The sequence below is a fragment of the Trichosurus vulpecula genome, chromosome 9, assembly GCF_011100635.1.
Source record: "Trichosurus vulpecula isolate mTriVul1 chromosome 9, mTriVul1.pri, whole genome shotgun sequence".
In the NCBI taxonomy this organism is placed as follows: domain Eukaryota; kingdom Metazoa; phylum Chordata; class Mammalia; order Diprotodontia; family Phalangeridae; genus Trichosurus; species Trichosurus vulpecula.
Genome location: NC_050581.1, coordinates 188,158,783 through 189,303,361, shown reverse-complemented (window position 1 = coordinate 189,303,361; position 1,144,579 = coordinate 188,158,783). Strand labels below are relative to the sequence as shown.

General features: G+C 43.7%; 8 protein-coding genes across 13 annotated transcripts in view; 5 read left to right on the top strand and 3 right to left on the bottom strand.

Moving 5' to 3' along the window:
* Positions 1-39,609: 39,609 nt before the first annotated feature.
* Positions 39,610-40,666, bottom strand: LOC118832319 (biogenesis of lysosome-related organelles complex 1 subunit 2-like). Its single transcript, XM_036739679.1, has 2 exons — positions 40,576-40,666; positions 39,610-39,983 (listed from the first exon to the last, which is right to left on the bottom strand). The coding sequence occupies exons 1-2, from the start codon at positions 40,664-40,666 to the stop codon at positions 39,610-39,612; spliced, it is 465 nt and encodes a 154-aa protein (XP_036595574.1).
* Positions 40,667-65,691: 25,025 nt separating this feature from the next.
* Positions 65,692-69,622, top strand: LOC118831993 (NF-kappa-B-repressing factor-like). The gene has a single exon (XM_036739473.1). The coding sequence runs from the start codon at positions 66,108-66,110 to the stop codon at positions 68,547-68,549; it is 2,442 nt and encodes an 813-aa protein (XP_036595368.1). The 5' UTR covers positions 65,692-66,107; the 3' UTR covers positions 68,550-69,622.
* Positions 69,623-127,327: 57,705 nt separating this feature from the next.
* On the top strand, positions 127,328-131,305 carry LOC118831671 (NF-kappa-B-repressing factor-like). Its single transcript, XM_036739086.1, has one exon. It carries the CDS (start codon positions 127,813-127,815, stop codon positions 130,222-130,224), a length of 2,412 nt encoding a protein of 803 aa, XP_036594981.1. The 5' UTR covers positions 127,328-127,812; the 3' UTR covers positions 130,225-131,305.
* A 44,124-nt stretch (positions 131,306-175,429) lies between these two features.
* Positions 175,430-215,710, bottom strand: RP9 (RP9 pre-mRNA splicing factor). Its single transcript, XM_036739389.1, has 6 exons — positions 215,550-215,710; positions 197,835-197,865; positions 194,710-194,839; positions 194,027-194,118; positions 183,414-183,475; positions 175,430-176,072 (listed from the first exon to the last, which is right to left on the bottom strand). Exons 1-6 carry the CDS (start codon positions 215,669-215,671, stop codon positions 175,871-175,873), a joined length of 639 nt encoding a protein of 212 aa, XP_036595284.1. The 5' UTR covers positions 215,672-215,710; the 3' UTR covers positions 175,430-175,870.
* Positions 215,711-230,202: 14,492 nt separating this feature from the next.
* FKBP9 (FKBP prolyl isomerase 9) lies at positions 230,203-267,974 on the top strand. The gene is made up of 10 exons (XM_036739388.1): positions 230,203-230,545; positions 244,540-244,685; positions 246,554-246,743; positions 250,623-250,768; positions 254,311-254,500; positions 260,993-261,138; positions 262,837-263,023; positions 265,134-265,279; positions 266,442-266,605; positions 266,810-267,974. The coding sequence occupies exons 1-10, from the start codon at positions 230,283-230,285 to the stop codon at positions 266,984-266,986; spliced, it is 1,755 nt and encodes a 584-aa protein (XP_036595283.1). The 5' UTR covers positions 230,203-230,282; the 3' UTR covers positions 266,987-267,974.
* Positions 267,975-274,876: 6,902 nt separating this feature from the next.
* NT5C3A (5'-nucleotidase, cytosolic IIIA) lies at positions 274,877-354,561 on the bottom strand. Of its 3 annotated transcripts, XM_036738783.1 has the most exons (10): positions 311,399-311,524; positions 304,990-305,044; positions 292,613-292,711; positions 291,648-291,717; positions 290,972-291,018; positions 290,004-290,089; positions 288,771-288,860; positions 281,114-281,276; positions 279,968-280,168; positions 276,953-278,515 (listed from the first exon to the last, which is right to left on the bottom strand). In XM_036738783.1, the coding sequence occupies exons 2-10, from the start codon at positions 305,023-305,025 to the stop codon at positions 278,414-278,416; spliced, it is 894 nt and encodes a 297-aa protein (XP_036594678.1). In that variant the 5' UTR covers positions 305,026-305,044; positions 311,399-311,524; the 3' UTR covers positions 276,953-278,413. The 3 variants fall into 3 exon arrangements, with proteins under 3 accessions (XP_036594677.1, XP_036594678.1, XP_036594679.1); XM_036738782.1 differs by lacking the exons at positions 304,990-305,044; positions 311,399-311,524 and adding an exon at positions 354,285-354,561 and having other exon boundaries at positions 274,877-278,515; XM_036738784.1 differs by lacking the exon at positions 304,990-305,044.
* A 458-nt stretch (positions 354,562-355,019) lies between these two features.
* BBS9 (Bardet-Biedl syndrome 9) lies at positions 355,020-712,963 on the top strand. Of its 2 annotated transcripts, XM_036738869.1 has the most exons (23): positions 355,095-355,235; positions 375,176-375,298; positions 378,625-378,775; positions 380,907-380,971; positions 392,904-393,017; positions 442,986-443,160; positions 450,725-450,809; positions 453,372-453,555; positions 454,792-454,921; positions 488,038-488,219; positions 495,265-495,341; positions 498,602-498,655; positions 504,845-504,947; positions 509,851-509,955; positions 511,383-511,397; positions 516,444-516,584; positions 519,404-519,499; positions 526,997-527,169; positions 534,386-534,538; positions 637,029-637,211; positions 654,616-654,838; positions 709,604-709,714; positions 710,160-711,464. In XM_036738869.1, exons 2-23 carry the CDS (start codon positions 375,187-375,189, stop codon positions 710,189-710,191), a joined length of 2,664 nt encoding a protein of 887 aa, XP_036594764.1. In that variant the 5' UTR covers positions 355,095-355,235; positions 375,176-375,186; the 3' UTR covers positions 710,192-711,464. The 2 variants fall into 2 exon arrangements, with proteins under 2 accessions (XP_036594765.1, XP_036594764.1); XM_036738870.1 differs by lacking the exon at positions 511,383-511,397 and having other exon boundaries at positions 355,020-355,235; positions 710,160-712,963.
* A 322,066-nt stretch (positions 712,964-1,035,029) lies between these two features.
* The window catches only part of BMPER (BMP binding endothelial regulator), a 350,399-nt gene continuing 240,849 nt past the window's right edge, over positions 1,035,030-1,144,579 (top strand). For all 3 annotated transcript variants that reach the window (XM_036739450.1, XM_036739448.1, XM_036739449.1), the window contains exons 1-6: positions 1,035,030-1,035,628; positions 1,037,127-1,037,212; positions 1,082,041-1,082,140; positions 1,122,407-1,122,489; positions 1,127,014-1,127,104; positions 1,132,337-1,132,419. In XM_036739450.1, the coding sequence (XP_036595345.1) occupies positions 1,035,493-1,035,628; positions 1,037,127-1,037,212; positions 1,082,041-1,082,140; positions 1,122,407-1,122,489; positions 1,127,014-1,127,104; positions 1,132,337-1,132,419 (579 nt within the window). In that variant the 5' untranslated portion in view covers positions 1,035,030-1,035,492. The remainder of the gene's footprint in view (positions 1,035,629-1,037,126; positions 1,037,213-1,082,040; positions 1,082,141-1,122,406; positions 1,122,490-1,127,013; positions 1,127,105-1,132,336; positions 1,132,420-1,144,579) is intronic.

Sequence of the window (1,144,579 nt, the reverse complement as noted above, 5' to 3'; positions counted from 1 at the left end):
GTTTGGACCTTTCTCTCTGAAGCAGAACAATGCTTGAGTTTAGAGTAACCACATTTTAATCAAAGTTGTAGAGCGGAGGGAACACGGCCGTGAGTGTGAATCCTGCCTTAGCCATTTTTTATCAGTGTGACCTTGGCCAAGTTGCTCACCTCCCTGAGGCTCAGTTTCTTCACCTCTGAGATGAGAGGGTTGGACTTGGTGACCTCTAAGGTCTCTTCCGGGTCTAAATCTCTGATCTTGGGCTTTCAAAGACTGGAGATGGGCAAATAGCCTAATTGTTAAATGGATTCTGGAAACCATAAACCAATGAGGTGGAGGTTTATTGATCCCTGGCAAGAATTTGAAATGCACTATTAAATTTTTTATTGATTTTGTTTCAACATATCATATAAATGTTCAGCGTGCTCCCATTTTATCCCCCCACCCCCAATACTTCATGGGGGAAAGAACTAAGTAATGTTATCAAAAATGATTGTTCTAGTAATCCACTGTTGGTGGTGGTGGGCTCATGGGCGGTAAACTGATTTAACTTCTGGAAAACAATTTGGAATTTAAAAAAGTCACTAAATTGTTTATACCTCTAGTTCCAGCATTACCACTACTGGGCATATATCCCAAAGAAGCTAAACACAGAAGGAAAGATCCCTTATATGCCAAAATATTCATATCAGCACTTTTTGTGCTTAAAAAAAATTAGGCACAAAATGGGAAACCATCAATTAGGGAATGACTGAACGAGTTATGGCTTATGAATTTAATGGGATATTATCGTACCAAGAAATGGACAGATTCAAGCCAAGCTGGGAAGACTCATACGAACTGGTACAGAGTGAATGGAGCAGAATTAGCAGAACAACTTACATGACTGTGAAAAGACAAGACTCTCATCCATGCTATGACCAGTCATGACTTCAAAAGGCTGATGAGAAACCTGCTTCCCAACTCATGGAAGAGATGTGACAGACTAGGGGTACAGAATGAGAGATATATTCCCAGACAGGGTCAGCACGTGAATTTGTTTTGCTTGATTCATTCTGCTTATTTTTACAGGTAAAGGGCTTTTATTTATTTAGTCAGGTAGTTATAGGGAAGAGTGAGGAGGCAGTGATAGTGGTAGCAAGAAAAAAAAACAGCATGAGTGAAACATTTTAAAATACATAGAAGATCCACAGGCGTGGAACATTGCCTATAATGTCATATTTCTTAGGTGTATTGGCCAAGTGCTTTTTCTTCTCTTCCTCTTTTTAAAAGCATTCTTTGTAATAAGGCATGGTTTTCTAGAAGAGAGAGGGAAAGAGATGGGGAGAAATCAAAGTGACAAAAACAAGAGATATCAATAAAAATCTACTTTAAAAAAAAAGAAGAGAGGAAAGTCATTCAGAAGGGCCCACAGGAAAGCAAGACAGAATCAGGATTGCCATATTAAACACAATATATACTCCAAATAAAGCAAGCTGTATACAATACCGATTTATGGTGTCATCTACAGTCTGTTCCTCATATATGAAAATGACCGTGTTTGATATTTATCAAGTTCATAAAAAAGGAAAGAAAATGTTATTGCATTATAAGAAACAATGAATATGAGGAATTCAAAGAAACAGGGAAAGACATGTATGAACCGACATGAAGTAAAGAAAAAAAAGAATTGAAAACAGTATGTCAATGGGAAGGAAAACAGTCCTAAGACATCAACATTCAGATTAGTATAATGAGGGACCAATCTTGATTCTAGGAGACTGATGTTGAAACATATTTTCCTTCTCTTGAAAGAGAAGCCATGGTCCGTAGCAGTGAAATTCCGCGTAGCTTGTTGGTTGCAACCTATCTGTGGGTTTGTCTTGCTTAACTGGTTTTTGAAAGTGTTTTGTTGATGCCTTTTGTCCCTTCTACATCTCTGTTCTTTTCTATAGTTCTCACCCCAATAGTGCCCACCACCCATAATAGGAACTCTAGTTAAACATACCGTATTGCACTGTTTCTTTTTCACAAGGCAGGATTCTGTATAGGAGGTAGAGATTGTTGGAAAGTGACAGTGATGATATATCAGAAGTATCAATAAAAACATTCAATTAAAAAAAGTGATAATGACTAATGGAACAGTCAACCTAATCTTTTAGTCATTTGGAATGGAATTAACCATATTGAACACAGGTGCATGTGAAGCTGCAGGTCCAATTCAGCTCTCAGATAACTCCCAGCATTTGCTTTTGTATCATACCGATTTGTGTGTGAGACAGGTCCATTTCCACTATTGGAGGCTCGGTAAAGTAGCCCTTATCATTCATCTTTGTGTCTCCTTTGGTGCCTCTAACAGTGCTTGGCATATAAAAGACGCTTAAATGTTTGTGGAAGTGACAGGAGCCACCACCTTATCCCGGTTTTGGACAAGGTCAACCAGATAGAAGAAAAGCCACAGACGCAGTGTTATCTGTATTTTATCTAGGCATTTGCCAGAGTCTCTAAAGATGTCAGCGTGTACGTATAGACCAATGTAGGTCAAACAAAAGGAAGATCCTGAATTCTTTCAAAGACCTTACCCGGATTGGGGAGGTTACTGTCAGCCTGGAGGGGAGACTCCGGTGGAGAGCTTATTCTGCATTTTTGTCAATGACTTGCATTCATTCATTCATATTCATTCATTCAACTAGTACTGATTCAACCTATCGTAGGCCCGGCAGTGGGAATAAGAAAATTCACACAAACTGATCTTTGCTCTGAAAGAGCTTACTTTCTACGGGAGCACAAACAGAAAGATGAACGCTTAGCAAATTTTTGGATTTCATGAAGCAAGCAGGGATAAATCAGAATCGGGATTCAAACAGGTTTGGACGTGTGCAAATAAAAGGCTGAGTTTAGCCAGAAAAGTATAATAATGGGGTGAAATATCCAATTCACTGAAGTTTAAAAATTTATTTGGACAAGTGGAAGATGGAAGAGACCTGACTTAACAAAAAGTCAAAAAATGACTTAAGAAATTTAATTGACTAACGCTAAAAATAAATCAACATTGTGACCTGTCTGGGGAAAAAAAGTTAATTCCTTCTTAAGCTGTTTTCAAAGAAATATTAGTGTCTAGAACAAGATAAAAATTGCAGAATGTAGGGCAAGGAGAAGGAAGGGGTAGAAGTGGCCAAGAGGCTGATTTAGGCTGGATCTCAGGAAAAACGCCTAACAATGAGAGCTGCCCAAAGTAGAAAAAGCTGCTCTGAGATGGGGGTGGGGCCTCCAAGTTTTCAAGCAAAGGATGACCATTGGTCTTATGTTCTAGAAAGGATTCTTACTCTGACGTGGGTTGAACTAGACGGCCTCTGAAATCCTCTCCAACTGTGACATTTCGTCGTTTCTGTGCTAGTCGGCCCCTTTATCTTGTGGCAAGAATGAGTAAACCCACAGGTGCGTTCACACTTACAAAACTAGCACCTGGGAAGCTTCCATCCCCCTCCCCATCTTCTCTTATTCTCCTCTCCTCCCCTTTCTCTCATTTTCTTCCTCTCCTCTCTTCCATCTCCCCTTCCTTCCGCTAGCTCTACATTCATTAAGTCACCACAGCAGTAGGCCCTCCCTGAGGAAGAAAGGGAAAGGGGAGAGGGACAGGAAAGGAAGAGGGAAGGGAGGAAGATTTTCAAAGCTAGAAAGCACTGCTAGCCCCTTCTTCCTTCTCGGGGGCGGGGGGAGTGCCTCTAATCGGGGTATGTGTGTATGTCGGCATTGCATAAAGAGTACGGCTCCCTCCATAGCACTTTTCTCATTAAATCTTGGGGAATTGAACCCATCTACCTTTTTCCTCAATTCAGCATAGTTCTTTTGAGCACACTGATCTGGGACTGGTAGGGCTCCATCTGTCTCTTTGGTGCCATCTAGAAATAAACTGGCTACTGACACCATCCCTTCACAAGTCCAAATCAGAGTAAGGAGGTAGCTTTCTGAAATTCCAACTAGTAAGCTTTGTGAAATCTTCATTGGGTCCTTTCCTGTCTACCACCCCCCACCCCCCATTTTAATTCTTCTTCCCAGGATTCTTGAGCCCAGCAGTGATGGAACTTTGAAATTTTCCCCTTTGGAAGAAATACAAGACTTGCTGATAAACTGAGCTGAAGTTGTAATTGACATAATGTACCTAGTGTTTACCCAAGAGCCCATTCATGTACCTTAGTATCTGAGTATTGATTGCATGCTTTGAGAGAGGTTTTCTGGTTCAAAGAGAAGTCAGAGGGTCAGAGTAAGGGCTGCATGGGAAAAAGAGGGGAGCCTTGATGGGAAGAAGTAGGATTACTCCCATGTTGTCTTCTGAACTGATTAGTACCTTGTATTTTGTAGTAGTAGCAGGAAGAAAACTGGACTGTTTGATATTCTTTGAGTGGGACAAAATGCCTTTCAGCCTAGACTATGAATGATCGTCCGGCTCCTGGAAATTAATCATATTTGGATGACAATAAATGTAATAAATATAAACATAAGACCCGCTCCCTTTTTAATGTCCAGTCCATCACATGCCCTGAATTCCTGCATACTGTCTATAATCTTTATTCAAGTCAGTTCAACAAGCACCTGCTATGTGCCAGACACGCTAAGCAGCGGGGATACGAAGAAAGGCCCCCCACAAAAAATAAAAGTCCTTGCTCTTGAGGATGGAGGAAACAACATGCCAACAATTTACAAACACTACACACACAAATAAAATCTCTGAGAGAAGGCACTAATATTAAGGACTGGGAAAGCCTCCCTGCAGAAGGTGGGACTTTAGCAGAGCTTGGATGTTATTGAATATAATTGAAGGAATAATAGTGATAGTAATGATAATAGCTAACACGTATGTGCCAGGCACTGTGCTAAGTGCTTCACAATTATTACTTCTATCACTTTTTAAGCACTTGTTATGGGAGGAGCACTCTATAAATATTGTTTCATTTAATCTTCATAATAACCCTGGGAAGTAGCTATTCTCCCCATTTTACGGTTGAGGACACTGAGGTTAAGTGACTTGTCCGGGGTCACACAGATAGTAGGTGTCTAAGGTTATATTTCAACTCAAGTCTTCCTGACTCCAGGCCTGGCCCTCTAGCTACAGTGCCATCTAGGTCCCTCTATGGTGTGTTTGCAGCAGGTAAAGTCAATGATCCAATGGAACTAAAAATCCTTTCTGAAATAAAAGTTTTTAGTAACCTCCAGCCATATAATATTTCTCTTTTCTCCCATTTCCTATTTCACTCCTAACACTTCAAGCATATGAATTATAATGGTGACAACTTTTGTTAAATCAGTGAGCATTTATTAAGCACCTACTATTCGCCAAGCACTATTCTTGATACAAAGAAAGGTAAAAAGCTTCTGCCCTCGAGGAATTCACAGTCTAATGGAGGAGACCACAGGGGGTAATGGGATAAACAAGTATGCATATGCAAGATAATTGGGATGGAATTTCAGAGGGAAGGTACTGGTTGTGGGGGAGGAGGTGGGACTAGAAAGGCTGGTAGGAGGTGGGTATGGATCTGAGTCTTGTGAGAGGCCAGGAGGCAAAGGTGAGGAGGAAAATTATTCCACAGAGGGGAGACAGCCAGTAAAAAAAAGAAAAAAAGTTTGGATTTGGGAGGTGAAGTAAACTGAGCAAGAAATGAGAAGGCCAGTGTCCCTGAATTGTTGAGTTATGTGTGGAAGGGAGTAAAATTTAAGAGGTCTGGGAAGGTAGGAAGGGGCCCCCTTGTGAGCTGGTTTTACTGATTCTAGAATTGTGTCCTATCGATAGGTGGACTTTGAAAGCTGGGCACCTGACTCCCTTCAACTCTGCCTGTAGGAACCTAGATTTTGAACTGGAATGGACGTTAGAGGTCATCTATTCCAAACCCCTCTCTGAGGAAGCTGAAACCCATGAAGGGGAAATGACCTATCCATTCCTAGTAATTAACAGACATTTGAACCCAGGTCTTCTGACTCCAAGTCCAAACTACCATTGCATGCACCGCCCAGCTCTTCAGCTCCCCTTCTGCCTCTCCGTCACAAAGTGTTTGGAGCGTATCCTGAAAAGGCAGGAAGGTGCCATTTCAAAGGACACTGAACGCACTAACGACGAAAGTGATTTGGAAGCATCGCCTGGGCTCTCACCAGAGGTCCCAAGGAACAAGATTCTGAGGCTCGAGACAGGCACCAGTGTCAGGTGTCTGCCAGAGAGGGGGCTGGGCTGGCTGTGCGCCATCCCCATCTCATAAGGTGGCTAGAATCTGAAGGCTAGAGAGAGGTCTGCAGTGGGGGTCGGTCGGCCATTTGGTTGCGCCCCTACTCCCCCCCACCTCTAGAGCAGCTGCGTCTTTGCTGAGCTGGGCGGAGCCGCCTTCCAACCACCAGTGGCTGCGCTGGATGTCGGAGCTCTTGCTGGAATTCATCTGCCGCTGGGTGCTGGGTTCCGCCACTGAGTTCATCAGCCGCTAGATTCATCTTTAGCCGGCTGCTGGATTCTGGATCCCGTACTGGAATTCATCTGCCGGCACCTGTAAATCTACACCAGCCCCGCCAGCCCCGGGCGTTCCGTCAGCTGTTCTATCCTGGTCTTCTCTGGCTGTAAGTACAGACCGCGAATGATGGAGAAACTCCTCCAGATGGTAGAAGGCATGCATATAGAGGAGATGCCTTCCCACCAGAGGCTCCAGCCGGAGCCCCCCAGAGCTCAGAAGCGTCCCCTCTCACCACAGGCTGGCTTGAGCGCTCCCAAAAGGAAAGTTGTCCCTAGGTTGGTGGAAAAGCAGCCTGAGACTGTGCAAGGTGTAGATGAGAATAAGAAAGAGGAGAAAAAGAAAGATGTTGCAGGCATTGGATTAGAGCGGGGAGCCTCACAAGCTCACTCTATCAGATGGCCGGTAGAAAGCAAAAATAAGTATGTGCACATCAGTCTGGGTGACCAAGATGAGAGGGCTGAGTTTTTGCAAACAGGATTAGCTTTAACGGAGACCAAGCTCGCGGCAACTGAAATGTTACCAAATACTGAGGACAGTGCTACAAGTACCTTGTCTACTCAGTGTTCTGAAACAGAATTTGCTTCCACTGAGAGCAAGCGTAAAGAAACTGGTGTATGTTCTGAGAGTGTGGATGCTGACACAGATCAGTTGTCGTCTCAGGGTTCTGACAAAAGGTCTGCCTCTGTAGAGGGTGAGCCTGTGGCATCTGAAGTATTAGGAGAGAATGTGGAGACTGATACAGGGGTTGTTTCCACAGAGAGGGAGCTTGCAGGAAAGGGAATGTTGTCAGAGAGCATGGCTCCTGTCACAGGTAGCTTGGATTCTAAGAGTCCTGACCCAAAATTGGATTCTGCAGAGGGAAAGGCTACTGTAACGAGCGTGGTCTCCGACCGTGGGTCTCCTGATGTAAATATCTTGTCCTCTGAGCCTTCGGAAACTACAAGTGTTTCCTCAGAGGATAAGGCTGAACCAACCAAAATGTTATTAGAAAGGGTATCCCCTACCACAAATGTTTTGTCTTCCCAGTGTTGTGAAACTAGACCTCGTACCCCTGAGGGAAAGGCTGTAGCAACTGAAGTGTTGTCGGAGAAAGTGTCTGCAGCCCAAGATGTCTTGTCTGATGTGTGTTTGGAAACTAGGAAGCCTCTGATAGCCGAAATGTTGTCAGAGCCAGTGGCTTCAGACCCCCCCCATGTGTTGTCAGTCCAGTGTTGTGAAACTAAATGTATTTCCCCCAAAAGTAAATCTGTGGTGACAGAAATGTCATCAGAGACAGTGTCTCTGGACCCAAATGTCTCATTGGCCGAGGGTTCGGAGAGTAGATGTCCTTCGCCTGAGAGCAAGCTTGTAGTAAGTGGCGAGCTCTCAGAGGCACCATCACCGACCTCAAGTATCTTGGCCTCAGACGATTCAGACACTAGATGTGTCTCCCCTGAGAGCAAGCCCTCAGTAAGTGGCACGCTCTCAGAGGTAGCATCTCCAACCTCAAGCATCTTGGCTTCTGAGGATTCAGAGACGAGATGTCCCTCCCCTGAGAGCAAACCTATAGTAGGTGAAACGCTCTCAGAGACAGTGGCTGCAGCCTCAGATGTTGTAACTGCTCTGTGTTCTGAGGCTAGAGGCAGTTCCCCTGAGAGCAACCCTATAGTAGGTGAGACGCTCTCAGAGACGGTGTCTCTAGACCCAGATGTCTCATCTGTTGAATGTTTAAAGACTAAATGTGAATCCCTAGATAACCAAACTGGTGTAAGTAGAACGTGCTCCAGGACAGGGTCACCAACTCCACATGTCTCATCAGCTGAATGTTTTGAGGGTAGATGCCTTTCCCCTGAGACCAATCCAGTAGTAACTGGAGTGCTCTCAGAGACAGGGTCTCTGGTTCCAAATGTGTCGTCTAGTGAATGTTTGGAGACCGAATGTGTTTCCTCCGACGTCAAGCCGGTGGTAACTAGAATCATTCCAGAAAGACTCTCACCTCCCATCAGCATCTCATCTACAGAGTACTCTGATACTGGATATGCTTCCCCAGAGAGGGAGCCCGCAGTAAGCGGGCACTTCTCTGGGAGACTATCTCCACCTATCAGTATCTCTTCAACCGAGTATTCTGAAGCCAGCTGTGCCTCTCCAGAGAGCAAGCCTGTAGTAACAGGCATGTTCTCTGAGACACCGTCACCAGCCAGAAGTGTTGCCTCCTCCGAATGTTCGGAGGCTAGCTATTTTAGCACAGACAGAAAGCCCATTGAAACTGACATGTTTTCTGAAAGATTGTCTCCGAACACAAGCATTTCATCTTCCGAGGGTTCGGAGACTACCTGCGCTTCCTTGGAGAGGAAGCCTATAGTAAGTAATATATTACCTGGAAGACTCTCACCAACCGTAATTGTCTTGTCCTCTGATAGTTCAGAGGCTAGCTGTGCTTCCTCAGAGAGGAAGCCTCTAGTAACTGAACTGTTCTCAGAGAGACTGTCACCAACCACCATTGTCTTGTCCTCTGAATGTTCTGAAAACAGCAGTTTTTTTCCAGAAACCAAACCAGTATTACCAGGAATGTTTGCAGAAGGGCTGTCTCCGGACACTAGTAGCTTTTCTTCAGAGAGTTCCGAGACTAGCTGTGCTTCCTCTGAGAGGAAGCCTGTAATGACTGGCCTATTCTCAGGCCAACTATCACCACCCATCAGTATATCATCGACTGAGTATCCTGATGATGAATGCGCTTCCCCTGAAAGGAAGCCTATCGTGAGAGGACTCTTCTCAAGGAGACTGTCTTCACCCATAAGCATTTCATCAACTGAATATTCTGATATGGGAGGTCCCCCTTCCCCAGAAAGGAAACCAGTAATAAGTGAATTGTTAGAAAGAGTGCGTACGACTTCGAATGTATTGTCTGTTGAATGTTCAGATGCTAGATCTGATTCTTCAGAAAGTAAACGTGTGAAAAATAGAGTGTTTTCTGAGACCCTGCTTTCAGCCACGAGCATCTTAGCCTCTGAGGGTTCAGAGTCTAGGTGCACCTCTCCAGAGAACAAGCCCACAGGAAGTGGGATGTTCTCAGAAACAGGGTCTCCACCCCAAGGTGTCTTGTCTACTGAATGTTTAGATAGTAGATGCGTGTCCCCCGAAAGCAGACCTGAAGGAGGAGAAATATTCTCCGAGACTCTGTTTCCATCCACAAGCATCTTGGCCTCTGAGAGTTCAGAGTCCAGATGCACCTCCCCAGAGAACAGGCCCACAGTCAGTGGGATGTTCTCAGAAACCCTGTTTCCAGCCCCAAGCATCTTGGCCTCTGAGGTTTCAGAGACTAGATGCATATCCCCTGAGAACAAGCCAGGAGTAACTGGCATGTTCTCAGAAACACTCTCCCTACCTACAAATATATTTTCCTCTGAAAGTTTGGACACGAGATGTGTTTCTCCAGAGAACAAGCCAGTAGCAACTGGCATGTTCTCTGAGACACTATCTCCACCTCCAAATATCTTTGCTTCTGAAAGTTGGGACACTACATGCATATCCCCAGAGAACAAGCCAGTAGCAACTGGCTTGTTCTCAGACAGACTATCACCACCCATCAGCATTTCATCCACTGAGTATTCCGAGACTGGATATGCTTCCCCTGAGAGGAAGCTGGTAGTAACCTCAGACAGACTCTCACCACCAATAAGCATTTCATCTACTGAATACTCTGACACCGAATGTGCTTCCCCTGAAAGGAAGCCTATAATATCTGAACTGTTGTCAGAGAGACTGGCTCCATCCACAAGTGTCCCTTCTTTGTGTTCTGAAACAAAACTTGCTTCAACAGAAAGCAAGTCTTCAGAAACTGGACTATTTCCAAAAAGCATGTCTCCATCTACACATCTGTCTACCTCTCAATGTTCTGACACAAGATGTACCTCTACCGAAAACAAACCTGTACTAGCCAGACTGTTGCCAGAGAGCATGTCACCTGGCACAAGCCTCTTGCCTTCTCAGTATTTTGAGACCACATGTGATCCTCCAGAAAGGAAGGCTGCAGAGACTGGAGGACTGTCTCCATCCACAAGTCTCTTTTCTTCTCAGAGTTCTGAGACAAGATTTGCTTCTACTGAGAGGCTGCCTTCTGTAACCAGACTATTATCAGAGCTTGTGGATCCTGCTACACTTATCCTGGCTTCTCAGTGTTCTGGCATCAGGTTTGCTTCCACAGAGGACAATCCTGAAGTATCAGGCCTGTCTCCAGAAAGACTATCACCTGTGACAGGTTTTGTGTACTCTCCATCTTCTGAGACAAGAGCTGCTTCCAGAGAGAACAATCATGAAGTATCGGGAGCATTGTCAGAAAGATTATCTCCTACAACAGGTATTGTGTCCTCTCTATGTTTTCAGACAATACTTGCTTCCACAGGGAGCAAGCCTGTAGTATCCAGAATGTTCTCAGAGAGTGTGTTTCCTGCCACAGGTTTCGTGTACCCTTCCTGTTCTGCTTCAGTAGAAAGTGATGCTGCAGTATCTGGCGATTTCTCAGAACGACTGTCTCCTACAACAGGTATTGTGTCCTCTCTATGTTTTGTGACAATATTTACTTCCACAGAGAGCAAGTCTGTAGTATCCAGAATGTTCTCAGGGAGCATCTCTCCTGCCACAGGTATTGTGTCCTGTCTATGTTTTGTGATAATATTTCCTTCCACAGAGAGGAAGCCTGTAGTATCCAGAATGTTCTCAGAGAGTTTGTCTCCTTCCACAGGTATCACATTACCTCCATGTTCAGAGACAGAAGCTGCTTTGACAGAAAGCGATACTGCAGTAACTGGAGTGGTCTCTGAAAGACTGTCTCCCACAACAGGTATTGTGTCTTCTCTATGTTTTGAAACAATACTTGGTTCTACAGAGAGTAAACTTGTATAGTATGCAGAATGTTCTCAGAGAGTGTGTCTCCTTCCCCAGGTATCACATTACCTCCATGTTCGGAGACAGAAGCTGCTTTGACACAGGGTGATCCTGCAGGAATGGGAGTATTCTCTGAAACACTATCTCCTACATCAGGTATTGTATATTCTCTATGTTTTGTGATAATGTTTGCTTCAACAGAGAGTAAGCTTATAGTATCCAGAATGTTCTCAGAGAGTGTGTCTCCTCTCACAGGTATCACATTCCCTCCATGTTCAGAGACAGAAGCTGCTTTGACAGAAGGTGATCCTGCAGTTCCTGCAGTGATCTCTGAAAGAGTACCTCCTACAGCAGGTATTGTATCTTCTCACTGTTTTGTGATAATATTTGCTTCCACAGAGAGTAAACCTGTAGTATCCAGAATGTTCTCAGAGAGTGTGTCTCCTTCCACAGGTATCTCATTCCCTTCATTTTCAGAGACAGAAGCTGCTTTGACAGAGGACGATCCTGCAGGAATGGGAGTGTTCTCTGAAAGACTATCTCCCATAGCAGGTATTGTGTCTTTTCTGTGTTTTGTGATAATATTTGCTTCCACAGAGATTAAGCTTATAGTATCCAGAATGTTCTCAGAGAGTGTGTCTCCTCTCACAGGTATCACATTCCCTCCATGTCCAGAGACAGAAGCTGCTTTGACAGAGGGTGATCCTGCAGTACCTGCAGTGATCTCTGAAAGAGTATCTCCTACAGCAGGTATTGTATCTTCTCTCTGTTTTGTGATAATATTTGCTTCCACAGAGAGTAAGCCTATAGTATCCAGAGTGTTCTCAGAGAGTGTATCTCCTTCCACAGGTATCGCATTCCCTTCATTTTCAGAGACAGAAGCTGCTTTGACAGAGGGTGATCCTGCAGTACCTGCAGTGATCTCTGAAAAAGTATCTCCTACAGCAGGTATTGTATCTTCTCACTGTTTTGTGATAATATTTGCTTCCACAGAGAGTAAACCTGTAGTATCCAGAATGTTCTCAGAGAGTGTGTCTCCTTCCACAGGTATCTCATTCCCTTCATTTTCAGAGACAGAAGCTGCTTTGACAGAGGACGATCCTGCAGGAATGGGAGTGTTCTCTGAAAGACTATCTCCCATAGCAGGTATTGTGTCTTTTCTGTGTTTCGTGATAATATTTGCTTCCACAGAGAGTAAGCTTATAGTATCCAGAATGTTCTCAGAGAGTGTGTCTCCTCTCACAGGTATCACATTCCCTCCATGTCCAGAGACAGAAGCTGCTTTGACAGAAGGTGATCCTGCAGTACCTGCAGTGATCTCTGAAAGAGTATCTCCTACAGCAGGTATTGTATCTTCTCACTGTTTTGTGATAATATTTGCTTCCACAGAGAGTAAACCTGTAGTATCCAGAATGTTCTCAGAGAGTGTGTCTCCTTCCACAGGTATCTCATTCCCTTCATTTTCAGAGACAGAAGCTGCTTTGACAGAGGACGATCCTGCAGGAATGGGAGTGTTCTCTGAAAGACTATCTCCCATAGCAGGTATTGTGTCTTTTCTGTGTTTTGTGATAATATTTGCTTCCACAGAGAGTAAGCTTATAGTATCCAGAATGTTCTCAGAGAGTGTGTCTCCTCTCACAGGTATCACATTCCCTCCATGTCCAGAGACAGAAGCTGCTTTGACAGAAGGTGATCCTGCAGTACCTGCAGTGATCTCTGAAAGAGTACCTCCTACAGCAGGTATTGTATCTTCTCACTGTTTTGTGATAATATTTGCTTCCACAGAGAGTAAACCTGTAGTATCCAGAATGTTCTCAGAGAGTGTGTCTCCTTCCACAGGTATCTCATTCCCTTCATTTTCAGAGACAGAAGCTGCTTTGACAGAGGACGATCCTGCAGGAATGGGAGTGTTCTCTGAAAGACTATCTCCCATAGCAGGTATTGTGTCTTTTCTGTGTTTTGTGATAATATTTGCTTCCACAGAGATTAAGCTTATAGTATCCAGAATGTTCTCAGAGAGTGTGTCTCCTCTCACAGGTATCACATTCCCTCCATGTCCAGAGACAGAAGCTGCTTTGACAGAAGGTGATCCTGCAGTACCTGCAGTGATCTCTGAAAGAGTATCTCCTACAGCAGGTATTGTATCTTCTCACTGTTTTGTGATAATATTTGCTTCCACAGAGAGTAAGCTTATAGTATCCAGAATGTTCTCAGAGAGTGTGTCTCCTCTCACAGGTATCACATTCCCTCCATGTCCAGAGACAGAAGCTGCTTTGACAGAAGGTGATCCTGCAGTACCTGCAGTGATCTCTGAAAGAGTTTCTCCTACAGCAGGTATTGTGTCTTCTCACTGTTTTGTGATAATATTTGCTTCCACAAAGAGTAAACTTATAGTATCCAGAGTGTTCTCAGAGAGTGTGTCTCCTTCCACAGGTATCGCATTCCCTTCATGTTCAGAGACAGAAGCTGTTTTGACAGGGAATGATCCTGCAGGAATGGGAGTGTTCTCTGAGACACTGTCTCCTACAGCAGGTATTGTATCTTCTCTCTGTTTTGTGATAATATTTGCTTCCACAGAGAGTACGCCTGTAGTATCCAGAATGTTCTCAGAGAGTGTGTCTCCTTCCACAGGTATTGCATTCCCTTCAAGTTCTGAGACAGAAGCTGTTTTGACAGGGAATGATCCTGCAGGAATGGGAGTGTTCTCTGAGACACTGTCTCCTACAGCAGGTATTGTATCTTCTCTCTGTTTTGTGATAATATTTGCTTCCACAGAGAGTACGCCTGTAGTATCCAGAATGTTCTCAGAGAGTGTGTCTCCTTCCACAGGTATTGCATTCCCTTCAAGTTCTGAGACAGAAGCTGTTTTGACAGGGAATGATCCTGCAGGAATGGGAGTGTTCTCTGAGACACTGTCCCCTACAGCAGGTATTGTATCTTCTCTCTGTTTTGTGATAATATTTGCTTCCACAGAGAATAAGCCTGTGGTATCCAGAATGTTCTCAGAGAGTGTGTCTCCTTCCCCAGGTATCACATTCCCTTCATGTTCAGAGACAGAAGCTGCTTTGACAGGGAATGATCCTGCAGGAATGGGAGTGTTCTCTGAAACACTATCTCCTTTAGCAGGTATTGTGTCTTCTCTCTGTTTTGTGATAATATTTGCTTCCACAAAGAGTAAACTTATAGTATCCAGAGTGTTCTCAGAGAGTGTGTCTCCTTCCACAGGTATCGCATTCCCTTCATGTTCAGAAACAGAAGCTGTTTTGACAGAGGGTGATCCTGCAGGAATGGGAGTGTTCTCTGAAACACTATCTCCTTTAGCAGGTATTGTGCCTTCTCTATGCTTTGTGATAATATTTGCTTCCACAGAGAGTAAGCCTGTAGTATCCAGAATGTTCTCAGACAGTGTGTCTCCTTCCACAGGTATCGCATTCCCTTCATGTTCTGAGACGGAAGCTGTTTTGACAGGGAATGATGCTGCAGGAATGGGAGTGTTCTCTGAGACACTGTCTCCTACAGCAGGTATTGTATCTTCTCTCTGTTTTGTGATAATATTTGCTTCCACAGAGAGTACGCCTGTAGTATCCAGAATGTTCTCAGAGAGTGTATCTCCTTCCACAGGTATTGCGTTCCCTTCATGTTCTGAGACAGAAGCTGTTTTGACAGGGAATGATCCTGCAGGAATGGGAGTGTTCTCTGAGACACTGTCTCCTACAGCAGGTATTGTATCTTCTCTCTGTTTTGCGATAATATTTGCTTCCACAGAGAGTACGCCTGTAGTATCCAGAATGTTCTCAGAGAGTGTGTCTCCTTCCACAGGTATCGCATTCCCTTCATGTTCTGAGACGGAAGCTGTTTTGACAGGGAATGATGCTGCAGGAATGGGAGTGTTCTCTGAGACACTGTCTCCTACAGCAGGTATTGTATCTTCTCTCTGTTTCGTGATAATATTTGCTTCCACAGAGAGTACACCTGTAGTATCCAGAATGTTCTCAGAGAGTGTGTCTCCTTCCACAGGTATCGCATTCCCTTCATGTTCTGAGACGGAAGCTGTTTTGACAGGGAATGATCCTGCAGGAATGGGAGTGTTCTCTGAGACACTGTCTCCTACAGCAGGTATTGTATCTTCTCTCTGTTTTGTGATAATATTTGCTTCCACAGAAAGTAAGCCTGTAGTATCCAGAATGTTCTCAGAGAGTGTGTCTCCTTCCACAGGTATCGCATTCCCTTCATGTTCTGAGACGGAAGCTGTTTTGACAGGGAATGATGCTGCAGGAATGGGAGTGTTCTCTGAGACGCTGTCTCCTACAGCAGGTATTGTATCTTCTCTCTGTTTCGTGATAGTATTTGCTTCCACAGAGAGTATGCCTGTAGTATCCAGAATGTTCTCAGAGAGTGTGTCTCCTTCCACAGGTATCGCATTCCCTTCATGTTCTGAGACGGAAGCTGTTTTGACAGGGAATGATCCTGCAGGAATGGGAGTGTTCTCTGAGACACTGTCTCCTACAGCAGGTATTGTATCTTCTCTCTGTTTTGTGATAATATTTGCTTCCACAGAGAATAAGCCTGTAGTATCCAGAATGTTCTCAGAGAGTGTGTCTCCTTCCACAGGTATCGCATTCCCTTCATGTTCTGAGAGAGAAGCTGTTTTGACAGGGAATGATCCTGCAGGAATGGGAGTGTTCTCTGAGACACTGTCTCCTACAGCAGGTATTGTATCTTCTCTCTGTTTTGTGATAATATTTGCTTCCACAGAGAGTACGCCTGTAGTATCCAGAGTGTTCTCAGAGAGTGTGTCTCCTTCCACAGGTATCGTGTTCCCTTCATGTTCTGAGACAGAAGCTGTTTTGACAGGGAATGATCCTGCAGGAATGGGAGTGTTCTCTGAGACACTGTCTCCTACAGCAGGTATTGTATCTTCTCTCTGTTTTGTGATAATATTTGCTTCCACAGAGAGTACGCCTGTAGTATCCAGAATGTTCTCAGAGAGTGTGTCTCCTTCCACAGGTATCGCGTTCCCTTCATGTTCTGAGACGGAAGCTGTTTTGACAGGGAATGATCCTGCAGGAATGGGAGTGTTCTCTGAGACACTGTCTCCTACAGCAGGTATTGTATCTTCTCTCTGTTTTGTGATAATATTTGCTTCCACAGAAAGTAAGCCTGTAGTATCCAGAATGTTCTCAGAGAGTGTGTCTCCTTCCACAGGTATCGCATTCCCTTCATGTTCTGAGACGGAAGCTGTTTTGACAGGGAATGATGCTGCAGGAATGGGAGTGTTCTCTGAGACGCTGTCTCCTACAGCAGGTATTGTATCTTCTCTCTGTTTCGTGATAGTATTTGCTTCCACAGAGAGTATGCCTGTAGTATCCAGAATGTTCTCAGAGAGTGTGTCTCCTTCCACAGGTATTGCATTCCCTTCATGTTCTGAGACGGAAGCTGTTTTGACAAGGAATGATCCTGCAGGAATGGGAGTGTTCTCTGATGGACTGTCTCCTATAGCAGGTATTGTGTCTTCTCTATGCTTTGTGATAATATTTGCTTCCACAGAGACTAAGCTTATGGTATCCAGAGTGTTCTCAGAGAGCGTGTCTCCTCCCATAGGTATCTCATTCCCTCCATGTTCAGAGACAGAAGCTGCTTTGACAGAGGGTGATCCTGCAGGAATGGGAGTGTTCTCTGAAACACTATCTCCTATAGCAGGTATTGTGTCCTGTCTATGTTTTGTGATAATATTTGCTTCCACAGAGAGTAAGCCTGTGGTATCCAGAATGTTCTCAGAGAGTGTGTCTCCTTCCACAGGTATCTCATTCCCTCCATGTTCAGAGACAGAAGCTGCTTTGACAGAGGACGATCCTGCAGGAATGGGAGTGTTCTTTGAAAGACTATCTCCTATAGCAGGTATTGTATTTTCTCTATGTTTTGTGATAATACTTGCTTCCACAGAGAGTAAGCCTGTAGTATCCAGAGTGTTCTCAGAGAGCATATCTCCTGCTATAGGTATTGCATCCCCTCCATGTTTGGAGACAAGAGCTGCTTTGACAGGGAATGATCCTGCAGGAATAGGACTGTTCTCAGAGAGTGTCTCTCCTACCTCAGGTATCATATCCTCTCAGTATTCTGAGACAATAGCTGCTTCCACAGGGAGCAAGCCTGCAGTAACTGAAATGTTCACAGAGAGCGCGTCTCCTGCCACAGGTTTCATGTTCCCTCTGTGTTCTGAGACAAGAGCTGCTTCCACAGGGAGCAAGCCTGCAGTAACCAGAGTGTTCTCAGAGAGCGCTTCTCCTGCCACAGGTTTCGTGTCCCCTCAGTGTTCTGAGACAAAAGCTGCTTCCACTGGGAGCAAGCCTGCAGTCACCAGGTTTTTCTCAGAGAGTGTGTCTCCTGCCACAGGTTTCATGTTTCCTCTGTGTTCTGACACAAGATTTGTTTCCACGTAGAGTAAGCATGCTATAACCAAAATGTTCCCACCTTCACTGCGCCGTGCCATTCATAGCACATTCTCTCCATATTCTGACATGCATTTTCCTTCTACAATGAGCAGGTCTGCAATAACTAAAATCTTATCAAATAACAAGCCTAGTGCCACACCTACTACATCATCTCAGTATTCTTATGGAAGATTTGCTTTCAGAAAGCTGAAACCTACAGTAACTGGAATGGCCTCCAAAAACATGGATCCTGCCATAAGTGCCTTCACTTCTTCCTCTCCTGACATGAGATTGGCTTCCACAGAAAGCATGCCTACCCTCTCCAGAATATTCTCAGGCAGTGTGGATCCTGTCACAACTGGAACATCTTCCCAGTGTTCTGATGCAAGATTCATCCCCACACAGAGTAAGCGTACTGTAACGAAAATGTTCCCACCTTCAGTGGGCCGTGCCCTTCATAGCACATCCTCTCCATATTCTGACACGAGTTTTGCTTCCACCATGAACAGGTCTTCAATAATGAAAATATTCAATAGTAGGGTTCATACCACACATCCTATATCCTTTCTGCCTTCTCATCGAAGATATGATTTCAGAGAGAGCAAGCCTGCAACAAGCCAGACATTACTCAGTAGTATGGCTCGTGCCACGCCCACCACATCCTCTCGTAGTTCCTACTGTAGGTTTCCTTTGACAGCACACCTCAGAAAAGGGGAAGATTATGGGGCAGCATGGATGCTGCCAGATATGAGGCGTAGCAGCTTCCTGCTTCTTATTCAAGGGCTGAGTGTTTCTCAGCATCATCAGGCAGGGTAGAGCTTGCCACAAAAAGTTTGTCCTCTCAGTTACTTGCTGAAACTTTCTCAGCACCAACATTTGAAGAGTTACTACTAACCGCAAAACAAAATGTCGTTCAAAGACTTTCTCAAGCAGTCCAGGAATACTTTAATAATCCCAAGATACCAGCTGGCTCTGGGATAATTAACTATACCTGTATCTTCACTCGTTGCTTTCAGGCATGTCACACAAATCCCGAATTTCAATATTCTGCTTTAGAAAAATCCCCCCTGCTGGTGCCTTCGAAAGGAAGGAAATTCCAGGTGACAGCTATGCTTGTGAAGTGAGGTGCCACAGTGTCTATCTGACGACAGCTTATGCTAGCAGTAAATACAGATCTAGGGATCGAGCTAGTGAACAGGCTGTTAAACTCTTACAAAAACCTGTTCATGTCCGAATTGTCAAAAGGAAATTTAGACCAACTTATCATGCTGATAGGGTTGGTGTTTCCAACTGGTTCACCATCATATCAGTATCCTCTGTCCCTAAAATTCTCAAAACATCTTAAAGCCCTCAGGAATAAATCTGGGCAAACTAATTCTACTGTTTGTAATTTCCAACCATAGTCTAATTTTGTCCTCAAAGAAAATGCAAGTGATTCTTCTATTGGTATCTTTAATAATTCTGCCTCCCTTAATGAAATCCCAACCGAATACAAGTATGCTATAACAAACAATTCATGGGTCTGTCAGGTTTTTTTGCCTCGTCACTGCTTAGCTAAATGTTACAGAACAACAAAATGTGACGGGCACCTAAGAGCACTAATGTAGTGTTTCAGCTACAAAGGTTGAGCCATAGGCTCTTGACCTAATTGATCTGGAAGCATGATTTGAATCTTGTTATGTGTGACAACGTCTTCCGTTCTGTACACACACTAAACAACACAGGTTAGGTCAACAAAGTGACTGCTGAGCATGTGTCTGAAAGCCTGAAAGGCCATCAATGGAAAGGAAAGCATTTCTGAAGAATGAGTAGCAAAAGCAGTTGGGGATGAAGGAGAATGTCAAACACAAGTCTCTAGAAGATCATCTTTTTAGCAGGCTGCTGATTCTTCCTTACAGAAGCATTGCTACCTGTGGAACAAAATGTTATCAGAAGAACTTTTCTAATCCAGGGAGAAATGCTGCGTTGGAGGAAATTTAACTATAGGTATACAGAAAGTTGTTGTGTTCAGAATTATGAGATGATATCTTCCTCTATGAGTACTCCCCACTGTTGACATCCCAGAAATTAAGAAATTTCAGACAGATAGCTTGTTTATGAATTAAGATGTCAAAACATAAAAGTATTGTAAAAAGGTAAACATGATGAAAAGATGTCAAAGGGTGTATCTAACTCAAGCTATGCTACTGCAAGAGATTTGTCCGAGGCTTGAACTACTGAACAGGCTATTAAGATTCTTCCAAAAACCTGCTGAAGCGAGGCACTGAGGACAGAAGTTTTAAAATTCTTATTATATTGAGCTAGTGGTATACCCGGCAAGCCTAACTTCTTATGATTTTCTTCTAAAAGCTCCAGAGAAGATCTTTTGTCCTTCGGGACTCCATATTGGCGGGCTTTATCCTTCAGGCAAAAGCAAGAGGTGTCACTGGTGTCCTTAACAGCTCGGGATGAAATGTTGATTGAATGTGATCATGAGTGTGATAAGTTGCCGGATGAAACTTGGAAATATCGAGGCCTGTTCTTTCATTGTTGTTGTTTTGTTGTTTTTTGCAAGACCGCTGCTTACCCGAAAGTTCTGGAAACAAAGAAAAAAATCAACATGCTACTGATGCTGAGGCTCTGAACAGTCTTCGCAAAATCACCATTAAACACTCCAGCTGTTCCTAAGAAGATTTTCTTTGTTAAACTGGTAGGCTCTTCGACTAATGATTTTGGAAAGAATTGTAGTTTTCAATGATCTTGTATTTCATAAGAATTCCTCAGATTCTGTATGTTTACTGAGCAGCGCAGCTGAACCAAACAGCAGTCTTTTTCAGTATGTCTTTGAAAAATTGGGAAACTGCCAGTAGAAACATAAGGTAATTCTGGAGAAAGAATTAACTGCAGAAACAGTTGATGACAAGTATAGACTATCAAGAGAAAGGCTACAGAAGAAGCTGTGAAAATCTTTAAAAACACATATACGCAGACACAAACAAAGCCAACTAATGTTCATGACCCAAATGATGGTGCCACTGAAGACGTGAGGACAAAAAATGGTACTTGAGGCCACAAAGAAGAGATGTATAAACAAGACAACAGAGGAAAATTTGGGCAATCAGCTCCTGAGAAAAATGAGTTTTGGGGCAAGCAGGCATTTCAGAAAATGTGAAAAGCGTATGAAAGAGCTCATCTCCGTCAGAGTAGAAATGAGAAGGGCTTTGGCACAAGGTAGACAGAATTAATAAAATCTTGAAAAAATACGTCAGATCAGCCATCGGGTGCTCCATATGCTCCAAGAGCCACACTGACTTGACTTTGTTTATAGTTTTCCAGTGATGGTTGGAAGCAAATATATGAATTTGCCCAGAAATATAGTCTTAGGAATTAATCTTCCAGAATAGATCTTGATAAATATTTGATGATAATTACAAAAAGAAGACATATGGAAGATTTACGAGATCAACTTCAACATGAAGGCAAAGTTGGACATTTTGAGTTGGTTTTGCCTCGGGGAAATTAAGACCAGAATTGTTTACATAGTGAACAAATGATGACATAAATTATTTGACATAGGAATTTTTAAAATATTGCATTTTCAGGTTGGAGGAACTACTCACTTCCAACTTGTTTAACTGTTTATTGTTTCCTTCCTTTTTTCAGCAAGTATTTATTAAGCAACTACTGTGGACTAAGCACTGAGGAAATAAAGACAAAAACAATCTTTTTCTTTAACTAGTTTATATTCTACTGGGGCAAAACAACATGTAAACAGATAAGTAACTACAATTATAACCAGGGGCTGGCCCATGAGGGCCCAGTCCTGGGAGCTTGTGAAATGAGATCTGCCTGCAGGTGACCCATGTGGCTATTCAGTGAGACTTCTCTTGGAAGTTGGTGTTGATATGGAATGGAGGGACCCTGCTTTCCATTTCAGAGCATGCACATGTAATCTATGGTTTTTTCTGGTCCACATACTGAGTGGTGGAAAAAAAATGGTTTAATTTGCTACTGAGCCAGAACTGTGTATACAATAGGCACTAATGAGACAAATCACCTTTTTCTTGGCAGTCTGAATGAAGAAATGCTGTAAGACTATGGGTGGGGAGGCTCCTTGCCTACCTTGATGCCATGTGGCTTTTAAGCTACATGTCATCTATATCTCTTCTGTCCCTGTTGTGTCTATTCTCTCCTGTTCGTAGATGAAGTAGTACTGGAGACAGAACGACCTGAGGAGATTTAAATGACTGGAGGAGACACCGGAGTTCAATGATGGAACTCTGTGGCAGAGACTGTTGAAGCCACTTACAGCCAAGCCAGGTGGGGTGCCACTACAGCTCTGAGAAGCAACCTGCTGTGTCCAACACAGCAGAGAATCAACCTGGCAGCAAGCGAGGAAGCAACACCACCAACTGCCAATTCCATGTTTGGAAGCAGACTCTTGGGAGAAATGTTTTGTAGCAATGGCTTTAGGGCTGAGCCTACCTTTCTGGGGACCAAGGTGCAGGACAGTAGAGTGTGCCCCCAGTTCAAAGGGGTGTTTCAACTTTATGGTAGATCTTTTCAGTAACCATCCCTTTGGAAAAGCTAATTGATATTAATTGGTTGATAGTAAACAAAAAACAAATGGTTAAAGTGATAGTGGGGCTCTAATGAAAGGTATCAATATATTGAGGAGACATGGGGGGCAGCTGGGTGGGGCAGCACATACAGCACTGGGCTTGGAAGCAGAAAAATCTCAGACACTCATTGGCTGTGTGACCCTGGGCAAGTCACTTAAGCATTATTTGCCTCAGTTCCTCATCTGTAAAATGAGAAGGAAATAGTACACTATTCCAGTATCTTTGCCAAAAAAAACCCCAATGAACATGGTCCATGGGGTCACAAAGAGTCAGCTATGACTGAACAACCAACAGCGACAACACCGAGGAGACATTAACTTCTACCTTTTAGAGGACATCAAATAAATAACTGGTCAGTTGATGGTGGAGGAAACACATCTGAGTTGGGGCTTAAGTAGATATGTTAAAAGAATTCTACTGCCCCTTAAGCGTACACCTGGAACCTCAGGGGAGATGAAGTCATTCTCTTGGAACCCAACCTTCTAGGGCTGATGTCAGTCGGGAGAGTAAGTCCAGAGTCTGACCACACAAAATATACTCAAACACCCCACATAAATATAAAGCAGTCTGGGGGGGTGGAGACAGTTAACAGACGAGGAGTGCGGACAATCCGCACGTTTAGAAGCGTCCTGAGCTGAGGACTTGAAAAGACGAATTGAAAAGGAGCGCATTCTAGACCCAGGTAATGATCTATGTGGAGGTTTGGAGAAGAAACATGGAATATCACGTACAGGAAACACAACTGGCAGAGTCGAAAGTGTCCGAAAGGGAATGATGGAAATCATAAAATGAAATAGCTCCATTGTACAGAAGACAAACCAGTTCCTTTGCTGTGTCTTTTCGTTTCTAATTGTTTAAAACAATAAATAATAGCAGCTGGTTTGTCATAAAAAAAATAAAGGCGCTGTAAATAATAACAAGATAGTGCTGGGCATGGTCTAGGGAAAACCTAGATGAAAATTCTCCTTTTGATACTTTGTAGCTGTGTGACCTCTCCATGTGTGAACTTGGTCTTTCTGCAATTCAAGCAACTCTCAAATCAGAGAGGTTATGATCTAGGTTGGGGGAAGGGGACCACGATTTCCCTGAATTCATAAAATCACATGCTCCTTTGTGCATTCATCTAACAAATGGAGAGCAATTTGGTGCCATTAAAAATACCAGCTCGTTTCTTTGCACCTGGGAAAGAAATTTGTATTTTTCCCAAGAGAGCAACACACTTTGGAGAAAATGTGTAAAGTTCATATTAACTTGTAAAAGTACAAAGTGACTTCTGAAGTGCTTCAAAATGCCACATCACTGTGTAATTTCTCATTCAATTTGTACAAATTTGTTCCAAAATGTTTTAGCAGAAGAAACTGTTTATATTGTGTGTTTTAAAATGTCCTTACAAGATGAATACAGTGATTTCTTAAAGTCATCTCTGGTGTTTTCTTATTTCTAGTCATTTCTTATTATTTCTACCATATGTTTTCCATAATGATGGGAATGAGTTATGGCCTTTTAACTAGGTCCGGGTTACAAATAAGGAAAGGTCTTTGAGTACTGATATTTTTGCCTGATGGCATTGCTTGAGGGAGACATTGAAGGAGTTTTAAAAAATCTTCAAGTCAAGGAAAAAGCAGCTTGATTTGTTTAGGTTTGTTACTTTTGTAGAGAAGAATTACAGACTCTGCATTGTGATTTTCAGAGATGCTAGATGTGTGGGACAATCCAAAGCAACCTCATTTGTGTCCAAGCTTATGCAGAGTAGAAGATAGCCTTGGGGCTTTGCTGATACAAAGGACAGTTGGCTTGTCTCCCTCAAAGACCTCACTAAATTAAAAGGTCAACTTTACCATGTGAAGAGATTTAATTTTTATGTACTTCTGAGGGCCTGTGTCTAATGAAATACAAAAATCACGTAAACTAAATGAGTTTCTTTCTAAATAAAAGCAGGAAAAAACTTAAAATGGAGTATTTGGGAAACAGTAGAACAGACAGTGTTCCTAAAAGAAGAGACTTATTCCAAGTCAAATGAACATGTGATCTCATCTATCTAGATTTTCACTCCAAAGATGCAGATGAAACCCATCCATGTCTGCTGTCATGAGTGGAATAAATCAATCAGGTTCCCCTGTTCATAATAGGCTCATTATTGGAATGAAATGAGACACTAGGTAATTCAGCAATTAAGAAATTGACTTAGCTCTACCATAGAAAAGACATTCAATAAGAAAACTTTAGCACTTATCTTTGGTAACAGACTAACCCCCTACTTAATTCTGTAGGAAAAAAAATGGTCCAGTCAGCAGACAAGGATGTCAGTCAGTCAACAAGCATTTATCAAGTGCCTACCAAGTGCCAGATGCTGTGCTTAGCACTAGAGATATGAATAAAGGCAAAAACAGCCCCTCTTCTCAAGGAGCTCCACAACTACATAGGTACAAGATATATCCAAGGTAAATAGTAGGTAATCCCTGAGGCATTAACGGGGAGAAGGGAGACAAGGAGAGGCTTCTTGCAAAAGGCAGTATTTGAGCTGACTCTTGAAGGAAGCCAGGAGGTCCCTGGCCTTTAAACATCTGATAGGTTTAAAGAGCTCTGATGACACAATATCCATGTTGCCTCTGTCTATAAAGGCGTAAAAGGCCCAGGACACCATGTTAATATAGACAGGCGACATGGAAATTGGATCATCAGAGACTTCACTTAATCAGTGCTGGGGACAGCTTCCCCATTGATACTAACCTGCATGTGGGTGAAGAACCTGGCAGATGGTGATGCCATCATATCCCAACTTGGTAGCAAGATCTGGAGGAGCTTTAAGAGGATTTTACACCATCTAAATGGTTTAGGGCTTTCACTGGACAATCCTAACCTTGCAGACATGAGAAACCTGGCATAGAAACAGTATGGCAGGGGATGAAATGAAAAGGATAGCAGAAACAAAACAGACCCAAAACAATTAACAACCCCATGAAGGAGTGACCAAAAACAGAGGAGAATGAGGAACTGAAATCCTGGGCTTTATCTCCCCACTTCAGAAGAACTGATCCATGTGGTAGGCAAGGTGGGCTACCTGATGGAAGGCAGTGATGAGCGGCAGATGATGATACCTTTGGCACAGTCTTCAATTCTTCATCCCAGATAAGGATCATCTGTAGTCAAATAGTAAAGAGGTGATGTCTCCTGCATACAGCCTGCTCTGAGATCTAAAAGGATACTGAGGCCCTCCCTGTACTACCACTCACTCAGTATTCTCTGGCTCACCCACCAAAACCTCCCTTTCCCCGGGGGACCCATTGGGAGATGAAACCAAATCTCTGCTCCTTTAAAGAACTCTGGAAAGGGACTGCTCCTTTCTTCTACAGGGGCCCAGAAAGGACTCTTCATCCAGTGTTTCATTAAGTCAGCTAGAGAATCGAATTTCTTCCAGATTCCTACACATTCATCATAGTTATACAGAAAAAGGGTCACTTCCCACTATCAGAAAGTAAGGCCCATCCCAACGATACCATCTGTTGGTCCTCCGAGTTCTTTCTGAGAAGAAGCTGTCTGAACCACCAGAGGAAAGGAAGCCTGTCAATGAAAGGGGACCTGAGGTGTTTCCCCAGGATATACAGAGCCTCTGAGGGAGCAGAGGCCTGGAGGCCCACGTGACCCGGCACAGGCAAAGGCTGGAGAGGGTCAGCCATAATTGTGTCCCAAAGCAGTCCATTTTAATCAGGTTTTTATTTTTTTAATTTAGGTTCACGTTATTTTTCATTTGGAATTTTCTCTTCCTCCTCCTCCTCCCCCACCCATTGAGAAGGCAAGAAGCGGGGGTGGAGCCAAGATGGTGGCTGGAAAGCAGGGACTTGCATGAGCTCCTCACCACATCCCTCCAAAAACCTATAAAAAATGGCTCTGAACAAATTCTAGAACTGCAGACCCACAAAATAGCAGAGGGTATCAGGGATCCAGCCCAGGACAGCCTGGATGGTTAGTGGATGAGGTCTATCATGCACAGAGTGGAGGGGAGCAGAGCTCAGCGTGGGAGGCAGCAGGACCAACCAGACCAGGAGCTGGGCAGAACAGGCCCTAGCACCCTGAATCAGTGAGCTGTGGCAGTTACCAGACTTCTCAACCCACAAACACCAAAGACAACATAGAAGGTTAGTGGGAAAAGCTGCGGGGGACAGAGTATGTGGTTCGGCCACCGCCCAGGGGCAGCAGGGGAGGTGCAGCTACAGAACCACAGCTGCAGTTACTTCTGGCCCCAGGCCCACGTGGTGGGAGGAATTAAGTGGCGGATCAGAGGAGGAGTGCAGAGCCTGCTGAAAATTTGTGTCAGGTCTGGGTTGGTGGTTCTTGAGGATGGAGGAGTGCTGGTGTGGCAGAGCTGGCTGTATAGAAATAGCTCTGAAATCAGCGACGCATCCCCTCAAGCTTGGAACAAAGTACTCTTTACTCTACAAGCAGTCATACCCCGACGAAAAACTCAAGGGTCAAGTAAGTTGGCTGGGAACATTGCCAGGCAGAGAAAATGGACTCAGAGTCAGCCTCAGACTTTGGAATCTTTCTTTGGTGACAAAGAAGACCAAAACATACAGCCAGAAGAAGTCAACAAAGTCAAACAGCCTACATCAAAAGCCTCCAAGAAAAACACGAACTGGTCTCAGGCCGTGGAAGAGCTCAAAAAGGATTTGGAAAAGCAAGTTAGAGAAGTAGAGGAAAAATTGGGAAGAGAAATGAAAAGGATGCGAGAAAACCATGAAAAACAAGTCAATGACTTGCTAAAGGAGACCCAAAAAAATACTGAAAAAAATACTGAAGAAAACAAAACCTTAAAAAATAGACTAACTCAAATGGCAAAAGAGCTCCAAAAAGCCAATGAGGAGAAGAATGCCTTGAAAGGCAGAATTAGCCAAATGGAAAAGGAGGTCCAAAAGACCACTGAAGAAAATACTACCTTAAAAATTAGATTGGAGCAAGTGGAAGCTAGTGACTTTATGAGAAATCAAGATATTATAAAACAGAACCAAAGGAATGAAAAAATGGAAGACAATGTGAGCTATCTCATTGGAAAAACCACTGACCTGAAAAATAGATCCAGGAGAGATAATTTAAAAATTATTGGACTACCTGAAAGCCATGATAAAAAAAAGAGAAGGCAAGAAGCACTAAACTCATTACAAATATGTATAAGTCATGCAAAATAAAGTGAGCTTCAGTCTGTACTCTGAGTCCATCAGTTCTCCATCCAGGGATGGACAGCATGTTTCTTCAAGGATCATTAGCTAAGTTTTCCTGGAAACTAGATCCAAGAAACTGCTAAGTGGCTGATCTTAGCCACCAAAGAGCCCTCCTCCTTCCTTAGGTGGCACTGATTTGACACAGTCTTGGGCAGTTAGGGGTGTGATAATGCAGCTGATTAGCAGAAGCAAACCTCTTGCTCTTGGATGGGGGAAGAGGGCCAATTCATCATTTGGGTCAGGTAGGTGCTCTGATTGGCACAAAGAGTTCAGTGGGACAGGGGTACCCATTTCATCCCTAGGGGGATCATATGGTCAAATGCCCAGAGTCACATGGTGTTACAGACTCTGTCATGATTGGCAGCTTCTGCTGTTCTTGTAAGGGCTCCAACCTGGGAGTCTAGTTAAGTGGAAAGCAGAGGATCTGGTGGGTACCAACATGCCCCACAAAGAACATTGTGCAGTGGGAATCATCAGCCAAAGTTCTCCAAAGCCCAAGACTACTTGGCTAGACCCAAGAATCAGTATAAACTTTTTTCCACACTATACTTCAAAGCCAAAGATTCTTAACCCGTTGGGAGTCTGGGGATAGATTTTAGGGGGTATGTGAACTTGAATTGAAGAAAAATGTTATCTTTGTGCTCACTCCTTCAGCCCTATCCAGACTCTGCTCTTGACCTGCTGGACTTCTTTTTCCACCATGTCATAACAGTCTTCTCCCCCTGGAAGATCACTCCCCACCTGCAGGCTCTTCCTCAGATTGATCAGTTCCTTCCAGAACCCCTATTTTAAAGTGCCTGGGCCAGCTCTGTTCACACTTTCACTGTTCTCTGGGCACTTCTTCAGTCCCTCCGGACTTCCTTCTCCACCCTGCTCCACTGAGATACCTTCCTCTTCACTCCCCTTTTTCAGCTTTCTTTTATGTGGTGGGAGAAGTCCCATTAGAATGGAAGCGCGCCAAGGACAGAGACTTCTCTTTTGGATCTCAGCACCTTGCCTGGTATACAGTAAGTGCTTAATGAATGCTTGTAGACTTGACTACACATAGTTGGTTTCCTTTGTAATCTTATGTATCTTATTCATTTAAAAACTCTGTTCTGAGTAGGGTTTCACCAGACTGCTGCCCTAGGGTCCAGGACACACACAAAAGGTCAAAAGCCCTTGCTCAAGGTTCCCTCCCACCGCAGCCAAGCAGCCTGCGGCTGGGCCCAGTGGGAACACTTGCCAGGATCTCCCTTGCTTAGGTCAGGGGTTAACTTTTTTTATATATCATGACTCCTTTTGCAGTCTGGATAAGCCTACTGACCTCTTCTCAGAATAATCTTTTTAAATTCAGAAAATAAAAAGATCACCAAAAAACCCCAACCTACTTTAGTGAAAACAAGAATATATTTTGTTTCTCACTCACATTCATAGTTTCAATGAAATCTCTTTTAGGGTCTGTGGACTCTAAGAACCCCGGCAGCTGTCCTCATCATCTCCACATCCTCATCGGCTGGTAATCAGGAAAGAAACGAAGCTAAAACCTGAAAGATTTGGGGAGAAGCTCTGCCCAGAAGGGGGGTGTCTGACTGCTCTCGGGAGGGCTGGTCATAGGGCTATTGTTGATAGGTGTGTCTGGCTCTTCGTGACCCCACTTCTCCATGGTGTCCCCATTTTACAGATGAGGAACCGAGGTAAATAGGGGTTCAGTGACTTGTCAGGGTTACACAGCTAGCAAATGTCTGAGGCTGTATCTGAACTTGGGTCTTCTTGACTTCAGGCCCAGCACTCTGTCCACAGGGATTTCCCAAGGGCGGGGTAGGCCAAATTCCACACTCCTCCCCCCCTTCCCCATCTAATCTATCAAAACCCATTTCCTTTACAAAATTCACTCTCTTTTGCATATTCTTATGGAGAACCAGGTGCAACACAGTCCCTTCATGGGACCAGGTATGGACAACTTCCCATCCTACCCATCCAAAAAGGGACAAAGGATAGTTTATGCGTAAAGCATCTCACTCCTCCAGCACATGGCACTAGACTGTGGAGAAAGGCTCCTCCATATTTACTCCAGGACAACTAGGTAGTACAGAACACTGAGCCTGGAATCAGAAAGACTCATCTTCTTGAGTTCCAACCCAGCCTCAGATACTTCCTAGCTGTGTGACTCTGTGAAAGTCCCTTAACCCTGTTTGCCTCAGTTTCCTCATCTGTAAAATGAGCCGGAGAAGGAAATGCCAAACCGTGCCAGTATCTTTGCCAAGAAAACCCCAAATGGGGTCACAGAGAGTGGGACACACCTGAACAATGACAACTGCTTGCTCCAAGAGACCCTGTCCTGTGTAGCCATTGGTCCAGTGATTCAGTAAATCCCAGATGTAACTTCTCTTGGAACCTCCCCCAGCTCCTTGGTGGCAAAAGGCTGCCTACCAGCTGCTTCCACAGTGGAAGCAGTCCTTTTGTGGGGGGGGGAGGGTAACAGGCTAACCCCCGGGATTTCTTACCCCCACCCAGGGCCCCTATGGCTCCTCCCTCCTGCTCATAATCTCTTGACTTACAGCTCTGATCTCAACAGCATGCAGGGATGGCTTCTGGGCTAGAAACTGGACTTGCTATGCCTATCAACTTTGAGTTGCATTAGTAGCATTCATGGCATTGTGGTCCCTCAGCTTTCACTGCAAAGTTCATAAAAAATTGAGGGTCAGGGATGTGCTGAAACCAGCTGCAACCTTGCAAGAGGACTGTTAAATTTTCAGAATGAGCATTTACACTTTAGAAATGGGCAGACGCTACATATCAGGGCTTGAGTTATTGTTTGGTTGATTGTTTTAGACTTAAGAAATTGATGCTAAGGTTATAGGTTAAACTGAAAAGTGTGTCCTCCCATACATTTTTTTCCCCTCAGAGAGCTGGTTGTTAAACATTTACCAGTACACCCCAGGCTATGCATCTCAGCCTCATTTTATTGCACTGTTGTAAATCTGATTTTTTTTTTTACCAGGATGGTCAACCAGTGAAGGCTAGATGTGCTGCTTTCTTTCATCCTCCATGGGCAGCATCCTCCAGCCCCCGCCACTGAACTACTCACTTTGCCAGTCCACAGAGAGGACTCTGAATACCAGTCAATCAATCAGTAAACATATATTAAGTTCCCACCAGGCATTGTGCTAAGCACCAGGGGTACAAAAAGAGGCAAAAAGACAGTCTCCACCCTCCAAGAGAAGGGCAGAAGGCTCCTTGCCATGGGTGCATGCTGAGCATCTTCTGCATTTCCCTGTGACCTGAGCCCCATGCCATCTTGTGCTAGTTAACAACTTTGACTTTGGGAAGCTTCCTAAGTAGGCCAACTCAGGTCTGTTTGCTGGCAGTCTAGTTAGTCCCAGTATTGAAATAAATTGAGACACTCAGAGGTCATTCCACCTTTAACAGAAGGAGGTTATCTTAGTTATAGCACCAAACTATCAATTGGGATGCTGCAACACCTAATTTGGGATAGACTCTGCCCCCCTCACATCTACATGGAAACACATCTATAGAGTGTGGTCACCCCCAAAGTGACCAGGAAACCACAGATACCATCAAAAAGCTGAAGCAATGGTCCATCAGTGGAATCAGAGTGTGAGGCCTAGGGAACAACCTCCTGGCCTTTTAGGGAAAGAACTAGCCCAACCTTTATGTTTCCTCCAGATTTCATCACAGGATGGATGTCTACCATGATGGAGGTCTTCCTTAAAAGATGGGGCAGCTAGGTGGCACAGTGGCTAGAATGTTGGTCCTGGAGTACACTAGCTATGTGACCCCAGGCAATTCATTTAACCCTTGATTGCCTCCAAAATGGGGGAGGGAGAGAGAGAGGAGAGAAAGAGAGAGAGAGATAGAGAGAGAGAGAGAGAGAGAGAGAGAGAGAGAGATGAAGAGAGAGAGAGAGAGAGAGGGAGAGAGAGAGAGAGGTCAGTTTAGCTGGATCTCGGAGGGCAGGAGGGAGAGTAATGTCCAATGAAGCTGAAAAGAATGGGGCCAGCTCGTATAATGGCTTCAAAGCTAAACAGAGGAGTTCATATTCAATTTTACAGCCTCTAGAAGCTGGAGTCAATTGAGTATGGAGGTCCCATCATCACGTATGTGCTTAAGGAAAATTTCTCTGTAAGGAATATGTAGAACAAAGGCAGGGAGATCATTTCAGAGGTTGTTGCAATAGTCCAGGTGAGAGGTGATGAGGAACTGACCTAAGGTGGCAATTATATGAGTGAAGAGAGGGGGTCTGAGGAAGATGCTGTGATGGGAGAAACCACAAGCTTTGGCAACTGCCTAGATCTGTGTGATAGGGAGAGACGTCCAGGATAACGTTGAGATTAGGAACCCAAGATATCCGAGTCTCCTCCACCCATCTTCTCTCTCTCCCTTGTTTTCTTTGGTGTGGTTTCCACCTCCTTTGTGAGAATGTCCGGGACTGGGATATCAGAATATAAATGTTAGTGGCTCTGCTGTCTTTGATGGTGAGAACAATTTGCTATGAAAATCTCTGCGGATCTCTTTAGTTTTTCTTCTGTTTGTTGTACGTCTCTCATTTTCATTAGATGACCTTGCTTGGTTGCATCACTTGCCAAACTTTCTTTAAACTGATTCTACCCCTCACTGCACACTCCTCATAAAACTTTACAAACTAATATTCTAAATTGGTGTTGACTGGGAACAAAATCACTCTCTGTTAGACAAGTAAATCAGATGTTTGCTAAGATTCCTTTTTAGGGTTTTTTTCTCCCTGTTATGACAACTTATATCAGTTAAACCTCTGCATTAGATTATAATTTATCTTCTCATTTCTTCTGTTCATCATCCATTTTTCAGGATCCATTACTTGTTCAAATACTTAAGAATTGAGTTTTCATTTGCATAGAATATTCTTTCTCATTATCGTCCAAAAACCTTTTTATGAATTGTGACTGTTCCTCAGAGAAGTTGGTGCGCTGACTATCCACAGACAACCGCTTCAGGGAGGACTTCCGTCTCAATAAAAATGCTTTTTCCCATCTGTTAAATATAATCAATTGAAGTGATCAAAAGATATGAACAAACAAAAATTACAAAGTATTTACAACCACACGAAAGAACGCTCCAAACCAAAACAACCCTGAGGTTTCATTCCACACCCTGAAAACTGGCCAAGGCAACAAAAAATGGCAATCGTCAATGCTGGAAGTGCTGCGGGATGATGGGAACGCCGTGGAGCTGTGAAATGGCACAACCATTGGAAGCAATTTGGAATTATCCAAATAAAGTGATTAAAATGTTCATACCCTTTGAACCAGAGACTCTGTCACTGGGCTTACACTCCATCAATAAGAAAAAAAGTCCCCAAACACTCCAAAGTATTTATAGTAGCACTTTTTGTGATAGTAAGGAATTGAAAACAAGTGGAGGCCTATCAGCTGGGGAATGGTTAAACACACTGTGGTACATAAATAGAATGGAATATTATTGTGTTGAAAGAAATGATGTGTGTGATGAATACAGAGAAGCATGGAAAGATCTCCACGAACTGATGCAGAGCAAAGTAAGAAAAGCCAAATAAATAATATACACAATGAATACAACAATGTAAATGGCAAGAACTCACACCAAAAAAAGTTTATGTAACAAAACTATAAAGATTAAGTGTGACCCCAAGGAGGAGATAGGAGAGGACAGCCATAACCCATCCCTTTGTGGAGGGAGGAGTGCCGCAGGGGTTACACCTTGCATGCGCTTTCAGACTTTTTCAATGTATTGATCAGTTGTGCTGAATTTTCCCTCTTTAAAAATATTATTTATTATGTGGATGACTTTCTGGAAGGAAGAAGGGGAGGGATATTGGGGATAACTATGATGATATAAAGCAGCGATATCAAACTCAAATAAAAATGGGGCCACTAAACCATGTAGAAGTATTCCAGGCCATAATAGGCTTAGAAGACCTCATATTAACATCTACATTCTGTTGTATTTTTATTTATTCTGTTAAATATTTCCCAGTTATATTTTAATCTTGTTTTAGTCTTATGCCCCAATTAAGTGGCCTTGGGCCACATGTTTGACTCCTCATGTAAAAAAAAAAGAGACATCAATAAAAAACGTATTTAAAATACAGTTAATTGATCTAAGATGTAAAAAGTCACATCATAAACAAAACAGAAGAGCAAAGAAGAAGACACATTTTTGCAACTATGCAGAAGAGCATATGACTAAACAGGGGATTGAGAAAGTCAAGTCCAAGATACATAGAGAACATATTCAAATTTATAAGAAATTGAACCTCTCTCTAACTGGTAGTCAAAGGATATAAATAGACAGTTTTCAAGGGAAGAAATCCAAGATTTTAACAGCTAATGAGTTTTCAAAAATGCTCCAAATCATTGATAATTAGAAATACAAATTAAAACAATTGAGATTCTACCTATCAGGTTTGCGAAGCTGACAAACATGGAATGTTTCAGTTGTTGGAGAAAAAGTACACTAATGCACTGTTGGTGAGCAGCAAATTGTTTCAGCCATTGTGTAAAGTAATTTGCCACTATTTCACATAAGTCACAAACAGCACTTACCCTTTGACCTAGTGGTAATGATGGCAACATATTAAAGAAAGTCCTTGGAGTTTAATAAGAGTCCTGGTCAAAGAGGGCCCAACAACGGGAGCATATGCAAGTGGTGAACTTGCGTTTGGAAATTTGTGATGATGTGGATGGAAGACCGAGCTCTCCATTTCAGGGCATGGGCATTTTCCTGTCTCCTTACTGCATGGGTAAGAAAAGCCTTTTGGTCGGCTACCAGCCAATGTTCTCTCTTCATTTTCTGGCTGGGTTTGTGTAAGGAGTACAAAATGTAGATTCCAGGTTAGGAAGGAAGCTCTAGACCCTTTCTCTTTCCCTAGGTTGCCGCCATGGGGCTGTGAATGCATGACCCGGCTTTGGTTTATGTCCTTATTGTGGCTATTCTTTCCTGCTCTTAAGTGAAGAGGTATTAAAGACAGTGTGTACTAGGCCATGAACCTGTGAGCACTGACAGATTGGAGGACAGTGACAGAAGTTCCTAACAGAGTTTGCTGACAGCTCAGCCTGGTGCAGCAGCCTTAATGAGAGGACTGTTTGACCCTGAATTCTAGTTCTAAAGGTAACAGACCCCTTTTGTCCAAACAAGACAAGACCCAGGCTATTGTGTACAGTTCTATATGTTACATTTTAAAAAGATACTGACAGACTAGGGGTTCACCAAACTATCTCTAAAATGACCTTCCCAGGTTGGCTGAAGGAACAACGGATCTCTACTACAAGGAAGAGAAAACTTAGAAGTGGACATAATGATGGCCTTTAAGACCTGCCCTGGAAGAGGATTTGATTTATTCTGCCTTTTGGAGCATAGAACTAGAATGGGTGAAATGTTTGGGAAAATACATTTTGATTCCACATTAAAAAATTCAAATAATTAGAGCCATCCTCCCCCAAAAAGTTAGGATTACCTGCCATGGGACATGGTGAGATCTCCTTTACTAGAAATGTTCCAAGGGAGGCCAGAATAAACAACTCTTGGATGCTGCAGAGAAGATTATCCTGTGGATTAGATTTTGGGACTAGATAACCTCTAACCTTCTGTAGTCTTAGAAATCTGATTATACTCAGGTTCAGAAGATTTTTGAGTTAGAAGAAACCTTTGGCATTCATTTCTGATACATTAAAATACCTACTTATATTCCAGATGCTGTGAATGACATTTTTTTAAATGGAGCTAAGAGTAGCAAAGGCTTTGAATTTATGCTCTCCCAGTCCTCACCTACACTGGCAGGTTGGGTCCCCAAAGGGCAGCTGCCACCCTCTAGGTTCTAGGGGTAATACTGAATATTTCTAATGCTAGTTCATGGGCCCCCACTTGTGTGCTGCCCCCCATGATTACTAGTTGGTGTTAGCCAGACTTAATTAGCTTTTAGAAACAGGTATTAATATGTCAAGAACAGTTAGTACGCCTCCCCCAAGTGCTGTGACACTCTCTCATAAGTACACGGGGAAAGTGGGATCAAGTTCGGAAAGTCCTTGTGGCCAAGGGGTAACTCACAGCTCCTGGAAATCCCTTTGCTAGAGTCCTCAAGATGGTCATCTTTGGTAATGGTGTAACTTGTCTTCTGGGGTCCTTGTGGAACCTTTCCTCATCACATCCAGGCTGTTCTCAGCTCCTGGGGGACAGGCAGTTGTCAGTCAAGCTAGCATTTGTGGGTCACATACTTTAATTGAAGCAGAGTAATCATTTAGGCTGATTCTCACCTTTACAGGAGTACTGTCCCTGACATGACTCACTCTTACTTTTTAAATAGTAAAGCCTTGGATGTCATCTTTCAATATCTCTCCAAGGATTAAGCTACTAAGGGAGAAGCTAGGGGCTCAAAATTCTTTCATAGTCCAGAGTCACTGGATACTGTGACTGTCCTATTCATCTTACCTTCACATGTACTCAAACTAAGAGAGATTTCCCTTTGAGTCTAGCAGAGGAATAAAGCTGGTGAAACCAGCCTGATACACTTCCAGACCAGAACTTCTTTTTGGAAACTTCATCTAAATAGTCTTGTGCCAGAAAAAAAAATGACAAAATGGTTACAAAGCAACTGCCCATCAACTTGGGAACAGCTGAACAAATTGGGACATATGAATGGAATGTCATACCATGGTGCTATAGGACATAATGACATGAAGAATTTAGGAACTGAGCCAAACTTGGATTAGCTGAAATAAGCAGCCTTGGTTTCAGCTTATCTCACCCTCCCAACTGTTCCACCTCCTCACCAGCAGCCTTGTCCATCTTGAGATGGACCTTTGCCCTGGGGCCTTCTCTCCCGATTGGTCAGTCTTTGGCCGCAACCACCATTTCCTGAAGAGCCTCGGCCATGATCACTTCAACCCCAGCTCCTCTCACTCTCCAGATTGCTCTTCCTTCTAATCAGCAGCTCTGACCCTTCACTAGTACCTTCACCCACCCCATCACTTCTCTGTTTCCAGCCTCCCTTTATATTTTGTCTTCCTTTAATTCGAATGTAAGCTGCTAGAGTGTAAGGATGGTTCTGGTTTTCTGTTTTTGACTCCATACTCAAACTCATCACGGTGTCCTGCACCTAACAAACACTTAATAAATGCTTTATCTTCAGCACAGATGATGAAGTAAAGTCCCTTCCCCTCTCCCCTCTTACTTCTCCCATTTATTGTTGTGGTTCGCTTAAATTTTTTTCTATGTAGCAAGGGAAAGTTTGGTGTGTGGTTAGGTATGTGGGAGTAGGGAGTTGATCAAGAAATGACTGGTGGAATAACAAAAGAAGTCAATAAAACTTTTTTTAAAAGGAAAATAGCGAACCCTTCTTTACAAATTTTGTACTGGTTTTGCCTACATATAAAATACTGATATCTTTCTTTTTGAATATGCCTCCCATTCTCTGCTGCATGCTGGGTCACAGTAAAAAACTCAGAGTGTCTGCTGGCTACGGTTCTAAGTACAATTGAGATGATATTGACACAGTCAGGAGAGCCTGAGCTTGCTAAAAACATCCTATTTCTGCCAGTTCCTTTTAGGCCCTGAGCACTTGCAGTAAAGAAATCACAAGTTTCTTAAAAATAGTGAAGTCCCTTTAATCGTCCCTTCTCACTACTTAATACATTATAACATACATTTGGTGGCATCTAGAACTCTCCTAGAGAAATGTGGGATCAAGGAGGTCTTCAAAGACACCTTGAATTTTTTATTAGAACCGTTTTGCTTAACTTTGTTGTTGTAGTTTTAATGTGGCACTATGCTTATTTGCACCTCTTGATGTTTGAATGGGTTAATGTTTTCAGCCTCTAACTGGTTAAAATTCTTCCCAGATCCTTCAATAAAGCGGGAAGAGGTTGTTTCATGCCCAAAGTGCAGAATCTCAAACCCTATTTGCCAACTTTTAGTCTTGGCAGGCTAGAGATCTTGGAAGAATGTATGTGGTAATGATCCAAAGGAAGCAGTTCAGGAGGAATGCATGTGCCTCCCATAAACTTTCAGACTTTTAATGATTACCACGATAGCCGGCTTCTCAGCATAGCATAGATTTTCAATAAAACTTTGGGAAAACCTAGAAAACTCAAATCACTTTAAAAAAAAATCTCCCTGCTGGTGTCTTATTCTAAGACCATCTGCTTACCAGTAATGCGTTCTTGTATTTTTGGTGAAATGTGGCCCTGGAAAAGAAAGTCCCAACACATAAATTCCCCATGGAAACAATAAGATGATATGAAGCGATGTCCAAAACCTGCTTTTTTATAAAATGACCAAAAACACTGTATTCTGTCAACTATACATTATGTTGTTTGATGTAAACATGTAACTATGCATATATTTTTGATGTAAATATGTTCAATATAAAACAATTAAACAAAGCAGCAACTAGTTATGTTAAAGCCTACATAATACTATATTAGCCTATCTTATAGTTCTTATCCTTCGTGATTCCTGCGTTAGTTTTATTCTAACATGTTAGGAGGTGAAGGAGGAATACCTTCATTAGGTGCTAAATAGACAGAAAGCAGTGAGATGAAATACCAGGTTGAAGGGGACAAAACAAGAAAAGGCGAGCATGTTTGTAGGTCAATTAGATGGTCCCTTGGGTCAGTCAGTCAACAAGCATGTTATTACACCCCTACTATGTGCAGTTTGGTAGCTTCTATTTTGGAGTAACAGGAGATAAGACTGGATAGGTAAAATGAGGCCACATTCTAGAGGTCCTTCAATATCATGCTATTGAACTGAGGATTCCCATGGGAAGTAGAGAGCTACCCAATAACTTTTAGTTTGAGGTCTGCTAGCTTCTCTTTGTTCTTTTTTAATAGGTAGATTGGTTGCTGGTATATACTTTATACTGCTTAACTCAGATAATTCTATAAGGTAGTAGTATAAATATTATCACTATGCTATAGATAAGAAAAACATGAGGCCCCAGAGAAGTAGAATAACATCCATAATCACACAGTATCATAGCTAGCATAGAACTCTGTCTGACTCCAAGTTCAAGCCTCTTTCTAGTAGGAGAAACACCCATCAAAGCAACTGACCAAGAGGACAGGTTACACAAAAAAACTTTATATTCTCACAGAAAAAAACATAACAAGCCCCAACACCTGAATAGCAAGAATACTGCAGGAAACAAAAAGTAACTTAGAAAGCTGCTGACAGACTGGGAATGCTGGCTTTATTGGGACATGAATCCAGATTGTCTGAGGTCTTGGGAACTGCATCTCTACAGGCTAAATTTTGCAGCATGTCCTAGAAATGAGTAATAAACTCTATGTGCTTAATATTTTGGGGGCATCTCCATACCTCTTTGGAATTTTTGTAAGTCCATTTTTTAAAAAGCCAGCTTTTCCCAGTGAAGAATGAATTGGGACCTTCCATTTGGGATCCCCCATGTGTTGCTGGGAGCCAGAAAAATTTATAACAGGACAGTCGAGTTCCTCACCTGAAAGGGGAAAGGGGTGATGTCCAGTAAATGGTTGAGATGCGGTTTACACGGTCTGAGGAAATGCCTTACATCCATGAAGTCACATATCTATTAAGTTTTCCTACGAAATTTATAGCATCCTAGGTTAAGATCTGAAAGAGACTTCGGAAGTCATCTATTTCTTTTTTTTCTTCAGGGTCATATGTTGGCATTTATTATTTAAGTTCAAGAACAGGTTGTGAAAGGGGTGGGTGTGGGAGGGCCTAGAGGAGAGGGAGGGAAGAGACAGGGAGACTAGAGTCTCTCGTCTGTGTCTGCTCTAGACGGGGTTGATCCTGATTTCTGAGCCTTGGTCCAGGGCACACAACGAAGCACGCGATTAAGATGAGGTTGGCGGGTACAGGTTTAGGAAAACACGGCGGGGGTGGGGGTGGCCAGAGTTACACATCCAACCAGAGGTGGGGGCTGGGATTCTCCTTGGATCAGCAGCACCACTTCTTTTTAGGAATTGAAGCATAGTGATAAGTTCCATCCCATTTATTTCAGCTCTTATAAAATATTCTTGTAGTTAAAAGTCTGTGCTAAAGAATTCTTTCATCGCTTCTCTAACTTCTTGTACTTTGCTTCTAGTTTCTTTGAATATGCATCCAATTTGTAAGCTGCCTGCTCAAGAGCTGCTACTTGCTCCTCAATTAGAGTGATCTGATCCAGATAAGGCTGAAGTGCTGCATATTTCTGGTTTAAGTCCTTTAGGTTTCTACTTATGTTTACTGCAGTATCTTTCATTTCTAGATACTTCATGCTAGTCAGTTTTTTCATATTTTCCAGAAGTTTATAGTCTTCACTGGTAGCTGTGAGCTCGCCCATCAGGTACGTGGCCATTTTGGAGAACATGTCCAGGCACAGCCCCGTGATGTCCACCTCCGCAGGCTCCGTGGTCTCCTCCACCGTCTCCACCACCGCATTGTCTAGGCCGGGGAAGGGAGGTAGGAGAAAGGATGGAGGGAAGGATGGGATGGCGAAGAAGGGGGGAAGGGAGGGGGAGGGAGGGGAAGGGAGACGGGCAAGAGTGGAAGGAAAGGGAGAGAAGGGGCGGAAGTCATCTATTTCAATCACCTAATTTTATAGATGAGGAAATAGGTCTGGAAAGGTTGACTGATTTGTACCAGGCCATACAGGTTGGTGGGAAGTGACAGAGCTGCAATCCCAAAGCACGTCCTCTGACCTGGCCCAGGGCTCATGTCACTGCAATGTCGCCTTTCAACTAGAAAGACTGCAAAAGAAAAACCTGATTCCGAACTAGAAATTGCACAGCTTTTGGGAGTAGCAAAGAAACACAGTAGATGCCCACTGCTTGGGAAAGGTAAAACATATTCTGGTAAATGAATGTAATAGAAAATTCTTAGGTTGCAAGAAACAATGAGCAGGACAAATACAGAAAAGCATGGAAAGACTCATGTGAAATGATGCAAATTGAAGCAAGTAGATACAGGAAAGCAAGAGATGCAATGACTTGTAAATAATAAAAAACTGAGTGTTGCAAAATTATAAAAAGCAAACTTGTCCCCAAAGCAGAGGTATGAGAAAACAGCTGCTCCTTTGTGAGGTGGCTGGGGGTGGGGCGGGGAGGGTACCAGTTCATTGCATTCATTGCGGAACATTGCACATGTCAGATTTTTTTTAGTATTTTGATACATCTGACTGAATTTGTTTCTCTCCTTCTTCCGCTCCCCCCCGCCCAATTTTTTCTTATAAGAGATGGCTGTTTGGACATGAGAGGGGAGAATAAAGGGGGAAATATAGGCTATAAAAAAGATTTTTAAAATCTACTTAAGAAATGCTGCTGATCTATGTATTGGAAATTTGCAGTTTTCTGTGCAATCCTCTGCTCTATTCTAGAATGTTTCTTTAATTTGGTGTTTGCTAAGTTTAGAAGTATTTAAATGGAGAGGGGAGGGAAGAAAAAAGTGGTTACAAAGTGCTAAGCTTAAACTTTCTGGTCAGAATCTGTTCCTGCCAGTCAAGAACAAGGAACAAAGTAGATGTGTTCAGCCCCTCCCTCTACAACCCATGCCTTCCACCGCCATTAGTAATTTCTAAGAATAACTTGGCACTTTCAGGCTGGAAATTCTATCCTGGCTTTAGTAACTATGACAACTGTTTCTCCTGATCCCTCTTCTCTCCAGTGTTGATGAACTGGTTGGAACAGGTCAGCGTTAGAGAATTGCTTTTATTCATCATCCTTCTCAGGCTAGATGTGGTGCTAGCTGACTACCAAAGAGCCACGGTAACAAACATCCTTGAGAAGGCTTTCCCTTGTTTCTCTGCCCTCCTCACTTCTCCCTAACCAGAGATCTTAAAAAGCTGTCATTTAAATAATCACTTAAGAGGAAGGAAATTGGGCTTCCCACCTCCTCTGATCATTTTCTAGCTTTTTCTACCTAAGAAATGCAATTAGAACTTCGTGGGCGTTTACACAGTCCATTGATTTAGGGTAACACTGAACTCTGGTCCTTCTGACTGCGGGTATTTCAGGATAAATAAGAGCAATTTGAGAATACATTTGAGACTAGGGCTGCATTTGGTAGGGGTCTTCACCCTGCAGCCTTCCTAATACCTTTCAAAAACAATCATCACAAGGCACATTTGTATGGTATATTAATTAAGGTTGGAAAGGCACTTTTCTCACAATACCCTTTGAAGGCAGCCATCACACGCACTATTATTCTCTGTTTTATAGATAAGGAAATGGGGGTTTCATAGAAGTACAGTGACTTTCTCAAGGTCACAGAGTTAGTCAAGCCAGCCAGGATTCAAACCCAGATGTCTGCTGCCTCAACTTTTTTTTGCATTTTTTCCACCATCCCACACTCTCAAGAAATTATATATTTAAAAAATTAAAATGCTCTGGGGAATTTGTTTCCTTGGTCTGCCTTGGCCCATTTGTACAAGGTAAAGTTGGTAACTGGTGGGAAGTAAAAAATAGGGAGGCATTAGTTTATTTTCAGTGGAATTTGTCCATGTTAGTCCTGTAAGCCTCAAGCCCACCCCAGGCAGGTTTGGCTGTCCCTGAAGGACCGGTTGCCCTATGATGTGTCTACAGAGGGAAAAGGGACTTGTGAGAAGTAGAGGGACTGCAGAGAGAATGAAGCAGAGAGAGAGGGTGAGGAGAAGAGACCTGGCCCCAGTGTGGGATGGCTCAGTGTGGAATGGCTAGTGAGAGCCCTTAGAGTTTCAGCAAGATGGGAAAGATCAGCATGCTGATACACCTCTGGATTCCCAGCACCTGTAACCCCAGAGACTTCTCTAGTGAAGAGCAATCTCTCCTTGGTCAAGCTAAGAATTCATCTCACATCCAAGCCACAGAGCCCATTTACTCTTGTGTATTCCATCACCTAAATCAATCAGACTAAGGCAAAGCTGGCCATGGCTATTACTCTCCCGGTCTGCAATGGGACTCCTTCCCCTTTGCCCACCCCTCCAAGTCACCAGAGAGAGCAGTGTTGGTTCTGAGACCCAAAAGAGCATCGTGTCCCTGGACTGAAACTCTCTTCTGTGTAATAGATTTCTAGGACATTCCCCCTCTTCCCCTCCCCTCCCCCCCGCTGAAGATAGATGAGAGCAGTAATCACCCAATCACAGCTGTCCTAATCTCCACAAAGGAGGAAACAGCAATCTCCCTTAGAGACATGGAGTGGGGCAGCCCGGATCATTTCTAAAAGTATCCATGCTCTACCCGTCTCAGGTCCTTTGGGCCTGATTCAAACTGTCTCACATGCAAAGGTGGTTGGCATTTAGACGGTCCCTCACGGATCTTCCGTTGACCATTCAAAGTTTCTACTGCAAATATTATCCCAATTTGGAATGTGAGGAAGGATACTGGATCCCCAGCTAATGAAGCATCCCCTCTACTACTCACAGTCTTACTCTGGTCCTCTAGGGTACAGCATCCTTAAGCTAGATGGTTACACTCCTAAAACCACAGCTCAAGAGTCAGCCTGCAGACACAGTGACCTCTAAGCAAAAGGATGGACTAAGATGGCAGAGAGCAAACAGTTACAACAGTACACCTCATAATCGTGGGGTACACGCTCTACAAAATGCAGGCAGTGTCAGTGAGACGAGTGGGCATCTGTAGCAAGTACACCAGCAGAGAAGCAAATGTGTAGGGAATTTACATGGCCAAAATGCCTCACCCCTCTGGCTCCATGGAGCCCCAATGGCCTTTCTCTTCTGCTGAGATCTTCATGTTGCTTCCCTAGAACACAGGATCTCTGCAGAGCAGCTCCCTCAGCTGGATTCCCTGGGCCTGCTTGTTTCTGCAGCCAGAATCCCAAGTGCCAGTGTTAATTCTCTCCTGGATCCACAGCTGCCAGAGGTCCCACTTTTCAGTGCTGTCACCTGCCCCTATGACTCCTTTCATTTGTTTGTGAGGAGCTCTCCTGGGAGACTTCTAACCCTCAACCTCCGGGAGGGAGGAGGAAGAGAGAGCATTCCTCTCCCTTCCCAAGGTCAGGAGAATAAACTCATTACATGTCAACAAAAATAATACTTTTAATGAAAAATGATTGCATTTTCCAAGACACAAACAGCTGTGAGAAGAGTGGCATTGTTTTACATATTTTTACAAATTTTTCAAATATTGGACTTAACAGAAGAATGTCTGGATTCTCCTATTTGCTTCTGCATTAAAGTCTGTTGTGATATATTATTTTGGTTAAAGTACTTGAAGAAAATCTGCCTTCATTTAAATAGGCAGTTGGAAAAGGAAGAAGCATCTTAAAAGACAAATAACCTTTTAGTATTAATTTAAAGGTAATTTTGACCTCATGGACCCCCTGAAAGGGTCTTGAAGATTCCCAGGAATGCACAGACCACACTTTGAAAATGACTACTTTATATATAATTAGACACAATAAGAAAATTCATTCAGAGGGGGAAAAGTTCAGTAATATTTAAAGAAATAATTTAGGTTGGCATTGCCATAACAAATTATAAAGCATTTCATTATCAAAAGTATATGGAGTTGGGTAAAAAACAGAAAAGTTGATTGGGGGTGGATAAAGGAGGGAAATAGGAAGACTTAGAATGAAATCCACCCAGTAAAATCTTGTCTGCAATTAACCAGAGAAAACAAAGCTAGAAAACTAGGGAAGAGCTTGCTCCTCAATGAGAATCTGGGAAAAACAATTTGAAATTATACAAGATAGAAAACTGGTCAGTTTTGACTTGGTCATCCCATACTGTTGGATTTCTATCCTCAGGAAGTTATACAACAAGAAAAACCACTACAGATATATAAGCATTCATAATGGTACTATTTGTAACATCAAATGATGGGGGGAAAAACCTACTTCCTGGGTGATGAAGGAATGGCTAAATAAACTCTGGTATATTTATGTAGAGAAAATAGAGGCTCTGGGCTCACTCTGCCAAACCATATTCTTATTCTCATTTTTACTGTACTTACCCATCAGTGTTCCAGGGGTAAATCCAAGGGAGTAAGGGATGTCTTTCTCTAAAATAGTTTACGGGCTTCCATTTGACAAATTTCAATCAATATCCTCACCTCAAGTTAGTATTTCCCCAATATCATTTAACCAGAAATTATTGCAACAATATAATTTTGATCACTTAGCCTGTTCTCAATAGTATCAATTAGCTTTAACAAAGAGATAATTACTGAAAAAGTATAGTAAGGACAGAATTACAAAAACCTCAGAAACCTGAAAGCATACTCTTCCCACTACTTCAGTCCCAGAAGAAGATGAACTAAAATGGTGGCTGTCAACATCCTCCCCATCAAGTTCACCAAGGCAAATGTTCTGCCCAAGGCTGGATCCAGTACACTCTGACATGCTCAGGGATGTCTCCTCACCTGGTAGGCTCTGCTACTACAATCTAACTGTTGAACTTCTCATGGTTCTTCAGATCTTCTGAATCTCACAAGGTTATGACTTGGATGAGCCACCTCCAGTACCACTTACCTAAGATCAGGAAAGAAGAAAAGCAAAACAGATGCACTGTGTTGAAGGCCATGTGGTAACCGATGGAGAAGCTCCTATACCCAGAGGCTTATAGCATCTTTCTCCTCCCTTGGAAACTGAGCTTTCATCTGCTCACACAGTTTGTATACACACTTAGTTCCAGCTTAGCTTTGGTCCCCATGCAGTAGGCCAACAAAAATTAGATCAGAGGATAGCTTCACACGTTCTGAGGGAGCATATAAAGGGCTTCCTCCCCTCCCATGGAGCATCTCAGAAGCAGGCTCCAAGAACCTTCCAGTAGTTTGATGCCAGGCAGAGCCTCAATTTTGTTTGCTTTAGACTGGGCTCCTACTGGCTATTTCCCATTACCCCATTTCATAACAGGTTAACAATATTATTGTGCCATAAAAATAACGAATATGGGAAATTCAAAGAACTAGATTGGTGTGGCATTACCTATACTGAACCAAGAAGAATCAAAAGAACCATTAGTAATAAATAGATATAAAACGCTGACCTAAAACATTGAACATTGGTATCTCTTTTCTTTTTAACAAATGTAAAACTACTAAAATGCAAGGTTGCTTGTCCTATCAGCTGAAGTCATCCATGCAACTTTCTTTTAAATAAAAAATCAGTGTTCTTATTAATTTTCTGGTATTGTACACTGGAAGGAATTTGATTGGAAGTATGCTATATTCTGTACAATTATATACAAAATATATCATTTAGTTTTTTAAAAATAAAATATTTAACAAGAATGTAGAGAAGAAGACCAAACAGAAATAGAACAATTTATAATTTAGAAAAATCTAAGAGGTATCTGACAATGGTATATCTCTACTACACAAACCTTTTCTCCATACGTAGTTCTCTATTCACACATCCGCACCTTATTTTACAATTTCCTAACTTCACACCTTCACAAACCCCTACTCAGAATGCCCTCCACTCTACATATCAGAATCCTACATCCTCTAGGAACTTTCCCACTGCCTAAATTGAATTGAGCTCTCAACTGATGCAGAGTAAAATAACTGGAGCCAATATTTACAGAAACAAGATTATAAAGAATGACAGCTAAGGAAGACTTACAAACTCAGATCCGTCAATGACAATCCATGATTCCAGAAGATGGTGATGAAATTTGCTATCCACCACCTGATAGAGAAGTGATAAGTTCAAGGTGAAGAAATGAAGTAACATTTTCAGACATGGTCAGTGGGAAAATTTGTGTTGTTTGACAACTGTTTTTATTGTTTCCTCATCCGTAAAATGAGCTGGAGGAGGAAATGACTTTTTCTCCCATATCTTTTTTATTAATCAACTAATAGAATGAAGAAAGCTATTAAGCACCTAATAATGCCTATGACTCAAAGTCAGTGCAACAGTTGTACACATGGTCACAGTGGAGCACTAGAGTAAGTAGGTGACAATGGTGGTCAATGTGAAAATCTGTTTTGACAATTTGTATTTGATACAACAGTTTTGTTTTTCTTCCAACTGGGGGAAGGAGAGGGATAGTATTACCAAAATGGAAAAAAAAAAAAAGTACGAAGATTACTGAAGCATTTTTTAAACGCACAGCAAAAAAACCAAAACAAAACCCAAAAACCAAAAAAAAAAAAAAAATCCAGAAAGAAAATTGGAAAGAAACACAAAGAAAATCAGTAAAATCAGTAGGAAACAGACAAGCAGGGCAGCCTTGGAAAAAATATGCTGAATGTATTACATATTTTAAAAGAAAAGCAAGCTGTATATTATACTAATATAAGGTTTCGTGTGCACTCCTCTTTTTCTGTTCTATTTTGTATTTGGAAATGTTTATCTTGCTTTTTGTTTAAGTGCAGAGCACATTCCCCCCCCCCCCCCGCCCCCCCCAGCACCCCCAAAAGTAAGCTCTCCTACCCTGATCTAAGTGATCTCATTGGGCACTTAATGTAAATTGTTTCCCACTGTTAGCTTGCATGTCAATATTCTCAACAAGCTAAAAACTTCTTTGGGACTAGGCCCGCATTTCATTCTTTTTGTATCCCCTCAAGTATAGAAACAGGTACCTTATCCCCTCCACCACCAGGTACACCTTTCCATCTTTCTCCCTCCCACCGGTCCTGGACTCTCTCAGAACCCATCAGGGTTTGAATGAGAAGAGAGTTACTAATTTAGTGATGTGGAAGCCACATCAGTCCTTACCACCTGCCTTGCCGTAGACTCCTAAGCTTGCCAGGCCTTGTCATCTGCCCTCTGCCCTCCTATCATCTAGCCTATTGATGTCACCTAAGGACCCTTAGCCCTCACATTGCTGGGTCTTTGCACATGCCTTGTAGCTGAACCCTCCCCCAATTAGAGAGTGAACTCTCTGAGACAGGGGATATCAACCCTTTTCTCTCTGTATCCTCAGGGCAAATACAGTGCTTGGCACTTGGTAAGTACTTAATCAATTCTTATTCATTCATTCCACATAGCACATACTCAGTAAATAAAAATTCCTTAAGCAGAATAATCACATTAGTATGTACAGAGTAGTTTCTGACCAAATATCTGTTAAATTAAATGAAAGAACTGAGCAGAGAACACTGTAAGGTCTGTGGAAAGACACCAAAGAAGTAAAATATTTATTGAGCATATACCATGTGGAACACAGTGACTGGCATCATACAGGCTGCACAATAAGAATAAGTAGGGGTTGCTGCCCACAGGAGCTGGCAGATTTTACTCTTGAAAAGCTCACAGAGTAGTGGGGAGGAAACAGAACAAGAAAATACAAACAAACCTAAAAAAGCACAGGTTGACAGTGAAAACCAGGTAGGAGAGAATCAGGAAGAATTAGGAGAATCAGGATCAGGATCAAAGAAGCAATCAGGATTTAGTGGTTATACCAGGGAAGACAAAAGGGAAAAGATGAGTTTTAATCAGGTGCATATAATAATGGCACAAATAAGTAAAGGATGGGAAAGCAAAAAGATGTAGACAAAATACTCCAAGCAGATCTGACCAAGAAGGAATCTCTTTGGGCTGAGGTGATTAGAAAAGGCTTCTGGGAAGAAGTGACATCATACCTGGGCTTTGAAGGAAGAGAAAGACTACTCAGGAGACGTGTGAGCCATGCTTTTGAGAACGTAGACAGGCCAGCCTGCATAAAAGCAGGGAATGGCATATTGAATTCAGAGAACAGCTAATAGTCCCCTTGGGTTGAGATGTGGGGCTTGTTACGGGTGGCAGGATGAGCTAAGGCTAGCTAGGATATTGAGACCCAGATCATGAAGGATTATCCTTCAAACTACCAGGAGACATTCAAGGCCAAGACCTGGTCAAGACCTGTGCATTAGAAAACTGTAATCTTGCTTCTGTGTGAAGCATGGAAAGGAGAGGCAGGGAGACAAGTCGGAAGGCCCAAAACTCACTCTGCTCATTGTGAGATTGGAGAGGAATGGCTGAACAATTAGAGGGACAATTAAGGGTCTGGGCCTGTAGGAAGAGTCTGGATCTTTTCCTCCAAACCCTTATTACCCTTCTACCAAGGTTTGCTTATTAATGACAAATATCTTAGTTACCTAAGTAGGAACTCCTTCAGCTCAACTACTGAACATTTGAAGGCAACAACAAGGAACAATGTAAAAAGTACTAGCTCTGGAACCAAAGGACTTGGGTTCAAATACCACTTCTGATGCTTACTAAAAGCATGCCCCTGGGCAAGTCTCTTTCCCTCCTTGGACCTCAGTTTCCCCTCTAATAATGAAGAAGGTGGTCTTGATGACCTCTGAGGTCCTAGATCCAGAGCTAGTGTGCTAGGGATTTCTTTGATCCCTAAGGGAGGCCACTTTGAGGCAGTTTTCTAATTTTTGACCAATTTGGATACACCACTAAAAAAGGAATGACTCACTTTAATTCCATTTCTTTCCTTGGAACAAAATGGTGGCTGATAAAACTTTTCAGATGGACACATCTTCAGCAGTTGCCCTGAGTGAGGTCTACTGTACAGAAAGCCCCTGGTTTTGCGATCTGAAAAATAGAAAAGAAAAAATACCAACTGACTTGTCTTGTTTTCATAAGATATGTGAAACAGGTGGCTCTGCAACTCGAGTTTTTGCAGGCAGTCAAGCCTCTCAGGCTGCTTTGGTCCTGTTCCAGCTCATAGGAGGGCATATAGTAAATATTTTAAAAATGTTTGTTCCCTTGACTTGAATACTTTTGCACCATAGTAAAGCATAGAATGTTTGTTTCAAAAACACTTGATTTTTCTATGTTGAAGACCCTGTGGGACTGAGAAGTAAAGATAACTGAGCTACCACCCCTGGCCTCAAGGCACTTCCAATCCAATAGGGAAGATAAGATATATAAATGTAAAAAGAATCATAGAATTTCTAGAAAGGATTTTCTATTCTTTTTCCAGGCTGAGGCTGTTTCTTTGTGTAACTTTTTAAAATGCCATGTTTTGCTTCTTGAGTTCATTCAATTCTCCACCAGCCCAATATTTGATCAGTGTCTACAGGGTACAAAGCACTATGCTGGGGGAGATGGCGGACTGAAATGAGACCCATCCATGCTTTAATGGTGCTTTCTGCCAATCAGGGCAATATAAGCCCCTATCTCCACTGCCGGGTGGTTTCCCGGAAGCGCACGGATAAGAAAACCGAGCTCCTGCCTTTGCGGATTTCGGGTGAATTATTCATTCATTTTCTGCAGACTGCTAGGAGGTTTCCAAAGGCGCGGCTGCCAGGGACAGGGGTGGACTTCTGCCTTGCCCGAGGGTCCATTCGGAGCCCAAGGTCCGCGGGGAGGCTGCCTCTGCCCTCCAAAGGTCATTAGGGTGAGCACCGAGCACAGGCCAGCACGAACTCAAAACGAACGGAGTCCGGGGGGCACGAAGACCGGACAGAGGATGCGCTGAGATGTGGTGTCCTTTCTTCTAGCTGTGAAGTTGACAGTTTATTGGCAGGCCTTTGTTGCTTGTTCTGTTGGTATTCTTAATTTAAAAAAAATTCCTCGGAAAGAACACTCGAGTCGGCATCTCTAGGTGTGAAGCCGGCCTCCGGCGCCGCCTCAAGCTGCCCACCTGGGTTCTGCGCACGCGCCCTCCGGCCTCCCCAGGGCAGCAAATGGCGCCTGGGCCCCGAGGCCTCGGAGGGCCGCGGCTCGAGCCCTCCTCTTAGGCGGTGCCTGCTCTGTCTGTGCCCGGCGCTGGGGATGAGAGAGGGGCCAAGGGCACGCGGAGAAGGACTGAGGCCCACCGAGGATACCCCGGGCACGTGAAGGGCCGGGAGCAGAGCTCGAGGTACTGGGACGACGCCCGTGCCTCCTCAGCCACCCCGCTCAGCCTTAGCCCCACCCACTTCCGGTCTTCAGTCGGGACCCGCCCCCTCCGGGTCCCGCCTCCTTCCGGCCCTCCTTACCAGGCTCCGCCCACAAAGGCTCCTTTCCCCCCCAGGTCCGCCCCTCTCCCTCGGGCGTCCCCTTAGGGCGGCCCGCTCAGTCAACCGGGCCTCGGGCTCTTCTCGGGAGACTCTTGAGTGAGGTGTCTTTTCCTCTCAGGACCCCATTCTCTTAGCTGAGAGACCCATTTCCCGCCCCCAGCCCTCTCCACCCTTGACCCCCCCCCTCAGAATCCTCCTCCCTTCACGGACCCCCCCAGGCCTCTCTCCCTCAGCCCTTCCCCTCCTTCCGTCAACCCCGCCTCAGGCCTCGCCCTCCCCCTCAGGGCCCCCCTCGGGCTCCCCTGGCCTCCCCCCTCAGCTTTCTCAGACCCCACTTCCTTACTTCCCTCTCCCCCCACAGACCCCTCGGGCCTTTCCCCTTTTCCCCCCTCAGGCCCCCAGGCCCTCCGCCACTCTGGGGCGCAGGCCCTGTCCCCCGCCCCGAGCCCGGGTGACAGTTGGGCCGCTGCTGGTCCCGACAGGCCCCCTGCCCCCCTCGGACCTGGAGCCTGGCCGCACCTGGCAGGTAACACCTGGGGGCAGGTGGGGGGAGCCTGGGGGCGGGGTAATTGGGAGCCGCCTGCTCCAGGTGGTCCGGGTGGAAGAGGAGCCATTGGGTCCAGCCCCCTCCTTTACACATGAGGAAACTGAGGGCCGGTCAAGCCCCTCCCCCCCACCGGCAGCTCAGTTTAGGAGGTGCGCCCGGAACTCGGGGCTCCCAACTCCAGAGCCAGTGCTGTTCCCCCGGTCCGATGGGGGGGATCCATCAGATTCCCCTGAACATATTGTTTTCTCTCTTTAGGGACACTGGCGACATGAAGGAGGTGTGTTTTCACCAGTTATCTGAATATCTCTAGTCATGGGGGGGGAGAGCCCATACGGCCCCAGGGATTCCAGCACCAAACCCTCGGTGTGGGCCCCCTCTGATGGGGCAGCTGCAGCCCAGAGGAGCCACCAGCATCTTTATGAGCGACCCGGGAGCTGCCCCCGCCCCATGATTGAATGCAAGTCGAGGCAATAAACTTTTTTTTTTTTATTTGAGGGGGAAGGCAGGGCAATTGGGGTTAAGTGATTTACCTAAGGTCACACAGCTAGTAAGTGTGTCAAGTGTCCAAGGCAACAAACTTATGCTATGGACCAGGCACTGTGCAAAGTGCCGAGGATGCCCAGAGCCTTTGAGAGCCCCTGCTCTCGAGGAGCTTATAGTCTAATGGGGAACCAACATGCAAACAAATATGTACAAACGAGCCATAGATGTGCTAATTTGGACATTATCAACAGAGAGAAGGAAGGTACTAGAATTTTTTAAAATTTACCTTTAGTTTTCAACATTCACTTTTATAAGATTTTGATTTCTAAATTTCCCCCCTTCCCTCCATTATCCCCTCCCCCTGATAGCATGCAATCTGATATAGGCTACACATGTACAATCATATTAAACATGTTTCCACATTAGTCATGTTGTAAAAGAAGGATCAGAACAAAAGGGAAAAACCTTGAGAAAGAAAAAAAAAAAGCACCACCCCCCCCCAAAAAAGAGAGAAAATAGTGTGCTTCAGACTCCATAGTTTTTCTCTGGATGTGGATAGCATTTTCCATTATGAGTCTTTTGGAATTGTCTTAGATCATTGCATTGCTCAGAGGAGCTAAGTCTATCAAAGCTGGTTAGCTCATGGTGTTGCTGTTACTGTATACGGCGTTCTCTTGGTTTTACTCCCTTCATTCAGCATCACTTCATTCAAGTCTTTCCGGGTTTTTCTGAAATCCTCCAGCTCATCATTTCTTATGGAACAATAGTATTCCATGACATTCATATACCACAATTTGTTCAGCCATTCCACAATTGATGGGCATCCCCTCAATTTACAATTCTTGGCCACCACCAAAAGAGTTGCTATAGATATTTTTGTACGTGTGGGTGGAAGATACTAGGATTAAGGGCAATTGGGAAAAGCTTTTGGAGCAGGTAGAATTTTAGCTGGGACCTTAAGGAAGCCAAGAGATGAGGTGGGAAGAGATTTCAGGGCACCTGAGACAGACTGCAGATAGAGTCTTGAGAGAGTAACAGCAAAGGGGGACCATTTGTTACTCAATTTCAGATTATATAGAGGGTATATAACTTAGTAGTCATAGGGAAGGGCACCAGGTTTTTAAGGACTTTACAAAAACCAGAGATTTTCATAGTTGGTCCTGGAATTAAAAGGGAGGCACTGCTGATAAAGGCCTCATTTCTAAAATATAGAGAGAAATGAGTCATTTATAAGAATACAAGTCATTCCCCAATTGATAAATGGCAGTTTTTAGATGAAGAAACTAAAGCTATCTATAGTCATATGAAAAAATGTTATAAATCACTATTGATTAGAGAAATGCAAATTAAAACAACTCTGAGGTACCACATCACACTATCAGATTGTCTAGCATGACAAAACAGGAAAATGATAAATGTTGGAGAAGATGTGGGAAAATTGGAACACTAATGCATTGTTGGTGGAGTTGTGAACTGATCCAATCACTCTGGAGAACAATTTGGAACTATGCCCAGAGGGTTATAAAACTGTGCATACCCTTTGACCCAGCAGTGCCTAGTTCTGTATCCCAAAGAGATCATAAAAAGGGGAAAAGGACCTATGTGTACAAAAATAGCTGTATAACCCTGGGGCAAGTTACTTAACCTCTGTTTGCTTCTGTTTCCAGATCTGTAAAATAGGGATAATAACAGCATCTACCTCACAGGGCTGTTGTGAGGATCAAATGAGATGATATTTGTAAAGCATTTAGCACAATACCTGGCTCATAATAAGTGCTACGTAAATGTTAATTTATTGTTGTTGTTAACAATTGAGGAGGATAAGTTTTTAAGGCGAAAACAGTTGTCCATGGTACGAGAGTGGGACCGACACTTTTAGATTCTGCTTTAATTGTCCCCTGTAGTTTAATTTTAAATTCAGAAAGAGCTTTTGTGCAACACCAAAATTCTAAATTGTCCCAGAATTTGTTGTTATAGGAAAGGGCAGGTCTGACTGGGGATTCAAATAAAAAAATTGAATCAGTTCCTGTTCTCAAGGAGCTCACACTCTAAGGGAGACTATGTATTTTTTAAAAAGTCAGCAGGGTGGCACAGTGGATAGAGCACTGAGCCTGGAGTCAAGGAAGACCTGAGTTCAAATCCAATCTCAGACACTAGCTGTGTGACTCTGGGCAGGTCATTTAACTTCTTTGCCTTAATCCACCAGAGAAAGAAATGGCAAACCACTATCTTTGCCAAGAAAACCCCATGGATGGTATGGTCTACAAGGGCATGATGAGTTGAACGTGACTGAACAATTCAACAACAACATATAAAAGAAAGGTCAGTTGAAGTTCAGATTGCAAGGCTCAGAAGTCCTATAGGTGCAGTGGTGGATAAATCTTAAGGACCAGGAGTACTAAGGCTGTATGTGCAGGTCATATGGCAGTGCTTTGGGACTTACAAGTTTAAAGGCCTTAGGATACAGTAGTGGGACAGATAGTAAGGTCTGTTGGTCCTTTTAATCAATAGAAGGAATCAAGTTGTTGCCTTCCATCTCATTCAAGCTGCCAGACCGAGAGAGGAGGCCCTTTTGGATGGCTAGTCTTCACACTCCCTTGCCATCTGAGATGGATTCTTAGTGGAAAGGAACAAGGAGGAAGGGTTTTCCGAAATTAGTTAATGCAATCCACAACTTAAGTGAAAAGAATGACCTGTTCTTCAACGTCACCTCAGCCACACACAAAGTCATTCAAACCCTTGATCTTGCATCACTTCTGTGCGCATCAACTCTGATATTCACTCATTTGATAACAATTTATTGTCATTATTCTTTGTCCATACCAGTACCCTCATTCCTTCCACCCTCTTTTTTTCCCTAGGCATCACCCATGCAAGAGATACACCGCTCCCCCTTCCCCATCTTGACCCCTTGGTAAACCAGCTCAACTCCACACTGGCCTCTTCTGGAGTACCTTGCCTCCTTCTATCACTGATATGGCCCTGCCAAGCCTCAGCCTTGGATCGCTCCTACTATCTGCTACCTTCCTTCTTGTACACAGGTTGCTGAAAGAAGCTGAAGAAAATTATGAAACCTTGCTGACTCTTACAAATTTATGTAGCAACCACAACTAGGCCCTCGCTGTTGCAAGGAAAGCTTTTCCTATCTCCCTAACTCACTATCCCAACTCACCACAGAGTCTCTTCCAAATCTTTTCATCTGTCCTCAAATCTCCCATGGTTTCCTCTGCCCCCATCTTCTCAACTAAGAACCTTGCCTCATATTTCCTGAAAAAAAATTGAGACTGTTCACTGAAAACACCCTATTCCATCCTGTTCCTTTTCTCACATCGCACAGATGCTTTTAGCCACTATCTCTTTATTTGCCTTATCTCAAATGAAGAGGTGGCCCTTCTCCTTGCCGAGGCTAACCTCTCTATGTGTAGGAGTGATTCCATTCTGTCTTCTCAAATAGATTACCCCTTCTGTCATCCCCACTCCCTCATATATCTTCACTCTCTCCCTGTCTGCTTACTACCTGCAAACGCGCCCGTGTTTCTCCCATCCTCAAAAGACCCTCACTTGATTCATCCATCCCCACAAACTATCATCCTATGTATCTCCTGCCTTTTGGGTGAAACTCCTTGAGAACACCATCTGTGATAGATTCCTTCACTTCCTTTACTCTTACTCTCTTTTGAACTTTTTGCTGTCTGGCTTTTGACTTCATCATTCACCTGAAAGTGCTCTTTCCAAAGTTACTAATGACAACCTCACTGCCAAATCTAATGGCATTTTCTAAATCTTCTTTCTTCTGGACTTCTCTGCAGCAACTGAAACTGTTAATCATCTTCTTGATGCTCTTGTGTCTCTAGGGTTTTGTGATAATGTTCTGGTTCTCCTGCTACTTTTTTTACCTCTCCTCAGCCTCCTTTGCTGGATGTTCCTCCAGGTTGTACATGCTAACCATGGGTCTCCCACAGGGTTCTGTCCTGGGCCCTCTTCTCTTCTTGCTCTTTCATGTTTCATTTGATGCTCTCATCAGCTCCCATGGATTCATTTACTTTTCTCTGTGCCGATGATTCTTCAATCTATTTATTTAGCCCTAACCTCTCTGTTGACCTCCTGTCTTGCATCTCCAACTGCCTATTGGATATCTCACTTTGAATGTCCAGTGGACTTCGTAAACCCAACATATCCCAAACTGACCTCATTATCTTTTCCCCCAAACCCTTACCACTTCCAAATTCCCCTATTACTGTTGAGGGCACCACCATCCTCCCAGTCCCCTAGGCTCTCAACTTGAGAGCCATCTTCAATTTCCCATGATCTTTTACTCCCATTCCAATCTATCATCAAGGCCTCTTGCTTCTGCCTTTATTATGTCTCTCATACCATCCCCCCTATTCTCCTCTGACATTGCCACCACCCTGGTACGGGCCCTCATCACCTCGTACCAAGACAAAATGATCTGGGCATTTTCACTGGCTTTCCCCCATACTTGGAATACTCTCCCTCCTCATCTCCACTTCCTGGCTTCCCTGGTTTTATTCAAGTCTCAGCTTCTACAGGAAGCCTTTCCCAGTCGTTCTTTATTCTAGTGCCTTCCCTCTGTTGATTATTTTCAGTTTATCCTCTAGACAGCTTGTAGTAGGCACTTAATATATATTTATTGACTGACTCACTGAATTGGATTCTGATGAGATTTGAGTTTATAACTACCTGTAATGACAAAGAGAGCTTGACATTACACTACCATCCCTATCATTCCTCACTTTCTATATTCCAAGACTTTTTCAACCTAGCTCAAGTTAGGGAAGAGTTAGCTCATGCCTGGGAAGTTAGAATTAAGTTCTCGGTTCCTCTGGCTGGTGAAGAGAGAAAGGAATGTTCCTGGCTTTTCTGATTGGGATATGCCTGTTGGGATAGCATCCCCGTAGGGCTGAATATCCTGGACTTGGTGTGGTGTATAATAATTGTCATAATTGGGTTGGCCTCGTTACTTTTCTTGAAACATTTTCCCTTCTAGGTAAAACACTGCTGTAAATGTACAGCACAGATAGCTTCCAGGACATTTGCACTTGTCTATCAACAATAATAAGGGTGGTTATTGAATGGAGAACAGTGAGAGGTGGACAGTATGCCAAGCATGACACTCCCAAGCTGTCTAGTTTGACAGCACGTGTAAATCTCCCCCACAGTGGTTTGAAATGACATGGCCTCTCTGTTCTTGAGGCTTGACCCTTCCTTGTCAGCTCTTCAATAAATTTTCAAGTCTCCTCTAATTAAATATATGCCTGCAAAAGTCTTGCCTGTGCTATTGAACTGAAATGTGAATTATAATGAATTTTGTGATGTCTTCCTCCTGTATCCCATCTTAAGCAGTGAATTTCTCTCTTCCTCCCAATTGTTTTCTGTGTGTGATACCACAATGCTATTATTTTATTACTTTGATATTTGTTTTAGAATGTGTTATAAAAAGGATGTGGGTATACAATAATATAAACAGGTAAGACTGGAGGATAAAGGGACAGAGCTGGAAGTTTTTAGAAAGATTTGGAACTTAGTTGGTACAAAAAGAGGAGTGTGTGTGTGTGCCAGTGCTAGAGCGAGTTTTCTAAACGGTTTTTATATAAACCAATTCCGGTACCTGATGATTGCTGATGTTAACCTGAAAATACCTGCACCTTGCCTTAACTGTAAATGATGAACTACTTACTTGAACCTGTAGCTGTGTATTGTTTCTTCCCCATAGCATCATTCTGATTCACAGTAAAGGTGTCTATGCTAAAACAGCAGCTTCACTCGTACAAGGGAAGAATCATAATCTACCTACTAGAGTGCTCTGATTAGAACATCCAAATATTAAATCAGTTTCAGGTAGATACTAGATTACTGGGAACATTAGAGACATCTGGGCAAAGGCAAAAATGGCCTTTTCCCCTCCTTATTGCTCAGTGTTAGGTTTATCCTCCTTTCAGCAGAAAAACCTGTTAGACCATAGGCCCAGCTATCATGTCTCTTGAATAATATGTGCCAGAAGCAGCACAACGTAGTGGATAGAGAGAGGGGGTCTTGAAGCTAGGCAGATTAATGCTTGTGACCCAGCTTGGCTGTGTGACCTGGGCAGATCACTTAACCTCTCAGTGCCTTGAGCAATTTGCTAAGACTGTAAATTGTCGAGAAGGGGCTAAACTAATCTGCCTTGGTAGGGGGAGTTTCATTATACCAATGAAATCACAGGGCCAGTCTCTTACCCCTTACAACATACAAAATTGCTGTTAAAGTTTTTTAAAATTTTACCTGGGATCAAACAGGGCTGAGGGGTTTTTTCTTCCACAACACTTATGAAAAGTTATTTTATAGTTTTCAGAAAAAAATTAGTTTTATTACAGCAACACTTCTCTTACTCCTTCGCAACAAATCCTTGCTATATGAGACGCACAGATGCCTTATGACGAATCTATATCGCTATGCATACTTGAATCCACAGTGATGAGGATACATGGGTGTAAAAAAAAACCTCTTTGTAAGAATCAGCCATTTTCCAAATTGTTGCATGAACAAATGCTTAATTGTATTGCCATATGATGCTGTGGAGTGTAAGCAAAGAAGACAGTAGTGAGCTTTGGTCTTTGAACCAAATTGGAGGACCCTTAAATCCCTGTGTTGATTCTGTTACACTCTACTCACCTGAGTTCAGCTCCTGCCTTTCCCATCTAGACTGGATGAGAAAAGGCATTATGGAAGCAGCAGACTCTCAGAGGAGAGGATGGGATAGAGGAGTTGGTATGGCAAAGTTTCCTTTGAAACTGGAGCAAGGAACAAAGACTGGGGAATGATGTTGGGTGTGCAGAGATGTGGTATTAGGAAGAAGGAACTTGTGATCAACGGCCTTATTTTCCCCTCCAGTAACTGAGGGAAGGAAAAGGAAAAGGAGTGGTGTGAGTTGTTACGTTTTCAAACAAATACTGTGGAGAATGTAATACAGCAACATGTGAATAGAAGAAAAACTGGATGGTAAGAATGGTCTAGGATTGGAGTTTGGAAAGGGATGAGCAATGACAGGAGAGGAAGAGATCCAGAAGTGAAGATTTTGAAGGGAGTCCAGAACAGGAATGATATCTTGGGAAAGCAAGGAAGGATAGAGTGATTAGAGGTGGCAACATGGGCTGAGGATACGTTTAGGAGAGTTGAGACACAAAGCTAAATGGAGGAATAAGAGGCTGTCCTCAGAGAAATGAGAGTTGTCTCTGTGTTAGTGGAACACATTTAAAGGTGATGATGAGATCAAGGATCGGACCATCCGTGCGTGCGTGCTTGCGTGCGTGCGTGTGTGTGTGTCTGTGTCTGTGTGTGTCTGTGTCTGTGTCTGTCTGAGATAGAGGTGCAGGTGATGGCTACAGTGGAGGCTGAAGAACTGTGAAGCAAGGGTATTTGGAGAGACATTAACATGTCAATCACAAGATAACAGCCACCGGGATCTGATTAGGGGAAGGGGGCAGGGCAGGAGAACAAGCACTTATTCTAAGCACTAAGGGAATTCAAATATAAGTTAAAAAAAAAAAGTCCTGCCCTCAGGAACTAACATTCCAGTGCGGGGGAGATCACTCTGAAAAGGAAGCTGAAAGGGGGAGGGGAGGAGAGGGGAAGCAAAGAAAAAGACTTAGCACCTGTGACTTCTCAGCAACACTTCCCTTTCTCTTCATTTACACAGCCTTCACCTTAATTACCTCTCACCTGGACTAAATTAATTAAAATTGCCTGCTAATTAGTCTCTTTGCCTCTTGTCTCTTTCCCACTCCAGTCCCTCCTCCACACACAAACCAAAGTGATTTTATTATTATTTTGAGACACATGTCCTTTATTTGACAATTTGCCCTAGATCTATTTCCATATTACAAAAACATAAATTCAAGATAAGACTTTTATTTTGTTATTCTGAACTTGACATGCATACAAACACCAAAAAATACAAGCATTTCCCTATACAGAGAACAGAAAAAGAGGATTATGAATGAAAACCCTGAATCTCCATTATGTACATCTTATGGGTTTGTTTTTAAAGTATGCTATATAATACATTTAGCAGATTAGTTCCAGCTGCCTTGTTTGTCTGTGTTTTTCTCTGAACCTTTTTCTGTTCTCTTCTGTACGTTAAAAAAATATCCTTTTTTGATAAGCTTATAATTTTTTTTTTGGCATAGCTATCACTATCTGCCCTCGCCCCATAAATTCTCCACCTTCCAAAAATGACAGCAACAAAAACCAGAATACACCAAACTTTCCAATAAGCACGGTCAAGCAAAACAAATCCACAGATCAACAGAGTGATTTTCTTAAATTGTATGTTGGGCCCTGTTATTCCATTCCCACTGGATTCTAGTGATTCTCTATTACCTCTGTTTCAGGACAAGTAAAAGCTCCTGTATGTCTGTTAAAACTTTTCACAACCTGGCCCCGACATACCTTTTTACGTATCGCTTTCCTTCACACACTCCATGGGCCAGTCAAATTAGCCTTCTGACTGTAGCTCATGTACAGAATTCCCCCTCCCCTGTCTCTGCCTTTGCCCCAGCTGTTCGCCCTGACTGGATTGCCCTCCCTCCTTACCTCCACTTCTTAGAATCCCCCAAATGATTTTGCATCTATCTTGTATATGCCAGTCAATAGGTATGTTGGTTCTCTTGGCTAGATTATAAACTTTTTTGAGGGGAGGAGATGTTTTACTTTTGTTTTTGTATCCCCCAACACCCTGTGCCTGGCACATAGTAGGAACTTAAATGCTTATTGGATGACTAGTTGGGGATGTATTTCTGCTGCTGGGTAAGCTTCTGTGATTTTATGAATATTGAAGATGTCTAATATGAATGACAGTTTAATAATAAGACTAGAGTCCCATAGGGCACATTGGAAAGGAAGGGCAGAAGAAGAGGACCTGGGGAGGTGACAGCCTGGGACAATAGGGAGGGAGAATTGGAGAGACAACAACTGAGAGACTAAGTAAGAGGCTGTGGTGAAAACTGAGAATGAGTTTGAGTGGTGAGGCACAGGGAGAAATGGAGAGATAGGAGTGGCAAGGGGCAGTAGTGTGAGGCCAGATGGCAAGAGACTTGTGTCTGGAGCCTGGTGGCAAGAAAGTCTGGGAGGTCAGCTGGCAAGAGGTCTTGCTCCTGGTCTAGACTGGGTTCATAATCTATTGAAAGAATTGGGAATTTTTTGGCTTGGCATGGCAGCTGATTTCAAGTATTCGGAAGGCTGTCATGAAAGAGGAATTAGATTTATTTTACTTGGCATAGAATGCTGAAGAAGGAGCAATTGGCAGAAATTGGACAAAGGTGGGAAATTTTGGCTTGATGTGAAGAAAAATTTCCTAATACTTGAAGCTATCCAAAAGTTGCATGAACTGCGGTGAGAGGCATTAGGCTCCTATTCAGTAGAGCAGGGGTGGAGAACCTGTAGCCTTGAGGCTGCATGTGGCCCTCTGGGTCCTTAAGTTCTGCCTTTTGACTGAATCCAAACTTCACAGAACAAATCCCCTTAATAAAGGATTGTTCTATAAAACTTGGACTCAGTCAAAAGGCTGCATCCGAGGTGTAGGTTGGGCTACAGTGAGCTCTGCAGTTCTTTCCAATTCTTTTACTCTGTGATCCCATGGTGGTGGTGGGGAATGGTTTAAGACAAACAGGTTAGTCTCAGAAACTGAAATACTGGGAATATATTGTCATATGAACTTGATGAAGAAACATTTAGAAAGACTGATGTGGATACATAAGGAGCTCTTCACTTAGCTCAATATTTAAAAAAACATATGCGGAAGGTGGTTGATAACAGCATATATTTGAGGAAGAAAACATTAGAGTAGCATAGACCCACTAAAAGTAGTTTTAGGAAGACTGAATCTCAGAATGGGGCATGTGAAAAATGATTCAGACTCAAAACAGCTTTTAGATAATGTTGTAGCAAGAAGGCCCTGAAAGGTACAGGCTAAGTAAGAAGCAGTTTAGTGAAAACAAAAGTACTAGATGCTTAATTGCTTTTGTTCTCTCTATGAAAAAGAATATTCTTCAAATTGAAGGAATTAGAATAAATATACTTTTAAAAATTTGTCCCTAAAATAGGGAGACAGAGCACCTAAGATCTATATATAATTTTAGGAAGCTTAGATCCTCTGTCCTATGGAAGTCACATCCTCAGATATTGAAAGAGATGCAGATGTAATTGGTGAATCATTGTTGGTAATTGAGGAAATTGTGGAGAAAAGAAGAGCTGACTGAAGTTTGGCAAGTATCTCAATTTGCTTTAAAAAGGTGAAAAAGGTGGACTCTGGAAACTATAAACCATGAGCCTAGCATGACTTAAACAGTTTGTGAGTGCTTAGAAAGGAAAGAAAGTTGGTGTTAGGGAGGAACACAGGTGCATTTGAGAAAAGTAACCTAGTTTGGTTCCCAGCCAATTCAGATTTTTTTTTTGTGTTACTTGTATTTATGTATGGATCTTATCTCCTGTACTGGACTGTCAGATTCATGAGGAACTGAGATGGTATCTTAATCATCTCTGTATCTCCTCTAAAGCCTAGCACAGTGTTCTGACTGTAGAAAGTACTTAATTGTTTGTGGAATTGGATGAAGTAGGCATTCACATAACTCTTCTAAAACTAGGTCATGAAAAGTTAACTTCATTTTCTGTTTTGCTAGGGTTACCAGATCAAGGAAATGCCTTGAACATAAATTATCTGAATTTTAGTAAGCTGTTTGCCATAATATCTCTCTATTTGTCTGTGGACAAATAGAGAAATGGATTTTTAGTTAGTTGAATGATGTCACGTAAAGAGTGCTGCTTAAAATTAACTTGGAGGGAGATTTCTGGTAAAGTTGTAAAGGGTCCTAAACTTGAACAACTGTCTTGTTTAACAATTTTGTCGATGTTTTTGATAAGCATATAGATGATATACTTATCAATTTTTTGATGACATAAAGCAGTGAGTGAAAAATCAGAATCAGAAACCAAAACACTTGACAGGCTGAAATCAGTCTAAAAAGATAAGCCTATAGTAATAGAGAGAAATGTCAGTTTTTGCACACAGGTTTAAAAAAAAAACCCAAAGCATAAGTATAGGATGGAGGAGACCTGGCTTGACAATAGTTCACAGGCAAGATAGGGGACTTATTTGACTACAACTTAATATGAGTCAGCGGTGCTAAGTGGATCTTAGGCTATTTTCAGAGAAATATGGTGTCCAGAACAACTGTAGTAATACAGTGAGCTTGTCAAACTCTGACTGCAGTACTGAACCAAGGTACGGACAAACTCCAGTAACCCACAAAGGCACATTGCCAGTACCTGCAGGGCTTCCCTTTCCTCTAATCTCTGACAGTGCTGAGCACTGAGCCCGTAGGCCCTCTGGGGAAGGTGTGGGTGAGGAAGTGAAGAAGTGTTTTAGAAGCTAGAACCTTCAGAGAAAGGTGGGGCTGGAGGCAGGTGAACAAGGGACTCAGGAGAGAATGGGAAGTTAACACGAACTGAGAGAGACAACTTAAGATTGTTGTAGTTTGAATAGCAGGATGCTGCGTGGTGGTGGGGGGGGGGGGGGGGCGGGGGGTGTATGAGAGAGAGAGATAGGAGAGGAGAGAGACTGGGGAGAGACAGAGAGAGAAGCAGAAATAGTGAGGGGGTCAGAGCAGGGAGAGGGGGGGAGTGAGGAAGAGAGAAGGGGGGGAGAAAAATAGAGAAGAAAGAGAGAGAAGGAATTTCCTGCTTTGGGCACCCTGGAGGGGGAAGGAATATCCCTCATTTTAGGAAGGGGCCACATTATTTATCATCTGTCTATGGGGACATGTTATCTTCTCTGGCTAGATTATAAATTCTTAAAGACAGAGCCTTTTCCCTCTTTGTATTCTTTGCACCTACAGAAAGTGCCTGGCACAGAGTGCTTAACAAGTGCATGTTGATTGATTGGGTTGCTGAAGTCTTGCAAAAGCAAGATTGCCATTTTTCCTTCCTTCCCCTCCTTCCAGGGGGCTTCTTTGAACCCAGTGGCTTTAGGCTAATAGGGCTTTATATGGCACCTTGGTGCTTTCTAGACCTAAAGTTACGCCCTTAATGATGCCTTTCATGTGTCAGCATAGAAGTTGGGATAGCAACTTCCTCAAATCTCATTAGATGAGATCTGGGGTGGTGTTTGACTTTTTCCTTTTTTCCCTGAGCCTGGATGCCAGATTGTAGAGTGTTCTAGTTTGGGGTTTTTAGAGACACCAACTCTTCCAAGGGCCTTTTAGGTCTTGTAGCCTAAGGATAGTGGGGTGCCATGTGCCCTAATTTAAGAATAATGACAATTTGTGGTGTCAGGCAATGGAAGTGAAAACCCCACTTGATTTTTCATGTACCTAGTACTTGCCAAGGAAATATTCTTTCAATTTCAGTATTTGGGTGTTGACGATAAAAGCTCAGCCCTTTTGTAAACTGAGGAACAGAATAAGGAAAAGATTGGAGAATGCCTTGGTTAAAATGGAGAAGGGGTGCCTTTGGTAGGAGGGAATAAGATCACTCTCATGCTGTCTTATGAATTTACAGTACACGGTGGATAGTAGCGACTAAATTATATTGTTTGATATTCCTGAAAGGGGGCAGAATGTTTTTCAGCATATTCAGAATATGAATGCTTCTCCAGCTCTAGGAAATTAATTATGTTTGCCCAACACCCCTACTCCCCCCACTTTTAAATGTCCAGACTACAGTACAACACCCTACATGCCTGTCTGTAGAATTTGTCTATAATCCGTATTGAGTGCTTGCCTGAGGCAGGTTATCCAGTGGGACTGCTAATAGCCTGCTTTCTTAAAAGAAAGGTTTTGATGTCTTCCAGGCACATTTTCCCCCGTATTTGAAAATGCGAGCTGGCTTTCCCTTGACTCAGGAATGGTGACTAGCTCAAGTTACAGAGACTTTCTCTCTAGTCAGGAATGAATTTGGGCAGTTAAACTCCAATTCTGCTGGAATAATTTTGTCCTCACAGAAAATGCAAGTGATTCTATTGGTGTCCTTAATAAATCTGCACCCTTCAACAGAATGTGAATTGAATACAAATATGGTATGCCAAATAACCCATGGCTCTGTCAAGGTGTTCTTTGGAAGGCTAAAGCTTAGCTGAAGGTTATGGAAACAAAAAAAAACATACCAAAAACAAGTAAATATGAAGCTGCTGATGAGGCACTGAATATTCTTTAAAAAATGAAATCCAACATTGCAGCCACACAAGTTCAACCAGTAAGCTCTTAAGGAACTGACCTCTGGTTCCCCTAATCTCTGTTTGTAAAATCATAGCTTTAGAAGTGGAATGGACTTGAGAGGTTATCCGGTCTTCTCCCGCCCCACCCCGATGAGGGCCAGATAGGTGGTGAAGTGTGCCTTGTCCCCAGCTGATAAATGACAGAGTGAGGATTTGAACCCAGGGCTTCGGGTTCCAAGCCCAGTGATTTCATCTGCACCGCCCTGCTCATCGGCGTCCCTTCTGAACTTAGAGCTCGTCCCCAAAAGGTTTCACCGTGCTTAGAGCTCGTCCCCAGAAGGCAAGAAGGGGCCATTTCAATGGAGCTTGTGTGCATGAGAAAGGCGAAAGTGATTTGGAAGTCTCAGAAAGGAGTTGCCTGGATTGTGGATTTCGTGAAGTGTAGGGCCCGAGGCTCCTGGGTGGGGAGAGCGCAAGGCAGCACCCACCTAGCGAATTGTTGCCTCTGGTCGTGGTACCTTTTCGTCCAGGCCCGGGGCCTGCCTGGGAACAGGGGTAGGCAGGGAGCCCCGTCTGCCCCCACAGAGGGACAGTGGGCCTAAGGGGAGGGGGATCCTCACTGCCTTTTCCCAGGAAGGCGAGTGCTGGCAGGGAAGGTTCTGTTTCCTGCCGTGGCTAGAGGCTGCGCCCCAAGGAAATGTACCCAAAGTGTTTGGGGGACCCGGGCACAGTGATGGAGGACTTGGAGGGTGCTTTGGAGCATGGCTCCCGTCTCTTCTAGGACTGATTTGGGAGGGTCCACGGGCCCTCAAGGTGCCTTTGAGACCCCGAGGAAGAGGGGAGCTGGTGACAGGCCACTCTGATCACGACCCCCACTGCCATCCTCTGCCCTCCTTTCTGCCCCCACCCCTCGCCCATCCCGGGAGGTGGCCGCTGGAGTCCGCAGCCTGGAGGGAGGTCCTCAGAGGGGGTGGGGCGGCCATTGGGTTGCGCGCCCCCTCCTCCTCAGGAGGTGGGCGGGGCAGGTTCTCTGGCTCTAGAGTGACCACGGCGGCGGCGGCCGCCGCAGCCGTAGCGGACCCCTTTTTGGACCCTGATTCTCCCGCCCGGATACGCCGCCGCCGCCGCTGCCACCACTGCCGCCGCCGTGGTGACGCGGTTCGCTCGCCGGCTCCAGCGTGGCGTGGCGTGGCAGCTGCAGCGGGGCTGGGCCATGCCCCTCAGGCGCGGCCCGCTCCCCCTCACCCTTGTGTGCCCAGCCGGGAGCAGTGGCGCAGCGCGGGCCGGCCGGGATGGAAGCAGGCCCAGGGTGACTTAACAGTTTGTTGGGGGAAGGCGGTGGGTCCGCGCAGGCCCCGCCCCCGGCCGGCAGCCCGCCCCACGCCACGTCTGACCATCTGACCAGCCGTGGGGGCGGCCCTGTGCAGCTCCTCCCTGGGGCGGAGAAGGAGGCGATGATGGCGGGCGAGCGCCTGTTACTGGGGGATGACTTCCTGTCTCCGCCAACGCCTCCGCCGCTGCCTCCGCCGCTACCGCTGCAGCCGCCGCCAATACCCTCCCCGCCGCCGCCTCTGCCACCGTCTCCTTCCCCGCCGTTGCCAGAGCTCGAACCCGAGCCCGAGCCGGAGCCCGAGCTCGACCCGGTGCAGAAGCTCGAGCAGTCTTTGGCTCAATGGCGCTACAGCCACGAGAGCGACCGGCAGTGGGGGCTGAGGCGCGAATTCATCTGCAGGCACCTGCACAGCTACACCGGCCCTGGGGCGATTGAAAAGCTGCTGTCCCTTTCCACCGCCTGGACGAACCACATCTTCCTGGGCTGTAAGTATGGCCCACAGTTGATGGAGAAAATCCTTCAGATGGCGGAAGGCATCCAGATTGGGGAGATGCCCTCCTTCAAATTGGTGGTGCCCCAGCCTCCGAAAGTGCAGAAGCGGCCCCTCTCTCCACATGCTGTCCCGAGCCCTCCCAAAAAGAAAGCACCCCCTAGATTCCTCGTGAGACCTCGCTTTGAGCCTGTACATTTTGTTGCTAGTAGTAAGGAAGAGGAGAGAAAGAAAGATTCCACAGACTCGGGAAATGAGTGGGGAGATCCACAAGTTGACTCGATCAAATGGCCAGTAGACAGTCTCAAAAGTTATGTGCGGGACAGATTCCGGGCCCGATTTGGAAAGACAATGTTTTCTCAAACTAGATTTTCTTTTGTAGAGAGGAAACCTACAACAAGCAGAACATTCTCAAACTGTGGGGACCCTGCCACACACAGCTCATGTTCTCAGTCAGTTGCTGAATCTTCCACTCCAGCAACATTTCCACACTTGATTTTAGCTACAAAGCAAAGTTTCATTGAAAGACTTTCTGGAGCTGTTCAGAGAAACCTTCCTAAGAAAGAGATGTCTCATAGATCTGAGAAAAGTAGCTACACGTTTATATTGTCTCGTTGCTTCCAGGCCTGTAAGACAAATCCTGAGTATATATACGCTTCTTTAAAAGAAATTGCTCCTTCTGATATCCCCAGAAGTAAGAAATTCCTGACTGATGGCTATGCCTGTGAAGTCAGATGCCAGAGTGTCTATTTGACTACAGGTTATGCTGGTAGCAAGAATGGATCTAGGGATCGAGCCACAGAGCAGGCTGTAAAACTTTTACAAAAACCTGTTGAAGTTAGAATTGTGAAAAGGAAATTCAAACACACGTATCATGATGACTTAGTGGTATTTCCAGCTGGCTTATCTTCATATGATTTTCCTCCAGCCTTGAGGGTCCCAGAAGACTTTCTCTCCATCAGGAATGAATTTGGGCAGTTAAACTCCAATTCTGCTTTTTCTCTTTCCAAATGCTGGAATAATTTTGTCCTCATAGAAAATGCAAGTGATTCTATTGGGGTCCTTAATAAGTCTGCTTCCTTCAACAGAATGTCAATTGAATACAAATATGATATCATGCCAAATAATTCATGGCGCTGTCAAGTGTTTTTGGAAGGCCAATGCTTAGCTGAAGGTTATGGAAGCAAAAAAACAAGTAAATACGCAGCTGCCGACGAGGCACTGAACATTCTGCAAAAAATGAAATCCAACATTGCAGCCACACAAGTTCAACCAGTAAGCTATTGTACTAAGGAATGTGGAAAGAGAAAAGACTTAAGGGACCGCGTAGTTTATGGGAATTCCTCGAGTCCGGTATGTACGCTAAATGATACAACTCAGTTCAACAGAATGACTGTTGAGTATGTTTTTGAAAAGCTGACAGTCCTTCAGTGGAGATGTAAGGTGATGCTGGAGAAAGAATTAATTACAGAAGCAGTTGGGATAAAGAGGGGCGTCAAGCATGAGACTGTAGAAGAAGTTGTCAAGATCCTTAAAAAGACTAGGCCAACGGCCTTTAACAGCCTGAAGAGAGGCACCATTGAAGACATGATTGCAAGAAATGAGATTCGGGGGCGCTCGGGAGATGACGGTTATCAACAGGAGATCAAAGAGGACAATATTGGAAATCAGCTTTTGAGAAAAATGGGCTGGATGGGTGGAGGTTTAGGGAAGTGTGGTGAGGGCATCTGTGAGCCAATCTCAGTCAAAGAGCAGCATAAACGAGAAGGTCTGGGACTTGATGTGGAGAAACCAAATAAACTTTACAAGAGATACATTGACCAGATCATCAAAAACTACGCCCAGTCAGAGAGCCACACAGACTTGGTTTTCTCAACAGAATTTACCAGTGATGAACGAAAGCAGATACATCAGATTGCTCAAAAGTATGGCCTTAAGAGTAAATCTCATGGAATGGGGCACGATAGATATTTGGTGGTTGGTAGAAAAAAGCGTAAAGAAGACTTACTAGATCAAACAAAACAAGAAGGCCAAGTTGGACATTATGACTTGCTTGTGCCTCAAGGAAATTGAGGCCAGAAATGTTTGCTGTGTGAATGCTTAATTAAAATTTTTTTTAATATTAAAGAAAGAAATGCTGCATTTTCCGGTTGCAGGAGATATTAATTTTGAAATGTTTTCCTTTGCTCATTTCATAATGCTTTCTTAGGAGAAATTGGAACCTAAAGAGCTTCATTTAATTGTACTAGCATAATGCTGAAGACAAAATAGTGCTGTTATTGTGTCTTGATATTACTAGTTCTTTCAGATGTTAATAATTTGTAATAAAAACACATGTCCAAAAGGAAAGAATTGCTGCCATATAAAATATGGTTCCCATCTTGTCATTGGAAAAGAAATTTGCATTTTTTCCAAAGGCAAAAGAATTTGGTGAAAATAAAGAAAGCTGGTATTAACTGCAATTAAAAAAGTAATTTTGATTTCTGGAATTTCCCAAAATGCCATATCATTTTGTATTTTATCTCTTTTAATTTGTGTGAAACTAGTTATCCTAGAATGTTAGAGTAAATTGTCTATAATGTGTGTATAAAACGTCCTTACCAGGTAAACAATATAATACTTTCTTAAAGTCATGTTAGTGTTTTGAGACTATAATTGCTACCATATGCTTTCCAGGATGATGGGAGTGAGTTATTGTATGTTAAGTCCATTTGGGTTCCAAATAAGTTAAGGTCTTTGGGCACTGACAATATTGCTTGATCAGACTGATTGATGGAGATATTAGAAGAACTTTTTAAATTCTTAAAATCAAACTAATAAAAGAAAGCTTAAATTACTTGTATTTGTCACCTTAGAGAATGTCATAGCATTTTTCCATTGTAACTTTCAGAGTGTTTGGATGTGTGGGACATCCAAGGTAACCACAATTGTGTCACAGCTTTGTGTCGTGCTGAAGACACTTATACTTGGTGCTTCGCTTCAAAGGACAGTTGACTCATCCCTCAAAAAGCTTACTAAATGTTAAAGAAAAATTTTGTACCATATTAACAGCTTTTATTTTTCATGTATTTCTGAAGTAATATGTTTTCTGGAATGTAAAACCAATATTAATGAAACAAGTGCTCTTTTGAATAAAAGGGGGCAAAGATGAAAATAAACTGGTTTGTAGTGCTTTACTGGGCAGAAGAATAGGAATTCACACTTTGTCTCTGAAGTAGTGAAATTGTTAAACACACAAATACTAGTTAAACTAACATCGTGTATGATAGTTAACTTTAAATTCCTGTCATGACATCTTGACCAATAGACTAGCACAGTTTGATCAGTGTTAATACAAATGTAGTGTCCAGGACAAAGGAAGTGATAACTCCACCGTCTACATCCTTAATGTTACTTTTTAATTTCCTATGGTACCATTTTAAAAGACTGACAAACCAGGGGCTCACTAGGGTAGTTTTGAAATAGTCTCTTGAGTTTCAGTTGAAAGAGCTAAAATACCTCATTTAGGGGTTGGGGGTGGTGGGAAGACTTTGGTTAATATTAATAGCCCTCAAAAGGCAATTGAAAGGGTATCTGGAGGGAAATATTTGATTAACTGTCTTTTCATGGGACAGAACTAGAGCTAATGGGTGGCAGTTTGAAGGAGGCACATTTTGATTCTGTATGAGGAAACTGATACTGGGAGCCATCCAGAAATGGGATATACTGCTCTGGGAAGTTGGGAGATTCTCATCATGGAAAATATTTAAACAGAAGCTGTAATAAATACTGCTCAGAAGTTGTAGACGGGAATCCTGCATGGGTAAGAGGTTTAGCCAAGTCTTTAACATTACTTTTGGTTTTAGAAATCTAACTGATCTGAGACTTAAAAAATTTTAGAGTTAGAAGGGACCTTAGCGCTTGTTTGTAGTGATTAAAATACCAGGGTTTTAGTTTTAAACATGAAGGGACTGACATTTCTGAGGCTTTTTATTTTACTGTTAAATGGTAAGGCCTGTATTGCTGCCCTTCAGTTTCATTCAAAGGGCTGAGCTCCTGCCATAGACTATGGCTCAAACTTTTCAAAGACCCCAGAGTCGCTCAGAGTGGCAATTGTATTTCATAAAGTCACTTTGCTTGTACTGAGACTAAGACAAATTTCTCCTTCAGTCCAAGTATAGGGATAATGGTAGTGATAATAACCTGGTGTCTAATAACCTTTAAGACCAAACTTTCTTTTTTTAACATCTACAGAGGTCCTAACCATACTCAGATTCCCCTAGTGCTCCATATGTCACACAAAAAGGTATCTGTCAGTTGAATTTGCAAACACAATTGACGCCTTAGTGATAAAGTCAAAAGGAGGGGCTCTCTTTGTTCAATATTTTTTGGGGGTGGGTCCTATAGATTGGGTAGGCTTGATTGCCAGGGTAAGGAGGTTGGACTTCCTTGGTGGGCAAGAGGAAGCCATTAAAGAGGGTTTTTTTTTCCTTCAAAACAGTCCCCTGACATGGTCATAGCCTTACATAGGGAATATCAATAATGTGAAGGACGGGGAAAGGGAAGAAAGTGGAGTTGGGGGCTTGGGTAGAGAGCATTAGCCATTGTCTGGGTGTGTCTTAATGGGGGCCCAATTTCTTCAAGGCCTTTATTTTTGAAAAGGAAAAGGTCCAAAGAAATTTGGAATTTGGCTTTTCTGTTTTTACTGGGCTAATGTTGGAGAAGAAATTCTAAGCAGATTTCTTTTTCTGAAAGCTGTACAAGAAGGGAGTGGTAGTTAGGAGTGGAAAGTCTTGACAGAAACCAGTACAGGGGAACAAGCATTTATATAGCACTACTAGGTGTCAGGCACTGTGCTAAGCATTTATTCCCATGAGGTAAGTGCCATGTTACAGCTGAGGAAACTGAGGCAGACAGGTTAGATGTCTTGCCCAGTGTCACACAGGCAGGTGACGCAGTGGATAGAGCGTTGGGCCTGAAGTCAGGAAGGCTGTGTGTTCAAATGTGGCGGTTACTAGCTGTTCTATCCTGGGCAAGCCACATAAACTCAAATGTAAAATGGGGATAATATTTCTAAAGCATTTAGCACAGTGCCTGGCTGGCACATAGTAGGTTCTGTATAAATACTTATTCCTTTCCTCCCTTCCCTTCATACAGCTAGTAGGTATCTGAGATCAGATCTGAACTCAGGGCTTCCTGATTCTAGGCCCAGCACTCTAGTCGCTGCACCACCAACTGCCTCAATATAGGTAAGATCAGTGTAAGCTTTGTAGGGCTAATGATTTCTAAGATCAAGAGCAATCCAATCCTTGGCTGTCTCTGAGGGTAAAATCTAATTCCTTTAACTTTTACTTCATCCCTCTTAATCCTTTGACTTTCCTTTGGATTTCTTCAAAAAGGATGCAGACATCCCTGTAGGTTATTAATTCCAGATCAGGGTATGGCATCCTGAGCATAAATACTAAAGGAAACCAGTATACTGCGCACTTCCTGATTCCTATGTAGATTCATAGAGTGTACCTTTTTAAATGCCTTTCTAGCCTCTTGGTGTATGTTAGATAGTAACATATTGCTTGTTTTTCTTCCTTATATTACTTACTTTCCTAAGCATAAGGTGTTGTATGCATCTTTTTTTTTTGTTTAAGTAAAATACTCTGTATTAATCCCACTAACTTCATTGTATTTCTTTCTGATCTTCCCAACAAAGTCATTGTTTAAACTGAACTTCCAAAAGAACTGCTTTCTCTCTTTCCATATAGTAATGAAGGGCTCATTGCATGTCCTGGATACCCAGCAAGTAGCCCATCTGATCCTGCTATCCAGCCCCCTGAAATTTTAAACAAACACTTTAAAAAAGTTAATTAGGTTACAGCACTACTAGACCATTTGAGCCTAACCAACTGCCTCATTCTCTCTAGTGCTCTGTAACTGCTACCATATAGTTATGTTAGTAGGCTCAGATCAATTAGCATTTGTAAATTCATTTGCTGTTTCCTACTGAGAATGTCGGATGTAAAAGTCTAAAAATGTGCATTATATAGGGCTAAGGTCAAGCCCAAGCCCTGACCAACAATGCCATTCTTCCCTCCCAAGGTTAACAGTGAACATATAATCAACTCTTTAAGCCATCTGTGTGCCTGCCTAATAGGTATAGGCCACATTTGCCAAGTTAATGAGCAGAGCATGTAGGGTAAAATTAAAAACCTAGAAAAGAGGACACATTGCTTTGCTTTCATCTAGGAGGTCCACTATTTGTATCTGAATAGATCAGTAGTTTTCCTTGATTACGCTCAGTTGGTTTGATCATCTATGGAAACTAATCAAGAACTCCATAAAGGTAGAAACTTACTTAATTCAACAAATAATTAATAAGAGTCTTCTATGTGTAAAGTACCTTGTTAGGTGTTTGAGTTACAAGGGCAAAAATGAAGCAGTCGTCGTTCTAAAAGAGCTTACGGTGGGAACTAAGAAAGCTTTTGAATAGAAGGTGAGCAGTGAAGGAAGTTAGGAATTTTCAAAGGTGGAAATGAGGAGGGAGGAGAGGTTGAGAGAGAGCCTCTACCTGTAAAGCTACTGAAATGGGAGATTGCATGTTGAATTTGTGGAACTGCTAGTAAGATTTTTAGGCTGGAATATAGAACATGCAAAGGGGAGTAATATAATGTTGCAGGGATTTGTGAAAGCTACACTGTGGAGGGATTTAAATACTAACACAAGAAGTTTGTATTTCAACTTAGAAGCAGTAAAGGATCAACTTAGGATTTCTGAGAAGGTAAGTATTGTGATCAGACTTTTGTTTTAGGAATATTAACTTGGCAGCTGTGTGGATGATGAATTGGGGAATGAGAGATTGAAAGCAGGTAGATGAAATAAGGATCTCATGCAATAGTCCAGGTAAGAACAGCAAGGAGACCGCAATCTGGAGAACACAGCATCTGTTCAGTGGTGGAATTGAAAGTCAGACTGAAAGGGTCAAGCAATAGGAGAGGAAGAATTGGAGACGAAGAATGTAGAAAACTTTGTAGAAGTTTGGCTAAAGATGGAGGATCATTAGCTTGAGACAACAGGAGTCAAGTGAAGAGCTTGTTCTTGTTTTTAAGTATGGAGGAGAGTATGTCCTATTTGTAGGTAGGGGGGAAGTATGGAGAGGTTGAAGGTGAGAGAAAGGGAGAGAAAAATTGAGGAGGCAGACTTCTGAAGTAAGAACTCTCAGCCTTTTTTGTGTTATGGACTCTTGGCAGTCTGCTAATGTCTAGGGATCCCTTCTCTGAAGAGTGTTTTTAAATGCATAAAATAAAATACATAGGATTACCAAGTAAACTAGTTATATTTAAATATAGTTATCAAAATATTTTTTTAAAAAGTTAATGGATGAGAACCCCTTTTAGAGCACTTAGGTACAAATGAAAGGATTAGCCTTGGCCAGCAAAAAGGCTACTTTTTCATTAGAGAATGAGACAAAGGAATTAATGGGAGACAAGTTAGAGGAGTTTTTAGTTGGAGATTAAAAGATGAAAGCTTAATTTTCTCTATAATGTAGGAGACAAAGTCCTCTTTTAAGAAAGAGGGACTAGTATAGGTGTCTCGAGAGAAGAATTGAAATAAATGTTTTAGGCAATAGGATACATAGTTAGGGGAGAATAAAAACAGCTAAATAACAGTGAGGACCTAGCTGAGGTTAGATAACAAATTTGTGATGAACCCGGTCAACAGTTGTGCGAACTTTTCTAGCAGGGATTCATCAGTATTTGAGTAAGATTGTAGAATGTAGATAGGGTTGGGGTTTGTAATGGCAATGTGATAAGAAGACAGATTCAAGTTAAGAGGATAATATGTAGTTGAACTGGTCAACCCTATGGTAAAGACTAGAGAAATGAAATTGAGGCCAGAGAGGATGAGTAATAGATTGGCAAAACAGGAAGAGGTGAAGGTACTGAAGGTTGCAATGAGTTAGAAAAAGAGAATAATAAGACTAGAACTAGTATTTATATAGTATTTTGATGGTGAAGAGAAATGGAATAATAGGAGATTGTGATCAGAGAGAACTTCAGAGTTCAAAAGCATTGAGATAACATAATTATTAAGATATAATCATTCGTGTGAGGTAGAGGGAAACTATAAATCCCAGGAATTTGGGGAAGTTGACAAACTGGGAGACTAGGGTATTTGAGAAGATTTCCTTAAGAATATTGAAGTCCCCAAGCATGAGAGTAGGGACTGAACTGGAAAGAAAGACTGAGCCAGTTTTTGAACTGCTTTAGAAAGGAGAAAATGATCTGGAGGCCAGAAAATGATTGCAACAAAAATCTGAATCTTTTGGTACAGATGGATGGCGTAATCCTTAAAGGAGGTAAGAGGATGAGTGATGGCTAGAAGTGATAGTGATGACAAGAGGATTTCTTTTCTGTTTCTGGCTTACAAAGGAGAAAATTCTGTGGTAGAAGGGATTAGAGAAGGAGTAGGACCTGAGCTGAATAAGAAAGAAGGAAATTATGAAGGTGATTTTAGAGGGCATTGGACTTGTGACGAAGGCCAGAAATTGAATTTGAGGAGGAGAAATTTAGGAAAATATGGGGGAAAGATGAAGGAGAACGTGTATTCTACAACATTCTCAAGTGGCACCCAAGCCAGATTAAAATTTAATAAATACTTAACAAATAATAATCCAATTAAACATTAAAAAAGGACTCAATCTGGAAAAGGAAAAGGATTAAAAAGAATAAAGGACCTGACAAAATGGACTTAAAAAGAATAAAGTAGCTTGGTAAGGTAAGTAAAACAAGTTGGTTAAAAAACTCATAAGAAATTAATAAGAGAAGGATGGGATGTTGCTCTCAAATGGTAAGAGGTTAAGGAGGTGATAAAGGGAGTGTAAAAGTATTAATGAGGTACTTAGGAGGAGAGGTGTAAATATGCATAAATAATTCAGAAGACAAAGCTGAAAGGAAGACCAGGTTCATTTAGGTAGAAAGATTAGGCCCCTAAAGAATACTTGACCACATAACTGGTTTTCAGGGTCAATGAAGTATTCTCAACAACCCCCTGAAAATTGTACTTTAATGTGGAGGGTCAAGGGGAGGCAGTTAGAGTGAGAATTTGAAATGGCCAAGAGTAAACTTGGAGAATTTTACACAGAGGAGGAAGGAAAGAAGGATTTTTATAATTGGAGCTTAAAAACAGACTTAAATCTCATCCTGAAGAGGAGGATATGGGATCCTCTTAAGGAGAAAGCAGCTGATTGACCTCTAAGGAAAGATTAAGTGCCTCTGCTAGTGCGACAGTTGAGGGATCATTCTGTAGGATTAGAATAATAGTGGTGGTTGGTGATTCCCTTTTTGGGCTATTGACCTGGTTACAATAGAGAGATATGTTACCTTTGCAGGGTATTTATCCAAGAAGGAACATAGCACTTCCCAAGACTTGTCAAAACACTGCTATCTACCTTGGAAATTCATTTGGACTCACATGGTCCTGCCTGATGAAACCTATAAAGCACTGCTCACAGATTATGAAGACTTAGAAATGAACACTATGGGGGCACAGGTGGTGTTTCATCATTGCTATCAATTGAAGGCAAGGGATATAGAATAGAACAGCTGATTTGGGAAGTGAATAGCTGGGTAGTGAATAGGATTTCTGGACCATGGCTTGAAATGGAGGCATGACAGACACCTTCCCCAGAGAAGATGTGTACTTAACAACAGTTGGCAAAATGTGCTACACACTTACCTATATGCATAAACACACATAATTATATAGTTGCTTGATGTTTTGCAAGTGTTTTCAAAAGGACTTTAAAAAGGAAGGAAGAGGAGAAAATTGCTTATTTATCTGTGCAAAACTGGGCAGCATAAAGAATGACTATAATTTAGGAAGAAGTATAGCAGTTAAGATGCTCAGAAGTTCACAAGAAACAAAATCCAAGAAGTAAACCAGTAGGAAAATTTGAGCTTTCTCTGTTAGCCAAAAACAGAATAAAGAAAAGCTATTTGACTTAGTGGTAAGTTTCCCCTTCAAAAGGTGGGGGAACCAACAAAGGATCTGAGTCTCACTAATATGGAGGACCTGTTTGCTGGGGAGGAAATGATGGAAACATTGAGGGGAAGTGCTTACTCTTCCCTAGAGTTTTTGTTTGAGAAGGAGAGGAACACCAAACATGGTCTGACTTTAATCCTAGATTTTGGGAGAATAGATGTCTAAGAGTTCAGAAGAAGGATAGATAGGATCCCATTGACTAAAATTCTGGGTAATTTAGTCCAAGAGGGATGGGAGATGTTCAGGAATGAAATTTTGAAGAATCAATAAGGAAAGAAAAATGGGAGACAGAAGTGAGCGATGTGTACACACAGAAAACTAACCAACTTAGATCTTAAAGAGATACAGAAAGAAGGAAGCAAAGGCAAACAATAGGGTGAATATGAAATTATAATAGTCTTGTAAGAATAGTGTTTTGAGTGCCAAAGCTCCACATGGGCTGAAGCTATCAAGGAAAGCTAAGGATAACAACAACAAATCTGTTGTTTGCTTTTTTTGGTTTTGACTTTAGCGACATTGAGGAAGAGTGGAGGATTAAATAAGGATTCCGACCACTACCTACTGGGAATAAGAAGATAAGTGACGAGGGAAGGGAGAAGTATTCAGTTTTTCTATTTTCTTTGCCAAGGAGAGTGACTTGGAAATGGAAAGGATAAAACAAAAACTAGAGTACTTGGGAGTGGACACCAATTTAAATAATAAGAGACAAAGAGCATCTAACTGTACTTGAGGAATTTAGCCCCTTCTCCTAGAAGAACTACATCTTCAGTTACTGAAAAAACTGACAGATTTTATTGCTGAGCCACTGTTAGTGATATTTGAAAGCATGTAGAAAAAGGACATTTTATGGATGACTGGAGAAGAGCACATTTTCTAGTAAAAGAATAGAATGCAGATTATAAAGTAGTGAGCTTGACTTTGATTCTAGGGAAATTATAGAATATATAAGAATGTATACACATACACACAGATATATATATATGTATATATGTATATATATATAAATGATGAACTTGATAAACACCAGATAAAATGAATATTTCTATATACACTGAAGAACAGAAGGAAGAGATTATACATGAAACACAGAATATCTGTTAAGGACTGAATCTCTGTTAAGGAGAGCTTGCTTTTAAAGTGTATGTGTATGTAGTAAGTTCCCTTTATTATTGTCATCATCTCACTAATCTTTAACATCTCTCTACTTGCTGCTTTCCTGCTGCCTACAAACATACCTATGTCTTCCTCCATTAAAAAAAAAACCTTGCTTTATCCAACCATCCCCAATAGCTGTTGGCCTTAACTCCTTGAGAAAGGCATCTGCATTTGATGCCTCCACTTCATTTCCTCTCATTCTATTCTTAACCCTCTGCAGTAGGGTTTCTGCCTTCAAAATAAAATATTTTCTCCAAAGTTATCAGTGATCTCTTAATTGCCAAATCTATTGTCCTTTTCTCATCCTTTATGACTGTTCTGCAGTCTTTGACACTTGATTACCTGCATCTTCTCTTTGATATTACCTTCTCTCTAGGTGTTCCTGACACCCCTTTTTCTTGGTTTTCCTGCCATTTTTTATGACCTTTCTTTCCTCTCCTTTGCTGAATCTTCAGTCGGGTCTCCTCTGCTAAGGCTCTGTCTTGACCCTTCTTCTTTTCTCCCGCAGTACTGTTTTACTTGGTGATGTCCCATGGATTCAACTGTCATCCCTATGCAGATGATTCTCAGATCTATTTATCTAGCCCTAACTTCTCTACTAATTTCCAATCTCCTATCTCCAACTGCTTATTGGGCATCCCAAATGGGATGTCCTATAAGCATCTTAAATTCAACATGTCCAAAACTGAACTTGTTATTTTCTCCTCAAACCCTTCCCCCTTTCTAATTTTTCTGTTACTGTAATGGACATCACCATTCCCCAGGGTCACAACGTAGGTTTCATCCTGCACTCTTCACTCTCACCTTCCATATCCTGTCTGTTGTTAATTCCTGTCAGTTCTACCTCAAGTCTCTCTCCGTTCCAGGATATTCCTCCACTCAACTGTTAAAGTGATCTTCCTAAAATTCAAACCTGACCATGTTATCGCCCTATTCAGTCAATTCCAGTACTTCCCTGTTTCCTCCAGGATCAAATATAAAATCCTCTGTTTAGCTTTTAAAGGCCTTCATAATCTGGCTCCTTCCTACTTTTAAAATATTTTTACAAATTACTCCCTTCCATGTATTCTGCCATCCTGTGACACTGGTGTCCTTGCTGTTCCCGGAACAAAACATTCTGTCTCCTGACTGTAGGCATTTTCATTGGCTGTTCCCCACACCTGGAACACTCTCTCTCCTCATCTCTGACTCCTGTCTTTCTTCAAGTTTCAGTTAAAATCTCACTTTCTCCAAGAAGTCTTTTCTAGATTCATTTGATGCTAGTGCCTTTCCTTTGAGATAATCTCCAAATTATCTCATATGTGTGTATGTATATATGTGCATGTATGTACATATGTATGTATGTGTGTATATCCTTATCTATTTCTTCTTTGTAGACAATTGCTTGTATGTTGTTTCCCTCATTAGAAAGTGAGCTCCTTCTGGACAGGGAAGGATTTGCTTTTCTTTTGTTTCCCTAGCTTACAAAAGTGCCTGACTTGGTAGTAAATTTGTTGATTGTGGAATAGGGATTGGATTTATTTTGTTTGACCCCAAAAGGCAGAAGTAGGGGCAGTGGGTGAAAGTTGAAAAGAGACAATTTAAGGTTTGAAGTCAGGAAGAACTTCCTAACAACTATAGTTGTTTGAAAATAAAACAGGTTTTCTCAGAAAGTAGTGAGTTTCTCTTTCTTGGAGATCTTCAGGCAAAGGCTAGCTGACTACCTGTCAGGTGCATTAAGGTAGGCCTACTTTTGGAGATAGGGACTGGACTAGATGATTGCTGAAGTCCATTCTACCTAGGAAATTCTTCGATTCTTCTGTATACTGTGTTGAAATAATGAGAAAAGTAGCACACAGTACTCCAGACATTGTTCAGGCATATAGTATTTTGTTGATCATAGAAACCTGGTTCTCTCTGGAAGCTATAAAGTATATGAATGAAGGATCCAACTCTAATATATGAGGTTCCGTGTGATCCTGGGGATATAGCAAATATAGCAAGAACATATACTATAAAGAGAAGTGTTTCCTGTGTATAAAGACCAGCCACAAAATTGGCTATCAAAACTTAAAAAGAAGAAGAAAAGAAAGTATTATCCCTTTTTACCCCTTCCTTTCCCTTCACATTGACAAAAAAGAAACAAAAAGAAATTGGGAATATAGGAGAAACTAACCCATATTGATAGCTTTTTTTTTCCTTTCAAGGTTTGGATCTCTGTCTCCTTATATTGAAAGGAAAAATATTTGAACTTTCAACAGCTGAACTGCCTAAATCAGTTTGGAAACATTTTTTTCTGGCTTCATACTAAAATTTCTGCCATCCTATCTAGCCAGATCAAAAAAGGAGAACCTTCTGCTCCTAGCTGATTTGATATGGAGTAGATATGGCACTAAGTGTAAATTTTCTATCTTAGTCTGTCCTCCCTTATCAAGACCAAGTAACAAAGTTCATGTGTTTAGATTCCCCCCAGCAACTGCCCTCCCTGCCCCTGCTTCCAGTGCCATTTGTATTTCTAAGAATAACTTGGCACTTTCAGACTGGAAATTCTATCCCGGTTTTAGTAGTTACGACAACTGCACCTACTGAGCCATCTTACTGTGCTGTAGGAAACTTCCGTCTTCTCTAGGGTTGATGAGATGGTTTGAAGGAGTCAGTGTTCTTGTTCCTTCTCTCTAATCAGCAATGCTATGTGTTATCGGGTTACCAGAAGCTTTTGTAACAAAAAGTTATCCTTCACAAACCTTGTGTTGTTTATCTGGTTTCCAAAACACCAGGAGTTTTTTAAATGATGTAATTTAATTGATCATTTTAAAGATGTGACAGAATGCTATTTTTTACCTTTTCTTTGACAATATACTATTATGAAGTGATTCATCCAAAGTAGTGTTGTCTCAGAGGGTATTTTATACATTGCATTGGCTTAAGATAACTCTGAACTCTTGTCCCCATTATAGGTGGTAAGAAGCATACCAATGAGAATGTGTTTGAGTTTGGCTCCAGGTTAATAGAATCATAGTTTTGGTAGGGACATTTATGCCTCTGTCTTCCTAGACTATTTCAATAGAGGTTACATTTCTTTAAAACGAAGAACTCAGGGCTAACCTATTACCATAAGTCTGCCTTTGCCTTTGTGTAAGAGGTTTTTTTGGGGGGGGGTGGGGAGGAAGGAGGGCCAAATAGGCTAACTTAAAACTATAAATTATTTTTAGCAGGACCTGTACATATCTGGCATGTAATTGTAACTCACACTTATTTAGTATTTTGTGATTACAAAGCACTTTTCTTGTTTACTTGCTCCTCTAATAATGTTTTGAATTACATCTTACAGCTAATATCCCCATCTGACAGATGAGGAAAGTAAGACTGAAAGAAATTAGATGAATTGCTTAGATTAACAAAGTAAATAATAGAGCCAGGGCCAAAAATGAAGTCATCGCAATTTAAATCTACATTCTTTCTACTGGGTATGTTAGCTAAAGGCGCAAGGAGAAAATGTCAAAATTTGCCTATTAGACTGACAATGATGACAAAAGAAGAAAATGACAAATGTTGGAGTGGCTGTGGGAAAAGTGGTACACTATTTACATCCATTATTGGTGGAGCTGTGAATCGATCCAGCCCTACTGGACAGCAGTTTGGAACTATTCAAGAAAGTTAACAACTCTTTGTACACTTTGTCATTTCTAGGCTTATATCCCTAAACAGATAAAAGAAGAAGGAAAAGGATCTCTATGTATAGAAATAGTTATAGCAATTCTTTTTGCGCTAGCCAAAAATTGGAAACTAAGGGGAAGTCCTCCTATTGGGGCATGGTTAAACAAATATATATATATGTATATATATATATATATATATATATATATATATATATATATATATGAATGTACCGAAACATTATTACTTCATAAGTAATTATGAAATGGGCAATTTCAGACAAAACTAGGATGACTTATGAACTGCTACAAAGTGAGAAGATATAGGAGACCAGTTTATACAGTAACATTATAGACAAAAACAACTTTGAAGGACTTCAGAAATCTGATTAATGGAATAATAAACCATGAGTCCAGAAGAATGAAGATGAAACACACCACTCACTTTCTAGCAGAGAGATGATGAACTTAAATTGCAGAAAGAAAAATATTTTGAATATGACTGATGTGGGCATTTGTTTTGCTGGATATGCAGCATCCATATTTGGGGGCTTCATTTTTTCTTTTAAAAAATTGCTCAATGGGGAGGTAATAGGAAGGACACATTAATTAAAATGTTACTTTAAAATAAAAAACAATAAACTACTTAAAATGTGAAAAAATTTTAGTGACATATTAATTTATTACATTATATGCAAGGGACCCTGAGGGAGAGACAGGAAGCAGTGTATTCTGGGCAAGTCAAACTACCACTACTTCTTGTCTACCATCTCCCCCCAAACCCTGATCAATGAAACCCAGGACCCTGAACCCAAGAGACTTAAGAAAGCAGTCTCTGCCAGAACACCAGACCTTCTCCCAGTCCCAACCCTGCAGCAATTTTTTAAAAGTAAATAGTATTTTGTTTTTTCCAATTACATGTAAAGATTGTTCTTGACTTTTTTTTAAATAAGATTTTGAGTTCCAAATTTTTCTCCTTCCTTCCCATTCCCATTCCCCAGGATGGCAAGTAACCTAATATAGATTATACATCTCAGTCATGTTAAAATGTATTTCCACATTAGTCATGTTGTGAAAGAAGAGACAGAATAAAAGGGAAAAGCCACGAAAAACAACAACAAAGTGAAAATAGCATGTTTTGATCTGTATTCAGACGCCATAGTTCTTTCTCTGGATGTGGACAACATTTTCTGTGATGAGCCTTTTGTCTTGGATCAAAATGAAAAATTGTAGATGATTTGATTCCATGTGATTATTTTTCCTCTCCTTGGAAATGGGGAAGACTCATGTTAAAAAGGGAAAGCTTCTCATTTGGTTCACCTAAGTGTAAAGGTTTTTTTTTAAAATATATCAGTCTTAATGCTCCTTTTTCTTTATGTTTTATCAGTGTGTTTTGTTTTTACATTACGTGTACAGATTATTCTTTCTTTGTGAGAAGTCTCTTGTAATAAGTAAAGCTAATATTACAAAGACTTGAACTAAAATTCATTCAACTTTTTACATTTTTTGCACCCTCACCTGTTGGGGGGTAAATTTTTATTCATTTTAAGCTTAAATACAAAACAAGAAAAGAAAAAAAAATAACACTTCTGTGTACACAGCAGAACATAGGAGAGGATTCAATATGAAACAATAAATTTGCATTTCAAGAAAACCTACATAATAAATGCCACACATTGTTTTTAAAGCTACCCAGCTTTTACTTTGCTTCCTTCCAGGTTTTCTTTTTTTTCCTCTGCTGTGCACTTTTTACTTTATTTTTCCCTCTCCTTTCCCCCCTAAAGAAGGCTACAACTTAATGCAGATTATATGTGTATATATACACACACACATATGCACATATACATACATAGCTATAAACATGCACTCAGAGACATATATGTAAAGCCATATTACACATATGTCATTTTGTCATCTCTTTCTCTAGAGGTGGAGAGCATCTTCCTTCATTGGTTCGAGTCTTTCAAGGTTTTTCTAAATCAACCAGCTTATCATTTCCTTTACCACAGCAGTATTGCAACACAATTTCATCCTGTATGAGAGATTGTCAATGAAAATGGCTTCCCAATTTTCTTCTTTCTATTCTTGGCTACATAGGTTTTATTTATACACTAATTTTTAATTTAAAACAATCAAAGTTGTCCATTTTACACTTCAACAGTGCTCTCACTTTATAGTTTAAAGGCTGATACTCCGTTATCTTTTTTCCCTAGTTTCTTTGAAATTCCTGACCTTTTGTTCTTCCAAACAAACTTTGTTATTATTTTTTTCTAACTCAGTGATTTTTTAGTAATTTAATTGGGATAGCATTGAATATTGAAATAGATTAGTTAGGTAAAACTGTCATTTTTTTTGTATTGGCTTCACCTACCCATGAATGAGTGTTTTATGTTTATGTAGTTCCTGTGTCTGTTTTGGCAGGTATACTTTCAGGTATTTTATATAGTCTGGTAATTTTAAATGGTCTAAGACAATATTGAATAATATTGGTGACACTTAATATAGTTTACCTATTTTTCTCTTTTAATTAAATCTGTTTTAGCTTTAACTTTGCCTAAGAACCTGACTACTACTCTTGCTTTTTTTACATAATAAATTCTCCTCCAGCCCTCTATTTTATCTTCATATGTTATCTCTCATTTTTACTGTGTTTCCTGAAAGCACCATATTGTTGAATTCAAATTTTTAATCTGTAGTCCATTTCTGTTTTATAGGTAAATACATCCCATTCACATTCTAAACTATAATTGCTTGTGTTTTTCCCTCCTTCCTATTTTTCCCCACTATCCTTCTCACCCTATTTACCCTTATACCTCCTTACTCCTCTAATTTACTTCTATTCACTACTTTGCCTTCTTATTCCTTAACCCACCCACCCCTGTAAGAGTCCCTCTCTTATCCCCTCCCCCACCCTATCCCCATCCCTCTTATTTCTTCCTGAATTTATAAGACCCTTATACACTTTTAGAAATATGTTGTTCCCACTTTAACTCATTCCTGACGAAAATTTTGGCATTTCCTGCCCTCCTCCCACTTGCTTCTTCTGTATCAGTTCTTCCTTTCACACCTCATTTGTATGAGATAATTACTCCTTTTTGTCCCTCTCTACAGTTTTTTACAATCACCCCATCATACACAGCTCAGCCCAAGCCTTTCTTTCAAACTACCTAAATAATGACAGTCATAAGAGTACTAATAATATTTTCACATCTAAGAAGTAAACATTTTGACCTCATTGAGTCCCTTGTAATTGGTCTTTAATGTTTACCTTATTTTTCTCCTGGATCTTATATGTTGAATTTTCCATTAAGGTCTTCTGTTTTTGTCACAAATACCTGAAAGTTTTTCAGTTTGTTTAATATCCACTTTTTTTTCATTCAGGATTATACTTAACTTTGCTAGGTAAGTTACCTTTGGTCATAGCCCCAGCTCTTTTGCTCTGTGAAATACAGTGTTTCAAGACAGTGTAATCCTTCTTCTAGCTCCATGATATTTAAATTTTTTTTTCTTGTTGCTTGCAATATTTTCTTCTTAACCTGGGAGCTTTGGAACTTGGCTATGATACTGCTGTAAGTTTTCCTTTTGGGATCTCTTTTTAGGTGGTGATTGGCAAACTATTTCTGTTTCTGCTTTGCCTTCTTGTTTTAGAACTTAAGGGCAATTTGCCTTGATGATTTCTTGTAATAGTGTATCAAGATTCTTTTTTTGGTTGTACCTTTTAGGTAGTCCGACTATTTTTATATTACCTCTCTTTGATTTGTTCTCCAGATCAGTTGTTTTTCTGATGAGATGTTTCGCATTCTCTTCTATTTTTTCATTCTTTTGAGTTTGTTTTATTATTTCTTGGTTTCTTATAATGTCATTAACTTCCCCTTGCCCAGTTCTTGTTTTCAAGGAATTATTTTCTTAAGTTTTTGATTCTCTTTTTCCTTCTTACCGTTATTTTCTGGGCTCCATCCCAGGGCCCAGCCTTGGACACTCCTCTCTACCCCTAGGCCACAGCTAGGGCCCCCAGCCATCCTGTCCCACAAGTGATCTTGCTCCCTGTGGTCCCTCTGGGGGCTGCAAACTATCTGTCTTCTCTGCCCTGGAACTGAAAGCAGGGACTCTGCTGTCCTGCAAGTACCCACAGCAGCACAGTTCCCTGTCCCTCTGCTACTACACTCACCAGGTGTATGCTAGCTCCTCCCCCTCAAGCTGCAACCTGACCATGTCAGGTCAGCACAGCTGTGCTTGGCATCCCTCAACAGTGGAAGGCTCTTCAATCTTCTGCTTACCTGTCCAACACCGCCCCCCCCCCCCAAATGAAAGTTGATGATGTTGCCTCCCAACCACAGCTGCCTCCAGGGCTTGTTGATTGTTGGTTCCTGGGAGTTGGCCTGGAGGTGTTTGCACTTTACTCAGGCCAAACTTCTGCCCTTGGAAATTACTTTACCCCAACTCCTATTTATTTCTGCTTCTCTATGTTCACTTTGAGGCGATGTTCTGCCTTTTTTTATGGAGAAAATTTAGAGAGCTCAAAGTTTTCTGACCTATTCTGCCATTTTCCCAGAATTCTCAACCCCTGTCTTCTTGAAAATAATTTTTATTGATGTTATTTATTTTTTCTATCATCATAGTTTTGCCCAATATCCTTCTCCTTCCCAGAGAGCTATCTCATATAACAAATAGCATTTTTAAAAGACCAAAAAAAAAAAAGGAAAAAATCAACACAACTGAAAAAGTCCAAAAACTTATGCAGTATCTTTGGACTGTCCATCTCCACAAAGGAGTGGGATTTGAGTGGCAGCTCATGTCTCTTCATTTCAGTCAGGCTTGATCTTTATAATTTTGCTACATTCCCTTTGGATTTTTTTGTGTGTGGTTATTTCCATTTCTATTGTTGTAGTCCTTGTCTATATAATTTTTTTGGCACTGCTTAATTCCTTCTGCATCATTTCATATAAATCTTTTCATGCTTCTCTGTATTCAGCAATTCATTATTTCTTTTAGCACAGTAGTATCCCATTACGTTTATGTACCACAATTTGTTTAGCTATTCCCCAATTGATGGGCATCTACTTTGTTTCCAGTTCGTTGTTACCACAAAGAGTGGTATTATAAGTATTTTGGTGTATATGGAAATGTTCAATGTATCATTGTCATTCTTGGGGTATTAGCTCAGTAATGGAATCTCTTGGTCCAAGGGTATGGACATCTTAGTCACTTTATTTGTATAATTCCAAATTGCTTTCCGTAATGGTTATACCATTTCATAGCTCAACCAACAATGTATAGTGTACCTATCATCTGTCTTCTTTTAATCAGATTAGTTAAAGGTATATCAATTTTATTAATCTTTTAAAAGAACCAGCATTTAGTTTTATTTTATAATTTTTTGGGTTTTTTTTTGTTTCCAGCTTATCTGTTTCTCCTCTAATTTTAAATGTTTAGTCTTTTGTGCTTATTTGATTTGTTGGCTTTCTAATTTAAAAAAAATGCTCATCCAGTTCATTAATCCTCTTTCTTTTTCTGTTTTGTTAATGTATGTTCATAGGGATATGGCTTTTTCCCTGAGGACTGCTTTAGTGGCCCCACAGAAATTTTGGTATGTTGTTTCATCATCCTATTTTCTTTCATGTAGTTATTGTTTCTGTGATTTGTTCTTTGAAGCAGTCATTTTTTAGATTTCATTGTTAAGTCTCCATTTGAATTCATGTCTCTGTGTTTTATGAACCTATTTTTACCATGTTACTGTCTATAAAGGATATATTTAACATTTCTGCCTTTTAAAATTTGTTTGCAATATCTTTATATCCTCACACATGGTTCATTTTTGTAAAAGTTTCATGTGTGTCTTAGAAATGTGTATATTCTTTTGCATTTCCATTTAGAAGATGCCTTTAAATGTTTTAGCTCCAGTTTCTCCTGGAATTTGTTCAGTTCTATATTTTCCTTTTTGTATATCTTTTTGTTAGACTTATCCAAAACTGAAAGAGGGACATTGAAATCTCCTGTAACTATTGTGTTATTCTTTCTGTCTTCTTGTAGCTCAGTTAATGTTTCCTTTATTCATTTGGATACTAAAGCATTTGTAGCATATAAGTTTTATACTGATGGTGGTGTGTTGTTTATGGTTCTTTTCAGCATAATGTAAGTTCCTTTTTATCCCCCTTTAAACTTTTTGATTGTTTTTGTTAGATAGTATGATTATATCTCCTTTTTTGGACTCACGTGATTCATAGTAAAAAAAACTATATTTCCTCTGTTTGATTCTGTGTACGTCTTTGTTTTTTAAATATGCTTTCTTGTAAGCAACAGATTGTAGGGTTCTGTTTTCTTATCCAGTCTCTTACCCTTTTTTGTTTAATTAGATTGTTTAATCTATTCATAATTAAACTTATGAGAGTTAACTTTATATTTTCCTCCATTTGTTTTAATATTTATTTCAAGTTATGATTTTTTTCTGTCTTCCACTACAAATATAGTGTGACTATGTCTCTTTAGTTTCTTTAGCTTAATCTTTTTTAAGGTGACCTTATTCCTACTGGCTGTCTTCTCACTTCTATTCCTTTCCTTCTCCCATTTGTTACCCCCTTTCCTTTGGAATTTTGCTGATTACTTTCTTTATCTTTCTTGCTTTTATCTGGTTATTTAATTCTTCCCTCTTTTCCCCTCTCAGTGAAATAAATTCCACCTTCCTCTCCTTTCCTTCAATAAATCCCATTCATTAGTTTTTAAAAATTTTATTTTTGCACCCCTTTCCAGAGAGTATTTCTCTCCGTCAGTCTTCACTATCCATCCCTCCTTTCTACCTACTCTAGATGCTCATTCTATGATTCACTTCCCTTATGTAGTCCATCTCTATTTTCTGCATTCTTCATGGTATTCCTTCCAAGGTGTCAATTCTGGCCTCTTCCCTCTAAGCTGTTTCTGCCACTGCCTCATTGAGCTTCTGCTATGGCTTCCCATTTTCCATTGTACCTCACTTTCTTCCCCCAAATGCCAATTCCTGCCAGTGACAGAGAGGGCATTGCCCCATGGCAAGATCCTCCTCCCTAATTCCCTGTTATACAGCTCATCACAGACCTATACCCTCCCCTGGTAACCTTCCTTCCCCATTTGCCTCAAAAATCCTTGAGGCCATACCCTCTCATTCCACTAGGTGCCAGTTACTTTCAAGAATACCAGTTCCCTCCCTTTCTCTCCTTTCCCCTCCCTTCCCCCACCTAGGCAATACAATTGCTCTTTTCAAACCCCAAGTCCCCATAGACAACACCTAGCACAAGGTCCCTGTGTCGCTTCACAGAACATTCATCAGTGGGACCTCCCTCCCACTAACAAAACAAGGCTTCCTCCTTTCTCTTCCCCTTTTCAGTCCTGTCCCTGCCTCCTCAACCCCTGCCCTACAGGCTCTTTTCTTCTGGAGAGATCACAGGAGCCACCTTACTGTCATTGCTAGTCCTTGACTTGACCAGGGTATATCACATACCCCTTTTTGTCCTCCTCCTCTCCTGTGAACTTTTCTGTTTTGTTATTTAGTGCCACAAAAACAAACAACATTGATTCAGCTGTAAGGGAGGGTTCCTAGGCAGGGTGCTGTGAGATTCTGTCCATACTGCCCCAAGCTTGCATCTCCGCTGTCACCTCCACTTAACTTCTGCTTTCTCCTATCTCCTTGTGTCCATTTAGAAAATAATCTCTTACTGGTCTCTCTCCTGTCATTTTGTTGCTGTTGCTGTTCTTGGCTGCTGGAATCACCTCTGCTGTACTTTTGTTGTCTGGGGGTATTTGAGAAACAAATAATCTCTTTAGGTCTGGTTTTCTTTCTGAGAATGTTTTGAATGCATCTTTATTATTGAATGTTATCTTTTTTCATTTATGGTTGAGCTCACTGTTTTCAGAGTGGGTCACCCTGGACTACATCCTGAGTTCTGTTACTCTTCAGAACACATTCTATTCTCTCCTGCATTTTCTGATGGTGAAGAATAGTCATATATTATTTGAATTTCCTTTCCTTTGTATTTGAAAATCTCTCTCCTCATAATAGTTTGCAGAAATTGTTTTTCTCAATGGAATTGTTAAATTTAATCACTGTGTATCTTAGAGTTTGCATTCTTGGGTTTTTTCTAGAGGCTATCTATGGATTCTTTCAATTGGTACTTTGTTTTCTATGTTCAGAAGTTCTGGGCAGTTTTCTTGCATTTTTATTTCTTTTTTAAAAAATATTTTATTTTTCCAATTACATGTAAAAACAATTTGTTACATTTGTTTTTTAAATTTTTGAGTTCCGTATTCTCTCCATCCCACCCTCTTCTCTCCCTCCTTGAGAAGGCGAGTAATTTGATTTAGGTTATGTATATGATCAGTCATGTAAAACATATTTCCATAATGTTGTAAAAGAAAATACAGACCAAAAAAAACCCCAAGAAAAATAAAATTAAAAAATATGCTTTGATCTGCATTGACTCCATCAATTCTTTCTCTGAAGATGGATAGCATTTTTCACTATAAATCCTTTGGAATTGTCTTGGATCATTGTATTGCTAAGAATAGCTGTCATCCACAATTCATCATTGTACAGTATTGCTGTTAATGTGTACACTGTTCTGGGTCTGCTTATATGATTTTCTATCAGTTCATGTAAGTCTTTCCAGGTTTTTCCGAATACATCCTGGTCACCATTTCTTATAGCAAATAGTATTCCTTCACAATCATATACCACAAATTGTCTAGCCATTCCCCAATTGATGGGCATCCATTTGATTTCCAATTCTTAGCACCACAGAAAGAGCTGCTATAAATACTTTTATAGGTCTTATATAAGTCTTTTTAAAAATCTCTTTGGGATATAGACCTAGTAGTGAAATTGCAAAGTCAGAGAGTATGTATGATTTTATAGACCTTTGGGTATAGTTCCAAATTGTTCTCCAAAATGGTTGGATCAGCTCACAACTCCACCAAGAATGCTTTAGTGTCCCAGTTTTCCCACATCCCCGTCAACATTTGTAATTTTCCTTTTCTGTCATATTAGCCAATCTGATCGGTGTGAGGTGGTACCTCAGAGCCACTTTAATTTTCATTTCTCTAATCAGTTGTGATTTAGAGCATTTTTTTCTTCAGTATTATTTTATTTTTTTAATTTAAATTTTGTTCTATTTTAAGTTTTGAACTGCCTCTCTCCCAAGAAGGCCACCATTTGACAGACAGACAAGTCCACATACATGCATGCTATGCATATTTCTATTTATCAGTTCTTTCTTTGGAGGTGAATAGCATCTTCCTTCATAGTTCCTTTGTAGTTGATTTGAATATTTGTAATACTCTGAATAGCTTAGTCATTCACATTTAGTCCTTGAACATTATTGCTGTTACTGCATATAACATTCTCTTGTTTCTGCTCATTTCACTTGTCATTATTTCATGCAAGTCTTTTCATGTTTTTCTAAAATCAACCTTTTCATCATTTCTTACAGAACAGTGGTATTCCATCACAACCATATACCATGCTTTGTTTAGCTCTTCCCCAATTGATGAGTATCCCCTCAATTTCCAGTTCTTAGCTACCACAGAAAGCTGCTATAAATATTTTAGAACACATAAGATACTTTCCTTTTTCTCTGATCACCTTGGGAAAGAGAACTAATTGTGGTATTTCTTGGTTACAGTTTTATAACTTTTTGGGCATAATTCCAGATTGTTCTCCAGAATGGTTGGATCAGATGACAGTTCCACCAACTATGTATTAGGGTCCCAATTTTTCCACATCCCCTCCAACATGTGTTGTTTTCCTCTTCTATCAATGTAACTGATCTGGTGAGACAGTATCTCAAGGTTGTTTAAATTTGCATTTTTTAATTAGTAATGACCAGAGCATTTTTTCATATGAATATGTATAGCTTTATTTATTCATTGAAAAGCTGCCTTTTCATATCCTTTGGCCATTTATTAACTGAGGAATGACTCATTCTTACAAATTTGACAAAGTTCTCTATGTATTTGACATATGAAACCTTTATTTGAGAAACTGTCTGTAAATTTTTTTCTACCAATTTTCTGCTTTCCTTCTAATCTTGGAAACATTGGTTTTATTTGTACAAAACCGTGTAAGCTTAATGTAATCAAAATTATCTGTTGTTCATCTCACAGCGCTATTTATAAATTCTTTTCCTATCCATATGTCTGATAGGTAATCTGTTCCATGTTTTTCTAATTCACTTATGATATCTGCCTTTATATCTAGGTCATGTATTCATTTTGACCTTATCTTGTAAATGGTGTTGGATATTGGTCTATACATAGTCTTTGCCAGATTGCTTTCCAGTTTTCCTAACAATTTTTATCAAATAGTGAATTCTTACTATTTACCAAATAGTGAATCCTCAAAACTTAAACCTTTACATTTATCAAACCAAAGGTTACTATAATCATTTACTGCTGTGTATTGTATGTATATTCTATTCCACCAATCTACCTTTCCATTTCCTAGCCAGTACCAAGTAGTTTTGATAATTATTGCCTTATAATACAGTTTAAGATCTAGTACTAATAAACCTCCCTCCTTTACATTTTTCATTAATTCCTTTGATATTTTGACTTTTTGTTCTGCTAAATGAATTTTGTTCTTATTTTTTCTAGCTCAATACATTTTTTTTGTAATTTAATTGGGATGGCATTAAATAAATAGATTAATTTGGGTAAAATTGTCATTTTTATTGTATTGGCTCTGCCCACCCACGAAAAATTAATATTTCTCCAGTTATTTAAATCTGACTTTATTTGTACAAAAATGTTTTATAATTATGTTCATATAATTTCTGGGTTCATCTTGGTAGGTATATTCCCAGGTTTTTATATTGTCTACAGTTATTTTAAATGGGGTATCTCTTACTATCCTTTCTTGCAGAGTTTTGTTGGTGATATATAGAAATGCTGGTGATTTATGTGATTTTTATATCCTACTATTTGCTAAAGTAATTATTTGTTCGACTAACATTTTAGTTGAATCTCTAGGATTTTCCAAGTATATCATCATATTGTCTACAAAAAGAGATAATTTTGTAACCTCATTTACCTTTTCAATGCCTTCAATTTCTTTTTCTTCTCTCATTGCTATTGCAAGCATTTCTAATATAATATTGCATAATGTTAGTGATAATGGGCATCCTTATTTCACTCCTGATCTGATTGGGAAGGCTTCTAGCTTATCCCCATTAAAAATAATGCTTGCTAATGTTTTTAGGTACGTGCTTCTTATCCTTTTAAGGAAAAATCTATTTATTACCTATACTTTCAAGTGTTTTAATATGAATGTTATATTTTGTCAAAGCTTTTTCTGCATCTGTTGTTATAATTACATGATTTTATTCCTTTTGTTATTGATATAATCAGTTATGTTAATAGTTTTCCTTATGTTAAACCATCCCTGCATTCCTGGTATAAATCCCACTTGGTCACAATGTATGATCTGTGTGATATATTGTTGTAATCTATTAGCTAGTATTTAATTTAGGATTTTTGCATCCACGTTTATTAGTGAAAATGATCTATAATTTCTTTCTCTGTTTTTGCTCTTCCTTGTTTAGGTATCAGCACCGTATTTGTTTCATAAAAGGAATTTGGTGGGACTCCTTCTTTGCCTATTATTCCAGATAAAAATTTATTAAACATTGGGATTAGTTGATCTTTAAATGTTTGGTAGAATTCATTTGTAATTCCATCTGGTTCTGATGCTTTTTTTCTTAGGAAGCTCATTTATGGCCTGTTCAATTTTTTTTCTAAAATAGGTTTATTTAGTTATTCTATTTGCTTCTGTTAATCTAGGCAGATTACATTAGAACTTTTTTTTATATGACTGTAGATAGCTTTGATTTCTTCATCTGAAAATTGCCCTGTTCATATCCTTTGACCATTTATCAATTGGGGAATGACTTGTCTTCTTATAAATTTGAATCAGTTCTTTATATAGTTGAGAAATGAGGCCTTTATTAGACAAACTTGCTGTAAAAATTTCTTTACAGTTATGATTACTAACTTTGTATTTCCCTCCATCTTATTTTCCCTGTTTATCCTCTCTCTCTCCTTTCACCCTGTCCCTCTGCAAAAGTGTTTTGCTTCTGACCGCTGCCTCCCCCAAATCACTCTCCCTTCTATCAGCACTCCCCATTCTCTCATCCCCTTCCCCTCCTACTTCCCTGAGGGTAAGATAGATTTTTGTACCCAACTGAATATGTATGTTATTCCCTCTTTGAGGTGATTTGGATGAGAATAAGGTTCCAACATTGTCCACCACCTCACCCCATCTTCTCCATTGTAAAGCATTTTCATGCAAGATAATTTATTCCTTCCCTTGTCCTAGTGCATTCTTCTTTCTCATTCCTTAATTTTATTTTTTTAGATATCATTCCATCATAGTCAACTCATACCTGTACCTGCTGTCTGTATATACTCCTTCTAACTGTCCTTATAATGATAAGGTTCTTAGGAGTTGCAAGAGGCATCTTCTCATGTAGGAATGTAAACAGTTTTAACATTAGTGAACCAATTTTAGTATCTCTTTCCTGTTTATCTTTTTATGATTCTCTTGAGTCTTATATTTGAGAGTCAGATTTCCTGTTCAGCTCTGGTCTTTTTATCAGGAATGCTTGAAAGTCTTCTATTTCATTATAGATTTTTCCCCCCTGAAGGATTACACTCAGTTTTGCTGGGTAGGTTATTCTTTGTAATCCTAGCTCCTTTGCCCTCCAGAATATCATTCCAAGCCTTCTGCTCCTCTATTCCTTTAATGGGGAAGCTGTTAAATCTTGTGTGATCCTGACTGGGGGTCCATGATATTTGAATTGTTTCTTTCTGGTTGCTTGCAGTATTTTCTCCTTGGACCTGGGAGCTCTGGAATTTGGTTATAATATTCCTAGGAGTTTTCATTTTGGGATCTCTTTCAGGAGGTGATTGGTAAATTGTTTCAATGACTATTTTATCTACTTGTTCTAGGATATCAGGGCAGTTTTCTTTGATAATTTCTTGAAAGATGATGTCTAGGCTCATGGTCATGGTTTTCAGGCTATCCATTAATTCTTACATTCTCTCTCCTTGATCTGTTTTCCTGGTCATTTGTTTTTTCCAATGAGATATTTCACATTTTCTTCTATTTTTTCATTCTTTTGATTTCGTTTGATTGTTTCTTGATATCTCATGGAGTCAGTAGCTTCCAATTGCCCATTTCTAATTTTTAAGGAATTATTTTCTTCAGTGAGCTTTTGTACCTCCTTTTCCATTCAGCCAATTCTGCTTTTTAAGGGTTTTTTTTTCTTTAGTGAGTTTTTGTACATCTTTTTCCAAGTAGCCAATTCTTCGTTGTAAGTTGTTCTCTTCATTGGATTTTTGTGCCTCTTTTACCTTGACTTATTCTGTTTTCTAAGGTGCTATTTTCTTCAGTATTTTCTTATGCCTCCTTTACTAAAGTGTTGACTCTTTTTTCATCATTTTCTTGTATTGCTGTCATTTCTTTTCCCTATTTTTCCCTCTATCTCATTTGATTTTTTTTAAAAAAATTCGAGTTTTTCCAGGAGTTCTTTTTGGGCCTGAGACTGATTCATATTCTTTGAGGCTTTGGATGTAGATGTTTTGATTTTGTTGCCTTCTTCTGAATTTGTATTTTGATCTTCCCTCTCACCACAGTAGCTTTCTGTGATTGGGTATTTTTTGTTTGTTTGCGTATTTTTTTCCATCCTGTTTCTTGACTTTTAGCTTTATGTTAAAGTTGGATTCTGCTTCCATGGTAGTGGAGGCACTGCCCTAAGCTTTAGGCTTTCACAGCTAGTTCTGAGGATATGTACATTTTCAGTTCTTCTGTAATGATACCATCTAAGGAAAGGTGTGGTCACTGCTCTTCTGACCTGTGTTGTGGTCTGTGAGAAACCCCGCCCGTTTTTCTGTCCTGAAACTGTCGCCATGCTCGTATTCCTCCTCACCCTGGGATAGTGACCAGAACTACGTATGGGCACTGCAGCAGTCCTGCATCCAGTGCCAACACAAAGTTTCTCCTAATCTCCTTCTGACCAGTTGTCCCGGCCTCTTTACCATCTGTGGGCTGAAAGCTCCAGAAGCCACTGCTGCCAACTGAGTCACTACCAAGGCTTGCTACTGACTTTTGAGGGTGTTGCCTGAGCTGGAATGTGCTCCATTCTCACCCCAGTGAGATAGACCTTTACTGCTGACCTTCTACATTGTCTCTGGTTGGAAAATTATTTTACCCCATTCTTTTGTTGGTTCTGCCGCTCCAGAATTTATTCTGAGGCATTATTTTAAAGTTTTAGGGAGGGGAATTTAGGAGAATTCAGGAAAGTCCCTGCCTTTACTCTGACATTATGGCTCCACTTCATCTTGCATTATTTCCTACATGATAGTATTCAGGGGTTTTCGCCTTGTTTTCTTCTGGGAGACCTGTAATCCTTAGGTTGTCTCTGTTCATCTTGTCTTTGAGGTCAGTATATTTTGCTTGAATAGGAACATTTCTTATTGTCACTGCTTTTTGAGTTTCTTCTTCTATATTGTCCTTTACTTTTGTGTATTTAAATTCCCAGTTAATTGTCCTTTTTTTGTTTCTTTGGTGAGACTTGCCATTGCAAGTTTTTCTATTTTGCCAATTATAGTTGCTGTGCAGGCTATAAATTCTATTCTCATAATTCTAATTTCTCTTTTAAAGCCATGTTGTAGTTCCATATTCTCTTCAGTGGCCCCAAGGTCCTCTGCCTCGTCAGGTGCTGAATCATTTTCCTTTACTTTCTAGTATTTATTCATAGATGCCTGAACTCATTTACCAGATTTGGAGGCCATATTTCCTTTTGCTGTTAATCCCTCTTGGTGTATCTTCTTATGTTTAATATCTTTGAGTTTTCTTCCTCCTGAGATCTTCAATAATTTCAGTCTTTTTTTCCTTTATTTTTCCAATTGTTCACTTTCTGATTCTTTCCTCTCTGGTGTTATTTTCTTGGGGGCTGAATTTCAAAATGCCTTGGCTTCCTCCTACTTTGGGCAATTCGTGGTTTACCGGTCTAGGTTTCTGCTCCAGGTTATTTTTTGGAGGACAGAACTAGCCCTAAAAGGAGACTGGGTTCTTTCCCTCACGCTTAGTGGAGAGCCACACATCCCCCTTTCCATCCTCCCCTCCCCCACCTCCACATACATACATGGTGTCCTGTCTCATTCCCTCTCTTCCTCAGTTCTCTGGCCTGACAGTATACATTGATGCTAATGCAGCCTCGGCAGATATCGGTCATTTGGAGTTTAGATCTCCAAGGCTTTGGGAGGAAGTGAGGTTGGGGTATGGGGTTAAATTCTTTTTCAAGCCCAGATACATTTCCTGCCCCCTTTTCTCCATTTCTCTGCTCTTCTGCAGAGATATTTTACAGTACAGAAGGTTGCTGAAGCTTTTACTGTCGAGGCCTCAGCAAACTTCTACATTCTGGACCTTTGGTCTTCTCAGTACTAGAAGGAGGGAGGGGGTAGGGATCAGTGTGTAAGGTTACATTTTCTTGCAAGTCTGGGGGTAGAATGGCTAGTACAGCCTTGTTACCCAAAGCATGGTGGATAGTGGAGGAGGGGCAGTTGTAATGAATGTGAGTTATGCATTAGTTGGTTCATGAAGTTTTTATCTTCTGTTGGGTTCCTAGTGTTCTAGACCATGGAGATAACAGAAGTTGTTCTATCTTCGACACATTTCCTGTTTTTGAGAGTTTGAGGGGTGATGGGGATTAGAGAAAATGTCTAATCCTCCACCTTGTGTTACATCATGTTGATGCTCTTTAAGTGTGTCAGTTATTTTTAATATGGGCCAATGTAGATGAGTTTGTGATGTGCAGTGTAAATCCTTGAGGTCATAGGTTATTTCACTTTTGTCTTTGTTTCCCTAATGTTCTCATGGTACATGGAACATAACAAGCATGTGATAAATATGTAGTGATTAATTAATTGATTGGAGGGAATACCTACACTGATGAGATCACGTATCCAGTAGTTTTATTGTTTTTAGAAACCCAAGAAATTGCCTGGGACTTGTCATTCTTTTGCTTGTTAAAACTAAAATAATTACTACTTTTTGACTTTTAGGCTTCTCAAACTTTTATTGACCCCTAGTGGTGGCAGCATTTTCCTAATTCATGGATTAGTATCCCTGTTTATTTACATAAGGGAATATCAGTATGCTTTCTAAAATTTAGTCTCTCTCTTCATCAATTCTAGCCTTACTAATTTCTTCCTTGGGTGCTTTTTAAAGGTGACTTTCTTGATTTAAAAGCTCCTAGAGAGCTGGATAGAGTGAGGTGTACAGTAAAAGACCTGAGTTAAAATTCTGCGTCTCATAGCTTACTAGTTATATGACCGTGGATGGTCAAATGATATTATCTCTCTGAGCCTCGTTGTCCTTATCTGTAAAATGGGACCAATAATAGTAGCTATAGTTCTTCCCTCAAGGGGTTGTTATAAAGAACGAGTGAGATAATGGGTGAAAAGGACTTTGCAAAATAAATGCTTGATTAATTGAACCTTAAAAGCACAATCTATGTGACATTGATTATTATTCAGTCACTATCACAATATTAATTTGTGCTGATTTGTAATATTTCTTTGGAATGGAGTAGATAGATTAAAATATCTTTAAAGTAAACAAATATTAGATTGTGGCTTGAGCCACTTTTTTAAAATTAAATTTTATTTTTTTTAGTCATTGAAAATCCACCTTCTCTCCTGCTTAACTCTCATTCTCCCTCCTCTTTTTCTACCCATTGAGAAAGAAAAATAAAACCCATTACAAAAATGTATAGTCAAACAAAACATAGTCCCTGGTTGGCCATGTCCATATACATACACAAATATGCATATATATACACATACGTACCCACATATATTTTATCTATCTATCTTTCTCAGTCTTCACTGTGAGTCCATCACTTTTCTGACAAGAGGTAGGTAGCAGGTTTCATGAGCCCCACCCCCCAAAATTATGCTTGGTTAATTATATTCATTGGAGTTCTTAGATCTTACAGAATTGTTTGTCTTACAAAACTGTTATTATTGTCTCCTGGTTCTGTTCCCTTCACTCTTCCTCAGTTCATACAAGTCTTCCCAGCTTTCTCTGAAACCATCCCCGTCATTATTTCTTACAGCACAACAATCTTCCATCATATCCATGTACCACAATTTGTTCAGTCACGCCCCACTTGAGGGACATCTCAGGCCTTCTCCACTTTGGGAGAAACTTAATAAAAGGCATTGTGGGACATTAAGAAGAGTCCTAGATTTGAGGTTAGGGAGCTTTTGAAAAATTATTTTTATTTATTTTGTTAAATATTTATAAATTACATGTAAAAAATTTAAGATCCGTTTTGAAAATTTTGAAATCCAAGTTCTCTGCTTCCCACCCCTCCCCTTCTTTGAGAAGGCAAATAATTTGTTATCAGTTCTACATATTTCCATAGTAGCTATGTTGTAAAAGAAAACACAGAATAAAACAATAAAAATAAAGTGAAAAAAGTATGCTTCACTCAGGGTTAAGAGTTCGTCATTTTTTCTCTCTTGGAGGTGGATAGAATTTTTCAAAGTGGGTCCTTTGGAATTGCTTCCTGACTCAGACATTTCCCAGAAAAGAAACCCCAGATAAGTCACCTGTCCCTAGAATATGTTTCCTTGACAGGACAACATTGGTAGGGCTAGAGGGATGGATTTGTGACACATGAGTCATCTTTCCACTACTGCATATTGAAACCTCTCTATTCTGCTTCATCTTTGATAAGCATACATTATTTCTTTCTTTTATGCCTTCATATTAATAACCGGAGGATATTTGAATAAAGTTATCTCAAGTAATAAATGAATAATGAATGAATGCTTCATCTTTCAAGGAATCTTAACATACTAATGAGAAGGAAATCTTTGAGGAGTTATTTTAATTTAATCCAATTTTCATAATCAACAAATAAGCACAGTGGGATCTGTGCACCTTTCAGGCAACTGTATGACTACAAAGATTTAGTTAGTTATAGTTTGCCTTTCTTATTCTTTCATTGAGGAGGTCCTTGATAGCTGTGTAATTATTCTTATAAAGAATTTGCAGAGATGGGTAAATGAGAACACAGTCATAGAGGTTTGATTATTATCAAAATATTCTGTGACCTGTTAACAATAAGGTCTGTGATTTTCCATGCATTTGGCTTCTTTGTCCTTTCACACATCTTGAGGGTTAATGCCACAGTGTATTCAATATTGTATCACCTCTGGCACAGATATCCTTCGTGTATACTTTTAGTACATATTTGTTCCTCCCATACAATTATCCCTTCCACATTGCGACTTACTCCATCATGGTTTCAATATATCATGGGTCAGCATAGGAAATTAAATAGGAATTTTTGCGAAGCTTTGTGGAAGCTTCAGATAACACACAAAGGCCAGCAGATGACACAAAAAGTTTAGAAACTCAGAAATGCATAACATAGACGTATAGTATGGTATAATATCAGCATATTTTTTCTTTTATTACCATAATTTTTTTGTGTGTTTTGACTGCAAGGTGAGATCCCCACCTGCTGCTGTAATCAAGCCAGGGTTGGGTAAGCAGATGATTTTCGGGGACCTTTTCTAGCCCCTTCCTCATACCAGGAGATGAGCAGTGAAATCCTTAAAAGGCTGCTCAGACACTCAGGGGTCTGCCTAATCTCACTGCTGCTTCCAAAGAGAAGACAATCGTATTCGCGTGGGCCCCCTGTGTGCAGGGTTGTGACCGCATTTCCCAGTGTATCTGCACTTGCTGCTTCATCACTTACATGTTGTGATAGGACTTTGAGATAGGTAAAAAAATGATAAAATGTTATGGGGGATATCTTTTGATTTGTGTGTAAATTGCATTTAAGATAGTTGCATGAAGTCATTGGCCTCACTATGTCTTCTGGAGTGATCACAGTCCAGTGTCAGGACAGAGTTAAGATGACTGGGGATGGCTCGAGATGCACTGGATGACCTTGGCATTTTCAATGTCTAACCAAGCTCTACGTACTCCACAGCTCCTGTTGCAGCCGCCTTTATTGTTGTTGGAACAAGTTGTTCTCATCTGCCCATTCTACCAAGGAAGTTTACATGTGCTTGGGGTAGACACTCCCCTAATTCACCAAAGGGTTTGAGACCCCTCAGTTACTTTCAACCTGGTTTAGCCTGTCTGCCTAAATGGTTTCCTGAGGTGTGGCCACTGTGCATGCTACAGCTTCTTGGAGCCACAGGTGAGTTAGGTGGATCAGGTGGACACCAAAGGTGGAAAGCATCCCTATAAAGGGCTCAGCAGCCCTCACACTAGAGATACTATTCTTCCTTGAACATGCCCTATTTGTGCCTGACCTGCAGTAGAGCATTCCGAGCTCGTGTTGGACTGATCAGGTACAGCTGGAGGCATTGTAACTTAATTTTAACATAGTGATGTCATTTTAGTCCTCTTCGAGAATGAAGGACAACAACCAGCCAACCATTAATATGTACAAATTTTACAGTAAGGTATTTGTAAACACCCCATAAAAGAAAAAGAAAAAAATTCAGACTTCTTTGGTATGTAGGGAGGGCCAAAAAATTTTACATGGATTTTCCAGATTGTACTCCCTTAACCCCCATGATGTGAAAGGGATAACTATACTTTGTTTTTAAACTAAATTAATTTTTAAATTAAAAATCTACCTCTACATCTTCCTCTCTACCTCTCCTCCATTGAAGAAGAAAGAAAAAAACTAAACCATGTAACAAATATAAATAATCAAGCAAAACAAATTCACTCATTGGCTATGTCCAAAATCTGCACTGAGTCTGTCACCTTTCTATCAGGAGGTGAGTAGTAGTATGCTTAATCAGTATGCCTCTGGAGTCATGGTTATTGTTATTGCATAAATTGGTCTTCTGGTTTTGCCCATTTCACACTCTATGAGGTCTTCCCAGTCTTCCCAGGTTTCTCTGAAACTATCGTTTTAAAAAAATTCTTAAGGAATAATAGTATTCCATTACATTCATATACCGTGATTTATTTAGCCATTGCTCAATTGAGAGACATCCCATTAGTTTCTAGTTTTTTTACCACCTCAAAAAGAGCTACTATAAGTGTTTGTGTGTGTGTATGTGTGTGTATATGTGTATATGTATATGTACATATATATATATATGTATATATATATATATATATATATATATCTCCTCTTCGTCTTTCTTTGCTCTTTTTTGAGGTATCAACTTAGTAGTGGTATGGGCAGCTAGGTGGTGCAGTTGATAGAGCACTGGGCATGGAATGAGGAAAACTCATCTTTGTGTGTTTGAATCTGGCAAGTTATTTAATCCTGTTGGCCTCAGTTTCCTCATCTGTAAAAGTGAGCTGGAGAAGGAAATGTCAAAACACTCAAGTATCTTACCCTCAAATAGGATCACGAAGAATGGGACACTGCTGAACCACTGAAAGGCAGGAGGCGTGCTTGATATAGTGGGCCTACCATTCTTCCCTAGCATGAGATTCCTGTTCCCCAAATGGCCATGTACACAAAATCAGCACAGCTGTTTACACACTTGGCTAAAGGACAGGGACTCTTGACCTGGAATATAGAATGATTTATATCACATAGTACTGTTTTAATCCAACAGTGCTTCCTTCATGAATTTATATTTCTACAAATGATGCCAGCATAGAAGAAGAAGGATAAGGTGAGGCACTAATGTAGAAGTGGTATGAAAGGGAGGTCCTTTGGTACTTCAGAAGTTCTACCCTCATATGGGAAACACACAAATGAAATAAAGAAGGAACAAACAAAACGTACCTATAAATCAGAAAAGAATTGAGAATAACCTGAAAGAGAAGAGAAATAATTCAAAAAACTGAAGCAAATTCAAATTAACTTGGCATAGGGCAGGTAGATTGGAATAGGTAGTGTCAAGGAGGAGGCATTTTAGAAATTGACTAGCATCAAAATGTAATGGGAAATGGGCAAATCTTAGGGACAAAATACTGACTTAAAACAGGAAAGGGATAAAAATCAATACAAAAGGTAAAGAAAGCACAAGCCTAACAATTATAACTTTAAATATGAATTTGATTAAACAATCCAATAAAATAGATGTATAAGAAAATGAAATCCAACAGTCTGCTGTATACGTATAATGAAAACAAGAGGCTGGAGCAATTTACTATTCATAAGGTCATTTAAAAACCATAATAATCATGCTTTCTTTCAAAGGAATGATATAAATTCACAATATTGAAAAGTATTGTTTCAAAAAAATAGACAATGAGATGATATCAGTACTAAGCATATATGTACCAAATGGCATACATCTAAATTCATAAAAGTTATCTGAATTTCAAAAGGGACATAGTAGCACAATAATTGTAGGAGACGTTTTTTAAACATGGGAAAGAACCTTGTTTTTTTCCTCAGTGGTTTTAGGAAATTCCTGTTCTAATGAACTAAATCATATGAAATAATATTTTAATAATCTTAAGTAGTCTTTATTCACTTATTCAAGTTGATCAATGTAGTTGTTTCCTCAAATAATACAAGTCTCAACCTGTCTGTGTCTGCCCATCATTTGTGACTCTTGCCCATGTTCTCCCATAATTCCAATAACTTTCCTCCCAGTGGCCCACCCATCCCACTGGCCTTCTTTGTGCTCTGTGTGTGTGTGTGTGTGTGTGTGGGCGCGTGTGTGCATAAGTTAACTTTGCACTTCTACCACATGACTAGTCTCTCTTCTTTCTTAATCATACATTTTTCTGATGATACTTTATATTTCATTCTTCATAATTCTTTATTTCTAATGAGTTTCAGCTTGCTCATCCCACCAAAACTTCCACATTGCCCTCTCAGTGGTACTTATTTTTAGTTCTTTAGAGACTATACCGTTTCATTACTAGTATCTCTACAACAAGACTGGTAGAATATGAGAAATAATAAGATGGCCCTTTGTTTGAGAGTAGAGGATAAATTAGGAGTCATTAAAGAAATTTCCTTCTTCTACTTGTAGATGTTAATGTTCCTCTCTCAGAATTGGACAATTCTAACAAAGATGAAAAGGAAGCAACAGAATTAAACAGAGGAGGTAGAACTGAATGTCATAAAATGACTTCTGAATAGGAACATAAGAGACAGTATACCTATTCCATAGCATCTTATGAAAATTTTACAAAAACAGATCCTGCGTGAGGGCAAAGAAAAAAGGGAGAAAAAAGCAAAAATACTAAACATCTTTTACAGGACATAGCACAAAGTACTAATTAATACAAGGAAAACAACAAAAAGGTAGACCTAAATAGAGTCTTACTGACATCTGAAAAAATGATCAGATCAAAGAACAAATCATAAAAATAACCATGAAAGAGGATATTAATAATGGAACATTTCTGGGATGCAGCTTCATCAATCTTGAGAGGGAAAAAAAATCTCCCTTAAACCAAACATTAACAAAATTAAAAAGAGGACTAATAAATGGAATGAGGACTAATAAATGGAATATGCAATTTAAAAAACTAGAAAATAAGCATCTAAAAGCCTCTCGAGAGGAAAATTTGCAAATTAGAAGAAAAATAGATAAAAATATATATATATATATAGGTATAGATATGATTAACAAAACTAAAAGCTAATTATAAAGATTGACAGAATTTACAGATTTTTTAGGAAACCTGATTAAATTGAATAGGACAGAAAACAAATTACCAAAATTAAAATGAAACAAGATGAAATCACAACACAGAAGAAACAAAAAGAATTATTAGAATTAACTATCATACATGTATGCTAGCAAAATTGAAAATTTTGAAGACATAGAGAATTACTCAAAAAAATATGAATTACCCAAATTAACATAATTGAAATAGAGATTTTAACCCAGTCTCAGAGAGTAAAACTGAACTACCATAAAGGAACTACTGAAGGAAAAAAGCCTTGGTCCACATGGATTTACAGATGAATTCTATTAAATGTTTAAGTGTAGTCGATAATCTAGGAAGACTTGTATGAACTGATAAAAAGTGAAGTTAGCAGAACCAGGAGAACAATTTATACAGTAACAACACTACCACATAGACAAACAACTTTGTAAGACGTAGGAACTCTGATTAACACAACAGAACCAACCACAGTTCCAGAGGACTCATGATGCATTATATTCTCCACTTCCAGATAGAGAGGTGATGGACTCAGAAGGCAGATTGAAAAAAACAAATTGGGGCATGGGATGGGGGAGAGATATGCACGGTTAATGCACAAATTTGTTTTATTTGACTCCTCAAATTCGCAACCCATTTTGTTTCTCTTGCTTTCTCAGTGAGTGGGGAAGGAGAAATGGGAGTGAGAAAACAATAAAATTTTATTTGGAAAAAAATGCAATTAATACCTTGCTACACAAATTATTCTCAAAATTGAGAAAGAAAATGTTCTAAAAACTAATTTTATAGTATACATATAATTTTAATATCTAAATCAGAGGATAGTAAAAGAACAAAAGTACTAAACATCAGTGTCACTAATGAATGCTAGAAGTTTAAATAAAAATAGAATAAAATAAAAATCCTAGACAAAAGATTATAGTAGTATATGCCAAAAATATTTACTACTGTGACAAAATAGAGGTCACACCAGAGTTGTAAAGATGGTTCAACACTAGGAAAGTAATTGTTCACAATATTACTAATCATGTTAAAAAACAAAAATATCCCAAACATGTTTATATCAATAGATATAGAAATATTCCTTTGACAAAGTATATAACATTTGTGGTAAAGATCCTAAGAAGTATAGGCAGAGTGGAGCCATTTTTAATGCGATACACACATACATGTAAATATATACATATATACTGTTAACCAAAAGTCATGACTCCACAAAATATGGATAGTAATTTGATTTATTACCCTTCCACAATACCTAGGACTAGCATTATCCTTAATAAAAAAACCCCAAAACTAAAAGTGTTTCCAGTAAATGCAGGAGTAAATTAAATATACCTCCTTTTCTGACTATTATTTCATATAGAAATGTTATCTATAGCATTAAGATAAGTGAAGTAATCAAAGGCATACAGATGAGGAAAGAGAAGACAAAATTATCCCTATTTGTGGACAACATGATGGTTTACTTAAAACTATGGATAACGTGGAAAGAAACTGAAGCAATTAATAATTCGGATGGAGAAACAGAATAGCAAATAAATCTATAAAAATCATCAGCATGTCTACAAGACCACTGCAAAATCCGGGAGAATATAATAAGTAAATCCTATTCAGGATAACTACAAAATGAAGAAACCACCTGGGAATCAATCTCAAGACATAGCATTTCAAATTCTTTATAATGTGGCCCCTTCTTTTCTAATCGTCTTACACTTTATTCCTCTCTATACATTGAGCTCAAACATGACATTACTTCTTTCATACCTTTGCATTGGCTGTCTTGCGTGCCTGGAATGCTCTTCTTTATTTCTGCCTTTTGGTTTCTCTGGCTTCCTTCAAGATTCACCTCAAATCTCCTCCTTAAGCCTCTATTTTGTGGAAGAGTCAAAGCCAACTTTTATTCTCTTCATATTCCTGTTCTTCTAGACTTCAAAACTGTGCCTCTGCACTGGAAATCTCTGCTTCCCATCTTTTTAATTCTCTTCTGAGTGTTTATCTTCCCCCGTTAAAGCTATTTGAGGTCAGAGACTTACTCTCTTTTTGCTTGTATTTGTACCTCCACCACTTAGCACAGTGCCAGGCACCGGCACTTAATAAATGTGTGTTTCTTTCCTTCCTTAACATAATATTACCTATATTCCATGCTTGTCTGGTCTCTTTTTGCTCCTGTGTATTTAATGTTTCATTGTTGTTTTTGATATCACAACTGTACCCATTCCCCTGACAACTCTCCTTTCCTCTGTCCTCAAATGAAAGCCTTCTTTTGTAACATATGGTTAAGCAAAACAGCTTCACACATCGCTCATATCTGATATGTCTCTTCTGCACTTCTAGTTCTTATTTCTTACCTAAGAGGTGACAAATAGCCTTCATCACTAATCTTCTGGAGTCTTTGTCTTTTGTTGCATTGATGATAGTTCTTAAAGCTTTCAGAGTTGTTTTCCAGTATTATAGTCAGTGTATAAATTTTTCTCCTGGTCCTGCTTGCTTCATACTGCATTATTTCTACTAACCTTGCATTGTTGTGCCTTTACAACTTCTGAAAATACTGTTTTCCTTTCTTGTCTTTTTTGACAATCTAATGGATGATATGTAAAACCTCAGAGTAGTTTAATTTTCATTTATTTTATCACTAGTGATAGGAGCGTTTGTTATATGGTTGTTGATAGCTTGCCTTTTTTTCAGACATGCCTTTGACCATTTATCTATAAGCTCTTGTTCTTATATATTTCTCTCCACTCCCTTCCCATCAATTTATTGTTAAGATCCATGAGATAATGAAAGTAAGGTGCTTTATGAGCCATAAAGTGCTTAAGTATTAGGTAGCTGGATCCTAGGGTGCATGGAGGGAAGTAGATGGGAAAATGGGCCCGGTGCAGAGAGCTTTCTGTTTGGTTCTGGAGGGAGAAGTTAGAAGGCTATTGTACTAGTCCAAATTAGAGGTGATAAGGGGCCTGAGCTAGAACTGTGGCTGTGAGTAGAGAAAAGATGAGCAGTTTTGAGAGATACAAACAAAATCTGGCAGTAGAATGGATATGTGGAGTGAGATTGAGGAATAGCACTTGTCAGTGTGGATGACTTGAGGGATGGTGGCTGTGTCCTCTGTCATAATGTGGAATTTCAGAATGGGGAGGTTTTTGAGGGGAATCCTGATAGTTTCCTTTGATCATAGTTCATAAGTCTTTAAAGTTGTTTTCTTTTACAATATTATAGCCCTTGTATAAATTGTTCTGATTCTGATTAGATTAGTCTTTCAGGTTGAAGAATTCTGTTTTGGTCATGTTGAGTTTGAGATAACTACGGTATTCCCACTTAGAATGTCCAATAGTCAGTTGATGATGTAGAGACTGGAAGGAGGAGAGAAACTATGACCAGATATATAGATAGGGTAATCATCTACATAGAGTTGATAAATGAACCTATGGGAGCTGATGAGATCACCAAATGAGAGTACAGAAAGAAAAGAGAAGAGGACCGAGGCTAGAGCCTAGGGGAAATCCATAATTAGTGGGCATGACATTGATGACGATATAGAAAAGAAGATTAAGAAGGAACCATCATGGAGGAGAACCAAGAGGGAACAGTATACTGAAAACCTAAGGTGGAAAGAGATGGGTGCATCCAGAAGGATAGGTGATCTTAAATGGAAAATATTTCAGAGAGGCCAAAAAAGCATGAGGATTGAGAAAAAGCCATTATTTTGGCAATGAAGAGATCATTATTAACTTTGGTGTTTTTTAAAATTGTTTAAAATGTTTAATATTTATTAATCTTTTTTGAGTTCTAAATTCTCTCCATCCAGCCCCCTTCCCCCACCACACACGGTGAGAAGGCAAGCAATATGATGTCCATTATACATGAGAAGTCATATAAGATACATTTTTATATCATCCATGTTGCAAAAAAAGAAAGAAGGAAAAGGAAAGTGAAAAAATAGTATACTTCAGTTGATATTAAGAATTTATAAGTTCTCTCTCCAGAGGTGAATAGCATTTTTAATCATGAATCCTTTGGAATTGTCTTGAATCATTGTACTGATCAGAGTAGCTAAGTCTTTCATAGTTGGGCTTCATTAAAATATTGCTATTATTGTATACAGTGTTCTGGTTCTGCTTACTTCACTTGCTATTAGTACATGGAAAATCCCAGGTTTTTCTGAAACCATCCCCCTTATCATTCTGCATATTCCAAACTGTTCTCCACAATAGTTGGATCAGTTCACAACTCTACCAACAGTGCATTAGAGTACTTGTTTTTCCACATCTCCTCTAGCATTTGTCATTTTCCTTTTCTGTCCTCTTAGCTAATCTGATAGGTGTGAAGTGATACTTCAGAATTATTTTAATTTGCATTTCTCTAATTATTAGTGATTTAGAGCATTTTCTCATGATTATAGATAGGTTTGACTGAAAACTACCTGTTTATATCCTTTGGACCATTTGCCAGTGGGGGAATGACTCTTATTTTTATAAAGTAGGCTCAATTCTGTATATATATTTGAGGAATGAGGCCTATATGAGAGAAACCTGCTGGAATACTCCTCCCCCCCATTTCCTGCTTTCCTTTTAACTTTAGCTACATTGATTTTGTTTGCTCAAAATCTTTTTAATTTTATTTAATCAGAATTATCCATTTTACCTCCTGTGATCCTCTCTGTCTTTTATCTAGTTATAAACTTTTCCCTTATCCATAGATCTGACAGGTAAAATTTTCCGTGCTTTCCTAATTTGCTTATGGCATCATGCTTTATGTCTAAATCATGTACCTACTTTGAACTCATCTTGGTATATGGTATCAGATGTTGATCTATAACTAGTTTCTGCTGGAATACTTTCCAATTTTCCCAGTAGTTTTTATCAAATAGTGAGTTCTTGCTCCCAAAGCTTGGATCTTTGGGTTTATCAAACACTAAATTACTATGGTCATTTTAATACTTTGTATTATATACCTCACCTATTCCACTGATCTACCACTTAGCCAGTACCAGATTGTTTTGACGATTACCTCTTTGTAATATAGTTTGAAACCTGAGCCTGCTAGGCTACCTTCCTTCACATTTTTTAAATCGATTCTCTTGATGTTCTTAGCCTTTTGTTCTTCCAGATAAATTTTATTATTTTTTTCTGGCTCTGTAAAATAATTTTTGATAGATTGATTGGTATGACATAGAATAAATTAATTTAGGTAGAACTGTCATTTTTAAATATTGGCTTGGCCTATCCGTGAGCAATTAATATTTCTTCAGTTGTTTAGGTCTGTATTTTTGGGAGAAGTGTTTTGTAATTGTGTTCATATAGTTACTGGGTATGTCTTAACAGGTAGACTCCCAAGTATTTTATACTGTCTGCAGTTGCTGTAAATGGAATTTCTCTTTCTGTCTTTTCTTTCTGGATTCTCTTGGTGATATAGAGAAATGCTCATGATTTATGTGAGTTTCTTTTATACCCTGAAGCTTTGCTAAAGCTATTGATTGTTTCAACTAGTTTTTCAGTTGATTCTCTAGGTTTCTCTAAGTAATATCATAATATCAACAAAGAGTGATGTTTTGTTTCCTCATTACCTATTCTTCTTTCAATTTTTTTCTTGTCTTATTGCCATAGCAAGCATTTCTAGTCCAATATTGAATAATAATGGTGATAATGGACACCCTTCTTTCAAACTGGATCTTTTTGGGAAGGCTTCTAGTTTGTCCCATTACAGATAATGCTTACTCTGGTTTTTAGATATGTACTACTTATTTTAAGAAAAGATCCATTTATTCCTATGCTTTCTAGTATTTTTAATAGTACTGGATATTGTATTTCATCAGCTTCTTCTGAATCTATTGATAAAATAATATGATTTTGGTTTTGTTATTGACATGGTTAGTTATGCTTATAGTGTCCCTAATATCAAACTAGACTTGCATTCCTGAGATAAATCCCATCTGGTCATAGAATATGAACTTTGTGATATTATTGTTATATTCTCTTTGATAGTATTTTATTTAGAATCTTGCATTAATATTCATTAGGGAGATTGGCCTGTGGTTTTCTTTCTCTGTTTTTGCTCTCCCTGGTTTAGGCATCAAAACTATATTTGCGTCATAAAAGGAATTTGGTGGAACTCATTCTTTACCTATTTTTTCAAATAGTTTATATAGTATTGGAATTAATTATCTTTAAATGTTTGGTAGAATTCATTTGTAAATCCATCTGGTCCTGGGAATTTTTTCTTAGGGAGTTCACATGGCTTGTTCAATTTCTTTTTTCTAAGATTATGGTTATTTAAGTATGCTGTTCCCTCAGCTGTTAATCTAGCGAATTACATTTTTGTACATATTCCTATGTTTCACTTAAATTTTCAGTTTTATTGGCATATAATTGGTCAAAATAGCTCCTAATAATTGCTTTAATTTCATCTTTATTGGTCATACATTCAACCTTTTCATTTTTGGTACTGGTAATTGGGTTTCCTTCCCCCTTTTTAATCAAATTGACCAATGGGTTATCTATTTTTTTTTTCGTAAAACTATTTTCTAGTTTTATTTTTTAGTTCATTTTTTTTCTTTGAGTTTGATTAATCTCTACTTTGATTTTCAGGATTTTTATTTTGGTTTTTAATTGGAGACTTTCAATTTGTTCTTTTTCTAGTTTTTTTTTAGTTGTATCCCCTAATTCATTAACCATCTCTTTTTCTCTTTTATTAATGTGTTTAGAGAGTAAAAAATATTCCCCTACTGCTTTAGGGGCATCCTGCAAATTTTGCTATATTGTCTCCTTATTGTCATCATATTTAAGGAAACTCTTGATCATTTCTATGATTTGTTCTTTGACCCATTCATTATTGAGGATTATATTATTTAGTTTCCAATTAATTTTTAATCTGTGCTTCCAGGGCCCTCTAATGAATGTAATTTTTATTGCATTGTGGTCCCCAAAATGTACATTTAATATTTCTGCTTTTCTGCATTTATGAGGTTTTTGTGCACTAATACATTGTCAGTTTTTTTGTGAAGGTGCCATGTACAGCTGAGAAAAGGTATTCTCTTTTCTATTTCCATTCAATTTTCTCCAAAGGTCCATCCCATATAATTTTCTAAAATTCTGTTGATCTCTTTAGCTTCTTTCTTATTTATTTTATTGTTAGATTTATGTGGTTCTGAGAGGAGATAAATTGAGATTTCCCAACTAGTATAATTTTTACTCTCTAATTCCTCCTGCAACTCATTTGACTTTTCCTTTAAGAATCTGGATGCTATGAGCAAAATGTAGTTTTCCTATCTCTTTTAACTAAGCCTATTTTTGCTTTTACTTAGTCTGAGATCATGATTGCTACCCCTGCCTTTTCTACTTTAACTGAAGTATGATAGATTCTGCTCTGGTCCCTTATTTTAACTCTTTATGTCTTTCTGTTTTCAAGTGTGTTTCTTATAAACAACATATTGTTGGATTCTGATTTCTAATCCATTCTGCTTTCCACTTCTTTTTTATGGATGAACTCATCCCATTCACATTCACAGTTACGATTACTATGTATTTCCCTCCATTTTTTTTTTCCAATTTAAACTTCTCTCTTTTTGCCCTTTTCATCCTGAAAAGTATGTTTTGCTTCTGAGCACTGTGTTGCTTAATCCACCTTCTCTCATGTTTTTCTTTTCCTCTTCTGTTAGCTTTTTTCTCTCCTATTTCCCTGTTGGTTAATATGGATTCTTATACCCGGCTGAGTATATGTATATATATTCCCCCTTGCTCACTTTGGAGAGAGCAGTTTCAGTTAAATGATAAGGTCAGAAGGCAGATTGCTGTTTAGAAGAGAGTTAAGAGGAGAGGATGATAAGAAACCAAGATTAGATAACTTTTTCAAGGAGTTTAACTGAAGAAAGAAGGAGAGATATTGATTAAATTGATAGCTAGCAAGGATGATTGGATCAAGTGAGGGATTAAGAATTGGGGAGACTTGGTTATGCTTATAAACATCAAGTAGGAAGCTAGTAGATAATGAAAAAAATGAGATGAGAGAGTGGGGATGTTAGTGGGGGCAATCTGCTAGAGAACATGGGAAGGGTTGGGTTCCAGGATTTGTATAGAAGGGTTGGTCTTATCAAGGAAAAAGAATCACTTCATTAGAAACTACAGTGAAGAAGATAGTGGGTGATGATGTCAAAGATGCCTTAAGTATATTACAAAATCCACTTAGGGAACAATGCGGTGATGGCTCATTTGAGACTGAAGTAAGTTTGAAAATAGATTTATTCAGCATGGTATCAAGACTTCCTATATCTCAAAAGAGCACATGAATAGGAATTTAGAATGTAGATGGAAGAAGAAATGTAGGACTGGTTTGGCAAGACGTGATGGCTGATACAAGAAGAGTTCAAATTGTCCCAGAAAAGAGGTTAGTATAGTGTTGAACTGGTTCACCATGGAGTGGAGATTGGAAAAGGAGCAGAATGTAGGGGTGCTAGCCTGGGAAAGTATTATGAGGTGGAGGGATTGGAAGTCCTAATAAGGACAAAGAACATGGTTAGAAGACATAAAGGTTGATGGAATAATTAAAGATTATGATCAGAGAAAATAATTTTAGAGTTCACAAACGTTGAAGCATAACATTTGTGGATGATGGGAACATCAAGGGTATGACCATTTTTGTGTTTACATCAGACGGAATGGAAGAATAAGTGATTGGAATTGAATAGATTGAGGAACAGGGAAGTTAGGGTATTTAAGGGATATGTGGGTTGAAGTCTATTTTCTGCCCCTTGTATGGTAAGTAGTTATTCCCCTATATGGAGTTATGGAAGGCATTTACTTCTTTGCTTCTCTAATTTATTATATGGCCTTTTGTATCAAGGTCATATACCCATTTGGATTTTATTGTGGCTTACGGTGTAAGGTATTCAGAATCTGATTCCTATCGGGATACTTTCCAAGTTTCCCAGCAGTCTTTTTTTTTTCTGAGTCCTTACTCTAGTAGCTGGAGTTCTTAAGTTTTATTGAAAGCTAAGCTGCTATGATTGATGGCTTCTGTTCCTGTGTAATCTCTTCTACACGCCAATTCTCCTGTTTTTTATTAGTACCGAATAATTGACTGATTATTGCTTCGGAATACAGTTTGAAATCTGCTACAGCGAAAACCTCTTTTTTCATTGTTTCCCGTAACATTCTTAACCTTTTGTTCTTATAGATGGATTTTGTTGTTATTTCCTCTAGTTCTGTTGCCCTTTGGTGGTCTGAGTGGTATTGTCCTAAACTTTTAGGTTAATATGGTCAGGGGACAAGCATTGTTAAGTGCCTGCTATGTTCTAGACACTGCAGATTCAAAGAAAGGCAGAAGACAGTTCTTGCCTTTAAGGAGATCATAATCTAATGAGAGAGACCACATGCAAACAACTAGGTACAAAACTGGCATAAACAAGATAATTTGGAGATAATCAACAGAGGGAAGGCACTGGCATTAAGGAGAATCAGGACAGACTTCTTGTAGAAGGGAATTTATCTGGGACTTAGAAAAAACCAAGAGACAAAAATGAGGAGGGAGAGTATTATAGGCACGGGTGACAGCCGGTGAAAATTCTTAGAGTCAAGAAATTGAGCGCCTTGTGTCAATGGATTGCAGAGTACTTGGAAATGAATAAGGAACAAGAAAGTGTATGTAATATTGTCATTTTGAATATAAAACAAGCTGGGTATATCCACTATAAAATACTACTACCCTTGCTATATATAGAATATCAACCCTTTTCTACAATTTTCCCCAGTTTGCTGACTCCGTTCTTTTTTTAAAAAAAATAAGTTTTCATCTGTCTTTTATATTTTATAGTAGCCTTTCTCCTTTCCCAAAAGCCACCGATATAACCAATTTTTTAAAAAAGAAAGAAAAAGAGGAAAAAATCAGCACAATTGATCAATATATTGAAAAAGACCCAGAATATTTGCAAGGTATAATAACTGTGTAGTTCGCAATTCCATGAAGGGGTGAGTTGGGGGTACCTTTTCATATCTCATTATTTGAGTCATACTAGATCTTTATTATTTTGCTACATTCACTTTGGATTTTTTGGGTAGTGGTTCTTTGCCTTTACATTGTTGTAGTTATTGCTATATTATTTTCTTGGCTCTGCTTAGTTCCCTCTGCATCATTTCATGTAAATCTTGCATCTAAGTATTTATCACATTCATCATTTCTTACAGTATTGTAAAATTCAATTATATCCATTTACCACTGTTTGTTTAGCTATTCACCAATCAATGGGCATCTACTTTGTTTCCAGTTCTTTATTATCACAAAAAAGCATTACTATAAATATTTTGGTATTTTGATACATGGAGACTCTTTTCTTCTTGATGGCTTCCTTGGAGTAAAAGCCCAGTAATGGAGTCTCTGGTTCAGAGGGTGTGGGACATTTTAATCACCTTATTTGCATAATTCCAAATTGCTTCCAAAATGGTTGTACCATTTCACAGCTCTTCCAAAAATATGTAGTGTGCCTATCATCCCACACCCCTCCAATACTGACTATTGTCATCTTCTGTTATCTTTGCCAATTTGCAGGATGTGAGATGAAACCTCAGGATTGTTTTGATTTGCATTTCTCTTATTATTAGTGATTTGGAGCATTTTTCATGTAGTTGTGAATACTTTGTAATTTTTTTCTTTTGAGAAGTATTTTGTTCATATCCTTTGACCATTTACTTATCATCCAGGACATGACAATTAGTCATACATACACCTCTGCTATATCTATCTATCTATCTAATATATATCTATATCTCTGTGTGTGGATATAGATATAGTTAATGTGTTTTAGATACCAAACCCTTATCTAAGAAATTTGATATGAAGATATTTTCCCATTTGACCATTTCCTTTCTTATCCTAGGTGCATTAATTTTTTCTGCACAGAAGCTTCTCAGTTTCATGTAATCAAAGTTAGCTATAAATTTATCTTTTGTAATTGCTTTTATCCCTTGTTTTTAGGTAAGAATATATCCCTTACCCATAGCTGTGAAAGGTATATGATCTTTAATATTAAGGTTGCTTATCTATTTAGAATGTATTGTAGAATGTGGTATAAGATATTGGCCTGTCTGTCAGACTGCTTTCCAGGTTTCCTAACAATTTTTATTGACTAGGGATTTCTTTCTTGGTAATTTATGTTTTTAACTTTATTAAAAACTAGGTTATTGAGTTCCATTATTTCTGATTCTCTCTTGTCTAATTTGTTGCATTGATCTATCTCTTCATTTATTTAACCGATACCAGATGGTTTTTGATGACTGCTGTTTTATAATATAGTTTTGAGGTTTCATTTCTCCCTACTTCTTTTCACCATTTCTCTTGACATTCTAGATTTTTTGTTTTTCCAAATGAATTTTATTATTTTATCAAGTTCTATAAAGTATGTCCTTGGTCATTTGATTGGTACAGCATTTAAAGCATAAATTAAATTTGGTAGTGTTATTTTTATTGTATTGGTATGAATATTCTTTCGGCTTTTTGAGCTGTTCTTTATTTCTTTAAGGAACACATTGTAATTAAGTGTTTGTATGTCTTTTTTGTGCTTAGGTAAATTGATCCCCAGATATTTTATGCATTTTGTAGTTATTTGGAGTAAGATTTTCTTTTCTATTATTGCTTCTTGGATCTTGTTATTATCATATAGAAATTCAGTTGATTTTTGAGGGTTTATTTTGTATCCAGCAACTTTGCTTGAAATTTTAAATGTCTTCAAGTGTTTACTGATTCTCTAGGATTTTCCAAGTATAGCATTATATCATCAGCAAATAGGGATAGTTTTATCTCCTCTGTCTCCTGCCTTTTTACCTATCTTTGTGTCTTAAATTTCTTCTTGTTGTCTTATTGCTGTTGCTAGCATTTCCAGGAGCATATCAAATAGTAATGGGGAGAGTGGGCATCCTGCCTTTAACTACTGATTTCTTTATAGTTTTAGGTGCATCTATTTTATTTGTGCAGAAGCTTTTCAGTTTTAAGTGATCAAAATTGTCTTTATATTCTGTGATCTTCCAGTCCTCAGTTTTGTCATGATCTCTCTCCTTCCTCTCCTCTGCCTCCTGGCTTCCCTAGCTTTCTTTAAACCTCACCTCAAGTCCTGCTTTCTCTAAAAACCCTCTCCAATCCACCTTTCCTTTGAGGCTACTTCCAGTTTAACCTGTGTGTATTTTACATGGAAGCAGTTATTTGCATTGTTGTCTCCTGTGTTAGAATGTGAGCTCCCTCAGGGCAGGGACTAGTTTTGCCTTTCTTTGTATCTGTAGCACTTAGCATAGTGCCTGGCACATAGTAGGTGCTTAGCAAATGAGTAGTGACATGCTGAGCTATCCACAGTTGCAAGAGCTGTCTTTTTCCTTGCTCTTCTAATTTTTGTTGTGATTTTTTTGTATTTAGGTCATAAATACATTTGGAATTTATTATGTTATATTGTGAGAAATACTGGTCTTCTAAACCTAATATCTGCCAGACTGATTTCCAGTTTTTCCAAGAGTTTTTCCTTCACCCAGTATTTGGAGTCCATGGGTTTATCAAATAGAGTGTTACTATGTTCATTTGTTTCCTTCAGTATATTGTGTACCTAATCTGTTCCACTGTTTTACTTTTCTATTTTTAAACCAGTACCAAATTGTTTTGATACTTACTGCTTTACAGTATAGTTTGAGATACAGTATTGCTAAGCTCTCTTCTTTCCCGTTTTTTTCATGATTGACTTTGAGGTCCTTGAGCTTTTCTGCCTCCAGATGAATTTGGTTATCATTTTTTTTCTTAGTCTACAAAGTGATTTTGTGGTGCTTTGATGGTATTGCACTGAATAAGTAAACTGATTTAACTAATATTGTCATTTTTATTATAGTGAGACTCTATAACTATGCATGAGCAATAAACCTTTCTCCATTTATTTAGATCTTTCTGTATATAGTATTTTGTAGTTGTATTCATATATATTCTGTGTTCTCATGGGTGGACTGCCAAATACTGTATTCTTGTCTAATTGCTCCAAGTAGCATTTCTAATACTACATAAAATAATAGTAGTAATGATAGATATCTCCTCAACTTACCGAACAGGTGTCCCTCCCTCCCTTTCCCCCTCTTCCCCCCTCCTTTTCCCTCTCTGTCTCTCTCTTTCTGTCTCTGTCTCTCTCTCTCAAGTATAATGCTGTTTTTCTAGTTACATAGATACTTTTCCCCATAAAATTGTTATACTATGTAAAGCTATACAATTTATAATGTATTTTTACATAGATGAGTGTTATATCTTGTCAAGTTTTTGTTGTATCTGTGATGCATGTTTTTTATTGTTTGGGAGTCACAGTGTTTAATCTTTTTAATATGTTGGTGAAGTTTATTTTCTGATTTTTGTTCAGTATTTTTGTGTTGCTACTCAAAAAGGATATTCAGGTATAGTTTTCTTTCTTAGAACAAAGTTGGTAGAATCTCTTAGTTGCCTGTTTCAGCAAACAGTTTATGTAATATTTGATTTAGTTGTTTATATATTTGATAGAATTCATTTGTAAATTTATCTGGTCTTGCCTCCTCCTCCCCCCTTTAGAAATAAAATTTCTGACTTATTCAAATTCTTATTCTGAGACTGGGTTAATTAAAAATCCTGCCTTCTGTTAATCTCAACATTTTTTCTATTTTACAAGATTTAGCCCTTTCATTTTTTCAACTTTGTATATAATTTGGCAAAATAATTTCTAGTAATTTTCTTTATTCTATTGTTATGAATTCTCCTTTATCATTTTTAATACTAAGTTAGTTTTCTACTTTCTTTTTTAAAAAAGAATCAACCACTTTTTATTTTCTTAATTTTTTCAAAAAGCTCTTGGTTTTGTTTGCCAGTTCATTTTTTGCTTTCATTTTTGTTAATCTCTTATTTATTTAAATTTTTTTTATTTCGAAGTATGTTTGATTTTTTTGATTTGTTGCTTTTCTTGTTAGTTGTATGCCCAGTGTATTGACTAGTTATTTCTTTCATTGATAAAATCCTATAGAGATAAAAATTTTCTCTTAAGGACTGCATTGACTTTATTTCATGTCTGTGCTGCACAATGATGCCTCTGGTAGGGTTGCTTGCTTTAGATGATCTATCTCATCATGGAAATCATAGTGGCTGGGGATAGGAATGCTTTATTCATAGAAGACCAGGAAGGAGCTGAAGGAGGGGAATCTTAATCTGGTGCTCTCCTTTACTTTCCTAAGTTTGGAGGGAAGAGAAGTCTGAAAGAATGTCATTCATTTGGATGCAGATACTAGGTGGTGCAGTGGATAGAGCACTGGACTTGGAATCAGGAAGACTCTTCCTTCTTAGTTCAAATCCAGCCTCAGATACTTACTAGCTGTGTGATCCTGGGCAAGTCACTTAACCCTGTTTACCTCAGTTCCTTATCTGTGAAATGAACTAGAAGAAGAAATGGCAAACCACCCCAGTATCATTGCCAAGAAAACCCCAAAATGGGGTCGTGAAGAATCAGACACAACTGAACAACAGTTTCGGAGGGACTTGGCAGGGAGCTCACGCTAGTCCCTGCTTTCCAGCCGCCATCTTGTCTCCGCCCCCTGAACAACAGTTTCTTGGAAAGAATTAGTCAATATATCCCATGCCTTACCTCTCTCAGCAAGGTATTCAGAAAAGAAGGCTGGGAAGGAGGCAATTGCTAGTCACAGGCATCTCAGTTCTAAGCCAGTGAGGCAGATCTGGGAAAATTTTAAAGAAAAAAAAGCATCAGTTACCAAGCATTTACAAGCCAGTGTGTTAAGTTTTGGATACTGCACAAAGAAGGGCAAAAACAAGGGCCTGCCCTTAAGAAAAACTCATAATTGGAGAAAACAACATGCAGATCACTAGGTCCATACAAGATGTATAGTATAAATGGAAAGTAATCTTAGAGATAATGTGTATAGGGAGGGAAAGGAGGGGGGAAAGGGAAGGCCTCTAGAAGAAGGTGGGAATTGAAGTGAGGGTGTTTTTTTTGGATTTTTTTATTTTTAGTTTACAACATTCACTTTCACAAGTTTCTGAGTTCCAAATTTTCTTCCCTTCCCTCCCCTCTCCCCTTCCCCTAAGATGCCATGGAATCTGATATATGTTCTACATATACCTTCTCATTAAACATATTTACACAATAGTCAGGTGGTAAAGAAGAACCATGATCAATGGAGTGGATCATGAGAAAGAAGAAACAAAACCAAAAAAGAAGAGACAGGAAGAAAAAGAGATAGCAGATAGTTTGCCTCAATCCACATTCAGACTCCATAGTTCTTTCTCTGGATGTAGATAGCTCTTTCCATCATGAGTCCTTTGGAGCTGTCTTTGGACCTCATGTTGCTGAGAAGAGCAAAGTCTATAAAAGTCAGTCATCACAGAAGCAGTATGTCTGTCTGTGGTTGTGTATAATGTTCTCCTGGTTCTTCTCCTCTCACTCAGCATCATATCATATAGGTCTTTCCAGGTTATTATGAAGTCCATATCTCTCCCATTTCTTATAGCACAATAGTATTCTATTACATTCGTATACCACAACTTGTTTAGCCATTCCCCAATTGATGGGCATCCCCTTGATTTCCAATTCTTTGCTACCACAAAAAGAGCTACTATGAATATTTTTGTACATATGGGTCCCTTTCCCCCTTGTGTGATCTCTTTGGGATATAGCCCTGGGAGTGGTATTGTTGGGTCAAAGGGTATGCACATTTTTATAGCCCTTCGGGCATAGTTCCAAATTACTCTCCAGAATGGCTGGATCAGTTCACAACTTCACCAGCAATGTAACACTATTCCAATTTTCCCACATCCTCTCCAGCATTTATCATTTTCCTGTTTTGGTCATGTTAGCCAATCTGACAGGAGAGATGTGGTACCTGAGAGTTGTTTTGATTTGCATTTCTCTAATCAATAATGATTTAGAGCATTTTTTCATATGCCTATGGATATCTTTAATTTCTTCCTCTGAAAACTGCCTGCTCATATCCTTTGACCATTTCTCAACTGGGGAATGACTTGTATTCCTATAAATTTGACTCAGTTCCCTGTATATTTTGGAGATGAGGCCTTTTTCAGAGATACTGGTTGGAAAAATTGTTTTCCCAATTTTCTGCTTGCCTCCTAATCTTAGTTGCATTGGCTTTGTTTGTACAAAAACTTTTCAATTTGATACAATCAAAATTATCCATTTTGCATTTTGTAATGCTCTCTATCTAATGTTTGGTCATAAATTCTTCCATTCTCCATAAATCTGACAGGTAAACTATTCCTTGCTCTCCCAAATTGCTTATAGTATCAGCCTTTATACCTAGATCGTGGACCCATTTTGACTTTATTTTGGTATGCGGTGTAAGATATCGATCTGTGCCCAGTTTTTCCCATACTATTTTCCAGTTTTCCCAGCAGTTTTTGTGAAATAGTGAATTCCTAGCCTAGGAGCTGGACTCTTTGGGTTTATCAAAGAGTCATTGACTACTGCGTCTTGTATACTTAACCTATTCCACTGATCCACCACTCTGTTTCTTAGCCAGCACCAAATAGTTTTGAGGACTGCTGCTTTATGGTATAGTTTATTATGTAGCATTTCTTTTCATCAATCCCCTTGATATTCTGGACCTTTTGTTCTTCCAGATGAATTTTGTTGTTATTTTATCCAGCTCTGTAAAATAATTTTTTGGTAGTTCTATTGGTATGGCACTTGAAGTGAGTTTTGAAGGAAGACAGGGAAGCTAAAAGGTAAACATGAGGAGGGAGAGCCTTCTAGGCATGGAGGACAACCAGGAAATAGAGTATCTCGTGTAAAGACTAATAAAGGATGGTGAGCAAAGGCAGCTGATAGTTATATAGTGGATAGGGCACTGGGCCTGCAGTCAAGAAGACCTGAATTCAAGTCCAGCCTCAGAAACTCACTAGTGACCCTGGGTAAGTCACTTAACTTTTGTTTGCCTCAGTCTCCTTAACTGTAAAGTGGAGATAGCAATAGCACCTACATGACAGGATTGTTGTTAGTGTCCAGGGAGATATTTGTCAAAGCCCTTAATACAGTGACTAGGAAATAATAAGCACTGTGTGAATACTTGTTCCTCTCCCTTCCCTCCCCCAAATCACTTCTCTCTCTCCCTTCCTTTCCTCATCTTCTTTCCAGAGTCATGAAGGTGAAGTGAGGTATTTGTGAAGCGCTGTATCAGTGCTAGCTATTGGTATGATTAAGAAGAGGAGTTTGCTGAGTAATTAAGTGATATGGTCAGACCAGGGCTTTGGGAAAATCATTTTAGCAGCTATGTCAAGGAAGGATCGGAGAGTCGGAGACTTGAAGGAAGAAGGCAAATTAGAAAGTTGAACCATTATTCCAAGGAATAGATGATGAGGGCTTGAAGCAGAGTGCTGTGTGAATAGTGAGGAAGAGCTAGATTTGAAAGATATTTTGGAGACACAAAGAGTAAGGTTTCGCCCTTGATCGGGTGTGTAAAGTGAGGAAGAGTGAGCAAACAGTAGTTAGATAACAAAGTCAAGGATAATGCTTAGTTTGGTTCCTCAGCCGAAATAAGTAAGTTTAGAAGACAGGTGGGCTTGGGAAGAAAGGCAGTGGAGTCAGACCCATCCGTGTGCTTCTTCCAGTGCCAGGCACTGGTTCCTACCTCTATATACTAGAGTATATAGAGAGCCCTCTGCTATGGTGATAGAATAGAGAGTAGAGTGCTGGGAGGAGGGTGAATTGGGAGGAGTGGGGAATTTCTCCTTTGGAGTTTATTTCTGTGCTGGAGTCAGGTTAAGTCATAACCTCTTTAAGGGATCCCCCATTACTGTAGCCACATGGCCGACCAGTGATTGATGAGAGAAGAGTAAAAGAGTTCCATAGTGGAAGGGGTAGTTGTATTGTTCTGTTTGTCGGCTGTGGGGGAGAGTGGTATGGAATCTGATTGGTTAATCAAAAGAGTTACATTTTGGACATGTTGAGTTTGAGGCGTCTCTCAGACATCCAGTTTGAAACTGCCGATAAGGGACTGAAGCTCAGAGGAGAGGCTGGAATTGGGTCTGGGACTCATCTGCAGAGAGATCCTAATTAAACTCATAGGAACAAGGAAGGACTCAGGACAGAACCTTGAGGAAAACTCACACTTAGGAGACATGATATGGATAATGAGGACAACTAGAAAAGAATATTGACGTGAAAATGAAAGAAGTGTCTTTAGGAGAAAACGGCCAGCAGTGTCAAATGCACAGATGGGGTGAGAAGGAAGAAGAAAAGCCCGTCTGATCTGGCAGTCAAGAGATGGTGAATTTAAAGAGAACAGTTTCAGTTAGGGAAAGGAAGAAAGGAAGAAAGCAAACATGGATTAAGCGCTTACAATGTGCTGGTTACTATGATAAGTGCTTTATAAATATTATCACGTCTGATCCTCACAACATTTTATAGCTGATGAAATTCAGGCAGACAGAAGTTAAGTGACTCACCTGTACGCAACCACTGTAATTTATACAACTAAATCCAGTCCCAACAATCTATCAGCAGCACCACCTAGCTATCTGATGAAATTGGTAGCCAGATTGCAAAGGGTTGACGAGTGATTGAAAGGATAGGAAATGGAGACAGTGAAGGGAAAAAAAAACTTTTTCAAGAATTTAAGAATGGGAAAAAAAGATAAAGGTTCATAACTTGAGACTTTAGCGATAGAAGAGACTTAGGCTTGTTTGAAGGCAGTAGAGAAGGAACATGTAGATAGGGAAAGGCTAAATAGGAGAGAGAGAATGGGAATGAGAATGAGATGAGGAGAAGGGATGACTGAGGTTGTAGTCTGAAGAGGGTAGGATGGGTTGTCATTAAAGGTACCCTTAGAAAGCTTGACCTTAGCTAGAAGGGCCGCCTTATTAAAAGAAACTAGGGAAAGGATGAGACACCCTCATAATGTATAGAGAAATCAAAGATCTCTAGCATTTCTGCTGGATCATTTGTGGGGTAATTATGGGAAGATGTACATTGTATGAAAAGATATGTGTAGTTTGCAATTAGCGTCATTAGTGGAACTGCCCACAATGAGGAGGTCACAGAAGTATTAGAAAGCACTTAAGGAGAACTTCCCCAAATTGAATGAATTGGTCTCTGGAACAATGAGTTTCCTTACTCTACCCTTATGTACCTCCTGAGGTGACCCATTCCACTTGTGGATAGTTATAGTTATTATATATTTCTTACTTCCGTTGAGTCTAAATTTACCTCTCTGCCCTCTTTTAGCCAAGAATAACAAATGAACCCGCCCCCCGCCTGTAACAGCCCTTCAGTACTTGAAGGTAACTATAGTTTTCCTTCTAAGTCTCTTCTGCAAGCTCAGCATTCCCAGTTTCATAAACTGGTCCTCATATAACATGGTCTCAGTGCCTGTCGCCATCCTACTCGCCTTTCTTTGGACATTCACCTCTTTGTGTTCTAAAAATGTGGCATCTAGATACAGCCTCAAATGGCAGTAGTACCTATGTTTTCACTGGTATAGGGAACCCCTAGGTGAAGAAACCCCCTCTATGATACTGGTTAGCACCTTCTTAGCAACTTAAGTTGCCTAGGGCACTGATTGATTTAGCTAAGGTTCACAGGCAGCATGTGTCAGAGCTGGGGCTTGAACACAAGTCTTTGTGGTCCCAAGGCCACTTCCACCATACTATCCATGCCTCCAGTTACCTTGAGTAGCACTCAGAGCTAAATACAACATAGCTGATGTCATCTGAACATAACCAGAGGCAGTGGGAAAATCTCTTAATGAAGTCTAAGATCCCGTTTTTTGGCTAGCAGACCATGGTTGACTCACTGAACTTGCAGTTTTCCAGAACCTTATCAAAATCATACCATTATAGCTACAGTGCCACAAAGGGCCTGAAAAGGAATTTAATACAACTCTCTTTCTTTCCAGATGAGGAAACTGAGGCCTATAAAAGTGAAATGATTTGCCCAAATAAGTAGCTGAACTAGGATTCCAACCCATGCTCATTCTATTGTTCCATACTGCCTGGACATCTTCGTTCAGCTAAAATAACTTCCTGTCAGCGACACTTTAGGGAGGATTCCTGTATAGAATGTGAAGGTAGATTAATTGATTTCTAAAGACCTGTTTTTTCCAAGATTTAATTTCCCTGTATTCTATACTTATTATTTCACTTATTATTATACTTATTATTTCACCCTTTGAGTCAAGAAAATTTGCACTTCACAGATGACTCTTATTTCCCAGGGCTGGGTATCTTAGGGTAGTCTTTCAGCCTTTCTTTATACAGCTACAATGATATATGATACAGTAGACACAAATTGACCCAAATTCACAAAATCCACACTTGAAGAGCCTTTCTCCCTGGGGCCTATGGGAAGACCGAGGGGAAGGAAGAAGGGAGGAAAGTCCTTGGCAAAGGGTGATGAAGAGGAGGGAGGAAGCTAAAAACTACCTAGTCTTTGTTTTCAGCACTGTGAAAGAATGAGCAGTCTCTCTCTTGGAGGGGAGTGGGGGGTGACTTGATAATAGAAAGGGGCTCTAAGAGCACCCCACCTCTGTTGGAGAACAAGGGGAGTACGTGAAGCACATCCCTGCTCCTAAGCTTGGAGCTGCCCCCAGCTCCCAAAGGAAAGGCATATGAGCCAGTGTTCTTGTACTGGAGTGTGGAGGAATCAAGAAGGAGTGGGAGGGGGTGATATCTCCATGTAGACTATGCTATTCTTCCTAGTCCTTTCTCTGTATGGTATATGTGTACAATGCGGTGCTGCTTCACTCTTCCCTCAAGGCTTTCCTGTCTCTGTCTCTCCATCTCCCTATAGCATGCTGCTGTCTCCCCAGTTTGTTTCTGGTAAATGTGGTATAAAATGCTCACCCTGTATGCCTTTCTACAGCTTATGCCTATGTGTCTGCTCATAGCAGCTTGGAACTCTCACCCCCAATCACTTAAGTGGTTTCTATCCCCAAGGATAGGGAAGAATGTCACCTACCTTCTGGGCAGGCTGCCCTTGCCTCTAAGAATTTCTCCTGTCCTGGGCTTACCTAAATCTAACAGAAATATTCCTTCGATTCTTTCCTTAGTTCTGGTAAGCTCATTCAGTCCCAGTTACTCCCAGGTTTGGATTAGCCCTTAGGCCAGGATGTACTGGAAGACTGGAGACTGGAGACTTCTCTTACCTGCTTGAAAGAACCACTTGTTAAATTGTCATCATGAGCATTTATACATTCGAAATCTGCAAATACTACGTCAGTCTTGATTTTATGTTTTGTTGATTGTCTAGAATTAAGGAAGTGCTGGAGAAAATGTTAATAGGGTAGATTAAATGCTCTCCCCCCCCCCATTGTTAAAAATTTACCAGCACATTCCTGACTATAGGGCTCTGTGTGGAGCTTTGGTGCCCTCTAGACCTCAAGTCGCCTTTGACACTTTCCTTTCCAGATATCAAAAATTAGGGTGGGGATCAGCTAGATCAACAAAAATGTGGGGATATTGTATTTTGCCATTCTCATGTTCAGGATTTGATTTCCTCTTTTCTCTTAGAATGATGAAGCCTCATTGAGGCACACTACATGCTCGCCTTTTTTCTTCTCTTTTGTTTTTGTTTTGGGGTTTTTGTTTTTTGGTTCTGTTTCTTCTTTCTCATGATTCATTACATTGGTCATAATTCTTCTCCACAACTTGACTAGTGTATAAATTAATTCAATGGGAAGTTATACATGGTAGTTATATGAGATTCCATGCCATCTTGGGGAGGGAAGGGGAAGGGAGGGGAGAAAATCTGGAACTCAAAATTATGTAGAACCGTGTGTTGTAAACTAAAAATAAAAAAGACATAATATAATGAAATTATATGACAAAACAGAAGCATTACCAATTGTCAAAATGTAAATAAAACTAGACCTTTTCAAGAAAAAAAAAAGAATGATGAAGCCTCTTGACAAATGATGGAAGTGAAGATCTGTTTGACTTTGGATACCTGGGGTTCCCTTGAAAGCACGCCGATTCAGCTTCAGTGTCTGTGTCTTTACTATTTTCTTTGAATTGTGTCCCCTAAATTAAGAATGAGGAAGTTTAGGGAGAGAGAGCCGCTTTGGTGAGAAAGAATATGATCAGACCTATATTCGCCCAACAGATTAGCCTTAGTAGTAGTAGTACTAGTAACTGAATAACACTGTTTGATGTTCCTGAAATGGGGCAGAATGTCTTTTAGTCTGAGATATGAATGCTTCTCCAGCTCCAGGAAATTAATGTTTGCCCGACGCCCCTCCCCCGCCTTTTTAGTGTCCAGATGACAGCACAACACCCTACATGCCTATCTGTAGATTCCTGTCTATAATCCTTACTGAGTGCCTGCCTGAGGCAGGTTATCCAGTGGGACTGCTAATAGCCTGCTTTGGGGGGAAAAAAACAAACAGTTTTGTTATCTTCCAGGCAGAGATTTCTTTCCATTTTGAAAATGTGAGTTGTTCTTTCCTAGACTCAAATTGTGACTTCCCCAAGTTACAGAGGCTACTAATAGACCTCTGGTTCCCCTAATCTCTGTTTGTAAAATCATAGCTTTAGAAGTGGAATAGACTTGAGAGGTTATCCAGTCTTCTCCCGCCTCACCCCGATGAGGGCCAGATAGGTGGTGAAGTGTGCCTTGTCCCCAGCTGATAAATGACAGAGTGAGGATTTGAACCCAGGGCTTCGGGTTCCAAGCCCAGTGATTTCATCTGCACCGCCCTGCTCATCGGCGTCCCTTCTGAACTTAGAGCTCGTCCCCAAAAGGTTTCACCGTGCTTAGAGCTCGTCCCCAGAAGGCAAGAAGGGGCCATTTCAATGGAGCTTGTGTGCATGAGAAAGGCGAAAGTGATTTGGAAGTCTCAGAAAGGAGTTGCCTGGATTGTGGATTTCGTGAAGTGTAGGGCCCGAGGCTCCTGGGTGGGGAGAGCACAAGGCAGCACCCACCTAGCGAATTGTTGCCTCTGGTCGTGGTACCTTTTCGTCCAGGCCCGGGGCCTGCCTGGGAACAGGGGTAGGCAGGGAGCCCCGTCTGCCCCCACAGAGGGACAGTGGGCCTAAGGGGAGGGGGATCCTCACTGCCTTTTCCCAGGAAGGCGAGTGCTGGCAGGGAAGGTTCTGTTTCCTGCCGTGGCTAGAGGCTGCGCCCCAAGGAAATGTACCCAAAGTGTTTGGGGGACCCGGGCACAGTGATGGAGGACTTGGAGGGTGCTTTGGAGCATGGCTCCCGTCTCTTCTAGGACTGATTTGGGAGGGTCCACGGGCCCTCAAGGTGCCTTTGAGACCCCGAGGAAGAGGGGAGCTGGTGACAGGCCACTCTGATCACGACCCCCCACTGCCATCCTCTGCCCTCCTTTCTGCCCCCACCCCTCGCCCATCCCGGGAGGTGGCCGCTGGAGTCCGCAGCCTGGAGGGAGGTCCTCAGAGGGGGTGGGGCGGCCATTGGGTTGCGCGCCCCCTCCTCCTCAGGAGGTGGGCGGGGCAGGCTCTCTGGCTCTAGAGTGACCACGGCGGCGGCGGCCGCCGCAGCCGTAGCGGACCCCTTTTTGGACCCTGATTCTCCCGCCCGGATACGCCGCCGCCGCCGCTGCCACCACTGCCGCCGCCGTGGTGACGCGGTTCGCTCGCCGGCTCCAGCGTGGCGTGGCGTGGCAGCTGCAGCGGGGCTGGGCCATGCCCCTCAGGCGCGGCCCGCTCCCCCTCACCCTTGTGTGCCCAGCCGGGAGCAGTGGCGCAGCGCGGGCCGGCCGGGATGGAAGCAGGCCCAGGGTGACTTAACAGTTTGTTGGGGGAAGGCGGTGGGTCCGCGCAGGCCCCGCCCCCGGCCGGCAGCCCGCCCCACGCCACGTCTGACCATCTGACCAGCCGTGGGGGCGGCCCTGTGCAGCTCCTCCCTGGGGCGGAGAAGGAGGCGATGATGGCGGGCGAGCGCCTGTTACTGGGGGATGACTTCCTGTCTCCGCCAACGCCTCCACCGCAGCAGCCTTCACTCCCTCGGCTTCTGCAGTCCCAGCCGCAGGAGGCAGACCTGGAGCAGAAGCCAGAGCCGGAGCCGCAGCCGCAGCCGCCGCCGCCGCCACCTCCGGAGCCGCAGCCACAGCCGCAGCCGGAGCCCGAGCCGGAGCGAAAGCAGGCGGTGTCAGTGTCTGAATGGCGCTACAGCCACGAAAGTGACCGGCAGTGGGGGCTGCGGCGAGAATTCATCTCCCGACACCTGCAGAACTACACAGGCCCCGGTGAGTCTGATCAGCTGCAGTCCCTCTCCACTGCCTGGACGAATCACGTCTTTTTGGGCTGTAAGTATAGCCCCCAGTTGATGGACAAAATCCTCCAGATGGCGGAAGGCATCCATATCGGTGACATACCTTCCTATGAACTGGTAGTGCCCGAGACCTCCAAAGGGCAGAAGCGATCCATCTCCCCATATGCGGGGCTGAGTGGTACTAAATGGAAAGCGGTTCCTAGATTCCCCCGCTTTGAGCCTGTACATTTTGTTGCTAGTAGTAAGGAAGAGGAGAGGAGGGATGATCCCATGGACACAGATGCACCATGGACAGATCCACAGACCGACACTTTCAGATGGCCAGTAGACAGCCACAAAAAGTATGGTTCCCGAGAGAGTCGGCCTCATCCTGCAGTACCCAGAATGATATCAAATACTGGAGAACCGGCCACAAGTAGTGCATTTCAACGTCCAGGCTATTACTCATCTGGGGAATCTTCCTTAGCAACAAAATTGCCAGAGTCAATGCTTGCCGCAAAACAAAATTTGATTGAAAGACTCTCTGCAACTATCCGGAGAAATCTTCCAGATTCAGAGTTGTATCTTGGCCCTGAGAAAATGAGTTATACATTTATATTAACTCGTTGCATCCAGGCATGTAAGACAAATCCTGAGTATATATATGCTTCTTTGAAAGAAATCGCCCCATCTGATATCCCCAGAAACAAGAAATTCCTGACTGATGGCTATGCTTGTGAAGTTAGGTGCCAAAGTGTCTATTTGACTACAGGTTATGCTGGCAGCAAGAATGGATCCAGAGATCGAGCTACGGAGCAGGCCATAAAACTTCTGCAAAAATCTGTTGAAGTTAGAGTTGTAAGAAGGAAATATAGACACACTTACCAAGAAGACCTAGTGGTGTTTCCAACTGGCTTATCTTCTTATGATTTTCCACCAGCCCTAAAACCCTCAGAAGACCTTCAGTCTTTTAAGAATGGACCTGGACAGTTAAGTTCTAGTTCTGCTATTGCCAATTTCAGACAGTGGGCTAATTTTGTCCTCATAGAAAATGCAAGTGATTCTATTGGGATCCTTAATAATTCTGCCTCCTTCAACAGAGTGGCAATTGAATACAAATATGATATGATGCCAAATCGTTTATGGCGCTGTCAGGTGTTTTTGGAAGGTCAATGCTTAGCTGAAGGATATGGGAGCAAAAAGACAAGTAAACATGCAGCTGCTGATGAGGCATTGACTATTCTGCAGAAAACACAATCTAACATTACAGCCACGCAAGTTCAAACAATAGATTACTCTCCTAAGGGATATTCAAGAAAGACTGATCTAAAGGACCTTGTCGTTTATGAGAATTCCTCAAATCCTGTATGCACTCTAAATGACACGGCTCAGTTCAACAAAATGACTGTTGAATATGTCTTTGAAAGGCTAACAGGCCTCCAGTGGAAATGTAAGGTAATTCTGGAGAAAGAATTAATTGCCGAGGCAATTGGATTAAAGAAGAGTGTCAAGCATGATGCTGCAGAAGAAGCTGTGAAAATCCTTAAAAGGACTCAGCCAACTGTGGTTAACAACCTGAGGAGAGGTACCATTGACACTGTGATCTCAAGAAATGAGATTCGGGGCCGTTCAGCAGAAGAAGCTTATCAACAACAGATCAAAGAGGACAATATTGGGAATCAGCTGTTGAGAAAAATGGGTTGGACTGGTGGAGGTTTGGGAAAATGTGGTGAGGGCATCCGTGAGCCCATCTCGGTCAAAGAGCAGCATAAACGCGAAGGTCTGGGGCTTGATGTGGAGAGGCCAAATAGAATTTCCAAGAGAGATATTGAACAAATCATCAGAAACTACGCCCGCTCATCAAGCCACACGAACTTGACTTTCTCAACAGAATTTACCAGTGATGAGCGAAAGCAGATTCATCAGATTGCTCAGAAATATGGTCTTAAGAGTAAATCTCATGGAATGGGGCATGATAGGTACCTGGTGGTTGGAAGAAAGAGGCGCAAGGAAGACTTACTGTATCAACTGAAGCAAGAAGGCCAAGTTGGACATTATGAGTTGCTTATGCCTCAAGGATTTTGAGGCCAAAATTGTTTGCTTTGTGAATGCTTATGAAGGCAAATTTTTTGGCGTACGAATTAAATAATTTTAGGGAAATGCTGTACTTTCAGCTTACAGGAGATATTCATCAAAAAATATTTCACTTTGCTTATTTCATCTGATGCTTTCTTGAGAAATTGAAACTTAAAGTGTTCTGTTTAATTGTGCTAGCTTAATATTGACAACAAAGTAGTGCCAGTAATGTGTCTCTGATATTACTAGTTCTTTGAGATTTTGGTAGTTTGTAGTAACAAAAACATAGGTCTACGTGAAAGGGAACTGGTGCCATTGAAAATATGGTTCCATGTTGTTTGCCCTTGGGGAAAAAAATCTGCATTTTTTTCCAAAAAAGCAAAGCATTTTGGAGAAAATGTATAGAGTTGGTATGAAGTACAATGAAAGTTTAACTTGATTTCTAGGATATCTGAAAATGTCGCGCCATTTCGTACTTTTATCTCTTAATTTGTGTGAAGCTAATTATTCTAGGATGTGTTAGTGAGTAAGTTGTCTATGCTGTGTGTATAATAATGTCCTTAATAGCTAAACAGTATGATGCTTTCTTAATGTCAACTTTAATGTTATAGGATATAATTTCTACTACTTGCAGGATGATGGGAGTGAATTACTGTACTTTAATTACATCTTTGTCCACATGAGTTAAGGTAGTTGCGTATTGACATTTTCCCTGTTATCCCTACTTGAGAGTCATTGCAAAGTCTTTTGAAACTCTTAAAAATCAAATTGAAGAAATGAAGCTTAACTTAATTGTATTTGTCACTTTAGTACAGAGTCACAGAATCTTTTCATTGTGATTTTCAGATTGTTTGGATGTGTAGAACACCTAAGGCAACCACAATGTCGTCACAGCTTTTGTATAGTGCTAAAGATAAATATACTTGGTGCTTTGCTTCAGTGGGTGGTTAACTCTTCCACTCTCAAAAAGCTAACTAAATCTAAAAGACCAAGTTTGTACATATTAACAGCTTTTATTTTTCGTGTATTTCTCAAGTAATATGTTCTGAATGTAAAAACTATATAAACAAAATGAGTGAGCTTAATAAATGGAGGCAAAAATGAACAAAATGGTGGTGTGTTTATTTGGGCAGCAGTATAGTAGTTGACACTGCCTTTGGGGGAATAAAGTAGTTAAATCACAGGGAAATATTTTTTATACTTGGGAAAACACATCCTACTTGTATCAAAGAAAAATAATCCCATTGCCCCTGTTGACCCATCTGCTGGTCCAATCACATCTAGAATATTGTGTTCATTTCTGTGTAATATAATTTAGGAGAGATACAGCTATAGTAATGTAGTAATTCTATATAGTCCTCTAGGTCAAGTAAAAGAACTCTGAGAATTGTATGCATGGGTTTAGGTCTAGATAAAAGTAATTGGTTTTCAAGCATAGATAGAGCATCCTGAAAAAAGACTTAACTGTTTCAAAGAGTACAACTAGGAGCAATGAGTTTTAGAGAGGCAGGTTTTGATTACATATAAGGAACTGTTATCCATTTGTGCTTCCCAAGTTGGAAGACTGCCATATGAGGCAGTGCAGTAGGTCTTAATCCTTTAAGTTTCCTGTGTGTCTCTTCCAAAGCATACAGACATCCTTTTATGTTATTGATTACAGACTAGGATGCCATATTCCCAGAATGTAGTCTTTTAGAGTAGAGAATTATTTTCTGATTCCTGTATAGATCCACACTAGTATGTCTCTGTCTCACATTAGGGTCATTATTTTCTTAAGCCTTTTAGTATATGTTAGATGATTCCATACTGCTTATTGTTGTAAATGTTTATTTTAAATCCACATAGAAAATACTCTGTATTCATCCTACTAGCTTCATTCTATTTGTTTCCTGCCTCCCTTAACAAAGTTACTTTATGGTGGAAGCCTATATTCTAAGATGTTGCTTTCTCTCTTTCCTTATAACAGGGAGAGCCAGCTGTGCCTTGGGCACTCAACTATTTTTTAAAAATGTTTTTGACTATGAACACAGTAGGGCCTAATCACCTTGTATGCTCTAAAATGACTGCTAGCAGGCTCACATCAATTAGTAATTGTTAATTGATTTCCCACCCCCAACTGAGAACATGAATTGTAAAAGTCTAAAAGTATCTATTGTCTAGGTCTTGTATCAAGCCCTGTATCTTGCTCTAGAGAATTTTTATATCCTCTGCCCACAGGTTAACACTCTGATTTATGTAGCTGCCCAATTGTTTCCTGCAGACCACATTTTCCTAGTTATTGAGATCCCAGGATCATAGAGCTAGAAGGGAGTTTAGAAGCCTTCTTGTCCACCGCGCCCCCCAAACACGCACATTTCACAGGTGAGGAACTAAGGCTCATGGGGTTGAGTGACATATCTAAGGTCAAATATATAAAATAGAATCAAGACTAAAGAAGATGAATTGTTTTCTCTTTATTTACCAGTCCCAGTTTAAGATAAATTGAATTCTTATAGATCAATAGTAGTTTTACATTACTAATTTTGATCATTGATATAGGTTTACTCCCACTAAAAAGTAGAAATCATCTTGCTTGTATTTTTTCTTCATGCCTTCACTAGGTATCTGAAATGAAAACTCATAAATTTTATAGTCACTTGTTGATACTTGAACATCCTGTCTTTCTCATGCCACTGCACGCACTTGACTATGTGCGGAGAGCATCCAAAGTGGTCACAGGCTTTCCAGGGTGCCTAGCCTTGAATCACAGCCAATCATAGTTAACTAAAGCTCCAAAGATAAAACCAGCTAGAGTCTGTATGAACAGCTATATAAGAATTCTTAGCTTAGAATGTCCCCTTGTACTCTTCCACTTTCCCCTCCCAGAGAGCTACTCAGTATAATAATTTTTAAAAGAAAAAGGAAAAGGAGGAAGAAAGGAAAAATCAGCAAAACTGATCACTTATCAAAAAAACCAATATAATGCACTGTTCCACACTCATTGATGGATCCCACTCCCCCCACACTTTACAAAGGAATGGAGGAAGGTGTTTTCTCATTTCTTTTTTGAGACCATAATGTATTTTTTGTAATTTTTTGTGGTGGTTGTTCATTCCATTTCCATTGTTTTAGTAAGCTCTCATTACTTCAGTTTGCATCAGTTCATGTAACTCTTCCCATGATTCTCTGTATTGATCCTATTTGTCATTTCTTACAGCATAGTTATATTACATTTCTGAACCACAATTTGTTTAGTCATCCCCCATTTGATGATTATCTACTTTTGTTTCCAGTTCTTACTACCAAAAAAAGTGCTGCTATAAATATTTTAGTGAATATGGGGACCTGTATTCTTTCAGTGACCTCCTTAGGGTATGGAGATTTTAGTCACTTTATTTGCATAATTCCAAATTCCTTTCTCAAATGATTGCTAATTCATAGTTCCACCACTAAGGTATTCCTTCAACATTTACTATTCTGTCTTTTGTTATCGTGGCCAATATGCTGGGTAGAAGGTGAAACCTTATGCTTGTTTTTGATTTTCATTTCTCTTATCATTAGTGATTTGGAATACACTTTCACTGGAGCAGCATACTTGTTAGTTTGCAAAGGTGGCTGAGTAGTAGCTATACCCTGGTAAAAGTGTTGCAGCAGACATGCTAAATCAGGTTGGGAGTAACTGACAGGCCTTAAACCTGTCAGTGAGTTGGGGGCTGTCAGCTTCCAGTACGTGAAGACTCCCTGGTGGGATTGGCATATGAGAACGATTTGTTACAAAAGTGGTGAAGGCGGCTGAAGCAGGCACTGTGAAGCACTTAGAGCTTGGTCAGGTGTCATTCACCAGTCATCTTGACTTTTGTCCTGCCACTGTACTTCAGTGATTTAGGAAGAGAGAGTGAGGCTGACCTCTTTGTGCAACTCTGCCTTCCTTTAATCCAGTTCATACACAAGTCAGGATGTCAGCTACGATGTCATTGGGCCTCTTAGAAAACGAAGGACAAACAACAACAGCATTAGTTTGCTGTTTTTCTTTTGAGTATAGTTTTTTCATATTCTTTGGCTCAGTCTTTTAATTTTTACATCAGAAATCTATGATGAAACAGTTAATAAACTAAGACTAATAATGCCATTGATAGCTGATGTTTATGTAGTGTTTTAAGGTACACAAAGCACTTGACATTGAAAATCTCACTAGACCTTCCCATCAACTCTTTTCACTGGTTCTGTTAGTCTGTTTTCTATGTAGTACATAGCAGTACTAAAGGAATCCAGATTGGTGGATTAATACAGATAATGTACTTATTAAGACCTTGAGATGTGTCAAGTACTATGTTAAGGACTAGGAATACAAATAAAAACAAAAAGAGAGACAGTTCCTGCCCTCAAGGGGTTTACATTCTATTGGAGGGAGATGATTCATAAAAAGGGAGTTGGAAATGGGGTGAGGGGAAAGGAGAAGGTATATGAAGGAAGAGGACAAGGCAATGAAGTAATCTGGGAAGAGCTGCAGCAGAGCTGGATTGGAAGGGACCACTTCAGTAAACGTTCATTAAGTGCCTACTATGTACCAGGCACAGTGCTAAGTGCTAGGAATACAATGAAAAGAAAGTCTCACTCTCCAGGCACTTAGAATCTAATGGAGGAAGTCAGCATATACAAAGCAGCTGAAAATGGAGAGGGAAGCCCATTGGGAGTGCTGAACCCGGGGACCGTGATGTCCCCTGGAGTCAACACCAAGCAGAACTGCTAATGGATAGTGGAGAGTTCCCTGGAAAGTTCAGATCCCAGTCTTCTGTAAAGGAAGACTTTGGTATAGGATGTGTACTTCCTCAATGGAGGTTTAAGAAGGAACTCAGCAAATGGAGGAGGACTCCATAGGGCTGAATGCATTGCCAGTGTGAAGAAGGTTTCTGGTGCACAGGGTGGAGAAGTAGACTGGGGGGTAGTCAGAAGCAAAGCCCAGGATTTTGGTGTACAGCTTTCTCCCCGCTCCAGTTCTTGTCACTTTAAAGCTCTTTTGATTTGCTAATATATGGGCTAACATATTCTTAAAAGTCCTTTCTGGATACACTTCCTGTACTAGGCCTTAAGCTGATTACAGACATACTAGGACATATTTCGGGTTCAATTCCAGACCACGGCAATAAAGTGAGTCACATGAAATTGTTGGTTTCCCAGTGTATATAAAAGTTATATTTACACTGTACTGTAGTCTATTAGGTTGTACAATAGTATTATGTCTAAATATACACACACACACACACACACACACACACACACATACCTTAATTAAAGATACTTTATTGTTAAAATGCTAACCATCACCTGAGCCTTTAGTGAGTTACAATCCTTTTGCTAGTGGTAGGTCTCGTCTCAGTGTTGATGGCTGCTGTCTGATCAGAGTGGTGTTGCTGAAGGCTGGGTTGGCTGACTATGTCAATTTCTGAAGATAAGACAGCAGTGAAGTTTGCTTCATCTATTGACTCTTACTTTCACTTGAACCCTTAGAGGCCATTGCAGGGTTATTCATTGGCCTCCTTTCCATATTGTTGGGTCTCAGGAAACCGGGAAGCTGGAGGGTGGAGCAGTCAGAACACACATAGCAATTATCAATTAAGTTCCTGGTCTTATATGGTCGAGGTTCATGGTGCCCCAAAACAATAATAATAGTAATATCAAAGATCACTAATTACAGATAACAGGTTAATGAAAAAGTTTTAAATATTTTAAGAATTACCATTCTGCAACACAGAGACACAATATGAGCACATGCTACTAGAAAAAATGGCACTGATAGATTTTCTCCGTGCAGGGTTGCCACAAACTTTCAATTTGTTAAAAAAAATGTAATGTCTGTGAAGCACAATAAAACAAGGTATGCCTGTAATTCAGTCAAGGTTGGAGAAAAGCCTGGGTGAAATTCCTTCACTGACCAAGTGAGGTTAAGCATTGTAGCAACAGGATGTATGTGACAATCAGTATAGTAAATTCATAGTTTTATTAATCCAGTATACTCTACCTCATGTTTATCTTATATCAATCATTATATTTAATCAAGAACATTATATATTTCATTACCAGTACATCAATCCAAGTAAATCAGATATAAAAATAAACTTTGCATTCTAAAAACAATTATTGTAGGCACAGATTTCCTTCATTTTTCTGATTATACATAGGCATTGTGGATATTTGCAGTGCTACCTGGGTAAACTTTCTCTTTTGTTCACAATGTATGTAGTAATATAGCTAATACATTATATTACATATACATATATATCAATTGATACTAACACCAATAATGCTTCTGACTTTTAGTAGATAATAGGGTACCTCCACAACTACCTAAAAACCCCATAGATGATAATGTTCTTCACAAGACCTACAGCAGCTCACCCATTATATTTTTGCATGATCATCAGGTTCCAATTTTGGATAGTCATGTTAACATTGGGGTGCCACTTTACCATAAATGTCTCCAAATTTGAGTTGGGCTGTTGTATTCGGAGACAGTTCTTTGGAAGGGCATTTCATAATGTATAGTGCCTCATGGGGGGAGGGGTCAACCTTTCATGTCTGACTAGGATAATTAAGAATGATGTACTGGTATACTCCATCCTAGTGTAATCTCAGTTGAATTCAGTAAGCATTTCAGTGCCTATTAGACAGTGCCACTATACTAAGTGCTAGCAATGTAAAGACTTAAAAGAATATACTTCCTTCACTAGAGGAGCTCAGATTCTGTGGGAGAGAAATGACACATACACAGAAAATTAAATGTAAAATCTGTGCAGAGTAATTTCCAAGGGGACAGCACATGTTTAATATAAGGGGCAGTTTATTAACAGTAGAACAAGGATTCCAGAAAGCTCAATGGGAGTACTGGAGGTAAAGTGGAATAAGGGCATGAGATAGATGAGGCTGATCTAGATGAGTATGAGGGAGAAGGGAGTGATGGTCAGGGAAGTTTCAGTTAGGCAGACAATACTTCAAAAGTCACTAGAGGGTCTTCTAAATTTTTTTTTAATTCCATACTTTCTTATTTAATACTTTTTAGTTTTCAGCATTGATTTCCACAAGATTTTGAGTTAAAATTTTCTCCCCATTTCTCCCCTCCCCCCACTCCAAGATGGCATATATTCTGATTGCCCTGTTCCCCAGTCGGTCCTCCCTTCTGTCACCCCACTCCCCTTCCCCCCATCCCTTTCCCTCTTACTTTTTTGTAGGGCAAGATAGATTTCTATGCCTCATTGCCTGTATATCTTATTTCCCAGTTGCATGCAAAAACAACTTTTTTTTGAGCAACTGCTTTTAAAACTTTGAGTTCCAAATTCTCTCCCCTCTTCCCTCCCCACTCAACCTCCCTAAGAAGGCGCACAATTCAACATAGGCCACACATGTATCATTATGCAAAACACTCCCATAAATAGTTATGTTGTGAAAGACTAACTATATTTCCCTCCCTCCTATCCGGTCCCCCTTTATTCAGTTTTCTCCCTTGACCCTGTCCCTTTTCAAAAGTGTTTGCTTTTGATTACTTCTTCCCCCATCTGCCCTCCCTTCTATCATCCCCCCTTTTTTATGCTTTCCCCCTGCTTTCATGTGAAGTAAAATACCCAGTTGAGTGTGTATGTTATTCCCTCCTCAAGTCAGATCTGATGAGAGCAAGATTCACTCATTCCCCCTCACTTGCCCCCTCTTCCCCTCCTATAGAACTGCTTTTTCTTGCCACTTTTATGTGAGATAACAGCCCATTCTATCTCTCCCTTTCTCCCTCTCTCAATATATTTCTCTCTCATCCCTTAATTTTATTTTATTTTTTTAGATATCATCCCTTCATATTCAATTCACCCTGTGCCCTCTGCCTATATATATGTATATTCCTTTCAACTATCCTAATACCAAGAAAGGTCTCATGAATTACACACATCATCTTTCTGTGTAGGAATGTAAGCAAAACAATTCAACTTTAGTAAGTCCCTTATGATTTCTCTTTCTTGTTTACCTTTTCATGCTTCTCTTGATTCTTGTGTTTGAAAGTCAAATTTTCTATTCAGCTCTGGTCTTTTCACTGAGAAAGCTTGAAAGTCCTCTATTTTATTGAAAATCCATATTTTGCCTTGGAGTATGATACTCAGTTTTGCTGGGTAGGTGATTCTTGGTTTTAATCCTAGCTCCACTGACTTCCAGAATATCATATTCCAAGCCCTTTGATCCCTTAATGTAGAACCTGCTAGATCTTGTGTTATCCTAATTGTGTTTCCACAATACTCAAATTGTTTCTTTCTTGCTGCTTGCAGTATTTTCTCCTTGATCTGGGAGCTCTGGAATTTGGCGACAATATTCCTAGGAGTTTTCTTTTTGGGATCTTTTTCAGGAGGCGATCAGTGGAGTCTTTCAAATTCTATTTTACCCTCTGGCTCTAGGATATCAGGGCAGTTCTCCTTGATAATTTCTTGAAAGATGATATCTAGGCTCTTTTTTTGATCATGGCTTTCAGGTAGTCCAATAATTTTTAAGTTATCTCTCCTGGATCTATTTTCCAGGTCAGTTGTTTTTCCAATGAGCATATTTCACATTGTCTTCCACTTTTTCATTCCTTTGGTTCTGTTTTATAATATCTTGATTTCTCATCAAGTCACTAGCTTCCACTTGCTCCAATCTAATTTTTAAGGTAGTATCTTCTTCAGTGATCTTTTGGACCTCCTTTTCCATTTGGCTAATTCTGCCTTTCAAGGCATTCTTCTCCTCATTGGATTTTTGGAGCTCTTTTGCCATTCGAGTTAGTCTATTTTTAAGGTGTTACTTTCTTCAGTATTTTTGGGTCTCCTTTAGCAAGTCATTGACTTGTTTTTCATGGTTTTCTTTCATCTCTCTCATTTCTCTTTCCAATTTTTCCTCTACTTCTCTAACTTGCTTTTCCAAATCCTTGAGTTCTTCCATGGCCTGAGACCAATTCATGTTTTACTTGGAGGCTTTTGATGTAGGTTCTTTAACCTTGTTGACTTCTTCTGGCTGTATGTTTTGGTCTTCTTTGTCACCAAAAAAAGATTCCAAAGTCTGAGTCTGAATCTGAGTCCATTTTCACTGCCTGTTCATGTTCCCAGCCAACTACTTGACCTTTGTGCATTTTGTCAGGGTATGACTGATTGTAGAGTAGAGTGCTTTGTCCCAAGCTTTAGGAGCTGTGCTGCTGTTTTCAGAGCTAGTTCTACATAGCAAGCTCTGCCACACAAGTGTTCTTCCTCCCCCAAGAACCGCCAGGCTGGACAGCGACCCAGATCCAAGCAGGCTCTGCACTCCCACTCTCATTTTTGGCTTAATTCCTCCCACCAGGTGGGCCTGGGGCCCCGAAGCAACCACAGGTGGAGCTCTGGGAGCAGCCCCAGAGCTGCACCACTTCCACATCTCTGGGGCTGAGGCTGAGGCTGAGGCTGACCATGCACTCCTTTCACTCTGATCCAGCACAGCCAGCACTTTTTCCCATTAACCTACTCTGCTGTCTTTGGCATTTGTGGGTTGAGAAGTCTGGTAACTGCCACAGCTCACTGACTCAGAGTACTACCGCCTGTTCTGCCTGGCTCCCGGTCTGGTTGGTCCTGGCGCGGCCCATGCTGGGCCGTGCTCCATTCCGCTCTCAGCTCTGTGAGCTAGACCCTTCCCAGTGACCATCCAGGCTTTCCTAGGCTGGAGCCCTGCTTCCCTCTGCCATTTTGTGGGTTCTGCAGCACTGGAATTTGTTCAGAGCCATTTTTTTACAGGTGTTTGGAGGGACCTGGGGGAGAGCTTAAGCAAATCCCTGCTTTCCAGCCACCATCTTGGCTCCACCCCTCTGGGTCTTCTAAAATTTAAAACAAAGATGTAGCATAGGGACAATTCATGGTCCTTTTTCCAGGCTATCCCTCCCAACAATAGACAGCAGTATGTCAGTGTCATTTTAGCCTCTGTTCAGAGAATCTCACAATTGAAGATTAGAGGCTAGGCAACAGGACTTCAGAGAGCTTTGTGTTGAGCAGGGACCAAAAACTGGCCTTCTACCCTTGTAATGGTCCCCAGTCTGAGACCAAGGATCCTTCTGAGATCCCCCTCTCTCATCCACCTCTACTCCAGAATAAGTTCTTCAATGTTAGAGAGAGCCCTAGGGTGGAGCAGCCCTAATTGATGATTGAAGAATAGATATCTCAAACCAGCTAGTTCTCAGCCCTCCACAGACCCCCTTCCTAGTCACCTTTCATAAACACCCAGACTGGTCATTTATCATGCTGTGGTACTCATGTGGTCTCTCCTTTGCTTCCCAGCTTTTGTTGATGGACTGCCAATCAAATCAACATCACCATAACTAATAAGATGTCAGAGAGACAATCTACTTCACTGGAATTCCATTCAGTATCCCTATGGTCCTGGTTCATAGCCTGCTTAGGTCAAAACTCCCCTTCCTGGCTACCATTCCCTGCTCCCTCATGCCCCCCCTTCTCAGCCCCTCTCTTCCCATGTCCTTATTCCACTCTGTCCAACTATTTGTGTCTTCTTGAAGTCATACTCTTATTATTAACTAACTGTCCTTCATATTAAACACATGTCCCTTCCTTGGAAATTATATATGTTTCAATCAGTCAACAAGTATTTATTAATTTATTTATTAAGTACCTACTATGTGCCAGAACTTTGCTACGTGCTGGGGATACAAAAAAAAGGCAAAAATCAGCCACTGCTTTCAGGGACCTTAGTCTAACAAGTGAGACAACATACAAACGACTATGTGTACATAATATATACAGGTTCCCCATGACTGAGGGACAGCTGATGAAAATTCTCAAGAGCTGGGAGATTATACAATGTCATGTGTGGGGAACATGTTCCTTTTGTTCCTCCCTGCCAGTCCCCAAATGTAAGCTCTTTGAGATATTTCTAGTTGTTTCATCCAGTTCCTCATATGGCAGGGTGCTATGGTGGATAGACTTGGAGTCAGGAACATTGAAAATTAGCTTTATGATCCTAGACAATTTATTTGGGCTTTCAGTCCCAGCTCCATAAAATGGAGATAGCCCTCATGGGGCTATTATGAAAAAAATTGAAATGATGCATATAAAATACTTTGTAAAATTTAAATAGCTGTATAAATTTTAATTATAATCTGACATGCCTTTGAGGCCATCCACAATTTCTGGATACTCTATGTGGGGCCCAAAACTGAACACAATACTCTATATGTCTTCAGGTAACAGGGTAGGTGGCCAGTAGTGAGTCCAATCAGCTGGATATAGCTCAAAGAGATCTAGAAAGGGTCAGGCATCCCAAACATGTCTAACTTCTCAGAGTCCTGCCAGATGTCTCCATTCCCTACATAAGGGTCAAGGCAAGGTCCATCTGAATTAAATCCAAGAAAGTGTTTAGACACAAGTACATAAAGTATGTTAATGAGTAAAATGAATGGGAGATCTTAATGCGAGTAGGCAAATTTGCTACCCTAAATATCACTGACATTTAGTGAGATAGACTTAAATGAACTTATTTAAAACTTAGTCAGTATAACTTATTCAAAAAATAACCAGATAGATGGATGGGGGAGGGAGGCTGTGAGTAGCATTGTACCTTAAAAAGCTTCTCAGAATTAAGTACAAGAACAGGGCATTTTAGTGAAGAGAATAGAGGCAGGAACAAGTAATTTAAGATGGCACACTTAATAGAGAAGTAATGTGTGTTCTGATTGTTCCATTCTCTCTGTCTCTGTCTCTGTCTCTGTCTCTGTCTCTGTCTCTCTCTCTCTGTCTCTGTCTCTCTCTGTCTCTCTCTCCCTCCCTCCCCCTCCCTCCCCTTCCTCCTTCTCCCCCCCCATCCTCTCCCCTCCATCCCCCTCCCTATTACCTGAGACACAACACTTAAGATGGTAATTTTATGAGTGGAGAAAAGGTCTCAGATGCCATGGATGTTCTGAAAGTAGAAATAGGAAGATTTGGAAATTGTTTTAATATAGGATGAAGAAAAGTGAAGAGTTAGGATAAAGTCAGGGTTACAAATATGGGAGATGCAAGGATGGTGGTTCCTTTGACAGAAGTAAAGTTGGGAAAAGAGTTTTTTTGCGGGGGAGATAAGTTCAATTTTAGACATGTTGAGTTTATAATATCAGCACATCTGGTTCGAAATGTTCCGTAGGAAACTGATGTGTAGGATTGGGAGAGTGGTATTTTTTAAAATTATGGAACTAGAGTTCTAGTTGGCACTTGGGAAGAGGTAGGACATGGGTGAAGTGAGATTAAAGGGGATGAGGATAAGAGAAAAGCAGGAATGGGGCTGTTATCAGTTTTCTCCCAAGTGGCTGGTGATTGATAAATAGGGGATAGAGAAAGAAATAGGAGAAACCCAGAGATAGTACCTGTGGCTGGTAGACACAAGGTGGGGTAGTGGTGGTAGTAGGGTTAGTGGTTAGTCACTCCTGCTGGTAGAGTCCTTTATTTGGGCCAAATTTTTCCTTTCTATTCTTTTTTCCTTTAAAAAAATGATTGTAATTTTAAATTAATAACATGACAAATATAAACAAACACGAACATTTCTCTATGTGCAGAGAACAGAAAAAGATTCTATATGAAAGCACATTGTTTTTTTAAGTATATGACAAATTCAACACGTTAGTTCCTAAGCTGTCCTTCTACCTCCCACTGCACTTCCTTTTGTACTCTTCTGGGCATTGAAAAGATATATTTTTTATTCTGAATCTAATGGATATCATTAAAAAATTTCCTTATACAAAATAGAAGACAATAAAGAACTAGATGTGAAACTGTGAATCTCTATTACGTTCTCTTTGTATGCATGCAATCTCTATTACACCCATTTTTAAAGCTAACTTGCTTGTCTGTTTCCTTCTGAACATCTTTCTCTTCTCTCTATTTTTAAAATGCTTCAGTGAACCTCTTTTCTGCTTTAAAAAAACAGTACCAGTGCCTATCATTTCCCTCCCAAATCCCCTAAGAAAGAAAAACATATTTCTTGAAATAGATAAGCATAGAAAGGCAAAACCAAATCTATACATTTGTCCTGGTCAAAAATATATCATTCTGTATCTTGAATCTGTCACCCCTTTGTTAGGAGGTAGGTAGCATGCTTCATCACCTATACTCTGTTAATTTCTATTATGTACAGGTTGCTTTTCTTTTTATATATTTATATATAAAATGAATTAAACATGTGACTTTCAAAGCTGTCCTATTTATCTGCAATTTAAGCAGCCTTCTGTTCTCTCCTCACTTTTCTTTTTTTAAGAACCCTTAACCTTTGTCTCTTCCACCCTCAATCCCCTTACTCCAGCTGAAAAGAAAAGCAAAACGCTTGTAACAAATACTCATCTTCAAGCAAAACAAATTCCCACATTGGTTCTGTCCAAAAATTTCTATTTCATTCTGCTTTTTGAGTCTGTCACCTCTCAGGAAGTGGGTAACATTCCTTATCATTTATACTCTGGAATTTTGCATGTTGATTGCACTGATCAGAGTTGTTAAACCTTTGAAAGTTGTTTTTCTTTACATTGTTGTTATTGCATAACTTATTCTCCTGGTTCTCACTTCATTTCATCAGTTTATATAAGTCTTCCCAGGTATCTCTGAAATCAACACTTTCCCCATTTCTTATGAAACAATAATATTCCATTACATTCATATAGCATAATTTTTCCAGCCATTCCCTAATTGATGGGAGCCCCTCTTTGGTGCATTGTAAAAATGTTTCACTGATGCTTTTTTCTTTCTTTTCTTTTTTCTTTCTTTAGCCACCCTGGTAAAAGAGCAGTCTCAGGCTTGGCCCTAGCTCTCTCTACAAGTCCTTGAAGACTGAGATTCTCTGCTTATCTATTTATCAGTTCCATCTACTACTATCTCAGTGGCCTCTTTTGGTTCTTTCTCTATTACCTTACATTTTCCAAAATTATTTTTTTCAGTTACTAAACATTTTTTTCTTCCTCTTATCTTCACTGCTCTCTCCCCCACTGGAAAAGAAAAAGAGAAAAAAAACCCTTGTGAAAAATAAGCATAGTCAGGTAAAAACAACAGAAAAAGCCTATACACTAGCCATAGTCCAGTCTTATTTCACATTACTCCCTTTCATACCCTGTGTGTTCCAGCCAAACTCTATTACTCAGTTGTTCCCAGTGTTGCGCTGCCATCTCCCATCTTCTTTCATTTGCATAAGCCAGTCCTCTATACCTAGAATACGCTTCATGCTCCTTCCTACCTCTTAAAAATCCTTGTTTTATTTCAGAGATCAGCTTAGTTTCTACTTCCTCCATGAAACTCCCCACATTGCTTTTAGTATTTCTAAGAATAATTTGGGATTTTCAGGTTAGAAATATTTTATTTTGGATTCAGTATCATTGATGACTGCTATCCATGTTACTATGATGTATGAAGTTCCCTGTTATCTCTAGTGTTTCTAAACTGGTTTTAAAGGATATGTGTTAGATAAGTGCTTTTCTCTCTCTTCCTCACTCAGACTATATTGTATTAGCTGATAATCCAAAATCTTGGTAATGCTTGTTTTTCAGAAAACAGTTTATCTCCAACAGGCAGATTTTTAAATGCAGTCATTTAATTGCCCACTTAGGGAGCCACCCAGTTTTCTCTCATTTCTTCTCTTTTCTCATTTCCTATTTCTGTAGTTCTACCAGAATTTGAACTCTGCCCCTTTGGCTCTGATAGGTCAGGAAGTCAACAAACATTTCTTAAGTGCTGAGGATACAAGAAAAGATACAGCATCTGTTTTCTGTTGCCTGCATCACTTTCTGCTCATTTCCATCATATGCTGTCTCACCATTACTGCATTCTTCCCCACCCCACTTTCATGCTTCTTTTTATGTATTTTCTTTCACCATTAAAATGTAAGTTTCTTGAAGGCTATAACTTGCTTGCTTGCTTGTATTTGTATCCCCATGATTATCACAGTGCCTGCCATACAGTAAATACTTAACAAATGCTCTATCCAATGACAGATTCGTTCATAAATTTCTTATGTTAATATTGTTATCTAAATGGAGTCAGTTTTACAGGCAGGGGGAAAACCTGACCTGTGTAAGAAGGTTGGGAGAATGTGCCACAGAGGAGAAATGGAAAAATGACCACCATTAAACTCTTGGAGTTAAGTAACAGATATGAAACTCTTCCTAAAGAGGATGAAGCTAGACCTGCCAAAAAAAACAAACTATTTGCTTTCCCAGGTGTGATAAGGCTACTGTAGCTTTCTCCCTCTCTAAACATGGTGTTGACCAAGGAAGAAGGAAATAAGTATATGTCAGGCATTGAGGATACAAATACAAAGAAAGATAGTTTCTGCTCTCAAGGAGCTTATATTCACACAAAAGATGAAGAGAGAAGTCCCCAGGCATTAAAAGGAATTCAATAAAGTTAAACTGTTCATATTCCTACATGCGAAGATGATAACTTGTAACTCCTAATATGTTCTCACTATTAGGGCAGTTAAAAGGAATATACGCAGATAAGAGGACATATATTGAGTTGAATATGATGGAATGATCTCTAAAATAATAAAATTAAGGGGTGAGAAAGACGAATGCATTGAGAGAAGAGGGAAGGGAACAGTAGAATAGAGCAAATTATCTCACATAGAAGAGGTACGAAAGAGCTTTTACAGTGAAGGGGAAGATGGGGGAGGTAGATGGAAGCCCTTGAACCTTACTCACATTGAAACTGGCTCAAAAGAGAATACCTTACATATTCAGTTTGGTATAGAAATCTGTCTTACCCTACAGGAAAGTGGGAGGGCAAGGAGATAAGGGGTGGGGGAGTTAATGGGTAGGCAGATTGGAGGAGGTAGTAAGATGCAAAACACTTGAGGATGAACAGAATGAAAGGAGAGGGTAGGATAAATGGTGGGGCAGGGGGGGGGAATAGGTTGGAGGGAAATACAATTAGCAGTCATAAGTGAAAAAAATTTTTACAGCAAGTATCTCTGATAAAGGCCTCAATTCTCAAATATATAGAAAAGTGAGTCAAATTTGTAAAAAATAAAAGCCATTCCCTAATTGATAGTCAAAGAACATGAACAGTTTGCAAAGTAATCAAAGCTATCTATAGTGCTATGAAAAAATGCTATAAATCATTATTGATTAGAGAAATGCAAATTAAAACAACTCTGACATACCATCTTTCACCCATCTGGTTGGTAATATGATGGAAAAGGAGAATGACAGATGTTGGAGGTGATGTGGGGAAATCAAGATATTAATGCACTATTGGTGGAGTTGTGAACTGATTCAACCATTCTGTAGAGCAATTTGGAACTATGCCCAAAGGGCTATAAAATCATACATACACTTTGACCCAGCAATACCACTCACTACTAGATCTGTATTCCAAAGGGATGAAAAACAAAAAAATGATGTATCTATACAAAAATATTTGTAGCAGGTCCTTTAGTGGTAGCAAAGAATTGAGGTGATGCCCATTAATTGGGGAATGGCTGAATGGCTGACCAAGTTATGGTATATGATTGTGATGGAATACTATTAATAAGAAATGATGAGCAGGATGCTCTCACAAAATCTTGGAAAGACTTACATGAATTGATGCAAAGTGAAGTGAGCAGAACCAGAAGAACACTGTACACAGTAATACTGTACAATGAAGAACTGTCAATGACTTAGCTATTCTCAGCAATGCAGTGATCCAAAACAGTTCTGAAGGACTTATGATGAAAAATGCTATCCATCTCCAGAAAAAAAACTGAGAAGATCAACACATACTTTTTAAACTCTTTTTTTTTTGATCTGTTGTCTTTCACACTATGACTAATATGAAAATATGTTTTACATGACTGCACATGTATAACCTATCAAATTACTTACCTTCTCAATGGTGGTGGGGGGGAGGAGAAAGGAAGGAGAGAATGTGGAACTCAAAATTTTTTAAAATTAATGTTAAAATTGTTTTCAAATGTAATTGGAAAAATAAAATATTAAATACTTTTTTTTAAATGACAGACTATTAGGAAAGAAACAGCTGGTGTTTTATCACTAATACTGATTCAAGAAAAGGGTTTCAGAAAAGAGGCAGATTTGGGTAATGAACTTGTAATTATGAAGCTTGTATTAGAAATGGGATTTACCTAGCATAAATTTTAGAAGTGATAGGATGCTGGTTAAAGATAGGATGGATGTACTTCCCTAAGCTCTGGCAAGAATACAGGTGCCCAGAGGCTGGCAAATCTAATCAAAAGGTCTTTAAATTAAAAAGGAACGGAGAGAGAGAAAAGCACCTACCTATAATCATCAGGTTTCATGTCACAGAATAGCTACAATGTAGGAAGAACAGAAGTAGAAGATCCAGAAATAAAACCCGTGGCCACAGATATCAGTACAAATGTGTGAAAAAAGAAAGTGAACTAGAGAACTCAAAGCAAATAAGCAAATTTGATCTCATTGGTCTTCTTGATTCTTGGTGTAGGAGAAGACCAATGGAATGGAATATGCCTGTGAATGGGTATGCCTTATCCAAAAAGAACATATTATACAAAAGGGGATAGTGGTCGTTGTGGGAGGAGTAGCATTACATTTTAAGATAAACTCACCGTGAGGAAATGTAGAAACCAGAGTAAGGGAATGTGGTAGAGGAACTTTTGGGTAAATATCAACAATGAAAGCAGAAACAGAAGAAGTGTCATCAGAATACAGGATAGGCCACCCAGACAGGAAGAGCAAATATGAGAAATCTGGAAAAGGAATCAGAAGCCTTGCCTGGAAGTAGAAATAAGACACTTTTCAGAGATGTATAGGTTCGCAATCTCTGCCACAAGAATAGCAACTAACATTTTGTCATCCTGCATTAATTGGCATTTCATTCTTTAAAAGGTAGAGGAGTAAATGAAGGGAACATCTCTTTTTTTGGTTCTGATTCTCTCATAAGAAGGAATGGGGGAATGGCAAGGGTAGAAATGATGGGAAGGAGGTTGGAAATGGGTAAAAATGACCATTCCGTCTTAGAAGTTGTGATGGATAAAAAGAAAGCCAACCAAAGCCGGACATGCACCCCAGATTGTAGGAAAACAAAGAATTTCGAAGGCTCCAGATAAAGGATATATTGGATCCCACATCCTAAAATTCTTCCGAGGGCCACAAAGACTGAGCAGCTGACAAGGGTAAAACCCCAAAGAAACAAAGTAAAACAATGCGAATGGGGAGAAAAAGAAGCTGAAACAAGACTGATGATGATATGTAGGGAACTTTTAACCAACTTAAAATTTAAAGATATGAACAAAAAATGGAATAGAACACATAAAATGAATACGAGAGCATGGCATGGCATGGCAGGGCCCTGTTCAGAGCAAGCATCAGGAGGATGAAAGCTCCAAATAAGTTGAGGCTGCTGAGGAAAGCTAAGAAAAAAGAAACAAAAAGGTGCTTTTAAAAAGTTATTTTGAATAAATTAATAAATTGGGGGGGAAAGCTATTTTGGTGAAAGGGGGAAGATCAAAGAAGACATTGTACCATTGTTCAGGGTGGAGGAAATGATGATAACTAAGGAGTCAAGACACAACATCTTGATCTCACTTTGCTTCTGCTTTCTCTGCTAAGGAGAATGAGTTTTGTATGGGAAAAGAGAGAACAAAACTGGCAAATGGGGAGTTGATATTCAAGATGATTAGGTAGCTAGAGAACACTTAGTTAAGTCACCAGCCCCAGAAAAACCCTGTACTAGAGTACTGAAAGAGCCATGAGGTGTGATTGCTGAACCACTCTCTGTGTGTGACCTTGAAATGATCATAGAGAACAACTCAAGTACTATAGGCCTAGGTATAGAAAAATGTTCTACTTTTCAAAAAAAAATGCAGACTAGAATAATCTGTAGACTCTAAGCCAGTGAATTTAATTTCAATTCCTGGCAGAATTCTAGAACATATTATTTAAAAAGATATCAAAGTGGAATTGGTGATAACAAAGAACCAGCGTGGCTATGTTGTGGGAGAAATATCTCTTTTCTGAGTTCATGTGATGAGTTGTTGTTTGTCTTTCATTCTCAAAGAGGACCATGACATCAGGGAGCTGATGCCATAACTTGCAAGTCAACTGGATTTAAGTGAGGGAGGGCTGCGCAAAGTCACCAGCCTCACTTTCTCCACTGGAGCCATCTGAGTCCAGTGGCATGATATAATAGATCAGAATGACTGGAGGTGGCCCAGATGAAGTGGGAGACCTTGGCTTTTTTAAGCTCTTTCCCAGATCTCAGTTTGACTGAAACAATACCCATACAGTAATTAGGCTAGGTAAGAAGGCAAAGAATGACCTCTTTGACTATTTTTTTTAAATTGATCTGGGAGGAGAAGACTCTCAGGGTTTCTGGCTAAAACAGAAACACTTGCTATTTACATTTACTCTGAGCCTTCAGGGCCCAAACAATGACCACTAAGTGGGGCTTGGGCTGGGACCTATTGTTGGCCAATTAATGAGAGCCAGAGTGAATTGGATTTAAGGCATAGTCCTTAAAAAAGAAATCTAGCAGGTAAACCTCAAGATATCTTTTGAGGTTTCAACAATCAAAATGTACATTCCTTTGGGCAGAGCACCCACAGGTAAGGGTATGATACCCTCTGTGGACAGAGGGAGAGGAAGGAAGAAAGGAAAGAAAAGGAGAGGAGGAAAGGAAAAAGAAGAAAGCAAGGAAGGAAGGAACTGCATTGCCCAACTGGAATTGACCAGTTGGGTCCCTTGTGCTACTTACTGTTTTTTGTCATTTGTTCTTGAAGAGGACCATAACATTAGGAAGCTGATGCCATGATTTTCAAATGAATTTGATTTAAGTGAGGGAGGGCTGATGGAATCCTAATAAAGCTGCCCCCAGCCCCAATATTCTAACTTCTTTATGGGCCCCACTGAACAGCAAGCATGTCCTGATTTAACTACACAATCTGACTTTAATTACATCATAGGCCTCCAGACTCAGCCACTGCCCCTAGATCCAGTTCACATATTTGAACAGGTGTGTTCTTGTACTCAACCACAATCACATCATCCATTTAGCCCAAGACAGGACCACAATACCTAAGTGTCCATCTTGACCAGACAGGACCACAATAGCTAGCCAATCAGAAAGCATCATGACCAGGATGTTTGACCACTGAACCATAGAAGAGACCCCCTACCCTATTACCTAATCCCTTAACAAACCCTTCTTGCCTTTTCAATATTCATAATTTCTGTTATGTAATCAGTATCAATACACTATAAATTTGCCTTTGCTGTCTTCCTAAATCCCCAATACATGCCTGTACTTGGATTAGAGGTGGTCTGACTCTAAATTCTTTGAGATGGTGCCACCATGACACACCACAAAACTGCAACAGGGCTGTGCAAAGTCCCTAGCTTCACTTTCTCCTCCAGAGCCATCTGGGTCCAATGGCGAAATATAAATAGGAGATGGCCCCTCATGTGGTGAGTAACTGCTGCTAAATATATATTTACTACCTCACAGAAATTATAGAGGTAAAAACCTAGGTTTTATTGATGCTCAAGCACAGCTTCAGGCCTCAGAAAAAAGCTGAATTCCAATTAGAACTCTTATACGTCCTCTTATAGGCAGAAACACATCAGAAGAGAGAAATAATTCTTTTACATATCGCAATCTTGTACATTCATCTTAAGCTGTAAAAGTTACAGAGAAGATAGATTCATAAACCTACTGCTTTGTCCAGTGTCATAAAAGTTGAACAAACTCAATTAAACAGCCAATCTCATATGTCCCCTAAGGAAACAAACTTCATCAGATAAACTCAGGTTACAGATTAAACTACATTAAGAGGAGTTACATGTCTCCTAGGAGTTAGGGATAGATGGGATTCTTCCTCTGGCTTCCTCTGGCTCCTCTGGCTAAGGAATGTTAAGACTCTAAGTAAAATTTGACATCCAGTTGGGACAGGTTTTGGTAAGGTAAGGTTAACATTAACCAAAAATTGTAGGAAGAATGGCCCTGAGTCCTGAATAATAAAAGACAATTTAAAATTTTTTTAAAATTCCCATAGCAACTACATTAAAAATAGGTTATATCAACAATATTCTTGTAGAGTAATAATGAAACCCAGGAGGAAATTACCATTCAAAATAATAAAATGCAAAAAATGTCTGAGAATCAATTTACTAAGACACATTCGACTTATATAAATACAATTACAAAACTTTTAAAAATAATGACAAACAATTGTAGGGATTGTTATTGCTTCTGGTTAGGGCGCTAGGCCATGTATATATAATCAAAATGATGATTCCGCTAAATAAATTTATAGGTTTAGAGCTACAGTAGTCAGATTACCAAGAGGGCTACTTTGTAGAGCTAGACAAAATAATAAAATTCACCTAGAGAAACTAAAGGTCTAGAATCTCAAGGGAGATAAGGAGAAGAAAAGGAGAAATGAAGGGAAAGTAAAACTTCCAGGACTCAAATTATTCTTTGAAGCAGTAATCGTCAGAAACTATTTGAATATTCTAGCCATTCTTGAAAGTAATATAGAACTACGCCTCCAAAATCATTCAACTGCGCATAGCCTAAAAACTAAACAGGGCCAAGAAAGCAGAAAAGGACTTAGATGTTCAAAGATATTTAGAGAAGCTCTTTGCGTAGTAGCAGACGAGACTGGAAGAAAAGCGTATCAACTGGGAAGTGTTCAAACAAATGCTAGTGTTTCAATGTAATGGAATTGCTCCGTAAGAAATGATCGATACATTTTCAGTGAAAGCTGGGAAGACCCGTATGACCTGATACAGAATTAAATATGCAAGACAAGGAGAACAAGGTATACAATTGAGAAGATTAAAACTGATCCTGTATCGTTTATTTTTATCCTATTTACAGGTAATTGATTTGGTCCTGTAATTGCTTGTCACAGTTCTTTGTCTCTGAACTAAGTTCAGAGTTCAGCTGGCCTGTAATGGGTTAAATTTAAAAATCCAGCTCTTTCGCTCAAGGAAATTAATTGACCTTGGAGAATGAGTGGGAACAGAAAGGGAGTTTGACCCTGATAGCTTTACTCCACCAAGCCATCCTTCAAGGATGTCTGGCTTGCTGTCCAAAAGTCTGAGCCACTATCTTGAACCAGCACTCAAACAATGAGCATTTCTTGGCCTCATGAGAGAAGGGGGGGGGCGGGGGAGAAGTGTCATTGCTAATCCCCATAACCAAACTTCCAGCCAATCATGTTGTTCCCTGTGCCTCAGCTCTATAATCAGTCATGTTGCTGTTAATCCCAATGATGTCATCTACCCCATTCTGTTCTTTGTTTTGTACTCCCCAAAACCTATAAAAGGGGAGCTTCTCTATTGCTTGGGGTCATTGGCATAAATGGAGGCAATCCACTGACACATTTATTATTTAGTAGCATGCCCCTGCTAATAAATATTATTTTGCTCAGAGATTTACCTCAGTTTACCTTTTTGTTAAATTCTAATCACAACAGTTGGTGGTAGCAGTGGGCTACTGAGATAAGAGCTTCCCTACCTGGATCCTTATCAGAATATCTCCCTTATACTATTGGGCCCAAATGGCACAAATTTTCCACCAAGGAAGAGTTTCTGTTAGGGACTTTGTGGCAGTGGATTGGCTCTCTCTATTCACAATAGTTATCTTCCCCAGGCAAAAATGGTGAGTGCTGTATGATTTATGTTTGTTTTGAGTGTTTCTATTTGTGTTAATGACTACAGCTTTTAAATTTGGGAATAATTGGCACAGAGAGACAGAGATAAAGATAAAAGCCTAGGTCCGTTCTCCACAATGGGCCTCTAATAAAATGCATTTTATTAGAGAAGATTTCTCAATGTAGGATAGAGAAATAGATGAACAAGTTGAGCCTGCAGCAGTTTTTGATGCCCCCTGGTTCTGGGAGATTTTGGTGTTTCCTATAGCACCAACTGCGTTACAGTGTCTTTCAGAATTTAGTGCAACTTGGGGCCTTAAATGGTCCAGAGTCAGTGATTCATTGGACAAATTTCAAATTGATTTCAAATTTTTGTGTTTGAGATAGTGTGGTCTCCAGCAACTAAATTGAGTAACTGAGTGAGGCAGTATGTAAGCCTGTTAATGGCATTTAGTTAAATTATACCAGTCATAGATTTCTTTGAGTAGAGGAGATAAATTATTGGGAGAATTAACTCTTTGGAAGGCTGGCAACTAATAGTCTCACCAATAAAGAAATATTGGAGCCACTATCTGTCACAGCTGTCTGTCAGTGTCTGTGTATCCACAACTATGTCTATGCCATTTTAATAAGATGGCTTTTAGAAAATAGTGCAGATGAAATTTAGAAAGAAAAACCTCTCTGTCTTGTGATCTATTTTTTTTTAGTTCTTTAAGCCTTCAAAACAACTCTCTCTCTCTCTCTCTCTCTCTCTCTCTCTCTCTCTCTCTCTCTCTCTCTCTCTCTCTCTCTCCCTCTCTCCCTCTCTCCCTCTCCGTCTCCCTCCCCCCTTCCCCCTTTCTCTCCCTCCCTCCCTCTTCCCTTCTTTCCCTCCTTCCCTCTCCCCACCCCTCTCCTTTTATATTCCTGAAATCTGAGAACTTCAGCAGTGAAAGGGAAAAGATGGATAAGAGGTAAGGAAATCTTTTCCCTCAAATTGTAGAAATTTATGACATCTTAAATGTACATTCTCTACTTTGACTCTCTAAACTGTGGTATTGAATATTTTTTTATAAATGCTGAAATAAACTTGTGAGTTAATATTCCTTAGATATAATGACAGATTTATTGTTTTGCAGCCAAGAAAGAAACGTCATTCCTCTGATTAGAGAAAAGCGTGTAAGGAGAAAAAAAGAGGCTGAAACTCACCTTTTACTCTTTCCTGGTTCATGGAAAAGAGAAGAGTTGTGTAAATTAGGTAAACAAGTTTTATTAGGAAATCTAATTGGATACTTGGAAGTTTTACAAATTAAAGTAGAAATAAATTCAAAAATAACTTTTGAATTAATGTATTTTGAACTTAGAAATTTTGCTGTAATTTATGAGATTTCTACCCATTTTTAATAGAGTATGTATTTGAATTTTTTGAGAACTGTTTTGCTTCTTGCCCACAAAAAGAGAAGCTTATTTAAGAAAGCAACTTGAAATGTAAGTGAAATTTATTTGGATATACTTCTGTGAGTAATATACCAGAACTTAATTGTTATTTGAATAGACCAAGTATTTGTAAGCTGGTAATGATTTTTATAATTGCTAAAAGCATCTTAAAGGATTTTTGGTCCATCTCTTAGCAAATAACAGAATTGGCAGTGATTCAGTAGAATTTATTATAGGTAAAGTACTGGCAAAGTCACAACTATAGAAGTAAAAGTTTTTTAGCAAGTCATTGATTTTGTTTAACAGCAATGTACGCTAAAATTATAAAGGAGGAATTGAATGAAGTAAAGATTAGAGTATAATAGTCTGAAATACTATCAGAATAAGGAGGATTAATTTAGGCAATGAACAAAGTAAAAGGAAGTTTAAGGGAAGACTATGAAGGTAATAAGAAAAATGTAGGTTTTTAGACCACAGGAGAGATGTATAAAATGGAAAAGAGAGTTTGATATGTTAAAAGAAAGGTTCGAGGGGAGTTTTGGCTTTAAGTGGGAAGGTGATGTGAAATTTCAGATATTTATTCTATCGTAATAAAAAATTGCACTTTGATTTGGAAGTATATAGGGAAAAGTTATAGAGAGCTAGGAGTAAACTCAAAGCAATGGGTTCTTTCTGAGATTTTAAATGTTGCCATTAATGACTGTAAAATCCAGATTCAAACTAAATTAAAATGTGCTTTCTTAAGTGGGATGATTACAGTAGATTAAAACCTAATATCAGATCAACACTTTAAAACTCTGGCAGTGGATTAGCTGGAAATAATAGGCCTTATAATATGACGTTTGAAATACATAGCTCTTATAAAAAATAATGCTAAGTAATTGAAATTATAAATTGAAATTCTGTGTGATACTATTTAGAAAATATATCTGGGTGCTGTTGAATTTATTCTGGTCTTATTCTGAGTGAAATGTGTCTCTCCTAATAAGATGTTTATATGCTTATAGTGTTGTGCTGAAAAAAAAAAAAAACGAGCGAGACCTGGATATAAATTTAGATGTGGATTTATTGAAGCCCGCAACTGTTCGGAGTAATTACTCAAATCGAACAGCCCTGAGCAAAGGGAGAAAAAGAGTATTTAAAGGGAAAGAACACAATTAAATTTCCGTGGAGATGGGGACACAAACAGTAGGACAAGCTGAGGCAGGATTATTACCGTGGAGAGGGGAATACAAACAGTGGAGTTCGTGGAGATGGGAGTAAAAACAGTGGGGTGAGCTGGGGCAGGATGGAGAAACTGGAGGTGGGGGCAGGGCATAACAATAGTAAGTGAGAATTTATTCTACTATTTGGCATTAAGACAAAGTATTGGGAAAATGAATGGATCTGAAAATTTGTTAGCTATGTGATCTTAAAACAGTTTATCTCAGTTTACCAATCTGTGACATGAACAACAAAGTACCTAACATAAATTTGATAATTAATTTTAATAGAATGGCTGTTCAAATGTTAAATGCTTTTTAATCTGGATATTTTTGGGTTATTGATTAAACTGTTATGGATTCAGTTGTTTAAAAAATGATGTAAATTGTTTGGAACTGTCCATTTGGAAATGCAGTAGATAATGATGCTTTTACTGTGATTTTAATATAGCACAAATCTGTTTCAGTGTTTAATAAAATTTTGTGCATTGGTTTATTTGGGGGACAGGATCCCCATCCTCCATTACAAATACTCTTTGAATGGGAAAAAATTTGCCAAAAAATTTTCCAAAGTTCGTTTATAATAGAGGCTAATTATGTGCTGATTTGTGATTGTGAAAACTATGAAGTTATACCTGGAATAGTGTGTCCTGAAGTTACAGTTACATCTTTGACCAATTTAGTCTTAGTAGACTCTAGTCTTGTTTTAAAGGGGTTTTTAGCTTTAAAGGGATTAGTAAGCTAATATATATTCATCAGGTTGAATTTTGAGCTATATTTGAGAAAGAGAAATGATAGAAGACAGCATTAAATAAAATCTCCTTTGTGATTTTTTTTTAGAAGGCCTGATAACCTAGCTATTGCAACAATTTGATAGTATGGATAACAATTGTGTCCAGCCCTACTAAGATTAGTGAGACTGTGCTGTTTGAAGTAAAATCCTTTTGAGACCCTGGATTTTCTTTTTGAGCTTCATTTTCAGGTTTGTTGTGTCCTTGCACCAGTGTTTCACTGCTTCAGGAAAAATGCCAACAGCTCAGTGGGAGTGATATCTCATATCTAAGGCTAGTGGATATCTGTCCCTGGGAATAAGATTGGGAGGGTGAACCCTCTTGACTCAGTTTCCCATACAAGACATTTTCGCAGTTAATTCTGAGCCTGGCTATGGTATCCCATCATGCACTTGGCTGCTTAAACTATTCTTAACTGAAGTTGAATGGAACTAAGGATGCTTTATCCTATTATACACATACAGTTGTTCTGTGCTTTTGGGCTTTGGCCTGGAAGACCAGTATTGATGCTGTTATAATCATGTCCCTACTTCTTCCTCTCATGGCAAATCTCTTTAATCAGGGCAAGTTAAGCTGTGATTTTTCTGATGACTGCAGTTGTTGCAATACCATATCCTAAACAATTAAGTAAATGAGTATTTTTTGGCCTTATCAGGTGCCTGTTTATAATTATCTATGTTTGTATATTGAAAAAACTCCTTATATTTTTTGGAATAATTTGACTATAATGTAAGAGTTTGTGGGAATACACACATGCATGAATACATACATATATACATAAAATGTATGTATATATGCATTGTGTATATATATAATGTATATATATATATCAATTACTTCAAGCTAAACTTTAAAAAAAATCTTCAGTTTTGTTTTAATGAAATGAATTTTTTGTGCAATCAGTACTCTTAGGGGAGAGTAACATGTGGTATGTCTTGTGTTGCCTCTAAGAGAAATCCAATTTTGCTTAAGTTTATTATTTAATTTCAGATTGACACATGTATATAGATAATTTAAGTATAAAAATGTGTCCTGTTGCCTTTGTTTTTATTTGAGGATTAGATCCTTATCAGTCTCTATTCATCCTAAGGAGGGCATTGAATTACATTGGAATTGAATTGGAATTAACTGAAATTAAGTGGTATTTAAAATTTGGAATTGTAAATAATTGCAAAATTGAGTAAAATTTTGAGTAAAAATTTTGAGGAAGCAACAAGATCACACAGTTATATATATAATTCAAAGAGGTTTAAGAATTCTACCTTCTGGTATTTTAAAATATTTAACTTTTGATGTCTCCATTTGTATTTTAATTTCTTAACTATATAAAAGTTTGCCCTGATAGTTTTACTCCACCAAGCTATCCTTCAAGGATCTCTGGTTTGCTGTACAAAAGTCTGGCCCACTATCTCATACCTGCATTCAGACAATGAGCACTTCTTAGTCTCATGAAAGAAGGGGGGCTGGGGCAGTGTCATTGCTAGCCTCTGTTACCAAACTTCCAACCAGTCATGTTGTTCCCTGTGCCTCAACTCTATAACCAATCATGTTGCTCTTAATCCCATGATGTTATATATCCTAATCTTTGTTCTGTACTTCCCAAAACCTATAAAAGAGGAACTGTTCTTTTGCTTGGGATCTTTGCCATAAATGGAGGCAATCCATTGACTTATTTATTGACAAGTAGCATGCCCCTGCAAATAAATATTATTTTGCTCAGAGATTTCCCTCAGTGTACCCTTTTTTTAAATTCAAATTGTGACATAATGTGGACAACATTTTGTAAAAACAAAAGAATTTTTAAAGACTTAACTCTGATCAACGATTTTACCAGTGATAATTCCAGGCTATATGGCTCCTTACAAAGGCGATGGAGTGAGGTTGCAGAATGAAACATATTTTTTAGACATGGTCAGTTAGACATGAAGGAATTGACAGGATTCTGGGAAGATGGTGGAGTAGGTCAGAAAATTCCAAGCTCTCAAGATTTTCCCCCACAAAAGAGTTAAAATAGTACCTTAGGGCAAACAAAGTGTGGGTGAAGACAAAGAAGAACAGGGGTATAAGCAGGATCTTACTGGGACAGTTTGAGGAGATCTGAAGAAAAATCACAGTCAGTTTTGGTCCCTTCGAGGAGTAAACAACTCCAGGCTTGGTTCCGTTCCAACAACAAGCCACAAGCTGCTTAAACAACTGGGGTTTCTGGGGTTAGTTGGGCTGAGAAGCTGCCTCAGCCCCAGCCACTGGAACTTTTCACCCCAGGATAGTGAGGGGAGTCATGCGTTTGAGCCCAGGAAGATTGAGGGAACCTCTGCTGACAAGGAACGCCAGACCCAGCTGTGCTGCGAAGAGTGGTGGGGATGAGAAGGAACCAGCACATGAACGGTGAGTGTAGAAGCAGTGGCACAGAAAGCCCCTGTGGGCACTTACAGGAGGTTGGAGGTTTGGCTTTGGTTCCAGGCTAGAAGGAAGAACTGAGGATCTGGGGCAAGAGGCACCATTTCCCATACTCCAGGGCTAGAGGTGATTACATAAATCAAGTTATTAACACACACACACACACACACACAAATGCACAGGCAAAGGAGAAAGAATCCAACCACAGAAACCTATTACGGGAATAGAGATGACCAGGGTTCATCTTCAGAGAAGGATATTGAAGTAAAGAAACTCCCAAAGAGCAATGTCAAATAGTTATTTGCCCAAAAAGAATTTATAGAAGATCTTAAAAAAGACTTTAAAAATCAAATGACAGAGATGAAGGAAAAACTAAAAAATTAATAAAAATAATCCAAGAAAAACAAGAAGGTTATGAAAGGAAAGTCAACCAATTAGAAAAGGAGACCCAGAATCTCAAGGAGGAAAATGACACCTTGAAAATTAGAATTGGGCAAAGTGAAACCAGTGAAATTATAAGAGGTCAAGAAATAATTAAACAAAACATGAATAATGAAAAAATAGAAGGGAAAGTGAAACATCTTATAAGAAAAACAACAGATTTGGAGAATAGATCAAGAAGAGAAAATATAAAAATAATCAGAGTAACTGAAAGTCATGATTAAAAAAACCAGAATCTTGATACAATAATACAAGAAATAATTAAAGAAAATTGTCCTGAAGCATTAGAATAAGACAGGGAAGTAGAAATAGAGAAAATCCGTCCAACACCACTTAAAAGAGATCCTATGAGGAAATCTCATAGGAATATCATAGTCAAATTCCGGAACCCTCAGCTCAAGGATAAAATATTAAAAGCATCAAGATTAAAACAATTTAAATATGATGGCGCCCCAATTAGAATTACACAAGACCTAGCAGCAGAGACATTAAAGGACTGCAGGTCTTGGAACACAATATATCGAAGAGCAAAAGACCTGAGGCGCCAGCTGTAAACATCATACCGTTCAAATTTAACTATAATCTTGAATGAAAAAAATGGACATTTGACAAACCCTCAGACTTTCAATACTTTGTTAAAAAAAATCCTCAGTAGAAGATTTGACATACAAGAACCATGAGAAACATAAGGTAGATACTAAAGACTGACTAATGGATTCATAAGGACAGACTGTTTACCTTTTATATAACATAAGATGTAAAATATATGTCTAACATTCTTATTAATAATTGTTGAACTCATAAGAAAGGGGGATAAACCTATGATATGAATTTAAAAAGTAAAACCATTTAGAAACAGCTAAAAAAAGAGTAATCATTTTATCCAAAAGAGGTGCAAGAGGAAGAAAAGATACAGAGGATTTAGATGGGGAAGAGGGTTGGTAGTTCTGGTAACCTACTTTCATTGCGAATGGGTTTAAGAGAGGACAATACATATATATTTGGAAGAGTATAAAAGTCTTCCAAATTTAGAAGAAATAAAATGGTAGGGATATAGTCAGGGGGGAGAGAACTAGGGAGGGATTAGGATAAGGGGGGGATTTTTAGAGGGAAGAATGAGGGAATAGGTAAAGGGTGTAGATTAATGGGAATGGGAGGATAGGAGAGGGATCCTTAGAGGGGGGGAAGGCAAGTAATAGGAGGGCAGGGTGGTTGGTGGAGGGGGGGGGTAGGCAAGTAATAGAAGGCTGATGTAGCAAGTAGAAGTAAAGTAGAGGAGGCAGGAGGGCTAGGAAACAAAAGATATGTACAAACATAAAAACAAGGATCAGGAGTAGAGTATGTTTGGGAAAGTATATGTCTATATCCGCATGTATATGTGTATAAGTGTATGTATACATCTGTATGTGTATGTGTATATTGTGAAACATCTAAATTATATCGTAGCCTTTTGGGGGGCTGGGAGGAGGGGAAAAACAAAGTTAAAAAGTGCACAGCAGAGAACAAAAGAAAACACAAGGAAGCAAAGAAAAGATGGACAATTCTCAACACAAGGTGTATTATTTGTCATACAGGCTTTATTGAAATGAAGATTTATTGTTACATATTTTGAATCCTCTTCTATGTTCTGCTATGCACATGACATGCTTTTTTTTCTTTCTTTAAGTTTCAATATTCAAGTTTATTATACATTTTTGTTTCTTTTCTCTTTTGTATTTGTGTTCTGGTGAAATAAAATAGGAAAAACTGTTAAAAAAGACATGAAGGAATTTATTTTGCTTGACTGCATATTTTTCTCAATTGGGGTGTGGGGTAGAAAGAAAATTGATTTCTATTAATTAAAAAACCCAAAAAACTATTTGGTACTGTGCAAAAATGTAAAAGGTGATGAAAACAATAGTAATAGCCAGCATTTATATAACACTGAGATTTACAGATCATTTTGCAAATATTATCTCATTTTATCCTCAATAATTCTGGGAGGTAAGTGCTATTATCTCCATTTTACAGATGAGAAAACTAAGACAGAGTTGAAGTGACTGGACCAGGGTCACACAGCCATTAAGTGTTTAAGGCTGGATTTGAAATCTTATCTTCTCAACTACAGGTCCAGTGCTATATCTACTGCACCACCTAGTTGCTTCTAGTCATAGGTTCCCAAAGTGGGCAATGCCGCCCCCTTTGGGGCTCTGGAACAATCCAGGGGGGCAATAGCAGCCTCAGGTGCAATTGGGTGGTGTGGAATAAAAATAAGGGGGCAGTGGAAGCATGAGAAAAGAAGAGAAACTAAGAAAATTTTGAAAAACCGTTCGTGCATGTGTCATCTATTGTATAACAGAATTAAAGTCTTGGTGATAACGTTATTTTCCAAATAAACTCACAAAATGAAAGTTGTGACCCATCAGTGGTCTAGTCTGCTGACAGCTCTTAACAAGCAAGTATTAGTAGGTGAGCATGTTGCACATTGTCGGAAAGTCCAGCATGCATGGGCAGGAATATGTGCATGTAATGACTTGTTTACAATATGATACTATATGGTTACATGACACAATATTGCATCATCAAAATTTCAATGCAGGAAGAAAAAACAAACTTAGAAATAAATAATTAAATTTAAGATGTGTCATATTTCTAAAAAAATTAGTATTTTTTTGAAATGCTGAAATTTTTTTTAAAGTCATTACAGGGTTAAAGAAAGTAGATTTCCAGAAGGGAACTGAATAATTTTTTTTTTAAAAGGAGGCAGCAGGCCAAATAATTTTGGGAATCTCTGTTGTAGATCAATGAAACAGATAAGGAATAATCAGGGAAAAAATTAACTCAGTAAACTCAGTCTTAGATAAATGTGAGAACATCAACTCCTAGGGAAAAGAATTACCTATTTGACTAGAATTTCGGGAAAAACTGGAAAGCAGTTTGGAAGAAATCAGCTGTAGACCACCATCTTATATGAGATGGCACAATAATCTCAAAACAGATATATGATCTGAACATTAAAGGTTATACCACAGCAAAATTAGGAGAGAGAAGGAGATCAAATACTTATTATGGCTATAGCTAGGGGGAGGTTTTTTTTTTTAAATTCAATTTTAAGTTCCAAATTCTCTCCATCCCATCTCCTACCCATGAAGAAAACAAGAAAAAAAAAACTTGTTATAAATATGTATAATTGAGCAAAACAAATTCTTGCATTAGCCAAGTCCAAAAAAAAAAGTTTCACTCTGCTCTCTGAGTCCATCACCTCTCTGTCTGGAGATGGAGGGTATGTTCCACCACAATTTCTCTGGAACTGCAGTGGGTCCTATTATGATCAGAGTTCCTAAGTTTTTCAAAGTTGTTTCCCTTACAGTATCATATAAATTATATTTTCCCAGTTCTGCTCACTTAACTTTGCATCAATTCATACAAGAGTTTCTAGGTTTTGCTAAAACCATCCCCCTTATCACTTCTCATAGCATACATATACATACTATAACTTGTTTAGCCATTCACCAATTGATGGGTGCCTCTTTGCTACCACAAACAGGTGTTACATGTTTGTACAAACAAGTCCTTTTCCTATTTCTTTAATTTCTTTGGGGTATGTACCTAATAGGGGTATTACTGAGTCAAAGGGTATGCATAGTTTAATAACTTTTGGGGCATAGTTCCATATTGTTCTCCAGAATTGCTCGGCCAATTCACTGCATTCACTACTCCACCAGTAGTTCATTAATGCATCTGTTTCCCCATAGCCACTCCAGCATTTGACATTTTCCTTTTTTACAACTTTGCCAATGTGATAGGTGTGAGGTGGTGGTACATGAGTTGTTTTAATCTGCATTTCTCTAATTGTAAGTAATTTAGAATATATTTTTTAATATGGCTATTGATAGCTTGGATTTCTTCCTCTGCAAACTACCTATTCATATCCTTTGACTGTCAATTGGGGAAGAGCTCTTTTATAAATTGAATCAATTCCCTATATATTTTAGAAATGAGACATGTAACAGAGAAACTTGCTGCAAGTTATTTTTTTCTAATTTTCCATTTCTAAATTTAGCTCCATTGTTTTTCTTTGTCTAATAACTTTTATTTTGCGTAATCAAAAATTTCTATTTTAACTTCTGTGAACCTTTTCATCTCTTGTTTGGTCATGGACTCTTCCCTTATTCATTGCTCTGACAGTTAATTTCTCCTGTATTCCTCTAATTTGTTTATGATGTCACTTTTTATGTGTAAATCACCTGTTTTTTCTTAGTATAAAGTATGAGATATTGGTCTATTCCTAGTTTCTGCCAGACTGTTTTCCAGTTTCACAAACAGGTTTTGTTGAATAGTGAATTCTTGATCCCATATCTGGGATCTTCGGGTTTGTTAAACACTTGACTACTATGCTCTTTTGCTTCTGTATATTGTATAACTAATCTGTTCCATTGATCAGCCTCTCTTTCTTTGGCTTTGTAGTGTAGTTTGAGATCGAGTTCTTCCAGGCTGCCTTCATTTCCTACTTTTGTCATTAATTCTCTTGATATTCTTCACTTTTTTGTTCCTCTAGATGAATTACTATTATTTTTCTAGTTTTGTAAAGTAATTCTTTGATAGTTTGATTGGTATAGCAGTTAATAAGTAAATTAATTTAGGTAGCATCATCATTTTTATTATATTGGCTCAGACTTCTCATAAGCAATTAATATTTCTCCATTTATTTATATGTTTTCATTTTTGTAAAAAATATTGTATAATTCACATAGTTCCTGTTTGTTTTGACAGTATTTTATACTACTTACATGTTTTGGCGAGTATTTTATACTACCTATAGGTTTTGTTTTTTAAAAAAACTCTTGATCTTATTGAAAGAGCCTCTGTCTAGGTAATCCCCATTACAGATAATGCTGGCTCTCCGTTTTAAATACATACTCTTTGTCATTTGAAGAAAAAGTTCATATATTCTTATGCTTTCTAGTGTTTTTAACAGGAATGGGTGTTATATCTTGTCAAAAGCTTTTTCCCCATCTATTGATATAATCGTATGATATTTGTTGGTTTTGATATTAATCTGGTCTATTATATTTATTGTTATCCTAATATTGAACCCTGCATTGCTGATGTAAATCCAGCTTGGTCTTAGTGTGTGCTCTTTGTGATATATTACTATAGTCTCTTTGGTAATATTTTATTTAAAATTTTGCATCAATTTTCATTGGGGTATTTCTTTCTCTAGTAGTTTTCTTTCTGTGTTTTGACTCTCCTTGGTTTAGATTTCAAGACCATATTTGTGGCAGAGAAAGCATTTGGTAATACCTCTTCCTATTTTTTTTCAAAGTTTATGTAGTATTGGAATTAATTACTCTTTAAATATTTTCTAGAATTTGCTTATAAATCCACCTGGGCCTAAGGAATTTTTCTTTGGGAGTCCACTTATGGCTTATTCAATTTCAATTTTATTAATACACAATTAGGAAAAATAGCTCCTAAGTTCTTCTTTATTGCTTGTGAATTTTCTTTTTTAATACTGGTAATTTTATTTTCTTTTTGAAAAAACAAGTTAGCTAATTGCTTATCTATTTTACTGTTTTTCTTTTAAAAAATCTTAGTTTCATTAACTCAGTGGATTTTTTGCTTTCAGTTTTGTTAATCTCTCCTTTGATTTTCAGGATTTCTATTCTGGTATTTATTGATGTTTTTTTTAATTTATTCCCCTAAGCACTGCTTTGGATGCATTATAATTGGTAAAGGATAGATTTAATAGTTCTAATTTTATGCATTTGTTTGTGATTTTTATGCCCTAGTAAATGGTCAAATTTTCTACAAGTGTCATGTAGATGAGAAACAGGTACATTCTTTTCTGTTCCCATTCAGTACCAATTATAATGAAATAAACATTACACTTAATAAAGGGCCTCTGAAGCAAAGATTAAAAGGTAATTGGAAACAAAATAACTTAACCCCAAATAGTGGTAGGTCAAAGAACACTAATCATAGCAATCATTAATAATTTCATTAAAGAAAATAACAAAAAACAAGACAATGTATAAAAATTTGGAGGATATGCATCCAAAGCAGTGCTTAGGGGAAATTTTGTATCTCTAAATGGTTTCATTGATAAAGAAAGAATAGATCAATAAATTGGGCTTGCATATAAAAACTAGTGAGATGCCAATCAGTGATTAAAGATCTTTCCCACCCATTCAGTAGGCCTCAGGTGGGGCCAGTTAAGGGAAGCTTGATTAGAGGTTTGTTTGTAGGCAGGCCTACACCCTTTCCTTACTAGGCAATAAGCCCCAGGCCTACAGTTCAGCCCAAGGAGGAGAAGCAAAAACTCTAAGTCGACAGAGCTGCAGAGAGAGTGCAGAGCAGGGAGTAGAAAGGGAGCTTCAGAGACCAGAGATGAGGGGGGAGAGAATGCAGGGAAGCAGACAGTTGGGATTAGTGAGTGTTTATGGGAAGGCACCAGCAAGGGGGAAGGTTACAGGATTACTTGGTTCCTTCCTGTAATACTGTGTCATAATTTCCTTGTTGTTACATTGAGGCAGACTTACTGGTTTTGGAATACAATTGCTGTTATGTTGAATTGGGGTTACTGGTTCTGGGATTTGAATCCTCTGGTGTCTAAATAAATGTTATGCTCCCCCTGCCTTCTACCTAGAGAATCTCTTATACTTCGTGATTCTGAACTATACAGGCATGTTCATGGGCGTCTTTGAGGTCATGAATCTTGCCTTACTGATACAACTAGAAAACCAATAAATTGGAAAACATCAAGTAAATACCAGAATACTTTATATTTCATCCTAGAGGGAGCCACAAAAGTCTGTGGAGTAAGGGGCCACTTTGGTGGCTGACTGGATTGATTGATTAGAAGGAGAGTCATAAAGTGATGAAGGCTAGCACCAAGGTGGTGGCAAGTGTTAGAGGAGAAAAGAGCTATATATGATATATGAAGCTCCTCAGCAAGCCTTGACAAAAGATTGCTATAGGGAGGTCAGAGATGGTGAGGGACAGAAGGTGACAGCTAAGTTGTGAGCTGGGGAGACTGGAAACACCATATAGTGGTACCTCCAAAAATAATAGGGAAGTTAGCAGGATTTGTGGGGAAAGATAATGAATGCTTGTTTGGAAATGCTGAGTATGGGAGGCCTATAGGACAAACAATTCTAGATATCCATGAGCACTTGGTATGATTCAAGATTCTAACTCAGGAGAGAGAACTGGACATATAGCTCTGGGAATCATTGGTATAATATATACTTGTTAATGTGTCAGAAGCAGAACTGAGAAAACAATACACATAACGGCTACAAAAATATAAATAAGGGTAAACGAAGAAGTTGAACACTAGTTGTGACTAGGCTTGGCCTACAAGAGATGAGAAAATGTCACTCCTTCCATTCTTTGTAGAAGTGGGGGACTATAGGTGTGGAACAATGCATATACCCTCAGACTCAGTTGATGTATTGGTTTATTTTCTGAACTGGTTTTTTCTTCTCTTTTTTTAATTCTTCAGGTTGGTCATTTGGGTTCCAAGGGAGTGGGGAAGGATATATTTGGTACTCAAGATGACATAGAACCAAAAGATCTCAATGTAAATTTTTTTTAAAAGAACAGGCTATGCAAAAGCAACTTTATTTCCTTATATGAAGGATTATTAAATGAACAGGTAAGGGAAAAGCTGTATCTAAACTCTAGTCTAGATTTTAGCAAAGCATTTTAAAAAGGTCTCTCATTCTATTCTTGTGGAAAAGATAGGGCGATCTAGGTAATAGTATAGTTAGGTAAATTTAGAACTAGTTAAATAGGCAGATCAAAAGAGTAGTCATTAGTTGATCAAGAAATTTAGGCTTGGTCCATATTTTGAATAATGACATGGATTATGGAATAGATAACATGCTTATCTGATTTGCTGGTGATACCTAATAGGGAGGGAAACTAAAATAAATTCTTTTATTAGATTTCATTGATATAAGTAATTCTTTTTTTTTCTTTTTTTTTGCTTTTTGGCAGGGCAATTGGGGTTAAGTGACTTGCCCAAGGTCACACAGCTAGTACATGTGTCAAGTGTCTGAGGCCGAATTTGAACTCAGGTCCTCCTGACTCCAGGGCTGGTGCTCTACTCACTGCGCCACCTAGCTGCCCCTATATATAAGCAATTCTTATTGAAAAAACTCACTTTACCAATACAGGTAACAAGAGTTCTCCACTTTGTATTTTTAGAGTTACCTCGTACACTAAAAGGGTCACTCAAGAATGTGTCTGAGGCAAGACTTAGACCCAGGTCATTTTGACTTTGAAGCCAGCTCTCTGTCCACCATACCCACACTGCTTCTCTTATTGAATGAGGGTGAGTATTAATAAAGATCTCAACAGGCTAGACCTTTAGGCCAAATTTAATAAAATGAAATTAAATGGATATAAAAGCAAACTTAGTTTTGAATGATCAACTTCACATTTACAAGATGGGGGTGTTATGGCCAGATGGCAATTCATCTAAAAACAATCTAGAAGTTTTAATGGACTGCGACATCAATATGTTACCAATGGTGAGATATAACAACCTCCCCCGCAATCCCACCAAAAAGCTTTAGATTCCACCAAGTGGCACAGTGTATCTACATCCTGCCCTTGTTGACCACATTTAGAATATTTTGTTTGGTTATAGGCATGAAGTTTTGGAAAGGACATCAGTAACCTTGAGGGCACCTTGAGAAGGGAGACTAGGAAAATAAATGACATTAAGCTCATGTCATTTGAGGTTAAGCTATGGAGACTAGGGATGTTCACCCCGAGGAAGAGAAAATTTGGAGGAGACAATAGCTATTTTAAGGCATTTGAAATGTTGTGCAGAAGAGGGATTACTCTCTTTGGGTCTAGAGAATTGGAAGTAAGAGCAAATTTCAGCTTTATTTGAAGAAAAGCCCCTAGCACTAAGAGCTATCCAGAAGCAGAATGAACCCCCTAAAGAGGTGGTGGTTTCCTCATTATTATAGGTCTTCAAAGCAAAGACTGGATGACTACTTTTTGTATTGACCTAGGTGGCCTCATAAGTCCCTCCCAATCTAAGATTCTATGTTTCTTATTATGTAACCCATAATTATAAGATTTAAAGTATTCTTGTGGGCTAACCTAAGAAGTCATAATTTTCCTTTGAGTGATACGATCAATTTTTATAACTCTTGGTTCTGAACTACTATAATTGAAGTAATAACTTTTTATCTGATATAAATTCCATAAAAGAAAGAAAACACTGAGAATTAAGAAACCATCATATTGTCCCTGGGCTAAAGTCTAATTGTTGTTATTTGGATTAAACTGATTAAATCTCAGGAGAGAGGAGTGGCTGGCAGAAGGTAATGGGCCAGAAAAGGTTATCACCCTAAATCACATCCCCAAGATATAGAAAAGGCCTGGGCAGAATCTAGCTCAAGCACTTGACAGAAGAGCTAGCCACAAGGCCTGGCCAACCTTGCCCTCCACAGTGACACTCACCAGGCTGTCCTCATCATGTTTTCCTTCTCCATAGATGACTCCCAAATCTGTATCTGCAGACTTGGCCTTTCTCTGAGTTCCATGTCTCAGTTTCCAACTTCCAGTTTGATGGCTTCATCCTGATGTCCAGACAGAACCTCAGTCCAAAATGTCCAAAACAGTGATAACACCATCATTTTTATAATTGCTTAGACTTGAGACCCTGGTGTCATCTTCGAGTCTTTGTTCTGCCTTAGCACCTCCTCTCCCTGATCAGTAACCACAACCTCTCATTTTAATTTTCCCCAAATCTCCTAGAGCCACCCTCTTTTCTAAACTGTCATGTTCACCATTTGATGTTATATCATTACTCTCAGTCTGTTGTGATAACTTTTGATTCATCTCTGCCTATCATGCCTCCTTCTCATCAGTTCTCAAAGCCTTCGTCAAAACAATCTCAGTGCACAGGTATGATCCATCTACTTCCCTCCTTAAAACCCTCCAGTGGTTCTCCATTGCCTTACAAAGAAAGTTAGCTTGGCATTCAAGGCTCTCACCATGTAGCTCCCACCTACCTTCTTAGCCCTATTTTTCATTATTCTCCTTCGCATGTTCTCCAGTCCAGTTGGCCTACTGGCTATTCTCCAATTTTGTTCTACCCTGTATTTTACATATGTTTACATTCTCCTTTCTGTTTTATATGTTTTCCTCCCCTCAACCTTATTGAAATCCTTTTCTTCCTTCAAGGCACAGCTCCCAGACATCTGTTGTAACAGTCCGGCTAGCAGCTGCTGCGGGGGTGTAAAACCAACAACAAACAGCTCACAGAACACTGTAAGCCCAGGTTCTTTTGATCTGCTTTACCAAAGAAAGCAACATTAAGGGGTTACAATCTTACTTTAATCCAACATATAAATATCATTCACTCAGTTCAGGGGAAAAAGCCAGCATCCTGAACTTCAGAGAAAATACAAACAAATTACAAACATCAGACAGACCTTGTCTGATTCAAATCCCAATACACAGTTACCAGATTTAACAAAGTCTCAACATCCGGATTTACAAGCCGGAGGGCTCTTAACTACAGCTGCCTGGTCTCCACATCAGCAAGCCACCAAGAGCAAATGCTGTCTTCTCTTTTTATGCACTCTAGCCATCATCAAACGTCATCTGAACAACCAGAACTTAAGCTCTTACTATGGGCTCTGGAGTTAGCACCTCACCCTAGGACCTTGAGGGCTTCATGCCTGCATCAACTTAGTACCTAATAGCTAGGGGTTTGGGGCCTACTTGGGCCCTTCATGGGCCTCACCTGGAGCCCCGCCTTAGTTACCTAATTTAATCAAGGAGATAAAGGCCAAACTCTTCAAGGGCACTTGAAGTGCTAAGAGCCCATCTTGATCACCAATACAACATCTCCTGGAGAGAAAGGACTTTCTTATTTCTTTTTGTATAAATTTAGCACGGCACAGCATCCGGTACAGGGGTGGAGAACCTTTTCCCTCAAGGCCATACGTGGCCCTCTAGGTCCTCAAGTGCAGCCCTTTGACTGAATCCAAACTTCACAGAACAAATCCCCTTAATAAAAGGATTTGTTCCGTTAAACTCAGTCAAAAGGCTTCACCTGAGGACCTGGACAGCCACGTGTGACCTCAAGGCTATAGGTTCCCCACTCTTGATCTGATTAATAAAAATGCTTTTTTCATTCATTCATTTACTCAGTTCCAACTTAGACATTGGGATTCCAGGAACACATTTTCTCTTCCTTTTGCCACAGCAACAAGATGGAAAACATGGAAGATTCTCCATAGATTAGAGGTCCCCATCCCCAATTAAGCCCCAGTTTTACATTTCCATAAATAGTGCAGTACATCAGGGATGGGAACACAGGATTCTAACCTTGATTTTGTCAGGCTAGTTGTACAAGGGAATATTTTGCCCAGTGGGCATGTTCGTTTGTAGCCTGCTTAGAATCATAAAGAACATAAAAAAGTAGGGGCTCTCATATATTTAAAATGATCACCTAGACTAAACTTGGGACCCAAAATATTAACATTAAAAATATTGATTAAAAGATTGGGTCAACTCAGTCTCACTCTCTTTTTGTTATAAAACACACACACACACACACACACACACACACACACACACACACACACACACACAAAAGTACTTGGAGGAGAATCACAAACTAAAAGCAACATGGGAAAGTTCCAAATCAGGATCCTGGATGGAATAATCCTTTGGGTAAAGACATCTCCCTTTCAATAGATGAATAAGGAAGGGAAATTATAATAATACCTGATTCATATAGCTCTTTAAGTTTTGCACACATCTCATTGGAGTCTCACAACAACCCAGTGAGGTAGGTACAAGTATTATTATGTTTATTTTACAGATAAGGAAATTGTGTCTCAGAGACATTAAGTGAAATTTATTTGTGGTTGCACAGTTGGTAAGTGTTGAAGTGAATAAGGATTTGGATCCAAGTGTTCCTGACCCCATTCTAGTACTCTATTCACTATGACACATTCATCAGAATTAAGAGCAGAAACTAGGATGGTACTGATAAAGGGCTAGTCAATTTGTAATGATCAATACCATCACAGCTTTGGCACAAAGTATCTTTTGGACTAACAACTATAAATCCAAAAGGAGCTACTGTGGTGTTACCAGAAAGGACACTGGGCCAGGTATCAAGAAATCTGTATTCTGATTTCAGGTCTGTTACTTGCTAGATGACCTTGGAGAAGTCACAGAATAGCTTTGGGCTCAGCTTAGTCATCTGTAAAATGGACTAAGTGATCTCTGTGTTCCATGTTTTCATAAGTTTCATGAATTCAAACATCCCCATGATTTTTGTTCATTTTAATTAAATTTCAAGCATTGGTATCTAGTACAATTTAACTTTTTAAAAAGTTCATCTCATTACCTGTTTCAGGTGGGATCAAATGCCACAGGTGCCTATTTTCACCAATTTTCTTAACACATCTCCCTCTAATAGATGATGTAGGAGCCACCAGACCATATTATTGGTCCTTCTGTCATGGCCTTCAGACTCATCTTACCATTCACATGACCTACTGATGTTCCTGAGGGAACCCTGTGCCTTTCCATCTGTCCTGTATCTGAGCCCTTCTATATCTGTAGATGCCCGATTAAAGTGTGAGCTCCTTGAGAGGGGGAACTTTTCTATTACTATCCAGCAGTATTTGGTACATAGTAAGCAAGTAATAAATGCTTTTGCATTCATTCCCACCACTCCTAACAAAATGCTTTCCCTCTGACAACTTATTTTCAATGATGACATAACCAACCCTGGTCATCTTTTACTCTTGCTTTTCTTTTAGACCCTAAAGCCAATCAGGAAAGACCTGTCACTTCTGTCCAGGCAATGTCCCTTCTATTGATCCCTTCCTCTTTACTCATATGTGGAGTAAACCATCCAAGTTTAGGCTCTCATTATTTGAATGAAAAATTTCAGTGCTTACCACATGCTACAGACTTTGCTAAGAGTTAGGGATACAAATCTCAAAAATGAGACTTCTGGCCCAGAGGAGCTTGTATTATGATAGGAGGATACAACAAACATAAGAGAGTTGTAACCAAGGAATGGTATTTTGGTTTGAGAAATCACAGTGATAGTGAGTGTAGCCACAGGGTAGTTGACTAACATGGTTTTTTGGGGGAAACGATGGTAAATTTATTTGACCACTGATCTTAGAGCAAGGGAGCGTGTGGGTGAGTGCCACACCAGATGGCAAAAAGCTGGAGTGGAACATGGTATAGAGCAGGTCCAATCATGTTATTCTATCTTGATTAACTCCAGTGGTTCCATTGTCTTTACAAAATGCTCTGTTTAAGGTTCAAAGTCCTTTGTAACCTAGCCCTGCAAAGCCTCAAAAATGTTTAATGAATTTTAACTGAATTGATTAATTTTAGTCAAAATGACAAGACTACTGTATATCTACCCAAGAATTTTAAAAGGACCTCAAGGGTGAAAATATGAAACTGTTGGCCAAAAACACCCTTAGCTCTCTGGTACAAATGGCTAGAACACATTACTATTAATAAACTGATTTCTATCCAACAGTTCCAGAGTGGATATGAGGAAAAATGAATCATGTGTCCATACCAGGCAAACTGGTGAATATACCATAAAACATATGATCATTGAATACTTAAATAAATAAAGCATGGGGGGCAAGGCTGCTGGGCTTTTGTAAGAACAAATTCTACTTATTTAGACTTTTCAAAAACCTTTTGACAAGATTCCTCAACATAGTAAAAATCAAATCACCATGGAACTGGTATTCATTATTTTGTTATAAAGAATGTCCAGAAAAACCAAATAATGCAAATGAGCTAAGAGAAGGGCTTATGATCATCGACAGAGAAGTGGCAGTTGCAATTCAGTGGAGACAAATTATAATTAATATGTTTAGAGGAAAAAAACCCAACTGTACTTAGTTATCAGTTACACTGTAGGAAACAGAACAGGCCACAATGCAGACTGTTCCCTTCAGACAGCTGGCTCCAGTCATTATAAAGACTGCAAAATGCATCAATGAAACATTAGGAAAAGATTGAACATATGTAAGAGGAACTTGGTTGTTGGCTTGAGTGGAGAATCAGTTATGTGACCAGACCAGCTTCCAAGAGGTCTAAAGCCCCCTTTTAGGCAGAGCCTCATCTAAGAGGAAAAAGGAAATCGGGAAATGGGGCCTGAGGGAAGATTCTGCACGTTACCATTGATACAGGGAAAGGAATAAATATTAAGTGCCTTGTATGTGCCAGGGACTTTGCTAAGTGCTTTGACAACTGTTATGTTATCTGATCCTCACTGTAACCCTCGGAGGGAGGTACTACTTGCCAACTTGGCCAGAGTCACACAGTTAAGAAGTGTCTGAGGCCAGATTTAAACTCAGGTCTCCCTGATTCCAGGCCCAGCACACTCTCCACCTGTACCACCTAGCTGCCTTCTTATACACCTACGGGAAGCAAAGACCTAGGACCCAGACACTTAGTAAATAACCTCCTTCCTGCCCCAGACCTAAGAAAGCAAAATGGAGATAAAAGTTAATAAGAGAGAGAAGGCTCGGCAGTAAGTTGAGGGGCTAATTTGAGGTCCCTCTGAAAGCTCCGATTGCCCCCTTAACTTAGGGTGGAGGGGAGAGAAATGATCACACGGCCAGAAATCCCACCAAATACCCCAATTTGGATAGAGTAGGATGGCTTCATTAAGCAAAACAATCTAATTGAACTAGATAATAATAGCAGTGACTAGACACAAAGGAGAATGGGAGCTATAACTGCGGTTGGGAAAGGTTGACAAACAAAAGAAAAACTAAGTCAATCTCAAGGAGAAATAGAAAGAATCCACCAGTCACCTTGTATAAGAGGTCCCCAAATGAAAACTCTCAGACAGTCAAAGTCCAGAGCTTACAAGTCAAAGAAAAAACACTGCAAGCAACCAGAAAGAGAAAATTCAGGTACTAAGGAGACGTAGTCAGGATCACACATGATTTAGCAGTCATCACTATAAAGCAACAGAGAGCACAGGACAGGATATCCTGGGAAGCAAAAGATAATAACTTACCCAACAAAACTAAGTAAAATCATAAAGGGGGAGAAATGGACCCTCGATGAAATAGAGGATTTCTGTGCATTCCTGATGAAAAGACCAGAACTGCATAGGAACTATGAAGTTCAAACTCAGGAGTTAAGAGAAACATAAATGGGTAAATCTGAACAAACAATCACAAGGGACTAAACCAAGGATAAACAGCTTACATTCTAATAGGAAGAGATGATACTTGTGTTCCCTTTGAAGCTTATCATCATTAGTGGTCATAGACGGAATCTAATTAGACAGAAAGCCTGGGAGGGATTCTCTTAGAACTTGATCTTAAAAGAAAAGTGGAAAGAACATACTGGGGGGAAAGGGAAAAGAATGTTAGGGGAAATTATCTCACATAATCAGGGGGCACAAATAAAAGTCTGTATAAATAAGGAGGAGAGGAGAGAGGGGAGGCAGCTGACACTTGAAACTCACTCTCATCTGAACTGGTCAAATGCAGGAAACACAGCTGGCTACAGAGAGATTTCATTCAATAGGGAAATAGGAGGGAAAGGAGAGAAGGAAGAATTAAAAGAAAGAAAGATTAAGTGAGGGATCAGTTCTAGGCCAAACTAACTCTAAGGATATGCAAATATTTTTATAAGCTTTTTTTGAGATGACAAAGAATGGGAATCTGAGGAAGTGCCCATCAATTGGGGAATGATTGAACAAATTATGGTACATGAATGGGATGGAATACTATTGTGCTGTAAGAAATAATGGAGGGAATGGTTTCAGAAAAATAAAGGAAGACATATGAATTGATGCAGAGTAGAGCAGAACCAGGAGAACAATTTATACAATGATAACAATATGGTAAAGACAGTTTTGAAAGACTGAGAACTGACTAGAATGGGATGGACTCTGAGAGTTAAACTCTCTTCAGCTTAATGATCAACCACTATTCCAGAGGACTAATGATGAAACAAGATATACAACACCTAACAGAGAGGTGAAAGACTCCAAGTGCAGAATGAGACAAAGTATGAGTATGGGTGTATGTTTTTCCTTTAGACGTGGCCAATGAGCAGATTAGTTTTGCTTAAGTATATGTTTTAATGGGTTTTGTTTTACTTTTGTTCAGTATTGGAGAGTAAGTTGGGGTGGCAGGGAGAGGAGAAGGATTTTTGCTTATTGAAAAATAATTTTTCCTGAATATCTTCTTTTAGTAGTTCTTTTAGTGCAGGGTCAAATTCCAAAACAAAATGATTACAATGAAGATATTTCATAGAGTTGCCTTTTTCCATGTACCACCATTATAATTCAAACAAGTTTTTTGTCTGCAGCAAGAACGTTCACTTTAATTAAAGTCTGAGACAACTAAGTTTTATTATTCAACACTTGATAGCATTCACTTGCAACTGCTGAAGATGTAGAATTTTCAAGTAAGTCGGCCTACAGCCCCACTAACCCTCTGCTTTCATGGGGGTATCTCTTTTGGAAATGCCTAGAATGTCTTCATATCTTATGCTTGATTTTCTTAAAAAATTTTATCACAAACTACAGTAATGAGGGAAGATGACAACAAGAATCTTGTAGTGTGGCATATAAGCAACTCAACATCATGTGGAATTCATCACTGTTGGCAGCAAGAGCAAAATGCCACAGAAGTGATGCTAATGACACACATTTCTTGGTTCCTTTTTCTGTCAACTGAGGCCCTTTTGTGGTTACTTCTCCTTTAGTAACTATGACATTCAGCTATGATTCTGCAGTAACAAGGTGGATTAAAAGAAAACTACTTTTTAGTCAGAATTTGAACTTTCATTTGACTTAGATTTGTGCTTTTTTTTCTTTTTCTTTTTCTTTTTCTTCTCCTTTTTCCTCTTCTTATGTTTCTCCTTCTTCTTCTTTCTCTTGTGCTTCTCCTTACATTCTGAGGAGCTAGAAGTACTGCCATCTTCATCGGAGGTAGAATCCTCTAGTAGCTTCTTTAACTGTTGTATCCTAAACACACAAAACTAAGGTTAAAAAACCAAGTCTTTTTAGAAGATGCGACTCATGCTACCTCAGAGCACCCTGAAATCACAGATCTTGATTCACACCTTTTATTTACCAAAGCTAAGTATTGAATCTTTGTCCTACCAAAAAACTTAGCATAATAATAACTCACAAAAACAGAAACTTAAAGAGAAAACCATTTATGGCTTATAGATGGACTTCTAAATACCAAATTTTCTGGATACCTGTGGGTCTGTGCAGAGTAACTAGCTAACCAAAGTAGTATATAGGGGGGCGGAGCCAAGATGGCAGCTGGTAAGCAGGGACTAGAATGAGCTCCATACCGAGTCCCTCCAAAAACCTATAAACAATGGCTCTGAACCAATTCTAGAACGGCAGAACCCACAGAACGGCAGAGGGAAGCAGGGCTCCAGCCCAGGACAGCCTGGATGGTCTCTGGGTGAGGTCTATTCCACACGGAGCTGGGAGCTGGGAACGGAGTGGAGCAGAGCCCAGCCTGAGCGGCGTGGACCATCCAGACCAGAAGCCGGTCGGAGGGGGCCCTAGCGCCCTGATTCAGTGAGCTGCGGCAGTTGCCAGACCCCTCGACCCACAAACACCAAAGACTGCAGAGAAGGTTAATGGGAAAAGGTGCGGGAGTGGAAGGAGTTCCGTGGTTCAGCTTCCAGCCCTGGGGGCAGCGGAGGTGGGGCAGCTACAGCTGTTGTTACTTCCGGCCCCAGGCCCACCTGGTGGGAGGAATTAAGTGGCGGATCAGAGCAGGGGTGCACAGCCTGCCGAAGATCTAAGCCTGGTTCGGGTTGGGGGTTCTTGGGGAAGGAGCAGTGTGGGTCTGACAGAGCTGGCACCACCCCCCAAACGTGGAACATAGAACTCTTTAGTCTACAAGCAGTCATACCCCACTGAAAAACTCAAGGGTCAAGTTAGTTGGTTGGGAATATGGCCAGGCAGCGAATACGCACCCAGATTCAGTCTCAGACTTTGCATTCTTTCTTTGGTGACAAAGAAGACCAAAACATACAGCCTAAAGAAGACAACAAAGTAATAGAGCCTACAACAAAAGCCTCCAAGAAAAACATGAACTGGCCCCAGGCCATAGAAGAACTCAAAAAGGATTTGGAAAAGCAAGTTAGAGAAGTAGAGGAAAAATTGGGAAGAGAAATGAGAAGGATGCGAGAAAACCATGAAAAACAAGTCAATGACTTGCTAAAGGAGACCCCAAAAAATACTGAAAAATACACTGAAGAAAACAACACCTTAAAAAACAGACTAACTCAAATGGCCAAAGAGCTCCAAAAAGCCAATGAGGAGAAGAATGCCTTGAAAGGCAGAATTAGCCAAATGGAAAAGGAGGTCCAAAAGACCACTGAAGAAAATACGACTTTAAAAATTAGATTGGAGCAAGTGGAAGCTAGTGACTTTATGAGAAATCAGGATATTATAAAACAGAACCAAAGGAATGAAAAAAACGGAAGACAATGTCAAATATCTCATTGGAAAAACCACTGACCTGGAAAATAGATCCAGGAGAGATAGTTTAAAAATTATTGGACTACCTGAAAGCCATGATCAAAAAAAGAGCCTAGATATCATCTTTCAAGAAATTATCAAGGAGAACTGCCCTGATATTCTAGAGCCACAGGGCAAAATAGAAATTGAAAGAATCCATCGATCGCCTCCTCAAATAGATCCCAAAAAGAAATCTCCTAGGAATATTGTCGCCAAATTCAAGAGCTCCCAGATCAAGGAGAAAATACTGCAAGCAGCCAGAAAGAAACAATTTGAGTATTGTGGAAACCCAATCAGAATAACCCAAGATCTGGCAGCTTCTACATTAAGAGATCGAAGGGCTTGGAATGCGATATTCCGGAGGTCAATGGAGCTAGGATTAAAACCTAGAATCACCTACCCAGCAAAACTGAATATCATGTTCCAAGGCAAAATATGGACTTTCAATAAAATAGAGGACTTTCAAGCTTTCTCAGTGAAAAGACCAGAACTGAATAGAAAATTTGACTTTCAAACACAAGAATCAAGAGAAGCTTGAAAAGGTAATCAAGAAACGGAAATTGCAAAGGACTTACTAAAGTTGAACAGTTTTGTTTACATTCCTACATGGAAAGATGATGTGTATGATTCATGAGACCTCAGTATTAGGGTAGTTGAAGGGAATATGCATATATATATGTTTATGTATATATATATATATAAGTGAATGTGTATGTATGTATATATCTATGTGTATATGTATGTATGCGTATGTATGTATATGTGTTTTTATATATATATATATATATATATGTAAAAGAGAGAGAGCAGACACAGGGTGATATCTAAAAGAAATAAAAGGAAATTAAGGGGTGAGAGAGCAACATACTGAGAGAGGGAGATAGGGAGAGATAGAATGGGGTGGATTATCTCGCATAAAGGTGGCAAGAAGAAGCAGTTCTGTGGGAGGAGGTGAGAGGGCAGGTGAGGGGGGAATGAGTGAACCTTGCTCTCATCAGATTTGGCCTGAGAGGGAATACCATACATACTCAGTTGGGTGTCTTACCCCACAGGAAAGAAGAGGGAGGAAGATAAAAAAAAAATAAAAGGGGGGGGATGATGGAGGGGAGGGCAGATGGGGGTGGAGGTAATCAAAACAAACACTTTGGAAAGGGGACAGGGTCAAGGGAGAAAATTCAATAAAGCGGGATGGGTTGGGAAGGAGCAAAATGTAGTTAGCCTTTCACAGCATGAGTATTGTGGAAGGGTTATACATAATGATACATGTGTGGCCTAGGTTGAATTGCTCGACTTCTTGGGGAGGGTGGGTGGGAAGGGAAGAGGGGAGAGAATTTGGAACTCAAAGTTTTAAAAACAGATGTTCAAAAACAAAAAAAAAAGTTTTTGCATGCAACTAAAAAATAAGATACACAGGCAATGGGGTGTAGAAATTTATTTTGCCCTACAAGAAAGGAAGGGAAAAGGGGATGAGAGGGGAGGGCTGACTGGGGAACAGGGCAACCAGAATATATGCCATCTTGGAGTGGGGGGGGAGGGTGGAAATGGGGAGAAAATTTGTAAATCAAAGTGTTGTGAAAATCAATGCTGAAAACCAAATATGTTAAATAAATAAATTTAAATAAAAAAAATAAAAATCCCAGGATATAATCAGAATGAATCATGGAGATGTTAAGGATTTTCTTCCAAATACACAGCAATGTGTGAATAAACCCTTGTTTTGAGGAAAAAAAAAAAGTAGTATATAGCCCTTAATTTTCAAATTAGCAATATCTTAATCTTTAGATTCTGGGTGAGGCCTTTCCTTTAACAGCTCTAATTTTGGACTTCTGGCCAATATGGTTGCCTGAAGAGGGGGCAGGCCATCCAGCTCCCAGAAATCTATTCTAGCCAAACCCTGAAGTTTGTATCAGACTGAATAATGACTAAGAAATCTAGTGAGAAACTACAGTAAGTACTTCCACCCTGGAACTATACAAAAATTCTGCCTCAAGCCCCTGTGTAATAAATGGCCCTCCTTACTAACCATTTCCCTCTTCCCAAAGCCAGTACTGGTGTCTCCGATGGAAACCAGGGATGAGATGGCGATAGAGCCTGCAAAGTTTTATGTATGGAGGCAGCAAGAGTCAAGACTTCCCCTGAGAAAGCTCCAGAGTAGGGACTTTGGAAGTTCCAGGGATCTGAAGCAGGTCATGACTAGTGCAACATTTCAGTGCCCTGATTAGATTGGGACATCCCAGGCACAGAGGTTCTAAGGTCCCTAACATCCTGTCCTGGGATGTCAGAGATGGCCTTGCAGATCCAGTACTCTGAATTTCAAAGACTTAGGTAGACATAAGGCTGGAAGGTGGTCTGAACACCCTACCCAACAAAGCAGCAGAGGGTAGACCTTAACTCTGACACTAAACCCTAATTTAGGAACTAAAGCTGGAAATAGGAGTATATCAAAGAAAGTACTTACAAGTATAAAAAAAACTATCCCCAATCTAGAGATTCCCAAAGAGAAAGCATGAGTAGAATGGCAAGCAAGGAGAAAATGATTTCCCAGAAATGATGTATATAGAAGAAATGAAATGTGATAAAAGAAAAGTTCTGTAGGAAAAAAGCAGGCAAATAAAAGGCTTAACACAGAAAGTGGTGTATCCTAGTCAAGAAAGGTAATCCTTAAAACAGAATAGCCCAAACAGAAATCAGTGGCTCTATAAGATAGAGTGTTGAACAAAATCAAAAGATTGGGGGAAAAAAATACAAGATACCTGATATCAAAAACAACTGATTTGGAAAACAGGTGAAGGAGATAATTTAAGAATCACTGTACTTCCTAAAAACAATGATTCTTTTAAAAAAAGATGTGAACACTGTATTTTAGGAAATCACAAATGGAAGCTGCTCAGATTTGTTAGAACCAGAAGGCAAAGTCAAGATAGAAAGAATATACTAGTCAACACTGGAAAGGAGCCCCAAAAGGCAGAGTTCCAGGCATGTCATTCAAAATCCAAACTCCCACACAAAGAAAAAATACTAAAAGCATCCAGAAAGGAGGAGTTATAGTACCAGGGAACCACTGTAAGGATCACACTACACCTGGAAGCTTCTCCTAGAAATGAGAGATCTTTTAGAACAATATTTCAGAAGGATAAAAAGATATAAGCTTATAAGCCAGAACAACTTAACTTGCCAAGTTAAGTATAAGTCTTCACAGGATAAAAATGGACCTTTTATGGAACAGGTGACTTTGAAGCATTTCTGCTAAGCCTAGGGCTTAGTGGGAACTCTGAAATACAGACACAAGAATCCAGGGATACCTAAAAAGGTAAATTTCTTTGAGTAACTAAAGGAGCTATATGATGATCTAGTGCTAACACTCTAATGGGGGAGAAGAAATAAGTTTTAAGTGTTCCTTCAGAACCTTAATATATACAATAGATATTGAGAGTTAAGTAAGAAAAACAGAGGTCTTGTGAGTGGACTGGATTTGTTCAAAGATCAGAAGGCTGGAAAGAGAAGGGAGGGTGAGAAGAGGGTAGACAGGAGAAAGAATGGGGGAGAAGCGATACTTCTCATAAATGGGATACCTGAGAGGAGTATACAAACACGAATGGACGAATGGGCATAATGAAAAGGACAAAGGAAGGTTGAATAAGCATGACACCACCACTGCCACATCAAAGCCAACAAGGAAACAAGATAAGGAGAGAGGATTTAAGAAAGAAGCTATACTGGGGAGGCAATAACCATAAGCAGAATAAACTTCCCAATCCTGAAGGAGGGATTAAAGTGGGGGAGTGGGGCACAAGGACAGAAAAGAACTAGGTTCTAAAGGAGTACTTCAGATAGCCTATTGGACAACTGGGAAATGGTTTAATGAATTGTGGCTCATTGAATGCAATGGAATATTACTGTGCTGGAGAAAATGATGAAAGAGCTGATTTCAAAGAATCTTAGGCAGTATGAATTTTTTAAAAAAAGTAATTTTTTATTAAAAGGAAATGCTTTTATTTTAGAATACAACTTAAATCCTAGGTCCCTCAACAGAGAAACAAATATATGTTAAATAAAAACCTCCTCATATAAAAGTAAACTAGCTACAATCAACTTTAAATCTCATCTAATCCCCTTTAAGAGGTGACTAAGTGGTTGAAGATAAACCAGTGGACCTGGAGTCAGTAAGATCTGAGTTCAAATTCAGCTTCAAACACTTGCCACCTGTGTGGACCCCCACCCCCAGCCCCGGTTTCCTCACCTGTATAATAGGGATAATAGCCCTTAAATCTTAAAGTCCTGTATGAATGCTAGTTATCATTATCATAATCATCTAGATAGTGTAGATTTCTTAGAACTTCGTAACCTCTAATGATAGGACCCACATATTCCCCAGCCAGACTTAGCATCAAAGGACTGGAAAGGACAAGACCTTGCTGACCAAATCAGCTCCTCAGTAATGATCCAAGGGCCTCTCGACTTAGGAGTTTCCTTCTTATTCTTGTCTTTCTTTCCCCCACCTTCTATATACATTTTTATTTATTTCATTAAATATTTCCCAGTTACATGTAAAATAATTTTCAACATTCATTTTTAAAAATTTTGAATTTCAAATTCCCCCCCTCCTTTTTCTCCCCATTGAGAAGACAAGCAATGTGATATCAATTATACGTGTGAAAAAATACAAAACATGTTTCCATATGTTGCAAAAAGAAAAGTGAAAAAATTATGCTTCAGTCTACATTCAGACTTCATCAATTCTCCCTCTCCAGGCAGACAGCATTTTTCATTGTGAGTCCTTTGTAATTATCTTGAATTATCGTACTATATTGATCAGAGTAGAAAAGCTTTCACAGTTGATCATCATTATGAAATTGCTGTTATTGTGTGTTCTCCTGGTTCTCTGTTCACCTCACTTTGTGTTAGCTCATATAAGTCGTCCCAGGTTTTTCTGAAACCACCCTGCTTGTCATTTCTTACAGTATGATAGCATTTCATCACAATCATATACCACAACTTGCTCAGCCATTCCCCAATTGATGGGTATCCCTTCAATTTCTAATTCTTTGCAACTACAAAAAGCTGCTTATAAATATTTTTTGTACATACAAGCACTTTTCCTTTTTTTAAAATCTCTTTGGGACACAGACCTAGTAGTGGTATTACGGGGTCAAAGGGTATTCACAGTTTGATTGCCCTTTGGGCATAGTTCCAAAATTGTTCTCCAGAATGGTCAGACCATTTCATAGTTCCACCAACAGTCCATTAGTGTATTGGGTAGTATGAATTGACATAGAGGGCAGTGAGGAGAACCAGGAGAGCAATTTATACAAGGATAGCAAAATTAAAATGACCAGCCACATTTCTAAAGGATGTATGATGAACCATGTTACCACTTCCTGAAGGGTGGGGACAGACACCAGGTATGGAGACATACTCTTTTGGACATGACAATGTATCTATACCTGTTTGTTACAAGAGTTTTTCTTTCTTTCTCTTGGTTAACTTGGTTGGGTGGGGGTGAAGGGTCAAGGGCAGGGGGCTAGCAACAGTGATGACAAAAAAGGAAGTGGGCATTATAACATTAAAGTACAAAAGTGAACAGAAGTAGTCCTGAAGGAAGCACAGACCAGCAGGGCAGTTTTGAAAGCAGCATGAAGCAAGCAGTATGAAATGGGTAGTTAGGGTTTTATGCAGCATCTTCTTTGGGTGTTCTGTTCATGTATGGAAATGCTCTTTTTCTGGGAATTTAAGTCAAGAATTAAGAAAAAATTTAAGGACCATATTTTTATTATTTGAAATTTCAAGCAAATGTCATTTCGTTCAGAAAAGCCTTACCTCACATCTTTTTCATGACGCTTATTCTCCCTTATAATGTCGTACATGGGATCTTCATGTGCCTTTAGGAACAGATAAGAATGAGATCTCATGAGATATGTTTGGCCATTAAAAAAGTAAATTCTTTCAATGAAAACCTGTATACTTCTGTATACTGGATACCTGTTTTTTTCATTTGAAACCTGTGGTTCTTTTCCTAGGAACTTTTCTTCAGTATTTAAAGGACCTGTGGGTTTTGCTAGTGTAAGGTACTCTCTGCCCTGATCCAGCTTATAATCCATCTAGGACTTGGAGTTATTGTGATGGAAAATCTGACCACCCTGGGATGAGCTTGACATTAAACTTCTCTCTGCTTAGCTTAAAAGAATCTAGCACTATGGATTACTACTATCTGACAGGACCTTTTAGAAGCAAGTAGCTTCTAATCTAATCTAATGAGAATCTGAGCTGAAAGCAGCTTGTTAAGAAATGAAATATATGCAAATTAGTTTTTTTAAAGTATCTGAGAACAAAACTAAAGAGGAGGCTATTTCACTCACGGTGAAAGTTCAGGTTTGGGGAGCTTGAGCCATTTATACTTCTCTCAGAGAAGATTCCAGCTGGTTCAGTGGACATGAAATCAGTAATCTTCATAGGATTTGGAAGAGACCTCAGAGACTGATTAGAGCAATTCACTCATATCAGTGAGAAAGCTGAAGCTCTAGAGGTGAAGTGAGGTGGCCAAAGTGTCTAACTGGGTTTAGCAAGAACCACAACTAACACATGGACCTTGGACACAAGGCAGAAGCCCTGACCTTCACTTCCAAGTGTGCAGAAATAAGGGATCTTGGGGTGTAGAAAGCTACATGTGTTATCAGTTTTTTCCCAATATATTGATTAGTTTTGCTAATTTTTCTTCTTTTTAGAATAAATTCATTATTATAACACACAGCTGTCTGGGAGGGGCAGGAGAGATGCAGGGGGGAGTGGAATGTGGAATTTAGAACATATATAAATGATAGAAATAAAATTTATTTTAAAAAAACTCAGATGGCATCCTGAGTTATACTTATCATTGAGATTCTGGAATAACACAGGACTCAATACAAAGCAACAGAACCAGCTAAGATACTCCTTTACAAAACTATGCAGAGCCTGGTCCTAACATCAAGTCTGAAATCAGGAAGTGGGCTGGAAGAATAAACAAACAAGGAAAGAATCTCAGCATAAAGAAGTTATTGTTGACAAGGACACTTAACACATAAACCCAGAAGAAGAGAATGACTCCAAAATATTTACTAGCAAAGCCTCGAAGAAAAACCAATTGGGCACAAATTCAACTAAAATTCCTCAAAGAGATGAATCAAGATGTTTTTTTAAGTTTAAAAATATTTTCAGAAAGGTCCAAGATGGCGGCTGGAAAGCAGGGACTGGCCTAAAACTCTCCCCCCAGGACCCTCCAAACACCTATAAAAAATGGCTCCGAACAAATTCTAGAACTGCAGAACCCATGAAATAGCATAGGGAAGCAGAGCATGGCCTGCGCCTGGACCAACCAGACTGGGAGCCAGGCAGAACAGGCCCTAGCACTCTGAATCAGTGAGCTGTGGCAGTTACCTCACTTCTCAACCCACAAACACCAAAGACAACAGAGAAGGTTAGTGGGAAAAAACTGCGGGGACAGAGTGAAAGGAGTTCTCAGTTTGGCCACCACCCTGAGGGCAGCAGAGGTGGTGCATCTACAGAACTACAGCTGCAGTTGCTTCTGGCCCCAGGCCCACCTGATGGGAGGAATTAAGTGGCTGCTCAGAGCAGGAGTGCAGAGCCTGCTCAGATCTGAGTCGTAGTGTGGGTTGGTGGTTCTTGGGAGAGAAGGCTGCTGGTATGGCAGAACTTGCTGTGTAGAAAAAGCTCTGAAAACAACAGCACAGCCCCTCAAGCTTGGGACAAAGTACTCTATACTCTACAAGCAGTCATACCCTGACAAAAAACTCAAGGGTCAAGCAGCTGGCTGGGAATATGGCCAGGCAGTGAAAATGGACTCAGATTCAGACTCAGACATTGGAATCTCTCTTTGGTGACAAAGAAGACCAAAACATACAGCCAGAAGAAGTCAACAAAGTCAAAAAGTCTACATCAAAAGCCTCCAAGAGGGGCAGCTAGGTGGCACAGTGAGTAGAGCACTGGCCCTGGAGTCAAATCCAGCCTCAGATACTTGACACATGTACTAGCTGTGTGACCTTGGGCAAATCACTTAACCCCAATTGCCCTGCCAAAAAAACCCAAAAGCCTCCAAGAAAAACATGAACTGGTCTCAGGTCATGGAAGAGCTCAAAAAGGATTTGGAAAAGCAAGTTAGAGAACTAGAGGAAAAATTGGGAAGAGAAATGAGAGTGATGCAGGAAAACCATGAAAAACAAGTCAATGACTTGCTAAAGGAGACCCAAAAAAATACTGAAGAAAACAACACCTTAAAAAATAGACTAACTCAAATGGCAAAAGAGCTCCAAAAAGCCAATGAGGAGAAGAATGCCTTGAAAGGCAGAATTAGCCAAATGGAAAAGGAGGTCCAAAACACCACTGAAGAAAATACGACTTTAAAAATTAGATTGGAGCAAGTGGAAGCTAGTGACTTTATGAGAAATCAAGATAGTATAAAACAGAACCAAAGGAATGAAAAAATGGAAGACAATGTGAAATATCTCATTGGAAAAACCACTGACCTGGAAAATAGATCCAGGAGAGATAATTTAAAAATTATTGGACTACCTGAAAGCCATGATCAAAAAAAGAGCCTAGGTATCATCTTTCAAGAAATTATCAAGGAGAACTGCCCTGATATTCTAGAGCCACAGAGCAAAATAGAAATTGAAAGAATCCACTGATCGCCTCCTGAAAAAGATCCCCAAAAGAAAACTCCTAGGAACATTGTTGCCAAATTCCAGAGCTCCCAGATCAAGGAGAAAATACTGCAAGCAGCCAGAAAGAAACAATTTCAGTATTGCGAAAACACAATCAGGATAACACAAGATCTAGCAGCTTCTACATTAAGGGCTTGGAATGATATTCTGGAGGTGAGTGGAGCTAGGATTAAAACCAAGAATCACCTACCCAGCAAAACTGAGTATCATGCTCCAAGGCAAAATATGGATTTTCAATAAAATAGAGGACTTTCAAGCTTTCTCAGTGAAAAGACGAAGGCTGAATAGAAAATCTGACTTTGAAACACAAGAATCAAGAGAAGCATGAAAAGGTAAACAAGAAAGAGAAATCACAAGGGACTTACTAAAGTTGAACTGTTTTGTTTACATTCCTATATGGAAAGATGATATGTGTAATTCATGAGACCTCAGTATTAGGGTAAGTGAAGGGAATATACATATATATATGTACATATGCATATATATATGTGTATATATGTATATATATGTATATATATGTATATATATATATATGACAGAGGGCACAGGGTGAGTTGAATATGAAGGGATGATATCTAAAAAAATAAAATCAAATTAAGGGATGAGAGAGGAATATACTGAGAGAGGGAGAAAGGGAGAGATAGAATGGGGTAAATTATCTCTCATAAAAGTGGCAAAAAAAAAAAAAGCAGTTCTGTAGGAAGGGAAGAGGGGGCAGGTGAGGGGGAATGAGTGAATCTTGCTCTCATCAGATTTGACCTGAGGAGGGAATAACATACACACTCAATTGGGTATCTTACCCCACAGGAAAGAAGGAGAAAGGAGATAAAAAAAGGGAGGATGATAGAAGGGAGGGCAGATGGGGGAGGAGGTAATCAAATACAAACACTTTCGAAAAGGAACAGTGTCAAGGGAGAAAACTGAACAAGGGGGATACGATAGAAAGGAGCAAAATATAGTCTTTCACAACATGAGTATTGTGGAAGGGTTTTACATAATGATACACGTGGCCTATGTTGAATTGCATGCCTTAGGGAAGGTGAACAGGGAGGGAAGAGGGGAGAGAATTTGGAACTTAAAGTTTTAAAAACAGATGTTCAAAAAAAAAAGTTTTGGCATGCAATTAGGAAATAAGATACACAGGCAATGGGGCATAGAAATATATCTTGCCCTACAAGAAAGAAAGGGAAAAGGGGATGGGGGGAGTGGGGTGACTGAAGGGAGGGCTGACTGGGGAACAGGGCAATCAGAGTATATGCCATCTTGGAGTGGGGGGAGGGTAGAAATAGGGAGAAAGTGTAATTCAAACTTTTGTGAAAATAAGTGCTGTAAACTAAAAATATTAAAAAGAAAAAAAGAATAAAGGTAAATTATATTCCTTGGGCAATACTCCATATTTTGAACACTGCTTCCTAATCAAAAGTTAACTGTTTTATGTCCCATTCCCTCTAAGACCTTGATTTCTTAAAGCTCAATAATCTGATTAATTTTGACAAATGAGCTAATGCTCCTGCCTTACAAGATAATACCTATGTTATTTTCCTTAGTGATCTTCTGGAGGCAATGCTTTATTCCAAAAGAATAACTCTTAAAACAAAGAATGTAATAAGGTGGTGGGAAGTGACAGGGCCTTGTCTTACTCTGCAAATTCTACCTCCTAGGTAGGTTTTATTCTCGTGATCTAAGCCCTCACCTGATAGTCATGTTTGACCCTGGGTTTACAAAGATTATGCCGATAGCCCAGGCTTATTTGGGGATCAACGTTAGTATGTGTCTACCCGCTATTTTGGATTTGTTTTGGGATTTTTTTGGAGGGTGGGGGGTCCAAGGATGGCAACTAAGGGATAGAGCACAGGACCTGGAGTCAGGGAAACTTGAGTGCAAATACAGCCTTGGGCACTTACTAGCTGTGTGACCCTGGGCCAGTCATTCAACCTCTTATCTACTTCATTTCCTCTTCTGTTAAACTGGAATAAGAATAACACCCACTCTGCAGATCTTTGTAAAACACTTAGACAATACCTGGCATTTAGAAAGTGCTTAATTAATGCATGTTATTGACAAATATGGAAATGTTTTGTACGACTTCACATATATTATCAATATCATATTGCTTGCCTTCTCTAGGGGGAGGAAAGGAGAGAATTTGGAATGCACAAAATTTTAAATGAATGTTTAAAAAAATTTTAATTGGGAAATACGTAACGAAATATAAATATATTTAAAAATAAAAATATTTTCAAAAATGAAATGAAAACATGAGGGAAAAATTGGAAAAGAAATTAAAGAGTTAATGAAAAAATTAGGAAGAGAATAACAGCTTGGCACAGTTCAAAACTCTGAAGAGCAAACACCTTAAAAATTAGAATGGATCAAATAGAAACTAATGATTTCATGAGACAACAAGAAACATTAAAACAAAACTAAAAGGCTGAAAAAATAGGAAAAAAAGAAGTGAGGTATCTCATAGCAAAAACAACTATCCTGGAAAACAAATCCAGGGGAAAAAAATTAAGGATTAATTGGACTACCTGAAAGTCATGACCAAAAAAGATTTGTTTCAAATAAATCTCAAAAGAAAACTGAGTCAGTGTCTTAGAACCAGAGGGCCAAGGCAAAATAGAAAGTATCCATCAGTCACCTTGTATAAGAAGCCCCAAAATGAAAACTCAGGAAAATGACAGTCAAAATCCAGAGCTTACAAGTCAAAGAAAAAACACTGCAAGCAACCAGAAAGAGAAAATTCAGGTACTAAGGAGACGTAGAAATCGCCTTTGCGATTTAGCAGTCATCACTATAAAGCAACAGAGAGCACAGGATAGGATATCCTGGGAAGCAAAAGATAATAATTTACTCAACAAAACTAAGTAAAATCATAAAGGGGGAGAAATGGACCCTCGATGAAATAGAGGATTTCTGTGCATTCCTGATGAAAAGACCGGAACTGCATAGGAACTATGAAGTTCAAACTCAGGAGTTAAGAGAAACATAAATGGGTAAATCTTAACAAACAATGACAAGGGACTAAACCAAGGATAAACAGCTTACATTCTAATAGGAAGAGATGATACTTGTGTTCCTTTTGAAGCCTATCATCATTAGTGGTCATAGACGGAATCTAATTAGACAGAAAGCCTGGGAGGGATTCTCTTAGAACTTGATCTTAAAAGAAAAGTGGGAAGAGAGGGGAAGAGGAACATACTGGAGGGAAAAGGGAAAAGAATGTTAGGGGAAATTATCTCACGTAATCAGGGGGCACAAGTAGAAGTCTGTATAAACGAGGAAGAAAGGAGAGAGGGGAGGCAGCTGACACTTGAAACTCACTCTCATCTGAATTGGTCAAATGCAGGAAGAATGCACATACAAAACACAGCTGGCTACAGAAAGATTTCATTCAATAGGCAAATAGGAGGGAAGGGAGAGAAGGAAGAATTAAAAGATTAAGTGAGGGATTAGTTCTAGGCCAAACTAACTCTAAGGATATGCAAACATTTTTATAAGCTTTTTTTGAGATGACAAAGAATGGGAATCTGAGGAGGTGCCCATCAATTGGGGGATGACTGAACAAATTATGGTATATAAATGGGATGGAATACTATTGTGCTGTGAGAAATGATGGAGGGAATGGTTTCAGAAAAACAAGGGAAGACTTCTATGAACTGATGCAGAGTGAAGTGAGCAGAACCAGAACAATTTATACAATGATAACAATATGGTAAAGACAATTGTGAAAGACTTAGAAACTCTCTTCAGCTTAATGATCAACCACTACTCCAGAAGACTAATGATGAAACAAGCTATACAACACCTACCAGAGAGGTGAAAGACTCCAAGTGCAGAATGAGACACTATATATACACATATATGTATACTTATTTTTTTTAGACATGGCTAATGTGAAAATTTGTTTTGCTTGATTATACATGATTATAAAAAGAGTTTTGATTTTTTTATTCTCAGTTGGGGAATGGGATGAGGTTGGAATTGACTATAGATTTTTGCTGATTGAAAAAAATAAAAAGTAACAAAAGCTATATTCAAAAATATAAAAGTACTAAAAATAATTAGGAAAGATATCTTTGTTAGAATTTATTTCTTTAAAAAGTTTGTTTTAAAGTATTTTCCTATTTAGTGCTTGATTACAGTTTAGCTTTTGTGATTTTAATAAAGAGACATATTTCATATAAAGTAAGACTGAAGTTTCTGGTTACAAGTCTCTGGAGGCTTTAGTTGAAAATCCTTTGCATCTCTGGTTAGGCAAAGACTTGAAGTTCAGATCACGGGACCAAGGTGCTGCCTTCACCCCCATGACCTCTGGTAGAAGGTGCCTCGTCTACAAGGGAAGCTATTTTCAAGAACCTTTAGGGAACTCCAGTCTCTAACATGACAGAAACAGGTGCTATCTTTACAATCCCTGTCATCTTGTTGAGCTCCTCCTGCTTAGTAATAGAAGTCAAAACAGTGACAGTCAAAAGGCTTCTCAGTGAGTCATACAAATAGACAAACACATGGTACTTCAACTGTAGGACTGGCTAACTCTGGTACAAAATGGAGACCTAGAGGTCCGACCAGAGGCATCCTTCCTGCCAAGGTCAGCCACTTTATATGCATCCTTGATGTCATCCTCTCCTGTCTGCTCTAGCACATTGATTACCCTCCCCCACCATCTGCAATCTCTCCTTCCCTGCCCTCTTACAAACATGGTGAAATCTCTTCCATCCTTAAAAACCCATCATTAGACCCTCCCACCACTCAAGCTACTGTCCTGTATTTCTCCATTCTTTCACAGCCACATTTGGACATAGGAGATGGAGAGGTTGGATACATTCGCTGCCTCTACTTCCTTTTCTCTCATTTCTCAATCCTTTGCATTCTACCTTGCACTCTCATCACTTAACTGAAACTGCTATTACTGAAGGAACCAGTGACTTGTTCATCGCCAAATCTGCGGTCTCTACTTAGTCCTTATCTTTCTCAACCTCTCTGCAGCATCTGTTGACCACCCTTTCCTTCTAGATACTCTCATTCACTCTTTGGTTTTCATGACACACTCCTCTTCTCTTCTTCTGACACACTGTGTGTTGGCAAACTCATGAGTTTCTATGGTTTTAATTATCATCTCAGTTGTTCATCTCCAGCCCAAGTATCATTCCTGGGTTCCAGTCCCCCATCACTAACTGCCTAGTGGACTTTTCCTACTGTAACTCCCATAGGCAGTTGAAATTCAACATGTTTAAAAGAGAAGTCATTCTTATTCTTCACAAATCCATTCTCCTTAAAATTCTACCTACTTCCATTGAGGGCACAACCATCTTTCTTATTACCCAAGTTTTACAAACTCTTTACTCTCTCTTATTCTACTTATCCAACCAGTTGTCAAATCTTGTTTTTACCTTTATGACATCTTTTGCTTTTATCTCCTCCTCTCTACCTACAAGGACACCATCCTAATTAATGCAGACTTTTATTACCTCTCTCCTACACTATTCCAACAGTATCCTAACTAGTTTTCCCAGCCTCATGTGTCTCTCTTCTATAATCCATCCTTTTCACTCCTCACTCAGTCAACTTTGTTGTCCTTCTGTTACCTCCAGGATCAAATACAAACTCTTCTCTTGAGCATTTAAAGGCTTTCAAATATAGCCTGGCTCCAGCCTACCTCTCCCCTTCTTTGGGCACTGGATGTACAGTCCAGGACAAATGGTCTTCTTGCTCTTCCCAGTCACAGCTCCAGCCACAGGACTGGCTCCTTCTCTTCACCTCCACCTCTTCTAAATTCAGCTCAAGTACCAACTTCTATGTGAAGCCTTTCCTGGTGGCACAGCAGATAGGAGTACTGAACCTAGAGTTCAAATCTGGTCCCAGATACTTCCTAGCTGTGTAAACCTAGGTACCTAACCTCTCTTAACCTCAGTTTCCTTAAGTGTGAAATGGGATAATAATAAAATTTCTCTGGCTTATGAGAATCAAATAAGATATTTGTAAAGTACTTAGTATAGTGTCTAACATATAGTAGGCACTTAATAAATGCTTGCTCCCTTCCCCTCTAATGTCTCCAGCTGCTACTGCCCTCTCTCCAAATGCCTGGTATTTATTTTGTATATCCTTATATGTGTACATATTGTTTCTCTTAATAGACTGTAAGCTTCTTTTTTTAATTAATTAATTTTAGTTTTCAACATTCAGTTTTTTAAGATTTTGAGTTTAAAATTTTTCCCTCTCTCTCCTCAAGATGGCATGTAATCTGATATAGGCTACACACGTACAGTCAGATTGAACATATATTTAAAGAAGAATCAGAACCAAAGGGAAAAACCATGAGAAAGAAAAAACCAAAAAAAAAAAAAAAAGAGAAAATAGTTTGCTTCAATCTGTATGCAGACTCCATAATTCTTTCTCTGAATGTGGATAGCATTTTCCATCATGAGTCTTTTGGAACTGTCTTAGATCACTGCATTGCTGAGAAGAGCTAAGTCTATCAAAGTTAGTCATCACACAATGTTGCTGTTAAACTATAAGCTTCTTGAGGACAGGATCTGTTTCATTTTTGTATTTTTATCCCTAGAGCTAAATATAGTAACTGACACAGAGTAATAAATGCTTTTTGATTGGTATTATAATGATTTAGTACTAAACCTCTGAGACAAGTAAAAATGGGATTTAACAGGTAAGATTTAGCCATTTTGAAAAATCACACTTTACAGCGTGTAATCAAAAATTATCTGTTAATGATAGGTAAAAACATTTATATATTTAATGATGTGTAATGATAAATGATAAATAAAAACAAAAAATAAAATAAAACATTTGAGGTCAAAGCATATGAATAAGCTTTAGTAAAAACTTTAGTCAATAACTACCTGAAAAAAAATTTGAAATCGCTAATAATCAGAGAAATGAAAATTAAAGCAATTCTGAGGTAATACTTCACATCTCATCAAATTGGTAACAGAATGGAAAAATTCACTGTTAAGACTGTGATAGGCAGGCAGGCATACACACTGTAGGGAGAATTGAGAATCTGTCTAGCCATTCTGTAAGGCAATTTGGATTATGCAAGAAGAGTTTACTACTCTATTTTTATACTTTGGCCCAGGAATCTTGCCACAAGGCTTATACCCTATGAAAGTCCATGACAGCAAGAAATGACTTAGATGTATAAAAATACCCAAAACGTCACTATTAGTAAAGCAAAAAGCAGAAAACAAAACATTTGTTTACACTGAACAAACTTGGATTATATGAATGCAGCAAAATCATTATACTATGAAGAATGAGGAATAAAGAGAAATCTGAGAAGACATATAAACTGAGGAAACAGAGTAAAAACCCAAAAGGGACGAAATGACAACATATACAGTGACTGCGATGACGTAAACGAAGACAACATTAATAGGCAATAAAACTCAGGTCAAATACAGCGCTTAGTGTAGGTGCTGTATTTAAAAAGTTAAAGCTACATGTTTCTTTTAAAAAATCAACTACCAAAGTCAAGTGACACACAGCCTAAGTTGCAATCACTCTATCGGAGGATTTGGCTTAACAGTTTTGGGGGAAACATTTTGCAACTCACAAGTTAGGATATGTGTGCTGGGCTGAACCAAATATAATGCCTGAAGAAAATTAACCTTCTCTTAGACAAGTTATCATGCAGATATCCACCAAAATTTACTGTCTGGAAAATAAATCTTGATATTATAATTTTGTACTTACTACTCTGAATTGTTCTAATTTCTGATTGCCTTTGATAAAGAACGGGCATTCTTTGTCACCTGTTCTGTGTCCATACCGTTTACAGCGCCAGCCTAGAAGCCAACAGAAAAGTCAGTGTTTGAGTAAAACTCCCCACACTATTACACAAGACAGAAGACTTTTAGTCACATCGAGTTAGTCTTTATAACATTCACATGTTGAAAAGTAAATGTGACTGACTGACTAATTATGTAACATATACATAAACAGTGAGCCTTTCCTCAAGATACCCTTTATGATAGGGGGCCATGTAATGAATAGCTCTGCCACCAAGTTCCCTTCCACTCGCAGATGGCTCTAATTATTCTCCAGTTTTTCCTTAATGTAAGTCTAAGCTTGCTTCACCGTGTCTTCCACATCTCTCTCCAGGCACCGTCTTCCGGGCCCACGCAGAACAAGTCTACGCGACAACACTTCGAATACTTGAAAACAGCTATCCTGTCGCAGTTCCCTTTCCTCCACCCCTGCCCCGAGTCTTTTCTTCTCAAAGCTACATATTTCCACTTGTCTTTTTGAGAAAGTCTTGAAGGAGTCTAGGGGTTCTAAGAAGCTTCTCCAGTGTTAAGTAAGTTACCCAATACAGATTCACAGACGGACGGCACTGTGGACTTTTCTGAATGATCAGAAAGGCAGAGATCACGTACACTGCATAACCTTGACTTCTTTCCCTAGGGGCATCCAGAGTCCTTTAGTTGGAGCGTGAGCCAGAAATTCTCTGGCATGTTCATTGCCTGGCACATCTGGTATACAGTCTTCCGGTTTGGTCTCATCTTCCTAAACAAAGGGAAAAAGCTGTAAACAACAAGCCAAAAGGACCAGTCTTCTCTTTAAGTTGTTTTAGAGCGCATCTCACCATCCCCTTGATGGAGATAAGAGGCAAGGAAAAAATCCCTTCCGCATTATCTTTTTTAGGCAACTCCAAGTACAGGCAAATTTTATGTACCAGCAAAGAGAGAAAACTACTAGTAAAAATTAAATCATATGAAAAGAAGTTTGTTTTTTAATTTATATACAACAAAGTCACAATTCGAGCAGAAAAGAAAATTCCCAGAAAAGAGACTAGAATAAATAACTCAGAGATCATTCTAAAATCTGAAATTTAAACAGTATTTCAAATGGAAATAGCTCCTTTCACCTGGCAAGATGCTGTCATTCTTTCCAAATTCTGGATACGGTGCTGGTTAGAAATGCAGTTATTTCAATAAATGAATTATTTTTCTAGCCTTTAACTGAGGATGAGTGTGATATCAAAAGAAAACTCCCTATACTATGACAGTGTTTAAGTTTCTGCTAAATTTATTCCTAAATACTAGAATAATATCATTTAGCACCCAAATAGAACCAATTTCTTGGTTAGAGAGGCTGTTTATGGATAAGCACTAAATGAATGAAGAATTATATAAGTAAGCAAAACTAATAATATTATTATCACTTGTGACAGTGCTTACTATGGGCCAGGGGTGCTACGGGCTTTAGAATCACCATCTTATTTGTTCTTCACGACCCTGAGAAGCAGGTGCTATTATCACCCCCAATTTACAGATGAGGAAACTGAAGCAAACAGAAGTTAAGTGACTTGCCCAGGGTCACACAGCTAGCAAGTTGTCTGAGGCTGGATTTGAACTCATATTTTTCTGATTTCAGGTCCAGTGCTCTAAGCATTGAACCACCTAGTGCCTCTTACATAGTTAGCATCCATCTGGAACCTTTATTCTTGATTTAATGATGGACTGAATTCAACATTTTAATAACCATTTGCTTTGTACAGGACACAGGGCTAGGCACTGGGGATACAAAGACAAAAGAGTGTTCACCATTCATTTGCCACTCACTTAATCTCTTATAGCATCAATTCCAATCCCATTATTTAACTGAAATGATCCTGTGGCTTCTTAATTGCCCAGTTTTATGGTCCTCATTCTTTTTGACATGGATAACCAACTCCTCCTAGACAAGCTCTCCTTGGCTTTCATACCACTGCCCTCTCTTGGTTCTCTTCCTTCCTGTCTAACTATTCTTTCTTAGGATTGTTGGGTCATCGTGCTACCGCCCACTAAGTGTTCGTGAATACCAACTGCCTCCTCTCCTTTGGTTACTTATTAGTTGCAGATGACTCCCAAATCATCTTTTCACTGAACTGCCGTCCTGCATTACTGACTGCCTGAAGGACATCTTTACCTAAAGATCCCTTAAGTATCTCATACCCAACATGCCCCAAACAAACCTCACTAACTATCCTTCCTCCAAACTTTTCACACTTCTGTTGATAACACTACCACCCTTCCAGTAACCCAGATGTGCAGCCTTAGTCATCCTTAACTCATAACTTTTCTTTATGCTCCTGATCCAAGTTCCCACATCTTGTCAATTCTACCTTCATAACATCTCTTGTATTCAGTGTTCTCCCTTCCATTCCCACAGACCCAAGCCCTAGTTCAGGTCCAACTCATCTCTACCCAGGAATATTGTGAGAGCTTCCACCCAGTTAATAATACTCCATACAGCTGCCAATTGGTATTCCTAAAACACAGGATTAACCATGTTGCTTTTCTATTCAAAATCTGCAGTGGTGCCCTAGTGCCTTGAAGGACTGAGGACAAAACCAAATGCCTCCCGTATCTTGCCTCTCACTTTTCCAGTTTCATTTTATACTATTCCCCTTGCACACTCCTACCCAATCAGATTTTTCAATTCAGTGTTCCCCTATGGTACAGGTAATCTATGTTTGATTTGCCTCCTTCAAAGCACAACCCAGTTACCTGCTATATGAGTCCTACCATGATCCTTCCCCAGTTGTTACTGCCCTCTCCCCTTTGAAACAAGTACTTTGTATTAGTGGGTAACCACTTTGTATTTTATTTGCTTATCTGTGTATATGCTATTTATATATGCTCCTCAGTGGAACAGAAATTCCTGGAAGTTTGAGATAATTTCATTTTTGTCATTGAATCTCCAGAATTTAGCACAATGTCTTACATATAGTCAATGACTACTAAAGTGTTTCTTGAAATGAACTGAATTTTCTAATAATTAGATTATTAACCATTGAAACAAACTTTTCAAGAGGTAATGATCTTCCTATCATTTTAAAAGAAAGGCTTTAAATGGTCATTTGTTTGAGACATCGTAGAAAGGATTATTTCATTGGAAAAGAATACTTCCTATGTGCCTTCTAACTCTTAAGGTACTAAAACCTAGACAGGGAGATGAGTCTGTATAGTAAAGTACTAAAAGGTGCAGCACAGTCAACATGAGAAGATAACAGCAGCACAGAAGAGAAGTGTAAATATCAGTAGTAACAAGGCAATACAAGGTGGTGGTAGTGAGCTGGCCTTCTACCAGAAGAGGAATACTGATTATAGGCTGTGTCAGGGATTAGAAATTCCGAAACCCCCCGTGGTCTGTGGGTAGATTTCAGAAAGTCCATGAACTTGGTGTGAAAAAAAACAAATCTTTAATCTAATTGGTTTCCTTTGAAATCCTACATATTTTATTTTATGCATTTAAAGAAGGGGTCCTAGGCTTCATCAAACTGCCAAAGGTGTCTGAGATATTAAAAGGGTTTTAAGCCCTACTGTAGATGCATTCACAAAATACTAAAAAAAAAAAAAAAAAAAAAAAAACATTGGTAACACAGAAGCAGTGTTAAAAAAATGCCTTAAGAATCATTATGCTATCTTATAATTATCTGATTTTACAAAAATTTACTCAAAATGCAAGTATTTTTAATGACTAGATTATAAACAGAAAAAGAATAAACTATACTCACCTTGATAAGTCCAGGAGGAGGTTTTTCATAACTGGGGAGAAGGGGAAGAAAGCGTCCATCAATCACATTAATATAGCAAATGGCGGTCTAATTTTAATTACTTTTAGCAGAAAGAAAAATAAGGCCAAAAACGTTTGTGTTCAGGCTCAAATTTAAAAAAAAAAAATTCCAATCAGATTATGCATCTTTTTCTAGCCATTAGTTGGAAGGTCAGATAAACATCTACAGGATCAGAGATTTAGAGCTGGAAGGGACCCCAGAGGTCATCTAGTACAACTGGGATAGAAGCAAACAGGAATGAAGAAACTTATTAGCTGAATGACCCTGAGCAAGTTTGAACCTTTCTGAGCCTGTTTCCTCATCTGAAAAATAATGAAAGCCCCAAAATAGGTTTATTGTGATAGATAAAATAAGACATAAAATATTTTGCAAAATTTTAATGCACTGTATAAATTGGCTATTACTATTTTAAACATGGCCTTTATTGTCAGGTTGTGTGGGAGATGTGACGGGATTATAGGGTCATTGTGAGAAGAAATGGTTCTGGACTGGGACCTGCCTTCAGACTTTGCTCTATCTATAACAAACACAGGCTAAAATTGCCTCCCCCTAAAAACACTGGCTACTTTGTGGGGAGAGTAAAGATAACGTAAAAATGAGGGCCAGCCTTAAGAGTCAGGAAGTCCTGGGTCTAAGCTCTTTCTCGGACATCTTCTAGCTGTGTGATCTGGGGCAGGTTATGGCATTCAAATTACAAGGATACTGTGAAACTCTGAGAGATGCTTGGTGGAAGCAAGCCAAATCATCCTGGGGCATGAGAGGGTCGGCTCCTTAGGAGGAGGACAAACCTTCAAGGCTAAAGAAGCTCTCACACAAAAGCGTGAGCACAGGAGGCAGAAACAGCACTACACACACATGCACATATGTATATATACATACGTACACATATATACACATAGATTATATGTATGTGTATGAGAAAAGCAAGTAGATTAAAAATAATAGAGGTAGAAAAGAGGATGGAGCTGGATTGCTTTCAGGAAACTGTTCAGTCATTTTTCAGTTGTATCCAACTCTTTGTGATCCCATTTGGGGTTTTCTTGGCAAAGATAATGGATTTGCCATTTCCTTCTCCAGCTCATTTTACAGATGAGGAAACTGAGGCAAACAGGGTTAAATGACTTGCCCAGGGTCACACAGCTAATACGTGTCTGAGGCCTGATTTGAACTCAGGAAGATGAGTCTTCCTGATTCCTGGCCCTGCACTCTATCTACTGTCCCACCTAGTAGCCCTTCAGGAAATTGCAAAACTTTAATGATCCCAAATGAACACTGTTATACTGTTCATCTTTTAAAATTTTTTTTCAAATTACAGAAATCCATCATTCTTTCTCTCCCACGTTCCACCACCCTCACTGAGAAAGGAAGAAAAACAAAACCCTTATGATCAATGTATAGTTGAGCTGAATAAATTCCTGCCCTGGTGATGTCCAGTATACCTCTCAGTATACTCTGGGTGCATCACCTTTCTGTCACAGGTAAGTAGCATGTTTCTTCACGCACCTTCTGGTCGATGAACCACTAAGAGTTCTCCAGTCTTTCCAATTTAGTTTCCAGTTCTTTGTCAGCACAAAAAGAGCCTGTATAAAGTCTGTGTACCTCTGACTCTTTTTCCTCCATCTCTGATCTCTTTGGGATGTAGACCTCATAGTGTTATCATTGGCTCATAGGATCCCAGTTTAATAACTTTGTCTATAATCCCAGGACCAGGTCCTAGCATCAGCAAGATATGCTGGGTCCCTCCAGCATTTCCGTTCAGCCTTGCCCAACTGATGGGCTTGAGGTGGAGCCTTAGAGTTACTCTGCTGTGGGTGGAAGAACGATTCAAGCAAGCACTGTAACTTTTTTTTTCAGAGGAGGGAAACAAAGTACAAAGAAAGAACTAGAGATCAGAGTTTCAGCTCTAGATTTAGAGCCAGAAGTATCCTCTGAGGCTCCAATACCTTCACAGGAGATAAAAAACAAAGGCCCAAAGAGGTCAACATTGTACCACATTGTGACAAGTCAGGATTCAAACCCATGAATCTACAGAGCTAGCATAGTATCAGTCACTCGCCTCGCCTCACTACTAAGCCTGTATGGGCTATATGTCAATTTGGCAAAAAAAACAAAACAAAAAACTGTGTGACTTTCCAAAGCAAGCAAAGACGATTCTGTTGCCTTCAGTGACAAATGTCGTTTTCAAATTCAGCTTCTTAGCATTAACACTGAAAAAGGCTGTGATATTAAATGTAAGTAGCCTCTCACCTGAAGAAGTTGCTAATCTAAGAAAAACAGATGTGACTGACTTGCAATGGACAGCTAGCTGATCCTTCTACCTCAGTCTTAGGTCTCCCCAACCTTGCTTGAGCTATGACACATTTGGCCTTCTCTATAACAAAGGTTTTAAAATTAATTTGTAAACTTTACTAAAAACCTATAAGGCTTGAAATAAATACTTATGTGTAGTCTGTTCTTCTGGGTTAGCCTTTTTTTTTTTGTATGTGATTATTCCATAAAGGTCTTTCCAGACTTCTTTGTATTCCTCATACTTGTCTGTCATAATGTCATTGTAGTATTCCATTTAATAATCCCTCACCTATTGGACATTTAAGTTGCCTCATTTTATTTAATATATGCTGCTGTGAAAATCTTTGGAACAGTTCATTTAAAACGGGATATTTATATACAGGTTATGGTAATGAAGTCTAAACTGCTTTATTTGCCACATATTTGGGAGGGATGTTACCAAGTGCTCTGATAACACACACTGTTCTAGAAAAAGGGCTGTTTTTCTTTTATGAGCATAAAAAAAGAATTCTAATTGTTTTCTCACAATGTTGTGCAGTGGAAAGTTCTTGGACCCGGGTTCGCAACCTAGTTCTGTCAATGACCATCAGTTACCTCAATCCAATTTAACAGGTATTTATTAAGTGTGTAACTACGTGTCATGCAGTATCGATGATAACAGCTGACAGTTATCTGGCGCGTCTTGTGTACCACACAATGCTGTAAGCACTTTACACAACAATCCTGGGTGCTATTTTTATCTCCATTTTACAGTTCAGGAAACTGAGGCAAACAGGTGAAGTAACTAGCCACGGGTCACATAGCTAGTAAGTGTCTCAGGTCAACCTGGAACTCAAGTCTTCCTGACCCCAAGCTTAATGCTAGCTTTTTGATACATAAAGACAAAAAACTGTCCTTTAAGAGGCTGGACTCCACTGGAGACTGTAAAATGAGTTTACTTCTAATGTCCCTTCCACCTATAAAACCTCTGATCTTATGATCCTTCTTTCAGATGTGGAAAGCAAAAGAAACTGGAGGGAAAGATCCCTGCATAGATAAAAATGTCAGCCTGACAAGGAGCACATGTTATTGTCAAGTGGACCAATAACATTTTCAGAAGGCTGCCTTCCCAAAACAAATTTTAAATGTTTTTTCTAATGAAAGCTAAAGAAAAGATACAGCAGAAATCTGTTTAAATATGGGAAGAACATGTAGACCAGCTGCTGGCTTTAAACAGAAATGTGAATGACACACATCCGAGGGGACCAAAAGCAGGCCTTTTTGTAACCAATAAATCAGTTAAGCCACAAGAGCCACAAAACCCAAATGAGGATAGCTATGGGCTAGATCTGTGGTTCACTGGAAGAAAACTCTCAACAGGGAAACATCCTCTACCACTTCAGAGCAGCATATTGTCTCCAACTTACTGTCTTAAGGACATGCCCAGAACACTAACAAAACTGCCCAGAGACACATAAACAGGTCAGTGGTGGAACCTGAGTCCACATTTCCTGATTCCCAGTCTAGCTAGCTATCTACACCACCACAATCTCTACACGACATCTAGCCCTTCCCACCCTGTCCCCATACGACACGATAATTAAACAGTAACTTCAACAACGTGGAAAAGGTATTGTTATAAACTGCTGTCCATTAAATGTAATTTTCATAATTCCTTCCACTATTTTAAAGAATGAAGGATGCCCCAAATTGCAAATGTATGTAGAATTATTTGTTCTTATTCTAAGTCTTCTCTGGTTTGCGTCGAAAAGTAAATACAGTTTCCTGTGCTAACACGGCCTGCTTTCCAAGACTAGCTGGTCACCAAACTATTAGCCATGAGTCAGTAAATTCTTTGGCCACAGAAACATAGGAAATAGAAAAACTTATAAAATGGTCTTTGGTCCAGTTTGGCCCCTTTCTGCTTTTGCCAATAGTGGTAAGATGGCAGAAACACGGGATATGGGGATCAGGATTCACAGATAGTCTCTAAATATTGATTTAACTCTTGAAGCTCTAAATGTATGCTCTTTGGCCAGTGACCGATAAAAGCATTTAGATTATTGGAAGAATTGAGTCACACCCATTTACACATTATCATTATGAATGAAACCTGAAGACACAGAATTTTGAGTTGAATGGAAGAAGAGCTCCTAGTTTCTCCTCAAGTAAAAAAACGAAGTCGCTGTCCAGGGCAACACTGTTTCATGGCATAGTTGGTCATCTAACCTTGTAGCACTCATAATAGACTGCCATGAAAGGCAGGGAACTTCTAAGACAATGTCTGTTGTTGAGATGAAGCTTTCTAAAAGAACTTCACAAAATCGCAGGATCACAGTCGAATCCAACCCCTTTACTTCTAAAGGTCAGGGAAACAAAGACTTGAAGAAGGAAAGTAGCCTTTCCACTGTCACAAAGATAAAAGAGAATGGTGGAGTTGGGAATGGAAGCCAGACCCTCCTTCCATGAAGCTATTTTATCTCCACATGAACCTTTCTGACCAGCAAGTCACAATCCACCTTAATGCTGGGTGACTTCCATTTGAAAGTGGGCATAGAAGCAGCACCATTAACTGTTGGAAAATATGGTTTAGAAACAAAAGATGAAAGAGGCCAAATGACTGTAGACTATTTAGAAGTCTCATACCTAGATATAACGAACACTTTGAGAAAAAGCTGGAAGGCGGTCTCTGTGACAAGCACCCAACAAATGATGGCACTTGTTATGGATCTGGGAGCTATTTCACAATCAGTGTCAGTTTACAGTCTGATCATCAACTGGTGAAAAGCAAAGGCTAAAATCGGTATAAAATCAGAGTAAGTCATTCAACAAGCATTTTATGAAGGACCTACATTGAGCCAGGCCCTGTGCTAAGTGCTGGGGATAAAAAGAAAAGCAAAAGATATAATTCCCAGTCTAATGGAAGAGACAACATACAAACAACTAAATACAAGCAGGATATACATAGGAACAATTTGGACACTGGAATTAAGGGGACAGGTAAAGGCTTCTTGTAGAAGGCGAGATTTTATTTGGACTGGAAAGAAGCCAGGGAAGTTAGGAGGAGAAGATGAGGAGGGAGAGTGTCCCAGGCTTGGGGGAATGCACTGAATTAGAAGAACAGCAAGAAGGTCAGTGGATCAAAGAATACTTGGGGGACCCTAGAAATAGGGAGAAAGGAAAAGGAGTACGGTGTAAGAAGACTTGCAAGGTAGGAGAGGGCCTGGGCCAGCATAAGAAGGGCTTTGAACACAAATGGAGGATTTTATATTTGACCCTGAAGGTGATAGGGAGCCGCCAGTTTACTGAGTACGTGGGTGACATGGTCATATCTGTACTTTGTCACCTGAGTGAAGATTATACTAGAATGGAGAGAGACCTGAGGCAGGGAGTCCAAACAGCAGGTTATGCAGTTGTCCAGGCATGAGGTGAGAAGGCCTGCACTAGGGTGGTGGCAGTGTCAGAGGAGAGAAGGGGAAGCATGCAAGAGGTGCGATGAAGGCAGAACTGACAGCATTTAGCAATGGATTGGATAGGAAAAGTGAGAGACTGAGGGGCTGAGGATAACGTCTAAGTTGTGCTGGGGTGACTAGATGAAGGTTGGTGCCCTTGAAAGTAATAGTGAAGAACAGGGAAGGGTTTAGGAGGAAAGAGGGGGAGTTCTGTTTTGGACATGTTGAGTTTAAGGTGTCTATTGGACATCCAGTTTGAGATGTCTGATAGGCATCTGGAAATTCAAATCTGGAGGTCAAATGAGAGGTTAGGGCTGGATAGGCAGATTTGAGAATGATTAGCATAGAGGTAATAATTTAAACCACAGGAACTGATGAGAAAACCAAGTGAAGTGGTACAGAGGTAGAAGAGAAGCGAACCTGGGGAATATGCATGGTTAGCAAGTGTAACCTGGATAAAGACATAGCAAAGGAGATTGAGAAGGATCAAGGTAGGCAGAAGGAGAACCAGGATTAAGGAGTATCATGAAACCCTAGAGAGAAGAAAGTACCACGAGGAGGGTGATGAACAGTGTTACAGGCTTCAGAGGGGTCAAGAAAGGGTAATGCTAAGATGACACTGCATGAAGTTACAGCTTCTGAAACCTAGCATGATTAGATATTAACTATGTAAACTGAGAATGCATAAATATGTTGATTATCAAGACCCTGGAGAAGTTTAATTAATACAAAAGTTACCACAAAGAGAAGGCCAAATGGTCGAAGAAACCACTTGATCCTGCCATTCAGAGAGACACAGCAGCCAAAGACAAGTCATTCAACAAGCATTTATTAAGTGTTTATTATGTGCCAAGTACTGTACAAAGCTCTGGGAATACAAGAAAGGCAAAAAAAGCTGAGTGTACCACTTTTAAAACATTAGAAGAAGGTCGCAGTACAAGGGGTGTAACCTTACAAAAGACTGAAAAGCACATAAAGGAAAAATGCCATTAAGCCAGGTTACTGGGGGTAGTCTACATTTATAAATGAAAATGGCAGCTCGACAAATAGATATGAAATGGAACAGCTCTCCTGGAATTTCTGTGGCCATCTATTTCCATGGGTAACGAAAGCAGAATAACTGTATTTCATTTCTGTCTTCTTAGTACCTACCCCAATGTACTGTGTCAAGGATCAAGTAGAGAAAAGCAGCTAGACCTGAGGGTATAGCGGAAAGAACCTTGGACTTGAGAGTTAGAAGGCGTGGGTTGAAATCCAGACTCTCATACTTACTGTGTTAGTCACTTAACCTTCCTAAACCTCAATTTCCATCTTTGTAAAATGGACTAAAAAGGTTTAAAACACCAAATGTTCTGATCTATATACTTAAACAGAATTTCTTGATGGAGGCAATACAATTCTAAAGGCATACAGGAACTGACTTTAAGACACCTTATGGAATCACAGGATTTAGTTAGAAACAACCTTCGAGATCACTGAGTTCAATCTCCTTATTTTTTGGGTAAGATAAACAAGATGCTTATATTTGTAGATGACATCATGTAGTCAATGAGTAAAGGCCTTGATATGGAGTCTAAGAGCTTTAATTCAAACCCAGAGTCTCCTACTTTATGTATGACCATGGCAAATTACTATCATGTTCTAAGGTCCCCTCCAACTCGAAACCCTATGTACCTGGGGTTTGCTGGTGACACAGAGTACCATGGAAAGAAGCACTGAGACAGGCCACTGAGACAGCTTTGGGTATGTCTCAGCCTGTGGTATATTCTTTCCTGAGCCCTAAGCTAGAGCCCCGGAGTCACATGGTACGGGAGCATGGAACTCATAACAGTAATGCCTTTCTCATGCTTGACCAAAGCAACATAAGTAGTCTGGGGAAGATGCTGCACCAGAGTATACTACAGGGAGTCTCAGAAATACAACAAGCCTGGCACAAACAGGGCCTTGTTCCAGATGTTGCTATTGGATAGGTACTGTCCTCCTACTGCATGACAGTTACCACCTGACCCTCAGCCCCTATGATGATGGAGGTCAGACTTTTGAAGGGCAAGCCAACTCCCTCATGAGATTACATTTACTGTGTCCTCTGAGAAGCTGCCCACTCATCTCCAACAAATTCGCACCAGGCACAGTAATGGCTAGTTACAACTGGATCCATTCTTTTTTTTTTAATTTTATCATTTCTGATTTCCACAGGATTTTGAGTTACAAATTTTCTCCCCATTTCTACCCTCCCCCCCAACTCCAAGGTGGCATATATTCTGGTTGCCCCGTTCCCCAGTCAGCCCTCCCTTCTGTCACCCCACTCCCCCCATCCCCTTTCCCCTTACTTTCTTGTAGGGCAGGATAGATTTCTATGCCCCATTCCCTATATATCTTGTTAACTGGATCCATTCTACGACAAAGGTACTGCCTGACTTGGAAAATCACTTTGTGACAGATTCCATGACTATGGAGAAGTCTACTGGTCTACACACCAGGCAAGATAAATGTGAAAAAGAAACTTGGTCCCCATCTGATCAAATATTAAAAATGCAAATATGCACACAGTAGAGGGAGATATTTTCACAGAACCTGAAAGTCAGAGGGACCCACCCCCCTGGTCTAACCCCCTCTACAACAGATCCAAACAAGCAGTAAAATGGTCTTTGAACACCTGCAGTGAGGTGGAGAGGCAGCTGAGACAGGGAGACAAGAGGTAATGAAGGTCTAAGTTAGGGTTGTGATTGTGTGAGCCAAGGGAATGGAAAATAGATGAGAGACACGATTTTGATAGAAACAACCAGATCTGGCAATGGATCAGATGTGTGAGAGGCATGGGCTGAGTGGAAACAAGGATCCAAGGATGACACCAAGGCTGCCAGCCTTCGTACCTAGGAGAATGGTGGGGCCCTTGACAGTGAAAGGCCAGTTCATGAGAGGGGAGAGATAGGGTTGGGGGGTGGGGCAGAGATAGCGAGTTCTATTTTGAATAGGCTAGTTTGAGAGGCTAAAGAGGCAACAAATTCAAAGTGTCCAAAAGATAGTAGCTAATGTAAGACTGAAAGTCAGGAGAGAGGTTAGGGCTGGATATACAGACCTGGTAGTCATCTGCACAGACATCAACCCATGGGAGCTAATGAAATCACCCAATGAATCAGTATAGAGCAAAAAGAGAAGAGGGCCCAAGACAGAAGCCTGGGGGGCACGCACAGACTGTGGGCATGGCACAGATGATGAGCCAGCGAAAGCAAGTGAGGGGTGGCTGGATGGATAGGAAGATAACCAGAAGAAAATACCATCATGGAAACCTAGAGAGGTAGGGGATGGCGTCTAAAAGGAGAAGGGGGCAATGTAAAAAGACTTCCAGATTTGGAAATGAAAGAGAACACTGTTCACTCTGGAGAGGATTGAGTGAGTAATGAAGTCAGAAGCCAGAATGTAGAGGATGTCAAAGAAAGGAGCAAGATGGTATGGTAGCCGTTGTGGAGGGCTGGGTAGAGCAATGATTTTCCTATTAAATCTCATTTTGTTAGATTCAACCCAATGTTGTCTAGCAAGATATTTTTGAATCCTGACTCCATCATGCCAGTGAGTTAGCTTATTCCTCCGGTCCATCCATGAACTTGAAAAACATACAATCTTTGCATTTATCCAAATCACTGAGAAAAATGTTCAGTACCACAGACATGAGGACAGCTGCCTAAAGGCAGGCCTTCTAAGCTGAAACTGAACTGTTAGTGACTCCTCTCTGAGTATTTTCAAGTTAGGACCTCTAAAGTGTTAATGCTTTCGGGTCTATAAATCACTTATTGGATAAAAGTATTTAAAAACGTTTCATTTTTATTATGAACTTGATCACCAACAAACATTTCCATATGTAAAAAAAAAAAGAGCTTTTGTTATATACACTTGTTTTTAAAAGGTCCCCTTCTGAAGGTTTTTGTTTTCTTCTCTGTATTTTTTTAATGCTGCATTGATCTACTTTCCTTAATTTGGGGGGAATATCTTTATCATTTCCTCCCATAAAAACTCTTCCTTGTAGCAAATAAAAATAATCAAGAAATGCAAACCAATATATTTGTTATGCCTGAAAATCAATGTCTCATCTTGCACCACTAATGCAACCCTCTGCTAAGACGTAGGAAGCAGGGTTCACCGTTAGTCTTCTGGAGTTCTGATTAGTCACTGCGCTGATCACAGTCGTGAAGTTTTTCAGAATTCTTTTCCTTTACATTATTTTGATGAATATGTAAATTCTTCTGGTTCTGCTCATCTCACTCAACATCGGTGCATTCAAGTCTTTGGTAAGAGTATCAAGAATCCCAGTGGAAAATCCCTATGAAGATTTTAGACTTAGAGGAATTTGATTTCTAACATCATTCATTATAACCTCACAGTTCCAGATTTTCACTGATCTTTTAAATTGCTATCCTTTATAAGGCAGTGAAGGGCTAGGATGGATGCTTTCTTCCTTCCACTCTGTATAAATCCTTTGGGCTGAAAACGGAAAATAGGATAAAGGTTCCATACTGAATATTTCACTCCACTACTACTTATTTTCCAAACTGCCACAAAAGTCATGAAGCTCATAGGGAAATGTGAATATTCTTCCTTGGAAATAATCACTTATCTTTTTAGCAGCTAGGTGGCGCAGTGAATAGAGCACTAAGCCTTAAGTCAGGAAGACCTGAGTTCAAATCCAGCCTCAGACACTAGCTGTGTGACCCTGGGCAAATCACTTAAGCTTCTTTGCCTGTTTCTTCATCTATACAATGAGCTAGAGAAGGAAAAGGCCAGCCATTCCAGTATCTTTGCCAAGAAAACCCCAAAAAGGGTCATGAAGACTCTTATACTCTTAAGAGAACAAATCAGAAATGAATTTAGGCTAAAAAAAAGCACAAGAGAAAAAATATTCTCAATGCAGAATTAAGCAATAGAAACAAAGTAGGAAAACTGTACAAATGATGGAGAGTTACTCCCCAAACTAGAAGGTCTTAGAGATAGAACAGATTTGGAGCACAGACTTTGAGGGAAGAAAAATTTGGTATAAAAAAAGCAAAAGGCTACCACAATAAAAAGGACACATGAATTCTATACAAACCAAAGCATCTGGCACTGAAGACACAATGTGTAGAGAAAACTTAGGGATCACATGTCAAAGAAGACTCAAAAGCATAATCAGGACAAAATATTAGAAAACGGGCCCCAACTCCAGAACACACACAAGTAAGGCCCTCAAGAGACTCTACAAATTGCCATTAAAAAAGGAAAGAAAGAAAAACATGCTTCCAGCTCCAAGTCATGTAGTGATCAATGTCACATTGCCAATAACAACGCTGTAGGCGCTGGGAAGAAGATCTTCAGCTATGAAGGAAAGGGCAATTAAGATAGTAGAGAATTAGCCACATTTACAGTAAGTCAAAGTGCATTCTCAAAAGAAATGGAGCTCAGACTACCATCCAAGTGATATATCCTGTAAATCTGGGACTAAACAGAAATGAAACAAAGACATTCAACAGAGAGGGGAAAGGTCAGCAAGTGACCTAGGAGAGCAAGAACTAGGCCAAGTCTTTCTCTTGGCCTATTTTGCCAGGGACTGTGAAGAAGATGTAGCCGGGACTTAAGGGGTGACTATAGATGCAGGATATCCTGAAGGGAGTCAGGATTCCATGAAGGCAAGAAGAGCTCAAAGGTCGATCACCAAACATTAAGTGCTTACTGAGTGCCAGGCACTGGTGAAACTATCCCTGTGCTCTAACAGGAGACAGCAAATACACCTGAGCATACGCAGGCTATGTGCAAAATGGTTACAAGGAAGATTTAGAAGAGCACCCTCCCTTTCGAAGGAAGTACCCCAGCAGTCTGTATCAGGGAAGAGTATCAGGAAAGGTTAAGCAACCCAGGAAGGAGGCAACTGAAAGACCTGGAGATAGGAGATGTGAGAAGTGGCCAGTGGGCCAATGTAGCTAGAATGCAGGATGCAAAGGGTGACTAAAGGGAAAAAGAGTTATCCACTAGAAAAGCAAGGAGGGCTGGGCCAGGCTGTGAAAAGCTGGAGATACCTACCAGAGACGTTTCTATCTGATATACTTAGAGGAGCCAGAACACTGCCTGCTGCCCATCGCCACTTACAGATCTTGCTCAACCATTCCCTCTCAGTAACCTCTCACCCAGTCAGGCTTCTTGTAGCTATCATCTAGTGACCCTCAGGACACTCTCTTTCCTTCTTCAAAGAGTTCAATGCTTGACTCACTGGCTTTCTCCCTACCCCAACTCCTACCCTGATAGCAGGGGGCTTGAACATACATATTGGTGTTCCCTCAAATACTCTTAACTTTGTGATTCCACAATCTATGCAGTTCTCATCATCTACTCTTACACTCTGCCTCTGCTACAAAGAGATGAATAGACCTGTGATTTTGCCTTCACCCAAGGTATTCCACTTCCAAGTTCATTAACTGAATTCCTTTATCTGATTATAATCTTTTTTCTGCCACCTTTCTCTCTACCCCATGTTGTCACTTCCACCATGACTTCCAATCCCTCCACTCCAGTTTTTTCCCCTAGGTCATCAGCCTTGGACTGTCTATATTCCCCCTTTTTATTGGCTGCTTCCCTACTATCTGCAAACATGCCTATGTCTCTCCCATTCTGAAAAAAAAATGGCAATTGATCCATTCCTCCCTGCTAGCTATTACCCCAAGACTCTCCTCCCATGTGTGGCTAAACTCCTTTAGAACGACATTTGTAAAATTGGCCTCCACTTCTTTACTCTCCTTTTTTAAACTCCTTACAATCTGGCTTTTGATCTCATCATTCAGCATAATCTGCTCAATGATCTCTAAATTGTCAAATTTAATGGGCTCTTCTTGCTCCTCATCCTCCTTGACTTATTTGTGGTGTTTCAGACTGTCCATCATCCTCTTCCCCTTAACACTCTTCTCTCTACATTTTGGGGACACGTGATTGTTCTGCTACTTTTCAGCCTCATTGGCTAAGTGTGGGTGACCCACAGAGCTATGTCCTGGACCCTCTTCTCCTCCCCCTCTATACTTTCACTTGATCTCATCAGCTCCCACAGATTCATTCTATGCTAATGATTCTCCTCTCTATCTAGCCCTAACCTTTCTGCTGACCTCTACTGACCTCTAGTCTCAAACTGGATGTGGAGGAGACACTTTAAACTCAACATGCCCAAAACTAAACTTAACATGTTTCCCCCAAAACTTTGCCTTTTTCCTAACTTCCTTATAATTCTTGAAGGTAACACCTCCCAGTCCCCCAGGCTCTTACACTACGTGTCATCTTGGACTCCTCCCTCTCTGATCTGTGGCCAAGACTTGTCGATGTCACCTTTGACACATCTCTCAGATATGCCCACACTCTGACACTATCACCCTGGTGCAGGCCCTTATCACTTCATGCCTGGACCCTTGTGATAGCTGCTGGTGGGTTGGCCTGCCACCAGGTTCTCCCCACTCCACTCAGCTGTCAAACTGCTCTGCTAAAGTGTAGAGGCCGCTAGGTGGCACCATAGTGCATGAAGCGCCTGGCCCAGAGTCGGGACAACTCATCTTCCTGAGTTCCAATCTGGCCTCAGACCCCCATTAGCTGTGTGAGCCTGGGCAAGTCACTTAATCCTATTTGCCTCATCTGTAAGATGAGTATCCAGCATCTCCACCAAGGCAACCCCAAATGGGGCCATGAAGAGCTGGACATGACTGAAAATTGACTGAACAACAAAAAGTACAGGTCTGACTATCTATGTCACTTTCCCCTGACTCCCCATTCAGTAAACTCTAGTGGCTCCCTATCACCTCCAAGATCAAATATATAATCCTGTTTGGCTTTTAAAGCCCTCCTTACTTGGCTCCCTCCTACCTTGTCAGTCTTCTTACATTTTTACTCCCCCTACCTGGGGAACGCTCTTGGATCCCCTTGCTGTTCCTCCACAGAGCTGCACAAATGGCTACTCCAAACCTCCCCTTACCCTCTCAGATGAGGGCTTTACCTCACAGTTAACTAAAAAAAAAAATGAGGCCATATCCTGAGGCCTCCCTCCTCTCAAATCAGGCAGATGTTTTCCCCCACTATTTCTTTATTCACCCCTGACTGACATGAAGAATCAGCTCCTCTCCTTGCCAAGGCAAACCCCTTTCCATAGATGTTTGACCCCATTCCATCCGATCTTCTACAAAAGATTATCTATCATCCCTACTCTTCTCACCAGTCTTCAATCACTCCCATGTCTCCCCCATCCTCAATGGATTTGACCATCCCTGCTAGCTCTGATCCTCTATTTCTCGTATTCATCCTGGTGAAGCTCCTTAAGGAAAAAAGCTATGTGCACTGGGAACTTCCACTTCCTCTCCTCTCATTGTCTTCTAAACTATTTGCTGTCTGGCTCCCAACTCTATCCTTCAGCTGAAACCTCCTTCTCCAAGTTTACTAATGATCACCAGATCCATGAATCTTTTTACAGCGCTAATCTTTCTAGACCTCTCCATTGACTTTGACACTGCTGTCCCCGCCTTCCAGAGAGTCTCTCTTCTCTAATTTCTCATGGCACTCTTTTCTCCTTGTTCTCCACTTTCTGCATGACCAGCTATTGCTTCTCCACATCTTTTGCTAGTTCTCCATCATGTCATGCCCACTAAATCTGGGTAGTCCTCAAAACTCTGGCACAGGCCCCCTTTTCACTTTACTCTAGTTTACTAGGTCATCTCTTCAACTTCCATGGGTTCAATGAACATGTCTATGCACATAATTCCATATCCAGTCCAAATCCCCCCTTCTGAACCCCAGTACTGGATAACCAACTGCCTCTTGGACATATCTCAAAAAGAACTTATCTCACCCCACAACTCCTCACTTCTTGCAAACTTTCCTCATCCTACTGAGGCTACTACCATTCTCCCAGTCGACCAAGTGTCATATTCTTGGTCACACCTCACAGCTGATCTCTTACCACAGCAAGTTCTTACCAAACATTGCTGTTCCTTCAAAATATCTCTCATATACACTCCTTTTTTCTTTACTCTGAGCTTCAGAACCATTCCTCTGTTGCTTTCCTATCCTGAAGTGTCCTGAGGCCTGGGACCTCACTGCAGAAGAACATCCTCAAACCCCTGCAGCCTGCTCACCCAAGAATATCCATCTGCCATATCGTCCATGGGGGCCTTCCTTGTGGAGGGGGGCCCAGGCCAGCCAGCTTTCCTCTCCTTCCAGCTCTGCTCCTCACTTGCAGTCTTCAAAGACCAATCCTCCCCTCCCTCTTGGGTGTGGGGATGTAAGCTCCCTAAGGGCAAGGAGTTTCTTCGAGTCAGTACCTGTATGCCCAGGACTTGGCACAGTGCCTGGCACAAAGGAAGTTCTTCATTCATGCCCCTGTCCTTCCCACTAATATAACTGAGGTCCTAGCTCAGCCTCTCATCCCCTCTCAATGGAAGTTCTGCAAGCCGTTCTAGCTGGTCTCCCTGTCTCAGGGCTCTCTGGCCCCTCCTCCACTCAGCCACCAAATCGATTCTCCCCAAGTCCTGCTTAGTAAACTCCAGCTCCAAACTAAGCTCCTACGAAAGTTCAGGTATAGCCAGGCTCCTTTGGACCTTTCTAGCCCTCTGACATTCTCCTCCTCTCTGTGTGGGGCTCCCTCATACAATACACAACATTTTCACTGGGTTTTCCCCATACCTAAGGCCCTCCCTCTTCACCTTTGCCTCCTGGTTTCCTTCAAGGCTCAGCTGAAACCTCACCATGTGCAGGAGGCCTCCCCTGGATACCCTTCAGTCTGAGATGTGAGAGAGAGAGAGAGAGAGAGACAGAGAGAGAGAGAGAGAGACAGAGAGAGAAAGAGAGAGAGAGTCTCTATCTATGGAATCTACATAGTTGTTTGCTGTTGTCTCCTTGGTTAGAATGTGAGCTCCTTGAAGGCAGGGGCTATGCTTTTGTCTTTCTTGGCTTCCCAGCACTTGGCAGTGCCTGGCGCATAGCCAAGTGCTTAATAAAGGTTGCTTGCTGACTAATGAAAGTGGGGAAGGGGAGGGGTGGAGGGGTAGGGGTGGTGGTGACCCGATCAGACCAGCCTATTTTTGTTTTAAAAAGAAAAAAGAAAAGAAATGAGAGCTGGGGGCAGCAGGCATAATGGAAAGGGAGGGCCGGGTAGAATTAGGAACTCGGGAGGAGTAGCACTGGAGTGGCTAGGTTTGAGATAACAGAAAATGAAAGCTCGAGAAGGGGATTTTCCCTTACGAAGCCTTTGACTGAATATCAGAGGGTTTATACAAGGGAAAGAGGAGGGAGTTTGCCAGAAAGTACAATGGAAAAGCAGAACCATTTGGCTCCTTAAATAGTCCCACTGTGGCAGGGGTCAGTATTGGTGAGTTCTATAACTCCAGGGAAGAAGAGATATTTGGTCACTTCTCTGTGCTCCCAAGGGCCTGATAAGCTAATGACAACTGCTAACTGCATGGCAAGAAGAGTCTCTGAATGGTGAAGCCAATTCTGAGCACCAAGGTCTGGTGTCTGAGGCAGGACCGAGGTCCTGGGCAGGGCCCTAGATAAGAGAGGCTTGGTGTTGGCCCAAGGTGGGAAAGGCACCAGTGACAGCTTCTGCTGCCAGATCCCCGGTGGCAGTAACAGAAATGCAGAGCCTTAGAACAGAGAGCCAGGGCTGGGGAGCCGGGGATGCCAAGCAGTGGGGCTTGGGAGGAAGTGGCGTCAGGCTGGCCAAGCCGCAGAGGGGTTACCCTAGCTCCCTATGGGAATTACCCATCCTCTTCCCTTTCCCTCACCTCCCAGATCTAATTAGTGACCAAGTCTTGTCCAGTCTGGCCACCAGCTTTGTTCAGGCCCTCAGGGCCTTTTAATCAGTAGGCATACATTAAGCGTTTACTATGTGCCAGGCACCGTGCCAAGGGCCTGGGATGCAAAGAGAGACTAAAGGTGTCTGCAAACAAATGTAAACAAAACAAGCAGGATAAATAGGATATAATTTAGAGAAGGTCAGCTCTGGAGTTAAGGGGGGGTTAGGGAAGGCAGGGATTTTAGGTGGGGCTCAGAGAAGCCCGGGAGGTCGGCGGTCAGAGCAGAAAAGGGAGAGGGTCCAAGGCCTGGGGGCTGCCAGAGAGAACTCGGGGGCTGTAGGGGGGGGAAGGAGGCCAGGGTCCCTGGGTGCTGGGGGGGAGGGGGCCGGGGGGGGGGGGAGAGGACTGGGAAGGCAGGAAGGGGCTGGCCACAAAGGGACAGAACTGGGGACCACTGGAGGTGGGCGGACCCCTCCCAGCAGAGACGGGGGTCTGCACCCGTGGGGTGTGGGTGGGGAGTGAGAAGGAAGCCCTGCCAGGGTACAGTGGGGGCAGGAAGGGGCCTTAGGGGAGTCTGGTCCAGCCCTTCTGGTTTCTGGATAGTTGAGGTCCTGGAAAGACGTGAATGTGACCCACCTACCCCAGCAAGTAGGGGCTGCACACAGGAGGTGATTAATAATTGCTCCCTGGCTTGGCCAAGCCAAACCTTTCACCTCGGGCCTCCCCTTAAAAAAAAAAATGACCTTTGGCCTCCAAGCTGGGGTGGGTGGGGGCTTTGTTCTTGGGGCGGGGGGGGGGGGGGGGGGGGAATAACCAAGGAAAGGAGTTTCCTAAAGTGTGAGCACGTTCCAGGGCTGGCTGGGGGATGGGCCAAAAGGCTTCTCTCCTTTGGGCCTCAGTTTCCCCCCGCGCCACAGTCCCAGTCACACAGACGTCCGCGTAGTGGGGCCAGGCCCCCCGCCTCCCTCCCTCCAAGCCGGGCCTGCCCCGTGGGGGAGGGGAGGCGGCCATCAGCGCGCCCTGTCCCCCTCCTGGCCCCCCTCCTTCCTAGCAGCGAGGCCTGCCGGGTGGGAGAGGGGAGACGGCCAGCAGCGCGCGCTCCGCCCCGCCCCTTTCCCCTCCCCCCCCCCCCCCGCCGGCCCGTCACTCACAAGGACTCGAGGTGCTGCAGCTGCTGCCTCTGCTGCGCGTCCCGCCGGCGCCGCTTCTGCTCCTGGCGCCGCTGCTGCTCCAGCTCGGCCGGCTCCCGGGCCCGCTTGGGGGGCGGAGGCATGGCCGGGCCGGGCCGGGCTGGGCCGGGGCTCCCCGCCGCGGCCGGGGGGAGGGGGCGGAGGAGGAGGAGGGAGAAGGGGGAGAAGGAGGAAGAAGGCGCCTTCACTTCCTCCGGCCGCCCCGCCCGGGCCCCGCCCCATCGGGCTCCCGGCCCCGCCCGGCTCCCGCCCCCCCCCTCCCTCCCGGCTGCGGGTCCTTGAGCTCGGGGCCTTTCCTGGCTGGGACGTGGGGCTGAAGGCCACTGAAGGCCCGTGTTCTGGGGGCCAGAGAAATGGCCTGGGGGAAAGAGCCCCCCGAGGAGTCTCCACTCGGGGGGACCCGGGGGCTTCCCTTCTCTCGGGCCGGGGGCCTTGTCTCAATACGGCGTTCTAATGCACAGGGAGGGCTGCTCAAAACGGTGAAGAGGGGCCGGGGCAGAGCCCCCAGTGCAGAGGAGGGAGAGCATGACCCTGACCAAGCCCGCAATGGCGTGGGAGGGGAAGGGAGCGTAAGTGTTGGGGGGCCGTCTGCAACACTTGGCAACTGATTGGATGTGGGGGACACCCAGGTGGTAATAGTGTGTCGGGGGAAATGAGGCTTCACAGATGAGCTCACGTGTTTGAAGATCAGTTGATTGACCAAAAGGTTCTTATTAAGTCCCTATTATGACCTGGCATTGGGAACAAATCAGATAAATGAACAGCCTGCTCTTCATTTATAGCTGACGTTCTATGAGGACCACAGCAAGGCCACAAGATTATATAGGGAATGAAAATAAAGTAAATAAATGCAAAGTACTTCACTACAAGGTGGTCCGGGTGCTGGTGTTTGGGGGATCAGAAAAGCCTTCACCTAGGAGGTGATGCTGAAGCTGTGCCTTGAAGAAGAGAGTGAATCTGCAAGGCAGGGGAGGGGGTGCCTCCCTGGGCTGGGGGACTGTGGATGGGAAAGCACAGGCTGCCCCACCTGAAGAGGTAACCTGCTCTTGACCACAAGAGTCCCACTCCATCCGATCTCCTCTACCCGACTGACTCTCCCACATCCGCACTTTGTCACTAATCTCCAAAGTCAGTCCACTGGCTGCTTTTCTGCTACCTCATCCTCAAAAAGCCCTCGTTTGGTCCTTCTATCCCTGCTGTGCTCCCATATCTCTTCTGCTCTTTGTGGCTAATGTCTTTGAGAAGGCCCTGCCCTTCCTTTCTTCTCACTCTCCATAATCTGACATCTGATCTCATCATTTAACCTAAACTGCTGTCTCCAAAGCTACCAAGGACCTCTCAACAGCCGAATGCAATGACCTTTTCTCAATTTCAACCTCTCAGACCTCTCTGAAGTCTCTGATGCTGTAGATGCTCATGTCTTCCTTGATACTCACTTTTCTCTAGGTTTTCAGGACATCCTTCTCTCCTGGTTTTCCTCCTACCTACCTGACTCCTCCATTTCAGACTCCTTTGCTGGGTTTCCATCCAGATCACATTAGGATAACCCTTTCTTCCTCTGTTGTTAAGTCATTCAGTTGTGTCCCACTCTTCATGACCCCATGGACCACAGCACACCAGGCCCTTCTATCCTCCGCTATCTTCCAAAGTCTGCTCGAGTTTCTGTTCACCAGGACACTATCTATCCATCTTATCCTCTGCCATCCCCTTTTCCTGTTGTATTCAATCTTTCCCAACCTAAGGGTCTTTTCCATTTAGTCCCATCTTCTCATTATGTGGCCAAAATATTTAAGCTTCAGCTTCAGTATTTGACCGTCCAGTGATAGTCTGAATTAATTTCTTTAAACATTGACTGATTTGAGCTCCTTGCTGTCCAAGGGGCTCTCAAAAGTCTTCTCTAGCATCACAATTCAAAAGCTTTGATTCTCCAGTGCTCAGCTTTCCTTGTAATCCAACTCTTACAGATACATATTGCTAATGGAAAAACCTTATCTCTTACTATATGGACCTTTGTTGGAAAGATGATGTCTCTGCTTTTTAGTATGACATCCAGATTTGCCATAACTTTCCTTCCAAAGAGCAACCATCTTTTAATTTCGTAGCTACTGTTACCATCTGCAGTGCTCTTTGAGCCCAATAAAATAAAATCTGACACTGCTTCCATTTCTCCTCCCTCTATTTGCCAGGAAGTGATAGGACTAGTTGCCAAGATGTTAGTTGTTTTGATGTTAAGCTTCAAGCCAGCTTTTACACTGTCGTCTATCACCCTCCTCAAGAGGCTTCTTAATTCTTTACTTGGTATCATCTGAATATGTGAGATTGTTGGTATTTCTCCTGGCAACTTTAATTCCAGCTTTTTATTCCTCCAACCTGGCATTTCACATGATGCACCCTGCACCTAAGTTAAATAAGTAATGACATATAGTATCATCACACTCTGCTTCCAATCTTAAACCAATCAGTTGTTCCATGTTCAGTTCTAACAGTTGCTTCTTGGCCCACATACAGGTTCCTCAGGAGACAAGTTAAGATGATTTGGTACTCCCATCTTTTTGAGGACTTGCTACATTTTGTGATCCACACAAAGTCAAAGGCTTTAGTATAGTCAGTGAAGCAGAAGTAGATTTTTTTTTCCTGGAACTCCCTTGCTTTCTCCATAATCCATCGAATGTTGGCGATTTGGTCTCCAGTTCTTCTGCCTCTTCAAAAACCAGTTTGCTCTTGTGATAATTCTCAGTTCACATATTGCTGAAACCTAGCTTGCAGAATCTGAAGCATAACCTTGCTGGTGTGTGAAATGAGCACAATTATTCAGTAATTTGAACATTCTTTGGCATTGCCCTTCTTTAGGATTAGGATGAAAACTGATCTTTTCCAATCTAGTGGTCACTGTTGAGTTTTCCAAATTTCATAGCATACTGACTGCAGCACTTTAATAGTCATTTTTTTAGGATTTTAAATAGTTCAGCTGGCATTTTAATACCTCCACCAGCCTTATTGTTAGCAATGCTTGCTAAGGCCCACATGACTTCATTCTCCAAGATGTCTGGCTCTAGATCAGTAATGGTCACTTGTGATATTATCTTTCTTATATGGTTCTTGTATGTTCTTGCCTCTTCTTAATCTCTTCTACTTCTATGTTGGTAAACAAAATGGGCCCTTAGCACTCAGTTCAACCAAGTGCCCTTGAAGAGTTTGGCCTTTGTTTCCTTGATTAGATTTGGGAGTCCTTGGTGACCTCCTTGCCTCAGGGGAGGGCCTAGTTTACACATGAGTTTGAGTGACATGTTTGGGACATCAGCGGCTTTTTAGACCATGTGGGTTTAAGTCTCCTCTTTGTGAGGATTCTAGGTCACGTGGGTGAGTCGAATGTGTGGCTCACCCTTGACCCTTAAAGAGATATAAAACCAGGGGTTGGCTTTCTCTTTTTTGGAGCTCTTACCCACAGCTATGGTGGCGCACATGACTCTGGGCCAGCCCTTGTTATGAGCTCCCGGGCTGAACCTAGATGTCGGTAACTATGAATTATATTTGGTCTGTCTGTCAATGTTTGTAATTTGTTTGTATTTTGCTCCCCTTAACATTGCTTTCCTTACTAAAGCAGATCAAAAGAACTTGGGCTTTGGCAGCGTTCTTGTTGTTGAGCTTGTGTTGGTCTTTCACCCCCACAACAGCTACTAGCCAGATTGTTGAAACAACTTCTCCTAAGTCTCTACCATTTTTGTCTATCATGCCCATTTTTGCATGAAACATCTCCTTGATATCTCTAATTTTCTTAAAGAGATCTTTTGTCTTTCCAATTTTACTGTTTTCTTCTTATTTCTCTGACTTGTTCATTAAGAAAACATTCTTCTCTCCCCTTGTTATTCTCTGGAATTCTGCATTCATTTGTATATATCTTTCCCTTTCTCCTTTCCCTCAGCTATTTGCAAAGCCTCATCAGATAGTCATTTTGCTTTCTTGCTCTTCTTTTTCTTTGGGATTTTTTTTGTTGCTGCCTCTGGTATGATATTGTGAACCCCTGTCCAAAGTTCTTCAGACACTCTACCAAATCGAGTCTCTTAAATCTATTCCTCACTTCCCTTCACATTCTTAAAGCATGTTATTTATGTCATATCTGTACAATCAGATGGTTTTCCCTACTTTCTTCAATTTAAGTCTGAATTTTACAATAAGCAGTTCATGATCTGAGCCACAGTCAGTTCCAGTCTTATTTTAATTGACTGTATAGAGCTTCTTTGCTTTTGGCTGAAAACTATATAATCAATCTGATTTTGATATTGACCATCTGATGATTTCAATGTGTCAAGTTGCCTTTTTGGGCTGTTGAAAAAGAGTGCTTGCTATAACCAGTGAGCTATCTTGACAAAACTGCTTCATTTTGTACTCCAAGAACACAAACTTGCCTGTTTTTCCAATTATCCTTTAATTTTCTACTTTAGCTTTCCAATCTCCTATGATGGATGTGACATCTTTTTTCGGTGTTATTTCTAGAAGTTGTTGTAGGTCTTTATAGAACTGATCGACTTTGGCCTCTTCGGCATCAGTGGTTGGAGCCTAGACTTGTGTGTTACTGTGATGCTGAATGATTTGCACAGATATCATTCTGTCATTTTTGAGATTATATCTCAGTGCTGCTTTTCTCACCCTTTTATTGCCTATGAGGACTTCTCCATTTCTTAATCTAAGGAATTCTTGCCCACGTTAGTCTATGTAGTGATCACCTGGATTAAACTCCCCCCTTCCCATCCATTTAAGTTCACTGACACCCAATATGTTGATGTTTAATCTTTCCATCTCCTGTTTGACCACATCCAGCTTCCCTTGGTTCATAGACCTTACATTCCAGGTTCCTATGCAATCATGATCTTTGCAGCATCAGACTTTCCTTTCATAACCAGACGCATCCACAACTGAGCTTCCTTTCAGCTTTGGCCCAGCTGCTTCATTAGTACTGGAGCTACTTGTCATTGTCCTCTGATTCCCCACTGGGGTGTTTTATACCTTCCAACTTGAGGGGCTCATGTTCTGCTGTCATCTCTTTTAGCATTTTAGTACTGTCCATGGGTTTTCTTGGCAAAGATACTGGAGTGATTCTCTATTTCCTTCTCCAGTGAATAACCTTTTGTCAGAACTCTCTGCTATGACCTGCCTTGGGTAACTCTGCACAGCGTAGGCCAGAGTTTCATGGAGCTACACGAAGCCCTCTGTTATGACAAGGTAGTGATGCTCTAGACTATTCACTCTGGGATCTCATCAGCTCCTGAGGATTTAAATATCATCTCTATGCTGCTAAATCTTGAATTTACTTACCCAGCTCTCTCTCTGCTGACCTTCAGATTGGTCTCTCCAACTTTCATTCAGAAGTCTCAAACCAGATATCCGGCAGACATCTTTAAAATGTCCCAAGATGAACTCACTATTTTTAACCCATACCAGCCACCCTTCCAAACATCCCCGTTAATCTTACAGACACCAACAACCCCCCAGTCACCCAGGCTCACAAACTCGGTATCATATCTCTCATCCTCCATATTCAATCTATTGCCAAGGCCTGTTGATTTCACCTTTCCACCTTCTCTCAAATATACCCCCCTTTCTTCTCTGACACTGCCTTCAACCTGGTATAGACAAGCCCTTATCTCCTCACAACTGGACAAATAGCCTGATGGTGGGTCTGTCTGTCCCTCCCTACTCCAGTCCATCCTCCATTCAGCAGCCAAAGGATTTTCCTGAAGTTCAGGTCTGACCGTATCAGTAAACTCCAGTGACTCCCTATCATGTTCAGGATCAAATATAGAATGCTTTGTCTGGCTTTTGAAACCCTTTATAGCCTAGCCCGTTCCCCTTTTCCAATCTTGTTACACCTAAAACATTCCTCCCCCGCCCCTACTTCAATCCAGTGACACTGAAGTCCTGGATGTTCCTTGTGCAAGACACTCCTCTATCTTCTGACTCAGAACCTTTTCTCTCACTGCCCCTCATGCTTAGAATGCTCTTCTTCCTCATCTCCACCTCCTGGCTTCAAGTTTTAGTGGAAAACCCCATTTGCTACAGGAAGCCTTTCCCAATCTCTCTTACTTCTAGTGCCTTTCCTTGACTGATTATCTCCAAGCTGTATACAGCTTGTTTGTACAGAGTTGTTTGCATGCTGTCTCTCCCATTAGCTTCTTGAGGGCTGGGACTGCCTTTTACCTTTCTTTGTATCATCGGTATGTAGTAGCACAATGCTTGGCACACAGTAGATGCTTAATAAATGCCTATTGACTGACAAGTAAGGAGATAGAGTGCTATGTATGTGGGATAGAGAGAAATCTTGTTTGGCTGCATCACAGAGCTCAGGAGGGTAGGTAATTTATCATGAGGCTTGAAAGCTGGCCAGGTCGTTAAGGGTTTTAAAAGTGGCACAGGGTTTAGCTTTTATTCTAGAGGCAATAGGAGACACTGAGCTTTGTTGAACAAGAGAGGGAAATGGTCAGAACAGCACTTCAAGGAAAGCCACTGGCAGCAGTGTGAAGCATAGACTTGAATGAGGAGAGCCCAAGGCAACACTGAGGGAAAAGTTGAGGACCTGAACTCAGGTCCTAGTTGAAGGAGTGCTGGGGAGTTTCTCAGCCTAGATTCCTGGGGAGCCCAGTGAGAATATAACCCACCAGACACTACAGGCAAAATAAACTAAAAGGAAAATCAATGTAGTGGGGCACCAAGGAAGACTGCTCCTTAGTAGCAGCTTCAGCCTTGGCTTATACAGCTTCAGAGGCCCTCCTAGAATACCCAGACAATCAGCAGCATTCTGAGCACTGGGCTGGACCAACGGCTAGAGCTCTATCACCAGGGAAAGCTGATTACTTAGATTCCTGCATGTTCTAGCTGGCTGTTAGTGCTTGAGTCCTGGTTTGTGGTCCTTACAGCTAACTAGCTAGACAGCCCCTCCCCAAGAAAGAACAAGGCTGATAGTTTCATTACCCTGTAGATTTCTAAAATGTCATTTCTTCCTGTGCAGTTCCATCCCGTTCTCTCCCCCATAGTCCTTTTGGATTGTAACCAATGGAGGCTGCACAATGTCGATGTTCATTCAGGTACTCACGGTAGACCAAGGTAGAGAAGACTAGAGTGGAGGCCTTTAGAAGCATAAGCTGGCTGGTTTGGATATTTCTTTAGATGGGGCGTTTCCCGATGGGGAGAGGAGCTCACCAAGTGGGGAGAGGGAAGTTGGGGGTGGGGAGATATCTTTTATGGTGAGAAGGCTACTGTTTACACAGAATCAGGGAGGTACTGGGTCAGGGTTAGCCTGGCTAGCTTAATGTACTGTTTATTGCCCCCTAGGACAAAGAGGGAAATCTCGACTTGGTTGTTACAAGGTGGAGCTGAGGTGCTAATCATATGGGATCCCTAATGAACTTTTTTGCTCAGCAGGCTTCTAGGGTGGTTTCTCCTCTTGGTGGCCTGAATTAGAAAGCCTAGTCTGGGGAATAAAGTCTTTTACACATAACACTGAAGTCTAACAGCGACTGACATACTCATTTTACTAAAAAAAAAATCTTAACAGATGCATACTAATTGAGTTACAATTTATTTAGTTTTTGGAGTGCCCATAATAGTCATTAATCAGACAATTCACCCTATAAATCATAAAATTGTTTCCAAATATTTCTAGTCCTTTTCATTTTCTTTTTAAAAATTTTTAAATTTATTTTTAGTTTTAAACATTCACTTCTATAAGATTTTGAGTTCTAAATTTTCTCCTTCTTCATCCCCTTCCCCCTCCCCAAGACAGTGTGCAATCTGATACAGGCTATATGTGTACATATTGTACATGTGTACATACATATAATATTAAACATATTTCCATATTAGTCATGTTGCAAAGAATTAGAACCAAAGGGAAAGAAGAAACGACAACCAAAAAAGAGCAAACGGTATTCTTTGATCTGCATTTAGACTCCATAGTTCTTTCTCTGGAGGTAGATAGTATTTGTCATCATTAAGTCTTTCAGAATTGTCTTAGATCATTGTATTGCTGAAAATAGCTAAGTCATTCACAGTTGATCATCATAAAACATTGCTGTTCCTGTGTACAATGTTCTCCTAGTTCTGCTCACTTCACTCAGCATCAGTTCATGTCAGTCTTTTCAGGTTTTTCTGAAGCCCACCTGCTCATCATTTCTTATGGAACAGTAGTATTACATTCATATACCGCAAGTTCTTCAGCCATTCCCCAATTGATGGACATCCCCTCAATTTTAATTCTTTGCCACCACAAAAAGAAGTGCTATAAATATTTTTGTACATGTGGGTCCTTTCCCCTTTTTTATGATCTCTTTGGGATACAGACTTAGGAGTACTATTGCTGAGTCAAAGGGTATGCACAGTTTTACAGCCCTTTGGACATAAGAACTTTTCATTTTCAATAACCAGTCTGCTGTGCTGCTTATCAAACCCATAAGAACTTCTTGACAATCCTCAGCATATACCTTTTAATACCTAACCCAGTCATTAACCAGAAGAGCACTATGTTTTCTAGACAAATAAGTAATAACTAAACATTTTAAAATCCCAACATTCAGATCAAAAGAGGAGTTAACCATCATTAGAATAGTAAAAATGCATCACACTGTTTGGTAGCATTCCAAAACTCAAAAGCAATACATACAATATTTTCCACAATCACAATGCCAGAAACTATAAAAATAACACTGAAATGTATGAAGTCATGGACATAAAACCTAAATCTTGACCTTTTGACTCCTGCTGGAGATTCTGATGCCTGGCAAAGATCATGGCCCTGTATTGTCTCTGAGTGAAAAATCACAAGTTTTGTGTTCTCTGCTGTTGGAGAGTCAAAATCGAATTTCATTTAAAAATTTAAGAGAGCTTTTACATACTTCTGATTGCCTTTTAATTGAGCTTCATTTCTACACTGTCACTATAGGCTGGCTTTAATTTCTTTTCAATCTCTTCTTTTTTCCTAATAAACTCTCATTAAGCTGTTTAAATCACACTTCACATTAATCCTTACAGGTCGATTCATTATTTCACTTTCTTTCTAATATTATTTTACCTTGTACTTCTCTGCTTTCTACCATTTTCAAATCTAGTTTCCTTTTACTCCACTGAAATAATTTTTGCCAATTAGTCCAATTTTCTCATACATCTCAAAATTCATTGCAAAGCTTTGCTTTTAAGTGATTAGGGCTGAGCCTTTCAGGTTTACTGGCAGTTTTTCGTTTTGCCCTATAAAAATCTGACACTTTGGGTTTTTATTTCCAAACCTGCATTCAAAATTGTAGCCTAATTCCTTTGGTGACTTTTGAAAAAAGTATACATATGTTTTTTCCAATTACGTGTAATAATAATTTTTAACATTTCTTGCCTCTCCTTCCCCTCCCTCCTCCTTGAGAAAGCAAGCAATTTGATATAGATTACACGTGTGAAATCACGTAAAACAAATTTCCATATTAGCCATGATAGGAAAGAAAACACAGACCAAAAAACAACAAGAACGAGAAAAATAAAGTTAAAAAAGTATTCTTCCATCTGCATTCAGAATTTACCAGTTCTTTCTCTGGAGGTGGATAGTATTTTTCATCATAATTCTTTCAGAATTATCTTCAATCATTGTATTGCTGAAAATAGCTAAGTCATTCACAGTTGATCTTCATAAAATATTGCTGTTCCGGTGTAGACTGTTCTCCTGGTTCTGCTCATTTCACTTTGTATCAGTTCATGTAAGTCTTCCGAGGTTTTTCTGAAACTATCCTGCTTGCTATTTCTTATAGCAGAATAGTATTCCATCACGATTATGTACCACAACTTATTCAGCCATTCTCCAGCTGATGGACATCCTTCAATTTCCAATTCTTTGCCACCAAAAAAGAGTTGCTATAAATATTTTTTATACATATAGGTCCTTTTCCTTTGATCTCTTTGGGATACAGACCTGGTGACTTTGTTTGTAATTTACTTAGACAACTAAATTCTGGTAAATGATTTAGAGAAGCTCATTGTATTGTGGTAAACCCAACTCTGAAAATTAAATCTTGCCCTTTTTTTCTTAAATGTACTTGATATTGCCTTCAAAGCCTTTGCTCAAGGTAATTTAAACAACAGAATATTTAAGAGAACAATATCATGGCCGCTAGGTGGTTCTTAGGTACTACAGAAGGTGCTTCTGGAAACTTAAAACTGCAAAACAGCTTTTTAAATTTCTCCATTTTTGGAGTCACCAGATACAAAACTTTTAAACTGGTTTCAGTTCTGTGTAGACTACACAAGGTTTTACTAAATGGATATCAACATAGACTCATAGAAAACACAGGAAACAAATATTTTCATTGCTAACCATATTCAGTCATACAGCCAAAAATCTAGAATAGATTCTTAATTTAGATTAAAGGTTAAAAATTAAAGAATCTTTTTTGGGGGGGCAGGGAACTTTTTAGCCATATCATTTTGTCCAAAAATTTGAAGGTTTCTTTTCTCTGCTGGGTAAAATCATTCCCTTTCCCTACCTAAAGAGCAGTAAAATCTTTTATTTTCCAGGGAAGGGAGAGAGTATGAGAAAGGGACCTGGTGTACTTGTTTGTGAACTTCAGAGTCCCTGCTTTTAATGGTCAGAGGGAAGTGCACTCCCTGAGGTGGGCTCCTTCCACTGGCTTCAGCAGCCCACCAAAAAGGTCCATGATACAAAAAATGTTAAGAACTCTGCTCTAACCAGTCTTTTCAGTTAGCTATGAGTGCTATTGACAATGTGGTGATTATTTTCTATTTTTTCCTATTTTCAAATTCTACTTGAATTTGTAGCTGGATATGGGACCTTTCCTTCTTCTTCTGCCAAACTGATTGATGTTCAGGAAGAACGTTAATTCAGTTCATCAGTTCAAGGTGGTAACTGGTGGATCCTGGAGAAGCAAAGTGGGGCAGAGGAGAAGAACAGTTTTTGAAGTGGAGGACTGGGGAAAGAAGAGGACATGCTCCAGTTTGCTTTGGTCTTGCTCCAGGGAGAGGTGTCTAAATCAGAATATTAGAGTTGGAAGGGAGCTGAGAGGCTACCTGTCATAAACCCATCCAAACAGAAATTCCTTTTACAACACACTTGTGGTCATTTAGACTTTGTAGGAGGAATTACAGAGGAAGGCACTACCTCCCCCTTCCAATTTCTATCCCTATCTGCAGAGGGCCTGCCCATAGGCCTAGCCCATTGAGACCTGTTGGGTCATAACCATATTGCACAGCATTCAGCCACCCCCTTTCAATCACCTCTCATAAGTTTGCTGTTTATTTACGTATTTATCCAAGTCTTTAACAAATATATTATATAACACCAGGGCTAAGAATAGGTCCTTCTATAATTGACATCAAACGCTTACTGACTAGTTTTTGAGTCTAGACATCCAACCAACCAAATACCAGCAGCACTTCTCCATCTTGTCCACAAGAACAGTATATAAAACCTCCTTACTGAGTTTAAAGACAAAACATTTATTAAGCACCTACTATGTGCCAGGCACTGTGCTAAGTGCTGGGTATACAAAGAAAGCCCACCCCCCCAAAAAAGGCTTTGCCCTCAATGAGCTCACAGTCTAATGGAGGAGGGGACAACTTGCAAACAGCTCTGTACAAACAAGTTACGGACAGGCTACATTTTAGAAAATCAATATAGGGATGGCACTTTCTTTGTGAATCTATTTGTTTAGAGGCAGCTAAGTGGCAATGAATAGGGTGGGACCTGTCTAGTCTCAGTTACTGTTTTGTTGTTTGTCCTTTGTTTTTGAAAAGGGCCAATGACCTCATGGGTGATGTCTTGACTTGGGCATGAGTTGGATTTCAGTGAGGCAGAGCTGCACAGTCATCAGCCTCACTCTTTCTTCCAGTCATTGAAGTCCACGAGCACAACAAAAGCCAAGATGACTTGGGATGGCCTGGGATGCAGAGGATGACCTTGACATCTTTAATGTCTGATCAAGCTCTAAGCTTCAGCCAGCTTTGTGGCTGTTGGAACAAACTGTTCTCATCCGCCCATTCTGCTGGGGGGAAGTCTTCACATTCTTGGGGATAGACATCCCTCTCACTCACCAACAGGTTTGAGGCCAGATGGTTACCTTCAATCTGGTTTAGCTAATCTGCCAAGATGGTTTTACCAGAGTGTGACTGAAGCACATGCTTCTCAAAGCCTTGGGTGAGAGCTGGGTGAAAGGTGGCTACCGAAGGCGGATGAGCAGCCCTGAAAAGGGCTGGACAAGCCCTCGCACCAGAGGTGCTAGTTGGTCCTGACCTCACCTGCCTATATTTCTGCAGAGTGGTCTATACAGTACTTGGGTATTGTCTCCCAAATATTTTAAAGCTTCTGTAGTTACTTGGCATAGGATTCCTCTTTCTAGCTATACCTACCAGCTATGATGCAGTTATTTAATTTGTCTGCCTCAGTTTCCTCATCTGTAAAATGGAAACAACCATAGCGCCTCCCTCCCCAGGCTGTTGTGAGGATCAGATGAGATGATATTTGTGCAGCGCTTTGTCAGCCTTAGAGCGCTCTGTGAGTGCTCGCCATCATCCTTGGCTTAGCCTGGTGCCGGGCTTCCGGCCAGGGTTTAATAGATGGTTTGTATTCCTCATCTCTTCTGGCACAGTCCTATTCCGTCACTCTCCTGGATCTAAATACTCACCTCCTTTGTTTCCAGTTCTTTGCTATTACACAAAGTGCTCACAGACGGCATTCTGCAGCAGCCTACACCTTCACAGTCACACTACTGATGGAAAAGGGTAGTGGATACAAGAGTCCACTGGGCCTGCCCATTATTTGTTGATTTGTTGATTATTTGTTGACTTTAGAAACCACTGGATTCTTAAAGCAAAATGCTTCCTTTATGGCTCTTTGGGAATGAGGGGCCTCCCTTGAGCAGCTCCAGAGGTCTGATCTTCTGATCATTAATATTTAGCCAAGGCATAAAACAGGGACACGTCCCCCAAGAATGTTCACGCTTTTCTTGGAGAAGGTTCCAAGCAGAGGGATCTCAACAATGAGGTTTTTCAAATGCCCTCTCCAAGACTTCCTGGGTGCATCTAGTCAGCAAGCAACAGAGTGTCTCATTTTCTATAGGAAGAAACCTAAGTGACATAGGGCTTCGGACAAGTCACTTAACTGTTTTCATTTTGTTTCCTCAACTTTGACAAGGGGTCAATAATACTTGCAATATGTAAGCTGTGAACCAAGGATCTTGACTTTGGGTGTCCCTTCCTTTCCCAGCTTCAGTTTTTTCATTTGTGAAACGGGTACGATAATACTTGCAACACCTACCGTACGGGGTTATGGCGATGGGAATCCTAAACGAATCAATCATGGTTCTTGATCCCTGGTACAACTGTGCCAGGGCCTCCTCTTTGATTCTCATAGCCACTCCGGGCCGTAGTCCTCATGGAAAATACCGAAAGGATAAAGAAGGTCCATTGTGCCCATTTCGATACAACCTGCATTGGTTTCTAAAGGTGTGTAGGGAGTAAGCAGAACATTCCCGACCTGCCTGGCCCATTGGGGTTGCCTGATAAACGCTTGTTGAATGGGGCTGGATAGTTACAAGGTTTGCTTCAGAATCGCAGAACTTGAGAATCGTAAAGGCTGTAGGGGCCAGCTAGCTTCACCTAGACAGGGAAAGGAACCCCCACTAGGACCTTCCATAGCCATGGTTGGCCAGCCTTAGACGGAAGACCTCCGAAAGGGAGCACCCAAAGCCACAGCGCCCATCCTTAGGAAACCTTGCATTTGGCACCCTGCTCCTCATTCTGTGTTCGGGGGCTAAATGCAGACAGAAGGAGCTTGGCTCTTCCGCAGGAAGCTCCGGTGGCCCTTCGGGTGGCCGGAGGAGATGCCACACTCATGTTTTTTACGTGGTAGAGCGCTGCACAGGGGCCAGTTACTATTATTTTCTCGCCCCAGTACGATCATTATTCATCAATGAAGTTAGGCGATATTAAATAACAGCTAATCAATACCCCTGCCCGGGGGGCCTGGCTGGAAGAGCCCGGATCTCGGGCAAGTCCAAGTCCCTCTCTGGGGCTGGGCTGGACTGGACTCCGGCTCCGGGGGACCCTTCCAGCTCTGGGTCTGGGATCCTTCGATTCTGAGAGGCAGGACGGTGCAAATCAAGAGTGCCAGTTCGGACGGCGGCCCTGCTCTCGCCTTCTCTCGTCACCTTGGCTCCGTTACCTTCTCTGGGCCGCCCAGGACTCTGGGGGCTGGACAGCCGGTCCCGCGAGCTCGGGGGTGCTTTGGGGGACGCAAGAACGTGTAGAGCTGGCCGTGCGCGGGTCTCCGCGAGCCAGGGCTGTCCTCCACAGCTCGTCCCCCGCCCCAGTCTCCCACCACGTGGCAGGGTCTCGAAGCGTCCGGGCCAGGGGCTGGTCCCCCTCCCCAACCCCCGCCCGCGTTTTCCCACGCCCCTTTTCGGCGGGCCCCAGCCGGCTGGGCGCAGGGGAGGGCCGGGCCGCGGAGATCCCCTCCCAGGCCCCGGCCGGGCCAAGACCCGCCCCGGGGAGGAGAGAGGGGGCCGGGCCGGGGGAGGCGGAGGCCCAGGCCCCGGGAAGTTCTTTCCACGTTTGCAAAGTCTGCGGCCTCAGCCTGCGCCGGGACCAGGCATTGCCCCCGCTCCCAGTCCCCCGCCGCGCTCCTCGCCCCGGCTGGGCACCGTCGGGGGCTGCATGGCGGCGCTGACCCGCGCGGCCCGGCCCCGGGGCCCCCCGGGCTGGCGGCCCCGGCCCCCGCTGTCGGCGCCCCCGCCCTCGCTGCTGCTGCCCCTGCTGCTGCTCGGCGTAGCGGGGAGGGCGGCGCCGGGCCTGGGGCCCGAGCTCCAGGTGGAGCGGCGCTCCGTGCCCGAGCAGTGCCCGCGGACCGTGCGCGCCGGGGACTTTGTGCGCTACCACTACGTGGGCACCTTCCCCGACGGCCGCAAGTTCGACTCCAGGTAGGGAGGGAGGGAGGGGGAGAGCCGCGGGCAGCCCCTGCCCCCCTCCGACGGCCCGGGCCCTAGCGCCCAGCGCACTTCTCCCGGGCCTCCTGGGCATCCTCCGGGACGCCCTGGGCCCGGAGAAGGCGCTGCGCCCCCCTCCCCCTCGGGGGAGAGGCTCCCAGTTGTTTGCGCTCCCCGCCCCGGCCTAGCCCTGTGCGTGTACGGGGCGGGGGCGGGGGCGGGGTGGGGTTAGGGAATGCTTTTTGTATCCTATTATTCCGGAGGGCCCTGGATTCGGGTGTTGCCCCGGACATCCGCTGTGTACAAAGCCCTGACCCTGGACTTGTAAACGGGTTCTCATTCTAACTTTATGTACTAAGCAAGTGGTCCCCCAGCTCCCTGGGAAGAGCCCGGCTGAAGAGCCGCCCAGCCCTAACTGTCTGGAGTTTGTCCCGAGTATGTGTCGGTCACTGTCTTCCTGTGATCCCGGCTCTGCCCTCAGGCCGGGGGATGGCCAGGTCCCCTGAGCCCCCTCACTCTTCTTTTTCCCAGGTAAACAGTCCACCTCCTTCAGCCATGCCCCCGCACCTTGGCCTTTGCGCCCTGTGGGTGTTACCGCTCCTGGACATTCTCTCCATCCTAGCGTCTCAGCCCTCCCCAGACGTGCCCCGACAGTCAGAGAAGAGAGTCGGCCGCGGTCACCCAGGTGTTACTATGACCGTAATAACTAGCCCTTGCCCAGGCCCCAAACTTGTCTTCGGCCCATTCCATGCTCACGACCAGCCTGCCTGGACAGCCAGCTACCCTGGCCTCGTGGGCTCAGGGGCCCCTTGCTGGGGGAGCCCCGGGCTCGCGCTCTGGTCATTGGGGCGCCTGATGTCCCAGGACCGAGTGGCCTAGGAGCCACGCTTGTGGAGACCTCTTCACGTTTCCGAATTTCAGCTCCTTAGATTCTGCCCAGTGTTGCGGCCTGTGGGGACACCTTGGGCAGCCCCGGGGCTGGCCGTCCCTCCTAGCTTGGAGTTATCTTGGGACTCGACAACCATGCCGATGTTTCTTATTAATCCAATTTGATGATCGTGCAGAACGTCTTAAGCACCCACTACATTCCAGAAACTGATCAAAAATGGGCCGGTAGAGATCCCAGTGATACTCCTCTGGAGACAGCCTCTCCTTTCACTCTCTCTTCTGAGCCTTGGTCTCCTCATCGCTAAGATGGGAATGGTCCTTGGAGTGCCCACTGTCTGTCAGGGGAGATGAGACAAAAAAACGAAAAACAAGCTTGTTCCTGTCCTTCAGGAGCTGCATTCTACAGGGGAGGTCAGGGTGGGTCCGGATGGCAGGGGACCTTTTGGGCTTCCTCCTTCCTACATCCTAACCATTAGTACTTGGAGAAAGTTTTAGAGTAGCGATATAGGGTTTCTCTTCTTTTTTGCCTTTTCTTTCTCTTTTTTCGGCTTTGGCCGCTAACATGGTCTTTGCCCTGGCAAGGAAGAAAGAAGCTAATTGTACGTTGAAATATAGCCATTGTGCAGAAACATAATCACTTCCCAGAAGATTTTTTTAAGTTATTGGTTGGCTGCATGTGGGCAGTTGATGCTTCTGCTCTGGGGTATTGTGGCTTTGAAATTTCAAAAAAGAAACTTGAATATACTTAAGCAGGCTCTCCATGCTGCCCCAAACAGGCTTCAGTAAGAGGCAGAAGGGATGGGCAGTTGTTTCCCTCCTGCCCACCCCCTTTTAGGCTTTCGATGGTGAATTGGAGGGGTATTGTCACCCAAGGGGGCAACAGTTTGGGTGATGGCTTTTATCTTCCTCTTCACCTTTAGTTGGGGTTCTGTTTAGAAGCCAGACCTCTCTACCTTTACTATTTTATTTTAGCCCTCATAGAATCACTGAATTTCAGAGGTAGAAGACTGAGATCAGTCCAGCCTACACTGGAATCCTTACTACCACATACCTGACAAGTGGTCATCCATGCCATCTGTATGTTTATTATTAATCTGATTAATAAATATACATTACTTAAGTGCCTACTATATGTTGGGAGCCTTGAATTTAAAAAGTATTAACAGTATAGGACCAAATGCCCCGCCTTGGAGGTCTTTAAGCAGAGAGAGAGATCCTCCGGGGTGGGGAACCTTTGGCCTCGAGGCCACATGTAGCCCCCTAGGTCCTCAAGTGTGGCCCTTTGACTGAATCCAGACTTCACAGAACAAATCCCCTAAATAAAAGGATTTGTTCTGTAAAAGTTGGACTCAATCCAAAGGCCACACCCAAGGACCTCTCTAGGTCACATGTGGCCTTGAGGCAGAAGGCTCCCCACCCTGGTGACTTAGCCCCTCTTGAGACAGCCCTTTCTATTTTTGGACAGTTCAGATTGTTAGGAACTAGCCAAGAACCTCCTGTGGTCACTCCTTGCATTAGGGGCTATATGTGGAAGCTTCGTTTTCAGAAAAGAAGAACACTCGTTAATTTAATATATTTATCATCTCTGCTCCCAGATTTCTGTGTTCAGCTGTAACTAACTTCTCCTAACTAGTGTCTACTGACTGGAAATCTGCACCTGGATGTCTCATAGGCATTTCAAACTTGACATGCCCTGAATGGAATTTATTGTCTTCTCCACCCTATCTAGGGAGCTAGATTCAGAATCTCTTGCCAAATTTTGATATTTCTGTTGAAGAAACTGCCAAATTCACAACTTCAGAGTCATACCTCTCTTTCCCTCCTCAAGTCCAGTCTGCTGCCAAGGCTTGGGCCATTGTGCTGCAAGGGCATGGCCTGCATCTGTTGTCCTCTTCACTCATACACTGAAACCCCACAGACCCTTAACGCCTCAATGCTCATGTATTTACCACTTGGGTTCCAGTTGTTATATCCTCCTAGGAGGATTCCATATCCTTGAAAGGAGAGACTCTTTTGCTGGAAAGAGAAAGAGAGAGAGAGATAGAGAGAGTGTGTAGCACCTGGCACTTTCTGGGAAGATGCTTAGGACGTGCTTGTTGCACGACTGAATGATCAGCCTCCTAATTGGCCTCCCTCCTTTTGGTTTCTTCTCGATGGAAGCCATCTTTCCTAACTGGCAGATTCAGATTCATCTTCCTAAAACACTTTTTACCATGTCATTAATTCCCTTGCTCAGAAATTTCATCGCCCTCTCATTGCCTCTCAAATAAAAAAAGCAAACCCTTCATTCTGGTATTTAAAACCCTTTACAATCTGGCTCTCACCTCTTCTTCCAGACTTATTTCCTATTATTCTCCTCTGAGTTTTTAGCCAAACTGGCCTTTGAGCTGTTTCCTGAACTTGGCATTCCATGGTCTGTTTGTCTCTTGCATTTGTGTGGACTGATGAAATCTGCTTCCTCCTCCCTTCCACAGCTGGGCCTTCACATCCTACCCAAGCCTTTCCTGACAACCCCCCTCCCCAATTGTGAGTCCTCTGCTCCCTACTCAGATTCTGTCCTTGTATCTGTTTCACTGCTGTACAGGCTCCTTGAGGGCAGGCACGGCGTCTGGCACGTAGTAGGTGTTAGATTGAATAAAGCTGACAATCCCTTATTTAAGTGTAGAATTCCCCCGAGATGAACCCCATGTCTCGGTGCCAAGCTGAAGGACCAGGCCTCAGGCCTGTGACACCTGAATGCCCCACAAGTGTAGGGGGAAGCTCCGTATTTGTTCCCCACAGCTTGTTCCTGCTCCTGACTCGACTCTCTTCTGTCTTTGGCTCTCTGTTCTCCCTGTCTTCCATGTTAGAAAGCTTTGATTGCATGTGGTCCCTGCAGCCACACCAAGGTGTGTCCTGGTTTTTCTTCTCCATGTTATTTGCCCATTTTTCCCCTCTCTCTTCTCGTGGTTTCTGCTCTAGGTCACATTCTTGGAATCTCTTCCTTACAGATCTATCTCTTCTCTCTCTTCCTCCTGCCCATTGGGAAACCTTCAGTGTCCTCCTAGCGTCTTCAGACTCCACGGTACCTCCCAAGAATGCGTTCGTTCGTTCATATGATTTAGCACCTGCTTGTCAAGGGTTTCTTTTAGAAACTGTGCCTAGGTGTGGGCAGGTATGAAACAACTTAAAATGAGGACCCTCACAGGCTGATGTAGCAACCTTGGCCCCTGCACGATGGGGAGCAGCTACAGGCTTGCAGCGACTGCCTCCGTGTCTGCAGTGTTCTCCTTCCTCCCCTGAAGCCCTGGTTTTCTTTAGGCCTCAGTGCCAGCATCACCTTGCGGACAAGACCTTTTCTGATCTGTCTCCCTGTATCTGCTGGAGGCCCCCCCCCCCCCATTAACTTGTTTTACACACACACACACACACACACACACACATATTTTAACTTATTTTATATATAATATGTATGTGTGCTACACGTGTATACAGACACGTGTGTATATGTCTACGGACATGTGTATATAGATATAGAATATATACTCATACGTAGACTGTGTGTGGATAGAGACAGAGAGAGGATTTCTTAAGTTTAGGAGGTACTTGGCATTCTCATTTAATTTGGTTCTGATAAAAAGGAGTGTATTTGATAAAATGGGTGGAAACCTTTAAAACTTGAAATGCGGAAGAAAGTGAAGGCAAGGCCGAATTGCTGACTTTTAAATGAGAGCCATCTTATGGACAGAGCTCTAGGCATCAAAGAACATGTTCTGTGAATTGCTGCTTTGTTTTTTAATCTCGGAGGTGGGTTATAGATTAGGACAGTTGTGGGGTAAATGGTAAGATCTTTGAGAAAATTACATTTTTTTCAAGTCCAAGGATTCGCTGAGCTCTTGCTATAAAATTGGCGCTGATCCGAGCCCCGATCATCTGTCTCTGCGGCATATGCAGGAGGGATACGATACTGAGCCTGTGGGAACTGCACATACTCATCTATTTGACCGATTTCAGTCTTGCTCAGTTCCATGAAATGTCGTTGTAATGGTGCTTTTCTGCCTTATAGGCAGTGGTAATTCCATGATACTTTGAAATTAAAAAAAAAGGAAAGGCGTTGAGTTCAGGGCAGGATAGGCCAGCCACTACCAGGAGCTGACCACCGTGAAAAGCATCATGTGCTTAATTCATTCACAGTCCACTAAAGAAGCCTTTTTCTTTTTTGCATGAGTTAATTTTAGGATAAGCCATGACGCTATTCCAGTAACCCCACTGGCCAACTATATGGTGCTGGGAGTTAGCCCAGTGGTCAGAGGTTAGATTCTGGTTGTACAAAGCCTCTGTTTGGTTTGGAGAGTCAGGGCAGCCTGGTGGATTGAGGGTCGTTCTCGGAGGTGGGAAGCCCTTCCTCCATAACTACCTTTGACCAGTGCTCTGTCTGCCTCTCTGTCTGGGTGTGGTCCCTCCTCTAATAGAATGTAAGGTCTTGGAGATCTGAGACTATGCCTTGTACAGTGCCCGCCACGTACAAGGAGCTTATTAAATGCTTATGGTTGATTAATTGGACTCCACTTAAATCTCGCCTCTGACATACCTGGTCTGCCACTGTGGAGCTTTGATTAAACTTTCTGGGCCCTAGGCAACTGTCTTAAGTGTTTAAGTTATCAAGGATTGGTGGTCTGCATTGGGAGGGAGGGTTTTCAGGACAGTCCCCCCCCCCCCAAATATGTGTTTCAAACCAATGTTTTCAGGACTCTGCTACAAATTACTTTTCTAAGAGGCCTTTTAGCTTGGGGTTTTTGGTGGGGGGTGGGGGTGGGGCGGGGGGGCGGGGTTGTTGTTGCTCATTAATCCTAATTAAATGTTTTTATTGATTTTTTTTCATTTTTTTCCAGTCAGTGTGATGCTCGGCTGAGCTGTCCTTTTGAAATTAGGTGTTGTTTAAAGGGCATTGACATTTAGCTCTGCAGCGGCTACTTAAAATAAAAATAACAGTGTAATTTCATTTGGATTACAAAGCCTTCTGACTGCCCAGACGCATTAACTGAGTCTCTCCCAGCCAAACGTCTCGTTTCTGGCTCTCAGATCTTTGGAGAGGTAAAATGGCATTTTATCTCTTTTATTCTTTCCCTTTTCATTCAGTACCATTTAAAGTCTTATTCCGCTGTGCTGGGCACTCAGGAATACCTGGACAAAACTGAAATAGGCCCTGCCTTCAAGGAGTTTCCATTTTGCTAGAAGTATATAATGTGTCAGTAGATAAATACAGTTTTCCTGGACCATTATGGAGAACATTAGCAAAGGTGGGGTGGCAGGGAGGAGTGGGAGCTGGGCTGAGGAGGAAAAGGTCCTGGGAGGTGGAGGTGAGGAGAGCCAACAGTGCCAGGCCTGCGGGGCGGCCTGTGTGGGCAATGGCATCTATCTAGTTGGGCTGGAATGTAGAGCTCAGAAGCGGCTTTGGAGAGAGGCTCCCTGTCTGGGGGACAAGGAGGCCCTGTTTGTCCTTGTAGTTATTCCAGCAGCTCTCGGCCTGCTCGGGCTGGGCCTGTGGCCTCAGCAGGGCATCTCCCTGAGCAGAGCTGAGAGTCGCTACAGGAGAGATGGCTGTGCCCACCATCTTTCTCATTTGTTCCTGGGGCTTCATCTTTGCCAAGGAAGAATACTAGCAGTCACTCAGTGTGTCCTCACCATGACCCTGTAAAGGGGCTTTGGGTTTTGTCCGCATTTTACAGATGAGAAAACAGGGTTCGAGGGTGAAGCTACTTGTCCAGAGTCACACAGCCACCAAGTGTCCAGGGCTGAATGTGAGCCTGGGGCTTCCTGAACTCCAAGACCAGAGTTCTACTGTGTCACCCTGCCTGGTCTGAGCATCTGCTCGCTCAGTGAATGCTGGGTCTGGAGAAGAGGACAGAGTTCAGATGCGGCCTTAGACACCCAATAGCTGGGTGACCCTGAGCAAGTTACTTCATGAGGAGGGTAACAGCATCCTGCCTCCAGGGTTATGGGGAGGATGGAATGAGAGAATTTTTGTGAAGTGTCTGGCACTTAGTCAGTGCTTAATAAATCCTCCCTCTCTTCCTTTCTTCCTTACTTTCTCCCTTCTTCCCTCTCTCCCTCCCTCTTTCCCTTCCTTCCTCCCTCTCTCCCGTCTTCCTTCCCTCCCTTTTTTTCTCCCTTTCCTTCTTCCTTTCTTCCTTCCTCCCTTCCTCCCTCCCTTCCTTCCTCCCTCCTTCCTCCTTTTCTTTCTCCCTCCCTTCTTTCCTCCCTTCCTTCCTCCCTTTCTTCCTCCCTTCTTCCCTCCCTCCATTCCTTTCTCCCTTTTCTTCCTTCCTCCCTCCTCCCTTCCTTCCTCCTTTCCTTTCTTCCTCTCTCCCTTCCTTCCTTATTTTCCAAGTGATCCTAAGAGACCTGGGTCACATTAGATCTGAGAGAGCCAAAGGAGTAACAAGAATTTTGGAGCCAAGCCAAGGGTTGGGTTCCCTTAAGGGTCAGGCTGCCATGCTTGAATTGGCTTTTGGCTCGATGTGGTCTTTCTGACTAGAGATGGAACTGCAGGGCTCACCCCAAGCACTGCCTTCTGATTACCCCTCCCAGCTGCTCCTGTCTTTTCTGTAGATCAACTTTTTGTCTCCTGTTCCTTGAGGACAAGAACATTTCTTTTAGTCTTTTGACTGCAGTGCTTAGCCCAGTGGCTGGCACACAGTAAGGTGCTTAGTAAAGGTTTATTGTTTGATTGAAGCTAGACCAAAGAGGGTTGGAGTTTTTGTCCCTGGGTACCCCGGAGTTCACCAGAGACACGCAAGGCCTGGTGCCAAGTGACAGAGGGCACCTCTCTTGGCTGCCACGTCCTTGTGGTTGCAGAGACAAGGCAAGTCATGGCTTCCTGGCTTCATTTGGGAAATTAAATGCAGCTTGAGCTCCAGGCTGGGCCGGGATTGATAACAGCTTTGACAGAGGATGGGTTTTTTTTTTCCTTCTTCCATAATCCCTCTCACTCTAACTTGCCCTTAATTAAGAAAGGCTTTTTAACTGGAGCTTGGGGACAGTTCCATTGTCTGCAGTGTTATGTGTGTCCTGCCCAAGGCACCAAGTGTTAGGAAGGAGGCTCCCAAGCTGGAGAGATTGGAGTGGCCAAGGGTCCTGAGACCAGAGCACATGAGCATTGTTAAAGAGATGGGGGTGGGGGAGGGTTTATCCTGGAGAAGAAAAGCATGAAAGGGACTGTGATGTCTGGCACTCCAGACCAGCTGGACTTCTGACCAACTAGAAGCCATTGCCCACACAGGCTGCCCCGCAGGCCTTGCACTGTTGGCCCTCCTCACCTCCACCTCCGAAGACCTTTTCCTCCTCAGCCCAGTTCCCACTCCTCCCTGCCACCCCACCTTTGCTAGTGTTCTCCATAATGGTCCAGGAAAAACTATATTTATCTACAAATGACTAGATTTGTTCTTTTGGGCCTCAGTTGGCCTGATGTCTGAGAGAACTTCCCAACAAATAGAGCTTTCTAGCAGTGTGGCGGAGGCCAGGGGGAGCAGCCCTCTTTGGAGGTCCTTGGTCAAGGCCTGATGGCCACGTGTTGTGGAGGCATGAATGGTTTGGACTCACTGGCCTCTGGGGCCCGCTGGAGGTGGGAAGACTTGGGGTTACTTCCCACCCCAGACACTAGCTAGCAGCGTGACCCTGGGCAAGTCCCCTAACTTCTTTCTGCCTCGGGTTTTGGTGTTTTTAGATAAAGCAGCTGGCACGCACAGCAGAGACTTAGACATGCTTGCTCCCTCCTCCCCTTCCCTTTGGCCTCTGATTTTCCAGGCCTCAGTTTCCCCCCTGTAAGTCCTCTTCCAGCACTCAATCTTAGGGCACTGGTAACTCGCACCCCAATGTCTTGGTTTGGGTGTGTCTGCATGCATTCATCACAGCTCTCGAATTGTTTTCACACAGGAGACCTTTTTTCTTTTGAGCCCTTTGCTCTTCAGCTCCGAGGAACCTTGGGAGGGAGCCAGGAAAGACATGAAGGCCGAGCTCCTGGCCTCTCTCCATGGCTTCCCATGTGGCAGTGATGTCATCCCTGATGCCAAAGGCGCTAGGCAGTGGGAACCGGGAGGAAAAGCATGTTTGTAAATGATTTCCTAGCGTGAGAATTGCAGCCATTTTCATACTGTTATATCTGGGGAAATACTGCGGCCTGGTCTCTATTAATAGAATTGGCCGGCTTGAACATGGGGATGGGGATACGCTTCCAGCCAATGTTGGAGAATCGCAGGTTGTGGGCCTTTCGGACCTCAGTGTGTGCATGGGGCTGACTTGGAATTGTCCTGAGCAGAGGCGCTCCCCATGCTTGGGTGCTTGCATCATCCTGGGGGCTGGGGGGCATCAGAATTCCACTTTGAGGGTATTTACGAAGGAACTGGAGGGCGGAGATTCAGATTCAGAGTAGGAAAGGCCCTGACATCTGGCCTGGTGCATGACTGTGCCGCACACCTCATGGACAAGTCACCGCTTGAAGATATTTGCTGTGTTTGGGGAGACCCACTACCTTCCCAGCTCTCATTTTTAGGAAGTTTTCCCTTACACAGCACCCAAACCTACCTCTGTACGATAGCCCTCCACCATCCTGAGTTCTGCCCCCTGGGCTATGCAGAACAGGACTAATTAATCTCTCTTCCACAGCATATCCCTTCACATATGTGGAGACCTCGACAATGTTGCCCAGGCCAGTAAACATTTATTAGGTACCTATCGTGTGCCAGGCACTGTGCTAAAGGCTGGGGATACAGTTAATAAAAAGGCAGCCTCTGCCCTCATGGAGCTCACACTCTGAAGGGGGAGACAGGAGGTGTGGGACACCCAGGACTATGTGGGGCAGTACCGTCTTGTTTCATGGAGTTTAAGCCAGTCAGGGCAGCGTATACAAAATAGAGTGAACTGCGGCAGCTTCTGCCCTCTAGAAAGGAGGGCCCTGGGAGGAGATTGTGGTCTGCGCTCCAATCAAAGGGCAGGTACCCCTAATTCTGAGCCTCCTCTAATTTGATAAGTGTGCTGTCTCTTCAATTCAGTAAGCCTGGCACTGTGCTGGGTCCTGAGAGAGAGAGAGAGAATGATTTTTACAGTCCTTGTTCACAAGGAGCCAAATTCTAGGGCAGGAGTTGGGGCAGAGTAAGGTATAAGAAGACTTGAAAGGTAAGAAGAGTCCCAGTTACAAAATGTTTTATGAGATGAACAGAATTTTATATTTGATCTTAGAGGCAATAGGGAGCTGTGTGGGACAAAAGACCACTGGCTCAAGTAAAAAAAACAGAGATGTCTCAGTTTCTCAAGGTAGAAAAAAAACAGAAGCTTTATTTGATCAAGTCTCGAGAATTGGGCATCTCTCACTACCAGGGCGGAGATAGCAGTGAAGAGAGGCAAGGGGGAGAAGGCAAGCAAGGGGATATATATCCTTGTACAAACAATTCTAAGAAATCCCACCCCAGAGGCTGGACCCCTGTCCCCTTTTGTGGGGACAGGTGGCCTCACAATCTAACCAGGAATAAGTTTTACCCAATACCAGCACAGAAACTACAGAATTACCTTATAGGGAAACTTTAATGTTAAGATGGCGGTTTGTAAGTAGGCTAGGGGAGGGGGAGAGGGGAATATCACCTGATTTCCCCGAAATCATATGATTTACAGGAAAATGAAACAGGCCTGGTGAGGTTCACATCCTAACTAAATTTGTACTATCTCTATTTGAACATTGCCTTGCATGAGTTATTCATAGGGAAGCTTTCACAATCTTGTATTGTATTCACAGCTGAGGTGACATCTATATCTAAAGAAGAAGGGGGAGAAAGACATTCCTAAAGGTTAAATAATCAGATTCCCACAGACTCAAATTTATCACATTTCCCTTTTTTCTAAATATTGATTCTCAAACATTTTAGATATAAATACATATATACATACATATATATATGTGTGTATATATATATATATATACACACACACACACACACACACATATACCCTGTGAAGTCTTCACACTTTATTCTCTCACTACCTCACACAGAGCCATTAGAATTTATTGAATAAGGGGGTGACCTGGTTAGACCTTGACTTAAGGCCGATCACCATGGTGGCTGAATGAAAGATGGACTGGAGAGGGAGGGAAGAGACTTAAGTCAGAGAGACCAATCAGGAGGTTATCTGATTAGTCTGGGTAAGAATGGAGATAGCAAAGAGATGGACTTTGGATCAGGAAGAGCTGAATTTGAATCCCAACAAAGATGCCTCTTGGTGGTATGATCTGTGGCGCTTTATCATTCTCAGCTTCAGTTTCTTCGTTTGTAAGATGAAGATCTAGATAACAGCCCCCTTACAGGGTTATTGATGAGGGAGCACAAAACACTCCTCAGGAAGAGAGGACAGTATAGGATTGAATTGGTTCACCAAGGGTTCACAATGGGGGAAAGAGGAGAGTGTGGCTAGTTAGGGGGTGATGACATGGGAAAAGACTGAAGGGTCATGGTGTGGATGAAGAACCGGCAGAGAGGGAGGTGGAATGGCCATCGATGATGATCAGATCAGGGGATTCAGAGGTCTTGAACATGGAGGGGGTATATTTGTACGGGATAGCAAGATCAAAGCTATGACCGTCTTTGCATGTGGTTGAGGTGGGGGGGGGGAGGACTAGGTCATGGGAAATGAGTAAACTGAGGAACTGTGAATTTAGGCAATAGGAAGGAGCATCAGGCCATATGTGGAAGTCCCTAACACTTGGGTAAGAGTAGAGGAAGAGAGAAATGCTGTGAGCCAAGCCCTGAACTCACTGAGAGAAGAAGGGATGTGTCCTGGAGGTTGGTAGACAACAGATGCCAAGATTTTGAGTGGGGGGTAGATATGTATTGAGTGAATGGAAAAGGAGAGGAGGTTACTGAATTATAATGGTAGAAGGAGAGCCTGGAAGTAGCAGTGTGAGCGAGGAGTGTTTCGATCCTCTGTCTGTGGCTAGTGAGTCAGGGGATGGGTGCAAATGCAGCCAGTGCTGGAAAGCTTGTCCTTTGGAGGGAGCCAGGTTTCAGAACCAGAAGATGGAAGTAGTGGAAAAGGAAGAGATTTAAGGTGAAAGCCAGCTGTTGCCTCTGCAGGCGGCATTTCAGAGGGCATAGTTAGTGGAAGGGGCAGGTGGCTTTAGTGTGGGACACTGTGGGGTTTGGCTTGAGGGGAATAGGGAACAGAGAGCAGAGTCTGAATGGTGCATCTGGGGGTTCAGAATGTCTGGGATGAAGAAGGTCTGACTAGGAGGAGTTCGTTAGTCATAGAAACATTAGTTCAGGTAGGTTCTGGTTGTTGTAGGGATTTGGACTAAGAGTGGTGGCCTCTCACTGCCTCAGGCAGCTCATGAAGGTGGCAGCCTGGGAGCTAAGGGAATCCTGTTAGTCTGTGCAGGCCAGACTGGACAAGGGCCTATCTTTTCTCCCCTGGATGGGAATACTTTGTTCCTCATGATCCCCTGGAAGGCGGCTGAGTCAAGGCAGGAGAATGGGCATGACCGAATGCTCCCAATCAGTCAATCAAGGAGCCTTTTTTGTGCCAGGTACTCTCTTATCTAGTCTGGGCCAGCTGATGAATTCTCTGCGCATCCACATTGGTCCCTTTAGAGATTCTCCCCTTTTTATCTACATCAGAGTAATTTGTGTTTTGTTTGTCAGAATTTCCTTCTTTAAAAAAAAAACAACTTTTTGTTGACGCCTTTTGTTTTCACATTACCTTCATTTGTGAATGTGTTCCTGCCCCCTCCCAGTAAGCCGTACCTGGTAAGGCAGAAGAAAAAAGGAGGTGAATGAAGTCAACAGGCCCAGCAGCGGGAGGTGCTGGGACACAGAAGTCCCTTCCTCAGAGGTTCCCCTCCCTCTTTGGCCGGATTTCCGGGGGCAGTTTGAGGTTATGAGAGCCCCTTCTGCATTCTCTAAACTGTTCAAAACCATCTCTCCCCCTTTTTGACGATGCTTTCCTAATTTTGCATCTACTATAAACCAGGATGGTTACTTACAACCCCTCTTCCTCCCCTCTGGCCCTTGTTTCTGCTTGGCCCACCAGCTTCTCTGCATTGGTAGACCAGATTCAGAAGAGCCCTCATTTCTTCAAACCTTCCATCTTTTGAAGAAAGACAGATTATTAAGGCAGACGTTAGGACGTGTCTTTCCTCTTTCAGCAGTGAGGTATGTGGCAGACGTGTAGATAGGACCCACTTCCCTAGGCCATGCTTCCATAGGTGGTCTCTATCAGGACCCCTTTGTCCAAACCACGTCTTCGCCGAGCGCACACAAAGCTGGTCTGGGCCGGCTGGATTTGTTTGCTGTATTTTCAGTTCGTCTGTGTCTGTACTGCAGCTTTTAGATTATAACGTCCCATATTTGACCATTTTCTTAGTGACAAAAACAGTTTGGCATCTGCAAAATACATTAAAGATATCAAAGTGCCTCACAGCCATGCTCGTGGGAGCTATAGGTGTCATCAGGTCACAGGCTGAGAAGTGGGACCACCTGGGATGGCACTGGGGATTGGGAATTGGAAGTGACCTGAGGTTGCTGGACCAGCTCTTGAGTTTTATAGAAGAGAAAGCTGAGGCCCACAGAACAGAAATGACCCCAGAGGTGAGATTTGAATTCAGCTTCTATGGTGCCACATCTGTGGTCTTTCTGCTGGGCCGTGCCATGGGGGAAACCAAGTCTCCGGGAGCGACTTGTCCAGGGATACCCAGAAGGCAAGTGGCAGCAGCAGAACATCTGCCCGGCCTTTCCTGACTAGAGTCCAGAGTCTTATCTCCTGTACAGGGTTTATGAGGTGCTTTTATACATGGGGCATCTCACCTGGTCCTCACCTCGGCCCTGAGGGATGATGACGAAATTGAGACTCCAAGAGGTTACAGCGACCTGGGTCAGGTCACACGGCTGGGTGGTGTCAGAGGCAGGATGTTCCAGCCGCTCTTCCACATCTCTCAATGGAGCACCAAGGACAGTCCATCCCCTGAATCCCCTGAGGGTTAAGGCTCTGCCGTTGGTTTGTCTGTCCGGAGGAACTTTCTTGTGTCCCTCTCATCTACTGAAGGGCTATTTGCTGACACTTCCCTTTCTATTCTTCTGCAGCTATGATCGGGGCTCTACGTTCAACGTATTTGTGGGGAAAGGTCAGCTGATTGCAGGGATGGACAAAGCCCTGGTTGGCATGTGTGTGAACGAGAGGAGATTTGTGAAAATTCCCCCTCAGCTTGCCTACGGGAGCGAAGGCGTCCGTGAGTATGGCTCAGAGATAATTTGCGGTAAAGCCCCTTTGCCAGGGGTGGGCCCTTAGGACTTCTGATCATACGTGTGCCTGGGCATTCAGCGACAATCATCAAACAGGCCCTTACTCAAATAAGTAGCAAGAATGCCTCCTTCCCTCAAGGAGCTTATATTCTAATGGGGGGACACCACAGACATAGAAGCATGTACAGAATAAATTTAAAAAGGATCTATTTGTCTTTATATCAATATGAAATAATTAAGGACAGTGTAAGTGAGGAGGGAGGATGCTGGCTGCTGGGAGAGGAGGCGGAATCAGGAAAAGCTGCATGTAGAAAGTAGTGCTTGGAGGCAGGAATGAGGCAGAGGTGAGGGGCAGGTGCGGGACGTGTGTGGGATGGCCAGTGCGAAGTTCCAGAGATGGGAGAGGGAGCGATGACTGGGAGGAGTGGAGAAGGCCATTTCGGCTGGGAGGAAGAGTGAAGGCTGGTCTGGCCAGGAGGATGGGCATCCGTGAAGTTGGGAAAGACAGGCTGCAGTCAAGGTGGGAGTAGCTTTAAAAGCCAAACGGGAGTTTATGGTGAATCCTAGAGCAGGACGTGGAGAAATGCCCCCATAACCCATCTTAGTCTTACTTACTTGGCTCTTTAAAAAACAGAGATTTGTTGAAATCCCTTTGCCTCTGGGGCTGCCTACTTGAAAGGCAGATATATGGGGGTCAGAAGGGGCTCCTGGTTTCTTGTCATCATTCCGCATTTCCTGGGCACCAAAGAGCATCAAGATATTCTGTGGGTATTGGGAATATTTGTGAGAGTGTTTCATGAGTGGAAGGCAGAGTATGCTTTGGCAAATGGAATGGCAATGGAGAGTTAGTATAGTAACCTCGTCTTCCCCTAGAATGGAAGCTCCTTGAGGGCAGGGACTATTTTCACATTTTCCTTGGGTCACCAGTGCTTAGCACAGTGTGTGGCACGTAACTGAGTGCTTACCAAATGCTTGTTGATTGTTGATTGAGTAGAGATCAGAGAGCAGGTGCTCTGATTCATGAGGGTAGAGATGCTTGGGCATGATGTGAATACGTTTGAATCATTGTGCCCTGTGTGCCAGGAGGCCTGGGTTTAGTCTTGAGGTGAGTGTTGTTCGGTGTGGATCAAATGGTTCCTGTGCAGAGGGGGAGGCAGGTTCACTCTGTCAGGGCTTTCAGTCTGGGTCCCAGCACTCTACTGACCCCCCAGAATAGTGTCCTTTGAAGAGCAGGGAGGACAGAGCCCCAACCAGTTGGGGGTCCCTGCTGCTAGCCATGGCCTTGGCCCAGACCCACTCATGTGCACACTCACTGTGCTCTGCCACTCTTTAAGCTGGAGGTGGGGTCCTGCAGACTTGTGTTCCCCTTCGTGTTCTCTTTCCCCTTATTCAGTCGTGTCTGACTGTTTGTGGCCTCATTTGGGGTTTTCTTGGCAGAGATATTGGAGGGGTTTGCCGTTTCCTTCTCCAGCTTATTTTACAGATGAAGAAACTGAGGCAAACAGGGTGAAGTGACTGGCCCAGGGTCACACAGCCAGTAAGTGTCTGAGGCTGGATTTGAATTCAGGAAGATGAGTCTTCGTGACTGCAGGTCCAGCGTTCTATCCACTGTGCCACGTCCTCACATGGAGACTGACAGGGCCTCCTAGCCAATTATTCTGTTCTGTCCAGTTGTTTCGAATCAGCTAGAAGGAGCCAGGCAATGCCACTAGCTTTTCCAACGTCCTTTTCTTTGGAATGAAGTGTGAATGATTTAAACAGACTTTTGCCTTTTAATTTTTTGGCTGATTCTTGGAGGTTTACGAGTGGGAGCGGCCCGGTAACAGTTTCAGTTTCGCCTTCTTTGCATTTCCAGCCAACGTCGTTCCCCCTGATTCAGTGCTGCACTTCGACGTCCTCTTGATGGACATCTGGAATTCCGAAGACCAAGTTCAAGTTCATACTTATTTTAAGCCTGCTGATTGTTCTCGGACGATCCAGGTGTCAGACTTTGTCAGGTATCACTACAACGGCACATTCTTGGATGGGACTCTGTTCGACTCCAGGTAAGGTCTGCTTTTGTCTGCCTTGCTCGCTACTCACCTTCTTTCAACACCAGAGCAGCCATTGTGAGGCTCCTAACTCCAGTCAGTATAAAGTGACCCCAGTTTCTTGAGTCTTTTGTGTCAGATGGGTATGAACCAAAGCAAGCTGCATCCTGAGAGAGATCCCACAGTGGCTAAAGGACACATGAGAGGATTTAGGAAAGGACTAGCTCTGAGGATGAGGTCAGGAGAGGAGATGAAGGAAGAATGTACAGTGGTTTAAAAATTCCCAGAAAGGCCTGAAGTTAGAAGTGGGGAAGGGAGAATTTTGAGGAAAAACTGCCCAATAGGGAAAGGCGATAGTAAATCTGAAAATGTCCATGGGAGCAGTCAACCACAGACAACAAAGCCAAGACACAAAACTATAAACATCAAGGAAGCTTGATAAGCCACAGCGTTGGAAACCATGAAGAGACAAGTGACGGGTGGGGGATAAGATGAGGTGCTTTGCCTAAGGATTAATAATATCTTGGGAAATTTAGAAAGAGAAAAGTATATGAGCAGTACATCTCAGGAAATTAGCTTTTCAGAGTTATTCAGAACAAACACTAGCTTGCACCTAGAGAGAATTCGTAGAACCTCGAGAAGTGGAAGCTTCAATTTCAACTCTCCTGGAGGCACATTATTGTAAAACTTCAAGAGTACAATGACCAGGAGAGAATCCTGTAAGCCGCCTGGGACAAACCAAGGGCTCTGAGTCAGGAACACAAAATCAGGGGGTTGGATTATATGAAGAAAGAGGATTTTGCGTTTAAAAAAAGCTGTATCTTTAAAAATTTAAGGACAAATGTCAAAGTGTTTGTTTTCTAGTCAAAGAACTTTGTCTGAGTCCTGGCTGTGACATTTACTTATTAGATGTGGGGCAAGCTACTTAACCCTGGTCCTTGGTTTCCTTATCTGTAAAGTGACTTGATTCTACTGGATTATTTCAAATGGTGGATCCAGCAGTCCAACCATATGATCTCTTATGGTCCAGAATTGCTAAGGAACTGATAGAGATGGATAAGAATAATGTGTGCTCCTAAGTGGAGGAATGAATGAATGGAAACACATTCATTAAGTGTTTGCTCATTTCCAGCCCTTCCTGTGCTGTGTGTGCACTATTCATGGAAGCTAGATTGCTCCTCAAGGAGCTTACGCTCTTATGGGGAAGCCAGCACAGGCAGGACCATTGGGGCTAGAGTGGCAGGTTCTGGTCTGTGAAGGCCCAGGGAAGAGGAGGGGTCAAAGGAAATTATATGATTTCTAAGGAGTAATAAAAACTGGATCATTACTGTTCAGATCTCTAATCAGAAAAATGCAAATCAAGAGAACCATAGGGTACTACTTTTTCTCCATCAAATTGGCAAAGGCTGCTGCTTCCCTCCCAGATACAGAATTCACTTTGGGAGCTGCTGCCTTGTTGTTGGTCCAGACTGGCACCAGCCTGCTCATCACCTCCAGCTCAGTGACCTCCTGGCAGCCACCTCCGAGAGTCCCCCCAGGAATCTTCACAGCCTCTTTGCAGAGTCCAGTGCCTAACAGCTGAGGAAGGGCTGAATAAATTGTGGTGTGTCAGTGGATTGGAATAAAAGAGCACCATAAAAATGACCAAATGAAGACCGTAAGGAAAGAGAGACCAATGTAAAGTGATATAGGCTGAGATGAACCTGTGGTTGCAACTGTATTTATTTTTATCCTGGGTCTGGGCTTTTTCAGTTCATCAAGGAGGGGAACTCCCTGAATAAAAAGTCCCTCCACTGGTGCAGAGTAGCAGCCAGCCTGTAAGCCAGAGTGCCCGCGGGAGCTGGGAGGGGAAGGCACTTCCCCAGGGTCACAAAGTCAGTATGTCAGAGCAGGACTTGAACCCTGCCCTTCTGGATGGCAGCCACACTTTCAGATTGCAATTATGTGTCTCTGCATATTTATTACTTCAAAATTATTTGGTCCAAGAAATGTAGAGTCAGAAAAGGAATTTGGCCAGGCCCAGGTGTGAGTAAGGAGCTCATAGCCCCTTGTTACCTTGTGACAGGTGGAGCATTCATGGTCTGTGATTTAGCAGCATTGTGACCTCCCAGTGTGGGAGCTCCCTCCTTGTGAGTTGCTTAGGGGCACTGGGAGGTAAAGAGAATTGCCTCAACCACACAGCTTTGAATCCAGATTTTTGTGACTAAAGCCCAGCACCCCATCAGTTCTACCTCCCTGCTAATGCTTTTTACAAAGAGTCTCTCCTTTGACCCTCGCAACACCCCTGTGAGGTTGTATGTGGACAAAAACAAAGGTACCAGATCCTGTTAGGTTTGCAGATCAGTTCAGAAGGGGACACTGAGCAGATGTCTCATCTTTATTCTAATTTCACCAAAATATATACTTCTCTATTTTATCAAAATGTAAAGTTTTTAAAGTTGTAGTGTTGAATTTGGAGTCAAAGGCCCCAGATTCACAATCCTGACTCTGTGACCTGGGACAAGTCAGGTCCCCTTTTGGGCCTGAGTCTCTTCTTCTGTACAGTGAGCCCCACAGCTCTGAGGCTGTGCGCCTAGGAACTGTCTGTGGCTTGGTGATGGTCTGTTGTTTGTTGTGAATGAGGAGATTGCAAAAAATCTGTGGGATGACTTTACCTGTGAAGCAGCTGCCCCTTGGTGGCATTGGCTTCAGTGGCTTTTACACTGAACAACTCTATGTGTGTTTTTGCAGCATCATTCCAGTGGAGTGATGAGCAAGGTGAACATGGTCGATTAGGGGTGGTGTTAATAGGTTCCCATAGTGTTGGCTGGGGGGTTAGACTAGAGAATGAAGCCCCATCGGTTAGCTCGGCAGGTTCTTCCTGCCCGTGTCGTCCTAGGCTAGTTGCTAGCAGGACTGTTAGAGCTGTTTCTTGGGAAAATCCAGGGCTCACTTCTTCTGGGGTCTTATATTTCAAATGACTACAGTGTCTTTATATTTGTTCATTAATCTATTCAAGTATTTATTTGTTTATTCATTTATTTTTAATTTTTGACATTCTTTTTAAAAAATGTCGAGTTCTAAATTCTCTCCAGTCTCTCACCCACCCCTTAAGAAGGCAAGCAATATATCAGTTTGACATGTGAAGTCATGCAAAACATACTCCCATATTAGCTATGCTGCAAAAAAAAAGCAAGAAACATAAAGAAAGTGAAAAAAAGTCCATTCCAGTCTGCGTTCAGAGTTCATCAGTTCTTTCTCTGGAGGCGAATAGCATTTTCCATCATGAGTCATTTGGAATTGTCTCAGATCCCTATATTGGTGAGAAGAGTTGATTGTCACACAGTACTGCTGTTACTTTGTACAGGGCTCTCCTGGTTCTGCTCATTTCTTTGCATCAGTTCACGTAAGTCTTCCCGGGTTCTTCTGAGAGCACCTGCTCGTCATTTCTTATAGTCCAATAGTACTCCGCTACACGCATACACTATAGCTTCTTCAGCCATTCCCCAATCGATGGACAGCTCCTCAATTTCCAGTTCTTTGCCACCAAAAAGAGCTGCCATAAATATCTTTGTACAGATAGATCTTTTTCTCTTTTATTTGATCTTTTTGGGATTCGACATATTTCTTTTGTACATACTTAAATAAGCAAGTTATCTCCCCTGATAGAGTGAATACCAGCTGTCAGCCGAGGCTCAGGACCTGGTGTTTTTTGTCTTGGTGACCCCAGGGCCTAGCAATGTGCATTCAATAGATCCTTGTTCTTTGATTGACCAGTTTCTTCATAAACTTCAGGAATGCTGACTGATGACCCGGGAGCAGATACTCATAAAAGCACTGGGTCATGTGACTAACGGATCAACGGACCAGCCCTGAAGCTTCAAGACTCACCTCCTTTCATGTTTTGTTTGATAGCCACAATCGGATGAAAACTTATGACACCTACGTGGGGATTGGCTGGCTGATCCCTGGGATGGACAAAGGCCTCCTGGGCATGTGTGTGGGGGAAAAACGAATCATCACCATACCACCTTTTCTGGCCTATGGGGAAGACGGCGATGGTGAGTCCTCTCCCGTCTTTATTTTTGTAGCAGTTCAGAAGTCAGCTGTGGCCATGTCGAACCTTGCCAGGTGTCATATTAAGGAGATGGTCTTTGGAATATTTGGATTTTGGAAGGCAAGTGGAAGTCTGACTAAGTCAAAAGAGCATATAGTAAAAAGCAGTCGGTTCCCTAGGACACTCCCCAGTTAGAAATCCCTGCTGAGTGAGTGGCCACCGTATGCTCTTCCCTCATTCCTCTCCCCCACTGCCTGCCACCATGTTGTTACTAGATACTATCATTGCAGCCAACTCATTTCCAGACTCTCTCCTGGGCCTGCTCCTTCCCTTTCCCTTCTTCCCATTCCTCGTGCTTCTTGGGGGTCAGGAAAGCCCAGGACACTAGAAGCATCAGCACACAGGTGTATTGCCGGAGCTACGAACATGCTCCTGTTTGCTAATGGCAGCCAGTAGCCATCACAGAGGCTGAGCATACGATGGGCCAAGATTACACGTGATCCGTTATTTTTCTGACCGCTGGCAAATCTGAGCTGAAGCCAAATAACAGAATCATTGAAAATGTGGGTCAAGATGTGATACATATCCTATTGGGAAAGATAACTCATTTATTATTAATTCATTATAAACAAATTTAATATTGATTTCATTAATCTGTTATTAATAATGTTAGCAGTCCTTACTTAGATGGTGCTTTAGTTTACAAGGCTGCAGCGGTGTCGTGAGGTGGGCCCGGCCTCCGCCATGTCCCAGCACAGATGTGCAGAGCGCCTTCTGGCATTCTGGTAGATTCCTGCCTTCACTGAGAGGCAGTTATGAAGGAAGATGTGGAAGAGACCTCAGGGGCTATTTGTCTAATCCATTAAAAACATTATTTTTTAAAAAGTTGGATATTTAATTTATTGTCCATTTTAAATAGTTCTTTCTTTTAAAATTTCGAGTTCCAAATTTTCTCCTTCTCTTCCCCTCATGGAGAAGGCGAACAATATGATGTCAATTATATATGTGACTCACTCAAAGCCTGTTTCTTTTGTCTCATCTATTCTTGAAAAGAATTCCCACTCTGCTCTTCTGAAGGCCCTCAAGTGCGGGGCCTCCCTGCACCACAGCCTGTCCCCTGTTCCCTTTGGGGCCGTTCGAGTTAGGAAGATTTTCCCTTCTGTAAAGTCCAGTTCTGCCACTCCAGCCTCCCCAGCCTTCGGTGCCAAACAGTAAATCTGACCACACGACAGCCCATCAGATACCTGGACATGGAGTGCCAGGCCTGGAGTCAGGAGGACCTGGGCTCCTATCTGGCCTCAGACACTTGCTAGCTGTGTGACCCTGGGCAGGTAACTCATTGGTGACATGGGGATGCTGAGTGCGGTGAGGCTCCAGTGAGGTCACATTTGTAAAATGCTGATGGTGCAGTGCCCAACACATAGTAGGTGCTCTAGAAATGCTTCTCCGCTTCTCCTCCTTCCTTTCCCTCCCCTCTTTCTCCAGTCTAAACATTCCTAGCTCCCGAAGGAAAACTGCATGAAAGTAGCGATGCCAGCTGAGGGGTGACCGACTGTGGGCATCCTGTGCCTTGGAGTCATTTTATGTTCTACAGATGTCCATAGAGACGTGAATTTGTCACCTCTCGCAGGAGAACAGAAGCGCCTTGAGGGCAGGGACTGTCACATTTCTGTCTGTGTGGGGCAGTGCCTGACACAGAGCAGGCACTCAGGACATGTGTGTGGATTCACTAGCAGACACACAGCAGAACTTTCAAAGAGCCAGGATTTCCCCAGCATGAGGGGCTTCCCTCTGCTTCCTAGCAGATGTTGTCCTCTTATGTTGTGGCCAGATTGTTCAGCTGGGGTTTCAGACCTCCAGGGATGAGCCTCTGCAAACTTAGCTAGACAGTCCCTGGGTTCACAGACTCCTCCTCCTCCATCACTGACCCCCTGCTTGAAGCCTTTCTCGTTGTGGAGGGCCTGCTGGGGCTGGCACCCAGCCGTCCTTCGCCTTGGGAATCCAGGAGCCTCCCCAGGCCGGACATACAGTACTCTTGAGGGGTGTGTGTGTGTGTAGATAAAGCCTCCCTCCCTGACTCCCCAGAACAGAGTTGGATGCCTGGCTCAGTACTTCAAGGACCAGAGGTTTTCCATCACACAAGGGGTCATCAGCCCCTGGCCACACATGCCCTGCTCATTGGCTGCTGGCTTTCCCTGTGTCTGGGAGAAGGTGAGGCATGAGGCATGGTGGTGGGGATGCCTCCGTCCAGCTGGTGCCCACTCCCTGGCCTCACATAGAGAGATGTCCAGGCGGCACCCACTCCCTGGCCTCACTTAGCGAGACAGTAAGGAAGATTGAGGAGTGAGGATGGCAGGTCAGTTAGTTTGACATGATTAAGGGCCTAAGAATGGCTTACTGATTGATTTTTACAGCTATCAGCAGCTCCCAGTTACCCACACAGGGGTATCCCTAAGAAGGTGGAAATTCCTGGAGGTCTTTTGTCTTGGCACGGTACTTGGCACATTTTGGACCAGATCTGCATTGTGATTTCATTGGTGTCAGAAACTCCCTGTAAGGAAACTCCCTCCGCCAGTGCTTAGTGGCTCCTGCTTGGAAGCTTCTGGCCTTAGGGACAGACATAGGATTCCATTTGGATTTCTTTAGTCAGTGAACATTGTTTAAAGAGTTAATTACCACTGCCTTTAGGGCTGGTCATTTTCCCTAGTCTGCCATAGATGAGAGAGAGAATTTTGCCTTTTTTTTTCTCTGAAAAATTGAAGGTTTTTATAAATAACAGTTCCCTGTAATTTTTCTTTTTTCAAGGCTTCTTAATCATCTGTTCTGTGCTCAGAAATTTGTCTTTTTAAAAAAAAAAACAAATTTTATTTTTCCCATTTGTAACATTCATTTAAAACATTTTTTGAGTTCCAAATTTGGAATGTACTGCTGCCTTTAATGTCTGACTTTTGTTGTTGAAAGGTCATCCACGTTGTGTCTGTGTGTGGCTACGTGCATGCATGTGCATGCTCCAGCACGCACACACACACTCACACTGGGGGGCTGGGGCCCTTCTCCTCTACCCTCCCCCACCAAAGGCTCTGGGCTTCCCTGGTCTAGGTTCGGTCCTGGGGCCCTAACCACCAAGCAGTGGTTGTCTCTGTTGACTCATTGGAAATCTGCATCAAGCTTAGGTGAGGCTCAGGCCTCCTTTCCCCACATGTAGGTGGGTAACAGCTCCCTCTTGCAGTGTGGGCATGGGCTGAGAGATCACTTCACTCACCACTGAAGAGGCAAAGTAGTCAATGCTCAAACAGCCCATTAGACTCCCCGTTGAAGGCCCTGTTTTTATGTCCTGTCCCGTAGGAGAAGGTAAGCCCTGCAGGGCAGGCAGGTCAGGACAGGGTCCGCTTTTGCATCCTGCCCAATGCCTGGCATGCAGCGGGCACACCAGACCTCGAGAGGAAAATGAATCCCAGATTTGGGGCCCTAGCACAAATAAGAGGATAGATCATGGAGGCTCAGTGGAGGTTCTGGTGTGACGCCTCCCTTCCAACTCCCCTCTAGGTAAGGACATTCCTGGGCAGGCCTCTCTGGTGTTCGATGTGGCCTTGTTGGATCTGCACAATCCCAAAGATGGCATTGCCGTCGAGAACACGTTTTTGCCAGAAGACTGTGAGCGCAGAAGCCGCCCTGGGGACTTCCTCCGCTACCACTACAACGCTTCGCTCCTGGACGGCACCTTGTTTGACTCCAGGTAATACAGTGGCCTTCCCCACCTCCTGTTAAGGACTGTGTCTTCTGCTGGTCCCTGCGCCATTATCTGTTTGTGGGAGCTTCTGGGAAAGGGAGGCCTTCTGCTCACGACCCAGCTTCTTTGCCATGCTCCTCAAAGGGCTCATTTGCTTTGCTCCCAGCTCAGCTGTTCATTTCCCACCTCTCTGCTTTGCTCTGGCTGTTTCCCCTGCCTAGAATCCAGCTGCTCATTGCCCTCCACCTCTCAGAATCCCTGTGTCTTTGTGCTTCCATACTGTCCGTAGCAAACCTTGGGCTTGAGTAACTGAATTTTTCTTGGGCCCCACTCTGGGGAACGGCCTTGATGTGAAAGCCCCAGGTTTATCACTGTGTGAGGCCGAGTCAGTCACCAATCTGAGTTCTCATTTTTCATAGCCATTATCGATCTGTTATGTCCTTATGGTGCAGTGGGAAGAGATTTGCAGTCAGAGGGCCTGGCTTCACATCCTGGTTATGTTCCTGACTAGCCATGTGACTCTTGGGCAAGTCAGTCACCTGGTGCCTGGCTCCTTGTCCACTGAGGGATTCAGATGAGGTGCCTTCCAGCTCTGAGCTCTAGGATGCTCACAGTCTCTGAATACAAAGGTGGTCCTGTTTCTGTTCAGATTTCCAAAAAACCATTATTTTGGAGCCACTCTTACATCCACCTTCCTTAGTGGCTAGATCTTGTATTTGTAGACCAATCAGAGGGATTTCTCTTTACTTGTGCTGAATTCCTTCAGGAAAGGGGTGAGCAGCCTCTGGGGAAGGCCTACTGACTGACAGCAGTGAGCAGAGGTCTTGGGTTTTGTGTCCAGCTTCTTGCCAGCTCAGAGGGAAGATGTTTCCCACTTGCCGTGAGAGTAACAGGACACCCAAACACCAGCTCGGCTGGCTGCCTGGCAGGGTGTTTTAACAACCCAGCTAGCAGCTCCTGTGGGGGCGTAAGATACCCCCACAGCCAGCATCCAGGAGGCTGCTGGCACGCCGGGAAAGCATAGGTTCTTTTTATCTGCTTAAACAAGGAGAGCACGGTGAAGGGGTTGATGAGCTTACTTTAATTCAGCATTCAGTTAGTATACAGACAACATTCATTTAGTTTAGGGGAAAAAACACCAGCATTCAGTTAGTTCAGGGGGGCATACAGGCAAGCATCAACAGACAGGCCAAATACAGATTCACTCACTTACTTCAGGGGAAAAGCCAGCACCCTGAGGTTCAGAACATTCATTTAGTTCGGGGGAAAACAAAACCACCATCCCTAACTTCAAAACAAAATACAAACAAATTACAAATATCAACAGACAGACCCAATACAATTCATAGTTACCAACATCTGGGCTCGGCCCGAGAGCAAGGGCTGGCCCAGAGTCACGCTCCCCACTGCTCCCGCACCAACCAGAAAAGGAAAGAGGGCTCTTCAAGCTGTCCTCTCCCCTCTTATAGAGTTTTTGACATCTTGAGTTGGCCCCTCCCCCTAGCGTAGACCAGGTTAACACCCAATAGGGCATGGCTCTGGAGTCAACACCTCCCCTCAGCCAGCCCCATGACTCATCACACAGGAAGGTCTCTGCTTCCTGGCATGGTCGCTGGGCTTCCTGCCCCGGAAGAGGAGCAGCAAGCCCAGCAAGGCCCAATGAGGTAAACTGAGCCACCCAAAGAAAACAAAGGCCATTCCGGTCACACAGGGAGAACGAGGAGGAGCCAGGCCAGCTCGGGGAGGTGGGTCGGTGATTGGATGTAGGGCAGAGATGGGCCCGGGGTCAGCTGTCCAGGCTTTCATTTTGTAGAGAAGACACTTCCTTGAGATGACTTGGCCAAGGCTGCCCCTTCTGGACCTCAGGCCCAGCGATGAGAGCATTTTCAGAGTGGTTATTTCTGGTTGTGATGTTGACCGCTAGCATACTTCTGAATAGTCTTGTCAGTGATGGTTGTTTAAGTGTGCTAGAGAACCATCTTCTTGACCTTGAGGGCCTCTTTTCTTAGTCAAGAGGGAAACTCCAGTTATCAGACCATATACCTGGGGCTGGAAGGGCCCCCAGGCCACCTGGTCCAATCTCCTGTTAAGGCCCAGAGAGGGAATGTGTTTTGCCAAAGTGTGGGGACAAGAATCACCTCGAATGACTAAAAGAGAAACTGAGGCAGAGCTCTAAGCCAAAGCACTTTATTAAAGGCACCTAGCCCCCTCTAATGAAGTGGACCCCAGACCTGAGATACTCCCTCCTTCCAGTGCCTTATTTTTATAAGGCTAATACCAGATTCATTACCTGAACATTCTAAAGCGGCTAGCTATGCAAAGTGCAGAATCCCATTGGTTGACATATGATGCATAAGCTAAAATAAGCAAAAATGATGTGTCAGCCGGGTCACTAGGTGGGCGAAGCAGGGAATATCTCCGCTGACTAGGTGGTCACCAGATGGATGGGCTCCTCCTTAGGCTGGGCAGGAGGAGATGGTACAAACTATACACATGCTCCAAGAACGTATTGGGGGGACTTTCTGTACTAGGCCACCCGTGCTTGGTTTGGTCATGGAATTGGAGCCGAAAGGGATGGAGATGTCCATGTCAGCATTCTTGTGGTCACGCAAGGGAGCTCCATAGCTATTAAACAAGTAATGAACACTGCATCAAAGTCTGAGGCCCATCATGGGGCCCTTCATTAGAATCTATATTCCTGTGTGACTTACACAAAGTATGGATTAATACCTTTTAATAGGTCATTGTCTGGATATGTATTACTAGATGAATATACTGATACTCATTGGAGTTTGAGGGGAGGTCCTCACACCGCCATTGGGCGGGGGATTCAAACCCCAGTCTCCCAGCTCCGCAGTCAGCGGTCTTTCCCCAGGCCGTTAGTCCCAGCCTCCTCATTTCCTCATCTCGTTGTCCCCTTCCTCCGGCAGGGCCATAGTCGAGGAGGAAGGGGCAAGAGCCCCTGTGAGATGAGGCTGCTGGATCTTGACTCTGTAGACCCTTGGCATCTGGTCCACTTGGATGTTTTTCCCATGGGGTGAGGTGCAGTCCTATTCAGTGAACATTTATTAAGCCCCTGCTGTGTGTCAGGGGGCTTAGGCTAGGCCCGGGGCCTGTGGTACTTGCCCCAAGGAGCTTTCTTTCTACTGTGGCAACACAGAGGGTGAGATGGGGAAGATCATGAGCCAAGGCCACCTTCCCATATCTTGTAGGAAGGCAGAGGCTTGTGGGAAGTGGTCATGAAGGAGGGCTGCCAGGCTTAGGGAATAGCATGTGGGTACCTGGGAATTTGGAGAGCACAGGAGCCAGTTCGGCAGCAGCCCTGCCCTCCCAGTATGGAGGGCGAGAACAGGATGTGTACGGGGCCCTGAGTGTGCTAAGTGTCCTGGGGGCGCCCTGACTCTCTGTGCAGACGAGGGAAGAGAGAGGCTCGTTTGGGGGCTCTGGAGGGTTCGGGATGGAGGTGAGGTGGTGCTGGATGTGGGCCTTGAAGGGTCTGTGAGACTGTTTGACAGGCAGAGATGAAGGGGAGGCCTATAAGTGAAGGGGTCAGAGGTCTGAAAGTATTGGTGAAGTCCAGGGGAGAATCAGGTTGGGAACCAGTTGGGCCAGATTGGGGGTATGCGCTAAGAGATGGGGGTGAATGATAATGCTGTTAGCCAACATTTATCTGGCGCTTCACATCTTACCTAATCCGATCCTCACCAAGAGCCTTGGGAGGGAAGGGCTGTTTATTAGGATTCTTATTTTGCATCCGAGGTTGAGAGATATTGAGTGAGATATTGAGATCCCCCAGCCCGTGATTTTCTGAGATGATAGGGTTCAAATTCAAGTCTTCCTGCCTTGGGTGGACTGGGCAGGTGGGGGAGGGCGTGGCTAGGCTATGGAGTCAAACCACAGAAGGTCAGTGGGACTAGAGGCTGTAGTTGATCCAGGGGGCAGGTCCTCCATCTGGTCTGCTCCTCTGCGGTTTGATTTTCATGACCACCTTTCCCCCCATTTGGAGAGTGGAGGAAATTATAGACCAGTCCATAGGAAGCCTGTCTGGTGCTATTTCTGTGACGGAGAAGAGCTCCCCAGGTAAACCAGAACCCACAGCTTTAGAGATGATCACATGCATTGTTTGATCTGAGGCATCTGTTGGCATGATGACAGTAGGTTCCCTGGATGCCAGTTTGTTCCTTGCCAGGACTTGAGATGTGCAGATGTGACAGAAGTGAGAATGATTCATCCCTGGAATCTGGATGGTCTCCTCTGACTCCTGGCTGAGCAGACGAGTCGGGACACTCTCTGTCCTCTCTCTGATGTCGGGATGGCCACCTCCCCTGGCCATTCCAAGCAGTCAGAAGGAGCTTTATCTGCTGGCTTTGTTGGAGGTGCATTCTTTCTTCGGGGCCATTCTCTCAAGAAAAACCTGGGACTGGTTGGGCTTGGATTCGATCTTCCTTCCCTGATAGGGGATCCTCCCTTGGGATTTCATTGATGGCCAGAGCCTGACCAGCAGCTGCCCCACAGCTGATTGCCCAGGCTCACCTGGACACGCTGCCGCGTTGTTGCCCTCAAACTAGCCCCCCCCCTTTTTTTTTCCAATTTCTTTATTTCTGTAAATTGTGCTTTTAGGCATTTATTAAGTGCCTACTGTCTGCCAGGCACTATGCTGAGTGCTGGGTCTACAAATAAAGGCCAAACCATGGTCCCTGCCCTCCAGGAGCCTACATTCTAGCATGCAAACAGCTAGGTCTCTACAAGCTGTTCCCTGTGTAAGTGGATGATCATCTCGGAGGGCACCAGAACGGGCCTTGTGAGTGAGGTGGGAGATGAGCCAGGAGGCAGAGGACTGTGGACGTGGTGGATCATGGGAGAAGGTGTGTTTCTCGGTCACGATGCAGCCTGGAGAGGAAGGAGGGGCCTCAGTTGAGCATTTTGTATTTGAGCCTGGAGCCCTTGAAGTAGGGGTGACACAGTCAGCCAGGGGCTTTGGGAAGGTCACATTGGTAGAGGCTAGTGGAGGCTGGGCTGGAGGCGGCAGAGCGCCAGAAAAGCTAGAGTGGAGGGGTATGCAGAAAAGGGGGGACTCTGGCAGGACTGGGAGCCTGGGAGTGCTTTTCCCTCTTCCTCCCGTTGGGCTCTGGAGGCTGAGGGCTGGGCCCATGCCTCCCTTTCTTTGGCCTTGTTTCTGTCTGTAAAGGAGGGGGCTGAGCCTCTCTGTGGCTGTTCTGTGCTCCCAGCCCCAGCCTCCCTCTTCGTTGGCCTTGCACACTCGTGTCCCTCTCTGCTCCTGGTCGACGCTGTGTTAAGCTTCTTGAGTCGTTGCTTTTCTGATTCACTCCCCTTGCTCCAGCCCTCCAGTGGCTCTCCAATGCCCTGAGGATAAGGTCCAGCTCTGTTGAGGGAGAAAAGAAACCCAGGGATGTAGGAATCCCAAACCAAAGTTCCCAGGGCAAGGTCGTCTGGAATGAATTCACGGTCTCAGGCATTCTTTAGGTCAAGTTGGCAAAAGTTTATTACGCTTTACAGCAGGCAAGAGTTCTTAGGGAACCTGTAACCTTAGCGGGGTGCAGGGAGAGCTTTTGTAAGAGATTTAGGGGTGAAACATGTCAATTAGGTATTTTGGGGTGGGATTAGGGAGTGGCTAAGGGGTGGTCAGTTCTTAAAGGAACATGTACTTTTTGTATCTACTGCACAGGCATATTAGCCCAAGGTGGGGCTACTAGGGGGTGTGGTTTTGACTCTGAAATGTCACTAAGTTTACTATTGGTCACGGCTAAAGGGGAATCTCTATGTAGTTTCTCATCTAATGTCTTGTTAAACAAAATACTATGTCTAGGATACATATTAGAAAGGTCAGTAAATAGTAAATATGGTTATGACTCAGTGTACAGTCAATTATCAGCATCCAGGAATCAATCTATAGATAGGCATAGCTGCTTACTAGGAAGGAGCAGAGATAACCTGGGGCACGCTGCCCTTTAGTTAGAGAAAGACTGCCTGGGACAGAATATGTTTTGAGAACTGAATGTGTTTTGGAAGTGAGATGCAGGCACAGGTACCCAAGCAGAGGCTGTTAGAATTAGGGTCCAAGCACAAGCACCCAAGTACCCCATCGGCTCCAGCTTTGGAAGAGGGTAGAACTCGCAGCGCTTTCAAATTGGCAGGGACCTCCAGGACCATCTGGCTCCCTCATCCCAAGATAGGTGCAGCAGCCTTCCAGGCCAGTGGTTGCCCAGCCTGGGCCTGCAGACCCTGGGGCAGCACATCCTCCTGGCTTGGCATGCCTTCTATTGGGGCCCAGGCCCTCCATCCAGTCAGTGCAGCAGAGTCAGCCCTTGGATTGTAGAATGAGGAGAATCAGGACCTGGGTTTGAGGCCTAGGTCCGACCCTGGACAAGGCACGCCCTTCACAGGAAAGTGGGGGTGGGCCCCTCCCAGCTGAGTCCTGTGACCCTGGTTGGGGGAGGGGAGAGCTTCCTGACCAGGCCAGTTTGTATGTTTGTCCAGCTATTCACGGAACCGCACGTTTGACACCTACATCGGGCAGGGCTACGTGATTGCCGGGATGGACGAAGGTTTGCTTGGCGTGTGCATCGGAGAGCGACGCCGCATCACCATCCCACCTCACCTGGGGTATGGAGAAGAAGGGCGAGGTGAGCACTGCTTTTATCCAAAGACCTTCCCCAGGTCAGCTCGTGTCCTTGGGCCAACTGGTTGTGTTTCAGGAGCCACATTCCAGGTCAAAACACAGACACAAAGGGCTCTCTGCTAGGTTCTTCCCTCTGCCCTTCCTGTGATCCAGTCACAGTGTGCTCCGGCGTCCATCTCCAGTCTCTGTGCTTTTGCCCTGACAGTGGCTCCTACCTGTAATGCTCTCCCTCCTCACCTCTCCTTCTCATCTCAGCTCAGATATCACCTTTTTCAGGAAGCTTTTCCTGGCCTCCTGCTCCTTCCCCTCTAAGGTCAACTGTATTTCCTGTGTGTGTGCTTTGGCGGTACCTACTGACCTGCAGTGCGTCTCTCCCATTCAGATTAAGTCAGGATTTATTTATTGTTTCCTTTGCATCTCTGGTGCATGGGCTAGAGGAAGCACTTGGAAAATGCTGGCTGATTGATTGTTCACAGTCACAGGTTCGAAGGAGGAGGCACTTCTAGGCCACTTCCCTTCCCCTCCTCTTTAAAAGAAGCAGCTGGGCAATAGCGTTTATATATTAAATTCCTACTGTGTGCCAGCTGCTGTCGTGGGTGCTGGAGACACAAGATGGAATGAGATGGGCAAAGGGGAAGCTGTTGTCTGGGGACTTTTTCTCCCTTCAGACAATGTCAGGTGCTGGGCAGAACTCAACGAGCAATTGCGTTTGGGCCCAGGTAGGCCCCTGTGGGCTCCTCCAGCTTCTTCATAGCTGGCAACCTGTCCCGCTCTGTGTTGCTGGGCGATGAGACCAGGGATGCCTGCAGGTGTCCTTGGAGCCCCTCCCACTACCCTCCCTTGCTCAGGTGTTTAGCAGCCCTTTGGAGAATACACAGCACCTATAGCCTGCTGAGCCAGTGGGGGAAGGGTCCCTCCCCCTCCCTGAGGTTGGGGTGCTCTAGCATGGTTCAGGGGTGGGGAGCCAGCACCAGATCCAGGGTTCTGGGGTTCCTGGCTGGGCCAGGGGGCAGAGGGAGGGGCTGCCTTTTGGGGTGGGGTCAGCTGGGAAGGGAGGTGGGGTGTGGCTTGCAGAACAACTTCCATTCCTCCTCTGACTCCTGTGCTATAATGAAGTCAGGAAGACCCCATCAGCTTTTCCCACCCCTAAAACCCACCCTCCGCCAGACTTACCTGTTTCTGTGGAAACTCAGCATCCTTGCAGTGCCGCCATCTGGGAGCTCTGTGTCATCCTTTTCCCTTTCTGTTTTAGCTCCCCCGTAGTCTAATCATTTCCCTCATCTTGTTGATTCTGCCTTCATAATCTCTCTGCTCCAAGCTTTTGCCCTCATGGACTTTGGCCTTACAGTGGCCTCCTCCTGGGACTCCCTGCCCCCAGCCTCTCATTCCTCCTCTTCCTCCCCTTCATAGCCGCCCAAGTGCCCTTCCCTCAGCCTGCGTCTGACCGTGAACCACAGAGCCCTCCATGACGTGGCTCAGGCCTCCCTTTTGAGGCCGATCGCCCCAAACTCACTTCCATCCAAACTGGCTGCTCTGGGACCCTGAGCTTCCCCTCCTGCTCCTGTCCCTTTGTACAGACCAGGGGTCCCAGGAGGCCTCCTGACATGCACATTAAGTATCCCAGGCTTCCTTACCTGCCGACCCCCTGAGGGTGAGGCTCGGCCTGGCTCTGCTCCCACCACGTGTCCTCCTCTGTCTGCAGGGAACATCCCTGGCTCTGCTGTCCTGGTCTTTGACATCCACATCATTGACTTCCACAACCCTTCGGACTCTGTCAACATCACCTCACGTTACAAGCCCCACAACTGCTCGATCCTGAGCAAGAAAGGGGATTACCTCAAGTATCATTACAATGCTTCGCTCATGGATGGCACGAAGCTGGACTCCACGTGAGTGGGCTCTGGGGGCTGTGGAGAGGGATAACAGAGGCAGATTTGTTGTGTGGGGGCAGCAGGGCTCTTGGATGTGGTCAGGTCCCTGCGGTAGGTTCAGAGAACGAAGGCCCGTGACCTTGGAGGGGGAGCCCTTCCCACATCTCTGGGACAGCGTAATGATGAAGCTGATGTTGGATGGATATGGAGGATTTCTGTCTTCTTCCTCTGGGAACAGAGACAGCAGGGTCTAAAAAGAGAGGGACTGCCCAGGGACCAGCAAGAGCAGGGTTTGGGTCCGCCCCTGGTCCTCAAGGGCTGGGGGGGGGCCCTGAACTTCCCGGGGCTAACCTGCATTGGGAGAGCTTATGGGAGAGGAGGCAGGGAAATCATTGCTATCTCCCCAAGAAGGCCACGTGGCCCCTTGCCACTGTTTGGGAGGATGCAGGCCAGGATTGGACCAAGCAGCCGATGACGTCCTTGCCCACTCTGCGGTCCTGTGACGTGGAAGGAGTGAGCCCTTGGCCCTGGGGAGCGGGGCCTTTTATGGGTCTTCCTGACCCCAGGCCTGGCCCTCTCTGCAGGAGACTTGGCCTGTATCTGGGAACATACCTGAAATTGTTCAGCAGGTTAGATGATGCCAGAGCTTGTGCTCCAATGGCCTAGTGTGCGAGAACCCAAGGTCACCTCCATGTCACAAGGAGGGGTCAGAGGGGACTCCTTGAAGCTACCAGAATGCTATGGGTTGTGCTCGCTCCTCCAAGTCCGTAACCCATTAAACGGGCTTGGCCTGACCATCCCCCAGGAAAGGCCAGAGGCCTGTTGTCCTGTTTTGGACGTCCCGTGGAGCTTGTCCTTGGCATCTCTCTACATCTTGGACAGGCACTGCCGATGGACAAGTTAGGCCTTTGGGGAACTGCCTGGCGATGTTTACCTCCAGGTTTCTGCCCCTCTTGTGTGACTGTGAATCCGTTCACTAGAAATTTTGGAGGTAACAGAAGAACAGTTGTGGGGTGCATGGGGAGAGGCAGCAGAGGGCAACACACACTGCCCAGATGGCCTGTCATCAGAGAAATGTTCAGTGGACAAAGATGGCGGACTGGCCCCCCATCATGGGAGGTAGTGACGGGCTCCTCTGGTGTTCTTGCCACGGCGGGAGAGGAGGAGGAGGAAGGCTTCGCCATGTTGGGGGGGATGCTGGGCTGCAGCCTGTGCCCACCTCCTCTGCAGTGCTAGGCCTTGGTGCTGGCTATCCCCCACATCTGGGCTGCTCGCCTCCTCTCTCTCTTCCCCTTCCTTTGTCGCTTGGCTTTCCTGGCCACCTTCTAGACTCAGTTCTGACCCCACCTTCTGCAGGTACGATGCCCTCCCTGGCACACGACCACTCTGTATACCTCTGGTTATTTACATTCATTCAGTAACTAATCTATTAAGCCTCTGCCATGTGGCAGGCACAGTGCCGAGCCCTGGGGATGCAAAAAGAGCCAAATTAGCCCCTGCCCTCGGGGAGCTTATGATCTGATTTGCACGTTGTCACTTCCATTAGAACCTCCAGCATCTAATAAATGTTTGTTGACTGATGGGAGGGGCCTGGGGATCAGGGACAGGACAGCTGGCCAGAAGGCAGCACCACGAGGTCGGCAGCACTTTGCTTATTTGCTCACACTTGAACCTCACAGTGGCCTTGGCAGATCGGTGCTACTATTATCATCCCCATTTTACTGATCGGGAAACTGAGGCTGAGAGAGGTTATGTGACTGAGAGAGGTTATGTGACTGAGAGGAAGCCCCCTGAGCTGTGGGACTGGGGGGCCTAGGAGCCTGTGGCACTGAGGCAGGCAGGGTATGCCCTGTGGCCAGGAAGCCCGAGTACATCCTTTGGGGTGCTGGAGGGACGTCTGTCTATCCAAATAGGAATATCCCCCCGAAAAACCCTGAAAAGTGGTCACACGGCTCCTGTGTGATGACCCCCTGAGGCCCAGCCCTCTGTCTGGGTCTGAGGACAGCTTCATGAGGACAGCAACAAATACCATACAAGAGTCCTCAGGGGAGCACTCCCACAGATTTTGTTTTTTTTTGTTAACAGATTTGCAAGTTGCCAACATAGAATATTCCATTTCATTTTTCAGACTTAATTTGGGCAAAACCTATAATATCGTTCTGGGATCGGGACAGGTCGTGCTGGGGATGGACATGGGGCTCCGAGACATGTGCGTTGGAGAGAAACGGACGGTCGTCATCCCCCCCCACCTTGGCTATGGGGAGGCTGGAGTGGGTAAGGCAAAGAAACCAACCTTGACCTCTTTGGGTCATTCCAGGGTATCACTTTTTTCATTCCTTTCTGAAGGGGAAGGAGTATGGTGTTTAGAATGTTAATTTATTTTCCATTTAAAATTGAAAGTTGTTAAAAAATCTAGCATTTGGTTAAAATAAGCTTCCTGAAGCTTTGCCCTGTAAATATTGTAGCCACCCCTTTAAAAAAAGAGTGTTTAGCTGAGATGAATTTCACCTCCTGAAGCCACAATCCTGACCAACTGCTGGGGGGCAGGCAGTCCTGGGGATCCCTGTGGGATGGGACATGGCTGAGCCCCTCTCTTTCCTGGAGCTGTGGGCCGATGACGGGGAAGGTCTTTAGTGCTCCCAGACATTCTCTGTTCAAATAAGAAGTCCTGGAAGATTAAGGACTGGATCAGAGGTCTGAGTGGTGGAGTCCAGGAAGGCCCGCAACGTCCCCCTTCCCCAGTCCTCTTGCTGGTTGGGATTTGTTTGTCTGACTTTGGGGAGGTTGAGGTGCCCAGTGAAGGTATTCCCTATGTCTTCCTGTGATCCCGTTTCGTCAAGTGGTGCGTCAGCATGTAAGCACCTGGGGGACCAGGCCTGGTCTGTTAGTCTATCTCTCGGGTACTTAGCAGGGGCCTGCTAATTGGGAGAGAGCAGGGCTGAGCAGGTGGAGTTCTGTGCTTGGAGTCCGGAGGTTGTGGGTTCAGACTTGGCGTTTATTAGCTCTGGGCCCCGAGTAATCCACTCCATCTCTGCGTGCATTCGGCAGCTCTTTAGGACAGATTGGTTGTGATTTGTGTTGAGGGAAGGGAAGAAACGTTTATATATAAGTGTCTGTACACCTACTGTGTGCTAAGCACTTTTATAAATACCATCCAGGTTAATCCTAACAACAGCCTCATGAGGTGGATGCCATTTTACTGTTGAGGACTCTGGAGCAGACAGAAGCTGAGTGACTTGCCCAGGGTCAAACAGCTAATAAGTGTCTGAGGTCGCATTTGAACTCAGGTCTTCCTGACTTAGGGTTCAGTCTTCAGTCTCCTGTGCTAAAAGCTCCCTCAGCTGTGGAAGGAGTTCCCGTACCAGAACTTCCCTGTAGCTGACTGCATCTGGCCCCTGGGTGGGGGCAGTCCTGACGAGGCCCTTTGCCCCCACAGTGGGAGAAGTGCCGGGGAGCGCCGTGCTGGTCTTTGACATCGAGCTTCTCGACCTGGTGTCCGGCCTGCCCGAAGGCTACATGTTCATTTGGAATGAGGAGGTGTCCCCCAACCTCTTTGAAGAAATTGACAAAAATGGGGATGGAGAGGTTCTTCTGGAGGAGGTGAGCGGGCAGAGGTGGCCCCTGCCTGCTGGATAGGGCCCTTGGGGGCGGCCTCGGGGTGGGCCGGGATGGCCACCTGGCCCTTTGGAGGGTGAGAGCCAGCCTTTACAGAGGAGGGAGTGGAGGCAGTGACTTGTCCCGGCCTGAGGGGTGGGCTCGGTGTGGACTGTGGAACGAAGGCCCCCCGCCTCCTTTTCTCCACAGTTCTCAGAATACATCCACGCACAGGTGGCATCGGGCAAGGGGAAGCTGGCACCGGGCTTCGATGCGGAGATGATCGTGAAGAACATGTTCACCAACCAGGACCGAAACGGAGACGGCAAAGTCACCGCCGAAGAGTTCAAGCTGAAAGACCAGGAAGCGAGACACGACGAGCTGTGACCGAGGGCAAGGGCGGGGCGGCTGGGGGGGGCGGCACGTGCCCAGCCCGGCGGGGCCGCCTTGGCACCTTCATCATGTGGCTCCAAGGAGAGAGCCGTGAAGAGGGGCATAAAGCCCAGAGTTCTGCTGTGTAAAGACTGTTTGGCTTTTAATTTCTAACTTCCAGTTTCCATTTGTTTAGAAGGTTTCTCTAGATGTATGAAGTCAGCAGAGGAGAGCCCCTCCGGGGCATCAGTCAGCCCCGATAAGACGCCTGCAATCCTGAGAGTCTGCCTGCTGCCCTCCCACTTAAGCAGCTGCACGGCCTCTTTGGTCCTGAAGTCCTGCGGGTCAGAAGGAGCTCCATGGGCAGGCCTGTCAGGGTCATCCACTGATGGGAGGGGGGCTGGAATCCTGGGGCTGGAGCTCTCTGCGCCTGTTAAAGCAGGGGCACTTCCCCATTGCTGTGCCCCAGCCCCGAGGAAGCCCATGGACCTCTCCACAATCCGGTGGTTAAATGCACAAAATAAAATACAGGGATGGCGGAGGGGGCTGAGTGTAGGGAGACACAGGTACCAGAGTGTCCCGCAAGGCTTAGTGCACGCTTCCAATTGCACCAAGACTTGGGGGACCCTTGGTACAAGCTTAGAGACCCCAGGTGGGTGGCTGCCTTCTGTCCCAGACCAGCTGTGTGTTGGTGCCTGTCTGTCCAAGCAGAAAGCCCTCAGCCCTCACACCCACCTGTCCTTAGCCTCTTCTCTTTAACAAGTGTGAATGATTCCTGACCCTTCTGCTGCGCCTGTCCTCATCTCGAAAAGCGGTGAGAGCGCTGGCCACTCCTGGAGGCCCAAGGCCATGGCCTCCAAGGCCGCCTGCAAGCGCTTTATCTGACTATAGGACGGTATTTTGTCCCAGGGTAACTCAAGAGCGCACCACGAGAATGCTGGGCACTCGCTGATGCCCCGAGGGCTGAGATCAGATTTTTTGTTACATAAAACAGTGAACAATGTTCTCTGGTGGCTGTGTGTCTTATTGGGAGTCTGCCTTCGATGGGGCTGGCCGAATCTGTCGGGGGCTGAGGAGGGCGTTTTTCTGGTGAGCACAAGGGTAGAAGTCCCAGATATTACTGGTGACAGCCTCCCGGTGACCTGGGCATTCCAAAGGGCACAGCTTGAGCAAAGGCAGAACAAGGCAGGGCACCTTCTGCAGCTTGGGGGGAGGCTAGAAAGGGGGACCTCAGACCTTGGGCTTCCCACTGAGGCACCAACAGCCTTTATTGAGTGTTCATTTTCCCCCGGCACTTTCGGCTCTCTCAGTTACGATTGGCTCAAGATAGTAAACGGAACCAATCAGAATGTTTGTTTAGGATCAATGAACAACTAATTACATGCCAAGAGCCTCCCTCGAAGCTGCTAGAGTTGCTGAGCCCCAGAAGTTGGTTGTTTTGGAACACTCATTTTCTTTTTTTTTGGGGGGGGGTTGCTCCCTCAGAAAGGAATGAAAAACGTGATAAAAAGGAACAACAGAGAGGTCCCTTGTTCATCTGTGAGGTTTCCTTCTCCCCAGAACACTTCCTGTGCCCAAGGTGGGAGGGAATCCATTCCTCACCCCTTTCTGATGATGCTGGAGAGCGCCAGGTGCCCGTCCTCGAGGCCCAGCTCGTGATCCACATTGTCCTTCATTCTCAAAGAGGACCAGTGACATCAGTGACTCATGCCATGCCGTGCAAGTGAATTGGATTTAAGTGAGGCCAGGCTGTGCCAAATCACCAGCCTCTCTCCTCCGCAGCTGAGTCCAGTGGTGGGATATAGATCAGGACTGGAGATAGCCCAGTATGCGGCCGGAGGCCTTGGCCTTTTTAAGCTAAGGTCTTTAACTGGTCTCAGTTTGAATGAGGCAATCCCCATTCAGTAATTAAGGCTAGGTAAGAAATGAGGCAGAGAATGGCCTCTTTTACTTAGTTAAAAAAAAAAAAGTCTGGGAAGGGAAGACCCTCAGGGTTTCTGGCCAAGCAGAAACAATTACTATTTACATTCCCTCTGAGCCAGCGGAGCCCAAAAAATGACCCAGCAGCGCTTGGGCTGGGACCTGTTATTGGCCAATCAGTGAAAGAGTAATTTAGGTTTAAGGCATTGTCAATAAAAAAGAAGTCCAGCCCATAAACCCCAAGATATCTTGCTAGGTTTTAGTGATCACAGTTTATATTCCTTTGAGCAGTATTCTGCAGATAAAGAGTATGATTCCCTATGTGGACAGAGGGAGAGGAAGGAAGGAGGGAGGAAAGGAAGGAAGGAGCTGCATTGCCCAACTGGAACTGGCCATTTGGGTCTGCAGTGGGGCAGCTCATGCTACTCCCAGTTGTTCGTCCTTCATTCTTGAAGAGGACCAATAACATCCAGGGGGTGATGCTATGATGTGCAAGTGGATTGGATTTTAAGTGAGGCAGGGCTGTGCAAAGTGACCAGCTATCTGGGTCCAGTGGTCAGATATGGATCAGGAGGACTGGAGATGGCCCCAATGCAGTAGGAGGCCTTGGCCTTTTAAAAGCTAAGGCCTTTCCCAGGTCTCAGTTTGACTGAGGCAACACTCATTCATGGCTCATTTGTGGACCATGTCAGGCCTTCCTGGGCCTTTGCTGCCTCCCCCTTCCCCTCTGGGGCTCAGCCCTCCCCACTCCCCACCAGGCTCCACCACACTGTGTGTCACCGAGGGCTGTTTGGGTGCCTTCTCCCCCTTCTCAACAGTGAGCTCTGGCCTCACTGACACCTTCTCCACCACTTTGCTCACCAAAGGTATCATGATGTCAAAGACTTAGTGCCCCTGGGGGTCATCTTGTAGGATCTCTCATTTTACAAATGAGGAAGCAGGCCCAGAGCAGAAGTGGGGTTTGGACCTGTCTTCATGCCCCTGTGTGCTGTGTGGCCTTGCTTAGCTCTCCATCACAGCACCTCCCACCCAGGGAGCTCCCACCGGTGCCCAACATAAAGCTCCCTACAGATGCCAGCTGTTGCCTAGCAGGGTGAATGAGGACATTGCATGCTCATCACCAACACAGGCTCTCCACTGGATGTTGGGTTTCCCAAGGTATCACTCCTGAAAACAGACCCTGGAAGTGGCCTGGCTCTGCCCCTTCCTGGCAGGGTGGCTTCCTTCCTCTGGGACTCAGTTTCCTCATCGACTTCTAAAGTCCTATGATTTCCAGGCCCAGAGTGAAGTTTGGAATAATTCATAGAATATATAGGAAACCAGGTGGAGCAGTACAGTGGGGAATGTGCCACGGCTGGGGGTCCAAGGACTGGGGGTCCAATCCTGCCTCGCCTTTCCTACTTTTCATGACCCTGGATATGTTTGTAAATGCCAGTGGATTTTGGTGCAGCAGTGAAGAGAAATCAGCCCCACACTGACTCACCGTGCTGCTCTGAGAAAACTGAGCTTTTATGTTTCACTTCAGCCAGAGAAGACTTGGATCTCTGGCTGAGCTGCTGGAAAACCGGAGGTGGGGGCAGGGGAAAGAGCCTGGTCCTCTTTTCCTTTGAGATCCGTTTGTTTTTCAGAAGGCTTACCAGGCCTGAAGCAGGGGGCTGCTTTTCCTGGGGCCCCTCGGCAGATGTGGAGGCTCCTTCCCTGGAAATTCAGAGGGTTCTAATTAAGAAAATACAATGCCTGATACCACTGCTGGAAACTTCAGGGGGAAGAGACAGCCCAGCTCCCTCTCGAACTTGGTTTCAGATAGAAAGCACACATGTAATGCTGGTGGCCGGCTCTTTCTCCCAAGGGCGCAGATCTCACCTCGACTTCTTTGCTTTATGAAGGCAGAATTACAATTTCCTAGTTCATCCAGGAAATGCTTTGCTTTAGATGAAGGCCATTAAAATGAGGCCTTAGGGCTTCCCCCAGTAGGGTAGGAATCCATCCCAAATCGGGAGAGGCCTTTAAAGAGGAAGCAGCCTGGGAGCATGGCAGCGAAGGGGAAGACTGATGTTTATCGAGCTCGCTTTCATGGGTACCAAGAACTGGAGGATTTCGTAAAAAAAATGCATGATGGGAAAAGATGGCAAGGGTATACGGTGAAGGGACTGGATAACTCATGGATGGCCTGTGTGGAGCAGAGTGCTGGAGCTGGATGGGGCCTTACACCCGCAACCTCCTCCCTTTGCAGATAAGGCCCAGATGGGGCTTCAACAAGCGTTTATTAAGCACCTACTGTGTGCCAGGCACTTTGCCAAGTGTTGGGGATACCTGGAAAGGCAAAACCCGTTGCCAAGGGGCTCACAAGCTGATGGGGAGACACTGTATGAATTAAATCTGAGAATTGGATGGGGAGGTTTGTGCATGGATCCCTTGGGCAGTCTGGTGGAACCCAGCGGATCCCTGCCCAGAATAAGGTTTTTAAATGATTGAAGGAAATGACCTATTTCAGTTAGAGCTTAGTGTATATAATGATGGCACCTTTGCCCCCGTCCCCGCACATGGCTCCCTCAGCCATCCGGAGACCCCAGGTTAGGAATCCCTTATGTTTATAGAGCAGATGAAGGACAGTTTAGAGGAAAGCACCAGCATCAGGAGGGGCCAGGAAAGGCCTCCCGTAGAAGATGAAATTTGGGCTGAGTCTTGGAGGAAGCTGGGTAATTGAGGCTCAGTGAGGAGAGAAGATATTCTGGGCACTAGAGATAGAAGCCAGTGCGAGGAACAGTGTGCAGATGGATTGTGGGGCCAGGAAATTTATGTTTGCTCCTGGGGTGATGAGTGGTTTATGGTGTGGGAGGGTGGCGTGGTCAGATCTTCACCTTCAGAAAATACCTTTGTCAGGTGAATGGAGGATGAACTGGCATTGAGAGTTCTGAGGGGGAGATGCCATTAAGGAGGTTATCTTAAGAGTTCCGATGAACTCACGCTGGTAATATGTCACAGAACTAGGATTCGAACTCGGGTCCTCTGATTCCAGTGCACCAAGTGTGTGCCACTGGAATCCTCCCTAATATCAGAGAAAGCTAGAAAGGGCCCCAGCAGCCTGAGTGACTGCTCTGGACGGCACTGCAGGGAGTGGACAGGCAGTGTGGAGAGGTGGGTGTCTGCCATCCAAGATCAATGGGATCCCAAGTTCCCTGGCACATTCTCTGCAGCCTCCATCTCTGGCCAGGGAGCTGGCATCATCTTCTATACTGCAGACCAGAAAGGCAATCACTGTGGGTCACTTCCCAAATTAATTTCTCTCTTTAGCATTCCTGGCCTTCTGTAGGTGGCTGTGAGAAGGTATGGAGATTGGGCCTCCTCATCATTGGCACAGCTTCCTTCCAGAGGGGTACTTGGGTCCACCAGGAGCCTTGGTTCTCATGCCCCAGGAACAGGACGGGTCAATGAACAGTGGCCTCTCCTCTGAGAGCTGTGAGTTCTGCTCCCTGGTTCTCTGGAGGACCAGCAGCTGCTTCCTCCTCCTCCCTCTTCTCTCCCCCTCCTCACCTTCCTCCTCCATCCTCTTCCTCCCCGTCCTTATCCTTCCCTTCCCCCCTTCCTCCTCTTCTTTTTCCTCCCCTCCCCCTTCCCCTCCTCCTCTTCTTCCGCTTTCTCCTCTTCCCCTTCCTTGGCAGCAGCCTCCCCTCCATCTTAGGTTCCAGCAGGATCATGGTCCTCTCCTTTCTCATTCTCCTCTGCTTCTTCCCCTCACTGCAGGCCCTGCCCGCCTCCTCGGACGCCCTGCTTCTGTCTGCATTGAGAGCTCTTCCGAGCCCAACAAGAACAGCTGGAGCTCTTTGGCTTGTACAACTTTGAGTAATATCCCCCCACTTGATCCTCACAACACCCCTGGGGCTACTTTCATCCCTATTTCACAGTTGAGGAAACTGAGGCACAGGTTAAGTGAATGAATCAGGGTCACATGGTTTGAGTCTGAGGGTGGATTTGAATTCAGGCCTTCTGGGTTCTAGGCACCACTGAGCTGCCTCTGAGTTGGGACTGACATTCTCCAATTTCGTGGGAGCTTGGGAGCCATGCACAGCTGCCCTCCTTCCCCTTTACTCTGCCTCCATCCTCGCCTTGCTTCTCCCCCCTCCCCCCTCCCAGCATCCTTCATGTGCGATGATGTCACTCATGTGACAGCCCCCAGAACCTCCCCCTGTGGGGGCACCAGCAGCAGGAGCCTGCTGGGCTTGCCTCAGTGTGCAGAGGTCCTGGAGTGGGGGCCCCCTCAGCACAGGACACTTTGGAGCTGCCTGGGGCATGGAAGGGTGTAAGTGACTCACCCAGGGTCACACAATCAGCGCCTCACGAGTGAGACTGGAACCCGGGTCTTCCTCTCTCTGCTCCCCATTGCACCATCCTGGGCTACAAAGATAAAAGAAAACCCGGCCCTCCCCTCCAGGGCCTCACATTCTATGCTTGAGCCACATTGGAAAAGGTGCTGTGGTCAGGCTAGGATAAGCACCCTGTGGGAGCGCAGTGTCACTAACCGTGGCCAGCCGCAGCCTCTTCATCTGCAAAGTGACAGGGTTGGCCTCGATGGGGTCTCAGGCCTCCTCATTCTTCCTCTTCATCGTAAGCTCCTCGAGGGCAGGGACTGTCTTTTGCCTTCTTCTGTACCCCAAGTGCTCAGCACAGAGCTTGGCACATAGTAGGTGCTTACTAAATGTTTATTGAACCAATGAATGTGACTGAAGATAGGATAGGGTCTGGGCCATGACCTGAAGGGCATGTGAGGCAGAAGTGGAGAGGGAGGTCAGCCGGGGGCACCACCAATAGGCAGCAGCCTCTAGCTGTGCTTGCTGCCTGACTCCAGGCTCCTTGCGAAGGGGTGCCGTGGTGCTGGTACTGGTGGGCTTCAGGAGAAGGGGAGGGAAGGAGAAGAGGAGGCCTGGAGGAGGTGGTACATGCATGGGAGAACCGGGTCTGGGGCTCCCTGGGTGGGATGATGCTGTGCATCCTGGAGCCGAGCTGCTTCCCTGGGAGAGCACGGCAGGAAGTGACCGAGGCAGTTTCCTGCCTGTGTTTCTCCTTCCTGCTCAGCTGTCTCCTACTCTGGACCATCCCTCCTCCCACTGGTGACTACCTCTGGGAACATCCATGAGGAAGGGTCCAGGACTGCAACCTCCTCTCCTCCTCCGGCCCTGCTTTGGACTCTGAACTTTGCCCCTGGGAGGGCACACTCTCCCTCCCCCTACTTCCTGTTTTCTTCCATTAGAATGTACCAGCCCTGGAGTCAGGACGACCTGAGTTCAAATCCGACCTCAGACCCTTGACACAATAGCTGTGTAACCTTGGGCAAGTCACTTAACCCCAATTGCCCTGCCTTCCCCCCTCCAAAGGAAAAAAAAACCAGGAAAAAAAAAGGAGGGCAGGGGCTACCATTCTTTTTGCTGCACATAGTAGGTGCTCGATAAAGGTTTGCCGACTGCACCTTTGGACAAGTTTAGCTTGTCTGGCCCAGGTTTTGTGAAACGCCACAATCTGGAACGTCTCTTCTCTTTGTACTATCGGTGTGGAATGGGACAGCTACTAATCTCTCGGAATGGTGGAAGTCTTGGCCCCCAGCTCCTTCCTCCTCTGTGGTCTGGCCCGCTTCAGCTGGGAATGTTGAGAGCAGCTCATGTGACTCAAGGCCAAGGCCCCAGGTGAGTGTCCAGCCTTTGAGAAAAAAGCTTTCTCTCCGAGTAAATTGAGGATAGAAAACTTGGAACCCTGCTGAAGGACCAGCTCCAGGATAGCAGCACGGAAGATCGGAGTTCAAATCTTACTTCTGCTACTTACCAGGTGACCTTGGGCCAGTCCTCCATCTTCTCATCTATAAAACGGGAGGTTGGACCACTTGCTTTCTTTCAGCTCTGACTCCTCAAGCCATTGTCCTCATCTTAGGGCAAAATCGCCCAGATTCAGAATAAAAGGCAGGAGGGAAGAAGCGAATGCCAGTCAGGAATGAGACATATTGAAACACATGCCGTTTTTATTTTTTTCAATTAGGCTTCCAGTTTGAACAAACACATAAACGTGATCTGTAATTAGAATGCCAGTGTGCAACCACACAGGGTGGGACAGGTTAAAGAGCTCTCGTTTGGAGTCAGTAGGAACTGGGTTCAAATTCTGTCACTCTGTGCCCCTGGGAAAGCCCCTTTACCTTTTTTGTGAATCAGTAACAATGGGGATAAAAACCCACCAAATATCTTCCTAGTGGGGCAGTGAGGTGGCACAGTGGATGGAGTGCTGGCCCTGGAGTCAGGAAGACCTGAGTTCAAATCCAGCCTCAGACACTGTGTGACCCTGGCCAAGTTACTTAACCCTGTCTGCCTCAGTTCCCTCATCTGTAAAATGAGCTGGAGAAGGAAATGGCCAAACCCCTCCAGTATCTCTGCCAAGAAAACCCCAAACAGGGTCTTGAAGAGTCCAACAAAACTAACAACCCACACCACCTCCCCGGTGCTCCCTGGAGCTATGAGGGTGGAATGAGATAAGATGCATAAAGTGCTTTGCAAATTCCAGTGCAAGAGGGCTGTCTTTGAGTAAACTTGGGGCAGAGTTAGAGACTGACAGTGGGAGGGACCTTGGGGTTCCAGATGCTGAGAGCCACAGAATGAGTAGGTGTCTGAAGTGGGATTCAAACCCAGGCCTTCCTGACACTAACACTGTGCACTAACTCCTGCACAAGGTAGTCGTGCAGACCAGGCTTCCCCTTCCACCCGCCCCTACCTAGCTCCCATCTTCCTTAGCACTCGGGGTTTGTTTACCTGGCATCATCCTCCACAAGCCCGTCCCTATGGTCACCAGGCCCACTTGACAGATGAGGCAGCTGAGGTTCAGAGAGGTCTGGTGGCCTAGGGGCCCTGACCTTGACCCTGGGCCCGAGGCCTTGGCCACTCTAGAGATGCTCAGCTGACCACTGTGAGGGAGCAGGGGGAGATTCCGGAGATGCGGCTCCTGAGGGCTGGGCTGATTCTTGTCTTCCCAGCTTTGGGGCTAGTGAGCAGTAGGTACCTGATCATATCAGATCTGGGGGGACCTTAGGAGGCAGTGTGGTACGGTGGGAAGACCGGTGGCTCTGGCGTCCAGGATGTGAGTTCAAATAACACCTCTGATGTTTACTACCTGAGTGACCTGGGGCGGATAACCCCTGTCTCATCCAGAAGACAAAGAGGGTGGATTAGATGGAGGACCACTAGGGGGCACCAGAGTGCAGGGAGCGCTGGGCCTGGAGTCAAATCCAGCCTCAAACATGTACTAGCAGTGTGACCCTGGGCAAGTCACATAACCTCATCTGTAAAATGAGCTGGAGAAGGAAATGTCAAATAACTCCAGTATCCTTGCCAAGAAAACCCCAAATGGGATCACAAAGAGTCGGACATGCCTGACACATCTGACCTAGCACAGATCAGGTGGTTGCTGAGGTCCCCTCCGGCTCTAGAGCTGGGATCCTATTGGCGTCCCCTCCTCTGTAAGACAAAGGGGGAGGATCCTATGAAGACCAGTCAAAAGGATTTCCCCCTCCTCTGCTGGTCCTAGGGGGCCACTGACTTCTGAGCAGGGCAGTGACATGACCTAAATGATTCTGGCCCCAGGCTGGATGAAGGAGGAGAGTGTGGAGCCTCGAAGGCCACTCCCATCTGGCTCTCTCTAGGACTCCCTTCAATCACTGCCCCAACAAGCTTCTGTCTGAAGTCCTCCACTTGCCCTCCAGGGCTGCGGGGGTGTGTGTGGGGGAGCACTCAGTCCCTGTCCAGCCCATGCACCAAAGATGGAGCCCCGAGTGGCCACGTTCAATGCTTCTTCACACACATGCATAGTTCGTGTACATCTCTCATCATGAGATCTTGTCTGATGCACCAACACTCAAGCATATTTTAAATTTATCTTCTGCCCTATTCTGAGTCATTCTGATCAGCACCTTTTCTGCCTCTTTCCAGGGCACATTACAGCTCAAACACAATTATCTGCATTGACTTGGTAACCTAACCACCATTTCGGGGAAAAGCTATTGTTGAATTTCAAAGGACTTAGAAACTTCTCGAATCAAACCAGTTCTTAAAGTGGGGCTGTCTCTCTATTTTTTTTTTTTTTTTGCCAATTAGGCTAGACACTCCACTCATCTGTATCGGCTGTCCGAATTCATGGAGTCTCCAAAGACTTTTGAGGCTGGAAGTTTGTTCCCACTTTGGCCTCCTGCCCACTGCACCTGGATGGAACCCTCAGGACAATTCTGCTCAAAATCCCCAGTTTGGCCAGTCCGATTCAGGTTGTGAAGGGGTCTCTTCAAGTCAGGCCAATTAAAAACGGGACAATGATGACCATCCGCTGGAAAGGAGAATATTTTAATTTCCATAGGGAGGTATGGAGGGCCGGCCAGGGCATACCAGATACACGAGGACATGCCTTGAATATGGCAAGCCCTGACACAGACTGATGCTTCTTGGGGCTAAGCCAACAGAAAACAGACTGTCCCCATTTTACATTTTCTGTATAGGAAAAGACAGACAATTCACTTACTCCCTGCACCCCTCTTCCCCACCCTCCCTAGGAGGGTTACTTTTCAGGAACTGGTGACCACACCTTGCTCACAGAACCTTGGTCTGAATTCTGAAATGGTTCAGTCCAAAAAGCCAGCTGCCATTCCAGTAGAGATGGAAGCACTTCCTTTGGATCTGGGGAACCTGATAACAGATCCTGGCTCTGGGCTTGAGATTCCACCTCAGTCAAATGGGAGGGTCTCTAAGGTTCCTTTCCAGTCCTAGACCCATGATCCTATGATTACCTGACCCCAGAGAAACTGGTCATTTTCTGTTCCATCAAGAGTTGAATTTGAACACTTTTCTTGCCACCTTGAACTGCTGGTTGTTGGTGTTCTCATATAGACCGGGCCCCAGGCCCAGCCCCAGGGTTTTCTCCAGAGGTACCACGGCTGGCCTTTAAAGAGCCTGCCCAAACACACAGAATCGGGCTAGGAAGCTCAGCCGTATGACTTTAAGTCAATCCTGCCCCAGGCTGCAATCTGGATACCTGGCTAAGGCTGCCCTGATCAGTAAGAGAAGAGGCAAAATGTACAAAAAGGAGACACTCACGCCCCCGCGCATCATCTCGTGTAACAACATGTGCGACTCAGGCCCTGGTGATCACAACGCATGGTAAAAACATTCCTTAAAACATCCACGATTGAATGAAGATACAGTCCACTTCTGAAGAGGGAGGGAAGGAGGGGAAGGAGGCAACTGTGTCCACAACGTGGCTTTCAAGTGTGTGTGTGTAAATTATTACAATTTGTGGTGGGGAGTGTGATGGAAGGTGAAAATACTTTTGTTTCAAAGCATCCTCTTGATGGAGTCACTGTATTATTTGGAATACGATTAGAGGAGAGTCCAGCGATGGGAAGAAGCGCCTCCCGGGTCGGAGGAGGGGATGGGCCCCGGGAGGCCAGAACCGCTCCTCCGCCCCCTCCTCGGGGTCCTGGGGAGGAAGGCCTCCTGCCTGTGCTCCTCAGAGGATCTTCTGGAGGATGGAATTGACCAATTCCAGGGATTCTTCTTTTACCAGAACGATGTCATAAGAGTTCATGTATTTTTCTAAGAGTTCATCCACCTGGGGACCAAGAAAGGAGAAATAAGGCAGTCAGTGGCTGGCAGGCCGGGCTGGGCCTCAGAGCTCTGGCTCAGGCCGGGACTGGTCGGCCCGAGGCAGCCCATTCACTTAGTCAGCATCGTGGAAATGGGGGAAAATTGGAGTTAAGAGGCATGGAACAACTCCCCCAGGGGGACTTAGAACACAGCTCCCCCCTCCTCTCATACCCACGGGAACCACCTTGGCATTCACTGGATGAGAGGCCTTGACTCTGCTGCCATTAGTAAAAAAAATACCTGGGAAAGGCCAGGGGATCCAGTAGCAACTCCTCCGCTGGGCAGTCAGTCAACAAGCATTTTGTCAGTCCTACTATGTGCCAGGCACTTCACTAAGCACCTTACAAAGAAGGGCAAAAACAGGCGCTGCCCTCAGGGAGGTCACAGTCTAATGCAGAGAGACAATGTGCCAACAAGCAGGCACAGACAAGATCCAGGTGGATCCCCTTGGCAGCCCAGTCTCACGGGGAAGGCAGTGCACGAGGGCCCTGGAAAGGACTCCTGCCAAAGGATGTGGGATGAAGGAAGCCGGAGGAGCCAGGAGGCAGAGCATTCCAGCTATGGGAGCCAGCCAGGGGCCAGTGCAGCTGGAGCTGGGCCATCAAAGGCTTCCAATATCTCGAAGGGGATTTTCTAGTTGGTCTTTGAGGTGAAAGGGAATAAGGCTTACACCTGCTCTGTAGCTTAGCAGAGGATGGCCAGGTGAGAGGAGTCCAGGACCCAGCTTGAGGGCTGTAAGGGTTGTAGGAGTGGAGAATGGGGAAGATATGAGTCCCCTGCCCCTACTAACCTTTCCAGGCTTCTTATATTTGGCTGTCCTTGCACCACATGTACCAGCCATAGGGATGCCTTTTCACTCTCCTACAAGCAGGACACTTCATCTGCCACCTCCACATCTTTGCACCGGCTGACCCCGATGCCTGGAATGCCCTTTCTTCTCACCTGGGCTTCTCGGAAATGCCAGTTTCCTTTGAGATTCAATCCAAGAGCTGCATTCTTCATGAAGCCTTTCCAGGTCTCCTCCAGCTGCTAGTGTGCTGCGCATCTCCCTCCCCAGACGTGGTATTGATTTTGTATCTATATTCTGTAATCACTAATAGGTATTTGTGCTGTCTTCCCAACAGGACGTAAGGTCCTTGAGGGCAGGGCTTTGTATCCTCAGGACCTGGCTCCTTGTAGGTGCTCACAAATGCTTGCTGGTTGACTGATGCCATAACATCCTGTATTTATTCTGTTCTCTGGAAATGAACCTTGGGCAGTGATGGTGACAGGCTGAATATAGGCTTCCCCAGAGCCCGGGACAGCCCCTTCCATGGCACGAGCACTGGAGCCCTCCCTGTACCCCATGAATCACACCCTGGCCTTCAGTTTTAAGAGAGAGATGAGCAAAAGGAACATTGTGGTTCTGGATACTCACACGATCATTGAGATAACCGATTTTCAGAATGTTGTCCACATTGGCCACGCCATCCGCCATCCTCAAGTCTCCCTGAGAATCTCCCAGGAGGATGATGTTACTGTTGTCTTTCAGCTGCTTAAAGTACTGTGTGTTCCTCAGGGCGCCATCATGCTTGTTGAATACATGAATTAATTCTCCCTTAAATCCTTTAATCACCCCCTAAGAAAAGGCAGATGTTATCTGTCAGAGGGACACCTTCCTCTCTTGGGGATCCCCCATGAGCAGCCTGCTTTGCTGTTCTGAAGGACAGCCCAGCCCTTTCGGGGATGCAGTATATAGTGGGTGGATATTGGGAGAGGCGGCCAGGAAGGTTCATACAGAAGAGCTCTGTGATACAACAGGACCAGACTAGCTAACCTAGGAGAGAGTTGGGCCCAGGAATCTTGGCCTCCACCAAGGCATGGTGGGAACTGCCACACCACAGGAACCACTAGCCTTCCCTCACACAGGGAATCTCTCCTTCATCTGTATCACTGTCATTTGTAAAGCACTTAGAGAGGTGAGCCCAAATTCACAGGAGGTGGAGTTATGGGGAGAATCCCAGTGACCTGCCCTACCCTGGGACTCCAGATCAGCCTGGGAGTGGTGGTGGGTCTTTCCCAGGAGAATGTGAGCTCCTTGAGGGCATGCCTGTGGGTTTAGTCTTTGCACTCCCAGCCTTAGCACATGCTAAGTGCTTAATACATCTCTCTCTACCTTGGTTTATCCAGCTGTACTAAAAAGCCCACAGTCTGACAGCAGGATTCTTACTCTTCCTTTCCTCCCCAAACTACAGCAAGTTTCTTGAGTTCGAGAAAGTCAGTTCCTCTGGAAGAAGCTTTCCTATCTCACCCTTGACATGTTTCATCTCTAGTTTAGAGACAAAGAGCGAGTCTTTTCAAATTAAGTAAAAAGCTTTGGTACAATTTTCCAAAGCTGACACAGCATCAAGAAATGACCAGTCTTTATTTGGCAAAACAACCCGAGTGGCCTGCTGTGGTTTTTCTGCCCTTTCAGTAGAGAACAGGCTGATGCATTTACTTTATTAAAAACCTTATCTGACCCCAGCTCTCCCAGACTCAATTTTCCCTATAACACGCAGCTAGGGTAATGGAGTGTACTTACGTTTTCATCAAAATCCATAAAGTTGGACACGACTTTGACATTATTATGGTAGACCCCGGCCTGGCGGATCACTTCTTCCAGGACATCTCCAATACCAGCGGAGAAGATGAACACAGGGACGTTATGGTCTTTGAGTTTGTCAAAGAAATGTTCATATCCTTCCCTGCAAAGTTTGGAGACAGGATAGATTTTATGTAATTAAATCTTTTTTTTTTAATGTGGGCTGAACGATGTTTGAGAGTTTACCAAGCAGTTTTCACACACACACACACACACGCTCTCTCTCTCTCTCTATCTGTGTCAGATTCTCCCACCAGTCCTAAGGGGCTCTCATTAGACAGAAGCTCACAGAGGATGAGCGGATCCTTCTTGGTCCCTCAGCTAGACTTGAACCCAGGCCTCTCGGGTTTTCGAGTCCAGTGCTGCCCTGCAGCTCACTGCCTCTACAGAGTGAAAAAGGGAAGGGACAAGCCATAATTCCTTCCCACCTCAGGAGGTTGAGAGCCTGTTTTTTTTGGAATCTCCTGTGATTTACAATCCATATTCATCTACAAAATACCGCATCCATAAAGGCCGTTGGTTGTTCTGCAGAAGGGCAGGAGCCTGCTCTGGCCACAAGCAATGGCTATGCTAATGGTGCAGGTGATAAAAAAGGACTCATTGACAGCTGCCCTTGGCAACACCTTTTGGAACATCCATTGACTATAGGGGAGGGGAGACCGACGTCTCAGAGTTCCCAACAGCTCCTGCTGAACCTCTGGCCACCACAGCCACAGCTGGGCCTCACCTGGAGCTTAGCTCTGCCCCCTCCTTTCTTTCCTGACTCTTCTCCTCCTCTCTCTCCTCCCTTTGTTCCCATCTCTCTTGCCCCATTCCTCTCCCCTCTTTCTCCTCTCTCTTTCCCCTTTCGTCCTCTCTCACTGTCTCCATCTTCTCCTCCCTCCTTCCTTCTCTCTCTTTTCTCTTTCCTTTCTCCCTCTCCCCTCCCCCTCTCTCATCTCTCCCTCTCTTCTCTCCCTTCTGCCCCTGAAGTTGGGCCCTGTTTAAATGATCTGGTACAAAAGCTATGATCCTATAAACCCTTTAACATATGATAGTTTTTCCAAGAACACTGAAAAATATTAGGAGTGCAGAAGAGAAAATATTTTCTTTTGACAAAGGATTTTGTCATTGGAGATGTTTCACCCTCATCTGGTTTTTATAGAGATCCCTGATTTCACAGGTGTGGGGCCTCCCTTCATCAGTGCTGATTGCCATGCCTGTGCCCCTCAGCACGTAGTTGTAGGGGTCAGGGATCAAGCAGCTCCACTTCTGGCATCCATGCTCCCCACCCCCCCCCAAGAGCCTGGGCCTTCCTGCACTCGGCCAGGCTGGTCCTTGGCCATCAGATGAGTCCCTGGGCCTGGCACAGCTGCCCTACGTGATCCTCTTGGGATCATCTCCATGCTGCAGGGAGGCACGTGAGGACCCTGAGTCCGGGTCCTGCCAGACGTGATGAAACTTTCATAAAAATAATGCTGTAAAGATTTTAATTTGTAAGAAAGCTGCAAATGGATGCCTGGACAAAATAAATGGATACCAACTCAAGAATTTCTCTTCTAAAATTGAGACCCAGGATCCAATATTCAAGTCAGGTGGCCTGGAGTTAGGAAGACTCATCTTTGTGAGCTCAAATCTGGCCTCAGGCACTTCCTAGCTGTGCGACCTTGGGCCAGTCACTTCACCCTACTTGCCTTAGTTTCCTCATCTGTAAGATGAGCTGGAGAAGGAAATGGCAAACCTCTCCAGCATCTTTGCCAAGAAAACCCCAAATGAGGTCACAGAAAGTCAGACGGGACTGAAAGGACTGAACAAATCAATATTCAAATCAGAGCTGGAAAGGACCTCAATGTCATTCTAGCCTGTACTCGAAAAGCCTCTCCCTCAAAGCTGACCAGCAGCATGAAGATGCCCCAGGAAGGGGCGGGGCACCCACTGCTGGCCCACCTGGCTCTCAGCGGTGGCTGAGTTTACTCACAATCTACCTGCTCCTACTTTTGCTTGTGGGACCAAGCAGAGAAAGGCTCATCTGCTAATTAATGTGATCTGCAGTTCAAAATGTAGCATGTGGGGAAAAGTTAAATGAGATACAGGAAGAAAGAGACTATAAAATTTTACTAGAGGAGAAGCCTGACTCCCCACTCCCCTCAATTAGATAAATCTGATTGCAACGTAAGAAAGAAGTTAAGGAGAAAACTGAATGGGAACAGAATGGAGTACGCCTTTTTCTAAGCTGTAGATTACACTTTCACAAAAACTGACTACGTTTTAAGGCATAAAAACCTCACAATCAAATGCAGAAATGTTAAATGCACCCTTCTGGGACTTTAATGCAATAAAAATTACGTTCAAAAAAGGGCTTTGGAAGCACAGATTAAAAATTAATTGGAAACTAATCTAACCCTAAAGAATGAGTAGGTCAAAGAACAGATCATAAAAACAATCAATAATTTCATTAAAGATAATGTGAACAATAAGACAACATACTCAAATTTGTGGAATGTAACCAAAGCAGTGCTTAGGGGAAGATTTGTATCTCTAAATGCTTATATAAATAAAAAAGAGGAAGAGAAGATCAATAAATTGGGCATGTAACAAAAAAACAGAAAAGGAACAAATTAAAAATCCCCAAACGCCAAAAAAGAAATCTTAAAAGTGAAAAGAGATTAATAAAATTCATAGTAAAAAACCCATTGAATTAATAAAACTAGGAGCAGTTTTTATTAAAAAAACAATGAAACAGATAAATTATTATTTTGATTTGATTTTTAAAAAAGAAAAAACCCAAATTACCGATATAAAAAAAGAAAAGGGTGAATACACCACTGACAAAGATGAAATCAAAGCAATTGTTAGGAGGTATTTTGCCCAATTATATGCAAGTAAAATTGATAATGTAAGTGAAAGGGATAAATATTTATAAAAATATAAATTGCTCAGATTAACAGAAGAGGAAATAGAACAGTTAGTAACCGTATCTTAGAAAAAGAAATTGAACAAGCCATAAATGAGCTCCCTAAGAAAAAATCTCCAGGACCAGATGGATTTACAAGTAAATTCTATCAAACATTTAAAGAACAACTAATTCCAAAACTGTATAAACTATTTAGAAAAACAGGTAAAAATTGAAGGGACAGAGCCAAGATAGTGGATTATAGGCAACAACCTAGCTGAACTCTCAACATTCCCCTCCAAATAACTTTAAAATAACACCTCAAATCTAATTTTGGAGAAGCAGAGCCAACAAAAGGTCACAGTTAGACATTTTCCAGTCTTAGACAAATTAGAAAATTGGCTGGAGAGCGACATAGGGTGGAGGCTATCCCAAAGTGTAGCAGCAGCACCAGTTTTGGACTGCGGAGACGGCAGCAGCTGCAGCTTTGGGAGCTCTCAGTCCGGAGATGGTAACGGAGTCAGACAACTAGTTACAAAGACATTTTACCGGCACTGGGCGCAGCTAATGCTGATTGGTGACTCTCTTGCCTATATGCAGTTCTGGGTCACAGTTCCTGGGTGGAAAGGACCTCTTGTGTTCAGTCACAAGGGAGCAGGGCTCCTGGTCACAGTTTCAGGGCCAAGGGAAGCACTGTAGCTGCAGTGGAGCAGGGCCCTTCCTTGGTAAAAACCAGACTGCAGGTCGGGAGAACAGTGACCACACTTTTCCCAGGATCACACCACCTTGGAAGCACCAAAACTTGCAGACCCCCAGAACTAGCTCTGAAAAGAGTAGCACAAAAAACAGCCTAAATGCAGTGCCTCCCCCCATCCCAGGTGAGCAGAGCCCAACTTTAACATAAAGTGCAAAGTCAAGAAACAGGCTGGGAAAATGAACAAACCTGACCATAAAAAAACTACTGTGGTGGCAGGGGAGACCAAGACCCAAACTCAGAAGAAGACAACAATGTGAAGATAGCTACAACCAAAGCCTAAAAAAAATGCTAACTGGACATAAGGCCAAAAAGAATTCTTAGAAGAGTAAAAGAAAGAGATAAGAGTACTAGAGGAAATATTGGGAAAAGAAATGATAGTGATGTGAGAAAATTATTAAAACAAATAAACAACTTGGTAAAGAAGCACAATAAATAATGAAGAAAATAATACCTTAAAACCCCAAATTGGCCAAATGGTAAAAGAAGCACAAAATTTCACTGAAGAAAAGAATTGACAAAGTAGAAACTAATGAGTCCTTGGGATATAAAGAAACAATAAAACAAAGTCAAAAGAATCAGAAAGAAAAAATAAAATGTAAAATATCTCATCAGAAACACAACTGACCTGGAAAATAGATTGGGGGTGGGAGGAATAATTTAAGATTTATTGGACTACCAGAAAGCCACGATCAAAAAAAAGAGCCTAGACATCACATTTCAAGAAATTATAAGGAAAACTGCCCCGGTATCTTAGCGATTGGGGCAGCTAGGTGGCACAGTGAGTACAGCACCGGCCCTGGAGTCAGGAGGACCAGAGTTCAAATCTGGCCTTAGACATCTGACATACTTACTGGCTGTGTGACCTTGGGCAAGTCACTTAACCCCAATTGCCCGGCCTTCCCCCCTCCACAAAAAACAACAACAAAAAAAAATTTAAAAAAAAAAGAAAGAAACTGAACAATTCCACTGATCACTTCCTGAAAGATCCCAAAATGAAAACTCCCAGGAATACTGTAGCCAAATTCCAGAGCCCCCAGGTCAAGGAGAAAATATTGCAAGCAGCCAGAAAGGAATAACTGAAATATCGTGGAGCCACAGTTAGTATCACACAAGATTTAGCAGCTTCTACATTTAAAGATATTCCAGAAGCAAGGGAGCTAGGATTACAACCAAGAATAACCGACCCAGCAAAACCGAGTATAATACTTTAGGGTGAAAATAGACATTTAATGAAATAGAGGACTTTGAAGCACTCCTGAGGAAAAGACCATAGCGGAATGGAAAATTTGACTTTTAAACACAAAACTCAAGCATAAAAAGGGTTAGGGTTGAATTTTATTAAGAGAAATTTTATGTCTCTTAGGAGGCTCAATAAAGTTAAACTGTTTACATTTGTACATGGGAAGATGATACATATAACTCCTAAGAACTTCATCATTATTGGGGCAGTTAAACGGAGTTTACATAGGCAAAAGGCATGGCTGCGAGCTGATTATATTGGAATGATCTCCAAAGAAATAAAGCGGTGAGAAAGAAGGATGTACTGGGAGAAGGAGAATGGGGGAAATGACCTCATATAAAACAGGCACCCAAGGAAGAGCTTTCAGAGTGGAGGGGAAAATGGGTGGGGTGGTAGGCAGTGCTTGAACCTCACTCTCACTGGGATTGGTTCTGAGTGGGAAGCCTCTATATACATACTCAGTTGTATATTGAAATGTAACTTACCCAACAGGGAACAGGAAGAGAAGGGGATAAAAGAAAGGGGGAAGGGATGATAAAATGGAGGGCCGAATAAGTGAGGCAGTGGTCAGAAGCAAAATGGACTTTTCAGGAGGGAAAGGATAAAAATAGAGACAGAAGGAACAGAAGAACTGTGATTGTGAATGGGATGAGCTCACCCATAAAATGGAAGTGGATGGCAGAATGGATTAGGAACCAGAATGCAACAATACTGTTTGCAAGAGACACATTTGAAATAGAAAGAAACACACACAGAGTAAAAATAAAGGGCTGGAGCAGAATCTAACATGCTTCAGATGAAGTAAAAAAGTTGGGGGAGGAATCATGATCTCAGACGAAGCAAAAATAAAAATAGACTTAAGAGAGATAATCAGGAAAATTATGTTTTGCTAAAAGGTACAATAGATAATGAAGTAATACTGATAAAGACATTATTAATATACAGGGAACTGAGTCAAATTTATAAAAATATGAGCCATTCCTCAGCTGATAAGTAATCAGACGATATGAACAGGCAGCTTTCAGAAGAAGAAATCAAGTCATATGAAAAAATGCTCTAAATCACTACTGATAGAGAAATGCAAATTAAAACAATTCTAGGATACCACTTTATACCTATCAGAAATGACAAATGCCAGAGGGGATGAGGGAAAATAGGTATGATACTGAACTGTTGGTAGAGTAGTGAACTGGTCCAAGCATTTGAGAAAATTTGGAACTATGGCCACAGGGTTACAAAACTGCATACTCTGATCCAGCAATACCAATACTAGGTCTTTATCCCAAGGAGATCAAAGAAAAGGGAAAAGGACCCACATGTACAGAAAACTCTCATAGCAGCTCTTTCTTTGGTGGCACAGAACTGGAAATCGAGGGAATGTCCATCAACTGGGGAATGGCTGAACAAACTGTGGCATGTGATTGTGATGGATGGGACTGGATGTGACATAAGAAATGACAAGGGGGGGTGATGTCAGAAAAGCATGGTGAGATCTATAAGAACTGATGCAAAGAGAAGTGAGAAGAACTGGGAGATCCTTGTGCACAGAAACAGCAACGTTGTAATGATGATCGTCTGTGAAAGACTTGGTTACTTTGATCAATACAATAAGCTAAGACAATTCCAAATGACTTATGATGAAAAATGCAATCCACCTCCAGAGAGAGAACTGACGAACTCTGAGTTTGAATTGGAGTACAATTTTCTCACTTTTTTCTTTTTCTTTTTTTTTTTGCAATATGGCTAATATGGAAATATGTTTTGCATGATTTTACATGTGTAACTGATATAGTATTAGTTGCCTTCTCAGTGTGTGGGGAAGGAAGTGGGAGGGAAGAAATTTGGAATTCGAAATTTAAAAAGAAAACAATGCTAAGGATAAATTTTTTTTTTTACAAAAAAAGAAAAAATAGGTAAGGAAAGTGCCCCACCAAATGAGGTTGTGATACCCAAACCAGGGAGAGCAAAAACAGAGAAAGAGAATTACAAACCAATTTCCCTAATGAATGTTGATGCAAAAATGTTAAATAAAACACAAGCAAAGGAGATTATAGCAATATATCACAATGATCACACACTATGACCAGGTGGGGTTTATACCACGAATGCAAGGCTAGCTTAATATTAGGAAAACTATAATCATAATTGACCATATCAATAATAAAAACAAAAATCATGCTTATATTAATAGCTGCAGAAAAAGATTTCAATGAGATGCCATACCCAGTCCTATTAAAAATACTAGAAAGCATAGGAATAAATGGAGCTTTTCTTAAAATACGTGATATTTATCTAAAACCAAGTGCAAGCATTAGTTGTAATGCGGATCAACTTGGAGTCTTCCTAATAAGATCCAGGGTGAAACAAAGATGTCCATTATCACCACTATTATTCAAAGCCATCCTAGAAAGGTTAGCTCTAGCAGTAAGAGAAGAAAAAGGAATTGAAGGAATGACAGCAGACAATGAAAAAGCAAAGCCATCCCTCTTTGCAGATGAAATGATGGTGCACTTAGAGGATCCTGGAGAACCAACTTTAGCTGAAGACAATGCAGACAAATCCTTGGGGGTCTACCTCATCGAGGGCTGAAGGGACCTGCTGGGCTCCCACAGCCAGGATGCGTCCGAGGGCACACCTGAACTCGGGTCTCCTGCCTTGGAGGCTGGCTTGTTTACTCCTCTGCTGTCCTGCCCTCCCAATAACCACTCTCCCAGACGGCTGTACTTACTTGAGCATCACATCGGATTCTTCCACGATTTCTTGAAGCTTGCTCTTCTGCAGCGCCTGCTCCACCAACAAAGTGTGTGATTTTGTGTACCTGGGGTTCAAGGTAAAAGGGGAAAATGTCAAGCTTGCTCTTCCTCTAGCTCCAAGCCTCTTGCATTTAAGAATCTCTGAGTGGATTCTGCGAGTCTCACTCCTACCTCTGAGAACAAGAAAACCCTGGCTTCGACTCTGATGATCTTTGGAAGGCCTTCCCTGACCTGCTCAGGCTCGCACAGGGGAGGTCACTGCTCCCCAGTAATGAGCTCCAGCATCAGGAGAACCAGCCTCCTTCCTCACGGTGGCTTCCACTTGGACTTTTTTGAGACCTGCCGTCCAGGAGGCCAAGGCTTACAACTTATCTCTGAGTTTTATAAATCTAGCCTGTGCCATTCATTGGCTATGTGACTTTCACTCCTGTCTGCCTCAGTTTCCTCATTGGTAAAGTGAGCAGAATAATGGTCCCTACCTCCCAGGGTGGTTACAACTACCATTGGTAAAGCACTGCATACAAGCCAGCCACTGTAATATACGGTCATGTTAATAATCATTATTGCTATCACTGGAGTCTTATATAATACAGTGACTATTGTTTAAGGTGCCAATTAAAAAAAAAGACCTTTTACACATCCCATTAAACCGTAGGTAGGTTTTTTTTGCTGACAAAAGGCTAGTGCCTTCTTGGCAAGATGAACCCCAATTTCTCCTGTATCTATATCTTGTTTAAACATAGCTGTTTGCACGTTATCTCCCTATTACTCTGTGAGAACCTTGAGGACAGGAACTAAATTTGGCCTCTTTTTGTATCCCCAGTGCTTTGCACGGTGCCTGGCACATAGCAGGGGCTTAATTAAGAAATACTTTTGACATGACAAAGCAATTTATTCTGTCCCATCTACATGTGACACTAGGAGATATTGGAATTTAGCATGGGGAATGGGCTGAACGTGGGATTTCACTGGTGGAAGGGAACCCCCGCCCATTTAGGTGGGTGGCACCTTCTCTATAGCTGGAAATTAAAGCACAAGAAGTTCTAGACCAAGAGTCTTTGCCCCTTCGGGAACTTAGCCTTTAGGATTATTATTTTTTTAAATAGAGGGAAAAATTCTTGGTTGTGGCTGGAATTTCTTTTCCTTTTGAACTTTGGCTCCTCCCCACGCCCCACCTTGTACCCATCATCCCCAATACATCCACTCACCATTCTACCATGTAAGGGTATTTCTCTTCTATGGTAAGGTCTGGATCGATTTCAATGGCATAGTATTTTTCCTTTAGTTGTAATAACTGGAAATGAATCAATAAATGAATTGTGAAAGGGGAACCTAGAGTTTTATTTGCTTTGTCATGAGTTTATACTAAAGAAAGCCACGTATATGAGGCAATCATACAAAGGTACTCTAAAACACGTATGGAAAATCGGATTATCCCATAAGCACAGAGAAGAACGCCACTTCCCAGCAAGTCCACCAGCTGAAGTGATCTGCCTGCAGGTTAAAAAGTGCCTACTATGTGCCAGGCACTCTGCTAAGTGGAGACCTGAGCTGATCGATACTTCAACGTGCTCTACTCCAAAGCGGCTTTCTTCCTTCATGTGAAGATTTTTACTTCAGCAGGTCATTTAAAAATCAAGTTATATAATTAAAAGACTTAGAATTTCATATAAAAACTTGGCTCAGATTTAGGTCTTGGGACTAGGTCTAAACTCACATGCCAACATGAGAGTGGAGACTTGAGGAGTTTTCTGGATACTTGAAGACAAGGGTTCTTACCTGGGGGTCTATTAACTTATTCTTTTTTTAAATTGATAACTTAGTTTTCTTGGTAATCCTCTGTAAGGTATTTTACACCTTCAAAAGCTGGTTTTGGAGAAGGTGCTGATGGGCTTCACCAAGTGCCAAAGGGGCTCATGAAGAGCCTCAAAGTCACCCAAATTCCAAATAGTGGCTTTTTTTTTTTGCAGGATATGTAGGCACAGATATACAATGGGTCTTTTCCATTTTTCCTGAAATTTGCCCTCATGGTTAACAAGCTCCTGGTAATGGTTTGTTATGGCAAAATGTGCTAAGAACTCAAAACAGGCTAAATGTATTAGAAATACAAATTACAGAAAAGCATCTACAGAAAGAAAACTACTTTGGTCTGACAATTGTCATGGACACCATTTACCTTCTTTCGACATTCATCTGTAACCAGTTTACAGTTGTCAATGACATCTAGAAAGAGAAAACCAAATGATTACCCAGCAGATTGCTAATCCTCCTGGCTTTGGGTCCAACGATATCTTTGACAAAGCTGAAATGCTCAAAGAAATCTTCTGCTTTGGCCCCATACCCAGTTGGGTACCATTACAACAGAAGCTTCCATTCAGCATTTCAGCTATGTACAACGGGAACTAATTATTTCCATTACGGAGCTCAATGGCCTTCAGCAGTCTTACAATCCATCATTATTAGTCCCATCACATCCTTCCTATTCCCTAACCTCCCACCCCCACCCCCGCCCCTACCCCCAACACTTTCAGTGAAAAAGGATAAATCAACATTGTATTTTAAACTTTGGATTTCCATCAATGTGCTTGTGTGTTTTGTTTCTGGAAAATGCAGGGGCAAAGGTCACCTATAGATGCCCCTTTTGGCCTAATTATACATGCAAATGGCCACTAAAATAATGAAGGAACAGTAATTGTCTCCTGTTATTATCAAAATATCCCAAAAGAAAGGAAAAAAAATCACCTTTCACACACACACACACACACGCCATGGTTTACTAATTTTGTACTGAAGTAAATTTTTACCTAGCCCGAGTATCTAAAGTTCTTTGAACATATGTACCCCAAACTTACTATGACATGTCGGGCATCTTTTTCCACCATAGGAAAATCTGCTTAATGTCATATCAAAGTCTGTAATTATCTGTAAGAGAAGGAGAATAAGAAAAAGCATTACCTACAATAAAAATCACGTCCTTTGCTCCCTCTCTCCAGACATTCCTAGAGCCCGTTCCCTGTGGAACAGAGAAGATGGCCATCCAAATCTTTGTGGAGGGCTTGGAAACGTGCTAATCTTGGTCTAAAGAGAATATAGGTGGGGATGTGAGGGGGAGACAGGACACAGAATGTTATTTGGGGTCCATGGCAGGCTCAGTCCCTAGTCTTATCAACAAGAATAGATAGAGATCAAGGTGGGGCACCCTGTTGCTAAACTGACCCCCTCCAAGAACTCAGTCTGGTAATGAAAACTTATCTGAAATGGGTTTTTTTTGTGGTGAGAGCTTTGCCTTTGAACAGTAAGAATCTAAATATATTAGTGGGAAAAGGCAGAATCATGACCCTGATGACAACAGGTCTAATGATACTTCAGACATTTGGTTGAAATAACTTAGTTATAAGTTTGAAGAAAAACGAGCACGTCCAGGCAGGTCAGGACTGTGTTTGTCTTCTACTTGTCCCTATTACAAAGGGCTGTCTCTGTTATGAAAACCACCAAGATGTGTTTTCATTCAAAGATGGAAAAAATGACTCAAAAACTTTGGAATGTGTCTTTTTATGAGCCCAGGAAAGAAAGAGCTTAATGACTGTCTTGGCAACTAGTTAATTTTACACCTTTGAGAGCAAAGACAAATTGAATTTCACATCTATTAATATTTTACTTTTGTTTCCCACTGAGTTCCCAATGAACTTTGGACCAACAGCAGATCTGTCTTTGGGATTCTCTGGGTGAAGAGCTGGTGGTTTAAATTTGTTTCTTATTCAACATTCAAATCACAAGGGTGATTAAACTCAAGATGATCATACCCTCCATGCCTCACCTGGAGTTTGGTGGCTCCTCCTTTAATAAGGCCGCAAAGGATCTCTTCCACTTTGGCTGGGTTCTTGATGTGAACAGTGCTTTTCTGGAATTCCGGCATCTGCATGGATAGGAAAGTGGACAATTAACAGATATGATTGTGCCTTGGAGTCTGGTTCTTTAATGTGGAGCAGAAGCTTGTGCTCTTCAGAGACAGAGCCAAGGGCTCATTTATTCACTTTCTTTCTCACTTAGTAAAATGACAACTTCATACGAGCGGCCATCCACCCAGGAAAAACCAAGCGGATGAAGAATGACTATTGGCCCAATTATGACATGCAGTCAGATGACCTAGAGAGCTTGTCCACCAGCATGCATATGTATGTGTACAGATACACATACACATGTATATTTGGGGGGTTCTTTCTTTCTTATCATTGAGCACACGTTATTTTAACGAGGCTATGAGCATTTTTTTCTTACACATGGGCCTTTTCTTCCTGTCATTAACCTCCCTGGGTTTAATCTCTCTGGGTCAAAGCTTCCTGTGAACCCATACTGGTGCTTAGTGATTACTTTACAAATTCTCGCACTTGATTCCTTTAATGACGAACGCTAGCGTTTTGCTGGGAATTGAAGTCAAGCTTGCTGGCCTCTACTTTGTAGACTCTCTTTTCTTTCCCTTTTGGAAAGCCAGGACATGCGCTTGTCTATAATTCTGTGGCATGCTTGTGCTGCAGAACTTTCCTGGGTTCTCCAGTGGGATGAAAGAGTTGGAGGGTGTTAACCGACTTTGTGGGTCCACACCAGGACCAAATGAGCCCATGTCTGTGTAAGCGCTTTGTAGCTACAGAAACGTCAGGTCCTCCATCTCTCCATTGGCCTCCTGCTCTGTCATGGCTGCCATTTTGTTTTCCTTATGCATCGACACCTTCACTCGGATTTGTGTTCCAGAGTCCTTACATGCCTGAGAGATGCATGTGATCTTCATTCACCCCAGATTTTCTGTCCTTGCTTCCCTTTTATACACAAACACTCCAATGAACTGGTGAGGCCTGCTGGCCCTCCCCAATGCAGATTTCAACCTACCCAGGCCAGCTCATGCCATGCGGCCCCTGCCCACACCCTCCCACAAGTTCATCACAGAGGGGGCACCCAGCACACTAGAGGCCTTTCTTCCTGAGACACCAGGACCTCAAACCCAAGGTTGTCACTCAGCTTGCTTCCTGGGCTGCCATCCCCTGCCTCTTCTTTCATTCTGGAGTGCTTCCCCCTCCCAGGGCTGATTTCCCTGCAGCATTTTAGGCTAGTTTTCTAAACTCTGAAAACTGTTCTTTCAAAACTCAGGACACGTCTCCCACCTTGCAGGTTCTTCCTCAGCCTGCCCATCACTGGCACCTTAGCACAATGGCCCTGCCTGCCGAGGTTCCCTCCATTTCAGCTTCCACAACATGGTCCACTTTGTTAGTAGAGGCAGGTCCAGAAGACCAGGCCCCTTTGACCTCTTTCTACCTCCTTGGGATGAAGTGATCACTAAAGCAAGTCAACAATCTATCCTTGGCTCTGCCTTTATCTGATAGCGGCTCTAGCTGATGTGCAGCTAGGCAATGACCCCATCATTACCACAGCAGGTTTGTGATGCTCCCCCAGCGCATCAGCCATGTCCCATCTTAAGCCTGAGAGGTCTGTGGCTGACTCCCACAGTATCACTCTCTGTCACACTCTCTATCTCAGGGAGATGGCTATAGAGCCAGTCTGCCAGGAACTCTGTCAGCAAGCACTCATTAAGTGCTTACTGTGTGCTAGGCACCATGCTGGGTCCTGAAAACATGCAGGAGGTACAGGCATATGTGTTCTTCACTGCTGACTCCTGAGTGAGGTGGACTCTTCCTTGGTCTTATTTCAGGTCTGAGTCATGCCCTACTGTGTCTCTGGGGCACCTATGAGGTCCCATTTTCAAACCGAGGAGCTCTTGCTTTCCCTCACCTTGTAGACCGTTCAGACTCGATTCCTTTGTGTAAGGAGGAAGGTTTTATTTCAGACTTCTCCCTGGAATTCTGAACCTGGGGGGACCCTGGCCCTCTGCTCTTGGTGGTAATTGGCTTAACCCATCCATGCAGGCTGCTTTCTGCTGTGCACCCAGAAAACCTATTTTTACCAGACCTTGGCAATTTTACCCTATTCCTCACAAGAGCCCATAACTTCCTATCCTAGATAGTATCTACCTGTTGGTAGATACCATGTTCTTAATGTTCTGGTCCCTTCCTGGAGCCTTCCTGTCTTTACCCCTCTGCCTTAGAGGGACATGAGATAAGACCACATCTCCTTGGCCCTCGAGGGTGGATTTTCTTAAGCAGCTTCCTAAGTGAAGCCACACCTTCCTGGTTTTTTTCTGGCTGTATCATTTTCCCCACACGAATCCTGAGAAGTGGGCAGGCTGTTGGGTTTGATAAGTCTCTGGAGGCTCTTACTTTACGAATCTGTCTGTTCCCAGAAATCAGCCCGCTTCCCCCACTCCCTGTGGCTCCTATCTGCCTGTTACCACTCAGCAAGGGACTGCCACTGCCCCTACTCCTTCACTTCTGACTAGTCCTGGATGCTCCGAGAGAGACACTCGCTTCTCCTCATTATTTCCTGAAGCAGTGAAACCACTTCCTCCACTCCCCTTTCCCCTCCCCCTGGGTTCCATCCCTGTTCCATGGCTCCAAAGGCTCCATTTCCTACACTCCTGTTCTTGGCCCATCTTTGTGGCTTCCCACCCCTGACAGAAGCTAACATTTTTCTCTGCCTCTCTACTATTTTGTGTCCTTTTTTTTCCCCTTTGAAGCAGTCCTTGTATTCTTTCAAGCAGAAATGTCGATGGGGGAGCCAAGGCAGACCCAACTTGCAAACCTGGCGACCCCCTGGAAACCTGTGCCTAGAACAGGCCTGGAAAGGAAACAGGCTGGCTCCTTACCCCTTGTGCTGCTCAGTGGGACATGCCTCCTTCCTTCTAGAGCTTGGCTCTTTGCCCATTCTGTGCCCCGAAGCCCTTGGGCAGACTGGCGGCCCCTACCTGCGAGCCCCTTCTCTGAATGAGGCCCTGACAAAGCAAGCCCATCATACTGAAATAGGCATTAAGACGTATAAAAAAAAGAATCCATGGACCCCTGGTTGAGAACCCCTGCCCTAGAGGAATAATGCACAGGCTGTCCCCCAAGGCTTAGCAGGCTGGCTAAAACTCTGGGGACGGCCAGTATGGTGCTTTGAAGGCTGCAGAATGCTGTAGGACATCCTTTCCTTCCAGCCTTTTGATGCCCTGCACCTGTAAGCAGCCAGGTGGAGAGAGTAGTGAGTACGTATTTGGAGTCAGTAAGAGCCGAGTTTGAATCTGCCCCTGACACTTACTAGCTGTAGGGCCCTGGGCAAGTCACTGAATACCTCTAGGGCTTGATTTCCTCCTAGGTAAATTGGGGACAATAATGCATCTCTCCCCAAAGGTTTGTTGTGGGGATTGAGATAAAATCTGCAAAGCAGCGAGGTAGTGCACAGGATAGGGACACTCCAGATCTGAAATTGGGAAGACCAGAGTTCAAATCCACTAGCTGGACCTCCCTGGGTCTTGGTTTTCTCATGGGCAAAATAATAATAATAATGATGATGATACCTCTCTCCCAGGGTTATTATGAGGATCCAATGGGATCACCTTGGTGGAGTATTTCGCAAACATCTCTAAATGGGAGCTGCCATTACCAAGACTATCAACTCCATTTTTCAGACGAGGAAACTTAAGCTCAGAGAGTCAGGGCCTGGCCCAGGGTCCCAGAGCCAGTGAGTATTGGAGGGGTTTTGGACCCAGCGCCCCCCTCCGCCTGACATCCTCAGGTCTGTCCTGTTGTTCCATCACCTGCTGCCACATACAGAAGGGGGTGGATGGACTCTGGGGATGAGGGGACTGACAAAGGTCTGGAAGAGCAGCATCAGGAGGAATGTTCCCGAACACTATTCAAAGCTTATGAAAGCCGCTACTGAATTCTGCTCTCCAGGCAAGACTCTGTTAACCAAGGCTCTGCACGCCCCTCGAATTGCTGAGAGACAGAAGTGAAAAAACAAAAGGAATAGGAATCTATCCTGTCTTTCAGGAGCAGCAGGGAAGGTGCCACTCTCTTGACTGCTACAAGAAAAGTCACGCTCGCCCTCTGCTGAGAGCAAGCTGGGACTGGGAGCATTGGCTGGCTTTGGAGGGGAGTGCCAGATGGCCCCCTGACCCCTGGTGCTGGGGGCCGGCCCGCCGACGGCTCCCTCAAACAGCTTCCTGGGCCTCAGCTGGATGCGGGCTGATTAGAACCACAGCAGGGCCGTGGGGGAGCTCAGAGATGGAGGAGGCAGAGAGGGGGCTCCAGCCTCTTCTGCTGTCAACAGCCGACAGCCATTTTTGGGAGCAGTCCTCGAATTTGGCTCATTTTAAAGCAACCAGACCAATTTATCTCTTCCTCCAGTCAAGCTTGGCAGGTGCTTAATAACCGGCCGGTGCCTTGGGCAATATCTATCTGGTGGTATAGACAGCAACAGCACCAGGAAGGATGGACTTCACTTACAGTCTAATCAAGAAGCCTTCTATTCTGTATCATCTACGCTGAATCAATCCTGGGGCAGGCTTCTTGACATTTTAAAGCTGAGGCTCAGGCTGCAGAAGGGGGAAAAACAAATGAAAGCTTGCCTTGGATCCTCCGAGGAGGCTGGCTTCGGCTGGCCTAGTGGGCTAAGATAATCAGTTTTTTTATCATCGCTGTTATAAATCACAGGGGCAAAGGGCATGAGCCAGGCCTGGGGGGTGCTGAATCACAGGCTATGACTTCCAAACTTTTATAACCCTGCATTAACTCACAGAAGGGCCGCAAGGAAATGGACCAGCCAGCTGTCAAGAGGAAAGAAACAATGGTGAGGTGAACAGGGCTAGAGGAAAGAAACACTCTTCCCCCCTTTCATGGAGGGTGGGAGGAAAGGGAAAAAGCCCTGGCCTTGGCTTCGTATCCCAAGGCTCGTCCCTTAGAACCTGGGCTATACTGGGCTGTAAAGTATGGGCTATAATTTCCCTGACCCTCAGCTTCCCCATCTGTAAAATGAGAGGCTTGGACGAGATGGCCTCTGGAGCCTGTGATAAGGAGGCCATTCTTCCGGAAACAGCGAGGTGGTGCAGCGGGAAGGAAGATCGAGGTTCAAATACCACCTCATCCACTTACTGGAGGGGTTACCCTTGGCAAATCACTTAACCTCTGCCTCAGACTCCTCAACTATAAGATAGGGATTACAAAAGCACCTATCTCCCAGCGTTGTTATGAGGTTAAAACGAGATTATCTATGTAAAGTGCTTTGCAAGCTTTAAAAACATTACAGAAATGCTGATTATTAGTATTCACTTATTATTATAACACTTTTGGAGGATGCAGGATGCAGGTTATCAGGCACTGAACTGCACATTATCCTACTGTCTCCCTTTTACTGTACAAAGCATCATATCCCAGGCCTCTGCAGCAGAGCAAGAAGGATTCTGGGAAGCTTATTTGGGGGCAAGATTATGGGGCTCAAGGTTTGGAGTGGGGCCAAGCTGAAAGGTGTAATCCAAGGGTATAAGCTGGGTTGTGCCAAAGGGCACTGGAACTTGCCCAAAGCAGACACAGGGTGTGTCCACACCGCCAGAGTTCACTCCCTAAATTCCTTCTTTCTGATTACTTCCTCTCCCCATTCTCACACACACCAATACACGTGCTCATTGAGCCCGTAAAATTGCACAAGGAAGAAAGTCATTCTCCACATTTGCCTGGGACTTCAAGGGAAATTTTCAAAAAGTTTTCCATTTTACATATAAGAGAAAGCAGTTAAATTTTTTTCCATCACTTTTGGAATAAACGAATAAATGTGGATAAACTCAGAGTCACAGGACCTGAGTTCCAATCTCATCTTTGTCGATGGTTCTCCGTGGGGCCTCAGCTGAGTCCCTTGGCCTAGGTGACCTCTGAGACTGTCCCTTCTGGCTTTATCCTCAGAGACCTATAACCTGGATGGAGGCCACTTACTGGCCAATGTACATTGGGCATACTGGCCACTGGCCATAGTTACTGGGACACAAAGAAAAAAGCCCAACACACTTTTACACTCACTCATACACACACATACATTGATTAGTCCATATTAATATGGACTAAATGACTAATATAAATATGATATCAACATATTATCAACAATATCAATATAGAAATCAACATAATAATAACCAATGTCAACAATATAAAAATGTTGTAGAGAAATTATTGTCAGTTATTTTCCCATAATTGTAATTCTATAACTGGGCACCATTAAGGTCATTTTGAAGATACCAGAGTATTTACAGCTGATTCGGTTTCCTCATCTATAAAATGGAATAACAGCACCGGCCTCAGAGGATTATTGTATCAGACAAGACAAGCGATGTAAAGTGCTTCGCAGGCTTTAAGATGCCAGATAAACTGTTATCGGTAGGATTCTTTTTCTGTCAACTTTCTGTGTTTAGTCAGTTAACGGTGATCCACAGTGATGCTTCTCCTTATTCCTTATGGGAAAAGAGACCCCAAAGTAATCCAGTATCTTGAATGCTCAAAGAAAATGCCCACGATATAGAAATATATGTGTATGGATTTACATACTATAAGTAACAGAAACATACACACGTACATACACACAGGTTCAAGGGTTCTGGTTAACATGCAGACCTTTAGCTTCTTTCCTTCATTCATCACAAATCCCATTTCCCAATGCCCTGTTCCCAGTCTTGCCTTGTGGTCACCTTCATGTTTCGATGTTTGCTGACGTGACTGGAGAATCTTGCTGAGTTCTTTGTTCAATTTCTCTACGTCTTTCCCTTTTGTACCAGATGTGGACAGACATGCTTTCTGCTGTAATTTTCATGGAGGTCCCCTGGTCTACCCTCCTCATGAGCTCTGAAAAAGTGTCTATTTGCCCTCAAGGAGCTTATATTCTGTTCAGGGAGACAACATGTACATAAGTAAACAAAAGTCAATCTTTTTTTGGGCAGGGGGAGGCACTAGCAGCTGGGGTGAGATAACAGGTGACATTTAATTTTGAAGGAAAGAGGGATCTTAAGAGGCTTTAGCATCTCCTACAAAGCAGTTTGTCTGGTCTGTAGACTGTATGAAGAGTCATGTATGAGAAATGGCAAAAGAGTCTGAAGTCAAGCTGCCAAGGACTTTAAATGCCCCAAAGAAAGACTCCTACTTGATTCTAGAGGTCACAGGGAGCCCCTGGAGTTGACTGAGCAGAGGGATGCTATGGTTCAACCAGTGCTTTAGGTAGATCCCTTTGACAAGTAAGTAGAGATTGGAGGGGTAGGGACACCATTTAGGGGACTTTTGAAATATTCCAGGAAAGAGGTGACAACTGTCTGAATTAGTGCAGAGCAGAAGACAAATTCAAGAGGTGTTATGGAAGCAGGACTGGTTGTCTATGTGGGATGAGGGACCCAGGGGACTGGGAGGATGCTGCTGCCCCCCAAAGAAAAAGTCTGGCCCTTAGGAAGAGGAGGGCTTTGGAGACGCAGAGTGAGGGATGCCTGGGGGAAATCCGATTCTTAATGTCCCAAGGGAAGCTGGTGATGTGTGACTGGTACACAGGAAAGAAACAAAGGCAAACAAAATATGGATCGAAGAGGTATCTGGAGAGATGGTGATGAGCCTCACGGAAGCACTGACATCATTCAGGAGTATCAGGAGAGAAAAGTGTCCAGATCAAGTGTGGGAAGATAGCCCAAGGTAGGTGTGGGGTCAGACAGGGGAAGAGAGGGCTGAGTTAGGAAAACCCAGAGAGGAGAGAATGTCCAGGAGGAGAGGAAGGTCAATAGAGCCTGGTGTTACAGAGAGGTCAAGAAGGATGAAAATGAGGATTCAGAGCCAGAAAGGGATGCTACCGAGTCCACCCCTGCCATTTTACAGATGCGGAAACTGAGGCTGGAAGAGCTAAATAACTTATCCAGGATCACACAACTAGTATCTGAGGCAAGACTGGAAGTCAGGTGTTCCTGACTCCCACCCTATGGTGAGCTTGAGAGAAGGGCATTAGATCTGGTTGTTAATGAGAGACTACAAAACATTGTGTCTATCTATTTGGATTTACAGGATGTGCTCATCTCTATGAGCTCTCTAACGAAGAGAAAACAATCCTTCCATAGGATTTTAAAGGATAAAATCCCAAAAAAGAATCATTGGGATAATTCTCCACCAAAGATTGAAATGGGTACAAGGTAAACCTGAACCATGGATTTCCTGTAAACAGTTCAGCTGGAGCCCTGTGGGAAAACTCATTCCCTTGTTCCAGGAAACAAGACACGTCTCAGCTAATTTCACTAATGTATCGGTACAAAGCAGAGGCCGGGTGCCCAGCATCTGGCTAAAGCTACATGAGAAATCTCAAGCATATTCCCCTAAAGGAAGACACACAGGCTGCCTCACATGCACAGGGAGATAACCACCTAGAAAATGATCCATCTTCACAAGGTTATTCCAGCCATTTTGCATAGATCTCTTCCTCAGGTCTCTCCTCAGAGCTATCAAAAGCCAGTTTTTGATCTCAGCTCAGTTTTTCCCCTGTTGCCCACCGTGCATAATTGGGCTGTCTCTTTATGACTATGATTCAGTTCCTCTGTCAATTGATATGTGCTCAGTGAACGAGAATATTTAATGCCATCTTAAGAAAAACATAATTGGGAAAACCAATCTGCTAAAAATTATACACAGCCATGCATTAAAAAACAGATTTCATTTTTAATCATCTCTGGCTAAATGAGTGGGGCAGGCATGGAAATTTTCAAGTGCTTCTGTCTGGGGAATCTCACCCTCCCTTTTCAAATGTTCTTGAAGGAGAGGTAGAAATGTCTTCCCATCCCTACTTACAGATTTCTGTTTTGTTTTAGGAGATTCACGTTATTTTGTTCTATAAACTAATGAACCCTATAGACATAACTTCGGGAGCCTCTCTTGAGGATGTCACTGACAATGATTTCTCACGCCAGACAGTCCTTGTTTAAAGGGAGCCTGCTGGGACTTCCCTGTTCCCTTCTGTGGTTAGGCCTCCCACCTTCCTTCTCCCTCCAGGCGCACTAGGGAGGGCTGACAACTAACTGGAACAGAGTGAAAATCAGGGAAAAGACACCAGAGAAGTTCTGGCAGGGGGCAGACAGGTGGGAACACAGGGAGACCTGGGCACAGAAGGAAGATTCTCAAAGTTCTGTCTTGATTTGGGATGAGACCAAAAGACCGCAGAGTCTTAGAGGCTTATCCTTGCCTCCTCAAAGACACTGCGTGGGCTGGTGTCTGTCTCACTGTAAGGCCGGGAAGATTTGTGAGTAGTCATGGGGAGTTGGGGGGAGAGAAGGGCTCACTGGGCAAGCACAGGACTTGGGGCTGGGCTGGGGGCTTACGTTCAGGGCCTTAAGTAGTTTGGTTTTCCTGTTGGTCTCTGGGGCTAATGCCTACCCAATGAGAGGTCTTAAGTTTGGCCTTCTTCCGACCAATACAACTTTATTTCTCCTACAATTAAATATTATGATCTATCTTGTGATGGCAAGTCTTAGGATATGGGGGTGTGTGTGCCTACATTTCTATAGACTTCCTGGGCAGGGCCCATGAGCCAAGGGAGCCAAAGGGCTACATTGTGGGGGCTGGTCCAGATTATCTATCACTAAGGCACATATTGAGAGGCAGTGTGGGTGTAGTGGGAAGTGTACTACGTTTAGAGTCAAGATCAGGGTTCATTGACTGCCTGGGTAACCTTGGACAAAGCAGTACTTCTCTCTGGCTTCAGTTTCCTCATTTGTAAAATGAGGTGATGGGGTTGGAGGGCCTCAAATGTCCCCCCCCCCCACCTCTCTATCTGGCATTACTGTCCTGCCAGGCACTGGGGCCCAAGGGGGAGCGGCTTGTCAGGATGGGGCCTGGGCCACCTCAGGCAGGTTACCTCCCTTCCCTGGGTCACAGGGAGGAAGGGAGGCAATGAGCCTGGATGGTGTCTGAGGTCCTTCCAGATCCAGGGATGCTGATGCTGAGAAGAGTCCTCAGACTGGAATCTGGGGGCATCGGAGGCCCAGGGATGTCGGGATCTACCCAGGGGGACACCAGAGAAATGCCTGTGATGAAGCTGGCCTGGGGAGTCTCCTGAAGTCTCACTGCCCCCCAACCTCTGGAACCTGGAGAAGGTGGCATGAGGAAGGTGGTCCTCAAATAGCCTGCCACAGCTAGGTCTTTTCCTAGGGTAGGAAGGGAGCTCTAGAACTCCCATGGCAAAATGACTGCAGTGGGGGAACAGCCCTTTTCTTCCCTGACATGTTTGTGTCACCAGAGTACAGGCACAGACCTTGTGCTCCCAGCCCCACTGGCCCAGCAAAGTGCTCCCTCTGGGGCCACCATGGTCCTGGAGGCGCTGCCTTCAGGCAGATTATAAGCTGCCAGGGGGCAGGGCCTTCTTGGCTTTTGTATCCATCTCCCTACTTTCTTCATTCACTCATAGATTCTCAGGCTATGTCTGAGACAGACTGATGGACAGAACTGTCTCTTGGGGGATTCTCCATAGGAATTCCCATTATCCTCAGTTAATTAAGTGGGGATGCTCAGAGCAGAGCAGGAGTGGGCTGCTGGCACTCCCAGCTGGGCCTGTCCTAAAGCACTAATTTCCTTTGTGCTTTTGGAGGTTTGGGTAAAAGCCTTGGCTCCCCACGGACTTAGTGCTTGGAGGCTCAGGCTGCAGAGACCTAGAGACTTGGGCCCCAGATGTCACCATATTGAGAACAGGTGGGACACAGGCCTAGACCCAGTGACAGCTTCAGCACACTCCCAAACAACTGCAAAAAACAAAAACCACACTGCCGGTTGTCAGGGGCCTTGAGACAGGGTAGAGAATCCCTGCACAATCTGACCCTGGAAGAACCAAATCTTGCTTCTTCTCCCTCCACGGCATTTCTCCCAGCCCTCCCCTCTCTCTCCTCATACAACTGACCCCCAGCTCGGGCCTTTGTGTCCTCCTTACTGGTCTCCCTGCCTCAAGACTCTCCCCCTGCCACCCAGCTTCCACAAGACCACAAAGGATGACCAGGTCACTCTCCTACTCAAGAAACTCTGTGGCTACCTAGTACTGACTCCAGGATGAAATACAGACTCCTCAGTTTAGTTTTAAAGCCCTTTGCAATCTGGCTGAGGCTACCCTGACAGCCTCATTGTACACCCCGCCCCCTTCCTGCCCTCCTTGGTTCATTCATTCCTGCCCTCCATGGTCCAGCCACACTGACTGTCTTGCTCCTCATATGTGGCACAAAGCTCAGCAGGAGCATCGTCCGGAGCAGCTGTCCCAGACTTCCCCAGTGGCCAGTGCCCTCTGCCTCCTCACTTACCCCATGCTAGATATGGGCCTCCCTACCCTATGGGTCAGCCAGTTGAACTCCCTCATTTTCCAGGTGAGGAACTGAGGCTTGATGGATGAAGAGCCTTGTCACACCAGTGGCAAGAGCCTAATTCTGACTCCGAAACTGGGGTACAAAGCAGCTGTGTGGCACCATGGTTACAGCACCGGGCCTGGAGTCAGGAAGACTTAAGTTCAAATACAGCCCCAGATACTTACTAGCTTTGTGACCTCAGGCCAGTCACTTAATTTCCACCTGCCTCAGTTTCCTCAACTGTAAAATGGGGATCACAACAGCACCTACCTCCCAGGGCTGTTGTGAGGATCAGAGAGACAAAGGTTGTAAAGCTTAGCACCAAGCAGGTGCTTAATAAATGCTTGTTCCCTCTCCCCTGCCCAAGCACATTCTCTACTCAACCACCTACAGACTGAAATATCAAAAAAGGAAAAACAAAGAGAAACCTGCCAAGGCCAGAAATGGAGTAGAGATTGAGGGGAGACAGGGGTTAAGGGGAGACTCTGAAGCCCAGGCCACTGTTGCTGTCAACATCTGGTTTTAGCACTTTTTTGGGTTGGTGGGAGTGGGAAGCTTTATATTATATTTAAATAGTTAAGAGACCCTCTAAAACATTGTAGGAAACTGTGATACTTAGAAGACAGGAAGTGGTTTCATTCTAAGACAGTATTTTAAATCAAAGGCACAAGAGAGAACTTTACATTTGCATTAGAACTGAGAAGGTTTGCACACAGCTGTCGAACAAAGGCCAGAAGCCAAGTCTTACCCAGCCACCAATGATGGCATCTGGCTGCCGGCTGCTGGCCGGGCATCTCGGTTTCTATAGGAAAGGATGGAAAGTAGAAGGGAAGTAGTCTGGATAAATGTGTATAAAGTTTAACTCTCATGATCAATTTTCCTTTGAAGTTAAAAGCGAGAAGGCTCCAGAACAGACAAATGGAACTGGAAATGTTTCAGATACCCACCATTTTCACAAGTATGTCGTACTCTTGGTTATTCATGTCTCAGCTATCCGACCTTCTGGATTATTTCAGGTGATAAATCATGGCAAAAGAGAAAAAAAGAAAAAAGTATGTGTGATACACTTAGGCTTCAGGCTCCTCCTTCACACTTGATATGCATCTTAAGATTGGCTTCTTTGGTCCTACCAGCATGCACCTTGTTCCTACCTAAGATGTGTCGAGGTTTTACTATAGACAGCCCAAACTGGAGGTCAGATATTTTTGGCTGGCTTTAGTAGAGACATAAGGAGGCCTGCTCGAGAGGAGTCAGCATGTAAATACATGGAAGAGAAAAAGTAGGGTAAACCACACACTGATTATAATTAGTCTTTGGAAATGAAAACTTCCTATACTCTAGAAATTACCGTACTAGAAATACAGATATGATGTTCTGTGCCTTCATCTGTTTCATTTTGGAAAAGAAGATTTTTGTATTGTTTGTTGTCTATGAAAGGAAACTTTTTTCCCTCCAGTACAGCTCATAGGGAAATAGGTGAATTTGCTTCAGTTCTGGATTGATTTCAGCCTACTTCGTTTTTAGATTTAGCCTACTTTGTAAAAACAGTCATATCAGAGAGGTGAAAAGGAAGAACCATGTCATATCTCGGTTAAAAGTCACCCTTGGGTAATCACTATCTTATTTGTGATTTAAATGAATTTCAGCAGACTTGACCTTTTCAAGGCTGTGATATGACATGACTCCTTGGGTGAAGAGATGGAAACAATCCCTACGGAAATAGGGCGGAGGAAAGAAATCCAGGAGAACTCACCATCCCTAACAATAAACAAGTCAGGAAGCTACCCAGGTTAGGCACCTATTCTAGGGCATTACCAAGTAAACTTGGCTTGGTCTGATTTCCCTGGGATGAATTCTCTCTTAGACTGGAAGCTTCTTGGGGGCAGGGCTGCTGACGTATAAGTTTTTACATTTCTAGGCATGATATCTTGAACACAGTAATTCAAACCTTTATGTTTGTAAAGGTTGAATCGAATATTTCCTTCCTGGTTTCTCTGAATAATGTCAACATTCCTTGTATTCTAGACTTCAGTCTTTGTGGCCTGGATTGGGAAGCTGCCACCAAGCGTTGGGAAGGATTCTGGGACTGTGGGGAAGAGCTGGGCCAAGGATATTCTGTTCATAACCATAGGAACACGGTCAGAATCCAGCTCCATAAAAATTCATTGATTATTTACTATGGGCAGGGCAGGATGCGGGGGCGCCCCTGGGGTACAAAGGCAGATGTGACAAGGACCAATCTCAAGGAACTTAGGATCTCCTGGTGGGTGTGGCAGGCACAGAACTAATGAAAAGGGTGAACAGGGCAGAAGTGGGCAGAGCATCATGGGCAGAAAGGAAGCCAGGGGGAGGTGCCTGTGCCTCACCCTGGGAGTCGGGCCTGGGGAGGGAGGAGAGAGAGGCCAGAACAGCCCTTCTTATGTTGGTGTGACGTCTGACATTTTGGGCATCTGGGGCTCTGTGGGATGAGTGGTCCTTTCGCAGGTTGGTCAGCTTTTCTTGCTGTAGGACTCTTGTCCATGGCTTTCTCTGTTGCCTAACTGGTGGTACTCACACATCCCTTCCTACATTCCTCTTCCTTGTTTTCCTTCAAACTCCCCTCGAATCCTACCTTCTGCAGGGAGGCCAGGGAATGTGTCTTTGCCTTTCTTCGTATCCCCAGCACTGAGCACAGTGCTTGGCACATTGACTGTGTGACTATAGATCACATATTGGAGTCCTTTTTAAAAAAACTATATTCAGGGTACTCTTGTACATTTGGCCTGTCTATCTCCTCTACCACTTTCCCAGGGTCCTTGTGGGCTTGTGCTGCTTAGACCAAGCCCTGAAACTCTACAGTGTCCTCTCTGACATCCATAACTACCATCAAGTGTTTGTCCTAACTAAATACACGAAGAAAGGAAACTGGATAAATTAACAATAACGATGTTAGCTAACATTTATAGAGGGCCTCCTTTGTGCCTGGTATTGGGCTATGTGCTTAGAGAACGTCTGCTGTCTAGACTATGACACGCAGCTGAAGGGACTGCTAACAGAGGTCATCGATCTACCGTCCACAGACCTTGGACAGAAACCACAAATGGACAGTGCGCTGGGCCGAGAACTGAAACCAAAAAAGGAGAGAGGTCTAGATCATTTTGGGGGAACTGGAAGTCCTCTGGGGTCTCTCCCGTGGAACAAAGGCTTATCTATGAATAATCTCAGCATTCTGCCAGTGATGACGTCTTGGGGTGAGTCACTGAATACAGTGGCTTCTAAAAACCAGCACTGAGGACAGTCCAAAGGCCAAGAGAGATGGCCCGGTGGGCCTAAACAGTTCTAGCTGGCATATCGCAAATCAGGAATTAAGGAGTAGTATAACTGTCAGAGAACTGGATGACTTGGAAAAAAGGTGGGCTGGTCGTGAGGTAAGAGAAAGGGACAATTGGTGGATGGGCCAGTGGGTGGCCCATGAGTATTGACAAAATGTCAAACGAACAGGAGGAAAGCTCCCAGAAAGTGAGGTGGACCTTCTGTGGCAAACTCACAGGAGGACTAAAGTGAGAGGCTGCCAACAATAAGGAGCAAGATGCATCGTGGGAAGGAATGTCCAAGCTGACAGCATTACCAGTCTACTGGGTCACCTGAGTTACCCTTTTGGGTGCCCTAGAAACGTGAGTCATTCCTCAGGCTCAGAAGGTTGAACCCATTTCCTTTTCTGATATCTTTGGTGATAGTCAGATGTAGCCCCCAACTTTACATCTGTGTGTGGCCTGGCCCTCATGAGCCTGCCTTCTGGTGCCCTCCAAACCTAGGCTGCCCCACCTGGCTCAGGGCAAGGTCTCCCTTCTTAGGCTTACATTTTCTCTTTCTGACTCTGGGTTCTTCCCAGATCTCATGATCCTGTGACCTCCTCTCTTACGGCTCCAGCCCAGCTCCCATTTAGAAAACACGCAATAGCTACGCCTTCTAAAGTCTTTGCCTCAGGGTCCAATCCCCTTCCTATGTCCTTGTGACAAGTCATGGCCCAAGCTCAGACCCTTTCCACCTAAACCATTAAAAAGCCTAACCCAACAGTAACTAGATCTGATGCACGGGTGTGGGGGACAGTCACTGTGGCCTTGTCTCCTGGACCCTTCCCTCCATAGTCCAAAAGGTCACCTCTCCTTAGAGCAGTTCTGGGGTGGCCTTCTAGACACTTCTTGGGGAACCTGTGACACAGGCAATAACTTGTACATCTGCAAAACTGATGCTTACTACCTGACGCTTTCCTCTGAGGACTGATGTTTGCAATGGGGTTCAGGCTTTTCAGAAGGCATTAATTATATACCATTTTTATTAAAATCAACGGAGATAATATATGCAAGGTGCTTTGAAAATCTGAAGCTATTATCAGTTGTCTGAAAAGGGAAGAACAATATAGAAATGTCTGGGCAGGGGAACCTAGAAAGACAATTTTCCTGTCCTGTCAAATAAATGTTGAAATGTGTGGCTCCAAGATTCCAATGCCTAACATGGTTAGGACTCCTGATCCCTCAGGGGTACTCACTATTAAAGATCGAGGGAGAACTAGGTTTTTGTTTGTTTGTTTGTTTTTTACCAGACCTGCCTGACAAAGAAAATCCCTTTACCAATACAGATAGCTGGACATTTGTCTGCAACTTAAGAGTGTTATCTGGGGCATTGAAAATGATTTGCCCAGGGTCACACAGCTAGGGCAGATCAGAGGTGGGGCTTCTTTTCTCCTAAGCCAGTTCAATCCCCTGTGCCACACTGCCTCTCCTGGATTTTTTTTTTTAAATTAGAGTTCTCAGTAGCTTGCTTAAGGCTCACTTTTAAACTCTGCCTAATAAAAATAACTTCACACCTTAATACAAATTTCAACTAATTCAGTGATCCCTCATGATTTCACAGGACGATAACGATTTCTCCTGATTCGAAGGTAACACCCCATGTTGACCAAACCTGATTCCATCATTCTCATGGGTCAGTATTATTATGTAAGCATAGAAGTGTCAGAGATAGTGGCATAAATGTCAAGCCTTTTGGCATGAACCTGAAAGAGGCCACAGAAAATCAGGGCAGTGTATTTTTAAACTGATGGCCTTGTAAATCTACATGGCTTGACATATACAATCCTGGCTTTCTATGCCAATTGTCGTTCTGTCACCTGTTACAGATGCTCCAGTGATGTTGGAAAGCCAGCCCAGGCCGAGAAGCTGAAGGCCAGGCTAGAAATGAGAGTTCTTGGAACTTTCTGAAATCTCTTTCAAATACAACTTTGTGATTGTTGTTATCTGTAACACAAGGTTTTGAAGACCCTAGAATGTTGACATGTGGAAAACTGATCTTTTGAAATGGATGTAAATTACCTTGTGAGCTTGTGGTCTGTGCCAACATCACTGGAGAGAACCAGACTATCAGACTGAAGTAAGAGGTAAGAACCCCCATATAGAAATTGGGTCAAAATGGTCAATCGTTGAGGTTTTTACTGAAAGCTTTTTGCTTTAGGATAACTAGGACTTGATAACATACCATTTATAAAACCCTTGATGAAAATTTACTTTATACACAAACTTTTTAGTGGCTTCTTATAATGAAAAATATACTTGAATGTTTGAAATTCAAAGGAATCAAATGACTTCTGAAATGATGTTTGCTCTTTCTGCCTTAAAAAAATACCTATGTTTAAAACAGAATCTCTCTCTTGGCATCCAAGTTAATTAATTGCTTAATTACACAGGTCTCCTTTCATAAATAATTCTAGAAATTTCTACTAGAATCAACATCCAGTTTGAAACCTAAAAAACATGCAAATGATATCTCATATTACAATAAACCTTTAGGAATACTACTAAAACTTAAGCAGACCCAAGAGTTTTAATATTTTCATTGATTCAAAACCTTATAAAACCAGCCCCTAGAATAGCTTTTAAAAGTTTCATCTTGTTTTAAGGAACATATTTCCAGGTCTTTTCTTGGTAGGTCAGAGCACTGGATTGTGGGCTACAATGGTTTCTCTGGGGTAATGAAAGTAAATACTCTTTACTTGAGCATGAATTTCAACAGCAGGAACATGACATCAAACTAAGAACATGAAACCCCAAACTGAAAGTACCCTGTAGTATGCTGTGTCCCAGGCACCACCACCAGACTCAGACATGTAAAAGAAAATTCAAATGCTAGTAGAACAAAACAGCAATTGAGAGCCAATTTCTTCAATATTCCAAGTCAGCCTTTCCACTAGAACTTCACAGATCTCAATAGAAACTTGGCATTCATAGTGCTGGATAAGGCTTTGGTGACCATCCAGCCTAAGCCTGTCACTTTACAGCCAGGCAAGACGAGGCACAGGGCTGTTGTAACTTGCACAGGCAACCTTATGGAGAGTTGGGTCACTTTTGCTTATTTTTTTTTCAAGGAATACATAAGGCTACCACACTAGGCTGTTGTAATCTTGATGAGTTAACTTCCTGGAAGCAGTAACTTTGACTGAACTTGGGTGCTGAACGTAAGAGCTCCCGGAGCTCCGTCCTTGATCTTGTCCTGGGCTAGCAATTTGGATCCACAGATAGAAGAGCTTAAGCTACAGCTTATACATACAGATGGTCAACAACATCCAAGCCAGCCACCAGAGACAAATGGCTTCATCCTCTGACCCTTTCCTGCCTTTCGAACTCTACAGGTAAATGTATACAAAAGGAAACCAAGGCGTACACTTTGCAGCAGACCAGAGCTTCTCCACTGTTGCTAAATAACACAGTGAAGCCCCAAAGCAACATAGTGTTTCAGGCTGTTGCTTTCATGTATATCTTAAGCTGCTAATTTACTAAGAAAGACTTATAGAAGTTTTACTGTTAAGAACAAATCACTTATAACAGCACACCAGAATATCTTTACCAGTTTAATTCCATTCTAGGCTACTTCATTTTTGATAATAAGCTAAACATGGCTCACTTGTCTATACTGGCCATCCAAAATGGTTTCTAAACCCGGGCACACACCTGAATCTACAAACTGATTTACAGAGTAAGTGAACATACATGACATTGATTCACGTGAGATGTATGTCTTCTTCTTGGATACCATATATAACACTTTGCTTTTGGCTAATAAGTAGGACAGCAAAGAGAAAGCTTTTGAGATCAGCCTCTAGTACTTGAACTGTCTCTTTTTACATATGTCCCCTTTTTTAAGTCACAGGGATCACAAGTGCTGTACTGGATCCTGCCGGTTCTAGCTGCTTTGGATTCTGAAAGTTCTGCCAGGCTGTCTAACTCTCCAGGGGAGCACCCCCAAATCCAGCAGGGAGCCGTGCTCCCAACACAAAGTTAGGCTAAAGAAGCACATCTGTTTACATGAATCAGACACACTTACCAGTGAAGTTTGCCGGAGGAGCTAGGGCAGTAAAAGAAAATTCTTCCTGCCTGCGAATGACTAATATAGACAGCCCAAGGTGCAACTGAAGGCGGTCCCAAAGGGCCTGACTAATCCCTGTGCAAAACAAACAGTCCTGGGCCACACGTAGTCAGCAACGTTTGCACTTTGCTGTGCTCAGAGAGGGAGCTGCCTCCTCTGGCTGGGAGGGAGCATTTGCTCCACCAGCAAGGAGTCTGGGCAGAAAGATGCAAACTTGGACTCGTAGGCCATGGGAAATGGACTCTACATAGCAAAAAAGTTTCCTTGGTTTACTGATCAGACAAAAACATGACGGGAATTATTGCATTACCAACGTTATACTGTTTGGAAAGAAAAGATGTTGAAAGTATTTGCATCACTTAAAGAACGCCAGCCGTGTTTTGCTATAAATAGTAATGTTGCAATAAACTGATACTTATGTGTCAGGAGATAAGGGTGGATATGTGCTCTCTCTCCCTCCCCCAGTTTTATCACCAGGGGCACTGCCAAGCTAAATTTCTGTAAACGGTATTTTCTATTAGCCTTTCGTCCGGGGTGGGGGGGGAATCTAGCCCAACCACTTTTTCAGCCGTCAAAGGCCACAAGCATACTCGTTTACGTTGAATGTCTGAATGAACCACACATCGCTGAATTATGCTATAGTTTTCATTTATAGAATGTTTATAACAATGCTACAGTGTAACATCTGGCTGTTGGCATGCATTTTCCCAAGTGAGAACAGATACAGCTGAATCTCCGATGCTCCTGGTTGGCTGGGACCTTTTGGGGTCGAGTCCAGCCCATACCTCAAGCATGAGTCCCCTGGACAACACTGAGTCAATGACACGATGCAGACTCCACTGGGCCACTGGGCCATCACTGGTGGGAGGGAGTGCCCTGCCGTTCCTGGAGTGCTCTAATTGCTCATTAGGCCTTCTAAATATCAAACCCACTTCTTCCTGGAGGTAGCCTCCACACCCAATTCTTCCCAAAGTGGTCCAACCAGGGCAGACCTGATCGCGCCTCTACTTTGATCTGTTGTAATTTGTATGAGACCCAGAGTGAGAAGGAAGAGCTATCACACTGCAATACGAATATTATCTTGTTTGATCCTAACACCCTGGGAGGTGAGTGCTATCGTGGCGCCCGTATTAGAGCCACAGAAACTGAGGCAGACAGAAATTAAGTATCTGAAGAAGGATTTGGGCGCCCCCCCCACCGACTCCAAGTCCAGCACTTCTAGATAGGCTCAGGCACAGGGACAGAGATAGAGACTGGACTCCTTGGGACAGGGAATTGCCAGAGGAGGAAAGTCCTTCCATCAACCGCAGGTCAGCACCTTCACTGACCCCAAAGTACTGGAAGGTTAAGACTTGTCTGGAGTCACACGGCCACTGTCAGAAGCTGCACTTGACGCGGAGGCTACCTTTTACTACCATGTGTGTCTCTCCCCGCAACCCACAGAAAGTTAAAAGAAAAGGCCTTCCATATGCAAAATTATTCACTGTGGCATTTTTTTTGTGGCCATAAAGAACTGGAAACAAAGTGGGGGCCAACCAGCAGGGAACTGCTTCATGAATATAACGTAGGATTACTGTGCTGTAAGAAATGACAAAGACGAGAGATCTGGAGAAACTTGGGAAGACTCATGCCCAATGAACTGATGAAGGTTGGAGGACATTCGGTCAGGAGAAGGAGGAACACAATGTCCAAGAGGATGCAGAGGCAGACAACCATACAAAGCCCGAGCCCTGCTGCACCGGCTGATCCTGGCTCTGGGAGGCCAAGAATGAGTCACACTCCCCACCTGTTGGCAAAGTGTGACCCTGTGGGGGCAGAAAGGCATGGCCAGGGTATGCTCTGACAAGCCAGGGCTTGTACTGGGGGTCCTGCACGAGCATCTGGGTGGCAAAGGGGATGTCTAAAGACCAAACCAAAAGGAAAATACAGAGATGAGCAGACGGAAGTTCAGGAGGGATGGGCAAACAAGGCAGTTTTGTTACTATCGTGCTATGGTTTGTGAAGCCTTGAAAAAAGCAAACTATGTAATACAAATTGACAGTTCCATTGACAATCCTTTTTCTATCCTTTGTGTGCTGAAATCATGTTTGTGAAGTTCATAATTAAAAAATAGTTTAAATATGTAAAAATGAAGAAGGTGCCTAGAGTTTGGCCTAAGAAGGTTATAGGCCTACTCACTGTATTGGATCCTGGACAGACCCTGGATAAGAATGAGGGCAGTCAGAGGAAGACAACATACATGAGGAAGGCCTTGAGATTGTGCCAAATGAAGATCAGCTGAAGAGCTGGGGGATATTTAGCCTGAGGTGGTAAATGCTCACTGTTTTCAGGTAAATGGCGGCCTATCACACACAAGATAGACTAGGCTTGTTCATTTGCGCGCCAAAGGAAAGAACTGGAAGTTGCTGAGGACATTTCAGGAAATGAGAGCCATCCAAAAGTGGGGCAGATCACCTTGATTTCCCATTTACTCAGGCCAAGACTGGCAGAGTGCTCTGGGGTCTGGGTGGAGCTGTATTGTGGGTTCGATGACCCTGAGGCCCCTCCCACTCTTGGGGTCTGTGCTTCTGGTTTCCAGTCCCTTCCCTGATGGCTCCTCCTTGTCTAGACATGCTCTGGTTTCCAACTAGGTAGGAAGTATTCGTTGCACCCAGGGATGTGAGCACCAAGATGAAGTTGTCCTTGTCCATAAGGAGTCTGTATTCTTATGGGGGGTGTTGCTGGTGGAATACAGCCTAGCCACATGCCCGTCTCACGTGAAGAGGTGCCCTTTCTCCTTTCCAAGGTCAACAACCCCTCAACACGTACCTTTGATCCCATCCGATGCCGTCTTCTCCAGCAGATGGATCACCCCCACTGTCCTGCACAATTTAACTTTCAGTCTCTCCCTGGCCACAACTGTTTCCCTGTCACCTGCAGACATGCCCACACCCCACAACCTTACACTTGATGCCTACCATCCCTGCCTGCTCTCCTTCCCTTCTCAGACACACTCCTTGAAAAAGCCTCTATGTTCAGTGTCTCGATTTCCTCTGCTGTGAAGTGTCAGCAGCCAGCCTTCTGACTTGCTTATTTTGCCAACTCTCTTCTCCAAAGTAATCTCTGAATTCTTCTTCTCGATCTCTCTGCAGGCTGTGACACTACTGGCTGCCCTCTTGTCCTGAATATTCTCCCCTTTCTAGGCTTTCTGGATGCTGCTCTCTCCTGGTTCTCTTCTTGCCCATCTGATGGCTTCTTCTCAATCTTCATCTTGGTCATACCCCTAACTCTGGGGCTCCCCCAAGCTCTTCTGTCTTCATACTATCATCTGGTGATCTCCTCAGCTTCCATGGACTCTATCCTCCATCATCTCCTGGCAGATGATGCCAAGACCTGTATATCCAGCCCTCACCTCTCTCCTGACCTCCAGTCTGACTTTGGGGCATCTCACAGACATCTGAAGCAAAATGTGTTCAAGTATGACCTCGTTATCTTTCTCCTCAAAGCCTCTCCCTCCCTAACTTCAAGGGTACCACCTTATTCCCAGTCATCCAGGCTTACACCTTGGGTCACAACCCCATATCCCACCTGGTGCCACGTCCTGTAGACTCTACCTCCCTGGCCTCTCTTTCATCTCCCTTCTGCAGGCCCTCATCCGCTCACACCTGACCCACAGCCGCAGCCTCCCTGTTGGTCTTCTGGCCTCGTCTCTAATTGCTCCTATCCATCCGCTGCTCAGCTGCCAAACTGACATTCCTAAGGCACAGATCTGGCCAGGGCATCACCCTAGTCAATAAACTCCAAAGGCAGCCATTTCCTCCAGCCCTTTGTAAGCCAGACCCTCCAGAGGCCTCTCTGAGGTTTCTCACACACAACCATCTCCCCACTGCCTCCAGACCTTTTCACTGTTTGCCCCCATGCCCGCAATGCTCTCCCTCCTCTCTTCCACCTCTTGGCTTCCTCTAAGACTTAGCTCAAGTTCCACCTTGTGCAGGAGCTCATTTCCCAGGCGCCCCCGCCCCCAAACTGCCTTCCATGTTATTTCGTTGCTACCTAGTTATTTACACGCTATTCCCCCACCTCGGATTGGGAGCTCTTTTCTTTTCTTTATTTTTTTTTGTTTAATATTTTTGGTTTTCAACATTAATTTGCACAAGATTTTGAGTTCCAAATTTTCTCCCCATTTCTCCCCTCCCCCACCCTGAGATGGCATGTATTTCGATCACCCCTTTCCCCAGCGTGCCCTCCCTTCTATCACCTCACCCCACCTCCCATCCTCTTTCCCCTTACTTTCTGGTAGGGCCAGACAGATTTTTACATGGGAATGGGAGCTGTCTTAAGGAAGGTACTGGGTTTTTGCCTTCCTTGGTTTCCTAAGCAATTTGCATAGTGCCTTTTCCATAGTAAGCATTTAATAGATGCTTGTTGACTGACTGCCTGACAGTCACCAAAGCCAAACCAAGGTTAACTGGAAGAAGGAAGGAGCCCAGAAAACAGGGGTGGGGTTAGTCAGGGAGGCATCAGAGAATAACAGGTGGCCGAGAGCTGAGTGAAGGAAGGAAGGAGGCCCAGGATCTGAAAGGTTCTGAAATCAGGAAATGAAGAGGGAACACATTCCAGGTATTCGGGCTGGCTTGTGCAACCAGAGGCGGAATGCGAAGTATGGGGAACAACCAGGAGTCATCTCTGAAAGGAGGGGCGGTAGCTAGGTGTCACTGGCTCCCAGAAGTCCAGGGTGGGGGGATCCTGTCAGGGCACTGAAGGTCTGTACGGGCTTCTCCCGAGCCAGGCTCTGGGCTGACTGCTGGGATGGCCTTGACCTTTGGCAGGAGAGGGGCCATGGAAGGGGGAGGGGGCTGGCCTGTCTATGGAGGCAGGAAGGGCAGAAGCTGGAATCGTAGGGTTAAGATTCTGGACAAATGCCATGGCTGCCCTAGGGCAAAAGGAGGCTGGGACTGGAATGAATTTCACTCTTTGCTTAGGGCTTCAGCCAAAAAGCGGTAAGCTTGTGGTAATGGGATTTCAATGCTCCCCTGGGTCTAACACAGCCCAGGGCCTCTCCCTCGACACTGCCCCCCCCCCACCTCTTCTAGGAAGACTAACAGTCTTGGAATGGTCCAAGTAGTAGTTAATTTATATAGTGCCTTTTATGTTTGCCAAGTGTTTCACATATATTGTCTCCTACGATCCTCAAAGTAAGCCTGGGAGGTAGATACTATCACCCCATTTTACAGAAGAGGAAGTTAAGGGGCAGAGTGGTTAATTGGCTCACTCAGGGCCACCCAGCTACATGTGAGGCAGAATTCAAACTTAGTTCTTCCTAACTACAAATTCAATGCTTTAGTTCACAACACTATTGACATTTATGCACTTGACCCAAGTTCAAATCCAGTCTCAGACCCTTACTAGTGGTGGGACCCTGGACAAGCCACTTCCCTTCTGCCAGCTTCAGTTTCCCCATCTATAAATGGGGATGATAATTCATGTCTCCTTCACAGGGCTGCTGTGCGGACCGCCTCAGGGGGCTCCGTAAATGCCAGCTGCTACTGTTGTGATGATGATATGGATGTATTTATTCAATCATTTTCTTACTCATGAATTCCTCTTGCAACTATTAAAAAAGTATTGTTCTCTTGAAGGGAAGCTGAACAAAATCCCTGAGAACAGCAAAAGTGACTTGAATAACTGCGTGTGCCAGTGTACGGTTCTGCTCTTCATTGACGGGGAAAGAAAGGAGGCTGCATGCTTCTCTGGGAACACAGCAGATCCAGCCTCCCCTGTTCCACAGCACCCCAGGATCAGCAGCAAGTTCCTGGGTTTGACATGCAAAGCCTTTCACAACCATGTATTCCAGACTTCTCTATCGCTCAACTTTCATGCCCTCTCCAGTCCGGCCACACCGGCCTTCCTGCCGTCTTCTCCCATGTCAGTTTATCTCTGGCCTTCCTGCCTTTGCACAGGCTGTCCCTCCTGCCTAGAATGCCCTCCCTCCTTAGAAATCTGCATTTTCTTCTAGTCTCAGTATAAATACCACCTTGTGAACAGATCTTTCCTGACCTCTCCAGCTGCTAGTGCCTCTCCCCACAAACTACCTTGCATTTGCTTATTTATTTTTCACCCAATCACCATCTGTATATTTTGTATATGTTAGGTATAGACGTTTTTAGGGCAGCTACCTGGCGCTGTGCAGAGCGCTGGGCCTGGATTCAGGAAGACTCATCTTCCTGAGTTCAAATCTGGCCTCAGATACTTACTAGCTGTGTGACTCTGGTCAAGTCACTTCCCTCTGCCTCCTCTGTAAATGAGCAGGGGAAGGAAATGGCAAATCTCTCCAGTATCTTTGCCAAGAAAACCCCAAGGGATCACAAAGAGTTGCACACAACTCCACAACAATAACAATGCGTTGCTTTGATGATAAAATCTGAACTCCTTGAGGGCAGGCACTATTTAATTTTTTGCATCCCTAGCATAATGCCTGGCACACAGCAGGTATTTAATAAATGCTTCTTGATTGACTGAATATCATACACCATATTTAACTTGGATCTTGTTTCTATTTTATGCTGCCTTCATTTACATTCAGAATGTATATTTCACCCCTACTTCCAAAGGAAAATAAAAATATTTTTCCAATGTATTTTTTACCCCCTTCCTCCCTTCTACTTCTTTTTTACTTTTAAAGCAATGAGCAGGCCACAGACTGTTCAGCAGGACGTTAGGAAAATGGATGATTTCACATGTGCAGTATGGTGCTCTAGGTAAGTATATCAGACTTCAGCAGAGGGAAGGAAGGCTCTGAGTATGGCTGAATTCCAGTAGGATTAGAATTACAGAATCTGACAACTGAAAGCAACTTTAAAAACTGTCTGATCCAACACCCTCATCTTACCACTGATGGAAATTGGACCAGAGCAGCTGAAGGATCTGTCCAAGGGCCCAGAGCTTCCTCTGATACTGACCGCTGGGGCTGCAGCCTTGGAGGACCCTCCCTCCCCGTCCTCTTGAGTCATTCTGGGCAGTCGGATCAGGGCAGAGCACCACAGAACCATCCCTGCCTCCTTTGTTCTGGCCAGCACACTACTTAACATGCAGCCAAGACTGTGAACTTTTGGGGAGGCTCCATCACATGGGTTGGAGATCTGGTTCAAGGTCACCTCCCTCTGGGAAGCCTTTTCTGTGCCCAGTCCACTTGTCTCCAGGCAGCGTCTGTTGTTGACTTGTTTTTTAGTCACGTCCAACTCTTGGTGACCCCATTTGGGGTTTTCTTGGCAGAGATACTGGAGCGGTTGGCCATTTCCTTCTCCAGCTCATTTTACAGATGAGGAAGCTGAGGCAAACAAGGTGAAGTGACTTGCCCAGGGACACACAGCTAGGAAGTGTCTGAGGCGGGATTTCCTTATTCAACCGTGCCACCTAGGTGTGTGCATGTGTGTGTGTGCGTGTGCGTGTGTGTCCAGAGACTGGCTTTGAACCCCAGCTCCAAAATGTAATAGTGGTGGGTTTTTTAAACAGGATCCCAGATCTAGGTCTGGAAGGCACCTCAGAGGCCACCTGCTCCGGCCCCCTCATTTTACACATTAGGAAACGGAGTTGGAGAGAAATCAGAGATTCTAGGCTCCTAGATCTCGAGGTGGAAGGCGTCTTGGAGGTCATTCAGTCCACCACCCTCCCTCCATTTTACAGAGGAGTAAATTGAGGCCAAAAGAAGTGTAAATGAAGTGACTCACGCAAAGTCACACCGCTGTGTCGGAGCTGGGATTTGAGGCCAGCTGGTCTGAGCTTAGAGCCAGATAGGACAAGATCAAGAGAAGTCTTGGATTTCCATTTTAAAAACAATTCCACGTTATATTTGCATGCTAGTGACTAACAGGCATGTAGGCCCTACCTATATTTTCAAGATGAGTCAAGAGATGTTAATTTCCTCCACATCAAAAGCATGTTGAGACTTCATGGTATGAAGAAGTGAGTCAGGAAGGTGCGCCAACTTCTCTGGAGCCTTGATCCCATCATTATGGCCCACTCTGTACTAGGACCCATCACAACCCTTCTGTTTTCATTATTCTCTGTGACTCTCATCTAAAAAGCCTTCATAGTCATAAATGACACGTTTACAGTGATTTTTAAAGTGTGCAAAGTCCTTTGCATATGTTCTATCATTTCATCCTCATAACAGCCCTATGATTCTTCTGGGACAGTGCCATGTCATGGCTTGGAGACATACAGCATCATTGGGAGAGTACAGGTGTGAGAAAGATGGGTGTTGTGGCAGGAAGAAATCTGGAAGCACAATTTGTATAGCACAAAGTGAGGCACAATTTGATAAAACAATTCAGCTGCTACTTCCACCCTCCTATTCGACTGGGGTACAACTCAAGGGCCCTCCTAACTGGGTGTAATAATCTGGGCAACACACAGTTTTGGTGACAGTTTAGTTTGGCCTGTTAGGTCGATCGGTTTTATGTAGAGGTTGTCTCTTTTATGTATGGATTGTTAGGTCAATCTCATCTGAGGGCCTGCAGATCCCACTGTAGATGTCTTGTGGTGGTCAGTGGGCTTAAGAAGTCATCGTGTCACGGGCCCACGTAGACTATCTTTTCCATTTTCCCAGCAGTTCCTGATGAATGGTGCTCCATTATTTCATAGCTGGGACACAACTCACCATCAGCACATACACTGGTGTTGCTCATAGCTGCTGTATTTCTCCACTTGGCAAGCAAATCAAGCGTTTGCTGTTTGAGGTGGTTTCAGGGATCTTCCTATGATCTTGTTGTGATGACTTCTCTCTATCTGCTAAATTTGTCTAAGCCATGATGCTCAGTGTTGTTACTTGCAACTATTTCCTGTTTTCTCAGAGAACTGAGGTCATTGAAATAGGTAAATGACTTCAGCTGTTGTAATTCTGATCTTTGTTTGACTTAGTCCATGGTCTGGTTGGGTGGGGTGGGAAGGAGAGGAGAGGCTGGGGGGAGAGAGACAGAGAGAGAGACAGAGTGAGAGAGAGAGAGAGAGAGAGAGACAGAGTGTGAGAGAGAGAGAGAGACAGAGAGAGAGAGAGCCAGAGATAGAGAGAGAGACAGAGAGACAGAGAGAGAGTGTTGACTCTGAAATGACTTCTATGTATATCTAAAAAATTATTTTCTATCTCCTATGATTTCTTCGTATTGGGGGAAGATTTTTGATGCCTGCCAAACTTAGCACCTTCCGATGCTGGTTTAAAACTTTTTTTTTTTAAAGATATACTGGCCTTTGGGAAATTGCAAAACTCCTTTAATGACCCCAGACTTCTCCAGACACAAAAGCCCATCTTTTAAAACACCTACATGCCAGTGATGTTGTTACATCAGGACACAACAATCTTTGGGTATGATTCAGAGCAGCACAGATCAAATAAGGAAGTACAGAGAAGACCACCGTAAAGGATGTCAGCAGAGAGATGTAAGCTGATGATGATGACGATGACAGCTAACATTTCTATCACGTTTACCATGTGCCGGGAACCGTGCTAAGTGCTTTACAGATGTTCTCATTTGATTCTCACAACCCTGGGAGGTAGGTACCATTATTAACCCTATTTTACAGATGAGAAAACTGAGGTAGACAGCAGCTAAGTGAGCTTCTGAGGCTGGATTTGAACTCTGGTCTGCCTGGCTCCAAGGCCTGACACTCTAACCACTGCACCCTCTGCGTATCCCTGTGATGTTAGGAGGAAGGGTGCAAAGTCCCTGCCGCACCAGCTTGGGCCTCTGGGGCCAGCCTCTGGGAGGACACGGTCAGGAGTCCCATCAGCTGGGCTGGCTTGCCGATTTCCACATCCAACAGCCATCTGCTGGATGACAGGTGGCCTCCTGGTCGGGCTTCCTTTTACATTCTATTGTTCTGGTTCTGTTTATTTTGTCCTGCCTTGTTCATCTTGTGTTTTTCTGGATGCTTCTCACTGGTCATTTCTTAGGGCACAATGACACTCCATTCCATTCCTGTACCTGTTTGTTCAGTCGCCCCCAGATTCTCTTCCTGAAGAGAATATTCACAATATAGCTATGAAGCTTGTGAAGACTTCGTCAGCCTTGGGCCTCTTTCATTTCTATCCCAGACCTTCCCACCGTGTTCCCCCAGCCCACCTTCTCATCAGCATCCCTGAATATCAAGGCTAGTGGCCTTCCTGCTCTCCTCCTGCTCTGCACTTCAAGATGGGATGAGCACAACACCCAGGAAATGATGGCTTTGGGTGTGGGGCCCTTAGGTGACCCATGAAGCCAAGCGCTCTGGATCCTCTATGTCAACAGAGGCTGTGAGACATCTTTCCACTTAACTACGATCTTTTTCCCTCACTTGGTTTCATTTAGAGTGAGACCATCAAGCACAAGGGGGCTCAGCTCCTCCACGGACAGATAATTCACTGGCCAACTGAAGAGAGATTTTACATCAGTGAAGATGAGGAAGGGCTTCGCAGCGTTCTGGCTCTAGAGCTGGAAGGGACCTGGGAGGCTGGCTGGTCCAATTCCCCTCATTTTACAGACAAGAAAAAGAGGCCCCAACACTGTAAGGGACTTGCTTGAGGTCCCACAGCTACTAAGTGTCAGAAGCAGGATTTGAACCCAGTCCCTCTGACTTTAAAGTTGACATTCTTTCTATCGTCCTACGTGCTTCTTAGCACACTCTTTTCCTTACTGGACAAGTGGAAGGAAGTCATTGAAGGTCGTAACATTCACCCCGACTGGCTAACCTTCTGGTTATTGGTGCTGCCCCCTACTTTACGGCTTGGTTGGTCCTCAGAACAGTGGATACAGTCTGTTCTAGGTCTTCAATTCATATACAGGAAGCGTGAGGCTAGTGGCTAGAAAGCTAGATTGCAATCCCACCTCCGATTCATAGGGGCTTAAGCTCTAGGTGCTCCTGGACAGCAGTTCTAGGGAAGGTGCTGACCTGTACTCATTGCAGCAGTTTGCTCAACTGAGAGTTCTGGGGCTATGCTGATAAATGTTTAACAACCAGCTCTCCAGGAAAAAAAAAGTATGAACTTTTAGGTTTAATCTGCATTAACATTTTCTACATCATGTTCTTATATCTAGCTAATCAAGAAAACAATAAAGCAAGTTCTGATTGCTAGCTTTTGCTGAGAATTCACCAGCTAGCTCTTCAGCAGGCTCCCCTGGAGAGTCCCTTCTCTTGCTGAGATTGCAGGGCCAGGCCCTAAGCCCATGCTCTTCGGCTTTCTGCTTCAGTTAGAACCTGCCTGGATTTGAGCTCTGCTGCCGCAGCCCTTGAAACCCATGGTCACCATTATACCATGAGGAGACACAAGATTAGGGCTGCTGTGCAGGATTTAAAGCATTTTATCTTTATACGTTCACTTTAAGTCGAATCTAACCACCACAAAATAGCCGATGCTCATGCCATGATGCTAGTAACAGTCTTACATGATTCAGTTGGGAGATAGGGCCTGTTTTCCGTGGAAGGGGGCAGCCTGCTGGTTTGTGAGACTCCAGCAGCTCTCTGGCTCTGCCTAGGGAGGGCGTGATGCTGGGTGAGTTCTCCCCACCTCCACCCCCACCCCATCTCCCCAAAAAAGGAGAGATTTCTCTCCTTTCTCTCTTCTTAGCCATGGTATCTCTGCCTCTCAGAGGCCACCCCTCACAGTCCAGGATGGAGGTGTCAGCCATGGTGTCAGGGATGTTTGAGGAATACAGCAATGGAGGGAAGACATTGAAAATGGCTTTGAAAAAGAACAGGGCCACACAAAAGGCCCAGAGGGAAAGGATTTAATCCAACGTAAAGCAACTTCTGGCTGCATTTTTTATAAGGGGGGAAGGTGGAGATGAAGGCCAGGCAGCTCCCAGCAATACCAGGGCCTCAGATTTATGCAGACAGTGTCTGCTCTTTGTTGCTTCAGCAGCTCGGACTTGTTGTCATGGCAACAGAATCCCATCTCATCCCTCCTGCTGGCAAACTCTGGTTTTAGAATTGAGAAGCCTGGAGGGTAGGAGGGGGGTGCCGTGGGGGTGGGGGCTCTCCACCAGAGTAGCTAGGGCTTTGTAATGTGCTTCCTTTCTCAAGCAAACAAAGCCTGAGCTTGTTGGTTTTACTGACTAGAAAGTGATGCCCACCACCAATCTGAATAAAGTTTTATAACTTACTTTCCTTTGTCAAATTGGGGGAGCCAACTTAAAAAGTTAAACACTGTCATTAGACATTGTTCCCACTTGGAAATGTGCCTAAAAGCCTTGATGTACTGTAAACACCCTCCAAACCTTGAAACCTCTGAAAAACCTAATCCAATAAGCATCTTTAAAATGCATTAATTAATATGGATCTCCTCTGCTCCTCTCCCTCGCCCCCCAATCTCTTTTGGAGGCTGGCAGAAGTAGTAAACAGACAAAGCAAAGAAGTCAAATCAGATACTTTAAAGGGCTTTTATTCCTTTAATATTTAGATAGGAAAAAATAAATCCTTTCCCAGACCTGTGCAAACAAGCCCTTCCCCCTCTGCCTTTCAATAACTACAGAATCGTAAAAGTGTTTTTACTAAAAGGAACCTGAGAGATGGTCAAGCTTGGCCTCTGTATAGAGAAGTCTATGAGGAGAAGCCACCTACCTGTCCAAAGGCAAGCAACAAGTTAGTGACAAAGGCAAGCTGGATCCACTTCAACAAAGCCTCCCCTAGAATCCTATTCGCTCAGGGATGCCATCGTATGCTTCTATTTGCTATTCCAGGAAGCTGCTGGGCAAAAGACTCAAGCTATATGGGAAGCCAAGACTCAGTTTCTCTATCCTGACCTTTGCCCAACTTTTTGTCACTCAGGGTATTCCATGAGAAGGGGAAGAGAAAGAACTTCCTTCTCTTAATTAAACTTTGGCTGAAGAAGGGGTGGAGGTTTCAAGGGCTCCCTGTTGGGACGTGGGGTTATTGCCCAGGTCTCAAACGCAACACTTCAGCAGACCAGGTGTGATCTTCCTAAAAGGTGTCTCTGAGTTCTCCTACATACCGCCTCCAATACAAAATTCCTGAAATACTCCCGGTATGATGTCAACTACCCAGGAACGTGGAAGAATTGTGGCAGGAAGGTCAGTTCAAAGACTTGGGTAAGGGAGAGCAAACAAGGTTAGTTACTGTACTACTGACCACCTAGGATTCAATTCATTAAACCTTTCTTAAGCCCCTACTATGTGTAAGGTACTGTGTGAAGTTCTGAGGGTACAAAAACAAAAGCAAGACTGCTCCTGCCCTTGACAAGCTGACATGTGATGTGGCCCATAAAAACAGCTGCCCAGAGTGCTCTCATCCTCATCCTCAGCTTCTTCATTCGCTCACTCACCCGAATTCACTCAAATGAGAGGCAGTATGGTAGATAAAGCACGGGGTTTGGAGTCAAGAAGATCTGAATTCTAATTCTGTTCCAGACACTTACTAGCTGTGACCCTGGGCAAGCTCCGTAACCTCTCTGGCCCTCGGTTTCGATGACCTTGAAGGCTCCTTCCAGTCCTAAGTCTATGTGAGCTGGAGAAGGAAATGGCCGACCATGCCAGTGTCTTTGCCAGGAAAACCCTCAGTGGAGTCACAGTTAGATGGGACTGAACAAAAAGACAAGGAATCTTGTGCTGGGGGGTGGGGGTGGGGGTGGGGGTTTGTGGTGAGGAGGGAAAGCTTCCCTGAGGGGCAGATGGGAGGCTAATGCTTTGTAAATCTTAAAGCGCTAAATGAAGTGTGTGAGGGGCGGTACTATTATTATTACTAATTACATTACTAATTACCATAATACATTACATGACAAATTACTAATTATTACTATTATTACTAATTACAAATCACTAGGTAACTAAGTAACAGGAAAATAAACTTCTGAGAGGTTATCTTCCATGAAAAATCTTTTCATTTTCTTGTATAAAATATTTCTCAAAATGATTAAGTCAACAAAAATTTACGAAAAACATTGTGCACTTAAAACACTGGAGCATTAAAAAAACTAATTACCAGCTCCTTGAGCTGCGGTACAGACTTACAGCCACAAATACAAGCAGGAGGGACCAATTCCTAATCTGAGCCGATTCATTCATTCCTTTGTTGGAATATCTCTGGGCAAAGTAATTTCCTGGCCGTTTTTGTCCTGTGAATTTCTCGAGGCTGCTTGTTTTGCTGACTTTCTCACAGTTTAATTTCCTCTATGAAATGAATGGCCGCTTGGACAACAGGAAGGAGAGATTTGTGATAACCGAGGATAGGATGTGTGATTTCTCAGAAGTCCGAAATTTGGGGCCAAATTCGTTTTGACTTTGGTTTTTGGGGACTCGTGGTCCTGGAGTCTGTGATTTTCATGTTCTTTACAGCTGGATCCCTGGGCTTGGATTGGAACAAGATGAAAACAATGTATTTTGCTTTTATATCATTTCTGTATCAGCCAGTTGGCATTCTGTCCATTGTAAATGACCTGCACTGTTTGGGGTTGGTATTTTGTTTTGCGTATTAGAAGCAGCTAAAGAGTTCTATAATTCAAGCTCGTGCAGTGGTTACTTGGTGTCCTTAATGCTTTCTGTCCAACACAGGCCACGGCTTACGGGAGAATGCACCGTCGGCAGTACCGAAGACCTCTCCCCTGACTTTCCCTTGAATCAATAAATAGTTACTTTTGTAAGGGGTTTTATATACTAGTAATTGACTTTTTTGGGGGGGGGGGTTCAGGTGAATCTGAGAAAATCTTAGCATATTAGAAAGGAATAAAAATAATTTGGAAGGAAACCTATCTGCACAAATGCGTAAGCCAGTGGCACAGGATGGCTTGAAATCCTGCCCAAGAGAATGCAGAATACGAACATCAGTTTTAACAGCAAATCCATAGAAAGCCCTGACTGGTGACTTCCTTAATCCTGGCCAGGTCCAGGTCATCTGAACCGGTACCTCTCCTCTCCCTCTCCCCAATCTCCTTTCTCCACACTCTTCTATCTTTATCTCTAAGCACCAGTAATCAAACTCCCATTGCCATTCCTGGGAGGTCTGCATTGATCAATGACCACAAGACCCCTCCCTCCCCCAATCCCAAATAATAGCTGACAGGAATATAGCATTTTAAAGTTTCCAAAGGCTTTTACATATAGCATTTCTTCTGGGTCTCGCAACCACCCTGTGACCCTGTTTTAGAGCAGAAAAAGTATTTGAACCTAGATCTTCTCCCAAGTCCTGGGCGCTACCCAATCTACCATCATGGCTCTCAACGTGTACAGAGCCTTGGTATGACATCCAGGAAGATTTAATAAATTAGATTGAAAAAGCCACTTATAGGGATGAAGAAGATGGCATGATGTTCAAAACCTAAATTAAGAAAAAAGGAGCCGCGCCAACAGCAAAGATCTATTCCTGTTTACAGATGAATAATTTCAAACCCAAGAGCAAGCGTGCTCCCTTTCTACACTGCAAACGCTTCCTGACCCCCTCCATTCTGATCCCTCCAACTGATCAGTGGTCGCCTTGATTTAGAAATGTCCCCCCATGAGAGAGATTGCCACCCATTCACGCCTGCCTGCTGAGCTTGTGGGGCTCTGTTCACATCCTCTCATTTAATCTGCTGGAGGGAGGCCTTTCTTAATTCCTCCTGACACCGTGAGGAGCACCATTATTTTAAATCTTAAGTAAAGTCACTTTAGTTCTCTGATCCATGCTTGGCTGAATTTGAATTTGTGCAAAAACTGGAAAGTTCAAATGAAAGACTATTTAATGTGACAAAGCCCACACTGCCTGCCGATCACTCGGAGAGGCAGTGGATGTGGGCTTTTTTTCCCTTAAACAATCACTTGACTTGCATGCAGGAGAAGTCTTGATTCCAATTTCGCCTGTGAAATTTACTGTGTGACTCAATTTCTCTGAACCTGTTTCCTCATCTGAAAAATGAAGATAAAAACATTGGTTAGGAGCCAACAGACAGGGCTACTGTGAGGCTCCAATTGTCTAACATACTTAAGTGTCAACCAGGATTGTAATTACTTAGCTGAATGCCACAATGCCTTCAGTAAGGGGGCTAAGGATCTCTGAGGCCAGGCTATGGCCAGAAAGAAAGGGAAGAACGGAACCTCACTCATTAGAGGCGATGTTTTCAGGGTTAAGTGGTGCTAATTTTATTATGGAAAATAGATGGTATATGCTCTTTAATTCTCCATTAGTACCTTCAAGATTTATTTTAAAAGGGACCAAGATTTATACTACAATTTTGAGTAATCAAGCTCTGACCTAGAAAATCTTTTTGGTGGTACTAATAATTTCTATATTGCTTCTGAAAAAAAAAAACAAAACAGTGCTTTAATTTAGCTATAATTAAAAATAATTAATTTAAAAAAAACCCATGGGGGAGCTCCTGAGTACACGTGTTGCAACACAGTATACCTTTAAAATGTCTCGATAAACTCTTCATCACAACCTGCCTTTCCAGCTGTCTAGTCAATTTATCCTTATTTGGCCTAAACAAGGATGTTATTAGAGATGGAGCAATTCTCATCTGTCCCTTGTTTAGAGGAAGGCAGGGGGCTTCTGCATCAAGAAAGCCAAGTCAAAAAGAGTATCCACGCCAGAAAAGGTCTGGATTTTTTTGCAACTCTCAGAAAGGACGGGTTTTTTTCACTAAGAGAAATTTGTATTGATGCAGTAGTAGACAGTCCTAAATAACCACACAAACTAGGTGCCAACTAAAGGGATTTCCCTGAAACAGAGACAGAAAACAGCACGAAGGCAAGACTGAGACTAGCAGCAGATGACCACGTAGAATTTTGTCATTTACGGTCTTAAGAAAAAGAGGAGGCTGGGCTTTCTGTCCAAAGACCCGGAGAACACGGATCATCAGCCTTGGAGGAGGGTTTTGTGGCTTCGGAGTGTCGTCTTCCTTTATGGAGTGGTCACAGCCGACGTGGGCATTGTTCTCTCGGCTCTCCTTCCTTCACTTTGGAGAATTCCACTCAAGGCTGGTTAGAGGAACTTTTAATTTCTAGAGGTTTCCGGAGTTTTCTAAGTTTATGTTATGCTACTGGGAACATGTCTGTCCACAACTCTCTGTGTCTGATTTCTTCGATCTTCCCCCATGTAGCCGCTTCAGAGCTATGCATGCGACACTGCCCAAAAGATGGTGCAGTGGATAGAGCACAGGGCCTGATGTCAAGAAGATCTGAGTTCAAATCCAGCTTCAGACACTCACTAGCTGTGTGACCCTGGGCAAAGTCACTTAACCTCTGTCTGCCTCAGTTTCCTCGTCTGTAAAATGGGGATAATAACAGCCCCTGCCTCCCAGGGTAATTGTGAAGCTCAGATGAGATGTTTGTAAAAGTGCTCAGTCCCCTGCCTTACATGGGTGCTATATAAAGGCCAGCTATTATTGTTAACAGAAGAACGTTTATGTTGATTGTTGCTATCCCCTATGGAAGTTGATTTCTTCCATTTCCGTTACTTTTTGAAGCTGTCAGGCTGATATTTATTTAGCTAAAAATAAAGGGTTTTCCCACCTTCATTACTTTGAATTTGAGGCCCCTCCTCCCTTTCTTGGGAAAAGTAAATGAGTGATAAACAGAGATTTTGAAGTATTTTGATTTTATCACTACTAACACAAGTCCGTCAATGTGCAAGTAGATAAACCCCTATCAGAGCGCCAAGCTAAGAATGGAAGGGAACAAGGGATATTAGAGCAAAGTCAATCCATCCATCTTATTTTATATTTGAGGGACTGAGGCTCAAAGGTGAAAGACTTGGCCAGGGTCACATGGCTAATTAGGTTCTAGCCACAGCTTTGCCACCGAGTGTCCCCCAAGTCCAGATGGGACCACAATGCTGTTTCCTGTGATGGTCCAGGGGTCAAGAAGCATTTATTAAGCACCTTCTATGTGTGAGGCACTGTGCTAAGTGCTAGGCATGGGATATAAAGACAGACAGAGCTCCCAGTCTCATGGAGGAGACAACATGAAAGCAGCCATGGACAGACAAGATACAGACATGCTAAACTGGAGCTAATTGACAAAGGGAAGCCACTTAAGCTTTCCTTAGGCATTATGGGAGATTAGGAAAGGATTCTTGTAGAAGGCCAGGCTTTAGCTTAATCTTGAAGGAAGCCAGGGAAACCAGGAAATAGAGATGAGGAGGGAAAGTCCCAAGCATGAGCAGGAAATGGTGGTTTTCCAATTTACTGGTTACTTTGGCAAAGGAAAAAAACAAAGAATGGCAAATTCTGAACTTATTTGTGTAAAATCTTTATGGATAAAATAGGCGAATATGGCATCCCCTTTCTTAGGCCATGTTGGCTATGGACAGGAGATTACAATCTCTAAGGACCCAATGGGGTTGAAATAGAGCTGTTTTTATATCAGTTATATACAAGGAAAGAATGTACAAGTGAACAATGGATCATGAATGGCTAGAAAACACAGGCTTGGGCTGGCAAGACAGTTAGTAACTAAAGTAAAGCTTCATGGATTTTCTTTCCCTCTTCTTCCCGGGACACACTTCCTATCAGCAGGCCTTGGCACAGCCATTCCTTCTGCCTGGAAGGCATTCATCTCTTCATCTCCCTCTCAACTGCATGGCTTCCTTATAGATCTTCCTCACTGCTCCCCTTCCTTATTGATCATCTTCCTCTCTTAAATCTTTCCTCACTCTGATTATCTCTTACCCAGGGGACCAAATGACATTCCTTAATGCTTCTCTCTTCCTCAAATTCCAGAATCTTTCCCTATTCCTTCTAGAATGACAGGATAACACAGGTTTTTCAAGTCCTTTACAACCTGACCTCGGCCTATCTTTCCAGCTTCATTAAAGAATTATTCCCTTTGCACACTCCACTTTCCGGCCAAAGCAGCCATCTCTCTGCCTGGGTTTTGATCGTTCCCTGTGCCTAGGCTGCACTCCCCACTTTACAACGTAGGAGCACTTCCTTCCAGGTGTAGCTTTAGCATTGCCTACTAGAAGACTTCCCTGATTCCCCCAACTGCTTGTGTCCTCCCTCCCCCCAGGTACCTTATAGTTTGTTTATCTTTATTCCTTATATACTCATTATGTACGTGCATGCTGGCTCCCCTAATAGGATGCAGGCTCCCATGCAGCAGGGATCAGTGGTTTGTTTTTTTAATTTCTGTCTCTATATGCTCAGCACCTACCACATGGCAGGCACTTAATAAATGCACATTGTTTTTAACAAAGATTTAAAAAAAAAACCCAAACCAAAGGTGGACTAATAGCCAAAGAGTCAAATTGGCAAAGTGTGTGCGTGTGTGCGTGTGTGTGTGTGTGTGTGTGTGTGTTTGTATGTGTGTAGTCCTGGGCTAGAACTGCCTCAGGTCTAAAGATCTGAGTTTGATCATGCATATCATGGCTTAAGGAAAGCTAAGTTATAGACATCAATCTAAGGATGGATGTTAGGATTTGTTACCTGGGAGGAAAGCAGGCTATAGCTGACAAAATGCAGAGCTGTTTCAGGGGTATCTCCAGAAGGAAGAAATAACTGGTGAATGGGTAAGGACCCAGGGTGAATGAGTACTGAATGTTAGGAAGTGGGGACATGGGGTCTTTGGGGCTAGATCGGATGATGACCGCACGTACCACGGGCAGAAGGAAGGCAACAATCTGTCTTTCCGTCCTCTATTCCAGAGACACCTGCTACCCTCCTGCTGCTGGCGGCTCCCTACCGCTTCTTACCATCAGCCCCTGCTTTGGGTGCCATGTGCTTGGCGTCCCAGCCTCCAAGGTAACAACCAGCTAAGCTGACAAATAAACTGATCCTAATGCACTTATTCAAGAAGGCCACTCCAATTTGACTCCGAGGGAAAGTAGGTTCCCTTTAACAGTGGTCCTTTAGAGGCAATGCCTTACCTGGAGGCAAAGGAAGGACTCCAGCGCCTGAATTTCAGACCAGACTGGAGGCGCAGGGGCCGATGTTTTACTCTGGTGGGAGATGAGATCTGCTTTGGCAGGGGCCCTTCCAATCACACTGCTTAAGGGGCTACTTCTGCCTACGTGCAAACGGGAGCTTTCCAAATGAACTAGAATTAAACAAAGCTCTCATCACCCGCACGCGCCCGGAAGGGAAGGAGGCAGCCTACCCGCAGCGTGGGTGTTTATGATCGACCCTAAAGCCAGAAGGCCCCAGGACGGTGTGCAAAGGAGCGCAGAAAAGGAATCGTCCGCGGGCGCCCTGCTTTTTGGACCCTGGCAGGGAATGAACGGGAAATGTCAGCGCCGAGGCCCTGGACAGCTCCCCATCCGAGAGAATGGCGCTCCCCCTGCCGACCGAGACGCGCACGGCCGCAGAGCTCCTGTCGGGTTTGGAGGCAAGCTGCCTGGCGACGGTGCGAAATGCCAAGGCTAGCAGAGCACACACGTCACCCTGTCACCGAATGTAGGATATTGATCATCGCTTGTTAAAACGGAGAATCACAATGCGATTGTTTACCTTTAAAATGTTCCCCCGGTATATTTCTATTTATTTTCATCAAACATTTCTCAATATAAATTTTTAAAAATCAGTTTACTCCTTATAAACATGCAAGTCCTACTAAGAATGTCGACAGCAAAATAATAAAAAAAGGGAGAAAAGGACAAAGTCAAAGACAAAGGCGAAGGACAGGAAGTGGAAGCTACAGCTGTCTAAGTGGCCAAGATAATTTAATTATGCAAGGGTAACCCGGGGAGACGTTTTTGCAAGCATTGTGAAAAAATGAAGAAAATGCCACAGCCGAGGGAGGAAGCCGCTCTTTCAGTGCACAGACAACGTTTTCTTATTTTTTCTCTAAAATACATAGTTTATTGATCTCTTTTGTCTTTGTGGCAGTCATTTTTCTGAAATAAAAAAAAGGCCCTTCTCCTCATCCCCCGCTCCCCCTTCCCCTCTCCAGGTTGAATAATCCCCAGCAACAAAGAAAGCCCATTAGGGAGAACACTGGTACAATAAATGCCTGTTGGGGAGGACTGGGTTCTCAGCGTCTGACAAAGTGTATAATATTCTGAGATGCCTCTTTACTTGAAGAGGGAGCTGGCTTTCATTAAATGTATTCTCCAAGGGATCCTATTCAATGCTTTTCTTTCCTTTACACGGTGGTGGCCATTCTGTAAACGTCGGACATTTCATTCTGTCTATTTCACTCAGTCCATACAAATCCTCCTTTGTTCTTTGCAGTTTCTCACCTTCCTCACTTCTGAATGTACAGGAATATTCCATTATATTCAGACTATAGTGTTTTTTTTCTTCTGTCCTTCCCCAATTAATGGGGACCGTCTTTATTTCCAGTTCTTTCCCACCACAAATATTTCCTACTAGGAATATTCTGATATTTGTAGCATATACACTAGCCCGGGGTTTTGGGCTTTGCCTTCCTTGGGGTACAGAGCCAGTGTGGGACTTCTGGGTCAAAGAATACACTTTGCTTGCTTATGCCTCATTTCAGAGCCCCCTAACACCTGGCCTGCAGCACCAGCATTTTCCAAACTCTCCACCCTGGACTCTTGCCATTTTTTTGTGCTCTTTGCTAATTTACAGGGCATAAGGTGAACCCTCAATTGTTTAAATTCCTGCTTCTCTCACTCTGGGTGATTTGCAGCAAGTTTTTCAAAGGGTCATTTATAGATTGCAATTCTCTTGAAAACTGTTCACATCCTTTGAGCTCTTGTCTGCGTGAACCCTTTTAAGTTTCATATAATCAAAAGCACATTTTGTCTTTTGTCCTCTCTTCTCTCTTTTGTTTGGTTAAGAATTCTTCCCTCACTCTGGTTGTGAATGGCACACCCTCCTCCCTTAACCTCCTATTATTATTTTTTCTAATGATGTGACCTTTTATATTCAGACTGTCTATGCTGTGCTTATACAGTCTATGGCAGAAGATGCCAGTAAAGCTAATTTCTGTCAAACCCTCTCATTTTCTTTTGAGCAGTTCTTCACAATGAGGGGCTGGGGATTAGGGAGGCCTTTCCCCAGTAATTACAAACAGCCTTTAAATGAATTTTGTCCAAAAGAAATTCATCAAAAAAGGGAACCATTATGTGTCACTTTTGTATCATTTTTATGGGAAAAATAACACCCAGGGAGCAAAACAACCACCGCCATCACCACAAAAACAAGAAACCCCCAAATACACAAAATCCTCATATTATGTTGTAAAAATCATGTAGAAAAAAATCAATTAAAGCAATTAGCAAGCATTTATTAAGTGCCTAACATGTACCAGGCATCAAGCTAAATGCTGGGGATAAAAAGACAAAGGTGACAGAATTCCTACCCGTGAGGAATTTCTGCTTTACCTGTGAGGCCAAGCACCTCCATAAATCTAAGCAAACTGAACATGGGGTAGTGTGAAGAGGGAGGGGACCCAGTAGGAGCAGCTGGGGGAAATCAGGGTGAGCTTCTCAAAAGTGGGAATGAGCCGAGTGGTAAAAGAAACCTGGGATTCTGAAAGGTAAGAAGGGAGTACAATCCAGGGGTGTGTGTGTGAGAAACCAGCGCAAAAGCAAAGAGATGGGAGATGGAACACTGTGTCTATGAGACAGCAAGCAGACCAGTTTGGCCAGACTGCAGAGTGCTGGGAGTGAGGGAATGTGTAAGAAGATGAGAAAGATAAGAAGTCTGTGCACAGTTAAGAAGAAAAGAAAAAGCTGGGAAGAGCTTTAAATGCCAAATAGAGGACTTTATATTTGATCCTAGAGGGAAGAGGAAAGCATTGCAGATTACTGAGTAGGGGAGGTGCCATGGCCAGATCTGCCCTTTAACAAAGTGGCTCTGTAGCTGAGTGGAGGATGACTTGGAAGAGGAGGACATGAAGCACTGAGACTGACTGTTAGTGCAACGGTACAAGTGAGAAGCTGATATCATGCTTATTGATGATGGCGAAATCATCTGCAAAAAGAAGCATCCTCAAGTCTATCTGTCCATCCATCCATCCACCCATCCATCCATCCATCCATCCACCCATCCATCCACCCATCCACCCATCCATTTTCTGCATCTTCCTTTGGATCCTGCCTAGGCCATACCAAGGGAAATATTGAGTCCCCTGAAGTACATTAGCAGCTACTCTGGCCACATATTGCCCTGAGCCCTACCCAAAGGCAACTGACCTCCAGACTCCTGGAGGAACCGAGGGCTGAGCCTGTGCCCTTTGTAGCTATAGGAAGAGGACCTAAAGTTAGGTTGAACTGGGATGTGCTCAGTGATTGTCCTCCAGTACTGACAGTCTGCTCTAGGGAAGAAGAAGCCCATCCTGATGAAGCCCTGGGCTCATGTTCCATGACTTCCCAGGGCCCAAAAGGCTCTAAACTGACCCATGCCAAGCTGCGCTGGGAAAGGGATAGCCCTACCCCAGTGCGATTCCAGATCCAGGCCTTATCTTCACTCCTTACCAAAAACACAAGACCTTCTGTCCATCCAGAATGCATCTGGGCCGTCAAATAGGCCTCACTTGCAAAAGCAAGTCGTGTCATTGGCATCCTTAGCAATTCTGCCTCTCTCAACAAGATGTCAAAGGAACACGGGTGTAACGTGACGCGAGGCCATATGTGACCCTGTCAAAAGATTCTGTAAGGCTGCTGCTTAGCTGAAGGTATGGAACAAAGAAAGAAACAAGCATGCAGATAGATGCAGCATTGATTATCCTTCAAAAAAGACAATTCTACATTCCAATCGTTTGGAAGAAAACTCTGTGTGTTTGACTAGCAGGCTCTTGACTAGGGGATTTATAAGGAAGGGAAATTTACAGGATCTCTGGTTTGTAAGAATTCCTCAGATCCTGTATGTTTCAGGGCCAGCTTCAACAGAATGATTATTCCAGTTGCCTCCAAGAGGCTGGAAGAGTGCCATCAGAGGTGCAGAGTGTTTATATTGTATTTATATCTGGAGAAACAACACCCTGTGGAAGCAGCTGGGGCTCCGAGGAACCCCTACCAAGCAGGAGGTTGAGGGAGGAGCTGTGAAAATCCTGAAAAAAGCTAAAGGCAAAGCTTCCAACACGCTACCACAAAAAAGTGATTTCCAGAAACAACATGTGGGAGTGCTGAGCAGAAGAGGCCGACAAATGAGAGCAAAGAAAAGATGTGGATACGTAAGGGACCTCAGCCCCTGTGACAAGCAACTGCCTCCTTTTACAGGGGAGGAAACAGACCCCTCAGAGAGCAAGTAACTTTCTAATGGTCCCACTGGTTGTAGGTGGTGACGCCAGAATTTGTACCCTAGGCCAGTGCTCAACTGTGCCTGCTTGTCTTAGAACTCTGATCTCCTGAGTCACTACTCAAGGCTTGGTATACTGCAGACTCAGAAACACTGCTATCACTTCAACAGTACTCAAATACTTCTGCGTTTAATTTCCTTCTAAGGATTCCCCTTAAAAGCATCAGAACAACTTCATGTTTTTAAACACATTTCCTGGGTTTTTTGGAGAATGTGTGGAGGACAAGTGAACCACAGATCATGGCCACAGGCTGTCCCCCTTGGCGGGCATGCTCTTGCTCCCTTTTAGACTCACCAGCTACTTCCAAGGCTTGGCTCGCATTTCCCTGCAATAGGAAGCCTTTCCTAATCTTCCCAATAACCAGTGCTTTCTGTCTCAAGTTACCATGTATATGTGCATGTACTGTATTTACTCATTCACACAAGGTCTGTTTCATCTGTAGCCCCAGAACCTAGCGCAGTGCCTGGCACACAGCAGATGCTCACTAACTGCTTGTGGGATTGGAATGGCTTCTCAGAAGTATAGTTCTACAACTCATGTCTCGAATATTAGGCCTCCCTTTGCTCGCCTCCAATTCATACCCTTTCCTCATGTCATTATCATCGTGCCATGCTGGCCCATGGCACTGGACCCTCCTTCCCTAGACGGAATAAATACTAAGCTCAATTCAGAGAGACTATTTACTCCCCCATTCCAGTCTACAGATGAGAACACTGAGGCTTACTCAAAGAAACACAGGTAGGAAGGAGAGGAGACAGGCTTTAAACCTGACTTGAAATCCAAAGCTCCACTGCCTGTGTCAAAGAGGACAACGCTGAGAACAAGCTTTTAGAAAATAGGTGGGGGTTAGTGAAAAGGGGTGCGGCCGCAGTGTGAGGCTCTGTGCTCAGTACAGAGTCAATGAAATCAGCAAAGCAAGTCAAGAAAAACCTGTAGAAATAAGCAGATATGTAAAAATGGCCAGGTCAGCCCAAGACTAAAGGCTGTACTCATTCTGAATGTGCAGTGGGTCTCTGGGCTAGGATAAAGGTACATAAACACTACATCCACTTGCTCTCAGAGTTAATCGATATAAAACTATTTTCAACCTAATGACCTTCGCTACTCCCATATTTACAGAATTGCATTAAAAAAGATGGCCTGGGGGTAGGCAGACCAGTCAGAATCATCTCTTTCGGTGTCTGAACCACAATTTGTCTGCTCTAAATTGGATTTCCAATGATAATCCTTTAGGTTAAATTATTTCAGTTTCTTCACCTTGTTTTAAAAGCACTTTTAAACAAAGACACTGCCACTTTTTGACCGCTGGCCTATTGCCAGACAATCTGTAAAAAATCAAATTGGTCAGTGAAGTAGCCTGGGCTGAAGCCCTGTGTGTCCTGATGGGGAGAGATGGACAGACTGCCTGGTGGGCACCACCGCAGTAATGCTCACTAACCAGATATCTGGAGGTCAGCTTAGCTAAAGGTGCCAATTACTGCTGTCAATCGCTGGCCTTGGTCTAGAAACCCCCAAAGGAAATGATTATGTTGCAAAACAAATGACACCCCAGCAGCTCTGGTGAAATATGGCCTTATTTTACCTTCTCCTAGATGAATTTTCCCTGTTCAATGTTCTGTATTGTTGACCTTTTCAAGGCATTCCTGGGGGAGAACTAGACAGGCAGAGAATGTATCCTGCATATATTTCACAATTAGTTTGGGCTAACAAGGCTCTGAGAGTCAAACACAGAAATCTAATATGTATCACTCGACAGGCTGAACATCCCTCAGTTTCAAACCAAGCTCATTAATGTCGATTACTTGGGATCCCAGGGGGTCCTGTTTTAGCTGGAAAAATACTGGCCATGAGCAGTTATAAAACAAAGAAAGCCCCCCCCCTTCATGCCCAAAAGTTTGTAATTTTCCTCTGGCAGTTTAGTTTCTTGAGTTCCAACTACAATTGATTTCATCTGTTGACTAATATGGAATAAACACCAAAGATGAATGTCCCAAGTGAAGGGAGTTTGTGTGGCAGTGGTAAGGAAGGAGACATGGGTAGGTACCTAGGAGAGGAGATGGCCTGCACTGTGCTTTTGGGGGCAGATTTTCCCTGGAGAGTTAGAGGCTGAGAATACCCAGGTGAATTGGGATCTGTACCTTTGGAGAGAGCACCCGTATTGATGAGCTCGCATCTCCCTGGAAACAAAGGCACATTCAGAAATGGGGGAAGCTCTTGCTTCCTAAAAACCTCCTAGTCCGTTACAGTTTTAGGAGCATTCCACCAAGTAATGGGGCATAATGATGGGAGGCAGCAGGCAGGAAAAAATTTCAGCTGGTATGACTGTCATCCTTTGAATGTTGGAGAACCCATACTGATGAGATCACCTTAAGTAAGGTACATTAAAATGTACATACAAACACCAAATAAGAAACCTTATGTGGTACTGTGTGATAGAGGACTGGTAGAGGATGCCATATTTTAAATTTTTAGGAAATGTGCTCTTTGACAGAATCCTATGATGAATCCTTTGGCAAGGCCAAGCACAGCCTCCCCCCCCCACCCCGCTTTGCCTGGGATGTGAGTTCAAAGTCTGCCTCTGATTCTTACTCCCTGCTTGACTTTGGGCAAGCTTTCTCTCCTCCTTGGACCTCCCTTTCTCATCTGTAAAACAAGAGGGTTCAATTAATGGTTTCTGAAGTTGTTTCCAGCCCTAGATCTGTGACACGCACAGCTTTCCCATATTTGCCTTTCAGGAGCAACCTTCTCAAAACAGTGGGTCATCTAGACTCATCTGCTTCTGACCCTAGGCTCCCAAAGCAGCGCTGAGTGACCAAAGCCAAGGACCCTCTGGGCCTTGGTTCAATATTCATCCTAGACCTACCTTTCATGTGCCCGGACAACATCAACCATGTGTTCTTCCTGGAAACTGTCTCCTCCCTTGGTTTCTAAGAAACAGGATTCTTGTTTCCCCTCCTAAGTCTCTGAATGCTCCCTCCTCCCCCCAAACATGGGCCAGCACCAAACCTGGGTCCTTGGCCTCTGCTTTTCTCTCAACTGTCCTTATGGCTTCAGTGATCATTTCTACATCCAGGGAGGGAATAAGCATTTATTAAGCACCTACTATGTGCCGGGCACTATGCTAGGGGCTTTACAATAATTATCTCGTTTAATTCCCCCAATAACCCTGGGAGGTTGGGGCTCTCATTACTCTCATTTGACAGATGAAGCCAGAAGGCAGCAAGAGGTTAAGTGCAGAGGCTAGATTTGAACTCAAGTCTTTCTGCCTCCAGGCCCAGGGCTCTCTTCTCTGCCTCAGGCTTGATTGCTTTCTGGAACAAGGGCTGCTTGCTGGATGATCCCACTGTTTCTGCATAAAACAGAAGTCGTCCTCCTCCTCACACAACCAGGTCACTGTCCTCCCAGTGCCCCTGGCATTACCCGGAGTCTCCTTTGCCTTTTCCTCCCTATCCAATCAGACACTGAGTCCTGTCCCCTCTGGCTCGGGTCACCTCCCTCAGAGAATCAGAACTGACTCTTGCCAATCTCTCCCGAAAGCTCCCAAGATCATTGTTCTAAAACTCTGCATTCAGTCATCACTGCTCAGTCTCTCAGCTCCAAGGTCCTAAACTGCCCACAGGATAAAATGAAAACAAAGCTTCCCATCATCTGGTTCTAACCTTATTCCCCATTTCTCCTCCACAACCTCCTAGCCCCCCATTCAGCTGGGCTGCTCCACATTCACTTGGGAATGTCTTCCTCGTGGAGTCAGGGATGTTTTCAAAAGTCCGGTGGTCCTTTGGGTGAGATTCCATTCCAGCCTCCATGCTCTTGCTCATGCAGTTCTTCCTACCAGGAAAGCCCTCCCTTCCTCCTTTTTGCTGATTAGAATCCTACCTATTCTTCAAAGCTCAGATCAGTTCTCCTGCATGAAAGCTCCTCACTGAGGGCTGCCTCAGCCCACACTTCTCTCTCCTCCTTGTGCCTTTCCTAAATACAACTGACCTGTGCCAGTCATTGGACACAATCATAATCAGAAAATGCTCTTTACTATTTGGTTAACGTTTATGTTCAGGTCCAATCTCTCCAAAAAGAATGCGAGCTCACCGGAAGGTCCGGGCAAACAACATAATCAGGGTGTTTTCAGTGTCAAAGCGAACAAGAACATGGCTAATGAATGTCGACATACTTTAAGACTTCTATGTAAGAGGTTTGAATCCAGTCAATCTACAAGCATTTATTAGGTGCCTACTATGTGCCAGGCATTGGGGATACAAAGAAAGTAAAATGCAGAGCTTGCTCTAAGGAACTTACATCTTAATGGGTGAACCTACATGGAAATCACAGGCACAGGCACAGAATCTACAAGAGTGGAGGAAAGGCACTGGCCATTGGGTGGGCAGCAAAGGTTGCTTTTCTGCACAGGGAAGGTCCGAGTTAAGTCTTGCAGGAATCCAGGGAAACGAAGAGGCAGATGTGAACAGGTAGGACAATCTAGGCAGCCAGAGATAGGGAACTTCCAGTAGGCCCATGTAGCTGGACCACAGGGGCCACCGAGGCTCAGAAGGCTTTCATCCAGTGGGACCCAAGGAATGAAATATACTTGGGAAGGATGGTCTCTGGGTGTCCCCATGCAATTTGGGAGAGAGCTTTTGTAAGGGATCCTGGACCCCAGTCAGGATTGGGCATGCAGTGAACGCAAGGCTGGGGAGCAGGCAGTGGTCAGGGACTGGGGCACAGTCAGAGGTGAATGAGATCCAGTTCCCAAGGGAGTATGATCCTTCTTTGGCTGACATGGTTAAAAGCCTTCAACAAGTGTTAGGGAGTCTGCTGTGTATTGTGCTGGACACTAGGGAAGGATGGGAATGAGTCAGAGAATTGACAATGTCACAGCCAGAAGGGTGGGAGGGGACGAAGAAATGAAGGCCAGCAGAGAGGAAGACCTGAGAAGTGCCGCAGAAAGGCCTCAAGAGCATCTCCTGGTTTCAGAGCTCCTGACTTTATTTCTCATTGAAGCACCTGCCTGTATTTGACTTGTCATTTGGCACAGCTGGGTGGCACATAGATAGAGTGCTGGGCCTGGAGTCAGGAAGAACTGAGTTCAAACACAGCCTCAAACACTTACTAGCTGTGGGACCCTGGACAAGTCACATTACCCTGTGTGCCTCAGTTTCATCACATGAAAAATGGCCTGGAGAAAGAAATGGCAAACCGCTCCAGTATCTCTGCCAACAAAACCTCAAATGGGGTCATAGAGAGTCAGACATGGCTGAACAAGAAGCTTATTTCTCATTTAAACACCTGCCTGAATTTGACTTGTACCAGACCAATAATGTCCCTAAATTTCTTCCCCTCTTTGCTTTTTTTTTTTAATAGCTTTGATTCAATTTACTAAGCAAAACTCATTCAAAACTCCTAAACGTGCTTTCTAGTTAAGACTGAATTGCAGAAGCACAGTGCATGATGGGATAGTTAAGCAGGGCCTGAGAAATCTGTATGTGTGCACAAGTCAATTAATTAGGCCCTTATAGAAATTGGTTTCTAACATCCAGATGTGATGGTTAAGTTCTCTGAAGGGGAATAAAAGATATAAAGGATGAAAGTGGATTTTTTTTTTCTAAACTAGGTCTAAAGCTTTTTCTTAGAGTCCATTAACTGGATCATCAGTACAAACAATAGAGTAACATATGACATTGTGAAGCACGCTAGTGACTCCAAGCTCCTCCCATGAACTAAGGGTCATCTTTCTGACACCAACATTCCACCAGGCTGGTCCAGTGCCAGTAAAACCCAGGCTGTCAGGTCTCCAAAGAATTGAGAACAGAGAGGTGCATGGGGGTGTAAGCAGCAGGAGCCAAGAAAAGATATCATGGGGAAACAAGAGATGGGAGCTAAGTGAAGCTGGTCAGGTGTCCAGGGCTAGGAGAGGGATTGACGGGTGTTCAGGTTGAGTCCTCCCTGGGGCTCTGGCAGTGGCAGCAGAACCCAAGGACAGCCTCCAGTCCCTTGGGTGAACCCTGATGACAAGCATGGTGGTCAGGCAGGCACGAGGGGTCTGCATCAGGGGAGGGCACAGCCCGAGGCATAGGATCCCAGGCCCACTTGAGACAGATAACAAATCACGAGAGTGCACATATTATTGGGGTTGCTCTCCCTCTGCCCTTCAAGAGGATAAGTGCCTTGCCTACAGCCCCAAGCTGGTGATGACAATAATACTAAACAAATGAATGATAATTACTGACATAGGCTTTAAGCTTTGCAAAGTGCTTCCCACCATCACTTCCTCTACTGCTCAGAGCATCGCTGTGGGATAGGTGCCTCATGGCCCATTTTACAGATGAGGGGTCTCAGAGAGGTCTTTGGTCTGACTGTATGTCCAGTGGCCCGTGCCCTTAACCAGACTGATGGCCAGAACCCCAACCCCAGCTGAGGTTTTCTGAGGCCCAACCACCACCGTCTGTCATGCTACAAAGAAGTTTACTGTGTTAGGGAAACACACCATACTCTGATGGTTCTTGTCCTCCTGAATTATAGGATATTGGTGGGAGAGACCAGAAAAACACAGAAGAAAAAAGACAGTAATTAACATAGGAGCAAACAAATTATAGCTCCATAGTAAGACACAGGGGGCCACTAAGTGGCTCCACAGTGCACAGAGCGCCAGGCCTGGAGTCAGGACGACTCATCATCCTGAGTTCAAATTCAGCCTCAGACACTTGCTAGCTGTGTGACCCTGGGCAAGTCACTTTACCTTGTTGGCCTCAGTTTTCTCATCTGTGGAATGAGCTGGAGAAGGAAATGTCAAATCACTCCAGTGTCACTGCCAAGAATACTCCAAATGGGGTCGTGAAGAGTCAGACATGACTGAAAAAAAAAAAAACCACTACCACCACCACCACAATAAGTAAGCCACATAGCAATGGAGGCACGGGGGAATGTGGTTGATTAAAGTCAGATAAGGTTAACCTTTCAGAGCTTGATGGAGAGTCAGGTTTGGAGGAGGACACGTGGTTTTGACAAAAGGAAGTAATTCTTGGTAAGAAGCAAATATGTGAAAGGTAACGGCTGTGTGGTAGCAAAGAATGGGAAATTCAGGGGATGCCCATCATTTGGGGAATGGCTTAACAAGTTGTGGAATATGATTGTGACAGAGCACCAGTGCACAGCTGTGATCTTAGAAAGCCCTGCGTGAAATCACGAAGAGTGAAATGGGCAGAACCATATAGCATACAGTGACAGCCACACCGTGTGAAGAACAACTACGAAGGATGCAGTCATCCTGAGTATTACAAACGCTCAAATCAGCTACAAAGGACCCATCCCATGAAGGAAGATGCTCCCCACCTCGGAGAAAGAACTGACAAAAAGAAGGATCCATGGTATAGTTTTACATACATTTATAAATCTGTGTCAACGGCCTTCTCATAGTGTGGGGTGGGGAAGGAGGGGGGAGACAGTTCAGAACTTAAATATAACAGAAAAAAGTTAAATGAATAAAAAGAAACAAAATGCCTTCTTCCATTGCAATTGAAAGGCCAAACTGAGAAGCGATTGGAAACAAGAGACATTAGTTTGGGGGGAGGGGAGAGGGTTGTAGGAACTGAAGGCAGGGCCTGGGTCTGCCGTCCTTTCTCTATAAAGCGATACAACTGTCCGGTAAAAGGCACAGCAATATTCAACGGGTTTTCCAGTAGTGATGGAAGGTCTTGGGTCATCTACCTTCTTTCTCTAAGTCCCTCCCTTCTTGGTGCTAAGAGCCTGCACTCTACGGCTGCCACTTTGGAAACAAAAAACTGGGAAGCCTTAGTAACTCAGAGCTGACTACCTGGAAATCTGTGCTAGGAGAGGCAGGAAGAAAAGCGAGCGAGGCCAGTTTTTATTTTCATGATGAAGCAAAAAGAGGGTTTTCTCAGGAAATGAAACAGCTGAATGTTAAGCTGCTTGAGGAAAAAAGTTGTTTCAAAGCCAGATGGACCTCGTCATACACACTCAATTTGCCCTCAAAGTATTCAAAGTCTTGCCCAAATCTCAGTTTTCTTAGTTGAATTGTATCTTGATTGCATTAGGAAAGGCAGCGATTAAAAAATGCACCAGTCAGTATTGTGAGGGCAACTTCTCTGGGCATCCACTGCCCCATCTGGAAAATGAGGGGGAAAGTCTAGACCAGAGGCCTCAAACCTGCTGTTGCTGAACCAGATGGTTAACAAGGTACATAAAAATACAAAAGAACCGGTGCGATACTGCTCTGGAGTTTTCTAGGTCAGTACCGCTCCCCCCCCCCCCGCCCCCACCCAGGGATCCTTGTGCACATGTCATCTAGTGGCCCCTGACAAGTTTGGCCACCTGGCTCTCAGCAAACTGTGTAATTTCCCCCAGAGCCCTAGTGGCAACCACACAAATTCTGGCCTCTGGAAATCCCCTTCTGAATGGTGCAGGCGAGCACCGGATGTACTAGAGAAGGATAAAGCTGTTCTTTATAAACAGGCATTAACAATGATAACAAGAACAGTATGGCCCCCATATTATTAGGCCTATTACTTATTAAGTAATACTTAACATTACTTAGCCCTAGAATTTCTCCATCGGTAAAGTAAGGACAGTGTTTATACTATCTATGTCATGGGGCAGCGAATAGAGCTCTGGGCCTGGAGTCAGGAGGACCTGAGTTCAAATCTGGCCTCAGACACTTAACTAGCTGTGTGACCCTAGGCAAGTCACTTCACTCTGCTTGCCTTAGTATCCTCATCTGTAAAATGAGCTGGAGAAGGAAATGACAAACCACTCCAGTGTCTCTGCCAAGAAAACCCCAAATGGGGTCACAGAGAGTCAGACACAACTGAATATGACTGAACAACAACTTGCTTCAAAGAGTTGTAAGGAAAGTGCCTCTAGAACCCCAAAGCACTGTATGATGTGTGTGACTGCGATGATCATTCTGTGTTGGGGGGAGGCTGATACACAGATGGATGAAAACTGCACATGTGAGAGTGTGCACGTGGAAGAAGGCTGAGAACCAAGCAAGTTATGCCAATAGGGCATCAAGCATTTATTAAGTGCCTACTGTGAGCCAGGAAAGGACATCGAAAACAGAGGGAAGGCTCTGCAGAGGGGCGAGAATCTCACAGAAATACTTAGGAATAAGATAATAAGGACTGTCTTAATGTCTGCTAAAGTGGGGCCCGAGAGCTTAGTGTACAGATGAGTAGGAAGGGACTGGAGAGATGAGCAAGGGAGTGAAGGAAGGCCAGTAGGTTTCCCTATATTCCCATGTGCAGCCTCACGATGGACAGAAGGTTGACTGGAGCTGGAGACTTATTTCAGCCTAGTGGGGCAGGCCAGGAAAACATCTTCTGTGATCTGCCAGAGGGGGTTGTGCCAGGGCTCTGCCAGGGCCCTGGAGCTACACCAGCGTAGGAGTCACACAGGCAAGTCCATCTCTGGCCTGGAGCTTCAGGAAACCCATTGCTCCGGTTGAGGTTATGGGCCAGAGCCTGGCCTGGAGCGTGGGAAATGAGAAAGAGACCAGATTGAAGAGAAGGGGAGAAAGATGTAAAGAGACTTAAGTCCCTGGTGTGCAAAGGTTGGAGAAACATGACAAACTTGGAGCCGTCTACTCCAACCTGTCCAAACTGACACCTACCACCTTCTGGTGATGCATGTGCCAGAAGGACCCCAGGAGTCCAAGGGACTGAGCAGCCAGGGTAAAAGGCTGCAGGCCTGGGCAGAGACCCTGAGCTTGGGGACTGGGAACTCTTCTCTTAAACGTTTTGGTGGTTGCATTTCAGCAGGATTGTTTTCTTTTGTAATCCCCTGCACTTTTTGCATTTAACAACATTATTCTGAGGGCAGGCTTGACCAGTCTGCCAAAGGGGTCACCGCACAGGAAGGTGAGAAAACCCAGACTTTGGGAAACACGTGATGTTTTCTGTTGACTGCCCGCTGAATTAAGAAGGTCAAGTGGCCAGCTGGCCAGGAGGACACCTGAGAAGGGGGCTTGGGTTTCCAGACTAGGGTTTAATACACAGGAATAATGTGCTCCAAGTAAGGGATAAAGTGTATACAATAAGGCCCAGGAAATACCTATTTGCCTGGAATCTGGGGGCGCCAATACAAGGGCTTTAGATTGAAAAGGGAGGCTTTGCAGGCGGTGGGATTCCCAGAGGAGTGAGGAAATTAAAACTGTCTTAAGCCTCATTCATTGTATTCATGTCACCAGGGCCAAGGGACCCATAACCAAGGCAGACGGAAATGACAACCTTAGAAATGGCATTGCTATGCACCTGCTGGTGAAGTCCCAAAGATCCAGGAGAATGGCAGAGAGAGGAGCTGTGGGCCTGGACAAGGACCAACGCCAGCCTCAATTTTCAAAAAAGGGACCAGGGTGGCATCTGCGAGCTATAGATCAGTGAGCTTAACATTGGTTACTGGCAAAATCCGAAAGCCCATTATGAATGAATGAAGCTGTTATGAAACATTTACTCTGTGCCAAGCGCTGGGGATGCAAATAGAGCAATAAGCCGGGGTGCTCCCCCCACCACCGCTGTAACAGGGTGGGGGCAGTCTCGAGGATGGCACAGCTGCAAGTCCAATGATAAGGCCCTGTAGTCCTCAGGACGGGGCGGCAAGGCAGACAGCAGAGCCTCCTCCTCAGGGAAATTTCCAGCCATAAAGCCCTCGCTCCTGAGGGGGACTTGGGGAACACTCAGAAAGGGAAGCAGCAATCCCTAAAACAATAATTTCAGCAAGAACAGGGCCTGGCAGAATCGCTCCCTTTCCTCTGTGGCAGGGTGGCTGGGCCGGGAGAAGAGGGAAAAGAATCAGCCACAGCACACCTGGATTTCTCTGCAAAACAATGAACAGAATCCTTCATGCTCTGCCAGAGAGATATCTGGTCTGGAATTTGGAGGTCTTTAGTCTGGGGGTCTGTGAACTTGGGTTAAAAAATACATATTTTTATAACTATTTTTCAGTCAAGTTGGTTTTGCTTTTCTGGGTAATCTTATGTACTTTATTTTACGCATGTAAAGACATGACTCTGGGAAGGGGTCTGTAGACTTCACCAGCCTGTCTGCCATAACACACAAAAGGAGAAGAACCCCAGGCTGGATCCTGGTGGTGTTGGGTGGGTTTGGCAGAGGCTGGACGGCTGGGCCCAGAGACGAATCTCTAGTGGGACTGCGTCAGCTTGGGACAAGGTCTCCAGTGGGTGCCTTGTGCTGGGCAACATTTTCGCCGGTGACTTGGACAAAGGCCTGCATTACAGGCCGATCATGGGTGAGTCTGAGGATCCAGTGAGACAACGTGTGTTAATCACTTTGTGAACCTAAAGGTGCCATAGAAATACTAGCTCTTAGGACACAAAACCAGGAGAGACAGAGAGTGCAGACCCCGAGAGAATGGGAGAGGTTGAATGATGCGCCAAAATAGACGAAATCTGGTGTGTAGGAAGTTCTACATTGGATTAAAGAAAAAAAACCGACTTCACAAATACAGGCTGGGGAAATGTGGATGAACACTGGGTCTTATACAAAAGAGCTGGGGGTTCTGGTGGACCGCAAGCCCCAGGAGTCAGTGGTGTGATAGGGCAGCCAAGAAGTGTTGCCCACTCCAAGACTCAGGTGCCAGTGATTTCCCTCCAGTGCAGGTCTGACCATGTCACACCCCTCCCCCCACACCCAGTAACCTCCAGTAGCTTCCTATTACCTCCCAGATGATCTCATTGTAAGACTGAAAATTGATTTTAATTCTGTTGTTAAGATTTAGACTGGCACACCTGGTAAGTCCAAACTCCTCACCCTTATAACCTCACCTTTCACCTACATGGGCCAAGTTTTTGACTTGTAATTAACTCAATTCCATTGTGAATGGAATCTCCACCCCTGTATTGTCCACCTGGGCAGAGTCCCCTGATTAGAATCTGCACAGTCTATTTTCATTGGGCTAGAACCAATGCCCATATTTTATATAATTATGACTTCAAACGGTAGGAATTGGAATCCATGTGACCTTCCCTATCTGTACTACTCAGGACCTAGCTGCCACCTTCTCACATTCTGGTCTGGCCATTCTGGCCATGTCTTGGTCTCACTCTTGGCATCCCTGGTCTGCTTTGAGCCTCAGCTCACATGCCTCCTTCCAGGAAGCCCTCCTGGCTCCCCCCAACACTGCCTCCTCCCTGGGGTTGGTGGCTTCCCTTCCAAGGTCGCCCTCCTGTCTCTTCTGCATTTCTCTGGTCCATCCTGATGTCTATACATTGTCTCCCCTTGTAGAATGGGAGCTCCTTGCCAGCCTGGGCTATCTGACCTCGTTCTGTATCCTCAGCCTGGCAAGGTTCCTGGTGCCCACTAAGAGATGGACAATGCTTGAAGACTCACTGGCTGCCTGAGGAAAGGCTCCAGGAAAGCTCATGACCTTGCTGGACTTTCAGAGAAGTGGAAGCAGGCCCAGAAAGGGGTGGGGAACAGGACATCAAACAGATGGGAGGACAAGCCACACAGGTATCCCCGAAAGAAGGTGGGACACTCAGTGTGGAGAACAAAGTCCTGAAAAGGCCGGCCCAGAAGAAAACAGACTAGCCTCATTCTGCTTGGCTCCAGAGGCCAGAACTCTCCTCAAGGATGGGCTGAAACAGCAAAGGAAGACTGTCGGCTTGGTCCAATAAAGACTGCCTGCTCATCTGTGGAAGGGGCTGCCTGGGAGGGAAGGGGTTCCTTCACATTGGAGTGATTTTGGCAGATGTCATCAGTGATATTTTGGATTGGGTTCCATCCCCTCAATTCTGGGTCTATGGATGAGATTACGGACCTACTTGTAGCCCAAAGAATTGTTGTTTTTTTTCAGGTCAGACCTAGGATTCATCAATGTGGGGAGTCCCAGTGTGGACACTCCCTCTACCACACAGACAGACACCCCCCTACCCAAATGCCTTGCTCAGGGTTGTGAAAGGTGGGATTTGGACTCAAGTCTTCCCTGACTTCAAGGCCAGCGCCAGCTCCCTATTCACTGGGCTTTGCTGCTTCCCACTGAGGCATTATTACTCTATAATTAACTTTTTGCTATTGCAGGCTGGCCCTCCTTTTAGCTAGTCCATGTAATTAAGGTTTTATTGTGTAATGGGACAAATAAGGAGAAAGCAGCAGGATCCGCCAAAGCAGATTGAGTTTCTGGAGGCAAAGCCCTCAGCTCCTGCCGTTTCCTGTCGGTTTCTCTGGTGCGTGACGAGGTGGGGGCTCAATGCTACCTAGGCTCTCCTCACCTTTGGTGGGCTCATTAACCCAGAACACTGGGCTAGTGATCTCAGCGGGAAAAGGGACAGAAACCTGAAAGGAGCTTGTGAATGACTCTTCTGCCTCCCTCTCTGCCCATCGGTTTGGGCACCTGGAAGAGGAAGGGTTTGCCCTTGGTGCCTCCAAGGGCCATCCCAGCTCCTGAGCCATCATCTTAAATATAACCTTCCTTCAGGAATTAGTGAGGAGCACAGAGGGCAGCTAAGTGGTGCCACAGTGCACAAAGCACTGGCCCTGGAGTCTAGAAGACTCATCTTCCTGAGTTCAAATCCTGGCTCAGACACTCACTAGCTATGTGACCCTGGGCAATTCACTTCACCCTGTCTGCCTCAGTTTCCTTATCTGTAGAATGAGCTGGAGAAGGAAATGGCCAACTACTCAAGTATCTCTGCCAAGAAAACCCCAAACAGAGTCATGGAGAGTCAGACACGACTGAAAAAAGACTGAACACCAACAAAAAGCATGGAGAGCTGTACTCAAAGGCAGGAAGACCTGGGTTCAAATCCCACTTTGGACACGTGCTGGCTGGGTGAATCTGGCCAAGTACCTGCATCGCTCAGTGCTCCAATCAATCAATCAAGGTTTATTAAGCACCTACTATGTGCCAGGCTCCAGGCCAGAGGCTTCAGAACACTCCTGAGTGAGGCCCAACCAGATTCAACTATAACTTATGATAAATAATAAATAAATAAAAATAGAATAAAACATAGAGAACATCACATTTTTGAGGTCTCTGGGGACCCTCATGTACAGATTAGTGGCCCAGATTCACTGCTCTAAGAAGTTCCCTAAGACTATAAATTACAGAGAGGGTGGCTACTTGAATTGGTGGAGGGTCTTTCCTCGCCTAGGAGTTCCCTATAGCCATGAAATCACAGGTCCAGGCCCTCTCCCTAAATGAATGAGGGGCCATTGCTTTGGTGTCTCCCAGGAGCCTGCTGTAGAGTTCTTAGTGCCACAGACCCAGTCCCTAAAGGCCAAGCTGTCCCTGTGGTGAGAAGTGCCCCTAGCTGAACAAAGATTACAGCTGGTGGCTGGGGGCTCATTGGGTGGTCAATGGCAAGGTCCTTGGAAAAAGGCCGCTGGCTTCCTAGCTGGCTCTCCTGGCCTCTCCTTCTGTTACTTGGGTGCTTAACTTCCTCTAAAAACACACACACTGAAGAGTCTCCACCTGCCAACACTGAAGGTTTCTAAGTAGGAAAGCCGCAGGGCTCTCTGAGTGGGAAGAGGGCGTGGAGGGGAAGGGTGGGGTCAGGAAGGAGTCATCCCAGGTGAGTAACAGTACAAGGTGGCCCAGGCATTTGGGGCAGGCGGAAGATGTACTGACCCTGGTACCAAGGACAAAGTGCAGGATGGCCATCCTCTTCCTGTAGCCAGATGGACGGTGCTTAAGGGAAACCAAGTCCTGAATCTAACACAATCTAGGCCGCTTGGGGCTCTGTGGGTCAAGCTGGGACTTGCAGCTGGAATCCTGCCTCAGACATTGCTGGCTGTGTGTCCTTGGGCAAGGCCCTTGTGCCTCAGTTTACTCATCTGTCAAATGGAGATAACAGCACCTACCTCCCAGGGCTGTTGGAAGACTCAGATCAGTTAATAGATGCCAATGTTATGCGAACCTTGGAGCACTTGAAAAGTGCCACTTAGCTATTTCATTAGTACAAAGAAACAACGGCGGTTTTATGTTGAAATGAAGACAAGGGCCACTATTTCCTTAGGACATGTGTGTACAAACGGCTTATCCCAACTGGCCAGTCAAGTTTAGCTCGGCCAGCCTGCAGCTTGGCCAGATGCACACTTTGGGATGTGACCTGTAAGGCTTTCGTCTGAACCGTGCGGATGACCCAAGCACCGAACAGGGACTTTCTCTTGCCAAGCAAAGGACACTGCCATCTCAGCCACTGAGGCCAAACTGCCAAGATCAGGCCGGCTGGGGTCGGCATCCCCAGCTCCTTTCCAGGCATGAAATGTGGACACACACCTGGGACCTGGGGCTCCCTTGTTGGCTGTAAGACTCTATTGTGAGCAGGCAAAGGTGGCCCTGAGCAGCTGAAGACAAACAGCTGTAGACTCTGCCCTCCTTCCTCAGGAAGCCCTCCCTGATTGCTCACCTTGTCGGATACATTCTGTATACACTTCTATACCTACATAGCTACAGCTTGCCTCCCCTTGTAAAATGTCCTTGGGGCCGAGGGCTGTTTCTTGTTTGTCTTTGTACCCCTGATGCCCAGCACATAGTAGGCACTTAATAAAGGCTATTGATTAGCAAGCAAAATAACGGCCATGTATAGAGCAGAGGTGGTGCAGTAGATAGAGTGCCAGACCGGGTCAAGAGGACCTGAGTTCAAATCTAGCCTCAGACACTTACTGTGTGACCCTGGGCAAGTCACTTCACCCTGTCTGCCTCAGTTTCCTCATATGTAAAATGAGCTGCAGAGGGAAATGACCAACCACTCTGGTATCTTTGCCAAGAAAAGCCTAAATGTGGTCACAGACAGGGCTGAAATGACTCAACAACACGTAGCAAAGAATGACTAATGCCTAACCGCTCCCCCCCCCCGCCTGTGGCCCCCCGCCACTGTTTGACTGAGGATCACAGAAGTCCACAAGGGGTTTAATAACAGATTTTGCATAAAACCAGATCAAACTGCCCCAGTGCATGGACCAAGAAGCGCCATCATCGAACCCAAAAGACCAGTCTAACAGGGGAAGGGCGGGGGAGCAGCATCAAAACAGAAACTCAAACATCAGCTGCGGCTCCTCTTCGGGGAGCCTTCATTTGACTTGGGACACAATGAATTCAACTCATGACACACTGAACACAATCATCATTCCCATCATTCCCTGGGCATTGAAGCTGTTACTCTGGCCAGAGCGATGGGCCAGGCCACTGCAGAAGGGGACAGCACCAGAGCAGACCCGTTCCGTTCCCAAGTCCCACTGACACTGGCAAGTGTTATCATACCCCCTGTACAGACGAGGAAATGGAGGCTCGGGGACTTGTCCAGGATCACCGAGCTGCCAGTGTGGGGTCACAGCTTTTGGTCTGGAAAGGACCCCGGAGGGTTATAGAGAGGGAGACTGAGGCCCAAAAGGATGAATGATTTTTCCTAGGTCATGCTGGTAGTAAGAGGCAGGATTCAAATCCAGGGCCTCATACCCTCCCATGTGGAGAGAGCTATGTTGTCTACATGGAATGAGAATAAGGACATCTGGCCTGGGAATGGGCTTCCCCTCTGCACTTCTACTATTCCAGGTAGGCCACAAAACAAGGCCGCTGGACTGGACGGGTCTGGAAGGCCATGAACTCAGGCCACATTACAGCCCCGGGGATACTAGGAAATCCACTCAGCTATTACAGAACGCGGCATTTAAGAAGTCACAACACAATGAGGTAAGTAATGCCAGGGTTTTTGTGTGGTGGTTCAGCCATTTTTCTGTCAGTCCAACTCTTCGTGACCCCATTTGGGGTTTCCTTGTCGAAGATACCAGAGGGGTCTGCCAAATCCTTCTCTAACTCACTTTACAGATAAGGAAACTGAGGCAGACAGGGTGAAGTGACTCTCCCAGGGTCCCACAGTTAGTCAGTGTCTGAGGCCGGATTTGAATTCGTGAAGATGAGTCTTCCTGACTCCAGGCCTGGCGCTCTACACAGTGTGCCACCTAGTTGCTCCCAACACTAAGATCATTAGCTCCATTTTATAGATGAGTTAACTGAGTCTTGGGGAGTTCAGTCAGCTTGTGCCTGGAACACAGCTAGGGGCTGGGGTGGGATTCAAGATCCCATCTCTCCCTATGCCCAGGCAGTGCCTGGCACACAGTAGGGGTGCCTCCTGAGTCCGGCCCGCCGTCTCCTGCCCTGTGCCATAAGCAGACGGTGCTTGGCCTGTTTTGTGCAGGGCGAACATCGTGAGAGGCGCCCAGGTGGTTAAATATAGCTTGCTTGTTTTAAGAAGCACTTATCTGAGCATTCCTAACCCTGGCTCGGCCAACTTTAGTGCAGAGAAAGAGAAATTAAAACCTGCCAAGAGCAAATGCCCAGACTCAGCTTCCCCCAGGCCCCACCCGGGGAGCCCTGAAGGCTGCCTTAGCAGACCGCAAGAATTCTGAGCAGTCTGAGGCCTGAACGAAGCCTGGAGGCCCCTTCCAGGAACCAGAGGCTGCTCTGGCCCGGGGAAAGGGTTTCTCTCTCTGGTCTGTGGAGGGTTCTGTTGGCCCCTCTGCAGAGATGGCCCTGCATGGGGCAAGCCTGCTCAGGAAGGAAGGGATCTGGCATCACTGAGGTTAGCCTGCACATCCGGCCAAGGCACAAAGTACAGGGGCGCTTGGACTCTAGGATGCCCCGCCCCCCTCCCCACTGGAGGAAAGAGAGCAAAGTAAGGCTGCTGGCCCTCAAGGTCACCAGGAAGGAAAGCCCATCTTCTCTGAGATCCAGGGTTTGGTTCTGCCCTGCCCTGAAGGGCAGGGGCTGTGCAGGGGTGAGGGTGGGGGTGCAGCCCCAAGGGGTCCCCAGAAGGGAAGATCAAGGGGTGGGGGTGGGACTGAGTGACAATGTCTTCTGACTCTCATCCTTCCCCAGCCAAGCTATAAGGTCCCGGAGCCAGGGCTGAGAGGGCACAAGTGGCCAAAGGCAGAATGGAAGCTCCTGGGAGGACCATGGCCCTAGAGCTGGAAGGGCCACAGAGGCCCCTTGGACTGACCATTCGTTTTACAGACTGATAAACTAAGGCACAGGGAGGATAAATGACCTGGGATCATGGACCTAAAGCTGGATGGATCTTGGAGGGTCTGACCCCCTCATTTTACAGACCCGTAAACTGAGGCAGGGGTGGCCAAGTGACCTGGGCTGGAAGGACCTTGGAGGGCCTGACACCTCCTTTTTACAGACTGGTAAACTGAGGCATGGGAGAATGAGTGGCCTGGGCCATGGCCCTGGAACTGGACCTCAGAGGTCCTGACCCCTTGTTTTACAGACTGGTAAACTGAGGCAGAGGAGGATGAGTGACCTGGGTCATGGGCCTGACCCCTCATTTTACAGACAGGTAAACTGAGGCAGGGGAGGATGAGTGACCTAGGCCATGGCCCTGCAGCTGGAAGTACCTCGGAGGACCTGACCCCTCGTTTTACAGACCGGTAAACTGAGGCAGGGGAGGATGAGTGACCTGGGCCATGGCCCTGAAGCTGGAAGGACCTCGGAGGGCCTGACCCCTCGTTTTACAGACCAGTAAACTGAGGGTGGGGAGGATGAGTGGCCTGGGCCATGGCCCTGGAGCTGGACCTCTGAGGGCCTAACCCCCTCATTTTACAGACCGGCAAACTGAGGCAGGAGCGGCTAAGTGGCCGGGGCTGTAAGGGCCTGGGGGCTGGGCGCCCCGGGGTGCTGGGCCCCACGCTGTGCGCCCCGGGCCGGTGTTTCGCCCTCTCTGGTCGCGCACTCACCATCTCGATGATCTTGGTCTTCTTGCCCGTCCTTTTCTTGGCAGTGAGCAGGTACTGCGCCAGCACCAACCCAGCCACCAGGGCGCACACGCTGGCACTCGCCACGGCGCCCACTCGAGCCACAGCTGCCCGGTCCATTGCTGGCCACCCGGCCACGGCCTGGAGACACCTCCGGGAGGAAGCGCGGACACCGCGCCCCGCCCCCGCCCGCGAGCGCGGGGAGCTCCGCGGCCCCGCCTCCAGGAACCTAGGCCCCGCCTCCCTGAGCCTTGGCCCCACTTCCTATTGCCCCAGGCCCCACCTCCTACAGCCCAGACCACGCCTCCTGCAAGCTAGGCCCCTGCTTCTTACAGCCCAGGCCCACCTCCCGGGGTCCAGGCCCCGCCTCCCACAGCTCAAGGCCCTCCCCCTCCCCTGGCCCGGCTGAGAGCATGAGGAGAGAGCGCGCTGTTCGGCGACACGTGCCCGCTGCCTCAGCTACTGAGTTGGGACGCTAGGGGGGGATCAGGGAAAGGCGTCGCTTTCCTCGGCCTCCTCGACACCGCCGGACTCCCCCCTTCCCTTGGAGAAGTGGTATAGTCCAGAACATCCTGCATCCCCTTTGAGAATGACAGCTCTCCGCTCTCCCACGGACCAATCGAAACGCCACTTTCCCTCCGTCCCGCCCTCCCTTCTCGGGACTACGATTCCCACGAGCCTCCGCGTCTCCGGCTCTCATCCGGAGCCGTGGGGTTCGTTGTAAAGTGCTATGACAACCGGGGCGAAGATGGCAGTGGGTCCTGGACGAGGGGTTCCGCTGCCGACCCCACATTGGCGCCTCCTGAGCCGGCCCGCCTCTGCTCTGTGAGCCGGCCCCCGCTGCGCTCCTGGCCACTGCCCGTCGCCTCGTCGCTCCGCCGCTCGGCGCCGCCGCAACTGGCTTTTTGGCGGCCCGTGGCCGCTGCAGCCCCGGTGAGTACGGGGGCCCGCCCCAGGCACGTAGGTGTGCTGGGCCGGGGTCCTCGGGAGGGGAGTGCGCGCCGCAGGTGAGCCTCACGGGGGCCGTGCGCGTGCGCAACCCGCGGCGCCCGCTCCAGGTGCATCTGGTACCGTCACCTGTTGCGTGAGCATCCACCCCGTGCCCCGCCTCCCCCGTGGCCCCAAGGGGCTCCCGGGCTCTGAACTTGACCCAGGAAACTGAGAGTGTTAAAAAGCCTGGCTGTGACTCTGAAGACGGTTTGTGCCGAATCAGTCCGAGCGAGAGCTGCGTGGCTTTGCGCCCGCCGACTTTGCAGGTTAGAGGTACTCGCAGCGCTTCTTCACGTCCACACGTGCCAGGTCCTGCCACTGACGCCCGGAAAGCATCCCCAGAAAGGGGGCTCTTTCCCGCAGGCCCTGGTCACTCTTTTTACAAACACATGTGTATCTTGTGAATCTGGGCAGAGGTGAGGGCTCAGAGCTAGTCTGCAGGCATCCTAAAAGGAAGACTTCACAAGTGTGTGGCCCAGTGAGAGGGAGGGTCTCATTCCTAGAAGAAATGCCTCCTTCCCTCTCAAATGCACTGATCAAATGTTAGAAGGTGCTCTTAAGAGGATGATACTTTAAAAATAATGTTCAGGAGGCCCATGGCAGAGCTACAGGACGATTCTTGAAACAAATCTCCTTTGCTTAAGCTGATAAGATTATCGCTTGCTTAAAGTGTGTGCAGCACCAGTGGATTGGGAAATAAGAAAGCGAATGAAGGAGGAAAACTGGTAATTTTGAAACCGACACTGTGACATCATAGGATCATAGATTTAGAGCTCAGACTTTAGAGACCATCATGACCAACCCCCTGATTTCTCAGATGAGGGACAGAAGGTGAAATGACTTTTCCTGGGTCACCCAGCTGAGCAGGGATTTTAACCTATGTCTATCACTGGCCACTGCACCTGAGTGTCTCTCTGTGGATACAAAACTTCTTATGGATCCCCTACCCTTTTTTGAGCTCTTTGGGGTATACACTCAGTAATGGTATCACTGGGTCAAAAGGTATGCCCAGTATAGTGACATTTTGGGCATAGTACCAAATTGCTTTTCAGAATGGCTGGACATTCACAGCTCCACCAACAATGCACTAGTATGCCTATTTTCCCACTGTCCTCTCCAGCATTTGTCACTTTCCTTTCTGTCCAGTTTGCTAATCAGATCCATGTGAGGTGGAACCTTAGAGATCCTTTAATTTGCATTTCTGTAATTATTGAGGAATTTGGAACCTATTTTCACATACGTATTGATGGCTTGGATTTCTTAGAAAATTACTTGTTCAAGGGGCAGCTAGGTGGTGCAGTGGATAGAGCACCAGCCCTGGAGTCAGGAGGACCCAGTTCAAATCAGTCCTCAGAGGCTTACTAACTGTGTGACCTTAGGCAAGACACTTAACCCCATTGCCTCCAAACTAGCTGTGTGACCCTAGGCAAGTCACTTAATCCCATTGCCTCCAAAAAAACCAAAACAAACAGAAAAAGAAAATTCCTTGTTCAGATTCTTTGATGACTTTATTCATTGGAGAACATAGATGCCTTTTCTAATAATTTCTCAAAAGAGCAATTATATATTGATAGATATGTGCATGTATATATACAATATATACATATGCTATATCTGTGTACATATATACACATATAATATATACATATTATATATATACATATAAGCGCTTTACTGAACTTTGTCACTGAAATGAGTAGAGTTGGGGAAAATTTGAGTACATCAGGAAGGAGAAAGACTTGGTCTGAAGAAGGAGAGGCCCATGCTCTGGGTTGGAAGGGCCTCAGTGGTCATTTGGACCAACCTGCACCTGCCTAGGCTCTCCTCTTCTGCATGTACCAAGGGAACAGATGGCGTGTTGGGCATCCAGCAGCCTTTCCATGGGTCTGAAGGGGGCCCTGCTGGCAGGCCTGAGCCTCCCTCGGCGTCCTGGCCATCTTACCCCTGGGCCAGACTGCATGTACGGAGTCATCGGGGCTTCCTTTCCCATGAGCCCTCAGAAAATACAGAAGCATTACAGGGGTCTACTGAGGAACTGTTTTATTTTTTTCTTTTAAGACCATTTACTTATTTTTAAAAGCAATTTTAAATGGATATTTTTTGTTTTGATGTCACTGTCATTTCCAAATTGAATCCTCTCCCCTTCCCTGTGAGAGAACCGTGTCTTTTAACAGAATTAAAAAGACAGAGAAAAAAAGATGTCCAGCAAAACTAATCGATACATCAGTGGAATCTGATGGAGTATGCCCTGTTCTGTCCCCATAGTGTACCACCTCTTCGAAGAACAGAGGAATGCATAAAGATCTTTTCTGTGGGACTGACATTGGTTTTCATAATTGCTAACATTTTGGGTTTTTATTTGTTCTTTTGTAAACACAACACCACCTCCCTGGGCTGAAATCTCTTTTCTTTGCCACAAATAGAATAACTCATTAATTCTTGAATGTATTTTATTTCATTGCAGAAACTGGGCTAGTGGGATTTCCCAGCAGTCAGTGATATCACGACCTTAGTATATAAACCCCCAAAACTTTTCTCTGGTTCTCATGACTCTACTACAATTCCGTCAGTGGAAGAGGAGGAAGAGTTATGAAGCAGGAAATCCAGAGGTTTTGGGAGCTACCCAGGATGGCAGAGGCTGAAGTTAGAGGAGGGGAAATTGTTGGAAAAGGAAGCTGGGTGTGCCTCTGGAGAGGTGAGATTTGAAGGGGAAAATGCCAGCTGGGGGCTTCAGAGACACCCCTGCCCCAGGGGGCCATCACACTTCTCCAGGAGAATTGGCCCTAAGAACCACGTGCAAGAGCAGCAGGGTCCTAAGGGCTTTATTTCCAGAAGCTTTGGGGACACGACGGGGTCACATATAGTGTAATGGCTGTCTTCCAGCTGGGCCTGATCATTGCTGTCTTTGCTCAGTGATACCTCCAGGAAGGGCATCCTTCTTGGACATCAGAGGGCCTTGGGGGATGCCTCTCCATGCTCCTGGTTATCAGGGAGGAAGAAGTATTCCTTTGAAAAACAGGAGAGGGGCTTGAATATAAAAGCACAGAAGAAAAAGGAGCTGCAGAGGTGGAGGGTGACTTGAGTCTGAGGTGAGAGAAGGCCCCCTGACCCTTGAGGCTAAGGACAGAGATGAGGCTCCTGTCTAGAGGAGGGGTCTGGGCTCTCCAAGGAGGAAGGACATGGGGCTTCTGGGAGGTGAGAGATTATGTGGCAAGACTCTGAGCAAGAAGGGGCAGGTTGTGGTTGGTTGGTGCCTCTGCTGGGGGTACTGAGGCAGCTCTTGGTCAGCCATCATCTCCCCAGGGCCTCCTTCTGTGATAAGAACCTTGTAGGATGTGTCTGCCAGTAGGGATTCCTATGACCCCCATCCATGTATGCCAGGCACCATGTGAAGCAATGCTCAGGGGGCTGCTGCTGATCAAAGGCGGACTTGTCTGGATTCCTCGGTCCTGCCTTGAAATGCAGGAACAACAGATTCCTGAGCAGAGATGGAGCTTGTCTAGCAAGAGATGCTGGAAGGAGGGAGGGAGGGAGGGAAGGAAGGAATTGTGTGTGTCCATCTGGGACCAGCTAGAGATAGGGAGATACAGTATCTGAAGGAGAATGGCACTGGAGACACCTGGAAGTTCCCAGCGGACAAAAATGGGGAAAGTAACCGGCAAGAAGCACCCTGGTTTGAGATGTCTGTACACAGATACCCAAGGTGTGGGTAACAGGAAAGGCAAACTATGCAAGGAGGCATGTTGCCCTCCTCAAGACTCGGTGGGGTGGACTATGGCTTGGGAAGAGAGTGGGCTGGGCCTGGGTCTTGTTTTGGCCTGTATCGATATTTCCAGTGCAGGGAACAGTTTCTGCCGTTTGATCAGCCCGTAATAAATGCTTATTAGTCAGTTGACTGACTCCCAAGGGACAGGAAAGGTCAGGGGTTGGGTGGAGTGCTAGTGTAGATCAAGATTTGCTCACGTCAGGAATCCCAGGAGGCTGCAGGGAGACTCTCAGTGGAGGCCGAGCAGAAAAGATGGTCAGTAAGCATCACATACCCCTGATGTGCCAGGAACTGTGCTGAGCATTAGGGACACAAAGACAGGGAAAAGTCCCTGCTTGCAAGGTGCTCATAGTCCAGTGTGGAAGATGACATTCAGACAACTGTAAGCAAGCTTTAGACGGGATAAACACGAACTGACTGACGGAGGGAGGGCCCTAGAGTTCAAGGGAGTGAGGAAAGGCAGGATGTTAGCTGGGCCTTGAAGGAAGCTGGGAGGCAGAGAGGAGGAGTGAGAGCTTCCCAGGCATGGGCACAGCCAGGGAACAGTCCCCAGTTTGGGGGATAGAGGAGGCCAGGCACCGGATCGCAGAGTATATAAGGTGTAAGAGGATTCAGAAGGGGAGCGGCCGAGGGGGACCAGATGATGAAAAGCCTTGAATGCCAAACAGGGTTTCATAGTGGATTCTGGAGGTAATAGGGAGCCAGTGGAGTTTATTGAGTCCCCTGCCCTTTAGGACTCTCACTGACAGCTGAATGGAAGCTGGGCTGGAGGCAGGTAACACACACAGACACGCATCTACATACTCTCTCTCTCTCTCTCTCTCTCTCTCTCTGTCTCTATCTGTCTCTCTCACTCCCCCTCTCTCTGTCCCTCTCCCTCCCTCTCTGTCTCTCTCTCCCTCTCCCTCCCTCTCCCCCCCTCTCCCCCTCCCTCTCACTCCCTCTCACTCTCTCTCTCTCTCTCCCTCTCTCTCCCTCTCACTCCCTCTCTCCCTCTCTCCCTCTCCCTCCCTCTCCCACCCTCTCCCCCCCTCTCTCACCCTCTCTCCCCCTCTCTCCCCCTCTCTCCCCCTCTCTCCCCCCTCTCCCCCTCTCTCCTGCAGTAGTCCAGGCAGGAGGTGGTGAAGGCCTGCTCCAGGGTGGGGGCAGTGTCAGAGGAGGGGAGGGACAGTGTCAAGGTGAAAGCACGGTTGTAGGCACCAGGGAGGGCCCCGTGAACTGAGATTCAGGGGAGGAAGTTAGGAAGAGAGACAGGGATTGGATGAGGCGGTGGGTAGAGCGTGGGCCTGGAGTCACATCTGACCTCAGACACTTCCTAGCTCTGTGACCCTGGGAAGCACTTCACCTCTGCTTGCCTCAGTTTCCTCATCTGTGAAACGAGCATAATAACCACACCTTCCTCTCAAGGTAGTTGTAAAGACCAGATGAGATGATGGTCGTAAAGCCCTTAGCACAGTGTCTGCACACAGTAGGTGTGATATAACTGGTAGCATTATTGTGATTAGGGCGCCCCCCCTGCGCCCCCCCCCCCCTGCCATGAATGGGAAGCACTTCTTCTTACCTCTGCCTTAGAAAATCCCAACTCAACCTCTACTTCCGCCATGAAGCTTGGCCCGCTCTCCCCAGCACCTGAGACCTCCATCCAAAGGGCGGATTGAACAGCTGTCCTCATCCTTTTCTCCTGATTCTCTGTCTTCTTATCTAGGTGCTCGTTGGGTGACCCAAGTAGCTGGCATGAGATTCTCCTAATGGCGGCTGTGTGAGAGAGGGCTTGGAAGGAGGAGACCTAGACTTCCAGCGGATGGCTCTGTCTCAGTTGGCCTCTGCTGTCTCCGGTCTGTCTGACTTCTCCAGTTTCTGCTCCCTGTTTGCTTGGATAAGTGGGCTTACTTGCTTGTCATTTTGTTATGGCCTTTTGTTTACTAGCGTTTGGTGGGAAGAAGTTAAAACCGTGGGTACAAATTTGGGGTGACCCTCCCTCCTTAGAGCCACGAGGGAAGTGACTTTTTGATTCGAACCACAGTTGCCCCTAGATCAGGGGAGGGTAAACTACAACATGGAGTGGGGTGAGCTAAGAATGGTTTTTACATTTTAAAATGAAGGTTTTTTTTTCTGTTTTAAAAATGTAAAAATCATTCTTCTCTGGAGGGCCGTATGACAACAAAGGGAGGGCTGGCCTCTGCCCTAGACTACCAGTGCTTAGCTGGCAGATCTAGAACTCTGGAATTTGCCGATCCCCACCAGGCTGGTTTACATTGGTATCAATACATTGAGTAAAGAAAGAGATCATGTGCTCACTAAATTTGCAGCTGACGCAAAGCTGGGGGTGGGATGCCAGATTCAGGCTCCGGAAAGATAGTGACCATGTAGAATGTTGGTCCCAAGATGAGAGTGAATAACAAAATGGGGAACTTCTTTTGTTCAGGCCACCAGGGCTTCATTTTCAGGAGACAGCAGTAGTGCTATGGCCCTGGCACTTCCTCGCCTTTTCCCAGAGGGCCCTGACATCATCAGGCCGCCTGACCTTCAGTGCCCAGGGCAGGCCCCTGAGCCTCCTTGAGTGACCCTATACCTTCTGGCGGGGAGGGAGGGGTGGAGAGATGCTTAGTAACCCTGCTTGCCCTCAGGTCTCAAGGTTAAACCTGGACTAGGAAGATTAGCTAGGATTTCCATTGAAGTCTAAATATTGTTTATATTGCCTCTGGTCTGGAATATCCTAGGAGAAGCCTTCTTTGGTCAGCTCAAAATGCAGTCATGGTCTGCTTTAGCAAAGTTTGGGAGAACATCAGAAGTCTCAATAGGGCTGAGCATTGGACTAGAAGCAGGTTTCTCTTGGCTTTCTGAGCATAGTGAAATAGCATGGGGCAGAGGTGTCAGACTCCTGGCTGGACCAGATGAAAATATAATTGGGAAGTGTTTAACAAAAGAAATTAAAATACAACTTGTCCAGTTGTGTCCAAGTCTGGGACCCTGTGGACTGTAGCACACCAATACTGTCCATGAGGTTTTCTTGGCAAAGGCAGTGAAGTGGTTTGCCATTTCCTTCTTCAGTAGGTTATGGCAAGCAGAGGTTTAGTGACTTGCCCAGGGTTACACAGCTAGGAGGTATCTGAGACTGGATTTGAACCCTTATCTTGCTGAGCCCTCTATCCACGGAGCCACCCAGCTGTGTTCTTCTGTGACTATTGGCAGCTGCAGGGATGGTTTTCTTTTTGACTTTGACACCTTGGCCTGCCCTCTTTACTCCCTCCAAGGGGCAGCTTGGTCCTGGAGTTAGGAGGACCCTCCTAATACTGCTTGCCTCAGTTTCCTCAGCTATAAAGCAGGGATAATAACAGCGCCTCTTTTCCCAGCTGGTTGTGAAGATCAAATGAGATTATCTTTGTAAAGCACTTAGCATAGTACCTGGCACATGGTAGGCGCTTTATCAGTGCTTGTTCTCTTCCCCACTTTCTCCTTCCTCCTGGAGTCATACTGGGCAGCATTTTAAGCTGTGTGTGGCCTCAGGCTAGCTCCTAGCTAGCAGCTCCCATCTCATCTTCAACACCCCAGAGGTCCCAAGCCCTTTGTGGCTGGGGATGCAGGGGCTGGGAGCAGGCCACATGTGGGCTGTCTCCTGGGTGTGCCTGGCCCTCTTTGGTCCTGGCTTGAAGCTCTGAAACAGTCCTAGGGGATGAGTTTAGCCCAGCCTCTGGATACTCAGCGCTCTAAGAGGTCTTGGTGACTTAGCCCAGTGAGGGTTTGCTGCTTCTGCTTTCAGTTACATGGCATAGGTCCCCTCACTCCCCCCACCCCCCACCTGGTCATTCTCCACAGGGGTAGGGGACACATTCCTACTCACCTTATCACCATGTCCAGAGCCGAGAATCCTGACCAAAAAGCTGAGGCAAAAGTTCTCTTCCTCCTTCTCCTTTTCCCCTTCCTCTCCTCACTGTCTACCTCACCTCTCCTCCCCAGAGCACATTCTCGTAGGAACCTGGGTTGCGAGCGGGGGAGGCCACCCCCTCATTTTACTGATGGGGAAACTGAGACCCAAGAGGTGATGGGCCTTGTCCAAGGGCCACAGGCAGTAGGGATGAAGGCAGGATTTGGACCCAAGTCCTTTGGTTGGAAGGCCAGGCCTTTAAAAAAAACCTGAATATAAACATTATTAAAAAGGGGCATTTCCTTATACACAGGAGGACACAGAAAGGGGATTGTATGTGAAGCCATCAGTCTTCATTTTGTATCACTTTTATTTTTATATTGCATTTCTTTTTTAACTTTTATTTTAATTTTTCCATTAAGAAGTTTTCATTTTGTTTCTTCTTCTCACCTCCCCCTTAATTGGAAAAAAAAAAAACTCCACCAAAATCCTTGGATAAGTTTGCATATGTAAGTAAGCAAAACAAATTCCAGAAATGCCCACTCTGCCTGGAGATGGGTACCCTGCCTCCTCATCTGGCCTCTGACTGGCTGAGAAGTCACTGCGTCCGTCCGGCAGAGTTTGTAAGTCTTTCAGAATTGTTTTTCTTTACAATATTGTTGGACTCTCAGTTCCCCTTTTCATTCTGCACCAGTTCCTACCTTCTAGGATTCTCTGAAATTGTGTCTTTGGATCTTTCTTCCAGTCCCTTCTCCTCCCCCGACCCCTCTTGTCTTCTCCTTCTGCCCCTTCCCCTCTCCCCATCTCCTTCTCCCCTCTCCTTCTCCTCCTCCTCCTCCTCCTCCTCCCCTTTCCCCCCTTCTTCTACCCTCTCCCTCTCCCCTCTCCTGCTCCCTCCTCCTTTTCCCCTCTCCTTCTCCCTCCTTCTCCCCTCTCTCTTTCCCCTCTCCTAGCTTGTTTTCTTGTGATTGTCCCCTCCTTGGTGTTATTCTAACTCTTCAGCTGCCCCCCTCTCCCCTTTCAATCACCTCTTATTTCCCTGTTCAGTTTGATGTTTGTCTACACCAACCCCTGTGTAGGTATGTGTATGCAGCCTTCCATTGCTTGGTTCAGATAAGAATGAAGATCAGCTGGCACCTGGCCTGCCACCTCTTCCTCTCTGTGCCTTCTTTAACCTCTGTCCCCTTATTTAACTTTTGGTACCCTTCAAAGACACTGAGGTTCAGAAGGAAGCCTTTTTCTCCTCCCTTTGTTAGAATGCTATCATTCTGTCATCATGTGATTCCTTTCAGTTGGTCAAGTAAATTAGCCTTTCCAGGTTTCTCTGGACTCTTGTGTTTGCTTGCACAGCACCTGCTCAGCTCTGATATTTTTGTCAGAAATGGTCAAAAGTTCTCTCGTGCACTGAAGGTCAATTTCTGCGCCCTGCCCCTCCCTCCCAGATTAGACTGAACTTTGCCAGGTAAATTATTCTTTTAAAGACATTTAATTAATATTTTTCAATTAACAAAAATTTATTTTCTTCTCTTCCTGCCTTACCCTGACCCCATCCGTTGGTTAAAAAAAAAAAAAGGAAAACACAATCTTTTCAACAAACATTCCTAGTCAAGGGTAGTGAGTACTCTCTGGCCTCACTGTTCCAGGTGAGATTGGCTATGTTTTCCCTTTAGGGTTCTTGGGGTATCTCTGGGTACCTTTATCTAGTACTATCAGCTTTAGCCCCAGTTCTGGTGTGTTCCCCTAGTGTGACCACCCATGACTAGTGCCCTGATTCCATTTAACACATTAACATCTATTACCTTTTGCAAAGGGATATTTACTTAGACACTATTGTGAAAACAGATGTACAACCATTTCTCCCCAGCACGCTAAAAGTACGCACTTTTCTATCTCTTTGGTCTCTGGGGAAGGTGGGCTCAGAGTGAATGCAAATTTGTATATAGATTGGTCCCATCACGTTCGTGTCTAAATGGGCATTGCTGCCAGGCTGTAAATCCCCACAAAGCTGCAACTCTTGCACTCTTGGATCTCTGGATTTTGTAGAAGTTGGGACTTGACATTTGATATCATAAACTACTAATGGAGTACCAAGGAGAAATAATTTAAGACCAAATCCATGGCCTCCCTGAAAACCGTGATCAGGAAGAAAACAAAAGTCCAGATACTATGTTTCAAGAAATCATAAATGAAAATTACCTGGCTCTATCAGAACCAGAGGACAAAGGGAGGATACAGAGCATCCAGTGATCTCCTCTTGGAAGAAACCCTAAAAGGAAAAATCCCGAAGTGGTATAAAAGTTCTGGAGAGAAATGTTTGTACATCTGTTTTTGTAATAGCTTCTGAGTCAAATGACTTACAGTTTCTTCTGATTTTTTTGTCAGTCTTTTGATTTTGTCCGGTGTTATTTCTCACTGGCTCATGGAGTCGGCGATTTCTGGTTTGTCCGTTGTCATAGACCAAGGATTCCATTTCTTGGGCAAGTCTGATCACTTTCTGCTTGAGGTCACTCACCTTCACTCCGGGTCTTTCCTCCTGAGCTTTTATTTCATCTTTATTTCTTTGAGGTATTTATGTAGTCCTTATTCCTCCTTGGAGCTTCCGTTTGATGTTCTTTCCTTCTAGGCTGGATTTTGGGTCCTCTTGAGATCTGTAATGATTTTTTATTATTAATATGATTTTTGTTGATTTATTCATCTCCTCAGCTGAACTGGTGCTCCGTGCCAGGGCCAGCCTCTGCTTGGCCTTGCCTTGGGCACTGTGGCTTCTTACACTGACTTCTACTTCTTGGATCTTTGAGGTTCGGGAGCTGAGGAGCCTGGGATCTTAAGGGCTCTCTGTGTCATTTCAGGACTGAGTGTTAGGCACCTCGTAGTCTTGGAATGCCCTGTGCTGAGCGATGTCACTGCTACTCCCCAAGGCTTCCAAGATCCCTACTTTGGCTTTTCAGCCACCCTGCTTTGCCTTTTTCAGGGAAGGCCTCTGCTCCTGATGCCTCTAGATGGAGAACCTTGCAGACTCCATGTGCTTCTGGTGGATTGTTTGCCTGAGCAGGTGCCGGCTTGGCTGGTGGCTCCATCTACCTTTTCTTGCCTTTGGCTTTTGCACAGTTTGGGGCTAGAAGAAATCATGTACTCTCATTTCATATTGGATTTCCTGATCATTATTTGGCTCGATGTGATTTTTAGGTTTTTGAGGCCGCTGATCTGTTGTATATGAGGCAGCCAGCCCTCCCTCCACCTCCTTGGCTTCTCTGCAGTTTGGGTTGCTGTCTGCTTCCCTCACTTCCCCTGGCTTCTGTAGAATGGCTTTTTCAGCTCTCTGCCTGCCTCATCATTACTCAGTTTTCTTTGTGGTTCTTCATTTTTCTCTTGCCCACCACCCTGTCCTGGACCCTCTTCTCTTGTCCCTCTCAATTCTCTCTCCTTTGGTGATCTCATGGGTTTAGTTATCTTCTCTGAGCAGATGACTCCCAGGGCTATGAATCCAGACCTAGTATCTCCTTAACTCCATTCTCGTATCATTAAATACCTGGTAATGGGGCAGCTAGGTGGCTCAGTGAGTAGAGCACCGGCCCTGGAGTCAGGAGGACCTGAGTTCAAATCCGTTGCCTTTCAAACTTCTTTCTCAAAATGTTCCTCTTTCTTACTGATATCCCCTGCACCCTTCTGGTCTCAAGGTCTGCAGCCTGGGCACCATCTTTGCCCCTTCTCTTTTCCTCACTCCCTCCATCCAATCAGGAGTCAAGTTTTGTTTGACTTTCAGCCTCATCCCTTCCCACGTACAGCAGCTGCCTTCATTCGGATCCTTCTCTGCCTGGCCTTCTCCAACAGCCTCCTAATCAGCCTCCCTGCCTCCTGTGGCCTTCACACAGACACCAAATTGATGTTCCTTAAACCTAGATCTGAGCACATCAGTGCCTCACTGACAACCTTCAGTAGCTGTCTCTTGACTTGAGAAGAATATCTACAAACCTCTCGATCTACCCTTTGGGCCCTCCTCAGTCTCACTCCTACCTGCCGGCCTGATCGCTCTCCCCGCAGATGACAGTATGTCTCCTGCCTCTGTGGCTGGTCCCCCATGTCTGTAGTAAACTGTCTTCTCACCACTGCTCTGTAAACTCATTGCTTTTCCTGATGCCTCCTCCTCCATCGATCCTCCCCTGTCCCTCCTTCAGGTGATTTTGTATTGGCTTCTGTGGGCAAATTTGGAATAGATTTTGTCTTTGTTAACCTGCGAACATGCTTAATTCTCCCTTTCCTCCTTCTACTAGGATGTAAAGTACCTTGAAGGGAGGCCCGGCTTTATTGTTATTTTTAGATTCTCAGCACCAAACAGAATTCCTTAGAGGTAGTAGGTGCTTGGTAAATGTGTATTTATATTAATTGAAAATGGTTTGATTATGCAGCCATTGGATAAAGTGCGACCTCCTTGTAATGTGTTTATGCCCTGTTTTGGCTGAAGGATGATCTGTCATATCTGGCCTTTTGAGGTAAAGCTTTGACATTCACAAATATCAGAATTGATTTTGCATCTTGCCAGATAGACATGACATTCACAGATATCAAAACTGATCATGTATCTTACATGAAAGCCAGAGAAGACTCTTGACTTTGAAGCTGTCAGTTTCTAGTCTGGCCTTCTTTAGAAAGGGATTTGTGGAGGACAGCGTTACTGTATTCCACACACCAGAGATCTGGGCTTTTTGGTTTTCTGGAGATCAGTGTGAAGGGTACTGTGCCAACATTTTCTTTTGTTACTTCCTGTCAAACTTGGGAGAGGGATTGGGAAATTGCTTTTAGCGACCAGTGGCCACTCTTCTGAAATTGTTTTATTTGCAGAATATTGGAGTTGGGAGGAGCTTCAAATAACACCCACTTCAACCCAAAGAACAGTCCCTTGTGCCCCATGCCTGACTGGCAGCCACGCAGCCTTGGGAGAGGGAGCCCATTGCACTTTGGGGCCATTGCTGGGACGGATTTTGTAGAGCAGCCTGAAAGTGGCCTTGTGCAGTCACTTCGTATGGCCCTCAGCTTTGCTCTCCCAGACGTTGTGCTACCAGCCCAGTCCTTCCACATGACAGGCCTGACAGTCTTACAGATGCTTGTTGAACTTTTCCCTTCTTCAGGACAATCAATCCCAATTCTTTATCGGATGCTCTGTCACTCCGGCTGCCTCCTCAGGGTACTTTGTAGTGTGTAACTGGTCTTCCTAACGTGTTGCTGCCCACAGCTGTAGCCAGAGTTGACCTGACTAGGGTGGATGTCAGCAGGGTCCTGGACACAATGCCTGTTTAACAGATGGCTGCTGGCGTCTATTGGGATTCCACCGCTTTCATTCCAAATTTATTGCTCCCCTTACCTCTAACCAGCACCCTTGGAACAGATTGAAACAGAGAGAAGAAAAAAGTGCTTCAGTCAGCCCAGCTGTCCCATCAGTGGCAGCATCTGCAGGGCAGCTCTTCAGAGAGAGGAGGGAGGGCCACGTGCCGTCTTCACTTTCCTCTGGGGCCGAGCTTGGCAGCTGGCTCGTCAGTTTTTATTGTTCTTTCCAGTCATGGTGTCATCATCGTGTCTCTCATCTTCTTGGTTCTCCTCAAGTTGCTCCGCATCAGTTCATCTCAGTCTTCCCAGGCTTCTCCTAAAGCCTTGTGTTCCCCATTTCTTATGGAGCGGTAATGTTCCATTTCCTTCATGTTCGATGGTCTGTCTCATCATTTCCTAACTAATGGGTATTCCCTTTGGTTGCATTTCTTTTTTTACCCACAGAAAATGCTCCTGTGGGTGTTCTGGCATCGTGTGACCTGCCTCCTTGGGCTGTGTGTCCAGCAGTGGCATCTTAAATAAAAGGGCGTGGGAGTTTGGGCAGTTCCTTCGCCTTTTTTTTTTTTGAACATGATTCCATTTTTTTTTTTTTGCCAAAATGGTTGGCCAGTTCACAGCTTCCCCAACAGATGAATGTCCCTGTCTTCCTGCAGCCTCTGCAGCACCGCCTGGCCCCATCTTTTGTCATTTTTGCCAGTTTGCTGATAGCTAGAGTTGCTTTGATGTATATTTCTCTTATTTTTGGTGATTTTGAGTAATCCTTCCTGCAGTTGTTAATAGTTTTGTGGCTCATCGGCTCATTTCATTCACCACTTGACTACTGGTGAGTGGCTCTGAGCCTGACAGATTTGTGTGGTTCCCTATAGATCCTGGATCAGCCACTTAGCAGGGGGATTTGAAACCAACATCGGGCTTCTCCACTTGTTGCTTTCCTTTCTTATCCTACACTAATGAGGTCCCTCTTAACACAGCCTTTGGTGGCGTTGGGGCCGCCATATAACCCAGCTGTCTCATTGAGCTTGCTACCCACTACAGCTCCCAGGTCCCCATCTAGCCATTCTTTACCCATTGTGGCCCTGTGGAATTTCCTGGAGCCCAGGGTGGGGTCTCCCCTTTGCTTCACTCCCTAGCATTTCTCTCTCAAGTGTGCTGCCATATCATGCTGCCACTTACATTTTAGTAAGATCTTTGAGGGTCTAGCACTAGGCCAATCAAGGTTTTGGTAGCCTGGCTGCTCAGCACAGGGCCTTCCACACTGGAAGTCCATAGCACGTAGTCATTAAAAGAATGGATGGATGGATAAATGTATGTATAGGTGGATGGATGAATGGATGAATGGATAGATGAATGGATGGATGGATGGATGAATGCATGAATGAATGAATAGTGGGGACTGACTGTGAGTGGAGAGCTGCTTCTAGGAATGGCATGGGGAGCTGTGAGAAGATGCAAGAAAGAGAATGAGGGGCATGGAAAGTAGCCCGCTTTGGAGAGAATATGTAATACGTGAAGGAAAGAAGGATGAGTTTAGTCTGAGCAGATGGGTTAGAGCCTGAGATGAAACACGTACCTGAGGTAAGACACAGACAAATAATTATGCTATAGGGTGTGATGTGAAAGTTCAGTGTGAGAGCTGCAGGGTCATCAGTGAAGTACTGGCTCTGTGCCAGGCGCCATGCTGGGTACTGGGGATGCAAAGGCACAAGAGAAGCAGTGCTTGCCCTCGGGGGCTTACATGCTCTTGGGGAGACAAGAAGTGTATATCCGAGTGTGCATACAGCATGAACCAAGTAAATACAGGGTGTTCTTGGGTGAAGGACGCCCATGCATCTGGGGGATGTGCGTTTGGGAAGGCCTTGGATGTCATCATTTAGGGTGGACCTTGGGAGGTGGGATTGAGCTGGGGGATGACTTGGGGAAGGAAACAGGGGAGGGCATTCCATTGGAAGGGAACACCATGAAAAAGGCAAAGAAACAGGAAACAACGGACTTTTAGGAATAACCAGTTTAGTCTGGTCAGAGCGTTAATATATGTGAAGGAGAGTATTGGGGGAGATCATAATTAGGTGGCTTGGGGCTAAGTTTGGATATCCTGAGTGGGAGGCAGATATTGGGGATCGAGGTAAAGCTTTGAAAAAGAGTCTCTTTTTTCTCCCTCTGTTCTCTCATGCTTCTCTGTACCTGTGTGATATAAATACTTACTGAATTGATTTGATTAAACAGTTTCCCCTTCTGACTTCATGGGGGAGAAGAAAACAACCTTTGGGGAAGAGAAAAACCTCATTCCTTTCCTTTATTGTCCTCCTGAGTTGGACTGGGCCGTTACCTTGTTGATTCTTCTGTGGCTGTGCCCCAGTTGGGATTACACAGCTGACCTGGCTGAGCTGTGCTGATATGAAATATTAACATAGTTCCAGGATCTGGGGAGAAAGGTTGTGGGTCAGGAAATGGGAACAAGCCTATTTTCATCCATTCCCTAAAGTTTGTTCTTGTCTCTGTCAGGTCAGAGAATCAGGCTCATTAGGTGTTTGTGAAGCCAGAAACAATAACACAAAACCCAGGAGAAATCTAGCCCTCTGAACAGATCCTGACTGTTTAGTGTGTAGGTCCACCAGCAGGGTTTTGGGTTTTTTTATCTTTTGCCAGCTGTATTCTTCACCAGGTCCTCTCCAACCCTTCCTTGTTGGGACGTAGCTACTTCCTTCAGTGGGGATAGTAACTATGATCTCGGGGCCTTCTACTCTTTCTAGCCCTTTCCTCATGATCTCATCCCTTCTCTTGGCTTCCTTTGATTAGCACAACAACATGGACTCCATCTTCTCTCCCCCACCTCTCAACACCTTATCCTATAGCTTCCCCGCCTTGTTGCTCACATGAAGCTGCTCTCAGGCTGGGTCCCTTCACTGTCTGTCCCAATTCTCAGCCTCTTCTATAAGAATCTCCGGCCTGTATATTCAGCTGCAATGGCTCTGCTTTGTCCCCCATTGTAACTGCCCATTAGACATGTCCAAGTGAATGTTCTGGAGGCGTAGGAGCTCCTTAGCTCCTCCCTTCCCTGCCCATTATCGCCTTCACTTCCTTGTTTCTGTCAAAGGTAACACCATCCTTCTAGTAAGAATTGTTCTGGACTCTCCACCAATCAACAAACCTTATTAAGCACTTGCTACCAACAGGCACTCTCCTAGGTCCTGGTCTTGCCCTCCAGCAGCTTCCATTCCATGGGGAGGAAATCACATGCCCACAAATAAGTATACACAACATCAGTTAAAGGTGAATTTAGAGGAGGCTAATGCTAACAGCTAACAGGTGGGGGATCCAGGAGTCCTCAGCAGAAGAGCAGGGGTGAGGTAGGAGTGCACCCCAGATATGAGGAAGGCAAAGGCCCCATGGTGGGAGATGGAGGGTCAGGCCTGAGGAGCAGCACAGAGGCCTATGAGGCTGACCATCACTGCACCCCGAACATGAGGATGGGGAGGAATAACCAGTTTGGAACTGGGTCACGGAGGGCTTTAGAAGCCAAAGAGCAGAGTTTCTGTTTGGCCCTTGAGGCAGGTGGGAATCATTGGTGGTTACTGAATAGGGCAGTGACATAGCCAGATACGCACTCGAGGTATGTGTGCTTGTTGGAGAATGGATTGGAAAAGTGAGATGTGAGTCCCAGGGACCAGGTGGATGATGATTTCTATAGTCCAGAAGAGAGTGGTAAGGCCTGAGCCAGGGGTGGCTATCAGAGTAGAGAGAAGGGGTTGAGATGTTGTGGATGGAGAAATGTCAACATTTAGCCTTGATTGTCTCTCTGGGGTGAAGAGCAGGGACGAGTTAAAAGAGTCACTCTGAAATTATCAACCTGGGAAACTGCAAGGCCAGTGGCGCCCTCACAGAAATAGGGGCGTTAGGAAGGGGTGGGTTTGGGGGAACGAGAGTGAGTTCTGTTCGGACATTTTGAGTGTAAGATTGATACCTATGGGATGCTTGTTTGAACTGTGTAAGAGTTACCTGGAGATGTGGGATGAGTCAGTTGTGTTCGTGGAGATGATAATTAAGCACCTGGGAGCTCCGGATGCTGCCAGGTGAGAGAGTATGGCCAGAGCAGGGCAGGTAGGCTTGGCTATGGATGATGGGGGCGGGGGAGCCAAGGGAGAGTGGGGGCTGGGAGGAGGGGCTGCTCGGCAGAGGTTCAGAGAGGTGAAGAGTGGAGACGGATGATGAGGAGACCCCATCCTGAGAGCAGTGACAGCTGAGTGATGAGGGCAGAAGCCAAAGCAGAAAGTGTTGATGGGAAGGTGAGAGGAGGGAGTCATGCTGATTCCTCCCCCCTCTTCCCTCACCCAGCCAGCCCAGGCCTGCCCTGCTCCACTCCTCCTAATTGGTCTCTCCGCAGCAAATTTCTCTTCTCACCAATTGATCGGCTGCCTGGCTGTGAAAATGATTTTCCTCCAGCTCTGGGCCCACTGAGCCAGGCCCTGCTCTAATTGCCTCCCCGTGGCCTGTAGTATTGAAATACCCCCTCCCTTGGCATTTAAAAACCCACCACAGTCTGTTGCAGGCTTCTCTCGCCAACTTTGTTATGCATCTCTGCCTTTCCCATCATGCTCCATGCCTGGAAGGCAGCCCCTGCCCACCTCTACCTCCAAGAATCCCAGGTGTCCTGCAGTGCTCAGCCCACCTATGACTGGCTCCCTGAGGCCCTTAGCTCTGCCTCTGGGAAGAGTCTTGCCTTTGTTTGTGTGTCCATGGTGTTTTGTCCTGGTAAAGACTGCACTCTTTGGGGGTGAGGGACTGTTTTGATTTGGTCTTTGTGTTTCTGGGGCCAGGTACAGGACCAGGGATAGAGCTGGTAATAATAAACGCCTCTTGGTTGCCTTCTCAGCCCATGTTTAGGGAGTGCTTGGCAGTTGGCAGAATTGTTTTCTTATAACAACCCTGTGCGTGAGTATGTATCTTTTCCTTTGAACAGAGGGGCTCTACAGCCCCCAGGGTAGTCGTGACTCACAGGACTATTGCCACATGGCCAGTTGAGAGCTGAGACCTGTGCCAGGGCTTCTGACTGCCAAGCCAGTGCCCAGAGCATCCTCCAAGTCCCTTGGGGTCGCCTCGTCCAGCCCAGATGTGTCCCTGTGGATGGATGGAGAGGCAGGTTGAAACCAGGCTGTGAAAACTTTAAGCACCAAGGGGAGGAGTTTGGCCACGATCCTTAGCCTCTCCCAGACTTGGTTTCCTAACTTGTAAAAGGAGCAGGATAGAGGCGTGTCTGTCCAGGCAGGGCTGCTGCCGATTCAGAAGTGGGGGGCAGTTACTGGGAAGTGACCACACTGCCTTGGTACAGTAGTTATTTCAAAAATTAAAAACAATGAGGTGATTTCCCTTGTAGGACCTGATTTGGGGTCAGGAGCAGGCTGGAAGGCTGTGATGTTTAAGGGGGGGGGGACTGTCGTTATATTAATGAAAAAATGCTGTGGGAAAGGTCTGCTGCCAAGGACCGAGCTAGTTCCAGAGGTTAGGGCCTCCTACCTGCCTGACCTTAGGTCTGGGCTTGGGCAAACTGTGTGGCTGCATAATGTTACCAGTAATAATAACTGTTGGAAAGACTCAGGGGTTCAGAATTCATGGCAGATCCATCCCCCGTTCTGGCCTGCTGGCTTCTCTTCGTCCTCTGGGACCTGCCGCCCTCTGCGCTCTCCCCCTTTCGCCTCACGCCTGTTCCCGAGCAGCGGGGGCTTGGGGCAGCTGTGACCTCTTTCTGTGTTGCAGCTGCTCTCCGCTGTTGTTTTCTGGGATAGAGCAGCACCATGCCCAGAGATGGATCCTTGGGGATGGGCCTGTTGTCCAGTCCCTTGGCCATGCAGCCTGGTAGTTGTGTGATTTCTTGGATAATCTTTTTAGATAACAGTATTGGAGGACATGGTAAGTGGCTATGTGATGCTGCACTTGAGGTCAGGTCCTGCCTTAGACCCTTATTTGCTGTTTGACCCTAGACTTTATTCACCCTCTTTGAGACTCAGATAAGAGTGGGAACACTGGGCCTGCAGAGTTCGGGCCAGGGTCAAATGAGTTTGTGTAAAGCACTTTGTACACCTGAGAGAGCCAGCTGTCTGTGAGCAGGTGTGATCCTTGGCTGTGGTACCTCGGACAGATCATTTCTCCTTTTTAGACGAAGTCATTTGGGGGATGATCATGCTCACCTCAAGGAAGATGCTTCATGTACACGCTCACCTTGATTTCTGAAGCTGATTTCCCTGAAGGGGAAAATCAGCTTTTGAAAAACAGTTGGCTCTAACCCTTTTGAACAGGCTGAGGGAAATTCTCTCCCCATTTTTGGTGAGATAAATGAACTCCTTCAGGATGCCAAGTTCCATTTGCCACCGACTTCTTTGGAACCTTGGAAGAGAGAATCTCTCTGATGATTTCTAGGGGGCTTTTCTCAGCCTGGTGGACCCAGACAGTGATCCAACTCTTTGAAGACGTCTGACTTGGTGGGTCAGATTGAAGGAGCTACTGAACTGTGACCTCGGAAGGGAGGCCTGAGGGGGGGGCCTTATCACTAGGAGAAGGGCTTGAACTTGGAGCAGTGGGGGAGGGAGAGCTGCCTGGGGTGGCCAGGCAGCCTCCCTAAGGGGCTGGGTGCCGTGCCTTGGAGGCCTGCAAGCAGAAGCCTGGTGATCGCAGAGAGGCTTTGCTATGGGGGAGATTCCTCTCCTCTCTGGGTGGGACTAGATTGCCTCTGAGCTCCCTCCCAACGCCCCAAATCTGACGTTGTGTGGAGATTTCAAACATTTTTGCTTGCAGTCTCACAAGTTACTCACAAAATGGAGGATTCTGAGTTAATTTGGCAGCTTTTTTTCAAGGCCCTTAGGTCTTATTGATTCTCCTAAAGAGATTCAGGACTATGAAGTGTAGATTTTTACCTTGAAGATAATGCTTTGTTTTTAGGGTGAAAGAAAATGTCCTTGTTTAAAGCTCGAGACTGGTGGTCTACTGTCCTGGGAGAGAAAGAAGAATTTGACCAGGGGTGTCTGTGTGTGGCCGACGTGGACAACAGTTGCAATGGAGAGGGTAAGCAGCGTTGATAATGTGGGGTGGGAAAGAAGCCCGTCTGTTCCAGCAGCGTGTTCTGTCCTGCAGCTTTGCAGCACCAAGCCTGTCAGGTTAACACAGACTTCTAGGCAGGAGTGGGCTGGTCCACGAACCTGGGAGGTACCTGAGAGATCCAATAGCCCAGGCAAGGGAACCGAAGACCAGAGATGGATGGAAACTTGTCCTTTGTCAAACAGCTTGTGAGGCTTAGTTCTGGAAACAAAGGATCTGGATTCAGATTCTGTCTCAGCCCCTTGCTGTTTCTGGATGAGTCATTTCCTTGCTTTGGGTCTCAAGTTTGTCATTTGAGAAATGAGAGTGTTGAGGTTCCTTCCTTCGGTCTTCAATGTTTGTGGTTCATGAGAACATGCTTGTGTTAGTTTAGTAGTAAAGTCCTCAAATGGCAGCTAGCTGGGGCAGTGGATAGGAAGCCCGGAGTTCAAATCTGGCCTCAGGCACTTACTAGCTTTGTGACCCTGGGCAAGTCACTTGTCCTTGTTTGCCTCAGTTTCCTCATTTATAAAACGAGCTGGAGAAGGAAGTGGTGAAGCATGCCAGTATCTCTGCCAAGGAAAGCCCAAATGGGGTCATGAAGCATTGGACATGGCTGAACAGCAACAGTAACAAAATCACCCAAAGAGGAGGGTTGAGCGAATGCTTAACTAGGTGCTGCTGGGCTTTTACAAATTTATTTATTTATGACCTTTTCCAGTGGTCTCTTCTTGTGCTTGAGGAACAGCGTTGTGTTCTTTTAAACTGGTCTTCAGAAACAAAGCCCATCTGTGATTAAACTAAAGGCCTCAAGCTGTTAAATCTCGTTCACGGAAAATGCAGCCAGTGCCGCCGGCGCACCTTCCCAGGCAGTATGGCTGGACAAACCAATCCATCCCATTTCTGCTGCCAGTAGTGAGATCAGCAGAATAGGCCCACAGGAAGCTTAGAGAGGTTAGCTCGGGCAAGTGGATGGGTGAAGATCGTTCAGCGGCTAATCCTTAACCCTTAGATCACCAGTGAAAAGAAGAGGCTGACCGGGCTTCTGCTGCAGTGCCCAGACTTTAGGGTTACGTCTGGTTGCCTGGGAGAGGCAGTAAAGAGGTGCCCGAGGAGAAGGGGGTGCCTGGGGGTCCTGGGAGTGCTGGACAGACTACGTTGGAGGGCTCTTTGGAAGCTTTTCCTTTGGCTGTCTTTCCCAGATTCTCTGAGGCTCTCCAAAAATCAACAAAGAACAGATTTAGCTATCTTTGACAGTTGAGTGTATCTGAAAAAGGCTTTTTGTCAAGTGTGACCAAACTGGTTCTTTAAACCCTGATTAGTTTGCTTATTAATAAAGGCCATGAACTTTCGTCTGCCAGGAACATGCCATAGGAGGTCACTGTGTAGGCTGGTGGTCATTGGCACACCAGGAAGTCTCTGGATTTTGGGTAGTTCATCCCAGTCTGTGGGACCAGGAAGGCAAATCATTCTGTTTTGAAATATTTAATGCAAAAGGACACTTTTTTGGTATCCTAATGTGATCAGAATATGCTGTTCAGTTGTTTTCAGTTGTGTCTGAATCTTCATGATCACATTTGGGGTTTTCTTGGCAAAGATGTTGGAGTGCTTTGCCATTTCCTTCTCCAGCTCATTTTACAGATGGGAAAACTGAGGCAAACAGGGTTAAGTGACTTGCCCAGGGTCACACAACTGGGAAGGGTCTGGGGCTGAGTTTGAACTTGTGCTGAAGACTCTTCCCAACTCTAGGCTCTATTCACTGTGCTACCTAGCTGCTCCTATCAGAATATGGGGAAATCTTATTTTAAAAGATATATTTGGAAATTAGAATACTGATTATTTCCCTTCCCTGTAGTACAGTTAATATTGTGCGTTTGAGTTACTTGGTCACCAAGTTCAGCTGTGAAACCCACAAAATATGAATCCTCCCTTCCGTGACTGCGTTGGTTAATTCTTCTCTGTTCCCTGGTGAATGTCTGATGGGAACAGGGAGATGAACTCTTTGATCCTAAAGCCAACAAGTTCAAGAGCTCAAAGCAAGAGAAGACTTTAGGTCAGCCCCCGGAGATTTCCAGGGAGAGCCTGCGTCCAGCATGCCGTAAGTCTCAGCTGAATGATGGAGAGCCGGAATTCAGGACTGGGGCGCAGGGGAAAGACAGCGACGCTCAGAGCCAAGGTTCCTGGGCTGGAATCCCTCCTTTGATGCCTACTGGCTGTAGGACCGTGCTCTGAGCCTCAGTTTCTTCCTCTGTTAAGTGGGCATAGCGATGCTTGTTCATTCTGTCTCCTGGGGCTTTGAGGAAGGCGCTTTGCAAACCTTGATGCTAATGTTACCTTTCCGTAGGTTTGGATCATGAACACCTGCTTTTGCATAGCCACCGCCCAGAATGCCATCACTGCTAGATTGGTCTGCAAGCTGAAATTATTTACGTTCATGGATGGCAAGAAATCCCCACAACATCGCATCACATCTTTTGGTTTCTTTTAGATGTTTCCTCAGGCTGCCAACTTCTCTGGGACCTCCTTGCTTTGGGTTTTATTTTGTGGTAGTTGTTGTTTAGGAAAGTGGGGAGGCTTCCTTGTTTTCAGGCCTTTGAAGGACCTTTTATCCCCTTTCCAAGTGTCTTTATTAATGGAAAAATGCACAATGCCACCCACATTTCGAATTCCATGGGAGTTTCCTTCTGAGTAGTTTAGATTTTGTCCTTTTGTGGTGGGGAGTGAGCATTGAATAAAGAAGCAAACAGATGTTGGATTCACTGCCCCTGGGCTGAGAGATCACCTGTGGTTACCCCGAAATTAATGGAGGCAAGGATAACATAATTGGTGATTTACAGCTATTTTTGGGAAACAATCTGTTACAAAGAAGGGCAGCTGGGGTGGTGCAGTAGATAGAGCACCAACCTAGGAGTCAGGAGGACCTGAGTTCAAATCCAGCCTCAGGCCCTTAACAGCTGTATGACCCTGGGCAAATCACTTAGCCCTGTTAACCTCAGTTTCCTCATCTGTAAAATGAGCTGGAGAAGGAAATGGCAAAGCACTCCAGTACCTCTGCCAAGAAAACCCCAAATGGGGTCACAAAGTCAGATAAGACTAACTGACTTAATACATGCTAATGTCTTGTTATAATATTAATATACACATTAATGACTCATGATTAATGACACATTAATATACATATTAATGGCCACGAATGTCATTTCCATGTGTTTGTCTTATTTACAAAGGTTGGCACGTACACCCATGTAGGAAGTTAGCTTTCTGAGGTGGTTTTGTTGACGGTGCTTTCTCCAAATTTCTCTCTCTTTCCCCAGATAAAATAGTTGTGGGCAGTTACACAGGTTACCTGAGAATCTTCTCTCCCCACCCTGTCAAAGCAGGAGATGGAGCACAGGCCGAAGATTTACTCCTCGAGGTTCATTTACGAGATCCCATCCTCCAAGTGGAAGTGGGGAAATTCGTTTCGTAAGTAGAGTTGACAAAAATTACAGTGATTAGTGTCTTAATTATGGTGATTCAAGCTTTTGCTTCCCTCAGGACGGACTCTGTCACTTTTATAAAGTGTCTGTGCCTGAGAGTTAAATGCCATTTATGAATCCAAACATTTTCCTGTCTTACCCTGTGTAAGGAGCCTCAGTCTATGGAAATTATCTAAGGCTCCATGGGCTTCATAAGGTAAACCTTAAAGGCAGCGAACGCCCAGCTTGCCAAGAACTCCATAGGAAGCACCCAGAGCTCTAGGAAAAGACAGTTAAAGAAATAATTAGGTGCCAGCAGCCGGTGGTCATCACCTTTTAGCTTCTAAGTGTGGGATTTTAACATCAACTCCCTTCTGTCCCTGTGTCTGTAAGCGTCCTTCCAGGCTGGGCCGTGGCAGCAGCCCCCATGCTCGGTGTTAGGGTTTTGTGGCTTCTCTTGCATGGTATAGTGGTTGTTTTGGAGAATGGTCATTTTCCCTGTAAATATTTAAAGATTTAAAAAATTGTTATTTCCTTGGGTGTGATTATTCTTCGGTCTCTGGAGCACATGGGTTTTGTTAAGCATGCATTCTCTGTGGGTATTTGTCATGCATATGTATTTGGGGTGAGAAAACCCATTAAAAAGGAAGAAAAATGAAGCTATATATCCTCTCTTACCAGAACCATTTTGTTTCTGAGCTGAAGCAGAAGTCGCACCAATCCTGGGTGCTGTCTTTCCAGGTGACAAGGTGACAAATGTGTATTGTCTTCCAAGAGCTGCTTAGTTCAGAGGAATTGGTTGGGTTTCAGGCACAGTGATAAGCTGCTGGGGAATTAATATACTGTTTCTTCTGATGGCCAAGTTCCTTCCCCCCCTACCCACCCCCCCACAAAAATCTGGCTTGTACAAAGTATGGGTGCAGTCTAATTACACTCTGTGAGAGAATGAAAACGAGAGAGAGTGAAAAGGAAAGATAAGACCTGTAGTGAAAAATATGGAAGCCATATGTTTGTCCTGGGCACAATGGAGGTGATGGGGTCCGAGGAGCCTCCTGAGTGGGCTTATGTTATTATTCAGCTTTGTCAGCATTTGTGAAAGTGCCTTCTGTGTCCACTGCACCACCTAGGGAGGTGGAGATAACCCCCTTATTTCAGAGGGTTTCCAGGCTCTGACATAGGCACAGACTGTTGAAATGCTGGGTGGGATGTGCCGGGGCACAGGAGAGGCCTAGAGAGCTCCAGGAGGCCCTGAGGAGAGGGTGGCTTTACTTTGGCTGGCAGGGCATCAGGGCACAATTCACAAAGGAGGAGGTGTGAAGCCGAGCTTGAGAAAGGGCATAGGGTTTCAGCAGGGGGAAGTGAGGAGGACCTGGCCACAGGTGGGATGTGGAAGGTGGGAGAGAGGCCTGAAGGTGGGATGGGGTGCCAGTAAGAAACAGCAGAGTTGGTGGGGCAGATTCAGTGGGGGCTCATAAGGAATTCTGTCTTTCGCACACTGAGCTTCAGCTGCTGGCCAGATGTCCATCTGGAGATGGCTGTCCTGGAATCAGAGAGGGGGGAAGGGTGCTCAGGGGAGAGGCTGGCCTAGATCTGAACATGGGGGATCTTTCACAGAGGGGCCAGTCGAGTCCACGGAAGCCACTGTGATCTCCAGAGCAGAGCCAAGAGATTGCCAGGAGTCCAAAGTGAAGGGAGAGTCAGGGCACGAAGACGAGGGTTGCCTACTCTTTCAGAAGCAGAGAGGAGAGATCTGGGATGGCAGTTTGTGGGGATAACAGGGCCAAGGAGGAGGGTGGTGCATGCGTGTGTGTGCATGTGTGTGTGTGTGTGTGTGTGTGTGTGTGTGTGTGTGTGTGTGTGTGTACATCCGTGTGTCTGGGATGACATGAGGAGGTTTATGGGTAGAATGTTTACCTTTACATTTGTTTTTCAGGTCAAACCCTTTTGTGAGTGCACAGTTCACCTAGTCTGAGCTGTAATCCTGTCCCCCATTGGCCTGTGAGCCCTTGGGGGGCCGGGGCTGTTCTGGCCCATCTTTGTCCTGTCAGCGATGCCGTATGCTCTTCACAAATGCTTGTTGATTGACAGTCCTGGCCCCCTCTGATGCTCCCTTGTAAACTCCCCCTTCTCTTTGGCAGGGGCACGGAGCTGCTGCACTTGGCTGTGCTTCACCCAAGAAAACTTTGTGTCTACTCTGTCTCAGGTAAGAAACAGCCTCTTTCCCAAATTGCTGCTGCCCTTTGGAACCTCTCACGTCTCCATTTCTTGATGAGGAGCTTTCTGGAGGCTGGAAAATGGGCCTCATTACGAGCACTCAGGCGTTCTCAGAAAGGGGCTTTGATGAGAGCCTGGCCAGGAGTGCTGCTTTGATGAAAGCTTTCAGGTCGCTTTTGTTCCCCACACGTCTCCCCCTCTTTTCCATTAGCCTTGAGGCGTTCTGTCTGCTTTTCCCTGGGCCCTGTGACTCAGAGGAGGATGACATCTACTGGCTTTGAGATGTTTTGGGGCTTTGCTTGCAGCCTCTCATCTGCTCAGAACAACTTTGTGAAGTAGGCCCCCATTGTTCAGGTGAGGAAACTGAGGCTCAGAGATATTTGGCTTTCCAGTCCTTGTGAGTGAACATTATTTCCAGCTTCCTTTGTCCTGGGACTTGGAAAATTTCAAGCCCAGTTGAGGCTTGGATTCCTGGTGCTTAGGATGCAGGGGATGCTGGTAGTCTTCTGAATGGGGGTGGGCATAAGGTGAAGGACCAGAGGGCACTTACACCTGGCTTACAGGATGGCCCAGTGGTGATGAGCGTGTCACCTGCTACACACGATGCTGAAACATCCCCTCAATTCTCTGCCGGGGCCTCTCCCTGACCGGTGGCAGCCTGAGCCGCCCAGGCGATGCCAGCAGGGAATCTGACGGATCGAGAAGCAAGAGGGGCTTCTCGCCTCTGCAGTTTTTAGTAATTGCTACAAGACCTTTTATGGAGAGGTGAAAAATAGGCTCCGGCTCAGCAAGTGCCCCAGAGATTGCTAGACGATCTCATTCTTTCAGAACTCCCTGGGACACGATGTTTTTAGTTTGCAGAGAACCTTGCTTTTTTTCTTTTTAAATAGTATTTTTCCCCACTACACGTAAAGACAATTTTTAGCATTTATTTAAAAAAAATTTTGAGTTAAAAATTTCCCCTCTCCCTCTCCCCCCTCCTCTCTCCCCCCTCCCCCCTCCTCTCTCCCCCCTCCCCCCTCCTCTCTCCCCCCTCCCCCCTCCTCTCTCCCCCTCCCCTCTCCCCCCCTCTCTCTCTCCCTCCCTCTCCCCTCTCTCCCCCCTCCCTCTCTCCCTCTCTCCCTCTCTCCCCCCTCCCTCTCTCCCCCCTCCCTCTTTACCTTCCCTCTCTCTCTCCCCTCCCTCCCTCTCTCCCCTCCCCACTCCCTAAGACAGTGAGCAGTTTGATATAGGTTCTATATGTTGCATATGTCTTTAAAGAAAGGCTGTTTGTTGTTGAATTTGGACATTAATCCAACTTTTCCTTAATATCTCATTGAAAGGACTGTGTCAGTCAGATCTACGAGTCTGGCATATCTCTGTTTCTGTCCTTTGAGTCAGGAAGCCCTTGATTTGGATTCTGGCCCAGAGGCATCCTAGCCCTGGGACCCTGGACTTCCTCATCTGCACAGTACCTCCTCCCCAGGGTTGCCGGAGGATCGGCCGGATTTTGGCTGTAAAGCTCTTTGCCAGCCTCAGAGGGCTCTAGAGACTCCAGCCACCAGCATCCATATTAAAGTCTCCGAGGTGTTGCTTTGTCTCTGCTAACCCAATAACGTGGCACGTGCTCAGGCTGACGTTCAGAGCTCAGCACAGTCTGTCTCTGCTGACCTTTGCAGGCTGATTTCCCATAGCTCTCCTGCCCAGTGCCTGGGTCCAGCCCCATTGGCTGAGCTGCACTCTCTGCTCTCCCCAGGCCCCACAATCCTTGGCTTCTTCCCCTGTGGAAGCTTGGTCCAATGTGCCCCCCCCCCCCCACCCCAATCACTTGACTTTGGGAAGAGTTTATCTTAATTTTCTGTGATCGAATGTTTTCCCCACTGCAAGGACAGGACAGGGATGTCCGTTTATTGTTTTTGTGGCCTTCAACATCGAGTGTTAGTCTTGGCTTATAGGAAGCACCGAGCCAGTGCTGGTGAATGAAGGACTCAATTTGAAAATGATTTCCTGTCAGTGCGGTGTAGTGGACAAGCACTGACCGTGGGCCAGGATGGCCTGGGCTCAGATCCTGCTGCTGGCACCAGCTCGTGACACTTCTCTGGGCGTCACCTTCCTCAGTGACATGTTTAAAGGTCGAGGGAGGTTTGGGCATGTCTAAAGGTAGTGAACAGACCAATAGAGAGGGAAAGGCTGGAGAGAGAGACAGAGACGGGGAGAGAGAGAGAGGGAGAGGAGAAACAGAGAGACGGAAGGGGAAGGGAGGGAGAGACAGAGATGGGGAGTGAGACAGAAAGATGGAGATGGAGAGAGGAGAAGAGAGGGAGGGAGAGAGAGAGAGAGGGAGAGAGATAGAGACAGAGATGGGGAGAGAGAGGGAGAGGAGAAAGAGACGGAAGGGAGGGAGAGACAGAGAGAGAGAGTGAGACAGAAAGATGGAGACAGAGAGACACAGAGAGAGGAGAAGAGAGGGAGGGAGAGAGAGAGAGGGAGAGAGAGAGAGAGACAGAGACAGAAAGGCAAAAAAAGGAAGGGGGGAGGGAGAAATAGAGAGAGAGACCGAGAGACCGAGACCGAGGAGGGGAGAGCTGGGTGAGAGCGGGAGCCAGGCCATGCGTGGAGCTGACCTGGGCAAGGAGAAGGGGAAAGGGAAGGGAAGAAGCTCTCCTAGAGCAGCTATGGTGGGAGGCAGGTGCTTTTCTCTTCCATTTTATGGATGAGGAAACTGAGTCAAACAGAAGTTAAGGATCACGCAACCCAAAGTATCTGAGCCTGGATTTGAGCTCAGGTCTTTGTGACTCCAGGCCCAGCTCTCTAACCATTGGGCCCCCTGGAGTCAGCCAGAAGGCGTCAGTTGGAGCTCTGCATTCTAGCCCCACCGTGGATGAGCCTTACTCAAGCTCAGTCTCTGAGCCCTGGGGTTGCATGTGTAGAGCACATGTGTGCAAACATATGTATACATATGTGTATGTATGAAATACACACATATACACACATGTATCACAGACAAAAGGACTGTTCCTCTCCCCACCCCAAACCAAAGCATTTGCTGAAATCACTTGGAAGAGCATCCAAGACCCCAGCTCTGTGTGGCCTCATGGCCTGGGCAGGGACAGCACTGGTCGGGACCGTTTGGGTACCGTTTGGGCTTGTGGTGCTCCCCCGCCCTGGTCTGTAGACGCGGCATCCACGTTTCTGGGCCGGCCCCTGGGAACCGATGTGCAGAATGACCCAGCCACCTGCAGGATCCTGAAGTGTTTTTCTCTGAATTCTCCTTTGTCTTCCTCTCTCCATCTGCAGAACCCCCCTCCCCACAGTGAGGTCTGCCCCAGTCCTGTCTTTGTATACTTCGTGTCCTGCGCTGCACCTGCGACGTGGTGGGCACTTGATTGTGCGTTCGTCGCAGCCAGACGTCGGCCTGGGCAGGACGCCGTGATTACAACATTAACCACCATAATGACTAGCATTTACAGAGTGCTTTAAGAGCGAGGAAGCTCTTTACAAAGAGGTGGGCCTTTATTTCTGGCAGAGGCACGGGGTCATTAAAAGCACCACACAGCTTGCCCCAGAGAACTGTGCGCCCCCCTCCCATTCAGCTAGGGAACCGCTCCCTGTCCATTTGTCCCATCTGCCCCAGATAGAAGCCCTGGGCAATGAGCCCCCCCCCCGTCTATTCATGGGCTGGCCTCTTGTGGCCATGGCCTTTCCCTGTGTGTGTGTGGGCTCTGGCTGCGCCCCCTGGACTGGCCGTGCATCTCATTTGGGGCTGGAGGGTGATGCACCCTGGGGCCGTCATCTGGGGCCTTGGGCCTAGGTCATTGGACGTGTTTGTTCTTAGCAGTGAGTTCTAGAGAGGCACATTCTTGGGTGACTAATGCGGCTCGCGCGCTGCTCATCGAGCTCACGCACACGCATGTCATCAGGCCATCAGTGTCCCTCGGCGTTAGGATGCTTCGGAGTCAACGTCGTCTTACTTTGCGGATGAGCCAAGGGCACCCTCTAGCGACCGTTGTGTGTAGTCTGCGTTTTCCTCTTTGGAAACCACCCATTGGTCGGGGGCTAGCTGAGCAGGGAGCCCTGGCCAAAGCTCCTGAGGACCGTCAGGGGGGTCCGGCCGGTCCCTTTGCTTGCCGAGGCCTTCCCCTGGAGCTTTGGACAGTGTTTGGGCTCCAGGGGATCATGGGAGCTGCCTCTGAATGACCAGGACATTTCCGATGCTCATATAGTACCATTATAGTCACCAATAACACCCGACCTTGACGGAGCAAGGTCAGGCTTGCCAGCCCCTGTAGTGTATCAGCTCCTCGGCACCTCGCCACGCTCTCCTCCCCACCCGCACCTCTTATGTCCCAGCCCTTCTCTGTCCACGCACGGCCACCATGCTGGTTTAGCCCAGGCTATAGCCGGAGCCTTAAAGGCTCTCAGGGCTCCAGGCCCTTCGCCAAGCTGACCGAGCAGCCTTCCCACAAAGCACAGGCTTGACCGCATCACCCCCCGCCCCAGTCCCCTCTAAGATCAGTGTGAAGTTCTTGGTTTGGCATTGAAAGCCTCTCACAACCTGGCTCAGTCAGTAATAAGCAGCAGTGGTGACCAGTAGCATTTCTGTGATGCTTTGAGCATTGCAGAGTGCTGTACTCGTGCTCTCTTGTCTCAGCTGCACAACAACACTTTGAGGTCGGTGTTTGTGTCGTCCGCATCTTACAGATGGGGAAATGGAGGCCGGGAGGGCTGAAGTGACTTGCCCAGTGTCCCAGAACAGGATTTGAACTCCGGAGATCATCCTGACTCCTTCCCCTGCACCCCCTGGCCCTCTGGTCAAGCCCATCTCCGTTAATTCTCTGTCTGTCTCTTTGCGTTGTCTCCTTCCCTTTTCACATCTGCCTCTTTCTTTAATCCCTGACTTGAGCCCACCTAGCTCAAAGACATCCCCTCTCCCCCAGGTGACTTTATATTGGTTGGGCAGGAATTCTGGGCATTGCTCTTTATGGATTTGCTGTGCCCTCTGTAGAACAGAAGCGCCTTGAGTACCAGGATAGACAGCTTCATTTTTGTGGTGTCTCCAGAACCTTTCAAGGTATGTGGGAAGGGATTTCCTCCCACAGCAGTTCCTTACTTGTGTTGTGTCCTGGACCCTTCTGGCGTTCTAGTGAAGCCTGTGGATTCTGTGGCAGAACTCTCTGGGCCTTCCCAGGGAGCATTGGGCTCACTTGCCAGCCTATGGCTTCTGCTTCTGCTGCTGCAGGAGTGCCAGTGGGTGCCTGTGGCCTACTGGCTTCTGAGTCTTCCCAGGAAGCCCCAAGTCAGACCCCTGGGCTCTCTCTTCTCTCCCATGCTCAGGAGGCCATGCACAGACCCAACTCCCCTGTTTTCTAGCTCCTGTCTCCTATGTACTGTTCCCTGGTCCTGTCTCTTGGGCCCCACTTGGGGAATGCAGTCATCATCTCCCTCCCCCACTCAGTGGACTTTCCAATCAGTGACAATCTGGCCAAACTTATTCTTATGGTTAGCTTCCTCCAAGCCTGCTATGCTCTCCCTCTCCAGCATTTCTGAGACTTTGGCTGTCAGTAGACACACCCATCTCCACCTGCCAGCCCCGTGACTCCCAGCCCCCTCCACCTGACCCTGCCACCTCCAGGCCTTTTCCCACTTCCACTGTAGCCTTTCCTCTGGAATGCCAGCTTCAAAGTTTAGAAGCTGGGTTTCACCTTCAGCCTCTTCCTTTCCCACTCCCTCCATCTTCTGGCTCCCTCCTGATGGCACAGATGGGCTAGACCCCCTTCCCAGCCCTGGCCAACTCCCTGGCCAAAGGTGGGGAGCTGGCCTCTCCGTGTGCCGCCATCCATCAGGAGCCTCTCCCCCTTCAGGCCCATTCAGTACGGCTGCTGTCTGTCCAGCCCAGGGCAGTCCCTGTCCTTCCTCATCCTCAGCCAGCGTGGCCTGGGGCATTTTCTTCTCAGCCCTGCCCTTGTACAGGAAGTCAGCATAGACAGAGATGCTCCTCCAGATGCCCCGACCTTAGGGGTCCTCAGCGTCTGCCCTGCCTAGCTATGCCAGGGCTTTCATCCCTGATGCTTTCATCACTCACATGTGTTCCACTTCCATGTTCATGACTCTGATCTTTCCTCAGTACATCTTGGCCCTTAAACTCCTGTCCCTTCTCATCCCCTCCACCTGCCTGGGCCACCCCCTCCACTTTTTGTCATCTTGGTCTCTTGGTGACCTTGTTCAGTTTTCCACCTCCATCTTCTTAAGTTCCTTGAACCCAGAGCCTGTTGCATGATCATGTCATGCCCTGCAAAGCTCCAGCCTTGGATTCTTTCTACAGCCCACCTCCTTTGAGCCCGTTCTTGGGCGTCTGAGCTGTGTTGTCTTTCTTAATAGGGCCAAGGATAGCCTTCCTTTGTATCGCTGGTGCTCTGCACAGTTCCTGGCACATAACTCGCTCTTTTAATAAGGGCTTTTTGACTTAATGACAAAGGAAACCAATTATGTTGAATTAAAATAGTCCTGGGCCCTCTGTGTAGAACCCCTGGGCTTTGGGCACGGCTAGTAGGTGGCACATGCGGTCTGTGAGCCCCCAGCCCACACTGGGTCTGTTATTGTGGCCTGAATGTCTTCTAAGTTGTGAGTTGTTTTGTCATCTTATGTGAAATTGAGGAGATTGTCCCTGTAATGACTGCCAGTTCTTTTTCTTTTCCCTTTCTTTGGGTAGAGAGAGTTTTTATGTTAAAAAGGTGTTTTTCCTGTGATTAATAAAATCTCTGAGAAGTTTCCCCAAGGCTACCTCCCCTGTTCTCATCGTCTGGGTCAGATCTGGGCCCAGCTCATGTCCATTGCAGGGCCTGGCCTCAAGCAATTGGCTCCCCTTGGGTTTCTTATATTCCATCAGATTGTGGGCTTCCTGAGGGCAGGGGTTCTTTTTTGCTTCTTTGGTCCCCAGTACCAGGCACATAGTAGTCACTTAATAGATGTTTATGGATTATTGTTGGTTGAAATGTTTATTACTGTGAGGGTTAGCCTGATAGATTGTTGTCATGGTTGTTCACAAGTCTTTAATCCAGTGGGAGACAAGGGAGGGTGAGTCAGTGTAGCCTCAGCTAGCGTGGCAGCCCTGGTACGCTCAGGTTCCAGGCATCCTCCTTGCTTTGGGACGCCTTGGATCTTCACCTGTTCATTCCCGTTCCCAGGCCTCCGTGGCTGTCTCTTTTTCCCTGTGCCCTTTCCCTTCCTTTGGTGACCTCCTACTTCTTCTGGGCTTGGCCTTGTCTGAGCCAGTCACCCTGTGGGCCTCCTGGACCCATCCTCTCTGCCAGCCAGGCCTAACTCCCTAGTCCTCAAACTTCCCACTCAGTGACTGGACTCGTTAGACCCGCCATCTTCCAGGAGCAGGGTATCCTGCTGAGTCCGTGCCTCAGTCTGCCACGTTTGTCTGAGATGAGCTAGCTCTCTGGATGGTCTTGTCCCCCATCCTGAACATACAGTTATGTCCACTGTTAGCTGGTCCTTCGTGCCGTATGTGCCAAGCACTAGGCATACAAATTCGGTAACCCAGGGAAGGCCCTCCCAGCGTGGAGCTTACATTCTCATAGGTGAGGGGAAGACAAACATGGAGGGGGAAGGGAGACAGAAGGGAAAGGTTGCAGGGGAGGCGATGGTGCAGTCCAGAGAGCAAGCTGAGCCAGGAATGGAGTGAGCATGACCCAGCCCCCAGGTGATGGCATCCCAGCCAGAGACTGGAGAGTTTGGAGGGCATGCCACAGGGCCTGCAGGAATCTCTGGGTGGGCAGTAAGGTGGCCGGGTCTGGGCAGTTTCTGATGCCAGGGGCAGAAGTCTTTTGAGAAACGAGGCAGTAGCATGGAATCCTCAGGTCTCATCTGGCCTAGAGGATCTTAACCATCTGGGAATCCTCCATCTGGACTCCCCCTAGGGTGGAGATCCCTCCAGCTAGCCAACAGATACCTCCCAGTTCTTAATTAAGTGCTTACTAGGTATAAGCACTGAGGCAAATGGAAAAGTGAGACAGCCCTGCCCTCCAGGGAGCCCTATCTCTAAGGGGGAAGGTCCAGATCAAAGGCACCTCAGGGGCAGTGGAAAAGCTTCTCTTAAAAGTCATTCTCCTGATAAACTCATCTCCTTTAATGATATTGGACCATCGGCCAGGCCCAAGGCCTTTGGTGGCCAGAACTTTGCTTTCTGGGTCTCCATAGCTGTGGCTTCAGCCCTGGGGGTGTGGGTCCAGGCTGCATCTCCCCAGGATGGCTGAGGACACTAGGCTGGAGGCCCGGCTTCTCTCAAGGTTCCTGGGGTCAGGGTCTGAAGGTAGATGGTGGCCTAGGTGATGGTGGTGGTTTGCCTGGCCTGGCCCTGCCGCCTCAGCCAGGCTGGTGTGCCTGCCGTATGGGTGGCAGCTGGTTGCCAGTTGGGTGAACAGTTACCTCCTCTTGCTCCTTTCAAGGAATCTTGAATGATTGCAACATGTTCCTAGAGGGACTTCTTCTTGGATGAGATCCTTCAAGGCAGGTATCAACTGCCTAGACTGAGTCAACCTTGTTGGCAGTCAGCAGACACTATGCCTGGGGCCCTTGAACCCGGGCCTCTCATTCAGCTGTGGCTTGTTGGAGTGGGTCATTTTCCTGGCTCTGGAGCGGGGCTTCCAACAAGGTTCTTCTCTTTGGCAGAGAAGTGATTGGTGGGTGAGGCCCCCCAGAATGCAGGCAGCGGGACGTGAGTATTGCCTGGCAAGGTCATGTTGACTCTCTGTGCCAATAGAGGAAGACCCTGTCAGGGAATTTACCACTGATTGACTGAAATGGGGAAACTGGATGTTGGGTGCAAGGGGCTGTCTAGTCGACTCCCTCCTGCAGTTGAGCTAATTGAGTCCCAGAAGGGTTGGGTAACAAGGATTTGAACCCAGGTTCTCTGACTCCCAATCATGCATGCTTTCCACTGCATCACCCTGAGGTGGATTGCAGCTGTTAGGAAAATCACATGTGGAAAATGAAACTTGGTTTTAAAAATTTTAAGTTTCATATAATTTTTCAATTAACAGTAACTTATTCCTCACCTCCCCCCCCCCCATTGAAGGGAAAAAGAAAATAAAAGAAAAACAAAACCCTTGTCATGAACATTCCTAGTTAAGTGAAACAGATTTTTACATTGTCCATGCCCTTGACCAGACTCCCCGTTCCCTGAGCTCATCACTCATCGGGCGGTGGGGCGTGTGCTTCCCTTTGGGGAATGGGGGTGCTGCCCAAGTTCTTCCTCTATGTCTTTGCCAGCTGTTCCTTCAGAGTGGCCGTTAGGACAGTCACGCTTGGTTGATGGTCAGTCCTGTGCACTTCTGGAGTTAAGGATGGGGAAAGGGAACGACACCAAGAGACCAGAGCGCCCCTGGGTCAGGCTGGGCAGGGGCCTGGCTCCACAATGCCTGACAGGCCTTGTCAGATGGTCCTTGTCCATCTGTCTTTATGCAGGGCTGGACAGGCGCCTACCTCTACAAGGCTTGACAGGCCCTCGTCTGTCAGTCTGTATGCAGGCCTGGACAGGAGCCTGCCTCCACAAGGCCTGACAGGCCCTAGTCGGTCTGTCTCTCCATCTGTCTGTATGCAGGCCTCATCCTCTAGATGTCCCAGGCTTCCAGAGGTACCCCTCTTTATGCCCCTTTTCATTTCTGTGAGCCTTGACACAATCATCTCTGGCTTTGGCCTTGGGCTTTTCTGAGCCAAACTTTTCTTCCTCGGGTGTGTAGCTGTGCATATATTGGTGAGTTTTGTCTTGGTTCTTGGATGTGCTCCAGCTGGTTCCTAGGTTTTTATTAGACATCTCGGCAATGCCAGAATTTGCAGACAATTGCCACAGAAGTGAGGCTGTCCGGTAGCATGGTGGGTAGAACGCTGCACTTGGGGTCAGGAAGTCCTGAATTTCAATCCTGCCTCAGATAGTTACTAGCAGTGTGACTGTGGGTAAGCCCCTTAACCTTGCCAGTCTCCATTTGCTCATCTGTAAAATGGGGAGAAGAAATAATAAGCATGGCTGGCATTTATGTAGCGCCCTCCATCCCCATCACCAACGGTGACTGACGCTAGAAGCCTGCGAGCTCAGCCTTCCCTGTATTAATTAGGGTTATTTTAGAATATGGCAGGTTTCCCCCCCTCACCTTCCCCCCCGCCCCCCAGCAAAAAGCTGTTTTTCTAGAATCTGTTTTTCATTTTAATTGTCGATACCAAAATGTGTGTTTTTTTTTTCTTCCCCCCCACCCCCTTTCTATCCCCTTATTGCTTCCAACAGGGGTGGCAAATGGGTGGACAGACTTCCTTGGGTCTGGATGTGGCTGCCTTAGCCTTAACTGTCTTCTGATGCACCTGGAAGCCTCCAGGTGGCTTGCAAGGCAAGCCCAGAACGTCTTGGCAGTGGCTGAGTTCTAGCCGCTTTGTCCCATCACTTGTTCCTTGGCCGCTCTGCATTTTGTATTTTTTAAAGGTTGGGGTAGTATTTGGCTGAGTCACGCATTTATAGTAATTAACCCATCATTTGTGCTGTTTGGGGGCTTTTTAGTCCATGTGTTTCGGGCACAGCAAAGCTGATTTTGTATTCAGCATCTGATGATGGCTCATCGCTGAGCCCGGTAGGACCAAGGGAGCTTTGGGCGCAAGAGAGCACTCAGTTACCTCATTGGTGGTGTTGGAATGTCAGCGCGTCTAACCACGAACATCTTATTCCTTTAGGTTTGATTGCTAAGGGCTTTGTTGATCCGTCTGTTTGGGGGATGTGTTATATTTTGCCCGGAAATACACATCCCAACCACTGTGTATGAATGTGCCCTGCAACATGCTCACTGTGAGAGGAGTTAAAACCACCCCCATGGCCTCCTCCCAGGTGTGCGCAGGTGGACCCCAAGGCTCCATCCGTGGACTGGGCTTCTGGAGCCTACCTCCAGCTGCCCCCAGGGCCTCTCCTTGGGCTCTGTGGCACCTCTGGGGCAGAGTGCTCCACCCTGAGCTCATGTTCTTTCTCCAGGTCTCTTGCCCCTTCTGACCTCATTCTGTCTGTATGTCGGAGGCCCTCTCTTGTCTGCCAACTCTGTGGCCTGCAAGAAGCCATTCCAGAGTCCTCCCCATTGTTGGTTCTCAGTCATCCTGTCCCTCCTGTGCCCTTCATCTGTCTTTCGGGTAGTGTTTGTGTTTACTGAAGTCTGTGTGTGTTGTTTACCCCAGTAGGTTGGAAGCTTCTAGAGGGTGGGCAGTGATTCCTGTTGGACTGTATCCTTAGCACCTGACACAGCCCTTGATACATAGTAGGCCCTTAATAAATGGTAGTTGAAGCCAATAAGCCAGGCATCGTTTCAGAAGGGTTTCCTCAGTGGATGAGCTCTCAGAGATGACTTTTGTGCTTTAAATATTCTTGTTTATGGCGAGCTTGAGAGTGATTTCATCATGTGTCTCTCCTTTTGTTTTGAAGGAGATTCTCTTTGGCAGAAAGGTTTGGCCTTCATTGGTTCATTTGGTTCACTGGGGGAAGTTGGCACATTTTATCCATTAACTAGAAGAGGCTTCATCAGGGCCTGAAGTGTTTTCATGGTGGGATGGAAAAATAGCATCATTGGAAAGGAAGTGGGGGATTTTGGCCTCAGATCTTTTGTGTGTCTGTGTACTCATGTTTTCCTAATTATTCCAGTTACTCCAAGGAAAATTAACTTGGTCTCTTTTATAGCCGGAGCTAGAAGGATTTTGGCACTCTGCTTCCCCCTTGTTCCCACAGACCTGGCCTGTCCCAAGGAGGTGCCCAAGGTGGACCTTCTACCCAGCAGTCATGCCGACCAGGCCTGTGTCGAGAAGAGACTGATTTTAGTTGACTGGGGTCCAGAATTCAGGAAGTGAGAAGGATCATTCATCTTAAATCTGTTTTCATGACAGACATACAAAATCATAATTTTCTGTTTTTGTAGGAACTCTAGGTAATGTGGAACACGGGAACCAGCACCAGATCAAGCTTATGTACGAACACAATCTGCAGCGGGTCGCCTGCAACATGACGTATGGATCCTTTGGCGGCGTCAAAGGTACTGTAGATTTGTCTCCTGTTTTAAATGCTGGCCACAGAGCAAGGCCGAGTGAAAGCGACTGGCCACCCAGGCCACGGAAACGAGGGAGGGCGAGTCCGGCACACGCAGATGCCTTTCCTTTAGACTTATCTTCAAATACTCAGTATTCACCAAATCACTCCTAATAACATAAAAAATCTGTCCCAAGTTGTGAGTTTTTAAAATGATTGTTACTTTATTTTCCCTTTCTCGTCTTTGGAAGTGGCTGTTGGGATGAAACAAAGCCCAGCTATCGGAGTGAACATTTCACAACTTTGTTTCCTATCCAGATTGCTAGGTTAAACATATTTCAGGATTTCTGTTCAGCTTCATTGCAGATGTCTAGAACTTTAAAACACTTTTAAGGGTCCCACAGATTGGTCTCAACTTCTCCCTGGATGCCCTCCCTGCATAGCCAGGTCATACTGATGTAGGGAGCATTGGAGCCAGGGTTGGCATCATGGTCGCGCCTCAGGCTCTCAGAGGCAGCTGTGAGTGTGTGTGTTTATGTGTGCCCTTGGCCCCACTCTGGCCACTTGCTGCTTCTGAGATGGACAAGCCTCTTACTTAGTAACTAGATATTTCTGGAACGCCTGCTCTATGCCTGCCCAGTTCACATTGCCCTGCTCTTTTCACTAGCTGGTCTTTCCCTGGGGGCTAGTCTAGTTAGCACTGGCACCAGGAGCTGTGGTTGGGTTCGTATCCTTATTATGCCTCCTTCCCTCAGCCGGCTTGCTTGTACGCCCCGGTCCTTTTTTGGGGGATAGGCCTGGGCCTGGCCTCAGAGCTTCCAGGTGAGCTGGGGGCAACCATTGCCTCTTAGGAGCCGATCTCTTCTTCATCTGGAAGAGGGGGTGGTTGTCCTTGGACCACTTCCCCGTGGGGCTGGAGTGGGGAGGCCTTGTGGTGCCCTAGTGGGTGGGCACTTTAAGCCGTGGTCCTGTTGTTTGCCCGGGCATAAGCACTGTCTTCTATGGAATCCTGCTTGCTGGTGTGGCATGAGTGCCCTTTTGAATAGTCTCTGCACCAGAAGGGGCTGGAGGCCCTTTGAGGTGGAGGAGCTGGCTGAGGTTGGCACCTGGATGCATCCTGGGCATCTCCTGGGGCTGCCTGAGTTGGAGGAAGGAGCCCTGGCCATGAAGTGAGGAACCCCCGGGGCTTGGCCCCTGCCTCGATCGCTCAATTCCAGGAGGACCCAAGGGAGAGAAGGCTGTGTCTTAAAGCACCCTCTCTCTGTCAGCTCATGTGCTTGTGTGGAATCCAGCAGTGTAAATGAAACCGAGTACAAGACAAATGAGAACTACTTGAAAAACAGCTTTTGATTGGTAGCCTTTTTCTCGGCGTCCCCCAGACTGAGAGCCATCCCTGGTCACAAAGAATACTAAAAAAGAAATTCAGTGCAGCCGGTCTGTCGGAGGGTCTGTCGGAGTGTACCATCACTCCAAGTGCCTTGACCCTGGTAGGGATCGGCTCCATGTCTGCCCTCTCCTCTCCAGGATGAATCTGTCCTGCACAATCGAACAGCACTTAGTTTCAATTTTGGGTTGTGGGTTTTTTCCATTTCTATTTTGTAATGATCCCTGGGTGCCCCTTACCCCTGACCCCACTCTAGCTTGGGCCCTGCAGCCGTCATTGAGGGGAGCAATCCCTAGGGGAGAAGTGTGCCACCTTCCTTGACACTGCCAGCTTTAACCACTGACCATCTACTGCTGATGGGCAGCTGAGAGCCCTGAGCATGGCAGTGCCCACTAGACTGAGGGCCTAGCTTCTAGCCGGGCCATGGGAGAAGGGGCCAACCACCCCAGCCGTCCCTCCCAGGGCAGGCAGCCAGGCTAGTTGGAGCATCGGGGCGTCTGAAGGGCAGGAGGGCCCGGGCCTGGGCTGTTGAAGCATCCCTCAGCTGTTTGCTAGCCACCTCCCTTTAGATTCCAGTGGAGATGGCCCAGGACCCTGAGCCCAGTAGCCTCTCTAGAGGTTCTGGTCCTGGACCCTGTGTCTAGCGTGAGCCTTCTCCCATCATTCCAGGTGTCCACCCCTAGGGAGTTTCTGCCCCCGTGGCAGCCTCTACTTCTTTGAGCAGCCCAGTGAGTAAAGTTCTCTCTGGTCCTTGGCGCTGTTGGAGGGGCAGCATCAGACACAGGCTGACTTTTATCAGTGGGAGCAGCTTTGAAGGAGCTCTGACCATCTACTTTGCTGCTGCTCCTAAGGACCATGGGGCTGTCAGTTCTGTCCTTGCTTCTTTGCTTCCCCAAGCCCAGGGCTTGGAGCCAAGTGCCTAGTAAGTGTTTGTGCATCGTTGGTGGGTCAGAGCTCCAGCCTGGCCCCAGCTTTGGGGAGGTGGGGTATGGGGGGGATTGGATGCTTTGGTGTCAGAGCCCTGGCCTTGTGGCCAGCCCTAGTGCAAGGAAAGTCCTGTGGCTCTGCCTCCCTCTGACCGTCTGGCTGTGAGGTGGCAGAGCCTCTGGATAAGGAGGCCCTGCCACTGGAGAGCCAGGGATGCTGCCAGCAACTTTAGGGCACTGCCATGTCCTACTGCCCGGCTGCCACTAGAGGGTAGTGTCGTGTAGTCTAGGAGGCCCCAGCCCAAAAAAGGCAGAGAAAGGGCTGAGATCAGAGGGGTGGTCTTGGAAGGGTTGTTCCCTTTTCTTCTTTCTGGAGGTCTCTGATTGGAAAATGGAAATGACCACTGAAGGCTTGTGGCAGGGAGGGGACTTTGTGCTCTGGAGGACTCTGCCAGGGGCACTCCAGATGGGTTCCCCGGGACCCTGGCGGCCAGTGGACAGTCTTTAAGTACCTCACTGTGTTAAGTAAGCCCCTGGGATGCCGACCCCAAAGAGCGCACATTGTAGTGCAGGGGACGGCACGAAGCAATCATAGACAAGTAACATGCACACGCACACGTACATGTAGATACGTGTGAGTGTATAGAAAGGTATATATAATAACACACATACGTATGTGTCTGTATGTGCAGGAATAAACAGACATGTATACGTGTGTGTATGTATATGTATATGTACGTACGGATGGTCATCCCAAAGAGAAGGCTCGGGTCCTGGGGGACGCTGTGAAGGGCTGTGGCAAAGGTAGCATTTGAACAGGTCCGGAAGGAAGCCAGCAGGTGGTGAGGAGGGAGAGCTGTCCAGGTGTGGGCAGCCAGTGCCCAGCCACGGAGTCAGTAGACAGAGTGTCCTGAATGTGGAACAGCAGCCAGGCCAGTGTTGTGCACCTTTTGCAGGAGGTTCAGCCTCTTGAAGATCCCAGGGATGTCTCACCAGGTTTGCCACAAGGTGATGAATTTTTCAGCCACGAAAACTCTCAAAGATTGTGGGAAGGGCCCATATGAATGAAATTCCTGTGTTCACTTAGCATATGCTAAGCATCCACTATGTGCTGGGCACTGAACTTTGTGCTACGGGTAATGCGGAGATCAAAAGAACAAAAAGTGGTGTGTACCCTCAGGGATCTTCCATTTGCTTGGGAGTGACGAGGGGTCCTGAAGTGACTCCCTGAGCATGGGGTCAGAAATCATGGAAGCAGTACATGTCATCACCTGTGGCTTACTGACCTCACCGTGTTGGTTATTGCGACCATCAAATGAGATGATCTATAGAAACTACTTTGGGGCAGTAAAGCCCCCTCTGACCGGAGCTGGTGTTAGGGGTTTGTCCACCACCCACTCTGGCCTTTAGCTCGCAGATGCCCACCTAAGCCGTGCCTGGGTGTTTTGGTGGGGTTCTTCCAGTGGTGAAGTGACCTATGGAACATCATTGAGGAAACATGGGATAGGCAAAGGAGGTGGCACATGGACAGCTGCCAGTGTTTCCGCAGGACCCACAGAATGTGAGCCACGGGTCCTTTTTTGGAGGATCAGTGGGAGAATGCAGGTGAGAGGGCGAAAACCTTTAGCTTGGTTGCAGTTTGTAATGATGGAGAAACTAGCCATGGTGGTTGAGTTCACTGCTCCATTGATTCCAACGGCCTGTTAGTTTTTATTCTGTTTTTTTGTACTCATTTTGATGCACGTGGGCTTTTCTTTTTGGTTGTGGATGCTGAGCCTTTATCACAGAAGCTGAACAGATCACAAGCTAAAAGGTCTCACTGGATGTTGGTAGATTCGGTGGTGAGGACATTCTGAGCGGGATTTTGTGTGTGTTGTCGCTTGGAAGAATAGTTTCTGTTATAAAGCTTAGAAGATTTTATTTTTTATCATATCATAATTCAGAATGAGAAAATAACTATTTGAGATTCCTGAGGGTACTGAATTTAGAAAGCACTGAAGAACAGCCAAAATTAATATCCTCTACTTAATAAAAAATTGACCTTCTGGTATTGCCAAGTTTGAGTTCATCTCTTTTTTTTGTAAATAGTATTTTATTTGTTCCAATCACATGTAAAGGTAGTTTTCACCATTCATTTTTTTAAATAAGATTTTGAGTTTCCAGTTTTTTCTCTCTTTTTCTCTCCCATTCCCCCTCCCCAAGATGGAAAGCAATCTGATGTAGGCTATATATGTGCAATCATGGAAACATCTTTCCACATTAGTCATGTTGTGAAAGAAGAAACAGAACGAAAGGGAAAAGCCACAAAAAACAAAAAAAAGAGAAAATAGTGTGCTTCAATCTGCATTCAGAAGTCATCTTTTTATGATGTGATTCAAACTTTTTCAGTCATATGTTATTCGAGTCAAACTTTAAAAACAAAACAACTGAGGAGCCTCTCTCTATGCAGCAGGAAGGCTAGAGGGCAGTGGCCCCCCAGAGACCAGAGGTGGCCTTATCTTTGAAAATCAAAGGTCTCATTCCTATCTGCTAAAATCCCTCTCTCTCCCTCTCTCTCCCTCCCTCTCTCTCTCTCTCTCTCTCTCTCTCTCTCTCTCTCTCTCTTTCTCTCCCTCCCCCTCTCCCCCTCCCCCTCTCCCCCCTCCCTTTCCCTCTCTCTCGCCCTCAATTTCTCTCTCTCCCTCTCCACCCCTCCTTCTCTCTGTCTCTCTCTTCCTCCCTCCCTCTCCTTTCCCCCTCCCTCCTTTCCTCCTTCATTTCCTTCCTTCCCCCCTCCCTCTCTTGCTCTCTTTCTTCTCACCCCAGAAGAGTCCATGTGGCCGTCAGGTGCTGCCATCATCTGGACAACAAATGTCAGAGCACAATCCTGGCTGCATGTTGGTCTTTTGTTTTCAGCCAGGAATAGGATGGCCAGTGGTCTGGGCCAGGGGGATCCTTGTCCCCTTTTCCATTGCTCTTCAAATTCTTTTGTTCCCCACCATTTCTCATGTGCTCTGTCTTCCTGCTGAATTAATTTCGTGATCCAGTGATGCCCGATGGGAAATTGGGCTTGTGTGTGGCCATATTACACACTCTTCACTGTTATATGATTTCCTCCCTTTCATTTGTCTTCCTTCCTTTAGACATTTTCGTTTTATTTTTCTGAGTTTTATTAGTTTCCTTCTTCATATTTTTAATGGCTTGAGTCATTTTTTCCCTGCCTTTTCTGACATTTGTTTCAACTTTCAGTTCAGTGGGAGGCGGCCATCACATTCTGCTCCAGCCCCCTCATTGTGAGAAATACCATGGAGTTGGAGATGGCCCAGCCCTGGGCAAGGGGGCAGCAGCTTCCTCCTTGATTTCACCAACTGCCCCAATTCAGGATTATCCTTCACTTCACTTCTTAAATCAGAACTCTTGGGTGCAAGGTTTGGGTTAATTGTTGACAGTTTTAAACTTTTTAAAATTTACATTTTAATGTGGTTCAGACAATCACTCGGGAGTTTTGCTGGCCTTCTCTGAGAGTTTAACACTTCAGTTGTAGATATTAGCTGTCTTTTTATGGTTAAAGCTACGTATTCATACATATATAATATATATGTGTATATGTGAGCATAGGTACCCACATCTGTGTTTGTGTGTGTGCTTATGTGTAGATATCTACCTATCTAGTCAGTCATCTGACTGTTATTAAATGCAGTAGGCATTTAATAAACATTAATGAATATTTATTAAATGTCTGCTATGTGCCAGGCACTGTGCTAAGTGCTGGGGATTCAAATACAAGTAAAGATAAGGATTGGCCCTGCCCTCAGGGAGCAGACAGTCTAATGAGGGGTAGACGGTGTGATCCTGTAAAGGGTTGGGAGAGGAGGGGAAGGGGCATGTTGGAAAGGTTCAGAGATGTCCCCAAACAGTATAGCTTGTGGTTAATGGGGAGAAGCTGTGCTGAGCCCCCAGAGCCCATGGCCCTGCCTACCAGTCAGAGGGGATGTGAGGACCAGGACCAGTCAGTCTTGCAGCATAATGAGATTTCCCAATAGTGAGTTTCCTGGGTGTGATGGAGAGGTCCAGAGGAGTCCCTGATCTTCCTATCTGCCTCTCCCTGTCCTGGGGAAGCCCCACGTAAACCTTCCAGGGCTGTGTGAATGTTGGCTCTTCCATCCAGGACCAGCCTGGGAGTTTCCTGGGTCCGGGAGCTCACAGTTCGGCTTTCCCTTCTGCTGACCAGCCCCCATTCTGCCTTTCTTGGTTGATATTTTCAGCTGAGGCCTTTTGCTTTGATTTCATCAATGTAAGGAGCTCCTGGCTGGAAGGCTCCTCTCACTGATGTGGATGGAAAACTTGTTTGAAATGAACAGTCTTAGGGTGTAGCCCAGGGCACTGAAAGTGACTGGACCAGGGTCTCTCAGCCCTCATGTGTCAGTGGGGCACTTCCTGACTTCAGGCCAACCCTCAATCCACGATACTAGGCTGCCGCCTTGATAAAAATGATCCCCATGTGTACTAAGCCTTTCCCTCCAAAGCCAGTCAGTTCTCTGGGCCAGCATTTGCCCTGTTAGGGTCCGCGCATCATCTTACTGAATTTTGTCAGTTGCCATTGTCAGGAGCAGGGTGTCTTAACCTGGGGCTGTGATCTTACTTTAAAAATATACTTTGGGAGCTGTGTTTCAGATGGTCTGTTCCCTTTACAATCCTATGTTTTGTTTTTTTTTATTTTATATGTCTAAACCCATTCTTCTGAGAAAGGTCCCAGATGCTTCAGCACATTGCCCAGGGGATCCAGGACATCACGAAGGTTGAGCCACTCCCTTCCTCCTCCTCTCCTTCCCTCCACCTTCACCAGGTGGGAAGTATATTGGCATCTCTCTGGCCCCCAACACGAAAGGGGCAGCGCATGAGAGGCCAAGGGCCAAGTAGTTTTTCTATTATGGGGACTTTATTTATACTTTTATCAAGCAGTCTAATATAAGACAAGTCAGCATTTTTTAGCATTGATAATTACATTTACATATTTTAAAAACCTTGGCACTTCCCCAGCTCTCCATGACTCCATAAGCGCTGATAGCTGACATTTCTGTAGTCGCATCACTAAGCACTAACAGTTTTATCTTGTTTGCTCCTCCAACAGCCCCGGAAAGTAAGTGCTATTATTAATCCTGATTTTATAGTTAAGGAAACTCAGGTGGGCACAAGTGATGTGACCGGCCCGGGTCACACAAATAGGAAGTGCTGGATTTGAATTTGGGTCTTCCTGCCTCCAGGCCTGTGCTCCAGCCACTGTACCACCAGCTGCCAGTATGAATACGACTTTTTACATGTTCATAGTTAATACACTAGTTTGGAATGGTTTTCCCATCTCTCCTCCCCTTTGGTGGGAGGTGGTCCTGGCACTCGATGCCTCTGTGGCTCTGACAGGTCATACGGCCTGCCTGGGTCCTGTTATCTATGTGAAATGAAGGGGGCGGATGAAAGGAATTCTGCACCTCCTTCCAGATTGAGAACTCTGTGACTCTGCAGGTGTTGGGGCAAAGGTTTCTAGTTCTAGGATCTTTGAGGCTTACAAAGAAGCTGACCATTGAGCAGTAGGACAGTGACGTGATGCAGAGAGAGGCAGGTTTCCCAAAATAAATGTCTCCCTCTTTCCATCGTTCTGCATGTCCCTGTCTGTTCTGCTCTCTGTTCGTTGATTGCCCCCATTGTCACGACTCTTGAGCTGGGCTTTAGACCCCAGCGCGCCACGTTCTGTCTCCAGTCCACCTCCCCAGGCTTCTTTGTTACCATCCCAGCTGTGCTCCAGCCAAAACACACTGGTCATGCTCTAAAATTCAGCCCCTCCGTCGATGCCCAATTCAGAAGCCACCTCTTTTCGTCATGCCTCTAGCTAGATACGGTCCTTCAGAGCTTGAATTGTCCAACTTCAGCATTGGCAAAGGCCCTAGGAGTTTGTGGCTCAGCTCCTGGTTTGATGGATTTTACAGATGAGCAAACCGGGGGCCAGGTAAGCAAGTTACCCAAGGGCCCAGGGCTCCCCAGGACGCCTGCAAAGCTCCAGACTCAGGGCTTTGGATTCTCTGCCCATTGCCTGTCCACACAAGCTCGTTCCGTCTCTTCATAAGAAAGGTCGGTGTTCCTCTTACCCTCTGTTTTATCTCACGTTAGAGTCCTTTGTGTGCTCTTGACCTCCTTATCAGACTTGGACAAGAGTTTGTCCCAGTAGCCCAGGGCCTTGTATATGGTAGATGCCTAATGGATGTTTGGGTTAATATTAGGTGATTATTGCTTTTCAGTTGTGTCTGACTCTTCGTGACCCCATGGACCATAGCGTGCCGGGCCCTTCCATGGGGTTTTCTTGGCCAAGATGCTGGAGGGGTTGGCCATTCCCTTCTCCAGTCAGAACTTTCCACTTGGGGGGGCAGAGCTCTTAGCTTCATTGAGATGCTCCGCCACGACAGGGCCGTGATGGGGTGAGGGGAGAAACGTTAGATGATACTGACACTCGTATTCAGAAACTATTTTTCAGGGCGATCAAATGCTTTTGTCGAAACTGTTTAAGAAAATAGCTAGGCCTCCGTGACACGGGTGCTAGAATCTTCTGGTCATGTCCGTGCCTGGGTAACGTCTGTTGGCACATGGCCCCATCTCGTTCTTTGCCTTGGGGGACGATTTCCCAAGTTGTCTTGGCCAGAAGAATCCATCCTGTGGTGGCCAGAATCTGGTGTTTCCATGTAAAAATGGAAGAAATGCTCTTGTTATCCAGTATATGAGGGAGGCTGCCTTCTCTCGATTTTTTCTTGTTTTGTAGATTTGAGAAAAGCCAGTTTTTTCACTTTCATCCTTGTAATGCTCTCATCTCACTAAATCGTAATGTGATTTTTTTGTCAGAAACTTGAATTTTTTCCCATAGGAAAAACTTCAAGCAAAAATACTGGCCTAGTGGGGGTACAGATCATGGAATGGAAATGCAGTGTAGGAGTGGGTCAGTGTGTTTGCCGTTCAGTTATCCAGAAAGGACTTGGGGTCCTTCTGTGTCATTTTGCAGTTGTCCTTATAGGACTGATAGAAAACTGGGCCCTGGAGAAGTTGCGAGACTGGCCCCGGAGCCGGAGCTCAGCCCCACAGCAGCCGCCAACTCACAGTCCGATTTTATTTTCACCTTAATACGCCGCCGCAAATAATAAATACCAGGCTTGAGAAATATTTTTAAGAATAATGAACCGACCACCATAAGCTTGTATGGGATTATATTGTCACATAAATAAAAATTCACGAATTCCTGGGGTTCTGAGGTCTGCCAAAGAAAATAGGCGAGTGAAGTCTCAGTGAGCCGCCATCCACTGAATCATGTGGCGGCGCTAGATAATCCAATCCTTCACAGTCCAGGCTAACGTCTAATTGTCTGAAATGTTGGGCTTTCGTCTTAACTGCCGGAGAAACCTATCGGTGGGCACATACCATCACTGAAAGTCTAGATTCCCCCCGGGCCAGCTCGAGCCTTTGATCGCCATCCAGAGATTGAGTTGATAGGCTGTGTTTGGGTGGATGTACAGGCAGAACACAGCCGGCCTTCTTGTGGGAGCCTTAGTGCTGATAACAGATTAATGCTCTTTTTTTGGGAAGGGGAATAGGTTGATAGGGTGTCGTTAGCTCTTGGTGCACCCTTGAACCGTCCTCCGTCGGGCCCCTGGCTCACTAACAGATGGGGCCGATGCCTCCGAGAAGAAGCTAAGCTGATCGTCGGCTTCTGTTTCTAAGTCAGTATCAATTGTAAGTGCTTTGTTGTGTTGGCAACTTTCCCACCTTGTTTCTAAAATAAATTTCTGGAGCTCTAGAGAACTTTGACCATCAAGGATATAAAGTGCCTGGTTCTTGCCCGGTGCCGGATTTTCTCAAGTGCACACCATTCCTGCTGCCAGGCCTACTAAACAGTGTGATTCTCGCGTATTGTCTTCTCAAATGTTGAGTTGTATAAAAGTTCAGTTTCTGGGGAAAGGTTGTTAAGAGGGGTCCGTATGACTTTTTGAACTTAGTTGGATTACGCAGTCTCCCTGGAGCCTTTGCTGCAGAAATTCGGGGGTGAAATGCTTCCTTGGCTACTGCCAGTAGTGGCCATATGTCTGTGGAGGGAAGGGCGGGAAGGATGTTGGTGATGTCTCAGGGATGTTAAAAACATGCAACAGAAAACCTCCAAACACTTGCACAAGGTTGGCTGTGGAACCTGGAACAATGGGAGTGAATTTTCTAGGGAAAACTCTTGCTGTCAGGGGATAGTGATGTGTGGTGGGCTTGATTTGTTCTGATAAGCATTTTCTAAATGTATATAAAACATGATATGTTAAGAATCAATACACAACCTCCAGGGCAGGATTTGAACTCAAGTCCTGTGACTCCAGAGCCAGAACTTTCTGCCCTGTACTATCTCTTGTATAGGCTAATTAAATGTTTTGCTTGTTAGAAAAGAATAAATCACCTTGTTCTACTACTAACATTTAAATAGCACCATGATTTAAAGAACAATTGTTTTTTCAGAGTAATTCCTGAGGCATATTAGCATAGGACACCCCTGCCCTCACCCCCGCTGCCCTACCTCTCTGGACATGGGTTGATTCAGTCTCTTTTCCTATTTCCAAGATCAAGTCACAGATTTTTAGAAATTGAAAGGATCCAAGTGGTGATTTGAAAGACTACTTCCTAAGCTAAAAGAAGCTCCCTCCAGGAAGACACCCCACAGCACAGTGCTCAGCACACCCTCGGCCCTTTACAAATGTATGCTGACTTCTCCCCTGGCTCCCCCTGCCCACTTAATAGTATTTTATTTTTTCCAATTACATGTAAAAATGGTTTTTAGCATTCAGTTTTGTAAGATTTTGCGTTCCAAATTTTTCTTCTTCTTTCCCTTCCCTCCCTGCTCCCCCCAAACAGCAAGCAATCTGATACAGGTTGTACATGTACAATCACGTTAAACATATTCCCACATTAGTCCTTTTGTGAAAGAAGAATCAGAACAAAAGGGGAAAACCACGAGAAAGAAAAAACCCAAAACCACAAAAAGGTGAAAAGAGTCTGCTTCGATCTGCGTTCTGACTCCACGGTTCTTTCTCTGGATGTCGTTAGCATTTTTAATCAAAAATCATTTGGAGTTGTCGTAGATCCTGCATTGCTGAGAAGAGCTAAGTCTGTCATGGTTGCTCATCACACATTGTGGCTGTTCCTGTGTACAAAGTTCTCCTGGTTCTGCTCACTTCACTCAGCATCAGTTCATGTAAGTCTTTGCAGGTTTTTCTGAAGTCTGCCTGCTCATCATTTCTTATGGAACAATAATACTCCGTTCCATTTATATACACCACAACTTCTTTAGCCATTCCCCACCTGATGAACATCCCCTCAATTTCCAGTTCTTGGCCACCACAAAAAGAGCTTCTATAAATAGTTTTGTACAGGTGGGTCCTTTTCCCATTTTTATGATCTCTTTGGGATACAAACCTAGAAGTGGTATTGCTGGATCAAAGGATATGATTAGTTTTATAGTCCTTTGGGCTTATTTCCAAATTGGTCTCCAGAAGGTTGGATCAGTTCACAACTCCACCAACAATGCATTAGTGTTCCAGTTTTTCCACATGTTCTCCATGTATGCTGACTTCTTTGATCTAGTCTCCTCATTTTTAAGATGAAGATGCCAAGGCCTAGAGAAGATGTCATGTCAGCAAGAATTTATTCAGTGCTTAGATAAAAAATGGCAAATATATTGTTCTTGCACCCCCAGAGTTCATATTCCAATGGGGGAGGCCGGAGGTCATCCAGCTAGTGGCCAAGTCCCTGAGCTTCAGTGTCGGTGTCTCGGGGGGAGGCCTTCTCCAACCTGTGTGGTCACCATCTAGCAGCCAGCCAGCCAGCCCCGAGGGTCTCCCAGGGATGAAGAGCATCCTGCCCCCCCCCCCCCCCCCATTGAGGCTCTATCATCCACCTTTCTGTGACTAAGCTTGTGGTATCATCAGGTGGAGGACATTCTGGTTTGAACAAACTCCCTTGGCTGGCACAGATAGCAATTTAGCGTTCTGTAATTTGGGATCTTAGAGTGTGGCCTGGGGCACTGAGGAGCTAAGTCCCAGCCTTGGTGAGTGTAGTGTTGTCAAAGGCTGGACTTGAACCGAGACCATCTCTATCCACCCTTCTACACTGCCCTCGTTCTTCCCCTTTCTGGATAGCTGGGAGTTTTAGGAAGTTTTTCCTTTTGTTAAAATGAAAGCTATTTCTCTATTTCCACTTAAAGTTCATAGTTCTGCCCTTTAGTTGGTCAGTCATTTTTCAGTTGTTTTTGACTCTTCGTGACCCCATTTGGGATTTTCTTGGCAAAGATACTGGAGTGTTTTGCTTTTCCTTCTCCAGCTCATTTTACAGATGAGGAAACTGAGGCAAACAGGGTTAAGTGACTTGCTCAGGGTCACACGGCTATGAAGTGTCTGAGGCCAGATTTGAACCCAGGAAGATAAGTCTTCTTGACTCCAGGCTTGGCACTCTACCCACTGTGCCACCTAGTTGCCTCTGCCCATTAAAGTGAAGTCTGAATTTGATCCTTCCATATGGTGGCCCTTTAAGACAGTTATCATTGGCCTGGCTGCTCCTTAATTAAAAATACAAACAAACAACTTTTCCAGGCTTGTCATCCATAATTCCTTTGATCCCTTCTTGTAGAGAGTGGTTTCCAGCTAGTTTGGCTGTGCTTCAGTTGGGCAATGACCTTCCTAAAAATAGGGTGCCTGGGCCTGACTGTAGTTCATAAGTGTTATTGCCGGGCGGTGTTCAGCCGGACAGAGTGTCTCAATTCAGGCTGAGTTGACATTGCATTTTGGGTGACTGTGGCACCCTCTTAGCTCACCCTTCATTCCCGAAAATGCCCAGATCTTTTTCAAAGAAATGATTATCTAGGTGTCAACGTGCGTTGGTTAGACCAAGTTTCCTCTCTCAGGAATGAAGGCTCAGGTCCCATTCCATCCCTGCCCCTGGCTGCATCTCTGTTGCTTTGGAATTGGGCTTTTGATATTTTGAAGCCAGTATGTTGAAAACACTCATCCCCATTAAAGTTCCTCTCATTAGATCTAGACCATTGGTCCAGACTCTGAGGATCTTTCTGATTTCTGACCATCACCTGCCATATTGGTTCTCCCTGTGCCCCTTGTGTCCTTTGTGAGTATGACAGGCATCCCTTCAGTACCTTCCTCCAAGGCATTAATAAAACTGTCCAGCAGCATAGGGCCAAGGACTAGACCCTAGGGAGTTCCAAGACCTTCCTCCTAGTGGGCCTCAGCCTCTGACGACATCTTTTTGAGCCTCTCCTTTCGTCAGTTCAGAATCCCCCCGTTAGACCATTGTCTGGTCCATATCCTGATATCTGATTCCCAAGATCAGAATACGAGGCTTTGTCTATTTGTTTTGGGCAGAAGACGAGGTTTGCCATATTCCTAGAATTCTCTGGTTCTTCCAGCAGAGAGATCCTGTTTAAAGAGGGCAGGAAGTCAGTGTGATTCTCTGCTGGCTCATGGCAGTCCTAGCTTTCTGGTGTCAGCCATCCCTTTAATAAGGTGATGTGGTGGTGTGAGTGGAAATCAGTGCTCCCATACTTGGGCTCAGGAACCTCTTCTTTCCCCCTTTTTGACACAGTCTTTTCCATAGTCCTATCTCACCTCTCCTGTTTGCCTCAATTTTCAGAAATCCCTAACTCAGTAATCATGACCTTCACTTCCTGCAGGGTCCTGGGGTATGGAGAGCCTCTAAACTGCAGTGTGAGGAAGAAGGACTTCTGGCCATGAGAGGAAAGTGGAAACACCCAGCATGGTAGGGACGGGAGCGAGGGTGAGGCCTTTTACATCGTCTTGGAGGGTGGCATTGTAAAAGCCAGGCCCTTGGCTGCTTGTGCTGTGCTGCCGGATGACACGGACCACGGGCTGACTGGAAGACATTTTTTAAGAGCCTGAGACTAGAAATATTTGGATCTTTATAGGTATGAAAGCACTTTGCAAAGCCCTGTACAAATATAAGGTGGTTCTATATTTTGGGGTATTTTTGTTCTCCAACGTTCTAACCATTGTAAAAGGAAATTAAAATATAAAAGTGCATGAGAGCAGAGCATTTCAGTATTATTGGAAAGAGGTTTCAAATGAAAGAACAATATGGCCTGTGTTTCTTTTAAACTTTTAAGATGCTGAATTGCTTCCTTCAAGATTGAATGTAAAAGGTAATTTAATTGACCTCCAGAGTGTAAGTCTCAGAAATAATGGGACTTGGCAAGGTTGTGTGTCAGTTGAACTTTGTTAAGAAATGGTGATACTCATCTATTTTTGTGCCTTTCTCAATTTTTAGAATTGTTAGTATGGGTAAGTACTTTGGACTAGTGCTGCTGTGGATTTTCTTAAAGGAAATGGGGTCAAAGTCACCTAGTCTGTACAGAAGGATCCCCACAGGCCAAATATCAACTGTGTCTTAAAATGTAATATGATTTCTGTTTGATTGTCTTTTTACTTATTTTGTTAGGTATTCCCCAGCTACATTTTGATCTGGTTTGGTTGCACTTGGGAGTATTGAGGGCCGTGCGTTTGACACCCGTGGTGTAGAGTGAGGGATGGAGAGCAGACCCAGGGAATGTTGAGAGTGAGGCCTGGGAAGGGAACCGTATGGGATGAAAAGGCATGGGCGGGCTCACACTCAACCTAAGATCAGGGATATGTTGAAACAACCTCGTGGTCTGCTTTCACTGTGGAAGATGGGTCTGAGAGGATTTGATTTGATTTGGAATGTTTAATCTGACATATTTATTGTGAATGATAAAATAATAATGAGATTTAGCTAGAATATTCTGTAAATTTTTTGGCTCACATCCTTCTTCACTCCACCATTTTACCAGATTCCCTGAATGGGTGATTCTCCAGCTTGTCTCTTGCAGCACCCATCCATGCATCTGAGATCTCTTCCATATGGGCACTGCTCTCACCTGGGCACATTGTGCTCCATCCATGCTTTCTCTTTCTGGGCAATTTTTATCCATGTTTTCAGTCTCTGTAGAGGATCCTCTTCACCTCCTGGAAGTCTTACTCTTGAGCACTACCCACAAGTCTGCGATACCTTCCCCCAGATGGCTTTGCCTTCCTCTTTGGTCCGTCTGTCATTGGAGTTCTTCTGAGATCACGCAGCTCCACAGGTCATCAGGGAGCAGCAAGTGTTGGTATTGCGAAGAAGAGCTTTTGCCTGGGGACCATGGGGAAGTCCTTGGGAGAACACCAGGTGTAATCCTTCCCTTCCGATTGTCCTGGTCGTCAGCTGTCTGCAGTAATTAGACAGCCCATGTAGACTGACTTCACGTCCTGAGTGTCCATCCATCCAAGGGGCACTCTCTGGTTTTCTTTTGTGGCTTGCCAGCATGAACAAGGGCATGTAAATACATACCTGTATACACATACAGACATATACATACATATTTATGTATGTAGCATACAGAATAAATATAAAGTGAATATATAAATATATACATATACATACATACACATGTACATGTATACACATACACATGTATATATATATAGATATGTGACTAGTATACAGAATAAATATAAAGTGGATCTATAGAAAGATTTACACACACACATGCACACACAAATAAAGTGCAAGGTAGTTTGGGAGAGCAGTAGCCATTCAAGGTGGGGGATCAGGAAAGGCTTCAAGATGATGCTTGGTCTGTGTCTTAAAGGCAGAAAGGCTCTCTATAAGCCACAAGGAGGAGGGGAAGTGTCCTGGGTGTGGGGGACGGCCAAAGCAAAGCCTAGAATGTAGTCTGAAGAACAGTGAGAGGACAAGGATGGCTGAGACTAGGAACGTGAGTAATGGCTGGCGAGGTTCTGAAGGGCTTCTGAGGCCAAACAGGAGGCGGTGTCTTACCATGCAGACAATGGAAGCCACTGGAATTGAGTCCCATGGTCAGAGGTGGGGTTGGCAGCAGCATGGAGGCTGGACTGCAGTGGGGAGTCCTGGTTAGGCTGATGTGATGATCCAGGTGAGGGGTGCTGGACAGGGGCCTGAACAAAGGGAGTAACTTTCAGAGTAGAAGGAAGGGGTGATCCTATGAAAGATGTGGTAGAGGTGGCAATGGCGAGATTTGTGAGCGTCGGCTATGTGGGATGAGGGAGGGGAGGGCCTGGCAGTAATGCCAAGGTCAGGAACCTTCATCAGAAATCAGGGGGGCCTTAGGGGTGAAGAGGATGAGCGGGAGTGCATACATGGTATTGCTAAGCAGAAAAACACGGCAATCTACAACACGTTGAAAAGCAGTGGAGGAAGGTGAGCCCGTAGGAAACCTGAACCAATATCCAGCTGAGCCAGATTGTTCTGAGATCAGGTCTAGGCGCATCTGGAGATGGACAAGGAGACGTGGGATGGGATGGATCTGGCATGGCTTCTAAAGGGAGCTGTTCTCTTGCTGATAGTAATAGAATTGCCCCTTTTGGCCCCACCACCTCAGGGGCCAGGGTGGTCACTAATGAAGGGGAGAGGTCACCCAAGAAGCCAAGGTTGAGGATTGGACTTGATTTCCATCTAGTGAGCCACTGGATTCGGCTCAAGGTGTGAATCAGATAACAAAGCCTTTAATTAGGGCAGAAGAGCCAAGTAAATAGTGTATAGCAGCATCATTCTTGGGCCCTTGTGCCCAGGGGCTAGGGTCTCTGCTTGTTACTCACCCTGCTGGGGATGGGAAGCTGCTGCCTCTCCCTGGGAGGGAAGACCCCTCCCAGCCCCATCTCCCACCTCTCCTGGCTGGGTCTCCCACCGACTGTTTTCCACCCTAGGCTTCTCCCCTGCTAGAGCTGGTATCAGCCAGGCCGCTGCTGCTCTCTGGGGGAAGTGGCAATGAAGCAAAGTTAGTTTGGTTTCAGCATAATTTAAAAATAAATATAAAGGAACATTGCAAAGAACTGTTTCCATTAGGGCCCAGGAGAAGGGATTGCTCTTTCTGAGTGAGGGCTTAGACCACTCCTCTGAACTTTCAGCAGGGACTTCGTGATGGATAGCAAGACTCTTTCCTAATAATAGGCAGCTCTCCATCAATTCTGAAAACACGTCTTACCCAGTTAGGATTGGAAAGTCAGAAAAAAAAACCAGGAAGAAGTGCACAGGAGGTCGGTTTCAGGCGTTATTAAGACTCAAATTTAACGTCCGCCTTAACCGAGTGATCGGCAGTTTTGGCTGGAAGCAAACTTCGTGTAGAACCTTTGCATTGTCCAGGTTCCATTTATCCTGCCTTAATTAATCCTCCTGATACACAGGCACAGACGTTGCTCTTTGTAAGAGTTACAGAGTGATACGGTTTTCAGGAGGTTGGACAAGGGAGCAAAGAAGGAGTGAGGAATGAATGCTGGAGTTGATTTTTCCGTGTTCCAAAAATATTTATCACCATCATTCACAAAGGAGCTACTGATTGGATCTCCCAATTATATTATGTGTTGATCAGTTCAAGAATGGCCTTCCGCTGCCGAGAAAACCACAAAGGAACAGAATTTAAAAATAATTTTTTGTTGGAAGGCCAAAGTTAACCATCTTCTTTAAGAGCATGCTGTAGTTGGCTTATTAATAGGTTTAGGCCCTGTTCCTAATATATCAGGACCCACGTTTAAGCGAATGCTAAATTTAAAAATATGGTCATACAAAAGCTTTTAACTTGGTAGCATAAAACTTGCTTGATAATTTCTTTGTCTAACACCTCATAAAATTCATTCTCCCAGAATTGTGGAAAAGTTAAGCACAGTCGACCCTTATTATAAAGTTTCCTGTTACAAGGGTGCATGGCTTACACATATGTTATACTTTATTATTAAAAAAAATTCCTCCCTATAACACCCTCTTTGTTGTAACCCTCAACATACTTTGCCTTCAGGCTAGATCTGTAAATGAAAGTAAAATGAATTCAGACAGATTGTTGAGAAAGAAAATACTTGTTTTTTTTTTTCTCTCTTCTGAGCTCTTTCTTTGCTCCCCAGTAGTTTTTCAACATCCAAAGTTTGCTTTTTCCTTTACATTTTCCTATTCTTTTGATGTATTTCCTTTTAAAATACGAGATGATAAATCCAGGTTTGGTTATCCTGGAAACCAGCATAGTATGCAACTCCCTTTTCCCCTAATCCCGCCGAGGTTTAGCTTTAAGACAGTGAACAGTAGAAAGCTTCACCTCTCCGCTGGGAGAGGCCAGATGAAAGTTTCCACTCACACTTGTCAGTGCCCAGTTTTTCCCTAAATGCATGAATATTATTTTCCGAATTAGATCTGTGAGGGTTGGTCACTTATTGTTTTCATATTGTATTATTCTGCCTTGTTTTAGCAAAGACTTGGTCAAGAGGCCTGAAGGATCTGACTCAGACAATGTGAGGAGATTAGGGTTTAAAATGAGCTCAAGTGAAAACATGGGTCAGAACTCAGTCTGAGCCCCAGCTTGTGCCAGTCATTCCTGAGTTGATAAGGGCATCTCCAGAGTTTACTTAAATTACCTTTCACATTAGTTCTGGAAGGAAGAAGTCTTCCATTTGTACGTTTGAAAGATAAACATAAGCAATGTTGTTCTTTTATTTGGAAAGAAAAAGGAAATAATAGGAAAACTTTTTCTGTGCAATTGTCTTTTAATTGCCTTTTACAGTGTTTAAAGTGTTAGAAAATTAAATGAGCAAAATGTGTGATAATTCCTTTCTTTAAACAGATAAAGCATTTGTTTAACGCTTACTTACTGTGGGCTAAGTGCAGGGGATACAGATACAAATAACCAAGGCAGGCCTTGCCCTCAGGGAGCTTATACTCTAATGAGAGGAGACAGCTCCTGAACGGGAGGAAGGAAGAGAAGAAAGGGTAGGAGAGAAGGAAGAAAGGAAGGGTGGAAGGAAAGAGAATTCATGAAGTGCTTACTACAGTCAGGCACTGTACTAAGCACAGGAGGATAGAAATACAAGTAAAAAGAAAGACAGGGTGGCTAGGGGCCACCATAGTACGTAGAGTGCTGGGCTCATCTTCCTGAGTTCAAATGTGACCTCAGACACTTAATAGCTGTGTGACCCTGGGCAAGTCACTTCACCCTGTTTGCCTCAGTTTCCTCATCTGTAAAATGAACTGGAGAAGGAAATGGCAAAGCACTCCAATATCTCTACCAAGAAAACCCCCAAAAGGGTCACGAAGAGTAGAAGAGTCAGTACTGAACAGTAACAGCGACAAAAAGGAGGAGTGCCTGCCTTCAAGGAGCCTCCATTCTAATGGGAAGAAGACAATACATGGAAGGGTACTGAAAAGGGAGACTGGAATGAAGCTATCCCCAGGACCAAGTCTAAGAGGGGAAAATGAAGGCTGACTGGCCTGGACTTCTCTGCAAAACAAAACGCGAAGAAGATGTCCCTGGTGTGAGAAGAGGATGACCCTTGTGGGGGGTTATTCCTGGGTGACAGGGCAGCAGGGTTAGTTTGGATATTCCAGGGTGAGGAGGCCCCGGGCACTGAGGGGAATTCCAGGATGAGATAGCAGCAGGACCAGGGTTATGAGGTCTGGAAAGTCAAAGTGTTTGGGATTTGTGCCTGGTGGCTGGGCAGTGGATGAGGTGAAAGCCCCCATTACAAGCCAGTGTCCAGGGGTGGAGACCAGGATTCTGGGGGAAAGGAGGTGAGGATGAGAATGAGAGCCAGAGATGACTTGATAAAGTGCTAAAATATCTATTAAATCTGTGCATAAATAGGATTGTATTAAAAAAAAGCAAAAACAACTTTACCCTGTCAGTGGGCATTATCTGGCAACACTGGCACAAGAAATCAGTTCTATTAAAAGCGTATAAACATTCAACAGACCAAACGCTTCCTAGGAGATGATGCTCAGAACCCCTCTTCTTCACCATGAAGGTTCAGAAGAGCTGCCCAAACCACTGATTTCTGGTCCATGGTGACATAGAAGTCATGGGCATTACTTACTTACAATACAAGCTTATTTGCAAAACATGCCGGTAAGTTAGGAGAAGGCTCTTTAATAGGCTTCAAAGGACAGGGGAGGCCCATGCTCCACTCCCTTGCACCTGGCACAGTGCCTCATCCTCAGGAAGGGACTCTATATGTGTCTATCGGTTGGTCTCTTGACTCTCTCACCATCCACAGCTGTAGTGGCACTGCTCCTTTGGGATGTTTGCCATCATAGAAGCAGCAGGAGGAGGAGACAGGAGGCAGCAAGGTCTAGGCCAGACAAACCACCACCACTGTCACCTGGACCACCATATCCCCTTAGACCCTGATGGAGGTAACCCAGAAGCATTGGAGGAGCCAGGCTCCCACCCAGTGCCCTTGACCACCATCTTGGGAGGATGTAGCCTGGATCTGCTCTCACAGGGGCTGTGGCCACAGCTACGGAGACCCAGAGAGGAAAGTTCTGGTCACCAGAGTTCTTGGCCCTGTCCACTGGTTCAGTGCCAGAGATCAATGGGATTTCATCAGTGGAGATGACATTTAGGAAGAGGTGTGATTGTCTGCTTTGCTGTTACATCCTAAGGACCAGAGGACTTTGCCCTCTGACTTCCAGCTAAAATGTCCCCTATGTATTGTGTCCCCTTTAGAATGAGGCCTCTTTGAAAGCATGGGCTGGCTGATGTTTCTGTCTGGATCTCCCAGCACAGTGCCTTATATATTTAATACATGCTTTCTGCCTTCCTCGCTTTCAGTGCTCAATCCTGCAGGCTTATTCATGGGCTTTTCTTCCTTGATGCCTTCCTCCACTGCTGAGCACCTTTGTATCCAGCCTTTGTCTCCCCCATTCTTTCCCTTCTCTCTTGCTGGTGAGAATCTGTGGGGGTGGAGGGCATTTCTTTACTAAGAGTTCCCTATACCAGTGAAATCATGGAAGCAGGCCCTCTGAGGTTTTTGGGTTGCTAAAATCAGTCCTCCTGCCATATTACTGGTTATGTAACTAGTCATGTAGCTTTTAATAATCCAGGGTCACCTTTTGACATATATATGTATGTGTATATTTGTATGTACATATGTGTGTATCTGTGTGTGTATTTAAGGCATTGGCTCCTTGCCTCTAGCCAAGGCCCAAATGAGGATTGCTGTTAGGAAAAGCTGCATGTTGGTGTGATGGATAGCCTGGTTCAAGGATCAGCCCCTAATGCAGCCCCAGCCATGACATGAGTCACTTCCCAGCATTTGAGGGGTGACTCCAGGAGCCGCTGGCTTGGTCCTCTGCTTCGGGTTTCTGGAAGCATGAAATGAGAAGTACAGAAGGGGAAATGTTTTTGAGGCTGCCTCATGTGTATGCATATATACATATTTTTTTCTGAGGCTGAATTTGAACTTGGATCTTCCTGACTCCAAGCCTGGTGCTTTATCCTCTGCGCTGGACTTGGCCCATACTTGGTGTTTAATCAGTTGGGGTCTTAAAAGACCCGTTCTGTGCCGTGATCATCACTGATTTACTTGAAGGGCAGGATTTCTGAGAAAGAGTGGCCCCTGTTTCAGTCGCCGGCTAGCTGTTTGCATGGCAGAATGTGGCCTCTGGTTGGTCATCTTCAGATTGTGATGAGAATAGTTTGGGATCTGTTTCCTAGGTGGCTTCTGTGAGCCGGTGTGATGTGGCTTTGTCTTCTGGGTCAATCTCCATTCAATATCCTTTTATAATAATAAATGATGCACATCGGAATGAATGCCAACTGAGCCATCAATGTGAATATTAACTTTTATTCCATAAGAAAGTAACAAGAAATAAAATAACCCAAAGTATGATTTAAATTAAAACACAATCAACCAAACCTTGGATCCAGTCAGGTGAGTTTTTGGTTCCATCAAATGTTTTCAGTTCAGTTCAATTCAAAAGCATTTATAAAGTGCCAAGAGACACAGAGGCAGTGAAGAGAAGGCCCTTCTGAACTTCCATCCTATCCCTGTGGGCACTTTGTGGGGCTTGGCCCACTCCACAGGTAAGTCACCACGAGGTAATTTCAGGGCCGAAGTGGGTCTTGCTCACCCTTGGGGGATCAAGAGAGGCCTCTTGAGAAGGGGTTCCTCGCATGGAGCTTTGAAGGGAGCTCCAGGGTTCAGGAGGCAGAGATGAGGAGGGACGGTGTTTCAGGCTTCCCTTCCGGCATTCCTGCTGACAGATTCACGCAGATGCTTCTCTTGGTCTTCAGTCTTGGCAGGGTTGGGCCCTGCTGGTGCCCTTTCTTGAATGGTAGCTTTGGCTACCTCTGCTGACATCACAGACTTTAGGTAGAGGGTGGGGTGACGGGGCCTCATTTGGAGGCTCTTTGTACCGCTTCCTCTGGGTTTTGTCAGATAGGAAGCCAGCATCATTGCCTTCTGTACTTAGGCCCTTCCCCCCTCCCCCTCCCTTCAGTGTGATCATGTGGGATCAGAAACACCTGTCATTCTTCACTTCCTTCATCTTCCTCCACAGTGCAATGAAAACCCTGGAAAAAAATAGCTATTTCAAAGCAAGTATTCCCCAACACAATGCCTGGCACATAGTAGGTGCTTAGTAAATAATTGGTGTTTGATTGGCACCTCTGAGCCCTGGAAAAGGCACCCAGCTCTGCCTGTGATGTGTTCTCTTTGTGACTGCTAGGTTAGGGAGGGGGCTTGTCACTGGGCTTCCAGGTAGCTTTTATCAACCCTGGCCTTTACTGAACTCAAGAACTTGGCATTGTGTACTTAACATTCAGATCTGTGGTTTCCCTGTGGGCCCAAGTAATGACTGGGAACCAAGCAAAGCTGAATTTTTAAATATAGCAGGCTTCTGCTGACTGCACAAAGCCCCAAAGTATACAGGTGTTGCCCCGACAGGTACGAGCAATGGAAGGGGCCCTGCACAGCTGGTGCGATCTGCCACTTTATCTCCTTTGCTTCTCTTAGGTTCCAGCACAGCTTCTCTTCCTTGTAACCCCAGAGAAAATCTTTGAAGTCAGCTGGTTGTCTGGCCAGGAGGGTGGTGATCTTCCTCCAAACCTAGGGGTGGAAAAGACCAGACTTTATCTTAGCTTGGGTGCACAGCTTCTGGCTTTTGTTAAGTGCTTCTCTTGTCTGTGAGAGAGAAGCCAGTTGGCTGGCATGCAGGGAGGGAGCACTGTCCACTGGGAACGGAGGTCAGCAGAGAGGACTTCCCCAGGAGCCATCAAGAAACCATCTGAGACTATGGGAACTTTCCTAGCAGAGATGTTGCAGTCATTGAGGAACAGGCCCAGTAAAAACAATGTCATCACCAGAAGATGTCCCAGAAGACGGTGGTCCTTAAGTACTGGGGGTGTAAGGAGCCTTTCCATATGGACTCCTTAACCACCATGAGGCAGTGCAGTGCATAGAGTGCCAGGCCTGGATTCAGGAAGATCTGACCCTGGGCAAGTTATTTAAACATTACCTGCCTCAGTTTCCTTATCTCTCACATGGGGATTATAATAGCACATAACTGTAAAGTGCCTGACACATGGTAGGTGCTTCTTGCACCTTCTGAGCATTTCTTCAAACATGAAGGAAGACCTTCCTTTTCTGGGCGTCTTGTTAATAGCAGTGAAAGTATAAAACTTTAGGATGTTTATAGACTGTGTTGGTAAACAAAATGGGCCCTTAGCACTCAGTTCAACCAAGTGCCCTTGAAGAGTTTGGCCTTTGTTTCCTTGATTAGATTTGGGTGTCCTTGGTGACCTCCTTGCCTCAGGAGAGGACCTAGTTTACACCTGAGTTTGAGTGTCGTGTTTGGGACATCAGAGGCTTTTAGACCATGTGGGTTTAAGTCGCCTCTTTGTGATGATTCTAGGTCACGTGGGTGAGTCACATGTGTGACTCACCCTTGACCCTTAAAAAGATATAAACCCAGGGGTTGGCTTTCTATTTTTCGGAGCTCTTACCCACAGCCATGGTGGAGCGCGTGACTCTGGGCCAGCCCTTGTTATGAGTTCCCGGGCTGAACTTAGATGTTGGTAACTATGAATTGTATTTGGTCTGTCTGTCGATGTTTGTAATTTGTTTGTATTTGCTCTGAAGTTCAGGGTGCTGGCTTTTCCCCCTGAACTAAGTGAATGATGTCTGTATGCTGGATTAAAGTAAACTTGTCAATCCCTTAACGTTGCTTTCCTTAGTAAAGCAGATCAAAAGAACTTGGGCTTTTGCAGCATGCTGGTAGCGTGCTTGTTGTTGGGCTTGTGTTGGTCTTTCACCCCCACAACAGCTGCTAGCCGGACTGTTGAAACATAGACAGATCACATAATCACATAGGCAGTGACCAGCAGCCTTGAATTTGTACTCCAGATGGCAGGGGATGGACAGGAGAATGAGACTGCTGTGAATTCTATCTCCTTGGATTCTCCACTGAGTTTGGTGGTGCATCTTTTGATTGGCATTGTCACCTCCTTGATGGAGCCATGATGGGACCAGAAACTAGACTCAGTCTTCTCTGTCCTTAGAAACACCCCATAAATGGCTGCATAGCAACATTTGACTCTCTAGAAAAGGTCACATTTGAACTAAGGCAACAAGCATTTATTAAGCACCTACTATGTGCCAGGCCCTGCACTAAGTGCTGGGGATACAAAGAAAAACAAGAGATAGCCCCTGCCCTTAGGGAGCACACAGTCTAGTAGGGGAGACAACCTGCAAACAAATATGTACAAACAACTGTAGACAGAATATGTTAGTTAATTAACTGGAGTTAAAGGCTTCTTGTAGAAGGTGGAATTTTAGCTGGGATGTGAAGGAAGCCAGGGAAGCCAGGAGGCTGAGTGGAAGAGGGAGAGAATTTTAGGCATTGGAGAACAGCCAGGGAGAATGTCCAGTTGGGAGAGGGATTGTCTCGTGCGACGCATTGGGCTACGTTGGCTTTTGGAAGTCGGGCTGCCCTTGGGCTGATGCTTTTGTCTCTGAGTATATGCCCTAGTGGGCATTAGGCAGGCGCTCTGCAAAGGATTTGAGGAGATGTCAGGCATCCTTTTGGAGGCAGAATGGGTAATCAGCAGATTCATCCATCCCAGCAGGGCCAGGCTGGGGCACAGAGTGAGAGTGTGGCCGAGCCTTCCATGCTCGGCATCAGGACTTGGCGTGCATTGGGCTGCTTGGGCGTATCAGTCTTTAGAGAACTCACTGGTGCCCATCTCTGAAGTGTGCCTTTTGTGATAAATAATATCGTTGCCAATGTGATCACTTAGTGGTGGAAATATTAGTTTATCTCTGATGATAAATATCCCTGTCATCAAATTCAGGAAAATGTGGGAATCCTGTGATTTGTGGCCACCGTGCCAATGTGTTTTCATATTTGATAAAATAACGCGGTTCATCATACTGATCCAAAACGAGTAGGAAGTTCAGCTCTTCCCCCCCTTCGCGGTCAGGTGTTTAGCTTTTCTGATGGGCTCAGTGTCTAAATTTGTGCTTCTCCAGGCAGCAGGAAAGTGGTGAGGGGGTATCATTAATTGTTAGAAAATATGGTAACCGCGCAATATTAGTAGTTAAATTAGGTGTTCGGTAATGACTTTTTTTCCCTCTGTCCGCATGGTTTTTTCCTGTTTCTGTCTCTCTATCTCCCTCGAAGCCTCTTCTGTTTCCTTTGATATTCCGGTTTCCTCCCCATCGTCCTCTGCTTTTTGGGGAGGTAAGTCAGGACATCATCGTGGGGTCGCTGGCCGTCTGAGAGGACGAAACAGATTGATTGGGCCACGCCGCAGCCTCTCTTTTCCAGGCGCATTTCACGAGAATAACTCACTTTGTCATAAAGTAATTTCAGCTTGTGAGATGTCCTCACAACAAAGCTGGCATACGTAAGTTGTGCGGTGTCAGATTCCCATTTAACAGAGGGGAAAAACTGATACTTCAGTGAAATAACTTGCTCTTGTTCACTGCTTAGTAGGGGGATGAACTTGAACGCAGGTCTTTTGACTCCCTGTCTAGGGCTCCAGTGCGTCCTAACATCCCCCCTTCCCTGGGAGGAGGTGGTGGTGGCGGTATTTAATCAGACTGCTGGCTCTTTAAAAGCTGAATCTGCCTCACTATTCTTATTTTTTGTCATTAAATCCCCAGCATTTCGTGCTCTGCACATTATAATTAGGAAGTGCTTAATATCTGTTGAACGAATTTCTCTCTATAACTAAAAACACGAGGATCGTAGCTTCACCTCGTTTGCAGAGTTAACATCACCAAGAGGAGGAAGAGGCTGTTTTATAACCAGATCCCAAACTCCCATTCCCGGGCCAGCTTTCTCTAAATGCCTGCCTGGGGCTTGTAAGGGGGCCGGAGGAGAAGCGTGGCAGACACCTTCCAGCCCCCTCATCTCCGGGACTCGGAAAGCCATTCCAGGCAGAGCCTGCCTTTGCCAGGAGTATCTGGGCCTACTAGGAGGGGAACCAGGGCCCCTCTTCCCAAATACATGACAAAGAACCCAAGATTTTAAAGCGTTGGTTCTTGCCCAGCTCTTTCCCCCAATTTGGACAAAAATCTCGACTTCTTTTCTTTCCTAGACAACTGATGACTAAGGGGCCCGGAAGACGAGGGTCAAGCGAAGTCAACAAGTCTTCATTTATTAAGTTCCTGCTGTATGCCAGGCGCTTGCTGAGACTTGAGCGGAGGCCATCGCTGTCGGCTCGGCCTATGATCCCCCTTTTCTACTCGAACCTTCCTTGTTCCCTGCCGCCGGGGCACTGTCTGTACATTGGGGCTTCGCTGCCTCTGTGCATTTTGGCCAGGCAGCGAGGTTTGTATTGTGTTCTCTGGACAAGAGGCTGGCGTTTCTGTTCCCTTTCACTCCGGAGCCTATGCATCCAAGAGGTGGGCCTGGAGATCCCTGGCTGGTCAGGCAACATCGAGTCTCTTATGCTGGCCTTTGTGTGGGTCCTCGCCTGGCGTGGGCGTCGGCTCCTGGCCTTACTGCGCGCTGAACTGGACTAATGATAGTGGTTTACACTGCTCCGTGACAAGGGGAGTGTTTTGAACAGAACCCTTCAGCCAGGTGCCACAATGGTTAGAGCACCGGCTTGAAATCAGGACGTTGTTCAGGGATTTCAGTCGTGTCTGGCTCTTCGTGACCCCATTCGGGGTTTTCTTAGTAGATCCTGGAGCGGTTTGCCATTTCTTTCTCCAGGTCATTTTACAGATGAGGAAACGGAGGCAAACAGAGTTAAGTGACTTGGCCAGGGTCATGCAGCTGGTAAAGTGTCTGAGGCTGGACATGAGTCTTCCTGACCCCAGGCCGGGGCGCTCTGCGCACCATGGCACCACCTCGCGGCCCCAACAATAACTAGCATTTATATCGTGCTTTGAGGTTTGCAGAATGATTTATGAATATTGTCTCATTCGATCCTCACAATCTTGGGACATGGGTGCTGATGATTATTCCCATTTTAGAGATGAGGAAATGAGGCAGGGAGTGATTGATTACATGCCTTGCCCAGGATCACGCAACTAGGACGTGTACAAGGCTGGATTTGAACTCGGGTCTTCCTGATTCCAGGCCTGGCCCTCCATCCGCTGCACCCAATGTGGTCTCAGACGCATACTAACTGTGTCACCCTGGACATGTCACTGCGTCGATGTTTGCTTCAGTTTCCTCGTCTGTAAACTGGTGATAATGATAGCACCTGCCTCCCTACGGACAGTCTCTGCCCCCGTCTCTTTGTCAGTGACTCCTTGGTGAAGCCCCAGGACTCCTCCTCAGAATCGTGTTTTAAATGCGTGAAATAAACTACGCAGTAATCTCACAAGTCACAGGATTATGAACCCACTAGAGTGGAGCACGGTTGTCAAAATATGAAGAAAAAAGTTCACAGACCTCGAGTGAAGACACCCTAATAGATTAACACTTGTTTACGTGTAGTCAGGTCCTCTCTTTGGTGGCAGAAGTGTATGTGACTTGGTGACTCATTAAAGTTTACTGTTACGTGGCCGTAAATGAAGTAGATTTTTTTTCTGGATGTCTGGATGTCATGTGGCATTCAGCATATTTTGGTTTCATCACATGATTAGTTGTATGAAAAATGTTTTGGGATCTGGTAGACTGAGCACAGAGGAAGTCATGGATGGTGCTGAGGCCTAGATTTAAGATGACTAAGATAATGGGTATATTTTTAAAGTCTTGCCTACTTCTCATTTTAATTGTGCATTTATCCTAAGCATAAAGAATAGAAGAAAGTGTTCTTCTTGTAACGTCTTTGTGTTTTGCGTGAGTGACACCCAGGCCCAAACAACGGTAGCCAACCTGCCGCTGGCCGGGGACTGTCCCCTGGAGGCCGAGACGATTGAAACCATGTAGTATACGCTAAGTGATTCCATCTGATCTGCCGAAAATTACTGTGGGTTCCATTTTCACTTTATAAATATGTCACTGGCAAAGCCAACTGGCTGCCGTCAGCTCTTCAAGATGGACGTTTCTGGCGGAGCCCTTGGAAGACTGCACTTCTAAAGTGAAACATAAAAAACCTATTCACCAGTTACACATTAAAGCAGAATGGCCAGAGGAAATGGGATGAACTATAAAAAGCTTTGGGACGAAAAGTCAAATTTTCTAGGCAGTTTTAATTTATTCTTTTAGTAGGTTTTTAAAAATAATTGGATGTAACAGAACCAGCCTACTTATAAAATGCAAAAAGATTTAAAGTCATTTTCTGATGATGCAGAGAAAAAAACTAGAGTTAATGTAACAACCCGGTATAAGCTGAGCATCTAGAATGTGAGGACTTTTTAAAAAAATGGATGCAAACAATGCTTTTCTGGGTTGTGTAGATGCTGACGTGTAGACAGAAGGATGTACCTGGGAGTCCGAGTTCCATTCCAGGCCTCTTCTTGCCACTGCCTAACTCTGGCGTCTTAAAGGACCTCATAGCTTAGATTGCTGGTTGACTCTCTGTCTCCAAAGTGGGTCTGGATCTGGCAGCGGTTGGTCTGATGCTTCACAGTAACTTGAGATCTTCAGGACTTGGGGGCTTTCATACAAGAAATCATGCACTGTTGTGTACTATGTTGACCCCTGGCTCCTGAGCCCTATGTGGTGTGGAAAAATCCACGAACACTGAAGAGCAGGCAAGCCTGTTTCCAGACTAGTTAAATGTTTATCGAGGCCCGGGTGATGTCTTCGGTGGGAAGTTCAGACTGATAGATGTTCAATGAGGGCCTTGCTGAGAAGCTGACATTCTAACTAGGGGACAGAGCCTCTGTCTGTATGCTGGAGGTCCTCATGAGAATGATTGCAAGGGGTGACTCCTCTGACAGGGGAAACCCAGTATGGGCAAAATAGAGCCTCTCATTGCAGAGAAGTGATGGTGATGTCAGCCTCAAGTAGAAATGCTCCCCGAAGCTGCATGTGAATTTAGAAAACCGCAAAATCGGTGTTCTATTTTTATTTTATTTTGTTAAACATTTCCCAATTTCATTTTGGTTTTTAATTTATCTTAAAATTAAAATTTTAATTTAATGACATTTTAATTTATTTAAAATTTTTTTTTTCATTTCAAAAGGTCTGAAACAACAGATGACATTTTAATTTAATTAAAATTACATTTTAATCTGGCTTGGGCAGCATTCGGGATTTTACCTGTAGCCCATGGGTGAGTTTGATGACTCTGATGTAAATGAATAAATTCTCTAGGAGGACCTGTTCTCAGATGACCTTTTACCCATCCTTATTGCAGTCCCCACAAAGTGTTTTCTACCAAACTTGGATTTGTTTTAGAAAGAGAGGGTGTATCTCCCTTTTCCAGGGGGAGTTAATCTACCTGAGCTTTGCAGCTTCCATCCTGGGCCTGAGACACCTTGATTGGTGAGCCAATGGGTGTATAGTGCTCTAATGCACTTTATCTAGTCAGTCTCAGCCATCTGCCTTGCTTCTGTCCTGCATTTCCAGACTGGGCTGCCAGAAACCTTGCGTCTAGTCCCTGAGGAAATTAATTCACTCAATTTTTGAATTTGTGCTCTGGGACTAAAAACTGTACTGACTGATGAATCATTGAATGAGTGTCAGCTCACCTAACCCCATATATTTAGCCTGCAGACCAGGCCGTGGCTCATGTCCCTTCCAGCCGTCCACCTGGGCCTTCTTGCCAGCCCCTTCCTCTCTCTCCCCTCTAACCTTCCACCTCTTGCTCTGGGTGCCTTAATCAAACCAATAAGTCTATGGCTTCCTAAAAGGGTTTGCCACCCAGTTGTCTTATGGATCAGCTTGCCATCTTTGGGAATTGCCAGAGGAAAACACTTGTTTACTATTCCCCTTAAATATCTTTTTGTTACCAACATTCTACCAGCGTTGTATTATAGCAAGACGTGGAACATGTCTGTCCTTCGAAGAATTAAAAACGACTTTCACAGAGGGCAGAGAAAGAAATGTGGCGCAACGTGGAGCCTATGAAGAACCTTGCAAAGATCAAGAGTCAAAGATGTCAACACAGAATCGTGTGATAGGAAGAGAAGATGGGCTGGTTGCTTGCCAAGGTGAAGGACGACAGATGGATGGGTCGGAAGAATGCTCTACCTTCCTGAGGGGAGAGGGAGAAGGAGGCCTTCAAGGCAAGGGGTGGACATGCTGCGGGAACTTAGGAGTGGTACAGGAGACAGTCTTTGTCATTAGAATGTTTGACTGTTAGAAGTAAAGACTGAATAAAGTGCCAGCTGTTGTCATTTATGGAACTGCATCGTTTTAAGAAGTCAGGCAGTTCTGTTCCATTTCATTTTTATTTGTGGTCGTTATTCTAACCGTGTTCTTGGATGGTTTGATTTAGTTGGGTCTCACACTAAGCTTGTTGCAGGCCTGCTTTCTCCTTTTTTTACTCTTTTGCTTGCCTGCACTGATCCTAAATCAAATGAACAAATGCTTATTAAGTTCTGACTATATTTTGGGCTAGATAGTGCTCCAGGCACTGGGGATACATAGATGAGCATGAACTGGGCCTTGCCCTTAAGGAGCTTAGAATCCAATGGTTTCTATGCAGTATTGATCCTTTGCCACCAGGCGCATCCCCAGCTGAGCTTCCTTTCAGCTTTGGCCCCACCCCTTCATTAGTACTGGAGTTTCTTGTAGTTGTCCTCTGTGGGGCTCTTTCTCCCATGTCATCTCTTTTGATCATCTTGGTACTGTCCATGGGGTTTTCTTGGCACAGATGCTGGACTTGTTTACCATTTCCTCCTCCAGTGTATCCCTCTCTGCTATGGCCTCTTGGTCTTGGGTAGCCCTGCATGGCAGAGCTCTTAGCTTCATTGAGCTAGGCAAGCCCCTCCACCATGACAAGGCAGTGATCTGGGGTGGGGGCCTTCTTTTACGTAGTAGGCGCTTAAGAAATGCTTGTTCGTTTATTGGTTATTTATTTATTGGTCATTGGAAGAGGTACCCACATGAATGTGATTACAGACACGTTGGATTATCATAATATTACTATTATTTTCGATCAGTTAACAGGCATATGTTAACTGCTTGTTATATCTAGGTACTATGCTAGGCATTATGCGTCCTTTGTTCTTGAAGAAGACCAGTTACATCGTGAGGGTGACATCCTGACTTGCGTGTGAATTGGATTTGAGTGAGGCAGAGCTGGCAAAGTTGTCGGCCTCACTCTCTGCTCCAGTCATAGAGGGGTAAAAGTGGGACTGTCCCTTCTCTCAAAGAACTACATTCTGTTGGTGGAAAAAATGCACACACACAAAAGATGATACCCAAAACTATAGAATTATTACTATTCAGCGTGGTGTTTTACTCTTACCATCTCATACGTAAGCAGTTTACCTTCATTTTTATAAACATGTAGCAAAGTGACTATGTAACACGTTTTGATTGTATGCTACATGAGAGCTTGGTCTATATGTTTATATCCATGTTTCTAATTTTTTAAACAAAATCTAGGTTAGAACAGATGCTTTTGATTTTCTGTATAATTGCAAAAAAGTGTTAGATCACTCAAAAAATATCTTAACTCAAACAATTTGGGATATTTAGAAAATGCTTTTAGAGTACGTCAGTGTAATACGGACTCATCGGCGAGATACCAGGATGATAACGACAATAGTGGGCATTCACCCCCTCGGTGTATCTGGAACTGGGCGAAGAGCTTTTACCAACATGATCTCATTTGATCGATGCAGCAGCCCTGAGAGATGAGAGATAATAGCAACTATTATTACCCTTGCTTTACCACTGAGGAAACTGAGGCAAAGTGATCTGATCAGGGGGTCACACATTTACTAATTATCTGGGATAGATAGGATTTGAACTCACGTCTTCTGATTCCAGGCCTGGTAGTCTGTCCGCTGCACTACCTAACTAACTGCCTGATGTTTATGAGACCTTATGTATTGAAATTACTTTAGATATAGTTACCAAGAAAACTGTTACATAGTTGTATTAAAATTCACTATTATTTAATGTGTTCAGGTAAAAAGAAAATAAATATAGGCTCTTCTTTGTTAAATCCATATGTCTTTTGACATAATTTTTTTGATGAGAATCCATTGACTTCAACGTTTAACAGGAGTTAGCAATTCTTGTTTCCTTGAAAGAGTATTATATGTTTTTCAGGCCTATAGGAGAGATTAAATAATTAGATGCTGCCTGGAAATGTGAAAAAAAAACCCTTCAAAAATCTTTATAAGTTAAATACCATCTGAAGAAATCATCAGATGCCAGTTATCAGTGAGCCTTTGGTGTCCCGGATTGGAAAGGTTGTAGATGATGATGATGGTGATGAAGGATATGTTGATGCATTGGTGTTATCCCTTGCAGTAGACTTCAAAAGCAGTTCTGCTTCTTTGAGTTTCCTTGGCTTATCTTACTTTGTTCATTAATAAAGGCTGTAAGATTTCCTTAAGGGAAAAGAAAATTTATTTTTATGTACAAATTTATCATTTTGTTAAAGGAAAGTGCTGTATTTGCTTTAGTAAATAATTATTGTAAAATAAATTAAATGTTTCTCTTGGTTTAGTTAAAGCATTTGAAAATATTTCCTAGGCAAAAAAGCAAGTTTGAAAGAGGAAAAAAAGCAGTGTGATTGGTCAGGCCATCCTAAGCATCTTCACATTTTGCCCTGGAATTTTGATTGCACCCTCCCCAGGAGGAGGCTGGATTGCTGTAACTTTTCCATGTTAATTCACAAACATTTGGTGACAGAATCTAAGTGATATTTTTGTTTTCACTGTGTTTTGACTCTGCAGATGAGGGGAGAATGTTTTTGTACCTTTAAAGAAGACAGTTGCTTTTATATATCTAGGGGATAGTTGACAACAGCCCATATCCATTTCTCCTTGATTTTTTTCAAACAATGCCATTCTTTATTTTTTTTTTCAGAGTAGAATGGGACGTGTATGGTACCTAGATAAATTTTAGCATCTCATCAAGGATACATTTCATGGGTTGTCATAAAAAGAGAGGGTCTGATCAGTGAGGGATAATTGATGAGTGGTCTGCACATTCCTTTGACCTCCTCACCACATGAAGAGAAAACAAGGAGGGTTAGGTGAGCCCTCTCTGGGGATCTGAGAGCTTGCTGGGGATGACAGTCATATGGATGGGAGCACCTATGTTGATGAGATCGTTGGTCCCTTTGGGGTCAGTAAGGAATGCCAGTTCAAATGTTAACTAAGGGGATTTTACCGGTGGTCTTCTAGCTTGGACATACTATGAAGGTTTTGCTTTGTGAGATGCCACTTTTCAAGATAGTAAAATATTTATTTAAATGGCCCCTTTTTATTTGTTTGTTTTTAAAATGGCCCTTTTCCCAGTTGTATTTATTTAATTTATTTAGTATTTTTAGTTTTCAGCATTGATTTTCATAAGAGTTTGAATTACAAATTTTCTCCCCATTTCTACCCTCCCCCCACTCCAAGATGGCATATATTCTGGTTGCCCCATTCCCCAGTCAGCCCTCCCTTCTGTCACCCCACTCCCCCCCATCCCCTTTTCCCTTACTTTCTTTTGGGCAAGATAAATTTCTATGCCCCATTGCCTGTATATCTTATTTCCTAGTCGCATGCAAAAACTTTTTTTTTTGAACATCTGTTTTAAAAACTTTGAGTTCCAAATTCTCTCCCCTCTTCCCTCCCCACCCACCCTCCCTAAGAAGGCAAGCAATTCAACATAGGCCACATGTGTATCATTATGTAAAACCCTTCCACAATACTCATGTTGTGAGTATTTGCTCCTTCCTATCCTATCCCCTTTTATTCAGTTTTCCCCCTTGACCCTGTCCCTTTTCAAAAGTGTTTGCTTTTGATTACCTCCTCCCCCTATCTGCCCTCCCTTCTATCATCCCCCCTTTTTTATCTCCTTCCTCCTTCTTTCCTGTGGGGTAAGATACCCAAATGAGTGTGTATGTTAGTCCCTCCTCAAGTCAAATCGATGAGAGTAAGATTCACTCATTCCCCCTCACCTGCCCCTTCTTACCTCCCAACAGAACTGCTATTTCTTGCCACTTTTATGCGAGATAGTTTACTGCATTCTATCTCTCTCTTTCTCCCTCTCTCAATATATTCCTCTCTCTTCCCTTAATTTGATTTTATTTTTTTAGATATCATCCCTTCATATTCAATTTACCCTGTACCCTCTGTCTCTCTATATATGTATATTCCCTTCAGCTACCCTAATCCTGAGGTCTCATGAATTATACACATCATCTTTCCATGTAGGAATGTAAACAAAACAATTCAACTTTAATAAATCCCTTATGATTTCTTGTTTATCTTTTCATGCTTCTCTTGATTCTTGTGTTTGAAATTCAAATTTTCTATTCAGCTCTGGTTTTTTCACTGAGAAAACTTGAAAGTCCTCTATTTTATTGAAAATCCATATTTTCCTTGGAGCATGATACTCAGTTTTGCTGCGTAGGTGATTCTTGGTTTTAATCCTAGCTCCATTGACCTCCAGAATATCATATTCCAAGCCCTTAATGTAGAAGCTGCTAGATCTTGTGTTATCCTGATTGTGTTTTTGCAATACTCAAATTGTTTCTTTCTGGCTGCTTGCAGTATTTTCTTCTTGATCTGGGAGCTCTGGAATTTGGCAACAATGTTCCTAGGAGTTTTCTTTTTGGGATCTTTTTGAGGAGGCGATCAGTGGATTCTTTCAATTTCTATTTTACCCTCTGGCTCTAGAATATCAGGGCAGTTCTCCTTCATAATTTCTTGAAAGATGATATCTAGGCTCTTTTTTTGACCATGGCTTTCAGGTAGTCCAATAATTTTTAAATTATCTCTTCCAATGAGATATTTCACATTGTCTTCCACTTTTTCATTCCTTTGGTTCTGTTTTATAATATCTTGATTCCTCATAAAGTCACTAGCTTCTACTTGCTTCAATCTAATTTTTAAGGTAGTATTTTCTTCAGTAGTCTTTTGGACCTCCTTTTCCATTTGGTTAATTCTGCCTTTCAAGGCATTCTTCTCCTCGTTGGCTTTTTGGAGCTCTTTTGCCATTTGAGTTAGTCTATTTTTTAAGGTGTTATTTTTTCTGTATTTTTTTGGGTCTCCTTTAGCAAGTCATTGACTTGTTTTTTATGGTTTTCTCACACCATTCTCATTTCTCTTCCCAATTTTTCCTCTACTTCTCTAACTTGCTTTTCCAGATCCTTTTGAGCTCTTCCATGGCCTGAGACCACTTCATGTTTTTCTTGGAGGCTTTTAATGTAGGCTCTTTGACTTGTTGACTTCTTCTGACTGTATGTTTTGGTCTTCTTTGTCACCAAAGAAAGATTCCAAAGTCTGAGTCTGAATCTGAGTGCGTTTTTGCTGCCTGGCCATGTTCCCAGCCAACTTCCTTGACTCTTGAGTTTTTTGTCAGGGTATGACTGCTTGTAGAGTATAGAGTACTTTGTCCCAAGCTTGAGGGGCTGCACCATTGATTTCAGAGCTATTTCTACACAGCAAGCTCTGCCACACCAGTGCTACTCCTTCCCCAAGAACCACCAACCCGGACCATGACTCAGATCTGAGCTGGCTCTGCACTTCTGCTTAGATCTGCCACTTAATTCCTTGCACCAGGTGGGCCTGGGGCTGGAAGCAACTGCAGCTGTAGTCCTCAGAGCTGCACCACCTCTGCTGTCCCTGGGGCAGTGGCTGAACCACGAACTCCTTTAACTCTGTCCCCCGCAGTTTTTCCCACTAACCTTCTCTGTTGTCTTTGGTGTTTGGGGGTTGAGAAGTCCGATAACTGCCACAGCTCACTGATTCAGGGTGCTGGGGCCTGTTCCGCCCAGCTCCTGGTCTGGTGGGTCCAGGCGCAGCTCATGCTGGGCTCTGCTCTGCTGCCAGTTCCGTGCCATAGATCTTACCCTGTGACCATCCGGGCTCTCCTGGGCTGGAGCCCTGCTTCCCTCTGCTATTTTGTGGGTTCTGCAGTTCTAGAATTTGTTCAGAGCCATTTTTTATAGGTGTTTAGAGGGACCTGCGGGGGAGCTCACGCAAGTCTCTGCTTTCCAGCTGCCATCTTGGCTTCACCCAGCAAAATGGTCCCTTTTTAATTTGGGATCTGAAAATACACATTTTCTGGCACTTCTGTGGTCCGAGGCTCCATGATGTGTTTGAAAGAGTTCTGCCACTCACTTTGTGGGTGGCTTTGGACGAGTTGTTGACATGCCCCAAACCTCTGTTTTCTCAGCTCTGAGCTAGACTTAAGTAATCTCTGTAGCACAAAACTCACCGGGTCATGGTGGGAATCCATCCTGTAAAGTGCTCATTGTCCTCATCCCTGAGATCTTGGGAGAGCATGTTCACCCAATTCAAGTCTGGAAGGACCTTGTCTTGAGCAGACCCAGCATGTTTGGCCCATCTACCAAGGATCTTAAAGTGGCTCCAAGGAGCAAATTGTTCTCTGAGCCAATGGCAAGCTTGAGCTGAGATTACATTATGAACCTCAGAGAATACTGGGGTCTCCACAGATTTTCTTTGAAAGCCGTGTTGGGTTACCTTTTGTGAGTTTTAAAAAGTTATCATTTTAACAGTCAGTTTTATGGTGGCCTTTCCATGATAATGCCTATTTTAGGGGCTTCATAAGTGGTACATTAAAAAGCAGTAGGTTCTGTTACGATTGAGTCAGATTTAAGGTCTTGGCTTAAGTGGTCATTTGCTTTCCTTTGACAAAATGGATTGGCCTCTTGAAACTAAAGAGATGATTGAAGAGATTCTTGTGTGCATATTGAAAAATCCTTGGGTTATGTATGTGTGTATCCAGAGTGAAATGGAAAGTTGGCTATCTGAATTATTTAGGCTCCAGACCACTTTCACTTGAAAATTTTGGTTCTGTGCAAGGAAGTTCCCTCTCCTCCCTTTTCCGTCTGAGCCCCCTCCCCACATCCTTGTTGCAGATGATCTGAGCCTTGTCTGTCCCAGAGATGCTTTAGGACATCTGCAGTGGACTCCAGCTCCCTTCATCCATCCCTCAGCCCTTCTCACATCACCCATCCCTTCATTTCCTTCTGATCACAGATGAAGGAGTATCTATTATTCACTAAAATCACAGATGCCGTTTCCCCTGTCTCTTCCCGGTCTTTGTTCTAGGAGTTGTCTTCTCTCTTTCTCTGATTCATCTTTAATCCATTCCTTACTGTTGCTTTCTCTGTGTGATCCTACAAAAATGCTCATGCCTCTATCCCAAAGCCTGAAAACACCAGCCTGTGACCCTTATGCCCGTCACTCTTGATGGGCCCAGTTCTCTTGTTGTTGAGTCATTTCAGTTGTGTTTGACTCTTCGTGATCCCATTTGGGGTTTTCATGGCAAAGATACTGGAGGGGTTTGCCATTTTCTTTTCCAGCTCATTTTACAGATGAGGAAACTGAGGCAGACAGGGCTAAATGAATTGCCCAGAGTCACACAATCAGTGTTCTAAGGACAGATTTGAACCCAGGGCTTCCTAGTTCCAGGCTGGGTAGAGATCCACTGTGCCCTCTCGCTGCCCTTCCTCTCCTGACCTTCATTGTTTAACTTTTTGAAAACGTTGCCCACCACCAATTCTTCCCCTTCCTCCCTCCTCCTGATTTTCATCCATAGTCAGTGCCTTCCATTTGTTCTTCAGCATCCACCATCCAACCAAACTGCTTTCTCCAAAGTCCCTGTTGGGAAACAAAACCTTTACCTGGTTGGCCAATCAGTTTTCGTCAGACAGCTGGCCATTGGCTTCTGCAGTCACAAGAGGTGTCCTGATTCCGAGAGTCGATGGCCTTTTCCAGCCCTTACCTTCCTGGGGCAGCTTTGACACTGTGGGCTGTCCCCACCTACTTCCTCTTTTCTTTCTCTGATTTCCATGCTGCTCCTCCATTTTCTTAGAGAGATGGTCCCAGCCCTGCCTTGGTTGGTCTTCTTTGTTGGCTCCTCACCCTCTCCTGGACTCCTCGATGTGGATGATCCCCGGCAGACTCACCTTTCTGTGCATCCCTCAGATGTGTCCTATCTCCTGTCCCGAACTCTCTCTCCTGAGAATCATGCCGCTGTCTAGAGGTGTCCACAAGATAGCTCCGCCTGGATGGACTAGTATCTCCAATTCTCCATGTCCCAAACCGACCTCGGTCTCTTTCCCCTAAATCTGCTTTTCCTTCCGATTTCATGGTTCTCTCAAGGTACCGCATTCAGGTGGCTCTGACTCTCCTGGCCCCTCGCCTCTCCCTTCCAGCCGCCTGCCGGGTCCTGCCCATAGCACTTGTATAACGTGGCTTGCACCTGCCTCCTCCCCATCCACCCCGTTCCTGGCAGCACCTGCCAGGATCCATGGCATTGCCCTGACTCTCAACCAAGCATCATCCTGACGTCAGCCGACATTCACAGCGTTTCGAGGTTTGCAAAGCCTTTCAAGGAAATGACCTCATTTTCCTTGTTTTACAGATGGGGAGACTGAGGCTGAGGGGAGTCAATCGGCTTGGCCAGGGTTCCACAGCTGGGCAGTGCCAGACCCAGGATTTGAACTCAGGTCTTCCTGAGCCCAGTTACAGCACTCTATCTGCCGTGCCCTTGAGCCGCCACTATATAACAGAATCCAGCTTGGGGACTGCCCCAGAAAATCTGGGGTGTGTGGCCAGCGTTGGCCAGTGACTAAAAGGTCTTCATTTTAGAAAGTCTCCATGAGGCAGATACAATGAAAGAGCTGACTAGAGGCTTCCCAGGCCTGGCTCATCACACTGATCCTCCGGTGAATTCCTTATTGACAATTAGGTCAAACTGCTCAGTGAGAGCCCAAGTGTTCTGCAGCCTTGTGATGGTGTTACAAAGGAAAATAATAAAATTAGGAAAAGCCCCCACGTTTGTTAAACATACAGTTTCTTAAACACGTTCTGCGTGCAGAGCATGGGGCTGGGTGCTAGGGGAGGTGAAAGATTAGATAAGGCCTGGTCCCTTCTGTCCTTGAAGTTGGGGTCTAGTACAGGCACATGTCATGTACTTAAACAATGAGAGTACAACACAATGCAGGAGGTAGAAGTAAGGTGCTTTGTGGAATGGAGTCAGGACTGCTGAGGGGGCTGACCCTGCAAGTTTCCTGGGGAAGGTACTTCTAAAGCATGTGTAGAAATTCAAGAGGTAGAGAGGCTGAGCTGAGGGGATGTCATCTCAGGCAAATGAAGCTGTGTGAGAAGAGTCAGGGAGGTGGGAGAGTGTGGAGCATGTATGGAAGCCATGAGTAGCCTAGTTCTGTTGGAGCAGAGACTGTCTGGAGAGATAATACAGGCAGTATTTCTGGACAGGGAGGATGGCACCACGCTTTGGCTAGCTTTGAAGGCCCAGCAAGGAAATTTAACTTCATGTAGTAAGTATCCACTGGAGATTTTGAGCTAAGGAGTGACCTGATCAGGCAGATACTGACCACCTATTTTGGGGCGATAGAAGACTTCATTCTTCCCTTATGAAGCTCATAATCTAGTTGGAGAGAAATATGACCTTTGAACCAAGAGCAGCTGTCCCAAGAAAGTTAGTAACACAAGTGCATCAAGTCTTTTATATTAAGCAGTGTCTGCTAAAGTGGATTCTTTCAAGTTACTTAATTCTTCTATTCTTTACTTAATTCTGCAAGACCATTCTAAGAACTAGAAACAAAAGCATCTTCTCTCCTCATCCCTCACTAGAGGAAATCATGTCATTACATAATTTGTGACAGGACACATGTTGGGTCAAACTTTGATCAGGATTGAAAGATTGGGCTCCATTTAATTTCTATGCAGTTCAAGGCACTTAATAAGTCCCTACTTTGTGTAAGGCATTGTAATAGAAACACAAAAAGGATAAAAGCAGTTCCTGCCTTTAAGGAGCTTATAAAAGGACACACACACACATATATCATCCAAAATATACACAAAGTAAATACAATGTGTGTGTGTGCGCATGTGTGTAGGACTGAATTAAGCGGTTATCAAGAAAGGCTTTGTGTAATGGGTGCATTGGAGCTGAACTTTGAAGAGAAGTGGAGATGAGACAGGGAGGGGGAGATCTTAGGCACTGAGTATACCTGAGCTAAGCCATCGAGATGGAGATGTGTGGGAGAGAACATGAAGTGTATGCAGGAGTAATGTGAGATGAGCCTGGTAAGACAGGTTGGAAGGGCTTCTGATGCCACGCAGAAGAAGAGTCTGCAGCTGTCTTAAGGGCAAGAAATAGATGGACCTGTGGTTTAGAACAGTGTTTGGGAAACTTTGGGTAGCATAGTTTGGATAGGGGAGAGATATCCTTGGGGGTGGCAGATATGGAGTGAAAGTACAGCCTATGGGAGTGGAGGAGATACATAAACTGGGCAGCCTGGGTGATTGGAGGGAATTCCACATGTATATGGAGGCCAAGGGTAAGGTGGAGAGGGAAACTGTGGGTGGTAGGGAGATAATGAAGGAGAGAATATTTCTAAAGTGCTTTGCACCATGCCTAGCATGGTGCACTATGTTATCATCATCATCATCCCCATCATCATCATCATCACCATTATCATCATCATCACCACCACCACCACCATCACCATCATCATCATCATCATCCCCATCCCCACCATCATCATCATCATCATCACCACCACCATCAATACTGTCACCGTCACCATCCCCATCCCCATCCACATCCACATCACCACCACCACCATCATCAACACTGTCACCGTCGCCATCACCACCACCATTATCCCCATCCCCATCATCATCCCCATCTCCATCACCATCACCCCTGGGAGGTATTGAATTCCAAACAAGGAGGGCAGTGAATGTTCATAAATTGAAGGCCTGGAACCCAGCCCTGAGTCCTTAGGCTTTCCCAAAGGAATGTTACTATCACATGTGTCCTGTTGTTTGGCTAAAAATATAGTCATGTTACATGTGTAAGCCTAAAATATGGAAAAATCAGTAACAGGACTCTATCTCCTAATGCAATGTGTGCTTTCCTCATTTCCAGCCAGCAGAGGGAGCCTTTTCTCTACTTTCTGATTCCATCAGCCTGGACTGAAAAGATCCTCTTTTACTAGTTCCATGTAGGCATTTTTAATAAGTTGCTTGTCTTCCTCCCTAGACTAATGAGGATTTGGATTCTTTTTTTCCTGTTTTTAGAAAGGAATACACAAATACATACATAAATGCATACATATACACATATCACACATGCATATGCATATATACAATTTTTTTCTTGCTTTATGGACTCATCTGAAGCCTGTGAGGTGTGGCACATGTAGAGTCCAGGGATGCTTCCACTCCCTGGCCACCTATAACTCTTCTTTGGGCATAGGCTTGGCTGTGTTAAAAATGAATATTTAATGGATGGTCACAACTGACCTTTCTGTGGTGTGTTTGCTGAACCATTTTATGTATGTTGTGTGATCTGATCAACAGCACAGCTAAGGTACCGTCATCATTTTTTCACTGGGCTAGGTGGTTCGTCTGGGAGCGCACCACTGGGAAGTGTCAGAGGTTCTCGGCAAATTCAGGTCCTTGTGACTCTCGTCCAGCTCCACTGGGCTGCCTTACAGAACTGATAGGTTCTAGTACCCATGAATCCTGGAGGATAGGAGAGCATCAGGGTCTGGTGTTCCTCCCCAGGCCTATTCCAGAGTACAGTGATTCTTCCCCTAAAGATCGAAGACCTTCAATGGGTTGGGTTCTGCCACTGGGGCAGATCTTGCCCAGATCTTTGCCCAGATCTTTGTGCTGACTGTGCTTCTTCAGCCCCTCCCTTAGCACTTATGGAGCTGCTGGTGGAGAGGTAAGTATTCGTTTCTCTTTATTTCTGGCTTTTTGCTGTTTTTCATGTGTTTACCCTGTTGCCTCCATTAGATTAGATTCTTCTTGAGGCCAGGGATCTTGTCTCCCCGTCTAGGATGCTCAGTGACTAATGGGTGTCCTTGTCTTTTTGACTGACCCATTCTGGGGTAATAAGCACTCGGATAACTTTGAGACCTCTTTTTGGGTGCTTCTTATGGAACCAAATTGTTCTGAGAACTTCCATGATATCATTTGTCTTTTAAAGTTCTGGACGTGGCAGCATCTTTAAAACATTTTGACGTTCATGGAACTGTGCAGGATCATGGAGTTGGAGAGTTGAAAGAGTCGTGAGAAGCTGTTTCTTCTAAGGCATGCGTGCAAAGAACCTCCTCTTCAACACACCTGACGAGGGGACTCCTCTAGTCACCACATGGTAGCAACCTAGGAGGAGGTCCCACCCTCTCTTGGGACAGCCCATTCCACTTTGTGACATGGAGCCTAAAGGCAACATCTGCCCTCTGGGGTGGAAAATTGCTCCTTCATGGGGCAGCCTCTCATGTCCTCCTGGTCTTCTCCTCTGTAGCCTACACATGTCCAGGGATCAAACTTGAACTCTACCAAGACACGTCTTCACAAAGCTTGTTATGGGGGTCTTATTTTCAAGGCGATTGATGTCTTTAATGCATCTCAGTATTTACTGTTATCCAGCCCCAAGCAGGATTTTAGAGGGCTTTAATTTTCATTTATAGGTCACTACATTTGTAAGACTCCTTTGCAATTTTTTCCAGGAGAGGCCTAACCAGCCCATTAGTTAAACAACAATACTCCTTTGTTTTTACGATTTAAAAAAAAGAATTAAAGCTGTGATACTTTTGCTTTTTCCTTTAAGAGAATCCAAGGAAGTTCAATGGGCGGCAAATTCCATTAAAGGGGGCCATGCGAACTGGAAGTTTAGGAAATCCAAAGTTAAGAGTTGCCCTTAATTCACTTGGGTTTTTCTTTTAAAAACCGTACGGGCTGTGGATGGAGTGAGAGCCACTCTCTCTCTCTCTCCCATGGATGGCCTGGCCTGAGCGAGGTTTGTCACAACCTGAATTTGATGTTCATTTCTTTGGTTACCTGAGGATCACTATTTCTTGCCATTTATCTCTCCCATATTCTGTGGATTTCAGGTCTGTTAAAGAGGTTGCTAACATATGAGATAAAGCTGTATTTCTTGGAACCTGAATATATAGCCCAGGGGTCCATTCGGCCTTTATCTGTATGTAGAATTCTCATAAATGCAAATGAGGAACAGATGCACAAAACCAAGAGGGAGTACAAGTGGGCTCCTCATTTGCAGCCTTCTCATGTCTTTCTTTAGGCTCTTTGACCATTGATTGCATATTGCCTTTTATCATAATTGGGCTTATGTAAGGCTCTTGGTTTTCATAACAGACTCATCACTTCAGAACTTTTGCCTTTGAGGGGAGAAGAGAGAAATTCAAAGCAAATACTCTCCCTGCTGGGTGACACAGATTTGTCTTTCTATGTCTGGATCATCCACTAAGGAAGACTAATGGAATCCATTTAGTTTTTTTCTGGTTTGACAGAAGTTTGGCTTAACACCATCCAGCATCTTTTCCTGTGCTTCTTTAGGGCCCGGCATGCTTGTCATGCTAGGAGCATTGCTCTTCTTGGAATGTCCTTCTGAACAGCAGTAGTCCTGACGCTGCCACCGACTTGCTGTCTGCTTTGGGGAAGCCATTTAATCTTCCTGCGTACCCATTTCTCATTTGTTAAAGGAGAGGGGTTGGGCCGATCAGCTCTGTGGGCAGCTTAAGTGCTGTTCGGGACAACATCAGCATGCTCTATCCATGGCCTCAGAACCCAAGCCCTCGCTGGTCCTGACAAGCCCGCGGGTCTGAGCGGAGCTGAATTTGGAGGGGCCTCTCTCCTCCAGCTGGGAATGGCATGCAGCTCCCAGCAAACTCTCAAAGACCCTCTCCTAAGGTAGAGAGGGTGCTATTTGTGTCAGTGGAGGGGACACCGACCGAATCATGAATCCTTGTGGTGGTGAAGAAGTGCGTGATATGTGGTAAGTTCACCAGGAATTTAGGGGTAATGTTTGAGACAAATCCTTTGATAGTATATTTTGCTTCATAAGTATAATAAAATGTGAATAAACATTGCTTTCAGACAAAATGGTTAGACAGATCGGAACATTCCTAGTTCACTGCTCTTCCCGAGAATCTCCCACAGGTCCAAAGGAGTCTTGAAGCTAGTGGCTGGGAGAGGGCTTCAGGCTTCTATTGCGTTGAGCTGCCCTGCCTCCTTCTAAGACACATTCATTTGACAAGCTCAAAATGGAAGCCACTTTGTGAGCACGGGCATCACAGAGGTGGCATGAAGCTCAAGGGCAGTGGGAGAAAAGGCAGTATGGGTTCCTGTCACTAGGATGTACTAGCCTGCACATAGTAGGTACTTAATACGTGTTTGTTGAACTCAATCACATCTACCTCATGGAGTTGTTTGGAGATTACTAGTTGTTAAAAACCTTGCTCAGACAAACATACTAGCTAATAATGAAAAGAGACAGTGTGTCATTTTTCTGCCAGATCCTGTAAGGGTCAGAGGTTCTTCTGACATTATGTGTCAGATTTCCATCACATCGATTCTTACACTCTTAATCATAGCAAACATGATGCATTTTCAGGTTAAGATCACAGCCAAGCTAAATGATAGAATATTGTGAATTTTCTGAGAGAAAATTGAACAGAATGCTTCTGGAGCCTTACAAAGTTCCTCTCTTCCCTATAGACAGCATCCAGCTGTTGCCCGTGTGTTTTTTCAAAGCTGGAGAAGGACCAAGTTTGCAATTTGACAATTACATGTTGAACCGTAATGAATCACGTTTGAATTTTTCACTTGTAATTTTTACTAAATGCGTAATAGAGTTCCTGACGCCTCCTCCTCCCCACAAGCAGAACAGAACAAAACATGGCACAGCAACCCTGTGCATCATTGCTGTGCCAAGATCGAAGCAAACATTTATGGTGGGAACTTGTTCATACAACATTATCAGAAACTTGGTTTCTATGGAGCACATACGTTAAGTTTAAGTTTTCTTTTTATATGGACCAGGAAACGGGACTTAGCAGTTTATTTTCCCTTCTGGGACTCTTTCCGGTTTATCCTGTATTTGTCTCTTTTCTGCATAGTTGTTTACATGTCATCTCCCACGTTAGATTATAAGTTGTCTGAGAGTAAGAGATCTGTTTTTGCCTTTCTTTGTATTTCCAGCTTTTAGTACAATGGCAGGCACATAGTAGGTGTTTTATCAAGCAGATTGATCTGAACTCTTTTCCCCCTTATTTTCCCCTGCTTTTCAAAATGAAAGCTCTTGATTCCCAGTTTCCTGCAGTCTTGTGGGGCTCAATCCTTACCCATGCCTTCTAGCCATTATTTAGAGACACAGAGGTAGTTTCCTCCTCTGTAAAATGGGGATAATCACCACACCCACCTCTCACAGCTGTCGTGAGGATCAGATGCGACATTAGCACAGGGCCTGGCACAGCTTAAGTGCTACGTAAATGTTAGAGGAAGATGCCCACCCTTTGAATAGGGACCCAGGTTCTTCGCTTCTCTCTTCACTCCTCCCTTTGCTGACATCACTTAGGTGCCATTTTGAGGTGCAGTCGGGTATGCGTCCTCCCTCCTGCCAGAGTTGCGTCTTCCCCGTGCTTTCTCATGCCCGTTTCCCTTCTTGAACCTCCTGTCCCCACCGCAGCATCCTGCTCCGTGTTCTCCATCCAGCAGCTTTGGTGGCCTTATTCCTTCTCCTCAAAGGCCTTGGCTTAGCTTGGCCTTCTGTTAAGAGCACCTACGGCGGCGGGAGTGCGGTCTGGGGTGTCCAAGACCCAGGCTTGAGCCCCTGCCCTACCTTGTGCAACCTCCGATGAATCAGTTACTCAGAACTGTTGTTCTCTCATCCATCCCCTGGCGGTCGTGATACTTACCGGGTTATTGTGAAGAAACCACCTAAAGTGCTGTTGTTACAAAACATCGTGGGCTGCGTATGCGGGACCACGTCCTAGGTGGGTTCTGTGAAGCCTTCCCCTCCTGCTTCTCTCTTTTCTCCCGACTTCCATGACATGGAGACTTTCTGTTGAGCCTCTCTGTGCTCTCGTCTCTTAATCACTAAGTGTTCTAGGTGGGTTTCCTTAGGGACGCAGACCTGTACACCCACACCCCCCATTCTAGTTGGGAATCCATTTGTTCTGTCCCAGGCCATCATTTTTCTGGCTTATTAAACACCGTCCTTCGCATGCCACAAAACTTGCCCCTAGAATCTGCCTCTGCTCGTCTCCAAGAATCCCTAGATCACGGCAAAGCTCAGCTTGGGCCTGGCCTCAAGTCTTTCCCAAGTCCACCAGCCGCTGAATTGTCTTGTAGTTTCTTTGTGTCTAATTTGTCTTTAGTAGTACATAAGCTCCTTGAGGGTCGGCACTGTTGACTGTTTGTCTGGGATTCCTGGCACAAGGCTGGGCACAAAAGAGGAGCTTAACAAATGCTGGTTGATTGATTGTTGCATTAAGATTAGTACTTGGTTCCTGAGACCTCTGTGTCTGCTCGAGCTTCATCACCCATGCTCTAAGATGACAGAATTGCTCTAGGGGATTGGATTGGTACCCAGCGTAGTCACTGCTGGACCCAAGCCAAAGGCATTCAGGCCTTCTCTGTGCTATTTTTGCTTCTTAATCACTGATGGGGCAACCTGAACCCTCTGAGCACCTGTACCCACAGGCTTTTAATAGACCTAAAGATTGCCCAGGAATCTGCCATAGGTAAGAACACCAGGTGATTCACAGCAAATGCCTACTCCTCCCCACTAAAAGTGCATTGTTTCTCCCCATAATTAAATTAGGTTGTTTGATGGTTCTTCCCATTTATGCTGGTAGATTGTTTTCTTGGTTCTGCAGTCTTCACTCTGCATCAGATCACGCAGGTCTTCCTCTCCTTGCCTGTATTCCTCACACTCATCCTTTCTTACAGCACAATGAGGTCCCCTCACATTCAGACACCAGAGTGCCTTTTGCCATTCCCAGACCAATGGGCATTCCAGCTCCTCGCTGCCACGAAGAGTGTTGCCGTCGATGCTGTGGCTCTTTGCTGTTGTTTGGAGCCTTCCCTTTTGTTAGTTATCTCCCAAAGAGGGGGAGGAATTTGACACAGTCATCTGGTGAAATGAGCTGATTGTGGGAGTGAGAACACTTAAACCAGCACCTGCAAAATCCACATGTTCAGGGGCCTGTCCTGGGAGAGCAGGAGGCCAGTGCGAGCTCCAGCCACCTGCTTCTTCTCTGTTGGGGAAGTGACACCATGCCATAAAGTCCTTTCATCTGTTCATTTTTGAAGACACGTTTAAACAGAACCATTTCCAAAGCCTTTCAAGACTGATTAACCTGTTGGCTGGGAGAATGTTTTCTGTTTCTTCTCTTTTCCATCCTAGAAGTCAACTTAACAGATGCAGCAAGGAGAGACTCAGGTAGTTTGCCATGGTTTAAAAAAAGTCCCAGCTGTGTATACAAGAAAAGATAAGAACAGGGTCTGTATTAAGGTGGGCACCGTGTCCTTGTTTTATTTCTCTCTGATAGGCTGATGGGCAGACTTTTGGGCATGACCCTCACAGGCTGGGCCACATCTCTGTGGTTCAGGGGACTGTCTCCAAGGCAGCTCCCGAGTCACAGGCCATGAGATCCTAGGGGGCAGGCCTCATGTCCCCACGGCCCAGCCCAGTGTCTCGTACCTGCTAGTGGCTTAATAAATGCTTGTTGATTGTTTGATTACATTGCTGGAGAGAGGCTTCCGTGGGCCATCAGAATCTCTGATCTTTCGCCTCAGAATGAACAGGACCGTAAAATGGAAGTGAGGCCAAGTCTGTGTAGTATTTCTGGCCTCAGTTTCTCTGTCCTAGAAGAGGGTGCAAGGACCAGTTTGAAAAAACAAAGGAATAACTGAAGTTCACACAGCACGTTATGCTTTGAATAATAATAAAAAGCATCTATTAGGCACTTACTGTGTGCCAGGTTTGTGTCATGCCTTCCTCAGAGCACCAGGATTGCAGTCCTCATTTCACTGACCTGTCCAAGGCCTCACAGTGTCAGAAATGGAAGTCAATCCCACATTGACCCATCTTCCCCCTCAAGTCTTTCCTCCTGCCAATAACAACTTAGCCAGGTGGCCATGCTCATGTTTGTGCTGTGCGCGGCCATTTGGACTTCTCAGCCCCTCCCCTCCCCTCCCCATCTGCCCCCAGATGCCTTCGGCCTTATTCCTGTTGTTTTTCGGGGGGAGAATCACTCTTTACATGAGGCGCTAAGCCCAGCGCCTCACACGCAGTAGGCTCTTTGTGGGCTTTTTTTATTGGGTATGTTTCAATTAATAACCGAGCTGTTTTAGTTACCAGGTGGAAGCCCTGGACAAACTTGGGAGAATTTGCCTTGTTTATTTAGGGGAGAAAAGGCATCTTATAGGAAGAATTTTGCTTTGACCACAGGAGCAGCTTTTAACCAAGGGATTTTGGCTAAGACTGAATTATAATAAATGCCACTTTTTATAGATGAAAACCACTCTCTGACTAATAGAAAAATTGAAAAAATAGGTATGTTCTGACAGGATTCTGATCACCTTGTAAATGTGGAATCCCTAGAATCGAAAACTTAAACTTGAGTTTTTCTTTTGCCCTTGGAGTATAAATATTCTGTTATGGATTTGGCACCTTCATTTCCTCAGTTACTTAGGTTTAGAAATTCTCAGTCACCTTTGTCTCTTTCCTCTTCCCTGTTCTCTCTGTCTGATTGGTTATCATTCCTGTCAGTTCTCACTTCCTCACATCTCCCCCTTCTCTCTAGTCCCGTGGCTTCCACCTGCCCAGAGGGCTCATCACCTTCTGTCTGGACTAGTGCCCCGCCTTCTAACTGAGATATGTTTCCTGTCTTCCACACGGCTGCCAGAATCAAACGTGGCTCCCACCTCTTCCTTCTTCTGCTCTGAGACCCTCAATGGCTCTGTCTTGCCTTTAGGATAAAATGCCTCTGCCCTGGGGGGCATTTAGGGCCCCCCACAGCCTGCCTCTGTAGCCTTATTTCATACTCCCCCCTTCACGACATCTGTGTTTCAGCCAAACTGGGTGTTCCTCTCTGGCCTAAAGGTGACATATGCTGTCCCCTGCCTCTGTGCATCCATGCCTTCCCACACCTGGCCTGCACTCCCTCCTGACTGCTGCCGCTTGGAATAAGTGCGTCTGATAGATGTCCCTGATGCCCTGGCTGATCCTCTTCTCTGTCCCGTCAAGTATTTCTAGAGTTTTTGCTCCTGCTTCTTAACAGACTGGTTGGCATGACATATCTCCCTGGTGGACTGGGAGGAGTTGGAGGGCAGGGGTCTTTGTCATTTTCATCTTTCTTTTCTCCTTCCCAGGACCCTGCACACAACAGGTGCCTAATAAATGTGCAGAATTGAATGACTCGGCAATAACTTGTTTTGTTTATCTCCTGTTCCTTCAGGTCGAGATTTGATTTGTATCCAGTCCATGGATGGGATGCTCATGCTGTTTGAGCAGGAGAGCTATGCTTTTGGGCGGTTTCTCCCTGGTTTCCTTCTGCCTGGCCCTCTCACTTACAGCTCCCGTACAGATTCCTTCATTACCGTCTCTTCCTGCCGCCAGGTTGAGAGTTACAAGTAAGTGCCCTTTGGAAGTCTCTGGAAGTGCTTCCAGGTTTATGCACTTAGGTGTTAATTAGGAGCTCAGATGGGTGATTATGAGAAATGTCACATGTTTTGAAGACTCAGCATCGCCTGTGTTTATAGGCAGAGGAAGAAAGAATTGGAGGAGTTGGGTCTGGTGTAGACGCTGCTGCTCGAGTGAAGGCAAACCAAGGCCTCATGTTGCTGGTAAAGGGTTCCATGCCCCAAGGGGGCAGGACTTCTTTTAGTGCATTTTGTCTGAGAAAACTTTTTTCCTAGCTAGAGGTACTGAATACTTCAGCAAACAAGAGGGTCAGTGGTTCTCCATGAAAAAAGACGAGGAAGGGAAGACAAAAATTCATGGAGGTAAATAAAAAGCCATGCCCCTCCCCCATCTCTGCTAAAAACGTAGTGTTTTTGAATGTGGAGGGTGGGAGGTGCAGTCACTGCCTCAGCGTTCCCCATGGACACCCATTTGGGACTCTTCTGAGAAGTGCATCAGGTTCCTGGTCTTGGCGTTGGCTCAGGAGGAGCAGCGGCTGGGCCAGCTTAGTTCAGCTGCCTCTAGCCCCTACAAATGACAACCCAAGTCTAATGTACAAATTCCTGAAGTTTCAGAACATTTAGGGGCAAAAAGTGGCACGTCTATACCTTCCCTCCCCAGGTCACACAGATCTGACAATGTGTGTGGCAAGGTCACACGATACTCTGACCTTGGCTGTGGGTTGGTGATGGCTGGTTATCAGCATAAAGATGGTCACTTTGAGGGAAATAGCCATCCACCTGGCCCATGCCTGCTGGAGAGCCAAGCATGGCCGGCCGGCCAGCCCTGCTTTTCACTCCTCGCACAGGGTTGGAATTTCTCCGTGCCAAGTGCCTGTCTTGGCAGGGCTGCCCCCCCACCCCCAGTAACAATAGAAAGGCCCGAAGACTCCATTACTTCTGCTTTGAAATATGTGTGTTGGAATTAACTGGTGGTAGTTCCAGAAGTGATTGGATGAAGAAGTAATGTGTTAGTTTCCTTAACGTGTGGGTTTAATCTCGCCGAAGCCCCCACTGTTCTTGGGGCCTGGCCTCGCCAACATTCCATTCCACTCAATTCATCTCCTTCTAGGATGAGAAAAAGGTACATTTTCTCCATTGGGTGGACTTGGCAAAAATGCATGGGAGATAGATTATTAGGAAATGATAAAAAACCTGAGGGCTTCAGGGCTGGGTGCAGATTGTAATTTCATGCGCTTTTGTGTACGGGCTTTAATGTTTAAAACACTAAGCTTACTTCATGGTCACTATTGACGCAGTTCCTTAGTGAGTAAAAAAGCACAAAAAATGCAGTGTTGGTCCTCTAGGCTCCCTCTGGTTTGCTGATTATTCAGAACACGGGGCAGTCCAGGTCATTGGGATTATAATTTCCCGATATTCATTTAAAAAAAATTTCCTATTCCATTGCTGCTATAAGATGCCAAATGCAAAATTTCTGTGGGAATTGTGGGGTTGTTTGGGGAGCTGGGCATGTTGGGGGTGATATCTGATCGCTGTGGGCTTTTTTTTAGAATGGGAAGGCAGCTTGGTCACCTTATGCAGCCCCTTCGCTGGATGGGTGAAGAAAATGAGTGTCAGGAGCATGTAATGCTGAGCTTTGGAGGGTTTGGGGACTCCCTCCTTTTGGGCTTCCTGTGATGCACAGTCACACCAAGCAGAAGGTTACAGCCTTGACTGCCTACCATTGAGGCTATTTCTGGTGAATTTACTTCCTATAATTTTATAGTTGAGATGCTGATGTGCCTCAGAAGGGACTTGGTTCTTGGTACCACGGAGCTGGCCTGGGAACAGAGATCCAAGAACTCAGCTCATCTGCTTTGCTGCATCATTTCTGTGCAATGCATTGCTGCTCTTGTCAGCCTTCATACCTGGAGGTCACTTTGGCTCCTCTGTCTTTGCTGCTTGGCTCTGATAAGTCCTGCTTTGGAATTGGCTTCTGCATCCATCTTTTGCTTTCCATTCCTACTGCTGCCAGCTGGGTTAATGCTCCCATCCCCTCATGCCTCCTAACTGGCATCCCTGCCTCTCAACCTTGTGCCCTCCAATCTCTCTGCCATCTGGTCAGCCCCTTGGACAAACACCACTTTTAGCCTACTAAGCTCCTGCCCAAAGATTCCACTTAGTTCCCATTTCCTTTGAGGTAACAGCTATATTCCTCAGCTGGTTGCTATATAGTTCATCATCCAGACCTGTCCAATCCATTCAGCATTTATTAAGCACCTTTTATGTATAAATATTGTGGAGAGACAGCAGTAAAAGCATTCCTTGTCCTCAGGGGGCTTCCGTGTAATTAGAGACATATAATATTCACACAGGTAAGAAAATAAACACAAGATAAATGGAAGGATCAGGAAGAACTTTGTATAGGAGAGGGCCCCTGAGCTGAACTTGGCACAATGGTGGGAGAAGGGGAAATGGAGAGTTGGACTCAGGGCAGTAAGTGGGTTGGGCTGTGCCATGTTGTGTGTGAAGGGGAGCGAGATGAAATCAGCCTAGAAGGGTAGGTGGGAGTAACATTGGGAGTGGAGGCTATAAAGCCAAGACTCATCTATCCTAGAGACCTTAGGAAGATTCTTGAGCAGAGGAATTACAGTTGTGTGCGTCAGAGAGTAGAGAAACGGCACTCAGAGAGATCAAGTAGGATTAACCTATGATAACCAAGTTATTATATTGGTCCAGGTGAGAGGTGATGTAGGGTGAGTGAGGATAGGAGCTTTGTGGGTGGAGATGAAGGGACAGATGTGGGTCACGCAGAGGCAGAATCACTAAGAGTTATCTCAACAGAAATGGGGAGATTTGGTTGAATAGCAGGGGCCCGTAGATAATAAGCTGGGTTTTTAAAAAGTTGTTTGAGATGCTGGTGGGGCATTTAGGGGGACATGTCTGGCAGACAACTGGTGGTATGGGATTGGAATTCAGAGCCGAGATTAGGAGGGGTACGTATATTTGTGTATTGGGAGGTATACATATATACACATAAGTATGTCTATATGGTATAGATATATACACATATGTCCAAACTGTATGTATGCACACACACACACGCGCGTGTGCACACACACACACACACACACACACACACAGAAATAAATGGCAAACCACTCCAGTATCTTTGCCAGAAAACTCCACATGGGTCATGAAGAGTCAGACATGGCTGAAAATGACTGAACAGCAACGTGAACAGATCTGTGTGTGTATGCATGAACTTCTGGTATGTGGTACAGAATGCTCATTCTGAACTCTGTAGGACTTTATAAGGAATGGCCTGCCTTCCCCACAGGACTTTAAGCCCCCTGAGGGCAGGGACCATCTTCTACACTCCTCTGAGACCCTCTGCTGCATCTAACACGGTGTCCAAACCAGAAGGGGCCCTTCAGTCGGTATTCGTTATGTTGCTTTGGCAAGCCTATTTAGCAGTGTGATGCTTGGCTTGGTCAAAGTCAGCTCTGGGTTTTATAAAGCAGTGACTTGATTTAAGCAGTCTGTTTTTTTCCATATGAGCTCCGGGATCTGTGCCTCTGCAGGGAGCACCCTTGTAGATGAGGACACAGATGTAGTAAAGTCATAGGATCGTAGGTTCAGAGTGGGGAGGGAGCTCCGACGTTCCCTCCTGGCTGTTCCTCTTATTTTAAAAGTGACAAAATTAAGGCCCAGGTTGCTTCAATGAGTAAGTAGTAAAGGTGGGATATGAACCCAGGTCCTCTGATGACAAATCCAGACACTTCTTCCCACATCACGTTTGCCTCTCTGCTGAAGTAAGGCTATCCAGAAGCAGTGTGGAAATGGTGCCTGCAGGAAATTGAGGCAGTGGTGAGTGGAAGCCGCCATCTTGGTTGTGACCTATGGGCATGTAAACCAAAAAGAACTTTTTGTTACAGAAATCTCTGTGAAAGACTGTCTGTAAGTTTCAGCTAGGAAGTTACGTGCTCATAATTATGTTATTAGTATTAGTTGAACTGAAAATACCAATTCCGTGCGTACAGATTGCCTGCTTATCTCATGACACTTTCCATTTTTGGAATCGAGGCCCAAAGTCTTCTCCATATCTTTGTACAATGGAGCGACAGGGAACTTACATTGGAGAAGAAATGCTTTGGGCTTTCATTCTTTCGAATTCTGTGGCACCTCAGTCCTGACATGTGGTTTTTATGCTGTGACATTGGGGAGCTCTAAATTACAGGGCCACTTTTGGCGTCGGATTCCCACAACTCCCCTGGTCCCAGGCATTTGTGGTTGGCTTGTCAGAAAGCGCTGCCGTTCGTCCTCGCCATGACTGTGTTTGTGGTTGGTGGGACCCTTCCCCACAAAGCATGTGCAGAGCTCCTTCATGAGCAATCCCCCACTGGGCCTCGTTATTCCTTCAGCTGTCTCCATGAGGGAATTAGGGTCTTCAGCTCTCATCCCTGAATACTTTTGAGTGGTAAGGGGAAAAGAAAAGATTTAGTTACTTTTCCTAGCATCTGAATTCCCAAGCTCTCTTGGAGTTGTTTTTAAATATAAAATTAGACATAGATTTTTATGTGTGTTATTAGTCATAGTCAAAAAGAGGTCAGACAGCAAGAATTGCAAAAGAGATGCTATTGTCAATTTGTCATCATCTAAATTTACTGTTTGTTATAGTTAAGCTATAAAATCCTCTTCTGATTTATCTTCCAGGAAGAGAAATCGATCTGGGTTTGGAAAGCAGGACTGTCTTTTGGCTCTGGCTCCGACTGGAGTTTGGATTTGATGAGGCCACTTTAGGGGCTTAACTCAATTGAAATAATAACTCTTGGTGTTTACACAGAGAGTTTCTAAAAGCCCAAAGAACTTTTAATTTTCAGAAAACTGTTTGTTAGTCCTAGCACCCCCCATGATAGGTTTAGAGTTAAACTGACAGAATTTCTAAGTTGGAAGGCACCTCGGAGGCTGTCAGGTCCAATGTGTCCCTTTGTAACATACCCAGTGCCCATCAAGTGGTCATCCTGAAGACGTCCCCAACTTCTTGAAGCAGCCCAGAGTATTAGAGAGGATCGTTATACATGAAGCCTAAACCTGCCTCTTTCAGCTCTACCTGGTTGTGCCCTCTGGGCCCAGTAGAGCAAGTGTGACTTGGGAGGTGTGGCAGCCCCTCACATCCCTGAAAGCAGCTGTCTGGTCCCTGCTAAGTCTTTTTTCCTCCAGGTCAGATATCTGCCGTTTCTTCAGTTCGTTCTCCTGCAGCATAGACATCCCTTCCTGCTCTCCTCATGTGCTGTTCAGCTTTTTCATACACGTCTGAACTTGTGGTGCCCAGAGCTGAAATAATATTTGAGATACTGTCCATCTAGGCCAGAGCCCGCGGGGATTGTCACATACTCATTTGTTCTAGACCATGGGCCCCGTCAGCGCAGCCCAAGACTGTCATGAAGAAAAGTGCCTTCGCTTTAGGCTGGCTGGCGATGAAACATTGGGAGAAGTGGGTGAGGCTAGAGAAGTTAGGAGCAGTCTGGCCTGCCCCTCTCTTCCAGTCCTACAGCCCACACTGTTTCTCTTTTCTTTTTTGGAGTGGGGAAGGCAAGGCAATTGGGGTTAAATGACTTGCCCAAAGTCACACAGCTAGTAAGTGTGTTAACTGTCTGAGGCTGGATTTGAACTCAGGTCCTCCTGACTCCAGGGATGGTATTCTACTTGCTGTGCCATGTAGCTGCCCCTGTACTGTTTCTCTTAAGAGAGATGAAGAAGGCATTTACTAAATGCTTACCTGTGTGCTGGGTCCGGTGCTGCTAAGTGCTGGGGATCCAGAGACAATCAAGCCAGGTGGTTTCTGCAGGCATCCTATCAAGGGAAGGTGGAGGGATGGGCAGGGGCCAGCATTAGGCAGAAGCTCATGCACAGTACCTGGGCACCCGGAGGCAGGTGGAGGCAAGGATGATGGCCTGAAAGAAGGGTGTCGATGTGATGTGGCAGGTGCAGGCTGGGAAATGTGGCCTGCACAGTCAGCAGTTGTGGGGCCTTTGCCGTTTTTGAGGCCCATGTAAGATTGTGGGGAGCGAGGATGTGCTTTCAAGTAAAGAATGGATTTTCACAAGGGGCTTGTGGACTCTGTCTCATCTCCTGGGCCTGAAATTAAGGCTTTCCTGGAAGATGGAGGGAGGCGTTAGCCCACGGCACCGGAAGGATAGTGGTGGTGGCGGCTTGGGCAGCCCGCTGTACGCTCATTCAGGCCCCTTATGGGGGCATCGTTGAACCTTTCCTGAGCATTCTGGGATGCCTCCAAGGCTTCCTTCCTGGTCTTATGGATGCCCTCCGTGTGGAATGGCCCGTTAGCCCGGGGAGCTGTGGATAGGCCACAGGTAAACCAGGCTGGCGTGCGGATGTGGACGGGGAGCTCTAGGTGTGATGCTGACTCTTGCCATGTAGATCTTGTTATGTCACGCAGCATTTGTCGTGGGACTTAAAGACACCAGCGTGGGCCTGCTGGAAATTGGCCAGCAGGGCTCACAAACGGTATGCCACTTCTCTTTCCTCCTTGTGTTTGAAAAAATGGGAATCGGAGCGTTGGAGAACACTGACTGATCCATAATCAGGCCCGATTTGATTGTTCTCTTAGCCTAATGTTTTGGGGAAGTGATGGGAGAGAAAGTAGCTCCAAAAGCTGTACTTTTGCTCCTTAATTCTGGTGGAACAAGGTGGGCATTATGCCAACCCAGTAGGTAATGATGCCCATACAACCAAAATGTGCAGCTCAAATGAATAGTTATCAAATTAAACAATCCCTCCCCATCTCCCATAAATGAAATTATTCCAAGATTGGTATGAGCCCAACATACTTGGTGAAGGAGAAGGATCAGCTCATTGGATCCCAGTTCTAGGTCTGGAAGCGCTTAGCGAGGTCATCCAGTCCAATCCCCTCCTCTTATAAACGAGGAAACAGCCTCAGAGGAGCTGTGACTTGGTCAGGATCACATAGGCAGTTGTGAGAGCCACCTCTGTGGATTGGTCCATTCCTCCTAGAACCTCTGCATTAAGGAAAGTGCCCAGGCTGCCATATCCATCCTGCTCCAGGCTCTTCCCTGACCCTCAAGATGTCATCCACCCTGCTCCCCGTTAGTCTGTAAGCTTCTTGAGGATGGGGTGGGGAGTATCCTCAGCATGAGTGCCCAGCACACAGAAAGCGCCTAATAAATGCTTGTCGACTCACTGATGACTGACTAAGCCTTGCTCCAGCTACTTGATTTAGTCTCGGGATGCATGTTAGCACCTAGAATATGAAATGTTACAACTTCTAGCATAAAATTTTACCACTTCCCAGTGAAAACCCTGACCATGATTCACAGGCAGTTCAGGGTCAAACTCTTTCCCCTGTTTTCATAGTTTTGATGTAGGATTTTAGTTTCTTAATATGGTTTTTGGCATTTTAGTCTCATGGCCTAATAAAATTCAGTGCAAATTCCATTTTGACTGTCCTTTCAGAAGCACCCTGCATGCGGTGCCTGGCTCCCATCCGTCTGCAGCCGGGAGCTCAGATGCATTTTTGTCTCTCTCTTTCCATCAGGTACCAAGTACTTGCCTTTGCAACCGATGCAGATAAAAGACAAGACACGGAACAGCAAAAGCTTGGCTCTGGAAAAAGGCTGGTGGTAAGCACAACCCTCTGTTTGATGGGGAACCTTTATCAGTGAGGTACTGGAATGGCGTTCTGCTTATTGTTGACTGATGCACAATACATGCAGTAAATAGTTAATCATCAGGCATCCATTAGGCACCTGTTGTGTACCAGGCACTGTGCCAGACCCTGAGACAGAAAGGAGGCACAAACTGCTTACGTTCCACGGGGCAACAACAGCATGTACACAACATGCACGAAGGTGCATGAAGCATTGGTGCTGCTGGCTACGCATCATGGGCTTTGTGTAGGTTGAGGAGGTGGCATTTATGCTCAGCTTTTATGGACACGTGAGGTCTGAACAAAGGCAGGGAGGCAAAGATGTGGGTTGTATGTAAACGATGATAGGAAAGCCAGGTTGGTGGGCTGTAGCATGAGTGAGGGAGGGTGACGTCAAGAAGGGGTTTTAGATGCCCCAGAGAAGAATTTCTATTTGACCCCAGTTATTCTGATGACACATACTGGCTTTCCTACCCAGGGTGAGACCCTTGGCCTCTTGGGGCTCCAAACCACCCTTTCAGATGTGAGATGCTGAGGAGGGGCAGACCTGCCTTAGCAGAAGGAGTTTCCTCTCTTGGGATTTCCCTCCATCATGGAGATGGCATTTCCATCCCTCTCTGTATCCTACTTAGTGCAGGCAGGTCTCATTGGAGTAGGATGTCATGGTCCAACCTGAGCTTTAAGAAAATCTTGGTATTTGTGGGGAGTATGGATTAGAGAGGGGCAGAGTCTACAGGGGAGTAATTATGCCTGGTGTTCCCTGGTTCTGCTTACTTTAGTCTGCATCAGTTCATATTGGTCTTCTTGGGTTTCTCTGAATTCCTCAGGGTTGCGGTTTCTTAATGTACAACAGTGTTCCATTAGGCTTGTGGGCAGCCTGTTAGGTTACTCCCCAGTTGTTGGTTAATCAGTTGGGTAACTGTTGGGCCCAGTCCTTTGCACCAAGTGCTGCTGCTGGAGTGATTTTGGCGGTTGGGAGGGCAGTGTTCTTTCCCACGCACCACATGACTGCCATCCTAAAGAAAGCTTGGAGGGCTCCAAATAAGGCCGTGGAAGCAATTACAGGATTAGAAAATATGACCTATGAGGAAAAAAATCAGAAGAATTGGAATTACTTATCCTGGAGAACCTTCAGTGGGGACCAGGAAATTGGATTAAATCTTATCCTGAGGAATTCAGGTTAGACTTGAGGATCTCCATCACTGAGCAGTAAAGCATTTTACCAAAGAAAGTGCTGGGCGCCTTTTATCTGGACCAATTAAGACATGTCAGTGTGAATGAAGAAATGGTAAAGAAATGCTCTTCTTCCTTCGATGATGTCCTAAGCTACAGGATTTGTTCCCTGGCCTAGAGCTTGGAGCCAACGACTGCACAGTCATCGATGTCTGGGCCCATTGGCTGGGCTCCATTCTGTGACTCCTGGGAGGACCCTCTGGCCCCAGGCCCTTTCTCAGAATGGAGGAGGACCACTTCCACTGGTCTGTGGTGCCAAGAGCATCGTGCTCATATTGGAAGGGCCTGGTCACATCAGAGTCACCAAGAAAATGAAGGACTTACTCCTCCATGGCGGGCCAGACAACTAGAAATGGCATGATGCTTCCATAATTAATAATTGACACAATAAGCGTTTCTGTGGCACTGTGAAGTTTAGGGAGTGCTTTCTTCACTCTGTGACGTGTCTTTATGCTCATTTACCATTGAGGAGATGAGGCTCTGAGGGGTGGGGCTTGCTCAGGTGGGATTTGAACCCAGATCTCCTGACTCCAAGCCCAGCACTTTATCTGCTCTGTCACCCTGTCTCTCTTGTGATAGAAAGGTTTTAGAGGAAGCTTCCAGACAATCAGATCAAAGGGGAATCACTGGGTCAGTTTTTATTAGCACTCTGAGGATTGGCCAGTTAGTTTTCGTGAAGGTGAAGGAGACAATGCCTTGACTCTTCAAACCTGGGGTGCAGCTCCACAGAGAAGCCCCTCCACCGAGGCCCTTACAACCGCCTTGGCCCTCAGGGATGCTTGGGGAGGCCTAGACAGTGGAGGGGTGGTGGGGTGTGTGGCTGTCAGAGCCCTGGCCATGGCAGTTCCGTCTGGCTGCCCCCAGGTTGGCTCTTGGCATGTCACTGGGGCTTTCCTGAGCTTGGCATTTAGTCTGGAAGGCCCCCCTGCCCTCCAGCTTGATCTCCAAGAGTCACAGGGGCAGCTTCAGTTCACTGTCCCGGGCCTGGCATGGGAGGCTTGGGGGCTGTGGCCGTGGGCCTCTGCCCCTCAGCGCTCAGAGTGGGCACTTTTGGACTTCACACAGCTGTTCTGTGTGGATTTTAGTCCTGCCCACTTTCACCTAGGAAGCAGCGCCGTGGCAGGCTCCGAAAGCACGACATCATGACAAGGCCAGGTCTGAAAATGGTCTGTGATCGCAGAGAATGATGTGCAGAGGCCCGTGGGCCATGGGCCAGCCTTGAGTTTGCTCTGCCCAAATGTACTTTCTGGTGTGGACAGCGCTGCCTCTGTTGTACTAACTCATGTTCATTGTTTCTTCGAAGGTGGATTGGACTTTAAACATCGGTGAGCAAGCGCTGGACATCTGCATTGTCTCCTTTAATCAGTTGGCCTCCTCTGTGTTTGTGCTCGGGGAGAGAAACTTCTTTTGCCTTAAGGACAATGGACAGATTCGATTCATGAAGAAACTGGACTGCAACCCCAGCTGTTTCCTCCCATATTCCTCAGGTGGGTTTCAGAAAAGATGTGTGTGTGTGTATGTGTGCACATGTGCGTGTGTGTGCGTGCGTGTGTGAAGGTGTCAATGTGCTGAGACTATTTTCTTTAAATAGAGTAATAAACTTTTCTCCTTCAAGACTCTATCAGAACACAAATGGAAATTTTAGCCTTTTAAATTTAAGAAGAAATTTGATTTAGAGCGCAGCTCAGATGCTGCCTCCTGCCATTTTCCTTTGTATAAAATGATTTAAAAATTAGCCTTTGGTGGGCATGCAGCTTTCCATAGGAGAAGCCATTACGAGAGCATCGTCTAGGAGCAGGTGCCCTCAGGCAGAGTGGATCCCTGTGCTGCTCGGCTCTGGGTCCTGCCCCCAGCCAGGACTGGGAAGTCATTGCTCCTGGAGCATTGCCAGATGACCAGGAAGGCCAGCAGTCCCCACAGGCGGGCAGGGGGGGTCCCTGTGGCCCACCTGACTGTGGATGCTGGGCTAGGAGCAACGGCAAGTGCTGTGCCAGTTCTTGGGGCCTTGAGATGGAAAAAATAGGCCGATCTATGTCACAAATAACAACTCACATTTGCATAGCATTTTTAAGGTTCACAAAATACTTTCCTCACAGTAACATTGGGAAAGTAGGAATCACTGTCCTCATTTTGCAGGTGGGAAAAGTGAGGCCTGGAGAGGCCAAGGAACTAGATGGTAGCTGGGTGGCACCATAGCGCACAGAGCACTGGGGCTGGAGTCAGGAGGACCTGAGTTCCAATCCAGCCTCAGACACCTGCTAGCTGTGTGACCCTGGGCAAGTCATTTAACCCTGTTTACCTCAGTTTCCTCATGTGTACAATGAGGATAATAATAGCACCCCTGCCCTGTCCCCCGGGCTGTTTTGAGGATCAAATGAGATCATCTTGGTAAAATGCTCTGCAGACGTTAAAATGCTGTGTAAATGCTCCCGGGGGGCGGAGACTTGTGAGAAATGTGATCGCATTCATCGTGAGGGCTGTGATCGATAGAGGGCCTTGGCGCACACGCTCTCTCCTTTGACCCTCAGGACGGCTCGGAGACGTGAGCTGGGTTCCCCTCGGTTACAGGTGTTGGCTCTCAGCCTCGGAGGGCAGTGCTGGACGTGGGCCTACAGCCTCCTGTCCTCCGCACCTCCCTACCTTGCCCTCTGACCTGCAGGACTGGCGGGTGGCCTGTCTTTCTTTTTTCCTCAGAACTCTGCTTTTCTGTCTTCTACCAACAGTGTCAGAAGGAGCGGTCAACACCCTGATTGGGAACCACAATAACATGCTGCACATTTACCAAGACGTGACCCTGAAGTGGGCCACGCAGCTTCCTCGCGTCCCTGTTGCGGTGAAGGTGGGCTGTCTGCAGTAAGTGCTTCCACTCATCAGGGGTGTGTGGGGACGGTCCGGGGCTTGGATCCTGCAGGAATTCTGCTAACTCGTGTGCGCGCTTCTTATTAGTCACAGCAGTTATTAGGAAGACAAATCAGTGTCCTTCATTGGAGACCGCGGTCATTGTGGATTTCATAACTTCTGATAAAAGACGTTTGCTGCAAAAGCTGGGATGAAAGTGGGTTAGGTTTCAAGAGAGTTGTTTTCCTCATGGAGTATTTCCCTTAGATCTCCAAGCCTTCTGTGTGAGTTTGTTTTAAGTCAATAGTATTATTTGGTCTTATTCAGAGGTTGATGGAATCTCAGATAATTCCGCTCCAAATCTTGTTTTAAAGCTGTTTTATGAATTTTCAATGGAATTTTTATATTGCATGGTCCATTTCCAAGCAGAACTACAAAAGACCTTGTGTTTCAGATAAGTCAGATTTAAGCAGAGCCATCTTGGGTATAAAAGCAGAGAGATGCTCCATCCAAACATAGACTTCCTGAAGGAAGGAACGAAAGGGCTTGGGGACAGCCAACTTGGTCATTTTTCTAGAGGATCATGAAAGGTAGGGATTAGGTTTTGACCATGAGCTATTTGGTGCCTTAGGTTTAGATTAGAAATATGTGGCTCGGTCAGTGTATATACATAATTAGCTCTTTGTTATGGGCGCTGTTAAAATGAATGAAATCACCAAAAGTGAAGTTCTTGAAATCTGTACATACAGACCATTCTATGATCATGATGAACTCTAATTTTTATGTTAGACAGGTAATACCTGTCCAGTATCAGTTAATGAAATCCTTCCTCTTGCCTTCCCTCATGTCAGACACAGGTGATCTTGGGGCCCATCTGATTCAAAAATGAAGTTGCAAAAAATAAATGTGTTAAGAAAAATCTACTTTTCCCAGTGGCAAAATTTTAATGCTTAAGCTGCAATATTCATTATTGTTAAGAATCACAATGTAATTTGCCGAGTAAGGTTAATGTAAATTTTTAATTTTTTAATTCAAAGAAAAGTCAGGCTGTTCTAAAAATCACTTGCATAAATTTCACCATGGACAAGAACTTGGGTATTCTCACCAGTTCTGGTTTAAGTCATGAATCACAGTTTGTGAACTGGTAGGTATTTGGCGATCCCTGTAGACCTGCTTTTGGCAGATCAAATTTGAGAAAAATTTTGTTTAACAAACTCTTCCAAATGTACCTTAGTCTGTGAAGAGTAAACATTCTGTTGCTGTATACTTTACATCATCATTCATGTTTTTTACTTTTAATCAGTAGCAGCTGTGGGCTGTCATACGCTCTCGTGTGGTCTTAGGAAATGGATCAGTGAATGGTGAGTCTCTTGTGACTCATGGCATCAAAAGTAGATTCAAATACGAATAAAACAAGATGTATCTCTAACAAGATTCCCCGATGCCCCTTATTTTGACCCACCTGAACATAAAAGAAGGAGTTCGAGGCTTTAAAATTCAGAGACCCCAATAGATGCACCGTGCAGCCTCTGGACTGGCTAGGCCCTGCCCTCTAGGAGGGTGCCGGCTGAGCTGAGCTCAGAGCTCTGGGCCAGTGTCCGAGTCTAGGCCCATGGGGGAGGCCTTTTGTCACTCTCACGTATCAGTCCTTGGGGGCTGAGTGCATTGGCACCCGTGGGGGTGGCAGCTGACGTCAGTAGAGGGAGTGCCAAGGCACAGAACCGTGGAGTGCCGAAGGAAGCCGGAGGAGTTTTGTTGTGATTCATTAGACCCAAACAAGGATCGATAACATAGGTCTGTCTTGTGTCCTGTAGCTTATGGTTTCTTGGAATTTAAACAGTTTTGATAAATATGTTTAGACAGCAGAGTTTACATATCAAGGAAATGGTTACCATTTTCTAATGTTTCCTTTGGATAAATAAGAAAATGGTGAGTTTGGGCCCCATTGATACAATTAGACTTTCTGATCCTGAAATCCCCATTTTTGTGGTGCTCTGGGCTTTTTGTTTCTCTTCCGTCTCCTTTTGGCCTGTCTTGTTTGGCACACTTTGGGGTGTTCTTAACTCAATTGGATATTGTCTTTTTACTTTAAACATGATTTTAAATATTGACAGGTAAGGTAAAGGGAACTGGGACCAAGCATGCTCGTTAATAGAATCAATCGACTCTGAATGTGACTGTGATCTTTCGGTTTCCTGCTTATTAACATGTGTTCTTAGGCTGAAGAGGTACTGTCTACTATCACACGTAACAAATATGATAAGATTAGGACATAGTCAGAACACACATTGGCCCAGTGTTCCATGGAAAATGCCTTCTTGGCACGGGATGAGAACCAGGTGCTTCTGGAGTCTTTGTGACTGGAACGAGTTAAGTGACCTTGGACGAGTCACTTAACTTTTGCGAGTGTGTTTTCCTGGTCTGTAAAATGAGGGGGATAATAGTTGGGGTAATCATAGTTGTCCTGCCTGCCTGCTGCCTCATACAGTTTATAGGCTCATAGATTTAAAACTGAAAGGGAATGCAAAGGTCATCTTATCCAAGCCCTCCATTTTATAGATGAGGACGCTGAGGTAAATGACTTACCCAAGGTCATGTCAGTAGTACCAAGCAGAGCTATGGTTACAAGCCCACTCCTCTACCTTCAAATCCAGGGGTTTTTTTCAGTGTACCACACTGTCTCACTTACAAATGTGAGCTTCTATTGGTATAGCAGATGTTGTTAACAGCAAAAGTTCCATTATCATAAAAATATTATTAAGCTCTGGCTGGGGCCCAGGGCCCCCCTTCCCTTTTTTTTTTTGGCAGGGCAGTTGGGGTTAAGTGACTTGCCCAAGGTCACACTGCTAGTACATGTGCTCCTTCCCTTTTGTTACAGAGAATTCTCTAGTTTGTATAAGTATGAGTAAAATGAATATATTTCTCCCGAGCTTGTATGTATGAAAAGCATTTAATATTTTATTTTCAGTCTTTTGTTTCTCTGCTGTTCTTTGTCTGGGACGCCTCTCTCTTTCTCTTCTCTCTATTTCCTCATGAAGCCCTCCTTCCCTAGCTCAGATGCTCACTGATCTTCTTTTCTGAACAATATTGTGTGGTCTGGACCCTCTTCCATTCTAGACTATCTCCTATTGTTTGCCTCCCTCCTTATCTTGATAGAGAGTCACTTAAAGGCAGGGATCCTATCTTGCACCTTTTGTATTTGTATCCCTTGTATCTTCTTAGCACATAGTGGAGTTGGAGGTAGAATTAGGATGTGAAGCTCATCAGCATTACAGATCCTTGATGAACCTGTGCTGGCTTTTAGTGATCACTCTTTTCCTTTATAAGTTCTCACAAACCATCTCTTTAACAATGCATTCTAGAATTTTCCCAGGAAAATTCAGCCAACCTCACTGGCCCATAGATTGAAGAATCCATTTTCTTCCTCTTTAGAACCAAGAGGACTCAGTTTGCCCATCTCCAGTCTTCCAGCCCCTCTCTTGTTCTCCATGATTTTCCAAAGATCTCTGACAGCAGTATGTCGTAGCCTTAGCTGATGTCTTGGGCTAGAAATCCACATCTCATTTTCTGATGCCGTCTTCTTAGCCAGCTGTTCACTTCTTATATCTGCCTTTCTTTCCTGAAGCCTCTGCCTCCCATCAGTTGTCCCTAAGTACAGCCGCCTTGTCCCTAAGTTCTTTAATTGTCTAGGACTTTGGGTTCCCTCTGTTCCTTTTGGCGGTTCTCTTTGGCCCCAAATGAGTCACCACGAGCAAGGATTGGTCGTCAGGTTTAATGGGTCTTGGGAAGCTCTCACTGCATTCTAGACCCCTTTCCTGGGAAAACCCCACATCTCCTGATTCTTCATGTCAGATTGACATATGGTGCCTTGGTATCTTTCCCTTAGCAGGGAATTGTTTGCTGCCACAACTTTGTGTTTTTTTCTGGGAGTTCTGCTGGTTTTCCTCTCTCCTGCTGGCGCCTCTCAGTATCTTAGCAGTGGAGCTTTACAAGCTCTCTCTTCCTCAGTGGGTCTGTCCCAGCCCGTTGTGCCCTTGGGACAGTGGGAGGTCTCCATGGTTCTGAGGGAGGCCCTTTTTGTCCCCTTCCTTCTCCGTGGGGCAGGTTTGATGTGGGTCTGGATTCTTCTTTGCCTCGGGCTTGTTTCCTTTTCTTGTTTCTTCTCTGTTCTTTGAGAGAACACATTGTTCACTCAGGAGCACGTGAGAAGAAGATTCTTTTCTCCATCCCCTTTACCTCCCTGCATTTCCGTATGTGCAGCTATAACTGGCCAAGTGATGTGGCAGTTTGATGTTGACCGGCTCCTGGGAGAGGTTGTCCCCTCACAGGCCCTGCCCTGTAGCCTGGTGTTTCTGAGGACTCACGTCCTGGAAGCAGAGTTGGTTTTTTTACTCCATCAACGACACGTTTGTTAAGCACCGTTTTATTTCTTATGTGGAAGACACGGTACTAGGCACTGGGAAACAAGTACAAAGGATAAAAAAAATTACTGCTCTCAGGAGGCTTACACTCTAAAAGTCAATAACTGATTTGAGTCTTGTGGAAACACTTTTTGGAAGAAAATATGTTGCCTTTAGAAAAAATAGTGTTTTTAAAGGTCATCCTTATTCATTTCTTCCCCCTGCCCATCTATCTGTAGCTCTCTCTGTCTCTGTCTGTCTCTGTGTCTCTTTCTCTCTGTCTCTCTTCTCTATACACACTCATATACATATATACACATGTGTTTATTTACACACTTATTTGATGTCTTCTTGTAAGACCTGTATTTGGGGTTTAGGTGCTTATTACTTGGCTTCTCTGTGACTTCCCATTTGGCTTTGCCATTTGAGGTCATGCAGTGCAGTGAGTGTGATCACTGGCATTTTCAGAGACTTCTTTTCTAGAGTCATCCTGTGGAGCTTTGCTAATTGGGAGCACTTGGTAACTTAAAATTTGGAAATAGTCTGTAATCATTTAAATTGCTTTTTTACCCTAATGAAATAGACAAAGGGGAAACCTTTTAAAATATTGGTGGCTGCTGCTTCTTTTTTCCCTTTTTCTGTTGAGGTTCCTCCAATCGGACGAAATGTCCAGTTGCGAAAGTTAGTCTGTAGCCTCCTGCCTGGCCGCCCCTCGTGGTCCTTGTGCTGTTTTCATTTTTCATGTAGTGATGGGAAATGCAGCGTCCTCTTGTCTCACCAGGAGTGCAGCGCTAAGTACAGTTCCATATTGTTCAACCTTGAGTAAAATTCCAGGGTAAAATTGATGAATTTGCAGCCAGAAATTTTGGAGACACACTAGAAAGAAATACCACTAAAGATAAGTAGGCGCTCTCAGAATGTTGGTCAGATTTGCCCGTTTCTGTTTTATAAATTAAACCTTTTAATAGTGGAATTCTCCTTATTACCACATATTTCCACTGTAAAGCTTCTGTAGGCTTGTTGGCAGTGGAGCTATGAACATCTCCCGAATCTGAAATTTTCAAGCAAGTATAAGCTTCTCTTCTAGTAGGAATCAGAACTCGGTGACTTGGATTTCCAGTGACTTATCCTAGACTCAATTTGGTGGTAGAGATGTATACCATTAGGACTAGGGTTTGACATTGTAATAATAAGTCCCGTCACGGGGGACTTCTTAGCCAGCTGTTCACTTCTTATATCTGCCTTTTTTTCCTGAGGTCTCTGCCTCCCATCAGTTGTCCCTAAGAACAGCCGCCTTGTCCCTAATTTCTTTAGTTGTCCAGGACTGCCCATCGGAATCTCTTTGGCTGTTACTGGGAATCGGACTCATGCACGTTGACCCAGAAGGAACCTCCGAGGCCAGCTAGCCTAACCTCTTCATTTTACACACAAGGGGAAGGGGAATGACTTGGGTATGTGTGAAGGAAGTAAGGGCAGAGTGGTCCCTTTCCGGCTGATGACTAGATTTCTGCTCAAGTCTGTGGCCTTCTGGATGAGTTGTGCTGGAGGATTCATCCTCCCCCTCCTCTGCATGGGCCAGCCTGCAGGAACAGTGATGGTAGCCTGAGGCCTGGCAGTCAGCTTGATCACAATGTGCAGTGGGATGGTGAGCTGACGCTCTGAATGAACTCGGCTGTGTTTTGAATCTCGTAAGAACAAGAGAGGTGCTCTTCGGGAACTGCAAACTTCTCTTAATGACCCCAATTTCTCCCTGAAACAAGGGCCCCTCTTTAATACCAATATGCTTCCAATGATGAGAATCATTAATAATGGTGAGACAGAGAGGTGCATGGTGGGAGTGAGCTGGCTGTAATATCACACACCAGGAATGATAATGGAAAAGCTTCATAGAAGAGGGGAGTTGTGAAAGACACATATGGGCTCGGTACAGTGGCCAGCTGGGAGGCTCTCTTGGGGCCTTTGTAATGGCAGCAGACAGAGAGGAGGGCTCCCAGCATGTTGGGTGGACCCCTACTGGTAACTAGTGGGAGTTCCCATGCAGGAGATGCTGCCCTCTGCACTCATGAGATCACAGGATCATTGATGTTCTGTGTTGGTACACATGGAGTGTTTTCCTTTCTAGATAGGCTGCTAGGCCCTCAGTGCCTTGGGTGGGCATTCTCCCATAGGGCATGGGCATGATTCACACAGTAGGGGTAGGTAAGATGGACTGTGACCTGGACTACTAATGAGAGTGTGAGAAATGGGGAGATCACAGGGGCCTTGAAGAATAGGCTTATGAAGTGGACTAAAACACTTTCTCTTTTGAAGGGGGAAAAAAGGTGTTTCTTTACATAATGTGTGGTGCTTTCTCCCATACTGGGAAGGTAATACTTGGAGAATCATTTAAAAATCATTATGGAACGGCTAGTCAAGTTCCTTTTTTAAAAAACAATTTATTCTGGGAAGCGTTAGTGGGAAAAGGCTCCGTGCTTGTTTGTCTGTGGGATTGGGTTCCCATGGCTAAGCCCGCTCCCTGGTCAAGGCCCCGCCCAGTTCTACGGGCCCAGACTCCTACTTTGGCTGGGCACCCTTGGATTTCTCTTTCATTGTTCGCTTGGAGAAAAGAGGCTTGTTTTCCTAATGACTTAAATAGGAAATATGAAAGGCAAACTCAGGGTTCGCTCCTTAGGAATGGGCTTCAACGGGAGCATGGTGGCCTTGGGGCCGGCGTAAGGCCCTTGGGGGACTGGCACAGTATAAGGTACCCCTTGGGCGCCCCAGTCATTGGGTAAGGGTGCTAGGCTGGCATCAGAAACCCATAGGTTCAAACCCCACAGCCTATACTTAGTAGCTGTCTGGGGTTTTATAACACTGCTCCCTCCACCACCCCTCTGTCTCTCTGTCTCTCTCTCTCCTCTCTCTCTCTCCCTCTCTCTCTCTCTCTCTCTCTCTCTGTCTCTGTCTCTCTCTCTCTCTTCCTCTCGCTCTCTCTCTCTCTCTCTCTGTCTCTCTCTGTCTCTCTCTGTCTCTCTGTCTCTCCCCTCTTTCTCTGTCTCTGTCTCTCTCTTCCTCTCGCTCTCTCTTGCTCCCTCTCTCTCCTCTCTCTCTGTCTCTGCTCCTGTGTGTCTAATCGTGCCATCTTAGCCCCCTTCTTGCCATGGCTTCATTGCCAGTCCCTGGCCTGGCCTTCTTCCCATCTCTTTGCTGCCTTCTCTCACTTGGGGATGTGAACATCACCCATGAGTTTAATTATCTCCCCTAGGTGCGTGACCCCCAGGCGCTTTCTTCTGCCTTCCTCCTCTGTGCTGAACTGCCCAGTGAATGTTTCAGGTGGAAGGCCCCTATGGACATGCCCCCCAAGCCCAGTCGTGTTCTGAGGTCCACTATTTTTGATGTGTCTGCTCTTCAGATACTCATGTGCGTGGTGTGCTTGGTGCGCTTAGTCCGTCACGAAACGTTTATGAAGCGCCTCCCGTGAGCCAGGCCCAACCTCCTCACTCCCTCATCCTGCACAGCCGCCAGTTGCTGAGTCTTGTCTCTGTCTCCACAACATCTCTTTGTCTCAGGTGAGCCCCTCACCACTTCTTTGCTGTGCTCTTCCAGTGGCCTCCTGGCTGGCCCACCTGTCCCCAGGCTTTGCCCCTTCCAGTCCATCCTCTAGACAGTTGTTACAGTGATTTTCCTAAAGTCTGTGTGTCACCTGTTCATTAACCTTCCATAGGAACCCTTCCGTTTGGCATGGGAGCCCCTCATGGCCTGACCCAAGCCTCCTCCAGGCCTAACACTTCTGGGACACCACCCAGCTCCCCTTCATGTTCTCTCTGGCCTCACCAGACTGACCTGGGTCATTATCAACCATGACACTCACTCTTCGGGCCTGTGCTTTTGGTCATGTCCTCCAGGCTCTCTCCTGCCTCTCTCTGCTTCTTAGAGTCTTTTGTTTCCTTCAAGCTCAGCTTGAGGGCCAGCCTGCCCTGACTCCCCTGGGTGCTGGTCCCCACCTCTTCCCCCTGTAAGTAAACTTTTATTAAGCACTTACTGTATGCTCGGTACGGTGCTAAGGGCTGAAATACAACTATGAAAAAGACAGACATGCCCTCAAGGAGCTTACAGTCTACTGAGGAACAGAACACAGCAAAGGAACGGGAAAAGTGTGGGTGGGGGGTGAGGAGAAGGGAAGGTGCTCAGCTTGGGGCCATGACAAGGACGTCCTAGAGTGCATCTGGTGGGAAATAAATACATCTCCGTCCTGGACACTGTCTTGGACCGGAGGACTTGGGAGGAGCTCTCTGCTCTGCCCTGAGTGCAGGGCTCCCAGGGCAGAAGGTGCGAATGAGGTGAGTGGCCAGGCTGGTGGGAGCAGTAGGAGGAGGAGGCCCACCTGGAAGCCCACGGAGAAATCCGAAGGAGTGCAGCCCAGCAGGAAGCGATATTTCCCACAAGACTGCCTTGCATATTTTATGTACATCCACACACAGAGATGTTATGTAGTTTTGTGTATGTATTTTTGTGTGTATACATATTAATACAAATACGATTTCTGTAAGAGATGCAGTTTGGTATGGTTGATAGGAGAGTGGCCTCCCAGTCCAGAAGGCCTGGATTAAAATCCTGCCTCCTCTACCTCCTGGCTGTGTGACCCTGGGCAGGTACCCCAGGCCGTCTCTGCCCCCATCCTTGGTGTACCCTCTTTGGGCCCAGCCGTCCCACTGCAGTCAGCACAGCACTGGCACCAGCTGCCAATTCTTGGGTTCTCTAGACCTGGAGGGTCTTGGTGAATTAGCGGCTCTTCCTGTGTCATCTTGGAAAAATCACTTGAACTGTCCCTGTGTGACCTCATTGTTTCTGCAAAACTGAGAAATGATATTTGTGACCCTCCAATGCAGGTGTCAGGAATGTTCTGGGTGCCTGGAGATGGGGGTAATGGGGATTTGGGACATGCGGAGTTGGCTTGAAAAGTTTTCAAGTCCTACCCATGAAGTGTGAGCTTTTTTCCTTTTAAATTAGTTATTGGGAGTTTCTTAAAACTCCCCCTATATTAAGGAGGTGGCATAATTCTGGCAAGATTGCAATGCCTAATTATTTTGTTGTGGTTGATTCATTTCAGTTGTTTGGAATGATTTGGCATGTCCTTCATGTCCTTCTTCAGCTCATTTTACAGATGTGGAAACTGAGGCAAATAGGGTTAAGTGACTTGCTCAGGGTCACACAGCTAGTAAGTGAGGCTGGATTTGAGCTCAGGTTCTTCTGATTCCAGGACCACCGCTCTATTCACTGTCCCACCTCACTGTGCCATACCTAATTATCGTGCTAAGCTGTGAGAGCGAGGTAGAGAATAGTTTAATGCAGGGTGGAGAGTGTTCATCTTTAGCTGGTGACTTCAGTGTCTTTTGCCTGGACCATTTCTTTATTGCTACTTCCTTCAAGGCCTCACTTGATCGTGGTCTCATTTTTGGTGGTGTAGACCTCAGCCCATCCAGAGGTCCTCCTCCTGCATCCCTCTTGTCTGTGTTCTCCCATAAATCTTCCACAAAGGTCCGCCTAGCGTGCTGGCGGCCTTCTTTCAGGCGTGGGAGCCCCTGGTATCCCGGACTCCTGCGGCCTCTGGTCTCCTCTCTCATCCCCTTCACTGCCTGTTTACTTTGGGATCCTCCATGTTCCATCTGATCTTGCCTTGCTTCCTGCCTGCTGGTCACTTGTTGGGCATGTGCCGTAACCACTGCTTAGATCACCTCTCCCCACCCCCCCTGACCCTCCGGGGTCTTCTGCTGCCCCTTGGGTCACTGGCAACTTTGCTTTTCATTTTTTCTCTCTGGGAAACACAAACCGAACCGGATGGAGCTGTCAGGGCCGAAGACGCTGTCTTGTTTTTGTGGTGCTCACCGGCTTTTCCTTAGAACATGCCAGTGAAACCAAAGGGTGGGGTGCTTTTGTCAGCACAAAGGCAACCTAGATATTAATCATGTGGAAGAATTATGTTGCCTCAAAGGTTTGTGGGTAAGTTTTGTATCCAGATATCTAAAATCCTCTGCATTTGAAGTGCCTTTGAATGAGATGACGACGTCAGATCCAGCAGATGTGGTCAGCTTGTGGAGAACGTTTGGAGGGCTAGCCTTCCAGAAAATGGCTGCTTATTTTTCATCGCAAAGGAGAGCAATCTCTCGGGAGTGGTTGCATTCGCTTTGTGTCAGCATTCTAACAAACGGAAGCCACGCAGGGTGGGTCACTTCCAGCACCTCCCGGGGCGGGTTTATTTCATGCTTCCTTTCCAAAGAGTTTCTGTCCACCCTCAAAATTAGGTGAGTGCCTGTTATTTCCTGTTAATTGTGGGACTTTTGCGGGACATGTGTGTTTTGGGTGACTAGGATTTGAAGCGAAAATGTCTCACCATCAGGACTGAATATTGCAAAGCTTTCGCTTGCTACAATTTGATGGGGGAAGCCCTTTCTTCAAAATAGAAGACAAAGGACAGTTTGTCAGTAGTGGCACAAACACGTGTAAAGTTGGTGGAGGTCTCCTGTTGGCAGGAACATTTCCCTATTGCTAGTGAACGGGGATAGGCTTGGGGCAGGAGACTCAAAACATGTGCGGTTTGGTCACAGGGGCACGTTTTTGATGAAAATGATATCAAAATAATTTAAGTTTAATGAAAATGTGTGTGTTTACATATGTACATACACACACACAAATAAAAACCAAGTCACATTGGGGTAGTGGCAAGGTGTGGAGTAAGGAAAGTCCAGTCCCTTACAGCTTGTTCAGTTTTGGGGTCTTCTAGATGCTAAGAAAAGCTTTGTTCCCCATCCCAGGCCACCCCTGTCTCTTTGGTGTAATTGACTGACATCACCTCAACCACTCCATTAAAATCACTCCATAGGAAAATGGCAAAATGGAACCCTTCTATACTTTTATGGAGAGAATATTGTAGGTTTCACAGTTGTAGCTGGGTTGGAAGATTTGACCATGTGTGTGTATGTGTTTTGTGTAGCATTATAAGGTCCAGTATGGTGCCGTTATGGTGTCCCCATGACCAGGCCAGGTTTCTGGTTATTTAGTTGCTGTAGAAAACTTGGATCTCTTAGTGTTAACTGAAATGAGCCCCCTTTAAAGTGGATTCTGCTTGAGTTTCTTCACAGCCCTGCCTAGGGACCTCCTCCTCCAGTGGCATCTCCTGATGCCAGACTTGTTGGTGGGCCCTCCCTCTTCATGTGATTTTGTAAATCTAGATACTTTGCATCCATATCTCCATACACCCATTATAGCTTCCCTGTAGAACGGCAGCTCCTTGAAGGCAGGGACATTTTGTCATTGTAGCCTTTGTAGTCCTGGTGCCTCCTGGCACATAGTAGGTACTTTGTAAATGCTTGTTGAATGCAAATGAAGGATGTAAGGGGGACAACATCTTAAGACTAGCAATTTCTTTTAGCCTTAAATTAGAAGCAGCATGACGTATTGGATGTTATGTCGGAGCCAAGAAGAGGCATCTTGATGCTCACCGGACAAGTCAGCTGTGTCTTCTGGGAACCTCAGGCCAATGGCTTGGTAGGTGGTGGCTTGAGATGCGTGGGACCCAAGCCGCCGGTGAAGTCAATGACGTAAAAACCAGCCTTTTGCTGCCAGGCAGGGATGGTGGTATATAAGGTCCTCTCTTTTCCTTCCAATTTTTTGAATGACATTTATTTATTTAAAAAACGTTTTTGGAGAAGTACATATTCTTATTCAGCAACTGCCCTTTCACTTGTTGTTCTTTGTGGAAATCGAGTGTTAAGCAAAATCAGTTGTTGTGGAATTTGCCTTTAAGTGATTAGGATTCTCTAAAATTAATTTTTCTCTATTGCCAAAGTAAACTGAACTTGTTCTGAATTGAATGATTGAATGATGAATGCTGTGGATGGCTTCTTGGAAACGTTACCTTTTGCGCCAGTTGCCAGGACAAAGTTCATTACTTATTTCTAGGTCTGCCTTTTGGCGAAAGAAAGCTCAGTGAAAGAATCCCAGAATTTTGGTCATTCGAGTTCAGTGTTCTTGCGCTTTGGGCATGGCCCAGTTAGTCCTCTGCCCTGTTTTGTTTTACTTCTCCTTTTGACCTGGCTTAGGATTTAAGATCTAGTCGTAGGCAAACTTCATTAACTTCTTAAAAGGAAGACACTTTTCAAGGTCAAGGTGTTTTAATTCATTCTCTGTTGCCTTGTCCTTGTGAATTGCTGAGATCGAAGGTGCTTTGGGAAATCTGGCACTAGAAGCCACCTTCCCCTTCCCATTGCCACCGACTCTTCTGGGCTTTGAAAGCATTTTCCTCCAGTACCTGCTTTTCACCTGTCGGGGCACCCCCTTTTCCAAAGGTATTTAAAGCATGCAGTGTCCCCATGGTTTCTATCTTTGTTATGGAGAGAAACCACTGATCATCAATTTATTGGTTATTAGCTAGTCTAATTAATAAATGATTATTAATTACCCAGAAGCTCTGTCTCTTGGGTTTTTCATTCATCACAATATAAAACATTTTCAGTTTCCTGAATGTCTCTCTAGAGTGAAGGTTCTTAATCTGGGCTTCTGTGGAGAGATTTCATAGGGTCTGCAAATTTGGATGGGAAAAATGACATCTTTATTTCAGTGTAATTGGTTTCTATTGTAACTCTCTGTAGTTTATTTTATGCATTTAAAAACATAATTCTGAGAAGGGGCCTGTGATACAAAAAGGTGAAGCGCCTCTGATTGAGAAGACTCCTGGGTTTCAGACTTAGTATATCTATCACCCTTATGAGGGCTTCCTTCATCAATATTTTAGAATCTGCTAAAATATTTTTTTGTCATTTCAAAAATTGATGTTGGTCTTGACTTTACTCTTCCCCTAATCCCTTTGCTGTGTGCTCCAGTGTTTGGGGTCACAGATTCTTAGATGTTGCTTTCATCATCATAGGTTTCACCAGGAATTAATGACTTGTGATAGGAGCACAACTTCAGTTGTGCCTTATGTTATATGGAACTCTTTTTATATTCTTGTAAAAATATATACCATAGGTCTACACTGGTTGTGATAGAAAAAGGGCATATAGTAAAAAATATCCTAGAAAACAGTAGAGTGTCCTGGGGAACTGGCAGACTCTGGCTCCAGGCTTCTTAATGAACAAAGCTGCCAACCTCAGGGATCATCAGAATAGAGAGAGAGTCCAGAGATGGGTGTAGTGAGGGGAGTGAGAGAAGACCTGAGTTAGAATGGAAGGTAATTCTTGCATTCTACCTCAACACTGGCCAGCCTGAGAGGCCCTCAGCCCTGGCCTAGACCTTGAGAAAGTCCCAAGTGTTTTAGTCTTAGAGCTGAGAGTCTCACGTGGTTTCCTTTGAATGATAGTGACCATCAGTTCATGTCACTTTATCTCAGAAATATGGCACTTTCAGCTGTTCTTATATTCGGTGCTCTCCCTCTGCAGGTTTGTGATTCAGCAGTTAAGCCCTTAGGGCAGCCAGGTGATGCAGTGGTTAGAGCTCTGGATTTAGACTCAGGAAGACCTGAGTTCAAATCCAGCCTCAGACACTAGCTGTGTGACCCTGAGCAAATCACTTAACCCTGTTGGCCTCAGTTTCCTCATCTGTAAAATGATCTGGAGAAGGAAATGGCAAACTGCTCCATTAACTTTGCCAAGAAAACCCCAAATGGGGTCACAGATAATTGGACACGACTGAAATGACTGAACAAAGTTAAGCCCTAGGGAGGTGCTGGAGGTCCACAGAGGTTAAGCCTGATTCAACACCAGGCAAGAATATGAGGCAGAACTTGAACCCACACCTTGCCAAACACATTCTCTGTGGTCTGGCCCATCCCATGGAGTTTGTTGTTTGCAGTTTCTCTACTTTCCTCCCTATGGTTTATGCCAAACCAGTCCAGGGCTCCATTAATCCACAGCATCATGTAGAGGGAGCGGCTCACCACCTCCTCCTTCTCCTCTCTTAATCTGTTTTTCCCCTTTGTTTTGTCTTGTCAGCCAAGCCTTTTGGTGTTGCTTGTCTGTTCTCTGGGTTCTTTTTAGTTTGGTGGAGTTTAAGAAACACTTGACTTTTCTTGTCCCAAGAGTAAATGGAGTTTTCCACTTAACAGCATTTTGGTTTTGAAGAAAAAGTTGAGAGCCCTGACACAGGGAGGGAGAAAACGAGGGTAGTTTTAGTTCCCTCTTACAAATGAAGAAACTGAGGCCCAGACAAGTTAGTTAACTTGCCAAGGGTCACGCAGGCATCCAGGGGGTGCAGTGGATAGAGCAGGGTCCTGGAATCAGGTGCCTCCCATTTGGGGTGGCTAAAGGAAGCATCCCTAGCATCTGCACCCCTCGTCCAGCACCTTGAAGGATCCGGCCTCATTTCCTTCCTCCATTGACTCACCTCTGACTGTTTGTTTCCCACCAGGGACATATAAACAGGCTTGCCATGGGAAGATTAAAGGCAGAGGGCCCTTGCAGGTGCCCTCCAGCCAGCTTGTTTAGACCTTCGTTTGTGGTTTGTTTATGATAGGAAATGAGATAGAATTCAATAGTGTATCTTGAATCTGAGGCCTTACTACTTTTGTTACAAACAATGGGGAATAAAAAGCAAGGCCCAGTAAAATCCATCTTTCCGATGGAAAATTATCTGTGTTTGGATGCCTGGTTATCCTCACCAGTTCCAGGATGAAAAATAAGAGTTTCATTGGAAATCTCTGAGTGTGTTTGATGGAAAGGGGCCCTTTCTGAAGGGTCATTGCTGACTTGAGAGCAAAAGCTCTTGGACTTTCTGGGATGTACGCCTCAGAAAACAAGCCAACAGAAAGAACATTGGAAATAAAAAGCCCTGGCTCCAGGAGACATCTTGCAGGGCGTTATTTCTGATGGACGTTGGCACCACCGTGGGCACATTGTCTCCCCTCCAGCCAGGCAGCCCCTCAACCCTCTTCTCGCGCCAGAGTTTTAGGCCCTGAGCCTGGTCCAGAATCCATACACAGCAGGGGCCGGGAGTCTGTCTGCTGCCATAGGACAGGAGTGGGGTAGGTGTGGCCTACAGGTAGGAAGTGGACACTTCATTCTTTTGGGTTCTGTTAAAGGCCTTGTGTAAAGTGCTTTGCATGTTTCCATCAGTATAAATAAGGCTAGGGATGGAGTGGACTGGATTTTTTCCGATAAATTTTATCAATTACTTTCAACAATACCAACATCACTTAGCTGTGGTTGTAGATGACAAAAGCAACAAAAATGATGTATATGTGTGTATACACACATGCATGTACTCAAATACACACACGTGTTTCAGTACATGTGAAATCTCAGATTCTCCTGCCATTTAGCCTGACTCTGTCCTTAGGCCTTCAGAGGGCATGACAGTGGCCTGGAATTGACAAAGGATTCTCCTCGAAGGTCTTTACTGTTTTTCAGCCTCAGACCCATTGATCAGAATATTGGCTTTTGTTAGGGCTAAGCTCCTGGCCCTGACTCTGCCAGGTCAAGACTGTTCCGATAAATCACATTTGAGTTTTTAAAATTGCCAACTTGTTCACTTGGAATATTCCTTCTGCTCTGGGTGGTGTTCTTGGAGGCTAGTAAGTCATCGCATCACAAGACTGAGACCTGGAAGGGATCTGAGAGGTCACACAGCCCAACTTGCTCATCTTACATGTGAGGAAACTGAGGGGAGCTGATAGGCAGAACTCAGATGCCAATGTCAGCATTCTTTTCAAGACCCCAGGATGCTTCACTTGAAGCTTGTGCCCATAGTAGGCAGAAATCATGGATCTTCAGCCATATAATGCCCATGGGTGGACAAAGTTAGGTTATCCATTTCTGGGCAGTCTGGGGAGCCCTGCTGTGGCGGGCATGGTTTCCTAGTGCTGGGCAGGTGAAGGTGACTTACATCAGAAATTGTTGGGTTGGGGATCAAAGACTCAGAATCCACAGAGAAAGCCGGTTCGAATGGCTACTTTGACCAGAAAGGAACAAGGGAGAAGATCAACCTATTTCATGGTCACACTGAAAACCGATGTCTTGGTTAGTACCTTAAACCACTGTTCAGCTTAGCTTTTTCCTTTTTTTTTTTTTCCAAATTAGAAGGGACAGTTTGTAAGATCTTGGACCATCCAGGGCCAAAGCATATATATATCTATATATATATATCTATATATATATCTATCTATATATATATATATCTATATATATATATACACATATATGTATATTTTCATACAACAAAGGCAGAGGCTGGGGTACTTTGCAGAGGCGTTGGGGAGATTTCCTGCTATCCAGGAAGCTGGTGCTGAAGATACAGCTGGGCTCTGTTAGTCTTTGGAGCCCCTGTCTTGCGTAGGAAATCACATGATGGGCTGCAGAATCTTTAGAGCTGAACTCTGTGTGCTGTTTTCTCATGTTTTTTGTATTTCTTTTGTTCAGTGTACTTCCATCAAGTAGACCTCTGGGCTTGGTTTATTGTATTTTTTTCCTAAGATCTCAACATAGCGTTGCTTTCAGTTTTTGTGTATTTATGATCTTAGGTGCACATAAAAACAAGGGTAAATAATGTTATCTGAGAGAGATTATCGCCTTTTGGTGCCGTGCCTTATAGTGCTGAAATGGTTTGTTTTGCGCCTGAGCTGGTTCAAATCCGTGGAGCTGATTTATGCCATCTTTTGTTCTAACACTTTGAACTGGGACAGAACCAATCATTGGGTTGATGCCACTTCTGTACACACATGGCAAAAGCCTATGTATCTGTTGTCTTTCAAGCACTGTGTATGGCACACAACTAGGCCCACTACATACTAAGTATAATCCATTCAAAACCAAAACTCAAGGATTGTATCGAACCCTCTAGTCTAGCATAGACTGGGGACGGTCTCATCACCCCTTAGTCTCATAAGGGGAGTAATCAAGGAAAGGGAACAGCATTAATTAAGTGCCTACAAATATTATCTCATGCGTTGATAAAATACCCATGCAGTAAAAAGTCATCAGCCCCTGTGTAGGACAAATGGACGTGCTGACCCCATCACAGGGTAAATGGTTTCCCACTCTCAGGCAGCAGCTGTGCCGAGATCAGAGCCCAGGATTTCTGACTCCTACCTTGATTCACTCGATGGGTTTCTTTTCAATGTGAAATTTCGTTTTTTTTCATCCTCTTCTTTAACCACAGGACTGACTAGCAGCATAAGACAGATTCTGCAGGCTAGAATTCTCAGAAGTCACCCCTAGAACCTAGAACAAATCACTTAACCGGGACACAACTCATTTGCTCCTTCCATAAACCACGAATAACAAAAGCGTAGTAGCTTCCCCCAATCACCTGGATGTTGTAAAGGCTGATGGACTTTGTTTACAGCTGGGGACTGTGTTTCAGGACTCTGGTGTTGAGTAATGGAGAGGAGGAGGTGGTGGGAACATCCCAGGATGTGAATTAGATAGGCTTTCAAGCAAAACAATAAAAAAAGTCTCACGATGGTAAAGGTTGGTGGAAGTTACCTTCACACCTCCCTCCTTTAGATACTTCCGCAGATTCTGTCTCATCCCCAAAGAACTGCCAGAGGAAGGGGAATGAATGGTAGAGTAAGGAATTAACGGAGAAGGAGGCGGAGGTGGAGGAGGGGGGCATGTCAACTAACCCATTTCACCTTACCTGGGGTCAGGGGAAAGGGCAGGTGGGTGGGACAAAGGGAAGCTTTGTTATCCAGTCCTTGTGATGCCGTGGGAAAGGAGCTTCTCAGCCTTGGGCCTGCACCAAGTTTTAAGTTGACAAATTCTAGAAGGCTCGTCTTCAGGGATTGTTTTAAAATCTTGAATTCTCATCCTCATTTTGGCTTCTGGTGCCTAGTTTCTCATGCCTTTTTATCCCACCAGGCCTTGGTTTTCTCTTTGGTTAATTGAAGGTGTTGGACAAAATATTCTTTAAAATCCAGTCTGGTGTGAAATCTGTGAGCCAAAGAAATGGAAATGAAGAATGAAGTCTTGAAATTCTCTATATGTTAACAGATGGAGTGAATTTGGTTATCTTTCAAAATATCGGTCATTAATAATGAAGAAAGCAATGCTAGGAAAGTATTTTTCCTTCTCTCTTTTCAACTCCATAACCGTACCTGCTGAAGTAATCTGCATCTGCTTCTGTTTCACAGGACAAGAAAGGGCAGGAAAAGAAAGAGAATAAATCTTTTGTTTAATTATTGTAGCCTAAAAGCCTTTTACAGTCACTCAGCTTGCCTGAAGCTAGGACCGTAAAGTCATTTTCTTTTAAAATAAATCAAAAGTTGGTGCAAGCAGACAAATCTGGTAAGTCAGAGGGTTGACTTATTGGATTGATATTGTATGATGGAAAATATCTGAAGCATTTTGATTTCTGAAAAGGTTATGTTGTGAAAATGTTGTTTTGTAAGACTAGCCATACAAAAAGCATATGCCGCTGTTGTTACCAGAATCCAATAAAAGATAGCTTTTCAAATTATTACCATGTGTGTGTGGGAGTTGCTTTGCACAGTCAAGTTATTTTCGATACCAGAGTAATTTGTTTCATATTTTGAGTGCTTTTCTATTGAAAATGGCCCTTCAGATGCAGCTTTCTTTGACTGGAGTAGGATGTATAATCAAATTCTGTTGTTCGGTCGTTTTCAGTCGTGTCTGACTCTGTGACTGGAGTGGTTTGCCATTGCCTTCTCCAGCTCACTGTACAGATGAGGAAACTGAGGCAAGCAGGGTGAAGTGACTTGTGTAGGTAGTATCTGAAGCCAGATTTGAACTCAGAAAGAGGAGTCTTCCTGATCCCAGGCCCAGAGTTCTATCCACTGGACTATCCAGTTGTCTATCCAGTTGTTCTATCCAGCTGTCCCTGTGTTAATCAAATAGTATATAATAAACATTTTAAAAAATAATATTTTATTTTTTTCCCAATTGCATGTAAGCACAATTTTTAACATTCATTTAAAAAAAATTTTTGAGTTTCAAATCCTCCCCCCCCCCCCGCAACTGCCCGCTCCCTGAGATGGTAAGCAATTTGATATAGGTTATAATATGCACAATCATGCAAAACATATGTGCATATATATAATAAAAATCTCAGTTTGCCAAATGGAGGGGGAGTATATGCAGGGATGGTGCGTGGTGATAGTGGCCATGAGGAAGGGGCTATATACCATGTGTTAGGTGTACAGTGCCCACCTTTAAATGGACCTCAAAGGGCTGGAGCCTCCCCAATTTCCCCCAGGCATGGCCACTTCACTTCTGGCTCCATGCACTTTCTAGACTTTTCTGCCCCCATCCAGATGCCCTCCCCAGTGCAGGTGGCACCCCTGATCTTTTTAGCTCTTCTCTATGTCTTCCCTCATTAGTGTGTAAGCTCAGCAAGAGCGGGCACTGCCTTCTTGTAGCTCTGTTCCCAGCCAGCTGTGGGTAGCGCAGAGCCTAACTCATAGTAAGCACTGAATAACCCTGTTGTGGCCTAGAGGTGCTGGGAACCCCGAAATTCAAGGGCAAATGACACATGTCCTGCCTCAAATGAATTCAACCCAAGCCTTCTTTCAGTCACAGACAAGGTTTATTAAAACACCGGTTGGGGTGGGTGAGATTTTAAGAATTTGTGCTATTGGCCAGATTTTAAGAATCTGAGCCATTGAATGGGGAGGGGGGCAAGATGGCTACTTAGACAATGGGAAGATCTGCATGTGACCTAGGAGTGGTCCAGTAGTCTGGGGTGACCATGAGAAGGGGTGGAGATGGAATTAAGGGTGGGAAGTGGGGGGTGTGATCTGGAGGTAACAGACAAGGAAGACCTGGGCTAGGTTAGAGGTAACAGGGCATTGGAGATTGGGGCAGGACCAAAGCCACCATGCAAGGATAGTTGAAAGGATTATACTGAAATGAGCCTCAAGTGAAGGCCAGGGCCATGTGGGAGAGAGAAGTTAGGGGGGGTTCCAAGGCCTATAGCCTGTCAAACCCAGTATCTCTCTGTCTCTGCCTCTGTCTCTCTGTCTTTCATCTATTTTTTTTTATCTGTCTACCTGGGAAGAGTGTCTCTGTGCCTTTAGGTAGGAGCACAGACTCCCAGGGTGTCAAGGCTGGGGAGAATGGTATTCAGAGCATGTTCTAGCCCAAGGCCATTGTCACTTCTGACACACATCAGTTCCTCAGTGTGCCAAGGGAGAACCAGAGGGTCGATGAAGTGATGACTCTTAGCAGCATATAGATGGTGGGATTCTGTACAGAAGCCGGGGGCATCCTTCTTTGGACCCTCAGGCTAAGGCCTGTACCAGAGGCACCAAGCTCTGCAAATGCAGATTAAGCTTCCCAGAGGGGGAGGCCTGGAACCAAATTGTGATCTGAGGCCAATTATAGTAAAATAATAGTGTGAGTTGGTATAGGGAAAAATCAGAATTAGGAACGAGTTAGTTCTTTGCTATAGGAGGCTTCTCTAAAGAAAGGGGATCTTTAAATTTAATTGAAATGTGAAGAAATCATTTAGTTGTTTAGGAATGTGACCCCTACCATGACTTCCTGTTTGTTTGACTGGGAGGGTTTCAGCTTTAGAGCTGGAAGGGATGGGTTGTCCAAACATCCTCATCTTACTGGTGGGGACACTGAGGCCCCAGAGGTGAAAAGACTTACCCATAGTCATATAGGTGGTAAGAGTCAGAGGAGGATTTTGCATCCAGGCCCTCTGGGGTCTTTCCACTGTGACATCCCAGGACCTTCCTTTTTGTACTTGTCACACTCGATTATCTTCCTTCCGGCTAGAGAGGCCTTTCCCTTCTGGTAAGACGGCAAGAAGTCTTCTTGTATGGTTGGGTGTTTGAATACCCAGAGACGGCTGGAAGATGTAGCTCTCAAGAGGGGAGTGGACCCAGAACTACTAGTTACAAACACAGCCGCATTTCCAGCACCACATAATTATACATTTAAATACCTAGGACTAAGGGGAAGCTGGGTAGCGCAGTGGACAGAGCTCTGGAGTTAGGAAGACCTGAGTTCAAATGTGGCCTCAGACACTTACTAGCTGTGTGACCCTGGGCAACTCAACCCTGTTGGCCTCAGTTTCGTCATCTGTAAAATGAGCTGGGGAAGGAGATGGCAAACATTCCGGTATCTCTGCCAGGAAAACCCCAAATGGGGTCAGGAAGTTGGATGTGATTGAAATGACTGAACACCATCACCACTGAGGGGAGGGCAGTTTGGGTGGGATGAAAAGGGCAGGAAGAAGTCTGGAAATCTGGATCATTGAAGGGGGTAGGACAGGTCTGGGGGGTGGTAGTGGTATTCAGCCAGTAGATAGCATAGGAGCATTGGGCTCCTGGCATGTTGGAGGAGAGATGTCCCCAAGAGGAGACAAGGTCCCAGGAGGGGAAGAACCAGACAGACCCACCCAGTGATGTGGTTTTTGGCAAGCTCGTCCCATTCCCTTTCTCTTCTTAGAAGTGAGTGACCATTTCACACTTGCCATTTTGGGTGTACAGTAAGTGCTTAATAAATGCTTGTTGAGTTAAATTGAGTTGAGTGCACCCTCACTCGGTCGTATGGCAAGGAGATGGAGAAGAGACTAACAACCTATTGTTAAAAACAGAAAAAACAGGAGTGTGTGTGTGTGTGTGTGTGTGTGTATTTGTGTATGATATTCTACCTTGAACTAAGACATTCAAGAAGCCAGTCCCTTTCTTCCACCTGTCCCTGTGAAGAGTGCACCGTTTAAGGTCAGATCAGCATTGGCACCAGATTCTTTTGTTTTTCCCATTTTCTGTGGGTCATGTTGGGTTTCAGGGAGTGGGAAACACAAGGGCCTGTAGCTACAGCTATTCTATGGCTTACTTTCTTGACTTTGAGAGCTCCTTCAGAACCATCACGGTCTGTCCGAGAGCTGCGCGTTCACCAGCTTATTGATTAGTCCTGGGTAGCGGCGCTGTTTCTGGGTGTGATCCTAATGAGGTATTGGGAAACAGATGAACTCAGAGGACATTTTCCCTTACTGACAGCATTCTTAAAAATTAGACTTCAAGGCAAATGTCGGACAAGCACAGACATTGCATTCTGAGATAACAGCTCTTTGACATTGGATAGAACACTGGAGGCCACAGAGAGATAGGCGAGAGCACAGGACCTGGGCTGGCCATTTAGGAACTTCTGGCTGAGGAAACGCCCTTTACAGGTATCTCGAAGCAGTTTCTCTGCAATTTATCATCTGACTGTGTGGCCCATGCTCTCAGAGGTTACGTGAGCTGGGCTCCCACACCACGTGTGGGTCAGAAGTGGAATGTGAGCTGCTGGTGTTCTGGGCTTTGTCGTTACCTGCCTCTCCACCGAACAGTACGGCCTCCCTTAGAGATGATAGACATTAACTAAAAATACAGCCAGCACAATCCTGAAGAAGCTAGAGAGATTCCTATTACTTACCTTCCTACCCACGTGGAGAAGAGAGTGATGGGGGAAGGGAAGAAGCACTGCTAGAGCCTCTCCATGCTTCAGCCACCTGGCTGCTTCACAGAGGCCCAAGGCTATGAGGGGATGTGGGTCTTTGTGTGTCTATGTGTATATATGTGTAGGAATCTATGTGTGGGTGTATGCATGTATGTATATATACACGTATATGTGTGTGTAGTCTTTTTTGTTTTGTTTTGTAAGCAATTGGGGTTAAGTGACTTGCCCAGGGTCACACAGCCAGTAAGTGTCTGAGGCTGGATTTGAGCTCAGGTTTTCCTGACTTCCATCCCAGAGCTCTATCTACTGAGCCATCTAGGGGGGTATGTGTGTGTGTGTGTGTGTGTGTGTGTGTAACACGCCTTGCTTCATGTTCTGACAAGCAAGTCTACATGCTTCACTGGGACAGGGGCTGTGTCTTCCAGAGAGTGAAACTGGTGCCCTGGGTTATGTAGATGCCGTTCTGGAGCACTCTTCCTCATCTCCACGTCCCGGACTCCCTGGCTTCTTTTGAGTCCCAGCTAAGATGGCACCTTGTGCAGGAAGCCTTTCCTGCTCCTTCCTACTTCTGGGCCTTCTCTGTGCCCTTAGCTCCCATTTGTCCTGTATAGAGCCAGCTCGTCCATTGTTATCTCCCCCAGTAGAACAAGCTCGGTGAGAGCGGGGCTGTCTTCTGCCCCTTTTTGTACCCCCTGTACTTAGCACTGTTCCAGGCACACAGTAGGCACTTAATAAATGTTTATTGACCAATCGAAGTGCTAGGGAGTGAGCAGTAGCCCATCGTGTTTGCACAACCTTCCCAAAGGCTGGTGCTGGGTCTGCAGAGCAAACACGGGGCGCCTTCTGCCCTGCTGGGAGGGCCCCCCAAGGGTGGAAGGAAAATCTCATTGCCAGTGGGCTGGCCCCTAAGTGGTGAGACCTTGGGCTGCGGCAACCCATCAAACCAAGAGAAATTGAAAGTGCTCCTTGGCCTGAAGCTAGAGTGGTGGAGAGGTGGGAAGGGGGGGGGCGAGGAAACGAAGAATCTCACAACGTTTAGAGAACATTCGTGTAGATAATCACTTAGTAATAATAGCTAATATTTATGTTGCGCTTCAAGGTTGAAAGAGCATTACAGTATCTCGTCTCATCTTCACGGCTGCCCTGTGCGGTAAGTGCTATGACTATCCCCATTTTATGCATGAAGAAACTGAGGCAGCAGAGCTTAACGACTCGCTCAGGGTCACACAGCTGCTGTCTGAGTCAAGACTTTACCTCAGGTAATCCTGACTGCAAGGTCCCCACTCTATCCACCACACCGTAGGGCCTTGTTCACCATAGGTAATCTCAAGGGGAAATCTTTGTCAAAAGCCCCATGAATTGTCCTCTGGTTTGAAGAAATCCCCTCACAGTTTCAAGGAGGAATCTGATCCTCTGAAATGCGTTGGTTAGAGTAACCACTTAGGATGTCTTTATGTCATGAGGCAAAGGGCCAGAGGCATCGACTCCTGTTATCAAAATCAGTATTTGATGTCTGGAAGCTCTTCTGGGGTCGGTGCTAGTCTAGACTCATTGGAAAGGAAGGGATTTTGTAGATGAGAAATCAGATTTGTTGGAGGCTAGTGGATGTAGGCAGGAGGCAGATTTCAGCCCAATACAAGAAGGAATTCCTAATACTCTCAGGTATTGAAGATAGGTTGTCTTGTGGCCGAATGAGATAATATTTGTCAAGTGGTTAGCATGGTGTGGGTGCTAGCTTTGATGATGATGAAGGAGGAGGAGGGGGAGCAGGAGGTAGTGAATTCTCTTGTACTGGAAGTCATTCAAGAATGGCTCGATAAGCACATGTTGGGGACACTGTTGGACTTTGGATAGATTTCCCTTCATGTCCTTGTTTCAACAATTTGGCAGCAGCTGCTGTGGGGGTGAAAAACTGACACAAGCCCTACAACAAGAATGCTGCAAGCCCAGGTTCTTTTGATCTGCTTTACTAAGGAAAGCAATGTTAAGGGGTTAACAGTCTTACTTTAATGCAACATACAAATATCATTCACTCAGCTCAGGGGAAAAGCCAGCCCCCTGAGCTTCAGAACAAATACAAACGGAGCAAATAAACAGGAATCAACAGACAGATTTCTGTCTGACAAAATCACAACATACGGTTACCAGAGAAGCATCAACATCAAAGGCCGGGAGCTAATAACAATGGCAGGCCTAGACTCACGCACCGCTCCTGTTGTGGCTCAGAGCTCCGAAAGAGAAAACCAACCTCTGGGTTTATATGCGACTCACCCGCGTGACCTAAAATCGTCGCAAAAATGTGACTTAAACCCACGTGGTCTAAAAGCCTCTGATGTCACAGACACGTCACTCAAACCCGTGTAAACTAGGCTTTCCCTTGAGGACAAGGAGGTCATCAAGGGAATCGAGGAAACAAAGGCCAAACTCTTCAAGGGCGCTTGATTGAATAAGTGCTAAGAGTCCATCTTGATTCCCAATACAGTCCTTACTAGGCTAAGATTTTATGAAGAGTCAGTATCAAAGCCAGAACTTCAACTCCAGCCTTCCAGTTGTGAGACTGGTGCCCTTTTCACTGTGACAGAAACAGTTTGAGAAGTTTTAAGAAATGTTTCATTGGTACATTTTGTTTTGACATGGCTGCTGACACTTCACAAGGTACATCCCCTAAAAAAAGTTGAGCCAAGTTTTTGGCCAGAGGAATTGTGACTGATGCTATAGGTCACTCTCAACTTCTGGGATTTACTGGTTGGCAAAAAGGAAAAGTCCTTTAATAATTTGGTACCAACATTGCCTTGGGATTTGACTTGAGTTTTGTTGGCTTTTATCAATATCTTTATTCACATTGTCTTTGGATAGATAGATGATATGCATTATAAATTACATGGATTATATATTATATAAGTACATATATTATAGATTATAATAGACTTATAGAAGTATAGTATAAAAGTGTTTCTATACATATTTGAATATATCTCTGGCTCTGCTTTCTTCACTCTTTGAAGAAGTCTTCCTATCTTCACATTTTTCTTTTATAATGCCAACTGAGAGTTAAGATGAGATGTGATAAATGTGTCAGGGATCCAGAGACAACCCTTTTAAAGGACCTGTCCCAGTGCCATTCATCATCGCATTAATTCAGAAAAAAGACCCATGGGAGGTAACTCAAGACGCAGGTTCCTTCAAGGGAAAACATAAGGAGTCAAGGGCTTTGGGAGGTGTGGGCAGTCCTGTGCCAAGCCTGTTAATCACAGGATCAATCTTAGGAAAGGAGGGAAGAGGTGAAAGCAGGGAGACAGACTGGAAAAGGAGGGATATAAAGAATGGAGACCCCAGGGTGATGAAGCATAGGGTAAGGCGTTCTGAGGTAGAGGGAGAAGGGGAGGAGAGGAGACGTGATGAGACGAGACAGTTTTGTTTGATTTCAGAATTTCAGGATTGTGCTCTAAGGATGGGGAATGCTTGGGGTGATGGTGAGATCAAGGTGCTGACCATTTTTCTGATGACATCCCTTCTGCCCCCTTTGTTTGAAATACTTGTTTTATTAGGTGGGCCACGTGTTGCAGGCTCCTCACATCCATGGTCTGTCCTTTGGCTTTTGCATCATCTACAGCTCCAGTTCTTTAGAGAGTGGAGCATTCCATGACTCGCAACTATTCACCTTTATGAAAAAACAAACCGATGTGAAGAAGTCCTCCCTTGATTTAGGGAGAAGCCTGGCATGGTTTCCCAGAGGCTATCCAGAGTGCATTGTAGTTGCTGATGGACCACTTCTGGGGCTTATTCAACTGCTTTATGCATACCTGTTATCTCATCAGTCTTTCCTGGGGATAGGATGGAGGTGGGAAACTTTCTCCCTGTCTCTCTTCTTCTCTCCCTCCCTGTTTCTCTCTGTCTCTCCTTCCCTCTTTTTTTCTCTCTCTCTTTTCTGTCTCTTTTTTCCTTCTTTCCTTCCTTTTTCTCTTCTCTCCCTCCTGCCCTCCCTCTCTCTTTCTCTCCCTTCCCTCTCTTTCTCTGCCCTCTCCCTTCCTCTCTGTCTCTCCCTCCCTTCCCCTGTCCTTCCCCACAGTGGAGAGAGAGGAGAGGTCATATGCCATGGTGAGTAGAGAGTGCTCTCCCCTCTCTCAACCCTGAACAAGTTGCTTAACATCCCAGCACTCCAGGTAAGACTCTGCGCTGTCAGAGAGGTGCTGTCCTGTGCCAGTAGAAGGAATTCCTTCACTGGGAGTTGTTTACAGCTATGAATTCATACCTCCAGACTAAAAATAGGCCTCATTTAGGGAGTTCTTACATGCTCTGGGGTTGGATGCATATATTATAATGTCATATGCAATAGGAAATTCTGAAGAACTCCCCATCCCCCATTGGCAGGGAAGGATTCCTTGTATTTGGACAATGAATGACCTTTGGTGAGCACATTTTTTGTTATTTAACAATTGATAGTAAAATTACATCCATTGTAAACGCTAAAGAAATCTTATATGATCTTGACATGGTTGGGAGGTGCTTTCTTAGAGGATAGTCTTTACGGTTAGGGTTCTTAAAATGGTGCCCCTGAGTTCCCAAGAGGTCCGTGGATAGATTCGAGGTGGGTCCCCGAACTTGAATGAGAAAAAATTGCCTCTTTATTTTTACTAACTTCTAACTGCAGCTTAGCATTTCCTTAAATTATTTAAAAACATTAGTTTGAAGAGGGGCCTGTAGGGTCCATGACACAGGCACCCTGCTTGAAGGTAGGATTTGGCTCAACTGAATTGACACTTTTTTCTACTTAACTCTCAGTCGGCACAGAGAGACCTTGTATTCCCTGCACCTTTCGATCAGTTGTGACCATAAAGATGTAGTCTGCTGCAGAATGTTACTTGTGAAGCCTTCCGACCTTCTCATCCTTTCATCAGGGCTGCATTCAGTGTGGTTTCCAATAAAGGTTTTGTGGAGATAGGAAAGTAGTCGTGAGGATGGGGGTTTTTGTTTTTGTCTGGTCTAGGTAGTCCCTGGTGAGTAAGTAAGCTCCATCTACTATTACACACTGGCAAATCTTTCAAACTTGCTGTCTTAGAGTGTTACCTTGCACACTGAGAGATAAAGTAATTTGACCTGGCTAGAATGTATTAGAGGCAAGACTGGAACCCAGGACTTCCTCACTCTGAGGCAGCCTCACCATCTTCTAGGACACAGTGCCTCTTATGAGGGTCAGTAGTTAAGATATTTTCAAATCACTTTTGGGGGTAATAATAAATATCCTTGATGTTTTCCCTGTATTTGGTATCCATCCTTCACTTTTTGAAATATCTTGAGAGTCAGCCCTTCAGCATCCTCCAAATTGTTTGTTCCTTAGCACAGACTTTCTCCTTCTGGACTTGACGTAGTCTGGCTGCTCCTCCAAGATTTGTTCTTGACGTTTTTTTAGAGCCATTTCTACTTCACCCCTCATGAGGTTCATGGAGAAAAGCATTAGGTACAGAAATGTTTCAGCTTTTTCTTCCATTTTCCATCAGTTCATTGACCTTTCTCCGGTTCTATCTCTAAATGCCCCAGGGATGATCTAGGTTAGTCGGATCCTTTGCCAGAATTCTCTAAAGTATTTTTTTCCCACTGCTGCTTGTCACTCATTTGTGAGGTGATGTTGTTTATAATCTTCCATCATCCTCTGTATGACTTTACGGATGGGCTTGTACTTTAAACCTGTGTTGCCCTTGGCTGCCATATTGCTCTTTGGCAGGGAGTTCAACTTTTCTGGCTAAAATTCTCTGTTCACTGTTTTCTATCATCCTTTGGCTTTTCTGTGATGCTTGATTTACATTGTTTGAATTTAGCTAGAAAATGATGATGTTCTGTGTCTGGGTCTGTTCTTTTATTCACTTCCCATTTTCATTACCAATAGTTTGTTTAAGTAGGTCAGTTTTGAGTTGCCTCAGCTGTCTGTATGCCACATCTCATTTTTGTCCTTGTTTGATATTGATTTTTATCTTTGCTCTAACACTTTGTTTTCTGACTCTAAATAGTCAACTGATTTGAAAATGACTCACGTTTTCCTGTTGCTTCCTGTTCAAATACACTTAGTTACTTCTTTTTGTACATGTGATATTACTTGGCTTCTTGATGTACAATATCTTCTAACTCTCTTTTCATATAACTTACTTTTGTATATTCTTGTATTATCAAGCCTTTGGCTGCTGTCATTTATTACTCCTGAACCGCATTTCCCAACATACTTTTATTTCTTTTCCCTAATGCTTACTTTTGCGCAGAAGCCACTGAATATTAAAACATATGTTAATTGAATTTGGAAGGCCCTTATAGAGTTCCTTTACTTCTTCCCCCTTTGCAGCAGCTGTTGGCACATAAGTTGTAAGTATTTCCATGGTGTACTTTTTCTAAATGCTTTTTATGAGCTCTGCAAAGCCAGATGACCATGTGATCCCCAATAGCTCTGAATGTACAATAGAACCAAATGCGGCTGGATGGACAAATCATAGAGCTGGTGCATTAATACCTAAGCTGTACTATCATACATGCTGGTCCATCAGTATATATCTTGAACAAACATTGCATGTAGATAATGGACCCAGAATGGAATAGAAAAGAGAGAGCATTGGTGAAATAATTATTTCAATGACCTCAACTGTCTCTCTAAAACAAAATCCTTCTTGTTAACGCCAGGGTTCTTCTTGTGATGTTATATGGCTATAGATCACAGAAAACCACAAGGTCTGAGGAATAAAAATTAGAGGTCGTCCAGAGGGTGGTAGACTCATGGTGGGTTTAACTAGGCTGCTGCATGTTAGGAATGATCATATACATACAGATGTTAAAGATATCATCAAAGAGCTGTATGCCTAGAAAAGGGGGTACCCTGGGTTTGCTGGAAAAGGACTGACTTTTAATGTATGGGTTGGACTAGATGAACACCGAGGTCCCTTCTAGTTCTGAGATTCTGTAATTCCTTCTCCTGTGCTGCCTTGGTGCCCTATTAATGTAAAGGGATCTTCCAGTTGGGTGGGTCCTTGGGAGGAAGATCTACAAAAGTGGCCCTGGATGGGGAGACTTGGATGGGTGAGTTGCACACGTGTGCAGTTGGTGGAAATAGCCCTAGTGATGACATCACTGATCTGTTGAAGTACTGTTTAGTTCAGGGGTGGGGAACCTGTGGCCTTGAGGCCACATGTGGCCCTTTAGGTCCTCAAGTGCAGCCCTTTGATGGAATCTGAACTTCACAAAGTCAAAGGGTCACACTTGAGGACCTAGAGGGCCTCGAGGTCGCAGGTTCCCCACCCCTGGTTAGTTCTTACCATATTCGTACTTTCTGACTTCGTCTTTGAAGAAGGAATTCATGACGGGAAGGCATGAGGCTTCTGAGCAGCGCACAGACAAAGTACATATTGATTGGATTTGAGGGTCATAGCCAATTCTTTGTCAAATTTCTCTACTTCATCCTTTTAAATCAAAGGATCATAGAGATGTAGCTGGAGGGGATCTCAAAGGCCATCCCCCCCTCCCCCCCATTTTGTAGAGGAGGAGTCTATGGCCCAGGGAAGTTGCTCCAGGTCGTGCAGGTTGTGCTGGAAATGGCATTTGTTGACATCCTTTGATGCCAGAACAGGTGCCCTTGCCACCGTATTGGACATTATAATAGAAGCAACCAGCCATGCTTGGCTTGGAGGTGTCATTGTTCTGTTTATGTCCATCCTGAGCACCAGGAAGGGAGATAACCATGGGTCACGTGGTACCTTTGGGCATATGATGAAATCAGTGGGAGACAGCATGGCATTTCAGATAGAAATGGCTTCAGAAGTGAGAAAACCTGGGTTCAAGTCCTGTCCCTGACACGTCTAGATTGTTTGACCCTGGGCAAATCAATTAACCTCAGTGCTCAGGGCAGCTCTTTAAAATTGTATAAGTTAATATATAATAATATATAACATGGTAAGTTAATATGTAAGTTGTAGAGAAAGTGGAGGCCTATGCTGGCAGAGGAGGTTTCTTCATTGGGGGTTCCCTGTGCCAGTGAATTACAGGTACTGCCCCTATCTCTTTCCATTTTTAGATGTCATTCAAAACAGGCATGTCAGGGCCTCAAGGTGGTACAGAATTGCCTCCAGGATCAGAAGACTCTGCCAGGAGGGCAAAAGTTCTTCCCTTAATCTGGAGAAGCATCAAGGAAGAGGCCAGTGACACATTCCCAACGTTGGGATTATCAAGTGACCCATTCTTTTGTCATAGGCACTTATGGAAAATAAAGACGCAGAATGGTGTTTCTCCTTGTGCACCACCTTGTGCCCTTTGCCAGGGCCGTCTGCCTCTCTGCTCGGAGATGCCCTGGGCAGATGTTGGTGGTGAGCTCCTCCATCTGCCCCTCTGTCCTCCTGTTTGGGGATGAGGTCGTGTTGTTTGGCTCAGATGTTGTTGGAAGGGCAGCTTATGGAGATGATTGATGACGGTGATAATGAACATTACTGTGGCATCTACTATGTGCCAGACACTGCGCTAAGCACTCTATAATATTATCTTATTTGGTCCTCACAATGACCCTGGGAGCTGGAAGCTATTATGATCCCCATTTTACAGTTGAGGAAGCATGCCAAGTGCGGTTAAATGACTCGTCCAAGGTCACACATATAAAAAGGGTCAAAGGCCAGATTTGAACTCAGTTCTTCCTGACTCCAGGCCCAGTGTTCTGCCAGCTGTACCACTAGCACACATACCTATGTATGCCTTGGCCCAGAATCAGTTAGGACCAACACCAGAAGCTAGAATGACTTTGGAAAGCTGTCTAGAATGCCCAACAACCCCCCAGAGTATCCATCTCTCAACACTTATGGTTGTCCAGTCATATCTATGGCTATAGATCACCACAACCCCTGAGCAATGGTGGGCATGGTTACGTACAAGAAGAGGTACCAGAGATACCACTAAAAATGTATGCGATGCAGAAAGGAGATGGCTCAGCCACGGAGCAAGAGGGAAGGCAGCTAGGTGGCTCAGTGGATAGAGCTCCAGACTGAGTTCAAATCCTGCCTCAGATGCTTATTGCCTATGGAACCCTGGGCAAGCTGCTTCACGGTTTTCTGCCTCAAGCTTCCTCATCTCTAAAATGGAGCTGATAATAGTCCCCACCTCCCAGGGCTGCTGAGGGTCGAAGGAGCTGGAAAGTGCTTGGCAAACCTTGAAGTCTTTTTTAAAAAAATTAATTAATTTTTTTAAGTTTACAACACTCAGGTTTTGAGTTCCAAATTCCCACCCCCCCTTCCACCGATGGCATGGAATCCGATATAGGTTCTACATATACCTTCACATTAAAGTTCTTTTCCCAGTAATCAAATTGTGAAGAAGAATTTTAACCAATGAAATGAACCATGAGAAAGATGTAACAAAACCAAAAATAAAATCAAATTAAAAAAAAGAGAGAGCAAATAGTTTGCTTCAGTCTGCATTCAGACTTCGTAATTCTTTCTCTGGATGTGCATAGCCTTTTCCATCTTGAGTCTCTTGGAGCTGTCTTAGAACCTTGCGTTGTTGAGAAGAGCCGAGTCTATCAGAGTTAGTCCTCACAGCAGCGATGTGTCTGTGGTTGTGTGCAATGTTCTCCTGGTTCTGCTCCCTTCACTCATCATCAGATCATGTAATACTCACCAGGTTCTTATGAAGTCCGTCTGCTCCTCATTTCTTACAGCACAATAGTATTCCATTACATTCATATACCACAACTTGTTCAGCCATTCCCCAGTTGATGGGCATCACCTTGATTTCCAATTCTTTGCCACCACAAAAAGGGCTGCTATAAATATTTTTGTACATATGGGTTCTTTTCTCCCTTGTATGATCTCTTTTGGGATAAAGCCCTAGAAGTACACCTTGAGGTTTTATATGAATGCTAGCTACCTAGTTGTGGTATCAAGAAATATCAAATGACTCCAGGGAAGGTCTCTAGTACAAAGGACAGCCAAGACAGTACTATTACTTATGAAATATTCAAACACCAAAAGCTTCGTCCAGGTTTGTTGGGTAGATGTATTAGTTTGAATTTGTGGCAAGTCACGGATAGTGATCGCTGGGAGAAGTTGGTGTGAATGGGCTGTGATCTGACCCACTGGAGTGAGTATGAGACAGACCACAGATCCATTGAAGTATCATTGGTTTCCCCGTCAAAGTTGCTATAAATATAAATGTCTTAAAACAATTTAAATTGAGGCCCCAAAGTTGTCATCTTTAGGTGGAAATAACTCCTCAGCGTATTCCCTTTTTCGAATGATCAGATTCTGTGGTTGCTTTTTCTTCTTTAAGGCATTCATTCAAGTCTAGGGAAGCTCCTCCTGAATTTTGATTGAGCCGATGTTTGTCTTCCTTCCTGCAGAGGCCTGAAGGGCGTGATTGTCTCTCTGAGTGATAATGGCCATCTGCAGTGCTCCTACTTGGGCACAGACCCGTCTCTGTTCCAAGCCCCCAAAGTGGACTCCAGAGAAATAAACTACGAAGAGCTCGATGTCGAAATGAAAGAGCTACAGAAAATCATCAGAGATGTCAACACATCCTCAGGTAGGCAAAGGGCTGCTTGGTGGGCTGGGCCCCCCATCATGATGTGGTGCAGGGAGAAGAGTCTTACTGCTTTTCCTTCCTGACACTTCAGAATAAGCCCTACAAAAGCAACATCGCCGTCGGCCCACGTGGGGTCCGTGTGAGGCCGATGGAAAACCAGTGTCCTCCTTGTGGAAGGACTAACTTACTGCTAACATGATTCAAAAATTGTCCAGCATTGTGTTTTTATTTGTGATCTAAAGTAAGCAGAAAATGCCGGTGGTGAGGGACGGGACTGGGGGCTGTAGATAGAACATTAACATTCTCACACGTTACTTCTTCATGTTCTAAACTTTTCTGAAGTCTTTGAAGGGGAAAACAAACACTTTGAAACACGATGGGGTCAGCACAGTTTACCAGAATTGCAGGTATTTGTAACTCGCAAGTGCCATTTACGCGGTAACTGCAGTCCTCTGGAAGGAGTGTAACTCACTAATTACGGGGAAGTCGATTGCTAGCGATAGTTTCACTTCCTGAGTTTTCAATACCACAAAATTTTTTTACTATTTGATTCCCAAGGATGTCACTTTATGATGAAACTTTTTTCTCAAATAGCAAAAGCCTGGTGCTTTTCATTAGGCATATGAAAAACATTACTTTTCAGCATCAGGTCAATGCATTTTTTAAAAAAAATTGGAGAAAATATGAACTTTTTAAATGAAAAGTGATGTTGGAACAAGTAGGAATAATAAGAGAAGTATAGCATCAGAGGCCAAGGAAAACAAATGAAGCCCCGTTCATTCCCTGATTCCTTCACCACACCCGCTTCTATATGTTGGGTTCTTTATGTTATAAAGACTTTGCTCTGGTTCTGTTAGAACTTTAGGTAAAACACAGGTCATTTTTAAGTCGATAACACGGATTCAAGTAGGATTATGTTGCTTTGGTCCTGGTTACATTCTTTTATTAAACTTTTAAAGGAAAACAAGGAACTGAAAATATTAAAAAATCAAAGGCCCAGAGTGGATGTATTTTTGCCCCAATACCACACCCACTTAGAGCATGTCAAGAAAGGCTGGGAGAATTTTTTGGTGTCGCTTCTCCTAGAAGGTAGCTGAACTTTGATCTGCCCTATGGAGGAAGGCAGGATTTTCCATGGCTGACAATGCTTATTTTAGTCAATGGAATACCCATAACAGCCTCAGGTTCCTTCAGTTTTAATTTAAGGAGAAGGGAATATGCATTTTTGTAGTGCCTACTGTGTGCCAGGCACTATCCTAAGGGCTTTACAAATATTATTTCATTTGACCCTCACAACAACCCTGGGAAGGTAAGTGCTATTATTATCCCTGTTTTTACAGTTGGAGAAACTGAGCCTGAGAATTTAAGTAGCTTGCCCAGGATCACACAGCTAGTGTCTGAGGTAGGATTTGAATTCAGGTCTTCCCGACTCTAGGCCCAGGGGCTCTGTCTACTGCACCACCTAGCCACCTCAATTTAATTGGTAAAAAAGGTGGCACTCATCAAATATGAAATTCCCAGAGCTCATTAAAACAAAAAAGTTTATGATTATAAATAATTATAATTTCATTGCAAAGCTTGATGTTTGATGATGGCAATCCCACTTATTCCATAGGCTTGGCCTCCTTCTTCACTCTCCATAAGCTATATGTTAATGAGATTTTGGCTGACCTTTCTTTGTAGAGAGTCCCTGTCCTGCTCCAGGTGATTGCTAGGGGTCCCTTTGACACCCCCGGGCTCAAGGCTGCAGGGCTGGATCCCTGGGGCTGTGTAGGTACCAAGAGACTTTGGCACAAAGGTCAAGGTTTATGTCATCTACAAATGGAAGTCAGAGTACTTTAGGGCTTTGCTTTCATTTCTGAAGGGAGGATTTTTTTCCCCTTAGGTATTTGTGAAAGATTCCTCTTTGAAAACAAAATTATTGGAGGTGGAGCCAAGATGGTGGAGTAAAGGCAGGGACTTGCTTGAGCTCTCCCCCAAGCCCCTCCAAATACCTTTAAATAATGACTCTAAACAAATTCTGGAGCAGCAGAACCCACAAAAAGACAAAGTGAAACAAATTTCCAGCCCAAGATAAGTTGGAAAGTTGGCTGGAAAGGTCTGTTGCACCAGGGAGAGAGAGGAGCTCAGTCCAGGGCAGGTCATGCCAGCACAGACCAGGCCCCAGCAAACCAAGGTGGGCCTTGGGGCGATTGAATCAGTGGCAGCAGTGGCGGTTTCCAGACCTCTCAACCCACAGATGGTAAGGGGATTGGACAGCTGATCAGAAGGAGATTTACAGGGGTCCCCTTGCTGGCACCAGGGACAGGACTCAGTTTCATTGCCTATCCCTGGATCTGGGTCACAGACCTGGGTCTTAGTCCTAGTGTGAGGAGGAGCACTAGCACAGTAGAGCTTGCAGGCACAGGGGATTAGGACCCTGGTCAAAGTTCCACAGTTGAAAAGAGTGCTTGTGGTCACTTATAAACCAGTGCACGGTACAGGAGAGTGGTAAACACACCTCTTCCTAGATCACACCATCTTAGAAGAGTAAAAAATCTGCAGGTCCCCAGAATTACTTCTGAAAACAGCTGCAAAAACAACCTGAAGCTTGGGGCAGTGCCCCCTCCACTTGGGAAGCAAGCTCCACTTTAGCCTGGAGTTAAAGGTCAAGAAATAGCCTGGAAAATGAGCAAACAACAAAAAAATTCTGAGTTAGAAAGTTACTGTGGTGACAAGGAAGATCAAAACACACACTCAGGAGAAGACAACAAAATCAAAATTCCTGCATCCAAAGCCTCAAAGAAAAATATGAATTAGTCTTAGGCCAGGGAAGAGCTCAAAAAGGATTTTAAAAATCAAGTAAGAGAGGTAGAGGGAAAATTGGGAAGAGAAATGAGAGAGATGCAGGAAAATCATGAAAAATGCCAGCTTGGTAAAGGAGGCACAAAAAAATACTGAAGAAAATAAGACCTTAAACAGAATAGGCCAAATGGTAGAAGATGCACAAAATTCACTGAAGAGAAGAACTCCTTAAAAAGTAGAATTGGCTAAATGGAAAAGCTCACTGAAGAAAATAATTCCTTAAAATTTAGAATTGGGCAAGTGTAAGCTGATGACTCTATGAGGCATCAAGAAACAAACAAAATCAAAAGAATGAAAAAATCGAAGAAAATGTGAAACATCTCATTGGCAAAACAACTCACCTGGAAAATAGATCTAGGAGAGATAATTTAAGAATTATTAGGCCATGATCATGATCAAAAAAGAGCGTAGGCATCATCTTTCAAGAAATTGTCAAGGAAAACTGTCCTGATATTCTAGAACCAGAGAGTAAAATAGGAATTGAAAGAATCCACCAATTACCTCCTGAAAGAGATCCTAAATGAAAACTCCCAGGAATATTATGGCCAAATTCCAGACCTCCAAGACCAAGGAGAAAATACTACAAGCAGCCAAAAAGAAACAGTTCAAATATCGTGGAGCCACAGTCAGGATAACACAAGATTTAGCAGTTTCTATATTAAAGGATGGAGGGCTTAGAATATGATATTCCAGAGGGCAGAAGAGCTAGGATTACAGCCAAGAATCACCTCCCTGGCAAAACTGAGTATGATTCTTCAAGGGAAAAAATGGATATTCACTGAAAGAGAGGACTTTCAAGCATTGCTGATGAAAACAGCAGAGCTGAATGGAAAATTTGACTTTCAAATAACAAGATGCACAAGATACATAACAAGGTGAACAGTAGAGAGAAATCATAAGGGATTCAATAAAGTTAAGTTGTTAATGTTCCTACATGGGATACTTATAACTCTTAAAATCTTTCTCATTATTAGGGCAGTTAGAGCAGTATTCATAGAAAGCAAAGGTGTGAATTGAATGTGATGGTATATTAAAAAAATAAAACTAAGGCATGAGAAAGAAGAATGTACTGGGAGAAGGGGAAAGGGAGAGGTAGAATGGGATAAATTATCTGACATAAAAGAGGCCTGAAAGAAATTTTACAGTGGAGGAGAAAATGGGGGAAGCACATGGACCTTATTCTCACGGGAATTGGCTCAAAGAGGGAATAACATACACATTCAGGTGTAGAAATCTGTCTTATCCTACAGGGAAGTAGGAAGGGAAGGGGATAAGAGAAGGGGTGGGGGGGATCTTATAGAAGGGAGGGCAGTTTGAGGGAGGTAAAAGTTAAAAGCAAAGCACTTTTGAGAATGGACAGGGTAAAAGGAGAGAGAGAGAGTAGGATAAATGGGGAATTAATACGATGGAGGGAAATACATAGTTGGTAACCATTACTGTGAAAAAAAATTTACAGTGAGTTTCTCTGATAAGGACTTAATTTCTCAAATATATAGAAAATGGAATCAAATTTATAGAAATAAGAGACATTCCTCAATTGATCAAAGGATACGAACAGGCAATCTTCAGACAAAGTAATGAAAGCTGTCTATAGTCATATGAAAAAATGCTCTAAATCACTATTAATGAGAGAAATGCAAATTAAAACAACTCTGAGCTGCTACCTTACACCTGTCAGATTGACTCATATGACAGAAAAGGAAAATGACAAATGTAGGAGGGGAGGAGGGAAAATTAAAACACGAATGTACTGTTGGTGAAGTTGTATACTGATTCAGCCATCCTGGAGAGCAATTTGAAGCTATGACCATGTATCCTTTGACCAAGCAATACTACTACTAGGTCTGTATCTCAAAAAGAGAAAAAACACAAAAAGGAAAAGGACCTATGGTTACAAAAATATTTCTAGTAGCTCTTTTTGTGGTGGCCGTGATGCCCATCAATTGGGGAATGGCTGAACAAGCTGTTGTATATGAATGTAATGGAATAGTATTGTGTTATAAGAAATGATGAACAAGCAGACTTCAGAAAAACCTGGAAAGACTTATGTGGACTGATGCTGAGTGAAATGAGCAGAACCAGGAGAACACTGTACACAGTAACAGCAATATTGTATGATGGTCTACTATGAATAACTTAACTATTCTCAGCAATACAATGATCCAGGACAATCCTGTAGGACTTCTGATGAAAGATTCTGTCCATCTCCAGAGAAAGAACTGGGAGAGCCTGAATGTAGATCAAAGATACTTTTATTTACTTTATTTTTCTTGTCTGTGTTTTCTTTCAAAGAATGGCTTACATGGAATTTTTGCATGTATAATCTATGTCAAATTGCTTACCTTCTCAATGAAGGGGGGAATGGAAGGGAAGGAGAGAATTTAGAACCAAAAATTTGAAAAAAAAAGAATGTTAAAATTTTTACATGTAATTGGGAAAAATAAAATATTAAATAAGATTTAAAAACTATTGGCCAAGAAATGAATAATAAATCAATTTATTTTTAAAAAGTGAAAAAATTATTTTTTCTATATGCAAAAATAGGAGATGATGATATAGATTATAAAAATCCTTTTTTATGAAAATGGTTGTCGTTTTATAAAAGCATTAATGTTACTTGTTATCAAATATACGTTTAAGATAAAAATGTTAAACATTTTGATGACCCCATTATTCACTTAAGTATCTAATATTCTGATTTATTGACTTAAATTTGCCAAAAATATTGCTGACATCTGGAGATTTCTATTTAGTTGGAAAGGACTTCAGAGGCTGTGTAAACTCCTCCACCATCCCTGCTGGTGGTTGTCCAGCTGCTGCTTCAGAGGGAGCCCTCATTCCACTTTGGATCAAATGAGGTCATGCACACATACACCCATATGTACATGTGTACATATATACACCCACACATGCCCTCAACATTTGTTGTTGTTGAGTTTTTCAGTCATGTCTGACTCTGTGATCCCATTTGGGATTTTCTTGGCAAAAATACTGGAAGTAGCTTGCCATATTCTTCTCCAACTCATTTTACAGATGAAGAAACTGAGGCAAACAGAGTTAAAGGGACTTGCCCAGGGTCACACAGCTAGTAAGTGTCTAAGGCCTTCCACAATATATATGTGCCTAAAAACACACATACCAACTTACACATGTACATACATCAATATATTCATACACACACATGCTCTATGTATGCACATGCATGCATTACATATGTATACATGTATATTGCCAATCAGTCAACAGGTATTTATTACATGATTAATTGCGCTAGGCACTGTCCTCAAGGAACTCACATTCTAATTGGGGAGACGACATGCCAGTAACCAGGTACATAGAAGATACAATGTCCATGGTAAGACATTAGCAATGAGCTAGTGTAATACCAGGCAGAATCATATGATTATAGGGCAGGACCCATTTGTGTGTGTTCTAGAATAAGGTATTAAAAGGGATTTTCCATTATTCCTTAAAGAAACCTAGAAGAGTGTGAGGCTGGTCTGATGATGGTCAGGTTGTAGGAGTGGCCCTGGGAGAGTGTTTCATCACCGCAGGGTCCGCAGAGGCCCCTGACGTTGGTCTGTTGTCTCATGCCCATTGGGCTGCAAGCACAGGTTGGGTGGTCTGGCTGCCCAGGCCAGAGATGTTGGTTTCTCCAGCTTGATGCTACTTCTACTTAGAAGGGGGTGGAAATGAGTGAGTGAGAAACAGTAGAGTTGCAAACAAACAGAGAAATGTGTAAATAGGTGTCAGTAAAACAGCACATGAGCAAATGAAAGATTCGCAAGAGGACAGAAATGACAACTTTGTTGCTACTTTGCTGTCAAGTTTAATATGCACCTAAAAGCCAAACCACATCCAAAGTTTGTGGTTACCGAAAAGAATCCTCTTCTTTGCACATTGGAATGTTTGTGTTTGTTGATGGTTATTCAATTCATAATAAAAATACATTTAAAAAAAAGATTTCTCTGTGGTCTACTTGATAGTTTAGGATTAGAAATTAGGTGCTTTTTTATTGACTGGGTGTGTCTTTCATTTAACCGATGTTTTTCCATTTGTAACCCATTAGTTTGATAAAATCAGTGAGATTGGCTGTTTCCAGAGTGGAAAATAAACATGGGGAAGCCATCTCTAATGTTGGTTTTTAGGGGGCAAGACCAGCATTCCTGTGGAAATACTTAACTCGGACCTTTCTTTGCAGGTCCTCTACCGCTACCTGAGAAAGAAGATTTTCTGTCGATTTTTGCTACTGTGTCTTCCACCCTGGACAGTGTGTCTGTATGTGAATTCATTTCCTGGGGGATTATGAAGAATCAGTGATGGTTGTGGGGGTGAGGAGGTGAAGTAGGATTTAGGACCAGGCAGAAATTTCAGAAGATGTCATTTAAACTTGGTTAGCTCTAAAATAGCACACTTCCTTTCCCCTACCAGGGAGAGGATTGGAAAAGGCAGCCCCTGGGAGTGGCTTTTACCTATCTTTGGGTTCATTCTTCTCCTTGTTTCCTTTGGCACCTCTCTGTGCACACTAGAGTCCTAAGAAGGCCAGATGTATCTACCCTCAACAAACAGAGCCTAGGACCTTTGGCCCACAGATCTGATGGACAAGGAGACAGGGTTAAGTTGGAGTGCATTTGATGGGCAGGGTCCCCTGGTGTGAGGGTGAGCCCAGCTAAATTTAGAGAGGCTGTCTGGAGGCTGATGAATGTTATGGCTGAAGCAGCTCAGAAAGACAATCTTCAAAGGCAGAGAAGGGTTGCCATCTGTATTGGTGGAGGGCGTAGTCCTACTGGTGAAATCGCAGATCCTTAAAGTCTCATAAAAGGCTCCAATAATCTTCTTTAAGGTCCGTGGTTGAATGACTAGAATCAAGAGAGTTCCATCTTCAGCAGATGTGACTTTTTGGGCACCCTCTTAGAATCCTAAGCCTTCTTTGTGTTGCTTGGGTTGGTATCTATCTTACAAAGAAGCTCTAATTCCCCCCTGTTTTTGGAGGGGCCAGGTGTCTCCACCAGTATTTAGCTTCCTTTTATTTTCCCACTCTCTTTCTTCCATTCCCTGGTCTTTCTTTTCTGCTTGGGCTGATTCTAGGGTATGATGTTGGGGCAGAGGCTTTAGGTTGGTTTAAGGGCAGAGGGGTGGCTACACAAAGGGACAGCTGTCGTCCGGCCAGCCTGATTCCTCTGTCCCTTTGCTCCATACACGAGATTAGTTATACCCTGGCAAGCTGTATTTCATAGCCTGCACTCTGGGTCTGGTGAGGTCTGTGAAGCTTGACATCCAAGACTCTTGTTGATCAACTCAGCCATGGGACCCAGCTTGTAGAATTTGCTGTATTTAGCCCTCTTAACCCATCATTCAGCCTGGGATATCACTTCAATGATCAGGCATCAGAAATCTAACATAATAAGTGGTTTTCATGAGGTTTTCCAAGACCCACCTTAGTACAAACAATGAGACCCAAGTTGTAATAAAAATCATGTTCACGTGCCATAGCCCAGTGAAAGGAGCAAGCTTTGAAAAACATGCTGCCACGTAGGTCCCGTGTTCATCCCCCTGAAACAAATAGGGGAGGTACTGTTCCAGACCTTCCAGCTTAGATCATGGTTTTTCACCTGGCCCAATGTGGTGGCAGTGAGATCTCTGGCTCTCCATTGGCCAGCCGGCACTCACACCTCGTCCTGCCTCACGAGGGATGCCTTTTGACTTTGGGCCACACATCTTTTTCTAGGTATTTTTTTTCTAGGTGACCTTCAGCACAAGTTACTTAGAGTGAATGATTGTCTTTTGGTATTTTCAGGAAAGGGCCTTGACAAAGTAACATGACGTTGTGGTGACCTGCCTCACTCCTTCCTCCCTATTCGGTGTTTTTTTTTCTAGCGCCATACTTCCCCTCTTGATGTGACTGTTGTCAGGACCCATAATTCATTCGTAAAAGAGCAGCCAGTGATATTTAAGGGAATACTGTTGGGAAACAGGAGACGCTGAGCCTGGCTCAAATAGCGTTCTTCCTTCTCCATTTTTGGGGGACAGTGCTTTGTTGCTTTTGATGCACAGCTCCTCAAGAACCTAGATGCTCAGAGATGCTCAGGTGTTAAGAAAACAGAAAGGGGTGGGGGGGGGGTCCTTTCATTTTTAACTCCACCTCTGGAAATGGGAGAAACTGAATTCTGCTCCTAGAGCGAAAAGCCTGCTTTGATATCTGGCTTGAGATTCATAATTAAAATGACAGGATCTTAGATCTTGAGCCGGAAGATTCCTTGGAAATCACCTAGTCCTACCCCCTTGGATAAGTGAGGAAATTGAGACGACAGGGAAGTGATTTGCTGAAGGTCACACACATGCCAAGTGGCAGGTCTGGAACTTGAACTCATGTCTTTTGCCTCAGCATTCCCTTTAAATTCACCTCTCCATTTCGCCCAGAATTAAGGAAGATCACATCATGCTGAGGTGAACAATATGGTTTGTGTTAATTTAATACATTTTAAGGATCTGTGATTTGCAGGGACGTGGGGCCTTCCTCTACTAACACTAATTGTGCCTCTTCTCTTACTTAGCTGCGTTGCCCGAGGCCTAGAGAAATTAGGAGCCTTACATCATGGCCACACCACTTGTGTCATAGGCCTTGAGCCTAGTCTTCCTGTCTCAGTCCAGCCCTTGCTTCTCCTTCCTCTACTGCATGATTTATTGAGAATTTCTGAACTTTTTATATAATTCTAGAAGCAAGCATTTCTATTGGATTTTCCTCAAAAAGAAACAAAATCACCAATTATTTCCTATTGCTTGGTTAGGAATTTTATTTTATCTATCTACCCTCACCTTCCACGACATAAATTTGTGTTGTGATTTTTAGGGTAGATTTCACTTGTCAAATTTTCTTTTTATTTTTTTTAATATAGAGTGAACACAGAGTTGCTTCTAGAGACAAAACCTTTTTTAAACGTGAAAACCTAATCCAAAGACAGGAAGATGACATAGTTAATGGAGTTCTCTTTTTTGAAATAGTTACCATCAGTGAAAAGAAGCCAACTTGTCACTTGCCTTTTAGTCTTAAGAACCTTTCTTAATCTCTTTTGGTTTTAAGGAGCAGGCCCCAGGAATGTGATTCCTCTTTAGGAGCAAAGATGCCTTTTCCAAATTGAATGCGCAAGGAAGGCTTTGCAGAATGGAGAACAAGATGAGATTTGTAGACAATATAAATATCAAGTTTGTAGAGACAGATAGTTTCAACATTCAAAGAGATTGGAAATTAATGTCTGGGACGATATAGAGTGTGACCTTTCCTCTCCCCCCTTTTTTGTGGGATCTTTTAAATTTGAGTTTATGCCTCCCGAAAAGAGGAGGTATAAAAATCTCCATTGTGTATTTTAGTCTGTCGTCAGAGTGATAAATCCTCACAGTCAGTTCCCTGTTTAGCTGTTTGATGGTGGGGAGTTTATATTGCGTCCGTTGTATTCACTCATTCATGCGTCATATTGGGATCGCTCTCCCCCTTCCCCCCTGCTACCCTGTTTCCTGATTCTCTCTTTCTGTCTCCACAGCAAGCCACCATCAGTGAAGCGGGAACCGAAGCCGTCCCCTCTGTCACAGTGAAGGTATTGAGCGAACCCTAGGTGGCCACGTGCCAGACGGTAGCACACATTTCATCCTGGCATTTTCCCTGCAAGTCGTTCATGCAACGGGTGGGAAAGCCTCCGGAGTGGTTCGTGTTTCAGGGGCCTGTTCGTTCAGGCTGGGGGAGCGGATGGCCTTTATCGTTAGGTGACAGATTTCCTGACAAGGTATATTGTAGCGTGAATCTCATTTGTCGCTACCCGTTTTAGGTGGTTATGATTCTGGTTGAATTGAATGCCAAGTGTTGACCCGGTGGCAAGAGCGGGTCATCTTCACTTGACCAGGGCCAGATCTGTAAGGCGCTGAAGGCTGTTCACAGCTTGTGGGGAGTCTTGGGTGTAGTTAGGGATCTGAGGAGATTGTAGCCCATTGGGGCTCCCTCCCAGAGAATCTGACATTGTAATGAGGCGCAGAATCCCGGTTGGGTCGGTCCCAGAACCTTTCTGGTGACTCAGATGTTCTGTGGTTGTTTGAAATGCCTTCCTGAGCTGCTTCTGTAACATCTGAGACTGATTCTTCTTGCTTGTCCTCCCATGAAGTTGACTGTAAAGGGCAGTACAAGAGGAAGGTGGAAGTGGGCATTCTGTGGGAATTGGGCCATGTGCAGTTATTCATTCCCACCCTGAAAACCTCTGCCCTTGGTCCCCTCCCCCACTTCCTCCCTCTGAGTTGGGTTAGCGCATCGTCCATGGAGATGCCTCCCAACTCTGCACGTCGCCCTCTTGTCTCCTGACCTCCATTCTGTACCCGTAGCTGCCAGGGCGCTTCCCGTTGGGATTTCTCACAGACATCTCAAACTCATGCTTTCCAGTGTGCGTTTTTCTATATAAACTTCATTGAGAGGCATCTTTGTATGATGGACAGATCAGCAGATCGAGAACCACGGGATTTGGACTCTGATCCTCCCTCTGCTGCTTCCTGCCTGTGCAACTGTGGGCAGATCACTTCCCTTTTTCTACCTGTTTCCTCATCTAGAAAATGAGGTGGTTGGACTGAGTGGCCTCTGCCATCCTGGCCAGCTCCGTGTATGCTCCAGTTCTGCTCCTTTCTGTTGAGGGGACCACCGTGCCTCTAGTCACATGGTTTCCAGTCCATGGAGTCTCCCTTGATTCTCCCCTACCCATTACTCGGCTGCCAGACCTCCTTGCTCTCCCCTTCCGGTGTCCCTGTCTGTCACCATCCTCCTCATTTTGATGGCTGTGGCCTTGGGGGAGGCTCTTCATTCCTCATCCTGTCCCCATGCTGTGGCCCATGGCACTCCACTGCTCCAAAACCATCCCTGCCTCCCTATTGTCTCAAGTCCTGCCCTTCAGGGCCCTTCCCCATCTCACTGTAGGCTGGCCTTCTGCACCCCCTGTACTCTTTTCTCTGGCTCCCTACCCTGGCCCTTGCTGTCCCCCATGCCTGAGATGCTCACCTCGGGCTCCACCCTTCTACACAAAACCTTTCTTGGTTCCCCTCTCTATGCCCCTCCCCTGCTCCCCATTGCTAGTGCCTGGCTTCCCAAATTACCTTGGTCTAACTACCTTGGATTCTGTGTGTGTTCTGGAAATATTTATCTATGCCAGAGGCAGCGTTGGGTCATGGGTTCAAGTCCCGCCTCTGATACACATTGTGTGACCCTCTCCAGGCAACTCTAAGACTACAAAGTTGTAGAGAAGGCACCAATCAGGATGTGCAGAGGGGGTTTCCTCACCTGGGAACTCCCTGTATCAGTGAAGTCACAAGTCCGTACCTATCTGTGCCTTTGTTGTTTCCACTGGATTCATTCTTTGTGTGTGTGTCCCCAGCACTTAGCGCCGTGCCTGGCACTGAGGGGAACGCCATAAATGCAGCTGATTGATTAGTTGTTTCCAGACCCGGAGGCTGTCTGTCTGTCTGCTGCACCTTTTGGTGTGCTGGAAATCCAACTCAGATGGTTTGCAGGCATTTGCTTAGTGGACAGTGTGGTAAGCTTGATTGTTCTGTTTAGTGGAAAACACTTATCATTTCCTTAACGTTGGAACCCAGAAAACTGGGGACTTTGGCAGTTCAGACAAAACTGGTTTGGAGTCCTCTCCCTCTTTCCCCGCTCCCTTCTTCCTTCTCACCTTTTCTGTTTCTTTCTCTCTTCCTTCTTCTTCTCTGTCTCCCTCTCCCCTTGTCTGTTCGTCTCCCTTTCCCCTTGTCTTTCCCTCTCCTCTTCTCTCTCTGTCTCTGTCTTGCCCTCCTTCCCTTCTTCTCTCCCTCCCTCCATACATACATATGCACACACACATATGCATACATAAGACTACTTGGGTTATTGGTTGCTGCCCTTGGAGAGGGACGTCAGAGAGTGGAGCGTTGCCAGTTGGGTTCGTTTGCCCTGGATCCAGCTGGTAGCTGCAGTTGGGCTCTTTGGCCCTAGGTTGAAGGCAGCCCACATGCGTAACTACTCCCCAAGCTCCTTTTTTGGGATTCTGCCGTGGGAAACAAGGGTGGTCTTCCGCAGTTTTCTCTCCCCAAACTCCCAAATCCAGTCAAAAGCTCCATCCCCTTTATGTTACTTAGTCTAGAAAAGCATTAGTGGCAAGAAGTCAAGTCCTCACACAGTGAAAATAGAGAGTTTCTGCAGCTGGGCTTGGGAAGGCAGGCCTCTTCATCCCGAGTGTCGCCTCAGAGGTGTTTTGTGTCTAAATCAGTGAACGTCACTAATGTGGTAGAATCCGAGGACGCGGGTCCAAGCTCTGGGTGCCTTCTTTCCTGAATGACGTTGGCCGCATCATTCCCTGTCTGCGTCCTTCTTTGTAGGATGAGGGGATTCAAGGTGGCTGCCTCGAAGGTCCATTTCACTCCTGAGTGGGAGTTACTAAGTCAATACCCTTTGCTTCCTGTTCCCTCCTTAGGTTTTAGAACAGTTGGAATCATCTCCTTTATGAAAAGATCCTTCCATAGTCTAGAATTGCTAAGTTGTGCACTTTGGGTCTTCTTGTCAGAGTGGCATCACTACGCAGTGGGTCTCAGTTTCCTCACCTGTAAGAGGATGGCTTTGGGCTCGTTGACCTTTGAAGATCCTTCTAAATTGATGGTTCTGTGTCCTCAGGAGGCTTGAGCAAAACCTATAGGATCCTGGCATGGGAGCCTGAGGGACTTCCTCATTCGGCCTGACGGCTTCTCTGCAGAGTCCAGCCATAAATCTCTCCTTGTTTTCATGTGTAATGACAGCAGCCAAAGTGTGTAGCCATGTCCGTTTCCAGCATGGTCAGTAAATCCTCTTCATTGAGGCTGTTTTTCCATCCGTTCCAAGGGAGTAAAGATGAGGCTACCTTCAGCTTGGGGTCATGATGCGGGACCATCTATCCAGGCAACCAGGAAGGACTTTTGGCATGATGCTTGTATAACGAAGATGAAAATGCAGGATCGTGTTTCCTAAGAATTGTATTTCAGTTTGTAAGGGAAGCTAGAAATACCATGGAAAATCCTTAAATTATCCTCCCCCACCCACCCCTGTAACTTCTCCTTCTCCCCAGTTAAAATAGAGGATTTACTCTTAAGTTGGCCGAATGTCGCTTAACTTTTGGGAGTTTCTGACCCTCTTCTTTGATGCTGTGGTTATGTCTTCGATTGCCCCGACTTAGGCCTAACACATTATTGGCACTCAGTAAATCGGAGTATTGTAGATATCCTGTCACATGACACATGTCAACCAAATGCCCAAATGCAAACCCTTCTTGGATGTAATTCAGTATAAATTTGGGTGGGTAACGGCAGTAGTAAGTACCATAACTAAAGGTTCTCCTGTTTGTTTCTTGTGTTCAGCTGTTTGGTTTTATTTTTTAAAGCAGAGAAAGTGTGGATGGTTTAATTTAGTTCCAGTGGCTGAGTGCTTGGCACACACTTGGTTCACTTTGGTGTTGCAGTTGTTTGAAAGAAGGCAGTGACCTGCCCATGCGGCTGGAAGGGCTCCCTCTGCCCATAGACCATCCAGGTTTGACATCTGGGGTGAAGTGTTGTCTGGCATAATTAGGCTGCCTTGAAGAAGTCCCTTTCATGGCACACCAATGCCCATGGAACTTGGGGAACTCCATCCACTTTGATTGATCATCCTGCCAGTTTCCACGAGTGGTTTGTGTTGGTTTTGCTCTGATGGTTAGTGCAGATATAATGTGAACACTTCCCAGAGCTGCTGAGGTTTATGGAAGGAAACATATCACTTAAAATAAATACAGGATATTTCCAGAATCTAATGGTGTACATCACAGGGCTCAACTCAAATAGAAATGGATGCCTCTAATCCATACATAAGGCTTCCCGCAGTCTGCCTATTGCCTTAGCTTTAAAATGTAACATTATCTCTCTTTTCTTGTATTTTTAATTATTTTGTTAAATATTTCCCAATTACATTTTAATCTGGTTTGGGTCTCACTTGGGAGTGTTGCGGATCACATGCGACCTGTGTGTTTGACACCTCTGTTACATGTCGCTCCAAATTATCCATTTATTCATAATTCCATGGACTTATGTGCTTCCTCCTTCCCCCTTCCCTATCCACCCCCTCCAAAGAAGGCATAGCAGTTTGAGTTCTGTGGTTTTTGTTGTGGTTCAGTTGTTTCAGTTGTGTCCAACCCTCTGTGACCCCATTTGGGGTTTTCTTGGTAGAGACACTGGAGTGGTTTGTCATTTCCTTCTCCAGGTCATTTTACTGATGAGAAAACTGAGGCAAATGGGGTTAAGTGACTTGCCCAAGGTCATGCAGCTAGTAAGTGCCTTAAGGCTGAATTTGAACTCAGGAAGATGAGTCTTCTGGACTTCAGACCTGGCACTGTGTCCACTGAAGCGCTACCTAGCATCCCCTGAGTTTCATGATAGAATCAGGCAAAGGGAAGTAGGATCAGGAGGAGAGCCATTCCATCTTTTGTGGAGGAGCCGTGGTTCAGCTCCTTGGCTTTTGATTTTGAGCTCAGTTTGTAATGATTGATAGAGGAGGTAAACAGGGAAAATGGGAATTAATTCAGGAGAGGAGTATGGTGGGTTTGGGCACACTGAAACCCATTACAAAAGAAGGATCTCACAGGGGTGGTAGAATGGATACCTTCAAAGAAAGAAATGGCCAGGACAGACCCTGGGTGCCCACCTGTGTGCTCTGCTGGTGTCTTTGCAAGGTCAGGAGATGAGAGGAAGGCCGCAGTACATTTGTGGGCCACTGATGGAGACACAGGTGATACTGCATGGGCAGGTATAGTTGAGTTTCAGTCTTCAACAGTGGAGGGACTGTACTCATTGATGAGGTCTCAGATCCATCCAAATTTGAAGTAATATGTGCAAGGCACTGTTTGAATGGCTGGGGTAGGGGCGTTGCAGAGATGAAGAAGCCACAATCCTGGCTTCAGGAGGCTTCTAACTGATCAGGAAAGTGAGACAGGCACAGAAGTAAGTGTCATTCTCGGCAGACTTTTGGAGTGCCAGTGAACTAGGGTGTGGTAGCAGGGCTGGAAGAGGAGGGAGAGGTGGGGGAGACATTGTGAAAGTCGAGTGGAGAGGTGGATGACGAAGAAGAAAGGAGATGATGTAATGATGGCGATACCATTAGTGGAAATCAGGCAATCAGGGGGAGCATTTGTTCTTGAGTTAAAAATGACGAGGAGTTTACTGTTCCTGAGTGGTGGGTGATACTTAGCAATGCTCACCTGTCAGTAGGGGCAGCAGACAGCAATAACTTATGACACTTTTGTGTCAGAGAAGCTTGGAAGCATCTTCATAATGTCAACAGTATGGCTGGTGCTTGTTCCCTGCTCTTCTAGATGTTTCTAGCCATAGGAGGTAGGCCACACTTTTCCCACTGATGTTTCTCTGTTATGTCCTAGTGATTGGTTGGTGCTACTTTCTCCTCCCAGTGGCTACACAGATGCTTAGAGATAAGGTAGAGGTGGCCATGCCAGATGTTGCCTGCTCTGACTTTGAGTCCAGACCCTGAGGGAAGATCTGAGAAGCCTATCACTAGAAGGTTCACCACGAAGTGGCAATTCCTTTTGCAGATCCATAGACTTGCAAAGGCCATCTACTAAGATTTGGAAAAGTTATGATTTGTGTCTGTGGAGAGAGAGCCACCATGGCCAACCTGGGACCCTGGGGTCTTTGAAGTTTTTGTCTGAACTAGTCCAGAAACAATATCATTTTTGGTAAATACTTTGTCTTCAACTTGCTTTTAGGTCATGATACAGAGCCGGCTAGCATTGCAGAAAACCAAGTTATCTATTTATGTTGAGTCACCATTGGCCACCACCTGTGATCACTTCATCTTTGAGTCCTTAGGTAAGTTGCCACATCTGTGTCTTGTCTTCCCAGGAAGTATGTGAGCTTGACATCAGGCTTAGGTTTTGTTCTTTGCTGCCCTGAATGCAGTGCTCAGAACTCAGAGAATGATGGGCTGTGGGGCCAGCATTGAGCTGAGCAGGGATCCTTGGCATCACATCTGACCAGTGGTAATCTGGGATCCTTTGAACACTGTCAGTGAGTAGGAATGTTTCCCAAAGCAGTCCCCCACTCTGATTGTTAGGAAGCATTTGGTCCCATCAAGTTTAAACATTCCTCATTGAGACTTCTATGAATTGTTCTTTTTTCTGTGCCAAAGCCAAGCTAAACAAATGTGATCCTTCTTCCATACAATGACCCTTCACACACACAAGAGGAGGGCTGTTATTTTCCTGTCCATCCTATCCCTAGGGGCACCTAGGTGGCAGAGAGGATGGAATGCTGGGCCTGGTGTCAGGAAAACCCAAATTCAAATCTGGCCTAGACAAGTCCCTTAATTTCTGGCTGGCTCACTTTCCCCACCTATAAATTGGAGATAATGATAGCACCCACCTTCCAGGGCTGTCACGAGGACCAGATGAGATGATCGATGTAAAATCACTTAGCGTAGTGCTAATGCACGTAGTAGGCATTATCTAAATACTCCTTCCATTCCCTTCCCCCATGTCTTCTTGTCATCAGGTTAAACATTCCCGGTTCTTTTAGCTGAGTCCCGCAGGGCACAGTTTCATACCCTTCCCTGATTCCCAGGTCATCATTCTTGGGGGTCCTTGCTTCAGTTTCCAGTGTCCTCCTTTGGATGTGGTTCCCAGAGTGGAACGAAAAGCTCCACCGAGGAGAACACAGAGATGGTTCCTCCTTTATCCTGAACATTAAACCTTTATTGATGCAGCCCAATTCTTTTAACATATACATCCGTCTGTTTTTGTACCCGGTCACCCTCACCGATCTGTGTGGCGCTCGCGACTCAGCCGGCTCTCATGCCTTTGTACTTGGCCTCACATCTCAGGACATTTTTCCTCATCCGCTATTTGTAGTTGATTTTAAAAATCCAAACATAGGGTTTGATGTCTCTCTTATTGACAGATACATCTCTCTGTGTCATTAGACTTGATCCATCATTTTAATCCCTCAATATCTTTTAAGATGCCACCTTTGTCATTTAAAGTGTAGGCTGTCTGCCCCAGTTTCATTTAGTTGCAGGTTGGTCAAGCCTTCCTCCAGGACATTGACCATAGCACTGACCTGATGCTCTTTGGCCGATGGCAGAGCCTTGTGGTATTCTGACAGAGGCCTCCTTCTATGAGGACAGGGACTCAGGAGTTCCTTTTAAGTTGTCTGCAGCAACGCCCGGTCCCTGGTCTGCCAGGACCCCATTAGTTGTGTGCCCAGAGGTCAGTCACTTAATCTCGGTATCCTCCTTTAAAATGGGAGCAGTTATGTATCAGGCACGGTGTCTTGTGGGTCCTTGGCCTGAAGATGTGCTAACTCGTCTTCCCTGATAGCTTGATATTAAGTAGCATCCCAGAGTACCTGTTACCCATGGCAGTCCTTGGAGGACACTGCAAGAATCCTGTCTGGGGTCCGTCCAGTAGAGCTCGGACCTGAAGAGAATCCCCCGACTGAACTTCTCTTGACCCCCTCCAGGGGTCAAGGAGCTTCCCTGGCTGTGCTTCCTTAAGTAAAGTCTCCACAACTCCTCTCTGTGCTTCTCATTCAGGGTCAGAATGAAGCAGTCGGTCTTTCCCGTGAAGGTCCTTGAAACATTTGAAAGTAGCTCTCACATGCTTTCTTCTTTCTCTTCTCCAGACTAATTGTCCCCACTTCCTTTACGCCATCTTTGTGGGCATAAACTTGAGGCCCTTCACCATGTCGTGTTGTCATTCTCTGTGCCTCCTTGAGATTAATAATTGTCCAATCCACAAGCATTTATTAAGCGCTGGCTGTATGTCAGGCGCTGGAGACACAAATGCAAACAAAGACGCCATCCCTACCCTTCAAGAACTTCTGCTCTTGTCACTCATACTCTTGGAATGTAATGGCTGGAACTGAAGACGATTCTTCTGATGGATGTGACCAGGACAGAGTTCAGGGGGCTAGTTCAGGGCTGCCTCCACTCACCACCTCCACTTCCTTTCCTCTTACTCCCGAGCCCTGGAGTTCTGGCTTCATTTGTCCTTTCCAACGGGATTTATGAATTCTCTATGGCTGAATTAGATGGCCTTTTTTTTTCTCCAATCTTTATCCTTCTTGACCCCATGACAGCATCGGACACTGTTGACCGCACTCTCCTCTGGGAGGCTCTCTTGGTTCTCTGCCTCTCCTTTGCTACATCTTCAGCCATTTTCTTCTCTCTGAGCATGAGGGGCTTTCAAAGACCCTCCTCTCTCCTGTCACCACATTCTTTCTTGGTGGCCTCGTCAGCTTGCTTTTCATCTCCTTTAGCTGTCTCCCACTCTCTTCATCTAGTCCTGCTCCGTCTTTGGAGCTCCAGCTTAGCGTCACCAGCTGTCCATTGGACTTTCTGGCCTGGATGTCCCATAGGCATCTCATACTCATCAGGGCCGCATCAGATCTCATGTTCCCCCCAAGGCTCACCCCTCTCCCTTTTCTGTGATGGCACCGCTGGCGTGCAGCCTGGGGATCATCGTCGAACCCTCATCTTCTCTCATGCCACACGTCCAGTCAGTTGCCATTTATTCTGATGTCTGCCTCTACAACAAACCTCCCATCCATCCCCATCCCTACGCTCGCGTGTCTTCTGCCCTAGTTTAGACTCTCATTACTCCTGCACTGTCACAGCAGCACCTGGTCGGGCTCCTTGCCTCAAGCTGTACCTTCTCTGTTCTGTCAAATGGCTCTTCCTTTATTATTATCATTACAATTGCTGTCTCCCGCTTTGCAGCACCTTTATTTTGTACAATCTTTCTCGTCTCCCTGATGAGTTACCTATCCCTTATAAAAGGAGTTATTAAAGAAAAAGAGAAAGGACCAGTTCAACCAAAATCACCGACACGCCAGCCCAGGCCCGCAGAATGTGCCCTGCCCCACCCCGTTCTGCACTTGTCTGTGTGTACAGGGCGAGATGGAGGTGCGCGCTCTGTCCCTTCGCAGATCTTAACTGCTGCACAAACGTGGTTTGCTGTTGTTTGGTGCCAAGCTGCTTGCTACAGCTTCGACTGTTTCTGTTCCATCCTTTGTATCGTTGTAAGTGTTGCTCCTATGTTTCTCTTGGTTCTGCTTCTTTGCTCTTGTTTCTTTTCAGCTAAGTCTTTTCATGCTTCTGGTTTTTTTTTTTCTTCATATTCATTGTTTCTTGAAGCCTGATTTTATTTCACTATATTCAAGTATCATAATTTGTTTACTTCTCCCAATCAATAGGTCCAAAACGACCTCCCTAAGATGTTAGTCTGAGCCCATTGCTGCCCTGCTCAGAAAGCTCCCACGGGCCCATGATACCTCCAGGATCAAATGCGAATCCTGATCTTTTCTGCCTTCATGCCCTGGCTTCGACTGGCTGTTCTAGCCTCACTGTTAATTAGTCCATTTTACACACTCTTTGGTTTGCCCAGACTCACTTGCTTCTTTCTCCTTCCTCGATGCCTTTTCACTGGCCAGAAATGCCCTTTCTCCCCCGGCCAGAAATGCCCTTTCTCCCCTGATCCACTGCTAGACGTCTGTTGTTCCCTCAGAGCTTGGCTCAGATACCCCCGTGCGCATGAATCCTTTTCTGATCTCAGCCTCTCTCTCCCTGTCCTCCCCTCATGGCTGCCTCTGAGTCTCCCATACATCAATTTCCTTGTACTTATTTTGTAAATACTTATTTTATCTATATCTGTATGTGCACATGTTGTCTTCCCCTAGAGAATCTAAATTTCTTCAGGGCAGTGCCGTTTTAGGAGAGGGAGGAAACACCAGGAAGCTCTAAGGCCAGGCCACCGGCCACTCTGCTACCCCACCTCTCCTAGAGTGTAGTTGTGGATTACAAGGGTAGTGTTGATGTGAATGGCATGTGCCCTTCTCCGGTTAACCCCAATAACCCACTTCTTTTTGTAAATTTTCCTCTGAGGATAATTGGCCTGGAGAAGGGGTCTTGAACTGTCATTTTACAGATAAGACAGCTGAGGCACAAGGTTTAAGGGACTTGTCCAGGGTGACCAATCCGATACTTGGCTTTTTAATTCAGGGCACAGTTGAAGCATACAAAAACCACAAAGGACTTTAAGGTAGAACTTTAGTAGTAATGAATGAATCTGGTTTCATGGTACCAGGAGATGATGGGCATTTCTGAGCATTAACCATAATCTAAGTGGGAATACCTTTGTACCCTATGAAGAGAGACAAAGATAGTTCCAGAACTGGCCCTGGGTTTTGCTAGAGACCCAGGGCTTGGCCTGCTACCCACACAGGGGACATTGCCTCACAGAGCCTGCTTGGGTGTTTTACCTGAGGCAGACCTATTTCACCAGAGTCCTGCCTTGTAGTGAGGCATGGATAGTGAGGCCTTGAGTGCAGCTGGCAGGGTTCTGGGTCAGGAGCTAAATTCTTCACTGTGGATGTTCTTCGGGTTTTCCTGAAGGTCAAATGACCGATTTCTGCTCTTGACAAGGAATTAACGTCATGAGTGTGCTTTTCAATCGTCTCCCTGTCTCCATGGACATTTGACCTTTTGATGTGTCTGCTAGTTTTCCTACTGGTTTTTGGTTTCTCTGGGACAGACATATTTAAGAGGAACGTTTAACTTTGTGACTCCCTTGCACCTTTCAGACAATAGTGTGTATCATAATCTGTCTGAGGAGAAAAAAGGCTGCTAGAATCCTCTTCATTTTAAATACTGGAAAATGTGTCGACTCCACCCAAAGGCCTCACTTCTTTTTTTTTCTTTTTCTTTCTATTGCTGCAGAGCCAGAGAGTCTGAAAACCATCAGCTTGTCTGTGTTTCTGAAAGGAAATTACCTGCCTTCAGAACTGGAAGGCAGCGCCATGGCCTCATACAGCATGCCCACAGGTAAGCCTGGACTCCCCAAAGAGATTCCAAAGTCTCATTTAGCTTTGGAATGAGTCATGGGGCGATTAAAATGCTGCGCAGGAACACATTAGGAACCCCTTTATATATGTCCTTTCTATGCGTGTAAATGGAGTTGGGCACGAAGGCTGCCCGTTGTCGTGACTTCTGAGCACGAGAGAGAAAAATGGTCGACATTTTGACTTCTTTCTCTACACTCCGTTATCCGATCTTCACAACAGCTCCATGATGTGGCTAAAACCAATGTTAATACCTCCATCTGAATGATGAGGAGTCTCCACAGCAACCAGTGATGTGATCTGCCTGAGTCTTTGAGCTAGTGTTTTAGGTGGGGTTTGAACCCAGGTGTCTTCAGCTCTCTCTATTTCCTCCGACTTCTTTGCAGCACACTGGCCCCCCCAATTCTAGGTCCCATGTGTACAGATGTGCAGACACGCACACACGCACACACACGCACACGCGCACACACACACTCTCTCTCTCTTATATGTGAGGGAAGGTAATAATGCATCTGTTAACATGAATTTGCCAGAGTTAATGTTTACATTTAGAGAAAAACCAATCCCCTCTCCTTTTCCTCATAGGAAAAAAAAAAGATTGCTTCAGGGGAGAAAAGACTCCTCTGAAATTGTAAACATCTCAATTATGACTTTAAAATGAATGTCATGCTGATAAGTAGCCACAAGGGGGCACTGGAAGACACAAGCCCATGGTGAGGTGCTGAGGCTGGCACTGGATTTCCCATTGCCCTCCTCAAAGTTGAATCCTTCCTATGCACCCCATACCTGTTTCTGGAGTCTCATTACTACTACTGCCGGAGCTCCAGCATGCTGGCTTGTGAGACCCTGGGACTGGGAATCAGTCATTGTCCTTTGTCTCTCACCGCTGGGGAGGCCTCTTCCAACTTCATGCTCAGAATTTGATTGTGTTTCTGTAAACTTGAGACCCTTCCAGAATAAGCTTTCACCGACGTCGCATTAGCAGAGTTTGATTTAATGAGATTTTACGGATGTAGTCCCCTCTGTTACTGAAGGAGGAATTCTTTTCTCTATGTAATATAGCAAATATTCTTCTCCATCTTGCCGCTTCACTCACTTTTTCACTTATAATCAGCAAAGGAGAGAGAGTGGAACTCTGTTACTTGGGATTATTCATTAACTAAATAAAATGGTAGGGTGCGGCTGAATCTGACTGCTGATGTGAGAGACCTGGCTTATTTGTCCATCTCTTCTGCATTAGTATTTGAGAACCAAAGTGGGGCCTTGGAAATGTTGTGTCTGTGGGATAGTCTGAGCTTAGCTTGTTTGTCTAAACTGATAAATAGTAGATTTGTTTTGTACTTTTTACACAAGATAATTTAATTTACTGTCTTGTGTTTCCTTTTCCCCACCTTCTGCCTCTGATTATAGACCTCAATCCAGATGGTAAGTGAAAAGAAACTTTAAAAAGTGAATGTCACAGTTGGTACTTGGTTGGGCAGCAGACATGACGCTGTGCTATCGGTACACGTGGAAGGACTGTAGCTTGTAACTTTCTGCTTCTTGAGGATGATGCTTTGCCTCGATTCTTCTGGGAACAGGATTACAGACTGTGGGAATGAAGAGGCCAGAAATTTGAGCAGAGTCATCTTAGGAAAAAAAAAGAAATAACCCAATTACTCCTTCCTGAAAAAAAGTAAAACAAAAATTTTGAAAATTGTAAAAATTTCTGCACGCGGATTGTTTGCCTGGATCCTTATTGACTTTGCTGTATTTAGGAAAATAGTCCCTGGAAATGGAATCCTGAGGCATTTCCTGTGCACATCTCTGCCTTCCACAGACATAGGCTCACTGTACTCCTGTGTTCTCTGGGCCTCATCGCTCCCCTACCATCCCCCGAATTGGCTGCAGAAGCTTCTTCTGGAGGTCAGGCCATCCCAGATCCTCGAGAGCAGGGCTGGGGAACCTGTGGCCTCCCCACGCTTGCTCTAGAGCTTGGGAGGTCTTTCTGAAATTTAGCCTCACTGACTTTTAAAATTCTTATCGAAAAGACACATTTCTTGGTGTCAGGTAGCACTTATAAACAGAAGCATTCTGAACGTCATTGTCACAAAATGGGCACTGAATGTTGCTTATATGTTTTTCCTTTTAAAGTTTTTTTTTAATGAAGGATTTTTTTTAGTCACTATAGATTCAGCTCTGCTAGTATTGGGATTACAATGCTGAGCAGTCACGAATTAGAAAATCCTAGTGCCTGGGAAATGCCCTTTTGTTCGTATCAGTGGAATTGTACACTGAGGCTGCTTGCCTTTCTGCACTCTGGTCATAGGATTAGATAAAAAGCAGTCTATGTTAATGTGAGAAACAGCATGGTTTGGCTGTTTTAACACCCCAGATGCCAAGCTAAATGTGACCATCTTCTTCTGTCCTTATCACCACGTAGTTTAGAAACATAATTACATTTGGGGGAGTAAAGTAGAAATGCTCAAACCAACCTAGACCACAGGCAATAAGATGTCGCTTATTCATGTATTGCATACACACAGGGTTTTGTATTTCAAAGGCTGAATCCTTTTAGAGGCCTGATCTGTTCAGCCTGTGATAGAGCCACATAATCCTGCTTTGACAGGAGGAGGAAGAGAATGTAACTGAGGCTTTAAGTTGTCCCATAAGACTTATGGGCCATTTTGGGGGCATTATAGTTACATGACACGGACAGTGTAAAACATGACTCTGGAAGAAGTACAGCGAGCCATGAGAAAACACAGAGGTGGCGGAGGTTCTGGCTTCCAGACGGTGCCGTTGAGGCTTTGGTATCTTTTGTTTTCAACTCAGAATTCCTCCATGTGGCCTTTGAAGGTAGGGAGATCATGGATGTATGAACCTATGTCAAGATCTACATATGCGTGTTCAGATCCCTGCATATAATACACAGTGCACGTGTAAAATATTGTGATGTATCTGTCAATAGATATGTTATATACATTTATATACATATCCACATATATATGGAGATAGGGAACAACTGAGAGATACATTTATTTCTCAGTTAAGATATATGGCTATTATCACCCATGCACATCCCTACCTTCAAACATATATATGTAGGTGTATATATAAATGAATACATATAAATGCATAGAATTGATATGTAGTATATAAATGTATACAAGTTCATGTTTTAATATTCAATATTAATTAATAAATACTTGATTATAGTATCTTATAAGACTCCAAAGTATTTCAAATGCTAGGTCCAAATCCCTTATGTATACTGCCTATGTTGTATAGTGTGTGTGTGTATGTACACACACACACGCGCGCGCGCACACACACACACACACACACACACATATATACGCATATATATATGTGTGTGTATGTGTCTTTCTCTTTCCGTATTCTCACAGTTATATATACGTATTTTTCAGCAGTTTTTGGATCGGCTTCCTATTTGACAATGATGTTTGACTTAAAAGCGTGTGACAGATGTAATTAATATTTTGCTTCAGGAAAAGACATTCTGTCTGAAAATTGTTTTGATGTTCATTTCCCCACTAAGTATTAAATAAGTGAGTGATGATTACAAGCCGTGCTTCTCCATTCAGGCTTGGAAGGAAACTGTTGGGGTGCCCAGTTGTGATGATGTGAGGGGAGAGGTTGAATGCTGAGCACAGTGAAGTTTTCTGGGAAAAGTCTGTGGCTGAGAAAATGAATTGACTCCATTTTTTCTCAGAGCTGCTTTAAGGAACTTGGCCATACCAGTTTAAAAAAAATCCTTTTTTTAAATCATGTGTGGAATAGGGAGAAGAAACACTTAATTCAGGAACAACAGATACCGCCTGGCCATTTTCACTGAGATGAAAGCCTCCATTACAACTGCTTTCAGAAGGTTCCATTACATTAGATTTGGGCCTTTCTATTGAGTAAAACCAAAGTTTCCAGGTTCTAGGTTCTGTTAGAAGACAGAAAAAAATCAGAATTTTGACAGTAAGCTGTAACGTTAACATTTCAGTTTTCTCAAGAAAATGGATTTTTGTGAGGTATAGGAGCCAACTGAGATTGTACTCAAAGGGATTTAGATATAGCATTAAAATGCTTTAGAGTCATGTAAGGTGCCATAATAATTCATTCAGTGATCCTCCAGTATTAATTAAGCACCTATTATGTACGTGCCAGGCCCTTTGCTCACCACTTTGGCTACAAAGACAAAATGAACCTTCCCTCCTGGGGCTTCTACTGCATTGGACCATGCTGCTTCCTGAAATGTTGCCTGGAAGCTTGAATTTCTACGTGAGCTTCATGCGGCCAAAATTGGCTGATTTTTATGCTGGCATAATTAAAAACCCAAACCAATTGGTACACACAACCATTTAATTAACTATTAGCCTTGTGATTTAAAAGGGTAATATTTTGAAACTGTTTTTCACATAGGCCCTGAGAGTTGGAAGAAATTTGGGGGGAATCCTGAACTTCCTGAATAATTGAAAACCTTTGATGCAATGAAATTTGCTCCTTGAGAACAGAGATTGTGTCTCTTTTGTTTGTTGCCCTCAGAGCTTAGAAGTGAGGTTTCATAAATTCTTAATGATTGATTAATCAGTTACCCTTACGTGTGATCATAGACTTAGAGCTAAAAGAGCCCTCAAAGGCTAGCTCCTTCACTTTTACTGAGGAGGAGATGAAGGCTGAGGGGGGGCAGTGACTTGCCCAGGGTCACACAGCTGATATTCAAGGCAGGCTGGGAGCCTCAAACTCGCTCCTAGATCACATAGGACATCACTGTGTTGTCATGTTAATCAGCTCAAATGGCCACTTGACTTGTCGCCATCTCCTCTAGTTGGTTGGTAGGTTCCTTAAAACCCATTTCTGTGTATTTCTCTACTTGCGTGCTTCCAGAACCTGTGACTTTATCAGGGTAAATGCCAGCACTCTGACCATGACCCCTCTCTCATGTAGTAGCTTGTTAGAGGGTTCCCATGGCTAGAATGTTGTATCTTCCCTGCTTTGGGATCTTCCTCTTTCCCCGCTGCCCCCAGCAGCCTTGACAGGAGCCTGTCTGAACTCAGCAAAGCTGATGTTTGGACAGCAACCTCCACCTGGGGCCATCCTCCAAGCTCATCCCGGCTTGGTGTGATTGTAGAGCTGGTGATCCAACTGTGTTTCCACATCGTGCAGCATCAGAGAAGTTCCTCTCTATATCTAGATCTTCTTTCTCTAAAGATTTGGACCCTAGAGATTTAGAATCCTAGCTGTTGCTAGCTGTTGAGAGGAGTACAAAGCCCAGCCTCTTGAGTGTGTCATCCCTCATCTCTGAACCAAGGGTCAAGATGGGTTAGATTCGACCAATCTTACCCCAAGGTGGCACAGTAGATACAGCGCTGGGCCTGGAGTCAGGAAGACTCATCTTCCTGAGTCCAAATCTGGCCTCAGACACTAGCTGAACAACCCTGAGCAATTCATTTAACTCTGTTTACCTCAGTTTCCTCATCTGTAAAATGAGCTGGAGAAGGAAATGGCAAAGCACTCCAGCATCTTTGCCAAGAAAACCTTCAATGGAGTCTCAAAGAGTCAGATACAACTGAAAAACAAATGAACAACGAACATCCCTAGCCAATTGGATTCTTGCTGATACTTTCATCTTTTCTAGCTTTTGGTCTGAATAACACTAACCTTTGTCTATGTTTAAATAAGTCTTTAGCAAGCTTTACTCAAATACACACAGGAACAGGAATATACACGCACTCTAGAGAAATAGAGGAATAGCTGAATATATAAAATAGGCAGTAGATTATTATGCAACTATTTTCATTACTGAGTGCCTTATAAATGCTTATCGAACTGAATAGAACATGACTTAGAAGAGCTGCCTAGCGAAGCTGCATTCTCCATTTTGAAGAAGCGAATAGACGTAAAGTAAATGTGGAGGGCCCAGTCTTGGTTTCTGGGTTTTGTTGTGTATTCTGGGATCTCTCTAAGCAAAATTTTACTCTTCATTTAGAAAATTAGGATACAATTTAAAAATATTTCTTAATAGTTGGGAGATAAGTTTTTAATATTTCTGAATAGAAGATTTAGGTATGGTGATATTCAGTCCTTTGTTGGGGTGGAGAATAGGGGATAACTCCATGTCCTTGGCCTTTTGGTTCTGATTTATGGTGCTAATAGATTTTCATATTGAGGGCTTCCTTTTGGAAATTTTGTCCCATCAGTGATGGGAAAACAGGAAAGCCTGGGCTTTGGTGGCCTTTGATGGAACTGACATGGCTGTCTTTTGTTGATGGTTATTTTCCTCTGGAGTTTGATGACCCTGGTACTGGACAGTGCTAAGACATCGGCAGGCTGAAAATTCTCAGTCAAACATTTTGGTATCAAGTCCACAGAGTGAATGGGCCAAAAAAGTTCCATTTCCAAATTCTGGGGCCTTGGAAAAGCATTGCTTTATATTCAAGAATTTGCCACCCTGGTTTTATTTTCTTTCTGATATTTCAGGTATCCCTCGAGTTGTCCAGTGTAAATTCAGACTGCCCTTGAAATTAATATGCTTGCCCTATCAGCCTTCCAAAACAGCGGGTCACAAACTCACGATTGATACAAATAAACCTCCTATCAGCCTTCTCAGCCTCTTCCCAGGTAGGCCTTTGGAAGCTGTGTGTGTGTGTGTGTGTAACATCAGAAATGTTCGGCATTTAAAATGGACTCCCCCCATCAGTGAGTAATGATGGGGTAATTATAAGATAATCACCAAGTCAGCATAGAAGAATTTCTCAAGGGTCCCCCCCCCGCTCCCCTTCATTTTGCCTGGTCAGAGGTGCAGCTTATATCAACAAAGTAATAACATAGGGCTTTTAAGTTTGATTCCAAATATTTTAATCATTATTTTGCTTCAGTGCTCAAAAATGAAAGCATCAGATGTGTCTTTGGAGATGGCAGGACTGCTTTGCCCGGAATGTCAATATTTATTATTCATCTTTACTGTAGGTACATAAAATAAAGCCCCTTTCTAAGTATACCCTTATGCCCCAGGTGAGTAATCCTATAAATAGGTGCTCCTGGGCACGCTGATGCTTCTAGCATCTGGAACAGGAACATGTTCATTCTTTGGCCCCTGTTGTCTGCTGGTGCTTCCCCTGAGGACTGGGACAACTCTGTGATGCTTAGCGTTGGTTTGTGAGTACAGGGAAGTCTGGTAGAGCCCACGAGGTGCCAAGTCTTCTTTCCCAGCAACTCAGCACAGCCCGTCCTGGGGCACTTTGACTGAGTGACAAAGATCTGTAACAGCCCCGATTCCCAAGCCACTGCACGTATCTACTCTTTGGGGGATGGTGTGGAATTAAAAAAAAGTCTGCTGATTTCATCAAGCTTCACATGCCCCATTAATAAAATCAGCATTGCTGCCTCTGAGATGCAGCCTCACCTTGGCATCTGTGGGTAGGATTCCAAGTGCCAAGTATACTTCAGTACAAGGTTTTAGAGATATTGTGGTAAGTCGAGATTTGTGTAATTAACTACTTAAGAGTACTTAAACTTTAGTTTTGATTGTTTTGCACGGGGTTTTCATAGCTCGTATTTTTTTAAATATGTTAACTTTCAAATATCTCCAAACTTAGCACCATCCATTAAGAAGGTTTTATTTTTGGACTTTGGTTTCTTTTGGGGGAAAGAGGAGGTGTTCTTGTTTGCATGATTTGCTTTTCAAAGCTTTGTTTACTTTCTTTTTGGATAACTTGAGCCAAGTTGGGACTCTTCACCAAAGGTAAATCTGTGGAGTTAATCTAAAGAGTGATGGCTGTCCTCTGTATTCATCATTTATCATTAACGAGTCCCTTGTACAGCCAGTCGTTGTGTTCCCCTGAAAGTAGAGTTGGGAATTGAGTTGAATATGATGTTGGAATTTATCAGATGCTCACATGATTTGCTTTGGCCAAGTGTCTTGTTCCTGGAGGCTTGATGATTATATTTTAAAGCTGAGATCCAGTGGATGGCTGACTTGAAATACCTGTCCTTGAAGAGGGAGGTAATGTTGTAAGAGAGGCTCCATCCCTCAAGGTGAGCCCACCTGATATGTTAAGGATGACTCATTGTTTTCTGAGGGATAGAATTATAAAGCATTCTACGTCAAACTGAGGTCTCCTGGCTGCCTAGTCAGTGCGGAGCCTGGATAGATCTGACCCATTCTCCCCAGATTTGTACATATGCAGCCCAGCCAACCCCAGCATCATTGGGGATGATGCTTGGCTTGATTTCTGTAGCAAACACATGTGCACGTGCATCTCCTGAGCTGAATGTCAGTCAAGACCCCTGAAATCTCAGTATTTGTGGGGCTGTAACTGCTTAGAGTATGTGACTATGAGAAAAATCCAGACTTTTCATAGGAACAGGCTACCCCAGGGACAGAGGTCCGGAGCAGAAAAATCCTTACGATCAGCAGCCGGAGAGGTCTTGGCTTAATCAATGGCCTAATTAGGGCAACAGTGACTGATGAACTTCTTGGTGTAGTCTAACTTGAAATGTGTTTAGAAAGTTAAATTAAACCAATTAAGCAATAGTAAGGAGTTTGGGGCTCTCCGATTTTGTAGAGAAAGACAAAATGATTTAACTCTATTTGTTTAACGTCTCGAAGCTCTTTTTTGAGAGTTCTTGGCATATCAGTTATGAAGGGGTTCATTTTCATATTTAAAGTTGATGAACAAAGAATTAGAAATACTACCCCAGATATTTGCCTGGTCCCTGTAAAAGCTGAGGCTCACCATGGGCTTTCTTTCAGTTTTTACATGAAATGGATGTTGAAGTTGGTTGATTTGAAAAAATGTGTTGGCCCAATGCAGTAATACCCAATAAAAATCACCCAGTTAAAAATTCTAAAAATTCTGGTTGGCCAAAAGACGTATTTAACTTGATGTCTCCTTCATTCCCTGCTGATGTGGAGAGACTTTTGTCTTCACACTCTTAAGGCCAGCATTTCTGGTTTCTGCCTGGGGTCAGATCCATTCCAGGGATGCCTGTTCCTAAGGGTAGTCCTTCTCAGCCATGAGGATAAAGACAACTTTAGTCAACCTGATTTAACCAGAAAATGTTTGAGTCATGAGATGAGTAGAAAAGGACCTTCTCTAAGAAATTCAGCTCAATTCAACATGCACTTATTATGTACCACCATTTATTCATGTATTACACCTGTGTTCTGGGGATTATGACTCTACTAGGGGATGGGGATAAAGGGAGAAAATGGCCACAATCCCTGCCCTCAAGGAGCTTGCGTTCTATTGGAAACTAGAAATTAGAATGGTCAGCCACTGATACATGAGCAGGGATTTCATAGACTATGCAGAAGACGACCTGCTCTGGTAACTGCACTTTCTTGGGAAAGTAGCAGAAGACCAGACAGTTTTTCCATTTTTGACTCGGATTTAGCCAGCATTAAAATGTCTCTCCATGCCCTCTTTTCCTTCTAGGCTTTGCTAATCAGTGTGATGATGATCAGGTGAACGTCCTCGGTTTTCGCTTCATAACCGGCTCCCGAGTTACCCTCCTTGCATCTAAGACCTCCCGTAAGTGAAGCTGAATTGTTGCTATTTGAGTCTGACAGATGAAGGGTCTTGAGTCTTGACATGTTTTTTGGATAACTGGTGGCAAAGGGTGGTCTAGAGGAGGGAGGCTGTGACTCTGGAACCAGACGCCATGGGGTCACATTCTGGATCTGTTGTTGACTTGGTGTGCGACTTTGGCAAGACAACCACCCTCAGTTTTCTCATCTTTAAGAGGAAAGTAGGGATAGGCAGAATGCTCCCTGCCCAATCGATGTCTCCTCCAAACGGAATGATATTGGAAACTCCTTGAGGACAGGGGTTCTCGTTGCTTTCGCATCTGTATCCTTAGTACTCGGTACCTAGTTAGTGCTTAATAATTGCTCGTTTATTCATACATCTCTAGCATCTCTTCCAGCTCTGAATCTACCAGAGAGTGAGTGGGAGAATCTTTGCTAGAGCCAGGTCCTTGCAGATCTCAAAGGTGGGGAAAGTGTGTCATAGTATTCAGCAATTTTCAAGTGTTCCAGTCCCTTAAAGAGGGCACATTCTATCGTGTCTCATCTAACTGCTGAGGCTACATATGGTTTCCAGAAAAAGACTCACTGGGATCCAAAGGAGTTTGGTGAATGCTGCGTTGGCTCAGTTCCTTTTATGGCTCTTCCTTCACTTAGTGCTGAACTTGTTTTCTGCCATTTTCTTGTTCTTTGAGATGATGGGATCATTTGTGCCCACTAAGTGTTCTGTTAAAAGTTTTTTAAAAAATGGGGCAAGGTTGGTTTCTGGCCCTATCTGCATGCTTTATTTCACTTGGTAATGCTTTATACAAAATCTTTACCCAAGAGTGAAGAAAGCAAAGAGAAAAATAGATTGTACCTTTTATGGATGGAAATTATTTTGCTGACTTCCCTGTATTATTTTATTTTAGTGGGATAAAGGCAAATTAAAATGATTTGTAGGACGTTTGTATTTCTGTGGGCATTGTCTACATAGGATCAGCCATCTAGATGTTTGGAACATTCAGATAATTGACTAGACTTTTAATTTTTTCCCCCTATATGTTTAGAATACCCCAATAGAGCTTTAATGTAGGTGATCCAGCTGAAGGATAAGAAAGCATCTCTCTTTAAAAAAGCAACTTTGCCTCCACATACTCACCTCATCCGAGGGATCCGTCCTAATCTTCTTATATGTCTCAAGCCTGGCATTATTTCTTTAATGCAAATTAAAAAAAATGTAATGTACTATATGTGGGGCCATTGGAAGTGAGCAGCTAGGTGGTGCAGTGGTTAGAGTGCTAGGCCTGGAGTCAGGAAGACTCATCTTCCTGAGTTCAAATCCAACCTCAGACACTAACTTTGTGACCCTGGTCAAGTCACTTAATCATCTTTGCCTCAGTGTCCTCATCTGTAAAATAAGCTGGAGAAGGAAATGGCAAACTAGTCTAGTATCTTTGCCAGGAAAACTCCAGATGGGGTCATGAAGAGTTGGACATGATTGAAAAATGACCCAACAGCAGCAAGGGGCCAGAGGCAGTGAGGTTGACTTGGATTTTCTATTCATCAATTTCCGTCTGTTCCTCCAAGAATAAAATTGAGTTTTACAGAAAATTTCCAATAGACCCATTTCTGCCTCATGAAAAGTCCTTCCTCTAAACTCTAGAATATCTATCCAGAGGGACTCAGGATATGCAAAGAAAGCAGGATCTTTTACATAAGAAACGCTCAGGTCCTTTGTAAGTCATAGGAAGTTGACTCTGGAGCTTGGTGGATCCTCAAAAGTCATCTGCTTCTAAAATCATGCTTGATGTTTAGGCCAAGCTATGAGGGAGACATATGGCAATTTTGGTTCAGTTTCCCAATTCGCTGTGGACTAGACCAAGCCGCCAACTGGTAACACTGTGCAGTTTATTGTCTGAGGTATCATGTCATTAAGGGAGCCAAATAGCTTTTTATTGCCAGCAAGTGATAGACTTTCTAATTTAATTGGAGCTTCTTACATGAATGTGAAAAAAAGGATAGAGACAGAAGCGTTGAGATCATGTCTTTTAGCCAGCAGACCGCATTAGCCAAATTCCTCAGACCCTGTGTGTTATTCCCAAGTTGAAGAAGCAAAGTCTGGCCTCAGCATCCTCCAGCTCAACAAACTTGGTGACTCCCTGTTGTTTCTAAAATAAAAAACAACCTCGTGAGCCTGGCATTGAAGGGTGTGAACTACATCTCCATTTTTATTTCTCTTTGCTCCCCTCTCCATCTTCTGCAGTTCAGCCAAACGGGGCCTGTAGTTATTCCCCAGACTCTTCCCACTGGGCCATCTCCCATCCTTGGGGTAGATGCCTCCTGAATCCCAACTGTGTCCTTCATGTAATGCTATCTCTGAGCAGAGAAGGCTGGAGGTTGTACTTGTAGAGACAGCTTCTGGTGGTGGAGAATGCTGGGCCTGGAGTGAAGAGACCTTGGTTCGAGTCTGGCCTGGTGAATCATGGTCTCGGTGAGTCCTGGTCTCTGAGAGACGTGGTTTCTGTATTGCTAAAATGGGGGTAATGATAGCTGGCGTGCCTCCCTTAAAAAGGGTTGTTGTAAGGCTTAAGCTACATTTGTAGAGTGCTTGGTAAATAATAAACCAGTAGATAAATGTCAAATGTCATTGTCATCATTATTACTCATAATTTTAACGTCAAGAAATAACCATGAAACAAAAAAAATTATTTGTCAGACAATAAAAAGGAAAGGTTAAATTACAGGTGTCGTCTGTTTCTGCCTGGGAAGGAAGGAAGGCATCGAGCGCTGATTTACAGGTGTTTATAGGTTTGGTGCCAGGCTCTGGCATGGATTCTTACCACAGAACAGAGAGGTGGGTGCTTTCATCTCCATTTTACATGGAGTGGTCTGAAGCCAAGTTAAGTGACATGTCCAGGTTGGGGGAGAGAGGGTCCTGTGGAAGAACAGAGAGATGGCCACTTAACTTGGGCCAGGTCGTGGAGAGCCTTGAATGCCAGAGGAGTCCATATTTAGGCCTCAAGGGATAAGAATTCACTGGAGCTGATTGAATCTAGGGTGACAGGGTCAGACCCACCTCTGTCCTGGGAAGATTGAATGGAGTGGGGAAGAGACCAGAGGCAGGGAGACCGGTGTGGGGGTTGTGCAGGCACTGGGGCAAAAGGGCCTGAACTCAGGGATAGCTGCATGAGTGAAGGGAAGGGGACAAGACAGATAGAAGGGGTGCTGTGGAGCAGAAGTGGCCAGATTGGGCAGGTGGCCAGGTAACGGGATGAGGTGTGTGGTAGATGTATGTATAGTGTGTGTGTGGGGCATGTGTCTATGTATGTGTGTGTGCAATATGTGTATATATGTGTACGTGGGGTATAGTCTGTATGGTATGTGTGTGTGTATGTGTGTGTGTTTAAAGCTCTGTTGGGCAAAGGAGGAGAGTGTGAGGAAGGGGAGGTAGTCTGATGATGACAGGTGGGCAGGGTGAAGGATGACAGAGGATAGGTGGCACCACTTGGTTCTAATTTTGCTTCCATTTTCTCTGCCAACGAGGATGATTGTGGGAGTAGAGAGAAGAAGAATGGTCAGGAAGTTGTTGATCGCCCAGATCAATGAGCTCCTCTCCACTCTAGGTAGGTCAGCCCTTCAGGCCCTGATCAGCATCCTCCTAGGTGATAGAACAGCTGGCCGATGGGACCACTGGGGCCCCAGGAGTGATCTTTGGAAGTACATGAATGATGGGAGCAGGGCTGCTGGGCCACAGGAAGGCTTCCTCAAAAGGGAAGGCTTGTGAAATTGAAGAACATTTTAGGGAAGGCATGGGTAGTGGGCGTCTAGAAGAGGAGAGCTGTGATGATCCCAAAGAACCACACTCAGTCCTTGAAGAATGGCCCTGACACACCAGAAGACCCCCCCCCCCCACCCACCATCTTCTTGTGCTGTGCATGGTGACTCGTCTGGTAGAGTGGGGGATGCTCTATGGAGAGCTGGCCCTAGAAGAGAGAGTGACAACGTGCAGTTGGGTTGGAAAAGTGAGATGGCGGCCAGTTGTGGAAGGAAGGCCACGAGTGACAAGAGCAGGAAGGATTTCCTTCGTCAGGCACTAGTGAGATGTGGAAGGTTTGGGGGAAGGGGAGGGCTGCTGTTTAGAGTGCTTTGGAGCAAAGTGGATTGGCTGTCCAGTGATGAGTACAGTGACCTGATGGTGACACAATGAGGTTTTTAAAGATATAACATTAATACTTATTGCTTTATCTGAATAGTGTATGAGGGTTTTATGTTAAGATTGTGGTTGTAAGAATGGAAAGTAGATTTTGTTGGGACACAGTTGTCAGGAAGCATTGAATGATTCAAGGAGGAGCACAGGAAATGGGACCATTAGAGCTTATTCTGAATGTTCATTTTTAAGTCAGGGGGACAGATGGAGGTGCCACTGGCACAGAAAAGGAAGGCTGGAGGAGGGCTTGTTCGTTCTTGGTTTTTTGGATGACGAGTTCAGTTTTGGGCCTTTGGGCTTGAGCTGCCACTAGGACATCTGGGCAGAGGTATACAGTAGGTGTATGCAGTCGGGGCCTCACTTCATCAGAAGCAGGTCATCCCAAGGGTGCTAGACTGGAAGATCAAGGGATGTGTTTGACCTGGTTAACAAAGTACTTGATGGGATCTTTCATGTCCTCACTCCCTGCCCCTCAGTAATGCCTAGGGGCTTCCTACTGCCCACAGGATCAAGTGTGAAATCCTCTGTTTGGCATTTAAAGTCCTTGCCCTCCTTTTCCTGTCTTCATCCATTTGACTCTTCTACACACTGTGCAGTATGGTGACCATGGCCTGCTTGCTGCTCCTGACACATGACAGCCTGTCTCCTGGCTCTGTGCATTCATTCATGCTGGCTGGTGCCCATTCCTGAAAGCATTTCCAACCTCCCTCTCCTCCTCTTAGTTTTCCTAGCCTTCTTCAAGACTCAGCTCGAGCCAGGTTCCACCTTTTGCAAGAGGCCTTCCCAGTCCTTCTGGCTGCTCATGCCTTCCCACGAGCTTGTTCTCCATCTACATTATGTGTGCCATGCACCTCATTGCATGTTGTCTCTCCCGGGAGAATGTAGACTCCTGGAGGAAAGGAGATGTGTGTTTGCCTCTGTGACCCAGGCCTTAGGACAGCGCCTGTCATGTAGTAAACTCTTATTCAGTTCTGGTTGACTGACTGATGAGAGATACAGGCTAACTAGAGGTTGTTATATTTAGCTGGGTTGGGAATTGGTTAAATTAATTAAAGAAGAAATGTCACCTTGGAGGGGCAGGTGAAATACATTGTGGGAGTGGAGGTGCAGAAAAAACGAATTGGGTGAGGCACAAGTGGAGTGCTGATCAGATATGCTGAGGACCTGAACCTTAGGGATGTTGGGTGACAAAGCTAATGGGTCTCAAGGTGCCACAAAGCTGACCTGAAGGTTGCAAAATGAAGCTTAATGGAGAACTATCTGAAATCTTCTTGGATTCAATAGAGTTAAACAGGGACACACACCCTACCATTTGCATGGAAAGGATCTAGGGATTGTAGTGGATTTCCAGCCCAACCTGAGTATGGCTTAGGCAAAGCCTAAAACCAACACGGAGAGGCGTAGGATCTAGATTGAGGGCGATGCCAGCCCTCCTGCACTTAGCCTCATTGTACCACGTCTGGTGTGTCATGTTCAGTTTGGGTGCCGCATTTAGGAATGACCTTGGCAGACTGGATAGTCTCCTGAGGTAGGCAAGGCTGTGCCAGAGAAGGGCCATTTGTGATGTTAATTTAAGACTGCAGAAGAGAAGACTTACCCACAGGCTTCATTTGCTGTCTCTGAGCTGAGGAATAACGAACATAGATAAATAATAGATAAATTAATTAAATAGATAAATTAATTAAAAATAGATAAATTTAAATTTGATCTCATACCAGTGAAGAGAGAGGATGAAGACCAGTTAGGGGACTGGATGGGATGAGAAGGCCAGAACAAGATGGTGGCTGTGGGAATGGACAGGAACAGCCATGAACAAGAGTCAAAGGAAAAGTCACTAGGCCCTGGTGAATATTTTAACAATTTGCTAAAAACTGCCACAGGTGGCCCTGAACAGTCTGTGAAGGCCCTGCCCCTTCAGATGAGCATTTTACTCCATTTTTACAAGTACTGTGAGACTCTGGGTTTGGGAAGTCATTGAATGGCACATTTTACAGAAATGCAGACATACTTAGAGGTTACAGTGTACTTGCCAAGAGGACCCATTTCCTCCCATTTCTCAGATTTAATTCATTCATTCGACAGATATTCACTGAGTGCCTAGAACATGGGAGGTGCTGTGCTAGGCCCCTGGGGGATACAGACATTACTAGGAAGAGATGATCTCATGCAGAGTGACCCTGCCCTTCAGATCTGTGCCCCGTAAGGACTCCACAATTACTTCTCTTGGACCTACGCATTCAGAGCACTGAGTCTCCCATCCACTTGTTCTCATCCTCCTAATGGCTGACATTCATACAGCACTTTGTTGGTAGTTGAAGTCCAGTCCTTTCAGTCCTGTCGGACTCTTTGTGACCCCATTTGGGGTTTTCCTGGCAGAGATACTAGAGTGGTTTGCCATTCTCTTCTCCAGCTCGTTTTACAGATGAGGAAACTGAGGCAAGCAGGGTGAAGGGACTGGCTCACACAGCTGGTAAGTATCTGAGGTCAGATTTGAGTTCAGGAAGTCGAGTCTTGCTGACTGCAGGCCCCTTCCCCTGCCCCCAGCAGCTCATGCAGCACTCCAATGCTTCACCCGTGTTCTCTCATTTGACTCTCACAGTAGCCCTGGGAGGTAAGCGCTATCATCATCCCCATTTTACAGTTGGGGAAACTGAGGCAAACAGATTTTTTTTTTTAAAGTGACTTGCCCAGGGTCACACGGCTAGTGAGTGTCTGAAGCTGGAATTTGAGGTCCTCCTGAGTCCCCACCTACCCCCTGTGCCACCTGACTGCTCCGTGCTGGTGTGATGAGGCAGACAGGACTGCTCCCCTTACCTTTCGGGCCCTCTCTCTAATGGACGAACATGAGTTGGACGCTCTCTGCCGTGACTCTTGAGCTCCATCTTCTACATTCACGCCGTGCGGCCCCATTCAGGCGGCAGTTGAGTTAAAGGGAGTGTGTCGCCTGTGATCGTTTGATGCCGGGGGGATTTTATCGATCCAGATTGTCCCTAGAGAAGGTTTCATTTTTTAGAATATTTCTACGGGTCGACATCATGGTTGCTGTGACTCGGTGTGATTCTGTCACAGGATGCTCCTCTGTAGCTTCCGGTGACTGCCCACCTTTGGGAGCCAGGTTGTATGGTGGAGGCAGAAAACAATCAAGCAACAGAAATTTTTATGTAAAATCAATGGAAATGGGAGAGGTTTTGGAAAAACCTTTTACGTGTACAGGCTGGGAGGCTTTTGCTGGTTTAATTCCGTCCCCCAAAGTCTAGACAAGCGGCTGATGGCTAACGGCACGTCTCTCTCCTCTTCGGGCGGCTGTTTTGACAGAACGCTATCGGATCCAGAGCGAGCAGTTTGAGGACCTTTGGCTCATTACCAAGGAGCTCACTCTTCGTCTTCAGGAGCATTTTGAAAAGCAGGGAGTCAAGGATTTCACTTGTTCTTTCTCGGGGTGTATTCCTCTACAAGAATACTTTGACCTCATTGACCAGCATTTTGAGGTATGTCTGATGTAAATCATGGTTTACGCTACTGTTCCTTGTATGGTACATGAATATGCATCTCTCTCACCTCATTTTCAGCAGAGCTATACCTTGATTTGTCTTTCCAGTAGGAGTGGTGGGTTTATGATGATCCTTCCATGGTATCTTGTCTGATTTCCCTATGACTAGTGACCCATATTTGTAAGAAGACTAGAAGAATAGGTTGGAACTGGAGGGGAAGCTAGGGGGTGCCATAGTGCACGGAGCACTGGGCCTGGAGTAAGGGAGACTCATCTCCTCGAGTTCAAATCTGGCCTCAGACACTTTCTAGCAGTGTGACCATGGGTAAGTCACTTAATCCTGTTTGCCTCAGTTTCCTCATCTGTAAAATCAGCCGGAGAAGGAAATGACAAACCACTCTAGTATCTCTGCCAAGAAAACCCCAAATGGGGTCACGAAGGCTCAGACATGACTGAAAATTGACTCAACAAAGTTGGAACTGGATTGGGTATGGAAACAAGTAAGTTAATTGGTCCATAGGGAGATTGCTTCAAGTCCTGGCCTTTTTGGCATAGGGCTCTAAGCTAATGACTTGAAATCTGGCCACAATGTGTGGACTCCAGGTTAAGGACCCCCGGACTAGAGGAAATGTGCCTGGTATTTTTGGATAAACAGACCAAAAGTTATATATATGGCCATTAATTCCTCAAAGTAGTCACCACGGTGGCCTATACTCCTATTCCAAACAGGCTTCCAGCATTTGAACTTCTTTTGGCTTTGCCTTCAGAGCATACAATACTTTCAGAGGAAGTTGTAATGTCCTGAGGAAGATGGATTTCATTTTGGGGACTGCCTCAGACTCCTTTGGAACCATAGCTCCACCTCTGGCATCATAAAAAAAATCCTCTGCTCAGCATTCAAAGCCCTTCATACTCCAGCCCCCTCCTTTCTTTCCAGTCTTCCCATACCTTACTTCCCAACATATGCTCATCAGTCCAGTGACCTTGGCCTCCTGGCTATTCCATCAACAAGATTTTCCATTTCCCCACGTTCTCTGGCTTTTCCCCTCACCTGGAATGCTCTCTCCTCATCTCGGCCTCCTCCCAAACAAAAGCCCATCTTTCACAGGAAGTCTTTCTCCAGCCCTCTGTGATTTCTCTGGTATAGGGTACAAACTGCCTCTAGCCATGTCTTCCCTCTGTTCATTATCACCTGTTGTATATAGAGATAGAGATACAGCCACACATCTGTATCTGTTTGTCTTGTTTGTGTCTCTTTGTTTGTTGTCTCCCCCACTGAATTGTAAACTCCTTGAGGGCAGGGTCTGTCTTTTTCCTCTTTTTGTATCCCTGGTGCATACTACACGGCCTGATCCATCGTAGACACTTCATAAATGTTTATGACTAACTGATCGACATCTGGTGAGTGATGTAGGAATCAAACCAGCTAGTGCTGTTTGGAGGAAAGTGAGATAGAATGAAAAAAGGAAAGAGATGAATTTTCTGCTTGGTTTGTGGGTGGTTTTAAGGACAGTTCCCAGACAGGGTTTGTTGAATGTCGGCCTTGTTGCACGGAATGGCTAGGCTGCTGAGGCAGCTACTTGTAGATTTAAATCTGTGTGTGTGTGTGTGTGTGTGTGTGTGTGTGTGTGTGTGTGTGTAAAATCAGTCATATTGCTTCATGTTGCTTCGTGTTTTATGTATTCAGAAATAAATAACTTTATTAACCTAAGTTTTTAAGCCTTATAAATATATTCTGAGTCTAAGGGCAATGTTTATGGTATGTGAATTAGAATCAGTTCCAAATCACAACAAACATATTAATATTAAAACATTTGAGATAAAACGACTTTGGGTGGAGCGCCCTCTCGCGTGTCTTCAGTGTAAGCTCTTTGAGGGCAGATACTGTCCCCCTTTTGGCTTTTTCTCTCCGGAGCCTAGGATAGGGCTTGGCTTGTTAGCAGGTGGTTACTTGATGCTCTTTGGATGACTGGCTAAATATGCATAGCTTTGGTTCCAAGGAGTTGGCTAAAGATGGCACCAAGTTAACACCCCCCAGAATCCAGTAGCTAGTATGTTTTTTAAAAGACATTACTGTTCAGTTGTACAAAATAATATCCATGTGGGCCGTAAAAGTGAAGTTTCAGTTGAATTTCTCTTATTTGGTCCTCAAGCATTCAGAATTAGTATAAATATAAGAATTTCTGTACAGAGTAAATACATATTCTGTACAGCATCAGATCCTTAAAGAATAAAGGGCTTGAAATGTTTTCTTTGACTTTTTGAGGTCTTATGAGGAAAGGAAATTCTGCAAAGATCGGTGTGTTTTTATGCCAAATGCTTTCAGTTTGGGGGTATCTGAATTTTTTTCATGTTAAAGCAGTCCAATCTGTATGATACATGATATACAAATAATGGCCTGTTGTAAATTAGATTTTTTCATTCATTTCCCTCTTTCAACCTACTTTTGGTAAGATGAACCTGTGATTTCTCTGGTATAGGGCACAAACTCCCTCTGCCCATGCAAATCTGTGATTTATAGTCTGGCCTGTGTCTGGGGAATGAGAGATCTGGGGACTCGTCCATGATCAGACAGCACCTGGATGTCTGCTACGGCACGGCATGTTCTGTTTCATGGTATTGTAGTCAGATCGCTCTATTGCTCCAAATAGTTCTGTCAGTCAGATTTTTTATGAACAATAAAAATTGCTCATTAATCGCCTCCTTCAAACGGCTGTGGAGGAGAGAACTTCTACCCCTAGCACCCACCCTTAGGGAGTTTTCAGATTAGCAAGTCCAACTTCCTCATAGGGAAAAACTCACGGATTTCGTTTGACCAGAGACTTCATCCGCAGGGCACCCCTCTTATTTGCCTGAATGCGCTTCCCCTTATGTTCTGTGTGTACGCGGTAAGAAAATATTTATGTGCAGTTAAACTCATAAAGAACACTGTTGTCCTTTTCTCCCTATTAATGCCAGCTCCCATCTCCCCAACACACACACGCGCACGCGCACGTGCACACACGCGCACACACGCACATGCACGCACACGCAGACACACACACGCACAGACACACACACAGACACACACACGCACACACACACACACAGACACACACAGACACACACACGCACACACAGACACACAAGACCCATTTCTTTACTTGCTGTTGGGTAACCTCACACTGTCTCCACCTTCTGCTAATACCATTTAGTCATCTCCGGGAGTTATTGAAATGGAAAGATTTCTTTCTTTATTGCTTTTTATAAGAAGCGAGTGCCCCTTTCTGCCGTTCAGTTTTTCCGCCTCTTGGCTATGTTTTGGAGTTGTTGCATTCCCATAAAGTTGCTAGGTTGATGAATTATTAAGGCGCATCGTCTCGGTCCATAAACGATTTCCTTAGAGTTGTTTTGCTGCCCTTGGAAGCTCTTTCAGACCGAAGGCCATCTGGGGCATTGGGCATGACAGCCTCAGGAGCAGCGCAGAGTCTTCCTCTCTATGACTTTGTACCAAGAGAGATGGAGATATTTCTGTACAATAACATACTGTTGTGCATTTCCACGCCTTGCTCTTAGTTCTGCCATTGGGGGCCAGACAGAACAAGTTGAGTCCTTCATCCACTTGGTACCGCTGCGGGAACTTGAAGATGGCCGTCACATCCCCCACCCTATGTCGTTGCTTCTTTTCTAAGCTAAACATTCACTGTTGTTCAGTCATTTCAGTCGTGTTCTAATCCTCCTAATGGCTGACATTCATATAGCACTTTGTTGGTAGTGTTCAGTCCTTTCAGTCATGTCGGACTCTTTGTGACCCCATTTGGGGTTTTCTTGGCAGAGATACTGGCGTGGTTTGCCATTTCCTTCTCCAGCTCATTTTACAGATGAAGAAACTGAGGCAAACAGGTGAAGTAATTTGCCAACAGTCACACAGCTACTTAGTGTCTGACGCTGGATTTGAAGTCAGGAAGAGGAAATTTCCTGACTCCAGGCCTGGCTCTCTCCACTGTGCCACCTAGCTATGCTCAACTCTGGGCCCAGATGCTTGCCATTCTCTGTTGCCAGTCAAAGATATGTATTTGAAATGACTGCCTGTCCAGCTGTATGTTGTGCTCTGGCCAGTAGGCCTTCTTTGTCCACTTGTCCTTACTCTATGGATCTGTTGCTTGGCAGATCTATTTTGAATGACTCGATGGCAGATGCCTTTTCTCTTTGGGTTTTGGGTAGGGTGCCCTCCCAACACTGTCAGATGCTTCAGTGGTAGAATACATGCACCTACTTTATGTCTCATTCAATACTGATGCTCAGTAGATGATTAAACAGTATTATCTCCTAGGTAGTATCTGTCATGGAATGGGAGAGACCTTCTTTGAAGAGAACCTTTAAGGCCAGGATTTACTTTGTTGAGAAAGATACTTAGTTGTCCTCAACACACCATAGACTTGGTATGATTTATATTCCTTATACCTCAGTCAGCTGTGGTCTGCTGTAGAAAGCCATGTACAGAAGCCTTCTTATAGCGTCATCACAGATACCATCAGGACACTGCTCATAGGCCATTCTCTTGAAAAGTAGGGATAGGAATCATTGTTTGACATTTAAAGCCCATCACAGCCTGCCTCTAATCTACTGTACCAGACTTCTTATCTATATTGTTACCCTTCATGCATTCCACAGTCCAGGCACATAGTAGGCACTTAATATATGCATACTGACTTGACTTCATATTAAGGGCCATTGCTTTTCCCTTGTGCAGTATATTGGACACTGAGATAATGACATCCAGATGCCTCAGGTTCCCTGTTGGGCCTGATGAAGCCAGATTTTGATAGAAACACTGGTGGATCTTGTTAATTCCAAGGATGATGGTGCCCTCTTCTAAGTTTCATCTATAAAATGCTTTCTGGATCAGGTTCTCTTTCTTCGAGTATTTTGCTTTTTCATTAGAGATTCCTCCCCCCTCCCTTCCCGCCCCTGTGTGTGTGTGTGTGTGTGTACTGAACCATGATTTTATCAGTGTACAGAGAAGTTTGAAATTGGTGTAGTGGGTAATACTTTAATTGTAAGTAGGTACTTCCTTTAGAAGTAGGTAATGCTTAGGAACCTCTTGGGGGTTCTTGAGGACAAGAGACTTGATGATGACAGTAGTGTTTTAGGAAGGCTGTTGTAGCAGATCAATTAATCAACAGGTATTAAGGTGTTACATGTAAGATGGACTAGAGACCAGGAGAAGGGCTTGGGAGGAGGGTGTGGTGCTGGGTGCTTAATCGGCAGTGGTCACCATGTGACTGAGGAGGGAAAGGTGACTTGGAAAGGGAGAGAAGGGAGTTTTGAGGTAAGAATTGATTGTGTTTAGTAATTAATTAGAAAGAGTAAACGTAATAAAGGTGATGTCACAGTTTCTGGACTGGGACACAGTAGAGAGAGCCCTTACTCAGAACATGGAAGTTTGTAGATCCAGGCATTTTGTAGGGAATATTATAAATTTACTTTGAACATGTTAAATTCAAGATAACATGAGGCAATGTGGTATAGTGGAAACCCTGGATTTGGAGTCAGAGGGCCTGGGTCTGAATGTCGACTGCCACTTACCGTCTGAGTGACCTTTTGGGCTCCGCTTTTCTCATTTGTAAAATGAAGATATTGGGCTAGGTGGTCTTTAAGGTCCTTCCCAGCTTTAAATAATAGATCTTGTAATATTTTCTTGCCAAATGGATCTATCTTTTGTTGTTAGGCAGTTGTTTTAGTCATGTCCAACTCTTCGTCACCACATTTGGGGTTTTCTTGGCAAATATACTGGAGATGTTTCTCATTTCTTTCTCCAGCTTATTTTACAGATGAGGGTTATGGGACTTGCCCAGGGTCTAGTACTGTGTAAATCACATTGGTGGAGGGAGCTTCCATCCTGAAAGTTCCTTACACATATGAAATCCCAGGACAAAAAAGATCATTCATTTCTAACTGTCCATAGCCTCTTTGGAAGATAAAATAAGTGGTTGGGTTCTGGGCCAAAAAGAATAATTTCCTAACTCTTTTTTGCAGAATTAAATTTTTTTTTTCAAATTTTTAGTTTGAAAGTTTAAATTAGACTTTAGAGTCACAGCTCCATGGTAGTCAGTTCAGCCTGGTTTCCTACAGCCGTGCTCTCTCTTGTTAATTCCTGGCTAATGGGGTGGTTGTGAGGTGATGCCTCAAGGTTGTTTTAAAGGGCATTTCTCTGGTTATGGTTAAAGGGTTATTCTCTGGTTAAAAAGAGCGTGGGCTCTTTTTCAGATGTGTTCAGAGTTGACGTTCCTTCCTTTGAAAGCTGTTTCTTCATCTCCTTTGACCACCCCTCTGTTGAGACTGTATCAGTTTGTGTCTGATTCCCTATAGGTTTTGATATCTGACTTTTTTGGAAGGTTTCCCTCCAGGCTCTGTCTTTAACTTCATGAATAAGTGTTGTTGATTTCCTCTTGGTTTTTACCTCATAGTCTTTCCCATATGCCCACTTCCCCTTCACTCCCCCTGATCCTTCCCTTGTCATTTGTCTTTTCTTCTCGCTTTAGCTAGGTTGATTTTATTTGTCAGAAATCTTTTTATTTTTATGTAACACCATTATCTTTTATAATACTGCCTATAATGCTGGTAGTTACAAATTCATTCACTTTCTTGCTGTGAAGAATAGTCCTTTACTCTCTTCTAGTTTATTATGATATGACAAGTCATTTTCATTTTGCTGATAGGATAATTTGTAGAGCAAGGTTATGTGCATTTTCCCCCATGCTGTCACAATCCATTAGTTAAAGCATGAAATAGATTTTTCAATTTTCAATTGCATTCATAAATATTCTGTAGACATGTTGTTTTTCCTATACATACAGCATGTTAATTCTTAAAAACATGGACATTTTCAACAATTGTCTAGTCATATCATATATCCATATGTGTTTATGGTATGCTTCAAATTTGGGGGATTTCATGCTATTGTATTTGTGAAAGCTATTAACTTCTATATATTGTCTTGATTATTTTAGTTTTCAATAGTACCTTATTACTACTAAGATAAATGCTTTAAAAGAAGAATAATGGATCTCAGAGTCAATCAGAAGCATTTATGCAGTACCTACTTTGTGCTAGACATGCACTTCATTAGTGGGCTGCTAGGTCATTTCCATTTTTTGATCCTAAACATGTCTGGCATCACAAAGGGTCTTTATTGGCCAGCTAATTGGACTTTTGGAAATTTTTAATTACAGCTCCGATTGAATGGAGAGAAAGTGGAAGAGCTGTTATGTGAAAGAGCCGTCCAGTTCCGAGCTATTGAACGACGCCTACTGACCAGGTTCAAAGACAAGACACCTGCCCCTCTCCAGCATCTGGACACCTTGTTAGATGGCACGTACAAACAGGTCAGTGAAGTAGGCATCATCTTTTTCCAGGATGCTGGAGGTGCTTGTGCGATTCAGCATGAGAGTTTGCTGCTGGGTATCTTCTAGGGTCAGAAACGTCTTTCCCTGGCTGGAGTTCAGGAGCATTTTTGTAGCTTCCCATCACCGCAACCACCATCTTGCTCTTAGAATCATCAGTATGACACTTTTTATCTTTACCCAGTGTTTGACTTTGTGGAGACAGAAACTTGGGTGCTGCGTCTTCCTTAGTTCACTCCTTTCTTGAGATCTCCAGGTGAGTGTCATAGAGCTCTATTTGGGTCAGCATTTTCAGGAATGATGTGATTGAAGTAAGTGACGGCCTGGTTATCAGACTTGTTGATGACGCGCAGTAGGGATGGGGGCCTCAAGGATAGGGCGATAGATCAGAAAGCCCGAACCATGCTTCTTGTGACGCTTCTCATCTGGGGAGCTAGTTGGTGCTGCTACTATGCACGTCCATGTCCCAGGCAAGCAACACGTCACCGTCTCTGTTAAAGGTAAGTATTTTGTTATAGCCTTAAAATATGACTTTTATTTGCTTCCCCAGAATGTACATTTAAACCAAATGATACCAGCCAGACAGACAAAATTTCTAATTGCCAAAAAGTGGCAGTCTGTCTCCTTTCACATTTATTATCATAACCAGGCCTTATTGATTCCAGGCTTTTTCTTGGCTAGTGTAACAGTTGCAATCATGTTGTCTAAGTAAGTTCCTAAAAAGTGCAGCGGCACGAGTGCAGAATCCTGTGGCCCAGCGAGGGATGTGGGTCTCTTGAGGGTGGAAGGAAAGGAGAAATCAGAGGCCTTCTCTGCCTTCTCAGCTTGACCCTCTACCCTTTCATTGTCCTTCCCCTCCGGAGCTGGCTCCGTGAAGAAGCCTCATAATCCCCCTGCGTAGAGGAGCTCAGGATAGCCATCTGTCCCAAGGCCAGCGGCTGTGTGCGGAGGGTTTTAGGTTCTGTCTGGTCACTCCTGTCAATTCAGTGGTAACTGAGGGTACTTAAAGGCTTTCATGGCAGCCATCGGGAATGGTCCTTTCCCAAGGAACTGACGGATCTTGACCTTAATATTACATGTCTTTGGATTAATACACACTATCAGTTACATATTTAATAGAATTTGGTGAGAATTTGACTCCAGGATATCTAGATTATTCACATCAGTAGATCACAGATCCACTGAAGTATGAGTTTCTCTTTGACTTTTAAGATTCAGTTCTTTATTTGGTGAGGTTTCTTTTCATACCATTCATGAATTGAAGTTCATTTTTTGTGTCTTATAACTTTTTCAATTAACATGCATTTATTTTCTCTCTCTCCTACCTTGGGAAATGACAGAGATTGGGATAGGCTGTGGGGAAGTGGGGCCATTAATGACCCATTAGTGGTGCTGTGAATCGGTGCAGCCATTCTGGAAAGTGCTTTGGAACTGTGCCCACAAGGTTTCTAAGCTGAGCATACCCTTTGATTCAGCAGTGTCGCTACTCGGCCTGTGCCCCAAAGAAATCGGAGAAAGAGGAACAGGGTACCCAACCATACTTTACTTGTATGTGAAAACAAAGATTTGTAGTAGAGGGTGCCTGTCATTTGGGAAATGGCTGAGGGAAGGTCATTAATTTTATGTTTGTCTTTAGTATAAGTAGTTTCAAAATCACAAATGAAAAAAGGTAAAAACCTTGTCTTTTTAGTCATCTACTTGGGATATTAAAACAATATACAAAATGAGTTTAGAAAAAACCCTGAATTTGCAGACTGTTTGAAGTATGAATTCATAATGTGCTTCAGGTTCCTTATGAGAATATCTGTTAAATTATAGAGCCAATTTAGCCTGCTGGAGGTGATTTTGCTCCCCAATGCAATTGTGTAGCCTGGAGAAGAGGAGCGAGGGGGGAGCATGAGAACTCCTTTGCGGTTCGGCGGCAGAAGGAGGAGGTGTAGTGGGCAGAATTCACAGGGACACCTTCCCACTGGGTGGACAGAACATTTCCTGAGATGGAGAGTTGTCTCCAAGCAGAGAGGGTTTCCTCAGGTTGTGGTGGTCTCCCCTTCCCCGGAGGGCTTCAAGAAAAGGCTGGATGACCACATATATGGAGGCTGTAGAGGCTATGCTTTCATAGCCCTGCGTTGTTTGAGATGAGGGCTTCTTAAACTCTTTCCACTTGTGATCCCCTCAGCACTATGGGGGTCACAAAGGAGGGTCCTTCCAACTCCCAAATGCCCCAGTTTTCCATTTTTTGGGTAACATAATAATGTGTAAGAGTAGAAAATTATGAAACTCTTCCTCTGCCCTCCTTTTTTTTTTTAAGGAAACAAAGACTTTTGGAGTCATGAGGCTTTTAAAATTTTTATCATGTAGCTATATTTGGGGAAAGTGATTGAACTTGTGGAATATTCATTTCTCTGTAATATTAACCATGTTATATAACACGAGATTGAAAGGCAGCATGGTGCCTTGGAGAGAGAGCAGGCCATCCTGCTTCTGGAATATACAGTCTGGGTGACCTGGGGCCAGTCACCTGATGGAGGGTCATCACCCCCACTGCTGGTCATTCTCGAAAGCCCTGACAGTAGAAGGTGCTGATTTCTGCTTGTACAGAAAATTCCTCATCACAATCTCCTGACACTGATGAAACCCCAGATCTTTTTAAAAAACAAGAACACCGCCCCAGCCCCGCCAGCCCAAGAAAAAGATTGCCTTCTGTTTTCAAGGTGTTGCTGGGCCTGAGTTGCTTCTCTGGCCCTGGCTGCTATTCTTCTCATCCCTCTTGATAGATAGTCTTGAGGGGCAGTGGGGACTCTCCTTTCTCCTCCTGAGCATTGCCCCCACCCCATAACCTCCTTGTAACTGTCACTCAATAAACCCTCCTCCTTTGGCAGATCTCTCCATTCCACTGTATCAGCGAGTTTTCTGGAATCTTAAAGGAGAGCCAGAATCAAAGTGTGCAGAATTATTGATCACATTCATTATTCTAATTTGTGCTGATGATGCTAAATTTAATTCAGTTAATTAAACAAACATGGGTTGAGTGTTCATTATGTATCACTAGAGCCCATCCTGGATGCTGTGGAGGAAACAGGTGATTAAGACTCAGCCCCTTCTCTCTTGGCTCTTGGAATCTGTCTAACATTGGCCCCAACTAGTGAGGGAGTAACCAGGACACCCATAACAACGCTATGAGGGAGAACACGTTGAGTGACGTAGGAAAGGCAATGTTGAAGAAAAAGTACTAGTGCCATTATCATGCTCTTCAGTTTGGGCTCGTATCTGGCAGAAACAATTTCAGTTCTCGCTTGGAGAGATGCCCCCACTGCCGTTGTGCCCCATGCCAGGGCGTGGAGGTGACTGCCCCAAGAGGGTGGGAGGTAACATCTATAGGAATATCTAACAAGGTAAAGATGCTGAAACACAGCCTGGATTAGCATTCCATCCCATTCCTCCTGGAGATCTGTGCAGAGAATCTGGACTGTGGAAGAGGCAGAGAGGGTGCTTCCCTTTCCAGGAAGAGAGCATTTCCCTAGGGTGGGTCCTGATGCCAAGACTAAATTTGGTTATCACCAGTAGACCATTGGCATTTCTTCCCTCTACTTTCCTAAAGGCAATAGTAGACAGGGATTTAGGTTGGAGAAGTTGTAATCCTTAATATTTCTAGGCAAACCAGCAAGAGTTTGTTTTGCTGTGCTTCCATCGTACAAAATATTCAGAGAAGAGAAGAAGGAGAGAATGAATGGAAAGTATTTATTAAGCATTTACCATATGCTGGGCACCGGGTTAAACTTTGCAGGTAAAAATTCAAGCAAACAAGACAGTCCCTGCCCTCCAAGAGTTTACGTTTGAATAGGGAAAGGCAGCTAATACAGGGGAGCGATGGCCAGAGAGGAGTGTTGTGGACCACGAAGCCAGGCTGGTGGTGCTTAGTCACAGTAGGGTGGTTGATGAACATGCTGTTTCTTGGTATGGTAGTGTTGGCTAAATTACTGTGTTGTATTCCCAGCTGGTGCTGCCATTGGCTGCCAAGTCTCTCCACATGGCAAGGAGACCTCCAATGTTTGTTGAACGAAGTGGTTTCTGTGTTCTCTTTTTTTTTCCTACCCATTGTAACAACTATTTTCCATTGGTTGAATTTCTCTAGGAAATGGTGATAATCAGAAGCATTGTGCTTACTTTCATTAGTGTCCTTTAAAAAAAATGCCAGCTTGTTTAAATAGCCAGAGCTGTTGTAGTGAATGGCATCCAGTGTCTCCTTCTCCTCTTCACCTTTACAATCTCATGCTCTTTCTGACTTTTGCCCTACCCGGCCAGTGCTATGACTTCAAGCAGACAGCTAATTCTGAGATAAATCCCAGCCACTCGACTGGTCATTTTTTATATTGTGCTTGTGTTCTTGCCAAGCTCAGTGTCTTCTCAGTCACTTCTTGAAGAAAGTATTCTGGAGAGTCATATGCAGGACATCTGAGCCCTCTCTAGAACTTGGGCCTCTTTAGTTTCCTCATTAATTCTGAACCATCTTTTCTGACCTAAGAGCTTAGTGTCGAGGGACCTTAGAGGTCGGCCACTGTAGCTATGAAGAAATGGAGGTCTAGTGAGGTTTAAAAAGGGTTTGCCCAAGGTCACATAGAGCCAGGATTTGAATCCTGGTCCTTTGACCCCCCCTGTCCAGTACCTTTTCTGCCGGACTGACCTTCATATGGAAGCCATGTAGTATTAATGTATTTACTGATGCAGTTTGGAGGAATTTAGCTTGGGTTCTTTATAGAACGTCTTTTCTTGGTCTTCTGTGGCAGATTAGTGTTAATGGATTGATTGGAAGCAAGCAAAGTTTACTCATGTGCTTGTGATGACAATCAGAGATTAAAGATCTTTTCTCTCCCCCCCCCCCCCCCCATTCAATAGGCCTCAGGTGGATCCAGTTAAAGGAAGCTTGATTAGAGGTTTGTTTGTAGGCAGGCCTATACCCTTTACTTACTAGGTGCTAAGCCCCAGGCCTATACTCTTTACTTACTGCCAAGCCCCAGGCCTACACCCTTTCACTGATTGGACATGAAGCCCTTGGGCCCTAATTAGAGTATCTATACCCAGAAGGTAGCCGTTGTAAAGTCAGAATTCAGTGCAAGGAGAAGGAGTAAGAACTCTGAGTGGACAGAGCTGCAGAGAGAGTGCAGAGCGGAGAGTGGAAGCCAGGGAGCTGTGGAGACCAGAGAACTGAGGGGGAGAGGATGAAGGCAAGCAGACAGTTGGGATTTGTGAATGTTTACAGGAAGGCCCCCGGGGCAGGGGAAGGTTACAGGATGACTCGGGTCCTTGCTGTGATATTATGTTATAATTTTTTTGTTGTTACATTGAGGTGGACTTACTGGCTTTGGAATACAATTACTGCTATATTGAATTAGGGTTATTGGTTCTGGGATTTGATCCTCTGGTGTCTAAATCAATGTTATACTTCCTCTGCCTTCTACCTAGAGAATCTCTTATACTTTGTGATTAAGAACTATACAGGCATGTTCATGGTCATCTTCGAGGTCATGAATCTTGCCTTGCTGATACGGTGCTGGTCTGTTTACATTTGTGTATCATTAACGCAGCAAAGTAACATGGTCTTGTGAAATTCAGCTCAACTCAGCCGACATTTATTTGTGCCTATTGTAGTCCTGGAGATGAGATTCTGTGTTTCAAGGGCTTCTGGTCCACTGAGGGAGAGGGATATACGCAGTTAAGTATTAATGCTGAGAAAAAGGGGTGTCAGCAATTGCTGAATCCAGGAAGGCTTCCTGGAATCAGTGGCACCTGAGCTGAAGACCTGTGGGTAGATACTGAAGCCCCACTGCTAATTACTTCATCGGTTTCTTCTCCCACATAGATATAGCTTCTTCTCATCCTCTGGTTTCATTTAGCACTAGAATGTCATTAAGATGGGGTAGAATTCCTTTAATAAGGTATAGACTTTCTGATGTTTGGCCAAAGAAATAAAATTAAGGATACCAGCAATTAAGTTAATATTTGCAGACAGTCTGTGTTTCTTTTGGGTGTTTTCAAAATTTGTTATTTATTTTAACATTTGTTTCTTTTCACATTTTGAGTTCCAAGTTCCCTTCCTCCGACCCAATAAGAAAGCAAACAAATTGATATAAATTTAATTATATATGTGAAATCATATAAAACATATTTCCATATTAACCATATTGCAAAAAAAAAAACCAAAAATAAAGAATGCAAGAAAATTATACTTTAATTTGCACTCAGAGTTCTGGAGGTGGATAGCAGTTTTCCATCATGAGTCATTTGGAATCGTCTTGGATTATTGTCTTGATCAGAATTGATCACAGTTGATCATCATTACAACCTTGCTGTTACTGTACACAGTGATCTCCTGGTTCTTCTTACTTTATTTTGCATCAGTTGATGTTGGTCTTGCCATGTTTTTTCCCCCAAACCACCCCCTCGCCATTTTCCACAGCACAAGTTTATTCCATCACAATCATATACTGCAATTTGTTGGGCCATTGCCTACTTAATGAACGTCTCCTCAATTTCCAATTGCTTATCACCACAAAAAGAGTTGCTAGAAATACTTTCATACATATTAGTTCTTTCCCTTTTTCTTTGATCTCTTGGGGATACAGACCTAGTAGTGGTATTGTTGGGCCAAAGGGTGTGCATAGTTTTATTGCCCTTTGGGCATAGCTCCAAATGGTTGGACCCCCTCACAACTCCATTAACCATATGTTAGTGTACCTTTTTTTCCAGATCCCCTCCAGAATTTATCATTTCTCATTGGTGTGAGATGGTACCTCAGAGTTGTTTTAGTTTTTACTTCTCTAAACAATAGTGACTTAGAACATTTTTATATGGCTAGAAATAGCTTTTATAACTTTTGCTGAAAACTGTCTTTTCATATCCTTTGACCATTTATCATTTGTGAATGGCTCTTATTTTTATAAGTTTGACTCAGTTCCCTGTCTATTTGAGCAATGAGGCCCTTTTCAGAAAGACTTGCTCTAAGTTTTTCTGATATTACTTCACTGTCTGTGGTACCTTTTTAGCAAAAGGTAGTTTCCCTGATTATTCCTTTTAATTGGGACTGCTTTTGCTTTGCCTGTGGTCATGATTGTTACCCTTGCCTTTTTGACTTCAGTTGAAGCATAGGTTCTGTTCCAACCTTTTATTTCAACTCTCTGTGGGTCTTTCTGTTTCAAGTGAGTCTCTTGTAAGCAGCATATTGTTAGATTCTGGTTTCTAATCCATTCTGCTATCTGCTTCCCTTTTATGGGTGGGCTCATCCCATTCACATTCATTTATGATTATTAACTATGTATTTATCTCTATCCCATCTTCTTCTATTTATCCTTCTCTCTCTCTTTTTATCCTGTCCCTCCTTAAAAGTATATATTGCTTTGGAGCGCTGCTTCCCTTAATCTACCCTCTTTTTAAATCATCTCTCTCCTACCACCTTGCTTTCTCATATCTCTTTCTTCTCTTATTTCCCTATTGGATAAGATAGATTTCTGTACTCAGCTGAGTGTGTCTATGTATTCTCTCATTATAATCACTCCTAATTCTGATGACAGCGAGGTTCAAGCATTGCCATCCCCCCACCATTTTCCTTTCCTCTGTAAAAGCTCTTCCTTGTGTTTATGTGAGAAAAATCTCCCTATTCTACCTCTATCTTCCCCCCTTCTAATACATCCCTCTTTTTTACCCTTCATTTTTCTTTTTTTGGAGATCATCCCAACAGAATTGACTCACACCCATGTTCTCTATCTATGTAAATACCTTTTAATTGCTCTAATGATGATAAAGTTCTTAGGAGGCACATGTATCATCTTCCATATAGGAATGTAAACAGTTTAATTTTGTTGAACCCCTTATGATTACTCTTTCATGTTTACCTTTTCATGCTTCTTTTGAGTCTTGTGCTTGAATGTCAGATTTTCTATTCAGCTCTGGTCTGTGTTTTCGTTAGAATTGCTTGAAGGTCCTCTATTTCATTACGTGTCCATACCTCTCTCCTTGCCCCGCCCCCCAACTAAGGATTATACTCAGTTTTTCTGGGTAGGTTATTCTTGGTTTTAATCCTAGCTCCTTTGCCTTTCAGAATATCGTATTCCAAGCTCTAATTCTTTGTATGGAAACTGCTAAATCTTGTGTGATCCTGACTGTGGCTCCATGATATTCAAATGGTTTCTTTCTGGCTGCTTGCAATATTTACTCCTTTTGGCTGTAGTATTCCTGGGAGCTTTTGTTTTGTGATCTCTTTCAGGAAGTGATTGGTAGATTCTTTCCATTTTCATTTTATCCTCTGGATCTAAGATATGAGGGCACTTTTCCTTTATAATTTCTTGAAATACTATGTCTAAGCTATTTTTCTGATCATGACTTTCAGATAGTCCAGTAATTCTTAAGTATCTGTCCTTGATCTGTTTTCCAGGTTGGTTGTTTTTTCTGATGAGATATTTCACATTTTCTTCCATTTTTTCATTCTTTTGACTTCGTTTTATTGTTTTTTGATGTCTTAGGGATTTATTAGCTTTTACTTGCCCAATTCTAATTTTTAAGGAATTATTTTCTTTAGTAAGCTTTTGTACCTCTTTTTCCATTTGGCTAATTCTACTTTTTAAGGAGTTCTTTTGTTCAGTGAATTTTTATGCTGCTTTTATAATTAGACCCTTTCTGTTTTTTAAAGTGTTATTTTCTTCAGTATTTTTTGGTGCCTTTTACTAAGCTGTTAACTCTGTTTCCTTGAGTCACTCTCATTTCTTTCTCCATTTTTCCTCTATCACTTTTATCTCTTTCTTTAACTATCCCAGAAATTCTTGTTGGTTTTGGGTCTAATTAGCATTTTCCTTTGAGGCTTTGTTGTAGCTGTTTTCACATTGTTGTCTTCTAAGTTTATGTTTTGGTCTTTCTTGCTACTGTAGTAGGTTTTTCATGGTCATTCGCTTTTTTTTTTTTTGTTGTTGTTTGCTAATTTTTTTCCAGCCTCATTTTTCTTGACTTTGAACTTTATGTTAAAGTTAGGCTCTGCTCATCTTGGGCTGGGGAGCACTGTGCCAAGCTTCAGGCTTTTTTGTGCTGCTGTTTTCAGAGCTAATTCTAGGGATCTGCACGTTTTCAGCGCTTCCAAGGTGGTGTGATCCTAGGAGAGGTGTAGTCGCTGTTCTGTACCCTGGTCTGTGCACTGGTCTTTACCCAAGAAGGGCCCTCGGTCCCCTGCAGCCACAAACAGTAGTGCTCCTTTCAGCCCTGGAACTGTGACCAGGGTCCCTGCTCCCTTGTGACCAACCATCCGCTTTCCTCTCTAACCTGGAACTGTGACCCAGAACCGCATATTAAGCATTGGAGTTTCTGATCAGTGCCAGCTGCTCCCAGTGCCAGGAATGGGTTTCTTGTAATCTCTCTAACCATTTGTTCAACCCCTTTATCATCTCTGAGCTGAGAGCTCCTGAAGCTGCTGCCACCACACGTGCTATGGGTGGGCCCCAGTGTCACTGACCCCTCTTGCTGATCTCCTGACTTGTCTTAGGCTGGAAAAGTGTCTCATTCTGACCTTTTGTTGGCTCTGCCGCTTGAGGTGTTACTTTAAAGTTGTTTGAAGGGGAATGTTGGAAGAGTTCAGCTGGGTTGTTGCCTATTCCTGCCTTTCTTGGTCTCCCCAGTGCTTACCATAGTGCCTGACATATCATCAGTGCTCAATAAATGTCTTAAAAAATTGATTCATTACTTTGGTCTCTTGGGCCAAACGATTTCTGGGCTGATAACCATTCTCTTTGATTCCAAGCTTAGGTCTCCTATCACAGACCCAGGCCATCACTTGGACCAGTCTGAAAGCCTTTCCAGCCTGGCAGAACCTGCCAGGAGTTTGCCACATACCCTTCAGTTGCTTGGGATTGCTGCCATGACGTGAGGTGTCCTTGGCATAGGATTTTATGGATTCTAGCTGTGCCAAAAACCCCGATGTGATATTGGGCTCCACTTCCAAGGAGCAGGAGGAGATAGAACTTTGTACTCTCCCCTGCTTAGACTACATCTGGGGTCATGTGTTCAGTTTGGTGGGGGGGGTATGTTAAAAACAAAACAATATTTTATTAATGTCTATTTTATATGAATCTTTACATTATAACCACTCCTAGAAAAACAAAGAAACAAACTCGCCTGGGCTTCCTATTTCTTACTGATTGACCCCTCCTAAGTGACAAAAATGAGTATCCCAAAACCAGCATTCAGTATAGTGACCTCAGCTGACCCATAGGTAGTGGTATATTTTAGTAATGTCCTTTTTTTTCCGTAAGGAAGGAGTAAATTTCATTCCCGGCTTCATTCCCAGTTCACTCAATGGATTTTTCATTCTCTCAAACGAGCAATTTACATTGCTGTGGTCATTCCATGCCTTGATCTTTTAGTTCTGCTCATTTATTGCAGGGTCACTTCATATAACTCTTACCAGGTTTCTCTGAATTCCTCATATTTTTTTTAATTTCACAATAATAATCCATATATTGTTGATTTTTTTAGCCATTCTTTAATCATTGGGCGCACACTTTTCTTTGCTACCATACAGAATGCCCCTACAAACATTTTGGTATACATTGAAACTTCGTTTTGATCCTTTGACTTCCTTGGGGCATATTCTCATAGTGGGAACTCTAGGTCAAAAGGCCCAGACAGTTTAAAAATTGAAAAATTCTAAAATGAAATCCATAATGGTTGAATCAGCTCACAGGCCATTCCCCTCACCCCCATCCCCAATAGCATATTAACATCCTTATCTTTCCATAGTCTATCAGACAATGGCTTTTTCCTCTTTTGTTATCTTTGACAGTCTGCTTCTAGATGTCCAGTCCTTGCCGTCTCTTGGTTACCCTAAAAATATCTCATTCATAGAGTAACTGGAAGTTAAAGACCTGCCTTGACCTGTCCCCTCCCCTCTTGGCCAGAATTTCTCTATTTGGTTTGTGTGAGAACACGTTGACCTTTGAACTCCTTTAAATTCCCCATCTGTTATGATGAATGAATGTTACGTTGGGTTATGTCATTGAGCTGTCTCTAACACCACCTACAAAGGCGGCAACAAAACTATGGCGGGCTGGCTGGCTGTTAAGTGGGCCATCGGGCTGCCGTCATCTTTCTCCAGGACAGATTATTAAAACCCTGGAGTCGTTTGCTCATTTTTCTTTCACAGACTTAAACCCCCTTAAATGAAAAGTTGAAATTCCATAGGTTCTCAGTCCTGTGATTTATATTTCATCAGGTTAAATAGTTTTCCCGATTCAGAATTGAAAGTATAACTGCTGCCATAGGAAATGCATGAATGAGACTGAAGCTACAGCAGCAGGATTATGTTTCTTTATAACGGACGCTATGGAAAAATGCCATTGAGAAACACTGGAGAAATTTGAGAGGAAGTAGGATGTGGAAGCCTCCTGAAACTTGTTTCCTATTTCTCACTGAACATACTTGCTGTTGGACAGACACCTAGAACGTAAAAGGAGCGCAAGATTGATGCAGGCCGGGATTAATTCGGCAAGATCAGTCACTTGCAGAAGCAAGTGACATCCAGAATATTTCACTTTTACTTTCTATGAACAAAGTATTTTGAAATAAAAATAGTAACGGTGCTTTGTTGATGGAATAGAAAGTGATGACATAAAAGGAAGCCTTGCTGTGACACAGAATTGACAATTAGAAGAGAACTCAACCATTGGGCATTGTAGATAGGGAGCTGGCCTCAGTACCAGGGAGAGGCAGGTTCAAATACTGATTCTGACCTGTTCAGACTGGGCCTCTAGGAGACTTTCTAAGACTCCTAAGCTGTGGATCAGGCCCCAGGCATCATTGGTAGAACTGGGAGTACCTTCCACTAGTGAGATCACAGGTCTAGTCCAAAGAAAGAAAAAGGAATGGGCCAGTCCCATGTGAGGCAGCGGGTTGGCAAAGGCAAAAGTAAAAGGTCTTTCCCTCCCTTTACGTTCTACTTGAGGAGACAACTCGTACAGAAAAACTAATATCTAACCTAAGTGCAGGGGGATTAGTTAGCAGTTGGGGAGGCACTGAATAAAGGACCTGCTGGGACCTGGGCTTATGGTAATTTTGACAGTATGTTTTGTGATGTTTTAAGAATAGTTCCTTTTTTGTATAGTGGAATTTACTTGCTGTTTTAGACAAAGGTTCATTTTTGTTAATACATTTAGGTTTTTATGCTGTAATAGAAAAGCAGCCAAATTCAACATCAAATCATGTTTCTTTATTCAGTGGATCTGTGCTCTTGCACATGTGGGTGTCTTCTTCATTGGCCCAGATGGTGGTCCATTTCTGCCTTTTTATCATTTGTCAGTTAATCAATGAGATTTTAAGTGCCAGGTACTGTGCCAGACTTTGGGCATACAGAGACAAGCGAAACGTGACCGTTCTCATCCATCTTATCTCTGTCTTCATCCCTGGATCCTCCATGGACTGTTCAATGAGCAAAAGCGATATGACTTGTTAGGTCTGCTTCCTCATCTGTAAAATTAGCACGTTAATGACTGCCTTAGCTTCAGCCTCCCCCTGGAGCCTCCCTTAAGCTCTGAGGCCTCTTCCCCTGGAATATCCATCCTCTATGCCCTCTCCTATTGGTGAATTGCTCTTGGAACCTCCACTTTGGTGAGGGGTCAGGCAGGCCAGGCTTCGTTCCCCTCTCATCTGTGCTTCTGACTTTCTGGACTGCAGTACCAGGGCCCTGTGTGGGCACTTTTCATCTCCAACCCCTCTGCCCCTTTTGTGAAATCTTTCATTAGAATATAACTCCATGAGGGCAGAGTCTCTTCTTCTTTTGGCTTGTGTTTGTATCCTTGGCACTTCATAAGCAATTAATAAATGCTTGTGGCCTGCTTGCCTGCCTTAAAGCGTCATGCCACTTGAAGGTAAAGTCAGAAGCGCCCAGAGCAGGCTGTTTCCAAAGGACATGCAAACATCCTGTGGCTCCTGTTAGGGCTGTAAGCAGCTTGTCTAGACATTGACATTCCTGTGCTCCCTGGCCCGTTTGAATCAGACCCACAGAAGCCAAGCTGCCACGTCTGGGAAGGTCCTCAAGGTCTGCCATCACTCCCCAGACGAGGTCCACTTAACTAATTGGCCACTTGGTTTCCAGTGAAGATTATTGTCATTACCTTTACATGGCTAATGGTGAATGCTTATTGAATTTGGCAGAAAAGCTGTGGAAGGCAGGTTCCTTTTCATGTTATGAACTCTTTGTGTACGTTAGCTTGGCACATTGGGGCTCTGTAAGCCGAGATAGGGCAAGGGGGACATACCCTCGCAGTGTGGCCCGCACGTTGGTGGGGGTTCAGTTACCTGACCTTTCCCTCCTTGCAGTTAAACACTAGCTCTCTGTTGCAGATCCCGGGAAAATGCTCCGTGAAGTAAAACTTTAATTGCATTGGGTGACGTGTGTGATGTAATGGCCAGTAGTCCATGCTGTAGAAGGGTACTTGGCTGGCTTTTCTCTTCTGCCCAACCAAGGATGCATTAGGCATCCTTTTCCCAAAGGCTCCGTGGTTTGGAATTTGCTATTTGCTACTTTTTCTATACCTAAAATTTCCTTCTAGCCTGTTTATTTGTGCAGGACTCATATGAAAGATCTTCCAGAATCCACAGGCTCTGGGTTTGGGAAGTATTTTGGACTTCTGGTTTCAGTTGGCCTGTTTCTGCATTTTAGCGATTAGGAAGCATGACTACATTCGAGGGTCGAGGAAGGACGGTTGCCTGGGAAGCTGAGAAGGTGTCGTCTGGCTAGCATGGCTGCTGCTCATTTATTTCTTCTTGTGGTCATTAGAGAAGGGCCTCTTCCATCAGAGGGAGCAGAACGGAGGGATAAGAAAGGGCAGGGTATCTGTAGGTATATGCAGGGTGGGAAGGACTCAGGGGATGGGCAGGGCTGGCGACTGAATCATCCTGCTTGGTCTGATCCCCAGATGGGCACTGTGTATCTGCATTCAATGTTTATTTGCCAGGACCTCATCTGTTTGAAGATAATAATGACAATGGCCATATTAGTAGCTAGTATTTGTGTGGTACCTACTATGTGCCAGGCACTGTGCAAATATTACCTCATTGATCCTGGACTTCTCATTTCTCTGTAATATTTTGCTATGCAGGTTAACCTGTGGAGAATGATGGTGGGTGGGGGTGGGGAAGAGTCCATTTCTTCTCACCAAACAGAACTTGTCATCTTGGGATGATACATATGTGTGTATGTCCATGTGAGTATGAATACACTAGAAAGGCCCCGGTGTGGTAGTTCAGAATTAGGGATATTTTCTCAGAATATCCAAATTCTCTGGTCCAATGTCCAGGTAGGAAAAGGATCAAAGATGTCCCACCTGATTGACTGAATATCCCTTTATTCAGATAGTACGTAGACCTAATCAGTCCATATCTGGTACTTTGTACTGACCCAAGAGGGCTATGGATACATGGCATGGATTCATATGAATGCCCATGGGCAGTCCAGCAGCCTGGATGGACCCTGCGACACCCTGGGCTGTGTGAGGGGTGAAGATCAGGGGAAAGTGTTCCCTCCTCCACCATAGGGCTATGCTGGCCGACTTCTGGAATGGTCCGCGGTGGGAGGGCTGATCTTGTCTACGCCTCTGTAGGCCGTGTCACATCACTGGCAGTTGTCAAATGGAAATGCTCGCTGAAAACTTTGATTCTCTGTTTCTTGCTCCTTTGGTCCTCTTCACTTCTCTTTCCCCCAGTTTTGCTACCTCTAAAGGTGACCAGTGGGGAGGGATGCAGGTGAGGACCATAGGAACATTCACTGTGGTTTGGTCCCAGAATCACAGTTTAAGAGCTGGAGATGACCTCTGAGGACACGTAGACTGATCCTCCCCTTTGCATTGAAGGAACTGGGGACCAGAGAGGTTGGTTACATGGTGGGCTGAAAGTGACCAGGTAGAATGGGACAGAGCTGAGATTTGAACCCAAGTCCTGACTGCAAATTCAGTGCTCTTTGCTCTGTACCATATGACTGGCAAAATGTTTCAGTGTATAAGCCTGAGAATGTACATTCTGACTACGGTCGTTCCTGGCCAGTTAACAGAGTGTGTCTTGTCTTTGTCTGTACCAAATGCTAAAATCAGACCGACCCAACTTCAGTGGGTCTAGTGAGACTGAATTAGCTTTTAGAAGACACAGGGGAAGTACAAGTGTTACTGCTTAGTAATTGGAGTTATGTCTTCTTAGATTGAGGCATCTAACCCTAATTGCAGTTTAATGAGTGTTACATACACATCAAGCAAAGAATAAGCCTATTAGTGTCTGAAACATTCCCAGTTTAATCTCCATCTGGCATAATTCCTCTCTCCAGGGTATTTGCATTTTTTATAAACTGGATGTGTTCTTCTCTGTTAACGGTATATTTTCTCTTTCTGATTTGCTGTATCAAGCTGAGTGTCAGCCTAGACCGTATGAAGCTGCTGACAGAGATCCCAAGGTGGACCTTTCCTCCTGGACGCTTCAGGAGGTGCGGACGTTTCCTCACAGGGCTTGGCGTCCAATCTACTGAATCCAATGGGGGCACCTGAGCCTGTGGTTAAATTTCGCTTTTGTCCTTGATGTGCTCTTTTTGCCTTTTTTTGGGAGAGTCCTCGGAGGTGTGCTCTCAGAGACAGGATGTAGCCAGTATGACAATCAAACCATTACTGGGTCCATTACAAGGAAATGGACATCTTATCTTTTTGTGTCAGTGATGATAGGAAAACACAGAGGCAGCCTCCCATGTTGGCCATGTTATCTGTCTTCCTGTTGAATCATGTCTCACGCAGTGGTTCCTTTTGTATCAGTTTTCTGTCTTTGGGGCTCTGAAAAGAGCGGATTCAGAACTACCAGTTGTATCAACCCGTAGGGACCTCCCCTTTTTAAGGGAGAAAAGCCCAAACCAGTTACATGATGTATACTGGGGGTTATATTATTGTCTTTGTTGACAGAAAAAATATAGGAGTTGCTCATGAAATTTCATTGACAAGATTGGGCAAATGATTTCAGTTGAAAATTATCTCTGAATACCAGGGTCCTGGGAGGCATTCAGAGGAAGCTGGTGGAGCAGAGGCAGTTGGAGTGAAGGTGTCTAAATTCTTTAGACATAATTCAGCAAAATAGAGTACTCTGTGAGGTTGAGGATGTTCTGTGTAATTAAAAGTAATGAACTCTGAATAATGCACTTTAAGGCCCGTGTAATGATAATGTAACAGATGTGGGGATCATTAATAACGTACTATGACCCATTACACTGGATCACACCTGGGGGCTATTAACAAGCGGAGACCGGGAGGACATCTGTCCCTTAAAAGGACAATCGCCTTTGTTCTCATTGTTGTAAAAATGCTAGACAGCATCCCTTGGTCAGGGTCCAGTGGGATGTCCAAAGGAAGGCTCAGCACACCAAGGGATCAAATCACCTTCATCAATGAAGTCCAGAACCAGTGCAGAGGTGACGAGAGTAGACATATGTCGCCCTTGGCTTAGAGCCTGGAATCTGGCCTCCTGCTCACCTGGCTCTCCTGCTCTGGGCGTCCTGCCTCTGAGGAGTGCAGTTCCCTTCCTTACTCTGGTTCACCGAACATGCCCATAAACATGTTCTCTCTTTTCTGGTCAGTCTGGCGACTTGTCCTCTGTTCCTCCAGACGACCTCCACTGCCTCCTGGGGTCTGAGAAGCACAATTTTCACAGAGTCTCTTCTAGTGAGGGTTTCTTGGCTTTGATGGATTCCCTTCATTTCTCATGGTCTAGGTTGATTTCACAGGTTGGCATGCAGCCATAGTAACGTGAAATAGCCTTTGTGGAAGAAGGTGACCCAGTCTCCCTTCCCCCCATCCCATGGGCCTTGTTCTTCCAGTAGAGGTGATGGGCATGCACTGGCTGACACACTTCTTTGTGTGTGTCCTCCCTATGATTTGGAACCAGGGATCTGTGCGATGTTCTAACCTGGGCTGAGGACTAGAAATGCGTATACAATAATAATCATAGTTGGCATTTATACAGCATTTTAAAGTTTGCGAAGTGCTTTACAGGTACCTCATTTTATCCTCACCGCGATCCTGGGGCAGGTGCTTTGTTCTCCCCATTTTAGAGATGAGGGAACTGAGTCTGTGAGAAAGCAGCTCGCCCAAGGTCACCCAGCGAGCACGTGTCTGAGTCTGGATGTGAACACGGGTTCTCCTGACTCTTGGGGTCTCCTGAGCTTAGCTCTGGTTCTGTGCCTTATCTCTGCATGCTCACCTACATGGGAGAGTGGAAGGGATTCGGACTTGGAATCTAGGGAACCCTGAACCCCGAAGTCACATGGGAGTCATTAAGTAAAGGACCTTTACATAGTGGTCAAGGCTATGCTAGGTTTCAGAAATTAAATTCAGGGGAAGTAGCTCGGCTGCAGCTCAGGTGAGGTCTCTAGCCAAGACACCCAAGCCTCAGGACCATGAAAGGATGTGAACTACTGCTCAGGAGGAGTGGCCCTACTCTTGGCTCTGTGGGATGTGGTGGTACAGCTAGAAGTCTCTGGAGGGAAGAGTCCTGGAAACTCAGGGGAATGAGATACACATAGCCCTACTACAGGGGGAGACTGCAGAGAAAGGCTCCCCCTCTGCCCTGAGCCAGGCTGCATTTGGTCCAGTGAGAGAGAGAGAGACAGAGAGGGAAAGGGGGAGAGGGAGAGATTTAGAATTTCACTAATCTTAAATATCAATCCTAAACCTTTGAAGTCATTGCATTTTAATGGTGGAAAGATTTGCTCTGAGATGCTAGCTGTTTTATGCACACAAGCAAAGGGATCATCAAAACTGCACAGTGGCCTTCTTCGGGAGGCCTGGGCGACCTCACAATAAAAGATGACTTGGCCGCTGCCTGTAGTATCTGGGCCTCTACATGGCTCCCAGAATTCTACTCCAGGAATGCGAATGACAACCCATTTCTCAAAGTCAATGAGACAAATGTGCTGTACTTGAGATGAAGCTATAAAAATGCATGTATGAATCCAAGGGAGCTCCCTCCCTGGGAGGCCCCTGAAGCTCCTTGGAGAGGCACTACCTTGGCTTCTGGTCCTGGATCTGCCCTAGAGACCTGCTAGCCAGCACCAGTGACCCACCCACCCCTTGGTGCTTTCATGTGGCTGTCTCACCACAAAGAAAATAAAAGTTTGTAATGTCTATTAATTTTTAACATCATATAAACTTGTTATAGCAAAATGGTTCCCTTTGGCTCTAATACCTTATAACAATTCATTCTGGAAACAGATCCCCTACTTTTGCCTTGTTTATCATATTACTCTTGTATATCATATTACTCTTGTATCAAGTACTCTTGAGAGAATCCATGCTTAGTGTCAAGAGGACCTGGATTCAAATCCTGCCTCTGGCACACATTCATTAGCTCTGTGGCCGTGGATAAAGTGCTGAACCTTTCTGATAACTCAGTTTTCTCATCTGTAAAATAGACACGATACAGACCTTGTAGGATGGCTCTGAGGCTTAAGTGAGATAACGAATGGAAAACATTTCACAAAATTTTAAGCACCATGATTCATTTGCATTAAAAATACATTTTGATTGATAACTGTTAAAGATTTTCTTTAAAATCAAGTAATGTTATGATGAATTTAGAGATACCGAAAAGTGAAAGGCCACCAGCACTATGTAAGGAATACTGGGAGCTCAGATCTCACCCTCGGGGGTTCACTTGAGAGTTGGGGGAGGGGTGAACTCAGCTCTTGAGGAGGAATGGGGGGGAGACTTGAGAGCAGAGACTGGAGGAAGAAGGGACAAGATCTCTGATGTGGGCCCTGATGTTGGGGCACAGAGCCATCTGTCGTCTCCTGGCTCCCAGCTGCCGGGCCCTCCCTCCAACTTTCACTGGTTTATTTGGTCTCACAGACTCAGGCTCACGTTGTCTTCCCAGTGCAGTGAGCGCCTGGCGATAGTTCAGCCAGCACCGCCTGCTCCTTATTCACCACTTGGTTCTGGACCAAGTCCCTTCTCTGAGTCTCAGTTTCCCCATCTGTAAAATGAGAAGACTGGACTTGGTCGCTGAGGTCTCTTTTGGGTCAATGCTTCTGGGGTTCCATGATATTAATAAAAGTTAATATGTGCCCAGTATTTCCAGCGCATGTTCAGGATGCGCTGACATGAAGGAATCCACGTCTAAACCAATGGGATTATGTATGTGTCTCCACTATTTGAGTTATGGTTTTTGTGTTTGTTTTAACTCTTTTAAAAATGTCTTTTGTCACATTTGAATTATGAACTCCCTGAGAGAGAGAGATGTTTGTGTGTTCTACTTGAAGGCCACACAAAACCTTATTAAATTAGAGCAGGGATTCTTAGCCTGGGATCCAGGAACATTATTTTTATTTTGATAACTATAACCGTATATAAACAATGTAATTGCTTTCCTTTGTCATCTTCTCTATTTTATGCATTTAAGAACATTTTTCGAGAAGGGGTCTGGAGGCTCCCCTCCAAAAAGTTGACAAACCCTTGAATTAGAGGCAGGGTAGTATTCCATTAGCAGTTTTTATTTTTGGTTTTAGCCCTAACTTGGGGCCTTGTGTTGTTATCAGTTTATACTACTGGTTCTGGCATTAGTTCAAGAGTCTTTGTGTTTTATGTGGTCATCTTTGATGCTGAATGTTTAAAAATTATCTCGAGTCTTCCCCTTTTAGGGTGTTCTCTGGGATGCTGAATATTTTTTTAAAAAGAGTAGCTGCGTATGATCCATTTTGCACACAGAAGCCATTCAGTGAGTATCGTTTGGGCTCCCAGGTAGGACCACAAGTGCCTCTTGAGTCTGCATTGTAGCTAAAATCCAGTCTGCAACAGCTTCAAATTTCCCTTTGTGGTTCTTGCACACGTAGAGAAGTGAGGGTCCTTTTTAAGTTCGTTAAGCTGTTGTTAAGCCAACCCAAAGTACCTGGTGCCTGTGGGGGAAAACGCCACAACAAAATTAGTATTGGAGTTTTGGAACACAACCCGTTTGCTAAATGGAAATTGCCTGTCCTTCTCTAATGTGGTTTCAGAGTAGCCACGGCATACTTTCCCCCAGCTTGCCGCGATGTACTGTTGCGATTTTTCAATAGACAGATAGGAGGCAGCATGAGCCAGGCAAGTCAAACCAACGCAGCCTTGACCACCATCTCTGGCCAGACCCAGAGGGAGATAGTTCAAGATGCTGGGCCCTGGAGCCTTGGGAAGGGGCAGGCTTCCAGCCCAGTGCCATCAGCCTGGGAAGCCACTGTTGGCAGATGCAGCCTGGCCTCTGCATCTGCGGGGTCTGAAGCCCCAGCTACTGAAGACACAGAAAAGAACATTCTGGGCACTGAAGTCCTCGGTGCTGTCAAATCTCTCACCATCAGAACCTGAGGTGATCTTGTCAGTGCAAATGGCCTAAAAGAAGAGGCAAGACTAGCCACTTTTCTCTTGCACCCTCAGGTCCTTTCCATCTGACATATAGCCGAAACAACCTGTCAACCTGTGTTGTCTCCCTTGTTAGCATGTGACCTTGAAGGCAGGGACTGGGTTTTTCTTCTGTTGGTATCACCAAGGCTTATCATAGTGCTTTATACATAGCAAGTACTTAAGAAATTCTTCCTTCCTTCAAGTGGAAGTGTGGACTAATGTTATTTGTGGTTGGCATTCTTTCCTTAATAGCTGCCCCTCATTCAGTGGGATCCTTGGGGACGCTTGCCCAAAGACCAAGGCTAGGGAAGCAGAGCTTGCATTCAAAAGAGGTCATTGGGACACCCTCATGACAAAGTCAGTGACCTGCTACAAACATTTTGGAGGTGTCAGCCGTACCCCCTTTCCAAAGGTGACATTCAGGGGCCCGAAAATCCTTTGAAAGAAAGTCTAACATGGATATCAATTATCAGTGGCTCTTCAGAGTGGGAAGTACTTGGCCTGTTTGTCTCTATTAATGTTCAGTTGGCTTAATGATAATTTTTGTACGACCTAGTAGCCTATGCCAATACCTGACGAACTTGAGTTTGTAGGATTCTCCTATGTATGTGTGCAGTGGGTAGTTTGACATTTGGATCGTGTGATGAGGACATTTGTGAGTCTTTTTTTGATGATATGAAGTTTGATGGATCTGTTTTCACCCCCGTCCAAGTAGAAGAATTGTTCCTTGGGAGCCCAAGCGTGTGGCCGGTGTGTCTTTTCTGGCCTCACACCCCCAGCAGTGAAAAGCCAGCACTTCTGTCTGGGTGCCGTAGCTCTTCTGCCACGCATTCGTTGGAGATTGGTCATAAAAGATCATTTTTGAAAAATGGTGGAAACAATTTTTTATCAATTGAATGGATGAAAACAAGGACTGGCGCAGTGCCCTGTGGTTATTACTTTACAGGCAAAAGGGTCAGATTCCACTGCTGCCTGTTCGGGTCATTGGGAGCTGAGAATGCTATGATGCCTTTGCCCTGTGAAGAAAGTAAGGCCGCCTGGGATCTTGGAACACAGGCCAAGTCTGGGGTTGACTTGGTAGAAGCCAAGGGGCCCTGATGGATTGACCTCCCACACTAGACTGACCCATCTAGGCAGTTGACCTTGAGAAAGATTGGAAAGAAACTCACGAAAAATGATGAAGCTGGATTTCTGGGCTGTATCTTAACAGCTCTTATTCCCTTCTATGGCCAGACAACATCACAGACTTACCAAATAACTCCTAAAATGCAGATTCTTTCGCTTCCCATTTTGGCTGTTTGTTGCTGCCAGTTGACCAAGGTTTGTTGTTTTTAGTTTTTGTTCCGTGACACAGAAAAATCCTGTGGTATGATTGGTTATTATTATAATGTTCAAAAGTCAGTTTGTTCTGCACGCCATTAAAACGGCACTTTCTTATGCGCTGGCCCTACCAGAATTAGGCCTTAAGGATATAAATAACTTCTGTATGGCCCCTGCTACCACCTTCATTACTCTGCATCCGGCTTTGTATTCGCAAATTATGGCAATGGGTTAAGGTGTATTTTTTTCTTTCAATTGACAGGTATTGTCCTTTTCTGTGTTCAGATTAAAGTCGTGCATCAGAAATGGAGATCATTCCACCCATTTTGAGGACAGGTGTTAGATTTTAAGTATAATACTTTTGTTTCTTTTTCTGTTTTCATCATTATCAGTTTGCCGCTGGCTTCCGAAATAATTACTCGTGTGAGATTATATACCTTGAGCATTGTTTATAAATATCTAAATGTATGTAAATTATTTGTTTTCTTTGCTCCTGAAATGAATATATTTTCTAATTAAATTCACGGTCAATTTATAGCAGTTTGCTTTTTAGCGCTAGCTAGCATTTCTATTGCACTTTAAGGTTTGCAAAATGCTTTCTATGTGTTAACCTCATTTGATTCTAACAATGCTGTGAAGTGGGTGCTGTTATCTCCACTTTACAGATGATGTGCCCACGGTCATACAGCTCATAAATGTCAGAGGCAGGATTTGAACTCCGGTCTTCCTAACTCCAAGCTATTCAGGTGCCTCCTAGTATGGATCAATAGTATTTAAGCTCCCAAAGAGAGTCTTGTGACAGAGGTCCTTATCTATCATGGGTTAAGATTGTTAAAATTCCAGATGTTAGTAACAACCCTTTAGGTGGTGTCCTTTACAGATTGCTCACTGCCTCTTTTGGGAATAGCACCTATTAGGGATCCTTAGGCCAGGCTCCTTGTACAAATTCTGCACTTGATTCAGGTCCTTTTGTTTGATTCTGTTTTTGGTTAAAGCGCTGTGAGTGGCCTGTGTCCCGTGGATGTTCTTTGTGCCTAACATCCCCCACAGGCCTCGGCTCAGTTTACATCCCTAAAGCGCATCTTGGAAAGTCAAGGCTTATGTACATTTCAAAGCCTGGGCATCCTGTGCTGCACCTCAAAGTTTGGGGTGTTTCCGAGTCTTTCTCAGCCAGGCACACACCTCTGTGGATTCCTCCAGAGGACAGCTGGGCTTAGAATCACACATTTTAGAGCTGAAGAGGGGAGGGACTTTAGAATTCATCTCACCTCTGAAGATGCTGAGTGAGATTTATATTCCAGCACCAGTCACTGGTAGAGCTAGGCCTAGGACCAAGGTCACCTGGGTGCCAGGCCTGTGTTCTCCCCACTATACTGCAGCACACTTGCATCAGGTCACTTATTTTACATAGAGGATATAAAACTAACTCTGAATCAAATCACCCTCCACAAACATTAAGTACCTACTGTGTGCCAGGTGCCTGAAATACAAAGATCAAATGGTCCTTGCTCTTAATAATTACAAAGTACCTACTGTGTGTCTGGCACTGTGCTAAGCCCTGAGGGTATAAGGAAAGGCAGAAGACATCCCCTACTCTGAGGGAGCTCATAGTCTGATGGGAGAGACAACATGCAAACGATTACTTATAAATAAGGTGTATACAGGAAACCTTAGAGATCAGTAAGCGAGGGAAGGTGCTGGAAGTAAGGGGAAATCGTAAAAGGCTTCCTGAAGAAACGGGGATTTTAGCTGGGACTGAGGAAGCCAAGGGGGGGGGGCGGAGATGAGGAGGAAGAGCATTACCGGGAGGGGGCACCCTGAGGAAGTGACCAGAATCAGGAGCTGGAGCGTTTTGTGTAAGGAGCAGCAAGGAGGCAGTGCTAGTGGAAGGACAGGAGTCTCTGAAGGACAAATGGGAGTTTATATGAGATTCTGGGGGTGATAGGGAGCCATTGGAGTGTGTTGAGTAGGGGAGTGCCAGACCTGGGCTTTAGGAAGTTCACTTTGACAGCTGAGTAGAAGATGGCCTGGAGTGGGGAGAGACTTGGGGCAGGCAGACACCGCGCCCCCCCCCCCCAGGTGATGACAGCCTGCCCGGGGTGGGGGCCACTGTCAGAGGAGAGTAGGGAAAGAATGGGGAAATGCTCTGAAGGGCAAACAGGCTGGCCTGGACAGCAGATTGGAAATGAGGAGGAGGCAGAGAGGGTGGAAGTTAAGTAAGCATATCTCTGTCTATGGGATATGTGCAAAGCAAACTCTTGGAGATGGGGAGGCTCATGAGCACTAAGGTGGGGGGATAGATCCAGGAAGCCTTCAGGAAGGAAGCTGGGCTTGAGCAGAGCTTTGGACGGGAGGAGGGAGAGGCTCCAGGCACAGAGAACAGCCTTTGTAGTCGTGGAAATGAGAGATGAAATGCCCTGTGTGAGGAGCAGGGAGAAGGCCAGTTTGGCTGGACCTCAGTGGGTGTGTGCGGGGGAGGACAGCGTCAGAAAGGGAGCTTGTGGCCGGGCTGTGAAGGGCTTTAAATGCCAAGCAGAGGAGTTTGTAAGGCAGCGAGGGGACTCTGGGCAGACCCCTGGCCTCCGTTTGAATTCTGCCCGAGACACTTACTCATGGTGTCCCTCTTGGCTCTCAACTCTTGGCTTCCTCCTATGAGAAATGAAGGGTTGGATTCCATGGCTTCTAATGAGGGTCCTTTCCAGCTTCGAAATCTCTGATCCTCAGATAGGATTCGACCTTTGAGGCAGTGGGAAGCCATGGAAGCTTATTGGGAGGGTGATGGGGTCCCGCTTGTGACTTTGGCAGCTGACTGGAGGATGGGTGGAGCAGGGAGGGATCAGAGGCTGGGCTGTCATTGAGGAAGCCATTACAGTAGTCTTCGTGAATCCTGGGGAGTGTAGAATGAAGGCTGTGTCTATGCGAGTGGAGAGAAGATGGCGGGTGTGACAAATGGTGTGTGGGTAAAACCAACAGAACAGCACAGTTTGTCTCTGATCGGCCTCCTTTCCTATTCCCTGTCTTCTAACTATGCCCGCTTCTGGCCTGCACCAAACACAGAGGGCAGTGCTCAAAATCATGGCTGAGATTTGTTGGTAGAGTGGGGCAGTCCTGCTCCCAGGAGACAAGTGCCTGCCTATGTTTTTTCACTGGTCTCTGGAATCTCTTTGCTTCCATTGGGTTGGGCAACAGTGAAAGATCTAAAGAAGACAGAGCCACCTCCAAGGCCTCTGTTGTTCTTTGCACAAGAAATATTCCATGGAAAGCTCTCCCTGGGAACACTCTTGAGAAGATTTATGTGCATTATAAAGTCAGAGAAGGGGTCACTCTGGCCTTTTCTTTCCAAGCAAAGAGGCCAAGACATAATTTTAGCAGGTATTAGTAAAAATCGAGAAGTATTTTGTGTATGCTGGGACAGGTGCCAACATCTGTGTTTGTAATTCCCAAGGCAGGGAGAAGGGTGAAAGTTTTTCCTCATTGCCCTCAGAAGATTGCTGAAACAAGCTTGCCAGTTTCTTTCCATTGCATCTGTGTTACTGAGTCCTCTCCAGACCCTGTTTTGTGGAATACTGGGCCAAGATAAATAGATTTACTTTTCACCAAAAGAACTCCAGTTTGAACAGTGACCGCAGGTGCATTTTTTGAGGTGAGGAGAGCAACGTGAAAACTCACGGATCTGTCGTGAAGATGCTGAGAAGTAAGTTCTTTGGCCTCCTCTCAGGCAACCAGAAACCTGTCTATTTTATTTTGGAAGCATTATTTTGTCATGTGATAAATGACCCTTGAACCTTTGCGGTTGTACATCTAGGGAAACACCAGCAACTTTGACAAGGATGAAGGTGTAAGTTTGTACCTGCTAACAGAAAAGAAAAGCCTCATGACCAAAGGCCAAGGACTTGGTCGAGTGGTAATAAACATTCGGCAGCAATGGTGATTGTGATGGGGACGTTTATTAGCCTGTATCATCATTTATTAACGTGCGGGCTGGGCAAAGGAGAAGGAATGTGGGTTTTCAGGCAGGGTGACATTTAAGGAGATAAAGGATCTGCACAATTACCCATCCAGATGTGCGGTATTGAAAATGAAGATCCTCTAACCATATGCAGAGATTTCTGTTTTTCCTTATTGAAGGACTCTTTCTTTCCTGATCATCTGGGATGTCTGTAAGAATAAGGCGCTGTTCCAGCAGAGTGCAGCAAAAGACAGGGCTTGGAAAAGGGACCTTTGTCCTTCCTTCTTTGGGCTATCGAGCCAAGCCAGGGAGAAATGCTGATTTGTCAAACCCCTGGAAACAAACAAGGGTCTTAGAAAAATGCTGTCTTCCACGACTTTCAACTTGGATAGTTTTTATTTTTAAAATGTGCTTGGGAGCGCTGATTCTCCTAGGGATGACTGAAAAAAAAATCAACTTTTTTAACCAAGTGAGAAGAACATTGCTGTGATTACAACACAGAGTTGTAGCTTTGTGGTAGAAGGCAAATACTTAATTTTACTTTGGAGAATAATATTCAGATTAGAACTCTGGGTAGTTGCTTATACCGCAACAGATAAATATTTCCTTCAGTCAAAGAGCTGAATTCCCCTCTTTGCTGAGATTTACTTTTAGAGGCTTCTATTTCTCATTCACAGCCTGTGTGGGGGTGAGGAAGAGCAGCTGGCTGGCAGATAGAGGGCTAGGCATGGAATCAGGAAGACTCAGGTTCGAACAACAGCCAGGAAGTCCTTTGGACTCTTTGAACCTCAGTTTCTCCATTTACCTGTGCGCATGTTGTTTCCCTGATAGGATGTGAGAGCCTAGAGGGAAAAACCTTTCATTTTTGTCTTTCATCCATGACTAGCACCGTGCTCAACACACAGGAGGTACTTAATTCCAGGTGCTCAACTGCTCTGTAGAATGGGAATAATGGCACCTCCAGTGCTGTTCTGAGGCCCCAGTGACAATGTACATGCAAAGTGCTTTGCAGACTTTAAAGCACCCTCTAAATACCAGCTTTAATAATAATAATGATGATCACACATTTACAAAAGTAAGTGAAAGTATTGTGAACTTTCAGTGTTCTGCTCATCTTGACTTTTCTGGGCTAGGTTGCCTTTTCAAGGCAGTGGAAGGGATTGGGAAGAAGATAAACCCGAGGCTGAATCTGGCTTTGGGATGCCTTGGGCAAGTCATGGAGCTTCTCTGATTCCAGGCTTCCTCATCTGTAAAATTAGGGTTCAGACCCAGTCACTTCTAGGGTCCCTCCTCCCAACTCTAAATCTGTGATCCTATGAGCATTCTTATGTTTTCTCCTTGATTTTTTTTGTCTTGGTGAAGTATCAGACTCTTCCTGGGTGGTATTCCTTTGAAAAAGACATCCACTCCTTGCCCTGTGACGGAAAAGATGGCAGGCTTCCTCAGACTGGCACCTGGCAATGGTCTGAATAGCTAAGTGTGTGCATTCCAGGCCCACTGAGGCCAGCTTCATTAATTTGACTTCAAATGAATTCCCAGATTAGGTGTACCTGTATTTAAATGTCAGTACAAGAACACAGTTCTGAACTTGAAGAGGCATGTTTTTTGATTATCTCTCATTCTAAATTATCCAGCACTCTGTTCTCCTCCACTGGTGTGGATAAGCCCCTTGTGAGTCAACAGAACAACACGGCCTCCATGATCGCCAACTTGGTCTTAGATAGTAGTAAGAGCCACCTGGTAGGGCTGGGGAAGGAGAAGGCCATGGTGTGCCTGGCCCAGAGTAGCAGCTACAGCCAGCAGTCCTGGGCACCATGTTTAGGAAGGACCTTGGCACACCAGAGAGCAATCTGAATGGGGAAGGGCCTGGAGATCCTGCCACATGAGGATGGGCTAAAGGAACTGGTGTTGATTAATCTAGAGAAGAGATGTACGTGATGGCTGTCTTAAGTCATCAAGTCTGCTAGGGGGTGCAGCAGATAGAATGTAGGGCTTGGAGTCAGGAAGACATGAATTTGAATCCTGCCCCCCGCCATATTAGTGTATAGATGTAGGTCTATCTATAAATTGATAGGTATATATCTATTGATCTGTAGATAGATAGGTACAGAGAGAGCTCTTTAAGTTTGCTCTATACTTCTATCTCTGTTTTTCTCTCTATTCACACATGCACAAACACACACACAATTCTTGGTATCCTTAGCTCTCGGCACGATACCTGGTACATAATAGGTATGTAACAAATATGGTTAGTGACTTTGACTTGACCATCCTAAAATGAAATGACCTTCCTCAGAAGGGAGCTGGGTCTTCCTCACTTTAAGTATTTAAGTAAAGGCTGGATGACCATTAGTTTGCTAGAGCACTGGGTTCTGAGAGGTGAGCTATTACCTCATCATTCTCAGAATCAGTCTGCCACAGCACTCCCTGGCCATTGTCAGACCACAGTGCTCAAACTCTGGCCATCCCTCTCATCCCCCTCTTGCTAGAACTTGGGCTTGGACCCTGGGGTCCTGTGCTCTGGTAGGTGCTGCCTTGGATGGCCCATAACCAGACCACCTCCATGCCCTTTCAGAACCATGCCACCATATGTATATGGCCCCCACCCTCCCCTTCATGTGTTTATGTGTTCTCTTCCCTCCTTAGAATGTAAGCAAGGGCTGCTTTGCTTTCTGGTATTTGTATGCCTATTGCAAAGTGCAACTTCTGGCATGTAGTACTTAAGAAATACTTTTCCATTCCTTTATTCCATCGTGCATTCCTCCATTTGTCCGTATGTTAGAAGTTCTTTCTCAGTGGCTTCTGAGGTCCTTACAACTCTTAATATTTTATGATTCTGTGTTAGAGTGGTGTGGTGTGTAAGACAATCTAATAAAATAACTGAAATCCTGAAGACCCAAGGAACTTCCTCTTCCAGTACTGCCTCTCAGAGAGTTTGTGTCTTGCTGTCTGCCATTTTGTGTGTGACTTGTGGCACCTGTGGAGTTAGCATCTCTGCCATGTACATCAAAGCCACTTTGGAAGCTGTTTGAGCCCAACCAAGAAGTCTTTGAGAGCTATTGTTTTAGGCCCGAGGACTTGGGTAAGGAGTTCTGAGTGGCACTTCTGCACCCCTTAAGTCTTTCTTCTGGACCTTAGCCTTGTCATCCCCTTCCTTGTTGTGGGTAGACATTGCTCCTCTGGGCTGATCCTCCTGGCTTCTTTGAAGTTTTATCTTTTATATCTCTGATGATCATGGAGACAGAGAATCTCCCACTGGGAAGGAACCTTGGATATCCTCATACAACAACTTGTACCTGGTCAGAAATTTCCTCCACTGGAATTCTAACAAGTGACTGCCTGGACCCAGCTGATGCAAGACCTCCCTGGATGAAGCCTTTCTCAATCTCTCTTCCCTCCCCCAGTGTTAGTGTCCTCGCTCCTCGGCTCCCTTGGGTTCATTTGTGAACTTGTATGTGGACTTGTTATCTTGATTATAATGTCAGCACCTCAAGGGTGGAGATGATCACTTCCATTGAATCCTGAGGGCCTTGTGTGGTCCCCGTGTTTAATAAATCCTTGATTGGTTGATCACCTGAAAACTCATTTATTGATAGTTCATGACCCCTTCAGTTGGGCCAGTCCCACTTTGTGTCCTGTACAGCGTGTTCCCAGTCTCCATTCACGCTGAATCTTGGATAGTCCAGAGACTCTGGGAATAACCTGTGTTTTGTTCAGCCTGTGTTTCTCCAGCTCCTGTGCATTGCTTCTGCCCTGTAGCATCCTAGATTTAGAGATGGATGTGGCCGTAGAGTATCTGGCTTGTTAATTGTTTGGAAGCTATCTGGTCTGTCTCATCCTGTTGGGGAGCCTCAGACCTGACTTTGTGAGTCACCCAGGAAGGACTGGCACAGGTGGGCTTTGAACCCAGGTCTGGGCTTTTTCCACTGCCTTGGATTCTCCTCCCTGGAGCCAAGGAAGGCAAGCTGACTCAACCTCTCCCTGAGTTCTTCTTTTGGCTGGGGCAGCTTTAGTGCCCTCTTCACCCAAGGGTTTCCTGTCTGAGCTCACCATCTCTAGTTTCCTTTTGCCATCCTGGTCACCCTTCACTGGACCTGCTGCCATTGGGCCATCACATGCCTCCGGTGTGGCACCACAACAGAGTATGGTCCTTGCGATGGGGCCTGGCCAGGGCATGGGATGACATTGTGACTCTTCCTTCCCACATCCTGGACACATGACCCAGCGTGGCCTGAGCTTTTGGGGCTGATCTTGGGACACTCTAAAGAGCTATGACAGCCTTCAGAAATCGCTTGCTCCATTTCCCATTTTTTACATATAAGGAAACAGGCCTTGAGTGGCAGAATGGACTTCTCTGGGTCACACAGGTGATACGGGCCAGCGCCGCCCTCCGATGCCAGGTCAGACACTTTTCTCCCTGAGGCTTTGTGGTGTCTGGCTTCTGAGCCTCCTTTTAGAGAGCTGTCCTCCATCCTGCCTGCCACCTGATTTATTTACTTTTAATTCCAGCGTCAGACTTTACTGCCATTAGTACTGAATTCCATCCTGCTCTCTTGGTCTCATCACTTTAGCCTGCTGAAATCTTTCTGGACCCTGGTGTGTTCTCGCCCGGTTTTCCATCATCTGCAGATTTCATAGGCACTTATGCCTTTGTCCAAAACTTTGATGAAAATGTTGAATAGCATGGGCCTCTGAGCCTTCCCTGGCGCTAAAGCCATCCCTCTGAGCTGATGTCAGTCCATTCATCATCATCATCGTCATCATGGCTGGGCTCAGGTATTCACAGGAATAGTCTCTTTCCAATGTCTCTACATCTTGCACACAAAGACACTGTGACTTTGTATTGGACTTCTTGAAATTAAAGTTTAATTATCCCACCAGCAAATGAAAGAAGGGTTGGGTTGCTTGGCATGACTTGGGGCTCTCAGTGGGCATTTTATCCCTTTCTCACAAACCACCCCCTGAATGAGCCTTTCTGGACTTGGACCCAAACTCACTGACCTCTAGATTGAAGAATCCACCTTCATTTTAGGGATGCTGAAGCATCGTTTGCCTAACTTCTTTTGATAAAATTTACAGTGGGGAAGGAGGGGAGGGTATCATGAACCCAAGTAGAAAAAAAAGGCAGCAATTAAAAAGTTAGACTGAGCTAGCAGAGAGGGGACTGGACTTGGAGCCAGGCCAGGCCGAGGTCATTTCTTGTCTCTGATGCAGCCAGCAGGGCTGGATGGCCCAGGCAAGGATGCCACTCTCTCTCTCTCTCTCTGCACTTCAGGCGGCTTGTCCAAACTATACATTTCAGAGCAGGTGCTAACCTGCATTGGCAGAGAGGGTTTCTTCCCTAGGAATTCTCTGTGTCCATGAAATCACTGGTCTGGACCAAAAAGAGGACAAAAATGGCTTAGGAAAGATTTTTGGTTTTTCTTGTCACTGACCAATGGCGTTCAGGGGAATAAACAAGCACTCTGTATTGGTGGGGGGGGGTGGTGACACATATCTGCTCTTCTCAGCTCTACCTTGAGAAGTAGTGCGGCCTCATTGCTGGAGTGTGGGGTCATTGGGTGGGTCCAGATCTTGCCTCTAACATTTACTAGTGACGATCACATATCAGCCTCGATTTTTCCGTCTGTGAAACGGAAATGACAATTCCTGCAGCTTCCCCTCGTGAGACTGTGGTCTGGAAGGTTCTCTGCAGTCTGTAAAGCCTTGTACGAATGTCCTTATCATCTTGAGTGTGCTTTTTGTCTTCCTGGAGGAGTTCAGAGAGAAACAGTCCAAAGACAGGCGTTATCTCATTCTTTCACATTTGATGGTCTGTGGACGGCTCTGCAGCTTGATAAAAGAGCTGCTTCGTGCTGTTGAATGAGGCAAGTGAGTTGTACGCTCGTCTCCTGCAGGCTTGCTGAGAGCAGCCTCTGTCCTGCTTGAGACGCAGACAGGACAACACGGAGGCTGTGTACCTCTTCTTCCCACGTGGTTTTGATTTCCTTTGCTGGGTCTTTATATTTTTTTCAAATGGGGTCTCTATATTTTGAAAGCATTTCGTTACAACTGGTTTGGAGATGATGAGTATTTCACACTTTATTATTAGTAACAATATATGTAAATATTCATATGTTAATATCCATAGAAATAGGTAGGGCATCTAGGTGTCACAATGGATGGGGAGATGGGCCTGGAATCAGGAAGACTTATCTATGTGAGTTCAAATCCAGCCTCAGACACTTACAAGCTGTGTGACCCTGGAGAAGTCACTTCACCCTGTTTGCCTCAGTTTCCTCATCTGTAAAATGGGCTGGAGAAGGAAATGGCAAACCGTTCCACTCCAGTATCTTTGCCAAGAAAACCTCAAATGGGGTCACTGATAGTCAGACATGCCTGAAAAATGACTCAACAACTCTAGGAATAGTTGGACTTTTCCCCAATCTCCCTATATAGTGTCAAATAACATTTTTTTAAATACCCCTTTCATAAATGTGTCACCTAAGGTGATTTCTCAAGGCCGCTCTGGACCCCGAGATTCTGTCTTAATTTGGCATAATTATTTGACATTTTGAACAGTCAATTCTGTAACACTGTTTAGTGCTGTCAGTCTCAAGCCCATTTACTGAGGATGTGAAGAAACCTTGAAAAAGCATCCCTGCCTTTACGTGAAAGCCTGATTTAGACAAACCTAGAAAAACAACAACCTCTCTCTTTCTCTTTAATTCTTGAGAAGACAATAGTTAAACGTATCTCGGTTTTCCCATTCTGGTTTGTTCCTGACATCTTTGATTACGGATGTTTTCCCATACCTGTTAGGTTACAATGTTAACAGCTCTAGTAAGATGGGGTTTTGAACGATTCTACCTCCCTCCCTTCTGCCTTTGCTTCCCCGCTCTCCTTTTCCCTGTCCTCTCTCTCTTCCTCTCACTTTCTCACCCTCCTCCATCTTTCCTTTTCTGTCTCTATCTGTCTCCGTCTCACTCCCCTATTCCTCCGTATATACAATAATCCACACAAAGGAAGCTTTAAAAAGCACGTGGATGATGAGATGGTGAATGTAACCTGCCCCCTCTGCCATTTGGCCAAAATGAATAAACAGCCAGACTGGGTTCTTTTGCTTTCTTGACTGTTGGGGAAGAATGAGCAGAAACGAGATGTTCCACAGCAAAGCCAGCTTCTTTATTTTGGGTTGCAGATTGAAGAAAACTTAGCAAGTTGCAGCTGTGACCAGGGAGACGTGCTCATATCTCTTGTGCCAGAGTTTATAGCAGTTCTGATTCTGTTTTTTTCCTTTCTGAACATTTTTCTGCATCTGTATTTAGGTTGTGTCAACTATTGTGTCTAGAAAATTACTCTTCAACAATTTTGGTTTTAAGGAACTTGAAGGAAATTTTTAAAATTACAAATAATATGGTTCCACACTCATCCATTCTTCCCAGGGAATAGCTGTATTCTGTAATTGAGGCCCTCCCTTGGAAAGGAGCTGACAGGTCCATGAATGAGTGAGGCCTCGTCAGTCCCTTGGGGCATGTTAGATCAGTTGTCGACCCACTTTACCTAGGGGCAGAAAGCTGTGAATCATTTCCTCTATTGCTGTGTGCTGGAAGAGACCTGAGGAGAGTGTGGATACATTTAGGATACGGAATACAGTTTTTGGAAAGCAGATGTCGATAGTTAGCTCTTTTCTTCCAAGTTCTTTGCGTCAAACCTAGCTAACAATTTCACGATGATTGTCGAGATGGATGATAGAGTACCATCGCTGACTAGCGGCGGGGAATCTTCGTTTGACACCCAGCCAAGGTGCATTAAAACGTACAAACTAATTCATACCTTACCTTCAGTCATAGTCATGGGGGGAATGACTTCTTACTGACAGATGATTTGGGGAACGTAACCTGGCAAAGGAAAAGCAACAGTTGATATGGATTCTTCGTGTTTTGGCTGAGTTGCAACAATTCTTTCTTCCTTTCACTCTGGAGAGATAAGAAATGGATTGTTACGCATCGTTTGTATGTAGGATGCCTTCCTCCGTTTGCACTTAGCGTATTTATCTTCCATCAGCCTGTAACATCCTAGCATTGATTGGTGCGCGTTATGTATTATTCATACCATGATAGTTTCATCCCATTAGCTTCATGAGCATTTGAGTCTATTCTAAAGAGATATTTTATGTGAAAAGCCTTGTAGACCAACTTGCCCTGTGGTTTGGACTTTATCCCACTTCCACCAAGAAGACATCTTTGGCATGGCGGCACATTTTTGGTCACAAACCAGCAAGAAACGAGACTTACTGACTACAGGGCTGAGGCAAATGCCAGTGTCATTATATTTTTTTTTAATACAGTGGTCCGTGGCTCTGTCTTCTCCATAATATTTTCATCAAAACAGACCAGTCCTCCAGAATACCATCAGATTGCCAGAATAACTCAGTCAGAATGGATATCAGCAGCAGGCCACAAAACACTGCTCTGGCACTTGGGGCCAGCCACCCATCTTGTCTTAAGGGGATGGTTTTTGACGGCTTAAATTGTCCAGTTCCTGGAACTGAATGTGTGACTTATGAATGTGGAGGTAATTCGAGTACGTAGATGTGCTGCAGCAGTCGGCATCATATACTAGGCCTGCTGGGAAAAAGGAAAGCTGAAGCCACATCTCCAACTTTGAGCGTTTCTTTCTTTTTTATCGGGAATTCACAGGCTCAGCTGTAACATGACCCACTTCTGTACATGGTGATCTTTTTTTAAAGGATAAAAGATTCTAGCTATAAAAATAAGATAAGCTTGAAATAATCTTGCTCATAATTTGTTAGCAGTAATAATAGCAGAGACTTGTAGAGTGCCTGAAGGTTTTAGAATGTGCTTTACATAATTCTCTCATTTTATCATTAGGTGTTGAATAATAGGACTTTAAGGTTGCAGCCAAAGGGATGACATGGTGGAAATCTTGGGGCAAAATAAATCACTAAATGTCTGAATGCTGATCAAAGTAAAGGCAACAGCAAGAGGGAAGCTTCTTGAGAAGAGAGCCAGGAGTCAGTCACTTGATTTCATCTCCAGCCTCAAGGCTTCTTCGGCAGGACTTGGAAATCCCATCCCTTGCATTGGAGAAATTAAGCCAAATAATGACTTGTGGCCTGCTGTTCTCAGCAGTGGAAATAGACTTTTCACAGCATGCAATCAGCCCCCCTCAGATGGGAGTAAATTGAGGCTATGTCTGTGGGCGGGTGGGGAGAAAGGAGGCCTTTGTGTCTGTGCTCTGGGTCCTCTCTCCCCATGTGTGTTCTGCTGGGATCTGTTTGGACGAGGCCTTCAATCTAGATTGTGGGGGTAGAACAGAGGACCAGATGAAAGGCTGGCTCCAAGCCTGGTGACGTCCTGGATGGAGCACTCCAGAAAGCCTTGTGGATGTTTGAGAGATGTTTGGTTGTCATATTGAGCCTTTGACGAGTTATGCTGCTTTATAACAAATATCTACATTGCAGTTTACCTTGAAGTGGATATTGCATCAGATAATGAAGTTTGTGTGTGGGTTGGCAAATCTGAATGTTCAGAGCTGGTTTGAACCAGTTTGTCCTAGTTGCCAAGAACCTGGTTATATGGATGTTGTTCATGGAAAGAGAGCCTCTATTCATGATGGAGAGGTGTTTTACTTTACCTTACATCTTTTAAATGCTGCCAAGGGAATGGGTGCTTGGTGTGTGCTCTTGTGGCCAGGGGCCAACAGGTCCTTAGTTTTGGACAAACTCTAAGTCCTCAGAATGAGCAATCCACCATTTGGGAATTTACGGTCATGTTGTAACATGACAAGGGTGATTCATGGCTTCAGGAGGCATGAGCATGTTCCTATGGACATGCAGGAAGAGGGGAGTCGCTGCCGAGATTTTCTTTGATGTCATTCCTAGATGGGATGGGCTTCTTCTGGTCAGTGCAGCATCTGTTTGAAAGCCTTCTGGATGCCGTACTCCCTTCTTCCCCCCACCTCCTTTGTCTTCTTTTTGCTTCTTTCTCCTCTTCCCTTTCTGTTGTTGTCCAGCTTCTATAAAGTTTCCCCCAAAAGACATTCACAAAGACCATAGAAATCGTACTTGCAACTATGTTGCTGGGTCAAGGACCTGTGATTTCATCCCTAGAGCGATAGTTTTCACTGCAACAGGTGAGTAACATATCAATCAACGACTATTTATTACGCTCCAGGCATTGTGTTGGGCACCAGCGATACAAACGATCAATGAATGAAACATTCCTACTTGCAGTGAGCTTAGATTTGAATGGGGGAGGTAATTAGTGTGTGTAAAAATAAGTGCGGCAGAAATACAAAGTGAACAAATCCAAGTATAACAAAGTCTTTAAATAAAAGGTAACTTGGGAGAGTGACTGGACACTCGCAGTTGGGGGGAATCAGGAAAGACCATGCAGAAGATGGTGCCTTAAAGAAAGAGAGGGAAGGGAAGAAGGGTTGGCTGCAAGAGCAGATGCTCTTTTCAAGGTGTTTGGTTGAGGAAGGAAGGAGAGATATGCAGTGATGGCTTGGGTGAATGGTGGGCTCTTAGTGAGGATTATTTTAGGATGCAGCATGTTTGAAGACAGCAGGGAAGGGACTAGTTGATAGGAGAAGTTGAAGGTGTAGCTGAGGGAGGGTAAGAGCTGCTGGAGCTGATGGGAGGGGGTGGACTCCAGTGTTCACGCCTTGGCAAGGGCAAGGACCATTTCTCTGTCACATCCTGAGGGAGGAGGAGACAGTGGGACATAAGATTCTGCTGGAGGCTCCTAGGGCTTAAATGAGTTAAGCTTGGCCGCACAATTAGTGTGCTTCCCTCCCAATACTGACGCACAGGGAGGTGTCAGGAGAACCAGAAGAACCCCTGAGCATGCTGGGTGAACCCCTCATGGGGAACGTGAGAAGACATGTCCAGAGTTGCCCAGGGTGGGCAGATGTGAAGGGGCTGTTATCCAAATTATTGGAAGAAATGCCCACAATGATTAAGCTGCATGTATCCTGAGTGTTGAAGTGAATGAAAGTAGCAAACTCACTGAACCCTGAAAAACAGGACATAGGCAATGAATCAATACTGCACTATTACAGAGCATAGTGTATTGGACCTAGAGTCCAGCCCAGGAAGACCTAGGCTCAAAATCTGCCTCTGATACATTTCCTGAATGACCATGAGAAAGTCAGGGAATCTCTCTGAACCTCAAGCAATTTCCTAAAACATATCCATGAATTTATAAATGGGTTGCAATCTGTGTTGGTGCAGAGAGTTACAAGATTACACAAAAAAGCTTTAATGCATTATATTTTACAAGTGAAAACTGAAAGCACTAAATATTGCTTAGGTCATTAAAGACCTAAGTATGACATTGGGCAAAAATACTTTGGTGGACTTGTGATTTCATTGATGTGTGCCCTCACTTAGCTTGTGGAGATTGCAATCCATCTGCCCTTCCTCATCCTCTGTGATTCTTGTCCCCAAGGATCTACCCAGTGCCTTGCTCAGATTCTTTTAATTCAGCCATTTCTCAGTTGCGTCTGACTCATTGTGACCCCATTGGAGTTTTCTTGCCAAAAATACTGGAGTGGTTTGTCATTTCCTTCTCCAGCTCATTTTACAGATGAGGAAACTGAGGCTGTTAAGCAGGGTGAAGTGATTTTCCCATGGTCACACAGCTTGTAAGTGTCCGAGGCTGGATTTGAATTCAGGAAGATGAGTCTTCCTTGACTCCAGGCCTAGAGCTCTATCTAATGCACCACCCAGCTGCCTAATTCTTTTAATACTTAATGGGTGTTATGTAGCCCTTGGGTTGTCCGTCTGTTATCTTGCAGTCTCGTTCCATGACTGGCCCATCTCCTTTTCCAGTCATACATGTCCTTGGTGAAGTCTTTGAGGTCACTTCTTTTATCTATGTCCTCGTCATAAATGTATTACAGCTGACTCCCAACACATGTGGCTTTCTGTGGCTTCTCAACTTACCACTACATTGGGTCTTCCAAGATTTTAGTATTTTGTGATTCACAGTCAGCATTATATCATCTTTGAGAGAATGTTGGGGTTAAGCAGATTGGTTTATGGCAGGTGATCATTGAAAGTGACAGCCAGTTTCCAAATACAAGGAAGGCTACTTTCTTTGTCCCCGTGTAGTGTGTGTGTGTGTGTGTGTGTGTGTGTGTGTGTGTGTGTGTATCATCCGTATCTCCCTCCATCTCTCTATCCATCTGATGGACCAACTTAGTGGACTGCTTATCCAACTGCATGCCATCCTCGAGGAGCTGTCCTGGGGATACCTAGAGAGGACCCAGGGCTCTTGTGGGGCCCAAAGGCCATCGTGGCTGGAGAGAGCTTTGCCAGCCCCAGAGCTGTGTTAGCTCTTGTTTTTCTTGGCACGAACTCCTTTGGTTCTCTGTGGCTCTACCCCTAATTCCAAGGCCCTGGACGTCACTGCCTAACTCTCTTCAAGGAGCTTGGAGCAGGAATGCGTGGAACTGTTTTGGCTCAGCACAGTGATGATGGTCCCAGGGATTTATATGGCGGCATGATCCACAATTACATTGTGAGTTTTAATCAGGAGGAATTAAGTAAAAGAAAAAGATAATGTGTGTATATCCCTTCACTGGCTGCAGGTGATGGGAGCCAAGAGAAAATATGCATTATGTGATACTTTATCATGCTTGAGCATTGATGATTCAGAGGTGCTTTCTGTATTGAACAGTATTTCAGGGCTATTGGTATAGTTCATTATGATCACCAGTTATCCTCCTGTACTGTGACTCTAGTATGTAGATACCAGCTACCCTCCTACACTGTGACTCTAGAACACAGACACAGTTATTCAGATTGTGAATCTAGAATGCAGACACCGATTGTCCTCCTGTACTGTGACTTTGCTTCTTTGTTCCTCTTCTTCCCTGAAGCTGCCTTTGACGCCTTCTCTCTCTAGGCCCCTCATCCCTCCAGTGCCCCAAAGCTTCCTTGCGCTGAGAACATTATGGGCCACTGTTATGTGCACTCAGAGTGTTATGGGCCACCGTTATGTGCACTGGAAATGTTGTGGGCCACCCCTGTCCTCTCGGCTGTCTCACTTTCAGTAAGTTTGTTGCTTGGGTGTGAAGCGGCTGCATCCGGCCTCATTTCAAGAAGTGGTGCTAATGTGCTTTATTGTAAACCTTGAAAGTCTTTCATTGAAATAAGTAACTTCTGCGGCCTCATGGCTGCCCACAGTTTCCCCCAAACCCTCTTTGGTGTTTCATTTTCAGGAGAATTCCAGGCACAGGCAGCACTTAACAATCACCTCTGATGTGTTAGAAAGAGATTGAGCGTCCTAGATGAGGCCTGTGTTATTGATCGGAGACCTCAAGCTATCACTTCTGGAATAGCTCTTGCCACACCGAATAAAGCCCGGGCTCATAAATCGTGTCAGAGAGTTAACCACGGCAGGCAGGAAGACGGCCCGAAGGGGGCTAGAGCTTAATGACGGACTCCCAGAATGGAGTTGCCTTGTCAGCACTGGAACCGTTCGGGATGAGCCACGTCTAGCGATTTCCAGTGAATGTGGCAGGATGGCAGCTCAGCCTTTTGTATCCTGCGCAACCTTAGAAAAGTGGCTTCTCCCTGGGCCTCTGTAAAATGAAGGAGTAGAGGGTCTCAGAAGTCCCTCCCAGCTCTGAAACCATTCTTTTTGAAGTCCTGGAACCTGTTTGGGCCTCAGTTTCTTCATTTGTAAAATGAGAAGGTTGGACTGGGTAGCCTTCGAGGCCCCTTCCAGCTTTAGGCCTGTGATCCCGTCAGATATTCTTGCCTGTCTTTACCTCTTTTACACAATTATGCCAGTTTTCAACACTGGGGAGCCTCTCCTGAGCCTTGGCATGGATCATTGCTTTTGAGATTCAAAAGAAATCTACTTTTGCATTGTTTTCAGAGACCTGGTACGACATAAAAAGTGAGGAAGGAACTTTGTGGAAAATGATTGGCTCATGTCAGCTCTTTTTATAATGGTAAAACTGTGAACAAGTTATGGGAGATGAATATGGTGGGATACTACTATGCCATCAAGAATGTGGAATGCCTTTCCTCTTTCCAGAAGATTCCCTTTTAAGACTGCCCTGAGGGGAGGGTGACCATGTTGGGAGGTGTTCATGTGCTCTCAGCCTTCCCCAATGTCGCTGTCTTCAAAGAGTGCCTCTGGGTGGGCGCTGCCCACTGCGTGTGCCCGGGACTCTCTGACATCACTCAGGTGGCTTCCTCCTCATCCCTTAAAACAACCAGTGTGAGTGTCCTGTGTTTGCTTCCCTGTCCTCACACCACCTACAAATCCATCCCTCCTGCCTCCAATGGTTTGGTCAGTAGAGGGCCACTTTAATCGAACTGAAGTGACCCCTTGCCCCTGGCTGTTTTCAAAGCTCACCTTTGGCACTTGCATTTCTTTGGAGGCCTTGGGATGCCAATGACAGAAGGTCTGAAGACTTCCATTTGTTTTCCAAATCAATTGTAAACTAGGCCCCATGGCCTTTTGTACCAGTTTATTTGCAAAGTAACGGTTTTAGGTACGTTTTTATCCAAAAAATTCTGCCTCTCACTCCTTGTTTGTTTCAAATAATGTTTATGAATCACTCAAGGGTGACTTTTTCTGGGAGTTTACCTTATCTCAGGCCAAACACCTGACCAGCACATTACATTAAAATTTTCAAACATTACATTATGTTTGAATTCTGAAATTGTTTAGGTTAGTTTGACAGTTAAGTCCATGAACTCTGAACCTCAAAACATTCAATACTAATTGTTATATTGTGTTTGGCAAGGCTCTGGGTATTGATTTAGATTTTTAAAAAGTTTGCATGTTTCAGCTCTAAATACACAGCGTATGAAGATGAGGGGTGTGGGTGGTGGTGTCCAGGCTCTTTGTAGAACCCAAAAAGGAACATTCAATAATTGACCTTTTCTCGAGAGAATATTGTTGGTGTACATTTCAAGTACATTGGGGATATTTTCCAAAATTATTACGTTTGCAGCAGAATAGGATGGAATAGAAATAAACTAGTGTGGGACATTGTTTGGATTAGAACTCCAAAGTCTTGTAATACAATAGATTATTATAGAAAGAAATCCACTTTGACACGAGGAGCGGTCATTTTCATGGGAATGAAAGGTACAGCAGCAGTCAGTCGTGTCAAACAGTGATACAAACCCCTTCTTGTGAATGGATGGACCATCAGGGAGGATTAGCCCAGTCTCTCCTTCCCCTCAGCTGCCTAAGTGATTTTTTTTAAGCATTGATATAGCCCTCAGTAAACCTCAGCTCTCTATTGCCTCTAAGACCAAATAGAAACTCCTCTGTGCCTTTCAAAACCCTTCACTCCCTGTTGCCATCTTTCCAGCCTGATTGGACATTGCTCCCCCTCCCCCACCTTATATCCAGACAGACTGGCCTTCTGGTCTCACACAAGGGGTGTGCTGGAGCCAGCTCCACGATCAAATGGGCGTCGTGAGCATGTGCACCTTGGAAAATGGTCAGTGCAACAAATCAGGGCTTGGTTTTTTTTTCCTCTTGATTGTCCAGATTTCAGAAAGTGTCGGAGAAAATGTTGATTGTGCAGGTTAAGCTTGAAAGTGTGCAGTGCACTTTTTATCGAATGTTTACATGCTAGCTCAGGACACCCTATCCCTGTCTATGCACACCCCAGCCCCAAATCTTCTTGGTTCTGTAACAAGATGCTCTGTGACCTCGTGTCTTCATCAGTGAGCTCACACCTCTTTGGTGAGTTACAAAATGAATCATTCCAATATGTAAATGAAACAGCTGCTAGATGAATCTACTGAATCATTCAATCATCAGTTTAAACCTCCTTAGTCAAGTACGGAAGGAGAGAAGGACTTAGAGCCATTGGATGAAGTCAGGTGAAATGCTCTGGGATGCATTCCAAGAATCCAACCCAGCTCCTGGCCTAGGGATGTCAGAGAAGGTGGTTCCAGCAGCTGCTTTGAGGTGCAGCTTCTGCTTCTGTCTGTCCTGGGGTGGGAGTGTGCCCTGGAGGTTGGGGAGGGGGTTGTTTCTGTAACAACTGCCCTTCCCATGTGTAAGACAGGTAAATATACAAGAGAGCTGCTAGCACAGATTTACTCTTGATCCGGTCAGACAGGAAGAACAGGAAGACAGCTTTGGAGGGGTTAATAATCTGTATTTTAGTCTAGTTTTCTCATAAGAGGGTTGCTGATAATGGGAGCACCAACTCCCACAGCATTCCCTAATCACCCTTCTTGCAAGGGCCGACAAGAAGTGGGGGGCAACTACCCCTACATCTTGATGGAGTCAATGGAAACTCTCTAAATCCCCTCAGGCCTCAATGGGGACTGTCGAGGCAAACCCAGGTTTCCCCCAAGCTGTGTTGGGGACTGAGCAAGGCATGTGCAGCATTCCAGCTTGTGCATTCAACCCTAAGGGTTCCCCCTTGCTGACCAGTGCCCGTCTCCTTTATAAGGCAACAGACAAAGAAGGCATCTTGTCAGCAATAGCCTCACAAGTTTACATCATCTCACTGCGCAGTCGCAGTGGATATTTACAATTTAAGCACAAATGTTTATATTATTTCTCATCATATAATGCTGCACAAACGGGATGGAGATGTTTATAAGCCATGAGCAGGGAAAAAGAGATTGTTATGGCCATGGATCCTGGGAAACTAAACTCTGAGAAAGAATAACAAAAATCCTGCTCACATACACTAACCTCCACCTTACTTACACCATGCCATACTGAGGAGTGACTGGCACTAACCCAACCTTAATCAGCTCTCGCTGGCTAATGACAGTAATGAGATAATTAAAGGGGCAGGTGAGGAGAGTGACTGAGTGACCACACTTCAAGGATCCAGCCTGCCTGGGGAGGTGGCATTGGGTGAATGAATGCAGGGAATGTTACACCTGGAACACCCTTCTCCCTCAGCTCAGGGCCATAGAAACTCTCGCTTCCTTCAAGACACAGCTCAAGTGCTCCCTTCTCCATGAAGCCTTCTTGATTCCCCCCACTGCTAACTGCCTCCCCCTTGTGATTTTGTATTAATTTTGTGTGTGTGTGCGTGCGTGTGTGTGGTCTCTCCCAATAGAATATAAATGTCTCCAAAAGGTAGATTATTTCATTCTTTTGTCTTTGAATCCCCAGCACTGAGGCAGGCACGTAGTAGGTGCTTAATAAATGTGTATTGATTGATTGGACCCCTGACTGAGGGATTGTGCTTGGTGTATCTGACTGTTTAATGTCCATTTTCGTCATCACCTGATTTACATCCTTAGTCCTGAGACCCATCAGGATTACAGATTGTCTTCACCTGCGTTTGGCCAAATTGCCTTCTTTTCAGTGGCCTTTTTCACACTATAAAACAGAGTCAGAAGTCAATTCAAATTCATATTGCATAGCTCTAAATAGCAAGGAAATCTGTTGAAAATTGAAAAGAAAGTTGGACAAAGACTGTGCCTCATAAATAAGCCATTTGCTCAGCATCAGTGTAGAGCAGATAGGTCAAACTCAGGGCCCAAGCAAGGCCTGAGAGACTCCAAGTGGATGAAAGCAGATCACATAGTAATTGGGAAATATTTAACGAAATAAATAAAAATACGGTACAATACATAGAGAATGTTAATTTGTGGTTTTTTAGGTCAATGTGTGAGCCCTGGGTTCATTTCTATTTGAGCCTGACACCCCTGGTGAACAGGACAGCGTGGGGTGAAGTGGCAAGTAGCAAGATTGATTTTAGCCTGGGCAGTACTTTGGAGATGCTCTCCTCAGTAAGCACTGAAACACTTCTGCTTTTCTCCTTTCTTCAGGCTCTCCTGGACCTTGGGCCCCACAATGACCCTGCTCCAGTTGGAGTTGGGGGAGCTGGGCCCAGATCTCATTGCTGCTCCTTGCTGCCTTTTTGACGGTGGCCTCGGTTTCCTTGTCCCTACAGTGGCCAGATGGCTCTGAGGTCCTCTTCAACTTGGAGCCTGTCCTCATTCTCACTGTTATCCCAGATCAGCTGAGGCTTAGAAAGAGTCTAATTTTTTCTGACAGGACAGAGCTGAGATGTGTCTGACTGTCTACTTTGTCCTCTCTGGCCCAGGTGGCCTGTCCCAGTGGGGTTCCCCCTCCCCCGCCCTGGGAGAATGGAAGCACTTTGCATTTACTTTGTATGAGTTTTCTATTGACATATTTTGGGGTGTTTTGTCTGTCCCCTCCATGCCCTTGCCACAGTTTTTGAGAAATTGAATTGAAGCCTGTAAAGTAAGCCCTTTAGAGAGAAGGCTACCCTCGGCACAGGTGAGGTGTTTGCCCTGACCTCCAGGATGGTCTTCACACTTGTCACCTGATATTTGGTAAAGAATCACCCCCCTATGCTTCCCCCCAGGCCATCTTGACAAGACTTTCTGCTTTTTGTGGTGGGACCTGTTCTATGAGGCTGGGGCAGCTCAGGCCCTGACTTGGACATTCTACATTTGAATAGATTTACAGGATTCAAATGGCCCTTGGGCAGATTGGCATAGGTGGTAGTCCTGGGGTCAGACCCAGCCTGCTGTCCTGATAGCCGGCACTGGCCTCAGGCCTCAGGCTAGAAGTGTGGCACCCCACCCACCCACCCAAGGGAAACTCTGGCTTCTTTCATGCTTTAGATTTGGGGAGAAAATGGGTCTTCCATGTCGCTGTCAGAAAGCTCAGAAATAATGAGAAAAATTGTTCCAAAGTAGTCAGATGTTATTACTTACTTGGGCTGTGGTAATATTTTCCCATAGGCCTCCTGATGAGCCCCTATTCCAGCTTGAGAGCACCCATGAGACTGTTAGAATTGGGATAAGAGGCAGCTTCATCACCTTGCAAAAACTGTGGGCTTACGTCTTTGCTTGGGAATACACTTAGGGCTTTACCAGAGGGTGGTGGTGACTTTATCAGTCAAACTGGCATCAGCTAAATGCTTACATTTTACTGGAAGTGTTTGCCTGCATATACATACACATACATAGGCATTTCCATGGGCATTCACCCCCTGTCCTTACACTATGTAGCTGCCGTGGCTCCCAGCCAAAAGTCATGAGAGGGGAGTCCAGGGATGAAGCCTAGCAGCTTTAGGTACAGACTGCAGTGAGGGGCCAGACTCAAAGCCAGTGGCCTTTTTAAACTTCAGATCCCAATTCTGAGCGGACCATACATAGCATGATTTGGAGAAGATTGTGTTTTGCGCACACAGTGTTGAAGTTTGCATCTGCTCAGTTTAAGTGGGATGTCACATTTTTGGAGTTCTCCTTTTCCTGTTCAGTTCTACGTTGTTTGGTTAAATCTCCAAGTCGAACTGAACTATTGAAGACAAGGAGATGATGCTTAGCTTTCTTATTTACTTTTAAAACTTTTAACTTTCAATATAAACATTCAACTGTGGGAAAAAAATCTTTGCCAATTTAATGGGCATAAGCTAATATCTCCCAGAATGATATGATGCTATGAAATTTGTGTCAGTTCCTTAGAGGCTTTTCCTGTCAGACTCCATCAGAAATATTTGTGGTAAGAGGTTTTTCCCTCTTCCTCTAGCTCAGGCCATCACCAGTTTTCCCAGGGACTGCCATCATGTTCTCCCTGCATGTGGTCCCTCCCCTCTCTTGTCCATTCCCCACCTTAGTGACAGATCTCTTCACGTGAGGCTCTCTGCTGTGAGACCATGTGGTCAGTGTCCTGGGCAGCCTCTAAAGCATCCTGTAAATATCAGCATCAGCGTTATTTACCATTATCATGGTTACTGCTGACCACGTAAAGTTCAAAGTCCTGCACCTGACCTTCAAGGTCTTCTCTCCGTCTACCTAAAACCAAGCTACCTTTCCTTTGCCTACAGCTCTGTTGGATGGCTGCTCCTAAAATGTTTGCCATGCCTTCAAGATCTGTTTCTTTGTTTGGCTCAGCTGCTGCCTCTGCCTGTATGCCGTCCTTTATTCTCTTAGCCTACTGTAATCTGAGCTGGCTTTTCACCTTTCAAGCCCAGCTCAGTTATCATCTCCTCTGTAAACCGCCCCCCCCCATCTCCCTCCTTGTTAATGCCCTCTCCCCTCAGACCTCACGGGGCAGTTTGTTTTGTAATGTACAGATGCACTTATCACATATGTTTATATACTGTAGCTATCTGTGCTGGTGTCATCCTACGGGAGATCTTAAGCTCCTTCAAGTTGAGAAGGGTTCCTTATCTAATCTCTGTTGCCCTTCCCCACAGGTGCCTGTTACAGTGTTCTGTACAAATACCTGTTGTGTTTTGTTTGCATCTCAGTCATCACAGAATAATGCATGTGTGTAAAATATAGTTTTTTATGAAGGTAGGAGAATGTCTAATGCATTTTAGAAATATTGCTAGCTAAAAGACTTACTGCACTATGTCATGAAGTTAATATTCTGCCATTTCATCTGGGAGGTTGCTGCTGAGCTCCCTGCTGATTACAGTCTCTATGTCCCTACATTAGGTCACACACGTCTCAGGAGATCTTTTTAAAGCCCGTGTTCTTAGCTGGAGATAAGACTGACTGAATGAAGAGACAGTTTTGCTTAGGAAAGAAATAGAAATAGACTGTTAAGGAGAGATTAGCAACCCCAGAGACATTTTGGGAAATTTCTAAATCAGTAACAAATACAGATCTATCAAAAGTGACTTCCATAGATTGAAAGGATATAATACTTAATAGCATCTATAGAGATGTAAGATGCACATTCTTATAAGAGGGGGTGCCATTAGATTGTTTCTTGGGCCCATGTGAAACTACTTATCCCCAGGCCTTAGAGGCTGTGCTTCCTAAAGTAAGCCTCGAGGGGAAGGAATACTTGGGTTGTCCACCTTGGATTTATTGGGCACCATTGGCAAAAAGCTTTTCCCATGGCCATGGCTAGGATAAAGTTCAGTTTTGTTGTCTTTCAGTTGTGTCTGACTTCATGACCATATTTGGTGTTTTCTTGGCAAAGATACTAGAGTGGTTTGCCATTTCCTCCTCCAGCTTATTTTACAGATGAGGAAACCAAGGCAAACAGAGTGAAGTGACTTGGCCAGGATCACACAGCTAGTAAGTGTCTGAGGCTGGATTGGAACCCAGGAAGGTGAGTTTCTCCTGACTCCAGGCCTGGCACTCTATCCACTGAGCTACAGAGCCTGCCCCACCCTAGACCATTCAGGCTCCCTAATTGAAGCCACGTAGCTAGTTGACTGATGGAACTATTGGATTAAAATTTATTAAACCTTGGTGGAAAGAACAGGAGGCGGCAGGACTTGACTTTGCCGGGGTCACCCGACAATCTGTGTGGGCTTCTTTGAGTTGCCTTCTTCCCAGATAGCCGACTGTCAGGTGCCAGATGAGGCCCTCCATGAAGTTGTAGCTCATCTCTGAGGATGACCCCTAACAAATCCACGTGCCGTGTCTCTCCGCTGTGTTCAGTTGTATGTTGAGTACAGTCAAGGGGATGAGCCTCTTAAATATGACACAGCAAACACTGGAAAAGAAACAGGTATTCCTGTAACCTTTCACTTCTCACTTTAGGGCTGCTGCCTGTGTCCCTAGAGACTGGATGTGTATGCCGGTGTTTCTTCTAGGGCAGGGTTTCTGGATATCCATCGTCCCATAGTGAGCACAAATGTGTGACCTTGTTTTCATGTGCACGGCAAGCAGAATCACTTCTGTGCTTAACAGTTTATTAGACCAGAAAGACATCCATGGCCAAATTCCATTTTTCTTAGTTTTCTTTTTCTTTCTCATATTTGTTGAATGCTCTCTATTTAACTAAATCTTATTTTTTTTCTCAATGATTATGTCAAAAAGTATGTTCCTATTTGCAATAACTGTTTTGGTATCTTTCTGGATGAGAAAATATGCTTTGTGATTAAAAGCAAATACCACAAAAATACACCACCAGGGTGGGGTCTGGTGCTAGAGTGTTGATCAGGGAGAAATGCAGTTTCAGTACGAGGGCCATCCAGTGCTCAAAAAGGAGAAAAAAGATTGCAGCTACTTTTGGCCTCCCGTGTGCTCTATTTTCACATTATTGTTAGGGCTTAATATTTGATTGGTTGTTTTATTATGATAGTGGAAAAAAAGAGGAAGCCTTCTACTGTAAATGTGTAAGTGTATGCCTTTTTTTGCATACTTAATAACAAACAATTCCAGAAATATTTGGAATAAGTCAAGATAATGAAGTAATTAGGCTTGGGGAAGAATTTACAGCAATAGCAGAGGTATGTAATCAACCTCAGATCCACAAACCAAACACCGAAATACCCCGTTAACCTCCCACGATGTGACTGCATAATTCCATGGCTCTTTTGCTAAAGACTTCCCATTTTATAATAATGATAAATCCATTTTTCCTACTAGAAAGAGTAGACGTGGGGCTGGAGCCCAAGAGTGTGGAACTGTGGAGCAGGAGCTTTCGTTGTCATTTAAACGTGTGGACCCCGCATAAACGGAGGTAACTTGTAGTGGGGATTCTCTCATCCTTTATTAGAAATTAATTCATGTGAAAAGAAAAAAAATATGTCTTGAAAGTTTCTGTCTTAAAGTGTCAGTTGAATCGCTGTGATAATGAATTTTCTTTGATTATTTCTTGTGAAAGGAGGCAGACCATTCTGGGGAGAGAAGAAAATATGGCAGTGTCCTTTGCTAGGGCCACTCAAAATAGCACAAGCCGATCTGGGGGATAAAAATTCTTTTGCTGTAAAAACTTGCCTAGACTCATTTCTGTTAGGCCAACACAAATAGTCACCGTTGAGTTGTGATTGGTGTTCTTCTCTTGCTTTGTTTTTAATATGACTTTTGTGGTTCTTCATTTTTCTTGTTAAAAAAGGGAAAATCTGACCCAGAACCATCTCACTCATTTCCTCTCCTCCCGTAGAAGCATTGGGTTTTCGTGCCTTATTTTGGTCTTTGTTTTTACAATCAAAACTAGGCATTTGGGGATTTCCAGTTGCTCTCCCGCACAAGCCACTGAAGAGCCATTACAGGACCCAAGCATCCAGTGGCAGAGAAATGTTATGCCTCAGTTAACCCGATGGCAAAACGTACACTGCATTAAGCATTGTTCAGCTGAAAATGAAAAAGCAGCAAAAACACATGTGTGGTATTGTTTACACCCTTTGTGTTTGCTCATGGTGAGTAGATAGCAATTCCTATTAAGTACACGTGACTCAGAAAAAAATCAGTCCTGTCCTTAAGTTGCATCAAGGGTTAAGCACAGCCATAACCGAGCGAGCTAGGCAGTTATGGCACTCTGGCCTAGGATGCTTAGCCATAGGTGGGCCTCAAGCCTCTCTAAGACTGAACCTTTGGGGGAGAGTAGGATTTATCCTTTTGCCCTTTCCATTGGCTTGGGGGGCCTCTGGGGATATTGTTTACACAGTAGATCTGCTCTCTTGAAAATCCCCTGTCTGACACGCTGGTTAATGATCAACAGAACCAATTATGTTTGTAAACCTGGCACTATTGCTGGTATCTTAAATATTTTCAAGAGACACAGCAGGAAGTAGGAGTCAAGGAGAATTAAATTATTCACTTAGTTTGTTCTTGTTAAGAAAAGTCAGTGTCTCTACAAAGCTAGTGGTTTAATTAGTGTTGACTGACAGACCTTCTGGGATGAGACAAATAGCCTCCCTTTTCTGGTCCTTTCCATGGGGGTGCAGATGTTTGAGACTTTCCCTGGGTCGAAATACTTAGAGACTCAGACTAAATTTTCTGTAATGAGGTAGCCAACTTCACTGGCCTACTTTAAAGGGAGAAAATGCTCATATAGTTAATTTTTTGGATGAGAATGATACTGCTGTGCTATGTTTCATTGGGAAAAGACCTTTCCAAGAATACTGCCTTCCGTTGCCTTCATATTCCCAGTGCTTCTGTATAGCCAGAGTTTATCGTTACTTCTTGGATTCTAAGATTATTCAAAAGGCGTCTATTTCTTAGCATAAATAGAAGCATTTACATTTTCCTTAGCCAGCTGGTAAAATTGTAGTGTAGGTCAATTAGTCTGGGAATGTGAAAGATTCATGTGTGGGAAAAATTGGGACATTTGTGTCTGAAAGGAATGTTATGTTATATTACCCTAAACCAGATCAACCATACTAGAAATTTTTTTGTGAAAGATTGGTTTCCTACTTAGTTATTTTTATCCATGTTTAAAGACTGGTATAAATTTCTCTCCCATTTATTAAACATTTATAGATCAATACGATGCCAGAGATTAAGTTTCTTATCAGAGTAATCCAGCAAATGGCAGAGTTAGGAAGAGACTGGGAGGCTTTTGACTTCTTAGTTGTCTGCTCTGAGAAAATAAGATACTTCTCTCCTGGGGTGAACACATGGAATGATTTGAGAAGGTGGGTGTTCTGTTGGCTGATTTGATGGAAACATACTTATTTTACCTTGTAATATTCCTTGCAAAGACTTCTGGATTTGGTTAATCTTTTTGGTAACTGTTTACTTAAGAGCGAATAGTAAAAATAGCTGATGAATGCATTAAAAACGCTGGTGAAATTGCTTTGGAGGTGGGATATGTCTGTCTCTTTTATCTCTGCATAATTCTTAGGGAAGAAAGTGTGCTTTGTTGTGTTATAGTTTAATTACTTATTTATATGGTTTTTTCTCCCCTTCCGTACTTGCTTATGACATTATTAACACATAAATTAATCTTTTACATATTTTTCTAGCCTACTTTAACAACTGGTGCCATTGGAGCCCAGGGTTTGAAATTGTGTTTGTGTAAAGCAGCTGGGTGTCTGTTTTTCTTTGTGCAAAATGTGAATGCTCCCTCTCTTTCGTCTTTGTTTTTTAGGGCTTATTTGAAATACCTAAGATAAGTAGCAAGAACCTGAGAATTGTAGCTAATTGTCTAGAACACGGGATTGGAATGCCAGTCCTGGCAGAAGCAAAATGAATTACAGTGAATTTGGCATGGGACATAAAAGGAAGTGGTCAGTTTGAGTGACCCTTCCCTGGCCTGCTGACAGGTGTTTGCCCAAGGGGAGACCACTTGTTGCCCTCCTTTGCAAGTGTTATGGAAGAGTGGTTGATTGGAACATGAGGGCATTTCTAAAGCTCCCAGCCCCAAGACATGAATGATGTCAAGCCTGCCCCAAGTGCTTTGTGTTCAGGGAGCTATTGCTTGTCACAGTGGAAGAAAGTCCCGCTCCCTGCTTCTTTCCTTGCTGATAGGGCCTCATGAATGGCCTTTCCACTTTTGATTGGCAGCCCATTGTCCCCGTCATTAATGAAACAGTGCCTTTGAAGGACGAAGCTTTTGTGAAGTCGGGCAGGCTACTCAGCTGTTGCCTTTTCTTTCATGAGCTGTAGTATGCTCATTAAAACAGCGGGAATGAAGTTGTGGGATCAAGAACATGGCTGTTAAAATAGTCATTAAAATGGCTTTTAATGCCAAGAAGAGAAACAGGAGAAGAGATCTCCAAGAAGACAGCACCAGTGGCCCCCTCCCTTCTCCCAGGCTCACCCCCCATCCCCCAGCTTTTTCTTCACACCAAAGTACATAGGCACTTGTAAGCTGTCTTTGGTTCTAATCTGTTGGTCGACATTGTTTTCTCAGTTTGGGAGTTTTCTCCAGTTTATTATGATTGTTTTAACATCTCTGGCTGACACCATTGTCAGATAGGAACAAAGAATTTAGAAGATATTTGAAAGAACCAAGTTGCCCAAGTGGGAATGGATAGTTTATTAAGAATAGGATTGAAAGCCTGCTTCCAGCGGTTTCTGAGGTTAGAGTTTTCTGAATGCCATTTCTAAATTTCCCTTGCTGTTTAGGTTGGTTTTAAAAGCTTAACCTTATGTGGTGTGTGCAATAAATGAAATAATCTGATCAGAACTTAAAGGAGGTATTTTTAACACCAAACATGCCGGGCTTAGACTGGAGACTAAGTTCACTTTTGTCCCTTAGCCATCAGATGACTTTGGGAAAGCCACTTAACTTCATCTATCATACTTATACTTCCCACTTAAACAAGATTCCTGTAAGGAAAGTACTTTGTTGGTCATATGAAAGGGAGTTAACTATTAGCAATACATGCATGAAGTGCTTTCGAGTTCATAGGTTGGGTTATTTTATTGCGCTTTGTACATTTGTTTATATTTTATAGATGTGTATTGGTATTGCCATTACTGAGAGCTAGCCTGGTTTAATGTCTAGAGAGTGAACCTTGGAGCGTGGTGGTCCTGGTTTAGACCCCATCTCTGACCCACACTATCTGTGTGACCCTGGTAACCTGGCATGAATGTCTCAGGGCCTTAGGCAGCTCTCTGTGATCAAGGAAACTCCTCCCCAAGAGCTCTCCATACTGGTCAAAAAATAGCATTAGGATCTGTGTTACGGCTACTTCTAACCCACTTCTGGCAGTTGTGATGTCAGACTTGTTTCTCACTGCTGGTATAGCCTGATGACTTCACTGGTGGCTTCTAGTCATTGGCGGTCCTTCCCCGTCCTAGCCAAAATGAATTGTATTTACTTTGTATAGTGTTAACTGTGTTCATGCTGTTTCCCTCCAAAGAATAGAAGTTCTTTGGGGCCGGGGATGGCTTATTTTTGGTTTGAGTATTCCCAGTACCGAGCATAGTGACATATATAGTAGGTGCTTAATAAAGACTTCTGAATGAGTGAATGAGTGGTTGAGAATTAATTCTAATTAATACATTTTATTGATATCTTTTTTTTGCCTAACCATTTCCTTGTTTCCTTCCACCACCCCCTCCCTACTCCAAGTAAGCCATTCCAGATCACAAAGAGCATTTTTTAGTGATAAAAGGAAAAGAGGAAGAAAAAGACCAGCAAAACTGCTCGATACATTGAAAAAATTCTGGAAGTGTATGTGGTGTTTCCTTCCCCTTTAATGTTACTTTTAGGTAATTTGAATGGCTTTCCTAATAAAATGTGAAATGTTTTCCTTTACCAATATGGCATAATACTTGACTAACACTAGCGATGAATGATGGAGATGGTAATTGCTTATGAGTTATCAGACATGTGCCATATTCTCTTTGTAGAGGAGAGAAAATCAAGGAATCAGAATCTAGAAGAAGAAGGCATTGGAAATCATTTCACATAACATTAAATGAAAAGGTATATGAAAATCTGTGTAGTGATGACCCATCTATCATATACATTGCATATACATAATACACGTATACAAATAGAAATCCATGAGAAAGTCTTGCATATTTAAGTTTCACGACCAACATTTTTTTTTCTCACGACATGAAGGATGTTGTTTGCCCAAGATCATTTCTAAAAGGTCCTTCCTGTGCCTGTAGTTCTTGGCTTACTGTGAAAACTTTTCTTTGGCTTCCCGATCCAGCCACCTGACTTGTCAGTTAAAAACCACCCTCCACCCCAAATTAGGGACTGCTGAACATTCAGCAATAATCATCCCCCTAAGACACCCACATTCCAGGTTTCTTCCTGCCAGCGACACCAGAGTGTTCCATGTGGAAATATCACATCCATTGCTTAGGTTACAGTGACAGATAAGCATTTTATTCTTGAAAATATCCTTAATACATGCCCCAAAGCTGTCTCTTTATTTTAAAAACAAAACAACAACGGCATTTCCCTCCTGAGAGTTTGTAACATTGCTGTCCTACAAAATACTGGCTTTTCCAGGTGATTCAGTTAAAAATCCCATCTTTGATTTCAGTAGCCCCAAAGTGCGTGCTGGAGCCTTTCATTTCCATCTGCCATTTAAACAAGGAACATACCAGTTTAATCTGAAGACAAAACACCTTGACCAGCATTTTATAAATCTCTCTGTTAGAGAGAAAGCATGGTGGTTTCCTTTATATCCGTTGTTATTGGCCTTAAGAGAAAAAAGTTTGTCTTAAAAAATGTGAGACAGAATTTATCCCAGTGGATCCCAGAATTGGTCCCAAGTTCTGCCCTTCTCTGCGTTCAAGAGTCATCTCCTTCAAGTTCTGTGTAGGTGGCAGAGGGAGAGGTTGTAAAGAAACCTAAGACCTTCAAAGGCACATAGAAATAACATGGAAACAGCAAAGGACACAGCATTTCTAGACATTCTTGAAAGAAAATTAGAATTCACCCTGAAGACAATAAGGAACCTATAGAGGTCTAATGAAATCTTTAAAAAGTTTGCATTTGGATAATTAGTTGCTCATGTCTTTTGTTACAAATAAAAGTAGACAAGATATTTTTCTATGGGATGTCTTTTTTTTCCAACTCTCTTGAATAACATCCTTAGGATATAGTTTCAGTAGCAGGAATCCTTCTATTAAAAAGTATGATTAATTTTGTAACTCTTGGCTTCTATTTCAGAAAGGGTGCCCTAATTTATTGTTTCACCAGCCGTGTAAACCTACCTGTTTCTACACAACTCAGCCAACATGGGATTGAATTGTTAGTTTTTTTAACAAACTAGATCTATATATTCTATATATATATATATGTATATATACATATATATATATTTTCTACATTGTTTGAATAACTTTTCAAGTAGTTACTAAGAATGGTACCAGGACATATGTGCATAATAAATGGTTTTTAACCAGTTTATTGAGATAAAAATTATCTGTTCATCTGTGCATTGTGCAGTGGATATTATTATTGTAGGTAAATTCCTCTAAATGTCAGAGTTTTTATCAGCCATGTTTAGAACTAAGATTTATTATTTGATCTCTTTATTTTCGATACTTTTTTGGTTTTTTGTAAACTAATTTTTTGTAAAGCAACTGAGTGCTTCCCAAATGATTTCTTCTGATGTCTTGATAAAATATTTTTCCTTTCCACATTTGAAATAAATAGAAATTTAGAAAAAATGATCGACCTGAAATTTACTGTAGTATATGGTATAAGGTCTCAGCAACAGACATGTATGCGATCCAAAGACCAGCCTATGTACCTAGAAGCTGGACCCATAGGCTGGCCATTAAGTGATCAATTCTTTGACCATAAGAAAGGCAAAATTAGAAAATATTTCTAAGTTCTATGTTACTTCCTTCTGCTTCCGATGTCCAGTTCATGGAGTGGGAAAAAAGCGAGAGAGAGAGAGAGAGAACTAAGATAGTTTAATGGTTAGAATGGTTGAATTGAATTGTACTTTCTGGCCATCAGGCAGTGAGTTGATGACTATTCCCATCTCAACATGCTCAGTGGCAATCTGACTGGTAGGAAGCAGCAGATTGGAAGAACAGCTCTCAGTCTCACCAAAGAGAGGTCAAGGACCTGCAAACCTGAGGGAGAGAAACACAACACTTCATGAGACCCTCAGTCATTATGTATGCACTAAAGACTAGCTTAAGCACGGGCTTCAGTGTCAAGAGAGATAGGGTGTATACATCCATGTTTGGGGCAGGGGATGAAGAAATATAGCCATTCTATGAAAAACTTTGCAAAATCCTCTAGGTCATGTTAACATCTACGTTTCATACTCAGTGTGTTCAATGTGAAGGAAGACAAGGATGGCAAAAAAAATTGAAATATGTTAGAACACTGGGTTTAGGATTAAGGGATGAAAGGGGCCATGAAGACTGCTAGATTTCCCAGGAACTTTATGCCCACATATCGTGAATTTTGCCAGAACTGTAATTTAGACTAATTATCCAGTAGCTGGCAGACTCCCTTCTCTCTCCCTCCTCCAGCCCTCCAGTTTTCCATGGTTTTCGGGGATCACGGCCAGTGACTTTGATCCCCACCATTATCTTTTTGGAAGCTGGTGATTTGAATGTGCCGAGGGGAGCTGGGCATTTTCTTACCCTCCTTTTTCTGTGTTTCAGCTTCCTATCAGCCGCTTTAATTGTGCCCTTTCCAATTCGAAGATCATTTTTCTTGACAGAGAAATCAAAGCACATAGTTGAACAGTTCCACCTTTCCTATCTCTTTGGTGATCACCGACCTCTCCGTTACACACAGTGACGTCATCTCTTCTTCCATCCTGTTTCCCCCAATGTAGCTTTTAAAAACCCACATGATGTTTGTTCTCATCATTCCTTGCCACTTTCAGCTATTCTGAACTTGGACTGTCCTGCTATTAATCTTCTAGATTTACACCCCATGTTTTTGAGGCTCAGTGGCTAGAACAGTGGACCTGGAGTGAAGAATAGAACCTCAAGCACTTCCTTGCTGCGTGACTCTGGGCAAGTCGCTTAACCTCTGTCTGCTTCCGTTTCCTCATCTGTATAACCGGGATACTAATAGTACCTGTCTCCCGGGGTTATTGGGAGCACCAAATGACATTTGTAAGGTGCTTGGCAAACCTTTACACTTAAGTGCTAGCTAGTAGTATTCTTAGCTATTATGATTTCATGGATTTTGATTGATTAAAAGTTGTGCATATTTTACATGACAGTAAATGTGCAGTTCGTTTAATTTAAAATAGTTTTAATTCTGTATCAGAAATGAAAATCGCTCAATATTTTAATATTAATCTTTGTAACATAATTCACTTTTAGCTGTGACCTAAAAATGATGGTGATCTTTACCTTATTTCCATTAAACTTTCAGCAAAGTATACCTAAAATAAAGTTATTAGCTCACAATTATGGAAATGGGTTTTAATATGTCTGTGTTTTGTACTTCAAATTAAAACATTTCCATAATGAGAACTAATAAGTGATTCACAAATTATTCGTTCATTTCCTTTGACCATTTACCCGGTGTGCTTATGTTAAAATATTCATTGGAGGCCCCCAGGAAGTCAAGGGTAAGAGGAGATACAAAGGACACTTCTCACCACCTGTACCTCCCCAAGAAATGAACCGATTCTCCTGAGCTTAGTTAAAGAAGGATATTGTATTATCCTTACTTTAAGAAACTTCAAATCAGTCACTTGCAAGTGGTAGATATTCTAGAATTCAGCTCTGCAGAGGCCCAGAGAGTCAAGGCAGCCAGGGAATGTGGAGGCTCAAGGGATAGTTTTTTATGCTCAAGATGACAGGAACTAAAAAAAACCAAGGTCAGTCCAAACCCGGTGATCATGGGGAGGCTGCACAAAGGGTAGGTGGCTTGTCATTGAGTCTACCGGTGTTTCTTAAACGAGGCTGGTGAGATGGTGTTCTTATGGTTGTCTGTGGCCCGAAGACTGAGGTGCTGTCTGTATGGTGGCCATTTGTTTGGGCCAATGATTAAAAAATTGAAGAAAATGGGACATTTGGCATCATGTTGACCTAGGAAGGAAGGAAGGGAGGGAGGAAGGGAAGGAGGAAAGAAGGGAGGAAGGGAAGGAGGGAGGAAGGAAAGAAGAAAGGAAGGAAGGGAAGGAAGGAAATAAGGGGGGGGGGAGGAAGGAAGGAAAAGAGGCAATGTTTGAATTTTTCTGTTGATCTAAGTTGTATTGCTGTGGTAGAAATCTAGGTGAAGAGCCAGTGAGAATAACTGCATCAGCTTTCTGCTCTTCTATTCCCAGCTTCCGTTGACTTTAGCAAGCCACGTAGTACTTTGTTCTGTAATGCTCTGAGGGGCTTAGAATGGGCAAGACTTAGGTTTAAATCCTGCCTTTGACTCTTCAGATAATTGTGCTGGTCAGGGCAAGCCCCCTGACCTCTGTACCTCAGGCTCCCTAGGACTCCTCTGAAGTCTCCCAGTGTGGTGTGCACAGGACTGGACTTTGAATTGATTGGCTGTGATCAGGAAAGTCGAGCTGAGGTAGAAGAAGGGATGAGGTTCGCACAAGGCAGTGTGAGGTGCTGTGCTGCGGTGGAAGGAGCCCTTTTCTAGAAAGCAGAAGGTCGGGCTCGGAGGGCCCATCTTGCCATATGCCAGCCTCTAAGCCTCATTTTCCTCATCTCTAAAATGAAGGTACTGACTTCCCCAGGTACCATACGAGCTGGTTGTGAGGCTCACATGTGACTGAAGGTGTGAAAGTGGTTTGGAAGCTGGTGAGGACCGCACAAGTGCACGGCCCAAAAGTTTGATCTTGGGTCCATCTCACGAGCCGCACTCCTTTTGGCTTCTGCTCCCCCTGAATCCATTAGCATTTGGCTCATTTTGCCTCCACCTTGGACATACATTGGAACATAAGAATATAAAGTGTGTGGATTCTGAGGTCTCAAGGAAATGCTCAGTGAACACTGTGCCAAATAAAGAACAGACTCAATTTAACCTGATCAAAAAAAAAATGCCAGACAAGACTCTGACTGTGATTAGTCCAATTAGGCCTTTTCCACTCTGTCCAGGAGCCTGAAGAGGACTTGAGGCATCTAGCTCCGGCTTGCGGTCAGGACCCTTCAGAAAAGGGGAAAACATTTGGGGTCACTCCTTTGTCTCACTGAGCCCCGGGATTTGTACAGACCCACGGTTCTGCCTTGGGCTTGGGACTCCCCAGCAAGGGGAAAGTTGTCAGGAGCTAGCCGGGTGATGCAGTAGACAAAAGATCGAGAGTCAAGAAGACTCGAGTTCAAATCCAGCCTTAGACATTTACTAGCTGTGTGACCTTGGGCAAGTTACAACATGTGCCTGCCTCATTTCCCTTAGCTGTAAAACAGGGAATCATAATAGCGCTGACTTGCCAGAGTTGTGGTGGGGGGCAAATGAGATAGTAAAGTGCCTAGCAGAGTGCCTGGCACATAGTAGGTGTTTAATAAAGGCTTATTTTCTTCCTTTCTTCCTTCTGCAACTCTCTTCCCCAGGCTAACCTTCCATAACTGGTCATTATAAGGATGTGGCTTAAAGACTATTTTAAATATTTTACCTTTTGATGGGAATGTCCCTGAGGTTAAATAGCTTTGAATAATTCAGTAAACACAATAAATACGAGTACAGGTGATACATTTAATTTTATCTAACCAAGTTAACTTCAATAAGATGAGTCACAAACTTTGATGGGTCATTGTGGGTGTATACACAGTGCGTGTCAGGTTCTGGCTTTCTTCTCAGATAAGAGAATGCAAATTGTGGACCAGAGATCTCTGTAAGGAACTCTTTTTTTTTTTTTTTTGTTCTGAAAGATTACCAATGATAACACACAACAATTACTGTAAGTAGACAGACTGGCTGCTTGTAATGGGCAGATATAGAGAGATTCTGTCTTTGGAGTGATTAAAAAAAACAGTAAGTGGAGTGGATGAAATACAAATATGTAACGACTTCAGTTAGCTGGCTGAGCTGCTTGCCACTACCATTGTGAAAAGGATTTTGTCTGTCATTGTGCTGACAATTGCTCCTGATAAAGGGTGATCAAGCTCAGCCATGGCGTCCTGTGATCTAAATGTCATTGAAAATGCTCATTCATTTCAAGGGACAAACGTTGGGAGAGGCAGATGTTTGTGTTGTCTTAATTGATCATTATGGGAATGTTGTAAGAACTAGGATCTCATTGATCGAGGGAAGCGTGTCCGATGCAGGGTTTTGGTTTTTAAGTTTTGTTGATGTGTTTTGTTTTTTAACATTGCAAACATTTATAGATTATCCCTATTCCTTGAGAGGTTTCTTGTAATTAGTAAAACACTAAACCTCATCTTCAAAGTACACATGACATTCCGCATGTATAGAACCTCCCCCTGTTTTTAAAAATTGTTTTTAATGAGCAGAAATCCCTTTTCTTTCCCTTTCATCTCCCACCCCATTGAAAAGAAGAGAAAAGAAAAGCAATCTCTTGTAACAAATGCGCATCATCAAACAAAACAAATCCCCCTTTTGGCCCCTTAAATCCATCGTCACTTTGTCCAGAGGTTGGTGGCGGCTTCATCGTCAATCTGCTGGAACCAGGGGCTCTCAGTGTGTTGATCTGAGTTCTTGCAGCCTTCATAGCTGTTTGTCTTTACAATGTTGTTCTTATTATATAATTTATTCTCCTTTTCTGCTCATTTCTTTTATCAGTTTATAAAAGTATTCAAAAGTGTTCATTTTTATAATATTGGTGGCATAGTATAAATTGTTCATCTAGTTCTGCTCCCCTCGTCCTGTATCAGTTCATATAAGGCTTTCTATGTCTCTTTGAAATATTCCATAACATTCATGTACTACAGCTTTTTCAACGTTTCCTTAATTCATGGGCATCCCATTAGTTTCCATTTTTTTTAACCACCCCAAAAAGACTTGTTATAAAATAAGACCTTTTCCTGTTTCTTTGATCTTTTTGGAGTGTAGGCCTAGCAGGTGTAAAGGGCATGCTGTGTATAGAATTCCAGATTTCTTTCTAGAATGGTTCTACGTTTTCACCACTCCATCAATTGTGCATCTATATGCCAGTTTTCCTACAGCCCCTCTCCCAACATTGTCATCTTCTTTTTGGTTATCTTTGCCAATCTGATTGATAAGAAGTAGAATCTGAGTTGACTTAATTATCCATCTAATTAGCAGAGATTGGGAGCACTGGCTTTTTCATGTGGCTGTAGATAGCCTGGGTTTCTTCCCTTGAGAATTAACTGCTTCTTAATATCCTTAAATCCTTTATCAACTGGGGAATGACTCTTATAAATTTGAATCAGTTCTTTATTAATCTTGGAAATAAAACTTTTTTGTCAGAGAAACTTGCTACAAAAATTTTTCCTGGTTATTTTCCCCTTTAAATCTTAACTTTATTGTATTTGTACAAAAACTTTTAAATTTTATGTGATCAAAATTTTTCATTTTGTCTTCTGTGATGTCCTCTCTCCCTTGCTTGGTCATGAACTTTCTGTTGTCTGTGCATCTGATAATTTTTTCCATGTTTCTCTCATTTGTTTTTGGTGTGACCTTTCACAGGTCCTAAATCCATTTGGAGCTTATCTTTATATAAGATGGGACATATGGTTTGAATTGAATTCCCTCCATACGGCTCTGCAAATTCCCTAGCAGTTTTGTCACATTGAGAGTCCTTATCTCAGTAACGAGGGTGTCTGTGTGTGTTAATTTGTTGGGTACTGGGTACATTTGCTCCTGTATATTCTGTGCCTAATCTGTTCACTAGTCAATCTCTATTTTTTTAAACCAAAACCAAATTGTTTTTAGAGTTACTGCTTTGTGGTGTAATTTGAGCTTTGGCACTGCCAGGCCTGCTAAATGCCTACTTTTTTCATCATTTAATTGAGTAGGCTGAATAATGGTTTGCAAAGCCTTTTTCAAAAAAGATCCAAAGAACTGGTTTCTGGACTAAGATGATGATTAACCCAGAGGCATTATAGCAAAGGGGATAGAAGCCTGCCCTTGGAGTCAGCAAGACCTAGGATCAGATCCTACTTCCAAGACTAACTACGTGAACCGTGTGGCTGTGGGCAAGGTGTGTGACCTCGCCAGCCCTCAGCTTCATCACTTATGTAATTGGCACGATCATAACTTCAGTCCCTACCTCCCCAGGATGTTGTGGGGCCCAAATGAGAAAAGGCACATCAAGAAATTTGGAAACTTCAAATGAGTGTCAGGTGTCATCAAAACTAGTAATGACATAAATCTTTTCCTCTAAACTTGAGTGACGTCTTCAGAAACAAGCCTTACCTTACAAGATTCATCCAGTCGACTGCTTAATGTGAGTTTGCGAGAGTTGGGGTTGTTTCTCTCTTTGGTTCTGTATCCCCAGAACCTAGCACAGTGCTTGCTATACGAAGGAGCTTAGTAAATGCTTATTGGTTGATTGATTGACTTAATTTAGTTCAACATTAAGCATCTATTGAGGTAGATACAGATGATATATTCGAAGTTTAGATGAGTCGCTGTCCTTGATTTTATGGAGTTTGTGCCTCGAGAGGGATATCTGTCACACACCAACAATTCTACTCCACAGTGTAATCCGTGTCTGGGCATTCTGGGCCCTCTGGGCGCCAGCCAGTCTCGAGGACTCCCTTCCTCCCTGAACATGTTTTACTCCTCCTGACTTGTGGGCTGCATTCAGTAGTCAGGAAATAGCTGCTGAAAATCTTGGAGCACCAAAGTGATGCCTTCTCATCTCTGCATTGGGAAGATTAATTTGAAACTTGTATATGACAGACAGATAAAGTTGTTGCAGGGGTAGAGGAGAGGTAAAAATGCTCTTTTTGGTTGTTGCATCATTGGTGGGGGGGAATGGGGAGAGAGGATTTATCATAGAATGAATCAGACTGACCATGCATTGATCTGGCCCATTTTTTAAGTGGTGGAATTAAAAAGACTGACCTTTACTTAACCTAAATTAACCATTTATACAGATATAGAAAAGAACTATTTGGAAGTAGTTTTTTTCCAAATAAACTTTTCAGTAAATTAAGTGTATTGCTTATCAAGTTCTGGGAATCCTCACCCCCAAATCACAGATCCTTGAGATGATCAACAGAGGGCAAAATATGGGGTGGGTGGGCCAAGTGAAAACTAAGTGGAAGTATCTAGTCAAATTTTTTTTCAAAGTGTAGTCAAAGGAATGACATTTTTTTGGACAAGACTTCTCACTCTCACTGCCATCCCAGCCATCTAAAAATGGCCTATTGGGTCCTTTGTGGCTCCAACAACCTGGATTAGACATTGGAGGGTCTTGAGTCATATGTCCTGCTCTGCCTTCAATTCATTGTGTAATCTCAAACCACTTGAGCTCACTCTGTTAGTTTCCTTAGAATGTGGTTTTTTTTTTTCCCTCTCAAAAAATAAACAAGTCTAAGAATACATGAATGTAATAGGATGAATCATTGACAGGACTTTGGCTAATCCTTAGAGTTTATCTAGGGTATTCAGGCAGCCAGGTGGCGCCATAGTGCCTAGAGCACCAGGCTTGGCATCAGGAAGATTCATGTCTCTGAGTTCAAATCTGGCCTCAGACACTTCCTAGCTGGGTGACCCTGGGCAAGACACTTAATCCTGTTTGCCTCAGTTTCCTCATCTCTAAAATGAGCTGGAGAAGGAAATGGCACATCACTCCAGCGTCTTCCCCAAGCAAACTCCCAGTGGGGTCAGGAAGAGTCAGCTGAAGTGACTGAACAAAAGCAACATCAGAGTGTTTGGAGGTGTGTTGTAATTTGGCTCGAAAGCAATATTGAACTATGGTATATTTATGTAGGTTTCCATCCAGTTGTTAAAATGCTCCAAGTAGTGCCACTGTGACTTTTTCACTTCTTCTAATAGCAGCATCATTAAATGGTGAGTTCTACTATTCCCCAATTTTCTGGTGAGCATGGAGGTGATGATTTGACTGGGGTCATTCACTTAGTTTTTAATGTATTGGAGAATTAGGAACTGAAGTCTCACTGTCAGGCCTTTGAACGGAGTCAGATATTGCTGTTAATGAATTTCAACAAACATTTATTAATTGCCTACTATGTCTAAAGGCATTATGATGGAAATAAGACAAAAATCAAAGAGTCCCTAAGTCATAGACTTCTCGTCCAGCTCCCAGCTTCGGAGGAATCCTCACCATGGCACATGTAACAAGTGGTCATCCGGCTTTTACTCAAAGGCTTCCATCGAGGGAGGGACCCTCTGCTTCTCAAGGCTGCCCATTCCCTCTAGAATAGCCCTGATCATTCTGAATTGTTTTCCTGACATCAAGCCAAAATTTGCCACTTTGGATGATCCACCTCCCCCACTTCCTTCTTTGGGCCTCTAGGGTTCAACAGAACAAGTTTCTTCTTCCATTCACATAATAGCCCTTCAGATACTTGAACAACCCCTATCATGCCATGTGCCTTCCGGGTCTCTAAGTCAAACCTCCCCAGTTCCTTTGACCAGCTTTCATATGACATCATCCCCAGGCTCTTCACCTTCCTGCTTGCCCTCTCCTGGATTTTGGCCAGCTTGTTCATGTCCTTTCTAAAGCATGGTATCACCTGCTATGCTCTGGTTTTAGTCTGATCAGAGCCTGTTGAGTAGAATAACTGCCTCTCTCAGTCTTAGTGTTCTCTCTCATAATGTGGCCAAGAAAGCATTTAGCTTTCTGGCTGCAATGTCGTTGGTGAGTCCTGTTGTGAGACTCATTCTGGTTCACCGGGGACCCCTCTCCGAATGAATAAACTACATCAGGAGTAGAAATTGATTGCTCGAAGATGGCTACTCCGTCCTCTACCAGAGTCCCACTCTGATGCATCCCCATAACTTCACGATGACTTGGAAAGTTGTTGAAAACGCCGACAATGGAGAGAGGGCTGACCAAGCAGCAGCGTCATATCTCTGGGCCCTCCCGCCGAGGACCTGCCTACGTTAGCACCTCACCAGATACCAGATACCTGGCTGCCAGTACGGTGACTTGTACATCCTAAGATGCAGAGGCGCTTCGAGTTACAGTAACCCTGCTCGTGAAATCACTGATTCTTGAAGTATTGAAGTAATCGACCTGGTTAAAGAGAAATTCCACGTTTGTTCCTTTAGCGGCAGTTGGCGCATCCAGAGCACAGTGGAAATGTTCAGGTGAACTTATTTTGTCTAAAGGGATAAAAGGAAAGCGAATGAGAAGCAGATGTGAGTCTTGTCTGAAGACCAGAACCTTGAGCATCAAAGATGTTACTCATTTTTTGATATTTGGAGAGGACAATGGCTATGTAAAAAATACAAGCTGGGTCGTTTTCCAGGAGTAATGTAGGGCTGACTTCTTATGCAATCCTTTGGGGAAAATATGCACACTCCGAGGAGATGCTGGATCTGGTCCTGGTAAAGAAGGCCAGCGGTAATAAATAAGCGAGAAGCTGTAGCGCTTCTTCTGCTCTGGACACAAGGGGATGGTATTGACTAACGCGGGGGGATGGTGCAGCGCTGGGTGTTCCGGTATGTCTGGTATGAGTCAACTGCTTGGGAGATTCTTTTGGAAAGAAATAATTGTGGGACACATTGAGAGCAGAGTTTAGAGCTGATGCTAATGGTACACTTAGCTCCGAGAACTCGATGGGCCAACTGGCCTTCTGTTGCCCTTTGAGTCCTTCTGACCTAATCTGTGGCAGCATTAGCAATGTCATTAAAACCAGTGCTGCTTCTCCCTGCTGGCAAATTGAGAAACGTCAGCATTTGGGGAACACACCACGTCAGGCACCGTAACCGTACCACACAGCACAATGCTTTTCCATTTGGACACGATTGGGAAGAAACGATTGATTCCAGATCTTGTCTAAGCTGTGACTTGGACAGCCACTGATTTTTTTAATTAACTTTCTACCAGATGGTGGAAAACAGGTTCATATCAGGTCCCAAATTGGGTGTGATTGGTAGATATGACATGGGAGCTGATTGTTGCCAAAATTCATCACTGCATAAAAAAAAACCAAAACTATAAACTAGTGCTATGTTTGGGACAGTAATCTTGAAAGGTAATTTTTTTTCTCTGTATCTAGTTCAAAGATATGTTTGCAAGCTTAATTAAGTATTTTCTATTAGCCCTTGGAGATTTTGAGGATAATGGTACTTCGTAAACCAAAGTGACAGTGCGTCATAGAATTCAGAGACTAATTAATTGTTCATCTTGGTAGCTTCTACTCTTCGCTCCTAGTTTTGTCTGCTGGGGCCAAACAGAATTTCTTTACTCCCTTTTTTGTGGGGCAGTCCTTCAGATACTCGAAGACCTCTCTCCTGGAATAGCAGGCCTCAGAGCAGAAAGAAACACTCTGGATATGGATTCAGAGACCCCAGGTTTGAATTCCACCTCTGCCGCTGATCCGTGAGATCATAGGCAGGTTACCTTACCTCTTGGGGTCTCCGTTTGCTCATATGTATAACGAAGTGGTTGGATTCATTAATTTCTGAGGGCCTTCTTAGCTTTAAGCTGATGATTTAATTCTGTGACCTCCCCAAATCTTCTCATCTCCAGGCAAACCATCCCCACAGCCTTCAACTAATCCTTTTTTGACTTGAGCCCAAGGCCCTTCACCATTACCTACAGAGTGGTTTGCCGGTAAGAATTCTTTCCTTTCCATCATGTCATTCGCTTCCAGGATTCATCTGGCTACAAGAATTTCAGAAAGAAAAAGAGAGTACATTTTTCTTCTTAAACATGATGGAACTATTTATACTTTGTCTCTGAATGCTGAATATCCTTTTGAACTGGTGTAACTTGGTGTATCCCAAACATGGGTTGATTAAGCTCCAAGTTGTGGTCTTTGTGTTGTTGATCTTTGGGGAGAAAATTATTAAAAATATAGTGAGTCCCTGCCACGTGTTCCCTGTGGGTAACCTGTGATTACGTTACAGTAAATGTGGCCTGTGGCTTTAATCTGATCTGGTTGCAGTGGAAAAGGAATCATTCATACTTAGCAATTGTTGGGGGAAATTTTTAATTTGCTTCAAACCAGAATTGTTTAACTTTAGAGCTTGTATGGATTATGGATCCAAACCCAGATAGACTAAAAATTACTTCTTAAGGGAATGAAAAACTCATGTGGTTGTTTGGGGTTGGACATTTTTCTTGGCTGCTTTTTTTTTTTTTTTTTTTTTTAGCTTTAAAACAAACTTTGCCATTCCTAGCATAAGGAATGTGATGTGGATGTGAATATTTACCATAAATCTGCTGTGCAGGGCCTATGACTAATTGAATGGTTAATATGCTTACCTCTCACCCCCATCTTTTGAGTCCATTGATTGACACAGCCATATAGGTGAAGTCTTTTTGGTATTACAGTAAATAAGCCCCTTTGGATTGGATCCAGACCGACCCACTTGGGCAGAATTCCGAGCTGTCCTTAATGGTGTTTTAAGTACCGATCTTTCTAAAAATAGCAATTTTGGGCCACATTCTAGCCCCGCTGCAGAGTAGAGATAGCTAGCATTTATACAATGTTGTAAGCCTACGGTGCAAAAGCACTGTACGTTTCTTATTTCTTTTGAGCGTCACCACAAATCATGTGGTTTTTCAGTATTATTCCCATTTTGCATATCGTTGCATATATTTGCATATTCCCAATTTGCATATTATTTCCCATTTTGCATATGAGGAAACGGAGGCTAAGAGGCTCACTAGCTTGCCCAGGATTATGTAGTGAAGTCTCCCTGACTCTGCATTAAGCACGCTGCTCCCCAGTGCTCCAAATGCTGTGGCAGGAAAGATTCATGTTCTAGCACATTGCCTATCTTGGTCTTAGCAGTGGCATAAAAATAGAGTTGGTGGGAAAACTTGAGCCTTATTTTTTTTCCTATCAGCCTAATTTAAAACACTATTTTATTTCAGCCAACATTTTGTAATCATCTGCTAGGTGCAGGGCTCTGGGGATACAGAGTTATGATGGATGCTCAGGGGCTTCTAGTCTATTTCAAGATGATGCAACCTCATCTTCATTGGCCCCATGAGTGTGCTAGGAGCTCAACAATTCTTTCAGCATTCATGTGTTGCTCTTGAGGGGTTGTGGTCAAGGGTGGAAAGGGTTAGACAGACAGAGCTTCCCGGAAGAAGGAAGTATTGGGTATACCGCTCTCTGGCCTGGTCAGATCACATCTGAAGTCTTTGGTTTGGTTCTGTATTTAGGAAGGACATTGATAAAAATGAGTGTGCTCAGAAAAGGCGACCAGGAGGGTGAAGAGCCTTGAGTCCCTGTGGTACAAACATCAGCTGAAGGAGCTGGATGTGGCTGCTTGGACAAGGAAAGGCCTGGTTGGGTACATATCTGTCTGCAAGCTTTTCAAAGAATTGTGGATGAAACTGGAGTGCTTAAACTTGTTCTTTTTGACCCTGGTGGACAAAAAGAAGAGCAAAGGGTCAGTGTTGGGAGAAAACACATTTAGGCTTGTTATAAGCCTTTCCCTAACCTCCTCATAGTAATAATGAGCTATCCCAAAGTGAAATGGGCCAGCCCAGGAGGTAGGCCAGATGACCCCTCGTCAGGTGTACTTCAGTGGGGATTCCTTTTTGGGAATGGGTTGAACTAGATGGCCTCTGATGTCCCTCCCAGCTGCAAAATTCTGTGAGTCCCTGTAAGTGGACATATATGGAAATCCATTTCAAACATGCATAAAATGCAGATGAGGAAGATTATTTATGGACTAATTTATGTTGACTCTTTTAAGTACCACCTTCAAGGAAGTGTCTTTTGATCTCTTATGTAGGATGGACCATTGTAAAAGCAGTGTGTGGTTTTGTGTGTGTGTGTGTGTGTGTATGTATGTTTGTGGAGAGAGAGACAGAGAGAGAAGAGAGTAGAGAAGGCCTTCCTCTAACTTTGTTTCAGGCAGCTGTGTCTTGGAAGCTATTTGGATTAAACCTCAGCCATCATGCAACCAAATTAGATTCAGAATTCCTCTTCTGCCACCCTCTTCCCCTCTTTCTCTCTTCCTCCTCCTCCCTCCTCTGCCTTCTGTGGTCAAGGCACTTAGTGGGGAGGGATCCTGTTAACCTCCAAAGGAACATGTAATTTCACTCTATGAGTCTTATCTTGTAACTATAGAAAAAAGTACAGAAGGGAAGGGGGTGGGGGAAGAGGATGGCCCCGGGTACTTGTGCTGCCAGATCTTAGGCAGGGTCAGAGTGGCACCGGGGACCTTGGGTGGGGGAGGGGGTTAGAAACAGGGTTTGCACCTAGGATACAATGGGCTTGTTGTGTACAAATGAAAATGTTTTCTGAGCTTTATTTTCTCCAAACATTTAATCTGGTCTTTTAATGTGTTCAGTTTGTGCCTTACTGCTTTAAGGATACACACACACACACAAACACACATACTTTCTAAACTTAGTGCTTGATAATGTAGCCTTAAATTATGATTTTTTTTTTCCAAAAAGCTATTTTAAATATCATTGGAAGTCCAGTGGGTCCATCTGTTTCTGCCACCTGAAATAGGGCCTGTCACTAATGCAGCGTCATCGCTACGGAGCTGGAAAGGATCTCCAAGGACATACTGGGGTCAGCACATACAGGATCAGAAAAAGAGGGGGACTGGTCATGGAGCCCAAGTGAGGAGCAGCGATGAATGCTGCCCTGCTCCCACTGAAATGTTGAAGTCATAAGAATGACAGCTAGCATTGGTATAGTACTTACTATGGGCCAGGCACCGCACTAAGTCCTTTACAATTATTATCTCACAATAACCTGTGAGGTAAATGCTTTCATTAGCCCTATCTGACAAGTGAGGAATCTGAGGTGAGCAGGTTAGGTGACTTGCCCAGGGTCACACAGCTTATAGGTGTCATAGGCCAGATTTGAACTCGGGTCTTCAGGTGTGGCACACTATCCTCTGTGCCATCTGAATCACCTGAAGAGGCTGCCTCCTCACCCTGGATGAAGAGTGTGGCCAGTCCTCCCTCATCAAGAGATCATGGACCCTACCAAGTCCTGAAGAATGAAGGATTTTCTAGGATGCTTATCTAGCCCATTGTTTTGTGTTTGGGAGATTTTGCTTTGATCTGGGAGTACTTGATTAGGAGACAGAATCCTCCCTTTTCTTAAGCAAGCGGGCTTGTGTCATCCATGGTAAGAGAACACCCAGTAAATCCTGTGCAGCGTAAATAACATTAAGTCTGGGGTGACTTGCTCAAGGTTATGTAGCAAATAAGCTCTAAGTCTTAAGTTACTGATGGAAAAATTGAGTCTATGGAAAAATATCTTCCCCTCTTTTGGATGAAGGTATGTTTTTGATAATTTCCTCCAGAAGTAAACTGAGGCAGCAGTGATGTTAGAAAGCACAGCATTGCTGATTCTTTGAATATTGTTCCATATTTCCATCTCAGACACCCAACCGCTGTGTGTCCTTGGAGAAGTCACTTTAACTCCCTCGGCCTCAGTTTCTTCATCTGTCAGATTAGAGTGTTGGACTTACTGATGTCTGAGATTTCTTTCAGCTCTGAAACCTATGATTCTATGATTTCTCCATAAGAGAGTAGAAAGAGGAGGCACTGGGTTTGAGTCCTGGTTTGGCCATCACCTTACTGGGTGACCTTTGGTCTTTGGGCCTCACTTCCTTCAGCTATAAAGTGAGAAGGGTTTGACCTCTAAGGTCACTGCTAGAGCCAGTGGTCTGTAATCTGAGATCTTATCTAGAGTCCAGGGATATTCCTTGACATGGACTCCACCATCTCTTAGAGAGGAGGTAGAAATGTCACTAAGGAGAAGTAAGATTGCGAAGGACATCAGTGGTACCAAGAAAGAAGGAAAGAGGAGATTCACGTTCAATGCAGTACAGTTGGGTGGGTAATTACTTACCTGAAGGAGAAAAAGATACCAAATCTGAGGACTTATTAAAACTAATGAAATGGAAAGTGTGGCAATGAAAAAGAGATGGCCAGTGGAATAGCAACAACTCTTAACCCATGTAACTACTTTTCTTTGTATGCAAAACTTTATTAAGGTTGTATAGACTTGAATTGAGGACATCCTTGAGGAAATTAGTAAATGGTGTGCTACTATGGACCATATCTTTACAATTGCAAATGTACCAAAATGTTTCATTCTGCAGTTGACTGAAGGGTGTAGGTAATACAGAGTCCTATGCGCTTACTGTTTGTTGATTGTGAAAAAGCATTGCAAGTTGTTAGAGTGAAGCTCTAGGCCTTCAATGCTCTCTTCTAATGAGATGTCTTCCATCTCTGTATCAAAACTCTTCAAGGTCCCTTCCAAGATTATAGTGGACGAGATATTCCTGTTCAACATCCCTCTGATCGCAAAGATGAGGCGTAAACTGGGGAGATGTCTATTCCCTGAAGGTACCTCCCTCCCTCTGTGTTTGAACTCAGAATGCAGGTTGGAGGCAGATTCTGGATGGGTGGGTCTCGTGGTTCTCTGGATGGTTTTGTTGTTTTTGTTGCAGATGGCATTACGGTGATTATATCAAGCCATAGAACACTGCAGTGCCTCCTAGAAGAGATTTGGAACCATTCGAAAGCCCTCAGACCATCCAGACAGGAAGGATGAAGGGGCTGCAAATGGCTATTGCCCTGGTACTTTTTTGCCTTTGGGAGAAAATACAAAGTCCTGAGCCTGGCTGGTATTTTAAGGCCCTCTTCAAACCTACTTTTCCTTTCTTATCTCACATAATCTCTCTTCTTGCCTTTTTTTTGTTATGGCCAACCAGGAGTGCCCACTATTCCCTAAACTCACCACTCCATTTTCCATCTCAGTTCATTTGCACAAGGTTACCCACCTTCTCAGCTTCGGTTTTCTCATCTCTGAAATGGGGATAATGCAACCACAGAGATAACCTTGTATGATAACCTTCTGATTAACAAAGGCATAAAATGAAGAGATATGTGCTCGCCAAAGGTCCCCAGGATGGCCTCTGAGGCCTCATTTTGCATTACCACATCAAATGCCTTTTTTTGTAGCCAACACATGGTAAGCACAGCAGGATCTAGTATTCTGTCTACTTTTCAGCCTGTCATATAATGATGGAGAGGTCATTGGCCATGGGTGGGACAGTCTTTTTGGAAACTTGTCTGTTGCCTTCTCATATTTTTTTATCAAGAATGCCATCAGTGCACAGGCGTAGAACTGGGTAGTAGTTAATGGCTGTTTGGTCTCCCTTTTGTGTCTGTGAATGTCGCATGTAATTTTCTCCCTATTCTTTTTGGATCTTCCCATCCCTGAGGGAGATTATAAAATGGTCTCAAGATGTATTCTCTGTGGTCTCTAGTACAGATTTTATTTCCAAGTTCATCTTCCCATGTGTCTTTTCTACTTTTTTTTTTTTTAATACACCAGACTCAGCTGTTATTGTCCAAATGCAGTGGTTTTCTGTCAAGGATGATGAAAATAGATTGTTAAAGAAATGTTGACAAGCGCCTTCCATTTTATGTCTGTTTTTTCTCCCCATGACAGTTTCAGCTGTGAATGCTCTTGGGTCGACGTGGTTCATTTCAGTCTTGCACCAAATTTTCTTGTCTCCACTAACTTTGCTCTTTGATGTTGTCAAATGATAATGCTTGTAATCTTTCACTACACTCCGTTTTTTTTTTGGTGGTTCATTTTAATGTTTTATTATTAATTTACTATTTTAGTTTTCATCATTGATTTCCACAAGATTTTGAGTTACAAATTTTCTCCCCATTTCTCCTCATTTCAAGTTGAATACGATAAGAGCAAGATTCATTCATTCCCCCTCTTCCCTCCAACAGAACTGCTTTTTTCTTGCCACTTTTATGTGAGATAATTTACCCCATTCTATCTCTCCCTTTCTCCCTCTCTCACTATATTCGTCTCTCATCCCTTAATTTAATTTAATTTTTTTAGATATCATCCCTTCCTATTCAACTCATTCTGTGCTCTCACTCTCTCTCACTCATATATGTGTGTGTGTGTGTGTGTGTGTGTGTGTGTGTATGTATGTATGTATGTATCTGTATATTCCCTTCAACTACCCTAATACTGAGAAAAGTCACATGAATTATACACATCATCTTTCCATGTAGGAATGTAAACAAAACAGTTCCACTTTAGTAAGTCCCTTATGATTTCTCTTTCTTGTTTACCTTTTCATGCTTTTCTTGATTCTTGTGTTTGAAAGTCAGATTTTCTATTCAGCTCTGGTCTTTTCACTGAGAAAGCTCGAAAGTCTTCTATTTTATTGAAAATCCATATTTTGCCTTGGAGCGTTATACTCAATTTTGCTGGGTAGGTGATTCTTGGGTTTAATCCTAGCTTCTTTGACTTCTGGAATATCATATTCCAAGCCCTTTGATCCCTTAATGTAGAAACTTCTAGATCTTGTATTATCCTGATTGTGTTTCTACAATACTCAAATTGTTTCTTTCTGTCTGCTTGCATTATTTTCTCCTTGATCTGGGAGCTCTGGAATTTGGCGACAATATTCCTAGGAGTTTTCTTTTGGGGATCTTTTTCAAGAGGCGATCGGTGGATTCTTTCAATTTCTATTTTACCCTCTGGCTCTAGAATACCAGGGCGTTTTCCTTGATAATTTCTTGAAAGATGATGTCTAGGCTCTTTTTTTTTTATCATGGCTTTCAAGTAGCCCAATAATTTTTAAATTATCTCTCCTGGATCTGTTCTCCAGGTCAGTGATTTTTCCAATGAGATTTCACATTGTCTTCCACTTTTTCATTCCTTTGGTTCTGTTTTATAATATCTTGATTTCTCATAAAGTCACTGGCTTCCACTTGCTCCAGTCTAATTTTTAAGGTAGTATTTTCTTCAGTGGTCTTTTGGACCTCCTTTTCCATTTGGCTAATTCTGCCTTTCAAGGCATTCTTCTCCTCATTGGCTTTTTGGAGCTCTTTTGCCATTTGGGTTAGTCTATTTTTTAAGGTGTTATTTTCTTCAATATTTTTTTGGTTCTCCTTTCACAAGTCATTGACTTGTTTTTCATGGTTTTCTCACATCACTCTCATTTCTCTTCCCAATTTTTCCTCTACTTCTCTAACTTGCTTTTCCAAATCCTTTTTGAGCTCTTCCATGGCCTGAGACCAGTTCATGATTTTCTTGGAGGCTTTTGATGTAGGGCCTTTGCCTTTGTTGACTTCTTCCGGCTGTATGTTTTGGTCTTCTTTGTCACCAAAAAAAGATTGTCCTTTTTCACTGCCTGGCCATGTTTCCAGCCAACTACTTGACTTTTGAGCTTTTTGTCAGGATATGACTGCTTGTAGAGTAGAGAGTGCTTTGTCCCAAGCTTTAGGGGCTGCGCTGCTGTTTTCAGAGCTACTTCTACTCTGCTGTCATCGCAGGCTCTGCCAGTGCTCCTCCTTCCCCAAGAACCACCAACCAGGACTGTGATATAGATCCAAGCAGGGCAAAGCAAGTCCTGCACTCCAGCTCTGGTGTGCCACTTGATTCCTCCCACTGTATGGCCCAGAGACTTGAGAAGCAGCTGACTCTGGGTCTCTGGAAGCTGCCACAGGAGCTTCCTGCTGCTGCTGTCGCCCCTGCCACACCACTTCCACCACCCCCAGGGCTGACGCCGGATTGCTTTCTAACCCGATGTAGCAGTTTTCCCACTAACCTGCTCTGTGGTCTCTGGTGTTGGTGGGTTGAGAAGTCTGGTAACTGGCACAGCTCAATGATTCATGGCCCCAAGGCCTGCTCTGGGCCGACTTCCAGTCTAGTCTGTTCTGGCGCTGCCCATGCTGGGCTGTGCTTCACTTCTAGCACTGCGTGATAGACCCTTCCCAGTGACCATCCAGGCCATCCTGGGCTGGAGACCTGCTTCCCTCTGCTGTTTCATGGATTCTGCAGCTCTATAATTTGTTCAGAGCCATTTTTTTACAGGTGTTCAGAGGGTTTTGGGGGAGAGCTTAAGCGAGTCCCTGTTTCCAGCTGCCGTCTTGGCTCCAAACCCCCCTACCCCACTACCCTCCTTGTTGATGTTTTAAAATTGCTTTTGTATTCTAAACTGTTGCTGCTTTCTTCCTTTGGGTGACAAGTCAATCAAGTTTTTGGGGCCAGTGTGGTTTGGGGGCTCTCTTCATTCTGGAAACTATTTTATAATCTTGAATTGTAATCCTTTTCATCATCTTCTCTTTTCGCCTTTTTTGTTATGTTAGGTAAGCGGGTAAACAACTGCAGGCAACAGTGATCATCTTTGCCTTTATCTTGGTTTGGGGTGTTGATGCCTCATTTCCATCTTTCTGGTTGGAACTGTTGTGGTTGTTTACAATTTTCCCATGTTTTTATTTGACGTTGATTTTGAGCTTTACTCTTGGCTAATTGATGTTCTGTGTCTCTTTTTCTGCTATTTCATGCTTTCTAACATTTCTCCTCATCTTCCCCTGTTCCCGTCTTCCCACTGAAATCACCAAATGTGAAACTGTGCTTGGTTTGGAGAAATTTGTTGCATCCTCTAACTTCTTCATCCCCTATAACAGATTTTGGTGCATCAGCTGCAGCTGCCTTCCAGACACCTTCCATCCCCTTCTTATCATCATGAGCTCTGCAAGGACAAAATGACCAAATGACCCATGAATTGATGCCTTTTATTTTGCCTTTGACTGCTTCATGAAGCTTACTTCCCCAGTGCCATTGTTTGTATCTTGAAGGAGAACATATCTTTTCAATGAAAGTATGTTTTCATTGAGCTACAAATTCCTTTGTCTTCTGGTCGGGTTTCTGGTGAGAATTATCAATGTAGATCATTTCTTGCAACATCATGTCAATTTGTTTGTCATTGGATGTTTGTGTTCAAATACGCCCACAGATCTGTGATCTCCTTACCATGCATACCATGCATGGGTGTTCCCTCTGGCCATTGTAGATTATAGCCCATCCATGTCTGCCCATCCGATGTGACTTTTGTCCATGCCTTCCTATAAGTTCACCAGTCAGCCTGGCAGAAGCTTGCTCACTGCTGACATAGCCCTGGACGACCCAGGCTTATGGCGTCAACACAGTGGGCCAGGAGAGAAGACCTTGGTGGATGATCTTTCTCTTGATTCTCATTCAGATGCTTTCCACCATGCTTTCCCCCTCTCTTCCCAAACTTCCTCATATGTCCTATTAGACAGTACTAGTCCATTTTCCCTTTCCTCAATTCTGCTCCCTTCCAGGGCCATATACTGTAGTCATGTGTCTCTTCCAACCACATCTGAGTCATACTTCCAAGGCTGGATGTGCTTCCTTGCATTAAGGCTTCTGGCTCACCCAGTGATGTCTTTTTATCCTTGGTGCCTTTCTACAAACCTTCCTTACAGCGTGGGCTTCTTGCTGCCTCTCTTTTTGCATATCACGCCCTATAAATTGCTTGGCTTTTTTGCCATTGTTCTTCCCATATCGTCCTTGCTACTCTCTGGGGCATCCGGCCTGGCAGAGAGACGGTGGCTCTTCCCTTCAGTTTTCTTTTTGATCTAAAGCCATCTTGAGCGCATCAGCCAATTTATTAGCCAGGAGCTCTGAGAACAAGGCTTCTGCGTTTCTCAACAGTGAACCGAGAAGCTCCGTATACATTTCTTATGAAGTACCTCTATTAGTGGCTGACACTGGGTGAGTCAGAGTTAAAACTCTTTGACTGAACTCAAGCGTGAACTTCAAGTATATTGCATCAAGGGCAACATCATAAAAGTGGTTAAGATGTATTTTTATTTTATTTTAGGATGAAAGTTCTCCTTATCAGAAGACGTGGCCTAGCCAAGGAGCATTTGTTACCAATTTAGTAGTAATTGTTTGCCTTGAGAAATGGTTCCAGCTTCTTTTCATTCTCCATGAGACAGAGAATGATTCATTAGAGCCCAACATGATGCTGTAAGACTGTTCCTTAAGCTTCATTTGGGCAATCATGAGACGGCCGAAACAGTCGGTACAGATGTTCCTGCCAAGGAGGGGAAAGAAGCAAAGTTGATATTCGTACTTTTAAAGCCCTTTACAGATGCTGGTCTAATTTCCACCCAAACCTAATTTAGATTTGATAGCTAATGTTATTTATCATCCACTTTCCCTAATATATGGTTATAATGAAATCCATATTAGAAAGCCAGAGAATCATGAAAAGTGTATGGAGGAAAACTCAGAAAATGGCTATTGTGGGTTGGTTGGTTGGTTTCTTTTCTAAACTTTGCAAGGAATTCAGACCTTTTGGGGTGCCAGATTTGTTGACTTTCAGCCAAACACAGCTTCCTGTTTTTAAGACCAAATTTCACCAAGAGAAATCCCAACATTCCTTGGTTAGAACAATACTCATGAAAGTATTTTGAAAAACTTTATTGGTTAAATAAAATATCCTGAAGTCTCTGTATCTCTGTATAACTATATGTCTATACACACATGTATATATAGCTTTCTTTCTTTTATTTTTTGGGGGGCAATCAGGGTTAAGTGATTTACCCAGGGTTTTAGAGCTGGTTAGTGTCTGAGGGCAGATTTGAACTCAGGTCCTTCCCCCTCCAGGGCTCGTGCTCTATCTACTGCACCCCCCAGCTGCCCCCACTTTCTTCCTCCCTCCCCACCCCCTTTTTAAAGAACATTCATTCTTCCAAATCCTCACTGAGGCTCTGGGTTCTTGGCCCTTCCCAGAATGCTGTCCTGGCTAGGTGGCAGTGCACTTTGACACAGGATTTTTAACTTTGCAGAATGATTTACCTAGCTCCATTTTCTAGATGAGGAAGCTAATGCTCAAGAAAGGTAAGGGCTATGTTCAGTGTCAGAAAGCTGGCTAAGTGTCAGGATTTGAACTCAGGCCTTCCTGCCTCCAGTCCAGCGCTTTGTCGGCTCTTGTGCTGGAGGGGATGTCAGCATCCCCCTGTGCCTGACACAACACACCCCTCAGTGCCCAGCCAGCCTCCGCCCCAAGAACTCTGGTGAGAGCAAGCCCCTTCAGCCTCTGGTGGCTCAGTAGCAAGCTCTCCTGACTTCAAATCTTGGTTTATCTCTTTGCGGCTTCTCCTTTCTTCTCAACAAGCTTTTATAAGAGCTCACTGTGTGCTGTGCACTGTGCAAAGGGCTGTGGGCGCTAAGAAAGGGGAAAAGCAAAGACCTGTCCTCAAGGAGCAAACGTTCTAGCGGCTTTTGATTCCAGGCCCTGGAACCAGACCGAAGCTTGGAGGAACTCGTCTATTCTAAGGGACCCAGAGGAGCATGAGATGTGATCCCCGCCCCTGGACAGCATCAGTGGCTGTACATATAAAGAGGCGTAAACATATAAAATAGTGTCTGTCAGCTACAGATATGAAGTAATTGTAGGTAACAGGGCAAGGTTTAGCCCTCAAGGAAAGACTTGAAAGGAGACTTGAAGAAAGGGTTGGACTTTTCATGAACTGAGAGGAAGCTTCCCAAGGAATGGCATCAACAGAGGCCGTATGTGTGTTTGTGTGTATGTGTGAAAAACAAGGGATTGACTGGACTAGGGTCCTTGCAGAAGGCAGCGGGTCAAGGCCTTTGCATGACGACAGTTTATTATAGCCTGGTTTGGGGGCCAGAAGTCCACTGCAGTCATCCATGTGCAGGGAGGAGAGACGTGCAGGAGAGTTACTTTGGAGGAAGAATCAGGAAAGCTTGGTGACTGAGGATGAAGAGTTGGCTGGCAAGATTGTGGTAACCTCATTAATAGAGGCAAGGGCATTGGGAAGGGGCTCATAGAATTCCAGCGCTGGAAGTATCTTTAGTGATCATTCATTCAACAGGCATTTATTCCAATGCCTACCTGCACACCCCACCCACTCCAGTCACACTGAGAAGGGATCATCCAGCTCCGGTTTGCAGACCCCCACTGAAGGGGAGCATCTGCCTCCTGGGATAGTGCATTGTGCTTTGGAGTCACACTGACTGTCAGGAAACTGTTCCTTCCACAGACCTTGAAGGTCCTTCCCTTTGGGACCACACAGAACGATTCCCTCTTCCAGACGATCATTTTCTTCTCTTTCCTAGGCTGAGTGTCCTCAGATCCTTCATTCTCATATACTTTGGACTCAGGTCAGGCCCTTTATCTCTCTCAGTGTTTCCTCTCTGAGTTTCTCCAGTTCACCTCAAATATGCAGCACAGTATCCTGAGATGGACTGGCTGGGATCACCTGGAGTGGGGCTCTTGGTCTCCTTCTTGGGAGCTCCACCTCTCAATGCCATTTAAGAGCATGGTAGCTTTCCTGGCTGGCATTTGACTTATGTAGAACTTACACTCCACTAAGCACCCCAGATCCTTTTAAGACAAACTGCTATTTAATTGCAACTCTCTTTTGTACGTGTGGAGTCATTTTTGAACATACTTGTTATATATCTACGTGAAATTGCAAATTAATCGGTTCAGCTCCATTCTCTGGCCTGCCATGACCTTTTAGGGTCCTTTTTCTGTCTTCTGGTTTGTTATCTATCCCTCTGAGCTGTGAAACCATCTGCATATTTGATAAATATTCCATTCGTGCCTTTATCTGAATCACTGATGAAAATATCATAGCACCAGGCCAAGCACAAATCCTTGGGGCACTCCACTGGAGACTTCCTTCCCAAGTCCAGTCATTTCATTCAACTAGTTCTGAAGTCCTGTAATTGTACTGTTGACCAGCCCACATCTCTCTTTCTTTTCCAAAAGAATAGAATGAGATATTCTACCCAACACTTGGTTAAATTTTTGTTAAAGCTCTGTGTGGAATCCCTCTGATCTGCCAGGTTAGTAACCCCATCAGAAAAGAAAATGAAGTCCCTCTGGCCTGAACTGGCTGGACTGATTCTTTGTGATTATGTGGAGGAAGCACCCCCCGCCATGTCAGATTAAATTATATTTTATTTAAATATACAGAGAAAGAACTGGGGGGCTCCCACTGCGCATAGCCTCACGATTGGACTAATGGATGTTGGCATAAAGCATCTGCTCATAGGAAGTACTAAATGTGAGGCAAGGTTGAAAGGCTGAAGGGCTTTTAGTCTGAACAAGATGGTATATGGGGCACGATAACTGTCTTCAAGCATCCAAAGCGCTGTGATATGAAGCAGGGATCAGACCTGTTCTTTTTGGTCTAGAGTGTAGAACCAAGAACAATGGATGGAGCTCTTCATGTCAGCAAACACTGCCTAGCAGTTTGAGCTGGCCAGAGCAGAATTGGCTCCCTCAGAGGTGCTGGGTGGGCCCTTGCTTCCCTGAGGTCTTAGAGGAAAGGCTGAGAGATCTCATGAGGTATTTGGCAGAGTTGTGTTCTTAGTCAGTGGCTGTGGGGTCCCTTGGGATTCTGGTCTTGTTGTACATTGTTGTGGACTGTTTTGGGGATCAGCATCTTTGAGAGGAATTGACTGTCTCACTACATCTGATAGCTTTGTAGAGGCTGAGGAGTTGGTATGCTCCCTGCATAGAAAGTGACCTATAGAGGTGTAGCTGTGTCCATGGAGCCGTTTGGTGGTGGACATGGAACTTTTCTCCCTTTCTTCATGGCCTTTTTGAAAGGTGAGCATTTTCCTAGAGTGATTAGTTCTTCTCTGGAAATCTCTTCTCACTTAGAAGAGAGAATGGTTTTATTTTCAAATGACATAGCCTGTTTTTTTTAGATTTAACTAAGAACATGTTTAGTTCAGATACCATGAAGGATGTATCCAAATAGGAAGCAAATTTGTATGATTGGGGGAAAGGGGATATCCTAGAAATAGTTATGCTTTTATAGTAAGGTTTTTGAGCTTCTAATTATCCTGGTCTTTTTCTGAATTTGCTTATTTTAGAAGCTTTCATTCCATTTAAGAGTAAGCCAGTCTTTAGACTGCCTGCTAATATTCTGTTAGAAACCACATTCGCTGCAGGTGTTTTGAAATTATTTAGTGTGAACTGTGTAGCTTTGGGGCTGTTTAGGCTGTGTTGGCTAAGATGGCCCTGACAGGGATAGGAGCTCCATAGGGTTACTGCAGCAGGACATTTCTGTGGGTCAGACCCAAGCAGATGTGGCCACTTTGGCCTCTTGGTTGGTCCTGGGCATGGCTGAGGTTCATCTGTTCCTCCAGGTGAGAAGAATTGTTCCCTTTTGCTGGTCCAGTGGCAGCATTGACATCTGAATGAATCCATGAACTGCATCATGGATTTTGCTTTTATAACATCAGGGAAAGCTCCTCCTTAAAGCCAGTGTAGCCCAACGACGTTTGTTCAGGGTCTCTGATGAGCCAGGCCCAGTGCTCTGTACTGGAGATGTGGTGACACAAACAAAGCATCTTCTGCCCTCTGAGGAGGTGATACTCTACTTTCTCAACTCCTTCCCTGCCCTGGTCCCCAAGACAAACTAAAACAAGCATGGTCATACATCACCTTTGAGAGCTTCTGTGAATTTAGACGCTATCTCCTTGCAACCCACCTTGTGCTGAGACACCCCTGACAGGGAGGCTGGTCCTTGGAGGCTGCAGGCCAGTCCCTGTTCGGAGTCTTTCTAGCATCGTAGGACTGGCCAGGGCCCACCCTCTATGAACAGAGCCTGGGAGAATAGAGGTGTTGTTCACCCCATAGGGTGTCACGGGCACAGGGAGCAAAGAGATCACTGGCTTAGGATGTGGAAAAGATGGAGAAATTGAATAAAACGGAAAGCAACAAAATAGAATTTTTCAGAGAAATAAGACTTGTTTTCATTAGCTACATCATCAGCTAAGACAGAGCAAAGTGTATTTATTCTAAGCTAATTAAAGCATCTATGATGAGCAGCCCTTCTCTGAACATCTGGGTCTAGTCTGTGAGGAGGGCTCTCTCTGGGGATCCTCCTTTTTACCTAACTGGCAGCAAGGCCGCTGTGGCTTGTGCTTGAAGAAGGAAATGATTGTCAGGAACTCCAGAACCATCCATGTTTCAAAAGTTAAAACTTGCCAACTGACTTGAGATGAGAGCACACATCCCTTTATCCTGTCTTCTGAAGTGGGGCGATGGAGCTGCCATGTATGTTAGTGACCGGAGCAGAGATGGCGTGTTGGGGCAGAGTAGAGGACACTTCTGAATGATAAGTTTGCAAGTGAGATATAGAGGGTAAGCAACCAGCCTCTGATTTTTCCAGTGCCTCCTCTGGCACATGTAGCCTGGCCTGTGGGACCCTGGGGCCTCACTTCATGCTCAGGGCTCTGGACAAATTTTTAAGACTACGAGTTGCAGATAAGGTGCCAACCTGTGTTGGTGGAGGGACTGTCCTCACCCAGGTGTTGTGCATACCAGTGAAATAAGATGTCCAGTTCCTATACTGTTTGTTAAGCAGTTTGCTGGTCTCCTTTCTCAAATTTGTCTTATGCCCTCCTGGCGCTTCACCTTGGATCATGATTATCTTTGTTGTAGCCCGTCTACTTAGGCTAAGCCGCTTGAGGGCAGGGCTTATGTAGCTCTTAAGCTCTGGGTCCCCATTGCTTGGCATGATGCCTTCTACATACATAACAGGGACATAGTATCCATTTTCTGGATTAAGTTGAATTGTTCAGGGTGAGGAATAACATTACTGTTAAAGCTTCTGCCCATACATACACACAAGTGTTAGGAAAACACGCCTCTCCCCTTTTCCTAATTCCAAATCCTTCTAAACCTCCTGTGTGGAATGGGCTGGTTCCACAACCTTCCTTGCTCCTGCCTATTAGCCTTTCTGATGTTTTTTTTCTATTGTTGCCTTCACACACCCTCCATTCCAGTCCAGTTGGCCAGTGAGGACATGACTTTTTACTCCTGCCTTCATGCCTTTGACAAGCGGCCTCCTGTGTCTAGAAAGCACGCTCTCCTTTCCCCAGAATCCCAGGCTTCTGTCAGAGCTCAGCCCACGTGCCTCCCATTCCACCAAACCTTCCCTCGTCCATCCTCCTGGTCATTAGCACTTTCTTCCTCTTGAAATTGCTTGTACGAATTTGCATCTACATACATGTGGACATGTTGCACCCCCAACAATAAGTTTAAAAAAAGCTCCAGTGCTCAGGACAGTGCTTGACACCAAGTAAACCCTCCATAAATACTTGTTGTCTTGCAGAGGTTTAATGAGGCTTGTAAAATCTTTTCTCTTTCCTGGGGGTTGCATCATGAGTCGCCCCTGACAAATGCCTCCTTTTTAATTTTAATGAGCTTTTTCACCATCATTTTATGTGAGCCAAATCCATCTCTAGGCGTCCTTTTAGCTCCAACAGTCTATGATTCTCTGGTTCCCGGGCACTAACAAATACTACTCCTTCCCCCCACTCTCCTCCCTGGGTTCTCAGAAGAGTTTTGTTTTTTAAAAAGGGAGATTTCTGGTTTTAATGTACACACCAGAAATAAAGACCTTGTTCCTGAGAGCGGAGGAGATAACGAGGAACCTGAATATTGGTTACTATCTGAGTGGCATCCAAGTGCCAAAGTCTTTTACTACTCTGGGAGACTTTTTTTAGCTGGTTTCCTTGACTGGTCGGTGCAACATCGGTTATTTTATCCCAACTCCATGCCTTATCACATTTTCTGATACTAATACCAGGAATGAAAACAAAAGGTGGGTGTGTGGATCATTTACTGGGCGATGGGAATCTTTCCCTACTTGGTTAGGCTCTGGAAACAGGTTCAGATTTCTTGAGAATAGGGTCTACTAGAGTCTTCAGATTTAAACAGGGACCCTTGTCCAATTTGGGCGTGAATTAAATAGAAGGCGAATTGTTTGTGGGCCGCTCGGGACTAGGGCCTGTGCGGGCAGATAGGGTGCCCTCCTGCAGAGGACCCATTTCAGCTCTTTAGGAGGAGAAAAATGATCTATGTTATCCATTGTGTGGCTGTCTGCACCAGCCAGGGAGAGCACAATCAGAATAGGAGAGAGTCCCCCCAACCCAGGCACAGCTGGTTTGTTTCTGCAGGGATGTAGAAGAGGGAAAGTGAGAGCCGATATCAGGCCCCCAGTTCCCCCAGCAGCCTTATAATAGTTATTTTTTCATGCAAAGGTTTGGGGTAAGCAGGACTAGCAAGGGAGGACAGAGATGGAGTGTCCTGGGCAAAGCCCATACCTGGCGTTAGAGGCCCTGGGCCTGAGTCCTGGCTCACGTAATTAGTAGCTGTAAGACTGTGGGCAAGGCACTTCCTCTCTCTAAGGCAGAGTTTTCTTACCTGTCAAGTGGAGATAATGATTCTGTCAAATTCACCAGGCCTTTGTTCAACTTCTGTGGATAAGGCTGGCTGCTGGGGGTCCCAAGACAGAAATAAAACAGTTTCTGCTTTCAAGGATCTTCTGTTTTTCTGCCTACCTCATGGCGTTTGAGTTCGGATGTCCATCCCTTGGCACCCAGGCAGAACTGCCCTGGACAGCAGTGTAGCAGGCAGGGGGCCAGGCTTGGCTCTGCTTTGTTACTTTGGACAAGTCACTCACCCTGAGTTTCTGGGCCTCAAGTTTTTTCCTCTGTAAAACTGGATGGTTTATGAGGTTCCTCCTAGATCTAAAGTTCTAGGAGCTATATATATTGGCATTGAGACGGAGCATCTGTGATCTCATTGCCATATGGGCCTCTCAGTGAGGCACCTTCTCCACCCGTGTGGATTGTCACCTGCTCTGCCGTTTAGACTCTGAGAGACTTGCCTGGGACCCCAGCAGGGTGGGAGGGAAGATCGGGGGAAGGGTAAGTGACTTGCCTGGGTACACATGGCTAGGCTGTGTCTGACTCCTAGACTGGCTCACCACCCTCTAGGCCACACTACCTCTTCAGCCAAACAGCTCCTGAGGACATTCTCCAAAAGTCCGTGGAATTCAAGGATCCAAGTCACAGCCTCTGTAGCCCCCAAGCAAACATTAACTCTGACAGACAGATATGTGAATATTAGTTCATTCATTCATCCAACATTCGTTAAGCACTTGTGTGGTGATCACAGTAATTATAGCACCCAGACATTTACATTAGGCTTTCTGGTTTACAAAGTATACTGTGTGCCTGATCTCCCTGGGTGCCCACAACAGCTGTGTGAGATCAGTGCTCCAGGCATCATTGCCCCCAAGTTACAGATTAGAAGAAGGTTAAATGCCTGAGGTCAGCAGATGACCAAGAGATGGAGCTAAGACCCGGTCCCTGGTCTTGTGATGACCTGAAGGCCAGTGTTCCTGCCACTGTCCAAGGTCCTGTTGCCAGCTATAAGACACATACACATGAGCCTCTCCACCCTCAGGCCCGCTGGTCCTTGGACAGTAGCACAGTCTGTTGCCAGCTTTTCCAGCGGGACAGAACTTGCCCAAGCTTGGGGATCTGCTGACGGTGTCTTGGGGAGCATACTGTGATGAGCATTGCTGTAGGAATTGTTGGGGGACAGATAATGGGCAGGAGCGTGTAGGTGGCTCAGTGGGTAGCACTCAGGAATCCTGCTCAGACTAGAAATCTAAATTCGAATCCTACCCTAGATGCTTACTAGCTGTATGACCTTCCATAAGTCAGGTAACCTCTGTCTGCCTCAGTGTTCTCATCTGTAAAGTGTGGACAATGATAGCTCCTACCTCCCTGACCAAATGAGATGTGAGTAAAGAGCTACAGAAACGCCAGCTTGTGCATAAGAAATGGTGTCCGAGATAACATCCATTCATGTGGTTAACATCATCCAAGGGTTTATATGTGCAAAAAAGGAAGTGGGCAGGTCCCGGAGGAAGGCCCTGGTGCTTCACATTGGTCCCCTGTGGTCCTTTTCAGAGAGCACTAATGACAGCAGGGAGGTGATGCCTTAACTTGCAAGTGCATTGGATTTAAGTGAGGCAGGGCTATGCAAAGTCACCAGCCTCACTCTCTCCTCCTGAGCCATCTGGGCCCAGTGGCCAAATATAAATCAGGACAACTGGAGATGGCCCCTGATTCCCTGTAGAGGGTTTATGAAGACCACACTGGGAGAAAAGGCGTGGATGTGATTGGTTTTTGAAGTTCCCACTATCTAGCCCTTGGATGAATGAAAAGGAACATGATAGTCAAGGTGTGAGAATATAGGTCTTATGTGCAAAGGTTGAAAATAATTGGAGTCGGTGAATCTGCAGGAGGACAGGTTAAAAGATAATTTGGTGGTTCTTTTCAAACATGTAAACTTCTTATAAGTCAACATGCCTGGCAGTTGTTCTTTGCCCATGGAAGACTAAACCAGACGATGTGGATTTTATGGGCAGGATAGCCTAATAAAGGATGTCTTCAGTATTGAGATGAGGAAATTGCCCCCCTGATGGGGCGAGGCTATGCCATCTCCATTCCTAAAAGGTCTTTGCAGTGAGTGTGGACAGAGCCCTGTCCTGAATGGCATAGATCAACAGTTTTCAGAACGTGGACCAGGGATCCCTGGGGGGGATTTCCAAGACCCTTTCAGGGGGTCCATGAACTAGAACCATTTTTATAATACTAAGGCATGTTCATTCCTAACACTTTAAATATTGATAAACATAATCCATGTAAATAGAAGTTCTTTGGGAGGTCCTCAGTAATGTTAGAGACGTTTTTGAGAGCCCAAAGTGTGAGAACCGATGATGTAGATGTTTACTTGTCTTTTGGGCTGAGGAGTGGTTGGAGAGCCTCTTCTGAGCTGGGCCTGGCTCAGGGCACTTCCTCGGTAGTTTGAGTTGTATGTTGGAACCAAATGAGAAACTCCAAGTCATTCCTCAGTTAACAAAGTGAGATTTGCTTCTGGAGCAATAGAGGCTATTGTATAGGATACCTCGAGTGGATTCAGCCAAGGGACACTGCTTGGCCTGAGCACCAGGGCACGTCTGGAGCCCAATGCCCAGGAAGTGAAGGGAAGCAATGCCCCCAGTCAGAGCCTTTGGTCCCCTGAGAGAATCAGATCGCAAGGAAGATCTCAAAACCTTGTAAAGAAAGATGAACCTAACTTGCCAGGTTTGGGGGCAGGGTGGAGTCTGTGCAGGAGGCGGTGGGGGGAGGTAGGCTGCTGCTCCTGCCGCAGGGCCCTTCCAGTACTCCTGTTTTCTAATTGTATGCTTTCCTCAGCAGTGTATGTTCTCCCATGTAGAATCCATAATTGCCATGTTCATCAGTGGCTTTACAAAGATGGCTTTTATTTTTGTAGCGGTTTGACCACTGATGATGTATCTCAGTGCCGGAGATGAATATAGCTACCAGCTGGGAGGTGGCCCAGGGCTACAAAGAACTTTGGCTGATACTCAGCACTTAGATTGTCAGATATCCAGGAGGGGACTTTGTGATTGGAGTCTAGTAGCAAGACTCATAGATGCTGTAGTCCAGAGCAGCTTGCAGAAAGAGTAGTCATTAATCCTTTTCTTTCTTTCTTTTCTTCCTTCCTTCCTCCCTTCCTTCCTTTCTTCTTTCCTTCCTTCCTCTTTCTCTCTGTCTTTCTGTTTTTCCTCCCCTTGTAAGCTACATTCAGTGGACTGCATTCCCATGGCCTGAGTTCTTACAGATCACTGTCCTAATGGGCAGTTGTATTCTCAGGCTATCGTCTTACCATGTTATCCTATAATACTCTGCTAAATCTCCTGGAGCTTGGGGTAAGAAAACTGCAGGTCTTTGTAAAATAAACATTCCTCTGTACCAAGAGGATGAGGAGGAATCCAGCTGTGTAGCAGAGGCCTGACACTGTGCTCCCCAAAGTTGGACGGCACAGCCAAGTCCCATCACTGACAGCCTAGTCCTCAGTGGGGCTTCTCTAACAAAGACCTTGTGATCTGAGCAGAGTCGTCTTGTTTTGGCAAAGTTTCTAATCCTTTAGCGTATACTTGAATTCTGGGGTCACAGCCCCGTTTCTCGTTCCTCACGTCATTTCACACTGTTGCCCCACGTGTGGATCATTCTACTGCAGGCCTACAGTTTTCACACATTTTGATGTATCTGTCACAGATGACTCTTGATGGATTGCCTTGTAAATGACACGGTGACTTGTGGTGGAGAAGGGGGGGACCCTTGGTAAATGTCACTCCAAGTGAAATATTATCCAATTTTGCTTTGATATTCTTGGTAGTTCAGGGCACCGTTCAGCTCCTAGAAGCCGCTGCAGTTTGCACTATCTCTTCCTGTTTGCTGAGGGTCTTCCGCTTTATGGCAGACTAGTTGTTCTCAAGCCTTTTGGTTTCAGGACCCCTTCACAGTCTTAAAAATTGTTGAGCATCTCCAAGAGATAGTATTTTTGCGGGTTATAGCTGTCGATTATTTGTCATACTCAAAACTAAAATATTTTAGTATTATTGTGAAAACAGTTTTGACCTTACAGGCCCCGTGAAAGCATCTTGGGGACCCCCAGGGATCCCTGGACCACACTTTGAGAAGTGCTCTGGTAGACCATGTGAGTGCCAGGCAACCTGCTTCCATTGTTCATACCATCTAATACATGGAATCTTCAAGCTAGGAGAGATGATGCAAGCCGTCTAATCCAGCCTGTACCTTAGCCCTGATCTACACCATTCCTGACAATGAGCCTTCCAGCTTTTGCTGGAAGACATCTAGTTATAAGAAGGGAAGAATCAGAATCTGCCTTTTTTCTCTTTGAAAACCAAAGCCGTGTTTTTAGGTCTCTGGTCTTGTGGCACCTTTTCCATATCGTTCTCACAGGCCGTGGAAGGGAATTCATGGAGAGAAACTCTGACCATTCCCTCTCTTCTCTCGGGTCTCCCTGGTCTGTCAGCTCCCTTCGTTCCTGGCTCACAGTCATTGTCTTTGAGCACAAACCAGAGTCAAAGTCAAAGCTGAGTCATTCTGCCTTCTCTGTGCCATTGGTTACCTCTGGTGTCCCTGCCCTGCGGTCACAATTTGGGCTCTTCTTTCTCAAGTGCCCTTAAGGTTGAGTGCCAGGTACAGGACGCTCTGGGCTTGAACACTCCTGTCCTCAAAGGACTCGGAACTTGCTGTATTTGTCTTCCCTGGTTTTTATCTTTTATAGATGGCTTTTTATGTGTGTATATATATGCATTTAGGGTTAGATTATATACAATATATGTATGTGTGTGTACGTATATATATATATATATATATCTATCTATCTATATATATATATATACACACACACATACACACACACACACACATATACCTAAACGTGTGTATGTCTGTATATGCATATGTATATATAATTTACCTATCTGTACAGATCTGTACAGTATATGCATTGTGTATATATGCACCTAAATGTGGGCATTGTGCGTGTGCATATGGTGTACACACAGACGTATGTAAATATACATGATCGATATGTACATACAGATATACGTGTGTGCGCACGTCTACATGCACGCACATGCATACACACGTATATGTATATATACACACAAATATATGCGTGTGCACATGTGTGTGTGTGTGTTCCTTGTGTGTCCATCTTTGCGTCTTTGGACAGCTCCCTCTTTTGGTCCTGTTTATAATTATTCGTGCCCGTGTTATCATGAGTGTCCCGTTACTTTAAAGCTGATGTCATCTCTTTTTCCATCCCTCTTGTATTCCTTTTCCCCCTCCCTTTTAGAGGAAGCATAAATGGATAAAATGCCGGGCCTGGTGTCTAGAAGTTCTGTGTTCAAATTCAGCTTTAGGCATGTACTAGCTGTGTGACCCTGGCAAGCCACTTACCTTCTGTCTGCCTCAGTTTCCTCAAATGTAAAATGATGATAATAATAGCACCTACCTTGCAGGGTTATGGTGAGGATTGAATGAGATATTTGTAAAGAGCTTAGCACAGCACCCGGCACATAGTAGGTGCGTATTCTCTTCCTGTCCCTTTTCTTTGATCGTTTAAAGCCAAAAGAATGGAACATAACTATACCTATGCCTGGCATCTGTCGTTTTTTAAAAATAAGTTTTTTCTTAATGTCCTGTTTCTTACATCATCATAGTTTCCCCCAGTTTCCAAGACCAAAAATAAATGGAAAAATCAGCATAATTGATTAACAGTGAAAAAATCCACCAAGGCGAGTGGGGAGGGGGTGTCCTCTCATCTCTCTCTTCATTTGTGTCCTGATAGATCCCAATCACTTTGTTGCATTTCCTTTGGATTTCTCAGTGTGCCATTCTTTCTGTTTACGTTCTCGTGGTCACTGTGCATGCTCTTTTCTTGGCTCTGCTCACTTCCCTTTGCATCAGTTCATGTAAACCTTTCCAGGCTTCTCTGTCTTCATCACATTCACCATTTCTTATGGCCCGGTAATCCTCCTTACCTTCATGTACCACAGCGTTTTTAGCCATTCCCCAGTTGATGGGTATTTATTTTGTTTCCAATTCTTTGCTGTCACAAAAAGTGTTGCTATAAATATTTTGATGCATATGGATACTTTCTTCTTCTCTATAGCTTCCATGGGGTGTAAAATCAATAATGGGCCATTCTAGTTCAAAGGGTATGGACATTTTAGTTGCTTTGCGTAATTCTAAATTGTTTTTCTAAACAGTTGTACCATTTCATAGCTCCACCAACAATGTATTAGTGTGCCTATCTTCCCACAATCCCTCTAATGTTGGTTGTTGTTTAGTCTTTTCTGTCATGTCCCACTCTTCATGACCCTATTTGGGGTTTTCTTGGCAAAGATACTGGAGTGTTTCTTGTTTTTTCCAGCTTATTTTACAGATGAGGAAACTGAGACAAACATGGTTAAATGACTCGTCCAGGGTCACATAGCTAGTAAGTGTCTGAGGCTGGGCTTGAACTGACTCTATCCACTTCACCACTTAGCTGCCCCCTGACACTGGCTACTGCCATGTTTTTGTGGGATGGGGGAAGGGAGGAGGGGATCCTGGCCAATTTTCAGGGTATGGGTGAAACCTCAGGGTTGCTCTGATTTGCATTTCTTTTGTGATTTGGCACATTGTTTCATGTAGTTGTGAACTCTTTGCAGTTCTCTTGAGCACTGTTTGTTCATATCCTTTGATGACTTATCTGTTGGGGAGTGGCATCTGTGGTTCTTTATTCTTACTGGAAGACAGCAGGATTCTGAAGGAACGCTTGTTTCTTCTCTTCCTGTGTTAGGAGGTAAGCGCTTGATCATCATTTAGACTCTTTTTGCTCCAATGTGTTTTCCTTCCTAGAATTTGTTTGTCCTCTTTATTTACGTTTCAAAGATTCTACTCATTTTTGGTTATTTTCATCAGGAATGTTTGAAACTCCTGTTAAAGGTCTATTTTTTCCTTGTAGACTTATTCCCTCAGTTTTTCTGAACAAGATATTCTTAGAGGCAAACCTTTTCCTTTTACCTTTGGTCCTTTTCCCTTTTTTATATCATATTCCAAGATTTCCTCTCCTTTATTGTAATTGGCAGCATACTGTGATTCCGACTCTTATGGTTCCTTGGTACTTGAACTTTTTCTTTTTAACTGTGTTTAGCATTTTTCTTTGACCAGGAAGCTCTGGCTTTTGGCTATGACATTCCCGAGTGTTTTCAATTTGGTGTTTCTTTCAGGAGGTGGTCAATGGCCTCTTTGTATTTTCACTCTGCCCTCTGGTTCTATTGAATCCGAGGAGTAGTCTTTTAGGAAATGTTGTATCCACGTGTTTTGTTTGGTCCTGGTTTTCTGGGATTCCCTCTCCTTGATGTATGTCCCCAACAAGTTGTTTTTGATCATAGATACCCCACACATTCTTTCTCATTGCTCAGTCTTTTGACCTGGGTCCTAATATTTCAATTGCTAATTGAACCATTGGTCTCTGTTTTGCTCCATTCTGTTTTTTGGGGAGTATGCTGCTACTTGGGTCATGCTTCTCCCTTTGGTTTTGAACTGTTTGCTTTCCTCCTGGTTCTTCATTTTTTAGTTCTTGCTCCATGTCTTCCAGCCACTCCACAGAGTCCTTGTGGCCATGCCATTTTTAAAAGCCTCAACTTGTGCTTGTTGCCAGTTTACTCTTATCTTCTGTGCTACACCTTGAATTTCTCTTAACTCTTTTAACACTTCTTTATTGTATTCAAAATTTTGTTTTGTTTTTCTTCCTGTCTCTGTGTATAGCTTTAGTGTCTGCATTGGGCCTTTGTGCCTGAGTCAGGCTTATCTGCATTCCACATTCTTGGATGGGTTGGACTGTCCCAAACCGGTCCTGATCCCTTTAATGTCTGCATCTTTTTGATTTGCCACAGTCTGAATGTGGTATCTGGTTCTTGGTTTTCCTTCTGGTTCTCTTCCACAAACCTGGCCTGAGACAGAGAGCTAAGCCTGGAGCTAGGACCATCTCTGGCTTCTGCCCCATCACTGTCTGTGTGTGCATTTGCTAACTCGAGCCTGGCTTTGATCCCCTGAAACTGGGACAGACTCTGGAAGATGTCAGAACTTGGGATGCTGGCTTCAAGCCTCCTAAACTAGAAAACGAGGGTACCAGTTTTATTGATCTTCTTCATACGGCATAATTTAAAATCTTTGCTAGGCTTGGCTATAAGTTTTTATACCACTGTCTTTATTGGAAGTGCTTCTCCTTATCTATCTTTTTGTTGTTGAGTCATTTTTCATTAATGTCTGACTCTTCATGACCTCATTTGGGGTTTTCTTGGCAAAGATACTGGAGTGGTTTGCCATTTCCTTTTCCAGTTCATTTTACAGGTGAGGAAACTGAGGCAAACAGGGTGAAGTGACTTGCCCAGGGTCACCCAGCTAGTAAGTGATTTAAACTCAGGAAGATGAGTCTTCCTGATTTCCAGGCCTGGCACTCTATTCACTGTGCCACCTAGCTACCCTGTCTATCTTTTGTGACCTTCAAAGTGAAGTGGTCACTTCCTCCCAAGGTTTCTATCTTTTCTTCTCTGGCTACAGGTCCTTCTTCATTAGAATTAGGTCCAGGATAACAGTTCCCCTTGACTTTTCTTCCATTTAGAGAATATAATGATCTTTAAAGCTAGTCAAGAATTTATCAACTACTGTGTCCAAAATAGAAAGCTAGCCCAGATGGCCAAGTAGTTGAATTTATGTAGACATGTAATTGTGCGCTGTATAAGCCACCCACTAAGCTAATTAAATGCTTTGGTGGACACCCACCCATCCATCTATCATTTTTGAACATGGGAGATGGCATTCAGAGCCGTGTGGTCAGCTCTGTAATTATTAAAATATCTTCATGTAGGAATGCCATGCGCAACATTAATAAAAGGGCTTCTAAACTTAGAAACCATTCAGATCAGATCTCACTGCTGTTGATTTTGGAAAGGCAAGTCCCCAGAATGCTCTATGGCTTGGAAAATGAGCTATGACATTGCCAACCATGCAGCTGAAATTTAAGAGCGATCTGTTGAATAAGTAACCTTATTCCAGAGAATATTCATTCTTCTTTTTACAATTTGATTCCATTAATTATTATTTTAAGACTAGGATTTCATTTTACTATAGGTGGCTTTATGGAAAGGGGTAAAAATTTGGTCAGCCAGAAAGAAGGGGGGGAAGGTAAAAATAGAAGTCAGTTTGGGGAATGAGTTTATTCTTAGCATAAAGCTAACCCAAAAAATGGTGTTAGTTTCCATTCAGCTGATTGAGGCACTTATCCATTTGGTGAATAAATTTTACGAAAAGGGTAAAATTTGCCTCATGTCAACTTAGCTGCGGATACTTATGTCTTCCTCATTTCACGTGGCCATGTTGTAAGTGAATTTAGAAGTACCAGCCAAAGCCTGAAATTGTCATTTCGCGACTTGCTTGTGCCTGCTAGTTCTGCTTTATGGGGTCAGTCAGAACATGTCTGATCTGCCTTTCACGTGACTTCCCTTCAGATCCTTTCAGACATTATCATGTCCCCCTGAAACCTTGTTTGCAAGCTAAACCTTCCCAGTTCCTTCAGCAGATCCTCAAGTCACATGCTCTCCTGTCCTCACAGCCTTTGGGTGCAGAGGTAAATATGTATAGTGGCAGATGCCCTCATAGCTAGGATCTGAATTGTACAAAACGCATCCACATCTCATCATGGAGTAACTGGAAAAGGTGGCCAAGTTCCTAAGAAGAGGTCAATGACCAGCAGAGGTTCTAAGGGCTAGAAGATGAACCACACCTCTCCTCATGGTAGATCACCCCCGGATACAGGTAGCTCTCCTCTCGCCGCACGCCCAGCTCTGAAAGTGACCACCAGAGTGCTAGGTCCTCCGACCCCTGAGACTGTCACCAGGCCAGATCTCACGGATGCCAGAGATCTGCAGGTGTCCAGGAAGGTTTAGTGTTCTTACAGCTGCCTTGGTGATCTAGGCTTGGGCTCCAGCTCCATCTCTAACTCAATGCCTAACTGCTGCCACTGCATCTTTGGCTTTGAAAGGCTGCTCTCAGGAGAGGAGCTGGAGAAGAAACCCAAGGAGTTGCCCCCCACTGAGCCCTGGGGGCCGGACTCCACCCTCCCTAGCATCACCATGACCAAGGAGAAGCGCTGGAACAGGAAGGTGCCCAAGATCTTGAAATCAGAGCTAGATGAGTGGGCTGCTGCCCTACATGCCCAGCTTGAGGCTGCCAAGAAGTTTGATCTCCTGGTAGAGTGAGGTAAAGAGCAGATCTGTGCCCTGGACTGCTCCCTCCCTGTACACAATGTTCCTCCTTTCTTTCTCCCCTTCTAGGAGCCTAGGCCGCCATTGTTGGCTGCCCCCTTTGCCCTGGTGTAGATGAGTCTCTTCTCCTGGAGGCGTGCTGCCACTTGCCCTTTGAGGTGCCTTGGCACTCTCTGCCCCATGAACTTTGGTTGTCAGTGGGGGACCTGGCAGGCTGCTGGGGGTTGGGGACATCATTGAGGACTGCCTGGTTACCGCACGCTTTTCTTAGCTTACCCATCCAGTAGCTGCCAAGTAGGCAGTGCTTGGGTTCATCCCGACGCGCCCCGAGGTGCCTCGTTTCCCCTTTCCCACATTTTAACCAGGAAGAATAAAGGTGGCAGTTGGAAAACAAAGGAAAACATGCGGCTGGCAACGGCTCATGCAGGGTTGGTTCTGCAGCTGGGGCTTGCCAGTCACAGCCCCGACAGCTGTGGTGCGCTCTGGGCTGCTGTACCCAAAGGGGGAGGCATCCAGAAAGGAGCAGATGGTGCGTGTGCGCACACGCCCCTGTTGTTTCCGTGGGCCCTCATGTGGGCTCTGTAGGAAGTGAGCCCTTTGTTAGTGGTTTATTAATTGTAAGGCAGAGTGAAAGTATGACTTTTCCTTGTGCTGGCTGTTAGGGCTTGTAATGGAGAAACCCTGATTGATCACTCACTGTGTGCAAGTTCTAGCATCAAGGCTGAGTTATGGATCATTAGGCGGGAAACAGCTGAGCTTTTTGGTCCTGAATTTGTGATCTCTAATATGCTTCTTCCTCCTATTTTTAGAGTAACTTCTAGCTTTTGAAATAATGCAAATAGAAACACCAGCAATGTCCATGTCAAGGAGTAATATGTCACAGGAGGTTTCTAGAGAACAATTCATCCCAAAGTTATGTCTTTTAAAGAGAAAATAAAATGACTATAAATAGATGGATAAGGAGAATCTAGTAAATACAGTTTATATAGCTTTTAGTAAAACATTGGACACGGTGTCTCTTGAAATCCCCCCTCCCAAAATTAATGAAGCTTGGCTAGAAAGCAAGCCTTGTCATGTGAGTGACTGCTGGCCCAGGGCCAACAATCAAAGATGAATGAGAAGCTACAGTTCGTCAGTTTGGGGGCAGGAGGCTGTACCCCGCTACAAGGACTGGACAGAAGGACCATTCTACTTTTGTGTTACTGTCTAGTCCTGCTCAAGATAGGACTTGGCCGATGCCAGTGATTTAAAAAAAAAAAAAGGCAGGCCCCCAGGTGAGGAGATTGCGGAAGAGGAGGCGAGGGAAGAAATGGGCAAGAAGGCAGATAGAAATTGAAAAGCCAGGCTAAGTTGGTATCAGGACAGAAGACTCAGTGGGTGATTTCTCAGGTAGAGGGAAGCCACACTTGACCAGGAAGCCAAGAAGCAGAAAGTGTCAGGGAGGTTCAGCGTGTGTCTGACTCAGCCTGATTCCCCAAAGCCTTGGTCTGTTTTTATGTTGGCTCCTGGGGTTCCCTGCCCCCGCCTGTTGATGATGTGTTGGGCTGGTCATGGGGGGAGCTCGCCAAGCCTCCTCCTGACTCAGCTTCCCCATCTGGTGGTGCATTCATGCAGTCCTTATTAATGTATTAGAAAAAGCAGGACAGAAGTGTCCAAGTGATACTTTTGCACAGAAGCAGGATAAGAAATAATATGTGGAAAAATCTAAAATCTGAGTAGGGAAAAAAATGCACAGTTTGAAGATAATCTACAGTATAATATGCACGTTCCTAAGTTGTTACAGTTATTATCTGTGCTTTGTTCTTGAAGAGGACCGTGTCATCAGGGAGGTGACACCATGGCATGCAAGTGAATTGGATTTAAGTGAGGCAGGGCTGTGCCAAGTCACCAGCCTCACTCAATCCTCCAGAGCCATGTGGGTCCAGTGACAAGATATAGATCAGGATGACTGGAGATGGCCCAGGATGCAGTGGGAGACCTTGGCCTTTTTTAAGCTAAGGTCTTTAACAGGTCTCAGTTTGACTGAGGCAAAGCCCATTCAGTGATTAAGGCTAGGTAAGACATGAGGCAGAGAATGGTCTCTTTGCCTAGTCAAAAAATTATATCTATATCTATATAAACACATACACATATATCCATAAATACACATTTCTATCTGTCTATCTATCTATCTGTTTATCTGTCTGTCTCTCTCATCAATCTGGGAGAGGAAGACCCTCAGGGTTTCTGGCAAAACCAGAAACAATTGCTATTTACATTCATTCTGAGCCAATCAGGCCCCACACTATGACCAAATGGGGCTCAGCCTGGGACCTAACAATGGACAGTTACCTGGATCAACAAATTTTTTTCATTGACGCTAATTCACCATATATACTTAAATATAGAATATAACATTAATATAACATAACGGAACATATGAATTCTGAAAGTACCAACTCTAGGTTACAGTGATAATCCCTTGCATTTCTTTAGTGTTTTATGCCTTCCAAATGCCCCACTTCTCTTTGTTCCCCCTCAAGAATCTTAGGGAGTCAGTGATTCTTGTCTGATTTCAGAGACGAAAGCTCCCAGGTGGCATCTCAGGAGTACAGTGTTGGTTGAGACTCTCAACGCCTTCTTCCCACCTGGTCCTGACTAAGAATCCTGTCCAAGGCATACTCAACATACCCAGGTGGTTGCCTCGCTCCAGTGAGGGGAGCCAGTTCTTTTCTAGAGAACCTATTCCACTTTGAGAAAGTCTTCTGTATTTCAAGTCTAAAGTTGCTGCTTTCAGCCATTGCTTTCAGTCTACCGAGTAGGACCAAGCAGGACAAGTCAGATGCCTCTTTGGATGACATCCATTCGGTTACACAAAGACAGCTGTCGTGTCTCCCCTGAATCTTTTCTTTTCTGGGCTAAGCCTCCCCAGTTCTTTCAGCAAATCCTTATGTGCCATCAACTCCAGATCCTTCATTATCCTGATTGCCTTTTTCTGGATGTTCTCCAGCTTTTCAATGCCATTTTTCAACTCCACCGCCCAGAACTCGACATAGTACTCCAGATGTGGTTCGATCCATCCGTAAACACTTATTAAATGCTTGCTGTGTGCCAGGTACTTTGCCAAGTTCTGGGGATCCAAAAAAGAGACAGTGCCTGTCCTCAAGGAGCTTACTGTGGAATGGGGGAAAGAACATGCAAGCAAATATATACAGAGCAAGCTATATACAAGAGGGATTGGGCAAGGCTTCCTGTAGGACATGAGGTTTTAGGTGAGACTTAAGGCCAGGGAGATCAGTAGTCAGAGTGGAGGAGAGAGTGTTCACGCACGGGACACATCCAGAGAAAATGCCCAGAAATGGGAAATGGAGTGTCTTTTTCATGGAACAACCAGGAGGCCAACTGGATGGAAGAGGATATGTTGGGGAGGAAGGTGTAAGAAGAGTGTAAAGGAAGGAGGGGGTTAGGTTATGAAGGGCTGTGAATGCCAAACAGAGCATTTTGTAATTGATCCTGGACATGATTGGGAACCCCTGGAGTTGATTGAGTATAGGACGAAATGATCAGAGCGAGGCTTTACGAAAATCACTGAATAGAGGATAAATTGGAATAGGGAGAACCTTGAGGCAGGCAGACACGCCTCCCCCCAGCAGGTATTGTAATGGCCCAGGATGAGGTGAGGAGGGGCTGAACTGGGGTGCACATTTAAGAGATGTTCCAAAGGGTAAATTGACAGGCCGTGGCACCATATTGGATATAGGGAGGGAGAGAGGAGGAGTCTAGGATGACTTTTAGGTTGTGTACCTCAGAGACCAGGAGGATGGTGGTGATAATAGGGGAAGGTAGGAGAGGGGATGGCTGAGTCTAGGACACTGAGCTTCTCTTAATGTAGCCTAAGGTTGGATTAACCTTCTCAGCTCATCATTGTTGACTCTCACTTTCAGCTTTCAGCTCACAGAAGCAGCAGATCTTCCCCAGGTGAATTGCTCTCAGGCCATGCCTCCCATATCTCCCAGTCTCCATAATTAGAAGAGTCTTCAAGACCTGGAGAATGCAAAATGGTAGCAAGATCCAAAATCATGTCTGTAAGAATCCAGAGCCTTCGAATGCTAGCGCTGAAGGGATCTTAGCAGACATCTAGTCCAATACTCTTGTCTTATAGATGAATGAACCTCAGTCTTTAGACCATGGGGGAGAAACCAGCGTGGCCAAAAGATATGGAGCCCGGGGCAGTTGCTTCCCTGCCTCAGGTCTCCTTCTATGCTACACTCTAGTTTGTATTTCTGGAATTATCTTTCTTTTCCATGTGAAAGGATTCAACTTTTGAGATATGGGTACTCAGGAAGGATTTGCATTAAAGTGACTTTAGCTCAGCTTTCTAGAGGTTTGAAACCTAGGAAAGCTCTGACTTCTCATTGTGACGTTTAATTTTTATTGGTGATGAAATTGGCTTCCAAGCCCAGCTTACCTGGGCTCATCCTGATAAAAGGATGTAGGTTTTTGAGGAGTGGTGTTCCCTTCCAGACTAGTAAAGAGACTCTAGCTTGAGGTTAAGAGAAAATTTCTCAATAGTCCCTTTTTAATGCATCTCCAAGAAGGGAAAGAATACCCATATTGATATTGTCTTGTTGGTGCGAAAGAGGAAATCTGTGATGCTGACAGCAGTTCTTCTGTTAATTTTGAGTTTTTTAGAATCAACAGCAAAAAAACCTAGTGTTTTTATGAAAGGAAAATTCTTTAAAATTTCTATCCTTTTAAAATGCTTTAATTTCTCTTAGACTCAAATAAATCAGTTGAATAGGCAGTAGTCTAGGCACTTTGCCTCTAAGGAGATTATACTCTCCTGGATAATACAACACATATACTCAAAAGTACATAAAAAAACATAAAAAGTGAATGCAAAGCAACTCAGAGGTGGGCTCCATTCGCCACTTAGGGGATCAGGAAAAGCCTAAGGTGGGAATTATTACTCCAGGTAAGTCTTAAAGAGAGGTGGGGATTCCAGGAGGCAGAAGGGTAAGGAGAAAGAACATTTCAGGCATGGGAGGCAGTTTGGACAAGGGCAGGGGGATGGAATGTCAGGTACAAGAAACAGACAGTAGTATGGCTCTGCTGAAACACAGAATGTGTGGGGGGTGAGAGTCGCTAGGGAGGGTGGGAAGCCTGAGGTCTGAGGCAGCTGCTGAATGACTTTCAGTTCTAGACTTGCATTTTATCTAGAGATGATCAGGGGTCATGGAAGCTTTTGGGAGCAGGAGAAGACCGTGGCTAAGCCCTGTCTTTTGTGTGTGGAGGAAGAATTGGAGACGGAAGAGCTTGGATTCTGAGAGGTCACTTAGGAGGCTATAATTCAGGCGAGAGATGATGAGGGCCTTCAAGACAAAAAACCAAACTAAAGCCCTAGAGATTCTGTCTTCACAGTTTTAAGCGACTGACACCAGCAGGTAGAATGCTTTTGCTGTCTGTAGCTTTCTTTATGCAGGCCCATTTAAGTCCCAGCCCTGCGAGTTGCCTTTGTGGAAGCCGTTGAGGCTTGGAGTTCATATCCTAGCTTTGCCACCTTGGGCAAGTCACTCAGCCTTTAGGGTCCTCAGTTTCATTTATTGTAAAGTGAGATGGTTGGACCACGTGGACCCTAGCATCTCTCCCAGCTCTAAACTTTGGTGACAGAATGGGCAGTGAAGTTTGGGTGAAGACATTGGCCCTGGCCAGGTTCACAGTTGTGTGACTCATGTCTGTTCTGCCGCTGCTTCTCTGTAACCAATTTTAGAGCCTGTCTTGGCAGCTGGAAGTATTTGGGATTAATTTCACACCAATTTTTATGAGTCAGTCCAGCTTTTTCCCCCTGAGCAGCTCCCTGGGTGGGGGCGGGCGCCGCTTCATCCTTTGGCATCCGCCAATATGGCACTTGGACATAGACATGTCCTCTGGGCTTTCCATTCACTTTGGAAGCGGGAACTGAAGACGGCTCTGTGCATTGTGTTTGAAATCGTTAACATTTATTGTTTCCTAAAGTGCTTGATAGCTATAGTCCTTTGGTCCTCAGGGAATGTGCACAAACGCACACATGCACAAGCACACACGCGCGCGCACACACACACTCCACAGCCAAGCCCTGAGAGCTGGTCGGCCTCGTTTCTGGGTTCAGGGTGAAATACGTGGTCCATCAGTGCTTTCTCAGAAGGAGCTATGGCAGTGAGTCCCATGATCCCAGTCCTTTGGGATGTGCCCATTCTCTTCCTCTTCACTTGGCTGTCATGGATAACCAAGTCAATGTGGATGTTATCAGCACCTTTCAATGGGAATGTGATGGGCAGCTTGTGAATTTGCGTAGGGCGGGGGGTGGATTTTACGCCAGATGATGCACACACAGAGTTCTTTGATTCTTTCCTCACCTGATTCTGGGACTTTGGGGTAACAAAAAGCTTTTTCTGTGCTTGACCCTGTACCTCCCCTGCTTAATTTTAGATGGTGTGAGGCATCCCAAGATTCCTTCTCGATCATTACTTTGGCAGGCCTGCTCAGGACTGATGGTGTGTCCCAGGGTATTGCTTCACCAAATAGCCTCCCCAGTACAGGTGCGTTGGATGAAGATGCCTTGGTCTTCATGCAGAGACATTCCCCTATTTTAGCTGTCATTTGCCTTGGATCATGGTGGGCGGCAGAAGAGCTGCCGGATGTGGGGTCAGAGAACCTCGGTTTGATCCAGGCTCGGCCCTTATTATCTGAGTGACCTCAAGGAAAGCATTCTCTTATTGCCTCAGCCATGAAAGAAAGGGTGAGGGGAGGCACCAAAAGTCCCTTCTGCATCCATATCTGTAGTTCCCATCCTGTATTTCACATCATTCCAGATAAGCAGGAGCCCAAAAGGTAACTGCCCCTTCAGGCCTCCAGGTCTTTTCAATGAGAAGCAGCCATCCCAAAGTGATGAGGAGAATTCAGCAATGGCCTCTTCTTGACGTCATCATCTATTCATTTGACGTTCCCCCCACAGACAGAGGAAGGCTCATCCTTCAGTCTCGTTTGGCAGAGGGTGATCTTAGGACAGTAGCTTCCCAGTCACACGCTGAGTCCCCCAAGTCCATGTGTAGGGATTGGCTTTTCCACACACAAACATCTATGCGTCTAAGCAGGGGTGTGCTGGAGTCGGCTCATGAGAGCAGATTGTTAAAACGTGAACTTTCACGCCTCGGAAATTGGCAAATGCTATAAATCAGGGCTTGATTTTTGTTTTGTTGATTTCTAGACTTAAGAAAGTGATGGGAAAAATGTTAATAGTGTAGCTTAAACTTTAGCATGTGTGGTGCCTACATGGGGATAATATAGGACTTGGAGCATCTTCCTCCTTGGGCTGTGGTGGGGTCCAATGAGATAATGTCTCCAGAGTGACCTAGGAGGGCTAGCTTGTTCTCATCCTCCATGTGGCTTCTGGAGGCTCTGGGAGTAGAGCCCCCTGTATCTCCCCCTCCCTGAAGGAAGTTGGGCCCACCCAGCCAGGGACCTGCCTGATGACTTTTCAACACACTCCTTGTTCCAGTGCCCATCGGCCTCAGAGCTGTCCCATGCTCTGGCAGGACAGACAGAGTTGAGGAACGGGCAATGCTTCTTGGAGAAGTAAGCATATTCCTTTTAATGAGTGCCGGATTCATTGAGGCGTTAAAATAAAACACCCAGCGTAGCTTGGGATGCTCCATCTAATTGTTGTTTTAAGTTCTTTTTTCCATGTGAGCATTCAAAAAAACCCGCAATCCAAGTCGGCCCTGCCAATTTTGTCCTGAGGAGATTTGGCAACAGAAAGCTAACACACCCAACCAAGTCTTCTCCCTCGTGGGTCTCGGTGGGCCAGTGCCTGACATTTGGGTAAAGATGACCTCACTCAGACAGCTTTTTGTTAGAATCTCCATCCATCTTTCAGGTGGAATCTTGAAATGTGGGGTTGCAAATGGTGGATGTCAAGGGAACAGTTCTTGCCATGATGTGTACTCCCCACTTCTCTCACTTACAACCTTGGCTCAGTTCAGGTGCCCCCTCCTGTGTGAGACCTACCCAGATTCCCTCTTCAGTCAGGATGGCCCTCAGCCCTTGAAATGAGTTAGCTTTGAGTGTATTTTTGTTTACTGATCTTTTTTGTTTACTAATCTTCTCTCTTTCCTGACTAACATGAAGTTAGAACAAATGAAGTTTATTGGAGCAGGGCACTAGGGATGGAGACCAGGATAACGTTATTTCTTAGGCATAGTTGTATTGTGGTGGATCCTTGAGATTAATCTGATAGTCTAAAGTCATTGACGCCCTGCTTTCTGTCACAAGGGCACAGAATCCTTCCAGCCATCCATGTTTTCAATCTCTGCCTCTTCTGTGATGCTTCACTCCGCCATGGCTTAATTCTGTCTCCACGGCCTCTCTTTCATCTGTCCCATTCTCTCCACTCACAAAACCACCACCCTAGCTCAACCCCTCAACGCCTCTCACCTAGATGATTACAGTAGCAGCCGTTGGCCTCTGGTCTCTCCAGTCTCTAGTCCGTCCTTCTCCCAGCTGCCATGTTAATGTTCCAAAAGCTCTGGCCTGACCGTATCATTGGCCTCTTCATGAAGCCCCCTTGGTTCTCTATTGCCTCTTGTGTAAAATACAAACGCCATCTGCCCCAGCCTATCTTTCCAGGCTTATTGCCCGTGGCTCCCTGTGTTTCACTCTATGGCCCAGCCAGACTGGATTAGCCATGCTGTGTTCTGTCTGTGGCCTTTCTGCCTTGGCCCTGGTTGTTTGTTTGTTCCCCGTTCCTGGAATGTGCTTCCTTCCTAGCTCTGCTTCTTACAGCCCTGGCTCAGTTTAGGTGCCGCCTCTTGTGTGAGGCCTACCCGGATTCCCTCTTCCTCAGACAGGACGGCCCTCTGCCCTCGAAATTACCTTTGCATGTATTTTCGTCTGCTTGTCTTTTTGCATGTCGTCTTCCCAGATCGAATGTGACCTCCCTATGTTAGGGATTGTTTTGCTCTCACCTGTCTTCCTGGTGCCTGCGTTGCTGTTGCTTGTCCTTCGTTCTCAAAGATGTCTTGACTTGCATGCATGGTGCTTAACAAATGCCTGTTGACCGACTCCGCACACAAATGAATGGCAGTAGCCCTGTGAATATGGAAGTGTTACTTCTGTCCCACTGCCACATGGATTGGGGACTATTTTTAACACGTTCGCTGTAGCACGAACAGAGTGAATAGACAGTCCTATTTATTACTACCTCTGACTCGTCTTTATGGAAGCCCAGGTTTATTGACCTGTCCCAAATAAAAACAGGCGTGTGCCCAGTTATGCTTTTGTGTCCGGGCTCAGCGATGACGATGATATTCTGCCTTTGCTGTTTCTGCAGGTAATCGCCTTGGCAGATGCCGCGGAGGAGAACCATAGTAACCTGCTGCAGTCTTTCACCCGGCTGAAGAGTGCCACCCACCTGGTGATCATGCTGATTGGTCTGTGGCAGAAGCTCAGCGCTGACCAGACTGCCATTTTGGAGGCTGCATTTTTGCCACTGCAGCAGGACTCTCAGGAGTTGGTAAGAGCCAGTCCACTTGGCACTGGGAAGGGCTACAAAAGAATTGCATGTTAACGGAAGGAACAGCATGTGTCTGAAGTGGTCCATAAGCTTTGTTTGCTTTTGAGGCATATCTTCCCCACTTTTCTGAAACCATGATAAAAGTTGGGAATTTAGGTGGATTTTTGTAGACACTTTTTAGTGTGTATTTTCATGTGCTCTTCTGTCACTAGAAGCCTGGGGATGGTTACTTGAAGGGCTGAGGGCTGCCATTAAGCCATCTGTTTGGCTGATCCTCACTCTTCTGGCCAATGATTTTCGTTTGTCATTCTTCAGTTTGAACATCTGTAATATGGGTAAGACAGGGCTCACTAAGGAACCCTGAGCTAGAAATGGGAACAGGTCTCCCAGGAGAACAGGAAATCAAGAACCATGCTAGAGTTTGGGGAGAGCTGGTAAAGGATTATTTACATTAGAGGTTTTGGTGTCTCCTATCCTGGAGTTCCTAAGAGAATGGATGAAATGATTTTTTTGGTCAATTTTTCCCAGTGCCTGTGTTTAAAAAGATGACCCTGGATATTCTAGGCCATAAGCTTAAACGAGCTCAGTACAACACTGGAAAGGTGCTAGGAAAATGAATACAAAGTCTGTTGGAAAAGTCGAAACAGGGACAGGAGGTAGGTAAGGTAGCAAGGAGCATGCCTTTGGAAAGAGCAGGGCTCATCAAACTGCCTTACGGTATTACCCTTTGGGCTAATACAGCAGGTGCATGTCCTGTGTTTGATTTCTCATCCTGCCCTGGACATCACAGGGATCATCAGTTGAAAACATGGATCTAAAACACACATATTTGTTAGCCCTTTCAATGACTACAGCTAACTGGAGTCAGAATAATGGTAGCCAAAAGTCCTCTTAGGAAAGTATTCAGGAGCAGATAGAATGAAATCAAGTGGGCACTAGAGGGCTTTGAAGTGATTGTCATGGCTCAAGGTCATGTGTTCCTGGCTGGCTTTTAATGGGTCTCAGTGGATAGCAGAAGGAGTGGGAATCAGCACATGTCACATCTTTGAAGTCAGGAAACCATGGACTGAAATGTTTAGCCTTTGGGGCCATAATTGGTCATTCTCATGGTCTAGCACTGGACACAGTATTGGGTAAAAATCATTTTCTTTGGGGCTCTTCAGAGAGAAGCATGTGAAGTATGGGAAGGAGTTGAAGCCGACAGGAGCAACGTGAGGGATTGGAAGATGAGGCCTCGTTCTTTGGTTTGGTGATGTCTGGGTGGGAGATGGTAACTGATTAACCCCCTCTCTGTAGGGCATACCTCTACAAAAGTCTTGTCTCCTTGCCCCGCTGAAGTGTGGAGGTACATGTAAAGAATACAGGGGCTGGACTGGATAGGATCTAGTTTATGGTGTCTGTGATCCTATGATGCTGAGTTCTCAAAGGCTCCATGAGCACAATATAGATTCTGACAGATCCTGCAAAGCTGGAAGAGCTTTGGGTATGGGCTCCATGACAGCCTGTATGGCCATGTCCTCAAATGGCCAGGTCAGAAGAGGCTCAGCACTCAACTGTTGGTGGCCCGGTGATGACTCGGCCACAGCAAATCATTATCATTGACTATCAAGGCATAGGACAGGGTCATGGGAACACATAGGTGGCAGGTGAAATGTTGCTGTTAAAGTCATGATTTAGTAAGAAGTTTAGAACAGAACAAGCCAAAATGGACTTTGGCTATGGTATAAAGAAGAATTTCCCGAGAGGGAGGGTCTTTAGTTTCCCCAGTAATTGAGGGCCTTTCTCCTATCTAAAAACAGTATCAGTTCTCACACTGAAAGTCACTTAGATGCAGCCACTCCTCTGGGCTAGGGAATGAATGGTCTTGGTCACCCTTTAAAGGCCCTGGTAGTCTTCTGGACTGGGACTCTCTTGTTCCTCTGGGAAGGCATCTTCTGCTTTTCATGGTGGCAGGGAAGAGTATGCGCTTTCTAGGTTTGTTGGAGTCTCTCAGTCTCTTGTTATGAGTGAGGTAAGATGTGCTAAAAATGCCACATAGGGCAGGATAGTATCTGAAGACATCTTTATGCCACTTTTCACGTTCTTCATGTTCAGTCCCGATTTCAAGTTCAGTCTGGGTCTCAGGCTGTTGAGATAGCTTTTAGAAGAACAAAAGGAAAGCTCATGTACATCTTTAAAACTAGGAATCCTCCTTCATTCTTTGAGACAGAGTCATTCTGTATGTGATTTAGATAGGGTTGTTCATAATCCCTCACATTATGTGTTTAGACCTCACAAATCAGTATTACTGGATGGGCACCCTACTGAGAGGCTAACATGAAGGATGGAAAGCTAAAATTGCTTGGAAGGAAGGGGAGCGTGTGGGTGGAGAGAAGCCACTTACCCAAATGTTGAAAATGCATCCCATATTGAAGTTATTAAGATACCACAGAAATCTGAAAGTAATTTAGACATAAGTTTAGTTGTGAGGGGGTGGGGGAGCAAGTGGGGTGTAGGTGGGGGTGGGGACACCATAGACATGTGGCTGGTATTTACAGACAGAAGCTCTCGGCTAGTGTGCAGATTTCCCCACAAGCATTTGAGAAGAACAGTGGTGAAAGAAAGTGCTTGGAAGAATGTTCACTTCCTTTTCAAACAACTGCATGCTGTGGATTGTTTTATTTTTGTTTAGACGGAACGTGCCGGGAGGCAGGCCAGACCCAGGAGGTCCCTACGCAGTGGTCTTGTGCTCCCTTGTGTTCCCGAAAGGAAAAGGTTGAGAAGCTGTTGTTATCAGCTCAGAGTAATGGAGGCTTGGGGTGATGGAAATCCAAGCTGTCATATGTGCCAAAATCAGTGTGCTTGCATGTATGTATATATGTATGTTACTCCATTTGGGACAGAATTCTTCCTCGTGTTCCAGAGCCAACTGTCTCTCCGGAAACACTACCCAGCTCTGACAGTTTCCCAGGATCATCACAAAACAATTAAATCCTGCTGTTGCAGACTCCTGGGTGTTATTCCTCTTTCGTGCTGGGAGCGTCTGTGCCAAATGTCCCTTCTTATTTTGTCTTGAGGGAAATGTGAATTGGGATTCCAATGGAGCCTTCCTAGAAGGACTCCAAATAGTGCGTCTGTCAGTGGGGTTAGAAAATGCCTTGGCCCTCCTGCTTCCATGAAGGGCATGCTTTTCTGAAGAACGCTGTGTGTGACAGTCTTACTGAGCACGATGACTCTTCTGTGATTGCCTTTGCTTATTGGGGTCTAGTTTGAAAAAATGGTGACACTGACTTGTGTGGTGACCATTTGAAGGTGCCTCTTTTTCACGTGCAAAGGACTGTACCTGTTAATGTCCCGGGTTAACGTGGTTGATTTTCGGAGGTGGTGCCACACACTTCCTCTAGTTACACTTCCTGCTCTTTCACTTTTTTCTGTGGAGGGCCCACCAAACAAAATGGCAGGAAGGCACGCGTGGCCTTATCTGCTAGTGGATCTTTTCAGAGCTTTTTCTTCCACCTTCAGAACCTGGTGTGGAGGGTGGAGGGGGGGGAAATGTCCATGCTACACCATCATCATCCCGCAAGTCCAGCAATCTATAATCACAAACCCCTGTTCAGTAAGGGAGCGTCGCCACGTGCCTTGTGCCTTGTTGTGCCCAGCTAGAAAATGGGACCTCTTCAATCCCACACGTTAAGAGAGCAAGTTTGGATGTAAAGCTTGTGATTTTTGTGCACGTGCACTTTGTTATATATTGCAAGCAAGCTCATACCTGGCATTTCAAAGACACTTTCTTAATCCAAGAGTCTTCTTTAAGGACAGCTGTAGAATCAGAGAACCTCAGAGGTCGTCTCATCCAAATTGGCCCCTCTATGTCATCCACCCTTCCTGTAAAGACATCCAGGGACTAACTTAATCCATCTCAGAGACAGCTTGTCAGCATCCCCCCCCATCCGAGATCTGCCCTTTGGGGCCAAGGAAAGCCTAATTCCTTTCTTTTTATTTTAAATTTTAAAAACTGGTAGTGAACAGAAATGGATTTTCTCTCCTTCCCATCTCTCCCTTCCCCTAAAGGTGCCTCGGGCAGGCCGGAGCCCCTGGACCCTGACAGATGGCTCCCGTGTCAGTTGGAGTGCTTACACCTTGGAATTGGCAAATGCTGTGCATCAGGGCTCAGATGATTGTTGTGTTGGTGTCTAGACTTATCAAAGTGATGGAGAAAATGGCAATGATGCAGATTAAACTTGAAAGTGTCATATGTGAACATATATATATAATTATGTTATTAATTATTATTTTTCTCAGTGTTTTGGAGAGCCAGTCGTTAAACATTTACTATCACAACCCTGCCTTGGTGGCGCCTCTTCCAACTGGTAAATTCCTGCCCAGAACTTCCTTTTGAGGATGTGCCTAGGCCCACCACAGCTCACTTCGTTCCCAGCTCAGCTCCTGTCCCTCTAGAATCTAGAGGTGTGCTCTTCCCCCGTTAAAGTGTAACATCTTTGAAGGTAGGGACTATATTTCTTTTGGTTTGTGTTTATATTCCTAGCATCCATCACTGTGCCTAGGCATAATAAGCGTTTAATTGATGCTCTGTCTTCTCTAACTATCTGTCTATCTAATATGCATAGTCAAGCCAAACAAATCCCCACATTGTTCGTATCTGAAACATGCATACCTCGTTTTGCACCCTGAGCCCAAACATCCCTGTTGGGAGGTGGGTAGCATGCTTGACCATCGGGCCTCTCGATCGCGGACTCTCATTGCCTTGATCATAGTTCTTACGGTTTTCAAAGTCATTTGTTTTTACAGTGGTGGTTCTGTTCACTCTGCATTAGTTTGTACAAGTCTTCCTAGGTTTGTCTGAAGCCGTCTCATTCATCGCTTCTTAAGGCATGATAGGATTCCATTACATTCACGTACTATAATGGGTTCAACCATTTTCCTGGTTGATGGGCACACCCTTAGTTTCCAGTTTTTTGCTCCTGCTAGAATTCCCTTCGAATTCCCTTTTCATATTACTGCCTTTTAAGTATCTACAAACATACCATATCCCGTCTAAGTTGTCTCTTCTCCAGATGGAACAGTGCCTATTTCATAGAATTTAAGGTGGAAGATACTTCCATGGGCCATTCAGTCCAGCTCATACCCTTTCAGCACACCCAGCAAGTGGGAATTCATCTTTTCACTTGAAGAGCCCCAGTGGGGTAGAAGCTAAACCCATAGATCCCTTTGCCATCTGGGTGACTTTTCCCCCTAGTCATCGCCTTCCCCGAGGGCTGGTGGCAGCTAGGTGGGGCAGTAGATGGAGCCCCAGGCCTGGAGTCAGGAAGACTCCTCTTCCTGAGTTCAAATCAAGCCTCAAACAGTGACTAGCTCTGGGACCCTAGACAAGTCACTTAACCCTGCTTGCCTCAGTTTTCTCATCTGTAAGATGAGCTGGAGAAGGAATGGCCAAACTGCTCCAGTATCTTTGCTGAGAAAACCCCAAATGGGGTTGTGAAGAGTTGGGCATGACTGAAAAATGACTGAATGGCAACATGCTGACAGCCAAGTCACCCCATCCGTGTGAGCCTCAGTGTATTCACTAATCTTGTTCATCCCCTCAGCTCCAGGGGCCCTCTTTGTCAAGCTGCCTGCTGTCTCACTACTTGTATTTATCATCTTCGGTCTCTCCACATTTATTCTGGGTGTGCTTCTCCATGTCCTTGTTGTCTCCCTTTTTAGGGTACCAGCACCTGGTGAGTAAGTAGAGGTTGTTCTGTTCTTCATATTTGTGTCCCTAAACACCTCACCCACTGCCTGTTATCGGCACTTGGGTGTTTGGTGATAGGATTTGAGAACTTTCCTTTCAGAGTTCTTATTCTCTTCTTTTCCAAACTCTTTTTGAGAGAAAGATTTTTCCCAACATGTTAATGTGGTTTCTGGTATAGAGTGTGTGTTTATTGTAGGAAATCCTTTTGTTTGAGAAGAAGCTTGTCAAGACTCATTTGAAAGGCTTAAAGTGTTCAGGCGTCATGGGATCATTTTGATGTAATGACCACGGCATGGTGTCTGGGCCCAAGGATGACTCAGATGCTTCATCATTACCATTATTAATGGCTCTTTTCAAAAGACTCACAAAAGAAGGAAGTACTTATAATCAACTGTACAAGTGGAATCTAATTTCTGTTGCAATGCCATAATAACTTTAACTGTCTATGGGAAATTAGTGGGAAAGTAAATATTTTGCTACTATCTCTGATAGTAGCAAGAAGGATACAGACACACATGTGCACACATGCACACACACACAGTTTGTTTCTGTGATTTCCCGAGATAGCTAAGAGTCAGGAGCTGGATGCTCTGAAGTTGACTTCTATTTGGCACCTTGATGGTGTGAATGATGTTGTGGCTGAATGGAATCTCCAGAATCCTCTTGGAATATTCTTTTCCTGTTTTTTCTTAGAACAGCAGAAATGCATTAAATAAAACGTAGATAGGAGAAAATGCACAAGTTAACATATACAACTTATCCCTGCGTTAACGGTCTTCTAGGTATACTTCCCTGGGTGGATTTGTATGGGAGGTAGAGCACATATTCCAAAGGGGGAGCCAAGGGAGTGAGGACTGAGTCATGGCAGTGGTCTAATGCCTACTTTTCAAGGTGAGGGAAGCAGATCAGCCACTTGCCTGTACTTGCGACTTGGTCTCAGAGAGTGCCCTGGCCCAGGGCCTTACGTCTGCATCAAGCATTTATTCTGACTCTGTCTAGGCTCAATGGAGAACTCTTCCTTGGAACGAGGCTCAGAGGAGAGAAGAGGGGTGAGGTACTAGATCCAAAAGCACGATATATCCTCAGCTACTGCTGAGGATGAAGAAGGAGAAGGAGGAGGGAAAGAAAGAGAAGGAGCAAAGGAAGTAAGAAGAAGAGGAAGAAGAACAAAGAGGAGAGAGAAAAGGAGGAGGGAAAAGGAGAGAAGGAGGAAGGGAAAGAGGAAGAAGGAGAAGGAGGAGGGAAAGGGAGAGGAGGAGGAAGGGAAAGGAAGAGGAGATGAACACAATAACAAAGTTGCAGGAAAACAAGACTCACATATTTGATGACGGGCTTATAATTTCATCAGCTTTGAGAGTTGGTTGATTTTCTTGCTTTCTTGACCACACAGGCTCATGGCAGGTTTTTATTTATTATTTTTTCAACACCTTTTGTGCCTCATGGGCTTGCACCAATGTCTGTGCCACTGGAGGCATTCCATTCCATGCATTATCCAGCATCTCGTTTTGGCCCAATAGACTTTGAGGAAATAGCCCTTTCCTCTCATTCACTCAACAGAAGCCACCTTTGGGTTGAACTGTCAGCCATGCTGCTTTATCACCAATCTAGAGGAACTTAAAAGCAAGTATATTTCTTTTCTCAGACCCATTTGGCTTCATCTTACTTTTTGACCAGTTTTCTATTACAAGACTTTGTTGTAACTTCCAACCTAAGTAATATTTTCTCACAGAATGGGAAGGATGAGTTTTTGCCTTATTTTCTCCTTTTATTTGTTTAAAAAAGGTGTTTAGGGCCCTTTGAGTCTTTTTGGTACATCACATTGAAAAACTGTAATTCTGGTTTGAGGCACCTGGATTTCCTGTTGTTACATATCTTTCTAACCTCTTCTGACATAAGTCCAATGAAGTAAAGCATAAGAAGTTTCTACTGAATTGAGACAAATTTTTGGTCGTCTTTTTGTATCTATGTGGAGAAAATGAAATGCTGTAACAGGTGGCCCCATTTGGGTCTACATAACTAGGATTTATATTCTTTCAAAGCACATCAGCATCAGCTTAACAAAATGGAAATCAGTCTAGCTGAGGTTTAGTTTGGGATAGCCATGTGGGGAGGCCTGCGCTGTCCCCAGCAGTACATAAAAATTTGCTGATGAAATTGTTGGTGCTTTGCTTTCTTTGTTTAGAGTAGCCAAATTTTCCAGACTCCGAGCAAATAAAATCCAGTTTCTTGTTTTGGCCACGGGTCTCCCTCTGTAGGCCTTTATGGCTTTATAGCCATTGAGTCTCATTCTGGAGCCAACAGGTTTTCCACGCAGGTTCCAGGGATGTCAGGATCCAAACCATGTCCATCCTCTCTGCATGTATCAGCTTCTTTCAAGTCTTGCTGACTTGCCTGGGAATGTGGTCTTACTGTTTTGCTGGAAAATTATTGTTTTCTTTAAAAAAAGAAATAAGGGGCTCATTTTGCTCTTTTTCACCCAGTGAGGAAGAAGGCTCCCCTATGGAATATGAAGTCTTTGGCCCATTTCTCATTTGGCTGTTTTAATATAATGTGACAAAGTATAGATGATACATTTCACACACACATGTGTATGTGTATAAATTGTATGTGTGTGTAACTAAATATATATGTATATGAAGTGTATGTGTCTATCATATATGAAATGTATATACACACATGCACATGTATACACAGGTACATATATGCATATATCTCCGGGGTAGAAAAGGGTGCTTTCACTTTCTGCTTCTCCTCATCCCTTTCTCTTTCCCTTCTTCTCTCTCCCCACCCCCTACCTCTGTCTCCCTCTCTTTTCCTCCCTCCCCTCTCTCCTCTCTTCTCTCCCTCCTACTATCTCTTTCATTGCCACCAAAACAACCTGTTGAAGATTGAAACATTTAGCCACTGAGCTGTTTGTTGAGCGATATGAAAATGAGAATGTCCTGTGTTTGTATTTTTCACTTTTAAAAGCCAGGGTGTTTGGGTGCCAAGCTTCGTTGGCTGAAAGGTACGTTGGAGGGCTTCCAGTCCAAGACCTCAGCTCAGAACATTATTCCCTCCATGAGATTCCTCCAGTGAATAACTCATTCCCTTGGGACAATGTCACTTCTCTCTACCATCCTTGGAGAAGAAGATCTGGTTTCAGAAGTGGTGGTGGAAGGCTTGTGGAGTCCTGATCAAATCACATCATGATGTTAACACTTTGCTCAGTGACGTTGAGATGTGGGCTTTGGTTGTGCTTTCATGATGGAGGCTTTGGTCAAAGATCTTTAGAACTGGAGGGGCCTTTAGAGGTCTTCTGGATCAGCTCTCATGTGTTTCAGATGAAGAAGCTTTGCCATATTGAAAAAGCCTTCAAGACCATTGTGTGATTGGTGGCTTAGCCCATTTAACCGCAAGCCTACAGGTGTTTGCTTCCCCCACCCCAACGCTCATTGGAATCCTAGAGGAAAGTGACCAGAAAGGCAGCACCTGGATCTTCATGTAGATATCATATGGCCATTGATGGCCTTGACCAATGAAGAGACGGGCAGCCACATCCAAAGTAGCTGAAGTTTCTGGGTGGTCCTCAAAGCTCAAGCTAATTAAAGGGAGAAGGGAAAAATAAAGAAAAGAAGCCTGTGCCACTTTGTACTTAAGTAAGTGGTTTAACATATTTGGGCGATTTTTCCCAGAGTTCGTCTCTCATTCCTCATTGTGGTTGTTTAGGATACACCCTAGTGTTTGAGGGGAGTTGATCCTTAGATGCTTTGTCTGGAGGCTCTGAGGGCTGAGCCCTCACAAGTACATATTTAGTCAATGCACCATCTCGGGAGCCTGAGGCTAGGCCCCTGAGAGTCCCTATTTGTGTGCAGTATACATACATGGAGAGTAGGAGTGGAGATGAATTCAAGGTGACTGCCTCAATTCAGACCCAGTCAAATCAGACCTGGTTGTCGTTGCTCCCCTTTTCATGAGGGTGGGTAGGCACACCAATGGCAAGTACCCAAGGATGGGGGTGAGAGGGCCAGAAATGAGTATCCGGTCATGTTGCTAGTCTGCACTCGTTCTGGACTGTGTAGCAAATCTGTATTGGTCCAAGGACAGAGGATATACCTCGTAGCTTATTGATAATTTTTTTGTTTATAGTTGGTTTTTCCAGTCTCCAAACATACATCGATATTTTGTAGTAAAATTCAGCATTGAGTCGTGGAAAAAGCCCCGGCTAGGAGCTGGCCCACCTGGGTTCTGGGCTGGCTTTTGCTATTAACTTGTTGCACAACTTTGAGCAAGTCATTTAAATTGGAGGTTGGTGACCTTTTAAAAGAAAAGAACCCTTCTGGGGACGATGTTTTTTGTGGGAGAGAACTGCTTTTTAATATACTTTTTCAATTGAAGGTAGAGAGATTTTGTACAAACCTCTGTTGTACTGGTCTGTCCATTTTGGTTATTTTATTTGATTTACCAGTCAGTCACCAAGCATTTGGTAAGCACTTTATGGGATGATCCTGACCCAGCCCTCCACTCTGGCCACATCGTGACATGCGTCATCCCTGCATGGCAAGGGCAAGGTTTTGGGTCTGCTTATCACCAGTCAGTAGCTAGCTAGGTTAGGCAAGGCTATCTTGCATTTAGGCCTATTAAAAGAATAGAAAGCCTTCTTCCTCAGTCCAGTCCATGTGACAGTCCTGGACTCTCTCTCTGTAGGTCAGGAGTTCTTAACTTCAGGTCCATAGAAGGGGTCCATGGATAGATTTCAGAGGGTTAATGAACTTGGATGAAGAAAAAAATGCATGTATTTTCACTAACCTCTAACTGAAATTTAACATTTCTTCTTATTACTTAAAACATTATTCTAAGAAGGGTGTACTTTCCCACTCAGTAATGGAAAGTTGTCCCATTAATCTTTGACCCATTGGGACACTAACTCTTCTGACTAGAGTTAGGTGGTGAATGGGAAGGGCTTATTAGATCGCCCTCCTCCCCATTTAAGCAATCTAGCTAGAAACCCTTGGTTGCCAACCACCGAGTGCCTCATATAAGGTATTTAATAAATGTTTGGTGACTGAGAACACAAGTATAAGGGATTGGCCCTTAACTGTGGCCTTGTCAAGGACTTGGAGAATGGTGGAATGGTGGACCTAGCTATAAAGCATCAGTTATGAGCAATGGTATTACCAAGGAAAGCGGGGAGGGTGGCGGGGAAACTGATACCAGCCTCGCCCAAGATGACCGTGGTCATCAGATGGCATCTGACTATCCAGTAAGGAGAATTTTAGGTCCTGATAACTCACCTAACAGACGAAGCGCACAGTGGCCCCACCTTGGTGCCAGAGAGTGACTCCCACACTGCATATCACCATGTCTGGTTGGGCCCACCTTTCTTATAAAGGTATGTTTGTTCTTTAGCACTTGGTCGATGCCAGTGCTCTCCTTTTAGTGAATGAATGAACACTGCCCATAGAAAGGGATCATGGGAAAGTTAAGTCACTTGAGCTGACATTTAATTTTTTTTAAGCGATTTCCCCAAGGTCATTCCCCTTGGCCCAGGGCTACCAGCCATTAAGCTAACAAAGTATCACCCATTGTTCCATCCCTGCTGATTCTGCTCACCTGGGCACTTTCTCACCATCTTCCTCATTTGCCATAGGCCCCTGAAATGTTGGGAGCCATCTCTCACTGTTGCTACTAGTTTGCTCTTACCTCTGGCCTGTTTCTTTCTTCCCTTGATGTGGTAGGTTTGGGGAAAGTGAGTAAGCCAATTTGACTGGAACTCAGAATGCTTGATGAGAAGTCTTGGGGACTATCCCTGGGAGCCAGAGTAATATCAGGTCACCAACTCTGGTCCTAGGGGCAGTAGTCCTAGAAGAGGATCAGTGTAGAGAGGGGGCTGATCTACATTGGTGTCCAAGTGATGTTGCCTTCCAAACACTGGGTGCTGGAACTGAGTGTAACCAAGTAACCTGAGTGTGGGGAAAGCTGGTCGGTGAGGGGAGAAGCCAACAAAATGAATTAGGCCAGGTAGAACTCAAGGGAATCCATTGCCCCTCTCACTAGGAAAAGCTGCTTGGTGGCAGAGGGTGAGATCATGTGACTGTTGCCTTACAGTCCTCCCCCGTGGCCCCCAAAGCTCCTCCCCAACCTTGGCGTTGGGTGATGTCCACATGTGTCCAAAGCCAGGCCCTTCAATTTCTTCTACTCTCTGGAGCATTTCGTCAAGTAACAAGAGTTCTGTGGGTCCCCTGTCATCTTCGTCTTCCATTTCTTCAGTCCCAGGGCCTGAAACCACCTCTAAACCTTCAATCAGAGCCTCTGTAGGAGGCCATCAGGCCTCCTGAATTTGGGGTATGGCTGATACAGGACTGCATTGTCTTCCCATGGCCGAAACAGTCAGGTCTAGGTCACAGGCCATGTCAAAAAAAGAAACCTTTGGATGTACGATAAGGTGTGGATTCTGTGTGTGTGTAGGATGGAGAAGACAACTGGAAAGGTATTTTCCTCTGTTTTGTAAGTGTCCTTTAAGCTCCACGAAGGCCAGTTAGCCTGAATTCGACAAAGAACATTGAGATTTTGATCCACTCAGAATAAATGGGCCTCTGTTTTCCCAGGGAGATTGGCAAGCTGGGTGGCTCAGATTCTATTCACTGCAGCCTTTTCCCTACTGAGTCTTCACTTAGGCTTGGCTTTGTCCAAAATGGCTGAGAGTTTACATGAACCATTTTTAGCTCCATTGGAAGAGATGAGAGTGATATGAGAAAGCTTGACTTGCTGCTGACGCCATACTAATCATAATTCTTGGGTCAGTGTAAGCCAATGGGGCTAAAAGGAGCCATCGTTTTCAGGAGTTTAATTAGGGCCTCTTTAGAAGAGTTAAGCTTAAATCTTTATTACTGCACATGTGAGCTTTTGTAATGCTCACAGTGAAAACAACAACCTTTGCTTCTTATCTGGATAGCCCAGACAGTATAAGGCCAGTTGATAAAATAAAAGAATGAGACTTGAACATTGTTTTGCCTTAAAACACCTAAGGAAAGGCCATTTTTATGAGGCTTCTCTCTTAACCCCCAAACCAGGCCAGGGGCATAATCTCTGTTTATTCAATCAGATTCTTTTCCTCTCTCTTGCTTGGAGGGCATAGCACTGATATTGGGTGATAAATGTTCTCCTGGTGTTTTCTCCTGTGCCTTGGGAATGAAGGATGTGATGATGTTTGGATTACAAACTTGTTTGAAGGCGCTTATCTCTTGTTTGAAGAGGGGAGGGATTGTACTCATACTTTGCATGGAGATTTCAGTTCTGAAGTGGTGTTTTTCTAGAATCAGGTTTTGAAAAAAGGAGAAAAATATTTGACACGTGACCTTTTATTGAGGATTTCAAAGCACATCATAGATGATTAAGCTTCATATCTCCTGGGTAAACTAGTGATTATAAATATTATTATTCCTCTTTTATGAAGAAGCCAGCTAAAGTTGGGGACATGCACTGCTATTCCATAATAAGGCTTCAGATGAGACCTAGAGTTTATAGCTGTAAATTGAAATGAAGGATTCCCACCTGAAGAGATAGTGAAGCTCTGCAGAAGTGATTAGTGGAGGAGTTTTTATAGGATTAAAATGGGGATGGGGTGGAGAAAGAAACAGAGACAGAAAGAGACAGACAAAAAGATGGGGAGAGAGAAAGGAAGGATGGAAGGGAGGGGAGAGAGAGAGAGAGAAGGAGAATATTTGGGGATAATAATAGTACCTACTTCACAGGACAGGGAGATGGGGTTGGTGTAGTTATGTTTACAATAGTCTGGAAGTCATCAGGAAAATCACAGCAGATAATTGTGAGCCTCCTCTTTTCCTCTTCTCAACATCTCAAAACCTGTTGACATCGTCTCAGTTCATTTCTTCACTTAAACATTTATTAAGCACCAAACATGTGCTAGGCACTTTGCTAAACCCTGGGAATACATATAAGAAAGATAAAGATAGTTCCTGCCCTCAAGGAGCTCACCATTTAATGGGGGAAGACAGCATGCCAAAGGAAGCTGGAAAGGGGCAGGAGACCCCAGAGGCCTGAGGACATCTTGTTTTGTGGAGTTGAAACCAAGCAAGCCTCAGATGGAAAGTGGATCTCCCCTGATCTCCTCCTTTACTCCATGCCCTGAAGGAGAGGTTTTTCTTGCCAAGGTCAGCTGCTTGGGTCAGGGGTCAAGGATCTCTTGGTTTCTTCCTGCCTTCTCCAGCAGACAGTCCCTTCTGTAATCCCAACTTCCTCCCTGGCCCTCTGCTTCTTTTCTTGATACCTACAAACATGCCCAGATTTCTTCTCACTAGACCCTGCAACCCCAGCAAGGCATTGTACCAGATCTTTCTTCCCTTTCTCTAAAAGCTTATTTTGGAGTCTTCACTTCTCCTGTCTAAACCCTTTGCCCCCAGTCTCATCACTTGACAGAAACTTCTTTCTCCAGAGTTGTAAATGCTATCTTCGTCACCAGGTTAGATGACTTTTTCTCCTTTCTCGTGCTTCTTGAACCCCCTGCGGCATTAGATAGCACTGACTCTCGTTTCCCTCTGCAAACTGTCTCCTCTTGGTTTCCTTCCTGTCTATCTGACTACTCCTCATGTCCTTTGCAAGAACATCATTTCTGTGTCTTCTCTGCTACCCCAAGGTTCTGTCCTGGGTCTTCTTGTCTTCTCTCTCTACACTTTCTCAGTGACTTCATCAGTTTCCATGGCTCTGGTTGTTATGATTATGTGGATGACTTGTAGATCAGTAGGTCTAGCCTTAACCTTACCGCTAAACTCTAGTCCCTCATCACCAACTGCTGATTGGGTATTTTCAGTTGGATGTCTGTGGGCATCTCAAACTCACCATTTCCAAACCATAGCCATTTTTTCCCTTCAACATTACTCTCTTCCAAACATCCCTGTTCCTTTTGAGGGCATCCATCCCTCAGGTTCATAACCTTGATTGTTGTCCTTGACCCTTTCCCCGCACCTACCATTCTATGGCCATATCCTGTTCCTTCTTCCGCCTCATCTCTCCTGTGTGTCCTTTTCTTTCTCTTTGACCCCCAGGGCTCTTTTGTCATTTTATAAATTCTCGGGTCTTACCAGCCTGGACTAGGTAGCATGAGGCCATACTCAGCTTTATCCCTCAGGACACATATTCCTCAAACTTGCAGATTACATAGGAGCAGTCATAAGTAAGATTTGTATGCTAATCTGCCGGAAAATCTTTTTAGGGCAATCTGGGTGTCACCTGAATAGAAGGGATGGCCCAAGTCCTATGATAGCCATAGGAAGGAAAAAAGAAGAGTATTAGGGAAGTAAGTACCTGTATACAGGAGATGGAAGAGCCTGGAGCAGTCAGAAAGAACCAGGGAAGTGCAACACCGTGGAAACCAGCAAGTGGGAGGGCCTTGTTAACTGCCCTGTATTGATAGGTTGACTCCCAATGGGTATAATGCCCACTGACAGACTTTTTACTGAGCCTTGTGCAAGGGCAGACCCGTTCTAATTAGACGAGTATTCTAGAACTTGCTTCTAGCCGTGGGGGTGGCCGAAGTATAGAAATGACTAAAGATATCCAAGGTCTCAGAGAGTTCCCCTCTCTAAAGTTTTATACATTATCAGCCAAATTCTCTTTCCTTCCAGAAATGCCCTGGCAGGACCAGAGGAACAAATAACAGACATCTCGCACTTTCAAAGGTGCAGAGCACTTTGCCACCTCGTTTGAGTCTCAGAGCAGCCCCGTGGAGTAGGGGTCGTTATTGCCATTTAGAGATGGAGAAACTGAGGCAAAGACCGTTGGGTTGGGAGTCAGAAGACTTGGGTTTGAATCTTGCCTCTCCATTTTATTATTTTTCATGGCCTTGGGCGCCTCTCTGGGCCTTCCCTTCTTCCTTAGTGTAATGGAGGCTTTGTCCTATGTGATCTTTAAAGTCGTCCAGCTCTGAATACTGTGTATAATGTTAATAGAGAATTGAGTAGCCAGGTTGTGGTTTTTGAGGATCAAAAACGCTTAAAAAGCCTATGAAGAGCTTATTGGGTATCCTCCACTTCCCCTCTCCCCACCATGCACCCATTGTCTTGGTCAGTCAAAGAAAGTAAAAGAATATACACATTTAAGCAGTGAATCTAAGCCAACTATTTAGCAACATAACGGCCAAAAATAAATATTTTTTTGTGGGAGATTTTTAGGGGGAGGGTGTTTGATAGACCCAAACAAGCCCTTGTGTGCTTCCTTCCCCATGGAATGGCGACTTGTTTCCCAAAGGTTTACTCTCAGGATTGTCGCTACTTCGTGATGACTTTCATTTGTTTGATCATACGCATCTTTATATCTTGATTTGGGTCCTGTTAGTGATCACCCTGTGTACCACAAGTGTTGGACCTGAGGCTCATTATGTTAAAGAAGTATTCAGCCAAATCTTGAGATAGGATAGATGGAGGACTTGATTAGATCCGCACATTGATTGTAAAAAAGGGAAAGTCTCCTTTGTAGTAACCCAAATTATGACATACACGCTTCCCTCATCTAGCTGCCCGTATTACATGATGCCAAGGTTTAGAGAACATGAACATTTACATCTCCAAGGTTATCTCGTTTGATGCTCACAACAACTCTAGGAGGTTGGGGAAACTGAGGCAAACAGAGGGTGACTTGCCCAGGATCACACAAGTTGCGAGCGTCCGGGGCCTGATTTGAACTCAGGTCTTTCTGACTCCAGCCCAGCAGTCTGTCCACTGTCCCACCTTGCTGCCTCTAAATTAGAGTGAAAGAATTCTTTCTTCCTACCCCAAACTTACTGGTTTTTGGCAATGGCTCCAAAAGCAAAATGGGAGTACCTCCTTTCCACAAATATTTTGTACCAAAATACATTTGTTCTTTAAAAAAATGGCTTCTCAGTATATTTGAAATACCAAGTATGTTGTGGGAGGCCCTCTAGTTTTGGAGTTGGTTAAGATGGGTTCCCCCCAGTCACGAACATTCGTTGGTAGTGTTTTATTACGCATGGACAGGTAAGTGGCACAGTGGATAGAGCGCAGCCTGGAGTCAGGAAGACCTGAGTCCAAATCTGGCTCCAGATACTTACTGGCTATGTGACCCTGGGCAAGTCACGTAAGCCCATTTGCCTCAGTTTCTGCCTCTGTAAAATGAGCTGGAGAAGGAAATGGGAAAGCCCTCCAGGATCTTTGTTAAGAACACCCCCAGTGGGGTCACGAAGAGTTGGCCATGGCTGACATGATTGAACAGCAACAATAAACAATCAACGTGGCTTGTTATGTTTCTGGTTTTTGATCCCTTGTGGGAGGCTCTTAAGTATTATGGGAGGACCAAGTGATATACTTTTATTTTAATATCCCATACTAGTTTACAGTAGATAATTAGTGTCCTGCTGCCCCCAGTGGTGAATGAATATGATAGAAGGTTTGATATTTTCCCTTGGGATTGGGGCTTTGTATTCTTCTGAGAATTTCCATTGGGTGGCTACTTCTTCTGCCATGACCCAGCCAGGCCTTCTCATCTTACATAATCCCTGTCCTTGCCATCCCATGCATCCCAACCACCCAGAGGACCTTCCTAACACAGTGGGAGCCTTTGTTCTGTTCTTTTTGTTAAAATTCTTGTGGAAATTCCCCCAATTCCCGTATGTGATAATGCTCCCACTGATCTCTGTTGCAAACTGACTCCTCCCCTCAGGGCTGGGAGGAAACGGTGGATGCTGCTGTGGCTCACCTGTTGAAGACCTGTCTCTCCAAGAGCTCTAAGGAGCAGGCCCTGAACCTCACCAGCCAGCTGAACATCCCCAAGGACACCAGTCGTCTGAAGAAGCACATCACCCTTCTCTGTGACCGCCTCGCCAAAGGGGGCCGCCTCTGTTTAAGCACCGACACCGCGGCTCAGCAGACCATTGTCATGCCAGGTGAGACAGACGTGACCGTCCCCGAAGGAAAGGAATCTATCTTGGGTTAGAGCTGGAGCTTCAATTTCATGTGGGAGTGATGATAGCCAAGAAAATTGCTCCCACATTTCCCTCCAGCTATCCTAGCTTAACCACTTGAATAAATATTCTGAGGGTATTTGCTTGCTAGACATTTTAGGATGGTATGTCTTTTTTCCCCCTGCTTTTGAATACATGATACGTTTTGTTTTTCTTCTAACCAATAAAAAGTGGATTAGAGAATCAAACTATTTTTAAGGTAAAGTTTTACTAAATGTGATCACAAGATACCATATTTCATGAACATAAATAGAATAATAGACCAGCTAATGGGGCCCAGATGAGGCTCCTCTGCAGCTCTCCATGATCCCAGGCATCAAAGTCAGTGAATGCAGAGATGCTGAGCTCAGTACCATAGGCTCAAAGGCAGGCCCTGGGGTCCTGGGGGGCTGGGGGGTCCCAGAGCCTTTAGGCTTGGCCTGGTCCTTCTTAGCACTTCCTGGCTGTGGTCACTCGTAGCCATAGCAGCATCCAGGGATGTCCAAGAGTGAGACTGGCTAAGTTTGCGTGGCATAAATGCAGACTCTGGTGGAGGCTGTGTCTCTTTACCTTGGCAGTTAGGGCCACCTGCCTCCTCCCATGAAGCAGGGCTCTGGTTAGGGACAGCATGGCCTTCCTCTTCCCACCCATGCCCCTGACTGTACGTCCCCTGGCCTGGCTCCAACACATACAGCCTTGGACGAGTGACTTTGCTTTGCTGGGCTTCCATGTCCATGAAATGAGGGATGACTCAAGGGGTCTCCTCTCTCTTAGTCTCCTCCATTTTGCTTTCTTTTGGAACATAAATGAAAATGTAAAAGCATTAAGAAATGAGTTGGACTCACTGCCTGTGAGTGTAACCTAGACATCAGCATCTGTCCCCCCACCCCCATCCAGTTTGTTTTTAAATACACGTAGGCAGCCCCTTGGTTGCAGGTGGTAAAGGAGTGGTTTCTTTGCAAGATCAATGTGCTTAACTGAGAGCTCACTTTCCTCTGCAAATGTGCTCTCCTTGGTGGCTGGCCCAGGATAGCCCACAAGCTAAGTTCATTCATTTCTTCCTTAGGTTAAGTACTCCACACTTACGAAGAAAAACAGTAGACAACAAGCTTTGAGTCGGGGGGACTAAATATAAGATTTCTTTGGTACAGGGAACTCCAGATGAGGAAGCTCCTTTTACCAATGAGGATCATCACTTAGAGCACTGTAACTTGTCCACTGTGTGACTAGTGACTTGTCCAGGGTCACGCAGCCAGGCTGGGTCAGAGGCAGGACCTGACCCTTGGCCTTTCCAGCTCCAAGGCAGGCTTCCCCTCCACTTTGGCAATTAGAGCAATTAAATAAATAGAAAAGCAGCAACGTTGAATGAATAAGCAGTTCATTATTGTGAATGCTTGGCTCCAAGTTGTCGAGGGCTTGTTGGCCCTGGTCATTTTATATATAGGACCTCTGTCCCCCAAAGCTTTTTGAAATATGTAGTCAGCCTGGGAAAAGGCCCACCCCAAAGTCTTCTGATGAACACTGGTCTCTTAGGTCATCTAAAGATACATATCTTAGTTTACATTGAAGGCCATCCTAGGAAAAGAGCATCTTAATCCATGGGGCCTGTCATGGGGTCATGGAGTCATGGAGGACGGGAACAAGGTTTAGCTGAAGCCCCACGCTCTCAGGGCTTCAGAATCTGGTATTGGAAAGATGTTTGTGGGGACAGCTTTTGGGGGGGATGAGAACAGCGGTCATGGAACAGAGGCAAGAAAGGAAGAGAATGGGGACAGCCTCCTCCTAGTCAGCCCAGCCAAGGGGCAGCTGGTAGCCCTGCCAGCACAGTATGTGGCCCTGTTCGTAAAGTACTTCCCCTGGAACTCGAGCCCTAGCCTGGAAGCTGGTGAGCAACAGTTAAGTGGAGCTCAGTGTCATTGTGGGCAGATAGAGTCCGGGTGGAGGAGACTCCCATTGCCCTTATGCCCCTGAGTCCCATCTTAGATTGTAGGCCTTTGTTCTTATGCCTGGGTGTTCCTCAGAGGGAGAGTTTGTGAAGCAGAGGAGAGAATTCACTTAATTAGGAAGATGAAAGAGGCTTCTAATAGAGTAGTGGCTCCTTTTTTCACTTGGTCTGGTATTTACATTTGATTTATCCCTTTTGTGACTATCTATACCCCATGAAGGCTCTCCCATTTGCTTAAAACTAGGCAGCTGGCTTCAACACAGATTCCTTCATTGTGTCACTTCCTTTATAGTTCCCTGTGATAGGAAGAGGCAAGTAGTGTATCCCTGACATATATGTATAATGTAGATTTTACGTGGGTAGTGCCTGGGGGCATTTTCCTTAACTCAGAGGCCAAGTTCTCCAGTAGCAGCTATCCCGGGTTCAAAGTACTCTGTAGATCCATATCCCTTAAAACCATAGCCCATGAGCCCCAACCAGTGTGCTTACCTTTAATAATCACCTAGAGGACAAAAACTCAAAGAAAAGGCATATAATGAAATAGCATGGTAGGAAAAGGAGCAACAAAAATATCCCTAAATCTGGGCTGCCCTTTCCCACAAACACACATGGCATCTTTGTGAGGAATGGATTTACATTCAGAACATATGTGTGATGAATAGGAAGGTAAAGACAGATCACAAATGCCTAGGACATGGGCATTGCGGGGGCAGCTCACACTTCTCCTGGGTGGCTGCTGCTATCTTCTATTAATGTCATCATGCCGTTCCTCACTTGTCACTGCAGTGCACACTGTTCGGCCTGATGTGTCACACGTGTAGTTTCTGCTGAAGGCTGCCCCAGCTGTGTCCTCCAGCTTCTAACTCAGCCGAAACCTGTGGCTTTCTGTTTCTCCTCTGAGGACATGGGGGAGATAGGGTACTATTGGTGTAAAATTTTTACATGGGCCTTTTAGAAAAAGTAGGAAATCTTTGCCCTAAGATCTCAAGAAACCTCCTCTGCTCCTGGAGTCTTGCTTGGCTCCATGTTCTCCCGTCTCTGCTGCAGGACATTCTCAGCCCCCCAGGTGCCAAGTGCCTTAGAGAAGATTGGTCTACCTCTTCCAGGGGCTAAATTCCTCTGAGTCCTTACTGTAACATACACTTCTCAAATTTCAGTCTTTGAGTGCTAATACTATATGTCAGGTAACGGTTATTTGTCTAATAACTACCAAACAACCCAGGAGTTTTGGTTTCTCCAGTTTTAAAACTAAGTTTCTTCTGTTCTGGAAGTTCATTCATGTTCCTGTTTGCCCTTCCCCTAATTGGCCAGTTTGTCCAAGAATCTCCATTTTAAGGAAAGCTCCCAGACTAGCCATGGCTTGTTTCCTTCCTCTCTAGACTGCACTCCTGACTCTCTGGACTTTCTCTACTCTGCAAGTTCACTCCAGTCCTGAACTTCTCACACTGGAAGTATACTTTGCCCCCCAAGGTCCCTTCCCCAATTGGCTGCTTCCTTCCAGAACCTCCATTGTAAGGAAAACACCCAGGCCAGCCATGGCTCCATTCCTCTCCTGACTACACTTTGGACATGCTCTACCATGCTCTGGCATGGCGGTTCCCTCCTTTCCATTCATTCTATCTATTGTCTTATCCCATTAGAATGTTAGCTCCATGAGGGCAAGGACCGTTTATCTTTCTGCCTGTTGTATTGGGCTTAGCACAGTGCATGGTATGTGGTAAGCTGTAATGGATGTTTCTGGACTTGTTGGCTGTTCTCCCAAGCAGATGCCAAGGGAGGAAGCTTACAGAAAGAGACAAAACCATTGGTGTAATTGTGCTCAGCTCCCTTCCTGGCCCTTTCATATACAGACGAACTTAAAGTGTGAAAAGGGCTTTACTGTGCTCCTCAGATGGACAGTCGGGGGCAAGGAGAGTTGAATGGTTTCCCCAAATCCTCCCCTTGAACTTGAGGAAGTAGGATGATCTGACATCTGGGCCATGGATTGCACTTCCCACTAGACTCAGTTAACCTGAGTAGTACCAGTCTGTGGCTTGGTGGAAAGCACCCAGGGTTTGGAGTTAGAAAACCTGGCTCAGGCTGCTTCGTCTTCCAGCCCTGGCTGGCCAAACCCTCTCCTTACTCAGGGGCTCAGTCTCCTCACGTGTAGCATGAGCGAGGTGGGCTAGACTGAGTTCCCTTGAATTTCCAAATCAGGGATCCTCAATATATTTAGAGGCAGATTGGTTTCATGTGTAAACTATTACCATTCTTTCATTTTCGACTTAAATTGGGCCAGCTGGGGGAAAAGAACAATTTCTTGGAGTGTCCCTTCTTTTTTATGGGGAACGTCTTGACTGTAACCATGTGAAACTGATTTGATCCTGGGGTTATGTTGGTGCTGCCTGTGATGGGCCATGGCCAGGACATCAGCTCTTCCAAATGCCATGAGTTCTTTTTCTCAGTCACACAGGCAATCTGTCATGCGCTGAACCATGTTATTTAAACAACATTTTACTCATAAAACATCAAGTGAAAATTGTATGTGAGAAAAGATACACTAGAATTCATGAAATTATAGAATGTCTTAGAGCAGGAAGGGGCCTCAGAGGCCATTGAGACCAATCCATTGACTTTGCACATGAGGAAGCTAGAGGCCAACCAGAGGAAGAGACTTTAGAGTTCGTACCCTAAGCTATGAGAATGTTTGATTTTACCAGGTGGCCCATTAAATTTAGGTAGACAGAGCACAGTGGCCCTAGGTCTATTATTTCAGCCTTTGGGATTTTTGTCCTCAGTTTTACTTTAGTGAAGATCATACCCTCAGCCTCCTCTCTGGTTGTTTGAAAGCAGGGCCCTGGTGTTCCGCCACCCTCCCCAGCCCTTCCCTTGTTGAAGTTTATGGAGGCTGTCAAGGTCTTTAGAATGGATTGCTGCAATCTCTTTCAGCTGAATTCCTCAGATTCCTGAGCTATCCAAGGAGCTTTCCCCTTATCTCTGGCCTGAGCTACAGTTTTTGTATACATGGCTTCCTGCTAGGGAATATGGTTTCCAACAGGCTGGTTTATAGTGGTTGTCTCAACACTTTCCTTTTCCCCTTTTTTCAATTCTGTGTTCTCCTCTCTAGATTTATGAACCCCCAGAACCTTCTAACATCCATGGTTGATACAATAATGGCCCTAATTACCTACCTAATATCTCCGACACACATACTCAAAATGTACTGTGTCAGTGGGCTTAGCCCATGAAATATGGAGACATATTAATATTGTGCTCATGAAAAATGCATGGCTTTTATTCCTGTCTTAAGGTCTTTCTTTCTAGTTACCGTACCCCTCATTTTGCTGATGTTTTTTTCCACCGAAGAGTGATAGGGGGCTAGTGATGTCACAGTCAATGTCGTCTTGGTGATCAAGTGGTCTGGATCGAGAAGAGAGAAAGCTATTCTATACAAAGTGTAGTGGCCAAGATCTTAAATGTCACTTAGTCTGACTAAGTGCCTCAATTATATAGGAAGCTAATGCAAGCCAAGTTAGATGACTTATGACTGTGGTCAGATGAATTATAAGCCGTATCAGGCTATATCCTCAGCTGGGTTGCCTTTGACACTGGCCAAACAGGGAGCTCAAAAGGGTTGGTAAATGGGTCCTTCCGAGTTATGCATCTGAACCAGAAAAGTGTTTCGCTGGTAGTGAGATCCATCTACCCAACTCCTCTTCCCACACTGTGCCGTGGATTGGAATGTCTCTTTTAATGAAGTACCTAGCTGACCCTTTTTTTGTTGGGGCATTTTTAAACTTCCCTTTTAATATTTAAAACTATGTCATTTAGTTAATGGTCCACTTAGTGGTTTGATCTCTGTTTGAGGAACCTCCTGAGTCAGTCATTTCATCAGGATGCCTGAAGTCTTTCCCTTATCTGCCACATAAGACACCTTAAGATTTGTTCCATGCAGTACGGGGAGCTTTCTTTCCTATTTGTTTAATGGCGACACTCTCAGTGCTTTTATGTGACTGACTGGTCTGCGGTTCTTTATTAAATTACAAGGCAAATTGGATTTCTTTCCAACTTAGGAAAATACCCACGAACAGCAGCTAAAAAGCTTTTGAGCATATTTATTTTTCTTTTGGAAACAATAATACTTAATTTATAAATTAAAGAGGAGTGGGACTAGAAGCTAGCCGGTAATTCTGTCCAGAGTCATGTGGAGGGCAGGGAGGAAGGAAAACAGTGTTTGCAAATAATATCTTGATACTTTTATCATTAGATGGATCTGTAACATCATGAATGAATGAATGAAGAAGCGGGTAATCCTCAGTCTCTTTGAATCCCCTGACCTTCTCCTTGCCACACATGGGGTAGTCAGGTTGTATCAGGGTCTCCCCATTATCCATTTAATTAAAATGTCCACCTTCCTTTGTCTGCCCAAAACCTCCTGTCGCCCTGTGACTCGCCCAGCTAACCTCTCCTTTGCCTTCACCTCTCCCTCCAGAGCCTCCATCCCTCAGTAGCCTTCTAGCCCCTCAGCTTCCCTGTCCTCTCCTTCCCATCCTTTCCCCACAGGTGTGGTGCAGCGTCTTGTTGGTAGGAGATTTCTTATGGAATGCGTCATACTTTTATTAGTGATGAGAATAAAGGTACAGGCAGCGTGTTTATCAGATGGACGTTTGCAGGTGACACAAGGCAAGGAGAGTCATCTCATACACAAGGTGGCACCATCAGGATCCAAGAGAAGATCTTGGCGGATCAGAACACAGCACTGAGCTGATTTCTGTGAACGTTCGAAGTCGGCTGGGCTTTTTCTTCACAGTTGCCCATGAGGTTGGTAGTTTTTTATCCCTCGAGGAACCTGAGGCTTAGAGAGATTAAGCGTTTGGCTCAGGATCACCTCTTCTGGGCAGTGTGAACTGAGACCCAGGCCTCATGCCTCTGAGACTGGCATTCTTTCCATCGCCCCAGAGCCTCTTGTGAGGGTTCTTTGTCCACAAAGGAACCAGAGCAGGGAGAGGGGTCTCTGGAGGACCTGGGAGCTGTCCAGCTTCTCTTTCCCACAAGCCTGCTCTGAACAAGTCCTTCCCCTCTTCTCAGTGTTGGAACCTGCTTCAGTCTGGGAAAGGAAGCTCTGAACCAGTCCAAAACATATACAGTGGCTGTGAGCTTGCTGAATGTAATTCTTGTGTATCAGGACTGGTCGGCTATTCAAGCTAGCTTCTTCTTTGCTGTCTTCAGTGGTTAGCTCATACAAGGCTGTCTCTCTCCAGCCATTTTCCCATATATTTACATACCTATCAATGCATGTTTATTGGAGGTTGGGGTAGAAGGGAATCTCTGCTCTTTTATACATGGACATTGCTTATTTCTAAATATGTGGTTTATACCAGGGCACTCATTGCCTTACATCCTAATCCTATTCCATCCTAACACAAATTTATGTATTTTTGCCTACCTCCTTTGTTAAAGAAGATAATTGAATGTTTAAAGTCCTTTTTTTCAAAAAAAAAAATTGATGCCTTTAAAACAATTACATTCCTTTCAAATATGTCCCCTGCCTATCACTCAGTGAGTTTTCACTTGCTTTAAAAAATGTATTTATTTATTTTGAGTCTTCATTTGTAGCAAAAATGGACAAATAAAAAGTAATTTTGCCAAACTAGCCAACACATTGATTGGGTCTGACGGTATATGCAGCAATCTCTAACCATAATCCTCCCTGCCCTCTTATCATTGAATACAGGCGGATGCATTTTTTCATTTCTTCTCTAAGTCCAATCATAGTCCTGTAATTACACAGGATTCAGCTTTATTTTCGTGGTTTTTTCCATTTACATTTCTGTAGTCGTGTATATTTCTTTTGAGGTTCTGCTGACTTTACTTTGTGTCAGTTCATATCAGTTTTCCCATGTTCCTCTGAATTCTCCACATTGATTTTTTTTATGGCACAATAATAATATTCTGTGACATTCATGTGTCACGATTTACTGACCCATTCATTCAGTCCCCAATCACTGGGCACCTAGTTTAAAGATAGCTTGCTTTATGTAAATAATTCAGCCTTCATAATGTCAGAAAATGACTTTATAACCTACTTTTGCTGAATTTTCTTGGTAGAAGCTGAAATCCTCATTAGAGCTAACATTTAGAGGACGTCTAACACTTTGCAGAACATTTTACCTAATTTATCTTTGTTGAGTCTCACAATGACAATGGTGATCTCGGGCCCCCAGATATCATATTACACAGGTGTGGTTATTTTGTTATTTATTTTAGGAAGAAACAGAAGGGCAGAGAAATGAAGCGCTAGCTAATAATAATCAGAATCAGGATTGGAACCCAGGTCTTGAAGACCATTTGCTATGTCCTAGCTAGACAAATGGTGGTCTCTTTTGTGGGCGGTAGTACTGAAAGAATTAGATTCTTGACATGTTGGTGTATTTCTTAATAGCATTTTAGCTAATTCATTGATTAGACGCGTTTCTAAAATGCAGCGGACCAATTAATAAAGCTTTTCAAGTATATCTTTAGTGCTCTAGATGGCACACTTTGATGTCCCGATATCCCTGACCAAGCCAGTGGTTTCATCTGGAGTGGGCGATGAGGCAGGCTTCTTGTTCTTTCCTCACTTCATCGAGTGAAGAAGAGAGAGGCTTTTCTTGTAAGTGAAAAGGAACACCCTCAATTTTATAACCTCCCGTAACAGATTTCAGCACCAAAGTTCAGCTCCCCCCACTTGGGTATGACACATGCTTTTTCACTGGAAGTGACATAAAGTGTACCTTTCACAGCTAAATGTCAGAGGATAATTTTCCATGAATTCACATCGGAACCTTCAAGAGCTGTCACTTAGAGCCTGTAGTTTCACCTCATTTTAAAATTAGTTGGTGTTCCACCCGCACTTCGCACCCCTGCCCCTAAAAAAAGGTGTTCTGTTTTCACTGAGGTGTTTACCTGACCTTTGTGTGGAGCCAGAAGTCTCCACCTGGGTCCTTCCTGTCTGTCTGTCACTATGGCAGACTTGGCTGGTGGCTCGTGGGCAGTGGACTTCAAGCACCCCAAGCTTGGCCACATCGCCTCATATTTCTGAAGGTTCCCCATCTACCTGCATGATAGATTTTCAGCCTATACCTCTGTGAAATGAGTGCACCTGAGCCCCAAAACATGGGACTTTTTAAAAATACATGCCGTGAATGATAAAGGGTGACTGATGTCAGAACCCCCATCGTTATTTGTCTGAGTCAGGAACCACTGAAGGTCCACTAATTGTCACTGCTTTATTTGTTCCACACCCTGCCCCATTCCCCACCCCTCACCCCTGGTGTTTCAAGGAAGACTTTGGGATTATTAAAAAATACTGCAGTTTCTCAAGGATAGTCCATCCCACTTTCCTTCTCCTCTTGTCCAATTCTCAGCCCAGGTCATTGTCCATTTACAATGTCTAGCTATGAGGCATGCCCATGTACACATGCGAGTGTGTATATAGGTAATATATGCATAATATGTATTATAGATATAATAGTAATACCCTGATGGATGAGCTCTAAAGATTAGTCTTACAGCTGCAGGCCTTAGTCTGGACGATAGCCATTTTTCATCCACTTGTTTCTTCCTGTGTGGATAGTTAGACCAACTTGTTTAAAGAGATAATGATTTCTTTAAGAAGCTCTTCAGTGTTCTGGGTTTTAATGCATTCTGCACAATGTCATCAACAAACAGTCATCTATGGGAAATCCCCCTTAGAGAGCAAACAGTTGTTAATGTTAAGAAATAAACCCTTTTCTACTTAAAGAGATTCTGATTTGTTTATTGTGCTGATTTCATTAAGACTTGGGAAACACAAGTGATTACACAACTTGCTATTTAGTAAATATTGATTTATGGTGATTAGTAAAAGAGAAGAGGAACACTCAAATAAACACTCCCTGCCATTGTAATGAGCAATCTTATGATGAGCAGAATAGTTAATAATGGCTTATGTATAGCGCGTATTTCCTCCCTCAAATGAGTCTCCAAGAATGGCTGTATCTTCCATATTACATCAGAGAACCCAGATCTCAATCGAAGTATGTCTTTCTTGAAGTAATGTCTATATAATGATGGCAGAGACCGTGTGTTATAGTGGATGGCACTCCTGCCCTGGCTTCAAGAAGACCAGACCAGGCACCAACCAGTTCAACTTCAAATGCCTCCCATGTTGCCAGTGAGAACTTGCATGTGAGAAGAATCTCTAAAGACATTTATCAAGGAGGTGTAGAATTGGCAAAGGAGGCTGGTCAGTCACATGCCAAGAACGAGGTGTAAAAATGATGAGAGAAAGTCCTCCAGCATGTTAGGTGGCTCCTCTGTGAAGGAGTGGAGGAGAACTAAGTAGGATGAGAAGGTTAAAAACATTTTTGCCTAGAATCTTGAATCTTAGCAAGAGATCTTTAGAATAAAAGTAGAGGAGGGAATGGGTGGCAGAATGGGAGGAAAAAGTGGACTGCTCACTCATATCCAGCCTGCTGGGCCAGGTGCCACAAAAAGTTAAAGGAAAGAGATAGGAAGAATGCCAGAGATCAGCAAAGTCCAGGGAGAGAGCCAATAATAAGATACCTGTATCTGCTCCCAGATACAGGATTAAACGTGGACAAAGTATAGGTAATAAGCAGGGTGAAATAGGTGTCTTAATTCAGAATGGTTCATTCGACCTCATAGGAATCACTGAGATTTGGTGGAGATGGGGGGCTTCTAGCTGGAAGGTGACTGCAGAAGGCTGTATCTTTTTTAGGTGTAATTGGTTGGATGAAGGGCCTGGCGGAGAAGCATAAGAGGAAACACTTGTGTGAGGAAATCTAAGAAGTCGAAGGGGAGAGGAGAAGGAAGAGGCATAGGTGAGAAACAGTGCAGGGAGTGATGGAAGCTAGCCATGGGACTGCTAGCCAGAAGGATTCCCTGCCTTTACTGATTATTGGTTACTAGCAAGAGGGAAAAAGGAAAAGAAAAGAGAAACCTTGTTAATAGACAAATGGCAGTTGTAAAGAATCTTTGTTTCGCCATGTTGAAATGATGGCTTGATTGGTGCAAGCCAGAGAGAGCTTTGTTAAACAGTCCTCTCATTATCAGTATCAAGGCTGGCACAGAGGCAGGGAGACTTGTGCTTGCTGAAGGTGTTTCCCTCTGTCGTGGAGGATGTCTTGCGCAGTGTTTTATTGAAAAAGGAATCCCCTTTTTTTGATAATGAGGTTGTCCAGGTGCTCATGTTTGTAGATCACGTTGTACAGATTGCTCCAAGTCCCAGAATCCCAGCTGATCTGCTTGGTGAGATCTATTAGTCTTCCAAAGAGACTGTTCCTTACAGAAGAAAACAATACATTGATGAATAACTCTGGTTATTGAGAGGATAATGTGCAATTGAATTGACAGCCCATTGAGATGACCCTGTGGATGGATAATGAGATGGGCCCAGAATGGAGTAGGAGGAAGAGAGAGGGCTGATTTGCATTTGAGAATTAGCTAAGCATTTCTAACCATTCTAAAATGTTCCCTGAAACACAAAGCTCAGCATGACGCCATGTGGCTGTGAATCATGGGCCTCCTCAGTGGATGAAGAGTCAGAATGATGGGTGAGAGACCCATGAGGAGAAGAAGTAGGAGGAAACATGTTTGTAGGTGTGTTCAGAAGAGGAGGTGGGCCAGGCAGATAGTGAGAATGAGGAATTCCTCATGAATACCCAAAGGGCTGAATTGTTGCTCACGGGATTTTAAAGAACCTCGAGGAAAACCCACACACTTGTTAGGTCATGACAAGAACTGAACCAGGGGAGAGGTCACTGGTGGATCAGCACCATTGATGAGAACACACATCCATGAGCTCACAGATCCATTGACATACAAGACTTTTAACCTTCTCCTCTAACTAGGGGACCAACCTGCATTAAATAAGCACATCTAGATGGTAATGAATCCTGGCAGGAAGTCAAGCATCGAATACTCCATGAAGATTACAGGAATTTCTCTTTGGTTTCCATAACTTTGCTATGGAAGGGTTCAGGCTGGGGTCAAGGTTTTCAAGGAGGACCACAGGCCCCTCTGTCTTCCCTAAACACTCCTTTAACTGACTCTTGAACCAACTCCTTGTCTTCCTTTGGGTTTAGGGCTATAAGATGCCAGCTGCTGAGAGATTCCTGGACAGGACTCTTAGCCAAGACTAAAGCATCTAGGTGGCCCTGTGAGCAAAGTGCTAGGCCTGGAGTAAGGAAGACCTGAGTTCAAATCTGTCCTCAGACATTAGCTGTGTGACCGTGGGCAAGTCACTTAACCTCTCTTTCCTCAACTGTAAAATGTATGTAATAGCAGCATCTATTTCTCAGGATCCTTGTGAGATTCAAATGAGATAATACTCATAAAAAATGCTTAGCACAGGGCCCAGCACATAGAGATGCTGATTCCCTTCCATGTCGTGTCCTCCACCCCTACCCCCGTCTGTCTTCTTTCTAAATGAGCTTCTTTGACTCTGGGCTAATTGCTTCAGCTCCAAGCAGCTATTAATTAGTAAGAGCCACGGCTGTTTATCGTCAGCAGACCTACAGGTGATGTCCTAAAATATTCAGAAACATCTTTTCATCCACCGTCTCTTCTGCTGTTGCCAGTCAGAAGCACTTCTTCACCTGCCTTACCACCGCCACTGGGTTCCAGTTGGGCCTAACTTACCAGGGACAAAGGATGCATTGGCTCTACAGACCACCCTTTTCCTGGCACATCGGATGTGTGTAAGATCCAAGGGAAGCCTTAATCGCACTCTGAGTAAGAAAACGACAACAACGGACAAAGACCGAGAGAGTTGTGGGATTGATTAAACAGCGAGTGAAACGCTTAGTAATTCGACTATTGGGAACAGATCCTGAAGGTGTTAGCAAAAACCATAAAAAGGTTACCTGTTCAGTATTTTATGGCAGCATTGTTTTGTAATTGCACAAAAATTGGCAGCAACCTCATTGCCCAACGATAGGATGGTTAAGGAAACTGGTGCACTAATGTAATGCCGTAATGCAATTAAGATAAATAAGGATGAGGAATGTAAGGGCATATGGAGGGGCCTTCATTAAATAATATGAAGTGGAAAAGTGTACGAAAATGAATAGGGGAACACAGAACCCAGAGGGCAATGTGTAGGGAGGGACTGCAAAGGTGTTGGGCTGCTTTCTACATTGAAATTAGCTAACTGAAATGCAAGTAGTTATGGTGCCAGCTTAGTCGGCTTATTGATGGACAGAATTAAGTTTTTGATAAATCATTTAAGAAAAAGTGGGAAAATTCATATTTATGTGAATTGAAAGCTTTTAAAATATAGACAATTAGGAGAGTGCAGCTAATAGATAATTAGGAGAGAGCTTCCCACAATGAAAAGGCATGGTCTGCAATCTGCGTCTTTGGAGGGAATACCCATGTTGAGGAACTAGGCAAGTGAAAACATCAAAGTAAATATGTTTAATGGAGTCATTCTGTAACTTTGTATCTCCTTTCAAAGATAGATTATATACATATATATATGTATATAATCCGTGTAGCTAATAGACACACACATAGATATCTAAATCTATAATCTACGTAGATACCTCTATACATACACATATATATCCTTTTGAAGAGATCTCCTTTTAGAGGCATGAGCACTGGATGGTTAAGCCCCCTGCTGTTACAGTCAGAGAACCTGGGTTTAAATCCATCTTTGGCAACTTATACCTGTGTTAGCTTGGGAACATCATGAATGCTCTAAGCTTCAGGGCCCTCGTCTGTAAAATGATGGAGTTAGATTAGATGTCCTCTGTCTCATCCAGATCTAATTCTCTGTTGGAGTCACCACAGTATACGTGTATAGCAAATGTATTCAAAATTTCCTGTGAAGACAAATTCTCTTAGATATAAATTTTTTCTAATCTCCACCTCTCTTGTAATTAAATAGAATTTCACTTAGAACACAAAGTCCAGTGGAAAGTCAACAATGGGGTTCATTATTTTTATTGCCTGATTGTATTGAAACCTAGATTAATTTTTTATGGGTTAAATTATAAGTCGAAGTTAGCTCTAAATGTGTTGTTGATTACAGACCAATAAAATGCCCTCATGTACTTTTATTTAGCAGATGATAGGGACTGGACCCATGACAGCGCATGGGGAACTCCCAGGTGAGGAAGCTCCCTTGACCAATGCAGGTCAGCACTTTTTCTGTAACTTCACATCTTAGTGAGTTTCCTGGAGCACCAAGAGTTAAGGGCTTGCCCTGGGTCACATGGATGGTCAGAATCAGAACTTGGACCCCCCAGATCTGACTGGCTCCAAAGCTGTACTCTTTCCGCTGGGCCATGCTGCCTTTCCTAATTTTGTTTAACAGTAATTAATGTACCTCTTGAAGCCCTGTGGCCTTTTACTTACAGCTTTGCTAGTGGAAGCAAATACTGAATAGAGCCATCAGTAGTTTCTGCTTTTGTTCCTTGTCTCTGCATGATGGCAGATATAGGTAGGCCAACAGAAAGAACATTTCATTGTGGGTTCCCAGGCCGGGACTGCGTAGTTGAAACACTTCTCTCAGGCATCTGAAGAGGAGTGGAAAGTGTAAAAAGGCTAAAGCAATCACATTTACCAAAATGAATATTTAAAGAGAAGAAAATCATGAATAATATATGCCCCAAAAGAGGCCCCGTGTGCAGTGAGAGCTTCATCACTTTCATTCCTTGACATGGAAGCTGGGCACTTCCAACTCGCCTCATCTCCATCAATTAGGAGCGCCTGGGCATTCAGACTCTGACTGGGTCCTTCTTGTGTTGGAACCATTAGATGTTAATGGGTCCAGCTTAAGTGTAAGTGGTCAGGGTTGATTCCTAATGCTGCTTTGTGATAATTCTTAGCAAAAGAAATCCTCCCCTATGGCCATACTCATCTTGGCAGTTTCTTTCCTAAACAAATTGGTGTTTGTGGGAGGCCACTGGCCACCTGTGTGGCAAGTCCTTGGTGACACATTGGAGGAGTTGAGGGTCTTCAGGCCTTGGGGAACCTTGATGATGAGAAGCAAGAAGGGTGGAGCTGGGGACATTTTATGTTTAAATTTTACTTGTAGAAATAACAAAAGATACCGCATTCCAAGAGTTCTTCCTTTATGATAGCCAAGGAGAAGGTAATTTTGTTTTTAAGACATAAGCTGGAAGCTGTTTGCAGCGACAGCATCATAATTTCATTAACAGGGTCTGCCATTCCTTTGCCCTCTTGGGTTTACACAACCCTTTCTTCATGGCGGCAGTAGGGAGAAGAGTCAGGGAATGTGTTCTACTGACAGTGAAGGCAGGTAGAAGGGGGAAAGGACAGTAACTTCATGCTAAATGGGTCAAAGGTAATGGTTTTGTAATGACAAGTGACACTTGAGTATCTGGGGAAGAAGGAATTAGCAGAAAGGGACAGATTTAAGACATAGTTGAAGGAGCAAGGACCTGGTGGAGGAAACAGGAAAGGATGCCCACAAATCTTGGGTGTTTGATCGCCAAGCCTCTCACTTTGGTTTTGATGGTGGGACAAAATGAGGCACTCACAAGTCATGGAGTAGTTGACAAAAGGAGATTTACTTTGCCCTAATATAGCAAGAATATGTAACTAGGATGCAGTCACCTCCCCCTAACTGCCCACCCTTCTGTAGGCTGAGTCTGGTCATGGGACCATGGTGACTCCAGTGGTCTTCAGAAACCTACTAAGCCTAGACTGCCTCTGGCTAGGATGTTTTATACCTTTAGGTCACCAAGAAGTTAGCTTAGTTCAGCCTCATACCCAGACTGGGTGGGAAGAGTGCCAGTCACACCAATTCTTATGATCAAGGCCAGGAAATTGGTCCAATGAAAGGAAAGAGAAAAGACCACATGTGGCTCATGGTTTTAGAGGAGGAAGAGCCAATTCATATGTTAATGAGTCCCATTGAACCCCTCCAAACCAAGGTAACTGGGTGACCAGACAATCACTAGGTCATTACTTGTCTGTTAAGCTCCATAGGTGCGAGCCACCATCTCATTTGAGCTACATCTTTTTTCTCCAGGCAAGTGTGTGCTGACTCATCCTAATAGCACAGCCCTAGCTAAATGTTGCTCAGACCACTGTCTCCCAGAGTTGGTCTCCTTGTCTTTGTTCTGTCCCCTCTGCAATCTTTCATATGATTCCCAATGTAATCTTCGTAATGCACAAAACCGACCTTGTGACTTAACTGCTCCAGAATCTTTAGCGGTCTCCCACTAAGGACAAGTTTCTTAGTATATCCTTTCAAGGGTTGCTCTCAACCCCCCTTTTATCTACCTGAAATAAAGAGGGTTATCAGAGTAGCAGCAAGGAGGGTCTTTAATGGAGGCAAGGGAATTGCTGTCTGGGACACCACACCACACTATGGTATTGGAGTGCCTTTGAAAGGCAGAAGGGGTGGACTTTAAATGAATTTCAGTGGGAAGGGAGTCTCCTGGAATCTTGTGAAACCTTTACAAAAGTTGTTTTGCAGAACAACCATAGGGAAGGCTGTGGAGGTTCAGGGAGTGGTGATATCTGGTCAGAACTGTGGGCTCCAGGAGCAACAACAGGGAATTTCACAAGACCGGCTCCAACCAGGGGGTCAGTGGGGTCCGGGTCAGGTAGCCTCTTCCTGTGGCTACCTTCAGCACTTTCTAGCTTTATCTGCCATGCCTCCTTTTGATAACACTCTACATTTCAGCCAGATCAGATAAGCTCACCATGTTCTAACTTCATCCTGCCTCTCCAGGTTTTTGCTAATGTGGTTCCCCATACGTGAAATTATTCCCCTTCCTCTACCTTTGTTTCTTCAATTCCTTCCCTTGCTTCTAAGCTTGGGTGCTTCTTCCATGAAGCCTTCCTTCATCACCCAACTTAAGAGATCATCCCTCTTCTCAAGTCTCTCCTAAGGCTCTATTTAAAACTCTCTTACTTACTTTTTATGTTCTTTCTGTTTCTGGGTGTTTGTCTTACCCTCTATTAAACAGCTCTTTGAGGGCAGGAACTACATATCTATCTTGTCTGTATGACCAGCCCCCACGCCTTTGTACATTTGTCAAATTGAGAGAGATGAGAACAGGAGGTTTTTTTTTTTTTATTCTGTGCTCCTGGGAGGACTGCTACTTGAAATCATTTCCCAAAGAAGGAGTTTCTACAACCTTCCCCATAATGGGGCCCAGTGTCTCCCCAAGCTTCTGACCAGAAAGTTTCCGTAAATATCTTACCCACATCCCTCCTGTTGGAATGAAAGCGCATTTCCTCTGGGCCTAAGGCCTTCATGTTCTTCCATGCAGTATCTCCTGATGATTCCCCTGGGGAGACCCCTTCAGTTTCTTCTTCTCTAGGTTCCATGACTATAATTACTGTTGCCTTGGTTCTTCAGTGGATCAGCATTCTTATCATCTACATGGAAGTTTCCTCCATCCCCTAGACCCCCAGACCCACCCAGAAGCATGGATCATGACCCAGCCAGGCCATCTCCTGCTGTGCATCTCTTGCCCATTTCCTTCCTTAAATCCTCTGAAAAGGAACCACACTCAACAGAGACCTCCAACAAGGTCTTTTAATTTCTCCTCATGCCCCACTGTTACCAGTCACTCATTGTGTGACTGGCCAGCCTTTTCCAAACATGAGCGTCCTTGACACTCTGTGATATCACTACACCCTTTTCAGTCCTCCATGGGGACATCTATCGGCCCATGCTAGGATTTTTTGCATTGCCCTTTGGGTCATCTGCTTCTGAGACCGTGGTGTTCCATAAATGAATCTACTGTATCAAGCCAGCCCCAGCTCTTGATGCCCCTCCTCTTCAGCCATCTACCAGGACAGCAGGCCCTGCTGAGCATGGGCCTCCTGACTTCTGCTTGGCCTCTATGCAGACTCCTCCACCCCAACTTTACCCCCTTTACTCATAGTCTGCAGTCATACCGGTTAGGGTCCCATCACTTGCATACTGCTCTGCACATATGTTTAATAAATGCTTTTTCACTTTTTTTTTCAGTGCTAGTGCTCTTGGAAGGGGCAGAATGGTTCACTGCCTTATGTCTCCGCTCCCAATCCCTGTAGCTGCCTAGACCAAAACTCCTTTCTCTGGCCACCATTCCCCTTGTCTGTGTATTATACTCCTCCAACAGAGCATAAGCTCACTGAGGGCAGCAGTCGTCTCGCTTTTGTTTTTGTGTCTCTGGCCCTTAGTGCAGGTAATCAATGATTGATCGATCATCTGATTATTAAAGTCACTATCCTATAGGTGATCATGTTTCTTCTCTTTCTTTGGCCATCCTTCATTAGCAGGACTTTTCAGAAAGCCTTAATCACTTTCCTTGTTTTAGAATAGGGTGGGGAACCTGCAGTCTTTGAGGCTACATGTGGTCTCTAGGTTCTCAAGTGTGGCCAAATTTGGATTCAGTCAAAGGGCTGCACTTGAGGGTCTAGAAGGCCCCATGTGGCCTCAAAGCCATTGGTTTGCCACCATGGTCTAGAAATTCAAGAAATAGGAATTTTCAGTTTTGTCCCCGTAACCTCTTAACCTTTCATTCTGTTTTCCAAATCAGTCTGACTTTCCTGGTCTGTCTCAGGGTATTGCTACAAGAAATGAGCAAAGGCACCTGAGAAATGTGTTTCTCTTCTCCAAGTACAGAAAAGGTACAGCTTAAATATCACTTTTTAACCCTGTTTTCAGATTGATTGTGAAATCTTTAGAGTTCTCTTCATGGCACCTCTCTTTAAACAGTGGAGGCCTCTTGAACTCTGTTATCCCCAGCCCCTGGCTAATTGCTGCCATAATGAGAGTGAGGAGAGAAGAGGAGGGAACAATCTTTTCCATCTCGAGGTGGGAAGACAACAGTAAAACTGGGAGATGAGAAAAGAAAGTCGAAAGATGTAAAAATAGGAAGGAGACTTGGGGGAGTGGTGGAGTGGAGAGAAGATAGTCATTTTTAGGATTCCTGGATTGTGAATCATGGCGAAAATTTCCTAAGAAAGTTAAAAAAAAAGACATTGGGATCCCTAAGAAGAACAATGGGCTTGTATTAGTTAAGATCAACGTGCTAGCCTGCCTCTCTGTTATGCGTTTAACTCCTCCTGACAACGCTCTTACTAGTAGGCATCCCTAATTTGATGAAAGCTGAACTTTATTAATTTTGACCCCCTTCCAAAGGCTGAACCTTCTGGCACTTAAGTCTTTGATTGTAAATTAGAGTTATCCCTGAAATTAGCGCAGCTTTCAAATGGGCATATGATTAGCAGGACGATGGACTCGACTTTCCATTTTAATGACACGCAGTCTTCTTAGGGACAAAGAGCAGCTGAGCTGTGCACTTCTGAGAATATTTACTCAGCCCTTCAGCTTGACACTGGAGCCCAGGGAGGAGATGGGTGATGAATAGTGGATGGTGGGGAATGATGAAAGTTGATGAAAGCTTGTGCCTGATGTCAGCCCCCACCACATGGATTTTTCAGGTAGATCAGGGCCCCTTCATCCACCATTTACTGTGGGATGTCCAAGAAATGTTGGTCCCCTGCGATCTCTTTGTGAATTTGTTTTTTTTTTTTTTTAAAGGCGTGATTCATATCTCATGGGTAAATTTCTGTTGCCTGGCACTGTTTGGGATTCACAGTGGCTGCTCAGGAGGAAAACTAGGCAGATCATGTTGGCAGTCTCTCGATTCCCTCCCTCCACCCTTCTTTAGAATGTTTCAGAAGGCAATGAGATGCTGCTTGTTCTCTCTGTCTTGACTCAAGATTCCATCAGCATTCATATCATACAATGGGGACAGTTAGATTTTTGCCTAAGATTATTCTGATTCACTCTAATCAAACACACACTCTATCGTTCAGGGGGGCAAGTGCCTATGGCAGGCAGTGCTGAAGTCCTGGTGGGCATCCAGCACCAGAATACCTTGGAAACCTCTTGGAAGTTGGTGAAGCTATAAGGGGAGAGGAAGATTTAGTGCTTAGGGAGCAGAAATGCCTGTGTCCAATGCACTGGAGTGCCCTTCCTCAGTGTTAAGTATGGAGGCTGACACCGGGGAGTGATGAAGTCCAGCTCCAAGGGGGCCTCCAGTATCCTTCCTCCTTCCACAGGGCATGTGCTAGAGGCATGGCCCGGTGCCTTCCTCTCCCTCTCTGCTGAGACCATTCATACTAGGCAGTGATTCAGATCATCTTGATGGCAGTAATAAAGGAAACACTTTTTAAGAAGAGAGTATAGACACTTCCCTAAAGTTAGGATTTTGTGCACGTTGTCCACTGAGCAAGAAATTGTCTTTTGTCTGTTGCTTTAATAGATGTGGTAGGAGCTGACATCAGGCACAGACTCACAGGTGTTGTTCCTCCTGTGTCTGAAAAGACCTTTAAAGCTTCATAAGTGCAGGAGACGCTGGCAAACATTGAAGTCGCTTCTCATTTGGAAATGAGAACTGGCTTCGTTCTAAGCTGAGATCCAGATGATTGATCAAAAGGGAGAGTCCGATAATTTTTTTTATGATCCCTTGGACAACCACCCTCCCAGTATTTTAGAACAGAAACACAGGTAGTGCTGCCAAAGAAACAACTTGTATTTTGACCCCTTATCCAACACTTCAAAAGCTACTTTATTCTAGGCTGGTATAAAATGGATTCTCATGCAGATAACTTGATCCTCTAGACATCATAAGGAGAGGTCTCCCCGCTCCTTGGTCCTTTTCACTGTACTCTGAGTGATGGCAGCACCCAGGAATGTCTGAGGAGGAATGTGGGGCAGCCCTGCCCCGGCCCGTATGGACTGCTCAGACAGATTCCTGATATGGGCAGCCAGAGCTCCCTTCAGCTATGTTTACAGTGGACCGCCACATCTGAGAGAGCAGTTGACTTAAAGCTTAACATCTCTGGGCACTGCTGCCAATGGGACAAAATATTTACTGGAACTTATGTTTTATTCATTCTGTCTTTGACATGCATTTCTTGTCTTGACCGGAATGCACTGTATTTTTTTTTAAGTGTTTTTGCTTAATTATGTTACTCTGACTTGTTTTAGAGATGAAGCCACGGTCTTTTATACTGTCTCTTCTCTCCCCCTTGATTTTGCGGGAAATGAGGGAGCCTTTTGCTCTCAGTCTCATTTACATAGTTTATAAATAGCTTTATCGTGTCTGCTGATTCCCTTAATGTCCTCCTCTGAAGTTTGACTGTGGGGTGGGGGTCTCTGTGGCAGAGCTCTGGCAAGTGCCCCCATGGCTACCAAAGGCTTGGCGGATGAGCCCAGTGGCACACTGGGTATGGGTTTTGAGGACCTGCTTAGTGAGGCTGAGAGAGGCCCAGCTTCAGAATGTTTTTTGGCCATAACAACTTGTGAAGACTGTTTGCTGAGGTGCAGAGAGGTTATGTTTAGTGTCTGAGTCCTTGAGGACTGACCCTGATATAATTGGATGGCCTCGAAATAAGAAGCCCATGTGTTGGCTCCACTTATAACAGCCTCCTTTCTCTTCCCTTGCAGAATCTCCCCATGCCCCGTCTCCACATGGCTCACATGTAAGGCATTTCAATATGGCGGAGAGGAGTTCTGTCCTCTTCTGCCAGATGTTCTAATACTTCTGTGGAAAGTTATATAAAGAGGAGTTCTTGGCATCTGATCAGTCTGTTTGGAAGAGTGCATAAGGTGAAAAACAGAATGTGGCTCATCCTCTGACCAGAGCAATAATCTCTCAAGTATTTCTGACTCTTTTCTCTGAAATTTGAGATTGGAAACAGATCTGGTCTTTTCCTCCAAAGACTGAATTCATTCCTCAGGGATTGTCTGTTTGAGGCAAGGAAGAGCTCATCTTCTTTCTTTAGAATCAGCCCTTCTGAGCCAGAGACCCCAGGAGCCCTCACTGCAAGGGGGCTTTGAGCAAGTCACTGTGGTCCAGTGAGGGCTGCAGATAAGGTGATCTCTAAAATCTCTTCCAGTCCTAAATTTCCATGAGTCTTCCTTCATGGATCAGAAAGGCAGATGTCCCCAGTCTGCCCATCACCTCCTCTCTCTGTCTCCCCTTGCCTTTGCCTGGGTGCTCGTTAGCTTCTCACCTGCCCTCTTTTCACTGGCTTCCCCACCTGTTTTTTCAGAGCTTCTGATGAGAAGTTCACCATCCTACTAGTAGCTGTTCTGGGTTCAGTGGCAGGAAATAAGGACTTGAATGGCAGTGAGGACAATGAAAGCATCACGTGACACAGATTAGAAGGGAAAGGGACCTTCTTTGAACTCATGATGCTGATAAACTCAGAGAGTGAGTATGTATATATAGAGAGAGAGACAAGAAGAGGGTCTAGGACAGAGTCCTGGGTAGCAAAAGGACAAAAAATGAATGGTGAACCAGCAGAAGACCCATTTTACCAATGCGGAGACCCAGGCCCAGAAATTAAGTGACTTGCCCAGGGTTACCCAGCTGATCAGTATCTGAGGCAGGATTTGAACCCAAACTCCAGGTGTAGCAATGTCCCCCACCTAGGAACACATGGGAGTTAATTAGCTAATTAAGATTGGCTACAGAACCTCCTTTCCATTCAGCTCACAGCATGTAATGGTGTGGCATTATTCCAAGGTCCAATGTTTTCCAGGCAGAGTTTACTGGTGTTCTGTGCAACGTGAACGACTGTCAGGAAAATCTCCAGGCCGGTGACAGTTTCCAGGACCAGGTGGAAGAGGGAATGGCTGTTCTTCTTGCTGTCTAAAGAAGGGGGCTGGGCTGAAAGGCCAAACAGGCTGCCACGTAGGGATGAGCAGTGACATGTATGTGGGTAGAGCAGCCTGTTGCAAGTGAGACATGCATCGGCAGTAGATGAGGTTGAGGGCTTAGCCCAAGTCAGAGCACCTTTTCAGAAGGCAGGCCTCGCAGGGAGGCTGGATGCCCTCCTCAGAGTCACCAGAAAGTGGAATGGTCCCCTGGCCTATGGATTGCCTGGGTCCTACCTATGGGCTGGGCTGGGTTTCTATTGCAGGCTCACAAGTACAGTCTGCCAGAGGGACCCATTGCCCTAAGGTGCATGTAGCAACACAGTTATAATCTACTTTATGCCAAAAGTACTCTTATGTGCATCATTTTTTTCTGTAGGAAAACATTTTTTTCTCTTTTTCTCTAAAAGTTTCCTGACTTCTTTTTTTATATTTATTCCAACTGACATTACTATGTGTGCAGTACAGACTGGCTGTATGATCAACCCTGGGCACAGTGCCCAGGTTACTCTTTAGGACTGTAATCTAGAGAGCAGATGGTTATCAACATTGTTGAAGGGAGTACTTCCACCGGTAGGCACAGAGTTAGGCTCTGGGTATTCTTACCTATTGTGCTTACCGTCTACTGGGAGACTGTAGCATATGCCCTGAAATGTACTTACTGTACAGGGAAAATTGAGGAAGGAAGATCAGGGAAGACTTCATGGAAGAGGTGGTACCTGAGCTGAGAAAGAAGAATTCTGAGAGCTGGAGATGAGGAAGGAGTCAGTCAGTAAGCATTTATTTAGCTCCTACTATGTGCCAGGCACTGTAGGCATGAGCAACATATGTGATTAGTGTGAAATGTTCAGGGAACCACTTCTAGTTCAGGAGGCAGCCCAGAATGGAGGAAAGAGAACTAACTTTTGATTCAGAGGACCTGGGTTCAAACTTGGCTTGAATGCTTAGTACTTTTAAGACTTTGAACAAGTCATGCTACCTCTGTGGGCCTCAGTTTCTTCATCTGTAAAATGAAGATAATGGCACCTCTCTTCTGTGTGGACCAAATGAGATAGTAATTGTGAAGCATTTAGCGTAGGGCCCGGCACACAGTACGTGCCATATAAGTGTTAGTTGTATCCTTGCACTAGAAGCCCTTTGAGGACCCTTCTCTCTAGGGTTGAGTCTACGAGGCTGGAGAGGTGGGTGAGAGCCGATGGAAAAGGCTTCTGAGCAGGGGGTGACCTGGCCAGACCCACGTCTTAGCAAGATGCCTTTGGCAGCTGTGTGGATGGTGGACTGGAGAGGATAGAGTTGGAATGAGGGGAGGGATGCAGGAGATGTTATTAGGTAGGATAAAACAAGACAACCCGTTGGCCACGGAGGGTGAGGGAGTGAGTTGTGTCTGGGCCAACCCTGTGGTTATTAACTTGGGTGACTACATGGAGAAGGGAGAAGGGAGTAAGCATTTATTTAGCACCTTCTGTGTACCAGGCACCATGCTTTATAAATATTGGCTGCCTTCAACAGAAATAGAAAAATGTGGGCAGCTCTAGGGGGAGGGAGAATGAGTTCCATTTTGGACATGTTGAGCTTGACATCCAGGAGCTAGGTGAAGATGGATGACTGAAGTTCAGGAAAGAGATTAGGGTTGGGTATATAGCTTTGGGAGGCTTGGACTGACCACTTGAACTGATGGAGATGATGAGATCTCAGAGCAAGAGAATGAAGGACCTAGGACAGAGTCCTAGAGAGCAAATGATGACAGCAAGATGATTGATGATCTATGAAGGAGACTGAAGAGGGACCAGACAGGCAGGAAGGTGACCGCGAGAGCAGTACCATACACCAGCCAGGCCAGCATTTAGAGAGTCCATCTCTTCCAAGGTCCAGAGTATTTCATCACCAAATTAGTTTGGAACCTTTTCTCTTCCATTAAAATAAATGATCCCTTGACCGTCCATATTTTGGAGTAATTTTGCGTTAGTGGAGATTGCTTCAATTTACTTAATCCAGACTTGCTAGATTGGGGAGATTCTGTTGTTTAAGGGGAAAAAATATGTCTTTTCTTTGTTATGTTGTGATATTTCCATGTTCAATGATCAATCCCCAAGACTGTATGACAGTCAACATTCGTGTGGGAATCAAAGTAGCGTCTGGATCAGTATGGAGCATTAAGGCCTCCTGAAGATGAAGTATCTGTTGTAAATATGACGGCCGAATATGGCTGTGAATGTATCAGCTCTGTGATGCCTTTGAGGTCGTTGGCACGTGCATCGGCAGGAGGGGGGCCTGGCAGCACCATGGACCGAATCGAGGACTAATTGCCTCGTGGTCTGAGCTGACTCAGCGGGACTGATGCTCCCATCTTGGGCAGACCCATGATTCCATCTCTGCGGATGCCGATGCATGCCTTCTTTTCTCAGGCAGTTGTCCCTCCCCGCTCTGACATGCTGTGATGAGGTTTTATAAGTGTGCTGAAAGCACTTTATACAATGCACTAGTACTACAGAGTCCTCTAGTGGGAAGGGGACTGTAGAGATCCACTCCCTCCATTTAACAGGTGAGGAAACTAAGGCCCAAGAGATGCATGCCATTGTCTTGTGTCAACGGTTTGTTGGCCGAGGCAGCTGGGTGGTTCAGTGGATGGAGCGCTGCACTTGGAGTCCCAAAGACTTAGGTTCAAATCCTGGCCCATTCACTTACTAGCACTGTGGCCCCAGCTGAGTAATGGAAACTCTCTCAGACTAAGTTTCTTTACCTGTAAAATGGGGATAAGCCCATGTTACTTCCCAGAGTGGTTGTGAAGACCAAATGAGATAGAGAGCATGAGTAAAATGTTTTGCAAACCTTGAAGCATTCTAGAAACGCTGGTGGTGATAGCAGCGAAGCCACCTCTTCTAGCTCCTATCTCTGTCCTTCTGTCACTGCCATGGTGCCACCCATTTATAATCCTCATAGCCCTAGAGTAAAAGCAGCAAACACAATAAGAAAATACAAGGAAAAATACATTTAATTCCTGAACTTCCAGAAATTGTTTATGCCATCCTGCTCCTCACCCTTGGAGGAAGGAATGGACAAAGGACAGATTTATTCAGAGGTCAGCCTGCTGTTTGCCTTGGGTTGATGGAACAGATGAGAGGCTGGGTTTCTTTTCTTTTCTTTTTCCTGTGATCTTAGGGTCAACGAAGCCTGATGACTTGTGTCCTTAGAACTGCAGAGATCAGCTTAGTACGTATGAGTCCTTCTCCTTGGTAGCCACCGGCCTAGGTGGTTAGGTACACATTTTCCCAAATGCACATTCCATCTGTTCTTTCCTCCTAATCAGTAATGGGCCTAGCTCATTGTCTGTCTGCAGTGCTTGTCCAGTATATATGTAGAGATAGACTAAGGCAATTGGCTGTCCATCCAGTTGAATGCCATTTGATTTTCCTGTGTGGATTGTGGGCCTTTTCTCTTTTTCGTGCTTGTGGCTCTCACTGAAGAGTCCCTCTTAGCCTAGGGTTTTATGCATGCAGTATGACAATCTCTGCAGACAGAATTTTCCAGTGGATATCACCAAGTATAGAGCATCCATCCCTCTTCCACTGGAACCCTGAGTAGGCTTCTATAGGACAGTGGCAAGCACTCTGGGTGAACTCCCTGATTTAAAGCTCATTGATGGCAACAATTTGAAGATTTTTGGTAAGTGATTAACCTTTATTCTTGCATCTGTTGAGGAATCATGCATGATCACATCATATTATGAGGGGCACCATGTTGGAGGAGACCCTTTGGGGTGAATTTTGGTGCCTGGAGGCAGATGGTTTTAAAAAAAAGTCATTGTAAACAATAACACAGCAAGACCTTGTTTTCCCTGAAACTTTTCAGTCAGTTGTATGACGAGGAAAGCTGTGCTTGGCTGTAGAGAAGCCGTTGTGGAAGTCTGTTCTTTTCACCCGTTTTCGTCAAGGACACCCTGGATTCATGTTTAGAACATCTTCCTTACGATCATGGAGATGAAAACACAGCCACGTAGATAGATCTCCTTACAGTTCTCCTTGCTCAGTCCTAATTATACCACTTGTGATTTCCTCCATTGTGCCGCCCCCCCCCCCCAACCATTCAGTATTTTTCTTTTAGACAGCTTGAAAATCAGCTCCTGTCTGTCTTCAAAATTGTGTCTCTTCTAGCACCAATCTCTTAGGTGTCTGGTTGGGTCCAGTTGCTCTTCCCAGTCTGGCTTCCTAAGAGGTATTTATCTTTCCTTTAAAAGCACCCAGAGGACAGAGGTATGAATATCCAAATGTAACGCTGATAGAGTCAGAGGCGGTTCCAATGTTTTATCTGTGTCTTGTCCTCCAAGTTTCAGCTATAAATACTTAATAGGATGTTCTAGCTTAGGCTGGATCTTTCATCAGGTTTTCTATTAGAAGCATTCCCTCTCCACCAGTAGAAGATTCAAAAACATGGTAAATTTAATGCTAGGATTTGATTAGATTTTGCACGACCATTTAATTCTCACCTTGTCTGGCACCCTCGGACTTTCTTCATGGGAGGCATCCTCAACCCTGTCGAATGGTTCAGCCTCAGAAGTGGTTGTGGCTTTATCAGTGGAGGTGAGAAGGCATTGCTGTCTGCCTTTCTACTCCCCCTGAAAGGACCACCAGGCCTTCCCATCCGCCCTATATCTCTGCCTTCCTATACTCATTGTCTCCCCCATTTGAATGAGAGCAGGAATTTTAATGCTTTTCCATTTGTAATCCCAAACTGTGTTTGGCACGTAGTAAGTGCTTAATAAATGTGGCCTCCTTCATTCATATAGAAAACCTTTGCAGTGTGTAAGACTTCTAAGTTATCTACGAGCCTTTTGGCTTCTCAGGTCTGGGTGCTGAACCATTTTTTCCAGCCTATTTCCTCTCAGCCCCCTCTGCCCTGAAATCACTGAGCCTCTGCTTATGTTGATTATGTTGATTTCGGGGATCTGTGTCTTTGGCCTCTTGAGCAGATGTTGGCCCCGTGAGCTGTGGCTACTGGTGTGCTATTTCTGCCCTTCCTGGGCACCGCAAGGAAAGATGACAGAGTGTCCCAGGAAATGGTGTTTGTTATTTCTTTGGGGCCCAAGACGATGCCAATTCTTGAGGGGAATGTGTGAGCCAGCGTTCATTCACATCTTCTGTTTTCATTTATAGTCAGAGTGACTAATCACAACACAGAGAAACAAACTCTCCAATCAGAACCAGGCCACTTATCCGGCTCCTTCATGTCATTTAACCGCATTGAACTTGAACAGGCTTTGTGTAGGATGATTTAATACTTTGAAGATGAGAACTTTTCTGAACAGTAAACATTTGTCTTTTCCAAATGAAGATGACAAAACAGAGTCTAGAGAGGAGTATAGAACAGAATTGATCGCTCTTACTTTCCTACCTCAGAAGATGCTGTAAAGGATGGAGAAGGATGGTAAAGCTCTGGATTAGCCATGGGTTCCATCTTTCTTGCTTTCTGTTGGCTCCCTGATGTGTGTGATGGCCACAGGGCACTACTGTTGAGTAACCTTACAGGCTTCAGACTTGATCCTAATTACCCAGAGACTTCCAGGAGCTTCACTGGCTCCTGTTTTCTCAAGGATAAAGTATAGACTCTTTTCTGTTTGATATGTATTACCTTTCACAGACTGATTTCAGCCTCTTTCTAGACTTTTTGTTCTCATTGTTTGCCTATATTCTGGCCAAATTGACCTGTTTGCTCTTCCCCATACACATATTTCCTTGCTTGTGCACAGCCTGACCCCCAAGCCTAGCATGTATTCCCTCTTCACATCTGCCTCTTGGAACCCTGGTTCTATTTGAGACTTTGCTCAAGTGCCACCCATTACATAAGCCCTTTCCTGATTCCCCCAATTGCTGGAGCTTCTCCCCCAAATCAGTTTCTGTGTATCTTTCAATTTGTGCTCATGGTGCTTTCCCCAGTAAAGAACGGAAGCCCCTGGAGGGCAGGGACTTCTCTGTTGTTGTATCCCCAGAGTCTAGCTCAGTGCCTTCCATAAAGCAGGTACTTGTTGAATTGGGTTAAATTCCAAGATGCTTCATCCCTAGCGGGTTGGATTGTGCCCATGGCAGCCCTCTGGCAGCGCCATGGGCTGTTCCTCTCTTGGTTCCCAGCGTTGCTGAATTGCCCGACCTTTACGCTGCCACTTTCAGGCAGACAAGCAGGAATCACAGAGAAAGCAGCAGAGCCTGTGTCCTTCCTTAATTTCTTAATTGCTTCTGCTTTATTTCTTGGGTTGTGGGGACCAGAGCAGTGTCAACGAGTGCTTCTGCAGCCTCTCTGATGCTTTGCCCAGCTGAGTTATTAACCTGCCTTTGCTCTTGAGGCAGGATTCATCAGGATCCAGTTTGAAGATTTGTGAGCTGCTGTTACCTGTTAGAAATCAGCCCTCTGCTAGTGAGGGTGTCTGTGCCTCCTTTCCCTCTGGGCCAGATTCCAAATCTGTCAATGGAAAAAGAGCATAGACCCAGGAATGAGACTCCAAGGAAAGACATGGGGAAGTGTTAAATCATGAACCAAGCTTCCAAAGGGGGTGGCTTTCTCAGATCCTTTTCACTGCAGTTTGAGTCTGGCCTTGCCCTGCCCAACTCAGCTGCTTCACCATCATCACTCAGGACCCAGCATTTGCTTTCCCAGCCTTCAAAGACCCCAGAAAGCCCAAACTGAGTTTTTCGTGTTAACTGAGTTCTGACAGCTTGGAAATCTTAGCATTGGGGTCACCATATTTTTGAATCCTTGTTAATCTGGGTCATTTTTGAGGGACTCTGTCTTTTAGTATTTAGTTTGGAACTTGTCCTGTTCTTTGGGGGCCTTGCAGACCAAAGACTAATAACACTTCATTATGAATTAAAGAGGCCAGCACAGCAAAGGGGCTGCCTTGCCCAAACAGAATTGGACAATGTGCTGTCTGATTTCTTACTATTGCAAGGCCCTGGAGGGGGTCTCCAAGCCATTCAGCATCTAGGTTGGCATTAATTGTTTCTGTTGTGAAAAGGGAAATTTCTTTTTTAAATTACTAAGCATTAGATTTTTTTTTTACTATTTTTGGTGAGCTTGGCTTGTATATGTTGTGCAGCCCTGTCCAGAGGCTTCCCTGGAAGTTTGTTTTCCATTAACTGAATCTCAAAGATAAAAACAGTATTGACAGTGTCTGGGCTCTTACCTGTCACACTCATGTTCAGATGCAATCAGAGTTAGATTATGACATGAGGTAGACAGCAACCAGACTTCCAAATTGACCATGAGAGAGGCATTGTGCCACTGCCCAGCCAGAGGATTGAAATAGCTTGTTAGCCTTCTGCTGAGCTGAAAGAGCCGGTGAGCTTTTCAGGGTCAAGATTAGAGAATTTCTCAGTTCTCCAGATCTCCGTCCTCAAAACCAAACATTTATTTCTTAAGGCTAAAAAAGAAAAGAAAAAAATCAGTGTCAATTTGCAGCGAGGTGAATTGTATGCGATTGAGTGAATTTCATATAAAATGGAGCAGATAAAAAATCTGAAACAGCAGGGTTAACCATTTCCATTGTTAGTACTTTCTTAAAAGTGAATACCCCTGAATGAGTAATGGTGCTGTAACAACAGGTTTGAAAAACCACTATTTAGTTCAAATGCAGACTAATTCTAAAATATGATGGTGTTCAGTACTGACTGTTGGCCGAGCTTTTGCTTTGTTATTCCTGATCACAGTCACAGAATATGAATTGGTAGGAACTTCAAAGACCATCCAGTCCAGCATGGCCCTATCTGAGCATCTACCTTACCATATCCCTGGCATGTAGTCATCCAGTGTTCACCTGAAGATCTTCGGAGATAGGAAACCCCCCTCCTGAGATGGCCAGTCCCTACATGAGGAAAGCTCAAATAGTTAGGAAATTTCTGATCAGCTTCTTTTCAACTTACTGTTTGTCATAGTTCTGTTCTCTGAGGCCAAAGAGGAATCAAATCCATCTTTTAAATGATAGCTATTTTTAAACTTTTCTTTGAATTTAATTAGCAAGCATTAATTTTCTTTCCCATCACACCAAATCCCTCAACTGGAAAAAAGAGAGAAAACAAATCTTACAAATATGCCTAGTCAAACAAAACAAATTCCTACGTTGTGACTATGTCTGTACATTTGTGTTTCATTTTGTACCTTGAGTCCATCACATTTCTCCCAGGAGGTGGAAAATAGACTTTCCTGTTAGACCTCTGGAAGCATGGTTGGCTGTTGGATTGATCCGATTTCTTAAGTCTTTTGGAGTTGTCTTTATCTTTGCTCTCTTCCGTCTTCATCAGTTCTTATAAATTTTCCCAGATTTCTCTGATACTTTCACTTTGATTATTTCTTATAGCACAGTAATATCACACCTCATTCACCTGCCATACTTTGTTTCGCCATTCCCAAATTGATGAGCACCCTGTTGGTTTTCATTTCTTTACCACCACAAAGAGCCACCATAAATATTTTGGTATATGTGGATTATTTCCCTTTTTCTTTGATCCCTTTGGAGCCTTGTATTGGTATAGCTGGGTCAAAAGATACCCGCAATTGGATAACTTTTGGAGCATGGTTTCAAATTGCTTTCCACAATTGGCCCGACCATTTCCAAATTCCTCCAACAATATACTGATGTATCTATGCTCCCATGGCCTGTCCAACGTTTGTCCTCTTCCCTTTTGTCATTCTTGCCAATCTTAAAGCTGTATGACAGCTTCTTAAGTATTTAGAGGTAGCTATTATATTCTCAAAGTCCTCTCTGTCCAAGTTCTTTCAACCCATTGTTACTGTGGCATGGTCTTTGAGGTTTCTTACCATTCTCATCATCTTTCTCTGGACTTTCTCTTTGTGATTGTCCTTCCCAAGACCTGACTCTCACGTTTTGTAAAAGGCATAAGGGGGAAGGAGGGAAATCTCCATTTTCTGTCCTGTGTCTTCATGAGATACGCATGTAATGTAGTGGAAGGCACTGTAAGTATACAGTTTAACAATCTCAGGCTTATTTGAAGTTTATCTGTTTGTGTCCCAATCTAGTATTCATCAGATCATGACTCCTGCCCCCCATTAAGGGAGAGTCACTGGTAGGAAATCAAGCATCGGCATCAGGTCGCACAGAAGTCAAAATAGGGACCTGTCAGACTGAGTGTCAGATATCTGCAGATCATAGCTGTTGAATCCTCTTTAAGAAATAACACAAAAGAGCCAAACTCCCACGCAGGAAAAGCTCTTCCCCGGGATGGAAGGATCTGGGGAGCATTGGGCTAGCCACGATCCTCCTCCAGAGTTGTTGGCTATTGCTGTAAGCCCTGAGGGCAGCAGCCAGATGGTGATGAAGTGACTCGGCAACTTTGAATCTCCCCTCCCTCTCCTTGGTAGGCCACACAAAGCCCCAAGTTTATGTTTTGGTCATTGTTTTAGTAGTGTGGCTTTTTAAATTGTTGGTCAGTCACCACGCCAAATTCTGTTACCCAGCTGAATGGTCCAGACTGTCCGAGGAGGAAAAACATTTCTCCAGCCTTTTCAGATAATGACCCTTTTACACATCCTGTCTCCAGGTTCTGAAGCGCTTGTCCTAGAGGAATACATTGGATATATTTGTACTTGTATTTTTAAAGTCCTTATTTCCAAAAAAGAAGTATTTTTTGGTGAAAGAAAATGACCGTGTGAGCACAACCACCAGGCCTCAAAATCACTGGTGAGTTAGGGGGGCATCTGCCCCAAACATGTGAAGGCTTCCCTGGTGGAATAGATGCATGTGAACATTGTGTTCCAGTGGCCACGAAGGTGGCACAAGCAGGTGCCATGGCGTGTTTAGAGCTTGGTCACACACAGAAGATGCCAAGCCCATCCACTGCCTCCCATCCTCAGTCACCGTGACTTTTGTCTCATTACTGGACTCCAGTGACAAGAGGGTGAGGCTGATGACTGTGCAACTCTGCCTCACTTCAATCCAGTTTATGTGCGCGTCAAAAGATGGCTGTGTAGCAGGGAAGCTCCTCCTTGTTATTATTAATAAAAATTAATAATGGTAAGAGATCTTCCCAGTACATGATCTCCTTTGCTTCCACACAAGAGCCCAGTGAGGTGGGTGCTACCGAGAACATTATCCCCACTTTGCAGATGGAGAAGCTGAGGCTGAGAGAGGTGAAACTACTAGTTGGGAGTTGCACGGTTAGCCAATGACAGCTGCAGGATTCAGACCAGGTTTTCCTGGCTCCACGTCCAGCCTCCAGCCTTCTTTCCTCTGGGCCATGCTGACTCTCTAAAGCAGTGATAGAATGGAGGATTGTCCCTTGGGTCATTGGTGTGTGATGGCAGCCCAGGAGGCCACTTGGGCTCAGTCTTGACTTTCTGTTCCAAAGGTTCATAGTATGACACGAACTGATTGACTAGCTGCCTGTCTACTCAGCCGATGCTTGGTAGCTAGGTCCAGGGCAAAGGAGCCGATGTAATTCTGCAGGGGATTTGTACCAGTTCTGCCCTATCCCAGCCTAGTAATTGCATCTAGAGTCAAGCTGGTGAGTGGCTGATCCTATCTTCATGAAACTGAGACTGGGGAGTGGGGGAGGGGTGGAAGAGAAAGCAACCACCTGCTTTTGATAACAAATACACGAACAAGTAGCTGGGACTTGAGTTTCCTGGTTCCAAGGCCAGCTCTCAAGCCCACCCTGCCATGTTTCCTTTGAAAAAGACCTTATAAATTCCTTCTGCTCAATTGTCAGTTGCTTACTCTTTTCTCCTTCCCTCCCTCTCCAAAAATCTTAATTTCAAAAGGATTTTGCCCCAGTACAGTCAAAGACCACATATATTTTTTTCCCTCTTATTGCCAAATCTTAGCTTAGGGACTCTTAACCCAGATCTGTGAATTTGTATTGGAAAATATTTTGATAACATAATTTCCTTTGTAATCTTCTATATTTTATTTTATGAATTTAAAGCCGTTACTCTTAGAAGGGGTCCTGGGGGTTCACCAGACTGCCAAGGGGCGGGCATAGTGGGTCTGTGACCTAGAAAAGGGTAAGACCTCCTGCCCTGGACGAGGCCACGTGTCTGACCCAGAACTCTGTACTGCATTCTCTGCTCACGGATCATGCAAAGCATCCCGTGTGACTCCGCTGCTTTGTCCTCATTCTCCTATTTCCTGTGGCTTCTGAAAGATTGTTTTAATTTTCTCCTGCTTAAAACCATCCATTTCCATTTCCTAATGTAGCGTTCCTCTGATATTTTCTCCTAGCGTGTGATCCTGGAATTCCTTTCTAAGTCTTCAGCAGCCAGCAGCCCCCTCTTCCTCTCTCTACTTCTTTATTATTTTGCTTTTTCCATGGTTGGGCATCTTTTCTCACTGTGGACGTTCTTCCCTTCAGTACTTCAATACGGGCAGGTAGAATTTGGTTCCTTCCTCCAAAACAAATGGAAATTTTATCATCCTTGGCCTCCTGAATATTAAACTGTAAAAACCAAATATAAACACATCTGCATGAATCATCAGGAGCAGTGAGATGATGCTTTGAGTAGAATGCTTGGCCTAGTTGGGAAGCCCTGAGTTCAAATCCAGCTTCAGGCCCTTCCTGTGTGATGCCTGGGTAAGTCACTTTAACCTCTGTTTGCCTCAGTTTCCTCATCTGTAAGATGGGGGTGATAAAAGCACCAACATCCCAGGTGCTTGTGAGGATCAGATGAGATTATAATCATTATAAAGGGCTTACTATGTGCTTGGCTTTGTGCCAGCTATGATGATGATAATGGTACCTGTCTTCCCTGCTTCCTATGGCAGTTATGTGAACCTCCCACTTGGTGGGACCATACAGAGCCATAAGTGGTGATTATGGTCCCTGAGACAGGGGCCATGGAGTATTCCAGGAGCAAAGTCAAGAGAGAAGCCTGGGACCCGGGGCCCATGGAAGGCCATGCAGACACTCTTAGGGCCCTTTGGGCAGGGCCTGTGGGACCTCGAGAGACGGAGAGAGGAAAGGGGCAGAGCTGATCTGGGGCCGGGAAAAGTGACTCAGAGTGTAATTGCTGATCAGGAGAAAGTATACTTGCCATCTGCCACATTTTAACTAATATTCATGGTAGCTGAGTGTACAAGAGCCATCGGCCCTGAGAACCAGGTGACTAGCCTCACCTGCTTGTGGTTTAACACCTCCACGTCTCCCACTTTTTTTAATTTCCATTTTCCCATTTTATTTTACATCTTCTTCCTAACCAGAGTAGATTCCAGGAAGTCATAAACATCTGTGATAGTGACAGAATATCCCAGCTGGAAGGAATCCCATCTAGCATAACCCTTTTCTCTCTAGAGAGGGAAACCGAGGCCCAAAGAGCTAGTGTACAACATGATGAGTTAATGGTGGGCCTTGATCTAGAACCCAGGTCTCCTGATTCATAGTCCACATAGTCTTCCCTGTCTTAAGTCTGCAGCTGACTAGGTCATCTACACGTTGGCTTCTGCCCTTGACTGCCTTGTCCCTTTATGCTTGACGCTGGACCATCTGCCTTTTCCACTGGGATTATCTAGGTGCTGAGGCTGCTGGACAAAGTCACACCCCTGAGCTTATGTGGAACAACTAAGTGTTCATGTTGCTTACCAGGCTCAACATGGAAAAACTTTTATTTTTTCTTGGTTATCTCACTCTTCTACTCCCTTCAGGGGTTGTTCCAAACTTCCCTTTCTCTCCGTAAGACCCTGATGTGTCCACCCTGCCCCCTTCTCCCTGTCTCTAGCAGGAAATCCCTTTGCCTCCTGCTTTATGGCCATCAGGTGTGAACTGTCTTCTTATCTAACCCACACTTCCAAGCCCATCTACATCTTCACACATTCTTTCCTCGTTGGTCCCTGACTCTCATAGAGAGTTGGCTTTTCTTCCCAAGGCTGACATCCATGCATGCTCTCTACCCCATCCCCTCTCCTTATCTACTGACTCATGTTCCACTACTACAAACATGCCCAGATCTCTCCTGCCCTTAAAACATCCTTGCCTTGTCTCTGCTAGCCCCTACGCTGTTGGTCTGCGTCTTTCCTCCATATCGCATTCAGCCACCTGGAAGATTCATGTGTAATGGTTGTCTCTGCTTCCTCACCACTTACAGGGTTCTCAAGCCCATGCAGTCTGGCTGTTAGCCTCACTACCTAGCTGAAACAACTCTGTCCAGTATCCCCCACTAGCTGTGGTATGCTAAATCCGGTGGCCTTTTCTACATCCTCATCCATCTTGACCTCATGGCAGCTTTTGATGCTGTACCCTCCCCCCTCCCCATCTTCATCATGGATCTCTCTCCTTCCTTCCGTGATGCTACTTTCTCTGGGCTGTCTCCCTGTCTTCTCATTATTCTTGGCCAAAATATCCTCCATCTCCGGGGTTCCCCAAGGCTCTGTCCCAAATCCATTTCTCTTTTCTCTTTATACTTTCCCTTTTCAATATATGAAGCTTCGTGTATCCAAGTATCATCTCTACACAAATGACTCCCAAAGCTCTCCATCTGTCTCTCTATTTGTCCGTCTGTCCCTCATATCTCTCGTGAACTCTCGTCATGTCTCATTACCTGCCTGCTAGCTATGTCGTCCTGGGTGTCCCATTGACATCTCAACTTCAGCATGTCTAAAACTGGGCTTCTTCTTTCCTCCCCTAGCCCTCTCCCTCCGGTATGCTTCTCTGTGTCTATTGAGAGCATCACCATGACCTCAGAGACACCTCTGGCTCTTCCCTCAGTCCCCCACATCTGTCTTCCCTGCACTACACCTCATCTGTCACCTCCTCCTCTCCATTACACAGGCACCACCCTCATTCTGCCTTTATTACCTTGTATCTGAATTAATCGTGTGGCCTCCTCATTGGTCTCCCTGTTTCTAGTCATTCCTCTTTCTAATCCATCCTCCATCCAAGTGCCCGAACAATGCCAAGACATAGATCTGATCCTGGTACTCCCCTGCTCCAAAGCCCTCAAGAGTCCCTTGTTGACCATAAAATAAATTGCAAACTCCTTAGCCCCACCTTTAAGGTCCTCCACAATCCAACTCCCACCTAACTCACTTCTCTGACATTATTTCTCATGCTGTCATGCTCTCTATGTTCTGGCTGAAGGCAATCGAAAGCTGGAGTCTACGTGCCCTGTCCCATTGAGCCGCCGCCCATGTCAGGGATGGCACTTCTTCCTCCTTGTTGCCTTCAGACTTATTCTGAGCCCCCAGTCCCGGCCAGGAGGGTGGCCTTTCTCCTGAGATTGGCTCCCACCAACCTCTTCTTTGGGGTGGGCCTCTCTGTGTGCTCTCAGTCCCAGAGCAGAAGGTTTAAGTCTGAGGAAGATTTGGAATCTGGTCCTTGATATCTTGATATCACCTTGATTAGCTTCTGTTAAATTACTTGTTCCCCACCCCTTCCTTTCCTCCTCTGTGGCTTCTTCCTGACTATGGTATCTCTCCTCTATTCACCTCCTCCACAAACATCTGAAATCTCTGATCTTCACCTCCCCCACCCATCTCTTGCTGACCCTAGCCCTCCCTCCCCACCCCTTCTGTCCTAGGACTTCACCTTCTCTCCAGCCATCAGGGACCTCCTTCCATCCCCTTGGGTTCAGGGTAGCAGCTCTAGGCTATTTTGGGTCCCATTTTCCTTTTTTCCCTTCTGGGCCCTTAAAGCCACTGCAGATGTGTCCACCCCTCTTTAATCCCCCAGGCTTTATGGGAGCTTGCATAGAGGTGCCCTTGATTTAGCAACATACTCAGTTATGTAAGTATTTCCTGCCCATGAGGACAAAAAAGTAGGTTGGAGCTTGGTGATAAAGGGCTTTAAATGCCAGACAGAGGTCTCTATAGGCAGGCATTGGAGGACTGTCAGGTGGTCAGACCCGTGCTTTTAGAATATCACTGGGACAGCTGAGTTCAGGATGAGCTGGAGAGAGGATGTTCAGGAGGTAGGAAGACTAGGAGGCTGGGTGATATCAAGGTGTGTTTGACACAGGCTTCTATATGTGCAATGGAAGGGAAGGGAAGAGTCAAGGATAACACCAAGGTCGATTCTGGAAGCAGTGATTGGAAGGATGGTGGCTCTCTCTCCAGAATATTAGGAAAATTCTCAAGGGGGTGGATAGGGATGGGCAAAAGATAAGAATGCTGCCACCAGGCATTGCCCTTGATTTGAGAGCTAGATCTCTGAAGGCTGCCTGCCATAGCCAGGAGAGGGGTGTGTGTGTGTGTGTGTGTGTGTGTGTGTGTGTGTGTGTGTGTGTGTCTGTCTGTCTGTCTGTCGGGGGTGGCAGGAGGGAAATATGAAATGATAAATGTCACAAGGGGCCAACACCACCAAGGCAGGAGGATGGGAGGTTGAGAGTTTGCGCTAACTTAGGAGAAGACAGAGTAGTGGAATTAGTTCTAGGAGAAGACTGAGTGGACTTGATGAAGACAGCTTTACTTCCCATCCTCTGATTGGGTGGTCACTCACCCCTTGGGGGTCACACTGAGCGAGACCCAACTCTGGAGGACTGCTGATCTCGTTTGTGGGAAGAAAGTTCACTGGGCCTTTTTCTTCCAGAGAAATTGAAGTGTGGTTGAATGTGGAAAACTCCAAGTAATTCTAAACTTGGAGAGATGGCTAAGTTTTTCCTCTGTTTGCTTTGGGGAAGGAGAGGTGTTCATGGATGTACACAAGTTGGGGGAAATATAAAAAGCCTTATGCCGCCAGAGTAAAATATTTTACAGTTGTTTGCTTTAATTTTTCATTGGGTATCATTTAATTTTGAAGAAACATGGGATAGTGAACTACTGAGGGTCACAATTTGATGTCTTAATGACATCAGGATGGGTTTTTTTTTTATTCTTCATAGGAAACTCAAGTAGAAGGAGGCTTGTCGATGGTCATTCCAGTTTCCTGTTACTTCTTTTCAGCTCCTACTTTTAAGTTCACATTAGCTCTAGGTGCATTTGTGTGTGTGTGTGTCTGTGTGTGAAAGGAATATTTGGGGCTGAATGTTTCCTTGGAGCAAGATGAGACCTAGACAGAAAGCCAGAAGGTCTATATTGAAATCCTGGCTCCTTCACTTCCTTGCTATGTTACCTTAGGAAGATTACTTAACCTCTCCCAGACTCAATGTCTCCCTGTGTAAAAATGGAGAAAACACGACTTGTGTCACTGATCTCAGAGGAACTAGTTGAAAAGCAGTGATTAATGCCATTCTGATGAGAAAAGCTGCCATGGGGTGTCCCAAGTCAGCAAGAAGTCAGGTCATTTGTTTAGCACCTACTGTATGCCAGGCACTGAGCTCAGCCCTGGAAATAGAAAGAAAGTAAGAAACAGATGAGAACCGGGAATCTTCTGGTGGCTTTCCACTGAAGTTGGGTTAGCATAGTCAGCAATGGCTGTTCTTCCCAGGCCTGGACCTTGGGTCCTTGTATATTAAGTATATTACTTACGTTATAATGTATATATTGTAATATATTATACGTATGATACGTAGGTATTATCATATTTCATTTATATAGTAAATATATTACTTATATTTTAATGTGTATTAAGTATATTACTAATCCTAAGTCTATTACTTATAATGTATCCATTGTATTATATACCTTATACTATGTAACATATCATTTATATCAAGTATGTTACTTATCCTAAGTCTATCACTTCTTGCCTCAGTTGTCCATATTTGCAGAGGTTGGGTTCGAGTGAAAGCAACCAGAGGTTATCAAAGTAACAATATTACTCAGACCCTCACATTGGGCTAAGAAATCCTTGAGGTTTAAGAATTCATCCAGGCACTTGGGCTCAGATCTGTAGTTCTGGTCATCCACAAGGACACCCACAGGAGTGGATCTTTCCCCCGAGTACTGTGTCTGGTTCAGCTGCTCTGGGCGCTGTTCCGGGCACTCCTCCGGGCACTCCAGTTTTAGTTTTTCAAAGTCCGGGTTGTGGCAGAACTGAACCAGCAGCATACAGACCCCATGAGCTGGTTCTCAAACATGTCCACTCAGAAACACTCTTCCTCAGTCTCCCAACACATGTGCTGTTGGGCAAGGTAGCAAATGAGGGCCCAAGACAGAGCCTGCCAATCAGGCAGGGCAGGTTAGGGAAGTCCATGCCAGCCACTGGCACAGTCATAGTCAGGAGCATCCCCCGATGGTCTGACTCCTCCTCATGGTTTGAGCCAATATACTCCAGGAGCTGGCTGACCTTCTGGCCGAGAAGAGAGATGAAAAGATTTAGAATCGCTGCTATGGTGGGAACTGAGAAAGGATTGCCTTGCTGCAGCGAATGCCCAGGTGAGATTATGTAACATAAAGTTGTAGTGAACCTGGGCAGCACAGCCTTGTCATTGTCTCCAGTGTATTTTAGCAATATTGAATAAAAACAAAGGATGCCAATGGTGGGTGTTGAGGTTTGTTGCCCAGTGTTGAGGTTTGGCAAGAGATCATTGAGGATAAGGCGAGGGGTGGGGCAAAGGACAGAGCAGAGCATAGAGCTAAACTGACTCCCCCAGTGGAACATTCAATGGAAGAGGAACAGGATGAGGAAGGAGCTGTTGAACAGTGACAACAAAAGTTACCTTTAGTACACAGCATTCTCCCAAGAGCCTGTGATGCATTCTTCCACCAAGGGAGCACATGTAGTGAGATGGCAGCCCTAGCTCCTGTTGCCAGAAACCCCTTTCTCCCTTTTGGGCAGTTCTCATGATGGTCGGTCCTCGTAGACATGAAATCGCTTTCTTCCGGGGTCCTTGTCAGGTCCTAAAGCTTCCTTACCTCGCAGGGCCTAGCATCTCCACAGCTCTGGATGCAGACACTACTGTTGGCTGCTGGCTGTTTTGGGGACACTGTTAGGATGCTGATGAAACACCCATGTTCTCAGATCCTCCGAAGATTACCAGTTCTAGAAGACTGAGGCCTTTCTCCCCTCACCCCTAAGGGATTCTGTCTCAGGAGCCCTTATGGAAAATGCTCAGCTGAAATAGCCCAGGACGGGGCTCCCTTAATAATTGATAAAAAACCCACAGGGTGTAACAAAGCATCCATTAGCTTAATGCTACCGACCGAAGGATCAATCTATTAGTGGTAGTCTATCAGAGATAGCAAATATTGGGGTGGGGTAATTAATCAATTGACTCAATCTTCCCCAGTTCTTACATATATAAGATAAATACAGGGCAGATGGAAAAGGCTGGACCTGATGCATTCTTCTCGGCCCCAGAATTTGGAGCAGATGGTGGAGGCCGAGGGCAAGTGGAGGGAGTCCTGGTTCGGGTTCCAAGGTTCCACGGTTCTGTGTTTCTTTAATAGAGGGTCCCCTTGCTGGTATCTGTTGCCACAGTCCGCTATTTCCTTGGCCTCGATCTTCAACCTTTGATGTGTGTTTTAAGCAGGAATTTCCTTCTGGTCACAGGACTCTCACCCGGCCGGGCAGCCTTTTAGCCCTTCACATCACCAGCTGTCCCTAAGGAGAGGCACCACCCCCATTTACCCCTGCATGGGCTTCTCTCCATTTCAGTCCTAGGGCAGCTAGGTGGCACAGTGGTTAGAGCCCTGGGGCTGGAGTCAGAAAGACCTGAGTTCAAATCTGGCCTCAGAAACAGAAGAGCTGTGTTATCTTGACCAAGTCATTTAACCTGTTTACCTCAGTTTCCTCTGGGGGAGATAACAGCATCAACTTTCCAGAACTGTTGTGAGGGTTAAATGAGATCATGCTTGTAAAGCTCTTAGCAAGGTGCTTGGCACATAGTAGGTGCTGTATAATTTCTGTCTTATTCTGTGACTAAATTCACCGACTCCTCCTCTCTTTGATGTCAGGGTCAGGGGCATGGGAGCTTTAGAACAGGAAAGAGACCTCAGAGGCCAACCAGTTCAACCTCACTCATTTTACAGAAAAGGAAACCAAGGTCTAAGGAAGGGCAGTCACTTGCCTGGGGTCGCGCCAGTTGTGAGCATCAAGCGGGATTTGGACCCAGGTTTTCTGACTCCAGAGTCGGGGCTTTTTCCCCTGCGATACACTTAATTAGAAGGGCTGTATAAACATGCGGCCAGGGGAATTGGTGCAAAGAATAACAGGAAACGCTGGGGAGTTTTGAGGAAAGTCAAAATAATGGTGAGAGGGATTTTACCCCCACAGAAAAAAAATGTGAAAAAATAAATGACTGAGTCTCATTGGGAAACAAAGCAAAACAGAGGCTTCGATTGGGTCATTATCCCAGAATATTTACTAAAACATTTTGGTAGGATGTGGCCAACCCGTGGTCATGAGATGTTGAAGCAGAGTGGGCTTCCGGCACTTTAGGGGATGACTGATGACTTCCATGACTTTGTCTCCTTCCACCCAGTCCCATGAAATCCTTCTCAAGTCAACAAGTGGCTACCATTTGTAAAAGGAAGACATCACTTTTTCTTCATTCTTTCACTCTGTGTGTGTTTGTCTTCCTTTGGGAAGCATGTTTGCTTATCAGCGGATCGTATCACCAGCTGGAAAGTGAAGCTGGAAGTTGGGATCTTTGGGAACATAGCTTTTTGACGTCTGTAGCCGCTTTCCTTCCGTCTGAGAGCGCAGGTATTTGACCCGTCCCACATCCCCAAGCTTTCATTCCCAGAGTTATCAGGAGAAGAAGCTGCCGTGTCTTTCATTAGAGTACTGTTTGCTGAGAAGCCCTCCAGCCCCCATAGGGTAGACAGTGGGAGATTTGTAACTGCCATGGACAAATGATGCTTAATGCAAGGTGTGCTCCAAAATACATTGTTTCTGTTCACAGACTTCCTCTCTGAGAAGTCCCTGTGAGGTCCAACCAATGACCATGGTGACTTCTCCCGAGAAAGCAGATCTACCCTCTTTTTAGCCTCTTACCTTGATTTTTCATCTATGTGTGTTCCATTATCTTGTAAACTTGCATTTCTCAGTGGTGGAAATGCCTGGCTATCATTAACCCTACTGACCATTAGTGAGTGAACCCTTGAAAGATTCACATTCAGAATTCTGCATCCCTCTAAGGGGAGATGGGCTCAAAACTACAACCTGCAGGATCCTTAAATGAATGTGTCTTACTACTAGACCCTGGGTTGTGCGGAATAGTACAAAGCTGCTAACCTTGGGCTTCCGGCTTAGGAAAATCAGTCCGATGTTTCTGTCCTGCGACTCTGCTTCTCCACCAGCTCCACTCTCCTTGTCCCTCAACCTCTTTTTTAGAAGTGAGGATTTTGTTTTAAGGAGCTGTATTTAATAGCTTTGGGGCCTCGTGGTTCCTAGCTATGCTTGTGACTTATGGAGGCCTCTCCATTTCATCTGTTCCGTTAGTCTGTGTTTCTGACCCCTCATGGTGGCCGTGCCAGGTTTCTGCTGGTCAGCTCCTTGGGTCCGGCTGCACAGACTTGCCCTCCTTCCTCTGTGTTCATTTCCCTTGCCTGGAAAATGACTAAATGACACTGTTTCTTGGGCAGCCCCTGGAACAGCAGATCTTTATATCTACAGAACCACTTTGGCATGGTGCCCAAGATTTTATTCTGCTTCTTTATCATATTAAAAAAAAAGATGACAAAGACTCCCTGTCAGTGTCCTTTTTCTCTGTCTTGTGACCTGTTTGTCCCCAGAGCGACTTGGCCGAGCTGGTGCTTTGGCAGCCGGCACCCATTCCATATAATTTCTGAAAACGGCCCAACCTGGTCTGGACTGTGACTTCAGCTCGGGCTGTGGACCAATCTCAAGTGGAAGAAACATTGCCAACATCTTTTGGGAAGCCGTCATCATTGATGCAATGGTTTTGCTCCAGAGACTCCTACATCTCTCATTGTTCCATAGCCAGGCCAAATAAAAGTCTGTGCTTTGGGCTGCAGTTGTTATTCGTATTTTCTCCTCCTCCTCTTGATGTTCAGGAGAGTTCAGATTGAAGCCTTCCCGGGACAAGCCGCTCTTCCGGCACCATTCTCTTAGGTCTGGTGTTCTGGGAAATATTGCTCAAATGGTTAAAAACCATTGATTGTGGTAGCTGAGCAAAAACGTTGGACCGAAAGCTCATTGTCTGATAATTACCATTATTACTTTGTTATTATTAACATGCTCATATTAGCTTTTTTCTGACTCTGAGAACGGGGACCTTGTTTTTGTTTTCTTTCCCATGGCCAGCACACAGCGAGTGTTGAATGTATACTTGCTGAATGTATGAATGTATACTTGACATCTCCAAAATCTTCTCTCTTCCAGTGTGTGTGTGTGTGTGTGTGTGTGTGTGTGTGTTTGTACTTTTGTAAGAGGAGCACAGATTAGAAAGCATTTGAAAATGGAGTGGAAATCTTGGAAAGGAGTTTTTCTTTACCTCTGATTTCTCTATCCCTAGGGCTTAGTGACAAAGTGGAAGCTTAAACCCAAAGGAGAGAGTGTTTTTGTCCCGGTTAAATACTGTTCTTATCATTCTGTTGAAGACTAAGCCCAAAGAAAGATCTTCCATCCCATTGCCAAGGGCCTTCGCTTTTGATCAACAGGCCAGGAAAAGTAAATATTAACTTTCCCTCCTTCCTCATTTCCAGACACTAATTGAAGGCTTCTTTTGTATTCCTGTTTGGGACTTTTAATGGTCTTGTTAACATGTGTAAAAACATTGTGTTTGGAGACTCCAACAAAGCAGTTGGTACCTTCTCCCCGCCCCCCCCCCCCTTTAAATACTGTTTATATTCTTTCTGGGTGTGTATCTTTCCAAATTCTTCAGATTAGGAACCCGATGTGTTACAAAAACAGATGTAATGAAATGAGTTCGTTCTCCTTTCCTTCTGGGAGCAGCCTTGAGAGGACTCCTCTGTCACCTGAAGGTGTCTCCACCCTGTGGGACACTTGCACTGCCCCCAGCTAGGCCCTCTCCCAACTGATAAAAGATCTCCAGTGTCACACAAGAATCCAGGCACTCAGGGTGGGGGGCAACGGGCAGCAGCATATTCTCGCTCTCACTCCTGCCAACAGCTAATGGGGGAATTCACTTTATGAAGCCCTGTTTACAGACTGACATCTGGAGAAATTCTTAACCTGGACCCATTCCAATCTGTCGGATTTAGGCGCTGCCCTTACTTTTTGTAAGTAGGACTATTTTTCCCCTGCTTGGTTCAGCTTCCTGTAATTACCAGCAGACAAAGATAGTTGTGCTACCAGTTTCTTAATCCTTTGTGGCAAGTCCAGTGCCAGTTTTAAAGGATGGGCATGCTAATTTGCAGAGGGGACCTCAGAGGCCATGGACCCTCGCCCCGCCCCTCCCTTCCCCTCTCCCCCCCACCCCACCCCAGTTTTGTAGGTGAAAGCACAGACTCAGGGAAGGGGAAATTCCTCACCTAGAATCATACAGCAAATGTGTCTCTGAGGTGGGATTCGAACCCAGGTCTTCCTAATTCCAAGTACCATGCTTCCTTTCACTGTGTAGAAGACTGAACTATCTTGTAGCAGTCTTCAAAACAGATCTGCTTGCCTGGGATCCCAACACCCTGTGAGACTCTGGGCTTGGCTCTTAAACTAGATAGAATGTGACTCATTCAGGTGCTCTGAAAACGTAGGAGACGCAGTCACATTCACACATTTGGCTTCTGCTGAGAGGCATGATATGGAAACAGGCAAAGACTTGAACATATTTTAGCTTCTGACACTGTGTGTGTGTGTGTGTGTGTGTGTGTGTGTGTGTGTGTGTTTGTGTGTTTGTGTTGAGGTCAAAGGATACTTAATAAGTACATTAACTGACCTCTGGGGTTTTCTGCAATAAGACCATCTGATAATAATGGTCACCTCCAATGCTTCTCTGTGGTTATTATAAGTAATAATTAATATAAGTAATAACTAACATAAGTAATAACTGACGATATAAATAATTAACATAATTACTGACACAATAACCAATGCAAGTAATAACTCACGTAAGTAATAACTAATATAAATAACATAACTACCATAAGTAAGAACTAACATAATTAACAAATAATATAAGTAATAACTAAGATAATTAACTGATACTGTAACAACTAATATAACACATGTAATATAAATAATAGCTAATATAAGTAATAAATAACTAATATGAATAACTAAAATATAGCATATGTAATGTAAACAATAGCTAACATAACACAGGTACTATAAATAACCAATGTAAGTAACAATATAATAGCCAATATAAGTAATAATTAACATAACAGATACTATAAATAACCAATGTAAGTAATAACTGACATAAGTAGCAATGAATATGTTACATAGCCATATAATTAATAAATAATCATAAGCAATAACTAACATAGGTCCTATAGGTAATAATTAACATAATTAATAGCTGGCATAGGTAACAACTAACATAACATAGGTAATATAAATAGCTATAACATAATTACTGACACAACTAATATATGTAATAACTAACATAATAACTGATGTAAGTAGTAACTAGCATATTACATAAATAAGTAATAAGTAACCTAAGTAATAATGGACTGACATAATTAATAACTGACAACAAACAACATATATGATATAATTAATATAAGTAATAGTTACATAACATAGATACTATAAATAACATGAGTAATAACTGACATAACTAATAACTAATATAAGTAATAATTAACATATAACATATAAGTAATAAACATAAGTAAATAGCATAACATGTAAATAATAAGTAACTGACATAATAGCTAATATATATCATATAAGTAATAACTAACAAATAAATTGTATAAATAGTAACTAACATATTACATAGATCATATGAGTAATAACTAAATTAATAACTAATATGACTTATGTAAGTAATAAACATAGATAATATAAGTAATAACTGATATTGGAGGGCATCATGGTATACGGAAGCAAGCTTTTAACTTGGAGTTCAGAAATTTGAGTATGGAGAGCAACCATCAATGCTCTCTTGGTTATGGCGGAGAGATAGTATGGTGGGTGTTGGAGAGAGAGCCCTATCTGGAGTCCATGGACCTGGGTTTGAATGTCCAATATGCCACTTTGTCCCCCTGTGACCATAGGTAGGTCATTCCTCTTCGCGCCTTGGTTTCATCATCTGCGTGAGGTGACAACATTCTGAGTTGCGGGTTTCCCAAGATCTTAGACTTGGACCTGGACGTGATCCTGGAAGTCATTTAGTCCGTCTCTTCCAAGGGCCAAGTGACTTGCCCAAGCGGTAGAATGGAGGTTCAAACCTCGATTGACTGACTCTGAATCTAGCGTTTTGTCCAGTGAACCACGCTGTCTCTTGTGGTTCTGACCTTAGAATGGGAGTAGTTGTTGCACTTTGGAGAGATTGCTGTTGTTCCCTGCACCCTTTCCTAGTGTGGCTGCCACAGGGCAGTCTAGTGCCACCCAAGGGAAAGGGGGGATGGGGAACAGGAGGAGAACTATAGAGAGGATTTCTGCTAGCTAACATTTTTTAAAGGAACATTGTAAGCCAACTCATTTCTCTTGGGACTTACGGGTTGGATCCATGTACACATAGAGGCCTGAGGTGCTCTCTGGTACAATGTACTCTTTGTGAGGGAGGGAGGGAGGGGTGATACACTGATAGCTCAAATGGTGGCTCTGGTTAATCGGAGGTGTCTAAAGGTGTTACTACTCTGAGCCTGGTGAAAGACAGAAGACACTGTCCTTGACGGGCTCTTTTAAGTTCGACTCCTATCACTAAACTGGACTGCTGAAATTGTCTCTCCATTCCCATAATTGTAATCTTGTCAGAATTTGGCATTCTTTTTTACCCCCACAGATTTCCTAATGGGACTAAATAAAATGTCTGTTCCCTTTGACCCAGAACTGCTAGGCATGTTCCTCAAGGAGATCAATGGCACAAAAATGGTCCTATAGACACCAAAATATTTATAGTAACACTTTTTTTTGGTAGTGGCAAAGCACCAGACACAAATAGGTGCCCATGTATTGGGTGTGGTACACAAATATAATGTAATAGTATTGTTCCATAAGAAATAGTGAATTTAATGAATAAAGAGAAGTGTGGGAAGACTCACGTGAACTGATGCAAAATGGAGTGAGCAAAGCCAGGAAGACAGTATCATTCATTCATTTGATAAGCATTTATTAAGCATTATGTGCCAGGCATTGTGCTAAGTACTAGGATACAAAAAGAGGCAAAAGATAGTCCCTGCCCTCAGGGAGCTTCTACTTTAATGGGTGAGAAAGCATTCAAATAAACATATACAGAGCAAGCTATATACAGGATAAATGGGAAATAGTTAACAGAGGGAAGGCACTGAGATTAAGAGGGTCGGGGGAGGCATCTTGTAGAAGGCAGGATTTTAGATGGGCTTAAAGGAAGGCGGGGGGTTATTATTTGGAGAGGAGGAAGGAGATCCTTCCAGGCATGGGGGACAGCTAGAGAAAAAGTCTGGAGTCAGGAGATGGAGGGTCTTGTATGTGGAACAGTCGGAAGGCCAGTGTCACAGGATTGGAAAGTACAAAGAAGACTGGAAACGTAGGAGGGGCCTGGGTCATGAAAACGCCCAAGAGAGCATTTTTTTATTTGATCCTGGAGGTTATTGAGTGGGAGGCTATGTGTGATATGATTTTACCTGAGCTTTAGGAAAGTCACTTTAGTGACTGAGTGAAGAATGGGTTTGAGAGGGAAGAGATTTGAGCCTGGCAGACCCAGCTTCCAGGTGTGAGGGGAAAGAAAGGGGCGTGTGCAGGAGCTGTTAATGAAGATAATGGGTGCGGTAGGAGGCTGGGAAGGGTCGTTGATGTCTCTGAGGTTGGGGGTCTGGGGTCTGGGAGGATGGTGTCCTCTTCTGTAATGGGGAATAGGAAGGGCTGAGGGTTTAGGGGGAAGGATAATGACTTTGGTTTTGGACTTACTGAGTTTAAGATGTCTTCTGGGCACCCATGGAGTATGTCTGAAAGGCAGTTATATGCACAAGGATTGGAACAATGTAATTAGAAAGAACAACCACCCCAGCACTGAATGCTACAGAATTGGAAGGATTGTTCTTGGCCCCAAAGTAGCCTGTGAAAAGGCGCTGCCTTGAAGAAGAGATAGCCTACGGGTGTGGAACACTGCGTGCAGTGTCAGACTTAGAAGGTCATTTGGCAAGTCAAGATTTTGTTTCCTTTCTTTTTTCTTTATTATAAGGAATAGCTTATTATAATGGTGAAGTACAGGGGAGGGATACATCAGGAAATATAGGTGCTGTAAAAACAAAAATATTTTTTAAAATTTGCTTGTTAAAAAAGAGAGAGATGCCCTAAGGAGTGTTGAAGTCATTTAAGAATCACGTTCCTCTGCAAACTTCTCCTTACAACTGGTAATAAAAATCAAAAGACTTCCCCTTGCCTACAGAATAAAGCCCCCAACCATGGCCCTCCACAGTCTGGCTCCAACCTGCTTGTCTGGCTTTATCTTATAGTTTTCCCCTTTATGTGTTCTGTGTTCCAGAACAAAAAATGGGGCCACTCTCCGTTCTGTTTTCTCACCTTCGGGCTCTCAGGCCTCTGCCTCTTTTCATGAGGACAGGAATGGACTCCTCTTCCTTCCCTCCCCTCCTCCATTGGCCAACTCATTCCTTTCCTTCAGAGCCCCGCTTCATGATGCCTTCCAGGTCCCTCCAGACAAAGGAAGTACCCATTCTCAATTTCCCAAGCTCAGTGCCTGGTCATCTCTTTGCCATTTATTTTACTGTCCCTTTTATCATGACTGTTCATGCGCTTTTCCTCCCCACCCCCATTATGTTGTAAACATCTTGAGATGAGGGACAGTTCCCAGCACATAGTAGGAACTTTATGTTCAGCAACATTTAGTTCATTGAGTTGAATTCCCAGACTTCGACTTATCTCCTCTGTCTTTCCCGGATAGTATTTCTTCTCATCTCTTTTGTACCAGACCCCATTGAAGGAGACGACATTCCATTTTTTTCCTGCTGCCCATAGTAATCAGTAAATGTTAAATAATTTTTCTAAGCAGCTATATTTTCCCGTCATACTGTCTGGGAGAGGAATAAATCGGCCTTTAATGTTTTACACTGACTGCTGAGGAAATCCCTTTTCAATAAACAGGCACCTAATATTTTGGAATCTCGCCTCTATTGGGCTTATTTGTCAGGAGAGATGGTTGATGACTACAATTATAGCCTGGGCTCACTTATTTCCTCAATATAGTGTCTGTTTATGATGTTTTCACTGTAGTAACAAGACATGTACCTGGATTTTTGGCAGCATTCAGCGGAAATCCTCCCTGCCAGGTGGACTTTTAACAGCGCGCCTCCATAATTATCCTTCGCAGACATGCGCTGAAGATGGAAGCAAGGGCAGAGACCTGGGGATGAGTGGCCCAGTTAGAATAATGTCACCAGTACCGTGGCTCTTAGTGGGCTCAGAAGGCAAAGGACAGCACCAGGGACTTCACAGGGGCCAGGATAAGAGGAATAACAACCGCCGCTCAGAACTGATGTTGGGACAGACACCGAAAGGCCCATGAACTAAAGGAAAAATGCTTTCCCATTAGATAGAAGGGCAGCAGGAAGCAGCCTGGGCTGGGACCATGGGCAGAGAGTAGAGGCAAGGTCAGGAGGGCTTCCTGGAGCATGTTGTAGAGGGCCAGGGCCCTAACTGGAAAGTCCAGAGAGACAGGCATGGAAGAAACCAAGGCCAAGGTCTAGCCTGGGACAGGTGGCCTCATTCTCACAGGGGCTTGTTTGAATGGAGGTCCACTGTCAAGTTCAGCTTTCTAAAGAGGCAGCTCAAGACTTCCTTCCTAGTCTACTTAAGGACAGCCAGTCTATGCCTTAAAGTGCTCAGTCCATCCTAGTGACTTCCATGCATTGCTTTTGACGCTGCCTCTTCTACCCATGAGTCTCCGTGTCAGTCTTTGAAGACTATGCTTTGTCCTTACCAGTGGAAGGCAGTAATACTCTCCTTTGAAACCACTCTCCTGGGCTTGTGCTATACTTACCAGGAGATCAGTCATGTTAGCAGTGCCAGCATACGTGGCCCACAAGGTCTAGCTGGCCCCGAGCCTCAGACCATTCTTTACCCCCATCTCCCTTTCCACCTAGGCCATATCCTGGCCGTCCACCCTGATGCTGTTCCCTCCAGAGCACAGGGCCTTCTGGGGTCATACTCAGGGTGACTTAATGCAGCCGGCTTTAGAGACACTGCCCTGATTGAAAAGGCAACCACAGACCAGGCACATCCTAACAAATGCCACAGTATTTAGTGAAATCAATACTCAATACCATACCTCATACCAGGTCACCTCCTGTATGGAAGCTCATCCGTCTCATCACTGCTACATGCCACATCCCTCCCCGTCTTTCTGTCTCTTGTTCTGGGAGCAGAAATTACATCAGTACTATTGGTGCTTCTGCAGTGACTTCCTCAGGCTCCATTCACCACGAGGTCGTGGGGTTAGACGTTGAGAGATGGCTGCAACCTTTGAAGTTATTTGTCCAACTCCCTCATGTTACACATGAGCAAACTAAGCCTTAGAAGGGTTAAGTAGCTCGGCTCTGGTCGGTCACACAGACAGACGAGAGAATGGACCTCAAGTTTTCCTGACTCCAGAGTCTGGATCTCTCTGACACACTTTCCCCCAAATCTCTGCCTTCCTATTCCTGTGACTCCCCAGATCAAAACACCACTCCCCAGCCACTGCTCCCCTTAATGTGTTGTTTCTGTTGGATTGTAAGCTGCTTGACAGCAAAGATGGTTTTGCCCTTGCTGGATCTCTGGCCCTCAGCACGGTGCCCGGCACGTACCAAACACTTAATGACTATTATTCATGGATAAAGATAAGAAGATGACATTTAGACAGCACCTACAAGTGCATTATGAGTATTACGTTATATGATTCTCACAGCAACCTTATGGGGTAGGTGCTCTCCTCATTTCTACTTTACAGATGAGGAAACAGGGTTGAGTGACTTGCCCAGGGTCACACAGCTAGTAAGTGTCTGAGACTGATTTAAACCAGTCTTCCTCCAGGCCAAAAAAGGGAGACTTAGATTCCAAATAGGAACAAATTTCCCAATAACTAGAGCTACCAGTGGGCTGCCTCAGTAGGTTTATTGGGTCCTCTTCCCTGGAAATCTTTAAGCAAAGTCTGGATGGCCGCTTATTTACTATGTTGTGGTTGGGATTTTTGTCCAAATTCATACTGGACTGGATGGCCATGGAAGTCCCTTTCTATCTGATAGTCTGTGATTCTGTAGGGCAGGGACATATCACTGCTTTGTCATTAGATTCTGAGCCCCTTGGAGCCAGGGACTGTCTGGCCTCTTTTTGTATCCTTAGTGCTTAGCACATAGTAGGCGCTTAGTTGATTGATCATCACATGCCAATTTCATACAGATAATGTTAAGATCAGATGGCCTGGAGAGCTCTGTCTCCCAATTTGTTATTTGTAACATTTTATTTTCTTAATTTGTCCAGTTTTATGTAGCCAACTTACCTGTTGGTTTTCTGTTACATGAAGAGATTTTATGGTGCATTGTTAGAACTTGAGAATCATTCTTTAGAAGTTTTATTGGGGAAAGAAATACCATGATGTTTGGATTAATATTGTGAAACGCTGCTTGAGAGTGGGCCAGGAGAGCTTTGGATTTGGAAAGTACTGAGTGTTTGACCTCTAACTCAGAAGGTGCCAGTTCTTTTCCTATAGAGGCCCATTGGCTTGGATGCGTCATTGAAAACACCATTGGCGTTGACCTGCAGCTGTGATTGCTCAAGACCTCAATTAGGACAATAAGTGCCTTCCCTATTCTCTGGTCCTAGCCTGGGATCAACATTCTCAGTTGGGAGGCTGGAAGTCTGGATTCAGGGACTAAATAAAAAGCACTTTTGCCTCTTTGTTTTTTATTCATTATATATCTCCTTAAAACTCATCGGGTCACTGGGGTATTGATGCTAATTATTTGGCCATGGAGCTCCTTGGAGAATATTCATCTTGTCTGTGGCGCTGGTGGCAAAACTGACAGTGTAATAATTGTATTAGGATTCCAAGATCTTTCTTTCATCAGTAATGGGTTCAACAAGCTCGCTTCCAAGACTGACATCTCTATTCATCTTTGCCAAGCAGATTTCAGGATGGATCAGTTATACTCACTTTAGGGCCAGGGCATTTTTTCTTTAATTGATCCAACTTATTCTTATGCAATAATCGTTTGCCATTCAATACCCTCCCACCCCTTGCAAGCTTCTTTCCTCTTAAAAATGTTTTTTTTAAAAAGCTAGACAGAATCAGTCAACATAGTGATCGGGACGGACAGTGCTGGTAGTTTACCATTTCCTAACAGAATAAGGAAGTATGTTGATGATATCAGTCACTTGGAACCAACCCTGGCCATTGTCTTTGGCCTGAGTTCCTCTGTCTCGTGGTGTTGTCTTTAAGTCACTGTGTCCGCTGGTGCTTCAGTTCTGTTTTCCTCCCTGGGCCAGCATGTACAAGTCTTGCCATCCATCTCCCGCATGCCTCACGTTCATTGTTCCTTTGGGCGTAGGGATATTCCATTACAATCTGGAGCCACAGATCATTCGCGTATTCCCCAAATGATGGGGCCCAGACATTCTCACCAGCTCATTTTACAAGGAAATGGCAGAAGCCCCTGACAACAAAGCTGAGAAAAGGAAGACCACCTTCCTTCTAGTAAATGCCCTCTTTCTATTATGCCATATTATCATCAAAATTTAAAACTGCCAAGAATACGTATCATTATTCAAGCATTAAGAAAGGATAAATTGTCAATGAGTACTTTAGAATCTCCTCTGGTTTATAACCAACAAGAAAGAAAGAAAACTTGGTCAGAAATCTTTCTATTGTATTGGAACATGCATCTAGCAAATTCGAACATTCTCATTAAAGGGAGACTATCATTCAGGTGAACAAGATGTAGTTACTAGACTTTTTTCTGAGATGAAGCTGGGGGATGATGTATACAGAGCCAGCCTCGACATCAAGAAGACCCGGTCTTCAGTACAGTACCATTTCTGACATGTGTGACCCTGGACAAGTCATTTAAGTACCCTGGGCAACTCTCAGAGACGATAGAGAACAAAGCAGATCCACAGCTCAATTGGCGAAGGGTATTTCCTCGCTTGGAGTTCCTTAACTCTATTTTAAAAATTTAATAGTTTTTAAAAGTCTTTAACTGAAATAAGAAATTAATTTCTTTAAGAAATTAAGGAGAAACTCCAATTGTGAGTAGAGTCTCAAGTAGTCAAAACCAGGAAGGAGGCGTTAGCTTTGTTCTACCAGGGCCCATTGAGCAGAACCAGGAGCAGTGAGGAGAAGTCCATTTAGGCTTGACTCCAGAACAATCTTCCTAAGACTGAGAGTTGCCCCAGGGAGGAATGAGCTGTCCTGGAGGTCTGCATCTTGGAAATCTTCCAGGAGGAGCTTGGGAGCCACTGGGTTGGACATGGGGTTGTTGGAGTTCCTTTTCAAATCCTGGTCAGACAGGACAGTCACTGAGGTCCCTGCTTCCTCTAGAATCTTGCCTCATGTCTACCAAATAGAAGAGGTGGTGGTAAATTGATCCGGTCAGGTTATAGATGAAATTCAAAAATTCTCTTGAGGTTTGGGCTTTTATTTCTTCTAATAGGTAAACCCCCAGGACCTTTTGGGGGGGCAGTTAGGGAAGCACTCTTGTACCCCATTTTCCTGGACTTATCTCTGAATTGAAATCTTGCGCTTTGGGGTGCCCTGGCTTTCCGTTCTGTCCCTAGGGCACATGCTGGACAAAGTATGGAGTTTAGACAAAATCTAGTGACAGGAAGGGGCTGCCATGGAGCCCATTGGAGAATTCTGGCATGCTACTGCTGCCACCTTGTTCTCTGCTTACACTCATTTGTTCTTGTTGTGGGTTCCCGTAATCTGACATGGAGAGAATCCATCCTGAGGACCCATGTGATGGGGACTGCGGTCTGTGTGTCAGATTGTCTCTGTTCTGATTTAGAATTTGATCTATTAGAATATGAAGGTGTCGCCATTTTGTCTTGAGCATCCCACAGAGGGTGCAGGGACAGGGAGAGAGCTGGATCCTTGTTCATCATTTTATTTGGTGCATTTTGCTACGTTGCTTCTCTCCTGGCTTGTTACATGCCAGGTGGGAAGGCAGACTCTCTTCTGGCCTGTGCTTCAGGCTCTCTTCTTGTTCACCCAGGTGGTTGTGCTACCATCCCAGAGCTAGACCCAGAGGAGAGAACGGGTGAGCAGGACTCCAGTGGCATGTTCCCCAATCACGGGCACCTGGCCGTCCAGACCCTCAAGCCAGGTAAGAGGAGGGAAGCCCTTCGCCAGCCCCAGCCCTGCTTCCCATCCCCCAGCAGACCGGACATTGAGCATTTTTCTCAGTGTAGAAGACTTCACCAACCTGAGTGACCTCAACTCCCTGATATGTCTCCTTTCCATTTAGATTAGGGGTTCTTACCACTTTTTTGTACCATGATCTCTTGGGCAGCCAGTCTGGGGAAGCCCTTCTCAGGATAATATTTTGAATGCCTTAAGTAAAATACACAGACTTATCAAGGAGACCAATTGTATTGAAATATAGAAATCAAAATAGAAATTGAATAAAAACGTTCACAGACCCCACGTCAAGAGCCCCTGATGTAGCCCCAAGTCATTGAGTCTTAGTACTCTTGCTTCTGTAGCTGAGGTTGACCAACCTGTTTAATTTCTTAATTATTTAGTGCTTCTTCCCCTCTTTTCTTTTCCAGAATCTTCTCCCCCTGCCGCATTTCTGGAGTAATCAGAATGGAACCATCCAGTTGGGCAGGAGCTAAACTTCCTCAAATTGTCCAGACAGGGACAGGGACCTTGTACTATGTGCAGAAGGAGCTTAGGGGCTGTCTCAGGCTTGGAGCCTGCTCACCTCTGTGAGGGCGGCTTTGGGTGGAAGCAGGAAGGAAAACATCTACCCTAGGGAAGGTCTTGTTATTGCATGTTGATCCATTGGAGCTCAGACTTCACTTCTCTTTGGAGGAAGCAGTGTTCTCATCCCGTTTTGCCAGCTTTGTGGGGACAGAACCTGATGGCCGCATTAGAGACGGTTGGTTCACGCTGAATTCTACAACCTGAAGGTTCCAGTTGTTGGGAGCAATCCCATCCAGAAAAGGTGCCCCTTCAGTAAAGCTACAGTAGCCTGGATTTGATTTCCCATCCAAGGCTTCTGTTAGCTGATGCTTGTCCAACTTCCTCTGTCAAAGGGAAAGAACTCTGGGATCCTTCTGATCCATCATAAGATGTTAAAATAATTCTTTAAAAACACGCAAACACAGTCTCAGAATGTCTTCATGGTTAAGTGCATGTATCTCTCCTTGAAAGAGGTAAATTTTGTGCTGTGCTAAAAAATGGACTTTAATGTTTTCAGGTATGAAAAGTCGGTCTGCCGCCATTCCTTTTCCAGGGCCCCCGTTTATAATAGGGACACACACTTTATAATTAAACTTTAATGGATTCGGGAACCAGAGAAGTTTCCTGCCAAGTCTTTGGGGTTGAAGCGACATGTTCAAAGCCATTTGACTCCTAAGTAGACATGTTTACACTCGTCTCGAACCCCCAGAAACCCCACACTGTGGGGAGAGGAGTATATAAAAAGGTCTACTAAGAAGTTCATTGTTGATCTCTTTTTTAAGGAATTGAAAACCAGCCCCAGCTATTTTAACTATTTCTTATTACTAGTGTGCTTCTTTGAAAGAAGCAAAAGTTATTTAAAAAAATAAGCATTTACAATTACATAGTACCTAGGCCCGAAGAGGGACAGCTCCAGCCATCAGCTTTAATCGCATCCAGCCCATGGCGCATGTACCAAAAGGCCATGGCCCCTTTGACCTACTGTCGCAAAAACGCAGCCTAGCTTGGGAAGCTTATCATGACAACACCCTGCAAAGCCACGGGGGGGACGGACTGTCACAAAGCCTGTCCTCGGTCTCTATCTTTTTCTCAGGTGTATCTCTCTCTATGCAAACCTCTCCACCTGCCCTCCCCCTGTTGCTCTTTCTTGTGGCTCTCTCCAGATTTACTCTCTCTCTCTCTCTCTCTCTCTCTCTCTCTCTCTCTCTCTCTCTCTCTCTCTCTCTCTCTCTCTCTCGTGTGTGTGTGTGTGTGTGTGTGTGTGTGTGTGTGTGTATGTGTGTCTCTGTGTTCGACATGATGCATCTCCTCCTGCACGTTTCTATCATGCATCCCTTCCCTTCTTCTCTCTTTCCCCTACCCCGCTTCTACTCTGTGCCCTCACATTCACCTGCCTGCAGGTCCCAGAAGCCCCCACTTCTGTCCACTCCTCCTCCTCCTGCCAGATTCATTTTCTTTATAGGTCTCTCTCTATTCGTGTTTTCCTTCTACTCCAAACATGTTAATGGATTGCTAAGCTACCCAATAGAATTCAAACTCCTTAGCATGGCATTCAAGGACTTCTACCGTGTAGTACCACCCTGTCTTTCCAGCCTTGGTGTCCAAACTCACATGTATGTTTCCTCAAACTGAAAGTGTGTATGATGATCCTGCCCCCCACTCATCCTTGGGGCAAAGCAAATGGCAGCATCAAAACATCAAGCGCTTTCCTCCGAGTTGTTTGCTTGGTTTCTTCCCTACCCCCATCTCCTTCTCCCAAGTCTGTCTTTGCTTCACTGCTTGGTCCACCCAGCCTGGAGCTTTGGATTTGGCCTGGCTGACTACTGAATGCTTGACTGTGAACCAGGCCTGCACTCATTTCAGCAGTGCATGTCGACCTCGCTCCTTGAGCAGCCAGTCAGACCAACAGTCACAAACATTTCCTGAGTGCCCACTACGGGCATGCAAAAACATACACCAAAATAATGTCTGCCCCCAGGGAGCTCTTTTGTCGGACAAGTCTGTGGTCTCATGACGTTCAGATGAGAGCCCGCCCGAGTCGGGGAGCTGTCAATATCCACTCTGGTCCGGGGCCCCATCAGCATCCAGACGAATATCGTGGTCATTGCGTACCACATCTCGCTTTGGGTCCAGCCAAACAGAGCCACTTGTCACCCCCATGTTTTCCCATCTCCAAACCTTGGCTTATGCTACTCTCTAGACCTGGGCTGTCCTCTGCCCTTCATCTGCCCATTCCCCTTGGTCATGATCCCCTCACCCATTTCTTGCACAGAACTTTTGCACCTCTCATGTCTTCATCAGGCATTCTTTCTACTATAGTCTTTTGTGTGTATGACATACCTCTTACTAGACAGTAAGCTCCAGGAGGGCAAGGACCAAGGCATAGAGTCTTTGCATCTCCCTTCAGTGGAGAAAGCAGAGTAGATTCTTCATAAATACTTGTTGAAAGAATGAATGAATGACTGTCCCCTGCACATGGGCTGTGTGACTGTCTAGTCCTAAACTTTCCTTCCCTTTCGTCTCTTTTCCCAGGCTATGATATAGAACTGAAATATATGGGCTTATTACTTGTTAAATTTATTTTTAAGTTCATTGTTCTTAATTTTGAAAGTGCATGAATGAAACCTTTTGTACTTATTTTTATCTCAAAATAAATATAATATGCATCAAAATAAGAAAATTCAGTTTCTTATTATGTGGGGCAGTGGGAGAGAGCAGAAAGATCAGTGGCTCGGGAGGCCAGCACCTGGCTCGGAATCCCAGCTTCACCATGTGGGCCCCGTGTGGCCTTGGACAAGGCTCGGCACTTTCCTGGACCTCAGTTTCCATTACCGGACCGGATCCCAGAGGTCACTGCTAGCTCAAAATCTCTGATCCAATGCCTTTTCCTGTGGGTCAGTGACCTTCAGCATAATAAAGGCTCACTGCCCCAGGGAGATGGTGTTGGAGACATTCTCTCTCAAATACCGTTTCCTTGACTTCCTTGCATCCCTGGGATTGTACACCCCGCTCTTCTGACATTGGGGAGTTTGCTTGTCGGAAGTCTGGCCTGAAGCTCGTTCTAATTAACCAACAGATACTAAAGTCCCGACAAGATGACCACAGGATTCCCAGCTCATATTTGAATCACTTTGGAGTCAGCATTTCCACTTACTGGCAGTATGAGTCTGATCTTTTTTCATTTTCCACTGTGTGGCCTCTCTGAAGGAAATGTTAATGCACATTTTTGAACGATGTCAGATGTGGCATTTCGGTGTTCTAAAATAATTGGATTGACCGGACAGAATTGCTTTTCTAAGTGGCCAGATGCCAAAGGGCATCCTAGATGTGTACCTCATCAGCTTTCACCTGTCACTGATGGTGCCCTGCTGCAACATTTACCAAGCTCTCTGCCAAGCAGAGGGGAAAGAGAGGTCAAGAATCATATTATAACTCAGCCCACTTTTCATCAAAACTCACCTAAGTGACAATGTTCCTTCCCGTGTGACTTTCCCTTTACTTAGAAGTTCTGGAGGGCGGCACCCTGTGTTTGGCTTATCGCGTTTCGGATGGGAAGGAGGCTTTCAAAGGTCACCCAACCCAGCACGTGCTGAGACCAGAGCCCAAGCACCAATGTCATCCCCACCCAGCAAATGACCAGCCTCCTCTTGGAGGCATTCATTCATAAGGGACTCACCCACCATGCAGTCTGATCACTTTCATCTCTGGACAAGTTCTTGTTGGGCACTTTTTCCTATCGAACCAAATGCTGTACCTATGACTTCCATCCACTGCTTCCAGTCATGCTCTAGGGGCCCAGATAGGCAAGCCTAAGTAGCACAACAACCCTGCAGGTACCTGAATTTATCCTTTTCTCACACACCATCTCTCCTCCAGCCTATCCTTCCCCGTTTCCACAAGACGATGCAAACGTGGGAAGGTTGTGAATTCTTTCGACATCTTCATCATCTCTCTTCTGGGAGGCTCCAGTTTATCACCCCCTTCTTAAAATGAGGTGCCCAGAGCTGAATACAGTGCCCCCCGATTAGGTGCCAAGCTCCCCATAATAGAAACCAAGATGCCGTTCTTTCACAAAAGTGATGCAAAGTGTCACTGAACTGTGAACGGGACCATCACTGAGCAGAGGCTCTTACCCTGAAGCCAGAGAGGGAATCCTTCTCTCGTGCTCATTCCCCCGTGTGGCAAGCCCATAGTCTCACCAGGAGATGTGAATGAACAATACATACCACTCACATGTTCTGATGAGCTTTATTTAAGAGTATGTCACAACTGACTGGATCCCAAGAGGTACCAAAGGCATAGGAACGTTACTGTTCAAGGCACCCTTACACATGCCAGTTCTATCTTCTCCGAGAAGAACGTTCTGTCCCTACCTATGAATGCTGACGGCTCAGGCCAACAACCAAGGCCAGTGACTGCCAGGGGTACTTAGGGCAGCAAGTGACATGGGTACTGTGGCATTTTTCTTTAGTCTCTTATGCCCTTCTGTGGGCCTGGCTCTGATGATTATTTCTTAATCTACTTCAGAGCTCCTAGCATTTTGATTGGTGAGGAGCTGGTATCTCCTCCTTCATCTCTGAACCTGTAGCTTGAAATGATAGACAGTGGAGACTCGTGGTCTCTCAAGTTTATCAAGCATACCCTAGAGTTAGGAGCCTACTGGCTTGTCTTAGAATGGGAGGCCAGCAAGGTGAGGTATCTTAGCTGCTCAGGAATACCACAGGCAGGCCAGCAAAAAAAAAAAAGGCAGTATGTGGTCATGCCCATATCTACGTATATGATGACTATAAGAAGAAGCAGCAGCAACTAACCAGCATGAGGAAGTGTCAAAGAATTCTGTGCATGCTAAGACAAACATCTCTTTTTGCTGTCCTACATGAGAATTACTCCTGCATTTCCATTGTAACTTATGCATATGTAATTAGGGAGACCAGACTGAGAGACAACGTTGGAGGGAGGAAGACCTCAGTGCAAGCCCCTTCTCCACATATCCTAGCTGTACAACAAAGACATGCAGTGTCTCCGTGCTCAAGCCTCTCTGGGAGACTCAGTTACTGACAAGTTGCCAATCTGTACTGGCGGAGGGAGTTTCCATATGGAGAATGAATGAAATATGAATGAAATCACAGGTTCAGACCCTGCATCCATGATTTTCTGTACCTCCCCACGCACACATACATAAGGATGAAAATGTGATGTCACAAATGCCTCGTCTAATATAGGTCAGCTCCTTCTGTACAACTTAAAGTCTTTAGAGAGTTACCATCCAGAGGGAGGGTGAGTGACTTGCCCAGGGTCATAGTTCCTGCCTCCATGGCCAGCTCTCTGTTCTATGTATGCATACATGCACATGCATGGTATCCCAAAAGTCTTAGTTTTTTGTCCTAGTTTTAGGGACGCTTTGTGTACATACATATGTGTCTATATACACAGACATACATGTATATCTTTAATACATGATATAGCTTTATAATATATAACAATCATAGCCTTATATGTATTACAATATATAATATAGCTTCATATATATAATAGAGATAATATAGCTTTATAATATGCATTACAAAATATGGTATAGCTTTCTAATATACCTTTAATATCTAATACAGCATGTATATTTATGTTACTTTCACTAGCTTCAATTACCCTTAGACTTTTTGGAGTGCCCCGTGTGTACGTACGTGTATATATCTACGTCTGTGTACACACACATGGAACCTCATGACGTTCTAGCAGCCGCCGATTCCAGCTACAGTTTTATTTCCCCCTCCTCCAAAACCAAATAATCCCCCTGGATTCTTCAAGGCGGCTCCCGAGGCGGGCTAGGTCTAGCAGGGTTTTACAAGCTGAAGGATAGACTATTTCTGCTGTCTGAGTAAATAGTTCGAGTAAACTCCCATGCTCTTGCTTTTGTGGCAGCATGTGTGCATGAAGTCACGCCTTCCGCCATGGGTAAAACTTGGGTGGGTGCTCCCAGCTAGAGGCTGGTTTTAGGATGAGGAATGACTTATGCAGCCCAGGAGTCCTATGTCCAACCCATACCTGCAACCCAGGCATTGAGATCTCTTGAAGCAAGGAACCAACCACCTGTGGTCTGGTTGACCTTTCACTTATGAGTGAATACAATATAGATGGTGACATTCCTTCCCCATTTGTTCCATCCCTTGGATCACCAGCTAGTAGCACAGTGGGTAGAGGGCTGGGTCTAGAGTCAAGAAGACCTGAGTGCCAATCCAGCTCCAGACATTTAGTAGTTGTGTGACCCTGGGTGAGTCACTTAACCTCTCTGTGCCTCAGTTTCTCCAAATGCAAAATGGGGTTGGATAAAATGAGATAATATGTGTAAGGAACTTAGCAGAGTGTCTGGCACACAGGAGGTCCTTAATAAATGTGTATTCTCCTCCCTTCCCTCGCTACCACTCCTTATGTCCCATCCCACGGCCTGCCAAATCTGACCCTCAAGATTTAAATTTGTACCGGCAGGGATTATGGAATCCAGTTATGGTGGACTTGGGGACCTCTCCTAATCTTACGGATTCATTTTTGGGTAAGAAAGGTTGAGTAGATTCAGGGATCCTGCATTGTACCAGTGGCAACCAAAACATTCAGTAGATGCCTGCTGATTTGTATCAGTAAAGAAGCTAAGGTATCTTGGATCCAAATGGGGAAACACTGATTTCAGCTGAAACATAAACTGTTCCCCTTTCTCAACCATGGTGTTGGCCGTTGGTTTGTTGGGGCAGCGTGATCTTCCCATTGCATGGTTTACCTCATACTGCCACGGGCAGGTGGAGGCCCCCTAAAGTCATGATCACCAGCTAGATCCCAAGCTGCCTTGGGCTTCTTCTCCAGGCCAGGACCATTGGGGTGTGCTTAGCACAGAGGCTGTTCAACAACCCAGTGATTAACTAGGTCTTACAGTCCTAATCCCGACCAACAAGGTCTCCTCATCGACCACATTTTAACCTCAGCTATCACATCTGCCTTGTTAGACAAAAGCACCAGCTGCCACAGAGCCAGGCAGGCCTCCTTTATTCTCCTTCTCCGGTGCCTGCATGCTCCCTCCCCATGTGTCTACAACCATGGGCTGCCCTGGGCAGCAGCATCTGTGGTGGCCCCATGTCTTGACTTCTTTGCCTCCTACAGCTTCTTTCTCTCTCTTTTTCTCAAATGACACGCCCAGTCTTCTCCTAATCTTATGCCATGATTCACACCTCCTCATGATTGCCTCTCAGTCCTTCACAGGATGGAAAGAAGTAGGTGCCCTTCAGGACTACATTTCCAAGGAGTTCATGTAACTAGGCTCTGAGAGCCTTCCTCCTCTACCAGCAGATGAATTGGTCTTACTGAAACCTCACTGTGTATATAAAGTCCTTTGCAAACTCTAAAACATTCTATAAATGTGAATTGTTAAAATTAATTATCTTGTTCAGTCATATCTGACTCTTTGTGACCCCGTGGACCATAGCACACCAATAATGCCCATGGGGTTTTCTTGGCAAAAGTACTGGAATGGTTTGCCATTTCCCTCTCCAGTGGATTAAGACAAACAGAGTTAAGTGACTTGGCCAGGATCACACAGCTAGAAAGTGTTGGAGCTCGGATTTGAACTCAGGTCTTTCTGACTCCAGGCCCAAGCTCTAACCACTGAGCAACCTAGCTGCCTCCTAAAATTAATAATAGCCATAGTGATAATAACAATAAGATTCCCATGTATAAGGCATGGGTCTTGCCCTCATGGAGTTAGAGCCGTTATAGTGGGGGATATGACATGTATACGGTATAGCAATAGTAACAAATGACTGCCTGGAAATTGTAAACTCTTGCTTCACTTGGATGCTAGTCACAATGGCGGGAGACAATGGGAAGTCAGCTTTAATGGTGTACATCTACGTACCCCTTTCCCTTCTCAGGCCCACAGCATCTCTGGCTCCTGTCCCCTCACCCCTTCAAGCCCCTTCTCTTCTCAGGGAATGGGGTCATAGGGGTTACAACTAAAAATGACCTTCTGGGGCACCTATTGCAATACTTTCATTTTCCACTTGGGGAAACTGAGGCCCAGAGTGACTTGGCCATGGCCTCAAACAGTAAGCAGCAGGCCTGGGGTCTAAACCCAGAGGGTCTTCCCCTAGAAGTAGCATTCTTTCTGCTGAGTCCCACAGGAAATGCCCCCACCTTGCCAAGAGGAACCTTCTGTATTCCTGCTGCTCTGTTGGTCTTGCAGGGAAGAAGGCCCCAGTGGCTTGTCCAGCCTGCTTCCATCCAGCGTGAACCTTTTAAGAGTCACCCCACCAGTGGTGAGAGACAGGGGGACATTTTCCATTCTAAAGCACGTCTGTGTTTGTCTTTGCTTCCTCAGCCCAGCAGCCCTTAAAAAGGCCCTAGCCCATCCTTCCCTGCCAATTCCCCAGTGAGATTTATTTTAAAAATAAATAAAAGTGGGGAATTAAGTAGATCTGAACCATATCATCATTCAGATTCTTTCTATGATGGACTAGCTGGCAGGGCTGGTGATAACCAGGGGCTGGACCTCTGGAGGGCATCCAAGGGCCTAAATATTGTCTTTTTAAAATGTTAAATATTTATGTTTAGAACTGAGATGATTGCATCTGTTGAACAAAATAAGGAAAGACATGGCAGCATATCTATAATAAGGAGTCTGTGGTCTAAACTGTGTCTCAGTCAAAGTGACTTATGGCTAAGGAAGGGAGGCTTCCACAGCCCTGAATCTGCTCACTGTTCTGCACAGTGGCCACATGGGATCAGTGGTTCAAGCCTACCTGGGCCGCTGAGTTATCTTGATGCAAACCCCAGGGTGAGAATGATCCTGGACTCCAGTGCTGCAGAACTTTCCAGGAGCCTTTAAAAAGGCCCCTATTGAATTGTCCCACAGTTTCAATTTTGGGAGGTTTTCTAGTTCCAGTATCATAAAACGACAACTGTCCTCAAGCCATGCTCAGGTGCTGGACCAGGACTGACTCAGAAAGCCTTTCCTTCTGAATGTTGGATGCCATGAGCTGTTTTTGATTACAACTGGTAGTCATCCCATGCATGCCTTGGGTCAGTGAATTAGAGAATAAAAGCCCCAAATGAGTCTGTCCTCAGAGAATTCCATTCCTGGGGCTAATATAATAAGCCATAGGTCAGCAGGTAAGAGGTACGGGATCTTAGGCTTCCGGTACTATGGCACCTGAGCCAAAATGAATATTCTGGAACATTTCTGAGACAAAATTCAAGGCTAGTACAGGGGAAAGTACATTTTCTCATCCACAAAATAAGTGGGCAGGGGGCTGGACATGATGACCTCTGATGTGTCTTCCTGCTCTAAATCTATGATCCTGTGAGATGAGGGGCTGAATTTGATGGTCACTGAGGTCCTTGCCAGCTCTAGATTTCTGATCCTATAAGCATTGATTAAGCTCCTACTATATTCCTGGCACTGTGACAAAATGAGACAAAAGTGGGGATAGTCCCCGCTCTCAAGGATCTTTCTGTGTATCACAGAGAATGGAGGCATATGGTGCAGTGGGAGGTATTGGATTTGGGACTCAGAAGATGGGGCTTGGAACCCCAGCTCTCCCACTCACTAGCTGCGTGACCTTGGGCAAGTCACTGGGCACCATTCTCCTCATCTCTAAAGTAAAGAGATTAGGTTAGAGGATCTCTGAGTTCCCCACTCTCCCTAAGTCTGTGATCTTATGAATACATAGGAGCTTTCCTTCATGATAAAAGGCATTTAACGGTTGCTCCAATCAAGTGAAGCAAGATTTCCAAAATGCAGTAAAAATGCTTCTTCCTTCATTATCAACTCAGGGTTCTTACTCTTCCTCTCATTGTCTCAGCTTCCTTAATTTTATTGAAGGCACCACCATCCTGCCAGTCTCCCATCATTCTCGACTCTTCTATCTCCCTTACCTCAGTTACCAAATCCTGCCATTTCTCCTTTCACATCTCTCCAATCTGCCCCCTCCTCTCTGTTCCCATAGCAACCACCTTCGTTCAGGTCCTCCCGTCACCGTAGATGATTGCCACAGCCTCCAGTCCTTCCCATGCACTGCTTATCAAAGGGATTTCCTCATGCCCAGATTTGACCATGACACTCCCCTACTTCGCCAACTCCAGTGTCTTCCTCTTGCCTCTGGGGTAAACTCTAAACTCCTCTATTTAGCTTTTAAAGCCCTACACAACCTGGCCGCAACCAATCTTTTCATCCTGATTGGCTATTCTTCCTGCTTCTACAACAAACATGCCTTCTCTCTGAGCCTCACACACACCTCCCATCTCTGTATCTTTGCTCATCTCTGGGTCTTTGCCTTGGCTGCCCTCTTTTCTGGGAATGTGTTCACTTCTAACTTCTGGATCAAAGAGGGGGCATCTTTTCCTCTAAGATTCAGCTCAAGTACCATCTTCTGTATGAAGTCTTTCTTCATCCCCTCAGCTTCTAGGGTCTTTCCTCCTAAACTACCATATATTTAACTACTTTCTATAAATTCTTTTTATGTGTAATTGGTGCATCTTTATATACACATGTGTGTATAATCACATATATGAACATGTATGTAAATATACTTGGGTGTATGCACATGTATCCACATGTGTCTATATATATACACACATGTATATGTGCATATGTCCTGTTCGAATGTAAACTCTTTGTGAGTAGGAATTGATTCACTTTTTTAAAAATCCCCAAAGCCCCTTCTAAGTGCCTACCCCACAATAGGTGCTGAAATAGTTACTTGATTGATTCAATCCCTATGCCTCACCGATTGATCTTGACATCTAAAAATCCTTAAGCACAGAAAACACACCTCTGTTATTTCAGGATTACTTTGCAAATTTAAAGCAATATAAAAAATGTAGTGTTATTCATTCACTCAACAAATCTTTATTTTAAAATGTTATGGGTGGCAATTGTTTTGACAGGACTTACCTTTTCCAGTATCTGTCCTCCTCCTCCCAGACAGCCAGCCCTTATAACAAAGAATTTGAAAGAAGAAAAAAAAAGTTCAGCAAAACTTACCAAGACATCAAAAAGGTCGCTTCAAAAGTTGGAGAGGCACTTTGTCTTATCTTTTCCCTGGATTCAAGCTCAGTTGGTGTAATTTCGCAGCATCTATTTTGATTGTTTTTCAATAAACCTTTATTAAGCACCTACTGCATACAAAGTATTGTACTGTCTCTTGATGATCACCAATGATACGCACAATGACAGGATTGGATTCCATGGCCTCTGCTGCCCTTTCCAGCGCTAAATCTGCAATCCCACGACCCCATGGAAGGAAATCATCTACTTTCTCACCGTCTGCTAATGGCGCTTTCCATGGGAGTAGATGGGGGTGGAAATGGTGATGCCAGCAGTTTCTCCTGTCTCACCCGTGTGAGGAAACAGCCCTGCCCGAAATGTGTTAGGTTTATGTCTGGCTAGAATTAATATGGTTCTTTAAGTTTTATAAACCTCTTGATGTTGTCTCATTTGGTCTTCACAAAAACCCTATGATATAGGAACTACTCCCATTTCCCATTGTATAGATGAAGAAACTGATATTCAGAAAAGGTAATAGGCCTTTACCCATAGATCCGCAGCTTGAAAGTTCCAGAGGCAGGATTCCAGCCTGTTCTTTCCTGATGCCAGGTTCAGTGCTCTCTTCACTAATTGTGATGCTTCTGCTCATGGCCCTGTCTCTTCCTCGCTACCCGTGGGGTTCCTTTCCTCAGTGGTGCGGGCAGAGCATCATTGCAACCCAATTCCAGCATGGTGGCATTTCAGATGGTGTAAAAATTAAAAATTAATATTAGGTAAGCTATGGAAATGTGTGACCCAAAGGAAAAGGCTTGACATATGGAACCCGAGCATCCCTGAGGGCACAGATCTACCCTCACCATACTAATTCTCATCAAATCTTCCAAATGTGGTGTTGAAAGATCTTGATGAAGATTATATTCCCCTGGAGCTTCCAGTGAGGTCTCTCATAGGCAGGGGTGTTTTAAGATGAGAAACCACAAGAGCTAATAGGACAGATTAGAAAGTTGGTAGAAAAGGATAAGATCTGATCTCATCACAGACTCGAGTTGGATTTCATGTTGAGTAAGAAGGGAGGACTGACTTGTGAGTTGGGCTGGAAATGGTTAGGAAACAATTGGTTTCTGGCCAGACTGGTCTGCCATGACCAGCTGAAGGAATTCCTTTAACAAAAGCAATGTTTCCCTTTTGCAGTTATGAGACAGGCGATAGGTAGAATATGGGACCTGGAATCAGAAAGACCTGGGTTTGAACTTTGTCTCCAGTACTTATTGCCTGTGTGACTGCTCCAATCATGTGACCTCTCTGTGCCTCATTTCAATCATCTCTAAATTGAGAAGATTGGACTCAGTGGCCTCTACAGTCTCTAATGGTCTTCTAGCCTTAAATCTGTGATTCTTGGATGGTCCTTAGAATTCCAAAAAGCAGAGTTATGACAGAGAGCATTCTTAGCATGGGGAATATTTCTGTACAAAAGTACAGAGATGGGGTGGGGGGGTTGGAATATCATGCAAAGGGAAGAGTAAGTAGGTTGGTGTATCTGGAGTATACACAGTATGGGAGGGGAAAGCATGTTCACATTTCTATTTCTGGAAAGATATATGCAAGTAATATTGGGAAGAGCTTTTCATGCCAAACAGAGTCATTTGTATTTTGTCCTAGAGGCAGTGGGGACACTGAAAGTTTTTGAGGAGAGTACACAGTCAGATTTGTGTTCTAAGAGTCTCATCTTGGGAGACTGAAAAGGTCTTGGGAAATGATTTTCCCTTTGGGACAAGTACTGTGAATGAGGAAATAACTGGCATTGGCATGGCAGAGGGCTGGGAAGCATAGTAAGCCCCCAAAGCATAGCCATTGATTAGATTATATTCAATTGGATTTATGAGCTCTCGGAAGTGGCATTCTTGAAGCAAAGATGTGTAAAGAAAAGCCATTCCAAGGAAGAAAAGGGAGAGTTGTCCAGACACCACTGTACCTAAGGAAATCATTGGCTAACCTAGAGATTTAAAGGGGGACAGAAGATGAAGAAAAGGAAAGGATATGGTCATTTCTTCTCCAGATGAAACACCCCCAATTCTTTCCACTGGCATAGACTCAAGAGACTCTCCTGGCCACACTCCCTTGGATGTTCTTCAGCTTTTCAATGTCTTGCCTGAAAGGTGGAGCTCAGAACTGGCCACAGAACTCCCAGTGTGTCTTGATGAGGGTAGGGTACAGAGAGGCTATTGTCAGCTTCTTCTTCCTGGGCCTGAGATTGTATCATGCCATCTTTGACACCCATATCACGCAGTTGACTTATGTTGGGTTTGCTGTCCACCAAAGCCCCCTCGGATGATTTCCATATGAAAAGTTGTCTGACCATTCTTGAACTTGTAGGCTCTTTGCCTGTGATCTCACCTTATCACCTTCTGGAGAATGGAATCCTAGAGCCCCAAGGATTGCTCTTGGAATTTGCATTTCCAAGGCTTCATTCAAGCCATTTCCAAGTGACCTCCCCACTTTCCTTTTCATTTATCACTTGCCTTTAGAAAGAACCAGATGACTCAGGTCATTCATATGGCAAGAGTGTACGTACTTACAGTTGAGTGAGAAGGGTCCCTAGGACACTTAGATCTCCAGTCCCACTAGATGTTTAGTAGAATACATAGAGACAGACCCACCTACCATGAGAGAGGCTTACATTTATTGACCCCTGCATGCTTTTCCCACTTCCTCCATGGGCTTACACCTAGTGACTCTTCACCATTTCCACTACCCGGTATTACTGATCTCACAACACTGGAATGTCTGCATGAGGAAAGACTGCCAAGGTCTTAAATTGCATTCATTAGAAAATCAATTATTCTCTTAATCATTTTCAGTTTCATTCCTCAAAAGATGGAACTGGCTTTAATTTAATAAAAAATGTTAAAATGTAAGTATATATCTTGACATATATGAGGCCAGAGAAGTTGGAAGACTCCCCTGGGGAATGATCCTTCCCTAGGATGAGGATGACCTCAGTAGGCCTCTCCCATCTCTTATTTCCCGGACACCAGGTCAAGGTTCATTTCTGTGCATCTAATCTGTTTTGGGAGAAGTTATATCTTCTTCAGGTCAATTCCAGTGTTTTTTTCAGCAAATCAGATTATGTCTCGGTACATAGTTCCACTTTTCATGAAGCGTATTTCTTTCCTAGCAAAGAATGGATTCTTTGATTTTTGTAGCCAAACGGGGAGTGATTGGTTAGGGAGGGAAAATAGCTGTTCTTATGAAAATCGTGTTCCTTGCTTCATTCTCTAAGTTACAAATGTCATGTAGATTGTCCCTAAAAAGCACAGTATGGTGTCATCAGATCTATGCCGGTATGATAGCGGCTAGGTGCCTCAGTGGATAGAGCACTGAAATTGTAGTCAGGAAGACCAGAGTTCAAATTTAGCTCAGACACTTACTGGCTATGTGACCCTCGGCAAGTCACTTAACTCTGCCTCAGTTTCCTCATCTGTAAAATGAGCTGGAGAAAGAAATGACAAACCACTCCAGTATCTTTGCCAAGAAAACCCCAAATGGAGTCACAAAGAGTCAGACACGACTGAAAATACTGAACAACGGGACAATAGTTGTGTAAGCTTTGTTTGCCTTAATCCACCAGAGAAGGAAATGGCAAAGCACTCCAGTGTCCTTGCCAAGAAAACCCCATGGACAATATGGTCTACAGGGTCAGGAAGAGTCAGAAATGACCGAAAGCCTGAACAACAACGTGGTTAGTGGTAAGTCTCCTGATTTTACCATGTGAATTCTAGCGTATTGTTGATATCAAGGCAAGTCAACAAACATTTATAAGGTGCAAGGCACTGTGCTAAGTTCTGGGGATATGAATACAAGCAAAAAGACAGTCCCTGCCCTCAAGGAAATTACATTCTTGCACAGGAAGGCAAAAAATAAAAGCTATCCAAAAAGTAGAGGGTTAGGGAAGGCCATGCAAGCAATACCTTTTATGCCACTTCTTAGATACGGTCCTTTATTAGCAATATGATGTAGCCTATTCATGATCCCTGTGCTTCTAATACCTTTTGGTTCGCTCACAACTTTGGAGACTGTGGCAGCCCATGATTCGCCGCCATGTGGCATCACTAAAAGAATATCAGTGTTTAAAAGATATGTATTTGTTTTAGGGAGAAGTCTGTAGTCATTGAAAGCTGCATAACTTATGAATGCAATCAGCCCTCTTTTTTTCTCTTATTCAAGGGTAGGTCAAGTTGTTATTGAGTCATAATGTTAGTCCAAGATACACGTACTGATTACCAGCTCTATGGGCCATCCATTCCACTGAATATCCTAGTCCAGATAATTGGCATTTTTCATCCACTTGATTTTTCTTGTTTGAATGGTTAGGCTGAGCTCTAGTAGATGATTTTGGATGTGAGTTAGGAGACTGTAATGTTCCAGAGCTTGGGTGTTATCTAGAAACAGGAGCCTCTAGAAGATCTTGTCATTAATGGGGGTTCCCACTTCAATTTAAATTATGTTCTGGACATTCTCCATCATGATTAAAAAATACATTTAGTGAGCATATATCATTCTGTTTTATACCTTGTTTGATATTAATAATCAGAATCATCAAACAAAGTTAGATCTGTTACATCTTTGAAGGAATCTTTTGTGATTTTAATACATCCATGAGAGTACTTTGATGGACATTTCAGAGTAGCATTTTGCTCTACTCAGTTGAATGCATTTTTTCGGGTAATTAACAAACAATAAACACAAAGGACCTTCAATTCTCTGCATCATTCAATCGATTTTGTGATTAACTGTGATAAACTGTGTGATTAACATTTGCAAAATCCTGCCTGTTCCCTTCTGGCAGCTTCAACGTGGATACCATTAAATAGACATAGATTATGCTCAGAAAAATTTCAGATCAGGCACACATGAGTTAATATTCTAACTTTGTGGCCTTTGTCTGCGACCTGCTTTTGCTGACTAAGGCAGATTCTAGCCCTCTTGGTCCCCTTATAATGATTTTTCTAGTTCAGATAAACTTTGTTAGCAAATGGTGATGGTTTGTGTCAGTGTCTATTACCTATTTCCCATTTTGAGGTTGTTAACAATAAATAAGTCATTTTGGGACTATTTTAATGCATGTGTGTATCATCTCATATTTTATTCTTCTCATTTAGCATTTATTCCAATCTTTGTTCTAAAGAGATAATGGTCTGACTATATATAGTCTGACTTGGTTATGACTTCCATATCAGTAAGGAGTCATTTCTTATTAGCTAAGTTTCATTTTTGGGGTTATTATTTGCTGCTTACCATGTACAGGGTCTGAGCCAGAAAGCAGATATACATAGTAACTATACTAATTTACATTTAAGAACTCAATCAAATGAAGCTGAATTATGTATGGTCTGAAAGCATTTCTCCTTTTTCCTTTTGCAGTTCTGATCCACGTTTTCTAACCCATGTTTGCACATTTTCCCCTACGTCCATCTTGGTACTGAAATCACAAACTCTTAAAATGTATGCTGGTTTACCTTAGGGAGTAGTAGTATTGGCTTCCTTGCAGGACTTTTCCACCTCTTCGTCTGCTACAATGGATGTTGGTGGTCTTTCCACAAACAAGCCTGCATTACGAGATGACCAAGCCTCCCACGAAATGATGTTTTTTGTTACCTTTGGATGCACAATAAAAGCAACTCTGGCCACTCCTTTATTTGCTCCTCGACAGAGGACCGGCAAGCCTTTCTTCCATTTGTCTGCCATTGACTTTCTTTTGTTGTCTGCTTGCGTTTATGACGAGAGGACAATATAGATATGATTCGGCTCCTCCAGTCATCTGTTTAGTCATTGGTCACTAGACAAGGATCTCCTTTAGAATGCCAACTACTGTTTGACTATCCTCACTAGGGTGTTCCCCCGCAAAGTATAGAGAGAAGCAATTTAAATTGTGTGACCGCAGTCAGGTCAAGCAGCTGTTACCAATTATTAACCCATATATTCTAGGTGTCAGGGAAAACTCATAAGACTGTCACTAAAGAGGATTTTCAAGTGACCTCCTATGCAGATGAAAACCTCCTGCTTTGTTTTCTCCCAAGAGACGGATCACCTTTTGAACAAGTTAGAAACATGTGTTGAGAAAGAATCAGCTCGTTAGACTGGAGGAAAAGCCGAATGATTCCATGGGCTTCTCAAAGAATGTGAAGTCATTTCCCAGGGAAGGCTTTGCCAACACCCCATGCTACAAAACTAATAAAAAGAGGAAAAGACAGTTCAAATCTTAGGGGACAGGAAGACTCAGATGAGCTAGCTTTGGCTGACTAGGGGAGCTAGTGGCATTTTTATACCAACCTGCACTCTGTTAAAATGGAGCCCCCAGCTCCCTTCTCTCCCTTACTTGAAGGATCCCTTGCCAGTCACCCTTTGGGGAGCAGGATTTATATTCCTTCCCTGACTCATGCTAAGGGACTTGAAGCTCATAGTATCTTAGATTTAGAGCTTGAAGGGGTCTCATAGAGTCATCTTGTCCAGTCTTGGGGAGCTTAAAAAACAGAGATCCCAACATCCTAGAAAGTGACCACCTGCCATTGTTTGGGAGCAGCTTGGCCTCTGCTGAGCACCGGTCAATACGCACGTGATGGTTACTGCCTAAGAAGACTCGACATGGTTAAGGCAGTCAAGGTCGCTTCTCCACCCCACCCCCACCCCCGACTAACCTAAGAAGCCACAATACAGAGATTCTACTGAATTCTGGGTTCTGGGAATTCAGAGGACGAGGGTTGAAATCCCACCTCCAACATTGTTTTCTATATTCTTCTTTATATGTTTGCAATCAGCGCCAAATGTGCCTAGCCTAAGGAGAGTAGATTGCAATGGATAGAGCACTGGCTTTAGGGCCAGAAAACCTGGATTCAAATCCCACCTTTGGTGCTTAACTCCTTGGTCATCTTGGGTGACTCAGCCTTCAGAGGCTTTAGTTTCTTCATCTACAAAACAAGAGGGTTGGATTAGATAACTTGGATGATTCCGGATCAATCAACTGTGATCAGATAGATTTCATCTGGTGTTCTTTCCACTTGCACTCTCCAAACTTTCAGGAGAACTCCTGTCCTGGAGACTAGCTCCAGGCTACCACAGGCTCATTCACCTCGCAGATCTGAGACAAGCACACAATACTTCCTATTCCTTCTTCCATCCACAACCCAAAGGGTTAGGGAATCTATTTTTCTATAGGCCAAGGGCAAGTGAGCCCTTGTGATCAGGGGACCCACATTTCTATGTAAGTTATTGGCTGTCTCAGAACATTACTGCCCCAGCAGGGCTTCACCAACACTTAGAATTGTCAGTGAACTTGCTGGAGTCATCCATCTCACATGGGAAGCAACCTGAGAGTCCATCACTTCTGCCTCCCTCTTGTTTTACATATGAGGAAACTGAGACCCAAGGAGGTAAAGGTGATGTTGGCCAAAGTCACAAGCCATTAGCATCAGTGTTGCGATTTGGATCTAAGTTCCCTGATATATGTTTCCCATCCACCATACCATTCAACCTCCTTAGACTGACTCCATTTTTGAAGACAAGGAGTTTGGGGTGGTGGTGATTGCAAACATATAAAATGGCATCTGGGAATACACATAACTATACAGACAGCAACTAGATCCAATAATAAAATATTGACATAATAGGTAAGAAAAAAGACCCTGTTAATTGACTATTTCTTTGTTCAGTTGTTTCAGTTGTGTCCAACTCTTTGTGGCCACATTTTTGGGTTTTCTTGGCAAAGACATTAGAGTACTTTGCCATTTCCTTCTCCAGCTCATTTTACAGATGAGAAAACTGAGGCAAACAGGGTTAAGTGACTTGTTTGGGGCCACACAGCTAGTAAGTGTCTGAGGCTGGATTTGAACTCAGGAAGATGAGTCTTCCTGACTCCTGACTTGACACTTTATCCTTTGTTACAAAGTTACCTATTCTTTATGACTAGGTTAGCACATATATATGTATATAGTCACATAGACACACATACATACATATGTATATATACATATACATATACACATGCACACATACATAAATGAAGATATATTTTACATATATGTATATACATATACATATATATGTGTATATATATATATGTATATAATACATCTTAGTTTTTCTACTTTTCAATAGTTAAGACCCTAAATGATTTTAGAAAAATTTTCCTTTATGGTGCCTGATAGTCTAAAGCATTAACCTGATTGCCAAGACTTTCTTCCAGCCTTTGCATCCATAGAGATCACGACATGGACTCCAAACACTTGGGCCTTTGGTCTCATACAGACTAATTTTTCATCTCTGGTGCTAATGATCTTTTTAACATATAATCTGTATGGTTTATTTTAGGTCCCTAAGGGTCCCAGACTCCACGTCACTTGGTTTTCTTTCTGTTTCTTTCTATTCTCAGAACTGAGTACATATGATGGTCTCTATTTGATGTTCTCTCTTTTATTACGCAGAAGGCCTTTGATCTCTGGGACGGAGGAAGAGGCAGGCACCAGTTAGTGGTTGCAGAGCCTCATTATAATCATACACGGGGCTCCTTGCTGTTCCTTATATTTTCTCAGGCTGTTCCCCATTCCTGGAAGGCTCTCCTTCCTCATCGCTCACCTCCAGGCTTCCCGGGCTTCCTTCAAACCTCAGTTTACCTTCTCCAGGAAACTTCTCCCCATCCCTCTGACTCCCAGCACCTTCCCTCAGCTGAGCATTCCCTATTTATCTTGTATAAGGATTATTTGCTTGTTGTCTCCCCCCATTAGACTGTGAGATCCTCAGGAGTCTGTCTTTTGCCTTTCTTTGTACCTCTAACACTTAGCACAGTGCCTGGCACACACATAGTAAGTTATGAATGAAAGCTTGTTGATTGACCGACACATATTGGCTTTAGGAGGGAGCCTTGGCCTGGCAGTGTTGTTGGATGATCCAATATGCAGAGCTGTAGATTGCCAGTCAATGGTAATATAAGAAGTAAGAAGTAGCACCGTAGTATAGTGGACAGAGGGCCAGCTTCAAAGAGGGAAGGGAAGGTAACTAGCATTTCTGAAGTAACTTCTATGTACTAGACTTTTCAAATATTATCTTGTTTAATCCTTATGACATTCGTATGAGGGAGTGCTATTATGATTCCCACTTTACAGTTGAGGAAACTGAGGCAGACAGAGGTTAAGTGACTTTCCCAGGGTCACACAGTAAGTGCCTGAGGTTGGTTTTGAACTAAGATTTTCCTGACTCCAGGACCAGCACTTTATACACTGAGCCACCTAACTACCTAATAAAGGAAGACAGTGTACAAAATAATAATACATATAAGATATAAAGAAAGTACATGAAAAGTAATCTCAGGGAGGAGGTGCTAGCAATGGTAGAGACCAGGAAAAACCTCTAACAGAAGGTAGGACTTGAACTGTCTTGATGGAAGCCAGGAGGTGGGATGAGGAGGAAGAGCATTCTAGGTATGGGGCCAGAAAGGCACCAAATTGAGAGATGTATTCAAGGAACAGTGAGAAATTAGGTATTCCTTGAGGAGGGGAGTAAAGTGGAAGAAGACTGGAAGAGGTCAAGTTAGAAAGTGCTTTAAAAGCCAAATAGGATTTTCTATTTCATCCTGGTGGTAATAAGGAACCATAGGAGTTTATACTTTCTCTGGTTTTTTTCTGTCTTTATCTCTCCTTTATTCTCCTTCGCTCCCTCCCTCTCTCCTCTCTCTACTCTCTCTATCCCCACTCTTCCTACTCCTTTCTTTTTCTTCCTCCTTCTCTTCTTGTTCTTCTTCTCATTCTCATTCTTCTCCTCTCCTCCTTCTCCTTCTCTTTCTCCTCCTTCTCCTCCTTCTCCTTCTTTCTCCTCCTTCTCCTTTTCCTTCTTCTTCTTCTCCTTCTCCTCCTTTTCCTTCTTCTCCTTTTCCTTCTCCTTTTCCTCCTCCTTTTCCTTCTCCTTCTCCTCCTTCTCCTTCTTTCTCCTCCTTCTCCTTTTCCTTCTTCTTCTTCTCCTTCTCCTCCTTCTTTTCCTTCTCCTTCTCCTTTTCCTTCTCCTCTTCTTCCTCCTCCTCCTCTTCTTCTTCCTCCTCCTCCTCCTTTCTCCCCCTGCCCAACTTATAGTTTTAGAGGGAGGTCAGTGCTTGGAAGTTCATTGTACTTCTTAGGGTGATGTTTCTTCAAGTTCCCATGTTTCCTTGGAGCTCAAGTGCTGCCTTTTTTATGAGACCTTTCCTGGTTCCTTTCATTACTTCAAAGACACAGATACTTTAGGTAGTAGAATTTAAAGGCCATTTCCAAATTGTGAAACAATTCTATTTACTCAAAACGACCATTTGATGAGGATTTGAGATGGGTTCAACACAAGTACAGAAAGCATCTGTGATTTCATCAGATTTGGGAACTCCCAGGGTAGAAACTGCATCTCCTCGCCCCTCCACCCCATCTTGTAAATCACAAATCACAACTTTGTAGATGTGTCCTTGGAAGTTGCCAAAGCACATAGAGGTCAGGTGACTCATCCAGGGTTTCACAGTTGCTAAGCAGCCGAAGCAGGATTTGAACACAGGTCTTTCTGATTTCAAGCTCAGCGCTCTCTTCCTACACCATGCTGCCTCTAAGCCGGAGTCTAATCTAGCCCATGTGAACTATAAAGTACATCTCCCTCAAGGGATCACATGTGTATGTATCGATAAGACATACAATCAAGTGTGCTGGCCGAGAGAGGGCGCTGTCCAGTGCTGCTAAGACCGCTATCCACCATCACCAAGCAATGCTTCAAGGCACAGTGTGCACGCAAAACAGAATGCTTCCCTTACCAGCTGTGGTTGATTGTCAGCATGCTGTTGGATGTCCCTTGTTATGTACCTCTTCATGTAAATCCTATGGCCAGGCATTGGGTGTCGAGGTTTTCTTCACTCTCCCTGCAAAACCCCATGGAAGGTCATCACTGCTTCTTCACATACCCAAAAGGAAGAAGAAAAAAAAACTCCCCAAACCTTCTCAATAAGAATAATCTGTTGTAATAAATATCCGATGCTGAAATCAAATCCCAGGAAAGTGAGTGTTAAAAATGGAGGTAATTAATTCCTCATGCAACGTGCTGAAATTCAACACAGCTGGGTCTTTTTTGTTTTTCCTTCAGACAGTTTATAATCCAATGGAAAGTAAAACCACTTTGTCTTTTAGGGTGGTGCAATTTCACTATGTATCGCTTTCTATTATTTTGCATATTTTAAGCATTTATTAACATGAGCATGAATATGATGGTTGAGCTCCGGTCTTCCATGAGATGCCAATTATTCAGAGGAGCTCCTTCCAGCATCAGTCCAGACGTGATTGCTTGGCATTATCATCGATAGCAGAGCCTCAGCTCAGGTCAAGGTCACATTCTCGTTCACGGGTGCAGCAGACTTTGCTCAGAGGAGAACTCGAAAACTAGGTTTGAGATTGCCTAGAGAAGAAAGTGAACCAATCAATAAGCATTTGTTAAAGCACCTACTATGTTTCAGGCAAAAAGCTAGGTGCTGGAGATACAAAGACAAAAGTTATATATTTTCTCCTTTCAAAGTTACAGTTTTTGAAAAAATAACATTTATTGATATATTTTGTTTGTTTTTGAAATCACCAAAATTTCCCTCAGTATCCCTCCCACTCCCTGAAGAACCATCTCATATGACAAGTGATATTTTTAAAGAAAAAAAAGAAAAAGGAGAAGCAAAAATCAGCAAAATTGATTAAGACATTGCAAAGTAGCTGAAAATATGTGTGCAATGTGCCACACTTGTGGACCTCCCCCCCCCCCCCCCCCCGCTGTGTGGGAGTGGGATGAGGGCATCTTCTCCTATCTCTTCCTTGGAGCCATGCCTGAATAGCTTACCTTCCACACTGAAGACAATTTCCCTGCCTTGGCATTTCAAGCCCTCCCTGATTTCTCCCCAACTTATCTTTCTACTCATCTCTAGCCAAACTAGAATGCCTACTGCCCTCCAAGTACTTTCAGGTAAATGTCTGGAAGGGGTCAAAGACATCATCTAATCTAAGCTTCGCATATTTTAAATGAGGAAACTGAGGCCCAGAAAGGAGAAATGATTTGCCCAATACCACACAGGTTGTCTGACATAATAATAATTTTATCACGTTATGTAAATCAATTTCTAACACTTTTTGTGGAGAGCAGTAAGTGGTATGTTTCATCTTGTAACTTAGACTGCTTTATGATAGAGTGACTCACTCTGTCAAGGGCTCGTTCCACCATTTTGGTAAAGTATGAAGGGACCCAATGCTCACATTCCACTTCCTTGGATGGGGATATGACAGTGGGTCAAATCCTATAGGAGAAGGTCTATGCAGTTCTCTCTTAAAATGTTTAAATTCCTGATATGTACCAATGACATCCGATAGCGTTCTTTGTCTTTCCTACAACTAAAATGTCTTTTTGGTTCTAATTACCTTAAGGGTATTCTATCTTTCCCCTCTGGCATAATATCCTTTCTAGGTTTTGTAGCATGTTAAGGCATTCTCACTATGAACACCTTTGCTTTTTTTTTAACAGCATTGTTGCTATCCTATTGATGGTGGGCTGGTGCTTTTTTGGTTCCAATTTCCCTGTAAGCCTGAGTTTTTCATAACCATGTTGAAACAGAAAGACATGAACCCTTGTGTTCGATCGTGTGTCTTCATTGCCTTGTAGGGAGAAATCCCCAATATCATTTCCATTCTTTTGGAGACAATAACTTTGATTTAAGGCCTTTTTTTCACTCAAAATGATGAGGTCAAGACTAGGGAGCAAACAGCCCATTGAAGATTGTGATGGTTTACATTTCTTTTGGTCTTTATAACTTACAAAGCATTTTACCCATGTGATTTCATTTGATTGGTTCAGTAATGCTGCTAGTATAATGATTCTTATCTCAGTGTGGTGAAGTGATAGGGTAGATGATGGGCCTAGAGACCTGGGTTCGAATCCAGTCTTCAAAACTTACTATCCATCTAATTTCTTAATTTATCTGATTAATTTCTTAATTTCACCTCTATTTCCTCACCTAAAAAGTAGAAAGAAAATATTTATAATTTTAACCTTTCAAGTTTGTTGTGAGGACTAATGAAGCAGTATATGGATGTTCCTGTTACCATTCCTTCTAGAGATAAGGAAATGGAGTCAGAGAAAGATAAAAGCATTTGCCAAAAGTCACCCGGAGCTAATAGGCAGGCGATCTTCAATTTGACCCCAATTCTGCTGCTCAAAGTGACATCTTTCTGCCCACCAAAGTGTCCACTAAATGAGGGGCTGTTGGGGGAAAGACGATCAAATCATCTTTTTAATGGTTTGGGGACATAGTTTCCAGTTCATTAGGCTTTCCAGTGCTCTGCCTACCCCTCTGTCATCCTGTTTCGGGGAGAAGGTCTAGAAGCTTACTTAGCTGGCACCATCATTCACACAGACACGATCTGATGTTATACTTCTCATCACTGCCCATTGCATTTTGGTACAAGTTGGGAAGGCTAGTTACCAAGTCGCTAACTTTTGACAAACATCTACAACCACCCCCAATGCACGATACTCCCCAGGGATAGAGGAAAGAGATACAAGACACGAGCATCTCTATGTTGCTCCTTCACTTCCCAAAGCCTCTGCTCCTCTCACCCCACACTCACGCACTGCTCCCATGTCTAAATGCTCCGCTCACCATGAACTGTGACTTTCCTACAATGCAGTTACATTTTCCTCAGCAGGTTGGCTTTGCATACACCACCCTTCACCACATGCCGATAATCAGTCTCACTCATTGTGTTCTTAAATATAACCTGAAGAATTGTTGTGAATTCCTTCCCTCTGTAGCCACCCCCATGGGAGCGGAAGCCACTGGGCAGGAGGGGAGGGGAGGGGGTCTTCCCAAGGAAACAGCTGGATCTCTGAGTCTCATAACCAAGAAATCAATTGTGTAATGTCCCACTGTCCTGGGCTTGGCTCCCGAAGGGCAGACTTAGGAGGACTGCTGGGTAGAAGCTTCTGGGGAACAAACCTAGGCTTGGTGTAAGGAAATAAAACCCTTCCTAACAATTGGAACTCTTCTAAAAAGCACTTGGCTGCCCCTTCCCCCAAAGGTCTTTAAACAAACTCGAGAAGATCCCGGGGGAGTCTCGTTCAGGTGCACTTTGGACAAGATGACCCCCGAGGTACTGGGTCATTATCTGATTCTGTGATTCCTGTCCAATATGTGGCTTCCGGCTAAAAGACAAAAACAGCCAATTTTCAGGTGTGGTGCAGAAGGGAATGCCTTGCAGGACTAAATGCCTCTAAGCTTTCTTCCAACTCTAAATTCCGAGATGCTGTGATTCTTTCCCCCAGTGGCTGGTCCTGCTTCTCTGCATGACCATCACAGGAGCAATGACACTTGCAAGGAGGCCTCCTAGCTGAAGATGGCAGGCATCTGCTGCTCTGCTGTCTGTGCTGGACAGCTGGATTGGCACAGGAAAAAACTGGATGGCTCTCTTCAGTGCCCCTTCCTGACCTTTCGGAGGGTGTTTTTCTCAGCCTTGCTTTGATCCTGACCACTCCCTAGCTTTCCAGACTTCTTACATATGACTCCTTCACCCCATGCTACAGTCTAGCAGTACTAGCTTGCTTGTTTCTCACACATGATAATCCATCTCCCACCACGATGCCTTTGGCCTAGCTGTCTCCGATGCCTGGAATGCCCTTCCTTCCAAATTCAGCCTCTTAGAATGCCTGGATTCCTTCAAGACTCAGCTTCAGGGCCAGCTTCTTCTGAGGCTCTTCCTGGTCCCCCTGCTGCTAGCGCCATTCCCTCTAAAGTTACTTTGTATCTACCTTTTATAGATCTTCTGTTTGTTGATTTATATATATTTTATTTCCCTCATTAAAATGTAAGCCCCTGGAGGGCAGGGCCTGTTTTTACTTTTTTTAATCCCTGTTCTTAGCCCAGTACTTGACACATAATTAGTACTTAATAAAAATAATTGTAAACCATTAAGCACAACAGTGTCGGTGCATAGTAAGCATTATATAAATATTATTATTAATATTTAGCATTTACATAGTGCTTCAAGGTTTGCAAAGCACTTTGCAAATATTACCTCACTTCATCCTCACAACAGTTCTGGGAAGCAGATGCTATTATTATCCCCATTTTACAGATGGGGAAACTGAGGCAGACGGGTAAAATTACTTATTCAGGGTCACACAGCTAGGAAGTGGCTGAGGCTGGGTTTGAACTCAGATTTTCCTGCCTCCAGGCCCACGGCTCCCCCTAGCTTGTTTGGTCGGATCATGCCAAAGGCCAGCCCAATTATTCTTTTAGCCTTCCTCTCTTGCCTGAGCTAGAGGTCTCCAGTTAAAAGTCCTGCTCCCGGGGAGTTTTTTCTTTATCCTCGTCCGCACGGCCTCTAAGGCCCTGCTTCTCAGGACAGGAAGGAGGCCATGCAGCCTCTCTGCCTGTGGGCCTCGTCTTAGAAATGTGCGTTCGGCAAAGGAACTCTGGATTGGCTCGGATGGCTATGAAGCGGCTGTGTTGGGAGGAGTGCTTCCTCCACTGTACCACCGAGCTGCCCCGGCTAAGGCTGATTTAGCGCTTCCTGTGTGACAATCATCTCGTTTGATCCTCACAGCAACGAGGTAGACGTTTTTATTATCTCTGATTTACAGTTCAGGAGACTGAGGCAGACAGCTATTAAGTGACCCCAGATCACACAGCTAGGGAGTGTCTGAGGCTGGATTTGAACTCAGGTCTTCTTAACTCCAGGCCAACCTAGCTCAGACAAAAGTGACCTGGCCTTGGTCATATAGGAAGTGTCAAAGGTAAGATTCTAACCCAGACCCCTCCTGACTTGTCAATTATTTTTTCATAGCTCTGTTTCCTCAGCTGGAAATGAAGGGGCTGGACCGTATAGAAGAAGGGGCATAATGAGAGGTCTGGAGCCTTTCCCATGCACCCATTGCCCTGATACCACGAGGCTCCCCAGAACGACTGGCTCTGTTCCCCAGCTCCGCTAGCCTCGGTTGGCTTCCCATCCACCCGCTTTTTAAATCTCCCTGTGGCTTTCTGAGGTACTGAAAGGCCCCCTGCAGAATTAAACGGCTCTCGCCTTTAGGGCCCTTGGGGAATATCCCGCCTGGAACGACAACTCTCCCACCTGCCCAGTTTCGGCTCTCAGTCTCCTGACCTCACTTTCTCAATGCGCTCAGAGCCCGACCTGTGATCCCCTGACATTTTAGCTCCCTCAGATAGGTTCCCTCCTTCCCAGGTTCAATTAGCTCAATGCCCGCTGCAAATGACACTGATTCATGGGCTTATTGTGGGCAGACGTTCGGAGACCTTCATCTAAAGGAGATCCAGGAATGAAAAACAAAACTCGCCACAAACGCCCTGGTAATTGGCTCGCTCAAGCCGGTGACCCCGGAACGTTGTTACTTCACTGGACTGAAATCAGAAGGGAAAGTGACGTCATCACTTCTCTCTCCCTTGAGCTCCCTCTTCCCACTAAAGCAGAACTGAGGGACACAGCGCGTGAAGAACCTTGGAGGTGACTGGACAGCTGTCGTTGGATGAAGATGCTGGTGCCTGATCCCCACGGATCCTAGGATCGGAGAACTCCCTCGAACATAGGGGCTATTTCCACTTTTCCTTTAGTATCCCTGGCCTTTTGTAACCCTAAGTAGGTGCTTAATAAATGCTTTTTACGAATGAATAAGAGCGTGGCTTTATAGCCGAAAGGAATTTAGCTACCACAGCAACCTAGGATCGTAGATCTAGAGTGAGGCCAAAGAGCCCAACCCCTTCATTTTCCAGATGGGGAGACAGAGGCTCAGAAGTTTAAATGACTCGCCTAAGTCACACAGGACATATCTGAGGAAGGATTTGAATCAGAGTCTTTCTGACTCCAAGCACAGCTATCTGCCACACCATACTGCCTCCGATCATCTGGTCTAATCCCACCAATTTACAGGTGAGGAAACTGAGGCTCAGAGAAGGGAAGAAAGTAGAAGAGGGTCACCAGGCAGTAAGCAGCAGAGTCAGGGCTTGAACCCGGGTCCTCTGATTTTAAATGTAATGTGCCAAAATGGTTAACGCCACTTGACCCTTCTTTTATGCCTGTAAAGTTTGGTTGTGGGTTGGTTGCTACTGATGGCTTCTGGATTGCATTTTGCAAATGCACAACTTTTTTCCAAGGACTTGGTTTCTTCTTCCCTTTAAGATATATGGAGAACTGATGTCTCAGTGCGCTCACAATTATGTTTCCTACAGGACTGATCTCTTGTGCATATGCTTAATGTAGTTCAGGACTGTCTTGTTCTTGATCTGCGCATGCACGTGTGTGCGTGTGCGTGTGCGTGTCCTATCTACTTCACCAAGGAGCACGCTGAGGATTGTCAGCGTCAGAGTTCAAGTGGCCGGACTCGGCCATCAAGTCTGTTTATGGCTCTTCCACTTTCCTCTTCCATGCTCTGGGAACGCTCTTGCTTAATTGGGGCTCTTGCCAGGCTTTCTTGAAGTTGGTTCTGATTCCTCCACCACTCTTCTCAGCTTTCTGAGCGGATGCACATGATCTCCCGTCGCCCTACGGGGGATTTTCCAAATGGAGTCATGAGCTGAGCCGCTGCGGCCCTTGGCTGCCATGTCTCTGAGCTTGGCACGGAGGCCGGGAAAGCGGCTTCTACTCTCTTGGCTTTCTCATTGCGGTGATTGATTGACTTTGGTTAAAATTCCTTAGGAAATGGCCATCTGTTCTTTTATTTACTTCTCATTGTTTCACAGAATCGTTGAATTTGAAAGCTGGAAGGGACCCCAGAGGCCATCTGGTCCAACGGACACCCAAAGGAATCTCCACAACATCATGACCATAGAGACGGAGAGCAGCTGGGGTGGGAGTGGGGGCACAACTGGACTGGGGGGTCAGGAAGACCTGAATTCAAATCCTTCCTCTGACGCTTACTAACTGTATGACCCTGAGCATGTTAGTCCTGTCTCAGTTTCCTCGTCTGTCAAATGGGAATAATAACAGGGTTGTGAGAATGAAATCATACATAAATGTGTATATACATATATATGCATATATATGTGTGTATGTTTATATGCATGTATACATATATGTGTGCATTTATGCATGCATATATGACCATATGCACATTTGGAGAGAGTAAATTAGTTTAGGGCAGTGCCCAGCACATAGTAGGTTCTACAGAAATGTTAGCTATCACTTAACCTCTCCTAGCCTGTTTCCTCCTCAATAAGATGGGAATAAGGATAATAGCCTCTACTTCAGATTTTGAGGATCAAATGAGGTAACATACAAAATGCTTTCTGAGCCTTAAAGTAGGTTGTAAATTATTTATCGTTATTATCAATTATCCTCAAAAGAGAGGGCGCCCACAGCCCCTTGGGGCAGCTCCGCTCTGGGATGTCCCGCTTACACCTACGCCTTTGCAACTTGCACCTGTTGTTCCTGGTTCTCTGGGCTCAAAAAGTACAAATCTAACCCCTCCCCCAGAGGACCACCCTGAATGGAAGACAATTAACATGTGTTTCCCCCTCCCCCTCCTCCCCAGCCTTTTCCCGTTCATTAACCTATTTTCACAGGGCAAGCTAGGTGACTCAGTGGATAGTGATGGGCCTGGGATGAGGAAGACCCAACTACAGATCCGGTCTCAAACCCTTGCAATGTTACCCTGGGAGTATTACCACTGCCTGCCTCAGTTTCTCCCTCTGTAAAAAATAACAACCTACTTTCCAGGATTGTTGTGAGGGGTCAAATGAGATATTGGGAAGTGCTTTGCATAACCTAAAGTGCTTTAGAAATGCCCACTGTCTTTTGTTTTTTTTTATTATTTGACATGAGCCCCATGCCCTTCACCAGCCGGGTTGCCTCCTGCTTATGAATGTATTCTCTAAATTGTGGTGCTAGGCCCCCACAACACATTGCTGATTTATGCTGAGCTAGTGGTCCCCTACTCCCATCAGATCTTTTACAGAATGACTAGGTTATGACTGTGGCTTCCTCAGTTTGTACTTGGCACTAATAGCTTTTTAAAGCAGGTCAAGCTGGCCTTGCCTCAATCCTACACCCTTTGCTCTTCTCATTTCTAGTCTTCTAATTTTCCTTTTGATCTTTGTTCTGATAAATTGATGCTCAGATGATATCAAGGAGGGTGATTCAGAAATGACATCTGTGCTGGTAACCAGTAATTTATTGTTATATTAGGATTTAATTAATTTCATTCCTCTTGATGTGATTCAGATTCTGCTCTAACGGCTCCCAAATCACTCCTTGACAAAAGTAATCGTGTTGTCAAGCATAGGATGTAAGCAAAGTCTTTACCAAACTCTCATATTTAAAAACTCTTGAACCAAATTTTGCAACTTTTTTTTTTGTTCTCCTTGCTTATGTTCACTTTTGTGTGGAAGTTGCTGAATACTGCAAAGTGTGTTGATTTATTTTGGAGAGGCTTGTGGAGCTTACTGTAGAATTTCTGTGCCTCCTCATCTTTGACAACAGACGTGGGGGTTTTCCCCATTGGAATGGTCTTTTTGCAAATGCTAGTTAACAGTGCTGACCTATGAGAGGTCCACCTAAGATGGCGGCTCTTGTTACCTTTGGGTCTCTGCTGACTCCTTTATTTGCCTCTCCAAGGGGAACCTATGGGCCACCCTTCCAAAGAGCTCCGGCTTCACAGCAAGAATGTTGAGACAGAGACGATTCAGTTCATCTGGGAGCACATCCTCTCTTCCTCCACCGAACAAGGGCCTCCCATTAAATTTATAGATAGACCCAAAACTGCATGATTCTTAGCCCTCCCCCAACATCCCCACTTCTTCCACTGTCACTTTAGAAACAAAACCCAAATGCTGTGTGTGTACATACAAAATGCTGTATTGGGGATTGCATTCCTTTGGGACTGGAACTGAGTGAGAGGGTGTGAAAACCTTTGAGCTGCCAAAGGTTCCCTTTCCCATTTATCTTTATGTGAAATACTCCCTTTTCAAAATCACGGGCTTTTAATTGGCTTTTGGTTCTGGGGGAAATTTCCCTTGCTCCTTACCCGCCTCCCCCACCCGACAGCTGATGCCTTTGCCTGGGAGCCCTGGATGGATTCTTGGTCATTGCTGTGCTCCCTTATGTAACTGACCATTTCCATGGGTGAACTCCAACACCGCGCTTCTCGGGTCTGGAATCAAGAAGATCTGTGTGACCTTGAACAAGTCACCTTTCTGAGCCACAATTTTCTCATCTTTCAGATAAGGAGATTGACCTATATGACCTTGAAGGTCCCTTCCAGCTGTGCTCCCTGTCCAAGGTTACACAGGTGATGAGTGATAAGAGGCAGGTTTGAACCCAACTGGTCTGTCTCCAAATACAGAGCCCTTTCCGTCAGGCTACACAGCTCTTGATACATCTTCCCTGCAGAAGGGACAGTGATTGACTTTATGGTCTGGTGCCATTATTTTTCAAGCTGAAATTGCTTCTTCCAGATGAATCTCAGCTGGTCCTTTCTCCATATTTTTTTATAAATACCTGTAGAGCTATGATCATGACCTATGTGAAGGGTCTCATTGGAAACTGAAAACAAAGGGATCTGCATTATATCAATTGACCAAAGTTTTCTCCATTCCTGTTGGACTTTGGTATAAGAGCAGGATCCTTGTGTTGTTTTCATCTTGTCATTTCTTTTAAATTTTTATCATTGCCTTTTTTCAACATCGATGTCTTTCTCTTAACTTCTCACAGTCATCCACTGAATCCTTCCCTATAACAAACAGAAAACTTTGAAGGAAAGTCCCAATAGAGTAGTTGCATTCAATAGTGTATGCCCCATTCTGCACCCTTAGTCCCTAGCTCTTTCCTGAGAGGGAGGTGTGTCTCATTTTTCCAGGCTGAGCTTCTTCATTCTTTTTTCTGTTTTTAAGTTTCCTCTGCACCTGTGTCTTGTTATCCATACAAGACCACTATCCTCCTGTGGTGCTAAAATTGTGCCCACGTCAACCGGTGAAGATGTATTGCCAATTTCAACAAATGATGGTACTTCTTTGAAGGGAAGGGATGAGCAGGAGCAGAGGCAGTGGTCCACACAAAGATTGCTTTCTTACAAATGATTTGGGTGGCAGAGAGAAATGCAGAAAATAGACTTTGTTAGCACAGTCTGCTTCTAAATCAAATAGCCTTGGTAGAATTATGGAATCCTGAGGTTGGAAGTGCCCTCAGAAGCCGTCACTCAATCATAAACATTTATTAAGCATCAGCTATGTATCATGCACATATCTAAGCACTGAGGATAAGGACAAGAGGGAGGCGGGCCCTGCCCTCAAGGTGCCTACATTCTATGGAAAGAGAAGTGACAGGGATCTATATGAGCAGATACAAAACAGATACAACGTGATTTGGGGGGAGAGGGTGCTAACAGTGGGGGTGGGTAGGACCAGGGCAAGGCTTCATGTAGCAGATGGTCCTTGAGATGAGCCTTGAAGAAAATGACGAATTTCCAGAGGGAGTAGATTCTTGGAATGGGGGATAGACTGGGCAAAGCCAGAGATGAAAAATGGAAGCTATCTAGTTAAACCCATACCTAAGCGAGAAGGCCCTCTGTACCTTTGCTTGTATACTTCTGGTAAGGAAGAACCCATTACATACCAAGGAAGCCCTTTGCACTTATGTATAGCTTAATTGTTGGGAAGGCCTCTCATTAACTTCCACTCATTGCCTTTCATTCTGTCTCCTGGGGCCAACAGCGCAAATCCCAGGGGGCACAAATAACAAAGCATTTCCTTCCCATTGTAGACTTGTGCTCCAATGGTATACGTGTAGGAGGCATTCCAAGCAGGAAAGGCCAATGGATAAAGGAGCACCATTCCCTTTGAGGTGGAAGGAATGCTTTCTCCTGTCCTTAGTTTCTTTCCTGGAGGTGATCCAAGGAAGAATTCTTGGGGGGGGGGGGACGGAGGGTGGGGGAGGTTGGGGGGGAGTGTGCTACAATAAGGAAGAGAAGGAATGAGCCCAAGGCTTACAGTTCCTTAAGAAATCTCTACTTCCACACAAATATGAGAAGACATTTTTTTAAACCTCTGCTTAATCCCATGTTAAGAAAGATCTCTTGTTCTGGATGCCACAGGAAACACTTTTTCGTCAAAAGATTGGTTGACGTCTTCTTATCTTGCACTAAGCCACCCGATGTGGTTGGTCACTGAAGCTTTACTTTGTCTTATACTTATGATCCGTGACAATTATGTGGCCTAGAATAAACAGCCTTTAGAGCAAGATTGACAAATTTATCACTTGTGTTGAAGTCAGCTCCCCATCACTTAAATAAATATCCTCTTGGTTAGAAGACTTTCTCTGTCAGGCAGAAAAAAAGAATCTTCTTGGGCTTTTGTTTGATGTTAAACCCCAGAAAAGAGTCTGATGAGCTGGAATGGGCAATGTGAATGCCGAATCTCTGAAATAGCTAAAATATCAGAAGGCTCACGTAAGTCAAATACCTCTGGGAAGCTCTTTGGCTCCTGGGTATTTGGGAGGGGCTCAGGCCCCTCAGAATAGGGCCAATTTTGTAAAGGCCCAAAATGATTCCATGTAGAGGGTTTGGGAGAGGAGGGGACAGATGTGCTAATCGCACTGGTTTTTTTTAACTTCCAATCAGTCTACCATTTCCTCTTGACGAGGGATACCCTGGACTGTGGCTCCTCTTGTACCCCCAGTCCTACTAAAATAGTAATGGTACTATAAGTGCTTAGAGAGACAGGGCAGCCAGGTGGTGTTGGAGTAGATAGACTGCTGGGCCTAGAGTCAGGAAGATTCACCTTCTGGGTTCAAATCTGGCCTCAGACATTTCTTGTCTTTGTGACCCTGGGCAAGTCCCATCTTGACTCAGGTTCCTCATCTGTAAAATGAGTTGGAGAAGGAAATGACAGACCACTCCAGAATCTTTGCCAAAGAAACCCCAAACGGGGTGATGAAGAGTTGGACGTGACTGAAACGATTGAACAGCCACCATAGTAACAGTATATGCCAATGCTAGGCATACAAAGAAAAAGCAAAAATTATCTCTGCCCTTAAGGATCTTCTATCTGAATGGGGGAGAAAACATACATAAATCAGAACATGTAAGATGATAAATGGAAGGCAGCGTTGGAGGTGGTGGTGGGAGCAGCTGGGCGGAGGGTAGTGAAAACTATCAAAGCCTCTTGAATTGTCTTAAAGGAAGCCAGGGATTCTAAGCTCTGGGAGTGGTGAGGGAGGGCATTCCGGACCCAGGGAACAGCGGGTGCACAGGCAGGGAGGAGAGAGATAGAGCGCCATGTTTGAGGAGCAGCAAGCTCACCATTATGGCCAAATGGTTGCATGCTTAGAGGGAGAACGAGGAAGGGGCCATGGTTATAAAGAGCTACAGATACCAAGCAAAGTGTTTTCTATTTGCTTTTGGAAGGAATAGGTAACCTTTGGAGTTTATTGTGTAGGGAGTGGTCTTGTGAGACCTGAACTGAGCAACTGAGTGGAGGACGGATTGGAGTGGGGAGAGGCTGGAGGCCAAGTGGAGACCATTGCAAGAGTCTAGGTAAGGGATGAGAAGGACCTGAACAAGGCTAGTGTCTCTTCCAGTGGAGAGATGGGGCAATAATGGGTGGATGTTGTAAAGAAAGAAATGGCAGAATTTGGGGGAGAGGTTGTAGTTAACAATCTGGAAAGAAGCAGGCCAGTAAACTTTAAAAAAAATTCACAGAAGAGAACAGACAAAAGCTCAGGAGGAAGCATGGAAATGCAGGACAGCTTTTAAAATGAGAGGCATTTTATATTATAAACTCTTAAAAAACAAGTGCCGTGAAATGATTTTGCATAGAATCGTCCTTTTTGTGTTCTGATCTTCCTGAAATCTCTCTGTTTTGGTGTTGAAGTTTAGGATAAAAGCCATTTTCTTAAAAAGAAAGAAATGACCAAAATTTGACAACAGGATCTGAAGGGTGAGTGAGAAAGCTGAGTAAAGGAGGCCCCAAGGTTCCAAACCTGGGCAACTGAGAGGATGGGGCTGCCATGGGTGGTTAGAGGGATCAAACCACATTTTCCTTCACCTCCTCCATTTTTCTTGCTTTTTTTTCTTTTGTTAACATGGCAAATATGGAAATATGTTTTGCGTGTTGTCTTCATATGTCTAATGGGGTTCATACTTCTTGCCTTCTTAATGGGGAAGATAGGAGGAAGAGAATTTAGAACTGAAAATGAGAATTTAAAAAACAAAATAAAAAGAGATATTCAGAAAATTAGTGAGGTTCAGGGAAAGATGATGAGTTCAGTTTGGGGCGTGTTGAGTTTGAGATGTCAATAAGGCCATAATTCTTAAGTTTTACTTGTCCCATAATTTTTATTGTACTGTCCATTCTGTCAGAAGGAAATATAAATGTCTTTGTATCAGTAACGCTAATTTTTTCCTAAATTTAAAAACGTGCTCATATGTACACATTTTTAAATAAATCTCCTACGTGATGTACATCATAAATTCTGCTAAGACTCAACACCCTGCTCCATGCATCCCCTTCTTTGAGCTACAACTTTTGTTCTGGAATTCCTCTATTCACCTTTCAGCCTTCACCTCTCTCCTCTTGTCCTCTTTTTCTTTATAAGGGCCCATAATCAACTCATTCTTCGCCTTTCTTCTCTCTTTTTTTCCCCACTTACAACCTAAACTGTATCATTCAGTAGTTAACCAAACAAAAACACTATTCTTATTCCCTCTTTAGTTATTAAGATTGCTTATTCACAGATGTAAAGTACCTTTATATTATTATAATATTATTATTTTGGTGACTCGAGTCTGTTCCAGAGATTCTGTTCTTGCTGATTTTGCAAATAAAAAAGGAGAATTACAATTACTCTTTCTCACTTCAAGAATTTCTCATATTCACTTTGATAGTTAAAAATCCCTTTTTTTGGTCCTAAAAAAGAATACTGAGCTTTCCTGGAAAGCTGAATTGAGGATAAGTTTCTATAGTCCTTAATTTTCTGGAAATGACATTATAGCTTCTGTTGTTTCTAATTCTGTAGGAAAGTTTTATGGAATTGGAATGGATATTTTTTGATACATGACCACTTTTTCTCTTCTTGTAAGATAATTTCTTTGTCATTCTAGTTTTGAAGCTCAATAATGATGTGTCTGGGTGGGTTGAGTTTGGGGCTCTGTCATGTTGGCATCCTGATAATTGTATCCATTTTTAACCTGCCCCTTTCTCCAAAATTTCTGGGAATTTTCCTAAATGACTTCCTGAAATGAATTCTTTCCCTCTTTATGATTTTCCAGTAATGCTAAAAATTCTGTACTTTTCTCTCTTTTCCTTGTCATCAAGAACCATCATTTTCATCTACATTTCTTCTGAAAATTTTCAGAACTGATGAATTTTCTGAGGATCAATATAAGATGCTGTGTTTGGCATTCAAAGCCCTTCCTAACTTAGCCTCCTCTTGCAATTCCAGTATTCTTATACCTTACTCCCTAACACATGCCCTTGGATCCAATGACACTGGCCTTTTGGCTGGTCCCTGGGGCAAGACCCTCTGGGCATTCTCTCTGACTGTCCCTCAGGCCTGGAATGCTCTTCCTCCTCACCTCCGCCTACCAGCATCCTTGGCTCCCTTTGAGTCCAAACTAAAATCTCACCTTCTAGAGGGAGCCTTTCCCAACCCCTCTTAATTCTGGCGCCTTCCCACCTTTAATTATTTCTTATTTATCTTGTACATAGCTTGTTTGTACTTACTTGTTTGCTTGTTGTCTCCTCCACTAGACTGTGAGTCTCCTGGAGAAGAGGGACTGTCTTTTGCCTCTCTTTGTATCCTGGGTGCTTAGCACAGTGCCTGGCCCATAGTAGGCATTTAGTAAGTACTTATTGGCTATCTTTGTCTTTATGGTGTTACTGTTTCCAAAATGTCTCATCTTAATATAATCTATTTTTATTTACATTTTCCTACTTTTTTAACTTTTAAAATTTTTATTTTTTTAAACATTCTTTTCTTCTTAAATCTTGAGTTCCAAATTCTCTAACTCCCTCCCACGCCCTCCCCTACCCACTGAGAAGGCAAGAAATATGATATCAATTACACATGTGAAATCATGCAAAACATATTTCCATATTAGCTGTATTTTTTTTAAAAAGCAAGAAAAATAAAGAAAGGGAGAAAATTATACTTCAATTTCCACTCAGAGTTCATCCGTTCTCTCTCTGGAGGTGGATAGCATTTTTTCATCGTGAATCCTTTGGAATTGTCCTGGATCATTGTATTGGTCAGAGCAGCCAAGTCTTTCACAGTAGATCATAGTTACAATGTTGTTATTACTATGCATAATGATCTTCCACCACTTTTTCAGCCATTTCCCAAATGAGTATCCCTTAGATTTCGAGTTCTTTGCCACCACAAAAAGAGCTGCTATAAATATTTTTTACGTATAGGTCTTTTTCTTTGATCTCTTTAAGATACAGACCTAAAAGTGACATTGCTGGGTCAAAAGGCATACACAGTTATATAGCTCTTTGGCTATAATTTCAAATTGTTCTCCAGAATGGTTGGACTGGTTCACAACCCCATCAACAGTTTATTAATATACCTATTTTTCCTCATTCCCTCCAGCATTTGTCATTTCTAATCTATGATACCTTTTAGCATAATATAGTTTCCCTGTTTATTTCTTTTAATTAGGCCTATTTTTGCTTTTGTTTTGTCTGAGATCATGATTGCTGCTCCTGCCTTTTTTATATCCACCAAAACATGTTAAATTCTGCTCCAGCCCTTTATTTTAATTCTGTGTGTGTCCTTCTGTTTCAAGAGTGTTCTTGTAAACAACATATTGTTGGACTCTGGTTTCTAATCCATTCTGCTGTCTACTTTGATTTTATGGATTAGCTCATCCTGTTCACATTCACAGTTATGATTACTAACTGTGAATTTCCCTCCATCCCATTATCTTTTGTTTTTTCCTCTCCCTTTTTATCCTGTCCCTACTCAAAAGTCTATTTTGCTTCTAACCACTGCCTGTTTTATTTAGCTCTGTCTTTTATCATTCTCTCCCCCACATTTCTCGTATCCTTTTCTGCTCCGGTTTCCCTCTTATGTTAGTTATATTTCTATATGTAGCTGAGTATGTATTTATATTCTTCCCTCTTTGATCCAATTCTGGTGCAACTGAGGTTTAAGCATTGCCTTCCACCCTCCCCATTTTCCCTTCTATTATAAAAAGCTTTTCCTTAAGTGCTTTTTTGTGTGAGAAAAAATTTCCCCATTTTACCTCTCCTTTCCCCCTTCTACAGGTACATCCCTTTTTTTCACCCTTCATTTTTTAAAAAATAAATCCTCCCACATAATCAATTCATACCTATGTCCTCTGTCTATATAAGCTCCTTTTAATTGCCGTAATAATGATAAAGTTCTTAGGAGTTACATGTGTCATCTTCCCATATAAGAATGTAAAAAGTTTAACTTCATTGAATCCCTTATGATTACTCTTTCATGTTTACCTTTTTAATGTTTCTCTTGAGTCTTGTGTTTGAATGTGAAATTTTCTATTCAGCTCTAGTCTTTTCATCAGGAAAACTTAAAAATTCTCCATTTCATTAAATATCCATTTTCCCCCTAAAAGGTTACACTCAGTTTTTCTGGGTTAGTTATTCTTGTTTGTAATCCTAGTTTCTTTGCCTTCTGGAATATAATATTCTAAGTCCTTTGCTCCTTTAACATGGACACTATTAAATCTTGTGTGATCCTGACTGTGGCTCCATGATATTTGAATTGTATCTTTCTGGAGCTTGTGATATTTTCACCTTGACCTAGGAGCTCTGGAATTTGGCTATAATATTCCTAGGAGTTTTCATTTTGAGATCTTTTTAAGGAGATGATCAGTGGATTCTTTCAGTTTCTATCTTACTCTCGGGTTCTAAGATATCAGTGAAGTTTTCCTTGATAATTTTAAAAAATATGATGTCTAGACTCTTTCTTTGATCATGGTTTTCAAGTAGTCTACTAATTCTTAAATTATCTCTCCTCAATCCATTTTCCAGATTACTTGTTTTTCTAAAGAGATATTTCATATTTTCTTTGTTTTATTGTTTCTTGATGTCTCATGGACTCATTAGCAAGCTCCACTTGCCCAATTTTAATTTTTAAGGAATTACTTCTTGAGTGAGCTTTTATGCCTCTTTTTCCATTTGGCCAATTCTGCTTTTGAAGGAGCTCTTTTCTTCAGTGAATTTTTGTGCCTCTTTTTCCATTTGGCCTACTCTGATTTTTAAGGACTTTTTTTCATCAGTAAATTTTTGTACCTCTTTTTTTCCATTTGACCTACTCTGATTTTTAAGGTGTTACGGTATTTTCTTCAGTATTTTTTCTTTGCCTCTTTTACCAAACTGTTAATTCTCTTTTCATAATTTTCTTGCATCACTCTCATTTCTTTTCCCAGTTTTTCTTCTACCACTCATCTCTTTAACTCCTCCAACAATTCTTGTTGGACTTGGGTCCAATTAGAATTTTTCTTTGAGGCTTTGTTTGTAGCTGTTTTCACATTGTTGTCTCTTTCTGAGTTTATATCTTGGTCTTCCCTGCTTTTTTGCATAGTAGTTTTTATGTTCAAATTATTATTTTTGTTGTTTGCTCACTTTTTCAACATTTTTTTTTTTACTTTCAGCTTTATGTTAAAGTTAGGCTCTGCTCACCTGGGGTTGTTTGTAGCTGTTTATACATTGTTGTGGGGGTCTGCAAGTTTTTGGTGCTTCCAAGGTGGTGTGATCCAGGGAGAGGTATGGTCCCTGCTCTCCTGGTCTGCACTCTGGTCTTTACCGAGGAAGGGCCCCTGCTGTCCTGAAGCTGCAAGCACTAGGACTCTCTGTTCCTTGCAACCATAACCAGGGTTCTTGCTCCCTTGTGACCCACCAGAAGCACTCCTATCCACCTTGGAACTGTGACTCAGAACTGGTATGGGCAACAGAGCTGCCAATTAGTGCCAGCTGTGCCCGGTGCCAGCAGAGGGTCCTCTGTAATCTCTTGTCTGACCCCCTTACCATCTCTGGGCTGAGAGCTTCCAAAGGTGCTGCTGCTGCTGCTTCTGTGACCACTGTTGCCACCACTGGGTGTGTGAGTTGTGGACAGGCCACTATCCTGATGTCACAGGCTTTGCTTGCCAAGCTCCTAAATTTTCTTAGGCTGGAAAAAATGTCTCAACCTGACTTTTTGTTGGCTCTGCTACTCCAAAATTTGATCTGAGACATTATTTTAAAGTTGTTTGGAGTGGAATGTTGAGACAGTTCAGCTGGGTGGCTGTCCCTAATCCACCATCTTGACTCTGCCCTCCTCCACTGATTTTTTTTAACCACTAGGTTTCAGTGCTTTATTAGGAAATTCTTTAATTGTCCTAAGCTTCTGCTTTATTTTATCTGAAGGTATTTTTGCTAATTCTATTTCTTCCTCCAATGTGTTTAATATCCATTTTTTGTGCCCTGAAAAATTTCGGATTCTGTCTCTGACACTACAAGTGAAGTTGTTTTGGTATATTTTTCTTCTAGTGTTTTGCCTTTACCTTTTAAAATTCAAAATAATTTCCCCTTGCTTTGGGAATCTTTGGTTTACTCATTTCTCTAAGTGATTTATACACTTTCATTTGAAGATTTATGGTAGTTTTCTTCATTTGGGATAGTGCTCAATTTCAATGAGACCTTGAGGAGGAGTCTTCTGAGATTTTTCACTCGGCCAGCTTTCTGGAATTCTATGCATTTATTTCATAGAGCATTGCACGCTTTATTCCAAATGAAACTGGTATGACTCGGTTCTCTTGCTGATGGGATCAAATGCCTAAAAAGGATTCTCTACCACATGAGGCAAATTCTCTCAATTTTCAGAAAAGTTCTGTAATCTTATTAAAGAAAACAGAAGCTTTGACCTCTCTGACATGTTCAGGAAAAGTCATTCCATATGTTCAGAAAATTGAAAAAAGTAATTAGGTCAAAGGGCAAACATGCAAAAAAATGTTCAATTCAATGCTATCTTTTGATTACAACTTTCCCTTTTCATATTAATCCCTGATTATGAGAAAGCAAAGCCTGGAAACAATGAATCCGAATATCAAATCCAAATCATTTTTTTTAAGGCAAATGAAAAGTAAAAAGAAGGGTGTGGCCACCATACCTCCTCCAGTGTTTTTTGGTCCTGTAAGGTTGGGACCATTACATTTGCCCTCCTACTTATATTTTCGAGCTCACTCTTCTGTCTTTAATATCTGGGTTTGGGTTTTGCTAGACCAAAATAACCTGATATCTATGGGCCTTAATTCAAAGACTACCACCAAAATAGTTCTGTTAACAGACTCAAGAGTAAAACATCTCCCTGGAATTTCACCACCTCAAGGCCAATGTCTGCTATGTCAGGTCTGAGTTGCAATCCTACTGTTCACAGTAATGGCAGTGCCTACCCTTGTGATTATCTCCACTTTATCCTGTCTTTATCTTTTTTGTACAGAGTTGCTTGTATGTTGTCTCCCCCATTCGAATGTAAGCCCCTGGAAGGAAGGAACTGTCAAAAAAAATTGACCTTTCTTTGTATCCCCAGCTTTTAGTTTGGTGCCTGGTATATATAGTAAGGGCTTAAGAAATACGTGCTGACTTGACTCTGAGTGTGCCAAGGAACTCCCAGTGGAGAGCATTTGTTTTTATGACACACTTGAGAAGAAATGACTTTGGAGCCCTTGGCTTCTTGTAAGCCTTGGGTCAGGTTCTACCTGCCTACAAAAATCCCCACTTATTCTCCTAGTTTTTCAAAATTTACCCTCTTATAAAATTATCTTGTATTTATTTACCTGCTCACACATGAAATATAAGCATCCTGAAGGCAGAATCTCTTCTTCAGTTTTATCTTGATATCCTTAATGCCTTTTGGAGGGTCTGGCACATCAAAGGTCTTTTAACAAATGCTTCTTGGATGGAAATGATGTACAAAGGCAAGAATGGAAGCATCTCAAGAGTTGAAAAGAACCAATAGGTGCCATCCAGTCTTACCTGCATCTGAACACAAATCCCTTCTCTAACACCCCCAACAGGTAGCCATCCAGCCTCTGTTGGAAGCCCTCCAGCGAGGGGGACCCTTCGATGTCCCAAGGCAGCTTGCTGCATTTTTGGCTAGCCTTAATTGCTAGGAAGTGTATCCTTACCTTAAGTGCAAACCTGCTTTTTTTTTTATTACCCACCTACTGTTCTTAGTTCAATTTGTTCAAATTAATTGAAATTCAGTCCCCCCTTCACCCACCCCAAATATTCTCTTTCTTTCAAGAGCTGTGACCATACCCATTGCTTCTCTCCCCCAGATTCCTCTGCCATTTGTGTGGATTCTAGGACCAAGAGCAGAGAACTAACCACTTTTGACCAAACTGGCCCCAAATATTCCTTCTGCAGACAGGAAACACAGAATGATATTCTCTTTTCCTAATGTCTATTGTATACAATTCTGCAAAGAAAAGTTAAGGCTAGATGTTGGCTCTATAAAAGGGACTGACCTGCAGATCTCACCCCAAATTTTCTTTAAATTTTCATTTTTGTTAAGGGCTGGGCTGTGCAGAATCTTTTCTTGAGAGGAATAAAGTGGGTCACCCACAGGGACCATTTAGAGAACGCTACTCCATGCTGCTTTGCAGACCCCAAGCCTGCCCTGTTAACTCTGATCTCAACTCTTCCTGCTAATTGACTTGTCAAACACACTTTCCCCGAGCTTCACATTGCATGCATATTGAAACAATGCCACAAATAGACAGGAGTTGGGGAAACATATGTGAAAACACGCAATTGTAAATATTTGCTCCTTTATTACCCCAACCAGGGACTGAAATCCAATACAGTGTCAGCTGGCTGCTTCCGAACCACAGTCTCACGCTCTTGTGTGTGAGGGAATATAAACTCACCCTGACAGATTTTGGTATTCAAAGCCCTCCCCAGAGGCCAGCGTCTGGGTCTGGTTTGGGAACATCAAAGTCAATGCATTATTTTCACCCCCTTTTTTAAGAATCCCCCTTTTCTAAAATAAAATTTTAATCCATATCGTCCTGTCAACGAGAAACTCAAAACAGACCTTGCATCTCAGATAATAACTGCCATTTCTATAGACTCGAAGGTTTGCGAAATACTTTCTTCACAACAACACTATTAGGGATGCAAGATTCTTACCCCAATTTTGTAGATGAGGAACCGGAGCCTCGGAGACGTCGAGTGACTTACCCAAAGTCTCATAGTTTGTCAGTCACATATTTATATAGCCAGGGGTATGCTGGCAAATATTTAACAACCAGCACACTTTTAAATTAATTGGCATTATTAATATTTTCTCCATCACTTTCTTAAATCTACATGAGCATTTTGCTTGCAACAAACTTAGTGTGATAGCATAATTAAGACTCTTCAGGTTCTCCAAAGCACTCTAACCTTCCAAGTTGCATAGACAGCTCTAGAGTGTGGCATTCTCTAAGATTGTGCAAAAAAAAAAAATAGCCCTAGACACAGAGTATCATTAAAATGAATACATAGGCATGCATGCATTTACAACATTGATAGTTTCACCAAAATAACTTTGTTGGTACATTATAAACAGACACTGCCAGAATCACCATACACGTACATATATGTATATGTACACACATGTATATCTGCACGTACATACATATATATGACCAAATGTATGCTATAATGCTATACCTACCAGATATCTATGTAGTGTAGTGGGGCTTGTACTTATGTCTGTCTCTGCTGCCTGTCTGTCTTTTCAGAAGATTATTTGCAAGTGTTATTCTTCCCTTTTCCCCACTGTAGCACCCTTTGCCCTATTACTTATTTCATGTAGTGGGTAATTTCCTATTGAAGAGCTGCCTCTTTGCCCCCTCCCCAGAGCAGATCATCAGAACTGGTGTTTCCTGGGAGTTTAGTAGGGTTATTCATGGACAATAGCACCTGATTCTTCAGATCACACTATTTCTAGTCCACCCAACCTCAATCAAGATTCTTTTAGATCAGAATCACAGACCTTTAGACTTGGAAGAGATCCGAGCGGCCTTCTCGTGCAAGCCATACCTGAATGAGAGCCCTTCGATTCTTAGTTGCTTCCATTTTTGTATGGTTCTAATTGTGTGACATTGTAGGGGGCACCTTCTCTGTACCTACTGCTCCTGTCTCTCTCCCTTCTCTCCTTCATCTCCCCCACCTCTGATGCAGGAATTGGGTTTAGAACTCTCACCTAGCTAGATTTTAAACAAATGCCCATCATAACCATCATAGTATCCAAGGGTTGGAAGACCCTAGTCCAAATTAAATTCTGGCCCAAATGACCAGAAGAGGGAGAGGGCGTGAGCCTTGAAGAGAGTCAAAAAATAGGTCCTATCAAGTCTAAGATCTATCTAAGTCAAACCCATACCTGAAACAAATCCCTTTTACAATATACAAATGAGATAATATATCTCAGGTGCTCAGCACAGTGCCTGGCACATGGCAGGGGCTTAACACTTGTTCCCTTCCTTTTCCTTCCCTTGCCCCTCAGTACACCTGCCAAGTGGCTGATTGGCCTCTGCTTGAAGAACCTTATGGAGATGAAACCCTTATGTTCTGATTATGTGCCCATTCCACTGGGGGCTAGCTCCAAAGTTTTACTCAAATCAAGGCTAAATGTTCCTTAGTGTGGCTTCTACTTATTGCTCCTGGCTCTGTCCTCTGAGGCCAAACAGAACAAACCTAATCACTCTACCCCTTGCTAAGTCTTCAAATGCTCGGATACATTGATCACATCACCTTGGAATCTTCTCTTACCCAGGCTGGACATTTCTAGCTCCTTCAAGCAATGTTTACATGGCATGAAGCTAAGGCCCTTCAGTCAGTCAATCAATAAACATTTATTAAGTGCCTGCTATGTGCCAGGCACTGTGCTAAGTGCTGGGGATACAAAAAGAAGCAAAGGACTGGACAGTCCCTGCCCTTAAGGGCTTGGAGACAATGTGCAGACAAATAAATAAACACACACACACACACATACACATATATGTCTGTATATATACATATATATGTGTGTGTGTGCATATGTATATGTATGTATATGTGTATATGTGTATACCATTAAGATATATACAAGATAAATAGGAAATAATTAGCAGAGGGAAGGCATTGGGATTAAGAGGGATTCGGGAAGGCTTCCTGGAGAAGGTGGGATTTTAGTTGGCAGTTAAAGTAACCAGGGAGTGAAGTCAGAGCAGAAGGATGAGAGTGTTCCAGCCGGGGTGACAGCCAAATGCCTGGAGCCAAGAGATGGAGGGTCTTGTTCGTGAATCAACCAGGAGGCTGGTGTCACTGGATTGAAGAAGGTATCTTGGGGAATGAGATAGAAGAAGGCTGGAGAGGTAGGAGGGGGCTAAGGTATGAAGGGCTTTGAATGCCAAATAGAGCATTTTGTTTTTGATCCTAGAGGCCATAGGGAGCCACGAGAGTTTATTGAGTAGGAGGAGGTGACATGATTGGACAAGTCATTCAACAAACATTGATTAAGTGCTAACTAGGTGGTGAGCACTGTGTCTTCTTCTGGGTAACTCTCTGCAGTTTATCAACGCCCTTCTTAAAATGTGACCTGCAGAATTGAATACTCCTTATTTTAGTTGTGGTTCGCACAGGGTAGAAAAGCAAGAGGCCCATTGCGCCCTTTGTCCTGGACACCATCGCTCTCTTTATTCATCCCAAGGACAGTTGCTTTCTTGTCTCTCCAGTCACCCTGGATCCTTTGGATGCTTTTCAGAAACACTGCTGTCTGGTTGTGTTGCCTCCATTTTCATGAAATTGATTTTTTGAATCCAAGAGTAGGATTTTACATTTATCCTTATTACATTTCGTTTTATTTGGTCTGAATAAAGGTGTCCAAAACTTGTGACCATTTGGCATTGATCAGCTTCAGCTCTAAAGATAGGCCGCTTAGCTCCATGAAATGACTTTAAGCGCTATAAAGGGATGATGTAGAAAGGAAGGGTAGAGTTTACTGCTAGCAGAAAAAAATGAAGTCTGTATGAGTTTAGCTTTGAAACTATTCTTTACAGGTGAGTTAATGGGCAACATCAAGCTCCAGTACGTAATATGAAGTGCCTTGTAAGTGTGAGGTGGAAGCATCCAGGATGGAGTCTCGTATTTTCCCCAAACATACCAGAACTTGTGCATCCCAACGAGTGCCTGTAATCCTAGGCAGTTGTCTCCTTGGCTAGCTGCCCACTGAGTTCTGTGATACTTCTCTTGCCCACACTGTTTCTGGGGGTCCTTTTTTAAGTTGTTAAAAGTGGCAGCTTATGAACCACTCAGAGTCCTCTGATTTCCTGACTTCACAGTCACATCTTGTTTTTATTACAAACAAGAATTCCAGAGAGATCAGCTACCTTCTCTACCAGACTTGATTCTGCCTGACTTCCCCCACACCCCGAATTTCAAAAATAATTAAATTCACCCTCAAAAGATGAGAATTTGCCACCACTGAGGGTAAAAGACAGATAAAGTATTTGTTACAGCTATTCCAGAGAAGGTGTTGTGGCCTCTGAAAGCCATACCCAAGAGGCACCTGAGTAGTCGGTCATCTCACGGGATGAAGCCAGTGAACCCTAGGCTTTTATACTCAAAGCTGCAAAGAAATCTAGTGACCATTAAATCTAACCCCCTCATTTTACAGATAAGAAAAAGGGGCCCAGAGAGAATTAGGGCATAAGTTGTCGGAGGCAGAATTTCAATGCAGATCTCTATGACTCTATCCACTCCCCTGCCTCGCTGACCTTTGAGGGTTTCCTCTTAGCTCTAGAACTCAGGGTGTCTTTAGAGGCCAACTTCTTCAAAACCCTCATCTTAGGGATGGGGAAACTGAGGCCGAGAGAGTTTAAACGACTTGCCCCAAATCACAACAGCGTTGAGTATCAAACGGACAGCATCAAGGTGGTGCAGTGGACGGAGTATTAACTTTGGAGTCAGGAAGGCCTGAGTTCAAATCCTGGCTCAGACACTTGCCAGTTAAACGACCTTGGGTAAGACCCGTAATCTTCCTTACCCTCAGTTTGCTTATCCATAAAGTGTCAATAATAATATTAGCACCTAGCTCCCTGGGTGGTCAGGAGGAATCAAACGAGGTGACCTATGTACAGCGTTTTGCAAATTTTATAATGCTATATAAATGTACTTCCTTTGGTTATTGTCTATTTGGTTATATACATTTGCTTAAAAGACATCAGTCATGCTGATGTGCTCCAATGGAAGGAGTTCTGGATTTGGAGTCAGTAAAACTGGGTTCAAATCCTGGCTCCGACATTACTGATGTGACCTCGGGCAAGTGGGCCTCAGTTTCCTTATCTGTAAAATGCGAGACCTGGACAGGATGAACTCTACCATCCCTTCCAGCTCCAAGCCTACAACCATCTGAGTCTATCCTGCTTTTCATGCGACAAATGCTGGGCTCTTCCCCATTCTGTGTAAGCATGTACTTCGGTGACTCCCAACCAGCTCCGTTGCGGTGTGAGCAGACAGGAGAAGCCAGGCTGATGCTTGCCATGACAAAGATGCTTTATGCAAGGCTGGAAATGTTGACAGGGCAGCGGGGGGTGGGAGAGCGGAGGCAGCACTTAGCCCACCTCCCTCTGCGGTCAGCTTGTTTCAGAGGGAGGTGACTGGGAATCGTGGTCTATTGGTGCATCAGACATCCAACTGGAAAAGTCTATGGCAGTCCCTGCAGTCCAATTTAAGATGAGGAACAAAATCACAAAATGCCCTATGTTCCCAAGAGTCACTGCAGCCACGGGCAGAATCTCCTTCCCAACGGGTTCCTGGTTATGTCTCTTTTCAGCGCCAGGTATAGGGGAAGCATGAAGAATTTCATAACATGGGCGTCTATTTTCATAGAGAATCACCCTGAGAGCATTGAGAATCAGAGCACATTATAATCTAATAAACCACATTAGTGTATATTTTGTATGTATAATGTATACATGCATATTAGATTAGGTTTTAATCTAATATAGTGGTGGCAGAGGTCAAACGAAGAGGAAGAAATTGAGGCTTGCCAACGAAAACCACTGTGATGTCAGCCACTGGTTATGCGTCTGTGAAACATCACTCACCAGACGCCCAAATACGGTGACACCAAGCACAGCCTAGCTTGTGCATCACAGTGCAGTAACAGAGAAAGTGAGGAGGGCCTCCAGTAGGCTGGGTGGACTCCTGACAGTGGATTTATGGGAAATCATACACAAGAGTGACCCACGTGGATAGGTTGGAGTCTGCACCATGTAAGGGAAAATTCCAGCCAATGGAGGAGCTCACAGACCCATTGTAATGTTTGGGTTTCAGAATGGGGAGACCCCACAAAGCAGAGAAGAGAGCCAACTCTGGTCACTCTTACCCCAAGAGGCAGAGGGCACGAGTTTTGAAGAGGAAGGAGCCCACCAAGTCTAAGGTCCATTAGGCAGGAAAACCTGTCCTAGCCCCACCCTGTAGCTTGCTAAGCTGTTGGCAATGAATCATTTAATCAGCCAGCAAGCATTTATTAAGCATCTGTTATATACCAGGCATCATAGTAGGAGACAAAGATAAATATGCAGCAGTCCCTGCTTTCAAAGAGTTTACATTCAGTCTAGAGGGGCAATACATACATAGACACATACAGACACACATGCATATGTACTTACATTCATATGTGCCTACAAGAAAGCAATAGGATAGTCATCTGTGATATACACTTGTATGTACAGATCGAGTGAATGCAAAATAAATTCAACGTAGTTTAGGGAAGGAGGACCCTAGCTATGGGGACCGCTACCCCACCTATTCGAAGTCTCCTTTGTTATTCTTGGTATAAACAGAATGGGTGTGTCCTGGCTGAAGGGGTGGTGAGGATACTGTCTCCATGGCTAGATGACCACTTGCTCTTCGTGATGGTTTAAAGAAAGGCTCTCTGCTTTGGGGAGGGCTCCCCTGAAATCCGCAGGGCTCACTTGCTGAGGGGCTCCAGTGCTGCCCCTTCCTCTTGATCTTTTTACCCCCATCCTGCCCCTTTTTGAAAATTTTGGTGTCCTGTGCTTGTCCAGATGCGCCTCCCCCCTCCCAACTCATTCTCTCCCCCTCCCCCTTCCATCCCCTGCCAATCCCAGCCAATACCCAGCCTCTCCCTTTCCGTGAGATCAGAGATGGGAAATGAATTGATATGTGGGACTGAGAGCCTTCCCTTTCCTATGAACCTGTAACTTTCAGCTGTTCCATTTGCCTTGGAATGTAGGAAATGATGGAAGCCTCCTGTGCATTGATGAAGAAGGAAAGAGCTTGGTAGAACCTGGCTAGGCCAAGTCCAAGAGCAGCCTCTGCGAAGGACCAGGGAATTTCCCTTTTTTCTTTCCTCCAAGCCTTTGTACCTGAGGCCCCGCTGTTTGTACCATGCTCCAGGGATGGAGACCTGGTGGTAGTCTTTCCCCCAGATCCCTCTTCCTTCATTACCTAACATCCTTGACGTTCCTGCATGTCCCAGTTTGGGCCTTTGGCCTCCCCTATGCGAGTGAAGAGAAGACGCAATAAAGGTCCGTTCCTTTTCACATTATTGGCCCATCTGATTTTTTTTTGTGAATCTGGGGTTAAAACGAGGCTTTGGGGCTAGACATGGATTTCATTTATTTCCAATATCCTCTTCTGGAATGACAGAGTCAACAGTGCGGATAAATCTAACCACAAAGAGCTCTCTGGATTCACAGGAACGCTGGGCTCATGCGGAGATGGAGTCTGTGCCAAATGTCTCATATCCTTGCACACTGTCCTCAGCTCAGATGAGATTGCTCTTTGGCACCGAACCCCAGACTTCTGCAGTTGTTGGCTCTCCCCCGGATGACCAAATCAGATTAAATGTATATGTTGTTTAATTTTTTTAAAAGGATTTCAAAATCAGGCGGATCATTTTAATCTAAGCTCAGTGGCCAAAGTTCATTTTCTCAGCATTGTAGCTTCTTAGGGATGCTTAGACAAAGTGGGGCACATGTTCAGTCCTCACACTGAGCTTCTTGAACTCAGGGTGGCCTAGATTTTAAAGCAAAACTGGGCATCTGCGCTGCTTTATAATTAGAAAAGTGTGCCTTGAGTTGAAGTACACTATGTGTTGGTCATCCTGTCTTTTCTTTAAATTGTCTTGTTAATGTGGAGTTATTCTGTCATTTACCAATATCACCTCCATCCCACCTCCACCTGCTACCGATAGAATCCTTGCCTGTAACAGAGAAGTGTGGTTAAGTGAACTAACCCGTATAATGACCACATCTGCCTGGGGAGGCCCCATTCTGCTCCAGGCGTCTCCCACCTCTCTACCAAGAAAAGGGAAGCTTGTTTCATTATCAGGCCTCCAAGGTCAAGACGGATTTTTGAACTGGTCTGAGTTCTGTTGGATTTCAGTGTCTTCCCTTAACATGATTCTGCATTGTTTCATAGAGGTCTACTTGGTTCCCCCGAATTCTTTCTATTTGTCATTTCTCTTATGGCTCAAAACAATTGCATTTGAACACCACAATTTGTTTTTGTTTCCTGTTGCTTATTACCCCAGAGGGCTGTTATAAATGTTTTGACCTCTGCCTTCCCCCTCCTTGAGGTGAATGCCCAGTACTGGGTCAAGGAGTATAAACACTTCCATCACCCTTCTAGCCTAGTTCTAAAGGGCCGGACCAAGTCAGGGCTCCAGCAAGAGTACATAGGCCTTTCCCAAATCCTTCCAGCGTTGATTGTTTCCATTTGTTCCATTTGCCACTTTGCTAGTTTTGAGGTGAAAACTCATGGGAGTTGTTTTAATGGTCACTTCTCTTGTGCTTGTGATTTGGGGCATCATAGCTTGCATTTCTTCTTCTGAAAATTGCTTGTGTTGGATAGTGGGGAAAACATTGGTTCTGGCTTAAATCTCACCTTTGATGCTTACCACCTGTGTGACCTTGGGCAAGTTACAATCTCCCTAAAAAGATGACGGTTGGACCAGACAGCCCCTGAGGTCCATTCCAGCTCTCAGTCTAGGCCCATGATCCTTTGGCCTTGGTTTATATTTTTGAAAAAGCAATTTTGAAATACTGACACCTGGGTAATTGACAGTGTAAATTTACCCAAATCATGTATTATGATTCATTTATAAGGAACTCAGAGAAAACTAATTGGTATAAAGGGGCCTCTTATAGGTGATAGGAACTTTAAACATGGACAGGAAGACTGAAGGATGCATCCCTCCCTACCGCCCACCCTCACCCCGGCCTCGTAGAACCAGATCAGCCCATCATGTTGTCCAAACACATCTGGGGCCCCTGGAGAAATGCCCAGCCAGTGAGAGGAAGCATGAGACTAGATTAGTGCTCTCCATTGGTATTTTAAATCAGTCACCAGAATTATTGATTGGTGACCACGTTAACTTCAGTCTGTACCCTGAAAGTTATGTAAATGTAGCCAAGTCCCACAAATCACCTGTCCTTGGGATAATCCTATTACAGGTGCTTCTGGCTGATGATCCTACTGGGGGAACAGTTACTGCATCTTCCCACAATTCTTGGCTCATGAGCATTGATGGGGACATGCTCTTGGGTCTTTGTGAGTCATTCACAAGTCCTTATGAGACCAACTTTCCTTAACTTGCATTTGAATGTGTACAAATGTGCCAAACACAGTTTTGGGTTTCATATAGAAATCATTGTCTGAAGGCCTAGGAATTAAACTTGGGCTGTTTGCAGTAGCCAGTCAGGGGAGCCATATGTGATACATGAAATAGGAGTATGTCGTGGGCAAGAACAAGCATCGTGTGTCTCCCTGAGCCGTCTCCAGGCTGGATATCCTCAGTCCTTTCAATCAGTCTCCATACGGGCTTGGTCTTGAGATTGCTTGCTACCATGGTCGTCCTTCCTCTGGAAGCTCTCCAGAGTATCCTGCTTCCTGACTGACATGTTGCCTTTCTTTGTATCCCCAGCACTTGGCACAGTGCCTGGTACCAGTGAGCCCTTAACAAATGCGTGTTGACTGATGGATTGAATAATGTATAGAGTCATTTGCATTTTCTCTCCCCACAATGGTGGAATGTGAGCTCCTTGGGGGTAAGAACCTTATTTCTGCCTTCCTTTTCATCCTCAGCCCTTAGTATTGATTATTATCAATAAACCCTTAGGTAAGACCATTCAGTCAAGTCAAAATCTTCCTCACCTGAACTATTAGCTCACGTTTATTTATTTTGTCTGGAAAGGCAGCATGAAAGCCTGTCAAGTATTTTGCTGAGATCAAGGTAAACGATGTCGATAGCATTCCCCCTAGTTATGCTGCCAAAAAGGAACTGAGCTTGGTTTGGCATGCCCCATTGGTACATATTTCTCCATCATCTCTCTCCTGAGATCCAGTCCTGAATCATTAATCCATTACTAGACATCTTCACCTGGATGTCCCAGAGGCATCTCAAATACGACAGAACTCAATATCCTCCCTCCAAACTGGTTTATCATTCCAGACTCATTTTATAATTCTTTCCTTCATACATTTGTCTCCAGCTCAACCAACATTCTGGCTACATGCCGATTCATCCCTTGACTCTATGGCTTTCCACAGGCTGCACTCCCCTCCCCACCCCATGTCTGGATTGTTCTCTTTGCTCACCTGCCTCTTGGCATCCTTAGCTGCCTTCAAAGCTCACCTTGACCCCTCGGGAGCCTTTCTTGATCTTCCCCAGTTGTCAGTGTCCAGCCCCACTTAGCTGCCTTGTATAAGGAAAGTATGAATAAGAGAAGATATAGAAGAAACATATGAGAACATTGTTAGCATGAGAAACACAGCACAACCCAGGGAACTCTTAATGTGGGAAAATCTTCCACAGATTGATCACAGCCCTTCTATGATCCAGGAGATAAGTCCTAGACACATAACTTACCCAGGGTCACAATGCTAGTAAATGTCAGAGGTGAGGTTTGAACTTGGACCTTCCTGACTCTAAGACCAATTCCCTAACCAGAGACTAACAACAGATGAAAAAGCTTGGATGACTAAGAGAAATGAGCCTCTGCTACTATCTAGGAAAAAAATGCCATCACTGAAAAATACAAAGCTCAATAGCCTACTGATGAAAAGATAATTCAATGGATCCTGGTCAGCAGCTCCATCAGACCTTGGGACGGCTTCGTTCAAGCCATGGAGACAACAGATTTGATGACTAGGCTGGACACTCACCAGGCTGGCCAGAATGACCTTTGTTTTCTTTGAATGACTCAGCTTACCTCATTGAGCCTCTGGATGCTGTGGCTTGCTCTTCCGGGGCAGGAAGCCCAGAGAGCATGTCAGGAAGCAGAAAACTTCCTGTGTGATGAGTCATGGGGCTGGCTGAGGGGAGGTGTTAACGTCTACGCTAGGGGGAGGGGCCAAGTCAAGAACCAATCGGCCCTGGTCATTCAGGCGGTGCTTGATGATGTCAAAAACTCTATAAGAGGGGAGAGGACAGCTTGAAGCTCTCTTTCCTTTTCCGGTTGGTGTGGGAGCAAGCAGGGAGCGTGACTCTGGGCCAGCCCTTGCTCTCAGGCCGAGCCCAGATGTTGGTAACTATGAATTGTATTGGGTCTGTCTGTTGATACTTGTAACTTGTTTGTATTTTGGTTTTGAGGTTCAGGGTGCTGGTTTGTTTTCCCCCGAACTAAATGAATGTTTTGAACCTCAGGGTGCTGGCTTTTTTCTCCCCTGAAGTACATGAATCTGTATTTGGTATATCTCTTGATGCTTGTCTGTATGCTCCCCTGAACTAACTGAATGCTAACTGAATGCTGGCCTTTTCCCCTGAACTAAATGAATGTTGTCTGTATGCTAACTGAATGCTGGATTAAAGTAAGCTGGTCAACCCCTTCACTGTGCTTTCCTTGTTTAAGCAGATAAAAAGAACCTGTGCTTTTCCAGAGTCCCGGCAGCGTCCTGGGTGCATCTTACGCCCCCACAGAAGCTGCTAGCTGGGTTGTTAAAACACACTTTCTGTCCTCAATGCTTTACCAGATATGTACTCTTCAAAATAAATGTGGAGGGGTCCCAAAGAGAGAGAGAGCTCAGGAAATGCTGTTGTGTTCCTGATGGCTGGGGTTGAAAGGAAACAACCCATAAATAACAGCTTCAAGTGTGACAGAGCTTGTGGAGACTGAGTTCCACAAAATGATCCTTCCACGTCTCTCACACTGGTGCCCCTCAAGCAGGGTCCCCAAGGACTAGGTGAACCTGGAGACGTCTCAGAAAGGTCATATTGTCACCACATGGCCATAGGATCAGGACTTTGAAGAAATGGGAAATTCAAGGTTGACCTGGAATTCTGGGATGGGGCTATTATGAGAATGCATCCATGGCAATAATTCTAGGACAGTAATTCCTTATCAACCTGAGGACCCCTTCTACTGAAGGAGATCGCAATCTGTTTGGATCTTAGAGATGGCATCTGAGCAGCTGTCTACACAAAGATCACAGAAGTGATTTGCTTAGAATCACAAAGCTTGGAAGTTTGAACTTGGAAGTCAAGAGTCTGGACTTGAAATGGTGCCTTCCAGACACCAAGCCCAGCATCCTCTCCACTGTGCTGTCCTCCCTCTTCTAGAAGCAAATCTAGGATGAGAATTTCTTGGAATTGGCATTAGAAAGAAAGAATATCTGCATCTTTTTTTCTGTGTAATTGCAATTAGCTTTTTCCCTTGGACTAATTGAGGAGTAAATGACTCCATTTGAAGGAACTGTTGAGGAAAGAACCTTGGATATGGGGTCGAATCTTTGGCTCTCCCATTTACTGGCAGCGAGACTGAGTAAATCACTTTGCTTCTCTGGTAAAGTGGAGATTATTTTCAGCCATTCCCCAAATTATTAGCAGTCGTGTTGTCATTTTTTTTTTGCCACCACAAAATGGCTGCTCTGAATATTTTGTTAAATAACAATAAATTTGTAAAATAAAAAATTTAAATATCTTTTTATCATTGATGTATATGCCCATCCATGGTCTGGCTGGGTAAAAGAGTATGAACCTAGTTATCAAGACAATTGATTAAAAAAAGGAGACACTAAGTGTTGGGCTGGGGTGAGAGACTCTTCTGTTCCCATCTTGTCTCCCATGCAGCAGCTTCCAAATCTCTCACTTTACAAATGAGGAAACTGAGACCCAGAGAGGTTAAGTGAGTTCAGGATCATAGGATAATTCTAGAGCTGGAAGGCACTGCAGAGGCCATCTAGTCTAATCTCCTTATTTTACAGATGGGGAAACTGAGGCCCAGGAAGGAGAAGGGACTTGCATGAGCTCATGCAGGCATAAGCCTCAGAGGCTGGATTTGGCTTCTCTCTCCACTCACTGTACCGTGCTGTCCTGGGCTAGCCTTCTCTCCCCCATGTAATGTTCCCCTACCCTTCGGCTGAAGATATTTGTGATGCTTGTCCCCAAAATGCCAAGTTATGCTCTGCCCACAGAGTTGTCTGTTCCACAGATAACAAGCACAGAGTGTACCCTTGACTTGTGTGCGAAGCCCATCCAGCCTGGTGGCCCTAACGGCTCACCCTGTGCTCTCCTGGCATTGCCTTTGAGAACTGAGGCTTCGAAGTCCCTCTTGAAGGGAGGCCTCCAGACAGAGCCAATGTTACAAAAGAAAAGAAAGAGAACAAAGCAATGAGGTCCGTGGCAAGGTGTTTGAGGACAGCTGTGACAGGAATGCGACGTAGAACATGTGGGGTTTTTAGCACGTCTTGGAAAGAAAGAACAGAAAAGATCGATAGTGACTAGAGGAAACAACTCTTGGGCAAAGTATGAATTTGGAGTGAGGGGGACCGTGTCAAGAACATGTGTGAAGGAAGGGGTGTTGGCAGAGCAGATATGTTGTGATGAATGGAACTATAGAAACTTTGAAAAATTAGGCTGGGGTTCAATTTTATGCAGAGACAAGAGGAAGCCGTTGCAGGGATGTTGGACTTTTTTGTGTTTGTCTATTTCATTAGCAAGGATTCCATTTGGCTTAATCCATGTATGGGCTTATCTCCCAGGATGGCTATCCCAAGCTATAAGTGAAGCTCTGTGCTGATATGGACAGAGAGCAGGATTGGAGGGTGCGTGGGACATTAGTCATCTCTGCTCTGTGGGCCCCGGGCCAGCTGGTTATCCTTGCAGTAGAAGAATTGTATGTAATTACAGCTCCTCCCTATCATGGTGGAAGCTGGTTTTCCTCAGATGAGGAAGAGGGTTAAAAATGTAATAACATATCATTTTTACCCCAGGGTGAAACCTGGATAATAAAGCAAGATGAGAGAGAGATGGAGAGAGAGAAAAGGGGAGGGAAAAAGAGAGAGAGGAAGAAGAAGAGGAAGAGGAGGAAGAGGAAGAAGAAGAAGAAGAAGAAGAAGAAGAAGAAGAAGAAGAAGAAGAAGAAGAAGAAGAAGAAGAAGAAGAAGAAGAAGAGGAGGAGGAGGAGGAGGAAGAGGAAGAGGAAGAGGAAGAAGAGGAGGAGGAGGAAGAGGAAGAAGAGGAAGAAGAAGAGGAGGAAGAAGAGGAAGAAGAAGAGGAGGAAGAAGAGGAAGAAGAAGAAGAGGAGGAAGAAGAGGAAGAAGAAGAAGAGGAGGAGGAGGAAGAAGAGGAGAAGGAAGAGGAGGAGGAAGAAGAAGAAGAAGAAGAAGAAGAAGAAGAAGAAGAAGAAGAAGAAGAAGAAGAAGAGGAGGAGGAGGAGGAAGAAGAGGAGGAGGAGGAGGAGGAGGAAGAAGAAGAAGAAGAAGAAGAAGAAGAGACAGAGAAGAGGGAGAGAGGGAAAGAGGGAGGGAGAGTAGGGGTGACAGAGAGAGAGAGAGAGAGAGAGAGAGAGAGAGAGAGAGAGAGAGAGAGAGAGAGAGAGAAAGGTAAGGTATGTGGTATAATTAGGTATTCCATTTATCCCACTGAGTACAGTAGGAAGAACCATGGACTCTGAAGCCTAATGGCTTAGACTCAAAGCCCAGCTCTGATGCTCACTATCCATCAGGCCATGGGTATAAGTCACTTAATCTGTCTGGGCCTCAGTTTCCTCATCTGCTGGACCAGAAGACCTCTCAGTTCCTTGTAGCCCGAAGTCTATGCTCCTAAGAACATCTGCCATTGCAGGGTCTGAAGAGCACTAGTAAGATGAGACTCTTGGTCTCCTTAAGCAGAACGAAGATTCAGGGGATGTTGAGAATCTTCCCCAAGGTCCTGGCAGCTAAATAACAAGGACAACAGCTGGCGTTTACATGCCGCCGGATGCTTTGAAAAGCATGTTCTGTACGGCATCTCATCGGAGCCTCACAACACTCCTGGGAGGCAGGTGCTGCTGTTGTCCCCATTTGATAGAGGAGGAAACCGATGCAAACAGAGGTTAAGTGACTTGCCCAGGGTCACACAGCTAGTAAGTGTCTGAGGCTGGATTTGAACTCAGGGCTTCTTGTCTCTGGGTCTAGTGCTTTATCCATTGTGATACCTGTCACATCACTTACTAGCCTTGTGACTTTGACCAAGCCACTTAAACCCTCAATCACAGTTTATTCATCTGTATAATGGGGTTGCTGTGGGAATACAGTAGCATAACACATGCAAAGCACTTTGTGCACTTCAAAATAGAAAAAAAGAGTTTTTATTATCACGGTCATCATCGTTATCTTTGCCTTTGAGCTTCTGCTTCTGAAGAGTGAAGGTGTTAGGGAAGATAACTGGACGGGTCATTGGAAAGAGATCCATTCAGCGCTGTGAGAAGTTCCGACTCCGTGTGAGCTCAGATATGGGAGCACGGATTGAGCGAATCTTCCCTCCCCTCTCCCAGGCCCCCACTATGGACTTCTGGCATTATTTACGGCTAATGGCAGGACAGCAGGTGCCCGCCTCTCTCAGCTTTCGGGAAAGCTTTCACTAGCTTCCCAGGGGCAGTTTGGGGAAATTGGAGGACATTATATTAATAAAATAACTGGTCCCGCTAGACCGATGTTCTTTTTAAAGATCCATCACAAGGGCGTGGTTTAGCACTGAAAAATATAATGCATTTCTGGATTATGACTGACACAATCCTTTTGGAGAGCCTGGCTGGGGAAAACCCAAATGTCCAAAGTCAAGCGTGGGGAAGTACCCTTGGAAACACTCATAAAACTCCAGGCTTTTTGCAGATGTGGCTTATCTCTCAGTTTATCTACATAACAAAATGTCGGCTTTGGCTGAGGACCCAGCAACAACAGTGTCCCAGAAAGCAGAGCTAGGACTGATTGCAGAAGGATTAAAGAAAGGAAAACAGTCCAAAGAATTAGAGATATCCCAAGATGCAATGAGTTTCCTTGGAAGGCACAGGACTCCTCCATCCCTCTCTTTGCTTCCTTGTGTCCCCCATGTCTCATTCGAAGTATCCAAGCAAAAGCTGGAAAATCCCTCATCAGCATGCTGCAGAAGGAACTTGTTCCCAGAAGCCTTTGAGGGTCCATCCAACTCTCTAGTTCTGTGATTCTGCTCTGGATCACAAACAGGGGCAGAGGCCAAGGCTGTCATCCTAGGAAGGGGTAGCAAACTGTGGTTTTTACTGGAAACAATCTTGCCACCTTAGCTATGGGATCAAACATGGCATGGAATATTTACTGCACATGTTGTGCATCATTATAACATCAAAGGAAGGGAGATCCTCAACAGGAGACATCATGGAATGAATGGGCATTGAAGCCAGGGGTAGGCCAAGGGGTTGGCAAAGTGGGTAGTTGATCAGAGTACAATGAGGGGGGCACTTTTAATGTGAATTTCTATGAAGGCACAATTTTTGGGGGGGGAAGGGGTAGCTAGGTGGTAGAGTAGATAGAGTGCTGGCTTAGAGTCAGGGAGACTCATCCTCTAGAATCTAGATCTGGCCACAGACACTCTCTAGCCATGCGGCCCTGGGCAAGTCACTTCACCCTCTTTGCCTCAGTTTCCTCATCTGTAAAATGAGCTGGAAAAGGAAATGCAAACCAGTCTAGTGTCTGCCAAGAACACCCCAAATGGGATCACGAAGAGTCAGACACGGCTGAAAATGACTGAACAAACCGACACACTGATGACATCTGAAAGTGTATACCACATTCCGTACCCCTACAGCCTCACCTCCATCACTACTACAGGGTCAAGGCAGGTTGTTATAAGTACACAGCAGTCTGTTGCGTTGTGTTTTTCTTTTCATTAATTGTCATTGTAGTGATTGTATGACAGATTCCTCATTTAAGACTGTCCGTTCTCTAATCCAGAAATGGCATTGATGATAGACAGTACCACCTTAATATATCAACCTTGAAAACTTTGTGTGCAATGAATGGAAAGAATTGTGGCTTGGAATACGTGCCCCTCCCCCCAGCCCCCACCTCAGCCCAGAAAGTCTGTGCTGTTCTGTCTTTTAATATCACCTGTAGCCCTTGACTCGCAGGATTCTTGTGAGACCCCAAGGAGACCATGCTGGCCAAGAGTTTTGCAAACCTCAGAGAGCTGTATTAGTGTTATCATTATTCTGATCCTTCGCATAATGGATTTCATTCTTACTGTTTCTCCCCCCTAACCCCCATTTTCCCAAAACTGTTTGAAAACTTTTTTCTTCCCTTATTCTCCTCTTATTCAGGTCAATCCTCCAGAACTATAACTAGGGTAGGGTGACTGGGGCTTTGTCTCACTAAGCCAAAATTTAGAAGGGGCTGTCAGCCCATGGAACCATTCTGTGCCATAGAAACAGCTGAGTGTGGAACCAAGTGAATCAGGATAATTAGATAAAAAAGAAAGCTACCAGATGGCCCAGCAGTGGCCTCGTTCCACGTGAGCTCCTCCCTGGCTTGATGGCTGTACCCTTGTCTCCCCAGAAGCATTTCTGAATAGATTTTATGTATGTTCTCTGGGTATGTACTGTAGTACTTACCCCAAGCACAGCAAATATTCGCTATAGCCACTTTCTCTGTGGTTGGTGAGGTCCTGTTTCGTAATTGATGACTGTGAGTGGATGAAGAAGATAATTCACCCCTCACAGGACCTGAATAGCTTAGGAGGAGTCACTTCTAGCTGAGTCTAAGGTTTAACACTTCCTCACCCTTTTAGACACTACAGTCATATGGAATATTCAAAGACCATAGTCAAATCTAGGATTCAACCTCAAATCATTATATATGTGTCTGACCTCACAGTCCTTAATTTGGAAACCAAATCCATAGTGTAACTTGCATATGTTGGCATCACTCCAAGAAGTATGATCCATAGGAGTTGGTCAAGTATATGCTTTACTCAGGCCTATGTCATTGGCCCTGACCTCAAAGGCACCACTCACTTAGTTTCTTTTTAATTTAAAAGAGGGAGAGAGATATCTTTGACTGATATTTTCTTCCCTCCTCTCCCTCTCTCCCTCCTTCCTTCCTTTCTTCCTTCCTCCCTTAATTCCTTCCTCCCTCCCTCCTTCTTTCCCTCCCTTGCTTTCTTCCTTACTTCCTTCCCTGCTTGCTTCCTTCCTTCTCACCCCCTTCCCATTTACAGAGGTTGAGTAACTTGTCTAACACCATGTAGACAGGTATCAAAGACAGATTTGAACCCAAGTCTCCTGACTAGGGTCAATGCTCTTCTCTTGTATTACAATGTCTCTTGGGCTTCCCTTTCCATCTTCCTTCCTTTCTGTTTTATTGTTCATTTTTTTTTAAACACCACAGTCAGTTCCCCTTAAAGAATCTATTACTTTTGGCTCCACTCTGGGTGTTTCATGAGGAACGGCCAACTGTATTCCATTCACTCTACCAAAGCATCTTTTCTTGTAACAGAGAAAGACATTTAAGCACTGCCAACTGTTAAGTGCAGTGACCACACCTGATAGTGTATCCCATCTTCTGTATCTATAATCCCGGTTTCTCTCCTCAGAAGAAGGTGGATTTCCTTAGGCATTTGGAAGGACATCGTTAATTCCCAGTTCCCCAGAATTCCATTGAAACCCTTGACTTTAGGCAGCCTCAAAAAGATGGGTGTAGGCTCTAAAGACATAACTCTGAATCTTTGGGACATTTTGTCTTTTTGAAACTGTACTGGAAGAGGTTAAGGGCTGAGAGATTAGTTTCCTTTTACTTTGTGGAATGTTGGACTAGGAAAAGGAGAGAAAAGGAATAGCCCTGGGGGCACCTCAATAAATAGTACTAACTTTTAACAGAATGAAAAAGAATTCACAAGTCATGGGATGGGTTGTTTTTAAGGAGTGGTTATTTTATGGGAGACTTTTCTTTTTAAATGACAGACTCCTTTTCTTACAGGAGAAAACCCTCCTATTGTGTTTATTTTCTAATGGAGCTGAGTCTGAGATGTCATGTCCAGATGTATTCACTTTCCCCTGCAGTCCGGCTAGTTCTTTGAAGCTGATGAAGCTTATCCATCTTGGCTCACATCAGAAGACTTATCTCCTGGTGCAGTGTTTGATGGATCAGTGGTCATCCAAAGGCAGGCCAGAAAATGAAATCTTTTTCAGGATATACTGTACAAAATTGTTTTCAAAATGGCAGCACTCGCCTATTTTTTTTTTTAGCCTTCTTTATGGAATGCTCTCTTGAATAACCTTGAAGTGACTTGGAAAATATGAGATTCTCTTTTTAGGGAAGTAAATGGAAGCTTGCCTAAGGTTATTAAAAAACTCAGATACTCAAATGAATTTACAATCTCATTGACATTCTGCTCACCGAGCTAAGTGGCAGAGTAGATAGAGCCCTGGGCATGGAGTGAGGAAAACCTCTGTGTGTATGCTGCCTCAAATCCTTCTTAGCTAGGTGACCCTGGGGGAATCATTTAAACTTTCTGTGCCTCCGTTTTCTCATTTGCAATATGGGGATGATAGCACTTAGCTCCCAGGGTGGTTGTGAGGATAAAAATGTGGTAATGTTTATAAAGTGTTTTACAAACTTTAAATTGTTACAAAAATGCTAGCTATTACTACTATCCGTTCATAACATGAAAAGAATTCAGGAAGGAACAAGACAAATTCAGTTAATTGGGAGGAGATACTAGCTGCTATAGATGGTTGTTATTAGCTCTCCAGTGGCTTCCCATTTCAAGTAATTATTCTTGCTAACTATGTGCTAAGCTTAAGTATTCCTGAAGGAGGATATGTGTAAATTCCTGCACCTCTAAATTCTGTCACCCTCGTTCAAAGTCCTAAGGGCCCCTCCCTAGGGTTCGTTCTGATGATAGTCCTGCTGGATCTGGGCAGATGGGACCACATTCGGAGCTTCACCCAGTTCTGGGGACTATGTTTTAGGAAAGACCCTAAGGAGCTGAAACCCACCCTGGGAGAGTGGCTGAGATAGGATTAAAAATTAGGAATGATATCATCAGAGGAAGGCTGGTGGAAGCAAATGAGGTTGGATTGCCAAGAAGAGACTTGGGGTAGAGTGAGGAGGGACACACCTGATTCCTTGTTTGTTAAGTGGGAGGCTTTGTGATGGGTGTCAAGGGGGCTCAGTGAATGAGTTCAAACCCAGTTTCAGACACTTACTATCTATGTGACCCTGGACAAATCACTTAACCTCTGTTTGCCTCAGTTTCCTCATCTATAAAATGAGCTGGAGAAGGAAATGTCAAACCCCTCCAGTATCTCTGCCAAGAAAACCCCAAATGGGGTCATGAAGAGTTGGACACAACTAAAAATGACTGATATAAAGTGGGTATCAGCAGGCTGTCACTTGGAATGAGGAATATTGCTGGAGGAGACATGTAAAGGATGTCATTGGCAAAGCACTAGAAAAAAACCAGAACAACCAAACCAATGAGTCAGACCTGGAGTAAGAGTGAGGGAGGACTGATGGACAGCCTCTGTGCTCCATTGGTCTTCTTGCATTGTCTAGGTGGGTGAATCCATGGGAGGACATGGGACAAAGATGAATGGGCTTATAATCTGGGATAGGCAGGCACGAATGGGTTTACAATCTGCACTGTTGGAAGGAATAATCCAGTCAATGAACTCACCAATCCATTGGAGGCATAAGGAAGAGGGATTATGCTTCTCTCCCTCTGGAGAGGAAAGAATCAACACCAATGAGAAGCTACAGGGAGGCAGCTTTTTCCTCCAGATGAATGAATGAATTCTGGGGGGGGGGGTCTGCCTGCCTCAAGGCCCCCTCCAATCCAGTCATCCTCCACTCAGCTGCCAGAGGGATCTTCCTAAAGCACAAGGGTGAGTGACCACAAGCCATCTTCTTACTCAAGAAATTCCAGTGTCTCCCAATGCTTCCAGGGTCAAACACAAAATCCTCTGTCATTCAAAGCCTTCATAACCTCCCCCTCCCCTCACCTTTCCAGTATTCTTATCCCCTCCCCTCCCTCTTGTGAATTCTCTTAGGTTCAGTGACTCTGGCCTCCTTTCTGTTCCACAGTTCTGACCCTCCATCTCTTGGCTCTGGCATTTTCTCTGGCTCTCCCTCATGCCTGGAAGATTCTCCCTCCTCTTCACTTCTAAGTTTTCCTGCCTTCCTCCTAGTCCCAGCTCAAATCCCACCTTCTCCAGGAAGCCATTCCCAGTCCATCTTAATTCTAGTGCCTTCTCTCTCCACTGTTTCCAGTTTATCCTAACACTTGTTCACATGTTGTCCCCTCCCCCTTCCCCATTAGACTATGAGTTCTTTGAGGACAGGAACTGTCTTTTGCCTCTTTTTGTATCCCCAGTCAGCACAGTTGCTGGCACTTAGTAGGTACTTAATAAATGCTTATTGAATGAATGAATGAAAAAGTATTTATGAAGTGCTGTGTGCTGTGCAGACTGAGAAAATACTTCTACTTAGTCAAAGCCCTCTCATAATGAAGTGGACTACTCCAGAAGTCCAAGTGAGACTTCCAAATGGAGGCTGAGTCATCCAAGTGGGACACACGGTAGAAGAAGACATTCTCGCTCAGGAAGGACTTGGCTGGATGGTCTGGGAGTTCTCTTTCTCTCTCAGTTCTGGGAATTGATAACTCCAGGGTTCATCCTAAAGCAAGGAGCTGAATTTCCTAACAACCCCCAATAGATGTGGCCGCTTTATGTGTGTGGTCTGGGGGAAAGCAAGACTTTGGAGTCAGAGACCCGGGATTCAGATATCAGTTCTGTTACTTGCTATCTTGCTATCTTCAGGCAAGCGGTTTCCCTGCCTCGGTTGCTCAATTCTAAATTGCAAAAGTTTGGACTATGTCACCTGTATAAGGCATGTAGTCACACTTGTTGAACTGCCCAACTCTTTGTGACCCCATTTTTGGGGTTTTCTTGGCAGAGATATTAGAGTGATTCACCATTTCCTTCTCCAGCTCATTTGACAGATGAAAAAACTGAGGCAAACAGGGTGAAGTGACTTGTCCAGGGTCACACAGCTAGTAAGTGTCTGCAGTCAGATTTGAACTCCTAGAGAAGAGTGTTCCAGTCCCAGTGCTCTATCTGATGCATCACCTAGCTGCCCTTACATCGAATTTTCCTAAAGTGTGAGTGATTATCCAGGGATGGGGAACCAGTGGCCCTCTAGGTCCTCAAGTGCAGCCCTTTGACTGAATCCAAACTTCACAGAACAAGTCCCTTTAATAAAAGGATTTGTTCTGTAAAACTTGGACTCAGTCAAAAGTCTGCGCACAAGGACCTACAGGGCCACAAGTGGCCTTGAGGAGGAAGGTTCCCCACCCCTGCATTATACTGTTACATCCTCTTGTATTAAATTCCTCTAAAGATCTATCCTGGGCCATCTTCTCTCCCTTTGGGAGAGTGTAAGTCTTTCTTATTAGCACATAAGCTCTTTCATGGGCAATATAGGGATTTATTTTGTTTGACTATGCATAGCTCTTATGTGCATTTCGTCTTTTAGCAAGGCTGTGGGAGGGGGATGGAAAGAAAAAAAAACTGAATATTTGATCATTCAAAATTAGAAAAAAAAAAGAACATAAGTTCCCAGAGGACAGGGACTAACCTTTTGCTGTCTCTTTGTATCTTCATCGTCTATCACAGGACCTGATATGTAGTAAGTGGTTACTACATACTGCAGATTGATTGGAGGTCTCATTTTCTCCCATGGGTGAAGTGATGATCTCTAAGTGGGTAACTCCCAAATCTACATCCTTCATCTCTCTCCTAGCTCCAGTCTTGTGTCCCCAACTGCCTGCTAGGTATCTTTGTTGGGGTGTCTCAAGTCTTTACTCTGTTTATCCAAAAGAGAGCCAAGCCCATCTATTCAAACATCTCTCTTTCTTATTGAGGATCCTGACATCCTCCCAGGCACTCAGATTCCAACCTATGAATCATGCTTTACTCTCTTCTCTTCCTCCAATCATTTGGCAAGTTTCATGAATTGCCCCTCTGCACTGTCTCTTTTGGGGTCCTTAAAATGCTGAACTGAAGACAAGCTGTGACTGCCTGGCATAAAGTGGCCGTGTCTATCAGGTCATTGTTAGGACTTAACCTTGAAAGGTTTTTGTCTGACACTTAGAAGGAGCAGAACTGTTATCCCAGAAATGAACATTCAGACATTTCTGTGGCACTTAGGTGACAATGTGACTTATAAGCAGTTTAACCTAAGGGACTGGTGGTGGTTTCTGTAAAAGAGAACGGTTGTGTTACTTAAGTTGATTTTAATTTGGGGCCATAGATAAAGGCAAATGCCAGCTCTTCCACCTGCATGATATTGGGGAAATTGTTTCATCTTCTGGGCCTCAGCTCCTCATGTGTAAAATGTGGGAGATGGACAAGATGACCTCCAAGACCTTTTCCAGATTGAGATCGATGACCTTGTCTGTGTGGCTTTGGGGTCGTCTCTCAACCTCTCTTTGCCCCGTTTTTCTCATCCATAAAAAAAGGGGTTGGGCAAGTTGGCTGCTAAGATGCTTCCTGACTCTAAATCCATGATGCCATTCTCCTATGTCCCCTCCTGTCTTATCTCCTCTTAGAGGGATGGCTCCCTAGTCTGTTTTTGTCACTGTTTCATTTTGCCACCTACATTCAGACATTTCTATCTCTCTCTCTGTAGGTAAGTACCTACGAATATCTACAGCTTTATCTATTCTGTATTTATATCTAATCCATATCTTATGATTTCCATAGAAACTAGGACAAAGAAGACAGGATTCCAAGGAAACCCAATAAATCTGATGGGAACTTATAGAGCTGAGGCACCACATAGGTGATTAGGATGGTCTCACTTAAGATTCCTGGGGATTTTCAAAAATTACATTTCTGCCCCCTTCCTCTTCCCACCTTCATTGCTTGGGTTTTTGCTCCCATAAATTGTGCAGACTGACTTTTCATTAACTTTGAAGGCTGAAATAATTCTTTGTACAGAATTCTTTCGTCACACATGATTCCAAAGTCCCCCCAGATCAAAGCCTGCCGGCTTTGTGGTGGGCCCGGCCCTGTATATTTCATGTAAATGGTACAGCTTGCCTGCATTTGAAATTGGCGCTTGTCCAATTTCCCATCTCTTTGGTAGATAATAGGACCCACTGATACAGTCCCCAGGACAAGAGGCCATTCTATGCACCAGTCTGTCTCCCCAAGGAGTTTCATACAGATGCTGTCTGTTGGGCCAATGAAGTCATTCTGACATTCCCCTCAATATTATCTGAAAATTCATGAAGCATGGGAGTTATTCTTGGCCATGGGGGGCTGTGTAGGGAGAAGGGAATGGAAGGGGAGTAGAGAACCGAGTCATTGTTCCAGCGTCCTTGGTTTCTGTTGTTCCCGTTAGGACGGTGGGCTGTGGTTAAAGAGGCCCAAAGGTGAGATTAAGGTAAACCAAGAACAACAAGAAAGGAGAGTCTTGTTTCTAGGAGGGACTGTTTTCTTGGTCTGAGAATGGCTTCTGTCCTGGAGGAGGGATTTTTTTTTCATTTTTAAATATACGGGGCTTGAGAGGAAATGATGTGTGAGAGACATGGGAGAAATAGCTTGACAGTTCTCCGGCCCTAAGAATAACAATGCTAGAATAATACAGGCACCTTTCAAGTCGCTTGCCTTCTTTTTTACACAATGTCTCATTCATCCTTGGTCACTGAGACCCAGAGAGGTCAAAGGATGTTTCACACCCAGGTTGTATTGGTGGTACAGTGGTAAGCACGGTGGCCTGCAGAGAAGAGAGAATAAGCCTTGGGAAGAGATCATATATCTCAGAAGAAAAATTAAAAAGAGAGTTTTCTCAGGGATAAACCAAGGAGAGAAACAAGAGTCAGACATGCATCAGACACTCCATGGATCCTTCTTAGTCTGCAGAAGTCTGCTGTCACCAAGTCTGCTGAATTTTCCTCTGAGGAGTAACCAGATTGTGGAGGGGATGCTGAAAGATGTACAGGTCGTCAAAGGCTAGGCTAGGGAGCCACGGGCTTTGGTGGGCTTTGCTAAGCTGGGAAGGCTTTGAAGAAGGGTCCAGACCAGCCCTGCTTTACTCTGAACTTTGCCATCATGTTTGAGCTGCCTTCTCCCTCTGCCTCAGGGATCCCTCCTCACATTGATGAGTTCCTTCTGGAATCTTTATTTTAGGAAAAGGTCCAGACTAACCAGCCTTCATTCTCCAAATCTTTGTTTGTATTTGCAACCCCAGCATTTAGTACAGTGCCTAGCACATAGTAGGTGCTTATTGACTTGAGTCTAGGCTGCGTGTCTCTCGTTTGGAGACCAACCTAATTAAACTTGGGGAGGCTCACCAGTGGAAGTCCGGCCATGACATGATAAATTATTTATTTCTTTTGGTCATAATCCATCATAAGGTCATAGCTATAGAGCTGTAAGGGACCTCAGAGGCTTTTTAGTACAGCCTCCTCATTTTAGATCACTAAGGGAAGAGAAGGGACTGCCCAAGGTTAGACAGGTGGCCAAGGTGGGATTTGAACCCTGGTTTTCTGCCTTTGGATTCATTGCCCCTTCCACACGGCAGTGCTGTCTTTACTAAGAAGAGTCATGTGTTAAGGGTTGTAAGCTACAACTGTGCAGGATGAGCCCCCACCAATGAAACAATGGATCCCTTGTGGTGTTGATGGTTGCAAGAAGAAACAGCAAAGCCTTTGAGCACTGCATCAGTCAGGCAGCCAGTCAGTCAGTAAACATTTATTAAGAACCTACTGTGTGCCAGGCATTGTCTTATGTGTTAGGGATATAAAAAGGCAAAAGACAGTGCCTGCCTTCAGGGAACTCACAATCCAAGCATCACATAGGCATATTGCTAGCAGTACGTTGGTGACCAACAGCATTGCTCATCATCACCATTAAAGAACATTTAAAGGCTGTGGTGGGGGGTAAGAACAAATGGGAAGAAATTATCTACAGGGTCATAGCTTTAGAAGATCAGGGGTCAACTTCCTTATTCAACATAAAGGAAACTGGTGCTCAGAAAGGCTAAATGACAACTTGACCAGGGTTCCCAAAGAAATAAGTGGCAGGATTTGAACCCAAGACTGCAAAGTCAATGCTCTTTTCACTAGAACAAAAGGATGTTGAATCAATAGATCAAGCACCCACAGTGCATAGCTGGGACACAAAAGGAAGATCCAGGCAAAATTGCCAAAGGCAATTTGAGGAGGGAGAGAACTTGTCAAGCTAAGGAAATCCGGGATGGCTTATCAGAGGAAGTGCTTCCAGAGCCCAGAACTGAAGGAAGAGAAGGATTCTGTAGGTGGGAAAAGAAGTGAAGACATTCTAGGCATGGAGAAAGGCACACATAAACGTATGGAGGCAGAGGGTTGGCGTAACAGCTAGTGGTCAGCCAAATAGGCCTTCTTTACCGCATCTCCCACCCTCATGCTTTTGCACAGGCTGTCCCTCATGCCTGGAACTCACTCCCTCTTCACCTGTGCCTCTTGGAATCCCTTGTTTCCTTCAAAGCTCTTTCTGAGACTCCTCCTACATGAAGCTTTCCCTGATTTCCCTATCCTCCTCCATCTACAAGTCCCCTTCTACTGATAAGGTTACCTTTTATCTATTTTGTACATGCTGATTGTGTCAAGTTGTCTCCCCTGATACAATCTAAGTTCCTTGAGGCAGACCCAGATTTCGTGGGTATTTTTTGGATCGCTAATGCTTAGCACTATGCCTGGCACTTACGTGTCATTTACCTGAAAAGAATGTAAGATCCTTGAGGGCAGGGACTGCTTCCATTTTTGTCTTTGTATTCTCAACACCCAGCGTAGTGCCTGACACACGGCAGATCCTTGATGAAGGCACAGTTGATTAATTTTTCAGGAATTTAAAGTATAGGAAAGGGAAGAGTGTGGAATGAGAATGACTAGATCGGAGCTGAGTTGTTGAGGGCCATAAATACCAGCTACTGAATTTATTTTTTATATTAGGGCAGTAGGGAATAATGAACAGGTGCTGATCAGATCTGAGTATGCCTTTACAAAGTCTGTGTGGGCCACTGAAGAAAAGATGGGCTGGATGGCGAGACCAATGAAACAGTTTGGAGACTATGACAATAGTATAGGGGAGAAATGATAAGGGCTTAGCCTAGGATTTCATCATATGGATGGAGAAAAGAGTCGAAAAGAGTCTAGATTAGAGGGGTGTTGTAGAGATAATCTTGGCAACAGAGATGTGGCTGGTGAGAGAGAAAGATGGGTTAAAAAGGAAGGGAAAGGAAGGAAGGGAAGGAAAAAGAAGGGAAGGAGGGAAAGAAAAGGAAGGGAAGGGAAGGGAAAGGAAGGAAGGAAGGAAGGGAAGGAAAAGGAAAGGAGGGAAGGGAAGAGAAAGAAAGGGAAAGGAAGGAATGGAAGAAAAGAAAGGAAAGGGAAGGGATGGGAAGGGAAGAGAAGAGAAAGGAAGGGAGGGAAGGAAGGGAAGGGAAGGAAAATGAAGGAAGGGAAGGAAAGGGAAGAGAGAGAAGGGAAGGGAAAGGAAGGAAGGGAAGGAAAAGGAAGTGAAGGGAAGGGAGGAGAAAGGAAGGGAGGGAAGGAAAAGGAAGTAAAGGGAAGGAAAAAGAAGGGAAGGAGGGAAGGAAAAGGAAGGGAAGGGAAGGAGGGAAGGAAAAGGAAGGGAAGGGAAGGGAAATGAAGGTAGGAAGGGAAGAAAAAGGAAGGGAAGGATGGGAAGAAAAAGGAAGAGAAAGGAAAGAAGGGAAGGAAAGGGAAGGGATGGGAAGGGAAGAGAAAGGAAGGAAGGGAAGGGAAGGAAAATGAAGGAAGGGAAAGGAAAGGAAGGGAAAGAAAGGGAAAGGAAGGAAGGGAAGGAAAAGGAAGTGAAGGGAAAGGATGGAAAGGGAAGGGAAGGGAAGGGAAGAGAAAGGAAGGAAAAGGAAGGAAAAGGAAGGGGAGGTTTGGTGCCTGTGAGATGGAGAAAAATCTCCCTTATTCTGTGGCTCTCTTGAGAAGTACAATGGAAGGATGTTGTATTTGGAGTCAAAGGCTGTAGGTTCAAATCCAGTCTGTACCACTTACTCTTTGTGGCCTTAGGCCAGTGTCTCTGGGCTTCAGTTTCCTCACTGGTAAAATGAGGATGTTGAACTCAATGACCTTGAAAGTCTTTCCCAGCTTTAGATCTCTGATCCCACGACCCTTTCTTGGTTGACAACTGGCTAGATGAGGCATCTTGGTTGGAAGCTGACACGGAAGACTTTTCCATTACATTTCTGAAAAAACACAAATGTCACTTGGCCAAATTCTGCTCCTCTCCCTGCCAAGGAACCGACATGCCCCATGTCCCAGCAACTGTTGCTGCTGCTCCCCCTGAGCTCTGGCCCCTGAGAAGCGAAGAGGGCAGTTTAAAGGGAAACACAGACACACAAGGACAGCTATGTCTGGGGAGGCAGCTATGAAAACAGAAGTTGTCCGACTAAAAGATTTTTACACCTAACGCAAAATGTGCCTTGCTGCCACGAGGAAGCTTTAAAAGCAGTCATTTCCTCGGCATTAACTGAAAATGGATGGCCTGTTGAAAGCTAGAAGGCAAGGGGGTGGGAGGGGAGGCTATAATAGCCGTTATGATATAGCCAGGTTGGTGTATGCAGAAACTACTGGAGAAAGTGTCAGAGAAGCAGGGCTGGGGAGAGGATTCCCATAGCTTTCCTGGCAGTGATTATATGGCACCATAAAGGTATGGCGGTCAAAGCCAAGGCTATTACTGATCCCCAGATGTTGGCCGTGCCAGGGGGCCAAAGAACTGCCTTTCTATTGAGTCTCTCTCTCTCTCTCTCTCTTTCTCTCTCTCTCTGTCTGTCTATCTCTCTGTCTCTGTCTCTCTGTCTGTCTCTCTCCATTAGATTTCTAACCAGATAGAAGCAGATCAGTGTAGTGGATAGAGGGCTGGCCTCCATGTAAGGAAGACCTGCCTATGTGACCCTGGTCAAGTCCCCTAACTTCTCTTTCTCAGCCATCCCTAAGCCTGTTAATTGCACAGTAGTTGCCAGATGCCGGTCTCCATCATTAAAACTCACAGGGAGTCTGCTATATCAATGAAACCATGGTGTAAAAATGGAACCAGACGCTGCCATTTTGAGAGGACTGTGGAAATGAAGAACGAGACATTTGTTTTCAGACACAGCCAATTCAGGAATTTGCTTTGCTCGACTATTCGTTATGAGGGTTTTCTTTTCCTTTTTGTTCATCGGTGGTGGGAGGGGAGGTAGAAGGGAAGAAAAGAAATGCCTGTTAACTGAAAAAAATAAAAGCATTCATTTTTTAAAATCATAAAAAAGGAATAGTGCTTTGGCAGAGTGGCCAGCATGTTGGATTTGGAGTCAGGAAGACCTGTATTCAAATCTTACCTGTGACTCGAGGTGAATGAATGAAGCATTTATTAAACCCTTACTGTGTGCAAAGCACTATGCCGAGGGCTGGGGGCTCATGTCCTGATAGAGGAGGCTACACTTGTGGAAGGTTTCACTGTGGGTGGTCATGGACAAACAGCTACCTCCTCTTAGCCTCAGTGTTTTCATATGTGAGATGGGGATAATAATGCCGAGATTGTTTTCCTCATAAAGTTGTTGTGGTTATGGCTGTAAAGTACTTTAATAATGTGAAAGTCTTGTATATAGATGAGAGCAATGAGGAGCGGGGTCTGCCTTTCCTCAAAGACACTGATGACATGCAGGTTGTGCTCAGCGTCCCCTTTCTCTTAGTGATCATTTCAATGTCATTCTAGTGTGTCGGCATGGTAAGGAAGTCAATCATTCTGTCACCACGTATTCAGTAGGTGCCTACTAGGTGCCAGGTCAAAGTTGGGCTTTCTTTGTGGATCGTGCTGATGGAAGCCAAGCTTGAGTGGGCTCTACCGAGCTGGAAGCAGCCTCCTCTGCCCTGTTGGCACCGACTGATGGAGGTCCACATGGGAGACATCATCGTTAAGGGTTCCATTACACCCGATGTCCAGTGGTTTCATGTTTCTCTGTGCTTGGTCCTCCCCACAACCTCCTCCCCCACCCTACCCCAGAGGTGTCCCGGAAATTAAGGGAGGAGAGAGTATCAAATGATATTTGTAAAGTGCTTGTTCATTAGTAGGTGCTATATAAAGGCTAATGGGCAGCTGGGTGGTGCAGTGGTTAGAGTGGTCTGGAATCAGGAAGACTCATCTTCCTGAGTTCAAGTCTGGCCTCAGACACTTCCTAGCTGTGTGACCCTGGGCAAGTCCTTTAACCCTGTTTGCCTCAGTTTCCTCATCTGTAAAATGAGCTGGAGAAGGAAATGGCAAACCCCTCCAGGATCTTTGCTAAGAAAACTCCAAAGTGGGTCACAGAGAGTCGACCGGGACTGAACGAGGAAACAACATCCGTGCTAACTGTTTATTATCATTGTCATTACTTTCTGGGAAGAAGGAGCGTTCATTAGCATCCAGAGCAGCTGAGAGACCACGCGGGACGAGGCTAAAGAAAAGCCCGTTGGACCGGCCCTGGGAAAGAGCAGCTTTCGTCGTGTGTCAGCCTCTGAAACCAGATTGCCAGCGGCTGAGGGGGAAGCAGGTGGTGAAGGAGGAGTGAGTGTAGACGTGGGGGGCAGCTCTCCCCTCTCTTTGTAAGCCTCAGGTTCCTCCTCAGAAACATGGGAGCACGAGGACTTACAGGGCCTGCCTCCCAGGGTCACTCGTGGAAAGCACTTTGCCAGCCTTAGAGGGCTGCTGTTATCATAATCCTCGAGCTCATTGTTACTTCTGTACAAAGAACATCCTCTAATCGCCATTACAACTCCTGCTGGCCACTCTATCAGGGCGCGGCAGCCAGGGACTGGACCTTTGATTCCGTGAGACTAAGGCACTCCCGGGTTGAGAAATCCCTCCACTAATGAAAACCAGCATCTTCTTGGCAATGGAAAGTCTTGGAGCTTCCTAGGACTCTGGGAGGTGGAGAGATTGCCCAGGGCCTCACCGTATATGTCAGAGACAGGACTCGAACCCAGCTCTTCCAAGCCTTGAGGCCAGCTCTCTCTCTACTTCTTCCTCTGGTGGCTGTCCTGTGAGCTTATACAATTCATTTTGTTTATCCAGGACTGTCATATAACAGTGGGAGCTCATCTTTTCAGCACAGACATTCTAATGGAGTTGTTATGTGGCTGTAACGCCTGGAACACCGGCGTGTCCAAAGGACTAGAGGCGAACATTATGCAGAGGTGTTTGGTGCTACGGTGGATGGAGTGACTGGCCTGCAGTCAGGAAGATCTGAGTTCAAATCCAGCCTCACACAGGAGCTGTGTGGTCCTGGGCAAGTCATGCAACCTCTGCTTGCCTCAGTTTCCTTAAGAGCAGAATGGGGATAATTATAGCACCTCCCTCCCAGGGTTGTTGTGGGGATGGAATGAGATAATGTGTAAATTGCTCAGTGCAGTGCCTGCACAGAGTAGGTGCCATATGAATACTTACTCCCTTCCCTTCCCAACTGAGAGGAGCACAGTGTGTTACTGATGAGGGACTAGCTCCACAGGACACGAGAAGGTGTCATCAAAGTACGGTTCCTGGCATGGAGAAGGTACTTGATAAATATTTAATGAATTGAATTGAGTCAAAGGATTGTGGGATAGGCAAGAAAAGAAGATGATGTGGCAAGAGTGAGTGAGGCATGACTGGCGTGGCCAAACAAAGCAAGGAAGGCTATCTGCATATTGGAGTGACCCCCTCTGGTGACCTTTTGGGAGGAAGGGTCACCAAGGATATTCAGGTTTTTATGAGGTGCAATCTGTGTGGTTGGGGGAACTCCCTAGTTGGGAGATCTTGGATCCTTTGGATTAATTGCTTATCAAATTTACCCTGAAAGAGAATCTGACATGGTTGCGGGTGGGGGGAGTAGAGGGACAACCTTGAAGTCTGGAAGATCTGGGTTCAAGTCCTGCTTTTGGTACTTACTAGTTGTGTGACCATGATTGGTCACTTGACCTCTCTCTGCGCCCAGCTGGCTCTCTAAGTTTGTGTTCAATGTACCCAAATAGGGGGTTGAATGTCTGGGGCAGCTTGGCACAGTGGAAGGAGTGTTCACTCGTAGTCGGAGGACTCAGATTTAAATTCTGCCTCTGACGCTTCCTCCCTGGGCAGTGTTGGGAAAATCATTCAAAGGTCCCTGACTCAGTCTCACAACCGGACACTTAGGGGCTTGGACAGGGTGGCCTTGGGGTCTCCTCTGGGCCCGCCAGGCAGTGGGAGGACCTGCCACTATGAGGAGCATTCTCCACCCTTTGTATTCCTCCTTCATCCCTTCCCTGGGCTAAGCTGCCCAGACCCGTCCATGTGGAATGACTGCTGACCTACCTTGGATGGAGTGGGAATCAACAACGCTGCCTTCTGGTTCCATGGAAGGCCTTCCCGGACCTGGCCATGTGCTCTCTCCTAGCATCCCAAGGCCCTCTACGCCTCACTATCTGCCTTGTCTTTATGCCCTGAAGCCCCCTGCCACTGCCCTCAGGCTTATTATTGTGGGCAACAGACCCTGGGCCTTTCCATTCATTTTTCTGTTGCACCCTTGGGATTTCAGGGTCTTGCCATCTGCCTCTCAGCTCACCTTCCTTTGGTGTGTTGTTGACCTAATTAGAGTGTGAGTTCCTGGAGCTCAGGGACTGCCTTGCTTTTTCTGTTTCTATTCCCGGTGCTCAGCATGTAGTGAGTGGTTAATACATTTTATTCATTTATTTGTTCCTTCATTTTTTCATCTATTCATGCATCCATCCATCCATCCATCCATTCATCCTGTGACTCAAAATTACAGATAAATTTCAGATGCTAATCTATATTGGACGAGGCACTTTCCACACTAGGAGCTCTGTACATGGATGAAATCAGAGGTCCAGACCAATAAATAAAGTGAATTAAATTAAATTGAATGTACAGCAATGATAAGGTAGGTTACTATTTCAAAAGGGACTTCTGTCTGAAAATCAGAATTGTTTAAAGTAAAACTCTGGTCCTAAAATCAGAATTCTGCAAAGCAGTTGACATTTGTAGAGGTTTCTAAGCAAACAAGCAAAACTGATCTGCCCCCCCCCACCCCGCCCCAAGCTGTTTTCCTAGTGGGATCTTCCACGGATGATCGAGAAGGTGGGGGCACCTAGGTGGGGGGGGGGGAGTCTGGGAATGGCAGCCTGTCTGCCCAGAATAGTAATGCCTGAACGCTCCTAGTCTCAGTGAGCCCTCCTGTCCACATTAGTGGTCTGGGTCATGGCGGCCCAGGCTAAATTGATTACTGCTTCCCAGAGATACAGCCCTGGAGGATGTGGAGGGCGGGGCTCTCAGAGCCTTGGGGCTTCCATTCTCACACTTCATCAAGCATGCTTTTGCCATGGTTTGAATTAACAACACTTATTCAGAGAGACAAAAGAGGTAAATGGAATTGCTAGACTAGACTTTTCAACTCCATCCCTCAATGTTTCCTGTGACCTTTGAAAGCTGGAAATTGGGAGCTGAATTTGTCTTTGGCAGTAGCAGAGAGATACAAGACATCTCCCTTGGCACTCATCACAACGAGCATCTGACTGGTATTTTCTTTTTGTCTGTGTGTTCCTGGCATGTAGACCGTACGGGGCAGCCAGCCCATAAGGGACACATCCTCAGGCAGGGACAATCCATCTTCATGGGACACATTTGTACCCATGGCAGCTGCAGTCTTTAGTGAGAGATGAACAGGACCAGCCTGCCTTCTGACAGTCCATTTGTGATCTCAGCCATGGAGGTACAACCTTGCATAGCTGAACGTTCCAGCCCATACAGGCTTCCTCCTCCTCTGACTCTTGTTTACATTTTCCCATAATCCTCCAAAGGGGGCACACCCAATGTGCTGAAGGCCTTTCTCTAGGGCTTTGACTCTTTGAGGGTTCCCAGCATAAGCCTTGGGCTGCACCCCCTAAATTCTGTTGCCTCTGTTGGAAGTCCTAAGGGCCCCTCCCTTAGGGTTATCCTTTGTTCTCATTGTGTGACTGGCCCACCCCCTTTTCTGATCTCCATGGAGATGTGTCCCTGGTGCACAGTCAATGTTGTGGTCTTTTTCTGCTTTAATTTACAGTCAAGATGTCAATATTGATATGATTCAGCACTCCAACAGTTGACCAACTGATTGTCTCTGAGATAAGCCTCTCCAGATTAGAATACCAATGCTTAAGTGATTATTTATGGATCGCCTAAGTGAGTCTTAGGACACTGACCCCTTTTCCACCACTTTGCCACCAGCACTTGTTGTTTCAGTCCTGTCTGACTCTGTGACCCCATTGGGTTGAATCGTTGGCCATTTCCTTCTCCAGCTCATTTTACAGATGAGGAAACTGAGGCAAACAGGGTGAAGTGACTTGCCCAAGGTCACACAACTAGTATGTGTCTGAGGGCTGGATCTGAGCTTAGGAAGATAAGTCTTCCTGATGCCACACCCAGCCCTCTATCTACTGTGCCACCTCGCTGTCCTTATTAAGCACTTACTGTATGCCAAGCTTTGTGCTAAGCACTGGGGATACGAAGGAAGGGCAAAAATGATCATGCTTTTATGGAGCTCACAGTCTAATGGGTGAGACAAACAACTTGGTACCAGCAGAGTAGATGGAAAGTCATCCAGAGGGGAAGGCACTAGTAGTTTGGAGGACGAAGAAAGGACTCTTTTCACAAAGATGGGTTGGGGCTGAGTAAGAGATGTGGGAATGCAGAGGTGGTGAGCTATGGAGTTAAAATATGACCTACACTGTCAGTCTTGACTGATGCGTCTGTGACTTGTGCTGTTCTGCTTCCCCTCCCCCTTTCTTTTTATAAAGGATGATTATAGAGGTAGAAAAAGGGGAGCAGGTACTGGGAAATAAAGGGGACTAAACAAGAGAGATCAATACAAAAATTTTAAATGAATATTTTAAAAAAAGAAGTGGAAGGGAATCATGCCGGCGTGGGAAACTGGATGAGAATGTTTCTGCCTTCCCAGCATGTGAATAAGGAAGATGTAGAAGCAGCCAGGTCCAGGGAAGTCATTTAGGGAAGCAGACAAATGACCTCGATGTGGGTCAGTGGGATCCAAGGTTGGGAAAGACAGAGGGCAGAGAGCTAACTAGGGCTATCACTTTGTCTCTGGGCACCAAAGGATGGAGGGTGTTGACAGCATGTACATTCCATCAGCCGACAGAGGCAACTAGCTCAGTTTGTAGTTAGCAAGAATAATTAGCTGAAGTGGAGAGCTACCAGACAGCAAGCTTCTTCCTCCCTCCACCCCCCCCCCACCCCCGGCCACCCCAGTTAAGCGCCGGAGTAGCTGCCCACAGGTTGGTGCCAGGGGTTTTGTCCTCTCCAAATGAGACCATGGCCCAAGGCCCAAGCCCCATGCTCTGTACACAAGCTGATTTGTGGGTGTATCTTATTGGTATTGTCCCAGGTTCTCAGAGATTAGTCAAGACTCTGTTAGTCTGTCTACACTAGCAAGCAAGGATTGAAATCTAGTTCTGGGTCACTGGCTATAAGCTGTCTATGGGTATGGGCCATCTGGGATCCATAGGAGGAGGTCACAAACATGTATATACATGTGTATAGACATGTATATTATAAAATATGTAAATATTTGTGTCCTAGAATTATGATTTGTGAAGGCGACTCTCTCTACCAACTTAGGTCATCATGTCTGCAATTTGTAGTTTTCCAGAGTTGCCTGGGGCACTGAACAGCCAGGGCCAGGCAGCCAGTATGTGTCAGGGACCAGGTCTTCCTGACTCCAAGGCCACCACTCCATATTGCTTCTCTGTCTCTGCCTCTGTTTCTCTGTCTCTGTCTCTCTCTATCTCTGTTTCTCTGTCCCTGTCTTTCTCTCTCCACTCTTGAAGTAACTGGCCAGACAAAAGGATGTATTATGTGTTCTAGAAAATCCAATGGAGGCTTTTAAAGGAAAAATACCAGAATCAAAATTAGTGGTTGAATTTATTTGTATATATCTCTGTATTTAAAAGCAGAGTGGCTTGGTGGATAGAGTAGGTTTTTCAGAATTAGGAAGATGTGAGTTCAAATCCTGCCTCAGACACATCCTGGCTATATGACCCTGGGCAAATCACTTAACCTTTAAGTGCTCCAGGCAACCCTCTAAGGTTCTAAGTGGTAAGAAGATGCTGACCAGCATTGGTAGAGGGGGTTTCCTTACCTTGAGTTCCCTATGCCAGTGAAAATCACAAGCCCAGTCCCTGCCCATGTTCCCTTTGTATTAGAATAGTTAACTGGCTTAAGCTAAGGCAGATGGAAGAAAGGAAGAGCCATTCTATCTGATCATGTCTGTTGGCATTGGGGGCTTCCTTTAGTATTCCTCCAATCTTGGCCAACCACTAAAGGTTGGCCCAAGAGGAGTTGGTGCCAGCTTCCATGCACAGCCCGTGGATTCCCTCCTGGAACACCACTCCGTGGCAATGTTTCCCAGCCAGTGAAGCAGCTTTTTAAATAATCAGAGCAGACTCAGCCCTGAGGAGGAGCTGTGAACACAGCTGGGTGTCCCCATCGATGTGAACAAAGTGAATAACTGGCCCCAAGATTGTTTCCTGCTGGGGAATTGTTACAAAGCCGGGTTTGTTAAATTCCCCTTTCCTTCTTCCTTTCCTGTTGACTGCAGTGAAATTGAATTTAGTTAAGCCCATCTCACTCAGGGTCAGCAAAACTCTTTCCTTTCTTAAAAATGGAATTAACTCTTTGAAGGCTGGTTGTCCACAAGCCCCGACTCTCCCCCTATTCTTTACGCCTATGCTTCTGGAATCTAGTATTAGATCTCTTCAGCACCAGGGAAAGGGACCCATGCCTTCACCATCCATTGTGGCAGCATGCAAGCTCAAATCCTGGACTTGGAGCCACTTGGACTTGAGTTCAAGCCCCACCTGTGTCACTCGTTAGCTGTATGACCATGGGTACATCACTTCAACTCTGTCTCTCATCTTCTTCTCCAGTAAAATGGAGATAATATTGGCAGTTTTATCCACCTCCTAGAGTTTTGAGATTCTCACGTTGAGATCATGCATGCAAAGTGTTTTGCAATGTTACATTATTGTTTATACAGTGTTATATTATTGTGTCAGATATTATTAAATGAGGGTGGGAAATGAGGGCACTTCTGAGTCGTTCTATATTGGGGTAACCTGTGGAGGAGATGAACGACCCCCATTGTTCCTCTAACCCATTGCCGCCTTTCAACAAAACTCTCTGAGCCAAGATCACAGAATACTGGGTATAGAATTAATAGGCTGTTGGGACTCTAAGTGGGGAAAGGGGCAGGTCTACTTTGTGTCCCATAGTAAAACAATTAGTTCTGGGAGTAAATTCTCAATTTTTATTTGCCCCCTTTAGAAAACTTAAAAAGTGCCATACAGTGAGGCTTTGTGGACCAGGGTCTGCCTTTAGATGTGATGCCTCATTGTCATGTTCTAGACAGAAATAAGGCGGGAAAGCTAGAAGTAGTGGCAGAAAAGTCAAACTCTACTTTGGGAGGGGACCCGAGAAGTCACCTAGTCAAACCTCCTCATTTTATAGTAAACTAGGGTTCAAGGAAGTTGAGCGATTTATCTGAGATCACAAAGGTGCTGTCCGAGGTGAGATCAGCCAATCAGATTTTAAGATGTACTCAGTTGCAGTGCTATAAATGGATTTAACAAGTGAAACAGGTAGATAAGTGTGTGTTCCCAGAATGAAACCCAACTAGACACTAGCAAGCACTGTCTCATTTCTGTGACAGTTTGATATAAGTGGAAATGACATGATACTTCCCCAAACCATCAGTGGAAGGTTCAGGAGGTATAGTCTGAGATCACTTGCTGTTGTGTTGATATTTTCCATTGGGAGCCTCAATGATCACTAATCAACTCTTAGGATATGAGTAGGATTATAAGCTCAGGTTCTTAAACAAGTGACCCAGCAGCAAGCTGCTAGAGATCAGAAATGCTGGAAAGCTCACATTTCTCAACATGCTCAAGTCACTGGCTTCTCTCGGCTTGTCAATGTCTTCCCTAAAATAGGGTGATTGGAGCTGAGCACATCATTCAGGTATGGTCTGACCAGGAAGGAATACACAGGATTACTACCTCCTATGTCCTGGATGTGAAGCTTTTATCAGTACAGCCTAAGAAAGTGTTAGCATCTTGTCAGTGAGTCAATCAACAAGTATTTATTAAGTGCCTACTATATGCCAGTGCTACTTTATACTGTGCTGGGGATACAAAGACAGGCAAAAGACTGTCCATGCTGTCACATGGCACAATGAGGGGAGTGGGAGAGGCTGCTTAGTCCCATGGCTCACTCATTTGGAGCTCTAAGATTCCAAGATCTTTTGGCGTAGGGAATTCTCAGTGAGGAAGCTCTTCTGCCAGTGTAGATGGGCACCTGATATGTCATTTGTAGTCTTGGAGAGTTTCTTTGGGGCACTGAAGGTGAAGCAGCTTTCTCAGAGTCAAAAGTAAAAAAAATTGAACTCAGATCTTTCTTGTTCTGAAGCCAGTTCTCTTTCCATTATGTTGGGAAGTCAACTTCCTTTAAAAGAAGAAGAAAATGAAGTTATTTGGGCAAGAAACTTTTCTTAGCATATTAATATCAGACCATAGTGATAACTACTTCCCTTTCTAAATGCTCACAAGTCATTTACTCAATAATCTTTTGTTTTTGTTTTTGACATCAAGCTCTATTGTTTGGGAATCCATCATCTTCTATTAGATGCTTGGGAACATTCACTCATCTCTAGTCTTTCAGGACATCTCCCCATTACCCCAAAGCTCCCAAGATTACCAACAGCCATTGAGCAATCACATCTGTAAGTGAATTAAGTGCCCTGAAATGCAATTCATCTGCAGTCAAGAGAGTTGAACTCAAGAAGAGAATTTAGCTTTTCTTTTAATAGCTTTATAATAATGATAATGATGATTAATAATAGCTGTTCATCTCTCTGGCACTGCAATTTACTTTTTACCATATTAGTTATGTATTTTCCCCTTCCCATCTCCTCAAAAGATCATTCTCTTTGACAGAAAAGATAGAAATAACACAGAAGCTTGGGGAACTCTCTCCCTGGCATTTGTTAACGCTGAACTAACTTAGTCTTGCTCTGATAAAACTTTCTGTTGTTGTTAGCATTTTTTTCATAAACCTCAGGAAAGCTTTAGCCTTCCCGATAACACTGTCACAGTGTCACCCTGTACACATCTTTGCTCTATGTTCCTGCTCCTGCCTTTGATACAAGTCCTTTTAAAATCTTTGTTCTTGCAGGAGCTTCTTCAGCAGTCACATCAGGGCTTATGCCTACCTCCCTCTTTCTTCCTCATTAGCAAACTTTGCAATCATGTGATCAGAATTTCATTTTTAAGGGTCCCCCATTTTTCCTTTTAGGTTTTCAGACCATGGGCTCATGCCTCTTTCCTCAGTTCTTCTTTCCTAAAATGTAGGGTACCTGCCATAATGGGTAACCTATGCCCCTTATTTCCATCCTCATGAGTTGTATAACATGGTCACTTTCTCCTTGGTCTCTTTTGTCATCTACTTAAATAACAAAGTCCTCAGTTCAGGGAAGCAGTGACCCTGATTGCTTCTTCTATCTTCTGCAAGACTCAGTTATCATCAAGGCAAGACAAATACTTATCTGATGCTCTGATTTTAGTGGAATGAGACTTCCAGTGGATGTTCAGATTAGTTGAAGTCCTTCCAATAGTTTCATCATTGTAGGGAAGTCTTGGTGAGGAATTTCCTTGACCAGCACAGATGGGCACCTTCTTTCTAATTTACAGTCTTAGAGAGTTGCCTGGGTTCATATGATTGTTACGTGCCAGAAATAGGACTTGAACTCAGGTCTTTCTGATTCTGAAGTCAGCACTCAATCTGCTATGTCAGCCTGTCTCTTGCCACCATCATATTATTTCTGTTTCTGCCCTTTACCATAGACCGGCCTTCCCCAAAGTTAACAGATTGCCACAAAAGTGGGCATCCTCTTAGCATTCAGAGGCGCTCAGCCATCCTTTCTCAGTGGTTTGTTACCTTTGAATAAGATGTACATTTTCATTCTCTTACACCAGAGGCAGTATGGCATAGTAATTAGGAAGTTGGCTGTTAAACCTGAGTTCAAGTCCTGTCTCTGAAACATACTGAGTGTGTGACCCCGTGTGAGTCACTCTACCTTCAATAAGTCCAGGCAACTAACAAAGACTGTAAGTCACAGAGAAGGTGCTGACCGGGATCTGAGGAGGGAGTTTCCTCACATAGGAATTCCCTATGCTAGTCATAAAACCCACAATTCAATTCCTGATAATACCTATAAGATCATTTTTTTAAACCTAAGCATATTAACATGGCAATTTTACTTAATTATCCGTGACCCTGAGTTGACTTGTAGATATGTGTTTATGTTTTCTTCTCCTATAGAATGTAAGTTCCTTGAGGTGGTGACTATTTCATTCTTGAATTTTAATCTCCAGGATCCCTTCACAGTACCTGATGGTTGGAGCTTAATAAATGCATGTAGTTGATTGACTGACTGACCTAAGCACTTTCCCCAGCTATTTTCTCCTGTGTAACTCCAGGGCTTATAATTCTTTCATTCTTCCTAGGATATTCCTGATGTCCCTTTAAGTATCTGAAATTGTAGGGAGAGGGTGGTTTCCCCAAAAGAGCGCTAGACTTGGAACCAGGAAGACCCGGGTTCTGGTCCTGATTCTATCAGTTACATGCTGCGTATGACTGCCTCACTTCTCTGAATTTTAGAGCAATGATATCCATCCCACTGAATTATTGTGATGAAAGTATTTTATAAATTACAATGTAAATCTGGCCTATCATCAACTAATCAATAAGCACACATCAAACTCTTAATATGTGCCAGGCACTGTGCTAGAATACAGGGAGATTGCAGTCTGCTAGGAGAGGCAGACAAGCTCACACAAAAGTATGAAACCTGTACACAACATGTACAAGGTAATTGAGGAATGAAGCCACTAGAAATTGGAGGGAGGGCAGGATGAGAGAACGAGGATCTTAACTACAAGGGACCTCAGAGGTCACCTCTTGCCCAAGGTCACATAGGAAGTGGCAGATCCAAAAGTCCAGGTCCATTCACTCCAAGTCTAGTTACTTTCCACTGAGTCCTGATGACTCCTTTCCTCCTGCCCTTTTCCATTTCTTTGGAGAATGCCTGGGGGCTGTAGACATTTATTTTTTTGTTTGGGCGTTGCATTTTCTTCATCCCTTCTTGTTCTTGCTTCCTAGTTGAGTTGCATAGTGGCCTTAGGCCCATGACTACTGACCCAGAGGTGCTCTTTCTTCCTCACATTCACATTCTTGGTTGTTAAGGGCATGTTCCTGAGTTATCTCAGATTTGGGGGTGCTTTTTGTTTATTTGCTTTCTGTTTTCAGTGCTACTGTTTCTAATAATTTGCCTGCTGCTTTGCCCATGTTTTTGCCTTCAAGTTGTAGCTTGGTGGGTAGAATTTTTAAAAGGAATTATTTCCCAGAGTTTAAATGTTGCAGTCTGGCAAATCCTCAGTGCCATAAATGTATTGGCCTGGTTTCTCCAATCCTAGTCAGTGCTTGTATCCATAGCTGAGAGTCTTGGCTGGGATGGAATTTGGCAGTCTTTCTTTAACTCATGGGTCAGGTAGAACATTGGATGGATAGGAACAGAACTGTAACTAGGCAATCTGGCATCTGCAGCACATTCAGCTCCCTGGGGAGTTGGAGGAAGGCAGGTCCTGAGACAGGGCTCTAGAGGATGCTAGGTGATGCAGTGGATAGAACACTAGGCTTAGAGACAGGAAGACCTGAGTTCACATCTTGTCTCAGACATCTACCTTTTTAGGCAAGTCACTTAAGGTCTGCTTGCCTTAGTTTCATCATCTGTGAAATGAGACACTTGGTCTTAAAGGGCCCCAAGGCTAATATTCCATGACTGATAGTGGTAGCCCTAGAGGCAGTTGTACCACATGGAGGTAAAGTCCAGAGGAGGAAAGTAAGGTGAGGAAAGGAGACAGTGGTTTCTCTGCTCCTCAACAGATGTCCATACTCTGGGACAAAGCCCTGTTTGTCCCATGTTGTTACAGTATGCAAACATGCAGCTAAGAAGCCGTAGATTAGAGTGAACTCAGCATCTTCCCTTCTATAAAATCAATCAATAAGCATTTATTGAGCACCAGCTATGTTCTAGGCACTTAGCTAAGTGCTGGGTATACAAAGAGGCAACAGACAGTCCCCGTCCTCAAGGAGCTTATAATCTAAAGGGGAAGAATTAAGAGTAAATTTTAAAAACTAATTGAGTAGAATTAAGAGTAAAAAAAAAATAGGATTTTATTTATGACTTGAAGGAAGCCAGAGAAGTCAGTAGGCAGAGTAAGGGAGAGAACATTCCAGACATGGAGGACAGCCAGAGACAATCCAGAATCATGATGTTTGGATGGTAACAAGCACTCCTTATGAACCCAAACAAGCTTCTTCTTTGACCGACTATTAGAATGAAAGATGACGTCTGCTCCAAAATGATGGTTTCTCCAAGTACGGGATTAGTACTTGGAGTGCAGTCATCATGTAGCCATCCCAGCCGGGGGCAGGGGTTAGAGAAAGGTAGGAGGGTGGCTCCTCCAACAGACTTTCTATGACCCTTTTCTCTATCCAAGCCCCTTTCATTAAATTGCACACCGAGGTCTCCACAGCATGGGGAAAGGTCTTCTGGCTGGATTTGTCATCTTGTTCCACTAGCATGAGCAGGAGGCCCTTTGAAGTCAGTTCATATCTCTTGGAATGCAGGATAAGGAAAAGAATGTGGGCTGGTCTCTGATGATTATCTCTCTTCCCTGCTCCTTCCTTCCTTAGTTCTTCTGGGGCACAATTTGTGATTAGACTTGCCGAGGAAAACATGGCCAGGGTGGCCTGGGCTGCGCTTGGGATGATCTGTAGGGGAATCTGTCATCCTGAGACTACCATGATGGTGGCGATGAAAGGAGTGGTCACAAGATCTGACAAATGTCTCAGGAGATTCTGTTCTCTCCATGACCCTTCCTGGGTCACCCACAATTGGGTGAAGGAGAGGAGTAGATGGACCTGGGCTGTCCTTCTGTGGGGTAATGATCAGCCCAGCCTCTTCCTGAATAGCTGGGATCTATCTCTAGCTGTGTCCTGGCCACCTGGGGGGACATTGTTCCCTTTGAGAGCCAGATGGATCCAGCAGATAGGGGTCTATCACCAGCATGCAGTCTGATGGAAGAAAAAGCCAGGGAAGGCGACTATAACCTCTGCCCCACGGGCCTCCTGCAATCCGTCTCTGAACATCCATTTTCTATTATCTAATGTCATGGGGGAATGTCACCTCCTCAGCTCCCAAACCCCAGACACCAGACTACTTGGGCCACCTTGTGAGAGGCCATCATCTGATAAGGGGAAGGTTATCGATTTCAGATGATTTAAGAATTTCCTTGGGTCCAGAGGGATCCTAGAAATCCACATCTACTAAAAGTCAGGTTTAAATGGTCAATATCCTCAAGAACCTTACATTTGAAATAATAATGATTATTTGGGGACAACCAGACCAAGGATTTGGTTAATGTAAGGGATTGCCGATGAGGATACTCCCCGGATAACTGTCATATAACTTCAGATGTTAGAGAGAAAGTACACATATAATGTGCAAGAATGCATATGTAGTACATATATATAGATATAGATATATGTGTGTATGCAGATATATACACACATATATACACATACACACACACACGCACACACACACATATTAACACTGGATGAGTGATTTTAGTGATTTGGGAGCTTCCAGACAGGAAACTCCCTCCCCAAATGCTGATGTGCATCTGTTTGACAGTTTAGAAAGTTGTTTCAGACACTGAATCAAATGATGTTCTCAGGGTCACACAGTCAGAGGCAAAGATGGGAAGGGGACTCAGTCAGGTCTTCTGGACTCTAAGGCAAATTCTCTAGCCACTACCACGTCCTGCTTCTCCATAATAATAAGCTGACATTCATAAAGTATGTCCCAGAAATCTTAGTGCAGTTTAAAGCTTCCTAATAGTTTAGCTTGAAGCTATATAAAAAAACAACAAAACTTAAAATTGAACTAAGACTTTTTGGATCCCCCTGTATAGCATTTTAATCTTTGCAAGAGCTTCATATATCATCGATTTAGAGCTAGCAGGGCCTTTTGAGAAGGTCTGGCCCAAAGCCATCATGCATCATCACATTCGATCCTCACAAAAACACTAGAAGATGAAGACTGTCATTGTCATGGCCATTTTACAGATGAGATGACAGAGGCTCGGCAATGCAAAGTGACTTGCCTAGAACCACATGGCCTCAGTAGGTGTCTGAGGCGGGGTTTGAACCCTAGTCTTTCTGACCTCAAGTCCAGGTCTCTGTCCCCTATGATGTGTATGCCTTTCAGCATGCACACAAGTAAGTCAACATAAAAAGAGAAAATCCAAGTATTTTCAGGTTGTCAGGAGAGCACTCACAAGGGGAGGGGTTGGGAATGGGCTTTTTGTTAGGAGGCTGCACTTGACGGTGGGGGATGGTCCAAGAGGAGGCTGGATGCTTCCTGAGAGTGGGGAGTTTCACTGCTTGTACCTGTCTCTCCAATGCCTGGTGCATGGCTGGAGATGATTAATAAGAGCTTGTAGATTGATTAATTGAGATATGAGGAGGTAGAGTGTGAAGCAAAGGTGTGGGGTGGGAGGTGGAATATTCTGTGTGGAGAATAGCCAGTAGGACAGTTTGGATGTGAAACTGATCTGAAGGAGAGCTGGGAGGCAGATTGGGTCTCAAAGCCAAGACTTAGGGGTTTAGATTTTCTGCAAGATGAGCCCAAAATGCTCCCATGAACTTACTCTCGAGATCAGCCATTGTCTCCACCTTAATTTCTCATTCCTTAAAAAGCTAAGCCAGCCCTTTACACCTGTTTCTCACTCTTCTGTGCACAGTGGCAACATGGAGTGATGGATAGAGGGCAGAGAGGAAGACTTGTGTGTTTCAAAGGTCTGCCTTAGGTACTCAGGCTCCATACAAACGAACCAAGACCTGGGGGAGGAGGGGAGATTTTAAAAAAAGCATGCTTAGGATGTAAGTCAAGAAAAAATTCCAACAATTAGACCTGTCCAAAGGTGGAATGAGGTGACTTGGGAGGTCAAGGGTTACTCTATACTGGAGGTTTTTGGTCAAAGCCAAAGAGATGGTATCAAGAATTCCTGTTCATCTGTGGTTTGGACTAGATGTCTGCTAAATTTTTCCATCTCTGGGATTCTGGAATTCTGCTCGACTCCTTCTGACTGCCCCAGTAGAGGATGCTCTAGGAGACAGCATGGTACAGTAAATAGGTGATCGACTCTGCAATCAGAGGACCTGGATTCAAAACCTGCTTCTTCTATTTGTACCTGTATAACCTTGGGCAAATCTCCTGACCCCTGTGGTCCTCAGTTTCCTCATGTGTAAAATGAAGGGCTTGGACTGGAGGTGGCCTCTGAGGTTACTTCCAGCTCCAGGTCTTGTATTCCTTTCTGTCTTCCTTCACTCATGCTGACTTCTCTATCTGTAATGCCTTCCCCAGAGGGACTGGCCAATAAGCCCAGCCCTGAGCATGTCCAGTGTGCTTACCTGAAGCATCTCTGTTTGAACATTGAGGCCTACTCACATAATCTGATCGGCAGCTGAACTGGAATGGGGTTCATTGAGAAGGCTCTACCCAACGAGGGCATGTCTCTTAGTTCCAGCTCCTTCTGGCCTGGCTGATGCCAAAGGAGAAGGAGGATGATCTGCTCTGGCCTCCTGGGCGAGGAGCAGCATTCCAGCCCTCCTGAACGGCTCAGGCTGAACAGCCCTGCTGTTCCTTTTGTCTCTTTTTTATTCTTAGCTTCTTTTAGATCAAGGAGATTGGAGGTGACCACAACCATGTAAGCATCTAAAGTCAGGAGAGTGAGGCAGAAGTCTGGGAGCTGGAGTCCATGCCAGGATCTGCCGGTCACTGGACAATGAGGAGAGTCCCAAGCCACCTGCTTACCCCAGCCCAGCACTGGGAGAGATACACTAACTCATCCATCCATCAGCCTCAACATATTTCAAAGAGAACTTTGTGGGTGAATGCTACACAGAGATTGTATTAAGTCTGAGACCACTTTAAGACTTTAAGTTGAAGAAAAAGTGGCAATATGTATCGGTAGAAGGAGTCTCCTCCCCTGGGAGCTCTCTTTAACTAAAGAAATCTCTCTCTCCCTAATAGCATCTACCTTACAGGTTTGATGTTGTTTATTGTTGTTTGCCCTTCATTCTTGAGGAGGAGCGTGACATCAGGAAAATGATGCCATGACGTGAGAGTGAATTGGATTTAAGTGAGAGAGGACTGTGCAAAGTCACCAGCCTCACTTTCACCTCCAGAGCCATTTGGGTCAAGTGGCCAGATATAGATAAGGATGACTGGAGATGACCGTGGATGCAGTGGGACACCCTGGCCTTTTTAAACTAAGGTCTTTAACAGGTTTCAGGTTGACTGAGGCAAAGGCCATTTCAGGGATTAAGGCTAGGTAAGACATGCAGCAGAGAATGGTCATGGCCTCTTTACCTAGTCAAGAAAAAGTGATCTGGGAGAAGAAGACCCCCAAAGGTTTCTGGCCAAAACAGAAACAATTGTTATTTACATCCATTTGGAGCCAATGAATGACCAAGTAGGGCTGGGCTCGGGACCTGTTGTTCACCAATCAATGGGACCCAGAATGGTTTGGGGTTAAGCCTGGTCTTTAAGAAAGAAAAAACCAAAAAAGATTGCAGAGATTAAAGCTTACATTCTCTTTGGGTAGAGCAAGCCCAGGTAAGGGTGTGATACTCTATGTGGACAGAGGGAAGGGAATGAAAGAAGGAAAGGAAGAAAGAAAGGAAGAAAGAAAGAAAGAAAAAAGAAAGAAAGAAGAAAGGAAGAAAAAAGAGGAAGGAAGGAAGGAAGAAAGGAAGGAAGGAAGAAAAAAGAGAAAGAAACAAAGTCATGTTGCCCAATTGTCCAGTTCCAAATTGGTCCCGAATGGGCAGCATCTTTTACACTCACAGAGGTTGTTGTTTGCCTTTCCTTCTCAAAGAGCACAATGATATCAGAGAGGTGATGCCACGACATGCAAGTGAATTGGATTTAAGTGAGGCAGGCCTGTGCAAAGTTACCAGCCTCACTTTCTCCTCTGGAACCATAGGGGTCCAGTGGCCAGATAAAGATCAGGATGACTGGAGATGGCCTCACCAGGCAGGGAGGAAGGAAAGGAGAGGAGGAAAGAGGAAGGGAAGGAGAAAGGGGAGGACTGGAGAAGGAGATGAAAAAGACTGGAGAAGGAGATGAAAAAGAAGGAAGGAAAGAAGGAAGGGAAGGAAGAGAAGTCTCAGGTTTGACGTAAGGTCCAACTGAGATAACCTATCTCTCGACTAGACTCTCCGGCCTCCACCTCCTTCTCTCCAGTGCCATTACCCCTTCCTTCCTCCCACCTTTTCCATACCCCTAATATGTTGTTTCCCCCATTAGAATGTAAGCCCCCTGAAGTCAAGGACCGCGTTTGCTTGAATTTGTATCCTCCGTGCTTAGTGCTGTCAATACAGACAAAACGCTCTGAGCTTAGTGAGTTTCCTTATCGATAACATTGGTAACACCAACCTCCCAGGACCATGGGGAGGCTCAAATGTGATAACATGTGAGAACTTTACAGCCCTATGGAAAAGTGATCTGTTTTATTTTCTACTCCTCTTGTCTTATCCATGGTGTCCTGGCCAGCATAGCTCTGGTCCTGTAGAAGGTGGAAAATAAAGCCAAAGTTCTGATTAGGTCAGACACATGAAGTGAATGACCACGACTGCCAAAGCCCAGCCCTGGGATGGCTCAGCTCTGGGCTCTGGAGCTAGGAACATTTCAGGCAGCATGGTGGCCCCCAGCTTGGATCGGACTGTTCTCCAACAGAGACACTCAACAGTTCTCTTTTTCTGCCTACACCCCAAGAACTGGAGCTCTTTTCCCGGCCATCTAAATTTAGCACTGGATAAGCCCCTAGCCCTTTTTGTAGGAGCAGAGCTCACTGCAGGGGACCAAGCCCTGTCTTGATTAGACGGCAGGGCCCCAGCTCAGAAAACACCTACCAGATTGTCCTGGAATGACAAAATAGTTCCCTTGCCTCCTGGTTTTCCATTTTTTCAGCCCAGACTATATTGGTTAGAGCCAGGACACTGCCTGGCTACCAGGGTTGCTGGTGATAGACACCACGAGGTCTGGAGGGAGGGCCTGCATGAATGCTGTCTTGTCCCTGTTTTACCCCAGGGGCCTCTGGAAGGATGCTGGAAGGGCCAACCCAGCTCCTGGGGCCCCAGCACTTGGGAAGAGACCAAAGAGGTTCAGGAACTCTAGCATAGGTCAGGTCTTTGAGGCAAGTTCATTTATTGTTTCACAACAAGCAGCTATTTGTTAAGCACTTACTTTGCATCAGGCACAGTCTTCTTAGAAAGTATGGGGATGTCGATGCAATGTATATGCAAAATAAATAGAAAGATATTGTGGTTATTTCCATACTAAGACGCTGGCACTTTTCAGAGCTCCTCCTAGGAAGGGGGCCCAGACTTTTTCACTTGGCATTTGCGATCTCTGAGCTCGGGGTGGTCACTGAGGAACTTGCAACCCCAAAGGACCATTTTTGGACTGGGAGCAGGCTCCCTGGCAGCTCTCTTGGATAAAGACAAGATCATGGCCACACAGTCTAGTCTACCAAGTCCACAGAGGGCTGCAGTCCTCCCTGTTTGGTCCTGGGGTGTCTGTGGCCTTGCTCTTGGTTTTTCCATCCCACTCTATTCTCTGAGAGAACCCTGGTGATTCATTTTTATTTCCATGGAATTCCATAAGCTTTTATTAAGCCTGTACCATGTAATAGGCACCATGCTAAGCACTGAGGTCACTAAGAGAAAAGCAGAATGTCTCCTGTTCTCGAGGAAGTTACAATTCTGTCAAGGGCATCCAACATCTGCACAAGTGAGTTAATACAAAGAATAGGAAAAGTAATAGAAAATAAATGAGAAAGAGAAAGAGGGGTGAGGAGAGAGAGGGAGGGAAAGGAGGAGAGGGAGAGGAAGAGAGGCTGGGGGGAGACAGCCAGACACACACAAGTACACAGACAGGGCAGTGGGATGGGGACAGCGAGGGAAGGCATTCCAGACAGGAGAGGCCGCTTGTGCCAAGGAATGTCCTGAGTCAGGGTCAGCTGTTTGTTGGTTTGTTTATTTATTTTACCATACCGCTAAAAGCCCTTAGGAGTTTTTAGCACATTAGGGGCCATTTATTTTTTCCTGGGCCTCCCTCTTCCCACCTCTGTGTCACCTCCTGAAATTAGCCTTTCTTTGCCCCTGTGTCAAAAGATAATACCATCCTATACCTAGAACTGGAAGGGGCCTCAGAGCTTATCCGGTTGAATGTTTTCATTTTACAGGTAAGTAAACTGAGGGCAGCTAGGTAGCACAGTAGATAGAGCACCAGGCCTGGAGTCAGGAGGACCTGAGCTCAAATCCAGCCTCATATACTTACCAGCTGGGTGACCCTGGGCAAGTCACTTAACCCTGTTTGCCTCAGTTTCCTCATCTGTAAAATGAGCTGGAGAAGGAAATGGCAAACCACTCCAGTGTCTCTGCCAATAAAACCCTGAAGGGGGGTCAAGAAAAGTCAAACATAACTGAAACGACTCAATGACAAGAAACTGAGGCCCATGGAGACTATATATAGACCATACTAACATACATCTAGAATGGCCTTTGACAGTCATATAGTCTCCCTTGTTTTATAGATGAGCGAACTGAGGCTTGTGGAGGCTAAGTAGAGAAAGGCTGTAGAACAACACAGCCAGAGCTGGAAAAGGCTTCCGAGGTCGCCTAGTCCAACTCCTAAAGTCCTATTAATTAATAAACATTTATTAATCAAGTAATGAACAAGCATTTATTAAGTGTCTATTATGTGCTGGGCATTCAACGAAGTGCTGGGATATAAAGACAAAAGTAAAAACAGCCCTTGCCCTCAAGAGGCTTATAGTCTAATTGGGGAGACATTAAGCACATATATAGGTCTATACAAGATACATAGAAAGTAGGTAGAAAGTAATCTTGGAAGCCATCAGCACTGGGGGTGGGGGGGGGATAGGAACTAGGAAAGGCTTCATGTAGGAAATATTATTGAAACTAACATTCCAAGCATGAGGGACAACAGTGCAAAGTCCTGGAGGTAGGAGATGGAAGACCATCTCTGAGGAATAGCAAATAGGCCAGTATGGCTGTATGAGTAGAGGGTAGTAATGTCTAATGAGAACAAAAAGGGTAGGCTAGGTCCCACTCATAAAGAACTTTAAATGCCAAATGGAGGAATTGACACTTTATCCCAGAAGTAACAGGGAGCCACTGGACTTTATTGAGAAGAGTGATGTGGTTAGACCAGCACTTCTCCTCCCCTTTTTTCTTTTTTAAAAAATTAACAAAAATGTATTTTCTTTCCCTCCTGCCTCCCTACCACCTGAAAGACAAAAAAAGGATAAAAATAAATTCCTCATAATGAATATGCATAGTATTGGCCAGGTCCAAAAAATTCTTTGCCTCATTCTGCTTCTTGGGACCATCACCTCTCTGTGAGGTAGTGGGTAGCATGGTTCATCATGGGGCCTCTGGAATCATGGTTGGTGATTGTGTTGACCAGTGTTCCAAAGCCTTTTGCAATGGTGTTGTTCTAATATCAGTTTTTCTTGGTTCTGCTCACTTCACTCTGCATCAGTTCATACGAGTCTTCCTAGGTTTCATTCTCATCCTTTTTTTTTTAAAGGCTCAAGAATGTTCCATCATATTAATCTACCATAATTTGTTCAGCCACACCCCAAGTGATGGGTGCCTCCTTCAAGTTCTTGGTCTTTACACAAAGAGCCATACTAAATATTTTTGTGCACATCGCCCCTCACCCTCTTTGATCCCTTTGGGAAAGTGACCAGCACTTTAGGACCATCGCTTGGGCACCTGAGGGGGAGATGGACTGGACTGCAGAGAGCCCTTGGAGGATTATAGGGTCATAGATCCGGAGCTGGACGGAGCCCCGGAACCAACTCCAATAGGGGTAGGGAGAACAATTAGGAATCTAAGAGTGTGAGAGAATATTCTTCTGCAAAGCATTCAATGCCAGGACCCTTCGTGCAAGTTAACAAGGGCTCACAGGCCCAGGGACTAAGGGAATGAGCTAGACCAGGTTTAACTGAACTTAGACTATAGGCAAGGAAGCCTTGGAAAGCTCCCCTGGGCTGTATTTTTCCAGGATGCCCTGGCAAGTCCACAGGCACAGTCATCATCAATGGAGTTAAGGAACATTTTATGGGCTAATAAAACATTGCTTGAGGGGTGATAGAGTCTTTGGAATTGATCTGCAGAGCTGACATCACCTCTCGGCACACATGGCGCTGAACTGGTTCTGTGTCGGCATCGGTGTTCCATCCCTTCACAGCTGGGCTGGTCTTGGGCCCAGGCCATGGGCACATCTTGGTTGGTGCTTGGCCATGGCTCTTCCTGGATCCCTACAGGAGAAATATTGTTTGTTAGAGCTACAGTTGGGAGGGTCTTCTGGGGTCCTCTGGTTCAACCTGCTCATTTTCTAGATGAGAATCCACAGGCAGGATTCAGACCCATGATCTCCAACTCAAGAGCTCTTTCTACAGTGCAAACTAAACCTCAGAGGGAGGGAGCTACTCTGGCACTTATTAAGTGTCTTTTGTATGCCAGACACTCATTAAGTGCTGGGGCAGAAAGACAAAAGTAAAAACCTCTCTTGCCCTCAAGAGGCTTAGATTCTAGTTGGGGGGATAAAACACCTCAAGGTGAACCTTTGAGGGAGGGAGGGAATGTTTCTTGTCCACACAGTTGACTCTCTTAATGGGGAGGGAGACCCTGCCCATCTCTGCATTGGAAGTTTTCTTGACATCAACACGGCTGCAGTGCAGAGCCCTATTCTTTGCTAGAGAAGACCCAAGGCTGGAAAATGGGAGCCATTTTAGCCCTTTGCCTGTAGCCTGAGGGAAAGGGATGAGATCTTCGATATGATAATAACTGACATGTGTATATGCTTTAATATTGACAAAGCACTTGGTCTGTTATCTCCTTTAGTCCTCACAACCCCGAAGGTAGGTATCGTCATTAGATGGGGAATTGAAGTGACTTGACCATAATCACATGGCTTGTAGGTAATCGAGGCGGGATTTGAACTCAGGTTTCTCCTGACTCCAAGGCCAGTGTTCTTATTCCCTCTACCCCTTAACTGCCAGTGAGTAGCCTGGTGAGGTAAGTTCTATATTTTCATGCTCATTTTACCGATGAGGAAACTGAGGTTCAGAGATGTTAGTTAACTTGCGCAGGGGCCCATGGCTCAGTAGACTAAAGGATGATGGTCCAGGGAGGCTGTCTTTGGAATGATGTTCAAGGCAGTTTGCTCCCAGGAGTCTGCAAGCCACTGATGTTTTACCTTCCCTGGGGAACTGTTTCTGCAAAATCCGCTCAATGGCACTTTGGAAGATTATAGATTTTGGGGGAAGGGGTGTGTGTGTGTAGGTGTGTGTGTGTGTGTGTGTGTATGAAAATATGTATAGTCTGTGAGTGTGTGTCAGCTTGTGAATGTGTATGAGTGTGTAAGTGAACATATGTGAATGTATATGAGTCTGTGACTGTGTGTGGACATGTATTTGTGAGTGCGTATGAATGTGTATAAGTGTGTGAGTGAATGCTGGTGAATGTGCATGAATGTGTGTGTGTATGAGAATATGTATAGTCTGTGAGTGTGCCAGCTTGTGTATGTGTCTGTGTGAGTGTGTATGAATGTATATGAGTGTGTAAGTGAACATATGTGAATGTATATGAGTCTGTGACTGTGTGTGGACGTGTATTTGTGAGTGTGTATGAATGTGTATAAGTGTGTGAGTGAATGTTGGTGAATGTGTATGAATGTGTATATGTGTGTATGAGAATATGTATAGTTTGTGAGTGTGTATGAATGTGCATGAGTGTGTAAGTGAACATATGTGAATGTATATGAGTCTGTGACTGTGTGTGGACGTGTATTTGTGAGTGTGTATGAATGTGTATAAGCATGTGAGTGAATGTTGGTGAATGTGTATGAATGTGTATGTGTGTGTGTATGAGAATATGTGTAGTCTGTGAGTGTCAGCTTGTGTATGTGTCTGTGTGAGTGTGTATGAGTGTGTAAGTGAACACATGTGAATATATGTGAGTCTGTGACTGTATGTGTATGTGTATTTGTGAGTGTGTATGAATGTGTGTAAGTGTGTGAGTGAATGTTGGTGAATGTGTATGAATGTGTGTGTGTGTGTGTGTGTGTGTGTGTGTATGTGAGTATGTTTGTGATAAGGCACCAGACCAGCTCAGAAAAATGGTCTTGTGTTGGTTTGTATACACAGGGCTGTTGTACCCATGGACTCACAGCCCAGCTTCTCCCAGGAGTCAGCCAGCACCATCCTGAGACCTGGAGACATCAGGACTAAGGTGAGCTCTGGGCCAGGGAAAAAGTTGGAGTTTCTCTTCAACGGCTTTAGTTACACTAAAAGGCCAAGTCTGAGGCACCAAGGACAATCTGGCTTTTTAGCACGTCTCCCGCCCTCCCCCCCACCCCCCACCCCGCCCCCTGCCTCCCATGGAACACTCCCTCTGAGCCCTTGGCACCCTTGATTTCCATGACACAAGGGTCCCTCAGTCATCAGGATCAGTTGGGATCAGCTCTCCAGAGGCATTTACAAATCCCAAGTGTTGGGGGCTTGTGGCATCCAAAGTAATCACACCAGGCTACTCTGGCCTTGTGAGCCCGGGGCTGCCTGCCGTCCAGCTGGCGGGCAGGAGGGTGAGTCATCTGCTCCCCAGAGCCTGGGCATGCGTCTGCCCTTGCTGCTGCCGCCTGCTGCCCTCCCCCGGCTCTGGCTGCTGCCAAATGAGATGGCAAGGCCTCTTTCTTGAGTTGGTCTGCAGCTGGCAAGCCCCGGTTCCCGGTTACAGTGTGCCCTGGACAGTGCTCAGCTGGCCTCCTCCTTGGCAAGGGTGTCCACTGCACCTATAGCCTGCTCCCCCTCTTCCCCCCACCCCAGCCTTCTTTTTGGTCTTTCTCTGCCTGAGCTCTTTCACTCCCATGGTGAAGGCTGATGAAAATCATTATCTTCTAGCTGGCCCTGTGATTTTGCTGTGAAAAGAGGGTTATACGGTCACCTTTGACTTAGCACAACAAAGACCTTTGTCTGGTGGAGAAAGGAATTCTCTTGAGGGTCTGCTGGTAATAGTGGGGACCTGGAACAGACAGGCATGTCCTTAATAGAGATCAGCTACTTTCTGACCTGGTGCTGACCTTGACTTCCAAGTGGCCACTCCCACATCATTTGCTCCTGCAGGGAGGGCAGACAAATGAATGCTGAAGTGAGGTTTTGACAAATCCCAAGGACATCAAAGATTGGAAGAACAGCCGATCCATGGTAGCCTGGTCTCCCTTTCCCAAATGCTCTTATTAACCCATTAAATCAGCGGAGGGAGGGCCAGAGTTCACTGGAAGCTCGGCAGAGCCTCCCAAAGTGGGAGTTATTCTCCCTTTTAGCATTTAACCAAATCTGGGTTTTTCCCTTTGGAATCTGGCATCCGTGTATAGGGATGTTGTGGCTTTTGAGAGTTCTTTGAAACAGGACCAGATTCCGAGGGATTTCAGATAATTGGAAATGTGCTGCTAGAATGGTCTGATTTTCTTTTGTGGCTGCCGGTACTGAGCTCTTGGCCTTGGACACTTAATAAAAGAAATACCTCACCAAGGTGAGCTTGGAGAAATGGGACTGCCATTACTCTGGGCAAAGCATTGGCTAGTCCCATCTTGGCATTTGTTTGGGCATACAAAGCATCCCAAGAACATGTTTTTGAGGTATTTTCTGGGCTCTTGGGGGATAAGACCCCCAAGAAAAAGGAAAAGATTCCCTTTTCTGCTCCTTGTTCTCAAGGTCAATGTAGTTGACATAACCTTTTGAAATTAATGTTCTCTAACAGATTAATGCAGAAACTTCGACTTGTTGAGGACTTGGCAGTAGCTGGTCCTGGCCCATTCTGTTTGTGGGAACTGATGCTAGTCATAGTTTCATAGGTTTAGAACTTAGGTCACCAAGTCTAACTGCTTCATTTTACTGATGAGGGAGGTCCACAGGGATGAAGAGATTGTCCACAATGACACAGGTTGGAAGTGCCTGAAGTGGATTTGAACCCAGATCTTCCTGACTCCAGGTACAATGCTCTAGCCTCCGTTCCTCATCTGAGTGGTCCGGCAGGGACCTAGTCTGTGTCATATTCAGTTCTGAAGACAGCAACTTCAAAAGTTGATTGATTGGATGGTGTCCAGGGGAAGGTGACCAGGATGGTGAAGGATGTAGAGACCATGCCGTGTGAGGAATGTTGAAGCAATTAGAATGTTTAGCCTGGAAAGGAAAAGACACAGGATGTGTGTGTTGGGGGAAGGGGTTTGGGAGGGGAAAGAGGGAGAGATGGAGGTGGTGTCTCCGTTCACTATTTCAAAAGCCATAATGATTTAGATTTGTTCTATTTGGCCCCAGAGGGCAAAACTAGCAACAAGACCGAGAGAAGTTACAAAGAATCCAATTTTGGGTTAGAATAATACATTTAGAGCTGGAGGGGACCTTTGAAGTCATCTAGTGCCCCCTCATTTCATAGTTGGGGAAACTGAAGCCAAGAGAATGAACACACTGGTGGTCAATGACAAGAGCCAGGATTGGAACGTAGGTCCTGAGGGACTCCAAATACAGCTTCTTTCCCTGTGTGACAGATGCTCTCTCATTGGTGTTTCTTCTGACATCAGGAAAGCCATTCTAACAGTCAGAGGTAGGTATCCACAAGTGGAAGGGGCTCTCTCTGGGGTCTTTGGATTCTCTCTCTCCAGAAGTCTTCAAGGGAGGCAGAAGGGACCAACTGCCAAAGGCATTAGAGAGGGGATTTTTTCCTCAGGTTTGGCTGGGACTAAATGTCCTTTGAGGTCCCTCCCAGCTCGGAGACTCTGGGATTGTGTTGCCCTTATCAAATCCTCTGATTTTTAGCTTTCAGAAGCCAGTGGAACATATACCTTGAAAGGGCGTGTTTTCTGAAATTTGTTCCTTACTTATTGCCTGCCAAAGCTAGATTTGCAGTTACATTGCTAAGTCCTGGGTTCATTGATTTATACTTGGAAGGGACCTCAAAAGCCATTTAGCCAGCTCCCTTATTTTACAGTTTAGGAAATTGAGACCCAGAGAGGAAGTGATTTTCTTAAGGTCACAAAGGTCAAAAGTGGCAGTGCTGGGATTTGAACTCAATTTTCTGACTCAAATCCAGCGTGCTTTCAAGGGCATCACACTACATGTTTCCTAAGAAAAATACAACATAGGGAAGATTAAAAAATATGAAACATTAAGTGACATTCATGGAGACTATTTCTCCTAAACCCTCATGAAATCTCAAGTACTACACCTCCTTTGAGTTAATAAAAGAAGAGAATCTGACTATTCAAAGATGCTGCTGAAGCAGGCCATCTGATGATGAGGATGACGATGATGATGATGACAATGGCGGTGATGATGTCACTCTCACAATTCTCCAAGTCCACCACCACAAACCTTTCCCAAACTTACTTTGGAAAGCAAAATAGGAAAGTGTGTAATTCTGGAGTTAGAAGCTTATCATTGGGCAACAAATATTTATTAAATGCCTGTTGTGTGCATAACACTTTTCCGAGTTCTCTGGAGAATACAAGGTATAACTAAGGCATATTCCTTAGAATGAGGACATTTACCATCTCGTGTGGGGGATGGGGGTGTCAGGAAGGAGAAGGAGAGACTACTCAAACCCAGCTAGCTGTAACACATGTTATGAGAAAACAATGCGTTATGTGAAATCAGAGGGGGGAGTTGTTACTGACCAGGGGGATGGGAAGAGTTCTTGATAAAGTTGGGCCTCAGATGAGATTTTAAAAATAGTAAGGAATTCAACAGAGGAAAGAGGGATTAGAAGGGAAGGTATGAAAAGCACAGGGGATGGCGTCAGCAAGAGCAGAGAGGTGTAAGAGCACTGCCTACAGTCATGGGACAATCTACATATTCATATAGGCTTTCGTAGAGGTAGAATCACGCAGTGGAAGGAACACTGGGTTTTGGAGTCAGAAGACCTGGGTTTGAATCCTGCCTCTTCCATTTACTATCCATGTGACCTTAGACTAATCCCTTGACCTTTCTGTGCCTCTGTTTCTTCACCTGTAAAATGCATATGTCTCTGTGCATGGGGTGAGGATGGTTGGACTACATGACCTTGAAAATCCTTTCCAGCTCTAAATCTATGATATCATGACCTGGAATCTGACCTCATTTTGCTTTTACATTGCCTGGCATTCCTTCCTCAAGCGGTTCTTTGTTCAAATTCTGTTTCTTCTTCGGAGTGGGAGCCTCAGGTGTTGACACAAGGGAAATTTGTGCTGTTTTTGGAAGAATCTTCTTGTAAGAATGAGATATTTGAAAAGCTATGATGATAACTTGGGTCCTTCTTTGGAGAAGGTAGTTTGCACAGAAGCTGTGAGACTACCCTCAGTTGGTTATGTTGCTGGGGTAACCAGTTAACTAACCTCATATAGGCTCTCAAGGCTCTTCTGTGCCAGTGTGCCCCTGGAATGAAGCTGGTGAGCATAAGCCAAAGGCCACCCTTCCCCTTCAGGGAGAGCAGGGAAGCAGCTTTTGTTCTGCTTCCCTTGGAAATCAGCCCCTGGACTAGAGATCTTTGAAATGTGGTAGATAGATGTATGGATCACTGCCTTGCTGTGGTGGAAAGGCTTGTGTAACTCAATGAAACCATGAGCTATGCCATGCAGGGCTACCCAAGATAGACAGGTCATGGTGGAGATCCACTGGGGAAGGAAATGGCAAACCACTTTAGTGTTTTTGCTGAGAAAACCCCATAGATTATATTTTTTTCGATAAATAGGTTCATTTATTCACATCTAGTAATTCTTGTATAACTAGGCATTCTTTCTTTTCTTTTTTTTTGCTTTTCTTTTTTCCCACTGTTTATTTTTAATTTTTTTTAGATTAATTAATTAATTAATTAATTTTTAGTTTTCAACTTTCACTTATATAAGATTTTGAGTTCTAAACTTTTCCTCCTTTCTCCCTTCCCGAAGATGGCATGCAATCTGATATAGGCTATTCATGTATAATCATATTAAACACATTTCCACATCAATCGTGTTGTGAAAGAAGAATCAGAACAAAAGGGAAAAACCACGAGAAAGAAAAAACAAACAGAAAAGAGAAAATAGTCTGCTTCAATCTGCATTCAGACTCCATAGTTCTTTCTCGGGATGTGGACAACATTTTCCATCACGAGTCTTTTGGAATTGTCTTAGATCCCTACGTTGCTGAGAAGAGCTAAGTCTATCAAAGTTGGTCATTGCACAATGTTGCTGTTACTGTGCACACTGTTCTCCTGGTTCTGCTCACTTCACTCAGCATCAGTTCGTGTAAGTCTTTACAAATTTTTCTGAAATCCTCCAGCTCATCATTTCTTATGGAACAATAATATTCCATTACATTCATAAACCACAACTTGTTCAGCCATTCTCCAATTAATGGGCATCCCCTCAATTTCCACCCCATGGATAGTATTAAAATAGTCCATGGTCATGAAGAGTCATGACTGAATGACTGAAAAACAGCAGCAACAACCAGATAGATATGTTAGCCTGATACCACTCTTGAAGAGCAGGAGGACTATGCTGGTACCAGCAGCAGCGTAGCTAGGAGGAAGGACAGGTAGAATCTAGGACTGCTATGGTAGAATGATCTCTTCTCTGTTCTCCAAGGAGATCACCAGGCAAGCCATATCTTGCTATTACATTTCAAATATCTGTAGTATAAGGAGTACAATAAATCATCCTGATCAGTCTCAAGGGGGAGAGTAACCCACAGCTTATGCTGGCTAGCTTAGCCCCTGTCCCACCAAACACTTGTTACACAGAAGACCATCTTGGCTAGCTAGTAAAACCTCTCTATCAAAGGAAGCAGCAAATAGAAATGGGAGTTCTATAGATAGACTATCCCAAAGAATATACAGGCATAAATGAGCTCTTTAGCTTGGAAGGAGATAAGATCAAACTGGGTGGGGGAGGGAGGGAGAGAAAGATAGAAGCGCCTTACCAAGTGGCAGACTGCTCTTAGAAATCTATAGGGTTGCAAGAGCTAGAGGTCAAAGGACACAATGAAGCCAATTTTCCCTACATGTAAGGGGCTCCAGGGCTCCAGTCCACTATTTAAACATCTATGCCTTCTATCTCTCTTGAGGCCCCTTTTGAAGTCTGTCTAACAAAGTGATGTTCCTTCTACACTCATACAGTGTGATAGCTTGGTATTCTTTTGGCCAATCAGGAGTCATTTCCCTTTTGCACATATGTAGTACAACACCTTCAGGACACCACTCATCAAATGGGCACTGGTGTTACACAAGTTATGTACAGTATAAATGGGAGGCAATCTCAGAGGAAATGCACTAGCAGTAGGGAAGCACTGGGAAAGATCTTCTGAAGAAGGTGATAATTGAGTTTTGAAGGAAGTTAGGGAAGCTAGGAAGCAGAAGTAAGGCGGGAGGGCAAGTGTGGGTACCATCAGTGCCAAGGCATGGAATTAGGACTTGGGGTGCCACAGGTGAGCAAATAGGTAATGCAGCTGTATCACAGATTATGTGGCGGGGAGCAAGTTATTAAAATATGGAAAAGAAGGAAGGTCTTTAAATACCAAACAGAGGATTTATATTTGATCCTGAAGGTAACAGGGTTTATTGAGTAGAAGGATGGTGAGGGCGCGTATGCATTTTAGGAAAATCATTTTGGCAGCTGAGTGGAGGATGGACTTGAGTAGAGAGAGACCTGAGGCTGGGAGTCCAATTGTCTTCTTACTCCAGAACAAGTCCTCTTTCCACTTAGCACAGTGCCTGGCACACAGTAGGCACTTTTTAAAGGCTTATTAACTTGATTACCTCTAAGATAATGAGGCAGTCTTCTTAACAAGACAGTCTACGTAAGCTATAAAGACTCTATGATTTAATCAGTGCGGGTAAAATCCCTTCACTAAAGTAGATCTTAACTTGTCTTTGACTTAGTAGAGAAGTCCCAGGGGTTGACTGGTGTACGTAGATTAAGTGCCTTACTCAAGATCAAACAGTTAGTGTAAGGCAGAGATCTGAACCCTCATCTTCCTAATGTCAAACACAGCATGCTATTGCTGCCTCTATATAAGACAGGATATGATTAAAATGGCAGCTAGGTGGCTCAGCAGAAAGAGTGCCAGGCCTGGGGTCAGGAGGACCTGAGTTCAAATCTAGCTTCAGACATTTACTTGCTGTGTGACCCTGGGCAAGCCACTCAACCCTGTTTGCCTCACTTTTCTCATCTGTAAAATGAGCTGGAGAAGAAAATGGAAAACCACTCTAGTATCTTTGCCAAGAGAACCCCAAGGACAGTATTGGTGTGACCATGGGGTCATGAAGAGTCAGACATAACTGAATGACTGAGCGACAACAATGATGAAAACAACCCAAAGAAATAGTAAAGGTGATAAATTCGAAGGAAGGGGAAATTTGTGACTGGGTAAGAATGGAAGGCCTCATGGAGGAGATGAGACCCAAAGGAGATTGAAAAACCAGAGAGCATCCAGTGGAAGGCATCAAAGATGGCAAAGGGCCTCGAATTTATCTCTTATGAATGTCAGCTGGAAGACCTGGGACTATTTAACTTGGAGAAGAGAAGATTCAGGGAGATAGAATAGATGTCTTTGAGTACTTGAAGGGTTATTGGATGGGAGAATTTATTCTATTTGGCCCCAGACAGAAGCATCAGGAAGCTATGGGTAGAAGTTGCAAAGAGGGCAATTTAAGTTGATGTCAGGAAAAGACATGCAAATGAAATCAACATATTCAATGACAGTGATTTCAGTTCAAAGGCAGGAATGGAGGAGGAAGGTGAAAAATATATTGGAAAATATGGATCAGAAACAAGCAATTAAGGAAACTTCAAACTTTTAGATTACTCAGAAACTTCATTTCTATATATCATGAATTCTTTCTTTGAGAAAAGATTTGGAAGACTCTGGACATGATGAGTACTCAATGCCATCACAAAAATGAAATTAATTCTATTTTAATAGATAGGAAGTGACTCATTAGCAATGTGGAAATCATTCCTGAATTAACCATCTATGTTGGGTCAAAGCCCTGATTTGTTAGAGCCAAGATCAAAATTAGTACAATGCTAGAAGAAAGAGAAAAATGAAAAAAAAAGTTATGGTATGCAATAGAAACAATTCCAGCCTGACTTTAATGGTCGCGAGATGTGTCACATGAAATGTCAATGGATATCCAAGGGGAAATGGGATAGGATGAGAAATAATGACATGGACATGAATTAAAATAATTTTATATAGAAGTTCAACCAGTGTAAACCATTTGCTATACCAAGGAGAGCAAGAGTCTAAAAGCATGTTTGTCTGAAAGTACTTTATGTATTTGCCAAGTAGCAAAATAGAAAGCCAAGAAAAACACCGGTTTAATACATAAACTCATTTGTAAAAATCTTATGGAGGATGGTAAAAGATTATAAGAGCATTGCCTCATAAAACCTAAAGAGAGGAGGGTAATACTAGCTTAAAGAAAGTTTGTCAAAAGCTCCAAATAAGCACAATTACCCCGAGGGCTTTTAAGAATGAAGCTGGAAGGAGGACAAGAAACAGACGAAGGATGGAAAAGATCTGCAAATGTTTTTATAACTCTTTCCATTATCAAGGAAAATGGAGCCTCTCTACTTGGGTTCTAACATCATAGTCACAGATGTGCCCATAAAGTAGGTTAAAAGGGCACCAAAGCGAACAAAGACTGGAAAAGTAGCTGGATTAGACCAAGTGAACCTAAAGGAGATTCATACTGGATAAGACACAAGTGTAAGGTCATCATAGGGAAGATAACAAAGATGTAGAAAAGTGTCCAACCTTGTGAATTCCAAATAAAAGTGCCCGAGAGAACATCAGCGACTACGGGTCTATATGTTTACTTTCCCATCGAGAGAAAGTGAGAAAGAAGCCCACCATTTTGGGAGTACCCTCTGTGGTGAACTTAGAGGAGGTCTGGAACAGGAGCTGCCAGGAGAGCAAGGCATGGATGGGCTGCAATCTGCAACACTGAAGGAAATATCTGCATTGTTGAATTCACAGATCAATTTGAGAGTCAAGGATGATTTTCCTAACAATGAGAACTATCCCAAAGTGTAAAGCAGTCCCTCAGGAGGTAGGGCCTTTTATCACATTTGGTGGCCTGCATGTAGAAGCTGAATGACCAGTGTATTCTTGAAAGGATTCATTCTGGGGTGTGGGTTGGACTATATGTGGCCATGGAGGACCCGTCTAATAATAAAAATTCTGTGAGTCTGTGAACTGGACTAGATTATCTCTAAGGTCTCTTTTTGATTCTTAATATTCCATAAGATTTAGATAAGTATAGAGAAGGGAAACATTCCAGATAGTGGAAATAACAAACAAATAAGCAGACCGGAATTGGTGTGATTTATTTGGGGGGGGGGGGTGGGGGAAAGAAGGAAGAGAGAGACACAGAGACAGAAAGAGACAGAAGAACACAGAGGCAGATAGAGGGAGAGACAGGCAGAAGAGGGGAAGACAGATAGAGAGGAGGAAAGGGAAGAGGGAAGAAGGCGGAGGGAAAGGGGAAGGAGAGAGAGAAAGAGAGAGGGAGGGAGAAGAGGAGAGGAACGGAGAAGGAAGGTAGATGAATAAAGTATTAATTAAGCAATTAGTATGTGCCAGGCACTGTGCTAAGTACTGTTACAAATTCTATCTCATTTGATTTTCACAACAATCCTGTGATGTACGTGATGTTGATTTTAGAGCTGAAGAAAATGGGGCAAACAGTGCTCAAATGACTTGCCCAGGGTCACACAGCTAATGTCTGAGACTAGATTTGAACTCAGATCTTCCTGACTCCAGGGAGCATTTTAGGAACATTCATCTGTCAGTGCTACACAAGATGGATCAGCAGAAGGGAGAGACTAAAAGTGATGAAAATGCTTGGGAACTGATTATAATTGCTTAGGTATAAGAGGTGGGACAGTGGATGGAGTGTCAGTTCTGGGTCAGGAAGATCTGAGTTCAAATCTAGCTTCTTAGACACTAGTTTTAATCTCATTTGCCTCAGTTTCCTCATCTGTAAAATGAGCTGGAGAAGGAAATGGCAAACTACTCCAGTATCTTTGCCAAGAAAACTGCCAATGGGGTCACGGACATGCCTGAAAGGATTGAACAACGACGTTAGTAACAATGAGATGATAAAGGCCTTGGATGAAGGTAGTCACACCAAGAAAGAAAGGAAAGGAAATCGATGAGACAAATGGTGAAGAAAAGATAGATAGCCCTGGGCACATGGGCCTTCCCAGCCCCCTCTCTGGTACATGAGCGGTGGATGCGAGTGTCAGAAAGGTCGAGTGGCTGACCTACCTCATGTCATCAGTCCAGACATTTTACTGCTCTGTCTCCTCTTACTAGCTTAAGCACTACTCCCTGGAATTCTTGGTGGCATAATTGTACTTACACCGTACTTGGAGTTAAGAAGCCCCAAGTTCAAATCCTACCTTGAACACGAGGTGCGTGACCCTGGCCAATTACTTAACCTCTGTCTGCCTCAGTTTCTTGATCTGTAAAATGGTGATAATAAGAACTCTACGTTGAAGAGTTTTTGTGAGGATCAAATGGTTTCCCCAAAGTTGTAGCGTTTGAAGTCATTAAAGTTTTCCACACATTTAAAGCTCAATGATGATGAAAATGATGCTGAGTAAACCTTTCTCCACAGACCATTCCCAAGCTACGTTCAGCCTCGCTCCAGGGCACTCACCCTAACTTTAGAATCAGGTGTCCAAAGGCACGAACTCTTAGCGTCCTTAGGCCATACCTGCCATGGAGAAGCTGTCAACACTCTGGAAAGCACCCCCCCACCCCATCCTTGCCCTCTACCTCTCTAAAGGGCACCCCATGTTTATTGCAGGTAGCCCCGCAGAGCACACATCAGCCTCCCTGCATGGTCAGACCTACTTTTCCCAGGCCCATAAAAATATGTGGCTTTTTTTGGGGGGGGGGGGGCGGGGATTATTGTTATTCTTTGTAAAAAATAAAACACAATTCATTTCCCCCTTTCCTGGGCGATTATAGTAAGGCTACGAGGCCTGGGGGGTCTGGGGATGAAGTAGCTTGTAAAACAACCGTATGGGTTTCCGCATCTGACTTAATCAACATTTCTCAAGATCTGTAGACCAATAAAACTGTTTGCTTTCTTACCACAATTCAAGCCGCCTGATTTATTTCGCCTCACTCCACTGAAGCTGTCGCAGCCCAGAACAGTTCATTTGTCAGCCCCAAAGAATGACAACAATTTCGTTTCTCTCCCTCTCTCTATCTCAGTTGGTAAATTTCGACGCACAATTTATGGGTCCGCACCCCGCCGAGTCTCCTGTTAATAAATTGTGTCTCATCTGCAAAAACACACCGGAATGACTCCCTTGGACATAGGCTGCGAGGTCGGCCACTGTAAAACAGTCCGTATGCGTCCGGTGCACACAGACGGTCGTCCTGATTGATCTGAGCTCCCAGGCAAGTTGCCGCTGTCTGTGGCTGGTTAGAGTTACCCTCCTGATTTCCTGGTATGTTTTTGTCTGGGTCACAATGCCGGGACAAGTAGATGGGAGGTCGGTGGGGAGAAGAAAAACATCGCAGCAGCATAGATTTACTGCTAGAAGATGTCCAAGAGACCCACCCTCCAGTCCAGCGGGGCTCAGCTCCTTCTGAGATGGGCGTCATTCTATTTCACTTACTTTTTGTGGATATTCCGATCACCAGAAAGATTTTGTTGTCGCACCTCAGTTAAAAACCTAAAAAGATGCCAGCTTCATAGATTTGGAGCTGAAAGGGATCTCAGAGACCATCTAGTACAATCTCCTCGATTTTTAGATGAAGAAACTCGGACCCAGATTAACTTTTCCAAGGGTCTATACAGGCACTTAGTAGTAGAAATGGAATTCAAACCCTGGTCCTCTGGCTCCATATCCAGAGCTATTCCTTTTGGCCTATGTGATTATCATAACTGCTCCTAGGGTGAGGCTGTCTGGACTTAGAACAAGAGCCCAGACATTTAGATGTAAATGTCAGAATATGTATTCCTTCTGACTCAGTTTAGAACCTAGTTAGCAAGAATAATTAATTCATGATTTTAGAGCCAGAAGGATCATGGGATCATAAGATATCATAAAGACTGGAAGGAATCTCAAAGGTCTTCTAATCCCTCACCTAGAGGTTGTGTGTATTCTCAGTGCTTAGAATGGTACTCGACACATAGCGTTTATTAAATGCTTGTTGATTGAATCCAATACTCCTCATTTTAAACATGAGGGAACTGAGTCCCAGAAACATTAAATGATCTCATACGTAAGTACACATCCTGGCATTCCTGCACCTTACATGCCATCTTTGGCAGGTGTGTCATTGATTGCCAACTAATGCCAATTGTTAAAAGATATGTCATTTTCTGTAGGATTACTAAGCTTAGGAATCAGAGGAAAACCACTAACTTATAATGCATAGACTGGACTTGAGAGGAGAACTCATCTCTCAGGAAATAGAGCAGACTTCTGGGAACTTAGCCTAATAAAAGATGGTACGTCCAAGTCTAGTCTGGAGCAGAGACATGCCTTTGGGGTGCTTGGGTGTCTTAAAGTACCACCACCCTAAAGCTCTGCTATCTTGGAAAAAAACAGATTCCCACAACTGCAAATCTCACCTTCCACCAAAGTCCTTGTGCCCTCCCCCTTCCCTCTGAGATGACCTCCCCCATCCTCTGTCTACATCTTCTCTGTGCCTAGTTGTTAATGTGTTTTCCCAGCCATTAGAATGGAAGCTGCTTGAGGGCAAGGCTTATTTTATTTTTGTCTGTGTAGTCCCACCACCTCCTATCATATGACTGGTAGTAGTAGTAGGAGTTCAAAAAATACTTGTTGGTTAATGGAAGAAAGCATCCACAGGAAATTCCAATAGTAGATAGTCTAGAATCCAGAGACCCCCTAGGACTTTCTTCCTGGATCCCCTAGAACAAAATATTTTTTACCTTGGAATAAAAAGTTCCATTTCTAAAGCTTTGCAACCCTAATATAGAAATGCAGTCCATTATTTATTTTTATTTTATTTATATATTTAATTAATTTATTTGTTTTTTATTTTATTTTATTTTTATTTATTTTATTTTAGATCCCACCATGGAAGGACTTGTAAAAATCAAAGGGGGCTATTATCCCCATATTATTGATGGAGAAACTAAAATTCAGAGGAGTTAAATGACTTGTCCAATGTGGCCTGAGGGAGGATTCAAACCCAGGTCTCCTTTGCCCCAAGTCCATGACTCTCTTTACAATATTGCCTCTCAGGCAAGCTAATGCTTTACCAGTGAGACAGCTAAGTGACAATGCAGAGAACATTGAAACTTGGACTTAGACTTGAGTTTGGAAGAGACCTTTGAGGGTCATCATCTGGTCTGTCTCCATCAGCATCAGCCAATCAACAGGCATGTATTGAGAGATTTTATGGCACAAGCTCTGGCGTCGGGTAGAAGACAAAAGGAGGAGGTTGAACTTGAGAATCTCAAGGTCCCCTCCAGGTCTGAATCCACCATACCAGGAATTAGCCAGATAATTCAGGTTAAAAACAAATACCCAACCTCTGAATGAGTGGAAATGCTTTATGGTTCGTTGGGTTTCCTGGTTAACCCTCAGTTGAAATCTTTTAGTTTTGACATTTTTGCTGGCCTTTCTGAAATAAGTTAGGCCACTTTCTTGCCTTAGCTGTGCAGGGGGAATAGAATGAAACCTTTATTGAATGCTTGAGGCCCCAGGTCACCATTAGGAAAGTCAATTACAATCGTTGTCTCCCGGGATGTAGCTGGAGTAGGAGATGGGGTTGAATGGTCCTGACCTTGGGACATCCCTGGAGGCTGCTCTCTGGACTAAACCCTGTTCCCAGCTTATTTTCTTGCTATTTATGTCTTTCTCCAAAAAATGGAGGTCAGGGGGGAAAACTATATGATTAAATCGAGAGTTCTGGTTAGCTGGCTTTTGGCGAATTGTGGTTTTACTGTGCCTTGTATTCGTAAAGATCTTTTCTTACCAAGAGCTCAGAATGCGTCTGACCAGCCAGCAGAGATTTCCTTCCTTGCGATATATGGTATAGTTTGTATGCTCAGGGCTTGGATGTGGGTTATGAGCCTTCTTCTATCTCTTAGTAATGTGGACTGTGCATTGGGCTCACTTCACTTAGCGGCTTGAACAAGATGAATATTGATAATAAAAGATTACGCTGAGTCCACAGTTGGGGTTTTACAAAACTCTGTGTGTCCATTATCTCCTTTTATCCCTTTAACAAGGATGTATTACTCTGATAGAAAGTGCTTTGAGGAAGTATAAAGAGCTGTGCCCTTTTACTGCAGCATGATGGGAAGATCGGCTTGAAGTCACAAGACCTGGGTTCAAATCTCAGTTGTCCCTTTTAATAGCAGTATGATATTATTTTACTCCTCCACCTTTGTCTCCTCATCTGTAAAATGAGTAGGATTGGATTGTGAGTGGTCTAGGACTCTCTCAGCCCTATCATTTATTAACAGAGGGAAGCAGCATGGTGTGGTCCCTGGCATATAGTAGGTACTTGATAAATGCTTATTGATTGAGTGGAAAGTGTGCAGAGCCTGGAGTCAGGAGAGCTGGGTTCAAACCCTACCTCTGCCATCTATTAGCTGTATGGCCCTGAGCTAATTACTTAACCTCTCTGTTCCTCAGGTGCCCGACCTGTAAAATAAAGACAAAGTCTGATTTCTTTGGTAGAAGAAACTCCTGGATGAGATTGTTGTTGGTGTTGGTCCTTTGTTCTTGAAGAGGACCAATGACATCATGGGGTGATGTCTTGACTTACATATGAATTGATTTAAGTGAGGCAGAGCTATGCAAAGTCACCAGCCCCACTTTCTCCTCCAGAGTCATTGGGGTCCAACGGCCAGACATAGGTTAGAATGACTGGAGATGGCCTCAGATGCAGTGGAGGACTTTAGACTTTTAAGCTAAGTTCTTTCCCAGGTCTCAGTTTGTCTGAGGCAATACCCGTTCAAGGATTACAGAAAGGCTAGATAAGAATTGAGGCAAAACATGGCCTAGTTTGCCTTCATAAAAGAATCAGTCTGGCAGGGGAAGACCCTCAGAGTTTCTCTGGATGGGAGGACTCCCTTTATCAATGAAGGTCAGCACCTGTTCTATAACTTAGCCTTAGAGAGTTAACTGTGTCTGTGTGTGTGGGGGGCACTGAAAGGTTCAGTGACTTGCCCAGGGTCACACAGCCAGTATGTGTCAGAGGCAGGATTTGAACCCACGTCTTCTTAGCTCTGAGGCCAGGTGTCTGACAGTCTTCTATGGCATATCAGTATCATTTGCTTTGCTTCACAGGCTTGCTGTGAGAATCACAGAGCTGGAGCTGGAAGGGACTTCAGAGGCCATGATCACAGATCCTGAGAGGGATCTATTTTACAGGTGAGGAAACTGAGGCCCAAAGTGGTTGCTCACTTGCCCAAGGGAGGAAGCATCAGGGGCATGGTTTGAACCTAGGTCTTGTGATCTTTTTCCTTCACACCACACTATCTCTTTTCATAACTCTTAAAGCACATTATCAATGTGTGATTTAGTAACGTTTCTTTCGTCTTGTGACAGATCCTATAGAAAGTGGAGTTGTTAGAACCAAACACTGACCAAGTCTTGCTGTTTGACTCCAGAGACCATGGAATCCCCCAGGACTTTATCTCCCTGGGTCCTCCTCTTTATCCTCCACTATCAGTCATGCATCACCAACTTTCTCCTGCTTGATAGCAAGATTTAATTAGGTTTGAGCCTCAAGCAAAAGTCTGCTGTTTGTTGTCGCTGGGGTTTTTTCTCCATGTAAAACTTGAATATCTTGCTTGTGTTTGGGCAGAGGTGGGAGGGAGAGGGAGGGAGAGAAGAAGAAAGTGATGGAGAGATTAAGTGAGGGAGGAAGAGAGAAAAGAGAGGTAAGGGAGGGAAGGAAGGAGACGGAGGCAGGGAGAAGGAGGGAGAGGAAAAGGGGGAAGGAGGGAGGAAGGGAGGCAAGAGGGATGGGAGACAGAGACTGAAAGACAGAGTCAAACAAGATACACAGAGACCAATAGAGAGACAGACAAAGAGAGACTGAGACAGTGAGATACAAAGAGAGGGTGAGACAGAGAGAAAGAGAAACAGTGACACACAGAGAGGAAGAAAGATAGAGAGAGGGAGAGAGGGGAAGATAGAAAGAAGGAGAAAGACAGAGGCAGAGGAAGACAGACAGAAAGATGGAGAGAGATAGGGAATAAGAGACAGAAGGGTAGACGCCGGAAAGGCGCTATATTTAGGTTTTCTTCCGCTGCTGGGAAAGATAAATGTCCTGGAAAAAAAAAAACGACAAGACAATTGTTCCTCTATAAATTGTGTGCCAGCAGGCTTATCACTGGATGCCATAGATTATGTTGAGTAGAACAATCAAGAGGAAGACTGGGAGGCAAAAATAACATGATGATAGGGGCTACTTTGCCTCCCTAATCAAACTGTCCTTGGCTTGTGCCCTTAGAGTGGGGAGGGCTTATGTTACCAAGCACAGGAGGGCTCAGCCTCCAGACAGTTGCAGCTCACAGGGAGAGTGAGGCAGGCGCTGCCAGTGGGATTTGCTGTTCAGTTGGGTCCAGTGCTCCTTGGTAGGACTGCATGGGAGCATGCCCATAGCAGCGTCTTCTGGGGCAGAATGTTCTTCTGGAACGGGGCATGTTGGTGCCACTGAATGTTGATCCAGAGAATAACCCCTGAGGCTTTAGTGAATGCGATGGAATGACATTTGGGGAGGGGGTTGGCTATAAATGGTTGGAGCCACTTGAGGACATGCCAGTCCTTTTCTTCACCCGCTGCCAGGGCACGGGGGTAGGAATATAAGCTTTTGGGGGGCTGGGACTGTTTCAGTTTTGACTGTGTTCTGAGAACCTAGAACAGGGCCTGGCACAGAGTAGATGTTTAATGTTTGTGGAGTTGAATGGGATACGAACATTTGATATTTCTAGAGGGCTCCAGGTGCCTCACCTCCTTCAATTCTTCCAACAGCTCTTTGCGGTAAGTACCTGAGGGGTACGAGTTCCATTTTTCAAGTGAGATATGAGGTTCCCAGAGTCCAAGTGCTTGCCCAAGGTCACACACCTAGTAAGTAACAAAGCTGAGATTTGAATTCTAATCTTCTGACTCCCAAGTCGATTATCTTCCCACTGTCCTATAGTCTCATGTGGCATGGACTCGAGGGTCTTCACCATCTGAGTTTTCTTCTTCTGGAAGCTCTCCAGTCATTTAACCAACAAGCATTTATTAAACGCCCACTGTATTCCATGCGCTTACAAAGGAGACAATTCTTGCCCTCAGAGAGCCTATGTTCTATCGGGGAAGAGAACAGGTACATATAGAAATATATGCAGATTATTAAATCCTTCTGCCAGAGGCCATGAAGTCCATCTAGTATGTTGCTGATCATTCTTGATTACTTTTCTGGATCTGCTTCTAACTCTGGACTTCACCCTCCCACCCTGGACCGTCCCTCAGGACCTGTGGCCTTTACATCCTGGAACGTTCCTCCAACTCTGGATCTTTTCTCTCTATGCTGAATCCCTCCAGGAACCTCCATTCTCCCTCTCCAACCTCACCCCCACTCCTTTTCAGCTTCTTTTTAGAATAGAAGCGTCTCGAGGATAGGGACTGTCTTCATTTTTGTTTGTATTTACATCCCCAGCATTTAGGTGAGTGCTTGGTATATAGTAAGTGCTTAATAAATGCTTGTTAACTGACTAAAGAACTCCCCCTACAACCTCTGGATGTTTGTGACACTCATTTTCATACACAAAGAATCTAAGCTTATCATAAAGATGTCTTGAACATGCATGTTGCGATGGGAAGGAGGCTGGATTTGAAGTCAGAAGACCTGGGTTTGAATCTCAGCTCTGCTACTTATGACCTTTGTGACTTTGGCCAAATCCTCTCACCTGTCTGGGTCCGACTGAGATCTAGATGTGTGTATACAGATAAGAAGATTATGGATTGTTGAGAGCAAGAGAAGCAAGTTGAGAGAAATTCAACTTGGCTTTCCAATATAATAAAAATGATAATTGACATTTCCATGGTGCTTTAAGATGTATAAAGCCCTATTCATAGATGATCTCGACTTGATCCTTGCAACAACTTTGTGAAGTAGATGTCACTATTATCTTCATTTTACAAATGGGGAAACTGAGACTCGGAGGAGTTAAGTGATTTGATTAGGATCGCTCGGCTAGGAAGAAAGTCTCAGAGCCAGGCCTTCCTTACTCCAGGTCCAGTGTGATATTCACTGTTCCCTGGAAAGCAGTCTTGTTTAGCTTTTAATAATGGTTGTGGCACAATCTGTTCAGCTTACCTTCTCTTATTGCTTGCCCTGTGCTAGCCTCAGAGAATAGGACCATCTCCATAATGCAAGTATTCAACGGTCCCCATTCCCTCCTGCACCTGCCCTCTCCCCTGACCCTGTGACCTTTACACAAACATAGATTTCTATGGAAATCAGCTGCAAAAGGAAATCAACAACAAGGAGAAGTGGAGGATGTTGGTTTTTTTTTCTAGCTTGGCAACCTTTTCTCTTTATTTTTGAGTCCTTTGGTCCATGGATCAGATCTTATTTTAGTAGGTGGGCGACATACTGAGGCAACAGCACTGTCCCTGATAAGTTGTGTGACCTTGCCCAGTTCACTTCCCTTTGATGGGCCTTTATTCACTTGTGAAGTGAGAGGGTCGGGTTAGATGATCTCTTAGGTATGACTCCAAATTGTTATACATCTGTTTATAAGGTGAATTTTGTTTATGTTTTGTCTGATCGTATGATCACAACTTCTGATTTTTTGGATTTATCTAATTCATAGTAAATTTTATTCTAACTCTTTATTTTTATTCTGTACTTGTCTTTGCTTTTTAGGTGTGTTTCCTCCTCAGTTTCCTTCGACAGATTATGGGGTTTTGTTTTCTTGTCCAATTCTCTTCTGTTCTTTCACTTTATGGGATGGTTTCAGCCATTCACATTTAAAGTTATACTAATTAGATCTAAATTTTCCTCCATCCCTAATGTTGTTTTTATTTTTCCTGAAGGAGGATTTGGTTGTCCTTTATTCTCTGTAAATATGGCACTTAATCTACTAGGTTATTTTTGCTCAACATACTTTAAGGCAACCCTATTTCCACAGGCTTTCTTCCCCTTCCCCTGAAGCAGCCCCTCCAATTTGTCACCCTTTCTCCTAGTTTTAGAGTTATACTTATTAATTCCTTTTTTCCTTTGATCTAATTCTCTTTTTTCTCTTAGTCAAGTAGTTAATTAAAATCACCTTTCCTTTTTCAAATTATTTTTTCCATTTTCTGCATGTTTTCTAAAAAGGATATCTATAATTTAAGTATCTCCTGCTTGTCTATTCTAAACTTTTAGTCTTCAGTTTGTAGTCATTATATTTATTTATTCATTCTTAAACTCTGTATTCCTCATGGAATTAAAGCTTCCAAGGGAGTCATCTCGAGTTCACTCTTCCAAATGGTTACTGTGCTATTGTCTTGTTGATCTTGTCCCCAGGTCCCCCTTTTCTGTTGTGCCTAGCTCTTAGAAATACCAGTTCTGGCAGAAGATGGAAATCGCATCTCTGGGCCCTTCCAGTGTTCTGGATTTCAGTTGTCTTCAGGAGCTCTGCTCTCTCTTTTCCCAAGGTAGAATGCTGTTCATGTAGTCATTATATTCACTCAGAGGTAGTAACCTCTCTAAACACCACATCTGTGCAGATTATATGCATTTTAAGGTTCCTCCATTTTAGAATATATTTCTTCCCTTCCCTCCCACACTGCCCATGGGAATATTCTTCCTTGGGATCAAGGCCACCGCTGAATTGAGATTTTCCCTTTTCTCTCTCCATGTTTCCTTCTCCCTTTACCTTCTCACCCATTCTCCTGCAGACGGTCTTCTTCCTGAGAGACCACAGGTGTATTCTCTTCATTGTTAACCACTGACTTGATTAGGATGCATCACACATTTTCCACTACCGTCTACCTCCCATCTCCCATCTTCTGTGCCTTCCTATTCTGCAGTTTAGTCCCACAATGCCATTTACTCATTTGTAGTGGGGAGGGGGTTGTGGGGTTTGGTCCTTGGTTTTGCAGGCCTCTCCACTTCTAGTTAATTTCTGCTTTCTTCTTGTGTACTTTTTAAATGATCATTCTGTTGTTATTCTGCTGTTGTTTTAGCCCTTCTCTTTCTAGTTTTATTTTTTCCTTGTAATAGTCTCTAGGAAAGGGGCCAATATAGTTCATTACTTGTACTTTCCTTGGTAGCAGCATTTTAAAAATTTTATTGTGTTGTCTTGCTGGGAGTGTTTGCAAAGCAACTTGTTGACCTCTCTCTGTCTCTCTCTCTGTCTCACGCTCCCTCCCTCCTCTCTCTCTCTGTCTCTCTGTCTCTCTCTCTCTCAATAGGAATGCTTCACAGTTCAATCCGTCCTCTTCTTGGCTGGGACAGAGTGATCTTTCTAAAGCCCAAGTCTGACCATATCATTTCCCCTCCTCAGTAAACTCCTGTGGCTCCCTGTTATCTTCAGGATCACGTATAAGGCCCTCAGAGATGTAGATCTTGAGGATCTTCAGAGAGTTTAGGGTTGGATATGTATATATATATATATATATATATATATATATATATATATATATATATATATATATATACACGTAGCTCTGAAAATCTTTTGCATAAACACGCTCATAGAACCCATGAGAACTGATGATCACACCAAATGACATAGGACAGGTCACTTATGGCAGGTTTTATTATTATTATTATTGTTGTATCTAAGGCACCCTGAATGATCAGTCTGGACTGGACCAGACAAAACAGGTGGTGATTAAAAGAGGATTAAAATAAGCAGCTGTGAATGCCTGGCCTCTCAGTCAGGTTTGGGGCTCAATGTCGGCTTTGTACTTCGTCTGCATGGGCCTTTTCCTCCTTCCTTCTCTGCCTTCAAGCGAGACTGAGAAGATGGGAAATACTCAGGTCTACATCAATCCCATCTTTGGTGTACTAGGCCTTTGATTTCATTGGCGTGGGGAACTCCCAGCTGAAGAAATTCCTTCTACCAATGCAAGCTGGCACTTTATGCAATGGATCATCCTAGGTTGTTGCTGAGAGCACTGCCCAGTCATACGGTGTCAGAAGTGGGATTTGAACTCAGGTCTTCTTGGCTTTGAGGCTGAGCCTCTACTCTATGAAGCTGCCTCTTGTTATCCTCCAAAACAAGCTTAAACATCGTGAGCATCTTCAGCAAATTACAATCTTAAAAATACCCTGGTGTCTTTCATGGAATAGAATGTGATGCGAGTGAGCACGCATAAGTGATACCGTCTGGCATTGGGGTTGACACTTGAAGCTTGTGCTGTCACAGCACCGAGCTGAAAGGGATTCAAAGCAAGAGGAGATGGTCCCTCCTTCAGAAATGGATGCAAATGCCACGTTCGTGTGAACCAGAAGACTGTTAGTTTGCTGTCTGGGTGCTGCTGAGGGGCTTGGAGACAGTGATGGATGAAAACAACAAAAGACTCCACGGGCCAGCACTCTGCAGGCCAGTGCCAGTGTCTGTTCTATTTTTGTGCTCTCTTTGATCTTTTTCAAGTTCCAGTCACCCTCAGCCTCTCTCTCCTTCACCTGCTCCTACAAGGAATCAAAGAATCAGAGTGGTGGCTAGCCAGTCTGACACCGACGACCGAGGGAAGACCTGACAGGAAAAGTGGTTGTCTGGCCTCTGCTTGAAAATCTCCAAGGAGTGGGGAGTCTGTGTGGTCTGTGCCCTGCTGCTCCAGCCCCCCTGTCCTTTGCAGCAACTAACCTGTCCCATGTGCTAGATGCTAAATTAAAGAACAAAACCAAACCCAAACACTTCAGGTCAAATACAATGAGCACTGTTGGTACCAAACTGTGGGAAGCAGCATGGTAGGGTGGAAATAATGCAGAGTCAGAGGAGCTGCCTCCAAAGCCCACCTCTGACACTGACTGAATGACCTTGGGTAAGTCACTGGGCTTACTCCTCACCTGTAAAACAGCCCCTCATTTTGTACTGCATTGACACTGCAGCATTGTAGTACATGGCCTTTGAGCTTCTAACTGGTTCAAATCCTTTTAAAAACATATTCTCCTTTTCTCTTAACAACGGAGAAAAAACAAAAGTAGGAAGTGAAGCTGTCAGTCTAAATCATCTACTGGCGTGTTGTGCTTGCATTTAGTGTGTGTGTGTGTGTGTGTGTGTGTGTGTGTGTGTGTGTATGTGGTGTATGTGTACTTTAATTTACTGTGTATAGACATACAGAGGCTATAAATTCAAGAGAAGGTACTTACTGTATATATAATATATATATATAATATACACCTACATACATACACACATATATGGACTATATATATGTATTGTACAGATATTTCTCTACAACAGTCCTGAATAGTTGTCTAGAGTCCTCAGAGATTGAATAACTCGCCTAGAGTCACAAAGACAGTATGTGGTGCAGGTAGGGCTTACACCGAGGTCTTTCGGGCTTTGAGGATAGCTCTCATTCCATGATGTCAAATTGCTTCTCCAATCAAACTGAGGGTTTTAATATTTTTAAAGGGATAAAAAGATTGCAGTTGCTGCCTGAACAGTTAGGTGGCACAGTGGATAGAGTGTGGGATGTGGAGTAAGGAAGACCCGAGTAAATCAGACCTCAGATACTAGCTGTGTGACCTTGGGCAAGTAATTTCACCCTGTTTGCCTCAGTTTCTTCATCTGTAAAATGAGCTAGAAAAGGAAATGGTAAATCACCCTAGAAAACCCCAAATGGGGTCACAAAAAGTCAGACATGACTGAAATGACTGATCAACAATAAAGTTAATGCATAAGGATTTGGAGAGCTTGGACCCGGAATAGAGAAAGATGTGATTCCAGTGACCAATCAGTTTCTTCTCACAAAGCTGGGAAAGTTGGAAGAATGGAGGGAGCAGTGAATTTGGCCCCTCTGGAGATGGGGAGGTGGACTTAAGGAGCAACTAGCCCAGAACTGCTCACCTGAACCTCCAAAGACCGCCTCATAGCACAGAGAAGGAAGCTGGCGGTAAATGAGCAGAGCCTTAGCCATTCATCTGTCCTCCTTAGGTTGGCTGTAGTCCAGTCTTTTGGGTCTTCAGGGATATAAAAGAAAAAGCACTGCTTGTGGAGTTGAGATGTAGGCTGCATAGCTTTCTCCCTCCCAACCCCAAAGACATGTTAGCTTTTGGTGCCGTTAGGTGATCATTGACACCAGGCGCAGATTCCAGCCAGTTCCCACATCGATGATCTTCCCTCCATCATTGTCATTACAGACAGAGGGATGTATGGTTCTGTGGTGATAGCATTTGTTATCATATTATTATTGCCATCATCATTATGTGTTTTATGGTCCTGATTTGTGATCTTTTGTTCTGTGTAAGTTCTATACATGATATGAAAGTTGGAAAGGATGAAGAAGGAATTTTATAAAGGTTCACCATTGTTCAGGTCTATTTCTGCCATTCTGTGTCTATTTATATTTATATATATTTATTTTTAATATTTATATTAATTATATATTTATAAATATATAATTATATATAATATATAAACATTATATATAATATATATTTTATATATAAATATATATTTAATATTTATATAGAGAGCTATTTATATTTTCTCCCAAACTCACTCATCCTCTACAACTGCCTCTCTGTGTTGAGGGGACCACCATGCTCCTAGTCATTCATGTTTGTAACCCCCAGAGAGGTGGCCACCTCGACTCTTCCTTCTTCCTCCTTTTCCGTATCAAGTCAGCATCTGTCCTCTCTGTTTCTAGTGTTTCCTCATTGCAATCCATTTCCCTCTCCCCGAGGTGCCAAATGGATGTTCTTAAGGACTAACCTTACTGAGAAATCTTCAGAGGTTCTTCATTGATCTCAGATTTAAAGCTGGAAAAGACCTTAACTACTGTATTGTCCAATCTCTTCATGTTATAGATGAAGAAACTGAGGCCCAGAGAGGTAAAATAATTTGCCCAGTGTTATACAGGTAGCAAGGGAAGAGGCAGGATTTGAACTGAGGACCTCTGACAATAATTTAGCTGCTTCTCCTATTGCCTTTAGGATAGAATATGAAATTTGCAGCCCAGAATTTCAAGCTCTCCATGATCTGTCTCCTATCTTGGGTTATTTGACATTATTCCCTCTCAAGTGCTCTGTCCCCGGACAATTAGTGCATGAGCTCTTTCCCTTCTGTGGCGATCCACCTCCCACCCCGATACCTTTGGGCAGCTCATTCCCCTAGTCTAAAAGGCACTCCCTTCTGTGATACCACCTCCTATGGGGAGCCAGTTCTAATTCTGCCTGTTAACTCTCTTTTCCTTGAATTTTCTTTGAAATCTCTATCTATCTGATACATACACATACATCAGTATATACACACATTTGTATACACAAATGTGTGTGTGCATATATGCATATATAATTTATATATGTATATATAATGCATATATAATTTTCTGAACTGCATATATGTTGATTCATTCCGACAGAATATCAACTCTTTGAGGGTAGACACTGGTTGTTTTTAATCTGTGTAAAAATGTATTATTTGCCTTGCACAGTGCCTGGCACATGGTAGGCATTTAGTAGATATGTGATGAGTTGAATTGAATCCCTTACAGATTTATAAAATAAATCCCCTGCCCCACCCCTGCTGCTGAATTAAGGCATTTGATTGCAATCAATATCCTCCATTCATATGCTTAGATCTCGTAGAGCTATGTATTGTGCACATTTGTATTATTCTGAAGCTAAACAGATGGGAAGAAAGTTTTATTGAGCCTTACATCAGGATGGCAAACAGAAGAAAAACCTTGGAGTTTTCCAATCTATCAAGATTCCTGGGCATTATTATAACACAGAGTTGGGATTTATGCCTTATGAATGAAATCAGAATTAAATCTAAGCTATTCATCTCCAGGTTGCTTGTTAAAATTATTCTACACCAGTATGTTCCGTATTGTGAATCTTCAGAATCATCTGTATGTTCTATTTAGAGTGTTGACCTTGTGATTAGGAAGCCTTGGGCCCATATATCACCATGGACACTTACCCTCTGTGAGTCTCTAGGTAAGTGACTTGTCTACACAGGGCTTTCATAAGACTCAGATGAGACCACGTATACACGGATCTTTGCAAACTTTCAAGGTGTGGATAAATTCCAGTTATTTCAGGAAAAGGAACAAGAATGGCTTTCTCAAACAATGTGCCAAGCAAATCTGACCAATTTCAGACAAAATTTTAAGACATATTGTTAATGGGATGGTTTGGAAACTCTTAGGAAGGAATGTAGTGATATGTGAGAGCGAGCCTGAATTCGTCAAGCACAGATCATGCCCGGCTAACGTCCTTGCTTTTTTGACACTTGTACCAGAATGGTAGATCAGGGCAGTGCCATGGACAAAAAGCTCTCATGATGGTCTCGTGTCCAAGATGGAGAGAAGAGGCTGAGTGATTGCCCAGTTACTGGTTCAATGACTGAATGACTAGATACAACAAGTGGTTATTAATGGATCAATGTCAGCCTGTAGGGAGGTATCTGCTAGAATGCCTAGGGTCTTCTTTTATTGAATATTTTTGCCAGCGACTTAGATCAAATCTGAGATTTGGAAAATAACATCAAGGGTCCAAAATGATCTTGACACAGTAAAATTTAATGTGGATACATGTAAATTTCTGACCATGGATATGTGAAGTGTCAGTAATTTTACTGACGTGAGAAGCTCCCGGTGTGGGAATTCTCTCTATCAACACTGATCACAACCTATGATTTAATAATGAAAATATCTCATATTTGGGCTCCTCTCCTATATTCTGTGTATCCTCTTACTTGGTTCTTAAAACAACCATGGGAGGAATCGGGCGACTGTTATTTCCATTTTATGGATGGGGAATCTGCTTATGAGAGGTGAAGTCACTTGCCCAGGGTAACAAAAATAGAAAGGTTGTAAGTAAGGAGGCCATGTGTATGATGGGCAGAGCACCAACTACGTTTGGAGTCAGGAAGACCCAGGCACAAATTACAACTTAGATCATTGCTCAGTGTGATACTGGGAAAGACAATTCCTTTTATTCTGGGCCTCAATTTTCTCATCTGTAAAATGAGGGGGTTGGACTTGATGACCCCTAAGGTCCTTTCCAGCTTGAAATCCATGATCCTGTTATCTTATGATCTTCTGATGGGATCTAAACACAGCTTTTCTTGCTGGTGGGTCTCTGTTTCCTCATCTGTAAAATGAGCCATTTAGACTAGATGACCTTTAATGCCATTTCTGGCACTAAATCCATCATCCTATGACCCAAGTTCATGGTTCTATCCACTGAGCTATCCCAGTGCAGGATGGATTCCTTGAGAGGTAGTGAGTTCGTTAGTCCCAACCAGAGTCTAGATGGCCATTGGTGAAGGAATCTCATAGTGTGTTCCTTGGCCATGTGTAGGTGAGCCTTTCCAGCTCTAAGGCTCTGAACCTATATATCAGCACTTGGCCATTTTTTTGGTGGCATCTAGGTGACATCGTGGATAGAGAGTAGGATGACATCATGAAAACCCGAGTTTAAATCCTAAGGCGTTTACTAGCTATGTGACCCTGGGCTCTTCACTTACCCTTTCTCCCCCAAGTCTGCTGGTTTATAATATCAGGAAAATAATAGCATCCATCTTTCAGGGTTGTTGTGAGGATCAAATTATACAGAAATAGATCTATACCTACTTACATACAAACATATACCAATGTATACATATGTTTATATCATTGATATATATGAGTATATATGTGCTTTCTAAGCCTCAAAACATTATATACATGCCAACTATCATCCCCACCACCACCATCAGTATTATTGCTGTCCTTCCATTTCTGACATTTGGTTTCAAGTGAGCTGTGGTCAGGAGCCACGGTGCCATTTATTTCACTGGCTTCTTTGAATTTTCTTAGTGTCAAGTCACAGAATAAATCTTCAGTCTAAAAGGTGTGGATTTTAATGCAGAAAGCCTTGGTGACTGCAGTCCTCAGGACCTGAGGCTGTAGAGGCTGCGGGCTCCCCACCCCCCTCCCAGTAATTAAGTTTTCTCCTTTCTTTTTTTGCTAACTGTTCTTAGCTACAAGTGCCACGAGGCAGAAGACAAGCTGTTTTCTATGAATCGCTGGGATTCAATTTCAATGGAAGCCTTTGAAAGCAACTCCTTTCCAAATTAAAAGAATAAATATTCTAGCACTGGCTAGTTTGGTCCAGAATTAGATTATCCCAATGGCTGTTGTGCCCTGAATAATGAAGGAAGGGCCATCCTCAAAGGATTCTCAGATAAAATCCAGTCCCTTAGTGCAAAAGCTGGTGGGGGGAGGGGTTCAACCATTCCCCCAAGCTTTCAAAACTAAAATAATAACAGTTTTAAAAACAACACGCAGCACTTAGTGGCATTTTCAAGAGAGATAATGTGATGTTGTAATGACCGTAACCGCTATAATGGGACTCCATCTCAGATGGAAGCCAAGACCAATGAAGCTTTTTTTTTAATGGGGGTCATTTTGAAAACTGTCATGTACTTTTTCTTTTTTTAATGATACCCCAAACAAAAGGCCTTTTGTGGCTTTGGAAACAAAGCTGTAAAGTCAAAATTAAAAGAGAAACCCATTAGCCAGTCTTATACACGAATCATATCATTGGCATAAAAATGAATTTGGAGATTTGGGCCACATGTGATGGATTATTGCTGCACTATATAAACAAAGCTAGGTCTGAAAGTGAACCGTGGGGACTCCCTTTACAGCTGACAAATTGAGAAACAAGACCAGAGACTCTCGCACAATGCATCCGGTGAGTTAAATTACCAAGCCAAGAATCCACTCCCAGCCCAGCCTGAGATAATCTATAGCCCCAAGTAATAAATTACAAGAAGGGGCATCAGATGCCCTAGGCAGAACCACAAGTGGGGAAATACTGCCATGCTACATAGTTTGGTGTCTCTGATGAGCATCCCTCCCCACCCCCCTTCATCAAATCTTTTATCCTGTTTTTATCACAGTGTCTGTTCCAGTTTTGTACATTACTCCTGCCTTCCTACTGAGAAATGATAGGGCTGTATTAAGGAAATCAGTCTGGATAGGAACATTTCTTCTTTGTCTCTTTGGCTTGTGTCTCTACCTAACTCTAGTTCATACTGCTGGAGTTGATGAAAACTCACAGCTGAAAAGGTAGTAAGCAGTGACTGTGTAGACAGGGAAGTTGGGCCATGGTTGTAGATAGGCCATTGGACTTGGAATCAAGGTTCCTTGAGCTCAAAGAAATTCCAATCCGTGGGTGGCAGGATTGTGGGTTTCCTCTGCCCATGGTGAATGGTGATGATGCTTGAAAATGTGTGCCACGTTTACTTTGCTGGTAACTCAGGCCAGGATTCCACTAATTACATCTAGTCACACAGTTCAAGCTCTTTGTTCAATTCTCAATTTGTAAGTCTCTGCACTTGCGGAGCTAGTTTAATGCTCAAATCATAACATTTTCCAAGGAGAAGGAGAATGTAGGATTCAGTGAAGTTCTATAAAGTGACCCATGGTCTCACCAGCATCACAGGCAGTAGAACGGAACAGATCTAGGGACCTCCCGCCCCCACTCTTGGTTCCTGGCCATTGGAACCATTAAGCCACACTTCCTCCCAGATGCAAGTTTAAGACCCTCAAGGAGTTAGAGAAACCAGGCTTCCTCAAAAGATTGCAAGCACAGTTTATTTCCAGTTCAACTGGAACCCAGAAGTCCAGGTGTCTGGGAAAGAGCAGAAGAGGGAAAAGGGCAAAATGTGTCTCCCCAGCTGCCAAAGAGGGAGAAGGAAAGGAGAAATTGGGTGTGTGACTTGGTTGCTGAATGAGCTGCGGTTCTGTCTGATTGGCATTTCATCCAAGTCAGGGCGCTCATTCCCATCTCTCTTCATGGCTTCACCAGCTCTAGGCAGTGGGGAATTCCTTAATGAGTTGCTGTCAATTACTGTGTTTCTCCAGCCTGAGCTGGTACTAAGCAGTCATAGTCGCCATTGGTGAATCTAGTCATCGAACATGCTTATTGGCAGTTTGACTTTACTGTGCGCTGGAAGAATTTTCCTGCCGGACCTGAGTTGAAAGAACAAACAATTGACAAACAATTTCCATTTGTCCTTTTTCAGTGTGAGGCAGTCCCGCTCCGCCCCCCCCCCCCAGTCACTTCCTTATTGCTTTTGTGTTCCTCTGAACTCCCTCCAGCGATTCAGCCTCTGGTAATGAAGTGCCCCAAATTGAAAACAAGAGTCCAGGCTGCGTCACCCCAAAGCCCGACCAGATGGGGGAGGGGATTTTTACTTAACCCCAAAAGAAAAACAAGGAAAGGGGAAATGTAGTGGCAATTAGGAAGTAAAATAAGGGTCTAGATTGAGTGAAAGGAACATGATCATGAAATCATGGGATCTGAATTCCAATCCCGCCTCTGACCTTGGGCCAGTCACGTAACCTCCCTGTCACTCAGTTTCCTCATTTGTAAAATGAAGGTGTTGGGCTATGTGGCTGCTGAGCATTTGTTCGACTCTATGGAAAGAGTGTTGGAATGGGAGGCGGGAAGACCCAGGTTCAAATTCTGCCTCTTTCACTGAGCTATGTGACTATGAATAAATCATTTAACTTCTGTGAGCTTCACTTGGCTCCTCTGTAGCAGTGGGCATAATATGACCTGTATATTTCCATATGGAAGAATAGAGCAGGCTGCATTACTTTTGCCTTTGAGAGACTGGTCAGTGCCTTGAATGACCCATAGCCTCTATCCGAAATGAAGACCCATTTATGTAACATCAGTTTGTGAAAGACTTATTGGACAGTATGGACCAGAGTTACAGAGGATGGGCAAGCGTGGATGGGTTGCAAGCTGCACCACTCATCTTGATGAGAATGAGATAAGGAGGACTTCAAAGAGATGTGATGAGGATCAAATTAGACAATATGGGTAAGAAACTTGGCAAAGCTTAAATCCTAGGAAAATATCGGCTTCTCTCCTCTCTTCTCCTTCTGTCATTCCATCTCATCCCAGCTCAGCCCAGTTGCTGAGGGAAATGCAGATAAGAGGAGAGACTTTAGTGTTATGGTGGGGCACACCACGGTAGAGATGCTGCTGGTCTCTGTGACATCTAGTGCTATGGTGAAGAGGTTTAAGCAAAATGATGATGGTAAGGGAACCATAGGTTTCTAGGGGTGCTCATGACCCCAAAATACTGACACGCCCGGTCCTGCCGAAAGAATTCGACTCAAGCCTTCTCAGCCAAGGGAAAAGACAAACTTTATTAGGGATTCACCCTAACAGGTTGTCTTAAGAAATCCCACCCTTTGTGGTGGGCCAGGTTCAATCTACTGAGCCAGATTGAACCTGAGCACCTTCATGGAGGCAAGATGGAGATTATATACACAAAGATTGTGGGAGGGATTGAGGGGTGGTCTGGGGTGACTAGAGGAGGGGTTCAGGGAGGGTCTTGAGGAGGAGTCCAAAGATAAGGTCAGACTCCAGGAACCAAGAGAATGGGCAGGAAGTGGCTGAAGGAATATCAGGGTTGGGAAGTAACTGAAGGCATGCATTTTGATAGTAACAATGGAAGGCAAGGCTCAGGTAGAGATTTTGGCCTAATGATAATGTAAGGCTTACGGCCTTAGGGGAAGGCCAGATCTAGTTGGAAGATTCAAGGAGAATTCAAGGAGGCTCCCAGAGACTGTATTCCAGATTCAAGGGGGTTCCCAGAGACTGTGCCCTCATCAGTGGGACACTGGGCTCTCCCTCCTCATGTAGAGTCTCAGCTCCGGTCTCACCCTCCGAAAGAAGCTCTTCTCTCTCCCCCTGAACGCTGGTGACTTCCCGTGCCTGCCCCCTGCGCTTTGCCTTGCTGCGTGCAGATCCTTGCGTGTTTTTTTGCATCTGCCACCATCTGCTCTGCTTCACGGTCCTCTTCATCATGCCCCTGGGGTTGCCTGCTTTTCAACCTCCTTTGTCTTTTCCCGTTAGATCGTATCGTAACCTCTTGGAGAACAGTCTTTTTCCTATTGCATCCCCAGCCCCTGGCACACTACTGGCACGTGTATCGTATCGTATTGTTGTCACTCTGATTCGGGTGTGAGATCCGTGACAGCCTTTCTTGGTATACCGCCCCCCCCCCCCCCACCCCGGGTTATCAAATAGTACGAACTTAATGAAAGTTTGCTTACTCGGCTGAATGGGACTTCGATTCTATCATTTCTGTCCCTCCTGGGGGGTGCTGAGGGCACGAGGGGCCCAGGCTCCTTACAAAGCTCTACCCCTCCTGGTTTAAAAGGTAGAAACACCTGCTCAGGGGGAGGGCTTCACCATTCAGACTCTCAGGCTGTGTGAACTCGAGTTGTCCTGAACATAAAGCTGTGTAGGAGGAAGTGAATTATCCAGCCTTTTGCTTTGGCCACCGTCCAGTTCCACATGACTCCTGGAGCAGCTAAGAGATTAAGGCAGATAGAGATAGTCTTCTAATAGGAGGGATTACTAGGCAGTAGGACTGGCTGCTAAGGAATACTATGGAATCCCTTCAAAAGGGGTGACAACAGAGAGGGAGCAGATCTGGGCCAGGAAGCAATCAGCCTGCAACCTCACAAGTATGATTCTTTATCCAGGAGGGACGCTCCTTCCGGTCCTCTGGCTCAGATTTTTTGTAGCTCGGATGTAATGAGCTGCTTTTTGCCAGAATCAGATGTGAGCCTTCCCGAAGGATCGTAAGCATCACCTGATCTCACAGCTGGAAGAAACCTTGGGGCCATCAATTCATCAATCAGACATTTATGAAACACCTACTATGTGTCACACACTGTCTGGTCCCATCCATCCCTGATGGATGCTTATCCAGCCTCTTGAAGATCTTTGTCCAATGGGAACTCACCATCTGCTGAGGTGCCCAAGCTGCGGCTCTTTTGGAAGGAGATTTGGGGATGTCTAGGAATGACTCCCTATTACTTCCAGGATCAAATATAAATGTGGTTAGAGGGTTTCATAATCTGGCCCCTTCCTGATTTTCCAGGTTTCTCACACCTTTCTTCTCTCATGTGGTTTAGTTGGGGATCCAGGACATTCAGAAATATGTCAGTTACAAACACATTTGCATACATGCATGTATGTATGCAGACACCCAATTCCAGCACCATAGGCCAGAGCTCTGGGGAAGGGAATGAACATTTATGTAGTACCTACTATATTCCAGGCACAGTCCTGGGGGCTTTAGAATCTCTCATTCCACAGGAACTAGAAAGAAGCTCAGGAACTTGGGAACAGGAGGAAGAATTTGGAAATGGGGAATGTATCAGACAGGACTTGTTTGGGAAGGTTTTAGAGAGGAGGCAAATTGGAGATCTTGGAGAAAGGAATGGGTGTGATGAGACAGAAAGGCAGGGGACAGAGGAACAGATGCTCTGGGCAGTGGAGGAAATGTGATGGGAAAAACGAGAGAAAGCAGTTTCCGGAGGACACTCTACAACTTTTCATTAATGTCATCCTATCTTTGCCTCCTTCTTCCTTGCCTCTTCTTCACATATCTAAAGAGATAGTGGATTCTGTCATTTCTTCATTCATTGATTCATTCATGATTATGTGTTTAATCTAGGCCTGTGATTTTATTGTGGTATGAAACTCCCAGGTGAAGAAATTCCTTCTCTCAACGTACTTTTCTTCAATTTCTTGTCTTGAGAAGTCGTCTAGACTAGCATAGGCATCAAACTGAAATAGAAACAGGGGCCATTAAACCATCCATAAGGATCCCAGCAGGATCATATTGACTTAGAAAACCATATATGAACATTACCTGTGTCTTATTGTATTTTTAGTAATTTTGTTAAATCTTTCTCCATGACATTTTAATCTGATTCAGCCAGCATGTTGGACAGGGTCACGTTGGACACCTTGGCCCAGAGCATAGGGAAAAAAGATGACTTGTCTACCCAAGATTACTCAGCCAGGTTGTAGTAGAAATCAGACTTGAACCCAATCTTCCTGAATCCAGGGCCCACTGCACTATGCTGTCTCTCTGCCTTTCTTATTATTAGGTAAATCTTTTAATAATTGTTTTGTAATCTCTCAAAACTTCCCTTTTTATATCTGGGAGTTCTTCACTTGTTTCAGTCGTGTCTCACTCTCTGTGACCCCATTTGGGGTTTTCTTGGCAAAGATGCTGGAGTGGTGTGCCATTTATTTCCTCCTCTAGCTCATTTTACAGATGAGGAAACTGAGGCAAACAGGGTGAAGTGACTTACCCAGGGTCACACAGCTAGTGAGTATCTGAGGCCAGATTTGAACTCAGGAAGCTGAGTTCCTCCTGACTCCAGCCCAGTGCTCTATCTGCTGCACCACCCAACCACCCTACCTGGGAGCTGTGTCGCCTTTTCTCTACCTGAGCCTCATCACCAGCTTTGGGGGCCCGATCTTGATTTTCCTGTTATAGGCTCCTCACCCTCATATCTTCGTGTTACCACTAAACTGCCCCCTCTTTTTTCTCGTCAAATCTCGTCTTTCTTGATGGATGTTTCTATCACTCATCTTTTTGCTGGGCTTGTTGGATCACAGATTTAGAGCTGGAAGCCACATCAATAGAGTGCAAACTCCTTGAAGGAAGGTATTATCTCACCTTTGTTTCTGTATACCAAGAGCCTCAGGGATCTGAACTGGACCTGTGATTTCATTTATATAGGGGATCAAGGAGGGAGAAACTCCTGCTATTGCTGATTGACACCTTCTCTGCAATTTATTAGAGCTGCTAGGTAGCACAGTGGACAGAGCACCGGGCCTGGAGTCAGGAAGACTCATCTTCCTGAGTTCAAATCTGGCCTGAGACACTTACTAACTGTGTGACCCTGGGCAAGTCACTTAACCTTGTTTGCCTCAGTTTCCTCATCTGTAAACAAGCTGGACAAAAAAAAATGGAAAACTATTTGAGGATCTTTGCTAAGAAAACTGAAATGGGGTCATGAAGAGTCAGACATGACTGAAAAATGACTGAAAAACCACAACTGCAATTTATTGTCTTAGAGAGTTGACTAGCGCACTGAGAATTTAAGTGATGTCCAGAATCACCCACTGGTCTCAGAGATGAGACTTATGCCCAGTTCCTCCCATCCTGAAGGCCAGCTCTTTCCATCCACTATACCATGCTACTTGGTAGACAATAGTTGCTTAGTCGATGCTTGTTGAATTAAACTGACTTATCTAGTCCAACCCTCTTGTCCTATTGACAAAGTATGGCCTAGAGCACTAAAATGACTTATTCAAGGTTACCTAGGCAGTAAGTGGCGGAACTGAGATTCAAGCTCATGCCCTTTGACTCTAGAGTTGAGTTTTTTCTTCCTTTCAAAATGAATATATAATTAGGTCTGTCTTCCCTTTAATTCTCCTCTCCCTTTCCCTCACCTCTCTTCTATTGTCTCCCCCTCTACTTGCATGTCTTTCTCCTTCCTGTCCCCCTCCCCTCCTTTTCTCTGTACATCACCTTTCCTTTGAGTAAATTATGCCGATACATGGCAGTGACTCAATCAGACATAGATGTTTTCTCAGCAGATGCCAAAATGATGCTGTTTCATACCCTATGATCCTATCTCCCCGTGACTTCTAGGAGTCCAGTAGACCATCTGAATTATATTCCATGGAGTGTCCTTGTCTGTCACAGTCTGGCCACAAAGCCCATATCCAAATGACTGAGGCTGTTGGTCGGGGAGATCCTTTGGGTCTCCAAGGTAGTGGAGTGGAGGTGTCTGCTGGTGACATGGCCACGTAAAATAGTTCAGAAGCCTGTCCTGAATCACACTGTCAGGGATGGCAACTCATTGGCAAAGCTATGCCAAGCCCCTGAAATCACTCTACTATCACCTTCCACTTCATCAAGGACCTCCTAGAATCTTTTTCCCCCATTTTTAATCTTATTAGAATGAAATAAATACAATCTTAATACAAATAAAATAAAATAAAATCTTAATGGAATGAAACAAACATTTCCATAATATGTTATAATAAAAAAGATGATTACGCATGAAACTGCAAATCTATTATGAACAACTTGCTATCCCTTTGGGCCTCCTAGAATCTTGCTGCTGCTTTCTGAGGTTGTCCTGAATCAAGATGACCCAAGGCAAGCTTTTATCCCTTCATCTGGCTGCTGGTTCTCTGCAGGAGTGGTAGACTCTCCCCACCTCATATTCCTCAGTGAACGGCAGCTGCTCTGTGTAAGCATCCTGTCTCCTGACTCCCAGGACTGTTCCATGGATGTGTGAAGGCTTCACGTGGCTCCTGGGATTTGGCTTGAATTTACTCCACTGAGCTCAGCAAATCATCAGTCCCAAGAGCCTGAGAATCTGGGATGCCTGTATCTTGAAAAGGACATGATACTGAAGGAGGCCCTAAATCACACAGACCCCCAGGATGGCATGTAACCAGAAAAAGAGCTGGGAAGACCTTTCAGAAAAGAGATCAATTTGCAGGGGCCTTTCCTTCAGATCCTGCAGGCTGGTGATGTGGAAGAGGGCATGAACCACTGGAGGCCTTGGGGGTTTGAGAAATAAACAGTGGGGGAGCAGGCTAATAGTGATGGTAGGGGGATGATTTACAACACCTTTCTGAAGTCGAAATGAGGCTCAAGTCTCACTCAGCAGGCCAAGAGATCCACGCCAACTTGGGTTTCATCCAAGCCTTTGTCAAGTTACGCGGGCAACATTCCTTCCATCCAGGATAGAAAAATTTAGAATGAGGGAGAAGAGCAGGGCCATACATGATGTGGAGGGTTTGGTGTCCTGAGTGTGGTGACTAAGAAATGGAACATATACTCCTGAAAAGCTTGGTAATGAGTGCCTGGTCACCCAGGGCACCTACAAACAGACATCCATTCTTTCAACAAGCATTTGTTAAAAGTCAGCTAAATGCTAGGCATTGTGTTAGGTGCTGGAGACAAAGTAAGAAAAAGTAAAAATGTCCATGCCCTCAAGGAGATTACATTCTACCAGGGTAGAGAAGATAGGGGTATAATGACGTGTGCCCAGGTAAATGGAGCAAGAGGCAGGGGGTTAGAATGGAGGTTAGGTTACAGTTGGAGCATTTATTAAGTGCCTGTTATATGCCAGTCATTTTGCTAGGTTCTGGGGATACTATGACAAAAAAAAAGAAACAGTCCCTGACCCAAAGGAACTTATATTGTACTATGGGAAAAACATGTGGAGATAAGTAAATGCAAAATATGCGAAATAAATTCAAAATAGTTTTTAGAGGGGAGAATTTAATAGCAGACTTCTGAGCAATGGTTTGAATATGGGAAGAGAATATTATGTATAGCAAGTGAGGCTTGTTTGAGTGGAATGAAGAGGGCATGAAGGGGCATCCTGGGACCAGAACCATGGAGAGGCGGGTAGAAGTCAAAGGAGCCTCCAGGAGAAGGAAAAGTCCAAGTGTTTTGAAATGGAAAATTGATAATGGAGGAGTCCTCTTTTCCCTCTAATGGGGCGTCCTCATCTCTTAAACATAAGTTGAACCTTTAGTCAAGGGACTATAATTTCATTGGCTGTATCCCATATACAATTTATGCAGAGAGTTGTGCCAGTGCTGTCTACCATGTCACATGATCTCTGGGTAACTTTAGAATGAACAGACAATATTTCCCTTATTCATACAGTCTAGGCCTTCCTTCGAATTGCAGGATTTTAGAGCTAGACTATTTGTATAGACTTTTAGATGTTTATGTTTTCTCTCCCAACGGAACCTATGCTCCTGGGGGGACCATGTTTCTTTCTTTTTCTTTTGTGTTATCTATGTGTTTTCAGTAGCTAGTATAATGACTGGTACATGGTGGGCCCTTAATGAATGTTCGCTTACTTGATTCATCCGTGTACATGGATCCTGGCGCCTCGCCACTCTCCCATAGAATAGAAGCTCCTTGAGAAGAGGGACTGTTCCATGTGCGTCTTTGTTCCCTCAGCACCAGGCGTCATGCCGAGTACACACCCAGGTGCTTAGTTAAGGTTTGCTGATTGAGAGATCATTAATAGCAATACCCACCACCATAATAATAATAACATTTGAACATTTGTGCAGTGCCTACTATATGCCTGGCACTGTGCTAAGCACTTTACAATTTATTATCTTTGATCCTCACAACTACTCTGGGAGGTCAATGCTATTCTTATCCCTATTTTACAGGTGAGGACTCTGACAAACAGTGGTTAAATGACTTGCCCAGGGTCTCACAGCAAGTAAGTGTCTGAGGCTGGATCTGAACTCATCTGGATTCCAGGCTCAGTGCTCTGTCCTCTGTGCCACCTGGCTGCCTAGCTCATCAAGTTTAGTCCCTTATTTTTGAGAGGGCACTGAGGTTCTAAGAGTAGAAATGGCTGGTCATGGTTAAAGAGCTAGTTCCAGTCAGTCAGCCAGAGCCCAGAAACAGTGGAAGGAATGCTGAGCTCTCAAGTTTGGTGGACCCATTTTATAGGTTCCAAAGGGTGAAAACTGATTCCAAGGAGAGGAATTCAGGTATGAAAGTGTGGCTAATCTCTGCATTCTAATCTTGACCTATAGGGTAGAGAGTAGAAAATGCTTAAGTTTATAGTCTTGAATTATTGACAAAGAATTGCATTGGAGAGGGAGTGGATCCATGATCTGCAGAACTCTTAGATAAGGAAACATCTTCTATCATTGTGGGTTGGGGCTGGAGGCACCAAGAAATGATTTGCTTTACCCAGGATTACAGGACTAGCATGTGACCAAGGTAAGGCTCAAACCCAAGTCTTCCTGTTAGGCTCTCTATTCACTACTCCATTTTTCCTTTTATCGGATCATAGAATCATAGATTTAGAGATGGAAGGTATATATCTTAGAGGCCACCAAGCTCAGCCCAGTAATTTTATTGACCTTTGCCCTCCCCTTGATCTTTTTTTAACCTTAAACCATTATTTTTGCCTTTACCTATTTTTAAGCTTCTTTTTTAACCTTTGCCCATTTACCTTAAAATCTCTTCCCTAGGCCCATGCTCTCCCACTTTTCTGGGTGTCAGTTCCCCTTCAGGAGCCCTGATTCCTGTCTCCTGAGGCACAATGTGTGATCTCTCTAAGCATCAAATCTTTTTAGATAATGCCCATTGTAAAGTCCTCATTTCCCCTTATTGAATATCATTCTTCTCCCATAGGAACATTCATTACTGGTAAGCCCTCTCATCACTAAAACAAGATTTTGCCCTTTCTTTCCTCCTTTTTCAGGCCCTCCCTTTGTCCCTTCACCCATTGTCCTGTAGGTTTCTTTCTTTCTGAGAGACTATAAAAGTTATTTTACTTTCACTTTTAGCCTTTGAAATGATATGGGTATATCATTTATTCCCCTCTATTATCTTCCCCTCCTCCCCTCTTTTATGCACCCTTTGATTTGTAATTTAATCCCATAAAAATGTTGATTCACCTGTAGGAAGGAGTATTATGAGGTTTAGTCCATGATGTTTTATACCTGTTTCTCCACCATTACTTCTACTTGACTTCTGCTTTCATCTTTGTTTACTCATGTGCTTTTAGAAAGAAACATCTTAATGGTCTCTTTGTTATTCTGTGTTTTTTGGTTGCTGTATCTGCTTATCCTTCTCCTGTTTCTGTCATCTTGGCTATTTGAAAGGCAAATCATTTCTCCATGTCTGGTTTTCTCTCTAAGAATGTTTTGAAAGCCTCTTTTAAAATTGAATGCACATCTTCTTCTTCTTATGATTATTATTAATAATGATAATAATTATTATTCTCTATGGTTAGGCTCAGATTTTCAGGGTAGGTCACCTTGGGTTGCATCTTGAGCTTCATTGCTTTTCAGAACACATTATTCTACTTACTCTTGCATTTTCTAGCAGATGTAGAATAGTCATGTGCTGTTCAAATTTCCTTTATGTTAGAAGGTCTTTTTCTTGGTCACTTGCAAAATTTGTTGTCAATGGAATCATTGAATTTAACCACTGTGTATTTTAGAGTTTCTAGCATAAAGTTGTTTTTTTTTTTTCCTGGAGTGAATCCATGGATTCTTTTGATGGATGCTTTGTTCTCTGTGTGCAAAAGTTCTGGGAAGTTTTCTTTTATTATTTCTTGCATTATGGTGTTTGCATTTTTTTACTTGCCTACTTTGGGAAGACCTATAATCCTCTACACATCTCGTCTTTCAGATAAATATATTTGTGTTTTCTTTTAATGTTATTGCTTTTTGCTTTTCGTCTTCCAGATTATCCTTTCCTTCTCTGTATTTGCATTCCCAATCAGTTATCCTCTCTTGTTTCTTTGGTAAGATTTGCCATTGTTGATTCAAGTTTTTATTTTCTGTCAGTTATTTCTGCTGTGCAGGCTATAAATTCTGCTCTGACAATTTTTCTTTTTCTTTTAAGCCATTAAAGAACATCATAAAGTAGTTCTATGTTCTCTTGGGAATCCACAGTCCTCCATCTTATCAGGTATTGATTTATTTTCCTTTATCTTGCAAAACTTATTTATAGATATCAGAACTCTTTTTCAGTTGCTTTCCTGTTGGTTTATCTACTTATGCCCAAGGTCTTTAATTGAGTTTTCTTCCTCCTAAAGGCTTTGGTAATTTCAGTCCTTTTTTCTTTACTTTTCCCTATTGTTCACTTTCTAACTCCTGCCCCTTTGACAGCAATTTTCCTGGGGGATAGATCTCAGAAAGTCTCAGCCTCCTCACATACTGAGCAATTCATGATGGTTCATCAGCCTTGATGTCTTCCCCAGGTGACTTACTGGGGATGGTGTACACTTTTCCTCAGACTTAGTAGAATGTCAAACAGCCACACCCATATGTTCTGTCCCCCATTCTCTCTCTTCCTCAGTTCTCTGGCCGAGTGGCATAGAGTGTTGCTGATATCACAACCTAAGCAAAATTCTGCTATTATAAAGTTTTTTTTTAATCTCCCAGGCACAGCAGGGGTGGGGAAGTGGTTAGGCTATAAAGCTGAAGTCCATTGCAAGCACATGGGTTGGTTTGTGCAGTCTAGCTACCAGAGTGTGATGAGTAAAGGGATGCTGAGTGTGTTAGAGCTTAGCAATTAGCCTTCTTCTTTATTGTGAGTCTATTGCCTTTTTTTTCTTTGTTTGGGTTCTTAGGATTACTTAGATTGTAGAGATAGATGAAATTGCTTTATCTGTGGTTCATACTTCTTATTTTGGAGAGGTTGTGAAGATTAGAGAAAATATATAGTCTTCCATCTTGTCAGTCCAACTCAGTCATTTTAAAAATGAGGAAAATGAGGCACAGAGGTCTTCTCGTATCCACATCTAGGACCTTAGCCACCATACCACACTTTTTTCTCACAACACTAGAAATTTCTCAGTGTTATCTACAAACATATCTGATGTCTTACTACCTGTCACCAACCATCCATTCATTAGATAAACATGTATTAAATTATTAAATTAAACATTTTTTTATGTGCAAAACATTGGGGATACAAAGATTTTAAAAAATACCATAGTTACCCTGTGAAGACATTTATATTCTATTAGGAAGAATACAGATAAATATACCACAAGATATATAGTGATGGGGGCAAAGAGCAGATCTAGACAAAGTACTTTAAGAATATTTGAAGAGGAAGGGAGCCCTGCCAGCCAGAGTAACAGGGCAGCTAGATGAAGTCTCTGGTTCCAGAGCTGAGCCTTGAAGGAAAAGAATGATTCTGAAATGTGGAGATGGGAAGGGAGTGCCTTCCAGGCAGGGGAAGCAGCCTTATGAGGGCATGAAGGTGGGAGATTGCATGCTGAGTTTAAGGAACAGCAAGATCCAGTTTGGCTGGAACACAGTGTTCATGAAGAGATTAATGTGATTTAAAGCTGGAAACTATCATTTGGAGCCAGACTTTGAAGGGCCTTAAAGGCCAGGTGACACAGACCCACTCATATGTCAACTCTGATGTTCTGACTCTAGGTCAGCTTGTTACCTCATGCCCCCAGCTCCTAGTCCCAGGGGTGTGATGTTCCCAGGCACAGACTACTATGGGATAAGAACTGTGTTATTGTAATGATATCGCTGTTCCTGAATCTAGTGTCAAAGTGTGGGAAGGCAGGGGATCCCAGAGCTACATCTATCTTTAAGGCTTCTCTCACCAGAAGAATAGCCCAGTCTCTATCATCCTCAGTGTCCTCTCAACATGATCCTACAGACTCAGGCACCAGCATCAGATCCAGTCACCCATCCTGATGTATGCTACACTGAGTCATGCTCAGGCTTTCTCACCCTCTGACTCACCCATCTAATCTCTACATCAGTTTATTCATCACCTCATCATCTATTCTCTCTTGTATTCATTTTCTTTTAAAAATAGTTTTATTCATATATTTTGTTTGTACATTACCTTCATTTCCATACTTCATGAGTCATTCATTGTCAAGATTAAAAGAAGCAGAGGAAAAAGAGTAGTTCAGCAAAACTAACACATCAACAGAATATATTAGGATATGTGATGCTCTCAACCCCCAATCTTCCACCTCTGCAAAGAAAGGGAAGAGTACATTTTATCATCTCTGCTCAGGGGTGAAATTTGGTCATTATGATTACTTAGTGTTTGGTTTGGTTTGGTTATGTTCTTTACAGTTATATCGTTGTGGCCCTTTCATGTGTTGTGGTTTGGTTCTACTTACTTACCTTTGCATCAGTTCATGTAAGTCTTCCCAAAGTTCTCTGAATTATTCATCATTTCTTATGGTACAATACTATTCCCGCGCCTTCCTGTACCACAACTTCTTTAGCCAGTCCCCAACTGATAGACATTTATTTCTTTCTAGTTCTTTGCTACCACAAAAAGTTGCTCTTACTTTTTACTCCTCTTAACCAATCAACCAACAAGCATTTAAAATGTACCTACTATGTGCCAGGCCCTGCACTAAGTGCTGGGGATACACAGCAAAAGATCATTCTATAACTACTCCATATTGTCACCACACTCTCCTTTAGAAACACTTACTCCTTGAGTCTCTTACCCAGGAATTAACAAGTTTGTGTGGGCTGAGGGAGCCATAGCCCTGGGTTACCGAAACTCTGTAAGGGCACATGGAAAAAGCTAAATTTGGCCTGTTTGTTCTAAAGGTTGCCACTTACTAACCATGGTGGAAATAGAGAAGGAAATGGAAAATGCTGCTTCACTGTTTAAATCCTGGGAATTAACTGTTAGATATGGTGCTGGAAAAAAAGGAGGAATATTGCAAGCTAAATAATTTACAGATTAAATATCTAAGTGTCAGGGAAGAGGTCATCCTTGTTGCTTTTAATGGGATGATTTACATCGGTGACTTGCCTTTGGAGTCTGGCTGTGTGATTTGGAAACATGCATTCCCATTGATAAATAATATGGCAGCTTGATAGATGGAGGAACAATAGGCCAGCCTCTTGCCAAATTGCTGTTTCTAATGTTTGTTTAACAGATAAAGGAGTCAGGTGACATTTTCCATCAGTTTGTTGTATAGCACTACAAAAATAAACAGTTCCAGGCTTCAGGATAGGAAATGAGCAGTTCCCAGGGAAGCATTATCTCCTGTGTGGTTCCATGCACCAAAAGGGCCCCAGCGTGCCCAGGTCAAGGGGCGACGGCTGAATTCCTGAAATATCGCCACGCTCCCATCCATTATATCAAGTGAGATAACATGGAAAATGCCTAAAAGTGCTGAACAAATGCAAGCTATTATTATGATTATTTATCAAGTACTCTCAGCCCTGCCCCTCCCTACTTTGTGACCTCTCCACAGGTCATTTAGGTCACCTGGGTCTTAGGTTCTTCACCTGTTAAAGGATCTCTGAAGTCCTTTCCCATCCCAGAAGCCTGGGGTCCATGATGTTGTCAAGCATTTGAAGGTCTGTCACATAACAGAGGGATTTACTTTGTGCAGCTCATTCCCAATAAACAGAACTAGGAGTGATGGGGAGAGGTGGCAGAGAGGTAGACTGAGGCTCAGTGGAAATGGAAACCTTTTTCACAATTTTTGTTTTTGTTCAGTTTCTGTTTTGTCCGATTCTTTGTGACTCTATTTGGGGTTTTCTTGGCAGAGACACTGGAGTGGTTTGCCATCTCCTTCTCCAGCTCATTTTGCTGATGAGGAAACTGAGGCAAACATGGTTAATTGACTTGTCCAAGGTCACACAGCTAGTAAGTGTCTGAGGCTGGATTTGAACTCAGGAAGACTTCCTGACTCCAGCCCCAGTGCTCTTATCCACTCTAAGCTGCCCCAATTACAGCCATCCAAAAGTGGAATACTCTGTTTCGTGGGGGAGAGAGAGCTACCCTTGGCAACACTTTATCAAAAGAGGACCTCCTGTCTCCATTCTTGTGACTTTGTTTCCCGTGCAAAGAGATAAAACCAGGACCAAGCAAGATAACAAACATATTTACAGTGCTTTGCAAACCTTAAGGTGTATGTGAGTGCTAGCTATTATCTGTTATAATTCCTTCTTGGAATAACTCATCCACAGCACTCTCTGGGCAGCTGCTCGGTGGTCCTTGGGATGCTGGTGCTGAAAGCTAAGCCATCAGCCATGGTGCTTTTCTAGTCCATCCACAGATGGGTCCCTGTATTAGAGGCTTTGCAGTGGTGATATTACAGTTCTTCTGTAGCCTCCTGGGTCCCAACCACCAACTCCATGGACTCGGTATGCATCATATGTCACCTAGGGTCAGAGATTTGGACCTTAAAGGGACATTAGAGGATGTGGAGGCTGCCCCGCTCTTTGGAAAGATGAGGAGACCAAAGCCAGACAGAGGCTGAGTGACTTGCTCATGCCACACGCCTAGTAAGCATGTGGGGTAGAATTTGGAACTGGGTATGTCTGAAGTTAATTCAGGCCCGCACATTCAGGTGCTTGCTAGGCTAAAAGGCCCAAACATGGAAGAGTTGAATCAATCCATCTTTACTGTGTTTAAAGCACTGTGCTGACAGCTGGGGATTCAAAGGAAAAACAAAAGCAGCCCCCTGCTGTCAAGGCATTTGCCTTTTAATGGGAGAGACCACATGCCCATGCATAGATATATACAAGACACATGTAAGAGCATTGGAAGACAATCTGGGATGGGAAGGTCCTAGTAGCTTGGCGGCCGGGCAGGCCTCCTAAAGAAGGGCGCTTTGGGGCTAAGCCTTGAAGGAAGCCAGAGATCCTAAGAGACTGAGGTGAGGGAGAAGAACACTAGACATGAGAACACTGAGTGAAAAGGCATGGAGGTGGGAGATGGATGAGAAAGGAATAATAAAACAACCCGAAGCGGTATTATTCACATTCCTGAATGAGTCCGAGGTCCTTCAGTTTATCTCCCAGAGAATTAGCAGTTTTAGCACTGTCCATCTGTCGGCGTTTTTATATGCAGAATGGGTCATCTTCATGCTTGGCCCCATGGGGTCGTGATCTTGACAGTGACCCCCATTCCTTTTCCTTCATCTCAGCAGGAATGAGCTTCTTGGAGGGGCGTGAGAGTGGCCATTCTCAGCTGCTGGCAGGAAAGTGTCTCCAGGCCCCACACAGGCACTGCTAGCCTCTCTCAGTCTTGTTGGGGTGAAGAGGGGGAGAGGGAGTGACACATGGGCCAGGCCTGTGGACCAAGTAGCCAAATAACTGTTGGCTACTCTTCAGTGGGTTTGTGATCTCTTCAGTGGGGTACAGCCAGCAACTCATCCACTCTTTCCCGTGAAATTGTTGTCCGTGTCCTCTCATAAACCCTCTATTGCTGGTCTATGCACCACCGGAGGCCTTCCTCTAGATCTTTTGATGCACAAGTACAGCCCTTGGACTGTCCATCTATGGTCCCTCCTCCTTGCTTCAAGGCTGAACCACTTCCTTTCCTGGTCATACATTTCCTGTCAAACTACCACCACCAACTTGACCATCATGTCCTCTCAGACTGGCATGAAGACAGCTCAGGACCCTGTGCCGAGGGCTTTGGAGTAGCAGTCCCCTTATCCCTTAAGACCAGACTTCACCACCATGAGAAGTAGGTGCAATTATTATCCCCACATTACAGATGAGAAACCTAGGTAAACAGAGATCACTGGACTTTCCCAGGATCACACAGCTAATTCGTTTTGAGATTTGAATTCAGGTCTTCCTTACTCCAGGCCCAGGGCTCTATCCACTGCACCACCAGGGGACCTCAAACATCACCTAGTCCAACTCCTTTATTATATGAAGAGGGAAACAGAAACAGGGAGAATAAGGTCACATAGGATGCCAGCTCTCAAGCAAGAAGGGCCTACCATCCAGGCCAAGCCTGTGATTTAATAGGTACACAGGACAGTGAAGCACTTGGAGTCTGGGGCGTATGAGGACCAATTGAAAGAATGGGGAATGTTTAGTGTGGAGCAGAGAAGACTCGGTGTGTTTTGAAAGACTGACACATAGAGGCAGGATTAGACAGCCTCAGAGGGCAGAACCAGGGATAAGGGGTCTAAGGCTCAAAGAAGCCAATTTCAGGCTTAATATTTGAAAATCTTCCTCACCATCCAAGCTGTCCACAAGTGGAACGAGCTTTTTACATAGGGGGCCCCCTGTTCCTGAGGGTCTTTCAGCAGAGGTTGCTTGGACACCCACTTGCCGGGTATGTTAAGGGGCTGGGCTGGGGTGGTAACTCCTGTTATATATGGGTTGGATTCCATGACCGCCGAAGTCCCTCCTAACTCATAAATTCTGTGCCTCTCTAATGCATTCAGAATATAACATTTCCGAGCTACTGTAACCCTGTTTCTTTTTTTTTTTTGCCACTGTCTGTGTTTTGCTTTGAACTATCGAATATTCATACGCATGAAGATATTTCCTGAAAGTTATTTGTCTAAAGTTTTATTCTTGAAATTATTTATGGAGGTGTTTTCTCTCTCTCTTTTCTAGAAGAAAAGGGCTAAGCATCTAAACAATGGTGCCAGGCCCTGGTCAGATTAGCCAGCCTGTGCACTAGGAAATCAATAAAACCCTAACCCAGGCCTTGTCTGTGAATAAAATTCCTATAAACACAGGATATAATCACACATTTTTACATAGTTGACCTATTGAACGGGCACACGTGTTTTTAATTTGCAGGGGATTGTTCTCTCTGTAGATTCCATTTCTCCCCCCTTTCCCCCCAGCTTGATTTAAATGGAACAGACACCTTAAAAATCTTAACAAGCATAGCTGACCTTTGAGTGGAATTTGACAAAACGATACTGTGTGAGTGAGACTTATGTGGAGTGAGGGTACCCAGGATAGACGACTGGAATAAACAACACCAGGGCATTTGCAAATCCCCTTCCTGGCAACTGCCCATGTACACAACTGAACCTGTTCTCTCCAAGGTCACAAATGACCTCTCTCTCCTGAAATTCAGTGGTCTTTTTCTGTCCTCACCTCCCTGACATCCATCCAAAATTTGATACTAAAGCCTTCCCCTCCTCTTTTTATAAATAACCCCTCCTCTAACTTCTGTGATATAGAAATCTCATGGTTCTTCTACATAGATGACAGCTTCTTCTTTGTGTCCTTTGCTCGATCTCCAACTTCCCCCTACCCTTGAAATATGCATTACCCTTGAGGGTCTCTCCTTGGTTCTCTTTTTTCTCCACACTCTCTCCTTTGGTGGTCTTGCTCAATAGATTCAACTGTGATCTCTGTGCAGATAGTTCCCAAATCCCTATTTCCATCCTCCAAAATCCAGTCTTCTTTTTCAACTGCTTGCTCTACTTGGATAGCCAAGCTGCAACTCAACATGTTCAAAATTGAACTCAACATTTTGCCTCCCACCCCTAAAACCTTGCTTTCTCCCCTAACGTTCAATCTCTATTTCATAGAGATAGTGTGGTTCATTGGATACAGAGCTGGACCTGGAGGTAGGAAGACTTGTGTTTTAATATAACCTCAGACACTAGCTGTATGACTCTGGGTGAGTTACTTCTCCAAATCTGTGACTCACATTTCTCATGTCTAAAATGAGGAGGTGGGATAGGATGCCCTTTGGGGCCTCTTCCAGCCCTAGCTCTGTGATCCCGTGAATTGCATTCAAGAATTTTGATGATATCCCCATCCTCCCAATTACCCCGGCTTAGACCCTTGAGTCATCTTCAACTTTTCTTCCCCTTCCCCTCCCTCTCCCCACCTCCACCTTATATTTAATCAGTAGTAAAGTCCTGTTTATTCTACTTCCACAACACAGCTGCCACCTATCTTTTCTCTACTTCCATCGCAACCACTCTAGTTCAGACCCTGATCCCATTTTAATGGACTATTACGATCTACTAATTGGTCATCCAATCTTCCTTCCCATCCCTTTTTCCATCCTTGGAACCACAGTCCAAGAAGTCATCTTAATGAATTTCTACAATCACACCACTTCTCAGTATCAATAGCATTTGGCGATCCTCTATTATGTGCTGACTAAAGCATAAATTCCTGATCTAGCCATTTATGACTTCTGTAATCTAGTTCCAACTTGCCTGCCAACCACCTGTTGTACTATTTCTCTGCAAGCATTTTAGTTTACAGTCAAATTAGACTTCATTCCATTTCCTATTGTCATCCCACATCCTCTTGACTCAGTACCTTTGATTTCACTGTTACTGTTGAATCATTCAGTTGTGTCCGGCTCTTTGTGACCCCATGGATGACAGCACGCCAGGCCTTTCTATCCTCCACTACCTCTCAAAGTCTGTCCAAGCCCATGTCCATTTTTTCCATGATACTATCTATTTATCTATCTCATTCTCTGCCATCCCCTTTTCCTTTTGCCTCCAAACTTTCCCAACATCAAGGTCTTTTCCAATGACTCCCATATTCTAATTATGTGGCCAAAGTATTTAAACTTCAGCATCAGCATTGACCCTCCAGTAAACATTCTGAATTAATTTCTTTAATTATTGACAGATTTGATCTCCTTGCTGTCCAAGGGACTCTCAAAAGATTCACAATTCAAAAATGCTGGTTCTGTGGTGCTCAGCTTTCCTTATAATTCAATGCTCACAGCCATACACAGCTACTGGAAAAACCACTGCTTTGGCTATGTGGACCCTTGTCATCAAGGTGATGTCTCTGCTTTTTAGCGTGCTGTCCAGATTTGCCAGGGCTGTCCTTCCAAGGGGCAAGCGTCTTTTCATTTCATGACTGTGTAGTCACCGTCTGCAGTGATCTTTGCGCCCAAGTATGTAAAACCTGACACTGCTTCCTTTCCTTCTCTCTATATTCGCCAGGAAGTGTTGGGACCAGTTGCCATGATCTTAGTTTTTTTTTTTTTACATTGTGTCAAGCCAGCTTTTACACTCTTCTCTTTCACCTTCATCAAGAGGCTTCTTAATTCTTCTTTACTTTCTGCCATCAGAGTGGTATCATCTGCTTATCTGAGATGGTTGATATTTCTCCCAGCAACCTTAACTCCAGCTTTTGATTCATCCAGACTGGCATTTTACATTGACCCTCCTCCTAAGATACAATGGACTCCCCACTGAAGTCTGTTTATCCATTGAAGTCCTTCTTGTTCTCCAAAGTTCAACACAGGTTTGCCTCCTCCATGAAGCCTTCTTTGATTGCCCCCCCCCAAATTGAAAGTGACTGTGCCCCTCTCAAATTTCTCATAATTCTTTGTCTGGACCCAGACCTTAGCTCCTATGTTGCTTTTATGTTTTGATATCTCTGGAATCTTCTCAATGTGGAGAAAAGCAGAACCAATCCATGCCTCCTGATCCTGGGTGACTTTTATCCATGATCCACACCGAGGACTTTGTACTTTCAAAATGTGCCACCTTCCTGATTTCTTGGTGTTGGATGAATACTAATGGAAAACGTGGGCTGTCCATGAGTTGCCCTTTGGTAGGTAATATAGAGCACTGGACTTGAAGTTAGAAAGACCAGCATTCGAGTTCTATTTCAGATGCTCACTAGCTGTGTGAACCTGGATAAGTCACTTAACTTTTTCCGGCCTATCTAAAAGAGGAATGATAATAACACCTGCATCACTGGATTATTTTAAGGATCATTGAGATAATTTATGTAAAGGGCTTTGCAAACTTTAAAATGTTTTTACAAATACTAGCTGTTTTTATTGTTTGACCAACCCACTCCTTTCTGGTTGTATGCTGCTCTGATAATATTATTTATGTCACTTCTTCTATATAGTTCTTTGTTGGGAATATAGTGAAGCCTAATCATGCCCAGCATGTCCCTCTCCATTGCCTTTTGGGTGATTTAAGATTCTGACCCTTTGGGTGCTCTGGTATTCCATGTTTTGTAGCCATATCTCATCACTGGAAAAGTATGGATGTTAAGAAATGGACTTTGGTTTCAGGGAGAATTGTGGATTTCATTGAAAACATTGAGCAATTTTCAAAAGGCAGTCTAGCTTTCTCTCCCCTCCTGTTTAATTTAGGATCTTTTTTTTTAAAGCTAGGTGTACTGATAGACCAACTTCATGAGCTGTTCATGCAACTGTGTATTATAGTCTGGACAATAGGCATTTTCCATCCATTTGTATTTTCCTGTGTGGACAGTTAGATCAAACTCTTTTAAGTGATTTTAATAGATATCTTTCGTTTGCTTGGTTTTTCCTACATAGGCAGTTATTTTTAAACCCTTAATAAGCATTCTTCATCCACTTGATTTTTCCTGTGTGAATAGTTAGGCCAAACACATTTGAATGATTGCCATAAATCCAGTTGGCTTCTCTTATGTGGATAAATGCTTTTGGGTGTTTCCTATGTTTTCCTATGTGGATAAATGCTTTTGGGTGTTTAAAGCTCTCTTTTTAGGAGGATCTGCAGTGTTCCACAGCTGAATGCAATGGATACAATGTCATCTTGAAATAGGAGCATCAGGAGGAATTTGCCATCTGAAAAGAATCTCACTTCCATCTGGATTCAGCTTAATACACTCCTCACAGTAATGGCAAACATCTTCTGTGAACACTGAGCTCCCAGTTAATGCGTATTTGATATTTATAATCCAAGTCTCTGTTGTATCTTTCAAGGAATTTTGTATGACTTTAGCATTTGAATGGGAAGCCCCCTATTGGAGGAGGGTTGTTGAAATATTTTGCTTCACTGAATTTCTCTCTCTCTCTCTTTCTATCTCTGTCTCTCCCTCTCTTTCTCTCTCTGTATCTCTCTCTCTCTGTTTGTATAACTCTCTCTGCACACATACATATACACATGTGTATATATAAATTTTATATACAGGAATATACATGAATGTACATATGTATATATGCTCTAAAATGTACGGACAATACAAGATCTCCCTGTTCTCATTTGCTGACTAAATACGTATATAGTCTACACATGGGTGCACATATGTGCATATAGTCAACAAATAACAGGAACAAGGAGATCTTGTGTCCTCTGCACAGTCAGCTGTGTGACAGTTCAGGTGGGACATGGTAGAACTTTTCTCTATCTGTTCCCTTTGGGTGCTTTTTCTCCTGAATTCTCTTCAAGCACACGTCATATTCTCTTTTAAAGCATAGCTATTCGGGGATATATCTTCCCTTCTATTAGATGGTAGGCTCCCTGAAGGCAGGCTCTGTGTTATTTCTGCCTTGGTAGTGCCTGCCACAAACAGCCACAGTGCCCGGTACACAGCAAGCACCTAGATGTTTATGGAATGTTTGGTCTGTGCTCAGAATTGAGGTTCCTGTTTCCCGTCTACCTCATGGGAGCTTTGGGGTCAGCCTCTGGCCGTGTGGTGAGGCAACATGGGGGAAGACTTGGTGTTTTAATAGGACATGGCAAATCCTGAGTGGTCTTAGGTCCTGCGTCAATTCTGGGGCAGAAGGACGCTGGGCTAGTTAAAAGTACACATAGCTCTTGGTGGGTGCTCTCCCTTGCTTTGAGCCCTAAAACAGGAGTCAGAAACTTAATTTATAGCTACTGTTGTGGTCTGCCTTGAGGCTGATGCTTAAACCTCATCAGAAAATAAAACAGCTTGTAGGATTTCCAATCAGACATTTTGTATTCTTACCTCAGATCTGTATTGCCCAAGTAACTGCTTTAAGTTTTTTGAAAATTTTATAAATTTTCATTTTTATCGATTATCAAGCATTTTCCCCCTCTTTGGCTCTCTACCCCAAAAAGAAAATGCAGAAATTTTGTATCATATTGCAGTCAAGCTGTGAGGAGGCAGCCCATTGGAACAGTAGTTATTAGTTAAGTAGTTGAATCCTGTTTGAAGCCACTTGGTCAGCACTTGCTGCGAGTCTTTTATATTTTGTGTGTAGGAGTAAATAAATCCCTGTCCAATCTCTGACCGTTTCATATGGTCTATTGAGTATCTTTTCACTCCCACTCTTTGGGGGAAATCCTAGACAGGAGCCATAAACCAAGCTATAATAAGTTTATCCCCTGAGCATTGGGATGAGGGGTTTAAGAAGCTGAAGTGTGGCTCTCTCTCTTTGTCTGTCTGTCCATCTGCCTCCCCCCTCCCCCCTCTGTCGGTCTGTCTCTCCGTGTCCCACCCCACTCCCTGCCCGTCTGTCTCTCTCCCTCCTCCCTCTCTCCTCCCCTTCCCTCCCTCTCTCTCCTCCCCCCCTCCTTCTCTCCTTCTCTCCTCCCCCTCTCACTCCCCTCTTCCCCCACCTCTGTCTCTATCTCCCCCCTTCTCTTCTTCTTGTTCTTGTTCTTCCTTCTCTCTCTCTCTCTCTCTCTCTCTCTCTCTCTCTCTCTCTCTCTCTCTCTCTCTCTCCCCACCTCCCTCCCCACCCCTTCTCTCTCTCTTGCAGTCAGGCTACCCAGAACTAAACTTGGTCCAAACCACACATGGCTACAACAGAAAGTGGGCTCAGCGCCCCGGGCCCTGTGGTTCCTGCAAAGGTTCCTAATTTTAGAGCATTTTTATTATGTATATTGCTAGAGATGAAAAATAATTAAGATGTGTTCATACATTGCACAACCTTTCATGAGACAGCATGGAATAATAAATAGAGGGTAAGCCTCTAAGGCAGGAAGATCTGGATTCAAATACCACCTCTGTCATGCTGGTTGTATGACCCTGGGCAAGTCATTTGAAACATTTAACCTTAATAGTGCCCCATGCAACTTTTCAAGGCTTTAAGTTATGGACCAGTCCCTAGTCTGTATTAATGGATAGAGTTTCCTTCCTTCCTTCCTTCCTTCTGCTTCCTCTCTTCCTTTCTTTTTGACTAGGTTTCCTTATCTTATGCATACTGTGGTCACTCATGGGCCAACCTCACTGCTGGTTGGAATGGAAGCTTTAGCCTGCTCTGTTTCTGATGTGGACCAATCCACCCCTCCTAGGCAGCTCAGGGGCTCCTGGCCCCAGGGGTTCACCATATTGGTGCTGGACTTAGTGTGGACACATAACCAGCTTTTAGCCCCATAGTGGTTCAGAATTTCTGAACTCAAAAGATCTATGAATTTCAGACTCCCCAGTCACAAGGACTGCAGGCATGTACCACCACAACCAGCTTGTGGATAGTTCGCACACCAAAAGCTCCCCCACATGAACGAAATCACAGGTCCAGATTTTTAAAAAAGAAAAATAAGGAAAAGAAACATTCTTTGGGACTGTCATTGTGGGGACTGAGTATCTTTCCCTATCAGTTGACTTTAAGAAATGATTATTAAGCCAGAGTTGGAATCCTGGACCATTCTGGTATGTGTTATGGTTTTTATTCAAAATCCCCAGAGGCAGCACTTATTCTGTGACAACGCAGTACCTGGGACCCAGGTCTCCCAACTCCTGGACCAAAGCTCTTTGGCAGAGTGAGATATACGGTGCCTTTCTCTCTGATGGGGAAGTGTGTCATCATTTCTGAATTCTAGAGAAAGGGAAACCAGTTTATTGCTGTAGTAAATCAAATTGTAATTCTATTTTGGAAAGCTGGAACTTAGAGGGGAGAGAAATCATTCAAATATTTTGTTTGGAACTGAGTTACTCATCTAGAATATTTCTTTTTTTTTAAATCAGACATTAAAAATATCAATATTAAGCCAGAAGTTGGAAATGTCTTTGCTATATATTTTCCCTTTCTTCCATACTGGAGCTTTAAATGGTTCTCCATTTATGTAGACCCTATAGCCCTGAAAAGGCTAGCAATAAATATGATTAATTTCAGAATTGGGGAGTGTTAATCACCTTGGGATTCAAGCAAATCTCTTGATAGAAATGTGGAATTAATTTTCCACTAAATAACAACTCCACAGATGTTTTGAAGAAAGTCCTTGAAATGGGCAGAATAATTCCAATGTCCAATATTCCAGGAATTAGGAGTAAGGAGGTGGAAGTCTTACTGTCCTCTGGCCAGATCACATTAGATCAGTTCTGTTCAGTTCTGGGCACCACATTTTAGGAAGGACATTGATAAGCTGGAGGGATAACGACCAGAATAGTATAAAAGGCCTTAAACCCATGCCATATGAGGATCTGTTTAAGGATGTTTAACTTGGAGAAAAAAAGTCTCAGAAGGAGCATGGCAGTCACCTTCAAATACTCAAAAGGCCATCGTGTAATAGAGGGGTTTTGTTAGTCTGGCCCCAGAGGAGAGATCTAGGAGTGGGGGCTGAAAGTTTCTGAGTCAAATTTATTCCTGATGACAGGAAAAACTCCCTAATAACCAGAACCTTCCCAGTGAGTCTCCCCTCACTGGAGGTCTTCAAGCAACTATTTGTCTGTTGTTTTAGAATGATGATTCTTGTTCAGGTATGTGTGGAAATGGACAGTGTGTGAGGTACCTTCAACCTCTGAGATTCTGTGAAATTGATAAAAGAACTTTGTAGAATGTGGTAGCCTAGGTCCTCTCAAGATAGATAAGACCTCTAAAGTACTGCAGATTAGGGACCTTTTAGAGTTGCTATGAGGCCCAGAAATAGCAGGCTATTGATGTGTAGCACGGGGAAGAAAAGACTCGGGGGGACATGAGCTATCTTCCGGTATAATAATAGTGTGTGCACTCAGGAGGGGTTCTATTCAAATAGGCTAGCCAGTGGCCTTCTAGTAATTTTAAAAATACATTTGAAATTAATTTCTGTAGTTTCAGATTGTATCAGTCTCCAGTAAATGGGGTGTGTGTGTGTGTGTGTGTGTGTGTGTGTGTGTGTGTGTGTGTAGGTTTTAGTGGATTCTTAAGAAGCTGGAATTGGGGCCAGTGGGAACTGCTCTATTGGCCCATTTCCTAAATGATATATACTTGGGGGAAGGGGTGGTCCAAGACTATCCTCATCTGTTAAGAATGAGAAGCAAAATAATAAAAAGAAAGGAAAATGTAAAGCATCTTCTTTTTTACTTTCCCCGCATGCCTCACATGCTTGTCATGGGAAATAGAGAGGGAAAACTATGCCTTCCTATGCATTCGGTTTTTCCAAGGTGAAATGAAAGACTATGTTGTTAGAAACATAACAAAGATCCTTTAACATGTCTGATCACTACCACTCCTTCTAGTGCTCCTGGGTAGATAACATTAGAAATGTCAAGGTGACAAGCATGTATTAAATGCCTACACTGGGGATACAGAGAAAGGCCAAACCCCCCCCCAAAACAAAACACACAAAACCCCACAAAAACCACCAAAAGTTCCTACTCACAGTCTCGTGGGGCCCAGTAGGGTCCAATACAGAATAGGAAGAAAGAGAGTACTACTAAATATATATTAAGAAGATCAGGTCCACCAAGTTCTGTGTAGATCACATATATAACAATAACTTTTCACTTCATTTATTTATCTAGTTATTAACTCATCTGTCCATTAATTTACCCATCCACCCATCCATCCACCCATCCATCCACCCATCCATCCGTCCATCCATCCACCCATCCATCCGTCCATCCATCCACCCATCCATCTGTCCATCCATCCACCCATCCATCCACCCATCCATCCGTCCATCCATCCACCCATCCATCTGTCCATCCATCTGTCCATCCATCCACCCATCCATCCACCCATCCATCTGTCCATCCATCCACCCATCCATCTGTCCATCCATCCACCCATCCATCCACCCATCCATCTGTCCATCCATCCACCCATCCATCCGTCCATCCATCCACCCATCCATCTGTCCATCCATCCACCCACCCATCCATCCACTCATTTTTCCATTCATTCCTTCAGGCATGCATTTGCTTCCCCATCCATTCATTTATTCATAGGGCTTAATAAATTGTTGAATTTAATAGAATTTATTCATTCAGCAAATTATTAGTACGCACCTCTAAAGTGCCATACACTAGGAGAGATAGAATAATAAACACTGTTCCTTTCTTGAAGAATGTAAAGTCCAATATAAGTGATAACAGTACACAGATAGATCCATACAAACTAGAATATATTACATTAAATAGAATGTTGATTTGTCGATCGATAAACAATGAATCCACAAGGGTGCATTAGGGCCCGGGCATCGTGCTGGGCACTAGGGATATAAATACAGAAGTGTCATGGTCCCTGTCCTCTAGTTATTGACGTTGTATTGGGAGAGGGGAGAAGAGAACTATAACATGTGATAAGCTAATTTAAGGGAAAGATCCCTTTTAGGTAGGATTAGAGGGAAGCCATGGTTTTGAGGTGTGTCTTGAATGATTTGATAGGATTTCCATTCCTGATGGGAGGTAGGAGTGCATCCTGGGCTCAGGAGACAGCTCATGCAAAGATGGGAAAGGATGGCATGTGATCACCGTCCACTTTGTCTGGAATGTAGTGTGTGTGAGAGTCACTCATGTGAGATGAGGTGGGGATGTCTGGATAGAGTTAGATTGTGGAGGTCAGAGCATTTCAATGTTATTCCACAAATGAGGCAGTTTTGAGGAACTGTGAGCAACGGACATATCTAATCAGAGCTTTACATTCAGAATCATAATCCCTAAAAGACAGATGCGAGGGTGGTACAGGGGAGATGGGAAGAATGTTTAGGAAGCCAGACTAGTGAGGGCCTTAGAGGTTCAGAGTGGATGGGGTGGGAGAGAGAGAGACAGACAGACAGACAGAGAGAGAGAGACAGACAGAGAGAGAAGGAAGAACAAGAAGAACAAGAAGAAGAGAAGGAGGAAGAGGCGAGGAGAGAGATGGTTGGATGGTAAGGCTAGATAAACAGATGAATGGATAGATAGATTACTCATTAAGCACTTGCTGTGTGTCAGGTGCTGTGTTCAGTTCTAGGGATACAGACACAAGTAAACAAGACAGCCCCTGCCCTCAAAGAGCTTCCATTCTAATGGGGAAGGTAAAGCATAAAGGGGACCTTGAATGGAGGGACCGGAAGGATGGGCTACTTGTGGAGAGGGCTAGAAAGTGACGTGGAGCAGTGGTTCTGGGCACGATCCAGGGAAATCTTACCTCTCAGGGACTCGGGGTGGAGTTCAAGGTTCTAATGGGAAAGATGAGAATGCTGGTGGGGCTGTAGTCTCGTGATAAGGAGCTGGCTGGGAAACAGCACGGGGAACCTTCAATGGGACTGAATGCAGGAAAGAATATTTATTAAATACGGGGACTGTGCATTTTAGATGCAAAGCCCTCAGGGAGCTTCTATACTAACAAGGCAAGACGACATATACAGAGCGCTGGTGGCTGCGGGGATGCGGCAGTGGGGTGGCGGGGGTGGAGGTGGGAGTGGGGTGGGGGGAATAGGACTGTGGCTTGGGCGGGTGGCTGGGGCTGTAGTCTGATCGCTGTTCCGGGCCAGCCCGTAGATCTGGCGGACTAAAGGAGCTAGTTTGCACTCACACACTCACCGATCAACTGCGGTAGAGCTGCAGAGTGGGAGCATTGAAAGACATAAGCTGCACAAATACTAAAACTTGACCTTCATATGATGATTTTCTGTTTTCGCTTTTTAGAGCACAGTCACATTAATTATCTGATTTTATCCTTGGTAGGACAGGCAGTATTATAATCATTTTTATAATGAGGAAACTACAGCTCAGAGAAGTCAAATAACTAATCTTGTGTCACACAGCTAGTTCATGGCAGAGAATGGACCAGAACCAAGGTTCCTGAACGGCTTCTCTTGGTCTTTTCCTACTACCCTGTAACTCACGTGCTCTCTACTGAACAGGCTGGGAGGGGGTGGAGCGATGCAGGGGTGGTGTGGTGCGAGCGTGTGTGGGGGGTGGGGGTGGGGGTGCGGGGGTGGGGTCCTACAGAGTAATGTAATCCCGCATATGCCGAGGGCGTTGAGAGCTGACCTGTACTCTTCTAGGTTGAGATGAGAAGGGGAGGGTTAGACCCACAATAGGACTGGAGGGGAACATTCAGAGTCCAATGCCTTCAATTTCACGGATGAGAAAAGTGACTTGCCTCGAGTCACCCCAGGGAGGAAGTAATGGAGCTGGGATGTGGACCCAGCCATCCCATTTTCCCTTGTTCCTGTGCTGTATCATAGGACCATGGTATAGCCCACGATCGGGGTTCACTCTCCAAAACCCCCATCCCAACTGCCGGGTTGGGTCCCTAAAAAGAACCGCCCCCCGCCCCCCCCCCCCCCCCCCCGCCAAAGGTTCTGGAAGTAACCCAGAGGAGGTAGTTTTTGAAAACTAATCTTCACAAGCTCCCACCAAGATGCTCCCTCCTTGACCATCAGTTGATAGCCGATAGACAGTGGGAAGCAATTAGCTTTCAGGAAGTGGCATTCACTAAGGTGGTATGCGAAGAAGAGTTGCTACAAAACATTGCCCTAAACCAAAGGCACACTGGCTCCAGCAAGAAGTGGGCGTCCACTCTGCAGCTCTATCGCAATTGATCGGTGAGTGTGTGAGTGCAAACTAGCTCCTTTAGTCCGCCAGATCTACGGGTGGCCCCGAACAGCGATCAGGGCACCGGTGACCAAGGGGGAAGTCGCAGCTTTGGGTTTTGGGAGGTCTTTTCTCCTCTTCATGGGGTCCTCATGAGGTGCCCACATGTCTGGCAGGTCCTGAGGCAGATATCACTGTCGGTCACTGGTATTCTGGGGACAGCTTTACAGTCATAGATTGGACATCCCAAAGCTCTGAGTTTTCAAAGTTTGCAATGTCTTCCTGTGGTCTAAAGCGTTCAGGAAGGAGACAAAGGCTCTCTCCTACCCTCTTCCTCACCCAAACAATTCCCTCTCAGGGAAGGTCCTTGAAGGCAGACATTTTCATTTTTATCTTTGTATCCCCAGACTGGGGAAGCTAGGTGGTGCAGTGGGTAGAACACAGAGCTTAGAATCTGGAAAACCCATCTTGCTGCGGTCAAATCTGGCCTCAGACACTTACTAGCTGTGTGACCCTGGACAAGTCATGTAATCCCATTTGCAGTAGTTCCCTCCTATGTAAAATGAGCTGGAGAAGGAAATGGCAAAATCCATCTAGTATCTTTGCCAAGAAAATCCCAAAATGGGACCACAAAGAGTCAGACATGACTGAAACTACTCAACAGTAACACTCCCAGAGCACCGCCTGGCATATAGTAGGCAATTAATAAATGCTTGCTGACTGATTTCTACCTTTAGGGCTTAGGGGCATGGAGTTGGGGGAGTTAGTTTTAGTAGAGACCACCCCAGCCTGCTAAGATTCAGGTGCTTACTTCAGTATGGTAGAATGCCAATCTATTTCCCTCTTTGGATTGGGCTAGGACGTGGTTCAGCTACCTTGGGTCTCTGGGGTGCTGGAGGCCACAAAGTCTTCTTGAGCCTCTGCTAGTCCCAGCATCCATAGCCAGAGCTGAGCATCCAAGCATCCCTGGACTTCAGGTGGAGGGGGGAGGATTTTCCACATCCCTCAAGGTCCCTGGCAGCCTCCAGAGTCCATGGAATAAAACAGTCAGACCTTGATCTGGTGCCCTGGGGGACTGACAATCTTCCCTTCTCTCTTAAGCAGGCCTGGCAGAGTGCACTTGCCTGGGGCCACCCTTAGAAGGGCAAGGATTAGTTTAGATGAGACAGGATCTTAGAAGCCAGACACTTTGTCCTCTTTCTCTTATTTTCCCCTTCTCTTCTGTTACCTACATTTCCCATGCTCTCATTCATAGTACATTCTCCAGTCTAATAATAGCTCAGATTTACAGGCTCCAAAGTACTGTGCTCACAACAAGCATGCGAGGAGTGAGGAAGCCAGTGGACTCAAACCCTGGTCCTCTAACTCCAAGACATTTGGCTCATAGTATTTCCAGCTAGAAAAGTCTTCACTTTACAGATGTGGAAACTGAGGCCCAGAGAGGTTATACCATCTAGGATCATACAATTACCCGAGGTGACCTAAAGGATAAACGTCAGTGGCAGAATATGAACTCAGGTCCAATGTTCTCACCTCTGCACCATACAGTCTTCTTCCTCGTTTTCCCCGCCAAGCCATCAATCAACAAGCCTTTATTAAACACCTGTTATGTGCTGGACACTGACTATGCTAGGCTTGGAGGAGGCTTCCGTTGCATGCCTGGAATGCTCTCCCTCTCTGCCTCCCTTCCTACCTGCCTCTGGGTCTTAGAGCCCCGGTTTCCTTCAAAACAACTTAAATGTACCTTTCCCAGTGCCCCAGCTTCTAGTGCTTTCCCCTTTCAGGTTGCTTTCATGTATCTGTGTCAGTGTCTGTGTCTGTGTATGAATACATACATATATACATGTACACATACACAGAGAGATAGGTAAACATATAGATATAGATATAGATATATGTGATATGTATAGACACCTTTAGTATGTAATTATTTATTATTATAATATTGTATATATACAGATATATCTTGTTTATGCCTTCTTATGAATCTGGAATACACTTTCCCACCAATACATACAGAGTCTAGGGGAAAGTGAGCTCAGGCTTACAATGTGCACGTGGTAAACGGGTTGCTCAAAGTCCCTGGCTTCCCACAAGTCCTTTTCTCCTTTTGTGATGTCTTCATGAAGCTCTGCTTTGGTATGTGTGTTTATCTGCTGGACTGTGTGATTTGGGGCCCATGTGGATCCATGAAATTGTACTTCTCTTTGTCCCAAAGAGCTCATGCTCTCTGAAGCCACCTTTCCTTGGTTGGTGTATCTGGTTTGTCCTTTCTCATCTCCTGGCTAGGTACGTTGTTAGTTAATGGTGATATGGTCAATGGAGGGGGGCAGGGCTCAGTGTGACCCTCCTTCTGGGCTCAGTCCTGCCACCCAAAATGTTGCCTTCTGGGACAGGAAAAAAAGGGTCTGCCTTCTCAAAGTGCTCCTGAAGCTTGACTCACCAAACAGATGCTGAAATGTCTTTGTTGTATCCGGTATCCATAGGCTCAGAAGTGTCTAATTCTTTCATCCAACCCCAAAACATTTCATCATCTGATTCTATCCTCCGGCTCCAAGCATTTCATTCTTTCCCAACTTGACTAACTTGGTTGTTTATATTTGGCTTATGCCTTTGATTGAGCATTTAATTCACTCGAGGTGTCTGGCACTTGTTCATGCCATTAGACCTTCAATTGATTGATTCCCCAAGTCAGATAATGGCATCACAGCAAGAGCATCTTGTTGGTTACATTAATTGGCATGAGGGTGGGACACAATTTTCCTAAACATCCATTTACCCATGTTTTATCTCCCATTAGAATGTAAGCTCCTCGAGGGGAAGGATTTTCTGCTTTTGTCTTGTATCGCTGGTGCCCATCATGATCACGGGCATATAGAAATAAGAAATGCTTGTTGGTTGATTGATAAGAGAAAGAGCATTGGATTCTGAGGCTGAGAGCCTGATGTTGGCTTCTAGATCTCTCAGCTGCTGACAGTGCCCAAGAGTGTCCCCCACGCTAAATGGGGGCTTTACACTAGATCATCTCAATGGCCCCTTCTACCTCTAAATCTTCTAATCCCAAGAGAAATGCATGTGGCCACCTCATCCTGCATGTTTTGACTCCTCTGGCTTCTTCTCCACCTTCTTCTCTGAGCAAAGACTGTCACGCTCCCAGGATTCAGGAGTCAAGGCCAGGGTCATTTTCCTTTAATCAGCTTGGCTGTCTATATGAGATGATAATTAAATCACGTGTAGAATTGAAGAAATCTCTAGGATGTTGACAGTTTATAGTTGCTGGAGCAAAGAAAAACTGAACTCAAGAAGTGGTTTGGCTCAATAAAAGTAATGTTGATGATAGTCATTTCAGAGAATTACTTCCCATGAATAGCTAATTAAGGAGCACCACGGGAATTATGATGATCCATATCCTTAAGTGTAGGTCATTTTAACTTTGTTAAAGGAGTCATCAGATGGAACTCAATTCTGTTCTCAGAAGGAGGGTCTTGGTGCAGAGGTAGAGTGCTGGGCCTGGGACCAGGGGCTACACTTTCTAGCTGCTTTTCTACCATGTCCTTGCTGTGTGACCTTGTGTTAGTTATTTAACATCTCTGGGCTGAGATTCCTCATTGCTTAATACAGCAGCTAGCACCCAGTAAGCATTTAATAAATGCTCATCAGTTGCTTGATTAATTGAGGCCAGGGATGCTTTCACTTTTATGACACATAGTAGGCACTGGGGAAATGCTTGTTCACTGACTGGTGGATTGATTGATGGAGTTATATTTATATATGTACATATATCCTCTGACGGAATACAAACTTCCTGAGGGTAAGACCTGTTTCCTTTTGGTCTTTGCATCCCCCGAGCCTAGGACAGTGCCAGGCACATAGTAAGTGCCTAATTGATACTTGACTGAGTGACATGACTTGATGTCTAAGGTTGCTTCCAGCTTTAACAGCTTGTGAGTTTATAAGCTAATTATATAACAAGGTGAGCTGTTCTTGCACAGAGAATCAGTTGAGGCAGCTGGCTGGTAGGATGGTTAGAGCACTGGGCCTGGAGTCAGGAAGAACTGAGTCCAAACCCAGCCTTAGAACCTTTCTAGCTGTGTGATCCTGGACAATTCACTTAAGCACTGTCTGCCTTAGTTTCCTTGTCTGTAAAATGGGAATGACCATAGCTTTCCTGCCCAAGGCTGTTGTGAGGTTCCAATGAGATAATATTTCTAAAGCGCTTCGCCAACCTTCAGGTGCTCTGTAAATGCTATAAGTTACAGCACAGAAATCTTTCTAGGCTGATTTCCTGCTACTTTCCTTATCGCACCTTACTCTGTGGGCTGGTCAAACTGACCTAGTTGTTGTGCCTTGTACGTAGCCTTCCATTTCCTACTTCTGAATGTTTGCACAAGCTGTGCCCCTGTGTCTGAAATGCTTTTCCTCTTCAACTCTGCCTCATGATAGCTCTGTTGTTGTTCATTCATTTCAGTCCTATCTGATTCTTTGTGACCCCATTTTGGGGTTTTCTTGGCAAAGATACCAGAGTGGTTTGCCATTTCCTTCTCCAGCTCATTTTACAGATGAGGAAACTGAGGCAAACAAGGTTAAGTGACTTGTCCAGGGTCACACAGCTAGTAAATGTCTGAAGCTGGATTCGAATTCATGAAGGTGAGTCTTCCTGATTCCCCTATCCATTGTGCCACCTAGCTACCCCGGTATCTGTAGTTCTCTTTAAGACGCATCTCAAGTGCTATCTCCTATATAAGGCCTTTCCTCATCTTCCTCACTGCCTATGCTTTCTTCTCCATGAACATACTTCGACAATGCTTTGTTTTTACTTATCTACAAGCCTGCTGTTTCTCTCTGGTAAGGTCTAAAGTCCTTGAGGGCAGAGACTGTTTCATGTTTGTCAGAGTCCCCAGAGCGTGGCACATAGTAGGTACTTGGTAAATGCTTGTTAATTGAGTGGAGTTGAATTGAGCTGATTCAATTTGAATCTACTCACAAAGAAAAAAACAACAAATAGCAAGAACATTTTGAATAACCCAGACAGTCCATTCATTAATCCAAGCCGCCATTTTGAAAAGCACAAAACCCAAGAATTATAGCTGTAACCGTTGACTTAAAGGCCAATTGAATGGAACTTTCTCCAGAGTGATGGTGGTTGATTACTGTGCAAAGGGAGGGCAGAGTTGGTGATAGCAGACAGAAAAGAGAGATCTAGGCTTCACTGGCTTTGACAGAGAAGATCTATGATGCCCACCTCCCTTCAGGTCTCTGAATGAAGAGAAAGGCTTTGGGGAGAAGCCCACATGAAAGAAGCTGTCATTCTCTGTCATGTCCCTATCCATAGCTTGCTGTGCTAGACTTTACAGAACTTGTTCTTTGGGTGAGATATGGGACTCTCTCATTGGAGTTAGATTATTTTATGCCTAGATGAGATAAAAACTCATTTATTCTGTGGATTGTCTGGTATATATTCTCATATGGATACTGCCGCTGATTTTTGTTTTGCTGTTGGCTTGGATAAACAGGTGTCTTTGATATCTGATAAGTGTGTTCATTGTAGAGCTGACATTAGGTGGGAGGAGAGTCAATCAAGCCTTGGATATAAAACTTAAGGCCCCCCTTCCCCGTTAAGAAACAGCGTCTAGGAATTTAGCTTGAACCTAAAAATTATATCCCTCCAGACTAATAATATTTAAGAAAACGGATAAATATCATTCTAGCCCAGTACCACCTCTCCCCAAAGAGAACAGAAGGCCAGCGTCTGGCCCCCACCTCCTACTTGCCCTGTTGGCAGGAATCAACGTCTTTCTTGGAGAAAGAGAAGCTAGAGATAGCAATTCTTGCCTCCCTGTGAACCATACACGTGATGCCCCTTGCTACATAAACTTTTGTTATAAAGGATGGCATTACGAATAGACTCTTTTCAAATAAAATGCCATGCAATTGTTAGCTGAGACTTTTAAACAAAATTCGGAGGAAACTGTAACATATTATTGGAAAATAGAATTACTATATGGCAAGGCTACTTTAGAAACCCACCCCTCAACACCCTATGCAAGAGGTGAGGAAGTAAGCGTGCACACTATCATCTATACTGTCAGATCCGATTGACGAGGCAGCATGGACTACTGGATGAGGAATTGGGAAGATCTGGTCTCAGATTCCACACCCATTGGCTGGGTGGTCTTGGGCAAGTCCCTTAACCTCCCTGAGCCTTGGTTTCCCCATCTGTAAGATGTGAGGTCTGGACTAGATGACCATTAGGATCTCTTTTATTTTTAAGTCTATGATCCTTTGTGTTGGTTAGTTTTGCCAAATTGTTTTTGAAAAACTTATTTCTTATATTTTCTTACAGGGAATGACTGTCTGGGTAAGGGTGTGTGTGTGTGTGTGTATGTGTGTGTATCCATACTGTGTGTGTGTGTCTGTAATGTATATACGTGTGTGTATCCATACTGTGTGTCTGTAACATATGTGTGTATGTGTGTATCCATACTGTGTGTGTGTCTGTAATATATATATGCATGTGTGTGTGTGTCACAATTACACATATGGAAACTAATGTGATGTAAAAAACAAAAGAATTTTAAAACCCAATGCAAAAAACCTTCTTCAGAGGAAAGTTACCTGAAAGCTGATGCTTGGGAGGTATTTTTTTGGAGGGGTACCTTCCCTGAGATAAATAGCTCGAGGTCAGAGGTCAGGGGAACCCATTTGCTCCCTTGGAGATGCTGGCTCTCTGGCCTGGAAGGAGCGATTGGTGTGTGCGCCTGCAGAGTGTGTTCACAAAGGCAGACAAAGAGTTTCGACACCACACATGAGATCAGACCACCTTTAACCCACAGACTTGGTTCCTGGAGTTTTCTGATGAGGCGTGGAGAACTTCCAATATCACGGAAGGAGGCCAGGAAATTCTGGATGACATCAAATTGCTTTAGCTGAACTAGCCCAGAGGTGTAGCAATAGCTTTAGGGTCCCAGGAGAGGAGTGGGAAAGAGCTGGTCTCTGATTCCATGCTTCTGGTGGCGGGGGGCGCCTTTTAGATGAGGAACTGCGGTGGGGAAGAAACTTAGCAGCATGAAAACAGGTCAAGAGGAGACATGTTGGAGGCCAGAGCTCAGCCTGTACCCCGCCTGTCCTCCACCCCCACCCTCCAGTCCTCTAGTTTCTAGTTCCCTATTGAGTAAAAGACAAAATTCTCAGCCTGACATTTCAACCCCTCCACAAGGTGGCCACACATATAACACGTACCACACACAATACAAACACACCTACACACGTGCATGCACATTCACACACATATGTGTATACATACATGTGCATATAAGTGTGTCTACACATGTGTCTGTGTGTTCTGCTCCCAGGCTTCATGCCTACCTGTGCAGAGACGATCCCCTATGCCTTGCCTAGAATTCTCTCCTTTACCTTCACACTTTAGCATGATCTCTAGCCCCATTGAACTTTACATATGTTCGGGTGCTGCTCCCTAATCTCCCCCTCTCCCCCTACTGTTAGGGCTCTGTCCCTCTCGAAATTGCTTTGTATTCTTTTGTACTCCATTTTTGTTCCCTTATCTCTGCAGGTGTTTCTCTGCCCGGGAGAAAGTAATCTCCCTGAGGCAGGGCCTGTTTTTCGTTGTCAGTTTTGGTTGGCTCCTGCTCCCTCTCCCCCTCTCCCCAGCTTACTGCAGGCATAGTATGCCCTTAATTCATGTTAGTTGGATTTGGAATTTGTCCCCTTGCTCCCATGGCTTCATATGAGAGAACTGGGGAGCTAGAAGGCACCTCAGCGGCCATCTAGTGCAACCCAGAGGAGTCCCTGTTGTCCCCCTCTTGACAAATGGTCCTTCAGACTCTGCTTGAAGGTCTCCAAGGAAGAGGAATGGGCCACATCTCAAGGCTGCCCGTCCCACTTTTGCGGAGTTCCAATCATGCTGAAGGTTACCCTGACTTCAGGTCCAAGCTGGCCTCCTTACAATGTCCACACATTGCCATGGTTCTGTCCCCTGAGGCCAAGCAGGATACCTCTCCACTTGAAGACCCTTGACATACTGAGCACAGGTCGGCTCCTGTGACAACAAATTCGAATACCAAGTCATTCAGTGTAGCTCAGTCATAGAGTGCATGGAGAGAGGTAAATAGAAAATATCTGTTTTATTTTGAAATAAAAAAAAGAATTCTAAGTCTCCAACTAAAGATTTACTCCTTTCTAGGAATATTAGCTGTGTCAATTCATAATCACTAGAGCTGGAAGGGAACTTTTCTTTTTAAAGACAAGAAAACAGACCTGGAGGGGGAAATGAATGAATGAAAAAGTATTTATTAGTGACTTACTACATGCCCTATATTGTGCTAAATGCTTTAGATATAAATGCAAAAAATCAAATAGCTTCTGCCCATAAGAAGTTTACATTCTAATGGGTAAAGAAATCACATCCAGGGAAGCACTGGCCAGGGAGGTGGTGCTTTGATCAGGGAAGTCACAGGGACTGTAATTGGAGTCATAGCTTAATGATTGAAACAGCCTTTCCAGGAATAGCAGCATCTAATTGATGACTGTTCTTTGAGCTAGGAGGAGAAAGAGGAAAGGCTATGAGGGTGGTATCATGACCTGAAGATGTCCCCGGAGCAGCCAGTTCCAGTGGTGGCGCAGAGTCTCATGTGGTCATAAGATCTTAGGTGCTCAGAGAGGTTAAGTAACTTGCTCAGGGTCACATGACCATTTCCAAACCATGAGCCAAAATTTGCGTCTTTGCATCTTCTACCTGTTGTTCCACCCTCTGGGCTTCCACAAGATTAAATATGAAACAGTAATTATCTGGACCCGTTTGTTCTCTCTTCCAGTGCCTGAACATCTCAAGTTATTCTGACTGATTCACATATGGCATAGTGTCCTCCTCCTTACTGCCCTGGCCACCCTCCTCTGAATAGACCCCAGCTTGTCAATGTTCTTCCTAACAGGTGGTGCCCATATACTCCAGATGTGTTACCATGAGAGCAGAGTCCAAACTCCCCCATTCTAGACCCAATGTCTCTCTTAATACACTGTTGGCTTATATAGAATGTGCAGTCTATTAAAGTCCCCAGGTCTTTTCCACGCAACCTGTTGGCTAACCACAACTCCTCAACTTGTACTTGGATTCAAATAATCCACTTTATAAGTGTAACACCTTATATTTATCCCTATTAAATCTCACCTTATTTAAGTAGGCTCCTTATTCTAGTCTGTCTACATTTTTTGGAACCCAGTTCTGTTTTTAATGAAGTCATGCTGGAAGTCGTGATCTTCGTTTCCCTTTCTAGATGCTCAAAGCCATCCCTTTAATATTGCATTCCGGTATTCCAGGATGTTGCCACCAATTGAACTCAAGTTTACCATCTTAGAGGCAATGACCTATATCGTTTCCTATTTTTTTATACATCAGGACAGCATTTGCCTTTCTCCAGTGTTGTCATACCTCTCCATCTTCCCCAAGATTTATCCAAGATCACTGAACAATCACATCTGCCAGTTCTCTCAGGATCCTGATGATTTGAACTCATCAAGTACAGATGCTTTTTCTCTTACAGTCTCCTCATTTATATTTTAACTATTCATTAATCATCTTGATTAACTGGAGGTCACAAAGATAGTATCTGAGCTAGAACTCTCTAGAATCTAGATCCTGAACTCTCCTGCCTGCCACCTTTCAACTATACCCCACTGATAAGGTTCTGTCCCATGTATGTGCCCTCACGGGGACAGGGAAGGAGAAAGTTCTGGGAAAGTTAAAATGGCAGTGAGTCCAAACCTCTCACTACCTTTCTGAGCCAAATGCTGTTGCCTAACTCAAACAAATGGCTAAATGATTAAGTAGCTTAAGCAGAGACAGGCCTGCTTACTTCCTGGGAATTGGCATTTTGATTGTTGGAGGTGATGTTAAATCTAAGTGAACCTACTGTGCCCTAGTCCCAGCTGTCTTCTGTTGGCATTGACTAAAGAGGCAGGCCAGACAAAAGCATGGAAAACCAATTAGCCAGTGACTCTATCTCCCTCCTCCTCCCATCCCTTCCCTCATCCTCCATGGAAGGAAATCGGTTATGGATGAGGGGCTAGAGAAACAAGAAATCTGGGTCGAGGAGAGGTTTCACCATTTCATTTCATTACTTTTATGGAAATGCATTTAGGATTAAATGTTACATGACATTTGACAGAAGCCCAGGGGAGAAATATTTTATTCTGATATGTGAAGAGATTCCAAGGAAAAAATATCTTGAAAGTCTCTGATGACAGCTTGGCAAGCAGGCGTGGGCAAGGGCAGGGTATCAGGAGATCACTGGCTCCTGGGTGGCTCATAAGCTAGAGTAGAATGGCGGTGGATTGTTGGGTAGGAAGCTTCCCAGTTGGCCTAAAGTAGTTTTTCTCCAATTGTGAGAGTTTCAGTTAGAGGGAAACCAAGGGAATTCTGATAAGGTCCATGGGACACATAAGATCCCATTAAGAGTGATTGATGGTAGATTTGGGGGCAGGAAGATTGATGTACAATATCAGAAAAACAAATTGACCGCAAACAGCTTGAACTGGGATAGATGGTCTCAGTGTTGTGGGAGACCCTACCTACCACTGAAAGGGAAGTCACAAATGAAAGGTGTGGTGGACTTTAGGCTGCATATTTTTTCATTACTAAGGCCTCCTATGGTTGTAGAACCTCTATGTAGAACCTCTGAAGGCTCCTGAGGGCCTCATCATTCTCCTGTGTCTGTCAAAGATGATAGAGTTGGAAGGAGCCCCAGAGGTCCTCCAGTCCAGTCTTCTTGGATCACTAATCTTCTTTATGTTTTGACACAAGACACTCATACTCTCACTGCCTTAAGTTCATACTCCAAATACTGGATGTGTCCTTGTGCCTCTTCTGCCCTTTTTGGGACACTCTGCTTTCTAGTTCAGAGGTTACTGTGGGCTCAGTGTTGTCATACTCCAAAGCCTTACATCTATCAAGGCTTATTCAGCTTTGTCCCCAACTTCTGGAGTCATTCCACGTAAAGGCATTGGGATCCAATTGACTTCATAGTCAATCTTTGACCTGAAGCACCAAAGGACTATGCCAGTCTCCACCTAAGACCTGTACCATTCTCTTTATGTTCCTAAATTCTATAAGGATTCACCCCTAAACGCTAGGAATCCACACATAACTTACAAAGTAACGTCTAGTAGGGATCTGTACCCAGACCCCCACAAATGCAATTCCCACTCTTTCAATTTCCACACAGTAGCATCACTACCCAATCATTCTTCCAACTCACACCACTAATCAATACTAATGTACCATTAGCATCGTCTCTTACTGCTTTCCACACTCTGATCCTTAGCTCTCAATGCCATCCATCACATCCAGAGGTTGGCTTCCAAATAATGCCACTGATTACCAGCATCAGGAGAATGCCCTGCTAATTCCCTCATACAACCCACCAGCAGGGCTGTCATGAGGGTCAAATGGAACAAAATACGTAAACCTCAATGCACTATATAAATACACACTGGCTAGCGCCACCACCGCCACCATCGTCATCATCGTCATCGTCGTCATCATCATTGGGCTGGGGAGAGGTGATTCACAACTTTGGCCAAATGCGAGACCTCTATAGCTTGGCTCCCAACTACTACCCTGCCCTATGCCTGAACAATATTCCTGAAGGGTACTCATCCAGTGATGAATTTCTCATTGCCTTCCAAGGTAGCCTTTCCCACTATGGCATAATTCTCATTGTCAGGTTGTTGTCATTGTTTGTCCTTTGTTCTTGAAAAAGACCATGACATCAGGGAGGGGATGCTGTGACATGCGAGTGAAATGGGTTTAAGTGAGGCAGGGCTATACAAAATCACCAGCCTCATTCTCTCCTCCGCAGCCACCCGGGCGCAGTAGCCAGATAAGGGTCAGCTTAGTTTTATTTAAGCTAAATCCTGCCCCTCTGCATTTTTTTTTGTTCCTAGTTCTCTGTTTTGGAGTTAAGCAGAATCATTTAGTGACCCTTCCTTAGGATGGCCCTTCAAATATATGAAGACAGTGATTGGTCCATGTCTTCTTCTGAAATTGAAATCAACACCATGTTACTTTTACTCCTTACTCTTAGTTATGCCCTCCGAGCAAGCATTTATTAAGATCCTGTGATATACCAGGCACTGTAATAAATCCTTGCAAACAAAAAAAGGTAAAAAGAATAATTAATCCTTGGAAATGAAGAAAGATAAAGAAGACCCTGCTCTCAAGGAACTCCCCATCTAATGGGGAAGACAACATGGAAGTAACTATGTACACAGAAGATACATACAGAATCAATTAGAGATAATGAATAAGGGAAGACACTATCATTAACTGGCGATTGGAGAAGGTGGGGTTTTAGCAAAACAAATCTCATTTCTTTTCCACATGAAGGCTTAAGCTTCCCCAAGTTCTTCAAATGTTCCTCATGTGATGTGGTTTCCAGACTCGTCACTAACCTCTTTACCCTCATTTCAGATGCTCCCAGTTTGCCATTGTCCCTCCGTTTGTGTCTAGATTGTTAGCTGACCTAGGGCAGGAACTGCATTTTGGACTTCTTGTGTATATCTTCCTTCAGTCCCCCAGAGTGCCTAGCTCAGTGTTGTGTACAGTGTTGAGTGAACTATGAAAACCCATTAGGTGCTTTCCATGCTGTAGACCTGGGAGAAAAAAAAGATGTGAGATTAGACTGAAGGAAGGAACAAAAGTTCACAGAAAGGACAGCAGCCTCTTACCTGCCAGGTAACACTGAGAAATGGAAAAGAGAGAAGCAAAAGGGAACACCAGTGGCACACATTTTAATATGGAAAGTATTTTATGGCAGGGAGGCTGTGAATTCATGATCTGTTCTCTAGGGACCTCAATAGGCGCTCCAACAGGTAATAAGTGGAAGGGCTGAGGCACTTTATTTTTAATGTACCTTCTCTGAATGTGGACGTCTTAATCCCTGTGCTAGCCTAAAACAGGATGTAGGATGAATGGCCCAGGCAGTATGGTGTGGTTGAAGCCAGAATCAGGTGTCCTGGCTCCTAGTTCCACTCTGGCCATGAACTGGCTGGGCAAGTCAATTAACCTCTCTGGGCCAGCATTTCCTCGCCTGTCACCTTGGCGTAGATGAATTCAAGACCCACTTTAGTTCTAATGTCCTATGGCAATTAATTGAGTGGGTGGGATTGAGTGAAAAAGAACATGGAGCTTTGGTCTGCCTTTCAAAGCAAGCATATTACCTCCCTCTTTTGTGGAAGCAAGGGACTTTGGGTACGGAACACAATATACACTGTCTCACTTGGCTGTATGTATATGTTAGTTTTGCTGAACTGGGATTTCCCCCCTCTTCTTTTATTTTTTGTTATAAAGGTTAGAAAAGACGGTCGGGATATAATCAGAAATGAAGCTAATGCAAAGACAAAAGATAACGATTAATTTCTTAAATAAAAGGAAGTATACATGGGATAGATTTTCTATTTATAGCTCTTGAAGCATCATGTCTCACCCACAAATGCGTGGTTTGATGTTCTCAGTGGATTCTCATTCATCCAAAGCCATAGCTCATGAGCCCCCATAAAGGAGATCTTTAACTAGTCAGCCTAAAGACATAATTAGTTCCACAAAAAAGTAATTAAATAGCATCTAAATTAAGACATGCATTTACTAAGTTCCTTATATGGGTCAGGCCTTCTGCTAGGTGCTGGGGATACCAAGATACAAATGACTCTCTACAAAAGCAGTTCTTACATTCAAAGAGCTTACATTCAATCAGGGAAGGCAGTATGTATGTGTATAAGTATATACAAGACACACACAAAACAAACCAGATTACTTTGGAGAGGAAGGCACCAGGGTACCAGGAAGGGTCTTGAATGAAGCCTAGGACTCCAATAGGCAGAGGTAAGGAAGCAAACCATTCTAGGCATGGAGAACAGCCTGTGCAGAGTGTTAGAGATGAGAGGAGTATTGTGTATATGGAATAGCAAATACCATAGTTTATCTGGGCCATAGAGCTAAGGGGAGTAATTAATGCTGGAGATGACCAGGGAGGTATGAAGGGGGAAGGGTTGTGAAGAACTCTAATTGCAAACAGGGCTTTTATAAGATCTTAGGGTAGTAGGAAAACACTGAAGCATAGTAAGAAAAGGAAAGTAGCACCCCCACTCCCCACTCTACCAGCGACTGGGGCTCACTTTCCCAATCCCAACTCACACTGGCAGGTTGGTTACCCAGAGGTCACTTCCTGTTGCTCCCTTCAGAATTCTATCATCAGGTAACCCTGAATGGCTGGACCTTTTTTTTAGTGCTATCACGCACAAGCCTCCATCTAGTGCGCTTCTCAGTATCAATTACCCAGTTGCTATCTCTTCAATATCAATTAATGATTGACATCAATTCACTTTTACAAAGTGATGTGTTCTGAGAATGCAAAGCAAGGACGGTAGCTACAAAAGCGCTCGCCCAGCTTGGGGCGGGCTCTCACCGCAACACACCCCTTGTCCCAGGGGAGAGTGGGCTCGAATCCGAAGCACAAAGATGCTAAGACATAGATATGGCCAAGGGGCACCTCCTATCTCCTTTCATGGAGTTACTACCAAAAAGAGATGAAAGAGGGCATTTTATATGTGAACTAGGTTCTGGCTCTATCTTTTTTCAGGATCTTCAACTTTTCCCCCAGAATTGCCCATTGGATCAGCAGCAGTCAGATAACATTGTGTGTGCTCTGCATAACCTGTCAGAAAAGCTGAATTCCTCAACGTGCTAAAGGCTGGGACCCCATTGGCCAGTACCCTGTTCCAGTAGCAATAGAAATAGCGTTTTCCCTATAATTTCCCCTATAACCTGGGGCAGAGTTTCTCCCAAATGGAGAACCATCAGTGGGAACCATGGATACATGTAGTGATTACGTGTGGTGGATCTTTCTCTAGAGAACGTTTGGCTCCTTGGCCAAGCCATGGAGGGAGACATGTCAGATCATACGTGTGGAAGGGCACCTCATGCCTCCAATGTGGCAATGCTGCCAGTGTCTTTTGGGGAAGTCATCCTGTGACTATTCTCTGCAGACTCTGCTCCGCTAGGCCTACTCCTCTTCCTTCCTTTCTCAGAATTAAGCCAAGACATGTGGATGACAGTGATTGTGGGGAGTGGCTAGTAATTAGTTAGTGATTATGATGATAGTGATTAATAATAATAATAACAAAGGACAGCGGCAGCTAGCATTTCTATGTGCCAAGTACTGTGCTAAGCATTTTACAAATATTATGTCATTTAATTCTCACAACAGCCCTTGGGGGATAGATGTTATTATCTCCATCTTATATTATTCTGCAAAGCCATTGGCTGTTAAGGCTCTGGACCAAATACTCTATTTCCTAAGAATGGAGTTAGCCAACAGGAAAGGATGGAGAGCAGGAAACCGCCTCTGAGACCAATAGAACATCTGGGAAGAGCAGATGTTGAGTGTAGGGGTCTCCAGGCAATCACCTTTCTATCCAGAGCTTCCGTAGTGAAGAGAGGAAGGTACATGGGTGTGATGGTAAGCCTTTTCCCAGGAACAGGCAGCTTCCAGCCCTCGCTCTTTCTATCAGAGCAGCTGAAAGGACTCCAGTCTTCGGATTTGGGGCTTTAATCCGGGTCTGGAAGGCATTGGATTTGCATCTGAAAAGTCAATAAGCAGCTGTCAGAGTGAGCTCTCTCACACTCACCTAGAAGAGGTGTGTCGGGAAGCCAGTCCGGGCGTCTACTTTTCGGTGAAGGCTGATTTACTCGCCTCTGACAGAGCCCCATCTTGGTCTTCCAGCCAAGGAGCTTGAGGGATAGGGAGGGAAGTGGTTTTGGTAGTTTGCTAGTTGTAGCTGTGTGTGCATTCAAGCAGCACTCTGCCAGTGATGGTTGTAGGGAAGCTCCCAAAGGAAGGGTCAAGGGAGTCCTCACTTGGGGCCCCCCAGATGTTCTGAGGATTCCTGGGCTATAGGGAACAACTGCAGTGAGTTGGAAGCTGTTGCTGCTGCTGCTTCTGCCAGGGGCTACACTTAGCTAGGTGATGCAATGGGTGGAGTGCCAGGCTTAGAGTCAGGAAGACCTAAGTTCAAATCTGGTCTCAGACAGTTACTAGCTGTGTGTCCCTGGGCGAGTCACTTAACTGTGTTTGCCTCAGTTTGCCTCATCTGTAAAATGATCTGGAGAAGGAAATGGCAAACCACTGTATCATCTCTGCCAAGAAAACCCCAAATGGGTCATGAAGAGTTGGACATGACTGAGACGTCTGAACAGTGACCCTAGCTAGAGTATTTAGTGGAATTAGAAGGGATGGAGCTAGGGCCCCTTTTCTATACACTGAAAAGCATGAAAGGCTGGTGGATAGGCTTCTGGGCTGCTTGGAGTTATAGGAGCATCAGGTTATCGCTCACTAACTAGAAGGGAGGTCAGAGCTATCTATCCAATCCCGGTTTTACAGAGGAGAAGGCTGAGACCCAGGGAGTTTAGTGACTTGCTTGCTCAGGGTTTCACAGGTAGCATGTGTCAGAGGCAGGATTTGAACCCAGGACTTCAGGGTTTAAAACCCCCCCCATACTTACTTGCTGTCATCCATGGGTCTATCCTGGTATCTCTGAGTCTGTTTTCTCATCTGTGAATGTGTATAATACTTAGCACTTAGCATGATGCCTGGCACCTAGGACTGTAGTTAAAGGTGGAACCAACATGGGGCTAATGGACCTTTACCCAAGGGTGCCCACCTACAGAGGGGCCCTCTTCTTCCCCACTTCAGTCGTGTCATAGTCCACCATTGCCCCCCACTGTTTTCACCACACAACTTCCCGGAACCATCCAGCCTTCCCTATCTCCAGTCACCATGGCCTTGTTCTAGAGAGCCCAATTTGCTTTCCAACCTTTGTGGGGGGTGATGAATAGATTATATTCTCTCCTGGTACTAGTGCACCTGGGGTTGACTGACCCTCTATACAACCACCATTTCTTCCTCTCTCAAATGGTTTTCGCTCTGACTACACAGTCAGGGTTGATGTGAGACTTAAATCAGATAGTGGATGCACAAGTCTCTTACAGACTATAAGTATTGTGTAAATGCCAATTGTTATAATGTGGTACATGTGGTTAAAAGAGTGCAGGATTTGGAGATGGAAGACCTGAAATGGATAGATTCAGCATCCAATTATTAAGTGGTGGCCATGTGCTCTCTGCACAGTAAAGCTGAGGGTGACAAGGGAGGTGAGGGTGAAAATGGGGCTGTGGTAACCTTGCAGCCAAGTGGAGGAGGACAGGGTACCCCCAAATAAGCAAAATACAAGAAGGAAATGATAGAGCCAAAGAGGAGGAGGTGATGGAGCCAAAGACAGTGAGGAAGGGAGGAGGTGATGGAGCCAAAGAGGAGGGGGTGATGGAGCCAAAGACAGTGAGGAAAGGAGGGGGCAATGGAGCCAAAGACAGTGAGGAAAGGAGGGGATGATGGAGCCAAAGACAGTGAGGAAAGGAGGGCATGATGGAACCAAAGACCGTGAGGAGAGGAGGTGGTGATGAAGCCAAAGACAGTGAGGAAAGGAGGAAGTGATGGAGCCAAAGACAGTGAGGAAAGGAGGGGGTGATGGAGCCAAAGACAGTGAGGAAAGGAGGAAGTGACTACATTTATCTAGAGGTGGGAGAGGGAGCTCTCAGACAGTTGTCAATCATAAATCAAGGAGCACTTTTTAGGGCCTTACTCTGGGCCAATGGGAACACAAGTTAGTGGGCTGAGCACCCAGATGGCTTTGGGGAGGTAACTCCTAAATTGGGATTTGAAAAAGATGGAGATCAACAGATGGAGATAGGGAACAGATTCTGAGCCTGGCAGATGGTGAGAATGAACAAAAACAGGGGAAAGCTATGAGAGATGAATAGGGCCATGGTATAGACAGCTTGGTGGTCCACTTGGACATCAGGCTCTCACTGGGAGTTCTGGGTTCCAGTTTCCTTCCATGCCTTTTGGCAGCTCCAGGATGAGTCTCAGGTAATTAATAGAGAGTGGTAAGGTGGGTCTGACTGGCTTCTCTTTGCTGAAGTCACATGCAGGGAGGGACCAGTCAGCTAGGAAATTGGAAATGTCCAGGTTAGAAGGTTCAGGCAAAGTTGGACCTGGGTGTAGAAGATAGGAGTGGAGAAGGGCCAAGGCAGGAAGGAGGTGGGTACAGGCAGGGTTGGTGCATATGCCTAGGACACAGACAGCTTGTTGGACTAGGCCTGAGAAATTCAGTGGTTTTCCAGGCTACAACAATGATTTATTATACAACCAGCCAAACTTGCTTTGAAGCCAATTACCTTTAAATAAGTGATTTTCAACACATAAAATGTCATTATGACTTTTCAGTCGCTCCCTCTAAGCCCCCATCAGTTCTCTGTTTGCCCATTCATCTTTTCCTCTTCTATGGTCCTCATTAAGAATATATTCTATTCTTTGGTTCATTTCATCTTATTTCACAAAGATCTTTCTCTCTTTCTTGATCTTAATTGCATCATATTATTCCATTACATTCCTACTACAGTTTATTCAACCATTGTCCTATTGTTCAACGTTTAGGCTGTTTCTAGTTTTGTTTATTTTTTTCTTCCAATTTTCAAGTAACACGGTTATGAAAATCTTTGAATGGCGTTCTTTAAAAAAGACGACTTTCAGTCTATATCCCAACAATGGAATTATTGAGTCCGGGGGGGGGGATGACTATTTTTGTAACTCTTACTACTCATTGCTAGTTTGCTCTCCAAAAAGATTCTACAGGATTGCATTTGCAGCACTGAGGAAGGAGCACGCCTTTTCCCCACCATCCTGTGGCACTGGATTTTGTTGCTTTTAATTGCTTTTACTAAATTGTTGGGAGGTGGAACTTAAAATAAAAATTATTTGTTCACGTCCTTTGACTATTTGTCCACTTTGGACTGTGATTTCCCTTTTTAAAATTGTAATGGTTCTCTGTAAATTTTAGATGCTAAATTTTTATCTCATCTTCTTTGTCTGGTTCTTTGAGTTCTAAGAGCAGGGATAATATAAAGCATACTTGATTAGATTTATAAGAGTCTAGGAAAATATGTTTTTACTAGTTCTTCTTAGGTGCATCCCATTTGTGGTCAAGAGTCTAGAAACCCAAATTTCATTTGTAGGTGACGATCTTCTAAGATAACCTGGAACCTGCAACACTGAGCTTTGCCCTGATTCTTTCCCTGCCTTCATGCAGAGGAGAAACCTCTCCTGTTTCCCCAACATGGAAAGGCTTCGGCTTCAGCAAGCACCATGAAGTCTAAACAACCAATGGGGAAAAATACAATGACGTGAGGTTAGTTCAATCTCACACTCCTTCTACTTTTACTTCTGCTGGGCAGTGATGAGTAATACGTATACAGCAGGACTTTGGACTTCCTCTCCCGACCCACGCATGCACCAATGGTTTGGTTAGTTAGTTGGTCAGAGAATGGTTAGCTGTGTCTCTCCTTTAGAGTTCTTGGGATACCTAGGAGGGGCGGTGGGATTCTCTTAAGGCTACTGACTTGACCCTCATTCTGCTGTGTTCCCCTCAATATTAGTTGCCAGTGATTACTGCCCGACTATCAACTTAGCCAGTTGGTTTCTCCTCAGTATTGATTAATGCTTTTACAAAGGGATATTTACTGGACAGCTAGGTGGCACAGTGGATAGAGTGCTGGGTCTGGAGTCAAGAAGACTCATCTTTGTGAGTTTAAATGTGGCCTCAGACACTTACTAGCTGTGTGACCATGGGCAAGTCCCTTTATCCTGTTTGCCTCAGTTTCCTCATTTGTAAACTGAGCTGGAGAAGGAAATGGAAAACCGCTCCAGTATCTGCCAAGAAAACCCCAAAATAGGGTCACAAAGAGTGAGACACAACTGAAAAAAGTAACTGAACAAATTTACTGAAAAGATATAACAAGATCTGAAGTTCTAAAATGTCTCCCCCAAACCAGCCTACTGTCTCCCCTCTACACTTTGATCCATGGAGAGGATGGCGTCAAATTTAAAAGGGTTGCTATAAACTTTCTCCCCACTGCTCAGTCCATTTTTAGCAGTATTGGATGAATATATCTGTTTCTCCACAAGCCCACCAGCAATGGGTATGGCATAGCCATGGAAATGTTGCTTCCTTGTTTGAAGAACATGGTGATTCAGCTGCCAGATTGATTCACTGCCAGGCTGGGTCAAGGAGGGAGCTCCTCCAGGCTGGCTCCTTCCCCAGCCTAGCTTTCAGTAAGTGCCATGACTAGACTTCTGATGGCTCCTTCTGCCTTCCAAAACTTGCAAGGTCATAGTCTAGACCATTCTATCTGCTATATGGTTTCCCTAAGAGCAGGAAACAGAACAGAGACAGAAAACTTATGGAGCCATGTCTTCAAGATCACATAGTAATCCATGAAGATGAGGAAAGAGGACCCCAGCCCCCCTCCCACCCACAGGACTGTCAGGCAGGAAAGCCTGACTTGGCCAGATGATGCTTTTTTAGGCCTTCAGTTCCTGCTCAAGGTTGGATCTGCCTGCGCCCCCCATCTCCTCGGTCACCTCTGCCCCTCTGATTGGACCCTTTGACTGGAGGGCAGGGCCATTGGGATCCAGGGCCCCTGTTTAAAGAGAGCCCGGCAGAGTCACCTCCACATTTCCCAACAGCCACGCTACTTTTAGACTTCTCTAGAACTGTCTCTATCATGCCCCACCCACACCCGTATCCCCCCTTTCAGCTTCTTTTTGTCTATTGTCTTTCCCCATTAGATTATAAACTTCTTGAGGGCAAGGACTATCTTTGTTTTTATTTGCATCTGTATCCCCAGCACTTAGCACAGTGCCTGGCATATAGTTGGTGCTTAATAAATCCTTATTAACTGACTGTTCAGCAGCCAATCAGAAGACTTTTCTTCAGCACTCAGTAAATGGACTGGAAACAGAGAACACCTGCCCGTCCTCTGAACCAGGGCTGGACCTTCTGTTACTTGTCATCATGCAGTCTCAGAAACAGGCTCCTCATACCCTCCGCATGGGCTGGTAGCAGGTAGAGCCTATAGCTCATGCTTCTGGGGCTGGATCCTCATTGACCAGCCCCTCGTTACCCTAAAAAAGACACCTCTGAGACAATGAAAGATCTTTAGTTACCAACGATTAATATTGTGTTTACTAAGGCAGGGAAATGCCCTTCCAGACTCAACAAGGCATGAAACAAAATAGCTTTGGAGATAATACACAATAATACAGCGTTTTGAGGTTTACAGTGGGCGTCCTTCTGTGAGAGAGGTAGTGAAATCAGGATTGCTGTCCGCAGTTTACAGATGAGGAAGCTGAGGCTCAGAGGATTGAAGTGAGTTGCCTAAAGTTACACACCTAGGGAGGGTCAGGGCTTGGAATTTGAACGTGGGTCTGTCTTTTTCTGCTACTCAACACCGACCCTTGTTATCATTGAGCTGTTTGTCATGTCCAATTGTCCATGGCCTCTGGGGTTTTCTTGGCAAAGGTGCTGGAGCGGTTTGCCATTTCCTTCTCCAGCTCATTTTACAGATGAGGAAAGTGAGGCCAATGGGGTGAAATGACTTGCCCAGGGTCACACAGCTGGTAAGTATCTGAGGTTGGATTTGAACTCAGGTCCTTCTGACTCCAGGGCTGGTGCTCTAGCCGCTGCACTGCCTCACTGCCCTACAGTATCGATTAACCAGAAAATCTTCAGTTAGCTATGCAATTCAGTTTGCCAGAATAGCCTATGCTTTGAAGCATTCTAGTCTGCATTGTATTATTCATCCCTAGGTGAGCAAAAGGACTTCCTGAATGCAGAAAAAGATGAGGATCTCTTGATAAAAATTGGACATCTAAATTTCCTTTTCTTCCCAAATTTTAAGGAATCTTTTAAAATATAAGCTCTCTTGTGAACCAAAATCTAGGTCAAATTCCATTATAACTAATATTATTGTCATAAAACTGGGAACAAATAATACCAACAGTAATAATATTTCTAAGGCCTAGCTCTTGATTCTCTCATTTGCAATAACTTTTGACATGGCATCATGGCGGGACAGCAAAAAACCAAAAACAAACTTGTTTTGTTTTAATAGGACATGATCTTTAGCAGAACCATGGCTAGTAAGATTTGGGCATGGGATTTTGCAGACCATAATCGAGGCAAACGGTGTGAAAGATGTCCTCAGATGAAGGTTTAGAGGTGAGGAAGTGGGTCATGTTGGTAACTCCTTTACTTAATTCTTCTTGCTAACTAGGTGGTAAGCTTTCTCATTTCTCAGCTGCTGAAGGACTGCTGGTGCTGTCAGCACCCTCTAAATTTGTTCCATGGGGCAAAGTCCCAGTTGACCCACCCTAGTTATGGCTTTGATCTCTAGAACATAAGATGGCTCTTGATTCTCCTACCTCCAGCCTGGATTCCTTAAGTGGTTTGAGTTGTCTGGGTTTAGTAGCACATTAATTGCGACTTTCCTGAGAGACCTTTGGTGCCTGGATTTAAAAAAAAATTTCCAAGCCTCTAGGCTTCCTTGGCCCAAGATCCTGGCTTTGGAATTCTTTGGGAGGCAAGCCATTGCAATAGGAGAATGATAGCTGAGCTGGAGCAAACACTGCCCAAGTTTCCTTTGACTGGTTGCAGACCATTTTGACTATTTCTTTCTGATAGTTCCTTTTGAATTTTTTTTTTTGTCAAGAGAGAGTTTCAATTTCAAGGTTTGGAATCCTTAGGATTTAGGCTTTTGATTAAAAAAAGTGAAATTTAATCTTGGATCAGCAGTAATGCATTTGAGCTGGGGTAACAGTCTTCCCCACAATAGAAGAACTCTTGTGACCAATATTTATTATGGTAATGGTCTGTTATTATAAACCCTGAATGAATAATATTTTTATGTCCAACCGCACAACAAGGCATATATTATAACATTAGGCCCATTTGGCAGAAAGATACCAATGATCCAAGGAGCATAATTATCTCATGGTTAGACATACCCATAAAAGTGTGTTATTAATTTTGTTTTTCTTTTTTACAAACTCGCAGAATATTTTCATTGCAGATGAAGCATCAGACACATTTTTGCTCAAAGCAAGGGAATCAAAATTGCAGTTCCTGCTTCAGCGGACTGAAGAGGACTTGGCTGCTCAGAGCTTCCAGTGGGGAGCCTACCTGGGAGATAGAGGTCTCTGATGGAGTTCGGAGAATAGTAAAACCCCAGAAGTAGAGAGTTGGAAGGCCTCTCAATGACTTTCTATAATCCACCTCCATGGCTCGGTGTCCTGAATTCCTTAGGTTGGCTACTTTCAGAGGGGTCTGTGGAGATGCTGAAGCTTTCACATTTACATAGTGAGCTAGGTTTAAAGACTGGAAAAACCAGTCATCTGGTCCATCCCCATCATCTTACATGTGAGGAAACTGAGTAAGGCCCCAGGAGACTAAGTGATTTGTAACACATGGAATCATTGATGTAGAGCTGGGAGAGAGTTCGGAGGTTGGCAAGGCTGACCTTCTTCATTTTACAGAGAAAGAAGCAGGCTCTGAGATCCAGAAGTGAAATGACTTGACCGCCATCATTTTGGTGGTGAGTGATAAAGTCAGGATTTGAACCTGAGTCTTTTCCCCTCCTACCAGCACTCTTTGTACTATATCGTGCTGCCTGTTATAGCAATCAGATAGTCAAATGAATGGGGTCCTATAAACTGAATGGCCAACTAAATAACTGCCTTCCTCACTTTTTAGCCCTTTGACTTCGATGGTATACAAAAATAGCCGTAGCATGTGCCCAACCCCTAGCAACCAACCCGTCAGTAAGGATTTGTTCAGTCTCTGCTGTGTACCAATCACTGTGCCATCCTCAGGGATGCAAGAACAAAGAATGGAAACCCCTACTTGTAAGGAGATTAGCAGGTGTTTAATAAATTACTGTTTGAGATGATGGTTTGATATCATGAAAGTCAAATATGTTAGCATGAGAAGTCCCTGAATCTTTTTATCTCACATTTACTTAATGTGGACACCTGCTGTATTCACTCGTAGAATGTGGGCTCCTTGAGGGCAGTTTCCAAGAACCTCCTTCCAAAAATTGCCTCATCTTATATCCATTGTGTGTACATGCATGTATGTATGTCTATGTACGCACATATGCAAATTTTCCACACACATATACATACACATGCGTATGAATACACACATGCATGCATGTATGTCTATGTACATGCATATGCAATTTTTATGCACACATATACACACATGTATGAATACATGAATGCATGTATGTCTATGTACATACATATACAAATTTCCTATGCATATATGTGTGTGTGTGTGTGTGTGTGTGTACAGACATATGCATGTGTTGTTGCCCCAATCAGAAGTAAGCTTCTTGAGGGCAGGGCTTCTTTGCTTCTGTCTTTGTATCTCCACGGTCTAGCGCAGAGATGGCCTTTAATAAATGTTTGTTGATTGGTTTGTCCCTAGCCCAGTACCTGGTACAGAGTAGTCACTTAATAGGTGTTTGTTGTTTGTGAGTGAATCTGTGATTGATCCTTGACTATGGGCTATGATCCTACACCAAGAGAGGACTCAAGACCATGTGCCCCCCTCAGCCTTGTTTGGAGAGCTGCGTAACTAGGACCCAGAGGACTCAGCTGGTTGTTCCTACTCAAGTAAGCCAAAGCATGGCTCCATGACGGGTAGCTATCCAGTGGCCAGAGAAGACTTGAGTCTACGTACAGTGATGGGAGGGGACTGACAATGGGAATATATTTGTATAGGAAATCAACAGCAGCAATAAACAAGACCAGGATTGTAGGACTAGGAGGGTGGAAGGGGCAAGGTGGGATCTTCTCCATGAATGGTGCTTCATTCATGGTGGAAATTTGTAAGATGCGATCTCTCCATAAATGACCCTGTATTTATTCTCTACATATGTAACACATATGCACGTTTTACGTGGTGCTTAGAATGTGGGGACTTTGTCCTTTTTGTCCTTGTCTGTCCAGTGCTTGGCACACAGTAGGTGCTTAAGTGATACTTCTTGATTGAGCGATGAGTTTTGGGATATATTTACTTGTTGGTTTGCGTGCCATATTCTGTATTCCATTACGATGGAAGCTCTCTGGGGACAGGGACTATTTCACAACTTTGTCTTCATATCCTCAATACCTATCAATTCACGTTGTCAACTCATCTATAATTTATAATCTGAGTTGTCTAGAGGTGCTGAGAATTTAAGTGATTTGTAACCCAGCTAGTCTTCATCAGAAGTAGGCCTTGAACCCAGGCTTTCTTGCCTTAAAGGCTGACCTTCTTTCACTGTGCCATTCATGTTGCCTGCCTCTCTACCCAAGAAATTAGCTTGATTTAAAAAAATGCATATATTTACATTAATTTCCTTTTTTAGACTAACAATATAAGGAATGCCTATAGTTAGCAAAAAAAAAGGTTATATTTGTTTGTCCCTAGGAAGATTTTTACAATTACAAATAATATTGGGTGTTTCACAGTGATGTTCACTTTCTGTGTCACCCTGGGCAAGTCACTTAACCTCTCTTTGCCTCAGTTTCCTTAACTCTAAAATTTAGAGATAATACTAATGCCAGCCTCCTGGGAGTGTTGTGAGGACTAAATTAGATACTATTTGTAAAGAATTTTGCAAACCCTAAGCTTTATATACATGTAATAATAATTCTTTCTTCTTCTTCCTTCTTCTTCTTCTTCTTCTTCTTCTTCTCCTCCTCCTCCTCCTCCTCCTCCTCCTCCTCCCCCTCCTTACCTTTCCCTTTCCCTTCCTTCTCCTCCTCCTTTTCCTCCTCCTCCTCCTCCTCCTCCTCCTCCTCCTCCTTCCCCTCCTTCCCCTTCCCTTCCCCTTCTTCCTCCTTCTCCTCCTCCTCTTCCTTTACCTCCTCCCATCCTCCTCCTCCTTATCATTTTATTTTTACTCAAGCTAATATTTTAGTTTATTTTAATTTTTAGATTATTTCAGGTCATCGCATTTTCACTTTTAAATATCTAAAAGTTTTGTTTTTTTTAACACTTTGTTTTTCTTATATACTGTGTGCCTTGTTCCATCTTGTGAAGTTCGCAGGACTATGGAACTTAAAAAAAAGATAGCAGAGCCCACCCCACCTGTCAGGGCCATTAGAAGAAACAAGGTGACTGGATTTGGACCACTCATCCTGTTTGTATTCCTTCCATATTTGTACAGGGCTATTTGCGTGTTGAATATGAGCTCCTTAAGAGTAGGGGTCTCTATTTTGGTCTGACTTTGTATTACTAGCACTATGCACAGTGCCTTGCATACAGAGAGCACTCAATAAATGCTTATTGCCTGATTTCCTCTTCTGCTGGTTTGGTTATTTATAACTCCTCTCCCATAGTACCAAGGAGAACCATATTGTTTTAAAAAGATTGAAGGTGGTGACATTGCCAACCATTAGTCAGTCAGTTAACAAGCATTTTTAAAAATTTTATGTTCAATTCATGGAACAAAACAAGCATTTCCATAACACAGTACAATAAAAAAGATGATTGCACATGACACCAAGTACGACTTGCTATTCCCTCCAAATACACAACAAAGTTATCATGTAAATTTCTTTTTTTCCCCTTGTTGTCCTTCCCCCCACCACCAGAGATGGCTATCATTAGATACATTATATACACATATATATGTATATATATGTATATGTATACACACATATATGCACACACACATATACACACTATACATACTTACATACTTGTATTTGTCAGTTCTTTCTCTTGGGTATTTATAATAGTCAAAATAACTTATTTGCTCAGTCACACTTAAACAATGTTGCTGTTCCTGTATACAATATTCTCTTGGTTCTGCTCACTTCACTCTCCATCATTTCGTGTAAGCCTTCCCATGCCTTTCTAAGACCGTTGAGCTCATCCTTACAGCACGGTAGTGTTCCATCACAACCATATACCACAACTTGTTCAGCCAAGCATTTATTAAGCTTTTACTTTGTGTCAGGCGCTGAGCTGAGTGCTTGAAATACAAAGAAAGCAAACAGACAAACAAACAGAAAACCACAGTCCCTGCTCTCAAGGAGTGAATTTTTTTTTTTTTTTGGAGGGGAAAGCGTTCTAAAGTCCTTTATTTGGGCAGGGCCTGGTCACAAGCTGCCCTCAGGAGGACAAACGTCATTCCACAGCTTTGGGATCCTGAACGCCAAGCCCTTTTCACCACCCCCACCCCAACAAGGTGCCTGAGGGGTTGGAGCTTCACTTCTGACATTTTAATGGGGGAAACTCCCCATAACTTCCTGGGTGCCTACAAGATCAGTAGAGAGAAGATGAGGGCAACGTGAGGCGGGGAGGCATCTGTAGCCAGTGGGCGTCAGAGGGGCCTTTTGCAGAAGGGGGCATTAGAGGAAGCCAGGGGAGCTAAGAGGTAGAGGGAAAGGGAAGCACCTTCCAGCCTTGGGGTTCAGCCAACACAAAGGCACAAAGATAGGAGGCAATGTGATGATCCTGTGGGTATTCCTCAGTTTATTTGAAAACAAATCCAGCAGAGAATGATGGAGTTCCTCCATGGTATGAGACTCTCTGTCAAAGGCCAAGGAAGACACCAGATTTATTGATGTGTGGTTCCTGTTGTCTGGAAGCATGCCATCCAATTAATGGAGGAGATTCTACACATGCATCATAATAATTAAAATTGGCATCTCTAGAATTCATAGGATCCTCCATCTAGAGCTGAAAGGAACCTCAGAGGCCACCTGGTCTGACCCCTCATTAGACAGATGAGGAAACTGAGGCCCAGAAGGCCTTAAGCTGCTTGCCCAAGGTCACACATCAGAATTAGGAGCTGAACCTGGGTCTTCAGAGCTTTTTCAGCTGTACCTCTGTGACTCCCAGCATGGGAAGGGCTGCCTCAGGAGGTAACATATCTCCCTTATGTCTGCCCTGCCCCCTTAATTCAAGGACTTCAAACAAAAACTTGATGTCAGCTTGTCATTGAAGGGATTCCTAGCCAGGTAGAGGTCTCTGAAATCCCTCCTCGACCCCAGATTCTGGGATGCTCAAGGCCTGGGCTGCCTCTTCTTTCTACCTCGTGGAAGCATTTAGATGATGGCTGACTTGAATGTTTCCCTTTTGGACTCTCCTCTCTGTGGAAAACAAATGAGAAGGAGCTGGTGAGTGGCCTCCTCCTCCTCCTCCTCCTCCTCCTCTTCCCCTGCCAGTGGGGAAGCACAGTTACTCTTTTGTTTACCTTCATGGAACAGGATCATTATCTCCCGACCCCCATTCATGAAAGGCTTTCATACACATTAGCGGGCTGATGCTGTTTGTGGTAACTGGAGGCACACTCTTAACCCCCAAGTAGGCTCCATGGAACTGGTGCGATGAGCTCTTCCCTCATTTTCCATGTTAGCTTTCAAGAGAGAGCAATGGAAACACCCCACCACAGTGACTAGGTTGATTTTCTGTGCCAGGAAGTTATTTAAATTGGCCTTTGCTCAGCTGTTCCTGAGGCATGGGACTGTTGGCCAAAGGTTGGGTCCCCCTCTATTGCTTGCCCTTGTCCCAAGCACATGAGGCCCTGAGGCCTTCAGGGTGATGTTGGACAAGTCCCTCTCCCTCTCTGGACTTTAGTTGTCTCATCTGTAAAATGAGGGCGTTGGACCAGAAGGCTTCTAACCCCCTTCCAGCTTTAAACCTTTTTTGCCCCATGGCAAAGGAAGCCTGAGCTGTTCAACATTAAGACGCATTTCAAACAACCTTGCCCTGACCCAGAGAAACAGTTCACAAAACCCCAAGTTTTCCAAGTGGAGTTTCTGTGTTTCTATTCCCTCTCTCCCTATCGCTGCCTGGAGACCCGTTGAGCCAGCCGCAGTGGGCACCTTGCTGGTCCAGACACTTGGCTCTCCTTCCCTCACTTACGTCAGGGCTTTTGCGGGGGCTGTCTGCCATGCACTCCCTCCTCACCCAGGTCTCTCAGCATCCCTGGTCCCTACAAGCACCATCTCCTACATGAAACCTTTCCTCATCCTCCAGCTGCTCCTGCCTCCCCATCCCCATCACCTCATGGCTATTTTTAGGCATTTTAAATAGGAATCTCCTGACTAGACTCCAAGTCCTCTGAGGCCAGGGACTCTTTTCACTTTGTATTCTTGTGGCTCAGCAGTGCTTGGCACATGCTGTTGAGTCATTTCAGTTGTGTCTGACTCTTCATGACCCCACTTGGGGTTTTCTTGGCAAAGATACTGGAGGGGTTTGCCCTTTCCTTCTCATGCTCATTTTTACAGATGAGGAAACTGAGGCAGAGTTAAGTGACTTGCCCAGGGTCACACAACTAGTAAGTGTCTGAGGCCAGATGTGAACTCAGGAAGATGAGTCTTCCTGCCTCCACGCCTGGCTGGCACTGGCTGGCCACCAAGCTGGCCCACAGTAAGTTCCTAATAAATACTTATTCTTTGATTGATTTATTGAATTGGGCAGGTCAGCCACATACTTGGGAGGAGGAAGAGGAGGAAGCCTATTAGGGCTTTCCACCGTGCTCTCAGTCTTCACTCCCACTGCCTTTGGGAAATGTGATGATTTGGTTGGGAACAAAATCATGGCATTCTAAAACTAAATGGTTCCTTTTTTCAGGTCCTGACAAACTGGGAACTGCTGCAGAAAATCATGTGCCAATTATGTCTAAACTTCACCAGGAGGTATGGAGAGAGAAAGAGAGGAAGCCATAATTCGGGGGACTTAGATTTGATTGAATTCATCTGTTTTCATTTATAAGTGGGGAGGGAGAGAGAATCCCTCCGTAGTGGTTGATAGTCAAAGAATGCAGCTTCTATTCCTAGGCCCTGGAAGGAGCTAAGCCCATGCCCACCCTTGTTCTCCAAGGCTGAAAGACTCGTCCTACCCTGGGAAGGAATGTCGGCTTCACATCCAGGAGCCAATGAGCTCACCCTTCACTAAGGGAAGCTCTTCCCGGACATGGGACAGACGGGAGCCTCATTTATTTCATTCTTCTCTCGAAAACAACAAGCTTTCCCCCCAAATTCTCCATCCAGAAAACAATTTGGGACCAGAGCATGTTTGCAGGCAGCTGAGAAATCTTGTTTCAGGATAATGGACTTAAACTATTTGGGGTTACTTGTTTGGAAATGGAGGCTTTGTTGCTATTGAGAGTGGCTGCTTCATTACAAGACATTTTAAACTTACAGAGCCTTAAAATTGCCTAAAGTCGTGTGACTCACCCAATGGCACACAACTTGTGTTTGAGGCAAAGTCTGAATGCCTGTCGCTCTTCCATCTCCTGGGGGCCTTTCCCAATGGGCTGCCTATGCAAGAATCCATAAGGGTTTTGTTGTTTTTGTTGTTCCCTTAAGTTTTTCCTGCTCGGTTGGGAGCTTGTTCCCTGTCTGAGTAGACACAGAGCTCTGGGAGAAGGCCCCGTAGGGTTCCCAGGCTTGATGTAATCAAGGCATCTATCGTTTGTCACACCTGCAATTAGCCAAGGCTGGGCTGCTCCAGAGACTACTTGTTTGGGTTTAATAGGCTGAAGAATGGGGTCAGCACGTATGGGGGCTCAGAGGACTGGGGAGTGTTTCTGGATAGGCTGGCCATCAGAATTTCAAAACTCCTTTATTCTAAATCCTGGGGGACACTAGAAGGTGAATCTCAGACAGACCTAGGTTCAAATCCTGACTCTGACACAGACTAGCTGTGAGACAGCAAGTCACAACTTCCCAGAGCCCTCGGCAAAGGCAGGTTCCTAAACTTCTCAGGACTCTAGACATTCCTTAGTATTATGTGGGTTTCTTTTTCCCCCAATTTTCAAGCATCTATTTTTTTCTCCCTTCCACCTCCCTGTCCCCAATGGAAAAACAAACAAAAAAGGAAATACCAATCCCTTGAAATAAATAAGCATAGTCATCCTAATCGTGTCTATGTGGAGCGGTGAAGGATGTTTTTACCTTAGGAATTCCCTATGTGGATGAAATCATAGATTAAGATCCTCCACCATGAGCAAAAAAAAAATAACCCAGCACACAGCTTGTCACACAATAACTTGGCATCTCTGTTTGAAAAAAATAAATCATCTATTTTAAGGGTTTATCTAGGTCAAGAGTTCTTAACTTTTTCTATGTCCTGGACCCCTTGGGCAATCCGGTGAAGCCTACAGAGCCCTTCTTAAAAGAATGGTTTTTAAATGCATAAAACAGCTGATTATGTTGAAATAGAATGACCAAATTTTTTAAAAGCCATGCCAGGTTAAGAACCCCTGGTCCAGGCTTTTGGCCATATTGTTAGGGCTCAACTTGCATTGACTGGGTAAATTGTTTCACAGTTTCAGTCTCCGTTTCCTTGACCCTAAAAAGATGGTGTCTAAGGTCCAGCCCTGGCTCTATGATCCTATGGCCATCTGCCTCAATGCTAGAGCGTTGGTGACTGCCACACCTTGGTCTGCTATTTTCTCACCAAACATAATGATTGTAAACTAAGTCTCAATTATCTAGAAACTGAAGATATATGTGCCTTCCTTTCTTCTGCTCCCATTTAAGCATCCTATAGGATTTTAGCACCACCCCCTCAGGCAGGGGGACAAGAGAAGGAAGGAATCCTGAGGCCCAGATCAGTCTAGTCCTATCCCTTAGGGGATTTAAATTCTGTGGAGCAGGGTGGAGAGTATGATCATAGATTTATACCTGGAAGGGACCTTTAGAGAACATCTAGTCCAACACTTCATTTTACAAGTGAGGAAACTGAGGCTAATGGAGGTCAGGTGACTTGCCCAAAGTCATTCAGATAGCAAGCACCTAGGCCTGTCTAGGGTCAGGATTTGAAATCAAATCTGAGTCTCCCGATCCAAGACTTTTTCCTCACTCTACTGCACTCTGTCACGTGAATAAAATGTTCTTGATTTTTCCCAGATTCCCTACCTCTCCCCCAATATTAACGGGGGAAATGGAAATGAAGGTGGTTATTTGTCCTTTGTTTGGAAGAGGACCAGTGACATCACAGGTGAAGGTACAGAAATCCCCATGGCCAGTCTTCAGCCAAGCCTGCCCAGAATTTTCCCCACCCTACTCTTCCCCTCGACATTTTGAGCTCACTTCCATCCATTAACTCACTAAGCCTAAACAACCCAGCGGCCAAGACTGAAAAGAGGCAGCCTCCACTTCTAAAGCTACCTTTACCGTCAAATGGGGCGGCTCCACCTTAGCAGGCCCATCGGAAAGGTCACTCTCCAAATCCCAGAATAAAGCTGGCTCACACCGCTGGCCTCCAGTATAAACGTTGCCTGCCGATTTGGAAGTTTTTCCCTACACCAGCCAGTGGCTCATTACAGCCTCCTCTGGAGCCTTTTAATTGTGTTTTTGTTCATGATTTATGCACCGACCATAAGTCTAACCCCCACCCCGTTATTTATTTAGGATCCCCAAATCCCTGAGGCTTTCTCCTGGCCCGAGACATAATAACTCAATGTTGTTTCCAGCCTCTTTTTTTCTCTGAGAATTCAGACCTTACTGGGCTTGGCCGACAGTCTCAACATGAATGCTCTCACTGATGGAAACAAGCGGGTCTTCTGTGTGGTGCTCTGTCTCCTGACCTTGCTTTGCTTAAGAAATGGCATTTAACCCCTCTTGTAACTGTTCTCTGGACTATCATGGTTTTGAAGCAAGTTCATCTTCTGGTGTGGGTGCGGGGGAGCCAGGTAACAGAGAGATCCCAAAGACTGAATAGCCCCATAATTGGTCCTGTCCAGAGGATGATCTTATCAGGGTTCGACTGGGCCATACTGTCAAGACCATTGGCCTCTGAAAATATTTGCCTTTCGTCCCTGTCCCTTTTGAGGTGGCTGACCTAATCTTACCCTGATGGGAGCAATTTGGACTCATAGAGGCTGGGCCTAATGATACCCGTGATTTACATCGTTGTCATTCCTGAGAGCTATTAGGTTTTCAAAGAAAGGGATCCAGAGACATTTTCTTCTAAATGCTTCCTTTGAAGGATCTCGCATACCCTGTAAAGGAGAAGAGTCAAACAAAGAAGGGTCTGCTACGAGATGGCTGGCCGATGCCTTTAATAACAATTAGGAGAATGGAATCTTTTGTATTCAAATGACATTTTAGACATCTGTCCCTATCTCCCATCCAGCACTCTTGGAAGGAGGCATGGGGATATCTTTGTTTAAAAAATAAGAAGATATGATGTAGAAGTTCAGGTAGGTTTGCCTCCCTCTATTGTTGGGTTTTCCAAAGTGAGACCCACTCAAGTCCACAGACGAGACACAGATGTTAAGGGAACTGGAGAAAGCACTTTGAAATGGAGGGGACATTTGGAAGGGAGATAATGTTGTTGAGCCTGGGAATTATTTGGGAGTTTAGTGGAAAATGAGAGCAATAAATTAGAGTAAAAAGACTGCCATCATGTGCTTGAAGGGAAACAGGTATAAACAAGGAAATTAATAGACGCCTAATCTTAGGACAGGTAGTTCTTTGGTGGTGTTAGTTTTGGTTGGTTAGCCTGGGGCAGTTAGGTGGTGAAATGAGTAGGCTGTAGGGCCTGGAGTCAGAAAGACTCATCTTCACGAGTTCAAATCCAGCCTCTTAGTAGCTGTGTGACCTTGGGCAAGTCAGTTAACTCTGTTTGTCTCAGTTTCCTCATCTGTAAAATGAGCTGGAAAAGAAAATGGCAAACCACCCCAGTATCTTTACCAATAAAACCCCCAAAATGAAGTCACAAAGAGTTAGATACTACCGAAATGACTGAATAACAACCCCTCCACCACTTAGGACTTCACGTAAATGGATATTGTTGTGCCAAGATCTCCAGGGTGTCCAGGAAGGGAAGCAAACCCCATTTTCAGTAGCCCATGAAGATGAAGGCTTTGGTCTCCTGGATGAATCCCCCACTCGTTGGACCAGCTTGGTAAGGGATCAGCTGCTGCCTTCCCTAGGAAGAGGATCAGCAGGTCATAATGCCCAGCAGAGGACTGTTGGTCCTTGAGTGCAGATGGGCATGTGCTGGGTTCTTGATACCAAAGGAGTTAGGAAAACTTACAGGGAAAGAAGGCATAGGATGGTAACACTTAGGAGATTCCCTAGAGAAATTGCTTTTTGTGCATTTTATAATGAATCCAGGAAACTCACTGCCATGGTTATCACTAAGCCAAATGACTTTATTAGTGTCAGAAAGACAGCTGACATACACATTCCGTATCTGTAGATATTCATATGTAACCAAGCGTGGGGTTATTGGGGAAAGGTTAGGCTAAGGCTCCAGTGGGAAAGCCAGAGTAGAAGTGGCATGTTTTGGAATTGGAGGCAATGAAATGGATCAATCAGCCAGGCAGTAACCATTTATTAAGTACTTAGTATGTGCCAGGCACTAAGGATATGGGGATAAAAAGACAAAAATGAGAGGCAGTGTGATGTAATATGTATAACGCCATCCTTTGAGTTAGGAAACCCTAGGCTCCAGTCCAGCAGCTAACCTAAACTGGCTGGGTGTGACCCTGGTCCATCAATGTCTCTGGAAATTCTCTGAGGCTATGAAAGAACTAATGCCAGTCTTTGTTGGAAGACTGACCAATGAAATCACAGATCCAGCCTTTCTCCCCTCCCCTGATATATACACATACATACATCATATCCCTCCCCCATGCATGTTTAGGAAGCATAGTTTTGTGGTGAAGGGCCAGCTTTGGTGGAAGAAAGAGTTGAGCTAAAGTTTAGTCTCTGACACATACTGGCTATTGGACCTGGGCAAATTCCTTCCCATCTCAGCTCCCAGATAATTCTCCTTATACTCTAAATCATAGATGAGTTGTATCTGCTTTTTCTTTATAAAATCACGGATCTATACCTCCCACAAAACACTTAATGTATGCATATATAATTATACATATTTACACATACGTATATTCATTGAGTTTAAATGCAAAGGTGTTATCTGTTTTCGTCTACCGACTTATGTCAGGGAGAACTCCCTCCCCTTTCTGAACAGAGGGAGAGGGGGTTGTATCTTAGATTGAAATATCTAGCCCTGGAAACCTAGAAATGAGACCTAGAAATCCATCAGCAGTGACCAACCAGCCCCAACGCCATGGAACCCCATTTTGTATTCTGGAAAGCACTGGGTGTTCTCCTGTTCCCTAGTGTTTCTATGGAGGTGTCTAAGAAAGTGATAAGAGAACACTTTTATTGAAATCTGTCTGGGGTATTCTGTTGGTGCTCTGGCTGTGATGATTTTGTCTTGGCATGTACATATCAGGGTACTTTCTGCCTCCATCAATCCCATCTATTCTCACTGAGTTTGGCCATGTGGTGCCTGTCATGGAGTGGGAACCTCTTGCCTTGGTGCCACCATCTTGGGTCAAATGCTCTGGAAGGTCCTGGCCAGTAATGGTATAGATGTGGAAAAAAAAAAAAGCCTGTGGTGAGACTGGAACCCAAGTGCCCAAGCCCAGCATATAATTGGGCCAAATTTATTCCATATGTATCAACAAAAGCAGCCAGGCTTTCATGGGAGATGAAAGCCTTCCCTCTTTGGGGCCGTATTTTCATTTTGTGTATAATTCTCTGCTCTCTTGTGCTCATTATTCTGTAGGAATATGGGAATACTAGTCTGGAGTGAGGGAAAGGGGACAGAGCATGTACATGGGCTGACAATCCTGAGAAACAGAATCCTGTGGATTGCAAAGTTCTCACAAGACCTTTCTTTTGGGAAATCCCAGAAATAGATGTGCCCTTGGTCTGGCCGTCACCCATAAGTGCCCCACTACCATGATTCCTTTACTTGGTCAGAATATTTTATCATTATGTTTCCCCCTGTGCTTTCTTTGTCTTCATTATGACACACATCCCTTCCACCCCTCAGTTCTTTCCCAGGCCATCATCCCTGCATTGACTATATTCTCCTTCCTTCTCTATGTCCACTCCTTGGGGGAACCAACTCAGCTCTATGCTCAGAAGTGGATTGTGTTGCCTAGAGAGGTTGTGGATTCTCCCTCCTCAGAGGTCTTTACACAAAGAGGGGGTCAGGGGCAGTGGGGGGGTGGTGGTAATGATGGTGGTGTTGGCAGGTTCCTAATCTGTCTTCAATACTAGTCTTATAAGGTATGAGGCTCCTTGGTCGTGCAGTGGAGAGAGTATGGGACTTGGAGTCAGGAAGACCTGAATTTAAATCCTTCCTCAGACTCATGGGAAGACATTGAAATTGATGCAAAGGAAAGTAAGCAGAACCAGGAAAAACTACAACAATGTAAAAAAAGAGAATGCAAAGGACTGAACAATGCTTGGCCACAGCAAAGAATCAAGAAAAGGCGTGTCCCTTTCTTTGCTAAGGGGTGGTGGACTACAGGGGTAGAATATTGCGTACTCTGTTAGATGTGACCAATACCTTTTTAGTATTTGTTACAAAGGAAGTTTCACTGGGTAGGAAAGTGGCAATATGTCCAGAGATAGATAGGAAAGGGATTGGACCTGCTATTCATTGCTGTGGGGAAATCTCATGAATGAGGAAACCCTTCCCTCAAGGCAGATCAACACCTCAGCAGCTCATCGTCTTAGACAGTTGTGCCTAGGGCACCAAGAGCTACAGTGACTTGATCAGGGTCAAACAGCCATTGTGTGTCAGAGGCAGGACCTGAACTCAGGGCTTTCTGGCTCCACAGCCTACTCTCTACACAGTATACCACACTTCCTTGGAAATGCATATGAAGTTAAAAAATGCATCGATTAAAAAATCAAAGAAACCTGATGGAGACTCGGCGGGATTGATGGGCAAATGGCAATAGACTTGTTTTCCTGTGGGTGTTCATTTAAGTATAAATTGTTGTAAGGCATCTTTAATTGGTTTAATTTATGTTTAATTCTGTTTTCAGAGTGAAGGAAGCATTAAAGGTTTAATAAATCACTCTGAAAAGTAAAAATAAACCAAAAAAAGGCAAAAAGTTGGACAAGTCCCTGGCAGGCTTGGTGTAGTCATTGGTAGGTCCAGGCTTGCTCAGTTGTATGGAGGCCCTGGAATTCTATGAATGCATCCAATCCTGGGTGCTCCATGGAGTAGCTGGATGTTCCCCTTGTTTAGCAGCTCTCCTCTGCCTCTTGGTTTCTCTGTCCTCCTTCAAGACTCTACTCCTATCCTCCCTGTCCCCTCCTTCCCCTCCAGAGTTACCATCCATCTACTTATATGTTGATCAGGAAGACTGCATGCCATGGCATTGCCTTCCTGATGTCACAGTCCTCTTTGAGAATGAAGGCCAAACAACAACAACCTCTTATATCTTGCATGTACCTAGTAATTTCCATATTGCTCCTCCTTGAGGGAAGGGATGGTGTTCTGGTCTTTCTTTGTACCCTTAGCATTTAGCACAGTGCTTGGCACATAGGAAGCACTTAATAAATGTGTGCTGATTCAGTAACCTGGCTTACAAGGCACGGCGATTCAGGCAGTGTTAAGAAGTGAGAGTAGAGATTCAGAGAAAGACCCTAAAAGAACTTTATTCCCCCTCCCCCATCTGCCCTCGCCATATGCCCATGATCACCCTCCCATTTGGCCAAGGTGGTCCATTAAATATTGAAATAGGAGAATACTGTTTTTCTTAGTCACATATTAGTGTGATTTATTTTCAAATGCTCATCCCCCCGCTGCAGAATAACTCATAAGGCTCTGTTTATCTATTGGAAAACTGACAATGAGAGTTCAGATTTCCCCCTGTAGCCTTTTCAATTATTTTCCGAAGCCGGTCGAGGCTGAGGGTGTACTCTGCCCTATGCATTACACAAGAACACAGAATCCATGATTGTTGTCCCTAGGCCAAGTTTAATTTAGGAAGAGAAAGAGACGCCAAGCAAATCCCCGCACAGATGGCCACCCAAAGTTGCAGAGGGCAGGACAGCTTGATTAGCCACCCAGCTCCTTGGTAAATAGCACGGTGACTTCTCCTTGTCCTCCGAGGTTGTACTTCATTTTCAAAAGGATGACCTCAGGCTGAGTTCTCATTGGAGCTGGGATAGTAATGCACACATGTGATATCTGTTCAAGATTCCAATGACTTTGAAAGGCCAGAACTTCCTTTTGGGGTAGAAGAGGGAAAAAGAATGAGCTGAAATGTTGGAAGAGTGTATCCTTTATTATCTTCCAATATGTCGATGGCTGGGCTTCCATCTTGCAAGGTAACGATCCTACTGGAGGTCATGGGATTCTTTGCTTTTTCTTTCTATCCCCAGCACTTGTAGCACAGTAAAAGCTTATTGTGTAGCATACCACAAGAGTCTAATATATGCTTGTTAAATTGATTGATGGTTAGTAGACTATAAACTCCTTGAAAGTAGGGACTGTGCATGTTTGTATCTGTAGCCCTAGAATAGTGCCTGGCACATAGTAGGTACTTATCAAATTCTGATTGATTGATTATTAGGAGACTAAGTTTCTTGAGGGCCAGGAGGGTTACATTTTTGTATTTGTATCCCCAGTACTTAGCAATGGTGGGGGGGCAGCATTTATTAAACTCCTACTGTGTACCAGGCACTACACTAAATGATTTATAAATGTGATCTCATTTGATCTTCATGATAACCTCATTGTTTCTATTTTTAAGTCAAGGAAACTGAGGCTGACAGAGGTCATGTGACTTGCCCAAGGTCACACTAAGTCTGAGGCTGGATTTGGACTCAAATCTTCCTGACTTTAGGTCCAATACTCTATCCATCATGCCACGTAACTGTCCCACTATGTGCTTTTCACGAATCTTTATTGATTAATTGATTGATATTTTTTCTACCTTTTCCCCCCTTTCCTACCCCCCACCTCTGTGACTCTGCACAGACTGTCTCCCACATCTAGAGCACATTCCCTAGTTAACTCTACCTCTTAGAATCCCTAACTTCCCGCATGGAACAGAACAGGAAGCCTTTCCTGAACCCCTCAGTCTTTGGGACTGTCTCCCCCCTCCTCAATTAATCACAAGAGTATAGCAGGGGTTTCATCCCGTGGAGCCTGAGTGGGAATCCCATGCTCGTTCACAGGAGGCAGCCCCTGCTCCCTATACTGCCCATGTCTCTACATGTTTGCTGACCCCTCGGTCCCTGTGGTCAAGGGCTGTCTCTCGGTTTGTGTTTGTGTCCACCGTGTCTAGCGTGGGGCCTCGCAGTAGTATGCACTTAACATATACTTGTTGGGTTGAATTAGAGGAGATGGAATCGAGTTTTCTCCACATAGTACCATCGGCATGACCCCAGAAAAAGTCAAAAGTCCTGCCAGATAAAGGAGAATTCAGTTAATTGATAACAGTGGCATGTTTCCACGTCTGTAGGAAAGAAAGGCCAGACCTAGAGGCCCACACCGCTTCAGATCTATATGTCTCCTATAGCATACTCATCCCATTTTCTGGAAAGTCTCTTTTCTGCCCACTGTTCTTACATGGCAGTGGGAAAATATTTTTTCTTGACAAAACGATACCCGTAGAATAATTTCTATTTTAAACCCCTTGTATGATTTGATGATTGGGGCTTAGAGACTGTCTATGGTTTTTCACAAGGCACGCTTACTAGCGTGCAGCCTGATTTGATTAACAGGATCTCAGAATGTCCAAAACGCTGCAGAGAACCAAGAACGGGCTTCAGATGTTTGCCGTTAGATCCCCCTCAGTGGAGGAGCTGAAGGTTTAGAGGCGATGGCTTCGAAAGATTGCATGTTTTTTTTTCTTTTTTCACAATGATGGAAAAATGACACCATGATGCCCTTCGGCCAGCTCTGTGTTTGTGTTAGTAAGTGACCAAAACTGTGTCAAGCACTCCCACACGGACTAATCGCTTGCATTTGTAGCTGCTTCCTCCGGCTCCCTGGCAAAAGATCAGACTGAGGAAATGGTGACAAATGGAGGAGGGAGCCGAGAATAAACCCTGGAACACGTGCCCAGCGGCCCATGGTCTCAATGGGACCTCTGTGGGCACCAAAGGAAAATGGAATCTGATTTGATCCATACAGATAAGCTAGGAAGCAAAACCATCTTTCTACAGGGAGCAAATAGAGACCCTGTCAGTTCCTTACAAGGAGGATATTTGGCTATTTAAACAATTCTACTTGGTAGAGTCTGGTACATGGAACTCAGAAGGCCTGTCTCTGTCCTTCTCTTAGGTGGAGAAATATTGAAGATGGCTATGACCTTATAAGTTTTACTTGAAAGGTCAGAAGAACAATCTCCTGGAGCCCATACCAGAGTTTCCTGGCTGCTGAGCGACGACCAGTGAACTATTTGACCCAGCCCAGCAATGGAAGTGACAGAGTGACATCTGCTTTATAGCAAATGCTCTAAGTTGGGGCTCCCAATTCCTCGAGAACCAATGGGGTATAGGTGAGGATAAGTCCCCTGACTCAGAGGGAATTTTTAAAACTTCTGTTTTTGCCGTATCATCTCTGTAAATATCCATTTGTAAAAGCTAGCTAATGTTAATTGGCTCTATAATAGTATGATAGTTACATTAATAACAGTTTTAGTAATTATGATAGCTAATTGTTAGATAGCACTAATTTAAGGTTGATAACGTACTTTACAAACATCTCACAACCACCATGGGAGTAGGTGCTATTATTAGCCCCAATTTACAGATGAGGAAACTGAGACAAATAGAGGTTGAATGACTTGCCTCAGGGTCACACAGCTGGTAAGTGACTAGAGCCAGACTGAACTCCAGGTCCAGTGGCCTAGCCATTGTGACACCTAGATGACACTGGGGTGCTAATCACTGAGCCGGCCAGTAATAGAGGGGTGATATGAACTGGCACAAGGTGATTGACATGAAGGGGAGAACATAGCAGAATGGAGACTTAAGCTGAAGGCATTAAAGAAAACTCCACTGCCCCTCAGGGTACCACTAGGATCACACAGAGGAGATGTTTTAAATCACAACTAAAATCCTGTCTTCTACTAGAAGCTTTCTCCAGCCCCTCTTAATTCTTTTATTTATTTCCTATTTATCTTGTTTGTAGCTCGTTCATACATATTTGTTTGCATGTACTTTTCCCCATTAAATTATAAACTCCTTGAAGGCAGGGGCTGTCTCTTGCCTCTTTGGATCCCCAGGGCTTAACATGGTGCCTGGCACAATAAATGGGTGACCTGACTTGCCAGATTGAGTTGGAGTTGGGATGAGGATTCCTGTATCTTGCTATAGAATCCTTTTTTGTTGTGAACTCAATCCAGCCACTCTGGAGAGTAATTTGGAACTATGACCAAAGACTTAGAAAACTCTGTATACCTTTTGATCCAGCAATGCCACTACTAGGTGTGTGTGTGTGTGTTTGTGTGTGTATGTGTGTGTGTGTGTGAGTGAGAGAGAGAGAGAGAGAGAGAGAGAGAGGGAGAGAGAGAGAGAAAGGGAGAGAGAGAGAGAGAGAGAGAGAGAGAGAGAGAGAAGGAGAAGCTGTGTGTACAAAAATATTTATAGCAGCTCTTTTTGTGGTAACAAAGAATTGGAAATTGAGGGGGTTGCCCATCAATTGGGGAATGGCTGAACAAGTTGTGGTATAAGATTGTGAGGGAATATTATTGTGCTGTAAGAAATGATCAGCAGGTGGATTTCAGAAAAACCTGGAAAGACTTACAAGAACTCATGGCGCAGATACAAGGTGAAGTGAGCAGAACCAGGAGAACATTGGACAATCCCAAAGATTCATGATAAAAATTGTATCCATCTCCAGAGGAAGAGCTGATGGATTCTAGATGCAGATTGAAACAGATTATTTTCACTTTATTTTTTCATGTTCTTTTCCTTTTGGTCTGTTTCTTCTTCCACAACATGACTAATATGAAAATGTTTTACATGATTGCACATATGTACATATATATTTTATATATACATATATCAAATTGTTTACTGTTTTAGAGAGGGAGGAATTGAAGGAGGGAGAAAATTTGGAACTCAAAATTTTAAAAAAATTAATATTAAAAATTGTCTTTACATGTAATTGGAAAAAAATTATTTTAAAAAATCTTTTTTTTTGTTTTTCCACAATAGTCATTTCCTGATGCCACTCCCTTCTTCTACCATTTAACTCTCTTTTGTAAAAGGTCTGCTGATTCTTAAGTTCATCATTTTTTCTGGAGAGGTGACTCAGATCATACAGGCAGTAAGTGGCAAAGCCAGGATTTGAATCCAGGACCTTTGACTCCTAAGAAGTCACACAATCAGTCTTTTTACTCTATTACATTGCCTCCAAGTCCAGTGAGGTCATCCAGTCTTTCTAACCTTCCATTTTCTAAATGAGGAAGCCTCTGCACGAAGATAGGCCCTTGCAATGAATCTGAGTCAACTGCTTTTTAATTTTGTGTTGATTTACATTACTGTCACTATCATGTACATTATTTTCCTGATTCTGTTGACTGCAGCCTGTATTCATTCATTCTAATCTTCCCTTCCCCATTTATTTTTAAAATCACTCTGGTTATGACAAAGAAAGAGAAAAACTTCTTGGGAGGTTGCTGACCCTTTCCATTGGTTCTGAGTGGATTGAGAACATTCTGTGGCCTTGGAGATACTCCATGGAGCCATGGACTTTATGAAAGGTAGTGTGGAGTTCATTCAGAATTGAGAAATCCCTGCTGATGGGGAAATGATTGGGTGGCAGTTACACTGTCCTGGATTGCTCTCTTCTGAAGCAGTCACAATGGTTGTGCCTTCATCAAAGGCTTTGTTTGAGCTCTGTCAGCTGGCTGAGGCTGCCGAGGATTTCCTTAGCTGGCTAACTCTTATCCCAGAGAGGCCCCTGTGTATATTTCCTTTATCAATTGCACGTGGGTCACATGCCATTTTTGTCTATTTCACATCGGGGCTCATCATCTTCTCCCTGGTATTTTTGGTTGACAGATAGGTTAATTGGTTCTCCCAGGGCTACCATATTGAAATTGGCTCTGGGAAGCATGGAAGTTGTTCACAGTCAGGAAGTTTTCTCAGGCAGAGAAGGACAGTTATTTCTGAGTTTCTTTGCTTTCAGGGGTCACTACTGAGGAAATAGTCTGTGTTCTACTTTTCACAATGACCTTGTGCAAGTCACTTTTCCTATTTATAAAATGAGAAGGTGAGGTTCAATGACTTCTAAAGTCTCTTCCAGATAGAAATATATGATCTTGCCATTGACTAGTTGGAGGTAATATGGTACGATGGATAGAGAGTTGGATTTTGAGACAGGAAGTCCTGGATTCAAATCCTTCCTTTGACACTTACTAGTTGTATGACCCTGGGTAAGTGAAAACTTCTCTGAACCTAAACATTCTTATTGTGAAGTGGACGTACTAATAGTGAAGTGGCAGAAATGATGGATTAGCAGCTTCTTCCTTCCCTGACCCCCAACCTCTGGCCTTGAAATTCTATTTCACTGTTGAGCCAGCAATTCTATAAACCAAGCGGCTCATTTCCACCCCCTCATATCTGTCTCTGAAACTTTTACCCATTCATCTCTCCCAGTTCTTCCTTAGGGGGCCAAACAGCAAACTGATTACTCTGCTTCTGCACGACAGCCCCTCAAGTACTTGAAGAACTTCATATCCCCTCAGAAGTCTTCTCCAGTTCCCTAGTTCCTTCAGTTGATACTCTCATTTCCTGTAAAATGATTTCCAAAACCACTTAAAAATACATTCAGAGTTCTTTCTTCCCCCCTCGCATATAACATGATGAAATTTCCCAAGTTCATATTAAAAGTGGAATTCATAAACATTGCAACTCAATGAAGTGTGAATATTCTCTTCTTCAGAAGTTGACCTCTCTGGCTTGTGAATTGCACCTGAGAACCTTCAAGAATGTTAACGCCATTCTCAGAAGGGAATAATTTCTCCCTTCTCACCGAGGTCAAGAAGATTCCTACTTGAATGCCGATGTTCTGATTTGCTCAAGTCTCCCCCATATTTCACAACATGGATGTCCCTCATCTTCATGCTTCTTAGATGAGAGTCACAGATGGTGAGTCCCATTTTGCAATAGCTCAGCATCTTAACCAAGACCATACACCATATTGGCACTTGATCCAGGAACCCGGGATCCTAAATATGAGACCACATTTCCTCCCTTCCTACCACAGGAGCTAAGAAAAGCCTACAGAGCAAACCACGGAGAGGAAAATTCTATTACACAGATGGCGAGGACATCTATGAAGACTTGCAGTGTGGACATGGGATGATTAAAAGCTCCAGATTAGCCCAAGAATGTCACTGAAAAGAAGTTATCTGACTTCTGCTTGAAGACCTCCAGTGAAAGAGAACCCATTTCCTCCCAAGGCAGCCCATCCCACTTTGGGACAGGTCTCACTGACAGCCCAAATTGGCCTCTTGGTACCTTCTGCCTATTGTTCCTGTTTTTGTCCTCTGGGACCACAGAACAAACCTAATCCCTTTTGTGTATGAGAGCCCTTCAGATATCTGAAGATAATTATTGTGTCCTCCCAGGTCTTTTCCAGATTCCTTCAATCAGTTTTATGGTGTGTGTGTGTGTGTGTGTGTGTGTGTGTGTGTGTGTGTGTGTGGTTTTATAGGTCATGGTCTTTGGTTTTCTCATCAACCCAGTCACCCTGTTGTAGCGAGAAATAACAATTTGTCTGTGTTTTTCCTAAAATGTAGCATCTAGAACTGATTGAAATAGTCCAAATGTGATCCTACTAGGACAAAATATATCATAATGATCAATTTTCTCATTCTGGAGGAGAAGAAAAAACTGGAAGAATGTATTTCTCATTGGCAAGTTTTGGAGAGAATTAAGTGGTCCTTAAAAACAGAAGAGTTTCAAGGAAGAAAAGAAGAAAAAGAACCTGAAGCATCAAAGGGGAATTCTCATCTGAATTAGGTTAGAGGATAGAAGTTATGTGATGGAGAGAAAGATGGGAATAAAAATGACCACTGAACATTTTTTTTCCTTGCTTTCTGTCTAGATAGGACAGTATAATCTACTCAACTGTCTTTCATTGACACATTGGCACATTTATGCATTCCTTCTCAAATACTCTAATAGGCATGTCAATCAATACTCAGTAAGCTCCTACTATGTGCTAGGAGATGTGCTAGGCTTCATTGGTGTAGATATTTTCTCCACTGATGCCGGTTGTAACCCACCCATTCCTGCCCATCTCTGGGACTCTGGCCTCCCATAGATTTACCACAGAAAAGCACCCCAGTGGACTGGGAGGTCTTTCCCTTATTTTCTTGATATCTAGAGCAGTCTATCAGTAATGCATCAGTCTTGCCATGTGACCAACCCACCTTCTTTTCTGCCCTTAGCTTTCTTTGATGAAATCCTTTACGTATCTTCTACTCCATTCCATTTTTGTAATATATTGTAGCCTGTGCATGCCTCCGTTACTCGGTGGGTGATCTGTAAATTCAGTGCTTTGAAATAGTAGACATTTGTACCTTGCAGTCCCTTCATCCATACTGGATGAATATTAGAAAGCCGCCATACATGAATACTTACAAAAAAGCAAGCAGAAGTCATTTTATGAGCAGAAATCCAGAGATTTAATTAGACCCAGTTATTGACCTTTATATTCCTTGTTGCTGAACTCTCTATGCATAGACATTTCTGGCCATAAGAATTCTCACATCATCTTGGACACCTATGCCCTTTGTACTTGCTATCTATGGCAGCTTAGTGGCTATATGTGAACATGTCCACTACCTCCTCCATCTTCATTTAAAAACTCTTCTAAGATGACTTTCAAGACTCCAGGAAAATACATTTTCACCAGCCCAAGCTAGTCAGGTGCATTCCATCCTTGACCCAGAGCCAGTACACTCATGGCAGATCTGAGCATCGAACTGGGCTCTTCACTGAACTTCTCCTTGAGAGGAAGGTGATCTCCCCTTGATGGGTAACCAAACATGACTGCCTGTAGCATTTCCTGTCTTCTATGGGTGGGCTCACCCACATAGATGTTTCACAGCCTGTGGTTATGGTAGACAATACAGTCAAGGAAAAATAACACCAGACTGTGGTAGATGTGGTTTGCCAAAATGGGATATTCCTTTGACCACCAGTCCAATTGTACTTGGACTCCACCCGTTGACTTGTGGTTGACTGAGACATATTCGGAGGCTGGCCTAGGCTGCCTTTTTGTTTGCTTGTTAGAGTAGGGGTCACTTTGGAAATTTCACAGACACTCATCCACCAATTTCAACTACCAAGTTGGTTTGGTGTCTACCAAATTTTAAGGAAAGAGGCCTCCTCTGGAGGTGGCAGCAATGTAGCAAAAACAAGCCTGGATCCAGTTTTCAAAGGCCTGGATTTGAGTCCTGGCTTTGACACTTCTGTCTTGGAGCCTCAGTTTCTTTGCCAGTAAAATCATAATAATTTAATGTTTACTTGGCACCTTCCATCAGAAAGGAAGACAGGTGGTGTGTGCAGTAGATCGAGAGAGCTGGCTTCAAAGCCAGGAAGTCTGAGGCTCAAACTGGAGGCAGCTGGTAGTGCAGTGAATGGGGCACCAGTAAGGGATCTCTAATTCAAATCCGGCCTTGGACACTTACGAGCTGTGTGACCCTGGGAAAATCACTTCACTTCTGGTTGCCTCAGTTTCCCCAAGTGTAAAATTGGGATAATTACAGCACCTATCTCCCAGGGTGGTTGTGAGGATTAAATGAAATAATAACTGTAAAGTACTTAATACAGCAACTGGCACATGGTAGGTACTATGTAAATAGTAGCTATTAATGCTAATTAATTACCTCTGACATGCATTGGTTGCATGGCACTAAGACCTCTCTGGGCACTATGTAACAGTATCGGGCAGTGAGATGTAGAGCAGGCGCCATATGCTTTGTTGGAGGGAACTGCCTAATCTGGGAGGTCTTTATACTAATGATCTGCTCCACACATTTAGGTTGCCATAAGAAAAGAACTTTGTTAACCTTAAAATCCATGGTTCCTTCCTTCCTTCCTTCCTTCCTTCCTTCCTTTCCTTCCTTTCCTTCCTTCCTTCCTTCCTTCCTTCCTTCCTTTCCTTCCTTCCTTCCTTCCTTCCTTTCCTTCCTTCCTTCCTTCCTTCCTTCCTTCCTTCCTTCCTTCCTTCCTCCTTCCATTCCTTACCTTCCTTCCTTCCTTCCTTCCTTCCTTCCTTCCTTCCTTCCTTCCTTCCTTCCTTCCTTCCTTCCTTCCTTCCTTCCTTCCTTCCTTCCTTCCTTCCCCTCCCTCTCTCCCCTCATCTTTTTAACTGAACCTGTAATTTCATTGGTATAGAGAGCTTCTAGTAAGGAAGAAACACCAAGGCAAGTTGGCAACTATTCTGTATCTTCTAGTCTTGGAATGTTTCTTGGGGTGCTGTCACTTGCCCAGGTCACAAAACCAGTCTGTGTCCAACGTTAAGACTTGAACTCAGCTCTTTTGGACTCTGAGACCAGTCCTCTACCCACTATGAAGGTGCCATGTGTGAGTGATTAATAGAGTGAGATTTTTTCTCCCCCTCTCTCTATTCTGAGTGAAATCAGAAAGTGGAGCATTTTGGAAAAAACCACCAACAACAAAGTGGCCCCCAGCTCCTCAACCAGCCATTTGAAACATTAGTGGCTTAGTTTGTATTGGCATCGAGTCTTGGGCAAAAGTTCCGGTTTTTGCTTTTCTTAAAGGGTTCCTACCCATAGATCCGCTGGCTAATGCGTCCCAGTCATGTGGTTCTCATGTTGGCAGATGTCTCCCCAAAATCACTGAGACTTTAAGAGAATGAGAACTGGGTTAGCAGTCAGGATTCTGTTCCCTTGTCACAAAAAGAAGCAAGCTACGCTTTCAAGACATTTGCTCAAAAGGCAGACGTCCAATGTTTCTAAAGTCGTGTTTGTCATCTCTGTGTGAAAAAGACCTGGGCTGTTCAGGTTTCTCCATATTTGACTTCTCAGCCCACATGAAAGCAGTTTTCCCTCCTTCCGAGCCTCATGAAAAGAAATAGGAGACGGAGATCTCCTGATAAAAAAGGTTTCCTTTTTATGGATATAATTGGCAGGGTTGCTAACTTTCGGCATATATTCCACAGTCTTTATCTTGATCAGAAAACATTTGGGAGGGGTGGAGGGGATGGTGTCAATCAACTCCATGCCTGCAGTGATGTTCACTTGGGGATCTTATATAAGACGCTCATTGGCAGAAAGGGAGAAGCTGCTCAAAGTGTCTGGGAGATGAATAGAGGTTGGAGGAGTGGAGAGAGGGGTGGGAGGAAGACTCCCAACTTGGGTTCTCTCATCTTTGCTGGTGACATATTTCCTTTCTGGGAATAAAATGGATTTGTGCAGCCAAGGTACAATCCATCTTGTTTATCTAAAAGAAAGTGAACATTTATTTTCCGTGTGTTATTTTATTTCATTTTATTTTTTGCTAGTCCAGTCCGAGGTAAATCAATAAACAAAGGCCAAGCTGCATTTCCCCTTGGTCGCCCGGGCTGCCTAACCATTGAGCCACCTAGGCTTTGCCCCATGTCTGCTTGACAGAGGGGCAGGAAAATGAGTCTCCCACATTTAATAGCTGTGTTAGAATGAACAGTGCAGCCCAGCAGAAAGAATATTAGGCTTGGAGCCTAAACGAGGTTCTGTTGGAACTTAGAGAGGGTAGCAATCACCTTGGAAAACTAATAAATCAATCGGCAAGCATTTATTAAAGTCCTATAATGTTCCAAGGACTGGGGACAATATGTGAGATTTATTGATCCTAATCAGGAGGCACCACTAGTGGTGCAGTGAATAGGGCATTAGATCAGGAAGACCTGAGTGCAAATTGGGCCTCAGGCACTTCCCAGTTGTGTGACTCTGGCCATGTCACTTCACCTCCACCTCAGTTTCCTCAACCAAAATGCCGACAATAATAGCACCTACCTTGCAGGCTTATCATGAAGATCAGATAAGATAATATTCGTAAAAGCATTTAGCAAAGTTCCTGACACATAGTAGGTACTGCATAAATGCTTATTCCCTTTCCCAAAGTGCCTTATGAACTTTAAAGCTCTATATGATTGCTCATTATTATTAATGTCATTATGATATAGTAATGAGAGCTAAGAGGTATAGAAGGTTTTGTAAAATGCTTTGTATGTATGCCCTGGTTGGACTTGGATTCCTATTCCCCGTTCACTGGTTGGTGATTGGAAAGTCAGGATAATCCTTGCTTTCAATGACCATTTTCTAGACTTTCCCTCTACCACCATCACTTTGTCATCTCTCCTTCTTTGAGGTTCATTCAATCCAAGTTCTTCCCTCAACCGAGGTTCTGGTAGCTGTTATTTACCAACCTCCAGGACATTCCTTCTTCTTTCTCAATGAGGTCAGTGCCTGGCTCACAGTATTTCTGTCCTTCTCATTTCCTCCCTTTCTAGGAAGGACTTCAGCACATATATTTGTTCTCTCTTCTCCACTCAGCCTTGGCTACTCAGCAATATCGTCATACCCTTCGTCTTACCATTGCCCACGTGTTCCACTTCTGTGTCTATGAACTCCGAGATGACCATCCTTCCCTCTATGGCTTGTATTACCTTCTGGGTCTCCCACTGCATCCAAGACCATCGCCAGGCTTCTTGACCTATGTCTTGACACTGGATTCCAATGACTCTGGAGGAGAGAGTGAGGCTGTTGACTTTGCCCAGCTCTGCCTCACTTAAATCCAATTCGCTGGCAATCACCCTTCTGAAATCTTTGGGAGGAGCAACAACAAACAATTGCCTACTCATTTATGTATTGTCTCCCTCAATAGAACGTAAGCCCTTTGAAGGTCTGGTGTTTTCCGACTTCTTTGTATCACCAGCACTTAGCGTAATGCCTGGCTAATAGTAAATGCTTAATCAGGGCTTGTTGACTGATTAACTGGGGATGAGAGAAATTAAGTGACTTGCCCAATGTGCACAGCTGACAAATATCCAAGGCAAGATTCAGATTTAGGTTTTCCTGCCTCCCAGTTGTTGTCCATTATACAACCTAGGTGCCTTTGAATCCATGGCTAGGATCAGGGATGACTTTATGGAAGAGGTGGTCACTGACTGGGTCTTGAGAAATTAGTAGGATTTAGATAGGTGGATATAGCAGAGGACTTGGGTTCAAATCCTCCTTTGTTCACTTATTATTTATGTGACCATGGCATGTCACTCTATGCCCCTAGGGTTCAGTTTCCTCCTCTATGAAATTAGGGTGTTGGTTCTAGGACTATGATCATTACAAGCATCCGTTGGGGGTACAGGAGAATTGCTTCTAGACTTAGAAAATGTGAGTTCCAATCCCAGCTTTGACACTTGTGACCAGTGTGACCTTGGTTGTGTCACTTAATTCCAGTTGTCTCAGCTTCTTCAGTGAGACATAAGGGAGTTGGACTTGATGGCTTTCATGGTCTTTTTTATCTCTAGATGCATGATCCTAAATTCCTATGAAAGGACTTGCAATAAGACTCAGTTTCCTTATCTTTAAAATAAGGATGCCAGTACTGCTTCACAGGATCTTTGCAAGGAGCTGGGATTAAATTTATTATGCTTGCTCTGAGGCAGGAACCAGGAGCAGAGTAGAGATTGGAGAGAGGCAGATTATAGTTGGCAGTAAAGAAAGAATTATTCTTGGGAAGGTCTAGAAGGAAAGACTGGGTAACCATGTGCTCAGTATATTGAAGATGGCATCATTGACTAGATCATGCCTGAGATTCCATCCAATTCTTGTGTTCTGTACATCAAATGGATTGCCCAAGTGGTAAGTGAGGCCTGTTAACTGGGTCCATCCTCTATTCAACTGTCAAAGTGATTTTCTTAGAGCACAAGTCCAAACATATCATCCACTACTCAGTAAACTACAGTGGCTCTCAAAGGCCTCCAGGATCAAATACAGAATTTTCTGCTAGGCATTAAAAGTCCTTTATGACCCAGCTTCTTCCTATCTTTCCAGTTTTCTAACACCTTAGTCCCCATCATGTATTTTTCCATCCAGTGACTCCAGCCTCCCAGCTGTTCCATGAATGAGACTCTCCATCTCTCAGCTCTGGGCATTTTCTCTGGCTGTTTCCCATGCCTAGAATACTCTCCCTGCTCATCTCTGCCTTCTGGCTGCCTAGGGTTCTTTCAAATCTCAGCCACCTTCTGCAAGAAGCCTTCTCTGTTCCTCTTAATTCTAGTGTCTTCCCTTTGTTGATTATGCTTAATTTATCCTGTCTATATCAGGCCATGTCACTCTGTCTCCCCCATGAGAGCTCTTTAAGAGAAGAAACTGATTTTTTAATGTCCCCCCTCCCATTTTCTTCACATCCAAAGCACTTAGCACAGTGCCTGGCACCCAGAATGTCATCCATTGTCATAATAATGAGAATCAACATTCACATAGCCCTTTAGGGTTGACAGGAGTACCTTGCCTATATTGTATTAGATCCCTTTAACAACCCTAGGGGATAATATTATTACTATACTGTATACTAAGAGAAGCTCTAAATGGTTATGTGACTTCAGTCAGTTAGCTAATAAGCATTTATTAAGTACCTACTATGTGCCAGGCACTGTGTTGAGCAATGAGGATAAAAAAAGAGGCAAAAAACCTCAATATAATGAGTGACATTATAAATGCTTTGGGGGAGCAAGGAAGAAATTATGTTTCAGATTTATTAATAGAGGAAGAATTCATCGCCGAATATGGGATAGAAAGGATCACACAAGGTAAAATGGATATGGGATTACATAACAATTAAAAAGGTTTTGCATAATCAAAATCAATGTAGCTAAAATTAGAAGAGGAGTGGGAAAATGAGGAGGAAATTTTCTGTAGCAAGTTTCTCTGATAAAGGATTTGTTTCCAGGACACACAGAGAATTCATTCACAGTTATAAAAATAAGAAACATTCTCCAGTGGATAAACAGTCAAAGGACTTGAACGGCAATTTTCAGAGAGAGAGAAATCTAAGCTATAAGTAGCCATCTTAAAATAATGCTACTCAGAAGTTCTCCCTTGCACCAATTGGATTCTAAAAGTGGACAAAGTGGTTAAATGACCAATGCTGGAGGGGCTTCAGGAGAAGAGGTGCATTAATTCATTGCTAGTGGAGCTAGAAATCTTCAGAATGAAGCCATTCTGGAAGGCAATTTGGAACTATGCCCCAGAAGTTATTAAACTGTGGATATACTTTGACCTAGTGATATGGGTCTATAGGCCAAAGAGATAAAAGAGGAAAAAGACCCATATGTAGGAAAATTTTGTAACAGCTCTTTTTGTGGTGACAAAGGCTTGAGGGTCTGCTCATCAAGGGGGGGTATGGCTGAACATAAATTTAAAATTACATAATTATGGTATATGAATATGAAGGAATACAATTTTGCTATTAGAAACAATGAAGGGAAAGGTCTCAGAGAAATCTGGGGCAATTTGTATGAAGTGATGCAAAGTGAAGTGAGCAGAACCAGGAGAACAATTTATACAATAACAGTAACATTGCAAAGGCAAACACTTTAGAGAGACTTAAGAACATTGATAAATATAATGGTGTAATATTAATTAAGGTGGGACTTTTTTTTTTACTGTTTTCTCTTTTGGAGCGCTTATTTAATCAAGTGCCCTTGATGAGTCCAGCCTTTGTTTCTTTGATTAAATTAAGAGTCTTTGATGACCTCCTTGCCTCAAGGGAAAGCCTGGTTTGCACAGGTTTGAGTGACATGTTTGTGAAGCCAGAGGCTTTTAGGTCACATGGGTTTGAGTTGCACATTGTGACACCCTTTGACCCTGAACAAGATATATAAACCCAGAGGTTGGCGTTCTCCCTTGGGGCCCTCAGTCACTGAAAGAGTGGCATGGGACTCTGGGCAGCCATTTTAGGAGCCCCAGGCTTGTAAACCCAGATGTTGATGCTTTCCTGGTAACTATGAATTGTGATTCTGTTTATATTGTGTATGTTTGTAATTTGTTTGTGTTTGCTCTGAAGTTCAGGGTGCTGGCTTTTCCTCCTGCACTAAGTGAGTGTATGTATGTATGTATATATATGTTTGATTAAAGTAAGATTGTTAACCCCTTAACATTGCTTTCCTTAGTAAAGCATATCAAAGAACCTGTGTTAGCAGCCTGCTGTGGTGCTGGTTGTTGTTGGTCTTACATAGCCACAGCAGCTTCTAGCAATATTGTTGCTACAAATGTCAAACAACAATTCAGAGGACTCATGGTAAAATATCCCAACAATCTTCCAAGAAACTTAGGGAAGACATGGTAGCTGTCTTCAAGTATATAAGGGGCTAACACAGCATAGAGGGTTTATTTTTTTCCTATTTAACCATAGAGGGAAGAATTAGGGGGAATGAGTGAAATTTGCAAAGAGGCAAATGTTGGCAGTGTTGAGAAATGCTTCCTAACTGTTAGGGCTGTCTACAGGTGGGATGGGCTCCTTGAGGAAGCAGTGAGTTCTTCCCATGTGGGGTCTCTAAGCAAAGGCTGCATGGCCCCTGATTAGGAGTACTATAGGGTAGATCCTTATTTCAGGTATGTATTGGGTTCGGTTCAACTCAGGTCCCTTCCAACTCTGAAAGGCAGTGATTCTAACTCTCCCCAAAGCACTGGAGGTTTTCTGTGTCTTGCAACCATTCTCATGAGACCATGAGAACACTGGTTAAAAAGGTGGGTTTTCCCAGCAGGGTATAACCATCAAAGGTACAGCCTTATTTCCTAGGGCTTGTGACCATGTTTACATGATTTCATTGTGGAAGGGCTTAATCACTCCCATGACTTGGTGGCCCCACTAGCTGATTTCACACTGAGGACTCTGCTTCGAGCTGTCCGATAACCCTTTACAATCATGCAGTGTGACTGGCTGGATGCTAGACCGTGCTGCTGGAGCCTTAGGATCAAAATCCCCAGGGCCATCCTAGAAAGAACAGGGACTCAGGTTTCCTTGTCTCCAGCCATCTGAGGTTTAACTTCCTGAGATCATTTGAAATAGGAGGCTCGAGTGCCTGAGAACTGCAGTTCCAAGGACCCATTTGGCTAGTAGATACAAGTCTCTCTCCCACTAATTTTTATTTTTATTTCTTTTTTTAAAAAAGTGGTTTCTGGAAAGGGCTTGGAAACTGGTTTCTTTCCCCATTGAGGGTCTCTGATCTTCTGCAAATAGCCATGGTTAGCTTAGCAGTCTTTAGGTTAGGTATTGCCATGTCTGTCCAGTCACTTCTTGGTGCTGAGGCATGTTCCAGCATCATGTAGGACACCCCTTTGCCTCACAGAATTAGGTGTGTTCTGCCACTTATCCCTTATGTGACTAAGGACAGGTCCCGACACCTCTCTGACCCTCAGTTTCTTCCTCTGTAAAATGTTGGTGTTGCACTAGATGACCTCTGAGGTCCCTTTCAGCTCTAAAACATCGATTCTGTGACCCTATGCACTTTAGACAGGAAATAACAGGTTGGTTAGCAAGTGAGGGCTCTGAATGTCGCTGGTGGACAGCCGCTGATCAGACTTCCTGTCTATCACAAGGACAAAACAAAACAAGCAAAGAAAAAAAAAAACAACCAACCCGAGGTGCATGATAGTAATGTTTGTCCTTTCCCACCATGGTGCTCTCACTTTGGAACTTCCCTCAGTGTTGGGGGCTTCCTCATCCTGGAACATCCATCTTTCCCTGTGACCTTCTCACCCTACTCCCTCCCTCCCCCAGCCTGCTCCCTTCTCCCATTGGTCAACTCCTCCCAGGGCCTTTATTTCGGGGCACAGCCCAAGCCACCCAACCTTTATTCCCCTCCGAGCTCTGCTCCTGACTTTCTAGACTTTGCCACCATGGACAAGTGCCATCCTGTGGGTGCCATTTTCTTTGTGTTCTCAGCACTTGGCATGCAGCAAGTGCTTCAGAAATGGTTACTGATCAATGAATTGAATACTTGTCATGCTGTATTTTCAGCAAGTCACATGTCACTAGGGACCCCACATGAGTTTTGGCCTTCTGGTCTAGCTTTCTGAGGTCCCACCGTCCGCAGCTGACCCTCCAACTCAATATACCCCAAACCACATTCATCATCTTCCCTCTTATTGATGAACCCCTCTCCAAACTTCCTTCTTTCTGTCAAGTGCACCACTGTCCTTCTGGTAACCTAGCTGGTGCCTCAGTGGGTAGAGCCACGAGCCTGCAGTTAGGAAGGCCTGGGTTCAAAATCCAGCCTCAGACACTATCCGTGTGACCCTGGGCAGGTCTCTTAACCTCTGTCTGCCTCAGCTGCCACAACTGTAAAATGAAAATAATAACAGAACCTCCCTCTTAGGGCTGTTGTGAGGAAAAGAAGAGATCATATTGGTCAAAAGCAGTCAGCACATGTCTGGCACATAGTAGGCGCTCTATTTACGGGCCTGTTTTGAACATGTTGTTCACCCACATTCAGAGTTATTTCAGCATGAAGACTTTTTCACTATTGTCCTAATATCTCCCGACCTTCGCTCAGCACCATCATAATCACCACCATAATAATTGCGATAAATAGTTCACCTCTTTAGGAGGCCTGAAGGTTTCCAAAGCATTTTAGTAATGATGATGATATAATGATCATTAGGATTTATATGGGGCTTTCAGGTTCATAAAACACTTTAGGATTTTATTTTTTACATACTTTTTTACCTGATTTTTACATACCTTTACATTTTTATATTTTTGTATATGTGTTTTATGTACATTTACATTTTTACATACTTCATTTTTTACATACTTTTATGATTTTTACATACTTTTACATTTTTATATTTTTTGTGTATTTTACACACTTTTACATTTTTATATTTGTTGTATATGTATTTTACACACTTTTACATTTTTATATTTGTTGTATATGTATTTTACACACTTTTACATTTTTATATTTTTTGTGTATGTATTTTACACACTTTAACATTTTTATATTTGTTGTATATGTATTTTACACACTTTTACACTTTTATATTTGTTGTATATGTATTTTACACACTTACATTTTTATATTTGTTGTATATGTATTTTACACACTTTAACATTTTTATATTTGTTGTATATGAATTTTACACACTTTAACATTTTTATATTTGTTGTACATGTATTTTACACACTTTAACATTTTTATATTTGTTGTATATGTATTTTACATACTTACATTTTTATATTTGTTGTATATGTATTTTACACACTTTTACATTTTTATATTTGTTGTATATGTATTTTACACACTCACACCTTTGCTCATTTGCTCCTCACAAGAGCACTGTGAAATAGGAGGTGTTACTATTACCATCTAACAAATGAGGAGGTTGAGGCCGAGAGATGAAATGATTTTGCCCAGGATCATGCAGCTCACAGGTGTCTGAGGAGCCGTAGCATTCCTCACTCAGAAAGTTGGAAGAAATGTTAGAGGCTGTCTGATATAACCCCCTCATTTTACAGATGAAGAAACTGAGGCATAGAGTGGTCGAGTGTCTTGTCCAGGGATTGTCAGAGGTAGGGTCATGAATCTCAGTCTTCTTGGCCTGATTCTCAGCCCTCTCTTCCAGCAGAGACCCTTCATGAAAGTTTATTGCTTTACATGTCTAGTCTGCCCTGGCCCCCATTCTGCTATTCAAGGTCCAATCCCTCCTTGAAGGCCCAGCTGAGACGTTACTTCCTCCAGGAAGCCTCTGACCAGGCCTGCTTGACATGACTTTACTCTTCTCGGGGATCCCGGCGGCTTACTCTGAGTGCTGTCTGTTGGATAATTCAGCATCTACTGCCTTGGATGATGAGAACTTATTTTCTCACGTGTTCGCATCTTATCTTTCCAACTAGATTATGAGTTCCTGGAGGCAAAAGCGCGCATCTTATTCTTCTATTTATAACCTTGTTTTTGTTGTTCAGTTGTGTCCAACTCTACATGACCCTGTGGACATTTGCACATGGGGTTTTCTTGGCAAAGATATTAGAATGGTTTGTCATTTCCTTCCCCACTGTGCCCCCAGTTTACAGATGAGGAAACAAGGCGAATAAAGATTGACCTGCCCAGGGTCACACAGCTAGTAAGCGTCTGGGGTCAAATTTGAACTCAGATCTTCCTGACTCCAAGCCTAGTTATTTTGCTTGACTGTGCATATTGGCCAGGAATGTGGTAGCAAAAAAAAAAAAAAAAAAAGAAAGACAAAGAAAAAAAGAAAAACTTCTAATTGAAGCATTTAAAAAGTACACGCAAGAGAAGAGAATTAGGGCCATTAAGAAGCCCCGACCTGCAGGACAGCTTTGAAAGTCACATGTCAAGGTTATGATATCTTTTAAAAGAAAAGTAAGCTGTACTAAGAGAGGTTTGCAGGTGCCCATACATTCCTCTATGTCTCTTCTACTACATATACAGAAATGCTCTTTTTGGGTGTTTATTAAGTTCAAAATAAAATAATTTTTTTAAAAAAGAAATATTGCTGTTCCATCACGCCTGGCACTTTGTCCGAGACATAGATGTTCAATCCACATTTGCCAATTGATTCATTGATAAAGGAATCTTCCCTTGCCCTCAGGGTTGGCTGGAGTTGGGCAGCTCAGTCAGATGTCACTGATGGCCTTGTTCACAAAGATAGCAAGATATGAGAGTGGCTAGCTCAGTGCATCCTCCCTCCATGCTGGGAGCCACAGCCTTGAACCTGAGTTTCACAGAGAAAGGGTGAAATTCATTCAGAAAGTTCCGATCTTTGAGAGGGTTTGGAGGAGAGGCAAATAAGGAGATTAATGAGTGGGAAATAAAACTTTAGAGTAAAGGTATATAACCAGGGGTGGATAGACCCCAAAGAGTCTGTGGGTAGATATCAGGGAGTCCATGGACTTGAATGGGGAAGAAGGCGTATTTGGTTCCATATAATTTGGTTTCTTATGTGTGTTATTGTTTTACTTAAAAACATGATTCTGGAAAGGAGTCCATAGGATTCCCCAGACTGTCCCCCACAGGGCCCCCCCCACATGGGGGTCTGTGACACAAAGAAGGTTAAGAAAGCCTGCTTCAGAGGAAAGTTAAGTGGAGACAGTGGTCTTTAAGCATAGAAAGGAGAGGCTCATGGCAGTGTGGGGGCTGAGGGGAGGCATAGTTAGATCATAGACATAGAGGCAGAAGAAGGCTGCCAATGCTATCGAGTCTAACCTGTTCATTTTACAAATGAGGAAACTGAGGCAATTGCCAGGAACTGGCTTTATGTCCAGGTCTTCCTACCTCCAAATTCAGCACTCCATCTGTGACTTCATTTTGCCTTAAGAAATGGTGACCAACTGTTGTTCCCCACCCTCATGAAGGGCATGGACTTAAAGGAACAAAAGAAGGATCAGAGATTTTGAGGTGGAAGGGTCCTCAGAGGTCATTTAGCTCCCTCACTTTACAGATCCAAGGGTCATAGATGTGGAGCTGTAAGGACCTCAGAGGCCACCTAGTCCGTATTACAGATGAGGAAAACTGAGGACTGGGGGCGTAGGTGAAAAGAGGAAAGGAGGGGAAGAGGAGGAGAGAGGAGAAGGGAAGGGAGGAGAAGGGAGGGGAAGAGAGGGGAAGAGAGGAGAGGAGAGGGAGGAAAGGAAGAGGGGAGGGGAAGAGGGGAGGGGAAGAGGGGGAGGAGAGAGAAGGAAGGAAGAGGAGAGGAGAGGAGAAAGGAGGAGAGGGAAGGAAGAGGGGAGGGGAAAAGAGGGGAAGAGAAGAGAGGAGAGGAGAAGGGAGGAGAGGGAAGGAAGAGAAAAGAAAAGGGAAAGAAGAGGGGAGGGGAAAAGAGGAGAGAGAAGGAAGAGAGGCGGGAAGGGGAAGAAAGAGGGGAGAGAGAGGGGAGGAGAGGGGAAGGGAGGGGAAGGAAGTGGAGAGGAGAGGGGAGGGAAGGCAATTAAGCTTGGTAGAACTGTGGACCAAAACCTGTGAGGCCCTGCCTCCATTGATGGGGAATTGTTCTCAGCCCCAGACTTGGCTTCCATCTGAAGCTCCTACTCCTCTCCCACAGCCCCTCCCAGACTGGCTGAGCACCTGGAATAGGTGTGTCCCTAATGGGTCTGTGACACGGGCAGCATGGTATGTGTTCAATAAGGCACTAGGATCCGGCATTCTCTTCAAAGGGGAAAGAAGAACCTTTTCATGACTTCAGGTGTGATGTAAATACCCTTTGATTGAGCTTTCGATCCAAAGATGGTTTAATGTTCAGGCAGATTTTTTCCCCCAAACCCTCTGTCTCTCCTGGCTATAAGTTGCTTTCCCGCTGAGCTCATCTCTTCCAGCACCTGTTTTTCTCCTTATATGGAGAAAAAAAAGTTACTGGAAAATCTGAATAGGACACCTGTTTCTGATCAGCTGAAAAGTCCCACTGTTTGCCTTTATTGTCTCAATTACTTGGTGAAGCCGATGTCGGCCTTCGAGGCCTGTCCGTGAGAGTTTAGTGGGGGGATGAGTTGGCCTGGGTGATGAAATACTAACCTCCCTGCCACTGGAGCGAGTGGTGACTGTATTGGTGAAATATTTATTTCCATTGGAATAGAATCCCTGCTCTTCTCACATTCCAGGGATCTCCGAGTACAAAACACAGGCAGAGAGGAAGAAGGCTCCAGCCCAGTGCTCCAGGCCATATTCAAAAGTGTCGAGCTCTCTGGTTAGTGTTCCTGGGGTCAGTAGTTCTCCAGGGGTGAGCTACAGCATGCTAGTGTGCTTCTCAAGAGTGCCATCAAAGCTTGGGGTGCTATGCTATTCCAGATAATTTTGCTTAATAGAGATTTTGCTCACCCAGCATACCAAATATCAGGATAGCTTTTCAAAAAGAAACAGACTTTATCTATGATTCATATGCACAGACTTCGAACTCACAAAGTGCTTCACCCAAACAGTTGCTCAGTTGAAGGGAAACTCTTCCTGCCTGGTCTCCGGACTCTTCCAGGGTGTTACCAACTTGAATGCCCAACGTGTGATTCCTTACAACAAAGCATACTATGCCATGAGCAGAAGAGAGTGGTTATGTAAAATAAAAAAAGAAGTCAGCCTACCATTGTCTTTTCCCCCTCCCTTAGTCACGAAGTCTTCTCTCCGACGGTGATTGACTTGTGCTACCCATTCTCTGGGATCTCTCAAGGCCAGATTTGTCTGCAGTCTGAGTAGAATCGAGGACTTCTCCACAGGCCTAGCAGAGCCAAGGCAGTGAATCAGATGAATGGTATTTGAGGACAGATGAGTTGGGGCCAGTCCCCAGGACCCAGCCAGAACAGAAGGAAATGCTGCATAATTATACAGTGAGTTCAGGACCATTTAAACACCCAGCTCATACCAGTCAGTTGAAAAACAACAGGCAGAAAGTCTGTCTTCCTTTGAGAGATCTGGATCCAGTGAAAAGATCTGACTTAAAGCCACGGGACAGTGGAAAGAATGCTGGTTTGGGAGTCACATCCCAGCTCAGGTACCTGTTACCCATATGATCTCTGCCAAGCCACTGAACCTTCATGGGCCTCAGTTTCCCTACATATAAATGGGGGGAGATGGACCAGGTGGTTCCCAACTGTTCTTCCAGCTCTGGGTTTGTGATCCAGCAACAACATTTTGAGGTCACTTAGCTTTGTCACATCTCTGTGAGATTGGAGGAATCTATGCCCCTCATATTCACATGGAGACCCTGAGAGAGGGAAGGAGGCTCAAGGTCACAGAGTGAGCCTGGAGGTTATTACAATGACAGCTGCAGGTGGGTCTGCCTGGCTCTACCATCCCTCCCTCTAATTCAGCCACTAATGACCATATCATGCACCTCCTCCCCTACTCAAAACCCTCCAGGATCATACACAAAGTGCTCTGATTGGCATTCAAAGCCCTTCATAACCTGCTCGCTGCTACCTTTCCAGTCTTCTTATATCTTACATGTTAGCACGTTCTGGCCCCCTGGCTGTTCTGTAAACAAAATGCTCCATCTCTCACCTCCAAGTATTTTCCCTGGCTGTGACCCACACCTGGAATGCTCTCCCTCCTTATCACCACCAGATGACTTTCCTGGCTTCCTTTAAGTCCCAACTAAAATCCCATTTTCTACAGGAAGCCGTTCCCATCTTCATGTAATTCTAGTGCCTTTCCTCTCTTTCTTATTTCTTATTTATCCTGCATATAGCTTGTTTGTATATATTTATTTGCATGTTGTCTAACATTAGATTGGAAGCTCTTTGAGGACAAGGACTGTCTTTTGCCTCTTGTTCCATCTCCAACACTTAGCACAGTGCCTGGCACACAGTAGGCACTCAATAAATGCTTATTGACTGACTGGAGATGGAAATAGAACTGGAACCCTAGTCTTTTTTACTCCAAGGCTGAGCAAAGTATAGTAATAGAAAGCGTGTTGGGCTCAGTGAGAGGAAAAGACGCTGGTCCGTGAATGGACCCTGACACTCACTGTGTGTCACTGAGAACATCGTTTTCCTGATTTTGCCTCCATTTTGTACCTCTCCAACAGAGTGGGGGCAGGGAAGGTAAGAGGTTAGACGAGATGGCTTTGACAATCCTTTCCATTTCTAGACTTACGAGCCTTAAAGAACTGTATGAATATCTAGTATTATTATACCTTCCAGTGTAGTGATAGGTTGGCTAGCAGCTACATAAACCTGGAGTCAGGAAGACCTGAGTCCAAATCCAGCCTCAGACACTACTAGCTGTGTGACTGTGGGCAAGTCATTCGAATGCTGTCTGCCTCAGTTTCTCTCCACTGTCAAACAGGGGTAATAACAGCACCTACATCCCAGGGTTGTGTCAGGATTAAATATACTTGTAAAGTGTTTAGCACATTGCCTGGTGCTCAGTGCTCATTCCTATTCCTTCCCAAAGGTTTGTTGGGACATCCTTGGATCACAAGGAGTTAAGTGGTCCGGGTGCTTTGGGGATCTGATCAGCAGACTTCAAGGCCTCCTCCTTTCTTTGGGACTCCCTGATTCTTACTGTGCTTAGGAACAGACATCCCATCCACTCCCTGCCCCCGCCCCCGTCTGCTGAGAACTTAGAGGCTGTCACTGTCATCGAGGGCTCCCGACTCCATCACAGATCACTGACAAGTGAGGAAACCGGATCCCTGTTGGACACCGTGTTTCCTCAGATACTCGCTCTTTCTCGAATTAATCCCTCGAGTATTGACAAATAGGACACGGTGACTCACCCAGCAATGACAGCTCCAGCAGACAGCCTGGGTGAGATTCGGGATGACTATCTCTGGCCCTGACAGTCTGGTACTTAGAGAAAGGATTAAGTCCTGTGTATCTTACAAACATCTTTTTATTCCCTGTGACTTTTCAGTCATGTTCATTCCATGAGGAGGGGAGGGGAGCTGGGACCCGGGGCCAGGAGAGGCTTCTGAGTGAAAACAGATGCATCTTGTGAGTTTGTTTCACGTCTGCTGTACAGCACATGTCTCCTGCTTCTGGATGATTCAGAGACGTTATCAGGTTACTGCCTTCTTCTGACTAAATCATCTTACCTTGGCCTCCTTTATTTGTTTTTAAAGGGTTTTTAGATACATTGTATTCATTTAAAAAGTCAAAGAGCTACTTGTATCTTGAACTTACCATATTGGATGGTTTGGAGCCATGGAAGCCTTAGGGTTATTTCATAGATGGACACTCAGAAAATTTAAAGGGAAACTTTTAAGTCAAAAAGTTTTTGATCCTGAAACTATTACATAAACTTTTCATAACCTACTTAGCAATATTTATTCCTTTAGTGGATTTTTTTCTGATTTGGACCGAACATTCGCCTATAGGGTTTTAAAGAAAGATGTGAATCATCATACTTGTCCTGGTTGTGGCTGAGGAATGATAGCTTCGAAGGATTTGTTTTTTGGGGGGAGGGCAGGGAGAGGGAACTCCTGGTGAGGGAACTTTCTTCCTTAATGCAGATCAACACCCTCACCAAAATTTAAACTTAGACAGCGGCCCAGAACCCTGAGAAATAAAGTTATTTGGCCACAGTCACACAGAAGCTCAGTGGTTAGAGCACAGACTTGGAGTTGGGAAAAACTGAGTTCAAATCCGGCCTCGTAGGCTTACTAGCTGTGTGACCCTGGGTAAGTCACTTAATCGCTGTTTGCCTCAGTCTCCTCTTTTGTAACATGGGCATAATAATAGCACCTGACCTCCCAGGGTTGTTGTGAGGATTAAATGAGATAATATTTGTGAAGCCCTAAGCCCAGCGGCTGGTACTAAGTGCTATATAAATGTCAGCTGCTGTTGTTACTCATCACTCCAAAGCCAGCTGTCTGCTTTCTACACCATCATACCTCTTAAAGAATGATAATATTTCTGAAATTCCTAGGGGGATGTGGCTTATAGTAATTGGCCTGTTATTACATCCCTTTTCACTCCATAAAGCTGTTTAACACAGTCTGTCTAACATGTATTTGGCTTTAGTCATTGTGGGTGAGATGAGGGTCCAGACCCAGGATTTCAGTGGGATAAGGAACTTCAGGGGAGGAAACCCCTTCGGCCAGTATAGATCAGCACCTCCCCTGAAATGTGTAGCCTTTGAGACTTAGCTGAGGCACTGATCAGTAGGGGAGGTGACTCATCCAGATCGCACAGTCAGAATGTGTCACAGACCCCCCTGACTGTGTTCAGAGTACAAGGGTCTGGGCTTTTTGGGCTCAAGATGGGTCATAGCCCGTGTTCTCTGTCCTCATGTAGTTTGCAGCCTAGTTTTGGGGACAAGTTAAGTCACACACACATAAGGAGTTAAGTAATCATAAAAGTCAGAGATAGAAGTAATATATATATATATATTTCCCAAGTATGTGATAAGCTTGGGGACCAAAGGAGCTACAAGGACAATGTGTGCTGCAAATTCCATGGGCAGGGAGGTCCTCATGAGCTGCAGGGGTTAGGGGAAATTTCATGGAGTCAGTACAGGTGAAGACCGAAAACCAGGTGAGAGTTGGGTGGAGACAAGTGCGGCGGACATTTTAGAAGCAGGGGAGTGTTGGGAATAAAGGGGTGCGGGGGCACTGAGCTTTGGGCTTGGGGGCAGCAAGAAGGAATAACAAGGGATAATAGTGCCGATTGTAGGGGCTCTTCAGAGTCTGACCAAGGAGCTAGACACTATGCTCTAGGTAATGTGGAGCTGCTGAAGTCTTTACGCTGAGAAGTAACATGATGAAAGCATTATCTTTGGGAGATCAATCAGGCTTCGTGTTGTTCAGTACATTAGAGTGGGGAGAGATTGCCGTTACAAGATCGATGACACAAGTGAAAAACAAGAGAGACAGAGAGACAGGGAGAGAGACAGAGACAGACAGAGACTGAGAAAGACCATTGTAGTTGTCTAAGTGAGAGGTGAGGGCTTGGACTAATATACCCCAGGGGAGAACCAAACAAAATACTGTCAGAGATATTTAATGTATTTCAAGTCAATGCAGTCCACTTCAGTTCAATTCCATGTATGTGTGTTAGATACCTACTATGTAAAAAAATACATCTCCTCCCCCATCCTTTTAACTTCTCTATTTGTGTTGAGGGCATCACTATCCTTTTAACTACCAAGGTTAGCAAACTTAGTCATTTTCCACTGTGCCCCACTCACCACCTCCCACCATGCCTAATCAGTTGAGAAATCATCTTGATCCTACCTTATCAATATCTTTCCCGTCTATCCCATTCTTCACACTAACACAGCCACCACCCCAGTCTGGGCACTCATTACTTGTCTTCTGGGTTATTGCAACAACCCCGTAATTGGCCTGTAGGTATCTAATCTCTCCACTCCCCAACTCATACTTCCGACAGTTGCCAAACGGGTGTTCCTAAAAATCCCAGATCTGACAACGGCAGCCCTCTGCTCCATAAGCTTCAATCTACTTTAGGTTCAAAGACAAACTCCTGTGTGGCATTTAAGGCCCTCCATCTTCTAACCCTTGCTTCTATGTGCAGCCTGAATTCATAGGATTCCACACATGCAAACCAGTCTTGGGCCAAGTTAACCAACCTGCTATTCTCGTGCACGACATTCTCTAATCCTGCTCCTGATCCTTTGGGAAGAGGCTCTTCACCCCCATGCCTGCAATGCTCTCCCCTCGCTGCCACTTCTTGGAGTCCTCTGTTTCCTCTGAGACGTTCAAGTGCTCTCTCCTTCAAGAGCCCTTTCTTAATTCTCCCAGTTTTGGGGCTTTGATTTCCGTTGACTTTTGGGTGGTGTGTGGTGGCAGCAACGGCATATGACCTGTACCTGCTTCTCTCAGCAGGTGATTTCCCCAGCCCCAGGAGAGCATAAACTGCTTAGGTGAAAAGACTGCCTTGCTGTTGGATTTCTACCCCTGGTGACCACTGCTTGTGGAATGAGAATGGATTGGTGAACTAGCTGATTAGTTGGATATAGGAGGTGGGGGAGGGGAAAGGAAAGGAGAAATTCCTTTATTTCATGGGTTGCTTGGTCATCGCATCTTGCAGGGCTCCTGATGAACAGGAAGGGTAGGGAACATTGTCAAGCCAATTGTTGTTTATGTAGCAAGATCTGTAGCAGAGAATAAGAAAGAAAGAAGGGAGGGAGGAAGGAAGGGAGGAAGGAAGGAAGGAAGGAAGGAAGGAAGGAAGGAAGGAAGGAAGAAAGGAAGGAAAGAAGGAAGGAAGGAAGGGAGGAAGGAAGGAAGGAAGAAAGGAAGGAAGGGAAGAAGGAAGGAAGGAAGGGAGGAAGGAAGGAAGGAAGGAAGAAAGGAAGGAAGGAAAGAAGGGAGGAAGGGACAAAGGAAGAAAGAAAAAGGAAGTGAGGAAGGGAGGAAGGAAGGAAGAAGGAAAGAAAGAAAGAGAAAGAAAGGGAGGGAGGAAGGGAGGAATGAAGGAAGAAAGGAAGGAGGGAGGGAAGGAAGGAAGGAAGGAAGGAAGGGAGGAAGAGACAAAGGAAGAAAGAAAAAGGAAGTGAGGAAGGGAGGAAGGAAGAAGAAAGAAAGAAAGGGAGGGAGGAAGGGAGGAATGAAGGAAGAAAGGAAGGAGGGAGGGAGGGAAGGAAGGAAGGAAGGAAGGAAAGAAGGGAGGAAGGGACAAAGGAAGAAAGAAAAAGGAAGTGAGGAAGGAAGAAGAAAGAAAGAAAGGGAGGGAGGAAGGGAGGAATGAAGGAAGAAAGGAAGGAAGGAGGGAGAGAGGGAAGAAAGGAAGGAAAGAAGGAAGGAAGAAAGAAAAGGAAGAGAAAAGAAAGAAAAAGAAAGAAAACAAGTCTATATTAAGTGCCTATTATGTGCCAGGTTCTGTACTAAGTGCTTTGCAAATATTATTTTATTTGATCCTCACAGCAACCCTCGGAGGAAGGTGCTATTATTATTCTTATCTTACAGTTGAGGAAATTAAGGCAGACAGTCTAAATGATTGGCCCAAGGTCACACAGCTAGTAAGTATCTGCGGTCACATTTGAACTCAGATCTTTCTGAATCCAGGCCCACTGCTCTGTCTACTGCAGCACTTAGCTACCGTATTCTCTATTTCCTAGAGAAATCTTATAGAGAACACGACAATAACCACCAGCTTAAGTCAACATTTCCCTTGATACGTACTCACTAAAATGTAAATTCTATGAGGGCAAGGACTCTCCTTGTGTTTGTATTTGTATCCCCTGCACTTAGCACAGTGCCTGGAACATAATAAGTTCTTAAAAGCTTTTTATTCATTCATCCATCTATTAATTCATTCATAGGCAGAACTTCATTCTGAATGAGGGCACAGGGAAAGAAAAACCATAGATGAAAATATGGTTTGGATTAACATAGGGGAAAACCAAAGACTCCTTTTTCCTCTGAAGCTTAATGCCTGTACATCATGAATGCTTTCCTCAAGAAAAAAGTTGGAAATCTTTGGACTCTGCAAATGCCAAACCATATCACACCAAATGAAACTGACTATATCTTTACAGATTGGTCACTGACATGGTGGTCATTTCCTAATCAGCTGTCTGTGTGCAGGCAGATGATGGATAATGGAAAAATTCAAAATCAAAGTCAAATTAGAATGAAGGATAAAGAGGAGGAGGAGAAACTGTATTCAATCACATCAGCTCCAACTTGGCCCATGTAAGTTGCTGACTTTGAAAATTAGGAAATGGAAAAAGAAAAGACATTGACTCTGATTATTTCTTAGTGTTTAATGATCTAAAACAACTGCCATAATGAGGAAGCCAAATGACCTTAGGAATCCTCTCCGTCAGAAAACCTTTGATCTCTTCTCCAAATGGAAAGACAACAGTCAGGACAACAACCAACAAGCTTATTTGAAAAAAAAATCATGGAGGCAGATGATGGAAGACAATAAGCAGCATTTCCCCACGAAATAACAAAAAGCAGTGAGGAGGAAAATGAGCTTGGAGGAAGGTTGGCATGAAACCCAGCTAGGCACAGTCTTCTTGAGAGCATTTGTATATGGGACTGGGAGGACGCCAGACAGATGGGGGAGACACTGCACCTGCCAGTGTTTCTCCACTTAGCTATCTTCGTCCTCAGTGACAATGGTGTTCTTCATTCTGATAGGCCAAATGAGGAAGGCGAAATGGCATTTCAAAAAGTTGAGGTGGGATAATGGCATCTTAGAATTTGTGATAGCCAGGCATGGTAGTGCATGCCTTAACCCTGGGCACTGGGTCAGTGGCTGCCGCACTTTCAGCCCAGGTGAAATAGGGAGATCCAATCTAAAAAAAAAAAAGAAGTTGGAACAGAGCACAAAAGCAAGACAGAATGTGACATATCCACATAGACGTCAACGTTAGCTATGTGGCCCTGGGCAAGTCATTTAACTTGTTAGTACTTCAGGTAACTTTCTAAGGCTAGTAATTACTGACTAGTTGTGTTCTGCATTGTTAGAAGGCGGTTCCCTCATTGATGATAGCAAAGGTCTAGAAACCTCCCTCCACCTCCCCACAACTGTTGAGTCCTGGTAACAAGAGCTGATATGTAGAAAGTGTTTTAAAGTGGGCGATGTGCTTTGCAGATATGAATGATCTCACCTGAGCCTCGAACAACCCAGTGAAGTCGGGGCTCTATTTGTCCCCGTTATACAGATGAGGAAACTGAAAAGGTCGATTAGGTGATCTAGGGTCATGTAACTAGTTACTGTCTAAGGCACGAATTTGATTCAGGCCTTCCTAACTCCATGTCTGCTGCTCTGTGAGACACCTAGTCTCATGAAGCACGTGTATTCCATGGATATCTATTTTAACTTGCATTTCTATATGCATATTTATTCCAGAACAGAGATTTTATCAATGCAGATTGACATTTTATCTGTGACTTGTGCTCTTAGAAAAGTGCTGGAGGCATTCCAAGTTCAGGCGACTTGCCTAAGGTCACACAGCCAGGGGATGAAACAAGGTGCATGAAAAAGGTGCTGAGCTCAGGACGCGAGTTCAAATTCCAGCTCTTCTACTCACTACTTGTATGACCGGTCTGGGCCTCCGTTCCTCATTTCTAAAATGATGAGCTTGGACTTTCTGGCCCTGGAAATCCCTTCCAGGAAAACATTGTGCCTGACTTCTTCGTGTATATGTGGAGGTAGCTGGGGTCAAGGGGATGATCCTGTTCCTGGGCCCTTCCTGCTGGGTTACATGTGCTCGGGTGCAAGTCACTCCTCCCTGTTACAGGCCTGCGTGCACACTGGCATACGTGGATGTCCATGTGTATTTATGCACAAAACACGTCAGTCTATATAGAGAGATAGATGTTTGTGTCCATACCTATAGATAGCCTTATATCTATACACATACATACATATATGTTGGTGTTAGGTAGGGCACAGTGTATATATTCATTGCCTAACATCTCCATTATATGTACACACACAGACATAAAATTTGTGTGTGTGTATATTTGTGTATATGTATATGTACGTGTATATGTATGTGTAATGTATATATGTGTATGCATGTATAATGTATATATGTCTGTGTGTATGTGTGTATATGTGTATGTGGGTTCTACATACATCCATATACATGTATAGCCATATCTATATCTGTAGACATTAAAGCTGGTATCTTGCTTCCAGTCAAAAATGGTCGCCGTTTTGCCCTTTTCCACAGCATCTTTTTATTTCTCTTTTTCCCAGGATAACTTCCCATTTTAATCCTGAAGTCTTATAAATACCGCATAGCCAGTTAGCTACCTTGCCAAAAGGACTTCATGTCTTCATACAGTCCAATTTGGTGGGCCTTGGTATAAGACAAATACAAGACTGAGAGAACACAGAGGCCTCATTCTTCCTGAGTGAGTTCATGGGCTGTACACAATGCACACAGCTCAGGAGCCCATGGGCCCAGCCCCCTGCTGCCTCCCTGGCCTCTCCTTCCATAATCATGGCATTCATAGCTCAGCATTTTCAGACAGGAATAATAAGGCTTTGGGTTACCCTGTATACATTGGAGACAAAATAGGGATTGGCATCTCTCTTTCTCTGCCTCCGTGAGATTCACTGAGAGGTCACAAAGTACAAGAGAAGGGTAACTGAGCTTTTAAATCACTCTAATATAGTTTAGGAGAGGAAGAGAGAGAGAGAGAGAGAGAGAAAGAGAGAGAGAGAGAGAGAGAGAGAGAGAGAGAGAGAGACAGAAGGGGGGAGGGAGAAAGAGAGAGAGAGAGAGAGAGAGAGAGAGAGAGAGAGAGAGAGAGAGAGGGAGAGAGAGAGAGAGAGAAGAGAGACAGACAGACCAGAGACAGAGATAAAGAGAGAAACAAAACTAGAGAGATATAGAGATAAACAGAGAGATGGAGATACAGATATAGATGTCAACAGAGAGACAGAAAAAGACAGAGACAGAGATAAACACGAAGAGAAGCAAAGAGAGAAAGAAGAGACAGAAATGATAAAGACTATCCTAAAAGTAGTAGTAGTAGTGGTAGTAGTAGTAGTGGTGGTGGTGGTGGTGGTGGTGGTGGTGGAGGTGGAGGTGATGGTAGTAGTAGTTGCTGTTTGAAGGTAGCTGCCGTTATAGGAGAAGTGTGATTCAATTATGGAAGTGGGCATTTTACTCTGGGTTCTTGGCAGTTTAAAAGCTCATGTGTATATTTACAAGAAGAATAGGTGAATTAAAAGCAAAACAAAGATGTGAGCCCATGTGGAGATGCCATATAATGGAGCAGAGATGATGGGTGTTGTGAGGAAAAGAGCATTCACAGTCCTGGGGATTTTGCCCATGTTTCCAAATGAGGAAGGCAGACGTATGGGTTGAGCCATCACTCTAGCATTACGTCTAGATCAGGTCAGAGAATCTCATCACCAAACTGGCCACCTGGTAAAGGATTCGAGAGAGCAAGCTCATGATGACCATTTACCAAATGCATCAGTGGAGTGAACACCCACAAAATCAAGGAAGTAAGTTTTTGAGAAAAACAGTGTGGCATGTAAGATAGAAAGCTGCTTTTGAAGCCAGGAAGACCTGGGTTCAAGTCCAGCTTCAGACACATCATTCTAAGTCTCTTTTGCTGGATTCAATTCATGCCAGCTAGCTGTGGGACCCACAGGGCTTTGTCCTGGATCCTCCTCTCTTCTCTCTTTATCCTAATTTTGACTAGGTGATGTCATCAACTTTTACGGAATCAATTATCATCATTATGCAGATGATTCTCAGGTCTTTTTACTCACCCCTAACCTCTTTCCCCTGTGAGAGAGAAAGCTTCTGACTGCTTATTAAACATCCCAAAGTGGCTGTCCCTTAGACATCTCAAATTCAACATGTCCAAAATGGAACTCTTCATTTCCCCCTCAAACCCTCCCCTCTTTCCTATTTGCTTTTGCTTACTTATTACTGTTAAGGGCACTACCATCCTCCTAGTCCCCCAGGCTCACAATCTAGATGTCATCCTCGATTCTCTCACACTCAACTCCATATTTCCAATCTGTTGCCAATTATTATGTTGATACCTGAAATGAGGTAATATTTGTAAAAGCACTTAGCATAGTCTTTAGTATACAGTAGGCACTTAATAAATGCTTATTCAGAGGTGGAGCCAAGATGGTAGAAAGAAACAAAGCAATGCATTGAGCTTTGTCCACAAACTTTTCCAAACCAATCTAGAAAGTGTAACAGACTGAATCCTGATGGGGAAATCCCAAAAAAGTCAGAGTGAGTTCTTTGTCCAGCCTAGTTCAGCAGAGGGAGGCAGATGGGGAGGTCTGCAGACACTGGGGTTAGGGCTCTGATGTATGAGTGACCAAGGAGAGACAGTTCACTGGGACAAGAGGACACCCTAGACCCATACATACTAGGGCACTTGCAGATCCATAACAGGGCTCTGTGATAGGGATAGGTGGCAAATGGCACCTTTGTCACCCATTACTCCATTCCAATCATAGATCTAGGGTGGACTGAGAAGTGGACCTACACCAGACAGTATCTTTCCTGGGGGAGGAGGGCATGAAGAAAGAAGGAAGTTCAGAAGCCAGCAGTAGCAGCAGCAGCAGCAGCAGCGGTAGTAGTGTGGTTCAGACCCCAAGCAGGGTTATGCTTCCAGTGACTAGCCAAGCCTACCATTCTGCTGCTCGGAGCCAACAGAGCTTTCCAGCTGTCAGATAGAGGTGGAGCTAGTGGCAATCAGCTCTTGCACAGACCCAAACATAGACAAGGGGACAGCAAACAAATTTTGCCCTGGATCAGAGTGCACTGGAAACTTACAGATCCCTAGCTTGTCCCTGAGTTACTAAATTAACAACACTCAATACTTCAAGAAAGCAGCAAAGGGACCATACAGACCTTCCCTCCAGAAGTGTGGCAGAGTCCAGCCCTAATATCAAGGCCAAACCCAAGAAGTAGGATGGAGGAATGGGCAAATAATAAAAGAACTCCATCGTAATAAGCCATTATGATGGCAGAGAAGTTCAAGACATAAACACAGAAGAAATGAAAAGTTCCAAAATATCTACAAGTAATTCCTCAGAAAAAAAAACAGAAATCGGGCACAAACTAAACTAGAATTTCTCAAGGAGATAAAGCAAGAGGTGAAAATGTTTTTATAAATGGATTGAGAATACTTGAGGGAAAAAAATGACAGTTATAGAAGAGAGAATTGGAAAGGTGATTAACAGCTTGGCACAAAGAGTACAAAACCTTGCCCAAGCAACAAACTTCCTGATAATTAGAATGTACCAAACAGAAACCAACAGTTTTGTAAAGCAACAAGAAATATTAAAACAAACTCAAAAGTCTGAAAAAAATATGATATCTCATAGCAACAACAATTGACTTGGAAAATAGATCAAAGAGAAAAAATTTAAGTATCATTGAAATATCTGAATGCAACAACCACACAAAAAAGAGTCTAGAAATTGCATGTCTAGAAACCTTAAAAGAAAACTGACCAGATCTCTTACAAGTAGAGAGTAAAGTGGAAATAAAAAGAATCCACCAGTTACCTTGTAAAATTAACCCCAAGATGAAAACTCTCAGGAACATTATAACCTAAAACCAGAGCCTCTGTGTCAAAGAAAAAAGTATTGCAAGCAGCCAGAAAGAAAGAATTCATAAGAATCAGTCAGGATCACACACAATTGAGCAGCTACCACTATAAGGGAGTGGAGAACTTGAAATATGATATTCCAGAAGACAAAGGATATAAAGTTACAGCCAAGAATAACTCAGTTTTACTGAGTAAAATGCTACAAGAGGAGAAAAATGGATTTTCAATGAAACAGAAGACTTAATAATTCCTGATAAAAAAAGACCAGAGCTAAAGGTCAGACATAGGAGTGAAAAGAAAAAAGGTGAAAAAAAGATAAACATGCATGAACAATGATAAAAGACTAAATGCCTTGGAGTGGTTCTGTTATGTCTTGATGACTTTGAGAAAAGAATGGAAAAAGAGAAAAAGAGGCATATGCTATGCGTGTGGGGGGAGTAGGAGAAGAAAGATTAGGGAAAATTATCTCACATAATCAGGGTGCATAAGTAGACATAAAAATAAAGAAGGAGGGAGATGGAAGAAAGTTGATGACAGAAAACTCACTCTTATCTGAACTAGTCAAAAGAAGAAAGGATACACACATACATAGAGTTGGGTACAAAAACATATTTTGCTCATGGGATGAACTCACCCCCAAAATGGAAGCAGATAGCAGAATGGATTAGAAACTAGAATCCAATAACATTGTGTTTACGAGAAACACACTGGAAACAGACACACACAGAGTTAAACTAAGGGGCTAGAGGAGAAGCTATTATGCTTCAGCTGAATCAAAAAGGGCAGGGGGTAGCAATCACAATCTCAGACAAGGTGAAAGCAAAAATAGAACTAATTAAAAGAGCTAAGTAGGGAAAATACATCTTTCTAAAAGGCACCATAGACAATAAAGTAATATCAATACTAAACATATATGTACCAAATGGTATAGCATCCAAATTCTTAAAGGAAAAGTTAAATGAATTACAGAAGAAAATAGAAAATAAAACTGTACTAGTGGGATCTCAACTTTCCCATCTAAGAATTAGATAAACCTAACCATAAAACAAACAAGAAAGAAGTTAAGGAGAGGAATAGGATCTTAGAAAAGTGAAATATGATGGACCTCTCAAAAAACTGAATAGTAGTAGAGAGGAGTATGCCATTTTCTCAGCTGTACATGACACCTTCACAAAAACTGACTGTGTATTAGGGCATAAAAGTCTTACGAACAAATGCAGAAAAACAGAAATAGTAAATGCGCATTTTCTAGACCATTGTACAATAAAATTACATTCAATAAAGGGTAGTGGAAGTATGGACTAAAAATTTATTGGAAACTAAATCATCTGCATCAAAGAACAAATCATAGAATACTTTCAACTTATCAAACCTGTGGGATGCAACCAAAGCAGTACTTAGGGGAAATTTTGTATCTCTAAACACATATATCAAAAAAGGGAGAAAAAGCAGAGCAATGAATTGGGCATACAACTAAAAAACAACTAGTAAAAGAACAAATTAAAAATCCCCAACTAAATACCAAAATGAAAATCCTAAAAATCAAAGGAAAGATTAATAAAATTGAAAGAAAAAACTCATTGAATTAATAAGTAAAACTAGGAGCTGGTTTTATGAAAAGAAAGCCCACAATAAAAGAGATAAATTATTGGTTAATTTGACTTAAAAAAAAAAGAAAGAAGAAAACCAAATTACCAGTATAAAAAATGAAAAGGGTTAAAGCATCATCGATTAAGATGAAATTAAAGCAATTATTAAGAGTTGTTTTTCCCAATTATATACCAGTAAAACTGACAATCTAAGTGAATTTTATGCACATTTACAATAATATAAACTGCCCAGATTAACAGAAAAGGAAATAGGACACTTAAATAACTATCTTAGAAAATGAAATCAAACAAGCCATAAATGAGCTCCATGAGAAAAAGAAATTCCCAGGTTCAGATGGATTTACAAGTGAATTCCACCAAATGTTTAAGGAACAGCCAATCCCAAACTATGTAAACTAATTGAAAAAAAATAGTTAAAGAAGGCCTATCAGATTCCTTTTATGACACAAATATGGTTTTGAAACCTAATCTAGGGAGAATGAAAACAGAGAAGGAAAACTATAAACCAATTTTCTTAATGAATATCACTGCAAAAATGATAAATAAAACACAGACAAGGAGATTACAGCACTATATCACAAAGATCATATACTCTGACCAGGTGGGATTTATGTCAGGAATGCAATGCTGGCTCAATTTAGGAAAATTATAATTTATCATCTCAATAACAAAAATGATGAAAATCATATGATTATAACTACAGATGCAGAAAAAGCTTTTGACAGAACACAATACCCATTCTCATTAAAAACACTAGAAAGCATAGGAATCAATTGAGCCTTTCTTAAAATGATAAGTATCTTCTACCTAAAATCGAGTACAAACATTATCTGTAATGAGGTTAAACTTGAAGCCTTCCCAATAAGATTAGAGATGAAGCAAGGATGTCCATTATCACCACCAGTATTCAATATTGCATTAGAAATGCTAGCTATAGCAATAAAACAAGAAAAAGAAATTAGAGCAATAAAAGTAGGCAATGAGGAAACAAAACTGTTACTCTTTGCAGATGATATGATGGTATTCTTAGAGAATCCTAGAGAATTAACTAAAAATCTAGTTGAAGTAATTAATAACTTTAGCAAAGTTGCAGGATATAAAATAAACCCACAGAAACCATCAGTATTTCTACATACTAATAACAAAACTTAGCAGCAGGAAATAGAAAGAGAAATTGCATTGAAAATATCTACAGACAATATAAAATACTCGGAAGTTCACCTGCCAAGATAAACTCAGGGATTATATGAACACAATTACAAAAACCCTTTTCACACAAATAAAGAAAAATCAAAATAATTGGGGAAATATTAATTGCTCATATATGAACTTATATATATATATATAAGTTAATATAGTAAAAATGATAATTCTACCCATGCTAATTTACTTATTCTGTGCCATACCAATCAAACTTTCAAAGAATTATTTTATAGAGCTAGGAAAAAATCATAACAAAATTCATCTGGAAGATCAAAGACCAAGAATATCAAGGGACTCAATGAAATAAACGTGAAAGAAGGCAGCCCATCAGTACCTGATTTCAAACTGTTTTACAAGGAAGTAATCATGAAAATAATCTGGTACTGGTTAAGAAATAGAATGGTGGATCAGTGGGATAGATTAGGTACACAGTACATGGTAGTAAATGAAATGACTGGTAATCTAATGTTTGATAAACCAAAAAAATCTAAGCTTTTGGGGTAAGAATTCAATATTTGACAAACAATGCTGGGAAAACTGGAAAGCAGTTTAGAAGAAACTAGGCATAGACCAACATCCGACACCATATACCAACATAAGGTCAAAATAGGTGCATAATTTAGACATAAAGGATGATATCATAAATAAATTAGGAGAGCATGGAGAAATGTACTTCTCAGATCTATGGATAAGGGAAGAGTTTATGACTAAATAAGAAAAAAAGGATCATAAGAAGCAAGATGGATAACTTTGATTACATGAAATTAAAAAGTTTTTGCATAAACAAAACCAATGTAGACAAAATTAGGAGGAAAACAGGAACCTGGGAGAAAATTTACAGCAAATTTTTCTGATTAAGGCCTCATTTCTCAAATATATAGAGAACTGAGCTAAATTTAATAAAATAAGAGCCATTCTCTAATTAATAAAGAGTCAAAGGATGTAAACAGCGGTTTTTAGAAGAAGAAATCAAAATTATCAATAGTCAAATGAAAAAAGGCTCCAGATTACCACTGATTTTTTTTGCTGTTGTGTCATTTCAGTCCTGTCCAACTCTTTGTGACTCCATTTGGGGTTTTCTTGGCAAAGATACTAGAGTGCTTCACATTTCCTTCTCCAGCTTATTTTAAAAGTGAGGAAACTGAGGCAAAGAGGGTTAAGCGTTTTGCCCAGGCACACATAGCTAGTAAGTGTCTGATGCCAAATTTGAACTCAGGTCTTCCTGACTCCAGGCCTGGCACTCCATCTACTGATTAGAGAAATATAAACTAAAACAAATCTGAGATACCATCTCACACTCAGATTGGCTAATATAACAGAAAAGGAAAATGGTAAATGCTTAAGGGCATGTGGAAAAATTGACACTCAAATGTACTTTGGTTAAACTTGTGAACTAGTCCAACCATTCAGGAAAACAATTTCAAACTAAGCCCAAAGTGCTATAAAACTGTACCCTTTGACCTATCAATAACACCACTAGGTCTGTATCCCAAAGATTATTTTTTTAAAAAGGAAAGGGACCTATATGTACAAAAATATTTATAGCAACTCTTTTGTGATGGCAGAGAATTGGAAGTTGAGGGGATGCCCGTCACCTAGGGAATGGCTGAACAAATTGTGGTATATGATTGTGATGGGATACTATCATGCTTTAATAAATGACTAGGGGATGGTTTGAGAACAACCTGGGAAGACTTATATGAACTGATACAAAGGGAAGTGAGCAGAACCAGGAGAACATTGTACACAGTAACAGCAGCATTGTACAATGATAAACTATGAATGATTTAGCTATTCTCAGCAATACAACTATCTAAGACATTTCCAAAAGACTCATGATGAAAAATGCTATCTGCCACCAAAGAGAGAATGGATGAATTCTGAGTGCAGATTGAAGCATATTTTTTAAATTTTATTTATGTGTGTGAGTGTTTTCTTTTGCCACATGTATAATTAATATCATTATAATTGACATATATATATATACATATATTGATATAATTGATATGTAACTGATATAATGCCTTTTTAATGGGTGGAGAAGGGGTGAGATGGAGGGAAAGAATTTAGAACTCAAAATTGAAAAAAAATGAATGCTAAGACATTTTAACATGTACTTGGGAAATATTTAACGAAATAAAAATACATTTTTAAAAAAGAAAAATACATTTCATTCAGAAAGGAAATAGGAGGGAAAGGAAAGAAAGAAGGATGGGGAATTAGAAGGGAGGTGGATTAAGGGAGGGACCAGTCCTAAGCAAAACAAACTCCAAAGATATACCAAAAATACTTATAGTTCTTTTTGAGTTGGCAAAGAATGGGAATTTGAGAGAGTGCCCATGAATTGGGGAGTGGATAAACAAGTTATGGTATTTGAATGTGATGGAATACTATTACACTGAACTCTTAGCAGCATAATGACCAACCAGGATTCCAGAGGACTAATAAAGATATATGTCTCAACTGTGTAGAATGATACAAAATTGTCTTGGATGTGGTCAAAGTAGAAGTTTGCTTTGGTTGACCATAAATTTTTGCGATGAGTTATGTTTTTCTTGTGTTCTCAGTGGGGTTGGAAGGAGAAGGTAGATCTTGGCTGATTAAAACAAATTTTTTAAAAAATATATACAAATAAATCCTTCTTCTCTTCCCTTACTCTCTTTCTACCTTCACGGTATCTCTAGCAAAGGATTTCTCTGCAGTCATACTACTGCCATCCTGGAACAAGCTCTCAACACCCCATGTAGTAGCTTGCTGGTTGGTCCCCTATCTTAAGTCTTTACCCATTCCTCCATCTTGTCTACCAAAGTGATTTCCCTAAAGTGCACGTCTGACTATGACACCTCCTGGTCAATAAATTCCAGTGGCTCCCTATTGCCTCCAGGATCAAATATGTGATCTTCTGTTTGTCACTGAAAGCCCTGCATAACCTGCCTCCATCCTACCTTTCCAGTCTTCTTCTACTTTTCTCCCTTCTCCAGGTTCACTGGCCTCACTCTTATCTCCTATCCAGGAGACAGCTCTACATCTCCTGACCTCGTGTCTTTTCACTGGTTGTCCCCCAGGCATGGGATGCCCTCCTTTCTCACCTCAACCTTTTGTCTTCTTTCAATACTCAGTTCAAATCCTGCCTTCTTAAAGAAGTCTTTCTCAGTGTCCTCTTCCCCTACTGCTAGGGCCATCTTTCTGAGATGACCTCCCATCTCTTCTCTATATATCCTGCATGCTCATAGTACTTGTGTGTTCTCCATTAGATGTGATCTACTTGAGAGTGGGGATTATGCTTTTGTCTTTCTTTGAATGCTTAGTCCTTAGCGCAGTGCCTGACACATAATAGGTGCTTAATAAATGCATGGTGATGATGATACTGGCTGTGTGAACCTAGGATAAGCCACTTCAACTCTCTGAGACCATATAAGTTGCAGAGGAGGTACCAACCTTCTCACTGAGACAGTTTCATCACGTGAGAATTCCCATAGGTACAGGCTTTGTCTCTAAGCAAATAGAGTGTAGAGAAAGTGGATGGTTGAGAGGTCAAAAGGACCAGGGGAGGGCTAAGAGTTTTTAAAAATCAACCAATGTTCCTTCTACCAATGCAGATATTAAAACCTTTGGATAACTTGGAAGGTGATCATCAACAGTTATGGTGGCCCCCACCCCATCACTGTGTGGCCAGTCTAGGTCTCCCCAACCTCCCAAATATGGTTACTTTATGGTCACTGTGAGTGGCCAAAGAAGAAGCACTGAAAGGAATGAATAAACCTGGATTTGGCCAAAGCTAATAAATAATCCCGAATGGGCTCTTGGTGGCCTCAGACTTGGAGTCAGAAGGATGGTTGTTATTATAGCATGAAACCACATGAAACCAAACACCAAAAGTTGCCTTGAAAGATGGCGTCAAGGAGCCATCATTAGGGAACCTCCAAGGAGCCTGCTGAGGTCTGTGGCTGCCTATGGCTGAGGTGAGGGGGGTCAGCTCTCTTAAGTGGGCTGTGCAGCCTATGCAGAAGCAGACGCGACTCAGGCCAGCCAAGGAGACCAGCAGAACCGGCAAGTTGCAGTGTGGTTTGGCTATTGGCTGTGTTTCTTGGCAGGAAACTGGCATCTCTCATCCCCAGGATCCAGACCAAAAGCTAAAGTAACAGTCAATGAGCTAGAGGATGCCTGACTATTCTCGGTTCATGGCTTCAGATGCCTTGTGGCACAATGGATATATTAATAGGCTTAAAGCCAGAGGATCCAGGTTCAAATCCAGCTTCATGTTTACACTCTGTGTCTTTTGGCAAGTGGCCTGACCTCTCTGGGTGTTAGTTCCCTTTTCTGTAAAATGAAGGAGATGAATTGATAGCTTCTGAGGTCCCTTCTAGCTCTAGAGCAAGGAGCCCATGATCCCATCACATCACTTGACCTTTCTGGGCCTCAGTGTGCTCATCTGTGAAATGAGAGGGTTGGACCAGGTGATTTCGGAAGTCTCTTCCAGCACACTGCATTCTGGGAGTTGCTTAAGTTAATGCCATGACCCATGAGCACCTAGGCAGTAGGTGGTTTTACAGAGGGCTTCACAATATTGATCAAATTCAGCTGGGGATAAGCGGGCCAGTCAGATATGATTCAGATGGAATCAGTTATTCAGATTTTACCTGGCTCGGATGAGAATTCTTGTGTAGGTTGGCCGAGTGGGCCGCGGAGCACAAGAACAGATTTAAATGTACTCACTGGCTCATTTCACTTATGGGGAGTCCAAAGAAGCAGGGAAAGGGGACCCTTGAGGCGAAGATCTGAGCAAAGATGTTGCTGTCATCACCTATTGGTTTACTTTTTGGAAAGAAGAATTAGCCAAGAATGGAGTAAGAGGAAAACAGGCCTGTGTTAGCCTGGGATGTGGTGGTGGCCTCCCCATTCCCATCTAAGCAGTGAAGGCCATGCGTGGAGAGGGATTGATATCACTGTTCTTGTTGTCGTCATCATCTTTGCTAATGTAGCACTCTTAAGGTTTGCAAAGTACTTTGCATATATTATGCTGTTGAACAACTTTATTTTTATTGTATTAATGTCGCATTATCCCTTCTGAACAGATTTTTTTTTAAAGGAAAGAAAAATAAATCCTTCAGTACATAGTCTGACAAAACAAATTCCTACATTGGCCAGGTCTGAAGGTGCATGTCTTACTGTATTTAAAGTTCCAACTCTGCTTAGTCCATGTGTGATTTTGGGGAAGTCATTTTATTTCTCTGGGTTCTAGTTTCCTCATCTCATCTAGAAGGGGAGGAGAAGGTTATTCTGGCAGGCAGATGGATGGTGAGATAACCTGGGTAGATGGCTGATGGCTGGGTGGGGTGTTCATTTGGGTAACCAGCCAACAGTTCAACTAATATTCATAAATGTTCTAAAAACTGTGTGCCTCTCAATGCCTTCTTCTCTTTCTCCCACCATTTTCCTACCGTCACAGCTGAACTAGGAGGACCGAGGGCCATTTTGGTTTTGTGCACTGCCTCAGCCAAAGACTTTACCATATACTTACTGGCTACCCCATTCATGAGATTCTCCATGCTTAACTAGGCTGATCCTTGATAACCAGACATGGTTTATTACTGGATAAGCTGGTTATAAAAAATCGTTCGATTCAGTAGAGCAAAATGCAGCCTAAAAGGTTCTCTCCCAAAGAGATGCTTCTTATGCATATAGTAAGAATGGATAAAATTCCTTGAAAGATAGAACAATCATCTCTGGTTATCACTATAAAATAAGAAAGAAAGAAGGGATGAAGGAAATAAAGAAGAAAGGGAGGAAGGGAGGAAGGAAGGGGAAAGAAAGAAGGAAGAGAGGGAGTGGAGGAAGGGAGAGAGGGAAGGGGAAAGAAAGAAGGGAAAGAGAGAGAGAGGAAGGAAGGAAGAAAACAAGAAAGGGAAGAAGGAAATAATGAATGTATAAATGAACAAATAAACCAGGATGTTTAATGTCCTCCCACAACCAACAACAGCAGGCTGGCAAAGGGCCTTCTAAAAGTGGCTGTGGTGAGACTGTTATTGACTTCAGGGGCCTAAATCACTGTTTGTGTTTGAGGTTATTTCTCACACAGTAGCACTCTGAGCAAAATGATAATGCTTTCCCTCTTCCCACCTACAATAACCTTTATACAGCCCATCCCTGGGGGAAAGAACATCACTTTGGAAATCATTACTTCTGTGGTTGCCCAAACAAAGTGCTAAGTCATTGCTTCTGCCCAGCCCATCTGCACACACGGATCCTTCACTGGGCCTTGGGGGGACATCACACTGGTGTTAGTCTAATGACTGGTAGCTGAGGACATTGAAAATGTGGCCAAGCTTGGTATTAGTCCCTAGGGCCCACTGATGTTTGAGACGGTGCTGATTCCAAAGATGAGGCTGTCCTGGCCTCGGGGAGACAAGCTCTTCACAGAAGAGAGTCACTGCCACACGTAGGGAGAAGGGTTGGGCTGTTGGTATTTCCAATGAGGTTCTGAGACCTGTAAATGTTTAGCCACATCACCTGAAACAAGCACTAAGGTCACCATGACACTTAGGAGGGGAAAATCAGCAGGGGGAGAAAAGGGCAGGCCAAGCCTAAGTCTTGTTCGAGCCAGATTTTCTGTCAAATTCTATTTGAAGGGATGTGTTTGCTCTCATTTTCTCCCTTTGCCTTTCATTTGAAACTCTCAGCTCACAAAGAAGCCAGTCTTCTTTCCTGGAACATTTTAGTAGCTATTTTTTAGCTCTTTCTTGTTGGTCCTGAAATGCTTACAGGGTATTTCTTAACAACCAGAGCCATGAAGGCCAGCATGCAGATGCTTCCCTTCTCTGGTCTACCAGGCCCTACAGACCACTGACTGATTAGCCAATGAGAACTCACTAAGCATTCACTATGTGCTAGCAATGTGCTAAGTTCTGGGGATACAAAGGAAGGCAAAAACTGTGCTCGAGGAGCTCATGTTCTAATGGAGGCAGACAATGTGCAAAAACTATATATAAGTATACATATATGTAGAGTATGTACTTTTGCCCATGTAAGCCACACGTATGTACATGAATTACCTAAATGCAGCATGCAGGGAGGCATGTATCTCTAGAATCTGGGCCACGAGGCTGGCCTACTCTGCTCTTCTCAGAGAGGGGTCATGAGACTGGAATTACATCTCTCTGTTCCCTTCAATATTGGTATTCCAGGGCAAATGACTTTTTAGGTTCAAGCTACTTTCCTAGTTACTATCCCTTAATGGGAAGGAACGTCCCAAGCTATGCTTGACTCCCTTCCAACCAAATGCTATTCATACAAAAGCCATAATAGATGTGACTAGCTAAGAAATCCATTTATCCAAACCAATGGCAAGAAGAAATTGGAGAAATTATTCAAATTAGAATATACTAGGCAATACATGGACCAAATGAGTTTCCCATTGTGAGCAAGTTATTTCAGCTCAACTAAGAGAGAATACTTGAGCTCACACAAGGGGAAATTCCCTGAAATCCTTAGTGTAGCAAGATTGAAAGTGGGAGCACGTCAAGGCCCCTCTATATGTCTTCTTCCCAAAATCTTTCCCACCCTCCCTGGGCCTCTCCCTGAAGATAGCCTGCAACTAGATGTGTGTGCATATGTGTGTGTGTGTGTGTGTGTGTGTGCTCTCTCAAAGCCAGAAGGAAAAACAATCTCTCACCTTCCAAGCTTTAGCCAACTCTATTGCTAACTCAGGCATGGAGCATTGACTAATAATTTTCTCTACCAATAAGAAGTCTTATGCAAATTCACCAGGCTTGAATACCAAGTAACATGCCTCCCCTTTGCCAAAACTTTTTGCAATCCCTTTAAAAATTAGCTTGAAATTTGTTAGTATCCATCATAAACATAAACAGTGCTTTGAAACCATAAAGGTAATTTCCCTGGCATCCCAAGTGATTAATCTATGGTGCCACTGAAACCAAAATAAAATAAATGTACTTTAACAATATGCCTAATAGATATCACATTGTACAGAACATCACTGGTCGCTGCAGTGACAATATGCCTTAGGTATGTGCAAGGAATAATACGTGAGGAGTTCATATCTGTAGTGCACAGTAATTAATCCTAAACAACCGATCAAAGCATGGATAACAAGGTGAAGCTAGCTTGTTTCAACAACGGCACAACCAATGTATCTCTGTATAATAATGCAACTTAACTATTTGGTTGTTGTTTGGTTATTTTTCAGTTGTGTCTGACTCTTCCTGACCCCATTCAGGGTTTTCTTGGCAAAGATACTGGAGCGGTTTGCCATTTTCTTCTCTATTTCATTTTACAGATGAGGAAACTGAGGCAAACAGGTTAAGTGACTTGCCCAGGATCACACAGCTAGTAAGTGTCTGCGGCCAGATTTGAGCTAAGGAAGATGAGTCTTCCTGACTCCAGGCCTGTATCTCTATCCATTGTCTTACCTAGCCGCCCAGCTCAACTATTACGTATTAGCATATACATAAAACAATAAACAGACATTGCTATAGCGTGAACATAACATAAAACATCGTCAAGTGAATGTAACAGCAGAATAAGAAACATACTCAAATATGCAGTAATTGACATTTACTGTAATAAACATGTATAATTATATGCAAGGCACACTCCATATGGGCAATCTCTATTGTGGTCTAGATTTGTATCTTCGTGTTTACCTGTAACATTACAAATTAGGATAGCGACTGCTCTGATGAGTTCAGTTCTCTTGTCTCTCAAACTCTCCATCCCTATACTGGCATTAGTAGATAGTACTGGCTGACCATTGGGATCATTGTAGACTTGTTTGTCCACACCTGGGCTGACAGCAGGGTCAGGCTGGCTATCAGTATATTCATGCTTTACGTGTTGACCCTGTATCCCAGGACTTTCTGTAACAGTTCTAGGCAGGAAAAGGGTGCTTCTGGGTTCAGTTCTCCTGACCTGTAACGGCATACGTAGCCTCTTCTGGGGGCAGGCATCACTTTTAGCTCCCATACCTGATTCAGAAAGTCTTTGGCCAGCTGGTGGACAGTCTCTTTTCCTCAGCCTTCATCAAGGTGAGTGTCCATCAATTCTCTCCACCTGCTCATTAGAAAGGCCAGCTAACTCTCCTGCGAGCAATAGGTGGTTATGCTTAATAGTCATGATAGGGACCTCTCCATTCTCTGGGGTTATTTTATAAACAGGCATATCAGCCAACCTGTGAATGACTATGTATGTGTTAGATTTCTATCAGTTAGCTAACTTGTGAATCTCTTATAAACCAAAATTTCTCAATAGAACTCTGTCTCTTGTTGAATGTCTTCACACCCACCATATTTTGCCATCATAAAGTGCTTTGTTTCTGCCACGTATCTTACAGAGTGACTTGGTTAGGGTCACCTAGTAAATGTCTGAAGTTAAATTTGAACTCAGGCCTTCCTGACTCTAGGTCCATTCCTCTCATCCCTGTGCCAACTGGCTGCCAAGGATATAAGGATGGATTTGGAACTAACTGAACACTTGATTGTAGAAGAAATGTCATTAGTTGTGTTAATGGTGTTAATGTGGGGGTAAATCTCCAGTGGAGTGCAGCAGGGATTTATTTTTCCTTGGTTCTGTGCCATTGAACATTTTGATCAGTACCTTGAATAAAGGAATAAATGTCACGATTATAACCATTTTGAAGCAGCGTGAGACAGTGGAAAGAAAGAGATGGAGTTGGCATCAAAGAGCCCAGGTTCAGATCTCTCCTCTGCTACTTACTAAACTACCTGTGTGAACTTTCTCAGCGTTTCGGATTCCTTATCCACCAAATGAGGACTAGGTGGCCTCCAAGTGTCCTTTTGGTTCTAAGTCTAGGATTCCATAATCCTGTGAATTTTATAGATGACAAAAAGCTGGAGGGCATAATTAATGTGTTGGATGACAGAATGAGGATACAAAGAAAATATAAGCCTCAAGAGGTTAGAAAAATGAACTATAGCTAATGAGATTAAATTTAATAGAGAGAAATGTGACTTACTATGCTTAGGTTAAAAAATCAGCTTCATGAGTTCAAGATGGGGAGACATGGCTTTATGACAAATATTTCATGTGAAAAAGAACTAGAGGTTTTAGTGAAGTGCAACCTAACCATAAGCAAATCGTGTGATAGGACAGCCATAAAAACTAATGTAATCTTGGACTAGATTAAGCAAGGCATGGTGTCCAAAACAAGGAAGGTTTATAGAATGTAAGCCTCCTGAGATAAGGAACTCTTTCACATTTGTCTTTCTACCCCCAACACCTAGCACAGTGCTTAACGAATGGGGGTGCTAATAAATGTTTGATTAGTTCTTTTGTACTCTGACTTGATTTAACTATATTGGGAATATTCTGTTCAGTTGTGAACACTACATTTTGGAAGGAATATTAATAAGCCATAGAATATTCTGAAGAGGGTAACTCATATACCAAAGTGTTTGTGAGGGTTGTTTGTATAAGGTAAAAAAAATCACCCATTGAGTGGGGTGAATAAAAGAAGAGTTCTAAAGCACACTCCTTTAGCCTTGGAATGTGAGCATTGTCTTTTCCAGTTAAGTCTTTTTCTCCTTGAGTGGACATGACCTATCTCTAATCACCTCCTTTGGCTCTAACCCTACAGAGGGATTTCTTTTCCCATTCATGGAGGGGAACAGTAGATAAGGCCAAATGTCCTGACTGTTCAGTCTTCATTTTTATTTTTATGCCATTTATAAAGTTTTGAAAATATAACAATAAGATTCTCTCTCATATAGCTCTTAAGCCCCCATCCTACATAAAAATCCTGATGATTCAGATAGAGAAGAGCCCTACTTCTCCTTTCTTCCTCCCTCTCTCCTTCCCTCACTCCTGCTGTCTTCCCTTCCTTCCTTCCTCCCACCCTCCCTCCCTTCCCTTCTTTCCTGCTTTCGTTCCTTCCTTCCTTCTTCTCTTTTCCCTTCCTCCCTCTCTTTTTCTTTCTTTCCCTCTGTCTCTCATCTCTCTTTTGGTCTCAACTGTCTCCTTGTCTCTATGTCTTTCTCTGCTCTTCTGCATAATATGTTAGCATAATGTTCCTTCCTTTTGAAATTCCCTATTGCCAAATAATGCAGCACACACAAACCAAGATAGGGTGTGCATACTTCAAAGAATAGGAAAACTTTAGATTTAACATTCTGCCACACCCCAACCCCTACCTCCAAACAGGGATAGGTTGAAGGAGAGTGAGATAATTGTTTTTCTGATATCAGTTCTCCCGGAAAGAAAAGTTCTCCAAGCATCAGTCAACCCCAGATTTAGCTCTCCTTGCAGTTGAGCCAAATAGAGGTGGCAGCAGCAGGCATTCCCTATACTGATGAAATCACTGCTTTTCATCTATGTGAAACTTAGTAGTAGTAGTAGTACCAGCAGCAGCAGCAGTAGCAGCAGGCAGCAGCAGCAGTAGTCTGCCCCTGGCCCTATACCCTCCAGGTTGCTGTTGGCTAAGGAAGCCCCCTCCCCAGGGTAAGGGAGCTTTTCCACTTCCTCTCAGGATGAACTTGTTTAGCTCACTGTGTTCCGAAGGAGTTGAAATCTGTAGCAGAGTCTGTTATAATGAAACTCTTTATAGCAATATTTGTATCGTTATCAAAGATAAAGAAATCACTTATCAAATTTGAGACAAGACAAAAGAAGAATGGATGTGGAGTCAAAGGACCTAGGTTCAAGTCAAACCCTTAAGATACGTGTTAATATTTCCCCAGATACCACCTTTATTAAGGACCTCAATTTAATTTAATTTAATTTAATCACTTACCAGGTACCAGATGCTGTGCTAAGTGCTGATGTTCCAATCCAAAAACAGAAACAATGCAAGCCTTCAGGGAGCTTCTATTCAAGTAGGGGTGGGGAAGGGACCTCTGTACCTGGATAAGGAAATACAAAGTATCTACAAAATTACAGGAAGTCCAGAGTGTTAACTAGGGAGTGGGGAGGCAGAGATCAAGAAAGGCTGTATGGAGAACGTAACTCTTTAGCTATGTCTTGAAGAAACATGGGAATTCCAAGAGGTGGAAAGGAGGATGGAGCCAATTCCTGGATCAGAGGATCATTGATTTAGACCCCAAATTTCCTTAGAGGTCATCAAGCCCAAATCCTTCATTTTATGGATGAGGAAACAGGCTTAGAGGGAATCAGTGACTTGCCCAAGGTTACACAAGTCATGAGTATTTGGGTGGGATTTGAACCCAGACCTTCCTGATTCCAAGTACAGGTCTAGATTCACTATATGTCTTCTCCTTTCCAGAAGTGGCGTCTTGCTCCTTGGCCAACATAACATGCTTTGTACTATCTATGGAATTAATTGCTTTCCTATTTTCTAAGATATTCTATTCTCCCATTACTGTGATTAGAAGACCCTTGGCTGTGTTCTGTATATAGGCTCTCCAAAATATCCTTATTCCATGCCTCAGTAATTATATCACCAAATTTGGATTTCTCAACTATCTAATAATTATTTGCATTTTATTTTGGCTTTCCCTTTAGAGCTTTGCGGCTGTGACTACATGTATTTAACAATGCCCAAGAGTCCACACACACCAAAATGCACAGAAGGGGGTTCAGTCTCTTCCATGTAGTTGCATAATTCGAGGAAACACAGGTTAAGCAAACATCAGAGGAAATGGATTTGTTCTCATTACAGCATGGCATTGAGAATGGATGGAAAATGTAAGCTTCTTAAGGGCAAGAGCGATTTCACTTACTCTGCCCCCAAATATATAAACAAATATACTTTCATTTCCCTTGAATTTACCTCAAATTCTCATACTCTCATTTCCCTTGAATGTACCTCGAATTCTCATACTCTCACTTTCCCTTGAATTTACCTCGAATTCTCATACTCTCATTTTCCCTTGAATGTACCTCAAATTCTCATACTCTCATTTCCCTTGAATGTACCTCGAATTCTCATACTCTCATTTCCCTTGAATGTACCTCGAATTCTCATACTCTCACTTTCCCTTGAATTTACCTCGAATTCTCATACTCTCATTTTCCCTTGAATGTACCTCAAATTCTCATACTCTCATTTCCCTTGAATGTACCTCGAATTCTCATACTCTCATTTTCCCTTGAATGTACCTCGAATTCTCATACTCTCACTTTCCCTTGAATTTACCTCGAATTCTCATACTCTCATTTTCCCTTGAATGTACCTCGAATTCTCATACTCTCATTTCCCTTGAATGTACCTCGAATTCTCATACTCTCATTTTCCCTTGAATGTACCTCGAATTCTCATACTCTCATTTCCCTTGAATGTACCTCGAATTCTCATACTCTCACTTTCCCTTGAATTTACCTTGAACACTCATACTCCCACTTTCCCTTGAATTCTCATACTCTCACTGACCCTTCTTCACCTACAATGTTGTCTCACTCCTGGCACATAATTGCAGCAGGATGGTTGCAAATGACTTGTTCTGATGACTCAGGGTTAATTAGAAAACTCTTAATAAATACTTAATAAATGCTTGTTGATTGTTTGGACTCTGGAAAACTTGGGTTTGAATTCTGCATCTCCCCATACCCACTGGTAATGTAACATGTTACCATGGGCAAGCCACCTTAACTGTCTTAATTTCAGTTGCCTCATCTGTAAAGTTGAGATGATATTTCTAGTATTTATCTCTCAGAGTGGTTGTGATGTTCAAATGAGATAAGAAATGAATGAAAAATCATTTACAAGGGCCTTGTTATCTGTATATCACTGTGCTAAGACCTAAGGATATGAAGAGAAAGGAAAGATAATCCTTGCTCTCAAGGGGATCATATTCTTCAGGACATTTTGGCTGCAAGTCAAGTAGAAAGGTCCCCATGGTCCTTAGGGTACAGCAGCAAACCATATAGCAATTCATCTTTAATGTCATCTCCATTGATAAAACCATATTCATTTCTGATGTTGAGTGAGCTGGTGCTAAGGACTTTGGTGGTGATGACTTTCCTTTCTGGGACTACAGTAGTTGCCTCATATCCATAAAGCACTTTGTAATATGCAAAATACTCTATGAATATAGCGGTAGTAGTAGTAGTGGTGGTGGTGGTAGTGGTAGTAGTAATTGCTGTTGCACAATTATTTAATTATTTCTGTAATAGGGGGTTGCTGAGACATAGCAGGGACCGCTATTTTCTTAACATCATTTTAGAGTGTCGGGTGGTGCTTTCATTGTCCTCTCCCCCAGATCATCCTATTGCCAGCTCTTCCTAGGACTAGATCATATTTATGTGGGGTTGCGAATAAACTTGGCGACAGAAGTGAATGTTAAAGGGATGAGGTTTGTTTTCATATGAGATTCTGGTATCAGATAACACCTGATGGACTAGACACCTCTCAGTGGAAGGTCCTTGGTCCATTCTTTTGGATGGTTTTATAGACTGTGCTCCCTGGATGGATGGATAGGCATTTTGAGGTTCAAGATCCCCTGACTTTATTAAGGCATCAATCTGAGCTGCCAGGGTGCTCTTAAAAGGGGGAGGAGGTAGAGCAAGTGAGAAGGGGAGAAATGTTCTTGCCACCTTCAAGTTCACTTTCATGGAGACGTGGAGTGATCCCCCTCTTCCCTGGTTGAAAATGGAGCCCAGGGTTTAGAATCTGCCTCCCCATCCTTAGAGCTATTACTGGGGAGTGAGTTTGGCAAAGCTTACGAAAATGCCCAGCCCTCTTGGCTTTAGAAGAAATAGAAGCAATTTTCTTTCCCACCACTAATGATTGAGAAAAACAACAGGCCACAGTTCCAGTAAGGGAAAGCTATAATTCACCAGGATGGTTGCAAATGAGTTGTTCTGATGACTCAGGGTTAATTAGAAAACTCTTTTGGTTTTGACACCGAAAGTCTTTCTGAAATATGCACTTTTTGGCTGTTACAAAATAGGACTATTTTTAAAAGTCCAAGCCTATGATTTCATTGTGTAGGGAACTCTTGGTATGGAAACACCTTCCACTAATTGAGGCGACATCTTGTTTTAAGTGATAGTTGGCAAGTGGAGGTTCTTAACTTTTTTGTGGCATGGCCCCCCTTGGGCAGGCTGGGGGAACCCAAGGACCCCTTCTCAGAATCATATTTTTAAATACACACAATAAAATGCATAGGATTACAACAGAAACCACTTACATTGAAATACGGTAATAAAAACGTTAAAGTTCATTGATTTTAAGTGATGAACACATGTCTCGGAAGCATGGATTTAGCACCTCATCCATGGTCACACAATCAGCATGTGTCAAAGACAAGAGCTGAACTCAGGGCTTTCTCACTCCGTCTCCAGAGGTAGTGGGGACTCTATCATTGGAGGCCTCCAGGTAGAGGTTGGTTGCCTATTTTTTTGGGTCTGTGATAGTGGGAGTTCCTTATTTCTGTTTCTTGGAACCCCTAGATTCATGCAAAGCTTACCTTTAGTGCTTCCTCCTGAATGAGACCTTCCCTATCACTCCTCATCATTCTCCCTCCCCACCTCACCAGTGTGTGGACATTTTGTGCTTTTGTTGAGATTGGTCCGTTGTTTCAGTCAGGTCTGACTCTTCCTGACCCCATTTGGGGTTTTCTTGGCAAAGATACTGGAGTGGTTTGCCATTTTCTTCTCCAGCTCATTTTACTGAGGAGGAAACTGAGGCAAACTGGGTTAAGTGACTTGTCCAGGATCACACAGCTATTAAGTGTCTGAGGCTGGATTTGAACTCAAGAAGACTATCTCCTGATTCCAGGCCAGGCACTCTATCCACTGCAACACCTGGCTGCTCAATTTTGCGTTAACTTATATATGTGTAGACCTCCCCTTCCAGAATATAAACTTCTTGAAGGCAGCGCCTATTTAATTCTTGTCTTGGTATCACTGGTGCCTAGCACAGTGTCTGGTGCATAGCAGGCACTTAGTAAATGCTTGTTCACATATTGATATTGTTTCTTGCACCAGAATATAAGCTCTTTGAAAGCAGGCACTTTGTTTTGTTCTTTCTTTTTTTCTTCCTTCCTTTCTATTCCTTCCTTCCTTTTGCCTTTCTTTCTTTCTCTTTCTTTCTTTCTTTCTTTCTTTCTTTCTTTCTTTCTTTCTTTCTTTCTTTCTTTCTTTCTCCTTCCTTTTTCTTTTCTTTTCTCTTTGTCTCTCTTTTCTCTCTCTCTCTCTTTCTTTCTCTTTCCTTTTTCTTTTCTTTTCTTTTCTTTCTTTGTCTCTCTCTTTCTTTCTTCCTTCCTCCCTCCCTCTCTTTCTTTCTTTCTTTCTTTCTTTCTTTCCTTCTCCTTCCTTTTTCTTTTCTTTTCTCTTTGTCTCTCTTTTTTCTTTCTCTCTTTCTTTCTTTCTCTTTCCTTTTTCTTTTCTTTCTTTGTCTCTCTTTCTTTCTTCCTTCCTTCCTTCCTTCCTTCCTTCCTTCCTTCCTTCCTCCCTCCCTCTCTTTCTATTCTTTCTTCCTTCCTTCCTTCCTTCCTTCCTTCCTTCCTTCCTTCCTTTCTTTCTTTCTTTCTTTCTTTCTTTCCTTCTCCTTCCTTTTTCTTTCTTTGTCTCTCTTTTCTCTCTCTCTCTCAATCTCTCTCTCTCTCTCTCTCTCTCTCTCTCTCTTTCTCTTTCCTTTCCTTCATTTCCTTGTATGCCAAGGCTTCAAAAGGTACCTGACACAGAGTAGACACAATAACTTCTGGTAGCTCAGCTGAGTTCTGGAGCGTATAGGTGGTTGTGGGGGATGATTAAGGGTCTTGCCTTGAAATCATCATTATGTCTCACTGGCTATAATTGTAGTTGAAAAAGGTATGAGGGATGGAGCTGAATTCAAACTGATCTGAGTAGTATCTGGCCCATGGTAAAATGGTAGAGGCAGTGGTATGCTTGCAAATATTTAATAATCAGCTCTCTAGGGAAAAACAAAACAAAACAAAAAGTAAACATAATGTACTTTTAAGTTTAGTCCAATGGACAAGAGGCAGCTAAGTGGCACAGTGGACAGAAGGCTGGGTGTGGAGTCAGGAAGACCTGAGTTCAAATCCAGCCTCATTCACTTACTAGCTATATGACTCTGGGTGAGTCACTTAACCACTTTCTGCCTCAGTTCCCCTATCTGTAAAATGGGGATAATAATAGCACCTATCTTTCAGGATTATTGAGAGGATCAAATGAGAAAACATTTGTAAAGTGCTTAACAGTGCTTGGCACATAGTGGGCAGTATATAAATGCTAGCTATTATCATATTATCAGTGTTCACACTCAACACTTAACAGTCGCTCTTGAGAGCACTGGCTCCAGTACAATGCTAGATAGAGGCTAGATCAGTTCATGTAACTAATTGATCATTGGTTAATCCCAAAGGTTCTTTTGAACAAATTCATTATGGCAGCTCTTTTTTTCTTGCTGCTTTTTTCTCCCAAAAGTGGAGCAGGGAGGGGAAAAGATGAATGTAGGGTTCTAGTTATCTAGAAGATGCTGCTCCTGTTCCAAAGAAAAGGAAAAGACTCCTATCTCCCTTACCCCCTTTGAAGCGGTGTCAAGAATCCCTTGATGCTCTCCATAGGGAGCCAGACTGATCTTTTCCACTTTATATTTTTTTTCATTTCTTAGAGGCAAGAAATACCAAAGAATAGTGCTAAAGTCTTAAATTTCACTTTGGTTTTTCATTGTTCAGTTAAATCCCATATTTATTGAAGAGTTCAAGACCAAGGTCACGTCATAAAACCAGAAGTTGGAAATTTTCCCAAAGAATTTTATTGGGGAAAAATGTATTCTTTTCTATAGCTCCCATTTAGATACAGTGATCCAGATCCCACAGCCCATCAGTCCATTACTCACAAGGGCCCTGAAAGGTAGGGCAAGAGATTGTTATCATCCCATTTTATTGAAGGCACTACTAAGGATCAGAGAGAAAGCAAACAGCTGGCCTGGGGACATGTGGCTTAGCTCAGAGCCCAGGTCTTCTGTCTCTGCTGTTCTCCCTCAAACCATAAGGCCTCTCATTTCAACAATTACAGTAACCACGGGAGCTCATATGTATATATGTGGCGACTCGGAGACTGAGAATCATCTGGAGAAAGTAGATAGAGAGCTTTGTTGTTGAGTTTTTTCAGTCATGTCAGATTCTTTGTGACCCCATTTGGGGTTTTCTTGGTAAAGATACTGGAGCTGTCTGCCATTTCCTTCTCCAGATCATTTTACAAGTGAGGAAACTGAGGCAAACAGGGTTAAGTGCTTTGCCGAGGGTCACACAGCTAATCTGTGTCTGAAGCCAGATCTGAACTCGTGAAGAAGAATCTTCCTGACTCCAGACCTGGCACTCTATCCACTGTGCCACCTAGCTGCAGAAAGACTGGGGTTTGAATCCTGCCTCTGATGAATATTGGCTGTGGAACCCTGAACAAGTCACTTATCTCTCAGTGCTCCAGGCAGTTCTCTAAGACTGAAGAATTGGTGGTTTGCTTGTTTGTTTTTTGAAATTGCTGAAATCTTTTAATTTTAGACTGAAAAAACCCCAAAACCTTTGTGCACAAGCTTCAGAGCATATCATGTAAAAATATTTATGGAAGTGCCGATCACTTTGTAAATGGTCAGTTTATTTTAAAAACAAAAATCAAACCCAGACGCCGGTCAAAGTTCTGCTGTGGGGAAGAGAGGAGGGGACAGCAAGGACAAAAAAGAGGAACAGGCCAGTATGCAGAGATGCTTTACAAGACTGCCTGGTGAAGTTGCTTAAGTCACCCCCAAAACTGTTTATTGCCCTTTATCAGAAGAGGAGCTGGTCTGCATTGGCAGCGGGAGTTTCTTTACATGTAACCCTCTACAGCAATGAACTCACGTTTGGTCCAAAAACAATAAATAACACAACAACTCACAGCCCTTGATGGTTAATAATGGAGGCAGCGTGTCTTAATGGTTAGCATGTTGGACCACAGCTCTAGAGACGAGGATTCCTGAGAAGTCAGTTAGTTTACCCTCTCCCCAAATTTTACCGATGAGGAAAAAGAGGTCCAGAGAGGTTAAAGGAATGACTTGTCCAAGGTCACAATGTACCCAGTGGCAAAGTCAGGATTCAAATCCAAGCATTCGAGAATAGAGTCCAGGACTCCATCCTGTCCATCCCTCAGGAAGAACTAGGTTCCTTTTCTGCCTCTGATTCTCACGGACGGTTCAATCCAACAAACGTTGCCTAGGCTTCTACTAAGTATTATGTTGGGGGTACAAAGACCAAAATTAAAAAAAAATGAAACAATTCTTGCCCTCAAGAAGCTTACATTCCAGAAGTTACTGGCACATTAGTCAACTCCTTAGGATTTTTCTACTTAGTCATGGACTAATGGTGTCTCTGGTGATAGAAGGACTTCCCCTATCTTGGTGAAATGCCCGCTCCTTCTCACAAAGCCTTGTCTTTTGTCAAGTTGGGATGTAAAACAAGCCCATATTTCCCTAATTCCACTTTATCGGTCATTTAGGAAATGCACAAACTCAAAACAAATGTCCTCCCCGAACTGGTGTCCCTCCTTCGTTCCTCTCCGGATCTCACTCCTGGGCCTCCATCCTGTCTTCCTACTCTACCGGGCTCCACCAGCCTTATCATCCTCCCAGCTGCCTTTGCCACCACAGTCCAACTCTCTTCTCCTCCTGGAAAATCCTTTTCCTCCAACAGGTGTCTCACACTGGAGGATCCCTCTACCCTATAGTCTTCTCACACTGGCAGATGGTTCCTCCCTCTAGTCCTTACTTGGATTGGTTGTTTTTTCCCATGGCTTCCATTTTAAGGAGCCATGTTCACTCCTTCATTCCTCTGTGGGCCTCAGTGCTGACTCTCCCAACTTCCTTCTCCATCATGGCATGACTTGGAACCTTCCTCTCTCCCCTCCTCCCTTTTGCCTGTTGTCTTCCTTCATTAGAATGGAAGCTCTTTGAAGACTGAGAATATGTGTGTGTGTGTGTGTGTGTATGGGGGGACACATACATATACACACATTTATATATATTCCCATCTCTTAGCACAGTGCCCAACTCATAATAAATAGTAAATGCTTCTTGACATGACTACTCACTCTTCTTTCTGAAAACTACCTTTTTTTTAAAAATGGCATGATATATAAGTGGGGTGTTCCAGTGGCTCCAGAGGGTGGTCATACTCCTAGTTTGAAACACTGGCATCCCTGAACTGCCCAAGATGGAGGCCCTTCACATCAGTGCCTTTTCCCATCGCTGCAGATCAATAGGAAGAAAAGAGCAGCCAAACATGTCTCCTGCCTCGGCAAAGTAAAGGATTTGGAAGGTATTTCTTCTACATAAAGCCAGAGAGTTAAAAAACATATACATGAGATTCTGGACATTTAAAAAATAAGGTCATAGGTTTGGAGCTGGAACCACATCAGGGACCATCCAGTCTAACCAATTCATTTTACAGATTGGGAAGTGAAGGCCCAGAGAAGGGAATGGCCAAAGGTCACACAGAGAGTGACCAGCAGAGGTGTGCCTCACACCTGGGCCTAAGGCAGTATGCTCTTTCTTGTGTATCATGGTGCTGATACGGGGAACTTTTCTTACTTAAAGTCAAAACAAAACAAACCCAAAGAACTGGAAATGTCTCTTCTGCCCTCCCTGCTGATCCTGACCACATCCCCCAACCACCTTAAGCTTAGTGGAGTAGTGACAAAAATAAAAAAGAAAACAACAACAAAAAAACCCTCTAAACCGAAGAACAGCATTTGAATTTAATGTCACCACACTGAATACGCCCATCCTTCAAGTTACGTGGAATGAAAAGCTTCCCAAATCTGGAGACTCCTGGAAGAACTGAAACTTACACGGGATGAGGTCAAGGCTTGTGTCACCTCTGATGTCCTGTCTGCTGCTGGAGAGGCTTCCAAGAGAGCCTGAAGAGGACAAGCCTGTCATTACTGGCATTCAGTCAATTACAAAAAACCCCAGACAGTTTATCTCCTTCTGCAAATAACAAGGACATTAAACTCAAAAGATTCAGAGCAGGAGAGTGACTTGCCCTCAGAACATTTCTATCTGGTCCCAGAAAGAAAGAAGGAAACAGGCATTTATTAAGCACCTATTAGATGCCATGCTGGGCTAAGCATTTTACAAATATCTCATCTGATTATCACAACAGCTTTGGAGGGTAGGTGCTACTAGTGGTCCCATTTTACAGATGGGAAACTGAGACAGACAGAGGTTAAGTGACTTGCCCAGAATCACCTAGTTAGTGTCTTAGGCAAGAAATGAATTCAGGTCTTCCTGACTCTGGGCCTGACACTCTATCCACTGCACCTTCTAGTTGTCTAAAAAAATAGATGAAAAGAATGGGAAATTTTAAAATAGATTTTATTTTCCCCCAATTACATGGTAAAACAATTTTTAAAACTTTCTTTAAAGTTTTGAGTTCCAAATTTTATCCCTCCCCACGATAATCAATCAGATATAGGTTATACACGTGCAGTCGTGTAAAACATTTCCACATTAGTCCTTTTGTACAAGAAGACAAATGAGATAATTCTTACTACTCGTTAGTAGTAATTGGAGGCTAGGGACTATGGTTTCATTGCTGTGGGGCACCCCTGGGTGAGGATCTCCCTTCTGCCAATGCAAAGCCATACTTTCTTTGCATCTTACACTGTTCAGGAGCTGCTTGGGGCACTGAGAAGATAAACTTTGCTCAGTGTGTGTCAGAGGCAGGATTTGAACCCGCATCTTTCTGGCTCTGCAGTGAGCTTTCTACCGGCGCTGTGTGGGTGTGGTGGCAGCAGCACCAACCCTAGCTGCCTGAGAATAATTGATGAACAGATAAGAAAATGAGTCGGACAGCAACTTGTCCCAGGCCCATTTCTGCCTGCCCTCCCTAAATAAAAGCCATGAAGGATGGTTGCTGCAATGCGTGGTAATAGCAGCTGATATTTCTCTGTCGTGAAGAGCCCTTTGTGGCCGTTATCTCATGTGGGCATCGCGATGGACCAGTAGGGCTGGTAGGATAGATCTGGTTTGGCCAGTTTTACAGATAAGGAAACTGAGGCTTATTCATTGATTTGTTAAGCGATTTCACCAGGCTCAAATAGCAAATATATTTCTGAGGTGGGATTTGAACCCGAGTCTTTGTGATTCCCAAGTCGAGTACTATCCATGTGGCCATGTGGAAGTTGGGGATGAAGGCTGGGGCCTCACCTTTAAAATGGGGGCCTAAGACATCTAACTCCCAATCTGTGATCCAATAATTGACCTCCTTGACCCTTTCTTCATCCCCTACTGTGCCTCAAACCCCAGGATTCTTTCACCCCAAAGATCTCTAAGTTATAACCGTGTGACCCTCCCCCCAGGAATAAGAGGAGGTAATCTGTCATGGTCCATGAGTTTGTGTGAGTGACCTTGGAAGGAGCCTTGACTTGATTTAGAAAGAAATCTGACCCAGCTAGGGATGCAACTGCACCAAGCCGACTTGTCAAGCCTCATCCTAATGACTTCTTATATTTCCTTTGCCGGTTAAGAAGGGAGGTGTTTTTAGAAGAAGGCCCCTTTGGAAAATGAGAAGGGCTTTGTTATTTTTTTTCCTGCCAGTTTTGGAGGGAAGAGACTGACTGCATTGTTTTTTGTTCTAATGTGGCAATGCTGAACTTGTAGCATATAGAGAGAAGGGATGGACCTGGGCATGTCTCCAGCATCTCTGACAATTATCCCCAGATGTGACTGAGATGCCTCTTGGGGGGTAAGGAAAGAGAAAGTGTCCTTGTCTAAGGCTAAGGCACTTAGACAAGTGCCCTTTCTAAGTGGGATAATGAGGAGGAGGAGAAAGAGGATGAAGGCAAAAGCAACTGGCATTTCTATAGAAATTGGTAGAGGCAGAATGGCATTTTACTGGAAAAGGTCTGGGGTTTTTAGTGGGCTACAAGCTCACTGAGTCAGCACCGGGATGTGGCAGCTACAAAAAGCTGATGTGATCTTGGCTTGAGAAATAACTTCCAGAAATAAGGAAGAGATGGTACCTTTTACCCTGCTCTCAGACTTCATTTGGAGCAGCATGTTTAGTCCTGGGTGCAAGGGTATGCCAGAACCAGCTCTAACCGGATTCTGAGAGTCAATTGTTAAATTTTCAGTGTCAGCATTTATACCTCAGAAATGGGCAAATGCTGAAAATCAGGGCTTGATTTATTGTTTTGTTGATTATCTAGAATTAAGAAACTGGTAATGATGCAGATTAAACCTAAAAGTTTGTCCTGTCTACATCCCCCCCCACCCCTCCAGAGCCAGTTGTCAAACATTTACCACTATACCCATACCTTGGTGCCATGCCTTAGAAAAGAAATTGATAAGCTTGGCAAAGTCCAAAGGAGGGCAAACAGATGGCTGTGGAGCTATATCACATGAAGATCGCTTGAAAGAACTGGAAATGTTTAGCATGGAGAAGAAATTAGTTGGGTGGGTGGGCAGGTGGGGTATGATATTTGTTTTCAATGTTTTGAATGTTGTCACATGGAAGAGGCATTCCACTTGTGCTGTTTGGCCCCAGAGGGCAGAATTAGGAGCAAGGAGTAGACATAGACACAGTCAAGGCATAGGTGTAGGCTTGATATCTGAAAAAGCCCCTTACCCAATGGGGCTCTCCAGCAATGAAATTGGCCTGCTTGGGGTGGGGGTGGGGAGCCCTGATGAGAGGGCTTCAGTTGGGTCTGGATAACTCTTTGTCAGGTATATATATAGAGGGAGCTCCATTTCAGGAAATGGAGAGTCAAGATAGCTGCCAAGATCCCTTCTAATTCTCGGATTTCACCATTCTCTAGTAGATAGAGTACTGGGACTTGAAGGCAGGAGGCACTGGCTTCAAATCTGGCTTCTGCCATTTATTGGCTATGTGACCCTGAACAAGTCATTTGCCTTTCTCATACCTCAGGGAAACCTCCCAAGTCATATAACTGGTTGCTTTTGCTTTGGTGGAGGAAACTCCCACACTGGGAGTTCTCTACCCTCGTGAAATCACCTATACCTCATGACACACACAAATGTCACATTGGTAAGTAGAGTCAGGGGGTGGAGATTTGTATAGGCAGAAAGATGTTTGTCTGAAATAGATATGGGAGTTGTAGTGGACTTTGAACTTGGGTTCCTAGCTTGCCTCTAATACTTTCTAACGTTTTGAACTTAGGGAACTAATTTAATCTCTCTTGATCTCAGTTTCCTTACTTGTAAAATGTGGGGCTTGGAGTAAATGGCCTCCATGTTCCCCTCAGGCTTAAAAGGATGCTCTGAAAATCGTGGAGTTCTGTGAGGTCCTGATCTCCTTGGAGCCTTGGGCCGGTGTTATGAGGGAGGGCGCACAGGCATCTTAATCGCTATTTGGCCGATGGGAAACAGCACAATTATGGAAGCAGCTCAGCCTAGTGAATAGAGGCCTGGGCTTGGAGCCAGGAAGACTTGGCTTCACACCCTGCCTCTGACACCTTCCAGGTGTGTGATCTTATCCACGAGCCTCAGTTTCCTCATCTGTAAAGTGAGGGGGTTGGGCTAGATAGAGTGCCTACTATGTGTCAAACACTACGCTAAGTGCTTTGCAATTATTATTATTATCATGTCACTTGATCCTCACAATAACCGTAGGAGGATAGGTGCCAGTATTATCCTTCTGAGGAAACTGAGGCAAGCAACAGTTTAGGGACTTGCCCAGGATCATACAGTTATGAAGTCTCTGAGGCTGGATCTGAACTCAGCTCTTCCTGGCTCCGAGCCTGCTGTTCTATCCACTGCATCACCCCCTTCTTGCTCTACAATGACACCGTGCCTTGCTCATAGCCTGAACTTGAACCTTGGTCTTCTTGCTTATGTGGACTGATGTAAAGGGAAGTGAGCAGAATCAGGAGAATTCCGAACACAGGAAGAGCAACATTGTAATGATGATCGGCTGTCAACGACTTGGCCGCTGTGATCAAGGCAGCGGTTCAAGACAATTCTGAAGGACTTGGGAAGAGGCCTATCCACCTCCAGAGAGAGAGCCGACGAACTCTGGGGGCAGATGGAGGCAGCGTTTTTCACTTTCTTTATTTTTCTTGCCTGTTTTGCAGTATGGCTAATATGCGAATATGATTTTCATGATTTCGTGTGTATAATTGGTAATTTATCTTCTCATTGGGTGGGGGAGAGAGAGAATTCAGAACTCAAAATAAAAAAAATGAACGTTAAAAAGAAATAAATACATTTTAAGAAAAGAACCTTGGTCTTCCTGACTCTACACCCAGCCCTCTTTCCACTACATTGCAGCCCTTAGGTCTAGTGCTTTCTATTTTTTGTCAATCTAGCAGGTCTAGGCATCTCTAAGACAAAAGCGATCCAAGCACTGGCTTTTTGTGCTTGTTTTGGGCCGTGTAAATTCCAGCAACCTAAAAAATCCCATCTGAGGTGGCCAAAATCTTGAAGCTTGCAGAATGACCACTGATCATACGATCTGACCAGGACCACAGATGTTGACTATGGTGAGTCTGCATTTGTGCATTATGAATGGGCCCACTGGGGATGAGAGTGTGGGAGGGAAGTTCGGGGAAGGCAGAAACCCTGGTCAGCATTTATACATTGAGTATTCCTTGGCCAAGCCATGTCCAAGCCATGTCACCCTTAGATTAGGCTGTTTCTGAAGAGGAAATATCGCAAAGCTAAGCAGAATGGCGGCAGGATGGGCTCCAGAGGCTGTTCTCTGGGTCAACTCCTCCAGCTGGGCTGTCATTCAAGGCTCAGAAAGGACATTATGTAAAGGGAATGGTTGTCCCAACCTGACCTTGACCATGGTCTTCAATTTCATATCAGTATCCTCTATTCCCCAATCCTCTGAAATCTGGGAAAGAGGAAGAAGAGGGAGAGGAAGGGATGAGGAGAAAGTGTGCTGTGTTGAAAAGAGCCATCAGAAATCGGGGTTCAAATCCTGGCCCTACCATTTACTACCATCCCCGCTTCCCATTTCTGAGCCTCAGTTTCTCCATCTGTAAAATGAGAATGTCCTAATAGATAGTCACTAAGGTCCACTTCCAATGGAAAGAATGCTGTTTTTAGGGTCAAAGGACCTGGATTCAAATCTCTCTTGTGCCACTTATTAACCAAATGACCCTGAGCCAATCATTTCCCCATATTGAGACACTATTTACTCCACTATAAAATGAGAGTGTGGGACTAGATGACCTTTGAGGTCCTTTCTGCCTCAGACCCTCAGTTCTAGGATTTGAGTATGCAGAATTCAGAACAAGGATTAGAATAAGTCTCAGAATTAGATAGAAATTTAATTTTTAAAAAATGTAATTGGGAAATAGTTCATGAAATAAATAAAAATATATTTTTAAGAAACAATACCTGGCAAAATAAAGCAAGAGATTAAAAAAAGAATTAGATGAAAAAAGAGAAGTGAAGTTAAGGGTGCTGAGAAATTGATGAGAGAAGATGCATCATCAGCTTCCCGCTGGAGTTCCTGGGACTGACTTAAAGTCCTATTTCAAGTATTTATTCAACCAGTGGTTTTGGGAAGGGCAAGAAGAGGAGTTGGGCTTTCGGGAGGCCCAAAGTCCTCTTTTCATAGATGAGGAAATCGAGGCCTACAGATCTAAATAGCAGAACTGGAGTGGAAAGTTCACTTCTCTGACTTCCAATTCCGTTTTGTTGTTGGTTTTTCTCCCATTGCACTGATCCGGCCAATTCAATCAAATCACATTGGATAGTGGGAAATGTGATGGGAAACAGTTGTTTTACTTCTTTTTTTTAATTGGGCCTAAAATTTGATTGGAAATAGCAATTTCCAATGAGGAAACTTGTTATTGTGAGAGAACGGTCTATAGTTAGTGGAACACAAGCTATTATGGGTCTTTCCAAGAAGGTAAAATTTTAAGAACAGGCCCAATGATAGATGGGGTGAGTATGTCTCCCCAAAGTCATGCTGGTTAAATTCAGAGAGGGTGATCACAAGTGGCCATGAGTTTATCATTTGAGTTTTGGCCACAGTAACCAAGGAAAACTAGCTATTAAGGCATAGAAGGGGAAAAGACTAGCTACTAAGACATTGGGAGGTGGGGGGCGGAGAGAATATCAGTGAATGGAGAATCCACAGCAGTAAAGTTACCGGTAAAGTCTAGGAGAAGATTCTTGTAAGTGCTGCTGTCATCAACAATGGATAGGAATAACTAATTAATAACCATAACTCATTTATATAGAGCTTTAATTTAAGGAAAGCTTTTTATGGATATATCCTGTCTGATCATCACAACAATGCTATGAGGAAGATGCTCTTGGCATTATCATTTTACAGATAAGAAGGCTGAGACCCTGAGAGGCCGTCCAGGTCACAAAGCTAGTAAAAGTTTGGGTTTGAAACAGGATCTGGTTCTATCTAAATGGAGCCATTGATAGAGTGCTGGGCTTGAAGTCAGGAAGACCAGAGTTCAGTCCTGCCTTGGACACTTACTAACTGTGTGATCCTGGCAAGTCACTTAATGTTCACCTGCCTCAGTTTCCCTAACTGTAAAGTGAAGGGGTTGGACTTGATAAGCTGCAAGGTTCCTTTCAGTTCTAAGTCTATGATCTGCTCTGTTATTGTCAGCAGCTTCTATCCTCACAAATGCTGAAGATGCCTGGTCTTCTTTCTCCTATTTGAGACCCTTCTTCTGCTACTGCCTCCCCCCACCCCAGGCTGATTACCTCAGTCATTGCTCTAGAAGGTGTGGCCTTGGTTGGGTTTCATCCCTTGGTGGATGGCTGGGCAGTCTCAACACCTCCCCTTCCTGAGGTTCCTCTGAGGCCCCTGTAAATCATCGCCTTCTGGCTGCTGTTGAGGGGGTCTCAGATTGAGAAAGAATAATATTTCCCTCCCTCTTTCCCCAAACAATTAATCTCCTTGTGACCTAGTTTTGGGGAGAAAGAGCCCTGGGTCCCCAATGGGAGAGAGCAAAGAGATCATCTTTCCTCCATTCCCAAGCCCGGATCAGTGTATTTCCTGCTTGGGGAAGGATTTGGTAACAATTTTCCACATAAATCGGACCCGCTTTCACGTTTCATTTTTATGAACGTGGCGGTAAATGCTGTCCCAAGTGTTTCCCCAAGTGTAACCGAGGCCTTAGGCCCAATTCCCCCCAGATCTCTGGCTATACAGGGAGGTGGTTGGCTCCAGAGCTTTTTACAGAAAGGAATGCTTTTCCTGTTTTGTGGATGTGTTCTAGGGTTGGGGGGAGCAAGACCTGTTGTGTTCCATTTAAAGACTTCCTCTGCCTGGGAATTGGCTCACCTGTTTGCACCCTTTAATACTTAACACCTGGTAAAGTCATCCTCCAAGTGCTGACAGCAGAGATAGGGAAGGAAATGGGGAGGTGGGTTAGCCCCGCCCCCTTTTGGTATCACATTATCATAGAGTTAGCGCTGGAAGGAGCCTTCAGCCTCTTCTAGTCCAATGCCCTCATTTGACAGATTGGGGAATGGAAGCCCAGAAAGACAGAGTAATTTTGCCAAGTGATCAGTAACAAATACTGGTATTTATTTAGGGTTTTGAGATAAGAAAAATGCCATCCCTGTGTGATCTCATTTGAACTTTACCACCACCCTGTGAAGTAGGGACTGCAGGTATATTATCACCCCCATTTTACAGAAGGAGAAACAGAGGCACTATGGGATCCTAAGAGCATAGATTTAGAGCTGGAAAGGACTTTAGAGACTGTAAAATCCAAAGAGGCACAGAGACATCGTGTGAGTTACTCAGAGTCACACAGCTAACAGCAAAGATGGGATTTGAACCTAGGTCTTCCCAACTTCAGGCTTAGCACTCTATCCACTCTCTAACTCACTTGAGATAGTACTCTGTGAATCTAGGAGTCCTTAGGATTCTCCTTAAGAGAGTAGACCTCTGGGAATACAGTCAATTTTAGGAAGTGATCTAGCCAGACTTTTTTCTCTCTCTGTGTGTGTGTGTGTGTGTGTGTGTGTGTGTGTGTGTGTGTGTGTGTGTGTGTAGAGCTCAACCCTGAGATGGGCACTTTTCTTTCCCTTCCCTTCCCTTCCCTTCCCTTCCCTTCCCTTCCCTTCCCTTCCCTTCCCTTCCCTTCCCTTGCCCTTCCCTTCCCTTCCCTTCCCTTCCCTTCCCTTCCCTTGCCCTGCCCTGCCCTGCCCTTCACTTCCCTTCCCTTCCCTTCCCTTCCCTTCCCTTCCCTTCCCTTCCCTTGCCCTTCTCTTCCCTTCCCTTCCCTTCCCTTCCCTTCCCTTCCCTTCCCTTCCCTTCCCTTCCCTTCCCTTCCCTTCCCTTCCCTTCCCTTCCCTTCCCTTCCCTTCCCTTCCCTTCCCTTCCCTTCCCTTCCCTTCCCTTCCCTTCCCTTCCCTCTTCTTTTCTTTTCTCTTTTCTTTTCTTTTCTTTTCTCTTCACTTCTTTTCTTTGGTAGGGAGAAGAACAGCTGGACCTATGATTTCACTGGGGGAGGGAAATCTTTTTGCGGGGATTTCCTCATCAATTCCTATCAGCACTTGGTACCTTTTAGTAGTAGGGAGATATCTAGAGGGCAGAGAAGGGATGAGGGGCTTGCTTGGCAGATGCTTAAGATATGGAAGCTGATTAGAGTTGGAGCTAGGTCTAGGAATTATCCACAAAGGGCACCATCTCTGTGCCTTCCTCTTCTCCTAGGTCTAATGCATTGGAACACCAGCATCTGCAGCTTATAGAACCGATCTTCAGAGCTATAATCTCAAAAGCCAAGATGTCTCCCTTCAAAAGAGAGACCCAGATGGGCCTTCCTGATCTGGCCCATCCCCTCCTTGAAGATTTTCTAGCTAGTAGGATATGGGTCAGATCCCTACCAGCATCATCTTGCCACCCTGAAGATAATTGTGTCTAAAACAATCCCAGCTCTTCATCATCTTCATAACTTTTGATCTCATTGAGAAACTGGGAGTACAATGTGGGGGTGAGGAGGGGAGGCCTAGTGGATTGGGGGAAAGAGCCGCAGACATTCCAGTCTCCTTTTCTTCCACATTTAATCTTTTGCACATGGCTCGGTGCCCAAACTGACACTGAGAAGACCTAAGAGTGTACCAACTGATCCATGACACGACAAGTCTGCAGAGGATACAGTGGCCCAGCCCCAGCTCTACCCTGACAAGGGGACTGAAATGGGGCCAGCACCCGCACAAAGGACATACTCTATGTACGTCTTACTCCCTCCAGTTACAAAAACACAGGGAATTAGCTAATTGTTTTCCCTGCCATTTAATAAGGGCCACTCCTACCAAGAGATGTTGGATAGGAATGGACCATTCTATTATTGGGGAATGTTGAGTTGACTGTGTACGATCTTGTGGAGCCGCTGGGTCATTAGAAGGCCCCTGACAGGGCCTGGTTTCTTTTGGGTGTTCATACATGGAGGGCTCACACACTGGGCCAATTGTGGCTGGATCTTCTGCAGAGCACTCTGCCTCCATCTATCAGACAACTCACACATGGTAACCATTTTCCTTCAAATTCTGGCCAGGTTGGGAATTAAACCAAGGTCATGCTCTATATCTTTTTGTAATAGTAATAATGAATTTTATAATAATAAATATTGTAATAAATAGTTTCCTTCTTCCTTACTCCCCCAAAATGGGTGATGTGGCATAATATATAGGGTGCTGTAAGGCGTCAGGAAGGCCTGGGTTCAAATCCCATCTTTTACAGCTGGTTGACCCTGAGAAAGCCACTTCATTTCTCTTTGCCTCAGTTTCCACATCTGTAAAGTGAGAGGATTGGACCCTACATCCTTCTCAAGTCCCTTCTGGTTCCAGGTCTGTGATCCTGATCCTAGTCTGCAGCCTTTGGCCTCTTGTCCTTCACCCAATTCTCTACTCTGTCTACACTTTCTTCCTTGTTCATGGACTTGACCTTATCATCAAACAGCTCAATATGTGTTGGCCTCTACTATTTAATTCCTTACTGCCTTCTATGAGTCCACTCAATGTTTGATGCTGGATCATCCTCTAAACCCGCCTTCTCTTCTCTTGGGATGTCTTTAGCTTCCCCAGATTGCCTCTCAGTCATAGTCTTCATAGAGGTTATTCCAAACTTTCCCATTCTCCTAAATCCCCCGTGTTCCTTTTGGCTGGTAGTGTCACTGTCACCTCTTGAAGGACTTGGGGGTGTTTAGCTTGGGACTTGGACAGATTAGCTATTGTCAAGATTTGAAGGGCCACTGTATGGAAGAAGGATTACCATTGTTCCCTTTGACCTCAGAGGATTCAACCAGAAGCATGCAGAGAAGCTCCAAGAGCCCAGTTTAGGTTGGGAAGCCCTTGCTCTCACTGAGAGCTGTCCTAGGCTGTCTCTAGACATAATAGGGTTGCCATCCCCTCCCCGGCCCCCCCGCCCCGCCCAGAGAGGTTGGGGGCTAAAGCAGGCTAATCATCTCTCAGGGGTGTTATACAAAGGATTATTTTCAGGGACTGATTGGTCTAGATGGGTGCTCACATCTTGTCTAACTTGGAAAATTTTGTGATTTACTGAAAAGATACAAGTCAAACATTTGGACTCCTCTCCTGTGAGAAACAGCATGGTATAGGTAGTGGGAAAAACATGGACCTTGAATTCAGAATGGAACTGTGTTCAAATCAATCCTATCTCCATACTTACTAATTATGTGATCCTAGGCAAGTCACTAAAGCCTCCATTTTCTCATCTATAAAATTGGAATAAAAAGACCAATAAGAAGGCCAGCGTGGCTGAAGAATAGGGACAGGACTAAAGTCTAAGAACTCTGAAAAGGCAGGGAGGGGCCAGGAAACTGAGGCTAATGATGAGGCTGGGGGTCTCAGTGACCCCCGGAGTCAGAAAGTTCCACCATACATCATGGACCAGAAGCAGAATTCTGGACTCCCTCTCCTCCTCTCAAGTTCACCAGACATCACCCACCAAGAAGCTCACACATGCCCTTCTATGTCAGCCCCTTTGCTTCATGCTTACGTCAGAGCTGCCATCTTTTTGTGGACCCAGACCCCACTAGAGTGACCTGCTGTATACAGCATAAGGATGGTGGGTGTGAAGGCGGGCCCTAGAGCTTAATCATGGATATCTACAGATGACTTCGAATAAACAAATCTACAGCTTTCTTTTAAATAAAAGAAGATGTAATTGTCAATGGTCCTTGGTTCTTCCTCTGGTCATGACAGCTCCATCTCTGCACAGTGACTGGAAATAGAATTACCAGAGAGGTTGGAGTATGCAGCTCATGCATTTCAGTGTCAGCCTTGGCCCTGTTTGTTGTATATTAAATGTTCACCGAGATGTGAAGCAACATTCAGTAAATCTGGTCAGTCTCTAGCTGGGTCCAAAAGTCTTGTGGTAGACAGCTTTTTCACGTCTGGCTGCGTAAATCTCTCCTAACATGAGGATTGCTGTCCTTTTAGGCTAATCCCACTGGATTGTAACCTGTCTCCCGGTGTAACTTTGGCTGAGAGAAAGCTTAGTGTTTATATCTCTTTATGCTGATACAAAGTTTCTCCCTCTGGGTTACCATGACTGTATCACTTTCTGTTAGTCTGATCTGAATTGTTTTCTTGGCTATTTATTTATTTTGTCATTGTCCCTTCACTTCATCAAACTGCAGACAAAGCTGCTGCCTCTAGCTGTTCCTCCTTCTTTTGGTCACTGAAGCTAATTTAAACCGAGTAACCCCACACCCATAGCCTCTAGTGGCTTCCCTTCTTAGATTGCCTCCTGTGTGTTCTTTATCTACACAGCTGTTTACATTACAGCTGTCCCTTCCACATCATGATTTTCCCCATTGAGGTTTCCGTATATCTCGGGTTGGCATAAGAAATTAAATGGGGGGGGGTGGAGCCAAAATGGCAGCTGGAAAGCAGGGACTTGCATGAGCTCCCCACCAGGTCCCTCTAAAAACCTATAAAAAATGGCTCTGAACAAATTCTAGAACTTCAGAACCCACAAAATAGCAGAGGGAAGCAGGGATCCAGCTCAGGATAGCCTGGATGGTCACTGGATGAGGTCTATCATGCATTGAGCTGAGGGGAGCAGAGCTCAGCATGGGCAGTGGCAGGACCAACCAGACCAGGAGCCCGGCGAAACAGGCCGTAGCACCCTGAATCAGCGAGCTGTGGCAGTTACCAGACTTCTCAACCCACAAACACCAAAGACAACAGAGAAGGTTAGTGGGAAAAGCTGCGGGTGACAGAGTTCACGGTTGGGCCACCGCCCCAAGGCAGAGGGGGCAGTGCAGCTACAGAACTACAGCTGCAGTTGCTTCCGGCCCCAGGCCCACCTGGTAGGAGGAATTAAGTGGCGAATCAGAGCAGGACTGCAGAGCCTGCTTAAGATTTTCATCAGATCCGGGTTGGTGGTTCTTGAGGAAGGAGGAGTGCTGGTATGGCAGAGCATGCTGTATAGAAATAGCTCTGAAATCAACAGCACATCCATTCAAGCTTGGAACAAAGTACTCTTTGCTCCACAAGCAGTCATACCCTGACAAAAATCTCAAGGGTCAAGTAAGTTGGCTGGGAACATGGCCAGGCAGCGAAAAAGCACTCAGATTCAGTCTCAGACTTTGGAATCTTTCTTTGGTGACAAAGAAGACCAAAACATACAGCCAGAAGAAGTCAAAGAGCCTACACCAAAAGCCTCCAAGAAAAACATGAACTGGTCTCAGGCCATGGAAGAGCTCAAAAAGGATTTGGAAAAGCAAGTTAGAGAAGTAGAGGAAAAATTGAGGCGAGAAATGAGAATGATGCAAGAAAACCATGAAAAACAAATCAATGACTTGCTAAAGGAGACCCAAAAAAATACCGAAAAAATTGAAGAAAACAACACTTTAAAAAATAAACTAACTCAAATAGCAAAAGAGCTCCAAAAAGCCAATGAATTGAAGAATGCCTTGAAAGGCAGAATTAACCAAATGGAAAAGGAGGTCCAAAAGACCACTGAAGAAAATACTACCTTAAAATTAGATTGGAGCAAGTAGAAGCTAGTGACTTTATGAGAAATCAAGATATTATAAAACTGAACCAAAGGAATGAAAAAATGGAAGACAATGTGAAATATCTCATTGGAAAAACCACTGACCTGGAAAATAGATCCAGGAGAGATAATTTTAAGATTATTGGACTCCCTGAAAGCCATGATCAAAAAAAGAGCCTAGATATCATCTTTCAAGAAATTATCAGGGAGAACTGCCCTGATATTCTAGAGCCAGAGGGTAAAATAGAAATGGAAAAAATCCACAGATTGCCTCATCAAAAAGATCCCAAAAAGAAAACTCCCAGGAACATTGTCGCCAAATTCCAGAGCTCCCAGATCAAGGAGAAAATACTGTAAGCAGCCAGAAAGAAACAATCTGAGTATTGTGGAAAAATAATCAGGATAACACAGGATCTAGCAGCTTCCACATTAAGGGACCAAAGGGCTTGGAATATGATATTCTGGAGGCCAGTGGAGCTAGGATTAAAACCAAGAATCATCTACCCAGCAAAACTGAGTATCATGCTCCAAGGTAAAATATGGATTTTCAACAAAATAGAGGACTTTCAAGCTTTCTCAGTGAAAAGACTAGAGCTGAATAGGAAATTTGACTTTCAAACACAAGAATCCAGAGAAGCATGAAAAAGTAATCAAGAAAGAGAAATCATAAGGGACTTACTAAAGTTGAACTGTTTTGTTTACATTCCTACATGGAAAGATGATGTGTATGATTCATGAGACCTCAATATCATAGTAGCTGAAAGGAATATACATATACATATATGTGTGTGTGTGTGTGTGTGTGTGTGTGTGTGTGTGTGTATGCATATATATACATATGTATGTGTCTATGTATGTATATATGTAGGTATATATATATATGTATATGTATAGACAGAGGGCACAGGGTGAATTGAAGATGAAGGGATGATATCTAAAAGAAATAAAATCAAATCAAGGGATAAGAGAGGAATATATTGAGAGAGGGAGAAAGGGAGAGATAGAATGGGGTAAATTATCTTGCATAAAAGTGGCAAGAAAAAGTGGTTCTATAGGAAGGGAAGAGGGGGCAGGTGAGGAGGAATGAGTAAATCTTGTTCTCATCAGATTTGACCTGAGGAGGGAATACCATACACACTCAATTGGGTATCTTACCCCACAGGAAAGAAGGAGGAAGAAGATAAAAAAGGGGGGATGATAGAAGGGAGGACAGACAGGGGGAGGAGGTAATCAAAAACAAACACTTTTGAAAAGGGACAGGATCAAGGGAGAAAATTCAATAAAGGGGGATAGGTTAGGAAGGAGCAAAACATAGTTAATCTTTCACAACATGAGTATTGTGGAAGAGTTTTACATAATGATACGCACGTGGCCTATGTTGAATTGCTTGCCTTCTTAGGGAGGGTGGGTGGGGAGGGAAGAGGGGAGAGAATTTGGAACTCAAAGTTTTAAAAACAGACATTCAAAAACAACAAAAAAAGTTTTTGCATGCAACTAGGAAATAAGATACACAGGTGATGGGGCGTAGAAATTTATCTTGCCCTACAAGAGAAGAAGGGAAAGGGGGATGGGAGGGGAGTGGGGTGACAGATGGGAGGGCTGACTGGGGAATGGGGCAACCAAAATATACACCATCTTGGAGTGTGGGGGAGGATAGAAATGGGGAGAGAATTTGTAATTCAAACTCTTTTGAAAATCAATGCTGAAAACTAAATATATTAAATAAATTAAATTTAAAAAAAAGAAATTAAGTGGGAATTATTTTGGAGATTTGCAGAAGCTTCAGGTGATGCAAAGGCTAGCAGATGACATAGAAGAAGTTTAGAAACTCAGAAATGTGTAACATATATGTATGGTATTGTCTAATATCAATGTATTTCATCTTTTAATACCATAATAATTCAGACTTCTTCTCTGGTATGAAGGGAGGGCCAAAAATTTTTACTCAGATTTTCTTGATTGAGGGTGTGCCACACCCCTAACCCCTTGATGTGGAAGGGATAATTGTAGAATATAAGCTCCCTAAGAGCAGAGATCGCCTTTTGTTTTTGCCTTGATTTGTTCTTAGCTCAATATTTGCCTCATAACAGGCATTTAACAGAATGAGAGGAAAAGAGGATCTAGGTTGTAAATGAGCATAGGGGTTTTACTTCAGGATTTGATTGGCCAATATGCATCAGTGGAAGGAAGAATGAGGGAAGCCTGGCAAGCCAAGAGCCTAAAGAAAGCTGTGCACCCTCAGGCATACCTACCTTTAGAATGAGAGAATCTGTGAAGAGTTATCAATCAATCAAATTAATCAGTCCCAAGCATTTATTAAGTCCTACTATGTGTCAGGAACTATTTTGGACTCTGGGGATATGAAGAGAAAATGAAATACTTTAAGGAGCTCACATTCTATTATGGAAACAAGAATGCACATGGGCACACGTGCATGGAAACATTATGCATTATATATTAATAAAGTGTTCTGCATTTTAGGCACAAGCCTGTCAGCAATAATTTTATTTAATTTGACATCATTCCAAATACACCCATTTCCAGCCTAGAGAGAGAAATGTCCTCACTGGCATGTGCCCTTGGACATGTCCCTCCACCCTAAGATATTGAGGTCACATTTGTAGGGAACTTGAATAAGGAAAATGCTGTAATATGTTCAAATACAGTTTGAGGTTTGCATTCTACTTTGATAAATAGAGACAAGAATCCCTTAGTCTTCAAAGAAAAGTCTTCCTTGGCTGCTCCTGTATGGGATGGAAAAGGTCTACTCCCTGAGATGCTGCTCATTATTGCAGTCCTTTCTTAATGGAGAAGGGTGAGTCATACACAGAACCATGCCTTTGCTAGGAGGGCAGGGAAGGGAAGATGGCCCTTAGATGGTCAAGAGCCCAATCAGTTCCCCAGTGGAGAAGGGAATAATCTTAACCATCCATTTCCTGAATAATGGCCTAACTCTTGTTCTACCCTGTTTTCCAAAGGGAAAAGTCTGGAAAGGATTTTTTGATCATAGATATACTTCATATTTCTAGAGAAACTGAAAGGCTTTAAAATATGTTTCCACTATTTTTATAAGTACATAAAAATGTGGAAATACAGAATAATTAGATGGAGGCAGGTCAGGGGGTTGGAGGTGGGAGAGGTTGGTGAGATCTGGAAAGGCTTCGTGTAAGGGCAGAGCCTGATTGGAGCTTGGAAGGAAGCCAGGGATTCTAAAATGCAGAGGTGAGGAGGGAGGGCATTTCAGGAGACAGGAACAGCCTGTGCAAAGGCACGGAGGGAGGAGATTTCATGTCATGAGCAAAGAACAACCAACAGGACAGTTTGGGTGGATGTGGATGTACTTATATGATAAAGTGGGAAATGTCAGTTGGAGCTGGGTTGTGAAGAAATTTAAATGTCAAAGAGAGTTTATATCTGATCCTAAGGACAATGACGAGCCCCTGGATTTTATTCAGCAGAGGCTAAACACGAGCTTTAGGAAAATCACTTCGGCATCTTCATGGAGGATAGACCAGACAGAGGAAAGGCTTGAGGCAAGAAGCCTAATCTACACTCATTTCCTTCACTTCCTTACCTCACATTCCCTTTTCAAGGAAGTGAAGTGATACAGTAGATAGAGCATCAAAATCTAGAATCAGAAAGTCTTGAGTTCAAATCCTGACTTGGAGACTTCCTAGCTGCATGATCCTGGGCAAGTCACTCTCTGTACCTTAGTTTCCCTGTATGTAGAATGAGTATTGAATCCAGCCTCAGACACTTGCTGGCTGTGTGACCTTGGGCAAGTCAATTAAACCTGTTTACCTCAGTTTCCTCATTTGTAAAATGAGCTGGAGAAAGAAGTGACAAAGCACTCCAGTATCTCTGCCAATGAAATCCCCAAAAAGGTCATGAAGAGTCAGATACAACTGAAAATGACTGAACAACCACCAGAAAAATGGGGATTATAACAGCACCTATCTTTTAGAGTTGGGAGGTTAAAATGAGCACTGCCCTGCTCAAAAATCTTCAATAGCTCCCAATTTCCATTAGGAAAGGGGTTCTTAGCCTGAAATCCATGACTTTGTTTAGACAAGATTTAGATAACTATATTTGAGTATAGTTAGTTTCCTTTATAATTCCATATCTTTATGTATTTAAGAATTAATATTATTATGAGAAGGGGGCTTATAGGCTTCATCAGACTACCTAAGGAATCCATTGCATGCACACACACACACACACACACACACACACACACACACACATACACACACACTCTTGCTCTAGGATAGATGAGAACGCAACCGACCTTGATAAACATCTCCTCTTTTACACTCTTTGTGCCAGTCACACTAGCTGTCTAGCTGTTTCCTGAGCTCAGAATTCCATGTTCCTCTTTGTGCCTCTGCGTTCCCTGCCTGGGATGCTTTCCCTTTTCTCCTTGGCCTTCCAGAACCCTCTGCTCCCTTCGAGGCTCATCTCAGGGTCACCTCATTGGCAGAGTTTTTCCTGACCCCTCACTCTTCACTAAACTCTTGGCCTTCTCACATTACCTTTTACTTACTCATCTGTATAAAACTGTATCCATCTGCCCTAGTGGTCCAGGATCCCTGCCCTAGAGGCTCCCCAGAAACTTCACAGCTTGCCTGAGGTCAGTCAGTCCACTAGCAGCATGTACCAGTCACTGTCCTGACTCAGTGCTAGCTGACTGACTGCCTGACCAATGTCTCACAGGGATTTATATTGGAGAATGGGCTCTGGCTTCTACCCACTACTAAGATCCCATGGGACCCAACTAAGGCTAAGGAACCAAAGTCTGATCTGAGAAATTAAGGGAGGTCATTAGAGGAGATGTGAGTAGGGAACAGCACATTCTAGCTCCTTCTTGCTGTTGATCCTTTGTTTTCAGAGCTAATGAAAGAAGATGCTGGCTTGTAACATTTGGGAAGGAAGCCAGAGATCAAGGAAGTTGAGTGAAGAAAGGTAGAAATCATCAAAACAGGAAGCCTAATGGGAAGGGAAGGGAGAAGGAAATAAGCATTTATGTGGCACCTACTACATGCTAAGTACTCCGTAGATGTTATTTTGTTTGCAGAAGGCTAGCTTGGGAGAGGTTTTGGTAGATTAGATCATAGATTTAGTTATAAGTGCCCCTAATAGAAGTAACTCTAGCCTCCTCATTTTTAGGGTGGCCTAGAGATATTAAGTGACTTGCCCAAGATCATACAGCCAATAAAAGGCAAAGTCAGGATCTGAACCCACTTCCTCTGCTTCTAAATCCTGCACTTTGCTCCCTACACACGGAAGAAGATTTATGGAGGTAACATTTAAAAAATTAAACATTTATGACTTGAATGTGGGACACATGAGAGCTCCATACCTTCTCCACGCTGCTCCAGAGTCTATAGCAGAGATGTTGAGCGCGGTCCCTCAGGCTGCATTGGCTGGTGACCCTCCCAAGCGTGCCCCAGATTAACATGGAATTGGGAAAGATTTAACAAAATAAATCATACTACAAAGGACCATAGACAACATTAACATCGGGTTTGCTAAGTCAACGTGCAGCCACGGGGTCCTTAAGTACCTCTTGGTGGTAGTTTTTAGTAATGATTAGCATTAGTCCTTCAAGGTCAGTCTTCAAAAACAACGAAGGCATGTAGTTTCTTTTTGTTTCTCTCAAGTAGTGAGGGGAAGTAATCTCTCTCATAATTGTTACTAATCTTGGAGACAAAAATATCTAGGCCTTTCCGGGTACCCACTGGGGTAGGGGGAGTGGTGCATGGGAAGTCAATCAACCAACAAATATCTGATCAGCACCTACCCAAAGAAGCAGCCCCTGCTGTCCCAGAACTTAATACATAGCAGAAGAGCCAGTACACATGTATGTTGTTATTGTTGGTTGTTTCAGTTGTGTCTGACTCTATGCCCCCATTTGAGGTTTTCTTGGCAAAGTGGTTTGTCATTTCTTTTTCCAGCTCATTTTATAGATGAGAAAACTGAGGCAAACAGGGTAAAGTGACTTACCCAGAGTCATACAGCTACTAAGTGTCTGAGGCTGGATTTGAATGCAGATCTTCCTGACTCCAGGCCCAGTACTCAATCCACCATGCCACTTAACTACAAAATATGAATTCATTATGAGTCAGTAACAGGATAGTAGAGGTCAAGGTCATATGAGTTGCATGAAGAGAGACAGAGATGGTGTTGGGGCAAAGGAGGTAGTAGTCCTGCTCTTCTCTTCTCTGCTCAGGCCATGTCTGTGAGGGGAGGCTGACATTTTAGGAAGGATATTGACACCTGGGCCAATATCCCCCCTCTACAGTGAGATCCATGTTTCCTGCCTCTCTCTTGTTTGTACATGGTGGTTTGCATGTTGTCCACCTCCTTAGACTGGGAGCTGCTTGAGGACAGGAAATTGTTTTCTGCCTTTCTTTGTAACCCCAGTGCTTAGCACAGTACCTGGCACAAAGTAGGTATTTAATAAATGTTTGTTGACTTAAATTGACTAAGGAGAATGTGCTTGTTCTTGTTCGTCCTTCATTCTCGAAGAGGACCATGATGTCAGGAAGGCAATGCCGTGATATGAAAGTGAATTGGATTTAAGGGAAGCAGGGCTGTGCAAAGTCACCAGCCTCACTTTCTCCTTCAGAGCCATCTGGGTCTAGTGGCCAGATATAGGTCAGGATGACTGGAGATGGTCCCAGGACAACTAGCTCGGTGAATGGACTGGAGTCCATGCCGTGTGAAGGAATGGACACTATTTAGCCTGGAGAAGACAAAGCTCGAGGGAGAGGGAGTTGAGGTGGCCGTTTTAAAGTATCTTGAAAGGCTGCCCTATGGAAGAGGGTTCTGGCTTGTTCTTCATTCCAGAGGTCAGGGCCAGGAGTAGTGGGTGGAGCAACACAGTCTATTTGTCTTGATGTTAGATAGAATTGCCGACCATTGAGAATGTTCTCAATATGGAGGAGGCTGCCTAGGGAGGTCTGAGCAGGTCCAAGATGAACTGTTTCCTGGTGTGGGCAGTCCCTTCATCAAGGAAATCCCAGACCCAATTCTTATTACAATTGTTACATGAGCACATTTGTCTCTCCCAGTAGAATAGAATGTAAGCTCTTTGAGGACAGGAAACAGTTCATTTTTGTCTTTGTAGCCCCAGCATTGCAATGGATGCAATGGGAGACCCTGGTCCTTTTGGGCTAAGGTCTTTTCAGATTCTCACTTTGAGTGAGGTCCTGTCCTGGTGAATACCAGGCCACTGGACCCAGATGGCTCTGGAGGAGAAAGTGAGGCTGGTGACCTTGCACAGCTCTCCCTCACTCTAACCAAAGTCAATTGCAAGTCATGCCATCATTCCGATGTCATGGTCCTCTTCAAGAAGGAAGGACAAACACAAACCCCAGCATATATAGCAGAATCCTGGCACATAGTGGGTGTTAATAAATGCTTGTTGCTTGATAGGACCAGAATATGCATTTTCCCTTTGTCTGAATGATCTTCTTTAGTCGATTGTTCTTTCTTCACGGATGTGTTATGGGAAGGAGAGCCAGTGTGCCCTGCTCATAGTAGGGCTGTTTTGCTCTGACTGTTTTGCTTCCAGGAAATTAAAAATAAATTGTTATAAGGAAATAAGCTGGGGAGGAGGGGTTCCTGGGAACACGGTAAGCTCCCAAATCAATTGGACAAGAGTTCATAAGGAGATATGACTGGGAGAAGGCATCTGGAGCTTTTTCCCAGGTGCAGATATCTGGGGTGTCCTGCTTTCTTCCATGGAGGATGGGAACCTGATTCCAAAGCCTCCAGCTCTGTGCCATCCGTGGAAGTCATGGTAGAAAGCAGATCTTGGAGGAGAGGGGCAGGATCACAGGCGGTAGATGCAGGGAGGATGGAAGGATGGTGCTACCTCACCAATCAGTGCTCCTGCTTGTGGGGGCGGGGTGAGGTAAGGCATGCTTCAGTAGAGGTGAGAACCCTGAGGAAGAGGAGGAAGGGATGGTTCCCTGCCTCTGTCCCCCTAGAAACCCTGCTGCCATTCCCCACACTCTCATTCTTTGCGTCCTTGGCCCCCTCCCTCTCCCTCCAATCCTACCTCCTGTGGCATCGACACCACTGTTCTATCGTCCACAAACTTCCTTCCCCTCCTCCCTTTATTTGAAGAAATGGGGGACTATGGTGGTGGAACCTGACATACAAGAGATTTATTTCAAGGTGTTGCTTAGTTTTGTTTAAACTGGTGTGTTTTCTCCTTTTTATTCTTCGTTTTAAGGAGTAGCTCTCCAGGAGGGACGGGTGGAGGAATATATTGGGAAATATATATGGTGAAAACATCAAAGATCTCACTAAAAGCGCATTTTATAACACTCACATACACAAATCCCCTTCACTCTGGATCTCTCCTCTCATGTTTCTACTGCCTTCCTAGTTTTCTCTTAAAGACACCTGAAGAAAGACATTAAAAAGGGAAAGGACCTATTTATACAAATATATTTATAGCAGCTCTTTTGGTGGTGGCTAAGAATTAGAAATCGAAGGGATGCCCATCAATTGGGGAATGTCTGAACAAGCTGTGGTGTATGATTGTAATGGAATATTATTGTGCTATAAGAAACGACAAGCTGGATGACTTCAGAAAATCTGGAAAGACTTACATGAACTGATGCATAGTGGAGTGAACAGAACCAGGAGAATGTTGTACACAGTAACAGTGATATTGTTCATTGAAGAATTGTGAATGACTTAGCTATTCTCAGCAATGCAATGATCCAAGACAATGCCAAGGGACTAATGATGAAGCCTGCCATCCGCCTGATATGGTTTGAATACAGACTGAAGCAGGCAATTTTTAAATTTCTTTCTTTCATTATTTTTCTTTTATTCAAGTCTTCTTGAACATAATCGCACATGTATAACCTATATCTGATTGCTTACCATCTTAGGAAAGGGGGAGTGGAGTGAGGGATGGAGGGATAGAATTTGGAATTCAAAATTTAAAAAGACCAAATGTTAAAAGATTGTTTTAACATGTCATTGAGAAAATGATATATATTCATATATGTATATATACATATATATATTTTAAGTCACCTGAAGCCCTCCCTTGTTCTACCTCTTTGAAGCACATCCTGAGATGCACAGGGCCAGGATGGAGAGTGAGCATGCTCTTTGCTCCCCACTGCTACCATCACTGAACGGCCACCCCCCATCCTTTGAACTTCACCTCATCACATCCAGATCCAGTTATCCATGGACCAGTCTTTGTCTCTCTTACCCTGGCAAGCTCCATACCTGGCTCACTGACTTCTCTACCTAAATTCCTAACCCCTTCAAACATTTTGCCCTCTGAATTCCAGTTCTTAGGCAGCTAGGTCTTACAGTGGATAGAAAACTGGGCCTAGAGTCAGCAAGACCCGAGCTCAAATCCAGCTTCCGGTACTTCTTTGCACCCCTATCTCAGTTTCCTCATCTGTAAAATGGGTATAACAGCAGGATTGTTGTGAGGATCAGATGAGGCTTCGCCATGCCACATAGTAGGACTCTAAATAAGTGGTCATCCCCTTCCTCATTCTTAGCCTCTTTTATCTCTAGGCTAACTCAGTGCAAAGGAGCGCTGATGTGGCCTATCCCCCCAAAATAAATTGTTCCAAGTTTCAGAGACCTTCCAAGGAATTATCTAAGGCACAGAAGCAGGAAATCATGAGGAATTTGGGGTGGGGGAGGGGAGGGACTGAAGCATAAGAGTATAAAGTATATTTAAGTGGTGCATGGGGAGCCTGGCACATAGTAGGTGCTTTCATAAATGTTGATTGATTTATAGAGTTGTCCAGATGTGTTCACACGCCTATTGTTCTGTATTCACCAGGAGAGAAGATACCCCAGCTCAGCATTGCTAGTACATGTAAGATCTCCCTGTTCACCCCTACCTCGTGTGATGCGACAGCCTTACTCCTTACCAAGGCTAGCCCCTCTGTTTGGTCAAGTCATCCCATTCCGTCTCATTTCCTCCAGCAGATTGCCCCCTCGTCACCCCCATTTTGTCACTTGTTTTCCATCTCTCCCCCTCTATGGGCTCAGTCCCTACTGACTACAAACATGCCCGTATCCCCCCACCCTAAAATAACCCTCGTGACCCTTCCCTCCCGCTCTCTTCCTAGATCTCTTCTGCTCTTTGTAGCTATCAAGTCTGTCTACACTAGGCGCTCCCACTTTCTCTTTCTCTCCTTAAGCCCTTACAGTCCTGCTTCTGACCTCACCACTGCACTGACAGCTCTCTCCAGAGTGACCGGTGATGTCTTAGCTGCCACATCCAATGGCCTTTCCTCCGTTTCCATTCTTCTCCATCTCTTTGCAGCCTTTCACAATGTGGATCCCTCTCTCCTTGATAACTCTCTTCTCTCCAGGCTTTTAGAGCAACTTTCTCCCTGGTTTTCCTCTGAGCTATCTGACCATTCCTTCTCGGTCTCCCTTGCTAGAGCCTCCTTCAGATTAAATCCACTTGCCACAGATGCACCACAGGGCTCTGTCTTGGGCTCTCTTTTCTTCTCTCTCCATGGTACTTCACTTGGTAATTTAATCACCTCCCAAGGGTTTAATTAGCATCTCTATGCTGATGATTCTCAGATCTGCCAATTCTACTTTAACCTATGTAGTCTCAAATCTCCAACCACCTTTCGGACATCTCAAACTATATGTCCAGCAGACATATGTCCAAAACTGAACTTGTTATCTTTTCCCCTAAATCTTTCCCCCTCCCACCTTCCTCAATACTACAGAGAGCATCACCTTCCTCCCAATCCCTCAGGCTCCTGGACTCCTCACTATCTCTCCTCCCACTTATCCCATCTGTTGACAAAGTCTGCTGATTTCACCTTTATAACATCTCTCAAATACCCTTCCTCTTCTCTCCCCTGATACTGCTGCCACTCCAGTGCAGCCTCTCATCACCTCATGCTTTAACTCTTGCGATAGTGTGTTAGTGGGTCTTCCTGTCTCAAGTCTCTTCTCATTCTCCATTCAGCCACCAAAATGACAGCTCCAACCATGTTACCTTCCTCCTGCACTCAATAAATGCGCACCCCTATCACCTCCAGGATCAAATATAAATACTCTGGTTGGCATTCAAAGCCGTTCATGATGTCTCTCCCCCACTCCTTTCCAGACTTCTTGTACCTTATTCCCCACCATGTGCTCTTCAGTCAGGGTCCAACACTGTATTCCTTGTTATTCCTCAAACAACACTCCATTTCTGGGCTCTGGGCATTTGCCCTGGCTGTTGCCCATGTCTGGTATACTCTCTCTCCTCTTTCTACCTTCTGGCTTCCCTGGATTCCTTCAAGTCCCAACTAAAATCTCGTTTTCTGCAGGAAGCCTTTCCAACTGTTCTTAATCTCAGTGCCTTCCCTCTTTTAATGATTTCCTACATAGCTTTTTTGTACATACTGTTTACTTGTTGTCTCCCCCATTGGCTTGTGAGCTCCTTGAGAGCAGGGACTGTCTTTTGTCTCTTTTTCTATCACCAGTGCTTAGCACAGTGCCGGGACATTGTAGACACTTAATACGTGTTCACTGACTGATATTTGTCCAAACAGGGATAAAACACCACCACTCATTTCAGCAAGGCTTTCATTTTTTCATAAATTCATTCATTCACTCATCTTGTTGGTTGATCAACAAGCATTTATAAATCATGTGGCACTACATGCCAGGCACTGTGCTAAGCTCTAAGGACACCAGGAAAAGGAACAATCGAAAAAGATCTTCCTAAGAAAATTACTTTGCAGAAAAGGGGGGAGAATTGTTTATGAAAGGGAACATGCACACGACGAGGCTCCAACAAAATGAATAACAATGAATTAAGGGCTAAAGAAAGAGGAGAAAAGAGCTCCAAAATGGAAGAAAATGAAATAACATAATGTGGGCTCATGGTAACAAAGTAGATCTAAGACCTGGCTCTTGTAGAGTTGGAACGACACACAGTATCTTGTAAGCAGTCAGAAAGAAGTAGAATTAGTAGAAGAAGAAGGAAATCATGACAATTGGAGAGGAAAGAGAAAATTATCAGAGATTATTGTACCCAATTTTATGCCAGAAAATTGAAAATTTAAATGAAATTGATAAATAGATATAAAATATGCAATATCCAAGCCAACAAAACAGGAAATAGATTACCCAAGCAAACTAACCTCAGAAAGATCTGCAGTACCAAGGGAAAAAAGCTGAACTGGGGACAAGAAGATTTTAAATCCCAGCTCTGCCACTCAGTGACCATTGACAGCTTTGATTTCTTCTTCTGAAAACTGCATGTCCATATCCTTTGATCATTTATCAATTGGAGAATGACTTTTATTTTTATAAAGTTGTCTCAATTCCCTACATATTTAAGAAATGACGTCTTTATCAGGGAAACTTGCTGTAAATCCATGCCCCCCCCACCCCATACTCACCATTTTCCTGCTTTCTGTACAATTTTGCCTTCATTGGTTTTGTTTATACAAAACCAAAGTCCTTTTCAACCCTGAATTCTATTACCAGGTGACAAATAAGCACCAATGGTAAAAACACATGTTTACTTATCATGAGCAGAAGAATTCACAGGCAAACTATAATAAACTTTTAAAGAATTAGAAGTACCTATGATACATAAACTATTTTCAAAGATAGAGAAAGATACCACAATATTTAACTTTTCAAATGAAATATATATATATTATATATGTATATATAATCTTTATGCTTAAGGAAGGATATGCTAATAAAGGAAAGTAAACCAATATCGCTCATGAATATTTTTTCTTTTTAAAATAATTTTATGAATATGCTTTGTGTTTATGTTATGGAAATTTCTCCCAGTATCCCTCTCCTTCCCTCCTTCCATAAAGATCTTCCATATATCAAAGAATTTATGAAAAGAAAAGGAAGAAGAAGAAAAAATTAGAAAAATGTATTAATATATTGAAAAAGTCTGGAAAATGTGCAGTGTTCTACACCATGAACCACCAACCCCTGAAACCTTCTTAAAGGAGTAGGGAAGTGGTGTTTCTTCGTAGCTCTTCTTTGGAGCCAAGCTTATTCTTTATAATGTTACAACATTCCCTTTTCATATTTTGTGGTTGTTCACTAACGAATCCTAATATATACTGTCAATCCTCAACTTGTGTGGGGTAATGTTCCTACAAAATGGCATGAAAGTAACAAATAAAGTGAATGTTGGTACATTGAACCTATGGGAACTGGGAGGTTAGGTTCCCACAACCACAAAAAACTGATCTTTTGCTAGAGACTGCCTAAAAATACATGTTTCTGCATCCAATTCTTTGTAATAAAACATTAATTCTGATAATATGCACTTTTCCTAACACAGTAACCATGGAATAACTCATAAAATGTAGTACGCAAAGTAAAATTGATAATGTACAAAACATTTTTTTTTCTCACTAGTAAATTGCTAGTAAATATACAACAAATGCACAGGGAATTCTTTATTCTACAATGGTAAGGTAAACAAGACCAATGATGCTCCTAGTTGGATCCCAGCAGCTCCACAAACATGCTAACATCCCACCTCTTTTTTTTTCTCTACTGTGCGGAGCTGCAAATGTGCACGGTTGCCAATGTGAAAGTGGAAATGAGCTTACTAACAAAATCACAGGAATGTTTGGAGTTGAGAAAAATTAAACACAGGTATGTTGAGGATTGATTGTGAATAATTCTGAAAATACACAATAAGTAAATTGGATTTATATCAGGAATGCCAGGATAGTTCAACATTAGCAAAGCAATTCACATTATAAATCTGCATAGGTTAATACAAAATAATTATTAATTATATTAATAGAAAATGATAAATCCAGTAGATGCAGAAAAGTCTTTGAGAAAAATATTACAACACTCATTTCTGTTTAAAAAATTAAAATATACCATTTAATCTTATAACCTAGAGTTAGAAGAGACTTTCAGAGTCACCTAGTACAATCTGATAATTTTTAAAATAAGGGAACTGAAGATGAGGAAAGAGGAGTGACTTGCTCTGGGTCATGGAGTTAGTAGGAAAATGGGAATTCAAACCAAGTCTACTATTTTCAAATTCACTGCTCTGTTGGTTACACCATCATGCATTATGACAAAATTGTCTTTATCATGATAAAAAAAAAAGTTGTTTTTTTACATGGACCCCAGAGCTAGCATTATTTATCCTGGAGAAATATTTGAAGCTTTGTCACAAAGAACAAAGTGAAAGTGAGGAAACTGACCTTTAGTACCATTATTGTTCATAATTCTAAAGATGTTAGTAATGACGATGAAAATAAATTAAGAAGTGAAAGAATAAACATCAGCAAACAAAAGATTGAAATATCTCCTTTTTTTGGCTGTGATGGTTTAATTAGAAAACTCAAGAGAATCAACAATTAAAAAATTGAAACATTGTCTTTGGCAAAAAAATCCAATACAAAAAAGCACCACACAGATCACCCACTTGTATGGAGATCACTTTGAGAAGCAGAAAAAAAACCCAGGAGGATAAATAAAACAAATAACAAAAATTCATTAAATATCTTGGAATCATCCTCTCAAGATACACAGTGATCTTTCATAAACACAGCTATAGAACAATGTTTACAAAAACAAGAGAAAATCCAAACATTTTGAGTGATGTTAAGAGAACAGGGGTAAATCAAGATAGACCATAGAGTCAAGATGATTATATTAATCCATAGGTTTAATTCTATCCCAATCAGTATGCCATTAGTTAACAAAGCTAGAGAAATGATAACCAAAATCCATATGAACATCAAGATATCAAGAGAATAACAGAGAAAAGTAAGAAAGTGCCACATGCCCTGCTAGATTTAAAAAGACAATATCTTAAGTGAAAAAAGAGAAATAATCAAAATTCTTTGAAACTGGATAAAAATTGAAAGTAGATCAGAGTAATAAATCAAAGAAGAAAGATCGAGAATGAGTTGCCTACAGTAATCTGGCATTTGACAAACTCAAGAACAGTAATTGCTGGGGAAGAAATTTGTTATTTAACAAAAATTGCTGGGAAACTAGATAGCAATTATGTGGAAAATGGAATCCTATACCATAGAGTCTGACAAATTTGAAATGGTCCAGTGATCTAAATGAAAAAAATGCTATTAAAAGCAAGAAGAAAATGCAAGAGGAAATTTATGAGTTCAAACAGACTAATCCAATTACTTAACAGTAAAATGATTTTGTACAAGTAAAAGCAATTGTAGATTTTAAAAAATGTGTGTGTGTGTATGTGTGTAGAAATCTTTACAATAGTTGTTTCTGGTAAAAGTTTGACATTAATTCATTAAGGAAATGACAGAAATTTATGAGTAATTGCCATTCTCCAACATATGAGTGGTCAAATGATATGAATAAACTTTCTCAAAAGAAATAACGTAAGGTATCAGCAACCATTTTTTTTAAAAAAAGCTATTAATTAGAAAAATTCAAGTAAAAATAACTCCAATGCATCATTTTATATACATCGAATTAGGAAAAATTATATGATAAAATTTAATGTTGGCACAATTAATTTTTTAAAAATACCGGCAAACTAGTCAACTGCTGGTGTTCTTGTGAATTTGGACCACAGTATGGAATTATACAATAAAAACGATAAAAGTGCTTATACTCTGTGACCCTCTGACGAGGCTCCTACAACTAGACTCATGCTCTAAGAACACTGTTGGCAGGAAAGAAAAAGTCTAACTTGATACAAATGCTCCTAGTAGTACTGTTTGTGATAATAAAGAACAGGAATTAAAATATGTTCCCCGTGACTGGGATGTGGTTGAATAGATGATGTTGGATGAACATAATGGAGTGTTATTGTGGCACGGGTAATGTCAAATGTGAAGAATTTTTAAAAACAACAGAATAAGAAAAATGAAATTGTAGAGAGGGAAAAAAAGGAAAGTCAAAAGAACAATATATCCATGGACTCCAGTCGGGTTAAAAAAAGTCAACAATAAACAATCAGAAAATACATGTCAAATACAGAAGAAAGCTTGGTCGCTTCTTTGTTAAAATCAATATGCATAGCTCACAGGGGTGTGTGCGTGTGTATGTGTGTGCGTGTGTGTGTGTGTGTGTGTATGTTAATCAATAAACGAATACCGGAAAACACATAACCAGGCCTACAACTATTTGCAATCACTCCTTGGTATCATGTTTCATTCATAGGATCACATATTTAGAGCTGAAAGGGATTTTTAGAGGCCCTCAGGTCCAACCTGCCCATTTTATGAAAGGGGAAACAGGCACAATTGGTAAAGCCAGGATTTGAACTTGACTTTGAACCTAGTGCTCTCAACACCATTCACCTATTCATTAATCCATTTATCCATTTATTTATTCATTAATTTTTTCTTTCAGTGTTTCCTTGTTTATCTATTTATTTATTTATTTATTTATTTATTTATTTATTTATTTATTTATGACTTGTCCTTTCCTTTGTCTTTCTTTGAGGTCTGAGGTGGTACGGTGTATATAAAATTTAATGTTGGTGCACTTGTTTATAAAAAACAAAAACTGAGATGCGTCATGAGGTGATGGTAGCCCCGATGGACCTGGACCTGGAATTAGTGAGTAACTGGGTACTAATCTAGACTCTGATACTTACAAGGTGTGTGATGCTAAGCTCTTTGAGCCTCTTCTCTTCTGTAAAATAGGTATAGCACTGACCTCAAAGGGTTGCGATGAAGGTCAAATATGTTGCATGTCTTTCATATCTAAAATTCTATGTAAACATAAGAAGCTACAAATGAAAGTAATGACAATGATCATGATGGCTGTCACAACAAGAATTAATTATGTTGGTTGGTAGAATTTAAGACAAATAGAATCAAAATTAAAAATGGAATCAAATCGTGATAACAGTATTGCCAGCTGCAGCAAAGGGCAAAAGTGGCCCATTTCCGTAGGTTATTCCAGCCTCCTGCATCCCTGGGGTGGAATAATCCTACCAATTCAGTTGAACTTTTGTCCTTGCCATCGCCCAGATTGTAAAAAGGTGCGACAGGAAATGATTGTTGCGAAAAAAAAAAGTCTCTCATAACTTGACACGATACCAAATTGTCTGGGTCCAAATAATAAAACACAAGCCCAAGCCAAACGAGAGGCTAGAAATGTTATCCAAGCCAAAGAAATAAAAGAGGAAATGATGCTTTATTTGAGGGAGGTAATGGGGGGGAGGGAGGCAGAGGGACCAGATGTTCATTTTTCAACATTGATTTTTCTGGGCCCAAAGAGCATATTGCTGACCCAGGCATGATAAAATGTACAAGGCTTTCCAGAAAGGCCTAGTCAGCTGCCCTGCTCTGGGAGAAAACAACAATTTTGAAATAACGGGAATGAGGTTGTCAATATCATTTTCTCACTCTAGAATCTGCAAGAACTTTGTTGTATTTCGGAATGAAAAGGGAGATGCTTTGACCAGATCAGGCCTTCATTGAAACAAGCTTTAAATATTAGGAAGCTTAAATATGAGGTTTCACCAGCTAATCTACGAAGAAAGTGGTTATTTTTAATCGGATCATCCCCAAATGAATCTGATTCAATGACCTTCCTGGCTTTTATCAGGGTTAGTAATTCTGTTTAGAAGAAATAAAGGTCTTCCTTTTCTTACTGATGATTGAGACTTATAGTTCTGAAACCAAGGTGGGGTGAAGATCATTTTCATTAACAGTTTTTCACAAATCCTTCTTGATGTATTCTTTAAAATAAATGATCTGACAAATAGTTCTGAGGGAGATATATCCCTGACTGTCTTTGAAGTCTCAGGAGATCCTGGTGGCAAGGCGGTACCTTTCCAAGAGTGGGCTTTCCGTGTAGTTTTGCATTGGCTCTGGCATCATCTGAACAAGAGGTTAGAAGGGAATGGGTTTGCCTCAGAGCCCAACCTCGGCTGAAACCCTGGGAGCTTGGAATCTGTTCATCTCCGGAGGGTTGACCACAGCCCTGTACACAATCCAAAAGCCTATTGTGGTTTCTACACCCCAAGAAGGATTTTCTATCCAAGTCATATTTGGATAAGGCAAGGGATAACAAAACGTCCTATATTTCCAAGAAACCAGATTTTGTTTTAGCAGCAAGGGTGCATTTTCTCTTCCTCAGTATTTATGGGGCAGCCTATACTGGGGGCTTGTTTGAGGGTTCTCCTACAGGAAGAGTAATTTATTACCTTGAACGAAGATAAACAGCTGAGATTGTAATTTTCATGGGAGGTCTTTTCAATCGAAAAATAACATTGCCATCGAGGCATCACATCCTGAATAAATATCTTGTCCTTTTTTGTCAAAATATGCTATTTACATTTTTCTAACCCAAGGGTGCAATGGGAAGGATTATCTTCAGCCTAGGCTAGTGAAGTTATCGGGGCTGGCCCTCTGGTAGAGAATCAGAGGATAAGTTCTGGTCTGCTTTCAAAAGCTGTTATCAAACTTGTCATCTCACTCACTGTGCCCTTCATACATTATGGAATGGTGCTTGGAGCTTGGAATAATGGATCAATTACTCAATTAGACATTTATTAAGTGCCTATAAAAAACCAACCTAAGTTTTCATAGCTAGTGTGACTAGTGACCAAATCCTGATGTTTCTGGGAGGAAGAGGTAGATTTAAAGAGAGACATAACTAAGCTAGGTGGAAGGGTCTAGGTGCTCTGAGACCAAGGGTAATGTGTTTCATTCCAGTGGCAACTCACATCCCAGTTCCTCTCCTTGAAGTCTTCCAATCAATCAATTAATTGATAAGTGTCCATTACATGCCTTCTATGTGCCAAGTCTCCACCAAAAGTACCCTGAGGCAGTGGGAAGAATCCCTGCCTTGGGTGATCAGACCCCTTTTCAGATTCTTCTCTATGTTCTAGCTGCTATTCCACCCTCCTCTCAGTCTAATTGTCTTCTGTCTCAACCCTGTCCCTCTCAATGAACTGTTTTAGAATGAAGTGAGAAAAAATGATTCCTAGTTATGGGTCTGCATTTAAAATAATCTCAGATCCCTTGGAGATTGAAAGCTACATAATGGAGGTCAGTGTCCAAAGGCAGCTCCCACAAAGAAAGAGTCAAATTGAGAGTCAGTCTTCCTTGAGAAATCATTTCCTCACTTCAGGCTATGTATTGTTGATGCCCCAAAAGCTGAGAAATTAAAATAAAGAACCATTGGGTGTTCTAAAGCTATCTGATTATCCTCAGCCCAACTGGCTGCAAAGGGAAAGGCTCAAGCAAGGTCTTTGTTCACATTTAAGGCTCAATAAATGAGATCTTATTCTAAGGCTCCACCATCTTAGAGGAAGGAAGTGCTTCCTCCCTCTAAGATGGTGGTCCTCCAGCATGCTCTCCCTGTAGTGACTGGGGCTGGAGGGTGTTTCTTGTCATATGATTGTAGCAAGCTTGGGCAGGCTATTAGAAATGTTAAAGATTTTCTGAACTGGGGGCTCTGAGCTACTGTGATTGTACTCAATATATTTTTGTCTGATATAAATTCCATAAAAGCAGTAGAAGAAAGGACCATATAGATCTAAGGAGCAATTATTCCCTCCCCCAGGCAAAAAAAGTTAATTGTTGTTACAGGGTATGGATAATTAACTTTCCAGTGCCAGAAATCAACGTATTATCCTGAGAGCACATCTATTTGAATCAGCTTATTAACCCTAACTCTGAGCCAGCATTTGAATAGCTTATGTTTTGGTAGCCTACCAACAGTATCCTGACCCTAGCTGTTCTAATAACCCTAGTTTATCCTAGCTTTATATCCCTACCATGATTTATTTCCAATTTCTACTTGCTCCTAATGAGAATGAGAAATAATAAACATGATTAAATCTATTCATGAAGAAATCTTAGAACCATTCTCCCGTGGTGATTACTGGTAAAAATTATTATGTTTTTTAGATATTTATACATTAAGAGAATCCAGAAATGCTATACAGGGTGTTCCTAAAGTCTGGACACATAGGCAAAAATGCTTATTTTCAAGAAATGAAATGAATGAAATTTTCAACAACACTTTATTTAATTGGAATATTAACAAACAACATATTCAATATGATTTCCATCATTTGTGATGCAAAGGTTGATCCACTTTGCAAGATTCACATGAACTTGATGCAATAATTCCACATCACCATCAATTTTCCTGTGTCCAGACTTTAGGGACACCTTGTACTTCCTGCAATAGTACGTTCTTTGCATGTCATTTTCCATAGTAACATGTTAAAATCCAAACACACTAATAAATCAGATGGAATGATGGGCATTCACTGTTCATGAACCTGATCGAATTTCTCTCTAGTGCAGAGCTTTCTTTCTATTGGATTGTGGAAATCATAATCTTCCATGGAAACCAGTGAAGGAGCGTATTTCCATGAGCCCATGAGAAAAAAATAGCCATTCTACTATAACTTTGATCCTAAAAGGACTTAAAACAAAGCTTTGGTTTAGCCTATCAAGCCTTTTATACTGCTAGCCACCTCCCCCAGTCCCCTCTCCCCCTCCCAAAGCTTCCAAATCTTCCTCTGGGGGAACTTGATCATATAGTTCTCAAAATGTGCTCCTGGATGAAACTTGACATAGTGTATCTAAGTTTGCAAGCATTTCTTTAATGCTAGTTTGCAAATAAAATGAAATACTATATATATATATATATATATATATATATATATATATATATACATAAAATATACATGAATATGAGAGTATGCAAATAGGATCATTTCATAGGATACTTCAATTCCTCTCTCTTAAAAATTAATTTAGAAATCATAATCTTCATAATCAAGCCCCCAAATCCCCAAATAAATGAATAATTTTTAAAAGTTATGAATAAAATTCCAAGTCATCGATAATTAAAAGAATAAAAATAATAATGATTCCTTCTTTCCTTTTGTGGCCTCTTCCAACCTGTTATTTTCTGTGAGTGTTTTAAAAGTGTTTTTTGCCACTATTTTTATTATTATTAATTGCTATTATTGGCATCCTGGAGCAGCAGAGTGTCAGGCTGGGAGTTAGGATGACCTTGGTTTTAATCTCACCTCATATAGGGTCCAGAAGTAAAAGGGATCTCAGAGGGTACCTAGTCCAGCTCCCTCACTTTATAGATAAAGACTCTGAGGGCTATAGAGAGGTTATATGACTCTCTCTAAGTCACAATGGTAGTAAGTATCAGAGGAGGAATTTGAACCCAGGTCTTCTGACGCTAACCCCAGGGCTCTCTCCACTACATTACCCGAATGCTTACCAGCTGAGTGAGGCTCAGTGAGCTACCTTAACCTCTTGGGGCTTCAGTTTCCTCATCTGTAAAATGGATACAATACTGCTTTCTGGCACAGAGGCAATTGTGGCATACATTTGTGTCAGGCATGGAGTCAGGAAATTTTGATTCTCTTCTCTCCTCTGCTCCATGCTGAGTGATCCTGGGCAAGTCACCCAATTTCCCTGTGCCTTAGACACACCCTAAGGCCACACCTCCTGAGTCTTCGACAGTTCCCACACTGAGTGTTCCCGCACTGATGAACTCACATTAATGTATTATTATTATTTTTAAATTGAGGGATTGGAGTATGGATTGTTCTGACTCTGCTCTCTTCACTCAGCATCACTTCATACAGTTTTAAGGCATCATGATCTTCCCTACTGATTTCCTATGGTGAGACAATCCTCTATCACGTTGGTATATCACTATTTATTCAGCCATCATGCACCAGTGATTGGGCTTTTTTTTTTAGTCTTAGCTATTACAAACAAAGTGCCTATATATATTTTTGCACAGTTAGTTCTTTATTTCACTTTCTTTCAGCCTTGTAAAAGCAACAACCTGGCATTGAAAATATGAGCCGAGACCAGGAGTTCAACCATAGGGATGCTTATTCCCATCGGAGTTCTGGAAAAGCACAATTCAGGGGGAAGTTATGCAGGGAGGATGGGCAACTAAAGTGACATTCTTTAAAATGTGATCACATGATCTTTTGGTATGCAGAATCCCTATGCAATTTTTAGGTGGTCCATTAATGAGGTCATCTCAGGGGACAGAGCAAAAGAATGTCTGTTAATCCATCAGGAACCTAAGACATCAAATGTTAGCCCCAGGAAATTTCCCAGTGAAATACCTCCCTGTTGTGTTTAAATTCTATTCTGATCAGTGCTTGCAAAACACTCCTAGTCCCAGTTGATGTGTTAATTGCCAAAGCTGTCCTATGGACAGAATTAATTAAGAGACAATTTACTTGTAATAGCTATTTAATGGAGTAGTACCATTTCCTCAAATAGACAAGATCAATAAAACGAGTTATCACATATTTCCTGATGACTTTCTGGTGGAGGCAGTCTTGGGAATCATAAATAACAGCGAATGGTTATCATATTGTCCCCATGTACACATGCCCTCCATTACTTCCAAGGGCAATTCATTCCTTAGGACAACCCTGGATGTTTTAAATGGAGTTTCATGACTTTAGAGGAAAGGGTGATTACAATATTTCTTTGCTGTTTTTGAAAAATATTTTTCTGGCAATTTTATATATATATACATATATATGCATATGCACATTATATATACACATACATATTCAAAATATAAACAAAAAACACATAATTTGGGAGAGGAGCACTAGTAGCTGGGGAGCAGGAAGGGCTTCATGAAGGAGGTGATTCTTGAGGAAAGTGGGAATTCTAAGAGGCAGAAGTCTGATGCCTCATCAAGAACAGGGAGGTTACCCTGAGTCCTTGAGACTAATCTAGCAGAATGCTTGGTGTAGGGGGAATCTAGCCAACTGGAAAAGTTTTAAGTATAGGTATTGTCAACTGCCTAAGGACCCATCTAGTAAAGAAAGGCTCATTCTCTGCACGATGGTCACCAGGTGATGAATTTTGGGGATACTGGTACCCTGGAAGTAAAGTCATCCCTTCCCCACCCAAGTAAAACTCATTCCTTTCTAAAGTCTATCCCCTTCCAAACCAGTCTTCATCCATTGATATTTCCTGGAGCATCTCACAAATTGTAAAGAGGAGGGTACAGAAGGAAGGAAGAGATAGAATGGGGTAAATTATTTCACATGAAGAGGAGGGAGGGAGAGATGGGAGGGAGAGCAATGGACATCTCTTGAACCTTACTCTCATCGGTATTGGCTCAAAGAGGGAATAATATACACAATCAGTTAAACATATAAATCAATCTTACCTGACAGGAAAGTAGGAGGGGAGGAGATTAAGTAAAGGAGGGGGTAGGGAGGGGGCAGTGACTGACAGAAGAGAGGGCAGACCAGGAAGAAAGCATGCATTTATTAAGCACTTACTAGGTGCAGGACACTGTGCTAAGAGCTTTATATGTGTTATTTCATTATATCTTCACAACAACCCTAGGAGACATGTCCTATTATATCCCCATTTTACAGATGAAGAAACAGCACCCTCCTCTTTCTCATCCCTTAAATATTTTTATGCCATTCCCTCAAATTCACCTCCTACCCGTACCCTCTGTCTATATAGATTCCTTCTAGCTGTACTATTAGTGATCCAGTTTTTAAGAATTTAAAGAATTTAAGAATTACAAGTATCCTCTTCCCACATAGGGATGTAAATGGTTTAGTTTCTGTTGAATCCCTTATAATTTCTTTTCCCTTTTTACCTGTTCATGCTTCTTTTGGATCTTGATATTGGAGATCAAATGAATGAATTTTCCCATTCTAGTCCCAGACATTCATGCTGGTACATTTTTTTGTGATAATCAAAACACGTGAACAAGTGGTTGTCCCTTTTCAAGGAACAGCTAAGTAAATTGAGTATAATGGGGCTCTGTGATCATTAAGATGGTAGAATTCTTACAGCTGAGGAGGCTGAGGCTGAGAAGTTAAATGATTTACCCTGAGTACTAGTACTAATTGCTAGTAAATGTCTCAAATGAACTCAGGTCTTTCTGACCCCAACTCCAACAGTCTATCTACTATACCAGGTAGCTACTTCAATAAGAAGACAGGAACCCTTCTCTCCACAGAGTTTACTGGGGCTGGGAAACTAGCTACACCTACCTCCCTGACCCAAACTTATTTTTTTTTGGGCAGGGCAATTGGGGTTAAGTGACTTGCCCAAGGTCACACAGCTAGTATATGTGTCAAGTGTCTGAGGCCGAATTTGAACTCAGATCCTCCTGACTCCAGGGCTGGTGCTCTACTCACTGTGCCACCTAGCTGCCCCCTCCAACTCAAACTTAAGGAGACCAAGGAGAGCCAGCTTCAGGGATCTGTGTAGGAGAAAGACTTCTACAGAAATAAAAAGAGTTAAGAGCCAATCCAGAGGCAAGTTGAATATAAGAAAAAGGCTATAAGATGCAACAAGTGATTCTCCTCCTCCCCACCACCCTGGTTGAGTATGATACTATCTCCCAACCAAATAATCCAGAAGTGAGGCTCATAAAGAGAAGAAAAAAAGAAGAAAAATTCAAAAAATGCCACACCACATCGAGCAACTATTATAATGTGAAGAAGAATGAACCAAAAATCCCCAGTGGAAAAAAAAGTATTCGTAGCCTCCCCAGAGTTCAAGAAACGATACTGAGAAATTCCAGAATAGTTCAGAGGGGAAATAAAACTTTTAAAATAAGATATTAGGCAAGAAATTAGTTTAGAAACCAGAGGTCTCAAAGCAAAATTAATGATAAGACAAATACCAGAGGAAACAATTTAGGACATATTACAGAGATCCTCTCCCAAAGGAGCTTGGAAAAAGGAAAGGCTAGATTTGGAGCAAAAAAAAAAAATACAGAATTTGAAGAAAGCTTGACAGAAGAGAAGTAAAAATCAGGCTTTTGTATAAAATGGGATATTATTGCATTGTAAGAAATGATGGATATGAGGAATTCAGAGCAATGTGAGAAGAATTGGAATAATAGGTGCAGAGCGGTGTAAGCAGAACCACGAAATACACATACATATGTGCCTACAGTAATGGAGATAAAAGAATACTAAAAGACCATTCAAATTCAAATTAGTTATAGAATATTAACTCCTTGAAGTCAGGGAAATTAAGTTTTCTCTTTTTATTCCAAGAAGCTGGCAAAGTGCCAAAATACAGTTGTTGTTCAGTCATATTCAGTAATGCCTGATTCTTTCTGACCCATTTGGGGTCTTCTTGGCAGAGATACTGGAGTGGTTTGACATTTCCTTCTCATTTTACAGATGAGGAAACAGGCGATCAGGGTAGAGTGACTTGCTCAGGGTCACATAGCTAGTAAGTGTCTGAGGCTGGATTTGAACTCATGAAGATGAGTCTTCCTGACTCCAGGCCTAGTGCTCTATCCACTGTCCCACCTAGCTGCCCTACTAATATACAGTAGACAGATAATAATTGTTTTTTTTAAATGGAATTCAATTAATTTTTAATGGAAATGTATTAAATTAGTGGGATTAGTTGGGCAATGGAGTGCCAGGTCTGGAGTCAGGAAGATTTATCTTTCTGAGTTCAAATCTGGCCTCACATACTTACTGGCTGTGTGACCTTTTTTGTTTTCCTTTTATCACATTTATTTAACATATTTAGTTTTCAGCATTGATTTTCACAAGAGTTTGAATTACAAATTTTCTCCCCATTTCTACCCTCCCCCCACTCCAAGATGGCATATATTCTGGTTGCCCTGTTCCCCAGTCAGCCTTCCCTTCTGTCACCCCACTCCCCTCCCATCCCCTTTTCCCTTCCTTTCTTGTAGGGCAAGATAAATTTCTATGCCCCATTGCCTGTGTGTCTTATTTTCTAGTTGCATGCAAAAACTTTTTTTTGTTTTTGAACATCTGTTATTAAAACTTTGAGTTCCAAATTCTCTCCCCTCTTCCCTTCCCACCCTCCCTCCCTAAGAAGGCAAGCAATTCAACATAGGCCACATGCGTATCATTATGTATAACCCTTCCACAATACTCATGTTGTGAAAGACTAACTATATTTTGCTCCTTCCTAACGTATCCCCCTTTGTTGAATTTTGTCCCTTGACCCTGTCCCCTTTCGAAAGTGATTGTTTTTGATTACCTCCACCCCCATCTGCCCTCCCCTCCATCATCCCCCCCTTTTTTATCTTCTTCCCTCTTCTTTCCTGTGGGGTAAGATACCCAATTGAGTATGTATGGTATTCCTTCCTCAGGTCAAATCTGATGAGAGCAAGGTTCACTCATTCCCCCTCACCTGCCTTCTCTTCTCTTCCTACAGAACTGCTTTTTCTTGCCACTTTTATGCAAGATAATTTATCCCATTCTATCTCTCCCTATCTCCCTCTCTCAATATATTCCTCTCTCATCCCTTAATTTGATTTTATTTCTTTTAGATATCTTCCCTTCATCTTCAATTCACCCTGTGCCCTGTCTCTCTCTCTCTCTCTCTCTCTCTCTCTCTCCACATCCATATATACATACATACACATTCACTTATAAATATATATACATAAACATATGTGTATATATATATATATATATATATGCATATTCCCTTCAGCTACCCTAAAACTGAGGTCTCATGAATCGTACTCATCATCTTTCCATGTAGGAATGTGAACAAAACAGTTCAACTTTAGTAAGTCCCTTGCAATTTCTTTTTCTTGTTCTTTTTCTTGATTACCTTTTCCTGCTTCTCTTGATTCTTGTGTTTGAAAGTCAAATTTTCTATTCAGCTCTGGTCTTTTCACTGAGAAAGCTTGAAAGTCCTCTATTTTATCAAAAATCCATATTTTGCCTTGGAGCATGATACTCAGTTTTGCTTGGTAGGTGATTTTTGGTTTTAATCCTAGCTCCGTTGACCTCTGGAATATCGTATTCCAAGCCCTTCGATCTCTTAATGTAGAAGCTGCCAGGTCTTGGGTTATTCTGATTGGGTTTCCACAATACTCAAAATGTTTCTTTCTGGATGCTTGCAGTATTTTCTCCTTGATCTGGGAGCTCTGGAATTTGGTGACAATATTCCTAGGAGATTTCTTTTTGGGATCTATTTGAGGAGGCAATCGATGGATTCTTTCAATTTCTATTTTGCCCTGTGGCTCTAGAATATCAGGGCAATTCTCCTTGATAATTTCTTGAAAGATGATATCTAGGCTCTTTTTTTGATCATGGCTTTCAGGTAGTCCAATAATTTTTAAATTATCTCTCCTGGATCTATTTTCCAGGTCAGTGGTTTTTACAATGAGATATTTGACATTGTCTTCCACTTTTTCATTCCTTTGGTTCTGTTTTATAATATCTTGATTTCTCATAAAGTTACCAGCTTCCACTTGCTCCAATCTAATTTTTAAGGTAGTATTTTCTTCAGTGGTCTTTTGGACCTCCTTTTCCATTTGGGTAATTCTGCCTTTCAAGGCATTCTTCTCCTCATTGGCTTTTTGGAGCTCTTTTGCCATTTGATTTAGTCTATTTTTTTAAGGTGTTGTTTTCTTCAGTATATTTTTCAGTATTTTTCTGGGTCTCCTTTAGCAAGTCATTGACTTGTTTTTCATGGTTTTCTCACATCCTTCTCATTTCTCTTCCCAGTTTTTCCTCTACTTCTCTAACTTGCTTTTCCAAATCCTTTTTGAGCTCTTCCATAGCCTGTTCCATGTTCAGGTTTTTCTTAGAGGCTTTTGTTGTAGGCTCTTTGACCTTGTTAACTTCTTCTGTCTGTATGTTTTGGTCTTCTTTGTCACCAAAGAAAGAATCCAAAGTCTGAGACTGAATGTGAGTGCGTTTTCGTTGCCTGGCCATATTCCCAACCAACTAACTTGACCCTTGAGTTTTTCAGCGGGGTATGACTGCTTGTAGACTAACGAGTTCTATGTTCCATGCTTGGGGGGATGCGCCAGCTCTGCCACACCAGCACTCCTCCTTCCCCAAGAACCCCCAACCCGGACTGGACTTAGATCTTCAGCAGGCTTTTCAGTCCTGCTCTGATCAGCCACTTAATTCCTCCCACCAGGTAGGCCTGGGGCCAGAAGCAACTACAGCTGTAGTTCTGTAGCTGCCCCACCTTCGCTGCCCCCGGGGTGGTAGCTGAACCACGAACTCCTTCCACTCCCGCAGCTTTTCCCACTAACATTCTCTGTTGTCTTTGGTGTTTGTGGGTTGAGAAGTCTGGTAACTGCTGCAGCTCACTGATTCAGGGCGCTAGGGCATGCTCCACCCAGCTCCTGGTGTGGTTGGTCCGCGCCGCTCACGCTGGGCTCTGCTCCGCTCTGCTCCCAGTTCCGTGTGGGATAGACCTCACCCAGAGACCATCCAGGGTGTCCTGGGCTGGAGCCCTGCTTCCCTCTGCTATTTTGTGGGTTCTGCAGTTCTAGAATTGGTTCAGAGCCATTTTTTATAGGTTTTTGGAGGGACTCGGCGGGGAGCTCACACTAGTCCCTGCTTTTCAGCCACCATCTTGGCTCCACCCCGCCTTATCACATTTAAGTAAAGTCCCAGCTGTGTGACTCTAAGTAAATCAGTTCACCCTGTTTGCCTCAGTTTCCTCATCTGTAAAATGAGCTGGAGAAGGAAATGGCCAACCACTCCAGAATCTTTCCCACATGGGGTCACAAAGAGTCGGACATTACTGAAAATGACTACAGAACAACGAGATTAGTTGCAATGGCCATTTTTGGTCCTCGAGAATAGAAGACAAAACAAATGATCTTTCTCTTTCAGCTGAGAGGTGGAGGACCATGGAAGCAGAATATTGTAAGCCATGTTTAAATTGCTGCTTGGTTTGTTTTGCCCAACTTTCTATATTTTAATGGGGGATTCGATGAGCTTGGGTGTATCAGGAAGTGATGCAAAAACTGTAAGGCATCACATATGTGTGCACACATACACACAACCTGAGTAAGTTGATATAAACACAAATACAATAAAATATCATACAAATAAAAAAAATCAGATGCTACCACAAATCAGAGCGTGAGAAGTCTCCTTCCGGGGAGGGCGTGAGGGAAGGCCCCAGGAAGGAGGTAACACTACATGGAGGACTTGACGAAAAGGAAGGATTTCTCCAGGCAGTAATGGATGCACATGTCTATAGAAGCATGTGTATACGCAGTATACATATGCACACATGTTTAATGTAAATATGATACACACGTATGTACGCCCATGTAGAAATATCATCACGTGCGCACATGTTTAATGTAGACATGATCCACATACACATGTATAAATATGTATACGTGTTAGTATATGCACACATGTTTAATGTAGGCATGATATATGCATGCATCTAGCATCTTTATTGATGAGTGCATGTATACATGTGCATATGTATTACTACATACACATACTCACACACAAAAGGAAGAGTGGGTGAGAAAAACATTTAAGTGAAATGAGGAGGAAGAAGAAAAAAAGTGGGCCGGAAATTTGAACTGGGAAAGTAGCTAAGGGGCAAATGAAAGCTCTCCTCAGAGTGTGGCTCTGTCCAACTATCCCATTCTGGCCTGATGACTGACTTCCCAGGAGATTTCTTTTGTGGGTTTGGGCCATTTCAGTTCCTTTACAGCCACACACCGTTCTTCACTCCCAGCCCCATTACTTATCAGCGCCGGGGATGCATCACTCTAAACAGTCAATCCTAGCGGGCCACTCTGTCCTTCTCATTTTTTAATGTAGTCCATGCATGTTTAGCCACTCTATTCCTACTATACAATACATTAGTTTTAGGTATTCTGTGGTCATGGGATCACATGTTTAGAATCCCAACCCCCTCCTTTTACCAATGAGGAAATTGAGGCCAAAGATCACACAGGTAGAAAGTGCCACTAAATCTGTTGCTCTTTCCAGGACACTTGAGTGATGAGTCCTGATTCTGCCCCACTAGCTTTCCCAGGGTTCCCAGGGACTCCCACCATGAGATTTTTTCTTGACAAAGCATCTTGATAAGAAGTCATAATTATATTTTTCTTTTCAATTGCTATTTCTGATTGCAGGTCCAGTTCCTTCTTTCCATTTGTTCTTAGGGTTGACCTTGCTCCCTACCCCCAAGCTCCACTTCCCTCTGAGACTGATCCTTTCCAGGCTTTCAGCCTTGCCTTTAATTCTGGCCCAGGTACCAGTTAAGTATCAAGTCTGGTGCCTTTAACAGAGTTCCTTCACACAGCAATTCATTCCAACCACCTGGGTTGGCTGCACCCCAGAGCCCAGATCTTTTGTAAGATTTTGATGGCCTTAGTGGGGACCTGGCTTGGGGTCTGTTCTTCTAAAATAATTCTGTGCTTTTTGGAGTGCTCCAAAGGAAAAGATGATGGGATTATTTTTATACCCCTCACTAGGAGATGGTAACTGGGGCATGGCAGCCAGGGCATTGCCCCAGGAGGACATCTTCCTGGGTCACCTCTTCCTGTACCCCACCTCTGCTTGACTCTGTCCCAGAGGAGGTGATTCATGCTTGCTACCCTGACCCATCCTGTCAGGACTTCAATGTTTGGTTCCCTTGCTCCCCTGCCCAGTTCTGCCCCGCAAATGGCATCTGTAGCAGCACTTAGCGCAGTGCCTGGCTCATAGCACACACTTAACGAGGGTTTGTTGACTGATGGATGCATTGATTGTCCAACAAGACCTCCTTTCCTAGGTCAGCTCTGGTCCCTGCAGGACTCATCCATGGCCTCCCTTGCTCTCCTGTTCAGCTCAGCAACCCCAGCCCCTCCCAGCAGCACACTCTCAGGAGCAGAGTAGAAACCTCAAGGGGTTCTAGACTCTAGGTGCTTTCTTCCCCTCCCTCTCCCAGGTCACACTCAAGTCTCTATCCCTCCCACTTCTGTCCTACATTTTCTAATTGGGTCTCTGAGTGTTTTCTGAGTGTTATATATGTGTGTGTATGTATATGTGTGTGTGTGTGTGTGTGTGTGTGTGTGTGTGTGTATGTGTGCCACAGTAAGAGTCTTAGGATCAGCCACTTAGGGTTGGAAGGCACCTTAGGGATTATTTATTCCAGGTGAGGAAATGAGGATGAGGAAACCAAGACCCAGAGAAGAGAAGGGATTGCTCAAGATAACACAGGAAATACAAACTCCAGAGGTCAGTTTCTCTGACCCTCAAGCCAGCCCTCTTTGGATTCTGTGCTGTTGACTTCTGACTAGCTGCACTCTGCTCTCCTTTAAAAGAAGAATCCCCTATAAATGAAGAATCAGCTTTGGTTTCAAACCAAACTACATTCCTCTTCTCTTTATCACCTTCTAAATAGATGCTGCCATGACCGAATCTCCAGGTTTGGAGATGCATCAATCCTGTAATGTTTCATGTCCCTTGTGGACAGGTATTGTTTTATATCTGGTCCCCAGGGACCCAGAGTGAGAGTGCAGTGCTTGGCATACAGTAAGTGCTTAATATGTGCTGGTTGATTGATTATATGATTCATTTATAGGATCTTAGACTGTTCCTGTTAGAAGGAATCTCAGTCATCCTCAAATCCCAAACCTGGCACAGGGGAAATATTTCTCCTTCTTGTTTGTGTCCTGTGGAATACACCATGGAAACAACTGAAGGATGATGGACTGTTTTTAAGAGTTTTTAAGAGAGAGACAGAGAGACAGAGAGAGAGAGACAGAGAGAGAGAGAGACAGAGAGAGAGAGAGAGAGAGAGAGAGAGAGAGAGAGAGAGAGAGAGAGAGAAAGTTGAAAATGAGTTTAGTTCCTCTTTGGCATGGAGTAAGGACAATGGCTCAGTCCTGGCCTTGTCAGAATGTGATGAGTGGAGTTCTACACTTGGATGCAGAAGTCCTGGGTTGGACTCCCAGCTCTGTCAGGATTCTGCTACTTATTAGCTTTGAGTAACTCCATTAACCCCTCTAATCCCCTCGATTGGCTTGTCTGTAAAATGGGGGTGACACTTATACTGTAATCCTCCTGGAGGAAAGTGATTAATTTACAAGGAAGAAATGATTATATGACCAGGTGGAAATTAAATGATTAGTTTAGTCCACAAATTTACCTTAGGGAGACTTGGCTAAGGTGAGAAAATACAAGAAGGGACCCAGACCTACCGACTCAGGCTCACACAGTCTCTGAGCAGCAAGGGACCTAAATGGATGCTGGGTCCAACCCATATATAAATGATGCTTTCTGCAGCATCCCAGACTAGTGGCCATCCAGTCATTACTTGTAGGTCTCAAGTGAGTAGGGACCCACCCATCGCACTTTTATACAGATCTAATTGTTAGGAAGTTTTCCCCTAACATTAAATCTTATTGCACATCTTGACTGCTTCCAACCATTGTTCCCAGTTCTATCCTCTGGGGTTAAGCAGAACAAAGCTAATCCCTCTTCCACTTGGCAGCTTTTCCAATATTCCAATGTAGCCATCGTGTTCTCCACAAGCTTTCTCTTCTCCAGGAAATCATCCTCAGCTCCTTCAGCTGACCCTCACAAGTCAGGGATTCAAAGTTATTACCATCCTGCTTGCTCCTCTCTTGGCTCTCTCCAGTTTATCACTGTCCTTCTCAAAGTGGAAAGCCATATTCCAGATGCATCCCACCAAGGGCAGAGTAGGTCAAATCTAAATCATTCCTTTATTCCAGGATATTGTTTTTCCCTTCAGCAGTCTAAACTTGGGCTAGTGTTATTTCCCATCATATTGCTTTGTTGAATTCTCATGAGTTTGAGCCTACTAAAATTCCCAGATTTTTTTTCAAGTGAGCTGTTGTCTAATTATACAGCACCCACCTTGCACTTCTGCAACTGACTTTTTGAACCACAATAGAAAACTTTACTTTTATCCCTAATACATCCTATCATATTAAATTAGCATTCTAGCCTATTAAGATCTCTCTCTTTAGATGGAAAACAGCATGTAATACCAGACTTCAAACTATATTACAAAGTGGTAATCATCAGAACAATCTCGCACTCCCTAAGTAGTGGATCAGTAGATTAGATTTGGTACACAATACACATTAGTAAATGACCATAGTAATTCAGTATTTGCAGAACCAGGAGAACATTGTACACAGCAACAGCAACATTGTAATGATGATCAACCGTGAAAGACTTGGCTACTCTGATAAATACAATAAACCAAGACAATTCCAAAGGACTCATGATGAAAAATACTGTCTACCTCCAGAGAGATCTGATGAATTTTGAGTGCAGACTGAAGCAAATTTTTTCATTTTCTTTATGTTTCTTGCTTTTTTTTTTCAACATGGCTAATATGGAAATATGTTTTACATGACTTAACATGTATAATTGTTATATTGCTTGCTTTCTAAATGGATGTGAGAAAGGGAGAGAATTTGGAGATTCAGTAAAGAGATGACAGGACAGTTAAATAAATTTGGAATGCAAAATTTAAAAACATGAATTTTAAAAATAGATAAAAATTTTGTTAAAAAGGTCTCTTTCAGGAGTGGAGCCAAGATGGCAGCTGGAAAGCAGGGACTTGCTTAAGCTCCCTCCCCCCCCAGGTCCCTCCAAACACCTATTAAAAAATGGCTGTGAACAAATTCTAGAGATGCAGAACTCATTAAATAGCAAAGGGAAGAAGGACTCCAACCCAGGACAGCCTGGATGGTTGCTGGGAAGGCTCTATTGCACGGAGCTGGGAATGGAGCAGAGCAGCGCCCAGCATGGGCCATGCCAGGACCAACCAGAGTGGGAGCTGGGCAGAACAGGCGTAGTGCCCTGAATCAGTGAGCTGTGGCAGTTACCAGACTTCTCAACCCACAAACGCCAAAGACAACAGAGAAGGTTAGTTGGAAAAGTTGCTGGGACAGAGTGAAAGGGGTTGGCAGTCAGCCACCTCCCAGGGGGCCAGGCAGAGGTGGTGCAGTTCTGAGGCTGCTTCCAGAGCTACAGCTGCAGTTGCCTCCAGCCCCAGGCCCACCTGGTGGGAGGAATTAAGTGGTGGATTAGTGCAGGAGTGCAAAGCCCGCTTTGCCCTGCCTGGATCAGGGCCACAATCCTGGTTGGTGGTTCTTGGGGGAGGAGGAGTGCTGGTGTGGCAGAGCCTGCTGTGTACAAGAAGCTCTGAAAACAGCAGCACAGCCCCTCAAGCTTGGGACAAAATGCTGTCTACTCTACGACAGTTGTACCCCGACGAAAAACTCAAGGGCCAAATAGTTGGCTGGGAACATGGTCAGGCAGCAATAACAGACTCAGATTCAGACTCAGACTTTGGAATCTTTTTTTTGGTGACAAAGAAGACCAAAACATACAGCCAGAAGAAGTCAACAAAGTCAAAGAGCCTACATCAAAAGCCTCCAAGAAAAATATGAACTGGTCTTAGGCCATGGAAGAGCTCAAAAAGATTTGGAAAAGCAAGTAAGAGAAGTAGAGAAAAAATTGGGAAGAGAAATGAGAGTGATGCAAGAAAACCATGAAAAACAAGTCAATGACTTCCTAAAGGAGACCCAAAAAATACTGAAGAAAATAACGCCTTAAAAAATAGACTAACTCAAATGGCAAAAGAGCTCCAAAAAGCCAATGAAGAGAAGGATGCCTTGAAAGGCAGAATTAGCCAAATGGAAGAGGGGGTCCAAGAAACCACTGAAAAAAATACTACCTTAAAAATTAGATTGGAGCAAGTGGAAGCTAGTGACTTTATGAGAAATCAAGATATTAAAAAACAGAACCAAAGAAATGAAAAAATAGAGGACGATGTGAAATGTCTCATTGGAAAAACCACTGACCTGGAAAATAGATCCAGGAGAGATAATTTTAAAATTATTGGACTACCTGAAAATCATGATCAAAAAAGAGCCTAGATATCATCTTTCAAGAAATTATCAAGGAAAACTGCCCTGATATTCTAAGGCCAGAGGGTAAAATAAAAATTGAAAGAATCCACTGATTGCCTCCTGAAAAAGATCCCAAAAAGAAAACTTCTAGGAATATTGTCACCAAATTCTAGAGTTTCCAGGTCAAGGAGAAAATACTGCAAGCAGCCAGAAAGAAACAATTGGAGTATTGTGGAAACACAATCAGGATAATACAAGATCTAGCAGCTTCTACATTAAGGGATCGAAGGGCTTGGAATATGATATTCCAGAGGTCAATGGAGCTAGGATTAAAACCAAGAATCACCTACCAAGCAAAACTGAGTATCATGCTCCAAGGCAAAATATGGATTTTCAATAAAATAGAGGATTTTCAAGCTTTCTCAGTGAAAAGACCAGAGCTGAACAGAAAATTTGACTTTCAAACACAAGAATCAAGAGAAGCATGAAAAGGTAAATAATATATATATATATACACAGAGGGCACAGGGTGAGTTGAATATGAAGGGATGATATCTAAAAAAATAAAATTAAGGATGAGAGAGGAATATATTGAGAGAGGGAGAAAGGGAGAGATAGAATGGGGTAAATTATCTCACATAAAAGTGGCAAGAAAAGGCAGTTCGTTGGAAAGGAAGAGGGGGCAAGTGAGGGGGAACGAGTGAATCTTGCTCTCATTGGATTTGACTTGAGGAGGGTGTAACATACACACTCAATTGGGTATCTTACCCCACAGGAAAGAAGGAGGAAGGGGATAAAAAGGGGGGGATGATAGAAGGGAGGGCAGATAGGGGGAGGAGGTAATCAAAAGCAAACACTTTCGAAAAGGGATAGGGTCAAGGGAGAAACTGAATAAAGGGGGACAGGATAGGAGGGAGCAAAATACAGCTAGTCTTTCACAACATGAGTATTGTGGAAGGGTTTTACATAATGATACACGTGTGGACTATGTTGCATTGCAAACCTTCTTAGGAAGGGTGGGTGGGGAGAGAAGACGGGAGAGAATTTGGAACTCAAAGTTTTAAAAGCAGATGTTCAAAGAACGGTTGTTTTTGCATGCAACTGGGAAATAAGATATACAGGCAATGGGGCATAGAAATCTATCTGGCCCTACAAGAAAGTAAGGGAAAAGGGGATGGGGGGAGTGGGGTGACATAAGGGAGGGCTGACTGGGGAATGGGGCAATCAGAATATATGCCATCTTGGAGTGGGGGGAGGGTAGAAATGGGGAGAAAATTTGTAATTCAAAATCTTGTGGAAATCAATGCTGAAAACTAAAAATATTAAATAAATAAGAAACTGTAAAAAAAAGACCTCTTTCAAAAAAAAAAACTTTTGGGATCCTGCTGTCATGTAATGTATTAGCTATCCTTACCTGCTTTGGGGCTAAGCATGCCATCTGGGCCTTCATCCAAGGCATCAATTAAAAATGTTAAACATCACAGGGCCAAATACGATCCCCTGAACAATGTGCTGGAGATGTCCTTCCAAGTCGACACAGAGCCATTAATGCATGGTTCTTGGGGCCTGGCTATTTTACCAATTTTGAATTCATTTAACTGTCCTGTCATCTGTTCACTGAATAGCTCAGTAGAATCATAGAACTGAGTTAGAAGGAGCAGTAGAGATTGTCATTACAATCTCATTATACAGGTAAAGAAACTGAGGCAAGAAGGTAATGGTTTTGCTCAATGTTGCACAATTAGTAATTGGAGGGTCAGAGGTTAGAATTCATGTCCTCTGGTTCCAAATCCATTTATTTTCCCTCTAGGCCATGTTACCTCAGGGAAGGAGGTGGGAAGGAGAAAGTTCTGTGGGTCTACCCTTAAGTCATGCTGACTCTCACTTTTGGCAATGGCATATCCTCCCATCTAATAAAGCAAACTATTTTAAAGTCTGTTTACTTGCTGAAATGTATCCATATCAAACATCAGTTCAAATTGCCATGAGGCTGGAATAGTAAAAGGGAGTTCTCCAAAGAAAAAGGCCTTTATTTAGTGAGCTGCAAAGGGAAAGTCCACCAGAGCAGGTTTTCCTGCTACAGATTAATGACCAATTACTCTTTAGCCAATCTTTTCTGGATAAAGTGACATTTTCCATTTTAAAGCACAAATAGAAAAAGATGCCTAAATAATTGTTCTGGTCCTCTTAATGCACATCACTTCCACATGTAGAGATCCCTTTGAAGGCAATATTAAGTTCCAAGAAGAGAAGCAGAGTGAGAGGAACATTGGCCCTTCCTCTGGTCCATGATTTCATCTACCATGGGCACACACACACTACATCACTGGAGACCTCAACCCATCCAGCCTTCTCATCTTCTGTGATGCTTGTCTCTATCTTTCCATAAGTTCTCCATTGAGGAATCCCCCAATGAACTGCATGACTTCTTTGTAGTCTTTTTTAGTTTACTAGAATTATCAACATAAAACTCATGCCCAGAACCAAAATTCTGGGCTTGTGCAGCCTGGGTTCAGTCTTGGGGGTTTTCACAAATTTCTCTCCTTGGCCTATTTTCCCATCTGGGAAATGAGACTTTGGCTCAGTTTGCTCCTTTCTAAGGTCTTCTATGAGAAAATCAGAATGCAATTTGTGCTGTAATCATTATAGAAAAGGTAAAAAAGCCCTCTTTTCTCATACAAGCACTTAGATAAATGATAGATTTGAATACAGAACAGACTTTATTTCACTCAATGGAAAATGAATAATGCAAAGAATTGATACCCAAGACCACAGATAGTCAAGACAACTCTCCTTTCCTCTTCTAATACAGTGTCTGAAACACAGTAGGATCTTAAGTTTTTTTGGCTAATTGATAGTCATTCGGTTCCATGAGACTCATCATCCTCAGACTTGTACCACTCTGTGGCTGGGGTGTCCCAATGATGGTAAAATACTTTAAGGACTGATGTTCTTTCTGCCAATATCTGCTTAGTCCTAATATTTCAGGGTACTAAAGAAGTGAAAGATCTGGTTTTGTTCCTCCTCATCACCAATGTTTCTTCCTCCAACTTGGTACCATGTCAATCTTGGACCCAGAATTCCTTCATTTGGTACAGGGGTGCCCTGTCTCCTCTTCTTTTCTCTTCATCTCTCCATTTTTATTCTCTCTTCAGCTTCAGATCTGTATCAGTTCTCTCTATCTTTTTTTGGGCAGGGCAGTTGGGGTTAAGTGACTTGCCCAAGGTCACAAGCTAGCACATGTGTCAAGTATCTGAGCAGGGATTTCAACTCAGGTCCTCCTGACTCCAGGGTGGGCGCTCTACTCCCTGCACCACCTAGCTGCCCCTCAGTTCTCTTTTAAAGGATCAAGTCTAAGGGTATAGCTCATGTACATTATCATGTACATTAGACATGACTCTGTCAACCATCATTAATTACTGCCAATAGGTCAACTGGTGCCCCGGACATTGGTGCTTTCCTGCATAGCATCAAAGTAGCATTCTCAATACCAGAACAAAATCTTGAATATGAAAAAAAAATCTTGAATGTTTTGTCAATGGGGATGTTTATACTTTTTATAGAGAGGCATCTTCAATGTCAGAATGAAGACTTCTTCTTTTAACCTTACTGACCATAACTAGGTTTCTCTTCATCAATATCTCTAATCAGAAATATACGGTTTTAATGCTTTTTCTTATTGAAATGATTTATCATAAAGAATGTTTTCCTAATATTCCCTCCTTCTCCTAGTATGATGTCACCTTGATCACAATGGTCAACTTTTTCAAATGTTTTGTCATTCTGTTTGATACTATTTTATTCAATATTTTAACTTTATATTCAACATGCCAAAAGTTATTCCGGATTCCTTGGAATGTGTAACAACAGAAATAACCTTATTCAATGACCCTCTGATAATAAACAGTTGAGGCATAAAACAGGGAGGTGGATGTTTGACAAAATATTCTCCAACGTGAAAGAGGAGATCTAGTGCAGGGTCCTGGTTAAGATGGTGAGGTCCTTCAGATGCTCCTATTTGTGGATGACATTACATTGATTTCATCAAGCCTCAAGTCACAGAAGATCCTCCTAGGGGAGATCTGTGATCCCTCAAAGGAGTTTGGCTTGTTCATCCATCTAAGAAAGGCCAAATGGATGAAATAAGTCCATTGTCCAGATCACAACATTCTATTCTCTATTGAGCTTGTCCAATAGTGCATACCTGGGACAAATGGTAGGGGTGGACAGTGAGCTAGATCCAGGTGTGAACAGGAGGAGGATGGGGTGAGATTGCTTTAGGCATTTTTTATATATCCCAGAATTTCAGTACTTAAAAAATTTGTTCTTGGTTACATGTAAAAATGATTTTTAGCGCTCATTTTAAAAAAAATTTGAATTCCAAATTCTCTCCCTCCCTCCCTTCTCCCCTCCTTGAGAAGGCGAGCAATTTGCTATAGATCATACATGTACAGTCATGTAAAACATGTTTCCATGTTAGTTGTGTCACAAAAGAAAACCGACAGAAAACTCCAAGAAAAATTAAGAAAGTATAAAAAAAGTTTGCTTTGATCTGCATTCATATTCCATCGTTCTTTCTGTGGAGTTGGGTAGCATTTTTCATCATGAGTCCTTCAGAATTGTCTTGGATCATTGTATTGCTGAGAATAACTAAGTCATTCACAATTGATCATCATTACAACAATACTGTTACTGTATACAATATTCTCCTGGTTCTGTTCACTTCACTCTGCATCAGTTCATAGAAGACTTCCCAGGTTTTTCTGAAAGCATCCTGCCCATCATTTCTAATAGCCCAATAGTATCCCATCACAATTGTAAACCAAAATTTGTCCAACTGTTCCCAATTGATGGGCATCCCCTCTATTTCCAATGTTTTACCACCACAAAAGGAGCTGCTAAAGATAATTCGTTCATATAGAACCTTTTCCTTTGATCTCTTTGGGATACACACCTAGTAGTGGTATCAACACTCCTATTTGCGAAGCAGACAACGTGTAGCTCAACAGCAGTCTGACCAATTGACTTGATCTAGCTAGCAAAATGAATTCAATCTATTTAAACAGTAATTAATTACTCTAAAGTCACTTTAGAGAACAGAATCAGCTTCTGTCCTACTGAAGCAGAGAAGAGGGCAAGAAAGGGCAAACTCCACTTCAGAGATATGTATTTATTCTCCCAAATGGAAAGGCAACAATCACCAAGGCCACTATGGTCCAGCCAAACTTAGCTTCTTACCATAGCTTGTGTCTGCCCTCCACTTTCTGTCTCCACATCTTTGCATGGGTGATCTCCTATCCCTGGGAGTATTTCCTCCTCACCTCTGTCTCAGATCTCTAGCTTCCATTAAGACTCAGCTCAGGCACCAACCCCCAGTGGCTATAACCCAAGAGAGATCCTCCCCAGCCCACAACTATCCTCATTACCCTTGCCCCAGCAGTGATCTTAGGGTATTCCAGCATCTGCCAAGGCTCCCAAATTGCCAGTTATGATTCTTCATGCTATCTTCTTCCCAGAAATTGTCTGAGATAGTAGCAGCTAGGTGATGCAGTGCACTGACCCTGCAGTCAAGAGGACCTTAGTTCAAATCTGACCTCAGACACTTGACACTAACTAGCTATGTGACCCTGGGCAAGTCACTTAACTATGATTGCCTCAAAAATAAGGAAATTGAGCTTTTTTCCAGTAGTGGTGATTCATTCAAGTCAATAAACATATTTATTAAGCACTTTTTGTGGGCAAGATATTGTGTTAAGTGCTGGGCATACAAAGAGATCACATAGATTTTAGTATCAGAGAACTTACAATCTAGTAGGGAAGGGGAAGAAGGAGAGTTGTCAAAAAATACATGTGCTCTAAATCTAAGAAGTCTCTGTGATGAAGAGCGTGTTTCCTGTTTGGTCCTCTGGACTTGGGAAGGATCATTCCACCAAAGTTGTTTCTCTTTAGACTCTTGTTGTCACTGTAAAAATGTTTCTCCTTGCTCTGCTCTGCATTTTTCTTCATTTTATTAAAGTCTTCAAAATTGTTTATTTCTATAATATTGGTGTCATAGAAGATTTCGCTTACTTCATTGTCAATCAGTTCATATAAGCTTTTCAGAATGAGACGCATACAGGTACATATATCTATATGTACCTACATATACACACAAATGCACAATGTATATTTGTATACAACCGTTGAGGAAAAGTTGCTTTTGCTTGTTTTTGTCCTTTGCTTGACCGCATCTTTGCAAAAAGAAATCTGGCCTTTTTAATCATTTTTTTCTAATGTTGTGAAGGTGGGAGGTAGAAAAAATAGATTTCTGTTCATTTTTTTTCTTAAATAGAGAGATGGGAGAGGAGCCCCCTATAGATGGGAAATGTTGACTGTATTTTCAGATGAAGGCAATAAAGTATTAGTTTTGCTTAACTATTTTATTTTGTAAAATAACAAAATCTCTCAGGAAGTGGAAATAATCTGTAAATGTAATGTAAAAATGAGGCACATCAAGAAAATTATATATATACATATATATATAGTGTGTATATATGTGTATTATATATATGTATATATTTATACAGATATCTATCTTGTTCATCCTGTATTCTTGAAGAGGACCAATGACATCACAAGGCTGTACACACACACCCAATGATGATCTGAAGGCATGTGTGATAAGTAGGATGCTGAGGTCCAGGCAAGGTGCTAGGGGCCGCTGATAAATGGAGAAATCACTTTCAGCCAACAGGGTCTGGGAAGGCTTCATGAAAGAAGTGGCTACAGAATTAGGCTTTGGATGGTAGGCGGGGCTTCAATCGTGTCCAAAGAAGGTGCTGAAGGGTATAGACACATTCATTCCAGGTATGAGGCCAACGTGGACAAAGGCCCAGAAGAGAGGGAGGGGGATTGGAACAAAACCAGGAGAAAGATTGATTCCTAGCTTCAAGGACAGTTTATTACTAAATAAACTATAACCTAGTTCTTTCTTAACAAGACTTCGAAGTTTGTGTTTTAAGATATCTAAAATAAACAGTACATCCTATGCTTTTAAAATGCTGTGGCTACTACATTCTAAGTATGAAGGGTTCTTGAAGGTCAGAAGCAATCTATTAGCATGAAAAGATGAAATGGCAGTCGGGTTTCCAGGGGTAACCTCCTCCCTGCCTCTCCCACTGCCCCCTCCCCCTCCCCATTCCATCTTTGCCCTTTATGGGAACTGTTCACAAAACTGCCTTGGGGGCAGTAATCACAGGATCATGGATTTCTGAGCTGACTTTAGAGGTCATCTACTCAACTCTTCATTGTATGGATGGGGAGACTGAGGCACAGGAAAGGTAAGAGATGTGTCAAAGGTCACATAGATAGTGAGGGGTAGACCTGGGATTTGAACCCACGTCACTCACTCCATATTCAGCATTTAGTCAGAACTTTTACTATCTCGTGGATATCAATCCCTGACAAAACTCAGCAGAAGAAAATCAGAAGGTCTTAGAGACCTCGACAGAGATGTGGATTTACCCATTTGCAAGACGTTTGGAATTAAAATGGAAAAGAAGGAAGAACAGTTGGAAAAGATCTAATTAAAGTGACAAAAGCAAACATTTCCTTCCCTTTAAGAAAGTTGGAGAGAAAAGGGACCCTCTCTGCATTCCCACACCTGGCTCCCTCACATCTGGAACCCTGGTCTCCTTCTGCCAATCCTGATTCAGCAAGGTTTCTTGATGTTGGAATGGATACTCAGGGCTCAGTCCTTTGACTGATTTGTTTCCTGATCTGTGATGACATTCAAAACTCCACTGAGCTTTTAGGGAGGGGAAGAAAGGCTAGGCAGTGGTATTGTTGGAAATCCATTTCCACATCGCCTCCTTCTAACCCTCCCCTCCCATCCAAGTTACATATATTTTTATCTGCACCAAAACTATTTCTGGGGCCCCTTTGGTATTAAATTCCTTGGTCCATCCCTGGTACCAGTAAGTAGAAAAGAGAGAGATGAATGATTCCTTCAAAGCTCAGATGTAAGCAACTGGTGGTGGTAGGGACGGCAGCCATACAGCTGTGGCTGCCTGCTGCTGATGCATTCCAGGGGCTCCATCCACCAGACTCAGAGAAAAGAAAACACTCCTGCAAAGTCCCTGTTTCAAAGCTGTGGACTGTCAGGTGGCCCCAAACTTTGTCAGGTCCTCATTGAAGCATGTGTGTGAAAATGAAGATGTGAAGGACCAGGCAAAAGCTTTGGGCTGTGTGAGACAGGGGGCTCAGCTGGGGTGGTCTGGGGTTTGCTTTTTTGCTTTCTTCCCACCCCCTTTCTATTGCTGGTTAGTTGTGATTGCTGATCCTAGAGAAGGCAGGGACTCCTTGTTCAGATCCTGCTTCTAATGCTTACTACCTAATCCTGTGATCTTGGGAAAGTCACTTAACTTCATGGGCCTCAGTTTCCTCATTTGTAAAAAGAGGAGGTAGAATCATATAGCTTCTGAGAAGCCTTCCACTTCTATATCTATTATTTTGTGGCCTGTCTATGACATCCCAAAAGTCAGGGTTAGAGAAATAGGTAGCACCAGAAACCCAGAACTTGGGAGGAATCTCGGAAGTCCAATATCCTCTAGAACATAGCTGATTAGTCGTTATCCAACCTTTTGTAGCACTACTCTGGTGCCTCCTCCCCAACTGACAGTGGTGGTAGTGGGCTGTAGTCCCCCAAGGGTAATTGATTACTTCTCCTGTCAGTATTCTAAGGATAATCCTGAGAGGCTGGAGTTACAGTACTGGTCTGTCACACATAAGCCCCCACCAGTGTGCTTCTTAGTAAAGTCAGCAGACTTTAATTAGCTTTTAGAAAATAGATTTACTGAAAGGTCTGCCAAATGTAAGAAGAGTTGGTACAAAATATTCTCTTCAACCTGAGGGTGCTCTTTCCTTTTGTACCAAAAGGTCCCTTGAGAAAGTGTGCTCAAACTTAACATACACAGTGTGGAGAATACATGTGGACAAAGAGGTACCTCCTAACTCTGGTCTATGGAAGTCCTTTTCCCTCTTTTTGGAGTCCTCAAGAAATTACCCTTTGGGGTGGCTCTCTGATGGGCTCTGAGGATCATTGCTTTTCTATAGTCCATGGCTGGAACTTCTCTCTGCCATGAGAGGTCATGATTCCCGAGGCTACCATCATGGTTGGGAAGCTGTTTATCCAAATCCATTAACAGGTGATTCCTCTGTTGTTAGTCACTGCTGCTCCAGGGGCCAAAGCCAATGGGACTTCTGATGGCCCTGAGAGGTCTCCTGAACTCCCATAGTTACCTGGGCACTGTCATCTTAGAATTCTCATTCAAGCAAGATCAAGAAAGAATAAACTTAAAAGGAACAAGGGCACCCCGAGGAGCATAGGGATGCATAGCAATGGGGTGAGAGATCCGGCAGGTTCTTCTCTCCCCAACCAGCAGCTCATAGCTGTGCTTGCCTGACTCATTGCCAGGAAAGAAAAGAGACTGAGGGACCCACAAGTTATCCCCTTGGTATATGAATTCAGTTCCAGCTCCACACCCCCTGAATGCATGGATATATGTACTTTCAGAGAGGCATGTATGTACAGTGGTATGGAAATCGAGTACTATCACCTTCAGCCACACTATTGGCTCTCAATTACTGTATTTTAGATCCCCTTATCTCCTCCTCCTTCGTCCCTTCCCCATTCTAGTCTTCTTCTTCTTCTTCTTCTTCTTCTTCTTCTTCTTCTTCTTCTGACTAGAACTCAGAGCACCTAGTTCAGATGAGGGAGGCAGTGTGGTACAATGATTGGAATTGGAATCAGAGGACTTAGGTTCAAATTCTGGTTCTGCCACTTAGCACCTTATAACCTCGTGCAAATCACCTGACATCCTTGGGCCTCAGTTTCCTCATCTGTAAAATGACATGGTTAGGTTAGATGGACTCTGAAGCCACTTCTAGCTCCCAATATATGACCCTCAGGGGTATGAAAGAAAATCTAACAATATGTTCACCTTTGCTGCTCATTGAAGCCTTCATCTGCTCTTAGATGTGCTCATTGCTGCCTGACAACGGACTTCTTTTTAACACGTGGAGATCAATTCCCCAAAAGTTGGCGGGCTAGATGGCTTGGGGCTATGCACTGAGAACCCAGATGCCATCCTTGGCCTTTCCTGCTAATGCCAACACAGCTGCTCGGCAGGATCCCTGACTAGCCACCATTTCCTGCTCTGGGTTTGGTGGCTTGTCCTTGGACTGACCCCTCTAGCATTCTTTGATTTCCAAGCTTATCCTCTCCTTTGGTGTTTGATTTTAGGAAAGCCCATCCAGCAGATCTTCAGACTGCCACAGGGCACGGGTGGTCTTCCTGTAACCCCTCATTTCAAAGTCACTATCAAGACAACCTCTGCCTCCTCAAATGGCCCTTGGGATGCCTAGATCCAATAGTCCAGCAGGCCTTGTCTTCTTTCCCGATGCTCAGCATTGATGCTACAGGGTCCCATGCTCCAGGAAGTTACTTGGAATTCTCTGGAGTGAAAGGGTGAGTCATTCCCTCATAACAGGACCATTGGCACTGCCATCCTTCTAAGTTGGAGCTGTGTGGGACTGTGCCTTGAATGCTCGATGACAGTGCCCTCCAAAAGCCAGAGATTCCTCCATCTTCCCCTGGGAAACATGTGGGAATGTGATCATTGGCTTCCATAGGCTGATGGAAGTGGGGGACCATAGAACCTTAAGTCTAGAGACAGAATCAACATCAGAGGCCATGCAGACCAACTTTCCTATTTTGTAGATAATGGAAACTGAGATCTGGGTAGGATGAGTGACTTCCCAAGGTCAGAAGGAAAGGTGCACTGTACCAAGCAGTTGCATTGCTCTGGGAATTTGGTGGCAAGAGCTTGGCGTTCTTTCATTGGTTGCCCTAAGTTCTATATGATCCTTGTGCCCAAGAAATCATGTCCATGACAATGCCAGTTTTATGGGGATGAGCTCTCCCCTTGGGTACACCACCTGTCTTTGCTGCAGTACTCATGGCCTGCCTAGTTCGGTATGCTTTGGGCTGGGAGTGGGCGTCCTAAACTCAAAACAATGTCAAAATGCAGCAAGCCATGCTGGTGTTCTCTCTAAAAGAAAGACATGAGTTTAGATAAATGTTTCAGCTGACTCTAACCCCAGTTTTCACAGTGTTGTCTCTTGTGAAAGACTGCTTTTCCAATCTGACCTGAGTTTGCACTCAGGGCTGCCTGTCAGGTTGGAGAACCTGCAGTCCTGGGAGAGCAATATACTTAGACCTAAGGGAGAAGGACAGGAAATGGTTGGACCCAGAAAACGCCAAGATCTTTACAAATGGGTTGGCTCTTTGGCAGGGACTTTGGCAGGAGGAAGGACCATCTGGGTAAGAAGGGAGCCAGGGCTTCCATTCCCCACAAGTTGAGATTCTGCTGAAGAGGCTTTTTCTTGGGGTATTTTCTTAAAGCAAACACTCAGGTCCCTAAAACAAAAGGGTGGGAGCAGTCTTTACCAAGAAGAGCAATTTGGGGGCCACTTAGGCCCATGGAGTCAGTGCAGTAGCACAGAAAAGGCAGAAGAGTGGCTGCCATTTTTGCTTGCCTTTCTTGTCTCCTGTGTTCTCCCTGTCCCATGGGAGAATTGTCTAATGGATGATTGGTATGAAGGACACCTGAGGCACCTTGCCTGCATTAGTGTCTCTCTTTAAAATCTTGGTAAAGGAGAACAAAATCATTACCATCTGTGTGTACTTGAAGGTCTGTCATATGGGGAGGGAATGGATTCCTCTGCTTATCCCCAGTGCGTGCTTAACACAGTGCTTGGCACACAGTAGGCCCTTGATAAATACTTGTCGACTTGATTTGACCCTACTTCCTTGGCTCCAGAGAGGAGAACTATGAACAAGGGGGTAGCAGTTGCAAAGAGGCAGATTTAGCCTTGATAACAAGGAAAAATTCCCTAATAATTAGAGCAGTTCAAAAGTGGAGTGCATTTTCTGTAGATATAGTAGGCTTTGAGACCAAGCCAGAGGCAACATTTGGTAATGGACAGAATGATGAACTGAGTCAGGAAGTGGGTTCAAATCCTGCCTTAGATACTTACTAGTTGAGTAACCTTGACTTGTCTTGGCTTCAGCTCCTCCTCTGGGCAATAAGGAAGCTGGACAGGGCAGCCTTCAGGTTTCTTTCTGAGGCTGTGTTGTAGTGAAGATTCTTTCTTAGGGTTGGATGCGATGGGCTGGTTATGAGGTATCCTCTAGCTCTGAAATTCTGTCCTTCCTTATTTGAGAAAGTTCTCACTCCTTTTTCCCACTTCTCCTGCTCAACCCCTCCCCCTTTCCATTATTAAAGAAACAATTCAGGAGAGAGACAACAAAGACTGGATAATAAAACAAAATGGCAGCTCTATTCTCCCTTTTCTGGGATTTATTGTCTTAAGGAACAATAAATGGAATTGGGGACAAGCTAACTTTGGATGAAAGGCTGCTGCAGACACGCCTGTTACTATGCTATTTTTCTCAGGGATGCCCCAGGCTCCCATTTTGGATGAGGCCACTAATTAGCTTGATCTTCCATTTGGCTTTGAGAGGAGGAGTAGAGGGCTCAGATATCACTACAAAACTTGGCACCTAAAATTCCAGCTTCAATATTCACATTTCTACACTGGAAGTAGAATGACATTTCAGGTATCAGGTTGTTGGCACAATGTTTATCAAGGAGTGTGTGCTATCTTAGATTCTCCCAGAAGGAAGTGGCATGTATAGATGGGTCGCCATCTCTATCGTTGTAGAAAGTGCCCACATCATTGAGCCCACAAATCCATTGATGCATTGAATTGTGAACTTAGTGGTCTGACTTTTGCAGGAAGCTGGGAGAGGGCTCCTTCCCTAAACTTGACGACTTGTATACAGACAGGGTATCATGCTGATCCTCGTTCTCCTCCTAAAATGTCTTCGGTATCTAGAGCTGTTTCTCAGACTGGTCAATTCTCTGTTCTATTCTCTGCTCTCTCTTTGTACAAATTCCTTCTTCACACTCAGGGTAATGACTTTTGGCCCACTGACACTGGAGTGTCATGCGCAAAAATTTTAATGGCCCAGCCCCTTTTCCTTTTGGGATCCTTCCCCACTATGGCAATATGAGAACCCAAGCCCCATGCCCCCTTACTGTCCACCTACAATACCTCTCCATTTCTGCCTAGGTGAGGCAGATTTGCTATCAGGCCCTGACCATGTCTAATTCCCTTCATTAAGACTTGGGGAAAGAAGGGACTGCCCCTCCATTTGAGTCCCTGCATATGTGCTCTTGTATGGCCAGATCTCTGGCGATCGACCACACTGATAGTGTCCCTTCCCCTGTCTAAGCTGTCTCATCATAAGTATGTGTCAAGTAATCTGATTTCTTTACCTCCACATTGTTGATGCTTCCAAAGTACCTCTTGGCAATTCCCCTGGATGTGTCTGACCTTTGGAACCAGTGTATGGGTGCCTTAGATTATATGGATAATAGGTGGTCCGAAACTCCCAGCAGCTGCATCTACCTCCTAATATTCCTTGTAGGATGTGTGGAGACCAAAGGATGGGAAGGTGAATCCTGTGTCCCAAGGGGACCGACAATACCCAGACTGGGACTAGGGAGCTCTCCTCAAACCTCATGTCCTTTGCTTCTGTTCCCTCCAGACTCATAAGCAGACCCCGTTGGGGTGAGATACAGGGCCTGCCCTCAGCCCCTTTCAGTGGAATGTGGCTCTTCACTTGAGTTCAGGTCTAAGGCTTCTTTAGGGGGTGAACCCAAGGAGGAAGGGGCTGGGGGAGATGCCTGCTGGTGATAAAGGGTACAGAATCATGATCAGCTTCCTTGGTTGTATCCACTGGACCAATATAATTTCAATTGAAGAGCTTCTTGGGGGAAAAAAGGGCTAAGGATAAGAAGGAAGCTCTTTTTTTGGAAGCCCTTTATGTATCTGGTGACTCTAGGAGAGACCAGCCCTGTGTCCTCAGACTTACTATGTCCTTTAATGAAAAAGAAGACTTAGGTAAGGTAAAATGTTGAGATACATTCATGAAGGATAGATTTGTAGCAGCTTGCCAAAGGAAATCCCGAAGTTTTGAGGGTAGAAATGGCAGTCACCACTCTCCCAAGTGAAACAGATCTTAACGTCACTGTCAGAGACAGAATGAGTCTGACTCCATGGGGTCTTTCTTATCATCTTATGGAAATCTCTCTTTTCTTCTTTCATCTTTTTTTTCTTCATTTGTCAGTGAAATGTCACTCCTTCTCCCCCAGAACTATGGCCCTTGTCAACTTCCTGATTCCTTTGTGAAATGGCCTATTTGTAGAATCGTAGGTCATAGATCCAGAGATGGAAAAGACCTCAGAGGCCATCCCTTCCAAATGCCTCATTTTACAGATGGAGAAACTGAGGCCCATGGACTTTAAATGACTTGCCCAAGGTCACACAGGTGATAAATATCAGGAGCAGTATTTGAACACAAGTCTTCTGATTCTAGAGTCAGTGTTCTTTTCTCTGTACTCATTTGCTTAAATTCAGGTCAGTTCAATTAAAGGTAAGTGAAATCAGTTCAAGAGGTCCATTTAAATCAAGTGCTTATTATCTAGTCTTTTGCAGGCTAGATGGCTCTGGCACTTATTGGTGAAACTACTCCAGATAATTCTTTTAACCCCTATAAACTTCAGTTTCCCTGAAGATAAAATTGAGATAATAATACCTTCCTTGGCTCTAATAAGACACTCTATGGGAAAGCACTTAGTAACTGGAAATTACTATGGAAATGTAAAGCTAGAGGTGAAGCCATGGGCTTAAATATTGTCTGAGTAGCCTCTCCTTAGGGTCCCCTCCAAAGGAGGAGACCCCTGGCTCCCCTGGAGATCAGATCCCTTTTGTAAATCATAATTCAATTGAAGTAATCAGCCAGCTTTTATCTATTGGCTTACACTATACACCTAAAAGTCCAGAAATTAATTTTGCATCCTGATACGGAGGAATTAGAGTAAGGGGTAAGAGAGAGATATGAAAATTCTGTAAAGTAGGTTAGGACCAAGAAAAAAGTTATCATTTTCTGGGACAAGACAAGACAGGGGAAGAGGCAATAAAACTTTTTTTTTTAATGTGGAGATATTCAGGGGGTGGGGGACAAGGAATTCTTGACAGAGATTGGGAAGAATTTTTTTTTCCATTCATGGGTCCAAAATATTTGCACATTCTAAGCAGATGGCAATAAAGTGGCTGCATCCTTTAAGTCCATTGAACAAACCTCGTATCTGCCTTCTGGCTCAAGCCATCCTAGCTCTCATTCCCAATGCTGCCACCTGTCAGGAACTTGGATGCACAGCACTGAGCTGCTCTGCTTTACCTCCTAATGCAGGTTAGCCCAGCTGAATGTCTAGGTTATCATCATCATCATCATCATTCATTCGTTTGTTTATTTTATTTGTTTGTTCATTTATTTGCCCAGACTTATTATTTTGTCCTTGTCCTAGTTTGATGCCCAAGGTGAAGACTTCTCAACCAAGGAAGATCTCAACTGCTCTGCAACTTAGATGACAAGAATTGCCTGAGGGCACCTAGAGTTTAATTGACTTGCCCCGGGGTGCCACAGTCAGTACCTGTCAGACGCGGGGCTCACACCTAAGTTAACCCAGCTTAAAAGCCAGATCTCTGGCCTCGGGCAACGTTCATTCCCTCTTTTCAAACCAATTCTGGAAGAGATTGCTAAGGTTACTGATTTTAGAAAAGTAGGGAAAGGAGGGAAATAAAAATAACTTTCAGGAGCCTTAATTCTAATAGACAGATAGACAGGTGGGTAGGTAGGTAGGTAGCTAGCTAGATTTTAGAGTGAGCATTTATTAGGTGCCTACTATGTGCTGGGCACCATTCTTGAGATACATATAAAATCAAACCAGACAGTTTCTGCCCTAAAGGAGCTTACTCCCTTGTGGGGAAAGACTGGACTTTAAAGGGTGCTGGAAAGGGGAGGGGGCCTCGATGAGGAGGCAACAGCATGTGACTTGGTGGCTTGGTTCCCAGCTCGATAAGGTAAAAGGCTCAAAGGGGAGCCAGAAGTAGGCTCTTAATACTGAGATTTATATAGTGTTCTAAGGTACGTCAAACACTTGACTTATATTAAGCACTTAGTAAATGCTCTGTCTGTACTTTTCTTTCTTTTCTCCTCTCTGTCTTCCCCCTCTCTCTGTCTCTGTCTCTCCTTTTGTGTTCTTTTCCCTTCCTGTCTCTTTCACTCTGTTTCTTTCTTTTTCTGTTTCCATCTCTGTCTCTGTCTCTGTCTGTCTCTTTCTCATTTAAGTCTCATAACCTCGTGAAGTAAACACTATAGGCATCACTTCCCCAGTCATGGAATGACGAAACAGAGACTCCCAAGAGGCAAAGTGATTGTCCAAGGTGACACAGCTAGTCAGTGTCAGGGGTCAAATTTGAACTCAGATCTTTCTGGCTTGATGTCTAGTGCTCTCTGCTATGGTACATTGCTGCTTTTAATGAAGGCATTCCAGGGCAATGGGCCACTAATTTTCTTTCATTTCTAATAGATGCATGCATGCAGAAATGCTTCACGGGCACACACACACACACACACACACACACACACACACACACCCCAATCAAAAGCTATGTTGATAGGTCCTGATCCTCTGCACCCATGAGGAATGGGGAAGCAGGAGTCTGAGACAGGGAGACTTTGAAAGAAAATGCTATGGCCGAAACTCTGAGCTGATGTCTCCAGTCAGTTCTTCCTCGTACCCAGTGTCCTTCAGGTACAACCTAAATACCAAATTCACCAAAAAGCCAGTTTTCCTCTTTCTGTCCAGGCTAGTATTTTGGGTCTTGAAAAGCTAGTAAGAAGGGGTTTAACAGGTCCCTCTTAAGTCTCCAGTGACTACCATCTCTGCCCATCTAAAGGACAATGGTAGTTTATGTTTATCATGAGAGAGCCTCTTGTAACTGGCTTTGGAGCGAGAGGAACCTGAGTTAGTCTTGCCCCTGCCCTGCTGGCCTCGAGACACTCTGGGAAGTGTCAACCTCATGGTGCTCCCAGGTAAGCCTCTACTTCTGTAAATTGCACACTAGGAAGTGGGTAAAGGAGTTTCCTCCCTATGAAATCGCACGTCTGGACCCCCAAGCCCCAAACCAACTGTTGATCTGTACATGACTTTTTATTAACCAGGATATTGGACCAGCCATAGCTCCCCAGTCTCTCTCACCTCTCACTGTGCCGAATGACAAAGGATTTATTGTAGAAAATTAGATCCAGGGGATCATAAGATCAAACATTTAGATCTGGAAGGAGGCTCAGAAGCCTCTGGTCTAACCCCTTCAGAAACTGAGGCCTAACAAAGGGAAGTGACTTATCTAAGGTCACATAGATTGCTGCAATTTCCAAAGGTGCATAATTCAGGGTGAGGGATTTAAAGCTGGGGGAGGGTACTTTACAGGAGATTTCAGAGCCAAAAGCAATGGGTGAAAGCTGCAAAAAAGGGGAAATTTAAGTTCACATCAAAACAAAACTTCCTAACAATTAGGACTGTCCAAAAGCAGGTGGTAGTGAGTTTCCATTCCTTGGAGGCCTTCATTCAGAAGCTAGACAACTACTGAGAGGATAGTAGAGATTCCTTTTGGGTGTGGGGTGGAGTAGGATTGAAGGGTTTTTGTGTCATGAATTCCTTTGGCAGTTTGGGGAAACCTGTGGAACCTTTCTCAGAATAATGTTTTTAAATATATAAATAATGTGGTAAGTAGCATTTGTATAGTCCTTGAAGGTTTGCAAAGTGCTTTTACAGATATTGTCCTGTTTTATCCTTGCAGCAAACCCTGGGCGATAGTACTATTATCATTCTCATTTTACAGATGGAGAAACTGAGGCGGCTAGTGACTTCCCAGAGTCACATAGGTAGAAGGTGTCTGAGGTACGATTTGAATTCAGGACTTCCTGATTCCAGGTCTAGCACTCTAGCCAATGTACCTATTAGCTGCCTTAAATAAAATATATGATTACAAAGGAAACTATGTTGAAATGAAGTTATCAAAATAGTAATAAAACAAGTTGATGGACTTCAGGTTAAGGTTGTTGTTGTTTGTCCTTTGTTTTCAACGAAGACCATGACATCAGGGAGCCATGACATGTAAGTGAATTGGATTTAAGTGAGGCAGGGCTATGCAAAGTCACCAGCCTCACTTTGTCCTCAGAGCCATCTGGGTCCAGTGGCCAGATATAGGTCAGGATGACTGGAGATAGTCTCCTCAGGTTAAGGTCCCTTGAACTAGATGATTAACTCTTCTAACTAGAAATCTGTGACTTAATCCAACCCACTCATTTTACCAAGAGGGAAACTGAGTTCCAGAGACGTTAAAGTGACTTAGCCAAGGTCAACAGAGAGCAAAGGCAAAACTGGGATTCAAACCCCAATCCCCTGACTCCAAAACCAATATTATTTTCTACTTCTCCCAGGGAAAATCAGTAATTTATTAAGAGCTTCCTATGTGCCAAGCACTGTGCTAAGTGCTGGAAACATTGGAGACTGCATGGAAGATGAATAGTTGTTTCCCCCAAAGTACAAACTTTTTATTTAAGGACTCCTTGCTTGGTTTGGCTGCCATTGAGCTAACTGAAAGGGGGGAGAAGGGAGCCCTAAATCTGCTGGACTCTTTCGAAACAAAGAAGCATCTTTTCTGGTGGTTTCATTAACTCTTACACTTAATCAGAATGTCCAGATGTTGAAGGGCCAAACTCACACATTTGCAGGTGTGGTAGTGCAAACACCTTCCAGGCTCCCTGGAGGACTGGCTATTTATAACGGCCAAAAAGCAAAATGAAGCATAAAGCCCAGGTTGTTTAGCCCGTTTGATGGCATCTGTAAGGAACACAATTGGCTAATATCCATCCACTCTTTACATCATCAACCTCATTCCGTGGTTGGGAAATGTAACTAGTCCTGCGTCTATATTTGGAATTGATCTCTCCCTTCTCCCAGCGAATATAATCCCAGCCAGCTCAAAGGTTGGGTCCTCGTTCATAGGAGGATAGCATCGGGAGGTCTCCCATTTGGAATGGTCCTCAAGAGCCATGCTGTCCAATCTATCCCTCACCATGAATTCGCTCTGCCTACAACAATGCTTCCATAGCTTTTGCTTGAAGACCTCCTCTGATAGTGCTCCCACTAACTCCCAAGGAAACCTTTCCACTTTTGGCTAGCTTTCACTGTGAATAAGTTTTTCCTCAAATCAAGCCAAAATTGGACTCTTTCTGCTAGATGTCCTTAGTTTTTCCCTCTGAGGTCAAGCAGAATATAGCTAATTCCTTCTAGGAAGGCAGCAAGTTAGACAGTGGAGAGAGTGCTGGAATTGGCATCAGAGAGACCTCAGTTCAAATCCTCCCCTAGATGTTTATGAGCTGTGTGACCCTGCACCACCACCACCACCACCACCACCACCACCACCACCACATCATCATCACTTAACTTCTCAGACTCAGTTGTGCGACAATTATTGTACCTACCTCACAGCCATTGTTGTAAGGGCCCAGTTAGATACGGAAAGAAAACACATTTATGAAGCACCTACTATGTGTTTTGCTAAGCACTTTGCAAACTTTTCAGTGTTACACAATACTAGGTATTCTTATTTTCCAGGTGGCAGGCTTTTGAGTATATGAAGACAGGCATCATGTCTCGCATAAGCTTTTTCTTCTCAAGGTTAAAGTTCTCTAATTCCTATGACTAATTCTCAAATTTATCATTTTTCTTTAACCCCAGATTCCATTCCAAGCCCTTTTCCTTTTCTTCTCTGGCCATCACTAACCAAGAGGGGGTGCCCAGCGAGACCAATAAAGCCAAAAGCTTTCAGAGGCTAAAAGACATTGAAAGACATTGAAAGGTAAAGGGGAAAGACTTCAGATGGAAAACAGATCTTAACCAGTCTGGAAAGGCTGAGAGGCTTAATTGCATAAGATGAGGCCAGCCGAGAACCTGCCTTGGGGCATAGACTAATTCTATTTCTTTGTCTCTAGACTCTCATCTCCATAAGATTCCTAAAGAAGTATGGGAAGCAAAAAAAAAAAAAAAAACCCTACAGAGATTGCCCTAATCGAAATGGGAATTATTTAATGAGAGAATTGGTTTTTGAGCCCAAAGAAAGTGTCATAGAGAGGAGAGCTAAGTTTTCTCCCATTCAGGAGGTGATAAAGAACTCCAGAGTCTGAGGGAGTCAAAGGAAGCAATGTTTTCATTACATTTTTGTCTCTATGGGTTAACTTAATAGATTGTTCAAAAGGTTATGCACACAGTGGGTGTTTTGATGGCAATTCCCTTTGGAGGAGTGAGGTAAGAGCATGGAGGAGTTAGCTTTTCCACCAGTGGAGGGAAGAGATTTACAGCGGTATGATCACAGGTCCGTAAGGTTACAAGCAGGTAAATGTTCCTCACTCTTTTAATCAAATTATGAAATAGACTAAATTAGCTGGAAAAAACGGGGTGATTTTGAGAATCAGAACCCCAAATTCTGGTCTTTGGCTTCTTCGACCTTACAGTCCAGTAAGACGTTAGGATTTACATAAAAAATAATCCATGGGGAGAACATGAGCAAGATGCCATCAGTGTATGTGTGAAATGTTGGGGGGGGGAGGAACAACGGAATACATCTTGAGAGAGGTGACATTTGAGTTGGGCTTTAGAAGATATAGAGAGAGGTCTTTGAGGGATTCACTAGGTAGAGATGAGGGAAAAGGAGGGGAAAAATAAATACTGATGCTCATATGTGGTGGTTCAAATCACCTTGGAGTCAGGGCTTCTAAGCTTGCCTCTGGTATCATTTTGTGTGATCCTGGGCAGGGGACTCAATCCTGTCAGCTGCTGTAAAACAAGGATAAAAAGAACCTGTAACACCTACCTCCTAGTGCTGCTCTGGGGCTTAAGTGAGATAAAGGCCCCCAAAGTGTTTCTCCAATCTTCCATTGCTCTATAAATAGGAGCTATTTATTTTTTTCCCTTCTCATTTTTCTTGCCTTATATTTGATGGCATTCAGAGTCATTTGACTGTCACTATCTTAATATGGTTCTTTTATGTATAATGTTCAGTAAAATCAGTAGATAAAATGACTGCCTTTTGTCAGTGACCAAAAGTGTTGGTATTGAAGGGAACCTTCTGTAGACCCACTGAGAACACCTCCAGGACAACTCCAAGTCTCTGCTAAAATCCTACCTTCTGTGAGAAATTTTTCCCAATTCCCCTTCATGCTAATGCCTTCCCTCTGAAATGATTGCCAATTTATACTGGATAGATTTTGTTTGCACATAGTGGTGCCTGTTGTCTCCCCCATTAGAGGGTGAGCTCTTTGAGAACAGGGACTGTTTGGATCTTTCTTCTCATCCCTAGTGCATGCCAGTTTTGTAGTTGTTTAGTCGTTTCTCAGTTGTAGCTGACTCTTTATGACCCCTGTTTTTTGGAGGTGGGGTGGCTCTTGGCAGAAATACTGTCATAGTTTGCCATTTCCTTCTCCAGCTCATTTTACAGATAAGGAAACTGAGGCAAACAGGGTGAAGCGACTTGCTTAGGTTCTCATAGCTATTAAGTGTCTGGGTTTGAATTTGAACTCAGGTCTTCCTGACTTCAGACTTGGTGCCCTATCTAGCTGCGCTGAATGGCACATGGTAGGTACTTAATAAATGTTGTTGGACTAATTAGATACATGCTTCATCCTGGTATCACTGGTTTTGATTTTTTTCCTGCTAGATCTCTGTATTTGGAGAACTTTTCACTCCAGGAAGTTTGGAGGCTTTGAATATTCCCACATCTATTAAAAATGCTAATTCATAAATATTTGCCTGTCAGTGTTACTCTGGAGTGGTGACACATAACAGTTTTGTCATTGATGGCACTCCATTTCCAGTAGGGTTTAGTTGTAGGATGCTGCAGGCTATTTGGGGAGTGGTTTGTAGTACAGGGATTGCAGTCTGTTATTGTTATAAAAGGTCATGAATTCTTAGTGCAAAATTCTTGTCACTTGATCCTATCTTCTGAGGTAGTTAGCAGCCTAAAGATAGGTTACAGTATCTCTCAGCATCATGGTTAGCATCTTTATCACTATTACCAATGTTCCCTTGTTCTCATCTTTTCGGATGATGTTCAGTTAGAATCAGGCAGAGAAAAGGTGACTCTCCTGCCATCAAATCCTCTGTTTTTACTGGATGTCACCAATATAGCTATCATCTTCATTTTTAAAGCAAAAAGTTAGATGATGCTCAGTTTTGTTACAAACTTACACATGGGGATTTTTTGTTTTTCTCTCTGGGTGTATCTTTTAGCAATGTACAGAACAGGTTACTTTTTTCCCCTTGAAGACTGATTGCACATTATGACTGACTTGGTTAAATAAATTAAGAGCGTTGGAAAGTGTAAGCTCATCTGCAGGCTCCCTGAAAGTGTGTTTGGGACCACTCTAGTAGCAGACAAGACAAAAGGGTTGACACAGACTTTGTCCTGTTCCCTCATGGGTTTAATTTCTCCCACTAGGCCACTCTGTTCTAGTTTGGAGATGACCAGTATCCACTATGGAGACATATTAATGAAGTCTTTTTTGAATTTCTAAACTCTTTGCAAATAAAGATGGTTTCATTCTTTGTACTTGCATCTCTGTTCATCTAGCACAGGGCTTTGAATGTAGTAGGTGTTTTAATAAATGCTTTTTGATTGATTGATTAAATCCAGGCTGTTCCCCAAATTATTGTAATTTGTCTCAGTTTTCCTCTTTTAACAAATAAAATTCAAGTAGAAATGGTCTTTGACCAAGTTGCTATCCTTGTGGGGAGAGTTACATATGCCCGCCCTGGAGTTACTGGAGGGATTCAGCTTTTGAGTTAAATGATAAAAGCAGCTTTGGGAGTGTGGGCCCAGATGGGGGGGACTTAGTGGAAAAGAGAAAAAGGGGTGCAGCACCCCAGACTTCCCCCAGGCCCAGCAGTTTGGCCACAACGTTAATGCTCTGCACACTGTTTACAGGTGGATAGAATCTATGCCAGCCTTCATGATTTTTACAATCTCTCCCACGTATCATCTTGTTTGATCCTTGCAAGTGCCTGGGGAGGGGTGGGCTATTACCAGTCCCATTTTAGAGATGAGGCAGACTGAGGTTAAGTGACTTGGAATCACAAAGAGCTGAGTTCCAATCTTATCTTAGAAGCTGACTAGCTGTGCAACCCCAGACAAGTCACATAACCTCTCTCAGTCTCAGTTTCCCTATCTGTAATACAGGGATAACGATATTACTTAAATTACAGGGTTGCGAGAAGTGAGCAAGATTGTATATATCAATATAAGCACTAGCTAATATTACTGCTGTTGTTCCAGTTATATGAATCCAAACTTACTGAGTTTCTACCAAGTGCTGAGTACTCCATAATTTCCATGGGGAGGACATGTAGTTTAGGGGTTAAGAGCCCTGGATTCAGAGCCAGGGGACCAGGTTTCAGGCCTCAGCCTTGCCAGTAATGCCAAAGCCTCTTTCTCTCTGGACTGCCTGTCCTCATCTGTAAAAAGAAGATGTTGGATTAGCTGACCCCAAACACCGCTTTGAGGCCTACATCTAGGCTCCGATGACCTATTACCGTTAGCTGAAAAGAAAAATTCAGGATTTTCTCTTGGATTGGTCTGCTGCATTCTGCCTTGGCAAATCAAACTGGCATGCTTTTGGTCTGACCCTATAGACCAGCCATTGATGTCAGATGAAAATCAGCCACCTTCCTAAGGTTAATACTTTGTGTCTTACATTCAGCCTTGAAACATCCCCAACACATACCTTTCTCCTCCATAAATCAGATCAAAAAATAAAGTACAACTCCTTTCAAAATGTCTCTGTGGCAAACTTACTATAAACTAAGGTGCGAGGGAGGGGGGCGGCCCTCAGGCAAGGCCTGAAGCGTTTCTCATTGCCCCCCCTCTCCCCTCCCCCAGTCTGAGTTAACTTCTTGGTAGGTCACAGCTCTCCCAGCTTGGTGATTTTTCACACAATGTCTGTAGGGGTTAGGGGCTGGGGCAGGGTTACACGTTCCCACCTCACTCCCTTAAAGGGCATTTTTATTTTTGGAAACCTAGGTTCAGATGAATTTCCTTTGATGTAACTGGACTCAAGTAATTAAGCATGTATTCGAACTGATGCCTTTTCCTCCAAGTGAGAATCCCACATTGTTGGCCAGAGAGGTTAATGCTTTGTCAGAGAGAGAGAAAGAGAGAGAGAGAGAGAGAGAGAGAGAGAGAGAGAGAGAGAGAGAGAGAGAGAGAGAGAGAGAGAGAGAGAGAGAGTTCCTTTAGTCGGAGACACACCATCCCCTTTGGGTCTAATTAGGTTACACATCTTTCATGTTAAAGGATGGGGCGGGGCTCTTCATTCCAGGACACCTGAGTTTGAATATGAGTTAAATATTCCGATGTGACCCCCAGCCCCCCGCCCAGCCTCCAGCTAAGTTTTTGAAACTGAACTAACACTCAATTTGGCCTTTCCTTTTGATCTCAGTGAAGAGCTTTTCACTGTCATTTGAATGCCACCAGTACTTCTTTTAAATTTGGAAGCAGGGCGCTTTCGATTCAGGGTCCTTTTTTCATTTCTTTCTGATGTCAAGTCATTCAGAGGATGCACAGACCAAGTGGCTCCTGGTAGGATGTCACTGGAAGGAGTCGGCAGAGCACTCGGAGATGTTCAGATAAACCGAGAGAAAACTTCTCTTAGGAGCCGACCTTATCTGATCAAATAGAATGAATGAATGATTCAATTGATGGATGGATGGATGTACGGATGGAAAAATGAATGAATGAAAAAAATTATTAAGACTTACTATGATGGAGAAACAGCTGATTAGGGCAAATTAGAAGTGTGTCTGTATGCATGTGCATGTGAGTGTTTAGGATTGCATATAAAGGGAGATCTGTAGTTTAACGTGAACAAACCACAGGCCCCTCTCTTAAAGAACAACTAGATTCTATTTTTAAAGGGAGGGAGAAACACACACACACAGACAGAGACAGAGAGACAAAGAGACACAGAAAAGAGAGGGATAAAGTGAGGAAGGTGGGGGGTGGAGAGAGAGACAGAGAGAGAGAGAGAGACAGAGAGAGAGACAGAGAGAGAGAGGGAGAGAGTGGGGTGTGAGAGAGAGAGAGAGAGAGAGAGAGAGAGAGAGAGAGAGAGAGAGAGAGAGAGAGAGAAACTAATCTTGACTCTTAAAAGATTTACTTAAATACAAACTGAACTGCAGAAAAGAAAGGTCTTCCTTCACCCCCTGCTCTGATTGCATTTTCCCACCCCCACGCCCCCTCCAAATTAAGTCAGGATTAGCTTCTCACTTTAGACCCCTATCTTGAAGATTGTAGAGCCTTTCTCCAAAGGCTCCCGTCTGGGTGACCGGATGGCCCTGGTTTAGACCACGGGAAGAGACTAGATGACATTTAAATTAGACTTATCTACTAGCGTTGGGATTTTTGCTATCTGTCATTGAGGCATTCAGGGTCACTTTTTGAAGACCTGCATTCAAGCTTGTTTTTGAGGCCTCTATCTTTTTTACTGGTAAATATACGCTCTCCTGGCTCCTGTTCCAAAGTGAGGAGAGAGAAGATAGGGGCAGAAGTCTTGGGCAACAGTGGTTGGGTGGTGTGGAAGGAATCTTCTCTCCTCCCCAGTTTATAGTTCTTTCCATTTAAATTCTACTTTGAAAATTTGCTCTATTAAAAACAAATTTAGACCAGAGTTTTTTTCTTTTCTCTTCCTTTTTATGTATGATACTGATTAGCCATATTCTCAGTCGACTTGTAATTGAAGCCCTCCTGTATTAATTAAGTGAAGACTCCAAACCGCTTGGAAAAAAAAAAGAACAAATAAAAGGGAAGAGAACTAAGTTAAGATGGAACTAAGCGAAATCTGTCTGCAAACAGCCTAATTTATTTTCAAAGGCTTCGTTTCAGCGAAGGCAAACAGCGTTCTTGCCAAGGAAAACCCTTTGGGAGACCGGAGGGCTGCAAAACTGTGTTGGCTGCAAAAGTCACGTTGTTTGTAAACAGAGGTTGGGTGAGATTTGCCGTGAAAATAGACAAATCAGGGATGCGACTGCAAGGAGTACTAGGCACAGAGACACGCGACAGGGGTGGCTCTGGGGCACATCTGGAGCAGTCTGGGAGGAGCAAGGACTCCGGGATAAAGGTGGCATGGCCCACGGGGCAATCGCAGCACCTGCAGGAGCCTTGGGTTGTTCGAGTCCTCTCCATGGACATACATATGTGTATCTTTATAAGTATGTATGCATATGTAAATACAGTGCACGTGTGCACGCACATGTATTTGTACACGTCTGTATGTGTGCATTTATATGTGTAGGTATGCATATATACACATACGTATATATATATCACCCCCCAAAGGCGGTGCTGTGTCCCGGCCAGGAGATGGGGTCAGAGATGGAGGCACAGGGGAAAGAGGGAATGCAGTAATGCAATGCTGGCACGAGATGGAAGGAGGAAGAGAAGGGGAGAGCCAGGCCCCGGGTGGGAGAGCTGGCTGTAACTACACCCCCAGCAGAAGCTGCTGCCGCTGGGGCTGGGGCGGGGGGAGAGGCGGGGGGGGGGGGTGATAGCAGCAGCCGCAGAGGCTGCGAAAGGCTTAGACCCTCCCCCCTCCACTGCTCCCTCCCTCTCCATCTGCTCTTGAATGAATCACCCGCCAAGCCGCGCCTCCAGGGGCCAGCAGGGAAGCTAGAGGGCTGGGACCGTGTCTCTTAGCGTAAAGGCGAGAAAAAGCAAGCAGTTACTTTGGGCTTCCTCCCACGGCCCTCTGCCTCCTGCCTGTTTGCCAGACCTACTGAACCTAGCTCGAGGAGGCAGAAGGCGCTGATGGTGGAAGCCACCCAATACATAGCCTCCGCTGCCCTCCTCCCCACCCCCAGTCACGTTCTGGCCCTTACACACCTGGCCCGGCCCTTACCGACCCCACTCCCTCCTCCAGCACCCTCTCCCCTTCTTGTAATCAGCCTGTCTCTTTCTCCCTGGGTCTGAGGCTCTTTTCCGGAGCTAGAGATGCCCAGAGACTGTCTCGGGGCCCGGAGGAGGAAGAACGCGCTGTGACTCCAAGGCTGCCTCGGTTTCTCCTGTGGGATGATCCTGGTCGCGGCTCGCAGCTAGGGCTTGCTTCTTTTGCCTGGAAGTCCAGGGGCTGCCTGTCCGGAAGACCCCCGCCGCCCAGGTCCCCAGCCAGTCAGTCCGGGAGTGCAAAGGCGAGCACAGGGGTGCAAGCCTCTGTGTGTGTGTGTGCGTGCGCGCGCGTGCACGGGACCCGCCGGGGAGGGGGCGCGGAACCCAGGGCGGGAGTAGGGGCGGTGACAGCTGCTGCGGCCGCCGCTGGGGCCCGGAGCACCCGGGCAGGGGCGGCAGCCGGGGCTGGGTCCCTGCAGCGCAGCGGCAGCAGCGGCGGCAGCCAGACAGCCGGCCAGCAAATAGTCTGTGCTTTGCGGCACGGTGCGCCCCGCTGCTGCTGCTGCTGCCGCTGCTGCTGTTGACGCCGCTGCCGCTGCTGCTGCCGCTCCCGCTGCCCGGGCTGGGGCGGCAGCCCGGTCTGCCTCTCTGCTCCTCTCCCTCCCTACTTCACTTTCTGGTTCTGTCTCTGGGTCTGTCTCTCCACTCCTCAAGCCCGTCTCTGGCTCCTCGGTTTCTCCTGTTGTCTCCTCTGTCTCTTCTTCGTTTCTTCCTTCCCTGTCTTGGACGCTTCTGTCTGTCTGTCTGTCCGTCCGTCTTTTCTGCTCCGCCTCTCTGCCTGTTTCCTCCCCACTGGGGCGATAAGGCTCAGTTAGCCGGCAGCACAGTCTGTCAGTCCATCCGTCTGTCCTCTCTACTCCGCCTGCCGCTGTCTGGCTCAAGGAGGGGTTGAGGAGGAGCCTCAAGAAACTAACTCCCTTAAAAAAAAAGCCTCCTAGGATAAGAGCAGTCGCGGGCCAGCCCCCTCCTCCCGGCGGCCCCCCACCCTCTTTGCTTTCCTCCTCCCTCCCGTGCCTACCATTCCCACTGCATCCCTCCCCGTCTCCTGACACTCCGGCTAAGAAGCTCTTTTCTTTGCGGAGAGGAGGAGGAGGAGGAAGAGGAGGAGGAGGAGGAAGAAGGGGCAGCGGTAGAGGCAGCGGCAGCAGCAGCAGCAGCAGCTGCCTGAGTAGCAGCAGCAGCAAGCCCTCCTCCAGGCGCCCCGGGTTGCCTCCAGGTGACGATGCTCTGGCTCTCCCCCAGCGTCCGGGCTCTGGCTCCGCGGCAGTGGCTGGCTTCTCCTGGGATTACCTTCAGCGTCTGGCTGCTGCTGAGTAACCTGTGGGTCCAGATGTCTCTGGCTTCCTCATTCCTGACAGGTAGGGGAGAGGGGAAGCAGAGGCAGCCTCCCTGCGGCAGCTGCCTAGGCTGCAGTGGCTGCTGCAGGCGCCGCTGAACGGTCTGTCTGCGGAGGCAACCTGGGAGAGAGCTCTTGAAGGGGCCGGTAGCTGATAGAGTAGAGAGTTAACTCCGTTCCTTCTGTCCTGGCAATTGGCTTGCCTGCAGAGGCTAAGCGAAGCCTGGGACACACATCTGTTAGAGGGATATATATGAATTCGGTGATGGGCACGGAGTCAGCGGAGCAGCGGTTTGGGGAATAGGCAGGCAGGGAGAAGACAGATTATTTTCACGTGGCAAGAGTTCTCTAGACCCGGCTCCTGGTAACGCGTCTCCGATCCCGGGATCCCTTCTAGCCTTTGAATACTTGCTTGTCTCTCTTCCCCCACTCCTAAATCCAGGCAGCATTTAGCTATCCCTGTCCTCATTCAGGGTGCACATACGGCGAATTCTCTCCGACCCTACAAGCTTCTTAAGTCTCGGGTGCTGTTGAAGCATCAAAAAGCACCAGTTTTCCAAGACCTAAATTTAAAGAAAATAGCTCGTTTTTTAAGGATAATGCTCATGGGATATAATTATATGTTTTCAGGCAGGTGAAGACCTAAGCTATTTTTTTTTTCTGGAGAACATACTTTACTGACACCTGGTGCATAAAAAAGGGTGTTGAGTCAATTTCTAGTAGAAGCAACGAGGGTTACGTTTCAAGAAGTGATTTCAGGCAGGCTGATAAAAGGCCGATCAGAGAAGGGGCCAGGGCAGAAAGCTCTAATTGGGTCCGCTTTCAATTTTTGCCCAGGAGGCTAATCAGATTTTTTTGGGGTGTGTGTGTGTGTGTGTGTGTGTGTGTGTGTGTGTGTGTGTGTGTGTGTGTTAGATTAGAATGTCCTTATGGCTGTAGAATAGTTATTCACTCCTAATAGAAAAGTCCTTATTATGGGTAAGCCAACAGAGACAGAGAACAGGCGCTAATTTATTTAGTGACAGGGAAAGCCTGTACCTTCTCTCCCCTCTCTAAAATAGAGTCAAAATGGGCTTTTGGAGACCTGAATTGTTCCTGTGTGTTTCATTTTAAAGTTTTTTTTTTTGGGGGGGGATAATTGAACGTCAGTAAAAATAAATATTTTTGGGGGGGGACTGACTAGTCCCTTTCGATTTTTGTAGCCCTGATGGCTAGCAGAGTTTGGGTACAGACTGTAATTATCTATTAGACTGGAAGGAAGACAGATCCACTGAATGTCATAAGCTAAGTGCTGCAGTGTCTAGGGGGTACATAGTGGGTACTCAAAAAGTGTTCAGTAACAGTGACACTCCCACCCATTGACTTCACTGCCCCCCCAATAAAGAAAAGGAGAACACAAACCTATTTCTAGAAGGGGGTGGGAAGGGATCAAAAGAACCACTCTAAAATCATGAGGTGTCATTTTGTTATCAGCCACTGAACTAAAATTCAATTTAAAAGCTGTCTTGATCTCATCACAGGTTCAGTTGCTAAATGTGAAAATGAAGGTGAAGTCCTCCAGATCCCCTTTATCACCGATAACCCATGCATAATGTGTGTCTGCTTGGTAAGTCTGAACCTCCCCCATGTAAAGAGGGTTTAGGGCTGTATGGGGAAAAGGAAACTATATGCAAAAGGAAATCTCTCCTATGAGGGAATTGTAGGTATCTGATGCTTTTATGCAATCCTCGCTTGTTTCTGAGTTTTGCTAGGGAGAGGAAATTCCAGGCCTCTGTCCTGGGAATCAATCCCCCCTCTTCACATCAGAGTCACAGAAGTCAGCTGAAGATTGACTTTGGGTGACGTCCTTCCCATTGGTGATGGTGGTCCCGCTAAACTTTGTACCCAGGTTGCTGCTTCTGAAGAGCCCATAGAAAGGGATCGATAACATTTAAAGATAATGGAGAGAGGGGTGTGGTTTTGGTCAGGGAGAGAAGACCTATGTGTGGTGGGGGGAGGCTGAGTGAGATCTAGCTAAAGGCAGAATGAAGATTAGTCAGCAGCCATAGGTACTTTGCCTTTCTGACCAATAGGTTCAGAAGGACAGAGAATCAGTATCTGTTAAGGAGCCTTAGGGAGTGTTAGCGAGGTTGTTAGGGAGGTTGGGAGATGTTGGGGAGGTTGGAGGGAGGAGCTTGTTTCTAGAAGATAATAGTGACTGTCTAGTGAGAAAAGCATGGATTTAGAGTCAGAGGACTTGGGTTCAAATCCTGCCTATGCCACTTACTACCTATGTGATCTTGGGCCATTCACCTCACTCTCTTGGCATCAATGTCCTCATCTATAAAACGAAAGAATTGGACTAGATGGCTCCTGCGGTCCCTTTGAGCTCAATGATCCTGAGTTATCTTTAACTATGAGTCTACCATCACCATAATCTATCATAATGGAGAGAGGTTTCATTTGTCATCTTTTTAGAGTGGCTATTAAAATAATTGAAATAAGCAGAAGAGATGAATTGGCTAATGAATAAGCACTACTGAGATGAAATCACTAGGTTTCTTTTTTTCTTTCTTTTTCTTTCTCTTTTTCTTTTTTTCTTTCTTTCCTTCCTTCTTTCTTTCTTTCTTCCTTCCTTCCTTTCTTCCTTTTCTTTCTCTCATTGTCTCTTTCTCCCTTTCTCTTAATCTCTTTCTTTCTCCTTTTTTCCTCTTTTTCCTTTTCTCTCTTTCCTTCCCTTTATCCCTTTTTCATTCCCTTTTTCTTCCTTTCTCTTTCTCTCTTCCTTTTTCTTTTTTCTCTCTTTTTTCCTTCACTTTTCTCTTTCTCTTTCTCTCTGTCTTACACACACACACACACACACACACACACACACACACACACACACACTCACACACTTTAACGTGTTTTACATGCCACCATTTACCAGGTCACATTTTTTAAACAAAGCCACACGTGTCTATAAAGCTCCACTGGAAAAGCATAAAGGCAGAGACGGCTTCTGTTTGTTGGTGTCCATGGTGAATAGGTGAAAGTGTGCTTATCAGTTTTAGCAAGAGCCATCTGTGTTTAAGCCACCCAGACTTTCCCCCAATAAGTGGTGAGGTCAGCATTAAGAAATGATAAATGGGGATCAGGAATGATTAAGTAATATCTGAGGCTGAAGTCAATCAGTGGCGGCAGAGGTGGAAAATGTATTGTCATTAGGATTTTAAAGAAAGATCAAGAGACCCAGAAGGAACCTAGCTAGAGAACTGGTGGGATTTTACAGTGGAGAGTTTCGGTAATGATGTGGATATATGGGACTGCTTGACAGAATCCGTTGAGGTCAAATCTTGGTTTAGCCGAAGATTTATTGACTAGTTTTAAGGCAAGTAAGCTAGTTCTGACTCCGTTTTCTTTACTTACAAAATGGAACTGAATGATTCCTATTTAATCTCCTAGGGGTTCAGAGGAAATTACTCTAATTAGGTAATATTTAAGTGCTTAAAGTTCCAGAGATGAAAGATTATTTTTCTCCAAGAAATTATTTGAGTATTAAAATGTAAAGTGATCAGGGACTTCTGAAAATCTCCTTCCATTTCCATAAGCATTTTTCTTTTGTCTTCATATCCCCGACACCTAGCACGGTGCTTGGAACATATTAAGTGCTTTACAAATGCTTGTTAAATGAATTAATAGTTGGAGGGAAGTATTTGAAAATATCTAGTAAAACTAAGGAAATCGTTTTCGAAATAAAAAAGAACATTGGAAATCCTACACCTTTCTCTGAAGGTGGACATTGTTTAATGTGCCTGCCCTGGTTAGTTCTGAAGAGGATCATAAGATCATACCTTTATAAACTCAGTTCAACCACCTCATTTTTTCATGGAGGGAAACTGAGGTTCAAAGAGAAATCATAGTTTCCTAGCTTTAGAGCTGGAAGGTGAGCTAGCCCAGTGCTTTCACTTTATAGCTGAGGAAACCGAAGTTAAGTGAGTTAGTCAAGGTCACGAAGGCGCTAAGTAGCAGCAGTAAGAGTCAGTCTGAGGGTCCCGCTGCTCCAAATGCTCCGGGAAGAGGCATTCTATTTAGAACATTATTGTACAAAGTTAGAAAAGCTTTGGTGTGGTTCAGAGAGGTGATAGGACCATTTATTTTAACCTGCCCCTAAAGAAACTAGAACCTTTGGGGATCATCGATGCCTACTATGAGATCAGCAAGATTTATTTTTAAAATAAGAATACATATGTGCATAATACATATAATATATTATATGTATATATGTCATATAGAATATATATTGTACGTAACATATTTGTTATACAATATACATTTTATATATAATATATATGTTATTTATATATAATAAATACATGCATATCTATTTTACATATAAGGCAGCTAGGTGGCAAAGTGGATAGAATGCTGGGCCTTGAGTCAGGAAGACCCATCTTCCTGAATTCAAGTCTGGCCTCAGATACTTATCAACTGTGTGACCCTGGGCAAGTCACTTAACCCCGTTTGCCTCAGTTTCCTCATCTGTAAAATGGGCTGGAGAAGAAAATGGCAAACCACTCCAGTGTCTTTGCTAAGAAAACTCCAAATGGGGTAGCAAAGTATTGGACACGATGGAAAACAACTAACACAAACATTTTATACACACATACGCGCACATACAAACCCACATAATTTGGTAGCTGGGTGGCGCAGTAGATAGAGCACAGGCCTTGGAATCAGAAAGACCTGAGTTCAAATTTGAGCTTAGATACTATCTGTGTGACCCAGGGCAAGTCACTTAGCCTCTCTGTGCCTCAGTTTCTTCCTCCAAAGTTGGAATAATATTGGGACCAACCTCCCAGTATTGTTGTGAGGACAAAATGAGATACTTTACATAAAGCACTTTGCAAATTTTAGAATGCTTCATAAATGCTAGCTATTATTATTAGCTATGGAAATTAGGATTGCTAATGTGCAGTGGCTTCTGCCGGCTGACAGACCCATAGACACGGCTGGGAGTGCTTGAGAGTCTGGGGCCCACGTTGCTAAATTCCAGATGGTCCAAAGCCAAGAAGCCTTCATGGGCTGCAAAACCTTGTCTAAGCTCCTTGCTCAAGTGAGGTCACTAGAGAAGGGCTTTGGAGTTGACCTCCAGCTCATCCCTCTCTCTCTAGATGTGTCTGCTTCTCTCTGAGGCTGCCCTCCCCAGAACCCCAGGCACACTTGGCAAGGGAGCCACAGCAGGGCTATCGAGCTCTTGGAAATCTGCGGGTGGCTGGAGAGGCCCTCCCCCACCCCCGGAAGAGGAGAGTGAGTCACTGCCTTCTCTGAACTGCCATTTCTTCATCTGTAGAATAAGGGGGTTCCATGGGATGATCTCAAAGGCCTCTTCTCAGCATTAAATGCTGTGATTTCATAGGGGACCAGTTTTGTGTTTCCTAAAGATCTGAGGAGAGAAGTGAAGAAACAGTGAAATAAATGATGGATTCAATGACCCCAGGGACTCCCTCACGCTTTCCTGTGTTTTTCCTTTGAGCCTTTCAGGAGTGTCCTGATTAAGAAGCACCCTCTCTATGGGATGTAGTGTTAGGATTTCAGCTTACATTGGAGCTGGTTTTATGTATGCACTTTAATAGGGTATAGAATAGTATAAACTCTACTTTGGATGAAGAAAATAGCCGGATTTGGTTTCTGCTGGGGCAGTTTTCTGGCAGAGAGACGCCTAGCGCTCAGAATAAGGTTATATCTTATTTCATAACATGTAAGGAAAAAAAAGACCTCAACATAAGCCTAAAAAAGACGTAAAATGTTACAGTCTGGAGGAAATAGGTGGCATGGAGGCCTGTATATAATTACAGTGTAAAAGTCTGAAAAAGCCCACAAAATCTACTTTGCCCGATTTAAACTCTTGGCTCAGAATAGTTTCAAAGGTGGAATGAGCTCATTTCAAGGGGGATGCTGACGATGACAGCGAGGGTAGTGGTAGCCATGGGGGGAACTGGGCAATTCTACTCTCATTTATCATCATCTGCATAAGCCTGAGCATCTTGCCAGAACAAACCAGGCTCCAAGAATAACCTGTTTATTGGTTGGTGATGGATGTAGTTTTAAAACGAATGGGCCAAAAAAGTCAGGCCATCCATTCAAGGGAAAAGTTGAGAAAGATGGAACATAGTCCTTGAGTTAATGAAGCAGTGAGCAGCAGGGGTATTTCAGTAGACAGATAGTTGGTTTTTTTTTTGATACCTGCCTGTGATTCAGAAACTTTGGCTATTCCTACTGAGCCTTTGAGGCTTGTGTGAGCTTCAATTTGGAACTGGAAGAGAATGCAGAAATCATTTTTTTAGATTCCCTAAGATGATAGAAACAACTTTCCCAAGATTATGCATATAGTAAGCACCTGTGGCAGGACTTGAACCCAGAACCTCTACAGTAGAACCAGGGTCCTTTCCATTGGATGGTATGGCCTCTATTCAAAGGCCATCTCCTAAAGAAGTCCTTTGCTGATTCCCCCAATTTGTCTCTGATTATTTTCCAATAAAACAACAATATTTTTTATTTAGTGATGTGTGTACAGATGGTTTCCCCTTAATAGCATTTAATATCTTTGAAGGTAGAGACTTGTTTTGCATTTTTCCTCCTGCCTGGCACTGAGTAGGTACTTGATGAATGAATATAATCAGAAGCTCATTGGTAGCTTAAAGTATTAGAAGATTGTTTGGGAGCATCCAAGTGAAATGATTTGCCAATGGTCATTTTGGGGAGGGAGGAGGGGAATCAAAAATAGGATCTCAATGACCCAAGGCATTCTGGGGGGTGGGAGGGGCTTGAGGGAAGGGGGAGAAAGCTCGCTCTCCCAAGGCACATCAGCAAGTTCTCTGTAGTTCATGGTTTTAGGGCATTGTTTGGGGCGCAGTAATTTGCTCAATCACAAAGCTAATATGCATCAGTCAGAACTTGAATCTAGATCTTTTGGACTCCAAGGCCAAGCTTCTCTCCACTAAGGCAAGACTGATTCTTGAATAAATGCCTATTCATTAGTCAGAAAGCAAAGCATTGTTTTTTACTTAGTTTCAATTGTAATCTTTTAGTTTTTACTTTTTGTTGTCTTTCTGAGTTTCTTTCCACCTCTGATCATTATGTACTTTTCTTCAGAATTATGAAAAAAAGAGGTTATTACCAAAGTAACAGCTGCTAAAACCAGCCATGCTGGTGTGGTTTTCAGCATCCACTCTTGCCCCTCTGCTCTTTGAACATTAAAACTACCATCAGTCCCACCAAAGGCACCTACCTGAGAAGCTGGGTTTCCTGAAGTTGTATCCCTTAAGTAGTGATGACAAGGAGGCTGAATGGAAGGCCGAGAGCTCAGGCTGATGCTGGAAACCTGATAAAAACTTGGAGGCAGGAACTCTGAAAACCAGACACGAGAATTGTGTCTCGATTTTTGTTCTGTACTAAATGTCAGCCTGTAGTTTCTTCTTTCAGGTTTTAAGTTTCTTCCCTGAAATGCCATTTTGCAATGTCGAATTGACCTTTACCCATAACAAGCAATGGGAAATGTGATAGAATAGGAAAGAGTTCCACCCAGTGACTGGGAGAAGAAGGAATGATTGGCTCTGTCCACTTGTTTAGAAAAACAAAAGACCCATCCTTGGCAGCTTCCTGCCTGCTGGATACCCTTGGATTTTTTCCTTAAGTCACATGCCTTAAAGGAGAGGGCTGACCTTAGCATCAGGAAAAGCTAAGTTCAAGTACTATCTAGGTATTAGCCTTCTGCCTCTGGATACAAGTCACTTGACCCCTCAGTGATTCCGTCATCTCAAGATTGTAGATGGCCCTAGACGGTCCTGGTCTACATTGGTGGAAGGAAATTTCCATACTGGGAGTCCTCTGCACCCTACATCAGTAAAATCATAGGAAGACACATGCTCTTTGTTGTTTTGATTAGTAGGAGAATGGATAGATCCCCTCTGTCTGTGTCTGGTTTATGTTTGAGGGAAAGGGAGATGGCTTTCATAAGATAGATAACTATGTCATCATCAAAAGACCCTCCAGGCCTTTACACAGGCTCTGTGGGTGTCTAACTATGACATATTATGCTTTCTTTTCTGTAAAATGAAAGGGTTCGACTGGATGGCCTCTAAGGTCCCTTTCATCTCTCATTCTTATCCAATCTTGGATCATGGTGGACAACCCCAGATGAATTTTAGAGAAATGTTATGTGTAGCACTCAAGCTCAGTCAATAAACTTTTAAAGTTTTAAATAGTATTTTATCCCCCACCCAATTATATGTAAAAACAATTTTTGACATTAAAATAAATTGAGTTTCAAAATCTATCCCTCCTTCCTTCTCTGAGCTGGTAAGTAATCTGATATAGGTTATGCATGTGCAATCATGTAAAACATTTCCATATTAGTAATTTTGAGTCAATAAACATTTAATCACCACCAACTATGTGCATTGTGCTAAGAAGAGTTGTTACAAAGACAAAGGACAGTTCTTGTTGCAAAGGTGCTCACACTACAATAAGGGAGATAATACACAACCAACCATGTGCAAATAGGCTATGTGCTGGGTAAATACAAGGTCATCTCAGAGGGAGGGAGGGGCCAAGTGAGGGGACTGGGATGGACTTCTTGCAGAAGGTGGGATTGGAGCTGAGTCTTAAAGAAAGTCAGGAAAGTGAGGAGAGGAGGGAGTTAATTCCAGGCACCAGGGAAGCCAATGCAAAGGCATTAGGATAGGGGGAGCTGTGTTCAAGGAAGAACAAGAAAGCAGGCTTTGCTTATGTTTGAAGAAGAAGAAGAAGGGAGTGAGGTGGAAGAAGTCTGGGAAGGTAGGCAGGGACTTAAGCCAGTGGAGTTTATGGAGGGTGTGTGTGTGTGTGTGTGTGTGTGTGTGTGTGTGTGTGTGTGAGAGAGAGAGAGAGAGAGAGAGAGAGAGAGAGAGAGAGAGAGAGAGAGACATATCATCCGGTCATGGGATCTCCATTAGAGTCAGAAGGCATTTCCAGAACTATCTAGTCCAACCCCCTCATTTTACAGATGTGGAAACTGAGGTCCAAGGAGCATAAATGACTTGCCCAAGGTCACCCAGGTACGATGTGAGAGGTGGGACTCCAAACCTGTCACTCTTTCCACTTGGTTCAAGGAACCATCGGGGTACTAGAGATACAAAATTAACCAACGACACAATCCCTGCCCTCTAGGATCTTATAGTCTCAAAGCTGGAGGAAGGCACATATCTACGTATACAACCCTGGACAACTCTGTCACGTCCCCTTTTATCTCCTGATTGTTTCTGCAGAATGTGGGGTCATACAACGATGGAACCGTGGTCTTTACAAGTCACAGTTTGATTACTTAAAAACACATAATTGGCAAATAAAGTGCCTTCAGATAATAATTTAAATAATAATCCTAACGGCTTTGGGTAGAACACTTTAAGATTGGCAGACTTCCTTACAACTATGATCTCATTTGATCCCCACAACAACCCTGAGAGGTAGGCGTTATTACTATCTCCGTTCTATAGATGAAGGAACTGAGACAAACAGGGGTAAGTGACTTGCCCAGGGTCACACAGATAGTAAGAGTCTGGGACCAGACTCAAACTCAAGTCTCCCTAACTCTAGACCCAGCACTCTATCCACTGCACCATTTAACTGCCTAACACACATATACACATGTACATAAATATGAATTTTTTTCAAGGATTCTTCCAGGTCTCTATCCAAAACAGGCCCCTGGTTGCCCTTAGCCTTTAACTTCTCAGTGCCCCTCCTAGGAAACTCTCCAACACTTTAGTTACAGATGATTGTTCTGCATAATCGGGACCTCATTCTGGAGCTAGAAGGGGCCTTAGAGCTACTGAGTCCAGCCTCCACATGAAGAAACTGAGGCCAGAAAGGATCAGCTTCTTTTCCGGGATCCAATAAGTGTCTGAGGTGGGATTCAAACTCAGCTCTTCTTGACCCTTGGCAAAGCTCTCTAGGGAGTGTCTACATGGATGGGATCAAAGACCTTGACAGATAACGGTGGAAGTCACCACTATGGCTAAACTTCCAAAAAGTGGCAGGGGAGAATTCTGCCTGAAATCTCTAAGGATTAAATTATCCCCTCACATCCTTCCTCAATTCTAAATTCTCAGAGTAGTGACTTCTTAAAAGACCCAGAAAAAAGGAAGCGAAGAAGTAGTTTCTGCTTTCTGGATTCTTCTTCCTTCCAAGATGCTCAAACACCTGTAATTTCTTGACCCCCATCCCCCTCAAAAAAGCAAGAGCCAAACACCTTTGGTAGAATAGTCATCTCCCCTCAACCAAATGAAATGTGATCTCTTTGGAAGGTTCTCTATTTATCATTTACACACTAGTAAGAATTTAGGCCAATGAATTTAAGGGCTAAATGCATTCAAGGCTTTACAATAATATTCACATTTACATGGCAGTTTAATGTTTTCAAGGCACTTCACATACATAATTTTATTTGAGGCTCACAACAATCCTGGGAAGTTAAGTAAAATAGCCTCATTTGACAAATATGGTTCAGAGAAGTTGAATGGATTTCAGATAGTCATACATCACTCATGGCAGGATTTGAACTTAGGTCTCCTTGCCTCCAAAATAATTAAGATCCTTTCCCTCACCCCTTTATTATTGGATAAGGAAAGTCTGCCCTTGTTTAAGAAATTTCCAGCTATATATTAAATAGGAATGGGAACTGGATGACTTTTATTGACTGTTGACAAGGTCCTCTTCATACATGGGTCTCACTACTTCTCAGAATCCCCTGGTGTTTGCCTGCTGCTCTATGGCTGTCCTTTCTTCTTTATTTGCCAGTTATGTGTTCCTCTACGACAGTGCTGATGCTGAGGCTTGAGGGGTCATGACCTTTTAAAAAATTTTAGAGGAAACTGGGGCGGGTTGGGAGTGTAGAGTCCCAGTAGTCCTGGGAAAACTGCCTAGAACCTTGGGACCATGGACATCGGCTGGATCTTCCTTGTCAAAGATGTCTGTCTTTGGTTTATGTACATGGGCTTTGGGATTCATTTTTTATTTTGGCCATTATAGTTTTCCTTCTATGTCGCTTTGCCGATGGCTGGCCAGTAATTACGGTGAGCAGGAGCGATAGTAGCTGTCATTATCATTACAGTCATCTGAACTCTATTGAACTCCACTGGGAATGGAATGAATAATGACGATAATGAAAGACATTTTTACAACACTGTAGGGTTGGCAAAGTACGTTAGGGAGACACTGTAGTATGGGGAAAAGAGAATTGACTCTGGAGTCAGAATTTGGATTTAATCTCACCTCCGACTCCTCCTACCTAGATAATCATGGACACAACACAACTCTCCAGGTCTCAGTTTCCTCATCTATAAATGGGGGTGGGTGGGGGCTCCCTGCTAGCTCCAGCTCTACAATCCCACGATCTTATGATCATTAACTTCCTTGGGCCTCAGTTCTTTCTTCTGTTAAGTGAAGGGGTGTGTGTAGTAGCTGGCCTTCCAAGTCTCCTCAATCTTGTATGATCTGGTTTGCTTATCACAACTGTATGAGTCAGGTTTTATTGTCCCTAATCTACAGATGAGGGGTTAAGTGACTTCTTGTGATCACACAGCTAGTGACCATCAGAGGTGGGGTTTGAATCCAGGTCTTCATGACCCCACATCTAGCACTTTACCACAGTGCCATTTAGAAGGTAAGGAGGCTATCATCCCTATTGCCTTGATGGCGATAAATGAATGAATGCGTTAAAAAAAATTATTAAGAGCTTACTACGTGCCAAGACCTGTGCCAAGTGCTGGAGATACAAATTCCAAAGGAGACACGGTCTTTGCCCTCAAAGTTATTCAGTTATGATAGGTGAGTGATGGCAAGGGAGGGGGCACTTTACATAGATGGTGAGTGGGACTATGGAGGTGTAGATTGATATACATCTAAGAACAATGGCAGAGTTGATTGGGTCATAATTCGTGGTTCCATATGTAAGATCATGAAATCAAGAGATAATGGTGTGTTCTAGAATGAAGGATGGAAAGTGTGGCCAATGACTGCTGAATATTGAAGAACTAGATGTAAAATGAATGAAGGAATGGATGAAATCTAGCTTTTTCTTCATTCTCCGCCCTACCTTCGTGATATTATGTGGACTACTGTGACTTGTTGAAGTAGTAATAAGTTCATGTCAGTGAGCCCTGGAGGCCAAGTGTATTTTCTGTCAGTGCATTGTAGAATTTGCAAGCTAGCTCTCAAGCCTTCTCCTCCTGGATGACGTCAGGTCATAAATCTAGCAGTTCTTTTTCCTAGGAGAATCTCGATGGAGGGATGTTGTGTCCTTCTGGCACCATTCGAGTCTGTGAGTAATGGACGCTTTGCTCGTCTCCAGGGCTAGTCTTGCCGAACACTCACGAACGGGATTGGCTTGATTAGGGATAAGACTTGGCAGAAACTCTTTGGGAGGGAGCCAGCCATAGGATTGCCATGGTGATGATGAAAATTCAGTACAGCAGCAAGATTGAAGGAAGACCTCATTCGGGTAGAGTGCTGTCAACATTCAAGGACTGGTGGTTTTGTTGGTGTATGGGAACTCCTTCTACCAAGGCAGATGCCGACTGATCTCTAACATAGAGTCTTAGAGAGTTGGCCAGGGCTCAAAGAGGTTGGAACTTGTTCAAGGTCACAAAGTTAGTAAACACTTGAGTCCAGGTTTAAATTCGGGTCTTCCTGACCATAGGCCCAGCTTTCCTATCTGTCACACTATGCCACAAATAAATTATAAATAATAAATCCTTTAGTACAAATAAGGACTCCATCATCTGGGATAGAAAGGATCTTAGGTAATATGGTTGAATAACACCCACGTGGAATTATTAAGGACCTGAAATCCCGAGAATTTCATGTAAATAATGCAACAGACCCTGGAAATATCTTTGGAATGTTCCTCTAGTCAGGACCAATGGACCAAGTGGCATTAAGGAAGAAAAATTTTATTCAAGAAATTGTTCAGTATCGAAGTGGGATTTGAACCATGCCGATGGTTGCATGACCCCTTTATTTGTATTAGCTTTCCTGTTTCTTCCATTGAATTGTTAATGATGTTTTAAAATATTATGGTCCTAGAATGTAGAGGCTTAAATGCTAACTTTGCAGGTAGATGTGAAAATTTTTTTCTTTTCTCTTATATTTTCTAGGAATTAGAGCTGAGAGGGGGTATTAGAGATCTAACAATCATTTATTAAGCACCTACTGTGTACAAAATATTGTGCTGGGAAAACCAAAAGAAACCTAAACCCAAACCATTCCTTCCCCTCCAGGAGCTCCTGGTCTCCAGGAGAGATAAAGCGTATGTAGATGAGTAAATGCAAAGAAAACACAAAGTGATCTGTGGGCAGCACTGACTCCCAAAATAGGGAGACCTGACACACGGAGCTAGAAGCAATTTCCTGGTCCTGCATCTGGGACCTCAATGCTCTAGTGATTCTCTGAGTCCAGGGATTTTGTGGCCAGCCCTTGAATGTGTTGTCAAAAACAGCAAAAAATATCGATCTTTTCAAATTATTTATGGCAGCATCCTAAGAAATTGTCAAAATAATCACAATGATACTACTACTACTAATAATAATACGGGCAGGTAGGTAACGCAGTAGGTAGAGTGCTGTGTCTGGAGTTAGGAAGACCTGAGTTCAAATGTGACCTCAGACAGTATGACTCTGGCCAAGTCACTTCACCATGTTTGCCTCAGTTTCCTCATCTGTAAAATGAGCTGGAGAAGGAAATGGCAAAGCATTCCAGTATCTTTGCTAAGAAAACCCCAAATGGGGTCATGAAGAGTCAGACACAACTGAACAACAAAATAATAATGCCGATGGTGATGATGATGAAAAAATGAAAACAACTTCATTGTCCAGTAGTGAGGGATCGGTTAAATAAATAGGGAATACATTTGTGCAACGAGATATTATAATATCATTAAGACCAACAAGTATGAAGAAGAAATTTGGAAAGACCTTTATGAAATAATGTAAAAAAAAGAGAAATAGAAGAGAGGAATATATATGTATTATGACCGACTAAGAGAGAAAGTGGATGAAAATGAGTGACCAACCAAGGAATCCCAATGGGGACTTGGAGGGAGTCATGGAAAAAAAAAACATTGTTATGATATTTATGCATTGAAATTAATTAATTTAAATGTAAATAGTAATTAAGTGAGTTGAGGTGGTGATATTTATGTTCAGTGTTAAGGTTTTAATAAAACATCTACTTTTAAAAAAAAAGGTTCCCAGGATTGGAATGTCTTGTTCTCTTAAGTAATGTTTTCCCATGAAAATGGCCCAGAAGGCCAGCCTCTCTACATAATCAAGGTGTTTTTTTCCTTTTTTCCTTTTTGGCATTCTTGAAGCAGATGTAATCTCATTTGGAAGTATAGGATTTTCAAGATGACAGGCCTTTGGCTCGTATTTGTAATAACGGGAGCCTTGCCTGTTAGGAGTAAGATTCTCCAGCCAAGAGCAGAGCTGTGCCCTAACAATTCGGGAGGTACCAGAATTAGGTTTACCCAGTTTTAGTCAACCTCCTCTCTTAGAGGTTACTGTGAAAAACTTAGCCATACTCCCTTGAACACAACACCACCTGCCCCGCCCCCCCATCCTGAACCCTAGACAGAGCTGACTCTTGAGGCTTTGGACCGGCCCCTGTGTTTGTGTTGGGTTGGGGATGTTAGTTCCCTTGGCTTCTGAGAGCTGAGCTGTTGAAAATTGTGTTTTTCTTTGTGAGGACAAAGGCCTTATTGTGTGTGTGTGTGTGTTTGGTGCAATTTTTTTAAAAGTTAGGTAATGGATAGAACTCACCTAGGAGCACCAACTGAGTGGTTCCTAGGTCAGCCAGCCCAATGCCAATTCTCTGGTTACAATCTGCTAACCAAAATAGATAAAAAGAGAGGGCTTGATGCCTCAAGACAAAGTTAGTGCCTCCATCATAGGTACCAGGTGCCCCAACTAGCCTCTCTGGTTTGATTTACAAGGAGAACAAAAGAACTCTTGGAAACCTTGTTTTTGGAGTGACCCTACCCAAGGAAGATGAGACCCGGGGAAGAGACACTGGGTCTAGAATTGGGGGAGTTGAGTATGGATCCCAGCTCTGAATGTTCTACTACTTGTGTTACCTTGGGTAAGTCACTTAACCACTGTGGTCCTTAGTTTCTTCATCTATAAAATGGAAGTTTGGAATAGATCTGCAAGGTCCTGTCCAGTTAGAAATCAATCATATTATGATTTTTCCAAAGCGATGATGGTAGAGATGACGCAAATGATGAGGCTAGCACTTTAAACTTCTAAAGTACTTTTCCCCAAAGATCTATCAAGTTCTCAGTGAAAGAAATGGACATTGGCCAGATCATGTTTCAGGATTTTCATTTTGCATCTGTTTCGTTGCTCTCTCCTGGGGATCTCTTTTGTCTGATCTCTAAAAGGCTATTTTTGAGGGACCGGAGGATAGATGCAGGTAAAGAATGGAAATTTGGAAGTGCCCAGGTTTTATCACAATTTTGCAGTTGTACCTTTCTGTGGGTGACCAGATGGCCTTATATCATTTCTTCTCAGCTTTCTCTTTGATCCTGTGCCTCTCTGTTCCCCTCTCTTTTCATTAAAAAAGGCCTCAAAGCCAAATTCTAGGCTTCAGATGGACGCCAAGAGGGGTAAAGAAGTTAAATGTCTTTTGGCTTCTCCTGGTTGAAGCAGGATTTCAGTTTTGCCCAGCTTTCCTCAGAGTGACCAGAATCAAGCTGACTCGCCCTTTTCAGTAATCATTTTCAGGACTTTTTTTAGTGCGTAACTTGGAAGAGCTGAATGGAGTTCTTTATTCCACAAAAGATCATAGATCCAGGTCTGGAAGGGACCATAGAGGGTCCCATTTACAGGAGAGGAACAGAGAGATAAAGTTGGATAATCCACAGTCACACAGTAACTTTCAGAAGCAAGATTTTAAGCCCAGGTCTTCTCAGCGCTTTAACCTGTGTCTAGACTCTTCAGAAAGCATCAGGGTGCATTACATGCCCCTTGGAGATCTCAGGAAAGTTGACTTCTGCTCTCTCCTGCAGTCTTTCCCAGCCTCACTTTTGCTGAGGGGCATTCACAGATTCTCTGAGTTTATAGCCCCCCTTCTCCTGCCCTGTGGACTCCAAGCTGAGTGGTACCATAGACCTTTGGGTGGTGGTATTTCTGAGCCTCCTTGGTAAACTGTGTTTCTGAATGGGGGTATCTAAAGCATTTTCCCCAAAATTTTGTTAGCAAGGGTCTGTACTAAAGGTTTAGCATCCAAACACATCTGAATTTAGCATTCTTGGAGGAGGGTGATGAGTGGGGGAGAACTGTGTAATTAAGTTGGTTATTTCCTGCATCAAAGTTCTGATAAATGACCATCCTTTCCCAGGTGCCATTTCTTTAGGGATAGGGGATTGGGTACCATCATTGAGGTTCAGATACACAGCTCTGAACAGAATCTGTGACATACATCATTGGCACTCAGCAGAGCTATAATCAGGATGGAGTGACTAGGGCTTTGCCCCTGGGTGTGAAATTTAGAGGGTGCTAATAACACTTCTACTCCTCCAGGAGAAGAGAAACAGCCAAGCTTTGCACCTAGTTAGCAAGAATAGTTAGTCAGAATTGGAAGCTGCCAGAGGGCATGCCTTCTCCCCCTCGCCCACCATGGTCAGTGACCACATTGTAGAGCTCTTGCTCAGCTTGTGCCCTGGGCTCTTTTCCTCACCCCAATTTGTACTCATAGTTTTTTTTTCAGTATTTATATAGCATTTTAGGCTTTATAGGCAATTTTCAAATATGATCTCTCTTGTTCAGCTTGTGCTCTGGGCTCTTTCCTCACCCCAATTTGTACTTGTAGTTTTTTTAGTATTTATATAGCATTTTAGATTTACAGGTAATTTTAAAATATGATCTCTTTTGATCCTACAGTGAGTCTGGGAAGTAGGTGCTATTATTATACCTATCTTTATAGACAAGGAAATTGAGACATGAGAAGTTAAGTGACTTGCCCAGGGTCACACAGATAATAAGTGTCTGAACCAAGATTGGAACTGTGATCTTCCAAATTTGTTTTTAAAAGTTGACTTGAGACTATCCTTCATGAAATTTGCCCCAGAATCCAGAATGGCTATTGTTGATTTAGTCATTTGAATGGTTTTTTTTTTTATTTCTTCTGTGTCAGGGCTTGGGAGTGCCCCCCACGCCCCAGGGAACAGGACACTATTGCTCTCTGGGCTCCTGGCTGCCTTTTCCAGGGGGCTGGCATCAAGGATAGCACATGTCCAGCATGGCCACCAGCTTCCTTTTCCAGGTTCACTTCACAATCCTTCCCTTTTAACAACCACCATTTTGGCAGACTGCATCCTAACTGTTCCTGACAATCTCCCCACTCTGTGCATTTGTACAAACCATTCCCCATACTTGTAACAGGCTCACTCCTCATCTCTGGCTCTTCAAATATGTAACTTCCTTCAAGGCCCAGATTAGGTAGAACCTCCTCCTGGAAGCCTTCCCTCAATCCCATCCCACCCCCATCCCCACCGCCCTCCTGTTGACTCAGGTGGTCTTCATTCAAATCTTACCAATTGTATGACCTTGGGCAAGTCACTTAAGCCCTGTCTACCTTGGTTTCCTCACCTGAAAATGAGGATAACAGCATTTACCTCACAGGGTTGTTGTGAGGGTCAGATAGATAATATTTATAAAAAAGCATTTAACCCAGCACCTGGACCATATAAGAGGTATACGATGTTTATTCCTTTTCTTCTATCCCCCCTCCCTTTGTGCCCTTTCCCTCCTGAATTTGCTCCATATGTATATTGTATTTATCTAGGGCCAGGTTTTTGTTCCCATCCCCCAGTTGCCTTTAGGGCAAAGGCTTCTTTTTTTTTGTCTTGGTGTCTTTAGTGTCTTCTCCCCAGGAGACCTTAATGAAGTTTGTTGAATCAAATGGAACAGGAGAAGGGAGGAAGCACCTGTACCAGGTCTTGGAGGAGACCTCATTTGGCAGGTTCCCTCCCCACCCCCACCCCCCAAAAACTGGGCAGTGGCACTCTGCTTAAAGCAGGGCTCTGCAGCCCGGGGCCGTGAGCTTCTGTTTTTGTATTTTAAATATTTAGATGACTGGATTTCCAAATCATTGGCGTCCTTTGCATTCCTGGGTGTCTTGTTTTATGTATTTAAAAACCTGATTCTGAGGAGGGATACATGGACTTCCCCAGATCACCAAAGACACAAAATGACTGAAGACCCCTGCCTTAAAGTTAGCATCTATATACCACTGCTATTCTTTTCTATTGTGCTGATCTCCCTCTCTCCCTCCCTTCCTCTCTCCATCTTTCTCCCCCCCTCTCTCTTTTTCTTCCTCTCCCTTTGCCTTTTCCTCCCTCCCTCTCTCTTTTCTCTAACCCAGTTGTGGCCAAAACAGCTGGAGTTTCTCTTTGGTGAACACCCCCACCTGCGCTCTCCCACCGTCCCCCTCTCATCCATTCGCTAAGAATACCTAGTCCTAGTAGCTAGTCAGACACATGAAAGGTCAGCCCCAAAGCCTCATGGTTCATGGAGAAATGCCCTAATGGGAATTCACTCCTGTCAACAAGAAGACCGAACACTTTTCAACTTGGAACATACTTTGAGGGAGGGCAGGTGGGATGCTGGGACTGGGGATAAGGGAGCCCAAGGCTGATCTTGTCTGTGTCCTCTTTGGTTAGGGGGTAGCTCCCATCGGATGATTTAACTTCCTTCTCTCCTCCCTGATGGGATCAGTTACCAGGGGCTTCCCTTTCTTTGTCTCCCTTTTCATCAGGGGGATGTTGGGATGTATGAACCAGATGGCAATGGCTTCCTCTGGTGGGAATATGTATTTAGACAAGGAAGATTCCTTCAGGAGAAAGAATAAAGATAGTAGTTTCCTGTAAATCCAGTTACAGAGCAATGAGAGGGGTGGGTGAGTGGGGTGTAGTAAAGGGGCTGCAAGAAAAACTTAAGTTAATTATCAAAAACAAAGATGTTAGGTAATTTAAAGAATTAAAGATCTGGCCTGCTTTGGCAGGTCAAGAGGCAGCACATTTGACAGAACTAGAGAGGGCTTTGCGTATTCTTCTAGGCTACACCATCATTTTGCAAAGGAGTAAACTGAGGCCCAGTGAGGTAAAAGACTTGCCCATGGCTGAATAGAGACTAAATAGCAGAGCTCATATTTAAAATCAGGTCTACTGACTCCTTCTCTCCCTCCCTCCCTGCTTCGTTTCCTCTTTCCCTCCTTCCCCTTTCTCTCCTTCCTTCCTTCCTTCCTTCCTTCCTTCCTTCCTTCCTTCCTTCCTTCCTTCCTTCCTTCCTTCCCTCCCTCCCTCCTTCCCTCCCTCCCTCCTATCCTCCCTCCTTCTTTCCTGGAAGACCAGCAGCACATAGACAGTCTTCTCCATCTCCATCTCTAGCCTCCACTTCTCCCAGTTCTTTGTTGCTTGTTTTCCAGAGCCATGATTGGTGGCCCTCAAGCATAGCTCACCAAGTGCTCTGTTCCTTTCCATCCTTGTCATTGGACATATTACTCTCATGGCTCTGTTTTATCCTGCATCAGTTCATAAAAATCTTGCCAAGTTTCTCTGAATTCCTCATGTTTGTTCAGCCTTTCCCTGTCAGTGGTGGATCATTTTGTTTCTAGCTTACAGAAGAGGGAGGGATTATTGTTATTAATAATATATGACTAATAGAGCCAGGGCAGCTAGGGGGTACCATAGTCAGGAAGACTCATTTTCCCATGTTCTAATACAACCTCAGATACTTAATAGCTGTGAGATCCTGGACAAGTCATTTCACCCTGCCTGCCTCAGTTTCCTCATCTGTAAAATGAGCTGGAGAAGGAAATGGCAGACCCGTATTTCTGCCGAGAAAACCGCAAATGGGGTCTCGAAGAGTCAGATCCAGTGAAAACAATTGAACAACAATTAATGATAGAAATAATTAGCATTTATATTGTGCTTTAAAGTTTACAAAGAGTTTTACCCATTATCTCAGCAGATCATCACAACCACCCCAGGAGGCAGATGCTGCCATCACGCTCATTTTACAGATATGGAAACAGAGATTAAGTGACTTGTCTAGCCAGGGCCACACAGCTAGAGAGTGTCTGAGACAAGATTCCAACTCAGGCCTTCTTGGCCCCCAGGGCCAGTCCTCTATACATCATGCCCTGCCCCCATCTGCTATCTCGATGATGATTATTATCCTTGTGTTACAGTTGAGAAAAAGGAGGCAGAGACATAAATTCCCAGAGTCCTGGGCTTTGCCACTAAATAGCAGTGTGACCTCGGATAAGTCACTCACCTTTGGTCTTCTCATCTGTAAAATGAATTTGTTGGAGCTGATGGTCCCTAAGGGGCCCGTTCCACCCCCACTATTCCTCCATTTTCCCATGGTGATGCAGCTAGCAGCAGGGCTTTGGCCCTGAAAGCCCATCTTGGGTCCCAGAGCTTTGAGGCTGTGGTAGAGGCTGCGGATGGTATTCCCTGGGGATCTTCAGCAATCCTCATGGAGCCGCATGCTCCGGGGTAGGCCAGAGAGTTCCTCTCATGTCTCTGGAATAGCCTTGGTCTCCTGCTGTGGGTGATGGGCCGCAGCTGCAGGACCCAGCTAGCGTGACATTCACTCGGCCATTTCTGGGTGAGTTGGGAAGATGTAGCAATTTGGCAGAATGCCCCTGCTTTTATGGGAGTCCTGCTGGGAGCCTGTGATGTCTGAGAGACCCAGAGGCAAGGAGTGGGACATCCCACATCCTGGGGGTGCGGTGAGCAGGAGTGGGGAAGTCCCTTCTCCACCCACATACTCATAGAGCCTTCATCAACATTCTTCTGGTTCAGCTCCAATGTGTCCTCTTGAGCATTCTTATCATGGATCTGGAGCTGAAAGGGATCTTGAAGGCCATCTCCATCAACTGTCTCATTTTACAGATAAAACCCTGAGGCCCAGCAAGATGAAGTGACATTCATAGGCCAGCAGTCTGGGGCTGGGAGGGACCTCAGAGGCCATCTAGACCAACTATCCCATTTTACAGATGAGGAAAGTAGGGCTCAGAGAGGCCCAATGATTCATTCTAGGGCCACACAGGTGACATACATACTAGAGTCAGGATTTAAGTGACTCATCTGGGGCCACACAACTAAGTGTGTGACCTTAGGCCTGCCTGACAGCAAGGCCCACACTGCATCCATTATATGGACGCTGACTCTGATTAGCAAGGTAATTCCACCCCAATGGCCAGGCCTTTATTAGTGTTCCATGTCTAGCTTGGAGCTCTTCTAACTTAAACAAGATGTAGAGAAGCTTGGGAGGGGTCCAGGGAAGAACCATGGAAGTTGTTAAAGGCCAGGACCAGGACCTTTAGGAGGACAAGGCTCACTCACCAATGTGGCACACAGGCAGATGGTCCCTGGGGGAAGGTTTTTCAATAATGGCGGTGTGTGGAAGGGATGGGGCCTGGAGAAGATTATTTAGGGGAGGCTAGTGAGCTTTATAACAGAACCACCCATCTCCTAAGTTTATTAATAGCTAGAATAGAGTTGAGGCCTAATTCCCAAACTGGGCGTCAGCTTCCTTCCTGGCTTGGTTCATTCCTGAACTTGACTCTGGTCTGGTTTTAGGGTTCTAGGAATCTTCTTAAGTGTTGGGGTCCTAGCTCTGAACCCCTTTTCATGGCCTTTCCAGTCTAGGTATCAGCTTCCTTCCTCGCTTGGCTCATTCCTGAACTTGACTCTGGTCTGGTTTCAGGGTTCTAGGAACCTTCTTAAGTGTTGGGGTCCTAGCTCTGAACTCCATTGGAGAAAGGGTTAAACCACTCCCCCTTTTCCCATTCCGGCCCAGCCCCCTTTTCTCCAGGCAAAGTACACACCAAAGACATTTTGGCTTTAGAAACCAAACCAAACTTTGTGACTTTACTTGAATCCAGACGTTCTTATGGAAGGCTTTGAAGTCCAGGGGGAAAGCTGCCCACGCTGAAAGGTTTTAACTTCACCACAATTCTAGGGTTCAGCCTCATGGTAAGATGTAAGATGGTGAGCAGCTGTTTTCTACTTCCCCTGTAATGGAGGGTGAGACCCAAGGAAATTCCATTCCATTCCACTCCCCTCCCTTTTTGCTTGCCCTTGCTCTTCCCCTTGCCCTTCCCCTTTCCTTTTCCTTTTGTCCCTTCCCCTTCCCCTTCCCCTTCCCGTTTCCCTTCCCCTTCCCCTTCCCCTTCTCTTCCCTTCCTCAAGCCTTTATTTGGCACCTATTACATAGGAAACATTTCACATTTTGTTAAATGAGACCATGAACCTTCCTAGATTCCTCATCTCTAAAATGAAGGAGTTGGGGGGATAAATGCTTCAGTGGACACTGGCCTTGGCCCAGATGGACGGTCTCTGAAATCCCTTCCAGTTCTCCATCTGTGGGCTCTGTGATTTGTCCTTTCTTGGCATTCCACCATCACTGCTCTAGGAGACATCTTCACCAACACCCAACTAAACTATGGCAATAGCTCCTGCCGGGTCTTCCTCAGCTTTCTTCTTCCTACAACATAACCATCATGACATTGAGGCACTAATTTTTGTCATGCATGGATCTGGTCGTACTCCTCACTTGCTCAGAAATATTCACTGGCTCTTGATGGCCCGCCGATTAAAGTTCAAACCTTCAGGTTGGCATGAAAGACTCACTAGAACCTGGCATCACCTAACCCTGATACAACTCTTTTCCATATGGCACCCACTGTGGTTGAAACTGGACTGGACATTTTCTGTGCCCTAGACTTTTCCGCCTCTGCTCGTGCTGTTCTCTCTCCCTGGAATGCTACAGGATCCTAGATCTGGGGCTAGACCTCAGAGGCCATCTGGTCTAATTCCTTCATTTTACAGATGAAGAAACTGAGGCCCACAGAAGTCATGTGACTTTCATAGGTCACTCAGGTAGTAGATATCAGAGGTGGGAGCTCTTTCCACTGTCTCATGTGTCTTTGCCCTTTTTACCTGTTGAATTCCTACCCATTTTTAAAGACCACCCTCTATCCCACCTTTTCCAATAAGCCTTCAGCAAGTATTTGCTGAACATTTATCACGTAGTAGGCTCTATCTTAGGTGTTGGAGATACAACAAAAATGAAATGGTCTTTGTTCCTAAGTAGCTTATATACTAACTACAGGAGAAGCAACACGTTCACATGAAGTAACTGTAAAATACAGCATATTTGCGGAGCAGGAGGGGGAGCCCCAAATGGCCCTTTGTAGGGGACAGATTTTGAGCTGGGCCTGAGAAAGGAAGCTAGAGATTCTTCAAGACAGACATAAAGGACAGCACTTATCATGTGTCATAGGCATCTCTGTATTTGTCACATTCTCTTGAACCAGATTATAATCCTCATGAGGGCAGGGGGCTGTATTTCAGAGACAACAAATGTTTGTTGAATTTAACTGAGAAGAGTTGTGAGGTTACTGTAATCTAGGAAGTAGATACCAGATCCTAGATGCTGAGAGGGAGGCTAGCCCTGTGGGAGCCTTGACCACCTAGAGAGAGAACCTGGATTCTGGGTGATATGTAGCTTTCAGGGAGTGCTCTTTCCATGCCCCCCTCCCTCTCTCATCCCTTTGCTGAGATAAGGATAAAAAAACAGTTATTTTATTTTTCCCTTTTTTTTCTCCTTCATAGCACTTCATGGAGGACTAGCACCTCACCAAAAGCTGAAGGATTGACCTGGTTTTAAAATTTCTGTCATGTTCCTATTTCTCTTGGATTCATTTCCTGTGTCTCTGTGTGTGTTTTTCTGTCTTTTCTATAACTTTCCCTTACCTTCCCTCCACCCCTGAATTTCTTTGTGGAGTATAGCGTGCTTTTTCTTCTTTTTAGTTCTTTCCTCTTCCATTTCTTCCTTTTCCTCTTCTTCTTCCTTTTCTTCTTCTCCTTCTTTCTCTCCTCCTTCTCCTTTTTCTCTTCCTTTATCTGGGGTCAGGAGGTATAAGGTCTAATTCTGGCTGTGTGACCATGGACAAGTTGCTTCATCTGTTTTAACATCTGTTTCCTAACCTCTAAAATGAAGTGAGTTTGGACTAAATGAACCTTAAAGTGCTTTCCAGTTCTAGATCCTATGATTCTATGCCCCCTGTCTTTTAATCAGGGAACTTCAAAAATGTCTTTGCTTCTGGAATGTTAAATATCCTCTCTTAGTCTGACTTGGGGCCCGTGAGGATATTAGGGAGTATAGGAGCCTCCAAATCTTAATAACTAGAATCTATATAGCACTTTACAAATATATCATTTTATCTTCACAACAACTCTGAGAGGTAGGTAATGTTATCCCCACTGTGCAGAGAGGAAACCAGCTAGTCCAGCTAGTGCCTGAGGCTGAATTTGAACTTAGATCTTCCTGACTCCAGGACCAACACTCCATCTGGTGCACCACCTACTTGCCTCAGTCATATCATGTAAGAGACTCCCAAAGGGGCTAAGTTCTATGTCCTTAACTAGAGAGCACAGATTCTGGCTCCCCCTGAAATACTCTGTGTTTTCCTAATCCTGACTCAGAGACAGCTCAAGCCTTACTTTAATTGGAATGGATGATGAGTTAAGTCTGTTGATCATGAGTGATTAGTGAGGAAAGGATAATTAATAAATAGTTGTTAATTAGTACTACTGAAAGAAGAGCTCTGATATGGACCCAATTAATTTAAAACATAAAAAGCTAACCAGCCTTAGTGTTTACTGAGGAGACAAAAGACTTAGAAAGATACTCCGGTGGGTTTGTGGGTTTCCATTATCTCGATGACATTATGGGTCTGAGATGGGGAACAATAGAACCACAGCCTAATAAAATGAGCCAGTAATGACATATTTTGACTAAGACTCATCCTGCCTGGTCTGTTTGGCAGCTGAAACCATCCCCTCATCCATCCCTCCTGGTCTGGGGCAGCAGAGCGGTAGGAGAACACCTTTCTGTCAAGGGGTCCTGCCGGTGGTTCCTGTCAATATGGGATTATACAGAATTCTTACTAGGATCAGAGAATAGGTGGGTGATAGGTAGAACATTAGGTTTGCAAATAGTAATAACAGAGAGAGCCCTGGGGCTGGAGTCAGGAAGATATGAGTTCATATCTAGCCTCAGACATTTCCATTTACAGGTGACCCTGGCTAAGTCACTTTACCACTTTCTGTCTCAATTTCCTCATCTGTAGATTGGGGATAGCCATAGCACCTACCTCCCAGGATTGTTGTGAGGATCGGATGAGGTAATGTTTGTAAAGGGCTTAGCACAGTGCCTAGAGCATAGCAAGGGCTCTATAGTCTAGCCATTACTATTTGGAGGCAAAGGACCTGGGCTCAAATCCTGCTCCTGATACTAACTGGGTGGTCCTGGGCCAGTCACTTAATTTCTCTGTGCCGCAGGCAATTCTCTGAGACTGTAAGTTGTAGACCAGGCGCCAATCTGCCTTGACAGAGGGAGTCTAGCCATTGGGAGCTCCTATAACATTAGAATCACTGAATCCAACCAAAAGTAATGTATTTCAGTGTCTACCGATCACTTATCTATATGGTGCCTCATACTTTTCTTAATTTAGTAGCTTCTAGGACCCAACCTCCCTTCCCAGTTGCTACTGGTCACTTGAGGTCAGAGGCTGCGCTAGGCCATTGGCTAAGTCAGAGCAGACCTGTCCTGAAGCTGCCATTCCTGAAATCCGCTTGTCTCCTCTTCTCTCTCCATTGGCCAGAAATGCAAACACTCGCTGTGCTCTGGCCTTTGTGGGATCATAGAATCAGTGTTGAAATGGACCTTACAGAAAATCTAATCCAACCCCTCATTTCATATGCAAAGCTTGCTCCTAGGCCAGCTACACTGCTACATTAAGATGTATTACTTAGATACACATGTGCATACTCATCTATCTAAAGAGAAACATGATAGACACATAATATGAACCATATGGCTCTATATACAAATGGAAATACAAATGCTTTTTTAAAAACTTGTACCTGGGTCCACTCCCACCCCCCACTCCTCTTGCATAATGCAGGCTCTTGGAGGACAGGGACATTTTCATCTTTTCATCCCCGATGCCTAGTGGGGATGTCCAGCACCTCGGACACATAGTAGTTGCTTAATGAATGCTTGTTGAATGGGATGTTTGGATTCTATCTAATTCTTTTAGAGAATAATTAATTTGAAGGATTGCTTCAACAAAATGGCAGTTGGGTTCACCAAAATTCCATGCATTTCTCCTTTGTCAATACATTTTTGAAAATGCAGAAATAGATGATAGTTTCTATATCTGACATCAGTTTTATTTCAAAACTGTATATGAAAATTAGGTAGATGAAATACTGTACATTAAGCCAGGAAGATCTGGGTTAGAATACTGACTCAAATACTTAGTAGCTGTGGGGACCTGGGAAGATCACTCTCAGAGCTTCGGTTGTCTCAATTGGGAAATGGGAATAATTGCTAATCACATCTACTTCCCAGGGTTGTGGTGAGCAAGGATCAAATATGATAACCGAGGGAAAAGCACTTTGCTAGCCTTAAAGCCTTAAATGCAAGCCGTTAATGTAATATTTTCAGTGGAAAAAGTAACAACCCACACTTTTGTGGTGCTTTCAAATATTACAAAGTGTTTTCTGCAAATCAGCCTTACAAGCTAGGTCACGAGAGCATTATTTTTCTCTCTTTGGAGGATGGGGAGCCAGAGGCCTAGAAAGGTCAAGGCCTTGAGTAAGCGGGGCTCGAACCCCTGTTTGGCTCCACATCTTGTGCCCTAGCCACAACTTTACCTACCACACTGTTTAAAAGATATCCCCCACCAAAGATGTAACTAAAGCTGCTGCTAGCTGATCAACATTATTTCAAAATGTTCTTTGCTCTCCAAGAGAATTTTGAAATATACATGGATATGGATGGATAAAAATCATAAAAATTTTGCTAAAGTTTTGGAATTAAAATTCAGAGACTTCATTTGTGAGCTTGAAAATTGCTACATTAAAACTTTAAAAAAATTTATCAAGAAAGGAAGAATACTGGAAATTCCACATAGTGGTAGAATAGGGATATGTACATCATAGAACCGAAAACTCTACTCACATTCAGATGGTGTATGTAAAGTTTATTCTCCCACTGTCTTCTGGTCTCTAAGGTATTCAACATTAAGTACCACTGAGCATGGATTGATGAGTGGGGTTGTTGGCACTCAGATACCAAGATATTGAGGTGGAGAAGCCAAGTCTAGCTATAGCTAGATCACTGATGGCAAATACCTCTAAGCCCCATGCCACTTGTGGGTCCACTTATGCCAAGAGAATTTGGAATGTATTCTAATGATTTCAATTAATCTATCAATCAATTCACATCGATTCCTTGCTCTTCTGAACTCCCACAGTACTTTGCTAGTCTTGCTTTTTTTTGCCATTTATCACAATAATGAGTATGTAAATGGGAAGTTGTTACTTCAGTGGAATTCGTGATTCCATCATCAGTGCAGATGGTGGCCTGGTCATGCCCTCCCATTCTGTGCAATTTTTGTCTGCTTCCTAACTGATCTCCCAGAGAAGATCTACCCAATCTACATTCTTCAATCTTACCTCTAAAGCTTTTCATATTCGTGGATAGCAGAGCAGCATCCAAGTTGCCCAATTGTTATCTGACTCCCCTTCTCACCATGTGACTAGCCCATCTACTTTATTGATCACGTTTCCTGAAGATATCCCTTAAAGCGACCTCTGGCCAGTGAATCATCCTTGGAAACAGGTGACCCATGAAGAAATTGAGCACATCCTTTGTTATGCTCTTAGTCTCTGTGGGCATGACTTCTGTCTCCTACTAGATTATAAGCTTTGTGAGGGCATCCATTGTTGTGGCTCCTTCAGCAAACAGCACATAGGAAGTAGTAAATATAGGTGGTGAAAATTAGCAACCATTGGTTCTGATGTGCCCAAATGCAGCAGGGAAATAGTTGAAGACAGAAAATTAATTCTGGTGGCAAAAGGTCAGTTTTGCAACCAAAAAGCTATGTGCCAAAACTTTCACTTTTGTCTCTGTGCGCTCAGCCCTTAGCACAGTGCCTGGCACATAGTAGGTGCTTAATCGATGCTTGCCGATCGATTGATTTTTGTCCAAAGGAGGTCAATGCTCTTTTTTTTTCTTATAGCCATCAGTTTCCTTTTAGGATTGTATGTCGAGAAGCTGATTATTACAGTGGAGCCTCTGGCATCAAATATAAAATATTCTCTTCGGCTCTTAAAGCTCTTTGCAACTCAGCCCCTTCCTAGGTTTCTAGTCTTTTATATTCTCCTCCCTCCATTCATTCTGTGATCCAACAACTTTGGCCTCCTGGCTTTCCCATACTCAGGATACTCCATCTCCTGACAATGTCCTGGGGCTTGAGATTCAGGGACATGGAGAGATTCCCCCACAGGGATGGCTACTCGCTTCAAGGGGAACAAGGCTGGGCAGGCTATCTGGGAGCTTTCTATCCTAGTTAATAATTCATATAAAACTAGGTGTTGAGAACTCGGTTATGTTCATGCTGCTAAAAGATCACAAGTGCTATTAGCACCCTCTAAATCTGGGGCATAATCCCGATGCTACCATCTTAGTTCATTGGTCTTATTGTTTTTGGTGCTGACCAAATGCTTCTCAAGTATATCTTTTTTATGAGCATAATTTTTCTTTATTCTTCTTGCAGTTCCTTCTAGGACTGTTATTCCCTGTAATAGATATTTAATACATAGCTGAATGAATGAATGTTCCTATGTGTATTCTGATTTGATTTGGGGATATCATTTGATATTTCTGGCATATCTGAATTTCCATTTTTATATGGTCTGCTTTCAAGTTTAATTTCTGAACAGCACCCAAGCAAATGCAGAACACCTAACCTGTGCTCAATTAAACGTTAATTGACGATGATGAGAGACATTGCTATGCCGAGCTGTGTTCTCAGCGTGGGAAACAAATCTATGACCTCTCTAGCTGTTTCCTCCTGTGGCCTGTGGCCCTTGGGAAGGTCTTGGTGGAAAGAACCCATTGCTTCTGAATGAACTGGACAAATTTAAGCTAAGCAGAACTCCCTGTCGGGGAACCAGCTCTGGCTGTCTCTATGATGTGGTGATTTTCCAGCCAGAAGAGCACAATATTCCTGCCTCCCCACCCCATTCTCCTGGAAGCTACAAGGCTTATTTCTTGGGTGAACAAGATGCCATTTTCAATCAGTACCATCACAAATATGAGCAGTTAGTTGAGATTTTTATGGTACCCTACACATCCTATGCACTTAAGAGCTATCCTGAGACAGTAATAACAGGAACCAGCTCTGGAATAGTTCTTGATTTCTGCCTCAGAGGGCCTTGGTGATGTGACTTCTAGTGGTCAAGATCTATTATTCAGATGAATTTACAAGGGTCTCAGTGGTGACCAAAAAGTCGCTTCGTCAAAAAGACAGATGGTTTGTGAGCTGCTCCCTGGTGCTGTCACTTTCATCCTGAGTCAGCTCCATATACTTGTCAAGATTAGGTGTTTGCTTAAACTCCCAGCAGTGCAGGGAGGGCAGGGGAGCCCATGAGAAGTCTACTGTTTCATAGGCATTTATCCACCACCACAAGCCAGTGACCTTCCAGGAATCACAAAGAAAGATCACAGGATCATGGGATCCTTGATCTAGAGCTCAGTGGACTCCCAGAGGTTATGTAGTCCATTCCCTTCATTTTACAGGAGACAGTACTGATGCCCAGTTGGCTTAAAGTGATGTGTCCAGGGTGACACATAGGATCACAGAGGTAGAAGGAGGAGAGGCATCAGAGACCATCTAGTTTCCTTCATTCAAGGATGAGGAACTGAGAGAAGGCAAATGCTTTCTTGATGTGTGGCTGACCCCACGAAGCAGAGAATAGGAAAAATTGTGTGTCACCTCTCCCCATCCTTCCCCAGGGGAAGACAAGAACAGCAACAGGAACCATTATACTTTCCTGATTTGGACATGTCCTCTGTTCTTCCTTTTGTCGGAGGGGTATGAGTAAATGGGTCTAGACTGTTCCCCAAAGTCTTTTAGGGCCAAAGGGCCTGCTTTGCCTGTACAGGATGCCCCCAAAGCTTTAATAGTTTAAAACTCCATTAAAACTTTCAGGATACCCTGTATTACACTGGGTTGGGGGAAGGAATGGGAAAAAATAAAGTCAGAGAGATGCTGTTCATTGACTTTCCAGCAGTAATTTCCCAGTGAAGTTGCTTTAGTTGAGGGTGGTGTGGTTAGAAAAAAATTTTTTTTCCAGCGATCAATTTAATTTAGTCAGTTCAGTAAACACTAATTAAACACTGCATGTGCCTGGCACTGAAGGCACAAAGGAAAAAAAAAGCAAAGCTGTCTCTGCCTTCAGGGAGCTTCTTTTTCTTGCTTTTCTTTTCTTTCTTTCTTTTTTTTTTGCTTAGGGGGAACTATGTGAACATAGCTAAGTGAGTAGAAAATATATAGAATGTAATCCTCGGCAAGTGGAGACCTCACAACCGAGGGAATCAGGCCTGACCTTGGAGGCAGGCTGAGCCTTCAGTGAAGCCAGAGGCTCCAGGAGATGGGTTTGGAGGCAGAGCATTCCATGCATTGGGGATGGTCACTACAAAGGCCAAAACTCGGGAGAGGTGATGTTGTAGATGGGAAAGAGCAAGGAGAAGCACTCCACTTCGGGGAGCTCATGAGGGGGAGGAATGTGCCATCAGCCACAAGCCATGTTGTTGAGAGATCTAAATGTCAAAAAGAGGGGGATCTAATTTATTCCACAGATGCTGGGGAACCATGAAACCTTCTTGAGCAGGGGAGTAATATGTTAAAGTCTGTGCTGCCAATTAGAAAACTTTTGTAATTGGCATAGTAAGGGAAGACGGCAGTTTGAAATGTGGTGGTGGAGATGCGATTGGAGAGAAAGCCATAGATGGGACAGCTGTTGTGGGTGTGACAGGACCTGGATGCTGGTGTGTTTACAGTGAGTGAGAATGAAGAGTGAAGGAGGATTCTGAGGGCTTGAACCTGAGTGACTGGGTGGATGGGTGAACTCTGGGTGGAAATAGGGAGATTAGGGAAGTTATTGGGGGATAGCCAGCACCCCTACCAGGGATCTGAAAATTAAGCTCCATGCCTCTATCTATCTATCTATCTATCTATCTATCTATCTATCTATCTATCTATTGATCTCTCTAGCTACCTGCCTTATATATCTATTACATATTTATATATATAATATATATTTATATATGCATATATATTTATATATCTACCTGTCTTTTTACATATATATAGTATACATATAGAAATAAATTATATGTATATAATTTATACTATATTAAAATGTGTATAATTTAGTAAGGTAGGAACAAAACCACTCTGTATCACCTCTAGTGGTCAAAGTTTGTCCTTCAGAATCTCGGCTCCCGGTTTGTTTGGGGGTCAGGAGAGGGTCCCGTCCCCTCCCTTCCCACTCCTAAGTGTTGTGGAAATATGAAGCCTTTTTTCGTCGGAGAAATGGTCTGATTTATTATTTTGCAAAGTGCCAAAGGACACCCAGCAGTGTAAAGTAAGCAGAGGGGCTGGATGAGACCCGAGGCCATTTTCCCAGCTTTCCCACTGCAGGGCTACACTCTCCCTTTCCTCCACTACGGATGCATGTGGTCCTCTTCAGTGCTACTCAGACCCAGCTGTCACGATCCAGTCTGGAAGGGGTCTGGTGCTGGAGAGATGGGAGGGTGGAAATGGATGGGATAGGGCAGAAGGAGGCATCGAATGCCAGCCCGTCTCATGTTTCACTTATCTGCTTCCTTTACTGGCTCAGATGGTTACCCGTTCTCCACCCTCCTTCTCTGACCTGCCTCTGGGGCCCATTAGTCCAGTGCGGTTGCAATGAACCAATCTCTCCTCTCGCAACGCTCCATCTATCACAGGCACCCTCACTGTTGAAACCTGGAGCTGGGTCAGTATCCAGCCCAGCTCTGGATCCATTAAAGCAAAGAGTGCCAGCCACAATCCCCACCCCACCCCACCCCTGTTGCTTTCTTATTTTTATTTTTGATTTCTTTGCTTATTCTGTGTACAATTTAATGGGAAACAGGCAGCTGCTACTTTTCCCGGCTACTATTTTTATTTGGTGGTTATTCCCTTTGTATGTACTCTGCCATCTCGAATGTTTTGGTCCTGTTTCAAGATAGGATTAAACAGAACGAGGAGCTGCCTGTTTTAAATCATAACTTGTATTTTAGCGGCCGGGAAACCCTAAGGATTCTGACTTCTTTGTTCTGAGCATTCCTTGAGGAAAAAAAAAACAAACCAAAACAAAACCCCACCTACCCCTATCCCCAGCCTTCCCAAAAGGAGAAAGAACTCCTTCCCTCCTCTCCCCAAATCATTCTTCAAAAGGAACTTGAACCCATTAAAAAAAGAAAAGAAAAATCCAGGGATGAAAATATAAAAGCGTGCTCTTCTTGGTCCCCTGTGGCTTCTCCTGGCACATGCCACATTTTCAAGGATACTCTAGCAGGAGAGCACCACCACTTACTGATGTATTAGGTTAATCTATCATTAGAACATCGTTTCTGTTGAGGTTATGGGTAGTAACAGACGTGAGTAGGGCCAGACAGAGCAGCAGGGATCCTGCTTGTTTCCCCCCTAACCCCCTGCCTTTTTCTTTAATCTGACTCTGTGTTGGATTGCAGAGAAGTGAATTTCTTCATGGGATATGACTTGTTGCAAAATAATTCGGGGGGCCCAGTGGGCTTTGTAAAGGCTTTTAAAACGGCCTGCCTTCAAGGGTAGCTTTGTTCAGTCTCGACTCTGGGCTCAGCCCAAGGAGGCAATCTTTGCCAGGGTCTGGGTCTCGTGGGTAAAGGTTAGCTGAGCAGAGGCAGGAGGAAGGAAGGAGAAAAAAATTACACTCTCAAGATGGAACATAGTGAAACATACGATGTTCTTAGGAGACTTTTTCCATGTTAATTCTATGAAATTGTGGCTGGACGATGTTGACAGATCTCAAGTTAATTGAATTCGATTCAGTGAGCGTTTCTAAAATGCCTGCTATTATGCCAGGCATTGGAGATACAAAGACAAAAACAAAATGGGTCCTGCCCTCGGAAGCTTACAATCTTTTGGGAGAAGGCATGCACACAGATAATCCCATAAAATATATGGAGAAAGTAATACTGTTTTCTTGGGGAGTTGGGGCAGGGTGGTCACAGTGTTAAATGCCGTGCTTCCCAGAATGAAATGCGAAATGAGAAGGCTGCCTGTCAGGAATGATTTTCCTTTCAGAAATGGATGATTCCTTTTTAGCAAATTTTCAGCCCAGAGGTGGTACTTTTTCTCCACTGAAGGAATTCGTTATTGGAAAGAAAATGGATTGTTGTATGTATCTGTCCTCTGCTGAAACATTCAGTGCTTCTTTTACCTCTCTCCTCCCATAATTTCATGTATGGGAAATCACAGATGTGAACACTCCCTCCGCCAATGCATACTGGCCACTCCTCTGTAACTTATGAGAGGTTAAGTCGCTTGCCCAGGCAGCGAACTGGTGTGTGTCAAGCAGGACTTGCCCCCAGGTCTATTGTCTCCCAGGGTTGGCCTCCTAAACCCTATGACACACAGCCTTTCTTAATATAGGAAAATAACTGAAAGTGGGAAAATGTGCCAATCTTCAAAAAGAGAGAGAAGAGAATGGAATCTGTAAACTCTAGAGCATGGACCTTTGTTTTAATTCCTGGGAAAATTCTAGACTGTGTTGTTAAAGAGCTGGTCAGTGAACATCTGGACAGACATCAGAGGTCGCAAAGAACCAGCAAGGGCTCACCAAGAAGAGGTCATGCTGGTCTAACCTTAGGGTTTTTGGGGAGAGAATTACTGAACTAGGAAAGCAGCTCCAAACACAGTTTTCTGAGATTTTAGTGAAGCTTCTGACAAGCGATCATGATGAAGACTTCCCTCAAGTTCCATGGGCTTTGCCAGGCCCCCTAGCTTCTGGTGCCTTCCCTGCTCAGACGTCCTTCCATTGACTCTGTATCCATCTTGTACATGCCTAGTTTTTTGTTGTCCAGTTATTTCAGTTGTGTCTGACTCTTTGTGACCCCATTTGGGGTTTTCTTGGCAGAGGTACTGGAGTGGTTTGCTGTTTCCTTCTCCAACATACCTAGTTACATGTCATCTCCTCCATTCCAATGTGAACTCCTTGAAGATGGGGATGATTTTTGCCTTTCTTGGTATCTGTCTACAATGCTGGAGGCACAGAGAGCATTTGACAAATACTTGCTGAGTTACTGACCATACCTAATTATGTACATGTCGTCTTCCCCCATAATGGAAGGCCCTTGGAGACAAGGGCTGCTTTCACTTTTTCTTTGTATCCGTAGCCCTTAGCACAGTGCTCGGCACATAGTAAGTGTTTAATACATGCTTATGGATGGATTGGCAGAAAAGTATCTGAGGATTTTGGTGGGCCTCCAGCTTGAAGGGTTGCTAGGATGGTATGGTGGCCAGAAAGGCTAGTTAACAGGGCTGTGGACTGGCTTGAGAGGGCCCTGGCCTCCGTGAATAAGGGGTCAACAGTCCAGTGCTAGTGAGACCTCATCTGGGGTATTCTGTGCTTTTCTGTGCACCACACCTCGGGAAGGACCTTGATAAACTGGAGAACACTCGCCGAGGTTAGCTCAAGTGTCAAAGGGCATTGAGTCTGCACCATTTCAATAAGGATTATTCGGAGGACCTGGGAGTTCTTAGCCCGGAGAAGGGAAGACTCACAGCTGTCTTCAGGTATTTGAAGAGCGATCACATGGAAGAGGAATTTGGCATGTTCTGTTTGGCCCTAGAGGGCAGAAGTGGGTGCAGCGGGCGGAAGTGGCAAAGAGGCAGATTTAGACTTGTTGTTGGGAGGAACTTCCTCGCAATTAGAGCTGTCTAAAATTGGAATGGGATGCTGCCACAGAAGGGAATGGATTCCGCTCTCCTTGGAGGTTTAAAGCAATGGCTGGATGACTATTTACTCTCTTTCTTGGCAAGGGAATCCATTGGTGGGGAAGGGTACGGGAAGGGCTACATGGCCCTTGAGGCTCCTTCCGACTCTGAAACTCTGATTTTATGAAAATCTTACCCACGATGGAGAGCATGATTCTCCAAATAAAAAAAAATCTAGTATTGTCCCTATCTGGGCCTCAGTTTTCACATCTGTAAAATGGAGGGAGACCAGATGTTCTCCAAGTGACTTTCTGTTCCTTAGTCTGTGAAGCTATGTTTTTTGTTCTCTCCAGGTTCCTTTGTCTCTTGTAGCTGTGATAACCAACTATTCTTAAGCTCCAATGTTAACGGGCTCATTAGCTAGCATTTATATAGACCTTTAAGGTCTTCAAAGTGCTTTATATCTATTATCTCATTTGATCCCTTGTAAAGTAGTGCTATCATTATCCCCCTTGTATAGATGAAGAAACCGAGGGTCACAGGGTGAAGTGGCTTGCCACATGGGTCACACGGGCCATAATTAAGTGGCAGTGCTGGGATTCAGAACAAAAGATCAAAATATGCAGTGACAGCCATGACTCACCCACTATCTCTCCTTCTGGGAAGTTTACTCGATCTTGCTCAGATCCCTGTGGCTCCCCTCTTGGGACCTCCAGACCCCTCTCCATCTTCCTCAGTAAGTTCATCCCCTGACTCACAGGCTTCTCTTTTTTGAACACCCAGGCTTTTAGTTGATTGACTTCTCTACCTTGGTTTACAGGGTACTTTATCCATGCATAGGAGCAGCGATAGCTTAGACTCAATGTGCTCCCATGTGCCAAAATTCTGGCAACTGGCTGCATTCTCTCCCGTTCTTCTGTTTGCCTCAGCAATGATGGTAGACTCACTACTCATTTCAGAACTTGCTGTGGGATGTGAGAAAGAATAGTGGCATAGAAGGAAATGAAGTGGCCTTCAATCCTGAAGAGAGAAGGAAGAGAAATCCAACAGGGAGATGCCCCAAATCAAAAGGCATCCAGAGGACCCATTTTCAAGATATTTCAAAGAGAGAGATTCCAAGAGAATGAAAAAGATTAAGTATGGCGCCATTATATACAAAAGACAGTGAAGGAGACATCAACAACTAGAACGCCTCTTTCTTCATCTTTACCGCATCACTATGAATTAAATGGCCCGCACGCACATGGCTCAAGGCTGTATTTGATAAGAACATGAGAACGGAACAGAACAGATGAGCTTTGCTGGATGATTCTCTCTCCCGGCAGGCTCCATCTTCAAGAGCAATCACATTTGTTTAGTGCTTCACAAATCTAAGGTGCTGTGTAACTTCCAGCTATTGGTATTGTTGGCTTCACAGTCACATAACTAAAAGCAGAAGCAAACACAAGATTCCTTAATTTAAAAAAAAGACTCATTAGAACAAATTGCTGCTCAAAGGCTCTAATCAACCAAAGGGTTTTCCCACACAGATGTTGAAATCATGCAGGCTTCTCTGCCAGCTGAAAAAGCTCTGGAGGCCTTCTTAGTGGACTGCAAACTCACCATGAAACAATGAAACTTGAATTGGCATCCAAGAAAGATGGTGGGATCTTTGGCCACCTCAACAGAGATCTAGCCTTCAGGACTGGGAAAATGACAGCTCTCACAGGCCGCAATTGAGGGACTCTATTCAGTTCTGATGACATATTTTAGGAAGGGCATTGAAAATCCAGATAGAGTCCAGTTGAAGCCAACTGTGGTAAAGGGCCTGGAGTCCAAGCCATGTGGTTGAAGGAACCAGGGCTGTTTAACCTGGAGAAGGCTTAGGAAGGGCATGAGAGCAGTGTTTAAGTAATTGGGGGGCAGTCACCAGGAAGAGGGGGAGACTTGTTCTGTTTGGCCCCAGAGGGCAGAACCAAGAACAATGAATGGAAGTTAGAGAGAGATAAATTTAGTCTTGATTTAGGGGAAGACTTCTGAACAACAGGAGCTATTCCAAAGTGAAATGGGCTGCTTCAGGCACTAGTGGGTTCCCCTTTTCTCAAGGTTTCCAAGCAAAGGGCAGATAGCTACTTGTCTAGAACAAGTGGGGAGGATTCTTGGCCAGGCACGAGTTGCACTGGAGGTACCCTGAAGGCCTGTCCAACTTGGACATCCTGTGATGTGACAATGTAAATGAAGGTGACCCAGTTCAGGGCAGTGGACAACACTGTTTCCAGATTACAGGAAGAGCACATATCTCCCGTGCCTCTGAATGAGCAGTAAATTAGAGAGCACAAAGTCACATACTATCTATCATGGTCATCTTAGATAGATTCATAGCTTTTGAGGTGGGAGGGACTTTAGAGCCTCGGAGGGAGGTTAGGTGATTTGCCCCAAGGTCAGACAAGTAGCAAGGGTCAGAGGTGGGATTTGAACCCAGGTCCTGGGACTCCACAGCCAACCAAGTACTGTTTCTACTGGACCACTCTGCACCCCTTTCTTGGACGAGTTTGTGTAACATTTTTTAAAATGGGAAAATACTATGAGCGTATGTATGGGGGAATAACTGAAGTATTGGGAAAAAAATGTATCAGTTATTTAAAAAAAAAACTGTGAATGAGAGAAAAATCCCAGTATCTGCTAATTGTAAAGACTTTGATGATACATGGCCTTTTTACCCTTGGGAAGCATGAATGGAGGCAGCCAAAGGCAGAAGAGTTGGTTTTCATCAATATTTGAGGCCATTATGGCTGTGCCTTGTAGACAACCACCCATTCTTTCTCTCTGTTGGCATTTCTTCCTGCTCACGCCATCTATTATATTACCTGACCTCTTTGTTTTCTCTCCAAAGTTTTATTTGGTTTTATATTAGTAAATGAAATGTTAGATAATATTTTCCACATTCAATTAAAAAGAACAAAAAGGAATAACTATGAAGTAATCCTTTGAAAGAGCATTGACAGGACCCTGGGTGTCAGTAACATCGTGCATCCCATGAAGGAGTCCCTTTTCCTGGTTTAGAAAAGGTCAATGTTCCAAGAGAGTTGGACCCCACGGCCTCTGGGGAAGGGATTTTCTCCCTTTGGAGTCGATAATCCCAAAGGCCACACTTCAGTGTTGAAGAGTCTGAAGCTTTGGCTCCTGTGGGCCCGGGAGAACAGGGTTCCTTTTTTGCCACCCAGTGGCCAGCCTTGGACAGAGCAGGCGAGCCAGTGAGGGGAATCCTGGAGGCTGCTGGCTGCTTGTCTGGGGCTGTGGTTTGGCACTAGGCCTTGTACATCGTCCTTGCCAGACATTCAGAGATTCTGTTTTCTCCTCTCTGCCCCTCCCCCCTTTCCATGTTGGCACTTCCTTTGCATGTACCACAGGAGGCTACATTTGGGGGTGTGATACCATTGCTCCATGTTCCAGGACTTACTATCTGTTTTGGGGCAAAGGAACAGCCCTCAAAGAAGGGCTGCTTTGACAGAGGGCGACTTAGGGGCTGTCCTCAGAGAGGAGCAAATCCAGGGGAGAAGGCCTGTCGAGAAAGGAAGACAGGACCAGTCTCCATATCCCCATTGACTCACAGGCTGGCCCACTGAACTTTTGCAGAAATGCTGATCAGCTCAGACCCTCACCTTCTATTTGTTTAGAGGAGGTAGCTCAGTTCTCAGCCCCCGGGACTCTATTCTAGTACTTTGGGAAGAGAAGACTTGGAGGTGTATGTGGACACCTTGTCTCCACCCCCACCACCCAGACACTCTTCAAAAACGGAGGGCTCAGCATTCCTGGTCTTTAAAATCCTATGCTTTTAAAACTCTCCATTTCCTAGTGACTTGTAATGGCCTCGAAAAGCAGCTCATTCAAATTATTCTGCTTTCATTGTAACGGTCACTCAACATGAACGGAATTTCCTATAAAAGCCCTCGGCCTCCCCAGGAAGCATGGGCTCTGTCCACAACCTTTCCCAGCCTGAGTCTCGGAGGAGGAGACCCAGGCATGTTGAGGTGAGGTCAGCCCCAAGCTGGCAGAGTTAAGGAGCTGGAATCACAGACATTCGAGCTGGAGAGAGAGATAGAGGGAATGTGTGTGGTACAATGGAAGGAGCCCTGGCTTTGGCATTGGAGGACCTGGGCTCAAACCCTGGCCTTGCTTTCTATCTCTTGTTTTACTTAGGACAAATCATTTAATCTCAGTTTCTACCCTCATAAAAGTGAGGGAGTTGAGCCAGATTGTCTCTGAGGGCCCTTTCATCTCTAGGAAGTCTTCATTTGCTTGCCTCTCCCCTCAATGTGATGCCTTACCCTTTCAAATGTCCTTATTTTAACTTGAGATGCTCCAGTCCTCACAGGTCACCCACACTAGAAATCTCCTGTCTCCTTTGCTTCCTTCTTTTCCCTTGGGGAATTTCCACATGTAACCATAAGCCTCATTGGTTCATGAAATTAGAACTTGGAGAAAGCTTAGAGGTCACCTGGTCTGTCCCATTTACTTTTAGAGATGAGGAAACTATGGCTCTGAGAAGCAACATCACACAATGTAGCAAGTGGAAGAGCAGAAAGTTAAACCTTGGTCCTTGGACTCCAAATCTGGAACCTTTTCCCATGAATGGATCGCCTGCCTAGCATTTTTGTGATTATAGGAGCTGGACGGAACATTAGGGGTCATCTTATTTCAACCCCTTCATTTCACAGATGAAGAAACTTTGATCCCAAGAGGTTTCATGATTTGCTCAATATTACCAGGTAGAAAGGGGCAGAGATGAAATGAAGAAACCAAGTGAAGGTCTGTCTACCAGGCCATTGGTTCCTACCAGACAGTAGCCAGTTAAAGGAGAAGATTCTGGTCCGGTGGGAAAGCCAAGGAGGTGTTTAATTAATCTCAGTGGCATTTCAGTAGAGAAGAGCATTGGACTTTACAGGTGGTGGGCTTTAACATAAGGGTATTAGAGTAGATAGCCTCTGAGGTCCCTTTCACCTCTAAATCTATGTTGACTGTGCTCAGTTAAGACAAAAAGGAAACCCTCCTGTCATTAGCATTTTCCTGAAGTTTCTCCCTATCCCCTTTCCGCCATTTCTCCCAAGTCCTGAGGCTCTGACTGTGCTCACATCTGGGCCAAATAGTCATGAGTGAAACCAAACCTGACGTGGAAGGACTCTTCTACATCCTTTTTGGGAAAAACACAAATCCAGGTGTCACGTGAAAACCACCAACACCAGAACCGAACCTTCTATTCAGATGTAGCTTGTCTTCCTTTGGATGTCTGTGTGCAAACTCAGGCAGGGAACAAATAAATAAATAAATGCATCCAGATGTGACTCCCTGGGCCATCTGGTTAAAATAAATTTTGTGTTGAGCTGTAATTACAAGTTATTTATTATAGATCGAGGGATGCTGCACTGAATTTTGACTGGCTCCCAGCTTTCTAATTTAGCAAATGGTTTTTTATATTTAAGAGCAGTATGTTTCTTTTGTCCTATCAGGTCCCAGCGTGTGACTTCCCACGCTGTGGTGCCCTTCTGATGAATAAGTTCTCCCCTGAGAGCTTTTCTACTCTGCAAGACCCTAGTGAATCATCTGATAATGTTCTCAGGGCTGACCTAGAGTTTTGGGTAAAGAGAGAGCCTGAGTGATGCTAATAAGATTGGGATATGGACTAGAGCTAGGATTTTATTGGTGTAGGGAACTCCCAGATGAAGAAACTCACTCAGTGTAGATCAGCACCTTCTCAGAAACTTGGGATTTTAGTGAGGTGTCTAAGGCACTGACAGAGGTGATCTGCCCAGGGTCACTTTAGCCAGCACATGTCAGAGGCAGGACTGAACCTCAGGTCTTCTTGGCTCTGAGGCCAGCTTTCTATCTATTATGCCACGGGTATAATATGAGCTAGCATTTATACAGAGTTTTAATGTGTTCTGCATATATTTGTCTTATTTGGTCCTTACAATTGCCCTGTGAGGCAGGTGCTATCATCATCCCCATTTCACAGATGTGGAAACTGAGGGTAAGTGATTTGCCCAGGGTTACATAGCTTGTAAGTATCTAAGGTAGGATTTGAAGTCTTTTTGATTCCAAGTCTATCATTTTACCTATCATAATCTCTTTTGTGTCACGGACCCCTTTGGGAGTCTCATGAAGCCTGGGTATCTTCAGAATACTGGGCTTTTAAAAAAATTCTTAATCAAAGAAAATGTAAATGTATTTATATATATGTGTATATAAACATGTATATGTATGTATTTGTATATATGCACTATATATATATATATATATTCAGTTTGAGATTAGTGAAAAGAAAGATGTAAGTTTTTCCCATCCAAATTCATAGACATCAGGTTAAGAATCCCTGTCTAAGGTAAATTGTGTCTGAATTAATGGGTTCTGATTGGGAAGCTGGGAAGCTTCAGTATTCTATTGGCAGGGTAGGGATAGAGAGGCAGGACTCAGGAACACAGTGGTTGAGGGACAGAGACTGAGGAAGAGGGGGAAGGAAGCAGCCTGTTCAAAGAAAAGTCTGTCTGATTCCTTCCTGCCAATCTTCAGGCTGCCTTGCAGAGAAACCAGGAAAGTCAGGTAATAAACAGATGAGTGTCAATAATCAATGAACATCTATTTAATGCTATTTACCAGGCACTCCCTCAAGGAGCTTATAATCTAATAGGAAAAGACCACACACAAAAGGAAGCTGGAAAGTGGCGAAGGAGGGGAATGCCAGAGGGTACTCAGAGTGGAGGCGTGAAGAACAACTGATGAGAAACCAAGAGTTGGCCAAAAAAGTCTGAGCTCTCTATAGAGGGAGACCTTGGGAGGAGCTCATTGCCCCCCTCCCCACCAGCCCTCCAGTCAGAGGGGACAGGCAACTGAAGATCCTGGGAGGTCTTGAGTATCAGTCTCAGATGATGAGAAGTATACTCAAAAGGCCTTAGACTCCAGTTGGCTGTGTGGCCCTGGGCAAGTCTCACTGCTCTGAGCAGCTGTCCAAGAGCCTACGTTTCAGAGGGAGATTCTGCTGGCATCAGTAAAGGGAATTTCTTGCCTGGATCTCCAAGTTCCAGTGAAATCCCAGAGTCCGTCCCTACACTATCCAAAAGACAGTCCTCAGGAAGCTGTCACAGTAAATAGTGTTTTCCATCCTGGACCTTCCATGAGCCTTGAAGCAGCCCTAGGTCTCAGCTCCAACCCTGTTTTTTTCAGGAGGCCTTTCCTACTCTGCCACCTGCCAGAGATGACCTCCTGTCTAATCTGGACCTAGTTATCTTTATGTTATTTCCTTCTTTAGAATGGGAGTTGCTTGAGGATTGGGCTTCTAAATGCTTTTTTCTTTGCATCCTCCAGCTCCTGAATTGGCACATGGTAAACACTTAATAAATTTTTTTGATTGACAGATGGCTGGGTACCATAGGTAACACTATTTCCATTTAATAGAAGAGAAAACTGAGGCACAGAGCGATTAAGCGACTTGCCCATGGTCACAAAGCTAACAAAATGTCTGTTTTGAACTCAGAGCTTCCTTGCTTGACTCCAAATCCCCAAAGGTATCAAACACCCAGCAACAACACTCATGAGCATGGCCTGAACCAGTTTAATGTGCAATGGGAAAATGTTTAACAAAACAAATTAAAATACAATAAGATATAGATAATACCACATTAAAAAACTAAGTATGAGGGCTGCAGGGATCCTTATGTACAGATTAGTGGCCCAGGTTCTATTTGAATTTGACACTATGTTAGCTCTCAACTTATAGGCACATGGAGGGTTCCACTGGTGTAGGCCTCCTTGGGCTTTGGGAAATTGGGGCAGCACCAAAATAATGTATGGAATTTCAGAAGGACATCAAAGGCCAGCTGGTCCTGCCGATATCAAGCAAGAATCCCTCTCCATGGTACTTGAAAGAATGCTCATCTGACCTTTTCTCAAAGGCCTTTGGGGAGTAGGAATCCATTATGTCTGGAAGCAGCTGGAGCTAGGATATTTTCTCTTATAACAAACCTCAGTTCACCCTTTGGATATTTCTACCCAAAATGGAACAAATCTAATGTGGCAGCCCTTCGAGGACTTGAAAAGAATGGTTAGGTCCCCCTAAGTTTTCTCTTCCCCAGGTGAAACAGTCCCAGCTCCCTGAACACTAGGGAGGACTTTGGGTGACTGGTGAACGTTTGGGTTTGCCAAGAGTCCTCCTTGATGGCTGATGATGGGTTTTTGTTCTGGGACCTAGGAAAGGCTACTCCCAAAGCTTGTTTCATTTGGACCCAGGGGATTGCATTGGAGTGTATTAGAATTCCTCAGGAGGGGGAGGGGGAGGGGGAGGGGGAGGGGACTAAGGGAAGGTATTGTTCCTGTCCTAGTATGCCCTTTCTTCCTGCCTCTTGGGGTCTGGGATTGGAGTCGTCTTTCGGAGTGGACCTGGTCTGACATGAATCTGCCTTGTATCTCAAGCTGTGATCCTGAAAAGTGAGAGTCGGAAACCTCACAGAGCTAGAGGTGGCAGCAGGGACCTAAGAGGACATCTAGTCCAGCCCCCTCTTTTACAGATGAGGACACTGGGGCCTACATAAGTGAAGCTAGTAAGTGGGAGAGGTAGGATTTGAACCCAGGTCCTCCAGTGTGCTCATTCCATGACAAACAGGCAAAACAAGGGTTGACCTGTGCTTGGCTGGGGGCCCATCTCCCAACTGTCAACTGTCTGCTTTTGCACCTCTGGAGTTGGAAAGTTATTGAGTTCATCTGTGCAGGGTCCATCGCAAACCTTTCTTCCACTCTCCAGCACATGGGCTGTTTGCTTGTAGTAAGTGCTTAATAAATGCTAAATTCAATTAAATTGATTTCCATGTGAACAGTTAATCAATACCTCTTCTTTAACATACACCTGGGTGGCAGTAAAAGTCAGAGTTGCAGGGAGGCAGGTTTAGTAACTTAAAAGCCAACCTGAAATTGAAGGTCAAGATTAAGATTTTAGGACACGAGCATGTATGTATACAGTGCAGGGGAGAGACCATTGGGCTTAGACTTACCACCTCTGTGACCATGGGCAAGTCACCATGGCTCTGAGCCTTTGTTTCCCAGCCTGTAAAATGAACCTAATAACGCCTTCGCTGTTCACCTCACTGGACTGTTGTAAGGACTGAAAGATCGTGTCGGGAAAGTTCTTTGAAAATTTCAAAACTTTTTATAGATGGCAATTTAAATGTCAGTCTTTGACCCTGGGCAAGTCTCTAAGCCTACAAGCTGCAGAGAAGGCTAGAGGCAGCTGGATAACTCAGTGGTTAGAGCACCAGGCCTCAAGTCAGAAAGACCCGAATGCAAATATAGTCTCGAATACTTACTAGCTGAGTGACCCCAGACACATCACCTAGTCCCTGTCTGCCTCATTCTCCTCATCCGTAAAGTGGGCGTAATGAAACCTGTAACGCCTTTTGTGTTGGAGTGTTCTGGGGCTCAAATGACATGTAGGAATGTTAGAAGTGCTTACTGTCAGTGCCTGGCAATACTTATCTATACACACAGTGTACGTACAGGTACGTACTCGGCTTGCCTGCTGTCCTTGTCAGGTGAAATACACACACACACACACATACACACACATACACAAACGCACACAGGTATATGTATGTATATGTACATGCATGTATGTATGTATATATTAGTGAAAGTTGGGAGGACTTAGTTTACCGACTGAAAGGCTAAAGTGTATACACGAACACACACCCTTTAGCTTTTATAGACTCACAACTATATACGCACATACATATATATAATATGCATATGCGTACACATATACCTTTATATACACACATATAAAGTATGTAGGTGTGTATATATACACACACTTTAGCCTTTCAGACAGTAAAGTATTCCCCATTTTCATCTATACATACATAATATACACACATGTGTGTACATAAATATATGTATATGATATATAAATGTGTATATATGTAAATATGTGAATATATACATGTGTATGTATGTATATATGTATATGCACGTGTGCACACACACACTCATATATGTATGCACATATTTATACTTTAGCCTTTCAGACAGTAAACTAAGCCTTCCCTGCTTTCACTGACAGCGATCTTTAAGCACCCTGGGGCTGTCATTCTCTAAAAACCTGCCCAATGTGTCTTTGTTTAGTGTGGGAGTTTTCCTCTTTTGGAACCTGTCAAATCCCATCCTTGCTAATATTTGTATTGGAACTTTAAACAGTTGGACTGTTGGACTGTCATGGGCAAATATTTTTGTTCTCCTGAGGAAGTCCTGGACCAGGTACCCTAATTGGCAGAAATTCAGATTAAACAAATATTATCATTTCTATAGTCTACTAAAAAGTAATGTTAGCACGGGAGAAGTCATACTTTCCCCCCCGGCATCATTTTATCATGGTCAGGGGTCCCCTAAAACAGACTGATTCTTCTGTTTTTCCTCCCTCCCCTCTCTTTCAAATAATACCATTTTCTCTCATTGAGAGGAATTTGCTCTCTCTCTCTCTCTCTCTCTTTTTCTCCCTCCCCCTCCCTCCCTCCCTTCCTTCCTTCCTTCCTTCCTTCCTTCCTTCCTTCCTTCCTTCCTTCCTTCCTTCCTTCCCTCCTTTCTTCCTTTCTCTTCTCTTTTTTGGTGACATTCAATTTTCTGTCACTCAGAAGTTTTGAGGACCTAGGATTGTAGGCTCTTACAGCTGGAAGGGAAGCTGAAGGCCATCCAGTCTGACCTCTCATTCTAGGACTAGGAAACTGAGGCACAGAAAGGAAGTAAATTTTTATAACTTCTCACTATCTGCCCAGCCCTGTGCTAAGCACCTTACAAATATCTCATTTGATTTGGCACAAAGTAGAGGGGTTATTTTTAAAAACAACATTTTGGTTTTTTATTCATGTCTTTTGTTTTTAGACCACATTTGTTTCCAATTTTATACCCCATCTTTTGACACATATCCATAGACTCTTCCCTTAAAGTAAAGATTAAAAAATGTTCAGCAAAGCCATCCAACTATGTCTGACAGGACACATCATGTTCCACACCTGTAGGCTCCATCTTGGCAGTGAATGAAGGGAAGTACACTTTCTCCTCTCTTCCCTGGGGTCAGACTTGACTATTTACAATTAACCAACATTCAGTTTCATTTTGTTGCTCTTTCCATTTACATTGTTACAGTCATTATGTATTTTGTTTTCCTGGCTCTGCTTACTTTGCTCTGCATCTGTTCGTGTAAGTCTTCCCACACTTCTCTGAATTCTTCATATGCATCATTGTTTTGGGTCCAGTAATTCTCATTCTTCCACTTGCTACAACTTGTTTGTCCATTTCCTAGCTGACGGACACCACTTTGTTTCCAGTTCTTGGTTGCGGTTGTTTCTTGCCAAGGAGAGAGCAGGGTAGAAGGTGGAGCTGAAGGAGGCCCGAATCCCGCCCCTTTCCCCGCCATGTTTAACTGTGAGAACCTGGGTATCCATGTTGGAGTTTGACTTTAAATGTCTCCTGTCTTTTTTTTTTGCCTAGAATAAAGAAGTGACATGTAAACGAGAGAAGTGTCCACTGTTCTCCAAAGACTGTGCCCTGGTGGTTAAGCAGAGGGGAACCTGCTGTGAACGATGCAAAGGTGCTGGTCTGCTTGGGTCTACTTGTTTGGCCTCTGGAGTTTCTCCTCACTCTTTTTCTCCTTCAGTCCTTCTCTGCAGATGAGTTGGTGGTGGGAATGTGGGAGTGTGGGCAGGGGAAGGGAGGGGGTTTCCAACTCCAAGATTCTAATCTCTCCCCCTATAAGTGACTTTGTATTCTGTATGGCTCTCGTATTTGCTGATCAGCAGCTAGCATAGATAGAGCTGGACCTGGAGTCAGGAAGACCTGAGTTCAAATCCAGCTTCAGACTCTTGCAAGCTGTGTGACCCTGGACAAGTCACTTATCTCAGGTTCCTTGTCTGTAAAACGGGGCTAATAATAGCCTGTGCCTCACAGTTGTGGTTGTTACGAGTTTGGTTAGCGCAATGCCTGGCATGTCGTAAGTGTTATATGAATGTTAACCAGTATTATTGTCATCATTGCACAAAGCTGGGCCTTCGCCCTCTTCTCCGCCTTTCCCCCAAGTAGCATCCACGGTGACTGCTGGGGCTGGATCGGTTTTGTCTTTCTCCCCAGCCTCTTGTTCAAGAGCAGGAGCAGAACAGATATTTGATGCATTGAACTGAATTGAATCCTCTCACTCCATCCAAGCCGCTCAATCATTCAGTCATTCAAGAAACACTGTTAAGAGCCTACTATGTGTCAGGCACTGTGTTAAGCCCAAAGATGTTCCTGCCTTCAATGAGCTTACATTCTATTGGGGAAAATGACAAGTCTGCAAATAAGTAAATAAACACTGGTACAAATTAAATGCAAATAAACTCAGTCTGCAAATAAGTAAATAAACACTGGTACAAATTAAATGCAAATAAACTCAGGATGAGGGCAAGACATGGGGAAACCAGAACCTCTCCACTATTGCTCGCTTCCTTTTCATGAACCGATACTTTCTTCTTGGCTTACCTTTACTCAAAGACTTTGGCATTGTTCCATTTTCTACCAGCATCAAATCCAAATTCTTCTGCTTGATTCTCAAACAGAATTCATCATCTGACTGTTCTCTCAATGCCGCCTTATTCAACACCTACCCTTTATTACGTGCATGCAGTGCCTGTTGCCAGCCCTGAGCTTTTGTGGGTGCTTATTTCCCTTGCCTGGAATGTTCTCCTAATTAATAATAATGACGATGATGATAATCATAATGATAGGCCATCCTCTAGTTAAGGTCTTGTTCTCATTTAATCTTTAGAATAGCTCTAGGCAGATTAGTCATTCTATCTCCATTTTACAGGTGAAGAAACTGAGGCTGAAACAGGTTACATGGTTTGTCCGTGGCTCACATAGCTATTGGGCATTGGAATGTAGATATGAACTCATATATATCCTGATTCTAAGACTCAGCCTCTCATTCTAGTCATTATGCTACTGAGGTTGGCATACAGAGCTCCAGATTTGGAGGCAGAGGACCTGAGTTCAAATCCTATCTTTCACTTTCTGTGTGACTTTGGGCGAGATGCTTAACTGTTCTGGGGCTCAGTTTCCTCGTTGATGAATGAAGTGATTGGAATAGATAATCTCTAGGTAGAGCCTTTAGAATGCTGTTATAATGTTCACCTTCCTTTTTTAATCCACAAAACAAGGGGGATGGGCCAGATGACGCCTAAGGTTTCTTTGGGTTCTAAATCTATCATCTTATGATCTAAAATCTGCTCCTCATCAAAACCCAATTTTGTTGTTATTGTTCAGTCTTTTCACTTGTGTCTGACTCTCCATGACCCCGTCTGGGGTTTTCTTGGCAAAGATCCTGTAGTGGTTTGCCATTTCCTTCTCCAGTTCATTTTACAGATGAAGAAACTGAGGCAGACAAAGTTAAGTGACTTGCCCAGGGTCACACAGCTAGTAAGTGTCTGAGGTTGGATTAGAACTCGGGAAGAGGAACCTTCCTGGTAGAAGGCCTGGCACTCTACTGCACCACCTGGCTGCCCAAACCCAACTCAGGTGAAACTTTTTCCAGGAAGACTCTATCCCTCCAGCCCCTCCCCCTCCCAGAGATTTTTATGTCACTTTAAGTCTGTCCCACAGAAATGAATCTGAGAGGGATCTTAGGAGCCAGCTCCCATGGTTGTAGATTGAGGCAATTGAGAAAAGGAGAGATGATGTGCCTCCTCTCATCATTACCAGTGAGTTCAGGCTTCACTAGGGAGCCTCAGGACTGTAGATCCAGACCTGGAAGGGAAGTTAGTGTCTGTTCAATCTAATTCTCTCATTTTACAGATGAAGAAACCGAAGCTCAGAGAAATGATAGGAATTACTGAAGTTATATAGCAGGAGTTCTTAATAATCAATCCCTAAGAGGCCCATAGATAAAGTTTGGGGTGTCTGTGAACTTGGATGGGAAATCCACGTTATATCTTTACTTTCATGAGCCCCTAACTCACATTTAGCCCTTCCTTCAATGAACTAAAATAGTTAGAGCTGGACCTGGAGAATTAAAACAGCATTGTTCTGAAAAGGATTCACGGTTTTCATAAGACTGCCAAAGGTTAAGACACAAACAAGGTTAAGAAGTTCTGTCACATTGGATCTTAGTTCTAGAGGCCATTTAATCCAACCCCCTAATTTTACAGGTGGAGAAACTGAGGCCCAGGTAGGTCAGGTGAATTAACTGCACAAGATCACAGAACCAGGATTGGAACTCAGGTTTGGGACTCCACTGAAGCCCTTTCCATAAGGCCCCTGCCAGCTCTGAGATCTCAGACTTCTGGCTCACATTCCTAACTCCCTTGTCACCACCTGCCGTGGAGTTGTCTTGTCTCTGTCACTGTGGTGAATGGAAGTCTTCTCTCAGACTGGGTTATAGACTTCTCCAGCAGAGATGCTGCTGAATTCCTAACATGGGAGGTGGAGATTGTGGAAAGGCAGGTTCAGACTCGAGGATGATGAAGGCCGTCCCAACAATTAGAGCTATTTGAATGTGGAATGAATGGGCTGCCCCAGGAGGGCAATTGGCTCCGCCATCGGGAGGTCTCCATTGGAGTGACTTGGTCAGACCTGAGGAAGACATCCGAGTGGAGGACTGATTGGAGTGGAGGGATACTGGAGGCAGGGAGATTTACAAGTAGCTAGTATAAGAGTACAGGAGGGGAGTGATAAGGACCTGTACCTGGCCCGTGGTACTGTCAGAGGAGAGAAGGGGGTTTATTTGAGAGATGTTGCAATGCATAGATCACTGATACTGAAATCAGGGAGATCTGAGTTCAAATCCTGACTCACACCCTCACTACTTGGGTGACCCCATCCAAATGGATGCACATTTCAGGGCTTGCAAATCCACACACAATGTCCTTTAGGAAGGACAGTATTCATATCTACTTTTGCAGAGTCTTTGGGATAAGGGGCACATCTAATTGCACTCTTCACCCTTGACCCCCTACCCTGCAGCTTTATGTTGGATGTTCTGTCTCATTCTTTGTGACCCCATTTGGGGTTTTCTTGGCAAAGATAGTGGAGTGGTTTGCCATTTCCTTCTCCAGCTCATTTTGCAGATGAGGAACTGAGGTAAACAGGGTTAAGTGACTTGCCCAGGGTCATACAGTAAGTGTCTGAGGCTGGATTAGAACTCAGGAAGATGAGTCTTCCCAATTCCCAGCCCCGTGCTCTATCCATTGAGCCACCATAGGATTTCAGTGCAATTCTCCCAATCATTCCAGCATTGTTCTAGATCCCAGAGATAGGAAGACGATAAATAACACAGCCCTTTGACCTCAAGGAGCTTACGGTCTAGTGAGAGCATCTAATATGTCCAAACCATGAAAACCCTCTGGGCCTGTTTCCTTATCTGGAAAATAAGGCAATCTTTTGGACCAATTGTTACATGGTAATTGGATGGATTTATTGAATGGTCTTCTGTCTAATTTTGAAAATTGTTTATATCGATTCAGGGATTTGAATGAGATTATGGCAGCAAGCTCTCTCTGTGCCCCTGCTTGGGCGCCATTCTATCAAATGAGATATTTGTAAAGCCCTGGCGCACAGCAGAAATTTAATATATTCCTGATCCCTTCTCCTATTCATAGTTTTCCAGCAAATCTTTTTCTTCTGGTTGTCCCTGAGACCTTAGGATCCTCTAGCTTCCTTTACATGGCAAATATGGCACCCAGAGCCCCAAGGCTTTCCTCCAGGTTATTTCCAAATACCCTATTTTCTCAGATTGTGGCAGCAAGGAAAAATGCTGATCCCCAATTCAAGGGGGAAATCTATTCAAATACTGCATTTGACACTTACTCTGTGATCACAGGCAAGCCATTTAACCTCTTTGAGGCTCAGTTTTTGGTCATCTGTAAAGTGGGCACAATCATACTTATGGCACGTACCTCATGGGGCTGTTGTGACTATCCAATGAGACAGTCACACAGTGTGTTCCGCAGCCCGTAAAGTGCCATGTAGATGTGAGATGCAGTTATTCCTGCCCTCCCTGTCCTCTCCCTTTCACCCTGTCCAGTCAGCTTGATCATCTCAGCTCCGAGCAACTTCCCAGTGCACACTCTGTACCTTGAGTGCTCTCCCTGGCTTGCTCCCTCTCCCGTTCTCTCTCGCTTTCCTTTCCTATTTATTCATAGCTTCTCTTCCCCATCATTCTCTGTACTGATTAGCATAAAAACAAGGTTTAAGAATAGATTACTTGTTATTTTAAGAAATATTTTTTTTCTAAAAAAATCATCATTATAATTTCATTTTCAAAAGGTTTAACATTAGAAATGGATATGGTTTTATCAGTGGAAATGACATTAGAGAAGATACATTACCATCTGCCTTGCTGCTACACCCTAAGGACCATGGGAGTCTTTCTATCTGATTTGCTACTGAAATCTCTTATAGTGTTGTCTGCCCCTACTAGAATGAGAGCTTCTTGAGGGCAGGGGCTCTCTCACTTTTCTACTTCGATTGCCAGCACCTATTAAAATTCCTGTATATAGTTGGTGCCTAATAGACATTTTTCCTTCCTTCCTTCCTTCCTTCCTTCCTTCCTTCCTTCCTTCCTTCCTTCCTTCCTTCCTTCCTTCCTTCCACCCTTCCTTCCTTCCTTTATAAATCCTTCCTTTGTAAATCTATCAAAACCATGCTCTCAAGCAAAGAAAGCACCATGGCCTTTCTCCCTGTCTTTCTCCTTTCCTGTTTGCAGTTGATGAGCAGCTTTAGCTGTCATGAAATCCCCAGCTGGCCTTTCTTCAGATTTAGCGTTTAATTCTCAACAACTGTTTTCAATCCTGGCATATGCCAAGCACTGTGCTAAGTGCCGGGGATACAAGAGGAAAGCAGGACAACCCCTGCTCTCAAGAAGCCCACGTTCTAATAGGGGAAGAGCATGGAGAGGAGGGTGTAGCTGCAGGGCAGATGGAAGGGCTCACTGGTCCTTAGGGAAGAACGTTGTGTACAGGGACCATAACAATAACAATACTTAGAGTGATAATGACGATGATGGTGATGATGATGATGGTGAAGCATTGCTGTGTTTTCTCCTTCCTGCCTTTTTCCTTGATGTAGCGTACTCTGTTCTACCATGCAGTCCTATATAGCAGCAAATGACTCTTCTGCAAATCTTTTAATTTTGTGAAAATGGGTCATTATCATGGCCATCATCTGCGTGAGTATTTTGGATAGTTCCCTTCTCTATTGGTTGGTCAACTCTGACAGATCAGAGGGAAGGAGAGGCTTGGCAGGTTTTCATCCACATCCTCTTCCTCCTCCTCACCATCATTCCCATCCAAATAGCTTTTTAATCTTCATTCGCAATGACCATGCATGGTAACTATTGTAGGAATCATCCTCTCTGAGAGGCAATGTGGTCAAGAGGATGGACAGCTGGCCTTGAAACCAAGAAGGCTTGGATTCAAGTCCTATCTCTGTTGATACTGGCTGTGTGACCTCAGACAAGTCACCTAAGCCCTCAGTGCTCTAGGCAACCAGGGCTAGAAGCTGCAGACAAAGCGATGACCTACACTGGAAGAAGGAGTTTCCCATACTAGTGATTTAATAGGTTCAGTCCCTCTTCTCCTATTTCCATTGTACAGATCGAGGGTCTGAGAGGTCCAGTTTTGGAATCTAGAATCAAACCCGGGTCTTTCCTTACTCCAAGTTAAGAGTTCTCCTGCTGCCTTTCATGTGCAGCATTAGTGATGCTGACCCTTGTACCCCAGGACATCTAGATTGCAGGGACCATATTTTTGAGAGTCTAGGCTGAAATAAAATACATGATGCCTTATAAATAAGCTTCGATAGATCCCCAGTTTATACCCTTATCATTATTATTTGCTAGTTAACAATCATCTCCTCTCCCTTATCTTCTGACTTACTTGATTGTTAAATTTTCATGGTGACCCTTTACACCTGGTAAATCAGGGCTTGATTCATTGATTTGTTGATTGTCTCTAGATTAAAGAAAGGGAGGGAAAAAGTGTTAATAATGCAAATTAAACTTAAAGGTGTGTCCTGCCTACAATCTCCCCCTCCCAGAGAGCTGAATGTTAAACATTTACAGGCACCCCCTGCTTGTCTCCTAGGTTTTTCTACCTCATAGTTTCTATGACTATTTCCTCCATGACAACATCAGAGAGAACACAAGAAGTTGTATAGTGTATTGGAAGGTCTACTGGACAGAGTGTTAGAAGACTGGTTAGTCCTCAGTATAATACTTATTAGTTGTGCAACTGCCAGGACTTCTTTGATCCTTGTTTGGTTCATCTGTAAAACGGGCATGATAATACTCGTGCCATGCACTTCACAGGGTTGTTGGTAAGAAAGAACTTCAAAGACCTGAAAGGGGCTAGAAGAATGCAGACGAGGAGAGTCATACCCTGTTATTAGAATCACAGACTTTGGACTCCTCTGATTCACAGATGAAGAAACTGAGGCAGAGAATTTAAAGGACTCAAGGTCATATAGAGCACAATCAGAATTTGAATCCAGAGTCTCTGACTCTCAAACTGATAATGCTTCCTTTGCCCTTTTATGTGTGGCCTCTAAATATGTACCACATCAATGAGAAAATATAAGTAAACCATTCTGTAAGCCCTTAAGTGCTAGATGAATGTCAGAAATTATTTTTGTTATTAAAACGACAAGGTATTTGGTACAATGGAAAGATTGTAGACTCTGGAGTCAGAAGGCCAGGGTTCAAATGCTGCCTCTGATGCTTACTACCTGAACGACCTGGATCAAATCCCTATGCCTCAGTTTCCCTGTCTGTAAAATGGGGGAGGATTGAACCAGATGATCTGTAGGGTTGTTTTCTAGCTCCATATCTATGATTCTAAGTTTGGTTTCTCTCCCTGGTCTGTGGTTGTCTGAACCACAAGTAGCGTGTACAAAATTGCTTGCAAAGAGAATTCTGGGCAGGTTTGTTTAGTTGTGTGCCCCCAGCTCAGGTCAGATTGCCCTTGCCTCTGCCTTCACTTGTGCAGAGCTCTCTCCTCACACTTTTTCTCACCTTTAATTAAGCCAACACGACCATGGAAACAAAAGAGAAAACTCTCACATGACCTGTTGTCCCTCCCGTCAGCTTGCCCCCATGCATACAGAAAAACTAAAACTGATTTTTTCCAAGTACTACCATTCTGAAGCCATGCAATGCCTTTGGAATTCTTCTGTGTCTTGTAATGGTTAAAAGCTAACCTTTTGCCTATACAGAATAAGAGCCGGGTAAAAGATCGCTCTCATTAAAGAAAAAAAATCCATATTGTATGATGAAAACCCATGAGCTCATTGGGAGCTCGGCTGCAGACTTGGCAGCTTGTCTAGATTTCCTTGGACGGACGAGAATCGTTTAATTTGGGGCTCTCTCCTGAACAATAACTTATTTGTTATCTCACTGTTTGTTGTTGGTGAATAACAAATGGGGAAGGTGTGTTTCATGACTTTATAGGCCAGATTCCACCCTCTCTTGAATGGAGACCAGGCAACATTTGCTACAATAAGTCAGTTGGGAAAGATGACAAGGGAATGGCCTTGCTTTGGTTGGTCTGGTTTGTTTTCTATGGTCTTCTTTTTCATTTCTCTGGGCAAAGTATCTTTTGTTCTCCTCTACTTTCTGATGTGGTTAAATACTTTTTTATGGTTTGCCTTTTCATATTTGGAAAAACTCTAGTATAAAGGAAACTTGGGGAAAATTTAAGGAAAATATGTTTTAAAAAGTTTTCAAATTTATTGCCCAAGTTGAGCCATGTATTATGTTTAGGGAATTTCCAACAAAACTAGCCCCCATCTGTATAAATCTATTGACTGAAGAGCAGGCAGGAAACAAATATGCAAATGTATTAAGTTGTGAGGTTAAAAGTCAGGAACCTCTTTTGTTTATGTTTTAAAGAAGAGGATGTCAGTACAGACACGTTAGTGAGGAGTAGTAACTTATGCGCTATCTTGTGTCACCGTAATGGGAAATCTGATTTTACTAAAGTTTGTTACTTAATCTGGGATTAGAACATGTGTAGAAATGCATGCAAACTAATTAAGAGGCACATTAAAGATGTTCCCACTGTTTAGAGGGATTCTGAGAGCAGTTGTCTATGTTTATGTCCATTTGAACATGGTTAATATATTACGGAACATGTTTCACTATAGACAATGTTTCATAAAATCTGTTCTCTGTATACAGTTTAGGGTTGTCATATTTACACATCCCATCCTAAGTCTTTTATTGTTTGTTATTAAGCATCTTAAAGCAAAATAATTTGTGTAGTGTTGAACTTAGAAATGAAAAACAAAACATCTACTTAGCATGAGTACTAGTTATGTCAAGATAAATTGTGATACTTCTGTGATGACTCTCTTACTATTATCAAAGTGAGATTATAGTCCATACTTGTTATCTAGAGTATGTGATCCTTGAAAGCTGAATCTACCCAAAGCTCTAATTACTGGAACTTGCCATTTAAGACCTTAAGGGACTGTCACCTGATATTATTCTGAGCCTGACTCTAGGTATGATCATCAAGGAATGCTGTTGAGCCAATGATCCACGATGCCAGCAACTCTATGGGGTTTACATCCATGAACTGCAGGTGGAGTTCTTATGGGAAAGGTTGGGAGAATGACTTATTGGGATGGGCTGAGGTAGGAGTCTCCTGACTCAACTTTGACAATATGACTTTTCCTCTTGAAAATATCCTACCTGGCTGACTTTAAGCCTGGATCAATGCAAACTGGCCATCTCTATAACTCTTGCTTGGAATTGACATCAAAACATGGTAACACGTCCCTATTCTTCTTATATGACAAATTGCTATAATCATGTCCAATGATCAGAATGAACACAATATTAAATCTTTATCTCATAAGCTAATACTGGGGCACATCTGAGTTACTACAACAAGATGCATAGATAAGATTTGAGCTATTTGGCTTAGAATTTTAGTCCTTTATATATTCCAAACAACTAACTAATTAAGTATTACCTTTGACATCTGTTGCTAGCTATGTATTCCTGTGTAAGTTAAGGTCCTCTAATTCTCACAATAGTATGGGGATAATTAGGTAAATGATGCAAAGACTTGTAAAACCAGGATATGATTCGGTTACTTAGTAAATATCATAACTGTCCCAGTTCTGTCTTAAGGAAAGGAATGTCAGTACAATTACTTATCTTAGAAGAAGAACGGCTTGTGGTCTATCTTGCAAATGCCTTAAAGAGACACCCCCTTTTGTTAGGGATAATTCATCTGAACATGACTAAAAGTTGAAAATGTTTTATTACGAATGACGTATCTGATTTGCTTTAAAATTGATAACCCAGTGTATTTACATATACCATCCCTGAACCTTTTATTACAATTGAAGTTAATCTGGCAACTTTTAAATGAAATCAATTTCGTATTAGAGTCCATCTTCTTGTAATGTTCTGTTATTAATCCCTTAGTGGAATCTCATCCTCTTAATGGGGTAGTGAATAATGCCAGGTATAAAAATTGGGTTCTAATTTTCTGTTTATATCTGAGTTTCCTAGATATATCAACATTACAACCGGCCAACCTAAAATTGTAAATTCTCTTGTCCAGAAGTTTCCAAATTTGATTTCATAATAATAGAGACATAAGGGTTGAGTTAACTTTCATTATCTGACCTGGCAAAGAAAATTTAAATTTGCGTTAAGGTCAACTTTGTAGCAAATTTTTAGCAGAGAAGAGAATTTCTAGAAGTGACCTGAGCAGGAGAAGAACTGCTCTGAGACCATACCTGAACCACAGGACTGCATCAGATGGTGTCCCATGGATGAAATATTTGTAATATCAGTCAGTGATTCATTGAGGAGACCATCTCTCAATTAGAATCGAATGGGGGAATGTGAGAAATGATTTCTCTCTTGTATTTAATAACTAATTATTGTATTAGGATCAAGGTTTTTCCCCTTTTGTACTTCCTCATACAGAAATAAACTAGTGTGGGAAATGTTCCTTAGAGATTTACTGAGGCCAAGACCTAGTCAGACAGTAAAAGAAATTCTAAATTTAGGTTAACAAGTATATTCCTGCTCATTGTATTTGCACAGACAGGTCTAGGGAAATGTTGATTCTCCCTATTATCAAGACAGGTGATATGGAAATTAATGTCTCTTTGACCAAGATTTGAGTGACCTAAGTCATGTACCCCAAGATAGCCCTCCTCCCATTTGATGAACCAATCAGAGCTGAGTAGGCACCCCTTGGGAACACCTCCTCTTCAAAGGGCATATAAACTGTTACCCCACCACCCTTAGGGGTTTTTGGTCTAAAAAAGAGAAGACCAAATGACCATCCTTTTATTAATTACCTACTGGCTTTATAAACAAAATGATTAAATTAGCCAGAAAAAAGAGCAGGCAGAACATTGCTGATGGTAATATGTGATATTGAACAGGGATTGGAGGAAGGAGGGACTTAAAAGGGTGTTTTTTATTGCTGAGAAGTGATCACCACCTTGGGAGTCAGAGCACTTGGGTTCAAATTCTGCCTCTCAGACATACTATCTGTGTGACCTTAGACAAGTCATCTTCTCTGTGCTTCAGGTTCCTCAACTCCAAAGTGAGGACGTTGGACTCCATGAGATCTCCTTGATCTCCATGGACTCCATGATCTCCTTGAGATCCATTCTGCCTCTAAATCACTCAGACCATGGTTAAAAAGTTTCATAGAAACTGAGAATCCCAGGATCAGATTGGAAAGGGCATCAGCATAAGAGAGAAGAGCGATGGATTTGGGATCTGCACTCGGGTTCAAATCCTGACTCTATCGACTAACTTTGTGAGTTTGGCCAGATTGTTTAACTTTTAGGTCTGTTTCATCACCATTTAAATGAGGAAATTGGACTAGACATCCTCCAAGGTCCTTCCTAACTCTAGGTCTGTGACCCCATTATCCGTAGGAGGATAATTCTACCTCATCAAGGATCCCTTCTACAACTTCTCAGGACCTCTGAGTTAGAAGGGACCCCAGAGTCCATGAATCCGATCTATACCCAGAGCACCCCCTTCCTATGGCTAACCCGCAAGTCGTCCAGTCTCTGCTAAAAGACTTACAATGATAAGGTGCTGAGTTAGTGAATTCTGCTTTTGGATAATTATAATTGTTACCCCATTTGTCCTTCGCATCAAGACTAAATTTGCATCCTTATGATGGCCACCCATTGCTCTTTGTTGTGCCCTCTGGAGCCAAGCAGAAAGCCAAATCCCATTTGCCCTCTCTAGGAAAGCCCATCTTTCATGTCCCCCTTTCTTGGCCTTTATTTCTATACCACCCTTGTGATGTGTACAGTAGGGTGGCCACAGTCTGTGGAAGGGAGAGGGAGGGGAGAACTTTACTAATTCCTATCTCTCTCTGACTCTGGGACAAAGAATCTTGTTCAGTCTCTCTGAGACTGAAATTCTCTGTGATGTTACAATCCAACTTTTTGGTTCTGACTCTGCCAACAATGAATGCAGGCCTCGAACCTACCTCCTACTAAATGATGATGCACCTTGATGTCTTCCCTCTTCTCCCGACCCCATTTCTATCTTTCTTTTCATGTCACATGGTCACATTCTCTGGAGGCTCCACGTGACTGGTCTTATGGGCAAGTAGAGGAAGTAACTGATTTCAGGAGTATTGAGAGTTTTCCTCTCTTTTGCTCCAGTGAATTCAGGAGACTCTCACTGACCACTAAATCCCACGCTCAGGAAGCTCACAACTCTATTGGATGTTAAAAATGCAAATGCACTTGGAGGGGGGGTGGTGGTGATTGTACCTTAAATTATCCTTAGTCATTTATACCTTAGTGTGAATGAGTTTTGGAGAGGACTGAGAAAGCAGATAGTACTAGACCAAGTCTAGTACTTGGAAAAGTGGTTGGGGGACGGAGGGATCCCGCTGAAGGACTAAAAAGGTGCAGAACTGTTTACTTCCCCAGTGTGCCTGTCGTTGGTCCAAAGTATGATGCCACGCTTTGAGAGTCCACAAGTATTTTGAAAGTATCTCCAGGAGTCAGAGGGTCCCTTGCTGGATGGGTGCACCCAATGGAGAGTTCAGGAGGCAATGGTTATTTCCTCTTGAATTTCATCTTTTTGAAGCCTCAAACTGGAGATTTCTTAGAGGCTTTTAAAGTCTCTTTTAGCTCTAAACCTAGTCTAATACCTTCACTTTACAGATAAGGAAACTGAGACCCAAGGAGGTTAAATTATTCTGAGGCAGCTGATGGTGAAATGGATGGCACCTTGGACCTAGACTCAGGAAGACCCGAGTTCAAATGTGGCCTCAGTCACTTACTAGCTGTGTAACCCTTGACAAATCACTTAAACTATGTCTGCCTCAGTTTCCTCATCTGTAAAACAGGGATAATAGTAGCATTTACTTCCTAGCATTGTTAAAAGGCTCAAATGAGATAATATTTGTAAAGCACTTTGTAAATTCTGAGGCGTGTGCAGGTGCTAATGTGGTTGTCATCGTGAGTAATCATTACTATCTGAGGTCTCACAGGGAGGAAATAATCGAGCTAGGGTTTTGACCCAAAGTCTTCTGGTTGCAGTTTTATATACAGTTTGCTTAAGGTCAGAGTACGGAGTTATCTATTCTACAAAATTAATTGACTCTAAGCATTTTGGAGGGGGTGGTTTTCTCTCTCAAGAAAAGGAAGACTATTTTTCAAGTGGGGTTTGATTTATGAGGGTTTTTTCCCTTCTCAACTGGAAAACAGTATAGAAGAAGTATCATTTCCTAAGCTCCTTACCCATAAACTCCACTAGGATATTTTGGCATTTAAATGCACACGGCTCTGGCTTAAGTGGACTTTGCTAATATCAAAACCATATTTTAGGGAAATCTAGTCTTGCTAAGCCCATTGCTAAAATTTAAAGCTGACGTTGACTTTGAGCCAAATATATGCGAGTCCATTGCTTTGGTTTTGCATTTGTTTCTGACTGTGTTGTAGTTCATCAGTCAATCAGCAAGCCTCTGTTAAGTGCTTACTATGTACCTGATGTTGGGCTTAGTACTGGGCAGGCAAAGAAAGGCAGAACCAGTCCCTACCCTCAGGGAGCTTACAGTCTCACAGGAAGATGACGAATAAACAACTAGGTATGTACAGGATAGAGATTGAGGAGTGGATTACCCCATCAGGCTGTGAATAGGGCACTTCCTGTCTCTGTGCTCTTGGCAGGCAGCACTCCAGTACTGGATGCTGCAGAGAAGTACTCACCAGCACAGGCTGAGAGACTTTCCTCACCTGGGAGCTTTTCATACCAACGACATCCCAATGTCTATCCCTCTTCTGATTATTCAGGACTTTGTAGGGCAGTGCAGATAAAGGGCATAAAGACCCATGGGTCTGCTGACTTGATTTTCTTTTTTGCTCCCTAACTTGGGAGTGGGGCTCATGGCTCCATTTAAAGACTCAGAATGGCCCAGGCGGCTGCTTTTCCCCAAGATGGACTGTGATTGTGAGCGTGGCCTGGCTTCCTCTTTCTGACGCTCCCCCAAAGGAGGCTTACTCAGGCAGGGTGTCTTGGGGATAGAGCTTGCAGCTGGAGCACAGTTTGGGTACCCTTCCCTTCCCAAGTTTTAGCCTAACAAACAAATTGTGTCAACAGCTGCAAAAGGCCCCAGTAGCTAGTCTGGCCTCAGGAAGAAGTTCTGTGCCCAGGGAAGTAAAAACACGAGCACATAGTATGTGTTTATATATACACATATCCTTATTATATATTATATAAAACAATATACAACTATATTAATAATAAATATTATTTTGCATTTTTAAGTAAACAAGCATTTTCTCATCTCATTCCCATTTATTTGTTTCTCAAATGATGTGATATCTCTGCATGGGCATATGTGAGAAGCAGCATGGTATAGTAGGCATACAAATTCAGCTTTTCTACAGTGTAGCTAGGTGGCTAGTTGGCTCAGTGAATAGACCGCTAGGCCTAGAGTCAGGAAGACCTGAATTCAAGTCTGGCCTCAGACTAGCTGTGTGATCCGGGATAAGTCACTTAATCTCCGTTTGCCTGAGTTTCCTTAACTGTAAAATGAAGATAACATCATTTTCCTCCTAGGGTGGTTGTAAGAATCGAATGAGAGAATATTTTTAAGCATTAGGCACAATGAGATTGTGTTATACAATCTATACACAGATTATATATGTGTGTGTGTGTATATACACACACACACCACCCCAAGTTCTTGTCATGTAGTGCCAGCCCCCCTCTGGGTAGAAATCAGTCAGGGAAAAAAGAAATCAGCAACTCTACCTACCTACCTATCTATTATATAATCTATATAATTATGTTATATAACCTAAGAGATGTTACATAAATGTTTATTCCCTTCCCCTTTCCTGTAGCATCCCCCTGGCCCCGGACTACTCTGCACCTGTAGAACATATAGGTTGGATCCCTTTTGGGGGGATGATAATTGTTCCAGGTTTAACATACTGTGGGAGTTCTCACTCCTAAAACTATAGGCTATGTGCCCCCACCAGTGTGCTTACTTTTATTCTAATCAGACAGAGCACACAGTTAGGCGAAGGCAAATGCATTTACTGAAATGGCATAGCAGGGACAGTAGTAAATCAAAAACAAAAAGTCACCCTGTATAGCCTTTCACAGATCTTTTGCAAATCCACAGCTTAGCAGGAAGAAAAAATTGGCACCCATAGACTATATTAGTGAGAAAAACCTGGGTTCAATTTTTGCTTCTGATACTTTGATTTTATGACCTCAGGCAGGTAATTTAACCTCTCAGTGCCCTACACAGCTGAGACTATAAAGTTGTGTCAGTGGAGGGAATTTGCTCACTGGGTGCTCTGTACTCTAATGAAATCACAGATCTAGAACCCTGCTCCGAACAAGAGGGGCTTACGTATCCTTTCAAATGGAGATATTTCTCTATATGTGTATCTATAACTCTAGCTTACAGATCTTACCATTATTGTTAAAGTGTCATAAACTCCTTTCTCAGGTTTTGCCCAGAAAACAACCTCCTGTAGGGGCTTGGAGGGGCAGGAGGGTGGGTAGGTGGGCAGATCACATGGTTTAGTTTCTTCCTTTCAGAGAAATGATGCTGTTCTGGTGCTGTGTATTTATCCTAGTATCTCTTCTGCTTTAGACCGCTGGAAGATTGCTGATTCCTTTAATGGCTAGTGGAGATGCTGATATGTTAATGAAGGGAGGGTGGGGCAGCCCTGGAATGGCTATAAACAGGATTAGTCTATTGCCTCAGTATTTGCTTATTTGTCCCAGAGGAGACTAATTATCTCTCCAGTAGCCTATGCATTGTAAGGGTCTGAGATGTTTATGTGCAGACATGTTTAGGTATCTCCCTGGCCAGTTTTCAAATTAATGAGTTAGGGCTAACAATATTGGCTGAGATATAGGCAATTTCTGTGTTGTACCTGGAGCAGAATCCAGGTTACATCTCAAAATATGGATTAGAGTTTTGGAAATTTGGATGGGGGAGTGGTGGGTGTTGGCATGGGGGCTTGAAGTTGTGAAGCCTGGGCATGCCTCTCCTGCCCCTCAGTTCTGGACTCTTGATGTCAGCATAGTTCTCCTATGTATCTGGTTTTGTGGGAATGGTATGGTATATATGCTGAGTGGGTGAATAAAGATACTTCTCTGTAGGCAACTAGAAGAAAATGAATAGCTCTCTAGGCCAAGAATAGCACCCTAAATTCTTATGTATTGCCAGCTCCCTATTGGGTAGAAATGACTCAGGGAAAAAAGAAATCAGTAACTCTATCTATCTATCTATCTATCCATCTATCTTTCTATCTATCTATCTATCTATATTTATAAATCACATATTTAGATATATCTATCCATAGATATCCATAGATATATGTCCATTTATCTATCAATCTATATTTATAAATCACATATTTAGATTATATCTATCCATAGATATATGTCCATTTAACTGTCATCTATCTATCTATCATCTATCTATATTTATAAATCGCATATTTAGATATATGAATAGATGTATCCATTGATATATGTCTATCTATCTCTATCTACCTATCTCTTTCTATCTATCCTTCTATCTATATTTATAAATCACATATTTAGATATATGGATAGATCTATCCATCGATATCTATCTATCCTTCTCCCTCTCTGTCTTTCTCTCCCTCCCTCCCTCTCTCTCTCCCTCCCTCCCTCCCTCCCTCCCTCTCTCTCTCTCTCTCTCTCTCTGGCATAGTGGATAGAGATCTGACTGGAGTCAAGAAGCCCCTCAGGACTCAGGTCCTACATAGGGAAGCTCCTGTCTGTGTCACTTCACCAAGTCAGGTAACTTCTCAGGGCCCCAGGCAATTGGATCTGTTCAGGTGGAGGGTGTAACCTTGCTAGGAAGTTCCTTACACCCATGATGTCAAATTAAAATAGAGATGGGGTCCACTGAGCCATACTTCAGGATCCCTGGGAGCTGCATATCGATATAGTTTTAAAATGTAATCTTATCTGCATTTTATTATATTTTAATTTATTTTGGTAGATATTTCCTAATTGCGTTGTAAGCTGTGAGAGCGCTGTGGGTCATTCATCTCTGGTATGGTTGACACCTCCGCGCTAGACCAGTGAAATTGGTCCTCCAGGTCACAATGTGCAGCACAATGTGCTGTCATTTAGATAGTTCTTCAGGGTTTGCAAAGCACTTCACAAATAGGTCATTGCATCCTCCTAACAACGCTAGGGTGTGGGCTCCTGTTACTATCTCCATTTTATAGATGAGGAGATCATCCAGGCAAAGGGCGAGTGACTTGCCTAGGTTCACGCAGCTGCTAAGTGTCCGAAGTGGGATTTGAATTCACGTCTTCTTTATTCCAGGTCCAGTGCCCTATCCACTGGGCTACCTAGCCACCTCATGTAATTGTGTGTATGTATATACCCTGCATATGTATGTATGTGCTTGTGTATAGATGTATATATTTACAAATATAGGCACATGTGAACATGTGTATGCACATGTGTGCTTTTGTACATCTGCATATAATATTTACATGTATAGGCATGTGTGAACATGTGTCTATATGGACACTATCTACATCTACTTACATATATACATACATGTTCACACATATGTGCACACATCTAAATGCATACTTCTCTTGTAGGGTTCTTGAAATTTTTTTCCTCCTCAAATTAGAAACAAAACCAAATAAAGGAAGCAAAATGTAAGCAACAGGAAAGGCCTGCCTTGACTGGCTCAAGGCAGGGAATGCATGGTTAGCCTCAAAAGCAGGAAACGCAGGGAATTCCCCCCAGAAGCCGCCTCATTAACCTCTCCCACCTTGGAGCGGTGCATGGGAGGAAGGGCGAGCTCATCTGGAGGTGGCTCCTTTTCTGTTCTCTCCTCCTCTCTTCCCCCTTTCCCATTTCATACTTAGGGTTATACAGCCCAGAAAAGCAGGCCCTACAGAAGTCTTGATGGGATCTTTCCAGGCAGGGATCCTTTCGTGCACATTCCCCTCTGGCTGTCTGACAAAGCCTATGGACATCTTCTCGGAATCATGTTTGTTTTGGTTTGTTTTTTAATCATAATCTAAGGAAATGCCAAATTTCATTTTGAGGTCAATAATAATAAAGACGTGAATTTCTCCCCTTCCAAGCAAATGGACCCCCCCCCCCCCGAAATCACCCTTGGACTTCAGGTTAAGAGACTATTTTAGAGGGTCTTGTCCTGAGGTCTGGAACTTCAACCAACTTTATTCTCTTTTTTTGGAGTGAATAGAAAAATTTTTTTGAGGGGAAAGGGAAGAAGAAAAGCTTAGTTTACAAAAGGTTTCCCCCAGATGTTTTAAGTGACATTATCAGTGACCAGCTGGCAGAAGGCCCTGAGGGAAGCTCTTGAGCTTTGGATGGGTCACTTAGTCCAGAGCTCTGTTTTCCTGCCGTCCAGCTTTTAAACTATCTCAGGCTGATGAGATGCAGAAGAGGACTCTGGAAACTGGGTGCAGTGTGGGGGTTGGGGGGTGGGGGTGGGGTCCAGGACCTGAGAGCAAGCTTGGGAACACTTCCTGTTCTAGAATTCATTCAACAGTCAAGGAAATCTTAGAAATGAGGATGGGATGGGTTCCTGTGAAGGTACGCTCCAACTCCAAAGGGTGTCCAGAGAATCTGGCTTTCCTTTAGAAAATGATGACATAAGAGCATGTTATATACCTGACAAATGACTAACATTTTCTAGGTGGGGAGTTGGTCTAGTGGAAAGAAAGCTGGATTTAAAGGTGGCAGAGACAGCCTGGGAGTAATGGATTGACATCGGGATGGCCTAGGTTCAAATCCTGCCTGGGAGGCCTCCTCACTACCTGGGTGACTCTGAGCAAGTCCTTCATTGCTCCATGCCTCAGTTTCCCTATCTGTAAAATAGAGATGATAACCTTCCAGGGCTGTTGTGATGCTCAAGCATAAAGCATCTTGCTGACTTTACAACGTGCCATAAATCTGGGTTCTTAGAAGGAGGAAGAGGTTGGGAAACAGGATTAAACTGGGGGACTTTTGGAAGGGGGTGCCCACTTTAAAGGTGGTGTGTGTTGGCTAATTTGCTAGGCGTGAAAATGCAAATTGAGTCAGAAGGGCTAAGGTATGGCCTGCCCCAGCCCTCCAGGCTACTAACAATGTTAATTAGTTCAGTGAAAATGGAGCATTTGATAGGAGAATGGTCCAGGGGAGAGAGGGTTTCATGGGACCAATGTTATTGACAGGATGGTTGAAATGTGCTGGAAGGGGGTCTACCATTTCACAGTGAGGCTGCATCATAGTGTATTTGTCACATTGAAGGTTGGCACAGCCTGATTCAGAGAGTGCTGGTAATATTCATTGATTGAGCATTTTGATGGCACCTACTCTGTGCTGGGTACTAGGCTGGAAATTGGAAAACAAAGACAACAGTGCCCTGTGGTCTGCCCTCTGGAAGGTCCTGTTCTTGGGGAGGGGCCAACTTTGACCCAGGCGAAGATTCACCAAGCCATAGAGGGAGGGACGCTCACTGGCTCTGGCTCTGATGCTTCACGTTGGTAGGATGTTGGGCAAATGGCTTCTCCTCAGTGGCAGCGCCTTATCTAGAAAATGAAAGGGGGGGGATTAGATGGCATTCGAGGTCCCTTCTATCTCTAGAGCTAAAATCAGATGGCCCTAAGTAGTTGTAAAGCATATATAAAGCAAAGTGGATTAAAGGGACAAGGCAGGAGGGACCACATGATGAACATGCGACCCTCGGTCAAGTTGGGCAGTGTGGAAGGAGTTCTGGGTTTGGAATCTGAGGACCAGGGTGCTCGCTACCTGTGTTGTCTTAGGCAGGTCACTTCATTTCTTTGGACCTCAGTTTTCTCTTCTGTAAAATGAGCAGGCTGGACTAGATGGCCCCTGAAGCAACTTCTGACACTTGAGATATGATCAGATGAAAAAATGATAACAAAACAAAGCTGAAGGCTGTGAATTTATAAAGACCAAACTCGGCCCCAAAGAAGAAATGCAAAAATGCACCTCCTTTCTCTCTTTACAGAGGTGGGAGACTGTGAGTTTGGAACACTGAATATGCTGTGTGTCAGACTTTTTGAGGTATTGGTTAGTTTCGCTGCATGGTTTTTTCCCCTTCTCTATTTTATTTCTCCATATAAGGGAGAGGGGAGGGATACGTTCAGAATTGTTGGTGATGTATAAACAAAAAATGGCAGCTGGGTGGTTCAGTGGATAGAGCACTAGGCCCAGAGTCAGGAAGACCTGAGTTCAAATTTGGCCTCTGACCTTTACTAGCTGTGTGCCTCTGGACAAGTCACATGTGTAAAATGAGCTAGAGAAGGAAAGGACAAACCACTCCAACATCTTTACCAAGAAAACCCCAAAGGGGGTCACAAAGAGTCACACCCGACTGAACAACATCAACAAAATGTCCCTTAATTTACTTTAATGAGGGGATTAGATTAGATAACCTCTAAGGGCTCTTCCAGCTTCAGATCAATGATCTATCATCTATGGCATCGTTGACAGAAATCTGAATCGTCTTAGTTTGGTGCTAGCTGGGATTTATCCAATGAAAGTGCATCTGACATTTTGGAAAGCCACATGCTCCGCGCCCTCCTCTGAGCATCGTCCCTACACCAGCCCTTCCATGTTCTTCATTACTATGGTCATTTACATATGCATAGCCACTTAATTCGGTCTGATTTAATTTCTTCTGCTTTGGCTGCTTTGCCAAATTCAAGGTCTCACAATCTGGAATTCATTTCCTACTCCCTGCCTCACACTTGTGGATCTCCTGTCCGTGTGAACTTTTGGACGTCAATGACTCCTTTCTCTGCATAAGGAAAAGCTGTGTGTATGTTAGGATGGGGGGTGGGGAAGGAGCTGGCCGGGGAACATTTATTTGTCAACTATTTTAATCACCCTTTGAATCTTGCTAATAATCTGTGCTGTGGCTGGTGCTGCCGCCGCTGTTGTGGTATCCGGATCTGGGCATTCACCCTTAGAGGAAGCTACTCATGGGCTTCTAATCCCATGCAGATTCTCCTGCAGTTTCCAGTCCTAGAGAGCGTCTGCGGCCACGTGGTGCCCACAGGGGAGATAAGTCCTCAGGTGGCTGCCGGGGCTAGTCAGCTCAGAGACAGGACTCGGGAAGCCGAGGTCCAGCTCTCTTTAAGCCACCAGCTCCGGCCCTAACAAGTCCTGGCTGTGACACCTGAGGTGTCACTTCACTTCTCAGGCCCCAGGCACTTTTCTAGGATTATGATTCTTAGAATAGAATAGAAATAAAAATTAAAATTAAATAGAAAAAAACCAAAAAGATTTGAGGCAAGTCGCTTAGGCTTGCAGTGCTGTCAGTGATGTCTGAGGCTGGAAGATGCAGAGCAGTTGCAGATCTGCTTTGATAGAGGGAGTTTCCTCTTCTGGGAGTTCTGTATATGTTGAAATCAGAGTTTAAAAAAGACTGTGCATTTCAGATAGAACATGAATTAAAATATTTAGCACTCTAATCCTAACAGCTAAATGAGAAAAACAAAAACAAACAAATTGCATTCTGTTAAAATGTTAAAAAAAACTATCAAGATTCATGATGATTTGACAAGTGGTCAAGAAGACACAATTATTTCGACGCCAGGATACCTTGGTTTAGAGAAGAGAGGACAGAAGTAGGGATAGACACAAGCATACTGCCCGATTGGAGTGAAACAGACAAACTTGATGCTTTCTGAAAAAGTGTTGTGAAATTTCAGACCAGAGGCCCTGGGTTCAAATCCTTCCCCTGTCTTTTATTACCTTGGTGATTTTGAATAAGTTGCTTCAACTTCCTTGGTCTCAAAGTCCTGAATGTACAAAATGGTGATGGGGGAGGGGTGAGAAACACTCTGAGGTGCCTTCCAGGTCTCTAAATCTGCCCATGACTTCACATGGCATCTTATGGTCATATCCTACCAATTTCCCTTGTAAACAATCAGAGACACGTGTCTTAGTGTATGTATTTCAGAATTCCCCCAAGTGTACACACCCAGGCTGGCTGGACTGACTCTCTGTGTCACAGATGAGTATCTTTTCATTACTTTATCACCACATGTTTAGCTAGATCAACTTTTCCATCCCACTGCGTCAGAAAGAGCCGTCACCCTGTTGAAAATGGGCTTGTGTTGGCAAGACATTCTTGAACCTCATCTGATAGGTCTGTTTATTTGTCTGAGATTTTCTTCCTGGAAGATGAATTCATCAAAAGCTAAACTAAGTATGGTTTGCCACTGTTTTCTTTTACTAGGTGTTTATTTTAATGCTAACGATATACCTTTTCTCAATAGGAAAAAATAAGAAAAAAGAGAAAACATACATGCAGGCATATATATGTGTATATATATGTATGTGTGTTTTCTTCCTTTTCTTTATATATATTAAAATAATTGCAGTGTGTATGTGCATATATATTTGCCCACATATACATGTGTGTATACTTATATACATCTATATATACATAACTATGTATGCGCAGATATATATGATATATATGTGTGTATATATGTGTGTGTATATATATATATATATACACACAGAAAGAGAGAGCGAGAGCGAGAGAGTGAGAGAGAGAGAGCGAGAGAGAGAGAGAGAGAGAGAGAGAGAGAGAGCACTTATCCAGGGTCTGAATATATAATGTATTTGTCTGATCCATTCTCTTGGGACTGAAGGAAATGGCTTGTCTATAAAATTCCCATTACCTGAAAGTAAGCACAAATTCCCGCAGAATCCACGGTTGGCGCTGTCTAGTTGAGTAATGAAGACCTGCATTTAATGAACTCCTGAGGACGCCATTTAAGCCCCAGGACTGCTAGTCAAGTTTTCTTTTTATCCTTTTGATTGCGTTGCCATATGCTCATGTTTGGAGGGTGGGGGTGGGGGAGGAGAGGGAGTAGTTCATTAAAAAAACACACACACAATTCTATTGGACTGGAGTAATTTGTAGCTTATTGACCAAGTTCAGAGGCTTGGATTTCCCTTATCACGTTGCCAGGAGGCAATGAATAGTGGCAGAAATGTCTGTTCTGTTTCCCTGTACTGTAGCGCAATGAACCAACTTCAAAGCCTCCTAAATTCAGTTTAATTTGGTTAAGTATTAAAGTTTGCATTTTATCTGAAAATTCAAAAAAAAAAAAAAAGAAGAAGAAACCAGTACTTTGGGAATGAGGTGGTTTAAGTGGATTTTGGAAATAAAAAGCAAGCCACTGAAAATTAAGTTTATTTTTCATTAAGAAAATGCTTGCACAGCATGGGGAGAAGGGGACTAAGAGAAATTCCAAATGAAATACTCATTTCTAACATGTTTCCAGGGGCCTAGAATATTCTTGGGCTTGTCTACTTTTTATTTCTTTCTACTCTCAGACCCCTTCTGGTGACCCAGAGGAGACCCTACTGGCTACTTTATGGTACTGATATTTCTGGTTGTGGTTACCCTAAGCCAGCTATGAAATTAGAACTCATTTGTACAAGATGAAAAAGGGATCGCACAGTGGAAAAGATGTACTGGTATATACCATCTATCGTGGAGAGCCAGTTTTCTTGCTCAGTCTGAAGGTACAAAGAGCAATAGAAAGAGATGAGTAGGATGGCAAAAGGGTGTGGGACGGCAGAGACAAAATACATTTGAGAGGAATTTTATAATAATATATAATATAATAGTTATATAAAAATATAATTTTGATCTCCAATAGGATTTTATTCTTTCATTATAATTTTGACCTTTACCAAAGACCCCGTCTGACATTCCATCATGGAATAAAGTTTGTCCTGGGTTCTTGGAGTCCATGATACCAGCATAGCATACATAAGGTCTATCAGTCTTACTAAGCTAGAAAGATTTCAGAAACCTGACATTAACATTATAGAACTCTACCAGGTGGCACATATCTAGGATGTGACAGGGAACCTCCAAAGACTTGTCAGTGAATGGCCATTACTTATTTTGGGTGATTCATATTAGGGTCAAATGATATTGTCCAAATTAATCTAGAAAATATGGCTAAGTCGGGGCAGCTAGGTGGCTCAGTGAGTAGAGCACTGGTCCTGGAGTCAGGAGGACCTGAGTTCAAATCTGGCCTCAGACACTTGATGCATGTACTAGCTGTGTGACCTTGGGCAAGTCACTTAACCCCAACTGCCCTGCCAAAAAAGCAAAAAAAACAAAAAAAAACAAACCAAAAAAAAAAAAAGAAAAAGAAAATATGGCTAAGGATTTCTGAAGTCCTGATCAAGAAGCAAAACACCCTAGGGGTAAAGTTACTGGTTGCAAGACTGTTTCTCAGTGAAAACAAAGGTCTTACCAAGAAAGGTGAAAGTGGAAGTGATCTACTGGTTAAGAAAATGTTCTCTAGGAATGACATTTGAATTTTTGTAATACAGGCTAAATTATTGAAAGGATGTGCTCTTTGCTAGGGATGGCATATACTTTACAAGGTCTGTTTAAACAAAAAAACAAGCAATGCATTTATGTGGAGTCTTAGAAATTTAATCAAAGGGATTTTAAACTGAAAAAGAAGAGGAGGAAAAGTAGTCTATACCTACCTACCTACATATATACACACACAAAGTTACTCTTCCTTCCATCCCCCCCCCCCCAAATAACTACAGTGTGAGAAGAATTGCAGTAGAAAACCTCAATAAATAACCTGCAAATGAGGATATTTTACCCTTTTCTTTACCAATACTTTTCCCTTTAATTCTTACTCTTATTTCTAAGACCGTGCTAAATGACAGTGGTAAGGATAGCTAGTCTTGCTTTACTCCTGTTCAGCGTGAGAGATTCTACAATTTCATCATTATAACTAAAGCTTTCTTTTAGATTTGAATAAGCGCCTTTTGTTTAGAACAAGTGTCATCTCGTTCTCATACCCATTGCAGTGTTAAAAAAAAAGACAAATCATATATTTTATCAAGGACTGTTTTTGGTGTTTATTGATAAGAAATTGGAAAGAACATTGTGTTTGGAATCAGAAGACCTGGTCTTGTATTCCCAGCCTGCCACATACAGCCGCTGTCACCTTGGGAAGCCACTTACTCTCTTTGGGACTTAATTTCCTCATCTTAAAAAAGAGGTTGATGAGGATGAGCTTGTAAAGCAGATGGGTTCATAAGGAGGATGAGCTCTAGGTTTCCATAAATATATGATACAATGTTTATTATTCTTATTGCTAGTCGAATTGCTGGGATTTATTATCGTAATTATTTTCCTAATATTGAACTGTTTTGCTCTTCTGGTATTAATCCAATTTGATTTTAATGATTTTTGTTATATTTATAAGTATCATTTAACATTAATATTTATTAATGATATTAATCAATAGTATTATTTTTCTCTCTTATCCTTCCCTGGCTTAAGGATCAGGGCATTTGTTTCATAAAAAAGGATTTGGTAGAATGCTATCTTTCTATATTTTTGAAAGCAGTTTATGTAGTTCAATAATTGCTTTTTCTTCAAATGTTTAATAGAATTTACTTGTGAATCTATCTTGACCCTGTGGGTTTTAAATATAAATATTTACATATATGTGTGTATATATACATATGCACAGATAGATGGATATTTGTGAATGGCTTATTAAATTTTTCTTCCTGATAGTTGTATCTTTAGGTTACTTCTTTCCTCTTTTTGTTAATGTAATCTTTGTGTATTTTTTAATATAGTCAACTATTTCTTTTATATTTTCAGTTTTATTGCCATATGTTTATACGTAGCATTCTGTAATTATTTTATTTCTTCACTACTTATTGTAATTTTCACTCTGTTTTGAATTTTGGTAATTTGCTTTTCTTCTCTCTCTTCTTTAGTTAAATTTGTTAATGACTTTGATGTTACTGATCTTAAAAATATGAGGGTTTTTTTTTACTTTTGGGTCTATTACTTTTTCCTTTTATTTTAGTAATCTTTTGTGATTATTTGTGGTATGTTAATTGGTTAATTTTCTGATTTTAAATAGAAAATTGAATGCAATAGACTTATGTTTTATTAATGTGTTTAAGGAAATATTTTGTCTCTAAGAACTGTATTCCATACATTTTGATATGTTGTATTACTATTATTTTTATCGTTTCCATAATTTGGTCTTAAATCATTTTTAGTCTCCTTTCTTTCTTTCTTTCTTTCTTTCTTTCTTTCTTTCTTTCTTTCTTTCTTTCTTTCTTTCTTTCTTTCTTTCTCTCTTTCTTCCTTCCTTCCTTCCTTCCTTCCTTCCTTCTTGTCTTTCTTTCTTTCTTTCTTTCTTTCTTTCTTTCTTTCTTTCTTTCTTTCTTTCTTTCTTTCTTTCTCTTTTCTTCCTTCCTTCCTTCCTTCCTTCCTTCCTTTCTTTCTTCCTTCCTTCCTTTCTTTCTTTCTTTCTTTCTTTCTTTCTTTCTTTCTTTCTTTCTTTCTTTCTTTCTTTCTCTTTCTTTCTTTCTTCCTTCCTTCCTTCCTTCCTTCCTTCCTTCCTTCCTTCCTTCCTTCCTTCCCTTCTTTCTTTCTTTTGCTGGTTAGTATTTTGCTTGTATTAATGTTTAATTTTTTTGCCCTTCTGCATTTATTTTTATTTTTAACCCCATGGAGTATGATCATTTTTTGTAAATATCAGACTAGAATAAAAATAGATTTTCAGTCCATACAGTTCTTTCTAAATACCTATCAAATCTAGTATTTTCAGCATTCTGTTTAATGCTTAAATTTCTTTCTTGTTTATCTTTTAGTTTTACCTATTAAAATAAGTAAGTGGGTTGCTGAAGCATCCAGTGGTAATGTTTTTTCTATCTGGATCTCTGTTATTTCAATAACATTTCTATGAAAAAAGTTGCTATACCATTAGATGCCTGGATAGATACATGTAATAGTACATTGCTTAATTGCCAGTGATCTTTTAATCCTGAAATAATTACCATACTTAGTTCTCTTTAATTCATTATAATTTGAACTCAGCTTTGTCAGAAATCATGACTACAACTTCTGATTTTCTGAAACTATTCACTGAATAATAAGATTTCCCCTCACCTTTCATTTTGGACATTTAAGTGTTTTTCTTTTTTTTAATGTACGGTCCTTGTAGGGAATACGTTGTTGTATCTTGTTTTTGTATTCATTCTATAACCCTCTTTTTCTTTCTTTTTTAGTAGGGAAATTATCATAGAATTAAAGAAGTACACTTGGAAATGTCTTTAGAGGCTGTTGAATCCAACCCCCTAATTTTATAGATGAAGAAACTGAGTCACAGAAAGGTTAAATGACTTTCCCAGGGTCTCACAGCTAATAAATGTTGGAGGCAGGATTTAGGTCTCTGTAAATCCAAGGAACAATGCTCCATTCACTGCATTTGAATGAACATTTAAGTTTATAATTCTTAAATGTCATTTTCTTCTATCACATGGAGCTACGCCATTTGAATCATCATTAATAAGTGCTTCCTAAAGCGAGTCTAATTCCACTCTGATTTCCATAGAGAGAGCCATCTGGGCCCTCAGCAGCAGAGTCCTACTTCAGGTTTTAAGTATTCCATAGATCACTGCCCTCTACCTATACACACAGTGAACTCTAAGCACAGTTTCAGTCTTGATCTTTATGAAAGTGCAAAGATAATCACATTGATCCACACTCACACACTGAACTAGACAGTTTCTAAATTATTTATGTAACCAATGAATTTTAAAAAGACCTTCCATATCTGCCCCCTTTCCCTCAGTAGGAATATTACTTGGGTCCCTAGTTTTTTCTCTACTTATATAATTCTGTATCGGTGATGCTCATAGCTAAAGAATGCATCTTATGGATCCCACTACCTTTTTAACAGGGCAGCTAGATGGCTAAGGAGATAAAATGTTGGGCTTGGAGTCAGGAAGACCTGAGTTAAAATCCATCTTCAGACACTTAGTAGCTATGTGACCCTAGGCAAGTCATTTAACACTGTTTGGCTCAGTTTCCTCTTTTGTAAAATGAGCTGAAGAAGGAAATGGCAAATCACTCCATTATCTTTGCCAAGAAAACCCCAAATGGGATCACAAAGAGTCATATTTGACTGAAAAACCAAAACTTATTTATTAATTTTTATTTTTAAGTCTAACAATATCATTCTTTCATCTCTCCCTTTCTCCCCCAATCCTGCTTGTGACTTTTAGTCATCGAACAAAATGACATAGTACTGGGTAAACCTAATCGAACAAAATGACGTAGTACTGGGTAAACCTAATCAAAGCTATTGTTGCCTTGATAGTCCATTAAAGCTTTTGAAGGAGAGATCATGCCAATGCTTAAGTAGTTCAGATACCTCTTCCAGATGTTGACTCCTCCAGATGCTGACCCTATCAGTAGTTTAAAAAGTTCACAGCAACTCATGGTTTTTGTTTTCTGGAGGGATGGTAAGCCTGAGTAACTTTTACATTGACGCCCCCTCCCAAATCTTTTCTTTTCTTGGAATCATTGCAAGTGGTAATAATCAAAACAACAAGCACTCATTGAACACCTACTGTATACTAGGAACTGTTTTAGAAGCTGGGGATATAAATACCTGAGAATGAAATGATCTCTGCCCTTAAGGAACTTATGTTCTATAGGGAAGGCAACATGTACACCTAGAAGTTATACAGGGAATACATACAAAATGAATACCAGATAAAGTGTTGAGTTTTTTTGTTTTTGTTTTCAGGGGCCAGGGTGTGGGTGGCCCTGGCAGCTAGGAGCAGGACATCAAGAAAGCTTCATGTAGGAGATGAAGTTTGGCTGAGTCTTGAAGGGAAATGCGTGCTAAGAGGCAGAGGTAAAGAGGGAGGGAATTCTAGGCATGGGTGATAGTCAGGGTCAATGGTGTTGAAGAGTATGTAAAGAGGAGTGAAGTGTAGGAAGAACAGGAAGGTAGGAAGGGGCTAGGTTATGTAGGGCTTGAAATGCCAGGGTTTGATCATTGGGGGAATAAGGAATTTATTGAGTATGAGTGTATGTGTGTGTATTGGAGGGGGAAGAATGGCAGAGAAACTTTAGCATGATCATGTTGGCAGCCAAGTGAAGGATACATTGGAGGAGAGAGGAAGAGAGACAGAGAGACAGAGAGAGATACAGAGACACACACATACACACAGACAGAGAGAGACAGAGACAGAGAGACAGACAGAGACAGAGAGGCAGACAGAGAGAGAGAGACAGAAACAGAGAGAGAGAGAGAAAGAGAGAGAGAGAGAGAAAGAGAGAGAGAGAGAGAGAGAGAGAGACTTGAGGCAGGAAGACCAGTGAGGAGGCTATTGTAAGAATCTAGGCAAGAGGTGTTGACCTCCTGAACTACAGTGATGGCTGTGACAATGGAGAAGGATGGTGGAGAGAGGAGAACTAGAGCTGGCGTTGATTTGAGTATGAGGGCGATGGGAGAGTGAGGAGGCAAGGACAGCTTGAAGGATGTAATTCCAGGGGATTGTGAGGATGATGGTTTCTTCAAGAGTAAAAGGGAAGTTTGGAAGAGAGGTGGGTGGAAGGGGAAAGCTCATGATTTCTTGGGTTTTCTCCTCCCAGCATAACCTGTATGTTGAATCCCCTTCCGAGGTCTTTCTTTCTCTTTTCTTCTTCCTTGGCTCTAGCCCCTCTCCCTGCTTGGGGTAATTTCACATCATAGCCATGGTACTATTTTGCCAATCCAGTGTAGTATTTACATTGCTTTTCCCTTTAGTAATTCAGACTTTTAAGGCTTGCTCTAGCTTTACCTGAAATGCATCTGGGATTTGCACATCAAAGGTCCCTGGTTGGATTGGCCTCTTTAGGCATTACCTGGAATTTTGCTGTGCTGATTTACATATCAAAGATTTTAGTAGGTTCTTCTCTCCCAGCAGAAAGGCTCAGAAATGTCCCAGAAAATCAAAAACATATTTTTCACCTTCTAATTCCTCATTTATTTGGGTAGAGGATTCTGGAATGAAGCCTGTTTTTCCTTGACTTTAGATAAGGCCAAGTTCAGACCTTTTCTGGTTTTGCTCTAAGATTTGACCTGGTGGTCCTCACTCAGTAGTGTTGCTCCTCTTCCTGGCTGCTTACCAAATCCTCCCTTCTACTGTGCACTAGAGATGGAGCTCTCAAATATTCAGATAATGTGTCTAAGAAGTGGAAGCTGGGATTTCTTTGTGGTGGATTCCAACACTGTAACCCATCCCTGGATCTCAGCACATAGGACATTTTCTCTTGTGTGGCTTATTTTTTTTATATACATAAACATATATATATACATATATATATATATATGCATATTCCCTTCAACTACCCTAATACTGAGGTCTCATGAATCATACACATCATCTTTCCATGTAGGAATGTAAACAAAACAGTTCAACTTTAGTAAATCCCTTGCAATTTCCGTTTCTTGATTACCTTTTCATGCTTCTCTTGATTCTTATGTTTGAAAATCAAATTTTCTATTCAGTTCTGGTCTTTTCACTGAGAAAGCTTGAAAGTCCTCTATTTTATTGAAAGTCCATATTTTGCCTTGGAACATGATACTCAGTTTTGCTGGGTAGGTGATTCTAGGTTTTAATCCTAGCTCCATTGACCTCCGGAATATCGCATTCCAAGCCCTTCGATCTCTTAATATAGAAGCTGCCAGATCTTGGGTTATTCTGATTGGGTTTCCACAATACTCAAATTGTTTCTTTCTGGCTGCTTGCGGTATTTTCTCCTTGATCTGGGAGCTCTGGAATTTGGTGACAATATTCCTAGGAGATTTCTTTTTGGGATCTATTTGAGGAGGTGATCGATGGATTCTTTCAATTTCTATTTTGCCCTGTGGCTCTAGAATATCAGGGCAGTTCTCCTTGATAATTTCTTGAAAGATGGTATCTAGGCTCTTTTTTTGATCATGGCTTTCAGGTAGTCCAATAATTTTTAAATTATCTCTCCTGGATCTATTTTCCAGGTCAGTGGTTTTTCCAAGGAGATATTTCACATTGTCTTCCATTTTTTCATTCCTCTGGTTCTGTTTTATAATATCCTGATTTCTCATAAAGTCACTAGCTTCCACTTGCTCCAATCTAATTTTTAAAGTAGTATTTTCTTCAGTGGTCTTTTGGACCTCCTTTTCCATTTGGCTAATTCTGCCTTTCAAGGCATTCTTCTCCTCATTGGCTTTTTGGAGCTCTTTTGCCATTTGAGTTAGTCTGTTTTTTAAGGTGTTGTTTTCTTCAGTGTATTTTTCAGTATTTTTTTGGGTCTCCTTTAGCAAGTCATTGACTTGTTTTTCATGGTTTTCTCACATCCTTCTCATTTCTCTTCCCAATTTTTCCTCTACTTCTCTAACTTGCTTTTCCAAATCCTTTTTGAGTTCTTCTATCGCCTGGGGCCAGATCATGTTTTTCTTGGAGGCTTTGGTTGTAGGCTCTATGACTTTGTTGTCTTCTTTAGGCTGTATGTTTTGGTCTTCTTTGTCACCAAAGAAAGAATCCAAAGTCTGAGACTGAATCTGGGCGCGTTTTCGCTGCCTGGCCATATTCCCAACCAACCAACTTGACCCTTGAGTTTTTTAGTGGGGTATGACTGCTTGTAGACTAACGAGTTCTATGTTCCACGTTTGGGGGGGAGGTGCCAGCTCTGTCAGACCCACACTACTCCTTCCCCAAGAACCCCCAGTCCGGACTGGGCTCAGATCTTCAGCAGGCTGTTGCACTCCTGCTCTGATCTGCCACTTAATTCCTCCCACCAGGTGTGCCTGGAGCCGGAAGTAACAACAGCTGTAGCTGCCCCACCTCCTCTGCCCCCGGGGCTGGAAGCCGAACTCCTTCCACTCCTGCAGCTTTTCCCACTAACCTTCTCCAAAGTCTTTGGTGTTTGTGGGTCAAGGGGTCTGGTAACTGCCGCAGCTCACATATTCAGGGCGCTAGGGGCCCCATCCGCCCGACTCCAAGTTTTGTTGTTCCAGGCGGCTCAGGCTGGGCTCTGCTCCACTCCGTTCCCAGTTCCTAGCTCCGTGTGGAATAGACCTCACCCAGAGACCATCCAGGCTGTCCTGGGCTGGAGCCCTGCTTCCCTCTGCTGTTCTGTGGGTTCTGCCATTCTAGAATTGGTTCAGAGCCATTTTTTATAGGTTTTTGGAGGGACTCGGTACGGAGCTCACTCTAGTCCCTGCTTACCAGCCGCCATCTTGGCTCTGCCCCCGTGGCTTAATTTTTGCTTTGTGTTTTCCAGACCATGCTCCAGTCTGAGCATTCTAAATTTCCTCTCTGAAGTCTGCCTTCCAGGTTTGACATCTTTGCTTGGAAGTTGTCAGTTATTCTTCTGGCTGAGCCATCTTCTTACTCTTGTTGCTTCTTCTATAATCCCCGCCCCGCCCCCCATCTCTTTCTTTTTAATTGATGACACACCCTGCCCTACAAGTGTGAGATCTTACCTGAGTGAAGAAAGCTTTTCATTTATTTACTTAAAGGTGTTTATCATTCCATTAGATGTTGGAAGCGCATTTTTGGAGCTGAGCTTAGTTCTTTCTTTTTTGCTTCTGATAATCACTACACCAGAATCTTGGAATCCCTAATTACTCCTCAGATTGCAGCTTTGTTTTGCTTTCTCTTTGGCCTTTTCCTTCTTTTCCTTTTCTGAAGGATTTTCCTGTTTTGAGTCTTTTTAGTTAAGACCCTTCTTCTCCCTTTCCATTTTTTTTTGGATTAAATTTAAGGACATTTTAATTTCCATTCTTTTAAGTGATAGTGGGAAATTGGGATCTTAGGCAGCGTGGGGTAGTGGGTTATCTGTGTCACATAGAAATAGGAAGACCCAGGTTCAAATCCAGCCTCTGACATTTATTGCCTTGGCTGCCAACATGGTCTTCCTAAAGTTTCTCTGCCATCCTCCCCGCCCGAATACACACACATATACACACACTCACACTCAATAAATTCCTTATTCCCCCAACAATCAAACCCTGGCATTCCAAGCCCTACATAACCTAGCCCCTCTCTACCTTTCTACTCTTCCTACACATTACTCCACTCTGCACGCTCTACAACACCATTGGTCCTGACTGTGTCTGTGGCTAAGTTAGTGAACTCCCTGGACCTGTTTCCTCATCTCCAAGTAGACTAGATGGCATCTAAAGTCTCTCCAGATCCATGAGGTTTTCACTGTACATTTCACTACAACTTTACTGCATGTAAAACATTTACTCCATGAAGCATGGTCAGGGATTCCTTGTACCTCTGAAGTAAGGCAAAGCCATTACCTTGTTGTCCAATCACCAATATCATGTCAGCTTTTGTATGAGTTCTTTAACCCACACGATTAAAATATCTTTTAAAGTTCCCAGAATCAGAGCAAGTGGATGTCAAGGATGAAGATGTCAAGTCAATCCACCAACAAGCACTGATAAAGTACTTACCAGCTGTGCTAAGCACTAGGAAGAGCTGGGTTCAAGTCTTCCTTCTAATACATTCTAGCAATGAGACCCTGGGCAAGTTACATAGCCTTTCAGTGCCCCAGATGGCTTTCCAAGATTAAGATAAGGTTCTAATATGCATTGGTAGAGGGAGTTTCCACACTGGGATTTCCTATACCAAATAAATCACAGATCTAGTCCTTTCCTTACATACCATTAAATGTTATATACATTCATAACATTTATAACAAGTATATAGCATATACATATATAACATTTATAATATAACATAATATACATATATATATATATAACATTGATATAATAACATATACACATGTTTAACATTTATAGCAATTCTGTAACAGTATATATATACATATATAACATTTATATTAATTATATAATAGTATATACATATGTAATATGACAATTGAATAATAATATGACAGATATACAGATATAACATAAATAATGATATAATAACACATAAACACATATAACATTTATAACAATTATATAACAGTACATATAAATCTATAATATTTAATTATGCAATAGTATGTACATATGTAATATAACAATATATAATATAACATTATATATGACATTTATAACAATTATATAATATAATATATCTATTTAACATTTAATAACAATTATAAAATAGCATATATACATGTATAACAATTATGTAATAATATGACGCTTAAATATGCAGAATAAACACAAGGTGTTTCTTTTATAAGGTCATTGAGGAAGGAAGGTGTTATGGCATTATGGGGGTGGCATGGATCAGAAAATATTTTGCTCACTCTTTTTGCTTAAGCTGTGCCTAGATCTGGTGCTGACCTTCATGCTGACTGTCTGAGGAGCAGGCCTGGCTTAGCTTGGAGGGGCCTTCTACTAGGCTGAATGTAGAGCGATGGCCACATCGACTCAAAGTTGTTCTACCCAGGCATGGTAGGGCCATGAACTGTGCCAATGTTTGGAGCCCTTGCCCAATGAACCAAGGAACCTTGATGTATCCAGGGACACTGAAAATATATGAACTATTTAGAAACACTAGAGGCAGATCTGGCTTTGAAGGCTTTTGGATTTACTTGGCAGGGGCATAAATTGGATTAGTTTCCTTCCCTAGCCTTTCCCGCCTCTTGGAACAAGTTATTCATTAGCTGAGTAAGGAATGGGTCAGCCATGTATTTCTATTGGAAATATATTTATTGAGCATGATTTATTTTCATACAAATTGTTAAATATTGGTTTTTATTGTTGGAAACTGACAACCTTTACTCGTGTTCAAGCAATGGTGTGTGCTGGGGGCTTCTGTGGTTGAAGTCTTTATATCTTTGCAATGCTAAATACAAAGCATATTTATACACAGGCGCATATATAAAGTAGATGCAGCTTTCCAAGTGTGTTTTCAATCAACCGCATCCCCGAATCCTTCAGTAATTTGATTTGTAGGAATTGGAGAACAAAGGACCACTGAGTGGTTTTCAATCATTCATAATTCCGTGAGAATTTGCTGTGTTGTTCCAAGTTTGTGAAAGAGTCTGATGGCCTTATCCTATTGAACATTTCCTTGGCCATGTGGTCAGAGGCAGCAGCAAAGCAGAGTAGAAGGGTAAGCGTGGAAACCCTGAATGGCTTGTTTCTGCTCTTAGCCCTGCCCTGGACACGGGCCTTCATTTCTCTGGGCTCCAGTGTCCTTCCCTCCCAAATTCAGGCACTTTCTTCAGTGATCTTCTAAGTTCCTTCCAAGTCTAATCATGTATGATCTTTTTTGTGGCTCCCAGGCAGACCTTCACTTTGGTTGTGGCTTTCCAGGGTTTCGGAGTAATAGTAATGAGGATGAAAATTCAAATCTTCTAAGTACTTGACTGAGCCTGAGAGGCTCAAAGATGTGGGCAAGGAGCTGCTGTGCATACATGGCTGCTCTGCCACTTCTCTTGGCATACACAGGTCCTTGAGAACATTGAGCTATACTTCATTCTTCTCCCACTCCCAGGATGCTTGATGATATTCCTTCTTCTTTGCCTTTGCCCAAACTACCTTTCCCAGATGTCCAGCCTTGGTGTTTGGGTGGTTGTTTGCCCTTATTATAATAGCATTGACATTCATTAACATAATCTTAAATGCTGAGTTATGGAGAGGGAGGGGAGGCTGGAGAAGAAAGAAAGATGTGTGTGTTTGTGTGTGTGTGTGTTGGGGGTGGTGGGGAAGTGGGTTTCTCTATTGTCCTGGTAACAGGCTTTATGTGCTTATTATGTGTCTGTGACCTGTTTTTCCTTCTCACTATCTTGAACTGGTCTGGGTTGATTCTGCTTTCCTCTAGGCTTTCTATGACTGTCTTAGATTTTTTTTTAGTGGTGGTGGCCTCCTTGCTCTTCTTCCTACTAGACACCCCATCTCTGGACTTTGTCCATTTTCTCTGTCCATTCCCCCAAGACTGGAACTCTGTCCCACTTCATCTCTCCTTCACAGCTTCCCCTGCTTCCTTCTAGTCCCAGCTAAAACCCCACCTAGTGCAAGAAGTCTTTGCCAATCCCCCTCAATGCTAGTGCCTTCTTCTCTCTGTTGATTCTTTCCAATTTATCCTGTGCTCATCATGTTTTTATGTAGTTGGTTGTGTGTTGCTTCTCTCCTTAGACTGTGAGCTCCTTAAGAGCTGGGACTATCTCCTTTCCAACTCTGAATCTCCAGTGCCTTGCACATAGTAGGTGTTTAATAAATGTTTGTTGACATGACTTAACTTGAGAATCCCATATCTCTGGACCAAGGATAAAGAGACCTCTTCAATCTTCCAATTTGCCCCATGGTTTATATCTAATCTATATATCTGTATTTATATATCCATAGATATACAATGGGGATGGGGGTACCAGACTTGTAGGGAACTTCCAGGCAGGAAACTCCCTCTACCAGTGCAGATCTGCACCTTCTCCATAATTTAAAATCTTCCAGAGTCTCCTGGGACACACAGCTAGTATATATCAAAGGGGGCATTAGAACTCGTCTTCCTAACTCTGATGCTGGCCTCTTGTATATCATGTGCATGGGATCATAGGTCTAGATCTGCATCAATCAACCAAGCAACAAGTATTTTTAAAGCTCCTACTGTGTGCCATGTGGTAGGGCTACAAATATAAATAACATAACAATCTCTACTCATAAGAACTTACTTTCTAATAGGTCCTCAGAGGCTCTTAGTCCAGCTTCCCTCATTTTAGAATTGAAGGCATAGAGGCTTAAGAAAATTAGATGACTTTTTAAAGGTCATATGTATAATACATTTCAACAAGATTTGAACTCCACACCTCAGACTCCAGTCAGTTCTATTTCTATTCTGCCATGCTAATTGGCACATAGTGAATCCATGTTGCCTACTGATGATTCCTCTGTCACTTTTCCTTGGCATAGATTTTTTTGGACGTTATACTTCTATCCAAGGTTCACAACAGGAACACAGGCTTTCTTGATTAAGACCAGCTCTCTATCGATTAGCCTCTCATTTATAATGATATTCCTCTTCTTAAAAAAAGGCTAGCATGATTAGAGTAAATACTATTGAGGTTGCATCTGCTTTATAACCTGTTGTACAGCCTACCCTCAGTCCTGCTCATGGGAACATAGAACCAAAGCAACTTTAGAAACTTCATTTTACACACGAGGAGACTGAGGCACTGAGGTTAGGTGACTTGCCTCGGGTCACATGGGTAGGCAGTAAGGTCAGAAAGTGGCCGCTGATGTGGAGCTGGAATCCAGAAAGTGAGCTGATGTGTAAATGCAGTAACACATGGGCAGGGTCTTCCTGAAATGGTGCTCTTAGAGGTGGACAGTGGAGAGAAATTGTGCTGGACATCGAGTGCTAGGTCTGCTGGGCTATCAGCTTGCTTGGTGGTCAGTATAACCTGTGACACTTGTTCAGTTGTCCTAGATGATGGTGGTGGCCATCAGGGTCTGTACTTGTGTGGCAGCACCAGAAACAGAAAGGGAGGGAGGTGTGGATCGATATTGTAGGGACCAAGCTTCTGAAAGATTCAACAACTTTGACCAACCCAACGACTGGCCACAATTCCAGAGGCCATTATTATTCTAATGAGGAAGAAGGCTGCCCACCTCCTGACAGATTGCAGATGGGCTAATATGCAGAATGAGATTCAATTTTTTAACATGGCCAATGTGAGAATTTGTTTTGCTTTACTATGCTTATTTGATATAAGAGATATTTCTTTTTCTTTTTTTCCAGTGGGAGGTAGGAGAGAGAAAAAAATGCTTGATAAATGGAAAAAACATAAATTTAATTAAAAAATAAAAGAACAGGGCAGAAAAAGACCTCTTAAAGATATCTGACACACAGAGAGAGACAGAGACAGATAGAGACAAAGACAGTCAGAAGCAGATAGACACGGACAAACAGAAAGACATTGCTGGATGCTTCAGGGGTAGAATCAGTCAGAAAGTTCTTGGAACCTGGTTCTCTCTAGGGAAGGACTGGATAGGAGAGGAAAGGGCAAGAATTAAGGATAACCCTGAGCTTTCAAGTCCAGGATAATGGGAGCCACCAGCAGAAATAGGGAAGGAAGCCAGAAGGAGCAACAGATTTCAGGGAAAGATAATCAACTCCAGCAATCCAGAATATAATTGCTAGTGGTCTTTGCCAGCTGTGTTTATAAATGATCACCATCCAGTGGCTGGAGGCGCAAACAAGTGCATCTTTTCAAGAATGTAACCCACGATGGGGGAGACAATGTGAGTCCAAATGGTATTGTCTTGGCCAGCTTAGCCTTGACTTATTTGTTCCATTTGTGATTTTTATTGCCTTTATTTATTCATTTATTTATTTTTGTGGGAAGAGGCAGCAAATTGGAGAGTTCACTGGACTTGGGTTCAGATCATGTGGTGGGAAGGGCACTCTGCTCCTTACTGGGACTTCTTGGGCAAGCCTCTCACCTCCTCTGCATCTCAGGGTCCTTGTGGGTAGTATGAAAGCATTGATTAGAAGATCCACAACTGATTTTTCTAGCTTGAAGTCGTGAAGTCTTATTCAGATTTTGAATCCTGTATCTTTTTCTCAGGTTACTTGCTTAAGTTAGTTGGTTTCTTGGAACATGAGGGTTATGGGGAATAGGAGCAAAAACAGCCCTAGTTCTTGAGCCAGAGGCCCTGGATTCGAATCCTACGTAATATATTTACATGCCCTTCTGATCTTAAATACGTCATTGAACTATTCTGGGTTTCCATTGTTGGTAAAATGAGGTTGGTTGGACTTGATGCCTTCTGAGATTCCTTCTAGCTCACAATCTTCTATGACCTTGGCAGAAGGCCTTACGTGATATAAAGCACTACATAAACACTATTACTATTGATCTAAAATGGTTGACTTGTGTATTCAATGGGCTGACCCATTTTGTCCTAGAATAAGTTAGGATATGAGCATTTTTACACAGGTAGTTTCAGGCGAATTCTTTCTCACTGCTTTCAGGCTTAACAGATGAGTTATGGAATCATATTTCAAGTCAACATCAGCCTCATACCTCCAATGGCCTTCTATGAGGTTAACCCTGGTGAGGAAAGTGGCTATTTAAGGTTCTTAACTAATAATCTAGATTTTTGCCAGCCATCCCCATTCACCTTAGTTTTCTGCTTGATTTTCTCTTGTGTTGTACCAAAATGGCCTTTTAGACTTTTGGGCCTCTGGTCTTACGGGCAAGATCTTGGGTTATTTGGTGTTAGATTAGAGAGGTGTAGTGGGAAAGACACCTGAACTTCCTTCACAGCACATGAGCTCAAACCCAAACTGTTCTGCTTACACCTATGCAACTTAGTACTTACCCAACTTCAGGCAAATCACGTAACCTTTCTGGGCCTCCGTTTCCATGTCTATAAACAGAGGGGATTGAAATAGATGACCTCTGAGGTGCTTTGATAGAAAGACGGATGGATGGATGGGTAGATATAGATAGATTGATGGATGGATAGCTAGACAGAAAGACAGAATATTTATTAAGTGCTTCCCATGTGCCAAACATTGTGCTAACCACTGGGGTTACAATTAAAAGCAAGCGAGACAGTTCTGTCTTCAAGTTTACATTCTAATGAGTCAGTCAGTCAAAAAATATTTATTAAGTGTCTACTAGGTACCATGCACCCTGCTAAGTGCTTGGGGATGCAAAGAAAGACCAAAACAGTCCCTGCTCTCAAGGAACTCACAGTGTAATGGAGGAGACAACATGAAAACAGTTATATACATACAAGATACACACAGGATCAATTGGGAATAATCAACATAAAGGAGTGGGAAAGGAGGACCACAGTACATAGTAGGGTGCTGGGAAAGGTCAGAGGGTTACACCAAATGTGGCTGGAGGTGTCCTAGAATTTCCGGAGAGGCCTGGAACACAGCAAAGAAGTCCAAAGAGGGCCAATCAGAGCCAGAGTGGTTCAGAAGCAGAGTTCTATTTTCTGGTGGGGAGGGGGAGGGGATGATGGCTTGATTGGAATGGAGACAGTATGGCACAGCTGGAGAGTTCTCTTCCAGCTTTTGGTCCTTTTCTGGGTTCTGTGGGATGGCTGCTCTATTCAGATTCATCTTGTTCCCCTTTAGGCATGAATAAAGAGATTGAGCATGCTCTGCAACAGGGATGAAGCCCAGGATTAGCCTAAGAATGGCTAATGTAAAATGATCTCTCAATACAGAGATGAAATCACTGAAGTTGGTTGTGTATCTTAGATCTAGTCCAACTCCCTCATTTTACAGATAAGGAAACTGAGGTCCAGGGTCTCACAGGTAAGTGGCAGAAGCAAAATTAGAATTCAGGTCCTCTGGCCCCAAATCCATCGCTCTCCACTCTGCCAGCTGCCTTCTGAAAATCAGCCCTGTGACATTTCTCAAATTCCAGCTCCTGGAATGATTTTTTTGGGGGTGGGTCTTTATCAAAAGAAAAGAAACATTACCTATCTCTCTCACCCTCTGTGTCTCCTTTTCTCTCCTTAGGCTGTAGCTATGAAGGAAATACCTACAACAGCTCCCTAAAATGGCAGGTCCTGGGAAACCCCTGCATCCTTCATCAGTGCCAGGTAAGACCAGCCTGAATTTGTACCCCCTTCCAAAGAGATTCTATCGACCCTTTTCAACCACTCCTTTCATGTAAAAGGAACCTACAGTCTTGCATCTATTTATTGCAACATTTATCAGGATGTTGAAGGTCTCCAGGACAAGTAGGTCTTAGAAACACACAGCTGAATTGTTCAACTTCATGGAATGTTGTTGGGGGAAAATCTCCATAAGATGCATAAGACCTTAGGGAAAATGCAAGTCTTCCTGTGAAGTCAGCTATGGGAAAGACATGAATTCCAATAAGCAGAAAAGAGGTTTTGTTTAAGTGTATATGTTTTCTTTCTTTGATTTAGGATCATTCTGAAAGTCAGCCAATCTGCAAATTGTATTAAATCTAAGCAGTTAGTATTCAGGAACCTCAATGATGTCAACCTGCTAGGTTCAGAAACAATCTGACTTTTGCCCTGAACTATTCCAGGGAGACTATGCATAGCTGAACTGGGAAAGCAGGGATCACACCCCACTACAATAAAGCGCTCCAGGCTATGAGCATTGCAGAGCTGGCCTGAGGGTGATGAAGGAAAGCTTAAAAAAAACTTCATTGAAATGGCCCCAAAAAATGCCCAGAGAATTCTTCTCTGTATAGGAAAAAAGGGCTTTCCTTACTTTTGAGTGCTGTTATGATCTTAGGGAAGGGATCTCAGAAGAGAAGCTAGTCTAACCCCTTCATTCGGGCAAACAAGGAAATGGAGGGAAAGACAGATTACATGAGTTGTCTATGGTCACCCTCCCAGTCAGTGTCTGGGGCAGGGTTGGGAATGAGTTCTCCTGACTCCACAGCCTGGTATTGGTAGATTGTCTAGAGGATAATCTTTGCTCTCATTGAACACAGTGGCATTTGGTGGCAGAAAATTTGGATTAAAATTTAGATAAACTAGTGCCTCCCACGAAAGAACCACAACATTAGTTGTCCAAAATGATGATGATGACAATAAAGTAGACATTTACACAGTGCTTGAAGGTTTGCCCAGAACTTTCCACAGGGTATTTCAGGGGTCCTCTTGGTGCCCACCCTCTATAGGAGGTGATATTATTTATTATGATCCCTATTTTGTAAACCAAGTTTTATTCCTGTGCTTTGTTTTTACATTATAAATGTGTACAGATGACTCCACTTCCTGAGAGGTCTCTTGTAACAAAGGAAAACAGTTAAGTAAAACTAGTAATACAGTGAGCTCATCTGAAAGTACGAGGTAACATTTCACCTCTGTGGACCTACCTCCTACCTCTCTATTAAATGCAAAATGAATAGAAAAGAATTTTCTTGGTCTCCGGCCTCCCACTCCATCGGAAAAAAGACAGAAAAACCAACAACAAGTTTCTTGTAATAAATATGCATGTCAAGCAAAACAAATTCCTTCAATATATACATAGACACATTTGTGTTTGTATATACACAAGCATGGAGAGCCTGAGAGAGTGGCAGGCTGGTTGAGTTTTGTTTGGGGGGTGGGGGAGGGAGGAGAGAAGCTGGGGCCCACTGCAGGATGCCCAAGGCCAGGTGGAGGCAACAGCCCCAGAGAGAAGGAGGGGAGGAGAAAGGGGGATGATGTGAGGTGCTGAAGACAGATTTTTCTAGTTGTATAAGGCTCCTTTCATGCAAACCTACTCAGTATCACCTTTGAAAACACTTTTGTACAGATTGTAGATTAGAAAAAAAATGAAAAACAAAAACCTTCCTTTCCTCAAATCTTTTCCCAGATTTTCTCCTTTCTTATCTCAATTCCCTTCCTTGGCCTCCTCCCTTTCTTTCTTCCTCCTCTTCTTCTCTTCTCTCCTCTACCTTCCCTTAGCATTTCTTAAACACTCGCAAGGTTCCAGACAAAACAGGGATCCACCCTCTCAAGGGTCTCAGACTCTAATAGAGAAGATGGCCCTCACGTAATTGTACATGCGAGCTCTATGTGGCGTATAGGGGAGATGAGCTTCTAGGGCAGACGTGAGCATTGTGTGTCTGGGGCCCTTGGGAGGAGACTGGGTGAGGACTCTGGCAGGAGGCTGAGGCATGGAGGGAGAGCATCCCAAGATTGGGGCACAGTTAGTGGCAAGGCCCAAAGTCAGGGAGCGTCAGGATGGGATGCTGCTGGAGTGATCCTATGGGTAAGTGATGCGGCCAGACCTCCACCTTGGCATCGGACTAGACGGGGGAGAGACCCACTGGGAGGCTATTGCAGCAGTCAGGTGTGAGGTCGTGAGGTCCTGAAACACAACAGTAACGGCATCGGAGGAGAGAAGCCGGGCACATACAAGAGATGTGAAGGCAGAATAACAAGACTTGGAAACAGATTGGGTACGTGAGGTTAGTGCAGGTGAGGCCTGGCAATGGTGGTGTCCTAGATAGCAGTAAGGAAGCTTGAAAGGAAGGAGATCATATGTTGTGTTTGGGCCACATTGAGCTTGTACTGTCTCCCCCCCTCTCCCTTCCCTTCCTTTTCTCCCATCCCATCTGACTTCCTTCCCCCTTCTTTTCTCTTCCCTTCCCCCTTCTCTTCACTTCCCTTACCCTTCTGGTCTCCCTTCTGCTCCCCATCTCTCCCCCCTCCCCTCCTCCCTCTCTTCATTTCCTCCTCCCATTATCTTATCCCCTCTTTGTTCCTTTCTTCTCCCTTCCACATGATGATGGAGACCACAACCCCACCAACCCTCGAACACACCCCCTTGGAGGATTATAACTAGCAGCGGGAAGCTATGAAACATTCTGTGGCTTGGTCCCCATCAGGGAAATCATTAGATCTGAGGCATCAGGGCTTTCATCTCCCTAAGGCTCTTCCTCTCAGGGAAGAGGAGCACGAGGTAGCCTTCTATGCCTGATGTTTTTGTTTCCACTGAAGCTGGTTGCCAGACTTTTGCCCATTTCCTGCCAGCTGAGCTAAGTAAGCCCTGCTAGACCTGGGAGTGGGGTGGGTGGGTGGGGAGGGGCCTCTCTTACCTGAGACATCAACAGGCCCAGCTGAAGACTGTTAGAAGCTTCCTTGTTAACTCAGGGATTGCTTCTGAGTCCTCAAAAGGGGGAAAACAAATTTCTTGGTCCACAGCCTTGGGCACCAGTCCCCATGGACCCTGTTTTCCCACCTGACATTGTTACAGATAGTCTAACTATTTACATTACCTCACTAAAAGTCAGCCTCCTTCTTGAAATCAAAATTGTCCATTTTCAGTATACAAAATGCTAAAATGAGGTCATGTTTGCAAAGTCCTTTGTAAACTTTAAAGATCTCTGTCAATGTGAGCTCTTGTTATTATTATATTAATTATTATTAATTACTAATTATCATGTTATCATAATGATCATTGTGGTTAATTCCAATTCCTTTTGAAAGTTGTCAGTTGCTAGTATTTGGGCTGGGGGTGCCGTGTGGGTGCTTGTTATCCCAGAGATCATGAATGCCATCACTTCCTTCCTTGGTGGTAGAAACTTCAAGTTTCTGTGGTGGGAGAGTATTTAGAGTATTTACAACTTCATTTGATTGAGATTCAAAGGTCACATATGAGGGCATTCACAAGGGAACGCAGACTAGTAGGACAGTTTTGAAAGTAATGTGTGGACTTTATTACCCACTTTAAAAAAGCAAGTAGTATGACATGGAAGTTTAGAGTTTTAGTTTAAGAAGCACTGCCTGCCTCTAAGGTTCTTCCTATGTCTAAATATGTGATACCACGAGCCAATGAGACACACTTCTCCTGGTTTAGAGAGGTGACTTTCTAAAAAAGTTTTATTGATTTTTTTTATATCAGTCATTTTCAGATATCCTTCCTCCTTCTTTAGCCTAAACCTTCTCTTATAACAATGAAAAACAGTTTAGCAAAGCTAGCTGATGATTTAATGGCCTTTTATTTTTCCAAAAAACACGGTCACCAGATTATTTCATAACTTTAAAAACAAATGTATGAGCACATGCTTGCAACACCCAGCACCCGTCTTCTGCTACCTCTACCAAAAGTAGGGAGGGATGTTCCATCACTGTTCTTGGAGATCATAATTTGGCTTTGCAATTACTCAGATATTTTTCTTCCTGTTGGTGTTGTTTATAAAAAATATTATTATTATGTAATCATAAGAGTAATTCATTTAAGAGGCTTTAGCACTGGATCGCTCGTCAGCTAGACTCAGAGGAGAGCTGAGTTTGGGGAAAGGAATTAGACTTAAGAGCGTCATAGTAAATATAACTAAGTCCAAGGAATGAATTAACATTGGCAGGAATTGGCCAATGGGATAAATTGTCAAGATTTGACCTTGGACTTATGAATCAAGGCCACCCATCGGTAGATGACCTGGGGGAAGGGGATTAGTCTCCTCATTTCTGCAATAGACCCCTTGAAATGACTAATGGCTGCATGAGCTGATATCCTCTTCAGGTAAGAACTTAGCTCAAAGGAGGTCTTTGACAGCATTAATGACTGGTTTTGTCACCCAGCAGCTGGAGAGGACAAATCCTTCCAGGGAGAACTCTGGCTTGACTGGGTTGTGGTCCTTTGTTTTTCAGGAAGGAGTCGTGACCAAGTCGGAAATGCGCTGTGTGGTTCATTGTAAAAACCCTACCAAGCAGCAGGGGATGTGCTGCCCCAACTGTCCAGGTAACACTCTTGGAAGGAACAAGGCCAAAGCTGTGCCTGGCACGGAGGCACCAGAGGTCCTCCATCCCCCATGGGCTCCAGGTTACATATTACTAAACAATATGAAGACTGTTCTTTTGTCCCAGGTCCTTCTTCTTACCTGAATGCAATCTCTTATCTGTCCTCCCTAACATTGCTTCACAAACAGTGTCCTGCACCGATGGGTGTTACATCATTCTAACCAAACCTCAACTACCTTTTAAGAGAAAACTGGGCAAAAGCTTGAACTCCTACAATAAGAATAACAGGTAGCATTTACATACTGCTTTAAAGTTTGGAAGGAAGGAAATGGTTGTGTTTGTCCTTCATTCTCGAAGAGGACCGTGACATTAGGGAAAGGATGACATGACTTGCAGTTGACTTTGATTTGAGTGAGGGAGGGCTGTGCAAGGTCACCAGCCTCACTTTCTCCTCCAGAGCCATCTGGGTCCAGTGTCCTGATATTCATCAGAATGACTAGAGATGACCCAGGATGCAATGGGAGATCCTGGTCATTTCAGACTAAGGCCTTTTCATGTACTCACTTAGAGTGAGGTAACACCCATTCAGTGAATAGGTGTCTTTAAGAAGTGAGTCAAGGGATGGCCCCTTTAATTAGAAAAAATCAAGCTATGAGGGGAAGACCCTCAGGGTTGCTGTTCCAAAGAGGACCCAAAATAAAGCCATTAAGTGGAGCTTGGGCAGGGACCTATTGTGATCCAATCTATGAGCTTCAGAGGGAACTGGGTTTAAATGAAAGAGGGAGGGAGGGAGGGAGAGAGAGAGAGAGAGAGAGAGAGAGAGAGAGAGAGAGAGAATGCAAGAAAGAAAGGAAAGAAAGGAAGGAAGGAAGGAAGGAAGAAAGGAGGGAAGAAAGAAAGAAATCTAGCCAGTAAACCCCAAGTTAAGTGGGTAGCTTCTGGCCATCAAAATTTACCTTCTTTTGGAGGGGAGAAGGAGGAGAGTGCCTACTGTGTTCCAGGTACTTCACAAAGATTATTTCATTTAAACCTTACAACAACCCTGGGAGGTAGATGCTACTGTTAGATATTTACTTTACAGTTGAGGAAACTGAGGCAGACAGATTTGAACTGGTTTTTCTACAGTGCCTGGCCCATGGTAGACATTTAATAAAAACTCTATCCACTTTGCCACCTGCATTAAGGCAGTAATCAGGGCCTCCTTAATATAATTATTATCATTTATTACCTAGCTCTACACTTCACCAGATTGGTTTAGGAAAATGATTCTCTAGGATGTGCCCAGATTGTTCTGTTTGATGAATCATGATTGTTAACTGAACCTTTAGCTGAGCTCTGACTGTGACCCCATTTGGGCTTTTATTGGCAAAGATACTGAAGTAGTTTGCCATTTCCTTCTCCAGCTCCTTTTACATATGAGGAAACCAAGGCAAACAGGGTTAGGTCTTGCTCAGGGTCACACAGCTACTAAGTATCTGAGGCCAATTTGAACCCAGGAAGACGAGTCTTCCTGCCTCCAGGCCCAGCACTCCATCCACTGAGCCACCTAGCTGCCCCTCTGTAGTGAGGTGTTAGTTCATTGGGGAATTTTGTCTTGGTTTCGGGATTCTACAATGCTAACCTGAAATAGCTTGTCAGAGAAATTCTCCAAGGCAGCTGGATTTCTGCTCCTTTGGATTTTTCTCTCTCTCTTAAGCAGTGATGCTCAGAATTAGAATAATATAACTAATATACTTACCTTTGTCACCTTTATACCCCAAACTCAGGGTAATGAATTTTTTTTTCTATCCAACTAGATAGGGCAACCTGGGCTTTCACCCAAGATGCTGAAATTTAGATGGTGCTGATAGCTCCTGAACTACTTCACCGAGTGGAAACAATCTTCTTTTTGTCTTTGTTTTGGTTCTGTTTGCTTGTTGGGTCTAGACCTCTGATTTCATTTGTATGGGGAACTTCCCAGTGTAGAAACTCCCTCCGCAGATGTCCATTCGTTCTTCCTCATCTGACATCTGCAGACTCAGGTAGGGAGTTGCCTGGGGTGCTGAGCAGGAGGTCTGTGACTGGCTCAGGGTCCCTCAGATATCAACCCTGGGCTTCCTGGCCAGGGTTGCCGGCCCAGCACTCTGTGGATCACAAATGCTTTCTTGAGCACCCAGTTAGCCCCACTTCTAATGGTGAGTACACTCTGAGATGCCAGCACCTGTCGGGGCTCTGGGAAGGCCACAGTGTGGGGAAGGGGCAGGGCAAGGTCTGGCCACGGAGGGGTACAGAAGCAGCATGGTACAGGCAGAGGTAGAGTGGAAGGAGCTGTGAACTTGGAGTCAGAGGACCTGGATTCAAATCCTACCTCAATCCCTTATTCCTTATCAAATGTCTCAGGATTGTAGTTTCTACTCTGTGAAATGAGGCTTGACTCAAATGGATTCACCTGTGATCTATGAATTAAGAAAAAATACATCTAAATTTTTAGTAATTAAATACATTTTTATTTAAACATTTTGATAACTATATTTCAATATAGTTAGTTTCCTCGGTAATCCTCCATATTTTCTTTTATGCATTTAAAAACACTATTCTGAGAAAGGATCCACAGATTCCACCAGATTGCCTCAGGGGTCTATGATACCAAAAAGGCAAAGAAGCCCAGGTTGAGATGCTCTCTGGAGTCCCTTAGCTAGGTTTAGGATCCTATGTCCTAGGCAGGTGTGAATAAGGAAGCTCCCAGACAGTGAGTAAGCTTCCTCTTCCCACCAACCTGTCTCCCCATGGTCACCCTTTCAAGGAACCCCTTCCTTGGTCTATTCTCCCCTTTTCCAGAAGTAACCTTTTATAGTTTCTCCCAGTGGAGGGGTGGGTGGCAGGTATCTGGGATCTCACCCCCTTAGGCTTTGTGTCCCAAAGTCTCAGGTCTCTCTCCCAACTTCTCAGCTGAGTTTATCTTAAATTGCTGAGACATGTTCTGTGGTCCCTGCCCCAGCGCTGAAATTACTAGCTATGGCTCTGAGAATACACACCCTGGTGATAGATGACCCTGGGGGAGGTTTCTGAGTCCCCTTCTCCCACAACTTCCCCTACTTCAAGCTTGTCGGTCCAATGCAGAAGGATTAAACACCAAGCCCAGAAAACTCCCTAGGGCAGGCAAACCGGATTAAAATGTAATTGGGAAATATTTACTTAGCTAACTAAAAATAAAATAAAACATAGGTAATATTAACATATTTCTAAGTCAATCTGTAGCCAGCAGGGATCCATAGGTATACTTTAGTGACTCCTGTGTCTATTTGAATTTGACACCTAATGCCTAGAAAATCCTTCCATTTGGCTTCTAGGTTTGCCCGACATGATCCAGGCCCAGGGAGTCTGCTTTCCACTCTGGGAGGTCCAGTGGTAAAAATTAGTTTTGAAAGAATGGTTGCATCTTTCTCATGTTTCCCGAAATCCTTTAACACACTCACACACACACACAACTGTTTAATATTGCATTAACTTGGCCACAACCAAATATTGTGATGAGGAGAACAGATGTTTGCGGAAAACAGACTGGGGTCTCTAGGTGGACTTAGGGTAAGCTTTCTGCTCTTCTCCTGTTGCTGTCTGGTACAACAGGTTGGACCCAGGAAATTTCTTAGCTTGGATTGCAGTTTGGCAGACAGGGAGGTCATCTGAAGCTCAGGGGGTTGCCCTAGGGCTCTCTCTCCATCCCTTCCCTCCCCCACCTTGTAGGACTTTAAAAAGTCCCATTAAAAAGAATTTCTAAAAAGAATTTCCAACATCTCCAGCATCTTTCCCCTGCTTTGGGCACATACCATGGGATCTGGAGATGATAGCATCTACTTGCCGCTGTGGTTTTTATTTATATTGACCTTCTGCAGGGTGGGGCTCTCTGGGTTCTAGGGGACTTCCTCTTAACCAGAGGAAGGGTCATCTTTTAGCACTCTACACTTGGATTTGGTTCCAAAGGACCTCGTGTGGGGATAACATGACTTTGCTGGTCTGGAAGTGGAAGTCCTGATTCTGTGTGTGTGTGTGTGTGTGTGTGTGTGTGTGTGTGTGTGAATCCTGTACATTCCCATCACATTTTTAAGGGAAGGACATTAAGTCAGGTCTGAAGTAACCCTTTAATTCTCCACGCCTCTTTCCCTTCCATTTCATAGTATCATAAGAGGCTCTTGAAGATGGGCAGAATAGATGAAGTGCTAGACCTGAAGTCAGGAAGACCCAGATTCAAATCCTCCCTCAGGTGCATCTTAGCTATGTGACCTTGGACAGCTGTTGGCCTCAGTGTTTCCTCATGGGAATGATGACAATAGGAACTATCTCCCAGGGCTGTTATGAGGATCAAATTAGATAATGTAGGTAAATCACTTTTCATGACTTAAAGAGCTAAATAATTGTCAGCTATTAGGGCTGTAGGGGACCCTAGAAACCACCTGCTCTTAGCACCCCATTTTACAGATTAGGAAACTGAGGTACACTGACGTTAAGTGTCTTTTTTAAGGTCATACATTCAGTTAGTGATGAGGCCAGGATTCAGACTCACATCCTCTCCTTTCAAGTCTCCCCTGAGATTTTTGTCCCCTTCACCCTCTCCTCCATTGTTGAGGTTCAAAAATTGTAATTGTTCTCCTTTCTCCTTCTCCACTGATTCCCCCAACCCCTGCCCAAACCTTCAAGGCACTTTGTTCCAATGTAGATTCGTCTAATTTTATAGATAAGGAGAAATCTCCACTTTCCTCCATTTTCTCTCATAGGTGACAGTTGCTAGTGCTTACATCACCATCCTTCCAGTTGCCTTGCATTTATTTTCTATGCAATGGGATTCCAGGGGCACTTACAGAAATCGGAACCCTGCCCCTTGTTCTGTGGTCTTGGGGAGAACCTCCTGGAAGCAGGGTTATGCGTGTGTCTTTATATTTAATAAATGTATCTGCATATATCTAAAGCATCTCCAACAGGGATGTGCACATGTTGTCTTCCCCTATAGAATGTTAGCTCCTTCAGGACAGGGACTGTTCCATTTTTGTTTGTATCGTTAGCATCTAGAATAATGCTTGACTACATAGTAGGTGCTAAGTAAATGCTTGTCAATTTATTTATTGTTTTATTGATTGATTTATCATTTGCTTGGGGAAGAAGGGCACAGAAAGTAGATGGGGAAAAGCTGTGTCCTTTCAATCTGAAGGACGGCATGGGTCGGAAACACGCCTGGACTAAAGTCTTCATTCCCTTTCAGGATGTGTCTTTGAAGGAGTTCAGTACCATGAAGGGGATGAGTTTCAGCCTGAAGGGAACAGATGCACCAAGTGCACGTGTATTGTAAGTACAACCCTGGGTCTTTGAAGGGGTTCCTTCTTAGGCTGCCCACCTGGGGCTGTCATGCATTGGACTTTTCTGTCTGCTCTATTCTTCTTCCTCAGAATCTTCATACAGCTTTGTGATTTGTGGTATCGAGGATGTGCGTGACAGTGTCGCTGTCATTGTAGAGCATCATGTCATGACTGTTCTTTCCACCCCAAAGCGGGAGGAGTTTTCTTCTCTTAGGGGCCAGAGGTGGAAGGTAGGAATTCTAGGGTCCTGGTGCCTTTTCTTTCCTCTGTAAGGAACATCAGAGGCCATGGAATCTAACCCTTTCATTTTTAAAGGTGAGGAGACTGAGGGCCAGAGAGATAAAAAGATTTGTCGTGGGGCTTAAGGAAGTTAGGCTACAGTGATACGCTTCTAGATGGCACAGGGCATAGAGCACTAGGCTCAAAGTCAGGAAGACCTGAGCTCAAATCCTGCTTCAGTCACTATTTGACCCTGGGCAGGCCACTTACTTTTCCGTGCCTTAGTTTCCTTATTTGTAAAATGTGGGGTTTAGACTTGGCTTCTAAGGAGGTTTCTCGCTCAAAATCTTTCATCTTACAACAATATAGGGGTTAGGAGAAGCTCCAGCTAAAAGTTCATTGTTGGGGACAGGAAAGGGGGAGTCCCTACCCCTGATCGACAAAAGAAGGCAGACTTTAGGTACCCATGATTGTTGTCACCCTTATGGTTAGAACCAAGAAAGCCATTTCTGAATTTCTGTCCTAAGGGAAGAAGGGCAACTGTGGGGAGATGCCACTGGGTGCAGTTGTTGGGGCTGGGGGAGGGAAGGAAACTGGTCTTGGGACAATCCAAGTGTCTGAAGGGGAAGGAAATAGAGAGGTTCTTGTACCAACTGTCGTATCTGTGGAGTTGGGGAGGGCAGAGGAGGAACCTCTCCTCCCTCTGTGGGGCTCTTAGCATTCTTTAAACTTTTGACCCCGGGCCAAAGCCCTAGTTTCTCCATCTTAGTTCTAACTCTAGTTAGAATGGAGAGACAAGAACCTTGACACAACTTTTTAAAAAACTAAAATGATTTTAGAAGCATTTATATAGCGTGTACCTCCCACTGTCTCCTCCCCAAATGAACAGGGAAAACAAACAAATAAACCTCATCGCAAAGATGAATAGTCAAGTAAAACAAATTCCCACCTTGGCTGTGTTCAGGGATGTCTATCCCATTCTGCATTTTAAGTTCATCACCTCCCCGGCAGGAGACGAGCGGCTTGTTTCATCTTCAGGTTTCCGGATGTGAGCTTTATCATTGCACTGATCAGAGTCTAAAGTCTTTTGAATTGTTCTCTATACCGTTGTTGCTACATAAATTGTTCTTCCCATTCTGAAGACTTCCCTCTGCATCACTTCCCAGAGGTCTTAAACTGTCCCATTTCATTTGGCACAAAATATTCCATTCCCTTCATACACCCCAATTTGTTTAGCCATCCCCCAGTAGGAGGACACCTCCCTTGCCCTTAGTTTTCAATTTCTGGCTGCCACAAAGAGTGGTTATAAATACTTGTGTACATATGGATCCTCTTCCCCTTTCTTTGATCTCTTCGAGAACAGGTCTAGTAGTGATATGGTGGGGTCAGAAGGTATGCGCAGCTTGGTAATGTTGCCAGTATGGTTTCAAATCGACCTAGAATGGCTGGACCGAGTCACATCTTTGTCTCACCCACATCGATGTTTTCCACTTTTTTTTATCTTTGCCAGTCTGAGGGGTGGGAGGCAGAGCTTCAGAGTCATTTAATATTTTTTCAGTATTAGTGATTTAGAGCATTTTTATATGGTTGTTTATATCTTGTATTTCTTCCTTTGAAGCTGCCTGTTCCTATCGTTTGGCAATTTTTCTATTGGGGAATGGCTCTTACTTTGACACATTGTTGGAGAGCTTTATGGAGGTCTTAACATTAACAATAACAACAACAAAATGGACATAAACCCCAGGTGGCAGGAGAGGAAAATAGCAGTTCTTGACAGGCTGCTCAAAATGTCTCTTTAATCTCACCGAGTTACAGTAGTGACTTAGCAAGAATGTATTTTTTAAAAGCTTTTAATCTTTACTAATAAAGAGTGGACTCTCTGAAGAGGACTTGTGCCTTGGTAATGCTGCTTCAGATATTAAAGAAAACATACAAGGGGTTTTAGGATCTGAAATTCATCAGGCCAGAATCACATGTGGGTCCTCATAAATCACTGGGGTTGTCAGGACTCTGTCTGACTCTTCTCTACCCCCCACACCCAGCAGAAAGAGCCCAGAATAAAACAAACACAGCAGACTGAGGTCAGGTCTTACAGGGAAGGAGGGAGGGTAGAAGGGAGGAGGTGAGAAGTCTGGAAGGCAGGCAGTAAGGAAGAAAGGAAGGGAAAGAGGGAGAGATGGAGAAAAGAAGGAAGGAGGGGAAGAAGGGAAGGAGGGAAGAAAGAGAGAGGGAAGGAAGGAAAGGAAGTAAGGAAGGGAGGAGGAAAGAAAAGAGGGAGAGAGGGAAGGAAGGAAGGAAACAAGGGAGGAAGAAAGGGAAGAAGGGAGGGAGGAGGGAAGGAAGGCAGGGAGGAAGGAAGGGAGGAAGAGAAGGAAGAAAGGGAGGAAGGGAGGGAGGAAGGAAAGAAGGAGGGGAAGAAGGAAAGGAGAGAAGGAAGAAGAGAGAGCAGCCTGGGACTAAGGGCAGGAAAGATGTTTGTTCATTTATTCGTTCAATCAAAAAGTATTTCTCAAGTTCCTACTATTTGTTAAGTGCCAATTAAATTCAGTTGAACAATACTTACCAAGTGCTTATTATGTACCAGGCTTGTGAGAGATGCTGGGAATACACAGACTAAAATGAACTGGTGTTGGCCTTCAGGGGGCTTCCATTCTACTTTTCTATTCTGTTAACAAACAAAAGTCGTTCAGCCCCAAAAGAAGCTGGAGTAGGCCTGCTCAGGCTCAGATGCGCTAATTTTTCTCTGCTTTTCTTCTCTCAGAGAATAAAATTAGGCCGATTGCATCTAATCAGGTAGAATGCATTTATTTAGCCTACTTCTCTTGGCTCTGTGTTCCAAAGGAAAAGCAGCCATCTGTGCCGTATCAACATTTGACTTTCCAAATAAGGATCATTTCTCTATATGATTTGCCTGGGGATGGCAGGCTTTTTTCTCCCCATTGTTAATGTTTGGATTGTGTGTCAGAAGAGGCATGAGCAGAAAGGCCTGGATTCAAATCCTGCCTTTCATACTAACTTTCTTTATGACCCTGGGCAAGTCCCTAAATCCAAGGACCCCTGGCAGCTAAGATTGAAAACTATAGTTAGATGGTAATTTATTTAGACGTACCTAGGTCATTATTAGATTTTGAAGACAATTCTTTGTTGTGTCGAGAATAATCTTTCATATCATACTTGTCACAGACTTGTAGAGCCCAACATTGTTTATAACCATCAAACCACATTGATAACCAGCATTGTGATTTTCTATAACTGTATTGGTAAAATGAATTATTGACCTAATAAATAGAGTGTTCCTGCAAAAAAAAAGCTACAGGCAGACACGCTGCTCAAATCCATCAGTAGAAGAGGTTTCCACATTGGGATTTCCCTAGCAAAAAAGCCCCCAAATTCAGAAGGTGTCGAAGTGAATGAGGAAGTCAGGGACTAGTTCTCAGCTCTCCTTAAGCAGGTTCTTTAGAATTATGTAATTTTGCATCTGGAAGGAAATGGAGAGCTCATCTACTAACCCCTTGGCTCTACAGCTGCACAAATGATGAAAGCAATGGTGCTCCAAGAAGCGCAGTGACTCATTGAGGATGAAACAGCTCCCCCAGTTGTCTTTCTGTTACACTCTGCAGCCTCAGGCCTGGTAGGGCTTCCAGACTGGAGTCAGATCCATGTGGACTCAAATCCCACCTCAGACACTCAGGAGCTGTGTGACCCTGGGGAAGTCTTACCCCATATGAGCTTCAGCTTCCTCAACTGTAAAATGAGGGGGTCAGGTCCCTCCCATCCATGGTCCTGAATACCCAAGATTCCCTTGAGAGTCTTAGAGGTTACAAAACTGTAAACGCCTTGATGGCCGTTGTCTCACAGAATAACTGGCATGTAAGATGTGTTGAGTGAGTGAATGGATACTTCGCTCCCTCTCAGGTTCATTGGGACTTTACAGCATTGAGTTCAATTCCTCTTTTCCTGTATTTTGCAGATGAGGTAGCTGAGGCAGAGGCTAGGTGATTTGCCCAGTGTCACACAGCTAGTAAGTTCCCAAGGCAGGATTCAAATCCAGGTGCTCCATACTCCACTCCTGGTGCCGTATGTACTAATCTCAATTGCCCATAAAGCTAATCCTGTTGATGTTAATGGGGTGATTTCTTAGCTTCAGCCTTTACTTCAAGGGAAGAGATGGGGAAAAACTGGAGAGTTCTTGGGAAGAGGGGGAATGAGGTCAGGAGTACAGTCATTCATTCACCTTCCAAGTTTCCTTTCTCATGCCCTCATCTGAACACAACCAGGTTCTTAATTTTCATAAGCGCTTTTTTTCTTTTGATGTAGCACATTTGAAAGGGAGGTTTTGGCAAGCTAGGGCCCTGATGGGAGAGGGGTAACCATGGAGACATTGGAATGCACTGCTCCCAACTCCCAACTGGGGCTCCTCCTTCCTCACGTAATTACAAAATCTCTACTTCGTCGGCCAGGGTTGCCCTGACTGTAGGCTGGAGGGTCTCTGGCATGTGAGGTATGTGGGAGTGGAGGGTGCCCTCCTGCTGAGGGATCCAGGTTTTACCCAAGACTGATGGCACTCAGAACCTCCAACTGAGAAGGACAGGAGGAGGGGCCTGAGGCATCTGAGGTTGCCAGGTTTCTCCATGAAAAGGAAGATTGGGTGTTGTAAACCTACCCGTAGTCTGGGCAAGAAGAAAAAAAAAAGTTAATTTTGCTAATTTTTCTCTGGCGTTGCCAAGGACTCACTGAAAAGAAAACACCTGGCCTTGAGTTTATTCAGTTCCCACATGTATTTAGTATCTGTAGACTCCAATTAGGATAGTGGATAGAGAGCCGGCCTCAGCCACTCCAAAGATCTGGGTTCAAGCCTCTGATTGGCTGTGTGACCTTGGGCAAGTGCCTTAACCTCCTAGTCCCCCCACTCTGGCAATTCTCTGAGACTATAAGGTACAGAGCAGGTGCCTGAATAGAGGGAATTTCCTTGCTGAGAATCCCCTACCAGTGAAATCCTAGGGTCAGGCCCCCAAAACTAAATTCATTTTGCAGAGCCATCCTATTTGGTAGAGTGTGAGACTTTAATGGAATCAGGAATCTTCTTGAGCCTCAGTTTCCCCATTTGTAAATTGGGTATGTGATAATAGCACTTCACTTACAGGAGTGTTAGAGCTATAGAGTGGACCTGTGATTTCATCAGTGCAGAAGACAGAATTTCTTTGACCAATGCAGGTCATATCTTATGGCCTTCCTTGGAATGCTGAAAGGTTAATTGACTTGCTCCCGAGGTCACTCAGCCCCAGCATATATTAGAGATAGGATTTGAGCCCAGGTTATCCCAGCTCCCATGTCAGCTTCTCCATCCACCACACCACATCGCCCCTCCTTGCACATAGAATATGGTGACAATAAAATAAGGCCACTGCACAAATTGTACAAAATCAAAAGCGTCATGAATGGATGAATAACGCATTAATTAATTATCTCCTCTGTGCAAAAGACTGGGCTCAAGTACGGGCAATGATAAACAGAAAGCTAAGATAGCCCCTGTCTTCAAGGAGCTCCCGTTCCGATAGTGGAGACAACACCTAGGGAAGGTTTCAGCTTCCCTGGCATCTCAAAAAGGGACGTTTGGAATCCAGTTCTGGGATGTTCAAAAGAGAAACCCACGACCCACTGTCGCTTTGACAGCTATTTAAGATCAACCTGTGTTTTTTCTTTTCTGCTTTGTCATTGAGGGGTCATAGTGGATAGAACTCAGGACGTGGAGTCAGGAAGACCTGATTTCAGATTCTGCCTGAGATACCTGCTAGCTCTGTGATCCTGGACAAGTCACTCTCCATCTGCCTAGTTTCCTCACATGTAAAAGGGGGATAATAATAGCACTGACCTCCCAGGCTTATTGTGAGAATAAAATGAAATAATATTTAAAAATAGATTTTCAACCGTCAAAGCACGGTATAATTATAATCATCCTCGTAAGTATGATGACGGTGAGGAGGAGGATGAGCAGCACGTTTGAAATGGTTGGTGTAATCACTTTCAGTATCAGCTTCGGGATCTGACCTTCTTCCAGCTGGAATGGGGAAATATATATTGTTTGTCAAAGTGCCAGTGAAGCCCTGGGACCAGATTCACACTGGTTCGGGTAGATGTCACTGGGGCAATCCAGGAAGCCAAAAATTATCAGCTACTTTTAGAGATTCCCACAGCAAGAGACCCCCTAACCTCTGAGTCCGATCTATTTCAAAATGTTCCTTCTTGGAGTACGTGTGCGTGAGTGTGTGTTATATTGTTATGACATTTCTAACATATAATGGTTTTTTTTGGTTTGTTTTTCTTTGGGTCGATTTTTGTTCAGATGAGTAAATTTTGTTTGGTCCCAAAGTTAGCATGTGCCAGCATGCTAGGGACAGAATTCAGGGCCCTATCTATCCTTATCTCTTCTCCCCTTCATATATTCTGCATTGTAATAAGACATAGTGTGTTGTCTGGGTCTGCTTGTCATAAGAGCATTTCTGGCCTGCCTTTATTATTTCAATTTACTTAAGAAAAGGAAGTCATGAAACTAGCTAGAGCTCTGATGTTAATGGTTAGTCTGTAAATTCCAGCTATATCCCCCGGTGTTTTCTGACTAGTTTTTTATTTTACCTTATATGGATCCAAATCACCATATCTAACCCTAACTTAAATTGCAAAAGCTGTTGATATTGTTGTCAGTGGTATCAGGAAGTACTGAGTACTCACTTTCCATGAGAGGCAGAGTGGTTGTAGAAGACAGAATCAAGGCTTGAGTTCAAGTTTTGCCTTACTATCTGTGTGACCCTGGGTAAATCATTTAACTTAAAGTGCCCCTGATGGAACCCCAAGATTATAAATCACTCTCTAACCCTATGAGGTCACAAGTCTGGACAACAAACAAGCACATTGACATTACATAAAACCCTTTACAAACCTTAAACGGCAATTTGAATGCTATTATCACCACAATTATTATTATGGTGATGACGATGATGATGTTACCCAGAATTCAGGAACAGCCTACACTACAGATGTTTTTGAAACGATGGTTTCTATCCCAAGAATGAATCATGACATGTTTCCTGCAGAAAAATTGACCACTGGTTAAAATACATCCTCACTTCCCCTTGACCTATGTGTCAGCGTCTCTTTCCTGTATGAGTGAACTCCGTGGGCTCCATGCCCCTTTGTTTCAAGATGAACCTTGGAACGTAAGGGTGGGGTGGAAGTGAGCTGGGCTTGGACAGCACACAACAGGAACTCTCAAATTTACAAGGCTTCTGACCAAGGTAGTGGTATGAGCTACTCTGTGTTCATTAATACCAGAGTATTTTAGACTCATTCTGCTTGGTGTGCATGTGAAATCGCTTACTGATGGGGAATGGGGCTCACACGTTTGTAGGATACAGTTAAAAGGCTGGCAAGTCTGTAAAAGCAGCCAAATTAACTAGCCAAGATCAATTGCTTTTGGTGACAAAGGTACATGGAGGAGAGAGGGCTTCCTCCCCCCTTTCTCCCCAATAAACCTGGCTTGTTAATGGACTGTCTGTGATAAAGGGGCTCCACTTTATTGGCTCCTAGAAGCCCTGAAGTCCATAAACACCTTTGTTCAAACTAATAGTCTAGTAAAGGCAAAGTGCTGTCTCCTAGGGAAAAGGAGCAGTTGTGGAAAACTTTGAGGAGAGAAGAAAGAACAAGGAGAACAGGCCTTTTCTCCTGTCTCCCTTTGCTTCTCATCCTTCCCCTCCTTCTTCTCACTTTGCCTTGATTTCTCTAAAGCCAATAGGGAATAGAAGAGATGTAAGTTAAAGTGGACGAGCTCAGAAAGGGGCATGGATTTATGTCCAGCTCATGTTACAACCACTACCAATTGCTTTGCAGGGAATCTCTGTGGCTTCTCTTGGGACAGCTTGTTTGAAAAAAAAATGCCTCTAAGCATTGAAGATTCCCTCACTTTATTACAGCAAGAGAGAGTAGCAGAAGTACGTGCCCGTCACCAACTGGAAATATCAAATGGGGAGTCCAGAATCTGACTCTCCCTTTAACATCGATTGCGTTTAGATGGTGAATACGATTTTAGGGAAAATCTAAGCGAATGCAGAGATGTTTCATTATTTCTGTGGTCACAGTTTGGAACAGCAGTCTAAATGGCAAGCCTATTATTGTTGTATTTTTCTTCTTAAAATGGAAAGTTGGGTCCCTCCATCACTGTGTCTTCTTTTTGCATTGTATCTGTTGAATTTATGGAAATGGCCAATGATCTAGTGCTGCTTAGTTGTAGCATGTCATGGTCCCTCTCTTCTTGGTGCAAGAGAGAGGAGTCTGATGAAAGGTCTTTGAGCTAATTGAAATGGAAGGTTGAGTGATTGGAAAGTTAGTGACTTGGTCAAGGAAAAGAGCACCACAGCTACTTCAGAGGAGTCCTGACCTTGCCAATGTGGCTACTCTCTTTCTCCACCATCATGGTCCATTGTCTTCTTATCCCCTGGAATTCCCCCCCCCCACCCCATGTCCTCCTTCCATACTTTCTCCGTGGAGGATCTATCCAATTATCTGGGATTCTTCCTTAGGGATTTTAGCATTTGGTGGATGCCAGTCCCAGAATTGGGCTGTACTATGATGTCGGATGGATAGATAGATGGGAAGGGATAAGGATAAAAAGTAGCACAAGATAATGGATAGAGAGCCAGCCTTTAAGCCAGGAAATCCTGGATTCAAGGGTATCCTTCTGGCTGAGTCATGTAATTCCTCAGTGCCCACAAGCAAGGATCGATGACTATCAGTTAAACAATTGATTAAGCTATTTGTCCAAATTAATAAGTAGGAGAGATGTGATTTGAAGTGGACATTATCAGAAAATATTCATTTATGACAGGATACAAGCTCCCATTTCAAGGAGAAAGATGGAGCAGTGATAAACACGTGATCAAAGAAGATGTAAAGAGATAGTGATGGTACCTGTGATTTCAATGGCATAAGGTACTCTCAGTTGAGGAAACTCCCTCTACCAAGGCAGGCTGGTCCCTTCTCTGCATCTAATAGCCTCACAATGGCCTAGAGCAGAGGTGTCAGTGCAGCCCCCAACACTCCTGACAGAACCAGCTTAAAATATAATTGAGAAATATTTAACAAAATAAAAAATACAATAGAATGTAGATAATGTTAAAATGTGATTTTTCTAAGTCAAATTGAAGCCCCTAGGAATCAATAAATGCTTGAAGTGTCCCTTCCTGTCTGGGTTTGTTACTGCTGTCCTAGAGCAAAGTGACTTGACCAATCCTATGCCAGAGGGAGGACTGGAACTCAGTTCTTTTGGTCGTTGAGGTCAGCTCTCCATTCACTACACCGTGTTGCCTTTCTGATAAAAAATATAGGAATAAACAATACATGGTCTCAGATTTCCTGATATATTTCTAATGGGGACAGGGGTGTTTAGAACATCTGAGAATTAGATAGTGGTTAAAGAGAGAAGGTATGAACCAAAATCTAAGACTGCAAAAATGAAAGAAAGGAACCCTGATGAGAAGTCATGTAGTCTATTCTCCTGACAAAACTAAAGGAAACTTGGCTAACACCTTACATGTGCTGGATCTCACTTATCTCTCTGGAAGGCAGCAGCAGCCAGAATCTCAGTGCAAAGACTGGGATGGAGACTGAGAGGAGGTAGAGGAAATTAGCTCCCGGGAGAGGCTGCCTCCATGTTGGACTCCTTGCTAAATGAAGCCTGGGACAGATCCAAGTGACCACGGGGATCGTAGTGCTGTCATTCTTACTGTGTTAGCGGTGCTGTGAATGAAAAAGCATGGAATAGAGGTGAAGGCGCAGGATAGCCCCAGCATCTCTCCTTGGCCCATCATTAGACTGTAAGCTCCTTGAGGGCAAGGAAGGACTGTCTTGGTTTTTATTTAGTTTTGTATCCTCAGCACTTAGCACAGTGCCTGGTACTTAGTTGGTCCTAAATTAATGTTTATTAACTGATTAGCTGACCTGTCAAATGGGTGCCGCACCAACGAACTGGATGAATCTTCATGATCATTGGATAGGATGGAGCCTGACAACTGCTGAAATTCTATTTCACTTCCTTTTCCTTTGTTTTATTTCTGTTCAATTCAATCCAAAGGGTGTTTTTGAAACACTTACTATATGCAAGGCACTCTGCATACAAAGACAAAAATCAATCTACAGGCGTTTATTCAGAACCTACCATGGGAAGGATATGGGGGAATTTGGGCAATGTGAAACCAAAAGCTACCAATAAAAACTTATCTTAAAAAAGAGCCTACTATGTGCCAGACACTGGGAATTCAAAGACAAAAACAGAAACAAACTTTGTATGCACAGGAGGTAAATGCAAGTATATATTCAAAACAAATATAATGAAATACAAACTCGATTCTCTCAAGGAGCTTATATTCTAGGAGTTCACAGATGAGCACTAACACTGGGAGGAGGAGATCTAGGAAGGCTTCATAGAGTCAGAGAAGGTCATGCTTAAGCTAAGAGTTGTGAGGATAAAGTAATATTTGTAAAGAGCTTTGCAAACCTTAAAGCACTATATGGATGCTATCATCACCATCATCACCATCATTGTCATTGTCATCATCATCACCATCACCATCACCATCATCATCATTGTCACTGTCATTGTCACTCTATCTGCTGTAAGCAGTGCTCCTAGCTCTTTCTCACGGTGCCTCTTGTTCTCAACATGGACTAAAAAGATCTTTTTTCTTTTTGTATTCATCGTAAGCCAATGCTTGCTATTGGCTCTGGCATCTCCGATGTAGCTCTTATGAGACTTTGCCATTCTCTGGTAGTCCCCTGGTCCTTTATGTTCTCCTTGTTCTCCCAGGCCATTGGCCTTCTTCTGTCTTCACTTGTTTCTACATCCAGCCTAGAGCCCATGGTCAGCCATTGGAAGGTCCCTAGACTCTTTCACGTCCTTGACATGTGATGGCAGCCCAGGTCTTGGGTCACCTCAGCCCCTTTCTCTACTCCCATTCTTTGGCTGATGTGAACTGCTGTCAACTGGGTTAGTCAGTCAGTTAACAAGCATTTGTTAAGTCCTTCCTGTGTATCAGATATTATACTAAAGACTGGGGATACAAAGAATGACAAAATAAGTCATTGCCCCCAAGAAGCTGTAAAAGGGGGGACAACACATACATAACTATGGACATCTGAATTCTGTGCAGTGGGCAGGAGGTGATCTGAGAGAAGAAGGCACTAGGGGGCCATGAGAGGACCTCAAGTGGGCCATCCCAGCAGGTCAATTAGACCATAAATTCCTTGGGATCAGGGATTCTTTTGGTTTTTGTTTTTCTATCCTCAGTGCCTTGTAAGTCCTTGGCACTTCAGAAATGGGTGTTGATTGAGCGACAGATCCACAAACCTTTCATTTCTTTCTTATTGACTTAGAGCATGCTCCATGAAAGGGATTCTAAAGCTTTTCTCTACTTTCTAAGCCACTCACCTCCTCTCCACTTCACCCATCCCGGCAGCTCAATGGCGCCACAGTGGAGAGAGTGCTGAGCCTGGAGTCAGGAAGACCTGAATTCAAACCCAGACTCAGACGTTACTAGGTATAGGATTCTGGGCAAGTCATGACCTCTGTTTGCCTCAGTTTCCTCAACTGTCAAATAGAGATAATAATATCCCTACCTCTTAGGGTTATGGTGATGATCATATGAGATAATAATCATAAAGTGCACATAGTAAGCAGTATATAAATGCTAACTATTATTATTATTAATTAACTAATTATTAACTATTATTATTATTATTATTATCAATAGTTAGCATTTCTATAGCCCTTTAAGGTATACAAAGCAATTTACACGACTTAAAAAAATCCTGTCCTGAACCCTGGTATTCCTAATCTTCTTGACTGAGTTGTCTAGACTCTGCCTAATAGACTGAATGATTAT

Bases quoted from the DNA above. Each gene is read 5' to 3' on its own strand.
- LOC118832319 (XM_036739679.1), bottom strand. From the start codon at position 40,666: ATGAATGCAATGAACTGGTACCCTCCCCGCCCCACCCCCAGCCACCTC. The intron at 39,984-40,575 runs GTTTGCTTTTTA...TCCCCGGCCTAG, and splicing joins TACCTCTGCTTTGGGGACAA to ACAATGCGGTGGTGGAGACG.
- LOC118831993 (XM_036739473.1), top strand. From the start codon at position 66,108: ATGATGGCGGGCGAGCGCCTGTTACTGGGGGATGACTTCCTGTCTCCG.
- LOC118831671 (XM_036739086.1), top strand. From the start codon at position 127,813: ATGATGGCGGGCGAGCGCCTGTTACTGGGGGATGACTTCCTGTCTCCG.
- RP9 (XM_036739389.1), bottom strand. From the start codon at position 215,671: ATGCCTCCGCCCCCCAAGCGGGCCCGGGAGCCGGCCGAGCTGGAGCAG. The intron at 197,866-215,549 runs GTGAGTGACGGG...CCTTCTCCCCAG, and splicing joins CTGCAGCACCTCGAGTCCTT to TTATGAAAAACCTCCTCCTG. The intron at 183,476-194,026 runs GTAAGTACAAAA...CTGTTCCTAAAG, and splicing joins AATTAGAACAATTCAGAGTA to GCACATGAAGATCCCATGTA.
- FKBP9 (XM_036739388.1), top strand. From the start codon at position 230,283: ATGGCGGCGCTGACCCGCGCGGCCCGGCCCCGGGGCCCCCCGGGCTGG. The intron at 261,139-262,836 runs GTGAGCACTGCT...CTCTGTCTGCAG, and splicing joins GTATGGAGAAGAAGGGCGAG to GGAACATCCCTGGCTCTGCT. The intron at 265,280-266,441 runs GTAAGGCAAAGA...TTGCCCCCACAG, and splicing joins CTATGGGGAGGCTGGAGTGG to TGGGAGAAGTGCCGGGGAGC.
- NT5C3A (XM_036738782.1), bottom strand. From the start codon at position 354,422: ATGGACCGGGCAGCTGTGGCTCGAGTGGGCGCCGTGGCGAGTGCCAGC. The intron at 291,718-292,612 runs GTGAGGCATGGA...CTTCTCTTACAG, and splicing joins GAGGAGCCACCAAACTCCAG to ATAATTACAGACTTTGATAT. The intron at 288,861-290,003 runs GTGAGTGGATGT...CTTGAACCCCAG, and splicing joins TACCCTTACATGGTAGAATG to GTACACAAAATCACACACTT.
- BBS9 (XM_036738869.1), top strand. From the start codon at position 375,187: ATGTCCTTGTTTAAAGCTCGAGACTGGTGGTCTACTGTCCTGGGAGAG. The intron at 378,776-380,906 runs GTAAGTAGAGTT...TCTCTTTGGCAG, and splicing joins GAAGTGGGGAAATTCGTTTC to GGGCACGGAGCTGCTGCACT. The intron at 393,018-442,985 runs GTACTGTAGATT...CTGTTCCTTCAG, and splicing joins ATCCTTTGGCGGCGTCAAAG to GTCGAGATTTGATTTGTATC.